The sequence below is a fragment of the Heterocephalus glaber genome, unplaced genomic scaffold (genome assembly GCF_053883595.1).
Source record: "Heterocephalus glaber isolate CG9 unplaced genomic scaffold, H.glaber_assembly_v1.0 deba00001600, whole genome shotgun sequence".
NCBI lineage: Eukaryota > Metazoa > Chordata > Mammalia > Rodentia > Bathyergidae > Heterocephalus > Heterocephalus glaber.
Genome location: NW_028258372.1, coordinates 29,365,347 through 30,426,436, shown reverse-complemented (window position 1 = coordinate 30,426,436; position 1,061,090 = coordinate 29,365,347). Strand labels below are relative to the sequence as shown.

At 35.4% G+C, this 1,061,090-nt stretch overlaps 10 protein-coding genes, 3 long non-coding RNA genes, 4 other non-coding genes and 7 pseudogenes across 44 annotated transcripts; 10 read left to right on the top strand and 14 right to left on the bottom strand.

Annotated features, from left to right (window-relative positions):
* The first annotated feature begins 13,609 nt into the window (after nt 1-13,609).
* Nucleotides 13,610-32,458, top strand: Glrx2 (glutaredoxin 2). 5 transcript variants are annotated; one of them, XM_087193827.1, is made up of 5 exons: nt 13,610-13,732; nt 17,592-17,652; nt 19,361-19,537; nt 24,423-24,534; nt 32,316-32,458. In XM_087193827.1, exons 2-5 carry the CDS (start codon nt 17,593-17,595, stop codon nt 32,396-32,398), a joined length of 432 nt encoding a protein of 143 aa, XP_087049953.1. In that variant the 5' UTR covers nt 13,610-13,732; nt 17,592; the 3' UTR covers nt 32,399-32,458. The 5 variants fall into 5 exon arrangements, with proteins under 5 accessions (XP_087049953.1, XP_012934368.1, XP_087049954.1 ...); XM_013078914.3 differs by lacking the exons at nt 13,610-13,732; nt 32,316-32,458 and adding exons at nt 14,037-14,208; nt 25,434-28,097; XM_087193828.1 differs by lacking the exon at nt 13,610-13,732 and adding an exon at nt 14,046-14,064.
* A 1,431-nt stretch (nt 32,459-33,889) lies between these two features.
* On the bottom strand, nt 33,890-59,557 carry Ro60 (Ro60, Y RNA binding protein). 2 transcript variants are annotated; one of them, XM_004862763.4, is made up of 9 exons: nt 59,417-59,557; nt 48,915-49,515; nt 46,956-47,176; nt 46,379-46,525; nt 45,987-46,124; nt 38,347-38,463; nt 37,129-37,242; nt 36,716-36,862; nt 33,890-35,244 (listed from the first exon to the last, which is right to left on the bottom strand). In XM_004862763.4, the coding sequence occupies exons 2-9, from the start codon at nt 49,492-49,494 to the stop codon at nt 35,092-35,094; spliced, it is 1,617 nt and encodes a 538-aa protein (XP_004862820.1). In that variant the 5' UTR covers nt 49,495-49,515; nt 59,417-59,557; the 3' UTR covers nt 33,890-35,091. The 2 variants fall into 2 exon arrangements, with proteins under 2 accessions (XP_004862820.1, XP_021098569.1); XM_021242910.2 differs by lacking the exon at nt 38,347-38,463.
* On the top strand, nt 59,359-98,196 carry Uchl5 (ubiquitin C-terminal hydrolase L5). Of its 7 annotated transcripts, XM_087193823.1 has the most exons (12): nt 59,403-59,529; nt 59,648-59,751; nt 68,059-68,122; nt 69,651-69,756; nt 85,581-85,706; nt 85,788-85,849; nt 85,930-86,060; nt 88,173-88,236; nt 91,762-91,864; nt 92,649-92,762; nt 93,558-93,656; nt 97,938-98,196. In XM_087193823.1, exons 6-12 carry the CDS (start codon nt 85,788-85,790, stop codon nt 97,980-97,982), a joined length of 618 nt encoding a protein of 205 aa, XP_087049949.1. In that variant the 5' UTR covers nt 59,403-59,529; nt 59,648-59,751; nt 68,059-68,122; nt 69,651-69,756; nt 85,581-85,706; the 3' UTR covers nt 97,983-98,196. The 7 variants fall into 7 exon arrangements, with proteins under 7 accessions (XP_087049951.1, XP_087049949.1, XP_004862818.1 ...); XM_087193825.1 differs by lacking the exon at nt 59,648-59,751 and having other exon boundaries at nt 59,359-59,529; nt 92,652-92,762; XM_004862761.4 differs by lacking the exon at nt 59,403-59,529 and having other exon boundaries at nt 59,687-59,979; nt 92,652-92,762.
* Nucleotides 61,550-61,685, top strand: LOC147823155 (small nucleolar RNA U109). Its single transcript, XR_015444586.1, has one exon. It is a non-coding gene; the product is annotated as a small nucleolar RNA U109 (small nucleolar RNA).
* LOC147823154 (small Cajal body-specific RNA 17) lies at nt 91,070-91,211 on the top strand. Its single transcript, XR_015444597.1, has one exon.
* LOC147823153 (small Cajal body-specific RNA 18) lies at nt 91,298-91,367 on the top strand. The gene has a single exon (XR_015444593.1).
* Nucleotides 98,197-159,876: 61,680 nt separating the features above from the next.
* Nucleotides 159,877-288,005, top strand: LOC101699653 (uncharacterized). 6 transcript variants are annotated; one of them, XR_015444188.1, is made up of 7 exons: nt 159,878-159,938; nt 169,751-169,834; nt 195,219-195,334; nt 279,056-279,248; nt 279,346-279,400; nt 279,941-280,140; nt 280,563-288,005. It is a non-coding gene; the product is annotated as an uncharacterized LOC101699653 (long non-coding RNA). The 6 variants fall into 6 exon arrangements; XR_015444189.1 differs by having other exon boundaries at nt 195,209-195,334; XR_015444192.1 differs by lacking the exon at nt 195,219-195,334 and having other exon boundaries at nt 159,877-159,938; nt 279,056-279,244.
* On the bottom strand, nt 180,681-187,261 carry LOC147823151 (uncharacterized). Its single transcript, XR_015444196.1, has 3 exons — nt 187,133-187,261; nt 185,158-185,352; nt 180,681-182,835 (listed from the first exon to the last, which is right to left on the bottom strand). It is a non-coding gene; the product is annotated as an uncharacterized LOC147823151 (long non-coding RNA).
* Nucleotides 186,120-186,226, bottom strand: LOC147823152 (U6 spliceosomal RNA). The gene has a single exon (XR_015444606.1). It is a non-coding gene; the product is annotated as a U6 spliceosomal RNA (small nuclear RNA).
* LOC147823150 (U2 spliceosomal RNA) lies at nt 235,469-235,587 on the bottom strand (annotated as a pseudogene).
* On the bottom strand, nt 248,143-248,570 carry LOC101724267 (small ribosomal subunit protein eS12 pseudogene; annotated as a pseudogene).
* LOC101699297 (RNA-binding protein 4 pseudogene) lies at nt 250,560-252,755 on the bottom strand (annotated as a pseudogene).
* A 93-nt stretch (nt 288,006-288,098) lies between the features above and the next one.
* Rgs2 (regulator of G protein signaling 2) lies at nt 288,099-291,506 on the bottom strand. Its single transcript, XM_004862770.4, has 5 exons — nt 291,311-291,506; nt 290,080-290,181; nt 289,917-289,978; nt 289,228-289,394; nt 288,099-288,962 (listed from the first exon to the last, which is right to left on the bottom strand). Exons 1-5 carry the CDS (start codon nt 291,418-291,420, stop codon nt 288,768-288,770), a joined length of 636 nt encoding a protein of 211 aa, XP_004862827.1. The 5' UTR covers nt 291,421-291,506; the 3' UTR covers nt 288,099-288,767.
* A 135-nt stretch (nt 291,507-291,641) lies between these two features.
* LOC106010911 (uncharacterized) lies at nt 291,642-461,094 on the top strand. Of its 4 annotated transcripts, XR_015444193.1 has the most exons (9): nt 291,642-291,880; nt 296,387-296,542; nt 303,324-303,378; nt 305,215-305,375; nt 306,683-306,803; nt 410,514-410,629; nt 411,149-411,191; nt 411,288-411,402; nt 458,240-461,094. It is a non-coding gene; the product is annotated as an uncharacterized LOC106010911 (long non-coding RNA). The 4 variants fall into 4 exon arrangements; XR_015444195.1 differs by lacking the exon at nt 296,387-296,542 and having other exon boundaries at nt 291,643-291,880; XR_015444194.1 differs by lacking the exon at nt 411,149-411,191 and having other exon boundaries at nt 291,643-291,880.
* On the top strand, nt 367,374-370,517 carry LOC101724620 (coiled-coil domain-containing protein 112 pseudogene; annotated as a pseudogene).
* Nucleotides 393,274-393,355, bottom strand: LOC147823149 (U4 spliceosomal RNA; annotated as a pseudogene).
* Nucleotides 440,812-543,280, bottom strand: Rgs13 (regulator of G protein signaling 13). Of its 3 annotated transcripts, none has more exons than XM_013078942.3 (6): nt 543,142-543,280; nt 468,739-468,810; nt 463,366-463,434; nt 460,211-460,272; nt 450,221-450,387; nt 440,812-449,130 (listed from the first exon to the last, which is right to left on the bottom strand). In XM_013078942.3, exons 3-6 carry the CDS (start codon nt 463,428-463,430, stop codon nt 448,948-448,950), a joined length of 477 nt encoding a protein of 158 aa, XP_012934396.1. In that variant the 5' UTR covers nt 463,431-463,434; nt 468,739-468,810; nt 543,142-543,280; the 3' UTR covers nt 440,812-448,947. The 3 variants fall into 3 exon arrangements, with proteins under 3 accessions (XP_012934396.1, XP_021098565.1, XP_021098566.1); XM_021242906.2 differs by lacking the exon at nt 543,142-543,280 and adding an exon at nt 470,309-485,282; XM_021242907.2 differs by lacking the exon at nt 543,142-543,280 and adding an exon at nt 470,337-485,282.
* LOC147823148 (transmembrane protein 237 pseudogene) lies at nt 539,789-543,236 on the bottom strand (annotated as a pseudogene).
* Nucleotides 543,281-543,806: 526 nt separating the features above from the next.
* Nucleotides 543,807-1,000,632, top strand: LOC147823146 (uncharacterized). 4 transcript variants are annotated; one of them, XR_015444185.1, is made up of 3 exons: nt 543,807-544,143; nt 547,441-547,558; nt 1,000,447-1,000,632. XR_015444185.1 is itself a non-coding variant. In XM_087193818.1 (2 exons), the coding sequence occupies exons 1-2, from the start codon at nt 543,807-543,809 to the stop codon at nt 547,464-547,466; spliced, it is 363 nt and encodes a 120-aa protein (XP_087049944.1). In that variant the 3' UTR covers nt 547,467-548,879. The 4 variants fall into 4 exon arrangements, 2 of the variants coding, with proteins under 2 accessions (XP_087049944.1, XP_087049943.1); XR_015444186.1 differs by lacking the exon at nt 1,000,447-1,000,632 and adding an exon at nt 652,772-655,875; XM_087193818.1 differs by lacking the exon at nt 1,000,447-1,000,632 and having other exon boundaries at nt 547,441-548,879.
* Rgs1 (regulator of G protein signaling 1) lies at nt 572,134-576,462 on the bottom strand. Of its 2 annotated transcripts, XM_004862773.3 has the most exons (5): nt 576,204-576,461; nt 575,791-575,871; nt 575,327-575,388; nt 573,879-574,042; nt 572,134-573,148 (listed from the first exon to the last, which is right to left on the bottom strand). In XM_004862773.3, the coding sequence occupies exons 1-5, from the start codon at nt 576,338-576,340 to the stop codon at nt 572,963-572,965; spliced, it is 630 nt and encodes a 209-aa protein (XP_004862830.1). In that variant the 5' UTR covers nt 576,341-576,461; the 3' UTR covers nt 572,134-572,962. The 2 variants fall into 2 exon arrangements, with proteins under 2 accessions (XP_004862830.1, XP_021098583.1); XM_021242924.2 differs by lacking the exon at nt 575,791-575,871 and having other exon boundaries at nt 576,204-576,462.
* Nucleotides 601,567-602,702, top strand: LOC101701589 (transcription factor BTF3). Its single transcript, XM_004862774.4, has one exon. It carries the CDS (start codon nt 601,995-601,997, stop codon nt 602,481-602,483), a length of 489 nt encoding a protein of 162 aa, XP_004862831.2. The 5' UTR covers nt 601,567-601,994; the 3' UTR covers nt 602,484-602,702.
* On the bottom strand, nt 785,808-785,898 carry LOC147823147 (small nucleolar RNA U3; annotated as a pseudogene).
* Nucleotides 824,558-842,389, bottom strand: Rgs21 (regulator of G protein signaling 21). The gene is made up of 3 exons (XM_004862775.2): nt 842,335-842,389; nt 838,025-838,191; nt 824,558-824,761 (listed from the first exon to the last, which is right to left on the bottom strand). The coding sequence occupies exons 1-3, from the start codon at nt 842,357-842,359 to the stop codon at nt 824,558-824,560; spliced, it is 396 nt and encodes a 131-aa protein (XP_004862832.2). The 5' UTR covers nt 842,360-842,389.
* Nucleotides 1,000,633-1,014,951: 14,319 nt separating the features above from the next.
* Rgs18 (regulator of G protein signaling 18) lies at nt 1,014,952-1,041,967 on the bottom strand. Of its 3 annotated transcripts, XM_021242917.2 has the most exons (5): nt 1,041,614-1,041,964; nt 1,041,033-1,041,134; nt 1,039,981-1,040,042; nt 1,021,450-1,021,616; nt 1,014,952-1,019,789 (listed from the first exon to the last, which is right to left on the bottom strand). In XM_021242917.2, the coding sequence occupies exons 1-5, from the start codon at nt 1,041,694-1,041,696 to the stop codon at nt 1,019,532-1,019,534; spliced, it is 672 nt and encodes a 223-aa protein (XP_021098576.1). In that variant the 5' UTR covers nt 1,041,697-1,041,964; the 3' UTR covers nt 1,014,952-1,019,531. The 3 variants fall into 3 exon arrangements, with proteins under 3 accessions (XP_021098576.1, XP_012934359.1, XP_087049942.1); XM_013078905.3 differs by lacking the exon at nt 1,041,033-1,041,134 and having other exon boundaries at nt 1,041,614-1,041,965; XM_087193816.1 differs by lacking the exons at nt 1,039,981-1,040,042; nt 1,041,033-1,041,134 and having other exon boundaries at nt 1,041,614-1,041,967.
* Nucleotides 1,041,968-1,061,090: the final 19,123 nt, after the last annotated feature.

Here is a 1,061,090-nt window from a genome sequence, read left to right as displayed (position 1 = left end):
AGAGATGGAGTAAATGCATGTTGCATAAAGGGATTTGCATGAGTCTTTTGAGGGCCAGTGATGGAATGTTATGTCTTGTATCTAGATGTCCATCCAAAGCCTCACACACTCATAGGTGGGACTTTTTGGAGGTGGCTGGACCTGGGGCATGTGATACTGAGATAAATTAGCCCATTGAGTGGAATTAGCATAATTCTGGGTGTGGCTGAATGGATTCACTTAAAACAGAAACCCCACCCTTGGTGTGGGTGGCACCATGCTTATAGCCTGGATGGAATAAAAGGGAAAGGCAGGTTTGCTGCTTGCTGCTCACTACTTTCTCCTTACCATACCATGGACTGTTTCTCCTTTGCAATGCCCCTCTGGTGTGCTGTCCTGCCTTGGAACTAGCCAACTATGGACTGAAACCACTACAAACTGTGAACTGAAATAAACCTTCCCTCCTTTCACTTGTGGGTATCCAGTATTTTGTTTTAGCAATGAACAAAGTTACTAAGACAGTGGTAAAGGACTTGGAATTTATAATTTTAACTAACATATTAAATTCTTATTGATTTTAGCACTTTGAGTTTAATAAAATTAAAATGTAAAAATTATCTATTATTATTGGAACAAGGATAATTTATTTAACTCATAAAACCAACTTAGGAAATTTAGAAAGTTTAAATCAAAAGAATGTAACAAATGTAACTCGTCCTGTACAAAATACAGCACTGTATTGAAATTATTTTTATATAGTATTTAAAAACAATGAATCATGCACAAAGATTTTTCTTTTGCCTTGGAACCAATTAAGGCATTCTGTTCTTATTTTATAGTTATGGTAACAAAACACTTTTTAGCATTCACAAAATAGACAGAAAAACGTTGGCTACATTTTTTCCTTTTAGATATTTTTGACTACTTATGCAGACTGGATATTCCTAGAGAGAATACACAATGACTGAATGACTGAAATATTTTTAAATTTTGTTTCACTGTTGTTTTTGAGCAGTACATCTTTAAAATTTTTCAAGAGAGAGCTAAAGCAGAAAAACAAAACAAAATAAGAAGCCTCAAATATGACATTACCACTGTACAGCCCAATTATCTATCTTCAAAGGGAGAAACGGAAATTTAGATGAAGAAATACCTGTTAGAAGATATACATACACAAGAGTATTGTAGCTGATTTAAAGTATAACTTGGTGTCTTGTCAATTTTGTCTAGCTTGAAAATGAAAAAGCACTTAATAATCTTCAAAGTAAGAACATAAAGAAGGAGATGTCGCTTAAATAAAATGTCTTCTCTCTCTTTTAGACAATTTCCTCATGAAACATTCTTCTCATTTTGCTCTGGAGCATTTCTTCTATGAACAATTCTTATTAGAAGGACCAAAGTGTCTACAACAATTTTAAATTATCCTCAGTAAAAATGTGCCAGATAGAAAGATAAGCATAAGAGTTAATTTTATAGTACTAGCAATATGAAGGAAGCAGGTTTGGGCCTAGAATAGACAATTTTCAATTGAGATGCTGTGAACACAACAGTGTTCCCTAAAGATGGCACTTTGTAAGCTCAGGTCCCTGGAAATGGACTACAGTTTGACCAACCCTCTCAATCCCAAGCAGATGAATTAAAACAAAGCAAGCACATAAACACAAGACTAAGGAAGAAGACCACTGTTGAGGAAGCTCGGCACAGTGGCACATACTTGTAATCCCAGCATTTTGGGAAGCTAAAGTAAGAAGATCTCAAATTCAAGTCCCTCCAGTGTAACTTAGCCAGTCCCTGTCTCAAAAAACAAAAAGAGGCTGTAGCTGTAGCTTAGGAGTAGAATTCCCCTGGATTAGATTCCCAGTGGGGAGGGCAGGTGGAGATTGATTGAGGAAAACTTGAATTTCCCAGTCCCCAGAGTCAGCTCAGAAGTAGACACTTCTGCCTGGCCTCTCCCTTTTCCTCTAATAAACAACTAGACAAGCAAACAGACTGTAGGACAAAATGTTCCAAGGCTGGAAAACAACTTCATCAAGGAGGAGCAATACAATTCTGATCAGATAATGTAAGGATATCAGGATATCTTAGTCCTAGGAAAAGAAAATGAAACAAATTGTTGAATGATCTCAACAAAATATTGGAGCTCCATTCAGCATAAACTTGGGGCTGGTCACCTGAATCAGGAGGAGGCACATTTCAGATTTCTACACCAGAGAAATGAGGGTCCTAGTCAGCAACAACAAGGATCTTACTGGAATCTTGGTAGAAACTCCACTCTTGCAAGTGATTTGCAAACTAAGACCACTGAGGGAATGCAGCAGGAAAAGGCAGTCCACCTTAGGGCCTAAGCATCCCTGCATATTTTTGCTGAGGGCACCAGGTTGCACTGTTGTCCATCCTCCCGTTCTGAAAAGTTGTTGCTATTCATGTAGTGCTATTGTTTGAATATGGATATTCCCCTTTGAAACATGTTGAAATGTGGCCCCTGGTGTAACAGTGTTAATAGGTGGTAGGATCTTTAAGAGGTGATTTCCAAAGACTAATGTAGCTCTCACAGAAGTGGAGCCATGACTGTGAGGGCAGGTTACTATCCAGAGGGGCAGCCCCTCACGTTTTGTCTCTTACACATGCCCTCTTACCCTTCCATTTTTTGCCACATTATAATGCAGCCTAAGGCCTTCACAAAAAGCCAAGTGGCATGCTCTTGGATGTCCTGGCATCCAGAACTATAAGCTAAATAAACATCTTTCTCTCCATTTATAACAACAGAAAATAGACTGAGACATTTAAATAACTTCATATGTAAAGCTAACTGCAGGATCACTACTGCTTTTTTCCTAGATGAGGAGGACTGTTGTAAGGTTTGCTGCTTCCTTAAAAAGTGCTGGACCCTTAGTCTTTGTCCCTTCACTTCTAAAGCCACCCAGTGTGTTTACAGGTGTTGTCGTACCTTCAGTGTCTACCTGATGGAACTAGCACTAAGGAAACCAGTGTAAATATGTTGAACCTCTGAGAATTGCTTTCAGTAATAAAGTCCTTTGTCTCTTACCTGGGAATCTTGTGTCTTTGTAATCATCCATGAAACGATGGTGAACTAACCTATCAGCTTGTAAGTAGAATAAAATCTCAGACACTTCACAGATTTTTACCATGAGGTGGCAATTTTTTCCTGCAAAGGCCCAAATAGTAAATATGTTAGGGTTCACGGACCACACATGGTCGCTGCCACATATTCTTTATTTGCTGTTTGTTTTGAAACAACCCTTTAAAATGTAAAAATCAGCCAGATGTGATAGCATACACCTATAGTCCCAGCACTTGGGAGGCTGAGACAGGAGTATTGCCTTGAGTTGAAGGCCAGACTGGGCTACATAGGGAGTTTAAGACCAGCCTGAACTGCATATCAAGACCGTGTCTCTAAATACATAAATCAATAAATAAAATGTAAAAATCATTCTTAGCTTTTAGGCCATACAAAATCAGATGCCAGATGGTATTTGGCCCAGGTTTCCCGACTCTTGTTCTTGATACACATTTATTAATCAAAGTTGGCTTTATTGACCTGTTTGCTAGAAGGAAGAAAATTCATTATGTCCATCTGTGCAGTATTTCTATAAGAGGATGTTAAATTAGACTTATAAAATTGTGGGTATATGTTAAGTAATTTTGAGGGTTGTTGTACTTTAGATGGGGTTGAGTGTGTCCCTTAGAGATTCAGTTGTTGGAAGTGTGATCCCTACTGTGGTGACGGTGATTGGAGGTGGAACATTTAAGAGATTTGTTGGCTACATTTAGTCTCAGTCACATCTCATTCTTCTTGTGTGATTTCTTTTAATTAAAAAAAAATGTTAAAACCACCCAGGCTTGGTGATGCACTCCTGTAATCACAGAACGTGTGGGGCTGAGGCAGGAAGATCTGAGTTTGAGGCCAGTATGAATGGGGTAGAGACATCCTGTCTCAGAAAAACAGAACAAAACAAAAATGTTAAAACTATTCTGTCTTTTTGTTTGTTTGTTTTTTGTATTGGGGATCGAACTTGGGACCTTGCGCTTGCAAGGCAGGTGCCCAAACCACTGAGCTAAATCCCCAGCCCAAAACTATTCTTTCTTAAAGGTTATACAAAACCGCTCATGTGGGTCTGGGCATGTAGGTCAGAGTATAGCAGATGCTTTGGATAAGTCCAAAACCTGGCATCAATAGATGAATGAATGAATGAATGAATGAATGAATAAATAAATAAGTAAATAAATAAAATAAAAATTAAGAAGTTCATGAACCAGGTTGCACCCCCATGGTTGTATTTTTCTTTATCTAGAAGGTGGGAAAAAGTGAAGCTAAAGCTATAACTGGCAAAGAATCAGAAGTGACAGTGGCCATTTTCAGATCTCTGTTCAGGGATGATTGAGGAGCGGTCTTGTTTGATCATGATCCCCCATGGTCACAGTGTGGTTTTTATCTAATGGTTGATGCTCTGTGAAATTATTTATATCTAGCAGGACAATATCATGGTCCAGCTATTAGTGCCAATCCAGATTCTGCACGACAGAGGTTACCTTTCTTTTTGTCTTTGAGGAGTAGAGGGCCAGACTGAACCACCTCCAGTGCTCAATTAGTAGATTTATCCTTTGAAGTAAACAGCTTCTCGGGTCTTTGAACTGTGTTTGTCCCTTATAAGATAGTGAGAGTCGGTGGCATTGAAATTAGAAAGACTTGTGATGAAATCTCAATTCCATCCTTTGTAACCATGGCCTGAGTCAAGTTTTTCATCAGTAACTAGAGATAGAAATTCTGTACTCTGAGAAGCAGTGTATTGTGACTATTGAGACCCTGGACTCTAGAATAAGATCATGTAAAAACAAGTTTACTTACCTTTTGATTCTTTATGTGTCAGGTGAGAGAATAAGAACGTATTTGTTTAGGGTTGCTAAAGAATTAAGTAATAAAATATTTGAATGTGACTCTTAAAGTTCATGAGTTGGAAACTTAAACCCTACTGTAATAGTGTTGAGAGGTAGGACCTTTAAGAGGTAATAGATTATGAGGTCACTGCTGTAGTGAAGGGATTAATGTCATTATCACAGGAGTGGGCTCTTATCAGGAAAATGAGATTGATATAAAGTGAGTTCAGCGCTCCCCCCCCCCTTCCACCACGGGATGACATGATGAAACAAGAAGACCCTACCAGATGCCACCACTAATTGACACTTATACTTCCTAAAACCTCAGGTTAGAAGTACCTGAATTCCTCTAGAATACCTTCCCCAATCCTCAAATTCAGTCCACCTTCCACTCTTACATATTCTCTAGATTTTGTGGGTACTACTGTCATTTCCGGATTCACATTTCTGTGTTCACTGAAGTGCTTGGCACATGCTGGGCACATAAAATTTATTGAGTGCAGGAAAAATATTTGACTCTGGATTCCATCACTTAATAGCAAGACACTGAATATACAGATGGATAATTGTGAGACTGTGTGTGGTAGAACTCTGACCCATAACTGGGGCAGCAAACATCTGGAAGTCAGAACTTTTTTGGTTAATGATTGCCAGCTTCCACCTTCTAGTAACCCTGCCCCCAGCCTCCATGCCAACAACCTCCAATCAGGGCATTCTTGACTCGTTCCCTTTCCCTCACAATAAAGCTTTCCTACTTCTCTGTCTGCCTCTGAGATAGCATCAGATCCCAAGTTATGATAGCTGACTCGCTGACTCCCTTGCTATAGTAGGCACTGACTAAATTGCCTTTTCTTGGTCTCATTTGCATCATCTTCATTTAATTTCACAGTGGAAAATTACTTTTTGAGTATAGGCTCTTTCTTCTTGAATTATAATTATTTTATTTAAAATATATTATTTTTGTTTTATGTGAAGTAAACTGATGATACAGGAAATGACACTGGAGATGGAATATGAAATATTATATCTCCCTACCTGTTAGATGTCTGATATGCCGAGCTTGTGTTCTCTAAAAATCAAAGAATGAATTCTAGGAACAACAAGTTAAGAGTAGGAAGATATTTATTGCTAGGATAGCTCCTGAGAGGCAGAAGAGAACCTGAATTGGTAGCTGAGGACTCCACTTTACAGTGGGGTTTTACGGAGTAAAATCCTCACAGGTACAATGTGGGCCACAGCTATGATCAACCAATAAGGTTACAAGTACAGTCACTTAGGTAATAGTGGTCCAGTTGGGAAACAAGTCACATAACAAGCGTGGATGGAAAGAAAAAAGACTTTTAGGAAATAATGGGTTTAGAGGTCCTGGTCACCTACCAAGATGACTGATGTCTATCTACACTTCGGTAGGCACAGTGCTTGTCCTTTGAGGAAGTATACAAGTCTGGTCATCTTGTCTTTATCTTGAGGCCCAGTCTCCAATAGATGTGTGTCTGGCTGCAGCTGTGATGTATTCCACCTTTGCCCTGACCCTCTTGAGGACCTAGCCCTATCTGACTGCCTATAATATTTCTACTTAACTCAGATGTCTATATTAATGATATAAACTAAAAAGTTGTTATTTCACTTATTTGTTTACTTTCTAAAACATGAAATTACTTGAACAACAAAAGATATGCATTAAAATAAGTGAAGAATTTATACTAAACAAATTCACTTTATAGCAAAGCAGTTAAAGAGGCACAAAATGTAATGACAAGAAGCATAAAATATAAAGAAAACGTCACAATTGAATATTTTGTCATTATCACTAAGGGAAAATCTATATTGTGAAATTTTATTCAGGATAGATTTTTAGTTTGAGAATTAAACAGTGACCTAATTGTAGAATTGATCTCACATTTGTTAAATATCTTTCCATTTGAACTTTTAAGTTCGCATACAATCATAATTTCTTGTGTTCTAAAATATCACATATTTAACCCAACATTATATGAAAATAATGATGATGATTAACAATCAGGGTGTGTTTAAATTTTTAAAAATAATTTAAAGATAATACAACCACTAATTATTTTATTTTTGAGACAGGCTCTTACTGTATACTCCATGCCAACCTTGAACTTACTATGTAGCCCAGGTTAGCTTTGAACTAGATATCATTCTGCCTCCCTCACCCAATTGCTAGCATTAAAGGTGTGCACCATGCCTAGATTTACTAATGGCATTTATCTCACTTTGCACATTTTGAGCCCGAACCAGAGGGTCTAGTTTGGACAAGCAAATAATAAAAATATTTTATTTTCTGAAATGTGAAGTTAAATATAGTTCTTTTTCTATGAGTAGGGAAATAGAACTGAAATGTAAGGTTAACAACGTGGAAGTAATCATACCATACACAATAAAAATGTTTTGCTTAGTAAAAAAGTATAAGCTGGGTATGGTAGCGTCTACCTGCAATCTCAGCACTCACGAGGCTGAAGCAGGAGGTTTGAAGCAAGCAAGCTCAAGGATAGCCTGGGCTACCTTGTGAGTTCAAGTCTAGCCTGAACTATGTAGCGAGGCCGTGGCTCAAAAAACAAATACAAAGTGCATTACTTTTCAGAATACAGTTGTAAATTTGTTTTGTGGCTGCTAAATTAAAATATGTTCTATACTAAAGTGTAATGAAGTGATTGATCCATACATTTACCAATATTGAACGTCTGTGTTCTGTTTCTATCTAGATGTTCCCTCAAAACCTCAGGTGCTCAGAGGTCGGGCATGCGGCACATGATGGAATCTCGGGGGCGCCACAACTGGCTTGAGTTAGCAGGCCTGGTCTGCAGAGGCGGACCCTGGGACTGTGACCGGGAAAGGTGTCTCTCCCTTCCTGGTTTCTTGCTCTTTCTCTTTCTGCTTCCAGGTTGCTGTGCCATGAGCAGTTTTCCTCCACTATGCCCCTCTTCTATGCCTTCTTGCCTTGGAGTGGGCCAACAATGAACCAAAACCCTGAGCCAAAATGAACTTCTCCTCCTTTAAGGTGTGAGTGCCAGGTATCGGGTCCCAGAGGTGAGATGTGACTAAGTCTGCAACATTGTGTGCCTAGTTTTAGCACATGGGCATCTGGTAATAAACGAAATAGTTGAAGCCGCTGCCTGTATGGGGCTTACATTCTCTCTCGCTCTAGCTCTTGCTATCTCTATCTCTGTCTCTCTAATACTGGGGAACCCAGGTTTTCACACCGAGCTACATCCCAGCCCTTTATTATTTTTTATTTTGTTTGGACACAGGGTCTTGCTGAGTCGCTAAATTGATCATGCTGGACTCAAACTTGCAATCCTCCATCATAGATGTGTGCCATCATGCCTGGGTTGCCATTCTTAGAGGAAGACAGATAATGAAGATAAATACTGACATGCATACAATGTCAAGAGGAGGTAAATACTCTGGAAGAATATAAAGCTGTAGGGATAAAAAATGTTAGTTATTATTATAATATAGAGAAGGGCTCTTTGATAAGCTATCTTAGTAGACAAAAAGTAAATAGATTGGAAAAGAGTTTGATTAGGTTTCTTCTTCTTGCATTGCTCTCATCTATCCCATATTTGCATTGTAAAAATCATTGAATTTTAAGTTAACTAAGGAGTATGAATGAAGATTTTAGCAGTGTGTGTGTGTGTGTGTGTGTGTGTGTGTGTGTGTGTGTGTGTGTGGTTTTGGAGACTGGAATTTGTATGAAGCTATATCTTCAGCCTTTTTATAAATTTAAAACATTTTCAAACAGGGTCTAGCTAAGTCACTGAGTTGCCTAGGCAGGGTTCGAACTCGCTTCTTCCTGCCTCAGCCTCCCAGAGTGCTGAGATTATAGGCATGTGCCACCATGGCTGGCTATCATAGTTCTTTTTCTTTGCAAATTATCAGCCTTTGTTCCAACAAATTTTACTAAATCTATTTAACTTCATTTATATCACTTAATTTCAGAATGTACACATTTTTATTTCTGCATCAATTTAAAATATATTTTAAAATTTAAATATATCTATAGGTGATTAAAATTGCATAACTATACAGTTTCCTAGGTAAAATTTTGGAATTCAACAAGAGTAAAATTAATTTCCTGCACTTTGTTGCTTGTACTCTCATGGGGAAAGAGACAATAAATACAAACAATAAGTATACATACACCTATTAACAAATTCAGATGGTGATGAATGCCCTGAAAAACGAAGCAGGATAAGTGTTGCTCTTTTATAGAAGTTGATCAGGAAAGACTTCTGGGATTAAAGGGAAACTGTATGAAATTTAAGGGAATTTGATTAGATGCACTCTTGTTGCATTATTCTCTCACACCTTTTTATCAATCACTACATCACAAAGAGATGCAGTGGAATGAGACTGTCACTGTAACTTCTTTTGAAATGCCATTGACATTTCTTATCCTTCAATGTTAGCCAAATAATGTTACTCAATTATGAATATAAATTATTTATTATCAGCTTGTGCCTCTGTTAGATTTTCTAAGACATGTTTCATTCTCTTATGTCAAGAAATAGCCAGGTATGATGGCACACGCCTGTAATCCCAGCACTTGAGAGACTGAGGCAGGAGGATCACCATGAATTTGAGGCCAGCCTGGGCTACATGGTGAGTGCAAAGGAGGCCTAAACTAATACATAGAGAGACCCTGCCTCAAGGGGGAAAAATAGAATTAAAACTTTTGATCTATTGCTATAGTTCAGATCTGGACTGTCCCCCAAAGTCCCATATGTCAAAGGAGTAGTCCCCCAGCTTGCCATTACTGGGGGCAACATTTAAGAATTGGGGCCTAGTCGGGGTCATTTAGCTCATTGGGGGTGAGTTCTTGAAGGGGGCTATGAGACCCTGGCCTCTTTCTCCTTTACTCTCTCCCATCACGTCAGGAAATAGGAAACAGTTTTGCCCCTCACTGCTGGCATGGTGTACTGCCTTGCCACAGGCTCAAGAGCAGCAGGACCAACAAATCATGGAGTGAGACCTCAAAAACTGTGAGCCAAAATAAAGACTTTTTTTTTTTTCAGAGGAGGGGGGTGGTGGTGCCATACAGGGTCCCACTATGCAGTTCAGGCTGGCCTTGAACTCACTGTGTAACCCAGGCTGGCCTGGGACTCATGGTGATCCTCCTGCCTCAACTTTTTCTTTTTATAAGCTGATTACTGCAGGTGTTCATTACAGTAATAGAAAACTAACACAACTATTGAGTAAATTTTTAATGTCACCTATGATTATATTCACCAATAAAGTAGAAAATAGAGCTCCTGCACTTATTTTTTCCTTTTGAATTATAACAAAAGAATAAAAATAAAAGTTTAGCACCCTTTCGACAACATGAACTAAGATAAGACATCGCATCTTCGATATCTACAGACAAAACATCAAATGTGAGGATTAGAAAAACAAATCTGTAACAACGTCCTGTGTATTATACCAGATGGCATCTGAATTATGAATGTCTAGTGAAAGGCTGTAGACCACCCAAGATCTTTATGAAAACACAATTTGCTCACACTTGAAAAGGAAACATATTTTCTAGTCATGTTCTTCCAAGTTTATTGATTTGGAGATTTAAGAAAATATATTTTCTGGTCATAAAAATGATTTAAATCTATTGTTCATGGCATACTGGATGCTAATTCTTCAGAAAACTGAAGTAGTAAAGTTATGATATTCTTTAACAGCAGTTCCACTAATTTGTGATATATCTTTTATCTCCTTTATAATTATACCAGGAAATACTTGGTTTAGGAATGTCTTGTGTCCAATTCTATCATAAAGATATAAAACAACCACTTTTTGACTCCCTTATTTTCAGGACTCAGAACACTTAAATATCTTTCAGTTGAGACACTGTAAAAATTCTGAATAAATTCTTAGATAATGCTTTTCTTACTATGTTCGCAGATTTTAATATACCCAAGAAAGATATTTACTTATCCATTTCCTTTTTTTATTTTTTTTCCAGTACTGGAGTTCAGACTCAGGACCTTGTGCTTGTGAGGCAGGCACAGTGCCACTGAACTGCATCCCTGGCCCTTCCATTTCCTTTTTTAGTTAGGAACTTGAACCTTCTTGAATCTAATAATTTTGGTCTTTGTCTTGGATTTGATTCCTGGCACTGAGCTTCTAAAACCCTTGAAATTTCCTGAGTGTTAGAATGTGTTGTTATTCATTACGAGCCCATTTCTATGATACTGAGTTCACGCTCTTGAGGGATTCAAGATGGGCCCTTAGAGAGCTTCAAGGGAGAAGCTGGCCATGCTCAGTGTGTTGGACCTTTCAAGCCACCATGTTTACACCGGGCAGGGAGGACTGGAGATTGAATTTGATCACCAATGACCAACGATATGATAAATTTTACCTGTGGAATGAAATTTTGATGAATATTCTTGAATGACAAGGTTTCAAGGAGCTTACAGATTGGTAAACACACTAGTTTGCTAGGCTAAAAAGAGAGAGAGCCTGGAAGCTCTGCACCCAGCACCCACATCTCCTACCCCTTGCTCTGTACATAAACACTTCCATTTGTCTGTCCTGAGTTGTATGCTTTATAGCAAAACGTTAATGGTAACTATAGCACTTTCACGAGTTCTGTGAGTCAGTCTACAAAATGTCTGAAACTGAGAGGGAGTAGTGAGCCAGACGGAAGCCCAGGTAGCCTGGGAACCCCATTGTGGTTGGTGTCTGATGGATGGGGCAGTCTGAACTAGACTGAGTCCTTTACCTAAGGGGTCTGTGTCAACTCCAGGTATTGTCATAACTAAATGAATTGTGGGACACCCAGCTGCTGTCAGAAAATTGGTTGTGTTTTGCAAAAGTAAGTAGTCCACCTCAAGTGTGCCTCAGAAATAAGCTGTATTGTAATTTTAGTACTTGTAGAATGAGAAAGTCTATAATGTCAAAAAGCTTACCATGAAATTCAGTAATACTTCTAAACTAGTGTGATTTAAATCACAATTGCAGTGTATTTGGGGGAAAAACACAAGGGTAGGTCATTGTCCAGTCTAAGACAATGATGAATAGGTCACACATAAATTTGTTATCTTTTCAAACTAGAGTATTTAACAGTAATGCCAAAAGAAGTATAATGCATTAATTGTGAACCAATAACTTTACACCATGTTCAAAAAATTGGACAAGAGGGCTGGGGATTTAGCTCAGTGGCTACAATTTGTACAATTAAATGCATAAATAATTTCAACAAAACATATTAAACACAAAAATTATAGTACTCATAAGGCTGTATTTACCATCACATTCTTGATCTACCTATGCTAGCCAACCCTTAGTATGGTCACACTACACATGAAAGTGAAGAGCCGGAATATTGCTTTTTAAAATCTTCAGCTTTATTGAAGTATAACTGACAAAATATATATTTAAGGTGTACAACTTGATGTTTTGTTTTGTTTTGTTGTTTTGTACCAGGGATCAAACTCAGGACCTTGGGCTTTTGAGGCAGGCAGTGGAACGGCTGAGTTAAATCCCTGGCCCAACTTGATGTTTTAATATACATTGTATTGTACACACCATAGTCAACCTAATTAACATATCCTTTTCTCTTCATAGTTACTTTGGTTTTGCTTTTGGTGGGAACACTTAAGATCTACAGACAGCAAATTTCAAGTATACAATATAGTATTATTAACTGCATTCACACTGCTGCATATTAGGTATCTAGAACTTATTTATCAATATATTAGGCTTAAAATAGACATAATGCTTTTATACTTGCATTCTGGAATCCTTTTTTTTTGGTACTGGGCATCATACTCAGGACCTTGTTCCTGAGAGGCAGGTGTGGTGCCACTGAGCTAAATCCCTGGCCCTGGCATCTTTTTTCAAAGAAAAATGTGTCCAGTAAATTCTGTGATTAGTATCATCCATCTATAGAGTATTAAACTGTTACATGCTAGTTTCAATGCATAGGGGTCTTCATTTCATATAACAATTTGAGGTAAGGCAAAATTCTACTTAAAAACAAAAGTTAACACAGTAAATTTCCTAAACAGTTGTCTTTTGATAAAAAAAAATCCTACAACATTATAGGTAACACACATTAATTCTTAAAGTTAAATTTGGGTTTATGAAAAATGACTTCACATCCTTTGGAGATGTTTGCTTTGCAACGAAGTTTCATCCTTTTATAAAGCAGGGAAATATACCATTTGAAAGTAGGAAAAGAAAGGTCAGAAGCAGAAGGTTCTAATTTTGTACCTTAACTTAATAACACGAACCTTGAATTTAGTTCAACACTTAAGACAAAAAAAGATCAGAGGCAAGCCCGGTGGGGGTCGCATGTAATCCCAGCATTCTCCGAGGTTGAAGCAGGAGATAAGAGAGGAGAGAGGAAGAGGGAGAGGGAGAGGGAGAGAGAGAGAGAATAAAAGGCAGGCAGGGGATGTAGCTCAGTGTAAAGGCCCTGGGTTCAAAAGTCTGGATTGTTCTAATCGTTTAGAATTTTAGACATACCATTTGTGACCTTTAACAAGTAGGTGTCAGAGACGTCAATAAAAATAGTTGTTGATCCACCTGACTGTCTACAAAGAGGCACAAAGGGCTATTATTACCATCTCTGAGTGGTTTGGGCAATCTTGTCCTTAGCAGCTCTGGCCCATTTTCAAAGGTACGGCAAAACATCTCCGGGCTATTTTATTTTCTAATTTCATTCTTATCTTCAAACAATCTTGAACAGTGTCTCTTTACAGGGAGCATTCGCACTGGATTACTTTTCAGTGTACAATCCAGCAGTCCCATGACGCATCAACAACCTGATCCAAGGTGTCACCCACGCAGAAGGCCGTCCCCGCCCAGGAAGCTGTGACTGTGCCACCATCCTCCTGTAAACATCCAGGCACTTTGATTCTTTTTCGGACAGTCATTATTTTTCTTCTCCGTCTCCCCAGAATGTTTCTACGCGCCTACGACCCTGTATAAGCTACCAAAACCCTCACAGAAACAGGTTCGAGGCCTACGGAGCCCCGGAGACCTGCAGGCGACTCTGTGGGCGGGGTCGCTGGGCCTCCGCGCCTAGGCCCCGCCCCTCACGCTGGTCCGCGGTGGGCGGGGCAGGTAGGACAAGCGCAGCTGCGCCAGAAGACCGGCGGCGGCACGGGCAGCCCTGTGGGGCGGGGCCTGCCGCAGGGGGCGGGGCCTGTCGCGCCGCGGACAGAGGTGCGCTCTCCCGCTCCGGCAGGGAGGTCTGGCCATGTCCTGGGGCCGTGCTGCGTTGGCCGGGTCGCGGCTGGTGGGGAGCCGGAGCGCCTCGGCGGGGCAGCCCCACAGGGCGGCGGGAGCTGGAGGAACTGCGACCTCTGAGTACGCGGCGGGGTGGGCCACGGGACGGGCATTGCGGACACGAGGCTTGGAGGGGGGGTTGGAGGAAGCGGAGGGCTGGCGGCGGTGTGGACCTGGAGAACCCGGGGATCCTGTCCCCCAGGGCTCCCTTGAGTGGCTCAGACCACCCTGCTGTGGGATGCCGTGACCTATTGGGATGGCAGATAGACCGCGAATGGGCGTTAGTACATGTGCATGAATATGCTTAAAGCCGAAAGTTCACTGTTTATCGGAAATTCCAGTTTAATCGGTCATCATTTAGGCTTTTTTTTTTTTGGTTTGTTTCGGTCCCGGGGATCGAACTCAGGACCTTGTGCTTGCCAGGCAGGCGCGGCACCACTGAGCTACATCCCCGACCGTGGTCGTCATTTAGTTTTAATCGTTAAATCTGGCAACCCCACCGGAGGAAGTGAAGGTTACGGGACCTAGTAAATGGCCAAGGCTTTGAGGATGGGGACAGTGACATTCATGTTGTCCCTAGCGGGGCGAAGGGCAATGCTTTCCTGGAGCTTCCCTGCTGGCAACACCCAGCAGCGGGCGACCGAGGCGCCTCTCAGGTCCTGCCCCTTGGCATCTTAGTGCCAGCCAGCACATCCACCCCCGGCCTTGGAGTATCTCCCTGCGTGGTCTAGGAACTCTCCGTTAACTCTCCAGACCAAGCTAAAGACCCTCCTGCAAGATCCAGTCGCAGGCTGTTAACTGTTTGACTGACAGGTCCTCGAAGGCCCTTGGTGTTTTTCTGTCTCTGGGCTACGTAGCACGTTGGTCCTTCCAGTTCACGTACCAGTTAGTTCCATAACTAGTTGGCGCTTCATCAGGGTTGAAGTGAAATGATCTTTGGGCACTTACTTCCTCTGTGGGTGCTTTCTCTTTAATAGGTGCTAGCTTTTTTGGTTTTGGACCTTGCGCTTTCGAGGAAGGCGCAATGCTACTGAACTAAATCCCCTGCCCAACAGGTGATGGCTTTTACCAACCTCAAATATAAATTGAAGGGAAAAGGGGAAAGGATGCCTTTCAGAAATTAAGTGTATTTGGAAGGGAGGTGAATAATTTTTCAGGATGCCAAATTCTGGATCTCTCACTACCCAAGAAAACATTTTTTTAGGAAAGTTCTACAGAATTCCTGCTTCAATAATAAATGCTGTTTGTAGTGGATGATAGTTAAGTCCTTGGTATCCTAAGAACTCGTTTTCTTAGTCCATAAACCAAGTAAAGTGGATTATGCCGTCCAAAGATTCTTCTTGGGTCCAGGCCAGTGCTGCCAAACCCTTTCTTTTCTGGTGTAGCTTCATAAATTCAGTCAGCTTTTTTCTCCAAGCTCTTTCTTCCTCTCAAGATGACAAGACTTTCCCTATTCCTACCCTCTTTTTGAGATAAGCACACAGGCTTTTTGTTGCTAATCTTTTGGGAAAACAAGGAATTATTGATGGCAGGCATTGGGTAGATATGATCTGACTCATCTTTATTATATATACCTGAAGGTGATGTTTGTTGTAGCTTCCTTATTCCAAGTGTACAGTATCACTATTCAGAGCAGAGTTTGGCCATCCAAGCATAATATGTACTGGAAAAAGCCATTTATTAATCAGGTATGGTGTACACATATGTAATCCCAGCATTCAGGGAGGCTGAGGCAGGAAGATGGAAAGTTTGAGTCCTGCCTGAGCAATTTATTGAGAACCTATCTCAAGTAAAATATTTAAAAAGGAGCTTGGGATTTGGCTTCCTGGTACAGTGCCCCTGGGTTCGATCCCCCAGGCTGAGGACTGGTGGTGGTGGCGGTGGGCGGACAGGAGGAAGGACTAAAGTTTTATATGTATAATTTTAAAAAATTTCATTAGGACCTATAAAAATGAAACTAAACATAAACAACTTACTTTTATATATAATAACATTAAAATTGAAATGCACTCAAAAAAGGATTTTGAGGGAGAATTTTTCTATCAAAATTGGAGCTTTTAATAACTTGGAAAATATATTTTTTAAATGTTTAAACTTCTAATTATCTTACTCTCTTGGTACTTAGATATTTGAGTAATTCTCTTGAAGCATTTGAGAAATTAGTAATTCATGCTGCAGTTAGTTTGCATCATGAAGTTTTGCTTGCTCCTACAGTGCAGTAAGGTCTGGCTGACCAAGGAAGATTAATGAGTTGGGGAAAGAAAGGTTCTAGGAATAAGTGCAGAGATTTGATGACATTGAACTGGTCAGGTTTTCAGTGAATATTTTCCTGCTTAATGAATGCCTCCTTTTAAAGCTTCCAGCAGCTAGATTTTAGGTAATAAATACTGAGATAAGGAGAGTATCTTGTTATCAAGTATCTCAGTATTTTTTTTTTTTTTTTTTTTTTTGGTACCGGGGATGAACTCAGGTCTTTGAGCTTACGCAGCAGGTGGGGAAACCACTGAGCTAAATCCCCGCCGAATATCTCAGTATTAATAGTAATATCAAATGTTAATGAATATTCACTATGCTTAAGACCCTGTTCTACTTTCTGTATAAATTCCTTTAATTCTTGCAAAACCCTTTGAGTTGGGAGTGATTATTGTTCCCATTTTTTTTCTCATGCTGCTGTATTTTGCTATTCCTATTTTGTTGACTGGAAAATTTGGGAGCTGTTAATTCATTGTAGTTGAGATACTTTAAATTGCAGCCCCCCCCCTCCCCCACTGAGGTTGAACCTAGGGCCAAGCAAGCCCTCTTCCTCTGAGCTACATCCCCAACCCTTTTAAAATTTTATCTTGAGGCAAGGTCCTACTGAGTTTCCTGGCTAGCCAGCCTCAAGCTTGCAATCCTGCCTCAGGGTTCTGAGTAGCCTGGGTTCTGGGTATATGCTACCACACCCAGCTTAAAAATCTTTTAAATCTTTGTAGATTCCCTGCTTCACAAACTGTTCATGGAGTTTTTGTGTTTTAAGAAGGAAATGGAAGCCATATTTTTAAACCAATGGTCATGCCGTCAGTAGGACAGAATATTTTCAATTTTGTGATTATGAATTTATCAATCAGAGGGTGCCAAACTTTAAATACAGTGAATGTGATTTGATCTTATAAGTAAAAACATTGGGAAATTAGATAAGTACAAGGCCTTTTTGGTTTTAGTAAATAAATACCTCATGAACTGGTATCTTGTACTGCTAAGTAAAATTTTTCTTCTATTGAATATGTTCCGATGTATTTGTATTTAAAAGGTTTCTTCCAATGGAACTCAGATTAGTTATTTTATTTATTTATTTTTTTTGGTACCGGGGATCAAACTCAGGTCCTTACACTTGCGAGGCAGGCGGCGGAACCACTGAGCTAAACCCCCAGCCCTCAGATTAGTTATTACATAGTAAATGCACTGCGCTTTTCAATTCCTTTTAGGATGGGGAACAGCACATCATCCTTGGGGAAGTCAGCAACTACGCCTGTGAACCAGATCCAAGTGAGTAAGGCAGGAGACTTAGGGGAACTTCTTTTCTCTGCAGAAAAAGAACTATTTTACATACTTAATATGCTTCCTCATTGCCTAAACTTGACATAGTTCAGCAAATGAATTGCTAAATTGATATATAAATTAATCACATGATATTGAAGTTCTATATCATTTTGGCAGTCAAAATTTATGAGACTTATTCTTAAAGGAATCTTTACTGCAAATTGGATCTATGAGGTTGACTGCTATTTTTCAACATATCCATGTCAAGTCTACCCATACCCATACTGATAGCCAGGGATGCTGATTTTGGCCTATGCAGTTGTTTACCAGCTCTCTAACATAACACAGAACATAGGATGCAGTAGTTACTCCATAAACAGTCTCCTCAGGGATACCTCATATGGTACTGCTATGTTCTTATTTCCTCTTTCACTGACAATCTTAGTTAATGCTGCCTCAGAAGATTCATACATATACTTTTCTTTTCTTGCAGCCTGTCAGAAATAACCTAATTTTTCTTTCTCTTCCTTACCACCTTCTACCATCATGTGTGAAAAATTTCTGCCTTGGTGTGGGGGCATACTACAGTGGTAGATCATGTGCCTAACATGTGCAAGGCCCTGGGTTTGACCTGTCATACCACACCCACACCCCACACCCCCCACGATCTATATTCAGTTGGCTAACCCCCTAGCCCTGGAGTGTAACAGTAATGCTGGAAACACTGTGAGGGAATTACCTCTTTTGAAATAAAAATATAGCATAATGAAATATTTAGCAAGAATGAGCTTGAGAAAAGGTGGAATGAGGGTTCAAGAAACCCTGACACTGTCAGCTTGAGTTCCAGTTTATTTTGGCATGTCTGTATTAGTTTCACCCCATGTCAGCACCCAGCATGCTCATCTCTCTTTAAAGCAAATGGTCAGAGTGTGCCTGTGACCTGAGGCAGCATAGTGGAGGAGCATTAGCTTTGCTCTTGTGAGTGGGTTGTGTGAAATCCAAATATTGTGAACCTCAGCTTAGTTCTGTCATCTGTAAAATGGATTCATTAATACATCTCTGGTACAGCTGGCCTTCCCCGAGATAGACTTTCATACCAAATATTATGAGTAAGCAGAAGGGAAAGCATAAAAATAGATCAACTTGTAGATAGGTACCCTGGAACTCAGGACTCTTCTGACACCCAAGGGTAGTATAATTTCTAAAGCACTTTTGGTACTGGGTTTTCTGTTTTAGGCTATCATCTTGAAGGTGCTGCTATGACCCACCACATAAGAACAACCTAGACAGATGCCTGGGTGCCAGACTTAGAAATTCAAAATCAATCTGGATGCGAGACCTGTCCAAAATCTTTTCAAGGACCCAAACACCTGTGTATTTAGAAAAAGACCCACAGACTTCACAAGCTGTTCGTACCAGGTTTTCGTACCAGTCTCAAGATCATAAGAGGAAAAGTGTCTGCTGTATAGGAATTGGCTATATTATTATTTTTTATTACTACTCCATGCCAGGCACTATTTGTAACACTTTTGTTCCTAATATTAATTGGAAATGAATAATATCCTCAATCTATACATATTAAAATGGGTCATAGACACTTTCAGAAACTTTTTGCTTAAGTTATGAGACTCCAAAATCTATAGCCTTTTCACAATACCATAATTTCTTTCTAAAACATGATGTCTAGAATTAAAATGTTTTTGTTTTATCTCAGGAAACAATTTCCGATAATTGTGTGGTGATTTTCTCAAAAACATCCTGTTCTTACTGTACAATGGCAAAAAAGATTTTCCAAGACATGAATGTTAATTATAAAGTGGTAGAACTGGACATGCTTGAATATGGGAGCCAGTTTCAAGATGCTCTTTACAAAATGACTGGTGAAAGAACTGTGAGTATATCCAGAGCTGTGCTGTCCCTTATACTGTAACAGGTGTGGCTTGGATCACCTAGAGTCTAGACCAGTGGTGGCAAGCCTATGGCATGTGTGCTGCAGCAAGCATGCAGAGAGCCTTCTGTCAGCACTCGAGCCAAGTCGTCCAGCATCACCTCAGCAGTGGAGCAGCCAGGGGCAGGGTTGGCACTTTGTGATAAATAGGTGGGCTTTGGGTTGCAGTTTGGGTACTCAGTCTCTGAAAGGTTCACCATCACTGGTCTAGACCTTCTTTTTTTGGGTACTGGGGATCAAACTCGGGAACCTGCGCTTGCGATGCAGGCGCGGAACCACTGAGCTAAATCGCTGGCCCTAGACCTTCTTGTTAGGAAAAGTAAGCAAGATCTCCTCGGAGGATCTTATATTGATAAAGAAATGGCAGATCTGGAAAGCAGATTCTTGGAATAGGAATCAGCAGAGTTAATTCATTTTTTATTCTTACTGTACATGTTGTGACTAGGTGTTGTGATGACTGCTTGTTTATAGATCGTTAAGTACTTGTGAAGCACTATGCAACATAAAAGTATTATTCTTCCCTTTACTTGTACAGTACAAAACAGGGACCAGTCTCCATTTACTGTGGTAATAGTGCTTTAGAACTCCATGTTTTATTTTCTTTTCAATTTTTATTTTTTATTAGTATGTTTGTAGTGTATAATGATCACATTCTTCATGGGGAATTGGTACATGTACACAACACACCTTAATTCTTTCATTCCCTCCCCTCCCCACCTCCACCTCTTGGTCCTTCTCCCATTTGCACATGACTCTCTCCTTATTTCCTACTCTTTTATTTTGCTCTTTATATTTTGGGTTTCTAATATCAGAGGAAATCATGTGATATTTAAGCTTGTGTGTCTGATTTATTTCAATTAGTATTATGGTATCCATTTTCCTACAAATGACTCCAATTTATCCTTCATGGCACAATAGTACTCTGTTGTGTAGAAATACCACATTTTCTCTATCCGTTCATCTATTGATGGATATATAGGCCACTTTCACGATTTAGCTATTATGAGTTATGCTGCTATAAACATGAATATGCATGTATCACTGTAATACGATGTCTTTAACTGTTTTGGTAAGATACCTAGAAGGGGAATATCTAAGTTGAATGAAATTTCTAGTTTTAGCTTTTTGAGGAATCTCCAAACTAATTTCCATTGTGGTTGTGCTAGTTTGCATTCCGACCAACACTGTAGAAGGATTCCTTTTTTCCCATAGCCTTGCCAACACTTGTTATTTGATTTAATGGTAGCCATTTTTTGTGGAGTAAGGTGGATCTGAGTGTTGTTTTAATTTGGATTTTGCTAATGGCCAGAGGCACTGAACATTTTTTTCATGTATTTAGTGGCCATTTGTACTTATTAGAAATGTCAGTTCATTTCATTTGCCCATTCTTTTTAATTGGGGCTTTTATTTTTAGGGGGGGAGGATGTAATTTTTTTTCTTTGAGTTCTTTATATATTCTAGATGCTAGTCCTCTGAGGAATAGCTGGCAGAAATTTTTCCTGTTCTGTAGGTTGTTGCCTATCTCTTCGCTGTTTGTTTTTAAAACAATCTGAGATGACTGCATTTGATTCTTGATGTTATTTGCACAATTGGAGTTCTGTCCATGCCTACACCTATGTTTTCATGAGTTTTACCTATTTTATCTTCTAGCAGATTGTTTCTGTTTTAACATTCAGATCTTTGATGAGGAATATGGCTCTAGATTCACTATTCTATATGTGGCAGCCAGTTTTCCCACTGCCATTTATTAAGGAGGCTGTCTCTCCTCTAGCATGTATTTATGGCTGCTTTGTCAAAGATCAGATAGTTGAATGTGCCTGGAATTGTTTCTGAATCTCTATTTTGTTCCATTGATCCACGTCTGTTTTTATCCCAGTACCATACTGCTATTATCACTGTAGCTTTGTAATATACCTTGATATCTGGGATTATGATGCCTCCTGCGTTGCTTGTTGCCCAGGATTGTTTTTGCTATTCTGGGTCTCTTCTGCTTCCGTAAGTTTTAGGATTGTTTTTTCCACTTCTGTCAGGAATGCAGTTGGTATTTCGATTAAGATTGAATTAAATCCACATTATCAGATTTGGAAATATTGCCATTTTGACTATATTCGCTCTGCTTATCCAGGAAGAGGATCTTTCCGTTTTCTAATGTCCTCTTTTATCTTTTTTCAGAGTACTGTCATTTTTGTTCTAGAGGTTTTTCACTTCCTTAATTAGGTTAATTCCTAAGTATTTACTTTTTCTTGATGCTATTGTAAATAGTATTGTTTTCCTAATGTCTCTTTTGGTAAGCTTATTGTGTTGTACAGGAATGCCTTTGATTTTTGTGTGTTGATTTTATATCCTGCTACATTGCTGAATTTGGTTATTAATTCTAGGAGGAAACTTTTGATGGAAGTTTTGGGCCTAGTATGTAGAGGATCATGTCATCTGCAAATAATCTGACTTCTTCTTTCCTATATATATATATCCCATTTATTTCTTTTTCTTGCTTAATTGTTATGGCTAGTGTTTTGAGTACTACGTTAAACAAGTGGTGAGAGGGCATCCCTCTATACCTATTTTCTTTTTTTTTTTTTTTATACCAGGGATTGATCTCAGGACCTTTCACTTGCAAGGCAGGCGGTGGAACCACTGAGCTAAATCCCTGGCTCTATATCTATTTTCTTTAGTTGTTTTTTTTTTTTTTTTGGTACCAGAGATTGAACTTGGGACCTTGTGCTTGCTAGGCAGGTGGCGGAACCACTGAGCTAAATCCCTGGCATTTCTTTAGTTTAAAAAAATTTTTTTTAATCATGATTGGTTGTTGGATTTTGTCAAAGGCCTTTTTTGTCTATTGAGGTGATCAGGTGATTTTTTTCCCTTGTTTCTTTTTATGTGATATATTTATTGATATTCATATGTTGAACTATCCTTGCATTCCTGGGATTAAGCCTACTTGGTGATAATGTATGACGTTTTTGATGATTTGTTGCATTCTATTTACCAATATCTTTTTTTGTTTTTGGTACCAGGGACCAAACTCAGGACCTTGTGTTTGTGAGGCAGGTGTGATGCCACTGAGCTAAATCCCTGGCCCTCTATTTGTCAACATCTTGCTGAGGACTTTTGCATCTATGTTCATTAAAGAGATTGGCCTGTAGCTTTTTTTTTTTGTACCAAGGATCGAACTCACAACCTTGTGCTTGGGAGGCAGGCATCGGCACCACTGAGCTAAATCCCCAGCCCTGTAGCTCTTTTTTGCTTGGACCTTCGGGTGGTTTTGGAATCAGGGTATGTTGGATTCTAGGAATGACTTTGGGAGTACTCCTTCCATTTTAATTTCATTGAAGAGTTTGAAGAGTATCTATGATAGATCTTCCATGAAGTTCTTAAAGAATTTAGCAGTGAATCCACCCAGACCTTGGCTTTCCTTAGTTGGTAAGTTTATTACTGCATCAATTTTATTCCGTTACTAGTTTATAGTTTTTTATATCTTCTTGGTTCATTCTTGTTAATTCCTATGTACCTAGGAATCCATCCATTTCTTCTGAATTTTCCTGTTTATGGGAATATGTTTTTGAAGTAGTTGCTAATAATCTTCTGGATATTGGCAGTGTCCATTGTGATTTCACCTTTTTCATTTCTGATTGCATTGGTTTGCGTCTTTACTGTTTTTGCTAAGATTGGCTAAGGGCTTGTCTGTTTTATTTTTTCAAAAAACCAGCTCTTGGAATCATTGGGTTATTTACTTAGATTCACTTTATTTTTCTTATGTGGGCATTCCCAGCTATAAACTTTCCTCTTAGGACTGCTTTCATTGTGTACCCTAGGTTCCAGTATGTTGTACTGGCATTATCACTTGAGTTTAGGAACTGATTTCTTACTTGATTTCTTCTGTAACCCAATGACTATCCAAAAGTTTAAGTTTCCATGCATTTGCATAATTTCTGTGGTTTCTTTTGCCACTGATTTCTAGTTTCATTGCACTATGTTCTGACAATATGCACAGGATAATTTCGGTTATTTTGTGTTTCAGTTCTTTGCAAATGTGCTTTGTGGGCTAGCATGTGACGTATTTAGAGAAAGCTCCATGTGCTGCTGAGAAGAATGTGTATTCTGTTGTTTGGTGGAACACTCTGTGGGTATCTATTAAGCCTATTTGTTTGAAAGTTTGATTCAACTCTGGTATTTTTTGTCTAGTTGATCTATTTGTGATAGTGTGGTATTGAGGTTCCCCACTATACAGTATTTGTGTTGATGTTTAGCTCATCTTTTATGTCCAGTAGTATTTTATAAATGGATACGCTGATGTTGGTCCATGGTTAGTCTTGCAGTTCATAAATTTTTCTAAAATATATATAACCAGGGCTGGGGATTTAGCTCAGTGGTTCCACTGCTTGTCTTGCAAGCACAAGGACCTGAGTTCGGTCCCCGGTACCAAAAAAAATATATATACACACACACACACACACACACACACACACACACACACACACAGAAAAATAGTGTTGCCACTTGTCATTTTATTTCCATAGTTTATAGTGCAATCTTTTTAGTAAACATATGTAAGAACCATGTAAACATTACTAATAACTAGAGACTGCTTTATCTTTTAGAGTATATACCATAGTGGTAAGTAGGAAGGGCTTTAGAATCAGATTGTCTTGGATTTGAATCTTAGCTCTGCAATTTACTATTATTGTATCTTGGGCAAGTTCCTCTTTCTCATTTTCCTCCAAAATTGGTCTAAAAATAGTACTCAAGAGTATGAAAGTGTATTATCTGAAATGATTTTCTGCTTTTGATATTAAGGATAGGCCTAATTTATCTTGTGCTTATCCAACAGGTTCCAAGAATATTTGTCAATGGAACTTTTATTGGAGGTGCAACTGACACTCACAGGCTTCATAAAGAAGGGAAACTGCTTCCACTAGTTCACCAGTGTTACTTAAAAAAAAGTAAGAGTAAAGAATTTCAGTGACTTAGGTATGATAACTAGTGTCAGTTAAAGTGATGACACTTGATAAAATGTCTTTTAAATGACTTAAATATGTGAACTATCTCATGACAATTAAAAATAATGAACAATAAATCACTGTGGAAACCTCATCTTTCTACTTGCCAATTCTTAAGCATAAGATAGTATTTAAAACTGAAAGGGTGGTGTTGCATGGAAAAATGAGGTAAGAATGTGTTTTATTGTAATCGCATTTGAAATACTTTAGTCTGTACAATATTCAGGGATTAACTCTTTTCCTTTTATTGCTTTCAGTAATAAGTACTAATAATAATGTATGATTTCCTCTAAAATTTAAGGTTCACTGATACAGTTGCGAGCTAGGCAGGTATCTTCCATTGTACTATGAAAAGCATTCACACTTTATATTTCTAGAGCAACAGAAATGGAATGGAATGAAATTTATCTTAACAAAACCAAATCACTGCTTTAATGAATTAATAGTTACAAGGGGCACAAATGTACCTATGGGTGGAAATTAAAAGGACAACCATTTCAGCATTGTATGAAGATGGTTGATAGTTTGAAATGTATTTGAATTATATTGTGGAGTTTTTACTTTCAGAATATGCTGAACTGCTGTTGAAATGTTGTGGAGGGAACGAACTGTGGGATGGAGGTTGGGCAGAATGTTTCTGCTGTGGTTGGATGTGCCCCCCTAAAGTTCCTATGTTGGAAACGAATCCCTGAAGTAGCAGGGTTGAGAGGTGGGACCTTTAAAAGCGTGTCTAGGTCATGAGGGCAGATGGATTAATGCTGTTTTTGAGGGAGGAGCGTCTCGATAAAAGGATGATTTTTTTTCTGAGTTCATGAGCTATATTGTTCTTCCACTCCTTACAGTGGGATGATGAAGCAAGAAAGCCCTTGCCAGAAGTATACCACCTGACCTTGGGCTTCTCAGTCCAGAGCTGTGAGAAGTAAATCTGCTCATCAATAATTATTTAGTATCAGGTGTTCTGTTACAGCTACACAAAATGGACGAAGATAGTCCCTGACGTCATTTCTAATGTTGATATTCTGCTATTCTGGGAGCACTATTTAAATTGATTTCATTTCTGTTAAATTTAGCAAACAAGATTTACCCTATAGGAAGTCTTATTTTAGAATAACTGAAAATATTTTCATTGCTTTGTTAAATCAGTTTTCTAGCTTCCTATCAAGAATATTTTAAGTGTTTACCACACAAAATATTTTCCTACTTCATTCCCACAATCATATGGGGGCAGATTACCAGATGCTGAGAAAACTTCCTCAAAGGTGGAAAGAAAATAGATTTCCATAGAGTGCTTCTGTTTTCTGGTTAAGACAGATCAGGGAATTTAGGACAAATCGGCTTAAATTACAATTAAGTGATAATTCATTTGTTATAACATTGGAATGAAACAAAATGGAATATCTTGGTCCTTTATTTTTCATTATGTCACGAGAAATTTTACGTTTGCTATGTTGTAGAATCTTTGTTAAGAGAGTAGAGGAAATCTGTTACCCATTAGAAAGACAAAATTGTAATTGTATACCATCCTTGTTATATTGTTATTTATTAATTTATTAATTAAACTTTGAGACAGGGTCTCACTCTGTAATTGAGGCTGGCCTTGAACTCATTATGTAGCCCAGGCTGGCCTCAAACTTGTGGTGAAACTCTTCTAATGTCTACTTTATAGTGTTCGGAACGTTATATTCAATGAGTAATACAAAAAGGTACATTTAGGGGTCTCATACTGCATTATGAAAGGAGCATTTAGGAAGGGAGGTACTCTTAATTAAATGCTAAGGGATGAGAGAAATTAATGAAGAAATCTTACCTCTTTTTGGGGGGCTATAGTGCAGATTAACGTCTTTGAAAAATCCCCAAAATAGCAATAATACAAAATGTGCTCACCACTCTAAAATATTTAAAATGCTGGATACAATACTTAAAGACTGAGAGCTTTAATTTTAACTGATTTGCAAGGGACTAGTTACAAAGCTAGGGGTTAAGGGAGAGGGATTTATGTCGGGGACCACAACATAACATCACTAAATCTTCAGTGAAAATCGTAACTGCTACTCTGTGTCAGTTATTAGAGCAAGACAGAGAAGTGTTCAGATCACTAAAGGTATGACTAGCAGGTGGCTGACTTAAGCTTCCTGAAATCGCAAGTATCTTATAAAATACAGATAATGCTGCCTTTCTTTAGGGTTATTTTGATGAATGGAAATTTCAAATCACCTCGAATGATGTTTAGTATATGCTCAATATGTAATGGCTACTATTAATCACAATGGCTGAGTTATGTGTGATTCTCTTATGGATTCATCAGGGTAGGACAAGTTTTTCACTGTCTAGCCAAAATTTTAGTGAGAAGGGGGAGCTTCTGGGCTTCAGTGTTATCTTGGTGTTGATACCTGTATCTTGTCGCTTTTGTATCTTACAACTGGCTAAAGCTAATGTAAACCTGAAGCAAAACTAAGTTGTTCCAGTAGATTTTTTTCCCCTCCTGGAACCACAACTTAGAAAGGTGATCAATTTAAGAAGTTGATTGCATATATCAACCCACCTGTCATTCCTCCATTTTATTTTTTGGAGACAAGGTCTTACTATGCAGTTCAGGCTGGCCTTGATTGCCTTGATTCTGTAATGGAACTCTAATGGAAAAGAACTCCCAACCTCATATACTTTAATTAAATAACACTAATATGCAATTAGAGGCACTGAGAGAATAATGTGATGTAACAAAATTTAATTTTACTTTGTTTAATTATGAGATTCCTGAAAAGGCATGACCTTAAAATTCTTTTTTCTTAAATAAAAAGACAGTTATTTGATGTGCATAGAATTTATTTGGTACACCTGTCTATTTCTACAATATACTGACCAGGAACGGTTCACATAGTGCCCATCTGCACTCCATGTCTGAAATCATTTACAGGCTAAGCATCCCTAATTCCAAAATCTGAAATGCTGCAGAAATGGAAACTTTTTGAGCACCAACATGATGCCACAAGTGGAAAATTCCATACCTGACCTCATGTGATAGGTCACAATAAAAATGCAGGCACACTAAAAATTTTATATAAGATTACCTTCAGTCTATGTGTATAAGGTATATATGGAACATCTCCAAGATATCTCATTATGTATATGCAGATATTCCACAATCAGAAAAACCCTTCTGATCCCAAGCATTTCAGATAATGAATAATCAACCTACATTCAATAGGGTATTTTGCAAGGTTGGAAGGAGAAAAGTCATGATTGCACAGTATTGGTGAAAACTTTTATCTGAAATAAATGTAATAATTAGTATATGCATCCATTCCAAATCAGAAAATAGCAAAATTACATTGTTAGGTGTATTATTTTTTTAACTAGAGATAGGTGTATTATTTACATTGAAAACGTGGAAGACTTGCCAAAGCAGTAATGAATAATCCTAGAAACTCCTAACTCCTTGTCATCCCCCTCCCTTTTCCCCTTTCAGGGTCCTTTCCTTGGAAATGAAATAAACTTGTTAAGCATCACACTTTATATTTATATACCTTTAAGCACCAGCTTGACAATTAAATGTGTTTTCAGTTATATAAAATATTCCTGCTTTGAAAGTCACGGTGAATGTAAAAATGTGAATGTAATTAAACAAATCACTGACCTGGATACTTTTTATTGCAATAGCCTTAATGTTTTAATATGATATATTCATTGCTTTGAATTTGCTTGTAGGCTTGAAACAAACTATTTGCCTTTTGTCTCAAAAATTCCCTTAGGGCCGGGGATTTAGCTCAGTGGTTCCAGTGCCTGCCTCGCAAGCGCAAGGTCCCGATTTTGATCCCCAGTACCAAAAAAGAAAAAAAATTCCCTTAAAACTTAATCATTTTTAAAACTGCACAACTGTATGTTTCATTCTTAGTGTTAGATATGCAACTTGGTCCTTGGAGGTCGTGTTATAAAATCCAGCTTCTTGGATAACTGCATATATAAAACAATAAAAAACCTTAAACATTTTACTGATGTTAACAGCCATGTATGTATGACATGTCACTGTACCCACTTTATCCTAGTAATGACTGTTTAAATTACTAATGTACAATTAGGTTTTAAAACTTAACAGTTAAATTTCCATTCATTATAGAAAATTAAAAGCTCTAAAAGACCCTTTGAATTCTGTACTTCAGAAATACTGGAACACTTATATTAAGGCATTGCTTAATAGACTCCAAAGAAAGTAACTAGTATGCCTGTAGAAGAGCGCTAGTCATATTTTAAGGCAGTCAAAAGGGTCATTTTTTCACTTTAAGGCTCACACACACTTTAATTCTGTGCAGACAGTCTAAATAAATATTCATCACATGGTCAAGGAAGGCAAAGCCTTCCTATAAAGTAAATGGAAAGTTTAGAACTAGATTATAACACTCTCCTTTCCAGTTGTTTTTAAAGATGATTTTATGTATCTCATCCCTTGTAAAATTTCTTCATTATCAGAAGCTGGCAATTAAAAAAATAACTCATACATTATAAAATTTATGTCTAGTCACATCATACCAAATATATAGTTTATATTTAGAATAGCAGTGCAACAAAGTTTTTCTCTGCTGCTGCCGATTAATTTATATTTTTAATTTAATTTGGTTGTACTGTATAGGGATCCTAAACAGTTTAAATTGCAAATAAAACCCAACAGTTCATTTAAACAGGAATTTCAATACAATGTTTGTATTGAAACAGCATTCCACATTATATTTGGGAATGATATATATACAATATATAAAAAATTTTAAACTTCATTACTCTTTAACAACCAAGTTTAATAGTGAAAACAAAAATGTAGCTTGTTGTTTGCTTCGTTCAAGTACGGATTCTGGTAACTTGTAAAAGAAATTAAGTGTACTTTAAAATTAATAATCACGTGTAGTGTTCATAAAGCTAATATGATCCATGCAGGATTAAATATAAAATAGATGGGAGGGTAAAAAATCTCCTTAGGTGGGGCTGGGGATTTAGCTCAGTGGCACCGTGCCTGCCTTGCAAGTGCAAGGTCCCAAGTTCAATCCCCGGTACCAAAAAAACCCACAAAAATCCCTTCGGATCAAAGGTAACTTTTGTGTATTTTCATAGTATTTACAAATTCACTGTAAAAAAAAAAAAATCACCTTAGTTTCAGTAACAGTATTTTGGAATGTATTTTCCTTTCTACCATTTTCCAATATATACTGGTATTTTCAGAGTTTGGAAAATGTGCCATTTATTATAATCTTATTTGAATGGTATGGTTAACTACATTATCCATCTTATACAACAAAATACCTTAGAACTAATTTTTAATTATCTTCATATTTTTTCAAAAAACAAAGAAAAAATTTACTAATTGAAAATACTGAATGTCAATACAAGTTATTTACAAGGCTTTTCTTTAACACTGTAAGCTGTGTCGGGGGAATACATACTCAGTGAAATGCTAAATCAAAGACTTTGACTTTATGGAAAGATTTTATGGAAATAGGTGCTTGATTCATGATTTTCTAGAAGTGCTTATACAATAGAGTACTTCTCTTTTCAATGCTGGTAAGGTACATTTCTAATCACAAAGGGTGAATCAACTGAGCTTACCAGTGGCCACAAAATTTTTGGAAACATCTAGTATGAAAGGTATACAGTATAACTTGAATTGGGAGAGAGAATACATCTAGTTCTTTTAAGAGATCTGCCCATTATTAACTTGAAACAATAAGATTTAAATTTGTTGTAACAAAAAGGAATCTGCAGGAGATTCATCCCAAACTTAAATATATCTATATCTATACAGATACAGATATATATCTTAAAATGGATGATGAAGCAGATATTCAGGAAACAGTAAAGAAAATCTATACAATACTGATTTCATGGCTTATTTATCATTTTTATTTATTCTCATTCTTCCTTGTATGCGATTATATGGAGGATGTATGAGATTCTCTGGAGTACATAATACCTTAACAAATCATTCCATACCTGCAGTAGTTAGATCAGAACTTTTTTTTTTTTTTGGTACCGGGGATCAAACTCAGGTCCTTGTGCTTGCAAGGCAGGTGGCAGAACCACTGAGCTAAACAGCTGGCCTCTGAACTTTTTGTTTTTGATTACTCCATGGCAATCACTTGCCAAATATGTGGCAGATATGTTTAGGTCAAATTAAAATAAATTCAAGAAAAGATTACATTGTTTTGGCCTTTAATTATTTTTAGATGTAGCTTTATTGTGTTTCTAAAGATGTTTCTTGCTTAACTGTCAGATCCTCAAACTTAATTCAGGAATTCTGCTTCATCTTTCCAAAATAATTTTACATTGTTTTTGAAAAATCTAGAAAATAAGAAAAGAACCCAGACAAAAAGGTATTTTATCATTTGTAGACTTATTATTCAAATATATTAAAGAAAGCCAGACATGATGGTATGCACCTGTAATCCCAACACTGGGAGGCTAAGGCAGGAGAATCCTGCCCAGCCCAGGCAACTTAGCAAAACCCTGTCTTAGGAAAAAACAAAACAAAACTAGGGATTGTAGTTCAGTGCCAAAAGCCTTGGGTTCAATCCTCATTATTAGAAAAAACAAAAACATCAAAAATAAAACAACCGAATGATGTTAACAGCATCTCCTTATTTAGAGTATGAGAGTATTAGTTTTTCTAGGTCTTTCTGGTAAAACTCTTAGACTTCGGGTGTTTCTTTTTATCAGAGAATATAACTTCTTAGTACTTTATCTGTGAAAATTTTTCTTATACACTTTCCCACATTGAATGTTTTAAAGAATCGAGCAGTTTTTCTAAAGTTATTTTAATCTTTCAAAACTCACATACTATTAACACAACTTTTTATTTTTTTTTTGTGGTACCAAGGATCGAACTCAGGACCTTGCACTTGTGAGGCAGGTGGCTGAACCTCTGAACTAAATCCCTGGCCCTACATAACTTTTTAGAGACCTAACTTTTATTGCAAGTCTTTTTCCTAGTTTCAGCTTTTACATATTAAACTACTGATTCTTCTCTGATCCAAATATTAGGTTTATTACTTTTTTTCTTTTGGTACCGGGGATCGAACTCGGGACCTTGCACTTGTGAGGCAGGCAGCAGAACCACTGAGCTAAATCCCTGGCCCTAGGTTTATTACTTTTTGAAGATAGTAAAATTGAATTACGTATGTTAAACTGGTTGTGTACAAATCACATAGCAAGAGAAAGCAAAATAGGTTCCAAAGGGGTAATGTACATACTATTAGCAAACTGCTTCACTTAACAGTCTCATAAAATAGTTACCTAAATAAATAGTATAATGATTTTCTTTTTTTTTTTTTTTTTGGTACCGGGGATCAAACTCGGGACCTTGCGCTTGCGAAGCAGGCACTGGAACCACTGAGCTAAATCCCCGGCCCTAATATCATGATTTTCATAAATGGAATTTCTAAAACATTTCAACTAACAAGAAAGGGTGATATTAGTGGTTTTTTTGTTACACTTATATCTTGGAAATATTTACATAAGTATTATCTAGGAAATAAACTTTATTTTTCTTACAATTGTTTTTACAACAGTATTTCCCAAAATATTAATGTAATAGTAATCCTAAAAGTAAATGAGAAAATTAAACTTATTTATCACTTGAATGAGTGTATGTGCGTGTGTGTGTGCATGCGTGTGTGTGTATGTATGTATATGTATGTATGTATGTATATATATATATATATATATATTTTTTTTTTTTGTACCAGGGATCGAACTCAGGTCCTTGTGCTTGCAAGGCAAGCGGTGGAACCACTGGGCTAAATTCCCAGCCCACTTGAGTATATTTTAATCAAAATGAGGTAAAATCATTGTTTTTTCTTCTGACTTATATAGTAACAGGTTATTAAACATTTATTGTGCTTTGAGAATTACTATGAATTTAAAAATTATACATGTTCACAAGCTTTTTTTCTACTGCAAAAGTGATGATGTATAAGTTTTTTTCTTACTACCTAAAGAAGATAAAAGTTTTGAATAATTCTATTTTATTTCTTGCTCATCTGAGTCAATATGTTCTCATATTGTGGGGAAATGAAAACTGGACTGATGAAACCAAGACTTCTAGGTCATACTGTTGCAAAATCATAGTGTTACTCAGTTTTCTTAACAAAAATTAAAATATTAATTTTTTTAAGTTTCTAAGGTTTCCTTCAAGCTCTAACTTCCCTGTTTTGAAAATAAAATTACTTGTTGTGGTGGTGTCTTTTCTTTCTGTCTTAAATCTTACCCTAATCCATTTTATAAGACATACTTAAATACTTCAAAAGCCACCTCTGTTCTTTTTTTTTTTTTTGGTTCCAGGGATTGAACTCGGGTCCTTATACTTATGAGGCAGGTGGTGGAACCACTGAGCTAAAATCCCTGGCCCTAGATTAAGGATTTTTTTTTTTTTCTTTTTTGCCCGCCACTGTTCTTAATGATTTATTTAATATTAGCTCCTAGACTTACTCTGTATGTCTAAAAGCACTGTGTAAATAGTACATAACTGAAGAAATAAACTTTTATATTCTACTTAACATTTTTATTAGGAATAAAAAAGATCATGTTGCATTTTTAAATTTCAGATCTTAGGTTTAAATAATTTGAGAGCTTTTACATAATTTTTAGGTTCTTTAAATCTGAACATAATATTTTAACCTATCAAAAGTAGTTAAGGCTGGAAGACCTAAAGTTCGAAGCCAGGCTGGGCAGTTTAGTGAGACATTGTCTAAAAATTAAAAACACACACCCCCCTCCCCCTCAAAAAAACCCGAGCACTGGAGATGTAACCTAGTGCTCCCTGGATTCAGTCTCCCAGAACAACAACAAAAAAAGCCAAGATGTTAAATTCCATGCTTAACAGAGGGTTAAACCCAGAATATCCTAGAGAAATGCATACTCAGAGTGGGAAGTAGTTACTAGCTTTGATGACCAAAAAAAATCTCAGTTAAATAACATTTAAAAACTGCTACCCTTTGCTTTGAAGGGATGGATACATAAAGCCAGCATTAATATGTTAAAATGTGAAATACATTTGAAAAGAACATTTTCTTATCCCATGAAAAAGTAGAAAATAGGTACACAAATTCTCACTCTACTAAAGACCCCTTTCCCCACAAAATCTCTAACCCCAAAGCATATACAACACTATAGTTTACATTTGCTAGTGTTTAACTTTTCATGTAACAGGAGGGTTTTATAAACCCTCAGTATACCTTTAGTATTTTAAAGATAATGTATAAAAATGAAAGTTTAACATGTTAGCTATCTTTGACAATTATAAAATTATGAGAAAAGATAGTGACATTTCAACAAATTGCTTTAATGTTAAGCCTCCCGATGAAAACACAATTCTTGATCAAGAAAATAATGTATGTTACTGCAATGGAAAAGAAATTTAATACACAAAGTATAAAAATAATTTCCTAAAGATTGGTTAGTTGGTAATGTTATTCAAGAACTACCTTTCAAACCTGAAGGACCTAGAGCTTGCTTTATTATTTCTTTACCTTATCAAAAATGTTTGGCCATAAAATGAATAATGGATAAAGTCGCAGGAGACCAGTGACATGATTACAATTTGACTAAAAAAATAGTTAAAAGTAATTAAAACAATTCTTATTGTAGGAGCAAGGAACAGGCTAATCTGGTTATAGGTGAAACTGGAGAACTTCAGTTCTTGAAATATTTTGTTACTTTCTCTTACGAATATTTAAAAAAGTTAACTACACAAAGCTGCTGTTACTCAGGAAATCACTGTCAACACCCTTACTCATGCCAATAAAACAACAAAACAAAGCAAACCAAATAGAACTCCTCAGCAACACAAACTTCAGAGCCTCCTCTTAGGAGTTTCCATTATGTTTCTGTTTAATGGTAACAGGTTCTACAAGTACAAATAAATCACAAATAAAACATTTTTCATTGAATAAGAGCTGTTATTTAAGTGATCTTAGAAAACTCTGAAAGGAATTTGTAAAACTCACTCATAATTTAATCAAATGTCTTAGTTTTTTATCCCCTTGGTACAAAAGTTTATAGATGAGTTTCATATTCCATCACAGTTACATGGTCTAGTGCATTTCAGAGTATTTGGATATTATCAAAGCTGTCCTTTTCCAATGAAAACATTTAAAAAAACATTATGTACTTCAACAAGCAACATGATTAGGAACTACTTACACTTTTGGATCCCCCCTCTTTTAAGTACAAATATATTATTCACCAGAGCAAACTACTGTACAGTGTACTAAAACGAAGTTCTCTATTAAGATAGAGGAAGCTACATACAGTATCTTGGAAGTTATTTCCCAAAAGCTAGATTAGTGGATAGAACTTTGGGCTTATCTTATTTTTCCATCTTTTTTTCATAAAGTAACTTCCATTATGTACAAACTGTACCATCATCTTTCACTGGATTAGATTAGGTGGGAAGTCGCCGCGTAATTTTAGTGAGATACCTAATGGCAACTGACCTCTTCTGGATCATGCTGCTGCTTATGGTTAAATCACATCTAATGTGAAATTTCGAATTACATCCAGGGCTCCAGTATCAAAGCCACACATATCCAACATGCCTCTATCATCTGGGTCTGCAATAGTAAAACCATTTGATGTCATTCCACAAACAATCAATTTAGCTGGAATATCCATTTTCTGTAGGAAAAAAATACAGAAAAAATAATAAATATACCTACAAATTACAGAAGGAAAAGCAAAAAGAAAAGCTTCCAAAATTATAATACTTTAAAATTTCTTTACCACATTTTATTTACAAAGTAATGTAGGGGCCGGGGATTTAGCTCAGTGGTTCCACCACCTGCTGCGCAAGTGCAAGGACCCAAGTTCGAAGAAAAAAAAAATGTCTTTTTTGCTTAATCTTTTAGGGCCAGACAATGTGAGCTTTAAAAGATTGCAAGATATAACTGTCAGAAGAACCTACCTGAAATTTCTTTGTTCTATATATTTACCTGTTTGATGGGATCCAGAGTACATTTAAAGCAGCAGAGGGGCTTTGTAAATTATGAAAACTATTAGGATATTCATGGATGCCAGCCACTTACCAATATGTCAAGTGCTGAGGCAGTATGAGTGAGTATACATAAATATAAGGAAATATTTCTCTGGGATTATCAACATTTGGTTTTTAACTATCCTATGTTCAATATACAAATATCCCATGTCAGAACTCCTTCTCTGTAGTTACATGTAAGGTTAATATAATTTGAGTTTTTGAGAAAAAAACAATAATCCCTGAACATAGTCAGACACTACAGTGAACTCTTTATAATGTATCTAATTTAATTGTTTACCAACCCTAAAGATAAGTACTATTACTTACTGTGCCATCTAATAGGTTCGCAGTAAGAAAGAACGAGGACTCAGACTTCAGGCTGTCTTTAGTCCAAATTCTATCGTCAGCCTGTGGTCCTCAAAATTAAGCATGCAACAGCATCCCCTGGAAAACTTGTTAAAAACAGTTCTACTAACTGAGTTAATGATTCAATAAATGGTAGATGGGGCCTAGGAACTGGCATTTCTAACACAGTACCAGGTGATTCTAAGGCTGCTGTTAGGGAAACTACACTTTTTGAAAACTACTGCTCTTCATTAGCAAGTTCTATTTCTACTTCTATTCACATTAGTGCCACTAGGCCCATGTTAGTGGCTACCTACCATATTGGAGGGTGCAGTTATAGAATATTTATGTCATTTTTGGAAACTCACCGAACATGGATTCCCCAGCCCCTCCTCACCTCTATGTATCACCATAAAACTTAGAACATAGTTATAGCTTTATGTAGGTTCTTTAGCAATATCCACAAATGATAATTGTAATTTTTCAAAAGCAGAATGAATCATTAAAAAAATTTACAGTTAAGGTAAAAATAAGTATTTTGATTACTGCCAAGAATATTGTTTGCAGAGGATATTCTTAGTAATGTTTAGCACTAGAACTGTTTAAAATAAATTATGTATGAGTGAGCACTACTTTTCTTACTTCAAGTTACTACTGAGTTCATAACTGACACAGGATTCCTATACAAAGGTACAGAAGTAACTTTAGTGACGTTTTTAAAGAAACAGTGGAGTATTATTTGGGTGAGAACAGCACAATTTGTTTTACCTTTCTATATTCCCTCAGAGCAGTAGAAGGATGGACATTTCCTGCAAAGGTCTCATTATCAGTGAATACAATGAAGACATCAGCAGCTGTGTTCGTCTTTTGAGCCCAGATCATTGGAAGAGAGCAATCAGTTCCACCGGCTGGGATCTAAACTCAACAAGAACATGAATGAGAATAACGTTGCCCTCATGTCCACAGAGATGTCTGAAATAATTAAGTTAATTAAATACTAAAATGCTATTATTTTTACAATGTTGTTTAGAGCCAGTATATAGGTCTTCCGTAATAAGATTGCTATTTTTGATTTTGTGCTTCTCATGGGAAAAGATAACATTTCTTCTTATAACTTAACACCATGCAAAATATTAATATAACATTATTCTACATGTTAAACAATTAAAAAAGTTTATTACCTGATTCATAGCCATTAAAACCTGTTGTAAGGTCATATCTTTAGTCACAGGACATGGTACCATTTCATCTGAAAAAGCAACTACATAAGAATCTTTTTCTGTTCGTGTGACGACCTGAAAAATTCAATGGTGGTAATTTTCAGCAGATTTGGAGGAAATAAATATAGTATCTTGAAGTTTATACAACTTCATCTTTAAGAGAACATGATGGTTATTTTATTTCTAAACTTGTACTACTGTGTTCTAAAGTATATAATTAACACCAATATAGCTTTCAAAGTACAGTACTTTTCACAAACTCTTAGAAATTGGTTTTCAAACAATCCTTTGAAGAAGATAAGGGATATATTCTTCTTTTATCAAGCTAAAGTCAGTTATGAAAAAAAATTTAAGCTTGCTTCATCTGTTTGCTATTCAGTGAGACCAGAAATAAACTTTCCTGACTCTTGTCAGTTCTCTGATCTTTTAACTTCTTTATCATTAAATAATTTTTGTAAGCACTATGTATGTCCTGAAAAATGCTATTAATATTTAACCTTTTGTACAATTTAAAATTTCAATTCATATTATGCCTCAGAAATGCTTTTTCAATACACTCAAAACTTTTAATTTACAAATTTGGTTTTCTTGTTTGCAGTACTGGGGATTGAACCCAGGGCCTCATACATGCTAGGCGAGCATTCTACTACAGAGGTACATCTCTAGCCTTTTGTTTCTTTCACTTTTGCTTTTTGAGCCAGGGTGCTACTAAATTGCCCAGATTGGTCTTGAACTTGTGATCAACCTGCCTCGCCTCCAAAGTGGCTGGAATTATAGGTGTGTGCTATCAACCCAGCACAAAATGATCTTTAGACTAAAAATGATAAAAAAAAAATGTCCCATGGGCTGCAATGAAAAAATAAGTAAAAAAAGTCTTGATTATATCTAATTTTATAGTTTTCTTTTTTTGGTACCGGGGATTGAACTCAGGACCTTACGCTTGTGAGGCAGGTGCCGGAACCACTGAGCTAAATCCCCGGCCCTAATTTTATAGTTTTATACCATAGCAAACTTTTTATTTTTTTTTGACAGTCCTGCTACATAGTCCAATCTGGCTTCGAGCTCCTGATCTTTCTGGCTCAGCCTGAGTGCTGTGATTACAGGCATGTGTCACCAGGCCTGGCTCATAAATATTTTTTTACAGGGGTGAAAATTCTAAACTGCTGTAGGTGTTCTCACCATGCACATTGCTGCAGCAACTGTGCTAGCATTGAGTATACTACCCAAAACTCTTTGGTTCATCGAAGCACTGACATCGACAGCCAGCAAGAAACACTTTCCAGTTGGTTCAACTGTCTAAAGAGAAAACAACACATTCATCAAAAGTAGACACAGAAATTAGAGGGAGACTAAATGACTAAGAAATCTTAATTCCTTATCTTTCATTCAAAAGACAAAGGTAAACGATCTGATTTTGATAGGTCAACTGACAACTATTTAAAAATGCTTAGCTCTTAGAACAGGGAAACAAAGGAAAAAATATATTTAATAATTTCATTTAAAGAAGTTACCATTCTATTTTTTAAAAAAAAATTTTCCTCATTAAAGTAAAATACGAATATGAAATTTAAAAAAAATTGTGATAAAATATAAATAAAACTTACTCTTGTAATAATTTTAAGAGTACAATTCAGTGGCATTACGTGCATTCACAATGTTGTATAACCATTATCACTTTTTCCAGAACCTTTTCATCCTCAATAGAATCTTTGAACAAATTAGGTAGTAATTCCTTAGCTCCACCTTCACCTCCTTTCCTACCTACTTTTTTTTTTTTTGGTGCCGGGGATCGAACTCTGGACCTCATGCTTGTGAGGCAGGCTGTGGAACCACTGTCCTTCCTATTTCTATAACACTTTCTGCCTCTATAAATCTGCCCATTCTAGATACTTCATATAATACAATCATAGATTACATGTCCCTTCATGCCTGGCCTTAGCATGATGTTTTCAAGGTTTATCCATGTTGTAGCATTACTAACTTGCACACCTTTGTAAGGCTAAATATACAGTATTCCACTCTGTATATATCACTTTATTCATTTCTCTGATGGAAACTTGGGTTGTTGCTATCTTATGGCTATTGTGAATAAAGCTGATGTGAATATTGATATACATGTATTTGAATACCTGTTTTCAATTCTTTTGGCATATACAGAGATAGAATGCTAGATGGTAACAATAATTCTATATTTAACTTTGCAGTAAGCCTGTTTTCCACAGGGGTTGCGATATTTTATATTTTTACTAGTAATATTTCAGGGTTCTAATTTCTTTACTCCTTAATATGTTATTTTCTGCTTTTCTGATAACTACCATCTAATTGGGTATTAAGTGGTATCTCACTGTGGTTTTGATTTGTATTTCCTTGTTGACTGATGATGCTGAACAACTTTTCATGTGCTTATTGGTCACTTACACGTTTTGGGAAAATGTCCATTCAAGTACTTTGCCCACTTTTAAATTGGACTGTTTTTATTTACACCATTGAACTATAGGAGTTCTCATTCTTTTTTTTTTCTTCCCCATTAAGTTTATTGGTACATTTTAGGTATATACAGTTACGTTCATCATTGGGATCTTGTACCATGACATGAGTATCTTGGTTTTTATTTTTTTCCCCTTCCCCTGCCCTCCCTTCACCCCCTCCACCCTTCCCTATTTGCAAAGACTTTGATTCCATTTTTTTCTTTTCTCATATTTTTTCTTTTTCCTTCTTTTCCTTTCCCTACCCCTTCCACTTCCCCTGCTCCTTTAGACCTTTACTTCCTACTATATAATATCAATTATACATTTTTAAAATTACAATATCAAGATCTAGGAGACATTACCACAGATTTTTCAGAATTTAAAAGGATACAGAAAGCATATTACAAAAATCGGTTTTGAAATAAATTTGACAACTTCTAAGAAGTACCTTGGAAGACAAATTAATGAAACTAACTCTGGAGGAAATATAAAATTTGAATAACACCTATTAAAGAGAGTATATTCCTAGCTTGAAAACCTACCTATATGACAACAACAGGCTCATATACGTTTTAACTTATAAATTATAACAAAGATTTAAAGCAGAGAAAAAAGGAACACTTCTCCCCTCATTTTAGGAACTCAACATTGTGCTAATCCTAAAACTGGATAAAGATAATAGAAGAAAAAAGTATGAACATAGATAGAAATTTGTTTAACAAAACAAACTCTTAGAGTCAGATCTGGCAGGATGTAGAAAGTGGTTTTGTTATAGGGATGGCAGTGTTGGTTCAGCATTGGAAGATCCACCCCCAAAAGTCATCATTTTAACAGAGGAAAGGAAAAAGTCATATGATCCTGTCATTAGTTGGAGAAAAAGTATTGGAGTAAATTCTACAGCTGTTCATGGTAAAAGCTATCAGGAGACTAGAAGTAGAACAGAACCTTCTCAACAGATTAAAGACATGTACTCCGTACTTCCAGCAAAAGTGCCTTATAAGAATGGAGAAGATACAATGCTTTCTCTCTAAGGTGGAGAACAAGGACAGATATGCCTACTCTTCATCCGTCCATTAAACTTTGAAACGTAGGTCTAAACCAAAATAGTCTGGCAATAAAATGACACAATTGGGATAGGACTGGGAAGGTAGAAGCAAAATCTTTATATGTAGATGAAATGATCATCTACAGAGAAAATACTAAGAAATCTCAAGGAGCCCCTAGAACTTGTATTTGGATTTAGCAGGATTAGAAAACACAAGGTATATATAAAAATTCAGGTCTGTGTATACTTGCTATAAATGAAGAACTGGATATTGAAATTTAAAAGTTAGGTAGGAGTACAAAGGACCTAGAAAAGTAAAAAGAAAAAGAAAAAAAAAAACCAGTGTTGGAAGACGTTTAGTACCTAATTTTAAGACTTCTAAAGCTGCAGTAATCAAGGCAGTGTTGGTGTAAGGAAAGACATACAGATCATTGGAATAAAACAGAGAATCTAGAAATAGAACCACACATATATGATCCACTGAGTTTTGAAAGATTATTTAACATTAGCATTTTATAGAATATAAACTCGATTCAAGAGCCAAGGAAAAGATAAGTGTTTTCAGCAAACGGCACTAGAACACCTGGTATCCATATATAAAAAATTAACCTCAACCCTTTATTTCCATACATAAAAACTTGAAGGGATATATGAACCTAAATATGAAAGCCTAAAAGTATAAAACTTTAAGAAGAAATTATAAGGGAAAATGTTTATGAATTTAGGGTAGGCAAGAACTACCTAGAATACAAAAAAACATGATGTATAAAAGAAAAAAATTGATAAATAAGATTCCATCAAGATTGAGAACTTTAAAGGACATCGTTAAAATGAAAAGTAGTCCTTAAACAGACCATATTTACAATGCATATAACCTATGAGCAGAATATAAAGAACACTTACAGCTCATTAATAGACAACCCAATTAAAAAGCAGACACAAGATGATAAATAGCCAGTACAGCACAAGGAAAGTGTAACACTAGAATCAGAAAAATACTAATCAGTACAATAACAAGATTGAATTACACACTCATTAGGGAGATGAAGTTAAAAGTTTTAAAAGCCTTGTCATGACATTTTCTTTTTGTTGGATTCTCCCCCTTTGCGTTTAATTTGTCACGCCCAATGGATTTATTCTGCTGGGTTTCCTGGGGTTGTAATCCTCATTGTCTTTTCCTAGGATATTGTCTAAAATTTTTTGGAGTGTTGGGTTGGTATTCATGAAGCTCCTAAGGTTATCTTTGTCATGAAAGTATCTTCTTTCTCCATCCATTTTGAAAGACAGTTTTGCAGGGTACATCAATCTGGGTTGGAGGCTGTTTTCTTTTAGGGCTTGGATTATGTCACTCCAGGCTCTTCTTGCCTTGATGGTTTGCACTGAGAAGTCTGCTTTGATTCTGATGGGCTTTTCTTTGTATGTGATTTGTTTCTTTTCTCTCACTGCTTGTAGAACTTTGTTCTTCTGTTGAGTTTCTGGAATCTTAACAATTATATGGCTATGTGTAGATTTTTTTTGATCAAGTCTATTTGGAGTCCTATATGCCTCACTTATCTGTATGTCAAGGTCTTTTCCCCTGCTTGGGAAGTTTTCTGCCATTATTTCTGTGAAGAGATTTTTTTATGTCATCTGCACTCTCTCCTCTTTCTTCATTGACTCCAATCAGTCTTATGTTATTCTTCTTTGCATCATCTAGCAGCTGCTGGATTGATTTCTCACGTTCCCTCATAATTTGGAAGTAATTTTTCTTTTCCTGGTCATTAATTGCAATCTTATCTTCTATATTTGAAATTCTGTCCTCACATTGGCTCATTCTGCTGTGTAGACTTTCAATGCAGTTTTTCATGTCCTGGAAATCTATTTGCATCTGTTTTATGGATTCCATTTGTTTCCTATGTTGGGATTCCATCATGTTCCTGAGCTCCTCTCTAGATTTATTAATCATGTCTTGCACTAGGGGCACAATTTCTCATCTTATCTGAGAAATTATTTGTGATTTCATTTTTTTCCAGATCCCCTTTTGTTGCCAGTTCAGTGGGTCCAGGTGGTTGAGTATCAGAGTGTTCCATCTCATTTCCCTTTGTGGTTGCTGTAGGTGATCTGGAAGTCTGGTTTTGAGACTTATTTACGTGTTTTCTCATTTCAACTGGGGGGGGGGTGATGCTGGCGCATGTACGGATTACCTCCTCTGATCTGGGAAAGGTGGGACAGGAGCCGGGAGCAGCGGTAGGGATGCTGACCCAAAAGCCTTTTCCTGTGGGCTGGGAGCAGCAGGAGGTATGGTGGCTGGGAAGTCCCTTCCTCTGGTCCAGGAGCAGTGGGATGGTGGCTCAGCAGCCCATACCTCTGGGCCAGGAGCAGTGGGAGGGATGGTGGCCCGGAAGTTCCTTCCTCTGGGCCCGGAGCAGTGGGCCAGAAGGTGGCCCAAAAGCCCTTTCCTCTGGGATGGGAGCAGCGGGCGGGATGGTGGCCGGGAAGCTCCTTCCTCTGGACCAGGAGCAGTGGGACGGCGGCTCAGAAGCCCCTACCTCTGGGCCGGGAGCAGCGGGACTCAGTACTGTGGTCTGGTGGTCCAGTGTCCTCTGCGTCTTTGTAGTGTGGAACCAGGTGGCTGTACAGAGGTGCGGGGATTGGGGTCCAGTGGATTGTTGCCAGGGTGCAGGCTGATTTGGCGTGTTCTGCGTGACTTAGGACCTCGGTAGGGTGTGCGCAGACCTGCCTGTCTGCAGTGGGCTGATTTGGGGTGTTCCGCGCGACTCGGGACCTCAGTAGGACGTGCGCAGACCTGCCTGTCTACAGTGGGCTGATTCGGCATCTTCTGTGCGACTTGGGACCTGATATACCTTTTTTTTGTTGTTACTTGGGATCGAACCCTGAGGGGTTAGAACTGAATTATACCCCACTGCCCATTTTAACAAATTTTTTGAGATAGGGTCTAAGTTGCTAAGTTGCCCAGGTTGGGCTCAAACTTCGGATCTTCCTTCCTTAGCTATCAAGAGTGCTGAGATTACAAGCATATGCCACTGTGCCTGACTGATGCCCATGTTAATTTTGAAATTCAATTAATCTATTTTTTTATTGTTGTAACTTGTGTGTTTGGTGTTTATAGTTTTAGTTTTAGTATATGTGGTGCCGAAGCGAGCACAATATAGTTTTAGTTTTGAAATGTAGGTCACTGGTCCATTCTGAAGTAATTTTTGTATATAATGTTAAGGTAAGGTCCAATTTCATTCTACCTGTGAATATGCAGTATTTTTCAGCATCATTTGTGAATGCTGTCCTTTCTCCATTGAATCATCTTGGAACCCTTCTCAAAAATCAACTGACCATATTCCCAGAGACTTTCCATGCTATATCTCTGGTCCATATATGTCTGTCCTTATGCCAGTACACGGTCTTTTGATTACTGTAGTTTTGTAGTAAGGTTTGATATCCCAAATGAATCGTCCAACTCTGTTCTTTTCAAGGTTGTTTTGGCAATTTGGGGTCACTTGAAATTTCACATGAATTTTAGAATTTAAAAAATTTTTATTTCTGCAAAATGTGCTATTGGCATTTGGAAAGGGATTGTGCTGAATCTGTAGATTGCTTTGGATACTATCACCTTAACATTACCAAGCCTTCCAAACCAGGAACATGGGTATGTTTCCATTTACCTTATTCTTGCAGTAATATTTTAGCTTTCAATGTACAGTACTTGCATCTCTGTAGTTAAATTTTTTCCCTCCCTACCTCCTTTCTTTCCTTTTTCTGTGGTACTGAGGATTCAAACCTAAACCTATCCACTGAGCTATATCCTCAATCACTTTTTTCTTTCTAAATATTATTATTATTATTTTTTGGTGACAGGCTCTGGCTGTGTAGTTCAGGCTGGCCTTGAATTCACTATGTAGCTGAGGATCGCCTTGAACTCGTGGTGATCCTCCTGCCTCAGCCTCCCAAGTGCTGGGATTACAGAGTTGGGCCACCACACCTGGCATTTTAAAAAAAATTTTTAGACAGGGTCTTGCTAAGTTGCCCAGGTGAGGCTCAAGCTTGATCCTCCTGCCTCAGCTTCCCAGAGTGGTGGATTACAGGCACATGGCAAAATGCCTGGCTTCATTTATTCTCTCTGATACTATCGTCAACGGAAATATTGTCTTAATTTCCTTTTCAAATTGTTCACTGCTGGTGTATAGATATATGATTTTTATTTGCTGATTTTATATCCTCTAATTTTGTTGAATTTGACTAACTCACTAATTGTGTGTGTCTGTGTGTGTGTGAATCCTTTAGGATTTTAGGATCTATATAAGATCATGCAACTGAAGTTAGTGATAATTTTACTTCTTCCTTTCCAGTCTTGATTTTTAGAATTATTTTTATTCACCAGCTGCTAGAATTTCCAGTACTATGTAGAAATGGCAAAAGTGGGACATTCTTGTCTTATTCCTGATCATCAGAGAAAACCTTTCAACCTTTCACCAAAGGGAATATGATGTTAGTACACTAAGTATGGCTTTTTAAAAAAAATCCATAACCTTTATCATGCAGAGGAAGTTCACTTCTGTTCCTAGTTTAACTGCTTTTCTGTTAAATGATGAAAGGGTGTTGAGTTTTGTCAAATGTTTTTGTGCATCAATTCAGATAAGTGTTTCTGTTCCTTAATTCTCCTTATGTAGTGTACTGTATTACAACGACTGATTTTTATATGATGAAATGTCCTTTCATGTCAGAAACAGGTATCATTTGGTGAAGGTGTATAATTCTTTTAATTTGCTGCTAAATTTGGATGTTATTCTAGTACATATCAAGAAAATTTTATACACAGCTCTGATATGGGATTTCCAGTCTAAATAATTCACTTCCTATCAAGACTGATGAGACATATCGACCAATTAATGGAAAAAACAAAGGACAGAAGACCAAGTCAAGGACCCACAAAGAATACAAATTAAAAAAATTTAGTATTGCCAATTCTTAAATTTAATAACTTATCAAAATGAATGATTTATTAAAATTATCAAAATGATTTTCTTGGGCTGGGCATTTAGCTCAGTGGTTTCACTGCCTGCTGTGCAAGCCCAAGGACCCGAGTTCGATCCCCGGTACCAAAAAAAAAAATGTTCTTACAAGTAACTGCTGTCCAAAGGTAAGCAGCAATACTTTCTTCATAAATTTACAATGTTTTCACTTCCACATAAATTATGGAGAAAACAAATGAATGTGTACTCATCCATGGTTACAGTATTAATAATACATTTAAAATGTGTTTTTACAGAGGATATTAAGCCCTAAGTAATTAAAAAAAAAAGTCAAAACATTACCTTAAATGTTTTATAAAAGGCTGCATCCAATGCTTTCAAGATTTCTTCATCAGGGCACCACTTGAGTTTTCCTCTGAGCCCATGGCCTATTCTGTAAGTTTCTAATGCAATTAGGACATGAAATGGATGTATACGAGCCTAGGAACAAGACAAATAAATGCAAAATTCAAGCTTGTAATTAATTATGGGTCCTCCTTAGATTTTTATGCTATTGTAGCTAAGAAGTACATTTTTTAAAGAAAAGAGAAAAATGAGGATGTATTAACCTTAGATTTAAGAGTCAAAATGCAGTTTGGTATGATATACATCTCATTAAAACCAGATTTCATTTCCAAAACTTAGGAGCCAACTTTTTCACTTAGTTAATATTAAAGGCTACCAATAATGCTTACCTTTTTTAATAGTTTTTCATTACATAGTTTTTCACATACTAAAGATACTTCTGAATTTCCTGGTTCAAGTACTGAATTAGCAGTCATTTTCCCTAGATTTCTTAGCAACGCAGTAAGAGGCATTTCTTGTAATAAAGCCCTCCACACCTACAGAAAGAAATATAATTAAGGGGAATACACAGGTAGAGATCCAAGGAATTAAGGGGAATGAATTCACTATTAACATAGCTATATCAATAATAATATTAAGGCTTTCATTTGAGATGTAAAGTACTTTCAGAATTGAACGTTTGTCATAATTGATTCAAGGTTTATCAAATCAGCTAACATTCTTTACTAGAATAAGGAAGTAAAGTACATTTTATGAAGGAAATGCAGAGAGTTTTAAAAATTAGCAAGGCAGCAAATTCTCTGGAGTAAAACTAACACAAAATGCCAACCACATTAGGTCTCATGTTAGGTGTTTTAAATAAACACTCAAGACATGTATTTCTCTCTCCATTTTTTTTTTCAGTATTGGAAATCAAACCCAGGGTCTTGCACATGTCATTTCTCTTTTTAAAATGAATTTACTCACCTCTTTAGACTTTAAGTGATTTGTAAGAAGATGCTCCCTAACTAATCTATGTTCTTCTATTAGATGAATGACTTCCAGTTCATCTTTTGTGCGCTTCACTTTTTCTACAGCCTCCAGATATTTTAGCAATTTTTCAGTCTCCACAGGAAGTGCTTTTTCTTTATACAATTCATTGACCTCCTTCCAGCCCTTTGTAATATATTTGGTCACAATGGCGAGACCTTTAACAAGATAAAGAATTGAAAAGGCAGGTAGGATTAGCAAGCAAAAAATAGAACATGTTTCCTGAGAATGCATCCTATGACAGGCTTAGCTATATACACAGGAGTTAACTCCCTTAAGGTAGGATACTGTTTTCTATCTTCTAACAAACATATTTAAGCAAATAGAGCACATTAATTTTGCTTATTCTGTCATTACTACTTATGCCAGTGGGGGGAAAAAGTTATCTTACGTAACTGTATTTAATTGTATTATAGAGGCTTTTCCCCCCCTCAAGATGTCAGTGCCTATTTCAGTTTACAATCTCAGAACAATTCCTAAGAGTACAGATTTATCTCTATCATTTTCACTTGTCCTTCGGTCTATATGAATAAATATGGATTTATGAACAATAGAGAGTAAGAGGAAGTGGAGAGGTAGGCAGGTTCTTTTATGTTTTTAGAGAGACTACAGGATCATTTTTTTACACTTGATCTTAGCCAAAAGGCCAAGAAGCGATAGGGTCATTGTTTAAAAGGGGGAAATTGTTCATTCCATTTATACTTCTAATCATAGAAAGAGCTTGGGGGCTGAAAAAAATCCTAGGTTCTATTAAAGGTAAGGGTTAAATCCTCAAATTCAAGTCTTTGAGAGAAGGTAGGTGAAGTGAACAAGCCAGAGTGTTGTAAGTCATTAGGACTGTGGTGAACTAAAAAGAATATGCACGAAGTGTGTTAAACAAGTATTAACTTAGTGTGCCAAAAGACGTACTTTCAAGAAAAGTCAAAATGTCAACGTTTGAGTTCTTCTGATTTTTAAAAATATTGACAAAGAATTCATTTTTCCCTTAAATATTTTATAGGCCAAATGATATATAGCATGTAAGTCAGTCTGAGTGCATGTGCTATTTTTAAACTCTAATTAAATAATTAAAATTAATACTAACAAGTTGGGTGTGGTGACACACACCTGTAATCCCAGCACTCAGGAAATTAAGGCGGGAAGATCACCGTAAGTTCAAGGCCAGCCTGGGCTATATAGTAAGTTCAAGGCCATCCTGGGGTACATGGTGAGACTCCGTCTCAAAAAACAAACAAAAAAAGTTAATTCTAGGAACCTGTAAAGTATCACAGCTTGTTATCTTCCAGAGTTTGGTATAAAAATGTCTTAACTAACTAAATGTTTCATGTAAGCATGTCTATGTTATTTTTCCAATGAGAAGAAATATTCCTTAAAGCAGTTGTATCCTACCCAGTTCCCTAACTGTGCAGATACACAGGCACACAATAAATGATTAAGTAAATCACACTTTGACTGACTTGATCTGTTATAAATACACCATTTCAGTTAAGATATTAATCTTACTTATCTGGTTGCTTAATTTAAAATTCTTTCTGCTCTTGAGCAGCAAAGCAGCCTTGTTCTGTCACCTATTCCCAAGAAGCTATTTTGCTTACTATAACTTTAATCTTGTCTATGCAGCATTCATAACTCACTGTCACTTGGTTCTAGTTAGCATGCTGTTATTAAAGATTTAGAATATTAACCTGTAAATCTGTCCTATGATTCTTTATTATTAATGCCCAGGCTGCCTGTGATAAGTAGTTCCTGGTTGTCATTAAACATTTGAACTGCTCAATGTATGTCTTGAGAATTAAGGGATAATTCTAGAAAATAACTATATAATGTCAAATTAAAATTTGCTCTTTATTGGATATTCCTCACTCTCTTGCCCCCTCATGAAGACTTTATGCTTACCTTCACTGGAAGGTTTAAGATGTGACAGTCTTAACAGATCTTTGTGAGACCAGCCATTTCTTTGTTTATATTTTGTAACTGCTAGAGCAAGGGCCATGCCACCCTTTTCATTGTACCAGTCTGCAACAGCTTTCCGGAGAGCACGACCCCACATACCACATTTCATGCTTTCCTTCAGATCTTTCTTAAACTGGATAAAAGTAAAGAGATGTGTAGGAATTCGACAAACTTCAGAAACAGCTTTAAATGCTGCTTGTTTTGTGTTTATGTCAGAACACTGGGAACAAATGGCAAGTGCAAAGAGCAAAGGCTCTTGCTTTGCGGTTCTGCCTTCTTGACTAAATGACTTTATTTCTTGTATCACTTCATATCCTCTGCCATCTTCAATCAATCTAATTAAAGCTTCAGCGTTTTCGAGGCCCAGCTTCTGTTCTTTGATATAATAAGTACCACCTTCGGAACCAAAACATAAGAACCGGTGCAGTCGATTCATGTCAGTGACTTGCCATACATATCCACCTTCAGAATTGGCTATTTGCTTTTCATTCAGTGGCTGCATTTGATTTACAGATTCCTCCATTTTTCCTCTCTTTCAGGAAACCTATCAAAAAACCAAAATATTATTACAACTAGATGGATACAATAAAATTACATACAGAAAATATTAAACTGTGCTTAGTGAATCTATTATCTTTTAAATTTAAAAATCTTTTAAGCTCAATCAACTTTATTCCGTACAAAATCAAAATAAATGCCCTTAAGAAAAATTAGAAAAGGCAAAAAATGAAATGAGAAATAAAACAAAAACCACATGTGACCACCCAGAAATGAGTACTAGAAATACCTTGCTTGAATTTTAAAAGTGGTTTTGCTTTTTATGTGTTTATATTTTTATAATCTAGGGAAACTCAAAGTACTTCAAACAAACTAGATTACAGGCTCAAAGGTACGACAATCACAAGCAACAACTAAGGAGTCACATCTGTGAGGTACAGTAGTATACTGCTTCTGAGACTAATGGGGTAGTTCAGTATGAGGTCTTGAGTCCCCGATAGAGATGAATAAAAGGGCAAAGTAGAGGAGCCACAGTAGCTGACATGAAGAAAAATGTTAATCCTTGAAGAACCGTGTAGGCATTTTTGGTTGTCTATCCAACAACTATGCCTCTACCTTCTCTGGTTTCCTTATCCTGACTTTTAGTCTTTTGGAGGCTGTTAAGCCTTTCTCTAACCCCAAGGGATAGACTGACTGCTCTAAGCCAGTGGTTCTCAAATTCTATGTACATTAAAATTATATGAAGTGATAGTTAAAACACAGATCAGTGGGTTCTTGGCCCCGAGTTTCATAATGAAGTCTGGAATGAGTCTTAAGCCTGTGTATACATCACAAGCTCCCAGGTGATGCTGCTACTGCTGAACCTAACCCTAACCATTGTGCTGTCATTCTCCATGTCACATGACTGCATGTCACAAATCTGGCCCACTGCTAGTTTGGTGGGAATACATCTGAGGTTTTCATCCTTCTTAAAATGGGGCTTAGGCTTTTAAAAAGGAATATTTCTTTTTTGCTCTTATTTTTATTTCCAAGTAATATCTAAAGAGTGGTACCTCCACAAATGTAATCAGTTCATGAGGACACATCAATGCTGTATATAAGGATGGTAGAGCAGAAAAACAGAATCTGAGTCCTCAGTATCACCAAGCTACCTGAAATTGCTCTGCTTATGAATTTTCTATCACAGTGGTGGTGAACATATGACATGTGTGCAGCAGGGGGCTGTTTGTTATCCCTGAAAGCTCTAAAAGGCTCACCATCACTGTGCTATTATGTCATGTTTCTTCACTGTTTAAGTAATTTTTAAGTTTGTCATCTGTAATTGACAGCATCCTGATTATTTTATTAACTGTGCTTGCTGATTCACAGTTTATGTCATCCGTCACAACCTCCACTTTCCTTCTGTTATCATCTCTAAAGCTGTTAGAACCAGCTTTTTTGCAACAATATCCTTTTTTTCGCCTCAGAGAGCAACCATAATAATCACTACTTTACTCTTACTATTCATCCTATACCATTATTGTACAATAGGCTTCTGCCCCTGGCAAACAAAACAACAAAAAACTTCATGTGTAAAACATGAAGGTTTCCGTTCCATTAAATAAAAAAATGAATTCCTGATCTCAGAGAAAGCACATTCTTTTGTGGAAGCAGAAATGCAAAATGAACTGATTGTAACTAAGTGCTATACTAGAAAAGTGCTATGAGTGCACATGATTAAACAGTGCCAACTCAGTAATCCAGAAAGACGTATGCAGAGGAGGCAGACTGAAAAATTGAAAGGCATTCCAGAGAGGTTTCTGAATTTCTGCTTTGTGTCTTTATATTCCACAAAAGGAACTATTAAATGTACTGGTATAGCTGTAAAGACTGCTGACAGACAAGAAAGTGCTGTAAAGAGAAATACATGGTAAAATCTTTTTTGTTTTGAAAAGGATATGTGCTTACATGTTGGGGGGAACAAATGGTATGAGGCTATATGAATGAGAATGGAGAGCCTTACATTTTGAATATGACTAAACACGACAGTGATTTTGATTGTATTGGAAATATTAGTGTCAATATTACAAATACAACTGATGTAATTTTACTTTTGTTAGCATAGGGATAGGTCTCAGGTGATATCAGAGATGTAATGATTCCATGTCATTAGGGACTGACGTATAGTTACTGAGTATAAGCTGAATCTCCAGGTGTAGTGAATGCCTCAATTTTTTTCCCCTTTTTTTTTTGGTACTGGGGAGCGAACTCAGGTCCTTGCACTTGAGCAGCAGGCAGCGAAACCACTGAGCTAAATCCCTGGCCTTAATTTTTTTTTTTTTGGTAGGGGGCGGGGGGGGGGATCGAACTCGGGACCTTGTGCTTGTGAGGCAGGCGGCAGAACCACTGAGATAAATCTCCAGCCCAAATAAATATGAAAGGTGCATTTTTTGTTTTTCCAGTACTGGGGATCAAATTCAGGACCTTGCGTTTGCAAGGCAGGCCTCTCACGTTTTTAATTTTAATTTTTTTTGTACTGGGGATTGAACTCATGACCTTGCATTTGTGAGGCAGGTGTGGTGTCACTGAGCTAAATTCCCAGCCCCAATGCCTCGTACATTTAATTTTTCTCTTTTCAATTTGCCCATACCTCTGCCTTTCAAGAAAAAAAAAGAAATTTGAGAAACTAACCGCCTTTTCAAAGACTGATATCTTAATTGATAGTCCTAATAGAAACTTACAACTTATTTTGAGCTTTATAATGTATTTGATATTGCTAGATTTTCCTTTCGCTTTCACAAAAATATTTCAACTTGTCTATTAAGGCTTTTTCCTTTTCATTAAATGACTAACAATGAAATGACATTTAAAAATCATATTATTTATTCTACTATGCCTGCTTCCCTACCTCCCTAAGACTCAAGTGTTTATATTTAGAAGTCCCAATTTAAATCTCAAAATATGACCCCCCCCCCCGCCATTTCTTTTCCTTGTATTAACTGTGGGTAGCTACATCTGTGGTTCCCTTGACAGCAGGGACAAGGCCTTATTATTTAAAAATCTCTCTTCTGCACTTAGAACACCATATTTAAGTAATGAATGATAGATACAGTCTTAAGGACAACTAGACAGCATTAAAATTGATTTTTTGAACTATTTGATTAAGAATTATACACAACTGATTTTTCTTTCTTACAACTTATTTTGGAAATAAAAATCTCAGGATGTGAGAAAAACAAAATGTTAAGAAATTCTGTAATCAGAAAAAATAATAAATGTACTACATGGAGCTAATAAAAATAAATCAGAAAAAAAGAAAAAATTACAAAGTTGTAAAGAGAACTGAGTGAAAATGTCATCCGAGATTAATATTTTTAAGTTTTTCTGGTATATTTGAGTTACTCAAGTACATATTTTTTGTAGCATAAGCAGCAAGAACCACTTTTAATCTAAAGATGCTTAAAACAGATAATCCATAAAGATAAACCTTGCAATCCTTACTATAAGTTTACATTAAAATTAGGCCATTGTCTTGTTCTAAGCTCCTACATTAGCCTCAATAAACCAGTTCAAACAAAATGCAGTCAGTCACTCACGCTAAATGCCTGCTAGTCAAGTTGAAACTTTAGGGAGCAGACAGATCCTCAAACAATTTTTTGATGAAAATAGATTATTTAATTCACCAGAGTCAGCAAAGAGTTCCCTCCTTTAACCCTTACAAAAAAATGTAACCCAGTGTTAACTAATCAGCTTTTTTCTGTTTTTTCTTTCCCACTCTACAAAACTCACTGTTCTGCTAATGCCCAGTTGGACTACTCACTCTACTTGTACAATAAGATGTTGCCCAATCTAGAATCCCAACTAAGACAATTAAGGTCCTTAGGTTAAATTTGGTGTAATTTTTGTCTTCTGACCTAAGAAATGAATTGTAGTTTTATCAAAAGACAGTAATGACAACCACAAGGACACACACTTTTAATATTTCTTTAGCAGAAATCAGTTGGCTTTTCATAACTTCTGTGATGGTACTTTCCAAGGTGCAACATAAAATGGCAGAACAGATTACATTACTAACAGCTAGAGCATCTTGGTAGTTGCTTATGTAAATTTTCCACTCAAATTTTTAAAGTGAAAGATGGAAGACAAAATGTCCCAAGCTACTCTCCTTCTTGTCACTGAGTTGTGATATATAATTGAACCTTAAAATTGGCTATACTGATTACTACAACTTTAAAATTGGTATGACAGTGACACTGTGGTATAAGAGAGTATCTGGTCTTTGTACGAGGTTCCTGATAGTTTGTTATGTGCTTGATCCCACAGGGAGGGCATGAAACTGCAGCCTACTACTGCCCCAGCTCCCGTACTGTGTGTCTTTTCTATTTCACAATTCCTGAGTTGTACCCTTTATAACTGTAATACTAAGTATATTGTTTCCAGTAAATTACATAAGTCATTCTAACAAATTATTAACCTTGAGTAGATTGTAGGAGCCCTGAATTTGTAATTGGTAGGGTAGAAGTGTGGGTAGCCTGGGGACTCCACTTGTAGCTACTATCTCAATTAAAGTAAATCTTATTGAGGACTTTGTCTTTTAACTTGTGAGATCTGATGTAAACTCTAGGTACTTTCAGACTTAAATTGAACATAGGACACCCAAGTGTCAGAGAATTGGTATTGGAACAGATACCAAAGTGACAAGTGACAAAAAGAAAAACAAACTGGACTTCATAAAAATTTGACACTCATGTTTCAAAGGCACCACAAGGAAAAACAATACCCATGGAATAAAGAAAATGTTTGCAAATCATACATGTAAGAGATTTGTACCTAGAATATATAACCCAACTCTAATTCAACTAAAAAATAGCAAAAGGATTTCTCCAAAAAAATAGGCAAAAAATCTGAAGTTATTTCTTGAAAGAAGGTACCAAATGGCCAATAAACATGTATGCTGAACAACATTAGTCTTCAGAGAATGCAGTCAAAATCACGACTAGGGGCTGGGGTATAGCTCAGTGTAGAATGCTTCCTAACTAGCAAGGCCCTGGGTAGGATCCCCAGTACTACAAAACGAAGCCACAATGAGGTACTACTACACATCCACTATGGTGGTTATATTCAAGACAATGTAAGTGTTGGGGAGGATTTAGCGAAATTACAACCTAATCTGTTGCTAGTGGAATATAAAATGACACACCCTGGAAAACATTCTGGCAGTCTGGCAATAGATTATATAATTCCCATATGGCTCAGGAATTCTCCAGTATCAAGAGAAATGAAAACATGTTCCCACAAAAACTTATAAACATTATTAACAATGGTAAAAAACTAAAAACAACCCAAATCTCCATCAGCTGAAGAATGCATTAAAAAATGTAGTATAGCAGGAGGTATCACAATCCCCAACTTGAAACTATACTACAAAGCTACTGTGATAAAAACGGGATGGTACTGGCAAAGAAACAGACGTAAGGATCAAAGGAATAGATTAGAAGATGCAGAAACAACTCCAGACATACTCAGCCACCTCATCTTTGACAAAGGAGCCAACTGGAGAAAGATAGCCTCTTTAATAAATGGCGCTAGAAAAACTGGGTTTCAACTTTCCAAACATTAAAAGTAGACCCATATCTTTCACCATATACTAAACTAAAATCGATAATGGATCAAAGATCTAAATATTAAAATAGAAACACTAAACCTGCTGGAAGATAGGTTAGGTAGAACTCTTGAAGACACTGGCGTAGGAAAAGATTTCATAAACAAAACCTCCGTTGTATGGAAACTGGCAAAAAGAATCAACCACTGGGATCTTATCTTATTAAAAAGCTTCTGGGGCTGGGGATTTAGCTCAGTGGTTCTGCTGCCTGCCTTGAAAGCACAAGGTCCTGAGTTCAATTCCCGGTACAAAAAAAAAAAAAAAAAAAAAGCTTCTGCACAGCAAGAGAAATCACCAACAGAGTAAAGAGACAATTAAAATGTGGGAAAAAAATTTTTACCAGCTGTTCCTCAGACAAAGGACTACTATCTAGAATATATAAAGAACTTAAAAAAAAATCAGATCCCCCAAATTTAAAGACCCAATCCAAAAACAGGCATCTGAAATGAATAGACATTTCTCAAAGAAGTAGAAGCAGCAAATAAATATATGAAAAAATGTTCAATATCACTGGTCATTCGAGAGATGCGGATGAAAAGAAAGTTGAGATTCCATCTTACTCCAGAAAGAATGGCTGCTATCAAGAAATCAACCAATAACAAATGTTGGTGGGTCTGTGGGGAAAAAGGAACCCTTCTCCACTGTTGGTGGGAGTGTAGACTGGTGCAACCGTTGTGGAAATCAGTGTGGAGATTCCTCAAAAAACTAGGATTAGAGGTCCATTTGACCCACCTATCCACTTCTGGGTATATTCCCCAAAGAATTAAAAGCATCATACCACAGCAATACATGCACACCTGTATTTATAGCAGCATAGTTTGTAATAGCTAAATCTTGGAAACAGCCCAAATGCCCATCAACTGGTATTGGATAAAGAAGATGTGGTTCTTTTATAAAATGGAGTACTACTCAGCCATAAAGAAAAACTAGACATTTACAGCAAAATGAATGCACTTGATGCCACACTCTAAAGTGAAATAAATAGGACACACATATGTAAATATCATATTGTTTCTCTGGTGTGAGAAACTAAAAGTATAAATGATGACCAAAATGTGTAATAGATATTGTGAAGTAGGAAGAAAATGTTCAAAGGGGCAAAGGAACTAGGGAGGGGGGCACGGGAAAGGAAAGATGGGAAAGAAACAAATGAAAAAAGAAGGAAAAAATGGAAACAAAGCTTATGTAGGGAGAGATGGGGAGGTTAAAGGGAGGAAAGAGGAATGGGAAAAAATGAGAACCAAGCTATATCATGCACAGATACAAATCCCCATAGATGAATGTGATTGTAATGTATACCTAAAATGTACCAATTAACTTAATTTAAAAAATGTATCCATGCAGTGGACTATTATTTGGTAATAAAATGCAAAGAAGTACTGATGTGTGCTACAACAGGAACAGATACTGAAAAGGTTATGCCATGTGAATGAAGTCAGTCACAAAAGTCCACATACTGTATGATTCCATTTGTATGAAATTTCCAAAGTAGGCAAACTCATATAAACAAAGTTCCTAAGTGGTTGCCTGAAGCCAAGGGAGAGGGAAACTTGGGATAGCACTGCTAATAAAAAGGACTTCTTTTGAGATGATGAAAATATTCTGAAATTAGTGGTGATGGTTGCAGAACTTTGAATATTCTAAAAACCACTGCAATGGATACTTTCAAATAGCAAACTTCATTAATTGGGGATTATGGGATTATATCCTAAATTATTTGCAGTACTGGGTATTGAACCCAGGCCTTGTGCACGTGAGGCAAATGTTCCACCACTGGGCTACTTCCCAACTCTATTAAAAGTTGTTTGGTGAGACAGGGTCTCATTAAATTTCCCAAACTTGCAATTCTCCTGCCTGAGCTTCCTGAGTAGCTGGAATTACAGGTGTACACCAATGTACCAGGCTTAAAAATATTAATTAAAAAAAGAAAATAAAAATATTTTGGGGTTAGGTGAAGTATACAGTAATTGAAAGTTAGAGTGGAGAGCAGCAGCAGTAATGATTACGTGAAAATGGTATGTAAGCCTTATGCTTCTTGTATGTGACTTTAGAAAGCAATGAAAAAGAAAAAAATTTCTTCTTTCTTAAACTGCCATCATCTCCCTCGTTAAAGTTTAAGCTCTGTTACCAGAGGTAGAAAGCATTTGGGCAGGGAGTGAGGTCAAACTGGTCATCATTTATTCCATCCTGAATAATCAAGTGTTGCAAATCCAAATTAATAATAACAGCAAAAATAATTTGAGTTGTACTGACTTCTTAAGGTATATCTTTCTGAGAAACTGAAACAGCTAAAGTTATATGAAACTTTTATAAATTAACATTTGAAGATAAAGAAATCCAATACTACTAAAAACATGACCATATTTTAAATCAGTTGTGGATCTTTTATATATTGTTCACTTTTCTCTTTGATTTAATATGGAATGCAAAAATAAATGCTAGTAAAACACTATGTAACTGCACTTTCTTCTGCTTTACATTCATTAGAACTGAAATATATATGGTACTTTTTAACCAATACTAATACTATATTATTTCTAAGGATTCTTAACATTTTCTTGCATTATTTATACATCTGAATGACTTTCCAATATCTCTTACTAATCTGTTCTTGAAAATGTTTTTAGCTCAAGAAATGAACAAATATAGTTGATTCCTTTTAAAATGAAGTCAAGGCTGACTAGTATGTAAGAGGCTGTGTAAAACAACTGAAAAGAAACTAGACTACAAAAACTGGGGTTAGGCCAAATATGGTGGCTCCTGCCTGTAATTACAACACCCTGGGAAGCTGGGGCAGGAGGATAACAAGCCACAAGTTTGAGTCCCACCTGGGCAAGTTATCGATACCCTGTCCCAAAACACACATACTCTTACTCCTGTACCACAGAGACAAATAATGAGAATAAATGGATTAAGTATGATAAGCAGTGAGGATCTGTGGCAAACATGATCCCATGCTAATCTGAAGAGAGCAGTCAACTAGCTGCCATGTGATGTTAGCCTAGTGTTGCCAGATCTCATTTTTCTCAAGACACCAAATCTGTTTTTTTGTGTGAGTGTTCAGTATTAAATTTGACACAATTTTAAAAAATGAAATCTCTTGTTCTGGTTACTTCTAGATTTTCTCAAAGGCTAAATTTTAATGTATTTGTTTAGCACTGAAAACATTTCCAAGTTTAAAGCAGTATTACAGACTTAAAAATTCTGCAAACACCTTTGGGATCTGATGCCAGTCATTCTAGCTAAGGTTCATAAGGAAATAAGGCTAGACTCCTGTGCCCTCAGACTTTTCCAATTAAATCAAGGGCAGATTTTGGAAAATTCCCCAACCTGTGGGAAGTGTCCAGGGAGAAACTTCAAGCTTCAAAAAAAAAATTGTTTTAAATCAACACTTGATACAAATTTTGGCTTCTAATCTACAATATATTCATGCTTGCTTTAATGCAGAAACTGTTCTACTATTTCTTTCCATAATATTCACCAGGTTTACTCTGTGGTTTTACAGAATCTGTATGCAGCACAAGGCTCCCTAACTCCAGGTTACAGGTGACCTGTCGTCAAAGCAAGGATAATTTTATTCCCTAAGGCTTTCCTTTTTTCTTTTTAGAAGCCAAAGTCCTTTCTTGGAACATGGTTTTGAGGAATGATGCATAAATATATTCTCAAAGACTTTAATGTTAACACTACAGTACTCTGTAAGAGAGCCTGATGACTGAGGGATATTCACTGAAAACAGACATTTTCATCAGTCGGTTTTACGACTGTCCCAAATGTTTTTAGATGAATTACATTTTAAAACATTTCACTTTACACGATATCGCAGCCTTACAACAGTCTACCATCCTCATAGAGTTTAGATAGCTCTTTCTCCTCTTCCTCCTTAAGTCTTTTAGGATAAACTCATCATTCATCTTCCCGCAAAGCTCCTACCAAAAAACCCAGATCAGAGACTACGCCTCGATGCGCAGAAGCCGCGGGAGGAGGAGAAAGAGGAGGAGTAAAGCAGGCCCTCTGGATGCTGGCCTGCGGGGAGCTATGCAATAGAGGCAGGCGCGGTCCGGGTTCAAACAGGGCCCACCACTCCGGAGCGTCCCCGCGGGGCCCAGAGACAATGGCCCACGGCGACGCTGGCTCTCCAGCAATCGCCTGCAGAGTGCGGAAGCAGCGCGAGGGAGGTCCCTGGCTGGCCGGCCTGCCTCTGCAGCTGGGACGCCGGGTGAGAGGTGGAGGGCTGGTCAGACCCTGCGCGTTCCCAGGGTCGCTCGGCCCGCACACAGGGCCCCAGGCAGCCTCCCTGTTTCCTCACCTTTGCCAGCGGCCAACCCTTCCGCTCCGCAACGCCGCCGGGAGAATCCCTGCGCAGGACTGGGAAACGACGGGCTGAGAGAACTCCAGCTCCACAGTGGCTGGGCCTTCCAGGTTCGGTTCCCGGAAACGAGCCCCTCCCCTCTTCCCTTGCTCCGCCCCCGCCCCTGAGTGGCGAGGGCCCCGGATGTTACCTCCTTCGGTGTCCTGAAGCCCCGCCCTTTCTGCTCAGGCTCCGGCCCCTTCCGAATCCGCTACGGATCCCGCAAGGCCCTAGAAGACTTTCGACGTCTCCTGGGTGGCTAGAGCGTCTTCCTGCGTTCCGGCCCGCTGCAGGTGACGGCGCCCGGAGGCTGTCGGGAAGTAGGCGGGGTGACGTGGGGTTGGCTAGCTCCGCGGCGGGTTTGCAGAGAACTGTGGCCGGTGGCAGCTGGTTACGGGGGGCGGCCGAGTGCGAGAGTGGAGCGGGGCGGTGTGTGTCCGGGGCCATGACGGGCAATGCCGGGGAGTGGTGCCTCATGGAAAGCGACCCCGGGGTCTTCACCGAGCTCATTAAAGGATTCGGTGAGAACCAAGGGGACCGTCCTGGGCCGGGGGTCACGGGAGGAGGCCCAAACCGGGCATGGAGTAGCCACTTGCGGCCACCGCCGCCCCGTGCCTGAAGAGAAGTAACTTCAGGAACCTGGAGTCGAGGTGGGGGGCACGCAGGGCGTCTGCCTCTCCTCTGCCCGGAGCAGTCGCGTTTCTGCAGTAGTTTTGAGAGCCACACCACGAGGGCAAGGATCGTGGCTGTCTTGTGAACTGCTATATTCTCAGGACTCGGGACTCAAAATACTTTAATTGACTCGAGGGCCTTCCCTCTCCTCCCCAGCACCTTATGCTCGTCTTCCTTTCCACTGTCCCTTCTCTGCGGAGCCTCCCCATCCTGGGCCAGGGTGCTTAGGTGCCTAGCTCAGGCCACCAGTCCTGCAGGCGAAGGGAGTGTCTTCTCGAGGGCGGTGCCTGAAGCCCGGCCGCCCAGGACTCGGGATTCTAGTTTCTCCAAGCTGAACGCCGTGAGCGTGGGAATGGCTCTTCAGGCGTCCACACACGCTGACTGCGTGGGCCTGACAGACTGCTCCACTGGTTCTTTTGCTCCCTGAGCAGTTGTGGTTTCCGGTGAAGTGAGTGTTCTTGAGGTAGAGCTCTAGACTAGGGACCACATGCTTTTCTTATAACACCTGCCTGCCTTTATTCATTTCCTTCTGTACTAATCAACACATACTTTTTATCTTTTTCACTTATCAGTGGCTTTATTTTTATGTTACATTTCACCAAGTATTATTTCTGGCCATTACGTCAAAATTTGTACTCCAGATTGTAATTAAACCTTAGTATGGATATTGTCCACTACACATAGCTGAATATGTGCGGTATTTATCTTGTACATTTACAGTATCTCAAACACACTGGTAAGCATTGCGAAGTTTTAATGTGAATAGTTTATGGCTGCTGTTCTGAAGAATTGGCAACTATAATATGACACGTTTATTGCTGTGTTGAGTATGTACCAAATGTTTTAAAAACACAGGTCAAGGAGGAATACAGGCAGAAGGAAAAGAATAAACTAGTTTTTTATATCTGTCTATCTAGTACAGTGAGTACAGCTAGTAAAGTGACTACAACATAATGTAATGGACAAGAAGAGTATTTAGATCTGAAGCTGAAAAGTTAAACTGAGGCTATCTGACTGGATTATCTGGTATCCACTGGGGATTTACTGTCAGAGATAAGGAAATTGAAATAAATTGAAATGGAATTATTATTCTTTTTGGGGGGCTGGTGGTACTGGGGATTGTACCCAGGGCCTTTGCAGTGATCTACATCCATGCCCCTTTTTATTTTGAGCCAGGATCTTGCTAACTTGCCTAGGCTGGGCTGGAAATTGTGAATCTCTTGCCTCAGTCTCCCAGAGTGCTGGCATTACAGGCATATGCCACCACAGCCAGTGTGAAACTATTTTTATAATTAAAGTTTACTGTGCCTGTAGTGTGCAATGAAATGAGAGAACCTAGCAGTCTCTTTAAAATGGCTAGAGTTTGAGATAGTGAGTTGGAAGGTAGATTCGGTAATTTTACTGTATTTAAATCACTAGTGGCATGTGGAAATGCCTTCTCTTCATTCCTTTTGGAGCAGGCCTACATCTGTAACATGCTACATTAAAAAAAGGAGTTCTCAGGGCCACCAACTTTATAGTAGAGGTTGAGTGGTAGTATATTTCTCCTACATTAAAGGAAAAAAATTGATAGGACTGCCCACTAACTCGGTGTGGGGAAAGAGTCAACAACTTTCTGGTTTCTAGCTTGGGTAGCTGCTGAAGTACAGTTACAGTAAAAGAGTAGGCTTGATGGACAAGAAAAGGGTCAATTTTGGATCTACACTGAACTTGAGGTGTCTGTAGGTTTATTCATAACTTTTATCTTCAGAAACTTGTTGTGACATGTTAAAATCGACATTCAGAAATAATTATTACGTAAGCTCATTTAAAATTAGTTCAGTCCATTAACAGTTGTTTCAACTTCATTTGTGTAGAAATCTTGGAATTTGAAAATGATCTAAATAAAGTCATGCATGAGAGAAGTATATAAGTACCTTCTGAACTTGCACATATGAAAAATAGAACAGTAGTTGCTAATGGATTGGGTGTTAGCAGAATTTTGCAAGAATTCAAATGATAGTTTTATGTCATCAGATGCTTCAGAGAAAAAATTAGTTTATTCCAGTCATTTCCATGTATTTTTTTTCATCCTGATTCCTGAATTTAAAAATGCTTTTGAGCTGGGCATGTGGTACATGCCTGTAATCCCAGCACTCTGGAAGGTTGAAGCAGGAAGATGGCAAATTTGAGCCAGCCTGGGCAATTTAGTGGCTTAGACCCTGTCTCAAAATTAAAAAATTAGAAAAAGAGCTGGGGATGTAGCTCATTGTGAAGGTCCTGAGTTCAATCCACAGTACCCTCCCCCAGAAATATTCTTTCAAAAGTGAAACATCTGATTGTATTGTGAGTGCCATTGTAAATTCATTTAAAAGTTTTTATCATTGGAGGGGAAATTATTTGTGAATGCAGTGAATACGTAAATACAGGTTTTAGTGAAATATATAGTGAAACAATTTTTTTTAAAGCTAAGAAACTGATGGAGCAGAACTGTACAGTATATTAATTGATATGGTTCATACATACTTCATAGATGTACCAAAATGAAACTGTGATAGTTTACTAATAAATATAGAAACAGTATGTTTCTACTTTTAGTCAAGAGAGACTTAATGGGCTAGATTTACTCTTTCTACAAGACCAGTGATCCAGCTTTCATTTTAAGGGACTAATGAAGAGCACATTGACTTAGAGTAGTGATGTTAACAAGCAGCCACCTGCAGCATGCGCATGCCATAGGTTCACCACCATTGACCTACAGTAAAAACAGTTGAAAGGAAATAGTGAAAATCAGAGTTGAAATTAGAGACAAAAGAGAGAAAACAGTGGAGAAAATTAATGAAACTGAAGATCTAGAAGATCAGTAAAATTTGATAAACCTCTAGCCATAGTGAACTAAAAAAAAGATAGACATGAATTACCAATATAGGAATGAGAAAAGTGACATCATTACTACTACAGATGTCAAAAGGATAATAAGGAAATACCATAAAAAATTTTATGCCAGTAAGTTTGACAACTTAGGTGAAAATGTACAGATTCCTTTAAAGATGTAAATCAATGAGGAGTACAGCCTTATATTTATTATGGGAATTCAAATTGTAGCTTAAAATCTTACAAAGAAATTCTAGCCAACAGTGGTAAATTCTGTCAAATATTTAAGAAACAATACCAATTCTATATAATGTTTAAAAAAAAATTGTAGAGGAAGGACACTACTTTCCAACTCATTCTATGAGGGCGAGCATTACCTTGACACCAAAACCAAAGACTACAAGAAAAATACAGATATATCCATAATCAAGATAAATGTAAAAGTTCCAAACAAAATTTTACAAATTGAATCCATTAATACAATTAAAAGAACAACATATGATGACTAAGTGGTTTATAACAATATTAAGGGTTGGTTTAACATTCAAGTATCAACAGAAGTCACTACATTAAACTAAGAAAAAAAAAAACATACAATTATGTAAGTGCAAAAAGCATCTGACAAAATCCAACATTTGTTAAGAATTATAAAGTGTTAGATCTTCCCCAGCCTGCCAGCTCACAAGTTGACTTGCTAGTTTCATACATGCTGTCAGACAACTTCTGGTGTACAGATAAAGGACTGTATTGCTCGTAACCCAGTAGACTGCAGGAGGTGCGTGTTTGTATGGGTTCTCTTGTTTTTGAAGTCTGTGGGAATGGAGGTAGACCAAGGTGGATACTGTACACACAGTCTGTGTTACAGTTGAAGAACTTGGAGCTTAAGAACATCTCAGTCTTATATAGGGTCTGCTAGCAAACATGCTCAACCTTTGTCTCTGGGCATTATTATTTTCATTTGGAACTGTAAGTCTTTCACCTGCTGCACTTAACTCAGTCTTCCAAATCTGTTTACTGTATGAACATCTTGAGAAGCTAGTTGAGAGCAGTGGAGCAGAGTGGTGCACACCTGTAATCCTAGCAGTCTGGGAGGCTGAGGCAGGAGGGTTGCAAGTTTGAGCTCAGCATGGGCAACTTAATGAGTTAGCAAGACCATGTTTCAGAAGATTAAAAAAGAAATAAAATAAGGGGGTGGGGATGAAGCCCAGTCTGAAGACCCTTGTCCCTAGGTCATTCCCCAGTGCTTGGTTGGGGGAGGGCTAAGTCTAAGCAGTGTCAGTGATCCTTCTCAGAAGACAATAGAAACAGAAGGAGCCCATTGAGAATTGTCTCTGAGCAATATCTGCCTTTCCTTTCCACACCAAATACTCCATTCCCTCAGATGCCCTATAAGGTTGATACCAAATCCGTTTGTCTCTTGCATTATGTACATTAGAAAGCCAGGTAGCTTTGTCCTTAAGGTTTGTATTGACCTTTTCTTTTGGCCTGAGGCATTAACTCAGGTATGGCAGGGTATATTAATTTGCAGACTACACTTCAGCATGATGGGAAGTCTGGAGTCATCTCATTATCTGTAACAGCTGACATATGTAGGGCAGATCTGAATGACTTTTGAGTCTGGTGTTGGCTTAACATGAAGCCCCATTATGAGCACTTCTAAGGTGTATTTGTCTTTGCTTTGAGGAGAGGCAAATTAGTACCTGGCTTTCACGTAAGAAGTAGAAGTATAGTCTTGGGAGTTAACTAGTGGTGGGCTCCTAAAATGGGGCTGAATTGAGGGGTACAAGTTAACAGTGTCTCCAATTTAGGACTCCCAGGTCAGTTCAAGTATTTGCATAGTCCTTGTTTTTAGAGAGATTGCTTGAGGCATGTTAATCCAGCTTTTCCTATTTGGTCACATCAGCCAAGTGGCATTTGTACTATGGGATAACAGAGGGCAGATGTATTTTGTGGGAGGTCCAGAAGCTGGGGCCATTCCAACTGCTTTCGGTAGACTTGTTGGTAAGGTTAGGGGAATGAGGTTCATATTGTCAAAACCATTTATTGGATCCCATCACAGGCGTGCATGCCTGTAATCCTGACTGATAAGGTGGCTGAGGCAACAGAACTGCAGGTTGAAGGCAAGTCTGGGCAATTTGGTGAAACCCTGTCTAAATGAATAAATACCTGTTTGTTGGAAGACAACGTACCGAGGATTTGAGTAAGGCACTGGCAACAATCTGGGAGAGCCCCACCAGAGTATTTTTCTTGGGGGGAGGAAGGCTCCAGTTGTACTTTTAAGAGGGTTATTTTTGAAATTATTTTTAGGAAAGCATTATTTTAGAGACTACCAATATCACAAATGTGTTAGTCATTACGTAAATATTTCAAAACTTCTGTCATCTTAATTTTATTATCCCCTTTTATTTTGGAACAGTGTTCTGGTTTGGGTCACAAGTCATGATCATTCTGTTTTAGACATAGTACAGTTATCCATGAAAATTTTTTTCAGCAGCATGGACATAATAATCTCTCCTACTTCTGAACTTGTAGAACATGAGTTGTGTGGACCCTTTATATGTAACTTATGCATGCTCTACTGTCCTTGTGTTGTATGTGCTGTGACACTATTTTATTAATATCTGTCCTTGCTGGGGCCTAGTACTGACCTTGGCATATAAAAGTTATTTTGTAAATATGTATATTTCATTAACTTGTTAAAGTCTTCCTCTCCTTCCTAGCTTTTTATTTTATATATGTTATTAGAGGACTTTGCATTAAGTTCTTTATGTATAGTGTTTGATTACATTATTGCTCACAAAAATGTCATGCATAATGTCATGGTGAAGCAGGTGATATCTTTGTTTTGTGTATATACTAGAAAAGTGAGGCTCAAAGAAATTGTATTCTTACTTAAGGTTAAGAACTTTAAGGCAGTTGCTAGGCTTAGGATCCAAGTCTTTGCAATCATTGCTAATTTCTCTTTCCATTATGTCTTGGTGTATTGTATATTGAATGTGTATAAAGAGATAGATGCTAATAGTTGAGTACTGTGCTTTACTTACATAAATAAATGTATTTAAAATACAATTTTTAAACTATTATCATTTGAAATTCTACCTGTGTGGAAGATTTTAGGGCACTTTTTTTTTTTTTGGTACTGGGGATTGAACTCAGGGCCTTGTGCTTGCAAGGCAGGCGCGGTGCCACTGAGCTAAATCCTCAGCCCCCTTCAGGGCACTTTTATTCAGTAGGATTTTTTCTTTTTTTAATGTGGCGTGATATGTAGAATGTTTGGCAGCTTTTAAAGGAATTGATCTCTAGTAGCAGTGACCAGTGTTAACAATTGCATTAGTGTCAGTGTTCCTCTTGTCACTCATTAAAATATAGGTTCAATTTATGAGATTTTTTTCCCAATTTAATATATGTGGATATTTATAAATCTTGATCTGTTGCTAGTCATTCAGGTTTCTTTGAGTTCTCTGCTTAGGATTTATGCATATATCTTTAATACCAGAGTGAGTACTTAATTGATACTCGCTGAACAGATCAAACAGGCATAGAGTGATATAAATGCCTAAAGTCACACTATAGGTTGACCTGTCAATTTTTCTTTTTCTTTCTTTTTTTTTTTTTTTTCCCTGGGTTAGAGATCAAACCCAGGGGCTCATGAATGCTGTACCACTCAGCTACATCCTCAGCTCCATTTTTAAAAAAACATCTATTTTTACAGGTGGCCTAAAGGCTTCTCTAGCTCTCATTTGAATGTAGTCAGAAATACTAGAAAGTACCTAGACTTTGGAACTAGACATGGATTTTAATTAGTTTCTTGAAATTCACAAGCTATAGTGAATTTAGGCAAGCCACTTAATATCCCAGAGCCTCTTTCATTCAGTTCTTGACTTGTAAGGAATAGAGAAAATGCATTTAAAGCACTTTACACATAGAAGACATTGGTAAATTCAGTTGTTTTTGGTATTATGATAATAATGCTACCTAAAATTTAGTGGAGTCTTAGAGTGTGCTAGGCACTGTAGTAGCTGTTATTTCTTGCATTCTCTCATTTATTCCTCAGAACTACTCTGAGTATGGGGGATGGAGAGATTAAATGGTTATATAGCTAGTAAGTGGAGAAGCCATGATTCCAACTCCAGGAATTGGAAACTACATGATTACTTATAATAATACAAGTTTTCTCAACGTTGCATGGTACTGTTGACATTTTGGGCCAAATGATTTTTTAAGTTTTTATAATATGAGACTGTGCCTTGCTGTGTTGATCAGGCTGGCACCATGCTGGGCTCATGCCATTCTCCTGCCTCAGTCTCCCCTGTGAGTTGGTGTCTTATGTTGTTCAGGCTGGCCTCATATTTCTGGGTTCAAGCCATCTTGCTGCCTCATTTTCCCCAGTAGTTGGGACTACAGGTAGGTGTCCCACCTCTGCTACTAGATACCAATAATAACTGCCCTCCCGCATTTGGTGACAGTAGTGACAATAAAAAGTGTCTATAGATATTGTTACACGTTCCCTAAGGGGCAAAAATACCCTAGTTGAAAACCACTGTCATAGAAGAAGAGGAAGTGTGGGGAGGGAAAAGAAGGAAGTGATCCTGACATAGTTGTAAATGCACAGTTGGAACTTAGGAAAAAGGCCAGTACTAAAACTGCAACATGAAAGTCATTATGAAGTAAAAAAAAAAAAAAAAGAAAGTCACTATGAAGTGGTAGTTGTTTATTTTCCCAGAAGGAAAAAAGTGTATAGTAAGAAAGAAAAAGAAAAAAAAAAGAGAGACCTGGGGACAGAGTGAGGGACGGACCACCTAGTAGCTGAAGAGGAGCCAGAGATCTAGTGAAACAGAAGGAACAGCCATGTTGATTTAATGACAATAAATTCTGGAAACTTTAAAAAGATTATATTCTGCATAAAAATAATTGAGAATTATTAAAGAGAGCAATAGAATTTGTCTTTGAGCTGTGTCAGTTTTACTATTTTAATTTGTCATATCTTATTGTACCCATTTATGCTTTTTAGTTAATATTTTATTTTATGATAAAAGACAATGAAATTTTAATAAAGAAAATAATTTTTATTTCAGGTTGCCGAGGTGCCCAAGTAGAAGAAATATGGAGTTTAGAGCCTGAGAATTTTGAAAAATTAAAGTAAGTAAAATTTTAGTTGTGTTAAACATACAGTACTATGTTTCGGCAAACTTTTAAAGGATTCTTAGATCTGTGTTTATTTTACATGAATTACCCAAGGCTGAGCACGTTATCTTAAGTCTTTTTTCAGTCCTGTGAGATAAGTACTATTCTAGTTTTATAAACAAGAACTTGAAGTTCACAGATAACTTGCAAGAGATTCAAACTTAAGTTTCTGTTGTTTTATATCCACAGAGTACTGACTGGTTGATTTTTCACAAAATTCATCATCAAAAAATGAATAATAGGTTAGTCTATAAAAGCATATTTAATAAATACCGTACATTGATAGTAATTCAGAAATTGTCATCTGGATGTGGTGGCGTACTGTAATCTCAGTACCCTGTACTCAGTACCCTGTCTCAAAATAAAAAATAAAAAAGGGCTAGGAATGTTGCTCTTTGGAAAGACACTCCCCAGTTTCACAAAAACAAAAATAAAGAAATTATCTACACATTATCCCATTGTTTCTAGGGAAAGGTACAATTGAAGTTCCAAATGTAGATGTCCAGGAGAATTTTCCCATTCTTCATTATTTTTGATCAGAATGACTTCTTAGAGCTAAGCATTGCCTGTGTATCTGCAAAATTCTTAGAATGGGGGACAAGGTATATATATGGTCTTTTAAAAGGGAAAATGGAGATTTAGGAAGAATATGACTACTCTTTTCAGTAGTAGTAAGGAGTTGGTTTGCCTCCTCTCACATTTTCTCCACAAAAAACAACCATTCTGATGAAATCACTTCTGGCTGAGATTAGGGAAGGTTAATTAAAGACACAGTTATATCATTTGATCTGTCTTTAAAAAGATAGGAAAAGGGCTAGAGTGGTAGTAGCTTGGTGGTAGAGTGCTTGCCTAATATGAGCAAGGGCCTGGGTTCATTCCTTAGCACTGCAAAATAAATTTATAAAAAAAGAAAGGAAACATTTTTGTTGAGGGGAAGGCAACTATAAAACACTGGAGGAAAATAATGATTTAACTTTTCAAGTTCATCAGTGGTTCTTAGGAATGTGAATGACTTTACTATGTATAAGATGCAGCCATTCATACTATAGTTTGAGGACTCTACGTGAATCTAATAATTATATGGAGGTGGCTTCCTTTATTTAATAATGTACACGCTATCGGCCATTTACCTCTAAACATCCTACAAGGACTGTATGTATTTTGAAGTTCAGTCTAGGGTTAGTAGCTTCTAGTTTGGCCATGCGCTTATTTTCTATTTTTAAGTGAAGTGATAGAAGATAGAAATGAATAGTACACAGATTTGAAAACTAAAACATTTATTATGATTCTATCTTAACGTATAATTTTTAGTTTTATTAGTGTCTGGCAACATTTTAGTGACTGGATGACATTAGCCATTTTAAAAATTCCTCATTTAATTATTTTACTTCATTTTCATTGTATTCATTAAATATATATTAGCAATGTGTTATCAAAGAATCATGATTTGGTGTCACTCATTATTATTTACCTTTTTTTGTAGGCCAGTTCATGGGTTAATTTTTCTTTTCAAGTGGCAACCAGGAGAAGAACCAGCAGGCTCTGTGGTTCAGGACTCCAGACTTGACACAATATTTTTTGCCAAGCAGGTATGTCTTAGGATGCTCTGAAAAATCTCAGGAGCCAAGAGACTTCATCTGTGTGCTTGTAGTATAGCAGGCCTTAAACTTTTTTGTCCTAAAGCCTCTTTATACACTTAAAGATCATTTCCCCCAAAAAGCTTTTATTTATTGTAGTGTCTATCAGTATTTGCCATATTAGAAATTGAAACAAAAGCATTTAAAAATATTTATCAGTAGATTTTAAAATAACAGTAGACTTGTTACATGTTAACATAAATAATTTTTTTTTTTACTGGGGATCGAACTCGGGACATTCCACTTTTGAGGCAGACGGCAGAACCACTGAGCTAAATCCCCAGTATAAATAATTTTTTTGTTGGTGGTTATTAAACTCAGGGTCTCATGGATGCTAGGCAAGTACTTTATTATTAAGCTTCATCCCCAGGCCAAAAGAACATATATTTTAATGAAAAATAACTATTTACCAAAGCAGAAAAAGTTGGTGAAGAGTACTGTGCTTTAAACATTTCCAAATCTCTTTAATGCCTGTCATAATAGCCCATAGCTCTTCTCTGAGTCTTCAGTGTTATGTTTTTGTTTTGCTTTTTATTGAATAAATGAAGAAAATCTAGTCTCACACATACATTTAACCAGAAAAGGCTAATTATGATATTTTTAAAGAACTACATTAAAATTCCATTTTCTTAAATGTTATTTGCAATATAAAATTTGTCCTTTATTATGTTAAAAATCCTTTGGATTATCTTGCCCTTCAAATGGAGTTTTTTGATTCTGCGTGATTTTGTAATGTGCATTGGTCATTTGGAAGATTTACTGATTTATACACTTTTATGTGCTGACACATAACATATGATTTGATAGGGGACAGGGATTTAGCTCAGTGGTGCCACCGCCTGCCTCGCAAGCACAAGTTCCCAAGTTCAATCCCTGGTACCAAAAAAAAAGATATGAAAAAAAAAAGATATGATTTGATAATATTGTTAATATCACTATCCATATCAGGAAAGTCATTAAATATGAAATTTTTTAGTTCACAGTGTTTGATCCAAGTTTTATAAAATTCTAATTTTTACTTGAAAGTTCAAATTTTATCAATAACAAATATCAGATATTTTCCTCCAAGTCATTTTAAGAAAATATCTGCAAGATATCCTTGATGGAAGACCATACTTTTTTAATTATTATTGATTTTATTGGTACATTTTAGGTATACAATACAGTTACATTCATCATTGGAAATTTGGACCTTTGTATAATCTCTCTTGGTTCTTATTTTTTCCCCCTTCCCCTAGCCTCCCTTCAACCCCTACATCCCTCCCTGTTTACAAAGACTTTGTTTCCAGTTTTTCATTTTCTCATATTGATTCCATTCCCTTCTTTCCTTTCCCCTACCCCTCCCACTTCCCCTTTGCCCCTTTTCTTCCTATTTCACATTATCTATTTTGCCTTTTAGTCCTTATTTACACTTTCATTTTCTCACACCAGAGAAACTATTCATTATTTATTTTAGGACACATGTGTGTCCTATTTATTTCACTTAAGAGTATTGCCTCAATGTGTATCCGTTTAGCTATAAATGTCTCTGATTTCTCATTTTTTATGGCTGTGTAGTACTCCATTTTATAAAAAAAACCATATCTTCTTTATCCAGTCTCTAGTTGATGGGCATTTGGGCTGCTTCCAAGTTTTGGCTATTACAAATTGTGCTGCTATGAACATGGGTGCACATATATCATGCCCCAAAAGGCTTACCTACTCATTGCTGGGTGCCTCTGCTCCTCTGTGCTGGGGGCCTTGGTATGGCAGCCCGAAAGGCCCAGCTACTCCGCGCTGGGGGCCTCTGCTCCTCTGCCCCAAAAACCACATTTGTCATTCATGTTCTTTCAAGTAAAAATGTTGTTCAAAAAAAAAAAGTGACAATTTAGCTGACAACTCAAACTGAGTGCCTTTCCTGGAGATAACTAGCATACTTTGGTATACAGCAGTAGTTCTTTATTTGTACTTCCTGTTTCATTTTAGAGAATATTAAAGACTTGTACTGTAGGAATAAAATTTAATAAAAATAACTTACTGTTTTATTAAAGACATTCTTCAGGAAAACTGGCTCTTTGTTCATTTTATTTTTTTTTAACTACATGTCAGTGAATCAATTGTGGCACTATTTGGATTGACACTAAAATACAGTACGTACTAGTACTTTTACACACCTTCGCGTTTATACCATCAGTGCAAATGGGAAAATGAGGAAAAATGTAAAAGCTTTCTTAGAATTATGATGAAAATAATTGAGCTTACAGACACTTTGGAAAGGACCTTAGGTATTCATGGATTGCACTTTGAGAACTGTTCTTTCATTGTATACAATGAGCAAAAAAATAAAGTTTAACTCACATTATTAAATGCCTTCATATATCTGGCCCATTGTTTAGAAACACTGAAAAAGCGAACAATTAATTTGCTTAATTAGTTTGATTAATATTTAAAATCCAAGGTCAATACGATTGCATTTGTTTAAAAACTGCATTCATTTCTGCAATACCAAAAATGGCTCAGAATAGTTTTCTTAACCTTTAGAAAAGTGGAAAAATAAAACTATTTACTTGCAATGCTACCATTAGGTCAGGCCTTTTCTGTTTGACTTAGTCATTTATTTTTCTTTTTTCTCTTATCTTATTGTTTCCATTTTCCTATGACTTTTCTGAATTGAGTATTTTTAGAGAAATTAGAACTTTATCATTTTTACTTAAAAGAAAAATATAGTTTTATTTATGAGTTAAAGTGTACCATTTGTAACTGGGTATAGTGGCGCATGGCTGTAATCCCAACATTTAGGAGGCTAAGGCAGGAGGATTATGAGTTTAAGGTCAGTCTGGGTTGCATCGCAAGTTCTTGCAAGGCCAGATTGGAACATCTGATGAGGATCCTGTCTTAGGAAAAACCAAACCAAAACTACAACAAAAATACCAAAAAAGAAAGTACTTACCTTTCGTTTTCTGGTAGGAGTATTTACATTACAGACACACATAGTTGTGAAAGTGAATACCCTAGCAATCCCATACCTGTCTCTGCTTTTAGTAGTTTGACTTAATTAATTTAATCAACAAGTAGAGTATGTGTTCATTATACAAAATGTAAGCAATTCAGAATGTATGATGTAGAAAATAAAAGTTTATAGTCCTTGCTCTAGAGATAACCACTGGTAAATTCTTATTTCTTTGGGTGCATGTGTCTGTGTATTTAGTTGTATTTCTTCCTCATTAGATGGTAAACCTGGGAGTCAGGAATTTTGTTTTTATATACTATCCTTGACACGTAATAGGTACCCAATAAATGCAGATTGAACTATTTGTCTTTAAGACTATTATAATTAAAGAACTCTGGAAGTCACTGGCATTAAGACACAAAGGATATCTGATTTGTAGAGGTCTAGATATTTTTAAGGTTTAAGAAAGTACTCTATAAGCTTGGTGTGGTCATGCACACCTGTAATCCCAGCATTTAGGAGGCTAAGGTAAGAGGATCAATGTGAGTTTGAGGCCAGCCTGGGCAAGATAGTGATTTCAAGACCATCCTAAACCACATAGCAAGACTGTGTCTCAAACAACTTCCCCCCAAAAAGTACTCTATAAAGAAAAAGAAGTGATACTAGAGTATGAATTTGTGATTTCTGGAGTCCTTTGATATTTTTCTATGTCTGTGTTATACTTCCATCTTTACTGCAATTTAATGTTTTATTTTTATTATCTTTTCCTGCTGCCATTATTGTCAAATTACTAATTCCCCAGTAATATCATTTTCGTGTTGTATGAGAGTAACCGTTTTTATTAATAACTGAGATCAGTAGTTCCCAAATAAAACCTCTCAGTTTTTTAAGTGTATGCCTTCTATGAGCCTATCCTTTGATGCTTACAGTATATATTATGTAATATGTAATTCTTGGTTTTAGGCTTTCAAGGCCTTATAATAATGATTTCCAATCCAGAGTGTCTGGTCTCTAAGGAGTATTTTCAGAAGTTTTAAAAAATTAAATTTATTTGTTATAAGATTGTATAGATTAAATGTATAATATTAACAATGTAAATGTAAATGTATAGTACCAGTATTTATATGTGGAGTTGTATCAACTTAGGTTGATGGCCATCTTATTGTAATCATATGCTGTACTTGGAGTATATATGTGTGTGTGTGTGTGTGTGTATGTGTGTGTGTGTCATTGACTAAAGAAACATCAAGATCTGGAGGTATAACTCAGTGCTACAGTACTTATCTAGCATGTGTGAGACCTGTGTTAATACTCAGCATCACAAAAACAATGTATACACACACACAAATTATATCCTTGTAATTGCAATTTGTATATAAGGATCCACAAAGACCCTTTGATAATGTTTTTCTATTACACATTATTGTCTTGTTACCATTTCACTGATAAAAATGCTAAGGTATTGTGATTTACTTGCTTAAGATCATGCTGCAGTGGTGCTAGGTTTGTCTGACTACATCTGTTTAGTCATTCAGAAAAGGATGATTGAGTACTTACAGTATGCCACATACTATGTCAGGTGCTTAGAAAATGAAAAATTGTCATGATTCCTGCCCTCAAGTGTACTTAGAGTTTAGTGGAGAATATTGATAGTACTAAATAATGCAAAATTACAGTGAGTGTAAGTGCTGCATGAAATGAAATGAGAACTATGTTTCAAAGTTTTGGAACAATCCATAAGATGATCCTAATTTTGATCACTGATGTTTGAGTTTTGGGTTCCTGAGACTGTGCTCATCCTAACAGCAGTGGAGTATTTGAGAAGTTCACAAGACTCATCTCCCCAGGATCTGTAGTTCACTAGAAAGATTCACAGACTTCATTGAAAGTTGTTATACTCAACAGTTATAGCTTACTATAGCACAAGGATATAGATTAAAATCAGTCAAGGGAAAAGATATGTGGGGCAGAATCCAGGAAAGTTCTGTGTGTGGAACTTTCAGTTGTCTCCTCCTAGTGGTGCCACAGAAGAGCCGGACTTCTCTGGCATTGTTGTCTGATAATAATGCAGAATATTGCCCATCCGGAGAACTTCAACTGACTCTGGCAGTCTGAGTTTTTGATGGGCTCCAGTCATGTAGAACTGATTGACCACTCGTGTCTGACCTGTCATTAGCTCTATAGGATATTGAGCTGATAATTTTGCCCCAGTTACTCTACCCCAAGTCACACTACTAGGCTATCAGGGTGGCACAGAGGTCCAAGATAACAAAGACTTTTTTTCTCAGGCATGACTTTTCAAGCTCTACCAGAGGTCAAGGGGACATACTTTTTGGGGGCAAGGTTAAATTCTTAGTTGTACTCATAAAAATGGAACTTGACCTTGTTGGGGAAATCTGAGAAAGCTCTTAGAAAGTGATAGTTCAGCTGAAATCTAAAGGTTAAGAGGTATTAAAACTAAGGGAGATAGGTTGAGGAACATTCCAGATTAACTACAGCTTCATGGCGAAAGGAAGTTAGTTTAATAAAAGATACTACAAGAAGGCCACTGAAACTGGTGTGTGGAGAGCACCAGGGAGATGTCATGAAATAAAAAGCTGAATAGGGAATATATATTACTTAAGTATAGTTAAGTTTAGAAAAGCAATGGTTTACAAGAAGTAGTTTTTTTTCCTAGCATGTCCAAAAATGGTCAAAGTTGCTGTCTTCAGTTTTTCCTTTGTGTATGTCTTCTATTCCAAGGGTTGCTCATGATTTGAGTTGATTGTTGGAGTTTCAACTATTCTAGCTCAATTCCATATTCCAGACAGCAGAGAAAGCACATTCTATAAACATTTATGGAAATTTTCTAGAATATTCCCATGGCGTGTGCTTACTTCTCTTGCACCAAAGCTCAGTAACTTGAGTTATCAGCAGAGGATACTAGGAAAGCTTTCTTTCTAGGTGGCCATGGGCCCAGATAAAATAGAGGTAGTCTAATCTTATCTAAGAAGGCCAAAATGGGTATTGGAGAACAAGTATCAGCTGACGGAGGTCAGATCATGTGCTGTATTTTAGGCCTATTGAGACTTCTGTCTGTATTCTATGATTAATAGAAGGTTGTGGACATATTTTTAGAAGTGCATTATGATCAGATTTTCATTTAGAAGAAATTTCTTTGGCTCCAGTGTGGGGAATCCATTTGAAAAGTGGTATGAGATATAGGAGTAGATCTCAATAGGAGGCTTTTGCAGAAGTCCATGTGCAGGTAAATAACAGCCTGGAAGTGGATATAGATCATGAACCGCTTTGGATATAGTAATACTTAGAAAGTAAAAGAGTTAGCACCTTTAGTATGTAATGGGTTGGATGTGAGAATGGAGGAAGAAGGTATGTCGATGATGCCTGTGGTTTTCTTTTTTTCTTAAAAAATGCATTTAAAATACACAGAATAAAACTTCAATAATCTTTGATGACACACACACTACCATTTGTTAAAAACACTGTCATTTTTCCAGTATATATGTTTGGTTCCTTTGTCCAGAATCAAATGGCTGTAGTTGTGTCTTTATTTGTTTCCTTTATTCTACTTCATTGGTCTGTATGTGTATTAATTTTTTAAATTAATGCCTTGCTATTTTTGTTATGATTTTGTAGTATAATTTGGAATCATGTAGTGTGATGCCTCCATCCCTGCTCTTTTTTTCATAGGATTGCTTGGCTAATTTGGGGCTTTTATGCTAATAAAGTGTTTTGTAAAGTATAAAACACTGTAAAAAAAAAAATAGGCAAGCAAAATTGTACCACACAATATGTAAGTGGGAAAAGGGTACTGCTAAACATTCAGTGTTATGAATTCCGTATGGATTTTAGGATTGTTTTATTCTAGTTTCATATGAATTTTAGGATTGTTTTTTAGGAGTGAATTTCCATATGAGTTTTAGGATTGCTTTTTTCTAGTTATGTGAAGAATGTGTCCCTGGGATTTTGATGGGGAATCCATTGAATCCGTAGATTGCTTTTGGTTAATGTCATTTTAACAGTATTAATTCTGCCAGTCCATGAACATGGATGGTCTTTTCATCATCTTGTGTCTTCATTTTCTGTCTTCAGTGTTCTGTAATTTTTTTTGTAGAAGTCTTTTATCCCTAAGTTTTTTTCCCCAAGTCTTTTTTTTTTTTATTGGTACATTTTAGATATACATAATGATGACATTCACCGTAGGGAATTTGTACTTAATACATGATATATCTTGCTTCTTTTTTTCCCCATTCCACTCCCCTCCCTTCAACCCTGCTTCCTTCTTTACAAAAGCTGTTTTCATTTTTTTGTATTCTTTTTTTCCTTGTCCCTTTTTTCCCCCTTCCTTCCCTCCTTGTTCCCCTTTTCATTTGAACATTTTCTTCCTGTTTCCCAATATTCATTTTACACTTTGGTTCTTATTTGGTCCTTTGATTTTCTCACATCAGAGAAACAATGCAGTATTTAAACATGTGTGTCCATTTTATTTCACTTGAGAGTATGGTCTCAGGGTGCATCCATTTGCCTAGAAATGTTTCAGGCTTATTCTTCTTTATGGCAGACACATCTTTATCCATTCATCAGTTGCTGGGCATTTGGGCAGTTTCTAATATTAAGCTGTTACAAACTGTGCTGCTATAAACATGTGTGTGCATATATTACTGTGGTATGATGCTTTTAATTCTTTCAGGAAGATACCAAGAAGGGGAATAGCTGGGTCAAATGGAACCTCTAGTTTTAGTTTTTTGAGGAATCTCCACACTGATTTCCACAGTGGTTGCACTGGTCTATACTCCCATCAACAGTGGAAAAGGGTTCTTTTTTCCCCACACCTCTGCCAGCATTTGTTATTGGTTGATTTCTTGATAATAGCCATTTTTTTCTGGAATGACATGGAATCTCAGGGTTGTTTCAATTTGTATCTCTCGAATGACCAGTGATGTTGAACATTTTTTCATGTATTTATTTGCTGTTTCTACTTCTTCATCAGAGAAGTGTCTGTTCATTTCAGATCTGGATTGAGTCTTTAAATTTGAGGGGGTCTGATTTTTTTTTTTTGAGTTCTTTATATACTTTCCTTTGTCTGAGGAACAGCTGGCAGAATTTTTCCCACTCTGTGGGTTGTCTTGTCATGCTGTTGGTGGTTTCTTTTGTGTTGTAAAAGCTTTTTAATAAGATGAGATCCCAGTTGTTGGTTCTTTGTGATAGTTTCTGTGCGATTGGATTTTGTTCCTAAAGTCTTTGCCTACACCAGTGTCTTCAAGAGTGCTACCTATTCTATCTCCTAGCAGATTTAAAGTTTCTGTTTTAATGCTTAGATCTTTGATCCATTTCTATTTTAGTTTAGTGTATGGTGAAAGATAATAGGTCTAATTTTAATCTTTGGCATGTGGAAAGCCCGTTTTTCCAGCACCATTTGTTAAAGAGGCTATCTTTCTTCTAGTGAAGATGTTTGGCTTCTTTGTCAAAGATAAGGTGGCTGATTGTGTTTGGAGTTCTTTCTACATCTTCTAATCTGTTTCACTGATCCTTGGGTTTTCTGTTTGTTTTTTTTTTGTCAGTACCATGCTGCTTTTAATCACAGTAGCTTTGTAGTATAATTTCAAGTCAGGATTTGTGATGCTTCCTGCCTTGTTTTTGTTGCCCAGAGTTCTTTTTGCTATTCTAGTTCTCTTCTGGTTCCAAATGAATTTTAGGGTTATTTTCTCTAATTCTGTGAGATATTGGTATTTTGATTGGGATTGCCTTAAATCTGTATAAAAATTTTGAAAGTATGGCCATTTTCACTTTATTGGTTTTGCCTATTCAGGAATGAGGTATATCTTTCCATTTTCTGATATTCTCTTCCATCTATTTTTTCAGAGTAATTTAGTTTTCAATGTAAAGGTCTTTTACTTCCTTTGTTAGATTGATCCCTAGGTATTTAATTTTTTTAGATGCTATTGTGAAAGATGTTGTTTCCGTAATTTCTCTCTCACTGAGTTTGTTATTTGTGTACAGGAATGCTATCAATGTTTGAATGTTGATTTTGTATCTAGCTACACAACTGAATTTGGTTATTAAATCTAGGAGTCTTTTGGTGGAATTTTTTGGGTCTTCTATGTAGAGTATCATGTCTTCTGCAAATAATGATAGTTTGACTTCTTCCTTTCCTATCCTTATTCCTTTTATTTCTAAATTGCTCTGGCTAATGTTTCCAGAACTGTATTGAATAAGAGTGTGACAGAGGATATCCTTGTCTTGTTCCTGATTTTAGAGTGAAAGCTTTCAGTTATTGTCCATTTAGTGTGATGTTGGCTCTTGGTTTGTAATAGATGGCTTTTATCAGATTGAGATAAAAGACCATCTATTCCAATTTTCTGTTAGGTTTTATTATGCATGAGTGTTGAACTTTGACATATGCTTTTTCTGCATCTGTTGAGATAATCATATGGTTTTTGTCCTTGGCTCTGTTAATATGATGAATTACGTTTATAGATTTGCATATGTTGAACCATTCCTGCATCCCTGAGATGAACCCTACTTTGTCATGGTGTATAATCTTCTTGATGATTTGCTGCATTCTGTTTGAGAAGTTTTGCTTCTATGTTCATTAGGAAGGTTGGCCTGTTGTTCTAATTTTTTATTGGATCCTTCTCTGGTTTTGGTATCAGTAATGCTTACTTTTAGGACTGAATTTGGGAGTATTGCTTCCCTTTCAATTTCATTAAAGAGTTTGAGGAGTAGCAGCATTAGGTCTTGGAATTTCTTGTAGAATTCAGCAGTGAATTCATCAGGGCCTGGGCTCTTCTTTGTTGGTAGGTTTTTAATTACATGTTCAATTTCATTGACTGATACTGGTTTATTTAGAATTTTTATATCATCCTCATTCAGCTTTGGTAATTCATATGTATCTAGGAATCTGTCCATTTCTTTGGTGTTTTCCATCTTAATAGAATACAGGTTGTCAAAGTAGGTATTGATAATCTTCTGGATTTCTGCAGGATCTGTTGTGATTTCACCCTTTCATTCCTAATTGCATGGATTTGAGTCTTTGCTTTTTTTTTTTTTTGATAAGGTTGGCTAAGGGTTTGTCAACTTTAATCTTTCAAAGAACCAACTCTTTAATTCATTGATTCTTTGTGTTGTTTTCTTAGTCTCCATTGCATTAATTTCTGCTTTGATCTTTATAATTTCCTCCCTCATACCAGCTTTGGGCTTGATTTGCTCTTCTTTTTCTAGAAGCTTGAGGTTCTACATTAGGTTGTTTGTTGAGCTCGCTCTGTTTTTCTGATATGAGAATTCATCCCTATAAATTTCCCTTGTAGGACTGCTTTCACTGCATCCCCTGAGTTCCAGTATGTTATATTGGCATTATTGTTTAATTGTAGAAACTGTCTAATTTCTTCTTTAACCCTTGGTTGTTCAGGAGAATGTTAATTTGTATGTGTTTATGAAGTTTTAGTGGCTTCTTTTTCCATTGATTTCCAATTTCATTGCACTGTGGTCTAATAATATGCATGTGATAATTTCATTTACTTTGCATTTACTTAAGCATGTCCTATGCGCTAGTCTGTGATCTGTTTTGGAGAACATTCTGGGTGCACCTGAGAAGAATGTGTATTCTGACGTGGGGCAGAACACTGTATACATCTACTAATTCCATTTGCACAGAAGTTTGATTTGGTACTGATATTTCTTTGTTGATTTTTTTGTCTGGTTGATCTATCTATTTGTGACAGTGAGGTATTGGGGTCCATCATTACATTTGTATTAGTGCTTATTTGATTTTTCATGTCTGTTAATGTTTATTTTATATAGTTGGATGCCCTGCTATTTGCTGCATACATATTTATGATTCTTGTATCTTCCTCTTGGATTGTTCCCTTTACAAGGATGTAGTGACCTTCTTTGTCTCTCTTAATCAGCCTTGGCTTGAAATCCACTTTGTCTGCAAATAGAATAGCTATTTCTGGGTTTGTGTCTCATGGAATATTGTTTTCCATCCTTTGACTTTCAGTCTTTGAATTTCTTTTTGTATTAAATGTGTATTTTGTATGTAGCATATTGTTGGATCTTGCTTCTTGATCCATTCTACCAGTCTGTTTCTTTTGATTGGTGGATTGAGACCACATACCTTGATGGTTATAACTGATATGTATTGACTTATCCTTGTCATATTATTTTCCTGTTGTTGGTTTCCTTTTCTCCCTCTTTAATTACTTTTGTTGCCTGGTTCATTCATTCTGTTGGGGTTCATGGAGTTACCTTTTTTAACTCTGTCTAAAATGTCCTTCAGAATATTTTGAAGTGCTGGTTTGGTGGTCATCACTTTCTTCAGGTGTTCTTTGTCATGGAAGTATCTTACTCCTCCATCAATTTTGAGAGATCATTTTGCAGGGTATATTAGCCTGGGTTGGAGATTATTTTCTTTTAGAGATTGAAATGTTTTACTCCAAGCTCTCTTTGACTCGAGGGCTTGTGTTGAGAAGTATTCTGTGATTCTGATGGGCTTTCATTTATAGGCAATTTGTTTCTTGTCCCTAACAGCTTTTAATATTCGTTCTTGTGTTGAATTTTTGGAATTTGGATTATTATATGCCTTGGTGTAGATTTTTTTTGATCATGGCTAATTGGAGTTATATGTGCCTTAGTTATTGCATGTCATATTCTTTTTCCACACTTGGGAAATTTTCTGCCCTTGCTTCTATGAAGAGGTCTTTTATGTCATTTGTGTTATCTCCTGTTTTTTCATTGACTACAATCAATCTTGTGTTATTCTTTGTATCATCTAGCAGCTGTTGGATTGATTTTTCATAGTCCCTTGTTATTTTTAAGAAATTTTTCTTTTCATGATTTCTACCTGCAATCCTGTCTTATAAGTCTGATATTATGTCTTCATATTGGCTCATTCATTATAGTTTTAATGGAATCTTTAATCTCCTGGATATCTGTTTGAATCTGTTTCATGGATTCCATTTCTTTCCTGTGTTGGGCATTCATGGTTTTCATCATTTTCCTAAGCTCCTCTTCTAGAGTCACTAACCATGTCTTTCATTATGGCAACCATCTCTGTACTTATCTCAGAGATGATTTCTGATTTGAATTTTTTTCTAAAGCCTCATTCATCTGCTTTGTTATTTTCACTGTTACCACTTCAGAGAGTGCAGGTGAGTGGCTTTCAAATTGTTCTACCTCATTGTTCCCTAGATTTGCCTTTGATGAGCCACAGGTTTGGAGTTACATCTTGCTTAAGTGTCTCATTTTCTTTTTTCTTTTTTTGTAGTTTAATTCCTGGGGTGATGCTTGTAAATTGCTTATGGAAGGTAGCTTTATTGCTAGTATTTAGAATCCTAAGGAAATCACTACTTCTCAGGAATGTCTTCCAGGTGTAGCTGGCTTTTGGGTTTTGAGTCTGTTGCAGGATCCTGCCTCTTTGGTTTATTGGGGACAAGAAGTTGCTGCCTATTTGGCCTAGCCCCTGGTTCTTTGGCACTGGCCTATAGTATTGTTTATGACCCTTGAACAATACTGGTTTGCAGTCTTAGTCTTGGCATACCAGGAAGAACAACTGATTAGAAAAATTAATGTCACCTTGGGTAAAGTAGTATGATCAGCAATAACAATAGCATCAGACAGCCTAGAAAATGATAAACTGGTAATTATTAATTTGCTACCTTTAACCATATGAACTATATTTGTGGTTATATAACAAAATCTAAAACAAAACAGAAAATTGTATATAGTAAATATGCCCTCAATATTGCAATTTTATCCTTAGGGGAGAAGATTTAAAAGGGGTTGGGGAAAAACCAAATAGAAGTAGAAGAGATTAAAATCAAGGCTGGAGGATAAAGTAAGATTACATGAACTTTGGGAAACAGATGAAGAAGATAAGAGGGAAAGAGAGAAGGAAGAAATAGAAACCAGAACAGAACAACAACAAGAAAACTAGAAACAGTGTTCACACTCATGTAAAAATGAGAGTAAACAATAAAGCAAAACAAACAAAATAAGAAAAAAAGAAGAAAAGAAAAAAAAGTTCACTTCAGGGCATGTCTCTGCTGTAACTGTTAGACAGAATGGAAAGACATAGCCCAGATCTGTGTTGATTCATCCCAGCAAGCCAGCTGTACATTTATGGCAGGGTAGTAGATAATCCCAGCAAGCCTGCTAATTAGCATCATTGGGAAGCCTGACTACAAAATGGTATTTAATTACAGTGTACTAAAAAATAATACTGGAATCAAGATATGTTTCAAAAAATTGTTTCAACAAGTGGGATCTCTTTTTTTTGGTACCGGGGATCAAATTCAGGACCTTGCACTTTTGAGGCAGGCAGCGGAACCACTGAGCTAAATCCTCGGCCCCAGGGATCTCTTCTTATTAAAAAGCTTCTGCACAGCAAGAGAAACCACCAACAGAGTGAAGAGACAACCCACAATGTGGGAAAAAATCTTCAGCACCTGTTCCTCAGGTAAAGGTCTACTATCTAGAATATATAAAGAACTTAAAAAAATCAGACCTCACAGTCCAAAAATGGGCATCTGAAATGAACAGACTTTCTCAGACAAAGAAGTAGAAATAGCAAATAAACATATGAAAAAATGTTCAACATCGCTGGTCATTTGAGAGATGGAGATGAAAACAATGCTGAGATTCCATCTCACCCCAGAAAGAATGCCTGCTATCATGAAATCAACCAATAACAAATGGTGGCGGGGCTGTGGGGAAAAGGAACTCTGCTCCACTGCTGGTGGCAGTGTGGACTGGTGGAACCACTGTGGAAATCAGTTTGGAGATACCTCAAAGAACTAGGATTGGAAGTCCCATTTGACCCAGCTGTTCCCTCGCTAGGTATCTTCCCAAAAGAATTAAAAGAATCATACCACAGTGATATATGTGCATCCATGTTCATAGCAGCACAGTTTGTTATAGCTAAAACTTGGAAACAGCCCAACTGCCTATCAACTGGAGACTGGATAAAGAAAGTGTGTTTTTTAAAAAATAAAATAGAGTACTACTCAGCTATAAAGAATGAGAAATTAGAAACATTTATAGCTAAATGGATGCACATTGAGGCGATACTCTTAAGTGAAATAAATAAGACACATGTGTAAATACCGAATAGGTTCTCTGGTGTAAGAAACTGAAAGTGTAAATAAGGACTAAAAGGTATAATAATGTGAAATAGGAAGAAAAGGGAGGGAGTGGGAGGGGTAGGGGAAAGGAAAGAAGGGAATAGAATTAATATGAGAAAATGAAAAAATGGAAGCAAAGTCTTTGTAAATAGGGAGGGGTGGAGAGGTTAAAGGGAGGACAGGGGAATAGGGAAAAAAATGAGAACCAAAATATATTATGTAAAGGTATAAATTCTCAATACTGAATGTCAGCATATTATATACCTAAAATATATCAATAAAATTAACGAATGAAAACCTAGTATTCATAGATTTTAGGTCTTTTCTAACTGTATGATTTTGTATTTACATGTGCCATAGGGAGTGTGGAAGAAACCATTGTCCATAAATAATTTATGATCTTATTGGAGAGCCCAGCTATATGTACAGAGCCACCCTAGTGTGATGGCTAAGTACAGAAGTTCTAGAATCAGACTGTCTTTTGATTAGGTGTGTGCCCTTGGACCTTTTCATGCCGCAGCTTCCACAAATATAAAATGAGGATAAGGATATTACTCCTTCATAGGTTTTTGAGAAGATGAAAAAAATTAACATATGTGATGTACCTAGAAACTACCTGACATGTAGATGATATCTAAATTTTTCTCTTCTGGCTAGAGTGTAAGGTTCACATAATTTGTTTAATGAACATGTAACAGCTGGATGACAACACTGTAAAGACAGTGATTGAAGAAATATGTAGATAATATATACCCTTCTTGGGTATTCAAATGAGCATAGATATGTTGCAGAATTTCTCTAAAAGCCACATGGATGAGTTAAAATTTGTGCTGTATACTGAAATATGATTGAATTTGGTAGATAGAAGTAAGGTTAGGAGAAAGTAAATGAGGGGGAAGACAAACTTTGTTAGATTAATCAGCTGTGTTTTAGGTTAGGATGATTGGTCTTGTTACTTTAACTGGATTGGTTTTCACTATTATGAATTTAGTTTCTTTGGTTTCATAGAATTATCAACTGCAGAATTTCAACAAATTCTTGAAAACAGACTGGAATAGAAATTAAACGTTTATTATGTGTATGTTAAAACCATGAAATAAAATTTTAAAATGATTAATTCATGCTTTTAAGGGTGATTGTTACCAATTAAACACTTCTTTTAAACAAATATCTTCTGTATTAGAGTTCTCTGTAGTAACACAACCAATAGAAAAAAATATACATATATATACATATAATTATGCTTTATTAGGTAGGCTTTATTAGGTAGGCTAATAGGATCAGAGACTGAGAGTCGATGATAGCTGTCTCCATGCTGGAGAGCTGGAGGATCCAGTAACTACTCAACCCAAGAAGATGGAAACCTTAGAACAAGAGGGATTGACGATTTAAATTGGAAGGCCTGGAATCTCACTGGAGGATCACTGGTGTGAGTCTGTGTTGGAAGGCTGAAGAAACTGAAGACCATTATCCAAAGGCATTGATGAAAATGATCTCCTCAAAAACAGAACACTTCCTTCTTATTTTTTATTCCATCCAGACGACAGGCCTGTTGGTTGGTGCCACACCCGTATCTGGCGTGGGTCTTTTTCTTTCAGTTGGCTGGACTACATATCACTTATTACAGACATACCCAGAACTATGCTTTACTGATCTGCTTGATGTTTCTTAATCCATTCAAGTTGACATATGATTAACAGTCACATCTTCACATTTATATTTTGTAGGTAATTAATAATGCTTGTGCTACTCAAGCCATTGTCAGTGTCCTGTTGAACTGTACCCATCAAGATGTCCATTTAGGAGAGACATTGTCAGAGTTTAAAGAATTTTCACAAAGTTTTGATGCAGCTGTGAGTACACTCTTCTTCCTAATCCCAAAATGACCTATTTGTCATAGTTTTTATTTTAATAGACTTTTAAAATTATTTCAGATGAAAGGTTTGGCATTGAGCAATTCAGATGTGATTCGACAAGTGCACAACAGTTTTGCCAGGTAAGTAGACTTTATGTTAAATAACTACTGTTTCTTTTTTTGCTTCTTTGTCTGTCACTGTTTTCTTTTCTTTACTGTAGACAACAAATGTTTGAATTCGATGCAAAGACATCAGCCAAAGAAGAAGATGCTTTTCACTTTGTCAGCTATGTTCCTGTTAATGGAAGGCTATATGAATTGGATGGATTAAGAGAAGGACCGATTGATTTAGGTAATCTGGTCCCTGTTCCTGATATTTCTCATTTAGAAAGGGGAAAAAAAACCCCATTCATTTTATGCACAAAGTTTCTTAAATTTTAAAGGTGAAAGTTATTGTGAGGCAATAAAATATGAAGGTCTTAGGTTTTTTTTCCTTTGGTACCAGGGATCAAACTTGGGACCCAGGGATCAAACTTGGGACCTTGTGCTTGAGAGGCAGGTGGCAGCACCACTGAGCGAAATCCCTGGCCCTGATCTTAGGTTTTTTATAAAATTAATATATCGGAGCGACATGTTGACTACTGCAGTTCAATTTAATTTTTTGTAGTCTTAATTTTGTCTAAGAAAATATTTTTTAACACAGATCATGTAATTTGTTTTATTTTCCAGTTAATTTAAAAAAAACTACTCTGAGTAAACTTAAAAAGTTATTCTTGCCATTTTTTTTTTTTTTTTTTCTTTTTTGGTACCGGGGATCAAACTCGGGTGGTTGCGCTTGCGCAGCAGGCGGCGAAACCACTGAGCTAAATCCCTGGCCCCCTGCAAGCATTTCTTATCATCTTGCATTAAAATATTTTCACTGGAATTGAACCATTCAAAATTACATTAATTTATTGTTTACCTGTCTACTATATACATTTTCTTTTTAGGTATGCATTAATGTGCTATCCTTTGTATAAAGGGTAAATTTTCTGTGTCCTACTCTATCTTTAATGTTGAGCAAAAATAATAATTATTGAGATTTGGGGGATAATCTGTGGTTTTGAAATATTACTGAAATAATAAGTCCACAAAATAACTTTTTTTCAGTAGTGGGGTTTGAAAGGGGCCTCACCCAAAAACACTTTACCACTGAGCCTCAACCCATCCCCAAAGAATTTTAACTCTTTATTTTGACCTTATTAAATTTTTTTTTTGCTTAAATTCTTTTATTGGTACATTTTAGGTATACAGTATGTTTACATTTATCATGAGGTGCTTGTACCTGTACATGATGTATCTTGGTTCTTATTTTTTTCCCATTACCTGTGCTTCCTTCACCCCCTCCACCCTTCCCTATTTACAAAGACTTAGTTTCCATTTTTTTCTTTTCTCATTTTTTCCTTTCCCTTCTTTCCTTTCTCCTTCCCCTCCCACTTCTCCAACCCCTTTGGACCTTTTCTTCCTATTTCAAATTTTGTTGAGTATGATGCTATATGTGGTTCATAAAACTTAATCCTTTTATACATAAAAAAATTTAAAGCTGGGGAATAGCTCAGTGGTAGAGTGCTTGCCTAGCATATGTGAGACCTTGTGTTTGATCCCTGGCACCACATATACCAAAAGCAAGGTGACATAGTTTAATTTTGTTTGTACTTTTTGCTCATACCCCATGTATGGAGCCTAATAGTTTATTTAATGCAACTTTTTACATGCTATCTATATTTAAAAGTACTTATTTTTTTTTCTGTATTTGTTATTAAAAAATTAATGGAATGTCTTTTCACTTCTGTAGAAGCTGCTTTTCCCTAATTTGGTAGTTGATAAGATAGCTGCATGTTCTCTATTGACTTCTCTCAACTCAGCTGTTTATTCACTTGAATCATCAAGCATAAAGGAAGTAAAAGAACACAATAGCTAGTTTTACTGTACACCTGGTGGCTATGCTATAACATGATAAAAAGATTAAAATATTTGAGTAAAATTGACCTTGTGTTATGAGTGGATTTCAATTTTTTATTTTATAGTTATGACTGTGGAAACTCAGACAAAATGTTGAATAAATAAGGATTACATTAATACCTAGGCTGTTTTTCTAAGCCTTTAGTTTTATCATCTGTGAAATGAAAGTAATTATCCTTATCTCAAGGGTTGTCTTTTTAAGTGAGATAGCTTCCTAATTTATTACTTTAAATATTTGCTTAGTATTTACTGAGTGACATTATGATATAATGCAGATTATGATAATTCTAATCAGTACCAAGAAAATAAGAATTGAAGCTTAACATAATTATTCTTAAAAGATTCATACTGTCTTGTATTTCTTAAAGTATTTATAAAAAGAAATATTTTAGATCACACTTTTGAAAGAATGTTTACGTTGATTTCTCTTATTTTTGTTTTAACTTTTAAACTTTCTTTCTAGGTGCATGCAATCAAGATGACTGGATTAGTGCAGTAAGGCCAGTCATAGAAAAAAGGATACAAAAGTAAATACTCAGCCGCATTCATTGACATAGTTGTTGTAATTGTTGTTGTTGGTGGTGTTTTTTAGCTTGCTTTTTTGGTTGTTGTTATTAATAGTGTGTACTAGATATCTACTTTTCAGTAGGTTAATGCATTCAGTAAATCTGTTTCAGAAAAATCACCACAATATATGTAGGAATATGACATTCTAGTTTTAGAGAACTTAGATATGCTGATGTCCATTACGTGAGATATTTTCTACTGCCATATATTTTTATGAATATTTTTAAGTTTGGTTTTGTTTTTGAGGATTCTTAAAATATTAAATTAATTTTTAAATTTAAAAATAATTATATATTCATATTCAGTTGTAAGAATTACATTAAGTTGGTACATTTTAGGTGTACAATATGATGACATTCATCATTGGGAATTTGTACCTTTGTATATTCTTTACCTTTCACTGGTATCATCTTACAAAACTATTGTATAATATCACTGCCAGGATATTGACATTTTTGCCCTCTGTGATTTCTGATGATATATCCAGTGTCATTCCTCCGTAGGTATGGCATTTCTCTCATACTGCTTTTAAGATTTTTTTGTTTTTGTTTTTTGCAGTACCAGGGATCAAACTCAGGACCTTGGGCTTACAAGGCAGGTGCGGCACCCTTGAGCTAAATTCCTGGCCCCATTTCCCGGCCCTTTTAAGATTTTTTTCTTCAGGGCTGAGGATTTAGCTCAGTGGTGCCACCGCCTGCCTTGCAAGCGCAAGGTCCTGAGTTCGGTCCCTGGTACCAAAAGAAAAAGATTTTTTTTCTTTATCTTTAATTTTCAGAAATTTGACTTTGACCTGTCTTACTGTGAATTTCTTTAGGTTTATCTTGGATGGGGTTTGTTCAACTTCTTAAATCTGTCGGTTTATGTCCTGTCAAATCTGGGAAGTTTTCAACCATTATATCCTGGAATATTTTTCAACCTCACCCTTTTTCTCCTCCCTTTCTAGTACTCCAAGGATTTGAATGTTAGATTTTTTTTGTTTAGTTCCATAGATTCCTGAGGCTCTATTAATTTTTTTCAGACAGTCTGTTTTATTTTCTTTGTTCAGATTGAGTAATTTCTATTGCTCTGTCTTCCAGTTCACTGATTCTTTTCTCTGTTCCCCTCCATTATACTGTTGAAATCATCCATTGAGTTGTTTTATTTTGGTTATTGTATATATCATTTGTAAAATTTCATTCTGGATTCTCTCATATCTTATATTTCTTTGCTGAGACTGACTTTTTGCTTGCTCCTATGGTTCTTAATTGTTCATTGAGTCATTTTCATAATGACTTTTTAAGATCTTTGTGAGATAATTCTGCCATCTCAAGTGTTCTTTATTCAGGTTGAGACTTTTCTGATTTTTAAATATAATGAGTGGTTATTAGCCAAAACCTGAGTATTTTTGGTATCAAATATTTAAATGTTCTGTTTTTTTGTTTGTTTTTTTGGTACTGGGGATCGAACTTGGGTCCTTGTGCTTGTCCAGCAGGCGGTGAAACCACTGAGCTAAATCTCTGGCCCCCTGTTTTATCGGGTTTTAATAAGTACTCTTTTGGTGGAGTAATTTGGGAGCGCCACCTCATTACTGCCAGGTAGAAGTTGAAACCCAGGTTTCCTACTTGGCTCCTCTTGACACTTCAGGAGGGAAAGGAGTTCCCTGTTATCGCTAGGCAGTGGTGACAGTTCTGGCTCTGACTAGGAGAAATAGGAGTGCCTTGTTACTGCTCTCCACCTGTCTTCTACTGATTCTTCAGGAGGGGTTCTCAGCTTTGTCATTAGATGATGGTTTGTACTCAGTGTCTTCTGATACTTTTATTATCGCCTAACATGGATGAACGTCCAACCTCCCTTCTCAGCTTTTTTTCCCGAAGTAACGTATTTGCTTCATTGCAGCATAGTGGGGTTGGAAATTTAGGTTTCCTGCTTCACTTTTTGCTGCTATGGGAGGGGTCACAGATTTTTCTGTTTTTGTTTGGCCACAGTAGAGTGATTATTGTCTGAAACTTATCTGTCTTTCCAGGATGCCCCTGTTCTGTTTTGCTAGAGAAAGCAGACTTTTGTTGGCACATTTGGGTTGCTTCAAGTCTGGGATTTATGTGATAGAAAGAGAACTCAAGGAATTTATCATCACGTAGTTCTTGAATCCTGAGTTCCCTAGCTTGTCTGTCTTCTCTACCCTTGAAAATTCATTCATATTCATTCACATTCTCTCTCTCTCTGTGTCTCTGCCTCTGTCTCCCCCGTCTCTCCTTGTAATATATTATGTCTAGAATGTCCAGAATTTTTAGCTGTACTTGATATGAGGAATAAGTATCATTTACATATTATGAATAATTTTTAAAATTTTCAAACCAGCTTATGCTATGAGATGTTTCATTGGTATCAAATAGTGAAAAATCAAAGTGCATTCAGAAGTTTTACTATAGGGTATAATTATACATTACATTAATACACTATTAAGTGTATTTTACATGTTTATATAAGATTAAAATTTTAAATATATTAATTAAAAATAGAAATTGCATCATGAATACTGTTTTAATTGTATAATAAGGACTGGTTATCACCAAGTTGCCAGTGTAATTAATATATCAAAAGTAGATCTTATTTTAATTCTTTTTATATTTTTTAGGAAGTTAGGGAAAATGATGAAAATGTTATTTCAAATATAGTATGTCAAGTGGTTTAAATAGAACTAACATTTAAAAATATTGATGAAAGCTGGAGACCCAGCGGGTTTCTGGGTAGCTGGGGGGGCTTGGGTGATAGGAAAGGGGGGAGGAACAAGTGTGGTAGGGAGGGGACAGGGCTCTCCAGTGTCCCCAGTGCAGCCCCCAGTGTGCCCGCAGTATTTTCCTTACATGATCAGGTGCCATTGTGGGCAGTGTTGCTTGCCTGGAGCCTGAGAGGATTATGAAAAGTGTCAGGCAAAGTGGGGCCAGAGGACCTGGTGTGGGAGAATTAGGGGTAAGGGACAAGCAGGTGAGGGTAGGCTAGGAGGAGGTTGAGGGAAGTCCCTGCCGCTGTAATGGTGAGCCCTGGCCAATGATGACTAGACCACTGCACAGTCTGACTTCTGGGAACCAGGTGATGGAGTGTGTTGAGGAAAAAAAAATATTGATGAAATTTAGCCTTTTTTTTTTTTTTGGTGCTGGGGATCGAACTTGTGACCTTGTGACCTTGCGCCTGCTTTTTTTCTTTTTTGAGATGTGTCTAGCTACTACTATGTTGTTCAGATTGGCCTCCAGCTCCATCATTCTCCTGCAATCTCCTAAATAGTGCTTAAGACTATAGGACCAGTTTTAAAATTTTTTTTTTTTGCAATAGTTACTATCTTCCCCATACAAAAGCTTTTAAAAATGTCAATTTTTGTTGTTAGCCAATTTATGGGTTTTTGTTTACTGCAAAGAATTATGGGATAATCACAGTGGATTATCTTAATAGCAATATTGAGTTTATAGTTCTTCTATTACATTGTAAATTTTATAATCACTTTTTTCTAGGTACAGTGAAGGTGAAATTCGATTTAACTTAATGGCCATTGTGTCTGACAGAAAAATGATATACGAACAGAAGATAGCAGAGTTACAAAGACAACTTGCAGAGGTTTGTGACCATATTTTAAAATACATTTTTAGTTTAGTTATTCTCTCAAGGAAAGTATTTCATTTTCTTTTTTTTTTTTTTTTTAAATCTAGATTTGTTTAAGTCTCTTGAGTAGAAGTTAAGAGAATATACACTGGATTCAGGCTCCCTGGCTTTAGTTCTTGTTTTTGCTACTTAGTGGATTTCTCAGTTTCTTCATGTAGCATGAGGGTAATATTTAATAGTGTTTACCTTATAAGCTTGTTATTAGGATTAAATGAGATGCTTAAAATGATGACAAGTCATAAATGTGAAATAAGTGCTAGCATGAACTATTTTAACTTACAATTTTAATTATATAAGCAAGTTAGAATATATTTTTCAGTGATTTAATTGGATACATTTAGGTTCACACACAATATTTATCTTTATGATTATCTTTATGGTAAATATGATTAGAAAAGAGAATTAATAGTAGATAAAAATTTTATGATTCTTTGGTCACATTTTCTTAAAAGTATATGTAGGCAAATTTACTTATAGCTTAGTAGAAGATTATAGCAATGTAATATAGTACAATATAGGGTTTTTTTAGATAAAAATTCAGACGTGTTATTATAGAAACATGGAACTATGGAAGGTACTATTTAAGTTTTATCTTTTAATATTGCTGTTTTTAGGCTGATAATTCTGTTACCAACCTTACAAGTAGAAACTTTAAAATAATTGTATTATGTTAATTATTTAAAAATAGTTTGGACATAAGCTTCAATCATTAGGGTGTGGTATTTCTTTTTCTTCCAAGGAGGAACCTATGGATACCGATCAGGGTAATAATATGTTAAGTGCTATTCAGTCAGAAGTTGCCAAAAACCAGATGCTTATTGAAGAAGAAGTACAAAAATTGAAAAGATACAAGGTATGTTTTAAAAAATGTTCCTTTAATACTTTAATAAAAAGCAGGATATTTTGAGATGAAGGTGTATTGAATATTTGATTTGTTTCTTCCTATCATTTACTAGTTTTCAGAATAATGTGTTGATTTTCTGGTACCCTACAAATATAAGTAGTGTGAATTCTTTTTATTTTTTATTTTTTTATTTTTTGCTGTGCTGGGATTAAACCCAGGTGCTTGCCTGGGTTAGTCAAGTGCTCTACCTCTGAGCTATATCCCTAGCCCCAAATTTTTAAAAGTGTTGTGAAGATCAGAGTTTTTTTTTTTTTTTGGTCCCGGGGATCAAACTTGGGTCCTTTGTCTTGCGCAGCAGGTGGGGAAACCACTGAGCTAAATCCCTGGCCAAGGACAGAGTTTTAACAATTTGATGCTTTAGTTCACTGCAGTTATCATTCTTAACTATGCTCAACTAAGCTTGTTTTTGACCATCTGATTATTTGTGTAGGTATAGCAGCAAGAGTCTTAATTTATCATGTAGACCTTCTTAAGTTTGCTTTTATAAGTTACATTTTCATAAATAATCTTAGATTGGACTTTTAAAAGACTTTCCTGAGTGTACAAAGCCATGCACAAGAAACTGTTGCCACATGTTCTATTGTATTAGTCTTCATTCTCAATGGGAACAGAATCTCATTATTTCTAATACTTTTTCTTATGAGACTGGAAGATTTTATTCCATTTCTATTTTTAATTGGATGCAAAAATAAAATTTCAGAAAATTAGTAGAAATGTAGTGCAATTTGATGTGTTTTATTTCAGATTGAAAATATCAGAAGGAAGCACAATTATCTGCCATTCATTATGGAACTGTTAAAGACTTTAGCAGAACACCAGCAATTAATACCACTTGTAGAAAAGGTGAGTATTTTACTGGTGAGTACTTAAGTTGAGCTTCTCCAAAAACATAAAATATTTTGTTTTGGCATGAGTGTAGATAAAATTTCTTGAAGCTTTTTTAGTTTTATTTTTTTGCCTTTACTTATTGTTACATTCTCTGGGAACTAGTTAATCCTGATACTATAAAATAAAAATACAGTTGCCCCAATGATTTAGCCTTACAAAGTTATTAGTGTCTAGAATTCAGGTTGTTATATATTAAAGTAAAATTTAAAACACGATCCGTTCTTTAAGCAAAAATAAATTTTTAATGTTAATAATTGAAATAAAGCCAGGTGTGGAGGCACACTCTTGTAATCCCAGTACTGAAGAGGATTGCCACCAGTTTGAGGCCAACATGGGCTACGTTGTGAGTTCAAGTCCAGCCTAAACTGCATAGCAAGACCCTGTCTCAAACCAAAAAAAAAACCCCACGTGATGTACTAAGTCATGTGATGTATATCACATTTTAATTTTATATAAATTTTATTAGGGACCCATAGATGAATTTTAAATGTATAAATTAGGAAAAATTTTATTTATTATTATTTTTTTTATGATCTTATATTCCCAGAGAGATTTTCAGCTTTGCTTTAGAACCATAATTCTTTAGTGCACCTTATTTTGCACACAAGGTGGCAGTACGTGATTATATAAATAGTAGTTAACATCAACTTAGTCTATTGTGTTTGTCTTTGTTTTTTTGAGGAAGCTGGTTTTTGACCTCGTTTGCCTATTTCTTGAAACTGTTAATACTATTGTGTAAGCAGTATTGAGATGCATTTATTTCATATATGTATGCAATATTAATCCTATGTTTTAAGGGAATTCAGACTTATCATTTGGTTGGAATTCTTAAAATGTTTTAAATTATTCATCAATCATTTACCTAACTGCAGCTATATTCCTGATGCTCTGTTAAGGTCTAGGGATATACACATAATTAATACAAAATAATTCTTTTCTCAATCAATTTGTTATAAAGAGTTTGGAAAAGGAATAAATAAACAATTACAATACTGTACTGACTAGTATTCTTCTAATTATAGTAATCAATACTGGACTAACTCATGTTGAAAACCTTGCAAAAATATAGAGTAGTTCCTAAGTAACTTTATAGTCATTTAAAATTTCATATTCACAGAATTTTAAATCTGTGATTGGAAGTAATTGTATAATCTGTCAATTTGTCAGCTTCTTTAGGACAAATATATTTTTTGTTTTTCCTATTCTGAAAACAAAGCCATTTTGCTATTTTAAAAAGAAAATGACACTGAATTGTCATTTCCTGCTGATAAATAACAAATGTTAAAAAACTAAGTTGGAAAAATGAATAGAATAAGTTAAGGTTAGATTTTTTAATGATATTCAATAAAAAACTGTATGGTGTTAATGACTGGTGATAATACTTGTAAGAAAAATCTCTTGTAGTGTTCAGAAAAGAGTTATTAACTGGAATATTTCTTTTTAAAGGGAAAAGAGAATTATAGAACAAATTGTGAAAGGGGTAGGAGGGAGCAAATAGGAAAGACATGGCTCCTGCGAGCCCCTAAGCCTGTCCAAGATTGGATTTTTTTAGTAACTGAGGCAATTGCCTACACCCTGTGATGGCATAAAACTATTTGAGCTAAAATCCTTTCACTTTATAGAATAGAAACAAAAGGTGAAGACTTTGATTCTCTCTTAGACATATGGCTATTATAAACTAGGCTAAGATCTTAATCACAAATTTGTTTTATATAAGGCTTATGTATATTACATAAAAAGTCAGAAGTAACCTAAAAATAATTATACAGCATTATTGCATATACCAAATCTGTTTCATAAAAGGTAAAATAAAATGAGCTAGATTGATTCCACTTGTAAAATGTCTCCTTTTTCAAGTATTCTTATAATTCTTTTAAAAATTTTATCTCAACATCTATGTATAAGTCTCAATCATTGTCCCAAGTTTTAAACAGCTACCTATAATATGTAAAGTGAAATCATGGATACAGTTGCCATGAGGTTCCAAAGTCACTTTACAATATTGAATTTTGTCCTTAAAATTCAGGATACTATGATTCAGTTGGTAGTACTAACATTCAAATCTTCCTTTTTGTATACCTTAACATAACTAAGGTAGGCCGGCTATGGTGGTGCATGCTTATAACCCGAGCACTCAAGAGGCTGAGGCAGATTGCTGCAAATTCCAGGCCAGCTTGGACTACGTACTGAGTTCAGGGCCAGCCTGAACTGTATAGTGAGACCCTGTCTCAAAGAAAAAAAGGAGAGGAAAAAGAAGAAGAAAGAATTATTCATAGTAATATTTACATTGATATCTGTGGTTACAGAATTATCTGACACATTAATTTTTTTTTTCTGGTACCAGAAATTGAACTGAGGACCTTGGGTTTGCCAGGCAGGCATGGCACCACTGAGCTACATCCCCAGTACACATAATTAATTTTTAATACCTCATTGGCACACTAAAGTGAAAAAAAAAATTTAACTGTATTTTTTCCGTGCTGTTTGGAAATACAATATTTTTTATTCATTTACTTTCTTATAGCCACTATTTCTCAGCTATAAATTGGTAATCAGATCTATTGCACATTCTTCAGTATTAAAGAAGGTCACACCTGTTAAGTATATAATAAATGCTTAATGGTGGAAATTATTTTTAACTTTATGTATCTGTTTTATCTGAGTTATAATTTAATAAATGTATGAATACCTTTTTCACTGTCTTTGCTCATTTAATTATATTGTAAACTTTCTAACAAACCAGTAATTCATTCTTATTAATTCTATGGAACATCTTGTTAAATATATTCAGAGATAAATAGGAAAGCAGTACATACTTTATTCTAAATTATGCGTAAAATTGAATTGAATTATTATTTGAAAATATAAAACATTCTTTGAAATGAAGTATACAGATTAAATTATAGATTATGGTTGTAACTAAGAATGTTGATATAGGCAATTCTATTGTTTACCACATAAGATACCTATGTTTTATATATGTAATAAACATATCTACATACTTGCTTTCAATATATTTTTAAAAAGCCTACGTAATTGGCATTGTCTCATAGTTTGTTAGAAGTGGAGTACCTCAGGTATTTTACAGAATCAGTTTGTATTTTGATAGAGTCCCCAGGTCATTGGTACATATGTACAGTGAAAAGCACAGCTATAGAACACGTGTCTTTGACCTTTGTTGAAGTTTTACTATGTATTAGCTATGTGACTTTGGTCAGGTTTGATAATATCCATGAGCTCTGGCTGTTTTTATCTGCTAAAGGATAAAACAATTGCTGTAGTCAAGCTATATATAATTGTTATGAGGGTCAAATGAAATAGCATGTGAAACATTCTTATAGGTCATGTAAGTAGGGCTTATTGACATGACAGGTATGTATTCCTCTATTAATATCACTGATATTTTATTAAATTAACTGTTAAGTTAAACTAATTTATTCAAATATGTAGAAAGCAAGTATAACTATAAATACAAAAGTAACTTTTATACTTAGTTTGAGTAAGAAATGGACAAATATCTAATGTTTTGGAATATTCATGAATGAGTTTGATTTTATGGAATGAGTAATTTTGTATTTTTTGATTACCACAGTTATACCAATACATTTCAACTATAGATAAAAAGAACTACAAACCAAGTCTTATACTTTCTTATTGAGGGCAATGAATGACTGTATAGTTGTCCAGAAATAGTTTAGTTTGCTACAAGTCTCAGATTATAAAATACATAATGCTCTACAATTCATTAAGTTTATTGATACATTTTAGGTATACAATACAGTTACATTCATCATTGGGAACGTGTACCTTTACATGATATATTTTGGTTCTTATTTTTTCCCCCTTCCCCTGCCCTCCTTTCAACCCCTCCACCCCTCCCTATTTACAAAAACTTTGTTTCCATTTTTTCCTTTTCTCATATTTTTTTCTTTCCCTTCTTTCCTTTCCCCTACCCCTCCCACTTCCTCTATACAGTTTTTTTCATTTTTCTTTGAGGGAAAGCCTCACTGCATTGCCCAGGCTGGTCACAAACACTTGGACTTGAGTCATCCTCCTGCTTCCACTTTGAGAATAGCTGGAACTATAGGCATGTACCACCAAATCTGTCTCTAGAAATCTTGTGTACAGTGCATTTCAATCCTTGCAGCTTGAGAATGCTCTCTTAGGCACATTTTATTTTAGTATAGTATAAAACAGTCTTTGAAGATTTTGTAATATATTGTCTTTAATTTTTAGGCAAAAGAGAAACAGAATGCAAAAAAAGCTCAGGAAACTAAATGAAGAGGATACTTTGGGATATGTACACAGCTCTGCATCTAAACTTACTCTCCTGGAAACCATTACGTCTAAGGAACTTTGAGCAATGTCCTAATTGACTCAGTGCACGTTTGGCAAAAGTACCAGTCTGTCTTGTCTGTTATGCATGGATCCATAAACTTTTTCCCCACCTGCATCATGTGCATGTAGTGCATATTAAATAAAAGTGATACTAAGAGTCCTTGCCCAAATTCTATTATTTGACATTGGAGCTGAGAACTCTTGTTGGTACTCTGGATGTATAACTGTAGTCCAGAACCTTGGAAATGCACAAATGATATTCTCTACTTGTTACTGTTCTAATTGATATTTTGCTTTTTTTTAGCTTTCAGTTTATAAATGTCAGCTCTAAATTAAGTTGGATCTTCTGTTTATTAATGGAAAAATCAATATTTCTGTCTTTGATATGTTTTGAGACTCTTAAAACTGAATTTTATCTTTTACCAGTTATTTGATTTTCATGCAGATCATTTGAAAAGAATGAAACCACAGTTTCTAGTGATTTTCACTGATGCCAATAGAAAAGGTACTAAATACTCCAATTTTATTTTACCAAACTTTCTTAAAGTGTTTGGAGTTAATTGTGTAATTATCTAGAGAAGTCTGAATATTACTTCAAAACAGAATTTCAGGTTAAGAACAAATTGTAAACCTTAAAGAATTTTGGTGTTTCTCTGCATTTGGCAACCTTTATTCATGTTGTTAGCTGTATCTTTATTGAAAGTTATAGGTTTGACAGTTCAGGTTGTCTGCTTTAAAAAAAACATGGCAGTGGTAGTAGAGAACCTTCTATGCTAATTTGAAGAAAATTAGTAGAGCCTACAGTTTCTAAGAGTCATGTACAATTTGTTCATAATTATTTTTTCTCTTTTGGGAGTTGCTTGGGTTTTTATTTTATAAATTAATATTGTACTATATTCTTGTTCTTAAGCTTCTTTTCCAAGTTGAATTTCAAAGGAAATTTTATAAAACTTTTTATAAAAGAAATAGTCTACTTTTTTCTTTACCAAGCATGTTTTTAAAGTTGATATGTGGCCTTTTAAACATCTTATTATTTATTGTAAAATAAATTTAACATAATTTATTTTGTTAGGTAGAATGTGTACCCATCTTCCAGCTTTAACACATGACTTTTTAAAGGATTGTTTTACAGTTTAATAATTGTGGTATTATTAAATGACTTAGAACCAATGGGAGGAAACCTGGGAGGAAATTGAGAAGAAAAATTAATGAAATATTTTTCATATATAATTTCAGTTAAAGGTAATAAGAATATGTAGTTTTTCAGTTATTTGTGGGTCAATATATTTTGCTCTTGATACAATAGTAATTATGGAGTGTTACAGAGCTGTCATACAATTTTCAAAAATTGTCTTAGGCTCATTTTGATTTTATTCATTTACTTTTTATTTCTATATTTTATTGAGGTTTAAATTCTGTAAAGCAATACAAGGATTATTGTAGAAAGTAGCATCTAGTAATCAAATCAGTGGAATAGAAGAGAGGACCTAAAACCAGATTTATATTTTTCTGATCATTTGATGTTTAACAAAGGTGACAAAGCAATCCAACGGGGAAGGAGAATCTTTTCAACAAATGGAGCCAGAATAAAGTAGCTGAATATCCATATTGGAAAAAATGAACTAGGACTCCACTACCTCACCAAAATGAATTTGAATTGGATCATAGAGCTAAATGTAATAGCTAAAAAGTATAAACCTTTTATTTGTAGAAAACATAGGTGAATATCTTTGTGATATGTGAGCAGCCAAAGGTTTCCTAGGTCACAGAAAGCAGTACCCCTTTAAAAGATCCAGAATTCAAGTCCATCAAAATTAAAAATTCATCATGGAAAGATACTGTTAATAAGAGTAACTAGTATTAAATGACATTTATAAAGTAGCTTTATAAAACTAGATTAATAGATGTAAGGATTTTTTCTTGTCTAATTCTGATAAAGTTCCTTGATAAGGATTTCTATAGTTTAAGAATGATTTATTTTGTCTGCTTCTTTAATCATTACAAATGCATTGTGACACTTCATGGTTATTTCTGCTTGTGAATAAAGAAGTATGACTTATCCATGTCTTGGTCCTGTGTATTGCTGGTTTGCAACTGGATTATGAAGGTAATGAGTAGAGAAACTGGAAGAATACGGAACAATTCAGAAATAGATAAATACTCGTTAAGTTGATTTTTTAAAGGGAATATTTTAGAGAAAGTCTTTTTGTTTCCTTTTGCCATTTATGAAACCTCATCTGATGGTTGGGTAGGTGAAAGCACTTCCATTTTATTTTATGCTTTTTAAAGTAACCAATTCTGAGGGGTGTACTTCTGTTACAAGCAAGGAGACTTGCCAGCACCGCAGCACTGGGTAGTCTCAAATCCTGTGTTTAACTTCCAAGATAGCTGCCTCTTTTCCAGCAGAGAGCAGTCAGCTGGACTGTGCCATTAAAACTGGAAAATATTTGTTCTGGGATCATGACTATGGGGAATTGCTCCCCTATTTAGGACTGTGGTACTATGATGCCTCATGCAGATTAATATCTGTAATTAATCTTCCTAGTTGCCTATAACATTTCAAGATATATTCAGAATTTTTCTTTTCCTGTAGAAAGATTCTTTTGTTTGGGGGGGCGGGTATTTCGCAAAATAGTTCAGAGGAAATTGATAACACAAAAAATTTACATTACCCAAGGCCTTAACAGGAATGGCCATAGAACATTTTAGTATATTTTGTGATCTTTTGTCCTTATTGTACACCTGTATTTCTGTATTTAGTCTTGCATGCCCTGCCTATACTTTGAATTAGGTTTATGTAATATATATTATTTAAAAACTTGATGTTAGGCAAATTTTCATTTTTGTATCAGTGGTGACTTACAGGAAACAAACTGCTGCTACTATTGGGAATTCTGAAACTACCTTAGTTCCTTGTAAAATCATTGACAGGTTTGGAGGAGAGGGCTCAAGTGTGAGTCTCCAGAAAAGTGTCCCAGCAAAACATATGCAATAGTATTGGCCTGTCAGGGGAACTGTTACAGTGAAAGAGATCTACTGCAACTATCTGTTAACATGCAGGTTGTACACAACCTCTGCCACTTGAAGATACCTGAAGCAGCAGTCACTTGGCCTCTGTCTTTTGCCTTTCATTTCTTACAGAAGCTTTTCTGCAAGGGTTTTCTGGGAAATTACTTTTCAGCTTTCTGGTCTCTGCAGCATACTAGTGAGGAGGTTGGGATTAATGCTGAATGCAAGTCCATTTACTTATACATTATTACACTCTTACACATTAAAACAAACTTCCTTTTTATATAAGTAGTACATATTTATTTTAGAGAAGTGAGAAATACAGAGGAAAAAAGAAAAATCACACCCAGTCTGTTCACAGATACAGTTAGTGTTTTCCTCAACTGTGTACATTTACATAGACATATGTATTTATTAGATGTTTTCTTTTTACAAATATGGTACAATAAATTTGTTGCATACTTTTTTCCATAAACGCAATAAATATACTTGTGAAACATCTTTTTTAGTGGCCAATTAATATTTCATTATATAGATATGCTTTAATGTGTTTAAAAAAGCCTCATAGTGAAGAGTAGAATGTATAAATACAATAGGTAAACTGGATAGTTTGATTTGGGGGATTTTATTTTTTAAGATAATGTGAATTTCTAAATCAAACATGCATATTTGTTCTTTTCCTTAATACATCTTTGGCCTAAATCTAGTGACTGATGAGCTAAAGCTTCACCACTTCTAGCTTACCTGGTACTTTTTGACTTTGATTTGATAATATAACTTCTTAACCTATATCAAGATTGTTCTAGATGCTGGAGGTAAGCGGTGAACAGGATAAAGCCCCTTGCCCTCATAGTGAGACAAACTGTCTTGTAATTTTTTCATGTAGTAGTAGAAAATGCAAAAATAGAGCAGGATAGAAAGCTGAGGTTTGACTAGATGGTCAGGGCTTTAAAGTCCTTGTTTTTGGTACCGGGGATCGAACTCAGGTCCTTGCGCTTGTGCAGCAGGCGGCAAAACCACTGAGCTAAATCCCCAACCCTAAAGTCCTTTTAAGGAGATGATCTTTACACAGAGACCTAAACAGAATTTTCTTAAGTACTGTGCCTTTTTTATTTTTTTCGATTTTACACAATGTATTTCTCAGACCTTTTCTTGTAGTACTGATAAAATATATTGACTAAACCACAAAATGAGTGGGGAAAATCTCATACAGATGTGTTTTTAAAAAATAATTTTAAACCCTCACCACGATTAAAGATGTAAACATAAGTAAAACAATGAAATTACTAGAAACATGAGATTGCTATTATGGCAGAATATTTTATTATTTGGAAATAGAGATAAGAGTTTTTTAAGTAAGAAAACATTAAACAAAAATGAGAAATACTTATTTAAAAGTTAAAAATTTCTATATAGCAATAGATGCCATGAAAACCTTGAGAGATATCAAGCACACAACACTTTGCCACACAAAATATATGTAATGTTGATATCAAAAATATAATTGATGTCTAATATACAGAGAGCTACCATGGAAGGGAAGGGGGAGGAAAAATGATAGGAACACACAATCTACAGAAGAAATTTAAATGGCAGTAACATCACAAAAGATGGTAAGTCCCACTAGTACTCCAGAAGATGCAAATAGAGATACCCTTCCTTTTTCCTCTCTCCTTTCAATCCCTTTATTTTTTCCTCCTTTTCCCTTCCTTCCTCTTCCCCCTTCCTTTTCTTTGCTACTTTCTTTTAAATAGAATACTTAGGATAAATCTTTGTGATCCTTTGCACACTTCTACCATTCTTCCTTTTAGAATGTATTGTAGAGGTGAAAGTTACATTATAGAATTGTACAGCAAAGGCACTCATGTGAAAAAGGTACCTGGATTTATTAAGCTTTGTAGGAGACACTGATGACCTTTGCTGAGTTATCAAGGAATGCATACAATAAATGGTAACCATGAGTTCTGGGATCCACTGGCTCCCTGAAGGTTGATAATTATGATTTTGATTAGAAGCTGACAAACTCTTTAGGCACTGTCTCCCTCCCAAGCACTGTCTCCTAGTGAGGTTACCATGGTCCGAGATAAGATCTTTTAGCTTATTAGTTGAGTATACGTATTGAAAATAATGAGGACTCTGGATAGTTAAGCCAGCTTAATAAAACTTGCCAGAGACCAATGTATTCCAGAAAATGCAGTTTAATTTATATGTACAATTGTAACTGCCAGCTGACTATAGACATTTTTATCAGCCTGTCAATACATTCTGTCCCTGGTAGGTAAACTTAACTAAGGAAACCAAATTAAGATCAAGAGGAAATTGGTTTTTTAGAGATACTGTGATGGCCTGTGACACATTTTGCCATGCAAGATGCCAGTCAAATCTGTCTTCTCCATTACATACCTAGTTGAAAATGTACTGCATCCTATAAGTTGCTAGAGACAAAAAGACAAAAGTTTAAACTCCACAGTCACCATTTTTCTGCTTGACATACTCCTGCTTTCCCAATGTTTTCAACTGTGTTATAATTTAAATATGTCTTTGTTTTTAACTTGGAGCTAGCATTTTAGGGGCATTCTAGAGGCTCCTTGATCTAATTTTTAAAAATGTCTCCAGATCAGAGTAGTATTTCTATAACATGTAACATTTATGTATGAGGAATTGTTGTTTCTATTCTATGCCAATATGACCTTTCGTAATGTCTTACACTGAAATAGTCTGTATCTAATTTATAAGTTTAGAGCACTTGACCATTTTCAGTGTTCTTCAACTTTGGCACTTGGGAAGACTGTGATTTTGGACTTCATTGTGAAGAAGAGCCATGAAAAAGTGATAATACCATAGTTCAGAAGAAAGGGACAGAGCTAAGTAACTGAGAAAATGCCTCCTCTTGAAGCAGATATAGTCATCTCCACAGGTGAACTAGAAAGTTTTAAACATAAGGGAGGTCATGAGAGACAGGTGCTTAATAATAAAGCAGATAGTGTTAGAGCAAATAGAAGGTATCTTGGACTTTAGATAGTTAAAGGAAACATGTAAGTGGGGTGGATCACAAAATGAAATTGATGGAGTAAATGGAAAATGAGAAATTGTCACAGAATGCAGAGGAAAAGGCCAAAGAATAAAAAGAGAAAAAGATGTAGAGTCCATCAAGGAGATAAAGTTTACATGTATAGGAATATCTGAAACAAGTCAAAGCAAATGAAACAATAAGAAACTAATTAAGGAAAGCTTTTCAGAGTAGAATGAAGTACACCTGTAAATGCAGAAGGCTCACAGGGTACCTTTAAAATTTAATGAAAAGAAAGCAACTACTAGACATATGCTGGTGACTTTTGAATTTCAAAGACAAAGAAAAAATTTTGTAAGTATCCAGACAGAGAAAGTGTTACCTGACACCCACACGTTACAGAAGAGGAGTAATTTGGCTCATGGTTTCAGAGGAGTCAGTCTATGGTTAGAAGGGCTTGCCAGAGGAAAGCTGTTCAGTTCAAGGAAGCAGAGTACAGGGCAGGAGTGCCAGCAAGAACTATACCCTCCAATAGCACACTTTCAGTAACATTCCTCCAAGTAGGCCCCACTTCTGCACATTCAACTATAGTGCCCTCATGATCCAGTCACCTCTCCAGGAGTCTTCCAATCCATTAAATTGACAAGATTTAACTGCCATGAGGAGTCTTATTCCTGGCTTTTTAAGATTTCAACATTTAGACAATTCCAGTGTCAATCTCACTGTGCATTCCTTGGATAAGCCCAATTTGGTCCTAGACTTTCTTTCTTCATATTTCAAGATTTTAGTCCCAATGTGATTACATACTAAATGTCAAATGCTCAGTGAATTTCTGAATGTATAATGATGAAAACAAGATTTAAGATCCCCTTTGATAATTCAGGCTGGACATAAACTCACTATATTGCTCATGCTGGGTTTGAACTCCCAGGAATCCTGCTTCAGGCTCCTGAGTGCTGGAATTACAGATGTGAGCCACCATGCCTGGCGAAAAGATATTTCGTAATTTTTGTCTTCATGGATTTTATCACCTAGTAAGCTAGATGTGGTTGAGAGACATGAATTAGCCATAGATAAATAAAAACTATCATAAATTTATGAACTTAGAGGGTTCTATAAGATTATGAAACAAGGGGACTTGACCTCTCTGAGGGACAACTTGAGCTGAAATGTGAAAGTTATGTAGACAAAATATGGGGGTTGTGTGGGGAATGAATGTTCTAGGCAGAAGGGAGCAGAAGTATCTCTGAGAAAGAGACAATGTTTTAGAAACATTAAGAAGGCCAATCTAACAGGTGTATAAAGACTGTGCATGTATTAGAGAACAGTAGCCAGATTATGCAAGTTTGCGTGAATTATACCAAGAATTTTGTTTTTTATACCAAGATCTATAGAGGTCATTAAAGAGGGTTAAGCATTTTCATAAGCTCATGTTTAGTGTAATAGAGAACTGACAAAAGGGAGGCAAACATGGATATGAAGTGGAGTGGACAAATAAAGCATTAAGTTCTTTGTGCTCTTAATACTTGTCTATGTGGCATAATTAATTCTCAGACTCCCAGGTCATCCTTTATTCCTCTCACTCTTAATTATTTTAGACAGGATCCTTTTCCCACCCTTCTCCAACTCTGACAATTCTTCCACAGTGCACACAGTATAATTTATAGCTCATTGTCAGTAAAATCCTCTATGATGGTTTTGTCTTGGAATCAGCCAGCCATGGACTGAAACCTCTGAAACGTTAGCCAAAATAAACCTTTTTTCCCCTTTAAGTTGTATATGTCGGTATTTTGTCCCAGCAACAAAACAGATAACTAAATACAACTTTCTAACATAAATGCTTCATTCTTTTGCCTTTTGTTAATTTATATTGTTCTTTGGTATAAATACATCTAGTTAAGTCCAAATCTGAACTGTTCTGAACCTGCACCTGGTCAGTGGAATTGAAGGCTGGAGAAAAATATGATCAAGTTGGCCTTGCCTGATTTGCATGTACCGCTGTCAGGTTAGCACTGCTATTCTGATTGTCTCAGACTTTCCCCATTTAATTCAACAACTCTCCAGTTCCTGGCAGATGATTATGATTCCTCCTCTATTGAGGAGATGGAACCCATCAGAAGAAAAATTTCACAGTCTCCCACTGCTCCATCTACTTACTTAAAGGCTTTAGTACCCTCCCTTTGCTTTCCTACCAGTTTCCAGAGATGAAGTTACCATTCTTCTATCTAATGCCAGTTTCCCTCTTACTCATTAAATGTCATTCCCATTTTTTTCTATTTAAAGACAGCATTTTAACAATTCCAGTTTCTCATATATCATTTTTTTTCATTTTCTACTGGATCCTTCCAGTTAACTATCTTGACTACTTTTCTCAACAAGCAACACTCAATTTTTTCCATGTACATTCTGGATATTTAACACTTTTTTACTAATTGCAGGCAGAAGCTTTGCCCTGGCAGACATCGAAAGCTCAAGTATCATTATGACTTTATGTGAACTTCACAAAGCGGGGAAGCACATCATAATACACGGAGGTGGGAGGTATCTCACAAAACAGGGGTAGCGGAGATGGCTGGTGGCATTTTGGACCCCAGTTTCCTGTTTACAGTGTCTGATACAACACTCAGTACACAAGGTTTTCCTTCTCTTTTCCCTGCCCTAGACAGTGCACATGCAAACCTAACTACAGTTTTCTAATGAGCCAGTTAGTGGAGCAAGGAAAAGTAAAGGCAACCAGAGCACATGGAGGAAGTGAAAGGCAGAAGAGAACACTTCTCAATTTCTTTGCTCCTTTTTGCAACATACCTTTTAGGAAGTATAACTTGTACTCATGGTGTTCATCTTCTCTCTTGGTTTTCTCAAAACCATGGCCAGCTGGTGGTGCATACCTGTAATAGCTGCACTATGGGATACTCAGGCAGGAGGATCACAAGTTCAAGTACAGCCTGGGCAATTTAGTGAGACCCTGAATCAAAATTTAAAAAACGGGCTGGGGATGTAGCTCAATGTGAAGGCCCTGGGTTCAATCCCCCGAACTACACACACAAAATCATGCCAACAGGTATTTTCCATTACGGCATGAAAACTCTCCAAGGTCCCTTGTGACCTTCATAATGTTAATCTCAGTGGTCAGTCTCTGTCCTCATCCTAACCTATTGGCATAATGGATTGATTACTCCTACTGACTTGGGAAGATTTCTTCATATGGTTTCCAGGATGTCTATTTACTTCACTACCCATTCGTTTTTCTTCTCAGCGTTTTCCTCCTCCCACAATCTTAATGTAGGAATGCTCTTGAACCTCAGCCCTTATTCCTCTTCCAGTCTCTCTGTGTACACTACCTACTTTGGTGATGTCATGTTCACTCACGAAGTTAAATATTTACCAATGACTCCCACAATATTTCTGGCTCATATCCCCTCCCCCAACTACAACTTTTGTATCTGTCAACTAATTATCTCAAATTATATGTCATATAGGCATCTCAAACTCAACATTTCCTAAGCAAACATACTATACATCCAACATGTTAGGATATTTCTGGTAGATTTACCTTTAAAATAAGCCTAGGATCTGAACAATTTCTTATTATGTGCCCTGCTAATTTGCACCACCACATTTCTTTCCTAATTTTTTCCTAATAGGTCTCCTTGCTTCTATCCTGATACCCATATAAAATTCTTTTCAGATAAATAGCCAGAGTGATCTTTCTCAAAAGCAACTGTGACTAGCCCACAGCTTAAAATACTGTAGTGATTGCCTGTTTTATTCAAAATAAAGCCTAAATTCTTCCATTTGCTGTTAAGACCCCATGTAATCTGCTCTCTCGGTCATCATCTTTCTTTACTCTCTTATTTTCAGCCATACTGGCCTTATTGGTCTTCCTTAAACTCATCAGGCATAACCTAGTTTTGGTTAATTTTCCCTTTACATATTTGCTTCCTAGAAAAAATTTGCCCTTTATATATCTGCTAAGCTAATTCTCTCACCTCTTGGTTGATAAGGCTTACCACCCTATTTTAAACTACAAATTTCTTACCTCCCAGAACTTCCAATATTTTAATTGCTCTTATCAGTTTCTTTTTTATAACACATCATTTTCTGAGATATTGGACAATCTGGTTATTATGTTTCTTGTTTATTATCTGTATTCTACTATAATATAAATGTGAATGAGGACAGAAATCTTTTGTTCATTGATGATTCCAAGCACCTAAAACAGTGCTTAGTATGTAGCATGTACTCAATAAAAGAATTTTTAAAAACCCAAAAATATAAAACAAATTAATAATAGAAAAAAAATTCTTTATTGAAAGAAAAACAGGGAACACAATAAAGAACCAGGAACCTGACCCAACGAATATGTGGAATAAAGTAAATGATAAAGCAAGCATTATTGATAGGGAAATTGATTAACAAATGGCGTTTGGATATCCATTTTGGGGGAAAAAAAAAGAGTTAGATTTCCACGTATACAAAATGGATTTCTTAGCCAGGTGTGGTGGCACATGCCTGTAATCCCAGTAGTTGAGAGGCTGAGGCAGGAGGATCGTTGTGAGTTTGAGGCCAGCCTTGGGCTACATAGTGAATTCAGGGCCAGTTTGAACTACATAGTGAGACACTGTCTCAAAAAACCACAAAACCAAAAAACCAAAAACAAACAAAAAACCCCAAAATGGATTTCTTTATATTGAGTTAGCCTCAGAAACAAACATTTCAGTTAGGTTTGGGATTGTAGTAAAGATTTGAATAAATGTAATTAATGTTAGGAAGTATGGAAACCAATAAAAGCAACTCTTAGAAGAACTATAAAGGAGATAATGCAAGTGGCTGGAGAGGAATAATATCTTAGAAGATTTCACCCCCCTTTTTTAAGCGAGCAAATTGCAAGACTGAAGGATGTATAAGTGGTGATAGTAAAGGTTTAATAGAGAATGTGGTATTAAAAAGTATGGAAGAAGGGTGGATGTTTAGTAAAATGTCTGAGAAGGTGACACAAAGGAATGGGACAGAGCCTTAAGTGCATTTGTTTTTTAAACGGCAGTGTTAGGGAGCTCCCCCGCAGAGATGGTGGGATCCTCCCAACTTGTCATGGTCTCAATTCATCCCGATTTTAATATCTCCAGCAAGGACAGGGTCACTTGTCTGTCATATGTGTTGCTAGTATTTTTCCAAGCTGATCTTTTAACTTTAAGTGGACTTTGCGTCATACCGTCGTTGAAACATATAGCAAAGAACTTCATCATTAAATATAATTTGACTGTTGGTTTAAAACAGATAGACTTTTGTTGTATTAACGATGCATCCTACTACCAGGCATAAGCTGTTCTCCAGATCAGGCATAAATGTCAAATTTTATCAAAATGTTCTTTTGGCATATATAAGATGATCATTCAGTTTTTTTATACTCTGACTTTTTAACATGGTGAGTAATATTACTGGGTTTTCTAGAATTGAACAACACTTATGTCCCTAGAATAAATCTTACTTGATTTTGGTATTTAGAAATATAATGCTTGATTTTATTAAAGATTATTGCATGTATATTCATAATAACAATAATCTCTCATTCTTTGTGATATTAACCAATATTTTAAACATTGGTCAATATTGCATTTCTTGGTAAAATGATTTGAGAAATTATCTATATTTTTATGATTTTATTTTTAAAGCAAAATATTCATTGGTACATTTTATTTATTTATTTTTGATTTTTTGAGACAGAGTCTCAATACAGAATTCAGGCTGGCCTTGCATTCACTATGTAGCTCAGGTTGTCCTTGAACTCACAGCAATTCTCCTGCCTCAGCCTCCTAAGTGCTGGGATCACAGGCATGCACCACCACACCTGGCTGGTACATTTTAGAAAGACATAATGATAACATTCATCATAGGGAATTTGTACCAGTGCATGACATATCTTGCTTCTTCTTCCCCCTACCCTTCGACCCCTCTTTCCCTCTTTATGTACAAAACTTTTATTTCCATATCTTTTCCATTTTTTTCTTTGACAGTTTAAGTAGAATATTAATAATTAGTTCCCTATAAGTTTAAGTTTGCTAGCACTAGATTAGTTCTTTGACACTTTTATAAATTTTTCCACAATATTTGTCTTGTTTTTTATTTTGACTTAATGTTTGTTAATTGATATATATTTTTTTCTTTTTTTTCCCTGGTACTGAGGATTGAACTCAGGACCTTGCACTTGGGAGGCAGGTGTGGCACCACTGAGCTAAATCCCTGGCTGTTAATTTATATTTTAAAATAAATTCTATCCTTTTATTCATAATTTCTAAAGATATATATGTATATATATATATAGTCATGATTATTGTTTTCTTTATGTCAATGTCTTTCTTTATAATATTTTATTCATCTCTTAATTATTTAGCTATTTTGTTCCCTCTATAACCTAATATTAGTTTCATCAACTCAATATTTTTAAAATTCTTTTTTCATTTAAAAAATTCGTATATGTTTGCAATATGTAATAATTACTTTCATCGTGGGGAAGTGTAACTTATGCATATCAGTCACCTCTTAATCGTTTTTACTTCCCCTTCCCCTCTCTGCACCTCTACCACCACCCCAGGGGTTCACCCCTTGGGGAACCAAGCCTAGATCCCCTTCCCAGCTCCACAGAGTCTACTGCCCTGTCCTTTGTCATCTCTAATTTTCTAATTTATTCATCTTTGTTTTTAATTTTAAAATTCAATTTTCTCACTAAAGTTCCTCTTACAGTTTTTCTTTCTGGGTCTCTTTATTTGAATGCTTAATTTTCAATTTGTCTTACTCATTTATATTCAATATTTAGAATTTTGAGTTTGGTTTTGTCTAATCTTTCCTTTCCCCTCCTCTCCTCTCCCCTCCCCTGCCCTCCCCTTCCCTCCTTCCCCTTTTTCTTTTTCATTTTCATTTTCTATTTCTTTTTTCTTTTTTTGACAGTCTTCAAACTCTAGACCCTTTGGTCTCAGCCTCCCAAATACTGGGGTAGGAGTATGTTACTATGCCCAGCTTATTTTATAAATTTTTGAAAAATGATAATATTTATTACTTCATAAACATGTTGTAGAGTAAAAGATACTTCTTTTAAAAGATACCAGATAGAGAGCCCTTCTCTGCTGCAGATCTTGGAGTGGTTGGGAAGGATGACTGGTCAAAGCAGACCTAAGGTGCTTGGAGCCTATTACTTTTCTCTTGGATTTTCCTCCCACTGTCAGAGCAGCAGGGTGTTGCTTTCTCCAACTGCTATCATCCCTCCTGCACCTGAGTCCTTGGTTCCATGCTCGGTCACCATGACCCACGGAGTCCAGCTGCTGCCAGTGACAGACACCATTGAGCACACCCTCAGAGACTGTGGAGCTGAATGCCACCTTGTCTTCCTGTCACAGCCTCTGATTCCTTCCTCTCTTCCGGTCCCCCCTGCCCCGCCTCGGGAGATCGAACTCAAGGCCTTCACACTGAACTACACCCTCAACTTTTAAGAAAATTTTAAATTTTGATACAGATTCTTGCCAAGTTGCTAAAGTGCCCAGGATGGCCTTGAATTTGTGATTCTTTTGGCTCTGCTTCCTAGAGGGCTGGGATAACAGGGGTGTGCCCCCACAACCAGTTTTAAACTTTTATATGTAGTATGCTCTTCGGTTTTAACTTTAAATTATGAATTTTAATTCCCTTTTTGACCAAAAGTTATTTAGATATTTGTCTTTTAAACTTTATTTGGCCTGGTATTTGGTATCTATAATTTTCTTTTTATTTACTCATTTAAATAATTGTCATCAGGAAATATAACCTATATCCAATTTAGTTTTTTGAAGTTATTGATCTTTCTTTTGAGATCTATTTGGTATGTTGATATTTGTAGTTTGATTGTGTGACCACAAAGTGACAATCAAATGCTAAGAATACCTAAACTGAAAGTTCGAAGGAACTGGTTGTGATGATCTACTTTGGAACTTCTTATTGTGTAAGAAAAACAAAATTCCTAGTATGTTTATGATTTTTAAAATCAGTAGTAGCTGCCTGAATTCTGTAACTATACATTCCATAACCTATTCCAGTATACTGATAGCCACTGTGATACCTATCAATTTAACAAATTCTTGTATAAGTTGAGATAATCAATTTATAAGACAGAAAGGATTATTGTGGCTCATAGTTTTGGAGGATTCAGTGCACAATTTGTTGGCCCTGTGGCTTACAGGGCTGTGATGATGTCTCGCACCAGAGTGAGAGTGTATGTTGGCTCGACACTGCTTGTCTCATAGCCAGGGACAAAAGAGGAAGAGGAAAGGGCTGGGGTCCTAACTGTTCCCATTGAGGGTACACCCCCAATGACCTAAAGATGTCCTACTAATGATTTTTTTGTCTTAGTCTTAAAGAGGGAGTGAATCTCCCGTGTTCCTGATTTCTGTCCATTAGTGTGGATCCTCTTTAATTTGGAGTAATGGGCTGAAGAGCCATAGCAGTCTAAGAACCAGGTTCTAGCATGAGTTCAACTGCTGTAATTACTCAGCCTTTTTTTTCTTTTTGTATTCGTCTACTCTCGAGTCTCCTTCTCTGGTATTTTGAAATATAATGTGATGGAAAGAGTATAAATTTCAAGGTGTGTTGCTATCAGGATACTTCTTTTTACATTCACAATGATGTCAATTTTGTGAGATTTTACTTTCCGGAAAGTACTCTATGAAAATACTACTGATTTCCCACTACTTTCTGCCAAATTAGTTTCTGGATTTCTTGGTTGTAGAAGGATGGGGAGATGAAGAAAAGATTGGTTAGTGAGTTGGGGAAGGAATCAGGGGAATTGAAGAGTGGGGATATTTGTGGTTGATCTCACAGGATCACATCCTTCTCAGAAAGATGCATCAGGACTTCATCTTTTTCTGTGGATGCTGAACCTGGGTATCAGAATCATAGATGGTTGAAGAATATGAATATTCCTCCTTATTTGCAGTTTGTCTCTTTCAGAAAGTGATCAGAGTAACCAAGAGCAAAGGCTAGAATAGTTTTCACCTGGTCCAACTTCATCAGTCTTTGATTGCACTGAAATCCTCCAAAGCTCTGACATTGCTTGCTCTTATTCTTGTAGAACTTGCTTTACTATACTACATCTTCTAAATATTTAAAGAGGAATAGAGAGAATCTGCATATGGCCATCAGCATGAAAACTTCTTATGCAGCCTCTTCCAACTTCTTTGTAAAATATTTTCACACAAAGTCACACAACAAAATTGTGAAGCAGGTAACAAGGCTATTTACATAGTCTCATATCCTTTTCCTCATTCTTTCCTTCCTCTCTGGGTTCTTCCCAACTGGAGATGACTCTGGTCCACTAATGTCTCCATCTGTGTCTTTTTGGTGACGTATTTCTACCATGGTTGAGTGATGACTGGATTGTCTTCTGACTCATAGCTTTTGTCTTACTTATTCTTCCCACAGTGCCCTTAAGAACACTTGTTATACTCTCACATTCTGCCCACAGACAGGGGGAGACATCTTCAGAATCAAGTTAATCTATTTACTATGGAGTTGGAAACCAAGCTTTTATCAATAATAGGCTTCCCATAACTGTATCCAAAAATAATCCAGGATCCTATACAAGCCATTGGGCAAATGTGAAATGAAATGTTTTGCTACATTTATACTCATCTTCCCAAGATCCAGTCACACATCCCACTGATTATCACAAACAGACAGTTCTCTCCTGCACAAATATTAAACTGGTGGTAAGGCTTTAATTTTGTTAAGATGAGATGGGGAACATTCTATAAATTTTAAAGAATATGACATTGCTTCTTCTCTAATGTTCTTTTTATTTTGTAAGACTACTCCATTCTCATAGGTTTAACTCACACATCTATTTAGATGACTCCCAAGGCCTGGTTTCTCTCATGTATTCCAGTTTAACCACATACAAACTTCTCCATCTAGATATTCTTTTGTAATCTCAAATGTGTCAGGGCCCAAAACATGCTTACGTCTGTCCTCCTACCTTACCTGTTCTCCTGTTGGTAACTAGTCACCCAAAATTAAACATCATCCTTGAGTTGTCCTTCACCTTCTCCTCCTACACTCTGAGGCTGCCTTGTGGAGTTGGTTCGCCTTTCCTGACTCATCATCTCACCTTCTTTGCATCTCCATGGCCACCACCCTAATACTGGCAGGGATATATTAAAACCTTAAGGTTACTTCCTCCACAGTACATTATTCAAGTAGTTTATTTACTCTAGCCTTGCTCAAAGTAGTTAAATATTTTGATTTTTAGTTCTGCTATTTTTTCTATTTGATTTGGTTTGTTATCTTCTGTTACATAGATTAATCTTCCCCAGTTATTTTTATTCTGTTCTTCCTCAGAATTTGAAATGCTGTCTCTAACCTACCAATTAAACTATATACTATTAACATGGCAATAGTGTCTCAGCAGTTAGGACACAGCTCACTGTCTTTCTATTAGTATATGTTTATGTTGTACAGTAAATACATACATTGCAGGAGAATTGGAACATGTACATTGTATCTTGCTCCTTTTTACTTCTCCCTATCTCTCTCCCATCTCTCCCTATCCTCATCCTTTCAAAGAACCAACTCTTTGGTTCATTAATCTTCCATACTGTTTTAAAAATCTCAATTGCTTTAATTTTTAGAAACTTTTTATTAGTACATATTTGTCATATGTATTGATCACCTTATCAAAAAGAATTTGTACCTTCTTAATTATTTTTTCCTATTCCTTTTCCCTCTCTTCAACCCTTCTTCCCCTCCCCATTTAGAAAATCTTCCTTTCCATTTTTCCTTCCATTCTCCTTTATTCCTTTTCTCTTCCTTCCCTCACCTTACCCCCTCCCTTTTTCCCCTTCCCATTTAAACATATTTTTCCCACTTCTCAATATCAGTCCTCCATTGTGCTCCTTATTTACCTTTTGGGTTTCTCACACAAGAAAAACAATGTGATATTTAATCTTGCATGTCTGCTTTATTTCACTTAAGATTATGGTCTCAAGATGCATTCATTTTCCAACAAATGACTCAAGTTTATCTTTCTTTATGGCAGAGTAGTACTCTATTGTGGCAAAGACTTTATGAACAAAACCACGATCACACAGGAAATATTACAAAGAATCAACAACTGGGGTCACATCAAAATGAAAAGTTTTTGCATAGCAAAAGAAACTACCAACAGAGTGAAGGGACAACACACAGAATGGGAAATTTTTTTTTTACCAGCTACTCCTCAGATAGAGGAATAACATCTAGAATATATAAAGAATATATAAAAATCAGACCTCCAGATTTAAAAGCTCAATCCAAAGTGGGCATCTGAAATGAGTAGACATTTCTCAGATGAAGAAGTTCAAACTGCAAATAGATATATAAAAAGATACTCAACATCACTGGTCATTCAATAAATGAAAATTAAAACAACACAGATTTCATCTCACTCCAGAAAGAATGGCTATCATCAAGAAATCAACCAATCCTAAATGCTGATGGGGGTGAAGGGAAAAAGGAACCCTTCTCCATTACTGGTAGGAGTGTAAACTCGTACAACCACTGTGGAAATCAGTATAGTGATTCCTCAAAAAACTAAAATTAGAGATTCCATTTGACCCAGCTGTTCCCCTTCTAGGTATTTTCCTGAATATAGTATTTTCCTGAAAGAGTTAAAAGCATCATACCAAAGTGACATATGCATATCCATGTTTATAGCAACACAATTTATAATAGCTAAATCTTGGAAACAGCCCATATGCCCATCAAAAGACGAATGGATAAAAATTTCATCAACTTTGGATCTAATCTTTATAGTTTCTATTAGTTTCAGATTTGGACTGTTCTTGTTTTTCTAAGATCTTGAGGTGCATAGTTAGGTTATTAATTTGAGATCACTTTATTATTTTATGTGTATATTCATAGCTGTAAACTTTCCTCTTAGAACTGCTTTCATTGTGTCCCATAGGTGTTAGTATGTTGTGCTTTCATTGTCATTGGATTTTAGGAAGTTTATTTCTTCCCCTATTTCTTCTGTGATCCATTGATTATTTAGTGATATTGTTTAATCTCCATGTGTTTGTGTAGTTTTTGTGTTTTCTTTTACTGTTGATACTATATAGGGGATTATTTAAATTCTTTTGTATGTATTTAGGCATGCTTTATCACCTAAGATATATCTGTCTTGGAAGAAGTTTCATGTGCTGTTGAGAAAAAATGTGTATCTGTTTTTTGGACGAAACACTGTAGATATCTGTTAAGTTTATTTGTTCAATGATGTGGTTTGACGCTGGTGTTTCTTTCTTGATTTTTTGCCTAGTTGACTTAATTGTGAGAGTGGGGACCCCCCACCATGATTGTGCAGGTGTCTATCTGTTCTTTTAAATCTAGTAGGTTTTGTTTTATGAAATTAGGCACACCAACATTTGATGCATAGATATTTACAATTGTTACTACTTCTTGTTGAACTTTTCCCTTTATTAGTATGTGCAGACCTTCATCGTCTCTTCTGATCAGTTTTGGCTTGAAGTCTGCTGTGTCTGAAAATAAGATGGCTATCCCTGCTTGTTTTGGGCTCTCACTGACTGCTCACTTTTAAGCCATTTCTTCTGCTACTTTTTGTGGCTCACATTCCAGTCAAGTTGGACTACTATTTCTCAAAGGAACTATTTATTATTCTTCCTCTAAGATTTCTTTATGCTGAATTCTCTTTAATGAGAATCCTTTCTGTACTTTTTCCTCATAAAATTCTAGTAACTATTCAGGATCCATTTCAAGCAATTTTTCTCTTTATCAGTTCTTCCATTCACCTAAAAGACAAGAAAATAAATAGAAATGAAGTAGATAAAAGCCTTCTTCAAATCTTGTATAGTACTTTAAGCCTCTTTAGATCTTCAGGCAGTTGGATATTTTACACGGAATCAGAGGTTTTTTGTTTTGTTTTGTTTTTGGTACCAGGGATTGAACTCAGGACCTCACACTTGCCAGGCAGGAGCTGTGTCGCTAAGCTAAATCCCTGGCCCTTTTTCTGTTGTTTTTCTGGTACTGGGGATTGAACTCAGGACCTTGCGCTTGTGAGGGAGGCATGGCACCACTGAGCTAAATCCCTGGCCCTTGAATCAGAGTTTATATATGACTTGTTTCAAAGACCATATTCCTAATTCTTTTTAGTTTGCTGTACTAATAGCATTGCTAGCCTTTCTAATATACTCAGTCATCTTAAAGTTATATCGAGGTCTTTGAGGGCTGGGATGTAGTTCAGAGAAGTTAAAAGATTTCATGTAAGTATTATGTAGGGGGAACTTACATTTATTGATGGTTGTATCTCAGGATTAGGGCAATGGGTACAACCAGTAAAGGCCACATTGGCTATGTCTACTGAAGCCTTTTGTTTCAAGGAAAATGCTTTAAAATTTTGACAAGGAATCCCAATGATAAATGAACTTCTATTAAATCAACTAAAAAATACAATATATCTAAGCCAGTACCATGCACTTGGTTTTCTTACAGTATGTATGTATATATGTGTGTATTTCAGGACTGAAGATTGAACCCAGGGCTTTCACACTGAGCTACATTCCCAGTCCCTTTTCATTTTGAGACAGGGTCTCTTTAAATAGCCAAATTGCCCACGTGGGGCTGAAACTTATGATCTTTTTACTGCAGCCACCCAGACCACTTGGATTGCAGGTTTGTCCACACCATGCGTAACTTTTAAAAAAGCTATTTAAAAAATACATTTAGAATCTTTAGGAAAATAACCAGTGATGGCAAGGTGAATCTTAGGTTTCCCCCTGCTAAGGGGTAATATTTGCCCTTAAATATTTTAAAGTGTAGAAATTACAAAAGGTGTTTTTTGTTGTCTTAGCTCCTAAGGACCATCATTAGTATTTTGGTTATTCCATAAATTTAAAAATTAAAGAATTTTTAAGAGATTAACTGGACTAATTTCCAAAATAGAAAACTGGGGGTTGAGAAGAGCTTATATGCTTTACCAGGGGATGCTAATTATGAAAAATAGGTATTCAGCTGGGCATGGCAGCACACATCTGTAATCCCAGCACTCAGGAGGCTAAGGCAGGAGGATCACTGCAAATTCAAGTCCAGCCTGAGCGACATAGTGAATTCAAGTCCAGCCTGAACTACATAGTGAGACCTTGTTTCAAAAACAAAACATCCCCCCTCAACAAACAAACAAACAAATAAATAAAATATAAATGTTCCCTTTGCTCAAGATGAGTCATTTGTGATTCACCTGCTCCCTCCTAAACAAGTCATTTGTTACATTTGTACTCCTCATACGCAAATTGTTAACTATCTTTGGGAATAAAACTTGGAATGGATTGCTTTACACTGCATGAATTAGTATATTTTAAATTGTTAAGTCTTAACTATTGCCATGATGTGTAAAATGGAACAATAAAAAAGATTATGTTTTTGATTGGGGTAAGCTTACCAAGGAATAGAAAGTGGATACTTTTGTACAGGGAAACATAGTTTTCTTAGTCTTGGATGGTGCAGTAGATTCTCCCATTAATGTACACGAATCTTCTGAACAAGAGAATGGAGCAGAATCTGAGCAGGTGGTATCTGAGAGCTCACTTATATCTCTTAGAGTTTCCTTTTTCCTGATCCACTTCTCCTTCTTTCTTTCTCAACTCTCTTTTCTTGCAAGCTATGTAAGTCAGAATGCAGGGTCCTGGTAGTATCTCCAGTGAGGATGGAGATACTCACTGCAGTGCTGTCAGGTTGGATCAGGTTCCCTATTGATGGATGGGCATTGTAATTGGACACAGCTGTATAGCTTCTTTTTGTCCATAGACTCAATGCCAGCCCTGTTGATTATGCTCAAAGTAGGCTGTAAGCAGTGCAGGCTGTAAAGAGTTAACTCCATACAGCCGTATCTTTTTAGTATTACTTTTAAGTTTATTTTGGAAACAGTTTGGGAGGATATATTGCTGTTGGTTTTCCATTTCATAGCTGATATTTATTCATAATTGTTGGATTTCTTTTCTCAAGGAATATGAAATAGCTTCCTGGCTCTACCTATATAGTCTTGTATCATTTTCACTCTTTTTTATTGATTATACAGATAAACACATCCTGCTGGCTCGATCCACCAGGGGTACATGCAGACTGTCCCAACAGGGGTCTTGTACCACCCAATGGGACAGTCCCATGCTGCTCGAAGGGACAGTAATGCACCTACCACTGGTGGCGAGACAAACAAATTACAGCCCCGTAGTGAATGCATTAGAGTTTCATTTGGCAGATTTGTACATGCACATGACATACTCTGTTTATTTTCTCCTCCTCATCGCCACTTTGCTCTGCCTTCTTCCCTAATTTCACATTTTTGGGGGGAAGTTCAGTGTTAATAGTGTATTTTTCTCATATCCTTCTTCTACCTTGTTACCTGCCCTTACACGTCTTCTGTCTCCCTTACTCCTGTCCTCTTGTGTGATAATGGTATCAGCGAGAAGATTTTACTACTAATTATTTGAGAAAAAGCATAGGTAAGTGAATAAAAATGAGGATTTATTACAAACTGTACAACCTTGAGAAAATGATTTAACCTTGAGTCAAGAGGGTCAATGTCTTTACCTGAAACCTGTAAGAATAGCACCTGACTCACTTGGGTTGTTGTAGGGATGAAATGAAGTATATTATGTAAAACAATTAGCACAGTGTTGGAAATAGTAAGTGCTCAATGGAAGGTAGCTATTATTATAATTGCTTTATACTGTATTATATTCTGATTCAGGAGGTCAGGTGTGGAGGCTGAGAAGTAGCACTTTGGGTGATTCTAAAGCAACCCATTTCTATTCTAGACAGCATTTGCTATCTTTTTCACATTAATGAGTAAACAGAATGCATAGACTGAAACGTGATAGTGATATGATACTTTGACCTGAACTTATTAATAATTTGAAATTTGTAATTTTTATTTCAAAACAGTATATACATTTGAAAATAATAGTGTGGATGTGAGAGGTACTTGTTTAGTATGTAGGAAAAGTCCATTTGGTATTCCAAATCTATTGTTATAGTGCGGGAAGGGGTTGCCTCTGTGCCCTGCGGTTGCCAGGTTGGAAACCAGAGACTAGCTCATTCCAGAGTTCTGTGGGATGTGATAGATCCTGTACAAAAAGACAAAAGCAAATTGGTTAAATAAATTTGGGAAATATGAGAAATACTGAACATTAATCCTTCTCTTGGAGTTCACAAGCCATACCTTATTAAAGCCTCCAAGAAGTCATGAAAAAATGGCAGCTATTTAATTTTATTTAACCTAGACTTTAGGTTTTAGGGTTTTCCAATTTTATTTGACTGTAACATTGAATATTCGCATCACACCTGTTAGCATTTTTCAAACTAGTGTTCTGAGGAATACAATAGGTACTGTCAGCTGCGTGAGAACCAGGACTATGTTCCTCTCTGTATCCCAATATGAATACAAGACCTGGTAAATAGTAATTTTAAAAAGAACTAATTATTTTAAAAATAAATATTTCAAATATATAACACAGAAAAAATATATAACAGAGAACCATATGACAAATATCTATAAATGTTTTGTCTTTCTACCTAGAATATGTTATTACATGAGAACAAAATATATTTGTTGAAGTCATCGCTGTATTCCCAGCTTTCCAAAGAATGTCTGGCTACTGCATGTATAAATGTATGCAGGTGTGCATTTTTCATAGATACATATTATATATTTACTGTGCATACATTTAATTCTCATCTTAGCTTACTCAGTGCTTATAATGGCCATTCAAAGCATAGCACTAGAGTTTGCTAGTAACAAAATAGAGGGTCATAAAGGCTAAGTGATTTGAGAAGGCCACACAGCCAATTGGAAGAGGAGACAGGATTTGAAATACAGTGAAATCCATGTTCACAGCAGCACAATTTGTGATAGGTAAAACTTGGAAGCAACCCAGCTGCCAATTAACTGGAGACTGGATAAAGAAAATGTGTTTTATTTTATAAAATGGAGTACTACTCAGCCATAAAGAACGAGAAACTAGAGACATTTATAGCTAAATAGATGCATTTTGAGGTGATACTTTTAAATGGAATAAATAGGACACGCATGTGTAAATACCAAATAGTTTCTCTAGTATGAGAAACTGAAAGTATAAATAAGGACTAAAAGGTATAATAGATAATGTGAAATAGGAAGAAAAGGCACAAGGGGGAAGGGGAAGTTGGAGGGGTAGGGAAAAGAAAGAAAGGAATGGAATTAGTATCAGAAAAAGAAAAAATGGAAACAAAGTCTTTGTAGATAGGGAGGGGTGGAGAGATTGAAGGGAGGGCAGGGGAAGAGAGAAAAAAATGAGAATTAAAATATATTATGTAAAGGTACAAATTCTCAATTCTGAATTTTATTTTAAAAAACCCCCACATTTTCTTTATCCAGTCTCCAGTTGATGGGTGGTTGGGTTGCTTCCAAGTTTTACTTATCATGAATTGTGCTGCTATGAACACAGATGCACATATTTCACTGTGGTATGATTCTTTTAATTCTTTGGGGAAGATCCCCAGCAGGGGATAGCTGGGTCAAATGGGACCTTGAATCCTAGTTCTTTAGGGTATCACCATACTGATTTCCACAGTGGTTGCCCCAGTCTACACTCCCACCAGCAGTGGAGCAGAGTTCCTCTTTCCCCACAGCCCCACCAGCATTTGTTATTGGTTGATTTCATGATAGCAGCCTTTCTTACTGGTGTGAGGTGGAATCTCCGCATTGTTTTCATTTGCATCTCTCAAATGACCAGTGATGTTGAACATGTTTTCATACATTTATTTGCTATTTCTACTTTGTTTGAGAAATGTCTCTTCATTTCAGATGCCCATTTTTGGATTGGGTCTTTAAATTTGCAAGGTCTGATTTTTTAAAAGTTCTTTATAGATTCTAGATAGTAGACCTTTGTCTGAGGAACAGCAGGTGAAATTTTTTTCCGAGATTGTGGGTTGTCTCTTCACACTGTTGGTGATTTCTCTTGCTGTGCAGAAACTTTTTAATAAGATGAGATCCCACTTGTTGATTGTGCTAGTTCACGAGCAACTGAGGTTATGTTCATAAAATCTTTTCCTACACCAATGTCTTGAAACTCTGTTCCAGCCGGTTCAGTGTTTTTGTTTTCATATTTGGATCTTTAATCCATTTCAATTTTAGTTTAGTGCATGGTGAGAGATATAGGTCTAGTTTCAATCTTTGGCAAGTTAAAACCCAATTTTTCCAGCACCAGTTATTAAAGAGGCTATCTTTCCTCCAGTGAGGGTGGTTGGCTCCTTTGTTGAAGATGAGGTGGCTGAGTGTGTCTGAAGTTGTTTCTGCATCTTCTAATCTGTTCCACTGGTCCTCAAGTCTGTTTCTTTGCCAGCACCATGCTGTTTTTATCACAGTGGCTTTGTAGTATTATTTCAAGTTGGGGATTGTGATACTCCCTGCCATGTCTCTGTTGCCTAGAATTGCTTTTGGTATTCTAGGTCTCTTCTTGTTCCAAATGAATTTTTGGATTGTTTTTTCAACTTCTGTGAAGTATGCTGCTGGGATTTCAATTGGGATTGCATTGAATCTATATAGTAGTTTTGGAAGTATGGCCATTTTCACTAAGTTGATCCTTCCTACCCAGGAGCAGGGGATGTCTTTTCATTTTCTGATATCATCTTTAATCTCTCTTTGCAGAGTGCTATAGTTTTCAGAGAAGAGGTCTTTAATTTCTCTTATTAGGTTGATTTCTAGGTATTTCAGATTTTTGGATGCTATTGTGAAAGGTGTTGTTTCTCCAGTTTCTCTCTCAGTGAGTCTATTGTTCATGTAGAGGAAAGCTATTGATTTTTGTGTGTTGACCTTGTATCCAGCTACTTTTCTGAATTTGGTTATTAAGTCTAGAAGACTTTTGGTGGAGTTCTTGGGGTCTTCTATATAGAGTATCATGTCATCTGCAAATAATGACAATTTGACTTCTTCATTTGTTATCTTTATTGCTTTTATTTCTTTCTCTTGTCTAATTGCTGTGGCTAATGTTTCCAAGACTACATTGAACAGGAGTGGTGATAGTGGACATCCTTGTCTTGTTCCTGATTTTAGTGTGAAGGATGTCAATTTTTGACCATTTAATATGATATTGGCTGTTGGTTTTTCATAGATGGCTTTTATCAGGTTGAGGTAGAGACTGTCTGTTCCATTTTTTGGAGGGTTTTTATCATATATGTGTGTTGGATTTTGTCAAATGCTTTTTCTGCCTCTACTGAGATGATCATGTAGTTTTTGTCCTTGGCTTTATTGATATAGTTAGTGTGTGGCATTTATTGATTTGCTATGTTGAACCATCCCTGGATCCCTGGGATGAATCCCACTTGATCAGGGTGTATGATCTTCTTGATGATCTTCTGCATTCTATTTGCCAGTATCTTATTAAGGATTTTTTCATCTATGTTCATTAGTGAGACTGGCCTATAGTTCTCTTTTCAGTTGGGTCTTTCTCTGCTTTGGGGATGAATGTGATGCTTGCTTCCAGGAATGAATTTGGGAGTATTGCTTCCCTTTCAATTTCATTGAAGAGTTTAATAATAGTGGCACCAGTTCCTCTCTAAATATCTTGTAGAATTCAACAGTGAAGCTGTCAGAACCTGGGCTTTTCTTAATTGATAAGTTTTTAATTATGTTTTCAATTTCATTAATTGATATTGGGTTGTTTAGAATTTTTAGGTCTTCTTCATTCAACTCTGGTAATTCATGCATATCTAGGAATCTGTCCATTTCTTCTGGGTTTTCTACCTTATTGCCGTATAGGTATTGGTGATCCTGTGGATTTCTGCTGGGTCCATTGTAATTTCACTCTTTTCATTTCTAGTTGCATGGATTTGGACCTTTCCTTTCCTTTTTATGATAAGGTTGGCTAAAGGTTTGTCAATTTTGTTTATTCTTTTGAAGAACTAACTCTTGGCTTCATTGATTTTTTTATATTGTTCTCTTAGTCTCCATTGCATTGATTTCTGCTCTAATCTTTATAATTTCCTCCCTTGTATGAGCTTTGGGTTTGTCCTGCTCTTCTCTATCTAGAACCTTGAGGTTCAGCATCAGGTTGTTTAATTGGGATCACTCTGTTTTCCTGATATGAGTATTCACTGCTATTAATTTCCCTTGTAAGACTGCTTTCATTGTATCCCATAGATTCCAATATGTTGTATTGCCATTGTCATTTAATTGAAGGAACTGTCTGATTTCTTCTTTAATTTCGTGTGTGACCCATTGGTGGTTCAGATATGTGTTGTTCAATTTCCATGTGTTTATGGAATTCTTGCAGTTTCTTTTGCTATTGATCTCCAATTTCATCACACTATGGTTTGATAATATACAGGGGATAACTTCAATTCCTTTGCACTCACTTAAACACATTCTATGCGCACGTATGTGGTCTATTTTGGAGAACAACCCATGTACAGCTGAGAAGAATGTGTATTCTGATTCTGTGGGGTGGAACACTCTGTAAACATCTGTTAAGCCCATTTGTTCAATAGCTTGGTTCAGTTCTAGAATTTTGTTGTTAATTTTTTGTTTAGATGATCTGTCTCTTTGTGATAGTTGGGTACTGAGGTCCCCCACTACTATTGTATTAGTGCTTATATGATTTTTCATGGCCATTACTATTTGTTTTATATAGTTGGGTGCAATAGTCTTTGGTGCATATATATTAGTGATTGTCATCTCTTTCTCTTTGATCGTTCCCTTTATAAGAAGGTAGTGTCCTTCTTTGTCTCTCTTAATCAGTGTTCGTTTGAAATCCACTTGATCTGCAAAGAGGATAGCTACTCGTGCTTTTTTGGGGGGTTCCTGTCACATGGAGTATTGTTTTCCACCCTTTAACTTTCAGTCTGTGACTTTCTTTTTGAATTACATGTGTTTCTTTTATGCCACATATTGTTGGATCTTGCTTCTTGACCCATTCTGCTAGTCTATTTCTTTTGACTGGTTAATTCAGACCATTAACATTGATGGTTACAATTGAGATGTATTGACTTATCCCTGTCATGATCTTTTCCTGAGGTTGGATTCTCCCCCTTTGTGTTTACTTTCTTGTCATGCCTGATGGATTCATTCTGCAGGGCTTCCTGGGGTTGTGATCTTCACTGTGTTTTGCTAGGATATTGTTTAAAATTTTTTGGAGTGCTGATTTGGTATTCATGAAGTTCCTAAGGTACACTTTGTCATGAAAGTATCTTCTTCCTTCATCAATTATGAAAGATAGTTTTGCAGGGTACATCAATCTGGGTTGGAGGTTGTTTTCCTTTAAGGCTTGAAATACATCACTCCATGCTCTTCTTGCCTAGTGGGTTTGTGTTGAGAAGTTTGCTGTGATTCTGATGGACTTTCCTTTGTATGTGATTTGTTTCTTTTCTCTCACTGCTTGTAGAATTTTGTTCTTCTGTTGGGTTTCTGGAATCTTGCTAATATATGCCTATGTGTAGATTTTTTTTTTTTAATCATGGCTAGTTGCAGTCCTATATACCTCACTTATCTGTATGTCAAGTTCTTTTCCCCTGCTTGGGAAGTTTTCTGCCATCACTTCTGTGAACAGTTTTTTAATGTCGTCTGAACTCTCTCCCGTTTCTTCATTGACTCCTATCACTCTTATATCATTCTTCTTTGCATCATCTAGCAGCTGCTGGATTGATTTCTCACGGTCCCTTACTATTTTAAAGAAAATTTTCTTTTCCTAGTCAGTAATTGCAATCTTATCTTTTATATCTGAAATTCTGTCCTCACATTGGCTCATTCTGCTGCATAAACTTTCAATGGAGTTTTTAATCTTATGGATATCTGTAGGCATCTCTTTTATGGATTCTATTTGTTTCCTATGCTGAGATTCTGTCATGTTCCTCAGATCCTCTATTTTTTTTTTATCTGTGTCCACTCTACATTTATTAATCATGTCTTGTACTATGGGCACAATCTCTGCTGTTACCTGAGAAATTATTTCTGATTTCATTTTTTCCAGGTCTTCTTTTGTTGCCAATTCAGAGAGTCCAGGTCATTGAGTATCAGACTGTTCCATCTCATTGCCCTTTGGTGTTGCCTTAGATGATCTGGAAGTCTGGTTTTGAGATTTATTTGCATGCCTTCTCATTTCAACAGATGCAGCCTGCTGTGCCTTTGTTGAGGTGACTTTCTGTTCATCCAGTGGTCTTGAATTCTCAGCAACCCACCAAGAAAGAAGTAACTTAGAAGACAAATTAATGAAACTAACTCTGGAGGAAATATAAAATTTGAATAGCAGCTATTAAAGAAAGTATATTCCTAGCTTGAAAACCTACTTATATGACAACAGCAGGCTCATAAACATTTTAACTTATAAATTATATCAAACAATTAAAGCAGAAAAAAGAAGGAACACTTCTCCCCTCATTTTAGGAACTCAACATTGTGCTAATCCTAAAACTGGATAAAGATAATAGAAGAAAAAAGTATGAACATAGATAGAAATTTGTTTAACAAAACAAACTATTAGAAGTCAGATCTAGCAGGATGTAGAAAGTGGTTTTGTTATAGGGATGGCAGTGTTGGTTCAGCATTGGAAGATCCACCCCCAAAAGTCATCATTTTAACAGAGGAAAGGAAAAAGCCATATCATCCTGTCACTAGTTGGAGAAAAAGTATTGGACCAAATTCTACAGCTGTTCATGGTAAAAGCTATCAGGAGACTAGAAGTAGAACAGAAACTTCTCAACAGATTAAAGACATGTACTCCATACTTCCAGCAAGAATGCCTTATATGAATGGAGAAGATACAATGCTTTCTCCTTAAGGTGGGGAACAAAGGCACATATGCTTACTCTTTACCTGTCCATTAAACTTTGAAACCTAGTCCCCACCAAAATAGTCTGGCAATAAAATGACACAACTAGGATAGGATTGGCATGGCAGAAGCAAAATCTTTATATGTAGATGAAATGATCCTCTACAGAGAAAATACTAAGAAATCTCTAGGAGCCCCTAGAACTTGTACTTGAATTTAGTAGGATTAGAAAACACAAGGTATATATAAAAATTCAGGTCTGTGTATACTTGCTATAAATGAAGAACTGGATATTGAAATTTAAAAGTTATGTAGGAGTACAAAGGACCAAGAAAAGCCAAAAACAAAAACAAAAACAGTGTTGGAAGACATTTAAGCACCCGATTTTAAGACTTTTTCTAAAGCTACAGTAATCAAGGCAGTGTTGGTGTAAGGAAAGACTTATAGATCATTTGAATAAAACAGAGAATCTAGAAATAGAACCACACATATATGGTCCACTGAGTTTTGAAAGATTATTTAACATTAGCATTTTATAGAACATAAACTTGATTCAAGAGCCGAGGAAGAGATAGTGTCTTCAGCAAATGGCACTAGAACACCTGGTATCCATATACAAAAAATTAATCTCAACCCTTTTTTTCCATACATGAAAATAACTTGAAGGGATCTATGAACCTAAATAAGAAAGCCTAAAAGTATAAAACTTTAAGAAGAAATTATAAGGGAAAATATTTATGAATTCAGGGTAGGCAAGAACTACCTAGGATACAAAAATCATGATGTATAAAAGAAAAAAATTGATAAATGAGATTCCATCAAAATTTAGAACTTTAAATGACATCATTAAAATGAAAAGTAGTCCTTAAACAGACCATATTTACAATGCATATAACCTATGAGCAGAATATGTAAAGAATTCTTAGAGCTCATTAATAGACAACCCAATTGAAATGTAGACATAAGAAGATGATAAATAGCCAGTATAGCACAAGGAATGGTGTGCAATTCTAGAATCAGGAAAATACTAATCAGTACAATAATAAGATTGAATGATACACTCATTAGGGAGATGAAGTCAAAAGTTTTAAAAGCCTTGTCATGACTTTTTCTTTTTGTTGGATTCTCCCCCTTTGCGTTTAATTTGTCATTCCTAATGGATTCATTCTGCTGGATTTCCCGGGGTTGTGATCCTCATTGTCTTTTCCTAGGGTATTGTCTAAAATTTTTTGGAGTGCTGGTTTGGTATTCATGAAATTCCTGAGGTGCTCTTTATCATGAAAGTATCTTATTTCTCCATCTATTTTGAAAGATAGTTTTGCAGGGTACATCAATCTGGGTTGGAGGCTGTTTTCCTTTAGGGCTTGAAATACATCACTCCAAGCTCTTCTTGCCTTGAGGGTTTGCATTGAGAAGTCTGCTGTGATTCTGATGGGCTTTCCTTTGTAGGTGATTTGTTTCTTTTCTCTCACTGCTTGTAGAATTTTATTCTTCTGTTGGGTTTCTGGAATCCTAACTATTATATGCCTATGTGTAGATTTTTTTTGATTAAGGTTAGCTGAAGTCCTATATGCCTCACTTATCTGTATGTCAAGTTCTTTTCCCCTCCTTGGGAAGTTTTCTGCCATCACTTCTGTGAAGAGTTTTTTTATGTCATCTGCACTCTCTCCTGTTTCTTCATCAACTCCAATCAGTCTTATGGTATTCTTCTTTGCATCGTCTAGCAGCTGCTGGATTGATTTCTCATGTTCCCTTACAATTTTAAAGCAGTTTTTCTTTTCCTCCTCACTAATTGCAATCGTACTTTCTATATCTGAAATTCTATCCTCACATTGATTCATTCTGCTGTGTAGACTTTTGATGGAGTTTTTAATCTCTTGGAAATCTGTTTGTATCTGTTTTATGGATTCCATTTGTTTCCTATGTTGGGATTCCATCATGTTCCTCAGATCCTCTATTTTTTTATCTGTGTCCTCTCTGGATTTATTAATCATGTCTTGCACCATGAGCAAAATCTTTTCTGTTATCTGAGTAATTATTTCTGATTTCATTTTTCCCAGATCCTCTTTTTTGCCAGTTCAGAGAGTCCAGGTGGTTGGGTATCAGAGTGTTGCATCTCATTTCCCTTTGGGGTTGCTGTAGGTGATCTGAAAGTCTGTTTTTGAGGCTTGTTTATGTGTCTTCTCATTTCCCTGGGTGGGGGGTGCTTCTGGTGCTCACGTGGCTCACCTTCTCTGCCCTAGGAGCTCGGGATGGCAGTGGGGTAGCTTCCTTCCGGGTGCTGGGACCAGCTGAGCTTCTCTGCCCTAGGAGCCTGGGATGGAGGCAGGGAGCTTCCTCCCGGGTGCTGGGACTGGCTCACCCTCTCTGACCTCGGAGCCTGGTATGGAGGTGGGGAGCTTCCTCTGCATTTAATTTCTTGTTGTGCGTGATGGATTCATTCATTCAGGTGTTGTGATCCTCAATTGTCTTTTTCTAGGATATTGTTTAAAATTCTTTGGAGTGTTTGTTTCATATTCATGAAGTTCCTCAGGTGTTCTTTGTCATGAAAGTATTTTATATTTCCATGAATTTCAAAAGATAGTTTTGCAGGCTACATCAATGTGGGTTGGAGGCTGTTTTCTTTTAGGGCTTGAAATACTTCACTCCAGGCTCTCCTTGATTTGAGATTTTGGGTTGAGAAGTCTGCTGTGACTCTGATGAGCCTTCCTTTTTATGTGATTTGTTTCTTTTAGAGAAAAGAAATACTGCTGCTTGTAGTATTTTGTTCTTCTGTTGGGTTTCTGGAATCTTAACTATTATAGGCATATGTGTAGATGTTTTTTGATCAAAGCTATTTGAAGTCCTATATGCCTCACTTATCTGTATGTCAAATTCTTTTCCCCTTCTTGGGAAGTTTTCTGTTATTACTTCTGTGAAGTTATTTTATGTCACTTGCACTATCTCCTGTTTCTTCTTTGACTCTCATCAATCTTGTGTTATTTTCCTTTGCATCACCTAGCAGCTGCTGGATTGATTTCTTGTGGTTCTTTACTATTTTTAAGAAATTTTTCTTTTCGTGGTCACTAATTGAAATCCTGTCTTCTATATCTGATATTCTGTCCTCACATTGGGTCATTCTGCTGCATAAACTTTCAGTGGAGTTTTTAATCTTCTGGATATCTGTTTGCATCTCTTTTATGGATTCCATTTGTTTCCTGTTTTGGGATTCCATCATGTTCATCAGCTCCTCTATTTTCTAATCTGTGTCACCTCCGGAGTTATTAATCATGTATTTCACTATGGACACAATCTCTGTTGTTATCTGAGAAATTATTTCTGGTTTCATTTTTTCCAGATCCTCTTTCATTGCTGGTTCAGGGAGTCCATGTGGTTGAATATCAGATTGTATTATCTTGTTGCCCTTAAGGGTTACCTTAGGTGATTTTGATGTCTGTTTTTGAGTCTTGTTTAGTGTCTTCTCACTTTAACAGATGCAGTCTGCTGTGCCTTTGTTGAGGTGATTCTTTGCTCACTCAGTGGGATTCAATTCTCAGCAAGTCTCAGAGAGGCCATCTCTTTGCTGCTCCCTACTGTACCAATTTCTTGGTTCATCATAGTGGCCTTCTGGATCCCTGTGCTCTACGGTTTTCCAGATGTGGTTCTGGCTTGGGCCTGTGCACACTTAGGATGGTACCTGGGTATGCCTCTGGCTTGGGCCTGCCCACCTGCATAGCTGTTGTCTGGGAGGACCTTTGGCTGGGGGCTGTTCACCTGTGTTCCTGGTGTTTGGGCTTCTGGCTGGGGCAGTACACACTTACGGATGGTATATTCTTGGGCCTCTGGCTGTGGCCTGAGCAGTGGTGCAGCTATTTTCTAGGAAAGCCTTTGGCTGTGGCCTCCATGCCCAAGCCACTGGTGTCTGGGTGGGGCCCTGGCTGGGGCTTGTGTACCTGCATCATTGCTGTCCATGCTGGCTTCTGGGTGAAGTCTGGATGCACTTCATTGGGAGGTTTTTTGATTACTGATTCAGTGTCCTTATCTGATAAGTCTCCTTATCTTTCTCTTTCTTTATAATTTAGTCTAGTAGTTTGTATATTTGTAGGAATTTATCCATTTCTTCTAGGTTATATAATTTATTGGTGTATAATTGTTTTCAGTAGTCTCTTTGATCCTTGACATTTTTTTAATCAGGAGTAATGTCTCCTCTTTACTCATAATTTTATTATTTGTTTCTCTTTTTTCTGACTCTAACTAAAAGTTTGTTCCTTTTTATCTTTTCAAACAATCTATTTTAGTTTTATTATCTTTCATGGTGCTCTGACATGTTTACTCTTGCTCTGAGTTTTATTCCTTCTTTCTGCTACTTTGGGCTTTGTGGGATTTTTTCCCAATTTTTTCTAGTGTATCGTTGAAGTATTTATGTAAAATAATAGCACTAGGAAAGCCTAGTCAGGTTCAGGCAAGCTGTGCTGCATGGACTTGGGAGAAGAGTAGCAACAGGTAATGTGAAAATGTCCTGTCTGCCCTCTTCCTCTCTTCAGGGGATCTTTTCTTCCTTCCTTCCTTCCTTCCTTCCTTTCTTTCTTTCTTTCTTTCTTTCTTTCTTTCTTTCTTTCTTTCTTTCTTTTTTTCTTTTTTGAGACAGAGTCTCTCTATGCAGTTTTGGCTGGCCTCGAACTCATGACCATCCTCTTGCCTCAAACTTCCATAATATATCTTATTTCTATATACCATCCGAGTGCTATAATCTTTTACCTGAATTCCTTAGCTTTTGTGAGGGCATTTTTGTGCATGGATAATTGTTCAAGTTGATATTTGTGAGGAAATTAATACTAGAAACTCCTATTCTGCCATCTTACTCCTATTCTGCCATCACTCCCAGTTGAAAGTACTTATATCACAATCCCAGTCCTACCTAAAATACACATTGTTTGTTTATAGCAGGAAAACATCTGAAATTTTGAATATTGACCTTAGAATAAAAATATATTGTTTCATTTTTAACAATTTTCCCATTCAATATAGATATAATAATGTATTGCAGTGATATATTTGCTGAATATTTGATTGAATGTTTCTCAAATTTTTGTGTTCACTAGAAGTACTGGAGAAAATGTTAAAAATGTAGGTTTCTGCCACCCATTTCTAGTTCCTTTTCCTCCCTTCTACTAAAATTATCCTTTCCCTCAGGTTCTCTATAAATACGGCAGCACACAGAACGTTTCCTCCCTACCTCCCAATCCTCATGCTACCAGATCTGTTTGCTCACCACTCCCAACAAATCATGGGAGGCCATTTTGGTGAAAAGAAGAAAGGATTGGTTCAAAGCTAGCTATGAGGAAATAGGGGGCATCATATCACCACAAATCACCATCTTATTGGTCCAGGTTTACAAGGATCTTTTATAATAAGGAACAGAAGGGAGAAGGAACACAGTAGGACAGTAGAGAACTGAAGGTGTGCCTTTTCCTCTCTCTCCCTTCTCTGTGGAAAGGAAACTGAATCTTGACCTCCTGGAACCAGCATCTGCGTGTTCTGTCATTCTTCTGGGCTGAGAAGAGGAGGGAGTGGATGTTTATGGCCTAGGCTGGAGAATTTTGGAGAAACCACTTGTCTCTAAAGAAATGACTTCTAACTCTTAAAGTTCCATTTTTCCCTGCTGGTTTCTCACTCTTAAGGTCCTTCACTGAATTCTTGAGGTTGGTGTGTTCCATTCCATACTCCACTCCTTTCCCCGTGAGGATCCCTGGATTTAGCTGTTTTTAAAAGTGCAATTCTGTCTGCCTGTTTTCTACATGAGTTTTGATAGAGGAGAATTCCAGTTAATATTTACTTTCTGGCTTAATCTTTCTTTTTCAAATCTCAAGTGATGACTCTATTTTGCTGTTTTTCCTTATAGTTAAATGTGATGTGGTAAAGAGTGACTGAATTTAGGAAAAGGAAAACTGGTTTCAAACCTCAGCCCTATGACCAACAACAACTATGAGCTCTTGAGTGTCCGTTTTATCCCTTGGGGTTTTATTTACTCCCTTTGTATATGTTGAATGAATGCTACTATACATTTTTCTTCCTGATTAAAACATGTGAGCAGAGTCTATGTCTTATTCAGTTTTGTGACTCCTCAGGTTTTGCAGTGTTTTGTTCCTGGGATGTACCAAGAACTTTTGTTAAATTGAATTAAATGGATTAACTATAAGTGATAAATTAATTATAAGTGAGTAGAAAGTATTTAAAATCCTATTTACAAATCTCAGGAGAGATTTTTAAGCCTTAGATTATCTTAATAATCGTGCTTCTCCTTAACATGACAGCTTGAAATATTTCAAAATGAAGAATTAATTATGGCACTTGCATTTAGAGAAATCTTGAACATAATGTGTTGACATTTTCTTTATAGCAATTCCTTCCTATTTATGTTCCAGCACTTTTGAATTGCTTGTATTTGCAAATGTAATACCGCACTCATCTATTCTTATTTATTTCCTTTTTTGAGCATACTTTCCTATTTTCTTTCCTTTGTCATATTTGCCTTTTTTCTATTTTAATTTCCCAGTATCTTTTATAGTCTCTCTCTCCTTCCCGTCCTCCTTCCCTCCCTCCGTCTTGCTTCTTTTGTCTTTGTGTATATGAGAATGTACCTGTTCTCTCCTGGGCTTCACTATCCTGCCTTTTCATAGCCGATCTATCTCATCCACTCCCCAAAATTTGATTGCCTATAGATTCATTGCTATAGAGTCATCTCTTCAAACTCTTGATCTCAGGCTTATCTCCTTGAGTCTGGGGCTATACAAATAATACCATTTCTAAATGAACATTGTGTAGATACTCCAGTTTTAAGTGTTATATACTGCAGGTTGGCCCATTCAGCACCCATTCCTGCTTTCTCCATAGTGCTGTAAGCTTTTAAAGTTCAGTTTTCAAGTCTCCTTTTGTATTTGCCAGGGTTCTTCAGATAAGCAGAACCAGTAGGATACATATAGCTATAGGAATATAAAAGTAGGTGTATTATGAGAATTAGTTCAGACTTTTACAGAAGCCAAGAAGCCTTTGAGTATGCTATGCTCTCTGCAAGTTGGAGACCCAGAAAATCTGGTGGTATTATTCAGGCCATTTTTAAAGGCCCAAGAATCAGGAGAGTCAGTGGCATAATTTCTAGTTCAACCCTGAAGATCTGAATCTTAGGGGTGGATATGGAGAATCCCTTGTTATGTCCTACAGTCCAAAGCTCCAATGTTTATATCTTATCTTTAGATCATCAAGGTCTTCTACCTTCATAAAGTAATGACCAATATAGAAAAAGATTTATTTTTTTTAAAGAGTGGAGAATAGCGAGCCTCATAGCTGTGCTCAACACACAGAGGAGTTAGAATATTATTTTAATGGGTGGGGAAAATGTGGGTGGATGTTTAGTCTAAGCCTTAGGAAAATGGTCAAGGGAAACATTACATACTGTATACATGGCTTAGCCACTACAAGGCATATTAGTTTCCTAGCATTAATATAACAAAGTAACATAAAATAGATGGCTCAACTTAGTCTTTCATAGTTTGAGAGTGTGTTGTCAGGGCAGAAGCCTGAAATCCAAATGTTAGCAAGATTAGTTTTTTCTGCCAGCTCTGAAGGAGAATCTGTTATATGTCTTGCTTCTTGTTTTTGGTGGCTGCTGGCCATTATTGGTTGTCTTAGTTACTTTTCACTGCTGAGACAAAATATTCAACATCCAAATTAAAGGAGGAAAGATTTATTTGACTCATAGTTTGTGGAGGTTTTAGTCCATACTTGGCTGGCTCCAAGGCAGGGTGGCATGGCAGACAGGCATCACAGAGAAGCAGTTCACGGCAGGCAGAAGGTAGCAAAGCAAGAAAGGAGCCTTAGCAACTTCTTTCTGCCCCATTTATACTCTATCTAGGCTATTGGGATTAGGGTGGTGTCAAACTACTCAGTGGACTAATTTAGTAATCACACACCCGTGCTCCCAGAATCACATACTCTAGATTCAGCCACCTGTGAAAAAGACCAACTATGACTGCATAAGACTTTGGGGGAACATCTACACACAAACCATAACATTGGTGTTCCTTGCTTTATATCTAAATCACTCCTCCATGTAACCATGCAACAATGGGCATGTGTGTCTCTATGAATGCTTATCCTCTAATAAGTACTATAACCATTGGAGTTTATGTTCTAACACCTTACCCTGTTTGGAAATAAAGCCTTATTTAGAAATAAGATATTTTTCCAATTTATTTGGAAATAAAGCCTTCATTTACATGGAGATAGGTTCTCTGCAGATGTAATCTGTCATACAACTCATGGTAAATCATTACAGCTACAGAGAACTTATTTCCAAATAAGTTTACTAAAGTTCTGGGCAGACATGAATTATGAGTGTATACTATGCAACATAAGAAAGGGAGTATGATAAAAAAAATTCTAAGCAATTCTCTGTAGGATGTGGTGTATATTTTTTGCAGAATATCAAGAAGTAGCCATAAAAGAGGAGTCATAATCCCTAAAACTAAAACTCATGTTTCCCTCTATGGAATTTAGGTATTTTGTTTGTTTGGTTTTTTTTTTTTTGGTGGTACCAGGGATTGAACTTGGGACCTTGTGCTTTTGAGGCAGGCAGTGGAATCACTGAGCTAAATCCTCAGCCTGCATTTAGGTAATTTGTAAAAACAAACTAAACTTTTTTTTCTCTCTAAGTCAAAGGCATATCAAGCAGTAAAGGAGTTATCTTCTTAAAGAAGTGATTAAAAAAGAAGAAAAAACCCTCAGAAAATAAAGAATACTGGTTTTGTGACAGCATTTCTTAAAGGAAGGTGGAGAAAGAGGGTGTCGCAACCAAAGTTTTAGCAGGAGGTGTTACAGTAAGCTGCATCACGGGTGTCATCTGCAACAATCTGAAACCATAGAAACAAATCAGAGCTACTGCTGTGTTTGCACTGAGCTGAGACTGTGTGCATGTGAAGTGTTCACACCACCAAAAATGGTAAAAGATTTCACTAGCCAAAAATATACTCAGGTACATTTGTCCTGTCTCACTGTATCTGTGAATGCTTATTTTGACAGTTACGCAGTCATGTCTCTAAGCTTCTGACATTGTTGAGAAAGTGGCTTTTAGACACTTAGACTAAGTGTCTTTTATAGCAATTCAAATTGGAGGCTCTTACCTCCAAAAGAAATGAGATTGCAAAGCCAAACTGCAGGATGACCATGAACCCTATCACTATAAAACAAAGCCTTCCATAAAATAGCATAGGAAATCACTGAGGCCTCTTTGCTTATATATGAAGGACACATATAATTCAGGGTGCTTATGAGAAAGATGAACAGCAGCCATTTTTGATACATTGGCTCAGGGGAAAAAGTGTTAAATTCTTGTTAGATACAATACTCCTTCAATAGAAATGAAGAAATGTGATTGACTATTCTAGATATTTAAGAAACTTACCACTAAAGAATATGAGCTGTTTTATTTATCTTCAAAACATAAATCTTTGGGGATAATAATTTAAAGAAGCTTCTTCTATCTGGGTACTATATATGAAATAATCCATGTATATGAAATAGGACCAAATAGGATTGGTTTTGAATACATGAAAAATTTAATTTATTTCTCTTTTTTAAAATCAAGGACTTAAAGGTTTTAGAGTAATTAAACTTACTTCAAATTTCTACAGATGTCTCTAATATGGGGATATTAGAAGTTATATATCTTCAAAGGTTCTCTTCTACTCATAATAAAGGAGTATAAATAGCCATAAATTGGCAACCCAAGGATGAAATCTAGCTTTCAAGTATGTTTCTTTTGGTATTTACAGTTTCATTAAAATTATTTTGAATGAGAATGTCTTTCAGTCTCTAACTGGTCTTTCCTACTAAGCTTGCTCTTTGATTTTCCATTTTGTTGCTTAATATTCTTAATGTATTCATTTGTGTCTTCTCTGTAATTTTAGGGTCCATTTGATGTCATTTTTTCTATTTCAGATAATTTTCAAGTTTTCAAATTACTGCTGTTCTTTCTAGATTCCTGAAAATCTATTTTCTCCATTAATTCTACCATAATTATTTATACCTTGCCCTTCTGTTTTTTTATCATGGCTTTTCACTCTAAAACCACAATAGCAAAGTAGTATGTAATAAATACAATGCTGACAAAACTCAAAGTGGTTTAATTTCTAGGTAAACCCCACTGCTCTAGAATTGACAAGTTGGGTGGAGTCTGAACATGTATTAATAGTCAATTTCCCTTCTACTTCTGTGGGGCCTAGTGAGATACATAGGAAATGTGAAAAATGGAACACAGAAAGGTAATATGGTTTAACTGAGATTATAAATGTGGAAAGTGTCAAGGTCAGGACTTAAATCTAAGTTCTGTGACTCCACATTTAGTACTTTTTTAATGAAAGTACAGCTACAGGTTGAACAAATTTATGGATATGGGAAAAGAAAATTTACAAAAGAGAAACAGTAAGGCAACTCCAGACCTATTGCAAGGAAACTATCTATTCCTAGCTATGTCATTCACTAGCTGTGAGATCCTAGGTGATTTTTTTTCCCCCTGAGCTTTAATTTCAGGGAATTACATTAGATGAACTGTTATGTGCTTCTTGATTGATTCTAATATCCTGTGATTATGTAACTAAGAAGTCCTTATGCAAATAAGGTACAAACCAGACATTTTATAACCTGTAAAACTTCCCTGGTGACTACCAAAGAGATACTGGTTGTGTATGTTCTGCTAAGGTTCTATTTTAGACTCCACATTCACACCACATGAACACCTGTGAAAATGTCAGCAGTTAACAGATGGGTTGAACATCAGCTTAAATTAGCTTTGTAATAGAAGTCATGGCTTCTTATTGGCAGAATAATTTTACTTTAGATTTGTGAAAAATTATTTTTTGATGAGCAGACTTTGTCGCTGTGATTCTTAGAAGACATTTAAAATGGCATAAAAAGCCAACACAATACTAGTCTTTGGAAAGCCAATTTATTATGCACTTGAACATAAGGTTTCCACAATCAATTGTTCTATGACTGACTTCCCTTCATTATTTTAATAAAATGTGATACTTGCTGCCTCAGTATACTTGGACTTGCAAATTTAGCAATACAGAGGCTATTTTCTCCTAAGAAATATGTCAGGAGTTTGGGAAAATTACTATTAGGAAAACTGGTTGCATTTTTACAGTCTAAAAGCTCATTTTCACACATATTACTAAGTCAAAGAGGAGGCAGCACTGTAGGACTCAAGACTCTTTACTAGGAACTGTTCTAAGTCAGAAAGCAAGAAATATTTGCAAAGAAATTGCACAGTAGTGCTTTGTAAATAAATTTAAGCACTGGCTGACTAGAAATATGAGATACATAAAGAAAATAAGCAGCTGAGAATAGAAAAAGATTAAGTAAAGTCTACTTGAGTGTGGGATATAGTGGCACCTGCCTTTATTCCTAGAAAAATGATGCTGGAAATTGAGTCCTCAGAGGACTAACATGATGCAAAGATGGTAATGTAAATCTTTGTATCAGGTCTCTAAGTGACAGAAACTCAACTCATAGTCAAATACGATAAAGTGTATTGGTTTATGTAACTGGGACATCCAAAAGGAAGGCTGGACTCCTAACTATAACCAGGCACTGAAATGATTTAATCTTTCAGCTCTGCTTCTCTCTAGGTATTGGCTTTATTCTGTTGATAAGCTCTTAGCACACAGTAGAAAAGATGGCTACCGGAAGTTCCAAGACTATATCCTTTTCTTCCTCCAGCATGCATGTATAAATCCCAAGGAAGAACCTGATTACTACTAGGTCATGAACTCACTTCTGACCAATCACTGCACCAATGAGATGATATACTCCTATTGGCCAGCCTAGGTCATTGCTCATGTCTAGGGTTAGGGCAGATCCATCAGGACCACAAATTGCTGTGTTGTGAAGTTTCTTTAGATTTATAAAGAAGCCTTCAGATTTAACATTAAGTGTAAAGCTGTGAAACTAAATACAAAGGTGAGTCATGGACAGATTTTCAAAATTATTTAAAAATGTTTGCCTTAAAATTAGAATGAGTAAGCAAAACTGAAAAAAACAAATCAGGGGATATGTCTTTTCTTTGAATTCATATCTTTCCTATAAACTCATTATTAAAAGAGCTATGTATTAACAAATACAAGTTACTAAATATAAAGTGATAATTTAGATGAAGAATTAAATAAGAATAGGACAATTTCTGATTCTTCATTTGCATAGACTTAATGTAACCTATAAGATAGTGGAAATAAAGTGATTATTAAACTTCAGTGGCATTAGTAAAAAGTTCTATGGACAGATTCTGAGAAGGCAAATTGCAGACTTTTACAAAAGGGAAGAAGGCAGGGTTAAGTCAGAAGGAAAGTCTAATCTGCCATGTAATTGCAATCAAGATCTCAGCCTATCTTACAGGAGCCCTGGAACTAGGATGGCACTCTAAAATTGCTCCAAACTGAATCAGGCTGTATCAAGGTGGAGAGGAGGACATAAATTTGTTCCCAGCAGCTTCCTCAGCTGAAGGCCATTCTTGGGGAGGAACTTGGATCTCAGCAGATAATACTACGAGAATCTGGAGGAGTGAGCACCTTTGAGTTGCAGGAACACCTATGCTGCACACCACAGCATCCAGCACAATGACTTCTGCTTGAAGGACATTTCATGGCACCACATAAATGTTAGATTTATTTTCATCATGCTTTCGAGGTAAGAACAGTCTCTTTCAGCCCAAGAACCATTAAACCATTAAACCATTGTCACAGCAAATAAGAGAACAAAGTGGCCAGATCAAAGGATGTTAGTCTTGCGTAGAAGAGACAGTTCCCAAGAGAACACAGAGAACGTGTGAGATAATTCCAATGAGAGTAAGGTGGGGTATCACAGTCACTCTCAGAGCCAAACAAAGACCTATGTGTGTAGGGTCTCAAAGAAAGATTTAAAGATCTCAGCCCAGACCCCATCTTGATGACACAACTTGAGTCAAACAGAAGAGAGCCTGTCCCCAGAGTTGGCCCCTTATCAAAATTACTGAAGTGGAGAGAAGCTCAGCTGGTCCCAGCACCCGGAAGGAAGCTCCCCCGTCGCCATCCCAAGCTCCTAGGGCAGAGAAGGTGAGCCGCGTGGGTGCCAGAAGCACCCCCTGCCCCGTGGAAATGAGAAGGCACATAAACAAGTCTCATAAACAGACTTCTGGATCACCTACAGCAACTGCAAAGGGAAATGAGATGGAACACTCTGATACTCAACCACCTGGACTCTCTGAACTGGCAACAAAAGAGGATCTGGGAAAAATGAAATCAGAAATAATTACTCAGATAACAGCAAAGATTTTGCTCATGGTGCAAGACATGATTAATAAATCTAGAGAAGACGCAGATAAAAAAATAGAGGATCTGAGGAACATGATGGAATCCCAACATAGGAAACAAATGGAATCCATAAAACAGATACAGATTTCCAAGAGATTAAAAACTCCATTGAAAGTCTGTACAGCACTCATCTTAGACAAAGGAGCCAAACACCCTCACTGGAGGAAAGATAGCCTCTTTAATAAATGGTGCTGGAAAAATTGGGCTTCAACTTGCCAAAGATTAAAACTAGACCTATATCTCTCACCATGCACTAAACTAAAATCAAAATGGATTAAAGATCTAAATATTAAAATAGAAACTCTGAACCAGTTGGAACAGAGGTTAGGTAGAACCCTTGAAGACATGGGTGTAGGAAAAGATTTTATGAACAAAACCTCAGTTGCCTGTGAACTAGCACAAACAATCAACAAATGGGATCTCTTCTTATTAAAAAGCTTCTGCACAGCAAGAGAAACCACCAGCAGTGTGAAGAGACAACCCACAATGTGGGAAAAAATCTTCACTTGCTCTTCCTCAGACAAAGGTCTACTATCTCAAATCTATAAAGCACTTAAACAGATCAGACCTCCCAAATTTAAAGACCCAATCTGAAAATGGGCATCTGAAATGAACAGACATTTCTCAGACAAAGAAGTAGAAATAGCAAATAAATACATGAAAAAATGTTCAACATCACTGGTCATTCGAGAGATGCAAATGAAAACAATGCTGAGATTCCACCTCACTCCAGAAAGAATGGCTGCTATCATGAAATCAACCAATGACAAATGCTGGCGGGGATGTGGGGAAAGAGGAACACTGCTCCACTGCTGGTGGGAGTGTAGACTGGGGCAAGCACTGTGGAAATCAGTATGGAGATACCTCAAAGAACTAGGACTGGAAGTCCCATTTGACCCTGCTTTTCCACTGCTGGGGATCTTCCCCAAAGAATTAAAAGAATCATACCACAGTGATATATGTGCACCCATGTTCATAGCAGCACAGTTTGTAATAGCTAAAACTTGGAAACAGCCCAAATGCCCATCAACTGGAGACTGGATAAAGAAAATGTGATTTTCATATAAAATGGAGTACTACTCAGCCATAAAAAATGAGAAATTAGAGACATTTATAACTAAGTGGATGCACATTGAGGCAATACTCTTAAGTGAAATAAATAGGACACACATGTGTAAATACCAAATAGTTTCTCTGGTGTGAGAAACTGAAAGTGTAAATAAGGACTAAATGTATAATAGGGAATGTGAAATAGGAAGTGGGAGGGTTAGGGGAAAGGATAGAAGGGAATGGGATTAATATGAGAAAATGGAAAAATAGGAACAAAATCTTTGCAAATAGGGAGGACTGGAGGGGTTGAAGGGAGGGCTGGGCAAGGGTGAAAAATAAGAACCAAGAGAGACTATGTAAAGGTGCAAATTTCCAATGATGAATGTCATTATATTGTATACCTAAAATGTACCAATGATTAGAATGAATAATCGATAATGTGAAATTGGAAGAAAAGGTCCAAAGGGGTAGGGGTAGTGGGAGGGGCAGGGGAAAGGAAAGAAGGGAAAGGAAAAGATGATGAGAAATGGAAAAAATGGAAATAAAGTTTTTGTAAATAGGGAAGGGTGGAGGGCATGAAGGGAGGGCTAGGAATGGGGAAAAAATAAGAACCAAGATGAATTATATAAAGGTACAATTTCCAATGAGAAATGTAATTGTGTTGTATACCTACAATGTACCAATAAAAGAATTTAATACAAAAAAAAGAGAGCAAGTCTGTACAGCAGAATGAACCAATGTGAGGATAAAATTTCAGATATAGAAGATAAGATTGCAATTAGTGAGGAGGAAAAGAAAAACTGCTTTAAAATTGTAAGGGAACATGAGAAATCAATCCAGCAGCTGCTAGACGATGCAAAGAAGAATACCATAAGACTGATTGGAGTCGATGAAGAAACAGGAGAGAGTGCAGATGACATAAAAAAACTCTTCACAGAAGTGATGGCAGAAAACTTCCCAAGGAGGGGAAAAGAACTTGACATACAGATAAGTGAGGCATATAGGACTCCAGCTAGCCTTAATCAAAAAAAAAATCTACACATAGGCATATAATAGTTTGGATTCCAGAAACTCAACAGAAGAATAAAATTCTACAAGCAGTGAGAGAAAAGAAACAAATCACCTACAAAGGAAAGCCCATCAGAATCACAGCAGACTTCTCAATGCAAACCCTCAAGGCAAGAAGAGCTTGGCGTGATGTATTTCAAGCCCTAAAGGAAAACAGCCTCCAACCCAGACTGATGTACCCTGCAAAACTATCTTTCAAAATTGATGGAGAAATAAGATACTTTCATGATAAAGAGCACCTCAGGAACTTCATGAATACCAAACTGGCACTCCAAAAAATTTTAGACAATACCCTAGGAAAAGACAATGAAGATCACAACCCCAGGAAACCCAGCAGAATGAATCCATTGGGCATGACAAATTAAACGCAAAGGGGGAGAATCCAACAAAAAGAAAAAGTCATGACAAGGCTTTTAAAACTTTTGACTTCATCTCTCTAATGAGTGTATAATTCAATCTTATTATTGTACTGATTAGTATTTTTCTGGTTCTAGAATTGCACACCATTCCTTGTGCTATACTGGCTATTTATCATCTTCTTATGTCTACATTTCAATTGGGTTGTCTATTAATGAGCTCTAAGAATTCTTTATATATTCTGCTCATAGGTTATATGCATTGTAAATATGGTCTGTTTAAGGACTACTTTTCATTTTAATGATGTCATTTAAAGTTCTAAATTTTGATGGAATCTCATTTATCAATTTTTTTCTTTTATACATCATGGTTTTTGTATCCTAGGTAGTTCTTGCTTACCCTGAATTCATAAATATTTTCCCTTATAATTTCTTCTTAAAGTGTTATACTTTTAGGCTTTCTTATTTAGGTTCATAGATCCCTTCAAGTTATTTTCATGTATGGAAAAAAGGGTTGAGATTAATTTTTTACATACAGATACCAGGTGTTCTAGTGCCATTTGCTGAAGACACTATCTCTTCCTCGGCTCTTGAATCGAGTTTATATTCTATAAAATGCTAATGTTGGATAGTCTTTCAAAACTCAGTGGACCATATATGTGTGGTTCTATTTCTAGATTCTCTGTTTTATTCCAATGATCTATATGTCTTTCCTTACACCAACACTGCCTTGATTACTGTAGCTTTAGAAGAAGTCTGCAAATTGGGTGCTAAACGTCTTCCAACACTGTTTTTGTTTTTGTTTTTGGCTTTTCTTGGTCCTTTGTACTCCTACATAACTTTTAAATTTCAATATCCAGTTCTTCATTTATAGCAAGTATACACAGACCTGAATTTTTATATATACCTTGTGTTTTCTAATCCTGCTAAATTCAAGTACAAGTTCTAGGGGCTCCTAGAGATTTCTTAGTATTTTCTCTGTAGATGATCATTTCATCTACATATAAAGATTTTGCTTCTGCCATGCCGATCCTATCCTAGTTGTGTCATTTTATTGCCAGACTATTTTGGTGGGGACTAGGTTTCAAAGTTTAATGGACAGGTAAAGAGTAAGCATATGTGCCTTTGTTCCCCACCGTAAGGAGAAAGCATTGTATCTTCTCCATTCATATAAGGCGTTCTTGCTGGAAGTATGGAGTACATGTCTTTAATCTGTTGAGAAGTTTCTGTTCTACTTCTAGTCTCCTGATAGCTTTTACCATGAACAGCTGTAGAATTTGGTCCAATACTTTTTCTCCAACTAGTGACAGGATGATATGGCTTTTTCCTTTCCTCTGTTAAAATGATGACTTTTGGGGGTGGATCTTCCAATGCTGAACCAACACTGCCATCCCTATAACAAAACCACTTTCTACATCCTGCTAGATCTGACTTCTAATAGTTAGTTTTGTTAAACAAATTTCTATCTATGTTCATACTTTTTTCTTCTATTATCTTTATCCAGTTTTAGGATTAGCACAATGTTGATTTCCTAAAATGAGGGGAGAAGTGTTCCTTCTTTTTTCTGCTTTAATTGTTTGATATAATTTATCAGTTAAAATGTTTATGAGCCTGCTGTTGTCATATAGGTAGGTTTTCAAGCTAGGAATATACTTTCTTTAATAGCTGCTATTCAAATTTTATATTTCCTCCAGAGTTAATTTCTTTAATTTGTCTTCTAAGTTACTTGTTAGAAGTTGTCATATTTATTTCAAAAAGGATTTTTGTAATATGCTTTCTATATCCTTTTAAATTCTGTAAAATCTGTGGTAATGTCTCCTAGATCTTAATATTGTAATTTTAAAAATGTGTAACTGATATTGTGTAACAGGAAGAAAAGGTCTAAAAGAGCAGGGGAATTGGGAGGGGTAGGGGAAGGGAAAAAATGGGAAAGGAAAAAATATGAGAAGAGGAAAAAAATGGAAACAAAGTCTTTGCAAATAGGGAAGGGTGGAGGGGGTCAAGGGAGGGCAAGGAAGGGGGAAAAAAAATAAGAACCAAGATACTCATGTAAAGGTACAAGATCCCAATGATGAATGTAACTGTATTTTATACCTAAAATGTACCAATAAAGTTAATGGGGAAAAAAAATTACTGAAGTGACCAGAGTACCTTGGTGAGTAAGATTTTGGTTTGATGCCATGTTGTATTTCACTTAAAATAATGGCTGTCATTCAGGTTTTTGCATCTGCTTAAAAGTCCTGTTATGCTGGTATATTAGAGTAAGAAAGGAGGGTAGTTTACATACATTCTTAGGCTTTCTTGATATACTTGACATACTCTTGATAATATGTCCAAAGAATTTCATTTACTATTGTCCCTCAGCCCCATTTTGAGTTGTGTACACTTAGGTCTCCTAGAAATAAGAAGATGACCATTTACTAAATATTTCATTTTAATATTCATTCCTTTAGCTACATATTGGCAAAATAAAAATTTTGATATTTTCTGTTTGTAAGGGTTTATTGTTTTTAGAGACCTTTCTGGGTAGTCTAGATCAAGAGTGAAGGGTGGGGGATACAGGAATCTATTTTCACACAGATGTCGTACAAATTTTATATATTTCTCATTTAGAATTTGTGCAATTATTTTCAACAAATTCTCCTTGTCTAATTGTGCTATGCTTAATACTAACTCATCTGAAATATTCTTTGAAGTTTAATGAAGAAGCATCCCAGGTGACTTAGGTATAACAGAGTGTTTATTTAAAATAAGGCTTGGACTTTATTTAATCATTGTATTTGTTTATTTTTAAATTTGAGCATCACAAAGCATTGAGAGAATGTTTTATTCCCTTTTTTTCTTTCTCTCTTTCTCTTTCTTTCCTTCCTTCCTTCCTTCCCTTCCTTCTTTCTTTCTTTCTTTCTTTCTTTCTTTCTTTCTTTCTTTCTTTCTTTCTTTCTTAAAAGTGTTTAAAGTACCTGTAGTAAGATTAAGGGACAGCAGTGACTGCTATGCATGAGGAAGACAAGGTTGAATATGAATGTGTAAGCAGGGAAGTGGTTTGGGGGATCAAGTTCAGGGAAAGCTTTTAGATAACATGGTTCAGGGCACAGAGACAAAGTATGTCTGTTGCCTCAGAAAAGTGGTGGGGTTGTATAAAAATGGGTTAGTTGAAGAAATACCATATTGTATAAAATAGATTTAAAAAGAGTTGATCACTGTATACATAAATGGAGAGCAGGGACTTTAGTCAGTGCATAAGCATTTACCTTAGACAACTGGGTGGACTGTGAGGGCATGCATTCACAATAAGAATATAGGAGAAGTAGATTTCTGAGATTGGGAGACAAGGGAAGATATTGATTTTGGAGAGTTCATTGGCCATGTTAGTTAAGAATCCTCAGAAAATAATTGCTTGTAGGAATTTAGAGTAAAAGAGGAAACTTTACATAGGTGAAGTGTCGGCAAAGATTAGAAGAGATAATTTTTAAATAATTTATAGAATGAGGATAAAAGAAATTCAGTGCAAAATCTTGAAAAACATGAAGAGTTAAGGGCTAAACAAAGAAGAGGAACTCATGGGAAAAGTCAGGGAGGAACTAATAGCCTAGAAAGAAACCTGGGTATCACAGTCTATGGAAGACAAGAGGGCCTGATCATTGTTGTCAAATGTTTACAGAAAACTCATGTGAGATGTTGAAAAGTATCAACTAGATTTAATAATAAAGGTGTCACTTGGTGAGGATCATTTCTGTGGAATAATAGTAAAGTCCAGGTCGAAGAAGTTGAGGGGTCAATGGGAAATAAAAAGTTAGACAACTCATTCAGAATTCTTGGCCATAGGGAGAAAGATTGTCATGAAAGGGTGTAGTGGAATTTAAGAACTGTTTTTATTCTTTAAATTAATTTGTATTTTTTGCCAATAGAGACCTAAGCAGCTAATGCATACAGGAACTAAAAACAAACAAGTTAAAGGGAGTGGGGAGAGATGCAGGGGAGGTGGATATTGTGATATGAGTGAAGTCCCACAGAGATAGGTAGGGTGGGATTGGAAGCACCAGTGGGGATATATGGGAAACTTCTATTAAAGACACCACTTCCACTTTCTGCCTTGTAATGCAGTGATTATAAGAGAATAAATTCATGCAAATTTATAGAAGAGAATAAGAGAGGTGCCACTGTAAGATGAGAGAGCTCAACAAAATTTTACAAAATGGAAAGAGTGAAAGATGATGTCCTTGGTAGAACCCAGAGACCATCAAGACTCAGATACACTAGGGTCAACAGACAAAGGTTTAAAACTAAAGAATGAAAGTCTATACATGGAACAGTAGATTTTCACAGTGTGGATTATACTGGTAGAACTGCCTCTGATTCCCATTTAGAAGATCAAAAGTTTCTTCTTTAAATAAATGGGACAGTGTCCTCCCTCCACGAATGATCTCCAAATAATGTCTCTTAGGGACTTCAGAACAATGAAAGCAAATCAAGTCAGTTGAATTACTTCACCCATGTTAATAGGTCCTCAAATATGAACAAAGAATAAAGAATCGCTGTTCATTTACGGTAACATAATAACACTAGTGGAAAACAGAAAAACAAGCAAACATCCCTAGAGAAATAGATACAGTTCAGGGAACAAAAGAGAAACACAAATAAATTCTAATTAGTATCCTCACAAAGATTAATGTTGTCATGAGAAAGGAAATTCAGGGAATGAAAGAAAACTCTTGGAAGTGTAAAATGTTCATTAAAGATTTCAAAAATTCTATAAAAGAATGGAAGATATTATTGATGAATCTCCCAAAAAGCAGAACAAAATAACCAAGTGTGGGATAGAGATTTCATATAAGTTTCTAAATAAAAATTTAAATAAGTATTATATAAAGCAGTGTGGTGAACCTTTTATAGACGAGTGCCCAAGCTGCAACCCAAAACCCTCTTATCATAAAATGCCAACACTGCAATTCAAGCTGAATACTAAGGTTTTAGTTGGAAAAAATAATTCATACATTAACATATGCCATGGGTTTGCCACCACTGATATAAAGACTTAAAATTATTGATATTCAAAAGAGAAAAAGCTGACTAGAGATACCCAAGACTGTTAGGCAGCATGAGGCTATGGAAAAGGTATTGGTAAATGCAATTAATACAGAAGCTTATGGTTACAGTACTGTTTTGCACAACTTTTGAGATTCTCATCAGCAAAATTGAGAGTAATAAAATCATTTAGAATACTAAATTAGTTCAAATAAGCAGCAGTTATCTCAGTAAATGCTCTTTAAAGGATAGCAATTAATATGAGCTGAATCTTTTTTTCCCCTTTGGAGTATCAAGCTCTTGGTATTAAAAAAAATCAGCAGATGCAGAATTCTATGTTTAAAAAGCTCACATGTCCAGATAAGCCCACACTAGCTTTCAGACAGGTGCTTCTGCCATAAGTTAAAAATCCGCTTGGTTGGCTGCTTGTTGAACTTGGTTCTCTGTATTGTTTTGCCTTTCTTTTCCTAAGGCACTGAGGAACACTGTTGTACAACAAGGACATAAGCCTTGGTGTATATCTCCAAAGTTAATTCCACCTCTCAAACAGATGTAAAATTTCAACTGTTTAAAAACTACAAAAGAGTCAGATAGTAGGATTATCTGTTCTCAAGGTTTAAAATAGTGATAATTCAGACTTAGGTCGAAACAAACAGTAGTCCCTGTATCTTCTCTCAAGAAAGTAAGGCCACGGTGTTAGGAGTTTAGTTCAGTGGTGCCACATCTGCCTCGCAAGTGTAAGGTCCTGAGTTCAATCGCTGGTAACAAGAGAGAGAGAGAGAGAGAGAGAGAGAGAGAGAGAGAGAGAGAGAGAGAGAGAGAGACTGGTCTGATAGGAATTCTTACTTGGGCACATGGGAAACATGGTTGGTGCTCCAAGGGCACGTCCTGTGCTAGCAGCACCCCTCAGTGGGAAGGAGGGCAGAGAAAGGGTATTTCATTTCTTTTTGCTTCTTTCCTCAGGCTATTCCACCTTCCCTTGTCTTTGTATGGCCAGTATGGTTTGCGATTTTGGCAGTATTATCTGTTTTTTATACATTCTGTGTAAGTTTGCCATAAGCCTGAACCAAACAAATAACCTTTGTTTATAAAACTTGAAAGAATTTTCTGTAAGGTTTGTGCTTTTAAGTATTAGAAACATTAGTTAGTTGGATGAGAAGAATGAGGGCGCATGTCTGCAAGCGGCAGGAGGCCTTCCCAAATCGCTTTCTATAAAAGAAGTATTTAGGGGCTGGGGATTTAGCTCAGTGGTTCTGCCGCTTGCCTTACAAGCACAAGGACCCGAGTTTGATCCCTGGTACCAAAAAAAAAAAAAAAAAAAAGAAAAAAAGAAAAGAAGTATTTGTTTGCCTACACATATCCTAAGTCCGGAATGCAGCTAACTTCAGGTAGGTTGGGTCAAGAGCTTAAATGATACTAGAGGTTTGTCTGTTTCTCAACTCTGCTTATTTATGTTTATGTTAGCATTTTTCTTGTAATATTGAAAAGCTTCCTCCACGTGACTTCGGAAGATGGCCACTAAGCAGACTTAAATTTAAACACAGTATTCCCTGATCAGAAACCCCAAGGCAAAGGAGGGAGCGCTCCTAGTTGAAACTAACTGGTTGCCACATAGAGGATTCTGTTTGGGCCCTCTGGGGCCTTGGCTCATCTCTGAATGACTCACAGTTGCTCAAGATCTGGGCCACTCTGATGGGCCTGACATTGTCTCTTGTTCACACCTGCAACAGAGCCCTGTACTAAAAGTGAGAGACTCTTCTCAGAGAAGAAGGACATGCTATTACCTCAAGTTAGAAGGTAAAACTATAGTTATCACATTTCACATGGCAAGACAGTAAAGAGGAGGCATATTTGCATTTGTTTTCATTATGTTTTTTACTTAAACCTGTATTCAATTGTACCTCCTCAGAGACCTGGGGGATATTCATATATATATACTTTTGATTGAGCTACTGGCCCATTTATTCATTCTTACTTACAACAACCTTTTGTCAGGTTACTAGGACAGGACATGTACAGGACAGAAGAGCCATAGTTTTTGTCTTTATCAAATTCACAGAGTAATGAAGTGAAAAGACAGTCTCACACACACACAAACACACATCCTTTGCAATTGTTTTAAATGCTGTAAGATTATATAAGAAGAGTAGACACCTGGGTTGTAGTGGCACGTCAGAGATGCTGTCTCACAAGAAGTTATATTTAGGTGGAATCTTGAATGATGACTGAGAATTAATCAGTTAAAAGTACAAACAGGAGGGCATAAAGGAATAAATTTTCAGGGAAAAGAAACAGCATGTGTAAAGGACCTGAGTTGGAAAGAAAGTACTGAATGAAATCTGCTGCATCAGACTGAAGAGAATGAGGGACACAAAATGTGAAGCCACAGATGACGTTGAAGAGGTCATGCATGCTGGTGTAAGTTTACATTTTTATCAGACATACATGGGGAATCCCCGAAAGGTTTAAACAAAGGCAATGACACAATTTGATCTATGTCGACAAAGTTATTCTAGGTAATTCATTTCTTTATGCTATGGACTGCAGAAGTATAGAACAAGACTGCCTGAACTTGAAGTTTAATTCTGCTACTTGCTACCTGTGTGACTCAGGATAAGTTACCTAACTTTCCTGTCCTTCAATTTCCTCATCTGTAAAATGGGCTTACTTATAGTAACTACCTTGTGAAAATTAAAGTTAAAATATATAAAGGTTAGAAGTGTTTTATGTATGGTATCACCTGTTTGCTATTATTATTGTTATTGTTTATTTATTGAATGTTCCTGTGAGCTGGGCATCGAGGAAGTGTGAAATTGTCTTCGCAAAGAGAGCGAGAGTCTTCTTTCACTAGAGAAATTATTGTAAATTTGTCATAAAATATTTGGTATCACTTTGAGTTTGGGAGATCATGATTTTATAAGGCTAACAACCTGCCCACATGTTTTATAATTATCCAGGCTATTGTTTATGGATTTCAGAGTTAGAAATAGAGTACAGACCTGGATTTAATTTCTGGCTTTATCTCTAACTAGTCAAGTGTCCCTGTTTAATAAGCCTCAGTATCTGTAATAGACATTAATAGCACCAACCTCAGTTACTGTAAAGAATAAATGAGAGTATATGTACGTCTGTAACACCATGTATGTAACACTGCAAGTAATCGCTAAATGGTAGTTATTGATCCTATCTTAAGATGCAGTTGTAATGTCTTTTTTCCAATGCAAACCTGCATGTTTAATTTATAAACCAATTTGATGTGCTTTGAGTTACTGAGAGGTTGGATGCATTGTCAGCTGCTTAAAATATTCTCTAAAGAGGAAAAATATTATTGTTAAGGTTATTTTAAAGTAGGGAAGTTAAAAAAAAAGCAGAATAGGAACAAAGCTGGATTTACATATTTTACTGAAAATGCTTATGGATTTCTTAAATATTTGGTGGTAAAATAGGTCTATAAGTTATTTCCATGTTAAATTTAATTAAGAATAAATAGTGGAAGGCATATATTTCAAAAGCTTCCTTAGCTGAGTAAAAATTAACATTTTAAAACTGCATATGGAGCTTTAAAATTTATTCTCTTGTTATCTACAAGGAAACAGATAATCTAGATTTTACAAAACATAAATGCTTGCTCTTGAAAGGATGAAGTGATTTGAATATCTGTCATTTTCAAGTTGGCCCTTCTGATTTCTGTTTTTGTCTCTAACAAACAGGCTTTCTTCATATGCTAGAGGCAGATGGATTTAATTTTTATCATGATCCAACATAAATGGGAAGGGAAATATGGAAATGATATTTACATTTATACAGCAATAAAGTAACATTAAATCTAGCTTTACAATGTTTAGCTTTGTTATATCCTGCCAAAACATGATCGATAAGATGAAAATTAAAATCGCTAATGGGATACCTTATTCTATAAACCAGGATTGAGGATTATGGAGCCAAGATCATTTTCTTGATTGATCTTTGAAGGAAAGGCAGGTGGGTAAAAAATGAGTCTGTGGGCCTGGGGACCCTGCAGGGATATGAACAGGAGGCTAGGTAACTGATCTCAAGAAGTTTAAAAACCTGTGGCTGAGAGAATTCAACCATTCAAAAAGCAAATAGGAAAAAACTGGATGAATGTGAACTGACAATAGGACAGAGAAGAAACCAGTGCTATTAAACAAACCTTTGATCATGCAAAAGGAAAATAGAAATATAAGGTGAAACTGACAGCAATATCCTGCAATTGCTCTGCATTCCAGAAGAGAGAACAGAGTATCCATTCCTTCCTTGCTAGAGATGTCAGCATAATTACTGAGGGAGGCTTTTCAGCATTTAAAAAAGAATATTTGTCTTGTAAAATTTTTCTTATAATCAGCTTGGTAGAAGACACATATCTCCTAAAGGAAGAGGATTTATACATGCACCTTGTATTTCAAGCCCCGAATGATTCTCCTCAAAGTATGAACGTATAAACTGAATACCTGGTATAAAAAATTCAAAAGAAGGCTGTATTGTGTCTTTTTAAAAATAAAATAAAATAAAATGATTTATTTAAACCTTGCAGGAAATAAATGCACTATTTGTTATAAAATTCAGTTCCTTTTTCACCACTATACTTTCACCTAGACTACTGGAATTTCCTGTAGCTTCTGTTTTTTTCTTTTTCCTGTGCTTATTATTTTTTGCCTGGCTATTTTCAGTGTCTAGTAAAAGTAGACAAGTATATTTCAATGAATCCCTGAACCTAAGATTTCCTGGATGAGAAAGTAAAAATAAATCAGGAGTCATCAAGGATTATCAATGTTCTTTTTGTTTTGCTAATGAAACACAAAAACAAATTTTAAAATACTGAATAAATTTAGGTTATTCAGTAAAACAAAACTCACTACCTTGTACTTACTTCTTATATTTCCTCTTAGACTGGTGAAAATGCATTGCTGGATAACCCCAGCCTGAAGACTCACTTCGGATGTATGGCTCTAGTCAGAAAGAATTAGTCTAAAGATTCTAATGCTTCAGATTATGAACAAAGATTTAGTTCTTTATCTTCTTGGTTCTATGACTACAAACAGTTTACATTAAAAGCTTTTAAAATGATGCTACTTTTTTGTTAAGGGAAATATAGCCTACAGTGGATGTTGCCTGCAATTTGTAGGGTTGCTTATTATTTTATTATCTGGCCCTCATCCACTATTACAGCCTTCTCTCTGCCACTTATAATTCCCACTCTATGTGAGTCTCCATGCACACCCAGCTGTGTTGTTAGATATTATATTGCCAGCTCCTATGTGCTTTAACATATGCTATTCCCTCTGAGAGACTGAATTTACAATGAATTCAAAGACTAACTCTCAGGGCAACTGTTGCCTGGAGGAGATAGTAACTTCTTACTGTGTGCTCTCTCCTGTGGGACCCCTTATACTATTGTATGGCAAAGTTTATACATTGCTGCAAAGTTTAAATATATTAGGCAAAAGTCATCCATTTGAAATTATAATCTTTCTTTAACATGATTTAATTGACTTTTCTTGCAGTAGTTTGTGTAAGCAAAAGAAAGGACAGAGATTTAGCCTTCCATTTGGTGAAGTTTTGTATTCTGACCGCCTTCTACCCCAGTCCTTACCATCCCCACCCAAGTCCTTGGAAGAGGGTGTGATATAGTCATGCAGTTTTGATCAGTTGTTTAACACAGTACTCTACACTCCAGTGTATCTGTGGGCCTGTATGAATAATAAATAAAAAAATAAGCTGGACCTGGTGATGCACACCTATAATCTCAGCACTCTGGGAGGCTGAGGCAGGAGGATCAGAAATACAAGCCCAGCCTAGGCACCTTACTAAGACCCTGTCTCCAAATTAAAAAAGAAAAAAAGGACTGAAGATATAGCTCAGTGTGAAGGCTCCAGTACTGAAAAAGAATGAAAGCAAGAAAGAAATTGCATATATATCTCTGTCTATCTATCTATCTATCTATCTATCCCCCAAAGGAAACAGTGCTTACAGTTGTACATTTTCCTTTATGGTGAATCTTTTGCCATGTCAATAAATGCACTTTTATTTCATCATTATTAATAGCTGCCCAGAGAGACTAGATGGCTATATATTGAGTCCACCAAAAAAATGTATACACACTTCAGGAAAAGAAAAATAGTATGTTTTTTATCAACAGATAGTGTTGCCTTTGTATGGGGGATCCTAGAGTATGCTGTACATTGCAGAAAACCCACTACACTGCTGGGCCTTAGAGAAAAAATTGGAAATACATATGCAGCAATCTCAAGGACCAAGTTTCCCCAAAAGCAGTTCGCCATCCTAATAAACGTCTGGAAAAGCTCATGGCCACCACTTTGAGCACCTCTTGTAATTATAGAGGCCAAAGATAACATATTAATCTCATGATGTCTCAAGAAATTTCATATTAAAATATTTATACAGTTTTTCTTTTCCTGATATGTATAGTTTTTTGGGGTGGACTCTATATTAATATTTTATTCTCTGGCACAGTATCAGGAATAACTGTTTGTTGAATAAAGGACAAAATATCTCCCCAGTGCTTTTATCTGTGCCAGATTTGAGAGAATCTAATGTGTCCATCAGTGTGACCTTACCTGCAGCCTCCAATGAGAAAACAGGAAGGAAAACAAAAGGGAAGTGGTGGAAATGGCATGACTCATTTTGTTTTTGTATTTAGTTCTCTCTTATCATAAGGTAAAAAACAGTGGTTGAAAAAAGTTGTGGTTTCACAAAGCACCGTCATCATTTCCTTATGAAAATGACAATGTAACAACATATAATTATGAAAATTGATTTGTATGTCCAGATTATATGTTCATGACGCAGGATGTAACATTTACCTTAACAAAAACATTACCTTTACTGAGGCATTAAGAATTCTGACATAATGTTATGAAATAAAGTAACTGAAAATAATAAATTGATTTGAGAAATTCTTTAAATACATGGAATGAGCATTTTATGCCTGGTTAAGAGACCTGCAATTGCAAAGGACCTGCCCTTAGAGTGCCTAAGCCTGGGAAATGAGGCTGTGGGCCACACCTATCTGAACACCAGGAGGGCAGAGAAGAACTTAATGCATCTCCAAACCTCTGGCAAGGTTTTTAACCTTGAGCTATCGTCTCTCTCTGTACCTTCTCTCCTTGTGCACCTGACTGCCTAGAGATCTGAGTAGGGTGTGAAGATGCCAGGGCTCAAATCCCAAACCACTGTCTACCAATATCAAATGAGACAGTGCCAGAAGGAACTCCCAGCTGTTTTCTGCTGCAGCCTTTGAGGATGGGAGATTGCTCTGAGTAGGGAGAGTGCCTTTACTTTACCTTCTTCCAGAACAGTGTTTAGGGGACAGCTACGGTACTTCATACGGAGACGCCCACTCTAAGCCAGTCTCCTTTTCATTGTTAGCAAAGCCCTGACATTGGATGTTCACTTCTCCCACTGTGACACAGGAGAAAATCCTAGTTAGCTTTGATAATCCTCGTCTTTTGTCAGAGATTGGTTTATGGGTGAGTATGTCAAGAAAAGAGAACTAGGGGTCAAGCAGTCTCCTTATATAGGATGCTGAAGTACCTAGAGTGATCCCAGGTCTGCAGAGACCACCCTGTGACATGAGAAGAGGGTAAGCCCAACATGATGAAGATAGCAGAATAAAGATAAATGGAAAAAACAAGATTCTCTGATGATTGTGATAAGCTACTGAAATAACATGTCCCAGAAGCTTCTATATCTGGATTTCTTTCATGAGAGATTGTAAGTTGCCTTGTTTGTTGATTCAAGGTTGTCTACTTTCTGAGCCAGAACATCCTTATAGTTAGACTCTGCACATTAGGGAGCCCTAAGGACTTCTATCACTTGCACCAAATCAGATTTCAGAACTCCCGAGACACACACATTATTTATGACTTTTTACTAACACCATTCCATGTATGGAACATAACCTTTCTTGTACATGTATCTAGTAAAAATATCTTCATTCTTTATATTCAATCAAAATCCTATTTCCCAAGATACCCTTTCAGCATTCCACCAGTCAAAATAACTCCCTTCAGTCTGAGGATTGCTCTGGTTTGGATAAGACATTTGCTTTAATACTTCTTTGCTTTTTTCTGTGTGCATATAATATTAGTCTCCTCAGGTATAAAACTTTTTAAAGGAAAAAATGAAATAAATTGTGTCAAGTTATTGAAAGAAGCATGCATTTTTATATTATCATCTCTGCTACTCCCTGGTACACTGGAGTGCCCCTTAGCAGGCACTCCACACAGTTTGCCCAATTGGTCATGTTTAAATGACACTGAATATCCCTTCTGAGTCCAAGGTACAGTGATGTTTAAGTGGAAGTGAAACCAAACATCTTAGGGCTGTATAGAAGTCTTAAGAGTTTAATAGGAAAGAAAGTTGTAAGCATGGGTGTGGGTGAAATGCAAATATCTTAAACTTAAAAAAAGATTAATGTTGTTAAAACTACACTTCTATTTTTGAATATCTTTACTCATGGTATTTACTTTTGATGACTATCTGGAATAGTTCATTGCAAATGTAGAAAGTCTGGTTGTTTGGGAAGAATGTGATGAAAATAGAGTCTCATAATACATAGCCAAGCATAAATCTTTCACAGCCCTGCCAATATTTTGAGATTTATTGTGGAGTTTTCTGCCCTTATTTTAAACTTTGCACACCCCTGACATGTTGAACTTGGAGAGGGATTTGCTTTGCTTGAGGGAAACACTCCAGTGGTCTATTTTGGTATTCACTTTTGACATTTAAACTTGGAAATACTGTATTTCCAAGGTACTTATCCCTGGGTAAGCGTGCAATGCAAATGTAAAATTATATCAGGTCAAAAATTTAATTATCTGTTGAAATGATCTTTGATAGAGGACGTCCCTGTTGCAGACCTCTCTGTGTAGATTAAGGGATGGATAGAGAAATAAATACAAGATGAGGAAAAGTATGATAGGTTCAAAGACTCAAACTTAATCTTTAATTATTTACCTTACATTTTCACTTGTAAATTTTATGAACATAGGAAAGACCCACATACCAAACTGCTGAGACTCTGTGTTTTGTTTTAGGTTAATGATGGATAAAATCTCTGCTGGTCTTTCCACTACTACTTCAATTAGTTCTATTGGCTCATGTGAGACAAAGTAGCAAGGTATACAGTAGCTCCTTGGGAGTTTCCATGAAAGAGATGAGGAAGTTGGACAGGGAAGACATTTAGAGGAAGAAAATGAAGGCAGCTGTAATGTGGTTAAAAAAAAAAAAAAGAGGGGGAAAGCTTCATGAATTTCTATCTTTCTTCCATTCTTTTTCTTGCCACATTGGATTTTGAGCCCAAAGTTTCACACACGCCTGGGCTAGTATTCTATCACTGAGCTAAACCCCAACCGTAGCTTCATGCATTTCTTGAAAGGGTGAAGAAGAGAGAGACTTCAGTCACCTACAGCACTGGAGCTGATAAAGTAGAAATCCTGCTGTGTGCTTGTTTAGAAGCAGGTACAGCCTGGGGAACTTGGCAGAGTGACTTGTATTTAAGCCAAAGTACGTGCAAACTATAAAAGTCGAAGGCGCCAATAAATGCTGGTTGTGTTAAACCAAGTGATGTTCTTGATGGATGGCCATATTTCTCATAATGTAAAGTAGCCACTAAGGCAAACTGTTTTCAGCTTCTGTAAAACACAGTAGCTCAATATCTCTGTACCTTTGCTTATGTTGTTCCCTCTATCTTGAAGCATCCCTAATTATCCACCTATCTCCTATTCTTTTCCCCAAATTTGAGAGCATCAAAACAGTCCCCAAAAGCTTCTTTTCTCTGAAGACTTTCCTGCCTCTTACCAGGTGGCATTTGTCATCCTGGTTTTGAGCTTCCTGCTGTGTATAGTAAAATGTATAGAGCATCTATGTTACTTTAATGCATTTAGTTTATATATTTTGTTTCTATTATTGTGCTTGTGCCCTTTTTAGGGCAGGAACTGTTTCCTAATAGTTTTATATCTACAACATTCAGTGGAAGTTCTCTCACTGTAGGGATTCAATATATTTTAGAGCTGTGTCTAAGTTGTTGAATGAAGAGTGGTCGTAGGGGTTGTGGTGGTTGGGGCCGAGATTCAGTGATTAAATGGGTTAGGAGCTGAAGGCTTTCAAAGTGTTTCTAAGTAGATACGTGCAATAGTGGTTACTACCCTGCAACCACTTCGCTGAAAGCTGTCATTCCCATAGGGCGTGGAGCACTGCAGTGACGAGCATCCCTTCTCTGCTCTGTTTAAGAACCCTGCTATTAGTCCACTACTTGGGTGTGTTCTCTCTTCCCCCAACTAAACCTCATGTGATCTCATAGAAGAAATGAACAATGTCTAATTCTCTGAAGAAGTTTGCAAATTTGCATTTAAAATTATTCAGTAACATTCCCCCAGGATGTACTATTTACAATGTTCCAGGCATGAAGCTATCCTATATAGGGGATAAAGGATCTGTACTTTGCAAAATGTGCTTAAGCTACTGTCTTTGAAATTCCCAAGAAAAATTCTAGAAAGCAATTTAATAGTGGCTCTACATTTCCTTTTTCCCTTTGGATTTATTGGTAATAAGTGAAGAGTTTAAGGAGTCTCTCCTTTGCTCCAGAAGGTATTTGAGTTTACAGGAATGAGTATAAGCATTGGAGGCAAGCAGATCGGTCTTGGATGCTGTTTCACTTGAAGTTGCACGGTAATTCAATCAAGGTCTATGAACATCAATTTCTTTATCAACAAAACTGATTAAGAGAATTGAGATAATGGGCATGTGAATGAATCTAGGAAATAACAGTGGTTAGAAATGATAAGTACGCTCATATTATTTTTTTCTTGTAGTTGAAAATCCCATACTCTTCAGCAAAATTCATGGCATCTTTATAAGTATGTATCATTTGTATATTTAGAACAGAGTCTACATTATTCTCTTTTCTGGGGTTGCTTGTAACATATTGTGAAAGTAACTTGATATAGATGAGAACTGACAAGACAACACCAAGGTACCATTATTGCTACATGGGATTTCTTCCTTGGAATCTTAGAATTACTCCAGGCCCTCTTTGAGTTCTCCCACTCAGCTTTGGTAAGACTGGATAAGGGTGGTACACCCGAGTTTAAAGGATAATACAACCTGAGAACTTGTACTATGGAATAAGAAGCCTCACAAGGCTCATGTTTAAAATGTGTCTTTGCCATTTACTGGCCAACTGTGATAGATAGAATGGTGCCCTTCACCCTACCCCATAATGTCCATGTCTTAATCCCTGTGATGTGTGAATGTATTGCCTTACATGGCAAAAGGAGATTTTGGACGACAGATGTGATTAAGTTAAGGACCTCGTGATGGAGAGAATATCCTGGATTATTCACTTGGGTTCAGTGAGGGACACTGGAGGAATCAGAGTAGGGAAAGCAGATGGAACCCTGGAACCAGAGTTTAGAATGATGCACGTTGGAGATGGAAGAAGGAGCCACAAACCTGGAAATGCAGGCAGCTCTAGAAGATGAAAAGACAAACAAGGGATTTCTCTCTGAATCCTCAAGAAGGAACGTAACTCTGCCGAACCCTGTTGTTTTAAGTAACTAAATCTGTGATAATTGATTATAGCAGCTACTGAAAACTCACACGTATCTTTAGTTTTTTATCTCTAAAATAATAGTAGCTAATATAAAATCCGTGTGTTTGGAGAATATAAATTCCATGAAGCAATAACACAGATTAAGATGATAGAGAATGTGAGCAGGTGTGCATGGAGGATCTATTATAAATGGGGTGTTCACGGACTCTGCAGTGGTGGTATTTGAGCAGACTCTTGCATAAGAACAAGGCAGACTAAAGAGTTGCCAAAAGCACATTCTACAGAGTGGGAAGAAACCATCTTCTGGTGGACAGGAGTTCACCCAGAAATGCCCGTGCAGCTGGCGTGAAACAGGCAAGGAAGCCAGAGATTGAGATGACCTCCAGAAATGTTGGGGACCATATATATTGAAGGACACGTTAGCCTGATTGTGGTCAACATGTAATGTAAATAATATGAACATGTAAAAACAGAGCAAAATGTCAAGTGGTACATCTTAGGTATACACAGTTTCTATTTGGTTAATTATACTCCAATAAAGCTGGGAAAAGAACAGTTTCACAATTTGGATCAGAGCTCAGAGGAGAGGTCAGAGCTGGAGGTAGGTTTTGCTATGAAGCTGATATTCCAACCACAGGACTGGAGAAGCTGGCCCTGGCACAGAGTACAGGCAGTTAGGCTGGGCCCTTGAACAGCAGGGTTCAGGCGGAGAAAGAGGAACTGAGAAGCCATGGCAGGGAGGTGGGAGGAAACCGCTGAGGGTAGGTGCCTGAGGTTAGATGAGGAATGAGCTTAAAGACCTGGACTAGGAAGAGCTTTGTCAGAAATGTCTCAGTCTTATTTCAGTGTGTAGAGATAACAAGGGTCAGGGCTCATAAAAAACTCTTAAGCTTATAGATGAATTAACTCTGATCTCTCTTGATTGCCCAGAAACAATATCTTAGAGCAGACCATTCCTGCAGGCGTCCAATTACTTTTTTTTCTTTTTTACACCTTCCCTGTTTTGTACTGTTGTGACTTATATCTAAATGTCCCCCTAAAGCCTCATGCATTTACAGGTGGGACTTTTGGGATGTGACTGGATCATGGGTGTGTGATACTGGATAGTCCACTGATGGGGTCAGTGTAGCTCTGAGTGTGCATAATGGACTTACTGAAGAGGGAAGACCCACCCTGAGTGTGGGTGGTACCAACCATTGGGCTTATAGCCTGGATAGGACAAAAAGGGAAAGAAGGAAGGCTCGTGGCTTCCTGCCTGCCACACCGTGAACTGGTTCTCCTCTGCCATGTCTCTCTACCACACTTCCCTGTCACAGAACCAGCCGACTATGCACTGAAACCTCTCTTTCATACAGCTAGTTAAAAAAACCTGCTTTCATACAGCTAGTTAAATACTGTTTACTAAAGTACCCTGCCAGCTTTGTGTCATTTCCTTTATAAGGAAATGACAATAAATCTCCCATTATAGGACACAAACAATTGCACAGTGGTAAAGTCAGAAACTTCATTATGTATTTATGAACCAAAGATTTGAGCCAGTGATTCCTAACCTTTTTGATGTTACAATAGACTTTGATTTTTTTTTTTTTATCATCTCTCACTCTCCACTTTTTCTCATAATGGCCATAAAGGAATAGTTTTACTATTTGAATTAAATATAATTTTCTTTTGAAAAATTCTTATATATTTCTTAAAATTACTGGAGATAGTTCCAATGTTGTAAAACTACTCAAGGGAATAGCTGGGTTGGAAGGAAATATGTAATGGAGCTAATAATTTATTTCAACTTGAGAGCATTTCTTAGGATTTGGGGTCATTTTAAACCACTTTGAAGCCTCGCCTTTTCATTAAGATTTTTTAACACAATTCCTGCCCTGGCTTGGCTCACAGTGGAGCTAAGTCTGCACTGCTCTCTCCTTTCTGCTTAGTGTTGGTGGCAGGGTCCAGATTCTTTCTAGCTGAACCTGATGCCTCTTTTCCATGGGTGTCTGCATTCCAGCAGCTCTTTGAAAGTGCCCTCCTATTTCCTGCTTCAGGGCTTTTGCAAAAGATGCTTCTTCTCCTGGAGATTTCAAAAATTGGTCCTCTGAATGAGGCATCAACTCAAGTAGTTGGGCTTTTCTGTGGCTTTTAGCTCTGAGCTTAGAGCCCTTCAGGGAGGCTCAGGAAACCTGCACACCTCCTGGTCAGTGCCATCACATGAGATCTGCATCTCTGGGAAAACTGCTCCCCTGATTCCCATCTTCTATGGTTCCAAAGCATACTGAGTTTCAGGACTTTGCCACAGGCATGAGGAGACCATTGTTCAAGATCATGAAATTGCCATGATATCCTACTAAGCCAGTTCTTTCTCTGTTAAAGACTACTAATTCCCTTGGAGCCCTTCCTAATATGGAATCTAGCATATTTTAGACAAGAATCAAAATTCTAGACTTAATGTGTTGATCTCACATTCTTTCATCATACCTCACCTTTCTCACCCTCCCACTTCCCTCCATAGATTAGTTTCTGTCATTCTTCATTACAATCAATCTTTGTCTACCCTTCACTCCTTTAACGCTTTCTTCCTCTGTATTAGTTTTCTATGTAGCAGTAACAAATCATCATAGACCTAGTGGCTTGAAACAACACCTATTTCTTATTAAATGGCTTCCAGAGATCAGCTGTTTGAGCACACCTTGGGTTTTGTAACACTACAATGGCCAAGATACAGAGCCCTCCTCTAAGCTCACACAATTGTTTGGGGAATTTGTTTCTAGCAGCTATAGCTTACACTGATTACTTCTTTTAGGTCAGCAGAAGAGAATCTCTGATCTCACAGAGGAGCTACACCTTCTTCTTCCAAGGCTTGCTTGCCTGGGAGAGGCCCACCCAAGATAATCTCCTGGGATTTGGGACCAGAAAAATCTCTTGCCACATAACATAACATCATCATGGGAGGGATATCCCATCATAGCCACAGGCCCTACCCACAATCAAGGGGCAGGCATGTGTGCCAGGGGTCAGGGAGACCTGAGGGCTGTGCTACTCCATTATGTTCTCTATTGTACACATCCCCCCAGACCCCAGTTATAGTTAGCATTTTACCTGCTTGAGAAAAACACACACACAAACATACTGACTAATCCACTTCAAATTCTCAACCACAAACCTAACCACCAACTCAATTAGGCCTTTGCAGCAAGCCAACCTATTTGTTCTCTTCCTTCTCCAGATGAACATTGCCCTCTCACTCACCTAATTCTCTTCACTGTTTTTATGAGAATTTAGAAGCAAATGACAGATGATTTCATATGTCACCAGCACTCCTTCTACCATCTTCCCTGCATGCCTGTGCCATGTACTCTGCTCTCCCTCCTGTCACACTGGATGAGCTATCTACATGCATTTCAATCACCTCACCTGCTGGAGGACACTGCTTCTGTAATTGTCTCTTTTTCATCCTCTATCATTCAATTTTCCTGCTGTAATGGATCACTCACAATTTCATACAAGCATGCTATAATTTCTCCCATTTAAAAATATTCTCTCCCATGACTCTACCTGTAGCGCCATTATTCTATTCCCCCTTACAGCAAAGTTCCTTGGGAATTATGTATGTAAGCATCTCACACAACTGAGCTCAGCTTCCTCTTCTCCAGATGATTTCTTTACATAGTTTCCAGGGTGCCATACTCTGTTGCTTTTCCTATATTGTTATATAGCATGTTTTCGATGTGAAACACACAGAAGGAATGTATATGTGTGGAGTGTGTGCTGGGAGGCAGTTACTGGAGGAGAATCCTTTTAAAAAATCACAAAATATCTAAGTGAGTTGTGGAATGTTCTTTCTTATTTGGTTCTATGAGAATCCTTGCTTTCCTATTTCTGGCTTGAATCTGATCCTACAAATTACTCTTCTTTCTATTTCATTCTTTGACTTAAAGTTTGTAAGAATAAAAAGGCTACTTCCTTACTTACTAAAGCTCTTTTTGCTTATCCTAAATCATCAAGATTTTTTATGGCTATTCATACATTTGGTATGAGTTTTGGGGAAATCCTACAGTTTAATTCCTACAATGCCAGGTTCTACTTCCACAGAGTAGTTAAAGCAAATTAAGTTTTATGTTGTATTAAGACATTCAAGGGGCCAATAAAGAGAATAGCAGCAGTTCCTTACAGGGAGGCCTGATAATACAATACACAGAGTATATTGTGCTCTTGTGAGTATCTTTTTTGATAAAGTTTGAAGAATGAAGAAGAGGGGAGAACATGGTACTTGTTAAGTATTGTAAAGATGATAATAAAGATGAGATTTTAGACTTGTAGTAAAGGCCAAGTGCTAAAATTTGGACCAAATGTTGTAAGAAAATTCAAGAATTCAGACCAAGGGATGCATGAGGTTGCAGAAAAAATGATTTTCCCAAGAGATAGGACAAGAGGGTTCAGGAACAATGCATACAGGATTTCTGGAGGTACTCCAGCACAGGAGGAGCAGGTTTAATCTTGGGATGGATGATTGGAAGAGATGACATTTCACATCTCTTCCGTTTCTATTTTTATTCTAGCACAGAGCTTTTGACCTTTTCTGAGACTTGGATTCTTTTGAGAATCTAATAAAAAGTATTACCTTTCTGCCCAGAACCAAATGAACATATGATGCTATTTCTTCCTGAAAAAAAAAATAATTTAGATCTGGGATAGAACTCTTAGGATCCCAAAGATCAAAATTTGAAAACTAAAGTGTTGGATTATTTCTTGCTTATAGAGAGTTTGAATAATTAAAGGTTTCATTGGAAAACTAGAAATGCTTTTTAATCCTGGTCCAAGAAGTGGCATTTTTCTTCAAGTTCATTTAAACATAGAACACAGACATTTATTAATTTGTTTTGAAGGTCTCTTAACAAATAAATAGATTAAATAATAAGAAGACAGTAATAGATTAAATATTTATTAATGTGAAAGGATTTTGAAATTTATGACTGAATTTAATTGAATCCAAATATTATTTAGAGATTAAAGATTAGTTTATAATGAATTATCTCTCATCTATTTTGTTATTTAGTTCTTCTGAAAATCCTATGCTGCATGCAGAGTGTTTGTAATAACTCTCACTCTATAAATCACCAAACTGAACATCAGAGCACTTAATTTGCTGGCCTAAGATCAAAATTAGAGAAAGCATGTATCTGATGAAGAGTCAAATATAACTCCATTCAATTCCTGGTTCTGATGTGTGACTTTAAAAGGAAATTTAGTGTCTCTATAACTCAGTTTTCTCCCTTGAAAAGTGAGCAGGATAGTAATGTTCACTTTCTAGGAGTACTTTTAGCCTTTAAATGAATTTTAGGTCCTTCTTATGTATCAGCAAGGAATTCTTAAGGTATATGTCCTGAGATAATGTGTGTAAAATGCTGAGCAAAGGCTAGCTCCAAGGAAGTAATTGATGATTGAAAAGATGATAAAATTAAAACAGAACTTTAGTCTAGACTCTGTATCATAATGTCTTCTGAGTCTTAAGTAATACATTTGTTTTAATTTTACACATTACTAGATGTTTTGATGCAGATGATAAGAACAGAAAAACTATGTTTGATTGTTAATTTGTTATTTACTAATTGTGTCATTTTGGAAAGTCATTTAACTACTTTATTTAGTGCTGTGTAACAAAATATCTCCAAAAATTTAGTGTCATAAAACAGCCCTATATTGCTCTCTTAGTTTTGGGGGGCCATGAGTTCAACAGCACACAGAAGGCTCATCAGCTAGTGTGTCTCAAAGACTGGCAGCTGAAGTCTTCATGCGATTCCTGTCTAGTGGGTGACACTGAGAAAACTCAAGCATGAGGGGCCACAGAGCTCCTCAGGCCTTTCTATTTCCATGCCGTGTCCCCAAGTGGTCATTCAGTATGGCGGCTTCAGGGTGGCCAGACTTCTCACACATCAGCAAAGACTTCCTAAGCCGTTGTCCTGAGAGAGAGTCTCAGGCTGAAGCGATGTCCCTTTTCCTAACCGAGCCCCAGAAGTCACAGAGCATCGCTGCTGCTGCCTTGAGTCATTTTGCTAAGTAAGGCTGCGTCTCCTCAGGGAGAGAAGAGTTAGACTCTATCTTTTTATGCAAAGTTTTAAAACCATTATACTTCTCAAGCCTCATAATAACCTCTTTTCTAAGTAACAGTGTAGGTAAGATATTTGTAATTACTTGGGGGATATGGGTGTAAAACAGCCGTACACAGACAGAAAAAGACTTCATTTCTGTCTTTAAGGAGATTGGAGTCAAGTTGGAGAAGACAACACTTTCCTTGAACAGATAACCAAGAATATCTTTGAAATGAAAAGTTCCAAATGATATACTGTGTTTCCAATGAGGAACATCTTTGCTCTTTTAGCTCCAGCTCTTTCACTAAAATGCTGTGTGTTAATGACCGTGGCACTCAGTGTCTCTAGATTTCCATTTCTTTATCAGAGCTTATGGAGGTGAATTGGAACCAGTGTGGGGACCGGGTAGCCCTTTGCTACTTCTAAGTGCTCCTTTAAGCAATATATCTTATATAGTGTGAACTGTGAAAGACAATTAATTTTAAACTTATTAATTTCTTAAAGTTGGTCAAGCATATCTCAGGTTCAAGGTGCTCTGCTAAGTGCTATAGGGAACACAGAGCTAAATTAATTTATATGTACTTAAGGACTTGATACATCTGTATCTATATTAGTGTATATTGTACATGTGGCATATACGTAGTCTTACAAATAAACAGAAGAGTTTACTTCTTTGCTATATAATACAAAACAAACAAAAGGACACATGTGAGTACTATATACATATAATACGTAAAATATTCACAATTCTAAGAGATATATATGAAATTTATACATATAAATTCAATACTTATATGTCCAATAATTGCCTGCATTGCCTGATGCCCTTTGAGGGTAATTGTGGGGTAATGGGCATGTGCTGTCTCCAGAGGCAGGTGACTCAGTTATAGTTGCTTCTGTCATTACCTTGTTTGGTAATGACAGGGTAGGTTACTTATCTTCATTAAACCTAAGTAGCCGCATTCATAGAATAATGGACTTGAACTATATACCATTCAAGGTTCTTTCAAATTCTTAAGAAGCCTTATTTACTGGGCCTGGGATTTAGCTCAGTGGTTCTGCCACCTGCTTCCCAAGTGCAAGGTCCTGAGTTTGATTCCCAGTACCAAAACAAACAAACAAAAAGAAGCCTTATTTACTGACTTTGCTTTTTTGTTTACAATTATTTATTATAAATATATGTCTAAACCTGTTAACATGTTTTGTCTTCTCTCTCTAACATTTATTGAATGTCTATGGTATAAGTGCTTGAATGTGTGTCCTTTAGATCAAATTTTCTATAGAATATTCTATAAAGCAAAGCAAAGCAATCTTTCTTATAGTAACAATCCTGTACTGCCCCTCAGATTTTTAAGCATTACAAAGTGTGTCATACATGTATCTGCAAAACAATAATGAATTGCTTTACATGCCCCTGATCATTTGTAGTGTTTCATTTGTTATAATTCTGATTTTATTTGTCTCCTGGACTTCTCTGTTCTTGCCCTTTTAAGGTCCTTCTTTGGCCAGTCCAGGACATCTGGGCTCCAGCCCAAAACCTCACTGATGGGTAAACAGTGGATTCCCACTTCAGAAGGATAAGACTGAATCTTAGCAGGCAGTGCTTCTGGTAAAACTTTCAATCAGGGCCAGGGAATTTGAATTTTAGGAAAATTACTGAATTATATTCAGTTTTAGAGCATGACCCCACTCCTTACATCCTGGCAAGGAGGAGTCTACCTAGGTTTTGAGAAGGTGAGTGAAGTCCAGTTTATATGCATTGTGTTATTTAATCCTCCAGCAATCTTGTACGATGAGTAACATAAAGCATAAATGGGCCAGGTAATTTGCCTGAGGTAAAAAGTCTAATAAGAATGCAGGAGAAGAGAATAATGGTTGAGTCCAGCAAGTCTCTGCTGTAGCCCCAGCTGTGTGCTAGCAGCACCAGCACCACCACAGTGCATTTGGCAGCCAGCTTGGCTGGTATGTGTGCCCTGGTGCTGAGGTTGCAGTGCTCTTGGGAGTCTGTGGCACTGAAGTAGGCAGGAGTCTAGGATGTACCAAACCTCCAAAGCTATCCTCTCTGGCCCTCACTTTTTGGGAACTGCCATGCCGTGTACCTCTAAGGGAGTAGTTGGCTCATTCTGCCATGCTTATTCTCCACTATGCCGTAGTAGCTTTGGGGCAGATTGGTCATGCTGGCCGCTCAGAAGACATAAACTAGGGAATACAATATCATCACCATATTTCAAGATAGTGAGATCACCATCTCTCTTTTGAAGATCTCTTAAGAACTTTGAAAGCAAGTCTTTTCTTGAATTTACCTCATAGTTTTTGGGATAGAAAACGGTCAAAAAAGATTGCTAATGGAAGAAGATGGACTATCCTCACAAACACTGTATTCCTTCCCTCCCCACAAACAGCTATGTTTTGGGGGCATAGAATTCCATCTTGTATCAGTTGTGGGCAAAAGATATTGTGACCATTAATCATGTGTCAATTTGAATGCAATAAGAAATGGCTAGCAGATAGGTAAAACATAATTCTGGGTGTGTCTGTAGATGATTGACAGAAAAATTGAGGGAGAAAGGCCAGCAAAATTGAGGGGGAAAGATCAACATGGGTGTGGGTGGCACCAACAAATAGGGTTGTAGCCTAGATAGAATAAAAAGAGAAAGATGAAGGAAGCACTCCTGGCTTCGAAGAGGTGCAGGCTTTGCCATTGCCTTTGGACATCAGTCTCCAGTTTCTTTAGATTTCCAACACAGACTGGCACCAGCCACTCTATAGTGATCTTCAACCTTGGACTGGCACTGCATCCTTGATCCCTCTTCATCTGTGGTGCCCATCTTCTTGGGTTGAGCAGCTATTGGGTCATCTGGCTGTTCAACGTGCAGATGGCCATTGTGGATTCTTCCATTTCTGATCTGTAGACAGACAGCTATTGTAGACCCTCCTACCTGATTCCTGTAAGCCTGCCTAACAAATCTCCTTGCATAGTTATGCATATATTTTCTATTAATTCTGTTCCTCTAGCGAATCCTAGCTAATACAGATAAGAAACCATTCTGTCTTGTACCAAGTGGTAGAAGATGATCCATCTACTGAGTTCTTTTTGAACTTAAATTTAATAGTTTTGCTTTCCACAAAACACTAACTCCTCAGCAATCCTCTGCAAGCCCTGCAATCATATGGTAATCTCCAAGGGTAAATAAAGATGTTAATTAGCAGTACCTCACAATATCCCGTTATCTACCTTAAGTCATACCATTTTGCAAGCTAAATGCAATGAATAAATGCATCAACATCATTACTAAGTATTTACTTCTGTCACATGCAGTACACTTCTGGAAATTCTGTATAAGGCATAGTTCTTATCCCTGAGGGCTTTTCCACAAAATTAGAGAGAAGGGACACATACATAAAGACACCAGAACAATACATGTTAATGTATGTGAGGTGGTACATAAAACAGGTTGTATAAAGTTGAAAAGAAAAATTTCCGTGGCAGGGAATCTTTGGGATAATTTAGGGGATGGAGGGCAATTAGCATAGGAGGATTTGAGGGTGGGTACTATTTAGAGGTGCTGTAAGAAGGAGGAAGTGCTTTCAGAGAGGGAGAATACTTCAATGAGTGGAGTCCAGACTGTCGGTTGTGTTTGAGAAACGCTGCACAATATTGTACAGAGGATCTTTGTCTACTTTCTTCTTTAAAGACTCCAGCACATTTCTACAAGATTTGTCTTGCTTCAGGAGCCATTTCTGCTTTAGGTGGTCAATGGGACACAGCGATCAAGGTTACTCATTTGAGACAGCTACCATGATAGTGGCTTTCTGCTGGACCCTGAGGGCTGCCCTATGAAATTCCAAGGCCTGACTCCTTCAAATATTCAGGATAGAAGGATAATTTGACTTTACCATCACTGGGTAACTAGTGAGACACCCACAGACACAGATATGCTCAAACATACAGGTCCAAAGGTAAACATTGTTTCTTGGATACTGTACAGTACAAATATCATTCAGGAAATAGAATGGTTTCCTCAAGTCAAAGTATCTAGCCTAGATTGGTCTTTGTAAAAGCAGAGTCTGTGCCAGGGACTGAGTGTCTGTAATCTTTTGAGAAGGGAATCTCAGAGATGGGGAGAAGGTAGAGTTGGAGCCAGGCAAAGGTGTACTCTCAGGTAATGTCTGTCCTTGGCCTGAAAGACAGGAGGAGGTGAGATGATGGGGCTGAGCTGCTCTGGAGCATAAAATTATATTGCAGAGTGTCCCCTTCTTGAGGTAAGAATGAATATATATATATATATATATATATATTGTTTTTTTTTCTTTTTTTTTCTTTTTTTTGAGACAGGGTTCAAGAACTTGTTAATTTACCCAAGTTGGCCTTGAATTTGCTGCCATCCTGCCTTAGCCTCCAGGAGTGCTGAGATTACAGGTATGCACCACGACATCTGGCTAGGAGGCTATATTTTTGAATCCACTCTTACACACAGACTGTGGGCCCTGAAGGGACAAGACATTAGACCAAGTTCCTAGGCTTGACCCAGAGGACTTAGAGAAGAGGAGAAGGTATGAACTGCTGACAGCCGATATTCCTTGTGTCACCAGCCAGCATGAAGTCTTGTCTGCATGTAAGGTGAAATCATACATGGCTGTTTCTTGAGCTTGCCTATGAGTCTTATCATTGCCCATGCTCTTCCTCAGGGTACTTTCAAGGAAAAGGATCCCATATACATGCTTTTAGGATGTTACTGATCAGCTGAGGGGTGCTCAGTTCATGCAGAAATCACAGATTGGCAGTATGAAGCTCTTTGAGTGTTAATAGCCCTGGGGCTTGGGCTATAAGCACTTTTGGTGTAAGCAGCCCTCTTTGCTCTTTGGAGGAAGCAGCTACTGGCAGGGCTCAAGAACTATTCCAACCACCTGAGATCACGGCTCTCAGATATTCTTTGTTGCTTCTGTAGTTCTCTGGATGCCAGCCCTCTTTAGTGTTAGCAGTTCCAGCTGCTGGGCACTTTTGGTGTCTGAGGCCTTTGCACTCTCTATTCAAGACAATAATCAAGAATAGGAAGGAATACTCTTTCTAGAGGAGACTTTATCACAACTTATGGTAGAGTGCTGTAGCATAACAGGAAACCATGCACAGCCTGACCAAGAGGTTGCTTATATAGGCTGGTCATGGATAGGGGAGAAACCCCTCTTGGAGCTGACTGAGGAGGGAGGGTTACATGGTAGAGGGGTAGAGTCATCCAGGGCAGCTGGAGGGCAGAGTCATCTGGCATATATCTGTACTGAACCCTGCTGCAGCGGAAGCAAATATTTCCCAGAGCAGACATAGGGCACCCAATGTAGCCATGGCCAAGGCAATAAGGCATTTGGGGCAAGTGCATAATAAAGTACCTTTTGGGGAGCATCAGCCTTCTTTCTCCTGTTTCATTATTAGCTGGATAATAAGTGTATAAACCCAGTGAAGTAGATCTGGGAAAAACTAGCAAGCACCCACAGCATTGTCTCCATTATCAACATGAAAACTTACATTATTATGCAGCTCAACAGCTGTTCTCCAGCCGACTCCACCTTCAGGGGCCTCAGATTGGGCACCAAGGCCCACTCAAACAAACAAACCAACCAACCCAGGGATCATCACAAAAACTCCTGTTGGTAGCAGGATAAAGAAGAGGTCAAAACTTTGACCTTTCTTTTCCTTGTTGTAAGCTGATGGCTCTTCTAGGAAGGGCAGGGAGTCCCCATAGCATTCTCTGTTAACTGAAGCAAGGAAGTTATGTTCCTCCTGTATCAACAAAGTTCAGGAATTGGGACAGCGCGCGCATGTGTGTGTGTGTGTGTGTGTGTGTGTGTGTGTGTGTAGGTTTCTGCTTTTCCTATTTTACAAGGAAGTAACATTGGGTTTGAACTTGCAACATCTATGATTTTGACAGTTGATTGATATTGAATCAGCTTATGGTACCAGACTAGCATACTTTCTTACTAAGTGGAAAAAATCCCCTAGAAACAAATCTATTTTGGATTCCCAGATTTTTAAAAACTGTAATTGAATGATGAAATCTTTAACATTAATTATAAAAATATATGAAATGGTACAGTTTTAAATTTCTGTGAATTCTGATGAGGATAATGTGTAGTAGGTGGAATTAAAGTAAGGGAGTGAGAATGATAGAACTGAATTGTTCTGACTGAAAAAAATCCCACCCAAACCAAAACACCAGTATCATGTTTTAAAAAATCAAAACACTTTGCTCAAAATTGACTTCACATTTCTGTGTAATTCATTTTTAGAATTTTACAGACATGGATGGACACACAAAAGAAGGATATTAGGGAGATACTTTTTTGGTAACCTAATATTTCAAAATTAATAATGAATTTTTCCTTCTCTTTTTTTTGTTTTGAGACAGGGTCTTAAAATACACTTCAGGCTGGTCTTGAACTTGCAGTGATCCTTCTGCCCCCAGTGCTGGGATTATAGTGAATATTTCCATCTGTTATAAACTTATAAAAAAATGAAATGCAACTTTATATGAATAGTCTTCCATTTTATGAATGTGTCATAATGTATTTAATTAATATATTCAAAGGAATCCAACGGCCACTGTGCTGATCAGAGACCCCTCTAAACCACCCCTCCCAGCACAGCGGCACCCAAGGACTCCTAACATTATCACCCCTGCTACTGAGAGCAGCCACTCCTCCCCGAGCTTTCCCAAGCCTCCTCCTGTCCTTTGTAATCATTCCCGCTGTGCTCTCTCAAGCCTTGTTCTTGGCAGGTGGTCACAACCCTGTCTCCCTGAGATCTCCTCTCCCCAGGACCCTACAAAATAACCCCTCTCCTGGCCTGCACGAGAGCAGCTGGTCTGGTTTCTGGTGCCACAGTGGTCCCTTTAGGTCTGTTCTGCAATAAACTTGTCCTGTTGAGGTCCTACCTCTGTTTCTTCTTTTCCTTTTTCCTAACAACATTGACCACTTAATCTGTTTCCAGGGCAGTGACATTCTGATTTTAATGATGTCAAAGTAGCCTCAATAAATAGTCTGAATTCAGATTGTTTAGTTACAGAATTGTCTTTGTTATTGAATGAAATGGTAAAAGCCAATTTGCATTTTGGAACAGTAAAATTTACTAAGTGATTGTGTTTGTGATGATATGACGAAGACCAGGGTTATTTAAAAGTACAAGTTTATTTAAAACTATCCAAAAACTATGTACTTCCACAAGTAGAATTTTCCATTCCAAGACGTCTGAGGTTAAGGAAATTGGTATAATTCTTGTTTCTACAGTAAAATTGGAATAACATCACACAAAAGGCATTACACTAAGAAGTTAATGACTCCAAGAAAATAATTTTTAATTAGGAAAACTCAGCAAATGACATTTAATCATGGCTTTTTTCATAAGTCATTTGTTACTAAGAAAATCTGAGAAATAGTTCACTGAAAGTCAATACAAGCCACACTCTCTACTAGTCTTGTGTATAAATTGAGAAAGGAGCCACTGTGTGGTAACTGGGTTTGTTTCTGTCCCAGGAACAGAAATTCTTTTTTCTTTTTTTCTTAAATTCTTTTATTGGTACATTTTAAGTATACAATATGTTTACATTTATCTTTGGGTGCTTGTACCTGTACATGATGTATCTTGGTCCTTATTTTTTCCCCATTACTTGTGTGCCCTTCACCACCTCCTCTCTTCCCTATTTACATAGAATTCGTTTCCATTTTTTTTCTTTTCTCATATTTTTTCCTTTCCCTTCTTTCCTTTCCCCTTCCCCTCCCACCACCCCTACCCCTTTGGACCTTTTCTTCCTATTTAAATTATCAGTTATTCATTTTAATCATTTTCATCCTTATTTGCACTTTCAGTTTCTCACACTAGAGAAACTATTTGGTATTTACACATGTGTGTCCTATTTATTTCACTTAAGAGTATGGTCTCAATATGCATCCATTTAGCTATAAATGACTCTAGTTTCTCATTCTTTAAAGCTGAGTAGTACTCCATTTTATAAAAGAACCACATCTTCTTTATCCAGTTTCTAGTTGATGGGCACTTGGGCTGTTTTCAAGGTTTAGCTATTACAAACTGTGTCGCTATAAACATGGGTGCACATATATTGCTGTGGTATGATTCTTTTAGTTCTTTTGGGAAGATACCTAGCAAGGGAATAGCTGGGTCGAATGGGACCTCTATCCTTAGTTGGGAACAGAAATCCTAATTCTAACAGAAAGATGCAGAAATTCACTTGACGATAGGCCCAGGGCCAGGCATATTGGATTTCTATGATTTTTAGGGCAGAGGAAGATTCATAGATTTTTAGTACTGTGAAGTACAATACATTGTTGCCATTCTAGAGAGGCTGAGTGATTTGCATGGGATCATGGGATTAAATAAAGGGTAAGGGGCCCAGCTCAAGTTTGTGGTCAGATCATTTAATATTTAGTGTTGTTTCACTTGACCACTAATCTCTACAGCTATTTTTCTCTGAAATTTACGAATTTATAACTTACAAATGAAAATTTATACTATGAACATTGACTTTTTTTTTTCTCCATTAACTTTATTGGTACATTTTAGGTATAAAATACAGTTACATTCATCATTGGGATCTTGTACCTTTACATGAGTCTCTTGTTTCTTATTTTTTTCCCCCTTCCCTTGCCCTGCCTTCACCCCTTCCACCCTTCCTTATTTGTAAAGACCTTGTTTCCATTCTTTTCCTTTTCTCATATTTTTTCCTTTCCCTTTTTTCCCTTCTCCTACCCCTCCCAATTCCCCTGCTCTTTTAGACCTTTTCTTCCTGTTACACAATATCAGTTACACATTTTTAAAATTATATTAAGATGTAGGAGACATTACCACAGATTTTACAGAATTTAAAAGGATATAGAAAGCATATTACAAAAATCCTTTTTGAAATAAACTTGAAAACTTCTAAGAAGTAACTTAGAAGACAAATTAATGAAACTAACTCTGGAGGAAATATAAAATTTGAATAGCAGCTATTAAAGAAAGTATATTCCTAGCTTGAAAACCTACCTATATGACAACAGCAGGCTCATAAACATTTTAACTGATAAATTATATCAAACATTTAAAGCAGAAAAAGAAGGAACACTTCTCCCCTCATTTTAGGAACTCAACATTGTGCTAATCCTGAAACTGGATAAAGATAATAGAAGAAAAAAGTATAAACATAGATAGAAATTTGTTTAACAAAACAAACTCTTAGAAGTCAGATCTGGCAGTATGTAGAAAGTGGTTTTATTATAGGGATGGCAGTGTTGGTTCAGCATTGGAAGGAAGATCCACCCCCAAAAGTCATCATTTTAACAGAGGAAAGGAAAAAGCCATATGATCCTGTCACTAGTAGGAGAAAGAGTATTGGACTAAATTCTACAGCTGTTCATGGTAAAAGCTATCAGGAGACTAGAAGTAGAACAGAACCTTCTCAACAGATCAAAGACATGTACTCCATACTTCCAACAAAAACTCCTTCTATGAATGGAGACAATACAATGCTTTCTCTCTAAAGTGGGGAGCAAGGGCATATATGCCTACTCTTCATCTGTCCATTAGACTTTGAAACATAGGTCTAAACCAAGATAGTCTGGCAATAAAATGACACAACTAGGATAGGATTGGCATGGCAGAAGCAAAATCTTTATATGTAGATGAAATGATCATCTACAGGAAAAAATACTAAGAAATCTCTAGAAGCCCCTAGAACTTGTACTTGAATTTAGCAGGATTAGAAAACACAAGGTATATATAAAAATTCAAGTCTGTGTATACTTGCTATAAATGAAGAACTGGATATCGAAATTTAAAAGTTATGTAGGAGTACAAAGGACCAAGAAAAGCCAAAAACAAAAACAAAAACAGTGTTGGAAGACGTTTAGCACCCAATTTGCAGACTTCTTCTAAAGCTACAGTAATCAAGGCAGTGTTGGTGTAAGGAAAGACATATAGATCATTGGAATAAAACAGAGAATCTAGAAATAGAACCACACATATATGGTCCACTGAGTTTTGAAAGACTATCCAACATTAGCATTTTATAGAATATAAACTCGATTCAAGAGCCGAGGAAGAGATAGTGTCTTCAGCAAATGGCACTAGAACACCTGGTATCTGTATGTAAAAAATTAATCTCAACCCTTTTTTTCCATACATGAAAATAACTTGAAGGGATCTATGAACCTAAATAAGAAAGCCTAAAAGTATAAAACTTTAAGAAGAAATTATAAGGGAAAATATTTATGAATTCAGGGTAGGCAAGAACTACCTAGGATACAAAAACCATGATGTATAAAAGAAAAAAATTGATAAATGAGATTCCATCAAAATTTAGAACTTTAAATGACATCATTAAAATGAAAAGTAGTCCTTAAACAGACCATATTTACAATGCATATAACCTATGAGCAGAATATATAAAGAATTCTTAGAGCTCATTAATAGACAACCCAATTGAAATGTAGACATAAGAAGATGATAAATAGCCAGTATAGCACAAGGAATGGTGTGCAACTCTAGAACCAGAAAAATACTAATCAGTACAATAATAAGATTGAATTATACACTCATTAGGGAGATGAAGTCAAAAGTTTTAAAAGCCTTGTCATGACTTTTTCTTTTTGTTGGATTCTCCCCCTTTACGTTTAATTTGTCATGCCCAATGGATTCATTCTGCTGGGTTTCCCGGGGTTGTGATCCTCATTGTCTTTTCCTAGGGTATTGTCTAAAATTTTTTGGAGTGCCAGTTTGGTATTCATGAAGTTCCTGAGGTGCTCTTTATCATGAAAGTATCTTATTTCTCCATCAATTTTGAAAGATAGTTTTGCAGGGTACATCAGTCTGGGTTGGAGGCTGTTTTCCTTCAGGGGTTGAAATACATCACTCCAAGCTCTTCTTGCCTTGAGGGTTTGCATTGAGAAGTCTGCTGTGATTCTGATGGGCTTTCCTTTGTATGTGATTTGTTTCTTTTCTCTCACTGCTTATAGAATTTTATTCTTCTGTTGGATTTCTGGAATCCAAACTATTATATGCCTGTGTGTAGGTTTTTTTTGATTAAGGTTAGCTGAAGTCCTATATGCCTCACTTATCTGTATGTCAAGTTCTTTTCCCCTCCTTGGGAAGTTTTCTGCCATCACTTCTGTGAAGAGTTTTTTTATGTCATCTGCACTCTCTCCTGTTTCTTCATCAACTCCAATCAGTCTTATGGTATTCTTCTTTGCATGATCTATCAGCTGCTGGATTGATTTCTCATGTTCCCTTACAATTTTAAAGCAGTTTTTCTTTTCCTCCTCACTAATTGCAATCGTACCTTCTATATCTGAAATTCTATTCTCACATTGATTCATTCTGCTGTGTAGACTTTTGATGGAGTTTTTAATCTCTTGGAAATCTGTTTGTATCTGTTTTATGGATTCCATTTGTTTCCTATGTTGGGATTCCATCATGTTCCTCAGATCCTCTATTTTTTAATCTGTGTCCTCTCTGGATTTATTAATCATGTCTTGCACCATGAGCAAAATCTTTTCTGTTATCTGAGTAATTATTTCTGATTTCATTTTTCCCAGATCCTCTTTTGTTGCCAGTTCAGAGAATCCAAGTGGTTGAGTATCAGAGTGTTCCATCTCATTTCCCTTTGGGGTTGCTGTAGGTGATCCAGAAGTCTGTTTTTGAGACTTGTTTATGTGTCTTCTCATTTCCACGGTGGTGGGGGGGGGTGTTTCTGGCGCCCACGTGGCTCACCTTCTCTGCCCTAGGACCTTGGGATGGCGGTGGGGGAGCTTCCTTCTGGGTGCTGGGACCAGCTGAGCTTCACTGCCCTAGGAGCCTGGGATGGAGGCAGGGAGCTTCCTTCTGGGTGCTGGGACTGGCTCACCTTCTCCGCCCTAGGAGCCTGGGATGGTGGCAGGGGAGCTTCCTTTCGGGTGCTCACATCTAGAACTCTTTCAACATTTTTTAAGGTTTCTTAAAATTGGCAGGTTTGAAAACTCTTTAAACAGGAGGAGGTTGTTTTGGTTTTCATTCCTCACAAATAATTTTAAACCATGATCTATCTTTTTGAGCCTACATCTGCCTGGTCTCAGACTCAATCTTGTGGCTAAAAGCCTAGCTAAAAATAGTAACACTAAGAAATAGATGCAAACAAGTGGTAACACTAGGGTAAGCAAAGGATGGTAGAGCAGCATGTGCTGTTTATTAGACTCAAATCTTAAAATAGGAGCAGGGATAATCTTGTGGACACAGCCTTATTGGAATAAAATATATTATTTCAAACATCAGCCATTCTTGGGACTACAATGTTAATTCAGTTTTGCAGTAAGTTACTTTGTAGATGACATAGTATATCCTCAGGTTTTTCTGCAACTGAAACCCATGTTCTTTTGGCTTATTTTCTGGAAACTAAAGGCTTCAGTTGAGTCTTAACTTTCAAGCGGTAGTAAATCCTTTTTCAGAGGCAGCAACGTGGGAGCTGGGGGAGGATATTCTGATCCCAGTCATTTTCTCTGATGTAGATATTGTTGGATGGCTTAGATGTGATTGGCAACTAGAATCAGGATGGAGGCATGAGAAATATACAGCAAGCAGAGAACTGAAGTGGCTTGGTTATGCAGAAATTCACTTGGCGTTCTGCCCAGGGCCATGGGGGTGAAGCTTCTCTTTTACTTAATTTGTTTTTTTTTTTTTCGTTATGAACACAAGCAATTCTAGTGGCATTCCTAAACAAGTGAAAAAATAGAATTCCCCCATTTTCTATATAGTGATTATGTTCGAGTGTGAATTTTTCTCCAACCTACATATGGGCAGGAAAGAATAGTTAGGCAGACTATTACTCTGGTTACCAGAAAATCCTAGAGGAAATAGACTGTCCTCATTTTCTTATAGATTATGATACGACGGCAACATGCCATAGAAAAGGGATTGAAGGAGTTTTCTTCTGTAAAGGGCCAATAATATTTTCAGCCTTGCCTGCCATATTTGCTGAGACTACACAATTGCCATTGTAGGGTAAAAGCAATCACAGAAGATAAGTGAACAATGAGAGTAGCTGTATTTTAACATTTGATTTACAAAAAAGAGGGACTAGGACAAATTTATAGTTTGCAACCCCTGCCAGAGAACATAGTGTGACTTCACAGGGGCTGTAGATAAGTGGTACCAATCCTCCTAGTTACCCACATAGAAATTGTGGGATTATCTCTGGTTTCTCTTCCTTTTTATTTTTTACGTTTCATCAGTTATATTGTTGATTCTTTCTTTTCACCATGTCTTTTCTGTCATTTCCTCGGGGGGAGATATTTTGACCAATGTGTCTAAAACAGGTCCCGTCCATTATTACCCATCTCATCACGCTGTCTGCTTCCTTACTCTCTCAGGTCACGGCCTGAAGTTGTCTTGCTTATGTGCTTCCTTATCATTAGCCTCTCCTAAGGGAAGGGGAAGTTCTCAAGAGCAAAGACCTTGTTTTCTTTACTGCTGTAGAACAGTGCCTGATACAACACACAAGCAGGTATTCCATGGCTATTGTTGAAACAGAAAGAACCTGGAACCAACCCCCTAGTTCCTAATTCCACAAATCCTCCAGGACAGAGAATTTGAGTCAAGGCCCAAGAGGAAAAGATGGCCTACTTAAAATAGGATAAATAGAGGGCTTCATTTAAAAAAGTGCATCAAGTGAGATAAAGCAAAAGGAATAATGAGGTTGTTAACCATCACTAGGCATAAAATAGAGAGTTAGCAGAACCTGAAAAGAGGTCTTGTGGAGAGACCCCCCCTCCCCATGACAGGACCTGTATTCTCTGGTCACAGGATGCTGCCAGCCAGGGACAACCTCTGGGATGGGAGCAGGAGAATAAGTGCCCTGAGCTTGTTATCATCCCTACCTCCAAACTCCTGCTGGGACCACACAAACTCAGCTGCAGCCCAGAGGCAAAGGAGCCAGTTAGAATAATTCTCAGAGAACAGCCTCCTGGGATGTGGAGAGATAAACAAGACATCTGGTACTATCACTCCGTGGGTCTCTCAATATCCACTTGGATTGCAGGACAATTTTGTGTCTCCATCACAGGGCCACATGAAGCCCCTTCCGCTACAGAACCATGACAAGATAATGTCAATTCTATCATACTTATGCCGGAAATCGAAACATTAATGACTACTGGGTTTCTTTATGTAAGACAGGAGGGGGGAAAAATGAAACAACAAAAGCAACAATTAACAGTAGTATCAACTACCCCCATGTAACTGGACACACAGTGTAATTTGGTAATTGGAGCTGGTTTTTCAACCACTCGTATTTCTTCTTTCCTTTTAACAGTACTGTTGTTGGACAGGGTCTTTTCTAGGAGGAAAATCCAAGTTTGCATTCTAAGTTCCTAAAATAAATAAGCAAATCAATCTAGAGTCTTAATATGAGTATCTGTTTCCTGAGATAATTTTTGATACTATAAATGCAATGACAAATTTTTTGATACAGCGGGAAACATGGCAACTCAAATGAAGATAATTCAGGTAGCATTTGATAAAGGGACTGTGCACACAGGTATGGCAGAGTATGGGGGAAGACTCAGGTTATGACTGTGGAGTTTCCCAGGCTACTCTCAAGGTAACTCCTAGATATGAAAAGGAAAGGCTCTTCCTATAATCTAGAGTGAAAGGATTCCACAGAGAACATACCTTCAGAAGCTCTATTTTCTTGAGGAGGGAAGCAGAGCAGGATTTTGGAGAAGTGCCCTTACCTTAGTCTCCTCTACCTGATGCTGTGTGAAAGATGGTTCAAAACCAGACAGAAGCCAGAAGACAAAAAACCTTGCTGGTATCTCCATGCAGTGCAGCTTTTTAAGGGCAGAGAACAAGTGCAGAAAGATGAGAGAAGATATTGAAGGACAAATGAAAGACCTCTTGATAGTCCTAAAACAGGTCAAATGATTCTTTTTCCTTTTTGTTTGTTTCTCTTTTTTATTTTATTTTGTTAGTACATGTTTGTAATATATGACATTTACATTCATCTTAGGGAGCAGGTACATGTACATAACACATTCCAATTCTTTTTTATTCCCCTTCTTAAAACAAAACAAAATTCCACCTTCATATGCCCTTTTTGCTATCTTCAGATTCTTCATTGATTCCAATTAATCTATATTAGTTTTCTTTGCATCATCTAATAGCTGTTGGATTGATTTTTTGTGGTCCCTTGCTATTTTTAAGAGGTCTTTCATTTGATGATCACCAACTACAACCCTGTCTTCTAGATCTGATATTTTATCTTCTTTTTTTTTTTTTTTTTTTTTGGCACTGGGGATCGAACTTGGGACCTTGCTAAATCCCTGGCCCCTGATACTTTATCTTTTTTTTTTGGTACCAGGGATCGAACTTGGGTCCTTGTGCTTATGCAGCAGGCAGCGAAACCACTGAGCTAAATCCCTGGCCCTATTTTATCTTTATAGTAATTGACTCTGTAGTATATACTTTCCGTAGAATTTTTAATCTCCTGAATATCTGTTTAAATCTGTTGTATGAAGTCCAGTTGTTTCCTGTGTTGGGCATTCATGGTTTTTATCAGTTTCCTAAGCTCCTCTATTTTTTCTATTTATTCCATATTCCCTAGCCATGTCCTTCATTATGGTCACCATCTGTTTAATTATGTCTTTTGTTTTTAACAAGAGACTTATTGATCCATTTTGTTACTTCTGTTGCCACCATTTCATAAAATTCAGCTGGTAGGTTTTTTATTTCCTTTACTTCAATGGCCCCTTGATTGCCTTGGGTGAGTTGGGGATTATGGATTGCATCTTGGTTCTGTGTTTCCTCATTTTCTATTTTTGTTGTTGTTGTTGTTTATTTGTTTTCGGTGTTGAGGCTTGTAAGTTACTTATGGTAGTTAATTTTATTACTCGTATTGCGACCTCTTTAGGAAGTGACTACTTTACAGAGATATCTTCTAGGCATAGCTGGCTTTTGGCTTTTGAGTCTGTCCCAAGATCCTGCCTCTTCAATTTATTAGGGATGAAAGATTGCTGGCTGTTTGACTTAGCACCCAGTTCTTTGGAACTTGACTATAGCAATGTTTACAACCTCCAGACAATCTAAGTATTAGCATACAAGGAAGATCAATTGATCACAACAACTATGTCACCTTGGCTAAAATAGTACAATCAGTAATAACAGTAGCATCAAGCACAGACTAGACAATGACAAACTGATAACTAATAATTTGCCACCTTTAACTATAGGTACAAGATTTATAGGTATATAACAAAATCTAAGACAAATCAGAAAATTATATATAGTAAATATCTCCTCAATAGAGTGATTTTTACCCTCAGGAGAGAAAATTTTAAAGGGATAACAGGAAAAAATAGAGAACTAAAAGAAGAGAAAACAGCAAGGCTGAAGGGCAAAAGAAGATTACTCAAGCCTTGGGAAACTGGTGAAGAAGACAGAAGGGAAAGAAAGAAGGAGAACACAGAACAAAACAAAACAAAAAACTAAAAACAATGTTCATACTCATGAAAAACAAAAACAAACAATAAAAAAACCCAACCAACCAAACAAATAAAAAAAAAGAAAAATTATTATCTGTGATTTTAAGCCTGTGCTTTTCTTCTGGGGTCTACAGTTCTGTGCTAGTGTCCATTCAGGGCATGTCTCTGCTGTCACTGGTAGAAAAAGGAGGCAGCCAGAATCAAGATCTGTGCTAGATAATCCCAGCAACCCTGCAGTAGGGTTAGGGCGGGATGCTGGTTCTGGTCCTTTCAAATTCACAGTTCAGGCTAATCTTGGCCTCTGGTTTGTGCTGGCGCCTCAGTTGTTCAGCCTGCAACAGTCTGGGTGTCTCTTGCTGGCCTGACCACAGCTCCCTGACCCTGGACATCTCCTGTGGCTGTCCCTCACCCAGTCATTGTGGGATTTCAATACTGGGAACCCTGAGATGAAGCCAACGCATGGGTGCTCTGAGTCCAAGGCTCAGTTGGCCCCTCCCTATAATGGCATCTGCCCAAGCATAGCAGGAGACCTAGAAGTCAGTTGGCCTGGAGTCAGTCACCAGCAATTGTAGCACACAACATCCACTGTTGCATTTCTCCCTGGAGGCCTTTGGAGTCCCCTGCCTCCACTGGTATCTGTAGATTTGATTCTCCTCTCTCATGCTTTGAGCCAGGGGCTGGGGAGAAAGTGCAGTTTTCCCCCTCCTTTTTCTGCATTGAAGTCAGTCTCTTCACTTTCTCTGTGAGATCCAATTTTCCCTTCAGATCCTTCCTGGGTCCCAGGGGTCCACCTCCCTCCTTCTTTTCTTGCCCAGGTTGTTATTTTCCAGTGACTGGATTTGGAATCTTGGAAAGGTTGATTTATTGCTGCTAACTTCTCTGCCATCTTCCCAGAAGTCCAAAATTCCACCTTTTGATGGCTTCCCAGCCCTGATGGAATAAAATCCAAAATACTTCAATCTGATACCTGAATCTTCTCACGATCTCTCCTCTATCACAATTTTCCTTTGACTTTTATATCTTTCCCCATCTGTGCCATTTGTGCTATATACTTTACATTTTGCTTTTCTTTGTAAGTTGTACCACAAAGCAATTCCCTCTCATTTGCTTTTACAGCTCAGTTTAAAATTCTTTTCTTCTATCAATCGTAGTTCTTTTTTTTTGCCTTTTTTCATTGTACTTATTCCACATGCAGTTTGCTTTCATTTAATGTACCCCCTACTATAATCATAAATTACACGAGATGCTTTGGTTAAATCATTTAATTCTCATAGGTATCTAACAATATGGCTATTTTAATCTCATATTACAAACAGAGAGAACTGACTGTAACCACCTTAGTCCATTCATGAATCTTAACTTAATTAATGGTAGAACAGCCTGATATGATGGGCTTTTCTATGCAATAATGTGAGGCACAGAATGCTTTCTGTAAAGGATTCTTGCTGAAGTATTTAGCCAGAATCCTATCAAGTCTTTAGATCTAACAACCAATTTGCAGTAAATATTGGGAATAGAGAAGCATGTTAAAATATAATATGAAGGAGCCAGAGATGGTGGCATTTGCCTGTAACCCCAGCACATGGGAAGCTGAGGCAGGAGGATTGCCATGAATTAGAGGCCAGCCTGGGCTATATAGTGAGACCTTGTCTTAAAAAACGAACAAATATAGCATGAAGAAGAAACAATGGGACCAAAATATAAAATGGATTTCCTATAAAACAATTGGTCTGATTTCTGCCCAAAGTCATTTTTATTGAAATAAAGGAGGGGTGACTATTGTAGGTTAGGAGAAATTGTGTATATTATCATCAAATACACAGTGTAGTCTTTGATGGGATTCCTGTTTGCACAAAGTCAAAAAGTATGTAGCAGCTGAGTCATAATTCAGGATTCTCTTGGTCTGCCTGAGACTGTGAAGATGTCGGTACCCTTCCCAAACCCATTTGGCACCCGCGCTCTCCTACTAGGTCCTCAGTGTGCCTCTGACTTCAAGTACGTGGGACTCTGCCTGGGGCTCCTTCCCTGGACTTGCGAACTCTTGTTGGTGCTCATAAACAAACTAGTGCCACTTACAGCAGTAAGCAGGACAAAATTCAGACATATACAGGTTCACAGGTTGACAGCACGAATAGCGGAGCTTTTCTATTGCTAATCTATTTAGCCAGTTTCAGTTGTCTCTAGTCAGGCAGTGAGCAAGTGAAGTAGCCCAGACGGTGCTGGAGGTAACGGCCTCGAGGGTAGCCCGTGGCCAGAAAAGGAGGAAGTTGGAGAATAAATAGCTCAGTTTCCGTACTTTTGGGGAAAACCCCTGAGAAACGGTGTTGCGCATTTCTCAGAGGTCTCAGTGGGATGTAGTCACGCTGACTCGGAGGTAACTCTCGCTGTAACACACCCACGCTCTGTGGGCTCGCTTTGCTTGCTGTCTCACTTCCCAGTTCCTCTTGTACTTCCTGAGATCACTTTACAAATAAACCATTAACACATCCTTTCTGTAGGGTCTGTTTCTGTGGACACCAAGCTGAAAATGGTGGCAAACCCTTGCTCTTTCACTAGCTGACACTGCCTCCTTTGTCATCATACAGTTGGTAAGAAACTGTGTGACATAGATCAACAAAACCAGGTTTGCTTGTTGCCCGACTTGAAACCATTGAAACTCTTTGAGTCTTCATATTCTTACTGGTGAAATAGGTTAATAATAGAAAAGTTCCTCTATGTACTTGTACTTTCAACTTTTATAGATATGGATCTTGTTCTGCTTAATACTATTAATGGTACTAGGTTTTCTTACAAGGATTTGCAAATCCAAGTAGTAATACAGAAATAACTCGTGGCAAGATGCTAGTGATAGGGTGAATAAAGTCATTTTGGACTTTTGCATAAATGTACATAGAACAGCTTCTAGGTACATGATGTGCTGGTGAGTCAAGGAGGTTCTGTTTCTCTTGGGAAGAGATAGTCTGGCTGCGACCTGGCTGTGTGAAGTACACAGCCTCATGCCTGATGACAGAGGAGCCTGGTGAATGAGAGCCTTTGTAGTTCGACGGCTCACTCTAAATTTGAACTTCCTATATGGCAGAAGCAGTGCTTGATTCTTTATAGTAAATACTATAAGTATTTACTTGTAGTAGTTGTACAGAAATGAGCAAAGAAATTTCACACTCTACAGCTTTCTTTTCAGAATCCATTTCCAGTACTCATAATCTGTTACACAAACCAAGTAAACAGCACCGGTAAAGCAATGCCACTTACTGAGCACAGTGTCAATCATTTCCACAACTTCCTTATGGCCAGGTTCCTTCTCTCATTACTCTGTCCCATCATGGCATCACTGGAATTGTTTGAATTCATTTAATCCTTTCACACCATCTCGGATGGGAGCTTTCCCCTTGATTCTCAGCTTTTGAATCTCATGTTTTAACCATCAACTTGGTCCTTACCTGATTTCTAGGATTGAAAAAAATTTTGTTTGCTGTTCATATTACTGATTTCATCTGATTTCCAATTTCAGTGCTATAATAACTAGTAATATATTCACACCTACAAATTATTTTCTCTTCATATTAGTGGCTACTTATTTAGCACTTCTTGAACTCTTCTCAATATAGATTGTTAAATCTATATCATTTTTAAATTGTCACTTTTTATTATTTATTTCCATTTATCAGTTTACCTACATAAACATAATAATGACTTATTATGTGGGTTTAGGTCTAGACTAGAACTGTTCAATAGAAATTTCTAAGATAATTGAAATGTTCTATATCTGGGGTGTCCAAGTCATCACCAGTGATGTTCGTGGCTACTGAGCACTAGAAATGTGGTTAGTGTGACTGAGGATTTGAAATTTTAACTTTAAATTTAAACAGCCACACATGGCTATTGTGTACGACATGAGACAGAATAGGTCTAGATTTTGTTTTAGCTTATATGACAGAAGTATGTTTCACATTTAATTGTTGTATTTTTTCCTTTAGATAATCAAGCTTATATAATCAGGCTTAAAGTGATTAAACTATTTTGAACAAAAAAAATTTGGTGCCTTCAAAATTTTCTTTCAAAATTATTAACTACTATTGGACTATAAAATGCTTTAAAAGAAAAGTTAGGGAAATAAACGTGGTCCATGAAATTATCTTTCCTTTTGTACCCCAGGCTAATATGCTAATAACTTGTTTGACCACTCAGCAATCCATTATTTTTTTATTTAATTTTTTTTTATGGAATGCTTCACGAATTTGCATGTCATTCTTGCGCAGGGACCATGCTAATCTTCTCTGTATCGTTCCAATTTTAGTATATGTGCTGCCGAAGGGAGCACTCAGCAATCCATTATTATGTGTAAGGTAGGGAAAAATGTTCTGCCATGCACAGAATGATTTTTTAAATGAGAATTTTATGCAGAAGTAAAATTTGTTCAACTAGTCCCTAAGTAAAATTGTGAAATAAATTAAATGTTTTTGAGTTCTCTCCTGCCCCTTTGTCCTCCCTCCTCTGGAAATCTTCTTACTCTGCCATCAGATTTCTCCAGCTCAGCATGTTACCATGTCCCTTTCATTCCCTCCCATGGTGGTATCTTATTATGTACCCCTCTAATGAACTCATTTACATTAAAACGTTAATAATTCAGGGCCTGGGATTTACCTCAGTGGTTCCACTGCCTGCCTCGCAAGTGCAAGGTCCTGAGTTCGATCTCTGGTACCAAAAAAAACCCCGTTAATAATTTATAAGACTTCATTCTCTCTCACCTAAAACTTACACTGTGGAGCAAATACACAGTTGTGGTACAGAGGACAGACTTTGGAGCAAGGTGGCTCTCATGATTTGTCCTGGTTTTACTAGCTTAGGGGCCTTGATTGGAGCAAGTCATTTTGTGTCTTTAGAGCTCCAATTCCTCAGCTGTTATACAGTCATAATAATGCTCTTTACCAGCTTGGATTAATATGAATATTAAATGAGACATTAAGGGCTGGGGATTCAGCTCAGTTGTGCGTGCCTGCCTCATAGGCACAAGGTCCTGAATTCGATCTCCGGTACCAGGAAAAAATATAGTAAAATTCTTTAGGGAAAATTACTTATGTGCTCCCAAATGAATCTTTAAGGATAAAATTGTAGCAATGGTAGATATTGGAGACAGATTCCAGATGCTTCCTGTAGGGTCCTCAATATACTTTAAATGCTTGTTGAATGAATGAATAAATAATGAATTAATGAATCACTCACTTACCCTGACCACCAAATGTCCTATTCTCTGCATGCTCAAGGTCACTTGCAGAGTCAGCAGCAGACTCAGTAGCAGCAGTGAAAATGCCAGCTTTAAATAAATTTATCTCTGTGCTTTCAAAAAGATTCGCTCTATAAAGTGAACATACAGCTGTTACCAAAGGGAATGGGCAGGGTGGGACTTTAAATTTCCACTTGATATTCTCTCTTGTTTATATATCTTATGAACATAGATTATTTTTATCATAAGACAAACAACTATGTATAATTATATACTAAAAAACCCCCATAAACTAGTATTGAGTACCTTGAATTAATATCACAGTGCCTTATATGTATCCTCATGACACACTCTAAATTCCTAACTGAAGATTTATAATATTTGACAGTTTCAACTCAAAAGCCTAATAGAGTTTTAAGTATTAATATTTTGTTTATGTTCAATTATGTGAAAAAAAAGTAAGATTTAAATGAAGCCAACACAACAGGCTCTCAACACACACACACACACATATCCCTATACTTCTATAGAACTTTAGTACAGGAAATTCTAGTCAGAATATATTAACATATTTTCTAAACTTCACTGTGATCAAAGTTTTGATGTCATTGTGTACTTACCAAAGCAGTATTTTCTCAGAAAAGAGACAAAGAGAGGAGAATGGGAAAAAAAAGCTGTCTCTCCTCAAAGCTAGCAGCTATTGCATAATATTTTTCTTCCAATCCATGTGGAGTATGGTGGGAAAGAATTTCATAATTTCCTTTCAGACATTTGTATTTAGAAATGCTTTGTAGTTAGTGGAATATGATACATTAATAGGTGAGTTAATTTAGCAAACATTCTATATTTTTCCAGTTGTAGCTCCTGGATTTACTAAAACAACAAAAAACAGGGAAGCAGATTTTTTCTATATTATATGCTTAAATTGAGAGAAACATTCTTTATGAATTTGGATGCATTTGTAAAACCTACGTGATGGATTCCTTGTGAAGTCCCGTGAAACACGACCTCTGAATTTTGCTAAAGTGCACAAAATTCCTAAATAAAACATTCCTATCTCTAATATGTCTGCCAAAATAATGAATCATAGCAGGCTGCTGTCGGTAAGCTAGCAGCCGGTGACGTGTGTTCCTTTTGCTTTCCCTTAATGTTAGAACAAGTGGTTTGGAGTTGTTATCACTAAAACCAAACTACTTGGAGCATTCTGATTCGTAGGATTGCTTAGGCCTTACATAGTTATATTCCCAAAAAAGTTCAATGGACACTGATCACTGAGTCAGTAACAATTTGTCAAAATCATGAATAAAACATATATACTCCCTGTTTTCTCTTCCTCTAAACTTTTTTTTTTGTAGCTCCACTTCCTTGGCATATCAGTGTGGGGCTGGCAGGAAAATTTACTGAAAAGCTGGAGAATATGGTAAATAAAGAATATTCAGACTTTGGGTTAAGTCACTATCTCTATTACCCAAGCAATTTTTCATTTGTACAATGAGGATGTTCATACTTATAGAATATGTGAGCACTTACTGAAATACGTTACAACACTTAAAAATATTTAAATTGCAAAACGGTGCATGCCACCTGTAGATAATCTTTTAAGGTACAAAAAGTCTAAAGAGCAAAATAGAGACAATGGATTATCATTATCAATTTTTCCTTTAAAACCAGCTTGAATTTTATCTCCAGAGGAGAAACTGAGGCTATTCTGTGAAAGTTTTTCAAACAATGAAAGGACCTTTCTTTTGTGAATGCTCAGCAAGACTAGGAAGTTAATGAGTTAGTAAAAGGCCATATCTAGGTTTCAGGGATTTGAGATGGAAATAAGGCATTTGGGAATTATAAAGTCAAGAGGGACAGAGGAAAATAGTAACTCCATACAGTTTACATGGAATGTAGCGCTCGTTTCTGCAGCACATTTACAATTTATGTGAAATGCCAAGAAGATTGTTTACTTTTCTTTACTATATATATAAAAGCAGAAGTGATGGCCCGAGAAAGAGAAATGTGGTTATGCTTCGGTGATATAAACATTGATGTCACTGAAGGAACAGTTGGTGCAGAGAGATCCCAACGTGGTACAGTTGTCTGGGTTCCCACAGCGTGCTGGCAGTAGAACATGTCCTTATATCCTATATTTAAACTTGGCACCTGGTGAGGAATACCCCTGACATGGCTTTGGAACTAGTACTGCAGCTATTAATTTCTGCAGTTTGCTTTAATTACTACTAGGAGGGTGCTGCCAGATGAGGGAAGCAAATGACCATATGGATGAAAGTCATACCCAAGAATTTAGAATTACTAGAATGTTTCAGGGAGATCCAAACAGGACAGGCCAGCTGGACCAGGTTGCATACAATCTATTGTATCCAATTTATCTATGTATTTGTACAATGTATTTATTGTGTACAATAGTCTAGTTTGTAATCTAAAGCATTTGTTCCCAATTCTAGGAATGCCTACCTCTTTATTTTCTGTCTAAATTTGTTGTTCAACTGAATGCCACCTGGGAGAGATAATTCCTCTCTTTGCCAAACACTTTTATTCTTGCAATGGTCCATTAGTTTTGCAATTATTGACTTACAGTTTCTACTATTTGAATTCCTTGGTAGCATGTCTGTTGCAGTCATCTAATTCCTGGGATACAGTAGGTGCTTGAAAAATGCTAGCCTTTCGATTGAAGGATTAAGTCCTGAACCTATGGTAAACAATAATACACAAAAATAATTCTCAAAAACGTTAAAGTATGTTAGAATTTCTTCACTTGACACATATCCCAAAACACATCAGAAATCATAAGTATCCATTTAACTTTTAGCTCTCAATTTGATAGTTCTTATTTAAGATTTTATTATGAATATTTCTATTAGTCTCCAAAAGTCTTTCATTATGCGGGTTATTGACATAGCCCTTCTTGGAATGCTTTATCCTGTTATTGGAGTTACTGAATATTATTTGTTTGCAGGATATTAAGTAGAATGCAAGAATGAAGTTTTGCTAAATTAAAATTTTTATAATTAGTGAATCTTTCATTTCTGCCCAAGATCCTAGAGCAGTCAATGCTATACTCCTTTTAAATTGATAACCACTAATTTTATGAAACTATTGCTAGAAGGGATGTGTTTGTAACACTTCAGAAAATCATGCAAGTGGCCAAATAATTTGTTTTTGGTATGTTTTACAATGGATTCTTCTGGACCTAGCAAAGATATGGTGGGGTTCAATTAATAGATGTAATACTTCTTGGAAAAGAGAATGAAATGGAACCCTGATTAAATATTAGTATAGTAGTCCTTTGACCATGCTTGCTGAATAATTTACACTGGTGCTTTGTTAGACACAACTGAACAAAGCCTCATTACTGTGGGTGTTGAGCAAAAAACAGTTATTGGGTTAGAAACTTGCATTCTCAAAGAAAATACAGTACAGTTTGAACAAATGAAACTTCTAATTTAATATCTTCTAGATTACTTTGTCCAAGTAGTCTTTCTTTCTAATCCCTTTGGTCACATTTATTGTTTCAGAAACATGGTCTATCTGATTTATTGCCAAATTCCAATGACCTCTTTTAGTATTCAGCATCCTTTGCTTGTTTGTCTGTGTCTACATAATTCTTCTGGTTTTGATTTCTCAATATTTTCATTTTTAATAAATATTCTTGCATGTTCTTCAGATATAATTAGTGAGTTTATTTTTGAAAAGAAGCACAGTTCTACTGTGCTCTCCTGGGACTGGTCTATAGGGCTGTTTTTAAAGTAGCTCGTGTTTCCTGAGAAGAGTTACACTATAATTTTTTTCTTACCTTCTTTGGCTAGTCTAGACATGGTCTTTTAAGCAGATCTTTACATAACACATGCCAGAATGCTTGAAAAAGATGCTCAGTTTTCAAGGGTGTTGTTTTGCACATTAATTGCCTGTGAATATTTATTTGAGTATGGAGAAGTCAGTTAATTAAGTAACTAGACACACATTTTTTTTTACATGCAGTCACATGTCATACATATACTATTAACTGTTGAAGTTAGAAAGCAGAATGCAACCTCATTCTTGCTTTCCAGCTCTAGAAGTCTAGTGGAAAAGGCAGACAAAATGCGGAATGATCAATTTATGGTATGATGTATCCTACGATCGCATTCCAATCCAAATTGTTTTCTATGTCCCAGCAACATTTTCCAAAGAAGTGATGCCCAAATTGAATCTTAAAAGATGACTATCATTAATAAAATAAAGAGGTAGATGAGAAAAGGGCATTCCAGACAGTGAATACCGTGAGTGAGAATAAAGCACCTCAAAATAGTATGGCATAGTTAGCAATTATATGTATTGCAATATCAGAGTAGTGAGTGTGAAACAGAGTGATAATAAATGAAGCTGAAGAGAGAGTAGGGACCAAGTCAGGGATATCATGGGAATCATGTTATGGGTCCTGGGGTGATTATAGAGCCAGACATTAGAATTATGGTCAGTAATGCCATTTGTTACTGAGCCACCAATATTGTTCTTGGAGTAATACTTTTGTTATGGCATTACAATATGAATTTATATCCAGAGAGTTATATATTGTATTGAAATCTGAAATTCAATGGAGGTGCACAATTTTAGAAGTTGTTCTGATCATGTCTGTTATGGTTTACACTGAGATGTTCTCCTAAAGCTTCACGTGATTATAGGCAGGACTTTTGAAAGGTGATTGGATTATGGGGTCATTGTAGCTGACTTGCTGTTAGGAGGTAGACCTGGTTGGAAGAGGCCTGCCACTGTGAGCGTGAGCCAAGAACATTATATCTCACTTTTTGGTTCTCGATTCCTGACTGCCATGCCATGCCGTGGGCAGCTCCCCTCTGCCATGCCACCCTGCCTTGGAGCCAGGTGACTGTGGATTGAAACATGAACCAAAATTAACCTCTCCTTCCTTAAGTTGTGGATGTCTATCTAATCAGAAAGTGACAAAAACATCTCTCCTGTTCTAAACTTCTCCTAGTTATCTTCATATTTTAATTACCATTTTGCAAGGTCTTGGTAAGGGTGAGATGATTTATTTATGGGTTATCTGTACTGCCCCAGAGCCAATGTGGGTCCTAGTTGATTACCTAGTTTTTTGTTTTGTTTTGTTTCAGTGCTGAGGATTGAATCCAGGGTCTCCTTGCATATACTAGGCAAATGCTCTATCACTGAGCTACATCCCCAGCCCAATTACTTAGATTTTAATTTTGTTCTGCTCTCTCCACTTGTTTTTAGGCCACACAACACAAGGACAAAAGGAACCTGTGTCTAGAGTACTGGACCCCAGCCAAACTAGTTTAGTAAAGAGAAAGAAGAGGCAGGGAGTTAGGGAAATATTCCCATGGGATGAAGAATGGAAAGAACATTGATCTGGGGTATCCAATTCTCTGTTGACTAGAATGTGATTGCACAAGTCACAAACTGGTTTCCTCATTTGTAAAACAGAGGGATCTGATCTTGTCTAAATTGCTTTTCAAGTAAGATTTCTTTGATCTCTACGGTTGAAATAATGAGAGCTCTGCCTTAGATGATCTCTAAAATCTTCCTCAACTCTAAAATTCTGTAATATTCTCTCTAACTCATTGCCACACATAACTAAGTTAATTTTATTCATGAGTATATTTTAGTGCTTCTCTGAAAAGGAACTTGAAAAGACTAAGATGATTCTGAATTTCTTTCAGATACATCATGTTTCCCTTCAGGCATGATGGATACTCAGAAATCATCTGGAGCTCTTCCTATTTCTTCCTAAACAATCCATTATTTAATTCTGCTGGTACTCTTTTCTGGTAATCCTGTTCTGTCTAATACCATGTCATTTATTGTCTGTACTATTTCAGTAATCTCTTAATTAGTACAATTTTTGCCTATGAGCTCCTGAAGACTTAAAGAAGAGAAATTTTAGGCACAGTGAAGCATCCTTCTTCAAAATTGCCAGTGGCTTTCCATTGCCTGAAGAATATCACTGAAATTCATTGGCATAGAATTGAGAAGCCCTCATGAAATGGCCTCAACCAGCACTCCAGCCTCTTCTCTCAGTACACCCTGCTATATGCCCTTTGATGTAGCGATAAGGATTCATCAAAGATGATTTCAAACTGCTGGATCTTCTGTTTCTTCATTCAGCATGGAAAGTTCTTGCCTCTCTCCTGTTCCTAATAAGTTTTCAGGACCCTTTTGGAGTGCTGTCTCCCTCCAGCCCCCACCATGATGTATTTCATCACATGTTGTATTAGTGGACTTTCCCATTGCTGAGACATGGTCTCAATGTCTGTAATTTAAAGGAGGAAAGCCTTCATTTAGCTCGTAGTTTCAGGAGATTCAGTTTATGATCATCAGGCTCCAAGGCAGAAACCTCATGGAAGGGCATTGCGCAGCAAAGCTGCTTAGTTCATGTTGGCAAGAAGCAGAACAGGGGAACAGCACCAGAGAAGATGGGACAAGGGACCAGACACAGACCTCCAGGCTAGACATCCACGACGCACCCAGACACATCTAGACATGTACTCCCTCAATCCATGGGGTGCATGCCAAAGCCAATCACGTTGAAACTCCATCCTGCCAGTCACTGCTAAAGTCTTTAGTTTCTATCTTAATCATGCCACTTAACTTTTAACCTGATTTTTACTTTTATTAGACTGACAGGTTTATGAAGACAGGCGGCTAGTGATGATAGTGCTTTGTACATTGATATTGCTCAAAAAATGTATGTTGAGTTTAAAGCCATGGAATATCAGTTGCCATGTACAAGCATCACTAAAATTTAGGGAAATGCTAAGACATTGAAGTAGAAAACGAGTGTATTGAAAACAAAACAATTTATTTTTGTCATTTGCCTAGGCCAACCCTTCTTGTGGTAGAATCGGTTACAAAGACTGTGTTCCATACCAGACTTGACAAACTATAAATAACAAACATGGAATTTATTATTTGACTTGCGAATATCTGTTGTTCTTGTGCTATTTGTCAGTTCTTATTTTATCGTATCTTTTTCATAATAAACAATTTAGATGGTTTTGTCCTAGGTTCCTGCCACAGAGCTTCTAAACCCCTTGGAACATCCTGAGTGACAGAAGTGTTTTTGTTATGTCCTGAGTGACAGAAGTGTTTTTGTTATGTTTCAGCCCCTAGATCACATCTGAGCCAATTAGATGATTTGTGGAGACACCCTAGATGGCTTCTGGAAGGGGACTGGTCACCAGAATGACTGAGCATGTTATCAGAGGGTTGGAATTTTGAGCCAATGTAACATCTATGAAGGGATGGGGAGTAGAGATTGGGTTCAAACATGTGGCCAGTGATTTCATCAAGCATGGCTACCTAATGAGACACTAATAAAATCTCTAAACACCAAAGTGTAGTGGAACTTCCTGGTTGGTGGACGCACTGAAATGCCTGGTTGTCTATGCGGCCTGATTTGATGAGGAGGCCACACAGAACCTCTGCACTGAGGATCTCCCAGACTTTGCTCTAGGCGTCTCTTTATTTGGCTGGTCCAGATCATAGCTTCTACAGAAAAACTGTAATTATAAGTCTTGCACTTACCTAAGTTCTATGAATTGATCTAGTGAATTTTCTAAACTGCGAGAGTCTTTGGAACCCCCAAATTTCTAGCCATTTAAGCAGAAATACACACGCTCTGGGAATTCTCAAAGTACAGTTAACATCTAAAATGAACACTTAACTTCTAAAATCTGTGCTAACTTTGGGTGGGCTAGGGGCAGAAATGAATCGTAATACACCAGTTGGGAATGAAACCAAACAAAGTCATAGAATGGAAACCAAATCGTTTTCAAAACTGGTGACAGCAACAGTCAAGTCATTTTCAATGGAAATTCTTTGGTGTGATATAAAAAAAAAAATGAGATCAGCTTTGCTTCAAAAAAGGCATTGCCAAATAAGAGAGCTGTTAAATGTTCAATGTTTAAAGTATTAATTTCTATGCATTTTCTTTTTTATCATAGTATTTAGGAAATTATTGTTGGAAGTCCATATTGATATGTCTTTGGAATTATATTTGTTTCACAGATTAGTAACTTGTTTGTTTTTATTCTTTATTTCCCTTCCTCACCCCAGATGTACATAGCGTGACATATTGTTACAGAGAAGAAAATTTGTTCAACACTGGAGACAAGAGTTCTACGATTTTTGTCAAGCAGAGAGGGAGAACTTGATGATCACACAGTCCTGCTCAAGCCAAGTGTATGTGCAAAGTACAGACATGTTCACGTGAAGACGGGCTACTTCTCTCTTCCCTATTTCTTTTTGGGTGTTATAGTTTGTCATTTGTCATCAAAATCAGCCTTTTATCTCTGTGGTAAACTTGATAGCATGTGATTTTACATGTCCTTGGGACAGTTGTGCATTTTTCTGGCAGTTTCTAATTTTCCTTTTCATCTTATTTTGTGTTTTTATTTCAACTTTGCTTTCATAGCCTGTGCACTGTATGGACCTTTGGATGTTCTTACTTTCAACAATGCAAGGATGTCACAGCATCACTGTATGAAGAACAATGTACTTCCTTTTTTTTGTTTTTTTGTTTGTTTGTCTGTTTTTGATACTGGGGATCAAACTTGGGTCTTTGCGCTTGCGAGGCAGGCAGCAGAACCACTGAGGTAAATCCCCGGCCCTTGAACAATGTATTTTCTAAGCTCCCTTCCTTAGCATGGCATTTTAAAAATTGAGTTTATTGGTACATTTTAGATATACATATGATCACATTCATCATAGGGAATTTGTATCTGTACATGATATATTTTGCTTCGTATTTTTTCCCGTTCCCCTTCCCTCCCTTCAACTCCTCCACCCCTCCTTATTTACAGAAGCTTTGTTTCCATTGTTTTCTTCTTTTTTCATTTTTTCTTTCCCTTCTTTACTTTTCCCTGCCCCCTCCCTAGTTCCCCTTCCCCTTTGCCCCTTTTCTCCCTATTTCACCATATCTATTATACATGTCAGTCCTCGTTTATGCTTTCAGTTTCTCACACCAGAGAAACAATGCAGTATTTACACATGTGTGTCCTATTTATTTCACTTAAGAGTATGTATGACCTCATGTTGGATCTATTTACATATAATTGCCTGAAGTTTATCTTTCTTTATGGCTAAGTAGTACTGAGTAGCATGGCATTTTTTACAACATCAAAAGCAGTCTTTTGAGAAATGTTAGATCAACCAATTAAAATTTTACCCCCAAAGGATTCTTGTCCCAGTATCTTTTATTTTACTTTCTATTCCCATGGAAATAAAATTTACTTCCTTTTTAAAATGTGGTATTTTTCTCATTACTTAATATTTATTTAATGATACTATTCTCCCCACTGGATGAATAGCAAGTTCCATTCTTTTGAAATAATAAGTATCAAATATTTGTGTACAAAGATTAAAAAAATAAGTCAAATACATCTTATCAGATGTGTTTGAAAGATCTCATTTTTTAAGAAGTCTGTTTATTTTTTCCATTGAATGTGTTTTTCTTTGGACAGTATGATTAACTAATAGGAAGATATCAAATTTCACTTAATGGAGATTGCTTATCCAAATGAGAAGAATGAACTTTGGTTAGAGGACAGCATAGTGCCCTTTCTTTCTTTCTTTCTTTCTCTATCTTTTTTTTGGTTAAATTCTTTTATTGGTACATTTTAGGTATACAACACAATTACATTTCTCATTGGGAATTGTACCTTTACATAATGCATCTTGGTTCTTATTTTTTCCCCATTCTTAGCCCTCCCTTTACCCCCTCCACCTTTCCCTATTTACAAAGACTTTATTTCCAATTTTTCCATTTCTCAGCACTTTTCCTTTCCCTTCTTTCCTTTCCCCTGCCCCTTCCACTACCCCTACCCCTTCCCCTTTGGACCTTTTCTTCCTATTTTGCATTATCGATTATTCATTCTAATCATTGGTACATTTCAGGTGTACAATATAATGACATTCATCATTGGAAATTTGCACCTTTACATAATCTCTCTTGGTTCTTATTTTTCACCCTTGCCCAGCCCTCCCTTCAACCCCTCCATTCCTCCCTATTTACAAAGATTTTGTTCCTATTTTTCCATTTTCTCATATTAATCCCATTCCCTTCTAACCTTTCCCCTAGCCCTCCCACTTCCTTCCCCTTTGCCCCTTTTCTTCCTATTTCACATTCCCTATTATACATTTTAGTCCTTATTTACACTTTCAGTTTCTCACACCAGAGAAACTATTCGGTATTTACACATGTGTGTCCTATTTATTTCACTTAAGAGTATTGTCTCAATGTGCATCCACTTAGTTATAAATGTCTCTACTTTCTCATTTTTTATGGCTGAGTTCTACTCCATTTTATAAAAAAACCACATTTTCTTTATCCAATCTCCAGTTGATGGGGACTTGGGCTGCTCCCAAGTTTTAGCTATCACAAACTGTGCTGCAATGAACATGGGCGCACATATATCACTGTGGTATGATTCTTTTAATTCTTTGGGGAAGATCCCCAGCAGTGGAATAGTGGGGTCAAATGGGACTTCCAGTCCTAGTTCTTTGAGGTATCTCCATACTGATTTCCACAGTGCTTGCACCAGTCTACACTCCCACCAGCAGTGGAGCAGGGTTCCTCTTTTCCCACAGCCCCGCCACCATTTGTTATTGGTTGATTTCATGATAGCAGCCATTCCTTCTGGAGTGAGGTGGAATCTCAGCACTGTTTTCATTTGCATCTCTCGAATGACTAGTGATGTTGAACATTTTTTCATGTGTTTATTTGCTATTTCTACTTCTTTGTGTGAGAAATGTCTGTTCATTTCAGATGCCCATTTTTGGATTGGGTCTTTAAATTTGGGAGGTCTGATCTTTTTAAGTTCCTTATAGATTCGAGATGGTAGACCTTTGTCTGAGGAAAAGCAGGTGAAGATTTTTTCCCACATTGTGGATTGTCTCTTCACACTGCTGGTGGTTTCTCTTGCTGTGCAGAAGCTTTTTAATAAGAAGAGATCCCACTTGTTGATTGTTTGTGCTAGTTCACGGGCAACTGAGGTTTTGTTCATAAAATCTTTTCCTACACAGATGTCTTCAAGAGTTCTACCTAACCTCTGTTCCAACTGGTTCAGAGTTTCTATTTTAATATTTAGATATTTAATCCATTTTGATTTTAATTTAGTGCATGGTGAGAGATATAGGTCTAGTTTTAGACTTTGGCAATTGAAACCCAATTTCTCCAGCACCAGTTATTAAAGAGGCTATCTTTCTTCCAGTGAGAGTGTTTGGCTCCTTTATTGAAGAAGAGATGACTGAGCATGTCTGGCGTTGTTTTTGCATCTTCTAACCTGTTCCACTGGTCCTCAGGTCTGTTTCTTTGCCAGTACCATGCTGTTTTTATCACAGTAGCTTTGTAGTATAGTTGCAGGTTGAGGATTGTGGTACCCCCTGCCGTGTCTCTATTACCTAGAATTGCTTTTGCTATTCTGGGTCTCTTCTTGTTCCAAATGAATTTTTGGATTGTTTTCTCAAGGTCCATGAAGTATGCTGCTGGGATCTCAATTGGAATTGCATTAAATCTATATAGCAGTTTTGGAAGTATGACCATTTTCACTAAAAATATTAATCCTTCCTAACCAGGAGCAGGGAATGTCTGTCCATTTTCTGATATCATCTTCAATATCTCTTTTCAGAGTGCCTTAGTTTTCAGAGAAGAGGTCTTTGATTTCTTTCATTAGGTTGATTCCTAGGTATTTCAGTTTTTTGGATGCTATCGTGAAAGGAATTATTTGCCCTATTTCTCTCTCAGTGAGTCTGTTTTTCCTCTAGAGGAAAGCTATTGATTTTTGTGTGTTGACCTTGTAACCAGCTACTTGACTGAATTTGGTTATTAAGTCTAGAAGACTTTTGGTGGAGTTCTTGGGGTCTTCTATATAGAGTATCATGTCATCTGCAAATAATGACAATTTGACTTCTTCATTTCCTATCTTTATTCCTTTTATTTCTTCCTCTTGTCTAATTGCTGTGGCTGATATTTCCAGAACTATATTGAACAAGAGTGGTGATAGAGGACATCCTTGTCTTGTTCCTGATTTGAGTGTGAAGGATTTCAGTTTTTCACCATTTAGTATGATATTGGTTGTTGGTTTTTCATAGATGGCTTTTATCAGTTTGAGGTAGAGACCATCTATTCCAATTTTTTGTAGGGTTTTTTTTTACCATAAATGCTTGTTGAATTTTGTCAAATGCTTTTTTTGCGTCTATGGAGATAATCATATGGTTTTTGTCCTTGTCTCTATTAATATAGTGCCTTACATTGATTGATCTGCATATGTTGAACCATCCCTGCATCCCTGGGATGAATCTCACTTGATCAGGGTGTATGATCTTCTTGATGATCTTCTGTCTTCTATTTGCCAGTATCTTATTAAGGATTTTTACATCTATGTTCATTAGTGAGATTGACCTATAGTTCTCCTTTTCGGTTGGGTCTTTCTCTGCTTTGGGGATCAAAGTGATGCTTGCTTCCAGGAATGAATTTGGGAGTATTGCTTCCCTTTCAATTTCATTGAAGAGTTTAAGCAGTAGTGGCAGCAGTTCCTCTCTAAATGTCTTGCAGAATTCAGCAGTGAAGCCATGAGGGCCTGGGCTTTTCTTAGTTGATAAGTTTTTAATTACATTTTCAATTTCATTGGTTGATATTGGGTTGTTCAGAATTTTTAGGTCTTCTTCATTCAACTTTGGTAATTCATATGTATCTAGGAATCTGTCCATTTCTTCTGTGTTGTCCATCTTATTGGCGTATAGGTTCTGGAAGTAGGTATTGATGATCCTCTGGATTTCTGCTGGGTGTGTTGTAATTTCACCCTTTTTATTCTTAATTGCATGGATTTGGGCCTTTTCTTTCCTTTTTCTGACAAGGTTGGCTAAGGTTTTGTCAATTTTGTTGATTCTTTCGAAGAACCAACTCTTGGCTTCATTGAGTTTTTGTATTGTTCTCTTAGTCTCCATTGCATTGATTTCTCCTCTGATCTTTATAATTTCCCCCCTTGTATGAGCTTTGGGGTTGTCCTGCTCTTCTTTTTCTAGAAGCTTGAGGTTCAGCATCAAGTTGTTTAATTGGGCTTGTTCTGTTTTCCTCTTATGCCTATTCACTGCTATGACTTTCCCTCATAAGTCTGCTTTTGTTGTGTCCCATAGATTTTGATATGTTGCATTGTCATTGTTATTTAATTGAAGAAACTGTCTGATTTCTTCTTTAATTTCCTCTATGACCCATTGGTTATTCAGAAGTGTGTTGTTCAATTTCCATGTGTTTATGAAACGTTTTGAGTTTCTTTTGCTATGGATCTCCAATTTCATCACACTATGGTCTGATGATATACAGGGGATAACTTCAATTCCTTTGCACTTACTTAAACATGTTCTATGTGTGTGTATGTGGTCTATTTTTGAGAATGATCCATGTGCAGCTGAGAAGAATGTGTATTCTGATTTTGTGGGGTGGAAGACTCTGTAAACATCTGTCAAGTTCATTTGTTCAAGAGTTTGATTGAGTTCTAGTATTTCATTACTTATTTTTTGTTTAGATGATCTTTCTATTTGTGACAGTGGGGTGTTGAGGTCCCCCACTACAATTGTATTAGTGCATATATACGGCTTTTCATGTCCATTAGTATTTGTTTTATATAGTTGGGTGCACTAGTGTTTGGTGCATAGATATTTATGATCGTCATCTCTTCCTCTTGGATTCTTCCCTTTACAAGGATGTAGTGTCCTTTTTTGTCTCTCTTAATCAGTGTTGGTTTGAAATCTACTTGATCTGCAAGGAGGATAGCTACTCTTGCTTTTTTTTGGGTTCCCATTGCATGGAATATTGTTTTCCATCCTTTAACTTTCAGTCTATGAGTTTCCTTTTGAATTAAGTGAGTTTCTTGTATGCAACATATTGTTAGATTTTTCTTCTTGACCCATTCTGCCAGTCTTTCCTTTGATTGGTGAATTGAGACCATTAACGTTGATGGTTATAACTGAAACGTATTGACTCGTCATTGCCATGACCTTTTCTTTTTGTTGGGTTCTCCCCCTCTACATTTAATTTCTTGTTATACCAGATGGATTCATTCTGCTTTGCTTCCTGGGGTTGTGATCCTCCATGTCTGTTCCTAGGATATTGTGTAAAATTCTTTGGAGTGCTGCTTTGGTATTCACAAAGTTCCTAAGGTGCTCTTTGTCAAGAAAGTATCTTATTTCTCCATCCATTTTGAAAGATAGTTTTGCAAGGTACATCAATCTGGGTTGGAGGCTGTTTTCTTTTAGGGCTTGGAATATGTCACTTCAAGCTCTTCTTGCCTTGATGGTTTGTGTTGAGAAGTCTGCTGTGATTCTGATGGGCTTTCCTTTGTATGTGATTTGTTTCTTTTCTCTGACTGCTTGGAGAACTTTGTTCTTCTGTTGAGTTTCTGGAATCTTAACAATTATATGCCTATGTGTAGATTTTTTTTTGATCAAGGCTATTTGGAGTCCTATATGCCTCACTTATCTGTATGTCATGTTTTCCCCTCCTTGGGAAGTTTTCTGCTATTACTTCTGTGAAGAGTTTTTTTATGTCATCTGCACTCTCTCCTGTTTCTTCATTGACTCCAGTCAGTCTTATGTTATTCTTCTTTGCATCATCTAGCAGCTGCTGGGTTGATTTCTTGTGTTCCCTTATAATTTGGAAGCAATTTTTCTTTTCCTGGTCACTAATTGCAATCTTATCGTCTATATCTGAAATTTTGTCCTCACATTGGCTCATTCTGCTGTGTAGACTCTCAATGGAGTTTTTCATGTCCTGAAAATCTATTTGCATCTGCTTTATGGATTCCATTTATTCCCTATGTTGGGATTCCATCATGTTCCTGAGATCCTCTCTAGATTTATTAATCATATCTTGCACTAGGAGCACAATCTCTCCTGTTATCTGAGAAATTATTTGTGATTTCATTTTTTCCAGATCCCCTTTTGTTGCCAGTTCAGTGGGTCCAGGTGGTTGAGTATCAGAGTATTCCATCTCATTTCCCTTTGGGGTTGCTTTAGGTGATCTGGAAGTCTGGTGTTGAGACTTATTTACTTGTTTTCTCATTTCGACTGGGGGGTGGGGGGGTACTGTTGGCACCTGCGAAGATCACCTCCCCTGAGCTTGGAGAGGTGGGACAGAGGCCGGGAGCAGCAGTAGGGATGGTGGCGCAGAAGCCCCTTCCTCTGGGCCAGGAGCGGCGGGACAGAAGGAGGCCCCAAATCCCTTTCCTTTGGGCTGGGGGCAGTGGGAGGGATGGTGGCCAGGAAGCCCCTTCCTCTGGGCTGGGAGCAGTGGGACAGAACGTGGCCCAAAAGCCCTTTCCTCTGGTCTGGGGCAGCAAGAGTGACGGTAGCCAAGAATCTCCTTCCTCCGGACCAGGAGCAGTGGGACAGTGGTTCAGAAGCCCCTACCTCTGGGCCAGGAGTGGCGGGACCCAGTACCGTGGTCTGGTGTTCTGGTGTCCTCTGCATCTTTGTAGTGTGGAACCAGGTAGTGCCCTTTATTTATAGTTGGCTAGATTTCCCCACTTACTGAAGTGCATTCATGTGCATCACAGTGTTGCAAGACAAAGCATACAGCCCTGTCCATCACATGTTTTTACATTATAATTCTATTTTATTATATGCAGTGGATTTGCCTAGAGGAAAGTAATTTTACCAAGGTCAAACTCAAAGCATTCATTGGTTTATTAAGATAAATTTGCTAGGCTAATATTGTTGAGTGCTTTTTATCTATACTATTCTCTAACCCTGATTGTATTTTTTTAATCCACATTTCATATAGGATAGACACTATTTTCTCCTCTTCCATATATTCTTGTGAAAAGGGAATAAATGTCAACAGTGACAAGATCCACTCTAAATACTTGCCAATACATAAATAGCTCAACTGATCAAGTAAAGTTTTTATTAAAATTTTTTTAACAAATCTTTTTCCTAATTAGAAAAATAATACATGCTGTCACAGGAAACTTAGAAATACAGCAAACCACATGCAATGGTACCATTCCTTTAGAATATATAGTCAATTCCTGATGCATTTCCTTCTAGTCCATACATTATATGGTTTTTAGTATTCTTTAATATTCACATGAATATGTGTTTACCCAAAAGATTTGAGATCATATTTACAACTAGGTTTTAAAATTGGTTTCTGTTTTAACTTCACTTTTGTCCTCAGTGTTCAGGAATGAGATCAGGAAAAGTTTACCCCAGCAAGCTTTATTCCTCTTTATTTTTTATTTTTTTGGTTATGGGGATCAAACTCCAGACCTTGATCTTGCGAGGCAGGTGGTGGCACCACTGAGCTAAATCCTCAGCCCTATTCCTCTTTATATAAAATAACTACATTTAAAGAGGTTATATAGTTTACTGATTACTTTGCTATTTATTTTTCCTCTCTTTTTCTTTGTTCTCCCACTTCTTTCCTTCCCTCCCTCCCTTCCTTCCATCATTGTTGGTGTTGGAATCAAACCTGGGGTCTTGTGTGTACTAGGGCACTCCACCACTGAGCTACACTCCCAGTTCTACTTTGCTATATTTCTCAATTCTCTTCCTATGTTTCCTTTCTACTTTGGGCATTTCCTTCAATTATCAGATATTACCCAATGTATTATCTAGTCAGAATACAATCTTCAAACACAAAGTTCATTTTGATCTGAGTGTGACTCAGCATGAAAAACTGATCAAATTGCTAGAAGAGCTAAATATCCCAGAGAAAAAATAAAACCTCCTGATTCAATTATATCTTGTAGCTACATCAGTCAAAATAATTCAGTTGTAATTCTTTGTTGATCTGAAAACATTTGCTGTAAATTCTGCTTTCCCTGTGTCTGTGATGTTTAAACTTGGTTTAAATTTGCTAGTGCATCGACAACAACAAAGCACCCAATATGTAAGGTTAGATGTTTATCAAGAACAGAATTTGCAGTTTCTGACTTCAGGAGGCTTACTTCTCATCAACAGGAGGAGAAATAAGAGAGATCATTAATAATTATTGCTTGCCCCTATTTTGGACATGGTTACGAATTGCCTAATCTAAACCAGTGGTGGCGAACCTATGGCATGCATGCTGCAGTGGGCCGTTGGTATCATTGAAAGCTCCAAAAGGTTCACCATCACTGAAACCCTTACAAAAAGTCTACAATGTAAATCTCTTTCCTGTAACTACTAAATTCTGTCAATTCTGTCTCCTGATAGATGCATGACCTTGAACACATATGGATAATAAATAGATTTTTTTAAATTAAACAAACTTACATGCAGGAAGATAGTCCAGGACTGGTATGGTTGTTCTGAGAAGCTGACAAAGCTCTGCAAAGCTCTTGGGAATTAAGTGTAATTGGGCATAATGCCACTGTAAATAAATGAGATTATTACTAACGATAAAGGGGCATATGGATACTTCTTTGAATCTCTCCACTCCTAATTACCACACTTTATTTGTCTAGGTCAATATGCTCCTTTTTCCTACATCCCTGATACTGTCTTATAGTTGGCCATTTAGCCTCTAGTCTTACTCTAGCCCACTCTGTACTTTAGCCAGAGTGATCTTCCTTGAATGCAAAAATCAGCACGTCACTCACTTGCTTAGAGTACTTCAATGGTTCCTTGTTGCTCTCATGATAAAATTCAAACTACTTAAAATGACATGCAAAGGGCTTCCAGATTTAGGCCTTATTACACCTTCATTCTTCACATCACACATAATGTTCTAACCATGGCTCATTTCCAGTTCCTCATGTGTACCCCTTTCTCTTCTATCTAACAGCCTTATGTAGACTGTTGTAAAGTGATAACCTCAGATGCCTTCAGGGAACTGAATGGAGCAGATTAGAAGTTTGCATGGGTATGTTCTTCTCTTCCAAACATGAGTCTAAATCTCTAGTGTTCTTGAAACTCATAGCCCCATCAATCTAGCACTTATTTTCCCATTGTTGATAGATAGATACATAGCTATAATGTATAATGGTTTGTCTTCTCTTTTTGAGATAAGTAACAGAATAGGTCCAATTATAAATGGTAATGACATTCAGTCTCAGGGTTTATAATGGAAGCAATAGTTAATCAAGAGATTGAGAGGTGTTCAAAGCCAGTTTTCTTCAAATCTTCTTTTTGGTACCTGGGATCAAACTCAGGACCTTACCCTTGCCAGGCAGGCATGCTGCCACTGAGCTAAATCCTGGCCCTCTTCAAATCTTTTGAGTGAAGAGAATTTGGAATTATAGGTTTTTAATGCAAAAAATGATTTTTAATGTAAGCCAACTCAGTGGCTAAATAAAAATATCTCTATAATTAAAATCTAGGTTATTAGCTACCAATTTGTGGTCTTTCCTTCCTTTATTATATTCATTTCACACCACTCTTTTTATTTATATATTAATTGGTACATTTTAGGTATACAATACATTTACATTTATCATTGGGTGCTTGTACCTGTACATGATGTATCTTAGTTCTTATTTTTCCTCCATTACCTATGCACCCTTCACCCCCACCACCCTTTCTTATTTACATAGACTTTGTTTCCATTTTTTTTTTCTTTCTCATAATTTGAGAATGGCAAGAGGGGAAGGGGGAAGGGAAGAAGGGAAAGGAAAAACATGCCACTCTTTTTTGCTGTTTGTTAACTTCTCATTTTTGAGGGCGCACTTACAACCACTTCCTTCTGGGAGCATTCGCTGTCTTCCCAGATCTGGGCTGACTTCATCTTCCATATGTTCCAGCAGTGGCTTGTTTTACCTGCATTGGTATGTGACTGACTCCTCATTACATTATGCTTGGAATTTCAGTGAGGACTCTTGTCATTTTTGTCACTTATTACTTTGTTCAAAAAAATATTTAATGGGCACCTATATGTGCAGGTGCTATTCCAGGTATTAGAGCCTCAGCATTAACAAGATACAAAAGGTCCTTAACTTCATGGAGCTGGAGAGAATGAGAATAAACAGGAGAAGTAAATTAAATATATAGCATACTTTATAATGACTTTCTCTACCTCTCTCTTAGGAAAAAGAGGGAACCTGGTCTATACTAGGCCCTTCATGTTACTGTCAGTCTTAAGCCTGAGAAGGCTTATGTGCTTCTAATGGAAACAAACAAACAACTCCACCCCCAGAGAAAAAACTATGATCAAATCCTTAAGGGGCCAGGGATTTAGCTCAGTAGTACCACACCTGCCTCGCAAGCACAAGGTCCCAGTTTCGATCCCCGGTACCAAAAAAAAAAAAAAAATCCCGAAGGAGCCATGTTAGACATTGTTTTTCCCTAAACATTTGCCAACTTTCTCCCTCATCCGTGAAACTGTAACACCACAAATGTTTGTGCACTAAGGGTCCTTGAAGGGCCATTGTATATTTTTTCATAATTCAAGATACATTTTTGTTCCCTTGGGGGAAATATTGCCCCTGTTGAGAGCACATGGATTAGATTTGCTGATGTTGTAATTACCCCAAATATTGGTGATCAGAAGCAACAAGGGCATGCTACATGACCATTAGAGTTCAGCTGGGGTTGTAGGATTTAAGCAGACAAGCAGACATTGTTGACATCTAGACAGAGAGGGGAGCCATCAACAGCCTCTGAAGATTCTGCTCAGAAGTGACGCGGGATGCTTTGGCTCACATATCATTAGTGAACTAAATTGCCTGGGCATGCTTTGTGTGTGTGAGAGAGAGAAGAAAGAGGGAGGAAAAGCAGAATATTCTTGAAGAGCACCTTGAAGCCTGGCTTAGTTGTACATGCCTATAATCCTAGCTACTCAGAAGGCTAAGGTAGGACAATCACAAATTTGAGGCCAGCCTAGGCAACTGAGTAAGACCTTGCCTCACAATAAAAAATAAAAAGGGCTGAGGACATAGCTCAGTGCTCCTTGCGGGGGGGGGGGGGGAGTCAATCCTTAGTCCAGAGGAGGAAAAAAGTACGTATGACTACTACAGTTACCTTCCCAACAATCCTATCAGGTGAGAGGAAGAGGAAGCCAAGACATAAGTAATTTGTACAAAAGCCCGAGTCACCAAACAAAGACCACGTAATAGTCTGGCTCTTACCTGTTTATCTCACTCCTTGCTGCTGGGGTTTAACCCTGCCCACCAGGATACACTTAGTTCATAGCTTCCCAAGAGGTCTTTCATCCATTTCCCTAGAGCTGAGCAAGGTACAAGGTTCCTGGGATAGACCTGAGGAGAGAAGGAACCAATTCTGAAGGAAGATGTTCTTCCCCTTGTCAAAGAAGTTTTGAGCCATGGAATTTCTTATTTTGCTTTAACAAGATGTAGTAGGAGAAAATTCTGTTTTTTCTTGTGCCTCAGTGTAGCTGGCTTTATTTCTGGTAGAGGTGGTGATTTTGCTGTCAATGATCTTCCCTCCTAAAGGCCAGCAACATATGTTGGAACAATGATTTGGTGACATCTGATGAAAGCTGCACAATGGCATAGTTGGGGCACATAAAAATTCTTGGAAATCTAAGGAACAATCTGGTTTAACTCTATTTGCACAAATAAGATAATGACTCTGTGTCTTACAGTGGCTAATGGCAGAGAAATCCATCCTAGGGCCTTTGCCTGCCAGCATAATGCACTTCTCTTTCTCTGTGGGTTTGCACTGTGTGTATCAAAAGGAGAGTTCTCCTGTGGATCCCCTCTGCTTGCTTGGCAAGTACCTTTTCTCCATGTCCCCTTTCTTTTTCCTTCTGCTCAAAGAAGAAATGTGTGTGGTTTCCAGAGGAAGAATCTAGGTCTGGGCTTTTACAAACTTGGCAAATGCTCCTGGCAAGTTTTCTCTTGGACCATCTGACTTAGTTCCATGAGCTATCTGGGGACATCCACAGCTGGACAACAATCCTTGTCTCTCAGGGGCAGGGAAACTCTCATGTCATGGACCACAATGGATCTTCAGCAGGAAGACTATCCTGGGTGCTGGAGTCTTGGTATCCACATCACTTGCTTTTGAGGCTTCTGAATATACTGTGGAAATTTTGCAAGGATTTTATGCAGCGTTTGTGGCTCTCCTGACCCACCAAGGCTGGATCATGTTGATTTGGTAGCCAAGTACAGAACGTGGTATTTCATAAATATTTATTGAATCAAATTGCACTGAATTTAATGGAATTGAATTGCAGATGAGAAAGTGGAAGCCTGGAGAATTTAAGTACCTTGCGCAGAGTTGCACAGCTGGCAAGATAGTAAGAAAAAGGTTGAATTCAGAATTTGAACCCAATCCATCTGACTCCACTACATGATGTTACCCTCACTTTTTAGGTTGAATGAAAAATCAAAGTTAATATAAGGAACATTTCACATGAGCTATGTGCTAAATTGGTGGACAATGGAGAGAAGCTGTGGTGGATGTGTGATTAAGAGAGTTCATATCTCACCCATACATTGGAATTGCTTAGAACACTGAAGAAGGCAGTGAGCTTGCCTGATCGCGCTGACTGTAACCTGAATTCTTTATCATGTCCCTGTTATAAGGTAGTGAGAAGGGCACATACAGGGGGTAGGGATCAGTCATCTTTAAAGATTTTGCCTCGTAGCTTTCTGCTATGGTAATTTGTGGTCTGCCACTAGAGCCCCTTTCTCATGGTTTATACAAGCAGAGAGTATGTGTAATCTGAGAAAGTAAAGACTATGTTAGGAAAGAGGGCTCAATTGCTCAATTCTGGTTGTTTCAACCCAAAGCTTAACTGAAGGCTGAACTCTGGAGGTTCCCCAAATTCTAGCTTAAAAAAAACAAACCACAAAAATCTTCTGTAGAATCTTCATAAAACAAATAAGCAACAAATGCACACTTGTTCAGTTCTTGTTTTCATTAGAGATTTGGGTGAAGATAAGATGGAAATGTTGCCACAACCCCTTTGTAGATAATTTACTGCCTAAATATAGTCACTAAATTTGGTGCCCCTTGAAGAACTGCATTGGACTTTGGTAGCTACACTCTAACCCTTTATTTTTGGAAACCTGTTCCCGAACTTGAGCTACTTAAAAAGTTCTTTGTTAGCAGCTTAGAAATCTGATTTGTTTTATTTCAGGGTCACAATTTTTTCTTTCCCAAAGAAGCCTAAAACAATCCTATTTTCTATTTTGTGGCTCACAGAGAAAATTTATGCATTAACCAGAATGCGTATTTTAGAAATGAGATTAATATTGTTACACTCTTTCCATTTACATTATGGAAGAGTTAACTTTGAATATTTTGATGAAGCCAAATCATACTTATTCCACTCCCTCCCTTTAAGTACAAGTTTCCTTAGAAAAGAAGAAATCTTAATTAATATCCTGCCTAACAATGACTAGAAAAGCAAGAATTCACATAAGACACACTTGTAAACATTATTCCTCCATTGAGCTATTTTCTCATATCCCAAATACTATATACAAGACATTAATTTCCTCTATCTTTAAAGGACATATACATTGATAAGTTTAAACCAAAATTCTGAATAGAACTCTGTTCTGTTCTTTTTGTTCTGAACATTAGCCATAAAATTAGGCAGTGTGTAGCAATGAAGCGACCAATCTACGTTCCAAAGTTAAGATTTAGATAGAAGCCAGGCATGGTGCCACAGGAGGCTGAGGCAGGAGGATTGCCCTGAGTTTGAGGCTAGCCTGGGCTACATAGTGAGTTCAGGGGCAGCCTGAACTATAAAGTGAGACCTTGACTCCAAAAAAAAAAAAAAAAAAAAAGGTTTAGAAAGAAGAGGGATGAGGATTGGATTTACCAAATCTATGGTGTCTGAAAATTGAAGAAATCCATAGAACCCCAGGCAACTGGCATGTACAAATCCTTGTACTCAAAGGCAACAGTGATTGTGTCTTTGTCTCCTCAACCTAAAGGCAAGTTCTAAAAGGGATTCTAGTAACCAAAGATACAAGGAGCAATAGAGCTCTTTCTTAAGGGTTGAAAAGAGAGTTATTACTGACTCTCCTACTAGCCACCCCTGGTAGTTTAACCTACTGAATTACATCCATGAACAATTCAACAAACACTGTAACAAAGCATTCACAGCCATTATTATTTTTTTCTCATATATCTTTTCTTCACAAGCTAATTTCAACAGGGACTCTAATACAGTTCCATTGAAATCAGGGTCTGTAGAGGTAACATGGAAATAAAGGATCCACAAGATAGACTTCCGTGGCCTTTTGTCAAAGGACAATAGCAGCTTTCTATCTTTGCCATTTCATTATCTTTTATTTGGCAGGCTGTTTCCCTGCTATTGCATTTCTCTCTTTTTTGTCCCTAAGATTAAGATCAAAAGCCCACTTCAGGTCACTTCTGCTAACTCATCCTAGTTACTATCTTGATTAAAGTGTGAATATTCATCAGTTTCTGATTGGTGAATATTCATCACCAATAGGTGATGGCTCATTAATTGTATTACCCTGAGGACTTGTGTCACCTCATATGCTTCATATTAATTCAGTTTTTTATTTTGTTCATTTTAATCTCTTCAGATAGACAGTATGATCTCTTCCAACAATCTCCTCATCTCTGTCATAAGGTGCAGCTGATATTCAGCACTAAATCAGAGAAAGAAAAGAGAGACAGTTACATGCATGCTGGATTCCTTGCAGTGCTTTGACAGTAATTTGCATGCAATAGATACTCTGTAAGTGCTCGTGAGACCAATGAATGAGAGGATGAGTGAAAATTACTCAGTTTTGCATTTTCTTAGCCATCACCTCTCTAATCTTCATTTCCTAACCTTAAATAAGTGAGATACCAGATGTTCCTTCATTTGTTTTCAGTACCTAGATTAGATTTTCTCATCCACTTACTTTTGACATATATCTAATACAGCAATGACTTTATTAATGTAGGGCTGAAAAATCTTTCCTAAACTAGCAGCAAAGTCTCTACAGGCTGAATAGTGTACATTTTTTCCTCACTATTTTACATGTTATCAGGAAGAGTGGAAATAATTTGCCAATAACTCAGCAATTGGTGGAGCAAGATTATGAGAGTAATTTCTGATTCTAAACACCCTGCTCTTTGTAATATGGAGATTGTTTACATTAAGTCTTTAACAATCCTTAACATTTAAGTAAAGAATAGTTATCAATGGCAGCACCAGTTAATGGATCACAGATGGAATCATCTTGATTGTTCTAATACAGGTAGGATACAAGGCACTGCCAGGATGGTTCTGAGTAACCAGGAGTGAGCAGATAGATTCTCTGTCTCAATGGTTTCATGCAAATAAAACAAGGATGTCAGAGATTTAGAAATCAACAGTCCCAACCTCCTTTTAAAAATAATTTTACTTGAGTGAGGATTGACAGATTTCTTAAAGTCCTGATGGTATAATGTGAGAAGTCTGCTGTCTTAACAGTGTCCTCAATCAGCTTAGGGTTCTTTTTTTAATTTTTCATACTGGGGATCAAACTTGGGACCTTGTGCTTGCAAGGCAGGCGGTGGAACCACTGAGCTAAATCCCTGGTCCCAGCTCAGGGTTCTTTATCTCAAAGGAGATGGAAATCACCAGTTGGCAAAATATTATTCAGCTCTACTAGCAGCTGATGACACCAGTCAGTCTCAGTTAATGTCAGATGCCATCAGTGGGTTTTGCTGATTGCTGATTTCAGCCACTGGTGGCAGCCAACATTTGACACTTGCTTGTGAATTGTGATCTAAAATGTTTCCCAAAACTCTCATTGCATTAAAAACTTGATTGCCATCTGATGGGATTTGAGGAACTTAATGGATTATGAGGGCTCTCACTTCATCAAATGAATTAGTCCATTGATGAGGTCATAATTCAGTAGGGATTTTTTGGGAGGTGGGGTCTAATTGGAGAGGCAGATCACTGGGGTTGTGCCTTTGAAGAGTATATCTTGTCCCCTGCCCCTTCCTCTCTGGTTCCCTCAATGTTCTATCTACTTCCTGGCCACCATAAAATGAGCAGCCAAGTCCTTCCACCATGACGTTTTTGCCTTAGAGTCAGCTGACCATGGAGTGAAAACCCTGAAATCATGAGCCAAAATAAACTATTCCTCTTTTAAATTGCATATGTCAGATATTTTGTCCCAGCAACAGAAAGCTAACACACCCAGCTACTTGGGAGGCTGAGACAGGATGATCACAAATTCTAGGCCAACCTGGGGAATTTAGCAAGACAGTCTCTCAAAACAAAATGAAAAGGGATGAGATGTAGCTCAGAATTCCTTGAGTTCAACCTCCAGATAAGAAATATGTGTATTTTTTCATATAGATATATTTTTTCCTGATTTCACAGTCCTGCAAAAGTTGATGTATTTTAAAGGGTTATTTGTGCAGTATTTTGGAATAAATTCTTTACATTACTGTGCCAGGTTAGAGTACCATATTGCTAAGGAAAGACATTTTCCATGTGATCAGGTGGATGTCATGACACTATCCAAATCATGGTCAGAGAGGCAGAAGTTTTCTTAGTTACAGAGTGGGACAGAATTTTTTAAATTAGGCTGTGCAAAGAACATTTAGTTCATATACTCACTACATTATGGGATCATCTATTCTTTGAACTAGAAAGAAAGACACCATGGTTGCTTCTGGAGCACTCTTTAGTATAGCACAGTGGTGGCAAATCTATGGCACATGTAACACAGTGGGCTGTTTGCTAACATTGAAAGCTCACTGGGTAGAATAGAATTTGGAAAGTCTATTCTGTTCTTTTTTGAGATTATATTCAGTAACTAGTATGTGGTGCTAAAAGGAATCAATTGTTTTGAATTCTTAACAAAAGATAAATGATTATTTTTCTGCTATCTAAAATCTTTTGTTTTCTCTAGGGTAAGTTTAAGGAACTATTATTTTTCATTAAATGGCTTTTCTCAATGATCATCTGGGGAATATGATAGTTCATTTCTCTCAAGATGAGTAGAGTTTGAAGGGTCATTCATCAAAATTCAAGATAAACATATTTTCTCTGTATTTACAAAGTTTTATTTAGCTGAACTTTTTTCCTAAGGAATTTTTGATTACTGTAAGTGGCAGTTATAATAGGGAAAAAACACTATTTCTGGGACATGGGCCAGGTACAATTAGATTTAAATAGATTTCAGGAAATTCTTTAGGGGGAAAAAGTCATTATAAAAAAGTACATCTTGAGAAGTGTGTGGAAAGTGAGGAGAGGCAGTCCTCACTCTCTTAGAAGTCCCTGTTTTCCAGAGCGGGTGGTTGGATTGCCTGGCTGGTCCTTACACCTGAGCTCTCTCCCAGACAAAGCAGGACCATAGCTTCACTCTTTTTTCTCAGTGAGACTACCTGCCAGATGAACTGAGCAAAACCCACCATCTATGTATTCTTAAAATTAGAAAATTGCAGAAATAAGGACGTTTATGTTATCTCTGTAAAAAAATGTCTTTTTTTTTTTTTCTCTTTTGGTGCTGGAGATTGAACCCAAGGTTTCATGTGTGCTAATTAATTCTGGCCTTGATAAGTTTCTCAGATGTTTATTGGTTCAATCATATTTTTATTGCACCTTTTTCATAAAAATATTTTATATATTTTATTGCATGGAACACTACTGTAACCTTGATTAGGTTTCACTCTCTAATCTTTATACTTATCAGTGTTTATGCTACTAAGTCATTACTGAAAAAGTGAATACCTCCATGGAATCAACTGCTGACTTGTAGGTTAGATAATTTCAGCATTCTGCTAGCTACATTTAATCCAACTCCATTATTTTATAGATGATTACACTGGAACTCTACATAAATAAGGCCCTTATCTAAACTTACAAACACAATTAGAGGCAGAATTTGCCTGGAGGCCCGGTTTCCAGACTTCTGACCTGCTGCCTTCATACTTACTGGAGCTGGTTTTCTGACTGAATGATTATGGAAGTTTCTCTTCTGAGAGGTCAAGTTATTGTCATCTCATATACTGTTAACAGCAAGATTGGATTGACTTCTTAGAATAATTTGTAGTATGTATGTCTGGATATATTACTTGTGATCATTTTTGAAAAATAGTGGATTGTTTAAAGCATTTTATTTTCTTGGAGCATTGGAGATACCTGAAAATAGCAAGACACACTAGAAAGAAAGTGGCCCCAGAAACTGCAATTATAGATTTGTCCTAATCAGTGACCCTTCAGCAGTCACTTCTCATGGCTTCTCAGGTTTTTACTCTATAAAACAGAGATCATTATATCTACTCATATTACCCATATGTGCAATATAATGGTCAAATATATTAAGAATGATGAAAACATGTTAAATAAGTGTACTGTAACTCATGAATATAACAAAGCTAGAGAATTTTGAAAAAACTTAAACTTGTGGTAACATGTTCATGATAGCCCCAGTACCAGGAGGTACTCCTATTGTTTGCTTTGGGAGTATCTTAGCAGTAGGCTGAGTTCTACACCATTGATGACTCTAAAGGTGTGGTGACAAAAAATAAATATCCTATTTATTTTGTCATGCAATTCTGATGAAACACATTACTGTGAGTCTTACAGAGCAATGACTACTGCTAATTAACATTATTCCAGGTTTTATAACATCCTAAGGAAGGCTGGACATGACTGACTCATTTCCACTGCACACTGTGTTCTCATTTGGCAAACAGGAACACAATGGACTCCTGAAAGTTGAGACCTGAACATTCTCTATTAATTTCAACGAACTTGTACATTGTTTGCACAGCTGTCATATTCCTTTCATGGGAGGCGAAATTACTTTAAAGTCCCTCAGGAATAATAATTGCTGTAATTTATTGGTCTCCTATTTCATGTCAGTCACTGTGCAAGGGTTTTATGTACACCGTTTCTAATTCTTAAAACAACCTTACAAAGGTGGGTATTATTATGGCTATTTACCTCATAATATCTTTATAGAAAGAAAATTGGATATGTTACAATTTGATTGTCTTAGTTTCCATTTGTGCTGTGGCAGGCATGCTCATATTTTATTTGCTGTCATAGCTGTTCTCTTAGATAAGCTGCAATTAACATTATTAATTTCATCTAGCAGATAACTAAGACAAAACAGAGTTATAATTTATTCAAATATTAAAGTTATATATTTAAGTGGAGCCTTATGTAATGGTTTATCCTTTAGACATTTTTTTCTTTAGATCATTGATTTTCAAATTAATGAATTTAACAGTTACATGCTAGATATAGTCTGAATTGTAGGCAAAAATTAGACACAGTCCTGGCTCTAATTCAATGAGAATGAACTGGAATCAGAACTCTTTGAGCAAGCCTATCTTTGTGGTTTTGGATGTTTTCATCCTTCCCTTTTCTTTCCCCCATAATACGTTTGTATCAATTATCAGAGATTAAATAGTTAAAATAAATCATCATCACTCTTGATTAAGGAGTGTTAGTTGTGGATGAATCCAGTCTGTCTCTTGTTCAGTTCCTAAGACTGAAGGGGAGAGGTCACGTGAGGAGTGCAGGAAGTTTGGAGAAAAGGGAAAGCTTAAATCCTTTGTCTACTTTAGGATTGTTACAGGAAAGTTCTGAAAAAACTTGGTGGTAACAGACAGGAATTCTAAGCTCTGTGAAGGGACGGACTTGACTTTTTAATGCTCTCTATGAAGTAGCTTATTAATGGCTCTGAGAATTCAGGCCCCAAACTTGAACTATGTAGCAATGTAAGAAATGGGTTATTAAGGGAAATCTTGGAGGAATTATTGATTGAGAAATTTGAGTCCTTATCTAGGATCATCACTAGCTTGCCAATGTATTTTTCTTGATATATTTTAGGTACTAGGGATTAAACCTGGAGCCTTAACAATGAACTACGTTTCTAACCCTTTTCATTGACTGATTGATTGGTTGGTTGCTTGACAGACAGAATTATGCTAAATTGCCCAAGCAGAGCTTAAATTTGTGATCCTTGTGATGGTGTTGTAGCTTCCCAGAGTGCTGGGATTATAGGTGTGTGCCACCAGCTTCAAAGTATTTTATAGTGAACTAAGTTTTACTATTGAAAGATTATAACTAGTCTATGTAGTGTGACTCCTTTTGCATAATTTTCCTCTAATTTTTCATATTTAATTCTAAATATCCAACACTCCTCATGGCTTGGAGCCCTGTTTCTTAGTTTAATGAAGTACAGATCTGCTTGCTTAGGTACAGTTTTTGCTTTTTGCTTTTTTGGTTTTTGGTTTTTCCAGACAGTCTCACTTTGTGGTGCAGGCTGTCCTCGAACTCATTGAGATCCTCCTGCCTCAGCCTCTGGAGTGCTGGAATTATACGCATGTACCACAACATCTGGCTGAGGTACAGTTCTTTATTGACTACAGGTCCTTATGTTACTAGGGTTCTAGGATGCTGTGGGCTCCTTCTAGAGATTCTTTCCAGGTTTTTGTGGTCCTGAACAAGGAATTGGTCAAGACACCTGCAAAAGGTAGCGAGGTTTTACATTTATTAAAAGTAGGAAATGAAATATGCTCTGCAGAGTGAGTGCAGGCCAAGTAAAGTAGGAAAAGAAGTACACTCTGCAGGGTGAAAGCAGACTACTGAAAGAGTTTTCAGGGGCCATGAGGTTAACGACTACTGTTTTTTGTATCTCTCATTTCTCAGGCGAGGTCAGATCTGGGCTGTCCGATTAGAAATTTGCTTAATCTTGTGCCAGAACTGAAGATGGCATTTTTTGATTGGTTCCAGGTGCATGGCTTGGGAGCTGTTTTTGTGTGCATGTGTTCTGGATTTCTGTGATACGTTATACCTACCTACCCAGCTGGTTGGCCATGCCCTAATTTCCTGCCTCACTTATGCATGTAGAACTTCAAAAATATGTGATTAATGAGCAAAAGTAAAGAATTCCAGTTGGCATGTTGTTGATAAGATTATTTTGGCAGTTGATAAGAGGTAATGATGAATTGTTTTGCCTTTTTCAAATTTTAAAGAAAAAAGTGATTCATGAGTTAAATTTTCTTATATGAACAATTCTGCTCTCTGCTTTACGTCTAGAAAAACAGATGTCAGCTCATTTCTAGCAAGCAGCTCATCTTCTTGACACATCAATTTGAATTGCCTGATAGTTTTTTATCTCTCTTCTCAGTGCTTCATTTTAAAGTCTGTAGGAATATCAGAAGGGTGTTTCATTTTTAATTACTGAAAATATATAATAAAAGAAAGTTTAAATTTTATAATTAACTACCAGATTAAGGAATAATTTTACTCTAATCATATTTTCATTCCAAATATTTTAAATAGGTAAATGGTATAACTTCTAGAGTAATTTATTCGATACTATACCAGCCACATGGAAAATTTTTAATGTACTTACTATAATTTTTTCCCAAATTCTTTTAAAATTATCAGTTTTATAAGTATTTTTGTCTTGTTTATTCATTTATTTATCAAAATGTATTAAGTGTGTATTATTTGTCTATCTTGGATTACTTAGCTTAGAGTAAAATTAATATTGTGCCTCAGGGTATTATGATATAAAATTACATCATTCAGTATGTAGATATTTTCAGTATTTTATTACTTAATAAAGAAGGCAATGTTGAACATCACTGGGTAGCTTTTAAATGTTTAATGTCACTTTGATTGTTGTTGATAAATGATTTTATTCTAATTCACTTTCTTTGTTGATAAGATGTTCAAAAGAAATGCCATGTTAGAAAACAATAATAGTATATTTCCCTAAGTCCTAGAGTAGAAATATGGAAAAATAAAATTAAGGTGAAGAGCTACAAGTTAAAACCAGAAAATTCTCATTGCTTGGATTATTTTCTTTGTGTTTTTTTAGTAGTCTGGTCCAGGAATTTCATTTTCTAAATTAATGAAACCTGGTGAACAGTTATTTAACCTGAAATTTCCTTATACCTAACACTTTAGACTTAGGACTTGTATAAGCAAGAGTTTAACTGACTTTGATTTTCAAAAAAATTTAAAAAGGCCCAAGGCCCAACACACCCTAAGATCAAATGGATTAGAATCCCAAACGTTGGAATCTGGGCCATGCCATTTTTATTTTAAGCTGCATGATTTCTATGTGCAGACAACTGTGAGAACTATTGACTGGAATGTTAATTTCCAATTCTTACAGCCATGCATTTTCATTGCATCTTCTGGGCTTCTCCTCCATTGTTTTCTGTCTTCCTCCCTTGGTCCCCTTGAAGAGTTATTATTGTTTCTATATAAAGTTAATTCCCCAGCCCTCTCTACTTTTTTTAACTTTTGAGATAGGGTCTTGCTAATAACTAAATTGCCCAGACTGGGCTCAGAATTGTGATTTTTTTGGCTTAGCCTCCCAAAGTGTTGGGATTACACGTGTGTGCCACCACACCTGGAAATTGTCATTTTTTTAAAAACAAAAAACGTCTTTTCCATTGTGTTACTTTAACTTGTGTTTTTCTGCTATGTTTTGCTCTTTCCACCCCATCGCGAGAATGACAACTTTGACTTCCTAGAGCACCCATAATTCTAAAATGTGGGTGAAAACCTATGAATTAGTCATATTTCATGCAAGCTACAAATTCCATATTAACAATATTATCTTAAGGATAAGTGACAGACCCTTCAATCTTAGTAGCTTGGCTAATAGCTCCATATATTTACAATCTGTCATTTCTTTAGCAATAAGACTACTTCATTATAAAATTCAAAATTCAGCTAAACATTGTGGTACGTAGTACATACCTACAATCCTGGCACTTGGGAGGTAGAGGCAGGAGGATCACAAGTTTGAGGCCAGCCTGGGCAAACAGAGAATTCAAGGTCACGCTGGAGTACATAGCAAGACTCTGAAAAACAACAACAAAAAGCCCAAGCAAACAAACAAAAAGCAAAACAATAAAAACTTAAAGGTTAAAATTTTCCATTACTTTATGTGATTTTGAAAAATAATTTATTTTGCATTATATATATTCTTATAGATTTAAGTAATTATATTCATTTATACTTCCAAAAATAATTCAGTAGAATAATTAACTATAGGAACCAATTTCTTGAAAGACAATTTTTTTTAGTTTCTCTTTCTTATTGTAATATATTTGCAGTACATAATAATTACATTAGCTGGGAGGGGTGGTGCATGCTTGTACACCTAGAAGTGGGGAGACTGAGCAGGAAAACTGCTGCAAGTTTGAATCCAGCCTGGGCTACATAGTAAGTTCAAGTCCAGTCGTAAGTACATAGCAAGACTCTGTCACCAAAATAAGAATAACTGATGATGATGATGACGACATTCCCCAGCACTAGCTCTACCTCACATGGTCAGGCATTAGATTCTAATAAGGAGTGGGCAACCTAGACCTCTCCCATTGTTATCGGCATTTGGAGTCCAACAGATTTTTCCCAGGGATTCTTTCCAGGTTCTTGGTGTCCTGAACAAAGAATTGGACAAGACACACAAAAAAGGTAGCGAGGATTTACATTTATTAAAGGTAGGAAAAAAGTACACTCTGCAGAGTGAGAGCAGGCCACTGAAAGAAGCCCACAGTGGCCACGAGGTTAATGGTGGGGGTCTTTTGTCATTCTCATTCTTCAGCCTGACATCATATCTAGGCTGTTCAATCAAAAGCTTGATTGATTTTTGTGCCAGATGTAAATGAAGAATTGAAGGTCTTTCTGATTGGTCCCAGGTGCAGAGTTTGGGGACTATGTTCTGTGCATGTGTTCTGGGCCTCTGTGATTGGCAGGTTACTCCCACTTGTCCAGTCAACTTGCTGCATCCTAATCTGCTTCCCCATGCTCCATACACAGTAAGGTTTGCACTCCGATGAGAATCTAATGCCCTGGCTAATCTGATAGGAGCTCAGGTGATAACTTGAGCAATAGGGAGCAGCAGTAAATACAAATGAAACTTCTCTTGCTCTGGATTGCTCAGCTCCTGTTGTGTGTCCCTGTTCTCTAAACCTTACTTTAAGGTTTTTTTTCTTCTTTTTCTCAATTTGAGAGTAGTATTTATTAATTGACCGTATTAAAAAATATCATGGAAGCTATTTAATTTATCCTTCTAATAAGCCCTATTGATCTTGTTTTCTCTGTTGCCAGCCTTTCATTTTTTAATCATTTCACTACTTCATTTCATATTTCTGATCATTTCACTACTTCTAGTCTGCCTTTCATGACTCTTTTCTCTAATTATTCTTTTTTCAACACCCACAGTTACTTGCTTAGGTCACCAATTTCCACTTGTGTCATCATTTCCACCTGTGTAAACCTGTAAACATCTTTCCCTCTCCAACAACTACCCTTATTTAGTATTCATGCTTTAGTCTCTGTAAATATTTGGAGACCGAAGAGGTGCCAGTGTGGTCTAATGAGAATCTAACTGGAGCAGAGAGGGCTGGATAGTGCCTTGACCAACTGCCATGAAATCTGTCCTCTACCAAAGGTCAGACACACATGAGTTGTCCACATCTAAAGAAGTCTTGAGAAAATGAGTAGCTAGCTATATTTAAAATCCAACAGACCTTAGGTAGGAACCAGAACACAAATTTAATAATTTACTGAAACTACTGTTATGAGAATGGAGAAGCTTCAAAACCTACACAGTTAGCTCATGCTCTTCCAGTAGTCCTCTACATGGGAAACAATCAAGGGTTTCTTGGGGTGAGCGAAAATAAGCATCCATGCAGGCTAAGTAATGTTAATGAGTAAAGTCAACCAGGAGCGAAATCTAAAACTTGAAAAGTCAGGTCTTGCTTAGAGTTTACTGAGATATTCCAATCCAGGAAATTATTTGCCCCACTTTTGTTGGACAACTGATTTTTCAGTAAAAATCAGAAATCTGAATTTTAAATAAATCATTGGTTTGTGGCTAAAACTTTTAATTTGAGCATCAAAACAATGAAAAAATAGTTGCAATCCACTGCATATATTTTTATGCAATGATGGATTGATACAGGAGAAAAATCACAGGAGAGGAGGGAAAGGTTTTTGTTATAATAGAAAGCCAAGTAATAAATGATGAACTAATTATGAACAGATAATGGAAACTACCTTTTGAAAAGCATAATATTTATAATTAATTGAAGCAGGAATCACCAGTAAATGATGACATGTGTATGTGAAAGTGTGAGTGGCAACAGAATACAATATTTATATAGCCTTGAATTTTCTCCCCACCAAATTCTTTTTTCCCTTAAATTCTTTTATTGGTACATTTTAGGTATACAATACATTTACATTTATCATTGGGTGTTGTACCTGTACATGATGTATCTTGGTTATAATTTTTCCCCATTACCTGTGCACCCTTCACCCCCTCCACCCTTCCCTATTTACATAGAATTAGTTTCCATATTTTTTCTTTTCTCATAATTCTTCCATTCCCTTCTTTCCTTTCCCCTTCCCCTCCTGCCACCCCTACCACTTTGGAACTTTTCTTCCTATTTCAATTGATCAATTATTCATTTTAATCATTTTAATCCTTAATTACACTTTCAGTTTCTCACACTAGAGAAACTATTTGGTATTTATACATGTGTGTCCTATTTATTTCACTTAAGAGGATGGCCTCAATATGCATCCATTTAGCTATAAATGTCTCTAGTTTCTCATTCTTTATGGCTGAGTAGGACTCCATTTTATAAAAGAACCACATCTTCTTTATCCAGTTTCTAGTTGATGGGCACTTGGGCAGTTTCCAAGCTTTAGCTATTACAAACTGTGCCACTATAAACATGGGTGCACATATATCACTGTAGTATGATTCTTTTAATTCTTTTGGAAAGATACCCAACAGGGGAATAGCTGGGTCAAATGCGACCTCTAGCCCTAGTTCTTTAAGGTATCTCCATACTGATTTCCATAGTGGTTGCACGAGTCTGCACTCCCACCAACAATGGAGAAGGGTTCCTTTCTCCCCACACCCCCGCCAGCATTTGTTATTGGTTGATTTCTTGATAGCAGCCATTCTTTGTGGGGTGAGGTGGAATCTCAGTGTTGTTTTCATCTGCATCTCTCGAATGACCAGTGTTGTTGAACATTTTTTCATGTATTTATTTGCTGCTTTTACTTCTTTGTCTGAGATATGTCTGTTCATTTCAGATGTCCATTTTTGAATTGGGTCTTTGAATTTGGAGAGGTCTGATTTTTTTCACTTCTTTATATATTCTAGATAGTAGTCCTTTGTCTAAGGTACAGCTGTTAAAATTTTTTTTCCCACATTGTAGGCTGTCTCTTAACTCTGTTGGTGGTTTCTCTTGCAGTGCAGAAGCTTTTTAATAAGATGAGATCCCAGTTGTTGATTCTTTCTGCTAGTTCCTGTGCTACTCAGGTTTTGTTCATAAAATCTTGTCCTATGCCAATGTCTTCAAGAGTTCTACCGAGCTTATCTTCCAGCAAGTTTATTGTTTCTGTCTTAATATTTAGATCTTTCATCCACTTCAATCTTAGTTTAGTGCATGGTGATAGGTATAGGTATAGTTTTAATCTTTGGCAGGTTGAAATCCAGTTTTTCCAACACTATTTGTTAAATAGACTATCTTTCCTCCAATGCGGATCATTTGCTCCTTGGTCAAAGATGAGGTAGCTGAGTATGTCTGGAGTTGTTTCTGCATCTTCTGATCTATTCCACTGATCCTCAGGTCTGTTTCTTTGCCAGTACCATACTGTTTTTATCACAGTAGCTTTGTAATGTAGTTTCAAGTTGGGGATTGTGATACCCCTGGCCATGTCTCTGTTGCCTAGAATTGCTTTTGATTTTCTAGGTCTCTTCTGGTTCCAAATGAATTTTTGGATTGTTTTCTCTAGTTCTGTGAAATATATTGTTGGAATTTCAATTGGCATTGGATTAAATCTATATAGTAGTTTTGGAAGTATGGCCATTTTCACTATATTGGTTCTTCCTATCCAGGAACAAGGGATGTCTTTCCATTTTCTTATATTCTCCTTGATCTCCTTTTTCAGAGTGCTGTAGTTTTCAGCGAAGAGGTCTTTTACTTCATTTGTTAGATTGATTCCTAGATATTTCATTTTTTGGGGAATGCTACTGTAAAAGGAATTTTTTCCTTAATTTCTCTCTCAGTGAGTCTGCTATTTGTGTATAAGGAGGCTATTGTTTTTTTGAGTGTTGACTTTGTATCCAGCTACTCTACTGTATCTGTCAATTAAGTCTAGAAGTCTTTTGGTAGAGTTTTTTGGGTCTTCTATGTAAAGTATCATATCATCAGCAAATAATGAAAGTTTAACTTCTTCCTTTCCTATCTTTATTCCTTTTATTTCTTTCTCTTTTCTAATTGCTGTGGATAATGTTTCCAGAACAATATTGAATAGCAGTGGTAATAGTGGTCATCCTTGTCTTTTCCCGCTTTTAGCGTGAAAGTTTTCAGTTTTTGACCATGTAGTATGATGTTGGCTGTTGGTTTTTCATAGATAGCCTTAATCGGGTTGAGATAAAGACCTTCTATTCCAATTTTCTGTAGCATTTTTATCATGAATGGGTGTTGGATTTTGTCAAATGCCTTTTCTGCATCTATTGAGATGATCATATGGTTTTTGTCCTTGACTCTGTTAATATAGTGTATCACATTTATTGATTTAAGAATGTTGAACCATCCTTGCATCCCTGGGATAAATCCAACTTGGTCAGGGTCTGTGATCTTCTTGATGACCCTCTGTGTTCTGTTTGCCAGTATCTTGTTGAGGATTTTTGCATCTATGTTCATTAGTGAGATTGGCCTGTAGTTCTCTGTTTGAGTTGGGTCTTTCCCTGGTTTTGGAATCAAAGTCACACTTGCTTCCAGGAATGAATTTGGAAGTATTGCTTCCCTTTCAATTTGATGAGTTTAAAGAGCAATAGTGATAGTTCTTCTTTAAATGTCTTGTAGAATTTAGCAACGAAGCCATCAGGACCTGGGCTTTTCTTTGTTGGTAAATTTTTTATTACATTTCAATTTCACTCATTGTTATTGGGGTGTTTAGAATTTCTATATCTTCTTCATTTAACTTTGGCAATTCGTATGTATCTAGGAATCTGTCCATTTCTTCTGTGTTTTCCATTTTATTAGAGTACAGGTTCTCAAAGTAGGTATTGATGATCCTCTGGATTTCTGCTGGGTCTGTTGTGATCTCACCTTTTTTGTTCTTAATTGCATGAATTTGAGCCTTTTCTTTCCTTTTTTTGGACAAGGTTGGCTAAAGGTTTATCGATTTTATTTATTCTTTCAAAAAACCAACTCTTTGATTCATTGTTTTTTTTTTTTTGTATTGTTCTCTTAGTCTCCATTGTATTGATTTCTGCTCTGATCTTTATAATTTCCTCTCTTGTATGAGCTTTGGGTTTGTTATTCTCTTCTTTTTCTAGGAGCTTGAGGTTCTGGATTAGGTTATTTATCTGAGTTCTCTCTGTTTTCCTAATATGGGTATTCACTGCTATGAATTTCCCATGTAGAACTGCTTTCATTGTGTCCCACAGATTCCTGTATGTTGCACTGGCATTATTATTTACTTGTAGAAACTGTATAATTTCTTCTTTAATTTCCTCGGTGACCCATTGGTTGTTCAGGAGGGTGTTATTTAATTTCCAGGTGTTTGTGGGAGTTTTGCGGTTTCTTATGTTATTGGTCTCCAATTTTATCACAGTATGGTCTGATAATATACAGGGGGTAACTTCAATTCTTTTACTTTTACTTAGACATGTCCTATGAGCTAGCATGTGGTCTATTTTGGAGAATGACTTGTGTACAGCCAAAAAGAATGTGTATTCTGATTCTGTAGGGTGGAAAACTCTGTAAATATCTATTAAGTCCATTTGTTCAATAGCTTGGTTCAGTTCTTGAATTTCGTTGTTAATTTTTTGTCTAGATGATCTGTCTATTTGTGATAATGGGGTATTGAGGTCCTCCACTGCAATTGTATTAGTGCTTATTTGGTTTTTCATGTCCATTAATATTTGTTTTGTACAGTTTTAGACATTTGTGTTTGGTGCATATATATTTATGATTGTCGTCTCTTCCTCTTGGACTGCTCCCTTCGCAAGGATGTAGTGACCATCTTTGTCTGCCTTAATTAGTTTTGGTTTGAAATCTACTTTGTCTGCAAATAAGATTGCTACCCCTGCTTTTTCCTGGGTTCCTGTCACATGGAGAACTGTTTTCCATCCTTTTACTTTCAGTCTATGAATTTCTTTTTGAGTTAGGTGTGTTTCTTGTATACAGCATATTGCTGGATTTTGCTTCTTCATCCATTCTGCCAGTCTATTTCTTTTAATTGGTGAATTGAGGCCATTAACATTGATAGTTATAATTGCCAGATATTGACTCATCCTTGTCATGATGTTTTCCTATTATTGGCTCTTTTATTTCTTATTTTTTTCCCTCTTTCCCTTTAGTTTCTTACCTTGCCTGGTGGCTTCCCTCTGTTGGGCCTCATGGAGTTGTGACCTTCATTGTCTTTTTCTAGGATATAGCTTAGAATTGTTTTGAGTGCTGGTTTCATGTTCATGAAATTTCTCAGGTGTTCTTTTTCATGGAAGTATCTAATTTCCCCATCAATTTTGAAAGATAATTTTGCAGGATACAGCTGTCTAGGCTGGAAGTTATTTTCTTTTAGGGCTTGAAATACTTCACTCCTGGCTCTCCTTGACTTGAGGCTTTGTGTTGAAAAATCTGCCATGATTCTGATGGGCTTTCCTTTGTAGGTGATTTGTTTCTTTTCTCTACCTGCCTGTAGGATTTTATTCTTTTTGTTGGGTTTCTGGCATCTTGACTATTATGTGTCTATGTGTAGATTTTTTTTTGATCATGGCTAGTTGGAGTTCTATATGCCTCATTTATCTGTATGTCCAATTCTCCACCACTGTCTGGGAAGTTTTCTTTTACTTCTGTGAACAGTTTTTTTTTTATGTCAACTGTACTTTCTCATTTTTTTGTGGACTCTTATCAGTCTTATGTTATTCTTCTTTGCATCGTCTAGCAGCTGCTGGATTGATTTCTGGTGATCCCTTAGTATTTTTAAGAAATCTCTGTTTTCATGGTCCTTAACTGCAATCCTGTCTTTTATATCTGATATTCTATCTTCAGATTCCCTTAATCTGCTGTGCATGTTTTCAATGGAGTTTTTCATCTCCTGAATATATTTGAATCTGTTTCATGGATTCCATTTTTTTTCTTTTGGTGGGCATTCATGGCTTCCAGCGTGTTTCTGACCTCATCTATTTTTTTTTAATCTGTTTCTGTTCTAGAGCCTCTAATCATGTCTTTCACTCTGCTCACCATGTTTGTAGTTATCTGGGAGATTATTTCTGCTTTGAAATTTTCTAGAGCCTCATGCATCTGTTTTGTTACTTCCTGTGCTATCAGTTCAGGGTTTCCAGCTGGTTGATTATTAGACTTTTCCACCTTGTTTCCCCCAGAATTTACCTTTTGTGGGGTGGAAGTCTGAGTTTGTGCCTTACTTAAATGTCTTCTCATTTTCATTTTTTGTACTGTCCTTGGTTTAGTTACTGGGTTGATACTTTGAAGTTGCTTATTGTAAGTATCTTTGTTGATGTATTTAGAACCCTTATGGAATGATTGCATATAGCTGGTCTTTAGGTTTTGAGTCTCTAATGGCTCTGAGACTATCTCATTTTCATTATACCAAGAAGGACAACTGATTAGATCAATCACAACACCTTAGCCCATGTGATACAATCAGTAACATTATAGCATCAAGTACCTCTTAGAAAATGACAATTTGTGGTAGTTATTAATCTATCACCTTTGACTGTGGAATTAAACCAAGATCAAAGACCAACCCAACATATGTTTATAGTGAATAAACTCTTCAATATAGCAACTTTTCCCTTTGGGATGGGGAGTTAGAAGCAGTTGGGGAGGGAGGAATAGATAGGTAGAAGGATAGGGGAAGGTTATTAGTGAGGCCAGAGGGCACAAGCAAGAGAAGGAAAGAGAAGAAAAGAAAAATAAAGAAGAAATATGAATTAGGGCCAGAACAGGAACACAAAGCAGATGAAGAACAATGTGGGACAGCAAGGGAGTGAGGCAGAGAGAGAAAGAAAAGAGAAAAAGAAAAATTTTAAAAGAGTAGAAAAAGAAGAAAAAAATTAAAAATAAGAGCAAAAAAATTGTGGTAATTTTGAAAATAACAAATAAACGATAAAAGTGAAAGGCCTCCTTCGGGGTATGTCTCTGCTGTCACAATAGACAACATGGGCAGCAGTATGCAGTTAGAAGTCAATGAGTCTCAATAAGCCAGGCACAGACCCGTGAGATTCAGGCAGATTTCAGGGTGCTAGTCCCAAGTTGAACTCCCTGTCTTCCTGCAGGGTTGAACTCTGCAAGGTTGTACTGCAGGTTCCAACTGCCTTTCCCCTGAAGATAGTCCAGGTTCCAATGGGAGGTGATGATCCTTCCAATTTACCAAGTACGGTGGTCTGGTGTGCCTTTATTGCAGAGATTCTCTTCACTTTTCCAGTGGGCTTCAGTTTTCATCATGGAGCTTGAGAGAGGCCCTCTCTCTGTTGTTCACTTCTGCAGCTCAGGACAATGGCCTTTATGTCCCCCTGTGCCTTTGTAGTGTGGAACCAAGTAGCTGCACAGCCAAGAGGCCAGAAGTGGGGTTTGGGGTGGGGGTGGTGGTGTCTGTTGTTGCAGGAGCCTGCGTGGCTGAGCTGGCGGCTGGCGGGTGTGTCTGGGGTGTCCTTACAGTCTCCTGGTTGCAAGTGGGCATAGCAAGCCAGACTGAGCGGGGCTCAGTCATCCCGGGACCGCTCTGCCTGTGTGGCTACTTCTCATCAAATTCTTATTAGATACAAAAATATAACTTTACAATGGAAGAAAATAACAGTGATTTGCATCCCTAATAAAAGGGCAAATCAACATTAGTGCTTCCAGATGTGATGTACTAAGAGAAGAACATCATGATGATATTCATATTTACATAAATGTAAATAAACATAAAGAAATATCAGACAAACTTAAATTGACAGTTATTCTATATATCCCTGTTTTTTTTTTTTTTTTTTTTTTTGGTACTGGGGATCGAACTCGGATCCTTCCGCTTACAAGGCAAGCGGTGGAACCACTGAGCTAAATCCCCGGGCCCAGTTATTCTATATATCAAGTGATATGTACTACTCAAATTTCACTGTCACTTGAGACTGAGGAATGGTTCCAGAAAAAAGAGGTTAAAGAGACATGGCAATAAATCAATGTTCAAATGGGAATTTTTATTGTTTTAAAGGACATTACTAGCCAGGCATGGTGGTCTGTCCCTATAATTCCAGCACTCTGGGAAATGAGGATTGCAAGTTTGAGCCCAACCTGGGCAATTTAGTGACTTAGCAAGACCCTATCTCAAAATAAAAATTTTCAAAAAAGGACCAGGGATGTAGCTCAGTGTGAAGGCCCTGGGTTTGATTCCCAGGACAAAGCAAACATCTGTAGAATAGGTGAAAGCATTGAACTAATATTAATCTCTTGATTTTGATAATTTTACAGTGGCTAAGTAAGATACATACACTGAAGTGTTGAAAGGTAAGGTGGCAATTGTGTCTGTAATTTATGATCAAATAGTTCATAAAAAACAGACAGGGATATAGTAAATGTAAAATACTAACATTTAACATTTGGATGAAAGTTTACAGGAATTCTTCGTACTATTCTTGCAGGTTTTGTCTGTCTGAAATTATATCAAAATGTAAATTTGAAAATAACCACCAGTTTGAGTCAACGTTCTCTGCAGAGAGGTTACATCTTAAACAGAATTTCTGAAGTCCTTTGGGTGGGTCTCTCCAGGACACTGTGTTGGGGGCACAAAGACCTGGTAGCTGTATCTTTTCTTCTTGTTGTCTTCTTCAGATATAGAAATACAGTTATCAGTGCCACAGTTTTACATGAGAGATCCCAATGCCAGTTCCACTCTGTTCACATGATTAAAAGAAACTCTCATCTTCCTAAGTTATTGTTTAGTGCTATAGCTGCTGCATTGAGGAACAATTCCCATCTCTTAGGGCTAATTGCACAGTGGAGATTTGTGAGTGCAATTGTTTACCACTTTTAGAGTATGACTCCTAACTATTGACAATATCTTTACTCTTCTCCTAGATAAATTCATGGCAGGCCCAGCCATAATTAAACTGCTTTAATATCTAAGACTGAGCTCTATACAAGTCTAAAATCTTTATTTCTTGGTTTCTTTGTCCCTGGTCTAGTCCTGGGTATATGCAGGGATTTTCCTTCAGTCACATTTATTATACTCATGTTAGTAATTACACATTACTCTGAAAGCAAATACTTTCAGTGACACACTAATGTACAATCCAGCAAGTGCTCTTGAATTATAATGAACATTTCCATTTTAATGAGGTTTGGCTGAATTGTTGCAGTCTCTGCAGTTTATCTAAAATGGTACAATACTTGCATAAGCAATCCAACCATGCCTATGTTAGGGATCCATGGGGAGAGCTTATTTCCACCTTCATTTCTTCTCCATAGAAGGGGAAAAATGTTGGATAAGCCACTTTAATAACAGAGGAAGCAGCAAATTGATTTTTTGACAGGGCTGCTGGGGAGAATGATGAGGAGTGGGTGGAATTGACTGAGCAAAATGAGAAGTGAAAGATAATTGTCCAGGATAAGCCAGGATCCTGATAGTAAGGCTTGGATATAAAGTAAAATAACAAAAGCATTGTTCTTGAAATGGTTCAGCAGGAGGAAAACCACATTTAGATAAATTTTGAAATAGAGTAAAATTTAAGGTTTTTTTCCCTCTGGATGTTACAGAAACTATTTTGTAAAATAAAATGCAGCATAGGTCAAACATCACCATGTACAACATAGGACTTGAGTCTAAGGATTTTGATGGGTAGTTGCTTTCCAATTAGAAAATTATTAAAACATGTAGGTGGTAAAGAGAAGGAAAGAGAAAAAGTGGAAAAGCTTTGATGTGGTTTTGAGTATAGTCGGTTGGACCAGACAAGGATAGCAGTAGAGAAATGAGGAGGGAGGGTTGAAAGACAGGGAGAGAGTGGGGGAGAAGCTTCATAACAAAAGGAGCTTCTGAGAAACAGGTGGTTAGAAACAGTTTCCAAACTTGATACGAGCAACAGTCACTGATATGAAGCTTAATGCCTAGAAATGGAAAATATTTAAAATAGATTTAATCATGAAAGAGCTAAGAGAAAGAGAAGTAACTGGGACAGGTCTTGTTCCATTCATGGTAGGGGAGGAATCTTTGTGTTTTCTCTTTTTCTCAGCAAAAGGAAAGCTATTTTCATACTGTCTTTTAAAGACATACTTGAGCAATGACTCTATTAGATAAGAGGGAAAAACCAGCTGAATATCTCTAGCCAAGCTGAAGCAGAATTATAGTCATTTTTGATGTAGGAAAATAACGATTCCTCTATTTCTGCAGAAAGCCCTGCTCAGCAGCTGACAGCAGTTTTAAGAAGGCTGCTTGTCACTGGTCCTACTGTTTTGAAAGACAGGCCTGGCTTCAGACTTGGGCTTTGATTTTATCAGCCAATTTCTTTGTCTTCCTTCCCATTATCAAAATTACAAACCAACCTACATGTGTGCCCCCTTTTCCACTTTTGCACTTTATTTATGTATTTTCTTGGTGCTGGGGATGGAACCCAGCACCTCATGAATTCTAAGCACATGCTATTACTAAGCCATACTCCAAGAACTCATCTTTCCCTCTTTAATAAAGAGGCAGTGTTCTTATATTAAAGGCTATTCTCTGCATTAAGGTTATGATCCCCACCTACTCTGACTTTCTTTGGCAATCCACACAATGTTTTCCTTTCTATATTATCTATAACAGATGACACTCCCCTCTACTGGATCAGTTCTGTCAGTATAGGAATAGGGTTTAATATTCCTATGTTGAAAAAGCCCTCACATTTTTTCCTGTTTCTCAGCTCCACTCAATAATTGTTACTTCCTTCATCTCACCTCCCATGTACTCAAATGCCTTCCAATTCATGTTCTATTATCGCTTCCTAAAAATGTGCTGTCACATGTGTTAGTGACTTCCATGGGGCCAAATCCAAGAGTAGACCCTCCGTCTTCATTTTTCTCAATTCTTATCAGCCTTGGCTATAATTTCTCAGTCTCTGTGTCTTGACAGACTCCTTTCCTGGCAGTTTGGATGCCATGTGTTCCTTGTCTTCTGACCACTGTGGATGATTTCCTCAGCCTGTTCCCACCTCATTCTTTGCCCAAATGTTAAAGGTTGAGGTTCTTTAGTGTCGTTTGTGATTATTTGCTTTTCTCTCCCCTCCCCTCTTCTCACCTGAGTATATTCTTTTCAGGTAATCTCATCTGTAACCATAATTTTATTTTTTATTTTATAAGTTGTTGAAATATAGGGCATTGAATTATAGAAGTTTGTAAAGTTTCTCTTTTAAAAGTAATTTTATTGGTACAATTTAAATATATGTAACAATCACATTTACCAAAGGGAATTTGTACCTGTACAGGGTATATCTTGATTCCCTTTTTCCTCCCAATCCCCTCCCATCCCTTTAACCCCCTTCCCTTCCTTATTTACAAAAGCTTTGTTTCCATTTTTTCCTTCTTTTTTCATTTTTTTCTTTTTCCTTCCTTCTTATCCCCCTTTCTTATTTCCCTTTCCTTTTGAATGATTCCTTCCTATTTCACATTATTTATTATACATTCTGGTCCTTATTTACTCTTTCAGTTTCTCACACCAGAGAGACAATTTGATATTTACACGTGTCCAATTTATTTCACTTGAGTATACCTTCAAGGTGCATCCATTTAGCTACAAATGTCTCAAGTTTTTCTCTCATTTTGGCTGAGTAGTATTCCATTGTATAAAAAAACCCCCACATCTTCTGTATCTATTCATTAGTTGATGGGCATTTGGGCTGTTTCCAAGATTTAGCTATTAGAAGCTGTGTTGCTATAAACATGTGTGTGCATATATCGTTTTGGTATGATGCTTTTAATTCTTTCAGGAAGATACCCAGCTGGGCCAAATGAACCTCTAATCTTAATTTTTTGAGGAATCTTCACACTGATTTCCACAGTGTTTGCACCAGTCTCCCAGTGGAGAAACAGTGGAGTTTTCTCCACTGGGAGACTTCTGCAAAACAGTGGAGAAGGGTTCCTTTTTCCCCACAGCCCCACCAGCATTTCTTGTTGGTTGATTTCTTTAAATTAGCCACTCTTTCTGGGGTGAGATGGAATCTCGGCATTGTTCTAATTTGCATCTCTCAAATGACCAGTGATGCTGAACATTTTTTTCATATATTTATTTGCCATATGTACTTCTTCATCTGAGAAGTATGTATTCATTTCAGATGCCCATTTTTGGAGTGGGTCTTTAAATTTGGGGCTTATGATTTTTTTTCAATTCTTTGTATGTTTCAGATATTAGTCCTTTATCTGAGGGATTACCCGCTAAAATTTTTCCCACTCTTGTGGGTTTTCTTTTCATTCTGTTGGTGATTTCTTTTGCGGTGCAAAAACTTTTAATAGAATGAGATCCAAGTTGTTGATTCTTTGTATTATTTCCTGTGCAGTCTGGGTTTTGTTCACGAAGTCTTTGCCTACCCCTATGTCTTCAAGGGTTCTACCTACTCTCTCTTCCAGCCGATTTAGTGTTTCTGTTTTAATATTTAGATCTTGATCTATTTTGATTTTTCTTTAGTGCATGGTGACAGACATGGGTCTAGTTTTAGTCTTTAGCATGTAGAAAGCCAGTTTTTCCAGACCACTTATTAAAGAGGCTTTCTTCAGTGAACATCTTTGGCCCCTTTGTCAAAGGTAAAGTGGCTGAGTGTGTTTGGGGTTGCTTCCACCTTTTCTAGTTGGTTCCATTGACCCTCAGGTCTTTCTCTCCCACCCAATATCATGCTATTTTTTTTTTAAATCACAGTAGCTCTGTAGTATAATTACCAGTCAGGGATTGTGATGCCCTCTGCCTTGCCTTTGTTGCCCAGAATTGTTTTTGATATTCTAGGTCTCTTCTGGTTCCAATTGAACTTTAGGAATGTTTTCTCTAGTTCTGTGAGGTATGCTAATGGTATTTTGATTGAGATTGCATTAAATCTGTATAACAATTTTTGGAGTGTGGCATTTTCACTATGTTGGTTCTTCCCACACAAGAGCAAGGGATATCTTTCCATTTTCTCATATTGGCTTGGGTCTCTTTTTTCAGAGTGCTGTAACTTTCAATATCTAGGTCCTTTATTTCCTTTGATAGATTGATTCCTAAGTATTTAATTTTTAGATGCTATCATGAAAGGTGTGATTTCCCTAATTTCTCTCTCAGTGAATCTGTTATTTGTATAGAGGAAAGCCATTGATTTTTGAGCTTTGACCTTGTATCCAGCTACAGTACTGAATTTGGTTATTGAATCTAGAAGTTTTTTGGTGGAGCTTTTGGAATCTTCTATGTAGGGTATTGTGTCATCTGCAAATAATAATTTATTTTCTTTTCCTATCTTTATCCATTTTCTTCATTTTTCTTGTCTAATTGCTCTGGCTAATGTTTCCAGAACTATGTTGAATAGGAGTGTGCACCTATAATTTTAAATATCATCTTTATACTACTGAGTCTCAGGTTTATATCTGTAGCCCAGAGTTTTTTGCTCCCCTGTGGACTTTAAAATTCAGTCCTGTATTTACTGTGTCTAACAAAATTTGTTCAAAGTGTTTTTTTCCCTTTCTTCTTTCTGGGAATTGAACCTAGGGGGCACTGAGCTACACCCTCAGCCCTTTATTTTGAAACAGTCTCACTAAATTGCCCAGACTGTCCTCAAAATCATATTCCTCCCATCTTAGCCTCTTGAGTAGCTGGAATTATAGGCATGCACCACCACACTTGATTCAAAAGAAAATGTTTCCTCTGGAGAACCTTAACTAATACAGTATGTTATATGCATGTACCAATTACCCAAAATGAGCATCACTATTCTGCATTACAAATATCCACCAGTTAGAAAAGAATAAAAATTTCTGAAAAGCAAGTGAATTCTTTATTCATCTCAAATATGCCCCCTGTCTCAGGAAGTAGTCCTGTCCCTCCCAATTAATAGGTTCACCCTCTACCTAACAGCTCAAGTTAAAAACAAGCTCAGGATTCATCCCTCATTCCTTCCATCTATAACATCCATTTCATCACCAAATGCTGTAAATACCATCTCCAAAATACACATCAGATCCTGGTCCTTCTCTTCATTCCATTCATTGCTGTGATCTCTTCCAGGCTACTAGGATATGGTCTGCCAGCTCTTTCTTCCACTTTCTCTATTGTCACTGCCCCTTTCTTCCTAATGTCTCTAGTTCATCTGTTAAACTGCACACGAGTTATTTTTAAAGTATAAATCTGGTGTGTTCTCTCTTACCTAAAAGGTTTCAATACCTTCTCAATGAATTTAGAATGCAAACCAATGTTCTTGTTAGGGCCATCAAATTCTTTATAATCATGCCTTTCCTTCCATCTCAATTCACGTCATGCCAATCTTACATTCTTCCATTATATTCCATCCAAAATTGATTCTATTTTGCTTCCTTGAATATGCAAAGCTCTTTCCTGCCTCAGGTCCTTTGAACTAGTTACTCTTCCTTCAAGCTGGAAGTTTCTCCTTACCGTAATCCAGTCTTTTTCACCCTTAGGTCTCTGTTGAAATGTTTAATTTCTTGGTAAATGGCTTTCCCTGGCTACCCTATTTGCAGATTTCCTCAATCCCATTACCTGTAGTACTCTAGTTTAGCACTGTCTTTTGTGCTGTACATTTTGTAATTTTTTTCCTTTTCTTTTATTAGTACATGTTTGGAGTATATGATGTTTATATTTATCTTACAGAGTGGGTACATGTGCTTAACATATCTTGATCCTTTTTATTTCCCTCTCTTCCCCACTTTCTTCTCTCTCTGTTTCTAGATCCCCTTTCCTTATTATTATTGTTATTGTAGTTCATGTTTGTAACATATAAAGATTACAGTCAATGTGGGTAATTGGAACATATACATGGGATATCTTCAATCTTTTTGTAATTCTTTCCTTAGTTGTGTACTTTTTGTTACTATGATTTGTATCTATATATATATATATTTTTTTGGTATCCGGGATTGAACTTCGGTCCTTGTGCTTGCGCAGCAGGTGGCAAAACCACCCGGCCCCAATTTGTGTCTATCTTGATGAGGAGGATATGAAAGATCATCTAATGTAGAATAGAAGTCAAGGAACATCCCAGTCAACAGTGAAACCACATAGTCTGAGTTTGAATTGTGGATGTGTTCCCCTGGGTGTCATTGCACCTCTTAAACCTCAGTTTTGTATGCTACAAAATGTGGGCAACAATACTAACCTCCCGGGGTTGGTATGAGAAGTAAATGAGACTACAGATATAGAGTCATTGGCAAATAGCCTGGTACATCATGAACGTTTCACAACCTTTACATAATTTTATCGTTCACTTTAGCCTTACCAGCTAATATAGTTCTCAGTACACAGTAGGCTTAAATTAAATTTTTGTTCAATGACTAAATAAGTAATATTAAACTGATAAGAACAGATACTACACTTGATCTTAGCTAAAAGGCCAAGAAGTGATTAAGTAAATGAACAAAGTGTGGGCTCAGTTTTACTCATAGAATTGAGGATGAAGCAAAACACATTTGAAGTTATTAAAATGGTGCTTAATACATTGTGAATGCTCAGTGAAGGCATATCATCAATACTTAAAGATGGTGCTAACCAATTGATATGATTAGGAAATACCCTCAGCTCTGATCCAAAGCAGTTATCACTTTGAATAGTTCACCGGGTCCCACCCATCCCATGTAATAAGGGACATCATTCCCACAATTGTCCCCCTTTGCTTTCTTTCCCCTCGCTTTGCCTTGCCTTCCCTTCCCTTTCTTTCCCTTTCATCCTCCTCCTCTCCTGTAGTCCTGAGGATTGAACCCAGAGCCTTTTCACTGAGCTACATCCCCTGCCCCTTTCCTTTTTTTTTTTTTTTTGGCAGGGTCTTTCTAAGTTGCTCAGTTTCCCAGGCTGGGCTTGAACTGGCATTTTCTGGTCTCAGCATCCAAGAGTGCTGGGATTATAGGTATGAGCTACCACACCGGACTTTTCTTTCTCCTTTCTTTACTGTCATTTTAGTACTCCTTCTCTTGAATCCCATCTCCCTGTAATGACCATCCCACTCTTCTAAATCTAATAATTTCCAAGTTTATAGTTTTACCTTGGACCTCCTTCTGCAACTACATGCATATCATTGGCCACTTGGTTTTTCCACTCAAATATCTAATAAACATCTTAAATATAATATATTCAAAACTACTTTTGATTTTCCCCTCCTCTCACTTCCCCAATTTAACGTGCTCCAAAAAGTTCTCATCTCAAATACGGTGACTCCTTTTTGTTGCAGAGGCTAAAAGCCTTATCTTTACCTTTTATTCTGTACTCCTTAGGCCGCAAAGAAATCTTGCAGATCTGTCTAGAAAATATATCACAAATACAACCACTTCTTATTGGATCAACTATTCTCTCCTTTCTTCAAGTCAGGGTCTCCTCCCAATTCAATTACTGATTGCAATAGCTGGTTCTTCTCCTCTTCTCACTCAACCCGTTCCGATCTTCTTTCCCACTTCTCCGCAGAAAATTCCGTTGTTAAGGTGGTAGCTAATGACTTCCACATTGTCTTCAGTGTCCCTGCTTCTGCCTCCTCCATTTCCAACACAGCTGGCTCAGTTATTTTTTTAAAATGACACATCATTCTTGTCCTCAAAACCATCAAATGGTTTTCTCCTAACAGTGGAAACTAAACTGCTTATTATGGCTTGAAAGGTTTTATATAATCTGATACCCTACCACCATAGCAACTTTAAAACCCCCTCCTCTAGTCCCTCTTCCTGCCTCCACTCCAATCACAACAACCAATTTGCTATGTATAGAACAACCCAAGGAGTGTCTTGCCCTAGGGTCTTGGCATTTGTTATTCCCCTGCATGAATCACACTTTCTCTAGATTTATTTATACCTTGCATTCCTTCTTCTGCTTCCTGTCTCCAGTGGCCCCTTTGCTAAGAGGCTTTCCTCAACCACCCAATAAAATATTGTTCTCTCCCTCATCACTGTTGCTGTCACCCTTAGTCTGTTTATTTTTCCTCATTGTTCTGATTGCCTCCTGGCATGTGATTTATTTATTGTTTCCAGCCCTACTAGTATGTAAATTTCATGAGATAGGACTTCTTTTTATTGTCCTAATTTATTCTTTGAACCTAGAATGGTAGGTATTGAAAATATTTGCTGATCAGTAAATAAATTAACAATGTTTTGGGAATATAATGTCTTCTAAGTTTTCCTCTCTAAGTAAAATTTTTGCTTATTAATAGTAACCTGGTAAAGCGCCAAAGGCTCAGTTTGCTGAACTGATTTGTACTGTGGATAAAAAAGGGTTGAGCTTTTTGATGTTTCTCAATCTAAGTAGATGATTGCTCTCTTAATCTATGTGCATAATTAGCTCGATCTATTGGCAAAATTAAACCATTTATTTATTTATTTGCATTACTTGGGGATTGAGCACAAGGCCTTCTACTGAGCTATATCCCCAACCCTTTTTAAATTTTTACTTTGAGTCAGGATCTCACTAATTTGTTCAGGCTGGATTCAAACTTGTGATCCTCCTGCTTCAGCCTCCCAGAATGCTGGGATTATAGGTATGTGCCACCAAATGTGGCTTGAGACTTTTATTCATTTAAAAAATCATTCTGCACATTGGAATGCATTCAAATTATTACAAGATGACTCATTAATGCCCCCAAACACTCCCAGGCTCTCTTTTCTTGGCTCCTCCCAAACACCTAATCATTGGCTATTTAAAATGAGCACGGGGAGGAATATCTTGTTTCAAGGCAGGGCTTGCTGAGATTCAGAGGTGATAAATGTGCCTTTTGGCTTCTTGTCCTCCCAGAGGAATAGAGTAGCTTGCTTTTTAATTTCCTACTTGGTCGGGGACCAGATGTGGTCTGGTTTCCATTTGCAGCTTAGTTGTGCTTATTTTTGATGATTAGGAATCTGTTGAGGGGGTACAGCATCCTGCCTAGGAAGAGAACAAAACTATCAAATGTAAACCTTCCCGAATGACTTTTATCCTAAAACCAAGCCTATACTTGTAATTGATGTGCACAATCATGATTAAAAACAATAATGAAACCCATTTTAATCTCGAATTATTTCCTCCCTTTTTTAGCTCTGCTGTTCATGAACCAGACAGATCATCTGGTGCCGAAGTGCCACATTTGGGCTTAGTTTTTGTAAAAAGTACTCGGAATATGAAATGAAGCCTAAATTTCCATTGAACACTTTAAAATAATAACAGCATTTTAAAATAGATCCATAATAATACTGTAACTTTTATAAGATACCTTCTGCAGAAAATTTGAAAGTGTTTTTGCTTTTCTTCTTCCAGGAAAATCTTTTAATTGGGAGTTTGAGAATACACACCCTAACACTTTCTAAATTTGGTAGAAATGTTTGGCAGCAACTGAGATGCTGCTGCTGATAATAATTGCAAACATCCTAATTACTACATTTGTTTGGTATAACCTGTGTTCACACAGCCACGTGATGGGTTAATTACTATGTGAGCATCTTTAAGAGTGCTGACTTAACTACCATGTTGCCTTTAAAAATAAACCTGTAAGAGGTGCTTAACTTCTAATAAAACAAATATACAGTAGAGTTAATTTTCCTAATTTATAAATGGTCTCCCTACTATCAGCCTTTTTTTCATTTAGAGCATCTAGCTTAGCTAGATAAATCATTTTAAGACATTGTTTTCTCATGCTGTGTCACTATTAAAACCTGTTAGTTGTTTTACATTTCAAGAAGCCAACTCAATTTTACACACACACACACACACACACACACACACACAATATTTTTCCTTTCCTGTAGAAGGATAAAGAAAAATTGAATATAATCTGAATTTGAAATCTGTATAAATAGGAATATAATAGAATGTGCCCATTAAAAAAAAAAAAAAACAACCCCAAACTGACCACAATTGTTTAAAGCCAACCAAAAAATTCCTTTTGATGTTTCAGTAGGATTTCTGCTCTACTGTAAAGATGTTTAAAGTACAAGTCAGGAAATAATATCAAAATGGGCATTTCCTATAAATGATACAGTAGCATTAAATGGCCAATGTATAGATCTATAGTTTGCATATTATGTTGTCTTTGAGTTCATTTGATCAAAAGGAGAAATCTATGACACGAAGAGATTGAAAAATATGAGATGATTTTGTCAAAAATGTTTTTAATATTAGTTACGATTACTCACTTAACTGTCATTCTGAAATATTTTATAGTATTCTTAAATGTGTCTTCACAAATATCCTTTTTTCATTAACCATCTCATAAGCTCATTGAAAGCTTTTCACAAATTTTACCTATTTGTATTTCTTTTATGAATGAGAAAGAAATTTGTATGTGTTCTCTGCTTAATAAATGCTTTGCATTTTTAATTAAGGAAGAAGGTATGCAGTTAAAATATGATTTATATACTACTTGGGTTAGCAATTTACAGAGAATAAGAACATAAGAATATATACATTAAGTCTGATTTGAACATGTGGATGTCTGAGAGCTAATCTAAATGCTGTACAGTGATATCACCTTATTTTCTAAACGCAGACATACCAGGCTCATAAAAGGCTCCAATTAACAACACAGTAAATACTAGGATTGATTTTTATCATGCACACAGACTGATGACTAATACATAGGCATTTGTTATATGGTCAAATTTTCATAGTTCAAGATGTGATAAATCACATAAGCATTAACTTAGGCAAGATGAAAACAAGTTAGAAAAAATTACATTAATGAAAAGATCTATGAGGGGTTTTTTGGGTGAAAATACAAGGTAACTTAAAAGTTAAAATTTAATTCCTCCTAGTGATTTTCCCATATATATTTTTGAAAAGACAACAGAATACAGAACAGAGAGTAAGGAAACATGTTTTATTTCCAAAAACTTTTTCCAAAAATTTCAATTTTATGGCTAGTTCTCTCTTAAAGCTCCTGTAAATTATGAGAAATAGGAAGATTTGAATTACTATTTGATATTGTGTTACTATACTTGTAATAATTTAATGCTGATAAATTATTTTGAAAATAACAACTTTAATTATAAGACATTTAGAAAGAATAAAATGTTACCCAAAATTCTCAGTGTAAATTAAGTTACAGAAAATGAGAAATGGTGGTTTATAAATTATTGTCAATGCATACTGCTATTTTTCACCGTATTTGTAAAATGGAGCTTCATATTAATAAATTGAGAAGAAATAAACAGAATTCAGTATATTTGAAACAAATCAGCTATAATAAAGTGTCACTTTTCATAAATACCATTATTATTTGCTGAAAGTTTATAAAATGTCATTATATGTGTTTATGTATGTATAAAATTGTAACTCAGCCTGAAGATATTGCACAGTTGTAGAGCCCTTTCCTGGAATGTCCAAGGCCCTGGGTTCAATCTCTAGCACCACAACAAAACAAAACAAAACAAAACAAAAAAACTCCAAAAAATTTTACAGACCTCAAAGCCCTCTAAGCAAACCTGTTTTCCAGTACAGCAACTTATAGTAATATGCTTAGCATAGGCCCTCAGCTATTGGTTGTACATTTAGAGCATCGAAGTTAGCATTTCATGATGATGCTTAATTTGAGGGGAAAATGGCCGTGTATGGCCAAACTCCGAGCAATTCCAGAATAGATCCTTGTTCTACCCTGTGAAACCTATATCCTTCCCTCTTCTAAATCCTGTTAAATTTCCAGTTTCCTCAGAATAAACCTCATGTAGTCTTTTTGTGTGCGTGTGCCCTTAACCATGATTCTAATTGTTTTGTTTTATGGCCTTTCCAATTATATCCTTTTTAAAGCTTAACACTGAAAGTAGACACACTCCTGGGATGGTATAAGAAGCACAGTGAATGGTCTTGTACCTTTTTAACTTTTCTTTTCTTTAACTTTTCTTCTAGTTTCTTTTTTTTTCTTTTTCTTTGCATTACTGGGGATTGAAAACAGAAGTTCTCTATTGTGCTATAACCCAGCTCCTTTTTTGACTTTTATTTTGAGACTGGGTCTTGCTAAGTTGCTCAGGCTGGCCTGGAACCTGTGATCTTCCTGCCTCAGTCTCCCAAGTAGTTTTGTTTTGTTTTTGGCAGTGCTGATGATTGAATCCAGATCTTCTCATGTGCTTGATGATTGCTCTACCACTGAGCTATACTCCCAGCCCCTTAGTCTCTTTCTGGATATTAATTTTCTGGTACCACAGGCAAACAAGACATTTGTTTTTAGCAGCTACCTAGCACTAAAGCTTACATTAATCCTGTGATTAATTAACAGTCATAGATTTATTTCTTATGAACTATTCAGTTCTTGTGTAACATAATTTCATAAAGTATATATTTTGAAACTCAAGTACAAAGCACTACTAGTATGTTTTAATTGGATTTCATGTTGAAGTTTTTTTAATATTGTAGAACCAGCCTCAGGTACTATCCTCTTCAGTGCATCCTTAATGGATGGCCAAAGTTGGCATTTCTATTCTGTTTATTTAAATCCTCTGCCCAAAAACCAATTAAGTAAAACATTTTGGCTTTGCATTGAAAGTCCCGTGTAAGAGGCATTTCAGTGGCTCCCAAGTGCTTATGGAGAGAGCTTGGCAATGTGAAAAGAGCACTGGCAAGTCAACAGGTCTAGTTTCTAGTTTGGTACTAGTTGGTTGATAAGTTAGGAAGTCACTCAGACTCAATTTCCTTATCTGTGTTAAAATGGGAAGCCAAAGAAAAAAGAAGTACTGCTTGTTTCTCTCATATGTGGAATCCAAAACTCAACTAGAATGTAGTAGAACAGTGATTGCTAGAGACTGGGAAATGTGGGATGGAGGGCAGACAAAGGGAGGTTGGATAATGGATACTAAAACACAGTTAGAGAGAAAATAAGGTCTGGTGCTCTGCAACACAGTGAGACAACTACAGTTCACAGTAGCCTATTAAATATTTTCTGAAGATCTAGAAGAGAGGGACTCAAAAGCTCCAAACATAAAAAAATGGAAGGAGAGGAAAATGCGAACTGCCCTGGTTTGATCAGTATAGACTGTATGGTTGTGTTGAAATGTCATACTTAACTCCATTAATATGTACAATTAATCAGTGGGTACCAAGTTATAGTTTGATAGGCATTCTGGTGTACTGTTATATAGTGGGATGACTACAGATAATGATTACGAAAAAATTTAAAATGTATGTAATTAATACATTTTATAAAAAATAAAAATAAAATGGGGACGAAATAGACCGTTAGCCTATGTTAAAGGTTTTGGGGATTTTAGAAAAGATGATGAATATGGAAATAAGGACTATAAAATGTTGGTCTTGATGATACATAGAATGTCAAGGCTTCAAACTTACTTGTTCTTTCTCTCTCCACTTACATTGATAAAACTCTTATTCATAATTCAGGGCCAAACTCAAATGGTATCTTTGATAAAGACTTGATCTCCATGGTCAGAATTAACCTCTTATTTGATGTTTCCTAGAGAAAGAAATCTATATCCTTATTATTTTATTTTCAAATTCTGTATTGGATTCCAGGAAGTGTTACTTCCATCTGTTGCCCATCATGACACACAGGTATGATGTCTTGTATACTTTTATCTTCCTTCAATGTTAGAATTGTACTTTGTTATTATTTCCACTTTTGTAGGTGACTCATCCAAAGCGGAGAGGTTAGAGCACTTACTGATCTCATGTTATCTTGTAAATTGGAAGAGGATCCTTGTCTGCATGATTTCCAGTCTTGACCTCTCCCTACAGAGCTGTACAATTTTCCTCACTTTGTCTTGAGGACTTAGTGAGGGCTTGTTAGTGAGCCTGAACACCAGTCCTCTGTTTTCTTCAATCTCTTCTCCCCCCTTTACTGGCCCTATTATGGACTTGCATTTATCTTCATTCTCAAAGTTTGAAGTGTGCTTTTGTGTCATTTGGAGCGCATAGTTGACAGGGTCCATGTTGACAACGTTTCAAGAATGTTGGAGTGATATTATTTTCTCCCCTAAGGTTTTTATAACTCCAATAGTACCAGTTAGATGGTTCTTGCTGATCAGAATAAATCCAAAGCATCATCCAGAATATTTTCTTTAACTTATGAGCTATGCCCTTCAGTATCACATATCTTGCTGTGATCAAAATCATGTTAGCAGTCTGCTGATACTGAAGCATGCTCAGGGCCTACGTGACTCTGTGAACACAGCACTCTCCTCCTCTCTGCTTGTTTACCTTGGATTGGTTCTTATGAGTTGGCCTTCTTGTAATGATGCTTGCTTCTGGCCTCCTACCAGTTTCTTGTCATCAGCCAAGCTTTGGTCTGAGGGCATTTATTAGTCTATTTTTTCAGATTAACGTCTAGATTTTGAATCTGGGTCTAATAGGTATAATGAATTTTAGGCTTCTCTAACTTACTAATAATGTCTAATAAATGGTCCTGGGAAAACTGGCTTTCAACATGCCAAAGATTAAAACTAGACCCATATCTCTCATAATGCACTAAACTAAAATTGAAATGGCTCAAAAATTTAAATATTAAAACAGAAACAATCTGCTGGGAGACAGACTAGCTCTTGAAGACAGGTGTAGGCAAAGACTTTATGAACAAAACCCTGATCACAAAGGAAATATTACAGAGTCAACAACTGGGAGCTCATCATATTAAAAAGCTTTTGCACAGCAAAAGAAACCATCCACAGAGTGAAGAGATAATTCACAGAATGGGAAAAACTTTTTACCAGCTATTCCTTGGACGAAGGAACAGCTATTCCTCCAGATAAATATCTAGACTATATAAAGAATTTTAAAAAATCAGAATTCCCTAACTTAAAGACTCAAACTAAAAATGGGCATCTGAAATGAATAGACACTTCTCAGATGAAGAAGTACAAACAATAAATAAATATGCGAAGAAATGCTCAACAACACTAGTCATTTGAGAAATGCAAATTAAAACAATGCTGAGATTTTCCTTCACCTTAGAAAGAATGACTATCAATAAATCAACCAATAACAAACACTGGCGATGTTGTGGGGAAAAAGGAACACTTCTCCACTGTTGGTGGGAGTATAAAGTGGTACATTCACCATGGAAATCAGTATGCAGATTCCCAAAAAACTAAAATTAGAGGTCCCATTTGACCCAGCTATTTCCCTTCCTGGTGTCTCCCCAAAAGAGTTAAAAATATCATACCACAGCAATATATGCACACCCATGTTTATAGCAGTACAATTTGTAACAGCTAAATATTGGAAACATCCCATATGCCCACTGAAGGATGATAGGATTAAAAAAATGTGGTTTTTAGATAGAATGGAGTGCTACTGTGCCAAAAAGAAAGATAAACTTGAGATATTTTAAGGTAAATGGATGCACCTTGAGACCATACTTTTAAGTGAAATAAATTGGACACACCTTAAATATCACATTATTTCTCTTGTATGAGAAACCAAAGGGTAAATAAGAACCAAAATGGATGATAGGTATTTAGAAGTGAGAAGAACATGTTCAAATGGGAAGGGGAGCAGGGAGGGAGAACGGGGAAGGGGAAGACAGGAAAAGAAAAAAACACGGAAGGAAAAAAGTGGAAACAGAGCTTTCGTAAATGAGGAGGTGAAGAAGGGTTGAAGGGAGGGGAGGGGAATAAGGAAAGTCAAAATATATTTTGCACAGGTACAAATTCCCTATGATAAATGTGAACATTATATATATGTATCAAAAAATTAAAAACAATGTCTAAAAGTTGACATTTACTGAGTGCTTTACTCTGTGACAGGCACTGGGCTAATGTTTTTAAATACATTATGTGTTTTCAGAGTACTAAAAGTATCCCGTTTAGCAGATAAGAAAAAGAGGCTTGTAAATGTTATTTGACTTGCTTAAGAGGAGACAGGGTTTGATTCTAAGCCTACCTGGTGTGAAACCTGTTTTTGGTTTTTTTTTTTTTTGGTACCAGGGATCGAACTTGGGTCCTTGTGCTTGCGCAGCAGGCAGCGAAACCACTGAGCTAAATCCCCAGCCCGAAACCTATGTTTTTAACCAAGATCTAATTACTGCTTCTTTCTCCTACCTGGGAGCTAACCATGAATCAACATTTATACCAACCATATGGAAAATAATTTATTAGTCATATCCCATGTCTTTTTTACTTTTATTTTTCATGGTGCTGGGGTTCAAACCCAGGGCCTCATGTGCATTAGGCAAACACTCCCCCACTGCACAATCCCCTGCCCTATTCAATTTATACACACTTATGTACGTGAATTGTACATAGATGGCTTTCAATTTTTCTTATTACAGTCACATTTGCACTAATAATATCCAAAATGCCCAGTAATCATTAAAACACCTTGGTCATGTTTTTAATCCCTGGACTGTAATATATACAAAAGCATCAGCATTAAAACCCTCACTCTCTTTCAATAGAACAACTGGGAGAAATGCTCCAATATCTTCCAGATAATGTGGCATAAGAATGTGAGATTTGGAGCTGCTACAGTTCTTCCCATTGTGAAAGAAGCCAGACAGACAGCAAGGCTGGCACAGGACAGCAGAGCTGAGGGAACAGAAGCAGGCACTTGGTGCCTTGTGGGTGACATTATGGCTGAAGTCAACACCTATTCTATACAAGCTTTTTCCCTTTGTTTTTTGTTTTTATTTATTTTTTGTTTGATCCGTTTAATTCAGATTTGCTGTTATTACTAAATAGAAGCATCACAACCAGCAGTAATGCACTCAGAATATGTTCCTCAGGTCTTTCATTTCTTTGCTAACATCATGGGGTCTGAAAAACTTTGTGGTTTATGGATTCTGGATTTACAACTTCACTTCTGGGCTGTTGTTTGTGAAATGTTAGCCTTTTAGTATTGTTCTTACTTGCCTGTTACAGTGAGACTCCATTCTGACAGGCCACAATAACAAGAGAGGAACAGAATGTGAGAGATGAACAAGGGAACAAAGTGCACTCCTCTATTAGGGATACCCTAGTGCAGCGTTCTGTGTGCAGGAATTTGAATAAGCTCATAAACGTTAGGTTCTTGGACACTACTTTACGTAAAAACTTTCAACGAATATTTTTTAGGTGGTTAAACTTTGAGTAACAACTAGAAATCCTTTCCTTGGGGCCAGGGATTTAGCTCAGTGGTTTCGCTGCCTGCTGTGCAAGTGCAAGGACCCAAGTTTGATCCCTGGTACCCCCCCCCCCCAAAAAAAAAAAGAAGTGAGAAAAGTGAGAAGAAATTCTTTCCTGTCTGGAAAACAATGTCATAGATAAATTCTCATCTCCATATGTACATATTGTTAGTTTGTCTTTAACTTAGAGGGCCGTTTGTACTGGAAAAGGATGATAAATGCCTGATACTTAAGACATCCTCCAAATGTTCGGCTATTCTATCGTCGAGCTCATTTTTCTACCCATCTGAGGGGGTGTGAAGGTGGCCAGTGTGTTCCTTTGCCGACAGCCGCCATTGCACTTCCATTCCTCTGCTGGAGTAACCATTATTCTTGCTTCCTCTGTATACAGACAAGTGAAATTTCCTTCCCTTCCCTTCCCTTCCCTTCCTTTATCTTCCTTCTTCTTCTCCTCTTCTTCTTGCCCTTTCTCATTCTAACAGATCCAGAGAATATTTTTACTGGAAACATGAATTTATCTTTTAACTTTTATTTTGAGACAGAGTCTAGCTAAGTTGTCCAGGCTGGCCTCATACTCATGATCCTCCTGCCTCAGCTTCCTGAGTAGCTGGGATTATAAACATGTGCCACCACCACACCCAGGCAACAGTGAGATCTCTGAAAATGGGAATTGTTTTTATTATGGTATGTCTTGTGCCTGCACAGCATGGCACCTCAATGGCTATTACTTTAAGTGAACCATTCAGGACCCCCAAAGACACGATGGGGATCTGACAGACATGAAGGCTAGAGGAAGGGATTTGAGTGTTTGGGAGAGGGTCTTTTCTTGGAGTAAAAAGAACTGGAAATCTTTAATAAGAGTAACTTCCAAGCACTGATGTGGACTCATAGTGCTCAAATCTCACAGTTGTGGCAGCAGCTTGCTGTTTTTTCCCTTCCTCCATAATAAATCTTAAGATTTTTGGCTGGATACACCTGCAGAAGCCGTGTGTGTGTGTGTGTGTTTGTGTGTGTGTGTGTGCATGTGCGAGTGTATCTTCCAGGAAATATTCTTAAAGAGTTATGATGTCCCTTATTTTTCTGCTTTTGTCCCCCTGAATGGATTGGAGACTGAGTGCCTGGAACTCCATGAATCACTGTGTACCATGAAGGAAACTTGTTACTGAGGCAACCAAGTAGAAGGAACTGGGTCTCCTAAATGTGTGGATCCTTGAATGTGAGAGTGAAAAAAATGTATCTCATTTAAGTCACACCTTTAATTATTTATTTTGTTTGATACTTAGAGCTGAAATAAATCCTAACAAATACACATATGTCACTTCAGTTATAACTGCTAGTAACCCTCTGAGGTAAATGCTATATTATCTCCATTGGGAGGTGAAGAAAATGTGGCCCAGAGAACTTAAGTAACTATCTCAGGGTCACAAAGCTAATGAGTGGTAGAGCTGAGATTCTAACACCTTGTCTCAGGGACTATGCTATATTCATTATTTGTAAGGTGACTCAGACAGAAGGAACCCCACTGGTCTTACATTCTTAGTCAGGATACCTTTCTAATATGACTAAATGATAGGTCTGTCTCTCTAGTGACCTATTTAGTAAATGTGGATGGTTGAGTACACAGCCCTTGCCACAATCAGATACCTGCTAGAAAATACAGGATGTTTTTGACTTCAAGTCACTAAAAATCCAATTTGAGACTGACTTGAACAATTAACAAATTTATTATCTCAAATAAAAAGAGAATCAGACATAGGGTGGTAGTTAGGGTTGTTTGACTCAGTAACTAGGTGATGTTACAAAGAACACATAAATTACTTTTCATCTCTGTTCTGTGACTCAGTGTCAGCATCAGCCAGAATTCAACTGTCCTTGTGACAATAGGAAGGCCACTTGTAGCAATCAGGATTATTCACCTTTTCTTTTTTTAACATGAGCCAATTTTTATTTGTTCATTTCTTGCATTTGAAGTACAGTGTGATGACATCTTTGGTTTGAGATTCTTTGCCATAGTCTTTAACCACTACACAACTACAACCAGTCATTTTACTTGGGTTTCCTTCTTAGTCTATTTTACAAGGCCCTACTCACCCCCCAAGTTTCTTGTTGTCATCAACTTTAATTAGGTTAATGTGTTCAGTACAAAGGGTCTCTCCCAACTCAACATACTCAGGTTCATCACAGTTGGATGCAAGCACACAACATGGGTTTGGTTTTTGCTTAAGACTTTCACAGCTTTTCTTTCTCTGTGGTAGGCAATCATGGATGAGGGTAGTCTTCTGCATTTCTTGCAAATTAGTAGTAACATCCATTTCTCTCCCAGCACTGAGGGCTTCCTTTGCTATAGCCATGGATTATGGGAGAAGTCAAGTTTTGTAGCCACCTTTGTTCTACCAAGTAATAAGGACAAAGTTATCTGCTTTTTTCCCCATCTACCAGGAAGAGAAAAGACATTTTCTTGTCTTCCTTTTAAATGGAAGTAGAACTTTCTTAGAAGGTTTTTGCAATCCTTTCCCTGTTAAATAACACCCTGTGGTAGGTAGAGTCTGGACAGGGGCATCAATATAGAAGTGATAACTGCAGAAAGGGGAGGAAATGATACATAGAGCTATCTGCTGGCAAACACATCATCTCCAAATCTTAAAAAAAGACACTTCCTCTAGGAAAAACAATTAGAAACTTGCACTGCTTCCTCTGAGCTAGTACCCTACTTCTTTAACCAAATATCTTCATACAGGACGCCTTTCTCACAACCATGTGTGGCAATAGAGATGAGGTGGTCCAGGGGAGTGGTATATTGAGAAAAGAACAAGCATTGTGAAGAACTCCAAGAATGTCATCTTCTTTTCATAGCCTGGAGTTCAGAAATGTAGTGATGCTTCTGCTACAATAGGTTCACAGCAAAGTGAATCTATCATTTCCCTCCTCCTAAATACTCTATGTTAACATGGCCTAATATTACATTGGATTTTGTCTAATTATTATGAGGCCCATAAGGAACTGTTTGCCAACTTTAACTCCTACTTCTTTGGTGTATGGGCTACTTCTCATACACCTTCCTACTTGGCAAAAGGATTTAGAAAAGCCTATAAATGAGAAAAAGATACTAAGAAGTTGAGATTAGAAAGTCACCCAGAGAATGTGATGCTTCAGACTTGGTGTTTAATACCATAGTGTAGCTTGTCACTGTCCCATCCATTTCTGAGTCAGATTTTCTTTTCTCTAACTAGAACACCAGGGTATATTGATGTGTTTAGCTCCTGACTGATTGCTAGTGTCTTGAAGGTATTCACCAAATAAGACTGCTGTATGGAGGGAGGTTTTCTATCTTCATTACCCAGTCCTCTGTCTCTTGGAAGCAGGAAAGGCATGGAATGCAGTAATTCTTCCCAAGCACCACTAGAAGATTCTGCCTGCCTCCTCCACATCCTCTGCCAAGGCACCGTTTCCCAGCATACAGTGCTTTCCTATTAGTCTTTCTTCCTTCCCTTCCTTTCTTTTTTTCTTCCTTCCTTTCCCTTTTTTTCTTCCTTCCCTTTCTTCCTTCCCTTTCTTCCTTCTCTCTTTCTTTCTTTCTCTCTTTCTCTCTCTCTCTCTTTCTTTCTTTCTTTCTTTCTTTCTTTCTTTCTTTCTTTCTTTCTTTCTTTCTTTCTTTCTTTCTTTCTTTCTTTCTTTCTTTCTTTCTTCTTTCCTTTCTCCTCCTCCTCCTACCTGTTCTTGTCCTCTTCTTCCTCATCCTTCTCCTTTTTCTCCTTTCTTTGGGAGGATGTATTCGAGGAGGTTGCAGCCTGTACCTGTGTTTGTAAAGGGAAAAGTACTGGGAAACAGTAACTTAGTCATCTCCAGTCTTCTGGTTTCTGTGCCCAGAGACAGGCAATGGTGAAAGCATTAAACTCTCTCTACTTCCTTTAAGGCAGATCGCTTGTTAATCACGGGTGTTGGTCTTTTGCAGTTTTCTCTTGAGATGTTCAGAGGCACTGCTATGATTCAGGCAAATGTTCCTAAACGCCCATGTATTAAAGGGCTGGTTCTCACTTGGTGGCACTATTGGGTGATGGTGGAACCTAATGGGAGGTTACCCAGTCATCGGGGTTGTGCTTTTGAAGGAGTAATGGAACTTGGCCCCTTCCAGTCTTTCTTTTTTTTTTTTCTAAGTGCCATGAGGTGCACAGCTTGCTCCACCATGCACTTCCCTCCACGATGTACTGACTCACCACAGGCCCAAATTCAACAGGGCCAACCAAGCACAGACTGAAACTGCCAAAACTATGAACCAAAATAACCCTTTTCTCTTTATAAGTTTATTATTTCCAGTGTTTGTTATAGTAACATAAAATCAACTAACACGGACACTTTAGGGAACATTGTGAGATACTTCCTCAGAGAGTGCTGGGCAAATGATCATGTGCAACTGGAATCTTAGCCACAGTACTTAGATAAGAAAACCTAGACAGCCATTTAAAATGAATGTGCTGTTTGGAAATGAAAAGCAATTGTCATTACTAGTTTGACTGAACATCTATTTAAATGACTAACTCAACTTTGACATAATTACTAATCTCTTTTTAAAGTTAATATATAACTTTAAAACCAACAGTTCTTTTCAGTTCTGAAAAATTGCCACCTGGCTTCTATATAAAAGTATTCTGAGTTACCTGGTATAGACCTATGCCACCTTTTCAAAGTTTACCTGATATCAGTATTTAATACACATCTTACAGGATTTCCTCTTAGCAAGTAAGTGTGAATTTGCATTGCCAACAAGTTTTTTTTTTAATTTTTAATTTTTATTAGTACATGCTTACAGAATATAATTATTACATTCCTTGTGGGGAGTTGGTACATGTACATAACACATCTTTTTTTTTTCTAAGTTGAAAAACCATTTATTTCACTGGAAAGAAAAAAGTGATCCAACTCTAGGTCCAGCCTTTGGGCCAAAAGAAACCCAAGAGCAATGACTCTTTCACCGAGGTCATCCCCAAATCCAACACCCACTGGAGGCAGGAGGCAGGAGGCAGGGAGGAGACAGCACGGCCCCCACCACAGCTTCTGCATATAATGAGGCCTGCTGGGAAAACAGAACATGAGTGGGAAGCTACAGAAGTACTGAACAACAGCAACAGCAAGATAATGGGCACCAGAGGAAAGGAAAGGAGGTCTGAACTCAGCAAAGTAAATTAAGGCCCAGGGTTCCTGAGGGACTGAATGCACAGAGCCAGAGCCGAAAACTTCCCGGCGACAGGGTACCAAGGAAGGGGGTATTCTCATGCACAGCTGCTGCTTGGAATTTCAGCCCATACACATCCCACCTCAAGCTTTAAAAGGCTGAGTACTGCGCCCGATCCGCATACTGCTCCTGCTCATACCGAGCCATGTCGTTCAGGGGAATTCCGGCCGGCTGCAGAAGCTTAGGACAACTCACACTCATGCCCGGAACCCTAGCCTTCTCCAACAGTGGGGACTGGGCCTGTAGCGCGACGCAGGGGGCTCCGATCCCGCCGGTAATATGAAGTGGAAGCTGCAGTAACAGCTGCAGCTGTGGCGGCAGCAGCTCCTAAGGTCGGCAAGAGGTGTCTCTCCTGCGGGTAGAGAGAGGTGGAGGTGAGGTGACTGGCCATGGCTGTGTTCTGGACTTGTGGTAGCTGGGACAGGGTCTGCTCTGCGTAATTATATCAGAAGCAGCTGCAGCTGCCACCGCCTCATAGGACCGGGCAGCACGGCAGCGCTTGTAGTAGGCATCGAGCGCTCCGTATGCGTTGTTGTAATACAACGAATCCCCATAGCTCATGGCCTAAGGCCTACGCACTGCTCCATACTGCTCATTACACTGCTCGGTCGTCTGCCACGCGGCCCGAATGAGCTACTGGACACTCTTTGGAGCAGGGCCCCTCTCTCGCACCGATAGCAGCCTCTCTGGTCTCCCATCCCGGGCGCAGTCCCAAGCCGGCTGGTGGACAGCTGCACGTGCCTTCTTTTGCCTTGAAACGCAGTGTTATCAAGGCCCCTGACGGCCTCGACTGCATCTTCTGCCCGCTCCAGGTGTACAAAGGCTTACTCTTTCACCATGTCACATTCCATGAATGGACCATACTCCGCACACTTCCCCTTTAGCTCTTTGTTGGTACACGTGGGACTGACATTGCCCACGTGCAACTTTGTTGAAGCTTTGCCCTTATTCTTGCTCGCTTCCACATTGATGTTCACTCCATGAAGCTCATAGCGATGTAGATTATGGATGGCATCCTCAGCTGCAGTTTCGTCTTCCATGTGCACAAAGCCGTAGTTCTTAATGACGTCATATTCCAGCGCCTTCCCGTACTGCTCAAAGAGTGAGCGAATCTCTTGCCCTGTGGCCTCCCGGGGCAGGTTTCCAATGAACAACTTCACCATCTGGATCCAGCCGTACAGAAATCAGCGGGGCCTCTTCCTCGCGGCGGACGCTTCTGACAAAACGCTAAAACGGCGGCGAGCGCAGCCCTACGTAACACATCTTAATTCCCTTTCATCCCCTTCCCTTTCCCTCCCCTGCATCTCTTCAACCTTCTCATTCGAGAACGATCTGCATCCCTAATTCATATCATCTCTCTTTTGTTTTGCTCATTTATATTTTGGGTTTTTCACATAAGAGAAATCAGACAAAATTTAAGCTTGTGTGTCTGATTTATTTCACTTAACGTTCTGGTCTCAAGGTGCATCCATTTCCTACAAATGACTCAATTTCATCTTTCCTTATGGCAGAGTAGTACTCCGTTGTGTATAAATACATTTTCTTTATCCATTCATCTGTTGATGGACATATAGGCCACTTTCAAGATTTAACTATTATGAATTGTGCTGCTATAAGCATGGGTATGCACTGTTATATATGATATCTTTAACTCTTTTGAGAAGATACCGAGAAGGGGAGTAGTTGGGTCAAATAGAATTTCTAGTTTTAGTTTTTTGAGGAACTTCCGTACTGATTTCCATCGTGAAATACTGGTTTACTAGTATACCTTCTCAACAATGTAGCCATTCCAGCATTTATTATTTAATTTACTGATGATGGATATTCTTCCTGATATCTCCGTGTTGTTTCAATTTGCATTTCTCTAATGGCTATAGGGGATTGAACTCGGGTCCTTGCACTTGCGAGGCAGGCGGCGGAACCACTGAGCTAAATCCTTGGCCCGTCTTCATGTTTTTATTGGGAATTTGTACTTCTTCATCTGAGAAGTGTCTATTCATTTCACATGCTTATTTTTTGACCGGGCCATTTATTTTTAAGAAGGTCTATTTTTTTGTATTCTTTATATATTCTAGATATTAGTCCTCTGAGAAATAGCTGGCAAAACCTTTTTCCCATTCTGTAAGTTGTTTCTTCACCCTGTTGGTTGTTTCTTTTGCTGTGCAGAAGTTTCTAAATTTGATACAATCTTATGTGTTGATTCTTGGTACTATTTCTTATGCAACTGGGGCTTTGTTCAGAAAGTCCTTGCCTTTGCCTATAACTTAATGAGTTTTGCCTAGTTTATCTTCCAGGAAATTGTGCTTCTGCTTTAACATTTAGATCTTTGATCTATTTTGATTTTAATTTAGTACATGGTGAGAGATATGGGTCTAGATTCAACTTTCTGCATATAGATAGTCAGCTTTTCCAGCACCATTTGTTAAAGAGGATATTGTTCCTTCAGTACAGTAAGACAATGACTTATGGACATTAGAATTGCAAACTTTCACAGATATGATCAGACCTCATATGAACAGTAGAAATAGTTCAAGTGTCTCCTGGACACTGTCATGGTTGTGCTGCCATGTGCTTACTGTACAGTGTGATAGTGTACGGTAGCACAGTGCTCAGTTAGAGCCCAGGATGTCCTGAATCAAGAGAAAAAGCAGTGGTGATGTGGAGGGGAATGCTAGGAAGTGCAAAGCAATATTCTACATTTGTGTCAAAGGTGTATAAGACTCATTTTATCAGACTTATGAATGAATCTAACTAGTGAATGTTTTTCCAGATTGAAACTCACTCATAAGTTGGAGACTTACTGTACATGTTTTTTGCCCCTTTGTCAAAGATCAAATAGTTGAATATACTTGGAATGTTTCTACATCTTCTATTCTATTCCACTGATCCACATGTCTGGTTTTGTGCTAGTACCATACTTTTTAAAAAATTCTTTTATTGGTACATTTTAGGTATACAGTTCTTTTACATTTATCATTGGGTGCTTGTACCTGTACATGATGTATCCTGATTCTTATTTTTTCCCCGTTACCTGTGCGCCCTTCACCGCCTCCTCCCTTCCCTCTTTACATAGACATCATTTCCATTTTTTTTCTTTTCTCATAATTTTTTCTTTCCCTTACTGTTTTTATTACTATAGCTTTGTAAAGTAACTTCAAATCCAGGTTTGTGATGCCTCCTAAATTGCCTTTGCTATTCTAGTTCTCTAGTTCCATATGAATTTTAGGATTATTTTCTTCAGTACAGTGAAGAATGCTGCTAACATTTTGATTGGGATAGTGTTAAATTTATATATCAGTTTTGAAAGCATGACCAATTTGACTATATTTCTTCTGCCCATCCAGGAACAGAGCACATTTTTCCATTTTATGATGTCCTCTTTGATTTTCTTTTTCAGAGTATTATAAGTTTCATTGTAGAAGTTTTTCACCTCCTTGGTTAGATTAATTTCTAAGTATTTAATTTTTTTGCGATAGAATTGTGAATAGTGTTTTTTCCCCCAATTTTTCTTTCTCAGGGATTTCATTATTGCTACTGATTTTTGTGTGTTGATTTTGTATCCTGCCACTTCATTGAGTTTATTAATTCTAGGAGTCTTTTGCAATATTTTGAGTCTTCTCTATAGAGAATTCCACCATCTGCAAGTAATGAGAATTTTACTTCTTCCTTTCCTATATGTATTCCTTTGTATTTCTTTTTCTTGCTTACTTGCTATTGCTAATGTTTTGATTACTTTGTTGAACAAGAATGGTGATAGTACTGAAATACCTAGGAATCAACCTAACGAAAGAAATCAAAGACCTCTTCTCTGAAAACTATGGCACTCTGAAAAGAGAGATTGAAGATGATATCAGAAAATGGACAGACATCCCCTGCTCCTGGGTAGGAAGGATTAATATAGTGAAAATGGCCATACTTCCAAAACTGTTACATAGATTTAATGCAATTCCAATTGAGATCCCAGCAGCATACTTCATGGACCTTGAGAGAACAATCCAAACATTCATTTGGAACAAGAGACCCAGAAGAACAAAAGCAATTCTAGGTAATAGAGACATGGCAGGGGGTATCACAATCCTCAACCTGCAACTATACTACAAAGCTACTGTGATAAAAACAGCATGGTACTGGCAAAGAAACAGACTTGAGGACCAGTGGAACAGATTAGAAGATGCAGAAACAACGCCAGACACACTCAACCATCTCATCTTCAACAAAGCAGCCAAACACCCTCACTGGAGCAAAGATAGCCTCTTTAATAAATGGTGCTGGAAAAATTGGGCTTCAACTTGCCAAAGATGAAAACTAGACCTATATCTCTCACCATGCACTAAATTAAAATCAAAATGGATTAAAGATCTAAATATTAAAATAGAAACTCTGAACCAGTTGGAACAGAGGTTAGGTAGAACCCTTGAAGACATCGGTGTAGGAAAAGATTTTACAAACAAAACCTCAGTTGCCCATGAACTAGCACAAACAATTAACAAATGGGATCTCTTCTTCTTAAAAGGCTTCTGCACAGCAAGAGAAACCACCAGCAGTGTGAAGAGACAACTCACAATGTGGGAAAAAATCTTCACCTGCTCTTCCTCAGACAAAGGTCTACTATCTCAAATCTATAAAGAACTTAAACAGATCAGACCTCCCAAATTTAAAGACCCAATCTGAAAATGGGCATCTGAAATGAACAGACATTTCTCAGACAAAGAAGTAGAAATAGCAAATAAATACATGAAAAAATGTTCAACATCACTAGTCATTCGAGAGATGCAAATGAAAACAATGCTGAGATTCCACCTCACTCCAGAAAGAATGGCTGCTATCATGAAATCAACCAATGACAAATGCTGGCAGGGCTATGGGGAAAGAGGAACCCTGCTCCACTGCTGGTGGGCGTGTAGACTGGGGCAAGCACTGTGGAAATCAGTATGGAGATATCTCAAAGAACTAGGACTGGAAGTCCCATTTGATCCAGGTATTCCACTGCTGGGGATCTTCCCCAAAGAATTAAAAGAATCATACCACAGTGATGTATGTGCACCCATGTTCATAGCAGTGCAGTTTGTAATAGCTAAAATTTGGAAACAGCCCAAATGCCCATCAACTGGAGACTGGATAAAGAAAATGTGTTTTTTTCATAAAATGATTAGAATGAATAATTGATAACACAAAATAGGAAGAAAAGGTCCAAAAGGGTAGGGGTAGTGGGAGGGGCAGGGGAAAGGAAAGAAGGGAAAGGAAAAATGATGAGAAATGGAAAAATTGGAAATAAAGTCTTTGCAAATAGGGAAGGGTGGAGGGGGTGAAGGGAGGGCTAGGAATGGGGAAAAAATAAGAACCAAGTTGCATTATGTAAAGATACAATTCCCAATGAGAAATGTAATTGTGTTGTATACCTACAATGTACCAATAAAAGAATTTAATTAAAAAAAAAAGAATGGTGACAGTGGACATCCTTGTCTTGTTCCTGATTTCAAAGGGAAAGTTTTCTGTTTTCCCCCAGTTAATGTGATGTTGGCAGTAGGTTTGTCATAAATACTTTTCTCAGATTGAGATAAGGTCCATCTGTACCTATTTTCTTCAGGTTTTTAAAAAAATCATGACTGCATGTTGGAGTTTGTCAAAGGGCTTTTTCTGCATTGATTGAGACGATCATGTAATTTTTTGTCTTTGCTTCTGTTTATGTGATCTATTACACTAATTGATCTGCCTATGTTGAACCATCCTTGTATCCCTGGGATGAAGCCTACTTGGTCATAATGCATGAACCTTTTGATGATTTCGTTGCATTCTGTTTGAATATCTTGGTGAGGAATTTTGTGTCTATGTTCATTAAAGAGATTGACCAGTAGTTCTCTTTTTTGGTTTGTTTCCTTGTGTCATTTTGGAATCAGAGTAATGGTACCTTTCCGGAATCACTTTGGGAGTACTCCTTCCATTTTAATTTCATTAAAGAACTCGAGGAGTATGGTAGATCTTCCCTGAAGTTTTTGTAGAATTCAGCCATGAATCCATCCTGACTTTGGTTTTCTTAGTTGGTAGGTTTTATTTTCAATTTCATTGCCTGTTATTGGATTATTCAAGGTTTTTTAAATATCTTCTTGGGTTCAGTTTTGTTAATTCATGTGTCTCCAGGAATCTCAATTTTTTGAGGTTTTGTTGAACTCTGATTTTTTTTGTTGATTTTTTGCCTAGTTGATCTATTTGTGACAGTGGGGTATTGAGGTCCCCCACTACAATGCTAACAAGATTTAAAAAAATGTGTAAGAATTTATTTTATCCTCAGCTAGATTTCTCAAAGACTAGAATTATATTTTGTATGTATTATATATATAAAATATTTGCTTCTGTTTCTATTTTTTATTCATTAAGTTTATTGGTACATTTTAGGTATACAATATGACATTCATCATTGGGAATTTGTACCTTTATGTGATGAATGTTGGTTCTTATTCTTTTCCCAATTCCTCTGCTCTCCCTTCATCCCCTCCACCTCTTCTTATTTAAAAAGACTTTGTGTCCATTTTTTCTTTTCTCATATTTATTCCTTTCCCTATTTCTATTTTTCATAAATAATTATATTTACTTTTACTTCTTCCAAAATATTGATTTCCCCCCACATTTTTCTCCCTTCTGAATTAATCTAATTTTGGTTTCATTTTTTCTTACTTGCACAATTGTAATCTGTCTTTTTAATAATTTTGTAGTAAATGGGAAATGAACTCAGGGCCTGAAACATGCTAGGCAAATGTTCTGTCATTAAGCTATATGCTCAATCTTTTCTTAAAATTTTTATTTTGAAACAGAATCTCACTAATTTGCTCAGCCTGGCCTCAAATGTGCTGTCCTCCTACCTCAGCACCTCAATTACCTTGGATTACAGGTGTGTGACACCACACCTGGCTTGTAATGTCTTTATTGCAATTTCTTCTTACTTCAGTCAGATCAGACTTGTGGGAGAACAATTCTCATCTTGTTTCTGTCTTGTACAAAAAGGTTTTATCCCCATCTTTCATTAAATTTTTAGCCAGATGTTTTTAGATATCATAGGTCCAATGGCTTCTTAATATCATTTAGTATTTCTTTGGCATTTTCAATTGTTTGGTCTGAATTTATGTTTCAAAACTTGTTTTCACCTTAGCTTCTTGAATATCATTCTCCCTTGATGTCACTGCTATCTCTGTCAGCAGGTCCTCATCAGTCTCTTACTGGATGCACTGTGCCCTCAAATGTTGACAGTGTAACAGATGCTAGGCTTATTCTGTTATTGCTTCACAGCACTCCTTGCGTGACCCTCCTTGTTCTCATACATGAATTTACACACCAAGGACTCCAAGTCTTAGTTACTTTGTTCCAAATGTGGATTTTCAAACACCTGATGAAAAAATATGTCCTCCATTAAAATGACTTATTCAATACTTAGTTTCATCATTAAAATTTAGATCCATGTTTAGCGTGTAAAGGATATTTAAACAATCTATTCCATATGTATTTGATAAAGTCACTTTAATTCTTGAGACCTGAATTTGATGTTTTTGAACTATGGGATAATCCAGTTCAGGTGGCTGGTGTAGAGAGAAATGACCTGGATCTAAAGTCTTGTCTTAGTTCTGTCCCAAATGAACTAAGTGACATTGGCAAGTCTCTTCATCTTTATAGTTCTTCCTCCTTTGTGAAATAAGAGATTGCTTTTCTATTTGAAAGCACTATTCTGCACACCACTATCTTCATGTAAGGTTCATATGACAGTGAAAGTGCTTTGTAAACTGTTAGGCTTAATACAATTCTACTGTATTATTACTAATATAATAATCAAGTTGGCACCAAAGATGAGGAGCTAAGTAATCAGGAATCACTAGCCCTTTGGGTTCTGTTTGGACCTACAAGGATACAATTGTTTGAGTTTGTGAATATATTAAAATTTAAAAACAGAATCACCAAATTACTGTTCAGGATTTATATTATGAATAATATTATTTATAGTAACAGTATGGATGGCATAATTATTGAAAATATACTTTGAATACTATATATTATCAAATATATCATACTTACTTGGAGAGTTGGTAGTAGTATTTATTGCTATCCTTACTTCTAGCAGATTGGTTCACAGCATATTTTAGTAAGCTTTTTGTGTTGAATGACTAAAGAGATTGGGCACTGAAAATTGACAATAATCATAAGGAACATTTCAAATAGGTAAGTATCAATTTTTGGTAAAAGATACTTGTGATACAGTAAAGAGATTAATTGACTCAGAATTCTCCAAAGTTCTGTAGGAGATAAGGAATTATAGTCACTGACTCTTTTCCTTTCAGGTGTATTTATTTGGCTTTTTTGTCCACATATTCTGTTTTATTCAAGCATAAACCCAATTGCCAACTAAAGTTTGAATTTTTATTATTGTAAAAGGGCTTTGAGTAGTCACCATGTCTCTGGGAAACTTATGTGATACTACATATGTCATGGTTTATGCAACTTGACACTTGTAACTCTAGGAAGAATCTGCAAATAAAGAATGTGTCTAAAGAAAAAAAGCAACACTAAACCAAAACAAAAGAATGTCTTGTCAGCAAGATATAATTACTTCAACTTCTTTAGACATACAACTATAGAGTTCTTCACACAGATGGTTCTGGTGCACTAAAGTCATTTAGAATGTTTAATTGTGCTTACATAAAAGCTCCAAGGCATGCAATAATTTCCTTTACCCACTGTATTCTTCACCTTCTCTTTATTACAATGTACTCAAGTTAAATCCTTTCAACATAAAACCTTTCAGTAATTTTGTCATGAAAGCCACCTCTCATTATAAAGAGTGTGTTTCTTTTTATCTACTTAATTTTTCTTAAAAAGAATTTAAAGAATCACTATACAACTACAGAGACTGGAGACTTGTAGTGGCTGGGGTTTATCATTACAATAGTAACTGAAAGTCAGATTGTGATACAAGAAACAGATTCTAAAAAGTCCATATTAAGCAGATATTCTGTTCCTATATATAAGCTCTGATTTAAAAATATTTCACACTACTTATTTGCCCTCAGCTGCTCTATGAGGTTGGCATAAATTTTTTGAAAGTGTGGGTTGGGCTCCAGCTCTGTGTACTGGCTAACTGGATAGGTGATGGGATCATTCATCATGAAAAATCACTAGGGAAAGTTCTGTGGACTTCATTGGTAGATACAGGTTAGCTTGCTGATGTTTAAGATCTGAATCAAATTTACTCATAGCTATATTCTTGAGTGAATTCCTTCACCCTGAAAAGTTATCTGTAATGTAGAAATTGAGGAATATATTCACACCCCTTTCTTAATCCTGAGAATGACGTTAATGTCCATATGAAATAGAGGAAGTTGCAGCATATTGCATATTTTTCCACACAACTAACATCAACATCACCCAGCAGCATGGTGGAAATGCAGATTCCAGGCCCCATCTCAGACATACTGAATCAGAATCTCTGGAGATGGACCTCAGCACTCCACATTTCAACAAGCACTTCCAGGTGATTTTTGCTGGGCCCTTAAGAGCATTTTATGTTATGCACAAAAAATATTCAATTGACAGTTCTTATGGATCTTAAGAGTTTTTGGTCTCTAAGTTATTTGTTCTGTGATAATATTTCATTTGTTCCTATGCTTTCAAAAGTTGTGTAACTGATATAATCAGAATTTGATTACTTGGTTAAAAGTAAACTTGAATTTTAATACCTTAAACTGTATTAATGAAAGAAAGATATTCCTTGCCAGAAATTGAAAGCTAGTTCTATATTCATTAGCTGTTCATTTATTCAACAAACATCTGTGTTTAAATAAGCTCTCATCCTTTGAGTAATTGTGCATGCTGGTGCCATTGTGTCAGGAGACCTTCAGACTCACTACCTCATTTAATACTCATAGTAACCCTAGATAGAAGGTGCTATTATCAAACTCATTTTATGGATGAGAAAGCTGAATATTAGGGAGGTTAAATAACTTGCTTAAGGATGCAGCCAGCAAACAAAGAGTATAGATCTGAGCCAAGGTTACCTCTTCCTCTTTCTTCTTCTTCTTGTCCTTTTTTTTTTATAATAGTAGGTACTGAACTGAGAGTCTCTCACACGCTAGGTGAGTGCCCAACCCCTGAGCTGCATCCCCAGCACTTTTCTATTATTTTGAGACAAGAGCTCACTAAATTGCCTAGGTTGGCCTTGAATTTGTGATCTTCCTGCCTCAGTCTCCTGAGTAGCTGAGATTACAGGTGTGTGCCACCATGCCTGGCTTAAATCCCATATTCCTGACCATCACTTATTCCCCTCCATCCATGCACAAAACCATGTGTGTGGAGAATGACCTAGAGCAGATCTTCCCAACTCCAAGGATTGGGCCCTTAAATTTACTACTATGTATTTGAATCACTCAGTCTCTGTGCCTTTTCACATGAACTGACCTTTTTTGTCCTAATGTAATTTCACATTACTATAAATCAGAATTTTTATATTAGAAAGAAACTTACTGATCATCTAAAATGCAGGGAATGACAAAAATAAAAAGGAGAGCTTTAGGATTTCCTTCTGTACTTCAGGAAAATTCCATTTTTATGTGCTTTGCATTTTGGGATTCCAGAAAAGATTTCTTTTGAAGAAAGTTCTGCTTTAACACCAAGTATAACAAGCAATGAGTTTTACTCCACACTTGTCATTTTACAAACAAGGATAGTAAGGCTCTGGGTCATTCTTAACATAAGCTCAGTTCTTTTGGTTCTATCAGGTGTTACTTCTGTTTTATCACACTATATTTGTGCTGGGTCCCTCTCAAAAAGTTTTAAAGACCTGAGAGAGAAGGACCTATTAAATTGCAAGAATACTGGGAATCAAGAATGGGTCTGCCCATTGCCATGTGCTTTATGTGAAAGGCACAATGAGGGAGCCCAAATGACTACACAACTCCAAATAAAAAAAAAGGATACCTGAGAGTAGCCTCCTACTATTGATCGACTCTGTTGGTTCATGATGAATGCTGGATGATATGTGTCCAAACTCTGCCTGATTTATGGGTAATGTCAACATGACTAAAGGTAAGAGCAAAGTAGTTATTTCCCTTATTTGGATTCTTACACTTTTACCTCTAATATCAATTGAGTGTCAGTGTATTGACATTTTAGCAGATCTACAGAATTTTGACTCACTTCATCTTGAGTCTCATTGGTTAAAGTAAATTTGTTTTCAATGAGTTGGTCTAGTTTTATAAATGATGAGTAAGCAGTTTTGGTTACAATGACAGACATATGGTATATCATTCTATGAACCTATGTAATATGTATTAAGTTTGCATCGTCTCATGCTGTAATGTATGCTTTGAAAGTAAAATTATAGCATTCTAGGATGAGTTAAGAAATATAGGTAATTAATAACATACAGGCCTAGGTTCAGCCATCAAATTATTAATTTGGTTGATGGATAATTTAATTTAATTGTTCAAAAAAAGCTATCCTCAATAGGAATGGCAGATTTTAGCAGTTAAAAATTATATTCATTTCTTAAAAGTGAGTACCCACAGAAGAGAAAATAAAAAAATATGCCTACATGGCCAGAATGTCCTTGTACAGCTTCTATATCCTTTATCCAAAATGCTTGGGACCAGGGCTTCAGATATTGAATTTTTGTTTGGATTCTGGAATATGTGTAAATACATAAAGAAATACCTTGGGATTGGGACCCAAGTCTAACTCTGAAATTCACTTATATTTTACATATACCATATATACATTATGAGAAGATACTTTTGCACAATATTTTTAATAATTTTGTGCAAGGAACAAAGTAGTGGACACAACCATGAGACTTGTAGTGTCATATTGGTGTTAAAAATGTTTCAAATTTTCAATTAGAGATGCTCCACTGACAAGCTATCTTTAGTATCAACACAAAACCGTAGTAGCAGGGTCACACGTTCAACATTTGGCAGGCCCACCATAAACTGTATTTGCTTAGCCTTGGTCACTAGAATCAGAAATGGAGCCAAAGAAATGTGGTAAATCAGGCTAAGTCTGCAGAATCCCATCCTTTCCTTTCCCCTCTTTTCTCATCTCTTCTCTCTTTTCTTTTCTATTCTTGGAACAGGGTCTTGTTATATTGCCCAGGATAGTTTTAAACTCCTAGGCTCAACCAGTCCTCCCACTTCAGCCTCCCAAGTAACTGGGACTATAGGTATGCACCACTAAACCCAGCTTTAGAGGCTGGTATTTTGAGCCCATGTGGAAGACTATCAGTGTGATGTGCAGAATCTCAGTCTTTTGTAAGTTCTAGTTAGAACCTATGTTAGTCAGCATTCCATCACTATGACAAAATACATGACGTAAATCAACTTAAAGGAAGAAAGATTTACTTTGGGTTACAGTTTCAGAAGTATCAGTGCATGGTCAATTGGCTCCAATTCTTTTAGGTCTGTGGCAAAGCAGAAACAAAATGGCAGAAGGGCATGGCAGAGGAAAGCCATGGCAGGTAGGAAGCACATAGAGAGGAAATGAGACAGGGAGGAAGAGGCAGTAGTACCATGATCCACTCCAACTAGGCCCCACCTCCTGTTTCCATCATCTCCAATATTGCCATCAGATTATTATCTCATCAATGGATCATTATCATCTTCTTGATGAAGTTAGAGCCCTCATAGTCTACTCACCCTAAAAAGCTCATCAGCTGGCAGCCAAGCCTGCAACATCTAAGTTTTAGGGGACTTTTCAAGTTCAAACCATGAACCCAAACAATAGTTTTTAGAGTTTATTTTTATTAATACATATTAATTTTACAAAATATTGCTTCAATGTGGCTTTTTCATACATTTGTGTAACATTTTGATCATATCCATGCCTGAGCAAGATGTTTTTTGCTCTTTTATATATTTTTTGGTTTCTCACTCAGCTATTCATTTTTCTATTGATTCATTGAACAAACATCACAGCCTCTGTACTCTGCCCTAAGCCCTGTGCTGAATCCACTACTGAAAAAACTTACAAACAAAAGCAACCAAATAAGAGGAGGGGTGGGGACAGAGACAGAGACCGAGACAGAGAGAGGGGAAACTTTTATTTAAAATGTTCCCATCCCGGGGGATTATTTGTTGAATAATCTAAGACCCCAAGAGCTGTGTGGATAATTAGCTAAATGGAGAAGTAAAATAAAAGTTAAATCTGTGGATAAGAAGAAATTTTCCCGAGGTCATACTTAAGAATTTGGATGTGTGTGTGTGTTTGTGTGTGTGTGTGTGTGTGAAGTGGTGGTGGTTGTTCTCCTCTTCTTCAATTTACTAAATAAATGATAGAAAACATCCATGTTGCTGTGTAATGCCACAATAAAACAAATGTAAAATATAATGTTTTTTTGTAAAAAAAATTTTATATTTGTAAAATATATGTTTTTTTCCTCAGTAATTACTGAAATTATTTTTTTGAAACAGATAATCTAGTAGCCTTGCTGACAACATTAATTTGCTATCCTTTTTTTTGGCTTAAATTCTTTTATTGGTACATTTTAGGTATACAATACATTTACATTTATCATTGGGTGCTTGTACCTGTACATGATGTATCTTGGTTCTTATTTTTTCCCCATTCCCTGTGCTTCCTCCCTCGCCCCCCTTAATTTGCTATCTTATAAGAGAATAATTTTGAGACCATAATTTCCATGTACCCAGACATAAAATTCTTGGAGAAGAAAGATGTGGCCTAATATTATGAATGCGTGGTTGCGTGGCCCTTTATTACTTAATAATTTGGAGCAGATATGGTGCTTCTTCTTTGTGATTAATTCAGGATAACTGCATTATCTTCCAATAGTTTCCTTTGTTTCTTTGTTCACCATGAGATTCTGAATGCATTGTTAGTTTTTAGTGTTACTACTATTATGTTTTACTATCTAGAATAAAAATTAATTTCTTCTTAGTCAAAGCATTAAGTCATATAGAGAATATATAAAGTTACAGGGGAAAGTTCTATTTTTCTCATACTTTGAATTAAATATATCTTTTATTTTTAAACCTTTTCACATAGTCTCACACTTACACTGAATTTTTGTTTTGTTCTTCTTTTATGTCAGTGCACTTCATCCTGTGTAGTGTTTTTGTCCTTTTCTTTCATCATGATGCTGCCTGTCCTTGAAACAGCCTCTTGGACACTGAACTTATTGTATGCATTTGTTGAATGAATCATTCAACAACAGTTACTTTAGTTACTTAAATTGTTTTAGCTTCTATAATCTTACTTTTGAAAAATGTTCTTTCTGAGAACTTTGTAATGGTTTCCAAAATCCCTCACAAACCCTGTGTTTGAGCGTCACTTTTTTTTTCATCAAGTTTCTTGGTATGTTTTAGGTATAGATTATGATCATATTCATCATTGGGAATTTGTACTTGTACATGGTATATTTTGGTTCTTGTTTTTTCCCCATTCCCTTTCCCTCCCTTCCACCCCTCCACTTCTGCCTATTTACAAAAACTTTCTTTCTGTTTTTTCCTTCTTTTGCCATATTTTTTCCTTTCCCTTCTTTCCTTTCCCCTACCTCTGCCCCCCACTTCCCCTTTCCCTTTGAATCTTTTCTTCCTACTTCACATTATCTATTATACATTTTGGTCCTCATTTACACTTTCAGTTTCTCACACCAGAGAAACTATTCAGCATTTACACATGTGTGTCCTATTTATTTCATTTAAGAGTATGGCACTTTTTTTTATCCTTTTGGGTTCTAATGCATATTTTCTACCATTTTGATGTTGATGACATGTTCTACCATGTCTGCTGTTGCCTCTGAGAAATACCTTCCCCAGTCAAGGTCTTTCTTCAACTTCTAATTTAATAGAGTTTAATTTTCTCTTAACTTAGTGATTACTTTTTCCTTTTCTGCTATGCCTTTGCACCCAAATGTACAATTTGTTCTAGAAAATTTGTTCCAAATTAATCTTTCTTCTAAGTTTTATTTTGTGTGCATGCGTGTGTGTGTGTGTGTGTGTGTGTGTGTGTGTGTGTGACAGCAGATTAAACCCAGGAGCATTGAGCTACATCCCAGAACTTTTTAATTAGGGGTAAGATTTTGCTGAGTTTCCCAGGCAGGCCTTGAATATGAGATCATCCTGCCTCAGCCTTCTAGGTAGCTAGGCTTACCACCATGCTCAGCTTTTTCTTCTCAATTATGAAAGCCATTGCTATCTGGTATTTGATATCCCTGCTTAACTGCCTGATGAGACATTATTGAAACTTGTTGCTCAGAAAAATAAGGCAAAATGAAGTTAACAGTATGATAAAATAGGTGTACATATCCTTTCACCATTACAGTCCCACAGATTTATCTTGATGAGATAATCAAGTATACAAGTGTATCCATCAATTTTCTATCACTGTGACAAAATGCCTGAGGTAACTTAAAGAAGAAAAATTTAATTCTGACTCAGGGTTTCCAAGGTTTCATCTATGAATGTCAACTGCTTGCATTGCTACGGGCCTGAGGCATGGTAGAATGTTATCGAAGAAGGGTGTGGAGGATCAAAGCTCGTCACCTCATTGCAGTTGGGGAGGACAGAGAAATCAGAAGAGCCTCAGAAAAGAGAAAAGATATACCCTTTAAAGGGATGCCTTTAAGGATTTCATTTAATTCAAAGGGATGCCTGCAGTGACTTACTTCCTTTAACTAGACCCCACCCATTCTGCTATGCTCTCATTAATGGTTTAATCCCATTGTCAGCCCCATCACAATCCAATCACCTCTCTAGGCCCCACTTCTGAACAGATTAATGCATTGGGGATCAAACCCTCAATATACAAGTCTTCAGGAAACACTTGCATTTAAACCACATAGTGAAAAAGTCACCAACACAAATGTTCAATAATATTTCTCTAAAAAATTAGGGCACCTCTAAGTAATGGAATTCAGTTGTGATATATAAATGGTATTGAGGAAACATGTAATTGAGATGGAAAAGCAAAGGTTTGTGTGAAAAATCAGGTGACAAAATTATATGATATGACTACATTTTGTTGGAAAATATAACTATGGGAAAGCATATAGATAACTTACAAAATATTGAAGGTGTACACAATAAAACTAGCAATTATTATATCTCACTGTTGAAATCACAGGTAATTATTTTTTTCCAATCTCAACTTTTTAAAAACAAAAATGTTATACTTTTAAATGACATTTTAGATGTTAAACTTTACATTTATTTTTAAATGTTCAGTAAGTTGAAGTTCCTGACAGTATATTCTTTATCTTGCTTTATAAAAACATGTATCTTCTCTATTTCAGCTTTGCTTATGCTTACTCATATTATCAGTAACACCTGATAGTATTGTTCTCAAATTGTAATATTTACTCTTTTCTTCAAGAAATATAATTTGATTCAAAGCAGTAGAAGGAGTCAACAGAGGGCCTACAGTTTGCTAAGCATATATGCCTTGAACTTCACCCCCCAGCCCTTAGGTCAGTGATGGGCGAGTCTTTTAGAGACCAAGTGCCCAAGTTGCAACCCAAAACCCACCCACTTATCACAAAGTATCAACACTGCAGTTAAACCTGAATACTGGGATTTTAGTTTAGAAAAAAGAATTTATACATTAACATCGTTTGTCTTAAAATAAAAACACAATAACTGAACTTTCAGTGATACAAACAGCTTTTTATTGAAGGGTAAAAGTTTGCATTTGGCATACTTTTGCACAGTTAATGTGATCTTTGCTGTTGAGTGCATGCTGATAATTTGTCAAACCTTGGCTCATACTTCCTTAGTTTGAGAGCAACACCTGCAACAACAGGTCATCTCTCTTCTGTTTCTTGTATCATGTTTGATTTAATTCAAAGCTGAAAGCAGCTGCTCACAAGCATAAGATGATCCAAACAAGGTAAGAAAAGCAATCCCAAGTACTTTCATTGACTTAAAATTATTTGGCAGAGAATTCCACACTTTAAGGATTTCATTTTCAGAACTACCAACTGTGCTGTCCTTTGTCATCTCTCTACACTCTATGTTCTCTATCTTCTCAAGTGTTGCATGCAGGTCATAGGATTTATTTTTCCAGATAGAGCTTTTTTGAAATTCCAATACCTCCATTTCCAGATTTCCAAACTATGACCAGTGTAAGAAAAGATCAAGTTCTTTAAATTTAGTTTTATCTGGAGAAGGAACACAGGGTTGTCTCTGTTTTATGGAACTGTAAAAATCTGTTATTAAAATTCTCCTTTGCAGCTACTACAATGCTAGAAAGCTCCTTGTAGATTTCTTGATGACTTGTAGGATTCTCTACAAATGTAGAAATTTCTAAATACATTTTTAGATTTAGAAAATATTTCAGATGCCCACTTTCAAGGTCTTTTTAAAAAATCTGCAATTTTCTCACACATCTTTTGACATCACAAAACATCCTTTCTGCTCTTTTCCCTATACCTTGTAGATTTTTGTTCAGTACATTGAAGTGTACTGTTAAATGTGTAAAAAAAATGAGATTGTTAAGCCAGGCCATATCAGTGAGCTGTGGATATTCCTGCCTTTTTTCATTCATAAACAGCCTAATTTCATCGAAGCAGGATACAAATCTGTCCAGGATTCATCCTATGCTCAGCCATTGGATGTTATTGTACATAAGTAAAATATTGTACTGTGCCTGAACCTCATCAAGAAGTGCATAAAACTGTCAAAAATTAAGAATATGAGCCATGATGCAATTCACTAATTTTCTGACATCTTTGAGGATATCACCTAAGTTTTTGCTGCTTTCTGTGGCACAAAGAGCTTCTTGATGTATAATATTCACAATGAAATGAATGACTGGATGTTTTGCTGCATTAACAGAGAAGTGTATGAAACCAGATGTTGCCCCCACCATCCATGATACCTCATCATTAGTAATTGAAGTTACTTTTTCTGGTCTTATGTCTTGTGACAAAAAAAACCTCTATCACAGTATTGTAGATCTCTATCCCTTGTGTTCTTCCAGGTGAAGACACGTTTCACCAGTTCTTCTCTCATAATGTCACCAACAGCATAACAGAAAATTACTGCTAGCCTTTCATGATTATTTATATTGATACTTTTGTGTAAGCACATGGAGTAACAGTCTGCCTTTTGCAAATCAGTGGTGAGTGGCTGACTAACATCACTTGCCATGAACAGGACTCAATCTTTAACATTTCTGCTAAGTGGCATCTCAGAGATGCATTGCATAATTTTATCCTTGTTTGAGAAATCATGAGAAAGGGAAATACTCCCAGACAATATGGCCATTTTGACAAAATATCCATCAGAGAGTGGCTTCACATGTTGTGCTCTACACAGTGAAATTTGAAAGCTGGAAGCTGTCATAGGATTTGTTTTAGAAAGATAGTTGCAAAAACTAAGGTACCAGGAATGATATTTCCCCAATTTCCCTTCAATAAACTCTTTCCTTTCAGTTTCACCAAGTCTGGCAACACTTTCGTGTTTGGTGTCAAAGTGCCATCTGACACTTGATGTGTGACACACAACACTTTCACTACACAGGACACAATGCTTTCCCCTTGCGTTTAATTACTAATCACTCCCAATGCCTCTATCAGGGCCTCTTGGAATGACCTTTCACTGTCTGTTTTCAGGTTTTTTTTTTCCTGCAGTCATTTTTTTTTAAGGCTTAGAGTCTAAAAAACACAAATTAAAAAAAAAAAGAATAACCCAATACACATTACATCTATCTCTATAACAAAACTAGCTAACATTATTAGTTAACACTAAATAATTGGATATTCCTGGAATCAACAATATACAGCAAGAATTCTTAGCTGGGGTTCCTGTAAAATTTGCTGACCATTAGCTTTTGGCTTGGTCCAAAAAAGGCATCAGTGCATTTCATACCTTGTGGGGCTTCTGTTAAAAATCACAGCCAGTCCAAGCAAATATATATTGTCAGCACATGGACTGGCTATGAGAAAGTTCAGACAAATTGCAGCTAATGACTCGTGGGTTGTGACATCATCGCTGGTGCTGCTACTCATTTCCTGGCACACACATGGCCCCTATGTGCTGTGTTATCCAACGCTCATCTGCTGGGGTGATACTGGGGTAACTTGGCTCGTGTGCCAACAGAGAGGGGGCTGTGAGCCTGTTGCAGCATGCATGCTATAGGTTCACCATCACTGCCTTGGGTGATATTTTAAAAGAAAGAAGTCATAATCTGGATGTCAGCTTTTTTGTTCAACATACAGCTTGTAAGTTTAGGACTGTTCTTTATAGTTGGAATGTGTATCATCTATAAAAGAAAGAAAAATGAAATAATTTGAGAACATTCACTATATATAGTGACAAGTAAGACATGTGGCAATCCTACTGTATTTTGGCAATAACACTTAATATTACTATAATCTACTTATTATGCATGCTACCTCCTTAGGCCAGAGACTCTATTCTGAATTTGAAAAAAACCAAACTAATCAGCTGGGCGTGGTGGTGCACAATTGTAAACCCAGCACTCTGGGGGACTGAGACAGAAGGATCTTAAGTTTGAGTCCAGCCTGGGAAGCATAGCAATTTAGCAAGAACTTGCCTCAAAATAAAATGTAAATGGCTGGGGATGTACCTGAGTTCAAAGACCCTGGGTTCCATCCCCAGCACCAAAAACCAAAACAAAATACAAATTAGTCAATAACAGGTTATTCATTTCCTACTAACAGAACTTAGGGCACAAATGGTTTACATAGTAGTCTTCAGGCCTATTTGAAGAATCAAGAAGAAGTTAGGAGTCCCTAAAATAATGGATGCATTTAAAGAAACCAGAATTTTCTCAGATTCTGAAATTCTACAATGGTAAATAACTGTCCTATGTATCTGACTCTCTGGCAAGGAATAAGAAAGGAAAGATATTTTACAACAAATAATTTTGGGAGTATATAATAACACACATGTATGCCTTCACAAAAGGGCTTCTAACATTATCCCTGGGGCAAGCTAAAATAGAGCTATTAAACTTTAAAAAATTATAAACTAATTTTATAGTGAACTAATAATCACATATAAAAAGTGTGACATAACAACTTTAGTTCATAAGACCAATAACATTATGTCAATGCTATCATAATAAGCTACTAAGTCCTAGCTTTTTAATCAATGTAAGTATTGATATGATAGAATGATGATCTCTTGTAAAGCAATAAATCTGCAGATGGAATTATGTCAGGAGTCTTCCTCAAAAGCATGTTCTCAAACCATAGCAATGAAACAGCCACCACTAAGTCTGTAGGAAAATTAATCTAATCAGCTGAGGGAAAGTGATTGTAATCTAGAACTTTAACTAGTAGAATTTGTATTTAATATGAGTCATTTAAGACAATTCATCTCATAAGAATAATGCCCACATGCTTTTAAGTGATAAAGGTAGATGCTTATGTTAATCATTAAGTATTGGAGCTTTGTTATAAAGAAGGATGCCAAAAAATTGATAAGGAAATGGAAATATGGGACATATAATATCAGAATAATTTACTAAGAGAACATTTTTTTCAGGGAAATCTTTGCGATCCTTTTGGGAGACCTTAGCAGTTGCACCAGGTTTGGCAAATGAAAAAATTCTGTACAGTGATCTACTTAATAATAACAATGATAACAACAGTTAGTAGTAGTAAAGTAGGGAGTTGACCATTCAAACGTATTTTCCATAATTATATGCCATTCCTAACGCAGTAGTTTGGAAATACTTTAGAAAACTGAAAATAAACTAAAATCTGACTACCTATAGAGCCTTCCACAGTGTGATTCTGGAAAGAGATAAAAATGGAAGTCTGTTGGGTAAGCTCTAGTCCCTACTTTGAGGTAAAGCAGACATGACACTTGCGAAGTACAAAATTGACTTCTTACCATATTTGAGCTTAAATGAAATCACTGTAAAGATGATGTGCCAATACAGGTTCATTTGGACAAACTATTCCAATTAATGTAATTCTATTTTGCAAAACAATCCTCTGCATCAAAGATAGAAAGTGGCGGAAAAATTGGGATGCTCTTGATCTATCTATTTATACTATCTACATAATACTCATTCTTTAATCTTTTGATTCTCATTCTTTGACCTTAGTGATTAAAATTCAAAGTTATCAATAGCATATTGAATTAAGAACAATAAAGAATGAGTGTGTTTAAAAAAATCAGAATACTTTAAAAAACTTATAAATCCACAATAAATAAAAATGGAAAACAAAGCTCTTGGCAAAATTAAAAATATTCAAAGAAGAATGTATTGTTCTGTACATAGGTTTGGAAGGGCAGGAAAATATGTCTGCAATAGAAATATGGCTCTTTGCTAGTCTTGATTTCTCTCAGTCTGCACTTATGCAATTATGTTGTTCCAAGGTAAATAAATTATTAAATAAGTATGTTTTAGAAAATCATCCAACTTTATTGAAAGAAAGAAAAGAAAATCTTCTTGTAAATAAACAGAATTGTTTTTACGTTGTTCCTCCATATTTATCTTTGTACAATTTTCCCTGTCTGGCAAGTAGTACTAATCTACCATGTGCCTCTTGTTTCTCTGTTTTAAAATAATTTTGAAAATAAATTACAGCTAAGAAGTCAAGAACAACTTCCTGGTCATAGTTCCAACTGTTCCCTGTGTGCACGTGTGTTTCGGTGTTCCTGTCACTGTTTCTATTGCTTGGTGGTGCGGGAATAAGTAGTGAGTCCCTGAACCTGGCCTGCTTTGGTTTTGTGACCCCTCATGGCCTTTTATGGGAGAATGTGACAATCTCTGTGATCCTTTTATTGATCTAAGAATATGCTGTTAAGAAAATGCATTGGAGGGCCGGGGATTTAGCTCAGTGGTTTCGCCACCTGCTACGCAAGCGCAAAGACCCAAGTTCAATACCCGGTACCAAAAACAAAACAAAACAACAACAACAAAAAAAAGAAAATGCATTGGAGATCTCCAGCACAGAGGAGCAGAGCTGCCCCCAGCACTGAGGAGGTGAGCCTTCTGGGCTGCCGTATCACTGCCGCCAGCACAGAGGAGCAGAGCTACCCCTAGCACTGAGGAGGAGCCGTCCAGGCTGCCATACCACTGCCCCCAGATCCAAGGAGCAGAGTCATGCAAAGCACAGAAGAGGTGAGCGGTGCGGGTGCCAGCAGCACAACACCTCCTTGAAATGAGAAGACACGTAAACAAGTCTCAAATCCAGACTTCCAGATCACCTAAAGCAACCTCAAAGGGAAATGAGATGGAACAATCTGATACTCAACCACCTGGACTCCCTGAACTGGCAACAAAAGAGGAACTGGAAAACATGAAATCAGAAATAATTTCTCAGATAACAGCAGAGATTGTGCTCATAGTGCAAGATATGATTAATAAATCTAGAGAGGACACAGATAAAAAAATAGAGGAGCAGAGGAACATGATGTAATCCTAACATAGGAAGCAAATGGAATCCATAAAACTGATGCAAATAGATTTCCAGGAGATTAAAAACTCCTTTGAAAGTTTACACAGCAGAATGAGCCAATGTGAGGACAGAATTTCAGAAATAGAAGATAAGATTGCAATTTTTGACCAGGAAAAGAAAGATTTCTTTCAAATAGTAAGGGACTATGAGAAATCAATCCAGCAGCTGCTAGACGATGCAAAGAAAAATAACATAAGAGTGACTGGAGTCAATGAAGAAAGAGGAGAGAGTGCAGATGACATTAAAAAAACTGTTCATGGAAGTGATGGCAGAAAACTTCCCGAGCAGGGGAAAAGAACTTGACATACAGATAAGTGAGGCATACAGGACTCCAACTAGCCTTGATAAAAAAAATCTACACATAGGCATATAATTGTTAAGATTCCAGAAACACAACAGAAGAACAAATTTCTACAAGCAGTTAGAGAAAAGAAACAAATCACATACAAAAGAAAGCCCATCAGAATCACAGCAGACTTCTCAACACAAACCCTCAAGGCAAGAAGAGCTTGGAGTGACATGTTTCAAACCCTAAAGGAAAACAGCCTCCAACCCAGATTGATGTACCCTGCAAAACTATCTTTCAAAATTGATGGAGAAATAAGATACTTTCATGACAAAGAGTACCTTAGGAACTTCATGAATACCAAACCAGCACTCCAAAATATTTTAGACAATATCCTAGGAAAAGACAAGGAGAATCACAACCCTAGGAAGCCCAGCAGAATGAATCCAACAGGCACGACAAGAAATTAAACATAAAGAGAGAGAATCCAACAAAAAGAAAAAGTCATGACAATGATAAGTTAATATGTATCAGTTAGAACCATCATTGTTAATGGTCTGAATTCACCAATCAAAAGAAATAGACTGGCAGAATGGGTCAAGAAGCAAGATCTAACAATATGCTGCATACATGAAACAAACTAAATTAAAAAAGAAATTCATAGACTGAAAGTTAAAGGGTGGGAAACAATACTCCATGTGACAGGAACCCCCCAAAAAGCAGGAGTAGCTATCCCCTTTGCAGATCAAGTGGATTTCAAAACAACACTGACTAAGAGAGACAAAGAAGGACACTACATCCTTGTAAAGGGAACAATCCAACTGGAAGAGATGACAATCATAAATATCTATGCACCAAACACTAGTGCGCCCAACTATATAAAACCAATATTAACGGACATGAAAAAAATCAAATAAGCACTAATACAGTAGTAGTGAAGGACCTCAATACCCCACTGTCACAAATAGATAGATCAACCAGACAAAAAAAGTAAGCAATGAAATACTAGAACTCAATTAAACTCTTGAACAAATGAATTTAACAGATGTTCACAGAGTGATCCACCCCACAAAATGAGAATACACATTCTTTTCAGTTGCATATGAGTCATTCTCCAAAATAGACCACATACTTACTCATAGAACATGTTTAAGTAATTAACCTGATGCTGAACCCCAAGCTTCTAGAAAAAGAAGAGCAGGACAACCCCAAAGCTCATACAAGGGAGGAAATTTTAAAGATCAGAGCAGAAATCAATGAGAACATACGAAAAATCAATGAAGCCAAGAGTTGGTTCTTCAAAAGAATCAACAAAATTGACAAACCCTTAGCCAACCTTATCAGAAAAAGGAGAGAAAAGGCCCAAATCCATGCAATTAGGAATGAAAAGGGTGAAATTACAACAGACCCAGCAGAAATCCAGAGGATCATCAATACCTACTTCCAGAACCTATACTCCTGTAAGATGGAAAACACAGAAGAAATGGACAGATTCCTAGATACGTATGAATTACCACAGTTGAACAAAGAGGACCTAAAAATTCTAAACAATTCAATATCCATCAATGAAATTGAAAATGTAATTACAAACTTACCAACTAAGAAAAGCCCAAGGCCTGAAGGCTTCACTGCTGAATTCTACAAGACATTTAGAGAGGAACTACTGCCACTACTGTTTAAACTTTTCAACGAAATTGAAAGGGAAGTGATACTCCCAAATTCATCCCTAGAAATAAGCATCACCTTGATCCCCAAAGCAGAGAAAGACTCAACTGAAAGAGAAATATAGGCAAATTTTACTAATGAACATAGATGCAAAAATCCTTAATAAGATACTGGCAAATAGAATGCAGAAGATCATCAAGAAGGTCATACACCCTGATCAAGTGGGATTCATCCCAGGGATGCAGGGATGGTTCAATATACGAAAATCAATCAATGTAATACACTATATCAATAGAGCCAAGGACAAAAACCATATGATTATCTCCATAGACGCAGAAAAAGCATTTGACAAAATCCAACATGCATTTATGATAAAAACCCTACAAAAAATTGGAATAGATGGCCTCTACCTCAATCTGATAAAACCCATCTATGAAATCCAACAGCCAATATCATACTAAATGGTCAAGAATTGACATCCTTCACAACAAAATCAGAAACAAGACAAGGATGTACACTATCACCACTCCTGTTCAATATAGTTTTGGAAATATTAGCCACAGCAGTTAGGCAAGAGAAAGCAATGAAATGAATAAAGAAAGGAAATGAAGAAGTCAAATTGTCATTATTTGCAGATGACATGATACTCTATATAGAAAACCCTAAGAACTCCACCAAAAGCCTTCTAGACTTAATAACCAAATTCAGTAAAATAGCTAGATACAAGGTCAACACACGAAAATCCATAGCTTTCCTCTACACGAATACGAGACTTACTGAGTGATAAACAAGGCAAACAATTCCTTTCACAATAGCATCAAAACCCCCTGAAATGCCTAAGAATCAACCTAACAAAAGAAATCAAAGACCTCTTCTCTGAAAACTGTAGCATTCTGAAAAGAGAGATTGAAAATGATATCAGAAAATGGAAAGACATCCCTTGCTCCTGGATAGGAAGAATCAACATAATGACCATACTTCTAAAACTGTCATATACATTCAGTGTGATCCCAATTGAAATCCCAGCAGCATACTTCATGGACCTTGAGAAAACAATCCAAAAATGAATTTGAAACAAGAGGAGATCTAGAATAGCAAAAGCAATTCTTGGCAACAGAGACAAGGTAGGGAGTATCACAACCCCCAAGTTGAGACTATACTACCAAGCTTCTGTGATAAAAAAACAGTATCATACAGGCAAAGAAACAGACCTGAGGAGCCATGGAACAGATTAGAAGATGCAGAAACAACTCCTGACACACTCAGCCACCTCATCTTTGACAAAGGAGCTAAACACCGTCACTGGAGGAAAGAGAGCCTCTTTAATAAATGGTGCTGGAAAAATTGGGTTTCAACTTGCCAAGGATTAAAATTAGACCTATATCTCTCCCCATGCACTTAATTAAAATCGAAGTGGATTAAAGATCTAAATTTGAAAACAGAAACGCTGAACTGGCTGGAACAGAAGTTAGGTAGAACTCTTGAAGACATTGGTGTAGGAAAAGATTTTATGAACAAAACCTCAGTTGCCCATGAACTAGCACAATCAACAAGTGGGATCTCTTCTTATTAAAAAGCTTCTGCACAGTAAGAGAAACCACCCACAGTGTGAAGAGACAACCCACAATGTGGAAAAAATTTTCACCTGCTGTTCCTCAAAGGTCTACTATCTAGAAAGTATAAAGAATTAAAAAAAATCAGACCTCCCAAATTTAAAGACCCAATCTAAAAATGGGCATCTGAAATGAACAGACATTTCTCAGACAAAGAAGTAGAAATAGCAAATAAATACATGAAAAAAATGTTCATCATCACTGGTCATTTGAGAGATGCAAATGAAAACAACGTTAAAATTGCACTTCACTCCAGAAAGAATGGCTGCTATCATGAAATCAACCAATAACAAATGCTGGCGGGGCTGTGGGGAAAGAGGAACCCTGCTCCACTGCTGGTGGGAGTGTAGACTGGTGCAAGCACTGTGGAAATCAGTATGGAGATACCTCAAAGAACTAGGACTGGAAGTCCCATTTGACCCCTCTATTCCACTGCTGGGGATCTTCCCCAAAGAATTAAAAGAATCATACCACAGTGATATATGTGCGCCCATGTTCATAGCAGCACAGTTTGTAATAGATAAAACTTGGAAGTAGCCCAATTGCCCATCAACTAGAGACTGGTTAAAGAAGATGTGGGTTTTTAAAAATAAATTGGAGTACTACTCAGCCATAAAAATGAGAAATTAGAGACATTTATAGCTAAATGGATGCACATGGAGCCAATACTCTTTAGCGAAATAAATAGGACACACATGTGTAAATATCAAATAGTTTCTCTAGTGTGACAAACTGAAAGTGTAAATAAGGACTAAAATGTATAATAGATAATGTAAAATAGGAAGAAAAGGGCCAAAGGGGAAGGGGAGGTGGGAGGGGTAGGGGAAGGGAAAGAAGGAAATGGAATTAATATGAGAAAATGAAAAAAATGGACACAAAGTCTTTGTAAATAGGGAGGGATGGAGGGGTTAAGGGAGGGCAGGGGTATGGGGAAACAATAAGAACCAAGAGAGATTTTATAAAGGTACAAATTTCCAATGAGGAAAGTCATTATGTTGTATACCTTAAATGTACCAATAAAATTAATTTTAAAAAAAGTACAACTAGCGGGCTGGGGATTTAGCTCAGTGGTTCCATCACCTGCCTCGCAAGTGCAAGGACCTGAGTTCGATCCCCGGTACCAAAAAAAGAAAAAAAAAAAAAGTACAAGTTCCTTTTACCATGTGTGCAGGCCTGAGATCTGTCCCCAGAACCACCAAAGGTGGGAGGGTGATGTGGAGATATATTGTGCAAAACCAAACAAAACAAGGAGTTTATTATGGAGAAAATCTTGACTGTTTTCTTTTTTGACAGTGTCTCTCACTATGTTGGCCAGTCCTTCTGTCTTAGGCTCCCAAGTAGCTGAGAGTACAGTCATATGCTCAAATTACCTTTATTAATCCTGAATAATTGAAAATCACAGGAACATGGTACATCTTTCTGGAATGACAATGTAATTTATTAATATTTTAAATTTATAATTTCTTAAACTTAAATGGGAAAATTAGGAAGTATTTTATAAAAAAATGAGTGTTTAGACAAAACATGAGTCTTCAAATAAATGTGATGTTTGCTTGTCTCCCTAGGCCACTGGTTATATAATTCATTTATCTGGGCTTTTACAGGACATTAGCAAACAAGTTTGTACTACCATAAAATAATTAAGCTGGGGAAAGAAACCTTGGACCCACCTTTGGACTCCGAAGCTCCCAGAAGCCCACAGAAGCAAAAAACATGATCTTTCCTTTGGAGCTATATCATTCTGCTTAGCCTGACAATCACAGCATCTTGCCCTGCTACGACTGAATTAAAGTGTAGGTATGTGATTTAAACGAGACTAAGTCCTTTTTTGAGTTCATTCACTTATTTCTTTTTATATATAAAACCTAAAAGACAGGTATTTTCTTCTTTCCAGAGTTGCACCTGTAAGGAAAAAGAAACTTGGCAACAGTGATCTGAACCTCTAACAGGTGCACCACTGCCATCCTAGTGAAATAAGCTTGTCGATCCCTTTTACTCTAAAGACTGTGTGGCTTTCCTGACTTGAACTGAAAGAATATTGAGCAATGACTAAAATGCCATAGAAGTCTGTGAAAAACAAACATTGTACTATATGACTATTGCAATCCACATTTCACGATGTTTTGTCGCACCAAAATCATGTTGAGAATCATTGAAAGACTTTCAAAACATAGATGACAAAATGTAAAATCTTGAGCAATGTGGGGATGATACAAAACTGGTATATTGGAGGCTTTGTGTAATGGCCATAAAAAGCCTGATCACTTTCATTCAAAGCTCGTAAAGAGTTAATAAATTAATAAGAATAAACCAGACAACAGGGGGAGGCCAGCAGAAATATCATGGGTTTGAGGTTAGTGTCCCCGAGTAGAGCTCTTCTATTTCCTCAGACAATCCTCAACTTCTGGGAGTTTAACTTTATAATGGTGCTAAAGTGATAAGCGTTCAGTAGAGCTGTAATTCAAATTTTGAATTCTACTTTTTTTCAGGTTAGTGATACCAAGATTCTAGGGAGCAGAAGCCATGCAATTACAAGGGTAAACAACTGATCCCCTGTAGTGCACTCACTGTGTTGCTAAGCTGTGACACTCAGTAGGTTAGGAATCTTAAATGCAGTTTCCACTTATGATATTTCCAGCTGAAGATGGGTTTACCAAGTCATGGCTCCATGGTGAGTCTAGGATCAAAGGTAAGTCAGTTCATATTTTTGCCTCATTTAATTCATCTGTCTTATAAAAATATTTTCTTTATACTTCATAGGGTTGTTTGAAAAAATAGATCATATTAAAAGCTAAGAAACCGGTTATATAAGACTGTTATACCGTATTGTAACTACATTTAAAAAAGTAGCTATTTGCCAAGTTCAGGCCAGCAAACCCTGTTAGAGACCAGTGAGGATGTGAAAGACAGAGAATATCTTTGTCAGGGGGCAGGGTACTACACCAGAATGGAGTGAAGCCCTGAATTGACTCAGACCCCCAGATTTATTGAGGAACAACAAAGGCATAGAGTTCTTTCGGGCACAGATGCTTGTTTTAGGTAGTAAGGCAGGCAAGCAGGGCATGGTGACAATTTGGGTGAATAGTTAACTTTCATCTGATGTCCCCCCAGGAGCTACCTTGTTTTCCCCACAAGGCACATCTCTGCCGGAGTTGACAAAGCACCCCATCTTCTACATGTGTTGGCAGTCTTCCCCCTCCTGAGTCAACCCGAGCAGACCCTGACTCATCGGTTATTGCAAGGAACTCCACAATTATTTTAGTTGAATTTTCTGTCATTGTAGATAAAACTGCAATTTTGCCATATCTGAAAACAAATGACTTATTTCACATGTACAATGCCATTTAATCCATTAAAAAGCACAGTAAAAATTTGAGTATGATTATCTACCTTTCAGAGAAGCTTCTGAAAACAAGCACACTTTGAGAATGTGGCTGAATTAAACCGTGGTTCCTTATCACAATGAAGCTTTCTGGGCAGTGGAAGAGGATTTAAAAACAACTGTTTCAGTGCACTGAAGAAGAAAGGGTTTTGTTATATTTAGTGTTTGATTGATTTATACTTTATTATATTTTATACATGATGTTTTCTTCCCAGGCATAAATTTATCCCAAAATCCTCCCTCTGGTATTAACTTTATTATAAATGTCTACAGGGTAATTGATACCATGAGAATATATTTAATTTCCCTCCCATGTGATTCTAATATTCAGAAGAGAAACACATGTTCTTAGAGGAAGGGAAAATGAAAAAGCAGGAAAACTGCCTACAGAGAAAAATTTCAATATAAATTCTACTAGAACAAATATCTGGGAGATTACAGATATTAAATGCATCCTCCAAGAGAGTAAATTCTATTGTGTGAAATCCGAGTGATTTATCCTAAGGTAAAGAGAGTTCTAGAGATGAAATCAGGAAGTGACAAAGCCTTCTAATGTCAGTTCTTGTTTGCTGAGAGGTGACCACCTGCCAGACAGATAATAAGAATGTGACTCTCAGATATCTGACTCGCAGCTCATACTTTTAACCATTTTTGGTGACAGCTTTCTATCTGCTGAGTACCACTCTAAGCACTTTATACCATCTCAATTAATCTGTACTAGTAAAGTAGGTATTAATAGCCCGATTTTAGAAATAAAGAAACCGAGACTTAGAGCAGTTAAATAACATGCCCAAAGGCAGTTAGCTTTTTCTCTTTGTTTGTTTTTAAAGACTGGACTTATTTTTTCAGAGCAGTTTTAAGTTCAGGATAAAACTAGAGGAAGATGGTGAGATTTCCCACATACCCCTCGCCCTCACATTCATTGTCAGTGTCCTCCCTCATTATCAATGTCCTGCACTACTGTGGTACTTTTACTACAAAATCATGAACCTACACTGATACATCATTATCTCCAAAAGTCCACACTTGTATTAGGGTTCATTCCTGGTGTTGTACATTCTATGCATTTGGGTAGAAAGTTAGGTTTTCAAGCCAGGTCTTTCTGTGACTATCAACTCTTAGTTGATTCTAAGGACTGAGCTTTAGGAGATCCTGACGTCTCACACAGGTAGGGACTGTTTCTGCATGAATGTTGGGTCCTGGTCTTGACCTCCCGTCTTATTATGGGCTGGTGGAATTCTGCTCCACCAGCTTTTATGACAGTGATTGCAAACTCACTCAGTCTTGACACTGGAAGGAAGAGTCGTTTGTTGAATAGGCATGACAGAAGGTTCCTCTGCAGTTTTTGCACACATTCTTCACCAGGCTGCCATCTTCCTAGCAGAGCTGACCCACCTGCACCCTTTCAGAGAGAAGTGTCTGATCCTGCTATTTATAGAGTGAGCCTGCAACCTGTGGCTTTCTTCCAGGGGCTTTTTTAGTGTAATATTTTCCTCTTGAATTTTGTATTTCCCATCCTTGGATTCAGGCTTCTGGGACTCTTTCTTGAGATGCTTCTGCTGTTTTGTAGCCTGCCTTCCTTTCTTTTCTTTTTTCTTTTCTTTTTCTTTTCTTCTTTTCTTTTCTTTTTTTCTTTTCTCTTCCTTCCTTCCTTCCTTCCTTCCTTCCTTCCTTCCTTTCTGTCCTTCTTTTCTTTGTTTTGGAACTGGAAATTGAACTTGGGATATATTCTCATCTACGTCCCAGCCTTTAAAATTTTTTTTTATTTTGAGACAAGATCTTACCAAGTCATCAGGATATTCAGGCTGGGCTCAAATTTGTGATCCTCTTGCCTCAGCCTCTCAGAGTGCTGGGATTACAGGTGTGCATCACCACACTCGGCTTGTAACTGTCTTTCTTTTTCCCATAAAATAGAACTAAACATTCCAACTCAAGCTGTTCCACTGCTTGGTGAGATCCTCCTCTTCCAGCTGCAGACTGTTGATCTTTTCTCTAAAGTCCTGTTAACGATGTGGTTGTCCAGCTCAGCAGACAGACAGCCTTTCTCAGCCTGGCGCAATCTTTGTTATAGTTGTTTAATGGTACCAGCCATATGATTAGTTTTCTCTTCCAAGTGACTGTTTAGTTCTCCTTTTCTATTTTAATCGTAAGTTTGAACTCTGCAACTTGAAGCCAAGTTAGTTCGTGGTTGAGAGCCTGAGATCACCCAGCTGCTGCTGCAGAGACACCAGACTATCTTGCTTCTCACAGACTTTTCTCCAGGGTCTACATGGTCCATTCCCTCCTGTCTCATGCTGATCTGTGTGTCCAGTTCTTCTGAACATTCAGTCATAAGTGTCTCCTTCTTTAAATGCTTTCTTGCACCACTTAGCTCTTGCCTGTCTCAGTTCTGTCTGGCTTCCTGGGGAAGGGGGCGGGGGAGACTCAAAACGAATGGTGCTGGAACAATTATACTTCCATAAGCTAAATACATAAATAAGCTTCATAACCCATGAAAATTCAGAATCGATCCTTAAATGTAAGACATTTAACTTTTAGACAAAAATTTTCGGAAAAAAATAGAAAATCTTTAGGACATAGGGCTACACAGAAAATTCTTAGACTTAATATAAAAAACATGATTCATAAAAGGAAAAATCAATAAATTGGAGTTTATCAGAATTAAAAACTTTTGCACTGTTAAGAAGATGAAGAGGCCAGGCATGGTGGCACATGCCTGCAATCCCAGCTAATTCTAGTTTTAGAACAAATACAAAATACACATAAAAATTTAGCATTGTGGCACTGACATTAACAATTGTGTACAAAGATTCATTTTCTTACTAAAAAAGTCCTAATTTTCTTCAGCTGTGCGATTGCATTCTTATGCTTATCTTCCTAGCACTTTTACAGAATGTTATAGGACAGTGATGGCCAATGTTTTAGAGCTTTCAATGGTACAAACAGTGCACTGCAGGGTATGTGCAATAGGTTTGCTGCCACTTCTATAAGATATATGTAGATTTGAGTTCTGAAACAGAGCTAGAAGAAATGCAAAAGAAATAGAACGTTAAGTCTTGATATTTAGTTTAGGATGCCCAGTGGCCACATCAGTATGAGAATATACTGTTTTGTGCCAAATGGAAGTGGATATTGTAAGGTTCCCTGCAAAGAGGGCAAAGGTCTACCAAGCACCATCTGCTTTTCCAACCAAGGCTTTATGTCTCATCCTTCTTGGACTGTACTACAGCTCATGCACACTGCATATTTTCCTTAGTTCTTTCAGTAGTGCAGCTTCAAAATGCTCTCATTATAGATTACCTGAGGTTGCATTCTGAAGCTAAAGGCAGAGTAGTTTGTGAGGGGGCTGGGAATAGGCCCATGAAATTCAAAGTTGCAAATGCATTTCTTAAAAAAAATCAGGTTCCTCCTCACCCCAAAGTAGACTATAGGAAATAGTTTCTTCTCACTTTCCCATTTGTTTCATTTTTCTTTTTCATTATTTTGATATTGGTGTGACGTCTGTACATGTTTTAGATATACTCCAGCAAGATAAACACAGAGCCTTACTCCTACGGGAAGTTTCCATATGGGTCAGTGCACTTTTTAAAACATATAAATAGCAGATTAATTTGGGATTTGAGAAAACTTGACATTAAGACCTTGTTTTAGTTACTTTCTTCATTGCTGGTACAAAATAACTGGCATCCACAATTTAGGGAAGGAGAGTTTTATTTTGGTTCACAGCTGGCTCCAAGGCAGGGTGGCATGGCAGAGGGGAAACTGCTCATGGCATAGCAGGCAGCAAGCAGACAGGAATCAAGGGAGGAAGAGGGGAGATAGCCCCTTCCAGGCCATACCCACTGGGATCCTCCTCCTCCAATCAGGCTTCACCTCTCAATATCACATTTAGCTATAAACGTATTGGTAAACGAATCCACTGATGAGTATCATGCCCCTGTGGTCCAATGACCTCACAAAAGCTCCATCTATGAACTCATGAGGCTTTGGGGAGATATCTAGATATAAACCATAACAGACCCCATCCAAGATCCACATACTTTAGTTTCCTCTAAATTTGCAAAGCAGAAATATAGAGTTAAAATGAAAAATTATTACAGACTCCCTAAAAGGTCTTATTTTTACAAAGGATTGCAGTATATTTAAATGAAATTGTTTATGTCACTGTATACATTTTTACTTAAGACTTTCTTAATAAACTACTGAAGGAGTGAACGAGTTTATCAGATTATCAATGCACAATGGGTACTATCATCCATGTCTGAAACTTTATTAGTTGCACTGAAAATTAAATAGAACAAATAGGAATGGTTATTATTGAGTATAAAGTTGGAAAATAAGACTGATACACTTTAAGAATATTTCAGGGAGGAGAAATTTGATCTGAGCCTTGAAATTGATTCAAAAGGCATTTGAGCCAGACCCAGGAGATCTCTGTGTGTGTGTCAGAGCTCACCATTCAATAGTGGTGATGTTCTCTATAAAGCGAGACTAATTCCTTTTATTGTGATTTGTGGCTAAGATACAAAAACTACAAAAACACTTCTGCTAAAGACCTATTCCCTATGAAAATTTTTGTGTTTTTGAAGTACTGGGGATTGAATCCAGGATCTATGCACTAAATTATATATCTCCAGCCCTTTTAAAATTTTATATTTTGAGGCAAGGTCTTGCTAAGTTGCCCAGGCTGAGTTCAAACTTGTGACCCTTCTGCTTCACCCTCCCGGAGTTCCGAAATTATAGGTGTGCACCACCATAGCCAGTTTGGGTGATCATTTTAAATGATTTCAATGAAGCTCACGTATTACCTCTCTGTGCTCACATGATAGTTAAGATGTAATTTTGTATTCTATTCATTGTGGCTGTATGAAATTACTGTAGTTTGGAACATCCTTGTGCTTAAAATATAGGAACAATGAAATATCAAAATAAACAGACTGGACCCTAAGTGCATGTGAACTCAAAGAAAGCAGAACATTAAGTAACATTTCTTTGTGGAGATTTGTGGTCTCTAATCTTAAATCTATTTCAGTTTGTTCCACATTAGGGAGCATTGGAAAATGTCACCTGAATAAAGCCTGTACTTTTAGCAGTCCTCCCCCCTTTACTGTAATCTGGGTTCTACTTGTACTAAAGGTCAAAAGTCACAGAGAACAGTAAGCCTAGTAAAAAGTACTGCTTCTTTTTTTTTCCAATAAAAAAGTTTTACAAATAATTTTGGACATGTCAACCAGTGGAGCTTTTAAAATCTTGTACTTAAAAGTTGCGTGCGGTGGCATGTGCATGTAGTCCCAGCTACTCAGGAGGCTGAGGCAGCAGGATTACTTGAGTTTGAGGCCAGCCTGGACAACTTACAGACCCCATCTGTACAAACCAAACCAAACCAAACCAAAACAAACTAAACCACTAAATCTTGTCCTTATTTTTCTGTACAGTCTTAGATACTTATTTCATCAGAATTTGCTTATATTTTAAGCCTTATTCATTCAATAACTATTTCTGTATCTCTCATTGGGATTCAGTGAACAGAAAAAGGCACAAGGTCCTCAAGGTGAAATCCATGCTGTAGTTGAAGATTATCATATAAATTATAAAAATTAATGACAATTTATAGCTGTTAAATGTTCTAAATTTGAGAACCTGGTGCCGTGAAGTCATCTAAAAAGGGATCGGGGCTGGGTAAGGAGGTCAGAGTAGACCTCCCTGGGGTAGTGGCAATTGCACTGATAGGTGAGAGCTGAGGAATAGCTAAAATTGTACTTGGTGCAGAGGAACAAAGACGTACAAAAGCCTTTTGGGGCCAATGGGCATGGGACCTCCAAGGGAACCAAAGTAGGCCAGCGTAGCTTGTACAGAGAGCTGGGGGAAACACAGAAACGGTTGGAATGAAGGGTCAAGCCTTGCAGGTATGAGGCCATAGTAGGTAGGAATACTACTTTTATCCTAATGTTTGGGAGAACTGTCAAGGATTTACAAGCAACAAAAGACAAGATCAGGTTTGTGCCTGAAAAGTGTGCCTAGAATTAGAAAGCAGAAAAACCATTAGGTGGGGAGGAGAGTGAGCAAAGGGAGACGTGAGACAATGCACCCGTCTAGGCTTCAGATGGTGGCACTCTGACCAGGGTGGTGAGAAAATAAGCCAGAGGGAGCCATGGGGTGAGCCAAACTGAACCTGGTGGCAAAGTAGCTAGATGGCACGACTCCCGGGTTTCTGTTGGTCAAAACTTTTACAAATCAAGGCTTATGAAGACGAACTTATTCTCTGAAGAAATGTCACGTTTTTCAATCTCTCAGGAGCTTGTGCTGGCTCCCAGAATGTCTGGAGAACGTGAAAAATAGCACAATCACAATAGAAACAGTGTTTAAACTACTGGCATTCAGTTTTTCCTTTGGTAAATCAGAAAGAAAAGCACTTTATAGTGCTTTACAATTTCTAAAGTCCCTTACTACCTCATAGATACCAGGGAGAAGGCAGGAGGTGTAACGTGAGGAAGTAGGGAGCAAAGGAGATCGAAAAGCAGCCTGCTGAAGCAAATGGCATTCCTTTTTACATTAGCCAGTTTGAAAAATAAGAGATTTAAGCCCTTTCTCACTCATCTGGGAAAAAACACACAGCTAGATTAAGAAACAGAAGTGCACACTTCTTTTGCCTTTATCATTATCTAGTGTAATATAAACAGATTCTTTGTCAGTCAAATGAAGGCAGGAGATTCAGGAAAATTACGAGATTTTTGTATTGATCCATCATGTTAGAAGCAGTTTGTATGTAAGTTTCTTGAAAGCTTATGCCAGTACCTTGGCAGAGCTTGGAACCAAGGGAAATAATAAAAAATGCAGGCCTATATTCACGTGGTTAGCTTCTTGATCAAGAAGCCTAGTGATGTGAACAATTTTGATCCTTGTCTCTCCATTTTTTTTTTAGTTGGTCCTTAGTACTCATGAAGGGCTCTAAGTAAATGCTTTAATTTTTATTAAAAGCCAAGCTTGGTTTTTACAAGATTATATTAAAAAGCTTCAACCCAGAGTGGTTTAGGGAGTGATTTGACTTTCTTAGGTCCACATAATGCTTACAGGTTCAAAAGAGAAGAGTATCTTTCCTGCAAATATAATTTCTCAGTTCCAAGAACTGTTGTTGCTCACTAAACAGGCATAAAACTGGTCAACTGTGATGTCTCTTCTTTACTAGAATATTTTTCCTTGAATCTGTCATATTTCCAGTTACCAAAATCTACTGAATCACACCTGAACTCAAAGTACTAAAGACATTATTTATCAAAATAATTTATTAAAAGTATTCAAAGACCACTTCAATATTTAGCTGCCTTCAAGACAGTTTTTGGCACTCATAATGGACACTGTAGTTTTCTACACAATAGCACTCATTCTATTTCACACACCATTTTACGATTCAAACAGACCTTTGCAGTTTCAACAATACATGAGACAACAGTACTGATGATCTGTAGTCATAAGAACTTCAATACTCTTACACATAGTAAACATTTTAATGTTACTTAACTCTAAAAACTAAAACTAAAACTAAAACCACTAGGTGATAACACGGAGTGATTTAGGGAAAGATGTACAGCCAGCTAGCTAAGGCCACATAATCCCAGATCTATTGATTTTAAACGCTTCTGGACCAACAGCACTACACTGTATCTTCATCTCACTTTCCTGCTTTTCTAGTGACATATACCACGTTCAGCTATTATTCCTCTCTATGCTCATCACACTGCACAGGAAGCTGCTCTGATACCAGTAACCTAGACTGTCTTCCTGATGATTCTCTACCCAACTTTGAATCAATAGTTCTGAGTGATGTTTCCTGTACACTCAGGCTGAATTCAAGGTCAGTCTTTTTGGCAGGTCTCAGCCTTTCCCTTTAGGAAAAAGAAAGAAATGTTCTCCATTTTTGGACTCCTTCTTTCATCTCATGTGGCATGGGGCTCTGTGGTGATCTGTGGTTTTTTACACAAGTCCTGGTAGAATTCTGACTCCAAGAAACGGGGATAAGAGTTGTTCTCCATCAAGCTGTAAACTCTTTTCTGGGCAGTTGTAAAGCAGCCACTTGTAGCCTCTTGTATATTTTGGGCAATCAGAGTTTTGGTCTGAAAGTCTATGTTTATCTGAAATAAAACCAAAAAGAAAAAAGCGGTTTATATGGTATTCAGAGTTAGAAACTGAACTTTAATATTTGAAAACAAAAAATTTAATGTGTGATTAGCTTCACCAGCCAAATCTGTAGAAACTTAAACCTAATTGAAATTTAGGATAGTGAAGGGAAATCCTTTTTACTGCTTTTGACCTGCACTTAATTTGATGCTTGCAATTTTTTTGCTTTACTTTGGTGCTAAGGATGTCCAAATTTTGCTGAAATGAGGAACTTCTTACCTCTTTTGGAGCTTCCTTTTCTATGAAGTCAGTATATATTTTTCTTGCTTTTGAGGACAGCTTTTGGGGTGACTTGGTTTTTTTGAAATCTTCACAAGCCAACCAGAATTCAATATTTTCTTCACAGAACTCAGATTTTAAAAAAGCCCTGAATGCAGCAAGACCATCTGAAGTGGAGAGAAAATCGCAGAATGTAAAGAACTGAATGACCAAATAATTCCTTATGTTTGTCTAATATTAGCATTAGCAGTTTTCTGGATTCCACTCAAACCTGTAATCTTCAGAATTTAACTTTTTAAAGTCTAAGATGCTAGAAGGCAAAATGCTTAAATTGGTACTCTGCTACAAAAATACACTTAACTTTGCTTTCAATGCAACAATAAATATTTATAGGACAGCCATAAATTCTCTGGTAACTAGGGATCATGTAATGGAAAAGCTGACTCAACCTTAACTATGGGCAACTGTCATTTTAGTTTTTAGGCTAATTTTTCTTGCCAACCTAGAGTGAGTATCACATGCATTTCCATGACTAAATGCTGAGAAATAGATGAGAGAAAAGCAGGCTTTCTGCTACAGAGATTGTAAAGTCAAATTCCCCTCTGCAAGCTGCTCATTTATGATGTGTACACAACCTTTCTAGACTCTTGTGATACTTGCAGTGCATCGAATTCAAGAGATTAACTTACATTTACTTGCTAGCAATTCATCAAAGGCTTCTGACCACAGCAGTGCTTCCTCGGGAGAAGGCCTGTAAGAGAAGTTCCACCCATTAACTTGTGCACATCAGAGCTCCCCTTCCAGTTCAGTAGCCAGGGATTCATATTTGCAAGTACAAGATTCCTGACTTACTTGATGAAAGTTTGCTGTTTGTTTTTCTTGCTGGTTTTGGGCTTCCCAGGAGTAGAAGTATTTTGCAAAAAGTAACTCAAACGGGTTTTCCAATCTTTTAGGCTAAAAAAGAGAAAAAAAAGAAATTCACTAAATGGCAATGCTTGAATATACTATTGCAGCTGAAGGAATTTTTACTGAATAAAGTCACCCAGTAGCTACAAATCAAATATGATAAACCAAGACTCAAGTAACACTCTAATCCCCTTAACATCTGAACCCAGCAGGTTATGTACTGAACACAATTTCATTCATTCACCTGACTATAGAACCTAGTTTTACAACTAGGTTTAGGACTAAAATCACTAGGATATTTAATAAATATAGCTTGCATAAATTCAGCTCGCAGAAATATGCAAATGCTATTTCTGGTCCACAAAAGACCATTTCTCTGCAAGGTTAATCACACTTCTGCGGAATTTCTCACTTCATGAAAAGGACAATGCTTAAAATGCATTCAGCCAGTTGATGCTCTTTCCCTTTCTACCCTTAGAGCAGGAGGCTGTGGACTAAGCCCGAGGAGGTTGTGTACAAAGAGGGGTGTGTGACTGATGCCCCGACCAGCGCTCGCCTTCTCCCCACCCACAGGGCTCCTTCAAGCAGATACTGCACAACAATTACTTATTTCACAGTCGTGACTAGGTGAGATCTGCTCTGTAACATACAAAAGTGGATCTAAAAGGAATATATTCAGCATCAGCCAAAACATCTCCATCTAGCACTTGTGTAAGCTGATCAGAACTCCCAATGCAACGCAGTAATGCCGGGGACGCATTTCAGCTGCAGGATTCTGATATCATTTTATTTTTCAGTATCACACATTTCAGATGCATAATGAATATATTCATCACGGAGTATTGGCACATATACATACTGCATTTTGACCCTTTTTACTTCCCCTTTCTCCGTCTAAATGCAGAACAAAAAGCCAACCTGCAACATCTTTGCACATCTACCACCTCCCTCATGTCAAGATTTTCCCTCAGTTCCTAAACTCTACCCAGGTGGCCTTCCCTCGCACGATAAGTACATAGTAAAGATTAACCCCACGTAATAAATTAACTTTTTCCTGCGGAGGCGCAGGGTACAATTTTTGCCAAGGTCAAAGCTGAGGCCAGAGGTTTATACGGAAAATAAACTGGTCAGCAGTGAGCAGGGGGATCTCAGAATAGAGAAAAAAAGCCGTACTCACAGCGTTCGTTTCATCTTTTCCCGTTTCTCCTCGCTCTTGGATCCGTTGCCTGCGCTCTTGTCCATGGGTACACAGTCGTGCTGGACAGCCAAGAACATAGCACTTTGCATTATCTTCCCTGCAGCCGCACAACTCCGACTGGGAGGCGAGCGTCTCGGGATTTAAACCGGGCTTTGGTGCGCGGGCGGGGCTGCACGGTGCCGTACCCGCCCCCGTGGAGCGCGGATTGGCCAGTTTCAGTCGGGCACGGGGCGGGGCCAGTGCCAGGCCGCAGCAGTCACGCTGCCGAGGAAGGGTCTCGAAGTGAGGGCGGTGCTGACGTACGCGGCTCCGGCGTCGTGCGCAGGCAGGCGAGGCGCGGCGGCGGGCGGGAGCGCCCTGGGAGCCCAGAGGCTCCTCAGTGAGAGCAGCGCCGCGACCTTTGCAGAGGCGTGACAGCGGGGCGGCCGAAGTTGGCCGCGGGCCGCCGGGCACTCGCCCTCCCCAGGACGGGGCAGAATCTCCCGCAGCAAAAGGTCGCTCTGCTCCCTGCTTCTAGTCAGGGTTCGGTGGCCTTATTTTGAATGAAGAGTGGGTTTTTAAACTTTCCTTTTTATTTATTTGTTTGTTTGGTTTGCTTAAATTCTTTCATTGGTGCATTTTAGGTATACAGTACGTTCACATTTATCATTGGGTGCTTGTACCTGTACATGATGCATTTGGTTCTTATTTTTCCCCATTCCCTGTGCGCCCTTCACCCCCTCCACCCTTCCCTATTTACATAGACTTCGTTTCCATTTTTTCCTTTTCTCACAATTTTTCCTTTCCCTTCTTTCCTTTCCCCTTCCCCTCCCACTTCCCCTACCTCTTTGGACCTTTTCTTCCTATTTCAGATTATCAATTATTCGTTTTAATCCTTTTAACCCTTATTTACACTTTCAGTTTCTCACACTTAGAGGAACTATTCGTTATTTACACACGCGTGTCCCATCTATTTCACTTAAGACTGTGGCCTCAATATGCATCCATTTAGCTATAAATGTCTCTAGCTTCTCGTTCTTTATGGCTGAGTAGTACTCCATTTTATAAAAAAAACCACATTTTCTTTATCCAGTCTTCAGTTGATGGGCGCTTGGGCTGTTTCCAAGCTTTAGCTATTACAAACTGTGCTGCTATGAACACGGGTGCACATGTATCGCTGTGGTATGATTCTTTTAATTCTCTGAGGAGGATACCCAGCAGGGGAATAGCTGGGTCAAATGGGACTTCTAGCCCTTGTTCTTTGAATTTATTTATTTCTTGAGCATGCGCCCTGTCTTCTCCCCGCCCCCTTTCTTGTTCATATGGTCAAGTTTTAAAGACTCACTTGAAACCACCTGCTTTGGAAATTCCTCAGGGAGACCCTTGCCTAGTTGGCACCTCACAGCAGCTCCCTGGAAATGGGGAGCCAGAGACACTGAAAGGGTTGATTACCCAGGGCCCAGTGGAGTGACCTGCTCTGCAGCTCACCCAGGAGTCTTGGAATACTTTGGAGAATGAACATTAGTCAGGGAGGAAACGGGAGAAAATGACTTTGTCAGAAGACATTGCTTTAATGGGTTTGCATTTTTGATCTCTACTAGTCACATGGGTGGATCCCTCTGTGGGGTTGCCAGGGTTGTTCCTCTGGAGCCCTTGAGAGCATCTCCTGCTAAAGAAGTCATAAATCTTTTATGATGAGAGATAAAGAGGGAACCACAAAGATTCTGCAGCTGTAATGCACCAGAATCATTCTGGTGCAATGAGTTAGGATTTTCTCCTGAGTCATTCATTGGTTGCTTTAGAATTTATCAGAACATTCAACTGTCAAAAAGCATGTGTAGGGGACTGAGGCTAGGTAGGAGGATGGGGAAGTGTTAACAGTTTGCTTGAATAAGCTTCATCTGTGAAGTCTTCAAAAACCATCTCTCAGATACTTTTGCAGCCTTAAAAATGACTTGATAGGTACAAGTAGATAATTCAAAACAATCTCTTTTTGAATAAAATTACCAGAACTACACAAGGGAATTTTGAAGTTGTTTTCACATTAAGCCTCTAGGTAGTAAGATGAATAGCAAGGTATTGATTGAGCTTCAGGATTCTTCTAGCTTTATATTAGATTAAAAAAAAAATCGAGACGTTCTTGTGTCAGGTTCTATGGAGATGCCAGTAGTTTGAGCTCAGAGTTTAACTTGGAGAGCAAAATCTGCAGTTATTCCTCAAAAGAAGTTACTTTATTGTGCAAAGGAAAATCATTTAGATTTCAGTAATACTTGAAAATATGCTTGTAAAACTGTAAGAATATAATTTTTCTTATGAATGTGCTCATCTCTAAAAAATTTTGTATAAGCTTCCTGTGTATGACTTTTTGGTGATTCGATACTTATTACATATGTGTGATATACAGATGTATTTGCCACATTATGTGTAATATGGAGCATATTCACCTTTTTCACCAATACAAACCGAAAAATATTTTTCACTTACAGTCTTGGGTATTAGAATATAGATGTTGAAGTTCATTGGCAGGGCAGGAGTTCTGCATAGGGGAGAAGCAGGTGGGGAAGAGGAATAGAGGGAAAGAGGAGAAAGGGAGGAGGGAGGTGCTGGATTTGTGTCTCTTGAGAGACTTTTAATAAATACTAAGTAACTGTTGGGACAGTCACTTCACGTTTACTTGAACTTCCTTTATTTAAATAGCATTCTATTTTAGTCTCATAGAATGCTATTTAAATCTTACTTAAATTCTAAAGTCCTATACAAATTTATTGTTAATTTGCATTTTAATATGAAAGAAATGTCCAAAAGTGTGGCTTTTCAATAGAAAAAGTATGAGGAGTAATTGAGTTAATTAGGTTATAAATGTGTAAATTCTATTAAAATTAAGATAATGTTGCAGGTTTGTAGAGTGTCAAGTTCATAGTAGATATTTAATAAATGCTGTTTGGATAATAAATAAATAAATAAGCAAAGTAAGCAAATCAACATATAAACTCTTAAGAGCTCTCCAAGCCAAAGAAGCTCAGTCATCTCTATTAGCAAAAGTGAACATGCATGTGTCCATGTAAGCAGCTGGTTTAAATACAGATGATCCTAGATGGTTTTTGTATTTCATATAGTATTTGCTTTTTTTCCTGAACTCTTTCAGACTGACAACTAATGCTAAGACCCCCAAGTTTTCCCCTGAAAATTAAGTGATTGGTCACTAAATGTGAATGTAAATCATTTTATCATTTTTATATCTACCAGTAATTTTAAGAGTTAAGGCAATACCTACTGCAGACTGAAACCCTTTCCTTAAAAGGTTGCCATGTTGATGTCTTTTTAAAGATAGGCTGACATATATTTGAAGTGAAAGCTACAATTTTTGATGACTTCCCTTTGGGTTTTTTGTTGCACTTGGCTTTTAGGTAAATAGTATTGCCTCATATTAAGATGACACACATTTTCCATTCTATGGTGGAGGAAGAAACAATGCTGTGGGTTGTAAAAGTTGCACAGCAAAACCACAGCTTGAGAGCGGTTGAAACTAACCATCCATTTTCCATGTTGGCTCTACCTTGCCCTCTACTGGACAGACAGTCTGAACACATTGGCGAGGGAGATTCTTGGGGTGGGTCTTGAACATTTTGTAATAATTAAAAAGTTTAAGTTACAGAAGTCAAATTCAAGTTTCTGACAATATTCAAGAAATACTACAAAAAATGAAAGTTTACCCGGCGGCCGGGGATTTAGCTCAGTGGTTTCGTCGCCTGCTGCGCAAGCGCAAGGACCGGAGCTCGATCCCCGGTACCAAACAACAACAACAACAAAAAACTTTACCGGCCACACTTCTCTATTAATTACTGTGAACTAAAATGTTTATGTGTACTCTCATGCTTTAGAAATCTAGGAACCAAGACATATACTTTAAAAAACACAGAAGTGTCATGCTGGGTCTTACTCTGTGATTTGCTTTTTGTCAGAAGTATATTTTAAATATGTAGTTCTTAAATTTGTAAGAACTATAACCATGTTTCTTAAATTGTAAAATCTTAAATAGGTGATTAGTTGAAAAACAAGAAAAAAGTAGGGAATGAAATGCAGAATAGCAAAGAGGATGATGAATAACTAGAAAAAAATGAAAATATCTACTACCAATAATATTTTAAGGATGTATTACACCTGTTTTTCTTATTTTATCTAATTTAACTTTATTTGGTCAAATATTCTATCAGAGTGAACACCTGATTTTGCAAGATTCTATGCCCTTTACCCTTGCTTATAATATGATAATGAGATTTAAAAATTATAAATTTCTGAGAATGTAATTTTCATCCTAATGTAAGAAACTAAGAAAATGTTTTTGTTAGGAATCAATCAAGATTTTAAACAAATACTTGCATGTATCATAGAGGAATTAATACTTTTACCAGTGCTTGTATTGGTAATTCCATTTAGTATATACCTCCATGGTTCTACCTTAATTTTATCCATTCTGTAGTGTGTATTATACTTCAAGTACAGGCAGAGTTTACTTAAATTTAATAGCCCCTCTTTACTAAAACATTGAGATTCTCTTTGGAAACCAATAACAGGCACATTTGGAAGTCTTTTTATTCTGACTGAAAATACTAACATGCTGTATATATAAGTATCTGTAATAAGTATCTATATCTTTATGTTAAAGACTACTGGACCAGGGATTTAGCTCAGTGGCACCACACCTGCCTTGCAAGCACAAGGTCCTGAGTTCAATCCCTGGTACCAAAAAAAAAAAAGACTGTTAAGTGTGAGGTCTAAACTAGGGTATTATTTCCTTTTGCTGCTCTCTTTTTGTGCATGGAAAACCAGGAGAGAGAAGGTGACTATAAATATTTCTTATAAAATATTAGTGACATAGGTAGTGTACAAAGTATGTATGTAATGTTAGGAATCTTTCTTGGCATTTCTTCTGACTGGAATTTTACTTTTTTCTGCAGAAATTGAAGTACCAAGTGTCCTGTTGAGTATTTTTTGAAACTTTGGTATAGTAAATTAGTGATATAATTTCAGTTGTTTATATATTATTAGTCATTGAGAGTCTTTTTTTTTTTCTAGGCATGAAGAAAGGGTATTGCTCATCTAGGTGATGATAAATTCATTTGTGCCTCCCCGCCCCCACCCAGAATACTGACTGCTCCCTATGTAGAGTCTTAATCCATCTTAGACATTGATTTTCATGGACTACTTCATACAATAGTGATCTGGAACCCTGTGAGTATTCACGCCCCAAAACATTTTTGAAACATAAATTCTAAAATCTCTTCAGAAATACTTGGGAAAAGAAGAATGTTTTAATGCCAGTAGGCCTTGACACATTGTCATGTTGTAAATATTCAAGTCGTCAATATTGAGGTAATGGCACTAGTGTCCCCAAAACTTCCCAGCTTCTAAAGACAAAATAGTTTTGCATTTCTTTTTATAATATACCTTTAAAGGAGCAGATTGATGGGATGGGTTGTCCATAATCAGGACATTTGCCTTTTGTTCCTTGTTGCTACTCTATTTTAGTTATGACCTCAGGCAAGTTGCTTTACATTTTTGTGCCCAGGTTTCTTATTTTTAGGGTGGAAATAATGATCATGCCCTTCTTTTGTAAAGAAGTTACTAGAAAAAGTTCTAGAAATGGCCTTTGCAACTTGATTAACGATAGTACATAGTGTACGAGGCTGGGCTTTAGAAAAACTTTGTAGGAACTAGTCTATTCTAGGTGATTATTTTGCCTATTTTGTTGTTTCTTTCCCCCTAAAACCTCCTGTTAGATGCAACTCCTGGAGTGGGATGTTCCTCTTTAGGTGGGAAGATTGAATTAAATGAAATCTTGAGTATGATGCAGTTTAAGAAGTATCAGACGTGTCTGCTCCTGCTTAGGGACTGGTACATTAGGGATGGAAGTGGCCTGATGCAGTTTCTTGCTCTTGTATTTCTGACACAGGAGGATTGCATCTGGTCTACGCCCAACAATGGCCACTGGATCGCAGGCCATCATAATTGGATACTCATCTTTTCTTAGGGGATCTATTCATCCTTTGGATTTCTTGATGGTCCTTCAGTGTTCTAAATGCTCTGTTGGGCACATCAGTGACACAAGTTTACTTAGAAAAGTTTTTTGAAAAGCAAATTTAGATTCACAGAAAATTTGTGAGGAAGGCATAGAAATATCTCTTATGTTTTCTACCCTCACACGCATAGCCTTCCCGTTATCAACATCACCAGAGTGATAGATTTGTTATATTATATTATCACATCATTCGACACATCATTATCTCTTAGGGTCTATAGTGGAAATTAAGGTTTATTTGGTGCTGTACATTCTATGGATTTAAACAAACGATAGGGATTTACCATTATGGTATCATGCAGAGTACTTTCACTGCCCTAAAAATCCTCTCTTCTATTTATTGCTTCCTCCTCCATAACCCTTGGCAACTGCAACTATTGATCATTTTACTATTTCGATAGTGTACCTTTTCCATGTCATATTATAGTTGTAAACACAGTGGATAGTATTTTTACATTGGCTTCTTTCACTTAGTAATATGCATTTAACTTTCCTTCCTGTCTTTCCATGGCTTGATAGCACACATTTTCTGAAGGTCCTACAGTGTCTTAGTTACTTTCTTGTCAGTGAGGCACATTACCTGACACCTATAACTTAAAGGAGCAGAGGTTTATTTTAGCTCATGGTTTGTAGAGATTTTAGTTTGTAGTCTGCAGGCTCTCAGGCAGAGAGGCATGGCAGAAGAGGGCTGCTCATGGCTTGGTGGCAGGAAAGCAGAGAGAGTGAAAGGAGTAGGAAAGAGATAAACCCTTCTAGGCCACACCTCCAGTGACCCACCTCTCCTAACCAGATTCCTCACAGCAAGTTGGCTATAAACTCACCAGTGGACTCATCCATTGATGACTATCATACCCCCATGATCCTATCACTTCCCCAGACCCCCAGCTATGAGCACATGAGGCTTTGTGTGGACATCTAGATATAAACCATAGCACTCAGTTTATCCATTCACCTCCAAGAACATTGTGGTTGTTTTACAAGTTTTGGCAATCTTAAATTAAACTGCTGTAAACATCTACATTCAAGTATTTGTGTGGATATGTTTTTGTCACCTTTGGGTACATGCTAAGCAGCGTGATTGTTCAGTTATAAGCTAAGAACATGTTTAGTTTTTTAAGAAACTACCAACCTGTCTTCCAAAGTGGCTGTACCATATTGCATTTCCACCAGCAGTGAATGAGAGTTCCTATTGCTCCACATCCTCACCAGCATTTAGTGCTGTCAGCGTTATAAATTTTGTTCATTCTAGTAGGTGTGCCGGGATACTTCAATGCTGTTTGCTGTTTGAATTTGCATTTCTCTGATGGCGTATAATGTGAAACATCTTTTTGTATGTTTACTTAACATTTGTATATCTAGAGAAGTGACCCAGTTTTTTGGTTAGGCTGTTTACTTATTGTTTCAAGAGTTTTTATATTTTAGATAACAGTCTTTTATCAGATATATTTTCATTTCTTTCCCTTGTAGTCCATGGCTTGTCTTTTCAGTCTCCTGACATTTTTTTTGCATTTTTTTTTCAAAAATTGAGGCATAGATAGACTTATCAGGAAGAGTTAGAAAGTAAAATAGGGAAAGAACTTCAGCCTGAGAATCTGATGGGGGTACAACTCTAATGAAAAGGATCAAACTGGCTTGTTCACCAAAAAAGGAGACAAGCCTGGATGGATTTGCTGAGGTGGGCCAGGATTGTTGATCATTATCTCAGTTCTGGGTTTTGCCAGAGAGCTTCAGGAGAAGTCTTTATTTTTTGAGTGGGCAGTTTGGTCTCCATGGGATCATTATTTCTGGCAGAGCAGAAAATTTAAATTTCAGTTAAATCCATCTTATTATTTCTTCTGTAGTTTGTGCCCTTGTTGTTACATGTAAAAGAGTCACTACCAAATGAAAGATGACCTAGGTTTTCTCACTTTGGATCACCTAGCAGTTTTATAGTTTTGTATTTTATGTTTAGGTCTTTAACCCATTTTGAGTTTTAAAAAAATTATAGAACTACTTTTTGAAACATTTAAATTCTTTCTCAAAAATGTTTTAGAAATGTCCAGCTTTCTACTTTTTAATCTTTTCATCTATTTTCAAAAAGTGCTCCACTATTTTTACAGGGTAAATTCTCTTTGCATCGAATATTGAGTAAAACGCATTTTTTTTTCTTCACTGCCATTTAGGAGGGACTGAAACCTCCCCTCTGGAGCTGTTATCCCTTCTCTTCTAACGGACACCCCCCCCTCCCCTGTCTAATTATAATGAAGCTTTCTCATTTTGAGACTTACAGTTTTTCAGTATACCAACTACTGTATTTTGTGTCTATCAGTAATATTTTTTTTACTGGACATTTGTTTTCATTTTCTTCAGTAGTTTTAAAATAAGACCACTTAATGCCAACATAACTACCTGGTGTACCCCAGTTTAGATGAACTGCATTTAATTTAGCAATATCCATTTTTTCAAAACTCCTTTGGATTTATTTTTCCAGAAGCTCCCATTTTCTGATGTTATGTCAAGTTTCAAAGTTCTGCTATCTGTGTTGTTTTCTTTATGAACAACATTCTAATCTCTCATCTTTAACAAGTGGTTACCTACAGGCTTGATCGGACTTTAGAAATTTTTCTGTATGTACTAGAGTTTCTATTAAACATTTTTTTCCCGATTAACAAGTTTTTTCATTCTCTACCTTTTATCTTCCTGTGAAAGCAGTTCTATATTTTTCTGAAATGAGAAATTCCCATTCTCTAAAGATGGGAATTTTCATCTGAAACATCTCTTCAATGATTCTGAATTTGTTCTTCATTGTCCTCTTATATTTTGAAAGCTGTTTTATTTGTAGCTACTTAAAACTGGTTGTGCTTTGACACATATTCTAAAGATTGAATATTTCTTATAATGTCAGGCTCAATTTGTTCTAAATGTTTAGATTTTTCTTTACTAAATCCTTTTCTAATAGTACATGTTTCAAGCCCACTCAAAGAGTTGGAGATTTCTCATTTGGTATTAATGGCCTCCAGATTTTCTGATAGTTTGTCCTTGAGCCTGGCTTCCATTAAAGTTGATTCAAGGCCTTTACATTCTTTTCAAATGAGGTTAACCATTTCAAAAATTTGATGTATTTCTTCTAGAAGGCCAAAAACTTCGTGTTTTCTTGTCTTTACTTGCATAAGGTGGGCTTTAAATTATTTTTTAAAAAAACTATGACTGTAAATAACACCATATCCCACAGCAATCAATGGGATCTGACTCTTTCTTGGTTTAAGGTCCTCTGACAGAGTTGCCACTGGCTGACAAAGTGTCTCTAAACCAGTGCAACACTATGCATCACAGGCATAAACAGACCTTGCATGATTGCTTAGGCTATTCTCAGTCAATTCAGGGTGTCAGGATTCTAATGGCCACAGTATTACAGAACACCAATGAACATTCTCCTTGGTACTAAATGAAAGCCTGATAACTATGGTAGTCCTCAAAGGAGGTATAGAATTGGGTGCAAATACAGTGTGGTATTGGATAATGTTTTCATAAAATGTTTCGTTTTATGACCCTGGGTATTATTTTACCAACAAAAACACAGAATAGTTCTTATTCTCAGAACCTCTTCATATCTGGCTGACCTTGAATGTACATAGGGAGGGGTGTGGACAAGTAGAGAAAGATTATAAAGGGCTCTATAAAAAGTTCCAAGTTACTTCATCAATTTCACCTTTAAGAAGCAAAGCAAGGCCGCCTGCTGTGCAAGCACAAGGACCAGAGTTCGATCGCCGGTACCAAAAAAAAAAAAAAAAGAAGCAAAGCAAGAAATAAGTGAAATTTTAAAAAAGATTTCATATCTCAGGAATCTGCAGCCATATTTAGCCAGAAAAACTTAATTTTCTCAGATTTTTATTGTATGTGGGAAAATGTTTGATGGGACAGAAGCTCTTCTGGGTGCTTTTGTTCAGAATGATACTCTCTGGAGGTATTAAATACTAGATCAGCTTTTCTTAGGCTCACTTATCAACTTACTCTTGTTGACAATTCTGTAGGTTGGCTAGGGAAAGCACTGGTTTTGCGTAGGCTGGGGGACTCATTTTGGTGAAGACCAGAGGTTAGCCAATGTGGGCTGGGCTGGGCTGGGCTGGGCTGGGCTGGGCTGGGTGGTTCCATAGGTGTAGATCTTGGCTGGGATTTCTGATGTGTTTATAGGTCACTTGATTGGGGTTGGTGCAACTCCATGCCTTGCTTTGTCCCACATATTTCTCATACTGATTCTATAACTGTGGGAAAGCCTGCCTCTTTCTTCCCACAGTAATGGCAGTTGTACAAGAAAGCCATTGGGAGAGCAGTTATTCAATTTGCATTTTCAGAAGTTCACCCTGATTATGAGCTATCAGCATCTTATTAGGTTCCCTTTTCAAAAAGTCATTGCTCAGACTCTAGATTTTCTGGAATTCATATAAAGAATAAGAGTTGATATGGTCATCCATTTCTTTTATTTGTGTGGCTCACTTTATCAAACTCCGCAAAGAAAAGTTGAAATACATGAGCTGACAGAGGTGAAATCCTGGGGAAAATCAATTTAGAAATTGCTAAATACATATTCTCAAATTACTGCACTTTACTGACAAGTGAGGACAAACTCTATAGCACATACTATTCAGTGGAAACAGAGACAGCTTAAGTCTCCAAGATGCTGATGAAGTAGGATGTAGTGCTGAGTAACTGCAGATTCCAGGTAAATTCTTCATATTAACAAACCTCCATTTTTCTCTGTAAAGAGGAAGAAATACATGAATAGATTACATATACTGAATCTGCTGGTGTAAATATAAATATTTTGTTTTCAGGTTTGGCAGGACTAAGATACTTTATTTGTGTGTGTGTGTGTGTGTGTGTGTATGTGTGTGTGTGTGTGTATGTGTGTGTTACTTGCTGCAGTTTTCTTGGAAGTACAGATCAACATTGGTGTTGCCAAAGAAGCAAGGAATAATGTACCAAGTCATCCCTCATTACATTACCAAAGATGATAAACCTTTAATCCTTGTTCTGAAATGCCAGCAGCAACTGAGCACTTCAGAATTTTAGTCAACTTGAACATTTATCTTCTGTTTTTCATCTTTAGGGTGGACAGATGCTGGCTGTTTTGCCCTTTAGGGAATTCTACAATCATTTCTTAGACTGGTGCATGACAGTGATAAAACTTGGGAAGAATCTGAAGGAAGCTTTTGGTGGTTTGTGAAGCTGCTACTAGGGGAGAGTGTCCCTCTTTCTATTAAATATTAAATACTTAAGGTTTATTTTTGCCATATAGAGCTCCTTAATGGAGTGCTTTTTTGGGGGAGGGAGGGGTATGCTGGGGATCAAACCAAGGGTCTAGTGTGTGCTAAGCATGCACTCTAACACTGAGCCATACTCCCCCCTGCAGATTGCATTTTGATTTGAAAGAGAGACTAGATCAGCTTCCCTCAGGGGAAGTGAGCTTGTGAGTAGGTGTGTATTGGAAGAGGGTAGGAAGGAGGGTAAGTGATAGTGGCCAAGAAACCAAAAGCTGAACAGAGCTGAGATTTATTATGAACAGGAGAACTTTCTCTGTAAATTTCTCAGATCTAAGCCAAGGAATCTTTGTAGAGATACTGAATTTGCTTTCCGTTTGGGAAATGTTCTACTTTCAGCTTCTTTTGCAGCATGTACTCATTTGTCCCATAAATATAGTTGTAGCTTCCAGGTCTTCTCCATTCTGCACATTCATGCTATGCATTCACTCTCTTAAATTCAGTTGTTTTCTGTAAGCTGATTCATCTCTATGCTTATCTTTCTGCTCATATAAAATCCTTATACAAGAGTAGCTAATTGTCCTAGATTGATTCAGTTAGATGCCTCAAAATCAGTGTAGACTAACCTATTATCCATAGTATTTAAAAAAAATCTTTGATTCTAAACCTTTTTCTCTACCTTTGTTCTCTATTGCAGTGAATGGTTACCATCGTCCACTTAATTGCCTAAGACAAGACACAAGACATGGGAGGTAGGCAGTAGTCACCTTTGAGTCCAACCTCTTTCAATTCTATATTGAATTTATCCTGCCTATTCATTTTACTTCTTAAATATAAACTTTTCCAATTCTACTTTCCCAATTTTCTCTCCATCTCTTTTATAAATTGCAGCAAGAATTCTAATCTCTCACATTCGAATCTATTTTATCTATTGAAAGATCTATTTTTCAGCCCATAGGATTTTTGCTAAAACAATTATCGTTGCTTATTCCTTGCTTAAAACTACTCATAGTTTTCCATTACCCTTAAGTTAAATTCCAAGGCTGAGAGAAGTTCAAAGAGAGATCACAAATTTAAAGCCAGGAAGGGCAACTTAGAAAGACCTTGTCTTAAAATAAAATAAAAGGATCAATTCAAGTCTCTGGGTTAAATCCTCAGTACTGGAAAAATAGATAATATGTTCTAAATTTCTTACTTTGAATTGCATGATCCTTTTTACCTGTCCCCTGAATGCCTTTCTAGCCTTATCTTTTATTATCCCTCCTTGTTCTCTATGGTATTTTCTTACTGAAGTTTTAAAGTTTCTTTTACAAGCCATGATACCTCTTTCTGCTAGTCCTTTTTGCTCATGCTTTTCTCTCTATTTGGATCTTTCTCCTGTTTTTTTTTAATCTATCATCTATATTATTCATCCTTCTTCAGTGTTAATAAGCTTTTTTTCTGGACATTACATACAAACTTTTCCTCCCTCCAGTATGAATCTGGTTGAAGTGCCTCCCTAAATACTCTTACAGTACCAGTAATTACTACAGTGAATTGTAATTGCCTGTTTGCTTATAGATACCTTTGACTAGACTGTTAGTTATTTTGTTTATTCTTATGTCCTGGCATATGGAAGATACTTGGTATTTCCCAAAGGACTGGATGAATGAAAATCTGAGTAAATGAATGAGTAACTTGTTACTTTTCCAGGAATTCTGCCATCTGGATCAGTGTGACTTAAATCAAAGGTTCTCATGCTCATGGAATGAATATATATATAATTGGTATTTACTCTATTTGCAATTCATGAGACTACTCATTTTTTGGTTCAAAAAATATAGTTCTTGACTATTGGGAATAGAATACTACTTGTTTATAAAACTACTTGACAGAGATACAAGTCAAGGGGAAAATTAACAATTCAGTGATATACAGGATATTCATTTAAACATCATGAACATGTGGATAGATAATCTCAACATTTCCTTTAGTAAAAATATTAACTCTGGATTCATGGTCTCATGTAAGCACAGTTGCGTTATTTGGATTGTTTTTTATTCAGAGTTACTGGCCAAGTATGGTGGTGCATGTGTATAATCCCAGAATTCTGGGAGGTTAAAGGAGGATCAACCCCAGCTTGGGCAATTTAAGCTACTTAATGAGATCCTGTCTCAAAATAAAAAATAAAAAAAAGGATTTGGGATGTAGCTCAATGGGTTCAATCCCCAGTACCAGTTTTAAAATGTTCAAATTTATCATAACAATTATAATACATAAAATTATAGTTTAGATAGTATCCTGGGGTTCAAACGAAAAAGGAAAACAAATTGGAAATCCGTAGTAAGAATGTGATCAGTTAGCCAGATGTAGCAGTGCATGTCTGTAGTCCCAGAGTTCTGGAGGCTGAGGAAGGAGGATGGTGAGTTAGGCCAGCCTGGAATACTTAGTGAGACCCTGTCTCCAAAAACCAAAACCAACCAAACAAACAAACAAAAAATGAGACTATAGTTAGTTGGGTCGCACTTGAAAAGTAACAAACAAAACAAAACTTAATTTTTGCTTTAAGACCATGACTTGAACCTCTCCTCTATTTGTTCTTCCTGTAGTCCATTGAAAGTACCAAAGATGTTAAAAAAAAGAGAGAAATAAAGAAAATCTTAAAGAGGAAAAATGATAGTATTGCCATATGAGAAATGAATACTCAAATATGTGAAGCACAGATGACCAAACTGAAGCAAAAACTTCTCAGAATGGAGCCTCTTCAGAAGTAAGTGGATGATTTCTTCAAGTCACTGAAAACCTTTCCATTTTGGAGAAAGAGAAGTTTTTTAAAAATGTGCTAGAGGGTAGTAGGTGAGAGTTAGACTATTTAGAAATTACAGTAGTGACCCACATAATATGTTTCCCCAGGATTTACTTGTGCAGTGTGATAAATGAACTTGTAGGTTATAGGGAAAAAAAGCCAAATGCTATTTAGAAGTTATTAGAAATTAGATATAACATATGAAAATCTATGGTCAAAGCCATATGTAGAAAATTATTCAAGACTTAAATTTTTAATATTGAAAATAAATTAGTATATGCTTGTTATTTAATGGTTTTGGGGAGTACTGTGTTAAGAAGGACTCTGAAGACAAGTCTGTACTGACCGAGGAGCATAACTCTAAATGACTAGTGACATCAGGGTGCAATGAATTTTTTAGATGAGTTGTATAAATCCATTAGTGGTTAGACAATTCCTACCTTGTCATGAGAAGTTCTCCCAGTCATTTTTTGAAGCAAAGATAATTCTCATCCTCAAATCTGATGAAGAAAACTCAAAATAGAAAACTAAATGTAAATTTCAATGAAAAGATGTAGATATCTTAAATACTTTCAGATAGGTTCCACCATAAATATTTAAAAGCAGGCAAAAACATTGTTTACAGTGAAATATAAAATTCTTGGCAGCTATGTTATGAAAACATTTATGTTGAGCTGAAATTAAATAAATTGTGGGCATTAATATCTGCCTAGCTTTGCCTATAACAGGACTAATAGTTATGAGGTGAAATTCATGTCTGTGGCAGCGTTGTTGACCTGTTATTACACGGAATGTGAGATATCAGTAGCATACAGAATGAAAGTCTGAGAACTAGCTGAAAGCTAAAGTAGAATGCCTAACACGTAAGTTTTGTTATTAAAGTCTTTGCTTCTTAATGTTTTAAATTAGTTATCTGTATGCCTATCTTATTTCCCTTTGCTTTCAGGAGATAAGAATTACAATTATGCACCTTTTTTTTTTTCCATCTAGGATAACCCTTTCCATAAAACAGGTGCTAAGAGGGCCAGTGATGTAGCTCAGTGGTTCTGCTGCCTGCCTTGCAAGTGCAAGGTCCCAAGTTTGATCCCGGGTACCAAAACAAACAAACAAACAAACAAATAAAAAACAGGTGCTAAGAAATATGTATTGGTTGAATCTATCCAAAATTGCTGTGGTATAATGAGTTCACTGTTCTTAGAGACAGGGATTTGGTTTCAAGTCCAGGTTGCTGATAATTAATTCTCTTTTGTCAATTTCCTTCCTTCCCTTAGGACTTCCCCTCTGAGGAGCCTCCTTGACAAGTCCTCTGCTCATTCCTCTGTGTTTCCCAATGAACCTGTGCCTCCCTCTGCTGAAGCAAATAGCAGTCTGCTATGTCTCTCCTGTGAGACAGTAGGTGCATTGTCTCTCACACCTTCTTTCTCTATCTGCAGAGATTATCCCTGGTTTGATACATAAGATGTGCTTACAAAGTGTTACACAAATGAAGAGTTTAATTTCTCTGAGGTTAAGGTTTTCCATCTCTAAAATGGGAATACTAATAATATATGATATTGGGGTTTCCAAGAACCTTCTTTAGAAAAGAGGCTGGCCCTTCCCTCTTTAATAATAACAGCAATAGGTTTTGTTATTGAGTACCTATTATATGTGCCAAATGCCAAATGCACTTTTATTGTATTATCATTATCTCTTTTATTATCTCGTTTGTCTTATGCCCTGTGTTAGTCAGCTTTCTATAGCTGTGACAAGATACTTGAGATAATCAATTTAAAAGGAGGAAAGATTTATTTTGCCTTGTGTTTCAGAGGTTTCGGGTTATGGTCACTTGGCTCATTTGTTTTTGGGCCCATGGTGGCGCAGTGCAATCACTGTGGAAGCATACAGTGGAACAAAGCTGCTCACCTCATGGTAGCCTGGAAACAAAAACAGAAGCGGCTGTTGGCCGCATGTACCTTCCTAAGGCATACCCTTATGATCCAACATCCTCCCACTCAGCTCTACATCTTGAAGGTTTCACTACTTCCCTCTAGTGTCACAGGCTGGCAACCAGGTCTTTACATGTGTTTTTCTGGGGACATCAAAACCATTGTTTCTCTTGTGTGAGAATTCCAAACTATATGAATAAGGAGAAAAATGGAGGATAGATATTAGGAAGTGGGAAGAACTTGTTCAAAAAGAAAGGGGAACAGGAGATGGGAGAGAGGAAAGGAAAGGAGATTTAAAGAAAAAAATAATTGAAAAAAAGGAAATAGAGCTTTTGTAAATGGAGAGGAAAAAGATTAGAGGGAGAGGAGGGCAGGGGAAAAAAAAGAATTAAGATGTGTTATATATGTGTAAATCCCCCATAATGAGTAGGGTCATTCTGTATTGCAAATATGTACTAATAAAAATATACACCCTTATAGGTGCTGTTATTCCCATTTTGTAGATTCTTGGAGAAGTGAAGAAACAGTCCCAAACCAATAGCAAGCATGTTTGTGGCAGAGCTTGGACTTGAATTCTAAGTGGTTAATTTTTCTCCAGAACTTAGCCACCATGCACTTAATGTTTCTATAGGATGCTCAGTTTGCTTTGTCATCAACAGGTCTCCTCATGGATACCCTGGCTGTACCATTATAGTCTCTAAAATATTGACCTTGAAAGTTACTGGTCAGACCCAGTCCCTAACACATTGCTTGGCACGTGGAAAGTGCATACTCAACATAAAATTGTTTTATGAAATAGTGAATTAGCTTTTAATGAAAAGCTTATAGATATTAGTAATCTGTGAATTAAACCAAGAGACTTTAAATATAACACCATTGTTTTATTTATGTATACAGAATACTACAAATATCTGTAGTAAACTCATGAAACACTTCTACTGTCAATACTGATATTTCAGTATTTAATATGAATTATGATCAAAATATATGGTGAATGTTTTAAGTTTTAAAAATTTATTACATTAAAAGACACATTGCCATTAATTCACCTCAGAATATTCCTCATAGCTTTGAACATACTTAGCCTATCATTCTTGCCACTTTCTGAAGCAGGTCTGGAGCTCTTTCATGACTGTACAAGGTGTGATAAAAAATACGTGGAATGCTGCTGCTTTGTGCCATCCAACACAAAGGTGGGCTCATAAAAACATTGCAGCGTGTCTTTATCTACCTTATTTATCTGATCTGGCACCATGTGATACCTGGCTTTTCCCCAAAATAAAAATGACTGTGGAAGCTAAACAAGTACAAACACATTTATTAGTACAGCAAAGATTCATACAAATATTTTTAGTTTTACTTAAAGTATATTACACATTTCACCAGAATATGTATGAATTTAATAAGTGTAAAATAAATGTATGTTTTTGTTTATAGCTTTTGCTTTTACATCTCAGTAAGATACTTAAATTTCTTGAAAAACTATGCAGAGCAACCAAGAAAAATATATGTCAAAAAATTTACATAATAAACTTTCAAAACTGAACTTACATAATTATAAATCATTGCCCTTCAGCGTTTGAAATATTAGCAGCTTTACAGTCTCTTATTTGAAATTGTTCTGTTTTAGGAACTTGTTCTATCAGTTAAAGAAATCTGGTGATATTTCAAAAATTTTAATTTCATTTAAAATACTAAATAGAATTTTCGTAGGCTGCTAACTTTTGCTACATGACGGTAAGATTTTTTTTTATTATGGAGATTGCCATATTGTCATCAGACAGGGTCCCAGAAAGTTTCCCTGAAGGGGAGATGTGGACCTCAACTTTGCTGGGGCAGGTTCTTAGTATCATTGCAGAAAAGCATTTCAGGACCTGTCAGTGAGAGGCAGAAGGCTGATTTACTAAGCAGAGTTAGAAAGTAAGAAAATAGGGAGGGGAATTCAGCTTGAGGAGCTGAAGGGGGTACAGCTCTGATGAAGAGGATCAGACTGGTCCGTTCACAAAAGAAGGAGACCACCCTTTTTGGATTAGCTGAAGTGGGCCAGGGTTGTTGATCATTATCTCAGTTCTGGTTTTGCAAGGTGGCTTCCAGAAAGTCCTATTCACTTAATTCTGCTCTCTATGAGATGATTATTTTGTTTGGGGCAGTCTCAGTCTTATGAAGGCTCTGCTGAAATCCAAGGTGACCATGGGTTTGGGCAAATGACTAGAGACTTCTGGGTGATCGTTGGTTGTTGACCATCCCTGTAAATCTCTTAACTTGGTGTCCTCAGTCTTGAAGGGGACGAGGTTGGATATGCTGTACACATGTAGGGCTAACGAACCTTGTATTGTCTGCCAGCTTTTAGACAAGCAACCCTAAATGATTAACATGCCTAGCTACATACAGAGCTGAGCAAAGATCTGACTCAAAGGTTTAAGGCAGTAAAGGAAAAAAATGCAAAATGAAGGTCAAACTGTGCTCTGATTTTGATTACCTATTGGACACCTGTAGGCCCAAGTGAAGAATCACTGTGCCTTTTTTTTTTTTTTTTTTTTTTTTAAAGCAAAAACCCCTTAAAGTCCTCTGCCTCAGAAGAAAAAACAAATCCTACTTTTGTGAGTAACAAGTTAAGGGCCCAGGAGTTTGTTGTCCTCTGTCTCTAAAGTGGTCTCTGTCTCAATATTACCAGTTGTCCCAAGAGATTCTTTGTATGTGTGTGGACAGACTTTTTATATATCCACAACTTCAAAGGACATGCAAATATCCCTAGACAGGGAAAACTGGGATTAGTTTTTTCTTTTCTTTTTCCTCTGACCCTTCCTTCCAATACCTCCTCTTTTTCTTCCCCCTCTTACTCCTCCTCCTCCTCTTTCCTCCCTCCTGCCTACTCTTCTTTTCCCCCTCTTCTTTTTCCTCTTCTTCCTCCTTTTGGTTCTCTTTTCCCCTCCTCTCCTCCTTTTTTTGTGTTGAGGATAGAACCAGGGGCTTGCATATGCTAGGCAAGTGCTTTATCACTGAGCTTCATCTTCAGCCCTTAATTTTCATTTTGTAAGTGAAAAACTTAAAAAAGAAAATTGATAATTGCTTAGGGATATTATTAAAAATGAAAATTCTTACATGTCTTTTCTAGAATTTGGTAGTTTTAAAAAAATTTTTGGTGTTTTTAAACCCTCCTCTTATGAACATCACATAAAATGCTTTGTGAAAAAAGAAAGAAAGAAAATAGGGGTGAGGATGTATCTCAGTGTCAGTACTTGGCTAGCATGCCCTAGCATATGTGAGATAATGAGTTTGACTCTCAGCCCTTAAAAAAAAGGGAGTTGGGAAGAAATGCTCTGTAAATTACAGAATGCTAGTAGCACACTAATGTATTATAAAGGAGTTTTTTTTAGTACATGAAGTTTGGAGAAAATATCCTTTAGCATTTATTGAAACTCAAGAAAGAACAGTGTAGAAATTCAGTAAAACTGGAAAAGAAAAGGGCTCTTTCAGGCAGTGAGAGGAATGTTTCTTTTGTCACTATCTCCTGAGAATCAAATCCGGTTAACAGATTCAGATGGTGGGTTTGGTTGTTTCAGGGTTGAGACATCCTCAGATTACCTCAGGTGATGTCACGGTCACACGAAATCTGAAAGGAGAGCCAGGAAACTCTGAGCAAGCCTGCAGTGTACAGAATCAGTAGCAGCCAGGGGAGCCAGGAGTAATTCTAGTCATTTGTCATGCTGGTGACTCAGCATCTCTCTCTGCATCCCTTGTTGATTTCTTCCTATTCCATCACTGGTTCCTTCTTTCTTCTCTCCTCCTTTCTCTAATGGCTTCTGTTTATTGCTTTTTTTTTCTTTAAAAATATAAGTGAATAACAATTAGTCAACCTTACTATATGTCAAGCAGAATCTTATTTTTATACTCACAGCAGCCTTTGAATAAGGAATAGGGTGTCTTTCTCATGTGACTTCCATTTTCCTAGTCCCCACATTGATGAACAGGGATGCAAAAGCCATCACAATAGGAAAATATTTACTGATGAACCAAAACCCAGCTCATTTTCCACTCAAAACCTTGTCCTCACCTAATATCAGCTTTGGTGATTAAAATCATTCATATACTATGTAAACATAATACATAGCATAATAGTAAAATTTGCAAAAGATGCAAAATTTCATGAAGTGGATGTCAGTAGGAAAGCTGTTGACAAATGAGGGCCTGGGATTGTTGCCAGTTAACAATTAGAGAAGATAAACATGGAAAATAAAGTAATAAACACGCTGAAAAAAAAAGACCAAAGTAGTAAAGTTTTGGGAACATTTTTAAAGCTTATATTAAAATTCACATGTAAAAAAATGTAAAATGTGAACTAAACTGTTATGCTACCATTTTGTTTCATCCCTCTTAACTCCATGACTTGACACTTTGTTCATTCTAATACTTGGAATATATGTGAGTATTATATAAATATGTATACCTTTAAAAATACTCAATTTAAAATTCTATTTTAAAGATAAAGTCCTAATCAAACATTTTTCTACCATTTGCTCAAAAATTTGTACCCTAACTGTAATGCATATATTTCAGGTAGCTTGTCTATTATCAGTTACTTTTGTTTTGAGACAGGATCTCACTGTGTAGCCCTAGGTGGCCCCAGTCATGATCTTCCTGCCTCTGCCTCTCAAATGTTGTGATTATGCCTTGCTATTACTCTTGTTTTTTTCATTTTTATAATGACTACCTTCTACGCTACTATTTTTTTAGTACATGTGTGCAGTACATAATGTTTACATTCCTTGTGGGGAGTTGGTACATATAGATAATAATACATCTCAATTCCTTTTATCATCCCCATTCTCTTCCTTCCCCATACCTCCAACTACTTAAAATTTTGTGGTTGGTAAGAGAACTGGGATAAAATATAAATGTGTAAGTTCACATACATTCTTAAGTACTAAGTTAAACTGTCTCTATGCCCTATTATTTCCCCTTTTATGTCCCAAATTAAAATTCCCAGAAAGATGTTTTTAGGTTAGACAGAGCTGTGATTTCAGAACATTCTAGAACCCATGTTGGACAGAGCTATGATTCTAGAATATTCATAAGCTGGCGACAACCTTCATAAATTGTTGTCCTGGAGTTAGGCACAGAGCCATGGTTCAATTAATTATTAGTTTCATGGCAAGGTGATATAATGCATATCTATTTACTCTCAAGGAATTGACTTCAGTTCTTTGGCAAAGTACTTTGAGTGTGGCACTCATTTTACATATTCCCATAAAAAAAATGAAACAAATAAAGCAAAGGCTCCTGACATAGCCTTTCTACTGTGCTATCTAAATAAAATCTTCGGCTAGAGCTTCACTTCATTCATTCATTCATTCATTTTCAAGGTGCTGCAGATTAAACCCAGGGCCTTGAGCATGAGAGGCCAGTTGTCTACCAGTGAGCTACAGTTTCTTAAGAATTTTTCAAATCAGGGTCTGTCAAAGTTGCCCAAGTTGTAGCTTCACATTTACAAAGGAATGAATTATAAACACAAGATTTCAGTGTTCTACTCCCTGTTCCACATAGTCTTTCTCTTACTCTGAAGGACTGTGTTAATTTTGGTTCTTGAAAACTGATTTTGTTATTCTATTATTCAGAAATACATGTTGGAAATTTTTGGTTGATGGAGTATTATGTAATTGAGTATAAGCATTAACGTAGGCCAGATTTTTATCCTTAATGGGTTCCCAAGGTTTTCATGGAATAAGAATTAGGCTCCTAAAATATAATGGCAGTAATTTTCAAGTAATGTGTGCTCAAAGAATGATCTGATGTCTAGTAGTTGGTGGCTAGTCCAGCACTAGAATAAGTCTCCTCACCCCTGGGTCAGTGCTTTTCCTCTCTGTAGTAAAGAGTGAGAATAGGCAGGAATGAGGAGCGGAAGAAAGTTATCTAATAATCATTAAATGCCAACTTTGCGCTTAATGTTCACAGTCAGAAAGTGCTTTTTTTTTTTTTTTGGATACTGGGGATCAAACTTAGGTCCTTGCATTTGTGTAGGAGGTGGCGAAACTACTGAGCTAAATCCCCAGCCCAGAAAGTGCTTTTAAATTAATCTTTTCTCTGTATCAAGATTAATGATATCTTTTGTTTTTATTTTGTTTTCATTTTTCATATCTATCTTATAAAGAAATTATAGAAAATCAATGCAGACACAACTAGGGAAATCAGTTGTCAAATTAAATAGTCATCTGTTTATAATCAGGAGATTACTAAAATAATTAACAAAAGGAAATTGCCTATGTTAATTATCTCTTTTATTCAGGTCAGAGCAGCATTAAAATATCTGATTTTCTCATCTTGTTTCATCTAATCCTTTTCATTTAAAAATGGTTTCTTAACTATGATAAATCCCTTTAGATTACTGTAGGCTTTTAAGAAATTTTTATTTTTTTGGTCAGTACAGTTTTTATACTTTTCTTTTTGGGAAAAATAATACTTGGTCCTAGGAATTTAATTTAAAAAGAAGCTAAAAATAAAACAAAAACACCAGTCAGGAAAGACTCAGCTTTGAGGCAACTGATAGCTTATCATACACTAAGTGATCCTTATATTCAAAATCATTATGTTTTACTTGTCATAGGTTAGGCTCAAGGATTTCTTTTGATAGTGAGAAAGCAATGATAAAATTCTATCAATTTATATCTTTTGGACTGATGTGCTTTTTTATTATTTACATTCATATATTCAGGAATGTGTAGTTTCTGCAGAAAAATTTGTTATAGATAATAACTTGTAACTAGTAATTTTTTTCTGGACAGTTATTTGGAGTGGAAAAATTCTAAAGCTTGGACTGATTTTCTTATTACCTATTTTATATTTAAACCAAATTTATTGACTGAAAAAGTAAGCTTAAGAGACTTTTTCAGTAAATTCTTGAAATAAATCAAAACTTTTTTTAGATACATGTCCTTGCTATGAATGCTTATCAGAATGGCATTTTGTAACTCTTGGTACTTTCCTGGTTTTCCTGGCGGGTCATTTGAGAAAAACTAAGAGAAGATTCAAGATGAGGAAAAAAATTTTCTCATGGCAGTTGTATTTAATTTTTAAGTCTAATAAAAATCTGTGGAAATATCATGTCTATCTTTAAAACAAAAAATATCAGTGACTCTCTGACTAATCAATAGGGGAAAAAAGGAGAGTTTCCTTGGAACTGAAGTTCCATTTTGTTGAAAGAAGTGTATGCAGCAAAACATTTCATTTCACTGTGTAGATTAAACTTAGTTCTAGTATATTAACTTATCATGCAACTCATAATACATAACATGCCATTTATTTTATCAAAAGATTTAATAGGTTTTGGTTATATATTTGATTTACTTAGCTGAATCACTGTAACATAAGATTAAATAGAATTTTTGGCTATTTTTATCACTTTTGCACATTGTCTTATCTTTAAGACCATATTGAAGACAAAATGTTTTATGTAACAAATGTTAAACTAACTGAAAAGTGTTAAGAACATTTATTTTTTAATGTTTGTATGGCATCTTCAAATATTATGTTTGCTGTATCAGCAATTTAGGCATATACTACAGTAGCTACTAATTTAGGTATTTATGTTATCAATGAAAAAATAATGCAACATGTTTAATGAGAGGAAAAAATGGGGATAAATATGATGTTTATATCTTTATTCTGTTACTAAGTTTGATAGCTCAGGCAATAAGATTGAGTACATATTCCTGCAAATGCAAAATAATATTTATCCCAGATAGTCCCAGGCATGACTAGGTGTTCCATAAATACTAATTTCTGTCTTTTTATGTACTTAAAATCTTTTATTATTTTATATATGTAAAATATTATATAAATTAAGAGCTTTTTTAAATTTTAAAGGTTTTTTTTTTAATATAAAGGTGTTCTGTTTTTAGAATCAGTGAGTTAAGAATCCTGCTTTTTCAAAATTCTTTTTCACTCTTCCTAGTTAACCTTGTATTCTGTACTGCAGAGATTGATATTTGGACTAGCAGTGCTCATTAGCCACGTATCTTGATAAAGGCCAAGTGTGTACATGCCAGACATTCTCAGTACTTGGGAGCAGAACATCCTGACTGAGCCGGCATGTCTCTGCACGATGGGACTAGTTGGAGGACACAGAGTTTCTAAATTTAAATCAAGGGTTTAACACTGTCAGGGACCATCATAAGGACAGAAGACAAACTCCTGGGCCCCTAACCAGTTTCTAATTAAAAGTATGGTTTGTGTTTTCTTATGAAGCAGTCAGAGACCCGAAAGTTGATTTTGCTAAAAAATGGTGATTCTTCCCTGGGGCCTACAGATGCTCAATAGCTAACTAAAAGCAGAACACAGCTCCACCTTCATTTTTTATCTTTTTCTTTTGTTACCTTAAAACTTGAGTCAGATCCTTGCTCAGCTCTACATATACACATGTTAGGGAGTATATTGTCAATGCTTACTAGGGTCAGATGTAGAAAAGTGCAAAAGATCTGCCCGTCCACATGCTAGAGATCCGAAGAATCCAGCAGAGGCCCTGGATCCCTCAGCAATGTCCCATCCAAGTTTGCACTAGGGCCAAGGAATCCCCATGGAAGAGTGAAGGATCTGTGCCAGAAAGTCCAAGGGCCAGCGAAGGAGGCTAGCGAGATTGCGCTGGCAGACTGAAAGGCCCAGGTCGGCAGCTGAAGCATCCACACAGAGAACCAGGGAACAACGGCCAAGGCAAAGGCAAAGACCAGAGCTCCCCGCTGAAGTGTTTGTGCCAAAGGCCTGAAGACAAAGAACGCTCAGGGCAAAGGCAAGGACCAGAGCTCTTTCCAGAAGAACAACAGCTGTCCTCAGGGAAGATGAACTCAGACACAGTGGAAGGTTTTTGAGGGAAATCAGCATAAAATCCTCCCACCCTATTCTCCTTTTATACTGTTCCCCAGAACCACTCTAACTGTAACGTGGGTGTTCCCACTCAAGTTGACCATTTATTAGTCACCACAGGGAGTGTCTGTCTAAAAGCTGGCCCATCCTAGCACATTCATGAAAGTTCTCATTTCTTTGCTAATGGACTGCTCTGACCCTCTTCATCTTAGTAGTGCCCCCTTCAGCAACTTAAGCTGAATTCCATATTTTTCTTAGTTTCCAATTCTGTCTAATCCACCTATGTCTCACACTGATGTGTCCTGGAATGCTTTTCTATAACAGTGAGTTAACCTATTCCATGTGGTGAGTTAAGGTGCCCATCTCCTCTTTTGGAAAGAGAACCTGATAAGTGATAGTGGACCCTAATAAGTGATAGTTTGACCAGAAAAGAATTGCAAGGTCAAACACAAATTTTTAAATACTGATAAAATACTTAGAAAGAACAATTCTGTGAGAAGTGCACAAAGTGATCCCTAACACTGTAATGCATGATTGTGTTTTGTTTCATTGCTTTGTATTGGAAGAAGATTAAATGATATATAAGGTGAATAATGGCTTTGGGTGGGAATAGCATTGTGAAGGATGAACTAGTAAAAGCCTAATGGTTAAAGAAAACCCATTGATCATATCAATCTTAGTTAAGGAGAAATGGTCATTGTAGTCAAACTTCACCAAACTTTTTGTTTTTGAAATCTGATTCCTGCTTCTTTTCTTTTTCTGTTATTTATACACTGCATGAAAGCCAACCAAGTATGCTGATAAGACACAGCTCATAAAATAACTGTCCATCTTCACTGCACTGAAGCCCCTTGCTCTTATTTGGGTGGGGGTGGGTAGAAGTGAGGCACTTGGTTTCTTAGTTTGCCTCTTCATTGAGACCAATTCTAGTAATATTGTATCTGTGTTCTATCTGTATAATCGGGTGACATAGGCAATAGTTGGGAGTATAAGGTGGAGTTCAGAAGGTGGAGTTGAGTAGTGACTGAAGATTCACAGTAACTGTCTCTGACAATTACATTCTAAAAGTGGTACTTGATAGATTGAGCAGAGATATGACTTTAAGGAATTGGATTTCAGTTGAGATTGATTTTGCTCCCAGGGAGCAAAATGCCTAAAGATATTTTTCTTTGGCTTACCTGTTCTTACCTGTTCTTCCCTCCCTCACACTCCACCCTGCTCAAGCCCAGGCCAATCCTCTTTACACTTAGTTTTATTTCAGTGAACTATGTTAAAACTATGAAACAAAATATGAGCACGCATTGCAAAAGTAAGTGTTAACAGGAAACACAGGAGGGTGTGTGTGTTGTGTGTGTATGTGTGCTACTGACATTGGAAGGAAGAGGCCAGTGAGTGTTAAACATTCTACAGTGCACAGGACAATACCCAGTGAGTAATGATCTAGTACAGAATGTCAGTAGTGCTGAGGTTGAGAAACCGTGCTGTAACAGAACTGGCTTTTAAGATAATGAATATAAAGAATTGAGCATATTACTATATTATTTTAAAAAATGTCTTGTCTTGAAAATGACATTTAGAAAGTTTTAAAAAGCTAAAGTTTGACAATACCTATCTAAGCACTGTTCAGTAGAACCTTCATTCTTTCATTCAAAAATATTTATTAAATGTCTGTGTGAGCCAGTCATGTTCTAGGTATTCAATGTGAGTTAAGCACCATTAGAGTTGATGTTATTAAACATTCAAATTATGAAACTAACTGCCCACACTTCCCATTCTGAGCCTATGGTTGTTACTGGAGTTCTGGGGTGCTGTGGGCTCCTACAGATTCTTTCTAGGTTGTTGTTGTCCTGCATAAAGAATTGGTCAAGAAAAGCATAAAAGGTAGTGAGGTTTTACATTAAAGATAGGGAAAGATAATATTCGGTGGAATGAGTGATGGCCAGTTAAAAGTAGGAAAAGAAGTATGTTTGGCAGATTGCAGGAGCCCCTAAAAGAGCTTACTGTGGCAATGAAGTTAATGGGTACAGTCTTTGATATCTCCTATTTCTTAGGCTGACATCAATTCTAGGCCATTCTAACAAAAATCTGGTTTATTTTGTGCCAGGTTTGAAGGTAGCATTATTTGATTAGTCCCAGATGCAGCCCTTTGGAACTTTTTCTGTGCATGGGTCTTGGATCTCTTTGATTGACAGATCATACCAATTTGCCCAGCTGGCTGGCCATGCCCTAAACTCCTGCCTCATTATTGCTAAGCCTTCTGATAAAAGTGTGTGTGTGTGTGTGTGTGTGTGTGTGTGTGTGTGTATGTATCATGTATCCAAAGAAGAATGTACATGTACAATTTAGGCCAAAGCCCCTGTTCAACTGGCAATTACATTTCTCTGTGTGAAGTAATACATTAGAATTATTGTCTGACACCAATGTTTTGTCCCTATCTCTTGCCACATGATGTTCTGTGCTTCCTTGAGACTCTGCTATCACCAGGTGAGGTACCCAAACCTTGTATCTTCAGAATCCCTTATAAGAGAATTTGTTTATCTGAATGATCTACCAGATCCATTTGGTAGCCTAGAAGAAAGAAGATCTTTCTTTAAAAATTTAGAAGAGACTACCATATACAATTTTTCAAATAGTTGAAAAATGAAAAGAGATGGAATTACTGAAGAACTGCTCAGTGAGAAGCAACTTCAAATAGACACCTTAGAGAACATAATCACTGTATCAGGAACATGAGGTGGACAGATCCTAAACATGTAGTTCCACTTGAGGTTGGTCAGGATGCCTTGGCTGAAGAATGTGGAGCTGATGGTAAGTCATGCTTCAGTTTTACTGAAGCTGAAATGCTGTATCAGAGGTAGAATAGCAGAATTGTCATATAATGCTGAAGATTAATTCATTTTCCAAGTACTTTCATTTCAACAATTTAGAGTGCCAAGTACTGCTCAAAAATTAGAAAAAGACTGATACATTTACAGAAAATAGCATAAATGCATATATATAATATTTCATAGAGAAAAGGATAGTTTTATAGTTATTGGAATAGGACAAATATTCACTGCTGCTTCTAATATCTTTTATCCAGCCTTGGATTAAATACTAAAGAAAATCTAGTTAGAATTCTGTTATCTAGGCTCATATTCTTAAGTACTGGGAATAAATGATTATGGTGTTTCACCTGTATATTGCTCCACACTAGTGTCTGCATGTGTTTGTGTGTGTTTAAAATCACTAGTCATATTAGTCAAGTGGAAATTAATTGCATATTACCATTGGAATGAAATATATTTCTTTGTATATCTGACAGGACATATTTTCAATAATGATTTAAATCAATAAATATATAGTGAAAATTAAAAAGAATTGATATCTTAAAGGTTTATTTTGCACAAACCTTTATTTCTTAAAGGTTTATTAGCATTCCTGAGTTATATCAGTCTGGGTCATTTATGATATTACATTTTTGCTCTCATGTGGCTGAGTGCCACAAACCCCAGTGACCAATTTACTGAAGTGTATGTGTCATTGTGGTGTCAGAATGGTTGGCCCTCTTATTTTTTCCAGACTCTTACTTTTTCTCAGTGTGTACTTTAAATGAACTTCTAAAGATAAATCATTTTTTCTAGTTATTATTATTTATGATTTGATACAGAGTCTCGCTATGTATTCCAGAATGGCCTTGAACTCACTAAGTAGCTCAGGGTGAGCTCAAACTCACAGTGATCCTCCTGCCTCAGCCTCATGAGTCCTGAGATTATAGGCTCCCATGCTTGGCTAAATTATTTATTTTTAATAGCAAAATAAAATGGATCAATACATTAAACTTCTTAGTGCTTATAGACTTTTTAGGTGTGTCATTAACATTTTTCTTCATTATATTTATATAGCCTATTGAAATCATGAGCTTGATAATTTTTATAAAGAAGTACTCCACTCAAAATAATGCCCTTTTCATTGAACTCGTACAGCATTTATTATTGAAATACTTTTGGATTTAAGATCATTCTGACTTTTGCTGCTATTCAAATTGATGTGTATTCAAGGTATAATTCAAGTAGAATGTAAATCCCAAAAGTATATACACTAGGTCTAGGACTGCGCACCTCCCTGGTGGAAAGAGTATTTGCTGCTGTTTACTCATCATGTACTGGGTATCAAGTGATTTGTAGGTATAATCTTATAGGTAGTGAATATGTTCAGATTCATTATGTATTTTCAAAGTTTGCATATAAGTGAAGCAATCCATAGTAAAGTTCAAAAAAATGCTTATACCATTTAATAGAAAATGAGTAGGACTCCCTATCTGTGTCCCACAATTTGTGGCAGCTTATTTTTTTCTTCCTCATTGTCTCATATCCCCTGAGACCTTTCATACTTGTCTGATGAGAATGTCCCAAATTTCTATCTCCAGAAAAACTGATAGACTGATGGATGGCATCATTCTGAGCTGCTGCTGGAAGTGCTGCTGCTCTGGGTGTCACTTCTGAGACATATGCAGCCTGGGAAAACCAGAGTAAATGGCTTTTCATTGCCACTCCTTTCAACCCATATAGTGGTTCCTCAGAGGACTGCATCAGGTGGAAAGTCATCAGCTGTAATCTGTGCCTAGAGTCAGACCTCTTCCTAGTTTCCCATGGACAAAAACAGTTTTACCCTCAAAGCACTGCTAAGTAAGACTGTTAACACATAGACAAAGTAAGTCCATTAGTCCACAGGATATTACCCAAGGTTTTGGAATTAACTTGGGGTATGAGGAAAAACTGTACTGCAAGGAAATTAGATATTTACAAAGAATGGACAGGAAGGTTTTGTTTAATAACCATGAACTCCTAAGAGATGAACCAATCTCCTACCCCAATAGGCCATATCTGAATTAAATCCTCTCTTTACCAGGTATCCTCTATACTTACAATTCTAAGAAGTAATATCTCCATTTTACATATGAGGGATGGAGGGCATTCACAGAGGCATAGATTGCACAGTCTGGGTGGTGAGTTAGTGAGTAATAGGTGTGGCTGAAAGCCAAATCTAGATTCTTCATCCAAGGCAGTTGTGCTTTTTTCTCTCCTGAGCTACCTGTCACTTTTAAAGTTCTTTCATTTTTCCAGACCCTGAATGGCCAAAGGCTACTGCAGAAACTCTTGTAATTACTTTGAGGATTGTTCTGTAAACATAATGGGCAACTGGTAAATATAGTTTATTTATATAAATACATCATAGGAGAATTTGTATCTTAATATGTGATACAGAAAAAGAATTGTGTAAAGCCAATGATAATCATTTTATATCATTCAAAGTTATAAGTACAACCACTGTGGAAATCAGTATGGAGATTTCTCAAAAATCTAAAACTAGAAATTCCATTTGACCTAGCTATCCCTTTCTAGATATCTCCCCAAGAGAGCTAAAGACATCATATTATAGCAATACATGCACACACATGTTTACAGCAGCACAATTCATAATAGCTAAATCTTGAATGCAGCCTACATGTCCACCAATAGATGACTGGCTAGAGAATATGTGGTATTTATATACAATGGAGTGCTACTCTGTCATAAAGAAGGATAAACGTGAGTCATATGTAGGAAAATGGGTGCACCTCGAGACCATCATGTTAAGTGAAATAAATTGGACACACAAGCTTAAATTTTGCCTGGTTTCTCTTATCTGAAAAACCCAAAATATGAATGATGAGCAAAGTAAAAGATAGACAATAGGAAGTAAGGAGAAAGATCTTCTCAAATGGGAAGGAGTTCAACAGATGGAGGGGGGAGGGAAAAGGAAGGGGATGAAAAAGAATTAAGATGTGTTGTGTACATGTACCAACTCCTCACAAGGAATGTAATCATTATGTACTACAAACATGTACTAATAAAAAATAAATAAGTTGAAAAAGCCCAAAGTTACAACATAATGAGTTATTTTCATGTGCTTTATTCTTTTTTCCTATGCTTGAAAATTAATTCTTCTTTTTAAGTGTGTGCACTTTTATTAATTATGGAATAATTCAAGTACAGAAATGTAGATAAAGGACAATATGGACATATTAACTATCATCCAGCTCATTAAATTAAAAATTACACATATGATTATTGCCCTGTGGGTCCCTCTCTGGTCTCATGCTACATGTTTTCCCTTCTGACATCAGAATTCTGAAGCAAGGTCATACTCCATTTGGAAGTACTAGCAAATCCATTTTTTGCCTCTTTCAGCTTCAGGCGAGATCAGCATTCCCTGAATTATGGTTGCACATGTCCCTAATCTCAGCCTCTGTCTTTCCATCACCAACCCCTCTGGGTATTATGTCTTCTCTTTTCAAATATTCCCATCTCTCTCTTAAAGGATGCTTGTTATAGGATTTAGTGCCTACCTGACTAATACATCTCAATATCTTAATTTAGTAATAACCTATAAAGATCCTTTTGCCAAATAAAGTCATATTTGCAGGTCCTAAGGGTGAATGAATGGATAGATTTTCTATGTATGTATGTATGTATGTATGTATGTATGTATGTATGTATCTATCTACCTATCTATCTATCTATCTATCTATCTATCTATCTATCTATCTATCTATCTATCTATCATCTGTGGCACTGAGGATTGAACCCAGAGGGTTCACATTGAGCTACATCCCCAGATCTTTTCTTGTTGTATAATTCCTTTGTGATATAGTCTTGCTAAGTCACTAAATTACCCATGCTGGGCTTAAACTTTTGATTTTCCTGCCTTATCCTCCTGGAGTGCTGAGATAACGGGCATGCATCGCCATGCCTGACTGTTTAATTTAATACACCTTATGTTTCATATCTCAACTCTAATATCATCTCCTCAAAAGATATTTTCTTTATTTTATCTTTTACATAATCTCATACGTGACACTATCTTAATAATTTACTCTTTTACTGACTCTTGTCTCTTCTCATTGAAAATATAAAATCTGTGAGGATAGGAGCTCTGTTGTATGTATTACTTTATCCAGGCTGGTAGTCTTGGTAATGCGTACCCCTAAAACTTTATTGTTTGTGACTGGTGTCTATTGTGTGTGTCCATTCTAATTGGTCCATGTAATATTATACTCTTGTTAGGTATTTTAAACATCACTTCTAACTGTACACCTACTTCTTATAAAAGTGTCTGGCTCACGGTGGACTATCAGTAAACAATTTCTGTGTTAATTAACTTAACGATGGTATTAAAGAGAACAGATGGGGATAGAGATTGATTCAGTGGCCAGATTGGGGGGAGATTTCTATATCATGATGAGAAGTTTGGCCTTTGTCTTGAGAAAATATATTGATTTTGGAGTTCTAGGTAGGGAAGTAATATTTTGAGATTAAAAGCACTTGAATTCAAACTGAGTTATCCTTAGATATTTTTCTCCTCTACTTGAACCCCTAAAGTTTAGTAAGAATGAGATGGAGAGACATGAACCTTTTTGTTGTTGAGGTAGACATATGCTAATAAATTAGAAAACCAGACTTTTCTTTATTTTCCAAGAAACATCCCAGATCTATATGATTGTGTGTGTGTGTGTGTGTGTGCACGCGTGCATGTGCACACACATATCAACTTGACCCTGTGAAGATTTTGGATTAAATATCGTGAAATAGGTTGAGATTATTTCCATTGTAAATAGTAGAAATTGACTGACTAATGAAGGAAATGTATCATCCTCCAGTGTTTTGATACTGGAGTACCTCTTATAATCTAAAGAATAAGTGCACAACTAAATATGGAAAGATCAAGAACTGGACTAGCTCTAAGCTTAGTAACAAGTGATTATAGACATTTTTGATAGAAATTGGCCATTATTGTAATTTGATGCCAGCTTTTGGGTCTTACAATTTAAAATTTCAGAAGTGTTTTAGGCTGAGATTTCTCTTTAATCTACTTTCAACTGATCTTTGTCTGTTAGTAAGAATCAAGGCTGCTGATAGTCCAAATATATATTCTTCCTCTCCTCTCATAGTAATAGGATCTCTGATTTTAGCTGAGTATTTGATCACATAGAATAGAGACTATTTTCTGAAAGTTCCATTGCCTAGATATGGCTACATAATAAGTCTGGCCAATGAGACGTAAGCAGGTGTGCATGTAGTGCCTCTCAGCGGCTTTCCTACAGCAACAGTTTCTTTTTGGACACTTCATGGAAATGTAGTTGTAAAGGCTGCAGATCTAGTAACATCTTGGCCCATAAAGATGTCAGAGATGCCATAATGGTCGTTAAAGGGAGTTTGGGATGATGAAGACTTTGTATATTAGAGCTACCATACTTGTCATGAACTTTACATGTGGGCTTTTACATATGAGGCAGGTATGTATATTTTATCTCTTATATTGTTGAAATTTTGGATCTACTACTTAAAAATTAGATTCTAACCCATACCAAAGGGATTATCATAGTTTACAGTATACTGAAAATCTCCTTTGTATTTTTAATAACAGATATGGATTTAAAAATTATTTGTTTGTGACTTTTTTCATTATAGGAAGGGAGATTATAGATGTGCTCTGACTTTTGGAAATGGAAGTCTTGTTGCTCATCTCTGTATTTTTTATTATAGGAACTTTATATATTAAGCAAATTTCTTTTATTCCTATCATATATATTACTAATATTTCTCTATTTTGTCTTTTGTGTGTTTTTTCTTGTTTAAATCTTTTTTCACAAATGTTTTAATTTTTTTAAAATTAATTTTTATTGGTACATTTTTGACATACATGATCACCCGCATCATAGGGAATTTGTTCCTTTACATAATGTATCTTAATTTTTTTCTCATTCCCTTCCCTTTCTTTCAACCCTCCTTCCCCTCCCCATTTACAAAACTTTGTTTCTATTGCTTTCCTTCCATTCTTTTTAATTTTTTATTGTAATGCCCTTCCTTCTCTTCCCTCTGCACCCTCCCTTGTCCCCCTTCCCATTTGAACATTTTCTTCCTACTTTCCAATATCTATCATCCATTTTAATCCCTATTTATTCTTTGAGTTTCTCACACAAGAGAAACATGCAATGGTTAAACATGTGCATCCAATCTATTTCACTTAAAAGTATGGCCTCAAGGTGCATCCATTTACCTTAAAATAAACCTTTCCTTTTTAAATTGTCAGTGTCAGTATTGTGTCTCAGCAATGAGAAAGTAAGATACATATTAAATCTCAAAATATTCTTCTTTAAACCATTTTACAATATAAGTTTTGCAAGGCAGAGCATAGGGGAAGAATAACTTCCTGGGTGAATTCTAGAAGCCTTTTCTGATGGTTATAAAATATGTCTATAAATTCTTTGATAATCCTGCTCCCTGAAAAATGTGGGTGCTAATTTTCTCCCATTCTGGAGTGTGGGCAGGATTTTGTGATTCATTTCCAGTGAATAGGAGTGGCAAACAGAGGATGTCTCTGATAAAGTATGTTAGAGTTTCAGGCATAGTTTAAAGGGCTTGCTCTAGAGTAACTTTCTGCAGAGCAAATACATAACCAAAACACATTGAAGAGAAGGAATTATTTGAGTTGCTTCTTGAAGGACTACTAGCAGAATTTAATTTCTTTAGTAAAGAAATTAGAGAACACATTGTAAGTATAGTGCATGGGATATGTAAAGTCACAAAACGTTCTTACTTATTCATGAATAATTTCCAAAAATCTAATGAGTTTGATGAAATGAGGAAATACTATACGTGGTGAGGAGTTGCATGACTTGGGATTCAAACTTGTGAAATATCTTTTGTAAAGCTAAGACCTTTAGACTTTGTCCTGAAGGCTGTGTAGACATGAGAGGTTTTAATCATGGTTCAATATGATAGGATTTGAGTTGGAAAACAATAAATAAACACAAATAATCTTGTGTTATAGTTGGAACAAGTGGGTGAAAAAGAGACTGAAATGATGCTATCATTTGAGAGGTGTTGAGTTATATCTAATCTCTGGCAGTAGAAGTAGATGAAGTATAATTCAAGGTGTTTTTAAGGTTGAATTGATACTGAAGCCTCAGAATCAAATTATACAACTGAATTAAATGAAGTTGATTAAATATTTCTGGCAAATATTGATATTATATATTATACCATAAACATGTATTAATTTAATGAGTAAGGAAAATTATGCAAAGAAAAGAAAATTTTGGGGAAGAATACAGAGCATTATATTTAGACAATAATATTAGATTCTACACTTCCCTTCATATTTAATGAAGCCATGAATAAGAGGGTTTTAGCCAAATCCTTCCAGTACAAGTCAGTATCATGAGACATTCTGTTACCTAGAATGTGACTGTCAAGTGAGAAAGTTGGAACAACTTATTCAGTTCTGAGATAACAAAGGTGTGAAAGAGAATGATAGGAAACAATTGGTCCAATTTCAGGAACATTGAGACTGCTGCTGAATCTTTTGTTTGTACTTGTTCTGTCAGGATCACACAATTTAAAATAATCTTACATAAAAGAAGTATGTTTTTCTTTGCTTTGGGAGGTCCAAGTGCTGAATGGTGTGGGGTGGGACAGGATTCCAGGGAGCCCTCCTACCTGCATCCTCTTCTCCACTCCCAATAGTTTCTAGGGCACCCCAGGTGTGCATCAGAACCAGAGCTCCATGGTGGGGGATGCGAGCTACTTCAGAAATTCTCCCTTGGTGATTCTAATATGGCTGTATTTCACCTTATACCATCTTAGTTTCTACTTCATCTTAAAAAAATCACCGTTCCAATGCCAGCAGTTAAGCACCCAAACATAACTCCTCTGCACTGAAAAAGGTATGAAGTTAAATTTATGTTGTAAAAAGTCCTTGTCTTATGTACATCTGAATGTATGTGTCATAGATTTTTCATTTGACCTCAGAGCTGTTTTAAATAGGATTTATATGTCTCTAGGAACACATCTAGACCAAGGGCAAATATAAATGTTTTTGGTTGCTCTGGGAAACCTAAGTATGTGTACTACACTACAGCTACTTTAGCTTTACTGAGGCAGTACAGAGCAGAATGATTTGGATTCCAAACATACTGGCTTGTTCAACTAAGTGAGAGATATTAGCAATTAATTTACATGTCTGCATTTATAGACTTAGTAGTCAGTAGTGTTAGATGCCAACTGGAGCTATGCTAACATTTTCCCTGTTCTGATAATTATAATTAATAAGATTGTGCCTCATACACAATTCATTGAGTGCTGTTACTTTTAATAGGCAAATCTAAAATGCTGTTACCTTCACACACACACACACACATACACACACACGAACACTTAATGCAAAGACTATTTCTGATATTTCATGTATGTATTGTCCTCAAATGAACAAACAGATTTTATTTAGATTTCTTCAATTTAGTTGACAGAGCAAAAGAAGATATGACTATTCTGCTCTTTTGTTTCTATTATGTTCATGAATTTATATGCTGTTACATGAAGCTATTTTTTTTTTTGCCAAAAGAGTGTTTTTTATTTTTTTTATTTTTTATTTTTTTAAATTAAATTCTTTTATTGGTACATTGTAGGTATACAACACAATTACATTTCTCATTGGGAATTGTACCTTTACATAATGCATCTTGGTTCTTATTTTTTCCCCATTCCTAGCCCTCCCTTCACACCCTCCACCCTTCCCTATTTACAAAGACTTTATTTCCATTTTTTCCATTTCTCCTCATTTTTCCTTTCCCTTTTTTCCTTTCCCCTGCCCCTCCCACTACCCCTACCCCTTTGGACCTTTTCTTCCTATTTTGCATTATCGATTATTCATTCTAATCATTGGTACATTTTAGGTATACAATATAATGACATTCATCATTGGAAATTTGCACCTTTACATAGTCTCTCTTGGTTCTTATTTTTCACCCTTGCCCAGCCCTCCAACCCCTCCCTTCCTCCCTATTTACAAAGATTTTGTTCCTATTTTACCATTTTCTCATATTAATTCCATTCCCTTCTATCCTTTCCCCTACCCTCCCACTTCCTTCCCCTTTGCCCCTTTTCTTCCTATTTCACATTACCTGTTTTACATTTAGTCCTTATTTTCACTTTCAGTTTCTCACACCAGAGAAACTATTCGGTATTTATTCATGTGTGTCCTATTTATTTTACTTAAGAGTATTGACTCAATGTGCATCCACTTAGCTATAAATGTCTCTAATTTCTCATTTTTTATGGCTGAGTAGTACTCCATTTTATAAAAAACCCACATTTTCTTTATCCAGTCTCCAGTTGATGGGCATTTGGGCTGTTTCCAAGTTTTAGCTGTCACAAACTGAGCTGCTATGAACATGGGTGCACATATATCACTGTGGTATGATTCTTTTAATTCTTTGGGGAAGATCCCCAGCAGTGGAATAGCGGGGTCAAATGGGACTTCCAGTCCTAGTTCTTTGAGGTATCTCCATACTGATTTCCACAGTGATTGCACCAGTCTGCACTCCCACCAGCAGTGGAGCAGGGCTCCTCTTTCCCCATAGCCCCGCCAGCATTTGTTATTGGTTGATTTCATGATAACAGCCATTCTTTCTGGAGTAAAGTGGAATCTCAGTGTTGTTTTCATTTGCATCTCTCGAATGACCAGTGACGTTGAACATTTTTTCATGTGTTTATTTGCTATTTCTACTTCTTTGTGTGAGAAATGTCTGTTCATTTCAGATGCCTATTTTCAGATTGGGTCTTTAAATTTGGGAGGTCTAATCTTTTTAAGTCCTTTATAGATTCGAGTTAGTAGACCTTTTTCTGAGGAAGAGCAGGTGAAGATTTTTTCCCACCTTGTGGGTTGTCTCTTCACACTGCTGGTGGTTTCTCTTGCTGTGCAGAAGCCTTTTAATAAGAAGATATCCCATTTGTTGATTGTTTGTGCTAGTTCATGGGCAACTGAGGTTTTGTTCATAAAATCTTTTCCTACACTGATGTCTTCAAGGGTTCTACCTAACCTCTGTTCCAACTGGTTCAGAGTTTCTATTTTAATATTTAAATCTTTAATCCATTTTGATTTTAGTTTAGTGCATGGTGAGAGATATAGGTCTAATTTTGATCTTTGGCAAGTTGAAGACCAATTTTTCCAGCACCATTTATTAAAGAGGCTATCTTTCCTCCAGTGAGGGTGTTTGGCTCCTTTATCAAAGATGAGATGGCGGAGTGTGTCTGGCGTTGTTTCTGCATCTTCTAATCTGTTCCACTGGTCCTCAAGTCTGTTTCTTTGCCAGTACCATGCTGTTTTTATCACAGTAGCTTTGTAGTATAGTTTCATGTTGGGGATTGTGATACCCCCTGCCATGTCTCTGTTACCTAGAATTACTTTTGCTATTCTGTGTCTCTTCTTGTTCCAAATGAATTTTTGGATAGTTTTCTCAAGGTCCATGAAGTATGCTGCTGGGATCTCAATTGGAATTGCATTAAATCTATATAGCAGTTTTGGAAGTATGGCCATTTTCACTATATTAATCCTTCCTACTCAGGAGCAGGGGATGTCTGTCCATTTTCTAATATCATCTTCAATCTCTCTTTTCAGAGTGCCATAGTTTTCAGAGAAGAGGTCTTTGATTTCTTTCGTTAGGTTGATTCCTAGGTATTTCAGTTGTTTGGATGCTATTGTGAAAGGAACTATGTGCCCTGTTTCTCTCTCAGTGAGTCTGTCATTTGTGTAGAGGAAAGCTATTGATTTTTGTGTGTTGACCTTGTAACCAGCTACTTGACTGAATTTGGTTATTAAGTCTAGAAGACTTTTGGTGGAGTCCTTGGGGTCTTCTATATAGAGTATCATGTCATCTGCAAATAATAACAATTTGACTTCTTCATTTCCTATCTTTATTCCTTTTATTTCTTTCTCTTGTCTAATTGCCATGGCTAATGTTTCCAGAACTATATTGAGCAAGAGTGGTGATAGAGGACATCCTTGTCTTGTTCCTGATTTTAGTGTGAAGGATTTCAGTTTTTGACCATTTAGTATGATATTGGCTGTTGGGTTTTCATAGATGGCTTCTATCAGTTTGAGGTCGAGACCATCTATTCCAATTTTTTGTAGGGTTTTTATCATAAATGCATGTTGGATTTTGTCAAATGCTTTTTCTGCATCTATGGAGATAGTCATACAGTTTTTGTCCTTGGCTGTATTGATATAGTGTATTACATTGATTGATTTTCGTATATTGAACCATCCTTGCATCCCTGGGATGAATCCCACTTGATCAGCGTGTATGATCTTCTTGATGATCTTCTGCATTCTGTTTGCCAGTATCTTATTAAGGATTTTAGCATCTATGTTCATTAGTGAGATTGGCCTATAGTTCTCTTTTTCAGTTGGGTCTTTCTGTGCTTTGGGGATCAAGGTGATGCTTGCTTCCTGGAATGAATTTGGGAGGATTGCTTCCCTTTCGATTTCATTGAAGAGTTTAAACAGTAGTGGCAGTAGTTCCTCTCTAAATGTCTTCTAGAATTCAGCAGTGAAGCCATCAGGGCCCAGGATTTTCTTAGTTGGTAAGTTTTTAGTTACATTTTCAATTTCATTGGTTGATATTGGGTTGTTCAGAATTTTTAGGTCTTCTTTGTTCAACTTTGGTAATTCATATGTATCTAGGAATCTGTCTATTTCTTCTGTGTTGTCCATCTTATTGGCATATCGATTCTGGAGGTAGGTATTGATGATCCTCTGGATTTCTGCTGGGTGTGTTGTAATTTCACCATTTTCATTCTTAACTGCATGGATTTGGGCCTTTTCTTTCCTTTTTCTGACAAGGTTGGCTAAAGGTTTGCCAATTTTGTTGATTCTTTTGAAGAACCAACTCTTGGCTTCATTGATTTTTTTCTATCATTCTCTTAGTCTCCATTGCATTGATTTCTCCTCTGATCTTTATAACTTCCTCCCTTGTATGAGCTTTGGGGCTGTCCTGCTCTTCTTTTTCTAGGAGCTTGAGGTTCAGCATCAGGTTGTTTAATTGGGCTCCTTCTGTTTTCCTAATATGCATATTCACTGCTATGAATTTCCCTCATAAGACTGCTTTCATGATGTCCCATAGATTTTGATATGTTGTATTGTCATTTTCATTTAATTGAAGGAACTGTCTGATTTCTTCTTTAATTTCCTCTATGACCCATTGGTTATTCAGAAGTGTGTTGTTCAATTTCCATGTGTTTATGAAAGTTTTTGAGTTTCTTTTGCTATGGATCTCCAATTTCATCGCACTATGGTCTGATAATATCCAGGGGATAACTTCAATTCCTTTGCACTTACTTAAACATGTTCTATGTGTGAGTATGTGGTCTATTTTGGAGAATGACCCATATGCAGCTGAGAAGAATGTGTATTCTGATTTTGTGGGGTGGAAGACTCTGTAAACATCTGTGAAGTTCATTTGTTCAAGAGTTCCATTGAGTTCTAGTATTTCATTACTTATTTTTAGTCTAGTTGATCTATTTGTGACAGTGGGGTGTTGAGGTCTCCCACTACAATTGTATTAGTGCATATATGACTTTTCATGTCTGTTAGTATTTGTTTTATATAGTTGGGTGCACTAGTGTTTGGTGCATAGATATTTATAATTGTCATCTCTTCCTCTTGAATTGTTCCCTTTACAAGGATGTAGTGTCCTTCTTCATCTTTCTTAATCAGTGTTGGTTTGAAATCTACTTGATCTGCAAAGAGGATAGGTACTCCTGCTTTTTTTGGGGTTCCTGTCGCATGGAGTATTGTTTTCCACCCTTTAACTTTCAGTCTATGAGTTTCCTTTTGAATTAAGTGTGTTTCTTATATGCAGCATATTGTTGGATTTTGCTTCTTGACCCATTCTGCCAGTCTATTTCTTTTGATTGGTGAGTTGAGACCATTAACATTGATGGTTATAACTGAAACGTATTGACTTTTTTTTTTTGTTGGGTTCTTCCCCTTTACATTTAATTTCTTGTCATGGCAGATGGGTTCATTCTGCTTTACTTCCTGGGGTTATGATCCTCAATGTCTGTTCCTAGGATATTGTGTAAAATTCTTTGGAGTGCTGGTTTGGTATTCATGAAGTTCCTAAGGTGCCCTTTGTCAAGAAAGTATCTTATTTCTCCATCCGTTTTGAAAGATAGTTTTGCAGGGTCCATCAATCTGGGTTGGAGGCTGTTTTCTTTTAGGGCTTGGATTATGTCACTCCAAGCTCTTCTTGCCTTGATGGTTTGCATTGAGAAGTCTGCTGTGATTCTGATGGGCTTTCCTTTGTATGTGATTTGTTTCTTTTGTCTGACTGCTTGGAGAACTTTGTTCTTCTGTTGAGTTTCTGGAATCTTAACGATTATATGCCTATGTGTAGATTTTTTTGATCAAGGCTATTTGGAGTCCTATATGCCTCACTTATCTGTATGTCAAACTCTTTTCCCCTGCTTGGGGAGTTTTCTGCCATTATTTCTGTGAAGAGATTTTTTTATGTCATCTCCACTCTCTCCTGTTTCTTGATTGAGCCCAATTGGTCTTATGTTTTTCTTTGTATCATCTAGCAGCTGTTGGATTGATTTCTCATGTTCCCTTATAATTTTGAAACAATTTTTCTTTTCCTGGTCACTAATTGCAATCATATCTTCTATATCTGAAATTCTGTCCTCACATTGGCTCATTCTGCTGTGTAGACTTTCAATGGAGTTTTTCATCTCCTGGAAATCTATTTGCATCTGTTTTATGGATTCCTTTTGTTTCTTATGTTGGGATTCCATCATGTTGCTGAGCTCCTCTCTAGATTTATTAACTATGTCTTGCACTAGGGGCACAATTTCTCCTGTTATCTGAGAAATTATTTCTGATTTCATTTTTTCCAGATCCTCTTTTGTTGCCAGTTCAGTGGGTCCAGGTGGTTGAGTATCAGAGTGTTCCATCTCATTTGTCTTTGTGGTTGCTGTAGGTGATCTGGAAGTCTGGTTTTGAGACTTATTTACATGTTTTCTCATTTCGACTGGGGTGGGGGGCTGTTTGCGCCTTCACAGATTACCTCCTCTGAGCTGGGAGAGGTGGGACAGGGGCCAGGAGCACCGGTAGGGATGGTGCCCCAAAAGCCCTTTCCTGTGGGCTGGGAGCAGTGGGAGGGATGGTGGCCTGGAATCCACTTCCTCTGGTCCAGGAGCAGTGGGACAGTGGCTCAGAATCCCCTACTTCTGGGCTGGGAGCAGCAGGACTCAGTACCTTGATCTGGTGGTCTGGTGTCCTCTGCTTCTTTGTAGTGTGGAACCAGGTGACTGCCTGTCTGCAGCGAGGTGATTCGGTGTCTTCTGCGTGACTGGGGACCTTGGTAGGGCGTGGGCAGACCTGCCTGTCTGCTGCGGGGTGATTGGGCATCTTCCACATGACTTGGGACTTCCCATCAAGCTATTTTGTGACCCAAATATTTTATACTATCTTTGCTTAAGGCAATGAGAAAGAAGGGAGAAATTTTGAAAATGTTGTATTAGTCTGGCTAGGCTACACTATACTTCAGGAAAAAACACAACTCAGAAATTTCAGTGTGTAAATAATGTAAAAAACCTTCTGATTGCCTTCTAGGTCTCCAGGGCAACTTGCTTTAAGAACTGATTCAGGAATCCATTTTGACCCTGTAATCTCAACACTAGATTTCCATATTTACTGAGGCATGGGAGACTGTGCAGTGTTCCTCTGTGGTTTTTCCATGACTCAGTGTGAAAAGTGACATAAATTAATTTTATTTTCAACTTTATCGGAGATAGTGACATGGCCCACCTATCTTCAGTGGCGCCAGAATTGCAAAGCACACAGCTATTGGTGAGAACTGAAAGTCTGTGCTCCAGTTATTATATCATGAAGTAAGGTAACAAAATCATGAAATATTTGTAGAATCAAAAGCTTAGTTTTATTTTGATGCTTTTGCTTTGTTGGTATACTTAAAAAATTATGGTGGGGACATATACAAATAAATAATGAGTGAAACCTGATTAAAAGTGTTGGTAGCTTCTGTGACTTCTAATTTTTCAAGTTTTGCATCTGTTAGGATTTTTATATCCTTTTACTTCCTGTTTGTCATGCAACCATGTGATCAATATGGTAAAGAAAAGGCACATATATCTGATATGTAAGAGGCTTTAAACATAATCCTTCCATCTGATATATACATGTGTGTGATACTGTGTCCAAAGGGTAGCAGAGAAATTATTAGCATTTTCAGATAAGCTTATCCTAAAAAGGGAAATTTTTTATGAAAATGGAAAAGAAGGTAAAGTTTCTTGTAATTCTATCATCCCTAGATAACATAATTGTATTAGACATGACAGTTTGCTTGTGTTCGCAAACAATTCCCAGACCTCAGTAGCCTAATTTAGTAAATGTTTATTCCTTATTTACATAGACTCTATAGATATTCTTTATCAGAAGCCTTCTGAGAAGCTCTCTTCCAAGCCTCAGGCATCTAGGCTCACCCTCAATTTGTGATGTTATACTCTACTTGTGGCCTCTGAGTTCATCATGGAAAGTGAATAGTATGGCGAAAATATAATAGAGCACATACTTAAATAATTTGTCTTGGAAGTGATATACTGTATCACATTAATTCACATATATGGGCTTAAACCAATCACATAGATCCATTTATAGGAAAAGTGGCTTGGAACTTAGTCATTTCCTAGCAACTTTATACTAGAGAAGGAGAACATGCATCTTTGGAGGTCAGCCTCCTGTCTCTGCCATGACACTGTTGATATATTATCATTCTAAGTCATAATCCCTAGACTCAAATACACTCTCTTTCAAGAAAGATTTTGCCTACTATCATAGAAAATATACAAAACATTCAGTTTGCAAACCAGATAAGTAGCTCTTAAAAGTAAATGTGCCTTCTCCAATTTGATGTGCTGTTAAAAATTTACGTGAGGAAACTAAAACAAAAGGATGGATTGGTTTAATTAGGTATGCCTCCCCAAAGAAAGTAGCACTTTGCTTTTTTTTTTTTTTAATAAAGGATATTGAAAGATTAAGAAACCAGTCAATAGTGGTTCTCAGAAATTTTGGAATTTTAAATTTTATCAGAAATTTTTTTTTGAGGGGTAATGGGGATTGAACTCAGGATGTTGTTCTTGTGAGGCAGGAGGCAGAAACACTGAGCTAAATCCCCAGCCCTATCAGAAATCTTATATTTAGGGTTTTTAAAAATTGGTTACACAGATTGATGGGTTTCATTTGGCCAGGTTCATACACGCACATAACATACTTTGTTCATTTTCACTTCCTCATCACCTGCCCCATATCATGCCCCCCCTTAGTTTCACATGGGGGGGTGTCAATGCTTATATTTTTCTCATGGACTTCCCCCATTACCTGCACTCACACCCCTCCCATTCCCTCTTACTCCTTTCCTCTTGTGTAATGATACACTCCCTTCTACTCACTTGTCATCATTTTTAGAATCTACATATTGGGGAGAACATGTCTTTATTTGTCTTTATGAGTCTGGCTTATTTCACTCAACTTTATGGTCTCCAGGTCCATCTATTTTCCTACCGATGACAAAATTTCTTTTTTCCTTATGGCTGGACAATACCCTATTATGTATATATACACCACATTTTCTTTATCCATTCATCTGTGTATAGGCAGTTAGATTGTTTCCATATTTTTAGCTATTGTGAATTGTACTGCAATAAACATGGGTATCCAAGTATCTCTATAGTATGCTAATTTTAATTCTTTTAGGTATATACCAAGGAGTTGTAAAGCAGAATCAAATGGTATCTCTATTTTTATTTTTTAAAGGACCTGCCATACTGATTTCCATAAAGTCTGTACTAATTTACATTCCCACCAGCAGTGTAGAAAGCTTCCTTTCTTCCTCATATTTGCTTCCTTGCCAGCACTAGGTTTTTAAAAAAATTTTTTATTCTTTGATAATAACTATTTTGATTAGAGTGAGATGGAATAAGTGAAAAATCAGAAGATAGCACAAAGGGTATAAAAATCTGTTTGCAGAGATAATTGTAGAAAACTTTCCAAATACAGTGAAAGAATTAAACATACAGATAAGTGATGCATCTACAACCCCAAATAACCATGATCGAAAGAGAATCTTTCATCACATTATAGTCAAAACACCAGAAGTCCAACAAAGGGACAGAATCTGAAAAGTTGTTAAAGAAAAGCAACAGTTCACTTATAAAGTTAAAGATCAACAAAATTCTAATAGAATGAATACACCAGGCAGAATGAGCAGTTAATTTTTTTTTTTTTTTGGTACCGGGAATTGAACTCGGGACCTTGCACTTACAAGGCAGGCAACGGAACCACTGAGCTAAATTCCCGGCCCAGAATGAGCAGTTAAACAGAAAGGAAGAAAATAAAAAAGAAATCAGAAACAGGAAAATAAAACAATGATTGGGATATTCAGTACCTTTCAGTAATAACTATCAATGAGAATGATCTCAGTTCCCCAGATGAAAGACACAGATTGGCAGAATAGATAAAGAAACTAAATCAAATGATATGAAGTATACAAGAAGTGCAATTAAAAAGGAAATTCACAGATTAAGAATCAAAGGGATGGAAACAATATCTTGTGAAATGGGAATCAGGCAAAAAGCAGGAGTAGCTATCTTAATTTCAGATGAAATTGATTCCTTATCAAAACTGATCAGAAGAAGTAAAGTCACTACATATTGGTTAAGGGAACAATTCAAGAGGAAGAGATAACAATTATAAACATGTATGCTCAAAACACCAGCACACCCAACTTCATAAAACAGCACTATTGGATGTAAAAAATCAGGTAACCATGAAAACAATTATAGTGGGGGTTCTCAATTCCTCACTGTCAGAAATAAATCACTAGAAAAAGAATCAACAAAGAAATATTAGACTTGAACCAAATATTCATACAAATGGACTCCATCAGTATCTACAGAGTGTTCTACCCAACAACCACAGAATATATATTCTTCTCAGCAGCACATGGAACTTTTTGCAAAATAAAGCACATGTTAGCCAATAAAGCAAGCTTAAGTAAATGCAAAAGAGTAGAAATTATAACATGCATATTATCAGATAATAGTACAATGAAACTAGATATCAGTGGCAAAAGAAAGCACAGAAATTATGCAAATACATGGAAACTAAACAGTATACTCTTAAATAACAGAAGTAATAAAATTAGAAATTATAGTTCCCAGAATCAAACAGTAATTCCAGTACAAAATACCAGAACTTATGAGACACAATGGAAGCACTCCTAAGAGAAAACTTTATAGCTGTGAATGCCCACAAAAGAAAAAAAGAGTGATCCCAAACAAATATTCTAATGATGCACTTCAAGGTACTAGAAAAATGATAACTCAAATCCAAAGCTAGTACAAGGAAGAAAATTACAGAGATCAGAGCAGAAATTAATGAAATCGAGACTAAAAAAGCAATGCAAAGAATCAATAAGTCAAACAGTTGGTTCTTTGAAAGAATGAACAAAACAGACAAACCTCTAACCTACCTTACCAAAAAAAAAAAAAAAAAATGGAAAGAGAAGACTCAAGTCAATGCAATTAGAACCAAAAAAGGCAAAATCACGATAGATTCTTCCAAAATCCAGATCATTAGTAACTACTTTGAGGAACTGTACTCTATTAAAATGGAGAATGCAGAAGAAGTGAATAGAGTCTTAGATATTATGAACTACCAAAACTTAACCAAGAAGATACTAAGATCCTGATACTCCAATATCAGTGAAGGAAACTGAAGGAGTATTAAAAAACTACCAATTGAAAAAAAGAAATCCCAATGGATTTACTGGTGAATTCTACAGGAACTTTAAAGAAGATCTAATGCCAATATTTCTCAAAATATTTAATGAAATTGAAAGGGAAGGAGTACTTCCAAAGTTATACCTGGAAGCTACCATTACTCTGATTCCAAAATGAGACAAGGACCCAAACCAAAAAGAGAACTATAAATCTCTAATGAACATAGACCAAAAAATTGTCAACAATATCCTGGGAAACAATGTAATGAATCATCAAAAAAATCATACATCATGATTGAGTAGGATTCATCTCAGGGATACAAGGATGGTTCAACACATTCAAATAAATGTAATGCACCATTTAAATATAAATAAGGACAAAACTCACCTGATTATCTCAACAGACACAGAAAAAGCCTTTGACAAAAATCCAACATTCATTCATGATAAAAAAAAACCCTGAAGAAAATAGCTATAAAAGGGCTTTATCTCAATCTGATAAAAGTATTTATGACAAAGTAATAACCAACATTGTATTTAATGGAGAGAAGCTGAAAGCTTTCCCTCTGAAATCAGTAACAAGATAGGGATGTTCTATATTGCCACTCCATTCAATATAGTTCTTGAAACACTAGCCAGAATAATCAGTCAAGAAAGAGAAGTAAAAATGACATGTATAGGAAAGGAAGAGTCAAATTATCATTATTTGAAGATGGTATGATCCTCTATGTAGATGACCCAGAAAATTCCACCAAAACTTTCCTACAATTAATAAACAAATTCAGTAGTGTAGCAGGATACAAAGTCAACACACAAAAATCAATAGCATTCTACTACACCAGTAATAAACTCACTGAGAAAGAAATTAAGGTAGCAATACCTTTAACAAGAGCATCAAGAAAAGTTAAATGCCTAGGAATTAACCTAACCAAGGAAGTGAAAGAGCTCTACAAAGAAAACTAGTGTACTCTGAAAATGGAGATTGAAGAGGACATCAAAAAATGGAAAGATATCCTTTCCTCATGGATAAGGATGAATATACTCAATGGCCATACTTCCCAAACTCATATACAGATTTAATTCAATCATAATGAAAATACCAACAGAATTCCTCACAGAAGTGGAGAAGATAATCTTAAAATTCACATGGAACCAGAAGAGACCTGGAAGAGCAGAAGCAATCCTGGGCATCAAGAGTAAGGCAGGAGGCATCACGTTCTCAGACTTCAAGTTATACTACAAAGCTACGTTGATAAAAATAGCATGGTACCAGTAAAATAACATACATGTGGACCAAATGGAACTGAATAGAAGATGCAGAAGTAATTCCAAACACACTCAGCTGCCTTGTACTTGAGAAGGGGACCAAAAACATATGTAGGAAGAAAGATAGCCTCTTTATCAATTGATGCTGGGAAAACTGGCAAGCCACATATAGAAGACTGAACCTAGATCCATACCTCTCACCATGTACTAAAATAAAATAAAATAGATCAAAGAGCTACACGTTGAAACAGAAACACTTAATCTGATAGAAAATAAAGAGGTAATACTCTTGAAGTCATAGACATAGGCAAGGACTTTCTAAACAGAACCCCAGTTGCACACACAAAAAATACCAAGAATCAACTACTGGGATCATGTCAAATCTAAAACCTGCACAGCAAAGAAAGAACCAACAGAGTGAAGTAACAACCTACAGAATTAGAAAAATTTTTAACAGATGTTAGAGGACTAATATCTAGGCTATTTAAGGAAATAAAAATAATAAACCCCACCATTAAAGACCCAATTAAAAAATGGGCAACTGAGATTTCTCAAAAAAAGAAGTATAAATGGCCAATAAATATATGAAAATGTATTCAAAAATCCCAGGCCATTAGAGAAATGCAAGTTCATACAACATTCTAATTCTGTCTTACTCCAGCAGGAATTGCTATCATGAAGAAATCAAATAACAAATGTTGGAGAAGCTGCAGAAGAAAAGGAACCATTCTACATTGTTAGTGGAAGCATAAACTGGTACAATCATTATGGAAAGTAATATGGAGATTCTCAAAAAATGAAAACTAGAAATTTCATTTGACCCAGCTATTCTTCTTCTAGGTATCTTCCCCAAGGAGTTAAAGACATCATATTGCAGTGATACATGTGTACGCATGTTTATAGCAGCACAATTCACAATAGCTAAATCTTGAAAGTGGCCTATATGCACATCAGCAGAGGACTGGATTAAAATGTAGCATTTATAAAAAATGAAGTAGTACTCTGCCATAAGGAAGGACAAATGAGTCAGATAAATGGAGCAGTCCTCTACCATAAAGAAAGATAAATGAGGTCATTTGTAGGAAAATGGATGCTCCTTGAGACCATAATGTGCAGTGAAATAATTCAGATACACAACTTAAATACCATATGGTTTCTCTTATATGAAAAACCCAAATATAAATTAAGGACAAAATAATAGGAGAAAAACTTTCCTACAGAAGTCTGTGGTTTATTAATCAAAACTTTTTAATTTTATTTCTGCATTTTTTTTAGTTTCAATTAAAAATTTTTTTATTAGTACATATTTACAGTATACAATGATTACATTCATTGTAGGGAATTGGTACATGTACATGATACATTTCAATTAAGCTTTAGACTTCACTAACTAGGGTTCTCCCTCCATTCATGATAATATCACTTTGTATTTTTTGGTCAAGTAAATAATCATTTGGATGTTAAAAAGACCTAAAAAAAAGATCCAATGTATAACAGATTTGTCAAATTATCTTCCATCTAGGTTGATAAATTTGCTTGTGCAACCAAAAAATTTTTCAAAAACTATGGCAGATAAGAGTGGTAAAAGTGCTAATCTTTTCCTTTTTCCTGATTTGAGGGAAAATGCTTTTAGTTTTTCAGAACGATGAGGCTGTAGGTTTGTCATATATGGCCTTTAGTATATTGAGGAATAATCACTCGACACTAATTTTATTTAGGGCTTTTATTGTAAAAGGATATTGAATTTTCCCAAAGGCCTTTTCTGCATCCATTGAGATCACATGATTTTTTTTATCCTGGATTCTATTTAAGTGCTATGTTATGTTTACTGATTTGTGTATGTTGAAGCATCTTATACCTGTAATGAAATCAATTAAAAATGTTGTATAATATTTTAATTGTTGAATTTGGCTTGATAGTATTAAGGATTTTTGAATTTCTGTTCATCAAGAATATTGGTCAACAGTTTTCTCTTTTGTTGTGTTTTTGTCTGGTTTTGGTATCAGGATGACATTGCCTTTGTAAAAAGAATTTGAGAGACTTCCTTCCATTTTTATTTCATATAAAAGTTTGAAGAGCATTGGTGTTAATCCTTCTTTAAATATTTTTTAAAATTCAGCTGTGAACTCTTTTGGCCCCGGGATTTTCTTTGATGAGAGGCTTTTTATTATAGCTTAATTTTTTATTACTGCTTTTTATTCATCTGTTTAATTTTTATATCCTTCAGTTTTGTTAGGTGTACAGGTTTAAAAATGTATCTAGTTCTAGATTCTCTAATTTATTAGAATATAGGTCTTAGAAAAATTTATTTTGTACAGATTTGTAGCACTTAATGTTTACTTTCTTTTGGGGAAGTTGGTACATGCACATATCTTAATTCTTTTTATGTCCCCTTTCTCTCTACTCCCTTCCACCTCTGTCCATGTCTTGGTCCTCTCCCCATTTGCAAAAGATCTATCTCCTTGTTTAGAATATCAGCTTTTAAACTAGTCCTTAACATACCTCTGGATTTCTGTAATGTCTGTTTTAATACATTGCTTTTCATCTCTAATTACATTGATTTGGGTCTTCTCTCTCTTTGTTAGTTTGGGTATATCAATACTGTTTATTTTTAAAGAACCAACTATTTGTTCTATTGATTGTATGCATTGCATTTTTTGTCTCTATCTTATTAATTTTAGTACTGATCTTTATCATTTCTTTTCTTCTGTTGGGTTTGGTTAGGGTTTGTTCTTGTTTTTTTTAATACTTTGAGATGTAAGATTAGGTTATTTAGGCCATAGCTCTAATTTTTGATGTAGGTACTTACAGCTAGAAGGTTCCCTCTTAGAACTTCCTTTGCTATATCCAAGCAATCGTGGGATGTTGTGTTCATATTTGTATTTGATTCTTGAAATTTTAAAATTTCTTACCGTTTCTTCAATGACCATTGATGGTTAAAAAGTGAATTGTTCATTCTCCGTGTATCATTTCTATGGTTTCTCTTACTGTTGATTTCTAGTTTTATTTCTTTATAATCTATGAAGATGCAAGATTTTTTTGGTATTTGACAAGGCTTAGTTTGTGGCATAAAATCTGGTCTGTTTTGGAGAATGTCCTATAAGCTGCTGAGGAGAATGTGTATTCAGTAGTTGTTGAATGAAATATACTATAGACTACTGTTAGGTTCATGTGATTTATGATGTAATTTAACTCTGATGTTTTTTGTTAAATTTTTTAGGAGTTTCTGGATGACCTATTGGTGAGAGTGGAGTATTGAAGTCATGCACTATTATTATACTGAAATCTATGTGTCTCTTTCAGTTGAGTAGTGTTTGCTTTGTAAAAGTAGGTTCATTGATATTTGGTTCATATATATTAATACTTGTTATATCTTCCTGGATTGTTACCTTTTCTAATATGTAATAGCCAACATTGTCTCATCTGACTAATCTTTTTATCAAATTAATTTTATTGGTACATTTTAGGTATACAATATAATGACATTCATCATTGGAAATTTGCACCTTTACATAATCTCTCTTGGTTCTTATTTTTTCCCCATTCTCCTGCCCTCCCTTAAACTCCTCCATCCCTCCCTCCCTACAAAGACTTTGTTTCTATTTTTTCATTTTCTCATATTAATTCCATTCCCTTCTTTCCTCACTCCTACCTCTCCTACTTCCCCTTCCCCTTTGCATCTTTTCTTCCTATTTCACATTATCTATTATACATTTTAGTCCTTATTTATACTTTCAGTTCGTCACACTAGAGAAACTGTTCTGTATTTACACATGTGTGTCCTATTTATTTCACTTAAGAGTATCGCCTCAATGTGCATCCATTTAGCTGTAAATGTCTCTAATTTCTCATTTTATGGCTGAGTAGTACTCCATTTTATAAAAACCCCACATCTTCTTTATCCAGTCTCCAATTGATGGGCAATTGGGCTATTTCCAAGTTTTAGCTATTACAAACTGTGCTGCTATGAACATGAGTGGGCATATATCACTGTGGTATGATTGTTTTAATTTTAGGGGAAGATACGCAGCAGGGGAATAGCTAGGTCAAATGGGACTTCCAGTCCTAGTTCTTTGAGGTATCTCCATACTGATTTCCACAGTGGTTGCACTAGTCTACATTCCCATCAGCAGTGGAGCAGTGTTCCTCTTTCCCCACAGCCCCACCAGCATTTGTTATTGGTTGATTTCATGACAGCAGCCATTTCTCTTTTTTTGATAGCAGCCATTCTTTCTGGGGTGAGGTGGAATCTCAGCATTGTTTTGATTTGCATATCTCAAATGACCAGTGGGTTTGAACATTTTTTTTCATATGTTTATTTGCTATTTCTACTTCTTTGTCTGAGAAATGTCTGTTCATTTCAGATGCCCATTTTTGGATTGTTTCTTTAAATTTGGGAGGTCTGATTTTTTTAAGTTCTTTATAGATTGGAGATAGTAGACCTTTGTCTGAGGGACAGCTGGTGAAAATTTTTCCTCGCATTGTGGGTTGTCTCTTCACACTGTTGGTGGTTTCACTTGCTGTGGACAGGCTTTTTAATAAGAAAAGATCCCACTTGTTGATTGTTTGTGCTAGTTCATGGGCAACTGAGGTTTTGTTCATAAAATGTTTTCTTATACCAATGTCTTCAAGAGTTCTACCTAACCTCTGTTCTAGCCAGTTCACCATATCTGTTTTAATATTTAGATCTTTAATCCATTTCAATTTTAGTTTAGTGCATGGTGAGAGATATGTCTAGTTTTAATCTTTGGCAAGTTGAAACCCAGTTTTTCCAGCACCATTTATTAAAGAGGCTATCTTTCCTCCAGTGAGGATGTTTGGCTCCTTTGTCAAAGATGAGGTGGCTGAGTGTGTCTGGAGTTGTTTCTGCATCTTCTAATCTGTTCCACTGGTTCTCAGGTCTTTTTGTTTGCCAGTACCATGCTGTTTTCATCACAGTAGTTTTGTAGTATAGTCTCAAGTTGGGGGTTGTGATACCCTCTGCCATGTCTCTGTTGCCTAGGATTGCTTTTGCTATTCTAGGTCTCTTCTTGTTCCAAATAAATTTTTGGATTGTTTTCTCAAGGTCTATGAAGTGAAGGCCTGTGCTGGAATTTCAATTGGGATTGCATTGAATCTATGTAGCAGTTTTGGAAGTATGGTCGTTTTCACTATGTTGATTCTTCCTACGCAGGAGCAAGGGATGTCTTTCCATTTTCTGATGTCATCTTCAATTTCTCTTTTCAGAGTGCTATAGTTTTCAGAGAAGAGGTCTTTGTTTTCTTTTGTTAGGTTGATTCCTAGGTATTTCAGTTTTTTTTTTGGATGCTATTGTGAAAGGAATTGTTTGCCCTATTTCTCTCTCATGAGTCTGTTGTTCATGTATTGGAAAGCTATTGATTTTTGTGTGTTGATCTTGTATCCAGCTACTTTACTGAATTTGGTTATTAAGTCTAGAAGACTTTTGGTGGAGTTCTTGGGGGTCTTCTATATAGAGTATCATGTCTTCTGTAAATGATGACAATTTGACTTCTTCATTTCCTATCTTTATTCCTTTTATTTCTTTCTCTTGTCTAATTGCTGTGGCTAATGTTTCCAAGACTATATTGAACAAGAGTGGTGATAGTGGACATCCTTGTCTTGTTCCTGATTTTAGTGTGAAGGATGTCAGTTTTTGATCATTTAGTATGATATTAGTTGTTAGTTTTTCATCGATGGCTTTTATCAGATTGAGGTAAAGACTGTCTATTCCAATTTTTGTAGAGTTTTTGTCATAAATGCGTGTTTTGATTAATTTAATCTTTAAGTCTACTTTGTCAGATATGAGTATAGCTATTCCTGCTTGCTTGTAGGTTTTATTTGCATGGAATATTTTCCCCCATCTTTTCACTTTTTTTCTATGTATGTCTTTGCTAGTGAGGTGTGTTTCTTGAAAGCAATAACTGTTAAAAAACAACTGTGGCAATAGATACTATTTAATGCAACTAATGATTGGGGAATTAAAGAAAGGAGTGTACAGGTAAAGGTTCTTTTGATTTTTTTCTGTAGGAGTAGCTTGAAGACATTGTTGAATTCAACTCCTTTCATGTGTGGGAAAGTATGTGACTTTAATAGAAAAGTATTTTTCCTGAGTTAAGGAAGAAATAGAGATGCTAGATTCTTTTACTGAAGAAATTCAGACTTTTAAAAAAGGTGTAACACAAATATTAAAAAATTTTTTCAGTGTATCATATGAGAAAAATTCTGGGTCATGTAAATGACTGTTCTGAAAATCTGTTCTACCAGTAACACACTTCCTTTCCTAAAAGATGTAGGCAACTATTTCCTAAAACCCCCCAAAGTTCACTAAGGTAAATATTGAGACTTAAAAGCAAAATGCTACAAAAAACTTTAAAAAGGCCACTAAATACTCTGGAAGTAGTCTCCTTTTGAGGAACTGACTCATCATAATGCTTGTAAATAGTGTTTATACTCAGTGAACTTAGTGGCTTCTTCAAGCCCTTTTCCCCCCTGAGAACCATATGTCTTGACATCGTGTAGAGTATGTGTAATAAAAACATTGGGAGCAAAGAATCAAAACAATTTAGATAAATAACATCTTTGAGACAATCTGGTAATCCTTGCATTTGATAGTACCAGAGGGAAAGAAGAATGGAATAGGGTCATCAGCATCTTCCTTTAACTTCATAAATCTCATAATTGCCAAACTTGGAAAGATACACGAAAAGAGATGGGTCAGAGTAAGAATGATCAAAGATTCTTTTGACACTCACTTCTGGTAAGAGCATTGAAAACTCTGCATCTGAATTCTAAACAATGTGATACAGAAGGTTTTGTGCCTAATACTTTTATCTAAAGATAGATAAATTGTCCTATGCCAGTGTGCTCACAATACTGTAGAACAGATTTCTTTTAATAGCTGTGAAAATGTAGTAAATGGTAGTCAATAAATGATTTGAGAGTTACAATTCAATGCCTCACAGAATCTAGGAATATTTAAATGTACTATACATATTTTCCTCTTTTACTGCAGTTGGCTGAATGATTCATTTTCAGGCTAGTATCCAAGCTAAACTGAAGCTGAGTTGTTCAGTCTTTGGCACAGGTTCCAGTACTAGAAAGAAATGTATTTAAATCTTGGCAGTCACTTGCTAGGTGAGTAAACATGGACAAGTTACTTAGTTTTTCTATGCCTCAGGTTTTGAGCTGTCAGGTCAAGATAACGATAGGCTGAGTGTGGAATATAAGAGAAAAAAAAGTACAAAGAACAATGCCAGACTTTTTGGCTTGAGCAATTGGAAGAATATAGTCATCAGCAGAGAAAAGGATTTGAGAGAAGAGTAAGGATTCAGGGATGGTGTTCAATGTTGGCCATATCAGATGCAAAACTGACTTTTAGATATTCACTGAAGTTATTCAGTAGACAGTTGGACATAAGTCTGAAAAGAGCTTTGGAGTGGAGATAAATATGTGAGAATAGAATGTGGTCAAGACTAGCATATGGTCAGTATGCAAAGCCATCACTCAGAGATTGAGTATAGATTGAAAAAGGCATTCTGAAGCTAAAAGCTTAGATAGCAGAAAAGGAATCTATAAAGAAACTTGAAAAAGTGTGGTCACTATAAAGAAACCTGAAAAAGTGTGGCCACTATAAAGAAACCTGAAAAAGTGTGGCCATTAACTAGTAAGAAACCAAGAGACTGAAATTAAAATATTTCGCAGTGCGAAGAGTAATCACCCATGTCATATACTGCAGTTTGTCAAAATAACATGAGGACCAGGAAATTTCAAATGGGTTTGATGATGTAATAATTAGAAATCTTGCGTGGAGAATTTTAGGAATGGGAAGAACAAAATTCAAAGTAGATTTAAAATAGAATGAGAAGTAGGAGAAACTGGAGATGCTGAATATAACTTAGGAATTTATTACAAAGAAAGCAAAGAAATTGGACTGTAGCTGCAGAAAAAAATGGAGAATGAAATCTTTTCTTTGGAATAAAAAATTACACTGTTGGTGTATGGATATGAAAAATCCAAAGATCCAGTATGAAAGGAAGGGTTGGTAATAGAAGAGAGGAAGTAAAGAAATGCTTAAAAAATCTTGGGCAGCAACAGAGGAGAATGATGAAGTTTACCTGACAGGAATACAGATCTTTCTAGATACTTGGAGAGAAAGAAACATGGGCACAGTCAGTTGGGTGAGCTATTGTGGTGGGGGACATCTTCTTTATTTTTAACAAATTTATTTTTATTGATACATAAAACAAAATTTGTACACAATAATGGGGTATCATGTGATGTTTCACTATATGCAAATATTATATAATGTTTATTTCTTTAGTCATCTATTATTTCATAGTGAAAACATTTAATATCCTTTCTTCTACTTTTATGAGATACACAGTACATAACTGAAATCTATGGGCACTCTACTGTGTAGCAGTAGCACACCACAGCTTTCTTATTCTTAAGTATAGCTATTATGGAAAAGAGTAGGAAGGTTCCTCAAAAGATGAAAAGTTGAGCTCCCATATGATTTAGCAATCCTACTTCTGAGAATATATGAGTAGGAAATTAAATCAGTGTTTGGATGAGATATCTGCACTCCCATGTTCATCATTACAGTATATACAATTAATTGCGAACAAACAGAATCATTCATCCATCAATGGATAAATGGACAAAGAAAATGTGATGTATATACACAATGGAAAACTATTCAGCCATAAGAAAGAATGAAATTCTGCCATTCATGACAACAGAGCTAGAACTGGAGATCATTATGTTAAGTGAAATAAGCCAGGCACAGAAAGATAAGTGTAGTACCACATGGTCTCACTTGTGCGTGCAATCTAAAAATGTTGCTCTCATAGAAATTGAATGGAATGTTGTGGGGAGGACTGGAAGGAAGGGATGATCAATGAGGAATGTTCTTCTTTAAGAGAATCAGGACGTAAGGGCATTAGCTAAAAGTTTAGGTGAGAAAGAGCTGTTAAAAGTTTGAGGACAGATCTTGTACAGAAGATTAACATCTAGAAAAGAAAAAGAACTCAAAAATATTAGACCCCCTAAAATAAAAGACTCAGTCAAAAAATGGGCAATTGAAATGTATAGATACTTCTCAGAAGAAGTACAGTGGTCAATAAATATAACAAAATATTCTAAGCTGGCCTTGAACTCACTATATAACTAAGGCTGGCCTAGAACTCCCACAGATCTTCCTGCCTCAGCCTCCTGAGTGAAAGATTACAGGCATGTGTCCCCAGGCCTGGCTAAATGTCTTTGGCTATTGAAGAAATGTAAATTAAAACAACACTGAGCTTCCATATTATTCCAGAAAGAATGGCTATCATCAATAAATAAAATAATAACAAATGCTGGCAAGTCTGTAGGGGGAAAAGGAATCTTTCTACGTTGTTAATGGAAATGTAAATTAATGCAACCACTATGAAAATTAATATAGATTTCCCCCCCAAAAAATAAAACTAGAAATTGCATTAAACCCAGCTATTCCACTTTTATGCATCTTCCTGAAAGAGTTAATATAGTAATACATGCTTACTCAATTTTGTAGTGGTATAACTCATAATAGCTAAATCTTGGAGGTGGCCTATATGACTATCCACAGATGAATAAAGAAAATGTGGTATTTATACACAGTGGAGTACTATTGTGCTTTAAATAGGATAAATTTGAGTCATTTGTAGGAAACTGGATGCATCTTGAGACCATAATATTACATGAAACAAATCAGACATACAGCTTAAATATCACATGGCTTCTCTGATATGAGAAAGCCAAAGTATAAATAAAGAGTGAAATAAAAGATAGATAATAGGAAACAGGGGAATAGGTCTTTTGCAGATGGGAAGGGGATCAAGAGATGAAGGGAGCAGGGAGGACATGTAGAAAGAATTAGGGTATGTTATGTATGTGTGCCAACTTCTTACTATGAATGTCATACATACTTCAAGCATGTACTAGTAAAAGTAAAGATTTTAAATAAAAAATGCTTTTAGACAGGAAAGACTATTGCAGTGTTAAAAACATGAATACTTCTAATATGCCCCTTCTAACTTTATGGAAAATAAGGACTTAGATTTATACATAAAAATAATAGCTGGGTGTAGTGGCACACATTGCAATCTCAGCTATTTGGAAGGCTGAGGCAGGAAGATTGCAAGTTCAAGGCCATCCTGAGCAACTTAACAAGACTCTGTCTCAAAAAAAAAAAAAAAAAGAAAGAAAAAAAGGACAAGGGATGTAGCTCAGTGTTTCCTAGGCTCAATTCCCCTAGGCTGAATTCATTGATTAATTAAAAAACTAACAAAATAAGAAAAAAATTAAAAGTTTGAGGAGAGAGAAGCAGTTAAGAGACTAAGATTAAGTGAATGAACAATTCAAGAAATATGGTGTGGATGCTGGGCAGCTTTAATTGTTCATTGCAGATAATAATTAGAACTTAGAGCTTAGTCCCTTTATTTTATATAAACATTTCAGTCTTATGGATCACCTAAAGAGGTTTCAAATAATTAATATATAAATCTTGAAATAGTTATATTCTACTGAGACTAAATTTTTGTCAAGTTTAAGTATCATTCAGATTAAAGTGCAGGTTTTATCTGTACAGTAGCTGGAAATATGTTTTGAACTCATGCATTATAGCTGGCACCAGACCTTGTCTTCAAAATCAAAGAATAAAGTAGTAATTAAAAATGTATGTAAACAGTATGTATTTGAATATGAATTAAACATTTCAAACTCCACATTTCCAAAACTGAATTCTTGAGTATATTCTCCACCTCCTGACCTTGCCTGCATCCTGTTCCTCTTTGGATCTCCTCAGTCTCAGCAAAAGCTGCCACTATACATCTAGTTACTTTAGCTAAAACACATATTAATGCACAAAGTGGTTCTCAAAAACTGTTTACTCCTTTCCTTCTCACTTATATAATTGTAATGCAAGCCACTCTTCTCAGTTTATTATAAACCTTATAACTGATCTTGCTTCTACTTGTGTGTCTGCTGCATGCCACAAATAAGCTACAATGATCCATGTCACCCTGTCCAGTGGTTTTTCATTTTGCTTAGAATAAAGCACGGCCATGTCTGAGCTTGCTTTTCTGTCTAACTTCAGTAGGTCCTACTGACACCTCTGTCTATTAGAATTCAGTCACATGGACACACTTTTTTTCAGTGTTTTATACAAGTTAAGTGCTTTCTTATCTCAAGGCTTTTGCATCTTGCTATTTCCTTCACTTGAATCCAAATGCCTCAGCTTTTTGTATAGCTAGTTTCTTCTACCTTTTAAAGACATTTTTGAAAATGCTCAAATGCCATTTCCTCAGAGAGGCCTTTGCTGGTTCTTCTACTTAATGTACACATACACTTGAAAGTACTCTCTATCATGTTATCAAATTTTCCTTCACAGCACCAGATTATGAGCTTATCTTGTTTATAATTTTATTTTCTCTATTGTTCCTATTAGCAATAAACTTCTTTAGCAAAAGGATCTTATCTGCTTATTTCCTGTTTGTGCAGCTGCTAAAATGATGGCTGGCACATGAGGGTCACAAGGAAATAATACGAAGTATGAGTGAAAAAAATGGAACCCAAAATATGAATGTTTTTGTGCCTTTCAAATTTATTGTTTGATTTATATGTCAGGAAACTCTCTTGCTGAATCATTTATAAGTGGTGGGTGATTTTGATTTACTGTATATTACATTTTAAAGCACGCTCTCTGGAAATGTATTGGCTGCATGAAAATGACTGCCCGTGTAACATTGGGCAAGTTAACGTCTCTGAGCCTCAATTTCATTTCTGTAAAGCAGTGTTTTTCTAAGGATTAAATGAATTAAATTAGTATAATGTACAGTATAATGAACTCAGTAAGTATTACCTAGCACTAAGTTTTAATTTGTACAAAACTCATACTATTTACTATCCATAGAATCAATAGTTAATGGAAGATAAAAATGATTTATATAGCTTTTAAACATACTGTAGATACTCCATATGTTAGAAAATAAGCTTATTTAAATTATCTTAAAACTTCCCCTTTGATGAAACTAATATATTTATGCAGGGACTACTGACTCAATGTAATATTAGAAAGTCAAATCAAGCAATGTGTACAAAGAACTATATATCACGACCTATTAGAATTTATCCCAAGTATGCAAGGATGGTTCAACATTCAATAGTCAATTAGTATAATCTATCACATTAATAAAGAAGAAAAATCACATGATAATGTCAATATATGCCTAAAAAGATCCCCCCAAAAAATCCATTCCTGATAAAAACTCAAAATTAAGCTAGAAATAGAAAGAGCTTTTTCTATTTGTTAGAAAACCTACAACCAACATCCTTGTCAACAGAGAGAAAACAGAAGCTTTCCTACTGTTGGGAACAAGGAAAGGATATTCCCTGATATCATTGCTTTTCGATGTCATACTAAAAGCTCAACCTAGTGAAATAAAACAAAAGAAATAAAATTCATACTGATTGTGAAGGAAGAGATAAATCTATTTTTGTTTTTAGTTCAAAGATGACATGATTGTCTATATGGAAAGCCCAAGATAATCAACAATAACAAAAACTCCTAGAACTAATAAGTAATTACATCAAGGTTGCAGAGTCCAGTGCTAATATACAAAAGACAATTACCTGCTTTGAAATATGCTATGAACATAAAACTGCTCTTTAAAAAGTCTATTGAAAGAAAAAAAGTTATTGGCTCTCTGCCTTCAGTTCTAAGAGCAGTTCAGTGTAATTTGTGGAAAATCCTAATGGTGTTTTGCAGTGCGCTGTAAATGGCCAGTTCATAAATTTAAAGTAATGATAGGGAACCATTTTAAAAATATTGTTAAAGCACCCAATGGGAAGTGGTGCTCTAAAGACTTGCTGTAGTGTGGAGACACATTTATCTTGCTCAAAGGAAGACCTTAAAGAGTAGTTTAATCTACATATTATTTTGGTTTAAAATATTTGCTGTCAATGAAGAAATCACTGCCCAATTCTCCTTAAATCTTGCTCTATTACATACAATTTTTAAGTTGTATAGAGGGAAATGGGACTCATTTTTTAAAGGAAATGAAGTCATTAGTACTAGTCACCAGAATGTGACTACAAAGTCAATATTAAAGAATAAAATATAATTGTTAGCATTTGGAACAAAATTGCTTATACAGTACTTCCTAATTTCAAAATAAAGAAGAAAAGCCTGAAGCTTTGTCCCCAGTGTATCCTTTTAGCTTAGGTTTCTTTCTTTCTTTCTTTTTTTTTCTTTTGGACAAAGGAATTACAGTCTGAGAAAAAAGACTGTAAAAGCCAACTGGAGCACAAGGCTTGGGGTAAAAGGAGTTTTCTGTTACAGGTCTATATTGAAATTAATAGTAGGCTCAGAATGTCAGTGCCTGATTTCTGAAAAAGTAGCCAGAGTTCCTGGTGTTCTGCCCAACATTCAGAGCCATGCCCCTCTCCCTTCTTTTCTTTCTTTCTGTCAAAAGATTTTGAAAGAACCAATTTGATGGATATCAGTAATTCTTAGAATTGCACATTCATATCCATGTGACATGATCAAAATCTGAATATACTGAATTTTTAAACAACCCCGCAAAAGGAGCAGTTCAGATTTGTTCAAGAAAATGCACATATTCAGGCTAAAACTGAGTGTGTGGACTGACTAGATGTTAGTACAAAGCTGAATTCTCTTCCATTGCCTGAATTGGAATAATAGGTTTTAGAGAATTTCGGAGCTTTCCAGTGAAAATAAAGCCAAAGGTTAATCATATTTTGAGTATAAATTATCTCCCAAGTTTTTATAGATATATTTCTTGAGCTTACCTTAGAAGTCATTTGAATTACCAAATATTCATTCTTTAAGTGAAGCAGCAAAATGAATCTTTGAGTTCCTAGAATTTTAATTTTTGAAATGAGTATATCAATCCTAGACTAGGATTTTTATTTTTTGGACAAACTTTAGACATATCTCTACATGGTTTACATGTTTTCTTTTATGAAATTTTTGACATCAAAGTAAGAGCTAAGAGTTGGGGGCATAACTCAGTGGTACAGCATATGCTTGGCTGCACAAGGTTATGGGCTCAGCCCCCAGCTGTCCCCCAAATACTAACATTAATAGAATCCTGAACAGTAGACACAAATGATATATTCTTTAATAGGACTCAGATTTTTCTTCTCTCCAATTTGCCAGCAAGTCTCAAAAATATTTTAATTTGTTAAAATGTGTACATATACACATACCAACTCCCATGATAAATGTAATCATGTAATGCTAACATGTATTAATAAAATTAAAAATTTTAATCTGTCAATATTTTCATGAAACTTGATAGAGGTTATACAATGAACAGTATTTTCCCTATAAATGTGTACTTATATATATTTTTGGTACCGGGGATTGAACCCAGGACCTTGTGTTTGCCAGGCCAGGTGCGGTGCCACTGAGCTAAATCCCGGGCCCAGTGTGTGTATAATTTTAATTAAGCTGTTGGAACCACTTTAGAGTATTTCTAAAACCTTAATACCTAGTCAATGAAAATATCAAAAAGGCTGCATTGTCAAAGGAGGTTTGGGTGTAAAGCTTACTGTGGAAGACATTTATCGGTCTTTGTGAGTAACCATGATTCCTGATAAGTTTGCTTTATCAATTCAGTACACTGTAAGCTAGCAAACATCACACAATTCTTCATCCTCCACATCATCATCTTCAACAATGTTTCTCTAATGGAAATGCCACTGAACAGCTGGTATTAGGAAGGTTTGCCTACAGTTTGAATGTTTAGGGTAACCTTCAAACAGACATATCCTCGTTTAAGCGATATATGAGCACTGTGTTCTGACTTGGGGAAAGTATCTTGTAACCTATAACTTTAGGATTAATTTTGAGTATTGCAAGGGCAATGTGATATTGAGACAAAGCTAGGTCAGGAACTTGAGGAAAGAAGTGTTTATTTAAGTAGCTATTGCTGATGAACAAAGGAAGAAAACTGAGAAAACAAATAATTGCTGTCAATCTCAAGTTAAAGATGAGCAGAAATTACTTTGTATGTGAATTGCAGAGTTGCAGTCTACTAAAACACATTTCTGAAAATGAGTCATTTATTTTCTGTATGTAAAAACCCATGACCTAATGAATATCATATTTACTATAAAAGTAAATTTCTCCACATATAATTGGGAGATTTTTTTTTGTTCACACCTTTTTCTAAAGGCAATTTAATATGAATTGTAGGATAAATAAATTGTTCACTATTTCCTCTTTAAAACGTTTACTAAGCATGTACTAAAGGCCAGGACCTGTGGCATAGGCAAACACTGCAGTGATAAACCAGGTCATTTTTATTTTTGTAGTCATAGGATTTAGATTGCTGTGATTGAGTTGAACCTGTGCTGTGAGAAATGCTGAAGTCTCAGGACATGCCTGAAGAGGCAACTAGTACAGGTGATTGGGAGAGGAGGAGAGGACCCTAAAGTTCCATGTTTCATCCAAACTTCAGTTACTCTTTCTCTGCTTTACCCATTGGGATGCCTTAAAAGATTTCAGTTGCATTAAAGATCCTGATACTGAACCTTTTTAAAGTTCACAACTTGTTAATGTAAACTGTTCCTCAAAGTCCTCCCCTTGCCAGTCTCTTCAATTTCATTCATTTACTCAATGAAGTTTAGACATCAGGGATTATGCAGAATGTTATGATTATAAAACACAGTCACTGCATTCAAGAAGTACTTTAATGTAAGAATATTGTATAATGGTTTCAGTTACTATATGATTAGGGGTATTGGGATGCCTCTTACCAGTTTACAAGTATCTGTGAAGCTTCTTCCACAATTCCTCCACTACTAAATTGAAAAACATGCTCTGGACTTTTGAGGGCAGGAGCTACAGTGTATGCATGAGAATTAGTGACCACTTTCTACCTCACCATTTGCTGGTACTGAACCTTTTTCATGGGATACCACCCCTTCGAACACAAGACATATCAGGGACTTAACTGAGATTTGTCTGTCAAGTAGAAGAATAACTAAAATCATTTTCTAGACATGAGCAATTCCTTTGCTATTAGTCTTAACTCCACCCCTTTCCCACAGTTGATTGCAGCAGGTCATTGCTTCATGGCACTAGTCTGAGACTTGCTGGGCCACATTACAGAACCTTACACAGTGCTTTATGTATTGCTCTTCAGTGCTGAACAAATGTTTGTGGAACCAAATGGGAATAGAGGTCCTCCCCATACATAGCTCCAAGCTGTTTATAAAGGTTCCCAGAGTGAAGGTGATTGATAATTACCCTTATACAATGCTTATTTGAGGAGTAGGGATATGATTCCTTTATCCCTAGGCAGAGCTGATCTTATGGGTAGAATGATAGGGTCCTATCAATGACTGGATTTGAGAGATCCTTGCTGGAAAGTATTTCTCCTTGAATACCCTTTTAGTTTTTAGAGTCAGAATTAATTTTCTTTACTAATGGTTAAAGCAACACATCTGAATATATGCCAATTAAAATGTGGATTCCTAAGTTCTCATCTCCTCTCAGGTGTAATTTATGTTTATTTCATCAGATTGAATTCAGTTACTTAACAGAAACTTGACAACTATGTAGGACTGGTTGAATGAAAGGCAGAAAATTAGTTTCTTAGTGCAAAACTCTCTGCGCTGACTATGGGATTCTGTAAAAGGCAGCCTTGTTCTGTCAGAAGGCTAATACGTGAGTGGGCTAGAGTCTGCAAAAATATATATCTATTTCTGCTACATTTTTATTTCTGGCCAGAGCTAACTTTAGGTATATATTTCTAGCTGTAAGATGGGCACTGAGGATCAAAGCTATTTTCATTGGTGTGAAATCATAAATGCTTTCAGATTTTTATAGCTAGATATATTTTGTATCAATTTTTAAGTATGCTCCTGAACTATAACTATCCTGATATCTGTATCTTTTGTCCTGAATAGAAAATAATAATGAATGCAGGTCAAAGGTGATCAAAGAGAATTCTTCACATTTACTACTTTTTATTATAGGATGAGAGAATTTCTACCAAGGCCAAAAATTGCTCATTTCTATCTGTGGGAGAGATATGCCATACTTTGGTGTTTTTTAATCAAAGGCAAAAAAAATTTTAAAATTTAAAATGAAGTAAATAGAAGTTATTTGAATTTGATATTAAAAATTCTGGAATTTTAAAACTTAAAAACTTCCATTTAAAAACTTTTAGTATCTCGGGAAGCATAAAATATATAGGAATTTTTGAAATGTTCTAAAAATCACTCTAAGTATTATGAAACAATTTAGAATGCTTTTCTAATTAGTTATATGTGATGAATGGTTGGTTTGTAATTGGAGTAAGGTAGTATTGAAGATTTTTTTCAAGACTAGACAAAAGTTGACTCATTAAATACTTTGTTATTGCATTATCCTCCTCTACCTACAGACCTCAGAAGGTCAAACATGTTTAGTATGATAGGTAAAATAGATTAACTGTTGCATTTTTGCATTGAAAGTTAAAGAGTTTTGTATATCTATCTGGAAATGGAATGTGATGAGGCAAAGATAAAACTATGATGCATGGCTTAAATGTAAACATTCTTCTAAAGTGGTCAATTACTTTCATTATACTATCTTAGCTTTTATTCTTTAGTAAAATTTTATAAATTTTTGTGAGTATTTTGATAAATATGAAAAATCAGCAACTTTCTATTACTCCATTACTGAGGATGTGCAGATTGTTTTGCTTTTTTACTCAGAGCTCCTCAATTTGTCCTTCTACTCTTTTATAATTTTACATTGTGGTAAAGTGCAACCCACACCTTCTACTCCAGTTAGATTGGTTCAGCAAACATGATTTGTGTATCCTCCCTCTATTACTCCATTCTAGTAGACTGTGATACTACTTTACTCATTCATCTTTGCTCATTCATATCTTAACCATCTTTTGTATTATCAGTGGAGTCCTCTCTCATGCTTAAAGTTTCCTCAGATTGCTCTGTTCCGTAGTTCCTCAACTCCATTTCCAAGTTATCACCTTGTTTCCAATTACTCATTGGGTATCTAATACCAATAGACACTTCCTGAGTGCTTAGTAAGTCCAAACTTTTGCTATGAGGATTTTCTTAAGCAATCTGTAAATCTCACAAGAAACACTAATCTTTTTCTTGTTTTGTAGATGAAGAAGCATTTCAGGGAATTGAAATGTAGGCTGCAGCCAAAATTGGTGAAACCTAGATTATAGGCCTGGCTTTTCCTCACTTTAATATGGAATTTTGGAGTGTTGCAATTCATATTCTCTAACATTACTGACAATGTCCTTCTTCTACCCATGACTTCTGGAGTAATGCTCTGCATTTGGATAACTCCCAATAAATGTTCCTTCATTAAAGAATGGAAAGCATTTCTCAGAGTACTTTTACCATGGATTTATATATTTTTCCTTTCCTGTTTTTGAGAACATATCTTGGGAACATATTGAGCAATTAGTCATTAAGGTATCTCATGGTTGGGCCGGGGATTTAGCTCAGTGGTTCCACTGCCTGAATCGCAAGTTCAAGCGCAAGCGCAAGGTCCTGAGTTTGATCCCCGGTACAAAAAAAAAAAAAATCTCATGGTTGAGATAATTAGTCTATGAGTGCCTTAGAAATCTTATCAACTTTTTAAATCTCAGAAACATTGATATATTCACAATTTTGGAGTGTTGTATTTGTGTGGTCATAAGGTAGACTGAATATGTAGGATGTTAGGCACAGTGTTATTCATTGTTGAGAATGGAGAAGATATCTGCATGTATATGATTTTTTAGTGTTTGTTGCCAAAAATAAACCTCAACAGCATGCTTACATCATTCTTCTAAAATCTCTTACTATGCATTATTATTGTAGGAGCATTATTGCTGTTACATTATCTTATTTATCAACATTGAATTATCAATACTGATACATTATCTAAAAGATAAGGTGGTTATACCTATATAGAACTGAACTATTGTACAATACATTACCAAAATAACACCATTTTAGCATGCATGATTAATTTTAGCTTACTTCCTCAGGAATCACTGTGGCTCTTGGGATCCAGGGTAATTATCAACAAAACAGTACTTAAAAAAAGAAAAAAGGTCCGGATTTAGCTCAGTGGTTCCGCTGCCTGCCTCACAAGCACAAAGTCCTAAGTTCTATCCCCAGTACAAAAACAAACAAACAAACGAACAAACAAAAAGAAGCACATTGCATTGCCTTGCCATATAGAACATACTTCCCTCATAGGTCTTTTTTTTAAATCAAATCACTTAAGGGGTCAATTGATTAAGAATTGAGTGGGTAAGATCTTTTTGCTGGAATACATTTCTAAATTGAGTGAATGTCTTAGGCTGTTGGGATGTCTCTGTGTGTGAAAGATCAGCCTTTAAAGACTGTGATGCAAAGATCATTCATGCATAGGCAAATGTGCTTAAATTCCACTGTAGAACTGAAATACTAAAGATTCTCATATAACAATTTGTGTTACTATGCTTTCTGGTTTTTCTTTAAAGCTTGATAGCAATCGTGTAGATGCACCATTAATTCAAATAGACACCTAACTCTACGCATAAGCCAGAGCTTCTTGTTGGATTATTTCTAGGCTGCATGCCTATTTGTTAATAATTATAGAAGTAAAAACTAGCCTACCATTTTGTTGGATATGAGTTAAATATCTTGCTTGATATGAGTGGAGCTGAAAAACCCATGGTAGTGAAGGAAATCATATACTCTGACCACTTCCAGTAAATAGAAATGAGACTTCCATCTGTGTTCACAGAGTATATGATTTACTGGAAGTGGTCAAGCTCAGAACTTCACCTGTGCTTGGTATCTCTCTCTCCATTTTCACCACTAGAGAGGAGATCTTCTTAGTTCTCTTGCTTGGATTATTAGAAATACACTTACTGAAGATTCTAGGCCCAGCTAGGGGAAATCCTTAGAGACTTGTGAGGATGCCACCTGGCTTCCCTTGATATTGTATTGAAGCAAATATAAATGTCTCTAACTTCTCACATTGAGGCGATACTCTTAAGTGAAATAAATAGGACACACATGTATAAATACCGAACAGTTTCTCTGGTGTGAGAAACTGGAAGTGTAAATAAGGACTAAAATGTGTAATAGGTAATGTGAAATAGGAAGAAAAGGGGCAAAGGGGAAGGAAGTGGGAGGGGTAGGGGAAAGGAAAGAAGGGAATGGAATTAATATGAGAAAATGGAAAAATAGGAACAAAATCTTTGTAAATAGGGAGGACTGGAGGGGTTGAAGGGAGGGCTGGGCAAGAGTGAAAAATAAGAACCAAGAGAGATTATGTAAAGGTGCAAATTTCCAATGATGAATGTCATTATATTGTATACCTAAACTGTCCCAATGATTAGAATGAATAATCGATAATGCAAAATAGGAAGAAAAGGTCCAAAGAGGTAGGGGTAGTGGGAGGGGCAGGGGAAAGGAAAGAAGGGAAAGGAAAAATGCTGAGAAATGGAAAAAATGGAAATAGTCTTTGTAAATAGGGGAGGGTGGAGGGTTTGAAGGGAGGGCTGTGAATGGGGAAAAAATAAGAACCAAGATGCATTATGTAAAGGTACAATTCCCAATGAGAAATGTAATTGTGTAGTATACCTACAATGTACCAATAAAAGAATTTAAGAAAAAAAAATTGAATCCGATATATGTTCTTATTTAAATGCTCTCCCATTTTAGACAATATTTTAAAATATCTCCTTAGATAGCTATTCTGCTTTATATGCAACTTTATTTTAAGAATTTAATGTTTATTTATTTATTTATTTTTGTAGTGCTGGAGATTAAGCCTAAGGCTTTGCTCATGCCAGGCTAGCACTTTACCACTGAATTACACTCCCAAACCCCTGTCTTTATAAAAGAGGATAAACAGAATTCAATGAATTTTATTTTAATTTTCACTGAGTATGCCTATTGGGAATAAAAATTTTGTGTGAATAATAAGTATTAATATTATTATGAATAAAAGGTATTAATTCATGTAGAAGAAAGACTTCAGATTATTAGGATATTTTTGATTCTTTGAACTTGAGTATAACTTCTGATATACATCAGACTTTAAGCTCATAATTTTCTGTAGTGTGTTCTAGATGAGTATTCTAAGTATCTTTGCAATGTACTTACACAGTAAAACTTTGTCTATACTTTGCATGACTTTGTCTATGAAATTCTATCCCAAGATAATTCAATAAAAGTGTGTGATTTTTATAGGGCTGGGATAGAAGAGAGAATTTTAATTTTAGTTTGGTATGAGCGATTTGCCATATTTGGTAAGAAATTAATTTTAAAAACCTTGAGTTTTCTTCTTGTTTGGTACTGAAGACAAATGAAAAGCTTAAAAAAGTTAAAAAATTACATCATAACTACTTTTTACTGAGTAAGAGGGTATCGTCTAGGGATTCAAAGCAATTAGAGATAGGATTATTTATCTTCACCTCTCTGGTGTGTAAGATTAAGTGGTCTCCCATTTACTTAAAGCTAATGGAAGTCAAGAGACCCAGGGAGCTGTCTGACAGGAAGGATTTGTTTTAAGATTTCATCTGGTCCTTGAATGTACTTTAGTCTAAGGGTTTGCTGTCATTTCTTTACCTATGAATTACATAAACAAAACCTTACATCATTGTCAGATTCTGAATTTCTAGACATCTTTCAGTTGAAGAAACGTATTAATCAAAGTGAGATAGCTTGTGAAAAAATAATAGTGAAAGTGTAAATGGTATATAATAGAGACTGTATTATTTTGTTCAGTAGAATTGTTACAGCAGAGTTGGCTATAAAATATATTTCTACAAAGCAAAGTTATTCATTTTCATGATGCAAACCAGTAGAATTTCCTTACTGAAATCCATTTTTAAATTGGGGAAACATTTTTGCTTATAATATCCTTGAAATGTGACAATAAAAACATTGAGCATATGGTAATATGCTGGTGACATGGTTTCTAATGTGACTTTTGCTTGCTTGAGCACCAGAGGAATTTTCATCTGTGGATTATTATAATTCTAACTTAAGAGTCTGTTATATTTTTTAGTATATTCTTGTATTTCATTTCTTTCATCAACTGCTTCTCTTTTCCTACATTTCTTCTCTATTTATGTTATATGTCAGAAATAGTCAAGGTTTTCAAGCTTTTCCTTGAATAAGAATTACCTGTGTTGGCTAGGTTAATAAGCTTGTAAATTATTCACTCACATGGTATGATTAAAGAAGTTTCAGAGAAATTCAGTAAAAGCACAAAAGATACCCATTGTTCTATCATAGTGTCTACATTACACAATATGATTTATTTCTTTGAATATAAAAGGCCTTTCAATTTTTTTTGCTTAAATTCTTTTATTGGTACATTTTAGGTATACAATACATTTACATTTATCATTGGATGCTTGTACCTGTACATGATGTATCTTGGTTCTTGTCTTTTCCCCAGTACCTCTGCGCTCTTCACACTTAAACCCTTCCCTATTTACATGGACTTTGTTTCCATTTTTTTCTTTTCTCATAATTTTTCCTTTCTCTTCTTTCCTTTCCCCTTCCCCTCCCACCACCCTTACCCCTTTGGACCTTTTCTTCCTATTTCAAATTATCAATTATTCATTTTAATCCTTATTTACACTTTCAGTTTCTCACACTAGAGAAACTATTTGGTATTTACACATGTGTGTCCTATTTATTTCACTTAAGAGTATGGCCTCAATATGCATCCATTTAGCTATAAATGTCTCTAGTTTCTCATTCTGTATGGCTGAGTAGTACTCCATTTTATAAAAAAAACACATCTCCTTTATCCAGTTTCCAGTTGATGGGCACTTGGGCTGTTTCCAAGCTTTACCTATTACAAACTGTGCTGCTATAAACATGGGTGCACATATATCTCTGTGGTATGATTCTTTTAAATTTTTTGGGAAGATACCCAGCAGGGAAATAGTTGGGTCAAATGGGACCTCTAGCCCTAGTTCTTTGAGGTATCTCCATACTGATTTCCACAGTGGTTGCACCAGTCTGCACTCCCACCAACAATGGAGAAGAGTTCCTTTCTCCCCACAATACCACCAGCATTTGTTATTGGATGATTTCTTGATAGCAGCCATTATTTCTGGGGTGAGGTGGAATCAGCATTGTTCTCATCTGCATCTCTCGAATGACCAGTGATGTTGAACATTTTTTCATATATTTATATCTTCTTTTTACTTCTTTGTCTGAGAAATGTCTGTTCATTTCAGGTGCCCATTTTTGAATTGGGTGTTTGAATTCAGGAGCTCTGATTTTTTTCAGTTCTTTATATATTCTAGATAGTAGTCCTTTGTCTGAGGTACAGCTGCTAAAAATTTTTTCCACATTGTAGGTTGTCTGTTAGCTCTGTTGATGGTTTCTCATGCAATGTAGAAGCTTTTTTTCTCCACAGATTTTACAGAATTTAAAAGGATATAGAAAGCATATTACAAAAAACTTTTGAAATAAATTTGACAACTTCTAAGAAGTAACTTAGAAGACAAATTAATGAAACTAACTCTGGAGGAAATATAAAATTTGAATAGCACCTATTAAAGAAAGTATATTCCTAGCTTGAAAACCTACCTATATGACAACAGCAGGCTCATAAACATTTTAACTGATAAATTATATCAAACAATTAAAGCAGAAAAAAGAAGGAACACTTCTCCCCTCATTTTAGGAACTCAACATTGTGCTAATCCTAAAATTGGATAAAAATAATAGAAGAAAAAAGTATGAACATAGATAGAAATTTGTTTAACAAGACAAACTATTAGAAGTCAGATCTGGCAGTATGTAGAAAGTGGTTTCGTTATAGGGATGGCAGTGTTGGTTCAGCATTGGAAGATCCACCCCCAAAAGTCATCATTTTAACAGAGGAAAGGAAAAAGCCATATGATCCTGTCACTAGTTGGAGTAAAAGTATTGGACCAAATTCTACAGCTGTTCATGGTAAAAGCTATCAGGAGACTAGAAGTAGAACAGAACCTTCTCAACAAATTAAAGACATGTACTCCATATTTCCAGTGAGAACGCCTTGTATGAAAGAAGAAGACACAATGCTTTCTCCTTAAGGTGGGGAACAAGGGCAGATATGCTTACTCTTTATCTGTCCATTAAACTTTGAAACCTAGTCCCCACCAAAATAGTCTGGTAATAAAATGACACAACTAGGATAGGATTGGCATGGCAGAAGCAAAATCTTTATATGTAGATGAAACGATCATCTACAGAGAAAAATACTAAGAAATCTCTAGGAGCCCCTAGAACTTGTACTTGAATTTAGCAGGATTAGAAAACACAAGGTATATATAAAAATTCAGGTCTGTGTATACTTGGTATAAATGAAGAACTGGATATTGAAATTTAAAAGTTATGTAGGAGTACAAAGGACCAAGAAAAGCCAAAAACAAAAACAAAAACAGTGTTGGAAGACGTTTAGCACCCAATTTTCAGACTTCTTCTAAAGCTACAGTAATCAAGGCAGTGTTGGTGTAAGGAAAGACATATAGATCATTGGAATAAAACAGAGAATCTAGAAATAGAACCACACATATATGGTTCACTGAGTTTTGAAAGATTATTTAACATTAGCATTTTATAGAATATAAACTCGATTCAAGAGCTGAGGAAGAGATAGTGTCTTCAGCAAACGGCACTAGAACACTTGGTATCTGTATATAAAAAATTAACCTCAACCCTTTTTTTCCATACATGGAAATAACTTGAAGGGATCTATGAACCTAAATAAGAAGACTAAAAGTATAAAACTTTAAGAAGAAATTATAAGGGAAAATATTTATGAATTCAAGGTAGGAAGAACTACCTAGGATACAAAAAACATGATGTGTAAAAGAAAAAAATTGATAAATGAGATTCCGTCAAAATTTAGAACTTTAAATGACATCATTAAAATGAAAAGTAGTCCTTAAACAGACCATATTTCCAATGCATATAACCTATGAGCAGAATATATAAAGAATTCTTAGAGCTCATTAATAGACAACCCAATTGAAATGTAGACATAAGAAGATGATAAATAGCCAGTATAGCACAAGGAAAGGTGTGCAACTCTAGAATCAGAAAAATATTAATCAGTACAATAATAAGATTGAATGATACACTCATTAGGGAGATGAAGTCAAAAGTTTTAAAAGCCTTGTCATGACTTTTTCTTTTTGTTGGATTCTCCCCCTTTGCGTTTAATTTGTCACACCCAATGGATTCATTCTGCTGGGTTTCCTGGGGTTGTGATCTTCATTGTCTTTTCCTAGGGTATTGTCTAAAATTTTTTGGAGTGCCAGTTTGTTATTCATGATGTTCCTGAGGTGCTCTTTTTTATCATCAAAGTATCTTATTTCTCCATCAATCTTGAAAGATAGTTTTGCAGGGTACATCAGTCTGGGTTGGAGGCTGTTTTCCTTTAGGGCTTGAAATACATCACTCCAAGCTCCTCTTGCCTTGAGGGTTTGCATTGAGAAGTCTGCTGTGATTCTGCTGGGCTTTCCTTTGTATGTGATTTGTTTCTTTTCTCTCACTGCTTGTAGAATTTTATTCTTCTGTTGGATTTCTGGAATCCTAACTATTATATGACTATGTGTAGATTTTTTTGATTAAGGCTAGCTGAAGTCCTATATGCCTCACTTATCTGTATGTCAAGTTCTTTTCCCCTCCTTGGGAAGTTTTCTGCCATCACTTCTGTGAAGAGTTTTTTTTTTTTTTATGTCATCTGCACTCTCTCCTGTTTCTTCATCGACTCCAATCAGTCTTATGTTATTCTTCTTTGCATGATCTATCAGCTGCTGGATTGATTTCTCATGTTCCCTTACAATTTTAAAGGAATCTTTCTTTTCCTCCTCACTAATTGCAATCTTATCTTCTATATCTGAAATTCTATCCTCATATTGGTTCATTCTTCTGTGCAGACTTTTGATGGAGTTTTTAATCTCTTGGAAATCTGTTTGTATCTGTTTTATGGATTCCATTTGTTTCCTATGTTGGGATTCCATCATATTCCTCAGATCCTCTATTTTTTTTATCTGTGTCCTCTCTAGATTTATTAATCATGTCTTGCACCATGAGAAAAATCTTTGCTCTTATCTGAGTAATTATTTCTGATTTCATTTTTCCCAGATCCTCTTTTGTTGCCGGTTCAGAAAGTCCAGGTGGTTGAGTATCAGAGTGTTCCATCTCATTTATTTCCCTTTGGAGTTGCTGTAGGTGATCCAGAAGTCTGTTTTTGAGGCTTGTTTATGTGTCTTCTCATTTCCACGGCGGGGGCCGGTGTGTGTGCTTCTGGCGCCCACGCGCCTCACCTTCTCTGCCCTGGCAGCTTGAGATGGAGGCGGGGAGCTTCCTTCCAGGTGCTGGGACCAGCTGAGCTTCACTCATGCAGAAGCTTTTTAATAAGATGAAATCCCAGTTGTTGATTCTTTGTGCTTGTTCCTGTGCTACTGAGGTTTTGTTCATGAAGTCTTTTCCTATGCCAATATCTTCAAGAGTTCTACCTAACTTATCTTCCATCATGTTTAGTGTTTCTGTTTTAATATTTAGTTCTTTAGTTCACTTTGATCTTAGTTTAGTGCATGGTGATAGATATGGGTCTAGTTTTAATCTTTGCCAGGTTGAAATCCACAACACCATTTATTAAATAGGCTATCTTTCCTCCAGTGAGGGTGGTTGGCTCCTTTGTCAAAGATGAGGGGGATGAATATGTCTGGAGTTGTTTTTGCATCTTCTAATCTATTCCACTGATCCTTGGATCTGTTTCTTTGCCAGGGCCATGCTGTTTTTATCACAGTAGCTTTATAGTATAGTTTCAAATTGGGGATTGTGATACCCCCTGCCATATCTCTGTTGCCTAGAATTGCTTTTGGTTTTCTAGGTCTCTTCTGGTTCCAAATGAATTTTTGGATTGTTTTCTCTAGTTCTGTGAAATATATTGTTGGAATTTAAATTGGCATTGCATTAAATCTATATAGTAGTTTTGGAAGTATGGCCATTTTCACTATATTAATTCTTCCTAATCAGGAGCAAGGGATGTCTTTCCATTTTCTTATATCCTCTTCGATCTCTTTTTTCAGAGTGCTGTAGTTTTCAATGTAGAGGTAAAAAGGCCTTTCAATTTTAATAATCTGTTACCAACTTGCAATTTTTCCTGGGAGTAATACTGTTTATTTTACCAATATCAGTGCATATGACCTGGTGAGTATGAGCTCAGAAACTTCTCAGAGTTAACATACTCTAGGAAAGTGGCAGTAATTGGCTCAAGGGACTATTTTCATGTTTCTTTTATCAATGTTGTAATTGGGGATTTTTTTTTTTTACATTTTTTTCACTAGCTGAGAAAAATGCTCTTATGTACTTACGTATTTTTTTTAAACATGGTGCTTGATTGTTTTAAAAGAATTACTTTTTAAAAAACTAAATGTATACATGGCAGGAAATGAAGTGGAAATAGTGGAAATAGTAAAAAAATCAAACAGTTTCAGCCAACCCACAATTTAAGGAGACCTTATCTATTATATTGCTTCTTTTTAAAAATTTGGATAACATTTTATTTAACCTAAGGCGAGATTTTTTTGATTTTTTTTTAGTAAAACATATTTTGGTGCATTTTAGATATACATCTTAAATTTCATGTCACAAAATATTGACACTACATTGAGAAAGTTAGTGCTACTTTACTTGCTGTTAATGCCTTTATTAATTTGATTTGGATTACGAGAGTATATTTCTTCAGAAAATAGCTTGCTTTGATTTTTGTTGTTGGTATTGGAGTCTACTAAGTCAAAAGGTTTAAACAAATACTTTTCCAGTTGTAACAATTTTTTGTACTTCTTTCACTACTCTTGTTAGTCATTTCCTTATCAGAAATCAAAAGCATTTGTTTATTATAAAAATAAATTACCTGATCACACACAATCTGCAACGTAGTTTTAAGTGGAAAAAAGCAAAAGATGACTCCAACATTCTGTGGAATCCATAGATGAAATTTGTTGGTCTGTGTGCATTCAGAAAATAAAGAACTGAAACAAATAAATGCACCTGAAGAATCTGTTTGAAATCTATTTTGATTTAGTGTTCCCAATAAGGTAGTTGTCATTTTCCTCTTTCTTGATTTGTATAGATTAGAATATCTTATAAGAGTTGATTTCATGTAGCATTATTACCTATAATTGGCGTTCTCAAAAGTGACTACAACTTATTTTTAAAAAATAAATCTGTTGGGTCGCTGGGGCGGTGACTGGGGCGGGCTGGAGCAGCGCCGGTGACAAACAGAGTCATGGCTGCTTCAGCACTTCAGGTGGAGTTCATCCTTTTCAGCTTCAAAACTGGAAGCAGAAAGTTAGTCGGACAAAGAAAGCAGAATTCATACGCACAGCAGAAAAACTTAAAAATCAAGTTATTATTATAAAGAAAGATAAACACAGTCGTTTCTACAACCAAAAAAAAATGACTTAAGTATTGAGCACAGTATGCTGGAAAAATTGGAAAATAAATTGATTAACAGCAGAAAAATGGAAAGAGCAAAAATCCAGCAACAATTAGCCAAAATACAAAACAATGTAAAGAAACTTTAGCATCAGTTAAAAGATGTGAAGCCTACACCTGATTTTGTTGAAAAGCTCAGAGAAATGATGGAAGAAATTGAAAATGCAATCATCACTTTTAAAGAAGAACAAAGACTGATATATGATGAGCTTATTAAAGAAGAAAAAGCAACAAATAATGAATCAAGCGCCATGTCAAGAAAAATTGACACATGGGCTGTGGGTAATTCAGAAACTGAGAAATCTTTCAGAGCAATCTCAAGTAAAGTTTCTGTAGACAAAATGAAATCAAATACTCTTCCAGCAGCAGTGGTAGATTTTGAAAAATTTCTGCAGCAAACAGGAGGGTGACAGGGGGGCTGGGATAATTATGACCACCAGAACTTTATAAAAGTGAGAAATAAACATAAAGGGAAGCCTGCATTTATGAAAGAAGTTCTAGAACACCTCCCAGGAAGAACACAGGATGAAGTTCAACAGCATGAGAAATGGTATCAAAAATTTCTGACTCTAGAAGAAAGAAAAAAAGGTCTATTCAGAATTAGAAAACTAAAAAGCAGCAAAAGAAGCAAGAAATTTTCAAGTTAAAAGAGAAGGCAGACAATATTCCTATGCTTTTTCATAATAAACCAGAAGGTAATCAAAAGCAAAAAGAGGAAGAAAGAAAGAAACAGAAGTTGACAGTTGAAGCTTGGAAAAAACACAAAAGTACAGAACTGTCAATGAAATATGCTTCTAAGTTAAAAGAAGAGAAAGAGAAAAAGAAAAAGCAGCAAAAAAACGCCAATGCCAGCTTAAACTAAAATTACTATTAGAAAGTTACACCCAGCAGAAGAAAGAACAAAAAGAATTTTTGAGGCTTGAGAAAGAGATAAGAGAAAAGGCAGAAAAGGCAGAAAAAAGAAAAACTGTTGCTGATGAAATTTCCAGGTTTCAAGAAAGAGATTTATATAAACTTGAATTGAAAATTCTAGATAGGCAAGCAAAAGAAGAGGAAAAGGCAGAAAAACAAAGAAGATTGGCAAAATTAAAGGAAAAGGTTGAAAATGATGTTAGTAGAGATCCCTCTAGGCTTTACAAATCTACCAAAGGTTGGGAAGAACAAACCAAAAGCATAGGACCAACAGGCTCTGGGCCACTTCTACTTATCCCACACAGGGCTATTCCAACCTGGAGACAAGGAATATAGAGGAAAATATGAGATAATGGAAATACTTTTCATTTGATGAGAGTACTAGCATATTCAGTAATACCAGGAGAGACTAACCATATTCTTTAAATATCACTAGCCTAGTCAGATTTTTATATTGTGCTGTATATAAATTGAGAGGTACTGTAAGTTTTATTCTGCATCATTAATGGTTTCTGTTTCTACTAAAAGGGTGTTTAGGGAGGGTATATGTTGGCCTGTTACTGATATAAAAGTTATTTATATAAATTTATGTAACAAACATCCATTTAAATACCCAAAGCATTTCAAAGATACTTTGTTTTTGTCATCACATAGCAAAATAAATCGAGGCAGTCATAGAGAAGCATTTTTTAAACCAAAATTTTGTAACTTTTGTAACTTGGAAGTAAGTTAGCTTGAATAATAAAAATGTCTTTTTTTTTTCAAGAGTTAGGGTTAGGGTTAGTACTTTTTCTAAGTTCAACATATTGGTAGTTTATCAGTTATTACTTTTTTGTGTAATAAATATTTTGTATTTGAAACAAAAAAAATAAAACTGTTAAGTTAGATGACAGTCATTCCTTTGATTTTATATTCACATGTATAATGATTCATGACTCATAGTAGAATTTAAGTATCTAATTGAAAAGCCACTGTGTGAAATTCTAAATAAACAGGAAGTTTTAAAAGAACAAAAAGTAGCAATGGTGATGATGGTAGTTGGTCTTGTGTTTCAAAGACTATCTACATTTTATTTTAAAAAAACCTCACATTTTCTTTAGCCAGTCTCCAGTTGATGGGCGATTGGGCTGTTTCCAAGTTTTAGCTATTACAAACTGTACTGGTATGAACATGGTGCACATATATCACTGTGGTATGATGCTTTTAATTCTTTTGGGAAGATCCCCAGCAGGGGAATAGCTGGGTCAAATGGAATCTCTAGCCCTAGGTCTTTGAGGTATCTCCATACTGATTTCCACAGTGGTTGTACCAGTCTACACTCCCACCAACAGTGGAAAAGGGTTCCTTTTACCATACAACCACCCCAGCACTTGTTATTGATTGATTTCATGATAACAGCCATTGTTTCTGAAGTGAGGTGGAATCTCAGCATTGTTTTCATTTGCATTTCTGGAATGACCAGTGATGTTGAACATTTTTTCATATGTTTATTTGCTGGTTTTAATTTTTTGTCTGAGAATTGTCTGTTCATTTCAGATGCCCATTTTTGAATTGGGTCTTTATATTTGGGGGGGTCTGATTTTTTTTAGTTCTTTATGTATTATAGATAGTAGACCTTTGTCTGAGGAATAGTTGGTAAAAATGTTTTCCCACATTGTGGGCTGTCTCTTAGCTCTGTTGGTGGTTTCTCTTGCTGTGCAGAAGCTTTTTAATAAGAGGAGATTCCAGTTGTTGCTTCTTTGTGCTAGTTCACGTTCCAGTGAGGTTTTGTTCATGAAATCTTTTCCCATGCCATTGTCTTCAAGAGTTTTTACCTAACCTCTCTTCCAGCTTGTTTAGTGTTTCTGTTTTAATATTTAGGTCTTTAATCCACTTCAATTTTAGTTTAGTGTACGGTAAGAGATATAGGTTTAGTTTTAATCTTTGGTAAGTTGAAACCCCATTTTTCCAGCACCGTTTATTAAAAAGGCTGTCTTTCCTCCAGTGAGGGTGTTTTGCTCTTTTGTCAGAGATGAGGTAGCTGACTATATCTGGAGTTGTTTCTGCATCTTCTAATCTGTTCCACTGGCCATCTGGCCTGTTTCTTTGCCAGTACCATGCTGTTTTTATCACAGTAGCTTTGTAGTATAGTTTCAAGTTGGGGATTGTGATACCCCCTACCTTGTCTCTGTTGCCTAGAATTGCTTTTGGTGTTCTAGGTCTCTTCTTGTTCCAAATTAATTTTTGTATTGTTTTCTCAAGGTCTGTAAAGAATGAGAAATTAGAGACATTTATAGCTAAATGGATGCACATTAAGGTGATACTCTTAAGTGAAGTAAATAGGACACACAAGTGTAATGCCAAATAGTTTTTCTGGTGTGAGAAACTGAAAGTGTAAATAAGAATCAAAAGGTATAATAGATAAAGTGAAATAGGAAGAAAAGTTACAAAGAGGACGGGGAAGAGGGAGGGGTAGGGGAAAGGAAAGAAGGGAATGGAATTAATATCAGAAAATGAAAAAATGGAAACAAAGTCTTTGTAAGTAGGAAGGGGTGGAGGTATTGAAGGGAGCACAGGGGAATGGGGAAAAAATAAGAACCAAGATATATTATGTAAAAGTACAAATTTCCAATGATGAATGTCATTATATTGTATACCAAAAATGTCCAATAAAATTAATTTTAAAAAAGACTATATACAAAAGAAGCTTTTAAATTACTGATATCTTGGGGGATATATTGTCTTAAGGAGGAATTTTGTTTTGAGACAGAGTCTTGCTATATATCCCAGGATAGCCTTGAATTTGTAATCCTCCTGGTTCTGCTTTGCAAATGCTGAGGTTGCAGAGGTGTGCTACCATGAATGACCAATTTTGGTTTTTAATAATTTAAAATAAATTCTGTTTTCTAAAAAGTTATACACAGATATTTTAAAGCATGTTATAAATCACCCAGTGTTTTAATGTATATTTTAGGAATGAATGAACTATGACATTTTGTAAGAGTCTATTAATTGATAATTTATTCACAGCTGTAGATATTCTATGGTCTTTGAAAGTTCTTGATTATAATACTAATCTTTGGATGATGCAGGATGTCATTTTTATGATAATTCATACCTCAGGAAGCTATAGTCATATATATATAACAATATTAATTAATTCTTGAGTATCATAGGGCTATTATATTTGATTATGAGAAATGTTTTACCAAATAATTTTGGAGTCAGATCTGGGTTTGATTCCTAAGCTTAAAATATATTAGTTAAGTGATGTTGAACAAATTACTTAACTTGTTAGAGTTTTAATATTATTCTATTAGGATTGATGTATTGGATAAACCAGTTATTTTATGTAATTTATTAGTACATATTTTGACATTAGGTGTGTGATAAATGACAGCTCAAAACATGTAATGAATAGTAGAGGAATAAAATAGTTGTAGAATATTGTATAAAACACTAGATTGAAAAAACTATATGAAGACACTTAAAAAGCAAAATGAAGTCTGCAAACCAAATGGTTTTGAATTATGAGCTTGCAGATTATGACTCAAGAGTTATACCAAACTCTCACAGATATGACAGTGGAAAAGGGTGGAGGAAATTATGTACAACTTTACCAGCTAATTTTGCCAAGATCAGAGTTTAGGGAAGAAAGTGGCTTGAAATTTAAAAGAAAATCCTGGCAGCACAAGACCCTCAGATGAAGTAGATACAAATTGAGAACATGAATTGTCTATGCCCATAGTTGACTGCTTAGACTACATATATACAGATAGAGGCTTAATGAAAAAATAAAAAAAGAGTAGAGAAAAATCTGCTTTGCAAAGATAAAAATATATAGAGTATAAAAATATAAAGGTATAAAGGTATGCAAGTGGGATTCTTTTCTTAACTGAGTGCACTTGTTTTTTTCCATTAGTTTTATTGGTACATTTTAAGTATACAGTACAGTTACATTCATCATTGGGATCTTGTACCTTTACATGATGTATCTTGGTTCTTATTTTTCCCCATTACCCTGCCCTCCCTTCACCCTGTCCTCCCTTCCCTATTTACAAAGACTTTGTTTCCATGTTTTCCTTTTCTCATATTTTTTCTTTTCCCTTCTTTCCTTTCCCATACTGATCCCACTTCCCCTACTCTTTTAGACCTTTTCTTCCTATTTCACAATATCAATTATACATTTTCATCTTTATTTACACTTTTGGTTTTTCACATCAGAGAAACTATTGGTATTTACACGTGTGTCCTATTTATTTCACTTAAAAGTATGACCTCAATGTGCATCCACTTAGCTATAAATGTCTCTAGTTTCTCATTCTTTATGGCTGAGTAGTACTCCATTTTATAAAAAAAACACATCTTCTTTATCCAGTCTCCAGTTAATGGGCAATTGGGCTGTTTCCAAGTTATAGCTTTTACAAATTGTGCTGCTATAAACATGGGTAAGCATGTATCGCTGTGGTATGATTCTTTCAGGAAGATACCCAGCAGGGGACTATCTGGGTCAAATGGAACTTCTAATCCTAGTTATCTGAGGTATCTCCATATTGATTTCCACAGTGGTTGCACCAGTCTACACTCCCACCAACAATGAAGAAGTGCTCCTTTCTCCCCACAACCCCACCAGCATTTGTTATTGGTTGATTTCTTGATAGCAGCCATTCTTTCTGGGATGAGGTATAATCTCAGCATTGTTTTCATCTGCATCTCTCGAATGACCAGTGATGTTGAACATTTTTTCATATGTTTATTTGCTGTTTTTACTTCTTTGTCTGAGAAATGTCTGTTCATTTCAGATGCCTATTTTTGAATTTGGGGGTGTCTGATTTTTTTTTTTTAGTTCTTTATGTATCTTCTAGATAGTAGACCTTTGTTGGTAAAAATTCTTACCCATATTGTAGGTTGTCTCTTCGCTCTGTTGGTAGTTTCTCTTGCAGTGCAGAAGCTTTTTAATAGGATGAGATCCCAGTTGTTGATTCTTTGTGCTAGTTCCTGAGCTACTGAGTATTTGTTCATAAAGTCTTTTCCTATGCCAATGTCTTTGAGAGTTCTACCTAACTTATCTTCCAGCAAGTTTAGTGTTTCTGTTTTAGTAATTAGATCTTATTACTTAGATAGGGGTCTAGTTTTAATCTGTGGCAAGTTGAAATCCAGTTTTTCCAACACCATTTATTAAAGAGGCTATCTTTCCTCCAGTGAGGATTGTTGGCTCCTTTGTCAAAGATGAGGTAGCTGAGTATGTCTGGAGTTGTTTCTGAATCTTCTAGTCTATTTCACTGATCCTTGGGTCTGTTTCTTTGCCAGTACTGTGCTGTTTTTATCACAGTGGCTTTGTAGCATATTTAAAGTTGGGGATTTGATACCCCCTGCTGTGTCTCTGTTGCCTAGAATTGCTTTTGCTATTTTAGGTCTCGTCTGGTTCCAGATGAACTTTTCGATTGTTTTCTCTAGTTCTGTGAAATATACTGATGGGATTTCAATTGGGATTGCATCGAATCTGTATAGTAGTTTTGTAAGTATGGCCATTTTCACTATATTGGTTCTTCCTACACAGGAACAAGGGATATATTTCCATTTTCTTATATCCTCCTCAATCTCCTTTTTCAGAGTGCTGTAGTTTTCAGCGTAGATGTCTTTTGTTTCCTTTGTTAGATTGATTCCTAGATATTTCATTTTTTGGGGTGCTATTGTGAAAGGAATTGTTTCCCTAATTTCTCTTTCAGTAAGTCTGTTATTTGTGTAGAAGAAGGCTATTGATTTTAGAATGTTGACCTTGTATCCAGCTACTCTACTGAATCTGTCAATTAAGTCTAGAAGTTTTTCCGTGGAGTTTTTAACGTGTTCTATGTAGAGTATCATATCATCACCAAATAATGACAGTTTAACTTCTTCCTTTCCTATCTTTATTCCTTTTATTTCTTTCTCTTGTCTAATTGCTCTGGCTGTTTCCAAAACTGTATTGAACAGGGGTGGTGATAGTGGACATCTTTGTCTTGTTCCTGATTTTAGCATAAAGGTTTTCAGTTTTTGACCATTTAGTATGATGTTGGCTGTTGATTTTTCATAGATAGCCTTTATCAAGTTGAGATAAAGATTTTCTATTCCAGTTTTCTGCAGGTTTTTTTTTTATCATGAATGGGTGTTGAATTTTGTCAAATGCTTTTTCTGCATCTATTGAGATGATCATATGCTTTTTGTCCTTGACTCTGTATTACATTTATTGATTTATGTATGTTGAATTATCTTTGCATCCCTGGGATAAATCCAACTTGGTCAGGGTCTATGATCTTCTTGATAACCCTCTGTATTCTGTTTGGCAGTATCTTATTGAGGATTTTTACATCTATGTTCATTAGGGGTATTGACTTGTATTTCTCTTTTTTGGTTGGGTCTTTCCTTGGTTTTGGAATCAAAGTAACACTTGCTTCCTGGAATGAATTTGGAAGAATTGCTTCCCTTTCAATTTCATTGAAAAGTTTTAAGAGTAATGGCAGTAGCTCTTCTCTAAATGTCTTGTAGAATTCAGCAATGAAGCCATCAGGACCTGAGCTTTTCTTTGTTGGTAAATTTTTAATTACGTTTTTAATTTCACTGATTGTGTATGGGGTGTTTAGAATTTTTATATCTTCTTTGTTCAACTTTAGTAATTCATATGTATCTAGAAATCTGTCCGTTTCTTCTGTGTTTCCCATTTTATTAGAGTACAGGTTCTCGAAGTAGGTATTGATGATCCTCTGGATTTCTGCTGGATCTGTTGTGAGTTCACCTTTTTTGTTCCTAATTGCATGTATTTGAGACTTTTCTTCCTTTTTTTGATAAGGTTGGCTAAGCGTTTATCAATTTTATTTATTCTTTCAAAAAACCAATTCTTCGATTTGTTGATTTTTATATTGTTCTCTTAGTCACCATTACATTGATTTCTTCTCTGATCTTTATAATTTCCTCCCTTGTATGAGCTTTGGGTTTGTCTTTCTCTTCTTTTACTAGGAGCTTAAGATTCAGCATTAGGTTGTTCATTTTAGCTTGCTCTGTTTTCCTAATGTGGGCATTCACTGCTATGAATTTCCCTCCTAGAACTGCTTTCATTGTGTCCCACAGATTCCTGTATGTTGTATTGGCATTATAATTTAATTGTAAAAACTATCTAATTTTTTCTTTAATTTCCTCTGTCATCCATTGGTTGTTCAGGAGAGTGTTATTCAATTTCTATATGTTTGTGAAGTTCTTATGGTTTCTTATGCTATTGATCTCCAGTTTAATTGCACTATGTTCTGATAATATACACAGGATAACTTCAATTCCTTTGCATTTACTCTGAGTGCACTTATTAAATGTACATGGAAAAGGTAGCAGAAAGTGACAACTGGAGGGTTTTGGAATGTCTTGGTACAGAGGCCAAATATAGTAGAGCTTCTAAAAATTAGGGAGGAATCCTCAGAAACAAAATCTGCAGAGAGACTGGGTGTTATCTCTGCCCACATCCTTAACTGCACTTTAGAATTTTGCAAAATGAGAGGAGCTTACCGTGATCTGGTGGAAAAAACAAAACAAAACAAAAACCCAGCTATAGAGGCAGAGGGTATAAAGGAATGTTATGAGAGGAAAGACATGATCAAACTATGTTAATATACATATATGAAAAATTAAAATACAGACACATATATATGGAAAAAATAGAATAAAGAAAAAAGCAACTGTAAGAAACCATAGACTACATACCATAGAGGGACACAATATTTTTGTTTGGATCCAGGCAACTTAGCTGACTACTAGAATAACACTCTAATAATTATTAGAAAAGCAAGACAGAATTATGAATATTTATAATAGCCAATTTTCAACCAAACTTTTGTAAAACATGCAAAAAGACAGAAACTTGTAATCCCTATTTGGTGAAATAAGGGTGCTAATAGAAACTGATTCTGAGATGATCCAGATGTTAGATTTATTAAAGCATTCCAAGCAGCTATTAAGATTTTAAAAATTAAAAGAAAATACAGTAAATATTTAAAAAAATATATTTCTTAACAGAAAAATTGTAGCTTTATAAAAACAAATATTAGAGCTGAAAAATAATTTAAATGAAATTTTAAAAAATACTAATTGATTTTAGCCAAAGTTTGAAAGTGAAAGAAAAAATTGGTGAATTTGGAAAAGATCAATAGAAATTACACCATCCAAGAACAGAAATAAAATAAGATTTAAGAAAAATGAACAGAATGTCAAAAACCTCTGGTACATTATTAAACAGTACAATATATTTGTAATTGAAAAACTAGGAAAGGAAAGAAATTAGAAAAATTATTTGAAAAAATAATGGCCCAAAACTCCACAATTATTAATACAAAATATTAATTTACAGTTTCAAGAAACTCAGCAAATCTCAAGAGTAAAAACAGAGAATATTACTCTTGGATACATCATAGTCAAAATGCTGAAGGATTAGAATATTGAAAGCAACCAGTCTAGAGGGAAGTGTGGAATATAAGGAAATTACTGATAGAATGGCTGACTTTCCAGTGTGAGCTGTAGAACCCAGAAGACATTGGGAAAATAAACATAAACTGTTGAAGGAAAACAAAAAGCTGGCAAAAAAGAAGTATTTATTCACTGAAGTTGCTGTTCAAAAACAAGTGTAGGGCCCAGGGAAAGGGGATGTTAGTAGAACCTGTGCATCAGGTCCTAGTCTCCTGTGAGCCACGACAGCACAAAGTGAGTTAGTTACTATATAGACAGAAATGAGACTTAGAGAAGAAGCTGAGCTTTGGCCTGATCAGTGCTGCTCTGGGCAGCAAAGACCGCAGACCCCAGCTTGCCACATCTTTATTCAGAACATCAGCAGAAACAGAGGTAGCAAATGACTCAGAGGGTGGTGGCAATGATACTAAAACAATGAGGAGGTATGCAGATGAAGATTCAGTTTCTCCCAGGATGTCTCCAGCTAGTGTAGTCCTGCCCTGGAGCATCATAGCATCACTGGACCATTGAGGTCTTAGCTGTGATCGGAGGCAAAAACAGTTATGTCTGGACATGGCATAGCTGGCCTGTAGGCAGGAGAACTAGGCCTAATCATGATTTAATTATGAAGTGATTTTTCCCCAAAATCATGTAGAATTGCTCCCGACAAACAAAGACAAAATAAAAACATCTTCAGATAGACAAAAGTTGGAATAATTTGTCTGTAGACCAGAACTACACAGAATGCTAAATTAAAATTCTTTTAGCTCAAAATGAAATTGTATACTGAGGTCACCTTGGATCTGCAGGAAGGCATGAAGAGTAGATTCCTTGGCTCTAATTATGCCTGTTGAATTCCAATCCCTTGAGGCATGGTTTTGAGTTTGTACATGTTTAAAGGCACCCCAAATGTAATTCAAATGTTAACCAAAATGCATATGCCATGATTCTAGGAAGGAAGAGCAGTGAGAAATCACTGTCGGCTATCACTGCTTCCTAGTAAGGGTTGTGCTTCACCTGGACCTTATGTGGTGAGTTGGATTTTTGAGAGATGGTGAGGAGAGCAAGAGTAGAGGACATTAGAGGATGATATAAGGATGTGAACAGCCTGAATTTCTTGGGGAGGAGTGGGTATCCTGAGTTGGATCAGATGTAACATATTAGAAGGATAAAAGCTTTAAAAGCTACTGTAAAATTATGTTGATGTTATCGTGAGAATGTCCTTGCTTTTTCAAAAACTCATTCAATAAAAAAGAGAAATGGTTTTACCCATGGTAACAAAGAATACCACAAATCAAGAAGTTTCAGAACTACAGTAGTTAGGAATCATTGTTTTCAATTGCTTTTTTTCCATATATATATATATATATATATATATATATATATATATAGTTTCTTTAAATATTTGTCAGAATTATGTTTTCTTGTTTTTTATACATGAATATTTTGTAAAGAGTTGCCTTTTATTTTTAGAGTATCTGTATATAAAAAAACCTACCAAGATCTTTTTCTCAGTTAAGCTATGTTAAGGCTAAGGATTTTAACCATAGGCTATGTTAGAATGACTCCCTATAATGAGGAGTCTCTAATAAGAATGATTGTTTAGAAAACAGCTGAAATAGAAATATTTTAGAGGAGAAGATGATTCCTAATCAAAGTTAAAAGATAAGGGACTTTTTATATAGCAAAATATCATTTATATGCAAACTATAATTGATTAGTAATATGCCAACCAAATTCAAGGAAGAATTTAAGCACAAAAAGATTATGAAGCATACCAAGGAAGTTTTTTTGAGTGGTATATATACTCTTGATTGTGTCAGTAGTTTCTCAGTTGCATAAATATTATAAAACATTAAGTTATATACTTTAAAGTGTACATTAAGTTGTATATTATAATGTATGTAACTTTTTGAATATCAATTATACCTCGATAAAATTACTGAAAATTATAAATAGCACCTGAATCATAGTAAAACCTTCATGTAAAGTACTTACTGTGAGTCCTACCAAGCAGCCAGTAGGCCTCCCCTCTGTCTCCATCCTGGGAAGAATGCCACACCATGCATCATACAGGATGGGCTTTTATCAGTCCTATAAAAGGAATATGTATATTTCACTGAGAGTTCACCAAGATTTCTTAGACTATTGAACATGAGGAGAAGGGATGAAAATGAGTGAATGTCTAAGTCTATAAAGAAAGATAATTAATTTTTTAGTGACTTATTCAAGAGAGCTCAGGTACTGATTAGAAAAATAAAGAAAATGGCTTTGAAGACACGTTCACCGAGCTATTCTCAAAGGTACTGTATTGCTTTGAGGAAGTGTCTTGCAGCTTGAAGAAGCAGGTGACCAGGCATAGGAAAAAAAGGACAATAAGTGCGTGAATAGCAATAAGATTTTTAGTGAAAATTGACAAAATGAAGGGAAAAGAATTGCTGAATAAAAAGAATATTCTTAGAATTCCTTTGAATAATTTTGAAAACACAAATCAGGCATATTTTATTACAATATGAATTTTACTCATATATATGCATAATTTATATTTCTTGATATGAAATTTTATTTTCAGAATAAAACAAATAGAACTAACATTTGTCATCTGTTTACTTCTGAATGTATCATTTTCCTTGATCTTTGAAATAATCTTGGGAAATATAAAATATCTATAAAAATTGAGAGAAAATTGAATAATGTGTATTGGGTTCTGAACTCCACAGTTTGTTGCATTGCACTTTACATGGAGCTAAGATTTCCCACTATTTATACCTCTGTGGATAGTTAGAAATTACTTCCTATCATTTGTTCAAAAACAGAAGACATCTGGTTGTAGATTGTGTTGAAATCATTTAGCTGGCACAAAGCAAATCATTCACTTAATAGCTTGCCAGATGGTTGACAGAGAATGCGTTTACTAATTTGTGGGGCAGTTTTTCCTAAGTACTGGGATGTTTTTGACAACATAATTCTCAGAACTGAGAGCATCAGATAAAAATACAGACATACTGAAATAACAAGTGTTGACCGAACTTTTTAGCATTCAGTGACTTCACATAAGATCACATAGGGAAACAGAGTACTTTTGGGTTTCAACTTTAAAATCCTATAAAATATGTTGTTACTAAATTTAAAGCATTGATACCTTCCCAATTTTCACCTGAAAGAGAATGTGACTTGAGATTTTAAAAGCACATGATCACTTTGACCAGATAAAGCCCCCTTAAGAATCTGTTGAGATTAGTAGTAGTATCCATGTCCAAATTTGGCTAATACTTTTATTCACATTGGATTAACTTATAAGGGAGAATCAGTTCACTAATAAGAAGCTGTGTTGACAGGAGCTAAAACTAAGTACATTCTTTTATTTTTTTAAGACTTTGAATCTAGGCCTTATTTGTTGGATTTCTGTTATGCTGTATATATCAGCAGCTCTGGAAGCTGCCATTCTCTGCTTCAGCCTTTGGAATCAGAGCTAATGTTGAGGCTGTCCAGCTAGTTTTTGCTGTGTAGTTTTGGGAAGAGAAATATTCTCTCTAGATTTTAGCTTTTCATGGGATTGTTCGGTGAACTAAATAAGAATATGTTAAATATTAAGTAATGAGTAAGCAATAGTAATAATGAAAACAATTATTATCTGCTTCAGTAACAAGCACCCATCCTTCTTTGTTTACCTTGTCTGTGAATGGACATCTATACTTCCACCAGTGAATCTCTTCTATCTATCTTCCTCCTCCTGCCTGAATCTCTTCCATGAAAATAGATGTACAAGCCTGTTCTGTCTTTGCCATTAAACCTTGTCTAGGTCTGTCTTACTCAGTTCAGGCTGCCGTAGCAAATACCATAGGGTGGGTGGCTTAAACAAATTATTTTTCTCACAGTCTTAGAGACTGGAAATCTGGGGTTAAAGCACTGAAGTGGTCAATTTCTGATGAAACCTCTCTTCTCAAGTTTCAGACTGACACCTCTATTTATCCTTAGATAGTGGAGAGAAAGTGCAAGAAGCTCTCTTGTGTCTCTTTTTGTAAATGAACTAATTGTATCATTACCTCACATAAACTTCATTGCCTCCTGAAGAACCCCATCGCCAAATGACATCACACTAGGCACTAGAGTTTTGCTGCATGAATTTGAGCTGGGATGGGAGGTGGAGCACAATTCAGTCCATAGCAGTGTCTGAGCATAAGGGTCATTCTCCCTTTATCTTTGTAAATTCTTGGAACTCAGAGTGGTGCTTCCCCATCAAAACTGTACTGATACCAACAGAATGACCAGTTCAATCCTTGAACTTCTTAAAGTGGCCCAGGAATTCTGCTGGGTCCAACTGTAGAGACTATAATTCTAAAAAAAACCTAAGGTCCTGGGATCACTGGAGGAAAAGGAGACAGTAGTACATACTACTGTTGTCCTTAAAATTAGTAAAACTTTCTCTGTGGTACTTCAGGGAAAATGATTTGAGGTGGGCCCTCCAACTGCCATCATTCTTGGATAAGTGTCCATGCTAGGCAGTATAGGATAGTGGGTAAAAGCACAGAGCCCAAATGGCCTGGGTTTAAATTTCAGCACTGTAATTTTTGAGCTGAGTAACATTTGACCTCAATTTTACCATCCATAAAGAAGGATCATAATAATAACTTCTTCATAACATTGTTGTCAAGATTGTATGATACGCACTCATTCACGCACACACACATACATGCACATAGACATACACATACACATGTATGCAACAATTAGAGCAATACCTGGCACACAGCCAGTGTTGTATAAGTGTATGGTACTATTATGATTATGCATTTTGGGAAATAGAACCATGAGTAAGTGTCCCTGTCATCTACTTTCCTATGTATTTTCAGAGTAGAAGAGTCTGGAATACTGATGCCAGTCTAATTCCAACCGACTAAGCATTCTTGAACAGCTGCTACCTTCTAGTCTCTTCAGAAAAATAAAAGGGACTAGACTCTGGGGATTTAGCTCAGTGGCACCACACCTGCCTTGCAAGCACAAGGTCCTGAGTTCGATCCCTGGTACTGCAAAAAAAAAAAAAAGTATATGTCATCGATTTAGTTGTAAAGGAACTGATAAAAGTATATACATAATTCAGAAATTTACCTAGGGAATGAGTCTTAGATTTCAATATTTCCTGCTTTTATGAGCTTTGCTTTCTTCCCCCCAAGAAACTGTACAGGCAGGGCAATTCTCATTATTAATGAAAATAACACTGCCATTTTATGTTATTAATGAACACATGATGATAATAAACTTCCAAATGGAAAATTTAACAATGGGGAAATTAGAGCTTAATCTAGATTATTATAAAAGTCTGTGTTGTACTGACCTCAGCTTTTTTCAGTGACTATGTAGGAAATGGAAATAAATGTTGATTACCAGACCATATGGTTATTTCTGTATCCAGTTAAGTAGCTGCCAAGCAGAAATTGTGCACTGTGTGATTATGTTTTAATAGCAGTAGCTATCTTTTGATGAACACCTATTATCATATAAAAGATTTTCTTGTATTGTTTTTGAAAAATACATTTTAGCTGTGCCAAGATAGCTGCTTAGGATTTATGGGGAAGATATTACTCCACTTCTCTAGCACATGTTGGACTACAGAATTCATTTAGAAAAGGATAGTGAAAACCAAAACAAAGCAAACAAAGAATTTTCATTTGCTGGTACTTAAGATTCAAATCTCTGGCCCATTTACAGTTTGAAAACCTAAATACATTTTGCTATTTTTGCGTTCTCTTTGGTCATTTTCTTGATAAATGGAATTCTAAACAGTATAAGTTATGGATCAAATACTCTTTCAAGGAAATTCTGGAAGATAATGCTTTTAGAAACCAGGAAACAAAGTCAGTATCTATCTATCATTTATTTATCTATTTATCTATCTGCCTATCTATCTATATCTACCTACCTACTTACCAATCTCCAAATGCCAACTTGGTATTTTAAAAATATCTTTAGAAAAGCAATGTTTACCTTGCTGGATCACAACTCTTTAGGTCATTAAAAATAAAAAGCTTTTGGGAGAACGTTGTGTGAGGATGTAATTGTGAGAATGGTATTATTATTTTCTAAGAAGCTTATCCTAATGCTTTACATTAGTGTGTGTCTTAGTTACTTTTTTCATTGCTGAGATGAAATACCTGACAACCAAAGTTAAAGAGGAAAGGTTTATTTAGCTCACAGTTTGTAGAGTTTTCAGACCATAATTGGCTGGCTCCAAGGCGGAGTTGCTTGGCAGACATGCAGAGGGTAGCAAAGCAACAAGGGACAGCCACAGCTCTTTCTCTTCAGGAAAGTAGCACTCATATCCTTAATCCTAGTGCCCTTGAGCCTACCATTGTGCCATGAGTCAATTCCAGCATCACACACTCTAGATCTAGCCACCACTGACAAAGCTCCACCTATGAATGCATGAGGCTTTGGGGGCATATCTAACCACAAGCCATAACAATGTGCTTAAAATTTTCACATCAGTACATTTAATTTATCATATTTAATTTGTTCAGCAGTCAGGTGAAGGGGTAGGACAAGTACCATCACCTTCACCTTTTCATGTATGGAAGGTGAGGTTCCAAGCTATCAAGCGTTTTACACAAAGCCACTCACCAAGTTAACAGCAAGCTTGAATTAGAATTTCTATTTATTTTTTTATTTTTTATTTTTTATTTTTTTACTTTTAAATGTTACTTTATTCACTATAAATCCTATACTACACATGAAGTATTTGACCAGAAAGATTGGTCTACCCGGCTGATGCTTACATTTATTCCCCCAGTAGATAAAACTCTTTGAATAGATGAATCTAATAATTTTATAAAAGATACATATATATCAGTTTCTATTTTGCATTTGAGGTTCCCAAAAAAGCCCTACAAACTACAGTCATCTTTGAAATAAAGATAATTAGAAAATAAAATACCTTGAAATGCTTTATAATTGTAAAATAATTTATATCCATTCTTACATTTATTTTTCCCTATACTTTCAATCTGCAAGATGAAAATGAAATTTAAATGGATAAAATGCCCTATTATACATGGGTAGAGCATCAAAGAAACATAGAACAATGCTAATTACCTACTCTCAGTATCCACTTTTATATATGTAATAAAGATATATTTATAAGGGGAAAAAATTAATGTTCTTGTTTTGTTGGTTTTCCTTTGCCTGTAAGAGTGTGGATAAGAAATTTAGGTGACTAAAGAGACATTGGGAAAGACTTCCCAAGTGGAAAAATAAAACCAGTTCTAATACAGGACATGCATATTTACCATATTTATTTATTTGCATATTTGGCTACAAATTGTATACATGCTTTGAAATATTGACCTAAACTGGTTGCCAACAGTCATTTAAGAGCTGTATTCTGAGAGTGTAGAAATCAGCAGGAACTTTTGGCAAAATAGTGAAACCAGGATCCTGTGTAGGCACCTGGCTCCCAAATGAAAGCATATCATATGGATATGAATTCAAGCTTTAATTCCATCACCTGAAGGTTAACTGCTGACTTTACTGTAAGTGTTGTTAAGCTCTTTAATGTTTGTTTGCTGTAGAGTTTTTGTGAAGCTTAACTGAGATAATATTCATAAAAGCACATTTTTTTTAAGGATTCTGTCAAAATGGTAAGAGTTGTGATCTGTTTGCCAAAGGGCAGCTTCATGGGTAGGAGGAATCGTCTCCTGGGAATGTTTTCAATATGAAAGAAATTGCCTATGAAACAGTCCCAATCATGGATGCAATTTCTGCTGGCAAATCCTGGAGAAGACAAATTTGAATATTGCCTCTGATCCCTCTAATGTCTTCATGACTAAGGAGATATTAGACATGAAAAGCTGTTGCCATTGTTATCACATTCATAATCACTATTTTTATTTATTTTTTAAATTTTTTCTTAAATTCTTTTATTGGTACATTTTAGGTATACAATACATTTAGGTTTATCTTTGGGTGCTTGTACCTGTACATGATGTATCTTTGTTCTTATTTTTTCCCCATTACCTGTGGGCCCTTCACCCTTAAACTCTTCTCTATTTACATACTTCGTTTCCATTTTTCCTCTTTTCTCATAATTTTTCCTTTCCATTCTTTCCTTTCCCCTTCCCCTCCCCTGACCCCTACCCCTTTGACCTTTTCCTATTTCGAAGTATCAGTTATTAGTTATTAATCCTTTTAGTCCTTATTTACATTCTCAGTTTCTCACACTAGAGAAACTATTTGATATTTACACATGTGTGTCTTATTTATTTCACTTAAGAGTATGGCCTCAATATGCATCCGTTTAGCTATAAATGACTCTAGTTTCTCATTCTTTATGGCTGAGTAGTACTCCATTTTATAAAAAAGCCACATCTTCTTTATCCAGTTTCCAGTTGATGGGCACTTGGGCTGTTTCCAAGCTTTAGCTATTACAAACTGTGCCTCAATAATCATGGGTACACATATATCTCTGTGGTATGATTCTTTTAATTCTTTTGGGAAAATACCCAGCAGGGAAATAGTTGGGTCAAATGGGACCTCCAGCCCTAGCTCTTTGAGGTATCTCCACACTGATTTCCATAGTGGTTGCACTAGTCTGCACTCCCATCAACAATGGAGAAGGGTTCCTTTCTCTCCACACCCCCACCAGCATTTGTTATAGGTTGATTTCTTGATAGCAGCCATTATGTGTGGGGTGAGGTGGAATCTCAGTGTTGTTTTCATCTGCATCTCTCGAATGACCAGTGATGTTGAACATTTTTTCATATGTTTATTTGCTGCTTTTACTTCTTTGTCTGAGAAATGTCTGTTCATTTCAGGTGCCCATTTTTGAATTGGGTCTTTGAATTTGGGGGCTCTGATTTTTTTCACTTCTTTATATATTCTAGATAGTAGCCCTTTGTCTGAGTTACAGCTGCTAAATTTTTTTTCCCACATTGTAGGTTATGTCTTAGCTCTCTTGGTGGTTTCTCTTGCAGTGCAGAAGCTTTTCAATAACATGAAATCCCAGTTGTTGATTCTTAGTGCTAGTTCCCATGCTACTGAGGTTTTGTTCATAAAGTCTTTTCCTATGCCAATATCCTCAAGAGTTCTACCTAACTTATCTTCCAGCAAGTTTAGTGTTTCTGTCTTAATATTTAGATCTTTAATCCACTAAGATCTTAGTTCAGTGAAGGGTGATAAATATGAGTCTAGTTTTAATTTCTGACAGATTGGAATCCAATTTTTCCAACACCATTTATTAAATAGGCTATCTTTCCTCCAATGAGGGTGGTTGGCTCCTTTGTCAAAGATGAGGTAGCTGAGTATGTCTGAAGTTGTTTCTGAATCTTTTAATCTATTCCACTGATCCTTGGGTCTGTTTCTTTGCCAGTACCATGCTGTTTTTATCACAGTAGCTTTGTAGTATAGCTTCAAGTTGGGTATTGTGATACCCCTGGCCATGTCTCTGTTGCCTAGAATTGCTTTTGGTTTTCTAGGTCTCTTCTGGTTCCAAATGAATTTTTGGATTGTTTCCCCCCCCCAACTCTGTGAAGTATATTGTTGGAATTTCAGTCAGCATTGCATTAAATCTGTATAGCAGTTTTGGAAGTATGGCCATTTTCACTATATTGGTTCTTCCGGTTCTTCCTGCCCAGGAAGGAGGGATGTTTTTCCATTTTCTTATATCCTCCTCGATCTCCTTTTTCAGAGTTCTGTAGTTTTCAGTGTAGAGGTCTTTTGCTTCCTTTGTTAGATTGATTCCTAGATATTTCATTTTTTTGGATGCTATTGTAAAAGGAATTATTTCCCTAATTTCTCTCTCAATGAGTCTGCTATTTGTGTATAAGAAGGCTATTGTTTTTTGTGTGTTGACCTTGTATCCAGCTACTCTACTGAATCTGTCAATTAAGTCCAGAAGTCTTTTGGTAGAGTCTTTTGGGTCATCTATGTAAAGTATCATATCATCAGAAAATAATGACGGTTTAACTTCTTCCTTTGCTATCTTTATTCCTTTATTCCTTTATTCCTTTCTCTTGTCTAATTGCTATGGCTAATGTTTCCAGAACTATATTGAACAGGAGTGGTGATAGTGGGCATCCTTGTCTTGTTCCTGATTTTAGCCTGAAACTTTTCAGTTTTTGACCATTTAGTATGATGTTGGCTGTTGGTTTTTCATAGATAGCCTTAATCAGGTTGAGATAAAGACCTTCTATTCCAATTTTCTGTAGGGTTTTTTTTTTATCATGAATGGGTGTTGGATTTTGTCAAATGCCTTTTCTGCATCTATTGAGATGATCATATGGTTTTTGTCCTTGACTCTGTTAATATAGTGTATTACATTTATTGATTTACATATGTTGAACCATCCTTGCATCCGTGGGATAAATCCGACTTGGTCAGGGTGTATGATCTTCTTGATGACCCTCTGTATTCTGTTTGCCAGTATCTTGTTGAGGATTTTTGCATCTATGTTCACTAGGGAGATTGGCCTGTAGTTCTCTTTTTGGGTTGGATCTTTCCCTGGTTAAGTCATACTTGCTTCCAGGAATGAGTTTGGAAGCCTTACTTCCCTTTCAATTTCCTTGATGAGTTTAAAGAGTAATGGTGATAGTTCTTTAAATGTCTTGTAGAATTCAGCAGTGAAGCCATCAGGACCTGGGCTTTTCTTCATTGGTAAATTTTTTATTAGATTTTCAATTTCACTCATTGTAATTGAGGTGTTTAGAATTTCTATATCTTCTTCATTTAACTTGGGCAATTCATATGTATCTAGGAATTTGTCCATTTCTTCTGTGTTTTCCATTTTATTAGAGTACATGTTCTGGAAGTAGGTATTGATGATCCTCTAGATTTCTGCTGGTTCTGTTGTGACTTTCCCTTTTTCGTTCTTAATTGCATGGATTTGAGTCTTTTCTTTCCTTTTTTGACAAGGTTGGCTAAAGGTTTATAGATTGTATTTATTCTTTCAAAAAACCAACTCTTTGATTCATTAATTTTTTGTATCATTCTCTTAGTCTCCATTGCATTGATTTCTGCTCTGATCTTTACAATTTCCTCTCTTGTGTGGGCTTTGGGTTTGTTATTCTCTTCTTTTTATAGGAGTTTGAGGTTGTGCATTAGATTATTTATCCAAGTTCTCTCTGTTTTCCTAACATGGGCATTCACTGTTACAAGTTTCCCACATAGAACTGCTTTCATTGTGTCCCATAGATTCCTAAATGTTGTACTGGCATCATCATTTACTTGTAGAAACTGTATAATTTCTTCTTTAATTTCCTCTGTGACCTATTGGTTGTTCAGCAGGTGTTATTCAATTTCCAGGTGCTTGTGGGAGTTTTGCAGTTTCTCATGTTATTGATCTCCAATTTTATTGCACTGTGGTCTGATAATATTCAGGGGGTAATTTCAGTTCTTTTACATTGGCTTAGACATGTCCTGTGAGCTAGCATGTGGTCTATTTTGGATAATGACCTGTGTGCAGCTGAAAAGAATGTGTATTTTGTGGGGTGGAACACTCTGTAAATATCTATTAAGTCCATTTGTTCAATATCTTGGTTCTGTTCTAGAATTTCGTTGTTAATTTTTTGTCTAGATGATCTGTCTATTTGTGATAGTGGGGTATTGTGGTCCCCCACTACAACTGTATTATTGCTTATTTGGTTTTTCATGTCCATTAATATTTGTTTTGTATAGTTGGGGCATTTGTATTTGGTGCATATATATTTAGGATTGTCATCTCTTCCTCTTGGATTGTTCCCTTCACAAGGATATAATGATCATCTTCGTCTCTCTTAATTAGTTTTGGTTTGAAATCTACTTTGTCTGCAAATAAGATTGCTACCCCTGCTTTTTTCTGGGTTCCTGTTGCGTGGAGAGCTGTTTTCCATCCTTTTACTTTCAGTCTATAAATTTTTTTTTGAGTTAGGTGTGTTTCTTGTATACAGCATATTGCTAGATTTTGCTTCTTTATCCATTCTGTCAGTCTGCTTCTTTTGATTGGTGAATTGAGGCCATTATCATTGATAGTTATAAATGAGAGATATTGACTCATCCTTGTTATGATGTTTTACTGTTGTTGGCTTTTATTTCTTTTTCCCCCTTTCCCTTTGTCTGGTGGCTTCCCTCTGTTGAGCCTCATGGAATTGTGACCTTTGTTGTCTTTTTCTAGGATATTGCTCAGAATAGTTTGGTGTGCTGCTTTGGTGTTCATGAAAATTCTCAGGTGTTCTTTGTCATGGAAGTATCTAATTTCCCCATCAATTTTGAAAGATAATTTTTCAGGATACAACAGTCTAGGTTGGAAGTTATTTTCTTTTAGGGCTTGAAATACTTTTGCTCCAGGCTCTCCTTGATTTGAGGGTTTGTGTTGAGAAGTCTGCCGTGATTCTGATGGCCTTCCCTTTATAGGTGATTTGTTTCTTTTCTCTAACTGCCTGTAGGATTTTGTTCTTCTGTTGGGTGTCTGGGATCTTGACTATTATATGTCTAGGTATAGATTTTTTTTTGATCATGGCTAGGTGGAGTTCTATATGCCTCGCTTATCTGTATGTCCAATTCTCCTCCTCTGTCTGGGATGTTTTCTACCATTAATTTTGTGAACAGTTTTTTATGTCAATTGTACTTTCTCCTGTTTTTTCGTGGACTCCTATCAGTCTTATGTTACTCTTCTTTGCATCATCTAGCAGCTGTTGTATTGATTTCTCATGGTCCCTTACTATTTTTAAGAAATCTCTGTTTTCATGGTCCTTCACTGCAATCCTGTCTTCTATACCTGATAGTCTATCTTCAGATTTTCTTAATCTGCTCTGCATGCTTTCAGTGGAGTTTTTAATCTCCTGAACATCTGTTTGAATCTGTTTCATGGATTCCATTTCTTTCTTATGTTGGGCGATCATGGTTTCCATTTCTTTCTTATGCTGGGCATTCCTGGCTTCCAGCATGTTTCTGAGCTCATCTATTTTTTTTTATCAGTTTCTGTTCTAGAGCCTCTAATCATGTCTTTCACTCTGTTCACCATCTCTGTAGTTATCTGGGAGATTATTTCTGCTTTGAATTTTTCTAGAGCCGCATTCATCTGTTTTGTTACTTCCTGTGCTATCAGTTCAGGGTGTCCAGGTGGTTGATTATCAGACTTTTGCACCTCATTTACCCCAGAAATTGCCTTTTGAGAGGTGGAAGTCTGGGTTTGTGACTTGCTTAAATGCCTTCTCATTTCTGTTTTTGGTACTGTCCCTGGTTTAGTTCCTGGGTTGATATTATGAAGTTGTTTATTGTAAGTATCTTTGTTGATGTATTTAAAACCCTTATGGAATGATTGCTTCTCAGAGGTGTCTACCAGATATAGCTGGTCTTTAGGTTTTGAGTCTCTAATGACTCTGAGGCTATCTCCTTTTCATTATACCAGGAAGGAAAGCTGTTTAGATCAATCACAACACCTTAGCCCAAGTGATACAATCAGCAACACCATAGCATCTTAAAGAATGACAATTTGTGGTAGTTATTAATCTATCACCTTTAAAAAATAAAGGACCTCCTTCAAGGTGTGTCTCTGCTGTCACAATAGACAACGTGGGCAGCAGTGTGCAGTTATAAGTCAATGAGTCTCAGTAAGTTAGTCCCAGACCCGTGAGATTCAGGCAGATTTCTGGTTGCAAGTCCCAAATTGAGCTCCCTGTCCTCCTTCAGGGTTGCACTCTGCAAGTTTCTACTGCAGGTTTCAGCTGCTCTTCCCCTGAAGAAAGTCCAGTTTCCAATGGGAGCTGATAATCCCTCCAATTTACCAGTCACAGTGGTCTGATGTGCCTTTATTGCAGAGATTCCCTTCATTTTTCCAGTGGGCTTGTTTTCATTAGGGAGTCTGAGACAGACACTCTCTCTGTTGTTCACTTCTGGAGCTCAGGACAGTGGCTTTTGTTCCCCTGTGCCTCTGCAGTGTGTAACCAAGTAGCTTCACAGCCAAAAGGCCAGAGGCCGGGGGGGCAGGGTATTGTTGGAGGTGCCCGAGAGGCCCAACCGTCAGCTGGTGGGCCTGCCTGGGGGGATCCTCCTCACCCTATCCTGGTGGCTGGTTGAATTAGAATTTTTAACTCTTGGTCATTGAGTCTAATAAGCTTTATAATTTTAAAAAGTTGAGAGCTGTGATTCTTACTTGAATTCAGTTTTTATGCATATTGACATTTTAGGAGCTAGTCATACACATAGCTTATGTAGTGTTTTATGAGGAGTTTGGCTTGGCTTCAATTCTTAATCATGAAACTACAATGACTCAGGTCTCTGCTGGAACAATGACATAGAATTTACAGATTAATGGGTATGTTAGCTTTCTGTTACTATTACAAATTACCTGAGATAATCAACTTAAAGAAATAACCAACTTAAAAAGATAAAAAATTTCATTTTGACTCATAGTTTTGGAGTTTTCATCCCATGGTGAGTTGGCAGTGATGCTTTGGATTTGTGGCAGCACAGTGCAACATGGAAGAAATGTATGGCACAGGAAGCTGCTCACTTTATGGTGGCTAGGAAGTAAAGAGAGAAAGAGGAAGGGGCAAGGAGTCCAGGTCCCAATGTTCCTTTCAAGGGCATGCCCTTGATGACTGAACTTCCTTCCAGTAGGCCCTGTCTCCTAAAGGAGCACAAGTTGGGGACCAGGTCTTCAACATTTGGGGCTTTGGGGAACATTTAAGATCCCAACTATAGCAATGGGCCATTAAAAATTAGACAAGTTATTAAAGTCTTAGCATATTATTAGTACAATTCAGTAATTTGTAATATTCACACTTCATATAAAAAAGAAAGTATCTATTATTTGGTGTTGGGATGATGATGATGATTAAGAAGAAACAGTTCATATTGTCTGTTGTCTATTTAAACAGTAAAGGGAAGGGCTTTTCCAAGTTGATTTATTAAAAATGCATCATAAACATTGATTTAGGGTGCCACTTAAAATACAAATATTTTCTCAGTCTTTGAGAAAAGCATGACTGAGTACATTATTTCTCCCAAGTGACCAAGTGTAAGGAAGTATACTGTTAGCTGTAGGACACAGAAAAATAAGTTGTTGCTTTTGTCCCTGAGAGTTCCCCCATGTACAGTACAGTACACTTTGATGTTTGTTAAGACTAAAAGAGACTAAGTCAGTTGAGTTATGCAGGCTCTTATAGAATAAAAAATACAAAAGATAAAAACATTTCATTGACTAAAGCTAACAATCTAATCATTTGATAATAAACAGTGTTTCAAACCTACTTTTGTTTTCTTCTTTTTCCTGAACCAATGATACTTTATCAAATGATTGTAGTAGAATATATTTTAACTTCTGTTATTTTATAAGACCTCAGGGGTTGAAACAATTAAAATCTTGCCACAAATACTTGTCTTTGTGAAAATAAAAGCATCCTAATGTCAAATAGTGGAGAGAAATCATCATTTTACTCTTAGGTATGCTAGAATGGATGACACTGAGGTTTTTCGCATGGAGATTGCCAGCTCTATGAAGACAGGAACACTGTCAGGCTTGATCTTGCCTCATGCATGGTCTGACACATAGTTACGCATCCTTATTTTTCTATGTAAATTGATTGATTATTAATAACACAAAACTGCATTTATTTACTTAACATATGTTTTGGTACTTAAAATGTGTCAGGCAGTCACTGCTACAGGTAACAAACAGTATAGCAGTGAAAAAAGTTTCTGCCCTCATGTGATAGTTAATAAGTAAATAAATATAAAACAAAATATGAGATGGGCCTAAGTATTATAAAGTCAAGCTTAAAGGGTCAGAGGGTAGTACAAGGTGCTATTTTGCATCAGATGGTCAGCAACATTCTCTCTGAGGTAGTCAAACTGGAGCACAAGTGAAAGGGAAGTATTACCATCTGAGGATATGGCATTCCAGGCAAAAGATACAGTAAGTATGATGAAAATTTCTCTGATGACTTCAAAGAAATGTAGGAGGTAAGTGTAGTGAAGGTAGAATTCTATTGGTTTGAATCATCCTTATTTAACTGTGAAAAAGAACCATATAAATTCTCTTAAAGTTGAGTTACTTCCACAGTTGCATTTTATTTTTCAAATGTAAGTAGACACACTTTTGAGAGATAAATGAATGACTTCACGTGGAAAATCTTATTAATTTTCAGAACAAACTCATTTATCCACACATTCTGAAGAACTAAGAAAATCATGCAGGCTTTAAATAGCTTGCTCAAGACCACAGTGCTGGTAGCGGTCTGAACCATGTTGTGCATGAGACAGCCTGAGTGTGGAGACTGTGCATTTGACCATTTAATTCACACCTGTTGCCACTGGGAAAAGTTTTCAATTAGCAATAATTACACCTCAGATAAACATCATTAACTATGATACTACCACTGTGCAAAGCTTCACACCTGTTGCCATTGATTTACACTATCTAGATACTTTCTGGGAGTATGGAAAGAGGGAATGCATTGAACTGCAGTCTCAATATGAATTCTGGGAAAACTTTCAAGGCTTGATCATTTTGAAGGGGTATAACTCCTATCATTCCATCTTTTTCTGTGGGGAATGAAGTAATCAATCATATGGGAGAAAAACAAGTGCTTAATGAACTTTACATTGTATTTGTTAGGAAGGACCATGATGTAGGTTAATGACAGAATGAATGCAATTTAGATCGTTACCAGATTCTGAGGACTAAATCCCATATGTCAATGTGTGCCCCAAGATGTGGGCATAGCAGACTCTTGTCCATGAATCTTCCTTTTATAGAAAGGATAAAAAACAGTATTGGCAAAAAATCAAGCATTGTCAGGAATAGATTTTTGAATCTTTCAGAGAAGAAGTGAAGCTCAAAGAAAAATTTAGCTCCCCTAACATTAGGTTGTAACCAGTTGAGAGAAGTTATGAAATCCACACAGTGTTTATGATGACATGTGTGTTGTTGAGAATTGACCTTGAACGCATACATTGGTGAAATCCAAATTTCTTGTGTTCATCAGCCACATGGGGAGGATAAAAGTAATGGAATATGAAGTGTAGATACTCTACTCTGACAAGTGCTCTCTATTCTTGGGCTGCATAGTCGGAGGCAGAGATTCTAATTTTGGTTGTTTATAGTGCAGCCTGACTGGGAACTGGGAGGCATGTTCACATATAGTACTCTGCTGTTTCTTTTCCCTGAAGAAAGATGACTTATTGGAAATGTCTATTTAAACGTCATTGTCATTTTATTTTCCTTCAAAGGAAATAATTAACTTTCAGTCTATTTTTGGTTCTGGAGTGTCACTATAATTCACATTCACTGATTTTGGCAAGTACTCTTCTACTGTTAGGATTTTCCACTTACTTACTTGGGACTTTCCAACATAAGAAACCCAGGAAAAGATTTAATCTTAAGTAAATGTGTTCTTTTTTAAAATAAGGAATTTATACAATTTTTAATAGTATATGTTTGTAGTACATAATTATTATATTCCTTGTGGGCAGTTTGTACATGTACATAACACATCTTAATTATTTTTTCATCCACTTTCCCACCCCTCAATTTCTTGGTCCCCTTCCCATTTGCAAAGAATCCATCTCCCTATTTCCCATTATATATCTTTTACTTTGCTCTTTACTTACATTTTGGGTTTCTCATACAAAGAAACCATGGGATATTGAAGCTTGAGTCTGATTTATTTCACTTAACATTATGGTCTCAAGGTACATCCATTTTCTAACAAATGACTCAAGTTTATTCTTTATAGCAGAGGACTACGCTGTGTGAAAACACCACATTTCCTTTATCCATGTCATCTGTTGATGGACATATTGGCCACTTAAATATGTTCTTGAGTCATGCAGTATAGTAGCATGATATAGATTGAACTTTTAGATAGTGAATTTCAGAATTGGATTTGACTTACTAATAATAGATAATGAATGAGACAGTTTAAAGACAGACAAGTACCAATGATGTAGGAAGTTCACATTAGTGATTCAGGGAGAGCTGTATTTGGCTTCTTTCTTATTACCTTATAGGTATGATAAAAACTCAGACAAGAAACCAGGTATTAATCACAAAGTGACAATATTCATGTGTCATTGGGAATTATTTTCCATTATTGATTTGGATGTGGTGATAGTATTTAGTTCAACATTTCTATCATTATTTTCCTTTTTAAGAATCTCTAACATTTTGTTTCAGTGTATTCAAAGATTAGTTATAAAAGTTCTGAGGTGACATAAATGTTTTCCTTGATTATAGTCTCTACTGTTGAATAATTACAAGAAACTTGGAAAGTTAGCTTTATAAAAAGTGAATAAATAAAAGTACTAAATCATCTTCTAAATATTTGATTGGAAATTATTATGGTTTATATCTAGGTATCTCTCAAGAGCCTCATGTACTCATAAGTAGGGCTTCCAGAAGAGGATTGGAGCATGGGGCACTATAGCTGAATTGCTGTTAGGAGGTGGAGTCAGGTTGGGGGAGGCAGGTCAATGGGGTGTGACCTGAAAGGGCATATTTTCCTCCCTGGCTCTTCCTTCCTCTCTCTACTTCATAGCTGCCATAACATGAGCAGTTTTCCTCCACCATGCCCTTTGGCTATGCCATTTCTTCCCCTGCACCAGGTGACCATCTCTGAAGATGTGGCTGAGAAACTACCCTAAAGTGACAGAGATCAGGGAGGGATCTGGACCTATTACTAATGTCCCCAACCCCAGTAAGTTGTGCTTAATCCATCTAGCTCTCCTGAAGATTCCTGAACTTTAGCCTTCCCATTTTCAAAGAGACATGATAGCTGTCAATAAGTAACCTCATCTGATGTTGCAAATGTTTTACAGAATTGCCTCCATGACCCCTGCTGACAGATGAGTGCACCAGATTCAGTAGATGTTTGCCCTGATGGCAGCAGATTGATTTTGAACCATGCACAATTGAATTTGAACCTATCTGTAGGCTAAAATTTGGACAAATCACAGACTTGAATTCAGACAAATCAGCAGGCTTGAATTTGGACTGGCCATGGGCCTTCTGCTGCAATATAAGCAACACTCCTCTTATACTCTTTAGGATGGTCTAGGGTGCTCTCCTACATTAACTTTCTTTTACTACAGAATAAACCATGTTCAGGTAAAGCTGTTCAAATAAAAACTTGCTGTTAAAATAAAAAAATCCATCCTTCAAAAGGTTGGAAATGGGAAATCTAAACAGAGGGGAAAGAAGTCACAGAGGCAGTACAGTGCCTGCAACTGAAAACAATACCAAGATCTCAGCAGGATGGAAAAGGTAGAATAATAGTGTAAAATTATTTCTATCTATACTTTTATATCTATTCATAATATCTATACACAATATCTGTCTGTCTAGCTATGGCAAAGGCCCATAGATGGACATATCGGTGTGTGTAGGAAGCATGACAATTTTTGTATCACATATTAATGTCTGCCAGAAATATTTACTATGGAAGAGACAATAACCAACAAATACAAATTACTTGTCCAGGTGATGTTAGTCAACCTTTGTCATTGGCCAGTACAGTGAACAAAATGGCTATGGTTGCACAGAGGTAAGCTCTTTGTGGGTCCAGTAGCATGGGCTTCCATTTACCAAGGTAGACATGCTGTTGTCACTTATTCTTCAAACTGCCAGCAACAGAGAGAATACTGAACGTCCAACATGTTTCCATTTCCATAGTCTACAAAGCAGCCCCTTAATAACAAGTTACCTATATTAAGCCTGTTTCAAGTTGGCAGATCCAATAACTTCTATCAGAATAGGCCCATTTGCCAAATATGATGTTGAAGCTACAGTATTGCTTTTAGGGCTTCAGCCAGTGCCACTAAGGGATGACTTACAGAGAATTTGGTTCACTAGTGAAAGACTATACATTGCATCAGATTAACCACTGTAAATCAAAAGAGGTGTGACAATGGTTCATGACCATGGGATCCATTGGTTTTATTATATACATCTCGATTCTACAGCATCTAGAAGCATGAAAAATGAGGCATCAAACTAGAAGTTTCAGTATGTCCTGACAACATCTACTACAGTCATCCATTTCATCTCCTAGGATGTGTACAGGAGGTGATAATTGGAGCACACTCTATCTCAGAGAGCATGGCAGTGGTCAAACTAGAGTCTCTGTTATCGGTTGATGAGATTGTTTTCTGTATTTATCCCACTAGTATCTTTTATTTCATCATTATTTCTGCCTGTTTATGGTGTAAACTTTATGCCCTGTTCCTTCATGACTTTACTTGAATTGGAGGATTAAAAAAAAAATTTAAAAAAACCCACAAAACCACCTTCTCTTGTCTCTTAAGTTCCTTGCTCTTGAAACTAGAATATTTATTTCTCAAGATTATTTTCATGCTGCAAGTTTAAATTTATTCAAAAGCTTCAATGATTGAGCCAATGTGAGGACAGAATATAAGATATAAAGGAAAGGATTGTGATTAGTTACCAGGAAAAGAAAGGTTTCTTAAAAATAGGAAGAGAACATGAGAAATCAATCCAGAAGCTGCTAGATGATGCAAAGAATAATAACATAAGACTTATCAGAGTCAATGAAGAAAAAGGAGATAGTGCAAATGACATAAAAATATTGTTCATAGAATTAATGGCAGAAAACGTCCCAAGCAGGGGAAAAGAATTTGACATACAGATAAGTGAGGCATATAGGACTCCAACTAGCCTTAATCAAAAAATAAAAAAATCTACACCGCGGCCTGTAATAGTCAAGATTCCAGAAACCCAACAGAAGAAGAAAATACTACAAACAGTTAGAGAAAAGAAACGAATCACATACCAAGGAAAGCCCATCAGAATTATAGTAGACTTCTCAGCACAAACCATCAAGTCAAGAAGAGTCTGGAGTGAAGTATTTCAATCCCTAAAAAAAAACCCACCTCCAACCCAGATTGATGTACCTTGCAAAACTATCTTTCAAAAATCAATAGAGAAATAAGATACTTTCGAGACAAAGAACACCTAAGGAACTTCATGAATACCAAACCAGCACTGCAAAAGTTTTAAACAATATCCTAGGAAAAGAAAATGAGGATCACAAGACCAGGAAGCCCAGCAGAATGAATCTATCTGGCACGACAAGAAATTAAATGCAAAGGGGGAGAAATCCAACATAAAGAAAAAGTCATGACAATGATAAGTCAGTACATATCAGTTATGACCATCAATGTTAATGCTCTCAATTCACCAATCAAAAGAAATAGACTGGCAGAATGGGTCAAGAAGCAAGATCCAACAATATGCTTCATATAAGAAACACACTTAATTCAAAAAGGAACTCATAGACTGAAAGTGAAAGGGTGGAAAACAATACTCCATGTAACAGGAACCTAAAAAAAGCAGGAGTAGCTATCCTATTTGCAGATCAAGTGGATTTCAAACCAACACTGATAAAGAGCGACAAAGAAGAACACTACATCCTTGTAATGGGAACAATCCAAGAGGAAGAGATAACAAACACTAGTGTGCCCAACTATATAAAACAAATACTAATGGACATGAAAAATCAAATAAGCACTAATACAATAGTACTGGGGAACTTCAATACCCCACTGTCACAAATAGATAGATCAAAGACAAAAAAAACCAGTGAAATATTAGAACTCAATCAAACTCCTGAACAAATGAACTCAACAGATGTTTACAGTGTTCCACCCCACAAAATCAGAATACACATTCTTTTCAGCTGCACATGGGTCGTTCTCCAAAATAGACCACATACTTGCTCATAGAACATGTTTAAGTAAGTGCAAAGGAATTGAAGTTATCCCCTGTATATTATCAGACTGTAGTGTGATGAAATTGGAGATCAATAGCAAAAGAAACTGCAAGAATTCCATAAACACATGGAAAGTGAACAACACACTTCTGAATAACCAATGGGTCACAGAGGAAATTAAAGAAGAAATCAGACAATTCCTACAATTAAATACCAATGCCAATACAACATATCAGAATCTATGGAACACAATGAAAGCAGTCTTATGAAGGAAATTCATGGCAGTGAATACTCATATTAGGAAAACAGAGTGAGGCCAATTAAACAACCTGATGCTGAACCTCAAGCTTCTAGAAAAAGAAGAGAAGGAAAAACCCAAAGCTCATACAAGGGAGGAAATTTTAAAGATCAGAGCAGAAATCAATGAGAACATTACAAAAAATCAATGAAGCCAAGAGTTGGTTCTTCGAAAGAATCAACAAAATTGACAAAGCCTTAGCCAACCTTATCAGAAAAAGGAAAGAAAAGGTCCAAATCCATGCAATTAGGAATGAAAAGGATGAAATTACAACAGACCCAGCAGAAATCCAGAGGATCATCAATACCTACTTCCAGAACCTATATGCCTATAAGATGGAAAACACAGAAGAAATGGACAGATTCCTGATATGTATGAATTACCAAAATTGAACAAAGAGGACCTAAAAATTCTAAACAACCCAATATCTATCAATGAAATTGAAAATGTAATTAAAAACTTACCAACCAAGAAAAGCCCGGGTCCTGATGGCTTCACTGCTGAATTCTACAAGACATTTAAAGAGGAACTACTGACACTACTGTTTTAAACTCTTCAACGAAATTGAAAGGGAAGTGATACTCCCAAATTCATCCCTAGAAATAAGCATCACCTTGATTCCCAAAGCAGAGAAAGACCTAACTGAAAGAGAACTATAGGCAAATTTTACTAATGAACATAGATGCAAAAATCCTTAATAAGATACTGGCAAATAGAATGCAGAAGATCATCAAGAAGATCATACATCCTGACCAAGTGGGATTCATCCCAGGGATCCAGGGATGGTTCAACATAGCAAATCAATAAATGCAATACACTATATCAATAATAGAGCCAAGGACAAAAACTACACGATCATCTCAATAGATGCAGGGAAAGCATTTGACAAAATCCAACATGCATTTATGATAAAAACCCTACAAAAAATTGGAATAGACGATCTCTACTTCAATCTGATAAAAATCTATCTATGAAAAACCAACAGCCAATATCATACTAAATGGTCAAAAACTGAAATCTTTGACACTAAAATCAGAAACAAGACAAGGATGTCCACTATCATCACTCTTGTTCAATACAGTTTTGGAAACACTAGCCACAGCATTTAGAAAACAGAAAGAAATAAAAGGAATAAAAATAAGAAATGAAGAATTCAAATTGTCATTATTTGCAAATGACATGATACTCTATATAGAAGACCCCAAGAACTCCACCAAAAGTCTTCCAGCCTTATTAACCAAATTCAGTAAAGTAGCTGAATACAAGATCAACACACAAAAATCCATAGCTTTCCTCTACATGAACAACAGACTCACTGAGAAAGAAATAGGGCAAAGAATTCCTTTCACAATAGCATCCAAAAAACTGAAATACCTAGGAATCAGCCTAACAAAAGAAATCAAATACCTCTTCTCTGAAAACTATAGCACTCTGAAAAGAGAGATTGAAGATGATATCAGAAAATGGAAAGATATCCCTTGCTCCTGGGTAGTTAGAACCAATATAGTGAAAATGGCCAGACTTCTAAAACTGCTGAATAGATTCACTGTAATTCCAGTTGAAATTCCAACAGCATATTTCACAGAACTTGAGAAAACAATCCAAAAATTCATTTGGAACAAGAAGAGACCTAAAATGGCAAAAACTATTCTAGGGAACAAAGACAAGGTAGGAGGTATCACAATCCCCAACTTGCACCTATACTACTACACTACTATACTGTGATAAAAACAGCATGGCAAAGAGACAGACCCAAGGATTAGTGGAACAGATTATAAGATGCAGACATAACTTCAGACATACTCAGCCATCTTGTCTTTGAGAAAGGAGCCAAACACCGTCACTGGAGGAAAGATAGCCTCTTTAATAAATGGTGCTGGAAAAATTGAGTTTCAACTTGCCAAAAATTAAAACTAGACCTATATCTCTCACCATGCACTAAACTAAAATTGAAGTGAAGTAAATATCTAAATACTAAAACAAACAGTAAACTTGCTGGAAGATAAATTAGGTAGAACTCTCGAAGACATTGGCATAGGAAAGGACTTTATGAACAAATCCTCAGTTGCATGTGAACTTCCATAAGAAATCAGCAACTGGGATATCATCTCATTAAAAAGCTTCTGCAGGGGCCGGGGATTTAGCTCAGTGGTTCCGGCGCCTGCCTCGCAAGCGCAAGGTCCCAAGTTCAATCCCTGGTACCAAAAAAAAAAAAAAAAAAGCTTCTGCACAGGAAGGGAAACCACCAACAGAGTGAAGAGACAGCCCACAATGTGGGAAAAAATTTTCCTAGCTGTTCCTCAGAGAATGGTCTACTATCTAGAATGTAAAAAGAACTTAAAAACATCAGACCTCCCAAATTTAAAGACCCAATTCAAACATGGGCATCTAAAATGAACAGAAATTTCTCAGACAAAGAAGTAGAAAGAGCAAATAAACATATGAAAAAATGTTCACCATTTTTTTCCTCTGGTCACCTGATAGATGCAAATGAAAACAACATTGAGATTCCACCTCCAAAATGGCTGCCATCAAGAAATCAACCAATAACAAATTCTGCCAGGGCTGTGAGGAAAAAGGAATTCTTCTCCACTGTTGGTGAGAGTGTAGACAGGTGCAACCACTGTGAAAATCAGTATGGAGATACCTCAAGAAACTAGGATTACTGGTCCATTTGACCCAGCTATTCCCATGCTGGGTATTTTCTCAAAAGAATTAAAAGCATCGTACCACAGTGATATATGCCCACCCATGTTTATAATGGCACAGTTTGTAATAGCTAAATTTTGGAAACAACCCAAATGCCCATTACCTGGTGACTGAATAAAGATGTCTTTTTAAAAAATATAAAATGGAACATTACTCAGCTATAAAGAATGATAAACTAGAGACATTTACAGCCTAATGGATGTACATTGAGGCCATACTCTTAAGTGAAATAAATAGGACACACATGTGTTAATACTGAATAATTTCTCTGGTGTGAGAAACTGAAAGTGCAAATGAGGATCAAAATGTATAATAGATAATGTGAAATAGGAAAAAAAGGTCCAAAGGGGAATTGGAAGGGGAAGTGGGGGGTGTAGGGGAAAGGAAAGAAGGGAAAGGAATAAATATGTGAAAAGAAAAAAAAAAGAAACAAAGTCTTTGTAAATAGGGAGGGTGGAGTCATTGAAGCGAGGGCAGGGAAATGGGGAAAAAATAAGAACCGAGATATATCATGTAAAGGTACAAATTCCCAATGATGAATGCCGTTTTATTGTATACTTCAAATGTACCAATAAACTTAAAGAATTAAAAAGAAGCTTCAATGATGCATCTTTTTAACAGGCAGAATTTGCCCACCAGTATTACTCATTGATATTATAAATGGAACTGGCAGGCTGGATGGGTACCTCAAGGCAACATGAAAATAATTCAGAAAATAGAATTTATATTAATTATCTGTAAATATACTTATGAAATGTGAGTAGAAAGAAAAGGTAAGAAATAAAAATTGGATAATATTTTTATGGAGCAAAAAGTTAATAAATCCTGCTTAAGCTTATGAAAGATAGGTTAAACATGATTTCTTATGATCTTTTGAACTGTACAGAAATATTTTATGCACAAATACAGTCTGTATATTAGACATATTTAATGTATAGCAATTCTTACTGCATCATTTGTTTCTATTTAATTAAATGTAAATATAATTTAATAATTGTTTTTATTTTACAAGGAAGAGTAAGATCCTTTGTACCTATCATCTATACTGGTCTCTTTTTCTGTGTCTTATATAGAAAAATGGGCATAATGAGATATAGCCCACAAACTGTACTTTATTACAGACTCTTTTGGATAGGGCTTTAACAACTAAAATATATATACAAATACCCAGAATGGCCACATCTCCTTTTCTTAAGAATACAGAAATTTTAGAATTGTTTTAGTAGTAAATGATAAAGAGGATAGTAGTAAAATGAGTATTTTGTCATTTTAAATCTTAAGGAAAAAATAAAAGAATTAAAGGATGTCAAATAATACACATATATCCTGAAAATATTCTTTGTGTAAAAAGCTGTCAAAGGCCTAGTTTGACAGTAAAATTCAGTGGGGCTAGGAATAAAAAGAATCTTTTTCCTACTACTCTCATAAAAATTCTCATACATGCCAAGAATTAGGATTTCCCTTAGATTAAAAAAAGTTTGTAAAGGGCTAGTTTCACAAATGTCAGTATTTATATGCTCCACATCATGTAGCAAATGCTCAAATATTACATGGTTTTTGTATAAATGAAGGACAACAATGCAGATAGTTCACTTTTTTTCACTCATAAAAATTCTTAATATCTAGGAAAGCATTAGAAACTGTGTTATGTTGTTAACCTTGTTGAAAGTTTTTAAAAAAGAATTTTGAAATAATGAATTACTGAACAAGAAAGTCACTATTTCCTTTTTTCATGAGGTAAAACTTCAAATCTCTCTTAATATTTAATTGGTACGTGGTTTATTTTTGTGACCATAAGTTTTTTGGTTATGATTAGATTTTCATCACAGTAGGCATTGACAAAAGAAGGGTAAGATTCAATAATTTGATTCTGCATTGCTCTACATGCCTCAGATGTTGGGAATATTAGCTTGTTAGAAAATGTAAGGCAAAAGTTACTTCTTCATCCTTAATTTTGATCAATCTTGAAGCAAGTATATTTGTCATTGAGATATCTTGTTAGTAAAGCAATTGCCTTTTTATTCTACAAATTTGTGAAGTCAAATATCAGTTTAGTTTGGGAGATAATTGGAATGTAAAATTTTATTATTTACAAAAGGATATTTTTCAATTTTATGAACTATTTATAACTATTGAAGTTTAAATCATGTTCAAAAGAATCTGAAGGTTGAATTAGTTCATGAGTCACATTCTATTTGTATATTTGTTAAACTGGATTCTAAATAGATGTGGAACTTTTAGGATCACTTAGTTGAAGAAAGTAGTTGGTGCCTCAGGGCTGTGAGGGCACAATTGTCCTCTTTATGTTAGTCTGGGCACATTTGGGCTCTTGAAGGGCTATAGATACACTGCTGTCTTTCAGCCATTGCTCATTCTCTGGGCTTTTTATCTATCTGAAGAGAACAGCCAGTAGAGTCCTTTGGAATGGTCCTGCCAAGATTTATTTAGAAATGGAGAAATATGGGTGTTATGAGTGTCTTAATTGCTGGTTGAATGATTAACCAGAAGGTTCACCATCATTTGAACAAATTGCTTCAACAATGTTCATGATTCTTTTTTTAATGATACTGGGAATTGAACCCAGAGCCTTTGCCCAGAGCTGTATCCCCAGTATCTTTTCTAATTTCTTGAGACAGGGTCTCAAAAAGTTACTAAATTGCCCAGGTTTGGCTTGAACTTGCAACCCTCCTGCCTCAGCCTCCCAGAATGTTTGGATTACAGGCATGTGCCATTGAGTGGCTCGTGGACATGATTTTGCACTGTTTTTATGTTTAAGATAAATGATGTAGTAATTAAATCAGTTGCTTTAGGCAAGGTGTTATAATTAAAGAAGTGAATTAACAGTCAATTCAGTGGTGCTAGTTTCTTTTGTGTTGTTTTCCTTTAATAATATATCATATCAACCTGTGAGTTATATATACAAAATCAATTAAAAATCTTGACAGTTGAAGTTGTTAGTAATAAATCTGTTTTGTGTGACTAGAACATGGCACTTCAGAAGTTTTCTGTGATTTGAACCTTGTATGAGTGGGTATACTTTGTTAGTTTCATTGAGCATAGATACTAAATTTCTAAACCTAGTCAGTTTGTCAAATTTGACATAGTAACTTGATATTACTCATTTGGTAAGTTATGTTTAGTTTCACTTACAACTAATTTGTTCTACAAGACTTTATATTTTGTTCACTGCAGATGATGGTCAATATTTTTTCTGTGGCACAGATTGTAACATAGGTCATGCCATGAAGCTGTTTATATTCATTTATTTAATTTGAGCAAGAAATCAGAAAGTCAGACATATATTTTTTAAAAGGTGATGGCTGTCAAAATCTTAAAATTATCATTTTATTATAGATTTGGAAAGATTTCTTGGGAAAGTACTCTCAAACAACATTCAAATTCAGATCTACATTAGAAAATTATAAACACTAAAGAGCATGAATTTTAGTGATCTGCTGAGATTGGATATAAAGCTCCAAAGTATCAGTAACCCAAGGAAGTTGCAAAAGGGGATGATATTCAAGCTACTTCCAGAGTTTGAAAACACCTATTAGAATCATCCACTTATCTGCATTATGACTGCATAAATTAACTGAAATGTCAAGCTTGCTGCATTAGTCAGTTTCTATCGTTATGACTAAATACCTGAGAAGAACAATTTAAAGGAGGAAAGATTTATTTTGGCTCACATTTTCAAAGGTTCAAATCTATGGTCAGCTGGCTCCAAGGCAGAACTTTTATGGCAGAAAAGCATAGCAGAGCAGAGCTGCTCACCACTTAACAGCCAGGAAAAAAAAAGAAGGGTAAAGAGCCAGAGAGGAAGGAGATAGGACAAGATACGCTCTTCAAAGACATCTACCCAGTGACGTGCTTCCTCCAACTCAGCCCCATCTCCTAATAGCCCATTCATGTATGAGCTCATCAATAGATTAATCTACTGTGGAGGTTAATCTATCCCTACCTCTCTAGGCCCCACCTCTGAACATTGATGCATTGGAGATCAGTGAGGTTTTGGGGGAATATCTTAGATCTCAACTGTAACACTCATCAAACCTTGATGGAAAATACACTCAGATATACATACACCCATACATATGTCCTGCAGTATATGGGAAGGTCATGTTTGCAAGCAGACACAATTAGCAATGTTAGTTCTTGGGGTCTGCCATGAGTTATAAACAATAAAGGAGAATATCCTTGCTTAATGATCCAGAATCTTTAGTCAAGCCCATGTTTCAACAGTTCACTAAGTCACAATTTTCTTTTAACTCTAAACTTACACAGTAGTTACTTTCAATTTTACAGTGTATAGATATATACAAATATAAGAAGTCTGTTTTTCCTGTTAACCATGTTCTTATTTTCTAGATAGTTTTCTGTGTGTCTGCTTCATATAGAAATGTATTTTCTCAGTTCTTGAGGCTAGAAATTCAACATCAAGAGTCTGGCAGGTTTGGATCCTCTCTCACTGGTTTGCACCAAGCTGGCCTTCTTCCCACTGGGCCCTCACATCATCTTCTCTCCATGCTCACACATCTCTGTTGTCTCTGTGTGTCTCAATTTCTGCTTCTTAAAAGTCACCAGTCAAGCTGAATTATAATCTACCATACAAGCCTCATTTTAACTTTACTTCCTTAATGACATTATCTCCAAATACAGTGCTGGAAGTTAGGACTTCAACATAAATTTAATAAGGTCACCATTCAGCCTGCAACATGCATAAATTATTTTAAAGAATTCCACTCAATACTTTACTATGTGACATACACATAGGTGTGTGTGTGTGTATGTTGTATTACTGTGTTTATGCATGTATGTGTGTGAGAGAGAAAGAGAGAGAGAGACTGATTCTTGCCCTTTTTGTGGAAAAGACAAACATAAAGATTTATTTCACTTAATCCTTTACAGCACCTTGTTTATATCTTTTTTATGGTAAAAATTCTGCCTGATGTTTTTCAGTGTTTAGATTGTAAATTTTTGAGGAGAAACATTGACTCATTTTGTTTCAGAGGAGGCCCTCAGTAAATATTTATTGGATTTAACTGAACCTAATATAATTTAAAGCAATATATAATAGGTACTCTGGCAGAAATGGAGATGGAGTGTAAGGAAGAAAAGAGGAGAAGGATGGCTATCGTGACTTAGAATTTAAGAGAGTCACTTAGAGGACATTATAGTAAATTAGTATTTAAAATGTAAATAGAGACAGGAGTGAATGAGTATATATATATTCATATACAAATATGAATATATATTTACATTCCATTGATTCTGTTTCTTGAAAGAACCTTGACTAATACAGTTTATGTGTTCTCCCTAATCCCAGATCCACCTGTCTAGTTTTCAGCTAAACCTCTATAATATGAATGTGGCCAGAAGCAGATCAAATGCTTCATACTCAGAAGCAGACCTATCATCATCTTTCCAAATTCAGTCTTCTTTTTTATTATATGGCACTTATTATTCAGTCTTCCACACTATTATATGACATCATCATGTTCCCAGTTACACATATCTGAAATCTCAGAATCTCAGAATTTCAAATTGTCTACTCTCCTCATTCTCATGTATGCACTTGGTAATCTCATTACTTCCTTGAATCACATTCCAAAATCTTCTTACTCCAAAGTGTTCCTTGCATTCATGGTATTGCTATTTTCAGTCTTACCTTCTTCCTTACCACATCTCACCTCAGTTTGCCAGGTTTCCTACCACTCATCCTGCCGTGGCTGTAGGCCTCTTCCCTAGCCCTTTTTTTCTTCATGATGTCGTGTTACCTTCCAAAAATTAAGATCTGGCTATTTCGCTCCTTCCAAAATTTGCATTGATCCCAATAGCTACAGAGTAATACTAAAATATTTTGTTTTTGAATTAAAAAAATTCATGTGGATACAGCAAAACTTTTCAGCATTATCTAGTCTACTAAATTGCCCTGTACTGTGAGCTAATCATTATTCCAATTACGTACTATCACCTATGATAGATCTTGCACCCTCTCTCTCCACATATATATATCCATATATGTATATCATGTATATCCATACATATTCATATATATATTCTATGTAATGTAAAATGATATTTATTAAAAAGAATTATTAGCTTATGCAATTCTGGAGTCTGAGAAGTCCTATGATATGCTGACTGCAAGCTGGCGATTCAGTACAGCTGGAAGTGTACATTTCAGTCCAAGTCTGAAGGCTTGAGAACCAGGAGTGCTGGTGGTATAAGTTCCAGTCCAAAAGTGGTAAGAACAGTGTCTCAGCTCATGCAGTCAGGCAGAGAGACAGAGAGATAGAGAGAGAGAGAGAGAGAGAGAGAGAGAGAGAGAGAGAGAGAGAGAAAGGGAGGGAGGGAGGGAGGGAGGGAGGGAGGGAGAGAGGGAGAGAGGATGCATTCAGTCTTCCTCTGCCTTTTTGTTCTATTCATGTCTTAAATTGATTGGGTGATGCCCACCCACAATGAAGAGGACCATCTAGTTTACTGAGTCTGCTACTTCAAATGCTGATCTCTTAGGAAAACATTCTCTCATGGACAACGAGAATGATGTTTAACCAAGTATCTGGGCCTCCCTTGGCATAGTTAAGTTGACACCTGAAATTAGCTGTCATACAAAGTGGAAGATATAAATTTAAAGGTTGAATGTGAAGAGGTGATAATTGGAGATGCAGTTACTCAGGAGAAGAAAAAGTACTGAGTTTTTAAAATAATCAAAATAATTGTTAGTCAGCTAGTCAAACTCTGTGTGTGTGTGCATACGTACACACAAGACTTTGTACAAGTATATTTACTAATTAATATAGAAGAGATTAAAAAGCAAAATAAATAATTTAAAAGTATCAAGTTGTGATTTAGTTGGATTGTTTATGATGTGAAAGAAAATAGATTCATCTATCCTATTTTCAAAAATAAATCCTGTAGTCAGTCATGCTGCATTCTACAGCAATGACACCCAGTTACTATCAAAAACAAAACTGTGTTAGCTAGATGTGGTGGTGCACAATTGTAATCCCAGCACTCTGAGAAGCTGAGGCAGGAAAATCACAAGTTTCAGCAAGCCTGGGCAACTTTAGCAAATTGGTGAGACCTTGCCTCAAACATAAAAAAAGTAGGAATATAGCTCAGCATTAGAGTGTTTGCCTAACATGTGTGAGATTCTCACTTCGATCCTTATCATCACAAAAATGGAATAAAATAAAATAAAAAATTAAAAAGTAAAAAAATGCTCTTTAAATTATTTATGCATTGGGTTTCTTATGTAAGAGAAAATGAAGTATTTAAGCTTGTGTGTCTGAATTATTTCACTTAACGTTATGTTCTCAAGGTTAATCCATTTTCTTACCAGACTCAAATTTATCCTTACAGCAGAGAAGTACTCCGACGACTGTAAATACCAGATTTTCTTGATCTATTCATCTATTTATGGGCATATAGGCTGCTTCCAAGATTTAGTTATTATGCATGCTGTTATACACATATATATCCATGTATCACTGTAATATGGTCTCTAGCTTTTTTGGCAGATACCTAGAAAGGGAGTAGCTGGATTGAATGGAATTCTCGTTTTGGCCTTGTGAGTAACCACCACACTGTTCCATAGTGATTTTACTTGTTTGCATCTCCGCCAACAGTGTGCACAGATGCCCTCCTCATTGCCATCCCAGGCTCACCAGCATTTGTTATTATGTGATTTCGTCATGGTAGCCATTCTTCCTGGGCTACAATGGAATTTCAGCATTTTATAATTTGCATTTCTGTGATGGCCAGAGATGCTGAACATTTTTCATGTTATTTATGGGTTATTCATACTTCTTCATCTGAGAAGTATGTATTTATTTCAGTTTTCTGTTTTTTTATTAGGCCTTTTATTTGGGGGGGGCCTGATTCTTTGAGTTCTTTATATATTTTCAATATTATTCCTCTGTAAGGAATAGCTGGCAAAGCTGTAGGTTAGGTTGTTTCCTTTCCTGTGCAGAAGTTTTTAATTTGATAAAATTCCATTTGCTGATTTTTGATATTATTTCTTTGTCTTAATTTTATTGATGAATTTAGATGTCATGTTATAGTTATTGTTAACTTATACCTGCAGGTGGGATAAGTAGTTATTTTTATAGGCAAAAAATTTGCACACCTATATACAACTATTTTTTGCCAAAAAATTTAAGTCAGGTCTTTTTTTTCCCCCCTTGGGGAATGACTGCTACTTTGCAACTAGAAGGCTCCAAATGTGAGGGCAGTTGTTTATTATTGAGTCTAGGAGTAGATATGTTCTTTAATATTATTTAATAGAGTCATTTATAATCATATGAGCAAAGCTTATTACTATTATACTGACATATGAAGGATTATAGAAATAATCTTATTTTATTGAACCACAGAGCAGTCACTAAATATAAACAGGTTATTCCCTGAAGTGCAATTTGATCTGTGTTCTCATTAATTTATCCTCATTTTAGGTATCCTCATAATTTTTGATGGGGTATGACTGCCTTAGAAATTATGAAGCTTCTAATCCGATATCTGAGTTTAATTCTTAGGGAATACTTCAACTCTTTGAATTATTGTTTACTGTTTATAAAATGGAGATATTAACAGTGTTACTTGCAAGAAGGAATGACTATAATAGTAAAATATATTCATACATTAGGAAAATGTAATATAAGGGAACATTATATATTGGAAGTATTTATGCTGTTTGATATCTAAATTTATTAAGTGCTTTGAAACTCAAAGGAGACTTTCTGTTTTCCATTTCATTGGATTACTTTTCTTCTTTATTTTCCTTTTTTCTTTTTATGTTGTTTCCTCCTTTAGCTAAAGCGTCGGTGTACCTGATCTTTACCAAATTATGTAAATAGCAGTGATTTGGGGCTTGAAAATGGCTGTGTAGGAGACAATGATTACAAAAATGCACTATAAAATGACACATGGTAAGCATAGAATTTTGAAAGGATAACAATTGACTAGTTTGTGATAGAAAGTTGCTATGATTCTATTTATTATATTTAGTCTCTCAAATAAGGTGGGATTTCTCAATCTATTTTTAGCATTTCTCTTCTGCCTGGCAGAGATTTTAGAAGATTGTCATTTATTTACCCTGTTTTAGAAATAAGATATTAGTACTTCATGTTCTAAAAATGCCTTCTAGAACAGGAATCTCTCCAGGTAGAGGAACTATTTAACTATAAATAGTGGATGTATTCATCCCTAACCAAGTATGTGGATTCTGGCTAAAATGTACTCATATGTCTATTAAAAGTTTTATTATAGTAGATTCCTGATATGTAATTTCTACTGTACCATTTTATAAATATTTGGGGAGGAGAAAACTTGACTCAGTATCCATGGGATACATTTCCACTGCGAAATAAATTTTTTCTTACAAGCTTTTAAATTATATTAAACTAGAAAAAAACAAACCAAAAATTATTCTGTGATGATTTCTCTAGGCATACAGATTGCTTTGAAGACCAGAGAGTATAGTTTGTTATGGTATGGTATGAAGAAAATTGAATTTGAGCTCAGTTGCCTCATTATTTTCAAAATATTTCAGAATCACATTTTTGTTTGTTTGTTTGTTTGTACCAGGGATCGAACTTGGGTCCTTGTGCTTGCACAGCAGGCGGTGAAACCACTGAGCTAAATCCCCGGCCCAGAATCACATTTTTATAAATGCCTGTCATTGCTTTCCTGCAGGAATCAGGTAAGATATAGAGACATATGGTATGAGCAAAATCTTTCTCTTCTTTCTCATAAAACTCCATATAGCATATTGAAAAGAGGTCACAGACACCATCTTTGTGCATGATTAGATATGTTTCAATATGTAGACTATAACATTTCTAATTAGAATCTCTACTCACCACATGAAGCATTTTAAAAGGTTCTTTAATATCCTTTTATCTAGGACAAATTTGATTTAAAGTGAAATTGAGTCCTATGTAACTTGATTGGTTTATTTTATACACCTGTTTTTTTTGCATTATTTGCCTAAGTTGATGTTAACTAAGTAAGCTGTATAAATTTTATAAAGTGTTTGAATTGATAAATTAGGTAAATTCATATGTAATCTCCATTTAGATAGAATTAACTCAGAATGTCCCTTGAGCACTGTAGCTAGAGAGCATTCAATGTTTTGCCATAGAAAATATATGTTCAATTGATGAGTCATTTATGTTGCTCATTAATTTGTAAGATTAATTTTTCTCTGTCAAGAACAGCATCAGCGGGCCAGGGATTTAGCTCAGTGGTTCTGTCGCCTGCCTCACAAATGCAAGATCCCGATGATCCCTGGTACCAACAAAACAAAACAAAACAAAACAAAAAAAACTCCCCCACAAACCAAAAAAACAAAAACAAAAACAAAACAAAAAAACAGCATCAGCTTTCTTTCCTCCATGGAGAATTGAAAAAAAAGTTGAATATTCTTCTTCATTTGGCAGAGAGAATAGTTGCCTCACCCAGAGTGTAGAATGTCACATAAAGAGAAGAAGGGATATGTCTTGGTCAGTGTGTAAAACATGCACATGACATTTTGCAAAGCTTATTATTAGAGAAAAATCCTCTCCTTAGCTGTACTGCAGGGTGGCTGTATTTGAAATTAGACAGTTCTGCATCTGAATTACGGTTTACCATTCTACAACTGTGTGACTTAAGAATTCACACAACCTTTGTTAAACCTCAGCTTAAAAAAGGTTTACCAGTGATTCCTTGGAAGACTCATTTAGAATATATAAAGAACTAAAAAAAATTAGATCCCCCAAAATAAAAGACCCAATTAAAAATGGGCAAGAAAAATGAATAGAGACTTCACAAAAGAAATACAAAAGGTGAATAAATATGTGAAGAAATGTTCGACATTGCTGTCCACTAGAGAACTGCAAATTAAAGCAACACTGAAATTTAATCTTGCCCAGAAAGAATGGTTTTCATCAAGACTCAAATAATAACAAATGATGGACAGAGTTCAGGGAAGAAAGAACCCATCTACGTTCTTTGTGGGAATGTACAGTAGTACAACCATTATGGAAAATGACACGGAGATTCCTTGAAAAGCTAAAACTAGAAATTCCATTTGATCCAGCTATTCCCCTTCTAGGTATTTTCCCAAGAGAGATAAAGAGATCATATTAAGTGATACATGCATACTTGTGTTTATAGCAGCACAATTCATAAGACTAAACCTTGGAAGTGGCCTATATGTCCATTAGCAGATGAAGAAAGTGTGGTATTTATACACAATGTAGTACTACTTTGCCATAAAGAAGGATAAACTTGAGTTATTTGGGGGAAAATGGGTTCACCTTGAGACCATAATGTTAAGTGAAATAAATCAGACACACAAGTTTAAATGTCACATGGTTTCTCTTATATAGGAAACCCAGAGTAAAAATAAAGAGCAAAATAAAAGACAGATAATAGGAAATATGGAATTAGATTGTTCGCAGAGGGGAAGGGGATCAAGAGTTGGGAGGCGGATAGGGAGTGAAAAAAAAGAATTGTAAAGTATTGTGTACCTGAACCAGTTCCACAGCAGGAATGTAAGCCTATGCACTGCAAACATATACAAACAAAAGAGGAAGGGGATCAAGAGGTGTGTGGGGGGGAATGGACATGTGAAAAGAAATTAAAATGTGTTATATACCTGCACTAACTTTCCACAAGCAATGTAAACATGTATACTACACACATGCACTAGTAATCTAAAAGAAAAAAGAATACATAGAGAAAATAAAAATGTCTATTTTGCAAGGTTTCATACATATAAGATAATAAATATATAAGATAAATATAAGATAAACTATCTTTAGGAACTGGCAAATATTGAGTAGTTGCTATGAGCAAATATTATTAGAATGTAATGATAAATCTCCTACTTGAACTTTCTGCACATGAATAACTAGATATTGAAAATAAGATCCTGATGCTTAAGGAACCATTATTCGTTAGAGTATAATGGAATAAAAGCAGTGAAGTAACCATTAAAGCAAAAGATGCTTAAAAATGAGAAATTCAGACAGAACAGAGACCATTTGGTTAGTCATACTAGCTAAAGTGTTTTTATCAGTTCTATTGTGAAAATGGCATGAAAGTTTATTCAAATCTTCATTTTTATCTACAGAATACTTAGCATAAATGTCATGTTCATGATATATTCTATTCACTTTAATGCATCTGCATATATACTAATAGCACTATAATGTACAGATGTATCTTATTTATACTCGGGATTATTCTTTGGATTCTCAATTAATGTCATGAATACCTCATGACATGCTAAACTTTTTTTAAAGAGAACATTTTGGGTATGATTACACATAGAAAACAGAATGAGATGGACCTGACTAACCACAACACTCAAAATTCCTTTGCTGAGAGTAAGAAAACTGATGAGCAGCATTGATTAGAAATCCATAGACCTGGAGTCAGATATATTTGAATATGTTCTACATTTTTCATTTAAGATTATATGGTATTCTTAATTTATCTGAAATTTTATTTCCTTGTCTAACCTTGCCTACAGTGGTCATGGTGAGGATTTGAATATTAAATGTTCATTAGGGAGATTGGCCTATAGTTCTCTTTTTTGGTTGGGTCTTTCTCTGGTTTTGCTATCAGGGTAAAACTTGCTTCCAGGAATGATTTTGGGAGTATTGCTTTCCTTTCAATTTTATTGAAGAGTTTGAAGACTAGTGGCATTAGAACTTCTCTAAATTTCTTGTAGAATTCAGCAGTGAAACCATTAGAGCCTGGGCTTTCCTTTGTTGGTTGGTTTTTAATTACATTTTCAATTTAATTGATTGATATTGGGTTATTTAGAATTTTTTATCTTCATAATTCAGCTTTGGTAATTCATATGTATCTAGGAATCTTTCCATTTCTTTTGAGTTTTTAATCTTATTAGAATATAGGTTCTTGAAGTAGATATTGATGATCTTGTAGATTTCTAAAGGATCCATTGTGATTTTACTCTTTTATTCCTAATTGCATGAATTTGAGTCTTTTCTTTCCTTTTTTTTGGTTTTAACATACTTTTATTGAGGTATAATTACATATAAAACTATGGTAAGGTTATGCTAAGGGTGTATCAATTTTATTTAATCTTTAAATAAAATATTTAATCTTTCAAAGAACCAACTTTTTTGATTTATTGATTCTTTCTATAGTTTTGTTGATCTCCATTGCATTAATTTCTGCTCAAATGTTTATAATTTCCTCCCTTGTATGAGCTTTAGGCTTGACTTGTTCTTCTTTTTCTATATTTTTGAGGTTCAACATTAGGTTTTTTTATTTGAGCTTGTTCTGTTTTCCTGATGTGAGAATTTACCACTATATATTTTCCTCTTGTGATTACTTTCATTGTATCCAATAGGTTTTGGTATGGTGTATTGGCATTATCATTTAATTGTATATACTGTTTAATTTCTTCTTTAATTTCATCTGTGACCTATTGGTTGTTCAGGAGGGTGTTATTTAATTTCCATGTGTTTACGCAGTTTTTGTGGTTTCTTTTGCTGTTAATTTCCAATTTCATTGCACTAAGGTCAGATAATATGCATGGTATAATGTCAGTTCCTTTGCATTTACATAAGCATGTTCCGTGGGCTAGTATGTGATCTATTTTGGAGAACATCCCATGTGCAACTGAGAAGAATGCGTATTCTGATGTTTTGGGATGAGGCACTCTGTAGATGCAAAAATCCTCAATAAGATACTAGCAAACAGAATGAAGCAAATCATCAAAAAGATTATACACCGTGACCAAATAGGATTCATCCCAGGGATGCAGGTATGGTTCAATATACGCAAAAAAATAAATGTAATACACCATATCAACAGAGCCAAAGACAACAATCACATGATCACCTCAATAGATGCAGAAAAAGTATTTGACAAAGTCCAACACCTATTCATGATAAAAACCCTACAGAAAATTGGAATAGATGGTCTTTATCTCAATCTGATAAATGACAAACCAATAGACAACATCATATTAAGTAGTCAAAAACTGAAAGCTTTCCCTCTAAAATCAGGAACAAAACAAGGATGTCCACTATCCCCATTACTATTCAATAAGTTCTGGAAACATTAGCCAGAGCTATCAGACAAGAGAAAGAAATAAAAGGAATAAAGATAGGAAAGGAAGAATTTGAACTATCATTATTTGTGGATGACATGGTACTCTATAGAGAGGACCCCAAAATTCCACCAAAAGACTTCTAGATTTAATGACAAAATTCAGTAACTTACCTGGATACAAAGTTAACACTCAACAAACAATAGCATTCGTGTACAAGACAACAAACTCACAGAAAGAGAAATTAGTGAGACAATACCTTTCACAATAACATGGAAAAAATTAAATTCTTTGGAATCAATCTGACAAAGGGAGTAAAAGATCTTTACATTGAAAATTACAGTATTCTGAAAAAGGAGATTGAAGAAGATATCAGAAAATGGAAAGATATCCCTCACTTGTGGATAGGAATAACCAACATAGTGAAGATGGCCATATTCCAAAAGTTGTTATACAGATTTAATGCAATCCCAATCAAAATACCATTAGCATACCTCACAGAACTAGAAAAATCATTTCTAAAATTCATTTGGAATCAGAAGAAACCTAGAATAGCAAAAAGCAATTCTTGGTAACCAAGGCAAGGCAGGAGGCATCACAATCCTTGGCTTGAAATTATACTACAGAACTTCTGTGATAAAAACAGCATGGTACTGGCAAAACAAAACCAGACCTGAAGATCAATGAAACAGACTAAAAGATGCAGAAAGAACCTCAAACACACTTATCGTTGACAAAGGAGCCAAATATGTCCATTAGAAGAAATATAGCCTCTTTAATAAATGGTGCTGGAAAAACTGGCTTTCTACATGATGAAGACTAAAACTAGACCCATGTCTCTCACCATGAACTAAACTGAAATCAAAATGGATCAAAGATCTAAATATTAAAACAAAAATACTAAATCTGCTGGAAGAGAGAATTGGTGGACATAGGAGTAGGAAAACTCTTCATGAACAAAACCCAGGCAGCATGGGAAATACTACAAAGAATCAACAATTTGGAGCTCATCTTATTAAAAAGCTTTTGCACAGCAAAAGAAATCATCAATAGAGTGAAAAGACAATCCACAGAGTGGGAAAAAATTTTAACCAGCGGTTCCTCACACAAAGCACTAATACCTGGAACACATAAAGAATTGAAAAAAATCAGCCCATCTAAAGTTAAAGACCCAATCCAAAAATGGGGGTCTAAGATGAATGCACACTTCTCAGATGAAGAAGTAGAAACAGCAAATAAATACATGAAAAAAATGTTTAACATCACTAATCATTTGAGAGATGCAAATTAAAACAATGATAAGATTCCATCTCATTCCAGAAAGAATGACTATCATCAAGGAATTAACCAACAACAAATGCTGTGGGGGAAAAGGAACCCTTCTACATTGTTAGTGGGAGTGTAGACTGGTGCAACAACTGTGGAAATCAGTGTGGAGATTCCTCAAAAAACTAGAATTAAGAGGTTCCATTTTTCCCAGGTATTCCCTTTCTGGATATCTCCTATAAGAATTAAAAGCATCATACCACAGTGATATATGCCTACCCATGTTTATAATGGCACAGTTTGTAATAGCTAAATCTTGGAAACAACCCAAATCCTCATCAACTGAAGAATGGATAAAAGTGACTTTTTTAATGTAATGGAGTACCACTCAGCCATAAAGAAGGATAAACTTGAGACATTTCGGGGTGAATGGATGCATCTTGAGAACATACACTTAAGTGAAATAAATTGAATGCACATGTGTATATATTGCATTGTCTCTCTGTTGTGAGAAACAAAGTGAAAATCAGGACCAAAAAGAATAATGAATATAGTGAAACAGGAAGAAATTATTTAAAATTATACAGAATGTACAATACTTTGTCAATACTTAAAATGTTTTATGCAAGAAAGGTATAGTATTATTAAGAAATGAGCTGAGAGATTAGCAAATGAAAACATTTTTTTCATTAAATTTATTGGTGCATTTCAGGTATACAATATAGTTAGATTCATCATTGGAAATTTGCGCTTTTACATGATCTCTCTTGGTTCTTGTTTCTTCCCCATTCCCCTGCCCTCCCTTCACCCCTTCCACCCCTCCCTATTTACAAAGACTTTGTTTCCACTTTTTCCTTTTCTCATCTTTTTTCTTTTCCCTTCTTTCCTTTCCCCTACCCCTCCCATTTCCTCTACCTCTTTAGTTTTTCTGGAGTGAAAAACTAAAAGTGTAAATAAGAATCAAAATGTATAATTGATAATGTGAAATAGGAAGAAAATATATTCTTTTAAGATCACGATAACAGTGTATTTACCATGGTTATTCTTCAATAATTTTTGTTATGAAAAATTATTTTTTCATAGAACAGCATTTATAAAAATCTTTTAAAAAATTGAATGTGTCTTACTTACTGCTGACCATAATAGGCATCTGATATACATTAATTTCTTTTATCCTTTTCCTTTTGTAAATCCTATATTATCTACAGGAAGATTTTCTTTTGAGAACGGGATTCTGGCTGTGCCATACCGTTGTAATGTGTTTTCATAATTAAAGAAAAATAAGAGAAGTGAAGTTATTGTAGTTGAAAAACTAGAGGAGTGAGGTAATCAATAGACATTATTTATGTTTATAAAATAGATAGGCCATAAATGTCTTTAGAAATATACATACTTTCCTAATATTTATTTCATTTTGGGAAGGATTTGGTCCTGTTTAAGACTTTTGTGTTAAAGCAAATATAAAGTAATAAAATATTTTAAGAAAATGTTACCAAATTTTATCTCATTCATATTAAGCATTGCTGAGAGCAGCCACTGTTCATCTAACTTTGTATTTTACCAACATTTACTTGTATGCTCTTCTTGATTTAATATGATAGCTTATTTTTAGAAACAAGAGAATTTTAAAAAATTTTAGTAGTTTAAAAAAATTATAACCTGTTCCCTTTGCATAATACAATCAACTTCATAAATTGCTATGTAAATGGACACTCACACAGTAGAGTTTTATTGAGACTCTGTTTTCTATAGCCTTCAGTCTTCCAAGATTTGTAGGATAGCTCACATTCCATATTGAACAAGATGAGCAATTTTTTTTTGCAGATCTACCAACTTATTGTTTCAGTGACTAGATCAAAGAGCAGCTAGTTTTTGTTTTGACATGTGTTTTGATACTGTATTTCCATTAGCAGTAGCCAATTAAGTTGCAGAAAACTTTGGTACCAGAATTGTATTGAATTTTTTGGTTTGTTTCAGAGTGTAAAACTTCTCCAGAGAAGGAAGAGGTCAGTATAGACGTAATAAGAGTAGAAAAATTTCATGGAAAGGATGGTTTAGGCTTACTGCTAAAGTCTAAGTTTCAATATGATAGTCAAAAAGGTAGCATAAATAATTAGGGAGATTAGGAAACTATTAGATGACCAGAACTGTGGAATCTATAGTGATCTGAGTTCACATTCACATAGACAAAACAAAACTCTTCTGGGAGCTTCATGTGGTTTTCGAGGTTCTTGGAGTTACCTTGTCTTAACGATGAGTCACATTTGAGTAGGAGGGCAGAAGAGGTAACTTCTATGACTGAGGACCACAATCAGCAAAAGTAAAGAAAGAAAATAGCCTAGTGGTCTGGAATGGTCTTGGGGAGAAGTTTGGCTCTAGAGCAGGAAGGCTTAATAAGGCGTGATTTTTTTCCCCAACATGTGACATTTCTTTATGTCTCTATCTATTTTTGCTTATTTCAACTTGAAAGGATGTTACTGGCATTTTATGGACAAATACCAGGGTTTTACTAACACCACATAATGCAGAAGTCATTCGCAAAAGAGAATTATGCAGTCCATAATGTCAGTAGTACCAGGGTTAAGAAACTGCTCTATCTAGATGAACCTGTGTGTTCCAGAAGTTCGATGTTACGTTCTGCAGTGTACCATTAAAACTCTTTGGCATAGAAAGTGAATCTATTCTCCAAAGTTAATTAGGTGACTTAATTGAGAATATGCACTCCAGAAGATTGTCATTAGAGAGGAAGGGAATAGAGGGTGAGGAAAGTAAGGGAAGGTAATCAGGGAGAGGGATATGATCAGAATATGTTATGTGTACATGTGAAAATACCACGGTAAAACCAAATATTTTGTAAAATTAACATTCACTGATAGGAAATACATTATAAAGAGGACATATACTCCAGAAATGTTTAGCAGAAGACATGGTGGCCAGATTCAGAACAGAAGGTTCAGGGGAATATTGTACAATCTACTTTGGGTGAATTTTCTATGTAGGTCACTCTCTTAGGCCTTTCAGACAACTATAACAAATAATATGGTAGGCAGCTTATAAACAACAGGAATTTATATCTCATGGTGATCAAGGTGCTGACAGGTTGATATCTGATAAGGTCCCACTTTCTCAGTGCCTTTGTTTTGTGTCCTCATATAGTGGAAGGGGCAGTGCAGCTCTCTGAAACCTCTTTTTAAGGACGTTGATCTCATTGATGATGACTCTTTCCTCACTTCCCCAAAGGCCCTACTTCTAATGCCATCAAAGTGGAGGTAAGGCTTTCAATATATGAATTTTAGGGGCACACAAACATTCAGATCATAGCCACAGTTGGAACACCTGAACAGTGATGGCAGATGCTTTTGAGCTTTCAATGATAGCAAACAGCCCTCTGAAGCATGCTTGCACACCACTGAGCAAGGGGCAAGCTCTCATTGAGCTTGAAGCACAGGGACTATGACAGCTTTAGCATTATTGACACAGATAGAGAGTCTTTCATGTCATTGTATTCCAAGTGGCATGGTTGTGGGAGAAAAGACCTATTGGGCTTGTTTTTCTCTAACCACCTGATGCTACTAAAAACTACCAAAAAGGAATCTAATAATTGTGAATTAAGAATTGGCTTAGATTTCTTTAGTGACGTATGTTTGGAAAAAGCCTTGAGAGCAAAGTACAAGGATGTGTGCAAAAGCCCTGTAACCGCCCCCTCAAAGCATGTGTACAACCCAGGAACTTCATGTGATAGGAAGTTGAGAGCAGGAATAACAGGGATAATTACTTAATTGCTAATGTGTAAGATGAAGAACAGGGAATATTTGTTGGCAAGAAAATGATAATGGGAAGCTATCCATGGTGGTATACCCCTGCAATCCCAGCATTTTGGTTGGGCAGGAGGATTTCAAGTTCAAGCCCAGCCTGAGAAACTTAGTGACTTAGTGAGATCCTATTTCAAAATATAAAATAAGAAAAAAGACTGAAAGAATGAAGGACCTTGATTCAATATTCAGTGCCAGAAAAAAAGGAAAAGAAAAGAAAACAACAATGAGAAAGTGGTTAAAATAATACGATGTGAGACCATTGGAGTCAAGATTCTGTTGCAATTGGCAGAGATTATGAAAAGACAAATTGGAGAGGTGTGTTGAAGGAATGGTAATAATAGTTAACATTTATAGCTCTGTTAGTAATTGCTATGTTAAACCCTTTTATGTGCTATCTTACTTAAACCTCAGAACACTATTATTCTTATTAAACACTAATACTCTATTTTATGTGTGGGAAAAATCAAGCACCAAGAATTTAAGGTTCACTAAAGTTATTAGTAAGTGATGGGTCAGAGCATTTGAAACAGGTTAGTGCAGATATACATGATGAACCTGGTGTTAAGGTGATGTCTTTTTAGTGGGGAAGAAGGATGCAGGTAGATCTTCCAGACTGGAGATGGTAGTAAGTTGTTGGCTAATGAAGCATCTGTTTAGAGTCTGTAAAAGCTGAACCAGAATAGACAGAGCCAAAGCCATAATTCCATTAAGCTAAATTGTCTCATTCTCCTGGATCTGTTTGGGTTTTTGGAGCAGATTTATTTAACTTTTAGTGTTTAAATAATTCTAGTATGTAACTGCTGGTGAGTTTTACCTTCCTGCATGATCAGTGTGGGAGTCAGGTCCTGTGGTGACTTGTATCAAGAAAACCTTTTTAAGGCATGATTCTTAACATATACTATCTCTGATATTAATATCTACTAAGTTACAATGTGTGCTAAAACCAGGGCACAGATTTAAGCTGATTTAATTTAAATCAATTAGCGCTAATAAATTTTACATTATAACCTTGATAAGCTTTGTTCTTTGATTTCACATTTGCACCATCATAGGATGAGGCAGTGTCTTCCTGAGAATTTTATGAAAGAGTTCTGCATTTTGCTGCTGAGGCTTAAAGGTATCTGTGATACAGTATATCAATACCTCCAAAGTAACAAAAGAAAAATGGGATAAACTATTTCATCTCTAATTTACCCAAAGCCTGATCCCTGGAAAGCAGTGGATATTCTCAGGGATCCTTCCTGTTGTGTCTTGGAGACTCTACTAGATATTTTACAAAAGGGTGTCCTATATTGTCCTTGTTATTGAGCCCTGCTTCTATTCATTTCTTTAGCAACCACTACTTCTTGAAAAGATATGATCCATGTAATGTCTCACTCAAAACTGATTTTCCTTGCTAAAGTAGAAGCTTCTTGAAGGCTGGGAGCTTGTCTTTATCTTTATTGCCTAAGTTAAGGTCTGACATATTGTAGGAACTGAGAATTGAAACAAATCCTAGTCTATGTGTTAAATAATGCTGACAAGACTTCAAAACAACACAAATCATAAAAATTGATAGCTTTTTCATCAGTACTTCTTTGAAGAACAACATACTTGTCAACACTTCAGTATCTCACTTTACTATGTCCACTAATACAGAATTACTATTTCATTAAATTTGCCCCATGTCAACTGGTTCTCTGTTTTTTTTTTTGGTCTCATAACCATTTACTCTTCCTAATTTTCTTCCTTTGGAGATTCTAAGACTTTTTGAAGGCAGTGTTCTTGCTTGCTGCAGTAAGTTTAAGAAACTCATCTTTATTTGATCAATAGATGTTTCTTGTTGATTTCTAGGGAGCTTTCAATTTGAGCTAACACATACTTTGTTGAATGACTCAGTAAGAGATAATTGTTGATGTTACCATTTAATAGATGACACTAAAGCTCAGGAAAGCAAAATATTTTATTAAAGTATATAGACTGTGAGGTCAAATTGATTGTCTTTCCGTAGAACACAATTGCACATGGATCTTTTGAGATTTATTTCTACCTTCAGCATTGCCTTGTTGTTTGAGCCTGATTTAGCATGCATTATTTGAGGTGAGGGGTGGAGAGAGATGATAAAGTATATTTGTACCAAATGCATTGTCTTGACTACCTCATATGGAAGTGGATCTAGACCTGGCGCAGGCTGTGCCTATTGCACCATGAAATACAGAGGACTTTATGTATCTGAATGGGAATATGTAACTCAGACAATGAGTAGGAAGTAAAATAAAGAGTCTAGTGTATACATTCTCAAAATGAATGATATTGTCTTCAAAGGGTAAAAGTTGAGGCTTGGAGGAATAACAGTAACAAAAACGGTCTTAGATATTATAATAGCTTGTGATCCTACAAAGGACCACAGTATATAACCAGATATACAGTGGGTAATACCTGTGGTATTAAAATTTTGGGGGGAGAGGATCACTAGAGAAAAAAATGGTTTGAAAAGGCTTCTTTGGGACACAATAATGAAAAAACTTGTGAAACACTGCTCTAATAGTAGTTTATTTTAGCTGGCCACTATTTAAAACTCCTCACATTTGGTTCAAACATTTCAAATCTAACATGGATCAGGTACAACCACTCATGGGGTCACAAAAAGTCTATGATTGCTAAAAAATTGTCTTATAATACATTCTTAAGCAGAAAGTAAACAGTTACATATGTTAGCTGGGATTTCTTAGTGCCTCCATAAATTTGGTTCTGTATGAAAAGAGCATGTGAATGTGTGTGCATGTGTGTGTGTGTGTGTGTGTGTGTGTGAGAGAGAGAGAGAGAGAGAGACAGAGAAAGAGGAAGAGGAAGAGGAAGAGGAAGAAGAATGAAGAGTGAGAGAAGTTGTCATTAGTGTCAATATTTGGAAGACAGAAGTCTCCGAAAACTTACTCAGCTTACCTGACTTGAGGATATTATGAATCTCCTAATGTAAAATGCATGTGAAAATTCACTTCAAAAAGAGATTAAGTTGAGTTTACAAACACTTTGCCAGATTGTAGAGAAAAGCTACAAATGAGGCAGATCATTAGATACCATAGTTTCCTTTCCCTGGAAAAAATAAGTCCCAATATTTACTGTACCCCATTATATCACAAGATGTACCAGTCAAAATTAATCAATCATAGCCACCAGGGAGCAAGTAATTAACATGCCCCATTATATCATTCATCTTCTCAGCAGGCACAAAGACTTAATAATGTGTGCTGTGTGTGACATGACTATTTAATTTGGATTGTAGTCAGAAAATATTCAAAGATTCTTAAAACATTAAATGGCAAAAGACACTACCCTGGGCTTGTTAACACAGCATCTACTCATATTTTTCTAAATAATTAGAGTTTTCAGGAAATAATAAGTACAAAATTAGATACTGTGTACATAAACATATTTACTGAAGTAAAATCATTCTGAAAATTGGTCCTTCCAAAATGTACAATAGATATTGTGAAATAGGAAAAAAATGTTCAAAAGGGAAAGGGAACTAGGGAGGTGGAGTGAAGGAAAGGAAAGAGGGGAAAGAAAAAAATGAAAAGAAGGAAAAAATGGAAACAAGGTTTATGTAAATAGGGAGGGGTGGAGGGGTTGAAGGGAGGGAGGGGGAATGGGAAAAAATAAGAATCAAGATATATCATGTACAGGTACAAATTCTCAATAATGAATGTGATCATAATGTGTACCTAAAATGTACCAATAAACTTAATGAATAATAAAGAAATAAAATTGGTCCTTTAAACACTTTGACATTATGTATGTGATAGGAAACTTGAGACAGTATTTCATCCATAATGTAATGAAGATGATAATGAATGTAATGTAAGATGATAATCATCTGAGTTTTATGAAGTAATTTTTCTATTTCTATATAACCCCAGGATAGCTAAACATTTGAAGGTATTATTTATAAAAAATTCAAATCAATAGGCCTATACTTGTCTCAGGATTTTCAAGGTTGCAATGTGTTTCATATCTCTCAGATTATAATATCAAATGATTATAATGTAGGCAGCTGTAGTTTTCCATTTACAGAAAATAGAATGGTGGTAGTAAAAATAAAAATATATGTTTATGAATATTTATTGAAGACCTCTAATAGGCTAGTCAGTTATATATCTTATTGAGTGTGATAATAGATTTCATTACAACTTTATGAAGTGACTTTTATCCACTATTAGCACTATTTTTAATCCCATGCATTTTTCCTCATCAGCTTCACTTTATTGCATCTTTTACAATTTTTTTTCTACCAAAAAAGGCTTAGAAGCTCACAGATACTAATTTTAGTAATCTTGAAATAATGGTACATTGTTTTATAAAACAATATTATTTCACTTAGTACATAAAGAATTAAAAAAAACCTAGAAGTTAAAATATACAGAGACAAGGATTAAAACAGCGATTTCCAGGGGAGGGGAAAAAGGAAATGTGGTTCAAAGAATACATAGTAGCAGATGTTTAGGATGAACAAGTATGAAGACCATTAGTACATGAGGACTAAAGTTAATAAAATTATATTGTATAAGGGTTTTTTGTTAAGTAAGTAGATGTTAGTTGGTTTTGTTCTTGGCTGAGGTTTTAGAGTTCCCTGTCTCCCAAAAGTTGATTATGATGGATGTTAGTTTGATCCACTGTAGTATTTTGCTACTTGTATCCCACAATATCCTATGTAAATAAAAATAAAATTTATTTTAAAAGGTGGTAGAAAACAGGTAAACATCTGAACCTGACTAATTAAAAACCAGTGTTCTTTTCAAAAGGTTGTCCTTGGATTTTGGGAACTAAGACCATTTTTTAATACTCATCTAGTTGGTCATTTCCCATTCTCAACAAAGTCCTTCCTCTTGAGGGAGCTTGTATTTAATAGAAGTTGACAGAAAATAAACAAAAATCTGTTAGGGAGTGACAAGTTTATGAAGAATTGTAAGGTAAGGGAATAGAAATAGAAAGAGGTGGCAGTGGCAAGATACTGTATAAAGAGTGATCAGAGAATGTGTGCCTAAAGTGGTTTAGCAGAGAACAGACTTGAGAGCATTCCAGGCACAGGTAAGAGCAAGTGCTAATGCTCGTAGTTGTGGTGCTGGTGATAGGGAAGGGGCGAGGACAGTGAGTTCATAGCAGAGCCACAAGGTCACAAAGTCTGGAGAAGTGGGCAGGGTGATAGGTAGTTGTTGGTGTGTTGGGGAAGTAGATAGTTGAGATAAGATTAGGTTGTTAGTGGTGAGTACGGATGAGTCTAACAGACCATAGGAAGGATTTTGAAATTTTCCCCCTGTATGAGATGGAAAGCATTGGAGAATTTTGAAGAGTGATATAGTCTAACACACTGTGAAATGTGACTCGTGTGTGTTTATGTTTGGTGTTGGAGACAGTGATGAGAATTGGGCCTTAGAAGATGGAAGGCCAGGTAGGCCAGGTAGGAGCCTATTGCAACAGTCCAGGCAGCCTATTGCAAGCAGTCCAGTAGTGGCTTAGGTGGGTCAAAACTGTGAAGATGAATAGTAAGAAGATGCAGGTTATATTTCAAAGGAAGAAATGACAAGATGGATTGATTATTTCCTTATGAGATGTGACAGACAGAGGAGATTTTAGGAAGATTCCAAGGTTTGGGGTTTAAACAACTAGTAGAATTATATTTTCTGAGATGAGGAAAACTGAGAAGGAATAAGTTTTAGAGAATATCAGAATTCATTTTTGTACATACTAGTTTTGAAATGTTCTATTAGGCACCCTAACCGCTTACAAGTATTTTATATTCTTTTTATTTTTGGGGGTTCTTGGTTCTTTAAAAGGAGTACATGAAGAACAGATACTGCTGTACTCAAAGTACTTTATAATCTCTTTGCGTCTTTATTTATTATGATTCATGGATAGATGATTTCGTGAACTTCAAGCTCCATTAGGAGGTTTTACAAAAAGGTTTCATCCTCTATTAATAATATATTTCATAATTCTTGCATACAATGCTGTACTATTTAATTGTCTAGTTGTTTTTCAGGATTATCACTAGCTCTGATATTTGAAAATCCTAGTCTAATATTTATGAAATTGTAATTATTTATTTTAGAGTTCGGATACATTATATTTTGTGATAATATGATTTAATTTTTCCATAAAGATTTATATTTCTTCATTAAAGCCATGTATCATCTTTAACATCATCCTTTTTTAACAGTGTTCTAAATACATTATCCAACTTGGATGGATATTTGTTATGGAAAAAGAACAGATTTCCTAAAACAGTGATGTCAAGAAACACATAATAAAATTTGTCTACCTGGCAAAATACTAGATGTGAATTCCTACAAGTAAAATTTTTAGCATAGGGGATAAAACTAAGTTTGAGGCTTTCTACTTCTACCATTGTAGCCTGAAATGAATTACTTAACACTTCCAAAATTTCAGTTTTCCGATGTTCCACAAAGATGATAATAAAACCAACAAGTTTTTTAGGACAGTTAAATGAGACAATTCACATGAAGTGATTTGCATAATACCTGTCACATAGTACATGCTTAATAAATGACACTGTTATCATCATCATAATCATCAAAGGATGAAATTTCATATTAAAGGAGGATTTGGCACTTAACTCTTTCCAAACCATTGATACAGTCTCTGGTGGATATAAAGTTGAAGAGCATGCTCAGTTCTTTCCAAAGCTATGCAATCTAACTGCAGAAGTGAGTACTATTCTTGAAAATAATATAACAAAAATACTAAAAAGTAGTTTAAGTAGTTCAAGAAAGTAATTAATTATGACAAAATAATACAAGGTTTATAGCCTTTGAATTGTATCCACACTGGTTGCTAAGGGGTTTCAGAGGTGAGATAGAGTTGGTTTTAGCCCAGAGTGATTACAGAGGACTTTGGGAAAGGATAGTAGGATCTGAGTCAGATATTGAAGGAGAAACAGGATTTATTTAAGCAAAGAAGTGGGGGTGGATATTTCAAACAGATTAAATCTAATATGGAAAAGTGAAGAACTGCAAAGAGGTAAATATATTTATATGTTATGTTTATAGGAGTGTTATGATACTTTATCATAGTAATGCAAATTTTTCTGATGAATTTTTCTGAAGTTCTTTTAGAAAAATAAAGTGTAAAAACTAAAAAGATGAATAGATGTAACCCAGAGAAAATAAATTTGAATTAAAATTAGAAAAAGAGAAAATTCATGCAAAGTGTGCTTATAATAATATCTTAAGGTCTTTTTTTTTAAGTAGCAAAAAGCTTTATGCTTGATTAAGGTGACAGAGTAGCATCACTTATTTAGGAAACGTTCATATATAAGGTGTATTTAAAACTTCTTTCAAGCTCTATGATAGATTTTGGACATCCAAACATAAATGAGAGTTGAATGGAAAAAACAGACATGTGAACACACAATTATAATATATTTCATAAGTGATGTCATTCATTTTGATAAATAATTTAGGAAAGAAAGAAAGGAGATGTAGGAAGTGAGGAAAATAATTTATCCAAATCTAGACATTAAGGGAGCTCTAGAGCCACAAGTGTGAATTGGAATTTTGCTGAGTATGGGGTAGTACAGGCGAGAGACTACTCTGGTCAAGGCTGCTGAACAAGAGATGCCCTGGTGATTTCTGAACACCTTGTTAGCCAGATGTTTACTCAGATCAGTGCAATCTGAATGATTCCCCTTCCTTTAAGTGACAATTGCAGTTAATAATCTCTAAATATCTTAAAATTGTCCCTCAATCAAACAATAGGCATCTGAAATGAATAGACATTTCTCAGGTTAAGAAGTACAAGTGGCCAATAAGTACATGAAAAAATGGTCAACATCACTGGCCATTCAAGAAATGCAAATTAAAACAACATTGAGATTTCATCTCATGCCAGAATGCATGACCATCATCAAGAAATTAATCAGTAACAAATGCTGGCAAGGGTGTATTCCATTATTGGTAGGTGTTTAAATTGGTACAACTACTATGGAAAGCAGTATGGAGATTCCTCAAAAAACTAAAACTAGAAATTCCCTTTGACCCAGCTATTCCCCTTTTAGATACTCTATCTTCTTGAAAGAGTTAAAGTCATACTATGGCATACTATGTTTATAGCAGTACAATTTATAATAGCTGAATCTTGGAAACAGCCCATATGCCCATCAACTGATGAATAGATAAAGAAAATGTGGTATTTATATACTGTGGAGTGGTACTTTGCCCTAAAGAAGGATAAACGAGATATGTTTAGGTAAATGTTAGGTAAAGAAGGTTAAGCTTGAGACCATAATCTTTTTTTTTTTTTGGTACTGGGGATTGAACTCGGATCGTTGTGCTTGCACAGCAGATAGCGAAACCACTGAGCTAAATCCCTGGCCCTTGAGACCATAATCTTAAGTGAAATAAACCACACAAATTTAAGTATTGCATTATTTTTCTTGTGTGAGAAACCCAGAGTATAAATAAGGAGCAAAATGTAGGATAGATGAAGAAGTAGGAAGAATTTTTTCAAGTGGAAAGGGGAATAAGACATGGGGTGACGGGGTAGGCAAAGAAGGGAAAAGGGATTTAATGAAAAAAAATAACTGAAGAAAGAATGGAAATAGAGCTTTTGTAAATGAGGAGAGAATGGTTGGAGGGAGTGAAGGAGATGAAAAATGAATTAAAATGTGTTATGTATATGTACAGATCCCTCATGATAAATGTGACCCTTATGTATTGCAAATGTGTACTAATAAAAATAAATTTTAAAAACACACAAAAATTAGGCCTTTGTGATGTTTTTCTTAGATTGCATATATCAATAACTATATAGAATTTTCTACCTTGTATAGCTTTAGGATTTTGGCTGAAGCTGTCAAGATATCACTTGAATGATAAAATTAGCTATTTTGAGATTTACAATATTAAGAAAATCATTATAGAAGTATCCCCTCAGTGTCAGAGGCTGAACTTCATGCGTGAGACTAAAGTATGGATTTGGAGTTAGAAAGTATTTAGATTTTAGTGTTGGTTTGGTTTCTCAGTTCCTTGGGTGAGTTTGGACAAGTTATTAATCTCTCTGAACCTCAGTTTCTCAAGGTTAAAATGTAGTTAATAATAACTTTGTTGTACCTTTACTGTGAAACTGACAAAAGATAAGAAAAGCAAAATGTCCATCTGCAGTGTCTGGCATCTAACAGCTTTTAAATTCTTTCCTGGAAATGAAACCTCAGAATCTTATTTTTTCATCTTTCTCCTCTCATAAAATAAGCATTTGTGACAATTTTCACCAAATCTTGCAACTAATAGTAATGTGCATTGTGGCAACTCTAGATAAAAACTGCCAAACTAAGAAATAAAAACTGTGCTAGCACATACACTCCAATTTTAGATTTAGTTGCTTGGGATGTAACTGGGCTATGAATCACTGAGAGGCTGGGGGTTACAGCATAAGACAGACTATATTTACCTTAACTGTCTCTTATTATTATTCTCACTTGCAGAGTCTTGTGAGAAAGAATTTAGTGACAAGTGCTGCCTTGAACTGTGTAACAACTGTGAAATAACACAGCAAAAAATTCATTATTAATTAGAAGCAGCAAGATGAGTCATAACTTTGTCAAAAATCAAATTATCCTGTAGATTTTCCCTCTTCTTTGTATACATCATTCCTTTGAAAAGATAAATTTAAAAAAAGATAAATTTCAAACTAAATATGTTTATAGATCTGGCATATTCCTTTCTTGTATCAGAAAGTTTCTTTTCCTTATTAGGAATGGAAGTTTTCTAATAATGTTTATCATTACATACAATTCTTTGCCTTCATTGGATTCTCCGCATTGTGATTATTTATCTTTCCTTCTTTCTGATATCTAAGAACATTGAAGGTTTGGACCAAATTTTATTTGCCCACTGCTTACTACCTGTGACTAGCCCAGTACCTCACATGTATTAAGAATTTAATGGAGTGCTAATGAAGCAACGAATAAATAGAGCTTAATAAATGGAGACACTGGATCTGTGAATACTGTTTGAGATCTGAAGCTGCTATTTCCCTCCATTTACTCCACTATTCCTTCTGTTTCTCCTTACATATTTCATTTTTTTCTTCTTGTATTTTAACTATTGCTTTCATCCATCTTGATTCTCATCAGCTATCACATTTTAAAACCACATACTCTCTTTTAGTAACTATCTTTTTAGTATCGCAGTTACCTAGTCAGTACTGTGGCCCAGACATTCATTCGTGCAGCACCCCTACAGGGCAGGTTCCTTTATCATGCTGCTACCAGGTCTTTATGGGCTTGAATTTTATCACCCGGCCACTGGGCCATGTAGCATCCAAAGTCCTGCTTGTTAGGTTCACTACTCTGCTCCTCTGTATGTCAAGGATAAAAATTTGTTCTTAGTAGGACGACTTTGAGGCCCAAGTAGTATAATATACAGTATATCAATATTCTTCATGAACTGTAATAACTTAATTGATTTGTGCCCATAAACTTAAAGCTTTAAAGTACCACTTGTCCTTTTTTTATGAAAATACTTGTTTTTACATAGATACATTATCTAAGCCCAAAGTGGCCAGTTTCTCATTTTAAACCAGACTGTAGGACAAGACAAGAGTGGTAGATTCCAGATGCTGGGTGGTGTCTTTAGAAAGTGGCCAGTGCTATTGCATATGTGACTTGAAGATAAAAACCATCTCACATGAGAAAGATGCTCCTGCTAAAATTAATTGCAGTAATGATTCCCTACACCATTTTCTCTAAATTCTTTGATCATACATTGCAGATCCTTTTCAGTACTTTCTTTGCTTTTGATGTTTCTAACAATATTTCTTGTGATTAGCAAAAATATGTGTTCTTCCAGGATCTCAAACTGAAGGAACAGCCAGTTTGTACTCACTGACCAGTGCTCTGGCCCTGATCCTGAATGTTCTCTGTTTTTTATCCAAGTCAGCACTGACATGTGGGTATATTGCATGGTGAGAACCATGGGTTCTAATTCTTTTTTTAAAATTAATTTTATTGGTACTCTTTTGATATACATAATGATCACATTCATCATAGGGAATTTTTTCCTTTACATAAGATATCTTGATTTTTCTTTTATTCTTCACTCTTTTCCCTTCTTATTCTTGACAGACTGGTGGGTTGACTCTTCTACCTTCACTGCCTTGTATAAATATTTATCAAGTATCCCTTATATGTTTTTCAATTTTTAGCTCAATCAATATGTTTTTTTAATTGAAGAGAAAGTATTTCATTTTAGAATTAGAATTGGGTATCCTTACATCAGTTTTCTGGTAATGCTTCTTTCTAGTGGAGATCTAAGTGTCAATGATATTTTAAACCAATTTATGTAAGTTTATTAGCAGTAATGAGAAATAGCTTTCCATTTAGCTTATTTGTAAGAGGTAATACTTATAGTTAAGGTATTAGAATCTGAAAATCTTGGTTCCAGCCAAGAAGTACTGAAAAAGTTGTTTATTCAAATCTTTAGCCCATTTTAAGATCAAATTATTAGCTTTTTTGTTATTGAGTTGTTGGAATTTCTTATATATTTTAGATATTAACTCTTTATCAGATATATGGTTTACAAATATTTTCTCCCATTCACCAAGTTGCCTTCTCACTCTGTTGATTATTTTCTTTGTATTATAAAATATTTTAGCTTAATGTAGGCTCACGTCTAGTTTGGCTTTTGTTGTTGCTACTTTTTTTTTTTTTGGTACCGGGGATCAAATTCAGATCCTTGCGCTTGCGAGGCAGGCGGCAGAACCACTGAGCTAAATCCCTGGCCCTGTTGCTGCTACTTTTGCTGTCACATTCATGAAATCATTGTCTGACTACTGTCATGAAGCATTTCCTTATGTTTTCTTCTTGGGGTGACATAGTTTCAAATCTTATGTTTAAGTTTAATCAATTTTGAGTGATTTTTTTGAGTATGTATATGATATAAGATGAGTGTACTATTTCATTCCTTTGCATGTGGATATTCAGTTTTGCCACCACCACTTCTTGAAAGGAACATCTTTTACCCATTGTGTATTCTTGGTACCTTTGTAGAACATCAATTGATTTCATATGCATAGATTTATTCCTGGGCTCTGTCACATTGGTTTCTATGTCTGCCTATATGCTAGTGCCATACTCCAAAGAAGACATGGATATGGCCAATAGGTATTTGAAAAGATGTTCAGCATTAATAATCATCAGGAAATTCAAATAAAATTAATACTGAAATATCACCTGTTACCTGTTATGATGGAAATTATATATATATATATATATATATGCATGTGTGTGTGTGTGTGTGTTGGCATGGATGTGGAGAAATTGAAATTCTTATATTGTTTGTATTGGTGATGAGACTGTAAAATGGTGCAACTTATATAGAAAATAGTATGTGACTCCTCTAAAAATTAAAAATAGAACTACAGTATGGTCCAGAAATCCCACTTCTTATTCAAAAGAATTGGAGTCAGAATCTTGCGAAGATGTTAGCACTCCCATGTCCATGTATTATTTTTAAAATTTTTATTTTTATTAGGATATGTTTGCAGTACATAATGATTATATTCATAGTGGAGATGTATATAAGACATTTTAATTCTTTTATATCTCCTCTGCCTCCCACTGCAGAATTATTAAATAGCTAAGGTGTGGAAACTAAATGTTGAACGATTGGATAAATGAGATATAGTATATACTTACAATGGAAAATTACTCAGCCTTAAAAAAATGAAGCCCTGTAATATACAACAACATGGGTGTCAAGGGCATTATGCTGAATAAAATAAGCTAACCATCAAAGAACAAGTACTGTATGATTCCAGCTATGAGGGATATCTGAAATAGCCGAACTCGAAGCAGCAGAAAGTAGCATGGTATGCTCCAGGGACTGAAGAGAAAAGGGAAATGATAGCTATAAAATTTCAGTTATGTAAGATAAATAAGTTCTAGAGATTTTCTGAACAATGTTGTGCCTATAATTAACAATACTGGTATTTTTTTGTATGCTTAAACATTGCTTAAGAGAGTGGAACTCAGGTTAAGTGTTCTTAACACACACCCAAGCATACACACATGTTGGTTAACTTCTTAAAGCCTAGGTCCACCATCCTTGGTTGGGGTTGTCAGGAGAGGCATATGTGAACTATATACAGAGATCCCTTTCTCCAGTGCATCTTCACACTGTCCCTGCTATTCTGGTATTACCTACATTTTCTTTCTTCTTAGCACATATTGCAATCTAATGTGTTTTTACTTCTGTCTCTATTTTTCTTAAGACATGTTCTCACCATATGGTTCAGGTTGGCTTCATATATGCAATAATCCTCCTGCCTCAGCCTCCTTAGTGCTGGGATTACAGGTGTGCACCACCATTCTTGGCTAATGTGATTTTCTTTATTTGATTACTTTTTTGTTACATGAAGACAATGTAATTTTCACAAGGGTGGAAATATTTTCTGATTGGTTTGTTGGCAAGTCCCTATCTCTGATAACTATGTTGGTATATAGTATATATTTAACAACTGTTAAGTGAATAAATAATATATCAAACATTACACATTATTTTCTACATGGGAAACATAAAGGATCATTATCTTTGCTAAATGATATGATGTACTTCACAATGAGATTTTCAGATACTTTAATATGCTTTTTTTTCTGTAAGATTTGATTGGTCTGTTGCATTTCCACTCTTCTGAGCAGTTTCTCTGTAAGACCTTATTCAGTCAGTGAATTGGTTATGCTGACAGTGCCCAGGTCCACATTTCTGGCCTCTACCTCTCTCTGAAGTCCAACTTATAGCATGTAGTTCCCTCCTACTTAACACATCCTCCAAATCCTGCTCTACTTGCTGGGTACCTTTCCTCAATTAATAGCATCTATACTTATGCTGATGGTTAAATTAGAAAATTTGGATCACCTCTCATTGCTCAAATCTGGTCAGTTCACAGTTTCTCCATCAGAAATGTTTCTCTTTTCCTCAGCTTATACCACTATTGTCTCATGTTTGGGCTTTTATGATATCTAATAATATAGTTGAATGTTATTGAACACAATATCATGGGCTTTATATGCACTTTATGATACACAAGCCTATGAAGTAGATGTTAGTAGTCTGTTATTGTTACTTTATAGATGAGGAAAATATGAGTTTCAATGAAACTAAGCAGTTTTCTTGAATCTCCTAAATCTTCCTAATTACCATGATTCTCACTTCTCTAGCCCTTGTTTCAATCTACCAACTCTTCCTCTTTTCTCTGAGTGATCTTTTAATTATTCTGCAAGACACATCCTAAACATCACTTCTTCCACTGTACAGATTTCACTAGATAGAGATGGATGCTTCTGAAATGTTCCATAACAATCTTTACACGTCTATCTTGACCATTATTATTTTATGTTTTAATTACCAGCTCATGTACCATTGAGAGCAGAAACCTCTTCTTAATTAATGATTGTATGTACAGTGTCTGTGATCCTTGGAGCTAAATGTATTTTTATTAAAGGGATACTTCTATAACTATTACTCATTGAACAATTGCCTTAGTCACTTCCCTTGTTGTTGGGACAAAATACTCAACACCCACAAATTAAGAGGAGAGCTTTATTTTGATTCATAGTTTGTAGACATTTCAGTCCATATTTGGTTGGCTCCAGGGCAGAAGCAGCATGGCTTAGGGAATGCAGAGAAAGGCTGCTCACAGCATGGTGTTCAGTAAGCAGAGAGTCAAGGAGGAGCTGGGAGAAGCTGGGCGCTCACCCAGTGACATGCTTCTTCCTCCCAGAATCCGCTTTCTAATAGCAAGTCAGTCGTAACACCGCATAATACAATCACCTTTCAGAAGCCCCATCTTTGAGTACATGAGGCTTGGGGGGCATTTAGATATGAACCATACCACCAGTAATACTTTCTCTTTTATTTATTTATTTTTTATTTTAAAAACCACATTTATTATACTTTTAATTTCATCCCTGGGGATGGAACCCGAGGCCTGGCGGGTGCTAGGCAAGTGCCCCACTTCTGAGCCACACCCCAGCCTATTTTATTTTATTTTATTTTGAGACAGGGCCTTGGTAAGTTGCTCAAGCTGGCCTCAAACTTGCCATCCTCTGGCCTTGGCCTTGCAAAGAACTGGGAGCAAGCATGTTCCATTGCACCTGACTAAAGTCGCACAATACAAGTCTTACAGACATTTCCCTTTGGTTATGTAAGTGCCTGGATAAGATCCCCAATCTTGCCTCTTGGCCAGCAGAGGCTAAAATATCTACAAACTGGCTCTTTATAAAAGAAAGTTTATAGGCCCTCAGCCTAGAGCAACACTTGGCATTCAGTATGAAATCCACAGCATCTGGTGATTTTTGTTACAATAAAAAAAATTAAGCGGGGTGTGATGGCTGCGCCTGTGATCCCAGAACTCTGGGAGGCTGAGACTGGAGGATTGCAAGTTTGAACCCAGCCTGGATGATTTCTTGCTCTTTTATTTTTATAGGAATGTTACTTGAGAAGTATAATTATGAATGTAGAATAACTGATTTTTGAGCTCACTTTACCCCTCTGACTTTTCATAAACAACATAGATTTTTGTAAGCAGTACTTTTCTATTTGTCTTTCTCTTCCCCTGCTCAAGTTTGCAAGTACTATTTAATACCTAGAGGTGGTATAAATGAATTGCCCTAATGTCTTTGTACTCTCTCAGCCTAGATATTTTCCTCTGCTATCCTATAGTCTGCATTAATTTTTCCCAAGTTTTGTTTTATGTTAGGCAACAGCTAAAGTGTTAGCATAAGTGATTCATTTCTCACTGGCAATGTTAATTTAGATGCCATTTTTCATCTATGACCACTGGTGGGAATTTCAGGCCCTACATATGTGGAAGATATTTTTGAGCATGGGGTCTTATCATCTTCTTCACATCACAACATTTTCTGTCTTTGAAGAGAGCCTCATATACCTATATCTCCTCCACAGTCATTCTTTCAAAATTGGTTAAAAAAATCTCTTGCAGTTGATGAAACCGTAGTTTGACTGATGAACTATAAACAGGAAAATGTTCATCTCTACCAAGATGCTTGAATTTGAATTGTACAAACCTTTATCACTATCTTCTTTTGGAAAGATTTTATTTTTATGCAGAAACAATGAAATCCTCTCTCACACATCCCCAGAGTTTGAAAATGTATATCTAAAAATAGAAAAAAACTTGTAAATACATTTAAATTCTGGCCTCCAAAGTCAATTTTTAAAATGTATAAATGTTAAACTATTACAGATAAAACAAATATGATAAAAATATGTTAATATGAATATATCCATGTAATCATTTGATAAACAATTTTGGACAGTTTCAATAAAACAAAAATATTTACTAATTTTAGAAATCTCCTGAGAAAAATGGACAGTACTCAGAATACTAATGACGTGAGAGTATTTTTTTTTCTTGGTACCAGGGATTGAACTCAGGACCTTGCGCTTGTGAGTCATGCAGCGGCACCACTGAGGAAAGTATTTTAAATATAAGTAAAATGAAACACTCCATATTTGCATATAGAATTCTTGGATAGCTAGTACTTAAGAAAAAATGGATTTAGAATTTAAGTTTATAATCTCTGTTCTTGAATCAAATATTGCAAAAGAACTTCCTTAACTAGTGCTAAATGCAAAATAAGTAGTTTATTATCTACCTCCTCATGAGAACTTTGTTACATAAATTATTAAATGATGAGAAAATTAGAAATGGGATATAATAAAACATGCAGAGCATTTGGCTTATTCAATATTTTATTTCAAGATGAGAAACTGAAGCCTACTTACACTAAAGTTTCAAGGATATCAGGTGAGTGATGAAGCTTTAACCCAATTGGTTTGTTCTTTAGTCCAGAGCTTTTTGTTTTATGACACTGTATGCCACTTTGTTTATACAACATGATGTGAGGTGCTGACAGAACTGAGCAGAGGCTGAATTTTGGAGGGAAAAAATGAGTATAAGTAAAACTGAAGATGCTAGACTTACTCATTTTACGACTATAAATATTCATTCAAGGAGAGACATAGGTGTATGTAGTAAACAGTGCTAATTATTTTGAATCCATTTACAAAGGTCAGAATTTAGCTGATTTTGTATAAATTGAATGAGAATGGCCCAAGGTATTTGAAACTTTTCAAAACATGTATTATAACCATGTATATTTAACATTTCCTGCTTGCCTATATATGTACTTCATTCACTGATGGAGTGAGATGGTAAGACTATTTTAAACATGTAATAACCTTTTTATTACTTATAGTAGACAGGAATCATCATCAAGTTTGGATCTTTAAAACTCAATCTACATTATTACAGTGGTATTTTTAAGAGAAAATAAAACCTAACGGTTTAGATAAAATCAGATTACTGAGATTATGTGTTACTCAATAATCAGCCATTTAATGTTTATAGGAAAGTATTCTTTCTCCTTTTCTTTTGTCCCAAGTACTGAGGATTGAATTCAGGTCCATGTGGTTTCGAGGCAAGTGTGGCACCACTAAGCTAAATCCCTGGCCCCTGGAAAGTATTCTTTTATGTGGCTATTTCTCTTTCTTGGAAAGGTACTCTTCAGATATTTATTTTGTGTTTTAATGATACTTTGCTTTTTAATGAGAAGACAATAAATTATTAATTTTTGTGTCATATAGCATGAGGTTATATGCACTTTAAATTAGTAATGCTATCTAAATCAAATTATAGACTAAAGAAACAATTTTATTGTAAAATTAAATATCAAGAAAGAATTCATGGCAGGTCTGTGGACACAGTCCTGCAGTTGCGAGTCGCACAGAAAACACTGAATCAGCCCGCTGCAGACGGGCAGGTCTGTGGATGCAGTCGTGAGGTCACCAGTCACGCTGAAAACACAAAATCAGTCTGGGCCCCGGCAGCAATCCACTGGACACACTGCCACCCCATGCTCCTTTGGCCTCTTCTCTGTACAGCCACCTGTAATCAGCCACCTGTAATCACTTCTTCTCTGTAATCAGCCACCACAAAGACACAGAGGACACTGGACCGCCAGACCACTGTACTGGAGCTAATCAAGTTCTCAGGATTTAAAGAATTCCTGCTTAGAGGTAGGGGCTTCTGAGCCGCTGTCCCACTGCTCCTGGTCCAGAGGAAGGGGCTGCCTGGACACCATCCCTCTTGATGCTCCCAGCCCAGAGGGAAGGGCTTTTGGGCTGCCATCCCTCCCGCCACTCTCATCCCAGAGGTAGGGGCTTCTGAGCCACTGTCTCACTGCTCCTGGTCCACAGGAAGAGGCTTCCGGGCCGCCAAATGTCCCGCTGCTCCTGGCCCAGAGGAAGGGGCTTTTGGGCCACCATCCCTACCACCGCTCCCGGCCTCTGGCCCACCTCTCTTAGCTCAGAGGAGGTGAGCAACATAGACACAACAGCACCCACCCTGCTCCCCCCCCAATCAAAATGAGAAAACACGTAAATAAGTCTCAAAACCAGACGTCCAGATCACCTACAGCAATCCCAAAGGGAAATGAGATGGAACACTCTGATATTCAACCACCTGGACCCACTGAACTGGCAACAAAAGGGGATCTGGAAAAAATGAAATCACAAATAATTTCTCAGATAAAAGTAGAAATTGTGCTCCTAGTGCAAGATATGATTAATAAATCTAGAGAGGAGCTGAGGAACATGATGGAATCCCAACATAAGAAACAAATGGAATCCATAAAACAGGTGCAAACTGATTTCCAGGAGATGAAAAACTCCATTGAAAGTCTACACAGCAGAATGAGCCAATGTGAGGACAGAATTTCAGATATAGAAGATAAGATTGCAATTACTGACCAGGAAAAGAAAAATTGCTTCAAAATTATAAGGGAACATGAGAAATCAATCCAGAAGCTGCTAGATGAGGCAAAGAAGAATAACATAAGACTGATTGGAGTCAATGAAGAAACAGGAGAGAGTGCAGATGACATAAAAAAACTCTTCACAGAAGTAATGGCAGAAAACTTCCCAAGCAGGGGAAAAGAACTTGACATACAGATAAGTGAGGCATATGGGACTCCAAATAGCCTTGATCAAAAGAAAAATCTACACATAGGCATATAATTGTTAAGATTCCAGAAACTCAACAGAAGAACAAAGTTCTCCAAGCAGTCAGAGAAAAGAAACAAATCACATACAAAGGAAAGCCCATCAGAATCACAGTAGACTTCTCAACACAAACCATCAAGGCAAGAAGAGCTTGGAGTGACATATTCCAAGCCCTAAAAGAAAACAGCCTCCAACCCAGATTGATGTACCCTGGAAAACTGTCTTTCAAAATTGATGGAGAAGTAAGATACTTTCATGACAAAGAGTACCTTAGGAACGTTGTGAATACCAAACCAGCACTCCAAAGAATTTTACACAATATCCTAGGAACACACATTGAGGATCACAACCCCAGGAAGCAAAGCAGAATGAACCCATCTGGCATGACAAGAAATTAAATGTAAAGGGGAAGAACCCAACAAAAAGAAAAAGTCATGGCAATGACAAGTCAATATGTTTCAGTTATAACCATCAATTTTAATGGTCTCAATTCACCAATCAAAAGAAACAGACTGGCAGAATGGGTCAAGAAGCAAAATCCAACAATATGCTGCATACAAGAAACACACTTAATTTAAAAGGAAACTCATAGACTGAAAGTTGAAGGGTGGAAAACAATACTCCATGCGACAGGAACCCCCCAAAAAAGCAGAGGTAGCTATCCTCTTTGCAGATCAAGTAGATTTCAAACCAACACTGATTAAGAGAGATGAAGAAGGACACTACATCCTTTTAAAGGGAACAATCCAAGAGGAAGAGATGACAATCATAAATATCTATGCACCAAACACTAGTGCACCCAACTGTATAAAACAAATACTAACAGACATGAAAAGTCATATATGCACTAATGCAATTGTAGTGGGGTGCTGCAACACCCCACTGTCACAAATAGATAGATCAACTAGACTAAAAATAAGTAATGAAATACTAGAACTCAATCAAACTCTTGAACAAATGAACTTAACAGATGTTTACAGAGTCTTCCCCCCCACAAAATCAGAATACACGTTCTTCTCAGCTGCACATGGGTCATTCTCCAAAATAGACCACATACTCACACATAGAACATGTTTAAGTAAGTGCAAAGGAATTGAAGTTATCCCCTGTATATTATCAGACCATAGTGCGATGAAATTGGAGATCCATAGCAAAAGAAACTCAAAAAATTTCATAAACATATGGAAATTGAACAACACACTTCTGAATAACAAATGGGTCACAGAGGAAATTAAAGAAGAAATCAGACAGTTCCTTCAATTAAATGACAATGACAATACAACATATTGGAATCTACGGGACACAATGAAAGCAGACTTACGAGGGAAATTCATAGCAGTGAATATGCATATGAGGAAAACAGAATGAGCCCAATTAAACAACCTGATGCTGCACCTCAAGTTTCTAGAAAAGGAAGAGCAGGACAACCCCAAAGTTCATACAAGGGAGGAAGTTATAAAGATCAGAGGAGAAATCAATGCAATGGAGACTAAGAGAATGATACAAAAAAATCAATGAAGCCAAGAGTTGGTTCTTGGAAAGAATCAACAAAATTGACAAACCTTTAGCCAACTTTGTCAGAAGAAGGAAAGAAAAGGCCCCAATCCATGCAATTAGGAATGAAAAGGGTGAAATTACAACAGACTCAGCAGAGACCCAGAGGATCATCAATACCTACTTCCAGAACCTATACGCCAATAAGATGGAAAACACAGAAGAAATGGACAGATTCCTAGATACATATGAATTACCAAAGTTGAATGAAGAAGACCTAAAAATTCTAAACAACCCAATATCAACCAATGAAATTGAAAATGTAATTAAAAACTTACCAACTAAGAAAAGCCCGGGCCCTGATGGCGTCACTGCTGAATTCTACAAGACATTTAGAGAGGAACTGCTGCCACTACTGTTTAAACTCTTTAATGAAATTGAAAGGGAAGCAATATTCCCAAATTCACTCCTGGAAGCAAGCATCACCTTGATCCCCAAAGCAGAGAAAGATCCAAATGAAAAGGAGAACTGTAGGCCAATCTCACTAATGAACATAAATGCAAAAATCCTTAATAAGATACTGGCAAATAGAATTCAGAAGATCATCAAGAAGATCATACACCCTGATCAAGTGGGATTCATCCCAGGGATGCAGGGATGGTTCAACATATGCAGATCAATCTGTGTAATACACTATATCAATAGAGCCAAGGACAAAAACCATATGATTATCTCCATAGATGCAGAAAAAGCATTTGACAAAATCCAACATGCATTTATGATAAAAACCCTACAAAAAATTGGAATAGATGGTCTCTACCTCAAACTGATAGAAGCCATCTATGAAAACCCAACAGCCAATATCATACTAAATGGTCAAAAACTGAAATCCTTCACACTAAAATCAGGAACAAGACAAGGATGTTCACTGTCACCACTCTTGTTCAATATAGTTCTGGAAACATTAGCCACAACAATTAGACAAGAGAAAGAAATAAAAGGAACAAGATAGGAAATGAAGAAGTCAAATTGTCATTATTTGCAGATGACATAATACTCTATACAGAAGACCCCAAGAACTCCACCAAAAGTCTTCTAGACTTAATAACCAAATTCAGTCAAGTAGCTGGTTACAAGGTCAACACACAAAAATCAATAGCTTTCCTCTACACAAATGACAGACTCACTGAGAGAGAAATAGGGCAAACAATTCCTTTCACAGTAGCATCCAAAAAACTGAAATACCTAGGAATCATCCTAATGAAAGGAATCAAAGACCTCTTCTCTGAAAACTATAGCACTCTGAAAAGAGATATTGAAGATGATATCAGAAAATGGACAGACATCCCCTGCTCTTGGGTGGGAAGGATTAATATAGTGAAAATGGCCACACTTCCAAAACTGCTGAATAGATTCAATGCAATTCCAATTGAGATCCCAGCAGCATACTTCATGGACCTTGAGAAAACAATCCAAAATTTCATTTGTAACACCAAGAGACCCAGAATAGCAAAAACAATTCCAGGTAAGAGAGACATGGCAGGGGGTATCACAATCCCCAACCTGTAACTATACTACAAAGCTACTGTGACAAAAACAGTATGGTACTGGCAAAGAAACAGGCCTAAGGACCAGTGGAACAGATTAGAAGATGCAGAAACAATGCCAGACACACTCAGCCATCTTTTCTTCAATAAAGGAGCCAAACACCCTCACTGGAGGAAAGATAGCCTCTTTAATAAATGGTGCTGGAAAAATTGGGCTTCAACTTGCCAAAGATGAAAACTAGACCTCTATCTCTCGCCATGCACTAAACTAAAATCAAGATGGGTTAAAGATCTAAATATTAAAATAGAAACACTGAACCAGTTGGAACAGAGGTTAGGTAGAACTCTTGAAGACATTGGTGTAGGAAGATTTTATGAACAAAACCTCAGTTGCCCATATACTAACACAAACAATCAACAAGTGGGATCTCTTCTTATTAAAAAGCTTCTGCACAGCAAGAGAAACCACCAGCAGTGTGAAGAGACAACCCACAATGTGGGGAAAAAATCTTCATCTGCTTTTCCTCAGACAAAGGTCTACTATCTTGAATATATAAAGAATTTAAAAAGATCAGACTTCCCAAATTTAAAGATCCAATCTGAAAATAGGCATCTGAAATGAACAGACATTTCTCAGACAAAGAAGGAGAAATAGCAAATAAATACATGAAAAAATGTTCAACATCACTGGTCATTCGAGAGATGCAAATGAAAACAATGCTGAGATTCCACCTCACACCAGAAAGAATGGCTGCTATCATGAAATCAACCAATAACAAATGCTGGCGGGGCTGTGGGGAAAGAGGAACCCTGCTCCACTGCTGGTGGGAGTGTAGACCAGTGCAACCACTGTGGAAATCAGTAGGGAGATACCTCAAAGAACTAGGACTGGAAGTCCCATTTGACCCCTCTATTCCCCTGCTGGATATCTTCCCCAAAGAATTAAAAGAATCATACCACAGTGATATATGTGCCCCCATGTTCATAGCAGCACAGTGTGTGACAGCTAAAACTTGGAAACAGCCCAAATGCCCATCAACTGGAGACTGGATAAAGAAAATGTGGTTTTTTACTAAAATGGAGTACTACTCAGCCATAAAAAATGAGAAATTAGAGACATTTATAGCTGAATGAATGCACATTGAGGCGATACTCTTTTTTTTTGGTACCGGGTATCAAACTCAGGTCCTTGTGCTTGCACAACAGGTGGAGAAACCACTGAGCTAAATCCCCAGCCCTGAGGTGATACTCTTAAGTGAAATAAATAGGACACACATGTGTAAATACAGAATAGTTTCTCTGGTGTGAGAAACTGAAAGTGTAAGTAAGGACTAAAATGTATAATAGGTAATGTGAAATAGGAAGAAAAGGGGCAAAGGGGAAGGAAGTGGGAGGGCTAGGGGACAGGAAAGAAGGGAATGGGATTAATATGAGAAAATGGAAAAATAGGAACAAAATCTTTGTAAATAGGAATGGAGGGGTTGAAGGGAGGGTTGGGCAAGGGTGAAAAATAAGAACCAAGAGAGACTATGTAAAGGTGCAAATTTCCAATGATGAATGTCATTATATTGTATACCTAAACTGTCCCAATGATTAGAATGAATAATCCATAATGCAAAATAGGAAGAAAAGGTCCAAAGCGGTAGGGGTAGTGGGGGGGGGCGCAGGGGAAAGGAAAGAAAGGAAAGGAAAAATGCTGAGAAATGGAAAAAATGGAAATAAAGTCTTTGTAAATAGGGAAGGGTGGAGGGCATGAAGGGAGGGCTAGGAGTGGGGAAAAAATAAGAACCAAGATGCATTATGTAAAGGTACAATTCCCAATGAGAAATGTAATTGTGTTTTATACCTACAATGTACCAATAAAAGAATTTTTAAAAAAGAAAGAATTCATTCAAGAAAATAATAGTGTTCTTCAAAAACAATATTAAATATTTTAGTTACAGTGGACCCTTGACTTACAAACTTAATCAGGTCCCGAGGGGTGGGTGTTACTGAAGTTGGTTGTAAGTCAATACAGCTGAGATCTGGATGTTTACTTGCGTACACACTATGGATAACAAGAGGCAGATGAATCTTCTATTAACCTAATTAACCTAAGTTGTTCATATGTCAGGCCAGCTGTAACTTGAGGGTCTACTGTATTCTATTCTTCATCAAAAGCATGGAACATGTACCCATTTGGATGGAGATTTATCCTGTGCTGGTTGCTGAACAAGGCAACTAAAACAGGCATGAATTCTTTTTTCTGGAATAGTCTGACAAATACTGGAAGCTGACAGGAAAGCCAAAAGCAGTCATTCTCCAATTGACAGAAGTGCTCAGTAAAATCTAATTGAACATTTAGCTCAGTTTTAGAAATTATTTTGAAAAGAAAACTTACACGAACATTCGTTCGGACATTGTTAACAAGGCCCAGGGACTTTTTGTCATTGAAAAAGGAATTATAAGGTTGTATTTTTTTGGTACCAGGGATTGAACTCAGGTCCTTGCACTTGGGCAGCAGGCGGCAAAACCACTGAGCTAAATCCCTGGCCCAAGGAATTATAAGTTTTTAAAAATTAAGACAAAATTCAATATATATTAATAATAAAAGCAGTTTACCAGAGTGATTGTTGTTTGATTGATGGAATGATTGAGCATTGCTTTAACACCTGCTCTCCCTTCAATCAGCCAAACGTACAATATACACATTTTCTTGTCTTTAGTTGGCTTATATTATCTCACTCTTTCCCATGTCATCACTAATAGAAATGCACTTCTATTTGTCTAGTCCTTTATGCATTGAATAGAGGATTTGCTTAGTTATTCAATCTCAGGACATAATAGTCTAATATTATGCACATGGTAGGTCTGAAATCTTGTATTCTTTGCACAAAGTAGGAATTGTCTTTGAAATTGCTTGTATTTTCTGTTCACTTTAGGAATTGGTTTTAAATTATTAAGTTATGGCATAAAGAAGATTTAACATTAGATTTATTCATTTCTTATTGGTGACTAAACTGAGTGATTCATTTATTGACTTGTTCTTTTATCTTTTATTTTGTTTATTTTTTAGTATAATACATTTAAGACATGACTCCTCTCTCAAGAAATTTATGTTGTACTGTTCCTGTCTGACCTCCAAGACAATGCACAATATTACTCATTGCTCTAAGGATCCTTTATTTTGGTACTGTGGTTTGAAATCAGGATTTTGCACTTGCCAGGCAGGAGTGGCGCCACTGAGCTATATCCCCACACTGTTCTAAGGATCTAAGGCCAAATAATACAGGTTGAGGATCTGTAATTGAAAAAAATCCAACCTGAAATGGTTCAAAATCTGAAACTTTTTGAACACTAACATGATGCCACAAGCAGAAAATTCCACACCTAACCTAATGTGAGAGGCCATAGGCAAATTTCAGAATTTAGGTACATTAAAAATATGGTATAGGGCCGGGGATTTAGCTCAGTGGTTTCGCTGCCTGCTGCGCAAGTGCAAGGACCCGCGTTCCATCCCTGGTACAAAAAAAAAAAAATTGTATAAATTACCTTCAGGTTATATATGTCAGGTATATATGAAACAAATGCATTTCATGTTTCAAATTGGATTTTATAGCTAAGATATCTCATTATGTATATGCAAATATTTCAAAATTTAAAAAATCTGAAATCTGAAACATTTCTGACTCCAAGTATTTTGAATAAGGAACACTCAACCTGTATTCGTGTGTGTGTGTGTGTGTGTGTGTGTGTGTACCTCACACTTTTTTATCTACTCATTTGAAGGACTTTTGGGTTGTTTTCATGTTTTGATTATTATAAAAATGGCACTGAGAAGATGGGAGTATAGGTGTCTCTTTGAGACCCTGTTTCCAGTCTCTGAATAGATGACCCAGATGTGGGAGTGATAGAACATATGATAGCTCTATTTTTATTTTTTCTATTTTTATTTTATTTTTCCATAATCCTGGAGAATTTTTCTTGAAGCTTAAATACAGATTTCACCAATGAATGGTGTGGGGAGGCTTGGGACAGGTGACCGGGGAATGAGAGTAATGTGAGGTTATTCATGATTTACAAACATCTAAGTATGTTTGATCTTAGAAGAGTGACTCAACAGTTCAATTTTGAAGACAGGTAATACTATTAAGTGTACAAAGTCAGAAGAAGGCAATAGAATATTATGGAAATGTTGTTTAAAAGTACTGAAAGTAAGTCATGTATTATCTATTCGCATCACCTTATTTTGATTTATTTTTTTTATCACCTTATTTCAAATATGAGGAAACTGAAGAGCAGAGAGACTAGGAAATTATTATAATTTTCTGTAGTTTACTCAGAGCTTGATAACTTGTATATTTAACTTGGAAAATACAGAACTGAAATCCAAGATTGTTAACAATGAATTTAATACACTTTCCATTGTGTGAAATCAAAGTGGTTTTGTTTTTGTTTCTGTTATATCAGTGGTGATTTTGTATTTTTCATTTACTTTTTTGGTAGGACTCCTTTGCTTCAGAACTGGAGGCAGGGTGGTTTAGTGACTTTCCCCTTCTTAAGACCTGATATGTTATAGTTGTTTATGCAGTTACTCATGTTGGTTCTTTTAAAAGTGGAAAACACTACAGACAAAATTTCTGGGATCTTGTGAACCATGGAGGCATCTGATTGGCAAAATTTATTCTTTTAGGTACAATAAAATGTAATAGCTTGTGGAATAAAGTGGTATGAGAACTGGTAAATCACTAGAAGAAAGGAAGAGCTTTGCTTCAATGTAAGAGCCAAACTTATTTTAAGCTACTTTTCAAAACCAAGAGCAAACACGAGTAGTTAAAAATAATTCCCCAGAGGAAAATCATTTTTTAACATCTCCTTTTTTCAGGAATAAAGACTTGAAGTTTAAAAAATATTAAGTAGCAAAGATAGCAGATTAATTTTACACTTGTCTTATGTTGAGCTTCGGGATGTCCCTGTTGAATCTGTACTCTGTAATGGTGTTTTAGAGTGACAGGAAGTTAACATCAGAGAATGTGTTATATCGCCTACCTTTCCATTAGAACTATAAAATTAAAAATATATATTCATACTATTATATCAACTTTAGGCTGATAGAAATTTGTGTAGAATAGTATTTTTACTATGTATCTGAAAAGTACATATATTTATAACTTATAAGTTCATATTTAGATTTGTTGATTACCAAAACCATGATATATTCATATTATGAGGAAAAATCTCAAAATATAGAAAATAAATGTTCTAACCTTATAGCAATGTAAATGCAACAGGAAATGAAAATGTCTCACATTTTTAAGAGCTTAGAATCATCACAAACTTTTTACATGTAGAAAATATAAATGATATAGAAAGTCAATTATGGACATATTAGGAAAATTTTACAGATAGACTATCTCTCAAGAATATACCTTTTTTTTGGTACCAGGGATTGAACTCAGGACCTTGTGCTTGCAAGGCAGGTGCAGTCCCACTGAACTAAATTCCTGGCCCAAGAATATACCTTTTTAATATTCTCATGATAAATACACTTTTTGTACTGTAAATATGAAGCTTTTTTTTACTAATTCAAGTTATTAAGAACACTGTACTTGTTGAATACATTTATGCTAGAGATATGATTCACAGAACTAAATTTCTTAAAGAAATAATTTGCTGTCACACTATGACAACAAAATTTAATTAATAAGAAAACAACTATTAATTGACTATTACAGTAAGCATATTTGTGTCACAAAGAAAGATCTTCCTTTTACTTATATATTAGCTGAGCTACATAGGTATGCTATATTTGTGTCATTTATAGGAGTTCTAGAGTTCATTTTGGAATCTGTGTCTCTTTGGGAAGTAAAAATTAATTTCTAGCTTGATTTCTGTTTTATTCCTACTTTACTTCTGATTTTCTGTTTTCTTATTTACAAGACCAAAATCAGTATTTGCAATATTCCATCTTCAGTTTACAGTTTTGAGTGGTAGTCAGGAATTATTTGACTGAACAGTTTTCAAAAGTTTCTTGTACATTTCTGACTTCAGAAATCTGGGATAGGAATCCATTTCCATATGCATGTACACTATTTTTTGAGCCTCTTCAAAACATGTCTGAGTGGGTTCTTGAATGTTCTTGATGATAGTTTCTCTTATAGAACTGTCAATGTTAATCTGAAAAGTGAAATAACATGTAGAGAATAAGTAAACATAATCGAAGATAGACACATAAAATGGAAAAGCTAAATTTATTCCCCTTCCCCTTCACTGAAATATGAGTTTGTGAGCTGTTTCCACAGTTATGTAAAAAGACTTATAAACCCTTTTTTAAAGTGAATACTGTAACCACTTTCACATCCTAAAGGAATAAAGAAACCTCAAGGCCCTAGACCAGGGAAGTCTCAGAAGCCATTGCTTACTGAGGTGGATACAAGTGGTTTGTTAGTGGAAGTCTGCAAACAAGGAAGTTTATGAAATGAAGGTCTCCTTTTACGAAAAGGGAACTTGGTATTATTTATAAACTTATCTTTCTTAATAGTAACAAATCTGGATATGGTCAGAAATGGGAAGAAAGTGAGAAGTGAAGAAATAAAGGGGAGAAGTGGTTATTTTAGTAAACCAAAATTTTCCATGTAAGAGTTTTGGGAAATAAGTCAATAATACTCAACTACCTTTAGAGATAGAAATCTTATTCACTATCCTGTATCTTTCCCCCCTTGACCAAAATTTCCATTCTTCACTTTTTCTCTTCTGGGAGTCTTGCTGAATCTCCTTCACTTGTGACTATTTTCTTTAGGTAGTAGGACATCACTGGCAGTAATGCTGGATGTCTGCTAGCTTTGTACTAAGGTGAGCAGTTAATCTCTGGGCCAGGCTGTAGTGGCTGAATGCCTAGCACCACTGGCAATGTGCTCATGGCTTTTTATGGCATTTCTATTTCATGCTGGCAAGAACAATTCTTCTAAGTATTGCCTTTTACTTCTTAACTTTCCTGGGACTGAGAATTAAGATAATTTAATGAGGAAAGATGTTGGAGCCAGACAGCCTAACTTTAAATCCTGTTACTACTGAACAGCTGTATGACACTGGGTGGATTAGTTAATTCTCAGATTCTCACGTTTCTTTCCTGTAAAATGTTAGCAATATTGAAATTTACAGCATTTTAGGAGATACTGAGATGTAAAGTGCCTGGCATGTATGAATACTTGAAAGATATTAGTGCCCTCCAAAGGATGTACCAATTTTCATCTCCCGTAATTATTACCTCTCTAGGGGACTGTGGCTGGATGTAGATCTTATAAAGCTTCTTCGCTCTAGAAATTCTGCTCCACCGTGAGGCAGTTTTCTTATAGCTTTCACATGCCATCCAGAATTTAATATTCTCATCACTGTGCTCCATTTTTAAATATGCTGCATAGACTGCAGGACCATCTAAAAGTAGTAGAGAAATCCATTTATTTTCATTGGTTAAAATTATAAAAAATGTGAGCAGTATTTAATGCAGTTTCAAACAAAAATCTGAATAAAAATTTAATAAATGAATATTATGTATATATCTATCACACAATTAGATCTGTACACCTGTAGCATGTATGACAATGCCAGTCACTGGTGACGTTAGTCCTTTATTTTCACTCACTCATTTGCAAATATTCACCAGTGAATTGTCCGATGACCAATGTAGATGGTCTTATGAACGGTGTGGGTGGTCCTATTACAGATAGGACAGGAGATAGCACAAGGACACAGAAAAAAGAATTAAAATGGACAAGTAGACAAAGCTCTGATCATGGAATTACTTACACAAAATCAAAGACCTCAGATCAAACTGATAGGTAAGAGTAGAGTTTAGACTCTAGACAGACAGGTGCAGTTTGGAAGCAAACTGTCAAGCCATATAGGAGTGGTACACTGATTGGCCTGGAGTGCTTCTCAGTGTCCATTCAGGTTAGAAGAGTACAGACAGATGAAAAATTGAACTTCATGTGTATGTGTTATGATTCAAAGCAGAAATAAGCACCAGTTAAGAAAATGAATTTAGAAGGGCTGTTTGAAACTATCTGAGAATCTAGTACAAAGTTGTGGTTATGCTGAGCGTAACCATCAAATGACACTTGATGCTGAGATGGGTATCCTCAGCTTTGGTCTTAAACTATCTTTCTGAAGTGAGCAGATAAGGACAAAAGTGGGAGGAGCTTTTCTTACTGATCCCCTATTTTGTAGGAACTCTTGTTTGAAGGAGAAAGTTTGGCGAGCTTTCATAAATTTAACACATTAGTCACAATCTTTGGAAAAACCAAATATTCTCAAGGGTCAAGATGAATTATTTGAGATAAGTATTAAATTTATTTTAGTGACTGTAAATTATCTTAGTGTAGGGGGCCAGGGATTTAGCTCAGTGGGTTTTGCCGCCTTCTGCGCATGTGCAAGGACCCGAGTTCGATCCTCGGCACCAAACAAACAAACAAACAAATTATCTTAGCGAATCTGAGAAATTGAATTGATAAATAAAAAAATGACAAAATAGTTTTCAATTGATATAATAGAAGTGTATGTATAGTCACACTGAATATGTGACTACTTAGAGAACAGTTGTTAGCATAGAATTTTTCTTTTATGAAAAGCAGTACATAATTTAATGTACATAACTTGATGTATTTGGAAATAAGTATATACCTATAAAATGTCATCACAATTGATGATATAAATATATTCATCAACTCTAAAAGCATAGGATATTTATTAACAAAATCTTTATCATTTTCATTAGCCTCTATGAAAAAAAAATAATCAAATGAAATGGAAATGATGAGTAAAACCATATTTTCCTGGGTCTTCACATGTGAAAGTAGATAAGATTTTTGAAAGCCAGGCTGCTTGTCTCCTTAGTTTCTACACATACTGTCAGCAGTGATACAGGAATAAAGATAATAATTAAAATATTTTGTATTCAAGAAAAGAACTCGAATAGAGTTAGGTCCCTTGTAAGAAGGCATTAGGATTAGGCAATGCCGGTAATCTGGAAGAAAGAAGGTACCCTTGCAATACACCGACTTAGAGCATGGTTTACTGCTATGACATGCGCAGATGTAGCCTTCATGCCATTGGGTGGCAGATGGATTGACAGAAAGACAGAAACATCACTGGGGTGAAAGGATGAAATAGATGGGGGTACAGCATGCATAGAAATGTAGCATAAGAAATAACATAGATTAGATATTCAGACCTAATGGGGAATATAATTTAGATTTCAAATAAGGAGTTTATTTTCATACCAAAGTGACTTTAAGTTGTACTTGCCTCACTATAGGCACAGAAAGCTGGGAGTGGAGAACACGAATGTAGCAATCAGTGGTCATCTTAGAAAAATTGAAACGATGGGCAAAGTAACTAAAGTTAAAAGTCAGTATTTTTCAGTACATATTTTAAGAAACCATTCTATTAAAATGAAGAAATTTGTATAGTTTATACTCAGGAATTTTGACTGAATGCTTTACTAGGAACAGAAAATAAAGAGCTCACAATCAAAAAATAAGCTGTGGAACAGGAACAAAAAAAGATGTCTAGTAAACCCCACAGATTATGGCATGCAATATGCTTCTTGGATGAGTTAACTGGATGAGTGGGTAGAGGTAGGAAAATAATCTGGAAGCCAACATTGTATTCCAAATTGTAGTATGCTGAATTTGTATTTTATGTTTAGCTTAATTTTATATTAAATGTTTACAAATTCTCATTTATTCCGGCCTTCTCTAACTTCCCTCCTGATAGAGAGGTGTGAGTATCTTGGCTTCTTTTTTGTCCTGGCCTGATGGTTCCACAATTCTTGACATACTTGATTCCAATGAAGTCATGTCTGCATTGCTATACACATTGTTTTATATTTTGCAAGTTATGGTATTATATATATGTGATTTAAAATATAGTATAGCATAGTTACTTGATACGGTAGCATGTAGCATTGTTCTTAGTTATTCCCATCCCTTTTCCTATGAGGATTTTATTTCCTTGTCTCATTCATATCTGTATTGGCCACTGGGCTTTTGCTAATCAATGATATATGTGCAAAAGCTCCACGCACAGCTCTAAGAAAGTGCATTGAGAACCTTCATATACTCTGATCCTCCTTTGCCATGAGAAGAATACATTCTAGAAAAAAACCTGCTCCTTTAGCCTCATGTCCAGAATGAAGACATGGAACAGAGCTCGAGCTTACTCCAGTTGTCTTCTATCATAAATGAGAAATGAACTTTTCTTACTGTAAATCAGTGAGATTTTCATGTCACTTATTAGTATATCATTACTTTGCAAAATACATTGACCTGGACTACTCAAACCTGTCTGAAATTTCAGATATGATTTTGGTGCATAGAATGAGTAGAATTAACTGATTGGTATGTTTTACCAATTCTGTATATATTCTATTTTTTTGCCAGAATACACTATAAATTAAGCAAGCAACTGAAAGTGTATATGTATAAAAATGTTTCAGGAATCTTAGTAAACATTATAGTCAGAATTGAACTACTTAGTTTAGAATTTCTATTGGTGCACACATCAAGGGAATTACAAGGTGGACAATCTTTATCAAATCAGACAATGGACCCCAAGGTAGCCCGTTTTGAAGTTTTAGTGATACTCATTCCTGAGCATTATGCTCAAGAGATCATGAGTCTGCTCGAGAAGAGTGAATAAAGGATAAACAACAGAATTGCTCATTTATGTTGAGTGGATGGAAGAAATAAGCTGAAATCATAGGAGTGTATACCTTTTCCTTGACGAATGAAAGTGGTGCCTTTGGTAACCACTTGCTGTTTTAAACTAGTCACTGAAATTAGCATTTCTATGACACAAAAGATGACACATGCCAATGTTCCAGATTCAGAAGGAAAATGTGGTATTTCTTTTGGCTGAGTCAGAATAGAAACCTATCTAATTGCAAGATCGTGTCTTCTACAAAGGTGGCAAATCATACATCATGCATTAAATTTTAGAGATGTGGTATGTCCATTAGTACACATTAGAAATGCATTAGAACCAAGTTTATTTATTTATTTATTTTTGGTACCGGGGATCGAACTCGGGTCCTTGCGGTTGTGCAGCAGGCAGCAAAACCACTGAGCTAAAGCCTCAGCCCCGGAACCAATTTTAAATCCATTTTCTATTTAACCTACCATTGAGGATAATGAATTCCACAATTCTACCAGAATCCATGTGAAGTTTTATAGTAAATCTTCTGTTTCATTAAAATTCTCTGGTTTAGCTTCTATGACATTAATCAATTTTTACTTTTCTCCTTTTTCTTTGCTGTATCACTATAAAGGTAGTTTCAAGTACTATGAGTTGTTTTTAATACAGAAAATATAAACTAATAACTATTGTTTATAATTTATTATATTTCCTTTTACTCTTTCAGTTCTTTGATCATATATAATCACGTATTTTCCTAGCATTCAGTTATCTACACAGAGAGCGAAACACAAATTACTTATTGACATTACATAATAGAAAAACATTTTTGTATCACTATTGCTCTTTCATACTTAATATCATGTATTAAAAGCTTTCACCTTTTTATTTTCAGTAATAATAGTCCATCGAAGGGCTAGGTCCTAACACAGTCATCCTGCCGTATCCACAGGGATGTGGTTCCAAGATCCCCCCCTGAGGATACCAAAATCTAATCCCTCACAGACAATGGCATAATATTTGCATATAACCTGCACATATCCTCTTGTATACTTTAAATTATCTTTAAATTACTAATAATGCCCAATGTGGATAGTTGTTATACTGCATTGTTTAGGGAATAATAACAAAGAAAAATATTCGTACATGTTTAGAATTGACTCATTTTTTCCTAAATACTTTTGATCCATGTGAAATTAGTTGAACCCACAGCTGCAGAACCTGTGGATACAGAGGGCTGATTGTGAATTTAGCCATCCTACAATTTTTGCAATTTTACTCCCCTCTTTTTTGTTTTAAATAATCCAACACTGGATAGTGTTATACATTTATAAATCCTTGCATCTGTAATTATTTTCTTAGAAATTATTTAAAGGAGTGGAATCCCTAGAATGAGGATATAATATTTTTCGAGACTCTCAATACATACATATGGTAAAATTGCTTTCAGAAAGACTTTATTATTTTTCACTATCAAGAGCAATATCAGTGTCTATGCACTCTACCCTTTCTAATCTGATGGATTGATACCAGTAGCTTGTAATTGTTTAAATTTGTGTTTAAAATATTAATTCTTGAACATTTTCCTTTTTCACAGACCATTTTTTTGGTGTAAACATCAAATCTTTTGTCCATTTTTCTTTTGTATTGTTAGTGTTTTCTTAACTTTTTAATTTTTTTTTGTAAATTAAAGACACCATTTTGGTTATATTTATTGTATTTTCATCTGTTTTCTTTGTAAACATTTATTTTTGTTTATTACCATCATAGTTTCTTTTGCTGGGACAAAACCCACCATCCACAAGTTAAAGGAGGAAAGGTTTATTTTATCTCAGGTTTGTAGAGGTTTCAGTACATAGTTTGCTGGCTCCATGGCAGGAAGGCATGTCTGAAGGGCATGGCAAAGGAGAAACAGTTCATACCATGGCAGACAGGAAGCTGTGAGACTTCCTTCTTCTTTTCCTTTCTATTCCATCCAGGCTATAAACCCTGTTGATTGGTGCTGCCCTCTTCAATAAGTCTATCACCCACACCTAGAGCTATGCTAAAGCAATCTGTGGGTAATCCAGTATTACACACCTATGATCCAGTCACTCCCCAAAGCCTCACCTATAAGCACATGAGGCTCAGGGGGCCTCTAGATATAAGCCATAGCAATGACTTTTTCTTAAGAGTAGGAAATTTATTGAGGGAGAGAAAGCTCCTAAGAGCTAGGAGAGGACCTGGAAAGTAGGTTGGCTAACAATGACTTTTGAGGTGTATTTGTGAGCCATCTTGTATGAAAAAGCTTCAGCTTATCTACTGGGCCCTGCTTTTGTATCCTGCATGGTTCTGCATTTTAAAGGGACTCTTTATAGGTTTTGAAAAGTGAAGAAATAGGCCCTAATCATTCACCATCCAAGAAGCAGTAAAGACCAAAAGATTATATTTGGCATGCTATTGTTTTTCTGTTTTCTGAGAGTGAGAAAAAAAGTGCTAACTGAATGGTGATGTCTGTAAAACGCTGAGCTTTTCTTTTTCTCCAGCAAGGTAAAGAAGAGTGTGAGAAATTTAAAAAGACGAAAGTACTAAATTGAAAGAGCCGAGGCAAGGCACTGTGTTAATAGAAGTGTTGATGAGCGTAACCATGGAGACAGTAGTGGTTAGCAGAGATTAGAATAAATGATAGTACAAGAAGCTGGCAATCTAGAGTGAGAAGAAAGAACCTCTCACAGTGAAGAGAGCTGAGATAATAGCTCTGCCTGTAGATGAGGATGCACACGAGGGAGCAGCAAAATGCATCAGTGTCTGCTCTGCCTCTGCACAGATAAAGATGCATCAGACAGCACAGATGATTCGTCAATATGAAGCAACCATCACTGCTTTCAGCAGTGTGATAATCCTACACTGTACAACTCAGAATTTCCAAGATTTTCTGAATGTGATTATGATAATTTAGGGAGAAAAGTATATAGCACATTTAAGGATGATGTTGACCGAAGTTAAAAGATTGATCCAGACATTTGTCTATCACGAATGCTTTAACTGTATCCCTGCTCTGCTACTCTGCTGGAACATCCTGAAAGCTTCACAGAAAAAACACATAACCATACTTCTACACTTGAAATCATCACTGCAGGTTTTAAATGGGTACTTAACAATACCCAGTCATCAGCTGGTCCTTCTCTAGTATCACATCTCCCCTATTTTTTTCCAGTTGGTTCATAGTTTGAGGGCTTACATTTAAGTTGTGGTCCATTTTTAGTTGATTTTTGAGATGGTGACAGATTGGAGTATAGTTTCTTTCTTCTGCAGATGGGTATCTGACTTTTCCCAGCATTATTTATTGAAGACTTTCCTTTCTTCAGTGTACTTGCTGCCTTTGTCAAAAATCAATAACCATACTCATCTTTGAATTCTCTATTCTGTTCCATTTGTCAAACCCTTATACAGCCTCAGGTGAAAACTTTTATCAAACATTAGTTTTTTAAAAGTATGTCTGGCTTGCCTTTGAATTTTGTTCAGGGTGCTACTAAAAGTTGATTTAATCAGTATTTTGTATGTTATCCCAATATGCCACAAATGGGAATTCTCTTTGCTCTTTTCTAGGGGATTTTCAGGTTTTGAAAACTCTTATTTTTTCAGTGGTATTTTATGTGCCACATTGGTACATGGGACTTTCCCCTCATGCATATTGCTTGATACATAAGTACATAATTCATATTTATTGAATGCACATTGAAAGATGCCCACTTAAAAAAATCTTTGACATTTTAAAATACTTGTTTGTCAAAAGTGAATCATCAGCTCACACCTAGAATGTGTCTAGGTTATACATTCTTAATTTCTAGCTAAAGTCTGAATTTTGCTATAATTCTGTTCTCACATTGATGGTTTTCTTAGATTTCTTTTCCATAAAGACTTTGAATTTAATTGTATTGTATTGCCTATGATATTTATTGCTTTATATCTCCCCAACAAATATCTAAACCAGTATCTTCTCACCTATTGAGACCCAGACTAATATATTCCCTCCTTATGTAGAGTTCTGAACTATATGTTCTTAGGATCAGTAGTTTAATCTATGTAAAGATAGTCCTCTGCATATAGTAGCCTAAAGGATGTTTTTACTAGGGTCCTTGTTAATGTAAATACATTTTTATTCTCTAGAACATATAATATTTGTACTTATAGTATTAGTTTTCTGGTTGGCTAGGTCATAGAATGATTTGCTTTATCACTGTTTTCTTATTCATTTGTCAGTTTTCTTATGAACTTCATGCTGTGTTGATTTCTGGCAAGATTTTTATCCCTTTTGCTGGATTTTATAAAGAGAAGAATAATTTCTGCCTGCTGTAATCCTTTCTATGGAATTTGCTTAGTCTTATGACACCAGATCTCTAAATAGCTAATCTAGCCAGGCAGTACCCACTTGAAATCCTTAACAATTCATTAACTCTATTCACCTTGTTTATGAGGTCTCCAGTACTGGAACATAAATTTACATAATATGATGTGTTATTTTGATTTTTCCTTACTAATATTTATGTTACATTTATTCACTGAACATTTATTGCATGCCCACGAGGTACAAACCATGTTTTTCATTTCTCAGGCGGATGACAGGTGGATAGGAAGCAATCTACTTTTAAGGAATTCACAATTTACTGAGCAGGCTGTGCTGGAAAAACCCCATTACACATGCTACCTACAATTAACAGCAGAATAAATAATGATACTAATAAAATGGAGGAAAACATTTCCAAAGATTTCATGGAAAAAGTAGAATTTGAATTTTCTCTTCAAAGATGAATAGGTGGAGGACACGAAAAGGACTTTGTGCACAAACCTGCATCAGGAGGCTTACAGACATGTAAGTACAAAATGGAGCAGTAGTCACATTGGAGGAGGGCATGCTATGTGAAAGGCCATAGCTGGAGATAAAGTTTGGAAAATGTGTTGTGTTAGAGTGTAGGGAGTCCTGAATACCAAGATTTTGAACTTTTGAGTATGGAACAAAGATAAAAGATTGTTATTTATAGATACACAGTTTATTACTAATATAAATACCAACTTTGCTGTGCCTAGTTTGTAACAGGAACTGAACTAGCTGTTCTACATCCAACCTGTAGAGAAATGACAAACAGATAGCTGATATTATTCCCATTTTACAAGTGAAGAGCAAAGGAAGACTAATCTGGCAATGTTGCAAACATGTATTAAGAGTGTTGGGACTGAAATGCAAACTATTAGTAGAGGAAGAAACAACATCACTGACTAAACATATACTTTTGTATTTTCCTTTCACTTAAATTTCCTAAAATTTGCCTGAAAGGTAGATTTAAAAAAAAAATTCACAGTCATACTGGCAAAATGGATCACAAAACTATGAAGAATACCCCAAAAGTGAAAGGGATAGTTTTACATTGCAAAAATCTCCCATGACTCCAAGTGTTTATCGGAAAGGCCTACTACAAAGGTGGGAGCTCAGAGGGTGCCCCAGGCCTGGAGGTGGAGATCCTGGCACTAAGGGAGGAGCCATGGAGTATATGCTGGAACAACTGATTGAGGTGTTTCAGTAGAAGTAGTCAAGGGTCCACACCTCCCACCACTGCCCTTTGGGTCTTGCAGTGACAGCGTGTCCATATCAAATAGGGTCCTTTAGTCAGGGAGACCAAGTAGTACCTAAGAGCATAGCAACCCCAAGAAGGGGCTATCCTGTCCAGCATAACCCCATTGTACAACCACTAATTGAAACATCTGAATAGTATAGCTAACTCTCCTCTGCACTCTGGATCTCCAAAGAGATTAAACCTTCACAGAGCACCTAAAAATCATCTTAAATAAAAAGATAAGTCTATAGGCAAAAATTAACAAACATTTGAGGGGACCAGTTCCATTTTTAAAAACCAAAATTCAGTAAGTACCAAATTCAGTAAGATAGTTTTCTGAGTTTCCACTACATATTTTTCTGTTCTTTTCTTCTGATTTATGATTCTCTGCAACCTGCCAGTTTCCAATCCCAAACACAGTTGACATTTCCCTTGAATGCACGTCATCCTCATATTTCCTGCACTGAGCCTATGAATTTCTTTTCATATGCATTGCTGTTATTTTTCATTTATATCATCTGAATGTTGATACTTAAAATCAGAATCTTATATCATCCTCCTTAAATCAGGCACTGATAAACTTTGGAGAGTTCTACATCAAGACTCAAATTTATTCTTATTTTGAAAGTTCTTACAGCAGAAATTGTTAAATTTAAAAAAGCACTAAATTTAGGAGGCTGTGGTAAGGCAGTATATTTCAGTATGTGTTACTATTTCAGCATATTTTCCAAGAGATTTTATACATATACTTGTGAAGAATAAATATCCACAGTAACTAATTTTGTTTTAATTAACACCAGAGAAAATAACATTGGTTGACACAAAAAACTATTTTCAGGCTTTCTTTTTTTAACTGTGTCAGTTACCATTTAGAAGGTGGTAGAGGAGCAGCCTATATTCATTATATAGCATCCCTTCCCCCACTAAGAATAAAACCGGCTAGTTATTCAAAGATGACAATACATAATACTCACATTTTGTAGTCATCAAATTTTCAAAAGATTGGGCCCACTGTAACACTTCCTCCAAAGTAAGTCTGTGAAAAGAAACAGAAAGCAGTAAAATATTCTCAAAGTTTTACTACACCATATAGAACTATATGAAAATAATACCAAAATATACTTACACGCCATTTGTGTCTGGTTTTGAATGGAAAGCTATCTTTCTATGATCTTTTACATTTTATTTTTACTGTTTTAAATTTGTAAAAATTATAAATAGTATATATACTTGAGATACACTGAAATAAATATTAAAAAGATAAAGAACTATAGTCCCTATCTCATTTCCATATTTCTACTATTAGTATTTCAATAGATTATTTTAATCTTTTTGTTACGTGTATATCTGTGGTTTTAACCAAAAATAATCATACTGTGTGTCCATACATTCTTTATATGTGTGTAATAGTCTAAGTAAGCATTTTATATATCATAATTATCTTAGTCATGTATAGTGTTATAATTTACAATTACAGATATATAATTAGTCATAGTTACATTGCTTTAATGACTGTATATTATTCAACAAGGGAGCATTCCACAGTTTGCATAATTATTCTCAAAAAACCACTTTGATTATTTCTCATTTTTCAGTGTTAAAACCAAATGTAGTTCAACTGTTTTAGATTTTCCATGCCCATGTAGGTAACTTCTTAAGAGATTAATAGAAATAAATTAAAAATGGGTGAAAATAACACAGTTTTGAGGTTCTTGGTACAAATTGCCAAATTGCTTTTATAGGGTGGTGCATTGTGTGTTCCTGTCACTAACAAAATGTTTACCAATTTATCTATTAGCTTCGAGTTTATCCTATGTGCATGTACTCATATAATAAATTTAGTACTGCTGTATCAATCATTTTCTCAGTCTCTCATTTGCTTTATTTTGGATTTTCAGAATTTTAATTTTAATTACAGTGTAATATGTCAAGTTACATTTCACATAAACAATATAAATAAGGCTATTTACTATTTAGAAAATATCTGTGAGATATGCTGGCTTTGAAACCTCATTTCTTTTTATGTCATTAAGTTTCATGAGATCGAAATTGGGAAGTGAGTGTATTCTCAGACAAATTATAGTTTCCTTTTTAAAAAATAGTTAATGTGTTCATTACCATTTGGATTTTTTATTTTCTTGTTTTTGAGAACTGAATATTATCCAAGTGGCTCTGGATATAAGCAAAATCTTTCCCATGGCTGTACTGAGTCAGCCCAAAAATTAGTGCTGCAAGAATAGCCATCAGCATTAGTAAGATCCTAACACAATGAAGAAAGATTAGCTAAAGAGGTTAAAAAAATAACCTAGAACATTGAAAAGTTCAAATAGCTATTATTTTCTAAAAATTAGCTGGATCCTGTCAGTTTTGGAGAGACCATTTGTGCAGTACTGAGGCTTAACAGTATACTGTGTTAAGATTGCTCTCGAAAAACATTTCCATAAAATATATGACTCGTTCTTTTCCATTATTAGAACTTTAGAAGTAACCTAAAATAACCTTTGCAAGCCAGTGAGAAGGAAAGTGGTAGGCAAGACTTACTGCATGTCTTTCTGTTCCACTCATTCCCATTATATAGGAATGGATAAAAACTACAGATTGAGGGATGATGTTGTCACTGTGTTGAGTAGCTTAAAATTAGGTGTTGGAAATTGTTGGTAAAAGAATTCATTTGCCTCCAAGGTTCATGAGATTTATGGAGATAGATCATGTTTGGAAGAGTAATTATGTTTAGAAGTCAAGTTGTACAATGAAATTTGTTTGAAACTCATTTTTACTTGCAGTTTTTTTCTTGAGTATCTCACGAGTTTCATGTTGGCCCATGAGTATCCAGATGCTCTCATCAGAATTCTTTTAAATGCCCTTGTCCTCTTAGCCACTGAATTTCCTGATATAAGTTCTCCAGTTTTGCATTCTCTCCTTTCTTCTGGGCAGATAGGCAGTGAATACCAATGACACATGGGGACATTTTGAGGTGTTGTGAGGGGTGCACAGAGGAATGAAGAGTATTTGGAGTCTAATAGCCCTATGTCCTAATCCCAGTGCCGTACTTAATAGATTTTGGTTTTACTATACTTAAAATCTCTAAACCTCAGTTTCACTGTCTATAAAATGGATATAATAATGTCTTTCACAAAATTATCATGAAAATAAAATTAGTTCATGAATGTAATGGAAATATGAAGTGGTGTTGTTTGTTATCAAGTAGGCTTCCATAAAACTGAATTCTTTTTTCTTGATGTTTTCCTTATAGTGAGTCTATAAGGAACGTAGTAAGAAATGCAAGCTCTGATGATGCTATTCCATGGGAATCATTGGCAGAAAAGGAAGCTCCTTCCAATGAGCCTGTTACATCTTTCTCATTGAATGCACCTGTGTAGCTCAGCAGCCTCAATGCATTTAAAATGCTGAACTTTGGTCTCAGTGTTTATTTCACCCACTACTGTGGCCTCATTCTCACTACCACACAGTAACTTGCAAGCACTTTTGGACATTTGGTTCTTCAGCAGAGAAGCACTCAGGCCAGAGGCTCTAAGCATCCGAGGAGGTATGGCCAGAACTGAAGTCTCACATGGTTCTAGGTTGGAAACTCATGGTTATTTTAATAGGGATCTCAGCCTGGGAATTCTTTGAGGGGAATAAATCCAACTGAATGAGTTGCTATCTTTCCCAGGCAGTATACTTTCCATTTTAATTCAGTTCTCATCCCATCTAAAAAATGGCCATATTTTTAGATGTGGTAAAATTTAAAAAGAAATTAGTTGCTTGATGAGCATTTTTTACTCTTCTGGTCTCATAACTTCCAACTAGGAATGAAGTTTCTGGCACTTCATACATGGAGGGTTTGAACTGTGAAAATATTTTGGATCAAAAAAGTTTCATTTTGACAAAATGCCGTAAAAATATTCATAATAGACTCCACAGTAACTTGCTGAATTCTCAGGTATAAACTATGAATAATGAAAACAGAATATTAGTGTAATACATAATTGCTCTTCTGGTGGAATTACTCAGGTGCAAATTTTACTTCCTAAATGAAATGTATTAAGAGAGGAGCTGAATGCATACAGTTATTTATCATGTGATTAAAAATGCTTTAAAATGTACATAGAATTTAAATACTACTTACTTGGAAGGCAGTTTCTGAGATCCATTTCTGCACATTTTACAAATCCAACAATTTTTCCTGCTCATTTTTCTAAGTAAATACAATATATATTTGTATGTCAGTCATATAAAAATTATGTTACAGTCAATTATAAATCAGAAAAAATACAGAGAAATTCGTGAATCATGTGAGGTTAGGGAGGAGAAAGGGGAGTAAAATTACTCATCTCATGAATATTTTATATGAATATAGACGCTTAGGGCTGGGGATTTAGCTCAGTGGTGATGCTGCCTGCCTCAAAAGTGGAAGATCCTGAGTTCAATCCCCGGTACCAAAACAAAAACAAAAAAAACCAAACAACAACAACAAAAAGGATATAGGTGCTTAGATTTCTAAGTGACATTAGAATTAACATAGCCCACCTATTTATTAAGTAATTGAGCTTTTAAAATACAGATCTCTGAGAAAGATCTTTTCATTTAGAGCCTGACAAAGACTGCAAAAACTTATAAGGCTTCCTTTTTTTGGACAATTCTTATTTTTAGAAAGCTCTTTCAATATATTCAGTAAAAGTTTGTCTCTCTATAATTAGCCACATAAAATGGTATAAATAATGAAATAAAGAGTAAAAGTCCTTAAGAATGAATTCTGAGAAGGGTGTTGCTTATATAGTTTTATCCATCTTGGCATTGTAATATTTGACTTTAAAATACAAATAGAGTTTATTCAGTCCAAGCACTTTTATATAACATTACATGTAATAGAGTTTTTAAATTCAAGACTTTGAGAAAAGAACTAAACAATTTGTTATCCATAATTAAATCCACATTTTATAATGAAAGCTGAAAATAGTTGCTAACCATATGTAGGCATTGATGTACAATGAACTATTGAGGCTGAAACAGTGAGTTTTTATATCAGCCTTTATTGAGTCATTCAGAACATCTCCTGAGTGTTTGTGTTATGGGGCAAGCTCTGCCTACCACTGTGTGATCTGCATAGATCTTGTTTCTCTTTCTCCTGCCCTCGCTGACAAGCAAAATTACATGCAATTGAACTTGGATGCCAGATACACAGGGGCTATGGGTACACAGAGGAGAGACCTACCAGACCTCAGAGTCCATAATGAAGGCTTCCCAGTAAAGTATTTTCTGAGCTAGAAGCAGCAGAATGTGCAGGAAAGGGTTGAGTAAGGGAGGAAACCACTTGAGCAAAGGCTAGGAGGCCGGGCTCATTTCCTTATTGAAGAAAGGAAAGGATTATAGTTGTGACAGGAACATTGAGTATGGCAGGAAGACAGCCAAGAGAAAAGATTAGTTAAGAGTGGACTAATAATCGTGTGAAAAATGTTCAGGAAAGCTATAATATTGTGGGAGAGGAAATTGTAAGGATGAGCTGAGGCCAGAAAGGTAGGTCATGCAGGCCACAGATTTCATGTTAAGGAGTTGGAAAATCATTAATAGTTTTAAAATTCAGCATAGCTGTGTTAACACTTGAAACCATTTTTGTGACTAGTCTGGATCATAGTGTGGCAAGAGGTGAATCAGCGAGAACAATTGGAAGGCAACTGCAGGAGTTCAGGTGAAGGATAATTAGGAGGAGGAAGTGGAGATGGGGGTGATGGGTTTTAGGCCTTTTGGAGAAAGAATAATTAGAACTTCTTGATCAAATGTAAATGGAAAGTGAGGAAAAGAAAGAAAAACTGATGGAGTGAGAGATTTGTCTTCAAAGTATAGGTGGTCAGTTTTCATAAACACTTAAAAGAACTAGAAATATAAGATGTCCAGGAAGAGACATAGCTCAAGATGAGTGACTGAAAAACACAAACATTTAGGAGCAATATTGTAAAAGAGGAGCTTTCAGGACAAAACTAGAGTGGTATGATATCACAGAAACCAATACACTTATCAAAAAGGGGAGTGGCCAGTTGTGAGTTAAAAACTGGGAAGAAAATAAGAAAATGAAGGATTGAAAGAGCTGTCAGATTTGTTAACAAGATAATTAATGACCACAGTAAGAGCAGTTTCAGTGCAACAGGGAGGGCAGAAATAAGACAGTCCAAGACAATGGAGGGATGCTTATGTGGAGCTACTTGTGGCGTGTGTGTGTGTGTGTGTGTGTTTTGTGAAGATGTTGACCAGAATGCTGTAGTAGAAAGAGAGACTGCACTATGTCATTTGATCATTCTTGCCTGCATATGTTTAGGGGGTATCATTAAAATAAAGTCTTCAGTATGAGTGCTACATCCTCTAGATGGCAAATGGTAGCCATGGACAGAGATGGAAGACACAGGAGAAAGAGAGAAAAATCAATAGTATATTAAATTTCTGAGAAAAAAACATGGGCTAGAATTCAGAATGTAGTGCCTGGAACATCAGAGAAGGAGAAATACTAAAGAATTCACTGTTACCTTATAACTGGTAGGGATGAAGAAAGTTTAAGCACTCATTCAAGTGCATTTGAAGGTTTGGAGATAAGAATTTATGGATGAGGGACTGGGGATTTAGCTCAGTGGTTCTGCCACCTGCCTTGCAAGTACAAGGTCCAGAGTTTGATCCCTAGTACCGAAAAAAAAATTATGGAAGATATAGTCTGATGTATTTGATTTTCTATATGGATCCCTGCTGCAAGTGAGGAAGATTATGGAGCTAAATGTATTTAAAGGAGAAACAAAATAAAAGTGAATATGTTAGTTCATTAAGTAAGACTTTTGATTATAAATATAATTGCAGAGTAGTATGAGGAAAAGGAAGAGTTTGCTTTAGGGATATGTTTCTATGTGCAATTAAATTCTAAATTATTTTAAATGTTAAGACTAAAGATGTTGGACTCTGTACAGTTGGTAATAGTAACTGTTTGCAGTCTTTAAACAGTATGATGAAAATAAAAGCCTTTTCCTACAAAGATAAATACAACTAAAGATGATCAACACTGAAATAATTGAGACTAAGAAAACTGTTACATTGACTACTCATAACTGAGCCTGTGTATAACTGGACTCTGAACAACATTAAGGTAGTTAGTTCAAGTTTCAAGATTTCTCAACTGTGATCAAGTATAAGATGTCATACCCAATGGCTCTTGGTTATTTTCCAAGGAGGAGGACAGTAAAGAATTTACTCCCGAGCCAGGGATGTGGCGCAGCAGTGCCATGCCTGCCTGGTAAGCACAAAGTCCTGAGTTTGATTCACGGTACCAAAAAACCAAGAATTTTCTCCCTTCATATATCCTCTCTTTGTCAGTATAACTAGTTATCTTTGTCTTCTAATGGCACCTGACTTGTCTGTTTTTAATAATAGGTTTTGTATCCCATTGTCTCCTCACTTTATCTAATAGAAACATGTATACACATTTTAATATTTTTGTTAGTGATATCTATAACTCAAATGTATGCCATTGTCATATTTAATAGTTTAATGGATTTGTTTGGCAAAAGCACAACAGTCTTGTATGCAACACTCACTGTGGTCAGAAGCACAGTGAAGGTAATTTCCACATGCGCTAGAATTTAGGGGTTTCCCACAGCTCCCTAGAGGTGAGAGAATGTATTCAAATAATTCTGGGCTCTGAAGTCAGATAGACGTGCACTTGAGTTCAAGCTTTTCTTAGCTATATGACCTTGCACATGTTAATTCAACTTTCAGATCCTCAATGTCCTTTTCTCTCAAATGGAACTGTAAAGATTAGAAAAATAGATTTATGCAAAACTTTCTATTCCCGTTTATCTGATCTTCCTTTAGCTTCTTGTACTTTCTCACTCAGGAAATATTTCCTAAGCGTTTTTGTATGTACAGGAAATAACATTTTCTGGAAGACTACATTTCTTACTTTTTTAAAATTTCAACTTGGATCTCACCAGTTTTCTTCATTAATTTAGTGCTTCAACATATGTACATACTCTCTGCAAGCAATCCTCTTCATTTTTTGTTACTCCCATATTTCTGTTGTTCACACAGTATTTTATTAGATAGGAACCAGTACCTACTTAGCAGATATGTCGCAGTTTTAAAATTAGGTGAGTCTTTTACAAAGGTTCAGATACATCTGGACATTTGTATCACTGTGAGAGGCTGAGGCCACTAGGTAGGATTTATTTGACCAGCAGTGCTGAGGTGTGTCTGAGTGCTAACGGGGAAAGGACAAGAAGATAGTCCAGCCAGAGCATCTCCTTAGGTGCAGTTATGCAGGTGATCTCCTTTACAGAGATGCTTCATCCCAAAGGAGAGAGAAATGAGATCTATGCAGGTACTCCTTGCCTTGCTGTGAGATCCCAAACAAGGATCTATTCATGTAGTGAAATAATTCCATCAGCAAAGAGTGTATATACTAGTAGCATCCCTATGCTCAGTTACATAACTGATTCAGAGACAGTCTTTCTGGTTCAGGTTTTCAGCTTTTTCAGTTCCTTAACAAATGGGAATTGTTGGATGCTGTGCCAGTGACTAGAGTTCTACTGCTAAACACTGCCTGACATTTGATGGATTCCTGTCTGCCAACTAAGGTTTCTGGAACTGAATGTCCATCCACAGGCCAGTGTTTCTTTCTATTGATTACTACTGAATTCACAATCACCATGCACCACTACTGTGTTGGAATATCATATCCCTTGTGATTCAGTTACATTAAAACAAAGAAGTAAATTCACAAATACTTAACCTAGTTTCAAGTAAAAATGTCAGATTGACACCTGAGTTTATTACATCTCCTACCCAAAACACTATTAAAATTATATGACAAGCATATACAAAGCTTAATATAAAAAGGAAAGGAGATTAAACAAGGAGAAAGAAACAACAACAAAATATTTCAAAGTAATTTTGGAAAATGGAAAACAGATGGATGAATAGAAATTAAAATTCTCATACTGCTAAAATGAGAAAATGTAGCCTTTGGAATTTCATCTACAAAATGAAGAACATATAATTCTCAATCTGAGGGACAAAGAGTTTCTAAAATAATAGCATCTTAAAAATACATAAAATCCTGCATTCAACAATATTTAGCATTAAATAATACATCTCCATCTATAATTTACATAAAAAATATGGGCTGGCAGAGTCAAATTGTAGCACATTCACAATTGAGAAATTTTAAGATACTTTTGGTAATTCCAAAAATGATAAGTTCTAATTTTTACAAAAAATTATTGTTCTTCTTGATAAGGATTTGATTAATATATTTTGTTAATAAATTAAAATTGTTTTTATTAGAAAAATATAGCTAAAGATCTCTATAGTAAATTATGTCCTTCAAATCAATGTTCAAGTAAAAATAAACATTAACCTCAAAGATTCCATAGAACTACACTTCTATTTTGGCCAAAAGAGAGTTCCCAGTATATAATGACCTAAACTGATACATTATAAAACTGATTTATATTGTAGATAAACTCACCAAGATTCAAATCAACAAAAATCCTTTTTTCCTCATGTTGGTGGTAATGATACATAGAAACATTCCATTAAGCTAAAAATAAGCAAAAGCAAAAAGAGTAGTGTGAGCTTCCTAAAGAATATACATTTGGCAAAAATTTCTATAAATACCCCATCTTTGGTTTTAAGTAAATAATTTTTCCATTTTTACAAATGCTGGAATATAGTCATACTCATTTTTGATTTATTAACTCCTTACCTAGGATATTAATATCATGGATTATTATTTTAATGTGTACATAAATATATACTTTATTTGTATTTTCCATTACTTTTTACTGAAATATATTTATCTTAACATAGTGCAGTAGCCCATTTATGCCAAAGGCTTCAACTTTTGAATTTTAGAATGAATTTGAAAAGAAAACCTTTTATTATGTTCCATTGTTATGTGCCATTCCAAAAAATCGGGCACTAGACATAAAAGTATTAATTTGCCTTTTATTTTTCAGTATACTCTTGGTAAACCTAATGTGCACTTTTAAAAACAATCTAAGCATAGGGTATTTAGTAGTTTAGTTTTCCATTGTGGTTTTTAGCTCCAGTTTTTTTTTCTCCTGATAATTTTTTAAAAGAGCAAAACCACTTTATTGACAGAATCTTAGAATGGTTATAATTGCATTAATGATGACACAAGTTGAGTAGCTATTACGGCATACAGGAATTCATATTTCCTTCAGCATTTTTTTAGTAAGCAAGCGCTCCTTCAGCATTTTCTAAAAAGAATTTTAATTTTTTTTGGTACCGGGGATCGAACTCGGGACCTTGTGCTTGCAAAGCAGCGCCAGAACAACTGAGCTAAATCCCCTGCCCTCCTTCAGCATTTAAATGAAAGCTCCAAGTTAAACAAAAAAGAATTTCCTTAACCTTTTTCACATATTTAAATATTTGATTTGCCCAATAGGCAAAATTCTTTCTTTTCATACATTGTATCTGTAAAGAAACATTTAATATGCTCCTTTATTTTATGATGCAGTATGTTGCATAAAATTTAGAAAAATCTAGGATAATTTACATTTTAGCAATATTTTGTTGGCCATAGCCCATGAATTTCATGTGTTCTTTATAAAATCAAGTAATTTGTGTGTTGTTTTCCTTATGAACAACATGAAAAAATTTCATAACATCAGGATTAACTGTGCTTTGGGAAAAACCTTACAACAACCCATACCAGGAATCTGTACAGTTAATAAATTGATAGAATAAATGATTTTATAATACATGATTTTTAAACAAACTATTCTGAAGCGTCTGATTTTATGCCATTAACTAAACATATACACACATGTACAAATAAAAAAGCATAAAATGAAGAAACATACTCCAAAACTAATTATTTCCTCTGTTGCCCAAATTAAAAGTTTCTTTTATATGAGGTGACTTTAAGTATAGAAAGACTAACCAAGGCAAAGAAATATGTTTACAAATTTTTGTTTTTTCTTAGGAAAAATACTGCTAATATTCCTAGTAGTCCTGTTGTTGAAATCAACATCCACTAGTCATTCATATCAAGCTAACATTCTTATACTTACCAAATATTTTACAGAATCTCATACTTACAAAGATAACCTGTAGAACAGTGCACCATGGTGAATTTTATTTCCTTTTTGTTGTGATCCTTTTGAAATCACCTTCTGAAATTTTATGAGACATCCAGCATTTTGTTTTTCCTGCACAAAAAGACTTTACTGTCTCTATAATTACCTTCTATGGCACTCTGGCCCCCGTATGAATGTTCTGTTTTTACAGACACGTATCTATGCAAAGAGAGGTTTTGTTGAATATGGAAAGTAGTGCTGTGGGACTGCAATGCATTGCTGATAAAGAGGTCTTATTTGCCACTCTCAGAACATCTGAAGTGATCAGATGATTGGAAGCAGCAGCTCCATGAAATCTTCAGTGTAGTAGTCAAAATTTTTTCCAAAATAATTTATATTTCTAGTTATAGAAAATGCATAAAATAAGATAAAATCTGCTTTAAAAAAAAGAGAACTGAGTACAAATAAGTAAGCTACTATGACTGATACTTGCTACCAAATTATTAAGAACTATTAACATCAACATGTTTAGAATAGTCGAATTACTAAGAAGTTTTAGTATTGAAGGATCTAAAAAGGTTGCTTTTATAATTAAACCTTTCTAATTTTAATATGTCTGTTAAAATCTGAACTGAGCACAGTGCTTCCGATGACTTCTAATGCCTACAGAATATGATGAGATTGTTAATGCCATTGTCTTGTACTTAATCAACCATGTGTATAGGGGTGTGTGTGTGTGTGTATGTGTGTGTGTGTGCCTGTATGAAAGAGAGTGGTGGGAATGAAGAAATGCCAGAAATACTAGAATAGGAGTGGAAAGATCAGAATGTAGTTGATGGAGTGTTTAAAAAAATATTTAGGAACCCAGTGAGGTAGAAATTATCCTTATTTATATTTAATAATTTTTGAGGTTCAAACCTAAAGAAACTGAATATATCAGTCAATGATGAGTATGGGACTATAAAAGGCAAATAAAGTCAGAAGCTCAATAGATGTAGCAGTGAAACAGGAAATAAAGAGTTGGGTTTAGAATATTTGGATGGATCTGGGTTGTTTCCTGTGAGCACCATTTTCACTAGTTGCTGGTTGTCCAGTTTCCTTTTATATCTCAGAAGATATAAACGCTAGAATGCTGGATATCTCCAGGAAATTTTTAATGTAAGAATCAACCCCCATACCCAATCAAAAAATTTGTTTGTTAGAATTCAGGAATATTTCCCTTTTCTCATGGTTTGTATGCAACAAGCTAGCAGGAACATTCTGGAAGCAATACCCTAAAAGAGTGAAAGTTTCAAAGCCTACTTAAAGGCATCAAATATGAACATCTATCCATGGAATGAAACTGATTTATCAATAGGGACTGAGAAACAAGCAGAGCAGTGATGAGTAACAGAAGGGAAGGTACAAGGTAGTGCTTAAAGGGATGTAATACACAGTATAGATGCTTGTAGGAGATTTTTAAGTATTTTTAGTTTCCTTGAAGTAAATATAGAAGTTTGATTAATAAAGTCAAAGAAATGTAGTTCTTCAGCTATAGGTGGATCACACTGATTCAGAGCTGTTGGTTCAGGGCAGATAAAAAGATCATTTTTTATCTTTGTTGATACAGCCTGGGAAGCCCTTTTTTCTGAGAGGCTAAGTATTTCTGATTAACTGAGATGAACTTACTCTTGAGCACTTTTCCTCTATTTCAATATTAGCCAAGTTCAAAGTAATGAGTTCAAATGTTCACTATTAAAGAGTATTTAATATTTGTATGGTGAAAATTCAAAATGAATTTCACAAAAGCACAATAATCAAATATTAAGAATAAGTATCAAGAGTTGGCATTTGTATCTTCTACATGAAAAGGACAAATAGAACGACTTGTTTTTTGGTAGTGGTGCTTTAAGAAATAATCCAACTATTTACAGAGCATCTTATTGATATTATAAGGTTATTGCTTTTTCCTCATAAGATGGCACTTTTCAATATACTCTAGAAGCAACATAAATTCTTAGTGAAATGTATCCTGCAGGCAGCATTTTATGTCATTGTTTGTAGGAAGATTGGAGTCTACTTGTTTTTCTTAAACTCTAGGTTTGTGTCTTTGTCTGTAAGCCTCCCCTCTTTGCCCTCTCTGCCTCAATTTCCTTCTCATGCCTTATCTTTGAAAAACAGTCTCTTCAGTCTCCACATGTTACAAGTATGTCCTAAAACTCTGCAACTGCAAAACTTGACCTATCTTCTAGTCTTACACTTTCTGCCTTATTCCCAAGTAGAAACAGTCTAACTCTGTGTGGCAACACAAATTAGATGACTGGGTGCCCACCACTGTTGACCTCACAAAATGTACTTTTAAATAGTAGTTAAAACTAGCAACCAATTTTGTCTGCATTTGCTCAAATGACTTTCTTTAAAAATGCCTTTAATTATCATGACCCCACCATCTTGTAAAGTTTAGTCACTGATTGTCAATCATTCTTTATTTCTTTTGGTAGCTTCTCTAAATCTATTCTCTTGGCCCTCCCATAAGGTTAATACAGCAATGCTGTCTGGATTTGGATTTCCAGTCTAGAATTGAAAAGGAACAATGGTCCTATAGTGATAACTCACTATTCATTAACTTGTTCTGGGAGATACAACAAGTACAAAAACAAGTACTATACAAGCCAAAACAAATTGTTTCTGCTAGGAAGGACAGCAAGTCTTAAGGCTAGGGAAACTGACAAGTTCTAGGTTGTGCATTGAATGTCAAACAAACCACAAGCACTAGGTCAAAGTTTTCACACTAAAATGTGTCGAGAATCAAACTTGAGTTTCAAAGCAGCCGAGTACCAAGCCATGACCCCACTTGGCTTCTGTTTTCACTTCCCAACCAGATTTCAAGGGATCAGCTAGAATCTTATTTTTTCTGTCTGATATATTTGAGGCAACATTAACATTGTTAGGAAAGTGGTATTCTTTTCTTGGAAAAAAAAGAGACAGTCCTCAGTTGTGTGATTTAGACTGATTGCATCTATTTGCTTTTTTTGTACATTCCATTTTTAATCCATGGAGTCATCTGAGAACTAGGTTGACCATACATCCCTTTGAAGAAGATTTGCATTGACTCCGTCAGGAAGCCTAAGCAGGACCATCCCAGGACTGCTTTGTTATTTTCTTGGTTTTGAGTTCCTGAACTACACAGATAAGGTAAATTTAAATGAGAAACCCAGAACAGCATAGACCCAGTATTATGCTGAAATAAAAATGGTTCCTTGTCATCTGTCTTTGCAGCTGACTAGTTTTTCCTGTCTAGTCTTTCACTGAAGGTACAGGTGTTTAAGAATCACTGACTCAATTCAGGGCAGCAGTAGATCATGTTTTCTGACCTACAAATGATCCTTATAAAACAGATCTCTGAGATTAGAAAATTCTGAACTCAGCTGTACTTTAAATGCTAAGTGTTTATTCTGGTTTAGGATTCTGTTTGTTTTTTCCTTGGACATTTCCCTTACAAGCTTTGCTATTCATTTTTGTCCCCTAGCATTTCTAGATTTCTTATAAGGAGATCTTTCAATATGTGTCTACCTTACTATACTCCTTATTTTACTTTATATGAAATAATGTTATATATTTTCAGATAAAACCAAATGTAATAAAATATCAAGGAAATTAGAACTTTAGCATTTCTTTGTTATCACAGATGGAAAGCATGCTTATTTGTTATTTTAAGTAAGGAATGTTGTAAATATACAGGGCTTACTGATGTGTAATTGCAAAGCTGAGGCCTGTCTTGTTTTACATCACTAACATTACAACTGGTGGATGAAGTCTGTAAGAATATAGAACTCAGGATTCACCTGCGTTCCTTCTCTCTCCTCTCACTTTTTTCATCCATGCTTCAACTGCATATGTAGATATAACCCTGATACTATTGTAGTAGATGCTCAATAAATATTTGATGAATGTGTCAATGTATTCCCTTTCTGATAAGTTCCATCCAAAATAAAACCTACCCTTAATGTTATTTTTAGCCAAATTTTAATTACAAAAAAATTATGGAGTGGAGTTTGGCAGGAAGTATTATACTGTGTATATTTTCCTGTCTTATACCTTCCTAAGAGAGAGTCCTGCCTTTCTGCTGTAACCTTTCTATAACCGATGAGTAAGTTGGAAATGACATGTGCCTGGAAATATTAATCTTTGTAAGTATAATTTACACAAATATATATTTTCATAAAACATGTGATTTTGAACAATAGAGGCCTTGTTAATTGTTAAATAGGGAAGTAGCATAAAACACAGAGCAAACATTTGTCTTTAGAATATGAAAATAACATAATAAAGTTGTATCTTAAAACCTCTGGAAGAACATGATATTCAAATAAGATTGTATAAACAACTTTAATGTTCAGGAAAGGCAAAGAATTAAAATCTTGCAATCTTAGAAGCTTCAGGAATGTATTTTGATATACAGTACTTTTCTCCATTAAAAAAATACGTGTTTTTCCCTCTCAAGTTTGAATAGTTGGAGAGTTGTTCTAAAAACTCTAAAACTAGCACATCAAATAAAAATTTTACAGATATAGAAAGTACATCCTTAAAACATTTTTATATGAAAGAAAGTAAATTTGTCCAAAAAATTATACCTAAAGGAAAATGAAGAATGATTACCGTTAAAAGAGCTATGATCCTGAAAGTACAGAACCACATAGAGCATTCTAAATGTACAGCATGAGCCAGTAGAGATGATGAAGCTGAGAAATAGAATAGAACAAGAGGGACCCAGACATAGGAAGGATGATATTTTTGTTTGAAAAAAAAAATTAATGGAATTTATGAAAAAGATACTTTTTTCCCAATACATGTTAAAATACTACAGAAGACAATACACAAAACTTGTTTAACTTTATTGAAAAATTCCCAATATAGTAATTTAGAAAAAAATGTCTTTTTTGTCTCCCACCTGCAATAGTCAGTGGGAAATTTTCCTGTCTTATTGCTTCTCCAAGCTAGTAGGTAGAAGTAAATAGAAATGTGAAATTTACAATTATTAGTAGTTTTCTTTCCATATACCTTGCTGATCAGGGTTGTGAAGACAACTTTTGCAAAAAGACAGGTTTTTTATAGTAGTTAAATGTTATTTACCCACGTAGGATGTGGAAGAACTTGTATCAGGAACTGCTTTACGCAGCCCATCTTAAAGCAGAAGTTCTATCACAGGAATTTAGAATTTGAAGAAAATTTAGATAATATAGTTGAAAACTTTTGTTTATTTGAAAAAAGAAACTGATCTCTTCTTATATGTTATCCCAAATCACATGGTAGTTGTGGTAGAGCTAAAGCTACACCCAAACCTCCTAACCTGAGTTCTGTGCACTTCTCCTATATGATTTATTTCCTTTCTGTTTTACTTGTTGAAAACTGAAGAATCATATATATCTTACCTTCTGTATATGTCTGAATAACTAGTCTTTCTTCTTTTCTTATCAGAAAGACATAGATACAGATTCTTTGTTTACATGAATTTAGCCCCATTCTTGCTGTATTATATTCGTAGTAATTCCATATTGAGACATGGTCTCTCTACTTGATGTTATTCACATGGTTTCTATTGAGGTGAATGAATTTTATGCTTTTAAATCTACTTTATCTGACTCAGGATGTAATTTGGATGTTATTCTTGAAAGAACACAATATATGCTGCTTACTATAAGCATATAGTAGAATACCTGACCGAAAAAAATATTGACTAGGGATGATTATTATTATTGGCAATAATGATTTATTTAACAAGAGAATCCCTCTAAGAAAATTCCTCTAAAGTTCTAATTCAGCCTAAGGATATGATAAAGCAAAATGCAGTTGAATTTGATGACAAGTAAAAACTACCTAAGCTTTTCTAAACATCTCTAGCAATTCAAAACACTGCTTATATCTGATAAGGTAAACAATAATATACTTAATAATATATTTCTTATTATTTTACTTTTACTTTCTGCCAAGGGCCAGTGTTGTTTAGTAGGATGAATGATGTTATCTGCAGATTGGAAGCAGTTTTGAATTGCTGCAGTGCAATGCCTAGAATTACCCTGGAGAATCAAAAATGACACCAAAAGGGGTCAAAAAGGTATTGCGAAACAGTAGTAATTAAGAAATATTCCACTTAGGTCTGTTTAAATCAAGCACTGTTCCAAAGGAACCATGTGGCTTTATTTTTAGGCTGCAGTTTATTGATTCAGGCTGCAGCCTCTGCTAATGCAGAGATTCATTAAGCCTGCAGATGTGTTATTGGTTCTAGACAATGCGAAATTAAAAGTTTTGTCTGTCATCCTGAAGAAAAGAGACCATTAGTCTGCTGAAGAGTCTTTGTCCATGGTGAAGTCCTGTTTCTAGGTAGACCACATGCACAGTTATGTGACAGACACTGTACTGGGTTTCACACTGGCCACGCACACAGGGATTCCCTGGCCAATCGGTAATGGATTAGCCAAGGCTTTGGAAGCCACACTTGAATGAAAAGGCAAGGATTAGACTTTTAGACAACACAAGGCAGTGTGAGCCTTACTGACAGCTTGGCCTTTGAATGGTTGAGAAAGGAAACTAGCAAATGTCAGTATAAATCTAAGGAGGCAAAGGATTGGTGAAAATTACTAGGAGTTGCTTTGGGAGAGAGGAAGAACTCTGTGGTTGATGAAGACACCAGAGTATACATTACATCTATAGAGGTGTCTAGAATTTAGGAACAGACACTGATCTGGCTGTGTATGGATGTGGCATGTCTGACAGCTGTACAGGGTCAAGAGGTCAGTTTTAGTGCCCTATTGTTACTGTTTTGAAATTCTCAATCATGTTTTAACAAAGAGTCCTTCATTTTCATTTTGTATTGGGTTTCATAAATTATTGAGCTCGTGTTTCCGGAAGGAGAAATAAAATGTCAGGTGATAGATACCAGAAGGGAAATTTTGCCTACACTTCAGTTGGGGTTGTGGAAAATGCTACTCTCTATTATAGAGCTTAGAGGAAAGTTATTTAAATAATGCTCCTAATATTTTTGTTGAGGGCATTTGACTGGGAAGTTGCAGTTAGTGCCGAGACAATGATGGTGCTGCAGATCTTTTTGCTTCTGGGTGCAGTGAAGGAGAGTGTTGCATTTTGCATAGCGGAAGTGGTGAGATGGTTAAAGAACAGAGCTGCAGCAGGCTCTCAAAGGGAGAAAGCCCAGCAGCAGCAGCTGCCAGGTGAGAGACGCATAAGAAGGGTTGTGAAAGTGTCCTGGCCAGTTGCAATTTACCTATCTAGGACATTCGATGAATAAATCAAATGCAGAGAATTACATTGCCCTTGACTTACTGTTGCTCAATGGAGAATCACTTGACTTGCAGTGTTTGAGATTATTTATCAGAATTATTTCCATACTAGCTGCCCTCAGTGAATAGTTGCAGTGTGATAGCATCAGTCAAGTGCTCTGCGCCTCTAAGAGATAGTTTCTTTATCAATTATACAGGAAGGCTGTTTCTTTCAGCAGAAATAAATTAACTTGATGTCTGTTTGCCTTGGAGGATGTGGTTTGAAAAAGTTTAGGAGTTCAAGTGTTCTGATTGGCAGCTCTCCAGGGAGACATATCTTGTGGAGTAACCACCTCCTCCCTACAGAAGCAACAGTGAATTACCTAGTTATTTCATCACAAAGTTAAGTATGGGGTCAGACACAAGGCATTTGGTCTCTCAGTGTTATAGATGGGCCCTACTTAATCTAGAAGATTGATTAAAAATGACATTCTGTGCGCCTCTAGAGCATTAGAAACTATTAGATTGACTACTTAAAATTTCAAATGACAAAACTGAAAGAAGGAGTGCTAGTGAATGGCCCAGGGCTTGTAGCCAAATGTACAGAACCATGTTTAGTGACCAGGTCAATTAGCTTTTGAATCCAGGCTTTGCCCTTCTATCTCACATGTCTTCTAAGGAGTCAGATTCATTATGGGTATATTTGAGTTCTGTTGCACTCTGTATATGCAGATGTTCACAGGATTACTATGGAGTATTTATTAGAGTGATAATGATGTCTACCATTTACATAGGACCCACAGTGTGCACACTGAGCTTGGAACTTTACATAATCTTTTCAATAACCTTGAGAGGCAGAAGATCTTACTATCTTTTTTTCCAGAGGAGGAAACTGAGATTCAATATTACATGGGCTCTTATTAATCAGACTTCAGGATTTTGTCAATCTTCCAGCAGGTTGGCAACAATTCATCTTTGAGGAGACTCTAATTCCTTTAGGGGGAAATTTTCATTTTATTGTCACTGACCAAGAACTAGAGCATCAATTAGAAGTATTTAAGAATTTATCTTTAAACACTTAGACTTAATATGCAGTATGAACCAAATCATAGCTGATCCTATGTTGATACCTCATAGATATAATTCTGTATATATATGTTATAGTTGTGAAGAAGCAGAGGAAAATGAACTAAAACACTTTTCTTTGTATTGTTTAAATAATCAATGATACTTAATTTCATTATTATTTCCAGTTAATGATTTAGAAGACTTAACTTATGCCTCATGATCATGTCTCTCATTTGGGGAGTGTACTATTCACGCTTGCAAAGAATCCAAGTGAGAGAAATGGGAATAAATATGAGGGTGATGCCTTTATAGAAAGATAATGCTAACTATGTACATTTGCTAAATCTCTGAAAGACACACTCAGAGTATTTTTATTGTAGAATAGGACAGTATTTTAAATGAATTTAAGTAGAACTGATTAGAAATAAAAGGGCATTTTCTAAAGGAAATAACAGTGTTCTCTAGGTTGCACTTATGCAGGATGTTTAGAGTTTAACCTAAAGGGAAATAAACATCAGAACATGTATTTCACTCACCTTCTCAGAGCAGAGAAGAGCAAAGTGAGTTAAGAGGAGTAGAGTAGATGGCAGCCTCAGGAAGGGGTTGGGGGCTTTGTGCCTTCCTTCTGGAGCTCTCTGCCAACTCTGCCCAGAGACAGAGCACAAGACACCTGGAAATGAATTCTGGCCCTCTGTTGCTGCTGTCATTCATGTTGAGCAGCAAAGCCATTAGACTTCATTTACCTAAATGCATGTTGTTTTTTCCTCCCACAACATTCTTGGTCTGCCAGGGTTACTGTAAGTAAACCAAGTATAAAACTACACGCAAGTTCCTGTTTGATAAGTAGAGTGCCAGTTTCTCATCACTCCCTAAGGACCATTTATAATGAGAAATTTGCCTTGTGAGCTTTGAAACTTTTCCATTCACAACCCTGTATGTCTTTTATTATTGCCTTTTAAAATTAACATGCTATTTTAAAAAATAAAGAAAATAGGCTTAAGAAGCACCATAAGGGCATCTGGTTTGCAGAAACGACTAATCTATCCCTCTCTCTTGAGTTGTGTTAGTACCAAAAATAGGAAAATATGCAAATACGTGACACATGTATTGATTATATTTTTACCCTAGGCCCTTCTACATATCTAAAGGATGGATATTTGTATATAGATTTGATTTGTTTTTCACAAGGCTGTGCTTGTGGATTCTAGAGTGTGATGTGGTCTGGAAAGCAGGATAATTCTGTATATACCTGGTATCTTGCATTGCCTCACCACTGAATCATCAAATACATTTCATTGTTAATAATGACCTTTCTTTTGCAGGTACTACATTTTAGAATCTAGGCTGCAATTTTGAGGATACTGGAAGAGTGAGTCTTCTGATTTCACAGGTCTTCCTCATTTGTATCCTAAAAACACCCCATCTGTACTTCTGTATTACTGAGCTTGTCACATGGCATTACATGTGCATGTGGAATTGCTTGTCTTTTTCATGAGACTTTCAGTTCTTTGAAAATAGGGCCTGTGCCTGTCCTGTCCATTGTTAGATTCTCAAAACAAGTTAGTACATGGCCTTCAGTGGGCACTTGGTAAATATCAATTTAATTGAAGCAGTGCATTTAATTCATTTTATAGTACACTTAATATGCCATGTGCTGTAAAGAGTACCTTAAATACATTTTCCCATGTAAGCTTTCCACTAACCATATGAGGTTGTTATTTTAGTCTTCATATTTATGATAAGGAATCTAAAACTCAGGGCAAGCAGCATGCTTAAGTCCCCCAGCTGAACTTCATAATTTAGTGTATCTTATCACCTGTGTCATACGTCCTTGTACTGCAGAAGTTAGAGTGATAAAAAAATCCTTCCAAATGTGGATGGACACTCGTAAAAATGAGAGATTAAGAAGTTGGTAGATATATTGGCAAAGGGACATTGCCAAAGGGATATAGCCTCTGCAAAATTTGTACAGAGAAATTTCTTTCACTGACACAGATTTCTTGCTTCTTAAATGAATAAACCAGATAAAGCTTGTTAGGTCATTGTTTCTGCTATTTAAATTGATGCTATACTTGGAAGTTGTAATTATAGGTAAGGATGGCATTACCATTTGATTTAATTAACGTTATTGAACCCTTTCTAATTCTGAGAATGATATTAGATGGGTCTGGAGGTTAGGACAAAATAGAAAACACAGGATAAAATAATATCTGTTATGGTCACAAGCCTACAGTGTAATGAGGAATAAGATCCATGAAAAATTACTGTGTAACAAAAGAGAACATAATAAATATAGTTGGAAGGGTACAATCTATAAGCAGATATAAAAGAAGTAAGAAATTATATCTGACTGATGATAGAAATACATTATGTAAGGGATAGCATTCTGAAGGTCCTTTAAAAAACGGGCAGGATTTAACAGGATATGTGAAGGAAAATAAGGGCATTGTCGCTATCCTTAGGAACATCTAAGACTCATTGGTAGAAAAGAGAACTAGGTATTGACAGGTCAGAGAAAAGTGGATTTGAGAAAGCAACAAAGAAATAATAATGCAAGATAATTTTGGAAAAGTAATGTGAGACTCTGCCAGAGAAACAATACAGACTTCAAGTAGCAATGGCCAGCAGTTCTGAAACTGAGCTTTTAGATTGTGTTTTTTTGCTTTTAAATGTTTGTTCCAAAAAGAATCCAGTGAGGTTTTCAGAGATTCTAAGGAAATTTGCTTAACTGATGCGAGCTCTAGTTCAGTGATTCAGTTTTCATGAGGAGTCAGAATTGTGTGTGGAATCCATGAAGTCTGGAAAGGGAAAGGATTCTTCCTTGAGCAGTGGAATGGATTATTGTAATGCTCATCAGAACTGGCAAAGAATCCAACAGCATTTGTGTTGGATTATATTGGAATCACGTCAGAGACTGTTTATAATTCAAACCACTCTGAAAGGAAGTTTGTTTTTCCTTCTTGCAATGCACATATGACTTGGGCATGGAAAACCTTTTTCTAGCTAAATTTGCTCATTTCCCATATAAAATTTGTCACAGTAAATAATCATTTCTCAGATGGAAATGTCTTGTATGTAAAATATAGTGAATACTCTCTGAATATTAGGCAATCAGTCCTGTTGGATCAATCAGCTACTCCTTAGATGAAGACATTATAAAACAACGAAGTAACACACATAATCAAGCACTAGAACTGTTTCCATGGTGAGGAGGACTAGAGATACTTTTGTTAATGGAAGAAAATGGGATGTTAAAGATGTTAATTAACCGTACTATGGCAACAGCTCTCTTTATAATGCTGTTTCTCCATTGTCCTGTCATATTTGTAGCTCCATGTTGCTGGCTATGAAAATTTAAAAAAAATATATATATATATACAATGAGCATCAAGTTATTTTAATGGCTTTTGGGGGAAGTTATTTATATACTAGAAAATTAAACTCTTTTTGATTGTAAAATTTGATTTGAATAAACATATAGAATTCTACAATCACAATCATACTTCAGTTTTGGAATATATCTACCATTCCCAAAAGATCCCATATGTGCATTTGTAGTCACTAGGCCCAGGTGACTACTTTCAGTTTGGCCTTCAACATATAAATTCTGGGGGGACAAAATTTAAACCAGAATATTTAATAATTATACTAATAAATACTCATCTGAGGTATAATATGCTAAGTACTTTTCTGTGCTTATAAATATTAAGTCATCCCCATAACAAATTTATAAGATAGATACTATTATTACTTATGTTTTATACATAAAAAATTGAGGCATAGGAAGGTCACACAGCTAGCAAATGGTGGAATGTGGATAGAGACATTTGGCTCTAATATGCATACTTTAATACCCTCAAAGGACACAGAGCTACCTCTTAGTCATTCACAACCTGACCAGATGACTATTACGAAATATAAAAATTCATAAAAATGAGGAGTTTACAACCCTAATCTCATAGGACACATTTATGAAGAGAATTATATTCTTTCTTAAGAGAAATATAGATTCATAATGTTCCTTGATTTCCACTAAAAAGAGAATATGTTAAGCTAGATGAAGTGACTCATCACAACATGTATATGCTTTACATTGGTTGAGCCAGATGAATTGGCTTTTTATAAGGCAGAAAATGTATCATATTGATAATTGTATATAGTTCAAGATCATATATTTACTGTGATTGAAGACAATGTTTGTTGACTTGTAAGACTTGTGTCTTTGTAGATCAAGTAGGCAAAGAACTTAGCTCAATGGAAATTTCTTTACCTTTCTCCATCTCATACTCTACCACCCCAACCTTTTCGGCAGCCAGGCTTGCAGCATTCATTGCTTCAGAGAGGGATAATATACAACACACAGAGCAAAACTAACTGGAACAAAATACAGTTATTGGCTTTTGAAGTTTAAATGCTTAAATCAAGATATAAAAGAGAGAATTCTGAGGACAAGTATAAATTTTCCAGCTGTTTTAACACAGGAGCATAAAACCTGAGTAGCAGTGAGAAGTTTCTTTTCTGAAGACATAGAGGCAGTTAGAAGTAGAGACTGTGCCTTCTTGCCTTAGGCCAATTCTAGAAGGGGGAAGAGGAGGGACAATGGAAATGTGCACAGATGAGGAAGATCATGTGACTGAAACATTTTTAGTCTCTTGTGAAAAGTGTCCCAAAATTCATATATTACCAGATACAGAAATAAGACACAGAGAGGTTACACATTTTGGTGAAGGTCAATGCAGTTAATTGGTGGCGCAGGCAGGACTATAAACTTGTGACTTCTGTCTTAGTAATTTTATGTTACATGATTCTACCTTTTATTTCTGTACCTTTAGAGGGGCAAGTGAATACAATGTGGGTTAATTTTGATTTTTGCAAAATTTTATTTTTGTCTTTCTTTTTAGCTATTTATGATTAGTGGCTAATACATTAACTGAAGATTTATTTAAGTAGAAATTTAATAGATAATTATTTCTTAAAGATTTCTCTTCTGAGCATTTCTCTTTGTGATAGGAAATGAGACATTTTATACATTTGCTTTCTATTTTAAATGTTGCAGAATCCACAAAAGGAGATACTGTGACCATTTATTTTAAAAAACAGATTACATTGATGAAATCAGGGACTTCACAATATACTTATTAACCACTAGGTGTCATCATATGCCACTATAATTAAAAGCCAATATAATCTTGTAGGAAAAATCAATAGCAAAATTAATGTGCTGACACATTAGTGACTTTTTTTAAAATACTGCTATACACATCTATTTGTTTTCATCCCCAGGGTCTTATAGCTAAGCTTTAACTAGAGAGGTTAATTAATAATAGATTTCCTTATAGATATTTTTATAATCCATGAAATAGCAATTACAGTACTAAGAATTTCAGCAACTAAAACAGTGTGGGCAATGTTAAATCATGATAACATTTGTCAGGTATTTGGACTTCACTTGGCATGCTGCTATTGATAAGGGAGGGGAGGTTGGTGGAAGAGCTGCACTGACTGTTTCAGTGTGGAGGAGGAGTGCAGGAAGCAGTGGTTTTGCAGAAAGGCACCTTTGGTGCCGGAAAGACACATTCATTGAGCTTGGCTGTTTGCAAGGCATTGGACACCTATTTTCTCCTACACACCTGTTTGTAGTGCTACACGCTAACTTACATGAAAGCTTGTTTTCTTCAGGTAAAATATTAATTTAATCCTGGCTGAGAATGTTCTTAAAAGGTTTTCAGAATGGATTTGTCATATTGATTATTGACTTTGATTAGTCACTTGCTTTGGAAAAAAAATTAAGGACAGAAAAAGACATTTTGGTTTCTCTTCATCTCCTTCATGGTAGTCTTTGGTTGATATTTTTTATTTGATTTCTCAGTATCAGAGCCCTTTGATGAATCTACTTTTATAAGATAGAGCTGGTCGCTCACTACATAAATTAAAAATGAAGAGTACTTCAGCCTCCATTTTAAAATGCTAACGGACATGAGCACATGCACAACACCCGCCATTCAGATGTGTCTGTGGTATAATGTGAATCAGAAGCTAGTCACATGAGAAAGAGGAAATGGCAGAATCCCTCCTCTGAGAGTGGTGAACATGCTTGCAGGGTAGCAATCCTGTGGGGTCCGCAGCAGCACGTGGTGCCTGTTTTATATAAGAACTTTATAGACTTGCGGACCTAATGGTCTATGTCTGTCTCAATATTGTGAGCTGATATGAATGTTTTCAAAATTGCCAAGGTAGAAACACATGTTAAAGTAAAGTAAAGGAAGAAACAACAACAGCAGGAAAAGCCACATTGCAGTCAGACACGTCACACATCTTTACGACTCATAAGTATGATGACTCTTATGTGTGGAGTTAGATGTCACTGAAAAGCACCAGCCATGATTAAAAATAGTTGCTGTGGTCAGACATATGAGACCACAAAGAGGAAGAAGTCTAATCTTGAGCCACATGTACATGCTGGTGCCCACTTATTTACAGCAACAAGCCTGGTCATTCATTAGTAACTAAGGCAGGAAGAAGTCAGCAGATTCAGTGTACAGACTTGGCCATTTAAACTTGAATGAAAATAATCTAGAAAGCTTGCATTTTCAATGGGTATATTTATTCATAAATTAAACTTCTTTATGTAAAGGTACACATTTCGTAAGATGATCTTGAGGAAGAAATGAGATTTATTATTATTATTCTATAATATTCTAGAATATTGTTATGTATATTCTATATATTATTGTATAATATTCTATAATATAAATAAAGGAATAAACTGAGATTAAATAATCCTATATCATATGGTATTTACTGGTGAAGCCTACATTCAAGTTATGTTTCTATTCACAAAAGCTGTAGTAGTCTTACAATAAAGTTAGAAATTATCAGAAAGCATTATACAAGCCCATTGTTTTGCATGCAGTTTAATCATTATTGAAATGAAATTTATCTCAGGAATCTATTTGATATTTTTTATCCTATTTGATTTATCAGTATCTGAACCCTTTGAAGAATTAGTATTCATACAATTTTACAAGTATAAAACTCAATAAATCCTAGAGATCCATCTTGCTATTTCATTTTATTTTGTATTATGATGATAGTTCCTTCCTTTCAACCTATCAAAACCAAAGTTGTAACTGTTTGTACTTTTAACAAAAATAGTAAACATAGTTTGTAGTAATATGTATATATATAAATAATATATATTTTAATGTACAAGAAAATCACAACACAATACATTAGAACAGACACAACTTTCTGAGAGAGAATATGATTCTGAAGCCATTCATCCAAAACCTGCTGACATTGTGGCATGTATTTTTGACTCTTCTCAATTTGTCTGTCATCTACTTAGTATATATTCTACACAAAAACACCAATATCAGAATAGGATTTATGTTGGAAGATAACTGAAAACTTGAGATTAAAATTTTCTACATTTTTAATTAATTAATCTGTTAATACACGTTTACAGTACATGGTATTGGACATTATGTACTCAGTCTTTCCCCACATCTTCTGTCTCACCCTCCTCCATCCCTACTTATCTATTCAGGGTTAAATTTATAGTGCAATACTTTGTAATTTTTTTAATAAAAATTCCACAAACTTTCCTATTTTGAAGTCTTTTATGTTGAAATGTTAATTCATATCCAAATTAAATATTTGTTATGTAACTGCAGTTATTAACAATAATTGCATTATATTCTTGGGGGAATAGAGAAGTATGAGACATTATTTTATACAGTTCATATTATAGCCACTACAATGTTCAGAGATGGTACAGTTATAAAAGCTAGACTATTTGGGGTGAGGTGGGATTTGAACTGGGATTTGAAGGATAGGTCTGGCTTTGAAGAAAAGAGGTACAGAATTCTAAAAATGAGGAACCGCAAGAAAAACATCTTTGAGAGTGGAATAAATATTTTTGTTGAGCCACTAGTGAGGATTCCGTGCTTGTGTACAGAATGCGCCAGAGTGAAGACTATCAGGAGGTAGAACTGATGCTTTCAAGTCTCGTTAATTCTTAGAATATGTAATAATGGTGATTTGAGAAGTGGACATGTTGGTCAGTGTATGAAACCAGGACGTTTGACAGTCAGGAGAAAAGAAAGTGGATAATCCTAATCAAGTCCCTATCAAATACAAGTGAAACTGGAATGAGTCTTTCAACAGAGTTTAAAGCAGCAGTCAATAACAGAAATACAGTGATACAGGAAATTAGTGGAGACCAGTTGGTATTAGGTCTAATATTAGGGTGGGTGTATTGGGCTAATAAAAATAAATTAAGTCAGTATGAGGGATTAGTGATAAGAACAAAAGGTAAATATTACTAAATTGTAACATCAGAGTAAGTAAAAAGAAAGACCAGCTCCAACATTCCACGAGTGAATTATCAATAGAGAATTTCATTCTTGTACTACCCTGTCTTATGTGTAGTGATGCATAGAGTCTGGAGGCAGAATTGGACATGTGACTGGGGACACTGGGGCTTCAAAGATGAGAGAGAGGATAAGGATAAGCAGCCAAACATACCATTCCTCATGGGTGAACTTGAGAGTACATATTGAAATATTGGGGAAGAAGTTAGATATGAATGCCTTAGAAATAGGGAGAAGCATTCCATTTTGACATCAATTGTTTTTAGCAGATCCTTGATCAGGGGGCAGCCACGTCAAGGCAGTTTATTGTGAAAACTCTTCTGGCTGTAACAAGCTTGAAAAAGAGAGAAACTGGACATATGGACAGCAGATGAGAATTTTTAAAGCAAAAATAAGTTTAAAGTCATGGGGTATATTAACATCATTTGTCAGGCAGTTTCAGAAAAGTTGTGAGGGCTGGAAGTTCCAGTGTGGGCTGAACAGTGAGTAGGAAGTGAGTAGAGTAAATGGCAAGAGAAGAGAACTATTTTCAAGAGAATGCCTGAGCAAGATGAAAAAGAAGTGGGAAAATGCTGAGAGAAAGGGTACCTTTTTCTTTTTAAGGAAGGGAAGTACTGATCATTTCTATTTCCATATGGATCCTTAGGGGAAAAGTAATTTTCTGCTTTTAGGACCAAGAAGAGTGGAACTTCTGAGCAGTTGGATGTTTTGTATGTGAGGAAGACTTTTGATTGAGAAACTGATCAGATTGTTTTCATTTTATCTTGACTTTAAAAATTTAAGGTTTAACTCTGATCTAACCAGAGGAAACGTACAGCTCTTTGTGGGATAGATTTCAAGTATCATTCCTGATTCCATTTTATGTCCTTGATCTAATTTTCCTCCCTTTTTCTTCTATTGCTAATGCCTCCCAGCACCCTTTCTTCCTTTTTGTAACCTTACAATAACTCATTTATAGTACGTTCAGGATATATATTCCTTATACCATACCAAATATATATATTTTACCCCTATACCAAATATATGTATTTTTATCTCTATACCAAATACATATATTATCCCTATACCAAACACCTTGCCTGGTTGCCCAGTACATGGTAAAATTTTTATTGAGTATTTGTTAAATGAGTGAAATAATTTAAGCGTAGACTATGAAAAAGAGAATCTTACTGATACTTTGTTGAATAACATGACAGAGTTTAATTATAGCTTGGATAAAGGCACTGAAGACAGGAAATAGCAAAAAATTGGTATTAATTCTCTTCTGGAGTTCTTATAGAGCTAAGTGGAACAAAATGAATATTGAAAAAGTAATGTACATTTATGGAAAATAATTAGGTTAGATTTGAAAAAATCTCTAATTTGCTATCATATGTAAAAAGCTTCAATTTTTAAAATCTATAAGATGTTGCCTTTTATGTTTGTCTCATTTGTTTTTGTGTAGAAGGGAGGTGAAGGACTCTTGCATGGGGGGGGGCACAGTGAGGATTCATGCCTTCTGACCTTACCTAAGGGGTTTCTCTGCATAGGACTGTGCCCACATCGATTTTGGATATGTTTACAGTCCATTTTCTCTAAAATTTGAATAATTCTACTTCTGTATTGCCAGCAGGATCACTTTCTTCAATTCTAGTCTTTTTCAGGTTACAGTGTTACACGAACATTGAGGACAGTGAAAGGGAAGGCAGAGGCACCTCAAGAGCAAAAAAAGAGAATTCAGAATAAACAATGGAGATAACATTTGAAGTCTTTTCTTCCAACTTTCTGAAATATACAGTATATTATCATTATTTATAGCCACCTTATAAGTGAATGTGTTTAACCTGATTAAGACTTTGTAGAACATGTACATGTATCAAAATATCACATGTACCCCTCACATACATGCAATTTTTAATGTATCAGTTAAAATTGATTTAAATTTTTTAAAAATAAAAAAGAGTAAACATGTTCTTAGTAACAAGGAATATGAATTTTAAAAGTTAGCAGGACTAAATTTAAGTTTTGTATTTAGGTTCAAATAATGGGGAGAATTTCCTTCCAATAAATTCACATGAAAATAAATAGGACTTTTATGCAATAGGTACAAAAATAGTATGTGATTAAATAAGAAAGGGTCACAACACAGACAGCAATGTCAGATGTGAAGTCAGATCAAGGGATAGAATAGCTTTATTATAATCTACTGGAGTCCTCAGGTCTCAGTCTTTTAATACTTTGGGCAAGTCAGAACAGAAGGAATTCTGGAGACAGTGATGCCAGAGGAACAGGCTTAGTATCTTGAATACATCAAGGGTGTATGAAAACATAGTTTAAGGTCATATGAAAACATAGTTTAATTCTGAAGATCTCTAGAGAATGTTCCCCCCCAAATAAGTATTACACTAAGAAGTATTTATTAAGAATCTATTGTTAATCAACTGAAAGGGCAGTGATGTCTGATAAAAAAGGCTGCACTAGCTAGGGATTTAGCTCAGTGGTGCCAAGCCTGCCTGGCAAGTGCAAGGTCCCGAGTTCATCCCCAGTACCAAAAAAAAAAAAAAAAGAAAGAAAAGAAAAAAGCCTTCGGTAAGTACTGTGGACCAAATGGTAGAAGTTATGAGGAGTCAGATTTTAAATAATTATTGTAGTACATGAACAAAGTGGACATCCCAGTCCCTACCACCAGTGAGGAGTTCTAGTAGCTTCAGGATCTCACAGAAGAAATATCTTTACCTGCCAGACTGTACGAGAAAAGTAGAAAACTTTTAAAGGTATTTTCTAACTTTAAGAGTTTATGTGATACTAAATTTTTCTATTGTCTGTGATCTTTTGGAGTCATTTAACATTTTTTAAACACACAAAAAAATTAAGCAACCACTAGTCTTAGTTACTTCTTTGTATTCAGTGACTAAATAATCTTATTTATAAAATGTGTTCTGTGGGTGGAAGTAAAAAGAGTTTGAGAAAGAAAGAGGGGTGGTTAACACCCTTACAAAGCTCATTACCATCCTTTAGTTTTTAATAAACTTGAGGAGGGGAGGAAATGCCTCATCTTGTCTCTCTCCTCCTTTTTTTTTTGGCCAGAAGTTTCCTAAGGGCTGGTGCTTTCTTAACTTTTGAACAACCACAAAAAGAAGGAAAAGAGTCATGTTGTGTATGCTTGGTTATGTCATTTAGAGACAGAGCTGACGGTTGTCATTTTGGGTGATGACTTCTGATATCTCTCATAGCTGATCTGATGGTTTAGAATGCTGTCTGGCTATTAGTGACCACTAGATTAATCATGAAAACCTTTCCTTTTAGATTATTTTAAAAGGAAATGAAGTTTTAATGCTTAAAATATAGAAAAAAGTAAAACAATATTAAAGAGCACCATAGTAAAATTCCAGAGAACTTAATTCTAGTCCTCTTTTGTTTAGGGTAAACTGTGTGGGTTGGAGCAAACCCCCTTGTCTCACTTTTGCTTTCCGAGGTATATTATAAGTGGGCTTGGATGAATCATCTCTAAAATCCTTCCTAGTTCTAACATTTGGAGACATGTGTCCTGTTCTGAACAGGAAGGCTTCCCTTTTACACTGGGTGACAGCAAAGTCCTCTGGTGGTTTATATCAACCTCAATAAACTACCTATGAACATTTCAATAAAAAACACTAGCAAAGTTTCTTCTTTTAAATATTACTAGTTGAAACATGTAGAATATAAAAACTCAAAAAAAAAAAAAATCAGACCCTTCAAATTTAAAGACCTAATCCAAAATTGAGCATCTGAAATGAACAGACATTTCTCAGATGAAGTACAAACAACAAATAAATGCATGAAAAAATGCTCAACATCAGTGGTCATTTGAGAAATCCAAATTAAACACTGACATTTCACCTTACTCCAGAAAGAATGCCTGTCATCAAGAAATGATTCAGTCAGTAACAAATTCTTGGGAGGCTGTGAGATAAAAGGAATGCTTCTCCATTGCTGGTGGAGTATCAACTAGTGCAACCACCGAGGGGTCCGTAGGAGGAATCTTCAAAAAACTAGAACTAGAGGTTTTATGTGACCTAGGTATTCTCCTTCTAGGTATCATCTGAAAGAGTTAAAAGCATTATATCACAGATATATCATAGCTATGTTTATAGCAGCCCAATTTATAATAGCTAAGTCTTGGAAACAAGTCCATGTGCCCACTGAAAGATGGATGGATAAAGAAAATGTGAAATTTATATACAATAGAGTACTACTCTGCCATAAAGAAGGATAAATTTGAGACATTTGTAAGGAAAATGGATGCACCTCAAGACCATAATCTTAAGTGAAATAAATTGAACACACAAGTTAAAACACTGTTTTTTCTTGTGTGAAAAGCCCAAAGGATAAATGAGGAGCATAATGAAGGATAGATACTGGGAACTAGGAAAACATGTTCAAATAGGAAGGGGAACCAGTAAGGGAGGAAAGGGAAGAGAAGGAAGGGAAAAAGAAAATGTAAGGGCAAACAATGGAAACAAAGCTGTGTGAATGAGAAGGGGAAGAAGGGTTGAAGACAGGAGAAGGGAATGGGAAAAAAAGAATTGAGGTGGGTTATGTACAGATTCAAATTCCCTCTGATGAATGTGATCAGTACGTATGACAAATATGTACTAATAAAAAGAATAAAGTTTTAAAAATTCTAGTTGCTAGTAACAATATTAGTTTTTATAGCATTTTGTATATATATATATATTTTTTGTATCCATGTCAGAAACATTCCTGTTTGGTGGGTATAATAGAAAAAGAAAATAAAAAGTGTATGAAATCAGTTCTGTCATATAAAAGATACCAAAGTTTATCCACAGACACCAATAAATCCAGTGTTATAGCCACATGCTAGGTAGAACTGCCCTCTCATCATTCTCTTTATTTAAATTTGACAATTTCTTACTCTTTCAGTGCAAGGTACACACATTTTTTTCCCTCTTTCACCAGCAGTTTCTTTCCTTTCTTTGTTTTGTACTAGGAACCGAACTCAGGAACTTGCACTTGCAAGGCAGGCAGTGGCACCACTGAGCTAAAAATCCCCAGCCCTCACCAGCAATTTCTGAATGCTTGTGATTTAATAAACCTGGAAAAGTGTTATTTATCATTATAGTTATGTTGCCTGTAAGAGAGATACTCTTTTCTCATCTACTACCACAGAGGACATTAGTGTACTCTGGGGTAACCTCGATGGAGAAAAGATCACTTCATCATAGCCTTTATCCTTCTGTTTGCATTTAAGATAGTTAGCAAAGATTACTAAAAGGAAGTGGCTTTCAAAAAGTGAAAATAGAAGGAAAAAATAGAAACAAAGCTTTTGTATGTAGGGAGGGGAGGGGGGGAATGGGATAAAATTAAATTAAATTTAAAAAAATAAATGAATGAAAAAGAAAAAGAAAGATACTTGGATAATACTTTCCTTAGTGATTTGAAAATCTATCTGGTGCCACAGGTCTCATGGGAACTGGGCTCTTCTGTTAGGTGGTCTTATTCGTACTTGAGGGAAGCTGCATTCCTATGTCATCTATCTGCAGGACCACAAGTCCCAAGGGGTCACCTTCACTACTTAGATGCCTCAGCACAAAACTCTGGGCTGGTTTCCTCTTTTGACTGATATTATTGTACTCAACAGCTAGAAAATCAAGCCAGGCATTCAATAGTTTATTCTGGATTGGACAGAGAAGTTTGAACACCAGAAAATAAGATAGAAAGATTTAATAAGTTTTATTGCCAAGAAAGTCCCATATCTCTGTGGCCTCTGGAGGTAGACAGAATTGTGTTCAACTTTTTTTCTTACTTGGTAGCAGTGTGGATTTGAACAAATTGACTGACTAAACTTGCTAAGCTTTAACCCATGTGAACAATATTTGAAAATAAAAAGCATGTATTTTAAAGGGTTGAGGTGAGGATTAAGTGAGAAAGCACAGACAAAGGTTTAGCATAGTACCGGGCACATGGAGAATGACGAAAGACTGGACTCCCACTTGATCATTCCCTTGTGCCTCGCATGTGGTGACCAGTAGAAACTCACTCTAGATGTCAGAGTACAGAGACTTCTACTAATAAATCTGAGTTATGTTAGAAGTAAAACATTGTTATTTTTATTATTATTATTTTTTAGAGTTTTGTTCATTTTATTTAACAAATTTGGGCCACAAAAACTTAAATCTCTTCCATACATTGTATTCATGTATCTTGGCCTGAAGTAAATGCTTGCTGGGAAGCTTGTTTTCATAATTTCCTTTTTTTTTTTTTTTTTTTTGGTGCCAGGGATCAAACTCGGGCCCTTGCCCTTGTGAGGCTGGTGATGGCTCATAATTTCTTTTTAAAGTTCTCAATTATCTTCTCCTTTTAACATTAGAATTATACCTAAAGAGATCATCAGCAAGAGACTCTTCTTTTGCATGTTGCTTTTGTACCTCCATTTCCTGTCTTCACCAGTCTTCTAATTCTGCGTTCTTTCGAGCGTGATGAACTATTAGATCTGATCCTCCAATGATGTGCGGAAGTTTATCTGCTCCAGGAAATGTGACCTTTTTGAATTTCTTGAAATTCTTTAGTTGATGACCATGATCATTATTTGTCTCACACAGATTTCTGTAAGTGGAGTTACTAACCACCAGTGATCTAAATTCAGGCATTAACAACTTTTTGGAAGGATCTCACTGCTGTCCTGAAGTTCATCATTATTAGATACTGCTTTAGTTGACCACAGTGATTCTTTCTTGAGCTCACATTTCTTCCCAACTTCACTTTCTTGAGGTATTTTGCCACTTGCAAGAGATGACAGCAGCAGGAGAAGCCTGCCTCTTCATTTTATCCCTTCCATCTACCTGTCTTTTGGATGGTGCTAGCCACACTGAGGGAGGGGCTTCCCATTATCCACATTCAGAACTATGCCAAACCAATCACTGGACTAATTGAATAATTATGCACTCTTAATCCCAGCAACACACCCTTAATCCAAGCATCACACACCCCTGATCCAGCCACCTCTGAAGAGCCTCACCTGTGAGACCATGCGGCTTTGGGGGACATCTAGACACAAGCCATAACAGCAACCTCCATATTAACACTTATTTTGGAAATGGTATTTACATCTTTGAAAAAAATGTTAACCTAAGGCATCAATATAAATTCTACGTAATAGAAAGACTGTAGTGTATCTCTGAACCAATGTGTTGTCTTTCCCATGCCATTCACTACTTAGAACCTTTGGAGAAGTTTTTTTTTTTTTTTGTACCAGGGATTGAACTCGGTCCTTGCGCTTGCACAGCAGGCGGAAAAACCACTGAGCTAAATCCCGGCCCCTGGAGAAGTTATTTCTTTAAGCTTCTATAAAGGGAGATCTCAATGATCCCCAATACTTCTAGGTCTAAGTGTATATGGGTCTTATGAGTCTATATAAATATATTGTTGACATCTATATTTAAGTCACACACATTATGTCATTTAGGTAATTGTTCTTATTTTTTAGTTAGAAATCCTGAGGTTAAGAGGTATTAAATATTTTGTCCAAGATTACACTGCTGGTAGCATAAGAGGATATAGGTTTAGGTGTATCTGATAACTATAGCTGGGCCCTTGTCTCCTCATTGTTTCTACAAGATTATTTAATTATATAATGGTTAAGACAAAGTAAACATTCTGGAAAATAAATTGTTAACTTACTGCGTGTGATATACATCACTGTAGTCTTTGTTTTTCCTCCATTGTATCCCTAGCTAGCTTTGTTAGTCCCTGGGTCAGATAAGCCATAGAACACTTTCATGAGGGGAGCATTATATATATTTACCACTAGCACAGTGCTGTAATGTAGAAGGCATACAATCAATATGTGTTGAATAACTAGCATTCAGGATACAAATTTATTGTTTTATTTAGAAACCATTTGTTGTATACTTACTATGAGCAAGGTATTCTAACACAACTTTGTTGCCTTCCAGGAGATTATAATTCAGGGAGTATGGGTAGGACAAGTATTTTAGTATTATACAAAGTAGCATATTTTCAGGATGATCACCACTCCACTCAAGCCTGCAATGTAGGCTGGATGATAGCATCCTTTCATAGTGCTTGGTTTCTTTTTTAATTGGCCTATATCTAATTTCTCAGCTTCAGAACATATTTTAACATGTTTGTTATCTAAAATGTTGAGCAATTCAATTCTTTGGTTAGCTTAACTAAACCTCTCGGGTTTGTTCTTGTCAAATATGAGGTAAACCTATTACCAATGGCATAGGGTAACCTTTTTGTCCACTCTATGAAGGTTATCCACAGAAAGAACCAGTAGGATTTATTTTTTTCTTCTTCAATGAATTCTGTGGCTCTTGTGGTGGAGGCTGGCAAATTCAAAGCGGTAGGGCAGGCTGACAGTCTGGAAATGTTCATGCAGGAGCTGATGATTCTGCCCTTAAGGCTTTCAACTAATTGGATGAGGGCCATCCACAATTGAGGACAATCCCCTTTAAAGTAAATTGATTATAAATTTTTTTAAAAACATGTCGAAAAAATACCTTTTCACAGTAACAGTTGGATTAATGCATGACTGAATAACTATACTATGACCTAGGCAGGGTGAAATGTAAGACTCTCGCAGTAACATCTATAGAAGAAAACTCTCAGATAATAGTCTTTTCCTCTTTCTTTCTTTTGTTTTTCATTCTTTTTTCTCTCTACCTCCCTGCCTCTTCACCCTTCCTGCCTCTTCTCTCCCTCCATAATGTCTAAATTTGGGGTGGGGGTTTTAAAATCTTAAAGCAGTACCATAGAGTTATGGAATTCAAAGTAATACTTTCATTCCAATAAAGAAGTAACATTTGTGTCCTTCCAAGAAGCATATTATAGCAAACACTTCTGGGAAATTTGTACTTGATAATATACAATTGAGAAAGCCATTACTGTTGAGATTTAGTTTCCACTTGTTCCTGTCACTTTGCTTACTGAAGAAAGAACCAATCGTACCAAATGGCTTGAAGTTTAGCCTCTGTCACTTATCACTTGAAGTAGGCTTCTCTAAACCAATCAAAAGTATCTTAAACTTTTAAAGACACATTTTCTAATTCCCTTTCAATTCAAGGCTGAACACAGGTTTGCTACCTAAAGTCAAGGTTAATTTCAAGTCTGTTTTAGTAAACTTTCTATACATCAATCTGTATGTTTTTCTGGAACCATTTTTTTCTTTTCAGAAGTTTTATTAGTATTTGTTTGTGATACACTGTGGTTATGTTCCACTTAGGTTCATCCGTATTGCATCTTGGTCTTTTTTACTCCCCCTCCCCTCTCACCTCCCCTTTTCTACCCTCTTCCTTACCATCTCCTTCCCATTGTTACAGAGTATACTTCCCCATTTCTCTTTTGCAATTATTCATTAATTTTATTGGTACATTTTAGGTGTACAATATGATAACATTCATCATTGGGAATTTGTACCTTTACATAATATATCTTGGTTCTTATTTTTCCCCCCTTCTCCTGCCCTCCCTTCAACTCTCCACCCCTCCCTATTTACAAAGACTTTGTTTCTATTTCTTCCTTTTCTCATATTTATTCCTTTCCCTTCTTTCCTTTCCCCACTCCTCCTCCTTTCCCTTCCCCTTTGGACTTTTTCTTCCTATATCACATTATCTATTATATATTTTGATCCTGTTTTACACTTTCACTTTGTCACACCAGAGAAACTATTCAGTATTTACACGTGTGTCCTATTTATTTCACTTACAAGTATGGCCTCAATGTGCATCCACAAAGCGACTGTGATAAAAATAGCATGGTACTGGCAGAAAAACATACCTGAGGATGAATGGAGCAGATTAGAAGATGCAGAAACAACTCCAGACACACTCAGCCATCTCATCTTTGACAAAGGAGCCAAACACCCTCACTGGAGGAAAAATAGCCTCTTTAATAAATAGTGCTGGAAAAATTGGGTTTCAACTTGCCAAAGATTAAAACTAGACCTGTATCTCACCATGCACTAAAGTAAAATAAAAATGGATCAAAGATGTAATATTAAAACAGAGACAGAAAAATGGCTGGAAGAGAGGTTAAGTAGAACCCTTGGGAAGACATTGGCATAGGAAAAGATTCATGAACAAAACCTCAGTTGCACATGTACTAGCACAAAGAATCAACAACTGGGATCTCATCTTATTAAAAAGCTTTGCACAGCAAGAGAAACCACCAACAGTGTGAAGAGGCAACCCATAATGTGGAAAAAATTTTTACTAGCTGTTCCTCAGACAAAGGATTACTATCTAGAATATATAAAGAACTTTTAAAAAATCAGATCTCCCAAATTTAATGACCCAGTCCAAAAATGGGCATCTAAAATGATCAGACATTTCTCAAAGAAGTAGAAACAGCAAATAAACATATGGAAAAATGTTCAACATCACTGATTATTTAAGAGATACAAACGAAAATAATACTGTGATTCCACTTCACCCCAGAAAGAATGGCTGCTATCAAGAAATCAACCAATAAAAAATGCTGGAGGGGTTGTGGGGAAAAGGAACACTTCTCCATTGTTGGTGAGAGTGTAGAATGGTGCAACCACTGTGGAAATCAGTGTGGAGATACCTCAAAAAACTAGGATTAGAGGTCTCATTTGATTCAGGTATTCCACTACTGGATATCTTCCCAAAAGAATTAAAAGAAATCATACCACAACAATATATGCACACCCATGTTTATAGCAGCACAGTTTGTAATAGCTAAAATTTAGAAACAGCCCAATTTCCCATCAACAGGAGACTGGATAGAGAAGATGTGTGCGTGCGTGCGTGTCTGTGTGTGTGTGTGTGTGTGTGTGTGTGTGTGTGTGATAAAATGGAGTACTATTCAGCCATAAAGAATGGTAAACTAGAGACATTTATAGCCAAATGGAACCATATTATGATAATAATTTTACTTCAGGTCATATTAAAGAGCTAATTCTTAGAAACCATGTGAAACTCATGCTGCTTTTTGGGTATTCTTCCTTTTTAAATTTTAGGTATAAATGTCCCTGAAATGATGTGATATCCCATATAATTGAAAAATTGTACCTTATTTTCTGGAATTCTGGGAATGAAAGTGGGCTAGAGAATTTATAGTTCATGGTTTCCAGGGCTTCATAAATCTCTTGTCCCTCCTTCATTTTGGCGTTACTTACTCTTTAGCACCTCAACATAAATGATTTTGGGCTTCTCTTCACTTAATTAGCAATAGCAACAAAAAATTGTCTTCATCCACACAAAGCATTACTTAGGTAAGTAGATGTTACTGTGAAAAAAAAGCTGCATCTCTGTGTGTCTTGGAAGTTGGATGAAATGAAGAGCTTTACATCATGACAGTACAAATGATCTCAAACAAAACATTGACATCTAACACACCATACCCTTTCCCCTCTGCCTCTGGTTTTTGGCTCTCTTTTCTCCTTTCTCTTTATTCTCTATTTGTAGCTTTCATTTCCTTTTAATAACTGTACAACAACTTTCTCCCATTCATTATTTCTCCCCATCCAGTATTCTCTCCCTTAGATAATAATCTACCCTAAAGAAATTACTATTTTTTATTAGACACACAATTATTACAGTAAGAGAACAACAAGATATTAAACACTAGGATGCCTTATTTAAAGAGCACAGATTTGTTATAAATAAAAATAAGGACTTTCAACCTGGAAAACATGAAACATACAGGAAAAAAGTGAAGTTGTTCCTATTCCATGGAAAATTACTCTGAACCAAAGAAGAAAGTTATTTCCCTCTGTCTTTGAGTTACCCCTGGGGTTGTTTACTTCCTTTTCTAACCTCCATATTCATTACCCAAAGGATTACTATAAACACTGTTATTAGGGCTTAGATGTATTGATATTTTCATTTATTTAGCAAGCAAGCATATATACCAGGAGGAATGGAAATGGAAACACAAAAATGAGTAAGACATTTTGCCTTTAAAGATGTTACAGAGGAATGACTATCATTCAAATGAATTATACCAGTGTACATTGTCAATGCTATGATGAGCCCGCGTTTGGAGAAAGAGAGACACTAAGGAGGTCTCAAGCTTCTCACTAACAATACTTAGGTGTGGTTGAAATGATACAAATCACTTTGAAAAACAAATAACTATTAAATGTTGAAATTGTACAGTTCAATACTGGGAAAATGGAGAGTGTTGTTCTAATGACTTAAGGTAGGTGTTGATTACAGGTAAAAACAGGTTGAGAGAAGGGTGAAGAATGATGAAAAGGTAGAATAAGGAATAGAAAGTGAAAGATAAGAGAAAATATTTTTAGTTAGCTTACTGCAACACATTTAAATCACAGGCAGCAATTTTCTCTGAAATGTTTAGATTTTCTCTTTTCCAGCTTTGAGCATAATAGCTTGCCACACTGCACTGAAAAGAATATGAGGTAATGGAGAGTACATAAGTGGATGAGTAGTGAATTGGCTATTACTGGTTGTTGTGTAATGTCGGGATAAAGTGATTTACCTGATGCTGGTGTGCTGGACATAAAATAGGTGTTTAACGAAACAGTCATAAAGTGCTATTGGCGCTCTTTGTTTCAACGTGATAACTTTTGCAAACTATAGCTTTGATTCTGATATATAATTCTGTACATCTTGAATTGCCCTGTTCTAATGCATTAATGAAAACAGAGAACAGGCCGCAGTGTATTATTGAAATATTACCATATTATAAATCTATGTACCAGCTTTAGTCAGGAAGATAGTACAGAATAGTTTATAAAATTTTTAGATCTAACACAAGATCCTGTGCTTTTGTGCTCTATCTATTCATGTTTTTTTTTAACTTTGTGACTTTATTACTTGAATCTCCTTGAATAAAACCACTTAATTTTTTTGCATTGTGGCTTTTTGGAGTATACAAATATTCTCTAGATCTGACCTTTTATATTCCAGACAACAGAATATCATAGTGTGGGTTTTTATTTCCCTCTCACATAGTGGATGAGAGGCAATTTATGTGAGTAAAAAGTCCATTTACATTGCTTTTGTATTTCATGACTCTTCCCTACCTACATGCTATGAAAGTGTATTAGATATCTAATAGGTCCTTGTTGACTGAGTAATATTTCTTTAGTATGGTCATGAGCCCTTCGAGATTTTTGTAAATATTCTTCAGATGGAGAGTCTGAGGCATTAAAGGAAGATAGATGTCCATTTTGCCAATGGCATTCCTGTTATGATACAGCTAAAAGCACGGTTTAGCTTTTGGGTAATCTGAGTAGAGTGTTATAGTCAGACATTTTCCTGGAACAAATTTGAACTGCTGTAATTAGAATTTTTTTTGTCATAAGTATGTTCTAGAGGCTGGGTTATGGGTATATTTTTAATAAATGGAAAATTAAAGTAATCCAGGCAGAGGGGACTCATCTTTGCAAGAAAACCCAGTGGAAATACAACACCATCTCACCTCAGAAACTGGATGAAGAAATACTCAGATGAGAGAAACAGAAACCACAGATGATATAAAAAAAACTCTAAACTGTAAGAAGCAGGAAGAATGTGAAAGGAAGGGGCTGAGTTCTGACCACAAGAGGAGTCACCCAAATCTCCCTTTGCATGGTTCCTATGGAGCTTGTCTGAAAGGGAAATAAGTGATGGAGGGCTTTTAGTTTCAAATTTTAGTCAAAAAGAAAATCTGCTCTTTTGCATATGGTCCATGAGAAATGGAAAAAAAATCAAAGTAAGGAGGAGGGAAGTTATTTAAGGGGGGGAAATAACTTTAGGCTATTATTTATGTTTGTTTTGCAGTATACCATATCTGACATGAAGCCACATGTATGTCACTGAAGATGTGGATGATATAGGAATATAGAGTATAAAAATGGGGAAAGTCATTTTAAATTTGGGAGACATGTTTAGAAAATGCTAGGTCAGTATCTTCCTACCTTTTACACATTAGGTGTCACATCAAATAAGTAAGTAAATAAACAAAATTTATCAAAATTATTGTGGTAAATACTGCCAGTGGGGACAGGAGAGAACTTTGGTAACCTCAAGGTCAGTCAGATTAGATCTGAAGGCTGAGGTATAAACTATCTTTCTTCATTTGTTATTTACTTTTGGTGTATCTGAAAGTCTTGTAGCCCATCTGAAGAAAGAGATCAGAATTTCTGGACAGTATGGAAAATTATTCTTATGTCACTGCAAGTCTTACCAAATATTATTCTAAACTAATTGAGTGGTTATGCTCTTAATTAAAAAACATATTCTTAATGACATCCTGTGGTAATTTTTTGTACTTTGTGATTTATTTATTTTAAATCACAATGGCTTGACTATGTATGAGTCATTCATGGAATTAATTTCAATCTCCTTGAGGGAACAAATTCACACATTTTTTTCATTGAAATATTAAGGGCCTACAATGAGTTTATTATGTGTTTTTCTTTAAAATTCTCTCTCCTAAATTCCATTTCACAGACCTAGTTGAAAATTTGGTTGTTGAAAATTCGCAATTCTGGGAAAGTTCTTGACTCATCCTCTCTGGACCTCACTTTCTTTATTTGGAAACTATAGAAGATAATATAACTTACTTTATGAGATTATTGTCAAAATTCAATATGTTAAAATGTATAAAAGATGTGGAACTATGAGGTACTTGGTACAGAGATAATAAGAACCTAGAGTTGCATAGAAATAACGTACAAACTAACTTCCACATCCCTCCATTGCTTTTCATTTTGGATTGAAGAGTTTGGAGGGTAAAGTGTTGTCAGCACTTCAGAAAATGCAGTTAGCACTGAATAATTGAAAGTATTTCAGGTGTTTCCTTATGCTAGAGCAGTCATCTGCCTTATATTTTCCTAACAATAAAATAATAATGATGAATAATTGTACTAAATGTATGCTGAAAACTTCTAATTATTTCTCCAATTTTGATGTCTCATGAGATCTATAACCCAAGCTTGTACAAGATTTACATTCTGTGCTGTCCTGAAGTTTAATTTTCCCCCCAGGAAAATGAGCTAGAATTAATGAGGAATTCAGTAAATTTTCTGGACATAAAATCAACATACAAAAATCAATAGTGGTTCTATACCCTAACAGTGAACTATCTGTAAAAGGAAAGCTTTAATATCTCATTTATAACAGCTACAAAACATTATATAGAAATAAATTTAATCAAAAAGGTGAAAGACTTAAACCCTATAAATTATAAAACAGAAATAAATTTTATCAAAAAAGTGAAAGACTTAAACCCTATAAATTATAAAACACTGATGATGAAAGAATTCAAAAAGAAACAAATGGATGAAAACCTATAATGTGTTTGTGAAGTAGAAAAATTAATAGTTAAAATATCCATCCACACTACACAGGGCAATCTGCAGATTCAATGCAACTCCTATCAAAATTCCAATGATAGGATTCACAGAAATAGAGAAAAAAAATTCTAATTTTTCTGAGGTCACCCAAGATAGTCAAAGCAAGCTTATGCAAAAAGAACAAAGCTAAAGGCATTATATCAATTGGCTTCAAATATACTACAAAGTTACAGCACTCAAAACGGCACCATACTAGCCAAAAAATAGACACTGATTTCAATGGCCTAGAATAAGAAGACCAGAACTATACCCATCCATTAATGCTCAAGTGATTCTCCACAAAGGAAACAGGGACATTGAGTGGAGAAAGCACAGTCTCTTCAATAAGTGGTGTTGGAACAATTGGATATCCACATGCAGAAGAATGAAACTGGATCATTGTCTTACACCATAAGCAAAATCAAGCCAAAATAAATGAAAGACTTAGATAAAAGACCTAAAACTATAAAACAACTACAAAAAAATATTTAACAGGAAAAGTTTGATGACATTTGTCTGAACAATGTTTTGTAGGGATTTTTTGTTTTGTTTTCTTTTGTTTTGTTTTGTTTTTGTTTTTGTTTTGAGGGGATATATGATCCCAGAATCACAGGCAAAATAAAACAAGAATAGACAAGTAGATTACATCAAAATAGTAAGTGTCTACACAGCCAAGGGAGCAATTAACAGAGTGAAACTAAAAGAACAACCTACAGGATAAGGGAAAATGTTTCCAAACCATATACCTGAGAAGGGGTCAATACATACACTATATAAGGAACTCAAACAGTTCAATAGTAAGAAAACCCCCCATGATTTTTAAATGGGCAAAAGACCTGAATAAACACTTCTCAAAATGACCAATGAAAAGATTTTCAAAAATGCTAATCAACAAGGAAATGTGAAGTAAAGCCACTACCAGATATTACCAGAATGGTTACCATCAAGACAAAAGACAAAATGGTTACCATCGAGACAAAAACACTCAATACAAATGTGGAGAAAAGAGAACTCTTGTACACTGTTGGTAGGAAAATAAATTGGTAGAGCCACTGTGAAAAATGAATGGCGATCATCATTTGTGACAACAAGGATGAACTTGGACAGGTGTAGAAAGACAATTACCACATCTTCAGTCTCCCAAGTACTGGGATTAAAGCTGTGTGGCCTGTGCTGATAAAATTAACTAATTTTTTAAAAAAAGAAATAAGCAGGCAATAAAATATATATATAATTTGGGTCAAGAGATCATTTCATTGCCAGAAACAGGGAAAATATTATTTCTAGGTCAAATTTCAGCCAGGTGAAACAATGCAAAAATGACCCACAAGGTAGCTAATTTGCTTATAAAAAAATAAATTAGCAAGGGATGCGATTACCTGCATAAAGCACTTACATGATTACCTAGGTACATTAATACTAAAGTTAGTCATCTTTGAATGTTGAGTTTCCGTGTTTAAACTGTGTTCTTTGGACCATGGAGGAGACATGGGAATATACTATAAGTATATTAATAAGAAATGCCGTACTTAAATCCCATATTTAAGGCATTTTATGAATAGGAATATGGCACCCAAGTGTACCATTAATCAAATGTGTTGAGTTAGGGAATCAGTGACTTAGGAGGCTATTTCAATGGGCCATATGTGAAGTAATAAAAAGATTCAGGGCTGAGGATTTAGCTCAGTGGTTCCGCTCCCTGCCCCCCAAGCATAAGGACCCGAGTTCAATCTCTGGTACCAAATAAAAGCTATCTATAGGGTATTTCCTTAGAGATGAAAAGGAAATTATATATTATTACCATAGCTAAATGTGGTAAATGAATGCTTCATAAAGTTGTTGACTTCATATGGGTACCTACTAAGAGAAAAATACAGGACGTACATAAATAGAATATAAGATTTAATACTTTGCTCTATGACAAGATACTTTTAAAAGTAAGATAAAAATATTATTAGGTTTTGATTATGTACTTTAAGAGCTTTTGGTGCAATATTTTGCAAAATCAATAAATAAGTGCACAATAAACAAAATATGTACTAAAATGAATAAACACAAACACAAGGATTATAAAACATCCAATTGAAAAGGTTATTTTCATGCTCGTTAATCAGAAAATTACTGGGTAAATATTAATTATAAAATGCAATATGAATTCCTCAATTTTGAGTAGTCTATGATAAAAACACATAATCTCTGTCATATCTCTCATGCTTTCTCTACCAAATATTAATTTTTAAATTAAACCGCACTTCACTGTGGGCCACTTCTTGAATATAACTCATATTTGCATGCCCTTTTCTAGGCACCATACCAGCTGGGCATTGTAACCTCTTGAAAACCTCATCAGTCAAGGACAAAGCTCAAACAAATGCCCTCTTCCCTAAGTTTAGTCATGTGATAATACTGCTCTTAAGTCCTCATGTAATGAGATCAAATTTCAAATGTTGCTGCTATAAAGCTAGAACTTTCCAATACTTCTGTATGATTTTTACAAACAAGATGGATCGCTGTTACTTGGGATTCATCAGGAAGTACAAGAAGATGGGCTCCAGACGTGTGTGGCTTACTGCCTGGAAGAATGCCCATCCTGAGCGTCCTCACCCAGCAATTAGCAGGATGATGTTCATTTAGGAAGAGTTACAAAAACCTGAGGAAGCTCCCAAGTGATGTCTCTAATTCCAGAAGTGAAAAGTTAGATCTTCTATTGGGGAAGAAATGAAAGTAGTGAAGAGCCAGGTGTGGAGGCATCGGCATATAAACACAGCACTTGGGAGTTTGAGGCAGGGGGATTGCCACAAGTTCGAGGCCAGCCTGGACTACATAGTGAGTTCAAGGCCAGGCTGAACTTCATAGAGAGACCTTGTCTCAAAAAAATTAAAAAATAAAATTTAAATTTAAAAAGTAGTGAAGAAATGTTGAGAGTGGAGAACATTTGAATAGGGCTTTAGAGGTACACAGAATGGCTGGACAGCCATTCCATCTCTAACGGTTCCTCAGTTCCAAAGCCTTCCTTCATCTCAGACTTCCACTCCATTTATGCTAACTCTATGCCTTTAACCTTAGATTTTAATTAATATGGTAGTGATTTTCTTCACTGTAATATTGGACCGCAAAAGGCATCTGCTCTTAAAAACAAGCATACAAACAAAAACCCCTAAAACCTACTCCTCCTCAGCTGGGCTTAATATCCCTTCTATTGTTCTCTTTTAATACTGGGTACACCAATTTCCCTCTGCATTTACCACAAATCGAAAGTGTTTTCTTTCTTTATGTTACATACTGAACACTGTTTTCTCCCTCTGCAGGCTCTGGCATAATTGAAGCAATAGCAAGTTAGTTGAATGCATGCTAGAAAGACACTATGCTTGGAGTACAGAAATAAAATCCATAACTTTGGAATCAAAGAACTCATAGTCTGCATATCTATTGATTTGTTCTCTTGTGGTGATTTTCAATCTTTTTAAGAAACAATAACCCAAAATAAGAAACAAGGCAGGAGTCAAAGAGGTAGTAAGTCATGGCTATCACAATTTTATTCTTGAAAAGTCTTCTCTTTTCATTGATGTCCCACACATTAATTTCTACTTGCTTCTACTTTTTTCTGACTTTTCATATTTAGCTTCTTAATCTATAAAATATTGTAAACTAATTTAATTTTAATTGTCAACTGTAATTCCGCATTTATTTTTCTTTAGTTTATTAGTTCTGAGGATATTAAATTCTTAATTTAACCTCTTTTCATTTCAGGGCTTTATATTGTTTGATGGCTTTTTATTTAAAATAAACATATTGTCCTAAAATATGTCTTCATATATGTTAGTGTCTATTCCTATTTTTCAAAATGCCTTCTTATCAAATGCCTTAGTATCAAATTTTATTTTTCAAATTACTTTGACAGTGATATTCAGTAAAAATACTTAAACTTTCATTAATTTCTTCAGGATCATTTGGAACAATTTACTGCTATAAATGTTTATGGCAAACACTACTGAGTTTGGACTTCCAGAGGTACCTAGAAAGAAAAAAAACCTTGAGTTTGTTAATGAAGCTAATTTAACAAATTAACAACAGAGAAGTAATAGTGGCTAACCTTGTGGGGAGATTGCAGGTCCCTCTTCAAATGTAAGCAACTATGGCTCATGTTTGCCAAAATCGGGCAGATGGGGAAGAAAGTTTTAAAAATGAGAAATAAAAAGTAAAAAAATAAAAAAATTTAAAAAATTAAAATAAGACTTCCTATGCCACTAAGAAATGAATAGAATGTATAGAAATAAATCCAAATATATATGGTCAAGTGCATCAAGACTGCAAAATAGAAAAAAGACTATGTCTTTAATAAATGGGTTAACTGGATATTCACATGCAAAGAAAAAAAGACAGAAATTAAACCTTTATTTTGCAACATACACACAAATCAACTCAAAATGGATATAAGAGCAAAATGTAAGACTTGAAACAATAAAACTCCTAGAAAAGAATATAAAAGAAAATGTTCCAAGTGTTAGCTTTGGTAATTATATTTGAATATCACATCAAAAGCTCAGGCTACAAAAGCAAAAATAAATGAGTAGAACTACATCAAATTAAAAAGCTTCTGCACAGCAAAGAAGACAATCAACCAAAGGAAAATAGAAAATACTGATGGGGAAAAAACACTGCAAACCACTTATTTGATAAGGTGCTAATATCCAAAATTTATAAACTCGTTTTTTTACTACTGAAAAGCAAAGATACAAACAACCTGATTTAAAACTGAGCAAAGCACCTAAAGTGATATTTCTCCAAAGAGGACATAAAAATGGCCAACAGGTATGAAAAGATTCTCCACATCATTAATCCTTGGGGAAATGGAAAATAAAACAACTATGAGATATCACCTCACACCCATAAAAGTGACTATTATCGAGGACAGAAATTACAAATGCTGACAGGAATGTAGACACTGTGGCTTGGTAGACCCATTAGGGGAAACAGTATAGAGGCTCCTAAAGAAATGTAAAATATATCATGCAGCCCAGCAATGCAATTCTGGGTATACCCGGAGGCGATGAACTCACTATCTCACGAAGATTACCTGTACCTCCAGTGCTCATTGTAGCATTATTCACAATAGGCAAGAAATGGAATGGATCTAAATGTCCACTGACAGATGAATGCATAAAAAATGTAAATAATATGGAATACGATTCAACCTCAAGAAAAGAGGTCCTGCCATGTGTCACAACACAGTGGGCCTGGAGGACATCATGGCACAAAAAATAAGCCAATCATAGAAAGAAAAATATCACATGGCCTCACTTACATGTAGAATGAAACTGCAGGTACCACAGACTGGGAAAGGGGAAGAAGAGCAAGTAGAGAGAACTATGTCAAAACACATATAATAGAAGATATTTAGATGAGCAAGTTTAGAGATCTAATGTGCAACAATAAAATTAACAAAATTGTATTAGGAATTTTCATTAAATAAGTAGATTTTAGCTGTTCTTGTCACACTCACACAAATAAGTATGAGATGCTAGATATGCTACTCTATTTCACTATAGTAATCATTGAAGATATATATGTATAGATGTATATATATGCATTACAACATGTTGCATATTACAACATCAAATAAAATTCAAACATACATAATAAATTTATTTTTAGAAGCAGCATATGTCTCACCCATTTGGAATGGAAATGTATTGTACAATTTGGGGTGTAAAAACCCCTAAGGGCTAAAAAGGAGTAATTCATAAATTTTGTCTATAAAATGCCTTCTTTAAAGTACTACAACCTAAAAGATAAATGCTTTTACTTTGGTTGTGGGGTAGATGGAGGATTTTTAGGAGTAAAGACTGGGGAAATGTAAAAGTTAATTTAAGTCACTCATGAATTCTAGGATAGGAGAATTCTGCTTAAGAATATGAAATTGCGACACCGCGCCTGTCTTTCAAGTGCAAGGTCCTGAGTTCAACCCCTGATACCAAAAAAAAAAAAAAGAAAAGAAAAGAAAATGAAATTGCAACAAGAAAAATTCTACAGGGTTTGCAAAGAAATTCAACACACTGCATTCTATTTACTGCCCCCCAAAGAAGGCCTCCTAGTGTAAAATTCAGTATCCATGAAATGACACTCTCAATTTGAGGAACTACCGGGTTTGAAACTTAAAATTTCTCAAATATATGGTAGTAGATTTTTACAATGCATTTTATTATGTAATTTGAATTGATTCTGAATAAATATGACTTTAAAACAGCAAGATACATTTCATCATAATATAAGTAAAGGAACCTAAGCATCTGCTGAGATGGAGAGGTGGAGCCGCTTGTGTGAACCCCATGTCAGCATTTTCATTCGCATATTGGTGTTACATTCTGACTTAATGCCCAGTAAACTGAGATATTTTTAAACTTGAGAAAAAAAGCAAGAGAATACACTACACATCTTATAAACTGACAGAAGCAATGACACCCACAGTCTATGGCAGTTTAAAGTGTTGCATTGAATTGTGACAAAACCTGAAGAGATCAAAACGAGGATGCTTAAAATTCTGAAGCAAAAAGTAACACTCCTTAGGTAGATAGCTAGTGTCTTTTTCAGAAACAGCTGAATTCTGATTTGCTGTTGGGTCACCGTGAAGACTAAAGTTCTGACCTAAACACAGAAGTTCATTTTAATGAAAACAAATATTTGCTCGTCAATAATTGTTGCATCTGACCCATTTAGCCAAAATATCAGAGCATCCATCATTTCCTCTAACAGAAAGAAAGGCCTTAAAGGAACAAGAAAGTTACACGATCGCTCTCTGAAAACCTACCTGTCCCTGCTGTTCTGATACGGCCCAGTATGGCCGACTGCCTATATTGCTAATTCATCTTTCCCTACTCACTAGGCTGTGAGCCTCATTAAAGCAGAAATCTTGACCTGTGTTGTTTACTTACAGGATGTCAACTGTTTGACTAGTCATTCGTAGGACATGCTCAATGTTATAATTTGTGGAAATAAATGCTGTAAGGTTATACATTAACAGAAAAGGAAGAAATGTGATCAGTCAGAGAAAATGCTCATGGATGTATTAATAGCATCTGTTGGTTAGGCACTGTAGGAGAAGAACTAAAGAATTTCTCAACTTCCTCTCCTCATGATACTAATTTTGGAGAAGAAATAATGCAAAGTGCTATGGCTATCCTGGAACATCCCAGAATATGGTAGCAGTGGTCTCCTCAGTTCATACTCAGCTGAAAGAAATGTTGGAATTAGTAAAATAATAATTTGATGTAGAAGATGGGAGTTAAGCTAGTTTTTCAATTCAAGTGAAAGGGTCATCAGAGGAGATCAGGTCTCCTATCATTAACCACGTGGTTATTTTGCTCTATTTTGGAATTCTTGTCTATAAATCATATAGTTGTGATCAATAAGTCAGTCGTGCCTTAAGGCCTAACAAACTAGATTCCAAATTGTGCATACTCGAAGAAAGACACAGGGTTTTTGAGACCCATATTTCTAGAGATCCACTGAGAAGATCATTGCCCTAGAGAGTTGAAATCTCAACCTGCACAGAATATACCTCAGCTTAGAAACAAGATTTATGAAGAAATGATGTGTTTTTGAGACTTCATAAGGCATGATATCATTTATTTTAGTAGTAAAGCTATATACTTTTTGTAATGTACATTTGAGCTAAAATGTGAGATTGATTGTTCAAATGTTAAACTTGCCTAAAAGTTTTTAAAATTTTAAAAATGAGAAGCAGGGTCTGAGAGGTAATCTCTCAACACCATTAAAGTAATGATCCAGTTGACATCACTATCTTCTTACGTTATAAAAGCTAAAATCCTATTAATCTCTTTTTCTGATAGACTGGAAAATGGCAACAAAACCTGGCTGTAAAAGAAGATGATAAGGCTGTGTTAAGTCCATGTGTTAAAGGTTTCGTGTCCAGCGTGTGCTATTGGGAGGTTCTGAAACATTTGGAGGCTCGTGCGAGGTTAAAGGTCCCTAGGTCATTGGTGCGGGGGGCTTCAAGGGAATTGTGGGATCATATTCTTACTTTCTTTCTCTGTTCTGGCTCAAGATGTGACTGTTTTCTCCTACACATGCTTTACCACGATGTGCTGCCAACTGCCACCCTCACCAGATGCCAAACAACTGGGGTCTCCTCATCCAATCTTACTTTTTGAACTTTCGAAACTGTGAGCTAAACAAACATTTTTTCACTTTATAAGTTAGTTGTCTTGAGTAATTCACTGTAGTAATGGAAAGCTAACTAATACAGGTAGTGGCATATTCTGAAAGTTTATTCAACCTCCTAGCCTAAATTAAACACTGCACCTTCTAATTCTCAGTCCAACACACAAAAACCCACTAGGAACTTGAGACTTCTACAAATGCAGAGAAATCTCTACCTAATAAAGGAGTTTTCAGTTTCAGAGTAATCAAGGCCTGGGTAACAGAAGTTGGTGTGATACGTAAATGTGATCTAAGCTTTCTTAATATGGGGATTTTAGAAGTTAAAGAGAATGAGAGAATTCCTAAAAGTAAATCAGAGTAGGTGGAGAAAGAAATAACCAAGCAAGGAAAATAAATGAGTTTTACAACATTGTCAGTAAATCCCATTCACTATTAACATTCTGCATGGGTTAATTTGTAGGGGATAATTGTTATGGAATTTGGTTTCTAATAAGGGTGGATACTACTAAAAAGCTATTTTATTTTATTGAATGCCATGATGCATTTTGATAGGCAAATACAGGCTTTCAAGAAGGCTGGTGGGAAAGTAAAGGAGAATATACTGAGATGATGGAAGGCAGGGCACTCTGTAGAATGAACCAATACATGGGAGTCACCAAGACAAGAACTGCCACAGAGATTTGTTCGTGGAGAAATGTCTAACCTATGATTTTCCATTGTTTCCTGGTGGATGAAGACTCTTTCTTGCTTCTCAGAAAATTTTAAGCATTAGTTCCATTCTGTCTAAATAGAAAAATAAGTGGAAAGTTTCTCAAGTTTAAAAAGATGCCAAGCAAAATACAAGAACATTTGTAAATCAGAAAGAAAAATATCTCCAATAACCCCAGCAGGACTTGCCTTATCAGAATTTTAAAAAATGGAATATTGGTTCAGAATTTCCACAGGGCACACAACAAGTACCTAACTAAATCTTACCTAATGGGAGATAGGATTCTGCTTGTCCTTCACAGAGGTTTATTCCTATTGTATTTAATTTTAAAGAATGACCATAGCAATCCCAGAAGGAAGGAAGGAAGGGAGGGAGGGAGGGAGGGAAAGAGAGGGGAGGGGGGAGAGGATTCGTTATGACTCCTTTGGTGAAACATACACCAAAATGAGAAGGTACTTTGAAAGATCCATGTAAAATCCTATGAAAGTAGAGAATCTAATTCATAAGGATATTTGTGTGGGTGTTTACTTTTATTCATATCATGTTTTAAATCTAAAATCAATCACATCTTTTGGAATGAGAATTGGCAAAAACAGTACTTTTGATTAGGGTATTGCTAAGTACTACATTTAATTACAGACTTTTAAAAGTAAATGATAGACAGTCCTGACTGCCAAACACACTAGAAGGAAATAATTTTAATAACTTTGCTAAGTCACTCTGTAGAACTCAAATTTAGATTGAAGATTTTTTACACTTTCATCTTTTCTTCTGTTCTTCCAGTATCTATCAAAGTGTTCTGAACACTAAATAATAGTGAAAAAAAAAGGCAGGAACAGAGAGAGGAAAAGAGAGAAGCAACTGAATATGCTACTTCATAGAAAACTGGCTGAAATATTCGTAAGATTGACTCTCTTTACTCCTAGCAATTTCCGTAATGAATGAGATACAAAATCTATTTTCCCAGAGAAGGCGTTTATTACTATTTATATTTACAGTTTTTTAATTATTATTTTTTAGATCATTACAGATTGTTAGAAGAGGCAAAGAAAGGTTCAGGGATATCTTGAAAACCTCTCACCCTTTACCACAGTGTTAGTGTTCTGCATAAAAATAATACAACATAGATCACTGATGCTGGGGAGGCCTGAAAGGCAGGGGCTCAGTCCACGCAGGGAAGGGAGGCAGAGCCCTAGCCCGGGCTCCGGTCCTGCAGGGGAGCAGTGGCGAGTGCAGGCTGCATCCCCAATGGGGCAGGAACCCAGGTCGCGGCCTTGGTGAGACCTGGCTGTGTGCACATTTGTGCAGACACAAGCACGCGGTTCCTGAACATTGAAGTTTTTGTCTCAGTTTCTGACATTTGCATATTTCACTCACGCAGGGAACTGTTCTGAAATCTGGCTGCTGAGAACTCTTGCTCTGAAGCACAGGCAGAGGAGTCTTGCAAGAGGTAAAGTGGCCCCAGTTGGCCCAAGTTTTTTCAGGGGTTTCCCAGATTTCTGGAAGTCATTTGGACCCTGGGGAAGTTATTCTCTTTGGCCGGCTCTAGGACAGGCTCGACATCACTGTCCATTGTCTCTGACCAAACACAGATGCTTTGGCCGGGGATTTAGCTCAGTGCTTCCTCTGCGGCCTGCCTCACAGACACAAGGACCAGAGTTCAATCCCCGGTACCAAAAAGAAAAAAAAACACAAAAAAACCACAGGCACTACTTCCCCCTCTGATACAGACTGTTCTTTTTGTCTTTTTTCTGAGACAGGGTCTCCCTTATGCAGCCCTGGCTAGATTTAAACTTTTGATCCTCCCGCCTCAGCCTCCTGGTGCTGGGATGAGGGTTAGGGTTAGGGTTAGGGTTCAGGCCCTGTTGTCAGGTTCAGATCTTTACCTGACATCTATTTAAGTTCTTCCCCACCTTGGTGAGGCTCTGTGGTATTGAAATCATGCTTTTAATTTAGAGCACAATGGGAAAGAACACGTGAGCTCTTGGTCATGCTCTTTCGGGGCTGCAGGTGGATCCTAAAGCCCTGTTTCCCTTGGAGGGGGCCCCTTGGAAGGTGGGGGTGTGGCTCTGTATCTGCCCTAGCCCCTAACTCACCTTTTTGTGGAAATGACTTTGGAGTCACAGCCTTCTGAGCACCCGAACTGTCAGAGTCTCCTGGCCATAACAGCACTGTCTCCCCCTTGTCCCCTTTCTTCTTGCAGCGCGATGCTCTGCAGATTCCCCGTGTTTGTGTTTCTGCAGCCAGGATGAGCACAGGGATCATCCAGACTCTGTGCTCTTCCTCTGGGGCAGGGCGGCTTCTCTCCTCATGGGGGACCCAGCGCTCCCCGCCTCCCTCGCAGCTGTCTGCAAGGCAGTGGGTCTGGAAGTTCGCTCTCATCCTGGCTTTGGAAGCCAGGGCCTGAGGCTGTGATCCTTTGGGAGGGACAGGAGCCCTGAGTGTGTGTCGCTGATCTGAGTGTGTGATAGTGACCATCAGTCTCCTGAGACTCCCTCCCTTCCCCACCAGGAGAGTGATGGGAGGACTGAGGTCTCCCGGCATCATCACCTCATTGAAGCCATCTAGAAGCCTCTTCTCCCCGTGAGCTCAGGGTGTTTCCGGGGGACCGCATGGCACAGAGTCCCTCAGATCTCTTCCTGTCCCCAGAAATGCCTGCCTGTGAAGCACCACCTTTCTTTTTCTGAACTAACTTTTAGATATTTTCTCATCCGCATTGTTCATGCCCTTCTCACTTCCCTGAACTTTTCTCCTGTCATTTACCAGTTTTTACAGCTGGAGCTCACAGATTCCACGCTTTTACAAAAAGTGACACAATTCTGGTAACTTTTCAAATATTCATTTCTAAATCAGTATTTTCAAATTTTGGTCACATTCTCAGGTACTGAGGACACACACATATTTACTGTACTGCAGATGACATACATTTTATTATGTTATTACTCTACTGTGAAATTGTCACTTTCATCTATTATGTTTTCTGTGCAGCTGTTGTATTTTTAAATTGACACCCTGCTCAAGGCTTTAAATAGGTGTACATATTCCCAACCTCCTAGACCTTAGCATATTCTAGTAGAAAGTAGGAATAATTTGTTACTTTTCCTTTTTGACAATGTCCAGCAAAACCCCAGGCACACTAAACCAATAAAAGTACAGTAAATAAATGTGGATCATTTTGCCATGCTGATATTTTAACCTGATCCTATTTAGCAGTGCAGCATCCAAAATGGCCCTAGGGAGCGATTTGAAGGAATGGTTGGGCTTATTTTTCTAGGCTGAGGTATTTTATCTTAGCCACATTTTTGGAAAGCCAAAGACACTGCTGCATTTAAAAAAAAACAACGTATCTACGGATGAGAATTCTTGTATCTCATGTTTCTTGTGAGTCTCTCACAATGGAGCTTGTCACCTTGATTTCTCACCTGATCTCAAGGACTACACAGCCGCCAGCCTCAGTGTCCCCTGCCTCTTACTGCAATTGGGGCACAGCCACTTTTACCTGGGGATGTTTCCCAGAGGCCTGAAAACCAACTGGAGAGAAGCCCAGTGTGCCAAAGAAGGAGGTTATTTGAACTCCTCCCCTTCCCTTCCTGTTTCTTAGGAAAGATTTTCCTTAAGTCCCATTGCCAAAGTGGATGTTGCCATGGAGACCACCAAAGTGAAATCGCCTTAGTGGCTGTTGGAACTCTGCTTGCCCGCAGGCAGGCAGAAGGGGAGTTCCATGAGGGGCCTGTCACACTCTGAACTCAGTAAAATACACGCTTTGTTCTTTTCATTAACTTCTATTTGATATAGACTTAGAATCTGAGCATCTACAGTTTTACATATTTATTTACTAACTTCTTTACTGGGAAAGAAAATGAAACATGAACAACAATAAATCTTTTTTATCAAGTTTCTATTTTCCTCAAAGGAATTTAATGAAATATAGGAACTATTCTAGGTGTAGAAAATTCAAATGGGATTTTACCCAAAAAAGTCACTTCATGTAACTTAAGATCCATTTTCAAAAATAATTTCCCAAATCATAACAAAAACTCAAATAACATATCGATGACTTCTACTGATTGAAAAGTTATTAATAAAACAGCAACTAATATTTCTTTAGCAGTAATTATTATCCGGTACAGAGCTAAAGATTTCTCATGAACTAGCTCTTATTGCCCGAAGACAGTCAATCAGCATCCTTATTTCGCACTGAGGGCACTGATCATCAGAGACTAAGTTATTGCGGAAGGCTTCTTAGCTACCTACTAAATGCTGCAGGAAGGTCACAAACTCAGCAGTAAGAGGTCGTTAAAAGCTGGTGCCCTCAGCAGCTTTACTGTACTAATATTTTAAAAGCACTGGGCTTCCCTTTGTATGTATTTAACTGGCTCCCATAATGCCACCCATCGCCAAGGATCATCATCACGTATTAACATTCCATGTCCTTATTAAGTTAGGTCAGTCTTATGTTGTAATTTCAGAATCCCAATTAACAAAGGTTTACGTGATTTAGCTTTGCAGGTCTTAAGTATAATAATTTATAGAAATATGCTTTTGTTAAGTATTCAACATAGATATTTTTACTTTCTATTTTTATGAAAAGTGCCATGGGTAACTCATAGAGTATGTAACCCTGACTTTTTGATATTTACTTTTTAGGATAAAATGGAGTGTTCATTTAATTTAGAATTTAATTGCTTAGGTAGGTACAACATGATGAAAAGTTAAAAGTCCACTGCACAACTAAGATGGCTCAAATTACCCTGCTTTGACATATCGACATGCTGCACTGCTCCCAAATATCTAATTCACTGCAGAGAAAAATGGATTCATCTTTTCAAAAACAGGAGAGCTCTCAAGCTCAATGTTTGCCTAGCTCGTGCCTTATTAAGATAGTGTGGAAAAATCACCAGTATCATAATCATCGTAATCAGTTCTTTTAGATGCCTTTCCTGTCAGTTGAGGCAGGGTAAGGGACACATTCTCTTCTTAATCTGAACTGTTATGTACAAGGGAATGTCTTCTGCACATCCCAAATTATTCAGGTCAGTGTCTGTGGTATTTAAACACAATATTTGCACTACTTGTGAGATTTCATTTGCAGTATTTGATTGAAATGTAGTATTCTGTAGTATTAAGAAGTGGACTAAATCGGCATAGAACAAAGGAAAAAAACCACATATAAACCAAAAGCTGTTATGTACATGTACCAACTCTCCACGATGACTGTAATCATTATGTACAGTAAATATGTCATAATAAATATAATAATGAATAAATTAGTCATCATCATTTAAAAATAAACTGTTGCCTATTGTCCAAGAGAAGTACACCACAAATGTGATGATTTACTTGCAAAAATAGAAATCTGAATATTATATTTTACATCATTAGCTCTTCTTAGAAGGCAATGTTAATGTATTATACATTTCCTTTATTTTTCTTAATAGAGGACAGCAAAATATAGATTTATTAGCAAAGCAAAAAGTCATGCAGGAATTTTGTTTAGATTTTTACAAAACAATTATTTTCATTGCTATTGCTAATACATACACTATGTCAATTTTCTTATTTTATTCCTTGTTCACCTTTGTATTGCCAGTGATAAAAATGTACAAAGGTGAATAATACATATGGTAAGTAAAAAGAAGTAATACAGGGATCTCCAGTTAACCATGTTGTAAACATATTTTCAGTGTACTAGGAGCTGTATAGTTATAGGAATCAATTAATTTTTACCAAATAGTAATAATACATAGAAAAACTGTGTACATAGATACTAAAACCTATTTCTGGATTACATAAATAAATCCATACTAAAATCCATAAAATGCTCATATTTATGGTACTCATTAATAAGATTTCCATTTAGGAATTTATTTTAGGAAAATCACACTAACAAGACCCCAAAGATTCTTATAAATAATTAGAGGCAATAATGTAAAGTATCAGCATAAAAGTAAATATCTACCACCAACAACAAAGTACTAAATAAATATGATACACTGCTACTACGCTATCAAAAATAGTATTTCCTTAGAGACATATTTCGCCATTCAACAGCTTTAAGTAAATTCACTTAACACTATATGTTAAAGAAAAACAGCAGTTAACAAACTTGTATCTTATATGGAATATATCCACTTATGTCCTCCTAATCCTTCCAGTCACTAAATAAATAATATTGGTATGTACATGCATACATACAAGTAGTTAAAGCATTTTATATGTCCATATTTTAACCGTTTTACACCTTAAAGTGTACTAAGTATTTTTCAAAGTATTCACAAAAAAAGTAACAGAGTATTTGTGGTCCAGAAGTAGATATTTAGAGGAAAGTCAAAATTTATTTTTTTTTAAATTTTTAAAAAATTGTTTTATTGGTACATTTTAGGTATACAATACATTTACATTTCTCATTGGGAACTTGTACCTTTACATGATATATCTTGGTTCTTATTTTTTCCCCATTCCCTGCACTCCCTTCACCCCTTCACCCTTCTCTATTTACAAAGACTTTGTTTCCATTTTTTCCATTTCTCATAATTTTTCCTTTTCCTTCTTTCCTTTCCCCTACCCCTCCCACTTCTCCTACACCTTTGGACCTTTTCTTCCTATTGCACATTATCAATTATTCATTTCAGTCATTGGTACATTTTAGGTATACAATATAATGACATTCATCATTGGAAATTTACACCTTTACATAAACTCTCTTGGTTCTTATTTTTCCCCCTTCCCCTCCCCTCCCTTCAACCCCTCCATCCCTCCCTATTTACAAAGATTTTGTTCCTATTTTTCCATTTTCTCATATTAATTCCATTCCTTTCTTTCTTTTCCCCTACCCCTCCAACTTCCTCTTCCCCTTTGCCCGTTTTCTTCTTATTTCACATTATCTATTATACCTTAGTCCTTATTTACACTTTCAGTTTCTCACACTAGAGAAACTATTCAGTATTTATACGTGTGTCCTATTATTTCATTTAAGAGTATCACCTCAATGTGCATCCATTTAGATATAAATGTCTCTAATTTTTCATTTTTTATGGCTGAGTAGTACTCCATTTTATTTAAAAAAACCATATTTTCTTTATCCAGTCTCCAGTTAATGGGCATTTGGGCTGCTTCCGAGTTTTAGCTATTACAAACTGTGCTGCTATGAACATGGGTGCACATATATCACTGTGGTATGATTCTTTTAATTCTTTGGGGAAGATACCCAGCAGGGGAATAGCTGGGTCAAATGGGATCTCTAGCCCTAGTTCTTTGAGGTATCTCCATACTGATTTCCACAGTGGTTGCACCAGTTTATACCTCCACCAGCAGTGCAGCAGTGTTCCTCTTTCCCCATAGCCCCACCAGAATTTGTTATTGGTTGATTTCATGACAGCAGCCATTCTTTCTGGAGTGAGGTGGAATCTCAGCGTTGTTTTCATTTGCATCTCTCGAATGACCAGTGATGTTGAACATTTTTCCATATATTTATTTGCTATCTCTACTTTCGGATTGGGTCTTTAAATTTGGGAGGTCTGATCTTTTTAAGTTCTTTATAGATTCAAGATAGTAGGGCTTTGTCTGAGGAACAGCACGTGAAGATTTTTTCCCACATTATGGGTTGTCTCTTCACACTGCTGGTGGTTTCTCTTGCTTGCAGAAGCTTTTTAATAAGAAGAGATCCCACTTGCTGATTGTTTGTGATAGTTCATGGGCAACTGAGATTTTGTTCATAAAATCTTTTCCTACAACGGTGTCTTCAAGAGTTCTACCTAACCTCCGTTCCAGCTAGTTCAGCTTTTCTATTTTAATATTTAGATCTTTAATCCATTTTGATTTTAGTTTAGTGCATGGCAAGAGATATAGGTCTAGTTTTAATCTTTGGCAAGTTGAAACCCAATTTTTCCAGCACCATTTATTAAAGAGGCTATCTTTCCTCCAGTGAAGGTATCTGGCTCCTTTGTCAGAGATGAGGTAGCTGACTATGCCTGGAGTTGTTTCTCCATCTTTTAATCTGTTCCACTGGTCCTCAAGTCTGTTTCTTTGCCAGTACCATGCTGTTTTTATCACAGTAGCTTTGTAGTATAGTTTCAAGTTGGGGATTGTGATACCCCCTGCCATGTCTCTGTTGCCTAGAATTGCTTTTGCTATTCTGGGTCTCTTCTTGTTCTAAATGAATTTTTGGATTGTTTCCTCAAGGTCCATGAAGAATGCTGCTGGGATTTCAATTGGAATTACATTAAATCTATATAGCAGTTTTGGAAGTATGGCCATTTTCATTATATTGATCCTTCCTACCTAGAAGCAAGGGATGTCTTTCCATTTTCTGATATCAAAATTTATTTTCAGAATAAAGAAACATAATGATTTTCTTTATTAGCAAACATATTGAATGATTTAAGGTTCTCCAGAGGAACAGAACCCACAGGAAATATGTGTATGATTATGCAATATTTATTAGGCAGGCTCACAGGAGGCAGGAGAGTCCACAGGGCCAACTGAGTGCTAAAGACTTGGAGACTCCAGTAGCTGCTGAGCCCAAGAAGATGGGAGTCCCTGAACAAGAGCGGTACAGGGTGCAGCACCAGTCCAAGGTGGGTGTGAGTCCTCACCGGCAGGCTGAACAGCTAGAGGCCAAAGGCCAAAGGTGGTGGCAGACAGGAGCTCTTCAGAGACAAGCACCCCTCCTTCTTTCCTTTTTCAGACCCTCCAAGCTCCAAGCCTGCTGGTTGTTGCTGCCCCCCTCTAGGTGTGTCTTCCCCTCAGTCTGCTGCCTGCGTGTCAAGCAGACACAGACGCACCTAGAACTGTGCTTTTCTAATCTGCTGTGTTCCTATGTCCATTCAAGTTGACATACTGTGATTAACAGTCACTTATTGTAGCATTTTGTTTCACTCTTTTCCCCTAAAACTATACTATTACTGTGTTCACCCAGTCAGAAACCAACCTCTAGATAGGAGTGGTGGTACAGGCCTGTAATCTCAGCACTTGGAAGGCTGAGGCAGGAGGATCACCTTGAGTTGGAGGCCAAGCTGGGGTACATAGTAAGTTGAGGCCCATTCTGAGCTGTATAGCAAGACTCTGTCTCAAAAAACAAAAAGCAACAACAAAACAACTCTGAGACCAACCCTATTATAATTAATATAATTAATCTAATAAGTTGCTGTTTTTCTTATAAAAAGCATACAACAGAACATGTATTTGTGGCGCTCATTATATTCATAGAAATGTGTTATATTTGACTGTCTTGCACATCCCTGATATTCTTGAGACTCTATATATTTTCTGAATAAAGTTAACTGTCCTTTTTATTCACTGTGTCAGTTATTGAACCTCCAATGCCAAATTCATTCCATTTGATTAAAAGAGCTCTTTAATTCAGGGATATAAATTTCTAAATCAATTTTTACTATGCATTACCTAGACTTTGCCCCTACAAACCTTCCTAAAGCTAGCCTTTAAAAACTAAAATGAATAACTTTCCTCTTTCTTCATTTCAATACCAGAAGAAACATTTTTATTGCCATTGTTATTTTAAAAATAAAAATGGTCCTCTAAACAGTGGGAAACCGTTAAAGTGGATATTGAAAAGAAAAAAGCCAAGTATACTACTCTATGTTAATCTTAAATTCTCCCACACATCTGACTGGTAATGACTGTTTTTCATTTTAAATATACCAAGAGAGCAAAATATAGAAGGCCAGGCAGGGCAAAAAAAACACACACAAAAAAACCATATAAAAATCACTCATCTGCCATAAGTGATCACCAGATGCTTGCTACTCACACACAGTACCATGTTTATTAATGAGCAGAGCGAATTCTAATTGTCAAATGGTGTGTTCAAAGGAAGAGAAATGGTACCATAGATACTATGCTGCAGGCCAGGTGCTACATGACCGTCCTAGGCTCACCTCTTTTCTCCTCTGGAGGGTCTTATTTTTCCCTATGTCCTGGCAGGACTCTCAGTCTCTTATTCACTGTTTGATAGATAATTTAGGAATCTTCTTAAAGATGACAAAAATACTTTCTCAGTGAGGAGCTGGTGTGGACTCCATCACTCATAATCCTAGTGGTTGGCTTATTTAAATAACTTTAAGGAAAACAAAATTTCTGTTTCTAAATTGATGTTTTGGGTTCACATGGCATGAAAGACAAATTTACTCAGTGGCAAGTTACAGACATATTCCCTTACTAACCCTGCACCCAAAATACAACCACGTCATCAACATCTATACAATTAAATGCTCATTGTTTTAAAGAAGCTTTGCCTCAATTAGGATAGTGGCACACACCTATAATCCCAGCTACCCAGTTACACCTGTAATCCCAGCTGCTCTGGAAACTGAGGCAGGAGGTTCGAAAGCTCATGGCCAGCCTAGGCAACTTAGTGATATCCTTTCTCAAAATAAAATGTTAAAAAAGGTCTGACCTGAATCATGTCACAGGGACAATGTAGAATGGGGTGACTTAGGTTTTCAAAAGGCCTTGGCACAAGTTGGCATAGCATTTATTATGTTATAATTTCCACAAGGAAATATGAGAACCTTCATACATTAGGCCATTCCATTTGTCAATAGTCAAGATAACTAGTGAAATTGTAATTTTCTCTGATAATTGCCCAGCAGTGAAGGGAAACAATAAAATGATTAAAGAAGGATGCTCTCAGAAATGGGCTCCCAACCTCATGAAAGCCAGAAACCTGGCCCAACCTTCATTTTACCATCCCTGCCCACCCACTCATCAAAACACACAAACACACACACATGCACACGAGCACACACACGTGTGACTTTTTTCCACAAATCAAACTAGTTTTGCTCATACTCCTCAAAGTAGTAAAATTCTTCAGCAGAAGCTGAGTCTACCAATAGTACCAGGGGTTGAACATAAGTCTTCTAAGCCATCTGTGGTTGTCTCATTGCTTTTACAGTGGTTTAGCTTTGGTGTGGCCTAGGAATCTGACAGGATTCTAGCCCATGGAACTTCACATGGATGCTTCTGGTGAGACACTTTTCACATTTAAGAGGGTCATAGTTTTGTCTTGCTGCCTGTGGCTTCTGTTTCCAGAACTAGAGGAGCCATTCTGGGAGTGAGGTGAACAGAAGCAGGAAAAATAGGTCACCATGTGAAGGCCTGATGAGAAGAAAATAAAAGTTTCCTGGACTGTAAGTCAACCCGGAAACAACTCTACTTCTAGATTCCTTGCTTTGTCGAATGCATTAATTATTAAGAATATCTTAGTAGTTCTTTCTATGATTTTCAAATGAAAGAATCAGTGGAGAATTTCTGCTATTTGAATGAAGCATTTAAATTCACCGTAGATAACCCTAACCCTAACCCTAACCCTAACCGTAGCTCAGTTTTCTATGTACAACATGCCTGGGATTGCCTAACTTTCCCACTCCTGCTGCGAAGAATGCAAAAACAATAGGTTTAAACCCAGTATTTAGCTTGTATGTATTGCATATATCTTACAATTGTATATATCATGTACACATAATATCACATAATCATGTTTCTTTTGTTTTAGCTCAATTATTTGTCCATTTTTATTTTAATATCATGTACTGTGTGATAATTACTTATTTGTGTAAGTAAGACAGACTGCATAACTCCTGGACCTGCCTTAACTAATGTTTATTCAGTTGAATTAAATTTCTTCAATAATGAAAATGAATGTACAAAAGAGAACCCTTCTTGGGTGCTCAGGAAGGTACCTCAGTTAGATACTAGAAATTTTATCCTCAAGAATTTATACTCTAGGGCCAGGGACTTAGCTCAGTGGTACCGCGCCTGCCTCACAAGCACAAGGTCCTGAGTTCAATACCCAGTACCAAAAATAAAAAAATAAGAATTTATAATCTTAATAAATAATTCAAATAGCATTAAATGAGTATAACAAACACTATTACAGTATGTTCTCTTAGCTTACATTATTAATCTTCTCTCTAATCCTTTTTCATCTTAAAAACATTCCTAAAGTTTCTTATTGGATTTTTTTTCCTTTTGCCATTTTTATTGTCAATGCCCAACCTCTTTTAGCTCATTGAAGTAGTTCAATGAATCTCCCCACTCTTTCTCTTCCAAAGAGAAATATTCCATATACTTCTGAAATAATAATTCCATTAAAGCTGTAACTTTGATCATGCCATTTCCTTATTCAAAACCTTCTAACAATTCCTATACAAAAGAGAAAATCAAAATCTTTTCACTTGGCAGTTTAAGTTGTCCTACGTTCTTCACCCAATCTGCCAATAAGATGCAGTCTTCATCTTTACTTCAGTTACTCTTTCCCATTTACTCTACCTACTGGATTTCTAGAACATGCTCTGTCGAATATCCACCCTTGTGGCTCTGGGCTGAACTTTAGCATTATTTCTAACAATATTAATTATAATAAATAAAATTTTCTTTCTTTTCTACACTTCTCTAAATGTCTTGTCGAATTCAGCAGTGAAGCTATCAGGGCCTGGGCTTTTCTTAGTTGATAAGTTTTTAATTACATCCTTGCCTTGTTCCTGATTTTAGTGTGAAAGTTTTCAGTTTTTGACCATTTAGTATGATGTTGGCTGTTGGTTTTTCATAGATAGCCTTAATCAGGTTGAGATAAAGACCTTCTATTCCAATTTTCTGTAGGGTTTTTATCATGAATGTGTGTTGGATTTTGTCAAATGCTTTTCTGCATCTATTGAGATGATCATATAGTTTTTGTCCTTAACTCTGTTAATATAGTGTATTAACATTTATTGATTTACGAATGTTGAACCATCCTTGCATCCCTGGGATAAATCCGACTTGCTCAGGGTGTATGATCTTCCTGATGACCCTCTGTATTCTGTTTGCCAGTATCTTGTTGAGGATTTTTGCATCTATGTTCATTAGGAAGATTGGTCTGTAATTCTCTTTTTGGGTTGGGTCTTTCTCTGGTTTTGGAATCAAAGTCACACTTGCTTCCAGGAATGAATTTGGAAGCCTTGCTTCCCTTTCAATTTCCTTGATGAGTTTAAAGAGTAATGGTGATAGTTCTTTAAGTATTTTGTAGAATTCAGCAGTGAAGCCATAAGGACCTGGGTTTTTCTTTGTTGGTAAATTTTTTATTAGATTTTCAATTTCACTCATTGTAATTGGGGTGTTTAGAATTTCTATATCTTCTTCATTTAACTTGGGCAATTCATATGTATCTAGGAATCTGTCCATTTCTTCTGTGTTTTCCATTTTATTAGAGTACAGGTTCTCAAAGTAGGTATTGATGATACTCTGGATTTCTGCTGGTTCTGTTGTGATTTGCCCTTTTTCGTTCTTAATTGCATGGATTTGAGTCTTTTCTTTCCTTTTTTTGATAAGGTTGACTAAAGGTTTATCGATTTAATTTATTCTTTCAAAAAACCAACTCTTTGATTCATTAATTTTTTGTATCGTTCTCTTAGTCTCCATTGCATTGATTTCTGCTCTGATCTTTATAATTTCCTCTCCTGTGTGGGCTTTGGGTTTGTTATTCTCTTCTTTTTGTAGGAGTTTGAGGTTCTGCATTAGGTTATTTATCTGAGTTCTCTCTGTTTTCCTAATATGGGCATTCAGTGCTATGAATCCCTGCATCGAACTGCTTTCATTGTGTCCCATAGATTCATGTATGTTGTACTGGCATTATCATTTATTTGTAGAAACTGTCTAATTTCTTCTTTAATTTCCTCTGTGACCCATTGGTTGTTAAGGAGGTGTTATTCAATTTCCAGGTGTTTGTGGGAGTTTTGCAGTTTCTCATGTTATTGATCTCCAATTTTATTGCACTATGGTCTGATAATATACAGGGGGTTATTTCAATTCTTTTACATTGATTTAGACATGCCCTGTGAGCTAGTATATGGTCTATTTTGGAGAATGACCTGTGTGCAGCCAAAAAGAATGTGTATTCTGATTTTGTGGGGTGGAACACTCTGTAAATAGTGATAGTGGGGTATTGAGGTCCCCCGCTACAATTGTATTAGTGCTTATTTGGTTTTTCATGTCCATTAATATTTGTTTTGTATGGTTGAGGGCATTTGTATTTGGTGCATATATATTTAGGATTGTCATCTTTTTCTCTTGGATTGTTCCCTTCACAAGGATGTAGTGACCATCCTTGTCTTTCTTAAGTAGTTTTGGTTTGAAATCTACTTTGTCTGCAAATAAGATTGCTACCCCTGCTTTTTTCTGGGTTCCTGTTGCGTGGAGAGCTGTTTTCCATCCTTTTACTTTTGTCTATAAATTTCTTTTTGAGTTAGGTGTGTTTCTTCTTTGCAGCATATCGCTGGATTTTGCTTCTTCATCCATTCTGTCAGTCTGCTTCTTTTGATTGAATTGAGGCCATTAACATTGATAGTTATAATTGAGAGACATTGACTCATCCTTGTCATGATGTTATACTGTTGTTGGCTCTTATTTCCTTTTCCCCCTTTCCCTTTAGTTTCTTACCTTGTCTGGTGGCTTCTTTCTATTGAACCTCATGGAGTTATGACCTTTGTTGCCTTTTTCTAGGATATTGCTTAGAATTGTTTAGAGTGCTGGTTTGGTGTTCATGAAATTTCTCAGGTGTTCTTTGTCGTGGAAGTATCTAATTTCCCCATCAATTTTGAAGGATAATTTTACCGGATACAACAGTCTAGGTTGGAAGTTATTTTCTTTTAGGGCTCGAAATACTTCACTCCAGGCTCTCCTTGATTTGAGGGTTTGTGTTGAGAAATCTGCCGTGATTCTGATGGCCTTTCCTTTATAGGTGATTTGTTTCTTTTCTCTAACTGCCTGTAGGATTTTGTTCTTCTGTTGGGTTTCTGGGATCTTGACTATTATATGTCTAGGTATAGATTTTTTTTGATCATGGCTGGATGGAGTTCTATATGCCTCACTTATCTGTATGTCCAATTCTCCTCTTCTGTCTGGGAAGTTTTCTACTATTACTTCTGTGAACGGTTTTTTATGTCAATTGTACTTTCTCCTGTTTTTTCATGGACTCCTATCAGTCTTATGTTATTCTTCTTTGCATCATCTAGCAGCTGTTGTATTGATTTCTCATGGTCCTTTACTATTTTTAAGAAATCTCTGTTTTAATGGTCCTTCACCACAATCCTGTCTTCTATATCTGATAGTCTATCTTCAGATTCTCTTAATCTGCTCTGCATGCTTTCAATGGAGCTTTTAATCTCCTGAATATCTATTTGAATCTGTTTCATGGATTCCATTTCTTTCTTATGCTGGGCATTCCTGGCTTCCAGCATGTTTCTGAGCTCATCTATTTTTTTTTTTTTTTATCAGTTTCTGTTCTAGAGCCTCTAATCATGTCTTTCACTCTGTTCACCATCTCTGTAGTTATCTGGGAGATTATTTCTGCTTTGAATTTTTCTAGAGCCGCATTCATCTGTTTTGTTACTTCCTGTGCTATCAGTTCAGGGTGTCCAGGTGGTTGATTATCAGACTTTTGCACCTCATTTACCCCAGAAATTGCCTTTTGAGAGGTGGAAGTCTGGGTTTGTGACTTGGTTAAATGCCTTCTCATTTTTGTTTTTGGTACTGTCCTTGGTTTAGTTCCTGGGTTGATATTTTGAAGTTGTTTATTGTAAGTATCTTTGTTGATGTATTTAAAACCCTTATGGAATGATTGCTTCTCAGAGGTGTCTTCCAGATGTAGCTGGTCTTTAGGTTTTGAGTCTCTAATGACTCTGAGGCTATCTCCTTTTCATTATACCAGGAAGGAAAACTGTTTAGATCAATCACACCTTAGCCGAAGTGATACAATCAGCAATACCATAGCATCAAATACCTCTTAGAGAATGACAATTTGTGGTAGTTATTAATCTATCACCTTTAAAAAATGAAGGGCCTCCTTCAGTGTATGTCTCTGCTGTCACAATAGACAACGTGGGCAGCAGTGTGCAGTTATAAGTCAATGAGTCTCAGTAAGCTAGTCCCAGACCTGTGAGATTCAGGCAGATTTCTGGTTGCAAGTCCCAAGTTGAGCTCCCTGTCCTCCTTCAGGGTTGCACTCTGCAAGTTTCTACTGCAGGTTTCAGCTGCTTTTCCCCTGAAGAAAGTCCAGTTTCTGATGGGAGCTGATGATCCCTCCAACTTATCAATCACGGTGGTCTGGTGTGCCTTTATTGCAGAGATTCTCTTCACTTTTCCAGTGGGCTTGCTTTCATCAGAGAGCCTGAGACAGGCGCACTCTCTGTTGTTCTCTTCTACCGCTCAGGACAATGGCTTTTATGTCCCCCTCTGCCTCTACAGAGTGTAACCAAGTAGCTGCACAGCCAAGAGGCCAGAGGCTGGGGGTGGGGTTGGGTGTTGGATGTTGGGCCTGCCAGGGTGTCCTCCTCACCCTGTCCTGGTGGCAAGCTAGTGGAGCAAGCTGGAGTCAGATTTTTTTATTTTACAAAAAACCCCCAAAATTTTGTAGCAAAACAACAGAAGAATAACAATTGTTAGTATACTGTGTATCACAACCTTAAACGTGTTTGCTCAGAGGATAAGACATAGACAAAACAGATTTACGAAAAAGAAAGAGATAATAGCACAAAACTTTCTTTTCAATAAACTAGGAGAAACTAGTAGTATAAATGAAACAAATTAGCATATATATTACAATATTTTTGGAACAACAGAACAGGTAATATGGGGAACTATTTGAATTTCTCCCTACTTCTTATTTCTCTATCTTCTATTTTGCTCTTTATTTGTGTATGTGTCTCTCTCTCTCTCTGTGTGTGTGTGTATATATAAAATAAAACATGAATATTTTATGAAAAATCATGTTTAAGATTATAATAAAAACACATAGGTTAAATGTGACCTGAGATGGCATTAAGGACTACTAGAGTTGAGGTGCATAAAACCAATTAGGAATAATATGGTATATTGGCAAGGGCTAGAATAATTTAAATAAGAGGGGATGAAATACTACCAGGAAAGGTGAATCTCAACAGCTAACGTAAGCTGAGTAAGTAATAGAAAACTACTGCACAGTTTTGAAATGGAAAATTAGGGATAATTATAGGGAAATTGGGTGGTGATAGAAAAATTACAATGGCATTCTAGGTTGAGGTTATTTGTGTGATAAACGAACAACCCAACATTAGCTACAACAATGTGATTAATATGTACTGTATCTCTATATAGAGAGATGGACACCTATGTATCTATGTACATTTAGATATATGAGACTATAAAAATAGAAAGTGAAAGATATTCAGCAAGCCTTAAGACACTATTAAATTGGATGGCATTTACCCCTACAGTGTGAATACAAACTGTTTCCTCTAAATTCACGTGTTAAAAGCTTGATCACCAATGTAGCAGTGTTCAAAGTGAATCCTGAAGAAGTGATTGGATCATGAGGTTGCCAACTTCATAAAGGGATGCATTCATTGAATTCATCAATTGAGTGGAGTTAATCCACAAGTTCATAACTGACGGGTCATTAAGAGGTGGGCCTTACCTGGCCATATGGATCATGAGGTATGCACTTGGGGAGTATCTCATTCCTGGCTTCTTCCTCTTTGCTTCTCAGCTGCCATGAGGTGAACAGCTTTCCTCTGCCAGGCCCTTTTGTCATGGTCTACCACCTCACTACAGGCTCAGAAACAATGGAGCCAGCCAAGCGTGGACTGAAATCTCTGAATTCATGAGCTAACATAAATTGATTTTCAAAGTTATTGTGTAAGAGCAACAGCAAGCTAATGCATTTATTCTGGACAGCTTGGGGGGGTATAAATTAATTAATCCAAAGTATTTAAGGATGTGATAAGGACCACCATTCATGCTAATGTTTTGGTTAGAATCCTAGTAAATTCTCCTTAAAAGGACAACCACTCCTCTATCCTCTATTGACTGCATGTCTGCTTCAGGTTCCCAACAAAGAAAGTAACTCCGATCTCTTTATATTCTTAATTGTTAATCAAAGCTATATGTATTTTAAAATGCTTAAAGATTACATGAAAGATATGAAATCCATCAGTAATCAGTTAATCAGTAACCAGTGTTACTTTTCTTGTTATTGTACCGCTGTTGTTTTCCTTTTAGTGCATGTTTGTAATGTGGAATAATGATGCTCCTTTTGAGGAATGGGTTCATGACTATATCTTGGTCATTTTCAATCCTTTAGCCACCACCCTCTACTTTTCTTCTCTCTTTCCTGATCTCCTTCCCATCTCCAAGAGTCTACTTTCCAGTTTTTGATAACCTCTCCTTTGTTTTATTTATGTATTTATTTATATTTTAGGTTTTTTCATATAAGGAAAAACCTGATATTCAAGTTGCTGAGTCTGGCTTGTTTCACGTAGCATGACAGCCTCAAGTTGTATCCATTTTTCTGCAAATGACATGACATATTCTTTATGGATGAATAATATTTCACTATGTATGTAAACTACATTTTCTTCATCTCTTCATCTGTTGATGAATATCTAGGATGACTCCTCAAAAATCTAAAAATAGAAATACTATTTGACCCAGCTGTACATCTTTGGGTATATTCCAGAAAAAATTAAAGACATGCCATAGTGATACATGCATATCCATGTTCATAGTAGCACAATTTATAATAACCAAGCTCTGGAAACAACCCAGATGTGTTCTTTTATTTTCATTCTAGAAGATATAACTGAAATACATTTATGTATGTGCCCTGTAGATCTAAGTGGATAATTCTTTCTAGTTATACCAATACCTGGCAGTAAGAATTTTGTAAGATTCTTAGGAAATGGGCTATTCTTTTTTTGTTGTTTTGTTTTGTTTTTGGTACTGGGGATCAAATTCAGGACCTTAGGCTTGCGAGGCAGGCAGCAGAACCACTGAGCTAAATCCCCGGCTCTGCTATTCTTTTAAGATAGGACAGTAGGTAAGGACTTAGTACACTATCCAAAGATCTACAGGAGCAATTTCTTTTAAATGAGAACACCAACGAAAGCTGTTTCTCCTGAATTGCTAGTTTCTCATCCTGAAGGAGACTGAGCAAGTCTTCCTCTTCACTTTAACTCCACAACTCATCTCCAGTAACTATATAGGAAATTATGGAATTCATCTCATGCACCACCTCCATACCTATTTCTCCCTATATTATCTTTTTGTGCTGTTGTATTTTCTGTTTATGTTGTGCTACTGTGTGTATTTCTGGGAAGCACTGAAAATCTTTGCAATGAGTGAAGCATGTTAATAGATTGGCTTAAATATTAACCCCTAATCACATAATTTCATATTACCACAATTAAATCGCATAACATCTCTGCAAGAGAATTTTTATTATTATCAATATATTGGTTGAGAAAAACACATTTAACTACAGTACAAATATTTTAGGAATTAGAGTATACACGGGAAACCCCAAATTTCTACTGAGAAACCAACTGCATGAAACACCCAGGTAATCAAAAGAAAGATAATTATTGTGGATTAACAAAAGTATGAAGAAGATGACTCTGGTTAACATTTATAAAACAACTATTTTAAGAGTCTTAGTAGGTTAATTATATGATCTTACATGATGAGTTTTTAATTCATATATGCTCAGATTCATTTTTAATCTATTTTTTCACATTAACTATTTTGCTAACCTATTATTTTTATTTTGTTCCACAAATACTAACTACCTTAAGCCTATTGCAAATAAGTAAACACATATAATAAATCTCTGCCTTCGTTGGTTTGCTAACTTCTAATTTCAACCTTTCTTCAGACTGTCAAATGAACAATGCTTTATATTGTTCATGTTTTTCTCCTAAAAATATTACCAACTTTAATAATTCCATAACCCATTTTGAGCTAGTCATCACCTATAAGAGTACAAAAATAATGTGATTTTAGGCCAGATGTGGTGGTGCACCCCTATAATCCCAGCAATGGGGAGGCTGAGATGGGAGGATTCCCATGAGTTCGAGGCCATACTGGGCCACATAGTGAGTTCAAAGCCATAATGATCTACATAGTGAGTTCAAGACCAGCCTGAACTGCATAGCGAGACCCTTAATTAATAAAAGTTATAATTAAATTATGTGATTTTTTGGTCTTGAAGAACCTTTACTTTTTTGCATTTTCTTTATTGTTACTTAAATAACATTAAATCATATTTGTATGTTTTAAAAATTATTAGTAATCCTTACAATTAGGTTCTGATTCTGCCTTTTATGGGCTATGTGTTTTAAAAATTATGTATTTCAGTACCTTGGGTGATTCATATACAAATGGAAAAAATAAAAGAATTTCTTTGAGCTGATATAATTATTAATAAAACACTAAAACACTTAGAACAGTATTTGACCTATACTAAGCCTTTAGTAAGCATCCACTGTCTTACGATAAATATTAAATTCAGTATTACCATGTATTTTCATAGTATTCTCTGCATTTTCAGTTTCAACTGGTGAACTAGCATGTGAACTCACTTGTGGGCTACAGGCAAGATACAGGAACAAATACTGAAAGCCCCCATCTATACTTTGCAGTGTAGTCACCACACAGCGTGGCACTGACTGGAGTCATTACCGTCATCTTTAATGGTACCTGTGCAGCTTGCTGACCACCTAGCTGATTCCCGGGGCACTCAGTGGTATTTCAGTTCTTGATGGACTGGAGACAGCAGGATGTCCATTATTAAACCACACATCTGGCCCCTATTGTTAGTAACTGGTTGTTTGCAATGTGGACAATCTGTGAGTTTTCCCACAGGAAGTTAAATGAGGTTGAAATGTGTTAATCCGCTTTTATCCCTGTTCAGTGATTTACAAGATGGGTTAAGTGTGCCCTTGTAATAGCAATTCATCATTATGATTCTGTGTGAGTCCAGTGCCAAGAAAACCAAGAACAACCAGTCCTTTATTTCCTAGATTCACTGTGTATTTTTGGCTTAGCATTGCAAAGTCCATTTCTTACGCATATTTACATACTGCGAAAATTGGAAGTAATACAACTCTGAGTTCAAGGAATGAATAGACAGAAGGAAATGATTCGCAGTCTTTCAAGGGGTGGCATTATTACAATAGTGCTGAAACCATGGAAGTGCAGTGTGGAAGAGAGATCAAGCTAAGACTCTGAAGAGGCAAAGGGTCAAGAGTCGGAGGTCGGCTGTCAGCCACTGTCTCCTTTAGATCAGCCAAGTTGGACAGTTCTGTTGCTCTTTCTATTGTCTTCACTGTTTCTATTTCTCAAGACAGATGAAGATAGATATGATCAATTCAAAATTCAGTTGAAAACTATATAGAGAAATCTCATTGTCCTTGGTCTCCCTTTCATGCTAATGATCCTCTTCAGCCTGGATTTTTCCTCTATTTGTTTCAAGCAAGTAGGTTTTACCAGGTTCTAACTTCTCCACTGCTGACTCTAAAGTCAAGTCCTCCTCCCAATCAAAAGACACAAATAAATCTAATGCCACTTGGTGCACTCTCCGATTTAGTTTATGTGAAAGATTTATCTTTCCGAGTATGTACAGTGGTTCTCCCTTGAAATCAAACTCCATCTGTGAGTCAGTTGTTCTAGTTGTACCTGGATATTAAGGACTCAAGGTCAGAAATCTCTAATCTGTCCACAGCCTGCCTTGCAAGCGCAAGGTCCCGAGTTCGATCCCTGGTACCAAAAAAAAAAAAAAGAAATTTTTAATCTGTACACCTGCTTCTTTCTTTCTGCATCTGGAGCCAAAGGATGCAGTGCTATTTTCTGTGGTTTGTTCTTTCATGAAGTCTAGGTTTCTATTCATCTGCTTCAAGCATGTACATGATCTCTCTTCTACAAGAGAGGTGTGCAATCAAATACCCAATGACCTGCAGGCTTCCAATATCCAGACACTGGGACCAATCATAAAGCTCAATATACACTGAAGACGGGAGGGGGTTGGACACAGGGCATGTGAGGGAACATCAGCTCCCGAGCAACCAGTTTTTGTTTATGAACACGAAGATGCTTAATTAAGAAAACTACAGTAACACAATACATGATATTAGAAAAGTCAGTATAGTGGTTATTTTATCAGCCAATAAAACTAATGCAATTTGGCTAGCAAAGCAAAGCTCGCGAGTTTGATGTAGTGAATTTCTTGTTTTCTATGAAAATTAGAATGAAGTACGATGATTATGTTAATGTATATTTAAATATTTAACGTGAATTATATTAAATAGTGAAAAATTAATCATGCTTTATATTTTATTTAATTGCAAGAATACAGCACCCATCTATGTGTAATTCATTTGTTGCAAAGTTTGGTCATTTGCTTAAAATTTTAAAAACTTTAAAAACTTCACACACTATTCATTTCTATACAGAGAAGTTTCTGGCCCTACTTGTACGTCTCTACTTTATCAATATAAGACAGTCTGCAAATCCCCTAACTTCCCTTGTTATCCACCTACAACTCCATCCTACCAACTGTGACTGTGTACTGAATATGAAATTTTGTCAGTGCCCTTGGCCCACCTTTGCCTTCTCTGCTCTCTCTATAGCTATGGAACACTGCAGCAAAGCTACTATAAGCCCTAGTTTATGTTCTGCTGCTCAGGATAGGATCCTGAACTCCAGGCCCATATCTCCAAATGTCCGACCTTCCTAAGATCCCTAAAAAGACCTTGTTCTCATCTTCCACTGGCCATTTATACAGGATGGTCCTTAGAATAAAAGAGTCTTCTCCCATATTTCATCTACTAACATCTTAGCCTTCAACATCTTAGCCTTCGACTGTAATTTCAACATGAATTTCTTTAAAAATTCCCCAAACCACAACTCTCATCTGCCAGACTGCCCAAGGCCCTCCCATCTTGCTTTCCCAGTGCGTCTAACAATGTTTTCCAGAGCCTTCCACAATCATTTGCAAAGTCTGTTCCTGGGATTTAAAAAGAAGAATGAATGTCTGTTTCTACTACTGTAAATTTTACAGTGGTCAGAACTAGGACAAATTTGTTCATGATTTTATTGTAGTGATTAGTGTACTTCTTGACACTGGGTAGTTGTTTAATATTTGTACAAAATGATACCAATACTATTATGGATTTCTACAGGATATTTTAAAATGTGATGGGACAATTTTTAAAAGAGAAAGACCCAGGTCTCTACAACTCTGTCAGAAGTTTCTTCAGGGAGACGCTAATAGCAAAAATAGAATTAGGTTTACTAATATAGTGATTATGTTAACCACTTATTATGATGGTATGACAGCAATTTTCTATCAATCAATTTTCTGAACCTGTGTATTGGCCTACTCCAACAGACTTTAATGTTTATCACACAGGATGATAAATAATTATAATAATAAAAGATGAATTAACCTACATTGCATTTTTATTTGTAGACATTATATCGAAAAATCCTTTTTTTTTTTTTTGGTACTGGGGATCGAACTCAGGTCCTTGCGCTTGCGCAGCAGGCAGTGGTGAAACCACTGAGCTAAATCCCCGCCCCGAAAAATCCTTTCTTAAATGGATGATATTTATATCCAACCTTCAAAAAGAAGTTGAGCAATATGTATAATATATTGTTATCAATATGAACACAATTTGTACTATTCATTAGTTCATAATTTTTGCATAGATATCTGCCTTAAATTGCAAGTTCAATGCTGATTATTAAGAATCTGATAATTAAGATTCTTAAGAAAAGAACTGATTTTTCATAACCCATAAACATTTCCCATAGGCAAACAAGAATGTCAAAAAGTGAAAATAACTGTCTTTTGAAGTCATTATCTTTGGTTTTGATTACTTTTGAAAAGAAAATTTTAATTACCAATCTAACACTGAGGTTTTAAATGTATTAATTTAAATAGAGATCTACATGAAGGAAGTAAGTGGTGTTTAGAAAAGGCCAGACTAACTTAATTTCAAACTGTAAGTAGATAAAGCAATTGATTAAATGTCATTGTAAAAAATATTTTTTACTTCATTTTCTAAGGATAACTTAGACAATCTTGGTGCATAAATAAGATGACACTAGCAATTCATAAATACACTAATAAAAACCAGAAGAATCATCAAAGACAAAGTGATTTATGAGTTTCTAAAAACATTTTAATAAACAAGAATATGAATTATAATGGCCAATAGAAATATTAAATTCACTATTAACATTACCAAAATGATAAAACCATGATAGCCACTGTTACATGTTATAACACAAATTATTTAATTTTTATTTTATTTCAAATTGAAGATGGGAGTTATAAGTATTTAGTTCTCATTTTTATTCACTATTTTTCATACTTTTAAAAATTGTCTGTTGTTGGTGTAGAAATTTGGTTACATTGGTAATAGAGGAGGAAAATATTTTAATAATTTTGTTACAACACTCATGCTAGTTTAAATGATTTTCTTCGTCACTCATCTGGAGTTGAAGTTGCAAGTGACTGTTCAGTGCAACGTATAATCTCTTTAAAATATTACATATTTTATATGAGAAATGAGATTACTACATTCTACCCAGTGGAAGAACTTTTAAAACCTAAAAGTGCAAGACTTTTAAGGTATTACTAAAACTAACTAAATACAGAAAATATTTCGTGTGATAGGGGTTGAAAAGTATTGAGTATGATAGAGGTTAAATGGACTCAAATATTTAAAGTAAATTTTACATAATTTGAAAAATCAAATTTCAATTTTATTGATAAGAGAATGTCAACAGGAAAGAATCCTGTGACTTTATATAAAACACTAATGTCTCAGTTATCGGTTAACTACTCAAAGACAATAAAAATGCATTTTCTCTGCGCCTTATGTAGTATATATATTTAAAGCCATTTTTTGCACCAATGGTTTAGTTTCTAAATTTGTATTACCTCATTTGTGGAGATTTTGCATAATTAATAGTGCTAAGCATTATAGGATTGTTTAGATTCTCTTTCTATCGAAAATGTTAAATCAATTTTATAGAGATTACATGTATATGCTTGATTTTACTATATCACCAAATAGTAAAAACACAGTATTTCATGCATTTTAATAACACTGAAGATATATTTAAAGTATACTTATTTAATCTGAACTTAAAAACTTATAATAAATACTTTAAAATACATGAGTACTGTTGAAAATAATATACAATTTATTGTGGGAGTTAAAATTGGTGTCATAAAAAAACTCCATATGCCAATGCAAAAGCCCTTCCCCAAATTTAATTGTTTTATATGTAGTAATATATTTTGCCATATATAATACCGAAAATTGTACATATTCCAAAAGCTATTGTATTTCCCTATTTTATAAATACTTCGTAAACTGTTAATCGACTGACTTGCACTTTCTGTTCAAATCTTCTTATGGTTTTAATCAGACAGGATCTGTATGCATTATTTTTAAATGCTACCCAAAAAACATTAAAAATACACTTTAAATTATCAGAGTTGAAACAATTGACTTGACTTTCAAAAACAAGAACGGTCTTAATTAAATAAATGGCTATGACTACAACTGAGAATTGTCCATTAACAGTAATTGAAATTGTGACAATTTATTCAAATCAAATGTATTGTGTTCTAAATTCGGAAATTACTAATTCATGATGAAAAAAGAGAAGGGCTTGTACTAGCGTCTGTAGGTGTCTAAAACCTGAAACTTACCAGTTTCTAAATTCAGAATATTCTAAGTAGTTATTGTTTTAGAAATCATAGAAATATGTAAACAGAACAATGGCTTTTAGCACTATAATGAGTACATATACAGAACAGCTTCCAGGTGAAACCACTGAGATTCAGTCTTTAGTCACAATAATATCAATCATCAAGTAACAAAGCTGCTCATTATTCCACATATTATATTCAAAGTACATAGAATATCTAATATGGTGACTTCAGTTACTTTATTTTCAATCAAATGCTAAATATACTATCTACAAATGATGCAAGTCTTAAAAGATTTAAAAGACTTCTTGATAGTCTTAAAAGAAATTCTACAAGGAGATCATATCATATGCAACATTGTCAATATTCTAGGGGAAATTCACTTCTAATTATATCAGTGAGGACCTTCATACCAAGAAGCACTGTTTCATACTTCTCTTTATATTTTTCCAAACCTTAGTTAATGAGATGTAGCAAGCATTCAAATATTAGCTGAATGGACAAATGGCATTAAAGACATTTACACAAACAATTTGAAATAATTTTTTAACTCAGGATGTCAAATAAATAAATATGTATCATATATACAGCAGACATCCCCAAGGCATAAGTAATGTTCTTCTCAAACTTACTTTGTGGCATCACAGAACTAATTCTATCAACATGCTAAATTCTCTGCACTGCTATGTCTAACTCTGTTCCCTTATGTTCTACCAGAAAAGAAGTCAGAATGCAAATGAGGGAGAGGTAATTACATAAAGATGGCATTGAGATAATGCATACATATATATATATATAAAACATATACAATACAAATCATTATATTCATATATACATTCCATGCCCACTATATGTGTCTATTGAGCAGAGAGGTACCTACTAAAAGGTAGCATCATATAAATTTAGGTGACCTGTCTATCCAATGTTATTTCACAGGAAATATATGGTATAGAATACATACTTTCTATGACTGAATAGGGTATCATTATATCTTCTTTATCTTCTTTATCTCCTTATACTCCTTCCTGCATCTAATATATATCTCATTTATTTTCATATGCTAGGCAACTATGTCCTAAGATTTAGCTTAAAATCCTTACAGAGGAGCAAGGCAGAAAGTGCCTTCTTCTCACAGTTAGAACACAATAACTCCATCATTTCTAAAATGGGACTCCAGATCCAGAAGACAGCCATCATGGTTTGGATTCCCCCAGAAACCAACCTGGAGAAAAATAAACATAGTTTATTAAAGAACTGATTTCAAAAAATAGCTGTCGAGCAGAGGGGTGTTGGGAGCCAGTAAAGCTTGCAGTATTAAGCTGTATGCCACTGCGGACCACTGGAACTTGGTCCCCTTGTACTCAATGTAGAAAGTGTTTCAGAATGATTCCGACAAAGGATCAAGGCAACTAAAGCACTGACTAAACAACCCCCTCAGTGGCACTCTGGCTTGTTCCTGGCCTCGTAAGCCTAGACACTCAGTGATGGCAAACCTTTTAGAGACTGAGTGCCCTAACTGCAACCCAAAACCCACTTATGTATCACAAAGTGCCAGCACTGCAACTAAACCTGAATGATCAGCTGCTGGGGCAATGCTGGGGCAATGTTGGAGCGGGCTGGCTCTCGTGCCAATAGAGAGGTCTCTGTATGCCTGCTGCAGCACACACGCACAGGTTCACCACCACTGGAGTGTGTTCCTGGGTTAGTCGGCGGGGAGGGATACTCAGGCAGAAGATGTTCATAGGGAGAAGTCCGCAGACCGTGAGCTGAGCACTTCAAAGTGTTTGCTGATGGAAATAATCTATCCTTTCCTATATGAAAGAGTGTTCTCAACTCTGTGGGAATTCAATCTAGAAGATAAGTCACTAGCTTAGGATTGTTACTCAGATGTAATTTCAGAGAGAAATTTGTGACCTTGCTTATGAAAAAAGAAATAATTTTACTATGTATTAGTTCAGGATCTCAAAAACAGAACAAACAAAAAATAAGGAAAAGAACTGCAAATTGCAAATCAAAAGTGAAAAAGGGAGGGGATCAATGTTTACTGAGTATGTGAACTATGCCAGGTGCTACAAAATTTATTCTTATAAATTCAGATAAATTAAGTGGAAAAAAACTTTCTCTCTTTTTTGTTCCTTAAGACTTTCTCGAGAAATGTGAGTCACAAAGAATTGAGCTGGAGTCATATTTACCTTAAGGTGTAGTACCCAGGACAAATACAGTGGTGCCTCAGTTCATGAACTTAATTTGTTCCAGGATTCTGGGGAAGATAGCCATGTTCGTGTTCACCACTGGACTTGGGAGTTTTCAAATGGAAGCAAAATTTTGCGCACGTCTGTTTCCAAACTGAATTGGCGAGTCAAAGCATTCGTGAACCAAAGAATTGCTCATATTTAATTTCCTAGGACCTGGGTTTCCTTGTCCCTAAAATAATTATCCAGTATTAAGGGATTATATGAGGACTGACTGAAATAACACATGGCATAAGTAAAGCACATGGCAGTCTTAGTGCCAACCAAGCATTAGTCCTTCCTTCTTGTCACCATTTTATGAGGTAAAGTTATTTATGAGGTAGCTATTCCAACTATACAAATAAAATCATCAAATCTCATAATGGCTGAAAGACTTGTCCAAAACCACTTGGTTCCTGGGGGAATAAGGAAAACACTGAAACAGGTCTCTTTGATTCTGAGTATCTGGCTTTTAATGATTAACAACAAATGGAACTGAAACTAAACATTAATTCTTAGTGAAGCCACATAATCAGCTAATTTTTTAAATGGTAGAATATTTTTAAATGTTTAACCTTTTATTTTAATGGTAAATTGGGCTTGATTTTTAAGTTAAAATTGAGCTAGCATAAACATTATTATAATAGAAATTTTAAATGACTGCAAAACTTTTTAATATAGCAGTGACTCGGTATTCAACTAACCCAAATTCTTTTTTTTTTTCAGAAAAGACAAATTTTGTATTTCAATTTGTTCAGTAAGGAAGTAACAAAAATTTTTTACCCTCTATTCCCTAAATCCATAATTAAATTTGGTATATACTTTCTAATACTAAAATTGAGGATTTTTTTGTTTGTTTTTGGTACCGGGGATCGAACTCTGGTCCTTGTGCTTGCGAGGCAGGCAGCAGAACTTCTGAGCTAAATCCCTGACCCGAGGATTTTTTTGAATTAGTCATTTTTTTTTTTTTTGGTACCAGGGATTGGGCTTGGATCCTTGCGCTTGCATAGCAGGCGGCAAAACCACTGACAGGCCCTGAATTAGTCTTTTTAAGATGCTAATTATGTAAATATATTTGACAGAGTAGGAAATAAATACTTATCTACTGGTTCCTAAATCATTCTCTCTTTTGTCATTAATATAATAAGGCTAAGGAAATTAATGTTTTATTATAAATTGAAGATATAATTTTAACATTTTTCTATAATCAAGAAGTTTTCTGTATTATATAATCAAAAATCAGTTACAAATACACATATACATCACTTATAAAATACATTTTTTGGAAAAGTGGGAAAAATACTGGGTCATTATTCCTCTGCAGATGAGTTGATACTATGTAGGGGTTCTGATGGCTTTATCAGGATACTCTTCCACATCACAGAAGAACATTAACTCTTCACTAAGATCCAGGCCTGGTCTATAAGACAAAAATAGCCAAGACAATCCCACCAGAAGGGCCACCACCAAATTCACCACCATCCATGGGTGCAGAATCTGTTCCTCAATTCCCGTGGCCCAGAGGCTGCTGTTAACAGAAGAAGGTGTGTAAAGGTGGATTCTGTCACTTGTCATCTGCTGGCTCAGAGACAGTATAAGAGCAACAAAGTACAAAAAAGATGCTAAAGCTGTTGGGTCCAGGGCAAAAAAATTTCGGATTGCTGCTGATGTCTTAGCAAAGTCAGCTCTGTCAAACTCTGACTGTACTTGGAGCCAAAAGCAAGTACAGGAGGCTCTGGAATGGGTATGCTAAGGTCTTGTACTGCAGCAGAAGGTTGAGGAGGTTCGACAGCTGTGCACCCGCTAGCGCATAGATCACAGCAACATTCCACACAGCACAGCCCACCAGGAAGCCATGAGAAAAGAGACCAACCATCCTGAAGGCCCGGTGCACAGAAAGCACCACATCTCTGGCACTCCCGCAAGGCTTCACGTCCATGGTCATGTCAATGTCTTCCGTGGTCTTTATCAACTCTGAACGGTCAGCAGCCTGGAATTGCCGACTTTTTTCTACAAATACTTTGCCTACAGGCTGGCTAATTCTGGTGGGTGCAGTGAATCTAGACTGTTGCTGTGGAACTCTTTGCTCGTCAGTAATTACGTCCTCATCTTCTATTCCTAGTTCATTGGCATACTGTAACTCTGCTGGCTTGGTTTTTTTTGCCTTCCTTCGAGGTTTTGAGTAACTGTCTCCTCAGCTGGGTCCACATCAATACCATTTTCATTTCGTAATGAAGGTGGACTAGATATCTTCTTTTGGGTGAAGAAAGTCTCAGGCTCAAGAGGTGGCCTTGTCTTCTGCCTCCTTTGATCCTCTCTGAGCTCTGCAGTTGGGAGCTCACTGCATACAGGTGGCCTATGAAGAACAGGCTCAGCAAGGCCTTCCAAAGAAGCACTACCTCCCAACAGTTTTGCTCTAGGCTTCTTTTTCTTAGGGTGACTAAGTAGAATATCATCTTGGCATGGGTGGAAGAGCTCGTGGAGGTCACACCTGCGTCTTCCCCATGCCGGCTGCTGCTGGGACCCAGGCCCTGGGCACCACACCCAGGCCTGGCTGTGCGCTTAACCCAAATTCTTAATTACTAAAATATTTCTGCAGCATTCTTAGAAAGATGAGGAATACTACATGAGCAATTAGCATTTTGGGTAGATATGATATTTAAATACAAAGAACACTACCACCACTTTGACCAAATATGTCCTCTAATGTATTCAGCTCATCTCAAACTTTCTACAATGCAGATATCTATTCTATATTATTTCTAAGGGCCTGAAATAAATATAAATTCAATCAGTGAATCAGCCATTTATGTTAGCTAATAAAGTTTATCTAAATGTCGATTAGCATTGCAAATCGATTTAAACAGTCTTTAGATTTCTCCAGTTAATCAGAGCACCATAGGTTACAGTCATACTGGCTAATGCCTCAGGTATTTGTTCTTTAAATTTTTGGCTAATGTATATGTTTTCATCTAAAAAGAAGCAATTTAATTGAATTATTATCCCTTACAAAACACCCATATCCCTTTAAATCACTAATATGAGACCAATAAAGATGAATGATGCCCAAGATAAAGTCCCTAGAGCAGTGGACAGGAGTTTGGAGTGGGAGCTGAGAACTGAGGAAAGGAGGGTTTATTGCCCAATGGTAAACACAGAGATTTCAGACTAGCCAATGATGGACCTTTTATTTAACTCAAATAGAACATTAATGCCAAACTGAACTTCAAGGAAACATCTTAACTGAGTTAAAAGCTTAGTTATTATACATACACCATTTAAAAACAAGACAATGTGGCATGTGATACATGAAACGATTTTTCTAGAAAACACAGAATTCAATGAAAACACAAAACGTGCTTTTTATAATCTGGTAGCGATAGCTTAGAAGAATTTTGCAAGTTTACATAAAGCATAGATGCTACTGATAAAAACACATGAGCAATATGCTTGCTAGAAATATATATTCTACTTTGGAAACTTAGTTTTAATTTTGAGACATATATACTGTTCAGGTTAAAAATACACTTCGTGGAAAGGCTGCATCATGCTATACAAACACCATTATTCATAATATTCAGTTCCCCTTTCAAAATAAGCATTTTCTATGCAGCGGTGATCAATTTCACTAACTACCTGTTACATATCTAAACCAACTGTCTATCTGAAACTCCCAATGTCTAAACAGCATCAAAATTCCTAGTGGCAAGTAGTCAAGACAACACTGGCAAGGTGTAAGGAAATAGGTGTAGGAGATTTTTAAGTTTCTAATGTGCTTTTCCCATCAACTTGCATGGAACCACACCTAAGGAAAATCCTGAACATCATTTGGCAGCAGTACTGCGTGGCATTTGGATGCACTGTACCTCTGACACACCAGCATCATCACGGCCAAGGAAAGCATCGACTGACCAAAGAATAAGCCCCGGAGAAAGGTAATAAACACCTGGCCAGAGTTACGAAGTGAAAAGGAAGAGTTCCTGTCCATAGCAAGTGCGGTGCGGATCAAAATGGAGAGAGGCGTCAGGTTCCTTCACTCCCTCGCCCGGGGTGGCGGTCTCCCTTTGGCCTCTCTCCTTCCTCTCCTCTTCCCCTTCAGCCTCCCACCTCTGTCACTTTTTCCCAGCTGTGTGAAGGGAACCACGCTGCACCACTCTGCTCACCTGTCGTCGTTTTGCCATCCTTGGTCCCCTAGCAGCAGATCTCGAAACCTGTACCTGGGAGGCAGAGGGGGCACTTCGCTCTCCAAATCAACCATCCTTCCTCAGAAGAGTGGGAAACATCAAACAACGGATGGAGGGCGGGAGGCAGCAGGCAGGGACCCGCCGCGGAGCCCGGGGGCCGGGGAGGGGCCGGCAGGGCGGGGGTCGCTGAGGCCGGAAGCCGAGCTGGGAGCAGGGCGGGCGCCGCTCTCCCTAGGGTGTGATGGGGATGACGCAAACCCAGCCCAGGACCCAAAGTCTGGCTCAGACTCCAATCAGCGCTGCCAAGGAACCGCCCCCAGGCTCGGCGCCGCCTCTGGTGCCCAGGACGGGGGAGGCGGGAAGGCAAAAGTTACTTCGCCCCGGAGCGGAACCAAATGCGCGGGGCCCAGGAAGAGGGGCGAGGGGCAGCGGCGCACGACGTGAGGCGCCGTCCTAACCGCCCGCGGAAAGACGCCCCCTCCAGGACGTCCTCCGCGCGCAGGGACGCAGCCCAGGCCGGCGGAGGCGCTCCGGGGGCTCCGGCCCCGGCTCGCCCAAGCCCGCTCCCCGCACACAGGCCCTCCCGAGCTGTCGCCCGAGGCCCAGCCAATGAGCCTCGCCTTCATTAGCATACGAGTGACGGCATGGGGGTGCCTTGGGGACAGCCAATGGGGGCGAGCTCATTAGCGGATTCAGGGGTTCCAGACCCTTCTCTGGAAAAGCGGGTGCGGGGCGCGGGGACTGTTGTGAGGTGCCCGGAGCTCCTGTGCTTTGGTTGCCTTCAGCTCGGGTGGGCGGGAGGAAAACATGCACCTTCCAGGAAAGGGAATCCCCGCTCCCAGCCCCAGGAAAGTCCCTCCCCCCACCACATTCTGAAAGAGGAGAGGTGTTTCCCTGATCTCCAGGCGCGAATGCAGGGCCACCTTAAGCCTCCACTGAAGATAAGCATTCAGATGCGTAGGAAAGCCCGCTGCAACCCAGGTAGGTCGCTGTTACTGCCGGCGGCGCTCCTCCGGGCAACATGTGAATCCCAGGGTGCAAACCTTACCTTCAAGAGTGCTCCTGGTAGTGGCTCACACAGTCAGACTGCAAAGGAGACCAAGAGCCTAGAGCGAGCTCTTCAGTATCCGCTGCTGCTCACAGGATGGCTGCTGTACAACCTGTAGTTCTGTCTGCCCCTAGGATTCTTTCCTTCAGGAACTGATTTCTGCGGGGTGCATTCAGACCCAGAAATACTAACTACCTGGCAGCCTGGGCAGAGGGAACAAAAAGACTGTTTCACTCTGCCCCTGCCTATAGTTAGGAACCTCATAATGTCCTTGGGGAAATAAGTTCATAATGAAAGTTGCACAGTATGAGAATCAATAATCAAAGAGCATGCAAAGAGATTAGACATACATACCTGTGTGATAACACACTAATGCATAGTGGGGCCGAGGAACACACTGAAAATTCACTAAACCTTCTAGACTCATTTACAACCTGCTTAAGGTAAGGGATGAAATGAGAAACAACCAAACGAAATAGTATGAATAGAGCCAGTGAGTTTTAAAAAAAAGTTTGGCTTATGAAAGAAATGGTGATTCATTTAGCGTGATAAACTCAATGGAGGTCATGTAGCAGACAGTTTTAAAGAAAGTTAAAATGCAGAAAGAAATCAGTAAAGCATGCAGTCACGTATAAAATAGGATGAGTAGTTGGAAGAGAATGGTAATATCCTTGTCTCTGACTTCAAACTCCATCCATTCTTCTAAACAATTCTTAAATGAGGTATGCTCCGTTAGGTGCCCTGACATTTCTAGGGAATTGTGAGTTCTCCGGCCCCTGACTCCCTCATACCCCTGGTCAGTCCCTATTATAATCTGACCTTTGTACTATTATCTGTGCATCTATTTTAGGTCACTTCTCCTCGCGGTGCGGCTTTCCATTCAAAATAACAAAATCTTATCAAATATTGTTGAAATACATTAAAAACTATTAAACCTATGAAATCACTGTTTTAACATTTTAGCTTCAGAGTTCTAAGTTCACAAAATCATTGTTCCTATGAAACTTTATATCATTTTGACAAATAAGAAAGTTTCTCATAACTCTATTGTTGAAGAGATAGAGACAGAGATGAGAGGTAGAATATCTGACTTTTATTTTAGACCTTACCATCTGCTCTTAAGATGGACCTCTGAAATTTATTTTTAATGTTCCAGGTTAATATTTGTATTCTTATAGTATGCATTTAACAGACCCGGAGGGCAAAGGGTAGGAGTGGAATAACTATTGAGTTATTGATTCCAGAGATGCTGAAGGCTAAAGAGCAAAAAAACTGCTCAGCTAGCAGTGGCACAGCACAGCTGTTAAGGATACTACTGATTGCAAAGAACTCTAATGTTTTAAACCAAACAAATTGGATCCATTTGCATAAATGAGGTACTGATTTCCTAAGAGCATGCCTTAAAATTGCTGGCAAAGTGAAAAAGCCCCAATTCCAAATTTAAGAAAAATTTTTAAATATTGCAACATAGATACTCTGGCATTCTTAAAATATAGCAAATTGGGGGCATCAAAACTTAAAGTTATAATTGGAAGATCCTTTTACTCTACTTTATACATTTTTTTCCTATTTCCTGTCAGAAGACTTTTCATTTTTTGTCATTAATTTGAACTCCTAGCTGTCCTACCTATGTGTCTATACTTTCATTCTTTTTTTTCCCTTATAATATCATATCATTCCCTGCTGTTAAAATATGCTAACCTCTTTCACTCTTTTTACCTTGGTTTTTTATTATCACTGTGTGCTTTTAATCTCTTATCTCATAGAGTCTTTCCTTCTGTGTGTGTATGAAAGCTTTTATTCTACTATAACATGAGATTCACTTTCTGCAAACAATTTTAAGCATGATTCTGTACGTTGCAATTCTGTACCTCACTGAAAGACCAGGGAATGATTATAGGATTGAAATTTTCAGTCCCCACCGTTGCTCCAAGCGGTAAGGAGGAAAGACTGAAGATTGAACAGACCACCAACATCAGAGATGGAATCCATTGTGCCTGTGTATTGATGCCCTGATATAAAAAATTTAAATAAAGTTTTAAAGGGTAGAGTTCCATGTTGGTGAATAAATGGAGGCTCTTGGAAGGCTGCACCCTTAGAGAAGGCATGAAAACTCTATGCCCTTTACCACATACCTTGCCCTATGAATCTCTTTCCTCTTGCTCTTTGCTTAATCCTTTATCCTTTGTAATAAACCACTCAGTGGCTGGGCATGGTGGCGCATGCCTATAATCCTACCTACCTGGGAGGTGGAGGCAGGAGAATTGTCAAGTTCAATCAAAAACTTGTCTCAAATTACAAATAAATAAATAGGCTGAGGTTGTAGCTCAGAATTCCCTGGGTCTAATCCTCAGTATAATCAACCCATCAATCAACCAACCAACCACTAAATATAAGTAAAATGTTTCCCATGGGTCTGTTAACTCTCTTTGTAAATTAATTAAACCTTAAGACAGGGTTATCAGGACCCTCAATTTATAGTCAGGTGCTCAGGTAAAACGTGAGGCTTACCACTGTCATCTAAAATGAGGAGCACTCTTGGGGCTAAGCCTTTACCCTTTACTCCTGGGGATATGAGGCAGTCTCCAGTAGATGATATCAGAATTGAATTGAATTATAGACAAACCAGTTGATAGCACTGGAGGATGGATTGGTTTTTGGTGGGGAGAAATATCCACACAAATTTTAGTGACCAGAAGTGAAGGAGTTGTGTTGAGTGAGAATGTGTGACAACCAAGAGACTTCCTTTTAAACCACCTGAGGGCATTTTATTTCCTTGTTTCCCTTAGACTGTTCTCCCGTCTTCTTCACAAGGCTGCTTCATAACTTCAGTATCATTTTATTATGGAAGACCTACCAGATCACTCAAGACGAAAATGCCACTCAGTCACTATTATATAAAACTATTACAGCATCAATTGCAATTGTTTATTGTTCTTTTAAGAAAGAGAAGTTTAATTTGGTTCATGGTTTTAGTCCATGGCTGGCTGGCTCCAAGGCAGAAGCAGCAAGGTAGAAGGGCGGAGGAAAGTTGCTCGTCCCATGGCAACCAGGAAGCAGCAAGGGAAGAGAGGAGCTGGGGAAAAGAACGTACCCTTCTAGGTCACCCTCTAGGGACCACCTCCGACTAGGCCCCAGCTCCTAACAGCATATTCAGGCGTGAATTCATCCACCTGTGACGTTTCACTCAACATAGCCTTTTTGGGGGGTCTTATTGGTGATTTTTATAGGTACAATGCGCTTGAAGACTTGTTAAGACCTCCGGGATACAGTTCTCCCATTGACGTGTGCGCCGTGGGGAGCGTACTGGTGGAACTGTATCATTAAGACCGCTTTTCCCAGGAACAGGTGAGGTCAATGAAATCTTTAAAATCTGCCAAGTTTTAGAAACTCCAAGAAAGTAAGTACTCTTGACCCTAAATCTGGATGACTTTTGATTATTTCCAACTTTCTACTTTACTTTTAATTTTATGTATTTTGATTATTTATAGGTGTTGCCTGTGTATCTAATTTTTCAAATAGTTTTCTACTTTAATGGTTTTCTTATACTTTTTTAAGTGATTAAGTTTATTGATACATTTTAGGTACACATAATGACCACACTCATCACGGGGAATTTGTACCTGGACACGATATATCTTGAGTCTTCTTTTTCTGGTTCCCCTATCCTCGCTTCAACCCTTCTTCCCCTCCTTATTTACAAAGGCTTTCTTTCCACTTTTCCTTCATTTCTCATTTTTTATTGTATTTTTAAGACTTACGGCTATCTAATTTATTGTATCAATTTATGTGCATTTTTTCCTGTTTCTCCACTCCCATTGTGTTACAAGTCCCGTAAGGGCAGAGGCTTTGTCCCTTTCGTCAGCATGCAGACTAGTGTTTGGTGTATTATATGGATCCAAAATCATAGTTTATAAAATCCGAATTTTGCAACCCCAGATCACTCGATCCTGAGCGGTTGAAGGACCTGTATCCTATCTTTTACAAAAGCAAACATACACAAAACCTTATTAAAACCCTCTCCTGACATTTCAGCATTGAGGTTCCGAATCCCGGAAGGAGCCGTGCTTGCTCTAAAGCTTACCTCTGCCCTTACTTCCGTTCACATCCGGGCTCATTGCCTGCCCAGGTCACCCTCCTCTCCACCTCCTGTCAGCCGCCTGCCGAGAAGCAGTAGTATCTCGTGCCGAAGCACACACGCTCTAATCTGGACTCTTTGGACTTAGACACTGGATCTGGCAAGTGTTAGCTGCTTGACCTGGAGCAGCTTACTCATTGTCTTTCAGTTTCCCAATCTATAAAATGGAGTCAAGTACTTATTTGGGAGAAATTAAATACATTAATGCATCTAAATATCTTAGATGCTCACCACATAGTTTGCTATTGTTATTATGTGTGTTTTTCAGAATGTTGGCATCCACACTTTTAGATTTTCCTTTTTTAAGTGTTTATTTTGTTAGTATATGTTTGTAGTATATAATAATTCATAAAAATTCATCTTAACAGAAACTCAACTTTGCTATTTATAAACTAATTAATTTTAATTATAGTTTCCAAAATTCATGCAACTGATTGAAATGCATTATCTATCTGTAAAGAGTTAATGTATGTACCCTCAGAACAATTGAAACAACAGAAATCTACTGAAGTAAAAAAGAAAAAAAATCAAGCCACTCTGTAATTTTTCTGATCTCCATTGTAAATAAATATGGGTAATCACAAAAGTACCTGAAATATTCTGCAGTTAGAAGACAAATCGTGTAGTCATTAGAAATTAAAACAAGCATCTTTAATTATATCTGTTACACCCAGTGAGAGAGAACCGACCAGAGACTGATATTAAATCCACACAGGAGTTTATTACTGGTCTGGACCCGAGCCAAGCATCGGACTGGAGCCTTGACTGGGGGGAGATTAACATATTTGATATACCTTTGAGGCCAGCAGTTTCTAGGCCCCCTATGGGATAGAACTAGTAAAGCAAGCAAAAGGTACAGAAGCGGAACGTCCTGCTGTTAGAACATTTGTAAAACAATAGTTGATTAATTGTTGTTTCTAAGAGACTCTCTAAGGGGAGGAGGTTTCTAAGCTTCCTCCTTTTGAGTTCATCTAAAGGGCAGGCAAGTGGGTCATTCAGCAGCAATATGGAGTCTGTCTTGCTAACTAGGGTCCTTTAATATCCACATCTAAAAATGTGTGTGTGTGTACTTTTTGAGTTCAAATGCAACAAGCTAAACGTGCTACAGAGCTAAATAAGTAATGCAGTTTGTACACTGGGTCCACGCAAATGTTGCGGTTGGAAAAAATAAGGATATGGTAAGAAAGCAATCTGGAAATGCCATCCCCACCTCAGTAATTAGGAGAAAAGTTCTACTGACTCCTACTCAAATATCAGTGCAAAATATATGAAAGTACTGGTTAATATGAAGAATTACAATGTATGCTATGTTAGAATATTAGGACTAACAGTTTTTGACAAGACATTTACACAGATTCAGGACACAAAAACAAAACATCTCTTAATTTGTCCTTTGTGCTTTCTATTTTCTTTTTTTTTTTCCTGACAAACCTAAAAGTGCACTTGTACTTTTAAGCCCTGGGAAAGTCACCAAATTGTACAATGTGGTACAGAAATTTTGAATACCACTAGATGTTAACGTCCTGAGAGCCAAAAGTGAGTTTTCAACTAATTTCCTAAATGAGGAATATATTGTCAAAATTTCTATCAAATTCTCTTAGGGTTAAAATGCTTCTATGGCTTATCTATTTTATTCAGTCAGCCTTTCAAAAATATTTTATCCGTGGTTCAATTAAACTAGAATGTGATTCTAATGAGGCCAAGATACATAATATAATATCATATCAAATAATTGTCTTTTAATTTTCTCATCATTTTTCCTTATATCTTATTTTTCTTCACTGCTAAAAAAATCCTTCTAAGGATTAGCTCCCTGATAAATACAGCTACAGTTAAGGACTACAGTGTAATCTAATTTTCCAGATGAAGTTCAGTAATAAGGAAACTAGGGCCAGGTCATTCATGTTAGAATCATGTGTAAGTTAATAATAAGAAATTGATCAAATAACAGAAAGCACAGATACTCAAATTATAACCCAACAGTAACAGAGACCACTATGAGCAACTGCAGAAGCTGAATTAGAAGCTGAAAGAAGAACCAACTCAATAGGTCAATTAAAAATTGATGTATATAGATGCTTGGTAAAAGGAGAAGACTCTAAGGGCTAGATTCAATCTAGTTCTTTTTAGACAATCTTTATCAAAAGGAACCATAGGAGCAACATAAAAGAATATGTATGTGGAAATTACGTATCTGTATTAGATCTCAGACAAGGAGATTTTACCATTATCTATAAAGGCTAAAGACAAAATGGGCTGGTATATCACTTAAATAGTTATTGATTATAACTAGGAGAATATTTGATCTACATTGTAATAAAAATTAAATAAACCTGTAATCCTGCATGTGGAAAAATTCAGATATATGACAGCTTTAGAAGACTTGACATAGTGAAGTAAGAAAGCCACCAAGGACATAGTAGTTTCTTTTGCATTTAATTGTCTTGCCTTCTATATCCTGCTCTGTAATTTCTGACAAGCTGTCAGAAGTTCTGCCATGTAGTATACCCACTTCCCACAAAAAGAGACAGACAGACAGACTTCTTTAAGCTTAGGATTCCTTGTAGAGCTCTGGAAGACTTTCTGGGGAAAATTTATCAAAGAAGGTCAGTGGGGTGGCATTCTCCCCCAACACCTTTACTCCATTTGATGCCGAGGCTGCACACCGAGGCACTCATCTTCCCTTCTCTCACTCACTGTGGGTTCATTTCAGCCTTGGCCAGCTGCCCTTGCCCCTTCTTCATCTTTGGAAGGAGCTTCTGCGCAGTATGACTTCCCTTTGCTTTTCCAAACAGGCAGGCTCCTCAAAAGGAGAACCCTGCTCCAGTCCAACATTACTTGATGATAAATAGTAAGTTGCTCCGATTCTGTGCTACATTACCAAGCTTTTTGACTCTTGATACAATATCCTCAGACCTACTGTATCAGTAATATTTTGTCCATCACTTTAACTTTTTTCTTTTATTTTTCAAATAATCAGAATCTGGGCAAGAAGAACATTATTCCACAAGATCCCATCCAACACCACCACATCTCCATAAGGAATTAGGCTTCTATAAATGTTTGCTAGCAGTGTTGCTGATACCTACTAGGCAAAATACCTCTTCCAGTTCTTCTCTTTTCCAGATATAGAGTGGTTTGATTTTCAATTTAGTATCTGGTCAGTGCTATAGTTCTGACTCCAAGTCAGAAGACTGCTTCACAATCACTTGAGCAATACATTGTTCCTGTGTGTGCTCAAAGGATTATAAAATGTTCAGGGAATTTTTTATTTATCACTTTCTTCTTCTTCTTTCCTCTTCCTCAGATTCTGGAGCTGTACTAAAGGACAATATGAACTTAGACACTAGCTGTACTTAAAGCAGTCCCTTTCTACCAGCTCTGTCCATCTGTTTTTAGACCATTTTTGTGCACCACAAAACTCTCTTCTCATAGGATAAATTATTTCATAGGTTAGTTATTTGATCTGCCTGGGAAATTGGCCCTAATGAGTCCATAACTCCTGTTTTCCTGGTATATACTGAACTCATACCCTCTGTCTGAATCCCAAGTTAACCACAGGTATGCTTTCCAGGCATAATTACATTTACTTGGAATTCTGACTTATACTTAAGAAGTGTCCAGTTTTCACCTCAAAGTACTTATATTAGCTAGGTTTATATAGCTCTATATGTACCTCTAAATGTATTTTAAAAAGTGAATGGACAATACATGTTGTGTGGCCAGCTTGCTTTCAGTTAGATTTTTATCACTTGCAAAATTTTTTCATCATTTATTCTTTTCCTGCTTCTAAATCCTTACCTCTTCTTTTCCTGTTGTGTATGGCATTTTTCTATTCAGTTATATCTGAAATAAACTTTTCACATATATTTCTCATCCGCAGCCTACATTCTGTTTCCCAGGCTGCTATATCTCAAAGAACATCACAAGGTTATGGAGATAACCTCTGCCTAACATGGGACCCGAGTAAGCCTGCATTGTGATGGAGCAGTTGCTCTGTTTCTTCCAGAATGATTTCATATATCTTTAGAGATGAAATATAAAGTTTTGAAAGGAAACTTAATTTATGTCAGTGTCTTTTAATTCATCAGGATAAAACTCCCCTGTTACTTTAACAAATAATCCCCAAATCTTAGGTTTTATTTACCACTCACAAAAATGGCATCATGGGTTGTGTTAGTGACTTTACTTTCATTGCTGAGACAAAATACCCAATACCCAAAGTTAAAAGGGAAGGGGTTCATTTGGCTTAGAGTTCATAGAGGTTTCAGTCCATAATCAGTTTCCCAGTAGAAACCTCCCTAGCTTTGTCTTTACAAGCTTTCTCTGAGCTCTGACTAGACTTCCACACAGAATAGCCTAAGGTGTTCCAGCTCTGCTTTTTCAGCTGGCAGCTCTGACTCTTTCAGCAAAGTCTCTGAATGTGAGGAAAATCCAGACAAACTTTCTGTCAAGCCATAACACAAATCTTCTGGAGGCCAGCCGCCAATGCAGTCCTTCTTCCCAGCAGAAACCTCCTGAGCCTGGTCTTTACTGGCTTTCTGGTCTTCTGAGCTTTGACCAGAATCTTCCATACAAAATAACCTAAGGCATTCAAGTGCTACTTCTGTAGCCAACATCTCTGAATCTTTCCTAACTCTTCCCCTTCCCACAAGCCAGTTCCAAAGCCACAAAGCCAGGTAATGTCACAGCAATAGCCCTACTTCTCTGGTACCAAATTTCTGTGTTAGTTTCTTTTCTCTCAGTGCTGAGACAAACTACCTGACACTCTAACTTGGAGGGGAAGGAGTTTATCTGGCTTACAGTTCATAGCAGTTTTAGTCCACAATCGGCGACTCCAAGGAAGGGATGACAAACAGTCATGGCAGAGCAGAAACAACATGGTGCACACAAGGTAGCAAATGTAACAAGGGAGTTTAACAGCATCTTTCTGCCCCTTTTATCTTATTCAGACTACTGGGATTAGGGTGGTGCCAAACTAATCACTCACATGTAGTGGTTTAGTAATCACATATCCTTAACCCCAGCTTCACACATTCCAGATTCAGCTACATCTGAGAAAGAAAGTCTCACTTCATCTGCATGAGGCTTTGGGGGACATCTAAACACAAACCATACTAATACCCACTCTCATGCTGCAGGGAGTGATAGAGTTCTCTACCAGACAAAAGGGGTCCAGTGGTCCTACATTCTAAAATGGCTCCTATTCCTAAAATGGTTCCTGATTACGGAAATGAGCCACTTCAGAATAGTGAAACCTACCCCCTCTGGAGAAGCAAAACCTAACTGGTTGCTCCACCCTGCTATCCACGTGATCCTCCCCTTCCAATCACCTGGCATCTTGTTGCTCAACTCAGGATACTCTCCCCACTGCACTGCCCTATATAAACCTCACCACAGTTAGTCTTCTCCCTCTCACCATTCTTTGAGGTAGCCTGGCAGCTCCTTCCCAATAAAGCCTTGCCTCGGGTGCTCCTGTTTTGGCTCATTTTCCTTTAGGGAGTATTTCTTTTCCTTCTTTTATTTGACCCACTCTGGCTCTACAAAGCCTTTCTTTTCCTACCTTTAAAACAATTTTGATACTGTTTGCACTTTTCTTGACCAATTCTTTGCTCAGGACAGATTTCTAAAAGGAGTCCTGAGTGGGTGGCCATGTGGCCCTTAGTTCAGGGCTTCTTTTTTTTTTTTTTTTTCTTAAATTCTTTTATTGGTACATTTTAGGTATACAATATGTTTACATTTATCATTGGGTGCTTGTACCTGTACATGATGTATCTTGGTTCTTATTTTTTCCCCATTCCCTGTGCACCCTTCACCCCCTCCACCCATCCCTATTTACAAAGACTTTGTTTCCATTTTTTTCTTTTCTCATAATTTTTCCTTTCCCTTCTTTCCTTTCCCCTTCCCCTCCTACTTCCCCTATCCCTTTGGACCTTTGCTTCCTATTTCAAATTATCAATTATTCATTTTAATCATTTTAACTCTTATTTACACTTTCAGTTTCTCACACTAGAGAAACTATTTGGTATTTACACATGTGTGTCCTATTTATTTCACTTAAGAGTATGGCCTCAATATGCATCCATTTAACTATAAATGTCTCTAGTTTCTCGTTCTTTATGGCTGAGTAGTACTCCATTTTATTAAAAAAACCACGTCTTCTTTATCCAGTTTCCAGTGGATGGGCACTTGGGCTGTTTCCAAGCTTTAGCTATTATGAACTGTGCCTCTATAAACATGAGTGGACATATATCGCTGTGGTATGATTCTTTTAGTTCTTTTGGGAAGATACCCACCAGGGGAATAACTGGGTCAAATGGGACCTCTAACCCTAGTTCTTTGAGGTATCTCCATACTGATTTCCATAGTGGTTGCACCAGTCTGCTCTCCCACCAACAATGGAGCTTCTTATGGATTAGTAAATCATGGAATTGCTCAGTTGTTTATTGACCACCTATTACAGGTGACTGTGTGGATTTAAAATGATGAATTGGAATTCAGCCTCTCTAATCAGGTTACTCAGCATGTAGGATTTAAGGAAACTTGGATTTTAAGAAAAAATCAGTTATTTCTCATTTTAAATTTCTCAAAACTCAGAATTTAATTAGGAGGGGCTATGACTGCTTTTCGTAGGGCAGGGCTGGAGCTAACTAAACTATTTTTTTAATATTCCCCTCTCTGAGGAAGTATCCCTAACTGCCTTTAGGGAAGAAAGGACAAAGGCTGAATCAAGATATTATTTCTTTCTGCTTAAAGAGATCATCAAGGATTTTTTACAGAGAGCTAATCTAAGCCATCTTCAATAGGAGTTATTCTGGGGTTCAACAGTTATGGACTTTATTCAGAGGGATGATCTAGTGAACCCCAGTAAAAGGAATTTAGCACATTCATCATTGGCTTTATCTGCATAACAGTTTGGAGTTTGACAGCCTTTAGGCAAAAAACAAGCACAAATTTTACCAAAAGATTAAAAATGTAAAGCTCAACCATAAGAATTGGAATGAAAAGACAAGTTGGGATGATTAAGGGAAGGAGCCAAGTTCAGACACCATAAGAAATTGGAATAGAGATTGTAACCAGTTGGGTCCTAGAACTGACTATTCACGGGGATTATCTATAAATCTGATATTTCTTTTTATGGTTTTAAGGTCTTCCTCCACCTAATGTGAATTACTTATCCAAAAACAAGAATTTTCATTTTTAAGTGTGCAAGTTCCTATGGTTTCAAGCATGAGAAGATCAAGGGCTTTGCAGTTTTGAAGGCCTATTTATACTAAGGAATTTAAAGACCCTTGCTCTACCTCTATAGCTGCACTGTGGCTTCTCAAGATATGGGAATAGCAGGAGACTCCCAGAAAGGGATAGTGTAGTATTTGGAGACCTCCTTTTTATATGTATCCCAGCTTTTTGTTAGACATTATTATTACTTTCTCTGTATGTATATCTTTTTGGTTATACTTTTCTGCTGGGTGTTTAAGATCACATCTAAATGAGACCTCTGTTAATCAAAATTAATCTCTCCCTGTATATATGTAAAGAAGATCAGTTAACATGCCTCCAAGATTACTTTTGAGGCCCCGTGCAGATCCTCTTAACTCTTATATAGTCTTTTGCACTAACAGTGTCATTGCCAGGATGGGTCACAGTGTTACTTGACCATATGCCTTCTCTTGGAAGCATGGGACATGTTTCTTTCTTTAGGAACCCTTCTTTTAGCAAAATGTATATTACTTGACTCTTGGGTTCTGAGATCTGAGAATTTCCCTGCTCAGGGAGTTGAGTGACTCACTAGAGTTGTAGGATCCTTTTACAGGGGTCCCATCATTCCCTGGGTCCTGATTGACTTTGGAGGACAAGGGCCACAATATTGGCTGTCTTGTTATCCTAGTTATCTTTTTTAGCTTTGATCACCAGGCTTCAGTTGTTGAACACCTAGAAGATCAGTTACACTAGTATTGAAGTGGGGGTAGTAAGTTTAACTATCATAATCTTACCTGCATATCAAGTACATTGACTGGAAAGTAAAGGTGCAGTGGAGACCCCAGAAGATTTGACCAGGAATGTAAATTATCTGAGGAGAGCTGCAAGAAATAAGCAAAGCCACCACAAGAGAGAAGTTGTAGGAGCTGCAACTGTCTGCAGTACAATAGCGGCAGAGCCACTCAAGCTCTTTGGCGTTCACATCTTGCCACAGTCTACCTGGGATGCTGGACATGGAACTATGGGGCTTAATATTTGGCCTGCTGGATTTTGACTTGCTTTGGTACCATTCCTTTCTATCCCCCAATTTGGAATGGGAATGTTTGTCTTATGTCATTGTATGTTGGAAGTGTTTAACTTTTTTTTCATTTGTACAGAGAGTTTGAAGGGAAAGTTTGCCTTAAATCTCAGAGGAGAATTTGGTCTTGGACTTTTTAACAATGCTGAAACTGTTGGGACCTTGACAACTCTTAGAGATGGACTAGGTGCCTATTGCATAAAGGGATGTGCATGAATCTTTTGGGGCCCAGGGGCAGAATGCTATGGCTTATATTTAGATGTCCCCCCAAAGCCTCATGTGGTCATAGGTGGGGCTTTTTTGAAGTGGCTGGATCTAGGGTGTGTAATACTGGGATGAAGGGCATGATGTTGGGATTAAGAGTGTCCCACCCTAAGTGTGGGTAGCACTACCCAAAAGGCAGGTAGCCTGGAAGAGATAAAAAGGAGAGGCTGTTGCTTTTGGTACTGCTAGTATTCATTGCTTGTGGCCTTCTACCTGCCATGCCATCAACTGTTTCTTCTCTGGCATTCCCCTCTGCCAGGCCATCCTGCCTTGGAGCCAGCTGACTATGGATTGAAACCTTTTCAAACTGAGCCAAAATAAACATTTCCTCCTTTAACTGGATATTGGTCATTCTGTCTTAGCAATGAGAAAAGTCACTAAGACTTTATTGTACGCAGAAAACTATGGGCATTGTGTTTATAAAACCAATTTTTTAAAAGATAAATGTCATCTTGATTGGTTGACAGCCTGGATGCCAACATGTCACCAATTTTAAAGACATCTTTACTCTTACCAAGCAATTTAAAATAGCTTACTCTTAAGCCAAGTAAACAATAAAGGTTTGGGCTAATACTGTGAGTGACCATTTAACTATACACCAACTTAAGTAGAGCATACAGTATTTCTGAAAGCTAACACACAAAAACACACCTATTAATCTAATCATACAGAACTCCTTATATTACCAAACTTTATTTGCAAGTTTTATGTAAGCCATGAGACTAGCAGATTTTTACTAATGATTAAATGAGTTTGGCTAATCTGAAAACCTATACAATAATTTTCTATAGCAAGTCTTAAACGAGCCAGAAATTTACAAAAGCAAAAATGAAAAGGAAACATGGAATTAATATGAGCTCAAAAAAATTTTAGTGAGCCAGGGATTTACCTCAGTGGCACCACACCTGCCTTGCAAGTGCAAGGTCCTGAGTTTGATGCCTGGTACAAAAAAAATTAATGAAACAGCTACAGTTTCTTTATCTAGTTATTAAAAGAGATTAGCAGGCAGATGAACAAACAAGATAACATACTGGATAAGTGAAATAATTACATTTAATCAGAGTGCACTATTAGATGCACTGGCCATGCTGAATTATAATAACTTTATAGTTTTATGTTTATAATTATAAATAGACTAATCAGTTAGAACTTTCCTTCAGGGTCATCAATTAGCACTTTTTAAAAATGTAAGTCACAACAGTATTTTTGAGCAATATTTTAAACTACCCTGAGTTTTTTTGTTGGTCACACTGTAGACTTATAACCAGTAGGAGACAGAAGGGAGAAAGAGATAAGAGCTATATATTGCTAGATAGAATCTATTATATCACCTGGGAGATGATAGAAGAGACATTAAGGCTTTCCAATATAAAAACAAAGAGCACAAATCTCACCTACCTCTTACCTCTTCAGTGTAATCACAATTAATAAAAGCATATAGAAAATGGAGAAATAAAAGGAAAAAGAAAAATTCCTCATTCAGAGAATTATCTCCTATTGGTCTTGGTGGGATCTCCAAATATAAAATTGTTAATTTTGTACAAACTAAACTAATAGTCTTACAAAGTCAAAGAATGAAATTGTGGGTAAAAGAAAGAAGTTAGGAAAGTGTTTACTGGAAGTAAAGAGAAGGACCCAATCAAAGAAGAGGACTACAGGCCAATCTCCCTAAGGAACATAGACAGAAAAATCCTCAATAAGATAGTGGCAAACAGAATGCAACAAGTCATCAAGAAGATTCTATACCATGACCAAGGTTAATTCATCCCAGGGATGAAGGGATGGTTCAACACTTGAAAATCAATAAATGTATACACCACATCAACAGAGCCAAGGACAAAAACCACATGATCATTACAGTAAATGAAGCAAAAGCATTTGACAAAATCGAACACCCATTCATGATAAAGACTCTGCAGAAAATTGAAATAGATGCTCTTTATGTCAATCTGATAAAGGCCATCTATGACAAACCAACAGCCAGCATCATACTAAATAGTCAAACACTGAAAGCTCCAAAATCAGAACAAGACAAGAATGTCCATTATCACCACACGTGTAAATATTCCATTGTTTCTTTGGTGTGAGAAACTGAAAATGTAAAAAAGAACCAAAATGTATAATAGATAATGTGAAATATGAAGAAAAAATTCAAATGGGAAGGGACACTAGGGAGGGGGGGAGGAGAAAAGAGAAAAAATGAGTGAAGAAAGATAAAATAGAAACAAAGATTTTTTTAAATAATGAGGGAAAGAGGGGTTGAAGTGAGGGGAGGGGACTGGGAAAAATAAGATATATCATGTACAGGTACAAATTCCATATGATGAATATGATCATTATGTATATCTAAATTGTATAGATAAGCTTAATTTTAAAAAGAAAAATAGCTCTGGGACTTCCTGGAGGGGTTCTGAGCCTTTTGCCCCCCAACCCTACACCTTTGATTTTTCTCTAGGAACCTGGGGAGAGCCACTAGCTAGATCACATTGTCTCTCTTCTACACCGCTCACAGTTCTGTTTTACTGAAGCTCATTTTTACCTTTCTCTCTGAGAACACAGTGACTCTTTCAAAAGTTGATGGCTACATTTTAATCATTTCAGTGTTTTTAGTTCCAAGCATAACTTATGGCACATATTTATATGTTATTATTAGTAAACATAATAATTCACCAATTAGTAGATATTTTGTAGACCATACTCTAGAAAATTATCTATACTCTTTTAAAAGTACATAGTTGAACCTAGTAATTTCAAATATGTATTAAGAAATTGTGAGCAAAGAATATTTTTGTTTCTTGATACATAGATAACATGAAGTGTAATTTGCCTAGTTCAAATTATGAAAATATGCATTCTAGGAAATGTCTCATTAAATTCCTAATATGGGATCATGGTATATTACTTGTTCACATGTAGTATGTTATTGGTAAACCCTGAATTAATAAACAGATTAACAGAAAATGCCAGACTATGTACAATTTATTTTTATGGCTAATTGAAGTTGAGAATTTTGTACAGAGTGTAAAAAATGAAACAAATACTAATGTATTAATCTTACTAATATAAATGCAGCTCACTGAATATTTCACTTATTATGTTTCACTAAAATAACAACAATTGTTAGTTTTGGAAGTTAGGAAAATATGTGGACCTTAAGATATTTCTAGCTCTTTTACTCTATCCAAAAAGAGATGATTAAGAAAATCTTCACCTATTTTGAGGAGTTAAACTAAGAATGATTGAATTAAAGAATATCCTGAAAGAATGACTGGATACATCAGTTCTTTTTTGTCTCTGTCAACAAGAAGTGTACACTAGAACATTCCACCAATTGTATGGATCCAACGTAGACCCACTGTCAAGTTAATGGCTAGGCCCTTCACAAAAGGAAGAATTCTTGCCCTGCCATTGTTCTCATCACTGTTCTCCCTGTTGTCTTAGTTGGTGGCTTGTCTTTCACACTCTTTTGCCTGTCCCTTGGCATGATTTTTAAACTACACTTTTGTTTTCTCTCTTTAAAAGATGCTTTTGACCTTAAAGCTATTACTTGCCACGAATTGGTTGAGTCCTTTGGCCCTTGGTTGCATTTAGCCTAGAGCATGGATTGCAAGCCTCAGCTTTTGTCCAAAATAAAAGTGAGCTTTGAGAGAAACTTGTGGAATTGTTCCTATGGAGGTTAGTGGGGGGGGGGGATAAGTTATTGTCTGTTGAAAATATTACATAATTTATTATGCATGTGGACCTTCTTAAAATTATGTGGCTTAGTCTTCTTCCTGTGCTCCCATCTTCTATTTCCAAGTTGTTTAATGCCCATTTGTAATTGAAGGATCTCAGTGACAATGTGTAACATCCAAGGGGCTTCCTATAATTGGGAGGGGAGAGGGTCCAGAATGGCCTCAGATTTTTCCTTGGTCTTCTTTAATTATTCATTACATAAATTGTACTGAAGGTATTTTCTGTGTATACTCTCCATCCCACTGCCTTAATTACCTCTTTAGTTCAATCCCTGTTGCTTTCCTGTGGGACTGCAAAACTACTTTATAGTTGGCTTTACTTTTTTATGTCTTTTTTCAATAAAGATGATTCACACTAAATCTTGTGTTTTAAAAACACAAATAAGAGAGCTGCCCCCTGCACCAAGGAGGTGAGCCATGCTGCCACCAGCAGCACACCTCCCCCCGCCCCCACCCCTGTTGAAATAAAAAGACACATAAACGAGTCTCGACACCAGACTTCCAGATCACCTAAAGCAACCCCAAAGGGAAATGAGATGGAACAATCTGATACTCAACCACCTGGACTCTCTGAACTAGCAACAAAAGAGGTTCTGGAAAAAAAATCAGAAATAATTTCTCAGATAAGAGCAGAGATTGTGCTCATAGTACAAGACATGATTAATAAATCTAGAGAGGACACAGATAAAAAACAGAGGAGCTGAGGAACATGATGGAATCCCAACATAGGAAACAAATGGAATCCATAAAACAGATAAAAACAGATTTCCAGGAGATTAAAAACTCCATTGAAAGTTTATGCAACAGAACAAGCCAAGAGCCAATCTGAGGACAGAATTCAGATATAGAAGATAAGATTGCAATTAGTGACCAGGAAAAGAAAAATTGCTTTAAAATTGTAAGGGAACACAAGAAATCAATCCAGCAGCTGCTAGATGATGCAAAGAAGAATAACATAAGACTGATCAGAGTCAATGAAGAAATAGGAGAGAGTGCAGATGACAGAAAAAAATTGTTCACAGAAGTGATGACAGAAAACTTCCCAAGCACGGGAAAAGAACTTGACATAGAGACAAGTGAGGTAGATAGGACTCCAACTAGCCTTGATAAAAAAAAATCTACACATTGGCATATAATTGTTAAGATACCAGAAACCCAACAGAAGAATAGAATTCTACAAGCAGTGAGAGAAAAGAAACAAATCACATACAAAGGAAAACCCATCAGAATCACAGCAGACTTCTCAACACAAACCCTCAAGGCAAGAAGAGCTTGGAGTGACATATTTCAAGCCCTAAAGGAAAACAAATTCCAATCCAGATTGATGTACCCTACAAAAATATCTTTCAAAATTGATAGAGAAATAAGATACTTTCATGACAAAAAGCACCTAAAGAACTTTGTGAATATCAAATCAGCACTCTAAAAATTTTAGACAATATCCTAGGAAAAGACAGTAAGGATCACAACCCCAAGAAGCCCAGCTGAATGAATCCATTGAGCACAACAAGAAATTAAATGCAAAGGAGGAGAATCCAACAAAAAGAAAAAGTCATGACAATGATAAGTCAGTAAGTATCAGTTATAACCATCAATGTTAGTGGTCTCAATTTACCAATCAAAAGAAACAGACTGGCAGAATGGGTCAAGAAGCACGATCCAACAATATGGTGCATACAAGAAATACACTTAATTCAAAAAGAAATTCATAGTATGAAAGTTAAAGGGAGGAAAACAATACTCCATTAGACAGGAACCTGAAAAAAAGCAGGAGTAGCTATCCTCTTTGCAGATCAAGTTGATTTCAAACCAACACTGATTAAGAGAGACAAAGAAGGACACTATATCCTTGTAAAGTAAACAACCCAAGAGGAAGAGATGACAATCATAAATATCTATGCACCAAACACTAGTGTGCCCAACTATATAAAACCAAATTAATGGACATGAAAAATAAAAAAGCACTAATACAATAGTAGTGGAGAACATCAATACCCCACTGTCACAAATAGATAGATTAACCAGACAAAAAATAAACAATGAAATACTAGAACTCAATCAAACTCTTGAACAAACAAACTTAACAGATGTTTGCACAATGTTCCACCCTACAAAATCAGAATACACATTCTTTTCATTTGTACACAGGTCGTTCTCCAAAATAGACCACGGACTTGCTAATAGAACATGTTTAAGTAAGTGCAAAGGAATTGAAGTTATCCCCGGTATATTATCAGACCATAGTGTGCGGAAATTGGAGATCCATAACAAAAGAAATCACAAGAATTTCATAAATACCTGGAAATTGAACAACACACTTCTGAATAACCAGTGGGTTACAGAGGAAATTAAAGAAGAAATCAGACAGTTCCTTCAATTAAATGACAATGCCAATACAACATATTGGAATCGATGGGACACAAGCAGTCTTATGAGGAAAATTCATAGCTGTGAATACTCATATTAGCAAAACAGAGTGAGCCCCATTAAACAACCCAATGCTGAACCTCAAGCTTCTAGAAAAAGAAGGGCAGGACAAACTCAAAGCTCATATAAAGCAGGAAATTATAAAGATCAGAGCAGAATCAATGTAATGGAGACTAAGAGAATGATACAAAAAATCAATGAAGCCAAGAGTTGGTTCTTTGAAAGAATAAACTAAATTGACAAACCTTTAGCCAACTTTATCAGAAAAAGGAAAGAAAAGGCTTAAATCCATGCAATGAAGAACAAAAAAGGTGAAGTCACAACAGACCCAGAGAAATCCAGAAGATCATCAATACCTACTTCGAGAACATGTACTCTCATACAATGGAAAACACAGAAGAAATGGACAGATTCCCAGATATGTGTGAATTACCAAAGTTAAACAAAGAAGACCTAAAAATTCTAAACAACCCAATATCAATCAATTAAATTGAAAACATAATTAAAAACCTACCAAGAAAAGACCAGGTCCTGATGGCTTCACTGCTGAATTCTACAAGACATTTAGAGAAGAACTACTGCCACAACTGTTTAACTCTTCAATGAAATTGAAAGGGAAGCAATACTCCCAAATTCATTCCTGGAAACAAGCATCACCTTGATCCCCAAAGCAGAGAAAGACCCAACCAAAAAAGAGAACTATAGACCAATCTCACTAATGAACATAGATACAAAGATCCTTAATAAGATACTGGCAAATAAAATGCAGAAGATCACCAAGAAAATTATACACCCTGACCAACTGGGATTCATCCCAGGCATGCAGGGATGGTTCAACATACACAAATTGGTAAATGTAATGCACTATATCAATAGAGCCAAGGACAAAAACCATATGATCATCTCAATAAATGCAGAAAAAACATTTGGCAAAATCCAAATCACGTTTATGATAAAAAACCCTACAAAAAATTAGAATAGATGGCCTCTACCTCAATCTGATAAAAGCCATCTGTGAAAAACCAACAGCCAATATCATACTAAATGGTCAAAAACTGAAATCCTTCACACTAAAATCAGAAACAAGGCAAGGATTTCCCTATCAGCACTCCTGTTCAATATAGTTTTGGAAACACTAGCCACAGCAATTGGACAAGTGAAATAAATAAAAGGAATAAAGATAGGAAATGAAGAATTCAAATTGTCATTATTTGCAGATGACATGATACTCTATATAGAAGACCCCAAGAATTCCACCAAAAGTCTTCTAGACTTATTAACCAAATTCTGTAAAGTAGCTGTATAAAAAGTCAATACACAAAAGTCAATAGCTTTCCTGTACACTAACAGCAGCCTCACTGAGAGAGAAATAGGGCAAATAATTCCTTTCACAGTAGCATCCAAATAACTGAAATACTTAGGAATCAACCTAACAAAAGAAATCAAAGACCTCTTCTCTGAAAACTATGGCACTCTGAAAAGAGAGATTGAAGATGATATCAGAAAATGGAAAGACATCACTTGCTCCTGGGTAGGAAGAATCAACATAGTGAAAATAGCCATACTTCCAAAACTGCTACATAGATTCAATGCAATCCGAATTGAAATTCCAGCAGCATACTTCATGGACCTTGAGAAAACAATCCAAACATTTATTCGGAACAAGAAGAGACCTAGAATAGCAAAAGCAATTCTAGGCAACAGAGACAAGGTAGGGGATATTACAATCCCCATCTTCAAAGTATACTACAAAGCTACTGTGACAAAATCAGCATGGCACTGGCAAAGAAACAGGCTCAAGGCCAGTGGAACAGATTAGAAGATGGAGAAACAACTCCAGGCATAGTCAGCTACCTCATCTCTGACAAAGGAGCCAAATACCTTCACTGGAGGAAAGATAGCCTCTTTAATAAATGGTGCTGGAAAAATTTGATTTCAACTCGCCAAAGATGAAAACTAGACCTATATCTCTAACCATGCACTAAACTAAAATTGAAATGGATTAAAGATCTAAATATTAAAACAGAAACACTGAACTGGATGGATCAGAGGTTAGGTAGAATTCTTTAAGACATTGGTGTAGGAAAAGATTTTATGAACAAAACTTCAGTTGCCCATGAACTAGAACAAACAATCAAGAAGTGGAATCTCTTCTTACTAAAAAGCTCTGCACAGCAAGAGAAACCACCAACAGTGTGAAAAGACAACCCACAATGTGGGAAAAAATCTTCACCTGCTGTTCCTCAGACAAAGGTCTACTATCTAGAATCTATAAAGAACTTAAAAAAAAAATCAGACTTCCCAAATTTAAAGACCCTATCAAAAAATGGGCATCTGAAATGAACAGACATTTCTCATACAAAGAAGTAGAAATAGCAAATAAACATATGAAAAATGTTCAGCATCACTTGTCAATTGGGAGATGCAGATGAAAACAACACTGAGATTCCACCTCACCCCAGAAAGAATGGCTGCTATCAAGAAATCAACCAATAAGAAATGCTGATGGGGCTGTGGGGAAAGAGGAACCCTGCTCCACTGCTGGTGAGAATGTAGACTGTTGCAACCCACTGTGGAAATCACTATGGAGATACCTCAAAGAATCAAAGAACTAGGACTGGAAGTCCCATTTGACCCAGCTATTCCTCTGCTGGGTATCTTCCCCAAAGAATTAAAAGAATGATACCACGGTGATATATGTGCACCCATGTTCATAGCAGCATAATTTGCAATAGCTAAAACTTAGAAGAAACCCAATTGCCCATCAATTGGAGACTGGACAAAGAAAATGTGTGTTTTTTATAAAATGGAGGACTACTCAGCCATAAAAATGAGAAATTAGAGACATTTATAGCTAAATGGATGCACATTGAGGCAGTGCTCTTAAGGGAAATAAATAGGACACACGTGTAAATACTGAATAGTTTAGAGTGAGAAGCTGAAAGTGTAAATAAGGACTAAAATAGATAATGTGGAATAGGAAGAAAAGGGGCAAAGGGGAAGGGAAGTGGAGGAAAGGAAAGAAGGGAATGGAATTAATATGAGGAAATGAAAACATGGAAACAGTGTCTTTGTAAATAGGGAGGAATGGAGGGGTTGAAAGGAGAATAGTGGAATGAGGAAAAATGAAGGATCAAGATGGATTATGAAAAGGTGCAAATTTCCAATGATGAATGTCATTATATTGTATACCTAAAATGTACCAATAAAATAAATTTTAAAAGAGAAAAAATAACATATCTCAATTATTGTGTACCTCAAAAAATAAAACAAAACAAAACAAAACACAAATAAGTCATAGCCTTTTCAGGAAACCTGTTGTAATGTTAGAACATTACAAACCTAGGATAAAAGCTTGGATTTGAAACTCAGTAATTTAATGTTGTTAGGTAATACTTTTCATCTCTTTAATTCTTCATTTGCTGATCAGTAAAATCAAGCTGAGATTACTTATCCTAAATGATTTTCAATGTGGGCTAAACAAGTAATATGGATATGTAGCAGAATGCCTGGACTGTATGTTGTGAAAACAGTTTACAAAAAGCAATTTCTTGCTCTTTTGCTTAAATGTTTGTGGTTGCCTATTATATGAAAGATGAAATTCACACCCTTTGCAATGGACTGTATCACCTCTGAGAATTTATCCTAAGTTATTGTCAGTGAACTTTTACAAATTCCTGATATAATGAACTTATAAGGAGGAAAACTTTTCTGGTGGAGGTTTTTGATCTTCTGTGTAAAGATCATGTCATCTGTGAATAAAGGCAGGCTGACTTCTTCCTTTCCTACATGGATTCCTTTTTTCTTTCTCTTACCTGATTTCTCTGGCTAAAGTTTTTAGTACTATATGGAGCATGGGTGGTAAGAGTGGACACTTTTTTTTGTTTTTGATTTTAGGGGAAATACTTTCAGTTTTTCCCCATTTGTCATAATGGCTTTTATCAGTTTGAGGTAAGACCGTTTTACGCCTATTTTCATCAGGGTTTTTATCCTAAAAAGACATTGGCCTTTGTCAAAGAATTTTTCTGCATCTATTGAGATAATCATGTCATTTTTATCTCTGTTTTCATTTTATTTACTTGTGTATGTTGCACCATTTTTGTAGCTCCTTGATGAAGGCAACTTGGTCATGATGTATGATTTTTTAAATGATGGTGCATTTTTTGCCAGTATCTTGAGAATTTTTGCATTTATGTTCATTAAGGAGATTAGCCTGTAATTTTCTTTATTTGTTAAGTCTTTCTCTGGTTTTGGTATCAGAGTAATGTTAGCTTCCAGGAATGAATTTTACATTGATCCTTTCCTTTCAGTTTCATAGAAGAGTTAGAGAAGTATTGAATTAAACCTTCCCTGAAGTTCTGGTGAAATTCTATGGTGAGTCCATTGGTCCTGGGCTTTCTCAGTTGGTAGGGTTTTTATTTTATTGCTTATTATTGGTTTACTCATTGTTTTTATCCCTCCTTGGTTCATTTTGGTAATTCATACATGTCTAGGAATTTCTTCATTTCTTCTGGGTTCTTTAATTTATTGGAATATAAGTTTTTGAGATAGTTTTTTATAATCTTCTGAATTTCAACCTTGTTCACTGTGACTTCACTTTTTCATTTCTGATTCCATTGATGTGAATTTTTTTCTTTCTTTTGGTAGGTTCAGCTAATAGCTTGTTACAGTTTAGATCTAGAATGTATCCCCAAAATCTGTGTTCAGAGTTGGGGTATTTGGAAGGTGATTGGGTCATTGGATTGCTATACTCATCAGTGGATTCATCCCTTTGCTCCTTTCTGTTTTCTTTGCTCTCTGGTTGCCAAGGATTGACCACCTTTCCCTCCCCTACCACTCTCTGTCATCCTGTTTCTGCATTGGAGCTTGTAACTATGAATGGAAAGCATGAGCCAAAATGAACCTCTCCTCCTATAAACTGTGGGAATCAGGTGTTGTGTCCCAGTGACAAGAATATGACTGAGACAGTTTAACAATGTTGTATGTCCTTTCAGAGAACCAACTCTTTGATTCATTGATCCTTTGTATTGTTTAAGTCAAAATTTCATTAATTGCTGCCCCGATCTTTATAATTTCTTTCCATTACTTTTGGATTTGGATTGTTCTTGTTTTTCTAGAACCTTAAGATGCATCATCATATGATTTATTTTATGATCCCTCTGATATTTTAAAGTGTGCATTCAAAGCTGTAAACTTCCTTCTTAAAACTGTTTTTGTTGTGTTCCATTGGTTTTGGTATGTTGTGCTTCCATCATCATTTGTTTGATTCTACAGCTTTTCAGTTTGTTCCCTGATTTCTTCTGTAATCCACCAATTATTAAATAATACATTATTTAATCTTCATGTGCTTGTGTAGTTTCTGTGGTTTCTTTGCTGTTGATTTCTAGTTTCATTGTGCTAGTATCTGATAGTATTCAGGAGGTTATTTCTATTATTTTCTGTTTATTTAAGCAGATTTTATAATCTATGATATGGCCTGTTTTGGAAAAACTTCTGTGTGTTGCTGAGAAAAATGTATATTCTGTTGTTATTGGATGAAACATTATGTAAAACCTGTTAAACCCACTTGTTCAATGATGTGATTTAACTGATATTTCTTTGTTGATTTTTTTTTGCCTGGTTGACTTATTTGTTGGAGTGGATACTGAAATCTCCTGCTATCTTTGTATTGGTGTCTATCTGTCCTTTTATGTCCAGTAGTTTTTGTTTTATGAATTTGGGTGTGCCAAACATATATATATATTTGTTATTTTTTCCTGTTGAATCAATTCCCTTACCCATGTGTAGTGGCAAGGTTTTTCTTATCAGTCTCTTAGAACTAATAAAAAAATTCAGCAAAGAGGTAGGATACAAAAACAATACACAAAAATCAATTGTATTCCTATTCACCAATGATGAATCCACCAAGAAAGGAATCAGGAAAACAGTCCCATTTATAGTTGCTTCAAAACATTAAATACCTGAGAATTGACCTAACTGAGTAAATGGAAGACTTCTATAATGAAAACCATAGTACTCCGAAAAAAGAGATTAAAAGGACATTACAAAATGGAAAGATATCCCCTGTTCCTGTATAGGCAGAACCAATATTAACTGACAAGTTTAAGGAGGAAATGTTTATTTCAGACCACAGTTTGTAGGGGTTTCAGTCTATACTCAGATGGTTCCAAGGCAGGACAGCATGGCAGATGGGCATCACAGTAGAGAAACAGTCCACAGCAAGGCAGGCAGAAGCAGCAGCAAGCAGCAAGCAGCAATCCTGCCTTCCCCATATGCCTTTATATTCCATCCAGGTTATACTCCTATTTATGGGTGCCACCCAACTCACCATGGGGCTTCCATTATCCACATCCAGAACTATGCTAATTCCAATCAGTGGGCTATTTAGTGCCACACACCCTTAATCACAGAGTCACAGGCCCTAGATCCAGCCAGCTCTCACCTACAAGTTCATGAGGCTTTGGAAGGACATCTAGATATAAGCCATAGCAAAATTATTTTCTGACTTTAAAAAAATGTACAAAAACATTCATAGGTGGTACTACTTTTTATATCTGTCTTATTTGCAGGAAAGCTTCACTGAGGTTAGATGTAGAGTAAGATAACCTTTTACCCTTGGGATGATGCATTTTTAGCTATAAAGATGCTCAATGAGAAGAATGGAATTATTTCTGCAGTTGATCAGTAATTCTTACTCTGTGGATATGGTTTCATCTTGGTTTTGAAAAATTTCACAACTCTGTATAGTAATTTATACTTATGGCGTCTTAAATCATGTTTTACTCTACTTTTCCTCAATTATTTCAGAATTTCTTAGTTTTAACATTAAATCATGAAAGATTCCTCCTAGAATAATATATCCCATGTGTGCATGTAGAAAAAAATAAATATTAATTTATCTCACGTGAACTAAATGGGTATGTGTGTACTTTTTTTTTTGCTTAAATTATTTTATTGGTACATTTTAGGTATACATTTATATTTATCATTGGGTGATTGTACCTGTACACGATGTATCTTGGTTCTTATTTTTTCCCCATTACCTGTGCACCTTTCACCCCCTCTACCCTTCCCTATTTACATGGACTTTGTTTCTATTTTTTTCTTTTCTCATAATTTTTCCTCTCCCTTCTTTCCGTTCCCCTTCTGTGTGTACTTTTTATTAGACATTATGGGGTATATAATTATCCTCATTTTTACTTTTGTAATTTCTAGCTTTCTGTAAAATAAGTCTGAGAAAAGTAAATTTAAATAAAAACTAGTGAAGGAATTTTTATCATGTATGCTGTTTACTCCTAATTAATATCACAACAGAGAATCTCAGACTGAGCATATGTCGCTTGCACGGTTCACAGTTCTGTGGATAGTTGAGACACTTACATCCTAATAAAAATGCCAATGGAGAAAATAATATTTTCAATTATTTTATATTACCTTTACTCTGTAGAGCTAGGATGACTCTTTCCCAATATGAGGAGGTGTCTTAGTTGCCAGTTTTGATAGTTTGTATAGAATTGGGTGGCTCTTTAACATGACAGTTTATTTAGACAAAGACCAGCGTCTTATTTTATGATCAGTGTGTATGTTGGATAGTTGCACTGCTTGCTCCTCATTGTCTCAAGGGCCTGGACTCTATTTAATGTGACAATGGTTCTTAAAATAGGAGTAGAGTGTTCTATATTTATTGGAGATTGCAGTTCATCTCCATATACATTGAAAATAACCACACACTGAAGTAATTTGTCATAGAAAGTCTTTATAGAAAAGTTACTTTATCTGGACCTTGGAAAATTGATTGGACATTGAAAACTGGAAGGTGTTTAGATAGAGATTAACCAATGACCTGGAGACAGTGAAAATGAGATTTTAACCATGTTTTGAGGTTCCTGAAAAGCAAAAGATGATCGATCCAATTTGATGTAAAGGTAGGAAGGATACCCAGAGGAGAGTAATGGGAATTATACTGTCTGTAAAGGTCACACTGGGAGCATTTTGAATTCCAGAAGGAGGCATTTACTTTTCAATTTATATGTCAAAAGAAATTATATGGGCAAATTTGTATTTTAGTGGATGATGGATGGCACTAGAGGATAAATTAGAGAGAAGGGGCTGAAAAAAGGGAGAATAAGTCATGTGGATTGACAAACAATGAGAGCCTAGATGGAATGGAAGGAATAAAAATGAGCAAGGACTATATCAACTAGAGACAGTGGCAAGCTATAGAAGGAGGACTGGCAGAATTTGATGGGCAGATGAATAAAGGGAGAGAGATATGATGAAGATGATGAAGATGATTAAACCAGACATCCTTTCTAAGATTGTTTTGCAATATAACCCACTAAAGCATGAAATAAAACATAAAGTAGAGATACTTTGGACATTGTCCAAAGGAGACTCAAGAATAATGCTTTTTGAACTGGATCTACATATTTCTCCTTATCATTGCAATTGCCTGATGAGTCGGCAAACTTCTTATAACTTCTTCTTACGTACAGTGGTTCATTATGGTGTAGGGATGACTGATTGCTGTATACGATGTGGAGCACGAGCATGTAGGTAGATACAGCTGAACAGGCTCTTTGGGACTATCTACCATACTGATTGTTTTTCTGCTGTCTGTAGATAAGTGCTTCAGAGAGGTCTTACTTTCCTAATTAGGTGACATTTAGGCTACTGCAGACTTTAGAGATTTAGAAAACATCTGGTCAGTGGGTGGCAGTGTTGCACAGTAGAAAGAACACTGGTACTGTGACTACCCTTCAATTCCTGGATTATCTGATCATCTTCAGAATTACCTGGAATTCCCTTTTAAATATAGATTCCCATGTTCTATCCCTTAGAGATTCTGATTCAGTCAATCTGAGCTAGAACCCCAAGATAGACATTTAATATTCTGGGTAATTTTGAGAATTTGAGTCTTGGTTGTCATAGGATTTCTATGAACATTAAATGTGAAAATGCATCTGACTTTTATAAACTTTAAATCACAATATAATGTAATTGAATTACTTCTCAAAATTATTCCATCACTTTTAAAAGGACTTGATTAGTTTCTCATTGGTTTGAAGTTTGACTGTATAAAATCATATTTGTGTGATTTTTATGCTTGGTGATAGCAAGAGAAAATATAAATTCTGTCCAATTTAATACATAAAATCTAGTATTAACTAGATAAATAGATGCCGAACAGATGGAAGAAAGTACAAGATCCTTGCTTTCATTTCTTTTAATTCAGAGGGAAAAAAGTTTAAATAGCAATGAAATCTAAAAAAGACTTATTTCTATGTATTTTTAATACAAAACTCATGTTTATAATTGACACTGTGATAACTTAATTTACAAATATATTCAGACTTTCTAGTTTTTAGGGCAATAGCTTAAGTTAAATACACTGTTCTCTTCATCTCTTCTAAATCAAATACAGTTAACACAAAAACTTTTGTGTCAGTATTAGCAATGATGAGTTTTAAACACATATAATACATTTGAAATAGTTATCCAAATTAAGGAGATTTCAGCAGCATACATGATACCTATATAATAGTACATAGCGTAAGTGTCAGTTGAACTTGAAACTTACAGATACTGTAAACAGCCTCATAAGTTTTATTCACAGTTTTTATACAACCAGTGTTACCTGGTTTTCTCAGTTCTGAGGGATTTTCTAGTGCAAGGGTCCACAATATTTTATGAGGGTCCCATGATGTCGTCCTTCCTTCTCAAGTCACTCAGCTTTTATTTTGCTTATGCTTCTGTAAGCCTGTGCCTGGTTAACTTCCGTGTCCATACATTTGGAGTAGCTTGTTTTTCCCCTGGGACTGACGAGCCATCCAGGCAGCCACTGGGCAGTGACTGGCACCTTCTTTCTGTCCTTGATACCATCTTTTCAATTTCTTTCACCCAGGAACCAGTCACTTTAGGCTACTAGCTTGAAGGTCATTGATAAGATTTAAGTAAATATCTGATTTCAAGAACCTGGGATAAGAGTCCTTTTCCATAAGAGTATATATGATTTTTTGGGCTTCATCAAAACATGTTGGGGTGGGTGATTTTATCTTCTTGGCTGTAGATTCTCGAGTGTGAAAGTCAATATTGATCTAAAAATAAATTCACGTTAGTTAATATATACTTCAACTTATGGTAAATTTTATGATGTTATTGGTTTTTGTGAAGCACTTAAGTCCTAAGTCTTAAATCCTCATCTAATCAGTTAATTCTCGAATGCCTATTCTAAATCAGTCCTATAGCAAGTATGGAGGAAATAAAAAGAAGTATGACAAAATGTCTTTGCTCCAGCTTTTCTCATAGTGTAATTCAAAAATGCAAAAGAGACAGAAATGAAAAATGTATCCATACAAGATGGTACATATATCAAAAAAGAGTGACATGGACCTTTAAAATTTACTAGATGAGAGGGCTCTTTGTGTAGCTAATTTATTCTTGGACTAAGGATATTTTACTGAAAGGTGAGCATTACAACCTACTAGACATAATTTTGTTGCTTCAATGGTATGTATGATACAATCCCCATTTTATTCTTATCCAGTATTAAATAGTTCATTAAGGATTCCCAGACATGCAGTTCCAGCCAATGACACCTGTTCTCATTTCCCTGCCCTCATCATGTGAGATAGTTTTGCAAAATCAGTCTTTTCATTCTCTATGCTGAAATCTTCACAGATGTAAGAATAATATTATTATTTCACTGACCTATATGAATATACCTAAAATGACACTCAAAAAGAATTTCATCTTAACATGTATGTTGAATGTTATTTCTCTAGCTAAATTCTTTTACACATAAATGATAATGAACTAAATACTCACTTGTTTAGCTGCATCTGGATGCACAAATGCTTTATATATCTTCTCTGCTTTGGAATGCAAAAGATTAGACTCTGTTTTCTTATAGTCTTCACAAGCTAGCCAGAACTCAATATTCTCCTCACTGAACTCAGACTTTAGGAAATTTCCAAACACATCTTGACCAGCTAAAAAGAAGGCAGAAGGATTGAGATAATTAATTTATTGAGCCAAGGAATGCATAACTTGAAAAAATTTTCAGGAAAAATGCTATCCCATTCTACTCATACAAAGGTAATAGGTCTACTGTGGAAATAACTGTGTTTTAATTTGTAGATAATGGAGGACCTTAGAAATCCTTCTATGTATAGAAGAAGAATCTTCAACCAAACAAATTTGTTCACAGTCATATAGCTGCATAGTGTGGCTATATAATTGTCCTTTGCTTCCGTTGTATAGATACCAACCTATTAGCCGGAGTTTAGAGTATTACAGGGAAGCAAACATTAATGGAAAGGGCATTAGCATCTAATTTCCTCATCCAATCATGTTAGCTATATATCATCTATGTACCTGATACACTGATTATACTGGGTAGTGTTGCTGGTGATTATATGAACCATTTCTATGCCATTTATCTGCTTAGCTGAATTGAACAGCTAGCCTGATGATGAGAGGGATGAACAAGGTTGAATTACTTGATACCCAAGGAAAGATCTTTACATTGTTCCTGGGAAGAAGAGAATGAGCATATCCTTCAGATAGAGACAAACCTGCTTATCTGCACCTCTAAACAGGGCTCTAATTCCTGTAGAATTTCAATACCCATGATAGGCGGAAGGCACGTGATTTCATTCTTTCATCAGAAAATTCTCACAAGTCTGTGTAAAAATTCTTTTATCCATGTTGTAATAAGTATTATTTTATGTATAATGCAGTTATTTCCTTGATTTTGACCACCTTCAAGGAAGAGAAATAGTATCTTTCTTTTTGAATCTTTGATTTCTACAAAATGCCTGTTACATAAAGGCAGGATAAATGAGAGACTTAATGAATCTAGGAATGATAAAATATTAATTCAATGAAAGAATCTTGTTCTTTATATCCAATTTTACAAAATACAATGTTTAGGCAGCTTTCAAAATGACAACTCACGTGTTTAGATATATGGTTTTCACTTTAAAACTTTAAGCTTTAGAACTCCAGCATAATTTTAATTTTGTTCTTATAAGGATTGATGAAAATTCCTATTTGGTTTGGCAGATTTGTCTAAAGGACAGTGGTAAAATTGACTGCTAAGTCAATGTTATATTAAAAAGAGGCATACTCTGCTGGGGTATCAGTGACTGTAGAAAAACTAGAATGTAATTTTTTACACTAGCTGATTCAAAATACTGTTTAAATAGAGCCATTCAATCTATTAGGGGTATTAAGCTGAAAGTAGAAACATCCACTAGTTAATGTACACTTACTTTGGCTGGAAAGAAGTTTTTCCAGAGATTGAGACCACTGCATTACTTCAGCAGCAGAAAGTCTGCAGGGGAAAAAATTGACATAAATTAGTAAAATATTTTTATGTAAAACAAAATGAAATCAGAATAGTGGATCATTTTGATAATTTCACAAACTCTAGTTCTAATAAATTGTATTAACTTTTCTATATGCAGATTCCTTAGAATTACCATCGTTATAAAAATAATCTGCAAATAAAATGTGAAACAATCCAAATACATAAAATCTGATAGTACAAAAACAAACAGTGAACATATGCACCCATGTGTTTGTATTTATATTGGTGTAATATAATCTAATCTTACTTAGCATGTTACCTAAAAGTAATAAACTCTATTATGTGCACTATTGATCGCTGGATCAGAACGAAAGCCTGCATTGTTTTGTAAATATTAATGATAATTCAGTGTATGAATGTACATACATGTCCTTGGACTTGGAAGATTTAATTCCTGATTCTAGATGTGGCATCATAGATCTCAGGTAAGCTTTCATGTCCATTCCACTACAAAAGACAGAAAGTGATTATTCATATTTCTTCAGTAGAATTCATTTTATTTGTAAAAACAAAAGCACAGGGTAAATGTCTCCAAGGAAAGGCAAAAATTAAAATAGTTAATGGAATATTTTGCCATATTAACATGAGTCATTTTTATGAGTCAATGTCTAGAAACATTCCCACCTAATTTGATGTCAAAATATGATTTACTTTTTAATACTACTAGATCTTACTTATAACTCACAACTGACAATTGCTATGACTTGGTTCTCTTCCATCCATTATTCACAGCCCCTCTACCATTAAAACAAGTTAAGTGAAACACTGAATGAACTTACAAAGTTTTTGGTCTCTTTTTTTGCGTTTTGTCATCCAAAAGTGAATGATCCGTTTCTTTCAAGTCCTTTGGGTTAGCAGAGAAGAACATTCTTGGCATTTTGTCCAGCCTTGGCGTGGAGAAGGCTGCTGCTCTCATAGTCCTCTCACAGCAAGTGTCTTGTTAGTCAATGTCTCTGCTGCTTTATATAGCCAAGGCAGGCAGGCGTTTGCTGTTCAGAGGAGGCTGTTTATCAAGTGATGTTACCACAGACACTGGAAGTTCCTCCTTTCTCAATGTGTTGTGACGTGTATCTTGAAAAAAAAAATGCGTACTGTGATGCCTTGTGGTTGAAACTTAACCAAACAAGAACAGGTCACTAGATTAGAAAGAAAAAAATAAAATTAAACATACAGAGGCACACACACACAGATCAAACATCTAAAGCATTAGTAGTGTCAGTCTTTGGTTTGGGGTAGGTGTCCTTGTTTGTTGTGGAAAATTGCATATTCTAATAAAATGTTTCATTTGATGGATGGTATCATATATAAACTCAACATTAGAGTTATATCTTCTTCAATGCTTTGGGTTGTCCTTGACTGTAATATTTTGAAAGATTCCTCCCCCCTCCCCAAGAAGTGTTGTAAATACATACTTTTTGTTGAGTTTTACACCTGTATGGGAGAAAGGAGAGATATGAGGGATTATCTTTACCTTGTCTCATTTTGACTCTCATCAATTATTTTCATAGCAGAAATTTTTATGTTAGTGATTTTCCAGGTATGTGCTAAATGTTCTACTGCTGATGCATATGATCATTATAAAGGGCACATCTTTGAAATATTTATTAGGAGTATAATATATATATATATATATATCAAACTATGATGGGTTGCATGTTTCTGTTTAGAAAAAAAGTGAAGTAAATTTTTAAAATACCTGTAAATAAATAAAAGTATAATTGATACACAGACTTACTGTAATATAACATAACATATGAGGTGTGATCACAAAGTATGGTACAGTAAATGTTTAAATTTTAAAAATTATTGCAGTAGAAGACACGTTTTTATTAATCCCCCTCAAAATACTCCCCCTCATTTGAACACACTTATCATTCTTGCCACTTTCTGAAGCAATTCTGGAAGTCCTCTTTTGTGAGTGTCTTTAGTTATACTGTTGTGGCTGCCTTGCTGTCCTGAATTGATTCAAAACATTTGCCATTCATGGTCATTTTGACTTTGAAGAAGAGCCAAAAGTCTCAGGGTGCCAGACCCAGTTAATGAGGTGGATGTGGACACGTGATAGCCTTTCCTTTGGACGGCTCTTGGCAGCAGCATTTGTGGTAATTTTGATCACGTCTTGTAAAGACACAAAAGAGAACTTCCAGAACTGTTTCAGATAGTGCCCAGAATCATAAATGTGTTCAAAGTAAGGGGAAGTATTTTGAGCAGGGTCAATGGCAATGCATCTTTTACTTATAAATTTTTAAAATTTAAACACATGACCCTACATTTTGATCGGTCCTTGTAAGCATGTACTGATACTAAATAAACAGTATCACAAAAAAACCCACTCAAAGTAAAATAAGAGTTTAATTAGATAGACCAGTAACTTTTGCTACTTGGGTAATGACCCTCCAGATTATGGCAACATCTCTAATGAGATATAGTGTAGCTTTTATTGAGATTAAAGTCTAAAAACTTCCAAAAAACTGGATGACTAATAGTTTATCAGAGTAGAAGTTAGTGCAACTTAAACTTAATAGAATTTATATAGAGTGCATGGATTATTTATAGGGTTCTCAGTTCAATATAAACATTCTTTGGATTTTGCCCCTGAAAAGATAGTTTTAGAGAGACTTCTGATGGTATTAGGTAGACATGCTAAAAAAGAGCAAAGTATGATTTTTTTTTCCATCCTTGTTCTATCATCAAGATAAGCAATATTTAAAGAAAACATGTTTACCATACTGCAAAACTCATAGTCATGTGCACACATCATATTTTATGTAACAGCATCATTTAATGTTGGAAAGATAATGTGATGCATTAACAAACAGGATTCGTGAGATGAGATGACCACTTTGGAAGTGACCTGAATGAAACTGATAAGAGAACAAGCACTGATGACATAAAGACATTTGTATACTTCCTGTTAAAATCTTCAGCATTGCTCATGTTTATTTATCTAATAATCTTTTACTCTTCTAGATAACTGTGTGTAAGTTATGTTAGAAAAATAATTTAAAGGGTTTTTTTTGAATGACCTGCTATAATTATCCAAATATATTGTTAGTTTCCTAGTAAATTTCTGAAACAATAATTTGCTTGGATGTTAATAAGCATTATAAGAAACAAAAGCAAGAACAAAATTTATGCACTAAATAAGTTTGGGCAATGTTGCTTGCCAGCATTGGCAACTTTTTAAGAACCAAACCCTCTTTAGATAGGAAAATAGTTTCTAAAATAAATATTCTCTCGACACCACATTTGTACACTCTGGTCTGAGATCAAAATAAATATTTACTTATGTATTAAGGAGTTTCTTTAAATCTCCCAACATTTTCCTACAATACAGTCTTTCAAGTTCAAACATTTTCAAATAATTACAATTGCATGCTTTTAAACTCAAATATAGAAACAAACTCCTGAAAAAGTGGGTCCTTCTGAAATCTGTGTGTCATAATTGACTATTGAAACCATTGTAGATTAATGGCACAGTAATCAGCTGTTGTTTTGACTGTGTTTGCTCGCTCCATCAAGAACTGTGAGTGCCACAGCAAGACAAACTTGGTCCACTTGAATCAGCAAGGGCCGAGGAATCCATAGCAGAGCATTGAGAGTCCTGATCAATCTTACTCAGTGTCACTGTCTGGCTTTTCTTTGTGAAATTCACTAAGAAAAGACAAACTATCAAATAGTAATTTTATTGAATTAATAGCTGTGGGTGGCACTGTATAAGATTAAAAAAAATCTAAACTAGGTGTGGTGGCAACCACCTATAATAATCCCAGCACTCTGGGAAGCTGAGGCAGGAAGATGGCAAGTTTCAACCCAGACTGGGTGATTTAGCAAGACCCTGTCTCAGAATTTAAAAAACAAAAATTTAAAAGTGGCTAGAAATGTAGCTCAGTGCAAAAGGCCCTAGGTTCAATCCACAGTACCAGGAAGAAAAAAAAAACACGTTCCATTAGGAGAAACAATGGGTTACACACAAACACACACACACACGTGCGCGCACACACACACACGCACACACGCACACACACACCTTTTTTATTTTTCCTGTGTGAAATTATGCTTAAGTAACCAGATAGGAATCTAAGAAAAGTAGGGCTGGGGATTTAGCTCAGTGGCACCATGCCTGCCTGGCAAGCGCAAGGTCCTAAGTTTGATCCCCATTACCCCCCCAAAAAGTAATAATTCTGTAGTCTTAATGTAGTCTTAATCTATTTTTTAAATAAATAGACCTTATTTTAGTGCAATTCTAGACTCAGTGAAATTGAGTAGAAAATATAAAGTTCCCTCCTACTCCTACATCACCACGCCCCCTCCCCATATTCTACCAGCAACAGCGTACCTCATCAGTGTGGTACATTTGCTATAATTAATGAACCTGTAGTTTCCATTAAAGCTCACTCTTAGTGCTGGACTGTGTGATGACATGTAAGCACCAAAGTAGCATTATACAGAATAGTTTCCCTGTCCTAAAATTATCACTGTTACATTGTTTAAAAAAAATTCTAGGAGATTGATTCAGTAAAACATTTCAGGTTATAACTATTAATTTTGTGGAGGGAAATGAGGGAAATTTTAATTTTCGCTAAACTTATTTTATATTGTGGTTAGAATCACTTCAACTACCTGTTGAAGGCACCTGAATACTAATAGGAGCTGTTTGGGAGAATGACACTCCTAATCTTCATGTTAATTAAACTTATATTGAATATTTATTGGATTGATGAAATTTGTTTTAGATAATAGGGGTTGGTTTTGAAGCAAAAAACAATAAGTATGAGATTGTATTATAAAAAATATATACTGAAGACAGTGTCATGAACAGAAATTTTGAGCCTTTGAAACAAAATATCTTTTTTTTTTATTGGTACTGGGGATTGAACTCGGGACCTTGCGCTTGTGAGGCAGGTGCTGGAACCACTAAGCTAAATCCCCGGCCCGAAACAAAATATCTTGAATCAACAAATTTAATTGACTTCTGCTAATTTAATGGACATAAGTGTCTGCAAATACAAAGGTCAAAACAATCTCTGTGTAGTAGGACAGATAGATTTTTGAGCAAGTATTCAAAGTGCCCTCAGAGAGTAACAGTCAGAAGAAGGAGTGGCTAGCTTTGCAAGTATGAGAAAGAAGCAAAGTGGTGCTGCATTTACCTCAAAATGAACACAGCTCACAATTTACAGGAAAATTGAATGTGGGTCCTTTAGTGAACTGGGGTCAGATGATTCTACAAAACCTTATTCACCCTAGGTTTCATGTTACTGTTTAGGTTTTCATTAATAGTACCATTTCCCAAGTCAATTCTGAAAATATTAAAGAAATATTTGATTAATATTATGTCTTATGTATTTATTCCATGTTAGATTCATTGGTATTATCAAGCTATCATTTATAATTGTTTTAAAAATGGAGAGAGATCATAGACTAATTTAACTGAGCTTTGCAAATAAAATTCAGATAGTACTGAAGCAAGAGCCTCATGACCAAATACAAATAAATGAAGAATTGTGCTATGAAATCATTAGCACATTATTTGGAATTAGGGTAGGATATTCTATTACACAACACATGACATAAATATAAAAATAAAGAACCTCAAAGGTCAGCAAGTAGAGGTAATTTGTAAAGGAGTAGTTTAAATATTAAGGAATAGGTGATTGTGCTAACTTTGCAGGTTTCTAATAACACTGTCCCAGTGATTTGCCTTTGCTTTTACTGAACATTGAAGTGATTAGTAGCTTTGACTTACTTGCTTTGAAAAAATTGTCAAGGCTGCATACATGCTCTATTTTTTCCAAAACCATGCCACTTAGCACTTACAACTGCATTAGCTCCACATTTACATGCTGTTTCTAATGCTTTGCTTTTGTGTCTTCCTATACATATATATATATATATATACGAAGATAAAATATATATTAAAAAATATATATATATTTTTAACCTCATGTTGATGTTAGGTCCACTGTATATCAATAGTGTCCACTCATTGCTGTGAGTTTAAGTGTTCTGTGGTATAACACTTTCCTGTCCTTTTCAATTAAGCATCATTTATTATCCTACTTTCTAAGTTTTTTCTAAATAAATGAAAGACTTTAAGCCTATTGAATCTTATTGATGAGTTAATCTTTCTGCATTTAGAAGAGTGCTGAGTTCAATCCCAAGCTATTGCTTCTCTATTCTATGATTTTGATCAGTCTGCCAAGTGACCACTGAGCAACTTGCGGCTATTGCAGTCATGTAGGATGATTTTGAGCCCTTTTGAAAGTTCAGAGTAATCAAAACTAGCTTCATATAAATTAGGATTTAGATAGAATTTGTCATAAGTAGTGTATTTTTCACTTTAAAAAAAAATTTTAGAGCATGTTGCCTGGACATCTTTTTCCTAAAACTCAGTAAATTTGGCAACCCAGTTGTTGGTTCTCCTGCAGTTACAGCTTGGCATTTGCTGGGATGATACTAACGATCTCTGTTCCTGTTCTGTCTCCAGCAGTATTTAAATCCATAGATTTCCATTTCTCTTAGTGAGTTTCATTTCTCTAAACTACTATATCAAATAAATACACAAATGTATATTCAGATGTTAATGATGTGGAAAATTATAGACTAGTCTTAATGATCCTAATCTAATTTTCATGCCATCTGCTTCTTAGGTACTCATAGCTGGGCACTGTTTACTCACAGCTACAGAGCTTATCCAGATCCAGGAAGCCATAGCAATCCATAACGGGAGGACTAAATTAGGAGGGGTGGAAAGTTTCTGTTGTGGAGTCACATTAGGTTGCCCATTGTTTTAGATGGGATTTTTGTGGTTGCAAGTGTCAGAAACCACAGTTGTGTTCAGTAATTTAAGGAACAGAAAGATAATGAGAGGAATCTTAGGATGCCTTAAGTAATAAAAAGAAAAGCTGAACAAATTAACCCTGACTTGGGGTTATTATTATGAATCTACAGACTAGGGCCAGCCAAAGATTGAGGAAATATTCCTGTCAGCAACTTGTGAGGCCTATATTTCATACTTCAAAGGCAGAAACTCCCAAATAATCACTTCTTAATCCTGTTTTCTCCTCCTGTGTGTTCTGTCTTTTCATTGGGTTGTGGAAGCAGAAAACCAGGACAATACACTGGGGAGAACTCAAAGTTAGAAAAAATCTCATAATCTTGTTTTACTTGTTATCTCAGATGATACTGAAGATAAGGGCAGATAGATTGATAAACTGCTCTAAGTTTCTGTTGTTTTCTTTGTGAAAATTAGGTAACTTTGAAAAACTTTTGCCTTTTCTTTGTTGTCATTGTTAGGTTTTAAGTTATGTTTCATTTTTATTTGGTGTCTTGTTTATGATTTTGTGGATTTTGCCTTTTGTTAGTTCTGTTATGACCAGATTCTTAATTGAGATAGTAAGATTTTGTAGCAAAAGAAGTACATAGAAATATTAAAAGAAGCCTGGTTTATGTGTGAGTTTATTCCATTCTGCTACCCTGGGTTTCCGTTCTTATATTTTACTTAAGCAAAGTTGAGGTTTATTTGCCTCTCCGTGAGAGTGAGCAGGCAACACAGACAAAGTGAGGTAGTTAGAATGCTTGTACTAAATTACATCATGAGGTTGAACATGAACCAGAAAGCAGAGAAGCTAAGAGAGAATAGGATAAGGATTGGAAACATTACATGGTGCAGGGAATGTCCGTGATAATCTGAAACTGGTGTGTATCCCTCTCCAGACTCTTCTGTCCACTACAGAACAGCTGTTGATTCCCAAGAAAACTGAAGCTAGAGTATAGCAGTTGCATCATAAGTTACATGGCCTGGTTCAATCCTAGAAATCACATACTTTAACACATATATTCTGGAAGGTGGTCACATTTTATAATTTAGCTCTTAAATCTTTAAATGAATAATATTCAACACTCATAAAAATTAAAAGATGCTGCCATGGCCTAAAAATAAAAAATACTTTAGGATTTTTCTCCCCTTCATACTAAATTCCCTCTAATTTGGGTTAGTTCAAAGACTGGAGTAATTCCAAGGAAAATGTGGCCTTTTATGAGAAGAAAAGTTGTGTTTGCATAAAAATCACTTCAGAACTAACCACAATATAGGTTTGAAATGTTAATGCTTTTTTTCCCATCCTTTGTGGAGAAATCATCTCAATGTTTAAATCAAATGTAAATTGAACAAGAGGAAGAGGGTCAAGGAAGCTGTGAATGTCTCTAAAACCATCTGATTGCACAACTGATGTAAGATGATGATACTGACACAGATGTTTGTGACTGAATAGAAACCTGAAAATATACGCATGATGCTATTGAGTTAGAGTCTGTGTCAGCTGTGCCTAAGCTAATAGCAATAGTTGTGTATTTTATTTTATTTTTGTGGTACTAGGGATTGAACCCAGGGCATTCTCACTGAGCTATATCTCCATTCCTTTTTTAAGTTTTGATACAGGGTCTTGCTGAGTCACTAGGTTGCCCAGACTGGCCTCAAACTTACAACCCTCCTACCTCAGCCTCCCAGAGTGCTGGAATTACAGGTGTGGACCACCACACCAGGCTTAGTTGATGTCAATCAGTGGTTAAAACTGTGCCCAACTTTATGTAATACAGACATTATCTTCTTTCTTAGACACACTGTTCAGTCTTTTTCTTCTCTTTAATTTGCCTTTTCTGCTAACATGCTTTCATTTTGAACCTGAATTTACTCCCTCCCTCCCTTTCCTTCTCTTCTGTTCCCTTCCCTTCCCTTCCCTTCTACTTCCTTCCTTCCTACCTTCCTTCCATCCTTCCTTCCTTCCTTTCTCTCTCTCCATCTCCATCCCCCCTTTCATGTTTCCCCAACTTCACTGACTTCTGAATGTGCATATGAATTATGGCTATTTGATTTCACTGTGAAACTTTAACCTTTGTTAGTAGTCTTTCTTTGTGAAATTAGAAGAAAAAAATGAAGAACATCAATTAGTTGAAAGCCTAGGATTTCTGTCTTTGGGCCTTCCAACAGAATCCGTGGTTGGTCAGTCATATTCTACAAATGAGGCAATTTTTTTCTAAGACTTTTTGCATGATTTTAATTTAATTTAATTTGATAAGAATGAGGCAAAGTTTTTGTTGCAATATATTAAGGAGAAATTGAAATTAGTTTTTATCTAAGAAAAAGTGTAGTAGGATTGTTTTTCAAAATTAAAGAAAAAAGTATATTTTTGAGCAGCGAATATATTTGGATGCAACACTTGAAAAAAAGAGGTTTTCCAAATCAGTTTCAGATGCTAACGTCATTGTTTCTTTAATAAGTTAGTAGGCCATGAAAAAACTTCCTTTTGAATTCATACTTTTAGATGGCCTCTCCATTTAATTCAAAGGCCAAAATTCTTATCATGGCCTGCTGGGCCTGACTTGTCATACTTCCCTTATGATTTTTCTGATCTCAGCATTTTCTACCCTTCCCTTCCCTCATGTATTTCCAGTCACACTGATCTCCTTCCTGGGTATCTCTCAACCTGGCAGGTTCATTTTTCTTGAGTTCTTTTGCTTGGCAATTGCTTCTTCCTGGAATGTCTACAGATACTCACTGGGTTAGCATCTGCATTTCCTTAGAGTTGTTGGTCATATTCCCAAGAAGGACTCTTATTGCCACTATAATTAAAGCTGCTATTAGCACCCTCCTCATCCTGTCTATCACTCATCTTTGTCTGCTCTTCCCCTTCATTCCACTTAATAGCTTCTAGTACACTACTTAATTCAATATGTTATGTCCTCACTAGAATGGAGAAGCCCTGAGGACAAAGATCTTTGTTTTACTGAAACATTCCAAATAATACCTGGAGATAAAACAAAACACAACTCTCAAACAAAACAAACTCCCTAAAAAAAAAAAAAAAAAAAAACCAACCAAAACTGAATAAGGGGTAAGGTTTAAGGGTTATACTAACTTGATTCAACCCGTCAACAAATACGTTTTAAGTACTTACTGTACACTGATAACTTTGCTGGATATTAGGAAATCTAGGGGTGAATCATCCTAGAGAGAGACATATGAGAGATTACAAAACATGTGTTAGGTGTACAACATAAGAGGAGCATAGGGTATTCTGGGAAGACACAAGGAGGAGACTAATTCAGAACAAGCAAGGTGACAAAAGATTCATTCATATTATTTACTCAATGAATAAAACCTACTGTGTGCCAGTTACTCTTCCAGGTACTTTGAAAGAGAAATACTCAACAAGCATATACCTTTTGCCTTTCCTCTTTACTTTTTTCCAATCTTTCTGAGCAGCCATCTTGCTACCATACAGCTTTTGAAAATGTAGAAGGCACAGGCCAAGGATGACAGAACAGTAGTACAGAAGGACTTAAGTTGCTGATGGAATCCTGAAGACACAGTTCCAGCTTGATTGGCGGACCTCCACATTTCTTTTACAGGACAAAAATAAAATTAATTTTCTCACTATGTATGAGTTGTATTTCTATTTAAAAATAGTATTTTTTTGCTAATTATTTTTGTTTGTGTTTGTATTTCTCCTCATATACTTGAAAGTCTGTATTTTTGTCCTAGTGGTTACCCTTTATTTCTTATCTTTATAAGGGACACTTTACTCTTTATTTCTTAAAGTGGTGTCCCTTACCAATTAGGAGTTATAATGCAATTAATATATCCTTCCTTCCTTCCTTTTCTCCATCCCCATTACAATTGTGGCATATGATATTATATCTTAACCTGTCTTATGATATATTTAAGAACTTTTACTGTTATAATTTGACTCACCATCTTTAAGAGATATTGTTTGACAACCAGCAATAAAAGGGAAGCAAATCAGCGTGTCTTCCATTGCTTTTACCCTTCTTTTTCTTTACAGCTCTTGTTAGTTATTGGAGCTTCAGTCCTGGGTGACTGGTGTATGAGGAGTTAGAGGAGAAATATGAGTTCCAGTCTTTCTGGAAGGAGTTTATACTTTATATAACAATGAGACAATGAAAATTCTCTCCAACTTTTCCCCTGAGTATTGTCTTCATAAATTGCACATTACAGATTTCTTTACACAGAGCCAAGGGGCAGCATAGTACATCAGACTGATAAAGATTATATTCAATTCCTTAAGGCAAGGCCCTTAGCCACCATTGCAGCTCAAGCACAAAGGTCACATCCTATGTAGAAAGCTCATTGTGTGTTTAGGGTGCCTCTGTATTCTACTCTGTTATGTCAACCTGTATGGGCACGAAAGGCTCTGCTAATCCTGTATCTCTTTTCCCTTGCAGTTTTCTTTTCTTAAATTAATTTTATTGGTACAATTTAAATATACATAATGATCACATTCATCAAAGGGAATTTGTATCTGTACATGATATGTCTTGATTCCTCTTTTTCTCCCAATCTCCTTCTCTCCCTTCAACCCTCTTCCTCCCTTATTTACAAAAGCTTTGTTTCCATTTTTTCCCTTCTTTTCTTGTTTTTTTTCCTTCCTTTTCCCCTTCACAGTTTCCCTTTCCTTTTGAACATTTTCTTCCTATCTCATATTATCTATTATACATTTTTGTCCTTATTTATCCTTTCAATTTTTCACACCAGAGAGACAATGTGATATTACACATATGTGTGCAGCTTATTTCATTTAACAGTATAGTCTCAAGTTGCATTCATTTAGCTATACATGTCTCAAGTTTACCTTTCTTTGTAGCTGAGTAGTATCCCATTGTATAAAAGAACCACATCTTTTTTATCCATTTTTCAGTTGATGGGCATTTGTGTTGTTTTCAAGATTTAGCTATTACAGACTGTGTTGGTAAAAACATGGGTGTGCATACATCATGGTGGTATGATGCTTTTAATTCTTTTGGGAAGATACCCAGCAGGGGAATAGCTGGGTCAAATGGGGTCTCTAATCCCAATTTTTGAGGAATCTCCACTGATTTCCACAGTGGTCGCACCAGTCTACACTCCCACCAGCAGTGGAGAAGGGTTCCTTTTTCCCCACATCCCTGCCAGCATTTGTTATTGGTTGATTTCTTGACATTAACCATTCTTTCTGGAGTGAGATGGAATCACGGTATTGTTTTAATTGGCACTTCTGGAATGACCAATAATATTGAATATTTTTTCATATATATTTTTTGCCATTTCTACTTCTTCATCTGAGAATTGTCTATGTATTTCAGATGCCCAATTTTGGATTGGGTCTTTAAATATGAGGATCTGATTGTTTTTAATTATTTGTATGTTCTAGATATCAGTCCTTTATCTGAGGCACTACTGGCTAAAATTTTTTCTCACTCTGTGTGTTCCCCTGCAGTTTTCAATGTCTTGTTTAAAACCTCAGTCACTACCTGTGCCTGGGTGTGGTAAATGTGCCCATGGAAGAAAATGGCCAGCGATCTCAGCCTTTTTAAAAAGGTCTCTTCTCAGACAACTCACAATGTGGGAAAAAATGTTTATGAGCTGTTTCTTAGACAAAAGTCTCTATCTAGAATATATAAAGAATTGAAAAACATCAGACCTCCCAAATTTAAAGACCCAAACCAAAAATGGGCATCTGAAATGAACAGACATTTCTCAGGCAAAGAAGTAGAAACAGCAAATAAACATATGAAAAAATGTTCAACATCACTGGTCATTCGAGAGATGCAGATGAAAATAACGCTGAGATTCCACCTCACCCCAGAAAGAATGGCTGCTATCAAGAAATCAACCAATAAGAAATGCTGGTGGGGTTGTGGGGAAAAGGGAACCCTTTTCTACTGTTGGTGGGAGTGTAGACTGGTGCAACCACTGGGGAAGTCAGTATGGAGATTCCTCAAAAAAACTAGAATTAAAGATCTCATTTGACCCAGCTATTGCTCTGCTGGATATCTTCCCCAAAGAATCAAAAGGATCACAGTACAGCAATATATGTGCACCCATGTTTATAGCAGCACAGTTTGTAATAGCTATAACTTGGAAATAGCCCAATTGCCCATCAACTAGAGACTGGATAAAGAAAATGTAGGGTTTAAAAAAAAATAAAATGGAGTACTATTCAGCCATAAAGAATGATAAACTAGAGACATTTACAGCTAAATGGATGCACATTAAGGCCATACTCTTAAGTTAAATAAATAGGACACACATGTGTATATACTGAATAGTTTCTCTAGTGTGAGAAACAGAAAGTGTAAATGAGGTTTAAAATGTGTAATAGATAATGTGAAATATGAATTAAAGGTCCAAAGGAGAAGGGGAAGTGGGAGGGGTATGGGAAAGGAAAGAAGGGAAAGGAATAAATATGAGAAAAGGAAAAAAATGGAAACAAAGTCTTTGTAAATAGGGAGGAGTTGGAGGGGCTGAAGAGAGGGCAGGGAATGGGGAAAATATAAGAACCAAGATGCATCATGTAAAGGTATAAATTCCCAATGATGAATATCATCCTATTGTATACCTAAAATGTATCAATAAACTTAATGAATAAGAAAAAGTCTCTTCTCTTTGTGAATTTTAGTTCATCTTATTCTTTAAAATTTTATCTTATTCTTCAAAAGAGACCTTTCACAGCTCTTTTAAAAAATCTTTAAAAATATGAAATTTTTTGTCATCTCCTTGTTCTTATTTTCTAATTTGTTATATTAGAAACAATATCCCACTGCTGCCTATTATTGTTTTATTCAGAAACAATATTCTGAACTGTTAAAGATTTATTGAAATTTTGGTTATGTTGTAGTATTCCAAACTGAATTGTCTTTTCTCTGGGAGTTCTGGAAGAATGTGAAGCCCTGCTCTTTTAGAGATTTAATAGGAAATAGTACCTTTCCTACCACACTCCACACTGTTACTTTGAAAGAAGCACTGCTTACTGCAAATACATGCAGTGTCTTAAACAATGTGAAAAGAATGTAAATCATGCTTAAATAGGACAAAGGTAAAAAGAGAAATGAGCAAAAATTATAGCTAAACAAGAGTTCAAGTTGAGTTTACTGTTCTATCCAGATATTAAGGGCCCAAGTCAGATGAATCTGATTATTACAATTCATGTTTTTCTTATATGCCTTCTTCATCACTTCTGAGAAAATTGATCATATTAAGCAGTCTGATTAGGATGACAGGATTTAATATTTAAAGCAGTCTTATCGGGTATATATAGTTATTTCCAGTTTGTATTAGGAAAAGAGACTCAAGAAGATTAAATAGCTTTCCCAAGACCACACAGGTACTACATGTTAATGAGTGGAAAAGAACAAATACTTGTTTCCAACTCCATGCTGAGGAGGAGGATGTCTCTGTTTCTGTTTTTGTTAATCAAGGAATACCTTTGTTTTGAGAAACTATCTTTCCTCACTTCGCTAGTTGTCTAATTCTGTGGGATCTGCTCATGGCTCTCTAATCCCTTCAGCTCTCCAGGCCAGGCAACGCCCCTCCTCCAGGTAGGCCTTGTCTTATTGGGAAAGGCTTTCCACTTTGCTTAGCTCCACTGTCCTCTTTTGAAGGAAAATAGAACAAACAGACAAAATAACAACCCTTAATAATTCTAGAAAAAGACATCAAAATCTTTTTGTTGTTGTTGTTGTTATTCTCAGTGTCCAGACATTTTATATCCTAGTTAAGACTTTTTCATTAACCTATAAAATTTCAGGTTCTCATATCTTGAGGCTATCATGCTAATTTTCTTTTTAGGAATTAAGGCAAGTGACAGTCCTGCCCCCCGATGTTTAGTCTTACTTGTCACTTCAAATCATTCAAAACAGAAGGACCACTATCTCTAATAGAAAATATGTTGCTTAAATTGCTATGAAATCTTGGGACAGTTACCTAATAAAAAGTAACCCTTGGTTTATTATAATATTGGGAAAATGTTATCTGACTTTATTTTTCCTAGTGAAAAATTTAGGAAAAATAACAACTAAATGGAATTGTGAGTATGGTATTTTGAGGAGGAGTATTTTTAAGGTAATACTCTTTAAAATTGTTAGAAATAAGCAATCTAAAATATTATTATATACATATGCATGTAGTAGGTCTTATCTTCCTTATAAAAATAAAACCCAATCTCTCCAGGTTAGATATACTAGTCTTTGTACACTGTGTTTTTCCTCCTCTGTGCAAAAAGTCTTCATAGCACAAGAAGATAAAAAAATGGTGGTGGTTAGAGTTCCCTAGGAAGTCAACTCTGAGGAAGAGACTATGCAGGTAGGTCATTGGGCACTGATTTGGGGTTCAGTAGCCATAGGGATCAAGGAAATAGGGCAGGGCACAGGGAGACGCTGGGCTGGGCTGCAGTCACAACAAAGACCTCTGTCTATTCTATAGTCATCACTGAAACTATGCCTGCCCTTTAGACCTAGCCCACCTTAAGGCAAGGGAATATTTCTTTAAATCTATCATTGACTAATTCTGAAGTGGGTTAGTGAGGCAGCTGTCTTCAGCAGAAAAGAATCTCTATTAGAATGGCTTCACTGAGAGGTATTACTTGGCAACATTTTCAGAAGCTGAGAGAATGAATGGCTTGGTTTTGAGTAGGGTAATCTGGGTGGCACACCACAGGGGTCACTATGAGAAAGTGAGAAAGACATTTATCAACAGTGCAGATTTTTAAAAATATGTACGGAGTCCACCAAAAAATGTATGTGCACTTCAGGAAAAGAAAAACGGTATAATGCTTTTTCAACATATGATGTTGTCCTCATATAGGGGATCCTAGAGGGATGTTGTGTATCTCTGAAAACCTCCACTGATGGCCCTTAGAGAGGAAATTGAAAATGCATGTGTAGCGAATCTCAATGAGCAAGGTTACACAAGCAGCAGTTCGCTGTACTAATAAATGTCTGGAGCCTACTGGCCACCACCTTGAGCACTTATAATTGTAGAGGCCAAAGGTAACTTGTATTAATCTCATGATGTCTTAATAAATTTAGTATTAAAATATTTATATTTTTCTTTTCCTGGAGTGTGTATACATTTTGATGGACTCTGTATATGTAAACACGTATATACATATGATTACATTTGAAATTGCAAACCATGGGTCAAAATTGTTGAATACTGACAATTTCATATGTTATATAATCTAATTATGTGATTGTAATAGTGTTTAAAAATGAAGACAACCAACAATAAAAATATAACTAGTTGGTAAAAGAATTCGTTTTACCAGTTTCTACTGAATGGTACCATAGAGTAGGCAGTATTTTTTTTTTTTTTAATTCACACATATTTTTTAAAAACAACCTTCTTGGACCAGGGATTTAGCTCAGTGGTTCTGGCACCTGCCTCGCAAGAACAAAGTCCCGAGTTTGATCCTCAGTACAAAAAAAAAAGCAACCTTCTTTTCCTTTGTTTTCTTTTTTTGGTTTTCTGTTTCATTGATTTGTGCTCCCGTCTTTATTATTTCCTTTCTTGCACTAATTTTAGACAAACTTTGCTTTGTTTTTCCCTTTTTTTTTGGTACTGGGGATCAAACTTGGGACCTTGCGCTTGCGAGGCTGGCGGCAGAACCACTGAGCTACATCCTCGGCCCCAGCTGATCTTTTTCTACTTTCTTCAAGTGAAAGCTGAGATAATTAAGTCCTTACTTATTTTGTAATACGGATGTTTAGTGCTGTAAATTTCACTTTAGGTACTATTTTATCAGGATTTTACAGATTTTGATATGTTGTACTTTCATATTTATTCAGTTCAAAATACTTTGTGACTTTATTTCTTATTTCTTCTGTGACCCATAGTTCATTCAACATGCATTATTTAGTTTCCAAATACTTGGAGATTTAAAAAATATACTTTTTATTGATTTTTAAAATTTAGTTCCTATTGTTCTTGGAGAACATATTTTTCTATCTTTTTTAAATAGTTAAGATACATCATGACTGAGAATATGTTCGATTTTTGTAAATGTTCTGTGTTCATTTGAAAGGGATATATATTTTGCTGTTCTTGGGTAGAGCATTCTATAAATGTTAACTCAAATTGGTTGGTAGTGATGTTCAAGTCTTTTTTTTTTATATTCTTACCAATTAAATATCTAATTGATCAATCAGTCAGTTAAAGAGAATATTGAAATCTCCAACTGTGATTGGGAATCTGTATCTTTTTGCAATTTTATTGGTATTTGCTTTCTGTATTTTGAAGATCTTTTATCAGTTACATCAACATGATTGTTAGATCCTTTTAACAAAATTATTTTGTCATTATGAAATAATCTGCTTTCTTCTTACAATATTCTCCATTATGAAGTCTGCTTTATCTGATTGTAATATAGCCAGTGGAGTTATATTTTGATTAGCATTTAGCATAAGATTTCATTATGTGACCATAATGTGCCCATTTTTTAACCCATTTTTTATCTTATATTTAAAGTCCATTTTTGTAAGCAACATATAGTTGGATATTACTTTCTTGTCCCAAACTGACAACCTCTGCTTTTTAAATGTCTGCATTTAGATGACTTATACTTTTAATATAACTACTGATATGAGAATTAAACCTATCATTTTACTATTTATTTTCTATTTGTCCCACGTATTTGTCCTCTTTCCTGCCTTCTTTTGGAATAATTCAGTTATTTTATGATTCTTGGTCACTGCTTTTGTTGTTTATGCCACTTTATTGCATTACAGTGCAATCAAATTCATAGTTGTTTAAAAAAACAATAATTTCATAAAGTATTCTTTCTGGCCCCCCCATCTCCCCTTTGGTGTCTTCAATTATATGAGTATTTAACTGTTTAAAGTTCATCTATAGCTCATTACTTGGTTTTATTTGTGTTTTTTACTTGTTTATTTGTTTTTCTCTGTAGCATTTAATACTATTGTATGCAATTATATTGATGTTTTCCACATGATGGAAAGTTCCATAAGTTAGGGACTTTTTCTCTTGTTAGTCACTTTATTACTAGGGCCCAAGTGCCTTATATAGAGTAGGTATTCAATATTTTCTTTTCTGGTACAGACTTTTACCTACAAATTCATCTTTTAGACACCCCCAAAGGATTATGTGTAGAAGCTTGTGAGCTTGGTGGTAGAGGAAGTGGCTGAGTGGCTAAAGATATAAAAGAAGCCCAGGAGTAGTTAAGTAGTGAAACAATAGGGGAAGAAAGTTACAGGATACTCATTTAATAAGGTGTCCTGTGCACACCCCCAATACGCTACTCCACTCTGAACAAGTTGTAAAGCAATATTTTATGTATTCATTTCATTAGTGAAGTGGATAAACCTCAGACTACAAAACCAAGGCCAAAATAATTTTCCAGAGTTAGAATATATTTAAGAAACCAGTTATAATTTAACTGGATTAGACTTCAGCACAGAGATGATTGTTACATTCCTCCAACATTTGGAAAGACAATAAATATACTTTTTCTCTTAGTCACTGAAGAAAAATTTTCACACTGGATGGGCCAACACTATTTCGTTTTGCTCCTCTTTTTCTTTCTTTTCATATATTCCCTTTCTATAGAGCTTATTTAGACATATTTGTTCATCTTTAAAATTCTGTTGTTCGTGTCTATAGAGGCCAAGAACATAGTGTTCCTGTGAGTGCAAATTACATGTGATTTGCATAAAAGTCATAAATGTCCTTCCTCTTGGCCAATGAATGTTCATTAAACATAACTATCACTCTAATGGTTTTGGAATCAGTAGCCCTGGAAATGTCACAAAATATCCAGAAAATCGAGTCATATACAAGACATATTATGAAAGTGAAAGCATTTATTGAGAAGCAAGGAAAAAGCAAGAGTCCTGAACCTGACTTTCCTCATCCACATCTTCCTACTCTTCTCCCCCACTTTCACCTTCTTTTGAGTAATTTCCCCTGTGTGTTTCATTTGACTATTGCCTATTGCTTATGTTTTCAATTCTTTCACATTTTCTTCTTCCAATATGATGCCTATCTCATTCAGTACATTTTTCATTTCAGACATTGTAGTTTTCATCTTTAAAATGTGATTTGTAACTTCTTTAAAATGAGATATAATTATAATAATCATTTTAGAGTCATTATCTTCTAATTGTGTTATCTGTCTCATTTCTGAGAAAATTTTAATTGATTTTTCCCTCCTCATTATAGATTGTATGATACAGACTTTTTTCATGCCCAATAGTTTTTGATTAGATACCAGAAATTATGCATTTTGCTTTATATGGGTGCTGGACATCTTGGTAGTCTCATAAATATTTTTGTATTATTTTTCCTGGAACATGATTAAATTACCTGAAAACATCTTGATTTTATCAGGTCAAGCTTTGTTACATTGGATTAAAGCAATATTTCATCAAGGATTAATTTTTCTACTAGTAAAGCAAAGCTTCTGTTAGTATGCTACCTAACACCTTGTGAATTTTAGGTTTTCTACTTTGACTTTTGGGCCATCCCATCCTTTGTGATGTCTGGGCATTGCTTTCTCTAATTCTTTCCCATCTATCTTTCTTGGCTCTTGTCAGTTGAGCACTGAAAGTGCTAATTATTATCAGCTAACACTGAAATGGAACCCCTGTAAACAAACAGTTATTTCTTTGTATGGCTGGTGTGTTTCCTGATGAGTACCTCTGCTTCAGTCTCCCTTAACTTCCAGTTTTACTTCCTTAACTTAGGGAGACTTCTGGACTCTGCCAAGATTCCTTTACCTTCCACCAGAGTCAGGACATTTTCTCTAGGCAATAAGCTTCATTTGTTCCCCATCTCTCAGCAGTCATTGTTCTTTATTGTTTGACATCTGGAGAGTCATAGAATAATAAATCTTTGTATAGAGAAATTGTATGCTTGGTGACCCTTTAAATTCAGTGACCCTATTTCTATGTTGATTCACTTATTTCCTCGTTCTAATAATTTTTTGTTTTGATAATACATGTTGACAATAAGCTATCCATATCAAAATTTTGTTCATTTATGTATTAATTTGACTATAATTTTATCCTCTAGGGTACTATTATTCTGAATTTGTTGCATTTATTGATGAATATATGATTATAAAGTTTATCAAATGACCTAGATTTGTACAATTTTTAAAGTTGCATATTAGTGTTTGAATCTAGAGTGATGCCATTTGAGTTTTAAAAGCAGCAATAGAAATGAACAGCTTTGCTTGTGACCAAATAGATAGTCTGAAGTCAACCAATATGTCATTGTCAAAGCCAATTTCTCCAGACCATACTTTTCATATCAAGGCCTTGCACACGGCTAAGGAAGTACTGCCTGCTTTGCCAGAGTACTTAATCAAACTGTAAATCTTATTTAGATTGTCACAGGGAGACCTAAAATTCATCAGTGTAATTTACACATAGAAATTTCTTCTTATGACTTTGAAAAATACACATGATGTTTGCAGTGGTTTGACCAATAAATGTGGCTGTGGTATAGGCATCTGAAAATGAAAAATCACTTTAAAAATTTAATGTCATGATGTTCCAGAGTTTTGACCTGGAAAGCTATAAACTGAGGGAAGTAAGTGATCTGGAATAGGCTAATTATTAGGGAACTTCATGTTATGTCCACTCAGGCAAACTCTCCATGCCAACTTTTCATTTTTTTATACACTAGTGATTAAAATGAAGCATTATCCTAGGAAACATTCATGGCCAATTTTTTCTTCAGATTTAGTATAGAAATAATTTTATTACTAACGGTTAATGATAGCTAATAAATATGCTGACAAAGCAGATATAAACCATCTTATACATTTTAGGTTATTTGATTTTTTTCATAACCCTTTGAGACATATATCATTTAACACATTTTACAACTGAGTTTCAAAAAGATTAACTTTTCTAATTAAATGTGTCAAAACTTGGAATAGAACTAGGCCTGTGCTACTACTATTATTATTATCATTGTCATTATTGTTTATTTATGTTTTGTTTTTTTGAGACAGGGTCTTGCTACATAGTTCATGCTGGCCTTGAACTCAGTATGGAGTCCAGGCTGGCCTCAAGCTTGCAGCGATCCTCTTGCCTTAGCTTCCAGTGCTGGGTTTGCAAGTGAGCCCCACCACGCCCAGCAAAGCCTGACTTTAAAGTTCATGATTGTTCCAAAGTTCTTTGCTGCTTCTCAAAATTGATGCTCTGTCTGACTGAAGCTGCCACTACTTCGAGGTGCCATTTCTTCTAGTGTGTTGGAGGCTTTCTCAGTACAATAGAGAAACTTTCCCATCAAGATCAAGTGCCCCACCCTCCACCTGGCTAGTCCTGAAGGTCCTTTTTTGCATCTGTGTTTGCCCCAAGTTGAAATCTGATTTGAGGCTTCTTTCACATGTGTGGAACCCAAAGCTCACAATCAAAGCTCTTTCTTGGCAACTTGTCTCCTGGTAGCCTGTCTTCCTGGCAACTTCTCTTCCGGGCCTGTAAGTTAGGTTCATTTTTCTCCATTCAGTTAATCAAGTACTTTCTTTTTTTAGGTAGCACCCTCACAGAAATTTTCATAATTGTATGAAGACTGTAGTTTTTAAACACATATTTAGCTCTTTTTTGTGTGTGTGCTGGGGATTGAACTCAGGACCTTGTGCTTAGAAGGCAGGCTAGCTCTTTACTTTGCAAGTATGATGTAGAAAATTTAGTTCCTTCACTGTAAAATTGGAATGGCAATTTATCATCCCATGCGAGTTTTAAGACTTGATTTATGAGTTGCATGCCTCATTGAATATCCCTCACCCAAAATCAGTCTAATTATTTTTGGATCTCATATTCATCTGGTACACAATTACTTTAAGAATTTTTTTATAAACTTTACTTTGACGATTTCTTACCGGGTATGTTGGATTTTAAAGTTAACATTTCAAGATCATTTGGTACAACAGTATTTTGTGCCAAAGTGAAAGCTTGAAAAGAGACTTTGATGGCAGTAAGCTGGTAGAGAAGCATGAGACTGACTTTAATCATACAATCCCATGTGAGAACTCTGCATACCAGGGGGGTTTCCATTAGAAAGATGCTAAAATTTAGTTCTGTGAAATCTAGGGGCTTTCTGATGTTCAGTTGTAACACATATGGACTGAAAAATTAAATCTTGTTTCATAAGCATCCTGTGTCAGTTTCTTTGCAGTGCAGGAAATAGATTAAAAAAAAGATGAAAAAGATATACAAAATAGCTATACAAGACATTCTGCATACCAGTTCACATCAAATGGTCATTTCCAGGAATTGGGTTGATTTTGTTTTCACGTGATATATTGAAAACACAGTGATGGGAAGATATCCATATTCAGGCAAATTCTCAAATGTCTTTGCTGATATGGTCATATATTACTTGTTTATGTAGACACATGTGTCCAAATGTGATATATACTTTACCTTTGTTTTTATTTTTATATATGATTTAAAATTGTTTAAATAATTTACTTCATTTATATTTTATCCTAGACAAATTATGTTTATCATAAAGAATCTCAGATCTTTATTGGAAAGGTACATAGGTTTAAAAATGTATATTTGTATTATAGATCTTTAGGGTATAAATGTGTTTTCAGTCTTAAATACAACACTATGAGATACTATTTTACAGTGGAATATCTGGACCTAGAGTTTGTTTTTAAAAACACTTGGATACAGAAAATGCATACAGAGAACTCACCAAGTACTTTTCTGTATATCCATCAATCTTTCTAATGACTCTAAGAGAAAACAACTACTAAATCTCGTTTGGTACCAAAGGTTTGAGAGGTTAAGCAATTTGCCTGAGCTTATAGAGTTAGCAAGTTTTGGAACTAGAATTTTTGGCCCTGTGTGTATGATTTTATATTCACACACATAACTGCTCATCCTTCCTTATTTTTCTTTCAAAGGTCCACTGGCTCTATCACACCATTCTTCTGCTATTTATTTTAAATTGAGTTTATGTTGACTATTTGTTAAGTAGAAATTACATTGTAAATTATCATAAGTTGCTGCGACCTGCACAGCATAGGGTCTGAAGTCAGGAAGAATGGTGGGAGATGAAGAAACTTGAAGAATAACAAGAAAGAAAGATACATAACAAGATTATGCTTGAAAACTGCGACCAGGTAGAATTATAGCCTGATGAGCTAATGGCCATCTGGTGTTCCATGCACTTTTTATTTATAGTGGAAGGCAAACAGGAAGAGAAGGCAGGGCAAATAGTGCTACATGGCCTGAATGGCCTAGGCAGAACTAGCATGTACAGGAAGGGAACAGGGAAGTATACATAATGTAAGTGTCCCCTGGGGCTGTGCCATTCAGGTCTACAATCTTACAGACACAGTCTGTTTGACTATCTAGTCTATAGAGGAGAAAGGGAATAGGGATTAGGCGAAAGGCCGTCTTCAGGCTCTGCCCTTGCAGTAAGTACCTTTAAAGGCTAAGTAAGTGACAAAAGATCAGAGACAGTGCACTGGTTTAAAATTTATTCTTTGTGTATACACAATCAGTGTCCTTAAGTCCATTACCTGTGGGGTATCCACCTTAAGATGTGATCATTTCATAGCTACTAGAATTTAATTGCTATAAAACTTCCAGCAAATTGATGGATAGAAATAGCAATAATTCCTCTGACTAGAATTCTTTTTTAGCATGATTTTTTTTTTAAACTTAGAAAACTGAAGAAACAGCTGGTACTGAGGTGCATCCTTGGATAAGAGTGACAGAAGATGTTTTAGTAACAGCAATGAATGTCTGGAATATTAGTTGGGTACCTTTGAGAGTGACCCATTGTTACTGTAAGTATTAAACATAGTTAAAATAAAATCTCTCTAGGGAATTTCCCTTTTTAAACATTTATCCTCCATGTGTTGCAAAGCCTTGGCTTTGAGTCAGCCAAGAACTGGAGTACCACCCTTTGGCTTTCCTGTCCCGTAAACTGAGATCAAATTTCGGTACAGTGGACTCCAAAGCTGCATGTATGAGAACATGTGCATAATGAATACATTGCTCTGTCCTCAGAGATGAATGCTCCTTCTCAGTCTTGCTCTTGAACTTCCCCAACAACATCTGATGTGAGGGATGTGTTCCAGCTGACGGTTTCTCAAGTTGTCTTCCAGGATGGTGGCAACTGAGGCCATTCTGTCTCACTGACTAAATAAAAGGCTGCAGCACTTTGGAAAATGCTAGGGTGCAAGCTGTTGACCACAATTAGTCATAGGCTGCATTTGATCAAGACAGATCCTTGCTCTGTTACCTCGTTTGAGCATTCTTTACTCAGTGTGGAAGCCTTGCACTTTCAAGCAGTAAGGTTCTTAATCAGGACACACACAGCTTTAGAAAAGAAAGCTATGGCTGCAGACACAAGGGTGTATCTATCAAACATCGTGTATGCACTATGTTTGGGAGTTATGTCTTTTTAGATGGGGAGGACATGCTAATGGAAACCTTCACCTTGAAAAATTCAGACTGAAAAGTATAATGTCATAAATGCAATTATGAATTAAATGAAGATTGATATCCCCATCGCTACCCCGCTCTCTCTGAATGATGCTTTTCCAGCATTCTTCAGCATGTTGTCTTCCCTAGTCCTCCTGGGTGGTTGTAGAATTCAAGTATTTATTCTTTATTTATTTTAATTAGTTACTGCAATGGTTAAAGAGGAATTCCTTTGCAGCAGGGTTATCACTTCAGAATGAGCCCCTTATAGTGTTTACTCTGAACAGTTGATAACTTTTGGACCTGGCCATCTCATCTTAAAGGTGGATTTACTTTGCTCTTTATTATTAAACTGAGGTCAAATTGAGTAATTGCTGAGTGGAAGTTCAATTATGAATTATGGTAAGTACCTCTTAAGGACTGACCAGAGGACAAATAATGATCAGGAAAGTGCCTAATGGAAAGCTCTGTGGGTGACTCTCAGGTCTGACAGTGGCAGAGCTGCTGGTATCCAAGGCCTAGAGTTCAAGACAAACCACAGCTTCCTCACAGGAGGCCCTGCTCACGCTCCTCACAGAGCCTGGCAGTGGGCTCAAGAGACCACAATTTCTAAGTAACTGTAAGTAGGGCAGCAATAGGCACAGGCAAGAAAGTGTTGGTTATTCTTTTTTCTTTTTAGCTAAAATCTTTATTTACTAAGAAGCAATTTGAAGACTTCTGAGGAATAATGTGGGGGAAGGATAAAGTTTTATGGTAAAAGATAAGTTCAAGTGAAAGGAAGAATATGTTATCTTAACTTTTATAGTAAATTCTTAAGTGTTGGAATATTATTGTCATTGATTCAGTTTAATAACTATTGTACTGCATTGAAGAGAATATAGTTTTAGAAAATTTACTCAGTAGAGAAAAGGGCTGCATACTAATTGCATAATATGTCTATTACTGAGTGCTGTAGGTTAGATCTCAGTGTCCTCCAAAGGTCCACGTGGAAAAGGCTTGATCTCTAGTGTAGTGTTACTGGGAGGTGGTGGAGCCTTTAAGATGTGAGGTCTTCAGGTCATTTTGGGAAGGCCTTTGAAGAGGATACTGGGACCCCAGCCCTGTCCTTTCTCTACTGTGTATTCTGCCCATAAGCAGAGCAGTTTTGCTCTGCCATGTACTTCTGCTATGATATGCTGTACTTCCCAGGCCCCCAAACAACAGGAGCATTTGATCATGAATAGTACCTCCAAAACTATGATCCCAAGAATATATTTTTAAATTTTTCAATTAACGATCTCAGGTATTTATTTGTTACAATAATGGGAAGCTGACTAACACACAATAGATTAAAATCAGTACTATTACAGAAGTACAGAAAATTAATGTGAAATAAAAAAGATGAGGAATTCCACTATAGAGGTCTTACATTTTGTTCTGAGAGATTGCTTAATGCATCTTTTTATCTTACTTCTATTGTTCACTGAGACATAGGATGATCTGGTCAGATGTTTATTACCGATGGAGTTAACTGAGAGGGGGATCAGTAGTATTTTACTATTGTAGTTTAAATAAAAATATTTTGAATTAGCATGTAACAATTCGTGCATTAGAAGGATGATTAAGTGACCCACCTGGTCTGGTGATCTGCAGAAGAAATGTAATTCAAAGTTAATCAGAGTTTGATTCTTAAATATTTTCTATTTTAATGTAATTTTAGATTTATAGAAGACTTGCCAGGGTAGGACAGAGTATAATTTTCACTACTTCCCTTAACTTTATCATCTTATACATCCATTTTTATAATCAGCAAAACAGGATATTAACATCAGCATAAAACTATTAACCAAACTCTAGAAATGAATCAGATTTTCTCAGTTTTTCTACTAATGTTCTTTTGTTCAGATTGGCAAAAAACCTGAAAATATCTGATAGCACTAGCTGTTAGTGAGGATATGCAATTGGAACTTTTGTATTGGTACCAGTGACTAGGCAGATATTTTAGTAATATCTAGAACTGTTCTGTACAATAGGGAATCACTAGCTGTATATGGCTATTGAGCACTTGAAATATGGGGAGGTGAGTTGAGCTATAAATATACAATACACATTGGTTTTCAAAGAATTAGTGCAAAAAAAAGGAATGTAGTCTATCTCATTGATAATTTTTGTTTTGGTTACATTTTGAAGTGGTAAATTTTTAAATATATTATGTTAAATAAAATATACTGTAGCTGCCATCTTGAGTCCCTGTGTGTGTATGCCTAATCTCAGGTGGTCTGCCCGAGACCCCCTGAGCGCCAGCCCTAGTCCCTGTGCTGCCCTATAACTGCTCCGACAAGATGAAAGAAACTATCATGAACCAGGAAAAACTCGCCAAATTGCAGGCACAAGTGTGCATTGGTGGGAAAGGAACTGCTCTCAGGAAGAAGAAGGTGGTTCATAGAACAGCTACAACAGATGATAAAAAACTTCAGCTCTCATTAAAGAAGATAGGGGTAAACAATATCTCTGTTACTGAAGAGGTGAATATGTTTACAAACCAAGGAACAGTGATCCACTTCGACAACCTAAAAGTTCAGGCATCTCTGACAGCAAACACTTTCACCATTACAGGCCATGCTGAGATGAAACAGCTGACAGAAATGCTACCCAGCATCTTGAACCAGCTTGGTGCAGACAGTCTGACTAGTTTAAGGAGACTGGCTGAAGCTCTGCCCAAACAATCTGTGGATGGAAAATCACCACTTGCTACTGGAGAGGATGATGTTGATGAAGTTCCAGATCTTGTGGAGAATTTTGATGAGGCTTCTAAGAATGAGGCAAGCTGAATTGAGTCAGCTTCTGAAGAAAATATAACTTGGAAGAAGTTACTGGGAGCTGCTATTTTATATTATGACTACTTTTTAAAATTGTTTTTGTTTATGGATCTGATAAAATCTAGATCTCTAATGTTTTTAAACCCAAGCCTCTTGGACACTGCAGCTCTTTTCAGTTTTTGCTTACATACAATTCATTCTTTGCAGGCAATTAATGAAGAAGTCTGGGAATAAAATTTGAAACAAAGATTGATAAAAAATATATATATACTAAAATCATATGATAAATTAAATATGTCTAATATAGTATTTCTTTTTAAATTTTAATACCTGAGATGTAAGAGTTGCACATTATTGTGGGATATAATGCAATATTGTTTTCTTTTTGGTATCGGGGATTGAACTCGGGACCTTGTGCTTGTGAGACAGTGCAATATTTTAACACTTGAATATAACATGTCCTGATTGAATCAGGGTAATTGACATTTTCATTTTTTAAAAATTTCTTTATATTTAGACATTGGATTGCTCTCTTCTAATTCCTCATAGTATACATGTTACGTGAACTATAGCAGCTCCACTGTGTTGTGAAACACTATAACATATTTCTTCTATCATATATTTTGGTACACATTATCCAACTTCCTTCTCCTAGAACATCTCTCTTTTTCCTACACTTTTTCAGACATGATGAGACATACATAGCTAGAGACAGCTTATTTCCTCTGGTTTTTAATAGTGATAAGAGGACCTGATATCTTTTTTTTCCACTTAATTTATTGGTACCTTTTAGGTATGCAATACAGTTACATTCATCTTTGGGATCTTGTACCTTCACATGATGTACCTTGGTTCTTATTTTTTTCCCCATTCCCCTGCCCTCCCTTCATGCCTTCCATCCTTCCCTATTTACAAAGACTTTGTTTCCAGTTTTTTCCTTTTCTCATATTTTTTCTTTGCCCTTCTTTCCTTTTCCCTACCCCTTCCACTTCCCCTACTCCTTTAGACATTTTTCCTATTTCACGATATCAATTATACATTTTGATTCTTATTTACACTTTTAGTTTTTCACACCAGAGAAACTATTCAGTATTTACACATGTGTGTCCTATTTATTTCACTTAAGGGTATAGCCTCAATGTGCATTCACTTAGCTACAAATGTCTCCAGTTTCTCATTATTTATGTCTGAGTAGTACTCCATTTTATAAAAAAAAACACATCTTCTTTATCCAGTCTCCAGTTGATGGGCAATTGGGCTGTTTCCAAGTAATAGCTATTACAAACTGTGCCACCACAAACATGGATGCACATATATCACTGTGGTATGATTCTTTTAATTCTTTTGGGATGATACCCAGCAGGGGAATACCTGGGTCAAATAGGACCTCTAGTCCTAGTTCTTTGAGGTATCTCCATACTGATTTCCACAGTGCTTGCACCAGTCTGCATTCCAACCAACAATGAAGTGCTCCTTTCTCTCCACAACACCACCAGAATTGTTATTGCTTCATTTGTGATAGCAGCCATTCTTTCTGGGGTGAGGTGGAATCTCAGTGTTGTTTTCATCTGCATCTCTCGAATGACCAGTGATGTTGAACATTTTTACATATGTTTATTTGCTGCTTTTACTTCTTTGCCTGAGAAATGTCTGTTCATTTTAGATGCCCAGTTTTGAATTAGATCTTTATATTTGGGGGGGTGTCTAATTTTTTTCAGTTCTTTATATATTTTAGATAGTAGACCTTTGTCTGAGGAATAGCTGGTAAAAATTTTTTCCTACACTGTAGGTTGTCTCTTAGCTCTGCTGGTGGTTTCTCATGCAGTGCAGAAGCTTTTTAGTAAGATGAGATTCGAGTTGTTTATTCTTTGTGCTAATTTCCATGCTATTGAGGATTTGTTCATAAAGTCCTTTCCTATGCCAATGTCTTCAAGAGTTCTACCTAACTTATTGTCCAGCAAGTTTAGTGTTTCTGTTTTAATATTTACATCTTTAATCCACTTCGATTTTAGTTTTGTGCATGGTAAAAGATAGGGATCTAGTGTTAATCTTTGGCAAGTTGAAATCCAGTTTTTCCAACACCATTTATTAAAGAGGCTATCTTTCCTCCAGTGAGAATGGTTGGCTCCTTTTTAAAAGATGAGGGAGCTGAGTATGTCTGGAGTTGTTTCTGCATCTTCTAATCTATACCACTGATCCTCAGGTCTGTTTCTTTGCCAGTACCATGCTGTTTTTATCACAGTGGCTTTGTAGTACAGTTTCAAGTTCGGAATTGTGAAGCCCCCTGCCATGACCTATTGCCTAGAATTGCTTTTGCTATTCTAGGTCTCTTCTGGTTCCAGATGAACTTTTGGATTGTTTTCTCTAGTTCTGTGAAATGTACTGTTAGGATTTCAATCCGGATTGCATTGAATCTGTATGGCAGTTTTTGAAGTATGGCCATTTTCACTATATGGGTTCTTTGTACCCAGGAATAGGGGATGTCTCTCCATTTTCTTATATCCTCTTTGACCCCTTTTTTCAGAGTGCTATAGTTTTCAGTGTAGAGGTCTTTTGCCTCCTTTATTTGATTGCTTCCTAGATATTTCATTTTTGGGGGTGCTATTGTCAAAGGGATTGTTTCCCTAATTTCTCTTTCAGAGAGTCTGTAATTTGTGTATGAGAAGGCTATTGTTTTTCGAGTGTTGACCTTGTATCCAGCTACTCTACTGAATCTGTCAATTAAGTCTAGAAGTTTTTTGGTGGAGATTTTAGTGTCTTCTATGTAGAGTATCATATCATTAGCAAATAATGACACTAGAACTTCTTCCTTTCCTATCTTTCCTTTTATTTCTTTCTCTTGTCTAATTGCTATGGCTAATTGAACAGGAGTGGTGATAGTGGACATCCTTGTCTTGTTCCTGATTTTAGCATGAAGGTTTTCAGATCCTGACCATTTAGTATGATGGTGGCTGTTGTTTTTTCATAGATGGCCTTTATCAAGTTGAGATAAAGACTGACTATTCCATTTTTCTTCAGGGTTTTTATCATAATGAGTGTTGAATTTTGTTGAATGTTTTTTCTACATCTATTGGAATGATCATATGGTTTTTGTCCTTGACTCTGTTAATATAGTGTATTACATTTATTGATTTACGAATGTTGAACCATCCTTGCATCCCTGGGATAAATCCAACTTGGTCAGGGTATATGATCTTCTTGATGACCCTCTGTATTCTGTTTACCAGTGTCTCGTTGAGGATTTTTGCATCTATGTTCATTAGGGAGATTGGCCTGTAGTTCTCTGTTTGGGTTGGGTCTTTCCCTGGTTTTGGAATCAAAGTAACACTTACTTCCGGGAATGAATTTGGAAGTAATGCATTTATGTTCATTAGTGAGATTGACGTATAGTTCTCCTTTTCAGTTGGGTCTTTCTCTGCTTTGGTGATCAAGGTGATGCTTGCTTCCAGGAATGAATTTGGCAGTATTGCTTCCCTTTCAATTTCATTGAAAAGTTTAAAGAATAGTGGCAATAGTTCTCTAAATGTCCTGTAGAATTCAACAGTGAAGCCATCAGGCCCTGGGTTTTAATTTGTTGGTAAATTTTTAATTATGTTTTCAATTTCACTGATTGTAATTGGGGTGTTTAGAATTTTTATATCTTCTTTGTTCAACTTGGTAATTCATACTTATCTAGCAATCTGTCCATTTCTTCTGTTTTCCATTTCATTAGAGTACAGATTCTGGAAGTAGGTATTGATGATTCTCTTGATTTCTGCTGGATCTGTTGTGACTTCACCTTTTTCATTCCTAATTGCATGGATTGAGCCTTTTCTTTCCGTTTTTGGACAAGGTTGGCTAAGGTTTTATCGATTTTATTTATTCTTTTGAAAAACCAACTCTTCGATTCATTGATTTTTTGTGTCATTCCCTTAGTCTTCATTGCATTGATTTCTGCTCAGATCTTTATAATTTCCTCCCTTGTATGAGCTTTGGGTTTATCTTGCTCTTCTTTTTCTAGGAGCTAAAGATTGAGCACTCGGTTGTTTATTTGAGCTCATTCTGTTTTCTTAGTGTGAGCTTTCACTGCTATGAATTTCCCTCATAGAACTGCTTTCATTATTTCCTATAGATTCCTGTATGTTGTATTGGCATTATCATCTAATTGTAAAAACTGTCTAATTTTTTCTTTAATTTCCTCTATGACCCATTGGTTGTTCACGAGAGTGTTACTAAATTTCCATGTGTTTGTGCAGTTCTTGCAGTTTCTCATGCTATTGTTTTTCAGTTTAATTGCACTATGGTCTGATAATATACATGGGATAACTTCAATTCCTTTGCATTTACTTAAACATGTTCTGTGAGCTAGTATGTGGTCTATTTTGGAGAATGACCCGTGTGCAGCTAAAAAGAATGTATATTCTAGTTTCTCTAGTGTGAAAAACTGAAAGTGTAATTAAGGATACACATGGATGAAATGGCCTAATAACATATTTCTCTGATTATGTTTCCATCGCATGTCATATGACTGTATCGAAATTTAAATTAGGGAGAAGTTTGGCTTATGTGGAGTCTGCTAACTAACTGGAGTTTTTTTCCAGCTCATTAGTTGTTCAGTGTTGGTTTTGAGGATTTTTCTGAAACAAATCACATCCTCTGGTGTCTTGGTGGTGCTTGAGATGCTTCTTTAAGTTATATGGAAAAATGTTTAAGTGCTTTTCAGTTTTGTTTTGGTTGAGTTCTACTATATTTGAATATTATTGTTTTTTCCCCTTGCATTGTTCTTCTTTGAATGATTTTAGTTTTTTGTATGTGTGTGTGTTTGATAATAAAGTAATTTTTTAAGAAAAAGAATGTATATTCTGATTTTGTGAGGTGGAACACTGTAGATGTCTATTAAATCCATTTTTTCAAAAGCTTGGTTCAGTTCTAGTATTTTGTGGTTGATTTTTTGTCTGGATGATCTCTCTATTTGTGACAGTGGAGTATTGAGATCCCCCACTACAATTGTATTAGTGCTTATTTGGATTTTCATGTCCCTTAATATTTGTTTTGTATAGTTGGGGGCATTTGTATTTGGTGGTTATATATTTATGATTGTCATCTCTTGCTCTTGGATTGTTCCCTTTACAAGTATGTATTGTCCTTCTTTGTCTCTCTTAGTTAGTTTTGATTTGAAATTTACTTTGTCTGCAAAGAAGATAGCTACCCCTTCTTTTTTCTGGGTTCCTGTTGCATGGAGAACTGTTTTCCAGCATTTTATGTTCAGTCTATGAGTTTCTTTTTGTACTAGGTGCATTTGTTGTATACAGCATATTGTTGGGTTTTGCTCCTTAATCCATTCTTCCAGTGTATTTCTGTTTTGGTTGGGGGATTGAGGCCATTAACATTGATGGTTATAACTGATGTGTATTGACTTATCATTGTCATGTTATTTTCCTGTTTTTGATTCTTTTTTTTTTTCCCCTCTCCTTTTAATTTCTTGCCTTGCCTGATGGATGGATTTGCTCTGTTGGGCCTCATGGAGTTGTGACCTTCGTTATCTTTTTCTAGGATATTGTTTAGGATTGTCAGGAGTGCTGGTTTTGTATTCATGAAGTTTTTCAGGTGTTCTTAGTCATGGAAATATCTTATTTCTCCATCAATTTTGAAAGATAGTTTTGGAGGATACATCAGTCTAGGTTGGAAGTTGTTTTCTTTTAGGGCTTGAAACACTTCACTCCAGGCTCTCCTTGACTTGAGGGTTTGTGTTGAAAAATCTGCTGTGATTCTGATGGGCTTTCTTTTGTATGTGATTTGTTTCTTTTCTCTAACTGCTTGTAGTATTTTGTTCTTCTGTTGGGTTTCCAGGATCTTGATTATTATGTGTCTAGGTGTAGATTATTTTGATCATGGCCAGTTGGAGTCCTTTATGCCTCACTTATGTGTATGTCAAATTCTTTTGCTCTGTTTGGGAAGTTTTCTGTTATTAATTCTGTTAGCAGTTTTCTTATGTCATTTGTACTTTCTCCTGTTTTTTTGTGGACTCCTATCAGTCTTATATTATTCCTCTTTGTGTCATTTAGGAGCTGTTGGATTGATTTCTCATGGTCCCTTACTATTTTTAAGAGATCTCTCTTTTCTTGATCACTGACTGCCATCCTGTTTTCTATATCTGATATTCTGTTTTCAGATTGCCTCAGTAGGCTGTGTATGCTTTCAATAGAGTTTTTAATCTCTTGGATATCTATTTGAATCTGTTTCATGGATTCCATTTCTTTCCTATGCTGGACATTCATGGTTTCCATCATGGTCCTGAGCTCATCTATTTTTTTTTATCTGTTTCTGTTCTAGAGTCTCTAATCATGTCTTTCATTCTGCTAACCATCTCTGTAGTTATCTGGGAAATTATTTCTGTTTTGAATTTTTCTAGAGCCTCATTCATCTGTTTTGCTACTTCCTGTGCTATCAGTTCAGGGTATACAGGTGGTTGATTGTCAGACTTTTCCACCTCATTTTCCCCAAAATTTGCCTTTGGTGGGGTGGAAGTCTGGGTTTGTGCCTTGCTTAAATGTCTTCTCATTTTTGATTTTGGTACTGTCCTTGGTTTAATTCCTGGGTTGACACTTCAGTACTTCTTATTGTAAGTATCTTTGTTGCTTGTAGTTAGAACCCTTATGGAATAATTGTTTCTCAGAGGTGTCTTTCAGATATAGCTGGTCTTTAGGTTTTGAGTCTCTAATGGATCTGAGGCTATCTCCTTTTCATTTTACCAGGAAGGACAACTGATTAGATCAATCACAGCACCTTAGCCCAAGTGATACAATGAGCAGCTCAATAGCATCCAGCACAGCTTAGAAAATGACAATTTGTGGTAGTTATTAACCTATCACCTTTAACTGTGTGAATTAAATCAAAATCGAGGACCAGCCCAACATATGTTTATAGTGAATAAACTCTTCAATATAGCAACTTTACTGTTCAGGATGGGTACTTAGAAGAATTTGGGGATTGAGGGATAGATAGGTTGAAGGATAGGGAAAGGTTAGCAGTGACGCCATAGGACACAGGAAGATCACACAAACTCTAGGAAACTGTTGAAGACAAGAGGAAAAGACAGAATGAAAGAACAAATATGAGAAGAGAACAACCTAACAGCAATAGGGAGGCTAGAAACTGTATTTACTTTTCTTTAAAACCAATGACAATCGAGAGAAGGAAAAAGAGAAAAAAAGAAAAAGAAAGAAGAAATCTGAATTAGGGCCAGAACAGGAACAAAAAGGAAGATGAAGATCAATGTGGGATAGTGAGAGAATGAGAGTGAGTGTGTGTGTGTGTGTGTGTGTGTGTGTATGACAGAGAGAGAGAGAGAGAGAGAGAGAGAGAGAGAGAGAGAGAAGCAGAGAAGCAAAAAAGAAGATGAAAAATTTGAAGAGTAGAAAAAATAAAAATTAAAAATAAAAAATAAGAGAAAAAATAATTTTGAAAATAACAAATAAAAAATAAAAATGAATGGCCTCCTTTAGGGTATGTCTCTGCTGTCACAATAGACAACATGGGCAGCAGTGGGCCGATATAAGTCAATGAGTCTCAGCAAGGCAGTAGCAGACTGGTGAGATTCAGGCAGATTTCTGGCTGCAAGTCCCAAGTTGAGCTCCCTGTCCTCCTGTGGGGTTGAACTCTGCAAGGCTCTACTGCAGGTTCCAGTTGCCCTTTCCCTGAAGATAGTGCAGGTTCCGATGGGAGGTGATGATCCCTCTAACTTACCAATCACGGTGGTCTGGTGTGCCTTTATTGCAGAGATTCTCTTCGCTTTTCCAGTGGGCTTCAATTTTCATCAAGGAGCCTGAGAGAGGCCCTCTTTGTGTTGTTCACTTCTGCTCTATCTTCTGGAGCTCAGGAAAATGGCCTTTATAACCCCCTGTGCCTCTGTACCGGTGCAGCCAGGAGGTGAGGGTAGGGGTGGGGGTGCCCTGCTAAGCTGGTTGCTGGTAGGTGGGGTGTGGGCAGGATGAAGCCCCGCTCCACTGGCTGAGGTCCTCACCTTCTGCTTGCTGGATTCAGGAACTGATATCTTTTGGTACCAACTATTTGTGCTGCGCTCTTGCTCATAATGAGATATAAAGTACTCCAAAAACTCATATTGGTGGAATCAAGGAGAAATGTGGGAAATGGGAAGCTGGTTGAATATGCAGGATGACCAGGAAACAGAAGCTAAGTATTACTGCCAAAAATCATGTGTAGAAGGTTGTCAGATTGCTCTTGCAAAGAATATTATGTTTTTGAAATATATATATATATATGCAGATTATATATATAAATTATCTATAATTTGGTACAGATTTTAAAAATTTCTTTGTGAAAAATACAAGGAAAAAAATGGAAACAAAGCTTTTGTATATAGGGAGGGGAGGGGGCTTGAGGGGGGGAATGGGATAAAATAAAATTTATTTTTAAAAATTTCTTTGTGCTATTCCTGTGGGGTTAGAAGTAGGAAAAGATGACCATTTTCTTTTAGAAATAGGTTAAAATTTCCAGATTTCCTGGAAGTTAATGGAATACAGATTAAATGGGACTGTTTAGGCCTTAAGTCTCCATTACAGGATGTTGACATTGTTTTTTATCAGTTCCTCTTAGAAACGACTAGAAATAATGACAAAAATGGTAATAAGGTTATTATTACTGGAAATTTTCAAGTTGTCCATAAAGGTGCTTTCTTTTTAGGAAAGAACATAAAGTAAATCACAGTTCCTTTCATGAAGTCCTTTGAGGGAAAAAATTTTCTAAGGGAATGTCCCAAGGATAACTCACTGGGACTACCTTGAATTGATGCTTAGTCAACAGGGGAATTTCTCAAGCATTCTTAAAGCTTAACCCGCAGCCACACCTGTCAGCAGTTTCTTCTAAGTCAGAACCATTTACAAGTACATTATGTCTAAAAATGTGAAATATCTGCAATTCTCTCTCTCTCTCTCTCTCTTTCTCCCCCCCCCCCCCACGGGGTCTCACTATTCATGGAAATTCTTCTGCTTCAGGCTTCTCAGTGATGGAATTACAGGTGCATGCTACCACACTCAGTTTACAATTCTTTCTTAAACAATTGTTTTTATCCCCTTAAGAGAACTCATTGTAAATAATGGGACTCTGCATGTTTCACTAATAACTAATTTTCTACAAATATAAAACCTAAAATTTGCATGAAATGAGGATAGTAATAAATTGTGCATTATAAATGTGTTTCAGAGGATTCTAGTTCATCTGAAATATTCTGCTTAATCAAAGACTGAAGAAAGAATGGATCTGTCATAATTTCTCTCTACTCCAGGCAATTTCCCCTTTAAAACCACCAATGTGAAAGCATTTTTGTCACCAACTAGCAAAATTCTGTTAGTTAGCTTGTTTTGTAATTTATACTTCATTTAGTAATTCATAACTATGCAAATGAAAATTGGATACACATAGTTCCCCAATATTTGACCTGAAACTTTAAGTTCACTAGAATTTTCTAACACTTGAAGTATTTACCTGTCCTATCAGAATCTTCAGGTGAACTATTCTTAAAAGATTTATAAATCATATATAGAAATCTCATTTCATAAACACCCATAGCAAATCATTATGGAATTTATTAATCTTTGTAGTTTTAAAATTTTTATTTGTATTAATACATGTTTGTAGTACATCATTATTAGATTCATGCAGCTGGTACATGCACATAAGATGTATTTATAATTTTACTCCCCTTTCTCCTCCTTTCCCCAAATGAATTTTTTTTAGAAAAATTAAATCACATTCTATGATTTGGTTGGATATTCATCAGGGCTCTAATTAGGTGTTGTGTAGAATGAGTAGTAAATGCTTGAAGCGTCTAAGCTTTTCCAGATAAAACTCAAAAGAAGGTTGCATCATCCCTGAAATGTGGCCTTTGGCTGCTTAGAAGCAGGGTTAGGGTTGGTCAAATCTCTTGGTAGGAATTAGAGTGCAGTCATGTAATGTCTGCGGAGGGTTGTAGACTATGCTATGCTATGCCACGCTATAACATCTGGGGATGGACAGCAAGCCACTGCTCTGCTGGAACACATAGCTCCTGGTGACCCTAAACCCAGCCTCAGTAAAAGAACTACAGAAATGGTTTAAAATAAAAGAAGATAATTTATTTGAGGCGGGGAGGAAAGGGGGCAGACAGCGGACAGCTGCTCTGGTGGAGTAGGGATTATTCGAAAGTAACTGGTGGATTTCTTGTCTGTAGCTCTTTTTATTGAGATCTTTGTTTCATGCAGTCTCTTGGAATCTGATTGGCTCCCTGGCTAGTCTTTCATCCTAACTTTGGATTTCTTCCTGCCATCTGACCTTTCTCTGTCCTTTGATGGAGTGTGAGATCTTATGGACAGGTAGTTTAGGCTAAAGGATTAAATGAAGGGGAAGTTTGCTAGTTTTATGGTCTTGAGTTCTTTGTCTTCCTAATTGCTTGAGTTTAGCTGTCCTTTGTCTTTCTTATTCATCAAAATCTAGCTGCCTCTGCCCTTTTAATTGCTGGAGTCTAGCTGCAGAGGTCAAAACTGCCTTATTAATTTTTAATAAAGCTCACTGAGGCCTGCGTTCTATTTTCCCAACCTACAGTACGCCATCTCTACAGACCTTATGTGTTGAGAGTTCTTGTCGTTTTTTTCTTCTGTTTTCTCTTTCTCCCATCTCCCCACCTTTGTTTCCTTTTACTGTATCTGTCAAGTGTGCACAATAGGAAACAGAAACTACCACTGCAGATATTTTAAGCAAAAAGAATTTTAAAACAGAACATTATGTGCTTAAGCAAGAAGAATTTTAATGCAGGACATTATGCGCTTAAACAATTACTGAAAGTGATAAAGGAGAGGATTGTAGGCGGGCCCCTAGGACTGAGCAGACTGACTTCACCAGAAAGTTACCACCCCTGAGTTCTGACTAGAACTGTAAGTTCAAGAACAATTCCTGGAGCTATTAAACTGGACTTCACATGCTGACACTGAGAAACTGGCACTACTTCCTACTGCACAACCTTCCAACACCAAGGGCATTAGAAAGGGGATCCACATGGTGACAAGCTAGGTAGGCATTGGCTCAAGCAAGGCTCAAGAAGCTGTAGGAAAAATGCTGGGTGTTTTCTTTAGGAATACTTCATGTTTTTACTGCTTTGTGTGAAAGTAGAAAGAAAAAGGTACCCCTGACCTTGCTAGTAGTTTGCAAATCTTCTAATCCATAGAAACTAATTTGCATCTCTAACAGAAGCTACAAAGGTTTCTTTCTGTTTTCACTTTTCTTTCCCTCTTCTCTTCTACCTTTGCAATGGATGAGACTGTACTTGTTCCATATAAAAGTACTAAGTATTGCTTAACTTTAAAAATTATACGTGAAACAAATGAGTCTCATACTAGGTGAATCACAACAAGATAATTAATGTAAGAATTACTTTACTCAAGTGCTGTATTAGAATTGTGCACAGAGGGCTTTAGAAGCATAAAGGAAATTACTTCCAGACACAATTAGAGTAGCTGGTCCTCATATATCTCTATGGAAAGATGTATATGAAGTTATCCAGAGGTGAGTGGATGAGTCTTCTAAGAAGGAAGACTAAATTTAAAAATGCAGGTGTAAGAATGACAAGCTGAAGGGGTAGCAAGTTGTTCATCCCACTCCTAATGTAAGTTTTAGCATCTCTATTTAGAGCAAAGAAAAGTTGTAGACAAGATCTTACCTCCTAGCAGGAGGCTCTAACTTCTGATCCCCAAGATAATAATAATAATAATTATTTCCTATTTGGTTTACAGTTGCTGTGGGAGTTCAGCCTGTGCCAATAATATCCAAGATCTATTTCCTTAATAAAATGCATTTCTTCTAGCAGTTTTTATTTCTTAAGTTTAAAAAAGCATGGAATGTCTACATTATTAGGGGGATATTAAACATTTAATTTTCTGATCCATTTAACAAATATTAAGTGCCAATTTTGTGGGGGACACAGTATTTCCTACAGAAGAAAACTAGATGATTGTGTCTGTGATGGGAAGATACATCTGCAAAAATTAGTACAATCAGACAATGGATGGAGAGGAGTAATGTATGAATGCTTTGTGAATTCACAAGATGGCTCGCCTATGAAACTGGGAGACAGGAGGAATTCTAATTGAGAAATAAAAGCCAACTGGGAATTCTGTAGATGATTTAATTGGTGAAGGAAGAAGTATATTTTGGAAAGAAGAAATATCTTTTATATCTCAACTGTTCTCATTGAAGAGAACACTAAATATTAAGGGAAGAGAGATATGGGAAAGGGATGGAATGAAAAGGATATGTAGGAAAATAAAAAAGGTTAGCTGCTGACCTCAGGAGTTTTGGAGGTGTGAAATCGTGTGGTAGAAACAAGTACTGTGAATACTCAAGAGAAGTTTCCTCAGGTTCAAAGAAGCCAGGGAAACTTCTGTGGAATGTGTGGATTTGATTAGGGCTTGCGTTTGGAAAGACTGCGGAAACTGCTGAAGCTTTGGTGAGCAATATGAACTACTATCCAGAGGATGCTTCTCGTGGCCCAACTGGCAGTGGGATGTACAGTCTGGTTTTAGTGATGGCAGAAACTAGGTGTGTCACTGGCACTTGGAAAGTTGAAAAGGCCAAGGGTCATGTAGGGCAGTAAGGTAGATAAATGTAGCAGAAAATGCTATGGCTTAGAAGTCAGTAGGTTCAAGTACTGGTGTGGTCTGTAGTTGGCTACATCACACAGATCCTGAGCTCTGAAGCTACACTATGTAGAGTGAGAACTGTTACACTTTGTAGTCTGTGAAGCCATTTCCAGCCCTAAATTGCTATGTGTTCTTAAAAGATAGGGACTAGTAGTTGGGTGGGGTGACACATTCTTGTAGTGACACATGCCTTGCAGAAGGATTGTAAATTCAAGTCCAGCTTGGGCAACTTGAGAGCCTGTCTCAAAATAAAACATAAAAATATACTGGGGATGTAGCTCTGTGGGAAGGCCCTGGGTTCAATCTTCAGTGCAGAGAGAATGAAAGCAAAACAGACTTATTGAATGTGAGTTTTATTGTGCTGCTATTGCTATTTGACTTTACAAAGGTAGTGATGACAATGGTGAATTGGGATTTAGAAGTTTCAGCTCTGCCAGCACGAAGTAGAGAAAGTAATTTAGTCTTAACAGGCCTATTTCCGTTTCTATAAAGCTGGGATAATGCCGACTTGCCTTGCCTACTATAGATTGTTTTGAGGCTCAAAGGTGATGACTCAATAAAATGTTGTATATTCTATAAAGTGCTAAAAGAAATAATGTATAAGCAGTAAAGTAGCAGACCTTACAGTAATCTTGTATGAGGTGAGACAATGCATACAGAAGCAGGACCTGAGAAAACACAGAGTAACAAACATAAAAAAAGACATTTTGAATCAAATGTGGATAGCAAATAGTGGCTTATTCCATCAGAGGGTGAAGTAAAGGAGGGGAGGCAAGCTGCTAACAGTGATTATGGTGATCATTAACATGATTGAAAATCTCTGTGCTGGACAATGTAGATTTTTTAAAAATGCAAATGGATAGTGTGCTAAAAGAAATTTTTTATTATGGCTCAAAAGCAAACCAAAATAAAATTTTGCCTTATGAATTTTAAGAGGCATACAGAAAGAGAACCAGGCCTCAGGAAGCTATTTGCACCTCTGCATTCTTCACTATATAAGACATTTCAGATGATGAAACACAATTATTTGTCCACTCTGGAAAGAATGCACACACACACACACAAAGGATAAACTATAAAGTAGTTAAATTTTATCAGCTCATTTCTTGACACCTTTACATAAAGTCAGAAAATCAGAAGTGCAAAAGCAGTATTTATGGAAACTGTAGTGAGCTCTGAATATAAAATTCCAAGATAGGTTTCTGCTCTAGGCCCCTGCAATTGCTACCATAAAGGGAGCATTTCAGACATCACACTCTGTAACATGATTCTTGCCTCAGGAATTCCTCCAGTCCTTGATGCATAGCTGGGGGAACACAGATCTCTGAGGCTATATTTTATAGGTTGCTATGGAATTGTCTAAATATTATGAACAACGTACTAGTATATGATATACAATAAAATTAGCACAGCTAGAAATCTTTTTCATACCCCTGAAATATAAGCTTCTAGTTTGAAAGAATGACATGAGTTTTGTGGGGTGTTTTTTTTTAAATAAATGAATCATCCTTTTTTGCTTGGTTAGATACTGAATAGACAGAGATATGAAGAGCCTGGGACTTCAAAAGAGGTTTTCATCCAGGAAGGAGCTTATAGACCCTGACAAAGAAATGGACAAGGAGGCCAGGAAAGGCCCACTAAGGGGTGCTTTAAAATCTCATCCCAAGCCAGGTGTGGTGGCACATGTCTGTAATTCCAGCACTTGGGTGACTGAGGCAAGAGGATTGCCGGGAGTTCAAGGCCAGCCTGGACTATATAGTGAGACCCTGTCTCAAAAATCCCAAATAAACAAACAAACAAACAAATAAATAAAAATTTAAAAATTAAATAAAATCTCACCCCAAATATGTGGTTAGAAGTGAACAAAATAAGACAACTCCAGGTTCTAGCAACTCAGCCAAGGCAAAACAAGGCTCCATCTCCAACTGGGTTTCATGCTGTTAGACCCCAAATGCACAGCTACTCAGGGTTACATGTTTGACTCTTTCTCAGAATTCAATAATTGTTTATGAAGCTTAGTTCTAAGTTTTAATTCAGAACTTACTCACCATAAACTGTCCCCTCTCTCCCCGCTTATACCTAAGGCAAGGTTCATTTAAATAAGAAATACTGTTCTCTGCACATATTTTTTGAATAACAGTTCTGTGAATGCTCTTTTCTTCTGCAGTTCAAGCTGACAGCCAGTTTCTTCTCTGAATGAACATTTCTAATTTGTCAGTTCAAAATACAAGAAGCCTACGTCACAAGCAGCACCTAGAGAACAGGAACTAGCAGCAGCTGGGCTCTGTGGCTTTTCTTATTTTCTTTCCTTTTTCTCCCCTTCTACAAATACTTGCTACTGAGGGTTTTTTTTTTTTTATTATTTTCATGAAAGAGGGGAAAACATTTCTCGTGAGTCCTTTTGCCTCTACCAAGAGATTCAAATTGAAAAACTGAAAATCTGAAAAGGATGACTTTTTACTTTGTAAAATGTAGGAAAACCCATTTGTCTCAATATCTGGCTAAGTTTTCCTAACAGTGGAAAGTATTCACCTCATGTTGCCTCCTTGTTTTCTCATCTGTCCTACTTGTAAGGAAAAGAAGGTCGTCTTCCTTTTTTTCCTTTTGGTTTTTTCTTGACTTTTCTTATTTATATCAGTTCTTTTAAGATATGCCACCACCTGCATATTATTGTGTAAAATACTCCTATAAAAGGCTGGGAGGTCTGGACAAAAATATAAAAAATAGAGGAAGTTTCTGAAAATATCAAAACAGATAAACTAAAATATTTGTTGAATGAAACACTGCCCAAGGATCACTTTCAGGAATGACTGGCCACTATTCCTTTTTTTTCCTTTTGAGGTCTTGGTATATAATGAAAGAAAGTCTGCAGAACAGGTTCGAAATTAAACTAAAGTCCAGACTAAACATAACAGACTTAACTAATTATATTCTGTGACAATCTTGGTATAATCTCATATCGAATATTGTTTGAAATAATTGGTACATTAATGTAATCTTGAAGAAGGTTTTGCCGTAGAAATTCTTATACTGCAAGTAAGAAATGCTTTATATTCATGAAGTATGTATGTTTAGTTTTTCCCAAATATCAAATAAGAGATGGGAATATAATGGGAAAGTATGAAAAATAATTATATTTAAGATCTAGTCAGAAATTTCCTTACCTTTCTCCCATGAAATAGAAATCTAGACATTATATGTTTCAAATATCTAGTATGAAACATAATTGAATTAAAAAATATTAGTGGTGGAAGTATGATCAAAGGTAAACTATTATCAGTAAACAGATTAAAAACCAACAGAGTCCTATAGTCCAGCTCTGTGGCCTTCCTGCCTTTTGCTCAGCTCAGTGAGACATAAATTCTACTGAGTGGGCAAAAGCTGCCCCATCTTTGCTGTTTCTAGGTTGTTGAATTGCTGAGGAAGGAAGTAGGTTAGTCAACTGTGTCATCTATGAGTGGCATGAATACGACACATAGATAACTGATACTTTGCATGCTTGATCAAATGACAGTGTGCACAGTGTCATTCAGTTCTGGAGGGAGATGTGACCTTTCACCTTATCCTTTAGGTAAAACTGCCTTGTCTTGCTTTGGTTGAACACTTGAAATGGTTATTCAAGATGCAAGAATAACAAAGTATAAAAATAAATATAGCTCTTGAAGTCTGTAAAGTAATGGATTCTGTGCCTGTGGTTGTTAACCAGGGATAATTTTGACCCCCAGGGAACATTTAACAACTTCAGGAGACATTTTGGATTATTGTGTTTGGAGATGACGGAGGGGACAGGGGTCAAGAACAATGGTAAATGTGCTTCAAGGTGTTGGATGGCTTTCATAAGAAAAAAAAGAAAATCACCCAGCCCTGTTGTCAGTAGGACCAAGGTTGAGAAATGCTCTTTTATAAAAATTTCAGAAAGAACAAATTAACAGATACATATATAATAGAATCCTTAAGTATTTTGTCCTTTTATGATTAGAAAGCTAATATTTTTCTATATGCTTTTAGAATTTTGGTATAAAACAGCCATGTGACAGACAGTTTGAATCTGCAGGACATATTTATATTTTTAAACACATGAAAAGGAGACTTTTCTTTTGTTTATGTGTGAGAATCAATTCACCTTTTCCCATTCATTTATAAATCCCAAAATACAGGCCATCTTCAACCTTGGGAACAAGTTGAATGAAAAATGTTGGAAAAAAAGTTCTACTTCACATTTAGGTTTCAAGCACTGTGGACATTATTACAATGCTTATAACTCTGCTGAGTTATTTAGTAGGAAAACATCTGAGTTTTCCTCATTTTGTTGGCATGTTAGAGTGGTGTGAGATACATAATGTAAGTGCCTAGTTAAGTATCATTGCGTTTCTCATTATAATAAGCAGTGGAAATCTGTTTTCATTTTGGATTCCAACTGTGAAAACTCTCTTCTCACCCATATCTCTCATTGTTACGGCAGGCAGGAAAAGGGAGAGTTGGCAGGAGACTGGAAAGAATATGGATGCAATTTACTCCATTTAGGAAAATGAAGAGGTACTTTATTACTTCACCATAGCCAGCAGCTCAGATTACAAAGAAAAAAAACAAAACAAAAAAACCCTGATAAATATATCAGTCCCTAATTGGAGCCAGCACATATATGTATGTACATGCAGCTTTTACCCACCTGAGTGTAAAAATAGCATCATATGTCAATAATGACCATGACCCTCTGTCTCTATAATTACTGAGTATCAATCCTGTCCTAGAAAACATTCCCAAATAATTCCTGGGCTCCTCAAAGTGATTCCACACCTGTATTCCCTAGGTAGCACTCATCTCCTTCTCTCTTATGTTCCACTCCTCCTGATTTGTGTTTATTGCCTTTGCTCCCTGGGACATTTCCCTTCTGATGGTCACCCATTTGACAGGGAACTTGCAAAGGGAACTATATTCAGGTTCTCTCAAAGCTGCTAAATCCTGATTTAGATTTCTAGATCTGGTTCTGAATAGTCAGGCCAAATATTCTCTCTAATTTTCTGCCATTTTCTGACCCATAGGCCCTCCCACAGCACTGTTGCACTCAGACATGCATGATGTCTCTGTAAAGGTGGCAACTTCTGTTAGGTTTTTCCCACTTCTAAAATGAACTGAAAAACTCAGCTCCTTCTCCAAGAACAAACAAGTATGGACACATTGCTAGTCATTTGTACCACTAATTAATTGTTCTTTTTCCCCACTGACAAACAAAAGTAATGTTCAGTCTCAGCCCGACCCACTAGTTTATTCTCCTAATACAGAATACTTATTATTGTCCAAAATATTTTTCTGCATTTTGATTAGCGATGACAACATCGATGTGATAGATGAATATTTTATTTGCATTTATATATCAGAAGCTTATAAAGAATAGTCTGTTCCAAAATCAAATTAAAAAGTCTACTATTACCACTACTGGAAGATATTTAAAAGAGTTGCCCCTTAAATCTTCCTAGTTACCGTTCGAATTCTTTGGTGTTCAGTTTCAGCCAAGGAATGCTATTAAATGAGGGAGAACTTTTGAAAAAGAAGAGAGGATTAAGAATATTATAGTACAGTATATTAGCCAAGAACATCATGGGATACAGAGAATTTTGATTAGCCTAGAACTTTGGAATAAATTGGGTCAGGTTGAGTCGTTCATTTAGCTGCACTGGAGAACTGGATTTTCAGATTAATTTCAAATTTATAATCTCCATCATAATCACTCACCTGAACAACAGACTTATGTGTCAACTGCCAATTAACCACCTCCACTTGAGGATGGGAGAGAAATTCAAATTTCCAGTTTGAGAATTGAACTCGATCCTCTCCCTCCACCACCAGCCTGTTCTGACCCTCTCCCATACTATCTTGTCCAAACTTGTGGCAACTCTGGTTTTTCTGTCCCTCAGGAAAAAACCTTTGGAATTATTTGTTTCTATTGAAATTTCTCTTTTCCTGCATTAAACACATCACCAATCTTGTGAGTTCCAGAGTCTATAACTTCCAATTACCTCCACCAAACTGCCCCTGGAGAAGGCCACCATCATCACCTTTCAGGCTGATTGCAACAGCCATCTAACTAATTTCCCACATTGACTTTGGGTGTCTAGACCAAATTCAACACAGATACTGTAAGTTAGGTTGCTAAAAAACTCTCCAGCGGTGGCCCATTTATTTCACTCACCGTAAAAGTGAAAGTTCTTACAAGGGCCTAGAAGGCCTTTCAAACCATGCTACTTTGCCCCATTGCCTGTTAGACTGGATCTGCTCTCCTGGAAAGACTTCATGGATGTGTGACTTGTACACCCTGTGTTCAGAAGGTTCCTCTATGTAGTTTAAAGCTACTGAAATTCTTAATAATTTTGAAAGAGGGGCCTCACACTTTTATTTTGTACTGAGCTCTGTAAATCCGTTAGCTAATACAGTGCTGTAGTAAACTTCTCCTCATCTTTTACCCTCAGGCTGACTTCCTTATACTTCTGCAAGCACTGCAGACACTCTCCCTCCTCAAGCCTTTGAAGTTGTCACGTTCCCTCTGTTTGCTGTCTCTTTCTCAGGAAGCTCACATGAGTCACAACCTCATCTTCTTCAAGTCTTTGTCCTAACTTTTCAGTGGGACTTACTCTGCCCATACTATTCATACTGCAAAGTCCCTGTTCTCTTTATCTTCATGTATTTTTTTTCTCATTGAGTTTAGGATTTTCTTACATATTAAATTTTTTTCTTCTCTTCATCTTAATTGTGTATTACCTATATCTCTCCCTGAATATAGTAAGCTTAATGAAGGAAAGGGTCTTTATCTGTTTATATACTGCTATAAACTATGTACATGATACATAGTGGGTGGTTAATAAATATTTGTTAAATAAATAAACATTGAAGATTAATGTTAGAATCCAGATGTAACCTGCATAGTTAATCACATATAATATAAGTTAATACACATACATATATACTATCATTATAGGATGTGATTAATTTAATTCACAGCTAATTATTTTGATATGTCCACATGCTGTGTGTTTTACTTCAATTCAAAAAGTAACAGGTCAAGATCTTCCAACCACCACTAAAATATGAATGATAAAATTCTACTTTACTAAAAATAATCAATTTAGGCCAATTTTGAAATGTATATTTTGGGTCAGAAACATCATTGCTTTTTCTACTGAAAGAAAAAGAACTTAGTGAAATGGGCTTCCTCACTGAAAACAAACTATTTATGTATCCACCCCTAATACCCACAAACATAATCAACTTTGAGTACACAAAATTCTCTGGTTAGTAAAACGGAAACTTGCTGGTGGTAATGGCCAAATCAGGACTCTACTGGAGGCAGAAGTTATGAGCCACTTCTGACTTAGTTTTTGCCAAGTTTCATTTCCTTTAAATGAGGTTCCAAATATGTGGCTCTCCTCTTCTCATGTTATGCTTCAGACTGATACTTTTTATAATACACCAGCACATCTAGTCTTGTCTTGAGACCTGCACAAATGTTTATCTGTAAAGAGATGAGAGATCATTTGCATGTCTCAGCTCTTTTCCTCTGGGCATTATTTTTATTTTTCTTTGAATTATTTTACTAGTCTTATTTTTTGAGCTTTCATTAATAAGATGGTGATCTTGCTTCTCATTTTGCTGAGAAGATAGAAGCAATTCAAGCAGAGTTTCTGCAAATGCCCACTACCTCATCTATCCAAACTGGTCTCTGTGACTACATATTTATTCTCTCCTATTCCCAAGGATGAATTGTTCATGCTCGAGGCCAGGGCCACCTCTTCTCCTTCAGGAAGAATTCCAGTAATTCTCTCCCTGGCATTTTCATTTTCCTAACATGATCTTTCCAGTCTGATAATTAATATACTTTGTTTTCTCTAATTTTTTTAAAAGTGAGATTGTCACAGGCATGGTGGTGCATGCTTTCATTCCAGCACTCTGAGAGGATGTGGAAGGAGAATCTCAAGTTTGAGCTTAGCATAGGCAATTTAGCAACTTAGTGAGACCCTGTCTTAAAATTTACAAAAAGGGCCAGGGATGTAGCTCAGTATCCAGATTTTGTGTTCAATCCCCAATAGTAGAGAAAAAAAGTAATTTCTCTTGATCTCATTACTCCCCTCCACTCCCTTCATGCTATTTTCTTTATAGTAAATCTCCATAAAGGGAGCCAGGCTTGGTGGCACATAACTGTAATCTCAGCACTCAGCAGGCTGAAGCAGTAGGATTTCTGTGAACTTGAGGTCAGCCTGGGCTACATAGTGAGTTCAAGTCCAGTCTGAACTACATAATGAGACCCTGTCTCAACCTCCCCCATAATAATCTCCATAAAAGAACCAATTGTACATGCTATCTCTAACACTAAATGAAATAGATTAATTCATCCTGAATCAAGCTTTTGTTTTCAACATTCCACAGAGAACATCCTCCTCAGTGTTGTTAAGGACTTCCTGCATTAAAGCCAACAATAATGCTTAAGTCCATCTTACTGACCTATCATTAAAATCAGACACAGTTCAGTATTACTTCTTCTTCTAATATTCTTTCACATGACCTCCAGGACAAACCTGGTTTTTCTTTACTTTTCTGGCTATTCCTTTTCATTTTCTGTTCCCTGTTCCTTGTCATCAGCTGATTTAATGTTGGAGTGGCCCAAAACGCAGTCCTCAAATCTGTCTTGTGTTCTCATTTAAGTCATGACTGATGTTTCAAACTTATAATTTTAGATCATCCATATACTGAAATCCCCCTAAATTCACATCTCTATCTGAGTCTCTCCCTTTAACTCGTTTTAAGTATCTTTACTTCAATTCTTAATTGGTCTCTCAAAATTAAGATTTCTATATGTATTTCTATTACTCTTTACTTGCTTTGGAACAGTTCTGTTAAATTTCTATAAATATATAAGATTGTACTAAGGCCACAATCTTTAAAGTCAGTCTTGATGTCGCTCACATGTAGTCTGTTTTACATCCTGTTATCATCTTCAGATATATTCAGAGATTACAATAGCTTCTTATCACTTCCATTGCTACCAACCTGGTCTAAGCCATATTATATTTTGCTTTGATTATGTCAGCAACCTCTTAGTTAATTTTTATTCTTCTATCTTCTATTTTTAATTCCATTCTTCATTTTTAGTCTATTCTTATTATTGCAGCCAGAGAGATTCTTTTAAAAAATAAGGAATTGATCATTTTTTTCTTTCCTCAAAATCTTCCCTCGACTTTCCTTTTACTTAGAGCAAAGCCAGAATCCTACAGGGCTCTAAGCATTCTGACCTGTAATGTCTCTGACTGTATCTCCTTTTTACATTGTTTCATTCTACTCACTCATCTTCCTTGACCACGACAGGTGTCATAGTCCATCTTCTGTAGCTGTAACATAATATCTGAGACTGGGTGATCTACAAAGAAAAGAAGCCTGTTTAGCTCACAGTTCGAGAAATATAGAGCTTAGCACTGGGATCTGCTTGGCTTCTGGTTTTGGCTTTATGGTGGGTCATGATATGGCAAAAGGCACCACCTGAACATCAGCATAAGCAAGCCAGAGAGATCTTGCATATATGACAATAATAATCCATCAATACACTTATCTAATAACCTACCCATAGGTCCTATACTGAAGAAGAGGATTGTTCAGACTCTGTTCTCACTCAGCATGTAGAATATGATTGAAAGTCTAAAAAAAGATAGGAAATAGTTGATGTTACTTTATACCCTACAATTCTATGGTTGAATCTTCTCCAAATATGCAAATATTCTAATTTTCAGACACACTAGTATAATTATCCTTTCCAAATCATGAAAATGGTAGATGGGGAGGGGTCACTTAGGAGAGTGCATGAATGACCTGTGTGTCTCCTGGATTCATTTGTGTCATAGCCGATTTAGAATGTTTCTGTCTATTTGTGTATGTTCATCTTTGTGCATGTTCCTAATGTTTAAATGCAGAGAAGCTCGTGCTAGAGAAGGAGAATGAACTCTGAGAAATCCCTAATCATGGAGGCTGGACATCTGGTTTCCTTCATAACTACTCATCCTAGGGTCAGAAGTAAATGGCATAGAGCTCTTGTTAAAGTGACTAATGGAGAAAGTTTTTTAGTTCCTGGAATCTAGTTGGAGGCTTAGCTTGACATTTATAGATAACTTCGTTTAGGATACCTATACTCTATTTAAAGTATATAGAGAAGGCTGAATTCATTTATTTTTATAATGAAGTGATTCATCTAGGATCTAGACACTGAAAGACATAGTGAGTAGACTCACTGTCTTCTGAAAATCCCAGACAGTAGGCAATACATGATCCTGGCAGATTCTCTGATTATTATGGAAACCTTGTAGGTTGGTCATGTGAAGGTGAATCAAATGATTTGCACTTCATCTCTGTCTGTCATGGTTCTGTGATCAGGCTGATTACTATGTGGGTAGGCATTATCATTTGCTATTTCTTGATGTAGTTTCTTTTTATTGGAGTCTGTATTAATCTATTTGTATTGCTAAAACAGGATACCATACACTAAGTAATTTGTAAACTGTAGAAATTTTACTCCTCACAGATCTAGAGGCTGGAAGGTGAAAGGTCAAGGACTAAGCTCAGTATCTGGTGTGGGATGTTCTGTTTCCAAGATGCATCATACTGATTTATTTTCTGGAGAGGAGAAACTCTGTGCCTCGTGTGGCAGAAAGTGGAAGGGAAATGGGACTAACTCCTTCTGGCAAGATTTTATAAGGCCACCTAATCTAATTTTGGAGAGTAGAGTCCTCATGACTCAATGATTTCCCATATACTGCATTTACCAATACTGTTGTGTTGGGAATTAAATTTCAACATAAATTTTCAAGGGGTAAAATCATTTGAAATGTAGCTTTAGGCTTTTTGGCTCTATACTCTTCATTAATTAATAATTCAATAGGAATTGGTTGATATCCAGGTTTAGTTACTGTTTATGTGAGTTATACTTCCATTTACATGTAAATAATATGTTGCTTATATAAATAGAAATGATTACAACAAAACTTTTTTCATTAGTTCCACTCATGTCATCAGAGATTAAAATGATAACTGTATAAGATCAAGACAATTTATTGAGATAGAGTAAATACTAATACATACTGTTCATTGTAGTTTACTAAACAAATGACTTATTCATATTCAATTAGCAATTTGTTTTGTTTCAAAATTATTTAATAGTTCCCATTATATTTCAGAAATTCTTCTAGAAATGAGTACAGTGAAAGAACAAACAAATCAAATCCCTGATGTCATAGAATTTAATATTCTAGAGGTGATGGTGTAAAGACAATAAATAAAGAGATAAATAAATCATATAATTCCTGGGATTGATATATGAGGAATGAGAGAAAAAATAGTAGAGTACAACGTTAGAGAGTAAAGAAGGATTTTTAGGAAAGCCTCTCAGAATAAGTAAAATTTGAATAGAGACCTGAAAGAAATTAGAATGCAAGTATATATCATATTACGAAGTGCATTGTACAGAAAGAGTAGCAGGTCCAAAGGCCCTGTGGAAGAAGATGAAGAAATAATGGATGGTAATGGAAAGAATGGTGGAGTTAATGTACTAGTTAGAGTCATATAATGGAAGATCTTGTAGACTGACCAAAAAGTTCGGGTAATATTCTGAGTGATATGGGAAACTACTATGTGTCCAAAACAGAAAAGCAATCAATTTTTATTTATATTTTAAAAATTCCTGGTTGTACTGGAAAATGGACATGGGAGAAAGGAGTACAAAAATAGAGATAGAAAGACCAGATAGGAATCTGTTGTAGGAATCCAGGGGAAAGCTGATGGTGCTTGGATGAAATCTAGGACATTAAACAAAATGGAGGTAGTAATAAACAGCCAGATTCACAGTAAAATTTGGGTATTATGTTAGTCACTTTCCCATTTCTGGGGCAAAATATCCAACGTATGCAACTTAAAGGAGGAAGGGTTTATTTTAGCTTATGGTTTCCAGTTCATGCAGGGGTGACTGTCTCCAAGGCAGGAAGAGCATGGCAGAAAGGCCACATCACGTCTTACCTCCTGTAGCTAAGAAGCAGCAATAGAAGGAGGCATGAGGAAGGGGTGTATACTCTTCCACAAGCACACCCCTCATGATGCACCTCTTCTACCAAGCCCCACCTCCTAACAGCATGCTTAGTTAGCTAGGAACTCATCAGTGGATCACTTGTCAGTAGAGCATCCCATGAGCCAATCATCTTCCAAAAGCTCTACCTCTGAACCCCTGAGAATTTTGGGAAACATACTACATCTAAACCATAATAGGTAAAATGTTGCTATGAATTGCTAAAGAACTTGACAGAGGATGTGAGGGAAATGAAAGGTGACTTTTGGGCAGAGAACAAGAGAATGAATTTGGCACTAATTGACATGGTGAAGACTGAGAGAGAAGTTGGTTTGGGTAGGAGGATGGGGATCAAGGCTCAGTTTGAGAAATGTTACCTCTGAAAAGCCTATTAAGTACCCCAGGGAAGGTACTAAATAGAGTCAGATGCAAGGATCTGAATTTTGGAAACAGGTAAAGGTTAAAGATATGAACTTGGAAGACATCCACACATATACAGGATTGAGAATACCTATACAATGGGTGAAGATAAAGAACTTACATACTGAGAGGTTGGGAAGAAATGGAGTAACCATCAAAGAATTGGAGAGACAGCAGTTTGGGGTGGGTGAGGGAGATCTCTGGGAACCATTTTCATAAGGAAAGAATTGTCATTCCTTCTCTTTCTTGATATGTTAAATGAACATGAAATATTAAGACAGATAAGGAACGATAATTAGCCCCTAGAATTTGAAATAAAAAGTCCTCAAAAAAATCATTAGTAAAGTGTGATAACATGTTTTTTTTTTTAATTTTTTAAACAATGGGATAGGTATGTTTATTGTTAATATCTGTCTTTTAATGTAGTAATTTTTATTTTATTTATTTATTTTTTATTTTTTGCACTTTATTAAATTCTTTCATTGGTACATTGAAGGTGTACAACACAATTACATTTCCCATTGGGAATTGTATCTTTACATAATGCATCTTGGTTCTTACTTTTTCCCCATTCCTAGCCCTCCCTTCACGCCCTCCACCCTTCCCTATTTACAAAGACTTTATTTCCATTTGTTCCATTTCTCATCATTTTTCCTTTCCCTTTCCTTTCCCCTGCCCCTCCCACTACCCTACCCCTTTGGACCTCTCTTTCCTATTTTGCATTATTGATTATTCGTTCTAATCATTGGTACATTTTAGGTATACAATATAATGACATTCATCATTGGAAATTTGCACCTTTACACAGTCTCTCTTGGTTCTAATTTTTCACCCTTGCCCAGCCCTCCCTTCAACCCCTCCATCCCTCCCTATTTACAAAGATTTTGTTCCTATTTTTCCTTTTTCTCATATTAATTCCATTCCCTTCTATCCTTTCCCTTAGCACTCCCACTTCCTTCCCCTTTGCCCCTTTTCTTCCTATTTCACTTTCCCTATTATACATTTTAGTCCTTATTTACACTTTCAGTTTCTCACACCAGAAAAACTATTTGGTATTTATACATGTGTGTCCTATTTATTTCACTTAAGAGTATTGCCTCAATGTGCATCCACTTAGCTATAAATGTCTCTAATTTCTCATTTTTTTTGGCTGAGTGGTACTCCATTTTGTAAAAAAATCACATTTTCTTTATCCAGTCTCCAGTTGATGGGCATTTGGGCTGTTTCCAAGTTTTAGCTATTACAAACTGTGCTGCTATGCACATGGGCGCACATATATCACTGTGGTATGATTCTTTTAATTCTTTGGGGAAGATCCCCAGCAGTGGAATAGTGGGGTCAAATGGGACTTCCAGTCCTAGTCTTTGAGGTATCTCCATACTGATTTCCACAGTGGTTGCACCAGTCTACACTCCTACCAGCAGTGGAGCAGGGCTCCTCTTTCCCCACAGCCCCGTCAGCATTTGTGATTGGTTGATTTCATGATAGCAGCCATTCTTTCTGGAGTGAAAGAGAATCTCAGTGTTGTTTTCATTTGCATCTCTCGAATGACCAGTGATGTTGAACATTTTTTCATGTATTTATTTGCCATTTCTACTTCTTTGTCTGAGAAATGTCTGTTCATTTCAGATGCTCATTTTTGGATTGTGTCTTTAAATTTGGGAGGTCTGATCTTTTTAAGTTCTTTATAGATTCGAGATAGTAGACCTTTGTCTGAGGAAGAGCAGGTGAAGATTTTTTCCCACATTGTGGGTTGTCTCTTCACACTGCTGGTGGTTTCTCTTGCTTGCAGAAGCCTTTTAATAAGAAGAGATCCCACTTGTTGATTGTTTGTGCTAGTTCATGGGCAACTGAGGTTTTGTTCATAAAATCTTTTCCTGTACCAATCTCTTCAAGAATTCTACCTAACCTCTTTTCCAACTGGTTCAGAGTTTCTATATTAATATTTAGATGTTTAATCCATTTTGATTTTAGTTTAGTGCGTGGTGAGAGGTACAGGTCTAGTTTTAATCTTTGGCAAGTTGAAGCCCAATTTTTCCAGCACCATTTATTAAAGAGGCTATCTTTCCTCCAATGAGGGTGTTTGGCTCCTTTATCGAAGATGAGATGGCTGAGTGTGTCTAGCATTGTTTCTGCATCTTCTAATTTGTTCCACTGGTCCTCAGGTCTGTTTCTTTACCAGTACCATGCTGTTTTTATCACAGTAGCTTTGTAGTATAGTTTCAGGTTGGGGATTGTGATACCCCCTGCCATGTCTCTCTTACCTAGAATTGCTTTTGCTATTCTGTGTCTCTTCTTGTTCCAAATGAATTTTTGGATAGTTTTCTCAAGGTCCATGAAGTATGCTGCTGGGATCTCAATTGGAATTGCATTAAATCTATATAACAGTTTTGGAAGTATGGCCATTTTCACTATATTAATCCTTCCTACCCAGGAGCAGGGGATGTCTGTCCATTTTCTGGTATCACCCTCAATCTCTCTTTTCAGAGTGCCATAGTTTTCAGAGAAGAGGTCTTTGATTTCTTTCATTAGGATGATTCCTAGGTATTTCAGTTTTTTGGATGCTATTGTGAAAGGAATTATTTGCCCTATTTCTCTCTCAGTGAGTCTGTCATTTGTGTAGAGGAAAGCTATTGATTTTTGTGTGTTGACCTTGTAACCAGCTACTTGACTGAATTTGGTTATTAAGTCTAGAAGACTTTTGGTGGACTTCTTGAGGTCTGCTCTATAGAGTATCATGTCATCTGCAAATAATGACAATTTGACTTCTTCATTTCCTATCTTTATTCCTTTTATTTCTTTCTCTTGTCTAATTGTCGTGGCTAATGTTTCCAGAACTATATTGAACAAGAGTGGTGATAGTGGACATCCTTGTCTTATTCCCGATTTTAGTGTGAAGGATTGCAGTTTTTGACCATATAGTATGATATTGGCTCTTGGTTTTTCATAGATGGCTTCTATCAGTTTGAGGTAGAGACCATCTATTCCAATTTTTTGTAGGGTTTTCATCATAAATGCGTGTTGGATTTTGTCAAATGCTTTTTCTGCGTCTATGGAGATAATCATATGGTTTTTGTCCTTGTCTCTATTGATATAGTGTTTTACATTGATTGATTTGTGTATATTGAACCATCCCTGCATCCCTGGGATGAATCCCACTTGATCAGGGTGTATGATCTTCTTGATGATCTTCTGCATTCTGTTTGGCATTATCTTATTAAGGATTTTTGCATCTATGTTCATTAGTGAGATTGGCCTATAGTTCTCCTTTTCTGTTGGTTCTTTCTCTGCTTTGGGGATCAAGGTGTTCCTTGCTTCCAGGAGTGAATTTGGGAGTATTGCTTCCCTTTCAATTTCATTGAAGAGTTTAAACAGTAGTGGCAGGAGTTCCTCTAAATGTCTTGTAGAATTCAGCAGTGAAGCCATCAGGGCCTGGGCTTTTCTTAGTTGATAAGTTTTTAATTACATTCTCAATTTCATTGACTGATATTGGGTTGTTCAGAATGTTTAGGTCTTCTTCGTTCAACTTCGATAATTCATCTGTATCTAGGAATCTGTCCATTTCTTCTGTGTTGTCTATCTTATTGGAGTATAGGTTCTGGAAGTAGGTATTGATGATCCTCTGGATTTCTGCTGGGTCTGTTGTAATTTCACTGTTTTCATTCCTAATTGCATGGATTTGGGCCTTTCCTTTCCTTTTTCTGACAAGGTTGGCTAAGGGTTTGCCAATTTTGTTGATTCTTTCGAAGAACCAACTCTTGGCTTCATTGATTTTTCTATCATTCTCTTAGTCTCCATTGCATTGATTTCTCCTCTGATGTTTATAATTTCCTCCCTTGTATGAGCTCTGGGGTTGTTCTGTTCTTCTTTTTCTAGAAGCTTGAGGTTCAACATCAGGTTGCTTAATTGGGCTCGTTCTGTTTTCCTAATATGCGTATTCACTGCTATGAATTTCTCTTGTAAGACTGCTTTCATTGTGTCCCATAGATTCCGATATGTTGTATTGTCACTGTCATTTAATTGAAGGAACTGTCTGATTTCTTCTTTAATTTCCTCTGTGACCCATTGGTTATTCGGTAGTGTGTTGTTCAATTTCCACGTGTTTATGAAATTTTTTAGTTTCTTTTGCTATGGATCTCCAATTTCATCGCACTATGGTCTGATAATATATACAGCGGATAACTTCAAGTCCTTTGCACTTACTTGAACATGTTCTATGTGTGAGTATGTGGTCTGTTTTTGAGAATGATCCATGTGCAGCTGAGAAGAATGTGTATTCTGATTTTGTGGGGTGGAAGACTCTGTAAACATCTAAGTTCATTTGCTCAAGCGTTTGATTGAGCTCTAGTATTTCATTACTTATTTTTAGTCTAGTTGATCTATTTGTGACAGTGGGGTGTTGAGGTCCCCCACTACAATTGTATTAGTGCATATATGACTTTTCATATCCATTAGTATTTGTTTTATATAGTTGGGTACACTAGTGTTTGGTGTATAAATATTGATTGTCATGTCTTCCTGTTGGATTGTTCCCTTTACAAGGATGTAGTGTCCTTCTTCATCTCTCTTAATCAGTGTTGGTTTGAAATCTACTTGATCTGCAAAGAGGATAGCTACCTCTGCTTTTTTGGGGGGTTCCTGTCACATGGAGTATTGTTTTCCATCCTTCAACTTTCAGTCTATGAATTTCCTTTTAAATTAAGTGTGTTTCTTGTATGCAGCATATTGTTGGATTTTGCTTCTTGACCCATTCTGCCAGTCTATTTCTTTTGATTGGTGAATTGAGACCATTAACATTGATGGTTATAATTGGAATGTATTGACTTGTCATTGCCACTAGTTTTTCATTTTGTTGGGTTCTCCCCCTTTACATTTAATTTCTTGTCATGCCAGATGGGTTCATCCTGCTTTTCTTCCTGGGGTTGTGATCCTCAATGTCTGTTCCTAGGATATTGTGTAAAATTCTTTGGAGTGCTGGTTTGGTATTCACAAAGTTCCTAAGGTGCTCTTTGTCATGAAAGTATCTTATTTCTCCATCCATTTTGAAAGTTAGTTTTGCAGGGTACATCAATCTGGGTTGGAGGCTGTTTTCTTTTAGGGCTTGGAATATGTCACTCCAAGCTCTTCTTGCCTTGATGGTTTGTGTTGAGAAGTCTGCTGTGATTCTGATGGGCTTTCCTTTGTATGTGATTTGTTTTTTTTCTGTAACTGCTTGTAGAACTTTGTTCTTCTGTTGAGTTTCTGGAATCTTAACAATTATATGCCTATGTGTAGATTTTTTTTGATCAAGGCTATTTGGAGTTCTATATGCCTCACTTATCTGTATGTCAAGCACTTTTCCTCTGCTTGGGAAGTTTTCTGCCATTATTTCTGTGAAGAGATTTTTTTATGTCATCTGCACTCTCTCCTGTTTCTTCATTGACTCTAATCAGTCTTATGTTATTCTTTTTTGCTTCATCTGGAAGCTTCTGGATTGATTTCTCATGTTCCCTTATAATTTGGAAGCAATTTTTCTTTTCCTGGTCACTAATTGCAATCTTATCTTCTATATCTGAAATTCCGTCCTCACATTGGCTCATTCTGCGGTGTAGACTTTCAGTGGAGTTTTTCATGTCCTGGAAATCTATTTGCATCTGTTTTACAGATTCCATTTGTTTCCTATGTTGGGATTTCATCATGTTCCTGAGCTCCTCTGTAGATTTATTAATCATGTCTTGCACTAGGGGCACAATTTCTCCTGTTATCTGAGAAATTATTTGTGATTTCATTTTTTCCAGATCCCCTTTTGTTGCCAGTTCAGTGGGTCCAGGTGGTTGAGTATCAGAGTGTTCCATCTCATTTCCCTTTGGGGTTGCTGTAGGTGATCTGGAAGTCTGGTTTTCAGACCTATTTATGTGTTTTCTCATTTCTACTGGGTGGGGGGAGCACTGTTGATGCCTGCACGGATTACCTCCTCTGAGCTGGGAGAGGTGGGAAAGGGGCCAGGAGTAACGGTAGGGATGGTGCCCCAAAAGCCCTTTCCTGTGTGCTGGGAGCAGCGGGAGTGATGGTGGCTGGGAAGCCCCTTCCTCTGGACCAGGAGCAGTGGGATGGCAGCTCAGAAGCCCCTACCTCTGGGCCGGGAGCAGCGGGACTCAGTACTTTGTTCTTGTGGTCCGGTGTCCTCTGCGTCTTTGTAGTGTGGAACCAGGTGACTGCACAGAGGAGTGGGGGGGCGGTTTACAGTGAATTGTTGCCGGGGTCCAGGCTGATTCGGCGTTTTCTGCATGCCTTGTGACCTTGGTAGGGTGTGTGCGGACCTGCCTGTCTGCAGTGGGCTGATTTGGCATGTCCCGCGTGACTCGATAACATGTTTATGTCTCTGACATATTCTGTTCTTTCTTCATCTTGTTTCTTCATTTTCTGCTAGGACTTTCTGTCTTTCTCAGTAGTCAAAATCCTATGACCTAAATTGCAGTATTTAATCTTTTCCATGAGCTGTGTTTTTCTATTCTAACTATATGTGAGGGCTTCTTTTCTATGATTGCTTATATTTCAGAATTTAGGCTGTTCATTCATTGTCACATTGCCAAACACATTACTACTGTCTCTGTGATGTATGTGTTAGAAAGTGTAGGTCAATTTTTGAAGACAAAATTCAATGTATGTTTTCCTAATAATGTATTTCAACTGTTCTTATTATATCTACTTGCCAATGTTGTTCCAAAGTTATGTTTATTGTTTGGGGTTTTAATATTTCAGAAATATTAATTGACAAGTAGGGACAGACCAGTGTCCGATTGGATCAAAAGTGTTCTAGATCAATTAGTGATATAAATAATATTTTCTCAGAAAGTTCATTTGGCCTCCTTTCTGTATTTAAGTTACCAGCTTCTCTATGTAGTCACTGTTTACTCAGTGGGAAAATTAAGCATTGTAGTTCTTCAAATATGGAAGAAGGAAGCACCTTTAGAAAGGGAAGGAGATCAATGAGGTGATGTGAGGGGGAATCACACCTTTTACCAGCACACTTTCACCACCAGCTGACTGGAAATAGAAGGAGGAATTGGGAAAATCCTATATATCATTTGGTAGTTGGTGGAACTTTTCACATGAATTTGAGAATTTATACTTTATATTTTGTTTCTATTTGAGAATTCTCAGGGTCAATGAAGGTAAAACAAAAATATCAATTTTTTTCCTTTGCTGACATTTTTGAGAAATGAAATATTTTTTCAGTATATGATAAAAATAGCTGTGGCACAAGTTCTTATTGGACCTTTTATGGCAAAGTATATTGATCATTCTTGTTTAATCAACTCAGGTTAAATTCTGAGTACTTTGTACTTTACACTGTACACTGTACACTGTATGAGGCTGAATCATAAAATCCTGTTCAAGCCAAATCCAATCAGATGCTAGATTAAGACAAGAATAAAGAATTAGGGATTGAGGTACAAAAATACTTAGCAAAATTTCTCTGTGTTTGCATCAATTTGGGAAACAGGGATAGAGAATGACACGTAAGTGTGTATGTGATTTCATCCAGGGCTTTCTGGTACAAGTGGTGGCATATTTCCCTCCCGAGGCTAAAACTCTTTCAAGAGAAGGCAATTCTCATAATGAAAGCTTGTTTACATTTGGCTGTAGTGAGAGAACAAGACCTGAACTGAGAGGGAGAATTTCCCAATTATGAGTTTAGAATGATTCAGGTCACCTTTCCTAGATGTTTCCCCAAGGGTGATTGCAATGCAGGCTGGGAATTCTTGTGTTTTGTCCATCTGTACTTTGCACCATCTCCATCTTTCCTAGGCATCTGTAGTTGAACATGTTGGATAGGACTCTTTTGCTTAAATATTTCCCTCATTATAACTTCTGAAATGTCACTCTGTCTCAGAACTAAATGTTCTGACTGATGATGCTCTTTTATGAGTCTCACAGAATGCACAGGATTCTGCCTTTGATTTCCATTTACAGGGTATATCATAGCTCAAAAACTGGTGTTTCCCTTAATCTCTAGTATTTGAACTTCTCAGCCATTTATGGGTTACATCTGTTTGTTTTGACCAGAGATAGCATGTTAATTTTAGTTTCAAGTCTATCTATCTAAGTCTGTCTGTCTATCTATCTATCTATCTATCTATCTATCTATCTATCTATCTATCTATCTATCTGTCTGTCTGTCTGTCTGTCTGTCTGTCTATCTATCTATCTATCTGTCTATCTATTTATCTATCTCTTATTACCTAGACTGTATTGTGATCTCCTCATCAGGGAACATGAGCTTAGTTGATATTCATGTAACATATAGCTCAATGCATAATGTAGTATTTTTCATGTTTTAATGCCCACCTAAATAGCCTAAGATGCTTAAGACTGTGATTCCAGGTTGGGGTCCCAGAACAGTATAATATTTTTCAAATGATTTATTTCTGGGGATCATGACTACACTTTCAAAAATACTACAGTCAGGGTGGTGGAAGGGGAAAGGAAAGAAGGGAAAGGAAAAATTATGAGAAAAGAAAAAAAAATGGAAACGAAGTCTATGTAAATAGGGAAGGGTGGAGGGGTGAAGGGCGCACAGGTAATGGGGAAAAAATAAGAACCAAGATACATCATGTTCAGGTACAAACACCCAATGATAAACGTAAACGTATTGTATACCTAAAATGTACCAATAGAAGAATTTAAGAAAAAAATACTACAGCCAGTAGCAAGAGCCCAAAAGCCACTTCTTTTTTGGTATAATTTTTAAATTTTATTAATAACATGTTTATGATTCATATAATTTACAGTCATCTTGGGGAGTGGTTATATGTACATATTACAGTTTGTTTCTCCTGTTTTTAAATCCTTTTTTCTTTCCCTCCCTTCCCCCTCCTCTTCTGGTTCCCCATCCCTTTTTTCATACTTGTTGATATTATTTGTCTTAGCCCATGTTATAGCATATAGTGTTTACATTAATTGGGTTATTCTGATCCAGTACATGGCATATCTTTATTCTTCTTATTTTCCCTTCCCCTCCTCACCCCTCACCTTTGTTCCCTTCTACTGGTTCCCTATTACAAGAGATCTGTGCCCTTGTCCCTTTCTATCTATCTTTTATCATTTTCTTTCTGTGTACTTTCCCTTACTCAAATGAGAGACACCATATGGTATTTAAACTTATGGGTCTGGTTTATTTCACTTAACATTATATTTTCAAGGTGTATCCATTTTCCTAAAAATGTGTCATTCTTAATATCCAAGTAGTATTCCATTATATATAGATACCACTTTTTTTATTCTGTCATCTGTTGATGGGTATACAGGCTACTTCCAAGATTTAGCTATTATGAATTATGCTTCTATAAACATTAGTATGCATGTATGGCTGTAATATGATGACTTAAGCTTTTTTGGGAAGATACAGTGAACCCCTTAAGTTACAACTGGGCTCACATGTGAACAACTTGGGTTATGACTGGAATTTTAGTTTTATGACCAAAGACTTGAGTTATGACCTGAATGCTGATCTTTCCTGTGTGGGTTTAACTGAGAAATCCATGGCCAATGCTTCCCTAAGGACACTGAGATCTGTTTGGAAGAAAGTGTGACCTAAAATTATATATGAGAGAGACTTTGAAGGCTGTGAAGAGGAGCCTGAGCCTTCAATTGACTCTGTGGTTAGGGCCGGGGATTTAGCTCAGTGGTTTTGCCACCTGCTGTGCAAGCTCAAGGACCTGAGTTTGATCCCTGGTACCAAAAAAAACAAAAACAAAACAATTGACCCTATGGTTGATGACATGGTCACTATAGCAGAGTCCATAAGCTTGCAGGTAGACAGTGGTGATGTTGAGGAACTGGTGGAGGAACACTCAGAGGAACTGACTACAGAGGAACTTCAGCAACTTCTGGCTGAGCAACAGAGAATGGTGGCTGAGGAGCTTTCTGAAGAGGAAGGGGAGTATCAACAATCAGTGCAACAAAGTTCTTCTGAAAGGAAATCCTGAAAAAATGGACAGAGCTACAAACAGTTGTAGAGAACACCACTCAGACAGAGAAAAAGTCAGTCACTGCATTCACTTGATTAATGACAATGTCATGTCATACTATAGAACAGTATAAAGAAAAGACAGAAACAGACAATCTTAGACCAGTTTTTAATTCTGAAAAGGTTGAGACCTAATGAGTCAGAAGCAGGTCCTTGTTGGCTAAAGAACAACAGAGAGACAGATTCCCCTTCTTATGGAAGAGTACTCTCCTTCCAGATAATAATCACTTTCCATTTCATCCTCCCTTCCTGCAAGCCAAAGATGTCAACTTGAATGATGAGTACAGTATGAAATTGTTGTTTATGGTAAACTAGGCTCATTTTCTAACTTTTTAGTGAATACACTAGGAAAATATTGATGTTTCTGGTAAATTTTGCACATTATACAACAATTTTCTATTTTGAAAAGATTAGTTAAGGGGAGGTTTGAAATGCATCATGGACATTTCCATTATTTCTTATGGGAAAAATAGTCTTAACTTACAACCAACTTGAGTTACAACCAGCCCTCATGAATAAATTGAGTTCATAAGTCAAGGGTTCACTGTACCTAGCAGGAGGATAACTGGATCATATGTAATTTCTAATTTCAGTTCTTTGAGAACTCTCCATAATGATTTCCATAATGGTTGTACTATTTTGCAATTCCATCATGTGTTAGTTACTTTTCTCTCGTTTCTGAGACAAAATAATCCAACACTCAAAGTTAAAGGGGAAAAGGTTTATTTAGCTCACAGTTCATAGAGGTTTCAATCCATAATTGGCTGGCTCCAAGGCAGGGTGGCACATGGCAGAGAGGCATCGCAGAGGAGAAACAACATGGCACACACAAGGTAGCAAAGGCATCAAGGGCCCTTAACAATGTCTTTCTGCTCCTTTTATCTTATTCAGACTACCTGAATTAGGGCAGTGCCAAACCAATCACTCACGTGTAGTGGTTTAATAATCAAATGACCTTAATCCTAGCATCACACATTCCAGATTTAGCTACCTTCAAAAAAGACTGTCTGAGGCTTTGAGGGGACATCTAGACACAGCCACAGCACACCAACAATGCAGGAGGGTCCCTTTTTCACCACAACCAAACAGCATTGTTTTTCTAATGACTGACATTCTTTATGGACTAAGAGGAAATCATAGCATTGTTTTAATTTGGATTTCTCTAATTGCTAGAGATGTTGAACATTTTGTTTGTATATATGTTGACTATTTATATTATTTCCTTGTCAAAGTGTCTGTTCATTTCTCGTGCCTATTTCTGAACTGGGTCTTTAATTTTAGGTGGTTTAAGTTTTTTTGTGTTCTTTGTATAGTCTAGAGTTTAGTCTTTTGTCTAAGGAGTAGCTAGTAAAATTTTTTCCCATTTTGTAGGTTGTCTCTTCACTCTACTGATTGATTCTTTTGCTGTACAGAAGCATTTTAGTATGATATAATCCCATGTGTTGATTCTTGGTGGTATTTCTTATGCAATTGAGGTTCTGTTTATAAAATCCTTTCCTATAACCATGTCTTCAAATGTTTTACCTATTTTATCTTTCAGAAGGCTGAATGTTTTTGTTTTAATGTTTAGATCTTTGATCCATTTTTGTTTTAATTTAATATACAGTGAGAGATAAGGGTCCAGTTTCATTCTTCTGTAAACAGATAACTAATTTTACCAACATCACTCGTTGAATAGGCTATCTTTCCTTCAGCATATTCTTCTAGTCCCTTTGTCAAAGATCAAATAGTTTAATATGTCTGAGGAGGATTCTGTATGCTCAGTTGTGTTCCAGTGATCTATATGACTGTTCTTGTTCCAGTACCATGACATTTTTATCACCGTGACTTTGTAGTATAAGGTATTGGTATGCTGCTTGCTTTGCACTTATTGCTCAAAATTACTTTTGCTTTTTCAGTTCTCTTTTGGCTCCATATGAATTTTAGGGTTGTTTTCCCTAGATCTGTAAAGTATGCTGTTGGTATTTTGATGGGGGCTGCATTGAATCTGTATAACAGTTTTGGAAGTATGGCCATCTTGACAATATTAGTTCTGTCTATCCAGGATCAGGCATTTTCTTATGTCCTCTTCAGTCTCCTTCTTCAGAGTACTATAGTTTTCTTGGTAGAGGTCTTTCACTTTCTTGGTTAGGTTAATTCCTAGATATTTCATTTTTCTTGAATCAACTGTGAATGGTATTGTTTTCATAATTTCCTTCTCATCTCATTTCTTGTTACTGTACACAAATGCTCAATGATTTTTGTGTGTTTATCTTGAATCCTACTACTTTGCTGAAGTTGGTTATTAATTCGAAGAGTTTTTTGGTAGAGTTCTTTGGGTCTTCTATGTAGATTATCATGTCATCTGCGAATAATGATAATTTCTTCCTTTCCTATATGCATACCTTTTATTTTTTCTCTTGCCTAATTGCTCAGGCTAATATTTCAAGTACTATATTAAATAGAAGAGGTGATAGTGGATATTGTCTTGTTTCTAATTTTAGGGGAATGATTTCTTTCTCATTTAGTAAATGGTGGTTTTTAGTTTGTCATATTTAGGTATGGTCCTTCTATACCTCTTTTCTTCAGGGTTTTTATAATAAAGAGGTGTTGGATTTTGTCAAAAGCCTTTTCTGTGTCATATGATTTTGACAAACAATCATGTTTTTTTGACATTGCTCCTGTTTATGTGATGTAATGCATTTATTGAATTCCATATACTGAACCATCCTTGCCATCTCTGAGCTGAAACTTACTTGATTATGGTGTATGATCTTTTTGATAATGTGGTGTATTCTATTTGGTAATATATTGTTGAGGATTTTTACATGTATGTTCATTAAAGAGATTGGCCTATAGTTCTCTTTTAGTTGGGTCTTTGTCCATTTTGGGCATCTGGTTTATACTGGTTTCTATAAATGAGTCTGGGAGCACTGCATCCCTTTCAATTTTGTTAAAGAGCTTGAAGAGTATTGGTGATATAACATTCTTAAAGATTTTGTAGAATTCAGCAGTGAACCTGTCAGGTTCTGAGCTTTTTTAGTTTAGATTCTTTATTAGTAAGTTAATTTTATTGCTTGTTAATGGGTTGATAAGCATATTTATGTCTTCTTGGATTAGTTTTGGTAATTTGTATGTGTCTAGGAATCTTTCCATTTCTTCAAAATTTGCTAATTTGTTGAAATATAGTTTTTTGAAATAGTTACTGTCTTCTAGATTTTAACAGTGTTTGTTGTGATTTTACCTTTGTCATTTTTAATCACATTGATGTGAGTGTTTTCTTTCTCTTTGTGAATGTGGCTAAGGTCTTATCTATTTTACTTATACTTTCAAAGAACTAGCTTTTTTTTTTCCCCAGGCAGGGTTTCACCATGTAGTTCAGGCTGACTTTGAATTCGCTATGTAGCCCAGGCTGGCCTCAAACTCATGGCAATCCTCCTGCCTCAGCCTCCTGAGGACTAGGATTACACATGTGAGTCACCACACATGGCAGAACTAGCTGTTTGATTTGTTGGTATTTGTTATAGTATTTTTAATCTCAATTTTATTGATTTTTGATTCATCTTCATAATTTCCCTCCTTAATTTTAGTTTTGTGGTGGTTTGTTGTTGTTTCTTGAGTATCTCAAGATTTCTCAGAAGGTTATTTATTTGGGCTAGCTCTGTTTTCCTAATGTGAACATTGATTGCAATGAAGTTTCCTCTTAGATCTGCTTTCATAGTGTCCCAGATGTTTTATTGAGTTGTACAGTCATTTTCACTAATGTCTAGACATTTTAAAATTTCTTCTTTGATTTCTTCTGTGACCCATTGGTTGTTTAGGAGTATATTTTTAATTTTCCAGGAGCTTTTACCTTTTCTGAAATTTCTTCTGTCATTGACTTCTATTTTCATTGCACAGTGGTCTGATAGTACGTATGGGATGATTTCATTTCTTTTATAATTATATAAGCAGGCTTTGTGGACTAGATGTGATATATTTTGGAAAAAGCTGAAAATAATGTATATTCTGTTGTAGAGGGGTGGAATACTCTTTAGATATCCATTAAGTCCATATATTGAAGGGTATGGTTCAGTTCTGAAATGTATTTATTGGGTTTTTTTGTTGTGGTGATCTCTTTGCAAAAGTGGGATGTTGATTGCATAAATGTTTATTTTATTTTTTAATTTCAGCAGTTTTTGTTTTCTGAAGATAGGTGTTCCAGTATTTGGTGCATATATGTTTATCAATGTTATCTGTTCTTGTTGGATTGTTCCCTTAACTAGTATGTAGTAACCTTCCTTGTCTCTTCTAATCAGGTTTAGCTTGAAGTTTAGCATGTCTGATATTAGAATTGATACCCATACCCCACTTGTTTTCAGTGTGCTGGTGCATAAAATGTTGTTTTCCATCTTTTAAAGTTTGGTTTATGAATATCTTTTGGATTTGATAGTTTCTTTTTTTTCTCTTAGCCCTCACTTCACCCCCTCCACCCTTCCCTATTTACAAAGACTTTATTTCCAATTTTTCCATTTCTCAGCATTTTTCCTTTCCCTTCTTTCCTTTCCCCTGCCCCTCCCACTACCCCTACCCCTTTGGACCTTTTCTTCCTGTTTTACATTATCGATTATTCATTTTAATCATTGGTATATTTTAGGTATACAATATAATGACATTCATCATTGGAAATTTGCACCTTTACATAGTCTCTCTTGGTTCTTATTTTTCACCCTTGCCCAGCCCTCCCTTCAACCCCTCCATTCCTCCCTATTTACAAAGATTTTGCTCCTATTTTTCCATTTTCTCATATTAATCCCATTCCCTTCTATCCTTTCCCCTAGCCCTCCCACTTCCTTCCCCTTTGCCCCTTTTCTTCCTATTTTACATTACCTAGTATACATTTAGCCCTTATTTACACTTTCAGTTTCTCACACCAGAGAAACTATTTGGAATTTGTACATGTGTGTCCTATTTATTGTACTTAAGAGTATCTCCTCAAGGTGCATCCACTTAGCTATAAATGTCTCTAATTTCTCATTTTTTATGGCTGACAGGTACTCCATTTTAGAAGAAAAACCACATTTTCTTTATCCAGTCTCCAGTTGATGGGCATTTGGGCTGTTTCCAAGTTTTAGCTATTACAAACTGTGCTGCTATGAACAAGGGTGCACATATATCACTGTGGTATGATTCTTTTAATTCTTTGGGGAAGATCCCCAGCAGTGGAATAGCGGGGTCAAGTGGGACTTCCAGTCCTAGTTCTTTGAGGTACCTCCATACTGATTTCCACAATGGTTGCACCAGTCTACACTCCCACCAGCAGTGGAGCAGGGCTCCTCTTTCCCCACAGCCCCGTCAGCATTTGTGATTGGTTGATTTCATGATAGCAGCCATTCTTTCTGGAGTGAAAGAGAATCTCAGCGTTGTTTTCATTTGCATCTCTCGAATGACCAGTGATGTTGAACATTTTTTCATGTATTTATTTGCCATTTCTACTTCTTTGTCTGAGAAATGTCTGTTCATTTCAGATGCCCATTTTTGGATTGTGCCTTTAAATTTGGGAGGTCTGATCTTTTTAAGTTCTTTATAGATTCGAGATAGTAGACCTTTGTCTGAGGAAGAGCAGGTGAAGATTTTTTCCCACATTGTGGGTTGTCTCTTCACACTGCTGGTGGTTTCTCTTGCTTGCAGAAGCCTTTTAATAAGAAGAGATTCCACTTGTTGATTGTTTGTGCTAGTTCATGGGCAACTGAGGTTTTGTTCATAAAATCTTTTCCTTCACCGATCTCTTCAAGGGTTCTACCTAACCTCTGTTCCAACAGGTTCAGAGTTTCTATTTTAATATTTAGATCTTTAATCCATTTTGATTTTAGTTTAGTGCGTGGTGAGAGGTACAGGTCTAGTTTTAATCTTTGGCAAGTTGAAGCCCAATTTTTCCAGCACCATTTATTAAAGAGGCTATCTTTCCTCCAGTGAGGGTGTTTGGCTCCTTTATTGAAGATGAGATGGCTGAGTGTGTCTGGCATTGTTTCTGCATCTTCTAATCTGTTCCACTGGTCCTCAGGTCTGTTTCTTTGCCAGTACCATGCTGTTTTTATCACAGTATCTTTGTTGTATAGTTTCAGGTTGGGGATTGTGATACCCCCTGCCATGTCTCTCTTACCTAGAATTGCTTTTGCTATTCTGTGTCTCTTCTTGTTCCAAATGAATTTTTGGATAGTTTTCTCAAGGTCCATGAAGTATGCTGCTGGGATCTCAATTGGAATTGCATTAAATCTATATAACAGTTTTGGAAGTATGGCCATTTTCACTATATTAATCCTTCCTATCCAGGAGCAGGGGATGTCTGTCCATTTTCTGATATCATCTTCAATCTCTCTTTTCAGAGTGCCATAGTTTTCAGAGAAGAGGTCTTTGATTTCTTTCATTAGGATGATTCCTAGGTATTTCAGTTTTTTGGATGCTGTTGTGAAAGGAATTATTTGCCCTATTTCTCTCTCAGTGAGTCTGTCATTTGTGTAGAGGAAAGCTATTGATTTTTGTGTGTTGACCTTGTAACCAGCTACTTGACTGAATTTGGTTATTAAGTCTAGAAGACTTTTGGTGGACTTCTTGAGGTCTGCTCTATAGAGTATCATGTCATCTGCAAATAATGACAATTTGACTTCTTCATTTCCTATCTTTATTCCTTTTATTTCTTTCTCTTGTCTAATTGTCGTGGCTAATGTTTCCAGAACTATATTGAACAAGAGTGGTGATAGTGGACATCCTTGTCTTATTCCCGATTTTAGTGTGAAGGATTTCAGCTTTTGACCATTTAGTATGATATTGGCTCTTGGTTTTTCATAGATGGCTTCTATCAGTTTGAGGTAGAGACCATCTATTCCAATTTTTTGTAGGGTTTTCATCATAAATGCGTGTTGGATTTTGTCAAATGCTTTTTCTGCATCTATGGAAATAGTCATATTGTTTTTGTCCTTGTCTCTATTGATATAGTGTATTACATTGATTGATTTGCATATATTGAACCATCCCTGCATCCCTGGGATGAATCCCACTTGATCAGGGTGTATGATCTTCTTGATGATCTTCTGCATTCTGTTTGGCATTATCTTATTAAGGATTTTTGCATCTATGTTCATTAGTGAGATTGGCCTATAGTTCTCTTTTTCATTTGGGTCTTTCTCTGCTTTGAGGATCAAGATGATGCTTGCTTCCAGGAATGAATTTGGGAGTATTGCTTCCCTTTCAGTTTCATTGAAGAGTTTAAACAGTAGTGGCAGGAGTTCCTCTAAATGTCTTGTAGATTTCAGCAGTGAAGCCATCAGGGCCTGGGCTTTTCTTAGTTGATAAGTTTTTAGTTACATTTTCAATTTCATTGGTTGATATTGAGCTGTTCAGAATGTTTAGGTCTTCTTCGTTCAACTTCGATAATTCATCTGTATCTAGGAATCTGTCCATTTCTTCTGTGTTGTCTATCTTATTGGAGTATAGGTTCTGGAAGTAGGTATTGATGATCCTCTGGATTTCTGCTGGGTCTGTTGTGATTTCACCCTTCACATTCCTGATTGCATGGATTTGGGCCTTTTCTTTCCTTTTTCTGACAAGGTTGGCTAAGGGTTTGTCAATTTTGTTGATTCTTTCTAAGAACCAACTCTTGGCCTTACTGATTTTTTGTATTCTCTTAGTCTCCATTGCATTGATTTCTCCTCTGATCTTTATAATTTCCTCCCTTGTATGAGCTCTGGGGTTGTCCTGTTCTTCTTTTTCTAGAAGCTTGAGGTGCAGCATCAGGTTGTTTAATTAGGCTCATTCTGTTTTCCTAATATGCAAATTTACTGCTATGAATTTCCCTCCTAAGACTGCTTTCATTGTGTCCCATAGATTCTGATATGTTGTATTGTCATTGTCATTTAATTGAAGGAACTGTCTGATTTCTTCTTTAATTTCCTCTGTGACCCATTGGTTATTCGGTAGTGTGTTGTTCAATTTCCATGTGTTTATGAAAGTTTTTGAGTTTCTTTTGCTATGGATCTCCAATTTCATCGCACTATGGTCTGATAATATACAGGGGATAACTTCAATTCCTTTGCACTTACTTGAACATGTTCTATGTGTGAGTATGTGGTCTGTTTTTGAGAATGACCCATGTGCAGCTGAGAAGAATGTGTATTCTGATTTTGTGGGGGGGAAGACTCTGTAAACATCTGTGAAGGTCATTTGTTCAAGAGTTTGATTGAGTTCTAGTATTTTATTACTAATTTTTTGTCTAGTTGATCTATCTATTTGTGACAGTGGGGTGTAGAGGTCCCCCACTACAATTGTATTAGTGCATATATGACTTTTCATGTCCATTAGTATTTGTTTTATATAGTTGGGCACACTAGTGTTTGGTGTATAGATATTTATGATTGTTATGTCTTCCTGTTGGATTGTTCCCTTTACAAGGATGTAGTTTCCTTCTTCATCTCTCTTAATCAGTGTTGGTTTGAAATCTACTTGATCTGCAAAGAGGATAGCTACTCCTGCTTTTTTTTGGGTTCCTGTCACATGGAGTATTGTTTTCCACCCTTTAACTTTCAGTCTATGAGTTTCCTTTTGAATTAAGTGTGTTTCTTGTATGCAGCATGTTGTTGGATTTTGCTTCTTGACCCATTCTGCCAGTCTATTCCTTTTGATTGGTGAATTGAGACCATTAACATTGACGGTTATAACTGAAATGTATTGATTTGTCATTGCCATGAGTTTCTTTTTGTTGGGTTCTCCCCCTTTCCATTTAATTTCTTGTCATGCCTGATGGGTTCATTCTGCTTTTCTTCCTGGGGTTGTGATCCTCAATGTCTGTTCCTAGGATATTGTGTAAAATTCTTTGGAGTGCTGGTTTGGTATTCACAAAGTTCCTAAGGTGCTCTTTGTCATGAAAGTATCTTATTTCTCCATCAATTTTGAAAGTTAGTTTTGCAGGGTACATCAATCTGGGTTGGAGGCTGTTTTCTTTTAGGGCTTGGAATATGTCACTCCAAGCTCTTCTTGCCTTGATGGTTTGTGTTGAGAAGTCTGCTGTGATTCTGATGGGCTTTCCTTTGTATGTGATTTGTTTCTTTTCTCTAACTGCTTGTAGAACTTTGTTCTTCTGTTGAGTTTCTGGAATCTTAACAATTATATGCCTATGTGTAGATTTTTTTTGATCAAGGTTTTTTGGAGTCCTATATGCCTCACTTATCTGCATGTCAAGCTCTTTTCCTCTGCTTGGGAAGTTTTCTGCCATTATTTTTGTGAAGAGATTTTTTATTTCATCTGCACTCTCTCCTGTTTCTTCATTGAGCCCAATTAGTCTTATGTTATTCTCCTTTGCATCATCTAGCAGCTGCTGGATTGATTTCTCATGTTCCCTTATAATTTGGAAGCAATTTTTCTTTTCCTGGTCACTAATTGCAATCTTATGTTCTATATCTGAATTTCTGTCTTCACATTGGCTCATTCTGCTGTGTAGACTTTCAATGGAGTTTTTCATGTCCTGGAAATCTATTTGCATCTGTTTTATGGATTCCATTTGTTTCTTATGTTGGGATTCCATCATGTTCCTGAGGTCCTCTCTAGATGTATTAATCGTGTCTTGCACTAAGGGCACAATTTCTCCTGTTATCTGAGAAATTATTTGTGATTTCATTTTTTCCAGATCCCCTTTTGTTGCCAGTTCAGTGGGTCCTGGTGGTTGAGTATCAGAGGGTTCCATCTCATTTCCCTTTGGGGTTGCTGTAGGTTATCTGGAAGTCTGGTTTTGAGACCTATTTACATGTTTTCCCATTTCGAAGGGGGGGGGGGGAGCAGATGTTGGCGCCTGCACGGATTACCTCCTCTGAGCTGGGAAAGGTGGGACAGTGGTTGGGAGCAGTGGTAGAGATGGTGCCCCAAAAGCCCTTTCCTGTGTGCTGGGAGCAGCAGGAGGGATGGTAGCCAGGAAGCCCCTTCCTCTGGACCAGGAGCAGTGGGATGGCAGCTCAGAAGCCCCTACCTCTGGGCCGGGAGCAGCAGGACTCAGTATCTTGTTCTGGTGGTCTGGTGTCCTCTGCTTCTTTGTAGTGTGGAACCAGGTGGCTGCCTGTCTTCAGAAGGCTGATTCAGCGTGTTCTGTGGGACTTGGGACCTAGGTAGAGCATGGGCAGACCTGCCTGTCTGCAGAGGGCTGATTCGGTGTGTTCCCTGGATTTGATAGTTTCTTGAATGCAACAGATGGTTAGAATTTTTTTTTAATTCAGTTTTCCAGTTGCTATCTTTTGATTGGAGAGTTGAGGCTGTTAACATGGAGAGGTATTTGTAAGATGTGATGGTTATTTAGTATCATCGCTTTTTTTTATCTGTTGTTGTATTATTTGTTTTTCCTGATGCATTTTATTACTGTTTATCCATCACCTAACTAGATTCTTCTGTGTTTTTAGCTGTGTCCAATTCATCATTTCTATCAATAATATTCTCAAGTATTTTCTTTAGACTGGTTTAGCACTCATTTATCTTCTGAGCTTGTCTTCTTCATGGAGATAACTTATTTCTTCATCTGTTTTGAAAGACAGCTTTGCAGGGTAAGTTAATCTGGGTTGGAAGTTATTTTCTCTCAGTGCTTGAAATATTTCACTCCAATCTCTTCTGGCCTTCAGGGTTTGTGGTTGGAAGTCTCCTGTGACTCTAATAGCTTTACCTTTATATGTGATTTGTTTTATTTCTGCCTGCCTTTAAAGTTCTGTTTTTTGGCTGGATATCTGTGAATTCAATAAGAATATGCCTTGGTGAACTTCTGTTTTCATCATAATTGTTTGGTGTTCTATACATGTGCATAGATAATAAATTATATATAATTTTAAACTCTTTTCTTATATTTGGGACATTTTCTTCCATGATTTCTGTAAGCATCCTAGTGACTCCATATGTGATATCTTCTAGATTTTTTTCTAACTCTGATTAGCCTTAGATTGGACTTTTTATTGTCATCTAGTAGCTGCTGGATAGTCTTTTCTTGTCCTCTTATTTTCTTTTTGGCTTCTTTTAGCTCTTTATCATAATTCACTATTTTGTCATCAATATCAGACACTCTCTTCACATTGATTATTACTTCAATGTATGAATTCTATACTGTTTTTTCTTTTTAAATTTCAGGCATTTCTGTTTGACTTCTTTTTGAGGGTTCCATGTATGTGTTCAATCTGTCATTCAAATGTTGAACTATTTTGGTTCGCTTGTCCAGCTTTTTACCTATTTTCCAAAAATTCACCATGGGGATATTGAGTGCAATTGCTGTGGACTTTTGGTTCATTTCTTTAAACTCATCTATTTTCTTTATCCCTTCTATGAACTTTTTACAGATTTCTGCTACCTGGTGTTTGTTTTCTTCTCCATTTGTGACCCCTTGCTCTGCTTTGAAAGAATTGGAGGGAGGTTCAGAGAGCTTCTATTTCCTTGTTTCCCCATTCTCTTACTAGTGTCTGTCTTTGTTTGTATATCTATATCTATCTATCTATCGATCTATCTATCTATCAATCTATCTATTTAAATTATATATATTTTAAGTATATATGCTCCCTCTTTTTTCTCTTCTCTTGTTTGAGGGGGAGGCATTACTGCAGGTTGGGGAGTAGAGAAGCAAGGAGAGTTTGTGGCTTATATGGGGAATTTTCATAGGATGTTTTGTTCCCATGAATAATTTTCAGCTTTGTATATGCATCCCTAGCATTTATTTCTTCTGTCATTTACTATGTGAGTTTGACTCTGTTTCTTTGTTTTGCCAAAAAATTGTTTCTATTTACAACAGCATCCACAGGTTAAATCTTTGTTTTTACCACAGGTTCAATCTTACAACACTTCTATATGATAGTACTTGGAGTTACTCTTCCCTCCTTTGTCTATTGTTTATGCACACTATGACATATTTGTTATTTGTGGTTGCTCTGCAGCAAGGTAGGTGAGGTGAGATCAGGAGAATGGGAGATGGTTGGATGAGCAGTGTTAGACACTAAGGGGGAGGTTTGAAGGAACAAATGGTCATAGATGAGAAATTTGATGTGGGATCTGATTTTATATGAGTGTTTTTAGTTGAGTTGAAGGTTTAGTATTGAGAGTTTTCAGAGAATATTTTGTAGGGGTAAGAATGAGATATGAGAGAAAGGGGATTCACTTTGTAATTGAGGAAAACTATGTAGTTATCAGCACTTGCTTATAGGGAAGGCAGTAAGTTAAGTAAGATATGGAAGTGCCAAAAGCTTAGGATGGGGAGGATCAAAGAATAATATTAGTGAAGATATTGTATGGGAGCTAAGTATGGTGAAATTAAAAACTTAGGAGGAGGAGTTTACATGTTTGGGAAAAGAATACAGAAATATGTTAGTAATATTGTTTCATGAGTTTGAGGTGAAGAAGCCAGATAAAGTCCTGAAATGAAGGAGAGAACCTAGATACCTATTAAATGAGAGCCAATGAAAAAGAAAAAGTACAAGGATAAAAACCCAAAAACACATGGAACCATAAAATAACACAACATAACCCCACATTGCTAAATAAATCAAGAAACATACAAAAACTTAACCCAATAAGATGTCCAATGGGAACACAGATTAGATATTGCAATGAGACACTGCATATGTGAGTTCTGAGTAGATTCTTTGCCAGAGAGTCTGGGTGCTCACTTCCCAGTAACTGCTCTGATCTCTCCATCACAATACTGAAGTTAACTCAGACTCAGGACCTCTTTTCTGCCAGGCTGCAAGAATTCTTGTAAAATCTGATCCAGTCTGAGTTCTTGGGTTAGAAAATCTTGGTGTCCTTCTCCCTGGGGGTGATGGTGGATTCATCAGACAAGTTCACTGGCACTAAATTGTCCATTGAGTCAGGATTATTCCCATGCAATCAATTCAACTACAGCAGTAACAGGCTAATCCATTACAGTGGTATCTATCAGGGCTAGTTAAGAAATAACATAGCATAAGACCCTATTTTGAGTCTCCCTTTAGCCTAGAGAAGAAATCCACAGCTATAGTTTAAGTATCCTAACAGTCTAAGTCTTGACCCACAGTTAATGTGCACTAAATCTGATGGCTGTGTCTCCCCTACTGGTGAAAAACAGCATTCCACAGTAATTTTTAGAATTAGTTATCAAAACCCCAGGGGATTTGGGACTGGGTAGTACCATTGGGGTGGGGCAAGAGAAGATAAAAATTAAAAAAATTATTTTTTTAGACCTCTCCTTTGTGGTATGGGAAGTAGGAAATAGAAGGGAGCAAAGAATCCTATTGATGTTAAGGGTATGATGATATATATTTAGAAGGGAATAACAAGGAAATCTGGGTAAAACATTAGTAGTGGGAAATGGGGATGGGAAGAGATTCTATGATTAATATAAATATTAGAAAGAAAGTTTGAGGGATGCAATTAAAAAGTTGGAGAGGAAAGAAAAGTAAAATTGAGAATACATAAAACATAGGAGAAAAAGGTCAGGCAAAGAGATATGGGTAAAAGTAGGAGGGATCTAAATGGACAAGGGAGAATTCCCTTACCCTCTATAAACTATTTTGGGAGGGAAAACAAAAGGCATGAGTAAGCGAAGCACACAGACAGACATGCTCATAAAAGAAAAAAGTCTAAATAATGGAATAAAAGTGTGCAGGGAAATGTACAGAAGGAGGAAAATGGCAAAGAGTTACAAACCAAAATTTAGAAAGTAAAATAAGAATAAAAAATTTAAAAATAACAATGTCATAAAGAATAGCAAAAGAACATTTCTATTGTTTTGGACACATGGCTCCTTTCCTCAGGCTCAGGTGACAGAGCAGAGCTCAGGCCAGGATGTGTCTTTGATCGTATTGCAAATGTAAGGTGGCAGTCTGGCCCCAGAATGGTGCTTGGGTGCAGAGATCTGCTTACAGTGAGACAAGGCACTGATGTGACTTTCCAATCCTGTGTGGCTCAGGCAGAAACCGGCCCCCGACTGCAGGAGCCGAGTCTGTGATCACCATTCACTGCCTTTCAGCAAGGCTCCTCAGTCTGCTCTCCCACTGCTGGCAGTCTCCTGTGACTGTGGGAACTTGGCAGTGTTAGCACCCAGTGGACTCTTCTGGGACCCAGGTTCAGACACCCAGCCCTACCCCACCATGGCCTCCCTACCTGCTCCTCTCCGCATGACTGTCTCCTTGTACTTCAGTCACTCACCAGCTGTTGACTCTGAAAGGCCTCTCAGGGATCAGTGTCTTGCGTTTTTCCTACTGTCTCCAACTGCATAATATTCTCCTGGTACCAGTGCAGCTCTCTAGTTCTCTGTGAATAGAAAAGCTGTTAGTTTACCTTTGCCTCCCAGCTGGCGGGTACCCAACTGCAGTGGGCAGAGCTGCTCGGTCTCTCCTCTGTGGCATGGTCTATTTCTTCTCTATCACTTAATCCTATTCTATTCTCCTCTGTCAGTTCCCTCTTGGTTCCCAGGTAACCTCTACTCTGGTTCCTCTCCAAGCTACTATTTTCCAGACTCTAGACCATTTGTCCTGGAGAAGCTGAGTTGCTGGCATCATTGCTCTGCCATTTTCAAAGTTCCAAAAGCTACTTCTTGAGTGATTGTTGATGCTCATAGGATAAGAGCAAAAAAAAAAAAAATTAAAAATTGTTATTTAATTTTATTTTCTATAATAATTACTGGGTCTCTTGATGGATTATGCTATTGAATATTACTTTTAAGTGTTTAGGTTCAAAATGTTTCTCAATGCAAAGTTACTCAAACAATTAACCCACCTCTCCATCCCACCCCTATTTGCTTGATTGTTCTGTCTTGTGGTTTAACTTTCACCTTAAATGTCACTTTTCAGAGACTCTACTTAACTTCCCCAAGACCTTTAAGTAGGCCCTCCCCACTCAACCATTATTGTAGCTCCTGTTACTGTTGTAAATTTGGTACACACACACACAAACACATGCATACACATATGCCCGACTTATTTTTTGTCTTTCTGTTATTTCCCTTTAGTCAAGAACTTTGTCCATTTGATTGTCAATGTGCCTTTAGTTACTGATACTATTCTTAGTATTTTATAAGTTTTGGTAAACAATAAATAAAGCAGTGGATGATCCACTTAGAAATTCATATGTTCATGTTATGGTTTGGATCTGGATGTCTCCTCAGAGCCTCATGTGGTCACAGGTGGCTGAAACTGAAGTGTGTGATGCTGGGATTAAGGATGTATGATTACTAAACCACTGCACGTGAGTGACTGGTTTGGCACTGCCCTAATCCTGGTAGTCTGGATGAGATAAAATCGGCAGAAAGACTGTTAGGGGACCTTGCTGCCTTTGCTGTTTTCTACCGCCATGAACTGTTGCCCCTCTGCCACCCTGCCTTGGAGCCAGCCAATTGTGTACTGAAACCTCTGTGAACTATAAGATAAATAAACCTTTCCCCCTTTAACTTTGGGTGTCAGGTATTTTGTCTCAGCAACAAGAGAAAAGTAACTAACATAGTTCATATAGATATAATTTTTTAGCTTCGATATGAAAAATGGTAAAGGGTTTGAAATCCATGTTTTATGGTTCATTTTGATATTTTATTTGGTTACTGTGTTGGTTAAGTAGATATTATCTTTAACATGCAGATGAAAGTGATGGTATCTGGGGGACTAAGTGTCTCATTTCCACATGTCATTGGTAGTAAGTGGTGGTGTTTATACATCATTGCCATACAAGTTTCACATGTGTTCTTGTATAGTACATTATATATACATAGAAGAAAATCTGCAATAGTGGGTTTGTCTGTGTTTCAACAGAATTAAGGAAAGGCTGTCATAATAATTATCTCACAAATCACACATTTTGGAACTATGTCTTATGAAAATCCATTATGTGCATATTTTTCTTAAGATTATGTTTCTGTACTGCTTATATAGGCCTTCACTATCAACTTTTAAAAACCTGTGGTTGAGGAGGGCTCTTTTTAGAAGACATAGCCTTCCTTCTCCTATGTACTTAGGACTAGGTACACAGAGTTCAATCGTTGAATTGAAAAGTGTAACAATGAAGATATGCTCAAAGAAAATTAAATATCTCTACTAGCATGCAGAACAGAGTGACATGGTACTTCATTTGAATGTGTTACATACATATTTGAATGCCACAGCGCTAAGTAGCCCAGGTTACTCTGGCTAGTTCACCTTTTAACTTGAATATAAAGAAGTTCCCATGGACTCTCACCTAAAACTAGTGCTAGGTCTATACTTTCAGTGGCTGTGTGGGTTTCCTCATATTCATCTCTGGTGTACGTGAATAAAACCACCAATTTATTCCTCACAGCTGTTAGAACACTATTCAGGCAGAATTGCCGCCTATTTATCATAATGTTCTGTACATATAGTATGTGTAAATGATCAGTTTTGAAACCTAGCATAATTTTATAGATTGTTTATAAAAGTTTCTCAGAGAAATAAAGTTTCTAATTATGATAATGTTTGTATATTTTTATGGCCTCAAATAAAAATCCCATAAAATATTTAATAAAAAGAGCCTGTGTGTGTCTTTCTGATTGGCTTTGTTTTGTAAATTTTATTTTTAGGAAACAGTTTTGTTTAATCATAGGCTTGAGAAAATCGGAACCTTTTCCGGGGTCCTTTGATTCACTAAAGTAGTCTGAATTTTGTTTAAAATAGTTGCAAATCAATTCTATAAAGCAGGGTGCTGTATTATTTATGGATTCCATTTCTCTTCAGATGGTTCAATGTTAAAGAACATTACAGTCTAATAAATGCACTGTTGATCATCTGATAAAGTTATGTGTTTTAATACAAAATACAGAAAAATATTCTGCTGCATTTCAGCTCTTTTTTAGAAGATAAGAATAAGAATGGAAGAGGTGATCTGCAAGAAACTTACTAAGTTCAGGTCAGAAAAAGCAAGACATCCTTATACTGGACCTTAACCTTTTTAACCGTATAGACAGTGATCAGGCAAATATAAACTTTAGTGCATTGCCTAACTTGGTTTCTAATTGAATATATGGTAGCAATTCCAAAGCTGTAAAATAGACTCAAGCAAACTGAATTTTTAAGAAGTAAAGTTTGGCCCGGTCATATTCATCTTAAGAGGTGAGCTAGCCAGCTACATGGGTTACTTATTTCTGTAACATCATAATATCAACATAATAAATCAAAATGAAATATTAGATCTCTTAGTTTCCAACTACACCTTTTTAAAACTGGCAAGATGAATCTTGGTCTTATTCCAGCTAAAAGAGACAATACCAAAGAATAAAAATTAAACAAATGCATCCTTATTGACCTTGACCCATCTTGGTTTAGGTTTAGTTTTGGTGGCAGTATATGGAAGTTGCCCAGGGCACAAAAGTTCGCACGACCAACCTGAAGCTAGCGAGCTGGGGGCCACTCACAGGCTGTGGGTTGATGGGCAATTTAGTGCATTAAAGTCCTGAAAATGAGTAGTGTGAGAGACAGAATTGTTTACTGGGGGGAAGTGCACTTTATGCACACTTTTGACCCATGGCAAGAATTTGAATGTTATAAGAAATTGAATGGGATTTACAAGGAAAACATGAATTCTCAAAATTGTGAGATAATTTTAAATTTGAAAACCAGACAGTTCCAAATGAGTGAAAATGTTATAGCCAGCAAACAGAATAAATCTATTTTAACAGAAAGTAGAACATATTCTATACTAACTGAAAGTTTTGTCAAACCTTACTAAATAAATATTAAATAACCTATTTAAAGAATATATTTATTTAAAGAAATGCTGAGGTAATAGCTTAGTTGACCTCGTTTGTTTCTGCCAATGTCCCTTGTCCTAATTCTGGGTCTTTTGCCTGTGCACAACCTCCAGGCTTCCCATATCACTCTGTTGATGAAAAATACCCAGTGGCTCCACATCACCACTTGGAAGAAGTCTGAACTATTTGGCTTTGCATTCATGTTCTTGCCACCCTAACTTCAACCTACATTTCCAACACTAACCCTTAATCTTCTCCGCGGGTATTCTGCTATAGCCAAATGAGTCTGATCCCTATTTCCTAAAATCCCTAAAGCTTTTCTACCCTATACCTTTGCTCCACTCTTTTCTCCCATATACACCCTTTATTCTCTTTTATCTTTTTCCAAGGCTCACGTCAAGTACAATTTCTATCTGGATTATTCTACCTCATAGTTACTGTTATCTAATTGCACATATACATGATTATCAACACAAGTCATTGGGCAATGTATCATGGGCTTTGCTACTTCTTTTTTTTTCACGAATCAAAAGGTAACTTCCTCAATAAGATTGAAAATTCTCTAAGGATTAGAAGCATATTTTCTTTATCTTCTTGTCTCCACAGCATCTAAGACAGTGCTATGCAAGTACCAGTAGTTAGTATTGAGAATATAATTCCATCTAGAATCATTTTAGGAGTTCAATTTAAATAAAAATTGCTGAAATGTGCCCTCTAATTATAAATTGGATTTCTGATTCTCAGAGATTCTGTTCATTTTAGTGCAGCATCTTTCAACTTACTGTTTTAAATTTTAGCAGACAGAATCACCAACACAGTCAACCGAAATGTCCTAATTTATGTGGTTGACCTATGTTCCTTTGCTATATTTTGTATAAATTTTACATGTTGCCTCAAGAAAAGCAAGCTATTGATGAAATGAGTAATTCAGAGCTTCACTGATTAGTCATTCTTCTCATTCCGGAAGCAAAGACTTCCACCCAAGGCTCACTTACATCTGTATGCTACAAAGGAAGTTTTGGGCAAAGTATCTTCAGACTGTTCAACATGTGTGTCCCACATAACCACATGGTCCTTACAAAACCACCTATATCCGTTCTCATACACCATGTCTAGCCACTGTGTTAATCATTACTTAGAGCTGCATTTTTTTTTAAAAGTGTCTGAGATCTTTTGTGGCAATGTGAGATGCAGTGGGTTCAAAGTAAAGCAAATCCCACTTTAAAGGTAAACAGCTCTTTAAAGGTAACTTTTATATAGTATCAAAAAGAGTTTGATTGCATGTCCATGTCTTACTCTGAAATTGAAATTCTTTGAAGGCAGAGACTCTTTGTTATTTATTTTTTATCATGTCCAGCAAGGGGCTTGGAAGATTGTGGATGTCTCAATGAATGTCTTATTGGATGAATGTCTTATTGGATGAATGTTTAAAGAGAGAGAGAGAGAGAGAGAGAGAGAGAGAGAGAGAGAGAGAGAGGAAGTTAATAGGCCCACAACCAATGAATCAATTAACAAATGTTTTCCTGAGCACCAAATCATGAGCCCTGAGTTTCAAAAGTACAAAGAGAAATACAATAGAATAGCTTTCCCAGGCTTACTTTTTATCCAACTTAAAATCCAAGCAATTAAAAAAGATAGAGTAGGAGGAAAAAGAGTTCTCTTTTCTACTCTAATTCCTTTATGAGTGCAGATTGCAGACTTTACATGGATGTTCTCAGGTTGTTGAATGCTTGTTTCCCTACTCTTCCAGTACTGTAGAATATAAAAACCAGTGGTTTTTTTAGACTCCTTAATGTTTAGAAAGAAGAAAAGTTTTATACCAATATTAAAATGTCTGTCTATTCTTGAAAAATAGCTGGCAACAGTGTCTCTTCTACATAGCAATAGCTCTCTGAAACTGCACAATAGCTGCAACTTTTATACAAGGCGCATGAACACAGTAATATTTTCAGGCTTCCATTATACATATTTTTGAAGTACTTGTAACTATATAATCATCATCCAAACTAAGCACATCAGTGTTGAGAATTCTAAGTTTAGAATGGGAAAGGATATGAAGGGTGGGCAGCACATTAATTTTAAATTTAGTTATATTCCTGAGATAGATACAATGGAATTAGGATCATTTTTAGTAATTTTTGCCACTGTTAAGGTGTGTTGATTTTTTAAAGCAGTTTGTGTCTTATTCTCTTTGTTTATTAAGTAAAGTTCGTTGGTTACTACAGCTAGTCTCAACTTTGCTATTTTCTGAGTTTTTAGTTATCGAAGAGCAAGGGATTATAAGACAGGAGAGTAACTTGTTGGGAAGGAGGAGGGAGAGAGAAAGCGAATTTAGAGGAAGCAAAGAAACATTGATTTAGTTCCTGCTTCCTAGCTACTTTTCACATTGTTTGTTTTAATCTTCACTAGCCTATCATAAGGTAATTTTATTGTTTAAAGGGAAAAACAAGGGTTTGGAGTTCAAGTACATCTTGTAAAGGTATATCCTGCTTTCTTTGACCTTTAATATGGGATGCTTCTAACTGGCTCTGTTGATTTGGGTGCTTTTCCTTCAATAGAAAAAATTGGATTGGTGATATAATATGTTTGCCTCAATGCTGAATCATTAAGTTAGATTTAGAATTCTGTGAGTTTTAAAGGACACAACATATAAATTGCCTCATATGAAACCAAGTTTACTAACAAGTGCTTAATAAATTAAAATACTGTTCCTTTTTTAACTGCCTTAAAAATTACTGGAATTGTATATTTGTATAAATTCATAACCTTGAAAGAGTTAATGAAAATAGGATATAAATTATTTCCTTTATAGAGGCAAATATTTATCTATACATCTATATCTTTGTTTTTATCTATAGATGTATATCTTTGAGTTTTAAGTCTTCTAAAGCCACATACATCTGTTCTCATAAACCACATCCAGCCATTGGGTTAATCATTATTTAATTAACTCAAGTAATGGAAGAGATATTTTACAATCACTAATGAGAATCAACCTAGCACATTATGTGTATCAGTGGGAATTATCAAAACAATCTGACATAAATCTTGGCATAGAGTTAGTAAATGTATTTATTAAGGGGAATTTAATAAATCTCTGGTTTCTAAAGTGTTCACACAAGCTTGGACAATAAACTTTTCTGGTCTTAAAAACTAGGAATGTCTTTGGGAATCCTGAAGAAGGAAAAAATAAATATCTATAAGTGCTAAATCCCAAACTGTTGCCAAATATTAACTCACACAACACTGGCCAAACCTTTTCACTTAGAATACTTTCTGAATCATGAGGCATGTATTTTACTGTCCACTGTTAAGCATGTAGCCAAAGTTAGTTAACTATTAGTAATTAAGAAAAATATTCTAAGTTTGCTGTTTAATGATAAACCAACTTCAATCAATTGTGGGTTCTAGGATGAAATGAGAGGGAAAGGATCATGTAGAGAAGATGATTCCTTAGATTGGCTTGATGTTGTGCATAGGATCCTACTTCCTCATTGAGAAGGGCCTGATTCAGCCCTGGGTTCAGCCTGCCTGCCTGCCTGTTGAATAGGAAAGCAATGGTATTATAAAGAGCAGTCAGTGGCTTACCTTATACTATAAGCAACATGTATAGAGTAAATTTATTTTTAAAAGAGTCTTCTTGTTTTTATTCCCTGATTCTATTCATTTTGTCTAAATAATACCAAAAAATCTTAAGATTTTAATTTTTTCCTATAACTTAATTTAAAATTAGAAAAGCATCTATTTGACAATACTTACATGTCTATAGAGTAATTCCTAAGAAGAAATACACATGATTTTATTTTTCATTTCATTTAATCTGAAACTAAATTGAAGCTAGCTATCCCTTCCTCCTTCCTTACTTCTTTCTTCCATTTCTTCCTTTTTATCCTTTCATTGAAATCCCATGATCATTGGAGATCTACTGTCCTACACTGTGCTTCTCTGAGAAATATGAGCCTTCTTCTGTAGCTATGGAAATGAGAAAAGACTCCGCTGTGGAAAGTGGTTTCTCTTCCTTTTCCCTATAGGTGGTTCTGTGGGAAGGGCAGCTGGGAATCTACTTAAGCTATGCACTTCCCCATGTTAGTATTTCCTCAATGCATTATATCACAGACATGGTGGAAGGTTAATTATTTTGTTACTTACAGGATTTAGGAAAGGGATCCAGAAATAACACTGACAAATTAGAGATGGAAGAAGGGAACATGTATTTGTTGAGTACTTCATTTGTGCCAAACACATTGTTATTATTGTAATGTCTTATTTAATTCTCAGGTATGGAATCTGAGGATTGTGATAAGGGAACTGTGGTTCAGTGAGATTAGGAAAAATACCTGAAATCATACAGTCGAATAGGATTTTGAACCGATGTTTGTCAGTTCTTCACATTTGGCTATTTTTACTTCATTACTTTCAAATAGCAAGATGCAGAAAGAGCTGAAAAGCAAAGTCATTATAAATGATCATCATTCTTGGTTTAAAAAAATCAAGCAAGTAAACAAATCTTGTTTACATTACTTTACTTTGTATGATTGTTTGCTTAGAGAAAGATAAGTATCAAGGCCTTCTTAATCAGGCTGCTTCTGTCTTTCACTTTTTAGAGATATTCTTAAAAGAGTACTGTAGAATATTCTGAAGGATCTAGAATAATACAGCTATCTTAGGTATAGCTTTACTACCTAAGGCTATGGGGTGACTTCCTCTTGGGGGTGATTTATACCTATGCTCAGATACACTTGTATATATGTGTGAGTGTATGTGTGTGTATAACACTATTATTTTAATGTATTAATCATATAAATAATGATCTTTGGGGTTCTAATATCAACGAAATAATGGTCCTACATTAAGGGTGTCATTTTGAGTAATAATTAAAAAATAAAGTTTAGTTGGAGGATAATTGAAAGCACGTCTTCTCAAGATTCAGTATTTCTAGGAGTCAAGGTTTGTTGACATGTGATTCCCAGCCCACTAGCAGGATTTAAGTCCAGGAAGTCTGGAGCAGCATCTGAGATCGATGTGTCCAACAAGCCCCTTATTACCCAAGTTTTGATGCTATAGTCCAGGGACCAGATTGGAATAAACCTGACTAAGAAATTGGAAAGAATAAGGGCCAATTCCAAACATTTTCTGCTTTGTAGTCAGCCCTTTTAAGCCACAGGCATAAGAATGGACTTCATTATTTTTCTTTGATGACTTCCTGACTCAATTAATTCAGAGAATTTTTTGAGCAAGTTTTTCCAAACACAGTACCACACACTGTGGATGAAATTTAATCTTCATGCCTTTAAATTAAATAAAAATGCTAAAGGCTCTCACATTGTTAAGAATAGATCGTAATTATAGTATCAGAGAATGAGGGAAAAAATTAGAAGTAATCAAATACAACTTTATTTGTCGATGAAGAAACCTCCAAAGTAAATAACCTATCCAAATTCACTCAACTAATTGTGGACATGGCCTACATTCTAATTCAATATTTTTTAATAAACAGTTCGGGCCCTAATTCTGTGCTAGATCTTGGAGAAAAATATTTCTTCTGGGAAATATTGCTGAGACTGATTTTTTCCTTTTAATTGAGGAATTACCAACTCTAATTGTCACATACGAATTACCACTTTTGTTTCTATCTGCTTTACTTGCCAGATTTCAATTGCCTTTAACTCATCCTGTACCCAGTGGCCAGAATAATCTTGAATTACTTTTCTTCTCCTACTTTCATCTTAAATCCCCATCCTCTCTGAAATATAACTGAAGCCTGTTTCTCAAGGACTTTCATAATTGTTTATACTTTCCGGCTTCTCCTTGTTTTATTCCTGTTTTCTGAACTGTGAGCTGCCGACCTGCTCTTCTCTCACATGTAGCAAATTCTGTGCCTTCCTAACCTCTTGCATGGATTCGTCCATTTAGAAAGTCCTCTCTACCCTTCTAGTCGTATGAGGAATCAGAATGTTAGTTTGGAGCTCGGCCTCTAATCAACGTCAGATGATAACGAATCCAAGCGATAGCTTTTGGACAAGTTACTTAGTCTTACCAGACATGCGTAGGTTGTTTTCCTCCTACAGGAAATGAGAGAGTAACTAACTTAGCATAGAGCCTAAAGGAGAAAAGGCATGCAAAACTTTACCTAAACAATTTGGCAGTAGAGTCAAGGGTTCAAACACTTCTCAAAATGTTCACTGCTACAAATCTGGATCAGGCCACCATCACCTCTCACTTATTTCAGTGACAGCTTCCTATCTGTTCTCTGATTAATGAATGACCCTGCATCGTGCCTGCCTAAATAATTCCGCTGAAAACAGATAACTTCACTTCTCTAGTCACAACAGACTTATGGCTTCTCACCTCACTAAGAATAAAGACGAAATGATTACAAAGGCTGGCAAGACCCTGTGCCCTTGCACCTCTGTGAATCTGTCTCCTGTTCTCTCTCTGGCTGTCTTCCATGCGTACTGTTTGCCTACTTATTTCTCACACATACCAGACAGAACTCCTGTCAGAGCTGCTGCTCAGATTGCTCCTTCTACCTGAAATACTGTACCTCCATATATTTATATGACTTCTTTTCTAAGCGTTCACATCTTTCCTCAGGCATTACTTTTTCCGTAGCCTTCTCTCTGGCCATCTAATTTAAAATTACAGCCTGCCCCTCCCCATCATTTCTAGCTCCTTTATCTGATTATGCTTGTCCATACTATTTTTCAACGTGATATATATTACGTATTTTGTACCTTTTATTTATTGCCTGCTTCTGTATAGTATTCATTAGTTATGTATAGCTATGGATACAATAATGTCTAAAGTTTTGCTGCTGTGACAGATAAGGCATTTGATAGGGTTTTTTTGGTAGATGATTTATAATATATAAAAAACTTTCTTTGGAGTCACACGGAAGATGCTGAATCAGCCGGTGCCCCGGCAACAATCCACTGGACCCCCGACCCCCTGCTCCTCTGCACAGCCACCTGGTTCCACACTACAAAGACACAGAGGACACCTGACCAGCAGACCATGGTACTGAGTCCCGCTGCTCCTGGCCCAGAGGTAGGGGCTTCTAAGCCACTGTCCCACTGCTCCTGGTCCAGAGGAAGGGGTTTCCCGGCTACCATCCCTCCTGCTGCTCCCAGCCCAGAGGAAAGGGCTTTTGGGCCACCTTCTGTCCTGCCACTCCTGGCCCAGAGGAATGGGCTTCTGAGCCGCCATCCCACTGCTCCTGGTCCAGAGGAAGGGGCTTCCTGGCCACCATACCTCCCGCTGCTCCCAGCCCACAGGAAAGGGCTTTTGGGCCACCATCCCTACTGCTGCTGCCGGGCCCTGTCCCACCTCTCCCAGCTCAGAGGATGTAATCCAGGCAGGCGCCAACAGCCCTCCCCCCAGTTGAAATGAGAAAACACATAAATAAGTCACAAAACCAGACTCCCAGATCACCTACAACAACCCGAAAGGGAAATGGGATGGAACACTCTGATATGCAACCACCTAGACCCACTGAACTGGAAACAAAAGGGGATCTGGAAAAAATGAAATCAGAAATAATTTTTCAGATAACAGGAGAAATTGTGCCCCTAGTGCAAGACATGATTAATAAATCTACAGAGGAGCTCAGGAACATGATGGAATCCCAACATAGCAAAAAAATGGAATCCATAAAACAGATGCAAATAGATTTCCAGGACATGAAAAGCTCCACTGAAAGTCTACACAGCAGAATGAGCCAATGTGAGGACAGAATTTCAGATATAGAACATAAGATTGCAATTAGTGACCAGGAAGAAAAAATTGCTTCCAAATTATAAGGGAACATGAAATATCAATCCAGCAGCTGCTAGATGAAGCAAAGAAGAATAACATAAGACTGTTTGGAGTCAATGAAGAAACAGGAGAGAGTGCAGATGACATAAAAAATCTCTTCACAGAAATAATGGCAGAAAACTTCCCAAGCAGGGGAAAAGAGCTTGACATGCAGGTAAGTGAGGCATATAGGACTCCAAATAGCCTTGATCAAAAAAATCTACACATAGGCATATAATTGTTAAGATTCCAGAAACTCAACAGAAGAACAAAGTTCTCCAAGCAGTTAGAGAAAAGAAACAAATCACATACAAAGGAAAGCCCATCAGAATCACAGCAGACTTCTCAACACAAACCATCAAGGCAAGAAGAGCTTGGAGTGACATATTCCAAGTCCTAAAAGAACACAGCCTCCAACCCAGATTGATGTACCCTGGAAAACTGTCTTTCAAAATTGATGGAGAAATAAGATACTTTCATGACAAAGAGCACCTTAGGAACTTTGTGAATACCAAACCAGCACTCCAAAGAATTTTACACAATATCCTAGGAACAGACATTGAGGATCACAACCCCAGAAAGCAAAGCAGAATGAACCCATCTGGCATGACAAGAAATTAAATGTAAAGGGGGAGTTCCCAACAAAAAGAAAAACTCATGGCAATGACAAGTCAATACATTTCAGTTATAACCATCAATGTTAGTGGTCTCAATTCACCAATCAAAAGAAATAGACTGGCAGAATGGGTCAAGAAGCAAAATCCAACAATATGCTGCATACAAGAAACACACTTAATTCAAAAGGAAACTCATAAACTGAAAGTTAAAGGGTGGAAAACAATACTCCATGTGACAGGAACCCGAAAAAAAGCAGGAGTAGCTATCCTCTTTGCAGATCAAGTAGATTTCAAACCAACACTGATTAAGAGAGATGAAGAAGGACACTAAATCCTTGTATAGGGAACAATCCAACAGGAAGACATAACAATCATAAATATCTATACACCAAACACTAGTGCGCCCAACTATATAAAACAAATACTAACGGACATGAAAAGTCATATATGCACTAATACAATTGTAGTGGGGTGCTGCAACACCCCACTGTCACAAATAGATAGATCAACTAGACAAAAAATAAGTAATGAAATACTAGAACTCAATCGAACTCTTGAACAAATGAAGTTAACAGATGTTTACAGAGTCTTCCAGCCCACAAAATCAGAATACAGATTCTTCTCAGCTGCACATGGGTCGTTCTCCAAAATAGACCACATACTCACACATAGAACATGTTTAAGTAAGTGCAAAGGAATTGAAGTTATCCGCTGTATATTATCAGACCATAGTGTGATGAAATTGGAGATCCATAGCAAAAGAAACAGGAAAAATTACATAAACACATGGAAATTGAACAACAAACTTCTGAATAACCAGTGGGTCACAGAGGAAGTGAAAGAAGAAATCAGACAGTTCCTTCAATTAAATGACAATGACAATACAACATATCGGAATCTATGGGACACAATGAAAGCAGTCTTACGAGGGAAATTCATAGCAGTGAATATGCATATTAGGAAAACAGAATGAGCCTAATTAAACAACCTGATGCTGCACCTCAAGCTTCTAGAAAAAGAAGAACAGGACAACCCCAGAGCTCATACAAGGGAGGAAATTATAAAGATCAGAGGAGAAATCAATGCAATGGAGACTAAGAGAACAATACAAAAAATCAATGAAGCCAAGAGTTGGTTCTTGGAAAGAATCAACAAAATTGATAAACTCTTAGCCAACCTTGTCAGAAAAAGGAAAGAAAAGGCCCAAATCCATGCAATTAGGAATGAAAAGGGTGAAATCACAACAGACCCAGCAGAAATCCAGAGGATCATCAATACCTACTTCCAGAACCTATACACCAATAAGATGGACAACACAGAAGAAATGGACAGATTCCTAGATACATATGAATTACCAAAGTTGAACGAAGAAGACCTAAACATTCTGAACAACCCAATATCAACCAATGAAATTAAAAATGTAATTAAAAACTTATCAACTTAGAAAAGCCCAGGCCCTGATGGCTTCACTGCTGAATTCTACAAGACATTTAGAGGAACTGCTGCCTCTACTGTTTAAACTCTTCAATGAAATTGAAAGGGAAGCAATACTGCCAAATTCATTCCTGGAAGCAAGCATCACCTTGATCCCCAAAGCAGAGAAAGACCCAACTGAAAAAGAGAACTATAGGCCAATCTCACTAATGAACATAGATGCAAAAATCCTTAATAAGATACTGGCAAACAGAATGCAGAAGATCATCAAGAAAATCATACACCCTGATCAAGTGGGATTCATCCCAGGGAGGCAGAGATGATTCAATATATGCAAATCAATCAATGTAATACACTATATCAATAGAGTCAAGGACAAAAACCATATGATTATCTCCATAGATGCAGAAAAAGCATTTGACAAAATCCAACACGCATTTATGATAAAAACCCTACAAAAAATTGGAAAAGATGGTCTCTACTTCAAACTGATAAAAGCCATCTGTGAAAAACCAACAGCCAATATCAAACTTAATGGTCAAAAACTGAAATCCTTCACACTAAAATCAGGAACTAGACAAGGATGTCCACTATCACCACTCTTGTTCAATATGTTTCTGGAAATAGAAGCCAGGGCAATTAGACAAGAGAAAGAAATAAAAGGAATAAAGATAGGAAATGAAGAAGTCAAATTGTCATTATTTGCAGATGACATGATACTCTATATAGAAGACCCCAAGAACTCCACCAAACGTCTTCTTGACTTAATAACCAAATTCAGTCAAGTAGCTGGTTACAAGGTCAACACACAAAAATCAATAGCTTTCCTCTACACAAATGACAGACTCACTGAGAGAGAAATAGGGCAAATAATTCCTTTCACAATAGTATCCAAAAAACTGAAATACCTAGGAATCAACCTAATGAAAGAAATCAAAGACCTCTTCTCTGAAAACTATGGCATTCTGAAAAGAGAGACTGAGGATGATATCAGAAAATGGACAGACATTCCCTGCTCCTGAGTAGGAAGGATTAATATAGTGAAAATGGCCATATTTCCAAAACTGCTATGTAGATTTAAAGCAATTCCAATTGAGATCCCAGCAGCATACTTCATAGACCTTGAGAAAACAATCCAAACATTCATTTGGAACAAGAAGAGACCCAGAATAGCAAAAGCAATCTAGGTAACAGAGACATTGCAGGAGGTACCATAATCCCCCACCTGCAACTATACTACAAAGCTACTGTGATAAAAACAGCATGGTACTGGCAAAGAAACAGACCTGAGGACCAGTGGAACAGATTAGAAGATGCAGAAACAACTCCAGACACACTCAGCCATCTCATGTTCGATAAAGGAGCCAAACACCCTCACTGGAGGAAAGATAGCCTCTTTAATAAATGGTGCTGGAAAAATTGGGCTTCAACTTGCCAAAGATTAAAACTAGACCTGTATCTCTCACCATGCACTAAACCAAAATCAAAATGGCTTAAAGATCTAAATAATAAAATAGAAACTCTGAACCTGTTGGAACAGAGGTTAGGTAGAACCCTTGAAGACATGGGTGTAGGAAAAGATTTTATGAACAAAACCTCAGTTGCCCATGAACTAGCACAAACAATCAACAAGTGGGGTCTCTTCTTATTAAAAGGCTTCTGCAAGCAAGAGAAACCACCAGCAGTGTGAAGAGACAACCCACAATGTGGGAAAAAATCTTCACCTGCTCTTCCTCAGACAAAGGTCTACTATCTCGAATCTATAAAGAACTTAAAAAGATCAGACCTCCCAAATTTAAAGACCCAATCTGAAAATGGGCATCTGAAATGAACAGACATTTCTCAGACAAAGAAGTAGAAATAGCAAGTAAATACATGAAAAAATGTTCAACATCACTGGTCATTCGAGAGATGCAAATGAAAAGAACGCTGAGATTGCACTTCACTCCAGAAAGAATGGCTACTATCATGAAATCAACCAATAACAAATGCTGGCGGGGCTGTGGGGAAAGAGGAGCCCTGCTCCACTGCTGGTGGGAGTGTAGACTCATGTAACCACTGTGGAAATCAGTATGGAGATATCTCAAAGAACTAGGACTGGAAGTCCCATTTGACCCCGCTATTCCACTGCTGGGGATCTTCCCCAAAGAATTAAAAGAATCATATCACAGTGATATATGTGCACCCATGTTCATAGCAGCACAGTTTGTAATAGCTAAAACTTGGAAACAGCCCAAATGCCCCAAAACTGGAGACTAGATAAAGAAAATGTGGTTTTTCTTCTAAAATGGAGTACCTGTCAGCCATAAAAAATGAGAAATTAGAGACATTTATAGCTAAGTGGATGCACCTTGAGGAGATACTCTTAAGTGAAATAAATAGGGCACACATGTATAAATACCGAATAGTTTCTCTGGTGTGAGAAACTGAAAGTGTAAATAAGGACTAAATGTATAATAGGTAATGTGAAATAGGAAGAAAAGGGGCAAAGGGGAAGAGAGTGGGAGGGTTAGGGGAAAGGATAGAAGGGAATGGGATTAATATGAGAAAATGGAAAAATAGGAGCAAAATCTTTGTAAATAAGGAGGAATGGAGGGGTTGAAGGGAGGGCTGGGCAAGGGTGAAAAATAAGAACCAAGAGAGACTATGTAAAGGTGCAAATTTCCAATGATGAATGTCATTATATTGTATACCTAAAATGTACCAATGATTAGAATGAATAGTCGATAACAAAATAGGAAGAAAATGTGCAAAGGGGTAGGGGTAGTGGGAGGGGCAGGGGAAAGGAAAGAAGGGAAAGGAAAAATGCTGAGAAATGGAAAAAATGGAAATAAAGTCTTTGTAAATAGGGAAGGGTGGAGGGGGTGAAGGGAGGGCTAGGAATGGGGAAAAAATAAGAACCAAGATGCATTATGTAAAGGTACAATCCCTAATGAGAAATGTAATTGTGTTGTATACCTAAAATGTACCAATAAAAAATCTAATTAAAAAAATTTTTCTTAGAAATATTGAGAATACTTATCATTATAGTATCTCTTTGTGTTTGAATCCAGAATGTAATTTTCTTTTCTTTCTTTTTGCTTTTAATCTCTTAGATCTGTCCTTACCTGGTCCATTTTCTTTTCCCACATTGACAATGAATGCTTAATTCTTCTAAAATATATTATTGTATCTGATCTTAAAAAGTTTCATAGGTTGCTAATAGTGTTATGTAAATGATAGAGGGAAGAAAATGTAGCTTCAAGCCTTTCTTAATTATTTTGACCTTCAAAGTTTGAATAGCTCTTAGTCCATATCATACTTATGGCACCTGATTATTGTCCACTGCACCTTTTAAATTTTATTTTTATTTTTAAATACAAACTATCCCTTTCCTGGGAAAACATTGTCATATCAAATTAAATGTTTCTAAGCTGAAGCTAAACTGATGGGTTTATCTCATGGTATAAGATGAGTTATCTTTGGATATCTCCTTTTAGAGACACATGGTCTTTCTTATAATCCAAGTAGGAAATAGATATTTAACTGGGTTAATGAAAAAAAGAAGCAAGATATATCATGTACAGATACAAGTTCACTATGATGAATATTATCATTACATATATCTAAAATGTACTGATAAATATTTTGCTTCAAAAAATAATACATGAAAGCATATAGATGTCATTTATGTGTTAGATTTTTAAAGGTAATAGTTGTTAAGATACTGAAGAAATTAAATGTAATTCTCACTCAAAAGGAAGTTCCTTGGGGCCGGGGATTTAGCTCAGTGGTTCCGCTGCCTGCCTCACAAGTGCAAGGGCCCGAGTTTAATCCCTGGTACTAAAAAAAAGGAAGTTCCTTGTTTGATGTAAGTATTGACATCTAGAGTCTGATCAGGGTTGAAGAGATCACCACCTTACGTTGGAACTTTAGGAGTCATCTCACATAGCCTGTGTGACCTAAGGGGTCCCACTAATGGTTAGACAGTTCTCTGAAAGCTAGTCATGCAAATGAATGCAGACATTTGTCACGGGGCAAGAATTGATGCTAAATCAATAACAAACATTTAGCTACAGAGTCAAAAACAATTTTTAAAAAACCCATATTTGAAATAAATGTAGGTATATATACATAGTTCATCTTTTTAGAAATATGCAACTTTTATACTGTCTTTTAAAGGTATCATTTACTTAGAATGAAACATGTAGCTAAGGACCTTTCAGTTCTCTGAGTTTTGACAAAGACACACACTCGTAACTTTGAGAAATGAAAGCAATAGAATTTAGTTTAAGGAAGTGCTCATGTGATTGTGGGCCTGGCAAACCTGAAATCCACAGCAAACTCAAGAGCTGATGCAGTCTGTAGGTCAGATGGGCTGGAAACTTAGGTAACTTCTATGTCATAGTACTGAGGGAGAATTCCTCCTTTTCTATGAACCCTCACGTTTTTCTCTTAAGTCCTTTTACTATTGGATAAAATTCATGCACATTATAGAGGGTAGTCTAATTTATTCAGTCTGATTGTAAGTGCTAATCTCATCTATAAAATGCTTCCACAACAACATCTAGCCTACTGTTTGGATGAATACCTGAACACCACAGCCTAGCCAAGTTGACACAAAATATAATCATCTCAGTAAACATAACAGGCATTGTTTACCCACTCTGAAGTTGGTTGTTTACCCAGTACCTCAGAATGTGACTATATTTCGGAGATAGTGTCTTCAAAGAAATAAGTTAAAAAGAAGTCATTTGGGTGGGCCCTAATCCCGCGATGACTGTTGTTGTTACAAGAAGAGGAAATTTGCCAGTCTCCTTGCAAGTCAAGGAGAGTTCTCAGGAGAAACCAACCCTGCTGACATTTTGATCTGGGAGTTGTGGCTTTCAAATCTGTGAGGAAACAAATTTCTGTTGTTTATGGTACCCAAAGTATGATATTTGGTTATGGCAGTACTAGCAAATTGATACAGCTTGTTTCCAGTTTTTGGCTATTATGAATGAAGCTTCTATGAATATAAACACTTTTTGAGAACATGTGTTTTCATTTCTCTTAGAATGAAATTATTGTCTCATAGAGCAAGTGTTTCATTTTATGATTCACAAAATAATAGTTCTCCTAATGTTACAGTAGCCCCCATGCATCATTTTGATTTCCATGGTTTCCTTTGTCTATGTTCAATCACTATCTAAAAATATTAAATGGGAAATTACAGAAATGAACAATTTATAACACTCACATTGCATGGGATTCTGAGCAATGTGATGAATCTTGGACCTCTCTGCTCTGTCCTGACCAATATGAGAATCACACTTTCATCCAGCACATGCATGGTGTGTGTGCTACCCTCTCCTTCATCATGTAAGGACTGTCTTGGGTATCAGACTGATTAGCATAGTACTGCTGTGTTTATGTTTAAGAAACTCTTATTTTACTTCTAACTGCTGAATGCCCAAGAATAGTGATGTAAACAATTTGGATAGGCCAAAGCTAAACCATAAAGGGCTTGCTTTAAGTGAAAAGGTGAGAGTTGTCAATGAGGAAAGAAAAAACAGTCATATGCTGAGTTTGCTAAGATCTACAGTACAATATGATATTTTGAGAGAGAGAGAGGTGGTGAGACAGAACACTAATTCATATTTATTATAGTGTACAGCATTTTTATAATTGTTCTATTTTATTAGCAGTAGTTGTTAAACTCTTAGTGTGTCTAATTTGAAAGTTAAACTTTGTCACAATTTTGTATACACATTTGTCGTAGTATATATATAGTATACATATATATATAGTATATATCTATCTATATATATAGCATATATATATAGCATACTTAGGATTCAATGCTATTTGCAATTTCAAGTATCCACTGGGGATCTTGCAAGTGTCTGTATGGATAAGGAGTCCTCCTATCTCCAACTTTCACAGCAGCATACGAGGGGGCTCAGGTGCCCTCTATCCTGGCCAACACTTGACTTTACCCATTCTAGTGGATGAGAAATTACCTCACTGTGCTTTTAATTTTTATTTATCTGATGAATAATGATAAAGAGCACCTTTTCATATGCTCATTTTTATTAAGATGTGCTCCTTTATGATGCACCTGATTGTCTTATGCTCCTTTAAAAATTTAGATTGAGTTCTTTTATATATGAATAAATGCTTTTTGCTAGTCATGTGTGTTTGTGCTTTGCTTGTTCATTTTTAATAGTACAGAAATTTCATGTACAGAAATTTTATGAAATAATAGTTTTGAAATTTTATATTTTTTCTTTTATGACTTTTTGTGTCTTATTTAATTTGTGCTTAAGTGAATTAGTTTTATAAATCTGCCATAATAAAGTGATTTACAGTGAATATCTTATAAAAACAAAACTTTATTCTTTAGCCATTTTCGAGGCTAGAAGTCTGAAATACAAACATTGATGGGTTAGTTTCTTCTGGAGGTTCTGGGGGACAATCTCATTTGTGTCCCTCTCCTAGCTTAATGGCAATCACTGGCATTTCACGGCCATGTCTGCTTCCGAATAAGGTAACATACATAGTGGTAGGGACTAGGGCTTGAACATGTACTTTTTGGTAATACAATCAAACTTACAAACCCAAAGTAACAAAACTATATCAAACCTTAGGTAGTTTTTTGTTGTTGTTTAAAAGCTTAATGATTCCACTTTTTGTAATTTAGTCTGTGATCCATCTTAATACATATATATTTAATATGATTATGATGGAATAAAAATTCAACATTTTTCAAATATTAATTCAACAATTGAACTTCTTGTTGAACAGACTTTTTTTCTGCATCACCTTAGTATCTTTTCTCCTTCATTCTTTCGTTCATTCCTTCCTCCCTCCCTCCTTCCCCTCCCTCTTTTCCTTTCTTCCTTCCCCTCTACTCCCCCCCCCCCCCGCAGTAGTGGGACCTGGACCCAGGACCTTCACATTGAGTTATATCCCAGATAATTTTATATTTTTAATTTTTAATTTTGAGTCAGGGTCTTGCTAAGTCACAGGCTTACAGTTGCTCTGCTGCTTCAGCCTCCCATAGTACTGGGATTTCAGGTGTGGCCCATTGCACCGCTTCTTAGAGTCTTTTTCAAAAATCAAGTGGGCAGGTGTGGAAGTCTGTTTCTGTTTCACAGATATATTTATCCATTCTCATGTCAATATTAAACTGAAAGTTTTAAAATTGGGTAGTATAAATTTCCAACTTCGCTCCTGTGTTTCAAGATCAGACAAGTCTCGATTCTTTGCATTTCATGTAAATTTTACAATCACTTTCACAATTTCTCCCAAAAAGCATATGAAGATTTTGATTGGCATCAAGTTGAAGCTATATGGCACTGGGAGGAGAAAGAACAAATGAACAATAAGAAATCTTTTAAGTTATATAAATGAAACATGTACTTATTTAGATGTTTTAATTTTTCCCAGCTACTCATTATAATCCATGTAGAGCTCTCTCATATCTTTGGATAGATTTATTCCTAGATTTTTGATTTTTTCCATGCTATAATAAATTGTATTATTTAATTTTACAATTATTTCCTGCTAATATATATGTATTTCCTCTTTCTTTACTGTTACAGGTAGTTTATAATTTCTTTTTCTTTTCTTTTTTGGGTCAATCTTGGAAAAGGTCAATTTTATCAGCTTTTTCAAAGAACCAAGGTTTGACTTCATTTATTTTCTTTATTGCTTTTTCTATTTAATTGCTCTAATTTAATGTTAGTGTTTTCTTTCTTCTACTTAGTTTTACTAATTAATTTACTAATTACTAAATTAATTCTACTTAATTTAGTTTTAGTGAAAGCTTAAATACTTTTAAACTTTTTCAAAAATTCTAATTTGACTCATCTAATACTAAAATGTCATTCTACATACTTCCTTAGCTGAACATCATAAATTTTAATAAATATATTAATATTTATTAACAATAAACCATTGATTAATATAATATAAATAATAGAATTACTATTGATTAATAATATAATAATGTAACATTATAATTATTTATTAAATAATAAATTTATTATTAGCAAGTCTAAAACATTTTGAAATTTCTTCTTTGGCATGTGAATTATTTAAAAGATTGTTATTTTATTTTTAAATGTTTAGGGGCTTTTCTAGACTTACAATTATGGATTTATAATTTAAATGCATTTCAGTAAAAATATTCTCTACATCTTTAAGCATTTAGAGTATATTGAGATTTATTTTATAGAACTCTACATGGTCTATCTTGATGAGAGTTCCATATGAACTTGAAAAGAATGCGTTTTTATAAATGTTAGTACAATAAAGTTGGTTGAGAATATTTTTAGACTATTATCTTATTTTTAAAAATCTACTTGTTCTTTTATATATAAGTAGTTATCAACCTCTAGCTCCACAGGTTTTGTTTCATATATTTTAAAGCTGTGAGGTACATATTTATGATTCTTAAATCTTCATTATGATGCTCCCTTTTATTACCAAATATCTTTCATTTTTATTTTTTTTCCTTAAATTCTTTTATTGGTACATTTTAGGTATACAATACATTTACATTTATCATTGGGTGCTTGTACCTGTACATGATGTATCTTGGTTCTTATTTTTTCCCCATTACCTGTGCGCCCTTCACCTCCTCTACTGTTCCGTATTTACATAGATTTCCTTTACATTTTTTTTCTTTTCTCATAATTTTTCCTTTCCCCTTCCCTTCCCAACACCCCTACACCTTTGGAACTTTTCCTATTTCAAATTATCAATTATTTATTTTAATCATTTTAATCCTTATTTACACTTTCAGTTTCTCACACTAGAGAAATTATTCAGTATTTACACATGTGTGTCCTATTTATTTCACTTAAGAGTATGGCCTCAATATGGATCCATTTAGCTATAAATGTCTCCAGTTTCTCGTTCTTTGTGGCTGAGTAGTACTCCATTTTATAAAAAAATCCACATCTTTATCCAGTTTCCAGTTGATGGGCGCTTGGGCTGTTTTCAAGCTTTAGCTATTACAAACTGTGCCACTATAAACATGGGTGCATGTATATATCGCTGTGGTATGATTCTTTTAATTCTTTGGGGAAGATACCCAGTAGGGGAATAGCTGGGTCAAATGGGACCTCTAGCCCTAGTTCTTTGAGGTATTTCCATACTGATTTCCACAGTGGTTGCACCAATCTGCACTCCTACCAACAATGGAGAAGGCTTCCTTTCTCCTCACACCACCACCAGCATTTGTTATTGGTTAATTTCTTGATAGCAGCCATTCTTTCTGGGGTGAGGTAGAATTTCAGTGTTGTTTTCATCTGCATCTCTCAAATGACCAGTGATCTTGAACATTTTTTCATATATTTATTGGCTGTTTTTACTTTTTTGCGTGAGAAATGTCTGTTCATTTCAGATGCCCAGTTTTGAATTGGATCTTTGAATTTGTGGGTTCTGATTTTTTTCACTTCTTTATAAATGCTAGATAGTAGTCCTTTGTCTGAGGTACAGCTGCTAAAATTTTTTTTCTCAGATTGTAGGTTGTCTCTTAGCTCTGTTGGTGGTTTCTCTTGCAGTGCAGAAGCTTTTTTTTTGTTGTTGGTACTGGGGATTGAACTCGGGTCCTTGCACTTTCAAGGCAGGCTATGGAACCACTGAGCTAAATCCCTAGCCCTGCAGAATCTTTTTAATAAGATGAGATCCCAGTTTTTGATTCTTTGTGCTAGTTCCTGTGCTACTGAGGTTTTATTCATAAAGTCTTTTCCTATACCAATGTCTTCAAGAGTTCTACCTAACTTATCTTCCAGAAAGTTTAGTGTTTCTGTCTTAATATTTAGATCTTTAATCCACTTCAACCTTAGTTTAGTGCATGGTGATAGGTATGGGTCTAATTTTACACTTTGGCAGGTTGAAATCCAGTTTTTCCCACACCATTTATTAAATAGGGTATCTTTCCTCCAATGAAGGTTGTTGGCTCCTTTGTCAAAGATGAGGTGGCTGAGTATGTCTGTAGTTTCTTCATCTTCTAATCAATTCCACTGATCCTCAGGTCTGTTTCTTTGCCAGTACCATGCTGTTTTTTTTATCACAGTAGCTTTGTAGTATAGTTTCAAATTGGGGATTGTGATACCCCCTGCCATATCTCTGTTGCCTAGAATTGCTTTTGCTATTCTAGGTCTCTTCTGGTTCCAAATGAATTTTTGGATTGTTTTCTCTACTTCTGTGAAATATATTGTTGGAATTTCAATCGGCATTGCATTAAACCTACATAGTAGTTTTGGAAGTATGGCCATTATCACTATATTGGTTCTTTCTACCCAGGAACAAGGGATGCCTTTCCATTTCCTTATATCCTACTCAATCTCCTTTTTCAAAGTCCTATAGTTCTCAATGTAGAGGTCTTTTGCTTCTTATGTTAGATTGATCCCTAGATATTTCATTTTTTGGATGCTATTGAACAAAGAATCGTTTCCCAAATTTCTCTCCCAGTGAGTCTGCTATTTGTGTATAAGAAGGCTATTGTTCTATTGTTTTTTGAGTGTTGACCTTATATCCAGCTACTCTACTGAGTCTGTCAATTAAGTCTAGAAGTCCTTTGGCCAAGTGTTTTGGCTTCTCGAAGTAGGTATTGATGATCCTTTGAATTTCTGCTGGATCTGTTGTGGCTTCACCTTTTTCATTCATAATTGCATGGATTTGAGCCTTTTCTTTCCTTTTTTGGATAAGGTTGGCTAAAGGTTTATCGATTTTATTTATTCTTTCAAAAATACAACTCTTTGATTCATTATTTTTTTGTATCATTCTCTTAGTCTCCACTGCAATGATTTCTGCTCTGATCTTTATAATTTCCTCTCTTGTGTGAGCTTTGGGTTTGTTATGCTCTTCTTTTTCTAGGAGCTTGAGGTTCTGCATTAGGTTATTTATCTGAGCTCTCTCTGTTGTCCTAACATGGGCATTCACTGCTATGAATTTCCCACGTAGAACTGCTTTCATTGTGTCCCACAGATTCCTGTATGTTGTACTGGCATCATCATTTACTTAAAGAAACTGTCTAATTTCTTCTTTAATTTCCTCTGTGACTCAGTGGTTATTCAGGAGGGTGTTATTCAATTTCCAGGTGTTTGTTGGAGTTTTGCGGTTTCTTCTGTTATTGATCTCCAGTTTCATTGCACTATGGTCTGGTAATATACAGGGAGTAACTTCAGTTCTTTTACATTGACTTAGACATGTCCTATGAGCTAGTATGTGGTCTATTTTGTAGAATGCCCCATATGTAGCTGAAAAGAATGTGTATTCTGATTTTGTGGAGTGGAACACTCTCTAAACATCTATTAAGTCCATTTGTTCAATAGCTTGGTTCAGTTCTTGAATTTCGTTGTTAATTTTTTGTCTGGATGATGTGTCTATTTGTGATAGTGGGGTATTGTGGTCCCTCACTACAATTGTATTAGTGCTTATTTGGTTTTTCATGTCCATTAATATTTGTTTTGTATAGTTGGGGGCATTTGTATTTGGTGCATATATATTTAGAATTGTCATCTCTTCCTCTTGGATTGTTCCCTTCACAAGGATGTAGTGACCATCTTTGTCTCTTGATTAGTTTTGGTTTGAAATCTACTTGGTAAGTAAGATTGCCACCCCTGCTTTTTTCTGGGTTCCTGTGGCATGGAGAACTGTTTTCCATCCTTTTACTTTCAGTCTATGAATTTCTTTTTGAGTTAGGTGTGTTCCTTGTATACAGCATATTGCTGGATTTTTGCTTCTTAATCCATTGTGTCAGTCAGTTGCACTTAATTGGTGATTTGAGGCCATTAACATTGAGAGTTATAATTCAGAGATATTGATTCATCCTTGTCATGATGTTTTGCTGTTGTTGGCTCTTTTATTTCTTATTTTTCCCCCTTTCCCTTTAGTTTCTTACCTTGGCTTGTGGCTTCCCTCTGTTGGGCCTCATGGAGTTGTCACCTTCATTGTCTTTTTCTAGGATATTGCTTAGAATTGTTTGGAGTGCTGGTTTGGTGTTCATGAAATTTCTCAGGTGTTCTTTGTTGTGGAAGTATCTAATTTCCACATCGATTTTGAAAGATAATTTTGCTGTATACAACAGTCTAGGTTGGAAGTTATTTTCTTTTCGGGCTTGAAATACTTCACTCCAGGCTCAGTTTGCTGTGATTCTGATGGGCTTTCCATTGTAGGTGATTTGTTTCTTTTCTCTAACTGCCTGTAGGACTTTGTTCTTCTGTTGGGTTTCTGGCATCTTGACTATTATATGTCTATGTGTAGATTTTTTTTTGATCATGGCTAGTTGGAGTTTTATATGCCTCACCTATCTGTATGTCCAATTCTCCACCTCTATCTGGGAAGTTTTCTACTATTACTTCTGTGAACAGTTTTTTAATGTTAATTTTACTTTTTCCTGCTTTTTCATGGACTCCTATCAGTCTTATGTTATTCTTCTTTGCATCATCTAGCAGCTGCTGGATTGATTTCTCATGGTCCCTTACTATTTTGAATAGCCAGCTGAGTAGGGACTGCAACCTCTGAAATTGTGAGCCAAAATAAACCTTTGCTCCTTTAAGTTGTGTATGTCAGGTACTTACAATGCTGGCTGGGAAAATAAGTGGGACTTACTGATTACAAGAGCCCAGGACAGCACCAAATAATTCCCAGGACCCCGTATATAGAACTTCTCAGGGGTTCTCACAAGATGTCGACTGCACATAAAGACACAGATGACCCGAGGGGCCTGCTGTTGTGATGCTTCACGATAGCCCACACTGTGTCTCCCAGACACAGGATATAGCTTTATTTTTGTTCTTTTTTATCCTTTTCTCTCTTGTTCAGCCAGCTAGTTTTTTTTTCCTCACCCCTTTACCCTCTGACTTTTCAAATAAACTTTTGGCACTATCTCATCCAATTCTTTGTCAGAGGCAAAAAGGACCTGAAGGTGACTAATTTATAAGTTATAGTCATAAATGTAGCCATGAAATTTCTGCTTTACTATTTTTAATCATGATTAATTGCCTTTAGTAATACAATGGTAGTATTTGATTTTAAAAATAATAATAATTTTAGTTCTTATTTACACTTTCCATTTCTCACACCAGAGAAACTATTCGATTACAATTTACTTTTAAATAATATGTTACCCTTGTGTGTTTTAAGCCATGTTTTTTCTTGGGTGCCATAACTTGCTTCAAGTAAATTTTAGAGTTAGAAAATCTGCCATATTTTTTGGAGAATCACAATGCAATTAATATTAAGTAGTCTGAAATCTTTCAATTTCTGTATTGCTGAAATGTATTTAATTTTGTATTTCTTAATATTTCCCAAGTTTATAACACCAAAGAATTTTTTTCTCCTGAACTGAGCCTAAAATTGTGTAAAAGCAATAACACTTGTTATCTTTATAATTGTGGGTTAATCCACTTACTAGAAACTTCAATCAGCCATTATCCTTTTAAACATAAACCATGCCTGAGAATAATATTCAATTCAGTTGGACATCTATAGCAGGTTGGAAGCTAAATTTTTAATTATTTATGTTATAATTGGATTCAGTTTTTAGTGACTTAATAATCACACTCTAGTTAAACACACAGACATATTTATTGACAACATTTTACTCAAAGAAAAATTCATCCATATTTAGTTAGACTAGCAGAAGCATTGGCAGCCCCCAGAAGTGCTTTTGTATGTTGCTAGCAACAAGAAACCATCACAAAGAAAGGCCCAAAACAGGAGCCTTCTGCTTTTTCTCATCTGTGTGGTGGTGGAGATTAATGAGCCTGAAGATATAAAAAAAACTATTTACCCCTGGAAAATATGTTCTGTGTTAAACCAGAAGATAGTATAAATACAAGTATGGTAGAGCTTCATTAAGCTCTGGAAATGTATGTACAAAATGATAAAAAATGATCATTAGAATTACTTGAAATAACATGGTATTTTTATTATCTAAAGTTTTGCCACTGCTATTCAGTATTTTGAGTTAACTTGACATATTTTGAAAATAACTCTTTTGAAGAAGAGGCATGTAGTAAATTAGATATTTTCCCTCTACTCTTAAATTCCAAGAATTTCCTTAAGAATTAAAAAACATTTTTAAGAGTACAGTGATCCAGATAGGTAGGAAAAAATATCTATCAGAGGATGTACACAAACCCCCAGAGGGTGAGGAATAAATTAAAACCACTATTTGTTAGGTGAGATTTTTAAAGCAGTGGGGCAATTGAATACTGGAAGGAGTATTTCCTTTAATACATTTACCCATCAAGGACCACAAAAATGACCATGCTAAGTGTTCAGGATTCTGATAAATTCCAGAGGAAATAAAACCCAAATATGGAAATTTCAAGGTCCATAGTGCCTCTTCTCAATAAGTATATAGTTATGATAATATTAGTATAAATATAAGGGGAGTTATTGCATAACTCATTATAATACAGCACTAAGTATATGTATTTGTTTTCTAGGGCTGCCAGTAACAAAGTACACCACAGAGCAAGTGGCTTAGTTATTTATTTTCCCACAGCTCTGCAGTCTGGAAGGCCCAGATCAAGGTGTTGGCAGGGCTGTTCTTTCTGATGTTTCTCTCCTTGGCTTGTAGATATACATCTTCCCCCTGTGTATTTACTTGGCTTTCCCTCTGTGCATGCCTGTTTGTGGGAGACCAGAGGAAAATTGATGCCTAATTGGCCTTCTTGGTGAGCACAAAGGACAAAGGTTGCACTCATGGGTGACCTGCATATTGCCGGTTTTAGGGAAAAGTTAAGACAGCTGAGATTAAATTGTTTACCTGAGGATGTACTACTGGATATTGGAAAGCAGACTAATTTTGTCTTACTTCAATTGCTTGTACCTGTGTTTGGGTGAAAAAGGGTAAGATGAGCCAGATGCTCAAGGCTCCTCTGCCTACTCGAAGCAAGAGCTTTGTGGCTGCCCAAATCTTAAACTGATTCAGTGTCTCTTTGTCATTCTTTCTTGTTCACCAGGTCAGAGAGAACAATGTAGTGGGTCTGGGTCCCCCACAAGTGGTGCCTCAGTGAGAAAGCTCAGAGGAGTGGGCTGGCTCCCCATGAGTGGTGCCTGGGGCAGGAGGGACCTGAGACAGTGGTGAAGGCTGGCTGGATGGGTTGGCGGCCAAACAGGAACCTAAGACCAGAATTGGCTACACCTACCTGTTCTCTATTTTTTTTTTTTAAATAAGGACATCAGTGATATTGGACCAAAGCCCAGACTCATAACCTCATTTTAATTTAATCACCTCTTTAAAGACCCTGTCTCCAAATGCAGTCACACTCTAAGGCACTGAGTGTTAGGACTTCACCATGAATTTTGAAGAAATATATTCAGCCTATAATAGTGTATTTAAATAACTGCAGGACTGAAAAAGGGAGATACAACGAATTGTCAGAATTCTAAATAGAAAACAGAAATTGTAAAGAGAAACAAAGGACATTATTGGCATAATTGAGAAATTTTGAAAATAGGTTGAATATTATAGTATTGTATTGATGTTGAATTTTCAAAATGAGAAATTGTATCATACATAGGGGAATATCCCAAGATATACAATGAGATATTTAGGAACAAAGTGTTATAATATCTTCAGGCAATTCTCAAATGATCTCTCTCTCTCTCTCTCTCTCTCTCTCTCTCTCTCTCTCTCTCTCTTTCTCTCTCTCTCCCTCAACAAATAGAGCCAAAGGTTAATATGGAAAATTCAGAGAAGAGGGTATGTGGACTTTCTTATGCTATTTTTACATTTTTTTTCCTGTGGCTTTTGACCTTTTCAAAATAAAAAGCAGGAGGAAAATAAACTTTCTGTTATTGTTTGGATGCTCAAAATTTTTTATAACTTCCTTTATTTATTTGTTACTCATTGAATATCTGTTAGTAAATGATCTCATGGCTGTTTCACTCAGAGTATATGGTAATTGTTTCATGGAAGTATTTGCTTTATGGTTATCATTAACAAGTATGTTAATCAAGTATGATTTCATTATAATCCTGAAATTATTACTGAGTTTGCATAACTGTGATAACCTTATATAATAGGGTGGTCTTCCAAAGTAGTTCCAATGCCTACCACTTTATAAAACATTTGCTTAAAAGCATTCAGTTTTAAGTACTCAAGAAATAATCTAGATCAATTGTCATAAAGTAAAAGTCAATAAGTATTTATTAAACATGTATAATTCACCTATAACTCAGCCAGACTTAGTTTTTGATCTCAAGAGAATCTATGCATTTTTTCAAATATGTCAGGCAAAGATTTCAAGAAATAATTGGGTAATGATTTTTACATGCCTTAGGAGTGATGAGAAAGGTGTGTGGTTTTCAGATAACAATGAGATTTGGGAGAAAGAAACATTGATAAATTGCATTGAAATGAAAGGATTGGGTTATACCCAAGGACTTCTGGGTTCCAGAAACTTCCAGCAATGGACAATTCTCCCTAATTAGAGTTGCACTGAGTGCTTTTCCCTTTAATCATTCTATAAGAAAAGTTTTGGCTAGATCACTTCTTGGTAACCTGCTGATTGCTGACATCTGGAGTGATTTTTAATAGGCTTTTCACCTGCTAAGATAATTAATACCTGTTCAGACAAATATTACTTGTTTTGCTTAGAGTAGTTTGTGCATATAGGCTGACTCATTCTCTCATATCCTATCCCCATAGTGAACTTGAGCATGTATTTTCAAGAGGGCTGGACAAATCTGTCTGTGCCAGGCTGTAACTATGGAACAAAACTAAGTAAAACGTTGCACAATCTTAAGAAATTGGCTAGGGAAATATCATATTCTAAATAAGTCTACTTTTTTATGAGGATTACTACAATTTCTTCATCTGGTTTTACCTTTCATGGAGGAAAACTTAGAATTTGTGTCACCCAGATTTCCATCACGATGACAAAACACATGAGCTAATCAATTTACAAGAGGCAAGAATTATTTTGGCTTCCAGTTTCAGAGGTGTTAGTCTATGGTTGTTTGGCCTTGTACCTTTGAGTAAGGCCAACCAACACTGCAGAAGTATAGTTTCAGGGCAGGCAGGAAACAGAGAGCCGGGAGGATCCACGATCATGCCTCAGTGACCTCACTTCCTGCCACCAGGCTATCCCTCTTAAACTTTCCTTCAGCTCTCATTAGTGCCATTAGAAGGGGACCAAGCCTTTAACACATGAGCTTTGAAGGAAAGATTTAAGATCCAATCCGTAGCAGCATTAATAGAAAATTCACTTCTCCATTCAATAAGATCTACATAATGTAACTACAAAATGCAAGCAAAATTGGTATTCATGAAAATTTGAATCACAGTTTAACTTATAGTTTCAATCTGATAATGAAAGACAGTTGATCAGAAAGTGGACATAGACAAGGTTATTTCTTTAAAATATTAAAAACTCTGGCAGGGTGAAATCCAGCCTTTCCAACACCATTTATTAAATAGGATATCTTTCCTCCAATGAGGATGGTTGGATCCTTTGTCAAAGGTGAGGTGGCTGAGCATATCTGTACTTGTTTTTGCATCTTCTAATCTATTCCACTGATCCTTGCGTCTGTTTATTTGCCAGTACCATGCTGTTTTTATCACAGTAGCTTTGTAGTACAGTTTCAAGTTGGGGATTGTAATATCCCCAGCCAAATCTCTGTTGCCTAAAATTTCTTTTTTTTATTATTAAATTCTTTTATTGGTACATTTTAGGTATACAACACAATTACATTTCTCATTAGGAATTGTACCTTTACTAATGTATCTTGGTTCTTATTTTTTCCCCATTCCTAGCCCTCCCTTCACCCCCTCCACCCTTCCCTATTTACAAAGACTTTATTTCCATTTTTTCCATTTCTCAGCATTTTTCCTTTCCCTTCTTTCCTTTCCCCTGCCCCTCCCACTACCCCTACCCCTTTGCACATTTTCTTCCTATTTTGTTATCGACTATTCATTCTAATCATTGGTACATTTTAGGTATACAATATAATGACATTCATCATTGGAAATTTGCACCTTTACATAGTCTCTCTTGGTTCTTATTTTTCACCCTTGCCCAGCCCTCCCTTCAACCCCTCCATTCCTCCTTATTTACAAAGATTTTGCTCCTATTTTTCCATTTTCTCATATTAATCCCATTCCCTTCTATCCTTTCCCCTAACCCTCCCACTCTCTTCCGCTTTGCCCCTTTTCTTCCTATTTCACATTACCTATTATACATTTAGTCTTTATTTACACTTTCAGCTTCTCACACCAGAGAAACTATTCGGTATTTATACATGTGTGTCCTATTTATTTCACTTAAAAGTATTGCCTCAAGGTGCATCCACTTAGCTATAAATGTCTCTAATTTCTCATTTTTTATGGCTGACAGGTACTCCATTTTATTAAAAAACCACACTTTCTTTATCTAGTCTCCAGTTGATGGGCATTTGGGCTGTTTCCAAGTTTTAGCTATTACAAACTGTGCTGCTATGAACATGGGTGCACATATATCACTGTGGTATGATTCTTTTAATTCTTTGGGGAAGATCCCCAGCAGTGGAATAGCGGGGTCAAATGGGACTTCCAGTCCTAGTTCTTTGAAGTATCTCCATACTGATTTCCACAGTGGTTGCACCAGTCTACACTCCCACCAGCAGTGGAGCAGGGCTCCTCTTTCCCCACAGCCCTGCCAGCATTTGTTATTGGTTGATTTCATGATAGCAGCCATTCTTTCTGGAGTGAAATGGAATCTCAGTGTTGTTTTCATTTGTATCTCTCAAATGACCAGTGATGTTGAATATTTTTTCATGTATTTATTTGCCATTTCTACTTCTTTGTCTGAGAAATGTCTGTTCATTTCAGATGCCCATTTTCAGATTGGGTCTTTAAATTTGGGAGGTCTGATCTTTTTAAGTTCTTTATAGATTCGAGATAGTAGACCTTTGTCTGAGGAAGAGCAGGTGAAGATTTTTTCCCACATTGTGGGTTGTCTCTTCACACTGCTGGTGGTTTCTCTTGCTTGCAGAAGCCTTTTAATAAGAAGAGACCCCACTTGTTGATTGTTTGTGCTAGTTCATGGGCAACTGAGGTTTTGTTCATAAAATCTTTTCCTACACCCATGTCTTCAAGGGTTCTACCTAACCTCTGTTCCAACAGGTTCAGAGTTTCTATTTTATTATTTAGATCTTTAAGCCATTTTGATTTTAGTTTAGTGCATGGTGAGAGATACAGGTCTAGTTTTAATCTTTGGCAAGTTGAAGCCCAATTTTTCCAGCACCATTTATTAAAGAGGCTATCTTTCCTCCAGTGAGGGTGTTTGGCTCCTTTATCGAACATGAGATGGCTGAGTGTGTCTGGAGTTGTTTCTGCATCTTTTGATCTGTTCCACTGGTCCTCAGGTCTGTTTCTTTGCCAGTACCATGCTGTTTTTATCACAGTAGCTTTGTAGTATAGTTGCAGGTGGGGGATTATGGTACTCCCTGCCATGTCTCTCTTCCCTAAAATTGCTTTTGCTATTCTGTGTCTCTTCTTGTTCCAAATGAATGTTTGGATTGTTTTCTCAAGGTCTATGAAGTATGCTGCTGGGATCTCAATTGGAATTGCATTAAATCTATATAACAGTTTTGGAAGTATGGCCATTTTCACTATATTAATCCTTCCTACCCAGGAGCAGGGAATGTCTGTCCATTTTCTGATATCATCTTCAATCTCTCTTTTCAGAGTGCCATAGTTTTCAGAGAAGAGGTCTTTGATTTCTTTCTTTGGGTTGATTCCTAGGTATTTCAGTTTTTTGGATTTTATTGTGAAAGGAATTATTTGCCCTATTTCTCTCTCAGTGAGTCTGTCATTTGTGTAGAGGAAAGCTATTGATTTTTGTGTGTTGACCTTGTAACCAGCTACTTGACTGAATCTGGTTCTTAAGTCTAGAAGACTTTTGGTGGAGTTCTTGGGGTCTTCTATATACAGTATCATGTCATCTGAAAGTAATGATTTGACTTCTACATTACCTACCTTTATTCCTTTTATTTCTTTCTCTTTTCTAATTGCCGTGGCCAATGTTTCCAGAACTTTATTGAACAAGAGTGGTGATAGTGGACATCTTTGTCTTGTTCCTGATTTTAGTGTGAAGGATTTCAGTTTTTGACCATTTAGTATGATATTGGCTCTTGGTTTTTCACAGATGGCTTTTATCAGTTTGAAGTAGAGACCATCTATTCCAATTTTTTGTAGGGTTTTTATCATAAATGCATGTTGGATTTTGTCAAATGCTTTTTCTGCGTCTATGGAAATAATCATATGGTTTTTGCCCTTGGCTCTATTGATATAGTGTATTACATTGATTGATTTGCATATATTGAACCATCCCTACATCCCTGGGATGAATCCCACTTGATCAGGGTGTATGATCTTCTTGATGATCTTCTGCATCCTGTTTGCCATTATCTTATTAAGGATTTTTGCATCTATGTTCATTAGTGAGATTGGCCTATAGTTCTCCTTTTCATTTGGGCCTTTCTCTGCTTTGGGGATCAAGGTGATGCTTGCTTCCAGGAATGAATTTGGGAGTATTGCTTCCCTTTCAATTTCATTAAAGAGTTTAAACAGTAGTGGCAGGAGTTACTCTCTAAATGTCTTTTAGAATTCAGCAGTGAAGCCATCAAGGCCTGGGCTTTTCTTAGTTGATAAGTTTTTAATTACATTTTCAATTTCATTGGTTGATATTGGGTTGTTCAGAATTTTTAGGTCTTCTTCATTCAACTTTGGTAATTCATATGTATCTAGGAATCTGTCCATTTCTTCTGTGTTGTCCATCTTATTGGCGTATAGGTTCTGAAAGTAGGTATTGATGATCCTCTGGATTTCTGCTGGGTGTTTTGTAATTTCACCCTTTTTATTCTTAATTGCATGGATTTGGGCCTTTTCTTTCCTTTTTCTGACAAGGTTGGCTAAGGTTTTGTCAATTTTGTTGATTCTTTCGAAGAACCAACTCTTGGCTTCATTGATTTTTTGTATTGTTCTCTTAGTCTCCATTGCATTGATTTCTCCTCTGATCTTTATAATTTCCTCCCTTGTATGAGCTTTGGGGTTGTCCTGTTCTTCTTTTTCTAGAAGCTTGAGGTGCAGCATCAGGTTGTTTAATTGGGCTCGTTCTGTTTTCTTAATATGCGTGTTCACTGCTATGAATTTCCCTCATAAGACTGCTTTCATTGTGTCCCATAGATTACAATATTTTGTATTACCAGTGTCATTTAATTGAAGGAACTGTCTGATTTCTTCTTTAATTTCCTCTATGACCCATTGGTTATTCAGTAGTGTGTTGTTCAATTTCCATGTGTTTATGAAATTTTTTGAGTTTCTTTTGCTATGGATCTCCAATTTCATCGCACTATGGTCTGATAATATACAGGGGATAACTTCAATTCCTTTGCACTTACTTAAACATGTTCTATGTGTGAGCATGTGGTCTATTTTGGAGAAGGACCCATGTGCAGCTGAGAAGAATCTGTATTCTGATTTTGTGGGGTGGAAGACTCTGTAAACATCTGTTAAATTCATTTGTTTAAGAGTTCGATTGAGTTCTAGTATTTCATTACTTATTTTTTGTCTAGTTGATCTATCTATTTGTGACAGTGGGGTGTTGCAGCACCCCACTACAATTGTATTAGTGCATATATGACTTTTCATGTCCGTTAGTATTTGTTTTATATAGTTGGGCGCACTAGTGTTTGGTGTATAGATATTTATGATTGTTATGTCTTCCTGTTGGTTTGTTCCCTATACAAGGATTTAGTGTCCTTCTTCATCTCTCTTAATCAGTGTTGGTTTGAAATCTACTTGATCTGCAAAGAGGATAGCTACTCCTGCTTTTTTTCGGGTTCCTGTCACATGGAGTATTGTTTTCCACCCTTTAACTTTCAGTCTATGAGTTTCCTTTTAAATTAAGTGTGTTTCTTGTATGCAGCATATTGTTGGATTTTGCTTCTTGACCCATTCTGCCAGTCTATTTCTTTTGATTGGTGAATTGAGACCACTAACATTGATGGTTATAACTGAAACGTATTGACTTGTCATTGCCATGAGTTTTTCTTTTTGTTGGGAACTCCCCCTTTACATTTAATTTCTTGTCATGCCAGATGGGTTCATTCTGCTTTGCTTTCTGGGGTTGTGATCCTCAATGTCTGTTCCTAGGATATTGTGTAAAATTCTTTGGAGTGCTAGTTTGGTATTCACAAAGTTCCTAAGGTGCTCTTTGTCATGAAAGTATCTTATTTCTCCATCAATTTTGAAAGACAGTTTTCCAGGATACATCAATCTGGGTTGGAGGCTGTGTTCTTTTAGGACTTGGAATATGTCACTCCAAGCTCTTCTTGCCTTGATGTTTTGTATTGAGAAGTCTGCTGTGATTCTGATGGGCTTTCCTTTGTATGTGATTTGTTTCTTTTCTCTAACTGCTTGTAGAACTTTGTTCTTCTGTTGAGTTTCTGGAATCTTAACAATTATATGCCTATGTGTAGATTTTTTTGATCAAGGCTATTTGGAGTCCTATATGCCCACTTACCTGCATGTCAAGCTCTTTTCCCCTGCTTGGGAAGTTTTCTGCCATTATTTCTGTGAAGAGATTTTTTATGTCATCTGCACTCTCTCCTGTTTCTTCATTGACTCCAAACAGTCTTATGTTATTCTTCTTTGCTTCATCTAGCAGCTGCTGGATTGATATTTCATGTTCCCTTATAATTTGGAAGCAATTTTTTCTTCCTGGTCACTAATTGCAATCTTATGTTCTATATCTGAAATTCTGTCCTCACATTGGCTCATTCTGCTGTGTAGACTTTCAGTGGAGCTTTTCATGTCCTGGAAATCTATTTGCATCTGTTTTATGGATTCCATTTGTTTCCTATGTTGGGATTCCATCATGTTCCTGAGCTCCTCTGTAGATTTATTAATCATGTCTTGCACTAGGGGCACAATTTCTCCTGTTATCTGAGAAATTATTTCTGATTTCATTTTTTCCAGATCCCCTTTTGTTGCTAGTTCAGTGGGTCCAGGTGGTTTAGTATCAGAGTGTTTCATCTCATTTCCCTTTGTGGTTGCTGTAGGTGATCTGGAAGTCTGGTTTTTAGACTTATTTATGTGTTTTCTCATTTCGACTGGGGTGGGGGTCTGTTACTGCCTGCCCGGATTATGTCCTCTGAGCTGGGAGAGGTGGGACAGGGGCCAGGAGCAGTGGTAGGAATGGTGGCTCAAAAGCCCTTTCCTATGGGCTGGGAGCAGCGCGAGGTATGGTGGCTGGGAAGCCCCTTCCTCTGGACCAGGAGCAGTAGGATGGCGGCTCAGAAGCCCCTTCCTCTGGGCCAGGAGCAGTGGGACAGAAGGTGCCCCAAAAGCTCTTTCCTCTGGTCTTGGAGCAGCGGGAGGGATGGTGACCGGGAAGCCCCTTCTTCTGGACCAGGAGCAGTGGGATGGCGGCTCAGAAGCCCCTACCCCTGGGCTGGGAGCAGTGGGACTCAGTACCGTGGTCTGCTGGTCTGGTGACTTCTGCGTCTTTGTAGTGTGGAGCCAGGTAGCTGTACAGAGGAGCAGGGAGGGGGTCCAGTGGATTGTTGCTGGGGCACGGGCTGATTCGTTGTGTTCTTCGAGACTCAGGACCTCAGTAGGGCATGCGCAGACCTGCCTGTTTTCAGAGGGGTGATTCGGCATCTTCCACATGACTCAGGACCTCGGTAGGGCGTGCACAGCCCTAAAATTTCTTGTGCTATTCTAGGTCTCTTCTGGTTCCAAATGAATTTTTGGATTATTTTCTCTAGTTCTGTGAAATATATTGTTGGAATTTCAATTGACATTGCATTAAACCTATATAATACTTTTGGAAGTATGGCCATTTTCACTATATTGGTTCTTCCTATCCAGGAACAAGGGATGTCTTTCCATTTTCTTATATCCTGCTCAATCTCCTTTTTCAGAGTGCTATAGTTTTCACTATAGATTAAAACTAGATCCATACCTATCACCATGCACTAAACTAAGATTGAAGTGGATTAAAGGTTTAAATATCAAGACAGAAACACTAAATTTTCTGGAAGATAAGTTAGGTAGAATTCTTGAAAATATAGGAAAAGACTTTATGAACAAAACCTCAGTGGCACAGGAACTTGGACAAAGAATCAACAACTGGGATCTCATCCTATTAAAAAGCTTCTGAACTGCAAGAGAAACCAACAACAGAGCTAAGAGACAACCTAAAATGTGGGAAAAAATTCCAGCAACTGTACCTTAGACAACAGACTGCTATCTAGAATATACAAAGAACTGAATAAAATCAGACCCCCCCCAAATTCAAAGACCCAATTCAAAAATGGGCATCTGAAATGAACAGACATTTCTTAGGAAAAGAAGTAAAAGCAGCAAATAAATATATGAAAAAATGTTCAACATCACTGGTCATTTTAGCGATGCAGATGAAAACAACACTGAGATTCCACCTCACCCCAGAAAGAATGGCTGCTATCAAGAGATAATCCAATAAAATGCTGGAAGGGGTGTGGGGAGAAAGGAACCATTCTCCCTTGTTGGTAGGAGTGCAGATTGGTGCAACCACTGTGGAAATCAGTATGGAGATACCTCAAAGAACTAGGCTTAGAGGTCCCATTTTACCCAGCTATTCCCCTGTTGGGTATCTTCCCCAAAGAATTAAACCACAGTGATATATGTGCACCCATGTTTATAGCTGCACAGTTTGTAATAGCTAAAGCTTGGAACCAACCCAAGTGCCCATCAGCTGGAGACTGGATAAAGAAGATGTGGGGTTTGTTTTTTTTTTTAGTGGAGTACTACTCAGCCATAAAGAACCAGAACCTAGAGACATTTATAGCTAAATGGATGCATGTTGAGGCCATCCTCTTAAGTGAAATAAATAGGACATATATGTGTAAATACCGAATAGTTTCTCTAATGTGAGAAACTGAAAGTGTAATTAAGGATACACATGGATGAAATGGCCTAATAACATATTTCTCGGATTGTGTTTCCATCGCATGTCATATGACTGTATCAAAATTTAAATTAGGGAGAAGTTTGGCTTATGTGGAGTATGCTAGCTAACTGGAGTTTTTTTTCTAGACCACTATTTGTTCAATGTTGGTTTTGGGGATCTTTCTGAAACAAATCACATCCTCTGGTGTCTTGTTGGTATATGAGATTTTTTTTTTTTAAGTTATATGGAAAAATGTTTAAGTGCTTTTCAGTTTTGTTTTGATTGAGTTCTACTGTATTTCAATATTATTGTAGGTTTTCCCCCTTGCATTGTTCTTCTTTGAATGGTTTTAATTTCTGTATGTGTGAGTGTGTTTGATAATAAAGTTATTTTTAAATAAAAAAAAACCTCTGCCTATCCTTAAAAGATAACCCAGATAAATAAAAAATAAAGAATACACAGTTGTGAGAAGAGGCTCCAAGGACAGGATGGTTTTGCAAAGGTGACTAACTGAAGGATACCACGTGTTCTGTTGACTGCAGAGCATGGGTTGATTGGATCAGACATAGCCCTGCAGTGCAGAAACCCCAAACTGGAATTATAATGAATGCATCCAGTGAGTTTTGAAGTGGAACATTTCACACCAAAAGAAGAGTAGAGACATGAAACATTAGGAAAGGCAAGGACTAAGCAGAAGGATTTTAATCAATACAATGTAATTAATTAAATACTTGAATTTTATAATGAAGATGCTTGGGAGTTCAGGTTGAATAATTAAAAATGATTATTTTCAATTCATATTCCATAATTATTATCAATTATGTAACTGGTCTGTCCTTTACCAACAATTTACACAAATTAGGGTTATGTTAATTAAAGTACACTTGTCTAGACATACAGTATTGATATTAAACAAAACAGGCTTTCAAGAAATATCTATCACTATAGCATAAGTGGGCTATTTCATAATTACAAGTGGTTTAATTCACCAAGTAGCTGTATCAAGTTCAATTTGGCATAGTCAAAATAATAGATGTCATAAATACATGTAAACATTGATAGAACTAAAATAAGAAATATTCAAATAGTCAGTAGTAGTGGGAGCAACTTCTCCTAATGGTAAGTTATACTTTGGAACTGCAAATAACACATTCTTAAGCACATATGAAATACTTATAAATTTTTGTGTATTAAAATCAACAGTGTATGTCCTCTGATCGAAGTACAAAAGTAGTTATCCACGACAAATCAAAACCAAACAATAACAAAAAGCAAAAACCCAAACTGAAAATAAACTTCCAAGTTAAGAAATATGTTTCCATAAAAAGTTAAGAGAAAGAAATCACAATGAAAATCAGAAATATCATGAACTAAATAAATCAAATATAATATTTAAAATTTTAAAGACTAAAAGTCCTATATGCCTATATTTAAGAACATAGTTTAAAAATTAGTGATTAAGCCCCATTTCAATGTGTTAGCTCTTAGGCAATAAACAGAAAATTAAATCCAAAATATAAAAAAGGAACAAAATGAAGTTAGTAGAAAAAAAATTTTTTTTCCATTAAGTTTATTGGTATATTTTAGATATAAAATACAGTTACATTCATCATTGGGATCTTGTACCATTACATGAATATCTTGGTTCTTATTTTTTTTCCCCTTCCCCTGCCCTCTCTTCACCCCCTCCACCCTTGCCTATTTGCAAAGACTTTGTTTCCATTTTTTCCTTTTCTCATATTTTTTCTTTTCCCTTCTTTCCTTTCCCCTACCCCTCCCACTTCCCCTACTTCTTTAGACCTTTTCTGCCTATTACATAATATCAATTATACATTTTCTAAAAATTACAATATCAAGATCTAGAGGACATTACCACAGATTTTACAGAATTTAAAAGGATATAGAAAGCATATTGCAAAAATCTTTTTTGAAATAAATTTAACAACTTCTATGAAGTACCTTGGAAGACAAATTAATGACACTGACTCTGGAAGAAATATAAAATTTGAATAGTACCTATTAAAGTATATTCCTAGCTTGAAAACCTACCTATATGACAACAACAGGCTCATACACATTTTAACTGATGAATTTTATCAAACTTTTAAAGCGAAAAAAGAAGGAACACTTCTCCCCTCATTTTAGAAAGTCAACATTGTATTAATCCTAAAACTGGATAATAGAAGATAATAGAAGAAAAAAGTATGAATGTAGATAAAAATTTGTTTAATAAAACAAACTATTAGAAATCAGATCTGGCAGTATGAAGAAAGTGGTTTTATTTTAGGGATTGCATTGTTGATTCAGCATTGGAAGACCCATCCCCCTAAGTCATCATTTTAACAGAGGAAAGGAAGAAGCCATATGACCCCATCAGTAGTTTGCAAAAAAAGTATTGGACTAAATTCTTCAGCTGTTCATGGTAAAAGCTATCAGGAGAATAGAAATAGAACAGAACCTTCTCAACAAATAAAAGACATGTGCTCCATACTTCCAGCAAAAATGCCTTATATGAATGGAAAAGATACAATACTTTCTCCCTAAAATGGGGAACAAGGACAGATATGCCTACTCTTCATCTGTCCATTATACTTTGAAACATAGGCCCTAACCAAAATAGTCTGTCAATAAAAAGAAACAAATAGCATAAGATTGGCAAGGTAGAAGTAAAATCTTTATATGTAGATGAAATGATCATCTACAGAGAAAATACGAAGAAACTTCTAGGAGCCCCTAGAACTTGTGTTTGAAGTTAGCAGGATTAGAAAACACAAGGCACATATTAAATTCAGGTCTTTGTATACTTGCTATAAATGAAGAATTGGATATTGAAATTTAAAAGTTATGTAGGAGTACAAAGGACCTAGGAAAGTAAAAAGAAAAAGAAAAAAAACAGTGTTGGAAGACATTTATTACCTAATTGTAAGACTTCCTCTAAAGCTACAGTAATCAAGGCAATGATGGTGTGAGGAAAGACATATAGATCAATAGAATAAAACAGAGAATCTAGAAATAAAACCACACATATATGGCCCATTGATTTTAGAAAGATTATTTAACATTAACATTTTATAGAACATAAACTCAACTCAAGAGCAGAGGAAAAGATAGTGTTTTCAACAAATGGTACTACAACACCTGGTATCTGTATGTAAAAAATTAACCTCAACCTTATTGTCCCTACATAAAAATAACTTGAAAGGATCTATGAACTTAAATATGAAAGACTGAAACTATAAACTTTAAGAAGAAATTATAAGGGAAAATGTTCATGAATTTAGGGTAGGCAAGAATTTCCAGGGATACAAAAAACATGATGTATAAAAGAAAAAAAATTGATAAATGAGATTCTATCAAAATTTAGAACTTTAAAAGACATCATTAAGAAAATGAAAAGTAGTCCTTGAACAAAACATATTTTTAATGTATAACCTATTACCAGAATATATAAAGAACTCTTACAGGTCATTAATAGACAACCCAATTAAAAAGTAGATACAAGAAGATGATAAATAGCCAGTACAGCACAAAGAAAGGTGTGCAACACTAGAATTAGAAAAATACTAATCAGTACAATAACAAGATCATATTATACACTCATTAGGGAGATTAAGTTAAAAGTTTTAAAAGAACAAATGTCAGGTTAGGTGTGAACCATTTGGAACTTTCTAATACTCCTAATGTGAATATAAAATGATAAAACCATTTTTGAAAATAATATAGAGATTTCTTGTATTACTGTTAAGAACCAACAGTTCTATTCTTAAGTTTTTACTTAAGAGAAATGAAAACACATGTTCACAATAGATTTGTACATACAAGTTGACTATCCCTTATCTGAAATTCTTGGGACCAGAAGTGTTTCAGAGTTTGGTTTGAAATTCACTTATCTGCACAGAGGATAGCTACTTCTGCCTTTTTTTGAGTTCTTGTCACATGGAGCATTGTTTTCCACCCTTTAACTTTCAGTCTCTCAGTTTCTTTTTGAATTGTGTTTCTTGTATGCAGTATATTGTTGGATCTTGCTTCTTGACCCATTCTGCCAGGCTATTTCTTTTGATTGGTGAATTGAAACCATTAACATTGATGGTTATAACTGATATGTATTGACTTATCATTGTCATGACTTTTTCTTTTTGTTGGATTCTCCCCCTTTACATTTAATTTCTTGTTGTGCCTGATGGATTCATTCAGCTGGGCTTCCTGGGGTTGTGATCCTCATTGTCCTGTCCTAGGATATTGTCTAAAATTTTTTGACGCGCTGGTTTTGTGTTCATGAAGTTCCTAAGGTGCTCTTTGTCATGAAAGTATCTTCTTTCTCCATCAATTTTGAAAGATAGTTTTGCAGGGTCCATCAATCTGGGTTGGAGGCTGTTTTCCTTTAGGGCTTGAAATATATCACTCTAAGCTCTTCTTGCCTTGAGAGTTTGCATTGAGAAGTCTGCTGTGATTCTGATGGGCTTTCCTTTGTATATGATTTGTTTCTTTTCTCTGGTTGTAGAAATTTGTTCTTCTGTTGGTTTTCTGGAATCTTAACTATTATATGCCTCTGTGTAGATTTTTTTTGATGAAGGCTAGTTGGGGTCCTATATGGCTCACATATCTGTATGTCAAGTTCTTTTCCTGTCCTTGGGAAGTTTTCTGCCATTACTTCTGAGAACAGTTTTTTTCTGTCATCTGCACCATGTCCTGTTTCTTCATTGACTCTGATCAATCTTATGTTATTCTTCTTTGCATTGTCTACCAGCTTCTGGATTGATTTCTCATGGTCCCTTACCATGTTAAAGAAATTTTTCTTTTCCTCCTCACTAATTGCAGTCTTATCTTCTATATCTGAAATTCTGTCTTCACATTGGCTCATTCTGCTGTGTAAACTTTCAATAGAGTTTTTAATGTCCTGGGCATCTGTTTGCATCTGTTTTATGGATTCCATTTTTTTCCTATGTTTGAATTCCATCATGTTCCTCAGCTCCTCTATTTTTTTTAAATGTGTTTCCACTCTAGATTTATTAATCATGTCTTGCACTATGAACACAATCTCTGCTGTTATCTGAGAAATTATTTCTGATTTCATTTTTTCCAGATCCTCTTTTGTTGCCAGTCCAGGGAGTCCAGGTGGTTGAATATCAAATTGTTCCAACTCATTGCCCTTTTGGCTTGCCTTAGATGAACTAGAAGTCTGGTTTTGAGACTTATTTACATGTCTTCTGATTTCAACAGATGCAGCCTGCTGTGCGTTTGTTGAGGCAACTTTTTGGTTACCCGGTGGTCTTCAATTCTCAGCAAGCCACGGAGAGGCCTTTTCTCTGCTGCTCACCAGTACACTAATTCCTGGGTTCAGAAAGGTGGCCTTCTGGATCCCTGAGCTGGCCTGTTGTCTGGGTGGGCTTGGGGCTAGGGCCTGTGCACACTTGGGATAGTATCTAAGTGTGCTGATGGCTAAGGCCCCTATGTAGCTGTTGTCTGGGAGGGCCTTTGCCTGGAGTCTATGCACCCCAGTTCCTGTTGTGTGAGCAAGCTAGGGTCTCGTGCACTTACTGATGGTATCAGGGTGAACCTCTGGCTATTGCTTGTGTGCCTGTGCAGCTCTTTTCCAGTCAGGCCCTTCCTTAGGACAGTGTATCTTAGCCTCTGGGGTCAGGGCGGAGCCCTGGCTGGGATCTGCTTTCAGCCAGGACACTCTGGTTCACACTGCTGTTCCCCCAACTAAGGTGGTCTGGTGTGCCTTTATTGCAGAGATTTTCTTCACTTTTCCAGTGGGCTTTAATTTTCATCAAGGAGCCTCAGAGAGGCCCTCTTTTTGTGGTTCACTTCTGCTCTATCTTCTTGAGCTCAGAACAATGTCCTTTATGACCCCTGCAACTCTGTGGTGTGTATCCAGTTAATGACACAGCCAGGATGGGGGCGGGGTGGGGTGGTACTGCCACCTGCTTGGCTCACCTCCTCGGCACTGGGAGTAGCTCTGCTCCTTGGAGCTCTGGGAGGCCAAGAGGCTCACCTCAGTGCAGAAAAATTAATGATATAAACAAACATGAAAATGGATAATGATTTGCTAAATGTAAGATATTAATAAAATTGCTGAACTCATAGTATTATATACAAAGGTGAAAGGTTGAAAAGTTGTTCATTCATATTATGTCACTGTTCTATTTCCTAGTACACTGTATAGTGGAGGATACACAAGCAATGCAGTAAGAAAGGAATAAAATTTTAAAGATAGTAAATTAATAAAGTTGATATTATTTGCAAAAGATATGGTCATATATAAAGATTGAAAGAAATTCTATAAATAATATCAGCTATTAAGAGAATTTATCAAGTTACCTGACTACAGGTGATGTACAGAAATTATTGTACTTATTTATATTTATTAGCAACAGAGTTAGAAATTAAAACAAGGATAGGATACTTTAAAAATTATAAAAATATTCAATATTTAATGCTGTAAGTACTTGTAAAATTTTACTTCAAGGAACTAATTAACACTTAAATAAGAAGAGGGACATACAACATCCATATAATTCAAAACTTAATATTGTAAAACTGGTAGTTCTAAGAAAATGGATTAATACCACTCAATTAAAATCCTAACAGGTTTTCAAAATTATTTTTAGGATAGTTTTCATTTATGCATGGGTGTATCTCAGGGAGGTGGGGGAGTAAAGATAGAAAAGTTTTAAAAGTTTGAATTCAATTCATTTTGTTTTGTTTTGAGACAAGTTCTCACTATGTAGTTCAGGCTAGCCTTGAATTCACTATGCAGCCCCAGGCCTGCCTTCAATTTGCAGTGATCCTTCCGTGAGTGCTGGGATTACAGGTGTGCATCATCACGCCCAGTTAGACTCAATTCTGTTTTTACAAGTCTGAAACATTTTTCTAGCATCTTGGGAAGTTCATAGCCCTGAGGCCTCTGCCTGCAGCACCTGATAGGTAAAATAGTCCTTTTTGTATTCCTAGGCTTCTGGTCTTTGTACTCTGCCACCTTCTGCCTCTGTTTTAATGGTTCATTTATTGATCAATTTTCTTATAATTGAAATAAAAATTCATATATGTGTAAAAGATTTTGCTTTAAAATTTATGTAGTCATGCACTGAAAAATTATTTTTATAAAACTATACAGTTAAAGATATATTTTAAATGAAATGGTGCTGTTATGTATTAAGTGCATTTGTTTTTACTATTTTCATCGATTGTTATAACAGAATGATCCTATTTGAAAAATACAGTTTCTACACACTTTTAAGAAAGCTCACCAGGGGCCGGGGATTGCACAAGAACCTGAGTTCAATCCCCGGTACCAAAAAAAAAAAAAAAAAAAAGAAAGCTCACCAATTTATTGCTTTAGGTGGTGCATATTTTCTACTGTACTAGTCTGCCCTCCAGTGGTTTTTAGAGAAAAGTAAAGAAAAATTCATCAGTGAAAGCCAGCTGATTAGTTTTGGAAAAACTATTATTATTTAAATTCAATCCGCCTTGTGCAGTAATATATTATAAAATTTAGAAATTTCTCACATGGAATGACATTAACGTGCATCTATATGATGTTATGTTATAGAATGTGTGGATTAAGCAAAAAGATTAATATTAAAATAATTAACACATTAAAAAATAACAGTAAAATAATAATTATGGATAAGATTTATTGACCATGTATTCACTGTGCTAAGTACTTTCCATATATTACCTTGTTTTATTTTCACAGTAGAAATTCAGGTTTAGTGTGGTCAAACAACTTGATTAAGATTAAACATTAAATAATAATTATAGCTAATTGAATAATCTTTAGTGCCAGAAACTCTGGTACTTTTCTGACTACACTGGTCAGTATACCCATAGAAAACAGAAGTCACCTTAAGGTCCTAATGGAAAATGGGTTAATACTGGAACAATAATGTATCTTTACATTCAGTGGAAGAGCCAGACAACTAGGTTCTTTGTTGGACTTTCTTTAATGTCTGCCGAAACAATGTAAAAATGTAAAACTGACTTGCTGGGAGCTTTCACCTCTGAGGTTATCACTACAAAAATGCCACAAGTCTCACAACACTGAAAAACCCGGGGGCAAATTCTACTGTAAAGAAAGCTCCTATTGTCTCACCTTGCCCACCATCAGGAACTGCCAAGTGTTGAAGCAGCTTGGTCTGTAGCTCATGTCCAACATCTCCCTCTGATTGGCAGATGCAGTTCACCTGCAAGGAAGCCTGGGAAAGGTAGTATTCATTTCCTCAGCCCGTATAGGCCAGGGTGAAGCAGAGAAATGGAGCATGAATGCTGGAGGCCATCTATTACCTCCAGCGCAACACAACTATTCCTTTTAGGCCTCACTGAGAGAAATATTTTTCTTCATGTCATAGATGAAGAAGTAAATGATTAACAAGTGAAATAACTGACAGAGAGACTAGGAACCTATACTTCTCTTATTCTGAAGCACAAGGCATATCATAATCTCTATATGACTGCTTGATGTCATCATGAAGTCAATGTTAAACTAAAGTGGTTGCTTCCCTCCTTTTTCTCATATGGTTTTTATCAGGATGAGACCCAGATTCACCCATAAATGAATTGAAGATGGCATTCTCCATGAATTCTCAGAAATGAATTCTCAGTGGTTGGCCTCCTAGGCTTGAGGAAAATAGTTGCAAAATCAATGTACAGCCCTTCTGCTGCTCATATTTTTTCAGGCAAAGCATATGTTTACTGATACGTATGAGTTGGCCAGGAATAGGAAGTTAATGACATTTGCTGGCACTGGAGTGTGCATGTTGTTGGTATATTTGGGAAAATTGATATATGTGATATACTCAGAGCAGTGGAATATCAAACAGTAGCAAAGAAAGACCAGAAGGGTAGAAGTTGTTTTTGTCCATGTAACCTTACCTACCCCCGACACCTCCCAATATGCATGTACCTAGGCACCAGTTCACCAGACACTGTCCTCCCACTTCAGAGGTAAATATGGGATCCTCTCAGACCAGTCTGACCTCTCACTCTAGGAATGAGAACCTGAGAGAGAATGCCTAGAAACTGAAGAGTCAGAACAGAACTACGTTGCTGGCAGTACTGAGGCAATCACTTGATAATTATGCTTTGAGGAAATTCCCAGGAGATATATAGAGGTGTCCTGGTTTTTGTCTCTTCTTGGGGGCACTACTTATATTTTCAATCTGAGTATTTTACTCTACAAAGAGATGCCAGCCTGGCAGGGCTTCTTAACATGTGATGGTCAAATGTAGGAGAGAAGGATGTACTCTTTTCCTTAATGGGGAGTTGGAACAAAATTCAGCAATCAGGAACCTATGTAGCATAAGAACCCAGCGATACAATAAACACTTGTTGACTTAATGCTCAGATCTCATGGGTACTCAGTAATTATATGGGTGTTTCCTTGTTTTTTGGCAAGTCTGGTAGAAAACATTTGTCCTTTTTCTTATCCAAGTGAGTGCCAGAAGAACCTAAGAAGTTTTTCTTAAAAACTCAGAAGCTACTGATTAATACGGTGTGATTCGGAGCATCTGAATGGATCAGAGTGGGGGTCAGTGATGTATACTTTGACAATTCTGTGCTAAGATTTGAATGCTCACCTTAGTTGTGATTAGTTGCCTAACATGGATAGTAGTGTAATCTCCTCATGAGAAAGCAGACAGCAGACAATTGTAATAAACAAGTTGAATAAGATGTCACGAGTTGGTAATGTCAGCTTCCTGGATTGGAAATAACTGGTTTGAATTTTAGGAGTTTGAAATTTAAAGGTGTCAGAATCAAGAGTGTAACGTTCTTAGGGAAATTGATGCTTACTTCTTTGAAAGGCACCTGGCATTTACAAAAAAAAACGGGTTGGGGGAGGAATGGTGTTTAAAAAGGTGTTAAAGTGCCCTCAAGTGGCCCAACTCTAAACTGCATTTTAGTGAACAGATTTATATGAACAAGATGAAGAGAGGAAAACATTCAGTAGAGTCTAGGATTTTTAATTTAAGACACTAGTAACCCTGTTCTAAAAAGACATGGCTGCAATGAACCATGACCTTTATTCAAATTTCCTGAAAAAAATGGTGGCAAATTATTCCAGTACTCAACCTTCAAGTGCACTAGTGTTGTATCAATTTAAAAGATCCACATTTCACTAGGTTTTTAAAATTGGAATTTGGACTGTATTGATAAATAGTCTAACCTCTTTGGATTCATTTTTCACTGAAATCACAGGGATTATACACTCTTGCTTGAAAATTAAAAATAATCTTTATTTTTAATGATGATCTTCATTAATTTCCCCAACAGCAGATATTTTATACTAAAACTCCTGTGGCATTGGCATTACAGTTGCCTACCAGATGGAAAAAACTCCCTGACCTCAGGGACGTGTGTAGAGTCTGTGTGTGGAGTGTGTGGTATGAGAAAATAAACAATACCCACGTGATTCACAGCCTGACTCAATCACTCCTTCATAATAAACCAAATCAATACAGATCATTTTAGGTGCTTTGAGCACCTAAGAAATAAACTGAGAGGTGTGATAGAAGCTGCTGAGTGTACTGGCAATTTTAGATAGGTTTGGCAGGGATAGACTGTGACAGCATTTGAGTTGAGCTATGAAAGAAGAAAGAAAACTGTATGAAAAATAAGGGAGAGGTATCCAGGTAGAGCAAAAGCAGTTACAGAGATTCAGGGAAGGAAAGGCACCGAGTTCATTTGCAGGAAGAAAAAAATACATCAGGAAAGCGAAGATAATGAGAAAGAGGGCAGATGGATTAAGATGGGGAAGACATAAACTATATCTTAGCTGTCGTACTTTATTTCAAATTCTTTGGGAAAACATTGAAGATTTTTAAGTAGTGTAGTATGGTATAGGGTGAGCCTATTGGATTTTCATTTTAAATTTTTGTTCGTGTACTGTGAGGATTATTAACTAGGGAGGGGCAAAAAAAAGAAACAAAGAGTTCAGTGAGAAGAGTATTGTAGTAGGTCAAGAAAGACAAAATGTGGCTTTAATTAAGATGATAGAAATGAAGATATAAAGAAATAGAAATAACTAAAATAAATATTTGAGGAGGAAATTAGAAGCTTTTTTAAATGAATTAGATGCGAGGAATAAGCCAATGTAAGAATGAGGATGACTCATTTTTAGATGAAACGTGTTGCCATTTACTGTGACAGGCAACACAGAAGCAAAAAAACAGGTGAGATGAGATGGGAAAGCACGAGTTGTATTCTGGGTTTGCCACCTTCGAGAAGCATAGGTACATTAAAGTGTCAGCAGGCAGTTAGCTATATGAGTGTAGAGCACAGAACAGAATTAAGAACTGTTATTGAAAGCCACGGAAATGTATGAGATTACACAGCAATAGTTGAGGAGAACAAAAGCAACCTGAATGAGTAATGTCCTGACATCTGGTGGATGCAGTGAGGTCATAAAAGGAGACTGATGTGAGGTATCATGAAAAACAGGGTGGATGATGTTGCAGAGACAAAGAACAACGTTATAAGAAATGAGTAGTAGGGCTGGGGATTTAGCTCAGTGGTTCCGGTGCCTGCCTTGCGAGCGCAAGGTCCTGAGTTTGATCCCCGGTACCGAAAAAAACAAAAAAAATGAGTAGCCAATTATGTGGAATGCCATTGATTACAAAGTAAGATAACAATTTGGAAATACCCCCTGAATTTGCAATATGGACCTTTTCAAGACCTTGATAAGAACAAGTTCAGAAAAGTGTTGTGGAGGAAAGTCAGACTGAAATATGTGGAATGATGATATAATATTATCAGGAAGACATATCACATGTAAACTCTATGTGGCAACTTGATATTTTTCAAGTATTTTTTTACCAAAGGAGAGTTATGAAAGAATGTTTTCATATAGGATCAGTACCTCAACAGAGACAAATATCAATAAAAAATCAGGACATAGGAATTAAGTCCTTGAGGAAGGAAGAAGGTATGACAATTGAAGCATAAGTGGCTTGTCAGTACTTGAAAAAGGGTCTTTTTTTTTTGGTACCGGGGATTGAACTCAAGTCCGTGAGCTTGCGCAGCAGGCAGCAAAACCACTGAGCTAAATCCCTCGCCAAAAGAGTCTTCTTTTACAAAGAAGTGCTAGGAAAGACAGAGAGTATGGGTACAGGTGCACATTACACTGATTCTTAGCTGAATCCCTTTGACCACATTTTAAAATTTTCTACTTTTGAATTATAAGAAATCACATTCTTTTCCAAAATTTCTTTATGCTGGCCAAATTATGGAAATGTCAAGCTAGCAAAACATTCTCTACTCTAGTACTTTTCAGATATTTTATTTTACATTGTTTGCATTGTGAACTTCAAAAGAGACCTATATGATATACAGCATTTCCCAAACTGATTTGACCACATGAACCCATTTTTGTGAACTGCCCTTTATATCTGTGGGAAGAACTCTCCTAAGGAACACACTGTGGGAGATTCAGAATGACCAAATGATGTAGTGTTTCTTTATTAAATTTGATTTCATATTCTTTATATAAGAAGTTATCTTTATGTTCTTTTTCATAAATCCTATTTTTCTAGCACTTATATAAAAATGAAAGGATAAGAGGGTATACAGAAAATATATGGGCGCATATTATTTCTAACAACTTCCTTACCTTTCCTTAATAAACTGAACACTAATAACATAAGGACTACTTTTTATCTGATATTAAAATGTGAATAAAAATTTCTTTATTTACAAATACCAGTAAAATATCACATTTACTTGTCATTTATGCTTTGAATATAGCATACATTGCCTTTTACACTATAGCATCTTCTGTATAGAAGGCATTTCGCAAATTCTTGGTGAATGAGTAAGTACATACATACATACCTTGCTATTCTAATGCTTTGAAACTCATTAAATTTGATACTTGATGCGTTTTGACATGAAAATTTTGTCCTAGCACTCAGTGCACAAGTTAGAACTTATGGGTATTGATTACCTTGTAACCTGCTACCTTTTCCAGCAAAAACAGTTTGTTTGGTATTCTTCATTTTTTGGTACTATTTGTCCTTCCTGGAACCTATCAACAAGTACCAAGGTATGACCATATATGAATTTCCACTTAAACACCATTTATTAATAAATATAAAAAAATTAACTTAATTACAGTATTGTGTTGAAGTATTTACCTGCAGTATTCCTATGGTGGAATGGTAGCAAAGGTTTTTGTTAGAATAGACTAAAGAATGGGGTGGGATGGGGAGGAAATAGCACTTTCCTTTCTCTATACCAACAAAGAAACTTGCTTTTTGAAAATTGAGAATTAATTACAAAGATATTCAACTACTAGGAAGATCATTTTTAAATCTACAGTAAAATCTTGCAGAGTGATCTTCACATAGTAATCAACAAAATATGTTGACTAATAGTAATTAGACTTTAAAAAGACTTGTCTTAATTAAGCATCACAGAAAATTACACATATTTCTTTCATTTTAGGAAATCCAAGCAGGCTAAATCACCCCCGGGCATTTTCTCAAGGAGACCAGTAATATCGGGAAATGATACTTTAGAAATTCAGTCATTTAGTTATCAACTCTAGATGAAATATTTATTATGTAGAAGCTACTCTGTAAGATGCTAGAAATAAAAAAGAACACTAGTTTAGTCTAATGTAAGGTGGCTGGGTATACAATTACCACTTATTTTGTTGTTCTTATTTTTTGACAAGTGATCTTCTTCTGCTTTCTGTATAGTGAATTCTTGCCTTCATTCTTCTCCTTTTCTTCCTCTTATTTAATACTTTTCATCTTGGATTTGTGAGCATTTTAGAAGAGTAGCTGACAGAGGAATCAGCAAGGAAAGAGAGATTGTAGTATACTGAAGTTTGGACAGATGTCTCCCAATGTTTTTTCATGCTCTCCTGTATTGGAGGGAACCAGGAAGGTTCCCTGGGGGGTCTGTGAAGTTCACAAACTCACAGGTGTCTGTTTCAGAATGGCGTGGTGTGTGTCTCCACACGCCCATATGCAGGGATGCCAAGATGTTCCTTTTTTCCCAGATGGCCAAGATCAGCAGGTGCACAAGCATTTGTGATTCATACTTTGTTGTTTGTGCTGTCACTTCCATGGCAAGGATAACTTTTCTTTAATTTCATTTTTGGTTCCACATTTCTGGCCTCTTCTTCACAACACAAAGTCATCAGGGGGCCTCCTGCTGCCCATTCATTTACTAGAGCTTTGCTGTTCCAATAGGGACCACTATTTGTTCCTTATGTTTTGAGGAGTTTAAGAGAAATCTGAATGTAGTGCCTAGGCTCTGCCTGACTTTCAGTACCCTTGATCTAATTTTAATTCTACTTTAGAGTTCATATTTATATATTATCATTTAGGATTATGGACTTTCCTCAATTTCACTGAAGATGATGAGGTAGTCTTTTTTATTTCCTTCCTTCTCCTCCTCCTCTTCTCTTCCTTCTCCTTCCTTTTGAATAGTCAGTCTCTCAGGAGAGGGGCAAGAGATTCTTGCTTATCCTCTTTCCTGAATTCTTTTGAAAGGCTTAAAATGCAGTTATTATTGCAATGAGGAAGAAATGGAATGCTAAAAATTGTTCATGGTTTAAAATTAGAGTTTATTATATCTGTGCATTTTGTTTTACTTTCCTGTGTGTATAGTTGAATATATAGGACCAAAGAGTCCTAATTTGCATCTAGTCTTTCTAGATGTTAAAGAGGTCACCAATGTATGACAGAAGTAGAATTTGTAAACTAACATGTTGAGTACACTTTGTATTAAAATTCATAAGAAAGACTTTTTAAAAACACTTAGGAAGTAAAATGGTTAAAGTCCATTCTAAGTATCATATATGCATATATTTATTCCCTGGGTTAAAGAAAAGATGGGTTTTCTAGCCCAGGGTTTTTCTGTTTAGATGATACTTTAAAATTACAGCCTTTGTTAAGTATATGTGTACAGTTTACTCAATGCTAGTAAACATATGGAAAATTTTTTATTGGAAACATCTAATCTTTCTAGATGTTTAAAATTTACATATGCTGGGCATGGTGGCACATGCCTGTAATCCCAGCACTGAAGAGGCTGAGGCAGTAGGATTGCCACAAGTTTGCAGCCAGCCAGAGCTACATAGCGAGTTCAAAGCCAACCTGGACCTGGGGCAGTGACCCATATCTCAAACACCAAAAACGAGTTCACACATGTAAAAGTCAAGGGATAAATTAACGCCCTTTAAGTGTTTAGGTATTTTTTTGGTTACTTTATGGGAATGTTTGCATTTTAGAAATGGAATTGACAAATATGATGTCTTGGAGAGTATGGTGACTGTTCATAGGTGGGAGAGGGGAATTATGTAGAGAGGAAAGCTAAATTAGTTTGCATTATCTAGCTATTATTCTATGTTTACATTTTAATTAATATTGCTGGTGTTGAAGACTAAGTCCTAATGCTCAAATTATGTTAGATGTAGAAAAATAATCCCTACATAGCTGTCCTTTTGTTGGCTTTTAGGAAGAACTGTGTTCTAGAAGTGACCTTGGTAAAGCCAACTGTTAGAACTAGACATCATCCTAAACTTAATCACTGAACAGTGAGGAAGGAAAAGGGACAGTGAGGGTGAGGGCTCTGCTAATACCCCATATAGGAAAGGTGAGTAGATCATAGCCATAGGTCTACATGTGCATTTTGGTGAAGTACTTGGGCTCATTATGCACACATTTCGTACTCCGTAGTACAGCATCTAAGCTTTATAGATGTCCTGAGATGTCAATGTATGATAAAAACTAAAGGCAGTGAGTTAGACAACATGTAAATGGGTTTTTTTGTCGTAATTGATAGAAGGGATGCACCGTGGACTAGGAATTGTTACGCCACCTCTGGGCAGTGTGTATCAGACCTGGTCCATAGGCTGGCAGCAGAGGGGCAGAAAGAAGCACACAGGAGAGATGTGTGGAGTGGGTTTAGATTTACATTTTGGTAAGAACCATTGGTGTGTGTGCATTGTCTAGCTATACTATAGGAATATGTTAGTAATTCAGTGGAAACATATCTTCTTGTTAGTATCTTAATAGTAGAGATCTGATAACTCAGATATGTGCTTGGTGTACTTTGTTGCTTTATGTCTCATTTTAAATTGAGCATTAAGGAAATGCTGTACTTTAATTATAACCCTACAATTAATTACAATTCTATCTAGAGGTCTGTTGCCATTTTTATCTTCTGTGAAATTTTTGTTCTGAAGAAAGGCAGGATTACAATCTTTCTCTAATGGAGTGAGTTAGTGTAGTTTGGGGTATTCTTGGTTATCAAAAGTACTCTTGTAGCTTTGAGATTTTGAATTGGTGAATAGTCATGATATATGAAAAAGTGTGACACATTCTGTACAATCTCAGTCACACAAAATGGCAGGTTGTGTATGTACACATGGTCCTAGAAGGACACATCCATTTTGACTGCAAATGACTTTGTTGTTTCCTTCTTGTGCTTTGTTTACTGTAATGCACATATTAACTTTAAAAAAGATTATTTTTAAAACTCAAGAAAAGAAAATTAGAGTTTAAGATTTAAAAGCTAGAGAAATTCTAGATGTTGATACATGTGACTGTGAATATGGTATAAAAAGTGAAGATAAAATATAATGGAGATGAAGTTTTATACTTAAAGCTGGGGACTTGATTCAGTCATCCAGGGGAGAACTGAAGGATGATTCCAATAATTGAGACTGATAGGAAGCCTGTGAATTATGTAATAAAGTTCTCAGGGAATGTGCCTTAATTGGAAACTATGAGGTGATGACAGACAGGAGAGTGCAAACCTTTTATGCTGTGTCTAAGACAAAGCTGCGTGCACAGCAGTTTCAAAACAAACCCTGTAAGAGATGCAGTAAGGAAGCTCAGGCTTAGGGTGGCAATGTCTGCATGCATTGTCAAGAGCTGGGTGGAAGGTAAAGGGTAACAGATTGTTTACTGAAGTATGTCTTGGAAGAGATGGCTTTGGCTTCCACTCCTGGATTAGTCACAGAAGCCTGGGCAGAATCTGGGCTTGTACCTTTCTAGGTATTTTTTTATGACACTCAGAAACTCTGCTAAAATCTCTGGGGAACTGTCTAATTTCATTAAATTTTCAGTTGTATTTTTGCTGCTTCTTAATGAAGTACTGATAGAATAGAAAATGCTACTAAAACCCTGGTTGTGGCTGTTGCTCCTTTCTAACAGCTTGCTTAATTTATCTGTGGGGAAGTCGATTCTTTCGTCTGCGCACGTGCTGAGATAGGCTCCGATGGCATTTTTGCTTGAAAATGCAAGGCTGCGGGAGAGGAGTTTCTCGGAGTGGAGGAAGACAGACATGAACTGACATTATAAAATGACGGGTTTTTTGAGTTATGGTACGTAAACAAGAAGATAGATTTAAGAGAAGAGTCAAACTAGAGGGGAGGAGAGTCTTAAGAACACGCCTGCAGATGCACAATAATGAGTATTTCTGTTTCACAGAAGTGATAACGAATATCTATAAATACTGATGAATTCCATTGAATTTGCAATATCCTCTCTCTATTCAATGCGTCCCCATCTGTTAACATCACTGAAAGCCTTTTGTTTAAAATAGTCTAGTGCTACTTCTACTTTGAAATTTTTTAAAAGGTGGTGGATGGTATATTTGCTAGAAGAGCTCGGGGCTCTTTGTAGCAAAAACTTGAAAGTAAGATAGGATTTTATTCATTTTTCATGTATAGAATTGTAAGGGAGAACAATCCTCAGCTGCCTGGCCATCAGGGACTCAGGTTCCTTTCAGATCTCCACTCTGCTACAGAGCACATATGGCCCTCATCCTGCAGATTCCCAGTGTAGTTACTGCCGAAGAGCACCGCGTCTGCTTTCTAAGGGTGGATGGGGGCAGGCATGGAAGAGCATATTGTTCTATAGGAGACTTCTATTTGCATAGAACTTTATATATATCTTACTGACAGTGCTTAGAGAAAATCTATTTAGATAAAAATGAACATTCTGTTATTTTGAGAGATAAGGTAAGCTTGTCTCAGCTTGGAGGGACATGGTGGGGCAAATGGGAACTGCTACTGGATGGATGAGCCAGGCAGCAGCAAAGATCCAGACTCTGAAGTGGACTCACACAGAAAATAAACCTCTCTCTTCATTACCTCCTGAACCTTACTTCCAGATTATTCAGGAATTTACTGGAAGAGAAAGGTAGGATTGCTACAGGATGCACAATAGTAGCTCAAGTGATTCTTCTTAAATATTCTAGACTTATCTACACCCTCAGTGGAAGATATCTAAATTATCATGGAGTACAGGCCCCTTGGCCTACTTCTTAGATTGTAGTAGTGCAGATTGTTCTTCACTTCCCGTGTTCATCTTCACCCGTGCCCTCATATAAACAGTACCTCCATGTTCTTTATCTAAAACATCTGTACTGATAACAAATATTTGGTTAGGTAACTTTAAAAGTTTATCTAACAGATATCATGTCTCTATGTCTTTTTATTTAACAAATAAATATGTATGTTTATGAATTCAGGATCCTGATGAAGACCTTAGCAAACTGTATAAACCTTGATCTATGGATCAAAGTCTGACTTTCATTTGTAAATGTCTTATTTTCACACTTTCCTTGGGCTGTCAGGAGGAAACTGAAGGAAGCATTAGGGTTTGTGGTCAGAGCTCTATAGGATTAAGATTCTCAAAGGAAGAAGAAAAGTAAAAAACTGTCATCTGAGCCTCACGTTGTGTGTTCTGGGAAGGCAAAACAAAACAAAAAACAAAACCTCTTTCTGAGAAAGGGAAGAATCAAAACACATGTTTCCTAATGTGAGGCATGAGACTAAAAGTCGGTATATGTAGGCTACAAATGTAGCATTAGTGCCATTGCAGAATTCCCTTAGGCCTACTTCCAGAAGTTGATTTACAGTCTTGACAAAAGTAGTATGAAAGGGGAAGGGTAAATGGACTTATAATTTTATTACAATATGGCACGTTTCAAGTCTTTTCAAATGAAATCTGAGCCTCAGCTTTTTCCTTTGACAGGTACAATTTGTGAAATACTGACTATGTTTAATAACTTAATTTGCAAATATGATAGAAATCACAGTTGATGGTGAATTTTTCTCAAAAAAGCAGAATTATCGTAACTTTTTAGTTTAGGTCTCCTTTTTGCTCTGAAAGACCACTAAAGACAACAAAGAAGTTTTGATTATACATTATATATACTGATATTATAAAAGTAGAAATTGGAGTAGAGTTTTAAAAATTTAATACTAGTTTTAATACTAATTCATTTAAGAACCAATAATTATCCTACTGCATTTAATATAAATAATGTTCTCAATTAGCACATATTCATTGCACAGAATTATGGGTTTTTAGTGACATTTGTATACTATATATCATATTTTGATCATATTGATTTGAATTCATTAGTTAACTAGAGAAACAGATTTAAAATAAATATACATGTGTTTTTCAAATAAAAATTTAGTAAGAAGAGTGGTATTCTTCATGTTTTCTATTTCTGCAAGTCTCGTGTGTGTGTGTGTGTGTGTGTGTGTGTGTGTGTGTGTGTGTGAATGATAAGATTTACAAGGCAGGCATACATTGGCCACCCACAGAATAAAGTGTGGGGGAATGTAAAAGGGCCACCTGTGCACTAGAGAGCTGGAGGATGCAGTCAAAAGTTGAAGGCCTGGAGTTTACTGCAGTGTCCCATGTGAATCAATATCTGGAAGCCAAAGAATCTGCGCCAGAAGGCTGAAGAGCCTGTGCTGAAAGCCTGGAGATGGGGGTCCGGAGGTGATGGAGAAGGCTGGAGCTCTGAAGACAAAGCTGCAGAGAGACCTCCTTCTTTCCCTTTTTATTCTATCCCAGCTACAAGCCTTTCGGTTGGTGCCACTCATACCCAGGATGGGACTTCCCTCTTCAGTAAGTCAATCATCCAGACACATCAAGAACTCTGCCAAGCCAGGCAGCTAGGTGTTTCTTATTCAAGTTGACACCACAGTTTAAATCACTTCATCTTCCCTGTTATCCTCCTTTACCCCGTATCCCCAGTCCCCTTCCTTTTCTCCAATAGTTCCCCTCTACTTTCATGTTGTTGTTTTCTTCCTAGATTCCACATATCAAAGAAAGCATATGATATTTTTTTTCTGAGTCTGGTTTACTTCATATAACATGATGATCTTCAGTTCTATTTTCCTACAACTGGCCTGATTTCAGGAATGTAGCTCACTGGTAGGTGTGTTTGCCTAACATACTCAAGGCCCTGGGTTTGACCTCCAGTAACACCAAAAATAAATAAAACAACAATAACAAACATGTGGAAACTCTGTGTTTTTCAAATAAATATTTAGTGAGAAGAGTGGTATTCTTCATATTTTCTGTTTTCGCAAATCTCCTTAATATTAGGCTGAATAGAGATTGCTGGGATCATTATTTCTGCTTTTGCACAACAGTATTTTATATGTTGCTCTGCTTGAAATAAATTAAGAAAATTCAGCCTTGTACACATCATGTATGTAGTTGAAAAGGGATGTGAATTTTAATAGCCTTTATAGATAATTATAAATGAATAGTTTTCTTTGATAATACATCTAAACCTTATGATTACAAGTTTCTAAAAGGTTATTTGTAATGTGGAATTTAAAATTATGACAGTAAACTTTACTTCAGAATTTACCTATCATGTAATTTGGATGTGCTCTTGGATGGTTTTCTAATATGATGCACTGAACATTTAGAAAATATTGTGATGCTGAGTTATGTAGATCTTCTAAATGTTGACGAATTTCATTTTACAATATCAAGAAATTCTATTCATTATTTCACTAACAAATTCATTAGAAAATTCTTTATTGAAAAGATGTCAAGCTAATGGAAGCTTTCACTTGAAGCTTAAATTGTTATTGGCAATAAATACTGTCAGTTGTTTTCTTTAAGTGACAGGCTTAGTTTGTTCATTTTTGCAAAGGTATCTGCTAAATATCCAATCTGAAAAATCATATCTGTCTCCCAGTTGTTCTTTTCAGTAAAAATTATGTTTTATGAAAATAGTAACTAGTGCAGTTCACAAATTAAACAATTGCCCAAATGATTTTTCTCATGACAACCATTGAAATTTGGTTTGCAATAATAGTATACGTACTTCCTGTCTTGTTATGTGACATATTAAAAAAACATGAACTCAAGTGTCCAGATTTATCTTTTTTTCTTGGTACTGGGGATCAAACTCGGGACCTTGCGTGTGCAAGGCAGGCAGCGGAACCACTGAGCTAAACCCACAGCCCAAAGGTCCAGACTTAATAACAGTCATTTCTGCTATTTGATCAAGATCATTTTTTTTTAATTTAAATAAAACAACTTTATTAAACTAAAAATTTGAATACCATACAATTTACAAATTTAAAATATAAGATTTAATAGATTTTGGCACATTGACAGAACTGTACAACTATATCCACAATCAAACTTAGGTCATTTTTGTTAAATCATATCACTACCTACTACCTGGCATCAAGAACATTCTTCTTCTTTTTTTTTTTTTTTTTTGGTACTGGGGATTGAACTTGGGACCTTGCACTTTCGAAGCAGGTGGTGGCACCACTGAGCTAAATCCCCTGCATCAAAAGCATTCTTAATTGAAAGTGGATGTGTTGGTAGACATAAAAAGTGGCCACACAGTTTGATAACTGCCTTGGCTCATTCTAAATACCAGAAGTTTAGTGCTCATCATTGTTTTGGAGATTCAGTGTAAACATCAACATAGTGAAAACAGCTGTCATGCACTTAATCTCATGAAAATCGATCTCAATTTACTGACATGCTGAAATGGTCTTGAGGATTCCATGTTCATTTTGACAACTGGTAAAGTATACAGTAATATGTTTCAATATAATTGGCACACGTTAGATTTTAGTGTTCAGTTTTGTTTTCAGACACCTGAAAGTGAACAAAATTATATTTTGATGATGATGAAAAACTTAGTAGTGACTAAAACTATCGATTTTTGGAGAATATAACTTATGAAACAGCAGACAGTAGATGATACTGTCTCTAAGTGCCATCTCAGTATAAGATGATGATGGGATAAGAAAAATATGTTTTAACTATACTTTTCCAAGTTCAATAATGATCACATTTTTTCAGTAGTTTCTAATTTCCTATTTTTTAAAAAAATTATTTTTATCCTTCACTAAAATTGTGAATCTTTATTATCCAATGATGTTGGCTATTCTCATGCAGTGAGTATATCTTACAAACAGTAGGAATGTGACCTTTTGCTGTACTAGTCACATGCGTTTTTCTTTGAGTAGCCACAGGGCCAGTTTTGCTGGGGTGTCAAAGGCCATCTCTGTCTGCTCTCTTTCCTCACCTTTTCTTCTCATCTGGAAAGCTCATTTTGCTTTTATTCTTGAGAGTTTCCACCTTCTCTCTGACCTTTTGGTTTCCTCTTTCCTCAAGTGTTTGCAGAGCACACTCCAGTCACTTGTTCTTTTCTGCCTATAGAAAAATAAACATATAGACCTTTATTTACTCTTAGATATTAGCTGAAAATCAACACAGGAGACATGAAACATTTAAAAGTCAATGAATCATCCCATCTTCCATCTCTCCTGTTAGAGGCAAGTTGCTCTTTTACCTTGTCATGGCTCTAGTACCTTTTCCCCTGCAAAAAGTCCTGCTGGTCTTTACTTTCTTTCCCATTCAGTGAGGATTCTCATGGTTCAGCTCTTGAACTGTTTTTTTTTTCAATCAACATATTTTTCTTCCATTTTTTCATCTGTTGTGGCCTAAATTTTGTCCATTGTTTCCAAATTCTTATGTTGAAGAGCAGAGTGGTGGTATCTGGAGATGGGTCCTTTGGGTGGTAATTAGGTTTAGATGAGGTCATGAGTGTAGGCTCTTATAATGAAATTAGTGTCCCTGTACAAAGAGACAATTTGCTCTTGCTGTCTCTCAGCCATGTTAGGATACACCAAGAAGGTGACCATCTATAGCCTAAAGAGAGACTTCAAAAGAAAGTGATCATGCTATTACCTGGTCTTTGACTTCTAGCCTCAAGAACTATAAGAAATAAATGTTTATTGTTTAATCTTACCATACTGTGGTGTTTTGTTATAGCAGCCCGAACTGACTAAGACATCACATATCTAGAAATATTTCTATCCTAGATCAGTGAAGCTGCCCACTTTTTCCATGTCCACACTTGACTGGGCTACTGAGAAAAACTTGAGATTTCCACACTGGCAATATAATATATTTCTATGTATCTTTAATACTAGCAACCTTTGTACAGTGGTACCTTGGTTCACAAATGCTTTTATCTGCAAACACTTTGGTTCTCAAACAGAAGCGTTTGGAAAATTTTTCGTTTGCAAACTCTGCATCGGGTGACAAACATGGCTGCAGTCATCTTTCCCGTACAAATACAAACGTGGCTATCGTTTCCAAAATTGTGGAACAAATTAAGTTTGTTTACTGAGGTACCACTGTACTTAGAATGTACTTAGTGACAATTTTGATTCTATTCTACTCTCTTCAAACCTGTCTCTCTTTCCTCCTCATTCTTACAGCAGAGAACTGCCTCTTTTGCATCATGGGAGAAATTACACGGAAGAATAACATGGAGACTCTGACTTCTTATCTTTGATATATTTTGGTTGTGTGATTTTGGACAGCTATCTTCTGGGGCACTTTTGCTTTCATAAGCAAATAGAAAAGATGGTGCTATCGATGGCAAAAAGTTCTGAGCGTTAAGCGAACTCTAATCACACTGATTGGGACATAAAATATAGTCAATAAATACTAATTGTTGTATTTATTCATATGAAAATCTAAAATCATTGTGGAGAAATTGTCCCAAATTTTTGTCATGGCATTTTTAATTCTACTTTTTCTCTCCTTCTATCAAGTGCAATGAGAATACTTCCTCAACAGAACTCATTGCTCACCAGGATTCTTCATAAGGTCCTTGTTTTATTAGTTATACTCACTGTCTCTTCTAGCTTCATATTCTTCTATTACTGAATCATTCCTATTATTTGCTTTTTTCTCTCATTGCTCTATCTCATTCTTTTTCTTCAAACCACCTATCCTCCTTTATCTGCCTAAAAGTTCAACACTAAAGATTCAGCTTAGATACCCGTTTATCTAGAAATTCTATAATTTCTGAGATCTAGCCTAGAAGTCATTTTTATGTAATCTCTTCACATAGTGCTCCTCCTTATCAAAACACATATCACACTGGAGTTGACTCCTTGCTTGTCTGTTTCTCCAAAAATACTACAATCACTCTCTGGGAAAGTAACCTATATTTATCTTATTTACTATCATATCTTCAATATGGCGCATAGGAATATATTAGGCATTCAGTAGCCATTTTTTAACTATATAAAGAGCAACAAAGCTTAGGAAAAAATAACAAGGGAAGTTGAGAATGTTGGTGATATTTAAAAATTATTGTCTTGACTACTCACTGACATGTACTGAAGCTCACTTAAGATTTGTAAAATATACTTAAAAAGTTATCAGAACAGAGATTTGATAGAGCAAATCCCTAGTATTAATCTTATATCAAATATAATTTAAGATTAATTAAATGGTTAGTATAATTCTGAATTTGCTGAATTAATTCCCCATTTTCTCTCTGGAGTCAGACTTAATTTCTTTTAGGAGTTATATGTAATAGTGAAAGGCCAAAAATTTTTTTTGCAAAGAGTTTTCTTTTCTTTGTTTCATTCCCAAATTATTCATAATAATATTTTTTAAATTTCCCATATTCTGAATGGAACAAACCTTACTTACAAAGTGGATTTTAGATATTCTGAGCATGATGCAAAAGAGCAAAATCATAAATACACTGATGGTGTTGTAAATCTTGAACCACTGAAAGGGGTAAAAAATCTCCTCCATAAGATGCCAATCTTTTTTGCTCCTTTTGTTTGTCATGGAAATGGGAAGGGCTCCCAACTGGGAACATCATGGAGAACACAGTGTACAATTTTGACTCATAAGATTTTATGAAAGCTGTGCTTTCTGAGTTAAATTGTATTTCCTGACTTCTAGGGCACAGAGGATACCCTCTGGTCAATAAAAGATTTTAACATTCTTTCAGTCATGGTTTCTGCTTTCTTTTTGAAATCACACCAGTCATAAAAGGCCATGGTGACTATAATAAAAAAAATCAGATTGATAGTTATATGTAGCCACAAAGAAATAGTTCTCTCTGTTTTTATACTTGGTGTTGAACCTTAATTATTAAGACTTTTACATCATGTAAATGTTCAGCATCCTCCAAGTTAAGCAAAGTTCCTTTTCCCAGGAAATAGTTGATGTAGATATTAAGAGCAAAAAATGCTATGTATTTTAATCCATGCACATAAAATGCCTTTTTACTCTGTGAGTAATTTACAATTCAGTGATCCACATTCTAGCTACATCCCAATTTTCACTCCCACTACATATTCTGACAATATCACCAACCCATTTTCCAGAGCAACATATTCTTTCTCCCACTCATCTGGATAATAACAGAAGGAAAGAGAGATGTAATTTCCTTTATTGTACCATACACGAGAAAGGTACAGAGAAAAAACAAACAAAAAGACAATGAAAAGGCTAGATTGATGACTATTACCTTAGGGTACTTCCTCACAGTTCTCTGCCTTGATTTGAAGAAAAAAATCAGATAAAGATTAATATTCATCATCCTGTTTATTATAGTATGTGAAATAATGATACAATTACTTCTCTAAGGCTTTCTCTGGGTGTAATATGATTTTGATGATCAATGTATGTTTTAGCCATCATTTCATTTGCAATCCATAGACTTGGATGTGAATGTACCTCTCTGTAGGTGACATTGGTTTTTGGGTATGTGAACACATGTATTCATTCACCTTAGGATATTTTATCAGCTAGGCCCAATTCAAAATCTGGAAAACATTAAGTATTATGTGTATCTCTTTATATGACTATGTAGATATTGCTATAAAGATATGGTCATAGACTCATCAACTGTATTTTAGATATATAGTAGTACATATTTGACTATATATGTATACATATGGATGCATGTACATGTGTGATATAATTATCTACAGACATATACCTGGCTCATAAATGCAGACATCTATCAACTTATAAAGTTGTTAACATTTAGAAATGATCAAGAGTTTTAAAAAAGAGGATTCTGAATATATCTAATGTTTTTCTTGTAAGAAAAGATAGATCAGGACACATTTATACAGGGGTTCCTAGGATGATAAATTTCTTGGGTAAAGAAAAAGAGATACAAAGATGACTTGCAAGAAGGTCCAAGCATGTCAAAAAGAGAATAAACTCAAGGCCTTTTATATAACTTCAATCTTTTCGAAATTTGTTTTCTTGATTTTCCTTCCTGGTTTGCTTTTACTAAATGACTATGGAAGAATGGAAATGCCAATACTAACAATGGATGAAATAAACATATTTCATTTCATTAATATCTTTCTTTCATGATGGGCCCATATATTGTTTTAGACTGGTCAATGCCTAAACAACACAAATTTAATGCAGTTTCTATATTTAATGCTTCTCTTTCCCCATACACACTTAGAATAACCTTTAAGATATATTCTTTGTTAGAAGATGGGAAAGAAAATTCCAATATATTTTTATCAAGAAAACTTCACTAAAAAGTTGCACAAACATGACTTTTGGGTCAAATCTGTGATAGTGAAGTCCTCTAACTCTTTCACAAATGCCTCAAATTCCTTTGGCTGTGGTTTGTTTTTTTCATCTCTGTGGCCAGACAAGATCAGAATGTTCCAAATATTCACCAGTTTTACTTGGCATTCAATTGAGGAAAGATATTGTTGAATAATTCAGAGAATATATACTTTAAAAGGGTCTCTCAGCACAGTTTGTTCACAGTCTGTGATGCACTTTAGCCAGCAAGTATTTAATTTCTAACTTAATAAAATTACCAAAATGTGGATCTTAAAATAGAGAAGTATTTAAGAAATGCCTCTTTGGGGAGTGATTGCTATGAACTGCACATAAAGCACAACTGGATATTGCAATGGTGCTTACTGTAAAAGTGCATCTCTTCCTGGGCCCATTAATCCTCTTGTTTATAAAACCCACCCATCCCTGAGCACACAAAGGAAAAAAGGGCACAGAGCATGATGCTGATGGCCACAGGTGGGGAGGGGCCAGGGCCATTGAGAGCATCCCTGAAAGCCACTTTAAGGCACTAAAGTCCAGCATCTGTTTGCTAATATTGTTTTATCACTCTGCTAGGCCATCCAGTCTATTCAATCTAAGTAGGTAATGAACATGAAATCTTTAGGGTAACTAAGGACATTACCTAATGAATATAAGAACCTTAGAAAGGGAAAATGATGATCATGGATGGAACGGTGTGTTCTTTGAATCACTAGACCAAATAAATTGGACATGACATAACAGCTCCTTGTTTTTGCCAGAGACCCACTCTGGCTCCTTGGAGAGAAATTCAATCATTTCTGTTTCGGTCAATTCTTTATCAGCTGTTTAAATTATTTGATGAATAGCTCCAGTGAATATCCTGGGGCCTAGAATTTTATGAATAGCTTAGGGTGCTTGTCTGTATAATAGAAGGGTTTAGAGTATTTCAGCTGAGGACATTTTCCTTGCCAAATCTTGTATCCAGAATTACTTGTAATGAACAGATGTGCCTAATTGGTATCTTTTGAGAGTTGCTTTCATTTTCATCTTCATGTTTCAGTAGCATAATCCTAATGAGAACACATACAGGGTGAAACACACCACCAGTTTCCACTAAGATTTTTGAAGTACATAACACTGTTTTAAAGTTGGAATATAATCTTTCAGTCTTTAGTTTTCTATTTAAAAGTAACTGGTTCTTATACAGTGCTTATTATCAACTGAAGTTCTAAATGTTTTACATATGCTAATTCATTTAGTTTTTACAAACACTCTATAAGGCAGATACTACTAATATCTCTGTCTTATAGATGAGGATATTGAGATCCAGAGAAGTATGGAAACATATGTAAGATCACAGAGCCATAGGTAGAGTTGGAATTTGAATGAATGCCTTAGAATCTGTGCTCTTCCCACTGTGCTATACTGCCTCTTGGAAATTTATAATACAAGTTAGGATTACTTAGTGTTGCAGATTATCTATGTGGAAATGGAGTGGAGAGTCTGAAAAGATATTCATATTGCTACTAAACAGAGCAACTAGCACTGAAGCCAGGGATATTTAACTCTATCAATCACATTCAATTAAAGATGTTTAATGCACGTGGCCTAATGTTTTTCTCTGAGGCTGCAAGGAATAGAGGTATGTTCAGTTACAATGTGAAATGGGGAATTTCATTAATGAAGATCAGGAAATAGCCTGAAATACTGCACATTCAGGTCCCACAATGAGAATGAAACTGTAACTCTGCAGGAGGCCTTGGGGAAAAGTGGAGCTCTGTTCAGCGTTCCACATTATTCAGGTGGTAGCTTGATTATGTAGCGTTGCTTTCAGAAAGGTGGACTTAGAGTTCTCTCCTTTTGAGCTTTGTTACTTTGTGTCCCTACCTATCCTCTGTCTCAACATTTTTAAACCTTTGTTGCTGCTGTCTTAATATTCTCATGTATCACATTCACTATCCAATATGCAGGCATTTTAATTTAGGACAGAGTCCTGTGACAGGAACCTTTAGATGACTGCCTTAGAGTCTAGCATCCACACTTGTCCAAACAGCTGTGACCAAGATTGACTGACAACCTTTGCCTAAAATTCCTGGACCAGATCCCTCAGAACAGTGCTAAAGGCCTTTAGAGATTTAACACATTATGTCCAAATTATACTTTTACATATTTCCTCCTAGATTATTAAAATGCCAGCTGGTTTAAACATTTTTCTCAATTAAATTTGATATCAATAATAGTTAATAATGTTCGTGTTTAAAATGAATGAAAATGGTATTTTCTAAATACATAATTTAGATAAAATGATTAGCCAAGTGTTAAATCTGAAAAAATATTGTAAATTTGCATAATTTAGATATACCCAGCCAACTTTCTAATCCTCACACGCTTTTTTCTTACATAGATTTAAGAATTGAGGACAGATATAACTTTCATTAAAGAAAAAGAAATTTGATATTGAAGTAAAGTCTTTCAAATAAGACCTTTTGGTTTTGTTCTTACTGGTTTCCTTTTAATCAGGTTGTTAAAAAATTATCCTATAATCTCTAGGAAATGATGTGCCTTTCAGGGGACAATAATAAGACATATTAAATTGAAAGGATTCAGACCCTGTGGATAGATTTGTGTTTTCTTGTGTATGTCATTACCTTGACTTAGTGATAGCTTCTCCCTGATGGATTATTTACAAGTTTCTCAAATTATGCAGTAGCTTTATCCCTTGTAATCTTGTGATAGTTTAATATGGCAGACCTCTGAACTAATCCTTATGTAGTAAGATAAATGATCTGTTGGGGAAAGACAAGAAAACTGAATTGGGAATAAAAATGATTTGTGGTTAGCTGAGTTTTCTCAGAAAATTGAGCTGGCCATATCAGAATACTATTTTTACTTCCTTTTGTTAATATTTGATATCTTTTGAAATAACAGGTTTTCTTCATTGATTTATTCTTTAATCTTACTTGATAGTTGGAATCCAAGATCAATATGTCACTTTTTGTTAGAAAATTTTGTATTTGTTATTAAAAAATGTCTACAGTATGTTTTACCTTTTATAAATGCAAAACTCTATTGTGTATTTAGTTTTTCACCTGCTGATCTCTGGAAATGTGTTGTGAATTGTCTATTGTGCTAAATTCTCCTGAACTTTGTTCCAAATAGCTAAGAGACAGCTCTCTGCTACTCATTAGTGGAATGTTTTTAAACCCGTGGTGGCAGGTAAAAGAGAGGCTCATAAAATATTTATAAGGAATAGAATAAACTGGATTAAGAGTTAGAAGTGTGACACTAAGTTGTAACACAACTTGAGATGAGTCTCTTAACCCCTCAACTCTCAGTTTCTCTGCTGGCAAAAGGGATATGCTAGTATTTGCCCTCAGAGGTGATTGTGAGTTTGAAATATTAATATTAGCTGTTTGGCATATGATGTTATTTCTAGGCCATTTGAAAATACTATTTTTTCTCATTAAAATAATTTTATAAGAAACCACATTAGTAAATAATGCATTGTTAGGAAATAAATAGTTTTGTAGTTCTAGCAGCTAACATGTAGATAATTCATCTTGAATTTAGCTGTAGTAATGCAGACTGTCAGACAATTGCAGACACAAAGAATGTCTGTAAGTCATTATATTTAGGCTTTGATCTTTGATGCTGTAAAGTTTTCATGTAGCTGCCTGAAAGATCCTAGTGAGGCAATGAGGGAAAGAGGCATGTTAGCAAGACTTGATGTTTCCCTCCTATGTTTTCAGAAATGAAATTGAACTTATTTTTCCATTTTTCTCCCCAAAAAGATTTCAAAGTATTTTTCCAAAAAAGCTTGAATATCACTAGTCATATTCAAAGTCCTCATTTACAGTAAAAAACCTGATTTGGAAATTGATCTCCAAATCATGCAAGTCTATAACTCTAATTTCAAAAAGAGCTGGAGTTTGACAAAAAAAAATCACTTAAGTGCTTAGAACAATATTTTCAACCTTGGCTGCACAGTGGAATAACCTTGAGAGATTTGAAAATCTTGATGCCCAGGTGGCTCCCAGACCAATTATATCAGTCTCCATAGGTGATTCCAATGTGCAGCCAACCTTCGAAACCACTGGCTTGGCAGGAGGGAGAGGTGACTTTCACTTCAGTCGGTAGGTGGGTGTTTATGGAGAAAGGAGGGCCTGAGTAGGATTTGACAAATGAGCTGAATTTTGATGGAAAAAGAAAAGATGGAGGCATTCCAGTTGACATAATAATATTGAATTCAGATAGAATTGTGCTATAGAGAGATATAGATGGAGAGAGAGAAATACAGCATGATAGTAAGAATGAGAAACAACTTGAAATTTTAGCTTTATCATTTACTCCCTGTGAAAATGAGGGTAATTTGTGTAATCTCTAAATTTTTGTTTCTTCATCTGGAAAATAGGAAATAAAAGCGTCCATTGACCAAGTTTAGCAAAGGCTAAATTGGAAAATTTACACAAAGCTCTTTGCTCAATGTCAGGTCGTACAAAATGCCCAATATTTAGCTAGTATCATAATCATTTTCTATCAGCTAGGTATCACTGAAAGTTAAGGATCATCTTTCGATAGAATTAAGGAATTAGTTTAGGGCTAGGATTTGGGAGCTTTGAATGCAAGATTTTTAATGTTTTTGTCACTGGAATTTGTTTTTGAAAATAAGAACAAAGGAACCAGTGTAATGTTAGATACGCACAGTGGGCTTGTCCGAGAATGGTAGACGAGGGCAGGAAACAGGCGCCGGGGAAACTGTTAGAGGAGGCAAACGGCACCCAGCGAGACTTCCGGATTGTAACAGTCGGAATTTATGAGAAAAGCGTATAAAGGAGATACTTTTCAGAAAAATTAAGAATTAGTGACTGATTTGTATGATAGCAGGGAAACCTGAAAGAAAGAAGAGAGTTATAGTTTCTTTGCGATTTAAATAGTGACCGAAGAAGCAATATTTACCTTGGAAGAAAAGGTGAGGAGTTCATTGTTGGCCTTTTCAATCTGAGCTTGGTGCAGAACTGTTAAGGAGTTGGGGGCCAGGCACTGAAAAGGCACTGTGAACGTAAGGAGGAGGATCAGACACGAGGAAAGAGTTTGTGAGTAGATTTGTGGTTGATGGTTTTAATGCAGCTGAGATTCCATAGAAGGTTTTTAAAGTCAGAGGAATATAAAATTGTTCAATTCCATTGGTAATTCAAAATTTTCCTTTAAAACACTCTATACCCTTCTCCCTTTCCCACTTCTTATTCTCCCACCTTCAAGCTTGTGTATCTAGAAACCTGTTGTCTTAGTCACACAGGACAGGCACTGCCTATTTCTCATTCTTTTCTACACACTCAAGATTTCACGTATTCTGTCCCTACTAACTAGAATGTTCATCTCCTGGGCTATTCTTATGCTTCCTTCAAAACTGACTCTCTCTCTCTCTCTCTCTCTCTCTCTCTTTGAGATAATGTCTCACTATGTAGTACAGGCTGGTTTTGAACTCACTATGTAGTAGCCCTGGATGTCCTCGAACTTGCAGTGATTCTCCTGCCTCAGCCTCCCAAGTGCTGGGATTACAGGCATGCACCACCATGCCTGGTTTACCCTTCTCTTTATAGCCTTTAAAATTTTCCTAGTTATTTCCTTATTTTGTTTTATATTAAGACTGTACATTGTTTTAAAACATAAATTGTGATTTTGTTCATCTCTTTAGACTTCTCTTATATGTTACTTGATTTAAAATCAAAGATTCTTAATAAACTCATAGGATATGTGAATATTTTAAAAAATATGTATTTAAAATATTTTAAAAATATGTATTTTTCAATGTATATTCATAGGCTCAATCTCTCCAGGAGGTCATCGGAAAAGGCATAGAAGAATTTTGTTTTTTGTAATAAATGCTGGTGAACACTGCTGGCACTCATTGCTAAAGTCTAGGAATACTAAATCTATTTTCATATGTGGGACACTGCTTTACAGCAAACAGGTGTTACTTCCCAAATGTCAAAAAGAACACTATTGAAGACACTCAAGTAAACAGTGATAAACAGATGGTAGCTACCATCAAGAAGGCAATTGAGGTGGGTGAAGGATTCCTGAGGTGACAAAAAATATGCTCCATCCCTGCTTGAGGGGCTGAATTGGATTTGCAGGAGTTTTCAAGTACTGTGAGCAAAAGAGAAAAGGATAGGAGGTAGAAAAGAGAGTTCTAACTGAATTGAGTTCTGCTTTTCAAACTACTACTTAGTAAATGACATCTTTTCCTTGAGATGTAAATTAAATGATCTGATCAAACATTGGAGCTTGTTCTACAGACCTCCAAACAATCAGCTAGTGACTTTGTTTAGATTTTTAGTCTCCTGACAGTTGCATGAAGAGGCAGTCAATATAATATTTAACATCCTCAAGATAGTGATAAGATCCCAAGAAATGTTTTCTAATTAAAATCGTTTTGATTCCTTCTGAAATATAATTATTTAATGTATTTTTGCTGTAACAAAATAGAGTTGAATCAGTGTCAGATGGTCTCAAAGAGCTTAAAGCAAACAAACAAAAAAAAAGAATTTTTTTTTGTTTCTTGAACTGCCTTAATTTGGGTAGTGTCATAGATTACTCAACAGTGATGCACAGTCTGTCTGCTTCACAGAGTTGTTTACCAAGTACCCCTGTCAGACTTGATATTCGCTAGGTGGGTTTCTATGGGGCCATTCATTATGGATCTTCCCAAGTATCATGCAACTCTTTTCCTTCACAGTGAAATCATTTAATAAAAACACACTATGAGCCAAAACAGGATGTTTCTGGAGTTTATTATTTGGTCTTTTGAGACCAGAGTGAGCTGTTCCTGAGAGCCTTATGAGAAGTGGGATATGCAGTCCAATGGGCCATTCTCATGTGCTATAGCATTTCTGAGGTTTGATTGCAGACAAATGGTCTCTCTTCCAACAGTATTGAAGTATGGTTGGTGAGGAACTTCCACTCATTTGTTCATTCATTTTTTAATTTGGGGTTAAGCAAGAAAAATAATTTATTGTAGTTACCCTTCATTCAGGAAATTCTATAGCTTTTCTAAACAGATGAAATCATTCAGATATTCAATAAGATGAGGATTTTTTTCAGTCTGACACAAAAGTTGACAAAGATACTGACATGTTTTCTGTTTTTATTAAGGGGTCCTGTAATCATGTATTGTGTTTACACATCTGAATCCTTCTTCAAAACAAATGCAGTTTTAGAAATTTAGCATATTACAAAAGACATACATTTATTATTTGTTTTGGTGCATCTTTCTGGGGACTAAACATATTTCTGGTCCCAATGTAATAAATAACTAAAGAAACAGTGTCAAACAGATGCGTATAGTTGATTTAAAAAATTTATAGTTGATTTTTAAAGTTTCTACAACAAAATGAAAAAATTATCATCAGATTGTCATACAGAAAGGAACCAGAAGGTGGCACTAAAGTCTTTGAAGTTACCGCATGTAGCTATACTTACTACAGCACTTGAAAAATACTGTATATAAATGATTTAAAAGCAAAATTAAAATTTTATGTTTCAGATATTTTCAGAGTACTATCTTTCTCTCAAATTTAGAACACTCAGAGTAAGTATTTTATAAAACAAAACTGTGAGCCAAATCAGAAATGTAGGGGCAAAGATCTGTGTAACGACAATCCGTGGACTGGTGAAAATGGCTGCCTTGCTCTAAAGAACTCCAAAATGCATACATGTATCTATAGATGTGTATATATAATGTATGTTTGTACATACCTTCTTTTATTATGTGTTTATACATATATAATGCATACATCATACATAATGTGATACATATCACATAGCAAACACACAATTTCTTTAATGGAGGCAGAGTCGGCTATTTGTAGCTCTATGCCTGTCTCAGATTCCTTTTTAGACTCCACTCACAAGCCCCTTCCTTTGAAGAATTGTTCCTGACTTCTCTGTCGCATCAATTACTTGTTCAATTGTTTGTACCTTATTATTTCTTTATACAGTTTTAAAGAAACTATGCCTTATCAGCGCACATATTTATTTTCCTTCCTACCATAGTTTGCTCATTTTTAAGTAACTTGAGGAAGGAACTGGTTTGTATTTGGTTTTGGCTGTAATAAGGAATACTTCACTAATGAATGCCAAATATTTCATTCTAACAGAGCATCATGAAAACAAAACAAAACAACTGAATAGTACAGAGCATGAACTTTAAATTATAGTCCAGTGGTCAACATTTTCAGGCTAATGTTGATAGTGATCACATTTAACCAACAAAAATGATCATAAATTTATTAGTTTACTAATATTTCTAATACAAATATTATCATTAAATGGTTATTTTTGGGGGCTGGGGATTTAGCTCAGTGGTTCCAGCACCTGCCTCGCAAGTACAAGGTCCCAAGTTCGATCCCTGGTACCAAAAAAAAAAAAAAAAGGTTATTTTCCTGTTGGTGTATGGGTAGGAAAAACTAATCTTAAGATATAGGAAGATTAAATTGAAAATCATTACCTTAATCATTTTGGAAATTAACTTTTGCTTATAAAACTCTCCCACCTCCCTGTTCACTGCATCTATAAACCAGATCAAATAAAACTAGACTCAACATTGATCCTACCATATGCTGCTTGGTACTCCCTCATCAACTAAGAGGTTACATTTTCTTTTTTTTAAACCTCATGTTTACAAACCTTCTGTTTATTTTAAAATATTTCAGCAATGCTAAAATCCAAGCCAATGAGACTTAATACTCAAGTACCAAATGCTTGGGCTAAATAAAGATACAGTATCTTGGAGACATGTGATTTATGAACACCTTTGTGAGAAATTTAGTTTCATGGTTGAAAATGTTTAAAATAAATTTGTATTATTTGATTTCACTGTCAAAATTGTAACAAAATGTAGCAATTTAATTTACTTGTTTTTTTCTTAAGACAGGATCTCGCTATATAGCCCAGGTTGGCCTAGAACTCACTAGGCAGCCCAGGCTGGCCTTAAATTCTCAGCGATCCTTTTTCCTCAGTCTCCTAGGATTACAGGTGTGTGTCACCAAACCTGGCTTTTAATTTACGTTTTAAAGGTGGAAATTAGAGTTGTCCAAGATCTCATTTCTGTTACATTCCAATGTACTAAAGAAACACACACCTATACGCATGCGCGCGCGCGCACACACACACACACACACACACACACGTGCGCACACACACACACAATCTCCATCTGTACTCATTAAGGCCTTCACTGAGCTGCAGGCTGGGGTGTTGCTCTGTGTAACAGCACCTGCTTAACATGCATGTGGCCTTGGGTTTGGTCAGCAGCACCACAGATAAACGAAAACCAACTACCACCACTACCACCAACAAACACTTGGTGAGTTGAAATTAAAGACAAGTAGTGATAATGCATGTAGACCAAACGTCAGACATCTTGTAATGATTTCAGGCCCAAAGGACAGGTAACAGGACCTGTGTTCCTACTCTGCCAGTTCCTTCAATTTTCCTCGAGTTTTCTCTTACTTATATACAGTAACTATGAGCTTTTTTGACATAGAAAATCTAGGATAGATATAAACACTTTCAGTGCCTTTTTTTCTCTGGCAGTATAGAAAAACCCTTCCCTTATTCCTCAGAACTTTTAGCTAACAGTTATGTATATTCTTAAATCTATGCATGTAGAACATTTCCTTAAACATGAACAACTCTGAATGCTACATATTTTACATCCTTTTAATTCCTCCCCAAAACAGTTCTGTGCATGCTCTTTTAGAAACATTTTTTTCTTTCATCACATTATTTTTTGTTTTCTCTGCCTATACTTTTGGCTGTTTTTGTGATTAATACTATGTTAGGCATCCAGTGGCCACTTACTGAATACTTAATGAATAAGCACAATTTCATAAATTGACAAATTAAAGATTTTGAGATGAGTGAAATTGCCATATATATATGTCATGATTCCTTATTTTCTTGACTGCTTGGGGTACAGACATCTCAATGATGTGAGCTCATATATTCATTTCCTATTTCATCAGTGCCTAACAGAGTCTCTTGCACATAGAAGGTATGATAATGTTGTCTACAATTTCTGGATTTGCAGTTGTGTTTGAATTGCGGTTCTAAATTATTAGCTGCATTAACCAGTTTTAGGGCTGGACTCCCTTTTTAAAATGTAGAAGACAATACATAGGTAGTAGGTGTGGCAATTACTTGTGGCTAGTTCTAGGTTGTGTATCTTCCATTCTCATGGCAAATGTGTGCAGGTCCTTTAACTCTTAGGGGCTGGGAAGGACAGAATGTTCCTGTTAAGCATTTAAAAATGTATCTGTATTGTAACTTAATCCTTGTCTCTTTGATTGTTCCTCAACTTCTAATTGTAGTCCCTGAGAATTTAGACCCTGTTCTTAGTTCATTAGCTATCTAAACTCTCTGCTCTAGAGTGTTTGTCCAGTTCCATAACCTTAAAAATGGATGTGTCTGAGTGTATGTCTATCTATCTATTGATAAATAATTCATTGACTGATCTAAATTCTCACATACACAGAATTTCTGTTCGAGTTTATTTATTCTACATCTCCTTTTTGCTGCCTAGGAGCAGTCTTAAACTTTACATGTGCAAAACTAAATTCTTGACTTTCCACTATCCTTTTCACACCAAACTCCTTCCTCTTCAGACTTCTGTATCCCTTTAGTTGTTCAGGATAAATAATCTCATCATTTCTGTCTCTTCTCTTTCTCCTACTGTCTGATCCAGTATGGATGGTAATTCTCTTGGTTTTGACTTTAGACTACATTGTCATCATTTCTTATATTCACAACTATGGCCTGGTCCATTCAGTAACTCTCCTACATTACAGAATATTCTGGTTCCAGTCATGGGTCTCAGTCCTTTTGCCCTTCCTTCCTATATTTGATTTTTAATTATAGTTTTAAAAGTATAAACCAGTTCATGATGTTACTTCTTTATGCAAAGTTCTTGCATCTTACTCAATGCCTTCTTAGTTACTAAGACCAGAAGTCAGAGTCTTGCAATGGCTTATAAAGCTCTACAAACACACACAACTGCATTCAGACCTGTCCTCCTTTCTAGTTTTCTCCCTGGTTCTCTCCCCTCTATTTATGTTAGCTTCCTGGTATGCACACTCCTGCTTCAGGCCTATTGCAATAGCTTTTCCCTCATCCTGTTTGTCTTCTTTCAGGTAGCCATAAGACTGGCTAGTTCATCTTCAGACCAGAGTACAAATGTTACATTTTCAGTAAGGTCTTCCTGATCATCTTACTAAACTCTGATCACTTCATCATTCTCCATCCTCCCTCCCTGCGCTTTATTTTTCCCACAGCACTTTTATACCATATGTCATACTACTTATTTCATTTATTTTGTACCTTATTCATTCCTTAACTGGAGAAGCAAGTGCTGTGAAGGCAGGATTTCTGTCTGTTTTATTTTATTTATTTTCTCCCAGATTTTAGTGCAATGTCTCTACCGACACGCTTAGGATGTATTTTTAAATCAATGAATAAATTACTAACATAAAATATCACTATATATTTATTCAAATGCATTACACTTCATTTATCATGTATGACACTTTTCAATAATGATACACATCAAAAACACTGAATGTATTTTTCTTTTCACAAGCTACATTTTTTGAGTATCCTACATTGGTTCCAGATTATTTTGCTTCCCTAAACAGCTCAACAGGCTGCGGGTTCTTTATTAACTCTTATATGCTCATTTATACAGCTTTCCTAGTGAAATAGCTTAGGAACCCTGAGTTGTTTTAGATGTTAGGAGGATCTAGTTCAATTTGTATCTTCATTTAAGACACATTACCTGTGTTGTTTTGGAAGATGTTAACGTGTATTTTAAAAATATGATTTTGTAGGTAATTTTTTAACAAATACAGAAAAGCTTAATGATTTCAACTGTAAGACAAATTGAGATGAAGTTAGGCCAAAGTTTTAGCCAATATCATCAAATTATAAATGTTCTATTCTTCTATATTTAATACAAAAATACAAAGCCAAGTGTAAATTGAATCTTCACACTTAAATATAAGATCAAGAATACGATTTAACAATGTCCCAAACCTAAGGTAATACCATTTGTGAATTACATGCAACATAAAATTTAGATGGATAATTAAGCTATGTGATGAGGTTTTCTTCAAAGCTTAGATGAAGAACACTGTTAGTATGGTTATTTACCAAGCTTTCCAATAAATGAGGTGCTTGACTCCTGTGGTTTTCTCTTTAACAGCCAGAGAAAACATTACATAGACAAAACAAAACAACATAAATTTTATTTCAAAGGTGAACTGTTTTGATCTACTTAAGGAAGATGTATTTGATTCTATCCTTTTGCTTGACCTTAAATTCAGTAAAAAATTTGATATACTATTTGAAAAACCTGAATTTAAATTTGAGGTGTAAACCAGATATGATTGGTTAAACAATTAGAGATACTGAGCATTGGGTTACTTATGGATTCATTTATTTATAAGCACAAAGCTTATGTTATAAAATTACATGTGCATGTAAATTTATAATTAATTTCATATATTAGAAAAGTTTATCGAGTGATATATTTACTACAGTTATATTTTTTAAAACTCTAAGCTGGGGATTTAGGTCAGTGGTTCTGCTGCCTGCCCTGCAAGCGCAAGAACCTGAGTTCTATCCCTAGTACAAAAAAACCACAACACAATAAAAACATAGTACAGAGAGAATTATGCCTTGTTGGAGTACTGTCTCAGGCAGATGATAGACCCATAGCAAAGAATAAGTCAATGTTCTCCAGAGAGAAAAACCAATAGGATAGATGGGTAGATAGATAGATGAAAAGAAACTTATGAGGGAAATCTGTTTAGGTAATTGTATAACCTGGCATGACAGAATTGTGGCTCAAGCCAAGTTTGCAGGCCTCAGAATCAGGGAAGCCAATGTTGTAATTTAGTCCCAGGGCAAAGACCTGAGAACACAATAGGCTGCTGGTTCATTTTCCAGAGTCCACAAAGACCACAAAACTTGGACTTCTGATGTCCAAGGGAATGAAAAGAAGGGTGTCTCAGCTGTAGAAGAAAGAGTTTGTCTTGGGTATGTGTGTGAGGATGTTTCCAGAAGAGATTAGCATTTGAACCAGTAGACTCCATGAAAAAGATATACCTCCAGTATTGTGGGCAAGCATCATTCAATCTTTTGAGGGCCTGAATAGAAGAAAAAGACAGAGGAAGTGTGAATTTGCTCTCTGGTTGAGCTGGACATCCATCTTGTCCTGCCCATGCTTATTCTCAGGCTTCTGGGCATGAATTAGAAGTATATCGCCAGCTTTTCTGGTTCTTCAGCTTGTAGACAACAGGTTATGGGACTTCTCAGCTTCTATAATCCCATGAACCAATCCTTCATAATATATCTCTTTCTCTATGTCTTTCAGTATCTCTCTATATCTATCTATCTATCTATCTATCTATCTATCTATCCATCCATCCATCCTATTGGTTCTGTTTATCTGGAGAACATTAACAGATACGTTCCCCATGTACTGATAAGGTCTAAGGAAAAACATTACAGCAAAATTACAATTATAGTTTTTTTTAACTTCAGAGATTATACATGAGTATGAAATGGCAAGCCATATCTAGCATATAGCAGTAACTCTACCAATGTTTATTGAGTGAATAAATGTTTAGAAATAAAATGGTACCAGAGTGACCCAGAGTGCATCTCTACTTTCTTTAGAGCAAGAATTATATTTTTTATGCTAAGTATAAAATCAAGCTCTGAAATGAATTATGTGGTCTTGATAAATCACTTCCCCCTTCTACATTTGTTTTTTTTTCTCATGGGAATACACAATGAAGAGTTCGTGATGATGAATTTAGATAATCGTTTTGCCATGGTGCAACATAATTGTAACAGTACTACAAAACACTTAAGGGTATTATCACTTTTCTCCTATGTTTTTTCTTTAGGTCCCAAGTTCTCACTCCCTTAAAATTCAGGTAATCTATCTTTGTATTCCTTTTTACGTTGAATACAACACTCATTTACTTGTATTACTGTATTCACATTTATTCCTATTTAACAGTAATTTATATTTTCCCTATTTTTCCTATTAACAGATTTATTGAAGTATAACAAATACCATAAAATTCACATTGTAAGAGTACAGTTCAACAAATTTAGTAACTTAATAGGGTGGTGTAACTTTCACTAAATCCAGTTTTAAAAAATTTCCATTTCTCTCAAAAGTTCCTTTGTGGCTGTTTATACTTAATTCCTTTTCCACTCAGTGATACACATTTACGGACACATATTACATTTCTCACAGATGTAATTAAATTTATCTTGTTTTAGAATTCTGAAGCTTTTCTAAACAGGAGATTTTAGAAAATAAATTATTGTTAAATAAAGATGCTGAAATCAGCGTGGTGACTACCTTTTAATAAATGTTTCTATGGCACTGCAGCTGTAAGTGTGTAATGGCTTTTTCTGATGAAATGTAACAGATACCTTTACTTCTCTGTCTAGTGTGGTATCCTAATATTCCAATGGAAGCACAGAAAAAGTGATCTGGACAGGAGTAACCCTGGTATGGATGGCTAGGAGTAGTTCGTTTCTGTGCAACATGGAAAGGGCAGGGTTTTATTCCTGTATTTGCCATTTACTGGTTGTATAATGTTGGTAAGGTATTTCATATCACTGAACTTTTTATTGCTTTATAGGATTTTTAAATATCTAGGACAATACCTTGTAAAGAATTCTTTACGTAGGTTAGTTCCCCTCATCACTAATAAATACCAAATGCATTTAAAGTTAACTCATTTTACCAAAGCTCTAAAAGTAAGTTGATGAATGAACAAGGTAAAGTATTTTTCATCCATGTGTTTACAGACTATATAATTCATTACATACATAGTTAAAAGTAATTAAGATCCGTCTGAATTACATTTTCATATCACTTGAAGTAGTGTATGTAGAGAATTTGTTAAAATTTTAATATAATTCCATTTTAAGTTCCAGAAATCTAATGTTTGACTTTTCTTGATAAAAATTTTCAAGAAATTTCATCTGTATACTTGAGAAAGAATCTTAAGTTGCTAGTGGCATTTGGCAGGAAGCATCCTACACAATGAGATTGCAGTTTCATTTCTGTCAAGGTTACATTTCAATATATCTTGTCATATAGGGCAGAGCAAGCTATTTGAATTGTCTTTAAGTAGAAAGAAATGGAATGGGGAATATATGAAAGTCTTCCAGTAACACTTTTCAAACATCTGTTGTGTCAGATTCCTTTGCTCTTTAATGGAACCCATTGTTGATAATGCTGCCTTCTATTATAGAGCATTCTTCATCTTGTGCACAGCAGAGAAAAGACTTACTTTTGCAGGGATACATTGCACAGCTTGAAAGGATTGAAGATTTTAGATTTTAAATTCTTACTATTTCCTGTTAGATTGCTGCATTTAGTGGGTCAGCAATCTTAGTATTGTTCACAAAGAAAATGCCTGTTCAAAAGTTCTATATTTAAATATATGTGGTGATCTCAATAATTTTGCAAATGCAGATTTATCTCAGTCTGGTTTCAGTTTTCTTTGTTAAAGATAATAAATAAATGACAATAGATATTCAATTATTCCTCTTGTTTATCCTTTGTATTGGTAAGAGAAACTTTCAAATTTCCTTTTTCTAGGATTTTTTATTTTCTGGGTAAATATTTATCTGCATGTTTTCATCTTGATTTTCAATTGGTTTTTTATTGATGCTTAAATTATTAATTCTCAAATAAAATATAAATGGCTTTCCATCACACTCAAATATTAAACTTTTATACCCTGGCCTATATGGCCTAAGACTGACTTCCCCTCTAGCCTAATTTTCTAATCTCAACTGCACCCATTCCTTCAGTACAATTTAACTAGTTTCACCTTTTTTTTTTTTTTTTTTTTCATTGCTTGTCCTTTCTACTTGAAACTAGCCGCATATTGTTCCTGGAATGTTCATAATCCTAATCATGCCACAGCTAGTGCGGTGGTTCAATTTCCCAGGAAACGGACTCTGAAGCAGAAATTAGGATGCAGGGAGTTTATTAGGGAGTTCTCTCAGGTCAATGTTGCACAGGAGAGGAAAGCAGGATTAGGTACAGTGAGAAGCTGGACTGCAACACAGCTCAGTGAAGTCCTTAGGCAGCCCCACGGGGATCTTTGAAGTTGGATTGGCCCTTCAGAGTTTTCAGGCATTGGGTTGAGGGGATCAGGCCTTTGTTCTTCGTTATTAACAGTTATTGAATAAAAGATGCTCCTGGAAGGGGTGTGATCTTCAGTAAGGCAGTTCCCTTCAGTGGAAAAAATTTCAAGAGAGGACTAACAACTGAAGGCTCTGAGCCAGAAATGCTTCCAGCGATGGGGAATATCCACCAGTCCAGGGAGCTTTTTGTGGAGGATCACAGGTGCTGTCTTTTTCTAATTTTTTAGATCTCAGCCAAAATATTTATTCAGAAGGCTTTTTTTGATCACCATGGAAAATCCAAGTGAGTCATGCCCTGGTATGATCCCCTCTCTTTGGGTGTGGGAAGAATTTGTGACTTGTTTCTCTTCAATAGAATATGGTAAAGGTCATGGGATGCCACTCCCATCATTATATTTTATTGTATATGACTTTGCCTTACCAGACCGGAGTGAGAGTCTCCTGCTGATCTGAAAAGAATGAACTGCCATGTTTTAGATTGCTCATGCATATGTAGTATGGGATGATGGGTGATCTCTAGGAATGGAGGACAGCTTCAGGCTAACTGCCAGTGAGAAGCCAGCTTCCTAGTCATATAGCCATAGGAAATGAGTCCTACCAACAGTCTAGGAAGCATGAAGGAGGGCCTTTAACTCCAGAAGAATACAAATCAAAATCACAATGATCTATCAACTCACATGTTAGAATGACTATTATCAAAAAGACAAGACAACATATATAGAAAAAAAGTATATATATAGAAAGGAGAAGCCTTATACACTGTTGGAGGGAATGTATATTGGTGCAACTACTGTGGAAAACAATATGGAGATTCTTCCAAAAATTAAAAATAGAACTTTTATATGATTTAACAATCTCATTATTGGATATATATCCAATGAAAATAAAACCAATGAGGATTTCTGCACTCTCTTTTTCTCTGCAGCATTATTCATGATAGCCAAGATAGGGAAACAACTTCAGTTTCCATTGATGTAAGAATGATAAAGATAATGAGGAGGGCCAGGGATTTAGCTCAGTGGTGCTGTGCCTGCTTCCCAAGTGCAAGGTCCTGAGTTCTATCCCCAGTACCACTAAAAACAACAAAAAAAGTGGAATGTACACTCAGTAGAAAACCATTCAGCCTTAAAGAAGAAAAAAAATCCTGATATTTAAGACTACATGAGGGAATTTGGAAACATCATGGTAAATTAATTAAATTAAGCACGGTAAAACAAATACTGCATGATCATACTTATGGAACCTAAAAAGTTACAGTCATAGAATCAAGAGTAGAAGGGTGCTTACAAGGGTCTAAAGAGTTGAAGACATGGTGAAATATTGGTCATGGATACAGTTTGATGATAAGCTGAACAAATTCTAGAGACCTATTGTACAGCAGGATAACTGCAGTTAACAATAATATACAATATTGTTCATAATGATATAGGGGGAAGAGAAGTAACTCCCAAACCTATTAGATATCCAAAACATGAGTTTGTGTTCTCTAAAATCAAAGAATGAATTCTAGGGACATTGGAGGTTAAGAGTAGGAAAAATTTATTGAGAGAAAGAAAGCTTCTGTCTAAGAGAGATAGAAAGGGGACCGGAAAGTGGGTTTCCCACCCACTCCACTTTTCAAAGATGTTTTATACAGCAAAGCCATGTGGTGAGAGGGGTACAAAGTGGGACAAAACTATAAGACCCAATGGAAATTTACAAGGTGGGCATGAGGTGGGACAAAACCATGACCAACCAATAAGATTACAAGTACAGTTACCCAGGTAATATTGATTAAATGGAGATCAAATGGAAAGACAAATCACATACAAGGAATTTCCCATTTAGAATATCAATCACTGCTATCTATCTCTAGGGGAAGTAGTACTTCTTTTCCTTTTTATAATGCTAACCAGTGAATGTGCCTCAATTATTCTCCATGTTGGCTTCTTGCTGTGTTGGTTCCTGGAGGGCTGGCGCCTTAAGGGAGGCCCTGTCTAACTGCCTACAAGACATCTAATTAACTTACCTATCTACAATAATAAGAAACCAGAAGAGACCAAGAATGGAAAAAAAAAATTCTGGGTAACAAGAGCAAAGTAGGAAGTATCACAATCCCAGACTTGAAGCTTACAAAGCTATAGTGATAAAAAGAGCACAGGACTCATACAAACACAGACATGAGGATCAATGGAACAGAATAGAGGATGCAGAAACAACCACACACACATTCAACTATTTGATCTTTGACAAAGGGGCCAAAATCATACACTGGAGGAAAAATAGCCTCTTCAATAAATGATGATGGGAAAACTGGCTATTCACGTGCAGAAAATTGAATCTAGACCCATGTGTCTTACCGTGTACTAAACTAAAATCAAAATGGATCAAAGAACTAAAAATAAAAAGAGAAACACTTAACCTGCTTGAAGATAAAATAGGTGATCTCTTGAATTCATAGGTGTAGGCAAGGACTTTGAACAGAACTCCAGTTACATGAATCAAGAATCAGCAAATTGGAATACATCAAATAAAGAAGCTTCTGCACAGCAAAAGAAACAACTAACAGATTGAAAAGATATATTACAGAATGGGAAAAATTGGGGGCAGCTATTTTCTAGGTGGAAGACTAATATGTAGACTATATAAAGAACTCACAAATTATACCCTCCCCAATAAAAGACCCAATCAATAAATGGACAAGTGAAATGAATAGACATTTCTCCAAAGAAGAAATACAAAGGGCCACTAAATACATGAAGAAATGTTCAACATTTCCGGCCATTAGAGAAATGAAAATGACACTGAGATTCTGTCTTACTCCAAAAGAATGGCCATAGTAAAATCCAATAATAACAAATGCTTATGAGGCTACAGAGGAGAAAGGAACTCTTCTACATTGTTAGTGGAATGTATACTAGTATAACCACTATGGAAATCAATATGGAGATTCCTCACAAACCAAACCTACAAATTTCATTTGACCTAACTATTTACCTTCTAGGGATGTTCCTGAAAGAGTTAAAAATATCACATTACAGTGACAATTGTGTACTCATGTTTATAGCAGCATAATTCATAATACTAAATAGCTAAATCTTGGAATAATAGCTAACTCTTGGAAGCAGGATATATGTCCATCAACAGATAAATGGATAAAGAAAATGTGGTATTTATATACAATGGAGTACTATAGTACTCTGCCATAAAGAAAGATAAACGTGTAGGAAAATGGATGCACCTTGACAGCATAATGTTAAGTGCAATAAATCAGACACACAAGCTTAAATGTCATATAGTTCTCTTGTATAAGAAACCCAAATTATAAATAAAGAGCAAGATAAAAGATAGATAATAGGAAGTAGGGAGATAGATCTTCCTCACATGGGAAGGGGATCAGGAGATGGAAGGGAGTGGGAGGGAAGAGAAAGGGGATGAAAAAAGGAATTAAATGTGTTATGTACACGTACCAACTGGACACAGGTAATGAAAATATGTACTGCAAACCTGTACTAATAAAAATGAAAATAAAAATAAAATAATAAAGATTATTATATACTTGAAATATAAGTATTCTTATTATAGAAAAGTTGGCTACATGAGGTGATAGGTATGTTGATTAGCTTGATTGTGGTAATCATAGCACAATGTATATAAAAACTATCAAAATACGGAATATTTATTTGTTAATTATTTCTCAGTAAAGCTGGGCAAAATCAAGAATCAGCTTTGACAATACCTTTATTGCAACCTTTTGAGACTTGGGTAGAGGACCAAGGAAATCCTGTGTTTTGATTTCTTACCCATAGGAAGTGAGTTAAAAAGCTTTTATAGTTTTGAGTCACTAAATTTGTGGCAATAGGAAACTAAAATATGTAGTAAATTATTCCCTATTACATTACTACATTTTAATTTTCTGTTTAATACTTATGCTCACACAATATTTTATCTATATATTATCAATTTTTTATTAATAAAATTCAGTTAATATGAAGACATTTACCTTTCTGGCTCAGGTATACTTTTGTTCCCAGTACAGCATTCAATTGTTGAGTGAATAATGTAAAAATGCTCCTTCATTTCTCTGTGTGCACTTACTCCTTTCCTGGAGTTCACTTCTGTTGATTAGTGGTATAATCCTTCCAGTTCAAATCATATTTATTTGTGTATATTCATGCACAAATATATTTAGACATTTTAGTGTGAAGTTTTGTTTTATTTCTTATTTGTCTTCATTGAACGTGTTTAGAAATATTTCCATGTCACTTCATGTAAGCTATTCCTGCTTTTTTTAATGACAGAGTAACATTGCGTAGTACGAATGTGTTATGATTTAACATTTCCTTGATAATAGGTAGTTTTCATTTTTTAAACAATATCAGTGTTTTAAATAAGCACATGATTTCTCTTTATAGATATTTTCATGTAAATGTACCAGAATTTGTGTACAATAGAACCTAGACACATAATCCCTGGAGTAAAGGTAATGTGCGTCTCATTTTCAAATTTTCTTACCTCTACCTTTCCAATAATTTATTAAAAGACTGTGCCACCTTCAAGGTTTCCCCATTGCACCATCCCACAAACTTTTAGTGTTTCACTAATATGTCTCAGATTGTGCAGTAAATAACCCCAAAACTTTCAGTGTTTTCTTATGATCTATCAAATAAAGTCTCAACTTCTTAGTCTGGCATTTATGCTAAATTATTTTTCTAACCTCTTGCTTCATACATAACTATCTATATACCTCACACATTTTGGTAGTAAGTTAACTTGAAGATCTTCTCTGTTCTTCAGGCATTCCTGTGTATTTGCTATTCATGTACCTTAAACTTTTTTTTTCCTCCCCCCTTAAAAGCTATCCTTATCATTCTCTCTCTTGCCCTGCTCTGTCCTGTACATATTTTTTTTTCTAATAAGTTAATTCTTGACTTTCCTAGACTTTGATAATTGTGTTGGTCAGGTTTTTGTTGCAATAATGAAATTCTTGACACAAGCACTTAAGAAGAAGGAGAGGTTAGTTTAGCTTACAGTTTTGAAGGCTCAAAGTCGAAGCATCATAGAGCAGGCTCAGTGAGGGTCACTCGTGGATTGTGTGACTTAATGGCACCAATAACAATAAGAGGAGTATGTGCAGGAACAAGCCAGCGATTGTCTTGAACCAGAAGCAGAGAGGGACTAGGGTCTCATATTTCCTTTTAAGGTCATGGCACCAGTGACCTAAGGACCATCCACTAGGCCTGACCCCTAAAAGGTCCACATCACTTCCCAAAAGCTCCACACCAGGAATCAAACTTTCAGTTAAAATGGACCCTTGGTGTGAGGGAGAACAGACCATGTGAAATATACATATATCCTTTAATCCTTAACCCTCTGAAAGAGGTAATAGTATATATATTTTGTAGATGAGTAAACTAAGGTTAGAGATGTTAATTTATTTCCTGAAAGCTCACTTATTTTTAAAGGCTAAATGGTAAGGCAAAAACTTCCAAATCCATAAGCCCAGTCCACTATACTATGGCTGCTACTCTTTCTTCTGGATGCCTGTAATGCTGATTGTGCTAATCTCATCTTTGGTTTTTATTCAATTCTGCTGTACATTTTAAATATTATTATTTTTTCTATAGTCTTTTCTAGATTATAATCTTTGAAGTCAGGAAACTTGTCTTAATTTAATTTTAAAATTTCCCACAACTCCTTCTTTTCAAAGCTATATTTAATTAAAGAGTGAAGAGGGATTCAATTTAATATCCATTGTATTTAATGAAGACCATCATATTTGTAGAGAGAAAGTCATTTTGGGGTCCGGGCCAGCCAAGTACCATTCAGGGGTCATGTACTCAGGTCGATTGTCTAGCATTTATTATACTCCATGTAGCCTCACACTACACTCCCTGTCCGGAATCTCTGGGCACTTGGCTCCCAGGCATGTAGCATATGGCTCAACTACCATTTTTCTCTATTTGCACTCATTTACAACATAAAATAAATGTTCTCAATAACGCCTGCTTATCAGAAATCAATCTGAGGAACTCAATGAGTTCTTAGCCATGTCTTAGGACTTGGAGGCACCTCCATTGACTTGAAAGTCAAATCCTTTCTTCATTTCAGTGCAGAGGTTTAGCAGGGGACAGATCAGAGCAAGGGGACACCTGCCCTTATTTTCTTTCTTATGAGAATTCTCTTATTTTCTTTTTTATGGGACACAGTAATGATCCTACCTGTTTTGAAAAAAAAATCAGTAAACTATATATGTATGAAAAATTCCACTGATGAAAACGTAAAGTGAAGATACTGTTTGTATGTTTGCTTGAGAAATACTTTAAATATTGACTTGCTTTATTTTCTTATGCATTCTTGACATATAAAATGCAAAATATAAATAATAATTCTTTTTTAGTTCTATTCTACCAAGATGAATTATCTGATAAGAAAACTGATTCTAAGGGAAATTAATATGAAGTCACCAGTTAATTACTGCTTACATCTAGACCAATATCTTTTCTGTCTTTCCAGCCCCCAATGTTCTGCCTGATGATTAGATAAAATAAATTGCTACAGGTTGTGACCAGGTCTTAAAGGTCAGGATGTTATAAAAACTGTCAAACAGTCCCCTATGTTTTGTTTGCAGTGGCAATGTATGATTTTAAGCCTTTATCATGTAATTTTAGTTTATTTTTAAATATAGAAGGTGGTTTTCCAAAAAAAAAAAAAATACCCCAACACTGAAGCACATAAAGCAAACAGTGAAAGTGTCTATTGTTCCTCTACTTACATTTATTCCCATGAATAGTAAATGTTAGCATTTTAGGTGTGTTTGTGTGCTTTGATGACATATATATTCATACCTCACTGTTCTGAAATTATTATTTTCACTTTAGAGCATAACATGGATTCCTTCCATGAGAATACATTGCTTCCACCCCCCATGCCCCTCAGGCTGCAGGCTTTTTTTTTTAAGCAAAGTTTCTTCTGCAAGACTGGCCTTGTTTGTATTCATCATATTTGCTTGTCCACCATCCAGGGAGGAGTGTGGTCAAAGGTGAGACAGTGCAAGTAGCGATATTTGCATTACCTATGACTCCCTGGAGGGCTGTCAAATCTTGTCTTTTGATCTCAAATTGTATGAGTGGAAAATGATCTTTCCTTGTGATAGACTGATCACTTCTAATATTAGAAAGTGAGCTGTAAAAGAAAGTTGAACATTTTTCTTTTTAATTATTGATCACTGAGTTGTACCAATCTCTGGACACTTCTCTAGTGGTTTGAAAGAAAAGCACTTAGCTTGTTAATGCAAAAAATATTAGTGGTTTCTACTGGCCTACATGTTTAAAAAGTCACATCCATTCACACGATAAAATTGTTTAGATCATTTGAACATTTAACACATACACTATATAAAGTGATACTTATTTAACACATTTAGCTATTCTGGATGTGATAAATAATCAAAATTTCCTTTCCACTTGAGTAATCAAGATAGGAAGAATTTTTTTCCTCTTTTTTTCTCCATCTTACTAATGCACATATATCTTTAATTATAGTTATTTATACACATAAATCATTGTTTCTTCAAATTAAATGCAATTTTAAATAAAATTTTATCCTGATGTTTTTGTCTTTTTAGGTAAAGAATAGAAAGTACCATATATTGTAATATAGATTGAAAGAGATAAACAGCTTATGATTCAACTGAATAATTCAAATTAATAGGAACATGTCTTTTTTCAGTTTTATTTATGTCTTTGTAAACTTACCTTTTCTGAAATGTAGTTATATATCAAGGGCATAATCTTATTTTTAAAAATTTGAAGGTCTCTTTAGGTTGGTTTTAGAAGTTGTTCTACCTTTGTAAAAATAAATAAAAAGTCTTTCTAGATGTGGAATTCATTCATCACTGTAAGAAAAGGGAATAAAAGCTCTCTATTGTCTGTAACATTCCAGATGAAATACTGTTCAGTTTAAAACCTGACCGGTTGCTACAATTTCCCTAAGAATATGTAATTACTCTTGATATCTAAGTCAGAGAACCTGGTTAGAATAAGTTATTATTCAGTTGTATATAGTTTCCATTGTAAAGATTCACAAAGACCATGACATTTCTCACAGAAGGTCATGCATCCAATGACACTGTACAGGACTAACATTCACATTTGGATATATTTTATTATCCATGTATCTGTATTGATTATATTTCAGATTTTCAATTTTCTTTATCAAAAACTTGCCTGGATAGTATTTATTCTCCAGCTCCATGGTCAGCAAACTTTTTCTATAAAGGGCCAGCTGGTAAGTATTTAAGCTTTATGAACCAGATGGTCTCTGTGGCAAGTACTCTGGCTTTGTTGTGGCATGGCTGGCATTGACAATCAGAAAACAAATGCGCTTGAGTTCTAATAAAACTTTATTTACAAAAGCAGACAGTAAGTCAGAACTGGCCCACAGGCCTTAGTTTTCTGTCATTTGCTGTAGCTCATTGTTGTTCATAGCAGGTCCATGGAATGTTTATAACCAGTATAAGAGATATAGAATATTTCTATGGTACCAGAATGCAAATCTACATAGCATTTTCTTCAATGAGGAAGTATTATGAAAAATTCCTCCTTTTAACTAATAATGTTTAGTGACTATGTAGTCAGTTTACATTCTGCTATTCTGCCTCAAGCTCCTTTTCTCACAATGGACTAGAAATAGTTTTGTGGCCAGCACTGGTCCACAGAGCACACCAAGGAGCACTAGTCAAGATTTTTCTCTTGTACATCAGCCCCTGAAAACTTTTCAACTTATAATTAATCTAATCTATTTTTCACCAAATAGAAAATAATTTTTATGGTACTTATTCTGGTGTTATTATTGAAACTACAGCTCAAATGAAAGGCAAAACCAGGTGCTGTGTTAGCTATCATTTCTTTAGCATGTGTGGAAGAGCAGTCTCTTATCCTTATGGCATTCTCACCTCATCTTCATTCTTTTCTCTTTTTTTCCATTAAGTTTATTGGTACCTTTTAGGTATAAAATAGTTACATTCATCATTGGGATCTTGTACCATTACATGAGTCTCTTGATTCTGACTTTGTTTCCCTTCCCTTGCCCTCCCTTCACCCTCTCCACCCTTCCCTATTTGTAAAGATTTTGTTTCCATTTTTTTCCTTTTCTCATATTTTTTCTTTTCCCTTTTTTTCTTTCTCCTACCCCTCCCACTTCCCCTGCTCCTTTAGACCTTTTCTTCCTATTACACAATATCAGTTATACATTTTTAAAATTACAATATCAAGATCTAGGAGACATTACCACAGATTTTGCAGAATTTAAAAGGATACAGAAAGCATATTACAAAAATCTTTTTTGAAATAAATTTGACAACTTCTAAGAATTACCTTGGAAAACATATTAATAAAACTAAATCTGGAGGAAATATAAAATTTGAATAGCACCTATTAAAGAAAGTATATTCCTAGCTTGAAAACCTACCTATATGACAACAACAGGCTCACATACATTTTAACTGTTAAATTATATCAAACAATTAAAGCAGAAAAAAGAAGGAACACTTCTCCCCTCATTTTAGGAACTCAACATTGTGCTAATCCTAAAACTGGATAAAGATAATAGAAGAAAAAAGTATGAACATAGATAGAAATTTGTTTAACAAAACAAACTATTAGAAGTCAGATCTGGCAGTATGTAGAAAGTGGTTTTCTTATAGGGATGGCAGTGTTGGTTCAACATTGGAAGATCCATCCCCCAAAAGTCATCATTTTAACAGAGGAAAGGAAAAAGCCATATGATCCTATCACTAGTTGGAGAAAAAGTATTGGACTAAATTCTACAGCTGTTTATGGTAAAAGCTATCAGGAGACTAGAAGTAGAACAGAAACTTCTCAACAGATTAAAGACATGTACTCCATACTTCCAGTGAGAACATCTTATATGAATGAAGAAGATACAATGCTTTCTCCCTAAGGTGGAGAACAAAGGCATATATGCTTACTCTTTATCTGTCCATTAAACTTTGAAACCTAGGCCCAGCCAAAATAGTCTGGCAATAAAATGACACAATTAGGATAAGATTGGCAAGGTAGAAGCGAAATCTTTATATGTAGATGAAATGATCCTCTACAGAGAAAATACTAAGAAATCTCTAGGAGCCCCTAGAACTTGTATTTGAATTTAGCAGGATTAGAAAACACAAGGTATATATAAAAATTCAGGTCTGTGTATACTTGCTATAAATGAAGAATTGGATATTGAAATTTAAAAGTTATGTAGGAGTACAAAGAACCTAGAAAAGATAAAAAAAACAAAAAACAAAAACAAAACAGTGTTGGAAGATGTTTAGTACCTAATTTTAAGACTTCTTCTAAAGCTACAGTAATCAAGGCAGGCAGTGTTGGTGTAAGGAAAGACATATAGATCATTTGAATAAAATAGAGAATATAGAAATAGAACCACACATATACTGTCCACTGAGTTTTGGAAGATTATTTAACATTAGCATTTTATAGATATAAACTCAATTCAAGAGCTGAGGGAGCAATAGTGTTTTCAGCAAATGGCACTAGAACACCTAGTATCTGTATATAAAAAATTAACTTCAGCCCTTTATTTCCATACATGAAAATAACTTGAAGGGATCTATGACCCTAAATATGGAAGCCTAAAACTATAAAACTTTAAAAAGACATTATAAGGCAAAATGTTTATGAATTCAGGGTAGGCAAGAACTACCTAGGATTCAAAAAACATAATGTATAAAAGAAATAATTGATAAATGAGATTCCATCAAAATTTAGAACTTTAAATGACATCATTAAAATGAAAAGTAGTTCTTAAGCAGACCATATTTACAATGCATATAACCTATGACCAGAATATTTAAAGAACTCTTACAGCTCATTAATAGACAACCCAATTAAAAAGTAGACATAAGAAGATGATAAATAGCCAGTATAGCACAAGGAAAGGTGTGCAACTCTAGAATCAGAAAAATACTAATCAGTACAATAACAAGATTCAATTATACACTCATTAGGGAGATGAAGTTAAAAGTTTTAAAAGCCTTGTCATGACTTATTCTTTTTGTTGGTTTCTCCCCCTTTGCATTTAATTTGTCACCCCCAATGGATTCATTCTTCTGGGTTTCCTGGGGTTGTGATCCTCATTGTCTTTTCCTAGGGTATTGTCTAAAATTTTTTGGAATGCCGGTTTGGTTTGCATGAAGTTCCTGAGGTGCTCTTTATCATGAAAGTATCTTATTTCTCCATCAATTTTGAAAGATAGTTTTGTGGGGTACATCAATCTGGGTTGGAGGCTGTTTTGCTTTATGGCTTGAAGTACATCACTCCAAGCTCTTCTTGCCTTGAGGGTTTGCATTGAGAAGTCTGCTTTGATTCTGATGGGCTTTCCTTTGTATGTGATTTGTTTCTTTTCTCTCACTGCTTATAGAATTTTATTCTTCTGTTGGATTTCTGGAATCCTAACTATTATATGCCTATGTGTAGATTTTTTTTGATCAAGACTAGCTGGAGTCCTATATGCCTCACTTACCTGTATGTCAAGTTCTTTTCCCCTGCTTGGGAAGTTTTCTGCCATCACTTCTGTGAACAGTTTTTTTTTTATGTAATCTGCACTCTCTCTTCTTTCTTCATTGACTCCAATCAGTCTTATGTTATTCTTCTTTGCATCGTCTAGCAGCTGCTGGATTGATTTCTCACGGTTCCTTACAATTTTAAAGCAATTTTTCTTTTCCTGGTCACTAATTGCAATCTTATCTTCTATATCTGAAATTCTATCCTCGCATTGGTTCATTCTGCTGTGCAGACTTTCCATGGAATTTTTAATCTCCTGGAAATCAGTTTGCATCTGTTTTATGGATTCCATTTGTTTTCTATGTTGGGATTCCATCATGTTCCTGAGATCCTCAATTTTTTTTATCTGTGTCCTCTCTAGATTTATTAATCATGTCTTGCACTATGAGCACAAGCTTTGCTATTATCTGAGTAATTATTTCTGATTTCATTTTTCCCGGATCCTCTTCTGTTGCCAGTTTAGAGTCCAGGTGGTTGAGAATCAGATTGTTCCATCTCATTTCCCTTTGGGGTTGCTCTAGGTGATTTGGAAGTCTGTTTTTGAGGGTTGTTTATATGTCTTCTCATTTCCACGGGGGGGCGGTGCTTCTGGCACCCACGCAGCTCACCTTCTGTGCCCTAGGAGTGTGGGATGGTGGTGGGAGAGCTTCCTTCCAGGTGCTGGGACTGGCTCAGCTTCTCTGCTCTAGGAGCCTCGATAGCGGTGGGGAAGCTTCCTTCCGGGTGCTGGGACCGGCTCACCTTCTCTGCCCTAGGAGTGTGGGATGGCAGCAGGGGAGCTTCCTTCTGGGTGCCATCTTCATTATTTTCTTCATTAAAGTCATATCCATGATATCCATGCTGTATTTGTCTTCAAGAAAAAAAGTATTGGCACTTTAACTTTTATAGTAAAGTATTATTAATGGGATACACTTATAGGGTGATGATCGGGAAAAGATCTTTTTTATTTTTTTACTTATATCTTTATAAATTTACTTTTTCTTAAATATAATTATATTTTCAAAAAGTTAACGTCTCTAGGTTGGTTTTAGAAGATGTCTTTGATGTTTATATCTATGCCAAATAATAACAGATAGAACATTTGGAGAAAATTTGTGCATATTTGGTAATTTCTCTGTTTATTCATATCAAAGCATGGAGTTAAAATGTTATGACATGTTGCCATGATAAACACATGTGAATAATGGATGGTGTGACTGTTAATCATAGTATGTCAACTATGATTATTGAGTATGATTATTAATTATGATTAACATAGTATGTCTGATAGCCCAGATTCATGGGTCCAGGAATTAAGGATGGAACTAGGAATGGTACTACTTACCATTATGCCTAGTGCACCAGTAAACAATTTTGATTCCTATTCCTACACCTTTATGCTCTGCTGGCTTAGAAGCTATAATTTCAGAGGGAGAAAGATTTCATCAAATAGGCACAACAATGATACCATTAAACCTTGGTCATTTTGGATTCCTCATGCCTCTGAGTCAAGAAGCTAAAAAGGGAGTTAGTGTTGATGAAGATAGTTCATCCACACTACTAAGGGAAAATTGGACTACTACTGCACAATGAAGATAAAGAAGAATATGTTTTGAGTGCAGAAGATATCTTTGTATACCTCCTAGTAGTCCCATGTTCTCTTGTTAAGGTCAATGGGAAACTACAACAATATAAGCAGGATGAGAAATGACCCAGTAGCTTCAGGAATTAAATTATAGGTCACCCTATCAAGTAAATAACCAAGGCCTGTTGAGGTTCTTGCTGAAGGTCAAGGGAATACCAAAGAGGTTGTAGAAGAAGATAGTTATAATTACCAGTTATAATCTGCATGACCAGTTACAGCAGTGAGGATTATAATTATCGTAAGTTTTTATTTCTTATTTTTAAATATGTTTTTGCACATATGTATATATATATATTAAGCAGATATTTTTGTTTTCTTTCTTGGTAATATAATATTGGTTGACTAAATTTTGGTACATAAGTATTGTTAAATCTACATTATAATATTTAAGTTATGGAATATCAGGAGAAGAGTAAGCACCACCCAGAGAAAAATTCTGCCTTCCATTCTGGGGAGTAAATTTGTTTCCATTTGTACATAGGATAGTTCTCTATGCCATGTTAGGCATAATTATGAACTTGTTATCGTATTTGGAGATTAAGTATGGTTTAAGGAGATGTGTCTTTTTGTCAAGTTGACAAAGGATGGATTGTGATAATTAATCATAATATGTTATCTTGAATGAATTAAGAAAAGCATAGCAGATTAGCAGAGCACAGTGCTGGGTGTTTCTGTGGATGACTAACATGCAGGCTTACAAACTACAGGGGGAAAGAACCAGCTCAGTTTAGCTTGCACCAACAAATAGGCTTGTAGCCTGAATAGGATTATATAGAAAAAGGGAAGGAAGTAACCCTATTTTGAAGCACTCCAGTCTTCACCATAGACTTTGTTTTCAACCTTCCATCACAGACTAGCTCCACTAATTCTACAATGAGCTTCCAGGCTTTTGACCTTGGATTAGTGCTGCATCCTTGATCCCTCTCATTCTGTGGCTTCCATCTTTTGGGGTTGAGCAGCTACTGGATCATAGCTTGCAGGCATGACACTGTGGACTATCCCAGCTCTGATCGTATAAGCCTGCCTAACACATTCCCTTGCATAATTATGCATATATTTTCTGTTTATTCTGTTCCTCTAGAGAACCATAACCAATAGAGTTTTTGGTACCAGGAATGCATAATATTCACAGAAATTTGAACTCCAATAACTATGATTTAAAATTATTATCATAGTTTCTACCTAATCTCTTTCAAATAATAGCAAACATGTAATTTTAAGTATGTGAAATTAGGATATTATGTTCTTTCTTTTATTCTTATCTAAATGATTTTATTTCTAATTTCTTAAAATCTGAAATATTGGGGTTTTCTTGTACTTCATAATCTTGCTCAGTTACTTAAGCTGAAAATGGTTATACATATTGGTCATTCAGCTTTGAATTCATGCCTCTGGTTTTTTAAAAACCCTAACAAATGATAATTTAAAATTAATTAAATTCCTTATATGTCTAATGTGTCACCATTTTAAATTTTTACCAGTTGTGATTAGTTGATAACTTGTGGGACACTGTGATGATTTCCTATTATAAACAATCTTATGACAATACTGAATTTCTATTTATATTTTAGAGAACTTATCAACATCAAAATATATAGTATTTCTTCTATGAAAAATACAGCAACTTTCTTTTTCCTCACATCAGTCAGAAAATGCAAGTCTTGGCTTCATGTGGACTTTAGAGATGTGAGAGAAAGTATCACAAAAGACAGTTTGGTAGCACCATATATTCATTCCATCATTAAGCATTTATTGGTCTATTATTCAGTGTTCAGAATTTTTCTTAAAAGTATCTAAATATAACAATTCAGTGAGATAGGACTTCATGAATGCATTTTATAATTGAGAATTAGGGTTTCATGGCTTTTATCAATTTAGTCACATACAAGCAGAGATGTTTGATCATATTCTATTTCCTGGCTTCACATTTCAAGCCTTTCCAGGGCAGAAATGAAAGATTATGAATGTGCTCCATTTCTATAGCTCTTTCATTTCTACCCCAACCCTAGCTTACTTTCATGTCTGTAATAAAAATTTTGATCCAGGCTGGATTTATGTGAACATTATATTTTTCAGATTGACCTATCTATCCTGTGACTGAATTTTGCACTGAAACCTTATCACGTTGTTATATACCATTGCAACTGTGCACCTTAAAATTAGATGGAAGAAACAGAATATGTTACTAAAGGATGTGCTGACTGGATAGAAAGTGAATTTTACCTTGTTTCATATTTTTTGAGCATATAAGCCACTTTAAAAGTTTGCAAGTCTTTAAAGCATTAGCTCTAGATATTTCAAATGTGGTAAGGTTAGAAAGTGCAGTGAAAATTTTAAAGCATCATGTGAAGGAAATTCTGATGTGCTATTTTATTAAGGAAAGTAGAAGTTCAGGAACATGTTGGAAAGGAACCAAGACAGCTAAATTTTCTTGTTTTAACTTTCCAACTGACTGGATGTAAGATGTTAGATACATCATGTTCTTTGTGTGCCAGCATACAAATTTGTTATGACAGACAGATCATAATTTGTCATCAATTAGTGTTGCCACGCTGAATTGACATAATTTGGATGAAAGTCAAAGAAACAGTGTTTTACTTAGTTTATCCAAAACAGTTATATGGGTGGTGTCTGTAGTACCACTTGGAATTGGAAATAGCTGATGAACTGTCCATGACTATTTTGAAATGTAGCATGCATATGGATTAAAATAGCTAGGTTGTTCAGGTTGACGTCTTGACCTGGCCATTTAAATGAGTGACCTTCAGAAAGCTTGCTTATCTGTGTGCTATATAATCTCCTCATCTGAAGAATGAACAATACTAATCTCATATATTTGTTGTAAGTATTAAACATTTAGTACAGTAAAGTATACGGGACTAGTTCATAGAACACAGTAGGAGCATAATTGATCCTTTCTTATATTTTGATTATTATATAATCATGAAGGTCATTATTATTACTTTCAAATCCACAATGTAGTGAACACTGGAGTCCAGGGTTCTAGATTGAAAACTACTGATCTAACTCTTAAACTTAGTGAAAAAAAATTTAATTTAGAAAAATAATTTAAATCAAACAAGCATTTACAAAATAATATTTTCAGTGTTTATTTGTGAAGTTGTAAGCCAGTAGGCATTATGTACTCATGATTAAATCAAAATAGTTTGCCCTGTTGTGTTTTGACTTGTGACACTGAGTTGACAAAGACAAAGCCAGGGTATGAAACTTACTTGCTGACAAATACCCAAAAGACTTCCATTCAAGGGTATCTACAGACTGAAAAAAATTACAAATGCTGATCTAAAAAAGCCTGCATTTGTGGATGTATTACTCTATATCAGTGATGGCAAACATTTTAGACTCTTCATCGATATAAACAGCCCACTGCAGCTTGCGTGCCATAGGTTCACCACCACTGCTCTATATTATCTGTCTTTTTCTTAATGTTGACATTTAATTATTTGAATTCATTATGGAACTTTTGTTGTTTCATCATAATTTCTATGTGAGAACAAAGTAAAAATTTTTGTGGGATTTTATTCATCATTCATTTATTCATTTTATTTTATAGTGTCAGTGAAAATACTGATATTACAAGCATGTGTGCATTTTCAGGAGGCTCAAATATCCTCAAATGCAATAAACAATACCTGCAAGCTATTTGGAAGGACTTGTTCTCTTAGGGGGTCAGGAATGTGCAGCTATAAAAGATGATTTCCTCGGGACCTGTTTTTAAGCACCAACTAAAAATCAACCAGTGTCTTCAAATCCAAAGAAGTCCATTGAGGTTGCAAATTCATTTGTGTTTGAATGCAATAATGAGAACCATGAAACTAATTAGAGACCAAAGGCTAACTGCCACTCTGTCTTCTTGTGGATACAGCACACTTGAGGAGTTCCAAGACCGGGAAGCTTGAGGGGAACATATGGCTAAGCCCTCCATTCTTCAACAAGAAACTAATCTAAAACTAAGTACAATATTTCTGATTATAGTTTTTTGAACTTATACACTGAGTAAAAAGGATAAGAGTAAGTTAAAAATATTCTATACAGAACTTTAACAAATGATCTTTAGGGCCGAAGATTTAGCTCAGTGCTTCCACCACCTGCCTGGGAAGCACAAGATCCTGAGTTGGATCCCTGGCACCAAAAAAAAAAAAAAAAAAAGATCTTTACATCAATATTTTTAGTAAAGTAAGTCTGTTGGCTTAATATTTTCAAAATAATTTCGACCTCAAAATCCAAAGTAATATGCAAATTATATGGAATTTATAATTATAAGGAAGAAAAATGTGGTTGGTAAAATAATGATCTGAAGAAGCAACCCATTATTTCTCCCTCAGACCAGCTAGAGATTTTATAAAATCTCTAATTTTGTTATTGTAATATCTTCTGAAATTGTTTCATGATTTTTTGTAGATTTTACTTCTTTCACAATACAACATAGATATATGATGCTTTCTTTTTAAAACCATGCTATTGAGCTCTATGCACTGAAATGAAATGTATTTGGATAATACACCATAACAAAGTGGACTTTATATATAAGTACAAAGTGTATCATCACTTATAGCCTGGGATTCCAAGAGTTCAATGAGGTGAGTAATGTCTCCTCTGTGGCTTTAGATGCTTGTTAGGAAGCCAGTGACAATGTTTGGCTATTTCTTGAAGTCACAAAAAACTGAATATGTGTAATGAGTTCAAACATGGCCTTTAATATAGGTTCTCATCCTACGAAACTCTTATTTTGTCAAATCAAATTTCATTTCCAGATGCAGTAATTTGCTTTTGCATCAGTTGGGTGAAACTAGCAGAAATAGACAAATCAAAGACTAATTACAGAGACTGTGTTGGAGGAATTGAAATGCTTAGATGAGAAAGTTTGATTCTCTTAAAATGATTATAAGAAACACTGTCATCTAAAGGAAGAGTGTAACTTCAAATTAAACACAATTGGGAGTTAATTGTATTGTAGTTTAAAATCATGCTAAGAGTTATTTTACTATTGACTCTGAATCTGTCATGTTGTTAAAAATTAATACTTAACACTCATTCTATTGCTTTCCCTTCAGAAATCTAGAAATGAGACTGGGGATCGTTACAGTGTTGATAACTGACATAAGATTGAAACTAAAAATGAAAACAAAGTTAAATTCTGGAAGAAAAACCTATATCCATAATAATTTGGTATATATCTGTATTTTCTATGAATAGTATATATAACCTTTCTTCATAGTTATCTTTTGATTTGGATTGATGTAGCTAGTTCACAATAAATTTTGAAGTAGGTCTAACAAAATTTAACATAACTGGATGTAGTTAAAAGATTTAAGGGAGGAGTCGCGCAAGACGCTGAATCACCCCACTGCAGACAGGCAGCCACATGGTTCAACACTACAAAGACACAGAGGACACCAGACCACCAGACCAAGGTGCTGAGTCCTGCTGCTCCCAGCCCAGACATGGGGGCTTCTGAGCCACCGACCCACTGCTTCTGGTCCAGAGGAAGGGGCTTCTCAGTCACCATCCGTCCCGCTGCTCCCAGCCCACAGGAAAGGGCTTTTGGGTCACCATCCCTACCGCTGCTCCCAGCCTATGTCCAACCTCTCCCAGCTCAGAGGAGGTAATCCGTGCAGGTGCTAAGAGCCCCCCGCCCCAGTTGAAATGAGAAAACACATAAATAAGTCTCAAAACCAGACTTCCAGATCACCTACAGCAACCACAAAGGGAAATGAGATGGAACACTCTGATACTCAACCACCTGGACCCACTGAACTGGCAACAAAAGGGGATCTGGACAAAATGAAATCAGAAATAATTTCTCAGATAACAAAAGAAATTGTGCCCCTAGTGCAAGACATGATTAATAGATCTAGAGAGGAGCTCAGGAACATGATGGAATCCCAACATAAGAAACAAATGGAATCCATAAAACAGATGCAAATAGATTTCCAGGACATGAAAAACTCCACTGAAAGTCTGCATAGCAGAATGAGCCAATGTGAGGATAGAATTTCAGATATAGAAGATAAGATTGCAATTAGTGACCAGGAAAAGAAAAATTGCTTCCAAATTATGAGGGAACATGAGAAATCAATCCAGCAGCTGCTACATGATGCAAAGAAGAATAACATAAGACTGATTGGGCTCAATGAAGAAACAGGAGAGAGTGCAGATGATATAAAAAAATCTCTTCACAGAAATAATGGCAGAAAATGTCCCAAGCAGGGGAAATGAGCTTGACATACAGATAAGTGAGGCATATAGGACTCCAAACAGCCTTGATCAAAAAAAATCTACACATAGGCATATAATTGTTAAGATTCCAGAAACTCAACAGAAGAACAAAGTTTTCCAAGCAGTTAGAGAAAAGAAACAAATCACATACAAAGGAAAGCCCATCAGAATCACAGCAGACTTCTCAACACAAACCATCAAGGCAAGAACAGCTTGGAGTGACATATTCCAAGTCCTAAAAGAACACAGCCTCCAACCCAGATTGATGTACCCTGGAAAACTGTCTTTCAAAATTGATGGAGAAATAAGATACTTTCATGACAAAGAGCACCTTAGGAACTTCGTGAATACCAAACCAGCACTCCAAAGAATTTTACACAATATCCTAGGAACAGACATTGAGGATCACAACCCCAGAAAGCAAAGCAGAATGAACCCATCTGGCATGACAAGAAATTAAATGTAAAGGGGGAGTTCCCAACAAAAAGAAAAAGTCATGGCAATGACAAGCCAATACATTTCAGTTATAACCATCAATGTTAATGAACTCAATTCACCAATCAAAAGAAATAGACTGGCAGAATGGGTCAAGGAGCAAAATCCAACAATATGCTGCGTACAAGAAACACACTAATTCAAAAGGAAACTCATAGACTGAAAGTTAAAGGGTGGAAAACAATACTCTATGTGACAGGAACCCGAAAAAAAGCAGGAGTAGCTATCCTCTTTGCAGATCAAGTAGATTTCAAACCAACACTGATTAAGAGAGATGAAGAAGGACACTACATCCTTGTAAAGGGAACAATCCAACAGGAAGACATGACAATCATAAATATCTATGCACTAGTGCACCCAACTATATAAAACAAATACTAACAGACATGAAAAGTCATATATGCACTAATACACTTGTAGTGGGGGACCTCAACACCCCTCTGTCACAAATAGATAGATCAACTCAACTAAAAATAAGTAATGAACTACTAGAACTCTATCGAACTCTTGAACAAATGAACTTAACAGATGTTTAGAGAGTCTTCCAGCCCACAAAATCAGAATACACATTCTCCTCAGCTGCACATAGGTCACTCTACAAAATAGACCACATACTCACACATAGAACATGTTTAAGTAAGTGCAAAGGAATTGAAGTTATCCTCTGTATATTATCAGACCATAGTGCAATGAATTGCATAGCAAAAGAAACTCAAAAAATTTCATAAACACGTGGAAATTGAACAACACACTACTGAATAACCAATGGGTCACAGAGGAAATTAAAGAAGAAATCAGACAGTTCCTTCAATTAAATGACAATGACAATACAACATATCGGAATCTATGGGACACAATGAAAGCAGTCTTAGGAGGGAAATTCATAGCAGTGAATATGCATATTAGGAAAACAGAACGAGCCCAATTAAACAACCTGATGCTGAACCTCAACCTTCTAGAAAAAGAAGAGCAGGACAAGCCCAAAGCTCATACAAGGGAGGAAATTATAAAGATCAGAGGAGAAATCAATGCAATGGAGACTAAGAGAATGATACAAAAAATCAATGAAGTCAAGAGTTGGTTCTTGGAAAGAATCAACAAAATTGACAAACCTCTAGCCATCCTTGTCAGAAAAAGGAAAAAAAAGGCCCAAATCCATGCAATCAGGAATGAAAAGGGTGCAATCACAACAGACCCAGCAGAAATGCAGAGGATCATCAATACCTACTTCCAGAACCTATACACCAATAAGATGGACAGAACAGAAGAAATGGACAGATTCCTAGATACATATGAATTACCAAAGTTGAACGAAGAAGACCTAAACATTCTGAACAACCCAATATTAACCAATGAAATTGAAAATGTAATTAAAAACTTATCAACTAAGAAAAGCCCGGGCCTTGAAGGCTTCACTGCTGAATTCTAAATGACATTTAGAGAGGAACTCCTGTCACTGCTGTTTAAACTCTTCAATGAAATTGAAAGGGAAGCAATACTCCCAAATTCATTCCTGGAAGCAAGCATCACCTTGACCCCAAAGCAGAGAAAGACCCACCTGAAAAGGAGAACTATAGGCCAATCTCACTAATGAACATAGATGCAAAAATCCTTAATAAGATAATGGCAAACAGGATGCAGAAGATCATCAAGAAGATCATACACCCTGATCAAGTGGGATTCATCCCAGGGATGCAAGGATGGTTCAATATATGAAAATCAATCAATGTAAAACACTGTATCAATAGAGCCAAGAACAAAAACCATATGATTATCTCCATAGACGCAGAAAAAGCATTTGACAAAATCCAACATGCATTTATGATAAAAACCCTACAAAAAATTGGAATAGATGGTCTCTACTTCAAACTGATAAAAGCCATCTGTGAAAAACCAACAGCCAATATCAAACTTAATGGTCAAAAACTGAAATCCTTCACACTAAAATCAGGAACTAGACAAGGATGTCCACTATCACCACTCTTGTTCAATATGTTTCTGGAAATAGAAGCCAGGGCAATTAGACAAGAGAAAGAAATAAAAGGAATAAAGACCGGTAATGACGAAGTCAAATTGTCATTATTTGCAGATGACAGGATACTCTATATAGAAGACCCCAAGAACTTCACCAAAAGTCTTCTAGACTTTATAACCAAATTCAGTCAAGTAGCTGGTTACAAGGTCAACACACAAAAATCAATAGCTTTCCTCTACACCAATGACAGACTCACTGAGAGAGAAATAGGGCAAATAATTCCTTTCACAATAGCATCCAAAAAACTGAAATACCTAGGAATCATCCTAATGAAAGAAATCAAAAAACTCTTCTCTGAAAACTGTGGCACTCTGAAAAGAGAGATTGAGGATGATATCAGAAAATGGACAGACATCCCCTGCTCCTGGGTAGGAAGGATTAATATAGTGAAAATGGCCATACTTCCAAAACTGTTATATAGATTTAATGCAATTCCAATTGAGATCCCAGCAGCATACTTCATAGACCTTGAGAAAACAATCCAAACATTCATTTGGAACAAGAAGAGACACAGAATAGCAAAAGCAATTCTAGGTAACAGAAACATGGCAGGGGGTATCACAATCCCCAACCTGCAACTATATTACAAAGCTACTGTGATAAAACCAGCATGGTACTGGCAAAGAAACAGACTTGAGGACCAGTGAAACAGATTAGAAGATGCAGAAACAATGCCAGACACACTCAGCCATCTCACCTTCGACAAAGGAGCCAAACACCCTCACTGGAGGAAAGATAGCCTCTTTAATAAATGGTGCTGGAAAAATTGGGCTTCAACTTGCCAAAGATTAAAACTAGACCTGTATCTCTCACCATGCACTAAACTAAAATCAAAATGGATTATAGGGCCAGGGATTTGGCTTAGTGGTTCTGCCGCTTTCCTCGCAAGCACAAAGACCTGAGTTCGATACCTGGTACCAAAAAAAAAAAAAAAATCACACAAAATGGATTAAAGATCCAAATATTAAAATAGAAACTCTGAACCAGTTGGAACAGAAGTTAGGTAGAACCCTTGAAGACATCGGTGTAGGAAAAGATTTTATGAACAAAACCTCACTTGGCCGTGAACTAGCACAAACAATCAGCAAGTGGGATCTCTTCTTATTAAAAGGCTTCTGCACAGCAAGAGAAACCACCAGCAGTGTGAAGAGAGAACCCACAATGTGGGAAAAAATCTTCACCTGCTCTTCCTCAGACAAAGGTCTACTATCTTGAATCTATAAAGAACTTAAAAAGATCAGACCCCCCAAATTTAAAGACCCAATCTGAAAATGGGCACCTGAAATGAACAGACATTTCTCAGACAAAGAAGTAGAAATAGCAACTAAATACATGAAAAAATGTTCAACATCACTGGTCATTCGAAAGATGCAAATGAAAACAACGCTGAGATTGCACTTCACTCCAGAAAGAATGGCTACTATCATGAAATCAACCAATAACAAATGCTGGTGGGGCTGTGGGGAAAGAGGAACCCTGCTCCACTGCTAGTGGGAGTGTAGACTGGTGCAACCACTGTGGAAATCAGTATGGAGATACCTCAAAGAACTAGGACTGGAAGTCCCATTTGATCCTGCTTTTGCGCTGCTGGGGATCTTCCCCAAAGAATTAAAAGAATCATACCACAGTGATATATGTGCATCCATGTTCTTAGCAGCACAGTTTGTGATAGCTAAAACTTGGAAACAGCCCAAATGCCCATCAACTGGAGACTGGATAAAGAAAATGTGTGTGTTTTTTTTTGTAATAAAATGGAGTACTACTCAGCCATAAAAAATGAGAAATTAGAGACATTTATAGCTAAGTGGATGCACATTGAGGCAATACTCTTAAGTGAAATAAATAGGACACACATGAATAAATACCGAATAGTTTCTTTGGTGTGAGAAGCTGAAAGTGTAAATAAGGACTAAATGTATAATAGGTAATGTGAAATAGGAAGAAAAGGGGCAAAGGGGAAGGAAGTGGGAGGGTTAGGGGAAAGGATAAAAGGGAATGGGATTAATATGAGAAAATGGAAAAATAGGAACAAAATCTTTGTAAATAGGGAGGACTGGAGGGGTTGAAGGGAGGGCTGGGCAAGGGTGAAAAATAAGAACCAAGAGAGACTATGTAAAGGTGCCAATTTCCAATGATGAATGTCATTATATTGTATACCTAAAATGTACCAATGATTAGAATGAATAATCAATAATGCAAAATAGGAAGAAAAGGTCCAAAGGGGTAGGGGTAGTGGAAGGGGCAAAAGAAGGGAAAAGAAAAATGATGAGAATTGGATAAAATGGAAATAAAGTCTTTGTAAATCGGGAAGGGTGGAGGGCATGAAGAAAGGGCTAGGAATGGGGAAAAAAGAAGAACCAAGATGCATTATATAAAGGTACAATTCCCAGTGAGAAATGTAGTTGTATTGTATACCTACAATGTACCAATAAAAGAATTTAATAAAAAAAAGATTTAAGGGAATCTAAGAAGATAACTGGAATTATATGAGATAAAATATTTATATATGTGATATATTTAAAATTTTTAACATCATTTTAAAAAGGATCTAGTCTCAACTCCACAGTTGATAAGCTAAAGATATGTATAAAAAGGCAAAAATTGAATACTGCGCTAAATGACAAATTCGGAAAAAATAGATTATGTGCTTTTTAAAAAACTCTTATAGTTGAAAATCATAGTCATTAAAGTTATTTAAAGGAAGGCCTGTATATGATCTACTTGAATTTTAGAGTATTATTGGGATTCCATAAAGAACTAGAATTTAATATATTAGTATAACATAAATTCTGTCTTAAGGAAATTCCTTATAAAACAAAGGGCATAGACATAACTACTCTGTGCTAAAACATCATCCAAGATTTGCATCAATAGAAAGGTGTCAGGTAGTTTTGTTTGCTTAAAATTATAAAGCATTACAGATTTTAAAAAAATATTTAATAGCTATTTACATTGGTTCTAGAAAAGCATATCACATTCAGAGATTGTATCTTAAGATATTAATACACAGTGATGCAACCATGGAAAGAGCTAGTGTAATTTTAGAAAAAAAACCTAGGAAAATAGAATACTCAAAAAAATTTTTTAAAGCTATTAAACACAAGTACATGCAGGTGTAAATTTGAGGGTTGAGAATTGAATCAAAACTAAACCTAAATATATCATTTCATGGAAGTCATAAATGAAATAAACACGTTTTCTAGAAAAATACTAAAATATTAGAAAAATGCATGTATTCTAAAATGTCAATAAAAAGCAGGAAATCTTACTTGGTAAAATAACAAAATTTCAGAAACTAAATCTTAAGAGTTATAGATAATAAACTTTAATAAAAGATATTTTCTTTTAAGAACCACATGTAACTTTTCTTTTTCTTTTTGGTTTTTTTGGCTATGTAATTCAGGCTGGCCTTGAACTCACTATGTAGCACAGACTAGCCTCGAACTTGTAGCCATCCTGTTCCCTCAGTTTCCGAAGTGCTGGGATTATAGGCCAGCATCACCATGGCTGGCAAGACACATGTAACATTTTACAGAATCTGTGATTGTTAAGGAAAATGCCGTATCATTCTACAGTGTGACGTTAAAGGTGCCAGAAAGCACTTAAATCTAAAACTCACCAAAAACAGTTCTTCTGGGGTCATTTGGAGAAGTTGTTGTAATAAGTGGAATTAAGTTCAATAGAAAAATATTTGCAATACACGTAGGGAAAAGCAATTTAAATTAATGTTTAAAAATTAATTACTTTTAGTTAAGTATAAAATGTGTTCATAATAATCTAGTTTCAATAGCAAAATAGTTTTAAATTTCTTGATCTATTTATGGATTTTAACATATACTAAATTGGATAAAATTATATAATATTTCATTATTTTAGGTGAATACAATTATAGATGTGTATTTATTACATTTGAAAACTTCAAACATTGTGGCAGAATCTATTCACATATAGACTTTTGATTAGAAAATTTGGCTAGAAATAAGTATGCTAAAAACAATGCCATGTTGGCACATGATTAATTGTGAAATAGGTGCTAAAAGTAATATGCCAGAAGAAATATTATTTTATGACAAAACTGACATAATTGACTTTAATATGTTGATGAGGAATGATCCATAATTTCTCGGTCTAATATTCACAAGTGAATGGCATTGCTAGAAATATATTAGAAGAAATGTAAATTCTTAAAACAAATTTAAAAACAAAATTTGAGTCTATTAACTGGCTAAAATTTCTTAACATTTTACTCTTACATAAGTTTTTTAAAATGTTTTCTCCCAAGATTGAATACTTTCAGCTCATTCTTTTTTCCAATTATTACATATTTTGAATAGAACTTATATTATAAAATGTTTTGCAAGTCTTTAAAAGTAAGAATATTTATTTTTCTCTTCCTCTGTTCACTTAGAATTAAAATTTGTACCATTCTAAGAAAGACTTCTAGATTTATAAAGAAGAATAGGCAGGCTGGTAAAAATTAAAATCTGTATCTTTCCAAAGAAACCACAGATTTATAAAGAATATCAAGCTATTTGTTTTGATTAGTGCAAGATAAAAGAAGAAATTTACTGTTATGCAAGTTGCTTTCTGTCTTTTCCTCTGCCTTTATAAAATGAATTACTTAAGAACAGCTTTATTTTAATAAAATGAAATCTCTGTCAAAATTGTCCTAAAGAAATTCAAAATGGTCTGGGAAAATGGATTGCCATTAAGAATACTGCCAGTTTATCTTTAAAAAATTGTTGTTTTTCTCCAAACATATTAATTTGTGTATTTATGGACTTGTGTAAATATATATGTGCAATTGAAGGGCAGAATGAAAAGTAACCAGCTTCAAAGTGGGTAGGTAGATATTATTCCATTAAAGATATCACAACTCTGTTTTGCATATGTAAGTGTGAAAGGTTTTGGAATGTTGGAGAATGAATGAGTTGTTGTGATTCATTAGCTCAAGGAGAGAAAGAAAAAAATTTAAATGCCATTACAAATTTCTCCTTGAGAAATTTTGGCACCATGAGAAAATCTTGATCTTAATATTTTCACAGTTATGAGTATGCCAGGTCACTGCTTCTTCCTAATTAGTCAGCAGTCTAGTAGTATGCCTAATCTACTGGAGGACAACACTGTCAAATGTTAAATTTTTTAAGCATGGCAGTTTTATTTAAAGATATCACATCTCAGGAAATGTGAGATATGAACAATTTATTCAGATTTAGCATACTAAATAGTCATAGGAATCAGAATCTAGCACTTGATCTCTTATTGGCATAAACTCATATTGACTTAGTTTCCACACTTCATTAATTAACTACTCTTCTAATAAAATAGTCCCTGATTGTAAATGTTAGCCTATGTATTATTGTTAAGGCTTACTTCTGTTGGTCTCTTCTGTTGCAGTCTTTTATGCAGCTGTCAAAATTTAGTGTGTATAAAGATTGCTTTAAGTAATCATTACAAATAAATAGACACCTGTATAGAGATATTTGCATTGTGTGAATAACTGTGGGAGATTTCTATATGAAAAGAAACTCCATCCAGAGTAATATCTGATAGTCATAGAAATAAACTAAATTTCATTTAATCTATAGAGCATTAGATGGTTGATAGAGTTTATTTTTTATTTTTTTATTTTTATTTTTTGGTACCGGGGATCGAACTTGGGCCCTTGCGCAGCAGGTGATGAAACCACTGATCTAAATCCCCGGCCCGGTTGACAGAGTTTATAATAATAGTAGTATGTCATAATAATACTTGCCAAAATCTTTTATATTTATATTTTTATTCATAATTTTATAGACATGTACATCCATTCTATAACATATTTAAAGGATTTAATGATAATTTACTCAATGTTTATTGGTGACCTACTGATTTAAAAGAGGGAAACTAAAAGACCAGTGGACTGCACTGAAAATTGCCACAGAGTTAATTTCCACTATTAACTATAAAAGTATTTGCCTGTTAATTTTCTTATTCAAATTTTTGTTCATCCAATATGTGCAGGGGAAATTTTTTCTCTGAATTTCTTGAATGAAGTGGATTGGGCAGTGTGTTTCCTTATTGATGTGGGGATTCACATACCTTACAGGACAATACACAGCTAGAATAGCAACTTTGTTAGTCTTCCTTCTTGATATAATCAAGAGATTTGTATTGATCACTTTAAGTAGTCCTTATATAGTCATGGAGTCAGACTATACAATATTGAGAATCATGTATATATAATATGAAGAAAGCAAAATAATCTGAATTATTCTTTGAAGTCAAAATAGAGTGGGATATTAAAGTTTCAAGATAAAATTATATTTCACTTAAAGTCACAGTATTATTCAAGGAAAAACGCATTAAAAATAAGAACTTACATCAGGTTAAAAAGAGCAACAATAAGATAAAAGAACTCAAGAGGCTACACTATGGAGAAGGAGATAATTCCTGTAAAATCAACATCCAATTTAGATTTTAATTGCTTTGTACTTTCAGCTTCATGAACAAGTCTGATAATAGGATGCATAATATACTTTTATCCTTGGTGTGATCTCATATTTTAAACACTGTATTTCTGGGCTTCTTTTTTCTTATTTGAACAAAAAACCCAAAAAGAACAATGTTAATGGAATTGAAATGGCATAGGGACATAGTGTTGTGGTTCAAATTAGAAATTCTGAATTAATAATCTGATCATTTCTATTACCTTCAGGTGACATGATAAAACAAAGATCTAAAACCTGTTCCATCTCTTGATTCTTTAAGACTGTTTTGCCATTGATATAATTTGAGGTTATTTTTACTCATGTGTACAGAAACAAAGCTGCTAAGTTCACTCTTATAAAACCAGGCAGCAGAGCCTGGTTTTAATATTAAATTTAATACTAAATTCCCATTTTTAAATTATCATACATTAAAAAATTATGGTTGGGATCATAACATCTCTAGATATAGGTAAGGTGCTTGAAGAATACCGCAACAGTGTTAAATCAGAATAAAACTGGCAGAAAATAGGGTAAATAATAATAGGGAATATTCATTTTGTCTTGCAAGGTTACCAGAGTCACATCAGAACAACTAATATGCAGTTGGTTTGGTATTCATGGATTTCAATTATGTGCCGGAACATGAAGCATTCTCAGTGACTGCTACATTTCCCCACTATTGTTCTTATTTTAGACCCTTGATTTTACTTTAAAAAAAAATAAGAAACCTAATTCAAAACAAAAAAGAAACCTAATTCAGGGTAAACCATCTCACCCCCATGTGTCTTTTATTCAGCTGCTTCTATAGCAGCAATTTATAGCTGCTATAGATAAAGGAGTCAATTTGTATGATATAATATGATATTATTCAGGAAATACCCTTGCTATTTCAGAACTTGAGATTTGAAATTGTTTCTGTTTACCTAAGAGTGCAACCATAAATTTTTGGCATTATACCTGCTGGGTTGCCTGCTCACCATCCTGTTAGCCCATTTCCTTCCTGAAATGTTGGTCCTCAACTCCTGCATGCTGCTTTTGACTATGAAGTGGATTGGGCAGTGTGCCTTTCTTATTAATGTGGAGATTCACATGCCTCATAGCACAATGCCAAAGCTAGAATAGCACCTTTGTTAGTCTTTTTTCTTGACATAATCAGAAAATTTAAAATTCAAAATGGAAAATTTTGGAGAGAAAGCAAAATGCGAACAGTGGGGATTTGTCTGAAATGTTTTGCATCTGGAATAAATACTTGCAATTTTGTTCTTTTTTTTGTTATCGTGACGAGTATTGTATGTGAATGTTTTATTTGAATTCATCATTAAAATTATTTTTTCATTCTTACATCATGAAAATTTCTAAGTAGCTTGTAAGAAATTAATACAAAAATATGAAACATACAGGTAGAGTTGACAACTTTTATCTTCTTTGTTTGATGTTCATATATTGGCAAGAAGTAAAAAGTCTAACTAGAAGGTAATAAATAGTAACAATCTGTTTACAGTGGTTAAATTATTTATCAAAATGTTATAAATTCCAGTATCTAATTGAAAAACCAAAGTAGCTGTTTCATTGATGTCCCATGGAAGACAGAATCAATGTCGCACCCTAAATGTAGTCTGGACACTGGGTATATACCAGAAGGGTACAGAGTTCTTACTTACCTAAAGAAAATTTCTGAGTAAAGCAGCTGAAGCTCTTAGCTGGCTTGAGAGAAGATTCTGGCAAATGGCTTTGGTTTTTACTGTAGAGGGTAGGCAAATTGAGGGGACCCAGGCAGAGCAGGGATATATATCATCTGAACTACCACTGGCACTAGAGGAAGGATCCAAAAGACGTTCTTACCACCTGCCCATGTGTGGGAAAACAGAGGAAATAACAAAGATGGAGCCAAAAAGCTATCACCAGTCAAACGTTAAAAATGGTGTCAGACTATTACAGAGATGGTAAAAACTACCTTTTGAACCAATCCCTTGAAATGCCTCTCATCTCCCCCTGCACTGTCATCCTTCCTTCTGTTAAGACCGTGGGCCTTACCAAACGCTCCGAGGAGCTGACTGCAGCGAAGAACACCCGGGAAGGAACACACCTGACAAATTGGAAAGTAAAATAGACCTTTATTAGTCTGGCCAGACGGCACTCCCAAAGCAAAGTAGCTTAGAGAGGCAACTGGCTCAGAGTCCAAGGCTCTTTTATAGGGGTTGCAAGGGGAAGTTAGCAAGCAGAGATTACAAAAGCAAGATGCTGACGGTTAGGGGATTTAGATAGCATGTTCCAGTACATTTAGATAGTAGATAGCATGTTCCACTACATTTACTGTTTATGGGGAGTTGGGTAATTTCAAAGAACACTGTGCATTCCGTGAACCTTTGTTTTTCTTCCCAGAAATGACATCGCATGGTTTACTCAGAAGGGGAGGGCGGGTATCGAGTGAGGCAACATGGAGTAACCTTTGTTCAATCTCATATAGTCCCATAGTACCATCTCCTGCTACTTTATTTTCATGGAACTGGTCACAACTGAGTGACACATGAATGTATCTTTGTTTATTCTTTGCCTCTTTCAGCTAAAATTTTAATTGGTCCAGAGCAAAGGTGATGTCTGTGTGTTTACTGCTATATCCATAGCACCTACATTGCACAGGAAACCTACCGGGGACACAATATTTTTTTTTTTTGCACTTTATTAAATTCCTTTATTGGTACATTGTAGGTATACAACACAATTACATTTCTCATTAGGAATTGTACCTTTACATAATGCATCTTGGTTCTTATTTTTTCCCCATTCCTAGCCCTCCCTTCACCCCCTCCACCCTTCCCTATTTACAAAGACTTTATTTCCATTTTTTCCATTTCTCAGCATTTTTCCTTTCCTTTCTTTCCTTTCCCCTGCCCCTCCCACTACCCCTACCCCTTTGGACCTTTTCTTCCTATTTTACATTATCGATTATTCATTCTAATCATTGGTACATTTTAGGTATACAGTATAATGACATTCATCATTGGAAATTTGCACCTTTACATAGTCTCTCTTGGTTCTTATTTTTCACCCTTGCCCAGCCCTCCCTTCAACCCCTCCAGTCCTCCCTATTTACAAAGATTTTGTTCCTATTTTTCCATTTTCTCATATTAATCCCATTCCCTTTTATCCTTTCCCCTAACCCTCCCACTGCCTTCCCCTTTGCCCCTTTTCTTCCTATTTCACTTTATCTATTATACATTTTAGTCCTTATTTACACTTTCAGTTTCTCACACCAGAGAAACTATTTGGTATTTATACATGTGTGTCCTATTTATTTCACTTAAGAATATTGCCTCAATGTGCATCCACTTAGCTATAAATGTCTCTAATTTCTCATTTTTTATGGCTGAGTAGTACTCCATTTTATTAAAAAACCACATTTTCTTTATCCAGTCTCCAGTTGATGGGCATTTGGGCTGTTTTCAAGTTTTAGCTATCACAAACTGTGCTGCAATGAACATGGGCATACATATATCACTGTGGTATGATTCTTTTAATTCTTTGGGGAAGATCCCCAGCAGTGGAATAGCAGGGTCGAATGGGACTTCCAGTCCTAGTTCTTTGAGGTATCTCCATACTGATTTCCACAGTGGTTGCACCAGTCTACACTCCCACCAGCAGTGGAGCAGGGTTCCTCTTTCCCCACAGCCCCGCCAGCATTTGTGATTGGTTGATTTCATGATAGCAGCCATTCTTTCTGGAGTGAAGTGCAATCTCAGTGTTGTTTTCATTTGCATCTCTCGAATGACCAGTGATGTTGAACATTTTTTCATATATTTAGATATCCATCAGCTTTTGTAGATCGTATGCTCCATGAAGGCAAGAATAAACTGTTTCTATCACAATTGCTTTCAATGATTCAGAGGAGTGCTTCATGCCTCAGTAAATATCGGTGGCAAGAATTCATTTTTCAGTTACTTTTATATAGCACTTTTTTTTTGGTACAGGGCATGGAACTCTGGACCTTGCGCTTGTGAGGCAGGCGGCAGAAACACTGAGCTAAATTCCCAGCCCAATATAGCACTCTTATGTTATAGGCTCTCTTATGTTATATAGGCTGTCCTATGTTTTTTACTTTCCCCAAAGAGGTTAAATCTGTCTTTTATAAAATCTTGGCTCATTTAAGTTCTTAAATAGAGTAAGAACATGTTAACTGAGTCCTGTTGATTTCCTTACAAGTTTTAGCAGGGCAGCAACTCTATCAAAGAAGTATGAACCAGGAATTCACTTCTGATAGCACAATAATGCTAAAATTTTAAACAATTTTGGACTTATATAGACATGACTGCCTTTTTATACACAGAATGCAACAACAAGTCTTAATTCTTGGAAAACTAAGTCAATTTATAATTTAAGATCAATTATATAAAATATAGAACAGCACAACTGATACTAGGAAAAATCTAATAAAAATGTGTTACACATTTTTATTAATAAACCAAAATGTCCCTCCAACATAAATGAATAAATATATAGATAAGTATGCACACAAATAGATAAACAACTAATGTGGATAAATTAGATGTTGCTGTGCTTTCCAATCTAACCCACCTAAGGCTACTAAATAGTACATTTTAAATGTTCTCAGGATTTGGTTGGTTATTTTTAGCTCTTCTTCAACACTCAGTTCACTCTAATTTGGTAAGTGTTATTACAAAGGCATTTGATATTGTGCAGCTGTGCAGTTATGAGGCTGCCAAACTCTCGATTGATTGTGATGCTGTCACAGCCTGGGAAAGGTAGCTCAGCCAAAATGCCTTCCTGGTGTCCAAGCCATAGTTAGGCTGGCTTTCAGCTGCCTGCCTTTCACTAAGAAAGATGGAGAGATGTAGGGTTTACAGACTAGTCTGAGCAACCAGGCTTTCCCACTTAGAAACAGGTCAGGAAGAATGAAAAGAGATGAAGGGGTAAGTAAATGTTTGTCTGCCATCTTTGATCAAGAAGAAATCCTCTGAACAGAAATTGTTCTGGATAGATATCTCCAACCCATGGGGAGACAAATTACTCTCTTTAGGCAGGGGTTAAGATCCATTTGTTAGAAATACTGTTTTCCTATCACTTGGCAGAAAGTAGTGATTTCGTATAGCATCAAAGGCCACAGCATTATGTTTGGTAAAGTTAGAAATTTTAGCATAGTGTATCCATCATTTCAAGGTTAAAAAATTCATTCTTGAATGACAAGAAAAAATGTTATATTTTAGAGTAGACATCGTCTAGTTATCCAGAGATACTCTGCTTTGAATCTCATGATAAAGTGTTGGAGTTCTTAAATGACATGAAAAGGAGATTGAGGCAAAGTGGATCACAGATTCAAGCTCAGCTTGGGCAATTTAGCACCTTAGTTAGGCCCTGTCTCAAAATAAAAACTTAAAAAAGTGTTGGGGATGTAGTTTAGTGTGAAGGTCCTAGCTTCATTGCCTACTACTAAAAGAAACCTTCATTGAAACATTACCTACATATAGATGGATGGGTAGATAGATAGATAGATAGATAGATGATAGATGGATTGCTAGTGCTTGCCAACATTCTAAATAGAAAATGACTAACAGAATCTTGAATGCCTTTAATTGAAAAAGTTTGAAACAGAAAAATGCTGTTTTTAATCAAATTTCTTTAAGTGTATGTCATTTGATATATTTATGATCCAAAATAATTAAAAATTAGATCAATTAAGATCTTAGAATTAAAAATTAGAAACCCAAACATATGGAGAAATAGACACTAAGTTGAAAAAGGAACCATGAGACTTTAAAAGTCAACTTTCAACATTCCTATTAAATCAACTTTTTGTATATTCATGTGTATATACGTGATTATTTATACATATATTATCTCGGCTGATATAATTATACATGCTAAAACTCAACATTTATTTTTTCTATTACTTGACTGATGTGCTATTTGAAAGGGACAATATCCTATTTCGATTACTTGTTAGTTAAAATTTTTAGTGTTGTCAGAAAAGTAAAACTGTGTTTGAAAGTGGGGGTAGGCAAAAGGGATAAAGTTTCAGTTAAATGATTTAAATATGATCTAGAGATCTGCTGTATAATACTGTACCTGTAATCAACAGCAGTATACTTTGCACTTATTACCATATTATAAAATAGAATAAAAACTAGAGATGAGTTAAAAAAGTGGACTTACCTCAGAACAAAGTGTCCACCTAGGAACTTGTGTTTGCTTGTAAATATATGTTAATAAATTTGACAGAATCTGAAGTTAGGTCTATGTGATTATCTGTGCATCTATTTGGCTATAATTCATGTACATATTTATACATCTCTTCTTACTTAAGAAGTATGAATAAATTAAATTGACAATGATTTATTGACTTTAACTTTGTTTTCTCAGTAGACGATCTATTGACTTTGAGAATTGAAAACAGGTGACTGTATTTAAGACCCATAGAAAAATAGGGGTGAGGGTCATCCTTTTATATTCATGATGAACTCATTATAGTAAACATCCAATACCAACCTCTTTAAAGAGGTATTAGAGTACTGTATAAGATTTCTTTGAGGGCTGGGGATTTAGCTCAGTGGTTTCGCCACTTGCTGAGCAAGTGCAAGGACTCGAGTTCGATCCCCGGTACCAAAAAAAAAATTTTTTTTTGAAAGTATTTTAGATCTTAGTTATAGTTAGTCATGTATGCACATTTATATATTTCTTGAGTTTAGTTCAAGTAGTTGTAATTAGTATATTAAAAAATTGAAACTTTTAGCACATATATTTGTATGTACAAATTTTACCAAAAGCTCTGTAGCTCAAATGGTTGCAATTATCATAATTTTGATTAACAATCGCTATTTCTATATCTATCTTTAGAACTGGAACATTCTCTGTCACATCCTACTTTTCTGTCCTGTGCTGGCAGGAAAACCTCTGAGAATTAGACAGCAGAGGCATCGTACCCACTTTCAGAACCATTTTATGACCCTTTGAGTTATTGCTGTCATGGAAATAGAGAGGCTACATTATAGGTGAGAGAGTATTCCTCAAAACTCAAATTTTAAGACTAGTTTTTCCAAAATATTTGCATTTTAGGATGTGGATGAATTTAACTGGGAAAAAAGTGGCAAAAAATGCTTGTATTGTTTACATGTAATGGGCTTTTTAAATACGAAAATAACATAAGCTAAGTAACCTATGGTTAATTTTGCAGTTATACCTAACTAATGGAACCTCTTGCTTCATAAGATTTCCTCACAACTGTAACAGGCTAGCAGTGTATCAAATAATTTGCATCAGAATGTGATAATCAGGAAAAAAAGAGATTCTTTAAAATATAAAGCTCAGATCAAAAATAAATTGAACATGCAAATGTACTGATTTAGATGCAGAGGATGAATTTTAACAGTGGGGCAACTAAAGAAATTAAGGGTAACGCTTTTCCTGAGTGCCCAGTAATGTTGGATTACAATTGAATACCTTTAGAAATAAATGTGACATTCAAATGGATACTAAATGAATATATTATGCTTTGTGATGTTTCACTGAATTTGAAATGAGTTCAGAATGATGACATACCAAGAGATGCTAAAGTACTTCAAACACAGTCCAAATGCATGTGGTTAAATGAAACTCCATGGAATGTTCTTTACAGGAAATGAATGTTTCCTATTCAGAAGGAAAGTAGACCATTTTAAAAAAATTTTTACATGCAGACTTATCACAAGTAGGAGTTTACTTTAATAAACTTTCTTTACAGATGAACTCCCGCAATTCGAAAGTTACTTTGCAATTCTTTGGAACCCTAATACATTAAACTTGCAGTCTTGCCTTTATTGTGCCCTGCAGCATTAGGTAAGCTACATTCACCATTTAATATGAAATGCAGCAGTGACCCGTGTAAATGGACTAATGGCAGCATACTCTGTACTAGCAATAGACCTTCCAGGGAACTGGAGAATTGGGATGTTATGATTAGTCAAATGTTCTGGTTAGTATTTTTTTAACCATATTTATAAAAGGAATATTAAATGTTCTAAAATTATATAGCAATAAAATACAATAAATAATACCTTTTTTTAAAAGGTAAATTTTTGATTATGGAATAAATTTCAAATAGTAAACTCAAAGAATGATTTCTCTGAGGGTGAATTCCCTGGGGCTGGATCTGTCCTCTATTAGTAGTTTGGAGGAGGAGATGCCTGAGCTGGAGACTCCTAGTGATTCACAACCCAACCTGTGAAATCAGTAAAGCATAAGACAGGACTGAATCACAGGGAAAAGTAGAGAGGATCCTGGAGTAGGAGCTATTTCATGGGGCCATTGGAAAGAAAGATCAGGAGGAATTTAAAATGTAGGAAATGGCTAATTTGCTCTCATCTCTCCCATATGTTCAAGATGGTATGAAATCCAGTAAATTCATAACATTTTGTAAGTTACAGGTCTGCTGTTACATGCTATGAGTCCCTGGTGAGGTCACAATATCTCTCTAAATTTCAGTTGTTCACATTATAAAAATGAAGTTAAATTTAGAGTGTTGGGCAAACAAAAGTTTAGGAAAACCATTTATAAAGTAGATAGTAAAATGTCTACTGAACTCATTAATGGCTGCTGTTATTATTATTCAGTGCTCAGAATCCAGTGCTCCAGGACCTGCTTGGAGCAGTACAGTACCAATTGTACAGTACCGTTTGTATAGTACAGAACCGTTTGTACAGTACAGATGTCCTGAATATAGTCCTCATATGCTCCTGCATCACCCTATTTTATCCTATTCCTGACTTTATCCCCAAAAGATTACCTCACTGATATTCTTTCCATTACTCTTAGGGTTTAAACTACATTCTCTGTCTCAGAGTCTTCATACTGCCACTCTCTTCATCTTCAAATGATTGACCCTGATTTATACTCAGCTTAAATATCCACTCTCTCTGTACTGTCATCTCTGAGTATCAATCTGATTATAAAATTATGACATTTTCTGTCACGTTGCCCTAATTTAATTGCCCCACAGCAATCCTATCACACTTGTTGTATTGACTTACTCTTTTTTCGTGAAGTAGAATGTTAAGATTTAGAAGAGCAGTTTGATTAGTCTTGTTCATGTATTTTTTCTACCTGTTCTGATGTGTACCATAGTAGGTACACAGTAAATTGTTTTTTGGATGAATAAATTTATAATGTAAGCAGGCTATAGTGTTATGTTTGCATTATCTATGTACAGCTGTTTCCCCATCCTCTGCTATGACAGGAACTTGTGAAACAGGACTTAGGATTTTGTTAGGCAGTAAAGACAGCAGCCCCAAAAGGGAGTCTGTTGATACATGACCCTACAAGAATCTTAAAAAATCTTTTGGTGGGTGTCCTTTTGCTGGCAGGGACCTCCCCAGAGCATGTCATGGGCACTTTGTGGGTATTGTGTGAACACTGGACAAATTAGATCCTAAAAATATATAGCCTCCTGTAGGATAAATATTATATCGTATACACAATGGCCAGAGCTCCTTTCTAAACTCCTTAAACACTTTGAGATAAAGCACCTTCTTGGGTATCCTGCTCAGGACCCCTCCTAGCTTGTGAAAACTCTACTTTGTTCCCTTTATATCTTTTAAAGAAATTTACTTGCACCTTACCTCCTCCATCTGTGGTTTCACAACCCCGTTGTTCTGGTGTCATATTTGGGGGCTCATCTGGGATTCCAGGAGAAAGTAAATAAACTCTATGTTTACCTGAACTCTCTGCTTTCACTTTTTGGCTTTTTGCTCAAAATGATATGGGGAACCTGTCAATCAAATAAAAATAATTAGCACAGTTGCCACTCTTGAAGTTTCTCAGGGTTAAGCTTTCACTGATTTGAAATGAACTGATCACCCTCCATCACAAGTGGAGGGAATGGCAGCCCAGTCTCATATCAGTTTTCCTTTCTGATTTGATCCTTCCACTGGCAATGGGGAAATCTCTGCCCTTGGTGCTCTGGGCTCTCCATGGCTGCTGGTCCTTGGACATATGATTCCTTTAACTAACTGCAGGCTTTAGAGTGAACAAATCACCTTTTTCTATCATAACTCCCTTTCTCAGTGAGCTGATCCAGAAGGTCAAAAAAGATCCTATATCTTATTGCCTTGCCTTAATTGTTTGGTTGGATTCTTGTGGCCATGGGTCAGATAGATAAAGGCCATTAAGGCATCTGCTATTTTAAAGGCTCTTGAAAGGATGACTCAGTAGTGGGATGGAACATTGAGGGCTCAAGAAAACTTCCATACATTTGCTAAGCTTATGTTTTATGTTTGTGCAACAAAATGATAAAATGTCTTTGTCACATGATCTTTTCCTACAACCTAAAAGTTTTGCCCAGGTTTCTTCTGAGTGCTGAGGGCCTTACCTACAGTCTTTTGTCCCCCTTCTGAGTTCAATTATTTCTGTTGCTCAAACTCTTCTTCTTTGACCATTCCTACCTGCTACACTGCTCTCCTATGCTCTTGCTTGTCAGATAAACTGGTGCTTTGGGACAAAGACTATGGGTTTCATTTCTAAGTTCATGAAGCCAATTTTCAAGCTGGATATTAAATGGTAAAAACAGCTCTTAAACTATTCAGTCTGCACTGGGTCCCAGTGGATAACAAAGTTGGTGTTAACTCATCTGTAAGATTGCCAAGGGAAAGGATAAGGCTTCCTAGAAACTTTTAGGAAGTTAAAAGCCCATTGGAACACATCTTGACTGGTGAATAAATTTACTTTTAAATTCCATTTAAATTGATATTTTTGTCTAATTGTCATGCTTAAAACAATTCTTGTGTATTGAGACAGTTCTTAAACTATAGTTACAGGGTTAACTTGCTCCTCTGCTGCTTTCTGTCTTAACTAAGATTAGGCCACTCAAGGCCACTTAGAAGTCTGTTGGTTAGCCAATCCTAATTAGAATGTAAATATCTACAAACTCACTCTGAGACCAAAGGGAAAAAATACACTAAGGACATTTTAAAATCCAAGTGACTACTAAGTTTATTACAAAAAAACAGTAATTAGGAAAGAAAAGGTAATATGAAGAAAATTTTAAGTATGAAGATATATTTGGCCTACCAAGATGGAAAAGGAAAGATAGTGGTAAAACTAGGAAGTCTAAGTATGTCACAAGGTTCATAGAGGATGAAGCTTATGAAAGGAAATATATATTTTTAATTATTTTAAATTTTTACTCTTTTTGGTTTGCTTGGGACTAGGCTGCTCTTTATAAATCTCCTTGTTGCTCAAATGTGACTAAGGGATTATAGCACTGACTCTTGTACCATTAATCACTCTTCCCCAGGACCCAGTTTTCTTTAGCCTGTCAACAGTGGTCCTTCTTTATTGTCTCCTATGCTAGGGTCCAAAGATGAAGGATACTGCAGCTAAGTAAGATTTTTTTTTTTAATCTTCTCAGATGGGAACCATCAAAGGGTGCACACGCTGGTCATAGCCTGATAGATAACCATCTCTGTCTAGTTAAAAGCTCCACTTTGAGTTCAGATTTGATGCCAATATGTCCCTAAAATATGTTTATATGACTGCTTTGCTTGGCTTTGTAGCTTCTCCTATCCTTCCCCACATTAGCTTTGATTGCTTGCCCTTTAGTATGTTACAGAGAGTCTGGCAGGATCTTCAGTTCTACTTGAAGAAATATTTCAGTTTCTTTGGAATAAAGGTAGTCCAACTTCTGGTCACAAAAAACAGTCTTTAGGGAAATAAAATAAAGCCAAGGGCATACCAGTCAGAGTGAGTAATCCAGTAGCCTTGTCCCCTTTTGATCCTAGTTTGGCATCATTAGTAATTAGGAACTCACAGGTAGCCAAGGGGAATACTTAAGTAAGGAAAGGATGGCATGTCTTCTCTTACTTTGATTTTTTTAAATTGAAAGATCAGTCTCAGCTCCATCACCCCTTTAGAATGCATTCTCAAAAACTAGGACTCCTTTGACACCTCCAGAACCTGAAAAAGTGCTGTCTGACCTTTTACAATAGCACACAATGGCCCTTTTACCTTCTGATTTTTTTAAAAAGGTCACCTAGGGCAGGGGATTTAGCTCAGTGGTACTGCTGCCTGCCTTGCAAACTCAAGGTCCTGAGTTTGATCCCTGGTACACAAAAAAAGGTCACCTCAAGACCAATCTGGAAGGGAATATGCACAGTGATCCTGTGCATCTCAATAGCCATCAAGGTAGCAGGAAAATTGAGTCCTAGATGCATCATTCTTGACTCAAACTCTGAATGTTACCACCACTCAAAGATGAGGAGACTGACCATTATACCTGTGAGCCAGTAGAAGGCCTCAAACTCCCCTTCAAGAAAAAAAAAACCATCTGATTTTTGAAAAGATAAGTCATGATAAAAAGAAAAGAGGTTCTAACTCATCCCTTGTTTTAGCTAGCTGTATTTGTAGATATTCTTACTTTAACTTTTCAGTAGCTCAGCTTGATGTGCTTCTTCCTGGGGATGAAATCACTTTAGATGCTATGATGGTAATGAGTAGTTACACACCACCCCCTAAAACTGGGTTGACTCAGCCCTAGGAATAATTTGGTTGCTAGTTTTTGTTTGGGTAATATGGCTGGTAGTATGGTAGTAACCCTATGTTATTGTTTTTCTCACTGGAACTATTGGGGAAGGCTCCTGCCAACATCCCATAATATCAGCCCTAGAAAAGATGACCATTATTACCAACCTAATTCAAGGATGTCTATATCCTAAGATTACTGATTTATGTTAAATTGAAGTCTCCTTCTAAACATTATTAATGCAGGCATACAAAAGGTAACAAACTATTTAAAAATTATCAAGAAATTCCTATACCCCAATGATGAATATGATCATAATGTATACCTAAAGTGTACCAATAAACTTAATGGAAAAAAACCGAACACATAGACCATAGGAGCAGAAAAGAGAGACCAAAAATAAAGGCACACACATACAGTCAATTGATTTTCACAAAGTTGTCAAGAAAATGCAATAAGGAAAAGACAGCCTATTCAAACTAGTTCTGAGAAAATTACATATCCAAATGCACTCAAATAAAATTAGACCTTCTTATATCTTATACAAAAAGTCAACAGCTCAAAATGGCCTAAGAAATTTTAAAAAATAAGACTAAAACTATTAGAACAAAACATACAGGAAAAGCTACATGACATTGGAATGATAATGATGGGGGGGGGTAATATGGACCCAAAAGTGCAGGCAATGAAAGCAAAAATAGACAAATGAAATCACATCAAACTGAAATATTTTTGCTCAGCCAAGAAAATAATTAAAAAAGTGAAGAGACAACCTACAGAATGCAAAAAAGGGGTGAAATAATATATCCAAGGAGAATAATACATTCCTAAGGGGATACTTAAATATTTAAAGAATTCAAACTGTTCAATAGTGAGAAAAATATAAACCAATTTTTAAAATGGGCAAAGGACACGAATGAATGTTTCTTAAAAGAAGACATAGAAATGACCAGTGGATAAATAAATATATGCTCATTACTGATCAGTAGAGATGTGCAAATTAAAACAAGATATCACTTCATACTTATTAGAATTGCTGTTATTATTAAAAAGGTGATAGACAAGTTTTGGTGAAGATATGGAGAAAAGAGAACCCTTATACATTGTCGGTGGGAAGGTAAATAAGTATAGCCATTATGGAAAAAAGTATAGAAGTTCCTCAGAAATTAAACATAGAGCTATTATATGATCCAGTGACAGTGCAGTATATACTTGAAAAATACTGAGTAGATTTGATGTACTCATTCCACAAAAGTAAGAACATCATGAGGTAATGCATTTGTTATATAATTTGATTTAGTCATGTCACAATATATAAATATATAAAAATGTAATGTTGCACACAAATACACACACACACACACACACACACACACACACACACACCTTACATAATCTCAATCACCAGGATGGAGTTTGAGGAGGGTGTAGGTCTCAGCTCCCCAGTTGAAAAAAATACTCCCTCAGGACCAAACTATAAGCCTATGGGGCAGGTTACATCACTGCTTCTTAACTTTAATAGCACAGGAACTATATAGACTTCCAATATGTATGAGTCTATGATGAAAAATATAGTGGACCTTACTGGGAACCTGAAAGAAAATAGAGTAACAGGTATTGGAAATACTTCAACTTCTCTCATTCCTCCTTTTGGTGAGGAAACAAACACTGTAACTATCCAGGGACATGGACAGGATCCATGTTAGAAATAAATAACACCAACAATCACACTTGGGGTTATCGCTCCCAATGTTTAGGTCTTATACCCAATGAGATGACATTACCTCATCTCCTGGTTTTCTCTTTTCACTCTCATCATCTGGCACATTGCATATCAGGCTCCCTATAATCACATCATTAAAGACCCCTCTGTGTGCATAGATGATTAGTTTTCTGAAACCAGACCTTCCTCCATAGGTCCATGGTCATCCTGGTACCCTGCAGTCCACCTTTAATTTTGCCTGACCTCAGAGTAAAACCACCTCTGTCTCCCTCATGGAAACTGGCCTCTATTCCTCTATGGGAGACTTGTATCTTACTCTACCTTTCTCATAGAGAAAAAGATGTATTTTTGTCGTGCCTTCTCTGACATCTACTTCTTTAACCAATCCACCTTCCCAACATTTGGACCCTTCTTTAATCTAGATTCCTTCTCCTCATCACTCTCTTCATCCTCCTGCCCCCTCTTCTTCCTCTTTCTCATTTTTTTTCAGTAAAAATGGCCAGATTTACAGTAGTATGTCAGGTCACCCAGTTTAAGCTTTTCCTACACCGTGTTGGTGCAGAATATAGGCAGTTTGGGATTCTAGTTAACGTGAAGCAAATTCAAAATATGATACTATGCTTTCATATTTCTGTGGAGGGCTCTTAACAGAAGCATTGAATTATAAATTGCTTTGTACCCTCTAAAGAATACAATCATTGAATACAAAGGGAAAAGTCATTTTCATTCGATCTCAAATGACCTTTCTTTTTCAAGACTCATTAATGTTGCTCAGAAAAAACCTCCTGGGTCTATGAATGTCCTGCATGTGGTAGTAGAAATCTGCAGAAATTCTAACCCCAAACGAAGAGAACTGTTTACCTGGAATAAGCACTTTATTTTCTAAATTTGAACTCTGATTTTGAAGAACATCTGATTCAGGTAATCATCAATTATTAATTTCTTTTAGTCAATATTAAGACATGTCCAGTATTTTCTAGTAAGAAAAAGCGATCTCTTTTTGACTTTTCCCTTTTAGTGTAGGTGAAAAGGAGCTTAAGAAGAGTCCATCCTCTGGCCCACCCTGATCTGTCTCCAAGGTCCATTAGGAATTAACTCTCCCAGTGAGATCCTGTCCCTCTTTTCTCCTGTGCTCTTTCTCTCCTCTTGATATGTAAATACTTTTGCCTTTGGGTGGGTTTTCTCTACTGTGAAATGTGGAGGCAAATCTCACATCTTATGACACATTATCCCCCGATAAATTACAGAACTGAAACATTTCAGCCATAACATTAGTTTTAGTTTTTCCTTACCCCGGCCCCAATTCTGACACTAAGAGTAAAACTTCTGAAAATAATTGAGCAGATATCCTAGGCTCTTTTGCAGCCATCTTTGGCCCTTTCTATTATCTGTTCAGCTCCCATCATTATATATACTATACAAGTTTCACATTCTATGTAAGAAAGGATATTCCTCAAAACTCACCTGCTAAAGACAAAATTGCACCCTATATATATTCCAATACTATTTCTAACAATAGAAAGGGAACAGGAACCAAATATGAATGCTATATTTAGTTCCATTAAAACACTAGAAAGTTAAGAAACTGAAAGTGTAAATGAGGAACAAAGTGTATAATAGATATTGTGAAATAGGAAGAAAATGTTCAAAGGGGAATGCAAACTAGGGAGGAGGGCTGGGGAAAAGGAAAGAAAGGAAAAGAAAAAATGAGAAAAAAAGGAAAAAACAGAAGCAAAGCTTTTGTAAATAGGGAGAGTCAGAGGGATGGCAAGGAAGGAAGGGGAATGAGAAAAAATAAGAACTAAGATATATCATGTACAGGTACAAATTCCCAATGATGAATGTCATCGCAATGTATACCTCCAACGTACCAATAAACTTAATGAACAACAACAACAAAAGAATTGCAGAGAAGGAACATAGGCCAGTTGTGTTTGGTGATTGACCTTAAGGTACAAGTAAGTTTTCTCACATCTTTGTAACAGAAAGTAGTTTTTCAACTTGGAGCAAATTGATCACTGCAGTTAGACTCCTACCTTCCCATAGAGAATGGCAGGAAAGGTCGCTATCTTCCTTAAGGGTTACATTTCAGAGGGATGGCTCTCAGGTTCTTGAGAATGATATTCCTAGGATATTAAAACTCATAAAAGACTTTAAAGAGAACTTTACTTGTCAAGAAGGGAGAAAAGTATTTACAATTATAAGTAAATGTTCTAAGAAAAGGCAGATTACGACCTAGAGTCTAAAGTGAAGTCTAAAGAGTCTCCTTGTCATCAAACATACAACTCGTTTCCCTTAGGAACAAATATGCCTAAAGACGTTTTATAATGAGAAATTCATCTTGAATCACATTGCCAACAGCTTGCTTGTATTTTCTCCATTTTTCTTGGCTGGCATATGATGATTTTGGCTAAAGTAAAAGCCAGTTTCATGGTGTTTTTATTTTCTTACTGTCCATTCTAAAATATCACAGAATGCACCTTCTCAAATTAATAGCAGAATGAATCCTGCTGGCTCTTTGGCTATCTTGTTAGTGTTTTTCGTAATTAACTTGCATTCTGAAGTACTGATTTAAGCACTGTTTCTTTAAGCACTGTTTCTTAAAGCACTGTTGTCAGTTGATGAATGTTTGGATGATATTATTAGAATTAAAATTATGTTATTTTATGTTAAAATATTAGCATAATGGGAATCAAAATCAACTGTCGAAGTTTCTATGTATACAAATAACATATCAGAGGAAAATATACTAAAAAATTTAGAAGTAGATCTTTGTTTACCAGCAAACATACTACTTGTGTGAGAGGCATATGCTTTTAATTTATTATTTATAATGCACTTGGTTTATTGACTTTGCAAGTTTGTCATTATTAACTGAACTTGATTACTTGAAGTTCCCATTATTTCAAAGTTTTCCATGAAATGGATTAACAATATTAATCTGTAGCAATTTATGGACCTTCATTTTTATTTGCAGATAGCAAATCTGTACTTTAGTGGTGATTACAGTCTTAGTCAGTTAACTTTTCTTTTCCTCTTTTCTTTTTAGATAAAATTCAATTTACTAACTTTAAAATTCTTTTCTAGTTTATTTTTATTTTTTAATTGACAGATAAAATTATATATTTACTTTGTGTCACATGATATTTTGAAATGCATATAAATTGTGGAATGATTACATCTATCTAATAAATGCACTATTTCAATTAATTATAATTTTTGTGATGGGAATACTTGACATCATAACTTTGGCATTTTTTAGGAATACAATATATAATCATTATAGTCACTGCACTCTACAATGACAATTACATTTTCAAAGAACAGAAAATCTAATTATTGTCAAGTATATGATCGACTGATAGTATGCACTAAAAATGATTTATAACAATTATTTAAGCCATCTTTGCAACTATTAATATGCTACTAATTCTAGCATCTAGACATTAGTTGGGGGGCATTATTAATTTTCATTTACCTGCTAAATATGCAATAAGGAGGTTCATCTTGCAGATGACTACTAAATTTTTGCTTTAAAGTTCAGTTATTTCCAAATAACCACTATTTAATTTCACATGCTACTTTAATTGTTGAATCATGGTTATGAGATTTAATGTTACATTTCTGATATCAAATGAATGTCTGACATGACTTGAGTGGTTTTTATGTTGTTCAGTCTGGATTCCTGAGCCAAGAAATATTTGATGTTACATTTTTCTTTAGTAAAAATTATAGAAAATGTTGTGGCTATGAATGATATGACCATCAAGGAAGATACAAGAAATGAACAGTGTTTACTCTGGGCCAAGTTTGATGGTAAAGTAGTAATGCTCTGAATGTATGACAACTGTATGGAATAAAGTGATTTTTACAATACAGTAGTAAGTATATTATTTCGCACTTCTAATTTCAATTTGGGAAAATTATTAATTAGTATATTTCGAGTATAAAACAGGAACTTTTACAAATTGTTAAATGTCTAGAAATTTTTAGGTCATGGTGAAAATCTAATCTAATGGAGCCAAATCTCTTCTTAGAAGTGGCTTTCTTTATTGTAGCTTTTCTTTATAACAAATTTATTATTTTTAAATACAATTTTTTACTATTCATCAAAAATTCATAGGAATTTTCTGAAGGTAAGTCTAAGGTCAGCATTAGGGTTACCTATAGAGGCCTTGTATTTTGTCTCTTCCTGGATCTCTGGCAATTCAGCTGTGTGTAAAGTGTTACTCTTTCAATCATGAGATACAAATTAATAACACACTGGATCTCTCACATCCGGATATAGGATGCCTTTCCACGTCCTCCATACTTCTCCTTACACACATCCAGTGCTCTGGAAATATTCCAGGAGGATCCCTAGCTCTTCATGAGCAAATTTAAATTTCAAAAATTATATTATAAAAATATATAAAAATAATGTAAACATATTATGAATTACCTGAATGACCATAACCAGATTGTAACTGAGAACAATGGGGCCATTTAAAGACTCATATCCACTTTATTGTTGTGATTATGATTTATTGTGGTCAAAAACATGAAATAAAGTTTAGTAGCTTAAATATTTTTAAAGCATGCAATATAGAAGTGTTAACTATATGTGGATTCTGGGGCAGCAGATCTCAGGTATTTTTCATCTTGAAAAAAGTAAAACCCTATATCCATTTAACAATTCCCCTTTTCCTCTTCCCATAATCCCCTGGAAACCAGCATTTTACCTTGTTTCTAAGAGTTTAACTGTTTTGAATAGCTATATAAATAGAATAGTACAGCACTTGTCTTTTTGTGATTGGCTTTTTTCATTTGGCATAGTATTCTTGGGCTTCATCCATTGTATAACATATGACATGTTTTCCTTCTTTAAATTCTGAAAAATATTTCACTGTATGCATATACTATGGAATTGCTGGATCATATGGTAATTCTACTTTTATTGTTTTTAAGAAACCTTTATACCAGGGATGGTGATCCTTTTAGAGAAAAGTGCACAAATTGCAACCCAAAACACCTTTTTTTATTGCAGTGCCAACACTGCACTTAAACCTGAATACTAAGGTTTTAGTTTAGAAAAATGACTCATACATTAATATCTTTTGTCTTAAAAATAAAATGAAAACAAATAACACTTGTGCCCTAGTTTCACCACCACTGCATCCTGTTTGCCATAGTAGCTGCGTCATTTTATATTTCCAACAAAAGTGTATAATATTTCCAATTTTCTCATGTCTTTCCCAGAACTTGTGATTTTACATATTTTTGGTTAGCCTCTTTGTTTTTATTTTTATTCTTTGATCACGGCCATTCTAATAGTTGTATGCTAATATTCCCTTGTGATTTTGTTTTGCATTTTCTTAAGGTACATGATGTTAACCATCTTTTAATATGATTTTTGACCATTTGTGTATCTTCTTTGGAGAAATACTTAATCAAGTCTTTTGCCTGTTTTGGGGGATTGTTTTTTGTTTTTGAGTCATAGATCTTTATATATTTTGAATATTACCTTGTATTAGACATATGTTTTGCAATTTTTTTCCCTTTCTGTGTTTGCTTTTCCACTCTCTTGATTATTTTGCTGAGTAGAATGTTTTGTTTCATATAGAACCATGTGCATATTTTTGTTTTGTTGTCTGTGCTTTTTGTGTCATACCTAATAATAATTACCAAATACAATATTATGATGTTTTTTATTAGGAAATTTATCAGTTAGCTCTTATATTTATGCCTTTACATCCTTAATGTAATTTGAATTAATCTTTGTATGTGGTGTAAGGATAGGAGCTTAACTTCATTCTTTTGCAGTTTTCCCAAAACTACTTTTTAAAGAAACTGTCTTTTCTCCAATATATAGCCCTTGCATCTTTGACATATGGCTATGTCATTTGGCTCTATATGTTGGGGTTCATTTTGGGGTTTTTTTCAGTTTAATTGGTCTGAATGTTTTTATGCAGTACCATCCTGTTTTGATCACATAGTTTTATAATATGTTTTGATATCAGAAAGTGTGAGGCCATCAACTTTAATTCTCTTTCTCAAGATTATTTTATCTCTTCAGGGTCTTTTGAGATGACAAATGAATTTTAGGATCTTTTTTCTATTTCTCCAAAGAACTGTCATTGGGATTTTGATAGTGATTACACTGAATCTGTAGATCATTTTAGATAATACTTAACAGTATTGTCTTCCAGTCCACTAAAATGGATGCCTTTTATTCATTTCTATCTTTTATTACTTTTAGTGATGTTTTAGAGTCTTCAATACATAGACTTTCCTCTTCTTGGTTAAGTTACTAAATACAATGTTTTGTTCTTTTGGGCACTATTGAAAGGGATTGTTTTCTCAATTTCCTTTTTAGATTGTTTTTGTTAGTGTATAGGAGACAACAGATTTTTATGTTAATTTTATATTTAGTAACTTTACTGAATTGTTTCATTAATCCTAACAATATTGGGTATGTGTGAATGTGAAATATTAAGGACTCTCTCTCTCTCTCTCTCTCTCTCTCTCTCTATATATATATATATTATAAATGTATATATATTATATATATATAAAATCTGTGAACAAAGAAAATTTTACTTCTTCTTTACAATTTGGATGTCCTGTATTTACTTGTCTTGCCTAATTGCTCTGACTAGGACTTTTGAATGTGCAGCCATGCTTTCTTCCTGACCACAGAGGCAAAGCATTCAGTTTTTCACTGCTGAAGATGATTTTAGATGTAAAGTTTTTATGTATGACCTTTAATATGTTGAGGTAATTTACTCCTATGCCTTTTTGCTGAGGGTTTTTTTTTTAATCATGAAAAGTTATTAAATACTGTCAAGTGCTTTTTAAAAATGAATTCAAGTGACGTTTGTTTAGTGTCCATTCTGTTAATGTAGTATATTCCATTGATTAATTTCCATTTGTAGAATCATCCTTACATTCCAGAAATAAATTTTGTTTGTTCATATTATATAATCCTTTTGATGTGCTGTTGAATCTTGTTCTTTTTTTTTCTTTAAGTTTATTAGTACATTTTAGGTATAAAATGCAGTTACATTCATCATTGGGATCTTGTAACTTTACATGATATATCTTGGTTCTTATTTTTTTCCCCATTCCTCTGCCCTCCTTTCACCCCCTCCACCCTTCATGATTTACAAAGACTTTGTTTCCATTTTTTCCTTTTCTCATATTTTGTCTTTTCCCTTCTTTCCTTTCCCCTACCCCTCCCACTTCCCCTGCTCCTTTAGAACTTTTCTTCCTATTTCACAATATCAATTATACATTGTTTAAAAATTACAATATCAAGAGTTAGAGGACATTACCACAGATTTTACAGAATTTAAAAAGATATAGAAAGCATATTACAAAACTCTCTTTTGAAATAAATTTGACAACTTCTATGAAGTACCTTGGAAGACAAATTAATTAAACCGACTCTGGAAGAAATATAAAATTTGAATAGCACCTATTAAAGAATGTATATTCTTACCTTGAAAACATACCTATATGACAACCGGCTCATATACATTTTAACTGATGAATTATATCGAACATTTAAAGCAGAAAAAAGAAAGAACACTTCTCCCCTCATTTTAGGAACTCAACATTGTGCTAATCCTAAAACTGGATAAAGATAATAGAAGAAAAAAGTATGAACATAGATAAAAATTTATTTAACAAAACAAACTATTAGAAGTCAGATCTGGCAGTATGTAGAAAGTGGTTTTCTTATAGGGATGGCAGTGTTGGTTCAACATTGGAAGATCCATCCCCCAAAGTCATCATTTTAACAGAGAAAGGGATGATCCCATCAGTAGTTGCAGAAAAAGTATTGGACTAAATTCTACAGCTGTTTATGGTAAAAGCTATCAGGAGACTAGAAGTAGAACAGAAACTTCTCAACAGATTAAAGACATGTACTCCATACTTCCAGTGAGAACATCTTATATGAATGAAGAAGATACAATGCTTTCTCCCTAAGGTGGAGAACAAAGGCATATATGCTTACTCTTTATCTGTCCATTAAACTTTGAAACCTAGGCCCAGCCAAAATAGTCTGGCAATAAAATGACACAATTAGGATAAGATTGGCAAGGTAGAAGCAAAATCTTTATATGTAGATGAAATGATCCTCTACAGAGAAAATACTAAGAAATCTCTAGGAGCCCCTAGAACTTGTATTTGAATTTAGCAGGATTAGAAAACACAAGGTATATATAAAAATTCAGGTCTATGTATACTTGCTATAAATGAAGAATTGGATCTTGAAATTTAAAAGTTATGTAGGAGTACAAAAGACCTAGAAAAGTAAAAAGAAAAAGAAATAAAACAGTGTTGGAAGACATTTATTACCTAATTGTAAGACTTCCTCTAAAGCTACAGTAATCAAGGCAATGTTGGCATAAGGAAAGACATATAGATCAATGGAATAAAACACAGAATCTAGAAATAGAATCACACATATATGGTCCACTGGTTTTTGAAAGATTATTTAACATTAACATTTTATAGAACATAAACTCAAGAGCAGAGGAAAAGATAATGTTTTCAACAAATGGTACTAGAACACCTGATATCCATATGTAAAAATTAACCTCAACCTTATTTTCCATAAATAAAAATAACTTGAAAGGATCTATGAACCTAAATATGAAAGACTAAAACTATAAAAATTTAAGAAGAAATTATAAGGGAAAATGTTCATGAATTTAGGGTAGGCAAGAATTTCCAGGGATACAAAAAACATGTATAAAAGAAAAAAATTGATAAATGAGATTCCATCAAAATTTAGAATTTTAAAAGACATCATTAAGAAAATGAAAAGTAGTCCTTAAACAGAACATATTTATAATATATAACCTATTAGCAGAATATATAAAGAACTTACAGCTCATTAATAGACAACCCAATTAAAAAGTAGACACAAGAAGATGATAAATAGCCAGTACAGCACAAAGAAAGGTGTGCAACACTAGAATCAGAAAAATACTAATCAGTACAATAACAAGATTGTATTATACACTCATTAGGGAGATTATGTTAAAAGTTTTTTTTTTCTTTTTTTGGGTACTAGGGATCGGACTTGGGTCCTTGGGCTTGTGCAGCGGGCAGCGAAACCACTGAGCTAAATCCCCGGCTCAAGTTAAAAGTTTTTAAAGAACAAATGTCAGCTTAGTTGTGGACCAGTTAGAACTTTCTAATACTGCTAATGTGAATGTAAAATGATAAAACCATTTTGGAAAACAATATAGAAGTTTCTTCTATTACTACTAAGAACCAACTGTTCTGTTCTTAAGTTTTTACTTAAGAGAAATGAAAACAACATGTTCACAATATATTTGTACATACAAGTTGACTATCCCTTATCTGAAATTCTTGGGACCAGAAATATTTCAGATTTTGGTTTGAAATCCACTTGATCTGCAATGAGGATAGCTACTCCTGCTTTCTTTCTTTTTTTTTTTTTTGGTTCCTGTTTGCATGAAGTATTATTTTCTACCCTTTAACTTTCAGTCTATGGGTTTCTTTTTGAATTAAGTGTGTTTCTTGTATGCAGAATATTGTTGGATCTTGATTCTTGACCCATTCTAACATTCTATTTCTTTTGATTGGTGAATTGAGACCATTAACATTGATGATTATAACTGATACGTATTGACTTATCATTGTCATGACTTTTTCTTTTTCTTGGATTCTCCCCCTTTGCATTTAATTTCTTGTTGTGCCTGATGGATTCATTCAGCTGGGCTTCCTGGGGTTGTGATCCTCATTGTCCTTTCCTAGGATATTGTCTGAAATCTTTTGTAATGCTGGTTTTGTATTCATGAAGTTCCTAAGGTGCTCTTTATCATGAAAGTATCTTATTTCTCCATCAATTTTGAAAGATAGTTTTGCAGGGTCTATCAATCTGGGTTGGAGGCTGTTTTCCTTTAGGCCTTGAAATATGTCACTCCAAGCTCTTCTTGCCTTGAGGGTTTGTGTTGAGAAGTCTGCTGTGATTCTGATGGGCTTTCCTTTGTATGTGATTTGTTTCTTTTCTCTCACTGCTTGTAGAATTTTGTTCTTCTGCTGGGTTTCTGGAATTTTAACTATTATATGCCTATGCCTAGATTTTTTTTTTATCAAGGCTAAATGGGGTCCTATATGCCTCCCCTGTCTGTATGTCAAGTTCTTGTACTCTACATGATCAGAGAAACTTCTCTAGTAATGAACTATAGAAATGATCCCTGAAAATATAGCCTTTGTATGTCAGTTCTTTTCCCCTGCTTTGGAAGTTTTCTGCCATCACTTCTGTGAACAGTTTTTTTTCTGTCATCTGCACTCACTCCTGTTTCTTCATTGACTCTGATCAGTCTTATGTTATTCTTCTTTGCATTGTCTAGCAGCTGCTGGATTGATTTCTCATGGTCCCTTACTATTTTAAAGAAATTTTTCTTTTCCTGTTCACTAATTACAATCTTATCTTCTATATCTGAAATTCTGTCCTCACATTGGCTCATTCTGTTACATAAACTTTCAATGGAGTTTTTAATGTCCTGGACATCTGTTCACATCTCTTTTATGGATTCCATTTGTTTCCTATGTTGGGATTCTATCATGTTCCTCAGCTCCTCCATTTTTTTTTTAATCAGTGTCCATTCCTCTCTAGATTTATTATTCATGTCTTGCACTATGGGCACAATCTCTTCTGTTATCTGAGAAATTATTTCTGATTTCATTTTTTCCAGATCCTCTTTTGTTGCCAGTTCAGGGATTCCAGGTGGTTGAGTATCAGAGTGTTCCATCTCATTTCCCTTTGGGGTTGCCTTAGGTGATCTGGAAGTCTGTTTTTGAGACTTGTTTACATGTCTTCTCATTTCAACAGATGCAGCCTGCTGTGCCGTTGTTGAGGCAACTTTTTGGTTACCAAGTGGTCTTCAATTCTCAGTAAGCCACCAAGCAACCTTTTCTCTGCTGATCACCAGTACACTAATTTCTGGATTCAGAGTGGTGGCCTTCTGGATCCCTGAGCTGACCTGTTGTCTGTGTGGGCTTCTGGTTGGGGCCTGTGCACACTTGGGATGGTAGCTAGGTGTGCCTCTGTCTAGGGACCCCTATGTAACTGTTGTCTGGGAGGGTCTTTGGCTGGGGATCGTGCACCCTAGTTCCTGTTGTGTGAGCAAGCTTCTGGCTAGGGTCTCATGCACTTACTAATAGTGTCAGGGTGAATCTCTGGCTGTTGTTTGTGTGCCTGTCCAGCTCTTTTCCAGGCAGGCCCTTGGCTTAGGCCAGTGTGTCCCAGCCTCTGGGGTTGGGGTAGAGCCCTGGGTGGGATATGCTTGCAGCCATGACACTCTGGTCCACACCACTGCTCCCTCAACTAAGGTGGTCTGGTGTGCCTTTATTGCAGAGATTTTCTTCACTTTTCCAGTGGGCTTTAATTTTCATCAAGGAGCCTCAGAGAGGCCCTCTGTTTGTTGTTCACTTTTGCTCTATCTTCTCAAGCTCAGAACAATGTCCTTTATGACCCCTGTAACTGTGTTGTGTGGATCCAGGTAATGGCTCAGCACAGCCATGGTGGGGGGTGCTGGAACCCGGGCAGCACAAATCCTCAGTGCTGGGGGGGCACCTCTGCTCCTTGGCACTCTGGAGCAATAGTACAGTGGCCTGAGAGGCTCACCTCCTAGGTACTGGGGGCCCTGTGCTCCTTGGTGCTCTGGGGCAGTGGTAATGGTTGCCCTAGAAGGTCACCTTCTTGGCATTGGGCAGGGCTCTCCAAATCCGTTTTTTTATCATTTTATATTAAGAATATTGATCTGTCATTTTGCTTTGTTGTCATTTTTCTGTCTTGTTTTGGTATTGGGGTAAACTCAGTGTCATAAAATTATTCAGGATTGTTCAATCTTCATTAGTAATTTGGTAGAGTTTGAGGATTCTTGTTAATTGTTTGAATGCTTAGTGAAACTCTCCAGTGAAGCCTTCTTTCCTGTACTTTACTTCAAGTTTCTGATTACTGATTGAATCTCTTTATTAGTTATATGCTGCCAATTTTAGTGATCTTTTCACAAAACACTCTGAGCGTTTTTGATGTTTTTTCTATTTTTCTCTTCTCTATTTCTGTTCTAATACTTATTTCCTTCCTTCTCCTATCTTTTGATTTAGTTTGTTCTTGTTCTGTTTTTTAAATCTCTTGAGGTATCCAGTTAGATCATTTGAGATCTTATTTCTTTCTTAACTAAGCATTTACTAGTATAAACTTTCATCTTAGTACTGTCTTCAACATCCCATAAATTTTGATGTATTGTATTTAGATTTTTATTTGTCTCAAGATATTTTTAAATTTCCTACATGATCTTTTCTTTGACCCACTGGTTTTACAAATCTTATTTGAATGTTTAATATCCACGTATTTGTCAGTTTTCTGGATTTCACTTTGGTATTGATTTCTAGTTTCATTCCATTGTGATCAGAAAAGACACTTCATATGATCTCAGGTTTCCTAAAACTTTCTAAGACATATGTTTTGGTCTAAACTGTGACCTAGCTTGAAAAATTTTCTGTGTGTGCTTGCAAAAAATGTGTATTCTATTATTATTGGGTGAAATGCACTGCATATGTCTCTTAGGTCCAATTAGTTTATAATATTATTCAAATTCTCTGCTACCTTATCTTCTGCCTGGGTGATCTATTGGTTATTAAGATAGTGGTATTTAAATCTATTAGTCTTATATTAGTTTGTCCTTTCAAATCTGTCAGTGTTTAGTCTATTTGGGTGTTTTTCTATAAATCCACATATATTTATAAATGTTATACTTTCCTAGTGAGGTGATTTTTTTTGTCATTATATATTACCTTTCTCAATGTCTTATGAAACATTTTTACTTAAAATATATTTTGTTTGATGTAAGTATGGCCACTCCTTCTCCCTTTTGTTTACTACTGGAATGAAATGTCTTTTTTCATTTTTTCAATTTCAGTCTATATTATCTCCTTATATCTAAAGTAAGTCTCTTATATCTAGAATATGCCTGGATTTCATTGTTTTAAAATTCTTTGATACCAGACATGATGGCACATGTTTGTAATCCCAGCACTGTGGGAGGCTGAGGCAGGAGGATGGCAAGTTTGAGCACTCTCTCAGCAACTTAGGGAGACTCTGTCTCAAAATTACAGAAAAAACCCCTAGGATTGTAGCTTCATAGTAAAGCACCCCTGGGTTCTATACCAAGTACTATAAAAAGAACCTAAAGATTTTTAAAAGATTCAGCCATTCAACTTTTGATTGGAGATTGTTACCTATTTACATGTGGTAACTGATAGAAAAGATCATACTACTATTGTCATTTCATTGTTTCATGTATGCCTTATAGTTATTTTATCCCTTCCTGTTGCCTCTGTGTGTCATTGATTTTTATTTTTTATATTTATATTATTTGATTCTTTTCTCATTTTATTGTAGTCATGTATTTTTATTCCTTTCTCATTTTTTCTGTGCAGTCTATTGTTATTTTACAGCTGGGATTATATGAGGCATCTTATAGTTATAATGATATGTTTTAAACTTATAAAGCTAACTCCAGTTGCATATATAAATCATACCTGTACACCTTCCTCATTTTCTTGTTTATTATACCATTGTTACAAGTATATCTCTATATTTATATTCATTTTTTGTTATTATATTTATACTTTTAAAAATTCCATATGCTAATTAAAATTGATTTATATACCACCATTATGGTATTGATATAGGGGAACAATATAACCCCCAACCAGCTAGATGTCAGATGTGCTGAGTTCGTGTTCCTCAGAATCGAAGAATGAATTCTAAAAAGCAACAGAGGCTAAGAATAGGAAAAAATTATTGAGAGAAATAGCTCCTGAGAGACAGGAGGGGACCTGAGAGTGAGGGGCCAATAAGCCCACTTCTCAGAGGAAGTTTTATAGAACAACATTATGAGGTGTCTACAAAATCACAAAGTGAGTACAACATGGATCAAAACTATGATCATCCAATAAGATTGCAAGTATAGCCACTTAGGTAGTATTATTCTAGTGGGAAAGCAGGTCATGTAGCAAGTGTACATGGAAAGAACAAAGATCTTTTTAGGAAGAGATGGATCAGGAGATCCTGGTCACTCACCTGGGTGACTGATGTCTATCTAGACTTTATTGGACCAGGTGATACCAATTATAGTATAATCTTCAAGTTGTTGATTATCCCCCAGGGAGGCATGCAGGCCTAGCCATTCTATCTTTGTCTTGAGGCCTGGTCTACCATAGATGCACCTCCAGCCAGAGTTGTAATGTCTTCTCATCTTCTGCAATGACTCCCCCAAGGGCCTACCTCTATCTGACTGCCTACAATATTTCTATCCAACTTAGCTGTCGATGATAGTATTACAGGATTCTGTATTTTTGTATATATTTATCTTTAGCCCAGACCTTTATGTTTCTATAAGCTATCAGTTGCCTTCTAATGTCTTTTTATTTCAACTTGAAAGAGTCCCTTTAGCTATTTATGCAAGATAAATTTAGTGATAAACTTTCTTAAGTTTTATCCAAAATTTTCCCCTTCATTTAAAAAAGATTTTTAAAGATATATTACTAATGATTGGCAGTATTTTCTTTCAGCACTTCAAATATATCATCTCAGTCCCTTCTGGCCTTTTTATAAGTTCTTCTCAGAGATTGGCTAAAAATCTTATTGATGCTCTTTTGTAATGTGATGAATTGCTGTTATCCTGCTATTTTTAATTTTTCTTTTTGTCCTTGAATTTTAGTAGTTTATTTATACTTGTGCTGTGAATGTCTCTTTAGATTCACCCTAGTTGGAATCCTTTGAACTTAAATTTGATGGTCTTAAATTTCTTGCTCAGATTTGGGGAATTTGAGGACATTAGTTTTTCAAATAAACTCGTTGGTCTATTTCTCTCTTTATTTTTCCTTCTGGGAATCCTATCATTTGTATATTGATTTGTTTTGTGTTGTTATATAAGTCCTTTCGGCTTTCTTTTTCTTTTTGTTCCTTTCACTCTGCTATTTTGGTCTTTGAATTCACAAATTTTTTTTTCTTCTTGATCAAGGGTGCTATTGATTATCTCTAGTGAAATTTTTTATTTTATAGTTGTATTTTTCAGCTTGGAGATTATTTGGCTCTTTTTTATAATTGCATCTCTGTTGATTTTCTTATTTTGTTCATACATTGCTTTTATGATTACTTGTCTGTTTTTGATATTTATAGCACAATGGATTTGTGAAAATTATTATTTTAAATTCTTTGGTAATAATCTCTATATGTAAGGCTGGTTTCTTAAGATTTATTTATTTCAATCATGATTTCCTGTTTCTTCATATTCTTCTTTTTGTGTGTGTGATTTTTGTTTCTGATGAAACAGCCATCTCTCCCAGTTTTTATGGCTTGGCTTATAGAGAAGTCCTTCTCACATAAGTTCATTTAGAGATTCCGGAGGTCTCTTTAAATTTTTCATGGGGATGTATCTTTTCTGGGTTTGAATGTGTAATTTCTCAATTAGAGAAATGTGCTTCTTTCTTTTTCAAGTATGTGAATGTCTTTCTCCCCCTAGTGTCTGTGCCTGTTTGATGCTGGTGGTTATCTGGCACTGCAAGTTACTGACCTCACTTTAGTTTTCCATAGCTCTTAAGCCTCCAAGAGCTGTCTTTTTCATCAAAGCTCAGAGCCAGGTGAAATTGAAACCAATGCATTAAACAGTGCTCAGAAGATTTAGAATATTGAGACCAAATCTCACTTCTCTTTCCATCTGATAAAAGAAACAATGAGCTTGGTGCTTTTTCTCAATTATAGTTAGCTGCACTGACTTCTCCACAGAATTATAAGTTCTTTGAGGCTTCTACAATCTTAGGCCCTCTCTTTTGTTTAGAATGGCCTGAAGACATTCAAAATATGTGAGTTGAAAACCAGTTACTCCAAAAGCTGCCTAATAGTCAGAATGATACATATTCTTTCCATCCTTCTCTTTCACTCCCTAAAGAGAAGATATGAGTTGGATTTTTTCTCCAAATCTCAAACTGTGCTAGTTTGGAAGACAAGCTGATGCATTTGAAATTAAATGGGTTGTCTTAACCATCTAAAGGTGGTTAAGCTTGAATTTGGGATTGTCTGGAGTGCTGCAACTTTCTAACTGTTCTTTTTTGGGGGACCTCATAAAATTTTGGGGGCCTCTTTTTGTCATTAAGTCACTGTGTCTGTGGGACTAAAATGTTCTTGGATTTTCTAATCTACCCTCTTGCTGATGTCACCTCCCTATAACTGTTTTTTAATTTAAGATCAACTTGGTTCTAAGTAGTAAAATCCACGAAATCAGCTGAATCTTTTGGGACCAGCTATATTTTTTATAACTTAAAACATGACAAAGGTAATGTAATTTATATACTGAAAAGGTAGAACAAAACCCTGAAATTAAGTCAAATAGCTACAGTGATACAAGTGCATACTCAAGTAAGTGGGAGATGGAAACTGCAAGTTTCATCATGTCAAACTTTTCCATTATAATTTTTAATGAAAATCATTTGGTTTTATAGTCATTTCAAGGGTTAAGAGTGAGAATAAGTAATTACAAGCCAGTAATATTTTATTTTCATTGCTAAATAAGAAAATAATTGAGTGCCTTTGGTTTTTAAGTGACATATACAGCCAGTAATGGTATGTTGTTGATGGAATTATTGCCTCTAAGCTCAGAATTCACCCTTTTGTTTGATATGTTAAAATAGACCTGACCCTTTTAAATATTTTTTCTTGCCCAGCTGGCTTTGAAGCTTTGTCAGTAGAGGGTCCACAGTTTTTCCTGCCTGGCTATGTAGTTCATGGGTGCTGGCAGCTTCCCCTTTATATCACTTTGGGTGAGTTTATAGCATAAAAGGCTTTTTATTCTAAGTAGACAGCTAATAAGAGATAAGGGCTAAGACAGAATCAGCTGGTTACAAAGAAAATAGCATATACACTGAGTTAAAAGATAATAAAAGCCATACAACTAGTTAAGCTTTAAAATTAAAAAAAATTACCCAGCTATTCCCCTGCTCGATATCTGCCCAAAAGAATTAAAAGCATCATACTACAGTGATATATGCACACCCGTGTTTATAGAGACACAGTTTCTAAGAGCTAAATCTTGGAAACAGTCTAAATACTCATCAACTGGTGACTGGATAAAGAAGATGTGGTTTTTCTTATAAAATAGAGTACTACTCAGCCATAAAGAATGATAAACTAGTGACATTTATAGCTAAATGGGCACATTGAGGCCATACTCTTAAGGGAAGTAAGTAGGACATGCATGTAAATACCAAATACTTTCTCTGATATGAGAAACTGAAAAAGTGTAAATGAGGATCAGAATGTATAATAGATAATTTGAAATAGGAAGAAAAGGTCCAAAGGGGAGGGGTCAAGGGGAAGTGGGAGAGATAGGGAAAAGGAAAGAAGGGAAAGGAAAAAAATATGAGAAAAGGAAAAAAGAGAAACAAAGTCTTTGTAAATAGGGAGAGATGTAGGGGTTGAAGGGAGGGCGGGGGAATGGGGAAACAAGTAAGACCGAGATATATCATGCAAAGGCACAAATGATGAATGTCATCATATTGTATACCTAAAATGTACCAATAAACTTAATGAAGAAAAAAATAAGAAAAAATGATAAAGAGTTAAAATGAGAACTCTAACTCACAGCAAAGAAACTTCTAGGAAAAATACACTTGGTTTGTTAACAACTCCTCCAGACCTCTGGGCTAGACTTTGAGGAATTTAAAAATGTAGTGACCTGGGTTCTTTTAAAATGGATTTCCCCTGGCTGAGTAACTAATTTTCTTTAAACTCTATATTACAAAGCCTAAGCCTCAAATAGTTATTCTAAACCCTTAGAAGCCTGCTCAGAAACCCTTCTAAATGGGAGCTATTTCTCTCCTCATTTCCAATAAACACTCTCCTTACTTTCTCCTTCTTTTCAGTTTTACTCTTTGACCTCAAAGCTCTGTTTGCATGTTGATAACTAGTTTAGTAGCAAAGTCTTTCTAGTGAGATATCTCCACATGTATAGCTTCACCTTCCATCCTAAAGGATATTTTTATATCAAATTGTACTGATGGAACACTAGTGTTTTCTTTACCAAAAAATGAGTTACAGCTACAAGTTCTAGATATCAGCCTGTGAGATCTCTTCCTTGTGTGTTCTATCTCAGCCATAGGAAGTACTGGTTGCCCCCAATATCTACTCATTTTGGATTTTTAAAGTTCTTTTCTTACCAGTTAATATTACTAGTTAATATAATAGTTGTCCCTACTTTAATAGTTAATAAGTCTTTTTCCTAAATGTTCCCTCTCTACATTGTTTTTGCTCTCCTTTTTTGGATATAGACTGATACAGTAGGCTTTCGGTACATATGTTCAACAATACAGCAAATAGAGAAACCCAGGGAGAAAATGGACTCCTCTATAGAATATACTGAAATCAGAAGTAATAATGCTGTGGCCAACAAATGCATATTCACATTTTGAATTGTAATAATCAACAAAATGATATTTTCTATTATGGTAACTTAATTAATGTTGTTAATTTACATTTATTTTATTCATATATAATTTAATTTTTTGATTATTTACTATTATGTGCATTATAAAAATTCAGAATTTGATTACTCATTCAAGTTACATTAAGATATAAATATTTCAAACATTAGTTATCTGTTTACATATGTTTTACCATTAAAAGGAGTTCATCCTTTTGGGGATCAAGTTCCGTGTTTCTCAAAATTCATAGATTGCTGTTCTGATTCCTAGTATTTCAGAATATGAATTTATTTGGAAATTGGATTGTTACAAATATAGTACATTAAGGACTTAATGAATGAGAGGCCCCTAATCCAATACAACTTACATCTTTATAAAAGGGGAAATTTGAACATGTGCATTCATAAAGGAAGAGCATGATGTCCTCATAATGACCTTCTGCTATACAAGGAGAGGAGCCTGGAACTCATTCTTTCCTTGGAGCCCTAAGAAGGAACCAACCCTGTAAACACCTTAATTTCAGCTTCTAGAACTGTGGAGTAATAAATTTCTGTTGTTTACATAGTTCAGTTTTTAGTATGATTTCATAGTAGCCTGAAACTAATGAAAATCTGATTAAAGTTATAGAATATGTAGTTATTTTATTTGAAAATTTGCTCAAATGTCTTGAAGACTTCTAACACAATTAATTGCTTAGTAGAAAAATATTATATACATTTATTTTAAAACTTTCAGTCCTTTTCCTAATTGCTCCTTGAGTTTACTTGTAATATTATTTATTCAACTAACTAGCACTGGAAATATCTGATTTAAAATAGTCTTCATGAAGCCATTATAGATAGATGAGCTAGGTAAAAATACTATAGGCAGTCAGATAGGGCTAAGTCCTCAAGAGGGCCAGGGAGAAGGTGAAACACACCACAGCTGCTCATTGGCTGAAAATCGGGTCTCAAGATGACCAGACCCACATATTTCTTCAAAGAAGTGAGCTTAGTGAAGTATAGATAGGCATCGACCACCCTGGAGGTGACCAGAGACCTCTGGACCCACCGCCTCCTAGGAGAATCCTTGTTCTTTCCATCCACGCTTGGCATGTGGCTTGCTTCCCAATTGGACCACCATTACCTAAGTGACTGTCCTTGTAACCTTACTGGATGATCAAGGCTGTGGGCCACGTTGTGCCCACGTGGGTTTCACCCTGTAAAACTCCTCTGTAAAGTGGGGTCCTTAGGCTACCCACTCGGGACCCCCTCCTGCTCCTCAGGAGCTTTCCTATCAATAAATATCTTCCCACTTTTAACCTCTGTCATTCCTAGGACCCATTCTTCGATTTCTAGAGAACAAAAGCTTGGCATACCATTCAGTTAACAGGTTGGGAGATATAAGATTTCATGTTTCATATTTCCCATGACAAAGCCACTTCCTTTTTTGATCACATTTCTCCTTTTATATATTCATGTAACTTTAGGGAATCATAAATTTTAAATCTAGAACAAACATCATAAGGAAAATTGTCAAGTTATAATAAAAAAAGTATACTGCATTGTTTATAATTATAATTGCAATAGTGCTTACAATATGCCTTCTTTTTTAAATTCTTTTTACCCATTGATGCTTCTTGCCCTTATTTTCTATCATAGAAATATATTCTTTTTGTCCCAACTCACATAAAATGTTTCATTGAAAGATGGTAATTAATTAGATATTAACAAATTTCTTGCCTATCATTTGTGTTCTTAGAAGCAAAGAAAAATGGAAAGTAATCAGAAAATCAATAATACTACCAGAAAGAAAAAAAATGGCCACAGGATTCAATCATTTTCTATAAATCCTATTTGCTTGTTTCTATGAGTAATGAAGGTAATATGGAAATTATTCACACTCCATCAGCAACCTGGGATGCAAACCCAGTTACAGAAGGCCTTGAATAAGAATAAATTTCACCATCCATTCATTTCAAATGCAAATAGTGGAATTTGAGTAGGACAAAGAGTGTCAGAGTGGAAGGGCCTGTTTTCAAGCACTGCACAAAGCTGTCCTGGTCACCAGGAGGCATAGCATCTTACTTATTTATAAAAGTAAATCTGAGTCAGGCATAATTTGTAATTTTACTCTTGTCAATATTAGATGGAGAATACATACTGAAAAATCTTAGTTATCAAGATGCTGGAAAAAAAAGTATTAGAGGAATAAGATAACATGAAGCTGTAACTTTACAACAGTGAAGATTTGTAAAAAAATCATCTGCAGGTTACTAGAGATTCCCGTAACTGATAATTTCTGGAATTTGCTATATTAGAGGCAAAGAATAATTTTTTAAGTGTGAAATTTAAAAAAAAAATGTCTAGTGAGTTCTGATTTTTATTAAATCATGTATCTTAGGTCTTATAATAATAATTTTAAGCTCCTCTTTCCTCACAGGTATATTTTTTCTAGTACTTCTCTTGACTATCATAAATTTAAGTAGGTAACAAAGGAAAGGGAGTACATTGAAATCCAGAGAAGAATATTAATTAGAAATCAGTCATAAAAATAAGCATCATTGTAATTATAGAATATGCTTTATGTAGGCCTGAGTGTATTAGGGTAAAACCTCACTGAAACTACTTTGAGAAGCATGATGTTGAAACCCTGTTCTGGCCAAATAAGTCCCCAAAGCTACTGCTGTGCCTTCTGTAGGGGGAAGACCCCAAGGCCCTAGTGCTTGGAGATAAAACTTAATTGGCTCTTAGGGCTTCCTGGAGGAATTGTGGAGACAATTAGCGGCAAGCATTTGCTATTTCTACCATGGTCCTCATTTCATTTTCTCCCATATTTAGACTGAATTGGATGAAAGTGTAGAGGTGAATTTTCTCCCAATTGTATGAATTTTGATGTGTAATGATCAGCTAGGTGGGTCCTCCCTTGGTAATGGAAGCATTTGCTTGCGCTCTAAAATATTTAGCTGCTACTGTGAATCTCATCTCAAGATTAGCTAGAGAAATTCATCGAAGAGTTTAGTCTGTGAAAAATGGTTTGTTAGTAAGCCCACCTTTTGATATAGGACATATGATCTATGGACCTCCAAATAATATAAGGGAAACATTAAAACCCCAACCTGCTAGATGTCCAACAAGGCAAGTCTGTGTTCTCTAAAATTGAAGGTGAATTCTAGGAAAAATGAACATCAAGAGTAGCAAGAATTTATTGTGAGTAAGATAGCTTCTGTCTAAGAGCGACAAAAAGGGGCCCAGAAGTGGGTTGCCTGTGGACCCTGCTTCTCAAGGGGGCAAAGCCATGAGGTGAGGCTGGTACAAAGTGGAGTAAAACTGTAGTCAACGAATAGGATTGCAAGTATGGTTGCTTAAGTAATATTAATCTAATGGAAAACCACAAGGTGGGTATGAGGTGGGACTACACTATGGTCACCTAATAAGATTATGAGTATAGTCACTTAGGTAATATCTATTAAATGGGAAGCCAGTCACATAGCAAGCATACATGGAATGAACAAGGATTTTCCAGGAAGGAATGGGCTAGGGAGGTTTTGGTCCCCCACCCACTGTGATTGATGTCAAATTAGAATATCTATCAATGTTACTCATCCCTAGGGGAAGTATGTGAATATAGTAGTTCTTATTTTTTGAATCCTAACCTTTTAGTAAAAGTGCCTCAATTGTCTTCTGTGGTGAGGGCCCGGTCTTGGCTAACTGCCTTATACTATTTTCTAACTAGCTTAGCTGTCTACAGTGTTCTCCCTCTGAAGAAGTATCCCTAACTGTGATTAGGGAAGAAGGTGTGAAGTGTCAATCTAACTGCTTGGAGCCAAGAAAGGTCTAGGTAAGAGAGACTGCAGTCAGGGGTGCTCTCCAGAGAGCTAATTTAATGGGCCTCAGCTAGAAGTCATGTAGTTTAGCAGTGATGAACTCTCTTTACAAGACTGATCTGGTAGATCCCAGTAAAAGGAGTCTAGCACATTTTTTTGTTCCGTCTGTATGATCACTTGGAGTTTGGCAGCCTCTATGCAGGAATAAACAATTTTTCCAAGAATTAGAAGATGTATAATTAAAGCATGAGCACTAGAATGGAAAGGCAGGTTGGGAAAAGAGCCACATTTAGAAACTGTTGTTAAGGGATTAGAATAGTAATTGCGACCCACTGGCTCTTAGACCCCTTTACTGCTGGAGGTTATCTACAAGTCTAATATTTTGTTATAAGTTTCTCTAGTTTTAGCTGTAAGAAGATAGTTTGGGGTTTTGAAGGATAATTTTCGATAAGAAAAATTAAAAAGTCTTATTGAGCTCTTATAGATTCTACTGTAGTTTTTCTTAATAACCCATAACAGTAGTCAGCTACTGGTGTAGCAGGAAACTGCCAGAATGGGGCAGTGTGATTGGAGCTCATTTTTATATTTAGCTTTATTACTATGGTCTTATTGCACACAGCTAAGCTAGTTAGAAAATATTATATGACAGTTACGTTGGGATGGGCCATCAGCACAGAAGACAGATGTGGCCTGAGGCTCATTCACTGAAGGCCAGGCTTCAAGAAAAGCAACAACTATGCCCACATATTTCCCCAAGGGATGAACAGCAGTGAAACCTCCTTAGCCCATTCCTTCTGTGAAATCCTTGTTGTTCAGTCCATGTGTGCTTGCTTGCTACATGACTAGCTTCCCCATTTGATCCCCATTTAATCAGTATTACACAAGTGATTATACTTGTTGTAATCTTATTGGCTGACCATAGTTTTGTCCCACCTCATGATTTCCCATTGGATCAATATTACCTAAGGGACTATACTTGTAATTTTAATAGTTGACAGTAGTTTTGTCCCACCTTGTATCCACCTCACTTCGTGGCTTTGCTCAATGAAACACCGTTGAGAAGTGGGGTGAGTGGGTAACCCAATTTATGGTCCCCCTTCTGTCTCTCAGACAGAAGCTATCTTTCTCTCAATAAATTCTTCCTGCTCTTAACCTCTGTTGTTCATAGAATTTATTTTTCGGTTTTAGAGAACACAAATTCAGTGTATTAGATATCTAGCAGGTTAGGAGTTATATTTCCCTTACATTATTTGGATCATTTGGATGTCCTATATCATATACTGTACATCAGTCTTGACTTAATAACTTTAGTTATACATTTCTATTGGGTGTTCAAGGCTAAGTTAAAGGGAGACCTGTGTCAATTAAAATCAACCTCTTGCTGTCTATCAAGGCCAGATAAGTTTCCTCAGATATTATTTTGGAACCAGGTATAGAGCCTCTCAGCTCCTCTGTCAGTGTCAGCCATCAGGGTGGGTCACAGCCTTGCTTGACTAGGTTTCTTTCTGTGAAAGCTAGGAGATTTTTCTCTGTTGGCGACCCTCCCTTGGCATACTATATTTGTTGATATTTTTCATCCTCTAGGGTTCAGTAATCTCCCTGCTTGGGAGATTGGGTGACTCACCAAAGTTATAGGATTCTGTAGAAAAGATTTCCTCATGTCCTGGGTCCTCAATGACTTTGGAGGGCCAGGGCCAAAATATTGGTTGTCCTCTAGGCCAGTCACCTTTCTAGTTCTGGTCTCTAAATGTTAGTTGTTGAACACCCAGAAGAGAATATCAGGGACATGAGAGGTACAGTCAGAGCAGCGAGCTTCACTATTATAATTTTACTTGCATATCAAGCACTTTGAAACATATAGTTAGAAGACTGTTATTTTTATCAACCCTGTTTGTTCTAGTAGCTGAATCCCTGCAGAATGTTAACAAACAACAGTTATGTAGTTTTACAGAGAAAACTTGAGATCAAGAGCCACATATAATATTTTAGCATGACAATCATGATGACATTATCTACATAACACACTGAACTGTCCATCTTAGTAGAGAATAGTCTTTTATTCAAACAACCCCATTTGATCATAAGATATTAAATAAGACAAGGAAAATGCTCACCTAATTTGTTATGCTTTAATAGGGTGTCACGTAAGGAGAATGTACTGGATTATAAACATACCTTAGAAGTTTATAATAGCCTCTAACTTTTAGTGTGGCATTATTTGGTGCCTGAGCATCCCTAAGTATAATGACATGTATAACATATACATCATATAAAAAGCCCTATTATTTAACTAGTGATTTTATGCCGGCTTGATACGTACCTCTTATCACAAGCAGCTGGAGTGTAAGAGAAAGGCAGATACCTGAGTCAAAAAAAGGATTACCATAAACAATAAATAGAAAAATGTCATTATCATAAAAAAATCACACCTGGGAGGCATTTAATATAGCATGGAATTAGCAATAACGAGTATTACAGCTAAATGAAAATCTTTGTCCCTTAATTTAGTTTTGTACTGAGAGGAACTTCTAATAAAACCTTTTTGTTTTACCCACAGAAAACTTAACCTTTTGGTGATGACCAGTGTAAACATATCCCAGTAATATGTTTAGCAAAGACAGTTTTTAAGATGGGCCCTAGGCTGATGATTTATCTGATTGGAATATCTAGCTATATAGGCTTCTCATTGTTGTTTTGATAACTGTAGTTGTTGGATAGTCACAGCTGACACCCAGAACTGCTGTTTTGATAGCCACATGTAGTTTTTCCTTTTAGAGGGGCAGACTGTTAAAAGATAATTTTAATTATTTCTAGGGGTGGGTGGGTAGCCAGATTTGGGTGTAGAAAGAGATGAGGTGGCACCCTTTGGAGCTAAGTATGTATTTTAAACAGGGTTCTAATCTGTCTTGCTGTAGATGTTTACCTATGACAGCTTTTTCCATTTTTCCTGTAACCCTTGGACCATACTTGGATATAGGCCTTTCTTTTTCAGAGCTTCAATTAGGATATCTCTGATAATAGTGGCTGGCCTGGCAAGATGTCCTGGAGAGAAATCATGACAAGAGAGAGGCAGTCCTCTGGAGCCTGGTGCTCTGTCTATTCATTAATACCTGTTTTTGTTTAAAACTGTCATTAAACTCATAAAGTTCCCTAGCAGTGTCTCAATGAATTTATCTGTGCTATAAAAATCAATCAGTCTTCCCTATGCTATGAAAAGCAGTCAGTATCATTCTTGAGTGGGGAAGGAAGTAAGAGGAGTTAATTTCTAGTTCTGTCTAAGGACTGGAAGACAGATAAACTTGGACTAAACTTTTACACTTATTTTTGAGAGCTTTAGGATTAAATTTAGAATAGTTCTTTAATATGGTCCAGAGATAAGACAAAGTCAGCTTCACTCTGGAAGGGTTCCAGAGAGGGGGAACTCACCATTCTGGAAGCTTGGTCCTGAAATCCAGCAGCCAGAGAGGAGGGAATTGCCTTGAACCAGATACTGTTGAAAACTGCATTATATTTTAGGGCCAGGACATTGGAGAAGGGACAGAAGAGTGACTCTAAGTATGGTACAAAAACTAACCCCTAACCATCTCAGCTGCAGAAAGACAATTAAGATCAAGAGCTTTTTCCCGGAGTGAAACTCTAATTTGTAGCAAAACATGTCTCCTGAGACAAGAGCTATGGTTGACTCTGTGTTGCCAAGAAGAAAATTAAACCAATGATCAAAGAATCTGAGTGACTGAAGTTTAGTGTCTTGAAAGATAGAGAAAATGAAAGTGTTAATCAGGTTCCCAGGTTAAAATGTGGTTACTGTCTTTTGGGTTTCTTTTTTTTTTAAATTTTTTTGGTTCTGGGGAATTGAACTCAGGACCTTGTGCTTGTGAGGCAGGCGGTGGCACCACTAAGCTAAATCCCCAGCCCTTTTGGGTTTCTTTATAAGCTGATATAGGGGGTCACACAATCTCACTATATCCTGCTATCTAAAGGCAGCAAAACCCTGTAATTTTTAGAAATCCTCTTAGTGTTCTAGAGTCTTGGGTTGTGGGAGGAATAGAATTGGTTTGGTTCTTTCTTTCCTCAGTCTTCAGGTTCCCTTAGATATGATAAGGCCCAAATATTTTACCTCAAGGCTGAAAAGTTGTTCCTTAGATCTAGAAACCTTTTAACCACTGTCTCCTAGAAAATTTAGTGGAGGATGGGTTCCTTGGCTAGAGAGCTCTTCTGAGGGGCCACATGACAGTATATTATTTACATACTGCAAGACTGTTCCTTGAGAAAAACTATAGTATTTCCTTTATTGAATCAGGAGCTAGACGTGGCCTCATCTTTCTCCTGATAAATGGCTGAAAATTAAAAATAACCAAAGGGCATAGTTCTCATCTTTCTTAGACCTTTAAGAATATATGCCTGAAAAAGTGTCATCTATTCTAGTCTCCTGTCTAGTTAGCAGGCCAGTGGGAGTTTTGTATAGGGACTGCTTGGTCTCCAGTAGGAACTGGCTGTTCTCCTGTCTTCTGACCTTCTAAAATTAATATAATAATAAATTAATATAATAAAATTAATATATTAAATATAATATTAAATTAATATAATTCTTCTCTAAATGTAGTAGTAGCTTGAAATGCTGCTTGTCTCTCAATAGAAGTCAATGTTTGATTTGAGTAACATTACATCTTTCTAATCTAGTTCATAGGTCTGAGTAGGTCCTCTAAGACCTCAATGTACTCATTAGGGTTGTCTGGAAACTTTCCTAGATCTTCTTTAATCTATCTCAGGTCACTGAGAGAAAAGGACATAGAAACATGAATGGTTCTGTATTTGCCATTTATTTCCTGTAAGGGATATTGTCTTTGAGGGGTCTGAACTAATTAGCTAAGAATGGATATAGCCTCATAGAAGTGTCAATTATGGCTGGCCTAGAAATTCCACCCTCAGCACCCAAAGGACTCATTAACAGGGGTCAAGGCTTTGATTACAGTTGTCTTGGAAACCTCATCCTCAGGTTCCAAAGTGAGGTGTAACCTCAGGGTCAGTGGTGGTGAATGCCTTAAGGGCCAGGTATTTGTTTATCCTTTGGCTTACATTTACATTTTGAACATAAGCAAGAATTCATAATGTAAATAAAGTCTGAACATAAGCAATTTTGACCATTTTTTTACAGTACAATTCTAGTTGTGAGATAGCATCATAATCAGTACTTCTCTGTATTCCATTTTGGCTCTAGGGTATAGTTAGACCATGTGACTTTGACATTGAGGTTCCCAGAAGAAATCCAAGAGAAAGAATGGTGTCCCTTTAAGTTCTATTTGATTACTATAGCTTCAACGCATCCTCCAAGTTGATTCCACTCCAGACGAGGTGGCTGCCATCTGGGGAGAGACACAGAAGATGAAATTGAAGGAGACTACCACCCTTGTACCAGCGTGTGATCTTATCTTCCCAGGCGACTCATGTTCTTACCCCTGTAGGTCTTCCCAAAACACAAGTTACAATTGATTTCAGTCCACACTGATCATGTTTTAAAGAGGGAAATATTGTTCTCAAAACCCATAATCAAACGATCTAAAACATTGTTTTCTAATTCTTAGAGAGATGGAGGCAAACAGATGGAAGGGCAGCACTTTCCATCCTGTAAAGACCTCTAGAAGCAGAAAGTGGCTCAGAGGAATTTCACGCACTAAGAAAGCCTCCAAGCCACCTGTGTTATTTACCTAACCACCTAGGAAAACTTTCTTAGCAGCAAGACAGTGCTGTGCTTTATTCAAGGTTTAATCTAAACTTTCGAAGTCTCTGAAACTTTACAGGTCATTTTATACTCGTCACCTAGCAGCCACAGTTTACATGTTTGTAAAGGCCTATTTATCATCTTCCCATGCACACATGAAAGAAAGAGGAAGGCTGACTAAAATCTTTTTATTCTGATTAGCATATAAAAACACAAGTGGAAGTCACTGGTTGATTGTTAATTTTCTCTGGCAAAAGTTGTAAATTGCCTCAGCCTGGTTTCTTGGAGGAAAGGGCTGTCCCACTATCCACCACTGGTTCTAAAGTTAACTCCCAGTGAATTGAAGAAATAAAAGCTTAAGCCACCTAAAAACCCCAAAATCATAACATAGCATTTTACAAGTTTACAATAAAGGTTTTACAATCCAAACTTATTAGCAAAGATATTTTCCTCCCCACACACATAATTGATAAAAACCAGACCTAGAAAGGGAGAGAGAGAAGGTTGGGATTCTCTCACAAACTCAATGTGTTTCTCATCTAAGATGGTTTCCTTGTCTTTGGTGTTGGCAAAATGTTTATTTTCTATGAGCTCAACTTAAAGGTCCTTAGTTGGAAAGGTTGGGGCAGTTTGCGAGATCCTTCAGTTATGGAATTTTACAGGCCTCTCCAGGGAAGTGTAAAGTGTTAGGAAAAGTTCAGAAATGAGGCCAGGAAAGGTCTCTTCTTCTCATGCTCCTGGTGAGTTATTGAAGACACCTTGCTTCTGAGTCATCAATCTTGGCCTGGAAAGGCAAGAATGGGGACTCTCAAGAGCCAAGATTGTCACCAGTGGAAGTTCAGACCAGAAAGGAAACTGAGGCAGAAGAGGCCCAGCATTTTCCCTAGGGTATAAAGAAGGATTGAACCAGAACATCTCAGTGAAACCTGTCCTACAAGTCTTAAGAATGGTTGCTGGCCGATTGCCTTTTAACCTGCAAATGGAGTCTTATGATTTATTAATAGGCATATGTAGTTCTTAAATATAGACTAGATTTCACAAAAAAACCCATTTTACAGCGTTTTCTAAATTTACTTGTAGTTACCATTAAAGTCCACTAAGTGGCAATCTAAAACTACTTTTCCCCTAACACTGTTGTCTAACAAAACAAAGAATGCTAGCAGATTTAGCTACTTCAGCAATTAAGTCCAAATGCAACATATACAAAACAGAAATAAAATGTAACTTTAATGAAAGAATGAACACACAATTGCAAGACATAAAATTCAAGACAATACTTAAGTGAGTCTCAGTCCCGTGTCTATGAAACAGAAGCGAGAAAATATGAAACAAAAAACCAAAATCTAGGCCAGAATTTATGAAACAAAAGCGAACTCTTACCTACATCCAATTATCTTGGTGGAAGACTTCCAAATGATATAGGAGATATGATCTATGGATCATATCGAACCTCCAAATAATGTAAGGGAATATTATAACCACTCCCATTTGCTAAATATCCAAAATGCCAAGTTTTATGTTCTATAAAAGCAAAGAATGAATTCTAGGAACAACAGAGGTTAAGATGTGGAAGAATTTATTGAGAAAGAAATAGCTTCTTTCTAAGACAGAAAGGGGATCAGAAATTGGGTTGTCTGTGAGTCTTCCTTCTCAAGAGAGTTTGTAGAGCAAAGCCATGAGGTGAAGTGCGTTCAAGGTGGGACAAAACTACAGTCAACTAATAAGATTATAAAAATTGTGCCTTATTGATCACCAAATATTGTCCAATATTAATCCAATGGGAAATCACAAGGTGGTACAAAACTATGATCAACAAATAAGATTATAACAAGTATAATCACTTAGTAATATTGATTAAATAGGGAATCAAATGGGGAAGCAAGTCACATAGCAAGCATGCAGGGAATGAATAAGGATTTTTCAGAAAGGAAGTGGGATAGGGTGTTTTGGTCCCCAATTAAGGTGATTGATGTCTGTTTAGAATATCTATTTTTGCTAAAATCTCTAGGGGAAGTATGTGGGTGTAGTAATTCTTCCTTTTTGAATCCTGACCTTTTAGTAAATGTGCCTCAGTTGTCTTTTGTGGTGCCAATTAATTGCCTTATAATATTTTCTAACTAGCTTAGCTGCCTACAATACTCCCAGTACTACCACCTGGTCCAGGTCTTCAAGCATTATATATTTTTTGCAGACGCTCAGAAGACACCCAACACATAACAGATTATGACACATAGGCATTCTAATCATGTCGATCTTAATTGAGGCCACTTTAGGGTTTGCAAACATTTGTAATTCATGAAATGTAAAACACATTTCTAGGGCCAGGGGATTTAGCTTAGTGGCGCTACCACCTGCCTCGCAAGTGCAAGTTCCCTAGTTTGATATCCAATACAAAAAAAAAAAAATTCAGTTTTTTAAAAGAAATTGTATTTTTTCCTTCTGGATTAGACATTATAAGGGAATTTAAAGTGTGTTTTCTGTCTATGAATCACTCTCCCATTGCTCTGTGAAAGGAATATTTCTGGCTCTGGGGGAGTTTATAAATATGTGGAGAAGAGACCAAAAGATAGAATATTTTGGGTGACTGTTCCTGTACTTAATTGGATTATGAATAAACATTTAACATCTAGACGCAGAAATTCTGTTCATTTCTATGGTGATTCAATACTACTGCTATTTTTCTAACAGAAAATTTTAGTTGTTAATCTAGTGCTTAACCTCCTTCAATAGCTTGCTTCTTACAACAGCATACCAAATCTTAGACCTTTTCTGGAAACTTTGTATGAGCCTCTCCCTCTCTTCCCAGAGCTTGCTATATTTTTTCTTGAACTTTGCTCTTTTCTTTTAAAATAATATATTTGTCAGGCTTGTTTGATTTTCTCTATGTTGTGAAACTGTACTTTACAAAGAAGCAGGTATCCTACCTACCCTATTCATTTTTGTATCCCTTAGAAACTAGCTCATTGTATGGTTCATCCTAAGTATTCAATAAAGATTTCTGGGGTGTGTGAATATTAATATTTCTGACTGATGGCACATCGACAGGTAATAAAGCAAAGCCACAGGAGAAGTACTGTTTCTTTTGTGGAGAGACCTACAATCTTGGCTTATGATGTGTTGTTTGGGGAGAGGAGCAGTAAAATTTTTGAGGACTCCATATTTCCACTTTCAGAGCCAAATGTAGCAATGAGGAGATCAGGAAATGCTGATACAGGTATTACAAAATTAAACCACTCACTTCAACATCATGCTGGCCAGGAATTGAAGTTTCCTAAACTTAGGGTAATTTCCTCTTCTTCTCCCTCCCTTTCCTCCACCTACTCCTCCTCTTTCTCCTTCTCCTCTTCCCATTCCTTTTCTTTGAATATTTTTTCACATTCTAGCACTCTGATGATAGGTTTTTATAATCTTTTTGTGCCTAACTTTTTCCTAAGATTTCTTCTGAGGCTCTGCCTCCTTGTCTTCCACAGTCCACACAGTTTTTCTTACTCTTACATTCTCTTCTATCTCATCTGATCCACAATCACAGGACCTTCTGTCATTGTATTCTTGTAATAATTTCCTTATGATATGATCTGGGAATGTAATATATTACTTAATGCATTGGGAAAAGTTACTACTATTTATTAACTTTTCTATCAAAGTTATAAGACAGCCCAATATTCACTTGCTTCCCCTGGAATAACTACTGGTTGAAAGAATCATATAGATTGGTGAACGAATGGGTGGATAAATGAATGGTTGGATAGACAGAAGGATAAATTTATGAATTAGAGGAGTAGCTGCCCTTTTCCATTAACTTGTCCACTTGGACTGTGCTCCAGTATTATTTGTTGTCCAAACAGTAGAGTAGATTGGTTGAGTTTTAAAACTCTGTAGGAAAAAAATAATAGCAAAATAATAAATAATTTGAAATACATAGAAGAGAACTTATCTAAGCACTTTAGTGTATTCTTAGATATTTATCTTACAGAATAATATACCAAGTTACTTAAGATTTTTTGGTAAAGTTGGAATATAATTAGTATAGACTCTGAAAATGAAAACAATAACAGAAAGAAACTTTGTGAGTTTTTATATGTTTTGATTATGATTTTTCTTATTTTTTCTATAGTATATTAATGCATTCAAAAGATACATCTGTGTACTCATTAAGTAATAAATTATTAAGTTTTTCTGTATCCCTTAAGTGGAAAATATATTTATTTTCAAATTTGTATAATACCAGAATTTGTAATTACCCCTAATACAAACCAGCTAATTTAAACAGAAATAGAATGAGTAACTTGATATCCTACTGCATTGGACTTCAGGAATATAGCAGCAGAATGAATGAAGCTGGCTTTCAAGTGGGCAACCTTGTTCAACTGCAATATTATATAACTACAATATGGAACTACAAGTAGTGTGACACAGCTACAATTATGTATGGCAAGTTAAGGATTTAAAATGATGACTTTTTGTGAGAAGACAACAAACAGTGGATCTGGAAGCAGTGAAGTTTCAGTTGAATCATCTCACTTGTGACACATTTAAAGTGCAATCTGTTTAGCCCAAAGTGTTACCATCTTTGGAAAGTACATAGGGCATTTCTCTTACCCTTTTGTAGGCAGCCTGTTGAAGAGCTTCCAAGGGGAAATAATCCCATCTCATACTTTGGCATATTTTTATGGAGAGTTTCTTCTCTAACAAAATACAATAGCTATTTTTTGCTCTGTTGCCTATTACTTCTTGCTCAGATGATGGCTTCCTGCAAGGTCAAATGTGGCTTTACATGCACAACACATGGAGCAAAGTATCTCAGTATTTTTCTCATATTTCTTGAAAGATTTTTTTTATGTTTTTGGGTGGTTGTAAGGAGAGATAAATTTACATGGGCTTCTCACTTTTCTGCCTATCTTGCAAGCAGAGGCACTGACTGCTTTGGTCTGGTGTAATTTTTCAAGTATATTTATGTAGCAAACTGTCTTGAGGGTACAGTGTCTTTCTCCAGAGCAAAAGAGAAATGTTTACTGCCCACTATAAAAGATGAAGATTCCCTAAGCTTAGCCTTTTTCTCTGAAAACACAAACACTGAGCATGCAAGTAATATCTGGCCCTTTGGCCCTTATTCTGAAGAAATTGAGACTTGAAGATGCCGATGCTCTGGCTATTACTAGGAATATATATTACAAATAGTAATACTGTATCACTGCTGCTATGAGTTCTAACATCTTTTGTCTCAGATCCAGGAGTCTATGTCTTCTTTCTGCATCTATAAGATCAGAGTCAGTTAACTTGTTAGCTTGAAAATAGTGTATCATCTCATTTCCCTTACAGTAAGATTGTAAGATATATTAAGCACTGTGACATGGAATTAATTAATAATCCTTTGGCTTTGACACATACTTGTTATATAGCATATGTCACAACCCTCTACTGATGGCTAAGTTGTTATATGGTAAATTTAGAATACTTCTAAGAGTACTTCATTATGATATCATATGTGCATTTATGCAGTGTTATAGCAGGGTAAAATTACATTTGTACAATGTATTTCATAAGCTAGGGTACTGCATCTTTGTCAAAAAGTTGCTCCTTTTCTAAGCTTAACATTTTAATCTTGAGAAAAAATAATCTTAAGAGTTTTGCAACTAAAATTTTTCAAAGATTTTGTTATAAAATTCCTCAAATATTTTCTTATATCTCGTATCCCAAAGAAACAATATTTTTCCTAAGGCATGTATCTGAAATATTTATGTTTAATAAAAATCTGTAGTTGTTCAATTCACATATATTTGTATATTATAATTAGATACTTTGAATTATTTCATTACTGTTAAATATTATTGTAAATTCATGGAAGATTATAACTTTGAAATTATTCTCTTAAATCACTAAGAAGCCTAATTTGAGTAACAATTTTAAAAAATTCATATATATATATTTTCATAATATATATGCTTTTATAAAATATTTTCACTTAGCAATTTCATAAAATTTAAATATCATTTTCATCCTGTAAATACGATAAAAATAATTCAGCATAATAATTTTGTTATTATATTCAAACTTTTAAGTTATTTGAGTAATGGAAATGCAATGAAACACGGCAATGTACTTCAGTACGCAAATTTAGTTGATTTTATCGTCAATTTATAATGTCAGTCTCTGAAAATTCAAATTTTAATAGTGAAAAACATGTTTGAGATTAACGAGTTACTTATGTTTAGTTTTCTTCTCTTTTAAATGCCCTACCTTTCACAGATTAGCTTGGGTAGCTTATCAGAGATTGGCAACTTTCACTGTGTGGAAAGAATAGCTTACACTCAAGAATCCATATGCTTTATTCTATATTGTGTTTTTTATCTCTCTTAATTCCTCGTTGGTTCTTTGTTCTTTACCATTTTCTTTCATATTTGCTTTTGTCATTTTCTTTTATTCTTCCTTCCATGTTTCTCATCTCTTCTTTTCTAGTTTTTTGCTTTTCAATTCTCATTGATTTCTTTAAAAAAAAGAAGCAAAATTTATTTTGGTTCAGGGTTCTGGAGATGGGGGTTCTTTTTAAAATTAATTTTATTTGTATACCTTTAACTGAAATAATGATCACACTTGTCATGGGGAATTTGTACTTGTACATATTATATATTAATTCTTTTTGTCCCATTCCCCTCCCTACCCTCCAATTACTCTTCTTTACTCTCTTTACAAAACTTTATTTTTATTGTTTTCCTTCCATTAAAAAAACCCCTTTTTAATCTTATTTCCTCCCTTCTCCTTTTCCTATGCCTAGTTCTCTTTCCACTTGAATATTTTCTTCCTACTTTCCAATATCTGTCATCCTTATTGCTCCTTATTTACCCTTTGGATTTCTCAAACAAGAAAAACAATGCAATATTTAAACAGATGTGTCTGATTTATTTCACTTGAAAGTACGGTTTCAGGGTGCAACCATTTACCTAAAAACTCTCAAGTTTATCCTCTTTATGGCAGTGTTGTACTCCATTGTATATAAAAACCATATTTCCTTTATCCATTCCTTCACTGAGGGGCATCTGAGTTGTTTATAAGACTTAGCTATTACAAATTGTGCTCCTATAAACATGGGTGTGCATATCACTATGGTATGATGTTTTTAACTCTTTCAGGAAGATACCTAGAGGAAGAATAGCTGGGTCAACTAGAACCTCTAATTAATTTTTTGAAGAATCTCCATAGTGATTTTTTTATTGGTTGTACAAATTTAAACTCCCTCCAACAGTGGAGAAGTGTCCCATTTTCCCCACAGCTTCACCAGCATTTGGTATTGGTTGATTTCTTGATGATAAGTATATTTTATTGGGTGAAATGGAAATCTCAGTGTTGTTGTAATTTGCATTTCTTTTTCTTTTCTTTCTTTCTTTCTTTTTTTTTTTTTTTTTTGGTACCAGGGATAGAACTCAGGATCTTGCACTTGCAAGGCAGGCACTGGAACCACTGAACTAAATCCCCAGCCCTTAATTTGCATTTCTTGAATGAGCAGTGATGTTGAACATTTTTTAATATATTTATTTGCTGTTTTTACTTCTTCACCTGAGAACTGACTACTCACTTCAGATGCTCATTTTTGTATTGGATCTTTAAATTTAAAGGGCAGTTTTTGATTTTTTTAAGTTCTTTGTATATTCTAAATATTAGTCCTTTGTATGGAGAATAGCTGGTAAAATTTTTTCCCCATTCTGTGGGTTGTCTCTTCACTCTCTTGGTGGTTTCTTTTGCTGTGCAAACCTTTTTAATATGATGTGATCCTAGTTGTTTATTTTTTGTAATATTTCCTGTGTGATCAGAGTTTTGTTCATAAAATCATTGCCTGCACATATGTCTTCAAGAGTTTTACCTATTCTGTCTTCCAGCAGATTTAGTATTTCTGTTTTAATATTTATATCTTTAATCCATTTCAATTTTAGTTTAGTGCATGGTGAGGGATATGGGTCTAGGTTTAATCCTTGACATGTCAAAGCCAGTTTTCCTAGCACCATTTGTTTATTTTTTTCTTTTCATTTATTTTTAATAAATTTTATTTTATCCAATTCTTCCCTCAAGCCCCCTCCCCTCCCTATGTACAAAAGCTTTGTTTCCATTTTTTCTTCTATTTTCCCTTTTTTTCTTGCCTCTTCCTCCTTTCTCTCTCCTCCCTTGTTTCTTTTTCTATTTGAACAGTTTCTTCCCATTTCCCAACATCCATTATACATTTCAGTCCTTATTTCCACTTGAGGTTTTTCACACCAGAGAAACAATATGGTATTTAAACATGTGTGTTCAATTTATTTCACTTGAGAGAATGGTCTCAAAGTCCATCCATTTAGCTATAAATATCTGAAGCTCATCCTTCTTTATGGCAGAGTAGTACTCAATTGTATAAAACCCCACATCTTTATCCACTTGACTATTACGGTGCTGTTATAAACATGGATGTGCATATATTGCTGTGGTATGATGCTTTTAATTCTTTCAGGAAGATACCAAGAAGAGGTATAGCTGGGTCAAATGGAACCTCTAGTTTTAATTTCTTGAGAAATTTCCACACTGATTTCCACAGTGATTGGACTGGTCTATACTCTCACCAACAGAGGGCCAGGGATTTAGCTCAGTGGCACCGCTCCTGCCTCACAAGCACAAGGTCCTGAGTTCAATCCCCAGTACTGCAAAACAACAACAACAACAACAACAACAACAACAACAACAGCAAAAAACCAAAAAAAACAGAAATGCTAAATTCTGCTGGAAGAGAGAGTAGGTAGAACGCTTGAGGACATAGGAGTAGGCAAAAACTTCATGAACAAAACCCAGACCACCCGGGAAATAGTACAAAGAATCAACAACTGGGGTCTGATATTAATAAAAAGCTTTGGACAGCAAGAGAAACCACCAACATAGTGAAGAGACAAACTACAGAGTGGGAAAAATTTTTACCAGCTATTCAGATAAAGGACTATTATCTAGAATATATAAAGAACTCAAAAAAAATCAGAAGACCCAATGCAAAAATGGACATCTAAAATAAAAAGACATTTCTCAGATGAACAACTAGAAATGGCAAATAAGTGTATGAAAAAATGTTCAACATCACTGGTCATTCATGAAATGCAAATTAAAACAACAGTGAGATTTCATCTCACTCCAGAAATACTGATTCCTATCAAGAAATCAACCAATAACAAATGCTGCAGGGGCTGTGTGAGAAAAGGAACTCTAGCACCATTTATTAAAGATGCTGTGTTTCTTCCAGAGAAGGTGTTTGGCCCCTTTGTCGAAGAGAAGGTAGCTGAGTGTATGTTTGGAGTTGTTTCATTTTATAATCTATTCCATTGATCATTTGGTCTGTTTTATTTGCCAGTACCATGCTATTTTTATCATGGTAATTTTGTGGTATAATTTCAAGTCAGGGATTGTGATGCCCCCTGCCTTGCCTTTGTTGCCCAAAATTGGATTTGTTATTTTATGTCTCTTCTGGTTCCAAATGAATTTTGATTGTTTTCGAAGCATACCTAGTATTTTGAGGTATGCTCTAGGTATTTTGATCAGGTTGCACTAAATCTGAATAACAGTTTTGGAAATCTGTAATATTAGTACAGTTTTGAAAATCTGTATAACAGTTTTGGAAATCTATATAACTTTTTTCTGTATATTAGTTCTGCCTATATAAGAAAAAGGAATATCTTTCCATTTTCTGTTATTTTCTTCCGTCTCCTTTTTCAGAGTACTATAGTTTTCAATAAAGGTATTTTACTTCCTTTGTTAGATTACTATATATTCCTATATATTTCATTTCTTTTGATGCTATGATGAAAGTGTAGTTTATAACCTTAACCCTTCCCTATTTACATAGACTTTGTTTCCATTTTTTTCTTCTCTCATAATTTTCCCTTTCTCTTCTTTCCTTTCCCCTGCCCCTCCCACTTCCCCTACCCCTTTGGACCTTTTCTTCTTATTTCAAATTATCAGTTATTCGCTTTATTTTTATTTTTAATTTTTTTTTGTACCGAGGATTGAACTCTGGACCTTGCTCTTGGGAGGCAGGAGGCAGAACCACTGAGCTAAATCCCTGGCCTCAATTATTCGTTTTAATCCTTATTTATACTTTCAGTTTCTCACACTAGAGAAACTATTTGGTATTTACACATGTGTGTCCTATTTATTTCACTTTTATAAAATGGAGTACTACTCAGCCATAAAGAATGAGAAACTAGAGACACTTATAGCTAAATGGGGTCTATATTTTTACTAGGAGCCACTGGTGCCCAGCCTTCCCTTGGTTCCTGTTTGGCACTCCCAGACTTCCTCTTTGTCTTGCCACAAAAACCCCACGTGGCTGAACTAGTGCTATATTCACACTGCTGCTGTTTTGCACCCTATCCACACTTTCAAGATTCTCACAGCCCAGACTCAGTCCTCTCTTGGAAACTAGGATTCTTCTTCTGATCTTGTGAGTTTATTTTTTTAAAAATGTATTTGTTGGTATATCTTTGCAATGTATTAGTATATTCACCTTAGGGAATTGGTACATATACTTATCACATCTTAATAATTTTTACTTTCCTTCCCCACCCTCCCCTCTACTCTTTCCTTAGATTACCTTTCCATCTTCACAAAATCTACCTCTTTTTTATCATCTCTTTTATTTTGCAATTTATATTATTTATATATTAACCTTTCCATATAAATGAAACCATGTGATATTTACCCTTTTGTGTTTGATCTATTTCACTTAGCTTTGTGGTCTTAAGATCCATACATTTTCCTAGAAATGAGCCAAATTTATCCTTTTTTGTGGTTGAGATTTATATATATATCACATTTTCTTTATCTGTTCATCTGTTGATGGAATACAGGATGCTTTCATAAGTTAGCTATTATGAATTGGGCTGCTATGAATATGGGTATGCATGTATTACTGTAGTACAATGTCTTTACCATTTTCAGTTAGATATCCAGAGGAGGTACTACTGGGTCAAATGGAATTTCTATTATTAGTTTTTGAGGGATCTCTATACGATTTTCATAGTGGTTGTACTAGCTTGCATTCCCACTAACAATGCAGGTTTCTTTTTTTGCCACAACTTTGCCAGTATTTGCTACTTTTGAGTTCTTGATGATAGCCATTCTTCATGGAGTAAAATGCAATCTCAGTGTTGTTTTGATTTGCATTTCTCAAATGGCCAAAGACATTGAACTTTCTTTTAAAAATATACTTATCCTCATTTGTATTTCTTCTTTTGAAAAGTTTCTATTTGAATTGCCCATCTTTACTGGGTCTATTTTTTTAATAAAACAACTTTATTAAAATGTAATAAAACAACTTTATTAAATGATGAAGATGTAAAATTTTTAATAAACAACTTTATTAAATCTTATACCACACAATTTACAAACAAAATGTAAGATTCAATAGACCTCGGTATATTTATAGAATTTTATAATCCAGCAGATTCAGTGTTTCTATTTTGTATCTAGTTCTTTGATCCATTTTGATTTGATTTTAGTATAGTGTGAGTGATATGAGATTTATGTATTTATTCGTCTGCACATGGATAACCAGTTTTCTCAGCACCATTTATTAAAGAGGTTATCTTTTCCCTAGTATATGTTTTTGGCCCCTTTATAAAAATTCAGATGGCTACAGGTGAATGAGTTTGTTTCTGCACCTTCAATTCTGTTCCATTTGTCAACATATCTGTTTTTGTGCCAGTAACTTGGTGTTTTTATTACTGTAATTTTGTAGTATGAATTGTAATTCAGTATTATAATCCCTCTTGCTTTGCTCTTGTTGCTCAGGATTGCTTTTATTATTCTGGATTTGTAGGGGTCCATAAAAATTTTAGAAGTGTTTTTTTTGTAGGTCTGAGAAGAATGCCTTTGCTGTTTAAAATGGAAATGCATTAAACATATATACCATGTTCAATAATATGGTAGTTTTGACAATATTGATTCTACCTATCCAGGAACAAGGATGTCTTTCTATTTTCTGAAGTCCTCTTCAAACTTTTTCAGACTAGTATAATGTTCATTATAGAGTTCTTTCACTTTCTTGGTTAATTCATAGGTATTTGAATTTTTTGAAGCTACCATGAATGGGGTTGTTTTCCTGACTTCTTTACTGATTTTCTACACTGCCACTTTACTGAATTTGTTTATTGGTTCTAAAAGTCTTCTGGTGGAATTTTTTGGGTCTTCTGTATAGGGGACCATGTCATCTGTGAATAAGGATACTTTGATTTCTTTTCCTGTTCATATACCTTTTAATTCTTTCTCTTGCCTGATTATTCTGGGTAATGTTTCGAGTACTATATTGAACCAGAGTGGTGATAAGCATGGTGGCAGATATGTCTTAGTATTATGACATGGGGATTTCTTGCATCAGGGCAGAGGGAGTTTCTCAAGAGGGCATCCTGTCTCAGATCTGCCATAGTCTGTCTTGGGCTTGTTCGATAGTGATGGTGGGGAACACGAGTTTTAATATGGCTTCACAATCCAAGCTTGTCTAAATCTGTTGTTTTGGATGAATATTTGAAGCAACCGGTGAGTGCAGGCTGCCCATAGCCCATTACCTTCTGAATCTCCAGAAATGTTTTAATATTATTGGAGTGTAGAATAATGTCAAGATGGAGGAGTGGAGGATACATGAGCACTGAGAGTGAACCAAACAAAAAGTATATTATGGAGGGATATATATATATATATGATATATATGACATATATATCATATATATGTATGTATATATATATGCCAATCAAATAAGTTTGAAAATTATCTTGAATATAATGAGTGCTCATTAAAATCTTAAGAAAAAGGATGACTTGAAAAGATATTTTTAATTCAGAAAACTTTCTCTGGCAAAATATACAAGTAAATTAAATTGTGGTAAGACTTGCAAAGAGGGACTGGGATTACAGGCATGTTCCACCATGCCTAGCCCTATGACTCCTCTTGATAGTGGCTGGGTGTATTTTGGGGGTCCCACCGAGAGGTGATAATTACATATTCTTTCAAATTTAAGATAAAATACTTAGGTGGCTTACAATTACCTCCACAATTGAGTTTCTGCAAGCCATTTGGTTCAAGAATAGTATTTTAGATCACATTCACATCCAGTGTGAAAACTCACGTGACCTTATGACATGAAGGGGTAGGGCAAGTGTTCAAAGATACTTGGTACCAGAAATATATGGTTAATAGAGGAGGAACAAAATTATAAATGTATGGAATTACAAGTTGTGCTGAAGAAAATTCTTCCATCATGCAGATGTATAAAGTAGTTAAGGTAATAATTTAACTCTTGCTAATGTTTGGTCAAGATGAAAGTTCATTTTCTCCATATTTGATAATGAAATATGCAACTATAAATCAATATATTTTATTTAGGAAGAGATCTGTAGAAATGAACTTTATCTGAATTTTTTGGTATATAGGATATGCATCATAATAAACATCACACATATCAAGTTCATCTGAGTGAAGTTTTATATTCTTTCCATTTGAAATATCAATAATAAAATAGTATTTGAGCAATCATCTTCTGTACATTATCTTTATCTTTCTATATTGTCTATAATATTGCAAACTAATCAGTGGAAATGCAGTAAATTATAGAGGTGTATAAAATTGTTAATTAATGAAAATGTTGTTTTACCTTTACAGATTCTGTGATGTTGTGGTATTTTCACCCTTTCAGTAATTGTGGTTATTCTTACTCATTCTAGGTATATATTCTCTTTTCTTTTAATATTGGGGATCAAACTCAGGGCCTCACAAATAGATGCTAGGCAAGCACTCTACCAGTTCAATGTATTCACTTTCTCAAACTAATTTTTTATTTAGAATTTTGTATTCTTCCTCCTAAAGGACACTCTCTATTGTATAAACTTCAGAATCCACAGGACCTGCATCATTTCAGGAGTCAAAATATACCTATTCAGCAGATTGAGGAGTATAGATATCCTCTTTCCCAGAAAATAAGGACTAGCCAGAAAATAATCAGCCTTGAAAACTAGGGATCAAAAATGACAACCCAAATCAGCCTACCTGCCTTACCTGCCTTACAGAATAGCCACCAAACAAGAGAACAGTGATGGCAGGTAAGGCAAGAGTAGGCTGATTGGGGCTGGAATTTTTGATTTCTCGGCTAAGTTTTGATTCCAAGGCTAATTATTTTCCAGCTAGGTCTTCTTTTAAGAGAAACATGTAACTTCAGGAGAGTATATTGAATGACATTAGAAGGAAAACATGAATGGAAATTTAAAATTGAGAAATTAAGGAACAAGCTGAGAAAAAGAAGGTGGGCCATGGAACAAATGAAAAAAAAGGTGTGCTAGGAAACGAAGACACTGGTGAAAAAAGGGCTACCTTGCTTGCTCTACTTTTGCATGCATTGTTCATATCTTCTCCTGCTTGCTTTTCTGCTAGAGGGCCACTGCAGTTTTTCACACACCGATGCACAATTTCTCCTTTCTAGGACCAGCTGACTGCATTTCGATTATATATTCATGTGTAGGTAGTCATATGAATGCCAGCATTTATATGCCTGTACATTATCCCAAAATTATCTCTATGCTGTGATTATTTTATTTATATATTTTACATGAAGATTAAACTACTTTTCTTGAGAAAATACTTTGAACAATAAGCAGCTGTACAAATGCTGCTGTATTTTCAATTTGCAGTGTACTTTTAGACATTTTAAGATCTTTTTCTTTTTTTCTTTTTTTTTTTTTGTACCGGGGATCGAACTCTGGTCCTTGTGCTTGTGAGGCAGGTGGAAGAACCACTGAGCTAAAACCCTGGCCCTAGACATTTTAAGATCTTATGTGCTTTCTATTGCTTACCTTAAAATGTTTTTTTAAAATTCTTTTATTGGTACATTTTAGGTATACAATACGTTTACATTTATCATTGGGTGCTTGTACCTGTACATGATGTATTTTAGTTCTTATTTTTTCTCCCATTATCTACCCCAAAGAATTAAAAGAATCATACCACAACATTATATGTGCACCCACGTTTATTAGCGGCACAGTTTGCAATAGCTAAAGCTTGGAAATAGCCCAAGTGCCCATCAACTGGAAACTGGATAAAGAAGATGTGGTTTTTTTTTTTTTTTATAAAATGGAGTACTACTCAGCCATAAAGAATGAGAAACTAGAGTCATTTATAGCTAAGTGGATGCATATTGAGGCCATACTCTTAAGTGAAATAAATAGGACACACAAGTGTAAATACCGAATAGTTTCTCTAGTGTGAGAAATGGAAAGTGTAAATAAGGATTAAAATGATTAAAATGAATAATTGATAATTTGAAATAGGAAAAGGTCCAAAGGTGAAGGAGTGGTGGAAGGGGAAGGGGAAGGGGAAGAAAGGAAAGGAAAAATTATGAGAAATTATGAAAATGTTAATCCAATGAAAAATTCTTGAAACTAGAAAGTAAATGCTTGTGAATATACAATCATAATCTTTCAACATTGACTTAATCATCTGTTTCACAGCTAATGATTGCATTTTAGTTAATTATAAAATAAGAAAATAAATATTTTATTTAAATTTAGATTCTTTTTTTTTTTTTCTGGTACTGGGGATCAAACTCAGGACCTTGCACTTGCCAGGCAAGCATGGTGCTGCTGAGCTAAATCCCTGGCTCTAAATTTAGATACTTCTTTATGCTATTGATCAAGAAATAGATCTGATTTTATTAATATGATTTTCATTTTATGATTCTTGGAGGCTTTACTTTTACTTGAAATAGAGTTATTAGAAAATAGAAGTTATACAAACTCAAAAATAGCCAATTGAATCTTACCTCCCCAGTGTATTGAAATAAAACATGGACACTTAAAAAAAAAAGAAACATAATCAGAACCAGAGTTCAGTAAGTGGAAATGTTTATATATACATGTTACTTTAGGCTTCTTAACAAAGTTCTGAGTTTATTTCAAACTGTTATTTAATGATATTAGGTACTCTTCAGGTTCTTCTATTAGTTAATATAAAAACCGCATTGCAGACAATACATTTTATCTAGTTTAAAATGTAGGGATTGATATTTAAACTTCTACTGACAGACTTTACTCTTTTTAAGAAAATAGATTTATGATTTGCTTTTAGCAGAAAGAAAAATCTGCAAAAAAATCTATAAATTTTTAAATTTTTGATTTAAATTTTAAAGGCAAATTTTTGTAGCTCAGTTATGAATTAAATTTAAATATCTCATAGTGTACTCTTGGATATGCCTATAAAAGATTCATAGTCAAAAATGAATAATATTTTGAGTGATTAATTTTAATATATTTTTCCTGCTAAATAATAGACATTCTGTCTTTTTCATATAAGCATAAGAAAAATCAACCTTAAAGTTTTGAATTTATTATTATATCTTTAGAGTAAATATAACATACTCTGAAAGTGGAATAAAAACAGTAATTCCAAGGCATTACACACAAAAATGTTTACTTTTGAAAGGCCTAAACTGGAATAATAAAAATAAAACTGTTTAAGCCAAATCTAAAAGAAATAAATATGAGAATATTAGACATACCTAAATTATGAAACATTTCAGTTTTTATCATTTTTAAGTCATTTATCATTTTTAAAGTTTTTATTTATCAGGTTTTATATCTAAGTCAGGATCATTCAAAATATTAATGAACCAAATATTATAAATTATTTTCCTAAATGCACAAACAAAGCAAAAGTCTTAGAACATGGAACCTATACTGTATTTATAAGAAATTAATTGCTTAAAAATTATTTGTAAAAATAGAAATAAATATTTTATGTGAGATATTCAGGAAGTTAATTAAACAACCATCAGCCAATAAAAAATATGAATTGAACTAGACAATCTTTGGCTCTCAGAAATATGTATAACTCCCTTTAACCTAGACATACTAAGCATAAATGCTCAATGGCTAAACAATAACACGTTTAAATTTCTCTGGCCATTTTTTCCCCCAGACATTTAATACTGTTTTTTCATCTTAAACAAAAGAAGAAAAGTAATATTTTTCATAAAAAATAAACTCTTTAAAAAATGTTATTTTCTCACCTGTTACCGTATATGTACTTGGAAACACATCATATTTGTTCATTTATTATTACAATTAATTATACATATGTTATGTATTTTAACATATTCTGTAAATAATAGTGATACATAACACACTAAAGTTTCTCCCAAATGATATGACTAATGTAAATAGATATTACTTAATATTCATTTCTGTTGGTCCCCTGTTAAAATGCAATGGCAAATCTGACAAAACAATTAGTGTTGTAGCTTCATATACTGATAGTAATTGATTACTGCTGTGACAGCATCCCACCTTTTTTACATAATTGCTAAAAGAGTTCATTGTAAATTAATTGACATCACCATGAAATAAATTATATGGCTGCGTGGTTAGGAAGTAAATCAGGCCAATATTACACATAATCAGGGGAAAATATTACATAGGAATTGTGTGGATAAATGCTAGAGGTTGAATTTTGCATTGGAAGTAAATGTGAGGAGACTAGTGATACTGAGGCCAAACTTTATGTATTTAAAGGGCGTTTTCTTTTTCTTTTTTATAGAATGTATTTCTTTAGTTTTAAAATAATGATTCAAATTGATTACTTATGTTAGCTCATAGCCTATATGATTGGGAATATTGACTGATCCGTTTTCATATGGATAAAAGGAAGGAAAATTCAATGTAAATTTCAAGTCCAGGATAATGGGCTTGATCTGTTCTTGAAATTCCAGGAAAGAAATCTAGAGTGCTTCCCAACCTTATGTCCCTGCATGCTGCTACGGCGCAAAAGGACAAGATAATACCAGGCTTCATTGCAAAGGATATTAGAAAGGAAATAGTAAGCATTCTGTCTCTGGTTTATTGAATCAACATGTACTCTCATCAAGAATACTATGGGCATAGAGTTGTTACGCAACACAGATTTAAAAATTTTGTAGCGAGAAGTAAAACAATGAAAGTGAGTAGAACACAAACAGTTTTGGGAAGATCACATTTATAATGCCCTAAAGGTCTTAGTTTTACAATTCATATTAGGGAAAAGAAAACCTGTTGATTATGCCTTGAAGCTGAAATAGTTTTTTCTAGGCAAATACAAGAAATTATATTTATACAAGCTTAAAATAATCATTATGGCTGAAATTTAAATATTATATATATTCAAAAGGATTTCAGATAAATTCATGGATTATAGCACCACAATAAATTAATAAGGAAGCTAAGATTCTTTTAGAAATACATCTTTTAACTCATTTATGTCTAACCTAGTAGAAGGCAAAAAAACCCCATAGTATTAAAACTTTCTGGAAAAGCTGGGAATGTGGCACACACCTGTGATCCTAGTCATTTAGAAAGGCTAAGGCAGGAGAATTGTAAGTTCCAGACCAGCCTGGGAAACTTAATAAGACTCTATCTCAAAATAGAGTAAAAAAGGACTGGAGCCATGGCTCAGTGGTAGAGTGCCTCTGAGCTCAATCTGCAGTCCTGGAAGAAGCAGTCAAACCACATATTCTTTAATAACTGTCAGAAACTGGAAAATACTGTGCTTTCTAAAATCTCTTGTAATTTGAAGGTCAGTCCTACTTAAAGATCTTGTAATTTCATTAATGTTTTACTCTGTATTATTTATTTTTTATGAACCATTTACATAAAAAACTAAACAATGTACAGTAAAACTTTAATGGATGCATTTTTAGAAAATGATATTATAGAATCATTGAATATCAAAATACATTGTCAGACATGTTAATATTGTTATTGGTTTGTTACAGGTTAATCTTTTATATTTAAAACTTCATCCATAAAATAGTTCTTTGATGATAATTGATGGAATAGAATAACATGAAGAGTGAAAAATGTATAAAAGAATCACATGTGACAAAGGCTATCTGATATTTTACTAAAAACCTTCACTGCTATGTATTCCATAATAATAATTGTTTTTTTCTAATTTATTAAATTGGACAACATATGTTCATCACATACAATGCGAGTTAAGGAGGTAGGATGAAGTTATTATTATTGAAGCCCTTTGATTGGAGTTCTATTAGAGGTTACATCATATCCAACTTTTAACAAACATTGGGACACCTGCTATATTCTTCAGCATTCTCAGGCAGCTATTTATTTCTAGGTGGTGAAAATATGATTTAACTTCTTTCATATCATTAGAGAAAACTTGAGAGGCAATCATTAAAGTCTTGTTTTATAATAACAAGAAGGAAGATACAAACTGACTATGAAGAGATGGTTAAAATATTCAGTCAAAGGGATACACTTGAATATTTGAAGATTATTAGAAATTTAAATTCCCACAGTTTAGCACAGTTTTAAAATCAAAAGAAAGTTATATTGCTTCTGTTGGAACAAAAAGCAGGTGTGGCAGTTAGGGAAATTCACTGCTTTTTTTTTCACCACTTCTGGCATTTAACCATATATGTGATCTGAAGTAATCAGTGGACTTTCAGAATTTTTTGGTCTAAAAGGGGGAATGTCACTTTTTTCTAGGACTACTTTTATCTTCACAAATACATTTCAATTATTAGAACAATTAAAAATTTCCTATTTAAATACAAACTAAATTAAGATGGGAAGCTCCATAATACATGTTGAGAAGTTTATAGCTATTTTCCACTAAGTGCACAAAATTAGACATTAAATAGTTCAGGACCAATTTTTACTGTACCTTTAAAGAATTTGCATATCTACGGGAGAATATATCATTTGCATGTGCTTAAATGTTTATCTTTCATGATGAAGAGGAAACAAAAATTTTGTCTATCAAATGAATAGTTTGTGGAAGCATAAAATAAGTCGTGATATTTTCCCTCAGTATTTAAGTGTTCAATCTCAAAATAGAAAAGATAAATAAGTCTGGGCAAATAAAATGAAAACACTGGAATATGTTTTGAATCTTTATAGCTTCTTATATTGACAAGATATTCATGCTAATCACAGAATATTTATATAAAGAAGCAATTTTAGAAAAATCTCAAACTAAAATTTAAAAATTTATTTGAGTTTTGTGAACAATTTCCAGAACTGATTGAGCGAATAGATATTTAACTCCATAACTAAGTAGATAATGTTCCTTTTTTATTTTATGAGATAATTACTGCTATGCTGTTCATCATATAGGGAATTATCCATGTTCTTGTTCTACTTCTTCCCTATTAGTATAAGAAAATAAGTATTCCTCACCTTCAAGGCCCTTTCCATATATAAGCTTATGTGATACCATTGAATTGAACCAAGCAAAGTATTCTGAAAAATTTTGCTCTCTGGTACTATCAGACATACATATAAGTGTGCATAAATTCTTATAATTTTTCTTTTTAGTTAATTGAAATCCACAGCAGTTTAGACAACCATCATATATTTAGAAATAGTTACAAAGAAATAATTGAAAGAGTACATTTACTATATTAAATGGAAGGTTATGTTTTGGTTCTGATTTCTCTTTTTAAAGGAGTGAGACTTTTGAAGATACAAATGACATTTAAAAATATACATATTATACTATAAACAGTCTCCCACTCTGCAACATGAAGGTATATAGTTCCTTGGATTTATGGTGTAATAAGAATATCCATTTGTGGTCTAAAAGTGTATTTATTGCTATAAACTCCTTCTGCATTCTCCCAGTAGGGGAATTTTAAAGTACCTGATAAAACGAATAAATTCCAAACAAATAAATGACTTAGAAATTCAGGTTGACACATGAAAAAATCTGATGGAGTAAAAATGTTTTCTAAATCTTAAAAACTTTTTCTATTGTATTTGTATATTTAAAACATCTTAGCACTAAAGTACAGTGATTAGTTTATCTTTTACCTTCTTCACAAGAAAGGGAGCCATTTTTTATGAGTTCCAACCTGTTGGCTATTTACCAGTTTCCTGTAAATCTCTGACTTTAGGAATCTAGGGAAGGAGTCCTTGGCCATGAGGCTGTAGACTAGTTTTTGAGCCTCATCGAAGCACCTGACCGTCGGCTCTTCAATGTTCCTGGAGATGACATCTCTTGTACTAAAGTCAATGTTAATCTGGAAAATTAACATCCTTAGATTAGTTCAGTCAAATAGTGCACCATTTATTCAGATGGTAGATGCATATGTTATTTGATTCTTTTTCCCCAAACACAAAGCAAATCTGATGCAAAGAAGGAGAAAGTTCACACATTCATCTGGGATGCAGAACACAGCCTTGGTTTGATTGCTTTCCTAGCTTGAGAAGGGTGGCATTGACCAGGAATAGAGGTAGAGCCTTACTTTGATATTAAAAAAAAATCAAAGTAAATAAAACAAATGAAATATTTTATAATTTTAAATTTCTTTTCCGATTTAACTTTTCTTTTTCCCCTACTACTTTTACCTGACCACTTAAATTGTTCTTTCTGTAGGCAGGCTATAACTATCATTTACAAGGTTGACTTTCCTATTTCTATTCAATATAGCTCCTTTTTTCTTACCCACAACATTGCTTTGCTTTCTATTTTAAATTTTTTGCTGTTGTTCTTTGCCAAAGTGGATCAAATAACATCCCCCCTTCCCTTACTCTCTGCAATGAGGGCTAGTAGAGCTCTCTTATATTGGAACCTAACATTCACCTGCAAATATGTAAAATGCTCCAAATTTTCTTGTCAAGGTGCTTGCCTAACTCTACACATATTTCAGAATATATTCTGAGAAGTAGGAAATTTCTTGTCCAAGATAAATTGAAAATATCCACAAAATATGAAAAAGTTGAAATGAAAAAATTAAGAAATTAAAAAATTAATAGCTTCCCAAAGGCAAGTGCCGTGTCTTATTTATTACTCTGCTTTCTCTCACTTAGCAGAGTACCTACCATGTAACAGGAAATCAGTAAGTATTTGTTGAGTAGAATAAAGCATTTCTTGGGGAAATTGGGGGGGGGTGGATTTAGAAAATACTACAATTTTTGAATCTGGTAAAAAAAGGGACTATAAATGACCATTAACGCTGCATTGAAATAAAGTTGAACAATAGCCAGACAGAACTGTAAACAAACTCTTCTGCAGCTACTAACTTGCTATTTGTATGAGTAGAGCAAGTTTTATAATTTCCTTTCATGTTCTCTGTCCATGGTGCAAAAGAGAATAGCAAGAGCACTTATATTAAAGTGTTTTTAAGGATTAGATAATAATGTCAAAATACTTTAATACTGTTATTTGAAGAATAAGAAGAAAGAAAAATTTAATTGGAAATGAATCATCAATATTCCACTATTTGATCACAGGTATTTTCTATCTTTATGGATTTCAGATACTCACTGATCCCAGAATCACTTTTATTCCTTTGATTACCTTCTTAGATCCTTTACTGGATTTCCAGACAAAATTTTGCAACTTCCTTAAAGACCTCCGAACTTGGAATCAAGTTCCCCTTGTTCGTACAGTAAGATAGTGATAAGAAATAGACTCTGAGATCATTTTAAAATCTGTCCTCTAACATTTGTGAACTCAGTGACATGGAGTGAATGGCTTGATCATTTCTGAGCTTCTGCTTTCTATTGATATTTTTTGAATCAGATGATATAAAATCTAAAGTGACATAGTCCACTCATTTATTGCTTCCACAAATATTTATAAATGCCTGTTATGTGACAAATACTCTTCATATGGAAAAAAACAACAACCAATAATAAAATAAATATTATTGCTTTGGATTTAAAGTTGATGAATAAGAACCAGACAGTCTTCTATGAATCTAGGAGAAAAATATTTCTGGCAGAATAAACATGCAATGCAGATTCCTGGTACAGAAAAAAAATTGTTTAGTTCTGAGGAACTCTATGCCTAGATGACTGGAGTGTAAAGTGTGAGCAGGGAAGTCCTGGTTGACACTGGAAAGATATGAAAGCCAGGTCTTGTAGTGTTTGTGTGCTGTAAGAAGGAATTCTTGTCTTGCTACTACAGGCAATAGGGAAACAGAGAAATAGCATGAAAACTTACAGGATGAATCCATTATTGTGTCTCCTTCGGAGTGGGAATCCATAAATATTGACTATTATCAAGACATTGTAGTAATTTTTAAACATCTGCTGTGGAGCCTGTTTCAGAAACCTATATTGTGTTATGGAGCTATGAGAAAAAGTGTTGCCTGTTTCTTTATTTACATACGTTATTAGTTCTTTAGCAGCTTTATTTTTGATTTATTTAAATTTATATCCCCTCTAATGATAAATATAGCAACTTTGGAACCAACCAGGGGAGGCTTAATTGGCAGTAGGGCCAACATAAGCTTGCTACACAGTGAAGGATTATTATTATCATAAATTATTATTATTATCAGAACTGAACAATTGTTGTAATTCCCCATTTTCTATGTAAAAAATAGATACTGGTGTTCCTGGTCTTTACAATGTGATCTTAACTTAAATATTTCTTTTCTACTACAGATACTTTGTATTCCTACCAAACTAAATAACACCCTTCTTATTCCATGTATTTTCTCACTTCTGAATACTTTTTTATACCATTCTACTCTTACTGAAAGTTATTCCTTTCCACCCATTTTTCACAAGTCTTTTGTCATTAAGGCTAAATCTAAACATCTTCCATGTGGAATTTTCTTGTGGAGTTTTGTTTTTTAATCTTCTGAGCTCTCAAAGGGCTTTGTGTTACTTATATGATATTTACATTTTGTGCATCTTCCTTTCATGCTTCACATAATATAAAGATACAAGATATATATATATACACATACATATATATATATATATTGTAGAAATCAAGGGAAGAAATGATTGTATATTTGTTCAAAATAATGTTTACATTTTAAAGTTAACTATTCCATTTAAACATAATGCTAATTAATATTACTGGAATATATTCAACTTGTACTTCTCACTTACCCCTTTCATTTTTCTAATTTGTCTGTTTTCCTACCAAGGAACTGCCAGTGTCCATCCCTGAAATCCAAGTGATGAGCAGATATACTCTTCCCAGGAGATAATCAGTGGTCTTATGAAGATGTGTCTTGGGAATTCAGTCCAATGTTGGTGACAAAACATCACACTCATATGTTTATATAAATGTCATTATTTTTCTCCTATTTGTCCAAGCAAGAAGCACAGGAAGAATGTCTTGACACTTTTCTCTTTGATCTCTTACGAGGTGTGTGTGTGCATACACATGAAATTGTGCCTTTGATCTGATAACTTCAAGTGCTCTTTTTTGTTTTCTTATTTCTCTAGTTTTGACTTTTATAACTAACTTCTTTCCTTAAACAATTGCAATTTACTGCTTTTCTGATACCTCTTCTCACAACTTTTCCATCTAAATACTGTGGACAGCATCACTAATCAATTTTACCAAAATATCACTTTTTATAATATAAATCTTCAGCTAAAACTCACTATTTTCTATAAAAAATATAAACATCTCATCTTGCATTTAAGATTTTTCACAGTCTAACTTCAAGTTGTTGTTTCCAAATCAACTCCAGCTTGTTTCTAGAGGTTCTATAGGGATGGTACTATAAAGCTTTGGTTCATGATGTTTCCCCATCTGAAATCCTTCCTATTCTGACTCTATCTTCTGTAGATTTACCCCCTCTATGATTTACCTTTAGTTTAATATCTTTCTCCAATAACCCTTCTTTGAACACAGAAGAAAAGTTACTATAATTTTCTTGACATATGTGATTTTAATTTTAAAATGTTAAGAAATTTGATTACAGATTTGAATAGAAAAACTTTGATTAATATCAAGTATTTAGTTTAATTATCATGAAAAGATTTGTAATTACAAAGGCAATTCAATGTTTCTTTGGATGGGATTAACCTGTCTTTTATTTGCTATCTGTTCCCTATTTCTTTTATGAATAGCTTATTTTCCACATCCTTGAAAAATATGAGCAGAATACATATTCATTCTTCCATGTTCTGTCATCATTTTTTTCCTTCTAGAATTTTTTTTTCTTTAATGACTGTATCTTATCTGGTAGCAAAATATTTTGAATGATGTGTCAACTCTAACATAATCACAATAATATTTAAAGATGATTTTAACTACAACAGTAAAATGTTTTAAAATTCACTATTAGTACTGAAGTATTTTGTTCGTATAGTTACCTTTTGTTCAATGTATCACATTGAAGTATCAGATGATTAACATTTTTAGTCCCAGTTATTGGGAAAATGTCAGTTTATATTTGAAAAACTAATCATTTTATTCATAATCCTCCTTGAATGTATTCATTTGGGAGTTTTTATTGAGTAGGTACTGAGCAACTGTGCTAGGATCTGAAATTATAAAGATGATTAAAATGAAAATACAGTCAGGAAGACAGATTTTGAAAATGCAACCCAAAAGTAAAAAATATGCTTTCTGGAAGCAAAGCTTTCTAAAGAAATTGAGATTTTAAGCTGACCTCAGAAGTATTGTGAACAGGAAAGACTAAAAAGGGACTTGCCTCTGAGAGGGTAACCTGGAGGAATCCAGTGGGCTTAGAGTGGAAGAAGCTAAGAGTCAGAAGAGGCAGGAAGGTGCCAGTTACAAGTCTTGCTAAGGAATTTTTCACTTATCCTGAGGGTAGTAACAATTGCTAGTATTAATCATGTAAAAACATATTTAAAACAATCACTTGTTTCTAAGTGGTGTTATAGCTATGTGTGGATACAAGGAAAATTAGGAAACCATACCAGACAGGTGAACAATTGGTAACAGAATGGGGAAGGGGTAATGTTGCAGGGAATGAAGGGAAAGGCTCCATTGCAAACATACTCAGAAAGTAGATTGGATAGGACTTATAACCAAATAGTTATGAGCAGGAGCAAGGGAGAAATTTTTTATGAATGACTGGATTTTAGAAACATTCTAATGACGGATAGAAGGTGCTGATGGATTAGATATGGGGTATAAAAGAAAGAGAAGAATCAAGAGATGACTACTAAAAATCAAGCCAGAACTATGGCAGAACAGAGTTGCCATTAACTGAGTCAGAGAAGATTGGGTAGAAGAAAATTTTGAACAGAAAAGTAGATCCCAGCTTTGAATTTTTAAAGCTTGAGGTAGCCTTTTAAAACCACAAGACTGGAAGAGATCCCTGGCTGAGTGGGTGTGAATGGAAAATAAATGAGGATTGTCTCCACTCCTTATTGTGTAAGTTGGGTCTTAAGAACAGCAAAAGAAATTGTTAAAGAGCACCAGCACGGGAGGAGGAAATCCAATCCTAGAACCCAAGTAGAGATATTTCCAGCTGGATGTGGTGGTACATATCTATAATCTCAGCTACTCAGGAGGCTGAGGCAGGAGGGCTGTAAATTCAAGGCCAGCCTGAGCTATTTAGCAAGATCCTATGTATTCCTCTATTAGAGTCACTCCTGGGGGGAATGTCTGAGAACTGCTCCCCCAACTTTGCAGTTAGCACAAATGTGATTTTTTTGTTGAGTTCAACTAGAAGGTACTTGAATAAATTTCTACCTCAAACAGTAAGAAAGATGAGACTTTGCGCTTGACATATACTGATGGTACCTGTGAGAAAGTGGTGCTCTAGAAAGGCAAACATTCCAACTGCATGATCTAAGGCATGCCTGAGTTGCTTCAGAGCTGCCGAGATGCTTAGACTTTGTTGAACATCTCAAACTGTTATGTCCTGAGTGTGTAGTATGTGCTGAACCACTGCATTAGTTAATGAAATAAACAAGGTCACACACTCATGACACACACACACTGTATATGTGTATATATGTATATATGTGTATATATGTATATATATGAATATATGTGTATATATGTATATATATGTATATATGTAAATAGTTACTTGTATTTTGTTTATATGGATACTCTTTAGTTTCAAGGACTTTGAGAAACATAGTATCTCATTTGCTTATTTTTGAAAAGGTCATGAATTATCTTAGATATCTGACACCACTACAGTGCCAATCTCAGAAAACAAGACACAGGATTATAATTCTTATGAAATGACAGCTGAGATGTCATCACAACTGTTTAGAGGTTTTTAAATCCTGTCAGTTTTGAAAAGGCCTTGACACAGGTGACGTTGACAACACTCCATTGCATTAAAATGACTGCTTTCCAAATGATGCTTGTGGCCCTTGTTTAAAAAAAAATTATTATAAAGATCCAGAATATCTTAATACTCATGTGGTTTTGTTAACTGAAAGTTATGCAAGCCAAATTCCTTTTTCTCCACACCAGTATTTTTAGATTCTTTTGGCTTCCAATAAATTATTTTTGCAGAAAGAATACATTTTAAAGTGTACCTGTTAGCTCTCCTGTGACCCTAAACTGTGCTTTATATATTTTTACATAATTTGAATGTAAAGTTTCCAATTGTGTTCCCACATTCAAATTAGATAGCCTTTCCTCATTTAGAATGTATAGTGGACCAGGAGACTGTCATTATGCAAAGGATGTGTGCATGCATAAGTAAAAGGCCTTACAAAAATGGAGCAGACAGCATCTTAGACCTCATTCACAACAGAGTTTAAAAATTACTATTCAAATTAAAGGCATCCATAATCATGTTTTTGGTTACCTAATTCTATTTAATCACCACTAACACTTCTAATATTCTTTATTTTTGGCATCATTAAAGGTAAATGAATATATTGAAATATATTTTTAAGGGTGACTATTAAAGTTGAAAATAGCAGCTGCAACATTTAGAAGGAATCCATTCCTACAAAAGACAGTATCTGTTTATTGTCATTGGCTTTGGTGACAGAAATTGATGACACAATTTAGGTAGTAGTACTAACACCTTAAATTGGGTAAGACAAATGAAAGGAATAGAATTCAAAATACCTTGATTAATAAGACAAGTAGCCAAAGCTTTGGAATTGTACAGAAACCAGATGCCTCCAGTTTCTGTGGTGATAAAGATGACACATAAAAAATCGGAATGTATAAAGATTGCTAAAAATAGGTGTACAAAAGTTATAGCTATGCTGGAACAGATGAAAGAGATTCAGATTCAGACTGGGTGGTGTCCTTCACCACGCTCGATGTGCTAGCCCAAGGTTAAATGGCTCAAGGACTTAGGGAAGTTTAGAAGAACAAATGATACTGCTGAGTATTAAAAGATATTCCCAACATTTTCCTCCTCCCAATGCCACATTTAAATCTAGGTGTCATACTCTAAGAAGTTGTACAAATTAGAGAGAATATGAGAAGAGAAATAAAGTTTTTTTATAGAAATGAAGATAGATTCTATGTGACTAGATAATTGCATGCTTTTGCCTCTAGCATAAACATCAAGGTTCCCAGGCTATGTTATAAACACTTAAAAATAAGTATAGATCTAAGGAAAAGAATTTTCCTTAAAGCCTAAAAGCTTGGACTGAAGACCTCCCTCCCTGTGGATCCCAGTGACTGTATATTTCATTATTTTACCTTTAATGCTCAGTTTATTTTTCACTTGAATTATCAGCTGACTCTAGTTCTTCCATAAGATAGTGAATATACTGATTAAATGAGATTTTTCATGTAGAAACACTGTGCGGGTATTATTTATAGCTACTTACATTCTGCTCTCTCTATAAGTATATAGTATATATCTCTCTCTTCTTTTTAAAGAAATCCATTTTTTAAATGGAATAAACAGGAATGCAGAAATCACTGGGATCCATAAGTACACTTTCTATTCTGTCACACAGTACTAAACTTTCACTCCTGGACTGCTCTTGTATTCTCTGGTTAACCTTATGCTTGACTTGTCTTTCTCTTGTTTTCCTATTCTTTCTCACATTTTTGATCTTCTCTTATTTCCATCTATACTTAAATTTACAGTCAAAACTGCTTTTTTTCAGGCACATTTCCTGATCTCTTAGACTTAGATTTTTTCCCTTGCATACTACGACCTTACCTCGTATTTCTCTAGCACAATGCTGCTGAACGTTTCGTACAATTTCTATGGGAGTCTTTCAGCTGTCTAGCACAACACAGTGTTTTAGTTCTGTAGTTGTTATCTGTTTTCCTGCCTTAGACTAAGTTTCCCTTTCACGGAGAGATTTTTTTCTTATAGGGAGGTGAACAGTAGTTATATAGCAAGCACATATGGATGGAAAATGAAATATCAATACCCAACATCACTTTAAACATAAAAGTGAGAAGTGAGACACAGATTTTGAAAAGTGTCCTCTACAGACCCACTAAGAAGATATCTTCTTTATAATTTCTTGTTTTATGAATTGTGATATGCTTATATTTAATATATTTTAGAATTAAACATTTTACATTACTATTTTTTTACATTACTATTTTATTTAAAGAAACTACCAATAGAGATTTTCCTGGACTGTGATAATATGAAGTTGAATTTATATAGTTTGAATATATGTATATATAGTTGAATATAGTTTTGGTGCTGTGAATTAAACCCAGGACCTTGTGTCTGTTAAGGTTAAGGTTCACTCTATCACTTACCTGCATCTCCACTCCTTGAATTTTAATTTTTTAAAAACCCTTCAGTATGTATGATTCAACACTGTTTTTAAATCTCCTAGAATGATAATATAAACATTTTTTTCCTTAATGAACCTTCTCAATCTTTTATGACCAATTTTCTTTTCAATATAAGGGGATAAGGACATGAATACATTATAAATTTTAAAATATAGCTCAGGTGGATATGAAAATATTATCTTAAAAATTTTAAGATAAGTATTTTTCTCAAAGCCAAGTAATAAAATTTTCTTGAAAATTTCCAAATAATATAAAATTAGTAGTACAAATGTAAGGAAGAGTAAATATAAGTTTAAGATTTTTTTTCACAAATCTGAATTTCTTACTGTGTAAAAAGTAGGGCACTTTAAAAGTATATTGGTTGTCTAATAATGTTCTTATTTTGTAGTCACTTAATCATTTTTCCCCAATATTTGCTCCTGAATCCATCAAGGTACAGTTCATTCAATGAATTACTCTTTTATCAGAACCTGGCATTTTATTAACGTTTTATTATTTATTTCACTTTTTATTAGTACATAATGTCTACATCCATCATACTTTCCTTTCCCCTTCCTACTCTCCCACCTCCTCTATTTTCTTGATCCCTTTGACATTTATAAAATATCTAGCTGTTTCCTATATTTTGTCTTGTATTTTGCTCTTTAAATTATTTATACTGTGGGTTATACTTTAACTTATTTTATGCATGAGAAACCACCCCATATTTACGATTGTGTGTCTGATTTATTTCACTTAATATTCTTGTCTCAAGGTGCATCTATTTTCCTACAAATGACTCAAATGACTCCCACAAATGACTCCATCTTTGTGTCAGAGTATCAACATGATTTTATAATATCTGTTTATATTTACATTTTTATCAAGTCAAGTAATGTTGCTCATCTTCAGATGTTCATAGAAGTTAGCTAATGGTTGTTTTCAGTCCTATAAATTTCAATAACACATACAGGGACTTTTCTAAAGAAAAAAGGATTAAAATTTCTTAAAATCATCTTTAATGATAAAACCCTTAACACCACATTATTTACCATTCTCATCTGTTCTATGTAATGGTACTATTATGCTTCTTTAGATGAGGAAACTGAGGCACAGGGAGATGAAATAGCTCATCACAAGATTACACAAGTGAGGTGTCAGAATTTGAACCAAGGCCCCAGAAACCTCAAACTTCTTGTTTTCTGCTACGCCATATAAGCTCTCTGTTAATATAGGAATCAGAGAGAAGTGACACTATAAAGGAAAGAGGAAGGGATAAAATACAGTTGAAATAGTTACTCTGTCTCAGAGACATGAAATTCATTTTATGTGCAGCTTTTACCTATGAGGACTGGAAACTGACAACTATTATTAATGCCAGTTTATAGATACAGATCATTTAATAAGTTTAGAATAGTTTAACTGAAAATTATCTAATTGCAATTAAAATTGTTGAATTAGGCTAGCAGTTTTATAGATGAAGAAATGAAGATATAAGAAGTCAAAAGTGAATTGGATTTAATAAGCCACTGGATAACATGACTTTGTCCTTGTTCCTTAATTTAGAATTCTCTATCAAGGAAATTGGCTATAATTTAGACTCTTTGTAAGAGTCAGTTATTCAACTTCAATTGAATATAGAAAAATGGAGAATATCCTCACATGAATCTCATGTTTAATAAATTTTCTACCCATGAAAATCATTATATTTTCAACTTACATATCAAACATATTACCTAGTTTTGTCAAGTCTGCCTACTACATGAAACAAGAATATTTTCCATCATTTCTTTATATTTCCAATGCTGCTTATCTATACAACCTCATTACATCTCATCTGTTCACCTTAGGAACATCAAAATACCTGCAAGTTTTGGAAAATACTAGGAAGCTTTATACCCCAGTGTTAAACCAATGCACTGTCAGTCTGAAATATTCTTTCTTTATTTGTTCTCTTGATAAAAAAATGACTTAATTTTCATGACCTGCCTTTTTAATGAGTAAACCATTCTGCAAATCTATCTTTTACTCTCAGGTAGACTTACTCACTCTTTTCCTCTGTGCTAATAATAAACTTTAAATGTGGCTTCATTATTGTATATTTTTGTTTGGTATTACAACAGGTCAGTCTCTTCGACTCTGTGCCTTTACTGTAGGGACAGACACTCAAACAATCAGTTTAATCAGTAAACATATTAACAGGTATATTATATTTAACATACAACTTACAGATTGTGCAAAATTACTGAAGATTGCTACTGCTATAAAATGTAATAGGCAAGTTCCCTTTAATTATTTGAATTAAGAATAATGGTAAATAATAGGAAAGAGGATGTTTACACGTATGTGTATACACTGTTTCCAGCGAATTTTGCCATGGATAACAACAAACATAAAAATATTTCAAGCAGACAATATAATTTACAATTCAAACAATAACCATAAATTTAATAATATCATATTTTGTCAAAATTAATTAGGCAAACTATAAAGAATTGTAAAACTTTTTTGTCTTAAAGTATAAGCTACCATTTAAATTATTTCTATATTTATTTAATTTGGAAGAGAAGTGTAGGAAATAAAACTATTGTGTCAAAATCGACAATTTGTTGTATAACTTTGAATTCAGCTGTAAGTAACAAACTACATTTGTTATTTGAAGATATTTCATACACAATGTTTGATAATCCTATACTTCAAAATACTGTTAATTAGGTGGATTGATAAAACAGAAAAAAACTGGCTTTCAAAATAGTATCAGAAGAAATAGGATATCTTTAGGATTGCTTTCAGTTCTCTTTATGGAACAGTACATTAATCATTTTGACAAAACTTAGTACATTTTCAATTTTCCAGAATTATTTATTGATTTTTAGATGGCAACTTGGAAACGAATCTTGGAATAATTCCACAGGCGTTAAAGATCATTTTTCCTTCTATGAATTCCAGGCCATGGTTCAGTGTTTATGTTAATGCTCTACCAGACTAATTTATGCTACGGTAATTAATGTCCATCTAAAACTTGCAACTCTGATATGGTAATTCTACATTCTATATTTTATGAATGTGTTTGTATTTCAGCTGGTCTAGGTTTTGTCCTCATAAATACAACCATCCTCCTCATACTATGAATCTGAAGTTTGGTCAGAAAATATAGTAACTCTCATCTATAAGGGTACTGATTGATTTTTGTAGGAGAGATGACTAATACTTGGAATTTTTATGTGGTAGCCATAATTTAACTTTTTTCCTATTTGCCTGCTATTCATGCATTTAATCTCTTTGCTTAAATGATATATTGGCCAGGGACCTAAAACAGTTTTAAAATATAAATTGCTTAAATTTTACAGTTAAAAAGAAAAGAAGATAAGAGATGTTTGATCATTGTACTGGCTCTGGAAAATAAGTCAAATATAAATGAGATCATCAAATACCTTTGGGGGCTATTGTCAGAATCATCCCAGATTTCTCGCTAGGGCCATTTCTATTTTCCTGATTTTATTTTGTTAAATTCTTTTATTGGTACATTGTAGGTATACAACACAATTACATTTCTCATTGGGAATTGTACCTTTACATAATGCATCTTGGTTCTTATTTTTTCCCCATTCCTAGCCCTCCCTTCACCCCCTCCACCCTTCCCTATTTACAAAGACTTTATTTCCATTTTTTCCCTTTCTCATAATTTTTCCTTTTCCTTCTTTCCTTTCCCCTGCCCCTCCCACTACCCCTACCCCTTTGGACCTTTTCTTCCTATTTTGCATTATCAATTACTCATTCTAATCATTGGTACATTTTAGGTATATAATATAATGACATTCATCATTGGAAATTTGCACCTTTACATAATCTCTCTTGGTTCTTATTTTTCACCCTTGCCCAGCCCTCCTTTCAACCCCTCCAGTCCTCCCTATTTACAAAGATTTTGTTCCTATTTTTCCATTTTCTCATATTAATCCCGTTCCCTTCTATCCTTTCCCTTAGCCCTTCCACTTCCTTCCCCTTTGCCCCTTTTCTTCCTATTTCACTTTATCTATTATACATTTTAGTCCTTATTTACACGTTCAGTTTCTCACACCAGAGAAACTATTTGGTATTTATACATGTGTGTCTTATTTATTTCACTTAAGAGTATCACATTAGTGGTGGGTTCTGATCACCTAATACAATGCTTTACAGATTTACTTCATTTTTCACCATCAAATAAATAAAACTAAAATGCCCACTCTTTTCAGAAAGCAAAACATTATTTCATCTCATAAAGTAGGCTTCTAAGATATTAGAAATGGGGAATTTATATTGTTGATTTATTGATCTTTTTCTTCATGCAGTAATTTAAAAAAAATTCAAGAATTAAAAAAATTAGAGAATTCTATACCACATTGACCTTGCTAAACTCCATGGTTTATAAAAGGAAACAAATAAACAGAAAGGAATGGCATCAAAAACCCAATAGCATTTTTTTTTTGATACCAGGGATGAAACTTGGGACCTTGCGCTTGCGAGGCAGGGGCTGGAACCACTGAGCTAAACCACAGCCCCCCAGTAGCATTTTTAAATAGGATTTTTGTCAGGCTGACATTAGAGCTGTTTAATTTGATATATTAGACACTAATTTTCTAGAGTCTGAATATGGTACAACAAATATAGAACTATCGGTCATATCTAGTCCATGCATAGTAGGTGTTGAAAAATATTTACCGAGTCAGTAAAAGACATATTAAGGAAGTTCTATTGGAATCTAGTGACATGTTCTCTCTGAATCCATGGGGATGGTGTGAATACCCTTTAGATGGACTTAACTACTCTGCTTCTAATTGGGAATAGATTTGTTGGGGAAGGAGGCCTCACTATACTGGAGTATTTCACTCACCTCTTTAGGGGCATCAGCTACAATGAATTCAGAATAAATCATTCTTGCTTTCGAAGCAATTTTTTCTGCACTTTCTGTGTTCTTGAAGTCTTCACAGGCAAGCCAGAACTCGACGTTTTCTTCACTAAACTCTGATTTTAGAAATCTTCGAAAAGCATCAAGACCAGCTATAAAGTATTTAAGAAAAACTTTTGAATAATATCCTTTGGAGTGGTAACATGACCACATAAAGAGTACATTGCAAAATATGAGCATTTATTGAATATCCATTAGTAAATATTTATTATCATGCTTAATATAACCTTTGTATTTTACCTTATAACTTTAGAAAATCTTATGTTTGATCAGTAATAATAAACAAAATATATCTATTTCTTAAATTAACTCCATTTATAGGGAAAAACTGTACATTTATTTTCTGGATCCAAAAAGTCAGAGAGTTATGTTTAGGAGAAAGTCTTGATGGTCAGGAAATCTCATGCTCTAAAAGTCCTGCTTTTTAGACCCATTGCGCTAAGTTCGGATCAAGTTGATCATATTATACTAACTTCAGAGTAAGAATATCTTTGTGCCTCTGAGTTTGAAAGGAAGCATAATTTGATCTGAAATGATTAAATTATATTGGCCTGGGCTTAAAGCAAAAGAGTTCATGCTGGCCTTTGTTAGTATGGTGTACATATATTGAACAAATAAGAGTCTTAAACCAAGAAAGCCAGTGGCAAGCATTTGGAGTGAATGCTTCTTCTTCTCTCCTTTATTTGGTGATAGGCAGTTTTAATTCTGTGAGGCAGTTACCTTACAGAAAACGCTGATGCCTTCTATTCTCCTTCATGTTACCTGTGCAGAGTGTTTTCCTCCTGCTTTTGGGTGTTCTCCTGAGCACACATTTCTTTGGCAACTTTAGACTAGTGACTGAAAAGGAGTCCACTGACTCCCAATTTAACTGGTATTTTTTTTTTTTTTTGAGGGGGATCAGGGATTGAACTCGGGACCTTGTGCTAGCCAGGCAGGAGGCGGAACCACTGACCTAAATCCCCGGCATATATATATATATATATATATATATATATATATATATATATATATAATTAATAACTAAAATCAGGGCTTAAGTGGAATATATATATTTTAAAAATTACTAACTACAATCAAGCTGTGATTCCTATTTGTCTCACTGCTCCCTCTTTCTCCCAGTATACATCATTATTACTTACTTTATAGATATTTAAGTTTTTGAACATTTCTTTAGACTCTTCTCTGCTGTACCCATCAAATGTGTCCTTAAATGTTCCTTTTTAGTACACCCAGAGCTTATTGTAGGGCTGAGTATCGTTAAGAATGGGCCTCTAGTTAGCAGGTAGAGAGATTATATTCAGATCTCTTGTTGTTAAGATTTTATAGTTTGATTCTTCCGATGGCAAAATCTGATATACGTGAGACTGTAGAGTATATCACTGAGGAGGAAAATGTACATCACAGCTGTTGCTACGCAGAGAAATTTGCCTTCCAAAACCTTAGTGGTTTTCTCCTCCACCTGCCTAGAGGGTACCTTTGCATGTGCTCAGAGCATTTCCACCCTGACTGCTCCCTGAGTGAGAGTTAATCCTTAAGTTTGCACCTAGGGGAGAACTTGTTTTTGGAGAATCAGGGGACAGGAAAACTTGACTAGAGAAAAAGAAAATACAAAAGTCAATGAACAGAGGCCTAAGCCAGTTTTTTATAGGTTGCTGCAGGTAAGGACCGAAAGTGAAGTTTAACAAAAGAAAATAGAAAATGATTTTTTCTGGAGCAAGATTAAAATATCTAAAAACACTGTATTAAAATAGATTTAACTTATTTATTATTTGAAATGTTGAAATAACAAGTCAGTGCAAAAGGTTTCAGAGACCAATTAAAATTCTCAGTAGAAATATCAGAGATTGAGGATGTCATTAATAAGTGAGCATTATATAAAAATTCAATTAACTGAACATTTCTTTCATTTAAAAATACATCCAAGAAATGTCTGTGACACAAATTTAGGTTATAAAAATCCTCTTAGTAACACAATTAAAATTTTTCCTGAATGTGGTCCAAACAATGATGCATTTGAGAGGTTTAAATAGAACCTATTCTAGAAATTATTTTATGTGAAAGATAAAGTATACCTTCATAATATTGAAAGAATACTGTATCATTGATTCATGCCTGGCAATATTGTATAGGTGTATCATTAAGGAAGGCGAAGCTTTCCTCCTGTGAAGATTATCCAAATATATCCCAGAGAGATGGAAAGTTAGAGATCAAGAAAATATTATTATTTTCCCCTGCTCTCCAGTTTTAATGAAGGGCAACTCTTAACTGACACTATATCCTTTTCATCATTTGGTTTATCACACACAGAACAAAACAAGCAACCGAAGCAACTAAAATTGAGGCTAGTTACCTCTGTCTTAGACACAATATTTTATTGATCTACTTTTAATTCTATACATACAAATTGAATGATCAAAAGAGGCCAAATGATTTTGGTATAATAATACTATATAAAATTAAAGTCATTATCTGAAGGCACTCTACAAGATAAAACCACTTCATCTGTTATTCCTAACAGAGGGTATTAAATGCAACAGGTCAGCAATAGGCAGTGAAAACTACACTAATGAAGGCCTATACCCAGTACATGCAAAGCATATTCCCCAGTTGACAAAAACAATTAAGAAATTTGATGAGCCTTTAGGTGTTTAATGTATTAGAAATCATGGATGCTACTAAACTTTCTTTGGTATTATAAAATCCAAACCAAACAGTTGTTTAGGTGAATCTCTAAGTATTATTGTATCTGAATATTAAATATAAAATCCCAGGAGGCAGGCACATGGAAGTATTTGTCTTTCTCTTAAGGCCTCCTTGCCTCTGTTTTCTGGTGTTGTTGTACGGAACTCCTCTATTCCACCACAGCCTGCCAAGTCATAACTCACAGAGATACTTTGACAAGGCTCTTAGCAAACTGATCTGTCTCATTGATTATACACGTAAGAAAAAAGAAATATACAGTATCATTCACAACTTACACAAATGCATTTTCACATTTTTAACATCTTTAATATATGACTTTGGTTGGATTCTGGAAGTTATGTGGATTATTTTATATTAACACTTTAAGAATTAATCACTTAAGCAGTAAATCCAGAGTATCTAAATTCATCTAATTCAATCTAATTTTATATAAGAATAAGCAGCTATGAAGACTTTATTCAGCTTTATCATATCCAAATCTTTTCTGATAATTTTTTACTTTATTAATTAAATTTGGATTTTTTTGATTAGCATGAACAATACTGCATTATAAATGTTCCCTATATATGTCTCCATAGTGTCATTTATCCTCCCAGGGATAAGATGAATGTCACAAAGGAGATTATTTATAATACAAACACAAGTTGTAGATATCTTTGTGACTATTCTGTATGGAACTGTTTCATATCAACGACTAGGGCATTTTATTTAAAATAACAAAATTATCTTATTGAAACATCTTAATAAAATATATAGTCACACATAAACATTAATGCACATACACTTGCATTCAAATATGTTTTTATATTCACTAAGGATGAGAATAATTCGGTTGAAATACATACTTTTTGAAAGTCTTATTTTCATTTTCAGGGCCTCTAAAACAAGTGATGTATTTAAATTTTTAACTTTTTGATATTTTATATGTTACTTTCAATTTGTACCCAAGGAAAACAATTTTTATAACATGTCATGTAATAGTGAAGTTAACAAAATTGAAAATTTCTTGCTATTTGGAATTTTTCTTTCACAATGGTACCTCGGTTTATGAACTTAATTTGTTTTACGATTTGGGGGAAGATGGCTGTGTTTGTGTTTGTGTAGGCAAGGTGGCCGTGGTCCTGTTTGTAATCCAATGTGGAGACTGTGAATAGGAGCAAAATTTTACCGAATGCTTTTGTTTGTGAACCAAATTGTTTGCAAACATAAGTGTTCATGAATCCAGGTATGACTGTATTGTAATGTGTGGAGTTTTTATAAACTTATTTTAGGCCCAAGATAATTCTATTTAGGCTTATTTTTTTTTTGTACCGGGGATTGAACTCAGGACCTTGCACTTTTGAGGCAAGCTTGTTGCCACTGAGCTAAATCCTTGGCCCTCCATTTAGACTTTTATCCTTTAAATTAACATGATTGTTAGGAACTTTATGCTACAGATATTGATCAAACTCACAGCTATGCCTGCCATCTTCAGAATTTAACAATTTACACTTAATTACTATATTTTAAGGCTATTATTAGTTGGATCTTACCTTGATTGGCTAAAAGTGTGTCCATATTTTCAGACCATGCCGTTACTTCTGTGGCTGGTGACCTGTAGAAACAACATCTACCCTTGACAATAGCATTGTGATCTTTTTCTTCTATAACCTATAGTAATATTGAGTTATATTTTTTGTAGAAATATATCACTTTATTGACTTTTAAGTCATTGACCAAGCAGCAAAATATCTATAAATTATATATTTTCCCACAGTGGACAACTATAGCAAAATGAAGTGGGATATAATCTGACATAAGTAAATTATTTATAAATGTAGCCAACAGTGTTGATAGTACTTGCAAATTCCCAAATTCTAACAAAGACACTAAATAGATATTGGTTTTATTGAATGACTTTCTTCTTGACCAAGAATATATTTTTATTAATTTATGCAGGATTACTGTGGTCTCTTCCTGAAAAGTTCTGATAGCAGTAATGATGAATGCACTATTTGTAAGTTTTCAGAGCACACAAAGCTGCCGATTTTATAATTATGCATCTAAAAGAAATTCAAAAACTTTTAAGGATTTCTAACGTGATAATCTTGAAAATACTTAGTCACAGCACTTCAAGGAATATTTACCCAACTCTGCATCAGATTTTATTTCTCTTTAGACTGGTTTACTTTAATTCTAGACTGATTTATTTAAAAGAGGACAGGGTTATACCTTTTTCAAAGCAGTCAAAAAATTTATAGGCTTAAGTCTTGTGAAGAAGGTATACTTTGGAGGACGTATGTAGAAATCATAAATCAGATTTAAGATATTAACTTCCTGAAATGCAAATATATCATACATTATTACCCTTAGTAAACAAAAATCTCAATGCAATAAACCTCAATCCACACAAAGCATCTGCTGTCCAGAAAAAATGTTGCATTATGTAGCTGTCATGTGCAAAATCTTAGTTTTGGAAATGTTGATCAATTTAAAATTTATATAAAAAGACAATGAAATGATTGATAATTCAAAATCACCTCATATCTAGTCACCCTTATAAAATTTTGTATTTGTACATCAAAGTGACTGTTTAGATATGGTAGTGTGTAGTGATTCCTATACTTACTCCTTATTATAATTTGCTGCAGTTTCTATAATTTTTATTAGGGTTGACTGTATTCTCTTCTGTTGCAATATTAGATGTACAGTATTTTCAGATAATAATGAGAGGACACATAAGAAGAACTGTGTGATTAGGAATTTATTTTGCTATTTTTCAATGCTGACATATCTTATCTCAAATTTCCTTTCCCAGTTATGGGCTATTGACTTTCTTTTCTTCCTTAGCTTACTAAATTGTGAAGACACAAGATTATCTAGAAAACCATTTTGAAATAGTAGCTGTTCGTTGAAATGGATAGTTTAAACTATTTAGATTATTCAGTCTCCATCTTTCATAAGTGGAGGGTGAGACTAAATCCTAGATTTAATTTTCCATTGAAAAGATTTTGTGCACTATGGAAGCTGTTACTTAAATGAGAGTACACCATATTTTATATGATTCAAATATTAAGCTTTATAGAAACTTCATCATATAGTAATTTGAAATGACCATGTTTGCAGACTGAAGTTTGGTGGTTAGCAGGGTATTCAAATAAAATGAACTCAGTATCTGTGGAATGTATGCTAATGCATAGAAAAGAGAGGAGCCTGGGTACATCATACATCCATTTGGAATGAGGTGCAGCCATTCTGAAAAAACACCGAGAAAAGGAATCTAGGCAAATTTATTCAAGGATGAACATTATTTCCCCATATATATAATTTCTCAGATGTCAGGAATTAATATTGTGTTCTAGCGCTAAGAAGAGTTATCTGATCCAAGGAATAGTTATTGAGCATAATAACAAATGGATGACCAAACACTAAATAATGGTAGGTATTAAACCCTCATTGGAAGAGAGGTAATAGCTTTGAAGATGCTGGTAGATTACAGCATTAAAAAGATTATTGGAAGGGCTGGCTAAATTGTATGTGCTTCAAAGTGCTAGGATGCTTTGCGTGAGCTAGGAGAAGAAATGATGGTCAACTTTAGTGAGGAACAGAGCACTATGGAGCTCCCTCGAAACCTTGAGGTTTGCAGATGGGAGAGGATGGACAACATTCAATCGAGAGGGCATTCGGGCAAGGGATGGCCTTTAGGAAGAGCCACGTTTCCATAAAGTTAAATGCAAGAATATTCCATAAAGACCTTTTGGGGTGTAATGAAGCCTTTGTAGGAATGTTCAAATAAATAGCCATTCTTATTGTCATCATTAATATAGAATAACAGTAAAACTGGAAAGAAGAAAACAAAGTCTGGGAAATGGCATAGAATCAAGGACAAAATAAAAAGTATTATTTGATTTACAGAGATACACTAAAATATTATAGATAATTTATAGATACATATATATTGAGTATTATAGACAATAGAATCAGAGATACTAGGATATTCTAGTATTAATTATGGTCCACAAAATTCTCATGTTGCTATAAGTAGAAAAAGTTGCTTTAGTTCTCTGGAGAAATACTCCTGCAGGTATGTGATAATGCCTGGCATGAACACAGCTTAGTACTTTCTAATCTCCCTTCTCACCCAGGAGTTCCAGTTTTGAATACGTGAGATGATGTGATGGTAATGCAGTATTTATTTTTCAGAAATTAGGTGACATGTACATAGTTTAAGAAAAAAATACTTATTTATTGCAATTTAAATTTATCAAAATTTGAATTTCTTATGTATTTGTAATTCTATGGAAAAATAAATTATTGATCTTTCTGAACAAACTGAATGGTAATATTTGTCATGGCAATAAAATGCACAGGAATGTATTTAATACTTAACAACATATAACATATTGTGCTAAGCATGTCACAGGCTTTACTTCATTTAATCTTGAAAATAATAGTGTGCTTTATTCCCATGTTACTAATGAGTAGAAATTCTCAGAGATGCTACTAACTGGTAAAATAGCCTACAGACCATAGTGGGTAGAGATACACAGATGTGTCGGCTATAATGTCAATTCTTTTCATACTTCTTCCTACGATGGATAAATCAGTTCATATGTGTAATAAATACCTTAAAAATGATTTTCCTACAATGGAGTTTTGTCACACTGTACACAAATATTTGCGGTATATAATAGTTGTGGTAATTGGCTACTTAGTGGAAAATGTACCTAGACATTTTAAAAACTTATACATTTTCAAACAAAAATAGAACATTTCTTTGATTGGATATGAATGGGAAATACAGTTTTGTGTTTTAAAAATGCAACTATAGAAATGTCAAGAAAGAAAACTATTGAATAGAAATTTGGAAAAAAAAGAAAGTGGCCGATTTCAAACTGTACTGTCTTGGTTAATTTTTTCCCTGATGGGTGTTATTTTAAATAATGGATGACACGTCATTACTATATTTAAGAACAACTGCCACATTATTTTGTTTCCTTTTATTTGGACTTTAGTTATAACATTAACATGTTTTGCTGGTTCTTCTCATTTTTGTGTGTATGTGTGTGTGTGTGTTTCCTGTAAAATTCTGATGCATAATAAGAACAACTTTTTTGTGTATGGTTTGCTATGAAAATTACTCTGTATCTGGAGCAAAAATTGCACTTAGTATTTCATGGGGTTTTGGCTGATTTCCTTTCTGTTTTCTTCATTAAGCACATCCCATCAAGGCCAGCAGTACCCATATTATGTGTCCGGAGAAGAGCCAGGCCAGATGGGAACTGTGTGAAAGCTACCAGTTATCTTGCTAATTGTGCCAGCTAGAACCAGTTGTATTGCATTAAAAAATGTGGTCTCCAACAACTTAGCTGTTCACACTCAATTAGCAGTGTGCTGGAGAAAGGAAAATTCAAGCAAGGAGTCCATGTGCCCAAGGAAGTGACAGCTGCTTCCTTACCCAGCACTTGATACCCATATAAAAGTTTCTCAATAAGTATCATAATAATAACTAATTTTTGTGAGGATCATTTTTACTTTAGTTTTCTAATTCATTTCATACGTTTTAAAACCATATTAAAAAGAGAGGTTAGTGGTCTTTTTCCACTTTATAACCTTTTTTTTTTGGTAGCAAAGAATTTACTGCAAAAGTAATCCAGAAATTGTTGATATATTTTAGAAAAGGAGAAGAAATCAACAGAGGAGAAAAAAATCAGGAAAAAAGACAACAATTAGCATATTTATCATACATGAAGGAAACAAAACCTCTAGAGTAATAAAGACTCAAGTGTTTCATTTGTACATCTTCTGAGATAAAAATAGCTTTAAACAGCGACTCACTTCACTGGCATTTTTCGTTCCACTGTCCGACTGTCACAGATGATGGCGGATTTCTCTTTCTGACTGATCTTCAAGCTGAAGGTAATGTGACAGCAGGAACATTACAATTAGTATGCAAATACCTATCCCCTGAGTTACAAATTGGCATTCTTTAAATCATTCTACTCTCAGCTTTTTTCATTTTGTTCTTCACTTTTCACTGGTCAAAATACTTAAACTTCTAAGTAACAAATAAATGTTTGAATAAATGTGACATTTCTCTGAGTTTGGTTTAACAGATATATATTCAGTTTGAGATTTTAGTGGCCAAAGTTTATATACATGCACTTATAGGGCAGCTACTATTCACATGATTTTCAGTTCTATATATAATATCTATTTAAAATATATTTAATGTTCACCTTTATGTCTTTAATCTGTCTAAAAATTCATTTTGCTTACTGTTTTTGATTTTTAGGAAGGTATGGGGAAGGGTCTACTTTTAATACAGTATATTTATATTAAACAAGTATAATATTTAAGTATTTTAAAAATTTTACTCATGGGCTAAAATGTTTTAGCACAAGCATTATAATTTTATTTAAAAGGAATGCATTATATAATAACATGTATAGTTCTATTGCTTTTAACCATGAATCTCATTGAATTTAATATTAACATTTCTTTATGCAATGCTGATGTTTGACATAACAACACCTATGTATTTATCAAAATAAATATCATATGTTGTACTGGTATTTTAAATATAGTCAATATTTTATAACCTCATGCATTGCCAAACTTTTATTGTAAGTTCATTTGGAGGTAAAATATTATTAGTATATAATTATGACCTTCAATGTAAATTCTTGAAATTCTTGCTGATTTTCAGGGTGCTATAAAGGAATCAGAACGTGGCAGAAATTCTGCCTCTCCCTGACTTAGCATAGAAGTATCCTCCTTTAGCTGCTTTATAGAAATGCCTACTATGTGAATTACCCTGGACTAATGAGACTGATAGAAGTAGAAGAGCTGACCTAAAATGTCAGTGTATCATTGAGAATGGATGTCATCAGTTAGCTCAATTCATTTTGTTAATCTAAGCATCATTACATAATGCCATACAATATGCAAAAAGTGAATCATTAGGTATAGTTTGAATTTTTTGTTTTGCTGAGGAAGATAATGAGATACTAATTTATAATACCTTGTATGTGCTTGAAAACACTACATTTTGAAAATAAAATGTCAAAATTTAAACATTCTCTTGGTTAAAAAAAAACCCACTGTACTACTCTTTAAGAATAGGTATAGAGGGCTGGGGATTTAGCTCAGTGGTTTCGCTGCCTGCTGCGCAAGCACAAGAACCCGAGTTCAATTTCTGGTATGGAAAAAAAAAAAAAAAAGAATAGGTATAGGCTTATTTTACAAGAAAACTTTAAAACAACAATTTAAATTTTTATTTTGAGATCAATGCAATTACAAGCATGACCATCCTCATACATCTTTCTACAAACCATAACTAATATTTGTTTACTGTGTAGTTTCCATTTCTTTCAAGCTTCTTTTCATTGATGAGAAAAAACTAAAAATTGCTTATTTTCTTACAGATGCAGGTCCATATTACAATGAGTAGGTGAGGAAAAAAAACCTCATTTTTTCTTAGGCTGTATGATTTATTCGTAGTGTTCAATACATCCTGATAAAAGATCACTAGCTATAAACATTGTTGAGGAATCTGAATATAATCAGCTTTCAACTCAAGGATATGTGGGCTCCATTATTAGAGCTGCATCCCAGTGGGGCAAAATGAATAATGGCTCCCCAAAATGCCCGTACCCTAAGGCTTGAAAAATGTGAATACATTATTTTGTATGGCAAAAGGGTGCTGATTATCCTAGATTATTCATTGGACTTGGGGTAATTATCTGGTATCCTTTGAGAGGAGGATTAAAGTGAGGTATAGGATTTTCGAGAATGGAAGCATGAATGTGAAGAGAAAGGAAGGGGCCAAGAGCTAAGGGATGCAGGTAGCCTTTAGATGCTGGAAAGGGTGAGCCAGATTTTCTCCTTGGATCCTCCAGAAACAACCAGCTCTGCCAGTGCTCTGATTTAGCCCTATGAGATTGATTTTAGATTCTGGCCTCCTGGACTCTAAGCTAATAAATTTATGTTGTTTTTAAGTTACTAGCTTGTAGTAGTTTATTGCAGCAGCAGTAGGAATCTCATGTATCCAGGGAACTCCAGTCTTCAAAATCCTTCTTACAAGAAGGTAAACATATATAAAATAGGCATGAATTTTGAGACCAGAGCAGTGAGTTCATAAGTGAGAATCCTTCCTACTGGACAGTAGCCTTGACTTCTGGGAGCCCCTTTGCTACTGAAATGGAGATAGTACTTATCTCAAAGGATTATGATGTGAGACTAAAGGAAGATACACTAAGTCAATGCATCTTACGTAATGCTATTTATGTATTTTTGTTTTATTTCCTTCTCATTATTTAATGTTCCCCAAAGCTAGTCAAGATGATAGCGTAGAAGATCTTAGGGGCAACATTACCATCATGCAATCAATGGATTTTTCTGTGCAAGTATATGAAATTAATTGTACAAATTTTTAAGAGTGCTTACATGTGTAAGAGATCATGATTGGTGGTACAAAAAATGCAAATCTTTGGGGCAGAGTTAAACATGCAGTACAAATACTGTATATGGTTTTTATCTGTCAAATATAGTAAAAATGTAAGGAAAGATTGGCAGAATCAGATGGTTTAAAAATTTTTCTTATGATTAAATAAATGACAAATTATAAAACCTAACTCTTTGGTCAGTTTCTTACTTTACAAAGTAATAGTTCTTTGCTCTTAATTTCCACTCATGATCATGGCAGTATCAAAGGAAAAGCAGAGCTGGGGAAGTAAATATGTAAAGGGAAGTTTAGAGATACACAGAATGTTTAGACATTTCAGATAATAAAGTGGTCTTAAATCTATATAAAACCTCTGTATTACCACAAAAAACTACTTCTGTTTACACTTAGCTACAAAAAGTGGGAGAAAATATGCAGGAAGAATTTAATTCTGGTGCTTGCATAATTTAGAAGTGTAACATTTTACTTAGATGTAACTGTTAGAAAATGTTTATTTTTAAGTGTTTATAGCAGCCCAAATCCAAATAGCTTAATCTTGGAAGCAGCCTATATGTCCATAAATAGATGGATGAATAAAGAAAATGTGGCACTTACACACAGAGGAGTACCACTCTGCCAGAAAGATGGATAAATTTATGTCATTTGTAAGAAAATGGATGGATACTGTTAAGTGAAATAAATCAGATACACAGGATTAAATATCCCAAGGTTTGTCTTGTATGAGAAGTTCAAAGAGAAAAACAAAATAGATAACAGGAAATGGGAGATGGACATTTTGCAAAAGGGATGGGGACCAATGGATGGAGTGAGGGAGGAGGGGGCAGAGTAGAAGGGGAAGAATAAAGAAGCCAGGCATGTGTACATTACCAGCTCCTCACGAGGAATGTAATCATTATGTGCTGCAAACATGTACCAATAAAAATAAAAATTTTAAAAGTATTTTGAATGTATTTGTATGCCATCTAAGTAAATATGCCAGGAATGTTTTAGGAAAAATAGTAAAATAATTGAGCACTTGGACTAAAACACATTGAATTTATACATCAGAAACTTCCGAAGCATCATCTCCCGGCGTACTGCTCTGAGTTAGACCACATTTTTATGTGCATTTCACAGATGAGGAAACTAGGACTCAAGGAGGCCTTGCTGAGGATTATATAACTAGAAAATGCAGTGGCAACTTGCTTCATGAACACTTTTGCAAACAGTTTGGTTTGAAAACAGAAGAATTTGGTAAAACCATGTTTTTGTTTGTGAAATCTGCATCAAGTGACCAAAATGACTGCAGCCATCTTTCCCCTGTGAATAGGAATGTGGCCACCTTTTTCACAATCGTGAAAGGAATTAAGTTTGTAAATCGAGGTTTCACTCTGGGTAGAGCAAGGTTTGTGGTGGGCCTTGCTATTCCATAGGTGATGATAGTTTCCCCTGTTACATTTAGTTTAATAAAGGGATTGGAAAAGAAGAGAAATATGGGAAAAGCTAATTATTAAATAAATATTGAATAGTAACACTTAAGTTTTAGGAATAAAAAGGGGAAGTGAATTGGGGAATAAGTTTTAGTACGATGTCAGTGAAAGTCTAAGGTTTCTCCACCCCCTATAAAGGGATGGAGAACTTCCTTTTAGAACTTTGTTCACAGGATTTTGATAAACAAAGCAATGATAAAGGTGTCAGATGACACAAAGGAGTTAAAAAGAAAAGTGATATGTGGTAAAATGTGGGCTTTGCTAAGGTGAACAGTGAAAACAAGACCAGCAGGAATGAATTTAGGTGAGTAGTACAGTTCTCAACACAATTGCACTAGTAATTAGTCGTGTTATGTCCCTATTCAGATTACAAAGGAAAAGAAAGGATTAATTGTACTTTTACAACTGTCTTCAGAGACTTATGTAATAGGGTTATATAAGCTGTTTATTTGGGAACTAAATAATTTAATATTTAAATTTCTTTTTATAAACAAAAGACAAGAGAAATTATGTTTTCTCAACTCTGCTTTGCCTCAAGTTACTGTTATATGAGATGCAATTTATAAAGCAATGAGTCTGAGTCTTGTATGCTTCATAAATTATTTCTGAGAACAATTCTCAAGAAGTTTGAAATGTTTCTAGCATTGGCAACACCACTGAAATGTGTCTGATCTCCCAAAGTGGATGCTCGAAAATATAATGCTCATTTGGATATATAATTCTTAGTAAATTTGTTGACATATCAGTCATATTGCTTTCTAGTTGTGCCTCATGACTGTATGTCCTAAGTATACTTTTTTGTATTTTCTTAGAATACCAACTCAATGATCAAAGAAACATCGGCCTCAATTAAAAAAATTTAAATTCAGTAGCTTAAGATTTCTGATTTAATAAAATGATCTTATGTTGTAAAAGTTAAATAATATTTTACATTTTAATGGACTCATATACCTAAATGAACTTGTTAAAATTAAATTTGAATAGCATGATAGAAATTAGTAAAGTTATAACTATTATGAGTCCAAACACATTCTTCAGCTATTCATGGAGGATGAGGCAGGATGATTAGAAATTCAAGTCCACCCAGGCAACTTAGCAAAATAAAATAAAAGAATAGGGATACTGTAGCTCAGTGGTAGGAGGCTTGCCTAGAATGTGTAAGGCCCTGGGCTCAATCCTCAGTAGACACACACACATGCATTCACACAAAGTTAATATAATCCAAATTTTAAAATCATCAGATTCTTTTTTGGGGAAGAATAAAGAATTCCTGTTTAACTCCCCATTATAATATTTTAGTCTTTATAATACCTGCTATTAATTGATCCTTTGAAAATTTTCCCTATTACAGCTGAATAGTCTAACAAAAAAGATATAAATAATAATTTAATTGACTTTTCTTCCATGTTTCTAATTTCTACATTGCCATTTTGTATGCACAGCATCTGCTTGACTCTGCTCCTAAACTTTGTCTATTTTTTTTTTTTTTTGACAAGATCTTGCTGTGTAGCCCAGGCTGGTCTTGAACTGGCAGCTATGATTCTCCTGCCTCAGCTTCCTGAGTGTTGGGATTACAGGCATGTGCCACCATGACCAACATGAGCTGACTTTTGTTTATTCTCTGGAAGACACCTTAGTGTTCAATCCAAAAAATATTTAAGGCAGCCATGGGAAATACTAATAAAGTTAAATAACACAACTTTTAAAAGAATATTATAATTGGAATCTATGTATGTACATCTTTTAAATTTTAGAGTCTACAATCCGGAAAGTAGAATTTCTTTCTATCTATCTATCTATCTATCTATCTATCTATCTATCTATCTATCTATCTATCTACCTATCTATCTATCTCCTATCTATCAGCTGAGACAAGGTCTTACTCTGTAGCCCAGGCTGGCATTGAATTCACTATGTAGCCCAGGATTATGGGTGTTTCTGTAGTATAGTGGTTATCATGTTTGCCTCACTATGTAGCCTAGGCTGGCCTCAAACATGGAGGTGCCCTCCTGCCTCAACTCTGGAGGACTGGGTTTACAGGCATGCATCACCACACCTGGCTTAGGTAGTAGAATTTTTAGACAAATTAAGTTGAATAAGTCTCTAAATCATGCCATTTAAAAAACATGCAAGAAGGAGAAGGTATCAGGTTCTCCTTATATTTGAGATAATTTATCTATAAAACTAGCACAAATTCAGTCTATGTCCAGACTTAAATTCATGATTGCATCCAAATACATGTGAAGCATATTATACACTGTCTTTTGCTTTTTTATAAGGGGATGGGTCTATTTCTCTTATTATATGACATAAATTAAAAGTTATTTTTACTTCAACTTGATGCAAATTTCAACTATGGATAACTTATTCCATCCTACTTGTTATCCTGAATGGAAAAGGAAAAGAAAGGCAAATCAAATTCTCTTGATAGGCATCAAAGCCCATCACCTTTATGGCTTGACACATAATAACATTATTTTCATTATAATCAGATATCTCCCTTTGTACAAGAAGATTTTTTTCATTTTTTACTTGTAAACTTACAAAATTTATTTTTCTATAACAAAGAAGGAAAAAGGCAATTAAAATTATTCGCTCTGTTCCAAGTATTCGTGAAATATGTGGCATGATACTTAGCAATATTCAATCATTCAACTTTTTGACGGGTTGAATGAGTTTCTTCTAATTTGTAGATTATTGCTGAAAGAACTCTCTTTTCAACATTATAAAGAAGGCAGGAAGTCATCAAATAAGTGCACTGCCGGGAATCAGACAGTAGCAAGTCTCTCATCAAATATATCATTTTGACTATTTGAGCCTTTTAATCTTCTGGTTAGGGGTACTTAGCCTTGACTTATAGACTGACTGCAGGAAATTCAGAAATGTCATACATACATTAATTTTCAATCAATTGGTTTTTAGACAATATGCTTTCCATGGAAGGATATTATCAAGTTGTTAATATAGATAAAATTACAATGAATATACTCTCCTGAACAGCTACCAAAAGAGAATTTCTCATTTCCTATTGCTTGTCTAGGGAGTCCAGAATCCTTAGCATGGTGGTATGTGAACTATGTCTCTAAAACGCGGATCTTTTTATTTGTCTCCTCAGACATATTGAATTCTGATATTCCCTGATAGTACTGCATCTCTACTCCATAACCACTCTATTACTTTTCTTTTCTTTTTAGTACATGATTGCAGTATGTGATGTTTACATTCCTTGTGTGGAGTTGGTACATGTTCATAACACATTTTCATTGCTTTTTTTCATCCTTTTCCCCTCCTTTCCCCCTTCCTTCTCTCTTGATCCTTTTCCATTTGAGAAAGATATGCCTCCCTACTTCATATTATCTGCTTTATTTTATTCTTTATTTACATTTTGGGTTTCTCATACAAGAGAAAACATGCAACATTTAAACTTGTGTGTCTGATTTATTTCACTTAACATTATGATCTCAAGGTGTGTCTATTTTCTTACAAATGACCCTTTCCTCTGCAGACCTTACATTCTAATGGGAGAAGAGAACAGGTAGGTGAATAGATAGACAGATGCAGAGAGTTGATAGATGGTAGATAAACAGAGGATGATTGACAGGTAGATGACAGATGGATACATATATAGAAAATCAGGTGGTGAAAACTGCAAGACAATGAATCAGGACAGGGAAGGGTAGGGACTGAGTAAGACCGGTATTTCTCAATTTTAACTGGATGGTCAGAGAAATCCTTACTGATAATAATACACTTGGGCAAAGAGCTGATGAAAGTAAGGACACAGGCAGGTGACTTATGAGGGAAGAATACAACAGGACAGGTGTGAGCAGTGAAAAGTGCCTTGTGTGCTTGAGGAACACCAGGAAGCCAGTGCAGCCACAGAGGCTAGAAGGGGAGATGAGGTTGTGAAGGGGAAGTGATCTGATTCCTACTCTGAGTGGAATGGGAGCTCCTAGATCACATGGACAGAGTGGGGGAATGATCTAACACTGTTTTAATACATCAGACTACTGAAGTTATCTTTCTTTATGACAGAGTTGTGTGTAAATATCACATTTTCTTTACCTCTTTCTGTTGTTGATGGACATATATAAACTATTCCTAGATTTAGCTATTATGAGTTGTGCTGCTATAAACATGGATATGCATGTGTCACTGAAATATGATGCCTTTAACTCTTTTGAAAAGATACCAGAGAGAGAATAGCTGGGTCACATGAAATTTCTAGTATTAGTTTCCTGAGGAATCTCACTCTAATTAATTAAATTTATTTTACTTCGAATTCTCTGCCCATTTTTAGTCTTCTGAAAAATTTCCAAGGCTTAGTTTAAAAGTTGCCTCCTCTCAGAAGATGTTGGTAAAGTTTCTCCAAAGAACCATGTCAGAAATAACCTTCGCTTGGCAGCACTGGGATCATGTTGGTCACCTGCTTCTCAGTGCAGCTCTCTGTACCTCTGTCTTTCTTCTGAGCTGAGAATATGGTCTTGTACATCTCAGAGCGTATGACATAATCTCTTGCACCATAAGAGTGAATACTTTAAAAAGAATAAATGAAAATGAATATGGAAGGAAGCCATTATTGTAAAAACTTGGGGACATACTAGGGTTAAAATGGCATAAGTAACAATGAGGAGCAGGTTTATAAGTAAAATCATTAATGATGATGATTGCTATTAATAAGCTACTGTTGTGTGCCAGACAGTGCATATATTCTTTAGATAAAGGTTCTAATGTCATTCTTATATAACTTCTCAGATTTTCATTATATATGTGAAAAATCATGTGAAGCAAATCAGTTCCTTCTTCCCAAATTCATTTAGTTTAAATGATGGAGCAAGGATTCAATATAGCTTTAACTGACATCCCAAACCAATGTTTTATTCTTTGTATGTCATTTAAAATGTCAAATTATGTTCATCCTTTCTTGTGATGCTATTCATCAGAAGTTGAAAAGAACAGAAGTATCAAGTAGTATTCTGATGATTTATTAAATTGATTAATGTTTTCAGCACAAGTTTACCTCTATAAGAATAATGCAATGGACTGATTTATTCAGGATCCTAGTTTACTATTGTTATTTGTAGGGATAGATACAGTAATAAATATTTAATTGGAAGAGAACACGATATATAAGTAACGGGGTTTTTGTAAAATCATTAGGCAAAGTTTCAAGCTTGGTAATGCTGTAAGTGGAAAATAGATTATGATTTATTTTAAAGAAGTGCTTCTCTGGTGTCAACACAATTTTGCTAGGTGAAAGGAAAGGAAACAGAGAGGAAAGACACAGAGCAGATGGAGGTAATATTCTTTTGCAAATACACTGTGATTTCACATACTTTGTGCTCTTCATTGTGTGGGGTTTTTCTCTTACTAAGTTAAATACACACACAGATATCAGAGATGATTTCCTAGTGTTTGCTTAGAATTCTGCAATTTATTCTTTGTGTCAACATCTCCTCCCTCTTCATCTCCTGTCTTCTCCTCATTTTTTAAATCTTAAGTCCTCTGCATATAGTACAACATAATTCAAAGGAACCTGGTCTCTTTATCTGATAAAGTTTCTACATTAGAATCAATGTCAGGTGGTCTATGAAACAGTTATAAATGTAGATTATACTTATTTTCTTGTGAATGGATAAATTTGTTTTGATAAATTCAGTTGTAAAAAAAAATGGAAAAATATTGGTAAAATCACTTTATTAGGTGTCTTTGATCTTTATCACAATATGATAGAACTATTACCTCTTAGTTGATAAACGGAAGCTCAGAAAATGCATTAAGAGTTTTTACTCATACTTACACAACTAGTAAACTTCTTAAAGTAATGACTTCTAGATGTGGGAATGAAGCTCAGGTCCAAATGTGTGTTCTACTCCACTTCTGTTGAGAAGTTCACGGTCTAAAAATATTGCCTAGATTACCAAAGACATGTAGACCCAAAGACAGTGCTATATATGCATTTTCTATAATCAAATGTGTTTAGGGAGCCATATGTTAAAGTGGTTCACTTTTTCCACAGGATTAATGATGTAATTTTGAGTTGTATTTTAAGCCATACAATATGCTTTATTTTACTTTCTAAGACTTTTATTTTTAAGAACGATAAATTCATGGAAAGATATAAAGATAGGACAGAAAGTCTTGTGTGCCTATCGCTCAGTCTTTCATGGTGATTTACATCTTACATAATTATAGTGTACAGTAACCAAGCCACCCAGCTGACATTAATAGAGGTGTCCATTCTTCTTCATTTTATCACATGAATAGATTTATGTAATCACCATAGCAACAAAAACAGAGAATTAGTCCGTAATCTCAAAGATCTTCCTTGTGTTATGTCTGTATAGTAAACCTTTTTGCTTTGTCTATAACCCCTGGAAACTGCTAAATTATTTTCATCTTTTTATTATAATTTCAGGAATGTTACATAAATGGCATCATATAGTATGTGATTTCTTGTTATTTTCACTCAGCATAATTTCTGTGAGATATTACCACATTGTTTTGAATTGTTTGAATATGACATTGTATATAACCACATTGATATAACCACATTGTTTGAGTAGTCCTTTTCTGTTTATTGACGAGTAGTATTCTATTAGCATGGGCATATCTCTGTTTAATTGTTCACCCACTGATGGACCCTTTGATTGTCTATAATTTTTAATTTATTAAAAACAAAGCTTTGATGAGCAATCATGTGCAGGTTTTTGAATTTATGTACATTTTTATTTATTTGGAATAAATATGGAGGATTGTAATTGCTGAGTCCTATAGCAACCATATATTTGTTTATGTATCAATATATTTAAGAAACTATCAAACTATTTCCAATGAAACTCAGTCTACATAAACTCCTATACCTATTCCTGTTCATAATGCAGAAAAGGCAAAAAATGTATACTCTGTATATAGATTTTTCAGGTTTAGGACGTGATTCAGTATTTTTACTCTTTTTTGCCTATGCTGACCTCCTTTTCTAATTTGTATTCTTGCATTAGGGAGTAAGATTACAGCACAAAGATTTGCCTACAGTTTTACGTTAATTGCATGACACACCTCATTTGAGAAACATCTCCTCCTTTATAGAATCTATGAAACTGTCTTAATACTCTAATTCCTCTGTTACAAATATTCCTTTAAAGTCAAAGTATTAGGAAGTTATACAATTCAATTTTTCTTATGTAATCCCAGTGTGTATAGATGCTTTCTTCTTAATAATAACAGATAAATTAAAAATCTCTTCCATATTTCATTCTTTTCAGAACTATATTGTATTAAAAGGAGAAATAGTCAAAATGTAGTTTTTGTAGGTAAGAAACCTGGTTAACTTCAGAGTAATGACCCTTAGAGTGAAATTAACAGTGGAATGATGTTCATCTTATGCTCATAATGAAGTTAACATATATCCAAAGAAAAATAGAACAGGCATTTATGTCTTATAATTACACTAGTGCAATGGTGGCAAACCTATGGCACATGTTATCGTGTTTTTCCTTTAAGACAAAAGATGTTAAGGTCTGAGTATTCAGGTTTAATTGCAGTGTTGACACTTTGTGATAAATAAGTGGATTTTGGGTACTCAGTCTGAAAAGTTTGCCATCACTGCAGTGGGATCATTTCTATGTATTTCAGATGTCAAGTATTTACTTTCACTGATTTCAAGAAGCTGTTGTCAATTTATTTTCAATTAAACCTGACAGTATTAAGTCATTAAATGGTTCAGTCAAAAAGGATCATATTAAGTTTGTGACTTATTTGATCAAGTAAGTAAAAATCTACATCACTGAGATTAACTTTCCTGAATCTCTTTTTGTCATTTAAAAAAAAAACAAAACAAAACCAAAACAAAGAAAATCAGTTCGTGGAATTGACCTATTAGAAGTAATTTTCTACTGTGTAAAATTTTTTCAAAATAAATTAAATAAATGTAATTATATTTGTAATGAGAAAGAATAATGAGATATTATTATGAGGCTTGAATCTCTCTATATCAGTAAATATATTTCTTTATCATAATAGCTAACTTGCCAAAAAGCTAACTACTTGTTACCTACTGCATAGTTTATTTGAACCATCCTCTATTAAACTTTGAGTTGTTTTCCCTTTCCACTATTGTTGATAATACTGAGATGGAAATTCTTGTGTGCATATATTTTATAGACATACAATTATAGCAATGTAAATTCCTAGAATTGAAACTATTATATCAAATTTTATGCACAATTTATATTTTGGTGCTTGTTAGAAAAACAATGAAAAAAATTCTTCATGCAATTACTAAACATTTAAATTACTACTAATAAAACCAATTTATTTCAGGTAAATGATAATCATCTGTGCTTAACTTCTATCTCTAATTCTTTTTTGTTTTTTTGTTTTTTTTTGTACAGGGGATTGAACTCAGGCCCTTGAGCTTGCACAGCAGGTGGCAAAACCACTGAGCTAAATCCCTGGCTCTCTAACTCTTCTTATATCTCTAATCGCAGGCTGGGGATTAGATTTGTGCTTAATTTGCTTGGGCTAAGAAAGTTTTGTTGTCAGTACTTCTGTTTGTAGTAGTCTTGTCATTTTCCTAAACTCTGCTCATTTCCTGCTGCACTTATTTTCTTTTTTTATTGTTATTAATTTTATTGGTGCATTTTAGGTATACAATATAGCAACATTCATCATTGGAAATTTGTACTTTTACATGATATATCTTGGTTCTTATTTTTTCCCCATTCCCCTGCCCTCCCTTCAACCCCTCCAGACCTCCCTATTTACAAAGACTTTGTTTCCATTTTTTATTTTTCTCATATTAATTCCATTCCCTTTTTTTCTTTCTCCAACCCCTCCCACTTCCCCTTCTCCTTTGGACCTTTTCTTCCTATTTTGCATTACCTATTATTCCTTTAAATCCTTATTTACACTTTCAGTTTCTTACACCAGAGAAACTATTGAGTATTTACACATGTGTGTCCTATTTATTTCACTTAAGGGTATCGCTGCAATGTGCATCCATTTAGCTATAAATGTCTCTAATTTCTCATTCTTTATGGCTGAGTAGTACTCCACCATCCCAAAAGAATCAAAAGAATTGAGCCACAGTGATATATGTGTACCCATTTTCATAGCAGCAAAGTTTGTAATACCTAAAACTTGGCAATAGCCTAATTGCTCATCAACTGGAGCCTGGATAAAGAAAATGTGTTTTCTTTTTTATAAAATGCACTTTTTTTTCAATCTAATTGCCCTTTGCCACTTGGTAACCTATATATACTTTCTTATTAAGGCCCCATGCTATTTGACCAACTTTTTGCTTCTCAGACCAATTAATCAAAAAAGTTTAACAATTTACCAGTAATTTAATGCACATTGAAAAAGTCTGTGCTTTTAGAATTCTCTTATTATTTTTGGAAGAAATGATTGACTTCTTTAGAAACAGTGATTATAAATCCATTTCATCAGATGACAAATATGGTTCTTCTACTGTCCTTGACCATACTGTGAAACAGGACCAAAGGGGATTAGAGCTTGGTATATGCTACAATGTTTTGGAGTGCTCTTTTGCCTTCAACATCCATCATATTGGAATTATGCAAATATATGCATTGATTTATTGTCATTATTAAGATGCCACAAGCAAGGGGTTGGTATAATTCATGTCTTTTTCAACTTACATGATAAGTAAGTGCATTTGATACTAAGCTTAAGAAGAATATTGTGTTTGAAAACAGTTGTGCTTATTAGAGTACAAAGTGAATTAGTGCATCCTGCATATGAAATTAGTGTTAATTTCAATAGGACTACATAATTGTGTGTGTCTTAATTTTCTAAAATTCGGAAATTTCATTTCATATTGCATTTTGTTTCACATTACCAATTACTTGGATTTTTCTTAAAAAGTAAAAATTTTTCTTGGTTTTCATTTTAATGGGGCAATATGCCTTAAATGTAAGAAGCACATACATGTATTTAGTACATTAAATTTATAAAATTATTTTTCATCTCATTTCAAAGTCATTAAAGTAACTTTGAAATAAATATCTGTGTTTTTTTCATATTTGGATATTGAGTCACCTAGGTCATAATACTAGTAAGTTGTAGAATTAAAATTGGAGGGCCGGGGTTGTAGCTCACCAAGCACGAGGCCCTGAGTTTGATTCCTGGTACCACCGCAACAAAATTAAAATTGGAACACATGTTTTTCAATGATTTAAGTGGAGTCTAATTTGTTCTCTTCTTTTCTCTATCAAATTCAGCAACACTAGAAAATACATATCTCATAGCCATATAAAGCATTTTAAAATTACATTTGTTATGTCAAAAGGTATAGCATAGAAAGGAATATCATTAGTCACGATAGCATTTTCTCATTCTAGTACCAGAAAGTCTATGTCAGTCAATATAGGAAGCAGTCATTTCATATTCTTTATACTTAAGTTGTAATATTTGTGGGATTCATAGCTTTTGATTATTAATTGTATTATTCATAGAATAATCATATTTTATCCCAATAATATAATAAATAACTACAACAATGTCCCATATAAAATATTACTCCTTTTCCACAAGATAACCTTAAAAGATCTTTTATATTTTTCTTGCAAGATTTGTCTTTTCCAAATTAGAGCAAAATTATTCTTGGTATCAAAATACTATTTGAAATTTAAATAGTAAGATATTCATGCTAGTCACCTTCATTCCTAGGGATGGTGTAAATTAAAGACAGAGAGAAAAGGCCAAATTTTATCTTGTTATCTACCATCAAATTGTTTTTCATAGTTTGAAATGTCTCACCTTCCCAGGCTACTCTTAGACATACGAGTTTTGTATTATTTCAATTCAGCTTCTGAACAACTGTCTTATAACTAAGACATTCATTGGCATGGAGTAGACATTATATGCTTACTTTTGACAAGATGCAATATAACTTGTTTTTCAATAGTAAAGTAAGTTAGAAAAGATGAGTGTTTAATAAATGTAAGTAGAACTAATATATTTTTCCTATGGATGAAGATTTTTTAATGTCAAAATTTTGCAATATATGTATTCCCCTGTGAATACTTTCAGTTTTTTATGAGCAGATTTCCAAATGCAATGTAATCATTATTTCCATTTTCTCAATGTGAAATTCACATTGAGGTGAAATACTATTCCTAAGGGAACAGCAAGTCAAGTTCCTGACTCTCAGTGTAATTCCGCAACTAGTACGACATGAAATCTCAGTTAAGTGCAACTACTAATGCCTTTCCTTCTGTGAAATTGATCTCCTTCACAGAGAAACTTAATGAAGGGGAATATTATACCCAAATATAGAGCAATATTCAAACTTCAGTAAACATTCACCTAATAAAATTAGTCAACTATTTTTAGAATTTGTCATCTTTCTAGGGCTTTGCCAACCTCATTTTCATCAAAATAGAACTATAGATATTGTTGGTAATAAAACCCATTGATATTTTAATATTAAAGAAATCTTTATGCTGACATTTTGACACTATAGAAAAATATTGTATAAATGTGTCTGTGGGAACAGTAGCTATTACATGTATATTCTTTCTGTCTGTATTTACCTATATATTTACTTTTCTTTCTCAATTGTATTTACTGGGTATGGACAATGGAGCCTGATAAAAATACTCACATCTGCCCAAATTACTTTTTAACCATATTTATTTTTATTGCTTACAAGTTCATTTAAAAAATAAATTCACTAGGATAATACTACAAATCTCTCAAATAACCTGATAAATAATCTCTGGGATGCATGCTTTTATGACTTAGAATGTCATCCTTTTCTTTTCTGAGCCTGTCTTTTCTTTTGGGTCATCTCAGTAATAATTTGCATAATTTTTACTAAATTCACCCATACCACCTTCAAGCTGATGATTATCATCTTTATCTGTACCTCAGGCTCTCCTCTTGAGCACCTGATTCTTACATCACTACTTAAAATTTCCACAATTTCCTCAAAAAATTTCCAAATGTGCATCATCTTTTGGCCCTCTATCCAAATGGTTCATTCAGGAGCATCATTCTCAGTCATTTTTCTCTGTCATCTACTCGGTAACTGAAGCCAAAAGTCTGAGTCATTTTTTACTCTTCCCTCTCTCTAACCATGTATTAATTCTATATTTCCCATATTATTATTCATTCTTCTTTCTCTTTATATCCCCAGCTGAGTACAGCTTCTGCCTGCCATTTCTGTAACAGACTCTACACTGCTCATCTAGAATCCTCTTCTGGGCTTGCTGAGGCCCACACCCCATAAAGAAATAAGTTTCATCTTTCTGGAAAGCAAATCTGAGATTATGACACTGCCTGACCAGATGCCATGCAAAGTAATGCAATTTCCTTCATGGCCACGCTTTATGCAAAGGCAGCAAGTGGCAGCTGCCTCTAGGAGGTAAAGCAGAATGACTTTCACAAATGTCTCACTTTGCAGCACCATCATTACATCCGAAATTTCCGTCTTTCTTATACTTTGTGTTAACCAATTGAAGCCTCTTTGAAAAATATGCCACTTATTTTTAAAGAAACTATGTAATTTGGAATAGTTTTAGTTTTACATATAAGTTGCAAAAATAATACCAAAATTCCCATAGACCTTCTCTTCCATTTTCCTCCCTTATTATTTTGTGTTATCATGGAATATATGTCAAAAGAAGAAAACATTAGTGGCACATTCCTGCCATGTAAACTTCAAAGTGTATTCATATTGCATGCAGTTTCCTCATGATTTCCTGTTCTCTATTCCAGTATCCAATCCAGAATGCCTCAGCCCATTTAAATATCTCTTCATTTAATGCAGAAAATTATTTGCAGTCATTTAAAACTTAATTTAAGACAGTCTTCCAAGGGTGAAAAAACAGGGTAATAGGTAGTGAAATTTGGACAGGCTTTGGTGTTCTCCGGTGTGGGATTCTGGTCTGGAGGATTGCGACAAACCAGGTAACACCCGAGAGGGCTCAGAACATCTGATTAAAGAGAGGGTCGATATAACACAAATGGGTTGTCAGAAACAAACATTTCAGTTATGTTTGAGAATATTTTTTGATTGTACAGAGAGTGACTGAATCATTCTGAGTCTAACTTCAGAATGGAAAAATAATTGGGAAAAAAACACATATGTGTCATTGACTAGAACTGCAAATTTACAAATTCTTTCCTAGGAGATCTTCGTGGGGGATTTGAAGGGGCTATTATTGGTCTGGGAATGGGAATAGATATTCTGAGGTTTGAAGCAATTAGTTTGATTACTGCTGTGCCTGACACAAAATTTATAATCAACCTTAGACATTTGAATGTAGTGCTTCTATGTTTAAGAGAATCTTCTCAGGTTCTGACAGGGTCAAATAAACTTTCTGGCTAAATCAACTACACAGTACCCTTAGGGGAAAGTACATGTAGTTGTCCACTTCCCTGGAAGCGTCAGCTGCAGTCTCCTGCAAAGGCAGGATATTGGATTATCTGTTCTACTTTTAATTTCCTGGGAACATACTGTGTGGTTACAAGGATATTATAAGAAAATCTACATTAAATGCCTTTCTGAAAATTAATATTCAAAAATTTACTTTCTATAATATATGAGGATTGTAAGTTTGTATTTGGCTTTTTAAAATTCAGCTTTCTTATTTTGATGAAATATGAAATAAAGAATCATTCAAGTTTGAAAGTGAAAAACATATTCAAAAAGGCACATTCTCTTCAGAACAGGGATTTTCTTGATATTATATCAAAGTGTATGTATGTAAGACAGAAAGAAGCTTGATTTATACTAATTTTACATCATATAGTACATTTTAAAACTCATCATCATACTCATCATATATATGTTTATGCAAATAATTTATATAAAGACAATTTTAAAAGGCATAAAAATACAATCAATATGGAGTCATTCCTTCTTATTAAATGCCAATAACTTTCTCACTTATTTGTGTTTTTAGTGTCTAATACCTAAAGTTATAATTAGAAAACAGCAAGGATCAAGATGATTTTATATGAGTTGCTTTTCATCAATATGCCTGGGGATTAGAAAATCCCTGAGTCATAAAACTTTCTATTTCCAATGAAAATTTAGTCCTGATGTCAAATCATTATAAGTTTATTAGGTACTTGTCATAATACTAGTTATAAATTAGATCATTTTATACTCTGAAGAATGGGAAAAGTAATTAAATTGGTGGTTTCATTAGTTGATGGACAGTTTTAAAGAGTTCATTTCTTTTGGAAAATCAAGGTATATTGTTCTTTTATCTTCTAAAGAGGCATTTAGAAAAAAATGAGGCTGAATAGAAATCTGAAGCTAAGAGAAAAAATTAGTTTTATTTTAAATTTTGATACGATTTTATTAATAAACTTTATTATATATATTTTAAAGTTGTGAACCTGTAGTATAGAATTTAAATATTAGGATTTTTCTTCATTAATATGTGACTTCAATTTTTTAAAAAAGTTATTTAATTATATGTGTTAAAGATAGAGTCATGATAATATTACCTGTTGTTCAGTCTATTCATTTGTAAATACGCTAATTGCAGAGTTTATAAATGACATGGAAATTAAAATCCTTAAGCATATATATATATTTTTTTCTTTTTTTTCTTTTTTTTGCTGGCCAGACTTACAAACATACAAATACTTAAAATCAATGCAGACAAAGAAGAATTTTTCATTTTAAATCAGTTAGCTAATTCTAAATTTGCTTTGTTTTCTCTCATGTTATTCTTATTCTCATATTTTTCTGAAACTGATAATGGAGCAGCAGAAAATTAAATTAGTAATATAGTAAATCATAAAATCCATGTTCCAAAGAAGTTTTAACCTATTATTGGTAGCCTTGGAATGCATGTGTTTTCTTTCCAGAAAAGCATAACAGTTTCCTATACGTTTTTATGTTTTTCTAGTCTATGGGGTTTTCTGATTCTGGACCTTTCCCATACAACCACTATAGCGTGGAACATCTTCTATGCACATATTTTTGCACAATGTGTATTGTTGTTTTGCATGCATATGTTTTTTCATTTAAATAAATGGAATTATGTTATGTAATTTATTATGCTTCTTACTGTCTTTACTTAGCACTGTGCTTTTAAAAGTGATTCATCCATGTTGCTTTGTGTCTTACTCTTAATTGTTTTAATATACTTCACTGTGTGCATCCTGCACATATTCCCTATACTCAAATGTTTTCACCACCTACCAACCCCAGATAGAATTCAACTGAACACACCTGTCAGCTCCCCTTTATCTCCACTTCTTAAAGGAAGAAATTGAGGCATGGTGAATGGAGTAATGTTGCCAGGGTGGCACATCTGGAATAAAACCCTGGCAGTTTAATGCTACAGATTCCACCACACTTTGCTATACTATGTTACTCTGAGTTAGTAGCCACCAGAGCAGTGACCTGCTCTGTCATATTAAATTTCAAATTGTTTTATCCAAAGTACCTACACTAGCCTCAACTTTGACTTTTGTATTGTGATAAGCAGAATAATTCAGTGATTCTAAACTCTAAGTCTTATACTAAGTATACTCTACTAATAGCTCTGATATCTATCTATCTATCATCTATCATCTATCTGGTAAAAATGGAGATGGAAAGGGAACCAAAAGTTATTACATGTCTACTAATGCATCATGTATTGTGGCAAAAGTTTTGATTCCAGTGATTAACTTTACTCTGTTAGCTGACCTATGAAATAGTTTTCTTTCTAACAAATCAGAAAAGTAGCCTAAATAATCATATCTGATAACTATAGCAGGACCCAAATCAGTTTTCTTAATACCATTCACCCCTTATCATTTTCCTACTTAACCACACATCTCATTGTCATGAATTATTAAAGAATAAAATAGAGGCAAAGTTGCTTGATTACTTAGGTGTCTAATTTTGAAAAATTGTGTCCACAGCCTTAGCAGAGGTTACGTGAAATCTTTCTCAAATACTAATCTATATATGTATGTTTTCTTATTTTTTCATTTTATCATAATAATCTGTGAGAGCAAATAGAAAGTATGTTATATAGGGGACGGGGATTTAGCTCAATGGTTCTGCCACCTGCCTTGCAAGTGGAAGGATCTGAGTTCGATCCCCGGTACCAAAAAAAAAAGGTCTGTTATATATATTATATAAGTTGAGGATTTGATTTACCTAAAAAAAAAAAACATTTTGAAACTAAAGTGACAAAAATGTTTGAATGGGTTCTCATGTTAAAAACCTCTTTGCATTTTCAAAATTGTTTTTACTCTGCCTTGGCTGGTTTCTTAGTTACAGACATAACTATGTCAAACATTATTTCTGCCTTTCATTTAAATGGAAATGAACAGCAGAGCTTTGAGAATTATTAAAAATATGAATTAATTATTAGAAGGGCTGTTTTTTCAAAAAGACATGTTGAGTAAAGTTTTTCTTATTCTTTCAATAGATAGTTTTTCTAAACTTAATGGTAATGAGTAAGATGATGAATCCATGTAAGTTTAGATAGTAGAATGACTCAAATGACAAAGTAAAGCCATCAGTACATACAAAGTAACTAAGCCAAAATTGGAAACTAAATTATATTTGACTCAGAGTATCTCCTCCAGGCACATTTTTCTTTCTAGGGAAAGAAGATAATTTGGGGAGACAATAATGTTGCAAGGATGTTGCTAAAACAGAACAGAGCTAATATCCTGATAGATTTTCCTGTTCAGATAGGGTCAGAGTTTAGCTCCAAGGAGTGGACCAGTTAGAGGCAGAGTTTTGAACTGAGAGCCTGTGAAGTCCCTCTCTGCAAACCACAGAGGAGGCTGTTTTACTTCTTTCCCAATCGCTCAGAGGCAATTAGTAAAAGTAATTAATTGTGTTACTTTGAGAATGCTGTGGCTACTTGATTTATTTTCAAATGAAATGGAAAATTATAGGGTCTCCTTAACAAACCCAAAGGCATACTTGAAATTTTTAAGTTTAATAACTAAGTTTTTCAGATTAGTGTAATATTTTGACACCATCAAATAATAATAATATATTGATTTCTTGATAAGGCAACTATAGGTGGAGCTATCAATATAGACTACCATGAATACTAGAAAGAAGGAGAATGAATATTGAGCATTTGTTGTGAAAAATTCTAGGGCATGTTTCAACCCACTAATAAGTGCCAGGAGTGGTGGGGCACTCAGAAGGCTGAGCCAGGAGGATCACCATGAGTTCTGAGGCCAGCTTGGACTACACAGTGAGTTCAAGGCCAGCCTGAACTACATAGTGTCCCAACAAACAAACAAAAGCACTAATAGGTAATTCTATGTATGTGTATTTTAGTACCATATCTGCGTATACTAGTAACACACATGTTGACCACAAGTTGCAGTTTATTAAATGGCAAACTAAAACATGAAGTATTTTTAGAGAGCTTACTTAATATTTTATAGGACCTAATTTTATTTTGGGTAGTATGAAGATACATGTTTCAAAATTATTTTAAGAATAAAATTAGAAGAACAGTGAAAATACTAATGTAAATATATCTTTAAAACTTTAAGCATCATAGAAGTTTTGCTTTTATCCTCTCAAGCATGTTTAAATCATTTGGACTATATACAGAGATGTAAAAAGAGTAATTTCATATTCCTTTTTTGTATATGTTATGTAGTATCTTTCTTAAATATTCTCTATTTATATAATTAATTACTTTAGGATCTGGTAATTGATCACCTAAAACTGTGTCCTTAGTAAGTCTTAGTATTACTCATTCTCATTGGTTTTCTAAAAAAGTATAGGAAAGGAAGAAATTTTTTAACATTCCTGCTACATCTAAAATTCTATGGGTCTATGATACTGTGTCTTTTCCCCTTCTCCTGTGTAGTCTGATTTTCTTTGTTCATCTTTTTTACAAACTTGACCTAGATTACTTGGCAGAGTGTCAGTTCTCTGACAATCTATGACAATATATTATTTTGTGCAAATGTTACCAAATGAATAGCTAGTAAAAGTTTTTCTTTTTATGATTCTAAACTTGCTGAGGTAGATGAATAGGATGTAATATTTGGCATTTTTATCTTTAAATGTCATCGTTTTAATATTTGTAGCCAGTTCATTTATATAGCAAACTTTAAATCTCTTCATACTCACACAAATGCAAAGCAGGGGAAATCACTCTCCTTCTTGCTCTCTTAATGCCTTCTTTGTTGACTGGATGGCTGGGAAAATCTGTGCTTCTTTTAGGTGATTTTTTTTCCAAGCAGTAACTTGTCTATATTAACATGCTCTTTACCATAAGTGTTTCTTTTCTACACAGTCTTCATATAATCACATTATTTTTGCTATCTAGTTTAATATCTAACCACCATTGAATCCATTCCATACTCAAGATATTTAGATTTTAGATTTAATGTGAAAGATTTGGTGGTGTTTCTATCCAGTTGTAATAAATCAAATTCAGTATAACCCCAACCATCTGAACTCTTAAAATGATCTAATGATCACATGTGTTAGTGTCCTGAAAGCATCACATTGTGAAGTCATTTACCATGTGATAGGTAAATTAGTTTTTCAGTCAAAGATATGTAAATCTTTACTTTGCAACTGTACTCTGACGAAAGCACTCGATTTGAGAAAAAAAATAATAAGCCATTTTTTCCTTCTGAAGGCAGTATTTGCATGGCTTTCATATGGTATACATGTTTGCATAGGAAATTTGTCATTTATTTTACATTAGCATGGCTGCTCTACAGCGTTCAGTTTTAGTGACTAAAACCTTATCTGGAAGACACTTAAATGCTTAAAAGATATCTACTATTATTTGGTAATTTTAGCCAATCAAAAAATAAGTGTTAATGCATGAACAATATCTATATCAAATCACATACACAGTGAGGGAAATTGTCAAACCGTGGTGGTTTTTATAGGATTGAGCTGAGCCTAATTGGAGATACAGCCTTCAAATGATGGTAAAAGAAGAAAAAACCACTTTAGCTGCCCAGATCCTTTGGATCTCTCCTATATCAATAAAATATCAGCTGTTACAGGGAAATCATCCCTATTGTCTTTCCTACTTAAGAATCTAGAAAACAGAACACAATAAAATGGAAGACTGGATAGATCAAGATAAAGAACAAGATGTAAGAAAAGGTTTCTTTCCTATTGAATAAGATTCCTTTCCTCTCAACTTTTATCTAATGGTTTTAATTTCATTTAAAAATGTATACTGAAAGTAATTATTTCAAGTCTGATTAAATACAATGATTTAATTTTTAGACAAAAAGCTTTTACATTTGGCTACTAGTAATTTGTCTATTTAGTCATATTTTTACACTAATTTTCTAAACCAGTTCAAACCTAGAATTCCGCCTTTAAGTATAATACAGAGTTTTATTAGACAATTGATGAATTTACAAAAATAGTAATACTGGTTTTATTTTTGTAACTTTCAATCTAAGGTAATTGCTTGGAGAAAACAGAGGGATGAACTGTAACATGCTTTAGCTACTTCAGTCCATGTTCAACTATATATATATATCCTTGAGCCAGTCTTTTTTTTTCTTACCTTTGAAAACCTTCATTTTTCTATCTGTAATATATAAAAGATAGGATTGACCTTTTACACTTTTACTCAGGAGTGAATGAGGTAATGCACTTGAGCTTTTATCAAACTTAATGCTGCATGATAAATATTAACAAATAATAGCTATTATGGCTAAAGGAATAGTACTTTAAAGCAAATATGAATATAGATGTCAAAATTTGAATATGAAATGTTAATTATTAATTTTAAAAATAAAAAGGAACACATAATTTAGAGAAAATATGTCATTTTGTTAAAAAAAAAAGGAGGTACTCAGAAGATGTTACTAAGGCAGTTCATCTCACTGTCATGGAGTAGAGAAGTAACAGAGAGAAGAAACAAAATCTTTGTAAACCTAATGCCTCTAGGTAGACTGGTAAAGTTTTGAAACAGAGATGGTGAATTCTCAGCACAGGGTGAGAAAGAAAGGTCATTTGAGCGATAGAATTATGCATATTTTCTACAGATGCAAAATTCTGAAAATGTGATTTACACAGTTTATAGGAAAAGCAGTCAAGGAAGGAAGAACTAAAGATATGGATTGAGGTTTCAACAGAGGCATAGTTTAGCCAGGGCTATGGGTGTTGTGAGAGAAATTTTAAGGATGAATGTGGTAATATATATGAAACACTCTCTGTTCCCTGGAAGAAAGGTTCTATAAAAACATAACATATTGCTGATTTTTAGAATGAATGGTGAAGGTTGAAAGATTTTCAGACATAGCGAAAGGGCACATTCACAATCCAGTGAGAGGCAAAGGATATTGAAAATGGAAAGCCAGAAACAAGAAAGGAAAAGAAAAAATGTGAGCTCCTTAGAACACACACACACACACACACACACACGCATGCACACACACTGTAGTTTTATACAGAACTGTCTTCGTTTATTTACTCCAAAAAATAATGATTGTTTTTATAGAATATTTCTAAGCTAATTGCACATAGAATTGAATAAATTAAGTGCATGAAGTTAAAATAACATAGTAGTCAAGAAGACCAAAGACTAAATTTGGGATAAACGACTAAAGAAAAAATATTTTAAAGGTATAATAGCAAGTAGGTATTTAAAGCAAGTAGGTGCTTCAATAAAAACAAATTAGCCAGAATGCTCAGGGAAATGTTTTGAGTGATAGAATTCTTTTAGAACTGCTCTAAAACTGTTTGCATGTAGTAGGTACGGTAATAACTTACAACAGGATTTATCACTCATGTTAGATGCATAAACAGTAGGAGGAAATTAGAGTTTGCCACCTAGAGTAATTGCTGTGGAGCTCCTGATTACATGTCCAGGTTCCACCATTGATGCAGTGGTGCTACCCAGCAGATTGGCTGGCAGTCAGCCTCTGAAACCAATCAAGTACCCATGTAACAAGCACTACTGAAATGTGTTACCATTGAAGGTCTATACTCCCTTCCTGACATAAACCTAGATAACAGAACGATACTCTAATATGTTTTTATTAAGTACTATTACCAGTTATAATTGTGTAATTAAATGGAACAGGGATTTGATAATTACTGTCCTATCATGTGAGGAAGAAACAAAACAGTAGGTTTATAAAAATTCACAAGGAACAATTCAAAACTATGGTGTTATGATAAATTAAAATAATATGTTTTGTTAAATGTATGAAGTATACTTGGAAAGATAATAATAGATTTTTCATTTGTGGCTACCATGACCAGTAAATCTTTTTTTCTTTTTTTCTTTTGGTACCAGGGATTAGACTTGGGTCTTTGCGCTTGTGCAGCAGGCAGCGAAACCACTGAGCTAAATCCCCGGCCCAGGAAATCTTATGAAAGAAGAAATTCAATATTCTTGAGTTTAGAATGTTGTCAGGTTCTCTTATTACATCAATTTACCACACATTTAAGTGGAATAATGTAAGAATAATCTCTGGCTATCCCCTGCTGAGATTTTTTTTTTTTTGGTATTTGCAGAGGGAAAGTAGTTTTGACTTTACTTACAGTCCTTTCTTTGGCTCTTTCTTTTCTCTCATGTGGCTCTTCTATTCAGTTTCCAAATTCTATTGATGATATCACTTTCAAAATATAACCACCAGCTGAGCATGGTGGCTGATGCCTATTATCCCAGCTATTTGAGAGGCGGAGGCAGGAGGATAGCAATTTCAAGACCAGCCTTAGCTATTTAAAGTGAACCCATCACACACACACACACACACACACACACACACACACCAACAAAATTAAAACTCAAAAAAGACTGATAAAGTAGCTCAGTGTTAGGGTGCTTGAAATATAGGGTTCAATCCCCACTATATTTAAAACAGAAGAAAACAAAACATCAAATCTCGAATGACCCATTTCTATCCCCCTTAGTTCCAAAACACCTCTTCTCTAGATTACTTCAGTTGTTTCTGAACCATCTCTGCTTTTTAAACTTTAGCCTTCACCTCCACAGTCTGTTCTCAGTATGGCAACTTGTTGGAGCGATCACTCTTCCACTGACACTGTGCAATGTCCTTTCATATATATATAAAGAGTCCTTGTGAAGTGTGCAGCTTCCCAGAGAACTTGTCTCTGTATCACCTCTGTGAGGCTATTTCCTATAACGTGCTTTTGCTCATTCCACCCCAACCACATTGGTCTCCTTGCTGCTTTTTCCTTTCCTTATCCTTCTTCAGTACCTTTATGCTTGCTCTTTCTTTTTTCTAAATGTTTTTCTCCAGACCTTCCCATGACTTACTACCCTACCTGATTTGCTAACAGGCAGCACATGCAACATAGCTTAACAACACTGCAGCCTCCTCCCTAATTATCTTTATCCCCCTTTCAGCTTAATTTTATCCGTAACATACAACACTGCCATCTGATACGTTGTACCATTTTATTTTATTTTTCTGTTTCCTTTTTCTTAAAGTCCAGGTAAAATGAGATTTTTATCTGTGTTATTTCCTTCTTTACTATAGTATCTAAAACAGTATATGGCATGTACAAGTATTTAAAAGATTACTGAATGTATGAATGAACGGTGTCACACCCAGAGGCTTGCCAGTGTAATGACACCTTGATTATGCGCTGTCTTGAAGTAATAAAAATCTGCTTGGAGGTTTCTGCATAAAATTCAGGTAAGTAGTACTTAGTGGAAGAGGAAATTCAGAGAAACAGGATGAAATAAAGAGAATTGAAAGCCCATGAATGTGAACAAAATAAATAAAAATGATTTTGATATGATTTGATTGAATATATAAAATACCTTCAGTTTTTAAGTGTTAGGAAGTTAGGGCATGGTGATGCAAGCCTGTATTCCCAGCACTCAGGGAGGGTGAGGCAGAAAGTTCCCAGGTTCCTTTCCACCATTTCAGCCTGGGCACCTTAGTAATTTAGGAAGACCCTGCCTCAAAATGAAATATAAAAAAGTGTTGGGGATATTGCTCAGTGCAAAATTCCTCAGTGCAATCCTCAGGAACCACCCCCCAAGTTAGAAATATTTTGTATTTGCTGAATTTAACTAATCCTTTGGCAAATGAAAGTACCCTAAACTCAACACATATCCTAAAGCCAGATATTTAACCTCTTTTAACAACAAAGTTGACTTTCTTTCTAATTTGTTACGTCCCTGTGAGGGAAAAAAACAATAAAGCTATATTGCAGCTCTTAAAATTGTTAACTTTAGTATTTGAGCTATGTATCTTAAATAATCAGGTTCTTATGTGACTTGACCAAAACTGTAAATATTTGTTTCTAAATAAACTTGTAGTGTTTAAACTATGAGAGCCATTAAAGAAAAATCCTGCCTTCTTTTATGAGTTAACCAAATCTCATCTGCTTATTTTTGCCAATAGATGTCAGTGGTTGACCACATTAGTGAAATTATTGCAGATGCAATTGTTTTATGCTACTGTTAAAAAGCTAATCTTTAAGAGTTTCTCATTACTTAAATGATCCTTTTATTATTTCACCTTAGGCAGTAATATATAGTATGACATGATAGAGTTGACAATAGGAAATGTTATTTGATTTTCTAAGTTACTGAAATTATTAAAATATGTAAGAGATACAAGAAGTATTCAAAAATTAAATGAATTTTTAAAAGTAGTTACTTTGTTCATATATGTGTATGTATATTTCTTCTGTCATGGAATTTCAAAGTACAAGAGAAACCATTGTTTGTAAAAAGAAAAAACAGACTAGAAACAATCCAAGTATTCATTTACAATAAAGAGGATGAATTAATTGTGGAATAGACATACAAGAGCAATAACAAATAAAAAATATCACAACACAGACACATCTCACAAACATCTTATTGAGTGAAAGACTAATCTCAAATGAAGTTGTATAATTTAATTACATTTCTATAACATTCAAAAGCAGAGAAAACTAATCTATAGAAGCATAAATAATGTTTAAGAGGGGTAATGACTAAAAGGTGTCATGAAGGAGGCTTGTAGGCAATTTTTTTTTCTTGCCCTGGATGGTTTTACACAGAGATGTATACTTTATTTTTAAAAATCAGATTATTAGACTTTTCTGTGTATATGCTCTGTTCTAAAAAATATTTACTGAAAATTAAATATCCTTTTCATTACTGATATAATTCATAAAATTGCTTTAGCATTCCAGATAAAGGAGTCTTTGAGATGTTTCACAAGGTTAGCAATGACTTTCCCCATTTGTTCCCTTACATCTTTAACAAGTGCCTGTTAAATGTGTGTGTGAATGGGCAGGATTCCAGTGATAAACGAAGTTAAACAGTTGTATTTGAGATTCTGCATTAACTATAGTCATTTAAATGACAAAATGTAGTTTGAAAGACCCTTGAAAATATCATTATAAGAGAAATATGATGTAATACATGATTTTTTGGTTTGTTTTGCTTTTGCTTGAAAACATATAAAGCATATAAGGATAAAAATCTTATATACTTCTTTTAAAGAATACAAGAAGAAACAAAGGGATTTTTTTAGCTCTGAATTCTGATGAGATATTATTTCGGGGGTTTTAATGTAAGGTTCATTAAATAACATAATGCCTGTGTTTTATAAGTTTTAATTTTATCACATAAAATGCAATTCAAATTAAGAATCACGTTGCCTATTTATTTGAATGCTTCCTGACAATATTTATTTTTTAAACTTTATTTTAATTTACAGATAATAATTATGTATTTAAATGGTACACAATGTGATTTTTGATATATATAGCATACATTATGGAGTAAACAAATCAAGCTAAGTGACATCTCTTTCATCTCACCTTTTTGTGTTGGTAACACTTAAAATCTATTCTCAGTAGTTTTTAAGTATACCTTAACTATGATCACCATACTGTGCAATAGATCTGAAAAACTTATTACTAATAACTTACTGAAACACTACCTTTTGACTAAAGTCTCACTAACATCTTCAGTCCCCAACACACACACACACACACACACTCACACACACACACACTCACACACACACACACACAGAGCTTCTGGCTAACCTCCATTCTACTCTCCTACTTTTATAACTGGCTTTTTTTAGATTCTACATGTGAGTGAGATCATATAGTACTTATATTTCCAGCTCTGGCTGATTTCACTTGGCATAATGTCTTTCAAGTTCTTCTATATTGTCACAAGTGAAAAGATTTCCTTCTTTTTTAAGGCTGAATAATATGTCATCATGTATATATACCACATTTTATTTATCCATTCATTTATCAATGGATACTGAGTTTGAGTTCATGTCTTGGATGTTGTGAATAATGTTTCAATAGACACACGAATACAGACATTTTGTTGACATACTGATACCAGTTCTCTTGTACATATACCAAGATTGGAATTGTTATACACTTTTAGTTTTTAAAAAATTCTCCTTTGGTTAAACTTTGATTTGGAAAAAAGGCAGTGATGAACTTTGATTTGTATCATTCTCTCAAAACATGCAGTTGACTAAAAATTCCTTTCATCTTTCATTTGAAATTTCTCAACATTTCTATCACTTCATTTATAAATTTTCAATGTCACTTATCCAGATTTTTACCCTTCTTGTCTCCAATTAGCTTTTACTTCTCTCATCACTTTTCCCCCATTTTATTCTCATTACAGTCACCAATGTAATCAAGTGAGATTTATACTTTCAATTGTATTTTTTCTTATTCATTACTATATCTTTCTTTCAGTTTGAAGAAATCCCTTTAGCATTTCTTGTAGAATAGATATAGTGGAGGGATATTCCCCCAGCTCTTATTTGTTTGGAAATGATTTATATTTATTTCATTCCTAAAGGATAGCTTGCTGGGTATAGTATTTTTTTTTTTTTTCTTTTGTACCAGGGATTGAACTCAGGATGTTATGCTTGCGAGGCAGGTGGTAGAATCATTGAGCTAAATTCCCAGCCCTGGGTATAGTATTTTGATTGACTTTTTTTCTTTAATACTGGAAAATCTCATGGCACTCTCTACTGATCTATAAGGTTTTTGCTAAGAAGTCAGCTGTCAGGCAAACTGGGACACTCTTATACATTACTTTCTCTTGTTGCTTTAAGAATCATTATCTTTAACTTTTGGGAGCTTCATTTTAATGTGTCTTCAGGTACAGACATGGTTGAATTCAATCTGACTGGTGACATTTGATTTTTATACCTGGATTGTCTTTTATCCTTCTCTAGATTTGAAAATATTTTTTGTTATTATTTATTTGAAAAAGCTTTCTATCCCTTTTGCATTCTAAGTCCCCAAACCTAGTAACCTGACTATTTGCTCTTTTAATGCTTTCCCAAAGCTCCCGTTCCCTTTTTTATTCTTCATTCAGTTTTTCTTCTTTATTGTGTATTTTAAAATGGGCTGTTTTTGAGCTAATTCTTTCTGTTGTTTGATCTATTCCACTATCAATGCTTTCAATCATGATTTTAATTTCACTTAGGATATTTTTCAGCTCCAAGATTTCTGTTTATATTTTTCAAATTTCTTCCTTCTATTTTTTTTTCTTTCCAAGAGAAATTATTGTTTCTCTGTGTTGGGTTGAAAATTGTTGAATTTCCTTCAAATAGCTATTTAAAATTCTGTAGCTAGGACTTTGCTATATGATCAGTTTCAGGTACCTTATTTTACATCCTGAGTGAGGTCTAGGTTCCTGAAACTTCTTGATTCTTATTGGTGTATGGTATCATTTGGCACTGAAGAATAATGTATTTATTCCTGTCTTCCCAACATAGTTTTTTTGTGCTTGTCTTTACCCCATTTTAAGCAGCATGCTGTTTTTTTGAGCCTATAGTCACTTCTACTATTTTGCTCTACATGGCTCCTCAAATCTAGGTTTTCTATGAGTTTACTTTTAGAGCATTATCTTTGCTTCAGCACCAGAGGGTCATCCAAGCTCAGGTTTGTCCCAAATCTGCTGTTGGTTTGTTATTCACTGTGAACTGGAGGAGTACCTAGAAAACAACTACAGTCCCTACAAACCTTTCTCTGGGAGTAGGACTAGGTAACTTATTCATAATCACTGGCACATTTAGTCACTCACTGAAGAATTTTTCTTGTATCTGAGGAGAATCATAGCTGCCGGAGCAGCCCCACATCCTATACCAAACCTATACAAGCCAATGCTGAAACACTGTGTCCCAGCCTCAGTCCACAGCCTGTGGAGACAGGTACGGTTCTGGATAGGACTAAAGCTTGCACAATGTGCTGCTATTGGCTAAGGTTGGCTTCTGGGCCAGAACTGCTGCAACCACCCTGGCACTGAGTTCCAAGGCAAAGCCCTATGCTTATTCTCTGGTCCTAGCCCCAGGAAATGGAGAATGGTCCATACTATACTTCCCAAGGTTTAGGTAGTGTTAGTGAAGGCAGTTCTTTGGCCACCAAGTCTGAGGCTAAGCTGGGTCATACTTAAGTTTCATAGCCACAAGTCTCAGTGATGTACCTGGGGCCATGCTGCAGCTGGCAGTCATACAGGTTGAAATATTACTCCACCTCACCAGGTTGTCTTATGGACATGTGAGTTTGAACAACAGAGCTGCACCACACTCTGTGTCAGATTTGAGCTCGTTTATTATAGCTGGCGGCCAAGGAAGGGCTAGTGCCCAGAGGTTTCTTCAGCAATGGGAAGTGGTTTGATTTCTCCTTTAAATCATCCTTTTAGTAGGGGAGGCTTCAGTGGAGAAAAAACAGAATCTTACAGAAGCAGAACCATGCCAGGTTAGTGAGGGGGTACAAGGAAGTTTCACACACACTAGGTGAATGACAAAACATCCTGCAACTGCAGCAAGTTTACTGCCAAGCAGGATGTGTGGATTTTGGGTGCTTTGTTCAAATGCAAGCACTTTGTTCAAGCACAGGTATAAAATGGCACTTTGGCACAAGATGGTGTTGTGTTGGCTATCACATTTGCAGGTTTCTCCTTGGTTCCAGGGCCCACTTAGAGTCTCCATCCATAATAAGCATGGCTTGGGGATAGCTGTGGCTTCTGAGGCTGGGAGACAGGTTATGGGAAAAGTCTGTTGGATGCCAACTCTCATGCTAAACTGTGTCATATTTGAGTCTCACGGACACAAGGACCTGCTCAGTCTTGGGGGAGTGGTATGGCCTGGGCCATTCCAAGGCTGGCTATGATGCAGATCAAGCCTTTAGACTGTCCCACTTGTGCATAGGTCTCCACTTGATCCCAGAGCTAGACTAGAGGTTTTATCTCTAAGATCTAGCCTAAGTATAGGGCTCCTCAGTTTTTGGGCTAGGTCTCACTGTGGTGTACCTGACACTGAAATCCAAGCCAAGGTCCTCTGTTAGTTTTCTTGTCCTGCTCCCCACCTATTAGACTCTTCTCCCTCTCCCCTGTGCTGTCCAAAGTTGAAGGAAGATGGACAGTCTCTTAGATGCCTTGCTAATGCAGCTGCTCAGTCTACAGGTACTCACCTGGAAGCAGGTGTTATGGAATTCTGCCTGGTACCAAAAGTCTGAGACCTAAACTTAATTTCTTCTTCCTCTCCAAGTGGGAAGCATTTCTCCTCGTGCTGCTAAGATTGAGGGAGGAGTGATCCAGGCAACTTTTTTTCCTTCTTCAATGACTCTGTTATTATTATATTAAAATCAGTCTCTGTAGACTCTCACATAGCTTGCTTAGCTCTTGTGAAGGTAGTTTGGCACAGAAATTTCTGTTTAAATTGATGTGTCTGTGGGGGGAATTTTTCTGGAGGTTCCTACTCAGCTATCATCCTGTTCCGTCTGTAATTCTTCACTTTTAATTTCCTGTAGATACCTGAGTTTTATCATGAAATACAACTGAAATAGCCAAACTCCCTGGAGAGGAATAATTCTGTGAGCGCTGTGCAAAAAGATAGCCCTCCTCTTTCCTTTCAACAATATTCTGAAAAGAACTATTAATTCCACAAATATCTAGATTGTTTCATTTCATGTGCTATGTACAAAAATAAAGAAACAGTAATGGAAATTTTCCTAAGAGAAAAATTCTTGAAATTGAGATTCCAATGGTCCATTATTTCTTGTTCATTTTACTCCTGAATGACATTTGCTCAATATCATACACATTATCTAGATTATACTCAGTTTATCTTCTATTTTTTGTTTTTAACATACTATTTGTTGAAGTTATACATCAAAAATATTGGAAAGATATAGTTACACAACCTAAGATTAGCCAAAAATCATACATCTATTTTCATTTGTTTACTTTTCAAACTTGAATGAAAATAGATCATTTCTTTCACCTGTAATTTGAGGTCTTAAAGAAGGGAGCTCAAGCCATTCCTCAACTATCATCACTTGTAAGTAGCTTGAATACTGTTGATAAAGTATTCTCATCATGATAGGTAATGTCATAGATAAATTAGACACAGACTTTATGTATTATAAAGACCAAAAAACTAAATAAGTGTTTCAAATATTTTAGTATTATGGTATGAAAACATTATGTTAAATAATGTTCTGAGTTGACAAGAATATAGGAGAAAAAAGTGAATATTGAAAAACTTCTTCAAAATTAAAATTGTTATAACAATTGGTCCCAAAGAAACTGAACTTATATTTACTTTTCTAGTTTTCTGCAAAAGGTAAAATGCAATTATAAAGGCCTTAGATTATATCCATGATTATATATAATAGCATAAATGCAAGAAATGGGATTATATATGTACACATAGTATACACGAAGTATACATATATGCACATATACATATTATCACAATTTATAATTTATGTATACTATATAAACATTTATACATATATACCTTACATATACTATATATACACATGTGTGTGCTTATATATGAAAAATTGAAGTAAAGAGGATTATTAGCAAAGCCTATGTTTATTTTAAAATTTCACGTTCTTGTTCTCTAGGTTTGTGTGATGTTTTTCTTGAGATTTCTTACACAATAAAGTAGAAATAACTGTTTATAAGCATAAATCTTTTCATTTCTTTAGGTTTAGTCCTTTGGCAACATTCTGAAACTTAATAAACTTGAATTTTGTCAGAACAAAAATAAAGATAACTTAATGGTCAAGACCCTGTCATACAAAATATGTTTCTTGGAGTTCTCTGAAATTTGAGTTGGTGAGCTTGTCACTGGCACAAAGCAGTTGAGAGGCAAAATAGAAGAGACATTCTTAAAACCATTGAAGGCATAAATTAAAAATAATAAGCAGTCTAAAAAGTGCTGCTTTTAACATAGACTACCTTTTTTTCCATTAAGTTTGTTGGTACATTTTAGGTATACGATACAGTTACATTCACCATTGGGATCTTGTACTTTTACATGATACATCTTGGTTCTTATTTTTTCCCCATTCCCCTGCCCTTCCTTCACCTCCTCCACCCTTCCCTATTTACAAAGACTGTTTCCATTTTTTCCCTTTTTCATATTTTTTTCTTTTTCCTTCTTTCCTTTCCCCTACTCCTCCCACTTCCCCTACTCCTTTAGATCTTTTCTTCCTATTTCACATTATCAATTATACATTTTGATTCTTATTTACAATTTCAGTTTTTAACACCAGAGAAACTATTTGGTATTTACACACCTTTGTCTTATTTATTTCACTTAAGAGTATAGCCTCAATGTGCATCCACTTGGCTATAAATTAGACTACCTTTTATAAGAAAATTTAATGTACAGGAACTTCACTGGACTTGGAATTAGAAGGTGGGCAGTCAAATCTTAATGATACAATGTCCAGCTAAATGATTATGAAAAGGAAAGTTGATTTTGAACCTCGGTTTATCCACTGGAAAAGTTAGGAGCTATGAAAATTCTTTGGAACTTTCCTTATAGTACCAAAATAATATTTCACATTCCAGAAATGTTTCAGTATTAGAAATTTAAAATAAATTAACAAGTGCCTATTTTATCTTATTTATGTTCTAATTTTTGCTGCTAAAAATGAGGGCAAAACACTGTAAATATCATTTTAATAATAACCCACAACCTTAGGACCAACTAACACTGTAAATATCAACAAAATTCTCACTCAAAACCTCTCTGACATGCTCATAAAAGTTCATAATCTAGAGAGAGAGGCGTATAAGAAATCGAGTTAGGAAGAAAGTGAATGTTAAAAGAAAGCTTAACTTCATATAGTTACCCATCCTACTTTCCTCTCAGTTGCATGGACTTACATCAGAAATGCAGCTCTGTCACTTTATTTCTGTATAAATGTGAGTGATTGAATTTAAATTCTTTCTATTATTAAATAGGAACAATAATCTATCTATATTGGCAAGATTTAGTGAAACTAAAAAGATCTATAATGGATGCGAAGCTTCTAACACAGCATGGGAAACCCGTGTCTGCACATTGTTCCAAATTGATACTTCTGTACTTTATTCAATCTCATTAGTTTGAACAAATTCTCGTCTGTTTATTTGAAAAATTTAAGAGGTCAATCAGGGAGATGAGGAAAATTATTTTGGATTATTAACTATTCTATAGCTTTAACAGAAAACTGTTCTATACTTTTAGATTTTTGTTGCAATACTTCATAGCCATCTAGAAAGGCACAGCACTGAGTACAAGGAACACAATGATTAAAAAGGCCCAGACTACAGTGGAAACTTCTGTTGTAAGATATAACACTGATGGATAGTAAGCCAGGTGCATTATCATTTCTAAAGACCTGATATTTGTTTTAAGGAGATTGAACAATTATGAGCAACAACAAAAATAAAATTAGCTACAAAACACACATTTATTTTTAATTCATTGAAGAACTTAATCAGATGTTTTTCCCTTTCCTTTGAAGGATAGGTTCTTAGAAATTTCCAGATAGTATTAACTTAGTTGGGTTAATATTATTGTTTAACACATTTTGAAGTATTATCTTAATTAAGAAATGAATAAATTAGATTAAAAGAAAATAAGATTTAAATTTCCAATTAGATTCTTTAGCTTATATTCATTTTGTCTCCAAACACTGACTACAGATTGTAACAGAATTATTGATAGGGATTATTACCCCAAAGGACTGTCATTTAAAAACATCATATTTAGTAATAGCTTTAGTAAATAAAGTCAGATTCTTGTTTCATTGAATCCAGTGTTTGTCCTGACACTGTGACAAAAGGAATAATTTAGAAAGTCAGTATTTTTTCTAAGTCAAAAATAACACAACCAAAAAGTTAATTATAGTTCTCCAAATACTTAATATTTCTTTAATATAGCCTGTTATAAGCATATTTTTCCCATTAAGTTTATTGGTACATTTTTGGTATAAAATACAGTTACATTCATTATTGGGATCTTGTACCATTACATGAGTCTCTTGGTTCTTATTTTTTTCCCCTTCCCTTGCCCTCCCTTCACCTCCTCCACCCTTCCCTATTTGCAAAGACTTTGTTCCCATTTTTTTCCTTTTCTCATATTTTTTCTTTTCCCTGTTTTCCTTTTCCCTACCCCTCTGACTTCCCCTGCTCCTTTAGACCTTTTCTTCCTGTTACATAATATCAATTTTACATTTTTTAAATTACAATATCAAGATCTAGGAGACATTACCACAGATTTTACAGAATTTAAAGTGATATAGAAAGCATATTTCAAAACTCTGTTTTGAAATAAATTTGACAACTTCTAAGAAGAATCTTGGAAAACAAATTAATGAAACTAGCTCTGGAGGAAATATAAAATTTGAATAGAACCTATTAAAGAAAGTATATTCCTAGCTTGAAAACTTACCTATATGACAACAGCTGGCTCATATACATTTTAACTGATAAATTATATCAAACAAAGCAGAAAAAAGAAGGAACACTTCTCCCCTCATTTTAGGAACTCAACATTGTGCTAATCCTAAAACTGGATAAAGATAATAGAAGAAAAAAGTATGAACATAGATAGAAATTTGTTTAACAAAACAAACTATCAGAAGTCAGATCTGGCAGGATGTAGAAAGTGGTTTTGTTATAGGGATGACAGTGTTGGTTCAGCATTGGAAGATCCACCCCCAAAAGTCATCATTTAAACAGAGGAAAGGAAAAAGCCATATGATCCTGTCATTAGTTGGAGAAAAAGTATTGGACCAAATTCTACAGCTGTTCATGGTAAAAGCTATCACAAGACTAGAAGTAGAATAGAACCTTCTCAACAGATTAAAGACATGTACTCCATACTTCCAGTGAGAACGCCTTATATGAATGGAGAAGATACAATGCTTTCTCCTTAAGGTGGGGAACAAGGACAGATATGCTTACTCTTTATCTGTCCATTAAACCTTGAAACCTAGTCCCCACCAAAATAGTCTGGCAATAAAATGACACAATTAGGATAGGATTGGCAAGGTAGAAGCAAAATCTTTATATGTAGATGAAATGATCATCTACAGAGAAAATACTAAGAAATCTCTAGGAGCCCCCACAACTTGTATTTGAATTTAGCAGGATTAGAAGACACAAGGTATATATAAAAATTCAGGTCTGTGTATACTTGCTATAAATGAAGAATTAGATATTGAAATTTAAAAGTTATGTAGGAGTACAAAGGACCTAGAAAAGTTAAAAAAAACAAAAAAACAAAAACAGTGTTGGAAGACGTTTAGAACCTAATTTTAAGACTTCTTCTAAAGCTACAGTTATCAAGGCAGTGTTGGTGTAAGGAAAGACATACAGATCATTTTAACAGAGAATCTAGAAATAGAACCACACATATATGGCCCACTGAGTTTTGAAATATTATTTTACATTAGCATTTTATAGAATATAAACTCAATTCAAGAGCTGAGGAAGAGATAGTGTTTTCAGCAAACGGCACTAGAATACCTGGTATCCATATATAAAAAATTAACCTCAACCCTTTATTTCCACACATGAAAATAACTTGAAGGGATCTATGAACTTAAATATGAAAGCCTAAAAGTAAAGAACTTTAAGAAGAAATTATAAGGCAAAATGTTTATGAATTCAGAGTGGGCAAGAACTACCTAGTATACAAAAGATATGATGTACAAAAGAAAAAAATTGATAAATGAGATTCCATCAAAATTTATAACTTTAAATGACATCATTAAAATAAAAAGTAGTCCTTAAACAGACCATATTTACAATGCATATAACCTATGACCAGAATATATAAAGAATTTTTAGAGCTCATTAATAGACAACCCAATTAAAAGTAGACATAAGAAAATGATAAATATCCCCGGCACCAAAAAAAAAAAAAAAAAGAAAAGAAGATGATAATGCCAGTATAGCTCAAGGAAAGGTGTACAACTCTAGAATCAGAAAAATACTAATCAGTACAATAACAAGATTCAATTATACACTCATTAGGGAGATGAAATCAAAAGTTTTAAAAGCCTTGTCATGACTTTTTATTTTTGTTTATTCTCCCCCTTTGCGTTTAATTTGTCACGCCCAATGGGTTCATTCTGCTGGGTTTCTTCGGGTTTTGATCCTCATTGTCTTTTCCTAGGGTATTGTCTAAAATTTTTTGGAGTGCTGGTTTGATATTCATGAAGTTCCTGAGGTGCTCTTTATCATAAAAGTATCTTATTTCTCCATCAATTTTGAAAGATAGTTTTGCAGGGTACATCAATCTGGGTTGGAGGCTGCTTTCCTTTAGGGCTTGAAATACATCACTCCAAGCTCTTCTTGCCTTGAGGATTTGCATTGAGAAGTCTGCTGTGATTCTGATGGGCTTTCCTTTGTATGTGATTTGTTTCTTTTCTCTCACTGCTTGTAGAATCTTGTTCTTCTGTTGGATTTCTGGAATGCTAACTATTATATGCCTATGTGTAGATTTTTTTTGATCAAGGCTATTTGGAGTCCTATATGCCTCACTTATCTGTATGTCAAGTTCTTTTCCCCTGCTTTGGAAGTTTTCTGCCATCATTTTTGTGAAAAGTCTTTTTTTTATGTCATCTGCACTCTCTCCTGTTTCTTCATTGACTCCAATCAGTCTTATGTTATTCTTCTTTGCATCGTCTAGCAGCTGCTGGATTGATTTCTCGTGTTCCTTTACAATTGTAAAGCAATTTTTCTTTTCCTGGTCACTAATTGCAATCTTTTCTTCTTTATCTGAAATTCTATCCTCACATTGGTTCATTCTGCTGTGCAGACTTTCGATGGAGTTTTTAATCTCCTGGAAATCTGTTTGCAACTGTTTTATGGATTTCATTTGTTTCGTATGTTGGGATTCCATCATGTTCCTCAGATCTTCTATTTTTTTATCTGTACCCTCTCTAGATTTATTAATCATGTGTTGCACCATGAGCAAAATCTTTGCTGTTATTTCAGTAATTATTTCTGATTTCATTTTTCCCAGATCCTCTTTTGTTGCCAGTTCAGAGTCCTGGTGGTTGAGTATCAGATTGTTCCATCACGTTTCCCTTTGGGGTTGCTGTAGGTGATCCAGAAGTCTGTTTTTGAGGCTTGTTTACATGTCTTCACATTTCCGGGGTGGGGGTGCTTCTGGTGCCAGCGTGGCTCACCTTCTCTGCCCTAGGAGCTTGGGATGGTGGTGGGGGAGCTTCCTTCCTGGTGCTGGGATGGGCTCAGCTTCTCTGCCCTAGGAGCTTGGGATGGCAGTGGTGGTGCTCCTTCCGGGTTCTGGGACCAGCTCACCTTCTATCAACAATCATCCTTCTAATCCTGCTCTACCCTCATACGCATATTGTTCATAACTTGTAAAATTTATAATAGCAATCTATTTTTTTCAGTTTGGAAATACATACATCATCAGATTTCTCTTCTTCATGTAATGTACTTTTGCTCTTTCCCATTTTTCTCTCTTTCACGAGTGTAAGGTGTATCCCTATTTCTTGTACTTCGATTGTTCAGTTCAAGATGATTTTTTAAGGGTAAAATTAAATTCTGTTTCTCATTGTTCATGGTATTATAAATCCTTTTAGCTGGAAAACTATAGGGCCCTGATATATTCGCAGGCCATGCTACAGTGACTTCTATTCCTTTTTCCCTAGTAAAAATCAATAGCTTTTGAGTTCATCATCATGTAAGTATTATTCAGATCATTTTTCTCTCAAATTTGCAGTACATTCATGTTTACCAGCTAAAGGTCTTCCTAAAGCTCAGTTTCTTTTTCAACGTCATTTTTTTGTGGCAGACTTTGCAAACTGTATCACAGCAACCACTATCCTTCTTTTCCCTGTTGTTGATGAAATTCTTGAGATTTAACTAATCACATTTTTCCAACTCCCTTTGCAACTACCTGTAACCATGAGACTGGTGTACAAATTAATGTTAAATTCTAAATCACAATTTTATGAGAAAATTACTTAACCTTCAATTCCTCTCGTTCCTTCTTCTCTCTAGACAATGCATGTAACAAGGCCAAGGAGCAACAGATAAGCTAATGGAATCCCAGGATGTTGTACAGTGGGCTTTGTTGTACAGTGTTTCCCCTCTCTGGACTGCTAAGAGATAAATGCTGTGTGTTGAGTGAGACATTGAATTTTGGCATATCTTTAATAGAAAAGCTTAGTCTAAGAATTGATTAATGAGTTACATAAAACTTAAATTTCATTGCAAATTCTTATAGATTATTTAAGGTGCCACAGGTGTCCACATTCTTGGTAATTTCCATCTTCAGATTCATCTTTAATATTCTAATCTCCCTTTCAAATAGTTAAGAATCATGCATTGAAAGCCAACTGAGGACACATCACTGAAAATTATTTTGTGGGAACACTTAATTCTGTTGAAGAATAAAGAAAGGATTTAAATCAATAATCCAATAAATCAAGCCACTTTGTTAACCTAAGAAAATCTACAAATCCACATTTCTTGGCTTCACTGATCTTTCCAAAGGGTTACTGAATCTAGTTTATTAATGAAGAATGCAAATCTGATCGATTAATGAAATTCAAACTAGTGAAAAATAACAATATCTTTACAAAGAAAATTTAAGAATATGTAGGAATAAGCCAATATGAGTAGGGAAGGAACTTAAATAATTTTAAATTATGTCTAGAAAGATGGAACATTATTTTTTGTATTTTTATCATATTTTTTGAGAGATATGTTTGGATTTAAATTTTATTATATGTTACATATTATTTTGTATGTGTAAGCAAATCTGGAGAGATAAGTACTTGACTGCTTCTATAATTTGATTCCATTTCTTTTACAGTTATAACATTGACAGCTCCTTGGGTTTATTTTCCTTTTGTTTCCTACTGTCATTCCATCTAGACAGGCCTCCCTGAGGCCAATGTCTGTGCTGTTTAATAATCTATCCTCAAAACATGTAGAATTAATGAATGAAAGAAAACATATATGATTTATTTAAAGACAATTAACCAAGATTTTATTTGATTTCTGTGTAGTAAATTGTTCCATTTTAGGTACTGTTGAGGAATTGAAAGTGAACCAGCAAAATTACTTTGGAGATTTTTCTCTGACTGAGGAATAAGAAATGTATTAACAGTCAAAATAAAAGGATGAAAGCAGCGTATTCCATAATAAGTAGAAGAACAATCTCTTGGGACCAGAGGAAGTATAATGATACTTGAGACAGATGACATTTGAGATAAGTCTTAAAGCATGGGGAATTGCCCAAGAAAGAAAGATTGTAAGAGAAACAGGAGTAGTTAATCCTCTGAAAAAATGTATGGATTTTCAGAATTTGGGGAAATCATTCTGTTGGGCCCAAGTATAGTGAGCGAAAACAGTAAGAAATATGAAGGGAAAATAGATTGTCCAATTTAAAGTTCTTTAAATACAAGCCTGCAATTGCACATTTTCCTTTGGCATTGAAAAGTTGCTACAGTTTTTTAATAGAAGTGTGACAAGAGTATAATTGTATTTCATTAAGAAAATGTGGGATCTAAATGTAAAATGGATGAAGGACAAGATAGGCATAATGGAAAGCAAGTGAAGATATCTACTATGGTAGCCCATGGGGCACTCTGAGTTAGCATAGTTGGTTTGGGATCAAGGTTGTAGATGCAGAAATATAATGCAGAAGACTTACCATATTTATAGGCATGGAAAAGGGAGAGACAATGATAAATCTAGTGTTTTAAACTTTTATGTCTGAAAAAATATATATAATTTATATAAGAACATGATTCTACAAAAGCAGTATAAACTATGAAAAGCTAAATTTAGAAAAGATAAGCAGCAATGGGCCTTTGCAAAGGAAGGATAAAGACATGTGTAGACATAGACTGAGGAATAAAAATAATATTTTAAATTAGTACAGAAATATCCTAGAAGTTTTACTTTTCTGTAGTATAACATTAGTCCTTGGTAAAATTTCAAAATTAGCTGATGATATCTTAATTTTTCTCTGCCTTGAGACCTTTCATTTGTTCTCTCTTGGATAGATAGTTTCAGTCTTCTGGACAGGCGTAGAGAGCTTGCATTGGTACTATTGGTTTTCTGGATCTTTCTCCTGCTACAGTGAAAGGTCTCTGGCTTCTCCATCACATCAGCATCAGTTGGTCAATATTTTAGGGTGAAATTAGTTATAACACAAGCCAATTTGTATTTATATTGATAGTAGAAGACTTACAGAAGGCTTTCTTCTCTCCTATCTTAGAAGATTTTTAGATAGCCATTTATGTATGTTAATTTTTAAATTCTACCTTTTTTGTTAATTCATCATAAAGATTATATGATGGTAGTTTTGGAATTGATAAAACATAGAGATGAAGAAATATCTTAGATGATTGTGTTTGCAGTAACTCAGTCCTCAAATTTTGGCTAGGTACTGTATCTCTAGTTTATCGAATGGTTGCTTATTCTCTTAGATTAGGAAATTGAAACTACTGACCTCATTAAATCTGTTACTTTGGCATTACATACATTTAATACAAATATTGAATCACATTATGCAGAGAGCACAATAAATGTGTCTCTCATATGGCATTTGGGAGGCTTCATGCCAGATCTCTCATATATAAAACAGCAGTAATATACTCTTCCTATTTGCATTCTAAAATTGTTAAGTAATTTGGATGAAAAAGTGAGTGTGATTTGTGAATCATAAAGTGCTATAAAATATGTAGTGTTATTGTTTGTGGTTTTATGCAGAATGTAGTTTTATATGAGACTCTGGAATGATTTTTCTGGTATGACCTTCAATATTTTCAATTTCAGAATCTCATTCTTTGTTTACTTGTGACTACTGAGGATGAACCTAATGGTATAAATTCCCAAACCCATCCTTCCGACTAGATATTTTCTGAGGTGTTTTCATTATCATAAAGGAAAGAGTGTTAGAAGTGAAACAAGAAATAAAAAAGACCAAGAATTCCGTGTAGTATATTTTACAGCTGCCATCTAACTTAAAAATCCCAAATACAGATGCTAATTGGCTTTTAAATGAATTATTCAAATAAAAGTAATGAATATTCAGATATGTTGCAATCAGTTGTTCAGTAAACTATTGTTGAGAGAATCTCTAAATCCTAAATGGATAATAATGGAAAAGCTGAAAAGTATGTCAAAAGATTTCAAGATTCTTTTTACCTCAGTACCAACTCTTGAAAATAAGCAAATCTGTATTATTTTTCTGTATGTGAGAGAAATATTGTTTGTGATGAGTCTCTAATCAGAAAATATGTGCCATAAGTTATACGTAGTTTATTACACAAACTCTGGGTTTGCATATTCCTATTGTTTAAAAAATATTTTATTTTTTATTACATTTATTGGTATATTTTATGCATACATAATGATTACATTAATCATAGGGAATTTTTACCCATATATAATATATCTTAATTCCTCTTTTTTCCCATCCTCCCTGCCCTTCAACCCCTTTTCTCCTCCTTATTTACAAAGCATTGTTTCATTTTTCCCCTTCTTTTCTCATTTTCCTCTTTCTCTTTCTTTCTTTCCCTCTTCTCCCTCCCCATTTCCCTTTTCCTTTTGAATAATTTCTATTACACAATATATATAGTTAAATTATCATTATTTGCAGATGACATGATACTCTACATAGAAGACCCCAAAAATGTCACCAAAAGACTTCTAGGTTTAATAACCAAATTCAGTAGCATAGCTGGATACAAAGTCAACATTCAAAAATCAATAGCATACCTGTACACAAATAACAAACTCACTGAGAGAGAAATTAGGGAAACGACACCTTTCCCAATAGCATTTAAAAAAATGAAATATTCAGGAATCAATCTAACAAAGGAAGTAAAACACTGAAAATTACTGTACTCTGGAAAAGGAGATTGAAGAGGATATCAGAAAATGGAAAGATATCGCTTGCTCTTGGGTAGGAAGAGCCAACATAGTGAAAATGACCTAGTGTTTTATACACTTTCATGGCTTAAGAAATATGTATCTCTTCATATGATTTCCCCTAGGCATTGTGATTAATAACCTAGAAATCAAACATTGTAAGTGTATAGCAGGCCTAAGACTAACGTGAAGCAAGAAGAGTATTCTGAGCCACCAAATTTAAAAGGACACTAGCCCTCTGCCCTTAGTAATTAAGATGAATAATTGTAATGGAATACTGCAATTTAAATTAGAGCAAAAATCAGTATTAAACATAAAGTTTTAAATAAAGAAATGATCAGGATTACTGATTTTTGCTTTCATCTCAGGCGATAGATAGCATGGCTCAGCACAGTATTGAGATATTTTTAGTCTAAAGCTATAAACTTCTGAATTAGCTCTTCTAAATTATTTTTCAAAGTCATCTATTAGACTACACATTTATTATCTACACTGATCAAATATTTTAATATAGTCTTTAATTACTTGCTTAATTGTTAAAAATTCTGTAACATTTTGTAATAGTATCTGACATTTTGGTTGGATTTATATATGAAATCTTACAATAAGAGAAACTTTTCCATTCCACAAACCTATATATTATTCACCACTAGAAGTAACAAGAAATTACTCACCATTGATGGAGCCTAATTTATGTTTATGAATTAAAACATAACATAGATCTTTCTTTTATGAACATAATTCTCAAAATATATTTGCACAAACATCAAAATCAATCAACAGAATATTGTAAAACATATATATAAAAATAATAGGGAATTATTTGCTCCGCACCAAAAATATGAACCTAAAATTCAAAGGTACTTACATACTTGTAATAATAATTTTAAAAACTAATTGACTCTCAGTCTTTATCCACCTCATATTTGAGAGAGAATATGATTTATCTCTTGTATTATTCAAGAAATAACTTCATCAGAATATTAGAAACCCCCATCAGTGATTGTTTAGTAATTTTATTCCCATAAATGCAATTTTTTCAGATTCAGATATGAGTTCGCTTTTAGTCTTGTGACAACAATTTGAAGAGAAAATATATTTTGTCTATAAACAGTGGACCAGTAATCTAGATTTGTTTTACAGTGATTTGAGTGAAGAACACTTACTAATACAAATAGAAAAGTTCCTTGAGTTTGGTGCTATGGTTTGGGCGTGTCCCCCAAAAGTTCATGCACTGGAAACTTCCTCCCCAAGTTCATATGTTAAAGGTGTCTAGATATGGGTCTTTTGGGAGACAATCAGGATTAGATGATGTCCTGAAGGTGAGCTCTCATGATGGTATCAGTGGCTTTATAAGAGCAACCAAAGCTCACACACTTGGTGTGTCTCTATAGGAGACCCTCACCCACATTATGATCCAGCAAGAAGATTCTCACCAGATGCCTGCCCCAGGAACTTGGATTTTCCAACCTCCAGAACAATGAGCTATGTAAACCACTATTATTTATAAATCATTCGATCTTAAACATTTTCTTATAGTAACAGAAGACAGGCTAAGAAAGTCACTGTCAGGTTTTATAACTGAAAATAGAAAACAATAATGCCTATGTAGTGGTCACAAACAGTAATAAAGCAATTTAATTTTATTACAGCCATCACATTTCTTTATTTTCTTTAAATTAACTTATATTTACTAATGAGAACAAAGGACTGAGCCACTGAAAATTTAATATCATTCATCTTTAAGTGATCTCCACTTGTACCCATCCATATATACAGAGTAAAGAAAGTCTGGCGACGTAAAATTGACTAACATATTTAGGAAAGAGGTGCTAATAATTTGAAAATTAATAAATCCAACATTCTTCAAAAAGAAAACAATAGGTTGGTCATCAGTCATTCTGATACTTTTAATGGATATGACAAAAATTTGATTTTAAAGAATCAAAAGTAAGAGGTCAGAAAAGGTGGAAGTTAGACTAGGAATGAGTGGGATAATATAAGGGATGGTGGATGTGATGGTATACATTGAGAAAATATTCAGATATTTTAAAATAAAAAATGGTAAATTGACATGTAAAGTTTAAGTAAAAAGGAAAGCACTGTTGGGAAAATACTCCTATAGAGCTTTCTGAAAGGCCAAAATTGGCAGCATGTTTTATTATTTGATTTGATTTTTTTCTGCTTGTGCATGAGCATAGAAAGGAAAAAAATAAATATACTATGAAAAGTTGCATGTTACAAGTATAACAGTTTTCCTGGCAGAAAAAAGCCAAAGGCTAATTTATAGTTCTTTTGTGTGTGTGTGTGTGTGTGCGCACGCGCGCATGTATGCATTGCTAGTCTGTGTGGTTTTGCTTTGCTCTACATAAAAGGCTACACTGAAGCCATATTAAAGTTTTATTATTCAGTAGAAGGTTCAAATAAATTTATTGAAAAAATACTAGTGATTGATTAGCAGAAGATAGAGATAATTGTTTTCTTTCTCAAAATTCAGTACTAAGTATGTAACATTTTCAATAGCCATTGAGATCAGATAATATTCATTAGATATTCTTAAGTATTTTAATAATTTTAAAATATTTTATGGTCAAATATTTTGTTAAACTGCAGAAACAGATTATGAAAGTAGAATTTAAACATCAAATCCCCATATCTCATGGTAATATACTTGAATTTCAGTCAGAGCACCTGTGGATAGGCATGAAAATTTCAAATCCTTTCTGTAAAGTAACAGTAAAAGCCAGAATCACATATAATTTTCAGAATAAATTTTCTAAGACAAAAATGATATGCTTATTGTCTTAGTCACTTTCTTATCATTGGGATATGATACTCAACACTCACAACATAAAAGGAGGACAGGTTTATTTTGGCTCATGGTTTTTATAGATTCAGTGCATAGTCAGCTGGCTCCAAGTCAGGAAGGGTCTAGAGGGGAAAAGCTGCCCCTGTCATGGTGATCAGGAAGCAGAGGAGGACGGAGACTGAGTGGGAGATGCACCCTCCAGGTCACTCCCTCAGTGACCTGCCTCTTCCAGCTAGGCTCCAAAGAGCAGGAGACACACAACAGTCTGTAAAAACACACAACTTTTCCTTTTATTTTTATATTTTTGAGAAAGGGTCTTGCTACATAGTTCAGAGTAACCTTGAACTCACTATGTAGCCTAGGCTGGCCTTGATCTCATGGTGATCCTCTTGCCTCATCCTCTCAAGTGCTAGGGTTATCCAATCAGACTCTAATCCCTAGCAGCACATTCAGTTATGGATTCATCAGTGGATTAATTGACTGATGAGTACAGCACCCCCATGATCCAACACTTTCCAAAGGCCCTACTTCTGAACACAGGAGTCTTTTTAGGGACATTTGAGTTCTAACACGTACCACTTTTCAGTTTAGAACATTTTGGTGATTCTTCCTCTTCCAGTAGGTAAAGCAAATACTTTTTACCTGGCCTTCTGTGATCAACCCAATTCCTTCTCTTTTACCTTTTTCTCACTATATTACTTTTTTTTTTTAACTTCATGTGTTAGCTTACAATTTGCTCCCTAGATAATTTTGATGAGGCTGTGTGTTAGAATCCTGAGAGGTTTGGCCTTGAATTGGGCTCCTTGAGAAAAGCTTTGAATTTGTATCTGGAAGTGAGTGATTCTAGGATTTTATATACCAACTTGGTAGTGTGCATTTGAATTGCTAACCCTTATTAGATATGACCTGTGAATCCTCAGGAAACTATTTTTCTACTCAGAGAATTTAATTGTTTCCTCTTCTGTTTTTTGCATGAATTTTTTCCTAGTGAGTATGAAGATTTCAATTGTTTCAAATTAATGTAGAGATCTCAATTTCCACATCCCACTAAAATCTTGGTCTCCCATTATTGAACTGCTCTTAGAAATAGCCTCTGAGTTTCCAAGAGTGGCAAATCAATATGTCATTTGGAGATCTCCACTCCCTCTACTCTTTTCTAACAAGCTCAGTTATACATTGGAAAGAATATTTGTTATATTTGGCCAGAATTTATGTACTTTCTAAGAGAGGGTTTGTCTTTTTTTCTATCTTCAGATCATTTTGTCTGGCATTTTTCCAAAGTTGAAAACCACAATCATTTTAAAAGAGAGTTAAGGGTGAATAACTCTTCTCCTTGCAATCTGATATATTCTGGATCAGTGCCATTTTTATATAGAAGCTAAGATTTAATGCATGTTACTTAAAGTATATACTTAAAGCATGAATTTGTAATGTTCAAGCTCACTCCTGTGTAATAGAATATTATTCTACAGTGATGGAAATGATCTACATATCTATGTTACTCATATGGTATCTATTGGCTGCATGTGACTGACTACTGAGCATTTGAAATGTGGCAAATGTGCCTGAATTTTTAATTTTAATTTATTTTGACTTCAATTTCAGCTATATGTGTTTACTACTACCATATTGTACAGCGCATCTCCAGTCATTAATTTACGGAAGCTGATGCAGTGAGAGAAACAATTTTGATTTTTGTAGTATAGAGAAAAGTGATAATGAAAATAATTTGTAACACAGGTAAATATACTAAAATATGATACTACAGCTTCTTGTTATTTTTGAACAAAAGTAATGTGTCATTAAAAATATTTACAGACTTATATACTTAAAATCTAATTTATACATTTAATAATCTTTTATATATCATGGTATGGCAAATTTTCACAAAAATCAAAATAATCAGTGTAGTTGGTATCATTTATCACCTGGCCAGACCTTCTATCTTCCCAAACCTGATTTTTTTCTGCTTCTTTTATGACAAAAAAAATGACTTTATTCTTAATTTCAGTGCTAAATCTTAGATGGTGTTAGACTCTAAATAAGTTATGGTGATCTCTTTTCCAGTGATTGGTTTAGGAATAAACATCTATCTCAAACAATGAGGAAATATTTATTTCATTCTAAGACAGACCCATGAAAATAAATATATTTCAGGGCATCTCCTACCAGGATCCACATATCAAATACCCTCCCTTACTCTCTTATATGATGCACTTTTGGGAGCTTACCAATGGAGAGCAGGTGCCATCTGAGTTCCTGTCCCTTTTCCCCACGTAAGACCTTTCCAAATCCAATATAAGCCAGGCTCTTTTATTCGGGTCCTAAGCACTTTTCTGTGAGAATTCTGAGGCTTGACCATGCCTTTTGACCTTACTGGGCCATATCTTTATCATATCTGTATCTATATCTGTATTATCTATATTTATATTTTCTATCCATATATTCTACCTATCTGAAAAGAAGAACTACATGTGTTCTTTATCCAGGGTGTAGGCAAATGAACTGCATGCTCAAAACCTGGACTACCAACCCACCCCCTCCAGGAACTATATGTTTCCCTGACATTGAGCACTGTCAGTAAAACAAAGCCGACCAAACCGGGATGGTTCGGGTCAAACCTACTGAGACTGTATTATAACTTGCTTTCTAGAAGGTAGGAAAAAGTGATAATCAAGACTGTAATTTACAACCCATTTAAAGAACCACCCAAGGTCCTTCTGAAAACCCTGGCCTTTTTCAGAGCAGATTGACTAAAGCTCTATAAGAATATACTAACCTTGGGCCGGGGATTTAGCTCAGTGGTTCCGCCACCTGCCTCACAAGCACAAGGTCCTGAGTTCGATCCCCGGTACAAAAAAAAAAAAAAAAGAATATACTAACCTAGATTCTGATTTTGATGAGGGAAAAGTAACCCTGGCCATTTGATTATAGGCCTCTACCTCTCCCTCTTCTCCATCTGAAGATGCTCCATCACTTCTCTCTTCTGCCTCTCCCACACCTTCAGCCCTACCTCTTTTGCTCTGCTACAAACCTCATTGTCTCCATGTTACACCAACAATTTCTCCCCATCCCTTACCCACGAGGGCTACTCAACTTTATAATCCTGGCCTTTCAGGATTTTAGACAACAACTAGAGCAGAGACTTCATACCCAATTTCCCGCCCGCCTAGATATCACCTTCAAACTGTTCAATAATTATGAGTAGCCTCCAGGGATCCAGAAGCCCAAATTTGAAAATGAGCCAGATCACAAGCCCAATATATGGCTGCCACGTTAGCTCAGGCCCTGCCACCAATAGTAAAGCCTCTAAAGAACCTCAAAATAGTGGAAAGTAGACCTTACCCTTTTACCTGTTTCTGATACAGACAGATGGGCAAACAGTGCTCTAAACCCCTGGGATAAAAACCCCTGCCTGACCATATCCTTACTCAAAGTGCAACTGAAAGGCTACATGAAGAGACTGCTCCCTTTCTTCCTCTAGAAGGAGGAAAGGTCTGTTCCATAAAGCTCTAACCTCATATCGGGACTCACTCTCCATGCTCCTCTTCATGGAGAACAGGACTATATAGAATGATGGGCCACAATGGCTCTTGAAATCTTCTCTCTTTTCATCACTTATGAGGAGCCTAGAGTTGCTTTTGATATGGCAGAGAACAGGTGAACTTGACCCAGGGACTATGACTCTGCTCTACCCTTCTTTTGGGGCCTAATCTTCCAATCATTAAGCCTCCTGAAGGGCATAAATATTTTGCAAATGAAAGAGGGACCAAGAAATTGAGGGAGTGGGCTGAGAGAGGAGAAGGAAAAGTAAAAGAATTAAGATGTGTTATGCACATGTACCAACTCTCCAGAAGGAATATAATCATTATGTACTACAAACATGTACTAATAAAAATTAAAAACAATTAAAAAAGCACATAAATGGGAAGCCAGAAACAAAACTCTGGTACTCTCCTAACCTACTTAAGATATGGATATTTGTTCTCATAGTCCTTCATGATTTTTCCCAGGTGCCCTATTCCTCTACTCAGATGGGATATTATAATCAAATCAGAAGTCACCTTTGTTCCCCATCCTATACCCTTTCTGCCTTACTTAGAGTCTCCTCCTATTCACCCTAAAGCATTCCTACACATAGATCCCTACATTTAGGATTCAACTATTTCAGAAGTCTGGCACACTTCTCTTCTGGGATTGTCTCAGGTGACGAAGTCTGTCAAAATTGCCCTCAAGGACCCATATTTTCTCCCTAAGACCCCAATAATTTTAAGCTTAGAGATCTTAAGATACTAAGGCCCCTTATTAATAAATTCCTGGGGACTGGGCTTCTAGGCTCCTGTAACTTGCACCCCGCCCCCGCCCGTGATACCCCTATTTTGGTGTTTAAAAAGGCTGACAGTTCCTACAGATTGGTACAAGACCTAAGGGCCATTAATGAGACAGAGGTCCCCATTGAACCCCCTTTAGCCCACAATTCCTAAACATTTCTTGAACAGATACTCAAAGGCCTCCTCTTTTATAGCTCTGGATTTCAGGAGTGCCTTCCTTTGCTTTCCTCTTCACTCCAGTTCCCAGTGCTCCTTCACCTTCAAATGCCAGAACACTAACTCTCAAATCACCCATAAATCACCTGGACAGTTTTGCCTCAGGCTTCTAGGACAGCCACCACCTCTTTGGTCAGGCATTAGCCAAGGATCTGCCCTCCTGCACTCTGTACTCTAGGAACAATCTTCTCTAACATGTAGATGCTCTATGACCTGCATCAAAGGTAAAATGACATCAGACCACAATGTTATCAAAGTTCTCCACTGTTTGGCCAAAAGACAGTCATATCCATACAACAAGTACAATTGCAATGCTCATCATTGCCCCAGAAGCCTTTCTACTCCCTTCAAAGATCTCATTATTAATATGGTTACCCCAGACATGAAACAACAGCTTAGGATTTTTCTGGTGATGGCCAAATTATTTTGTAATTTTGATTCATCAATTCCATCTCATAGCTAAATTCTTCTATGAAGCTTTAAAAGAACCCAAGAACATACCTTTACTTTGGACTCTTGAGATGAAACAAGGCTTTTCACTCCTTAAAGATTCATTTAATAATGCCTTACCACTGACTGTTCTTAACACCACCAAGTCCTTCTTCCTCTTTTTTTCATGATAAAAATGGTTTAATCTTGGGGAAACTAATCCAATCTTTGAGATCTTTCCTGGGCTCAATTACATAATTTTTTAAATCCCTAGATATACTAGCTAAGGGATGACCCTTAGCTCTGGCAACTGTTGCTCTCCTTGTAAAATAGGTGAACAAATCAGCTCTTGAACAGGCTCTGTTTATACTGCTTACGAAGCTTTAGACACTCTAAACTCATGGGACTTCTATTGGCTCTCTCATAACAGAATAAATAAACACCATACCATACTTGAAACCTCTGAGTTGACTACAAAACCCTGCCAGAACTTAAAACCAGCCACCCTCCTGCCCAATCCTAATACTCACACTTCCCTCTAATAGTCCTTCATCAAAACTATCAACATCTCAGGGCAACCCACTTTCCTGTCCCCCTTATGTCTCTCTTAGGCAGAAGCTTTCTTTCTCTCAATAAATTTTTCCTACTCTTAACCTCCATTGTTCGTAGAATTCATTCTTCAAATTTAGAGAGTGCAAACTCATGTTTCAGATATCTAGTAGGTTTGGGAGTTACATCTCTTCCCTCTATATCATTTTGGAGGTCTTCCACTGAAATTACTGGTCTAAGTTTGGGCCACCATTCCATGCTCCTAGGGCAGAGAAGATGAGCCGGTCTCAGCACCCAGAAGGAAGCTCCCCCGCTGCCATTCCACACTCCTAGGGCAGAGAAGGTGATCCAGTCCCAGCACCGGGAAGGAAGCTCCCTCACCACCATTCCATGCTCGTAGGGCAGAGAAGGTGAGCTGCATGGTGCCAGAAGTACCTCCCCCTTCTAAATGTGAAGACACATAAACAAGCCTCAAAAACAGACTTCCAGATCACCTACAGCAATCCCAAAGGGAAACAAGATGGAACAATCTGATACTCAACCACCTGGACTCTCTGAACTGGCAACAAAAGAGGATCTGGGAAAAGTGAAATCAGAAATAATTTATCAGATAACAGCAAAGATTGTGCTCATAGTGCAAGATATGATTAATAAATCTAGAGAGGACACAGATAAAAAAATAGAGGATCTGAGGAACATGATGGAATCCCAACATAGGAAACAAATGGAATCCATAAAACAGATGCAAACAGATTTCCAGAAGATTAAAAACTCCATCAAAAGTCTGTGCAGCAAAATGAACCAATGTGAGGATAGATATAGAAGATAAGATTGCAATTAGTGATCAGGAAAAGAAAAAGTGCTTTACAATTGTAAGGGAAATCAATCCAGCAGCTGCTAGACAATGCAAAGAAGAATAACATAAGACTGACTGGAGTCAATGAAGAAAGAGGAGAGAGTGCAGATGACATAAAAAAAAAACAAGAACTATTCACAGAAGTGATGGCCAAAAACTTCCCAAGCAGGAGAAAAGAACTTGACATTCAGATAAGTGAGGCATATAGGACTCCAAATAGCCTTGATAAAAAAAAAAAAATCTACACATAGGCATATAGTAGATAGGATTCCAGAAATCCAACAGAAGAACAAGATTCTACAAGCAGTGAGAGAAAAGAAACAAATCACATACAAAGGAAAGCCCATCAGAAACACAGCAGACTTCTCAATGCAAACCCTCAAGCAAGAAGAATAATGTATTTCAAGCCCTAAAGGAAAACAGCCTCCAACCTAGACTGATATACCCTGCAAAACTATCTTTCAAAATTGATAGAGAAATAAGATACTTTCATGATAAGGAGCACCACAGGAACTTCATGAATACCAAACCAGCACTCCAAAAAATTTTAGACAATACCCTAGGAAAAGACAATGAGGATCACAACTCCAGGAAACCCAGCAGAATGAATCCATTGGGAGTCACAAATTAAACAGAAATCCAACAAAAAGAAAAAGTCATGAAAAGGCTTTTAAAACTTTTAACTTCATTTCCCTAATGAATGTATAATTGAATCTTGTTATTGTACTGATTAGTATTTTTCTGATTCTAGAGTTGTACACCTTTCTTGTGCTGGCTATATCATCTTCTTGTGTTGACTTTTTAATTGGGTTGTCTATTAATGAGCTGTTATAGTTCTTTATATATTCTGGTCATAGGTTATATGCATTGTAAATATGGTCTTTTTAAGGACTACTTTTCGTTTTAATGATGTCATTTAAAGTTCTAACTTTTGATGGAATCTCATTTATCAATTTTTTCATTTGTACATCATGTTTTTTGTATCCTAGATAGTTCTTGCTTACCCTAAATTCATAAACATTTTCCCTTATAATTTCTTCTTAAAGTTTTATACTTTCAGGCTTTCATATTTAGGTTCATAGATCCCTTCAAGTTATTTTTATATATGGAAATAAAGGGTTGGGGTTAATTTTTTATATATGGATACCAGGTGTTCTAGTGTCATTTACTGAAAACACTATCTTTTCCTCGGCTCTTGAATTGAGTTTATATTCTATAAAATGTTAATGTTAAATAATCTTTTAAAACTCAGTGGACCATATATGTGTGGTTCTATTTCTAGATTCTCTGTTTTGTTCAAATGATCTATATATCCTTCCTTACAGCAACACTGCCTTGATAACTGTAGCTTTAGAAGAAGTCTTAAAATTAGGTACTAAATGTCTTCCAACACTGTTTGTTATTTTTTTGTTTGTATGTTTTTTGTTTTTTAATTTTTCTAGGTCCTTTGTACTCTTACATAACTTTTAAATTTCAATATCCAATTCTTCATTTATAGTAACTATACATAGACCTGAATTTTTATATGTGCCTTGTGTATTCTAATCCTGACAAATTCAAATACAAGTTCTGGGGGCTCCTAGAGATTTCTTAGTATTTTCTCTGTAGATGATCATTTCATCTACATATAAAGATTTTGCTTCTATCTTGCCAATCCTATCCTAATCATGTCATTTTATTGCCAGACTATTTTGCTTGGCCCAAGGTTTCAAAGTTTAATGGACAGATGAAGAGTAGGCATATCTGCCCTTGTTCCCCACCTTAGGGAGAAAGCATTGTATCTTCTCCATTCATATAAGGCGTTCTCACTGGAAGTATGGAGTACATGTCTTTAATCTGTCGAGAAGGTTCTGTTCTACTTCTAGTCTTGTGATAGCTTTTACCATGAACAGCTGTGGAATTTAGTCCAATACTTTTTCTCCAACTAGTGACAGGATCATATGGCTTTTTCCTTTCCTCTCTTGAAATGATAACTTTTGGGGAGGATCTTCCAATGCTGAACCAACACTGCCATCCCTATAACAAAAGCACTTTCTACATACTGCCAGATCTGACAGAATTCTAATAGTTTGTTTTGTTAAACAAATTTCTATCTATGTTCATAGTTTTTTCTTCTATTATCTTTATCCAGTTTTAGGATTAGCACAATGTTGATTTCCTATAATGAGGGGAGAAGTGTTCCCTTTTTTTTCTGCTTTAAATGTTTGATATAATTTATCAGTTAAACTGTATACGAGCCTGTTGTTGTCATATAGGTAGGTTTTCAAGCTAGGAATATACTTTCTTTAATAGGTGCTATTCATATTTTATATTTCCTCCAGAGTTACTTTCATTAATTTGTCTTCCAATATTCTTCTTAGAAGTTGTCAAATTTATTTCAAAACAGAGTTTTGAAATATGCTTTCTATATCCTTTTAAATTCTGTAAAATCTGTGGTAATGTCTCCTAGGTCTTGATACTTTAATTTTAAAAATGTGTAATTGATGTTGTGTAATAGGAAATAAAGGTCTGAAGGAGCAGGGGAAGTGGGAGAGGTAGGGAAAAGGAAAGAAGGGGAAAAATATGAGAAAAGGAAAAAAATGGGAACAAAATCTTTGCAAATAGGTTAGGGTGGAGGGGTTGAAGGGAGGGCAGGGGAAGGGGAAAAAAATAAGAACCAAGAGACTCATATAATGGTACAAGATCCCAATGATGAATGTAACTGTATTTTATACCTAAAATGTACCAATAAACTTAATGAGGGAGAAAAAACCTAGCAACGTCTCTAACAGTGCTAGGCTAGATCTACAGGATACTTCACTTCTCATCCTTGAGGCTACCTAGTTTACTGAGGGGAGTAGCTTCCTGATAGTCAACCAGAAAGTTTCTTGTTATACCATTGCCAGCCTCTCTGAGGTTACTGAATATGAGCTCTTTCCCAGAAACATCACCTCAGCCTAAAATGGCCGGACTCTACCATTATGAGGGTTTATCCATTAGATAGAGGCTCAAACTCAATATGTACAAATCCACCTACTAATGTTGGTCTGACAAATCGTCTAGCCTCTTTCCACTCATGAAGACTCCAATTACACACCCTCCTACTTAACCCCTGAAAGGGCAACCTTATCCTTTTACCTTACAACCAGTCCCGACTTGCGCACTACTCATAACCCATGGCTAATCTGCAACACCAAACTCCTAACCCCACTTTCTTTGTCCCCACCCAAGAAGAGGAGTCTAGAAGGCCAAAATTCCAGCCACGGTCAATAATTTGACCTTGTTAATCTGTCAGTGGGGAATATGTGGACAATAATACAATGAAAATAATCTTCGTGGCAGACAGTAAGACAATGAGAGCATTTCTTATATTTTGGGCCTCAGGCATATGCCTGACAACCAATATTTCAAGATGACCAAACACAAACATTCCCAGGAATGCAAGCACACTCCAGTTGGTTGACCTTCACAACCAAGGATGGAGTCACCAACAGCCAATCTCAGACTCATCCTTGTCAGCATCATTAGCTTTTCATACACGGTCACGCACATGCTGAGTACTGAGACCCACAGCCATTGCCAGATCTTGATCTCTTATTACATGAAATAATATTCCAGTATTTTGGAGAGTTGGAGTTAGTTTTGGTTGATGTGCTCTGTTATTTAAATCAGAGACTTCCTTGACTGCTACCTTCAGGATGTGATAATCAGGATAGAGATAAACAGCAATATCTTTGGTTACCCCTAAAACTATAAATTGAGCAAATTCAGAAATTCTTTGGTATTCCTTTTGATGTTAGTAATATAAGTTGATGTTTAGACATGACAGTGGACAAAGGGCAAGAGGTCTATTCAGGGTTTTGTCCATGCACCTATTTTACCAACTGAATTGTAAACTCTTTGAAGATAAATATTTTTATATTTTATATGGTAAAATTTTTGGCACATAGTAATTATACAATGAAGTCTTCTACAAATGATATATGGACAAATAAATAAATTAACAACTTCCTTATGATCAAAATAGAAGTTTTAAGGAACATTACTCATTTGTATGAATTATATTTGTTTTATTTATAAACATATACCAAGACTTAAGTCATAAGACATGTTTGTTCATCAAAGAAAATCAGACATCATAGAATTGTTTCTTGTTCAAGGTGGCTATGCTGATAGGCTACATCTATTTTTTTCCCACTATGTCTGTAGAGGAAAATGGCAACAGACATGACCTATTTCCCCTTTTCTCTCCTAATCAGATCAAATAACAAGGTAGAATAGATTGCAATAGAAACAATAGTATTGCCATAACCTCTGGTTATATTTTTCAAATAAAAGAAATGCTTCCAATATGTCCTTTGGCATGATATAACACTAACCTTTAAAAATGTCCTTTTCTTCTTTGACATTCTATAGCCCAGCAAAAAATAAATGTGACTTGATGACATGCAATGACTAGTGGGCGATTAGGCAATGGCAATATTGCCACTGATTGGCCTATCTCGACTGTCATAAGCAGTAGCATTTACTTTTCCATGACATATAAGTCATATAATCAGCCAGAGCTTTAAGAAATACAAACTATCAAAAGGAGAAGTGATGTTTCTCAAATGTCTTGGCCAACTTATACACATCCATAGATTTCCTATGCCCTTCTATCAAATTCTATCATATATATTGTTATTTCTCTAACTTAAGTCTTAATTTATAAGATTGAGTGGTAAAAGAGAATGGGAATTACAATTATATATAAAATATTTTATAATATAATTTGTTTATTTAAAATTGCCATATGATTAAAAGTAAAATGTTCACGAAAAACAATTGAATATTTATGAGACAAACTACTATTTTTTGGATATCGTGAATTTTTAGAGAACCTTTCTTAAATTACATAGTTCAGTAAATTTCATACTTTGTTGCTCTTTTTTTTCTCTTTTGCTTCTTAGTGAAGACATTCAGAGTAGGTCATTTCCCATTTCCAGTTATGCTCTTCCATCCAACCATTCTATTTAGAATTCTTTGAAGCTCATTCCTGGATTACCTCCCCTTTAATTCTATACTTCCTCAAATTTGGAAATCTTCAGTTTTCATTTGCATTTATATGCTAAGGACTACTGAATTTACATAATTTCTGTATTCTAGATATGTATATTCATCTGCCTAGTTGAATATTTCATAAGCATTTCAAATTCAATATGTTCAAACATTCCATCCCTCTCCAAATCAAACATTTATTTGGGTGATTGGCGGTAAAAATCCACCCACATTAACAAAGAAAACATTTCAGTTATCATCATTGATCCTTCCCCCTTCTTCATATTTCACATGTCCATTCTAATCCATATTTAAGTGCTTACGATTTTTAAAAAATTTATTGATACAATTTATGTTCCATGCAATTTTCTCATTAAAGTGCACAATTCCATGTTTGTTGGGATAGAGATAGATATTTATAGCCATCACCACACTGTAATTTTAAAATATTTTTATCCCCTGAATAAAAGCCTTTTACTTGTGAGCAGCCATTTATCAGCCTCTCATTATCTCTTCAGTGGAGGCAGCCACTCGTGTACTTTCTGTCTCTTTCTAGCCCTGCTTCTAGATATTATATATAAATTAAAACATTTATATAAATGTGGTCTTTTGTGATTTTTATTTAGCATTATTTTAGTTCATTCATATTTTAGCATGTATCATTCTTTTAATTGCCAAAATATTCTATTAAATTAATATGAATCATTTCATTTATCCCAGTTGATAGTCATTTTAACTGTTTCAACTTTTATGCTATGATGAATAAGGTTTTTATGAACATTTATGTACAAGCTTTTGTTTGGGATGTATAGTGTCATTTCTCTTGATTTTATACTCAAAAGGATTGCTAGAATATAAAGTCATTCTATAATTCACAATTTGAGGAAGTACCAAACTCTTTTCCAAAGAAGCCAAATGATTCAATATTTCCAGTAGAAGTATATGACAGTATCTGTTGCTCTGTATCCTCTGGACACTTGCTATTGTCTTTTTTTCCCTTTATTCTAGTCATTCTACTGGATGAGAAGTGATATCTTATGGTTTTGATAGCCAGTTCTCTAATGGCTAATAATGTGTACTTACTTTACATGCCTATTGGCCACTTGTATATCTTCTTTGGAAACCTGTATTCACATTTTCTTTGTCAGTTTTTTAAACTGATTTATATGCCATATTTATTATTATTATTATTATACAAGTTTTTAAAAAATTCCTTTATCAGATATATGCTATACAAAAGTTTCTTCCAATTTTATGAGTTGTCTTTTCATTCTCTAAATGGTATCATTTTTTCAATGTATTTTAAACTTTGCTAAAATCTATTTTATTAATTTTTGTCACTTGTGTTTTGGTGTAATAGCTAAGAAACCACCAACACAAGTCACAAATATCTAGTTATGTTTTCTTCTGTGTTTTATAGTTTTGGATTTTACACTTAGTTCTTTGATCCAGTCTGCTATAAAGTTTGTGTATGGTATGAGCTTTGGGTCTAAATTTATTCTTTTGCCTGTAATCAGTTATCAGCAACATCCGTGGAAAGACTACTTTTCCCTTCATTGAATTATTTTGGTAGTCTTTTCTGCAACCGACTGACCACAGTGATTTTCTTTCTGGACTCTTGATTCTACTCCTTTGACTTATACATCTGTCCATCTACAAATACCACCATGTCTTGATTATTATAGTTTTGTGGTAAGTTTTGGAACCAGGAAATGAGAGTCCTCTAATCTTTTTTTTTTTTAAGAATATTTTGGTCATTTTAAACCCTTATATTTTTTTACAAATTTTAATATCAATTTGACAGTTTTCTAAATGGCCACCTGGTATTTTGGTAGGAATTGTATTGAATCTGTAGATCAATTTGGGACTTGTTTCTATTTTAACCATCTTGTCTCTCCAAATACATGACCACAGGGTATCTTTCCTTAGTTCCTTTCAACAGTGTTTTATAATTTTAAATATACAAGTCCTACATTTCTTTTAATTTTATATCTAAGCATTTTAATGCTGTTTTAAATAGAATTATTTTCTTAATTTTAGTTTCAGAATGTTCCTTTGGTACTGTACAGCAATACAAGTATCTTGGCTATTTATATTGTATCTTGCAACCTTACTGAATGTTCAAGATTTCAAACCTAAATAAGTCTTTCTCTGTAGCTTTGCAGTCTCTCACTATTTGATCTTTGAATCTTAACTATGGCTTCCTCTTACTTTTTCAGGAACCTCTAAATTGTCTAATTGTCTTTTTTCTTTCTACACTATTAATTATTTTTCTCTTCAGCTGTATATTCTATAACAATAGTGAACTTTCATTTCTACTTCTTTGTTTTCTTAAGTTCCTATTCTCCGTTCAACTCTGCCTCCAATTCTTTACATTTTGGCCATTATAATATTTTCTCACTAATTATATAACAGACAATCGTTATGCTAACATTCTGAGATTTTCCCATAGCTTGGCCTTTTCTGTATCTCCAGGACCTTATCACACACAGAATACTATCCTCCACCCTTTGATCTCTGGTCACACTTGTCTCTTAGGGTGCTTGGATCATGCTATCCTTTCCCCAAGAATAGGCCCTGAACAGACGGTGCCTCTGCCCAGAATACTCTTCCCTCTCCTATCATCTGAATAATTCCACTTCATCCTTCAGATCATGAGAAGCTTCATTGTTACTTTGGGCATCTTGGCTTAGTTTTAACCTTCATGATGTACATTTTCCATAACAGTGTTTCAAGTCTAGTTTTACTGGTTTTAGTACTTAAAGACTGAATCTTTTAAAATACTGTAACAGAATGTTAGTGATCATGCCTTTTTGCTCCAATGTATTTTTAGTGTCTGACACCTACAAATGTTTTAAACAAAAATATATTGAAAGTCTAGAGCCTTATTTTAGTTTCTGGAAAGTAGTTCTACCTAGAGTACATTGTTTCTTGTGATTATTAGAGACTTGAATGGTTTTGATGTGGTTTGGCTTGTTAAACCCTTAAGATGATAGTGTTGTTCTTTCTGTTCAAAGGAATCTAATCAGAAATTTCAAGGTTCAGGAACTTTCAATTGTGAGTATGAGATGTATTTTTTAGAAACATTTTCTCTTGCCTCGAGGAAGATTCCTTATTATTCATATCAGTTTTGCATTTAGAAATCTTCATCTTCTTTTAACAGAGTCACTAATGAGAATTTTATAAGAGCAAGGTCCTAAGGTTCTTAATAACTATATGGCTTTTTGAAAGTTATTTAGCCTCTTAGAGCCTGCAGTCTCAAATCAGTGAAATGGCTCTCTTTATTGGTGGAAGTAAAATGTGTAATTCATAAAATATCTGTTCCTTTCTCCTCTCTGTTTCCACTGCTTCCCATCATCTTTACCCGTAAGGATTTTCAACTTGATAACTACATGTTAAACTAATTAATACTTGTTTGAAGCAGAGTGCTTCAGAATGGAATGCAAGCATATGAAGAATCATAAGGATAATACATTGGAGCCTAAAAGAAAACACAATTTTAATTTATAGCTATTTTTATTTAAAAATAAAAGACAGATAATAGCTTATTGTGTAAATAAAAGGACTGATGTAGGTGGTCTCAGATTGCATAATTAAAATTTAAAATTATAGTATTTAACTTCAACCAAACTAATCACAATATGTGTAAGTTGCTTAGAAAATTCCTGAAAAGAAATCTCAATTTGAAGACAAACTGCCAGAGCTGAGAAGTTAGCCATTTGTTGGACATACATTGGGTAGGTCAGTAAAAACAAAAGCATTCCAATCTAATCATATTATTGCATATCACCCAAAATATATATTTAAAAATAATTATATTTAAGTAGACCCTTCTATGTAAAGATGACATGATGACATCTCCTTTTCCTTTTCTTTTCTTTTCTTTTCTTTTCTTTTCTTTTCTTTTCTTTTCTTTTTTTGTTAAGTGAGAAAGAAACTCCTGTCAAGGACAGAGCATTTTGAAGGTAGATTTTGAAAAGTTTTATTGGAAATGTGTCACCCATAAAATCTCTCATTTCTCTTCACATTAAAAAAATGAGAAAAGTGAAAAAAAGCTGGAAAATCATTTTCTAGCCACTCTTAAAGATGACCAGTGAAAGACTTTAGAAATTTAACATTGCACCCAATTTCAACAAAATTCTAGCCTCATTATATATGGATTGAAAAACTGCATGTTATTATTAATGTGGTCAGTGATGCATTTTTTACAGTTGTATTTAGGTATAATCAGGAATTTTATTTTTAACTAAAATGTTACTGATGGCTGTTAAGACCAAGTATTAAAATATATTCTACTTAGAAGATAACCTTGGGTACTAAAACAAACACCCTGAAACATTTATATAGTAAGAAAGTTTTTGTTCACTAAGCAAATAAACTATTAAAATATTTGTGTCATTTTTGAAGAATTACACTTTGTATAGTTTAAAGTGTGTTCCATATGTGAGCACAATAGTATATAATTTTAAGTAAATAATTCATCATATATTGAAGAGGCATGCTCAATTAATTTTTTTTAGTTTTTCCTGAACTCTAGAAATAATCTTGGAACAGAAACTTTCAATTGTACAGATCTGAAAACGTGTACTTTTCTTCCTTTTCTCCAACATATCTTTAACTCAACAGCCTTTAGCATCATTTTTATCCTCTTCAATTCTTTAAGAATCATCTTTCTTTCTTTTAACTTTTCTTACTGGTTACTCCTTCCATCCTTTTAGACACATCTCATTGTCACATAAGTTTGGAAAGTATTTCTATACCCTTTCATTTTCCTCTCTAGCTGGAAACCAGCTCCTAATTAGAGAGCATATAATTGGCTAATCCCTCAGGCAGTGAGACAAATGTAGTGCATACCTGTAGGTCACTGAACAGAACCCCTTGGTACCCATTGCTCTGGAGTCTACTTGAACTAGTTTTTTCTTTACCTTCCGTGAAAGCTACTCTTAAACTGCTGCAATTACTAGGTAATTTGTGCATTAGTAAATAATATTAATTCCCACAAATGTATCAAACTCAGTCTCCTTTGTAAATGAAGCAAATATACTGAGACACTAGGAATATGTCAAACTATTTCACTTAGTGTTCTCACTTATTTTGAGAAATTTTATTTGCAGTTTGACTCCTAAGGTTTGTATGTTTCTACAAGCATGTGTACAAATTGATTTTATTGAAAAAAAGCTTAGTCCTTATATTGTGCCATTTTATTTGTAGTTTAACAGTCTATATAGAAGTATAAATTAAGGCAAAGATAATGAGTTAAAAAATAAGAGTTAAGTGAGTATTTTTACATTAAAACAGTGCTCTAACGGAAATAACTATGTAAATATTTTTAAGAAGAGGAAGTAGTTGTAATATAAACGATACAATTGGGGGTATGCAACCAAATCCTCTACACTCACCTAAATTTGGCCAACACCCCAGAATTAAATTGTCTCTCACCCCAGGTCTACTATCAGGGGACAGAGATAAGAAAGACAAGGACCCCCTGGACCTGCTTTAAAAATTCTGCATCACCCAGGACATCTTTCCTTTCTGCTTGAGCCATTTTTCCTTTCAGTTTGGGATGCTAGGATGAGCCAACTTTGCTGCTTTTTTCATACCCTTGTGTGCAACATCCAATGCTTTGTTCATTGCACACAAGAACCTAGAAATCCATCCTGGACCCCAACCCCAACTGTAACGTTCTTGGCAGAGCCAGCCAGGAGGTTAAAAAGATTCATGGGGAGAGCTGGGGATTTAGCTCAGTGGTTCTGCCGCCCACCTCGCAAGCACAAGGTCCTGTGTTTGATCCCAGTACAAGAGGCATGGACAAAATGGAGAACTTGACTCTGGTAAACTTAGTCAAAAGGCTTTTTGTTTTTTTCTTTCTTCTCTTTCCCTGTTTCAAATCCTTTAACTCCTTTTTTTTTTTTTTTTCTGATCTTAGCTATTGAGGAAAGGCAGGGAACTTTAAGGTAGAAGAATCTAAGTGTCCCCTGTGGACACATGAGATAGGGGAAGGGAAGTATGTGGTCTCTTTGTTTTCCCAGCAGGTACAGAGGCCCACATATCTGTGGGAAGGGTGCTGCTCGGCCCTTCTCAGCGCCCTTCTCAGCTGTCTGCCATGACCTTTCCTGGTTCTGAGGCTGCTTGTCAATCTTTGCCTACAGATATCTTTTTCTGGGTCCTCTTAGGGTTGTTTCTCTAATACTAGCCCTCTCCCTGCCTCCATCCAACTTGGTTTCCATATTATTATGTTAATTGTGGCCTCAAGTTTATACCTGTGGCTGATTTTTCTTTTTTCTTTTTTTTCTTTTCTTTGGTACCGGGGATCGACCTCGGGTCCTTGCGCTTGCACAGCAGGCGGCGAAACCACTGAGCTAAATCCCCAGCCCTGTAGCTGACTTTGCATTGTGAAGCTTTCATTTGCCAGCAAACTCATATTCTTTGTGGCATGAGCTAGTGGAAATGCAGGGCAATTGGGAACAGACAAAGTGGGTAGGGCGGAGTGAGGGTACTACATAGAAGCTCAAGTTTTAAAGCTAGGCTCTTCCTGGGCTACTGGCAGCAGTGGGGTTCAAAATTCCACCTCTCTTAGTTTGATAGCAGCTTGGATGGCCTTGCCAGTTTGTTGGGTCTTATTCCCTAGGGACATATCCTATTGTCCAGTTCTCAGACTGCTGGCTAACAGATTCCTCACCATTAGACTTCCCTTAGCCCTTTCCAAGTGAGCAATCTCTATTGGCCCTACTTGCAATGATTGGGGAAAAATTTATTGGGACCCAGAGGCTCCGCTCCCCTATATAGTGTGTCATAACTGACATTTCAAACTAGGAAGCATGCATGTGAAACCTGCTATGCATTCAGCACCTGTGCCATATTTTCTTTTCATCCATGGCATTCTTTCTTTCCATTCATGTTGGTGCCATAAGCCTATTTTCTCTGAGCATATCTTTCCCTTTTAAACTGTATTAAACATTGCCGCTTTTACTGTACTGTTATGTGCATGCCCATGTCCAATGTCCTGGATCCCATCCTCCATTACCAGTAGGGAAGGAATTTCTCCTTTGTCTTTTTGTCCTCTTAGGTGACTTTAGCCGACATGAAGAGCAGTGGTCCAAGAATTTAGGGGATGGGTTGTAGCACCAAATCAAAAACAAACTGCAGAGAATGCCAGCTTCAGTAGTGCAAAATCACTGAAAGGGCTGGTTCTCTGTCAGGAAAATGCTTCAAATGCAGCCTTTAAAGAAAGGTCAACATCAAGAATTGAAATACAAGGTCCAAGTCTTAGAAGAAATAAAGAGTATAGGATTTGGAATGTTGATTTGGTTATGCTGAACAATGTTCCTGACTTCAGCTACCTTTTAGGTTCTTTCCCACATGTGCTATGCCTTGTAAAGGAAGGGGTGGCTAAGTCTCTGACATACCCTGCATGTGCTAAAAGAAACTGAATGAAAATAAATATTTAGGCAATCACTTGGTTTCTTTATTTTATTATTTTATTTTTTTAAAATGGCTCCATGTCCTAATGGAATTTTTTATATTTATACGGCTGATTACTATCATGATCCCATAGCTTTCTATTAATATATTACATAAATATTTATAGCAAAATTTATTTCCATGTACAATATCCAAAAATTATCTACATTCAAAAACTTGTTTTGATTTACCTTGTAAGTGATCAGTAATGGCCCCAGCTGTAGAAAAGATTTTGACACCAAAGACCAAAGGCCTAACCTGGTAAAACAATCTCTCTTTTCCTATCTTTTCCATTCAGCTACTAACTTAAAAAATGTTTAGATTGTTGGCAGTTTATTATATCCAGAAGGAAACTTGACTTACTTTTAGAGGTGAAAAATTTTGAAAGTGCAGAAAACTCAAAATAGCACTTACCTTTAAGATAAGTGAAATATATTCAAATTTAAACCATAGTTACCCTTTTGATTAGTAACTTGCAGTCTATAAAACATGTGGTATTGCTTAGTGAAAAAGTGCCACATAAAAGACAACTGCAGCTATGAGGAAGTGTGGTGTGAAAATTACAACTTAGTTTTAAATGTCTTTTAATGCCAATTTAACCATTTGAGGATAAAACCTTGATATTTTTACTGTACAATTTCCAAAGTAACTAAATAGATTTTTTCCCTACAAGAGCTGTACAGAATTTAAATAAGATTCTCTAAAACCAACATACTGGTCCACATGGATATAAAGAAAGAAGCACAAACCAGAACTTTATTATTTTCTCACTATAATCCCCTAGGTAATCAAATTAAATAAATTAAAATTAAATTATTCTTTGATCAGTTATGTTTTGGGGTTTTAAAAGAAAGGATCATGACTAGCAGCTTTTCGGTTATTAGTGATAACCAAGCAAGGTTAGAGAAGGGGGAGAACAGCATTTAGATATGTGTATTTCTTTGTGTATTTTAATCTAAGAAATTATTCTCCTAAATCATTTTTTTTGAAGCATTATATAAGATCAGATGAGGTGAGATGGGACTTAGCTGAAGTGGGAGAGGTTTTAGGGGTATATAACTAGGTTACAAAAAAAGCAAAAATTCAGTGGTTACAGAGACAAATTTTGGAGATAATCACAACAAACTCTAGGACTGGAGAGATATAGCATAGAGTATATATCCTGGATCCAGAATCTGTTCCTAGTGCATCTATGAATTAGCTAAGCATCTATTGGATGTATATGAGCACATGCATCCAGAAGGTGATGTGAGTGTCTGAATGGCAGAGGAGTGTGTGGTACGGCTCCTGGCTGCTGAGTCCTCTGCATCACTGAGGCACCTGTGTCAACAGAATCTCCTGCACCGCCAAATGATAGATGTTTCCCTGGCACGTCCAACAGAATCTATGATTATCTACATGAGAGAGTAGAATAGTCTTCCTTAAGAAAATATACTTGATTGCAACTTGGATACATTCTTTTCTTTTTAAGAAAATATGTATAACACCAATTTGAGCTAGTCAATGAGATTTTACTCCTTAGAGAAAAAAGTCAGTACTTTTACAATTCAAATAAATAATATTTGAGGTCCAGGTGGTTTACATTTTGCAGAGAATATCTGACTGGCATTCTCTATTGTTATTTTTGAAGATGGGGCAGTGCTTCAGATAAATCTTAAAAGGATTAGTAGAAATATATCAAGAAGATAACATAGGCTAAGGATTTATATGTGAAGAATGCCATGAAGCCTATTGGAAGCCAGTTTTCCCAGTGGAGATACTTGGTGAAGTTGGACATATCTTTCTAATTAAAGAGTTAAATATTCAGTGTCAGGAATGTGTTTCTTTGGTGAGATAATATGAGATATATATTAACCTTTCATCTATAAGCCTTATTGCCTTCTATTAGGAAGTAGTCTCCATTAGTGAATATGTCGAAAGGCCTTAGTTTCTAGACCTTGCTGGCTTCCGTTAGTTTTTTCCTTTACATCTAATTTATTTTCATGTATAATTATTGTCCTTTATAGTTCAAGTTCTTGGTGCTATGTAGGACTTTAAAAATTGATATTTAACTTTCATTTTCATTTCCCTGTGGAAAAATAAAATCAAGTGATCAATATTTTGTAAATTACCTCAATATTTCAGAATACGTGCAGATATTAATTTTTATGTTGTCATAGCTTGGGTTGATGGAACACATGATAAAATTCAAATAGAAGTGGGTGGAGAAGTTCAAAGTGGGTAGAGAAGGTAGAAGAAGAAATTAGTCATGAATATTGATGGGTACACTTAGATCAAATGTGAGATACTTGCTTTCTGAAACAAAAATTATTGCTGATATGGTAAATGCTCATTTTTAGGTTTAGATACAAAAAAGAATGCCAGTGTTGCCAATGTTGTGTAGTGTGGCTTATTTGTAGTTGAGAATGGAAACAGGACATGTAGGATAACCAAAAGACCAGTAGTTAGGAGAAAGATTCTGAGGGCGGAGACAAAGGTAGTGGGAAGTAGAGAAGAGAGGCTGGATTCTAGAGATATTCAGAAATAGAAAATAGAATGTTGGGTGATATTTAGATATGAAAAATGAGAAGGGGCATAAATTATACTACATATAGCATATAAATTATTCTATGCTTTATCAGGCCAGCTGATAATTATACTCATGAATACTAAAGTGTATTTTACAGCCACCCAACTTCAAAAGTACAATTTTAAACTAGTTCAAATTATTATTCAAAATGTGTGTGCATGTGGACAAAGACACAGAGTACAAAGAGAAACCTGATCTATGCCTGCGATGGCTGATACCCTTAGAATCCCTTCAGTGCACACTCACATTGTTTTCAAAATTAATATAAGCTGGCAGTTATCAAACAATTTTTGCTGAGTTTAAACTACCTGAACTCAAATAGTATTTTATTAACTTGAATTATAAATTTAACCAAATAAATAAAATTGACAAAGAGATGTGATAAAACCTTTTAGCAAATTTTTAAAGAACTTTAACCAAGAGATGTTGCTTTTTGTCTTTGACAGCTCTAATAAGACAGATATTATTTTATCTGAAGCAATATGAATTGTGCTATTTGTTATTGAGCATCTTCTTGTCACCTTGGACAAGGAAATTAAACCCTCAGGACAGTGATCTCTATTTTTGAAATGGAGATGAAGAATCCTGTATCTTAATGCTTTGGAAAGAAACGAAATTAAATGTAGAAGGTAGCATGCTATGCATAGTGGAAAATATTGGTTGCCTAACATAGGAGGAACTTAGAGTACATTATCTAATGTCTATTCTTAGAAAAGTTCCCTTTATTTGAGCCTCTATTTCACTTTTGCCAATGTCTATAATAAAGTTTATTAATATGTAGGAACTGAGATATAAGTAATAGTAGATATACTGCTCAGGAACCAACTAAAGAATGCAACACACATTCCATACTTTGTGAAGTTAATTTCTTGCTTGAATCCCCTTGGATCCTTCTGACATGGTAAGGGAGGAATGTAGCCCTTCTGCTCATAGGCCATTTGTCCACATAGGCTAATTCTGAGATCTCTATTGACCAGAGGAACTTTCTCTTCAAGCCAGTGGCTTTCTGTTAAAGATATCCATGATATCATCTGCCTGTGGCACACAATCAGTGGATGAACATTGGTGTCTTTCTGCTCTTCTGTCTGTAAGCATGGGTAAGCCTTTCTGCTTTTCAAACCACCAGCTTTGTTTTTGGCTTTGTACTCTAGTGATGGTAGAACTCACCATGGTGGGAGAGGGAATACATGTATGTCTATGTGATTTCTGTGGCCAGAAAGGAAAAAGTGTACTTTCTTCTTGTGGTTGTGATTGTCTCCTTTGTTGCCCTGACACATTTTCCTCAAACAGCAATGAGCATGAGAAAAGGAAAAGAAAAGAACACAACCAGACTGCTAATACCTCAGAATAATACAAGAAGTTTGACCTTCATGCTCACAAGTATCTTCGAGAGTAACGTATTATTTTTAAAATTATACTTTAAATCAGCCCCCAGCACAGTATAAAAACAAAGTGTTACTAAATAAATATCTAATTTGCCCAAAGATAAAGTGAAATTCTCCATTAAAAAATTTTTAGAAAATGATCATTTATGATTAAGCCCTTAAAAATTCTCATACTATAACTTTTGAAATAAGATATTCCATTTATGAAAAAATTATTGGTAGAAAATTAACCTACTAAAATGAATCTACTAAAGCCCCCCGTGTTATAAAATTTGATACAATTTCTTTCTTTTTTGTTTTTCGGTACTGGGGATCGAACTCAGGACCTTGTGCTTTGCGAGGCAGGTGGTGGAACCACTGAGCTACACCCCTGGGCCCGTGACACAATTTCTGTTGAGCATCAAAGATGGTATTCTAGTCAGATTCTGGTGTGATAATGCATAAAAATATGTACTTCCCTGGCACACAGCATCAAAATTTATTTTTCTCATTTGCATGTTTGTTGCTTGGCTATGACAGCTTTGGCCTCAGGCTTCTAGTTGAATTCAGATCAACTGTATTATTCTACACATTTTCCCTGTATCAGTATCTACCTGAAGAGAAATCCTGAGCAAAGAGTAAGCATACGAAGAGATATATTTAAAATCTTCCCTTAATTCCTGTCTCTAACATCCAATTCACCAATGCAAGTAATGTATTGAGCCTAGAGGTAATAGAGTGATAGAATGTTTTTCTCTCACCGGGACTATGGCCATGATAACAGAAAGGGAGAGGAAGGGCAGGACTAATACACAGATATGATAAACTCTACAAGTATTTTTCATCAAACATTTCAGTTGGAAGTTTAAAATGGCCCTAATCACAAAGAAGCATGAACTTTTCATAAAATTATGTCACAAATGTGAGAATAATTTTATTTTGAAACTAACATATTTGATATACTATATATTTAAACATACATATATAAAATATTTTAAAACTTCAAAAGTAATATAAAGAGCATCAGACAATTTCCTCAACATATTTAGTTAAAATGATGTAACTGTGAGCTTTCAATGTTTAGTGTAAATTTAGTTATCAAGTAACAGTGCAGGATGGTGGTTCTAAATCTGCTGAAGCACAGTTCTACAGTTATTCATGAAATGGCTCACTGAGGCTCTCCCATCTTCAAAGTCATTATGGTTTTCCCCATCTACATTTGTTACAGGGCCTGGTGAAGGTGCACATCATTAATACCAGTGATGGTGAACCGTCTAGAGCTTTCAGTGATATAAATAGCCCACTGCACCACGCGTGCTATAGGTTCGCTATAGCGAACTACTGCCCTAGACTTACACTCCCCAGGATTATGTGCCACCCAAGGGAGCTGGGCAATGCAATCTAGCTGGAGACTTAGGGATAAGATAATAGGCTTACTGAAAATGTTAGCAGTCTCTGGAAAAACTGCTAAAAGTCAACAAATTTAGGTTATTTAAAAATTTGGATTGGGTGTGGTTGCACATGCCTGTGATCCCAGGATTTGGGAGGCTGAGACAGGAGGATTGCTGTGAGTACTAGGCCAACCTGGACAAACAAATAAGAACATTTCTTTAGCTTTTCTAGTTGGGAATATGATAAAACAAATTTTTACCATGGAATTCTTTTACTTGTTTATATGTAGTATTTGTTAAATACTGAATAAAATGTAATTACATTAAATGTGAAAACATTACCAATCAATGAATTTCTTTGACAACAATCCTCTAAAATATGAGGTCAGTAAATAAAAAAGTAGTAAGTGCAGGTTTAGCAAAAAAAAATGTAGTTTTTACATTTTAAAGCTTATTGCCTTGAATATGATACATGATGATAAATGTTGTTGAATGGGTTAGATTTAAGTACCAAGAATATAATAAAATATATTTTTAATACTTGAAAAAGAGAAAGCTTTATTTGGAGTTTCAAGATACAGATTGCTATTACAGTCTTTTAGCTGAAAAAGAAACAAATCAGTAGACATTTTCTTTCTTTTATTTTCTTCATTTCCTTTAAACTCTTTCTTTTATTTGTAAAAACCAATGAAAATTTATCTCAGGAAGTCAGAAAAGTTTTTAAATTACTTGTACATCTCAATCATTGCCTAATAACATGGCCTATATTCTTTACAAAATCTGAGTTTAAATTGTTTTGTGTAGGTTTGGACTTTGGTACAATATGTTATTTAGTAATAACAAGCTTTGGCTAACACTCTAGTTTTAAACAAATTGAAGTTAAAAAATTTTATATTTCAAACACTCTTCAATATTTGTGTCCAAATTTTAACTGACATAGATAAAATGGTGTTTTCTTAACATATATATCAAGCCTCTATTCATAGTGAAGAAGCAGTGTTTAATATTCCAATAAAGGGCAAGCATTTTTTCTAGGTTAGTTGATTTAATTTCACTGTGAAATAACAAGGTCTATGACTATTTTTTCCCAATGTAATCATTCTAAAATATTCAGTGTTAGCTATGCATTCATTTCTCCTCTATTTAAAAATATTGCTGCATGTAAATTCATTCAGAAATGGAAAAGGCACCCAAAGATGCAAAAAAGAGAGAGGGCAAAATGATTCATGTTTTACAAAGAAAGATTACAAGTTGATTTTAAGCTTTAAAATAGATATGAAGTTAATGTATAACTTCAATCACATAAGTGTTTTTTTTCTCTTGTGTCCAATAAGAAATTAACTTTGAATTAAATTTCAATAATTAACTGAGCAAGGTTTTAAAAACAACAAATACACCAGGATATTTAAATATGCTCAAGTGGAATAATTTGCAGTGAGTATTTTTAGACACTTTTATATATTAAGATCTTTTAAATTTCCTAAGTCTTTTACTTAGTGGGAGGTATATAGGGATTATCTAAAACTATGGAATGATTATCCAGCTTCCTCCTAGAGAGATATTGACATTCTCCAAGAATTCTGAGGACATAATGGAAACAAGAACATAATAATTTTCTGGTTACTACCCTCTTACTCCCCTTGCATGGGATGAGTCACATTGAATTTCTCTTTATGTATTTCTTTTTTTCTCGAACCATCATCAGGCAACTCATATTAAGTGAGTCGTCACAACATGCTGTACTTTATAATATGGTGATGCATTAATATATTCCAGTACATTATTGTCTTTTAACAGCCTAATCAGTCATGCTCTCAATAACTGGATAGCAGGATTAAATTACTCCCTAAAACTTTACATTATTTACTTAAGGAAATTCATTTTCTAGTTCATTTTATAAACCTCTGTCAGACTTTGTTGAATGTGTTTATTTAATTGTGTCCTCCACATATTATGCCTGCCTCAATAATGAAACACACACGCACACACACACACACACACGCACGCACCTATTTTGTTCTTTTTCATCTCTTTATCCAAGCCTCTTCTTACCCATCTATAAAATGAAACTAATATTGTACTGTATTACTCATCAGTATGTCTCTGGGACCAAATACTTCACATAAATCAACTTAAAGTAGGAAAGGTTTATTTTGGCTCACAGTTTCAGAGGTTTCAGTTCATGGTTATCTGACTCCATAACTTTGGACCTGAGGCAAGGCAGAAGCTGTTTATGTCATGGGAGCCAAGAAGCAGAGAGGTAGTGACAGCTAGAGGGGAAGGAACCAGAGACCTGATGGAGTTCGCAATGGCACACACCCATGACGCACTCTCTCCAGCTAAGCCCCCTCCTCCTGTTTCCATCATCTCCCAGTAGTGCCATCAAATTATGATCTCATAAATGGGTTAATTGACTGAAGAAGTAGAGCTTCATGGTTCAATTATTATTATTATTATTATTTTGGTACCGGGGATCAAATTCAGGTCCTTGCACTTGTGCAGCAGGTGGCGGAACCACTGAGCTAAATCCCCGGCCCTATGGTTCAATTATCTTGTCAAAGCCCCACCTCTGAACACATCAGTATTTTGGAAGACATTTTAGATCTAAATTATACCATGTACACATTACAAGATTAGTGAGACTGTAATGAATTTATGTGTGCGGTGTTCTTTTACACCAAATTTCCAGAGAATTTTATAGTACAAAAACTTCTTATTATGTTTATTCTAAAATAACTGAACAACCAAACAACTCTTATCTGGAGGCAATAAATAAAGAGTTGTTATGCATATAAAACTGATTAAGACATAGTTCTTGGCCTCGAGAAAATTTTAGTAGAATGGGTTTGTCCTAATTATTATTATAAAACAAACCATTTGTAGGATGAACCACTGACCAAATTTGCCTGGAATTAAGGAGACTTCTGGGGCATGAGATACTTAATGTTAAAATGGAGATAGCGAGGGTTAAAAGGGCATATGTCTCATCATAAATCCAGCTTAAATCTTATTGTCTTAAAGCAGAAATGGTTATTATTTCTCATGAGACAGTCAGTTCTTCTGGTGGTGCCTGAGATTATTCATGCGGCTACATTCAGCTGGGGATGATCCCGGGCCACATCCAGCCACATCTACAACCACATGGTGGTGTCTTTGTTTTAGGCACTCTGGGATTTGAAAAGTATGCTGGTCTTCATTCCAGGAGGGCAAGTCTCAAGGCTAAAGCAGACCATCAGGCCTTTGCTGACCTCCTATCTGCTCCAGTTCCTCACTGGACAAAGTGAGCTTTGAGGAGGAGCGCACACACACATAGGGATGGTTGGCTAGGGGCAGCACTCTCCTGAGATATTACTATGGAGATCTAGTTATCACGGACTTGCTCTAAGTGACACAAGGGATATTTGAAGAAGTTTTACTGAAGAATAAAAGAGCGGGAAAAGCAGTGGGCTTGGATTCAGAATACTGGGCCAGAGTTTAAGCTGACAATATTTGCTTTTCATAACCTAATTAGCTCACTTCTGCTAGCTTAATTTTGTCACTGTTCTACTCATTTCAACTTTACAAGGGAATCCACAGTACTATAAAAATACGTTTAAGGTATAAAATATTTATAAAACTAGGCAAATTAAGATATATTTTCTACTACTTACATCTTTTATAAAGTTATAAAAATTCTGATAAGCTAGTACTTTATAATACATTTTTATATAAATTGATACAATGATTTGTTATTACATTTATTTTACTTATTTTACCTATTAAGCCTTCAAAATATTTATTTTTCTCAGTCTTGTAACTCTTCTGTTGTTTTCATTGATAAAAAAATGAATGATTTCTGTTTTCTGGCATTGAGCTAGACAAAGACCAGTATTTTTCCAAACTTGGAATAAAAACCAGAATCAAGAACATGGAAGTGATTATGCTATAACATTTGAATATTATATTTCTTACTCATTTTAATATGACATTAAGCCTAAATGTTGTGATTTCCACATTCACACAAATGTTACATTCCTTTCTATTTTGATTGCTGTTTTAGAAAACTCAAATATTGAACCTTGAATTTATTAAATTGTACCTATGTAATTATTTTTGACCTATGCACTTGCTTTTTCAATATAACTTGACCAGAATATATCCATTTGAATTCCATTATACAATAATTTTACATAGATAAAAGGAAAGAATAAGAATATCTTCTCTAAAGTTTGTTAGTTTCTGTGTCAGTCCTCCAATTATGGTGTCCATTCTTAAACATGTTCCTTAAAATTTCTGTTCCCTTTCTATTAGATGGTGATGCTAATAGTGTATATTTTATGATATTGACATGAATATTTAGTAATTTAATGAATGCTTAATATTTAAAATATAATCTGGTGCAAAATAGTGATTAGCCATTGACTTTATTTCCTACAGCATTACTAATATAACTTTTTTTGAAGTACGATGTTTTACCCCAGGGCCTTTGCACTGAGCTATGTTTCAAGCCCTTTTTATTTTTTAGTTTTGAGACATAGTATCACTAAATTGCCCTAGCTGGGCTTGAATTTGAGATACACTTAAGTGGTGGGATTACAGACATAGGCCACCATGATCAACAAAAGATTTTTAAAACATCAACAAATGGCCTTTTGCTGTGTCATCTTGTTTATAAAATTCAGAATTCTAATGTGATTTTTTCAGATTGAGAATTATATGCTTTATCTTTAATCACTGTATGTAGTCAACTGAGAATGGCATGATTGAATTACAGTTTTTTATCCTATGGTTAAAAATCACAGTAATTCATTTGATGGTATTTATTGAGGGCATACTAGATGTTACCTATGAACATCCTTTCCTGTCTTCCTCATTTATTAAAGACAGCATTGGTCTTTAATTGAGCATCTCAATTTTCCTATCTCCTAAAATACAACATTTCCAGCTTCTTGGAATCTTCTTACTTCCAACAAACTTTAACCTTAATGCTGATGCAATGGTCACATCATAGAGTCTTACGTTATCTCAGACTGCTTAGCCAGTTTAACAGAGTTCGAGGATTTCACCACCCTCTTATGAATACATTTAACTTTCTTATTCCATTTTTCCTCCATCGTCTCCTGAAAAACTCCAGCTCCAGAAATGAACTATTAGCCTTCTCCACATTCACTACCCTCACTAGCATCCTGATCCCCTGAATGCTTTTTATCTCAGATTACACTTTAAAAGTTTTTCATACTTGTGTTATTCTTTCTACCCTACCCATATCTAGTCTCTCATAATTCTCTTGCTTAATTCTTTTTTATCTCCTTTCTTTTCTGTATTTTCAACATCTCTTTCCTATCAGTATTCATGTGTCTTAAATCTCATTATCTAAATAAATAAGTCAACCAACCAACAAACCAATAACAGAATTTACTCACAGCCAAAACCCTTTCTAGGAAAATCACCCTCTCTGACATTCTGTTTTTGAGAAACTAGTCTAGTTCCTCTGAGACCTCTACCAGATTAGGCCTCAACGTTGACCTATGAAGATTTGAAAAAATACTAACATAGTCTTCAACAGCTCAAGCCTGCCTGAGAAAACTCAAGGCTGTCAGAGTTTACTGTTGGCCCTAACCAATATTTGATGATAGAGCCCTTATTTCCTACTCGGTATTGGAAGGTAGGGATCTAATTGCAGTAATACCATTTAGCAAATTCAAATGTCTCGGGAAGATCAACCTCTCTTCCTGATTTTTGGAAATTCTTACTTGCCTGACTCTGTTGAGTTCCTTTTACTGGTCCTCACTCTTCTTCCCTTGAAAAACACCTAGTGCCCTCTGCACAAATTGGAATGGAGCTCAGCTCTTTTCTTTACTCTCACTAGTTACTGGATAAAATGTGTTTTTCACAGCTTTAACTAATGTCTTAATGTCTTTGACATTTTCTTTACTTCATTGACAGTTGCCATTTTTAGGAAAATGTCTCCTTTTTTCAATTCTTATTTGTGTTTTATCATAAAGCAAATGAGTTTTTCTCAAGCGCTTATTTATGTATCCATTCAATAAGTATTTGTTAAATACCCCCTTTGTGTCAGGAATGGTTCTAGTAAAGAGAGCCAGAAGTACCAGACTAGTGACAGGAGCAAGTTACAGTGTTCAAGGTAGTTTTTATTGATATTGATGTAAGAATTTGAAGTGAGTGCCAAAAAGAACAAGGATGTTCCAGGCAGAGGAGGAGGCAGGCAATGGTCTTACTGTGGAGACATGTGGAAGTGCACCTTGCATGCTCAGAACATAAGGAGGCCATTGGCACTGGGGCTGAGGGAAGGAAGGGAAGAATAGTAGATGCAATCAGGGCTATATCATACAAAACTTGTAAACCATTGTAAGGACTTGGCTTTCACGCTGCGGGAAATAAGGATGCATTCCAGAGTTTGAATGTTTTAAAGAGATGCTGTGTTGAATAAAGAGACAATAAGGAAACAGCGAAACTAGAATCTACTGGTAGTGATCTTAGCAAGGTCACCACATATCTCCTTGTTCCTAAACTCTATGGACATTTTTTAATCCTTATATTGTCCAAATTTATAGTAGTTGGTGTCCTTATGGACCATTCAATTATATTTTTCAAAAAAATTCTTATAATGCCATGTATTTTGCTAACATATTTCTCAATGTTCTTCCTCTACCCCAGGCTTTTCTCTTTCATCTTATTTGTTAATTTGCTTTCTATTTCTTCTAAAAATTGATATTTCTGTATTGTTCTGTGCACTCTATGCACTGGTTTAAAAGTTGGTTAAATTGGTAAAAGCAAAGATTTGCTTTGGAATTAATTAGACCATGTTCACCATTCTCAAATAATTACCAGATGTGTATTTTGCAATAGGTTTGTGAAACTTTAAGCTTCTGCTGAATGAGGAAGCAAAGTTACGTGCTCCATATTGTTGGTATGGGAACAAAACGTTGCTTTGAAGACAGGCTTGAATGTGCTTAACTTTGAACTTGGAATGTAGTAGGCTCCTATAAATATTATTTTACTACTTGGACAATGTAAAGTATTCTCAGTCCTTCAGTTTCTATCAAGCAGCTTGTGACACTCAAGGGTATATGTAAAAGCCAAAAATATCGTGTACATTTCTGCAACAGCAGATGCATATATGTAATTCATGTTGGATATTCCAATTCAATGATTCATTAATATTTTGCACTTGGCCTTTGAGTCCTTCCCCCCACCCAGCTCATACTCTTTTGTTCTCAAATATGATAAAATAATGCTAACATTCACTATGGTCACCAAGACAGAAACGTGAATACCATCTTTGGTTTTTCTTCCTATAATCATAGAAATATTATCACTTACCTATTCTTATCAATTCTAGTGCATAAATACCTTTTCAATTCATCCATATTTTGCCATCCATATAGCAATTGCCTTAGCTCAGGACACGGAAGCCTGTCTTTCTTGGGTTATTTGAAACATGTCTTAAGTTTTCTCCCTATCCATTATCTTAGAATTGCCCTCTGTGACCCATTCAACATCTTGGAATCATTTCTAAAATGCAAATATCATTGCATTAGTCTGTTCTCCACATAAATTTTAGTCAATAATCTCAATTTAGCCTTAAAACAAGTAGCATTCTTTAATGTGACTATCAGTCTTCTCCTTGGATTACCTCATACCTTTTCAAAAAGCTTATACCACATGTTCATGCCATTCTGAACTACTTTAAAATGTTATGTGATCTTTTCCTTTTTCCTAGAATGTTCTACCAATGTAACTCTTTGTGTCTGGAAAGATTTCTCTAACTTTTCTTCTGAAATTTATTTTAAGTGCTTTCCATGAGTTCTAACATCACTCTAAATTTCTGTCATTGTCCTTATTACATTGAATTATATTGTTTATTTATTATTTCTCTATATACTTAAAACTTCATAAAGGTTAGCTCATGTTTGCCGTATTCAGCTTTAAATCCAAATATAACATTAAATCTGAATAGCACACTTCTTGGGGAAAAAAAACCCAAAACACAAGTGCTTGTTGTGGCTTGCACTGTGCTAAAATTAATTATATGGAGACATTTAACTAACTTAGTAAAATTATTTCTGAATTCCATATGAACTGTGCTTATTTCATTTCCTTCTTTATAATACTATTATTAATGTAAAAATTTGTGTCACAGTTTACATTGAGGTCAGAAGTATCTGATAAAGAAGCGGATATTATTTTAATTTATGAAGAACTTCCTATTAATTATAGCAGTGGACCTAATCTGAACAAGACAACAGTTCTTCTAGATTAATAAGGTGAGATTACTAAACCACTGGGAAAAAGCCTGGCATAACAGATTTTCAGCTTCTCAACTTTGTAATTTTCCTCCAAGTTTCTCTTCAGTGTCACCACTTATAATCATTTCAGTTTTCTCCTTCTTTCACCTTCGTTCCTTTCACATTTTTATGGGTTTATAAAATAGAATTTAGGAAGCCTACTGACATACAATGTAAATTTTCCTAGAAAACACTTCAGAAAGCTGTATCCATACATTGTTTTGAAGGATGAAATACATGATTCATATGATCTTTTCACAAACTAAAACAATCCCCTAAATCTATAGATTAATACTTATGACAATAACATTTAGAGAAACATTTCAGTTTCTTTATGAAGAAACTGAGGCATTAAAAATAACTTTCAAAAGTAAACCTTACAAAAGTATTAAGTATTACAAAAAGAGGAAACTCCTCTCAGTTTTATCTGTCATCCTTACATATCTCATAAATTCATTGAGAATGTATGGATTAGCATAACTGTTTTGTTAGGATGCGCACAGGAGAGTGAAGAAAGACAAATGCATGTAATGAAAAAGTCACAAAGAAATGAAAAGCTGCTTTATCATGGTTTAGAATAGATTTTTCTAGTTTAATCTTTAGATATTTAAATGTGTATTAGATGAAAAGCTGTCCTCCCATTCTTCCTCCTCTTCTTCCTTCTCCTCCACTTCTTTTGTTTCTGCTTTATTGGATCACAAAGTGGTCATCTCTCTCGAGAGAATCTCCAGAGACTGTTAATCACTCAGCATTCTATTTCCTAATGTGTAAATAGGTGGTCATACTACTATCACCTAAGAGGATTGTGTTGAGAACTAAAATAAATAATTCCATAGAAAATTTAAATTGTTCGTGGAAAAGTGTAGTAGTACTGGTTTTCTAACAATTTATGCATTTTCGTTTACTTTTTCCCCTATTATATTTTGAGAATCTTGAGTTTTAAAAGAGCATACTGCTCTTTTAATCTTCTTCATTGTTGAGTGAAGCATTTCTTATATTGTAGGCATTAAAAGATTTATTGGACTCTGTAATAATATAAGAAATATAGGCACTATACTTGACATAGTAAAAAATGCCATGGAGTGTTAGACAAAAGCCAATGGGTACTAGAAGTACTCATGAGGAGGCAGCATTTTATGTAGATCTTAAACAGTGAAGTGAGAGCAGGAACATCCAAAGGAATGGATACATCACCATGATCAGTGACAGAGCTGGGCAAGATGTAATTAAATTTTTATATCCTGTAATGTATACTTCTAAAGCAATTCCATATTTTAAAGACCTTCAATGATGGAAGTTTATTTTAATGTAATTGAAATGCTTCAAGCAGAAAGTAAAAATGACCACAAATATGTTTGTGAATCAACACTAATTTAACAATTAATTTGAAGTGGAATATTCTGAGAGCAGTGATTCCAAGGAAGTTTAAATTTTAAAGCTGATGTATTTGAGGTTTTTAAATTTAATTTTAATGGTACATTTTAGGTATACAATATAATGACATTCATCACTGGAAATTTGCACCTTTACATACTCTCTTGGTACTTATATTTTCCCCATACCCCTGCCCTCCCTTCAACCCCTCTATTCCTCCCTATTTACAAAGACTTTGTTTCCATTTTTTCATTTTCTCAGATTAATTCCATTCCCTCCTTTCCTTTCCCCTACCTCTCCCACTTCCCCCTCCCCTTTGCCCCTTTTCTTCCTATTTCACATTATCTATTATACCTTTTAGTCCTTATTTACACTTTCAGTTTCTCACACTAGAGAAACTATTTGGTATTTACACATGTGTCCTATTTATTTCACTTAAGAGTATCGCCTCAATGTGTATCCATTTAACTATAAATGTCTCTAATTTCTCATTTTTTATGGCTGAGTAGTACTCCATTTTATAAAAAACTACATTTTCTTTATGGAGTCTCCAGTCAATGGGAAATTGGGCTACTTCCAAGTTTTAGCTATTACAAATTGTGTTGCTATGAACATGGGTGGACATGTATCACTGTGGTATGATTCTTTTAATTCTTTGGGGAAGATACCCAGCAGGGGAATAGCTGGGTCATTTGGCACCTCTAGCCCTAGTTCTTTGCGGTATGTCCACACTGATTTCCACTGTGGTTGCACCAGTCTACACTCCCACCACAGGGTGGAGCAGTGTTCCTCTTTCCCCACAGCCCACCAGCATTTGTTATTGGTTGATTTTATGATAGCAGCCATTCTTTCTGTGGTGAGGTGGAATCTCAGCGTTATTTTCATTTGGATCTCTCAAATGGCCAGTGATGTTGAACATTTTTTCATATGTTTATTTGGTATTTGTACTTCTTTGTCTGAGAAATGTCTGTTCATTTCAGATTCCCATTATTGGATTGGGTCTTTAAATTTGGTAGGTCTGATTTGTTTAAGTTCTTTATAGATTTGAGATAGTAAACCTTTGACTGAGGAACGGCAGGAGAAAAATTTTCCCACATTGTGGGTTGTCTCTTCACACTGCTGGTGGTTTCTCTTGCTGTGCAGAAGCTTTTTAATAAGAAGAGATCCCACTTGTTAATTGTTTGTGCTAGTTCACGGGCAACTGAGGTTTTGTTAATAAAATCTTTTCCTACACCAATGTCTTCAAGAGTTTTAACTAACCTCTGTTTCCATCTAGTTCAGCGTTTCTGTTTTAATATTTAGATCTTTAATCCATTTTGATTTTAGTTTAGTGCATGGTGAGAGATATAGGTCTAGTTTTAATCTTTGGCGCATTGAAACCCATTTTTTTCAGCACCATTTATTAGAGACTATCTTTCCTCCAGTGAGGGTGTTTGGCTCCTTTGTCAAAGATGAGATGGCTGAGTGTGTCTGGAGTTGTTTCTGCATCTTCTAATCTGTTCCGCTGATCTTCAGGTCTGTTTCTTTTCCAGTACCATGCTGTTTTTGTCACAGTAAAATCTGAGGTATTTGAAGAATTGTTATTTTTAAATATTATGTTCAGTGAGCCCAGGGACAGATACTGGTTTTGGGATAAGAAATAAGGTGAATTTAAAACTGGTTCTTTTTGAAGTATATTGTTATTAGGGTGAGCATATTAGTAGTTAGAAATATCAGAAATTCAAAAGAAGTGAGAATCAAATATATGGAGAAAATAGTTTATATTGTGAGTAGCAGAGAAATTTAAAAAGGAGAAAAATGGGGATGAGCCATAAAACGTTGAATATTTCTAAATTTAAATTCTGAGAAACAAAAGGTATAAGTAAAGGATTTCAAAGTAGTCATAGCTAACAGAATGAAAGAATGAGAAATCTATAGCACTGCAAAGGCCAAGGCAGAACGATTTCAGGATATAAGGATTGTGCTAGATACTGATTCCGCCAAGGAATGAGAAAAACAGGACAAACGGTAATGTGAAAAGCTACAGGGGCTTTCTAGAGTGGAATTACATGGGCCCTGGGATTATCATCTGTCTCTGCCTCTTGCTGGTTAAAATTCCTTGTGCAGTTTACTTCCCTAAAACTTAATTACTTAATCCATAGAAAAGCCATTATTAGTACTTACTACCTCAGTTTGCTGTAAGAATTAAATGAGAACATGTGAACTCTTAATGCAGTCCAACACATGGACAATACACTTGTGTCATCCAAAGGAACACCGTCTAAAAGATCTTTCTACGGTGATATAAACATCCTACTTTTCACTCTCCAAAGCAGTTATCTGCTAGATTTGTAACTATGAAGGTACAAGGCAGAACACTGTTTCTCTCTCCTGTAACTTTTTGAGAGGTCTAGGTTGTGAGACTACTGTTTTAGGTATTCAGGTTTCTTTAACTAAGTCTCTTTGTGTGTTTGATGCTTCCTCAGATCCTGTACATTTCTTAAGGAAAAATTGTAGAAGTTCCATATAATACACTGCTTAATGTCTATTGATTCAAAATTGTTCTCATGGTCTCTATTAGCCACAAGGGAAGCTGTGTCCCCAGATAAAATCAACGACTTTTAGAAGAAGTAGAGTGATTTAGAAATGACAGTGTAAATGAAAAAGTATTAGACATCTGTTGTTGGTAGTTGGTCTAGTTACAAAAAATATTTGATTATAGTAACATATATGAATCACACATATCTTTGGCTCAGATTTGTGTGATCACTCCCAAAGAGTACTCTTACTTGTGCTGGACCTATGTTCAGGTCTCAGGGTCTTTAAGAAGACATAGTTGTAGGTTATTTACAATGGTATAATTTTTTGCGGGGGGAGTCAGGACATAACTTGTTTGTGGATCAGTCTTCACTTTTCCTCCTCAGTTACTGTGCCCCACATTTCTTTGAAATCCATTTTTCTCTCTTTGATCAACATTTTACAGTTTTGGTTGAGATTAATACTCACCTGAGTTACTAGGGCGTACTGACTCCAACAGTGGAATTTTTGGAAGGGGATATTTTTTACTTGAATTTCATGATTACAATCCCACTGCAAAAAATAATAAATCACATGATGTAATAAACTGAAGTTAGTATATGGAATAAACATGTACCAAACATGAGGATCGTGAAAATTTTGCTTGGGATTATGGAGGGTAAGAACTGCTGCAACATAAAGCTCGGGCTTGCAGCAGGTTGCTCTGAAGAACAAAGAATGGATACTAAAGTAATGTCTTTGGTAAAGTTAGGCCTAATGTTTGCGACCTGGAATTTTTAAAGAGACAAAGATTTCTTTTGAAATTCAACTTGAGTTGGAGTTTCTTGGTACTTGAAATGGAAACATTCCCAGTAATACAGAAAAAAATAGAAAAAGGAAATATCTTTATCAGCAGTTGTCATTTTAGACTCTAGTTTTCTCAAATATGACATGAAATTAAACTTTATAATTGACTAAAAAAATTCTCATTTGTTTAGTATAGCCAGAATGTAGAAACTAGGAATTTCAAGCAGAGAAATTTTAATTCAAATAATTGGTTGGAAATTGGTGAAAGATTGAAGGAAACTGTAAAAGAATAAGTAAAATTAGGATGTTATCAAAATATACAGAAAGTTTCTACTGTCCTGCAGTGCAAAGATAAAAAGGAAGATATCATTGCTTATAATCACTGAGCAATAGGATGCTATTGATCACAGGAAACTAGAAGACTTCACTGTCTCTAATATTGCACATGCTTCTTTCCTTACTGCTATCCCTAGAATCAGAGCTCACAGACCCATGTTGCCAATGCTGCCCAAGCATCCACCATCACAGCCACTGCTGTGCATAGCTGGAACTTTGCAGTCTAGGAACTAAGGTGCCGATGTTTGCTCACCATTGTTACTGCAATGCTAGAGGTACTGCTAGAGCACAAACGAAAGGAAACAAAGAAACCTTCTCTCAGGGAATGGAATTAATATGAGAAAATGAAAAAAAGGAAACAAAGTCTTTATAAATAGGGAGGGATGGAGGGGTTGAAGGGAGGGCAGGGGAAGAGGGAAAAAATAAAAACCAAGAGAGTATGTAAAGGTGCAAATCTCCAATGATGAATGTCATTATATTGTATACCTAAAATGTACCAATAAAAGGATATACCAAAAAAAAAAAAACCTTCTCTCTGTTGCCTCCCTACTTCATATGTCCCATTTCCTTTGCATTTCCTTGCATTGACAAAATCTGAAGGGAAGCCATCTTGTAAGGGAGTCCAGAAGGTATGCTTTGCCAAGGTGCAGCTCCTCACAATACAAAGGAGAACACAAATGGTCAAGAATAAAGAAAAAAATACAAGAAGAACCAGCATGTTGTTTAGCATTGCTAGAAAAAGTATTTCTAGGAAGAGAATGACCTAACTTCTTTTATGCCTTACTCTTATGTCTCAAAAAAGAGAATTGATCTGAATTTTTATATTGTTTTTTATTCCTAATGAATTATACTGGAGAAGTTTATCTAGAAACCCCCATATAGGGAAGTAGCCTTTCCTCTAATTTATCTATTTTATTTTTCAGATTGTCAATCTTGAGAATTCTTAAACTTCTTGAAGTATGCCTTTAGTTCATAGGGGTCTACAGGTTCCAGTTAGTCACTGACATGTGCATTCTTTATTTTGTTTCATAGTATGTGGATCTTAGTTCAATCAGCTGTGACTATAATAGGATTCCTTAAACTCCTTAACAGGTTCAGGTCAGAAATCATAACCATTAAATTTGGGAAAGAAAATTAAAATGCCTACCAGAGTTGGGGTAATTTTACCTAAAATACACTTGTACATTGGAGGTATTTTTTATACATTCCTAACAGTTCATGCAGTAACCCTCATATCTTGCCTTTCATTCATAGGTAGTCAACTTGAAATACACCAGTTTGTATTTGCCCCTGAAACTCACTGTGCCTGAAAGAGCCAGGGTATATTTCAGCTTAGATCACCTTTTCTTTTGCAAACTGTTCATCTCCAAGATCAAATATGTCTGTTTGGAGAAATTTTTTAAGAGAAGATTAAAAAAGATTATTTCCTAACACTTCATCCAGGGAAACTGTTAAAAAGAGAAAAAATTTTTTCGCCCTTTCTGTTTGGGTTACATGACAGATACAGAAATAGTGTCATAAAGGACACTGCTAAAGAAAAAAAAGTGCATTAGAGAAAACGCTGAGATGTGCTTGGGTTGGGATATATTGCACAGAGATGCTATGTGGTACAGTTCTGGGTTTGCCTTTGAGAATTCTATTTTGACAGAGAGATTAAGTCATCATTTGCCACAGAATGATTCAAAGAAAAATGAATATCGCATCTCTGAAATGCAGGTTGATATAGGGAAGGTCAACAGAATAAATAAATCACCTCCCTAATATACATTTGCCACCTCAGCATAGATCATTAACCTAATGGATTATGTTTTGTAGTTGATGCATTTTTTGTCTGTGTACTAAAATGACATATGAAACCTTCTCATTTTAATGGTCACTTAACCTTCACAGTGTGAAAGGCTTAAGTGAATTTAAACATTTGTATTAAAATCCATACCATCTATCTCCTCAGACACTAGCTAGAAGCTGCAGTTGGCTGTTTTGTGTAAGTAGAAACTATTGTTAGCTGGCAAGGTAATATTGAAAATTTGTTTGCCTTAGAATTGAGGGTATTTTATTTTTGGGAAAATTGGCAATTAGCAAAGTGCTCTCCTTATATTCCTGACTAGATTTTTTTACTCATTCTCCTTCAGTCCTAGATGTTTCAATATTAGACAAAAGTTGCCATAAAAGCATTTATAACAATATATTAAAATGTATAATACCACTTCTTAAAGACATATTTATATTTTAAAAACCAATATGTTTAATAGGATAATATGTTTAATAATTAAATGAAGCATTAATACTAGCATTTAATGTATTACATTAAAATATTTTGAAGAAAATTTGCTATTCATTCAAGACAAGAAACATTTATCACAACTGAGGATGTAAGTCTGTAGTAAAGCACTTGCCTAGCAAGCATGGGATCCGGGGTTCAATCCTCAGCACCACAAAAAAGTAAAAAGAAATATTAAACACATTTTTTGCTAGATATTTTTCTGAGTTTGGAGTCTACGAAGAAAAGTAAGAGAAGCTCCATCACCTCCCAAAGTTCACAGATAAATGAAGAAAGGCTATAGGCAAGTAATTACATAATTGATAACATATAGAGGGATAGGTAGAGAACAGAAAAAAACTCCTATTGCAAAACACATGCCTTGGATGTTTCCAGGGGAAACCTATGGTGAATTGAGAATGAGAAGAAGGAGAACCAGAAATAGTGAATAATATAACGTAGTGACTTGCAGGTCACCTGCAGGTGTTGGGTGTGATTTGAGAACACATTTTATATCACATTATTGGGATACTTATCTTATGAACAATGACATTATTGAGCTGCTTCTAAGCCCTATTCTAAATTTGTGGCTGATGATAGAGAAAATTACCTTAAAAAGAGAGAACAGAAGGAAGAGTCTAGGTTGATGTTAATCTCTTCCAGGCCCTTGCTAGGAAAACAGCTTTTATGGGAGATGCTATTATCAAAAACACCCCATCACCAAGATTGCATTTGGAGGATCTATTCCATTCTAGAGTCAGAAGAGCAGGTAAGGATGGTTTTAGGAGGAGATGCTGAGCAGAAGACCAAAAATCAATCATGTACGTTACTGTTAATATAAAACTGACCCATACAGAGGCATTTTGCTGATCTGGATGGCAGGACATAAAAGGAGGAAGTTCTACATGCATTTTCCTGAATTCAGAAGTGTTGTTTGCATGGGTTATCTGCCCTCTGACAAATGCATGTTCAATGACACAGTTTTCAGAGTAAGGAAGCAGGTCAGAGTCAGCCCAGAATACTGCAAATAGCAGTATTGAAGTTATTATTTGGGTACATGAATCCCAGTTCTTCCAAACAAGAGCTTTGGTCAGACTTCCTAATGGATGATGAATTTCAGTTTAAGTCAGCATTTCCACCAGAAACCTGTATTTTTAGGAACTATTAGCGAATAAAAATTTTTGAGCCTTGGTTGGGAATTTGTCTGCTTGACTCAAAGAGGTTATGTTCACCATAATGGCGGATTTTAATACAAAAGAAAAAATAGGAAAATGAGGCATAATGATATTCAATCAATTTCTCATTTGTTTTAATATTGCCATTTCAAAGAAAATGAAACCATTAATCAAGTAGAATCCTTATTTTTAATATGCTACCTAGATATCAACCCTACCTGATGTTTTCTGAGCTTGTCATATATATTCCTAACTCCATACCTTTATTCCACTTTTAAAGACTACATCCATCTATCATCTGTCATCTATCTACTTTTTGTCAACTTATTCTGTACTGAACTGAAGTAGACTGTCATCCATTTGGCCTTCTTGCAAATCACTTATCTAGGAAGATTTAAATGTACTATATTACATTGCTAGCAAGTATATTATGCCAATTATTTTTTTTCTTTCTGTTACTGATTTTTGCATATATCTTCTGTTCAACATTAAACTACTAAAATATTAGTTTATATTTACTAAGCTCTCACAAGATGCATTGTTTCATATGATCTTTATGAGCTCTCTATGAAGTACATACTGTTATAAACCTATTTTACAGACAGCAAAACTGAGATACAGAAAGGACTTGATCAGGATGAGTCTAGCAAGTTCTAGGAAGTTTTCTAAATACAAGAATTTTTAACTATATAAATTATTTTATGCACTAAGCTCTAAATTACAGATTTTATTTAAGGGAAAATTGTATCTCTTCCTATGAACACAAAGACAAAAGACCAAGTATGCTAAACTTAGGACAGTGCACTTTTGATGAAGTATAATCATGCATTTCCTTCTGTTATCAAAATTCAACAGCATCATTAGCTAGCCATCTGTATAAATGACACTTAGAGGAAGAATATGCTTTATGGTACTTTTTTCTCTGTGCTTGCATTTTTACATTTTCTTTGGAATTATGACACAAACATACTTTTTAAAATTTATATATTAATTGGTACATTTTAGGTATACAATACATTTACATTTATCATTGGGTGTTTGTACCTGAACATGTTGTATCTTAGTTCTTATTAGTCTCAAAATAAAAGATATAACTTTCTAAAAATTAGCTCCTATATCAAACTTTTTCCCTGTACATTTTATTGAATTCAAGGCAATTTCATCTAAAGAGCGATCCCAATATTTGTGTCCTGAAACCTTAAATCTGAGATTGTTCTTCTCATCTGCAAGGAAGTTAATTTTTGGCTATTTTCTGCAAGGAGGTTAATTTTTGGTTATTTTCACTTGTACTGTTTTATGGCTTTTCAATGTATATATTATGTAGTATATAATTTTAGTGTATTTATCTGAGTAGTTTCTGAATCGATTTATTCTATTTCATTTATTTTTAGCTTGTACTTCTGCAAGAAATAAGAATCAAAAAAATGCTAGATATTTTATAAGACATTTAAAGTGAAAATAAATGTTAATACTAAAAATTAGAGATTAATATCTCAAAAATCTGTTTAATTCCATAGCAGAAGTATCTGCTTCATTTGAAAGAAGAAAATGTTCCTCTGGAAGTAGGAGCTATTTCCACCTTGTCACTGTGGTTAATGCCTCATGTTCTGCTTCCTGTTTTGGTTTTATCTCGACATCTGTAAAATGTTTTCCAGGGCTCTAGATTGTCATGGTTACAGTTATGTTTAGCAATTACCTTTAAGAAATACAAGTGACTTAAGAAATGGATTATATTAAGGCAAATGTTGTTCCTTTTTAGAAGTTTGCAAATGTAATTAGGGTGATTGTTGTAAAAATAGCAGTAATGAACAAAATGTCTATATTTTACTAATTTCATGTGAAGGACGATGGAAAACTGGTAATGGTGAAAGTATATTCAGAATATTCTCAACCAAGATTAAAAAAAAATTAGTCTATCAGAATACACATTAATATTTAGGTCTCGAATTTGGTTGTTTTATTCTTTACCCATACTGATACTACAGACAAATTTCTTTTCAGAAAAAAAATTGATGTAGAATGTTGTTTAATGATAACATACAGTTATCTAGGGGCTATAATTTCAATGAGATGAAAAATATCCATTGAAATGAAGATAAAGTAAAATTTGATATCAAATGGGCAAATGTTAAGTGTATATAATTTTGGTTCCAGAATTCAAACTATAAGTTCAAATTTTATGTAAGACACAAGTGAGAAAACACTTTTGTAAGAAAAGATAAATTAGTATGTTGTTTTGTCAGTAGTACTGCTTATAGGAAAGAAATGATAGGCAAATTAGGGTAAAGCAGATTTCTAATGGGTTGTTGAGTATGCAGTAAGCTGTTCAATACATAATTTCACAGTTTATATTTCAAGTCAAATTTCTATATTACCTGCATTATTTTAAATACACAATCGATTGTCTATAAGACAATTAAAATGTTCTGTAATATTAGCAAGTGCTCTTATATTTCCTGCTTGAAACTTTCATTTTGCACTACTAATAGCTCTATTTATTCTCTTACTCCTCAGAGTGGATATTGTATTTTTATTTTGCTGTAAAACATATCCTGTTGCGTGTTAAACTTTGGTTCCTCTTGAATGTGTTTTTTTCTTTTACTTATATCACATAAAATTGACTAGCAGTGTCGTGTGAAATACAATCACTCTATGAACATTCATCCAAATGGCAACTCTGAATTGCTGCAGCCTCCATTCATTTTTCTAGACCTCCTCTACTACAAAAGGTCACTCTTTCTCTCCAGAACTGACAATTTTCCTCACACTCACTACTTTCACAGATGCTGATCACGTGAAACACGAATCAATTCCACACAGATCCTCTTTGTTTTCTTGATGTCTGTTCAATCCTTTTTTTCTGAATGCAATTGGTACAACATGTCAGATTTAATCTAGCAATCTCTTCCTGTAGTAGTATTTCATTAATAGACAAATACCCACACAAATCACTTTTATCCAGTCAGCCTGCATGTCCATATTCTGGAGGTTCATCTAAGCCATTTCTTCCTGTCTTTATTTATGGAATTGTTAGTAAATGATATCGGTAGTAGCATCTATCTGTGAGCTTTATGGTCATACAGAAAGTGTAAAGTCATAGCTCATCCTATTTTTCAAATTTTCATTGCAAGTATCTGTCACCCTTAATAACAACTTAGAAATCTACCTTCTATTACAATGAGTGACACAGTGTTTGTAAGAGAAGTAGAATAGGCACAGCATAGGGAAAAAAGAAGAAATTAAGCAAAATCTGAGAGTGAACATAGCAAAATGCTAACTGTAACTGAAAAAAAATCTCCTTTCAATGCATAGATAAGTTTATTTTGTCTTGTTAAAATATATACTGAATCCTGCAAGCATTTTGAAATTTGTACATACAAATTATTCCACTAACACCAGAATCAAATTTTTGCACATAACAATTGCAACACAGTAATATTTTACCACAATATATTTTTATTTTCCCATCTTACGTGGTTGATAAAAATCATTAGAGATATTCTCAAATGTTAAATCCAAAGAGGCATTTTTATTGTTTTGATAACATAGATAATTCTAAGTTTGGAAATAGTAAACTAAATTTCCTTTGTCTGTTTCTTTTTAAAAAATTCTTATACCTGACTGTCATTCTACACCTCTATCCTTTTTATAAGCAACCATCTTAATGCTTTTATTGTGTATTTATTATTTGTGTCCTTTTGCAGTTGATTATTTTGTCTACAGCCATTTAACAGACTTAAATGTTAATATGGCACAGTGTAATTTCCTTTGAAAAAGTAATTAATACATTTCTAAGAACATTTATGTTCCTAGATTTTCTTCTAATGTACTGCTTCCAACTGTCTTTCAATACTCCATGGCCTCTGTGGCATTTAGCCATCTGTTTTCTCCCTTGCTATACACTGTCCTTCAGTGAACATTACAGTACTCCAAAGTCTCAGTGTAATAATCTCCCTTGGTTGGGTAAACATCACCTGATGTATATCTCATGTAACTGAGTGAATCTAGAGTGTGCTGCAACATAGTCTCATTGGTGCTACCCTCTCCAGAGGAGAATGAGGACTTTTTCATCCTCAACATGTGGAAATTTTCCACTTCCTAGAAGGTGTAGTGTTGTGGCATTACTGCTTCATTTGTGTTTTCTGAAAACTATGATTTCTAGCATCTTACCTGCTTGTCAACACTTTTGGTTTTCTTTGTTAGAAAGTAACCTTTCTTTTGCTCTTGTTATGGGATCATAGGTTTTTTTTTCTGATTGATTTTCAAATACTTTTTAGTACAATTTTTGCTTCTTGTGTTTTCAGAGTTTTACTTACGTTCTTGTTTTCCTTGGTATTAATGACTTGTCAGCATTTCTTCCACTGAATAGTAAATCTATATTTAAGGCATTAATTCACTTAAATTTTCCATTTTTATGTTGATTTAGGTAGGGATCAAGTTTCCATCCACATAGTGAACCACTTCTCTCATAGCAGATAACATGTCCATTTCTTGTTGATTTCCAGAATACACTATAGAATGTTTACATATTTATCTGTCTACAAGCTCTCCATTTTACACTGTTGTGTCCATTTATCTCTGTACCAATGACTCTGAATTGGTCAGAGTAGGCTATATTATGTTGTGGCAACAGACAACTTGACTCCTTTGTCAAAGATAAGGTGGCTGAGTGTGTCTGGAGTTGTTTCTTCATATTCTAATCTGTTCCATTGATCCTTGGGCCTGTTTCTTTGCCAGTACCAAGCTGTTTTTTTTTTTTTTGTTTTGTTTTTTGTTTTTTATATCACAGTAGCTTTGTAGTATAGTTTCAAGTTGGGGATTGTGATAACCCCTACCTTGTCTTTGTTGCCTAGAATTGCTTTTGCTATCCTAATTCTCTTCGTGTTCCAAATTAAGTTTTGGATTGTTTTCTCAAGGTCTGTGAAGTATGTTGTTGGAATTTCACTTGGGATTGCACTGAATCTATATAGCAGTTTTAGAAGTATGGCCAGTTTCACTACGTTGATCCTTTCTACCCAGGAGCAAGGGGTGTCTTTCAATTTCTGATATCCTCTTCAATCTCCCTTTTCAGAGTGCTATAGTTTTCAGAATAGAATTCTTTGATTTCTTTTGTTAGGTTGATCCTAGGTATTTCATTTTTTGAATGCTATCCTGAAAGGAGTTGTTTCTCCAATTCCTCTCTCAGTGAATCTGTTGTTCGTGTACAGGAAGGCTACTGATTTTTGTGTGTTGACATTGTATCCAGCTACTCTACTGAATTTGGTTGTTAGGTTTAGAAGACTTTTGGTGGAGTTCTTGGGATCTTTTATATAGAGTATTATGTCATCTGCCAATAATGACAATTTAACTTCTTCATTTCCTACCTTTATTCCTTTCTCTTATCTAATTGCTGTGGATAATGTTTCCAGAACTATATTGAACAGGAGTTGTGATAGTGGACATCCTTGTCTTGTTCTTGATTTTTAACATGAAGGATTTCAGTTTTTGACCATTTAGTATGATGTTGGCTGTTGGTTTTTCATAGATGGCTTTTATCAAGTTGAGATAATGACCATCTATTCTAATTTTCTGTAGGGTTTTTATCATGAATGGGTGTTGGATTTTGTTGAATGCTTTTTCTGCAGCTACTGAGATGATCATATGGTTTTTTTCCTTGGCTCTGTTAATGTAGTGTATTACATTTATTGATTTGCGTATGTTGTACCATCCCTGCATGCCTGGGATGAATCCCACTTGGTCAGGGTGTATGATCTTCTTGATGATCTTCTGCATTCTGTTTGCCAGTATCTTATTGAGGATTTTTGCATCTATGTTCATTAGGGAGATTGGCCTGTAGTTCCCTTTTTCGGTTGGATCTTTCTCTGCTTTTGGAATCAAGGTGATGCTTGCTTCCAGGAATGAATTTGGGAGTATTGCTTCCCTTTCAATTTCATTGAAGAGTTCAAACAGTAGTGGCAGTAGCTCCTCTTTAAATGTCTTGTAGAATTCAGCACTGAAGCCATCAGGACCTGGGCTTTTCTCAGTTGGCAAGTTTTTAATTATGTTTTCAATTTCTCTGATTGATATTGGGTTGTTTAGAATTTTTTAGGTCTTCTGCGTTCAACTTTGGTAATTCATACGTGTCTAGAAATCTGTCCATTTCTTCTTTGTTTTCCATCTTATTTGCATATAGGTTCTCAAAGTATGTATTGATGATCCTCTGAATTTCTGCTGGATCTGTTTTACCCATTTCATTCCTAATTGCATGGATTTGGGTCTTTTCTTTCCTTTTTTTGTTAAGGTTGGCTAAGGGCTTGTCAATTTTGTTTATTCTTTCAAAGAACCAAGTCTTTGCTTCATTGATTTTTTTTTTGTATCATTCTCTTAGTCTTCACTGCATTGATTTGTGCTCTGATCTTTATAATTTCCTCCCTTGTATGAGCTTTGAGTTTGTCATTTTCTTCTTTTTGTAGAAGCTTGAGGTTCAGCATTATGTTGTTTATTTGTGCTCTCTTTGTTTTCCTAATATAAGTATTCACTTCTATGAATTTCCCTCCTAAGACTGCTTTCATTGCATCCCATCCCTGGCTTAGAGCAACAGAGATTTATCTTTAAAACATGCCACAGATCCATTGTAAATCTGTAAGTGCCTCAATCATTTTAGTTACTCAGGAACACTGGCTTTTGGAGAAATCTGCAACTTGTGTATTGTCATTCATGAGTTAGAGTGAAATAGAGTAGAGGATTTTTAAGCTGATAATTAAATAAATGTTTCAATCCATAAGTGACATATCTAAATTTGGCTTATAATTCATTATCTGAAACTAGAGTTCAGGAGGTAACATCCTTCCATCCTTCCATCTGATCACAATATGGTAAGCCAAAAACATACAATGCTATAAAACAGCACTATTAAAACAGTAATAATACCGAATTTCTCTTTCTCTCACTTTTGCTGTTGACTCAGATATTTGAAGACCCTTGTAGGTCTATAAATTTCATAGCAAAGCATTCAAAATTACAACTAAAGTTTTGAGTAGAATTACTTGAAACTGATATATCAATTTAGACTGATTTTCTCAATCAACATAGTATTTTTAAATTGATTAATATTGTTTAATATAGATATGATTCTTTATTTTCATGGCTGTATATAATTCAATTGTATGAGAAACATACAAATCAAGTATGATTCAAGTCTCATCAGATATTAAATGGATCATTTTCAGTATGTGGCTATTACTACTATTATTGGATTTAACACTCTTATGTTCCATTTGGTGTGCTTGTGTGTGAACTTCCCTTAGAGTCTATACCCATGAGTAAAAGTGATGCCAGCCTACTTTAATCAAGCAAAAGTTGTTGTCTCCTGTTTTTTTTTCTTTTTACAATTTCAAGTAAAGAATTATAATTGGGTAATCTTTGTCTATAGATTTTCGTCAATCAGATTGTGAGATTATTAGGGACACTACCCATTAAACAAGGCCTATAGATGTTTACACCTCAATGAATAGAAACTGCCATGACAAAGGAATTGAATTATTTTCACAAACTTACAACAGATTAACTTAATTTTTTGTTGAATTCCTTGTTCTAGTTAATTATACAACCATCTATACAGTATACTCCACCTATAACAATGGCTTTGTCCAATACATTCTTCCCCTTACCATGTAACAGCTCATCAGTTTTACTTCCTGAATATCTGTGTCAACCCCCTTTCCCTTCTCTATTTCTTTCCTTTTCAACCATTTCTTTATTTCAGACATTTGCCTCGAAATTCTGGAGGCCTCCTAGGTCATCATGCTCATTTTCTAATCATTCCAACATCAGATTTTTTAATTTTTATTTTATTTTTTTGGCATTGGGGATCAAACTCAGATCCTTGCACCCGTAACGCAGGTGGTGGAACCACTGAGCTAAACCTATGAGCTAAATCCCCAGCCCTAAAGCCAATCTTTTTGTTTTGTTTTGTTTTTGTTTTTTTGGTACTGGGGCTCGAACTTGGGACCTTGCACTTGAGAGGCAGGTGGCAGAACCACTGACCTAAATCCCCAGCCCCAACATCAGATTTTTAATAACTCCATCCAAATAACTTTTTAAATAACATTTTAAATAATTTTAATATCTGTATTTTAGCAGGAATAAGTCTTTTCTGTGAATATTTAATTACAAGTTAGAGTCTAAATCTTTACCATAGGCATATAAGACTTTCTTTAATATTAACTCAAACATTTCACTTCATCTCACTTTGACTAACCATCTCTCACACTCCAGCTCTTCTTTCTGTCATTCATTTTCTCTCTCCCTCCATGTAGGTGTAGTATACATCATGATTTTTCCACTAAAGTACTTGTCATACAGTATTTTATTGAACTATTTTTATATTTGCTTTATTTTTACATGTTTAATTTCTTAATCACTTGGTTCTGCAACTTATACTTCTGTCTATTAAATTCTTCTCCAACTTTAGTCTTGTGTTTACTCCAATGCATAACATCATCTTGTACCTCTGTGTTTATGTTCAGTAGGTTTTTCTCCATTATTGTCCTTTTCTCATTTGCCATCTCCTAGGTTTTAGGATAATTTAATATTCTATTCATGCTTTTATCAAAGTAATCATAATACCTTTTGCTATTACTATTTATAAATCTAGACAAGCCTATTTTGCCTTGAAGAAGTTAAATGGTATCTGTCTTTGTATTACCTCTGTGTACCATAGAGTTAGAATTTAGCAAATCATTTTTTGGATTCATTAATGTGCAAAAGAATAAAAGTAAAATGTATTAGTGATCCTCATTTTTGAATTCTATAAGGTTCCCTTCTGAAATACTGGAACTTCTCTGATTTAACCTAAGTTTTCTGATTGTTGAGGCCTTTGGAAATTTTAGTAAAAGTTGAAATATTATATCTACTTAAATGCCTCTGATTGGTAAGTTGCTATAACTGCACAAAAGAAAGGCTTTAGCAAAGAACTGGTATAAAGATTCTGTGGTGCTCATGCAGTAGTTAAATAGGAACCCCTTGTTGGGAGCCTGGTATCACCACTTCTTCCTGTAAATCATTTTGAAGTTAACATATAGGCAATTCTGAAATTTCACATTTAGAATAAGTATACATGCAAAAATAGTATGATCTATGTATGTACAAACAAACATAAGCACATTTGTTTTCACCAAATGTTGTTTAGAAAAACAAACATTTTTAATATATGTTTTAAATGAGTTTAATTACATGACCCTAAAGCCAGGTGTTCTAGCAACACTGTAGATATTTTGCATTAGGAAAATATATTATAAACAAACTGTTAAATATAGCTTCTTCCAAAGGACACAAGATCCTAAAGAGGTATTTATTTGCACATTGCTTAGCAACATAATCACAACATTTATGAAATTCAGAAACTGAGGATGCAAAAGATATAACTCTGTAATTGCTTCCATGTCTTGTTGTGAGATATGGAGATGATTTTTCCATTACATGCAATGAGAAACTTTAAAAAACACAGTCCAGGAAACAGATTAATACGTAGTTTTGTTAAAGATAATATTTTTGAATAGTTTTGAGAATTTTCAGCATTCTCTATATATTAAATTTTCAGATCCCATGATAAGAGAAATAGCTAGAGTCTAGAAAGAATTAGAATTTAAAGTGCTTTGCCATATTGAGGAATCATTAGTAGTAATGCTTTGTGTTACCTTCATTATTCAACCTAATGCTTGATCTAACTGTTAAAAACAGAACAAAGAAAATTCATTTAAATTTGAGCTAGAGTATTTTGTATCAAGCATAAGAAAAACTCTTTTCTGGTTCAAAGAGGAGTTAGACATGAAAGTGTTTTGATGAAAGTTATATTTTCTTATTCAGTAAAAGATAATTAAATGTGTACAAACTATGATTTGGACAAAAAAAGTTAGGATACAGATAATGGAGTAAAATTGATGTTCAAATTCTAAACAACTGTTTCTTCATTCTTCTGCTTTACACATCAATATTTTCTTTTTATTATATAAAAGAAAAATTGACTTCAGGCTAATAAATGAATATAGATGATATCTACACACCATGATTATTTTAATAAAGTTGTGGTTGCTGTTTATTGTACACTAGACATGTATGCTGAAATGGTTTAGCTGAAATCTAGGCACTACCTACATGTTAATGACACTAGCCAATCAATTCGTTTTCCCTCTTGGTAAGTTTGAATATGAAACACAGATCAGTTGTCTTAGGGGCAGATGTTGGTATATATGTAGGAACCAGGAATCTTTCTAGTGACACTGATTAATATTTTGCATTGTGTTAAAAGAAGTCTGTCCTGTCTTAGAAGCTTCTTTTCTCTTTGACTTTTAAGATGTAATCTGTTCCATACCTGAAAGGAGGGATATTGTTTGGGGTGGGTGCTGACCACACTGACTAGTATTAGCTTAGAGCTGGCTCTATTAGACCAGCCATAGCATTTTGAGTATGAGCATTGGGTTATGAATTATCAGTGGATCTAGACACTAAATTCAACCATGTAGGCAATCATCAATGAATAAATCATGGTTATATAATCATTCCTCATTAAAATTCTGGACACTGAAGCTTAAGTGCTCTTTCCTGGTTGGCGATACTTTGTATATTGTCACCCAAGGACAAAAGAAACTTCAGGCTTAGAACATTACCACACACTGCCTTATGTGTCGCTTCCTTTGGCAGAATTTTATTTATAACCTTTTCCTATTAAACTATAACCAGGAGTATAATGGTTTTCAGTGAATTCTGTAAGTCTTACTAATAATTAGTGAAACTGTGTTCGGGTGTTAGAAATACCAAACCTATACTTGGTGTCAGAGTGAGGCCATTCTAAATACTTTTCTATGAAATGTTGAAATCTGACTAATTCTAAAGACACAAAGGATTATTTGAATCTGAGGACAGAATATTAAGAAGATGGGTGGAATAGTAGGTATGGAAGAGGAAAAATTTACCCTTTACTGTATGAAGTGATAAATCATTCAAAGGCCTAGATGCTTATATATGTAGTAAAATGATGTAATTTTTCTCAGCTTCCTACCTGAAAATAAAACTAAAATCTTGATCATAACTAGTATTGTAATGTAAGTTATGGTATGGTTGAAAATTCATTAATATAAAGTGACAATGTCACAATTTCCTCTTTCATAGGCTGTTATGAGATCAAGGTGGGTCACACATAAGAAGGGTTAGAGTACTACTCACAAAGGTATAATGGTTTCATAACTAAAGGGGCCCATGAAATGTTGTGTGCCACTTTATACAGTGTCCTGAATGAAGTTCCACAAATGTCTTTCACTTACAAAGGATATCCATATTCAGACTCCATGAAAGGTAACGAATATGTAAGATTAGGGAAATCTCATGAAGTTTATTTGTTTTTGTCACCATCATGCATGTCTTACTATGACATCTTGGTACTCACTATATCCTGATAGAATGTATCACTATGATGTTTTGTGTGATGATAAAGGTCTATCATGATGATAGAGAACATGAAAATTGTTTTAGGTCTGAAAAAAAGCAGTAAGAATATACTACAGGATTAATAAGTCATAGTAAGTTAAACTGCTTCTTGTTTATGGAGATAGATATAAATAAAGAATTTTAGCTCAGTAGCTCATTAACAAACAGAAGACATATGTTGCTTTATAAAGTCTGAAAGTCTGGAGCTCACAGATCAGTACTCGATTATATTTTCAGTAATGTGTAGTCATTCTCAGTAACCTATCTGGCTCTCGAATTGAAAAAAAAGAAAGTTTTATATTGATCTAGCATCTATCAACTCCTTAACAGTGACATTGATTTCTGCTATTCCCCAGAGATGTAGTACTGCTTTTAGTTAACAGTCTTGGCAGGAAGAGATGTATGGTTTTCAGTGAATAAAGACTAAAGTTCTAAAGACTTCCTGTGGCGCTTTCCACCATCATAGCCCTCACTCTGTGGATTAAGCTACTAATGTGGAGAGTATACAAGTTACAACATCTACTTCAATTACACATTCTCTGGACCCACTATAAAATGTATTCAGATCAAGACATCATCTATCACAATACATACAAAAATATGGTGCTATTCAGGTCTCTGAAGATAATCATAAGTTCTTTTTTATGGTTATTGTACTAAATAGCTGGAAGTCACAGATATTGCCTGCTACAAGTCTGAGGCCACGTAGCCTTGTTTTCCTGCAAATTAAGTGATCACACATTTCTGTTTGCCAAAGAAAATTGCTTTACTTATTTTAACTGGATATCCTTAGGTCAAATCCTCTGACTCAATTTGAATTATAATGTCTATCTCTTTTGAATATACCTGGCCTTACTTCATTCAAGAATCTGTGAATTGGTGTATGTATGTTCAATCGGTAACATCCTGTGATTCACCATTATAGTCAGGACGTTACCCAAAATACTTAGAATGATTCTGTGTTAGCAACTTAGTTGCACATAAGAAAGCTGACTGATCATTTAATTTATTAAGAACCCCAGCACCCAGGAGGAGGCTCACTGGCTGCCATTCCACCACTCCAAGGGAAGAGGAGGTGAGCTGGGTGGGTGCCAGCAGCAACCCCACCCCTTGGAAATGAGACAACACGTAAACAAGCCTCAAAAACAGACTTCCATGTCACATACAGCAACCGCAAAGGGAAATGAGATGGAACAATCTGATACTCAACCACCTGGACTCCCTGAACTGGCAACAAAAGAGGATCTGGAAAAAATGAAATCAGAAATAATTTATCAGATAACAGCAGAGATTGTGCCCATAGTGCAAGACATGATTAATAAATCTAGAGAGGACACAGATAAACAAAATAGAGGAGCTGAGGAACATGATGGAATCCCAACATAGGAAACAAATGGTACCCATAAAACAGATACAAATAGATTTCCAGGAGATTAAAAATTCCACTGAAAGTCTATGCAGCAGAAAGAATCAAAATGAGGACAGAATTTCAGATATAGAAGAGAAGATTGCAATTAGTGACCAGGAAAAGAAAAATTGCTTTAAAATTATAAAGGACCATGAGAAATCAATCCAGCAGCTGCTAGATGATGCAAAGAAGGATAACATAAGACTGATTGGAGTCAATGAAGAAAGAGGAGAGAGTGCAGATGACATAAAAAGAAACTGTTCACAGAAGTGATGGCAGAAAACTGCCCAAGCAGGGGAAAAGAACTTGACATACAGAAAAGTGAGGCATATAGGACTCCAACTAGCCTTGATAAAAAAAAAAAAAATCTACACCTTGGCATATAATAGTTAGGGTTCCTGAAACCCAACAGAAGAACAAAATTCTACAAGCAGTGAGAGAAAAGAAACAAATCACATACAAAGGAAAGCCCGTCAGAATCACAGCAGACTTCTCAATGCAAACTCTCAAGACAAGAAGAGCTTGGAGTGATGTATTTCAAGCCCTAAAGGAAAACAGCCTCCAACCCAGATTGATGTACTCTGCAAAACTATCTTTCAAAATTGATGGAGAAATAAGATACTTTCATGATAAAGAGCACCTTAGGAACTTCATGAATACCAAACCAGCACTCCAAAAATTTTAGACAATACCCTAGGAAAGACAATGAGGATCACAACTCCAGGAAGCGGAGCAGAATGAATCCGATGGGCGTGACAAATTAAACGCAAAGGAGGAGAATCCAACAAAAAGAAAAAGTCATGACAAGGCTTTTAAAACTTTTAGCTTCATCTCCCTAATGAGTGTATAATTGAATCTTGTTATTGTACTGATTAGTATTTTTCTGATTCTAGTGTTGCACACCTTTCTTTGTGTTGTACTGGCTATATAATCTTCTTGTGTCTACTTTTTAATTGGGTTGTCTATTAATGAGCTGTAAGAGTTCTTTATATATTCTGGCCATAGGTTATATGCATTGTAGACATGGTCTGTTTAAAGACTACTTTTCATTTTAATGATGTCATTTAAAGTTCTCATTTATCAATTTTTTTCTTTTATACAACATGTTTTTTGCATCCTAGGAAGTTCTTGCCTACCCTAAATTCATAAATATTTTCCCTTATAATTTCTTCTTAAAGTTTTATAGTTTCAGTCTTTCATATTTAGGTTTATAGATCCTTTCAAGTTATTTTTATGTATGGAAAACAAGATTGAAGTTAATTTTTTATATACGGATACTAGGTGTTCTAGTGCCATTTGCTGAAAACACAATCTTTTCTTCTGCTCTTGAATTGATTTTATATTCTATAAAATGTTAATGTTAAATAATCTTTCAAAACTCAGTGTACCATATATGTGTGGTTGTATTTCTAGATTCTCTGTTTTATTCCAGGGATCTATATGTCTTTCCTTACACCAACACTGCTTTGATTACTGTAGCTTAAGAGGGAGTCTTAAAATTAGGTACTAAACATCTTCCAACACTGTTTTTTTTTTTCTTTTTCTTTTAACTTTTCTAGGTCCTTTGTACTCTTACATAACTTTTAAATTTCAAGATCCAATTCTTCATTTATAGCAAGTATATATAGACCTGAATTTTTATATATACCTTGTGTTTTCTAATTCTGCTAAATTTAATTACAAGTTCTAGGGGCTCCTAGAGATTTCTTAGTATTTTCTCTGTAGATGATCATTTCATTTACATATAAAGATTTTGCTTCTGCCTTGCCAATCCTATCCTAATGGTGTTATTTTATTGCCAGACTATTTTGGTTTAGGCCTATGTTTCAAAGTTTAATGAACAGATGAAGAGTAGATGTATCTGCCCTTGTTCCTCACCTTAGGGCGAAAGCATTGTATCTTCTCCATTCATATAAGGTGTTTTTGCTAGAAGTATGGAGTAGATGTCTTTGATCTGTTGAGAAGGTTCTGTTCTACTTCTAGTCCCCTGATAGCTTTTACCATGAACAGCTGTAGAATTTAGTCCAATATTTTTTCTCCAACTAGTGACAAGATCTTAGGGCTTTTTCCTTTGCTCTGTTAAAAGGATGACTTTTGGGGGTGAATCTTCCAATGATGAACCAACACTGCCAACCCTATAACAAAACCACTTTCTACATAGTGCCAGATCTGACTTCTAATAGTTTGTTTTATTAAACAAATTTCTATCTATGTTCATACTTTTTTCTTCTATTATCTTTATCCAGTTTTGGATGAGCACAATGTTGAGTTCCTAAAATGTGTAGAGAGGTGTTCCTTCTTTTTTCTGTTTTAAATGTTTGATATAATTTATCTGTTAAAATGTATATGAGCCTGCTGTTGTCATATAAGTAGGTTTTCAAGCTAGAAATATACTTTCTTTAATAGGTGCTATTCAAATTTTATCTTTCCTCCTGAGTTAATTTCATTAATTTGTCTTCCAAGGTACTTCTTAGAAGTTGTCAAATTTATCTCAAAAAAGATTTTTGTAATATGCTTTCTATATCCTTTTAAATTCTGTAAAATCTGAGGTAATGTCTCCTAGATCTTGATATTGTAATTTTAAAAATATATAGCTCATATTGTGTAATAGGAAGACAAGGTCTAAAGGAGCAGGGGAAGTGGGAGGGGTGGGGGTAAGGAAAGAAGGAAAAGAAAAAATATGAGAAAAGGAAAAAAATGGAAACAAAGTCTTTGCAAATAGGGAAGGGTGGAGGGGGTAAAGGGAGGGCAGGGGAAGGGAAAAAATAAGAACCAAGACACTCATGTAATGGTACAAGATCCCAATGATGAATGCAACTGTATTTTATACCTAAAATGTACCAATAAACTTAATGGGAAAAAATTTATTAAGAAGCCATGATGAATTCACTGTTGCCGCATTTAATTAGCTATTTACCTCTCTATAGAGAGTTAACATAAACAAAAACATTCCTCTGATTGCCAGTCTATCACTTCCTGTTGTGATTGTGTTCACCTTTTACAGATGTGATGTTCTTTGGCCTCTAATCCTCTCAGCAAAGGAAACTTAATTCAGTTGCATTATTCTGTTACTGCTTAGCTGCTCAGTTTATTTCAGTTAATCTCTCACTCTCTGGGCAATGAATTTCCAAATGCCTTCATGAAGTGTACCTTCTGAGTCTTTCTGGAGAGTATGGTTATCCATAGCGGATCATCACAATATTTTTGCTTTCATAATCCCTGTGAATTCTTCTTCTAGATGATATATCTTTCATTAGTCCTAGGCCATCACTGATGCTTTCTGTCAGGCAATTTAGAACATTTATTAACCCCCATTCTAGATACTTAAGTGAATCTATTAAGCCCTGAAATCCCAATAAAAGTTCACAGGCTAGGGAGTTTGGCTTATGTAAGACTTACATTTCAAGTCCAAGCTTGATAAAAGAGAAAAATATGTGGCATATAGAGATGATGTGCATTTTATATAGATTATTATAGTCATACATTTATTGAGGATGTAACAATTTATGAATTGTTTTATAAAGAATATGGATTTGTCATTATAATAAGCATATTACATTGGTGCTATTAATATTTACTATTAGAGATGAGAAAATTGAGAAAAACAAAAATTAAGTTACTTATTTATTGATACAGGCTTTCATCTTGAAAACTTAAAAGCAATTTAAGATACTTTTGGATGGTGTTAGAAGGCTATAAAACTTCTTCTTCTGTTTTCTTTTTTTTTTTTTTTTTGGTACCAGGGCTCAAACTCGGGTCCTTGAGCTTGCGCAGCAGGCGGCGAAACCACTGAGCTAAATCCCCGGCCCTAAAACTTCTTTAATCCTGTAAATGTACCTAGATAATTTTGTACTTAAAATGAAATTCAACATCCAATTATTACTTGTGGTACTGGGGCTATAACTCAGAGTCTTCCACCAAGCTATATCCCCAGTCCTCTTTTTCTTCTCATTTCAAGACAGTGTCTTACTAAGTCACTAAATTACCCAGTCTGGTCTTGTGATCTTCAGGCTCCAAGAATGCTGAGATTACAAGTATACAACATTTGCCCAGCTTTTAACAAAATTTTAAATAGAGATAGGCTGTATAGGATTGGCATAAGGATCTAGTTATGTGACACCTGAGTTTCTTGAGAGGTGAGACCATGACACTATCAGGAAGAATTAACAAACCAAACAACTGAAAAGAAGGAATTAGAAATGGGTAAGAGTAAAAACTCTTCTTTTAATCATTTATCTTTACAAACATCATTTACATTTTCTAAATCTATCTTTAAAATTTTTATTTTCCATTTATGAAAATTATATGGAATTGTTTTGTCATTTGAATAAATCATGATGCATGACAATGAAATGAAGAAAAATAATAAAAAGATAAGAATCATGTTAGCAAAATAAATAATGACTTTAAAGTGTATCTGTAGAAGTATTGAGCTTATCAAACAAGCTCACTGAACAAGATAACAGTAAGTTTAGCATTCTACATACCAACTTAATTTGTAATTAATTTGTACTTCTTCTGATTGGAGAAATATGAGAAAGATATAATCAAAAAGATATAGAAAAGGTTTGAAAATATAAAATGTCTATAGATAATGATAATGTACTGTGTATTTCAAAAATTTTTAAAAAGAATTTTGAATCTTTTCATGAATGTCTGAAAGAATAGATAATATTGACTCTGATTTGAACACTAAATAATGCATGTCATGGTTGGAAGATCACATGGTATCCCACAAACGTGCAATTTTTATGTTTTCATGTGACCTTTAAAATAAATTTATGATATAAAGAGTTCATCAAGTAGGTACCAAGTGAAAAACTTTGTCAGAAAAAGGACAAATATGTGATGCAGCCCTATGAAAGTTAAACTTGATTTATTTGAGATAGAAAAAGAATTAGAATGCGGAAAGGGAAGCAAATGGTATCCTTAAAATTGAAAAGGTAAGTAAAGACTAGATAATGAGGCCCTTCTTAAGAAAGGGAATTTGAATTTTCTGTGTATGCAATAGTATATAATTGGAAGGGAGATACAATACTCAACTAAAAAAAATATTGAGTTTATTGGTACACTTTAGGTATACATTACGATCACATTCATCATTGGGAATTTATGATACATGATATATCTTGGTTCTTATTTTTTTCCCATTCCCCTGCCCTCCTTCAACCCCTCCACCCCTCTCTATTTACATAAGCTTTGTTTCTGTTTTTTCCTTCTTTTTAAATTTTTTTCTTTCTCTTCTTTCCTTCCCCCTGTTCTTCCTAGTTCCCCTTTCTGTTTGAACATTTACTTCCTATTTCACAATATCCATTGTGCATTTTGGTCCTTGTTTACACTTTAAGTTTCTCACACCAGAGAAACAATTTTGTATTTACACATGTGTGTCCTATTTATTTCACTTAAGAGTATGGCCTCAGGGTGCATCCATTTAGCCATAAATGTCTCTAGTTTATCTTTCTTTATGGCTGAGTAATACTCTATTTTATAAACCAAAACATCTTCTTTAACCAATTACTAGTTAATGGGCATTTGGGCTGTTTCCAAGATTTAGCTACTACAAACTGTGCCACCTTAAACATGGATGCACATATGTTCTTGTGGTGTGATGCTTTTAATTCTTTTGGGAAGATAGCCAGAAAGGGAATAGCTGATGGAACCACTGTGGAAATCAGTGTAGAGATTCCTTAAAACACTAGGATCAGAGGTCCCATTACACTCAACTTGTTTTAAAAAATCCTTCTGCTCTTTTGTGGTGATTAATCATATATTCAAGAATGGAAAGAGTAAACTGCTTAGGAGGCCATTGCAATACAGTGAAATTAAAAGATGCTATTTGAATAGGGCATTGGTGGTCAAGAAATAGAGAAGTGAATAGATTGCAATTTTATCTTGGAAATAGAAATTCTATTGGACTTATTAAGAATTGAGATGGGAGAAACAAAGGAGAGGGATGAATCAAAATGACCCCTCTTATATGACACATATCCTGGGAGTTCAATGATTGCATTTATTAATAAAAAATAACTTGTGGAGACAGGTTTGGGAAAGCATGATATTTAATAATGAGGTATAGGGCATGAGAAATTCAAGTCCACTCAATAAATTTGTCCACTAGATATCTTAGTAAAGATTTTGTATAGTCATTGGATATATTTATAGCAAAATCCTGCTCAGCAAAAGATGAATATATATCTCTTCAACAATCAGTCTTATTGAATTGTAAGGTACGTGGAGATATCTCTCATCTTAATAGCTGTTATTTCCACCACCTGTGCTGGCACATAGATGGTACTAAATCATGAATTGCAGTATAAATAAATGCTAAGAAAATAGGGCAACATTATTCTTCATTTATAAAGGAGGTTATAATCACACATGCACATTCTTTGCCATGGTAGTCAGCACGCTACAGTGTTAAGATGTAGAATGCTTAGATTCATCTTCAAGTTTTGCTACTCACATATAAGTAAACTCAGAAAGTTATGAAACAGAGTTTCTACATTTTTAATGTAGAGATGAGAATAGTGCATTAGTTTCTACTTCTTGAATGATGTCAGGAATTCCACAGAACTATGCCCCAGAAAAACTAGTAAAGCTAGTGAAAACTAATTTTAAAATGCTGTACTAAAAGAAAATTGCCCTAAGGGGATAGAGTAAATAAAGAAATATTTATTCAAAATAATCTTTTTAAATTGATAAGAACAATGAAAACCTGTGGCATTTGAGTAAAAATACACTTCCTCCTTTCATTTTCTCAGCTCAGATTGATGGAAACTCCACAAGATGGTTAATTTTGATGTCAATTTGAATGGATTAGCAAATGTCTGCTGCATTAGTGGGGCACAATTCTGGTTTGTCTGTGGATGGTTGACATATAGGCTATAAATTAAGAAGGAAAGACCCACCCTGGATGCTAATGGCATTAACCAATAGGCTTGTAGCCTGGATTAAATAAAAAGGAAAAGAAAAAGAAAGTCTACCATTTTTGCTTCTTCAGAGGAGTCCCAGTCTTGATCATAACCTTCAGACATTTGTCTCCAGTTTCTTCAGGCTTTCAATGAAGTCTCTTCAGCCTTCCTATGCAGGCCCTTCAGGTTTCTGATATGGACTTACACTGAAATCTGCAGTGAGCTCCAGGCCTTCAACTTTCTACTGGATCCTCTAGCTCTCTAGCACAGAGATGACCATTTTGGATTCTTCTACCACACTCTAATTGGTCCACTCCACTCTGGGAGGGCAAGGCTAAAAAGGTAGGGCTTAGTCTGCCTTTATCTCCAAATCAAGGGTCATTGTACATGACTGGGCAACCAAAGAACATCACTTGTTGTGCTCTTTGGCCTCTAATCCTCTCAGCATTATTCTGTTACTGCTTAGCTGCTCAGTCTCATTTCCTCTTTATTAAACTATCTAGCCTGTAGGTTTAATGAAGAAGGACTATTGTTTTTAAGAGCACACTTAGGCTTAAATTCCCAGGTACTCTGTTTCAAATAAAGTCACTTTCTTTGGGGAGAGCTTCAGAGCTATGTTTCCTCATGAAGTCTTACTTTCTCTGAACTCTAGACACTTTATGGAACAATAGCTTGTTTTAATCACTGGCAGGTTGAAATCTAGTTTTTTCAACACCATTTATTAAATAGGCTATCTTTCCTCCAATGAGAGTGGTTGGCTCCTTTGTCAAAGATGAGGTGGCTGAGTATGTCTGGAGTTGTTATTGCATCTTCTAATCTATTCCACTGATCCTTGGGTCTGTTTCTTTGCTAGTACCATGCTATTTTTATCACAGTGGCTTTGTAGTATAGTTTCAAGTTGGGAATTGTGATACCCTCAGCCATGTCTCTGTTGCCTAGAATTGCTTTTGCTATTCTAGGTCTCTTCTGGTTCCAAATGAATTTTTGGATTGTTTTCTCTAGTTCTGTGAAGTATATTGTTGGAATTTCAATCGGCATTTCATTAAATCTATATAATAGTTTGGGGAATATGGCCATTTTTGCTATATTTGTTCTTCCTACCCAGGAACAAGGGATGGCTTTCCATTTTCTTATATCCTCCTCGATCTCTTTTTTTCATGGTACTGTAGTTTTCAGTGTAGAGTTCTTTTGCTTCCTTTGTTAGGTTAATTCCTAGATATTTCATTTTTTGGGGTGCTACTGTAAAAGGAATTGTTTCCCGAATTTCTCTGTCAATGAGTCTGCTATTTGTGTATAAGAAGGCTATTATTTTTTGAGTGTTGACCTTATATGCAGCTATTCTACTGAATCTGTCAATTAGGTCTAGAAGACTTTTGACCGAGTTTTTTGGATCTTCTATGTAAAGTATCATATCATCAGCAAATAATGACAGTTTAGCTTCTTCCTTTTCTATCTTTATTCCTTTTATTTCTTTCTCTTTTCTAATTGCTGTGGCTAATGTTTCCAGAACAGTATTGAACAGGAGTAGTGATAGTGGGCATCCTTGTCCTGTGAAAGTTTTCAGTTTTTGACCTTTTAGCATAATGTTGGCTTTTGGTTTTTCATAAATAGCCTTAATCAGTTTGAGACAAAGACCTTCTATTCCAATTTTCTGTAGCATTTTTACCATGAATGGGTGTTGGATTTTGTCAAATGCCTTTTCTGTATCTATTGAGATGATCATATGGGTTTTGTCCTTGACTCTGTTAATATAGTGGTTTACATTTATTGATTTACATATGTTGAACCATCCTTGCTTCCCTGGGATAAATCTGACTTGGTCAGGGTGTATGATCTTCTTGATAACCCTCTGTATTCTATTTGCCAGTATCTTGTTAAGGACTTTTGCATCTATGTTCATTAGGGAGATTGGTCTGAAGTTCTCTTTTTGGGTTGGGTCTTTCCCTGGTTTTGGAATCAAAGTAATATTTGCTTCCAGGAATGAATTTGGAAGCCTTGCTTCTCTTTCAATTTCCTTGATGAGTTTGAAGAGTAATGGTGACAGTTTTTCTTTATATGTCTTGTAGAATTCAGCAGTGAAACCATCAGGACCTGGGCTTTTCTTTGTTGGTAAATTTTTTATTACATTTTCAATTTCACTCATTGTAATAGGGTGTTTAGAATTTCTATATCTTCTGGATTTAACTTTGGCAATTCGTATGTATCTAAAAATCTGTCCATTTCTTCTGTGTTTTCCATTTTATTAGAGTACAGTTCTCAAAGTAGGTATTGATGATCCTCTGGATTTCTGCTGGGTCTGTTGTGATTTTACCTTTTTCATTCTTAATTGCATGGATTTGAATCTTTTCTTTCCTTGTTTTGATAAGATTGGCTAAAGGTTTATCAATTTTATTTACCCTTTCATAAAACCAACTCTTTGATTCATTGATTTTTTTGTATCATTCTCTTAGTCTCCATTGTGTTGATTTCTGCTCGGATCTTTATAATTTCCTTTCTCGTATGAACTTTGGGTTTGTTATGCTCTTCTTTTACTAGGAGCTTGAGGTTCTGCATTAGGTTATCTAACTGAGTTTTCTCTGTTTTCCTAATATGGGCATTCACTGCTATGAATTTCCCATGTAGAACTGCTTTCATTGTCTCCCACAGATTCCTGTGTGTTGTACTGGCATTATAATTTACTTGTAGAAACTGTCTAATTTCCTCTGTGACCCATTGGTTGTTCAGGAGGGTGTTATTCAGTTTCCATGTATTTGTGGGAGTTTTGTGGTTTCTAATGTTATTGATCTCCAATTTTATTGCACTATGGTCTGATAATATACAGGGCGTAACTTCAATTCTTTTACATTTACTTAGACATGTTCTATGAGCTAGCATGTTGTCTGTTTTGGAGAATGACCCATGTGCAGCTGAAAATAATGTGTATTCTGATTTTGTGGGATGGAACCCTCTGGAAACATCTATTAAGTCCATTTATTCATTTGCTTGGTTCAGTTCTAGAGATTTGTTGTTAAGTTTTTGTCTACATGATCTGTCTATTTGTGATAGTGGGGTATTGAGGTCCCCCACTACAATTGTATCAGTGCTTATTTGGTTTTTCATGTCCATTAATTTTTGTTTTTTATAGTTGGAGGCATTTGTATTTGGTGCATATATATTTAGGATTGGCATCTCTTCCTCTTGGATTGTTCCCTTCACAAGGATATAGTGACCATTTTTGTCTGTCTCTCTTGATTAGTTTTAGTTTGAAATCTACTTTGTCTGCAAATATGATTGCTACACCTGCTTTTTTCTGGGTTCCTGTTGTGTGGAGAACTGTTTTCCATCCTTTTACTTTCAGTCTATGATTTTCCTTTTGAGTTAGGTGTGTTTCTTGAATAGAGCATTTTGTTGGATTTTGCTTCTTAATCCATACTGCCAGTGTATTTCTTTTGATTGGTGAATTGAGGCCATTAACATTGATACTTATATTTGATAGATATTGACTCATCCTTTCATGATGTTTTACTGTTGTTGGCTCTTTTATTTCTTATTTTCCCCCCTTTTCCTTTCATGTCTTACCTTGGCTTCCCTCTATTGGGCCTCATGGAGTTGTGACCTTCACCGTCTTTTTCTAGGATGTTGCTTAGAATTGTTTGGAGCTATGATTTGGTGTTCATGAAATTTCTCATGTGTTCTTTGTCCTGGAAGTATCTAATTTCCCCATTGATTTTGAAAGATAATTTTGCAGGATACAGCAGTCTAGGTTCAAAATTATTTTCTTTTAGGGCTTGAAATACTTCACTCCAGTCTCTCCTTGATTTAAGGGTTTGTGTTGAGAAGTCTGCCGTGATTCTGATGGGCTTTCCTTTGTAGGTGATTTATTTCTTTTCTCTATTTGCCTGTGGGAGTTTGTTCTTCTGTTGGGTTTCTGGGATCTTGACTATTATATGTCTAGGTGTAGATATTTTTTGATCATAGCTGGGTGGAGTTCTATATGCCTCACTTATCTGTATGTCCAATTCTCCACCTCTGTCCGGGAAGTTTTCTACTATTACTTCTGTGAACAGTTTTTTAATGTCAATTGTACTTTCTCCTGTTTTTCCATGGACTCCTATCTGTCTTATGTTGTTCTTCTTTGCATCATCTACCATCTGCTGGATTGATTTCTCATGGTCCCTTATAATTTTTAAGAAATCTCTGTTTTCATGGTCCTTCACCACAATCCTGTCTTCTATATCTGATATTCTCTTTTCAGATTCCCTTAATCTGCTCTGGATGCTTTCAAAGGTGTTTTTAATCTCCTGAATATCTGTTTGCATCTGTTTCATGCATTCCATTTATTTCTTATGTTCGGTGATCATGGTTTCCATTTCTTTCTTATGCTGGGCATTCATGGCTTCCATCATGTTTCTGAGCTCATCTACTCTTTTATCTGCTTCTTTTCTAGAGCCTCTAATCATTTCTTTCACTGTGCTCACCATCTCTTTAGTTATCTGGCAGATTATTTCTGTTTTGAATTTTTCTAGAGCCTCATTAATCTGTTTTGTTACTTCCTGTGCTATCAGTTCAGGGTGTCCAGGTGGTTGATTATCAGACTTTCCACCTCATTTCCCCTAGAATTTGCCTTTTGTGGGGTGGAAGTTTGAGTTTGTGCCTTACTTAAATGTCTTCTCATTTTTGTTTTGGTACTGTCCTTGTTTTAGTTCTTGGGTTGATATTTTGAAGTTGCTTATTGTAAGTATCTTTGTTGATGAATTTAGAACCCTTATAGAATTATTGCTTCTCAGAGTTGTCTTCTAGATATAGTTGGTCTTTAGGTTTTGAGGCTCTAATGGCACTGAGGCTGTCTCATTTTCATTATATCAGGAAGGACAACTGATTAGATCAATTACAACACCTTAACCCAAGTGATACAATTAGCAACACAATAGCATCAAGAATCTCTTAGAAAATGATAATTTGTGGTAGTTATTAATCTATCACTTTTAACTGTGTGAATTAAATCAAAATCAAGGACCAACCCACCATATGTTTTTAGTGAATAAACTCTTCAATATAGCAACTTTACCTTTCACAATAGGGAGCTAGAAGGAGTTGGGGAGGGAGGGATAGGTAGGTAGAAAGATAGGGGAAGGTTAGCAGTGAGGCCAGAGGACACAGGTGAGAGAAGGAAAGAGAAGAAAAGAAAAATAAAGAAGAAATATGAATTAGGGCCAGAACAGGAACACAAAGGGAGATGAAGAAAATGTGGGACAGCAAGAGAGGAGGAAGAGAGAGAGAGAAAGCAAAGAGAAAAGAAAGAAAAAAGAGAAAAATAAAAATTTTAAAAGAGTAGAAAGAGAAGGAAAAAAATTAAAAATAAGAATAAAAAAATAGTGGTAATTTTGAAAATAACAAATAAAAGATAAAAATGAAGGGACTCCTTCAGGTTATGTCTCTTCTGTCACAATAGACAACGTGGGCAGCAGTGTGCAGTTATAAGTCAATGAGTCTCAGTAAGCCAGTCACAGACCTGTGAGATTCAGCCAGATTTCTGGCTACAAGTCCCAAGTTGAGATCCCTGCCCTCCTGCTGCATTGAACTGTACAAGGTTCTATTGCAGGTTCCAATTGCCTGTCCCCTAAAGATAGTCCAGGTTCTGATAGGAGGTGATGATCCCACTAACTTACCAATTACGGTGGTCTGGTGTGCCTTTATTGCAGAGGTTCTCTTCACTTTTCCAGTGGGCTTCATTTATCAGCAGGGAGCCTGAGAGAATCCCTCTCTCTGTTATTCACTTCTGCAGCTCAGGACAATGGCCTTTATATGCCCCTGTGCCTCTGTAGTGTAGAATCAGGTCGCTGAACAGTCAAGAGCCCAGAGGCAACGGCAGGAGTAGCGGGGGGCTCTGCTTTTTCAGGCACCGGTGGAGCTTCATGGGTGGCTAGTGGGCATGGCTGGGGGGGGTGGTCCTTACCAGCTTTTGGTCATAAGTAGGCATAGCCAGCCGGACAGAGCTGGGCTCAGTCAGTTCTGGGCGCTCTGCCCATGTGGCTCTGCCCGTGGGATTCTGTGGGTGGCTCTAAACCAGCAATTTTTAATTTACTGTCTCGGTAATCACATATGAACATCACCTTATGGTCAGTTTTTAGCCTATTTTGTCAATTGGGCAGTCCTTATTTCCTTAAAGTTCTCAATGCTTTCTTGGGGGAGAGTGCACCAGGAATCAAACTCAGGACCTTGTAGTCAAAAGGCAGAGATGGTGCCACTGAGGTATATCCCCTGCCCCTTAATGGTTTTTGCCATACAGTGGTACCTCAATTTATGAACTTTATTTGTTCCACAATTCTGGGTGCATTTGTGTACATGGGGGAAGATGGCCATGGTGGTGTTCACTTCCTGATAAGGATGTCAGAAATGGAAGCAAATTTTTGCTGAATGCTTCTGTTTGCAAAGTGAATTGTTCACAAACAAAAGCATTTGTGCACTGAGGCACCACTGTATGGTAATGTCCATACATTGAAGGCTCAGGTAGTTATTCCAGTGTTCATAATCTGACTTCATCTGAACCTGTCCCTCTAGTCATTGTATGCAAGCTGTTTCTCATGTTCTCTGAGAATATGATTACTGCTGCTATTTTAGCACAAGATGGTCCCCTAAGTTCAAGTATGCACAAATCTGTAGTTCAAACTCATGTTCTGTTGCAAATATGTAGTTGTGTTATTATTCAGATGTTATTGTGGAATGCCTAAACAAAGCAGTCCATTTTTTGCTGCATGAGCATATATTAACTCAAAGCCTGTGTAGGCCAAGATACCACGGCCATAGTCAGCAGTCTGTTCAAGTGCCACAAAATTTTGTTCAGTTGTGGGCCTCTGCATGGTAAATCTGGTCTTGGGTTCCAAATCGGCATCTTTTGCCTGTTTCTTTCTTCCTCCTCCAACTGATTAAAGGCTCTGTGTTGTGCTGCCTGGGATCGAGGGGAGAAAGAGGTAGGTAGTCCCACAGGCACTGTGGCCACTACAGTGCTGGCTGGGACCTGGGGTTCAAGCTGGAGACTGAGACTAGTGCTGCTTTAAAAGTTCCTATTTTATGGCAGCTTAATTAACTTCTCAAAGGACTAAACTCATGGTACTATGTTCTGCTTGCTGCTGTGCTCCATTTGGTCCTAAGACCACTGTAGTTGGCTAAACGTGGTACAGGGTGGACACATTTCCATTCCACTGGAGCCAAAAGTCCACCTAGTATCTGGTGGGTCAAGAGGCTCTCAATACATTAGCCTAGTTGGAGGAGACAGTGGATTCTGCCTGGTATTGAATTTTATTGTGATGAATCTGTTTCTTGGTCCTAAGGCAAAATTACTACTCTTCTTATCCTATTTCTAGCCAGTAGATTCTTTCTCTATATTCTTCACTGTGTAATTTGGAAAGAGATGATTGAAGGCAGTCCCTTGACTTTGGAAGCCTGTTGCTTGAAGCATGGTCACTCCTGGTCTTCATAGCCTATAGTTCCAGGGTCATGCCCCATGCTCATTCCATTGGTAACAATTGTGAGGGCTGGAAAATGAATTTATTCTACTGAGATTGTAGATATTTGTACTGGTTCAGAACAAGTCCAGAGATTCCACCTTCAGGCACTGACCTGCATGTGAGGACTGTGAGTCTCTGCTTGGTACTGGGTTTCACTATGGTAGGCTTGGTACATGGTTCTAAGTATAAAGCCTGCATTTAATTCTCTCTCTCCACTGAAAAGCTGATATCTCTCTCTATGTTGTGCTGCTTGAATTGTGGTAGAAGTGCTGCAGCAACTTTCATTTTTGTCTTGATGTCTTTGTGGGGAGATCACTGTAGTTCTTAGTTTGCCAGTTGCTCCACCGCTTCATCTACTTACATTATTTTTAAGGAGATAAATTAGACATAATTGAGAGAAAATCAGAACATGATAAATGAGTTAATATTAAATGCTAATGTGTATGGTACAGTTATTAATTTAATAAAAATTTAAAAAACATATTTATTTCAAAAAAGTTAGAAAACTTCCTACAGGAAAAATACAACTAGGGTTTGAAGATCAGGTGAGATTTGGAGATGCGAATCTGATGAATGAATATATATCTAGAATAATAAGAGGAATCAGTAGATTGGACAATTAAATGGTTAACTTAGTCCTTTCCTTCTGAGATTCTGAAATCTGTGTAAAAGTATGCTAATGGAGATATGGAGGACAGAGGCTCTTAAAAAAGAAAATGAATAACTAAAATTAGTACATGACTTATAAGTATAGAGAATCTGAGAGAAGAGTAAATGATCATGCATACCACTGTTAACTTCCAAACAAATCTGTGGGGTTTATTTTCTTTTAAAACTCTTTTTACAAGCTTACAAAAATAGCCCCAAATTATAATCTTGGCAGATAACCAAAGCTATTGATTCATTTCACTGAAAATGATTTTACAAGTATTCTAGAATATCATATTTATTTGAGCATTATGAAGCCTTAATATTTACAGTGCTTCAAATCATTTTACTACAGCACAAATTAATGTTTAAAAGTTTGTTCTATCCAGTATATAAAATATATGAAAATGCAGTACCACTTGAGAAGAGCAGGGGTGATATGACCATCAAGAACTCATTCATTTTAATATTATGGTTCTTTTCAAATAACATCTACTTACTATTTGAAATACCTTGTTTGTTTTCTTGACATGCTTGGACTAATAAATGATTAACTTTTTCTCTTTTGTTCCAAAAGAAACATTTGTTGTGATTTTCTATGCTAAAGTGTGTAGGTTTTTATTATTTTTCTTCTTTAGAGTTGTCATATTATAAACAATGTTATTAACCTAATAATTGCATTGATGATTTATTCTTTCTTCTGCTTTTCAGAGATGTTGCAGGCTAGTTAACCTTTATTGTATTATGCAAATAAAATTTCTGAATTGGGCAAGCAAATGAATTTGAGAGCCAAACATAAACTTTACTATCAAAATCAATGCCTTCTGGAGCTTTTTTGTATTTTGGGGCTTATGTCGAATGAATATTTGTTATATTTAAGAAACATGATTCAACTCAGACTTTTGCTTATAAACTATTTATTTTGATTAATTGTTATCAAAACTCACACTATTTTTAAAAACTTTAAGAATATTTCCACTTTTGATACAAACAAACCTATGAATTTTATATTTTCACTGCCAAATGATTTTAAAAGTCAGGAGATTAGGAAAGCAAAGTAATCTTAGTTTGATATTATTTTTTTATTTATCTAACATTCAAGGAAAATTGCCCATTTTAGGATCTTAGTCACAATCATTTTTTAATGCAGCTTATTTGTAAAACTACATAGCCATTTAAAATGATCTATTAATGGATTTAGCCCTATAGTGATCAAGAAGAAAGGAAAAAGCATTCTCTGCAGTACTACTTATAATAGTCTTAAAATTTTAAATTGTTTTAAAAGTTAGCTTTTATACAATAAGTACTACAATAGTGGTTATCCTATCACTGGAATATAATTACACCGAAAATAAATAAATCTTTATTTGAGTTTCTATAGCCAAAAATTTGGTATGCATAAACCTGTACTGATATTTTATCTCATGTAGTGTGCAAAAATATTTTTATTGACTATTGGTGTTATAGGTTAAATTCCCTGAGAAACCAATTCCTAGATAGAGATGAATGTATAGGACATTTAAGAAAAAGTATATTTTTTTTATATCAATGCTTGAGAAAAGGAGAAAATGGACCAGGGATTTAGCTCAGTGGTTTTGTCCCCTGCTACACAAGTGCAAGGACCTGAGTTCAATCCCCAGTACCAAAAAAAAAAAAAAAAAAAAAAAAAAAACTTGAAAAGGAGAAAAGAAATCAGGAATTCAGGAATAGGCAGTTGTTTTTTTGTGTTCTAATGAAGGTCTCTACTGACCTCTATAGGTAATGTTGAACTGGGATTCAACCTTGTGTTAAATCAGGGTGTGAGGCTTTTTCTACTCTTGCCTTGATCAGTTGTTGAATGCTGAATACCCCCGGATGGCGATGAAATTTCATGGCAATCTTTTAGGAAGCCTGATAGTGAGAAGGATTTTGGTAGTATTACAGAAGAAGGGATAATATTTAGTTCATTCTGAAGGAAGTGTGATGTTTATCAAACTCACCATAGTAATCTTGCTTGTTATGAATTCTTCCAAGATTCTATTGGATCTCTCTTCTTGGGGAAACAAGAAAGGACAGTAGGACAAACCATAGGTCCACTACTGTAGTGGACTTAGTACCACCATGAGTACCCTTCATCACCGTCTTCTCCTATCTATTTAAATTCCCCTCAATCAGCAATATCTCTCCTAATCACAGTGCTTTCCTTGATGTCATGACAGCGTTTTTTGTCCATTGGCCATCACAGTTGGACAGGAGAGTAATAACAAGTGTTGACCAAGAACATTAACTTGAGTGTTAATGTATTCCTTTTTGGCTTCCCTTGTGTATTGTTACTCTACCACCTTCTGATGATCAGGATAAATCATCCATGACAAGATAATGACTCTTCTTCTTTCCTGCTAGACCCTGGGCACAAGGAGCCAAAAAGGTTATGGCGGTAGCCACTGAGTATAATTCAATACAATTCCTATTGTGTTTCCTGAGAAAAGAGTTCACCTTTCTATAAACTATGACTTTTAAACTCACAGAATCAATCTTTGTGAGTACACAAAACATAAATTCCCCTAATAGGTCACTGAGATTGGCAATTGTGTTCTACACTTAGAAACACAAGAGCATATGAAGGTCTTTTATTTAAAGGTTGCATTGTGTCTCAGAGAATTATTTTCCTTCCTCATAAAATATTACCTCTGAGGTGATGCTTCACCTATTCCAATGCTTCATCAATATAATAATCTCTGAATATTATGGTATTTGATGTGAGCAGAGAATTCATAGTCATGGACCCACTCTCCCACCTTTGCTATATTGCATAACATGTGGTTTGTTCCAGTATTATGCAGGAGACTATGCTAGTAAGTCAAACACTATCGAAGCCCTTAGATTATGGTGTGAGTGGGGCTCTGCAGGCAGAGAAAATAACCCTATAACAGGACTACATACCTATTTCTGTTAAAATAGCTTTCCTTTTACTGGAAGGGGTGTGGAGCAACCAGCAAATGGCCAATTAAGCCCCCCAAAATATGGTGCAATGTTAAGGACTCTATTATTTTCTGTTTGTATATCTAGCAGCAGCAGAAGCTGAAGTAGCATTGATATGTGGGAACTTAAACTTTTGGACTTATGTAGAGATTACGTTACTACCCCTGCTACCATGACTACTGGAGTCATGTATCTATTATACCACAACAGGATAGTTAATGATACAGGCTAGTTGACATCAACTGTTCAAGGCATTTTATTTAGTTTGGTCATCTAGTACCTCTTACATGGTGCATGTCCTCTGATAGGTATTAATGTGTAACATAAAGTTCTTCATGCTTTTTGATCAGTCACACATGTCTATTTACATCTCTCTGACTTAGAAGTCATTGTCCCTTGTTTCAATATTTGTTGCCCAATTAGTCAAATTTGCATCAATGCCTATAAATGTATGTACATATATATGCATACATGTATATTCATTCATATCTTTGATTATATCTCTTTTCCTGTAAATATTCCCTTGCAATTTTCCTTTATAGACACCTCAGAGTTGCTCCAAAGTGCAGCAGAATACCAATTTTGGCTTTTACTCATATATTAAGCTGAACTATCTATGACCTTTGCAAATTTCAACATTTTCCTCTCTTGAAGCTGGTGATGAAAGTTTCCTCCAGTGTGGCCATATCCATGAGCTAAGACAGGGGCACTGGTAACAGTGAAAGATGATGAGGAAATGCTGTTAGCTTGAGCCATTAGGTTGTGCTCATGTTTAATTCCAGATGTAATGTTCCCATGAAGTTATGGTAGATTATTACCAGGCTGCCATGTTTATAACTTGATGAGTCTGATAAAACTCAATTTGCTATATGCTCTTCTGGCCTCATGGTCACTGAGTGTTTCACCCTCAGATACTCTCTGTTGTGGTCCTGTTACATATCAGATGATATATCTCTCTTTTAAAAATATATAATTCTCTATTCTAGGTTGTATAGATTTGCTCCTAAACACTTAGAGGTCTGCATTTTTATTAACCTATTGGTGCTTACATTAACTCTATATATTTTATTTTCCAACTATGATATCTCTACAAATAAGATCTGTCAGACTATATAGCTTCAGCTATGCATGGGCTACTTGTAACACAGCCTAGATCTATTGCAGAAGTCTTTGTTACTTTGAGTTTCATACATACCTGAAAGCATTCATATTGCTTAGGAGGAAGGTTTTATCTCTGCCATGGTAAGATGCAGGCAGAAAGCCCTTACCAAATGCCAAGCAGATGTTAATGCTAAGGGCTTCTTAACAAACAATCATGAGCCAAGTAAATCTCTATCCTTCATTTACCTCCAAAACACAAGAGGTTTATCATTTGTGTTGAGCTGCAAGATTCTCTCTCTCTCTTTAGAAAAACATATCGCCGCATGCTTTCAACCAATGCAATTCTAAAAACTTTGCTTTTGTGACAGCTTTCTAAAATTTTGCAGATAATTTGTATATCTGACTCAGCTATTGTAATGCTACCAATACATTGGATCAGTGTGATGTTCTGCAGCATTTTTAGAAGGTCCAGATCTACATTGTAGCAGGATATGAGATTTCATATATCTTAGAGCACCACGTGATTAAGAACTATCTCTTATCTTCTGTTTAATGCAGATGAAAAGGAATACTTCCTCTATACCAGTGATGGCAAACATTTAAGAAATTTCAATGATAGCCCTCTACAGCATGCTTGCCATAGGTTTTCCACCACTTCTCTAGACTGTTTATATCCCATATATCTGAGGCCTCAGTAGCATTTTCCAGAAAAAATATCTGTTATGGTTTGTGTCTAAATGTTCCCCCAAAGTCTCATGTGGTCATAGGTGGGGCTTTTTGGAGGTGGCTGAATCTGGAGTGTGTGATGCAGGGATCAAGGGTATGTGATTACTAAATTAGTCTATTGATTGGTTTGGTATAGTTCTGAGTGGGATTAAGGGTTCCCTACCCTGGGTGTGAGTGCTGTTCACCCTAAGGGTGGGTAGCCTGGATAAAATATAAGGGACAGAAAGAAGTTACTATTGCCCCTTGTCTCTGGTTGCTTGTTGTTTCCTTGCTGCTTACTGCCTTCTGCCTGCTCTACTTTGTCATAGACTGTTTCTCGTCTGTGATGCCCTTCTGCCAAGCTACTCTTCCTTGGAGCAAGCAACTATGAACTAAAACCTCTACAAACCATGATCCAAATCTTTCCTCCTTTAACTTTGGGTATTGGGTATTGTGTCTTAGCAATGAGAAAAGTAACTGAGGCAGTATCTTACACACATGCTTAAATTGAGCACACTAAGTATCTCATTTTGCAAGTCTACTGCTATCTTTCTGGATTTGTCTGGTTTTCAGAGGTCAGTAAACTAAAGGAAAACATAATGGGGACCGTGCAACCTGTGTGCTTTCATATTTAAGGTTAGTGGTACTTTTTGCTATTGACTGTGGGATGCAAGTTGGTATTTGATTTATTAATTTGGCTTTGCATGGGGTAGTTTCTCTGGGTGCCATGTGTATTTCCCACCATTGATCTGCTTCTCAGATCAGTGACAGAGTGTGGTTGTGTGTTAATTAACAGACACATAGATTCCAAGCATATGCTTCCTAATCCTTATGGAATGGGTCAATGATCCCATATGAATAGGTGGACTCAATGTATCTTTTAAGAACCATAGCAGAATTAGGACTTCATATTCTAAACAGAATACCATCTCTCAGGAGATGGTTTTATTTACAGTGGGGGATCATGCCAGAACTTCAGATCTATTGGTACTAATATCAGCTCAGACGTTGCTTCAGTAATTGTTAAAATGTATTCCTACTATCTTTTTAAAAAAGCATGCAATCCAAGTAAATGGTCATAAATCACTTAAGAGAAGAATATAATTATTACTGTATTGCCATGTAGTATATGCTTATATTCTAGCACTCATTACTTCTTTTCTGCTTCCCTCTTTTTTACTTAATGTGCTAAAGACATCTGTGAGCATTAAGGGATTTCATGAATAATGATAGAGGCAAAAGGAATTGGCTGGCTCATTCACTTGAAAGAAATCTTCCAATTTTAGTTTCCAGTGAAGCATCCCACATAGGACTATTAACCTCCACCTACAAGGTTACATAGAAGTGTTAGAAAATCTTTAGCCACCTGGCTAAGACTTTCTCATCCATAAAGACTCACTTTAGGTGTGATCTTCCATGAATATCCCTGCTTATTCTCTCTCAAATTAGATTTTATTCATGTGCATGAGTCACTATAAGAACATAAAAGACTGAATTAAAAATTAGCACTTAACATTTCAGGACTAACCCTAGATAGTCCTGATGAGAAATGCACCTATGGATTTATGCTTTGCTTTACTGTAAATATTCATAGATATTTTGAGATTGTTACTTACTACTTTCTCAGGAAGTTGGAGTTACATGTCAGAAAATTTGAGAGGTGCTTACAGGATAGCACAAATATCCTGCAAGAATGACAAAAGATACTTTATGGAAGGCTTCCAGAATGAATGTAGTGAACAATAACATTGTCTTTCAACATCAAGCTCAACTTCTTCATATATGGTTTGTTTGATCCATCTCAGTTCTCAGCAAGGGCTTGATTTGTCAGTCAGGGGATACCATTTATTTTTCCTTGTGGATTTGCACTGGAATGGATAAATTCTTAGCTAAATAACAATGGCTTTTGCAAGCATTTGAGAGATTTATTCAAGAATAAACATGTGATGAAATGTTAGCCAATAAGATCTGAGAACAGGTTTAGTTGGGGCTTCTAGGAAAGAAGATTGTACACTACCAACAGTCAGTTGCCAGAAATGACCTTGTTCTTTATCTTTAGACTTTGAAATTTATAGATATGAAGCAAAAATATTAAGTTCTGGTACTTCTGGGACAGAATGATTTGTCTACCCCAGAATCAGATTGAATGTATTAAATTAATGAAAGATACTCTCTTCCTCTACTCTACTTCAGAAACCCATTCAGTTGGTGACATCCTTACATTGGAATGTCAGACATCAGTAAAAACCACATTTCATAGAACACCTTTGCAAAGATAAAGTTCAACAAATCTTTATGAAAGCCTACTAATCCCTAAACACTATACTTTCTAAAACTTATTTAGCATCAGTTTTTCTCGGGGAAATTCTGCTCTAAAAGATCTCTCATTCTTGCTTACTTACATAATAGACATTCTCCTTCAGATATTGAATGCTGGTCTCTTTTCAGTAGAAACCAGAAAATTTGGAAACTCATCTTTATGCTGACAGAGGATTAATAAAACAACATACAGAGATGGTTATAGCTAAGGGAAATGAGTAATTGACGGTACTAGAACCACTATGGCAGCCTCATAGCAATATATAATTTTTGTGGATTTCATACTACATAAGAATCATTTATGTGATAATTCAAGTAATATTTTCCATAAAAGAAGTGATGTTTAGGCTAGGATTTGAAAATCATAATGGAACAAGCAATTGAAATTAAGTACCTTAGAAGTAGAAAGAACAGAAAGTGGAAAGGTAAAGAAATAACAAAAATATCTGTTAAAGATCTAGGTACTTTTATTCAATGTAGTTGGAATTATATTTCAAGTAAAACTATAAAACTTATAAAATTAAATATCTGGAGAAAACAACATTTCCAGATATATTTTATGCATTGTAGACTCATAATTATCTGCTTAGATCATCCAAATAAGTATCTCTTGTTACTTGATTTTTATGGTTTGGCTTTAAAATGTCCCACAAAACTCATGTGCTAAAGGATTGATGGCCAGCTCATGAGATTTTAGGGAAGTGATTGCATAATAAGAGCATTAACTTCATCAAGTAGATTAATCCATTGATAAGATCACAATTTTAAGGCATCTTTGGGAAGTGATAGAAACTAGAGGTAGGGCCTAGTTGAGAAGAGTGAATCATAGAGCATGATATCATATATCTTGTCCCTGGTCTTATACACTCTGACTTTTTCTTTCTCTCTGTTTCCTAACTGCCATAAGGTGAGCAGCTTAATTCCACCATGACCTTCTGCCATGATGTTGTGCCTCACCTCAGGCTCACAATAGTAAAACCAGCCAACCATGGATTAGAACCTCTGGAACATGAGCAAAAATAGACCTTTGTTGTTTTCTTCTAAGGTATTTGATCAAATTGACACAAAGCAGACTAACACACTTGCTCACATTTATTTTTTTTTTTTCTCTTGTCAATCACTATGGGTATTATGGCATTGTTTTCTCAACAAACATCATCTTCATGTTCTGAATTATTCCTGTTAAGGAATCTACTTTTTAATCTAAGAGGAAGAATCAATCTAGGTATCTCTCAGAGGATGAATGAATAAAATGGCACAGATTTACACAGTGGAATATCATTCAACCATAAAAATGAATGAAATCTTATGTTTTATAGCAATGTGGATGGAACTATAAGACATTATATTTAATGAAATAAGTCAGAAAGACAAATACAAAGGCCAAATAGTCTCTTTAATATGTGGAGCCTAAAATTTTCTCAAAGAAGTTGAGAATAGAATCCTAATTGCTGCCAGGAAAAGGTGCAGGGGAAGAGGGGTGATAAAAGGATATAGTTAATGCATGCAGGAGTGCAGCTGGATAGGAGTAAAGAAATTTGACTTCTCTCATTTTTTCTCAGTTATTATCTTTACCATGGAATAATTTTAAAATCATTTTGCCTTCTTTTTGCTATATCACAATCATTCTGGTCTTTTATATGATAGCAAATATATTTCTTTTCCTTGATGTTTTTACTTGGTGAGTTCTTCTAGTCATATCACTCCATCATGATTTATCATTTTCTCCTCTGATTTCATCTAATATACAGAAATATCATCTCACAAATACCTTTCTGGAAATCAACAAATAGAAGAGCATCTAACATCTAGTGATAATAAACTATATCATTCCTTTGGGTTTTTCCCCTAAAATGATTACTAAATGAAATTAATTTCCACTTATTTATTTGTTTATTATCACTTTCCTCTTTCTAGACTATAAAGAAAAGGATGTTTTCTGACTTGATCATGCTGATATCTACAGGGCCTAGAAAATTGCTTGCCACTTGGTAGGTGGCTTTTATTTTCTGTTAAATTATCTAACACATGGTAATCTGAAGTGAAAATTTTTCTCCCATTATTTTCTATCTGGCATTGAAATAAAAAGGAAGAAAAACCAGCTGTGTAAATTTTCTATAGTGTGAAATTTTATGAATACAATAGTTAGTTAAAGATATGAAGAGAGTGATTACATTTTGACAGGTAGCCCAGAAATAGAATTGAAGTGACATATTAACTGTGTGCCTTGGTCAATAACTGATACTTGAAGTTCAGTTTTTCTTTGGCAGCCTAAAAGAAACTTGTACAGATAGTGGTGACAAATCATGCCAGTGAGAGAAAGAGGAAGAAAAATAAAATGGTCCTTTAAGCCAGTTTCCTACCATTTTTTTAAAAACCCGATTAGTATATGTTTACTGTTTATGCAGTTTACAGTCATCTTCAGGAGTGGTTACATGTACATATGACAGCTTGTTTTTTAATCCACTTCCCCTCCCCACCTCCTCCTCTGCTTCCCCTATCACCTTTTTCATCCTTGTTGATACTATTTGCTTTAGCTCATGTTATGGCCTATAATGCTTACATTGATTGGAGTTATTAGGATCCTGTGTGTGGCATGTCTTTATTCCTCTCATTTCCCCTTCCCCCTCTCCTTGTTCCCTTGCACACCTCCCTATTGGATGAGGTCTGTCTGCTCGTCCCTTTCTAGCCATCCTTTATCATTTTATTTGTTTGTACTTTGCCTTACTCACATGAGAGATACCATATGGTATTTAAACTTGTGTGTCTAATTTATTTCACTGAACATTATATTTTCCAAGTGCATCTATTCTCCTAAAAGTGGTTCAAATTTGCCTCCACCATTTTTAACCTTAAGCACTGATTTTAATTCCTACTCAGAATTTTAAAATATATTTTATTAGTACATGCTTACAGTACATAATGATTACATTTATCTTGAGAGATGTGTTCATGTACATACATTTTTTAGTTTTTTAAAAACTAATTTTATTGGTACATTTTAGATATACATAATGATCACATTCATCATAGAGAATTTGTACCTGTACATAATACATCTTGATCCTTCTTTTCCCCCAATCCCCTTCTTTCCCTTCAACCCCTCTTCCCCTCATTGCTTACAAAAGCATGGTTTCCATTTCTCTTCTGTTCTTTTCCTTTCCCCTTCCCCGCCCCATTCCCCTTCCCATTTGAACATTTTCTTCTTATTTAGCAATATCTATTATACATTTTGTATCTATGATACATTATGTACTCTTTTGGTTTCTCATACCAGAGAAACAATGTGATATTTAAACAAGTGTGTTAGATTTATTTCACTTAAGAATATGGTCTTCATGTGCATCCATTTACCTAAAAATGTAGTGAGTAGTGAGTTTATCCTTCTTTATGGTGGAATAGTACTCCATTATATAAAAGAAACCCCACATCTTCTTTATCCATTCAACAGTTGATGGGCTTTTGGGTTGTTTCCAAGATTTAGCTGTTACAAAATGGGCGCTACAAACATGGGTGTGCATATATTGTTCTGATATGAGGCTTTTAATACTTTTGAGAAGATACCAAGAAGGAGACTAGCTGGGTCAAATTGAATGTCTAGTTTCAGTTTTTTGAGGAATCTCCACACTGATTTTCACAGAGGCTGCACCAGTCTACACTCTCACCAACAGTGGAGAAAGGTTCCTTTTCCCCTGACAGCCCTGCCAGAATTTGTTATTGGCGATTCTTAATAATAGCCATTTTTTCTGGAGTAAAATGGAATCTCAATGTTGTTTTAATTTGCATCTCTCGACTGACAAGTGGTGTTGAACATTTTTTCCTATATTTATTTGCTGTTTCTAACTCCTCATCTGGAAACTGTCTATTCATTTTAGATTCCCCTGTTTTGGATTGGATCTTTACATTTGGAAGGACTGATTTTTTTGAGTTCTTTATATATTCTAGATATCAGTCTTTTGTCTGAGGAACAGCTGGCAAAGATTTTTTTTCCCACTCTGTGGGTTGTCTCCTCACTCTCTTGGTGGTTTCTTTTGCTTTGCAAAAGCTTTTTACGAAGATGAGATTCTAAGTATTGATTCTTTGTAATATTTCCCATGGGATCTGGATTTTGTTCATAAAGTCTGCCTATATCTATGTTAAGAATTCTACCAATTTAATCATCCAGCAGATTTAATGTTTCTGTTTTTATATTTACACTTGATCTTAGCCAAAAGACCAAAAAGTGATTGTTTTTATATTTAGATCATTGATCCATTTCAATTTTAATTTAGTGCATGGTGAGAGATATGGGTGTAGTTTTAATCTTCAGCATGTGGAAATCCAGTTTTTCCAACACCTTTTATTAAAGAGGCTATCTTTCTTCCAGTGAAACTACTTGGCCCCTTTGTCAAACATAAGGTGACTTAGTGTGTTTGGAGTTGTTTCTGCATCTTCTAATGTATTCCATTGATCTTCAAGTCTGCTTTTTTTTTTTTCCAGTATCATGTTATTTTTATCACAGCAGCTTTATAGTATAATTTCGAGTCAAGGATTGTGATGCCTTCTGCTTTGCTTTTGTTGCTTAAAATTGCTTTTGTTAGTCTAAGTCACTTCTGGTTCCAAATGAATTTTAGGATTGTTTTCGTTAATTCTTTGAGGTATTCTATCAGTATTTTCAATGGGATTGCATTGAGCCTGCATAAAGATTTTGAAAGTATGGCCATTTTTCCTATGTTTGTTCTTCCTACCCAAGAACAAGGGACATCTTTCCATTTTCTGATAACTTCTTCAATCTTCTTTTTCAGAGTACTGTCCTTTTCAATGTAAAGATCTTTTGCTTCCTTTCTAGGATTGATTCCTAAGTATTTAATATTGTGAAATGTATGGTTTCCCTAATTTCTCTCTCAGTGAGTATGTTATTTGTATACGGGAATGCTACTTCTTTTTGAGTGTTGACTTTGTATCCAACTATGCTACTGAATTTGGTTATTAAATCTAGAAGTCTTTTGGTGGAGTTTTTGAGGTCCTCCATGTAGAGTATCTTGTCATTCATAAATAATGATAATTTCTTCCTTTCCTTTCTTCCTCTTTTTTTTTTTTGTCTAATAGCTCTGGCTAATGTTTCCAGAACTATATTGAATAGAAGTGGTGATATTGAACATCCTTGTCTTGCTTTCAGTTTTTGACTTTTTAGTATGATGTTGGCTGTTGGGTTGTGATAGATGGATTTTATCAGATTGAAATAAAGATCATCTATTCCAATTTTCTGTGGTGTTTTTATCATGAATGGGTGTTCAACTTTGTCAAATGCTTTTTCTGCATTGACTGAGATGATCTTGTGAATTTTGTTCTTGATTCTGCTAATATGATGCATTATATTTATTGATTCACATATGTTGAACCATCCCTGCATCCCTATCATGAATCCTACTTGGTTATGGTGTATAATCTTCTTGATGATTTGCTGCAGTATCTTACTGCTTGCAAGTATCTTACTGAGTATTTTTTTTGTCTATATTTAATGAGGAGATTGGCCAGTAGTCTTCTTTTGGTTGAATCTTTCTCTGTTTTTGGTGTCAGGGTAACGCTTCCAGGTATGAATTTGGGAGTACTTCTTCCCTTTCAATTTCATCAAAAAGTTTGATGAGTAGTGGCATTAGATCTTCTCTAAATTTCTTGTAAAATTCAGTAATGAACCCAGCAGGATCTGGGCTTTTCTTTGTTGGTAGGTTTTTAATTACATCTTTAATTTCATTGACTGGTATTGAGATATTGAAAAAATTTATATCTTCTTCATTCAGCTTTGATAATTCATAGGTATCTAGAAATTTGTGCATTTCTTCTGTGTTTTCCATCTTATTAGAGTACAGGTACTTGAAGTAGGTATTGATGATCTGCTAAATTTCTGCATGATCTGTTGTGATTTTACCCTTTTAATTTGAGTCTTTTTCTTCCTTTTTGATAAAGTTGGTTAAAGATTTGTTGATTTTTACTTAGTTTTTGAAAGAACCGATTCTTTGATTCATTAATTCATTGTATTGTTTTTTCAGTCTGAATTGCATTGATATTTATAATTTTCCCTCTTACATGAGCTTTGAGATTGACTTGTTCTTCTTTTTCTAGAAGCCTGAGGTTCAACATTAGGTTGTTTATTTGAGCTTGCTCTGTTTTTCTGATATGGGAATTTGCTGCTATAATTTTCACTCATAGGACTACTTTTATAGTGTCCCACAAGTTCCAGTATGTTGTATTGGTGTTATTTTTAAATTGTAGAAACTATAATTTTTCCTTTAATTTCATCTGTACTTATTGCTTGTTCAGGGGGGTGTCATTTGTTTTTCATGTGTTTATGCAGTTTTTGTAATTTCTTTTCCCATTCATTTCCAGTTTCATTGCACTATGGTCTGATAGTATGTGTGGGATAATGTCAATTCCTTTGGATTTACTTTAGTATATTTTATGAGGTAGTATATGGTCTATCTTGGAGAATGTTCCATGTGCAGCTGAGAAGAATGTATATTCTGATATTGTGGGGTAGAATACACTGTAGAAATCTCCTAAGTACATTTGTGCAAAAGTTTGGTTAAGTTCTCATATTTCTTTGTTGATTTTTTGTCTAGTTGATCTATTTGTGACAACAGAGTATGGAGGTCCCCCATTAATATTGTATTAGAGCTTATTTGATTTTTCATGTCACTTAACATTTGTTTTATATACTCTGCATATATATTTATGATTGTTATCTTGAATTGTTCCTCTTCTTAGATTGTTCCCTTAATAGGTATGTAGTGACCTTTGTTTCTTCTGATCAGTCTTGGCTTGAAATCTACTTTTTTTACAAATAGAATAATTATCCCTGCTTCTTTCTGGGTTCCTATCACATGGAGTATTTTTTCCACCCTTTGGCTTTCAGTCTATGGATTTCTTTCTAAGATAAATGTGCTTCTGCTATGTAGTATATTGTTGAATCTTGTTTCCTGATCCATTCTGCCAGTGGGTTTCTTTTGATTGATGAATTGAGAGCATTTACATTGATAGTTATAACTGATATGTATCGATTTATATATTGACATATATTTCTAGAATATATTTTGGAGCGCTGGTTTGGTGGTCATGAATTTCTTTAGATGTTCTCTGTCATGGAAGTGTGTTATTTCTCCATTACTTTTGAAATAAAGTTTTGTGGGTTACATTAATCTGGGTTGGAAATTATTTTCTTTTAAGGCTGGAAATACTTCACTCCAAGCTTTCTTTGACTTATAGGTTTGTGTTGAAAAGTCTGCTGTGTGTTTCTGATGGGCTTTCATTTATAGGAATTTGTTTCTTTCCTCTAACAACTTTTAATGTTCCATTCTTGTGTTGAATTTCTTGAATCTCAAGTATTATATGCCTTGGTGTAGATTTCCTTTTTTGATCAGGACTAATTGGAGTTCTATATGCCTCACTTATTTGTATGTCAAATTCTTTTTCCATGCTTGGCAGGTTTTCTGCCATTACTTCTAGAAGCAGATTTTTTTATATTGTTTGTGATATCTTCTGTTTTTTACTGACTTCAATCAATGTTATTTTTTGTATCATCTAGCAGCTGTTGAATTGATTTTTTTTGTAGTCCCTTGCTATTTTTAAGAAATTTTTCTTTTCAGGATCACTAACTGCAAACCTATCTTCTAGAGCAGATATTCTGTCCTCACATTGATTCATTGTGTTGCATATACTTTCAAAAGAATATTAAATATATGTTTCATGGATTTCATTTCTTTCCTATGTTGGACATTCATGGTTTCCATCATTTTCCTATGCTCCTCTTTTAAAAATAAACTCTATGTAATCTAAGTTCACTAACCATGTCTTTCATTATGATCATCTCTTTGGTTATCTGTAAATTATTTATATTTTAATTTTTTCTAGAACTTCGTTCATATGTTTTGTTACTTCCACTGTTACCACTTCAGACAGTGCAAGTGGGTGGCTTTTGAATTGTTCCAACTCATAGCCCTCTGGGTTTGCCTTTGGAGAGCTGGAAATTTGGGGTTGCATTTTGTTTCTGTATCTTTTCATTTTCTATTTTCTAAGTTTCACTTCTGAATTGATACTTGTAAATTTCTCACGGTAGGCAGTTTTATTGCTAGTGTCGAGAACCCTTAAAAATGACTACTCAGAGATATCTTCCAAGTGTAGATTACTTTTGACTTTTGAGCTGTTGCAAGATCCTGCCTCTTCAAATTGAAGAATGAGAATTTGCTGCCTGTTTGGCCTAACCCCTGGTTCTTTGACACTGGTTTATAGTATTGTTTATGGCCCTCATGCAATCTCAGTCTTGGCATACAAGGAAAAATAACTGATTAAAAAAACTATGTCACTTTGGCTAAAGTACTACAATCAGTAATAAAAATAGCATAAAGTATAGCCTGGAAAATGACAAATGTGGTAACTTAACTTGGCATCTTTAACCATATGAAGATTTATAGTTATATTACAAAATCTAAAACAAATCAGAAAATTCTATACAGTGTATATCTCCTCAATTTAGCAATTTTACATCAGAAGAGAAAATTCAAAAGAGCTTAGAGCAAAAAATAGAGAAATTGAAAAACAGCAAGAGATTAAAAGCAAAGCTGAAAGGCAAAGGAAGATTATGAAAGCTTTGTGAAACTGGTGAAGAAGATAAGAAGGAAAGAAGGAAGAAAAGAACAGAAACAAGAAGAGAAAAAAAACAACAATAGAAAACTAGAAACAATGTTCACTCTCATATAAAGACAATAACAAGAAAAAATAACAACAAAAAAAGCAAAGTAAGAAAAGAAAAAAAAGTTCACTTCAAGGCATGTCTCTGCTGTCACTGGTAGACAAAGTGAGCAGACAGAGCCCAAATTGATGTTGATTGATCTCATCAACCCAGTAGTAGAATTACAGTGGTGTGGTGGATAATCCCAGCAAGCCTGCACATTCAGCTCCACTGAAGCTCAGGCTGCTTCTGATTTCTGGCTGAGAGGCTGGGACCCAAGTTCGGGCCACAACGCTCTGGGTGCCTCCTCCCAGCTTGAACTGGGCTGCCTGAACTTGGATACCTCCCACAGCTGTGCGTCACCCGGACACTGGGAGCCACTAGATGGGGCCAACCTTTAGCTGATCTGAGTCCTGAGTTTAGCCAGCCCCTTTCCATCCTCTTTTCCCCCCACCTCTTGGGGATGCCTGAACTGGACTGGGATCACTCACCAGTCACTGCAGTCTGCAGCATCCACTCCTCCATTCCCTTGGTGCTTTTCTCTGTGGAGGAACCTGGGGTCCCCAGTAGTCACTGTGTCTCTGGAGGTTTGAATCACCCCTTCCATGCTGTGAGCCAGGGCTCAGGGAGAAAGTGATGCTTGCCACCACCCTCTTCTGTGCTTAGGTCCCTTTCTTTGCTCTGCCTGAGGGTTCCAATTCTCAGATCCTAGCTGGATCCTAGGGACCCACTTCCCTCCTTCTCTTCCCCATGTTGCACTGTATTCCAGCATCTAAATCTTGGAGAGGCTGTTTCTCTACTGCTCACCACTCTGTTGTCTTCCTGGACATCTGTGTATGTAATGCATCTTCATTCATTTTTGGTCCCCTTCCTTTCCCCTCCCTCCAATGCTTCTTCCCTTCCCCATTTACAAAAGACCTGTTACCATTTTTTCTTTTAATTCTTTAAAATTTTCTTTTCTTTCTCTCTGTCCATCATTTGTTACACTTTCCATTTGAACAAGTCCTTCCTAGTTCCTGATATCCATCTCTCATTTGTGCTCCTTATTTGTAGTTTGGGTTTGTCATAAAAGAGAAGTAATGTGATATTTAAACTTGTGCACCTGGTATATTTCATTTAATATTATAATCTTGAAGTGCAGCCATTTACCTAAAAATGCCCCAACTTTATGCTTCTTTATGGCAGAGTAGTACTCCATGGTATAGAAATGCCACATTTTCTTTATCCATTCATTTGTTGATAAGCATAGCAGCTGTTTTCAGGATTTAGCTATCACAAATTATGCTGTTATAAACTTGGGTATTCATGTATCTCTGTAATATGATGACTTTATCTCTTTTGAGAAGACAGCTAGAAGTGGAATAACTTGGTCCAATGGAACTTCTTGTTTTAGGTTTTTGAGGAACATCCATATGGATGTCTATCATGGCTGTATCAGTTTACATTCCCATGAACAATGGAGAAGGGTTCCTTTAACCAAGAAGCCTTGCCAGCCTTTGTTCTTTTCTTCTTTCTTTTCTTTCTTTCTTTCTTTCTTTCTCTTTCTTTCTTTCTTTCTTTCATCCTTCCTTCCTTCCTTTCTTTTTTTCTTTTTTCTTTTTTTTTTCTTTCCTTCTTTCTTCCTTTCTTTCTCTCTTTATGACAAGGTCTCCCTACATAGTTTATGCTAGTCTTTAACTCACTATGTATTTCAGGCTGGCCTTGAAATTACAGGGATCCTCCTGCCTCAGCTTCCTGAATGCTGAGTTTCAAGCCTAGCTTTGGTTGATTTCTTGGTGATGGCCCTTCTTTCTAAAGTGAGATGGAATTTCAGTGTTTTAATTTGTTTTTCTCAAGTGGCCAGCAATTTTGAGCATTGTTTCATGTATTTACTGGTTGCTTGTGCTTCAGCTGAGAAATGTGTGTTAATTTCTGAAGTCTATTTTTTGATTGAGTCTTTAAATTTTGGAGGTATAATTTTTTTGAGTTCTTCTCTCCCCTAAAGTTTGTGGCAGTAATGTACTAACACAGTGTTTTCAACATCCAAGCCATTTGATCAAGGTATCCAGCTTTTAGGAGAGAAATAGTGCTATTTTCTGGTGATTGCTGCAATGATTTTAGTTATCACTTTTATTTTTTATTCTGAGAAAGTCTCTCAATAATATGTTTCTAATTGGAAAGCTTTCTACTTATTCGTAAGACTGAATTATAGCAGTCATGTTTATGCTCAATAACCTTCCAGTCCTGAAGTATTTGTTGCTTGCAGATGTTTAGAAGACCTAAAAAACCAAGGAGAATCATTGTTTTTAGAATTTGAAGCTCAGTTTATGAGTCTACTTACTCTACATTTTTTTGTTTGTTTGTTTTAACAGTATCAACTTGGGAATTAAGATTGTCACTTTGGGGAGGGATTTGTAAAAGAGTTTATATTATGAACACTTAAAGTCAGTTGTTCTGAAAGAAAACAATGCAAAATGCAAAATGAAAATGGAGTTGATTTGCAGGGAAACAGTGGTGATGGACCAAGATGAGAGTAAGATACGAAAAGAATAACAGGATTTCCAGTGATTTTTCAGCTTTGGATTCAGTCCTCTAGAAAAGCTGACTATATTCTCTGTTCCTGGTTTCCATGAAATATTCATGTATGTTATTTTTTAAAAAGATAATTTTTTATATTATAAATATAATGTGAATAATATAAGTGTAAAATAAGAAAGTATAATATAAGTAAATATGTATTATAAGTGTAATGGTTATTAAATATATATTATAATAATATAGTCTTTATCTTCATAAGCATGATTCACAAACTTTCTACCAATTCAACTCTACTGAAGATGAACAATGTCATCTATTAACAGGATTAAACAAGAAGCAGATGTGAAATGATCGCTCTTCCTAGAACTAGCTGATTGTGGGAAGAATATTCTGAGATTAGGGAAACCTGTGTCTTAAATTTCCTCTTCAGATTTAAAGTCCCAGATGTAGGATATCTATATCTATCTATATCTATATCTATATCTTCATTGCCTTAACATAATGTATATTTTTTATTAAGTTGCTTGGTACATTTTAGGTGTACAATACAGTTACATTCATCATTGGGATCTTGTACCTTTACATGATATATCTTGGTTCTTATTTTTTCCCCATTCCGCTGGCCACTCTTCACCCCTTCCATCCTTCCCTATTTATAAAGCCTTTGTTTCCATGTTTTCCCTTTTCTCATATTTTTTCTTTTCCCTTCTTTCCTTTCCCATACTAACATAATATATATGTTGAAATAAAAGCCACAATAAAGGAACCTTTTGCTCCATTCACATTTGGGACTCAGGGAAGAGATTCCTTGCAGAATGATCCTACTATATCATGAGTGACTATGTGGCTGGATTAGAGAAAAAAAAAAAACAGTAGTAGGAGGTGTTTCCATTGAGGAAGAGCCCAGCTCTTGATGCATCTTAAATCATTTCAATGTATGGAAGTCAATGGTACAAGCTGTCAAATGGGGGAAAAGTGACACTGCTTTTATCGAGGCAGCACAATTCTTAAATTGAGGGTTGTAGGAAATCACCTAGGCAATGGCAACATGGAATCAGACCTAGAATTTAGGAGATATCAGAGTGACATTGAGTGGGAAGGGCTAAGTTAACAGGAGTTTATTACTTCCTAAAACTTCTCATCTTATGATTTTCCGAGAACAAGAGAGGCACCAAATGGGTCAACATGAAATATCTTCTCTGCAGGAGCCAGCTAGGACGCTGATGTCAGATTGGCTATTGAGTGTTTTTGAGCCCACTACCCCTTATTTCATGTGATTAGAGTAAATGACCAAATCTATGAATTTACTTGAAATAAACTGTTAGATAGAAAAATAAAGAAAGAAAAAGGTTAAGCATAAAGAAACTAAAGAGCATTAGTTGACAGGTTTTCATCTTTTTTTTTTTTTTTTTTTTGCTACCTAGCACTGTGGGGGCTTTGAGGAAGATGAAAAACATTATAGACACTGAAAACATCTTGGGATATTGGGTGGTAATAGTGAGTAAAGTCAGAATAGATTATATTTGTGTGACAATAAAGAATTCTAAAATATCAATCACTTGAAAACAAAACATTTTTTTCTCACTCCACTATGTGTACCACGGGCCAGCAGATGTTTTCTCCTCACAGTCCTTCAGTCACACTCTGACAGCCAGCATCATAAATGTTGCTGGTTGTCTGCTGCAGGGAAGAAAGCAGGTCTCACATTGACGATTAAATGCTGATGCTCAGAAGACACATTCACAACTCACTACTCATTGTTCAGAACTAGTGACACTTTTCTACCTAAACACTAAGGAGCCAGGAGATACAAGCCTACCATGTGCCTGGAAGACAGGAGAGTCAGAAATGTTTCAGAGATAGCAGTAATGTCTATTTTGTTGATAGTAATAATTACTTAAAAGAGAAAATAAATTATCATGTTGTTCCATGAAACAACTGAGATTGAAGAAAGTCCTAGATAGGCACATTTACACCTAGAGCTGAGTGGAAAGTACTGAGCTCAATTATTCTGCTTAATGTAGTAAGAGAAACCCAAAGGTGAGGATGTCTTGAGGGGAGAAGCTGGGCCTCATGCGTGTGTGACTAAATGACTTTTATGTATACATGAATCCGATACTTACAACGGTTAGTGTTGCTATAAGGTTAATGCCCTGTGTAACCCAAAACTTGTACAAAGTATATCACTATGAAATCTCTTTCATGAGTGCATGGTTTGTTGATTTGCTTTGAGAAAATTAAAGGGATAGAATAAATATCTGTGTGGGCCCTAGGTTGGGGGAGAGGAAGAATCAGAGTAAAAAAGAGGAGCTGTAAATTAGAGAATTAAATAGATTCATGGGCATGGCACCAATGTAAGCCTTGGGAATTTTTCTATATTGGAGAGGAGGTTGGATTGCCCACAGAATATAGCGTAGAATATATAAAGTAATTTTATTTTAAATTTAAAACCCTGAGTAACTTCAGTTGGGGTCACCCTAATATTCCAATATATAACCTCTTTGTGTATGCTAGCCCACAGTACATGCCAATTAACCAGAAACCAAAGCAAGTGTGCATGAGACAGCTCATAGGATACTTAATAACCAAGAGAAGTCTCATATATTTTCTATATTTATAGCGAAAGAAGCAGGTAATTTTGGGAGAAAAATTTTAAGGTGCATTTTATACGCTTGTGTTTTTCCAGACTAATTTTCCTGCATAACCGTAGTAATGGTATTGGTTATGTGTGGTCCATGTCTACTTTGGATGAGAGGAAGCTGGATCATTTTAGCTTCAAATACCTTTTATTTCTTGACACAGGCCTTTAAGTTCACCATATTCTGAATTGTTAAAATAAAGCTTCTATCAGCCTAAAAAAATTGTGTTCTATAAGAAGAGAATAATATTCTTTGTGTAAAATCTTTCCCACATGGAGATTCTTAATCCTATTTTTCAAAAGAATTGCATGAAGCTAAAGGAGTCTTCTTTTACACTTGAGCTTAGCCAAAAGCCTGAGAAGTGGTTAGGCATCTTCTTTTAAAATAAAAATACATTTAATTTTTCAGATTACTCACAACAACAAATAAACTGAAAATTGCTTTTGAAAAGAAGTAAATGTGGCTGTTTTGAAAATGTTTGATGAGGAATCTGTTTCCATTAGCCAGGGTTCTTACACATGGAAAGGCCAGATGCTCACACAAATGAAGCCACTGGACAATTTGCCCTTAAGATGTTTCCTGTGCCAACATCTCCACCTCAACCCTCCCGATAAAGGCACAAATCTGCATTTGGTCACTGTGTACTGCAGGATCCTGCCTGCAGTGGTTCATCTACTTCCTCAAATTATATAGTCTCTCCCTTTTCCAGAAAGTGCTGTGTAGGCTGGTATAGTCCCTACACCTTCTGTCAGCTCAGTGCATTCAGGCTTTGCACTGGAGAAAGTGGAGCTTGTAATGTCTAAATAAGTATTCTAAGTGGGCAATTTCAGTAAATTGAATGGCAATCAATGGACCTTTCTCCCACACCCTGCCTTTCATCCATTATCATTACTTCTATGTAGGAGATTTTAGCTTGGGGCAGATGTTGCTGTAAAGCTCATGAATGTCAGACATTTTCAACTATTTTCCTCATACAGCAGTGGTGAATATTCTGAGGACCACAGTCACTACAAGAATTTAACAAGGAAACTGTTCTATGAAACTTTAGTAATGATATTCAAGTTTTAAAAACATTTCAACAGTAGCGTGCAAATGTTGCTTTATAAAAACTGACTGGTAGATCAAACGTTACACTAAATTTTTCTATCAGCAAATATATTAAAATTCTATAATGTGTTTGTGTGGGTAGATAGTTTATGTGATCATGCAAAAATGTATAGAAGTGAATGAAAAGTTCTAAACTTGCAAGCATTATAAAACCAAATATCTCTTTTATTTTCTAACCTTGATTTTAGTTTCTAGTATCATTCTATTTTCTATTTAATTCAGCCATGGATAGTCTTGACTATTCTAATTGCTTATCAGAATTTTATATCACAAATTATTTCATAAATGATGATTTGATGAAATATGTGCTGTAGTTTTGAGATGGCTTCATAGGAAATAATATAAATTTATAAAAATCAAGAGTCCATCTACTACCATTCCATTGATTCTGCATTTGGAAATGTGAAGGACTTTTTTTCTTCTTCAAGTGGAAATAAACAAAATTCATAAATCTTTAAAAGAAGTCAGTTTACAGTTTACATTGCAATATATATATATATATATATATATATATATATATATATTAATTGCTCTCCTCTAGGGCCAGGGATTTAGCTCAGTGTTTCAGGTGCCTGCCTCACAAGCCCAAGGTCCCAAGTTGGATCCCTGGTAACAACAACAACAACAAAAAATTGTTCTGCTCCAAAAAAACCTAAGACTATTTTTGTAGCTTTGTAATTTTGATTTCAAGTAAGACATTGAAATCTGAAATAATAATGCACCTGCACAGACCAGCATCTTATTTGTTTTGTTGCCTGCCTCAGAAAAGTTTGAAAATTTTTATAATAAACACATATATTTACAAATACAAATCACTTAGGTTAAATCCAGTGTGATGTACCTTTAGGCACAAAGATAAAATTAGAGAAATTTTATTATATGCCTCTTACTGGAGTTTCTATCTCTCTCTCTCTCTCTCTTTATATATATATATATATATATATATATATATATATATATATATCCACACACATGCATACATAGATACATACTTATATCAGGATATGAAAAAATAAAAGTAATGGATTTGGCTAACTTGCTTTTGATTGTAATTATTAAAACCCACATAACAAATTTTCTTACATTTGTTAGGTGAAAAAGGATGTTTATGCTTTTATTTTTCGCTTATCTATTTCTAGTTAAGGAGATTTCCAAATTGTTAAAATAATGTGACCATTATCTTCTTTATCCAATGAATTAGACAGCTTGAAGGAGGAATGTTTAATAGGTTTTGAAGTAGGGCTTGAAAATTAAGTCAAGGTCTGCATCAACTGGAGGAAAACAGACAGTTTGAATCACCCTTACTTTCGAACAATCTTTACAGAAAACAGGAGAAAACACAGATGGGAATTTGGTGAAACAATTTATTCCTTTAAAAATTATCTAAATTTAGGTCTGGAATTAAACTCTAGGAAAATTATAATCATTTGAGAAATTTAAGGCAAACATATAACAGCAGTTTTTTTTCTTAGATGTTCATTTATTATTTATTTATTTATTTATTTATTGCTACATTTTAGGTATACAATACATTTACATTTATCACTGGGTGTTTGTACCTGAACATGATGTATCTTGGGTAAAGGGCCCACAGGTAATGGGGGAAAAAAACCCAGCAGTTTTGATATTACCTTTAACATAAGCTTCCCTACTTTTTCAAGGTTAGGTTATGACAAAATTAGGTTAAGTTTCTGAACTAAACATCACCTTTGTGAGAAGCAAATAGTGAAACAAGATAAAGTAGTTGAAAATTTTGCTGTCAAGAAAGATTGCCATCAATGCAGATGATTAATCAGACCTAATATGGGCATGTCTCCTTTTTTTTCACAATACATTGACTCATACTTTTGAGCCCCCAAATATTAAGAAGCAGAGATACATAAAATTGGTAATGTTGCTTTGTATCTTAGTGACTCATTACATCATCTTTAATTTTCTGCACAGATTGCTTTTAGGATGGTTTAACAGTCACATGTAGGTAGACAAAATAATAATTTGTGGCTGTTTCTAAAATTTAGATGGGTCTAGAATTTTGAACCACCTTTACTGAAAAATAGAGGTTATTTTCTATACCTTAATAATGATATTTCCCTCTCCTTTCTGTGTTGCTTCCTACTTGTTGTGAATCAGAAATTATTACTGTCTTATACAAAAACTATTGTCATTCTTTACATGTAAGGTAGTAAGAAAGGATTCAGAAAACATCTTGTTTAGTACTCATTTTTCCACTATTTCCTTAGAATTTTCACTAAGTATCTCTAACTGCAGATTTTCTTCTTGCAAAATGAAAAAGTGGGACAGACCATCTATGCCATAACTCTAAGAACTGTGTCATTTACAAATATATTTCTTTTTATTAATAGTAAAAACATTCAAATCTTTATAAAGTTTAATATTCAATGATAATCCTGTAATTCTCTTCTGAGATTGTCTAATTTTCTCTAATATGAAACATAAAATGGTATGAGTAACATCTCATATTTATGGAGATGGATATGTATTAACTAAAAAATTTAACTCTGGGCAAGCGCTTAGAATGAAATCCAGATAACTTACTGTTTTTAAATTTATTATTATTTAAGTATCAGGAAATTAACTTTCTTTGTTTACTAGTTTGTTTATTAGGTTTACTACTTTGTTCATTAGATTTTAATAAAAACATGCATTATTCTTTAAATTACTGGCCCTCTTTAAATGCAATGATTGTTTATAAACTTATGTTTGATTATAGGTAATCTGATTTTTAAAATCATTATATGTTAAATAAAAAACTAGGTCAGAGAAAGCACAGTTCTCAATATATCTTTCATTTGCTATCCCTTTGTCTTTTTAATATGGTATTTACACATCAAAAAATTATTCATCTAATGCCTTTTACACTTTAACAGTATACCTACTGCCAAATTAATGTAATTAGGACATTTTGAAAGAGACTGGTTACCTTACAGATTAATTATAGTAGATTTTTTTATTGCTTATAGTTAAGGGAATTAAAAGAAACACTCTTAAATGAGAAAAGTAAATAATTTAAAAATTCTAAATAAAATTTAACTAATTTAGAAAATGAAACATATGGAACATATTTTACTTGATTTTTCAGTTTTTACTTCCACAATTTGTTTCATCTCTATTTCAGTATATAACATATTATTGAGTATTTGACTTGTTGATAATTTTTATACATAATTTGAAAATGTTGGAAGTTTGATTACTTAAGAAGGTTTGTGGCACACAGAGGTTAAAAAATGGAAATTTAAATTTATGAGGTCTGCATTTCCACAAAATGTGGAATCTCTGCTTTTCACACATTATTTTTATTTATTTGTTTATTTATTTATTTTTCTTATCTTATTTCTCTCTCTCCCCTTCAATCCTTCCTCTCTTCATTTATAACACTTTGTTTTTATTGTTTTCCTTCCATTCTTTAAAACATTTTTTTATCCTCATTCTCTTCTTTCCACCACCCCATGTTGTTCCCCTTCCCACTTGAACATTTTCTTCCTACTTCCAAATATCTATCCTCCATTTTGCTCCTTATTTTCCCTTTGAGTTTATCACACAAGAGAAACAATGTGATATCTAAACATGTTCACACATTACTTTAGTTCACATGCTGTTTTGAAGCCATCAAGCTAAATATCAGGTCTTTATAAATGTATAAACAAATTATTTTCTTGTTGAAGTAGAAGGAGCCAGACTTCTACAGTTTAATTTTGTAGGCTGATTTTTTTTTTCCTCCTAAGAGCTCCTCCAAGAATGTGTTGAGGAAGGCGATATTGGTCAGCCTGGGCAGACTCTTTGCCCTTTTCTCTTATAACGGTTCTTGTAATACAAGTGCTGTCCAGGATCAGTTTCTCAGCATGAATAATGGGAATCATTCTAATCGCCTGCCATTTAGACCTTAAATTTTCTGCTTATTTGCTGATCTAATTATACCGTGTCTACATTCATTATAGGTTGGAGGGTTTTTAGTGTGTTTCCTATTGCTATTGAAGATGATTCAAATATTGTTTAATTCACATGAGTGCTGGGGAAGACTTGGCTCTGAAAAAGACAGTATACTCAAGGCTCATAAAAAGTATTGTAGTACCTATTGTTACATTTACCTATACATTCATATTACTTTGTGAATTTATCTTTATATTACATATTTTGAGATACAATGTGACTTATATTGGGTTTTCCCAAGCTCAAGTCCTTAAAGATGATTTAAATGGACATAATTCATTTAGAATATTTAAAAAATCTCAAACAAAAAAGGAAATCTAGATGGGACAATAAAATAATACAATGTACATTAGGTAGTGGTTATTACTGTGACAAACTGTGGCTTGATTCCTTTGGGGGAGTCTTTGAGAAATTATGTGCAACATGCCTTCATGTTAACTTAGGAGGCAATGGGAACCTAAGATATTTATGCACAGTCTTCTGTCCTTGCTGGAAGGCTGCTTTGGCTCCTTCTTCTCTATTCCTGGTTCTTCCAATTTGAATCTACTTTCTCTGAAACATGCTCCCATGGTATTAAAGACAGTTTCTATATCATAACCGCAGTCCTAGGTGAACTCAGATATAGCCAGGGAACACAAGAGGTGCACTGGCAGGACTGCTGCTCATCAGCACTGCACAGCTTAGATTTACTCATGCCTTACAATGAAAGCACTTTGTGTACAGTGAAGATGGCTAGGTAAAATATCTAATAAATCTTAAAATATAAAGTTGATGCAGAAAGTCACAATTCTATTTCTGTGACTACTGTAGAGAGTATTACAATTTACTATTCTCCATCTTCAACATTTACTATCTAGTGCAGATTACCTTCATTCTTTGGAGCATTTTGTTTTTCAGGTCTAAATTTGTTATAACCCAAAGCTTCATTTCTCTGGGTAGTCGGCTTCTGGCCTTTTTAAAGAAATGGTGGCTATAATTGCTTTTTTAAAAATTGTTATTACTTGGCATGAGAGTATCAAAAGATGTGCCAGTAGTAATTGTAATCCCACAGCATGTGTATGTTCATGAATTTGATTTTTGCATTCATTTTGCAGTATACATTTATATCATAGTACATGTATAATAGTAATTTGTCTGTTGTTATTTACAAAGTTATAAAAAACTGTTTAACTTTTAAAGAAACTTTCAAATTGGTCTTCAAAGGTGATGTACCATTTTGTATTCTTACTAACAATGATAGAAATTTTTTATTGCTGTATATCGGCATCTTCCTTAGTTTTCAATGTGTTTGAATTTTAGCTATTCCGATAATGAGTAGTGATATTTCATCATTATTTCAATTTTCAGTTTCCTAATGATATATGATGTTGGATACATTTTAATATGCTTATATTCCATCTGTATATCTTCTTTAGTGAGATGATTGTTCCAAATCTTAGGGGGCGGAGCATTTTTGGTCACTATTAAATGTTATATTTAATGTAGGTTTCTTGTAGATGTTTTTATCAAGTTCGTATTTCTGTTGTTTTCTAGTAACGGTAATAGTAAGTGGATAGTCAAAATTATTTTTATTGAGCATAGTAAAGAATTTTATTTTTTTATTTTTCTATTTTTTGATGGAAACTAAAATGTCAAAGCAACTGGAGGACACGATATCCTGGTTGGCTTTAATATTCATCTCACCTATGTCATCTTTAGCAATGACAGTCTGCTTCTGATGAATTCCCCCTTGCATCTATAAATATGGTAACTCCTTGTGAAGCTGAAAGAGGAGATCAAAATCAACCAGACAGTTCACTCATATAACCTTCCACTAGGGAGACAATAATAGCTATGTCTAAGAAATTTCTCTTCAGAAAAAATACTATACCACAAGATTTGATTTATATAAATATAAATTAGAGTTTTAAAAAAGCCTATATCCTAATAAAAAGAAAAGTGTAAGAATATCTGGCTGAGAGAAAATAAATTTATTCACCTCAGTTTGTTTGGAGAGTTTTGAGAGGCAAAGATCTTGTAAATGGTTGAGCCTTTTAAATAGCATGTGTTTTCTGCCAGAGCACTGCTGTTCACATCCTCAGGACACACCCTGACTTTGTTCTTGCTGTTAAATCCTGCTCACTGTATTTGCAGAGTGTTTGACAGTGAACAGTTTTCTCTTCTTTGCTTAACTCCCTTGAGCCCCAGACACAGATTCTACTTTTTTAATATATCATATTCTCTTTACCATTAGATGACAACTGGGTTTTGTTCAACACAACCTACTAAATGAGAAGGTGGATAAAGTTATGGAATTGCAACTTTATTTTAAAGTAATTTCTTCAATGTAAAACAATCTACCTACTTATTTTTCAATTGAGTTTTCATTTATCACATTTTTTGGATGGAATTTAGGTTTCTATAAATGAAGTTAACAAAATGTTCTCAAAGGAATAATTATTTTAACCTGTGAAAAGGAGCATATGCTGTTTTATACCACTAGGTATCAATTCCTCCAGCTTAAGAAAAATACATTAGAAAGAAATATTCAGTTAATTAAGCATATCTAATAAACTACTTTGTATGCATCACAATTACTTTGATGGTGTCAGAGCTTTTAAAACAATCTAAATGATTTCTCAACAGTTAGGAAATAATAAAAGTATGAGAAATGCTTGCATTTTTTATAGATTTCAATATTGATGGATATAAGAAATCAAAGATATTATCTAGTCATATAATGTGTCGTGGATTTCAGGAGCTTAAAACTTAATTATTATGGATTGTACATTTGTGCTCACCCCAAAAAGTTTGTATGTTGAATCCCCTGCTTCCATTGGAATAGTATCAAAAATTAGGACTTTTGGGAAGTAATTAGGTTTAGATGAGATCATAAGGTAGAGCCCCCATGATAGGATTAGTAGTGTTACACAAAGTGTAAGGGAGTAGAGTTTATTTCCTAAGCCATGAAGTGTTATATGATAGTGAGAATGCAGCTGTCTACAAGCCAGAAATAAGGTTCTCAACAGTCAGTAGATTTTGTAATTTTAGCCTCAAGAACTATGAAATATAAAAGTTTATTGTTTGTCACCAAGTTTATGATGTTTTTATCACTGCAGCCTTCACATAAATGAGTACTGAGATGTAGGATGCTGCTATAACAAGTATCTAAAAATCTAGAAATGGCTTTGGACGTGAATAATGGGTAGAGATGAAGAATTTTGAAATATATACTAGAAAATGTCATGAAAGGAATTTGAACAAGTGAGTCTGGTAAGAGATTAGAAAGAAAAGTTCCATCTTCTTAGAACATATAAATACATAAAAATGGAAAACATTTGAATATTAATGTATATAATGTTGGTAGAAATATGAAACTTAAGGACAATTCTCATAACTTTTCAGCTAAAGTTAAGGAATACATTATTTGACGATGAATAAGAGGGGATACAAGATATACAGTGGCAAAAAACTTGGCTAAATTATGTTCATGTTTTAGTGTTTATGGAAGGAAGAATTTGCAAGCGATGAAGTTGGACATTTGGCTGATAATTTTTAAGCAAAATGTTGAAGAAGTGCCCTGCTTACCCCTGATTGCTTCTAGCAAATTGTGACAGGAGAGAAATGAGTAGAAAATTGAATTGTTAAGCAAATTTAAACATTTCTGACATCCTTAACATAATAAATGAGAAAACATGTTCTGAAACAAAATCTAAGGTTGTGCCTAAGAAAATATGTGATAAGATAAACATGAGTTTGAACCATGTGATTAATCAGTTAGCCAGCATGAACACTATAAGTTTGAACTGAAGAGAAGGAGAAGGAGGTGATATGGAACAAAGAAAGAATGTCAAGAGTCTTAGTGTTATAGTTAGGATTGAGGGTGTACCCTCAAAGCCTCATACAATTTAGAAAGGTGATTGAATCATGGTTGTCCTATACTCATCAGTAGATTTATCCACTTATGAATTCAGTAGCTGAATATGCTACTAGAAGGTAGGCTGTGGTTGGACTAGCTGGGTTAATAGGTGCATGACTTTGAAGGATATATCTTCATCTCTGGCTCCTCCCTTTGATGTAGGACATATGATATAGGGATGATATATGGACTTCCAAATAATATAAGGGAAATATTATAACTCTCAACATGCTAGATGTCTGATATACTGAGTTTGTGTTCTCTAAATCAAAGAATGAATTCTAGGAACATTGAAAGTTAAGAGTAGGAAGAATTTATTGAGAAAAGAATAGCTTCTTTCTAAGAGAGATGGAAGGGGTCCCAGTAAGTGAGCTGCTCATGGACCCCACTTTTCAAAGGAGTTTTATAGAGGAAAACCATGAGATGAAGCAGGTATAAGGTGGGATAAAACTATAGTCAAGCAATAAAATTATAAATAAAGTCACAGGTAATATTGGGCCAATGGAAAGTCACAAGATGGGTATAAGGTGGGACAAAACTATTGTCAACCAATAAGATTACAAGTATAGTTGCTTAGGTAATATTGGTTAAATGGGGATAAAATGGGGAAGCAAGTCACATAGCAAGCATACATAGACTGAACAAGGATTTTTCCTGGAAGGGATAGGTCAGGGACCCTTCCTGGGAGGATGGGTAAAGTTCTTGTTCCCCTACCCAGGTGGTTGATGCTGTTCATGTCTAAGGGAACTATGTGAGTGTACTCATTGCTCTTCACCTTGAAGCCTGGCCTTCAATGAACATGCCTCCAATCACAGTTGTCTGCTGTACTGACATTTTCAAGGGCCCAGACCTGTTTGACTACCTATAATATCTCTATCTAAATTAGCTGTCTACAATATCTTCACCCTCTACTTTCTAATTTCCATGCTATGAGCAATTTTAACTCCTCTCTAGCCCCCTCCCATGCTGCTTCTGCCTTGGAGACAGCTGACTATGGATTGCAAATTCAAGCCAAAATAAACCTCTCTTCCCTTAAGTTGCAGGTATTTGGTAATGTGTTTCAGCAATGAAAGAAATGATTAAGATGAATTTTGGTAATAAAGAAGTGGAGTTATAGTCGTGATTACCTGACCCTGCGGTTTGAGCCTTTGAAATTGGTTTGTATGAGGAGTTTGAAAGATTTGGAGATGCCAACCAAAAAAGCCCTAGAAGACTGTAAACTGAGTTTGATGGGTTGTTTAGACCTCAGAAAACCAGAATGGTGGCAGAAATGTAGACAGAAAAGACAAAGCTCAAGAGGTTTCAGTTGGTAACAAGCTCTCCACTGGACTTGAGACTATGTGTGTTATTCTTGACAGAAAATTTTCTTACATGTTGTTCATGTCTTGAGATTTTGTGGGACACTGAGATCAGATGGGGTGATTAATCTGGCAGAAGAAGTTGCAAGACATGGGTACTGCTGAGGCTTTTAGCTATATTTAAGAAAAGCAGGGCTTAATAATTTGAAAAATTTTGCTGATAGCCAGAGAGAAACCTCCTGTAAAGATGGAGCCAAGGACAGGGAGATAATAAAAAGATAGCATTAAAAAGAAGCCACATACTTTGCATCAGGAAAGGCAATAGGAAAGATGCCTCAAGGGACTCTGTAGAATCAGTCATATTCCACCCTTACCAGGCCCCAGGTTGCAAAGGTGATAAACTTTGCTTTGAGAAGAGAGTCCAAGGCATCTTGCTTGAGAAAAGCTGCCTAGAAAATTAGTTTTGTGGGATTTGGTTCACAGTGTTCAGCCATCTAGGTGCTGGGAGGCCAGTGCAGCTGATGTAATGCAAGGGGCACTGGCTATGGCTCAAGCTGTCAGTAAACCTTGGCATCATTCATGTTGTCCTGATTTTACAGGCACATAGAATGGAGGAGTTGTAGGGTCAAGGAGGCTTCCATTCGGCTATCAGAGGAGTACCTGGAAGCTCAGGCAGTGTGCCCCTAAGAGGTCAGTATGTGAAGCTGTGATAGTACAGCCAAAAGTGCAGTGGAGAACCCAAAAGGTTGGAGATGCTAGGAACATGAAAGAGCTCAGGAAAGCCACATGCAGTGAACAAAGCCAGCCCAAGAGTGAGACCCTGAAGGCTGAACAGGCAATGCCATAGGGCAGGGCTGTCCAAAGCCCTTGGAGTTCACATCTTGTCACCACTTACCTTGGGTTTTGGCTATGGCGTTCAGGATTTCTTGTTTGCTCTGCTGGGTTTTGGTCTTCCTTTGCACCAATTCCTTTCTATTCCTCTACTCCTACCTTTGGAATGAAGATACTTACCCTGTGCCATTGTATGTCAGCAATGTCTAACTTTCGTTTTTATTTTATAGGAGTTCACAGCTAAAAATTGGCACTGAGTCTCTTCAGATTTGAAATTTTCAGCAAAACTGGAACTGTTAAATCTTTGGTGACTCAGAGATGGACTAAAGGCATTTTGTATAAAGAGTTGAACAGGAGTGTTTTAGGGGTCAGGAACAGAATGTTATGGTGTGAATAGAGAATGTCCACACAGTTTCATACTCATAGGTAGGATTTTGAAAGGTGATTGGATCATGAGGGTCGCATACTCATCAGTAGATTCATCCACTAATGAGGTCAGTAGCTAAATGTGTTGTTAGGAGGTGAAGCCTGGTCAGACAGGAGGTTATTACTGGGGTTACATCTTCCTCCCCAGGTTCTTCTTTGCTTCTCTGTTTTCTGACTGCCCTGATATGAGCAGCTTTCCTCCACTGTGCCCTTAGGCCATGCCATTTATGTCTTGGAGGCAGCCAGCCATGGACCATAACTATGAGCCAAAATAAACTTTTCTTGTAAGTTGCAGATGCCAGATTTGATTATCAATCATGAAGAAAGTGACTAAAGAAACTTAGATAATCAAGATGATATTGCTATTCAGTTGTACTCGTTCCACTCTTCAATGCAAGGGGAAAATGTCCCTGCAGTGATTTACAAATAATCAGGATCACTGCTTGGGTTACAACAAGGAAGATAGGCTCCAACAGAAGCTATGAGGTGTACCACTCAGAGCCATAGTTGACTCCCAAATGACAGAATCCTGGGGTGTAATACCTGCTCTCAGAGCCCAGATGTAGACATCACATCACTGAACCTTGAGAATAACAGCTTTTCTCTTGCTGGGACAAACTACCTGACATTGCAACTTAAAGGATGGGAAGCTCACAGTTTCACAGGTTTTGATCCATGATTAGCTTGCTACAAAACAGAAATATGTGGCAGAAAGGCTTGGTGGAGCAGAGATGCTTGCTTCATGGTGGCAGAGAAGCAGAACAGGGAAATAGCACCAGAGGGTAAGGGGTCAGGGAATAGTACCTCAAAGTCACATTTCCATGGCCCACACAGACATGCCCAGAAGTGTACATTACTAGTCCCATAGAGAGCTTCCAAGCATATCAAGTTGACACATAAGCTTAAGTATCACACAGTGCCACTGTAGTGTGCTTAGAGATCAGAGCATCAAGACAAAAAATGATGGTTCTTGATTCTTAATATCTCATAGGATTTGTTTTACTAGATTTTATAATTACTTGAGACCTGTCTTTCCTTCTTTCTTTCCTACTTTATCCTTTTGAAATGGAATCATCTATCCTGTGCCTCTTGGTTATTTTATTTGAGAAGCGAACACTTGTTTAATTTCAAACGTTTATAACCAGAGAGAAAGTTTGCCTCAAGTCTAATCAGTATATGATTTAGATGATATCCAGATGAGACTTTGGACTTTAGACTTTAGGGTTGTGGGGATAAATTAAGACTGGGATTTATTGGGATGGAATAAATGTATTTTGGTGTGAGAAGGACATTAGTTTGGAGGCCCGGGGTAGAATATTATGAGCTACATAATTTGTGTCCCCCCCAAAGCTTCTGTGTTAAAACTTAATCCCAAATATGTGGTACCAAGAAGTAGGGCCTTTGTGTTTAGAAGAGCTCAAGAGGGCAGTCTCTACTATGATATTTGTACCCTTATATGAAGGGAAGGGATTAAAATGTATTCCCCTAACCACAGTGATAAGATGTTCAGCTGCAAAGCAAGAAAAAAGCCCTTAAGAGTCACCAGATCTTGCAGCATTTTGACCTTGGATTTCCCAGGCTCCAGAAGTTCAAGGAATAAATGTTTACTGTTAAGCCACCCTGTCTATAGTATTTTTTTTTTTTTTTGTACCGGGGATCAAACTCGGGTCCTTGCGCTTGTGAGGCAGGCGACGGAACCACTGAGCTAAATCCCCGGCCCTGTCTATAATATTTTTGTTATAAAAGCCTGAACTAAAATAATAATAATAAAATGCAGTTTTTTGAAATGAATTTAGGTAATTTATATTTTAAGGTCTTAACAAGTTATGAGAATTTAATGACTTTTTTCAAAAATATATCATGCACAAAAAAACATAAAATGAAAGAAAACTAGACTGTAAGAAAGAAAGATGAAGGAGGGTAAGGCTTCTATATATCAAAAACAGAATAATAAATATGAAATAGAAGCTAGGAACTACTACTCCCATATAATACCTCTTGGGATAGTAATAAGGAACATAAATGGCAGTCATTATGTTCTCTGCCAACCTGAAATAAAATAATCCAATAAAAGGTCCACAATTGTAGGCCTACCTGCAGGTGCTATGATCTGGCCTGTTAGAAATGAATGCTATGCTAAACAGCATTTGATAAAGCAAGCTAGTTTCGCCATGTAAATTCTTTCTGAAATAGTGGTTTTTTTCTCCATTGACACCTCTATTTTAGCATTTGCTAAAGGACTACACAAACATATCCTCACTTTCTCCAGGACTGTGTGTTGCTTGTTACCTATAAATTTTGTTGAGTCTTTATTTTTAGCCATAATTCTGTTGGATACAAATCTACACTAATGTAGTTTTAATTTACATTTTACTTACTACACAGAACCTTAAAAATCATTTATGTATTTATGGGCTATGGGTACTACTAATAGTTCTGTGTATTCATGATGCTTGCCTTTGCTGTGATATAGAATTCTTTTTCTTTTCTTTCCTTTTTAAAGGGTACATTCTAGAGGTTAGTGCTTGAGGATTTATGTGTCAAAAGTCTTTTACTTATACCTCGACTTGTCTATTCACTTTTTTTTATTAATACACATTTGCAGTACATGATGCTTACATTCTTTGTGGGGAGCTAGTACATGTACATAACACATTTAATTCCTTTTTTCATCCCATTTTTCTTCTGTCTTATCTCTTGATCCCCTTCCCATTTGAGAAAGATCCATTTCCCTACTTTCTATCATCTCTCTTTATTTTGCTCTTTATTTCTATATTGGGTTTCTTATATAAGAGAAACCATGCAATATTTAAGCTTGTGTGACCATTCTTTCAATGATATTTATGATGAGCAGAATCTTAATTTTAATGTTGTTCAGAATACTAATCTTGTTATGATTAACACTTCTTGTTCCTGTTTAAAATATATTTCTTTATTTCAAAGTCAAGATGCTATTCTTTTTTAATCATCATCTAGGAGCTTTATGGTTTTACCTACCCCATTTAGATCTATGAGACTGAAGTTGTGTTTTGTTCGTGGCTGATTGTTTGACCTACTTTTTTTCCCCTTTAAATGGTTATTCATTAAAGTCCTTTCATGTCTTTTTACTCTAGAATATTGCTACTTGCCTCGCTTATGTTAATAACATGATATTTTACTCACTGAAAAAGTAAGATACCTACTTTTCATAAGTAGGTATCTGCTTATGAAAAAGATTTTAAAAAAGATTATCTACCCCACTTGGGTGTCTTGTCTCCTTACAGTTCCACATTTAATGAAGAATCTGATTGTTAATTTTTATAAAACTTGGCCTTCAGGGATTTCTGTGAGTGCTTTTCAACCACTGTATAAATTGTCAGAGAAATTATATTTTCAGAATAGCAAGTCATTTATAGTCTAGTAATATAATGTGTCACTATTTACATAGGTCTTTCACAATTTTCTCCAATCTGTATTTTGTTGTATTCAGTGTGCAAGAGTTGAACTTCTTTCAATTTATTTATATCTAGATATTTTATGTGCATGGATGTCTTATTGAATTATACCTTTAAAATTTTTATACTCTTTAATGGATCTGGTATATAGGAAAAAACCTTTTAATATTTAAATTATATAAAAACTTTTCTAAATGATTTTAAACAATGAATACATAATGTGTAATATGTTGTATATTATATATTTTATATATGATTATGTATATAATTTTTTTATTTTCTTGTTAGACTTTCTCATGACTTCAGGTAATATATTTTTTTTTCATATTAAATTCTTTTATTGGTACATTGTAGGTATACAACACAATTACATTTCTCATTGGGAATTGTACCTTTATATAATGCATCTTGGTTCTTATTTTTTCCCCATTTCTAGCCCTCCCTTCACGCCCTCCACCATTCCCTATTTACAAAGACTTTATTTCCATTTTTTCCATTTCTCATCATTTCTTCCTTTCCCTTCTTTCCTTTCCCCTGCCCCTCCCACTACCCCTACCCCTTTGGACCTTTTCTTCCTATTTTACATTATCGATTATTCATTCTAATCATTGGTACATTTTAGGTATACAATATAATGACATTCATCATTGGAAATTTGCACCTTTACATAGTCTCTCTTGGTTCTTATTTTTCACCCTTGCCCAGCCCTCCCTTCAACCCCTCCAGTCCTCCCTATTTACAAAGATTTTGTTCCTATTTTTCCATTTTCTCATATTAATCCCATTCCCTTCTATCCTTTCCCCTAGCCCTCCCACTTCCTTCCCCTTTGCTCCTTTTCTTCCTATTTCACATTTCAGGTAATATATTTTTACAATTATTTTTCTTTTTCAATTTTCTCAGAGTGAGCTTTTTGAATTATGCAGTCTGCTATTATTGTTTAATTTTCATATTTTTGTGTTCTAAGAATAAAAAAACTTATAAAAAGGAAAACTATTTATAATTATTAAAGTAAAATTTGCCTTAGCTTTTCTCTTTCAGTACTTTAAAATCCATAAGCAAGCAACTTTACCACAGAATTGAATATAAGGTTAAATATATATGAATGTGATTATATGATTTTGAAATATAAAACTAGAATAAACATTTTAAAATTAAATAGAATTTAAATTATATGTACTTTACACATTATGTTTTTCATAGAAGAGTTGATTATTTTCTATTTTATGGAAGGCTTGTGTTACAGATGAAACAAAGAGTAGAATTGAAAATGTGACCAATAAAAACAGTAATCTAGGTAAAAAGAAATGATCTATTCTTCACTATTGAAAACAAAAATTCTGAGAATTGATTTAAATATAAAAGCATCTTTCTATTTGTACTTATATGAAATAAACACAAAACAAAATACAAAGTGATTTTAACAATTAAAGATAGATAAAAGCAATTCAAACCTAAAAATCACTAAGCATGTTATAATTATAATTATTTAAAATGAAAAGAATTTGAAAAGAGTGCATAATTCTAACATAGAAGTATGCTCAATATTATACATATTACAGTTCTTACTACTTTGGATTAAAAAAGAAAAATGTAGAAAGACTCCACTTCGGGGTTATCTAGGAACATTTCATGTGACATAGAGGGAACTCGGTCTTCAGAAATTCAGGAAGTGGAGAAGGTGGGCAAATGCTGCTATCGTAACCCAATTTTTTTTTGAGATTCTCAGTTCTTCTGATATTTTCCTCCACCTTACTTTCCTTGACTTTAAAATGTATCCTTCTTTCAAGGTGCTTGTGTGGGCAAGGCTATTCATGTAAATTTTGTAGTTAATTCCTGGTATGTAATACAAACTTACTATAGTTTGGATCTGGAATGTCTGCTAAAGACCTGCATATTAAAGGGTTAGTTTTCTCCCTTGTGCTGTTAGGAAGTGGCAAAACTATAAGAGGTGGTCTCCAGCAGTAGGTCTTCTACCATGGAGGGTATGCCTTTGAAGGGGATAGTGTAGTCACAACCTTTCTTCTTGCCCTTTCTCCTTTCTTCATGTCCCAGCCATGCAGTGAGTGACTTTCTGCTATCCACAAGCTGCACCATGCTGAAGTGCCTCACCACAGACACCAAAGGAATGGACCCAGTTGGTCATGGACTAGAAACTCTACAACTGTGAGTCAAAATAAAACTTTTCTCCTTATAAGTCAACTATCTTAGGTATTTATAACAGTAATGGAAAACTGACTACTACAGCGATCAAATTATGGTATTACTATTTTCTTTATTACTATAATTTGTAGTAGTTGTCAGGCAATTCATGTTACTTTGGTTGTAGGAAATCATTAACATCCAATGCTAACAACTGAGCTTATCTTTAAAACATAATTTGTATAGCTTTATTTCAATGTCATTCATTTCATAGAAGAAACTAATTTTTAAAACTTTTATTCAAAGATTGTTTTCTAAGATACTATGCTGTATTGTGATTACCTATACTTGTTAGGGAAGTGGAATCAGTGCTTTTAATACCAAATGGATCGACTCAGAGATAAATGACAACTTAGTGATTTAAATCTAGAATTAGAAATAATTTCCACCATTATATTTTTATTTATGATCTTTTTTTTGGTACCAGGGATTGAACTCAGGACCTTGTGCTTGTGAGGCAGGAGTGGTGCCATTGAGCTAAATCTCCAGCCCTGTTTATGATCTTAATGTGACAAAATTTTAACATTATAGCTCAGTAAATCTTATTCTCAACATTTTGTTGAAATCGTTGGTAATGTCATTTCAGATTACTAATATACGTGTATATATATATATATATATATATATATATATATAGAGAGAGAGAGAGAGAGAGAGAGAGAGAGAGAGAGAGAGAGAGTAGTTTTGTGGCCTCTTTTTACTCCAGCTAAATATAGCCTTAATCTCCTCACTTTGGTAGAATTATATTAATAGCCACCAAAATCGTTAAATCAACCAACAAAGCATAATCTGTAATAATTTTGTGTTCCTCACCATGCAGTCTAAGAAGTTACCAAGTTTCACTCTATCTAAATCAAAATATTCTCCAACCCATCCACTTGTTTTCTACCTTCACTGCCAATTTGCTATCATTTTTCCTAGGTTACTACTTCAGCATTTTAATTGTCTTTTTGCCTTCTGTCTCATTTTCCTCCAGTCCATTCTCTTAATGTAGTACCTATTGACCTTTCCAGAGAAAAACAAATTTTAGAAAAGCAAAAAAACTATGTCATATTCCTGGTTCATCAAATTTAATTACTTTCTTTGAATGTTAGAATAAAATCCAAACCTCTTAACATAGTTTGTATTCTAGAATTGTCTGACTCTTGCTCGCATTTCTAGCATGAGCACTTAACACTCTTCCCCCATATACTCTTGTTTTAGCTCTACCAGGCTTTCCTACTTTTTGAAGGACTCACCCATTTACCTTGGATTGGAAGTATTTTCAATAGCCTCATTAAAATATAATTGACATGTAAGTGCTGACCAAAATCATGATGGGTGTTTCAATTTTTAAAAAGTAGTACAATAAAAGTCACATTACTCTTAACACCCCCTGAAAATACTTCCCTTCACTTAGGACACATTAACCTCATCATTCTTTACCATTTTCTGAAGCAGCTTTAGAAGTCTTTTTTCTTGAGCATTTTTAGTTCCCCTGTTGTGGCTATTTCAAGGTCATGAAAATATTCAGCAATTTGTGTCAAATAAAAACAATGGTGTGCACTCCCCACCCTATTCACTGGATTTGGCACTGTGTGACTTCTGACTCTCCCTCAAAGTCAGTGATCATGCAAAGTAAACTTCTCAGATTGATTCAGGACACTGAAATAGCCATAGAAACTCAGCTAAATAGACTCATGAAAGAGAACTTCCAGAATTGTTTCTTTCAGAAAGTTCAAGATTGATGAGATAACTGTGTTCCAAGAGAGGGAGGGTATTCTGTGGGGGATTAAGAGCAACTGGTCTTTATTGTAATGCAGGATTTGAAACATTCACCATAGGTTTTGATTATACCTTGCAGCAATCCAGCGGCTTTTAGTGGATTCACAGGGCTGTACAATCATCAACACAACAATTTAAGAACATTTTCATTATACCCCAAAGAGATCCTATAGTCATTAACAGTAATTTTTAAGCTTTCTTTATTCTCCCATCACCTTGCAATTAGAGTCAACCATTAATCTACTTTATTTCCCTGCATATTTGTTTATTGAGGACATGTCATAGAATGGAATAATGCAGTATGTGACTTTTTTTCTTCTTTGACTTGGTATTGTCAAGGTAATTCAATACTGTAACATGTAGTATTAATACTCTATTCCTTTTTATTGTCAAATAATATTTGCATGTGTGGATAATTACCAAATTTTATCGATCCATTTATCAGTTGGTGGACTTTTAGGTTGTTTCTACTTCTTGGCTATTTCAAGTAGTGCTGCTTTGAACATTTGTGCACACATTTTTTTGTAGACATATGTTTTCAAAATTTTTGGATGCATAATTTACATTGGGAGTGCTGGGTCATATGGGAACTTTATATTTTACCTTCAGTGGATCTGCCAGACTATTTTTTAAAGTAGCTGCACCATTTTACATTTCCATCTGCAGTGTTTAAGTGTTCCAATCTCTCCACATCCTCGCCAATATGTACTTTTTTTTTTTTTTTTTGCCGTGGTTTTGTTTCTTCCTGGAATATAATCTCTTTTTTATGCTAACCTCCTCTTTCTCTTTCTGAAGTTCTATGAGTCATCCTTCAAATCTGTTTGAATGTTACTTCCTCAGTAATTTGTTACTGACATCCTCAAAGATGTTTATGTTACCCAGTGGTGAGGCACCCCATATTTAGCATAATTTATTATAACAGTCTAACGGTTTTTATCCATTCATTTCATAGTCACACTATAGCTGCTCTTGTTTTTACTGCTGAATCTGAACTTCTGGGATAATACTAACTACTTGTTAGATACCCAAAATAATTGCTAAATGACTGAATAGAAGAAATTCTGACTCCAAAATCTTTTCTCTCTAAAATTCAGCAACTACTAAATTACTTTTATCATCTCCCTCTAAATCTCCTTATATCTTTATCACCATAGTGATCCAATCAAAAATTCCCACACCCACCATGTGCCTTTTTGATTCAAAGTACTAGTCATTCTCAGAACATGACGAACACCTTCACAAGTGGATTTTATGTCTGTGCTCGTGTACCTGACATGCCCTTTTCTCATCTCTTCCCTTCTATATTATCCTTCTCCTTATATAAAACACATCTCAATCCCATCTTGTTTTTGAAAAATTGGAAAGTAAGTTTTATATGCCCGTAGCATTGAAGCAATGATTATGTTGAGGTCTGTAATACAATATCCAGTAGCTGTCTCAGACATGTTTCAAAATGTCACTTTGTTTTGAGCATTTTGTAGCAGATTTTTGTGTTACAGTGTCAGTGGATTAACTGTGATTACCTCTGTAGAGATATATTCAAAGGAAAGATATTGGGAATCTAGAATAAAAAGGCAGCTATGGATAATCTACATCTGTCTACTATAGCTAGTGTCTTTACTTTTACTGTTGTTATCTAAAAGCTGACAGCATTATCCAGTTTTTATCAGTACTCCTTGGTGCTTCGTTATGCACCTATAGTATGTTTCATTTATAAATGTTTATTAGGCATTAAGCATCTTTACCTTGTGCTTGAAATTTTGAAAATTTTATGTCAGAAATAGGATTTAATTGCTTCTGAATGTATATAGTTAGCAGAAAGAATAACAGAATAAAGAAGATGGAAACAAAACATGAAGCATCACCTTCTCAATTCTGAAGGTAGATATTGTTCAAAACTGTGTTACATATGATATTCAATACACTGAGAAAGCTCATTGAATTTTAGCGATTACAACAACCACTTAAGTGCATAGCTCCTATTTTTATTCATCCTTTGTTTAGTCTTTCTTATATTTTATGGCTAAAACAACTTGCTCTTATATTAAAAATATCTTTTTTCTTTGATTGAAAGAGTATTGTCTTTTTTTCAGCAATTTGTGCCTATTAGCATATTTGAAATGGAAGAGTTTTGTGCTGCTTCCTTGATATTGTATAATATAATTAGATTGTTTGCTAAGAAATGACTTTTTAGAATTAACTCTCTTTGTGGTTATTATTTTTCCCTTTGGCAGGACTTAACTGATTTAATGTTCTCCCAGTACCTTTGGCAAATGTATGAAAATCTCATGGTGGAATGAGTCAATGTTTGTGTAGGTAGAATTTTAGATATTGTAGGGATAGTTATATGAATTTCCAAAAATTGAAATTCTAGGAAAAACTCGTATCTTGTTACCATCACTACTTATATCATACAAATTTCCTGTGGTGTGAAGAGGTGTGAATTTCTATTAGTTTTCTTAGTTGAAGTTATAATTTCATTTGAATGGGGTCACTAAGAAAAAAATATTCATGTGTTTATAGTAAAGGTGAATCAGGCCAGCTACTGTGTGCAGTTCCATCTCCTCTGATGCCACTTGTCCTCTTAGGAAATTGTGGATATAAAATTTCTGCTTAGTAAAACTTCAAATTAATATAAACAACAAGAACAAAATCACTTTATATTCCCAAAATTGTGTACTATTTTTTGGGATAGAGTAGTCAAGCTCAACCCAGAGCCTGTACAATCCATGCCTGCACTAGCTTTGAGATGTTGGTGGAATGTGCCTGGGTGGTCCCTGAGAAGTTGATGTTACAGAAGTGTCCAGATGCTTATTTGAATTAAGATTACAGTTGCCTTTAGTAACATAAGCATTGAAAAGCTGATAGCACCCAGGGTTTTTCCTCCGAACTAGCGTTAGTCCTACAATTATGGTCTTGATGTTTTTATCTGTGGATCATCTGTGCTTCCAGGCTGACGTGGCTATACAATACAGATATTTACATATTTACCTGTGCCATTTTGCTTCCTAACTCATCAGCATAATTAAAATTATGCCATGCTAGCTTCTGAGAAATTTAATGGGTTTTGGTTTGGGTGTGAGTGAGAAATAAAGCTTAATGTTATTTACCTTCTCACTCTGACACTTTTTTTTAACAGCCATGCAAAGGTGTGGGTGACATTTGAAGAACGGTTAACTGATTTGGAAGATTTTTTTCCATAATTCTAGAGGCTTTTATAAGCATGAGTGGGCTTTGCATAACAGGTGGTGAATGACAGCTGGTTGGGCAGAATACAAATGAATATATGAGACACTTCCACATTAGGAAAGTTTCAAAAACAAAATATGTTGGATCTGATCTATGACAATGCCTATGAAATTTGCAATTACTTTATTTTCTCTCTTTTTCAAAGTTGTAGCTATATTTTTTCTGTAGTTTTAAAATTTGATAAAACCACAATTATTTAAATAAAATTAAGTTTAAGACCATGAATAAGACTTTTAATTAATGATGTAATTATATCTTTAAATGTTTTAATGCACTGCATATTTCAAGGTGTCTAGAAGAAAGGGTTTTGAATGTTCTAAAAATGGCAAATGTTCCAGATCATGACCATGCTAATTATCCTGATCATTACATGGTATCCATATATTGATACATTATATAGTGCTCTATATGTACATGTAATTTTGAGTATTAATCAGAAATCAGAATAAAACTTCTAAATAAACAAATTTCAAATAGAAAAGTTTCTGGGCCGGGGATTTAGCTCAGTGGTTTTGCTGCCTGCCCCACAAGTGCAAGGACCCAAGTTCGATCCCTGGTACCAAAAAACAAACAAACAAACAATCAAATAGAAAAGTTTAAAAATATCAAATGAACATCATTCTTCTTTGTTATTTTTTAAAAAAGTAATGGAGAAAGGCATTTAAGTTGATAAGCTCTAAATATGAAGTTAGGATCTGATTTCTGATCTCATCTCAACTATTATCACCTTAAAATAGTTAATGTAGAGTTGAATATTTTAAAAGTTTTTAACATAAGATCTTGAAAATGTTGAGATCGACATTTAGCTGAAAAGTTCATTTATTCACTTATCAAACTTTTTTTGGTATAAGATTCTATGTTGGATACAAAAATAAATAAACCAAGTTAAAATTATCACTCAGCCTCTCACCTTGGGAAAGCAATAAGATATAATGTAATTAAAAATAGGTAAATAGGCATAGAATAATTGAATAATACTGTGATCAATATTTCCTTAGAATTTAGACCACTTTCAACTATTAATATTTGAAGTCTAGACAGGGAATGATTCCTGTACTGCAACTTGATAATATTTGTAATAAAAGAATGAAATGGAAATTCAGAGTGATATAAGTAAAGAGTTATGGAAAGTATTGAGTATGTGTACAGCAATGAACAATATTCATTGGAGAGAGAAGGCATTGTAACCATGAGTAGTGTTGAGATGCAGCTGGAAAAAAAATATTGGTGTTTCATTGGTACATAGCAAAGATAAAATCCAGAGATGAGGAGTAGTCCAGATAGTTAAAATAAAAGATGACAAATATAATGACTTCTCTATATAAGTACTTTGAGCCTTAAACATAATGAGTGTTTGAGTGACCATTAACTGGTTAAATCTGTTATTTTATTTAACTTTAACTCCTCAATTAGATGAGGTAGGAATAATTATTTTCATTGTACAGATTTGAAAACAAATGAGAAAAAGGCAATTGATAACTTGGCCAAACCCATACAACTGACAAAGTTTAGAACTGAAAGTTAAGTCAGTTTCACGAGATTCCAGTTTCTATGTTTATAACCACTGTACACTCTGTGTGCTCCAAGAAGGGAATTCAAACACTTATGTGCTTAAAGCTATGCTTGTTATTAAAGAACTAAAGTGCAAAGCAGGGAAACTAATTGAGAAAAATGATGAACCAAAGTCAGTGTTGGATTTACCTCAAGAATGAGTTAATATACCTGCCTGGCAAGCGCAAGGTCCTAGTTCGATACCCAGTACCAAACACAACATAAAAGTCGGTAATTCACTGATCGCTACTCCACATGCTAATGAGAGCTGAACTCTAGGCTAGAGCCAGAAGCTAAATAAGCAATTAGAACAACTGTTATTGCTACAAAAAAATTTTTGTGCTATATTCATGAAATTAGTTAATGAACATAAAAATTAAAGCTTATAGTGGTGGCATGTGCCTGTAATCCCAGCACTCTGGGAGACTGAAGCAGGAAGATTATAAATTTAAGCCCAGCCTGGGGAATTTAGCAACTTAGTGAGATCCTGTCTCAAAATAAAAACTAAAAAGGAGAGAGGATATAGCTCAGTATGAAGGCCCCATGTTCAAACTGCAGTACTGGGAATAAGGTTAAATAGAATAAAAGCTTGAGTCATTATTCTTATTCACTAATGGGCTCCTGTTTCTAATTCTGTTCAATCTACCTCTAACCAATCTGTTAGAATTCATCTAGTTTATGTATGTAAATCTGTTCATTTATACTGGCTCATGATTTTTAGAGGAAAATATAAACATAAAGTGAGAGAATACAAAACATGTTTGACTTAAAATTGATACTGCTAGTTAAATAAATCCATATAAATGCATATGTATACACAATATATAATTATTATACAAATGAGATATTCCCATAGACATATGTAGGAGTATCTCAATATATACATCCCAAAGCACATTCACATTCTAGATGTTGGTCATTTTAACTTAGTTACCAGTAATTCACTACAATATTTACATAATTCTACTGACGTAGTTCAAATACGTTGTATGTTAAATAGAAGCAAGTATATTTTTAAAGATAGACCACTCAACAAACATATTATGGTTAGGGAAGACCTTTTAGTTCTAAACTTTGACACAAATAACTTCAGGAATAAAAGCCAGCATATCCCCTCTGAATCTCCATCTTTGCCACATAAAAACCAACAACAAAAACCAGCAAATATTTGTGTTTCTTGAGAAATACAATCTGTGTGTTCTTTCATACAATTGATATAGTTTTTTTTTTTTCAGTCTGAATCAGGTACTATTATGTGGCTTTCATATACACTCATGAGCCACATAGCAGTATCTGGCTCAAGGAAAAAACACATATAATATGGTGGTCCCATGAGATGGTCTTGCCTGGTGACATCATAGCCATGTTAGTTTTATAACTACACTGTATGATAATTGCACATCAAAGGAATTGCCTAACAATGAAGTTATCAAAACATAACCCCACTGTTGTAGTGAAGTGATGTATAACAATAGGCAATTAAATCATTGAATTGTCTCTCATTTCAAAATTATGCAATTGAAATTCCACCATCCACTGAAGCCACATGGGACCATGTAGCACAATTCTGGCCAGTGTGGTCAGGCCAGAATCCTGTGGGAAGGTGTGTGTCCTGAGGGAATGGTGGTAGGTCACTAGGAGAATGGCCTTCGCACTCTTTCATGCACTTTCCCCTTCTCTCTTGGGCAAGCAGGCATCATGTGTATTTTAGTTGCAGCATATTGTAATTCTGAAGACAAAAGCCAGACAAGAAAGATAATAAAAGATAAATAGGATCAGATGTTGATACTGCAGATGTTGTTTGTACCAGACAAGCCCAAGACTGATTATTATATGATAAAAATGAAGCTATTATTTTTTAAGCCACTGCTAATTTTTGATTAATAAATTTGTCACACACAAAGAAAATGAAAGCCTAGGATAAAACATGGGTATAAATAACTAAAAAGCTAGCATTTTTTCAATTTTACCAAGCTTTGTTCATATTCTTAAGGAACTCACAGATTTCATGGAAAACTAGAATGATAGAGAGTGTGATATTATTATAAGTATAGTTTCATAAACATTTTTTCATGTGACTCTTTGTGACAATTGCCTAGATTTCAGAGAACTAACTTGGCAGAATTTAGTTGCCCTTTAATTGCCTTTCAAGCTTTCTCTGCCATCTATTTATAATGTGTAACTTAGTAGGCGTGATAAAATTTTGATCACAGGAAGAAGAAAAGTCTTCAAAAAGTTTAGAGAAAACAAGCTGTGATGTGAAATATACTTGTTTACTAAATTAATGTCTTTTTATATTCACAGAGGGCATAGAATTACTTAGTTCTAATATACATTAAACTATTATTTAGGACTTCAAGTACTTAGTGTCATTAAAGTAGTTTATAAAATAGTGTTTATTCTGCATCAATCTCCAAATCACAGTAGCAGTACATAGTTGTAGAAATATCAGTTGCTTTCTCATAGATTCTGTCTATGTAACACCAGCAGTAGGTTCTAATTGACATTTCACTATTTTGCTTCAAGCTGAAGGCAGATAGCTGTGTATACATGAGATAGGAAGAGGAAATATTTTACCAGTGTTCTTTTAAAAATAGCTTGCATTGGGCCTTTTGGAAAAACATATGTGTCTGTTCTTTACTTTTAGTGTTTTCTTTTTCAATCTCTGACTACAACTCAACTCAAGGGTTTTGGTTCCTAGAGTCCTTAAATATAACAAGAAAATTATAAATAAAAATTCTAATGTAACAATTACATTTTTTGAAGTTTTACAGGAATTAATGGCAAAACAATAATTAAATGATCAGGGTAGAAAATATTCTAGTCTGATTTATTTATCTCTGGAAATTCTAAATCTGAATATTAAAGCTAGGATCAAAGATAAAGTTGTATTTTAATTTATTATACCACTTCAAATAATGGAACCATAATCATCCACGAATCTAACATCTATTGAAATTAAGGTTGAAAAAATACTAACAAAATACACCATCTTTATTCATTTTTCAGTACCAATCATTGCTTAGCATGTACCAAAAGATGGAAGAAGACATTTAATCTGAAAATGTGGCTAAAAATTAAGTCAGCTTTTAAAGAAATAGGACACTAGGGTAATTTATTTGGAGGAGAGTAATTCTAAAAGATCATTAAATTTACTTTTCTAATAGCAACCTTTTTTTTTGCATTTGCAAAGTATGTCTGTTTCAAGAAGCCTAAAGTGCTTTTTAAATATTGTTTTTACTGTTTCTTAGTTTTCTGTGAAAAATGAAAGGATTCTTCTTTCTAAAAATGTCAGTGCAAAGAGAATCTTCTCTAAGGGAATAAATGACCTAACACTGAATAAATAACCAAAAAAATCTATTGTTACATTGCTTCCCTCAAAATACATAATCAGATCAGTGATCCCATTGAACTTTGCAATAGTGTGAAATCATTTGATGTCTTTGATCAGTTATGTGTATAACATTTTAAAAAGAGGTTGTTGATCAAGTCTAATTTATCAATTCATATATTCTCATTCCTTATAATGGATGCACATGATTATATAATAGTAGTTCAGTATATATTTAATAATTTAATTAATATCAGGTGGTGACAAATCAAATGTCATAGAAAGTGTGCATGTAAAGAGTTTGAAGACTTAAATAAATTTATAAGTATTTTTATCTTTGCATAACAAATTACCACAAACTTAACAGTGGTTCCAAGAACTGGGTGGGGAAGGAGAGATCAAATGTATTCTTTGATCAGGTCTCACTAGGCTGAAATCAAAGTAATGGCTGAGACTTTTCTGGATAATATAACTTAACCATGGGAGTAATAAACCCAAGATATGCATAAATTATGCTCATACTGAAGGCATGCGAGACCGGGAAGAAAGAATCATAAAATTGGATGCCATCTTAAATTTCTGCTTAGGGATACTTCTTCAGAGGCGGAATATTGTAGATAGGTAAGTTAATTAGATATTTTGTAGGCAGTTAGACAGGGCCAGCATGTGAGGAGTCAACATGGAAGACAGTAGAGGAGCCAACATGGAGGACAATCAAGACACATTCACTGAAAGCCAGCACTGTAAAAGAAGAAAAACTACCACACCCGCATAGCATAGCATGAATAGCAGTGGTTGATATTCTAAATAGGTATCAAATCACCTGGGTGGGGGACCAAGATCTTCCAAGAAAGATCCCTGATCCACCCACCACTGAAAATCCTCATTCCTTGTATGCTTGCTACATGACTTATTTCCCCATTGCATCCCCATTTAATTAATATTACCTAAGAGACTATAGTTGTCATAATCTTTTTTTTTTTTCTTTTGGAACCAGGGATCGAACTCGGGACCTTGTGCTTGTGAGGCAGGTGGCAGCACCACTGAGCTAAATCCCCGGCCCCTTGTAATATTATTGGTTGTTCAGAGTTTTGTCCAGTTGTGATTTCTCCTTGGATCAATATTACCTCAGCAACTATACTTGTAATCTTACTAGCTGACTATGTTTTGTCCCATCTTGAACCCTCCTCACTTTGTGGCTTTGTACTATAAAACACCTTTGAGAACTTGTGTTTGCAGGCAACCCACTTTCTGGTCCCCCTTCTGTCTCTCTTAGACACAAGCTGTTTCTCTCAATAAATTGTTCCTACTCTTAGAAAAAATAGGGATACATACACACACACTCATAAACACACACAGACATGTGCACACACACACGCATAGGAAGATGAAATCAAAGAAAGAACTCATTTTGAATATTGTTTCTATTTCTTTACTTCAATCTCCTACAGGGAGGAGGATAAAAAGGAAATGGGAAATGGGAAATTCCATTCTCTCTGTAGTTCAGCTAGCTGGAAATTGATCTAAGTCTTGCAAAGTAGCTTACATTGAAAGATAATTGTGTGTCATGCACTCTTCCAAATTTTTAAAAATATATTAACTCATGACTTACACAGAAACTGAAGTAGAGGCAATATTTTTATAGTGTTTTTTTATAGTTGATAAAAGTGAAGTACAAAAAGATTAAGTTTTTCTTATAAGGATCAAAATGCTAGTAAGTTATAACAGTAGATTAGTATACTCAACATGTTATATAATCAATAAATATAGTTATTAATTTGTTTTTTTTGTTTATGATTATTAGAAAAGGAAATAATACAGAAAAACTAGGATGAAAACCTGCATTTTACTTTAGTACCTTTGCTTTATTATGTTAGAGCTGCCCTGGAGCATACAATCAATGAGGAAACAAATTCAAAGTAAATTTTGTGCAGCAGTGTTGTATCATGCTGCCAAACTTCTCAATGAATTGAGTAAGAGGTCACAGAAGAAGAATAAAAAAGACAAAATGTTATAATGATTGTGAAAATTAAATAAGGGTCGCCAGCCACCATATTATGGAATCACCACTCTATTTAACAGAAAAAGACAGTATAAGAAAAACATTCAACTCTGATTTTATTTAGAGGCATTATTGAATTTTGACCACTTGGAAAAAAGTACAACCAAAATCTTGCAAGAGAATGCTTTGCTTCTTTCCAAATTTGATTTTGGCCCTGCCAACAGAAATGGGCAGTATCCTCAATATCCCCTAGGGGCTGATTGTGAGGTAGCCATAACTGTTTCTTTTTCCTGACTCCCACCACCCTGACATCTGCTTCCAAGTATTCATTGTCTTTTCAACACACTTTTTTCACCAAGGCCGAAATGACAAAGCCCAGTAAACAGCTAAGAAGTCAGGGTTCGGCTAATGGGTGAAGGTGGCAGTACACAGAAAGAGGAAGGTTTGGAAGACAAAGAGGTGATATGAGAAACTTAATACCCAAGATCCAATGCAACAGGAAAAAATCTAAGAGGAGGGAATGTTTTTGAAAGTGTTTTTTTTCATCCATTACAGAAATTCAGAAACACAGAAAAACAAGATCACATCCCTGAATTCATATTTTGTAGGACCTATTGTAAAATTTTAAGAAACTCTTTTACATACCCATTAAAGTGGGAGAAAATATAATTTCTTTATCAATAAATGTAGAAAGTATTTAGTTTTTTTGTTTGAAATAGGATGGAAACCAGTTGAACAACTCTGACAGAAACAGTAATTCTATGACACGTTTTTGAATATAATTTGATTTTAAGACAAAGAAGAAACACATCAGTATATGTCTGTCACACTCTTGTGAATAAGAATGCCATTTTAATCTTGCTCATAGGTAAAAATTTGAAATTGGAGCACAGCCCACAAATAAATGTGTTTTGATTTCTAGGTTAAAAAATACTAATATAAATTTGTGAGATACAAAGATACAATAAGAATATATATAAAATCGACATAGAACTACTTGGTTAGTAGAACTGCACAGAGAACTATGTTAATGTTGATAAGCTTGGCATCAATAAACATATTCTAAAGCCCATGAATATATTAAGGAGACAATACAAAGAATTGGTAATTATGAGTTCAATATTATCTACAGAATTGTTTCTTCATGTCTGTCAGAAGGAGAGCATATTAGTTGACGTCATCATAGAAAAAGTTTCTTGTAATTATTTAGCCATTTCCTATAGTAATTGCTTTTCTAGCCCTGAGGTTGGTTTTAAAAGCTTGAATTATGAATATTTCATATTATATTATTTTCATATTCCATGGGCATACTTTATGCAAATTAACTTTCTTACAGCCTCACACTGACCTTTACTTCATTGAGGGAAATTAAATTGTAAAATCAATCTGCTTAGGAAAATCTTTTTTTTGGTACCAGGGATTGAACTCGGGTCCTTGCGCTTGCAGGGCAGGCTGCGGAACCACTGAGCTAAAACCCTGGCCCCTTAAGAAAATTTTTTTTCAGGAAATATCTCCTCTATATTTTTGTGATTTAAAAGAAGGTTTTAGCATTTAAATTTATCAATTTTATTATATAATGAAAGAATCTAGATAATTAGTAAGAAATAAAAATATTAAAATGTACTCATGATTTAAATGAAATATCAGTGTGTAAAATATACTACAGCAGATTTATGTACTATAATTAGCTTTTAATATTTTGAGGATATAAGTGTACTGTGTTGTTCATACATATATTGACAAATAGAAAATTATTCTTGGGCCACTTAAGGTTGGTGAAACAGATATTAAGAAAGTTATTTAAATTCTGTAAATATCAGAAAATCCTACATTTCTATTCCAAACATATATTCATATATTAAGAAAAAATGATACCCTAAGTATCCAGAAAACAACATGCATTTTTTGCATGTGGTTACAAATGATAAAGTTTTTTCTGTTTTATTTAAGAATCTTTTAGTTTTCAAATCTATGAAGATTTCTGAAGGATATCAGACTTCAGGTTGTGTGTTTTCTGATCACAAAATCTCAACTGCCTACTAAAAGTCATAAATCTGACATTATGATGAGTGGAAGCACACAAGCCTTGTATATTATAGAAGGAGGAAAAACTTTAGGTTTTCCATGCATCATTTATTTTAAATTCACATTGCATCTTATTTTCAAAACTCTGAAATCAAATTACACGGACTTTACTTCCTTTATCTAAACATCCTGATTCAATTTTCAAAGTGTTTTTGAGTGTGACATCATGCATGGAATCAAAAGTAGAAGTTTGATGTTCATTCTTACATACAGGAATATTTTTTGTTCAAAACTAGATTTAAATAAGCACATCTATAAAAAGAGAGTTTATAGATTTTACAGGAAGATGAAATTGATAAAATATGAAGGACATAAAATCATTTGTACATGATCAGAGACTTTCAATGATTCTAAAATAGAAAAAAGACTCTATTGGTTCTTTCAGAAACTTTAGTTTTAATGTAAGTAAAAGAAAAACAACATAAGAAGTACTAAAACTGTCAAGCTTGTTAAATTGATGTGTTGTAAAACAAAAAATACAGAAAAACCTGATAGTGGTTCAATAAATCTATGATGTCTATTACATACAATGTATCAAGACATGCACACTTTTCCTTTGAAGAACTTTCCATAGGAATTCTCTACTTTTACAGAATCACATCTACCCAAGATTTCTATTAGAGTCTAAATTTCTTTGTGTATCGTTCATTTTTGGCTATTAATTTTATAATTCTTTTTTGTTTATACCATAAGATTTTTAAAGTTGATACTAAATAAAAACATTTAAATATGCAATCATGATTATACATTTTATCTGCTATTTTTTATTGCCATTCATATTATTGTGTCTAAATTCTTACGTAGTCTTTGAAGAAATTTCACCACATAACATAATTTGTATCTTGCCAAAATCTCACCCAGATACCAGGGATTGGTAAAATTAACCTCTGTGATTAAAACATAATTTTACATGTTTACCTTTTACACTATTAGTTGTAATCAGTATTAGTTTTTCTTGCATTTAACTCATAGATAGAATATAGTCTTGTAAATAAGAAAATAACTACTTACTTTCTACTCATAGGTATATGCAACATATATAAATTTTGATAAGCAATGAGATATTTTATAAAAGAAAAGAATGAATAATAGTTTCACCTAAGTTTTCCAAAAATTATTTCATTAAATCTCGAAAACTAAAGGCAGTTTATAATGAATTCAGGAGATTGATTTAATATATGATATATACCTTTAGTATATAAGCCAAAGACAAAACCACCCTAAGGATTTTATAGTTGAATATTTGTGGAATTACATGTGTATTTTTAATAACCACAGAATTAAGTGCTTCTCGAAATCTACAAGCCTGTAATTATGTACACAAAATATAAATATATACATATATAGAGAGATGCCCATATTTATGCTTACACACATATATGATTAAAATTGTAATGCTGTTACTTATTGTTATTACTAATATCCAAATATTCTTCCAATAAATATAATTTACTTCCTATCTTTTATAAAATAAAAACCTGTGAATTTTCATTGCTCCAAGTTACTGTTCAATTAAGTGGAAATGCCCTTAGTATTTTCTAACTACAATTATATTTAACATAATTGAGTTTATTATTGTTTTCATTTCTTTCCATGGTTATGTATGTGTATATTCACAATTACCTTTAAATACATCTTATCCTTTTTGAGGAAAGAATCCAGTTCCATTCTGAGTTCTAATTTTCATTAAAACAAATGAGACAACTCTTGTGGCAGGTTGGTTTATTTTAAATATTCACCTAAATTTTTGTTTAGGTACTAACAAATTAGTACTAATAAGTTAGGTACTAATAAGTTATAGAAGGTACTAATAATTAGTGCTGATGAAATTAACAAGTAAATTATATTGTTTGATTTGAGTTAATGGAATTAGTACATTACACTGGAATTCTTTATGTTCGGAATTATTTCAGTGGTGAATTCCTTTTTCTGACCTACAAAGTTTGAAATTGATGAAATATAATCTCTGATCTTCTTTTAGCACTTATGCTTCAGGAAGGAAAAGAATTTAAGAAATCTGCAGGTTGTCTAATTCAGGTTCTAGGTAATGAAGAAAATATCTCTTATCAGAACAGTGTCCTGCTTTGAATAAGAAGCTTCAAGTCTTGCAAATCTTCTCTTACTCAAATACACCTATATTTTCTGTATTTGTAATAAAACAATCCCCACAAAGCAATCCCCCTGTGATTTAAAGGATATATATATATTCTGTATTTGGTTCATTGCTTATCTTCATATCTTTTATAATATAGATTTTTTGATATATTCTGTTTAGGATTTTCCTCAAATATATTATCATTTCTCCTTTTTGAGATTTGGCTAGGTTTTATTCATGGTTCTATTGTTATAACTCACAGTGATACCATGTATTATATTTTAAAAAATAAGTACAATTTGTTTTTTCAAATGTAAAATTTTTAAAATTTAGTATTTCTAACTAAACTAATTCTGACAAATAGCATTTGATTGATAAAATTTTAAGTAGTTATAAAAGAGTATAGGAAATAAATATTCTGGGTTGAAAGAGTAGGGTTTATTTTTAACAATTTATGCTCTTCACGTATTTTTACTTGTCACTAAGTGATATGCAAAATTAATTATGGTTTCTCTTTGATGTATCTAACATATAGTGCTTTGTAAAAAAATTGTGTGATATTAAATTAGAAATTGTGGATCAGATTATCATAATTTTAATGTTTCTATAGTGTATACGTTTTGTCCAGAATCTATACACTGCATTGTGAATGTATATGATTTTGAAATTAAATATCACCCATGTACCTTTAGTGCTGTCTTAAAGATGATTTAGACATGTTTCAATAGCTTGGTGAGAAAATATTTTTGCAGTAATTATGCAACTTTGCCTTTAGAAATGAATTCTCTGACTCTGTAATTTAATAACATGGAGCTTCCTAAATCATACCTAAATTTCTTAGTACTTTTGGATCTTGCATGAAAAATGAAAATTTGATAAATTTTTCCTCTGGAAGACAAAGACAGTTGTTGGAATAAACACAATCAACAGCATTTGCATTATACGAGATGAAACTAATACTTCTTTTCACATTATTTTTTAAAACACAGGAATTACTTTATATCTCTCCAATTACTGTTAGCAGTTATTTACAATCTTCATTTTTTTTGGGGGGGGGTACTGGGATTTGAACTTGGGACCTTGAGCTTGTGAGGCAGGTGGTGGCACCACTGACCTAAATCCCCAGCCCCTACAATATCCATTTTCTAATAAACATTCTGAAAAATCTAAATTTTGTCTTATCACCTCAAACATTTGCCTTATTACTTTTTAAATGAGACAGAAATAGTGATATTGTATGTCAGAATCAGTGCACTCTACTCAATATCCTGAAAAAATTACAATTATTTTATTATATTTTAAAATTTGCATGATTTTGAAGAGTATTACAAATGGAAAGACTGTATAATCCCAGATCAATGCTACTATCATCAGCCCTTCTGGTCTCATCACAAAAGTCATCTATCGTCTTAATTCAGTTTATGAAACAAATTTTATGAAATGTGATTGCCACAGAATAGTATATAAATTGGATAAAGAAAAATTAAAGTACTTTCTTGGTTACTCTTAGAAATAAATACTTTGTTTTTATATTAACAACAGTATAAAGAATTGAACTTACATTAAAATAACACATAATATCTCAATTAATACTGTCTTAATATCATTCTAAGAAAAATGGTTATTTCTTATTTGATAGTAATATGGATAATTAATAATCAGAGAAGGGCTTTACTGGCCAAATAAACTTAATTATATATAAAACAAATTTTAAAACCTTTATTATTGTAGATGATCTAATTTTTCATTTTATATTTCAACTTAAATAACATTTACCAAAGCCAAATGTGTAGAATCTTTAAATGCAGATATTTACAGACTGTGTAACATAGATTTAAAATTAATATTTCTGTAAAATAAACATATATATGCTTATTAGTAGAATCTTGGTTGAATAACAGCATTAAATAAGAATTATAGTGAGAATATAATCAATGGAATAAAATGCTGTGACTATGTGCAATGTGGTAGATACCTGAATTTCCAGGACCTTAAACTCCTTGCTCCTTTATCTTCTCTCATTTCTAAATTCTTTCCCAAATTTAAAAGTCCAAACACGAGACCTGCTTATTCCTGGTAAAAACACCCTCGTCATTCAAAAAAGATTGCCTACTATTTCAATAGCAACTTTCTTTAGCAGGTAAGGATATAGTCCACTTAGCCCCAACCTGGAGATATGCATAAGCTGATCATGTCTGTGTGACCAGAAGAAATGTTACCATGTCCATAGACAAGTCCGTACTTAGGAATGAGTCCATGCTCATCAACCTAGGTTATATTCAACCTGGCAATTCCTTACAGACATATGTGTCATCATAAAAGATCCTTTTGCTGGTTTAATAGTAGAAGTGACATTTACATTCTTGAGCCAGGATTAGTACAAATGTTCATTCTTTCTCATTGTGAAAACTAGATAACATCTATATTATTATTGAGAGAAAGAAAGTATTCATCATTATGGAAAATGCTATCTGAACACATGGATATCTAAGTACTGTTGTTCACATCTAGAAAAAATTACCCATACTAGATATTTGATCAAATTTATGGCCGTTTTGCAAAAACTTAACCTTTATTTCACGATCTAATAAAACATTCAATTTTAAGGCTTATTTACTGCCTTTTAGCTAAGAAATGCATTTTCTGATTATGATTGGAAAGATATCAAATGGAAGGTTTTTAAATTACAGAATATATTGGAAGATACAGTATGTATTTTTTTGTATGAAAGTTTGGGTTTACATTTTTAAATCATTTCACGTCATACTTCACTTTAAAAATGTAATCATTTCTTAACATAAATGTGATACATCATAGAAGATGGACAAGTTTACCATCAAAATGAGCGAAATCAATTTTACTTATAACCAGATGGCAACATCTGATTTTACATCTTGGAATTCATTGTAGGTAAAGGAGCGTGATCGTCTCCTAAGATTTGTCGGTCTCCTAGGTCTTCCTTCTATCAAGTCTAAATAGATGTCAGATTTCAGAAAACGTGTGTAACTGTCTTGTTCCATGAGCTGATACACTTTGCTTTGTGCAGCATCAAAAATGTGGAGTGTGGGATGAATGATACTCTTAGAAATGATTTCTTTGGTGTAAAAATCAAGATTAACCTGTACAGACAGAAAAAAACAAAACAAAACATATAGTGAGTCTATTTAAGCAGTCACCTTTGAGAACACAGTTCAGGATGGATACAATGTGGTGTATTAGATACTGTGTGCTTGGGTGGCTGTATATACATTTTTTCTCTGTTTGAGGGATCCAGTGATTTATTTTGGGTTGGCAGTTCATTTGACTCCTCTCTCTCTATGCTCTTGGTCTTACTTCTTACTCTCTTAGAACAGCTGAATGTTCCAATGGTATGCGTCATACAGATTGTCAAGTTAGCTCATTCATTTTTAAAGTGGAGAACTGAACTTCAAAGAGGTTAAACTATTTGAATGATGGAAAAGAGTGAGTTTGTGGTGTATCGCAGAGTTGAAGATAACATCATTTGTTAATCCCAGTGCTCATTTCATTATGTTATGATGATTCCCTACACACAAATATATGCTAAAGTATGACTGTCTCTAAAAGACACACAATCTTTAATGCTTTTTATCACAGTACTACTGATATAGCTGGTTCTGATGGTGCTGTGTTTTCAGGTAGGGTCCTTAGTTTCCTCTGGGTAACACAATACAGCTAGCTACTTTTTAAAAAAATGGTATGTATAAGGTTGGTGTTGGGGAAGATGGAATACTACATTGAAAAATAGCAGATTGAAACCTACCAAAGCAAGGAAAATGACTATCATTTCTTGTGGCGCAATTATCTACCTAGATAATGCTACTTTATCAACAGTGTTACAGCTTAGATTGTAAATGTTCCCCATAGGCCCATAAGTTAAGAGCATGATTGCTAGTCTTGGTGATATTGGAAGGTGGTGGAACCTTTAGGAGGGAATCTAACAGAAGGAAGTTAGGTCTTAGGGGCATATCCTTTAAGGGGCTTTTGGGACCCTCTTCTTTCTTGTCCTTCTCTTCTTGCTTCTAAGCTATGAGGGATGCAATTTCTTCTTTCATGTACCTCTACTGTGATGTACTGATTTGCCACAATCCTGAAGCAAAAGGGCCAAGTGACCGTGGACTGAAAACTGACACTATGAGCCAAAATAAACTTTTTTTCCTTTTGGTTGATTTATCTCAGGTACTTGGCACAGAAAACTAATGCAGACAGCATTAACTTATAGTCAAACAACACTTTTAATAGTGACAAACCCTCAGTTTTACCACCTAAATGAAACACATAATTGAAGCAAGATACTGAAATAGTTTTTTCACTTGAACCATTGCAAGTTAGTTGTCATTGTTTCTCCACTTTGAAGTTTTCTTTTGACTTATGCTACAACAGAGAAAAAACTCTTTGTAGAAAAAAATTTTGCACATGTAGACAATATAATAGTACATGTTAATCATGTCTTAATTTCCCTAGCCTTTATCATTTATAAAAATACTCAGTTTCTATGAGAGGTTGCTTTTTAAAGGCATTAATATGAAATGCAATTATTTGTATTGACTTTAATCTAGATGAAAATAACTCTAAGGAGTGACTTCAATTTTACATTTTCTTCCATTGTTATATCTTATAATGTGTCATGTTTTATATATAAATCTATATGAATAATATTTTTGCTTTGAAAAATTCTTTTATGGTAGATTATGTGGGGGTGCAGGTTTGATGAAGGCAAATTTTTCAAGCATTTGAAAACATTTTTCTAATCATCTTTACCTCTTTTGGAGCATCATTCTGTATAAACTTCTTGTATATTGCTTTTGCTTTAAGGATAATTTGTTGAGGTTCCTTGCTTTTCTTGAAATCTTCACAGGCTATCCAAAATTCAATGTTTTCCTCGCTGAATTCGGTTTTAAGAAATCTGGTAAAAACATCCAGTCCATCTACCAAAAAAATATGTTATAAGTAGAAAATATCAATGCCGAGAAGTATACTTCTTGATATTAAGGCGTAACTACAAGTATTAACAGAAAAGCTACGAATTTAATATACCATGGCAGCACACATCTTCACGGTATTCTTGAATGTCCTCTTATAAATTAACTTTAATTTCACAGCTATGAAAGGTAAGCATCATTCCTGTTGAAATAAGGCTAGTATACATAGGTTTACGTCCTTACCTAAAAGTAAGTGGGACTTCTATTATGGATTTCAATTTGTGTCTCTTTTATCCATTTGCCTTCCAGAGTGTGAAGGGTTGTTCTACAGACTCAAAAGATTTTTTCTTTGGAACTCACCATGCCCTGCTTCTAGACAAATTCCCTGTACAAAGACATTTTGTTTTCAGGGTTTCCATAGTTTCCTTTGCCCAAGTACATCCACCAGGACACTCACTCCTTGGTAAGCATGTACTTAGTGGGCAGGGCTTACATTTGTAGACTGGAGTGTCCCTCAAATATCAAAGGGGCCTCCCACAGTGTTGAGATAAACCATGGATGGAAAGAAAAGGGAGTAGACCATATAGAATTAGGAAGAGTCCATGGATTTTAAATTCAAAAGTAATCTTTCAAGTGGTTTACAGAATGTATTTGTCAAAATAAAAAGATGAAATATATCTTTTAGACAGTTGTTAGATTGCTTTATAATGCTGAACCATTTAGACATATAGTATGCAGCTTTTTTTCCTTTTACTCTGAGCCCCATAAATTACAGAGGCAAGTATCAAGTCTTATGGAAGACTGCCTAGACTCAAATTCATATTTATTTTGATATTTGAGGCCTTGAGTTTATTACTTTTTCTTTCTGTGCTTCAGTTTCTCAATATTTAAAAATTAGATTATAATGGTACCTACTTGATAGGGCTACTTAAAAAATTAAATATGTTAAGAAATGCAAATTATATAGAATAGTAACTAGCACATAGTAACTAATGATTTTGGTGGTGGTTGAGATGGTGATAATGATGATGATAAGGATATCCTTGGTGATTATGAGTTACTGAAATCTCAATGAGATAAAGTTTACATAGCTAAAAGGGTGGCAGACTTTGTATTCAAACTGTAAGTCAATCTAACTTTAAATCAACATTCTTTCAACTGTTTTTGATATTATGCAATTTTTCGGCTCATAGGCATTTTTAGAATTAAACTTTAAGAAAATGATAGTGTCACATAAGTAGAGAGAGATCTCATGTACCCTTTATTCAGCTTCTACTGATGTAACAACTTCCGAAGCTGTAGTAAAAGATGACAACTAGGATAATGATATTAATGTCACAACTTACAGAACATTATAAGGACACCTCATTTGTCGTTTTAGAGACATTCTCACATTTCTCCCACACACAACTCCTTCTTAACCCCTGAGAATTATTAATGTGTCTTCTATCGCTATAATTTTGCCAATTCAAGAATATTATATGAATGAAATGATATAGTATATACTTTTGGAATGCTTTTTTATGCAGCATAACTCTCTGGAAATTAATTGGGGTATGAATAGTTTATCTTCATCATTGTATTTAATTCTCTGATAGTTGTATACTACCATTTGCTTAACCATTTTTCTACAGAAGGACGTACAGATTATTTCTAACTTGTTGATGCTGGTGCTATTATTTTATTAAAAATAAACCTGCTGGGGCTGGGGATTTAGCTCGGTGGTTTTGCTGCCTGCTGTGCAAGCGCAAGGACCCGAGTTCAATCCTTGGTACCAAAAATAAAAAAATAAAAAATAAAAAAAAACCTGCTGTAAAAATTTATGTACAATTTTAAATAATGTAATCATAAGCCTTCATTTCTTCGGGATAAATCCTAAGAAGTGAAATTGTTTTGTTTGTGTGGTAGTTACATTATATGAGCATGGAAAGAACAAATAAGTTTCTTATGGACATTCAGATAAATTATCTCAGAGGAAATCACATTCAAGTTTGATTTAAATGATGTTTAGCAATCTTTCTTTAGATTTAGTCTCACTCTCTACTCAGGATCTGTTTCTGCTGTCACAACTAAGTTATTACACAAGGAAATCTCATGATTCCCATCTGGATTTCTCACAGACCCCTCCTTCTACAAATACTCATCTTTGTAGGACTCTGGGGCACCATCTCCAGGTTCACATTGTCTGATCACTTTGTGCAGTGGTGTTTGTTGGTGTATCTTCGCCTTTTCCCCATTAGGTGTGATGCTCTCCAGGACTTGGTTCCTTACCTTCTCTCCTATTCTATTCTTTTCTAGTTTCTCCTTCTCTTCTCCATCCTCCTGTCTTCTCTTTCAACATTTTTTTTCCTGAAAGTATTTTCCTATTCCCTACTGTAAATTATGCACATTGTTGGCATCTGTAAGGAAAATGCAACTACAAGAAAACAATTATGGAAAACAAAATTTCTCTGAGTTCAATTTTGACATTAAGAAAAATTAAATCTCATCACAAGGAATCATCAAAAGAAAATTCTTCCTTTGACTTCAAATATTTCTCCAAATACTGAAATATTTCTTCTTACAAATATAAATCCTTTGATTAACTTTTCTATGCTTGGTCTTTTAAGCTCCTCTGTCTAATTTATCACCCTAAAATATGGTTTCTATTCAATATTCCACTTAAACAATTTTTGCCAAATTGAATTATATTTAGTGAATATTTTTCTTTGATCCATATATTACTTCCCTCTAAAACAATTACCTTGATAAAGATTTCTTTTAAAAAAAATTTATTTTAATATAATTCAAGTGGATATTAATCAAGAAAATATAAAAGCCATTCTATGAAAAAATAAGTTTTCATAAAAATAATTAGAAAATAGCAATGGTGAATACACTGTTATCATGATAGAAAAAATATATTTTCATTTGGTAATCTCTCAGCTTATTTCCTATTAATACTATACCATTCTTTTGCTTAAATCATTTTAAGTATTTACAAAGTATCTCACATTCTGCATAATCTTAACTATTTCTTCCTATTTCACAATATTTTTTATTTTTTTTAGTCTATCTTTTAACTTTTAGTTTCTCATACCAGAGAGACAATGCGATATTTACACGTGTGTTTGATTTATTTCACTTGAGTATGTTCTCAAAGTGAATCCATTTACCTAGAAATGTCTCAAGTTTATCCTTCTTTGTGGCTGAATAGTACTCCATTATATTAAAAAAACACATCTTTTTATCTTCCCAAAAGAATTACAAGTATCATATTACAGTGATATATGTACACCTATGTTTATAGAGGCACAATTTATAATAGCTAAATCTTGGAAACAACCCAAATGCCCATCAACTGATGAATAGATAAAAAGGACTTATTTATTAACATGTACTTGTATTGCATTAAAATAAAATTTAAAAATTCAAAATTTGAAAAAGATTAGTCTGCAATTCTCTTTTATGGCACCTACACTACTGAGTTTCCTCTCATAGCTTTACTGTTGCTTCTATGTATCCTTTTCAGTTTATACTTCATCTTTCTTTTAAGTATCTTTTTGTGGGAAATTATGTCAAATATAATCAATATACTGATGATTCTTGTAACTCACATCCATTCTCCTTCCTGAGCTTCAAAGCTTAGGTGGACCAATATATGGTGAATATTTCCAGTGAATTTCATAGCAAAATGACCATGTCATATTTGAAGTAATCATCTTCACTTCAAACATATTCTGTACATAAGGGTGGATCAAAAATCACAGTGTGTGATTATACACACTATTATAGTAAAAAATATGTCATTAATCCTCCTCAAAATATTTCCTCACATTGAGTACACTTATTCCATCATTATTTCCATTTTCTGAAGCAGTTTTGGAAGTCCTGTTTCATAAATGTCTATGTGTTATGATCAAAACTATGGTGAATGTTGCTGCCAAGTGCCATGCAAAAAAGGGCAGGTTTATAAAAACATGGTGTGTCCTCTTCAATGTATTTCATAGGAACTGGCACTATGCAACTTCTGGCTCTACTCCAAAGTCAAAATGGTCATGAAAGGTAAATGTTTTGAAGGGATTCAGGCAGCCAGGACAGTACAAACTAAAGATGCTTGTGAAAGGGAACTTCCAGGACTACTTCTGAAAGTGGCAAGAACAGTGTGATAAGTGTGCTCAAAAGGAGGGAGAGTAATTTGAAGGAGATTAATGGCAATGTGTCTTTTATTATAATGATTAAAAAATTTAAACATGCACTGTATTTTGTGATAACACTTCATATGTTTCCCATTCCATAACACCATCCACTCAGGCACATAAACCAGAAAGAGCCCTGACACTATCCTCAAGGCTGATGTTTCCCGCATACCTCCATGTAGCGGATAATTAAATTTTGTCAATTGTATGTGTCATAGCCTACATCTTTTTCATTATAAGAAAACTATAACTGCTTTAATCAGACCAGACTCAACTCTTATGTAGATTGTTATAAGAAACTCCTAACCATGACTCTGGCTCCAGGTTTCCCTTGATTCTCCTTCCGTCCTCTCAGTTCACCAGGGTCTAGTTAGTAACATCGCTCTATAGGACAGATTGCATGATGATTCTTCACTGTTTAGAATTTTCCACTAGTGCCCACTTTCATTACCTTCTAAGCTCCAATCACAGAGAAATCCTCACAGTTCCACACATATACCACATGTCTGCATCTCTTAGCTCTAGCTCCTGTTGGAAATGCTGTGCCAGCTTCATCAATCTGATTTCTTCAGTCTAGTTCACATAGTCCATTAACATTTATATTTCAGGTCATCTTATTTGGAAAAATTTCATCATTCCTTGAGGAATAAGTTGGGTGCCCTTTATATATGGGCTTCTAGTGTTCTGGACAACACTTAAAATATCATATTGCACTTTTCTTTTGTCTGCTTTGCTACATTGTGAGATTCATGAGATAAAAACTCCTGTCTAATTTGCCACCAAATTTCCAGTCCCCAATATGAAGAAATCACTGAATAATTGCTTAAAAAAATAAATAATTGGATTGATAATACAATCTAAAATTCTCATAAAAACACAAAGTTTAATTAATTTAATTAAAAATAAAAAGTACACAGTTTCAGAAAATATTTTGTATTATAAACGAACTGTATACATATTATAGACCTATAATATGTATAACAGAAATTGATCATCGGAGCCAGTTAGCATAAAAAGCAAAACAAAACAAAAAATATTTTCTTATTTAAATATATAATTAAAAATACAAATATATGTAATTAAAATATATCAGATTCTTTAAAGAAATCAATCTTTTCCCAAACCTAATGCCACAAAACATTTAATTAATATTCTAATTTTATTCTTGGCAAGCAAATTGTTTTTATGATTTGGCTTCTTTTCTGGATATATAAAAAGTTACAGAAATAGCTACCAGTGACAGTTTTATTTCTTTTTTCTTTTTTTTTTTTTTTTTGGTACTGGGGATCGAACTTGGGTCCTTGAGCTTGAGAGGCAGGCAGGGGAACCACTGAGCTAAATCTCTGGCCCCGACAGTTTTATTTTTTAATCTATATTGCTGAGTTGAAACTCAGCCACAAGAGCTTTGCCTGTGTGAACTATACGAAGATTTGGGCCCTGCCTGGCATGCTAACAAGATGACATCATCAATTCTCAGATCCTGACAGCAGCCGATATGGGCTTCAGCAAAGCCAACAAACCTTCCTAAAGGGCCGCTGTACCTCTGGTATATCACTGTGAGTTATGTAAGCATTCTACATTCTATAGTGCATTCTTAATCTTGGTCATTATTAGATACGTTTATTAGATACATTTTATATTAGATACGTTTATATTAGATATGTTTGTTGTAGACTGAACAAGACATTCATTTGTTGAAAAAGTATTTATTGTACACTATGTTCCAGTCACTGTTCTAGAATACCAACAATTCAAAAGGCAGACAAATTCCCTAATTTAATGTTTGATTTGTAGAGTCTTACCTTAAACAGAAAAAAATATTAGTATTAAATACCGAATATTTCTCTGGTGTGAGAAACTGAAAGTGTAAATAAGGATCAAAAAGCATAATAGATATTATGAAATAGGAAGAAAAGGTCCAAAGGGGAAGGGGAAGTAGGAGGAGTAGGGGAAAGGGAAGAAGGCAATGAAATTAATATGAAAAAATGGAAACAAAGTCTTTGTAAATAGGGAGGGGTGGAGGAGTTGAAGGGACTGGAGGGAAATGGGGAAAAAATAAGAACCATGATAGATTATGTAAAGACACAAATTTCCAGTGATGAATGTCATTATATTGTATAACCAAAATATACTGATAAAATTAATTTTAAACACATATAAAAGAGAAGGGCCATGACAGGGTAACAAAATTCAGACTCACCCTCTGAGGATAAATAGCTATGAAATTGGACAAAAATAAATAGTAGAATGATAGATGCAATTCCATCTATATCAAGGATGACATTAAATTTAAATGGACTAAACACTCCAATTAAAAGTCAGTCAAATTATCAGGGTTAATTAAAAATTAAAACCAGACTATATACTGACAAGAAGAAACTCAGATCAGGGAGATGAAGAAAAAGAAAGAAAATGATACAAAAAGATGTTAATAAAAGAAACCTGAATAAAACATCTAATGTGGCCAGATAAAATGATTTCAAAATAAAAAGTATTTTGATTTCATAATTATAAAATAATCAATCACTAATAGTATATAAGAATTCCACATATGTATAATCTTAATCCAGAGTTTCAAAATATATGAAGCAAACCAATTGAACTAAAAATAGAAAAAATTATAATTATAGGTACAGATAGTAACTCAGCTCATTAATTGATAAAAAAAGTAGAATATCAGTGACATATAAAATGTGAAAAACATTTTTAACTAAGTCAACCTAATTGACAATTATAAAACACTCATCACAGCTTTTCAAGTGCAGAAGGACGGTTATCAAAGATACATTACATTCTAGAACATAAAATGAGTCATACATTTATTTTAAAAGTTTGATATCATAAAGAGTACATCTTTTCTAGTAGGGGTTCTGGATTAAAACTTGACACTCATAACAAAGCTAAAAGGGCCCCTTGAATATTTGAAAATAAAGCAAAGAAGATCAAAGAACTCAAGAGGAAGTTAGAAATTATTTACAATTAAACTACAGTAGAAGTATAGCACATTAAAATGTGTGGAATGTACCTTCATTGGTGATTAGAGGGAAATTTATTGCATGAAATGTTACACTAGTAAGAGAAAAATGTCATAAAAATAAAGATCTAAATTTCCATTTTAAGAAGTTTGAGAAACAAGAACAAGTGGAACTCACATTAACTAGAATGCAAATGGATAATAAAAACAAAAACAACAGAACTCTTTGTCACAGAAAAAAAAACTAGAAAGAAAATTACCAAAGTCAAAGTTCTTTGAAAACATTAATAAAATCCCTTAAAAGCCTATTTTACATTACAAAGAAAATCAGGGATATTACCAGAGATTTTACAGATATTACATAAATACTAAATGAATGTTCTGAATGACTTTATGTCAATAAATATAATAAGAAAAGAGAGAATTACAATAAATTATAAAGCTCACTCAGGAAGAAAAGGGGCAAAGGGGAGGGGGCAGTGGGAGGGTAGGGGAAAGGAAAGAAGGGAATAGAATTAATATGAGAAAATGAAAAAATGGAAACGAAGTCTTTGTAAATTGGGAGGGATGGAGGGGTTGAAGGGAGGTCAGGGGAAGGGGCAAAAATAAGAACCAAGAGAGTAAGTAAAGGTGCATATCTCCAATGATGAATGTCATTATATTGTACACCTAAAATGTACCAATAAAAGGTTATACATAAAGCCCACTCAAATTGACACCAAAAGAAATTTAAAAGTCTAATAGCATACCTCAATAAACAAGTAGATTTCATTTTTTTAAAAAAAGCCTCTTCAAACAAACAAACAAACAAACAAATAACAATACAACCTTTTGGCCTAGGTTTTGTGAATTCCATGAAACTTTTAAGAAAAAATTCTAATCTTTTATAATTTCTTCTAAAAAACAGAGAAGGAATTGTTTCTTTCCATCTCATTTCATGAAGCTAGGATAACTCTAAAACCCAAATATGATATATATATCATTTTCTCTTCCCTGCAAATAAGACGAACAAAAATAAAAGAAAAAGAAAACTATTATATAGCAATATTTCTCATGATAACAGGTGCAAAGATTCTGAAATAATATTAACTCCAGCAATTTTTAAAAGAGGAAGTAGATATTCTGGCAGTAGGGCCAAAAAATTCTGGAACAAAAAGAATTTATAAATTTTTATGTCTGCACAACTTATTTTCAGGTATATTTCCATTTCTTATATTATACTGTGTAGAACTCTTCTTTATAGAGTCCCTAAATAATGAAGCAAGAAGAATAAATTTCTTTTGGTAGAATGATGGCAGTAACAGAAAAGTTTTATATTTTTTGCATGTTTTAAAAATTTAAGAGTTCTCAGTCTATATTACCTCATTTAATTTGTTTTCAACAGCTGCCTAAAATATATCCTAAATTCTTATATGGATGGAGAAACTAAATTTCAGGTAAATGTAATTGCCTAGATCTCCCTTTTCAAAAACTATGGAAGTTTATTTACTCAGGAAGATAATATTTCTTGTAGTGGACAGTATAATAGCCCTAAGATCCATAACCTGTGAATATATTGCCTCATATGTAAAAGAACTTTGCAGATTTGACAATGGCTAAGTACCTTAAGATGAGATTATCTAGGTAGATCAAACCCAACCACAAGTCCAGAGATGCTACATAAGAAAGACTTGACACTGGTTGCCGGCTTCAAAGATGGGAAAGGAAGACATGAAGCATAGATGTTGTGAATTCTAGAAGGTGGGACTGACCCTATATTTGCATCCAACAAGAGAATGAAGAACTTAGTGTAAAACTCTGAAGAGCTTAATTCTGTGAGTGACCTGAAATATCATGGAAGACATTCTCCCTTGGACCCTCCAGAAAAGATGACAGCATGCTAAAGCTTTGATTTTATTCTGATGGTAGGCATAGTGGACTCCAGAACTACAAAACTGTTAACTAATAAATGTTTATTTTAATTACTAAAGTTTAGGTTATGTCTTCTAGCAGGAAAACAAAATTAGTACAGTCCTCAAATTACACTTTATATATCATGATTTATTTCTCCTGTAAATAATATTAGCTCTATTTGTCATGAAGTAGCAGTTTTTATGTTGTAAGCAATATTTTAAATATGATAAAGTTTCAGGAACTTAATGTGTAAGAAATTAACAGTAAGAAAAATATGTGACAACCACCAAATATCTCCAAGCATCAGTGGACGGGACATCTCTGATCCCTACCACGACACAGGTTTCTTCTACCTCAGTGCTTTCATTAGAGTTTTCACTGGGGAAAGTGGAGGTTCTGCTACTTCTTTTCCTCGCCAAATTGTCCTAAGCCCCAGAAGTTAGTAGTTAATGAGCACAAGATGCCAGTGAAGAAAGTAGGGAGAAGAAGAAAGATTAGGCCCAACAAGATTTGAGAAGCCATTTTACAGCTATAAGTAGCTTGAAGAACTTATCTACAGTTGTTAGAGGCGGGTAAATTAATTCCAACTCTAGCACAACCATCATATGGAAGTGTTCCTGGAGCCAGCAAGCTCTGATTATTAAGAAGCATCAAATGTGATCAATGTGAGTGATATTTATTACTCTTCTTATTTCTGTAGCTCAGTTAGTGTATTATTTTCAAGATTTATTTCTCACATGAACAGTATGCTTTTTCTCAGAATGTAAAAGGGAAACATAAATGTCAATGATTCTTTCAAGCATTTTGATACATAGCAGATTTCCTCCAAATACCTAAAAACATATAGGTTTTTCAGTGTAAAGTTAATGGTCTTTTTCTAGTTTTAGTGTTTTTAAACCTAAATAGCTGCCAAAATAAACAATAGGGAGTCAAACATGCTGGTTTTACCATGGTTTATTAGCAATAAGTACCCATAGAAATGTTTGCTAGTGTGTTCTTGTTTGATTTTCCTTCCCATGAGTCCTTACACCACATGCATCTCAGTGCCTGAATTTGTAAAAAAAAAAAGAAAGAAGCAGTTTATGTCATTACTATTATCCAAGAGAAAGTACATTCTTTTAATTTTTGAAATTTAATTGCCATATCCTTTCAAGATTTTAGATGAAATGAGTTTTATGATGATAATTTGAAGAAGTAGGCTTAATAAGAATCAGGTAGCTACTGATTGATAATAGCTTGAAAAAAAGTCTTATTTTCTATTTATGTAAATTTGAAAACGTTTTATTGCCTAGTCAGTTTGGTATTACTTTCTTTTTGTCTTTGTTTCTCCTCTACCTTATTCTGCAATAATTCCTGAAGGAAATAGGAGACTAAGGCAAAACATCATTTTCAACTTCGAAACTGAAGTTAATAGAATTTGAAATGTGGGGCATGTTTAGGTCTGTAAAAGGAAAACCACATCAAAAACAACCAGTTCTGCACCAAATGGCTTGATTCCCTTGATAAATACTTGTTGTGATTAAAAATATAGCTGCTTAGCACCTTCTTACTTCCTCTTTCAAATTTCTAAAATGTTTGCCCTTTTTCTCCAAAATTAATATCTGTTCTTTATTAGTTTGTAATCTAAAATTAACATACATACCCACATATATATATTTATATAATCTCTTAATTTGTCTCTAATAATCATTTTCAGAACTGATAGGTTCTTCATACTTTCCTAATAGAATTCTAAAATTTCTTACTGCAGGGTCAGTATGTTGATATGCATTACTTGGTAATTGCTATAAACTAGACTTTTGTAGAGAATTTCTTGGCTAGATATTAGGAAATAATTGAGGAAAGACCAAAAGGATTATGAAAACATTTCTAGATAACTCAAATTTAAAAATCAAAAAGTATTATTATGAAAATTTGCTCTCTATTGATATTAAATGTGTATCACTGGGAATTTTCCATTTGTTTATTCCACAATAAGAATTTAGGTTGTTCTTAGTTGGTCTTGTTAATATTTAAATAAAAATTGAAGCAAAGTTGACAAAATAAAATATCTGTTATATTTTAATAAGGGAATATTCTGGTCCAGGTCAGATCTAGTAGGAAACCAAATATTTATATATTTTGTTTATGCAAAAAGTTGCATTGGCCCCAGTGAAGAACTATTTAATTTCAATTTATTTTATCCATAAGTCATATATAATCATGTATAGATTGAACAAATTTTAATATCAAACTATTCCTAAAATGAGCTAATAAATAATTGTGATAATTTAAGAAAAATATAGTCATTACTTTCCTCTTAAAAGATTTCAGTTATAATAAAACATTTTGTAATAATACCTGAAAGGAATTGTCCATAATCCAGACAACTGAAATTATTAATTATTAAAAATTTCTTTCTCTTATTTATGAATCACCTAGTATGAATATGAGGACTGTGTTACATGCATGCATGAAATAAAATTAATTGTAATAGTTAAAATTTTTGAGTGTCTGCTAAGGTCTCCAGACATTAGTATCTTTTTTTTATTGGAAAAATTCTATTTAGTTTTTTGCATCAGCCCTATGGAGTACAGTACATCTTGCCATACTTTACAGTCTTTACAGTTGAAGCAGTTGATGTTCAGAAACTTAAGTTGCTCTACATCTTACAGCTGGTGAAATGAGTGAACCTAGATTTATCTTGCTTAAAACCCTGAAACATTTATCACTAAACTGCCATGAAGATGGCAAAGGCTTTACTGTTAAAGAGGTTGGAAATTAATAGGCAAAACAGGCATATATGTACCAAAGACTGAAGAAGGGTAATTACACTCATTTTGCTTGGAGCAGCAGAAGAAAGTCAACTTGCAAGGAATTCAAATAGAAGTCTTCTAAATAATAGCCTAAGCATTATATCAAATGTAGTCCTTTAATAGTTTACAGTTCAGGACTGTTGAGCCTGCACCAGCTGCTGCTCTCTGGAATATTATTCCAGCCTTTTGTTAGCAGAGTTAGTCTTGAGTTTGATATAGATATTCAAAATGAAGCCAGAGTGCTACTATGAGGAAAAGTGCCATTTTTGTGCTTCTCTGTTCATGATATATGAACCAAAATGAATGTATTTTGTTGGGATAATACAAATATAACAGTGAAAAATGAATACTAATTCAAGAAATGAGTAAAAGATAAATGAGGTGTTCATTTATTTAAAATTTTAAGTAAATTGCTTTTAAAAAAAGTAATATGCAATGTTGTGTAAGATTATCCCAGTGCATTTATTACTTTCTGTTTCTCTTCCTCACTTTGGACAACCACGTTAAGTCAGGTCACAATAGAACCATTTCTTACACACGGCAGTGACTTACTACACAGCACTTCAAAAGGCTGCAGTGGTGAAAGCAGCTGCCAAAGCGCTCGACAGACCTGGGGTTAGAATTCAACACCGAAAGAAGCTGGCTCAATGTGTCATACAAACATGAAATCCTTGTAATTGCATGTTTCTAAATTGAAACTCTGGCATCTGTTGGAGTTTTTTCTGATGCCAACAAACCAAATGAAACAAAAAGTTAAGAAACTTTGAATTTGGAAGCCCAAATACTGTATAATGTCCTAAGTGCTAGACAGTTTGTTAGGCTTTGCAGCTCTGACCTGCCATAGAATGTGTTATTTCTTTTGCAATAATGACTTATTTACAAGATGCTTTTCCAATTAAAAGTGAATTTACTTATTTTAATCCTTTAAAAAAGAAAATGTTTTCTATAGGTCAGCTTGCTTCAGAAATTTAACTTGTAGAACATTAGAATCCTCAGAGAATTGCTAATTGGTTAACTGAAATTGGCAAGAGTGACTTGAAAAGCCACAAAGTGAAAAGTATAAGGGGAAGTACTCATCTCCTTCCCTAAAAATGAGGTATGCATTTCTTTTCAGACCTTCAAAGACAGTAATGAGTATTTTCTGCAGTGTAGTCAATCCGTATATTTTAACCAAGGTTGTATAATGACATACAGATTCCACTCCTACCCTTATATATTGTGTGAATTGTTCTCAGGAATATATTTATGAGAGCTACAATTAAAAGTGCAGTAAGTCCAAATGAAAATCTTTAATAAAAGTCAAAAAATATTGGTATTATTTGCAAGGACTGTGAAAAAGGATGCACAGAAAAAGCGTAACAATAATGTAGTAGTGCAAAGGTTTTCTCATTGGTAAAGACTCTTTTCATAGCCAATAGCATTCTCTTTCAAATCCTCAATTATCACCTGAAACAGGAACATCTCTATCTATGCATCAGTCACGCTTTCATATTTTAGGTATGCACCTACAAAACTCTGCAGAACTTCTGATATGGCTTCCCATCAACTAAACAAGTTCAGACTGCATCCTGTTACTGTCTCACATGTCTCATCCTTCCCATTCTATTTCTCATCTATAACAAGAAACATGTTATCAATATGCCAATAAAATCTAGAGATTTTTTGTTCATCCTTTTTGTTGCTTATTCCTTCATCTTCATCTTCAAGTTCTACATAATTCATATACATTCAGTAATTTGGAAAGTTTTCTTTCCGCAATGCTTCTTACTTCAAAGGAAGTTTTTATATTTTAAGAGTATTAGAGGTAGTCCAATCATAGCATTTAACTTTCCATCCAAGAGACTTAGTTTTTGAATGCACAAAGTCTCCCAAAACCTGTCACCAATTTGATTTTCAAATATTTTTCTTCATTAATGTCTGCTTCAATAAAAGTGAACTGCTTGCTTTTTCAGATTATATAAAACTTTCTTATTTCTCTCATCATTTTTCATGCTATTTTCTCTGATCAGGAATGACTTTTTCTTCTGCCTGTTGAATTCTTGCATGCATCTGTTTAATCTCATTTAGTGACTTTCTGAAGTCTACACAATATGTTGCAAATTCTATAGCACTTTAAAAACTACCTAATTATTTAAAAAGTTATGTATTAGTTAATGGTATTATTTTGCCTTCAAAGATGCCTTACACAGAACCATATACATATATGTATATAAATAAACACAGATGTATACATAGTATAAATATATAATATTTTATTTGGATTTATTTCATATATTCAAAGTGATAACATTTATAAAGTTACTCATTAAGAAGACTGATGAAGTCTCAATTTGAAATTGATCATGAATGGCAGATATAGTCTGATACTGGTTCTCAATATATTAGTACTCTATTTTTGTCATGTAGCACTTGGAAATTACTAATGTATATATATAATTTTAAGTTATAACATTTTATGATTCATTTTGTAACTTCCAATAAATATAGCAACAAATGAGAATCTTAGAAAATATGTCTTACTAGTGCATAAAAACAAGTGAAGGTAAAAGTTATTGCTGGATTCATTGTGTTAAAATTCATTATATAACATGCTTGAGTTAGTTTTTTAAATACATATTTTCTTGAAGAAAAGATTTAAATTTATAGAAGGTATGAAGATAGTATGGGGTTCCCATATACCTTACATTCAATTTTTCCTTGTAATTGATATATTATTGATATGGTACATATGCTATTATGAAGAATCCTACTTTGATATATTAACATTAACTAAAATCCATACTGTATTTATTGAAGTTTACTTCTCTATGTAAGTGCATTAAACTAAATGAATTATATTTGAATAAAATTGTAGAATTATTAAAATACCTCCCTGGATAATTTCATTTCTGTGGAACACAACAAAAATCAGTTTTTTCTCTTTTGGTTTCATTGGTCTTATCTGTCATCCTAAGTCTACTCTCCCTTCTTCAAATAATGTTTATTGATAAAGAGATGCTTCATTTTTAATTCTTTAAATAAATAACTTTGCTTAAAGCCTCATGCTTATATTGCTCCCTGCTTGTATGGTCTCTTTTTTCTCTTTTTCCAGCTACTGGATTTTGATTAATCCCCTAAAACACAGGGTAAGAACCTTCTATTCTGTGGTTCCATTCCTAAAGATGCTAAAAGTCAGTCTATAGAGGTTTTAATATTGTCTTTTTTTTTTTGTACTGGGGATTGAACTCGGGACCTTGCACCCATGAGGCAGGCGGCAGAACCACTGAGTTAAATCCCCAGCCAATTTTTATCAAATGAAATACCCAAATATATATATATACTAACACTCACACACGCACACACACACACACAGGTATATATGTATGTATATTGAAATTGAATTTAACCATTACAACTATGAGCATTTTAGGCAATTATTGTAGACTTTATAATTTAATATTACAATTAGCATTGCTATGAAAATAGATTCAATAAAATAAGTAACATAATTTCTTAAGCCCTTTAATCATAAGAGATTATATTCATGTTAAAGTGTTGATTTTGTTACTCAAATGACCTCATTTTGATTTAAATTGCTAATAGTTTACAGCTCTTTAATATTTCTACCAGTAGAGAAAAGAGTATCACATTCCATTTTGTCTATTTGATTTTGATTTCTACTAAACAAAAATAATTACAGAATGTCACATAAAGTTTCTTCTTTCTTTTTTCTTTTTGGTAGAACTAACAATCTTGCTAAATCTTTCTTCACTTTAGATAGTGGAAGTATGACAAAATTGTTGCATAACAATGCATTAAATGAAAGTAATAAATCCAGTTCACATGTGGATTTCAATTGAAATTTTAACCCTCTAGCTCAATATTATACAGCTAAAGTATATTGGAAATAGAAAAAGGTTTGTAAACTTGTTAGTAATTATTAGTTTTCCTTGTAGCAGTAGTTATTGACATTTGTGTAGTAGCTAACTTTTATTGGTTTCATATTCATCATCTCATGTAATCCTGACAGAAATCCATTTCTATTGCAACTAAAAACATTATCTTTATTTACAGCTGAGGAAACTGAAACTCTGAATGATTAGGGGGTTTGACTAAGACCTTACAACCATTTATGTTGCAGAAGAAAACAAGAAATAAAATCTCAAAGGAACTCTGGAATAACGTCTTCCTAGAAACAAATTCAATTTCGTTATGTGAGCACTTAATATTTTCCAGATTACATGCTAGATTTGATGATGCAAAAAAATCTTGTTTCCTCTGATATCTAGTCAAGTTGTTTAAAAAATGTAATTCTACGTTTTTGGTCATTTTTCTCCTTGTTCTCATTAGTAAAGATACTAAAGAGCAGTGATATACCGAAATGTTGCATGTAGAAGATTAAAACAAAACAAATTTGGAGACATGAATTATGGAGAAAAATTTATGTAGGTTGCTGTAACTAACCTATTATGTCCATAATTGGGGCTGAAATAAAACAGTGGTAGCAGGAGAGTGACGATAACCCTGTTCATAATAGCCAGAATATAGAATCGAGCTAGATTTCCATTCATGGATGAATAGATATATAAAATGTGGTACATAATGAAAACTGAATAGCATGCAGCAATAAACAAAAATGGAATCCTGTTATTTGCAGCAATATGGAAGGAACAGAAGGATGTTATGTCGACTCTGGCACAAATACATATATTGCATGATCTTATCATATGAGAAAACTAGATAAGTTTATCTCTTAAAAGTAGAAAGTAGAGAGTGTTTACCAGGGACAAACAAGGGTAGGGAAGAACAGAAGATGGAGAAAGGTTGTTTATTCATTACAGAAATATAGGGAGGAGAATAAGTTCTAGCATTTTATAGTACAGCAGGATGACTATAGTTAATGATAATTTATTATGTATTTTAAAATAGCTTAAAGAATGGATTTTGAGTGTTTCCAACAGAAAGCAATAATAACTGTTTGATATTATATATAGTCTAATTACCCTGGTTTGACATTACATATTATATTTGTGTGTTAAAATAACACACCATGCAACATAATTATGTTAAATTATTATGTATTAATTAAAATAGTGAAAACAAGACAATTAAAATGGCACAGGTTTGACATATATATATATATATATCAAGAATTTTCATCAGAAACAATTACAGGAAATGAAGAAAAGTGTGTACTTGAGGAAAGCTATTTAAGGTACTCTTCCTCAAAATAAGGAGTGGCAATGGTACTAAGGTAAAATAAGAAGGAGGGAGTATAGTGTTACATTTTTATCAGTGCAAGCTTCATTTCTTACCACTACTCTCCATTCTCATTTATTATACCCTTATCTAAATTAAAAATTTGATTTCTCTATCTGTATTTTTCTTTCTTTGAGTCAATATTAGAATTCAGAAGCAGACATCTATTACATTTGGAAAGGGAATATTTTCAGAGACAATCAGCAGGAAGAGAATTTTTATGCCAGTAAATTCAGAAAAATATCACCAACACCATGTAGAAAGTTAAACAATAAAGCAGGAGAAAATACAGAAAATAAAGACAGACAAGAAAAGTTGGTGTTTCATTAAATGGAGCAAGGTATTTGAGGCTGAATTACAAGTACTTCATTTCCAGCTTCTCTGGCATCAGAACTACTTCTCCCAGCACGCAGCTTAGCATGTGAAATCCACTGGACACTGCTATATACAGAAGTGAGAGAGTCGACTAGCCTCATCTTGGGACAGTCTGGAGAAGAGCTTGAAAGTAATTTGTGCTTCAGAACAAGAATTTGTGAAGGAACAGGAAAAATTTGCAGTGCAAACAAAAGCTGTGTGCTTGTGGAGGAGGAGGTAATGAAGTATTGCTTTTCAGCGGACCAGTTCATGCCAGTATGGAGAATAATAAATTGTGTGGTTTCCCATTACCTACTCAGTACAAATTGTCAGTTTTGCTACTTGAAGGAAATCATGGACTTAATAAAGAGAAACTTGTTGGTTTGCCTGCTACCTGTACAAACTGACTAAATTATCAATCCAGGCAGCCTGCCTTCTAAACCAGTCTATCGCACTGTGCGAGGGTCACTTAGGGACTCAACTCTGTCCTTATCCTCCATCTAGTATACAACGCTCTACCTTAAATACAGACCCAGTTCTCAACATTTCTACAAAATTCTGCTTTAAAAGCTTTTTAAAAAACCTATTTTCCTAAATGTCCACAAAGGAGTTACTTTACATTTTTTGATCAATTAGCATTAAAAATAATATTGGTCACTTGCTAATCATAGATAAAATAGAAAATCTTTTAAAATTGAGAAAAATTAAACACTTTGAAATTTCCATGATACAAAGAAATAACGAATATTTCATCAATAATGAGAAAATTTAAAAATGTCTTCCATTAGCTATTTTGTTATTTAGTTACATCTTTTGATCTGAAACTCAGATTATTGTAACCGATCATATAAAATTTTATGACTGTTTTGTATAATTGCATGCATACTTTGTTAAATTTTCAACTAAAGAATAAAGTATTTGGTGCAAATGTCACTAACCTCTATGGGAAAGCAGTTTGTCAAATGATTCACCCCATTTCACTGCTTCTTCAGGGGAGACACTGTTCAAGAAACAAAATGTTTTATAATGGAGCGTGCAGAAAGTCTGTTTATGAATCTGTTCAAGCATATGATATATTACTGCTCTTTTCAGCTTTTTACAGGGTTTGTATTTTGATTTTTATATCATGAAAGTCAGAATTATATTAGAAACTTTAAAATAATTGGTCAATTTTCTTTTGAAATTTGCCTATTGAACAATGTGTTAACACTATGGATTTCCTCATGGGTGTAATTTTTAAAGGAAGAAGATAATTATCCATTAAACAGCTCTGGAGCAAATAAAAATGATTCAGTAAACTATCTTTAATTCAACAACAATGAAAACCTAAACTTATAAAATGTATCCCTCAGTCAAACTTTTTTCCTGCAATTTCCTTGAAGCTCTAACCACAGTATGCTGCAAGTTTTTTTTTTTTTCAACAGATACAGGAAGTTTAACTAAAGAAGTATCAAAAGGATATGAAATATAAAACATTTAAAAAAATTCAACAAATATTTTAGTGATGTTGATAATGTAGGAAGTTGAGTGTTTTCCTGGTCATATTCAAAATTGGAAGATTTGTAATAAAATAATATCCAAAGCTAAGGCTATTCTATTTTGTTTGAATTAAATGATAAGAATAGAAAATATCCTTTATTTCTGCATTATTAAACTGCATTTTCAAACAACTGAGGAAAGAGATGAGTTCTTTTCTATGACATTTCACTGTGAAAAGATATTAATATAACAGCTTATATAAAGTAAAATATAGTGTTTAAAATTGACATGTATATGTTTTAAAGACCACATTTAAATATTCATATAATTATTTAATTCAACCTATGTTTTTAAATTTTAGAATTAGTCCTAGTTTATCAAACTGAGATCTCTTATTTTCCTTATTTCACTATGTAAATTCCAATAAAATATAAATCCCCTATTTCCTCTTTTCTCAATCTTTAATTGCAGAATTAGCAAAATCTCCCCCTGAACATCAAAAGTTAATCACCTCGTTTCTTTGGCCAAAGGCCCAGATCTACTGGAGTGGGTCTCTTCATGTAACTCAGCTTTCTCAACAAGAAGACTTAGCCTGTTTCTTTTTTCCTTAGCTCTGTAAAAAACAGCACTAGCTTCAGAACAATTTATGTGAAATGTAAAATTCCCTCTTCTGCCTACCAAACAAGTGTGGAATTGGTAAATACCCACCCACATACTCACAAATACACCCCCCACACGCACATTCACAAACCTTTTTGAATAATATTTAAATGTTACGTTTGCAGAGGAATTAGGAAAGCATATGTTAAATGTTTCTTTTAGCTTCAGGACAGATAAATACTTGAGATAATATTTCAGCCAAGATTATTCTTGTTCTTTGTGTGGGTAAAATTGTCATACTTTAAAAAAATGAGAATACTTTAGATTTAAGAGTTCTTCACTCCTAATAAATTTTAAAAGTTATTTTTCTTTCTGCACTGGAACAATTAATATATTTTCAACCACATATTTCAAAAGTAAGTGCTAACAAATAATTTAACATCAATCATGTTTTTAAAAGCATAAGACAGATTTAAAAATTTATAGTTTTACCTGATTTTGGCCTCTTTGCTTGTTTCTTCTTTTCCTGTACCATGTATGAGCTTGAAGAAAATTTTTTCTTTTGATTCACACATATTTAAGTGAGAAAACTAATGATGTTTCCATTTTTTACCTCCAAAATAAGGAGACATCTAGTTTACTACATTGTTCTCTAGTTCATGGGTTAATGCTATACCATAGTTATAAATGGAAGAATAAAAAGCTGTCTCAACTCTATCAGTAGTGCTCACACATACACGCGCACACACACACAGACACACACTCACACACACACACACACACACCAAGTCAAGAGCTGTGTTTCTGTCTGTGCAAGAATGTAGAACTGAGGAACTGAAGTACAATTTTGACCTTAGCTATTTAGGGAAATGATATTACACATTTGCAAAATGACTCTTGGTCTCCAAGATAAAGACTGGTATTACCACAGTGCAACTTCTCTTTCAAGTTTGTGTAACCAGAATGATTCATTAATAGACACTGTCATTTCCCTTAAGAACTTTCAAAAAGTCTTTTAATGTGTATAAAATGTATTGTGAAAATTTTTATATCAAACATTAGAAGAAATTTTCTTCTATTCCACAAAATACAATTTTATTTTTAGTACATCGAGTTAGTTGATTTACATTTCATTCACATGATGTTATTTAGTCTCAATTATATTTGCTTAACATATTGTATCAAAATAAGACTACCTATAAATGTTTTGTAATTGAAAGAGACTGTATAAAGCACTTAATTTAGTAATTTCTAACCATGGACCCATAGAAAGATTTGGGATATTTTTGAATTTTTATTAGTATGCAGTACAGTGGAAAAAACAGAATGGGATGTTTTTGTCTCAAAACTCTACTCTTGTTTTTTCATATTTTTGATTAGTACACAGTAGTGGTACATGATGTCTACATTCCTCTTGGAAGATTGGTACATATACATAAAACATCCTAATTTACTTTTCATCCCCTGTTCCTTCTCTACCTCCTCCCTCTATCCATTTCTTACCCCTTAGTTTGTTTTGTACATGTTTGCAAATACGATGTTTAGATTCCTTGTGTGGAACTGGTGCACTTACATAACACATCTTAATTCTTTTTTTAATCCCCATTTCTCCCCTCCATCAATACTCTTATTTTGAAAATACAAATGAATTTTTCTATTTTGAATTTGTGCTCTTGGCTTTTCTGTTAAAAATATTTTTTCAATGAAATGTTTTAATTAGAGATGAAAGTTTGTGTTTTGGTTTATGCAAAGAAAAACTGACAAATCCAAATTTGTTCAGCCTCCACTTTTTTCACTGTTTATTGAAATCCAAAGGTCTGAGAAATACTGATCTAGTCCGTAATTCACAATATATAGAAAAAGAAACAAAGGATCACCCATATTAAGTGATTCATTCCTGCAAAGTCTGAGAGAGGGAGCAGTGGAAGATCTGGAATTAACAGAGCCTTTGATCACCAATAGCATGTGCACTGGTCTTTCCAGGATTCTTTGATCTCCAGTAATGAATGATTTCATTCATCTAGAATTGTATGAGCTAAAAAACCAAGCTCCACACTGTAAATATTATTGTATTTTCAGTCTTTTTGAATTTTTTATTTATCAAGACAATAGTTATCAGAAATAGCACCTTGGAGTTCAAAACATTTACTAATTTGAAATTGAACCAGACTTATTATATATTTATACATATAGCCTCCTGATTCTATGATTTACTTTGTACATAAGTTTAAATTTTTCACCTTGACTAAAAATTGGCTGTTAAAAATATTATATATGACAGCATTTTGTGGCAAGTTTATTTAGAGCTGTACACTAAGAATGTACACTGTGTTTCTATCGTGGTTATCTCCTAGTAGTTTTTAGCATCTTTATGTTTATATGAGGCATTTTGTAAAGGTGAATGACAGCAAGGGGAAAATCCTAGAAACATGGACATCATACAATCCCTAACTGTATTTGAACTATTATATTCAGACAAGTGAGAGACTTAGAATTATTGAACTATTGTTTCTAAGGCTTGTTGAAATTCTGTGCAAGATGTGCTATCTACTAAGTGACAGAATTATAAATAAATAAATTGTGAAAATATGGGCACAAGTAAAGTATTTCAAAGATCTATGTAAAGTTCTGAAGCAGAACTGGGAGTGAGATGTGTGGTTCCTTTCTGTGTATGTGAACCTACAGGCCATGGTACCCATCTTTTGCCAGTAGTCATAGAGTTTTAATCCTGTACCAAGAACTGTTTGATATACAGTCAGAATCAGACATACTTTTGTATACTTTTTTATTGTATTGTTTCTAATACATTATCCTGCAAGTTTCAGCCTTCCTGATCTCATTGAACTTTCAATCACTTTTCTCAAGTCAAAATAGTACTTTTTACTCAATTTAAAAAGTAGTATTTTAAACTTCTAAGCCTATAAGTGAGATATAGATCCCTTCCTGTACTCTAGTCTTAAACAAATGTAACTGAAGACATATGGATTACTTGTGTTAAGGATCACAGTTTTATGATGCTTATTTTCAATATCTGAAAACAATTGTATTACATATTTTTCCAATTTTCAAATTGTTTTTGAATGGAAAGAATATTTTATATTAGTTCATCTCTCATGACCATGGCTATCTTTCAAAAAATATAATTTAAATTATGTTACATTTAACAACACAAGACATAGTATTAAAATATAATTCTATACTTTGATAATATATACTTATGATTAGTATGCATATAATTGTTAATAGTGTCCAATATAGTAATCTATTATATAATTATATAAAATTTCTATAAGTATTATACCCTATTACTTTATTGAGTTATTTTATTACTCTTATTGTTCAAATAATTACTCTTGATTTCCAATTGAATTTCATAAATTTTTCAATAGGTATAATTCTTTATAAATATCATTAGTTCAAATATTCTTTTCTGTAGATTATAATTTCCTAAGGTTTTAATTCCGAATTATTTCCTAGTTTTTTATCATTGACTTTGACTTAAGTATTATGAGTTGAAAGGTGAAATCCTGGTTTTCTTTTACTTGGCACTAGAAATTAAGAACTTCTAAAATGAGGATAGAGTTCAAATATATTTTTTATGCACATGTGCATTTACATAATTATGTTTTTCTTTTCTCACGATAAATTTGCATGGAGCTTGAACTAATATATTTCTAAATTTCTATTTTCATGTGAAATTAGTTTTATTATATTTTGAGGATTAAACAAGGTTCAATAAAGCTCTTTAGCCTCAGTTTATTTAATTTCAGTAATCACAATGGTGGTAGTATTAATATTATTTAAGGGGCCAGGGATTTAGCTCAGTGGTTTCGCTGCCTGCTGCGCATGAGCAAGGACCCGAGTTCGATCCCTGGTACCAAAAAAAAAACCCCAAAAAACCCAACTAATATTATTATTTAAGAATGGAGTGCCTGTTTTAATTTATCATTTGCTGTGTATTTGAGAAGCAAAATTCTTAATGTGAACAAAAAGACATACAGATGCAATTGAAAATCATTTAACTAAAAGTTTTGTCTTTAAATTTGATCACAAATGTATGATATATTTAGATAGTTGCTACTGAATTGGTCGTTGTTTCTAGCCTTCTCATGGTGAACAGAGCTAGTCAGTTTTGCTACCTTTAAATATTTCCTACCTTTTTACAGAGAACTAGAAAAATTAATGTAGCTGCAGTGAGACCAAGATTGTCATCTTGAAATGTCAGTCTTCACTCAAAGCAACCCAGATTTAGTGGAGACATTGTCGATAGCAGGTCTCAGACAGGAAACTTGCAAGCTGAGCAAATTATATCATACCAGTTCATAAGGTAGCTATCAAAAAATAATAGAATAAATTTTAAATTGCTTAGGAGCCAAATTTTTGAGTCTTTCATTAGCTAAAACAAGTTTATTTGAGCATCAGTAATTTTGATAATTACAATGATCAAATAGGTCAAACATTTATATCTGTGAGTACATTATGACATTAAAGGACAATTGTTCACTTCCACAGGATTATAGAGACTAATTAATTTTCATGAAAATTGGTTAGTAAAGGCAAAAATTAAGTATTCTTCATTTTCTATTAATTCTAAAGTGTAACAAGATAGTTGATATGGTTCTTTATAAAATTTTCCTAACAAATGAATAAAAATGAAAAATAGTATGAGAATTTTATGTTTTCTAACCCCTAGAAAATAATTAGATCTAGGCATTAACTTTAGTCATTTATAAGATCACTGAGAGGAAAGGAGACATGTTTTTTTCTATGTTCTTGTCAAATCCTGTTTGGAGTTGCTGAAGAGACTAAATTTGATTCTGATCTTTTCTCAGAACCTCGAAACCAATTATCAGAAACACCAGAGGACAGAGAAACCATATAATTGCACCTTGAATGTGCACTCTCCAAGAACTAGACTGTGGGCAAAAGTATAGGCTTGTATAAGAGATGAATTTTAAGGAAAATAAGATGATTGAAATAAGGAAGAACTAGATCTCTGTGGATGTAATTAAAAATATTAGTCTGGAAGCCAAATATGTATTCACAAATGAAGGACTGATTCTCTAATGAGTTCTATCTGAAGGTGTGAAGGTTTACAATTTTCTTGGAAATCCAAGTTTTGCTAGAGAACCAGTAGTCAAAAGTCAACATAATATTTTACTAGCTGTTTTGAGAGTTAATTGTATAGATAGTATGAGGTAAGGCAACTTGAAAGTAACTAAGAAAACTAATCAACACTCCTTTTCCACAATTATAGTCATAGTAATATGTCATAGTAATATGGTTATTTTTCAACCCAGCAGCATATTGCAAATACTGGATAACATTTGGTCTTCTGAAATTTATAACATCTCCAAATAATTTAATCAAACTGAAATGTCTTCCTAAAATACAATTTTGATTTTAAAAATGAAAATATTACTACTCTCAGTAACAATAATATAAATAAAAAACCCAAATTCCCTGATTTTCTCTAATGCAAAGGTGGAAGAAACTCATGCAAATTCCTAATGCACACAGCAAAAATATTAAATATGTTTTTTTAAGGAAGCTCATAAGTAGAGAAGCAGCAAAGTATATATGAGCTTCCACATTGCATTATTCCATATTAAAGCATGCTTATAACTGGTTCAAGGAGCTTGACTCATTATCAGACTCCTAGAAAGACACTTCACTATAACTGCTCAAATTATTTATGAGAAACCCAAATTATAACTAAAGATCAAAATAAAAGAAATAATAGAGAGTAGAGAGATTGTTCTCAAAAAGGAAGGGGATCAAGCTATAAGGGGGGGGGTAACTGGATGAAAAAGGAATTAAGATGTGTTATGTACTTGTACCAACTGCACACAAGAAATGTAAATGCTATGTACTGCAAACATACTAATAAAACATTTATAAGAAAAGGAGGACAGATAGCATCTGAGTAGCAAAGAGAACATCCTGGTTGAGGAAATGTGCTTATTAGAAAAGGGGAACTTCTTCATCTAACAACATTCTTTTTGCAGAATCAACTCAAAATGTTGTGCAATAATCTTCCTAAGCTACTGAATGGAAGAGGAAATGACCACTAGGACCACTCTTATTTGCCTCTGCTCATTTCCTAACATGAAACAAAATGAAAGGCCCGACTCGGCTTTCAACCTCATTTCTCATCCTGTCACTTCTATCTTTTTAACTTCAGCTATACATTATTATTGCCATTCATGCAGTAAGATATGCAAAAACTTCCATTTTGTAATACTTGGTCTTTATGCTGCCAAGAAGAGTTTCAAAGACTTTGACTGACTGTCCTGCCCAGTTTGGAGTCATTTCCCTTTTCATAGTCTTTGAGGTATTTCACAGTTCTCTAAATTATTTAGCACTGATAGTGATTCACATGCTTGTTCAAATATATGCACATTTGTCCAGTGAGGATGTATTTAACTGTTGTTCAATGGATATTGATGAATTTTATATCTATTTATTAATTTATTTTAGCATTCTTAGTGACCAATATGTGTGCGTGTGTGTGTGTGTGTGTGTATATATATGCATATTTAGATTCTCTTTGAATGACATCTACCATTTTATTGATTCCTTCATTAGTTAGTGAGTTAAATAAAATTTTAGATATATATTTTCAGGAGAACTATAATTTTATCTTTTTCATCAGAAATGGAGATTGAACCCAGGGGGTTGCACATGCTGGGCATACCGTATGATTTTACCTTTTAAAAATCCTTAGTAAAAATAATTGACTCCTTTCTAGATTGCCTCATTATCTTGTCCATTTGAAGACAGTGAGTGATCTTTAAACATTCAGCTTCAGCATTGGATTATTTCTTCTCCAAAGCCATTTCTTTCCTTAGCTAGGCAAAACTCACCACCATACCCATGAAGTTCTATTATACCAAATGTATAAAGTTATCATAACAATGGCTGTATTCTGTTCATTTTGTTACCTGTTAGTTTTTCTTTTTTTTTTCCTTCTTCTTTTTAAAATCTATTTGGGTTTAGCCTGTAATTGAAGCACACAGTTCTCTGAAGCAACATATAACAATTTTATCATGCATTATAATGCAAATACAGTATTAAGAACTGGACAAACAAACATAATATGTAAAGAATTATTTCTAGGCTAACACCTTTATAACCACTTTATATTCATTACACAATATTGTATTTTGCCAGCTCATATATCTCAACTATAATACCAATACTCTATTTTCCCATGAGAAACTATTTTTCTGAGTCTTATAATAATGATTCATTTTTATACATTTATAGCACAGATATACATCCAGTGATATTATGTTTATCTTTCCCTTTTTAAATTGTTATAATTTTTGTGAGTTTTTATTGGTCCCCCATGAATTCCTTTCTTTTTCTTGGAATTTGATTGTTAATGAACTGAGCTGAAGTTTCTCCTATAGTCTGGCTCTTCCAATTGCACTTTTATGGTACAGTTCAACATGTTCCCCTGTTTCTGACTGATATTGCCAGGTCATATTATATTAGATGTGACAGACACTTCAGGAATTAAAGGCATAACTCTTTGTAGTCATTGTAATTGACCACTTATACATACATTGCAAATGTATGATAAATTATTTCCTTTCACATTTAGTGACTTGTCAAAACAAGAAATACAAATATGGAGCAAGGTATGGTGGTGCACACCTGTAATCCAGAACTCTGAAAAGCAGAAGCAGGAGAAATGCAAGTTAGATCCCAGCCTGAGCAACTTACAGAATTGATGAGACCATGTCTTAGAACAAAACAATAAACAAGACTGAGGACATAACTCAGTGAAAAGTCTCCATTTTCAAATCTCATTAGCACAAATAGATATAAAAAGAGATAGACGATAGGTAGTGTTATAGCTTGTATGTATGTTATAGCTTTTGTGTAAATATAGCTTACATCTAGATGTCCCCCCAAAGCCCCATGCAAGTCATACAAAAGAGAAAGAGCTGCAGTGTTCATTGCTTGTTGTTTGCTTGCTTTTTTTTTGTCTTCTCCCCACCATGAACCGTTTCTCCTCTGTCATGTCACCCTGCCTTGGAGCCAGACAACTATGAAAGGAAACCTCTACAAACTGTGAGCTAATTAAACCATTGTTCCTTTAACATTGGGTGTCAGATATTTTGTCTTAGCAACCAGAAAAGTAACGAAGACAGAATTTGGTAGCAGAGAGGTGGGGTTGTTGCTGTGACTACACCTGACCTTGTGATTTAGAAACCTTTGGGACTGGCTTGTGGGAAGAATTTAAAAAGGTTAAGAGTTGTTGGCTGAAAAATCAATCCTAGAATTTCTGAGGCTGTACTTGATGGGGGATTCTGGTCAGAGCTCAGAAGCCCAGTATACTGATAGTAATGCTACTGGTAAAGATCAGGCTCAAGAGTTTTCTGCTGGGAGGAAGGACCACATTGGCTTTTAGGCTCCAGAACATGTGTGTTATTCTTTGGCAGAAATTATGTCTGAATTTTGTTCATGTTCAGAGATTTTGCCTGAGACTGAGATTAGGGGGAACAGACTAATCTGACAAGAAATTTCAAAGCAGTCTAATGTTGAGGTGATGGCATGGCTAATGTTGGGGACTTTTAGTCTGATTTATGTTAAGACTCAAGAGCAAGGAGCCCTTTAAAATGTTTTCAGTTTGTCCAGAAAGGAAGCTCCAGTAAAGTTGAGGTCTGCAAAGGTGGAACAGAGGAAAAATTGTTTGCTGAAAAGCCTAGCAAGAAGCCAAGTATTTCAAAATAAGACAAAATAAAAGATGGTCTGAGGACATCACAAGAACCACCAGGAAACCAGCCTCAAAACTGGTAAAGTGAAAGACTTGGCTTTGATCATCATGTTCCAGAATGGCAGCAGCCTAGGAAAGGTGTTCCTCGGGATCTGGTTAATAGACACTTGACCCCTCTAGCCCAGAGAGAAGGAAGCCTGGCTACTGCTTCAGCTGGCAGCAGACCTTGGCATCATCCATATGGTGCTGGTTTTAGACACATGCAGAATGCAAGAGTTATGGTGTCAAAAAGGCTTCCACCCAGATTTCAGAAGAAGGCCTGGGAAGCCAGGAAGTATGCTCCTGAGAAGGCAGTGTGTGAAACTGTGAGTGTGAAGTCAAAGGTTCAATAGAGATCCTAAAAGTATGGAGAAACATGAATCATCTGAGGAAAACTGCAAGGAGGGAGCAAAGCTGACCCAAGGGAAAACCTGTGGGAGATACAATCACAGGCAATGTAATATGGGCAGAGCCAACCAAGCCCTTTGAAGTTCACATCTTGCCACAGGTTGCCTCAGATGCTGGATGTGGAAATATAAGATTTAATGTTTGTCCTGCTGGATTTTTGACTTGCTCTATTCCCATTACTTTCTATCCCCATTTTTGTGTCTTTTGGAATAGAAACCTGTATCTTGTGTCAGTGAATGTTGGAAGTGTTTGACTTTCTTTTAATTTGCACAGGGTTCCCAGTTGAGTTTGCCTTAACTCTCAGAAGAGACGTTGAATGTGGACTTTTATGCAATGCTGAAACTGTTAGGACTTTGACAACTCTTAGAGATGGACTAAGTTCCTTTTGCATAAAGGGATGTACCTTGGTTTTTGGGGGTCCAGGAGTAGAATGTTATGACTTATATCTAGATGTTTCCCTAAAGCCTCATGCAGTCATAGGTACAGATTTTCAGAGGTGGCTGGGTCTAGAGTGTTTGCTGCTAGAATCAAAGATGTGATGCTGGGATTTATTCAGCAGTGCTAGGATTAAGGGAATGAGTGATACCTGCTCAACAGTAGCCTGGATAAGATATAAGGGACAGAAAGAGCTTTAGTATTTGCTGGTCACTCAGTTGGTTTTGCTGTCTTCTGCCCACCAGAAACTGTTTCTCCTCTGCCATACCACCTGCCATGGAGCCAGCCAACTATGAACTGAAACTTCTACAAACTGAGCTAAATAAACCTTTCCTCCTTTAACTTTGGGTGTCAGATATTTTGTCTCAGCCATGACAGAAAAGTATTTAAGACAGCTATAAAGATAGTTTCAAATATTATCCCAATTAATTTTTATATCTTTTCATACTCTAATATATTTTAATTTCTTTGGAGTTGTCAAATCTGAAAATTCATTCAACATATCCAAAGAGATTAAATGACTTACTTTTGTAAAATTCATAAAATTAAAGCTGTGGTGAACTTCCACTCCCAGTTGAAAGAGTCCACAATGAGGAAAAATTAACAGCGTGGTTCCTGTCAGTATATTACTCAAAGTTTTGAAATTAGAGTGAGATTTTCATAATTTCCTGGATTTGCTAAGTTCATCTGAAAGTGGCTAAAAGATTTTAGCTGTGAAAATGTGCTTGTGTCCCATGTCAGCATCCCTCTTTGCCCGTGATTCCACTAGACCATACAAGCTTCCTCTTTCTCTACACTGGGTCTTGAATTTGCACCTGGATAAAAGACACTAACAGCCTACCACTTCCTTGGACTTCAGTCCTCTCACAATTCTCTCACTCTCCATGCCCTACAACAACACAGTTTGATGGCATTCCTCCCCACATACCATCGTATACAGGGATTCTTTTCTAATACAATTCTTAATGGTTAATTTTGCTACAACAGAAATAATGTAAACTTTTGTCTTAGTTACAATTCTCATTGCTGAGATGAAATGCACAACACCTAAAGTTAAAGGAGAAATGGTTTATTTTGGCTCACAGTTTGTAGAGGTTTTCAGTCCATAACTGGCTGGCTCCAAGCCAGGGTGGCATGGCAGAGGGGCATCAGAGAGCAGGTGGGACGTAGCAGAAGAAAGGAAGCAGCAACAGAAGCTGCAGTAGCAAGTGACAGCAGCAGTCCTCTTTCTGTCCCTTATTTTCCATCCAGGATACCTGCCTTTAAGGTGGGTAGCACTCACACCCATAGTGGGGCACCCTTAATCTCAGCATCACACACCTATGTCCAGCCACCTCCAAAACACCCCACCTATGACTGCATGAGGCTTTGGACTACGTATAGAAACAAGCCATAACAACTTTTAAATAGGAACATAAATTTGTTTTCATTTTAGTAATTATTTGTTTTGTCTGTTTGGCTATATAAAAATATCATAAGGTGGATGGCTTATAAACAACAAACATTTATTTCTCATCTTTCTAGAGGTTTTCAAGTCCCAAATCAAAGCACCAGCAGACTTATGGTCTGATGAGGGCCTACTTCTCAAAGGTCTCTCTTGTCATTGACTTCAGATGGCAGAAGGGATAAGGGTGCACCTTGGAGTCCCTTTCATAAAGGCACAGTTTCCAGGGCAGTACCCTCATGACCAAACCAATTAACAAAGTCCCACCTGAAAATACCATCACATTGGTGATGAGGTTTCAACATATGAATTTGAGGAAACATAAACAATAGTAGCTTTTAATTTTGTGAGAACTGTAGATTAACAAAATGTTGCAAAGGCAATAAAGAGTTTCTATATTCTCTTTGCTAATTTGTATTATTATTATCATCTTATGTAATCATGACACATACGTCAAAACTATGAAACCAGTATCAGTGCATTAACTGCTATTAACTAAAGATGATTTTATTTGGATCTCACTGGTTTTCCCATTAACGTCATCTTTTGGTTGTAGGATCCAATTCAGAATTACACATTGCATTTAGTGGCCATGTCTTTGCTGTTAGTTTCCTCTACCTGTGACAGTATGTTAGTATGTCCTGTGTTTTACGACCTTTGAGGAGTACTGATCATGTACTTTGTAGAATGTCCTATGGTTTGAATTTGTCTGACATATGTATTATGACTAGACTGAGATTATGGACTTGGAAAAAAACCCCACCAATATGATGTAGCCATAGCCATGTTAGTAACATGACTTATCATTACTGATGTTTAAACTGGATCATCCAAATGAGGCAGCACTTGACAGTTTTCTCCACTGAAAAGTTACTTTTCTAATCTTTTCATGCCCTATTCTTGGGCAACAAGTCATTGAGTTCAGCCTACACTCAAATTTAGTAGGATGGAGTTAAACTGCACCTCTGAAGAATAGAAAATCTACACAAATTACATTAATTTTTTTGTAAAGATTTCTTTCTTCTATTTATTTCTTTCAAACTTTATTTATGAGTAAAGATCATGAATACTTCTATCTTGAGTTATAATATAGTATCACATTATATATTTTGACATTAAATAGTTCTGGCTCTGGTCATAAGTAGCTCACTCAAATTGGCTCCTTGTTTTCAGCTTTTTAAAGAAGTGAAATGTAGTTAAATTTTTCATTTTCAAACTACAGAGTGCAAAAAAATTGTTAAATATCAACAAATATTGCAAAGAAAATTTTAAATTATGGTGATGGACATTTGCTGATTAAAAGAAAATCTTTAGAAAACAATGATATAATTTTCACTGCATTTAAAACTAGATAGAATAGTCTTAGTTCCTATACACTTAACACCCAATCTTTAAACTATCAATATTTTTCAACCTTCCTTAATTCATATATATTATTTTTATTTTTATTGAATATGAAATATTTCAACTAAGCTCCAGATGTTAATATTCCCCTCTTAAATATTTCTGTATTTACAAAAATATTTTTAAAAATAATTATCATGTCATTATTTTACCAAACCATAATTTAATATTCTTAAACATAGTAATCCATATTAATGTTCTTTGATCAAAAATACATGCATACCGGGGATTTAGCTCAGTGGTTCTGCCGCCTGGCTCTCAAGCACAAGGTCCTGAGTTCAATCCCCTGGTACCAAAAAACAAAAACAAAAGCAAAACAAAAAAATGCATCCATACAGTTAGAAGCAGCATCCAAAAATGCATCTACACATTGCAATAGTTTGTCAAGCTTCTTAAAGCTTCTTAAACCACTTTCCATACAAAATGCACCTTGTAATTCTTGCTTGTTTATCTTCACATCATTAAGTTGTTGCAATAACAAGGTCAACATAGTTTTGACTCAACTACCTGTATTTCTTATTTCTTCTGAGCTGAAAATTAGAACAAAGCCTGCCCCCCCTCTATCTCTCTCATAGGACTGTTTGACTTCATAGTGTAGCATATCAAAAAAAAATGTAGTAACTGGAGCTCTAAAATAGTTCTTTGGGCTCAGGTGATAATAGCATGACTCCTGAATTATAACATTGTGTTTTCTCCCTAGTGATCTGCCCATGATAATTTGATATCACCAAATACCAAAGTGTTTTTTTATCAAACATTCATTTCTCTCTCAGTTATTCACCAAATGTCTATATAATATATTGATGATCAGTGCTCAAATTTTCTATTTAAATACCAATTACAAAATGATATTTTCTAGTTCTATTATTCCTTCTCCTTGATTTATATGGAATTTTTCTAAAAGAATAACTTTTCACATTAACTAAGACTTTTTGGATATTATGAAAGACAATTCATATGAGGGATTGAACAAATACTTTATTTGTCCTGGTGTTTACTGTTTTTTTATGGAAATGGATAGTTCCCCCACTAGTCATGACATTTTGCCTGTATTTGTTTTTATTTGACCTCTCTTTTTAAATGTCATGATTTCACAATTTTTAAAAATGCATTCAATATTGTAAGTATCAGTTTCAGCTATTTCTTTTCATGATGCTCAAATTGCCTTCTGTCTTGTTGGAGCAACTTCAAAGTGACTCCTATGTCATTAAAAGCCAAATCTATTTGTTTGTAATTGCTTCCTTGCTTTCTGACACAACCAGATGTTCCTGTTTATCTGTTTCTTTCCTGACCACAGTCTTAGAATCAGTCATATTTCCAAGGGGTCCTAGTTCATTTTACTTGGAAATGGTATTTAGAATCTACAATGATTCTAACTATGGGTATTCTTTGCTGTAGGTTGTTGTTATTGTTTCTCAATACAATATCTATTTGGATAAAATATACAATAAGTTACAACTTTATGACATTTTCTTACCATAAAATTTATTTGCTAAAATTCATTATTTGATATATTTTTTAATTTATCCTGAATAATTTAGAAATAGCAGTGACCTCATTTTACTGGTAACATTTTTACTGGTTCCAATTTCTCTCTTCAGAAGTAAAGAATTGGAATTTATCAATTTCATGTTTTTACAAGATAAAAACGGAACCATGATGTCTTAAACCCATCAGAAAACTAAGACTCAAGAGAAAACCATCATTCTGAAATCTTGAGAGACAAGTATGTCTTAAAGACATTTAGTAACTGAAATCTGTTTAACAACAAAAAAGTTGCTGGAGACATAAACTTGAAGGAACATTTAAATTTTAATTCTGATGAATTTCTGCAGATTAGGTAGAGATTATGAGGATGAAAACATTATAGGCAACAGTTTTGGAGGATTCCACAATTTTGAGGTCTTTCTTTCCAGAAATCCCACCAGATTTTTATGGTGAATATCCAAGAAAGATCTCCTCTTAGCTCTGGCTAGGAGAGGGGAAGAATAACCAGAAGGGAATATGCCAGATCCTTCTGTATAGCACATGCCTATTTTCCAGACGTAAATTCTGAAACTTTGCCTCAGCCGAAGGAAGAAAACTCTTTTAACTTTTCTTGTAAAGTATACAAAAACGTAAGAATCGGGAGTCATGATATCATAGAATGGATTGTAAATGTTCTAGTTAGAGAAAGGAATAGGGAGCAGAACTGAAAAACTCTATCACTGACAAACACTTGTGAAAGTCATATCCCCAAGACACAGTTGCATGAAAGACAGATTAATCAGGAGATAATAGATTGCTCTTCCTTCCTCACTGTTCTACCATGGCAACAGGGTATGATAATGAAAAAAGATTATGGCTGAAGAAGCTAAAAAACCTAGACTCTTTAGAGAAGAGTCGAGCAAGGAGACAAAAGCAAGACATTTTAGAACCAAGTTTAGAATCTGTCACATAGTATAATGATAAATGCTTAATAGGACTTTCTTTTGTTAAAAACAAATCTTTTCATGCAAAGGGATCATGCTGCGTCACTCTGGCATGTTCTGCTCTGAGAAAGTATAGGTTGGTGGGGCATGGGGGTGCATTCTTCTAATTCTAGCATTGTGGGAGCCTGGGGCAGGAGGATCACAAGTTCAAATCTAGACTGGAAAGATTAGCAACTTAGGGAGACACCATCTCAAAATTTAAAAAAAAAAATTAAGGGCCAGGGATGTAGCTTAGTGCAAAGTCACTGATTTCAGTTCTCAGTACCACAAGAAAAAAATTAAAAAGAAATAATAAACTGTCAGCATGAATGAAGACATGAGTAAATAAAACACAATTTTATATTCTAAGAATTTATACAGGAATGACATAAAACCCAGAGTTTTAAAGTCTAGATTCTGGCATGTTTATTACTTCACTCAATTATAAATGTTGATATTTCTTCTTGTTTACATGATTCACATTTGTTGTAGATAAGTGGATAAATCAGAGGAATCCAGGATTAATTATATTGCAGCTATAGGCATCTATATTTTAAATTTTTCATAGTTCATTATTTTAGTTTTCCAAACAGTTCATTTAAGCCTATAGTGTTTCATAATGAAATTCCTCCCCAATTTCATGTGTATATGTTCACTCATACCACTTTTTAAAGATAAAGATGGCTGTTCTGGTGATGTTTTTACATTTCCTTTGTGATCTTGATTGAACATGCTGACATTTATCAGCAATTTCCTATGACTTCAAATTTCATTCTGATGATATCTAGAATATCTGATTATTCTTAGGAAATGTTTCAAAGAATTTATCTTTGAGAAAATGGAGTGAAAACCTTCTTTTGTCATAGCTTTTTTACTCTCTTCTTTGAACCTGGCAGCTTTCATACCCATGCTCCTTAAATAATAGTCAAAAAGTTTTTGTTAATATGTATCTCTCTTTTTAAAAATACTACAACATAGGTAACTGAAGTGAAATATGTCTAAGATATAGTACTGATACCAAAATTGAGAAAAAACTACTAACAATCAAAAGGTCTATGTGTGTGGATATATATCTGTGACACACACACACAGAAAGAGATATTATCTTCAAAAATGCTTCCACTTAACATATGCCTACAAGCAGATTGCTAATAAAAACAAGAGATCCTCAAATAGCAAGTAGCTGAATTTTATCTTTAGGATGGGAATGACATTAAATCAATAATATCAAATAATTTTCAAAATTTTAAACTTTTTTCATAACTTTGTATTTAAATATTTCATATGAAGTTTAGAAAGTCATTTGAATTCTAAAATTTGACATTTTCCTTCTACCTCAGTTCAAAAAATTGAGAGAAATGGTATCTCAAGTGACATTATTATTCAGCTCACTGAAAATTTAGATTTTGAGTTCTTTAGTTCATCAAGCTTTTCCATGATCTACCTAAAATATTTTGAAGGCTTCTATGGTCTGAATGTCCTTTACAAGTCAGATATTGAATCTCAGTTCCCATAGTGATGGTATTAGAAGGGTGGGGCTTTTAGAAAGTGGTGAAGTTATGAGAACCCCACCCTTACAAAAGCATTAGTGCTTTACAAAGGGATTAGAGAGAGCTAGTTTAACTCTTTTACTGCCTACCACTCCTACTGCCATGTGACAGTACAAAGATATTGCCATCTATGTGGTATGGGGTTTCACCAGACACCAGATCTGTGGCCAACTTGATCTTAGAATTACTACCTTCCAAGAACTGTCACAAGTAAATTTTAACTGTTTATAAATTCCTCAATGATGATATTTTGCTATAGCAGCACAAATGGATGAAGACAGAAGTCTTCTAATTCTTTTTTTCTTATTCTCTATTCATGGAATAAATGGACTTTCAAGCAACCTTAGTTGCTTTGACAAAGACAATGGAATTCTCTTGAAAGAAGACACAGAAAAAGTGCCAAGGGTTTACAGAAATTAGGCTTCATGGTTAACCATCACTCTGCTCTGTTTGTTTGTTGAAGTCAGTCTTTTAATGCCTATTCCATTCACCATATTGTCAAATAGGACTCCTATCAAAGTGGATATTAGCCCTGGGATTAAAATAATCAGCCCCCTGAAGACAATCTATCTGAGCTAGCACCTAACTTCCCCAGATGCCATTTCTCTTTTTATATCTTGTAGTAGTATCCTATTATCACTGTAACAAATTACCACAGATTTACTGGCTTAAAATACTATAAATGTATTCATAAAATCCCAGAGGTTGGAATTCCAAGATGTGCCTCACTAAGCTAAAATCAAAGTGGCAACAAGGCTATATTTCTTTCTCGAGCTCTAGGGGAGAATTCATTTTACTGCCTTGTTTACCTTCTAGAGGCAGCTTGTATAACTTGGATCATAGACTCTTCAGTGTCTGATTTTTTTCTCATGGAGTCATTTTAATATTCACTTTTTTTGTCTTCCATATTTATGAACCCTTGAGATGACATTAGTTCCACCTGGGTAATCCAGGGTAATCTTCTGTCAATTGACCAGCAATCTTTTTTTTTTTTTGACATAAATTCTTTTATTGGCATATTTTAGGTATGGAACATTTTTACATTTATCATTGGGTGCTTGTGCCTGTGCATGATGTATCTTGGTTCTTATTTTTCTTCCCCCATTACCTGTGCTTCCTTCACCCCCTCCACCCTTCCCTATTTACAAAGAATTTATTTCCATTTTTTTCTTTTTCTCATAATTTTTCCTTTCCTTTCTTACCTTTCCCCTTCCCCTCCCTATTCCCCTACCCCTTTGGAACTTTTCTTTCTATTTCAAATTATCAATTATTCATTGTAATCCTTTTAATTCTTATTTACATTTTCAGTTTCTCCCACTAGAAAAACTATTCGGTATTTACTCATGTGTGTCCTATTTATTACACGTAAGAGTATGGCTTCAATATGCATCCATTTAGCTATAAATGTCTCTAGTTTCTCTTTCTTTATGGCTGAGTAGTACTCTATTTTATTAATAAGCCACATCTTATTTATCCAGTTTCCAGTTGATGGGCGCTTGGGCTGTTTCCAAGCTTTAGCTATTATGAACTGTGCCGCTATAAACATGGGTGCACATATATTGCTGTGGTATGATTATTTTAATTCTTTGGGGAAGATACCCAGCAGGAAAATAGCTGGGTCAAATGGGACCTCTAGGCCTAGTTCTTTGAGGTATCTCCATACTGATTTCCACAGTGGTTGCACCGGTCTGCACTCCCACCAGCAATGGAGAAGGGTTCTTTTCTCCCCACACCCCTGCCAGCATTTGTTATTGGTTGATTTCTTGATAGCAGCCACTCTTTCTGGGGTGAGGTGGAATCTCAGCGTTGTTTTCATCTGCATCTCTCGAATGACCAGCGATGTTGAACATTTTTTCATATGTTTATTGGCTGCTTTTACTTCTTTGTCTAAGAAATGTCTGTTCATTTCAGATGCCTATTTTTGAATTGGGTTTTTGAATTTGGGGTATCTGACTTTTTTCAGTTCTTTGTATATTCTAGATAGTAGCCCTTTGTCTGAGGAACAGCTGCTAAAATTTTTTTCCCACATTGTAGGTTGTCTCTTAGCTCTGTTGGTGGTTTCTCTTGCAGTGCAGAAGCTTGTTAATAAGATGAGATCCCAGTTGTTGATTGTTTGTGCTAGTTCTCATGCTACTGAGCTTTTTAAATAAAGTGTTTTCCTATGCCAGTATCTTCAAGAGTTCTACCTAACTTATCTTCCAGCAAGTTTATTGTTTCTGTCTTAATATTTAGATCTTTAATTCACTTTGATCTTAGTTTAGTGCAAGGCGATAGATATGGGTCTAGTTTTAATCTTTGGCATTTTGAAATCCAGTTTTTCCAACACCATTTATTAAATAGGCTATCTTTCCTCCAATGATGGTGGTTGGCTCCTTTGTCAAAGATGAGGTGCTTGAGTATGTCTGGAGTTGTTTCCGCATCTTCTAATCTATTCCACTGATCCTCAGGTCTGTTTCTTTGCCAGCACCATGCTGTTTTTATCAGAGTAGCTTTGTAGTATAGTTTCAAGTTGGGGAGTGATACCCCCTGCCATTGACCAGCAATCTTAATTGCATCTATTGTCTTAATTCTTCTTTGCTATATAATATAACATATCCATAACTTCCAGAGATTGAGGAATGGGCATCTTTGGAAAGTCATTACTCTTTATACCATACATACATGCATAATAAGAAAAACTGAAAGAACAAAATATAGTCAATTTTTTTATGGCACAACATTTATTGGTACATTTTAGTCCTACATAATGATACCAGTAGTCATATGGAATTTGCACCTGTATGTGGTGCATCCCGCCCCATTTTTCCCATGGCTCCCTCCCTTCAAACCGTTTCCCCTCACTATGTGCCAAAGCTTTGTTTCCACTTTTTCCTATTTTCATTCTTCTTGTCCTTTCCTTTCTTTCTCCCTCCCTCCTTCCTTGTTCCCCTTCCAATTTGAACATTTTCTTCCCATTTCCCAATATCTATTATACATTTTAGTTCTCATTTCCACTTTTAGTTTCTTACACAGGAGAAACAATGCAGTATTTAAACATGTATGTCTGATTTATTTTACTTATGAGTATCATCCCAAGTTCCATCCATTTAGCTATAAATGTCTGAAGCTCATCCTTTTTTATGACAGATAAGTACTCCATTATATAAAAAAAATTTCTTCATGTGTTGGTTGATGGGCATTGGTGCTGTTTCCAAGATTTAACTATTACAAATTGTGCTGGTATAAATATGGATGTCATATATTGCAGTGATGATGATATTTTAAATTCTTTCAGGAAGATACCAAGAAGATGAATAGCTGAGTCAAATGGAACCTCTAGTTTAAATTTTTGAGAAAAGGTGATAGTAAAATTAAATCATCCTGAGGGTTGAGTTTGGTTCAATGACATTGTATTATGCTCATCTTGAAAATAATTAACATGTATTGTGTCTTGAACAGATTTCTGCTACTATCTTTCAGAGTGATGCCTAAATTTTAGAATTCAAAATGCTAATGAAAATGTAATTTGGGA

What these genes read in the sequence shown, in the direction of transcription:
- Glrx2 (XM_021242912.2), top strand. Translation starts at nt 14,099, where the DNA reads ATGTCCTGGGGCCGTGCTGCGTTGGCCGGGTCGCGGCTGGTGGGGAGC. An exon ending in AAATGACTGGTGAAAGAACT is followed by an intron (nt 19,538 to 24,422) that starts GTGAGTATATCC and finishes CTTATCCAACAG; the next exon opens with GTTCCAAGAATATTTGTCAA. An exon ending in CCAGTGTTACTTAAAAAAAA is followed by an intron (nt 24,535 to 32,315) that starts GTAAGAGTAAAG and finishes TTTTTGTACCAG; the next exon opens with GGATCGAACTCAGGTCCTTG.
- Ro60 (XM_004862763.4), bottom strand. Translation starts at nt 49,494, where the DNA reads ATGGAGGAATCTGTAAATCAAATGCAGCCACTGAATGAAAAGCAAATA. An exon ending in ATCACTTAAAGTCTAAAGAG is followed by an intron (nt 46,526 to 46,955) that starts GTGAGTAAATTC and finishes TTCTTTCTGTAG; the next exon opens with GTGTGGAGGGCTTTATTACA. An exon ending in CTCTGAGGGAATATAGAAAG is followed by an intron (nt 35,245 to 36,715) that starts GTAAAACAAATT and finishes TTTTTCCTACAG; the next exon opens with AAAATGGATATTCCAGCTAA.
- Uchl5 (XM_004862762.4), top strand. Translation starts at nt 59,904, where the DNA reads ATGACGGGCAATGCCGGGGAGTGGTGCCTCATGGAAAGCGACCCCGGG. An exon ending in ATAGAAAAAAGGATACAAAA is followed by an intron (nt 88,237 to 91,761) that starts GTAAATACTCAG and finishes ACTTTTTTCTAG; the next exon opens with GTACAGTGAAGGTGAAATTC. An exon ending in AAAAATTGAAAAGATACAAG is followed by an intron (nt 92,763 to 93,557) that starts GTATGTTTTAAA and finishes GTTTTATTTCAG; the next exon opens with ATTGAAAATATCAGAAGGAA.
- Rgs2 (XM_004862770.4), bottom strand. Translation starts at nt 291,420, where the DNA reads ATGCAAAGTGCTATGTTCTTGGCTGTCCAGCACGACTGTGTACCCATG. An exon ending in AAACAGCAAACTTTCATCAA is followed by an intron (nt 289,979 to 290,079) that starts GTAAGTCAGGAA and finishes CTTCTCTTACAG; the next exon opens with GCCTTCTCCCGAGGAAGCAC. An exon ending in AAAAGGAAGCTCCAAAAGAG is followed by an intron (nt 288,963 to 289,227) that starts GTAAGAAGTTCC and finishes GTTTTATTTCAG; the next exon opens with ATAAACATAGACTTTCAGAC.
- Rgs13 (XM_013078942.3), bottom strand. Translation starts at nt 463,430, where the DNA reads ATGAGCAGGAAAAATTGTTGGATTTGTAAAATGTGCAGAAATGGATCT. An exon ending in TCTCAGAAACTGCCTTCCAA is followed by an intron (nt 460,273 to 463,365) that starts GTAAGTAGTATT and finishes TTCTTTTCACAG; the next exon opens with ACTTACTTTGGAGGAAGTGT. An exon ending in AGCCACAGTCCCCTAGAGAG is followed by an intron (nt 449,131 to 450,220) that starts GTAATAATTACG and finishes TTCACTTTTCAG; the next exon opens with ATTAACATTGACAGTTCTAT.
- LOC147823146 (XM_087193817.1), top strand. Translation starts at nt 543,807, where the DNA reads ATGGGGGTGCCTTGGGGACAGCCAATGGGGGCGAGCTCATTAGCGGAT. An exon ending in GAAAGCCCGCTGCAACCCAG is followed by an intron (nt 544,144 to 546,999) that starts GTAGGTCGCTGT and finishes TGTTTCCCTTAG; the next exon opens with ACTGTTCTCCCGTCTTCTTC.
- Rgs1 (XM_004862773.3), bottom strand. Translation starts at nt 576,340, where the DNA reads ATGAGAGCAGCAGCCTTCTCCACGCCAAGGCTGGACAAAATGCCAAGA. An exon ending in AAAAAGAGACCAAAAACTTT is followed by an intron (nt 575,872 to 576,203) that starts GTAAGTTCATTC and finishes TGTCTTTTGTAG; the next exon opens with TGGAATGGACATGAAAGCTT. An exon ending in ATCCAGATGCAGCTAAACAA is followed by an intron (nt 573,149 to 573,878) that starts GTGAGTATTTAG and finishes ATTTATTTTTAG; the next exon opens with ATCAATATTGACTTTCACAC.
- LOC101701589 (XM_004862774.4), top strand. Translation starts at nt 601,995, where the DNA reads ATGAAAGAAACTATCATGAACCAGGAAAAACTCGCCAAATTGCAGGCA.
- Rgs21 (XM_004862775.2), bottom strand. Translation starts at nt 842,359, where the DNA reads ATGGACACACTTTTAGCCAATCAAG. An exon ending in CACACTTTTAGCCAATCAAG is followed by an intron (nt 838,192 to 842,334) that starts GTAAGATCCAAC and finishes AATACTTTATAG; the next exon opens with CTGGTCTTGATGCTTTTCGA. An exon ending in TAGCTGATGCCCCTAAAGAG is followed by an intron (nt 824,762 to 838,024) that starts GTGAGTGAAATA and finishes TTAATTTTCCAG; the next exon opens with ATTAACATTGACTTTAGTAC.
- Rgs18 (XM_021242917.2), bottom strand. Translation starts at nt 1,041,696, where the DNA reads ATGTGTGAATCAAAAGAAAAAATTTTCTTCAAGCTCATACATGGTACA. An exon ending in CCTTTGGCCAAAGAAACGAG is followed by an intron (nt 1,040,043 to 1,041,032) that starts GTGATTAACTTT and finishes TTTCTTGAACAG; the next exon opens with TGTCTCCCCTGAAGAAGCAG. An exon ending in AGAATGATGCTCCAAAAGAG is followed by an intron (nt 1,019,790 to 1,021,449) that starts GTAAAGATGATT and finishes CTGTCTGTACAG; the next exon opens with GTTAATCTTGATTTTTACAC.